The sequence below is a fragment of the Equus przewalskii genome, chromosome 6 (assembly GCF_037783145.1).
Source record: "Equus przewalskii isolate Varuska chromosome 6, EquPr2, whole genome shotgun sequence".
NCBI classification, from domain to species: domain Eukaryota; kingdom Metazoa; phylum Chordata; class Mammalia; order Perissodactyla; family Equidae; genus Equus; species Equus przewalskii.
The window spans coordinates 87,261,227-88,262,471 of NC_091836.1; the positions used below are offsets into that span (position 1 = coordinate 87,261,227).

Genomic DNA, 1,001,245 nt, shown 5'->3' on the forward strand with positions numbered 1-1,001,245 from the left:
GCTAAGACGCCCGCTCCTTCAGTGCAGGCCACAGGCGGGCGCGGGGCGTGCAGTTGCGGGGCTCCTACCCAGTCCTCCTGCAGCCCGAGGGTGGGACGAATCTATTTTCTGTTTTGTATGAGGAAATAGAGCCCCACATGGTGTAAGTGACTTGCCCAAGACCGCGCAAGCGGAGAATGGCAAAAGTTTTAATTAACATTCATTCACTCATTATACGTAAAACGTTGGCTGGAAGGCTTTGCATGCTTTTTCTCATTTAATCCTCCTGACAATTCTGTGAAGCAGGTACCCTTATTTCCTCCATTTCACATATGAGGAAACTGAGGTAAAGTAAGAGATTTTGCAAGCTCATCTAGCTATGAAGTAGCCAAGTCTGGACATGCTCTCAGTGGATGGTGGGTGACCTTGGGATAACAGCCTGATCCTGGGCTGCCCGAAGCAGGAAGGACGGGTGCACACCCACCTGGGCGAGCTGCGCGCACAGTCGACCTGGGGCTGGAAGCGCCCTGGGGGGCGGAGCCTTTGGCTCGCGGTTCCCTCTAGCCATCCCCGAACGAGAAGGTCCCGCCCCCAGCCAAGGAGAGGGCAGGGATTGGCTCTCCCGAGGCCGATTGACGGCGCAGGGCGCGAGTGGGGGCCGCGGCGGAGGCGGGGCCGCGAGCAGGAAGTGGGAGTGGAGGCGCTCGAGGCGGGCTGGCGCCGGGCTGTGGCCGCCACTTTGCCGAGTCGCCGTTGCCACCGGGGAGATGGAGGGGCCGGGGCTGGGCTCGCAGGTGAGTGCGGCCGGGAGCGCGCAAGCGGCCGTGGGGAGAGCGAGAGCGTGGGGGTGAGGCAGCTCCCGGAGGGGCCTCCGCGGGCAGAGGGGCCTGGGCCGGGGAGGGGAATCCTGGAAACATCGAGAATGATCCCGGGATTCTCTCCGAGGCGACCGGGATGGAAAGGCGAGGACAGCACCACGGGCCCTGCAGCCTCCACCCGCGGGCGGGGCGCCCCGTGCCTGGCAGGGACGCGTGGGGTCCGGGGGAGGAGGGCGGCCCTTCCTGGGAGAGGTGTCAGGTGACACACCTGAGTAGGACCAGCCCGTCTTGACCTTGGCCTGCAATCTGGGAGGTTCTGTTGATTTCTTTTCAGCTCAGGCGCCTGGGCTCTGGCCTCCGCCCCGCCGAGCCCTGTTTTAGTCTTGTTCCCACATCCTTGCTTACTCCTTGAAAGGGTTGAGGCTGTTTAGGCTGGAGAAAGCGGGTGGAAAGGGAGGTACGCCTTAGCGATCTGCAAAATCCCGAAGGAGTCTATTGTGTGGAGGGTCTTAGCAGAAGCCAGGTGTAGTTCCAGAGAACAAAACGGGCCAGTGCGAGAAGTTACAGGGGTACACGTTAGCTCCAAGAGAAAAGGAATTTTGTCCTTTTTGCTTATGGCCTTTTCCCAATGCCTAGAGTACTGACTGGCTTATTGTAGCTGTTCCCCTTATGTTTGTTGAATAAATGAAGAATATCCAGGTTCAGCCAACATTTATTGGGTGCTTAGCGTATGCCAGATGCTTTTGTCTGCATTATTTTATTCCAGAATTGAAGCATCCTTGGGAAAGTGATGTTATCCTCATTTACAGATGAGAAAACGGAAGCTGTCTCCAGATGGAGCCAGTTAGGTAGATTTTCTCTTCCTAGTGGGACTCAGGCAGGTTGAGATGATTGGATTAGCTGGCCTCTAAAACAAGCCTTTCCGATCTTGAGAGTGTTTCTCACGCTCCCCCTTTCCCTTCCTTCTTTCAGCAGTCACCCGTGTGGGCAAGTTGTCAGGTGTTCTCTTTAGGTGCTCCTGCATTTTGACAGGAAAAAAATGTTTTGCAAGCAGACTGGATTTTATGAAAGGGTGTAGAATCTTCACACGGAAACTATGTCTCATTTTCTTTCTCAGAGAGTCTCAAGGAAAAGTTGGTGGGAGTGATTATCTTAATTACTGCTACTCATTTACAAAAGCCTTCAAGAGTTTAAAGTGCACTTCCTCCTGCTGTAAGGAAGACAGCTCTGCCCCAGTTCCAAGACAGGAGGGAGAGGATGATTCAGCGGTTGGAATTAACAGGGCAAAGTAGAGAGATCACTGTTGTTGTTAATAATAATTGCTGTTAAATTTTTCAGTAATAATGTAAAGATCTTACCTGTATATGGTCCTCTGCAGTTTGCAAAATACTTCCACATTCTTGATCCTCACTGTGACCGTGTAAGGTGGGGAAGGATTATTATTCCAGTTTAGAGATTAGAACTGAGGCTCAAAAATTGGAGTCATTTGTTAAAGGTCAAAATAGCTACTAAGTGACAGAGCCAAGACTTCATTCGTTATTGTTCTAGGCGCTGGAGATACATCAGTGAACAGAACAGACAAAAACATTCCTGTGCTGGGTGAGCTTGGTTCTCATTCCAGCTTCAGTGTTGATGGATTCTTGCCGGAAATTGCCCTTACCATCTGTCCCCCAGTTTCCTCTCTGACTGCATTTTTTACTACTTTCTTGCTTGCTCAATCAGCCCCAGCCATGCTGGCCTCGAGGCTGTGTAACTTACCATTTGCTCCGTCTGGAATCCTCTTTTCTTACAGACCCACAGGGCTTATTCCCCTTTAAGGTCTTGACAGATGTCACCGCAGTGTGGCAGGCCACTAGCAGCCACATTCCCTACCTCACCTTCTTCCTTGCTTTATATTTCTCCTCAGCGTTAAATACCATTTAACAAACTTCTTTGTCTTGTTGGTTGTCTCCTTCCCTCCATTGAGCATGGGTGCTATGAGGGTGGCGGTTTTATCTGTAGTGTGCCCTACTGTGTGCCTAGTATCTAGGACCGTGCCCAGCACTGGTGGGTACTCTGTAAATAATTGTCCAATGAATGAACTTGGAAACTTAACTCTGGTACTTCTGTTAATGTCATGAAAAATCTTAATGACTGCCTGTCAGATCTGCCTGTTGCTTTTTGTTTTATTTACTAACCTGACAGGGTAGTGATCCTCATCAGAGTTTGAGTACGGTTTTCTAGATCTTGGTTTTCTCTTAAATTAATGTCCACTGTCACTTCAATAGTACCTACTTACTATTTAGAAAAATAATTTGATTTTTGATGTCTCCATGTGAGAAATATCCTAGTTATCCGTTAACTATGTTCCAGTTATCGCTGTGTAACAGACCACCGCCAGTCATAGTGGTATCAGCCAGCCATCGTCACGCTCGTGGACTGCGCATCGGGAATTTGGATAGGGCACAGCAGGATGGTTTGTTTCTCTCCGCTGTGTCCGGAGCCTCTGCTAGAAAGACTCGTAAGCTGGGGTGACTCGATGGCTGGGCCTGGTATCATCTGGCGGTGTCTTCACTCACGTATCTGGCAGTTGATACTGACTTTCAGCAGGAACACCTATGTGTGGCCTGGGCCTCTGCACAGCATGGTGGCTGGGTTCCACGAGTGAGCATCTCAAGAGACAGAAAGAGGAAGCTTTCTAAGGCCTGGGTCTGCAAACTGGTGGAGCATCACTTCTGCGGTCTTATGTTAGTGAATCAGTCACAGAGCTCAGCTTGGAGAGGAAGGGGCATAGACTCTCTCCTCTTGCTGGAGAAGTAACAAAGAATTTGGGGGCTTTGTTGTAAAAATCACCACAGATATATCCATATCTCTCTTATAATTTTCATAATATCTTATTCTGCTCTTTTTCCCCCAGTGGAGGAGAGTGTTCAGCTAGCAACATGTCTCTTTCTTAGTATCCCTTTTCCCCCCCTTTTTGGGATTTTGTCTATTGTGTTCACTGCCACATCCCTGTGTCTAGAACAGTGCCTGGCACATAGTATACATTCAGTAAATATCTGATGAGTGAATGAATGGAGTATAGCAGGAATCAGGTCATATGCATCTTTTATCCCTAATTACCTGGTGATTGGTACACAGTAGGTGTTCTTTACATTTCCCTGAATGAATTATCAATGAAGACTCTTATGAGTTTGCTGGTTCATGAGGATTTGCGTAGTCTATTCTCTTACCTTCACAGTGTAGGCAGCTGTGTAGCAGTTAAGCTTGCACTGCCATAAAGGATGTTTATGTGGTGAAGTCTCTGCCAGTGCACATGTCAGTAATGACCGTGGTGACAGCCCCTCTTAGAACCGAACAACGTGGACTTGGAGGGAATTTTATAGCTCTGTTGACCTGCTCCTTTCATCTTACAAATGTGGGAACTGAAGCCAAAAGTAGGGTGGATGAGTAGCCACCATCGTGCCAGTGCCATGAAACCTGAGACTTTGGCCTTGTTCTCAAGGAGTTTACATTCCAGCATGGTAAAAATGAAACAACTAGAGAACACTTAAAGAAATTTTTTTGATAGCTAGAAAGTAGTTTCTAAGAAGGAATTGGTATCATGACATAAACTTTGCTTTAATCTTTGTGGTGGGAATAGGTTATTTTCCTTAACCGTTTTTATGTGACTCTCTCCAAAGTTGACCTCCCCCCGCAGGTCCTCCTCTCCCCTGTGGCTCTTCTGGTAGGATGTGGGGAGGCAGCGGCGTCTGGAGTGAAGGAGGTCACTTGCGGCTGTGGTCTGTGAGCGTTTTGATCACTCACTGCTCCGTAAATCAGTTTTGAGCTTGCACCTCTTGAATAAAACCCCACTACAATGTGAACAGTAGGATCCAAAATTTTCGTTTTTGTAACCTGTTGTGTATTGTGAGATGAGTAGAATGACGAGTGGAGCCTGACCAGGAACTCTTGGCTCCGGCTGCCCCATCAGGTCATCCCGGGCTGCCCCACTTGTCGCAGTTGATCCCTCTAACTTAATGTGTTAATGTGTTGTGTGGTTGGCTGGGTCTTAAGAAGTTCAGCTCCCCTCTATTTGATGTACGTGAGGGCCGGGGACAGAGCCAATCAGCATATTCATATTGTTGTGGGGCGTGTTATTGTAAGATTTGACAGTATGTTTCTAAATCATATTCCTTCATTAATAGCTCAATGTATACTCGTGGTAAGGCTTTGAATTAAAGATAGTAGAGATAAATCTGCCTCAAATCAGCATTTTTGAAGATTTTGAATTTTTTTTGCGGGAGGCTGGGTTTTTGTTGGGTCAGATTAGATTGTCTTTGTTTTCACTTGGTGTGACTAATGAAGAGCGCCTGCTGTGAATGAGGTGTCAGCTCTGCCATTTTCTTGTTTGCTGGTACTTATGCTCTTATTATCATCTCCATTCAGGCTTCTGTGTAGGAATCAGTTTAAGCTACTTGCTCATTTTGGAAGGGGTAACTTGGCTAAAATTTGATACTGTAACTTGAAAATTACGTAACCTGATGTCTACCGTAATATGCCGAAGGTCGCACCGTCAGCCCCTCTGGGTTGTGGCACTTTTCCTCCCCCTCCAGGCTGCCTTGTAAACAGACTGTAAGGAGTGACCTGCTTGACTTACAGATCAAGTGAGGCCGCCACTGCTAAAAATTAGTAACATGTAAAGAGCCAAATTTGTAAATTTTTGTGGTTTTCCCTTTTTTTTTAAAAAAAGATAAAAGTCATTATAATAGAAGCTTTAACATTTTTTCCCATTATCTAATGGGTCACTGCATGTGTGGCCTTGAGTGCACTTGCCGCACTTTGGAGACCATTGACTTTGAAAACAGGCTTTGAGTTTACATAATCATATTTAGGTTTTACTCTGATCTGGAATTAGGCAAAAAACGAGGATGTGAACAGAAGGTACCTCCTGTTCTCTAGTCTTTACTGCCCATTTTTGACATTTAAGCACATACTGCCTTCCATTATCCCTTTAGTCTATCTCTGACTTATCTGCCCTGTTAGACTTCACCTCCTGGAGGATAGACACCCATGTCTTCTGTGACCGTAACATAATGCTTTGTACATCATAAATACACAGTAATTAATTGCTGAATAAATAAATGCTCCTAATTGTGGATGTTCTTTACACTGAATCGTGTGATCCTCCTCAACTTTGTACATGAAAAATAAGGCTGATGTCCTTAGGGCATTACGAGAAGCAGCAAATTTATGTCTGTAGAATGACTCAATTTTCTGTGATGAAAAATCCGTATATAAATAAAGAGTTGATCTCCCTAACATACAAATGGAGACAGATACACATCAACTAGAAAAACAGTAGACTATGAAAAGGTACTCCACAAAAGAGAAAATATGAGAGCCAATAAACATGAAACAAAAAAACTCTCAGATTCCTTACAACTAGGGGCATGCAAATGAAAAACAAGATGCCACTTTTTAGCCATCAGATTGGCAAGATTGTAAAAAGATTGATAACATTCAGTTCTGAGGAGGTTTGTAGGGAAAAAGAATGCTTACATACTTGCCGTTGGGGGTGTGAATCGGGGAACAGTAATTGGTCAGTATCTATTTATGTTTAAAATGTATTTTTTTTTTGACCCAGCAGTCCTACTTTGGGGAATCAATGCTATAGAACATACAGAATGTTAATTATAGGGTTATTTATAGAAGCAAAGGTTGAAATCAACCTGCATCTCTGACGAGAGGGAAATGGTTGAATACATTATGCTAGATCTGTACAGTAGAAGGATAGCCCGCTATTGCTGACCTGCAGGGCTCTATGTGATGTGTTGTTAGGTGAGACAAGCAAGTTGACAAATAATTACATAATGTGTGTTTTGTCAAATACAGAAGAAGAAAATGATAAAAACTTATATGTGTATACTGTATGCGTGTGTATACATAATGAGGAAGAATACACCAAACTGTTAATAGCATCTCAGGTGGTGCAGGATTAGAGGGGAAAGAGTCCAGATTGTTAACCCTTTATTCACTTCTGTATGACTAGATCTTTAAAATGAATATGAATCATTTTATAATTTTAAAATTCCAGTAAAAAATTAAGTTTAATTAAAAAGTAGACTAATTTCTATCCATCTTAGCTGTACTTTTTGTTACCTCTGCTATTTTTTGACACTCCAGAAATTCTGAGTATAGTTCAACTCTTTCCTTAAACTCTTGTCTTCCTCTAATTGGATATGATTATAATTATTGTGACGTGATGAAAACAATCCTAATGTTCTTATTTATGTTTTAATCTGCCTGTCTTTCTTTTTAGCTCTGTGAGAGTGTAAGTGTGTGTAAAATAAGTGTCAAGTAGTGAGGTTGATTTACCAGGTAAATCAGAACTTACCTGTTCAGAAGAGCGTCTGCAGTTCTGGGTAAGATGGAGTAAGCACACTCCACCCTGTGTGTTCCACTGCGTATGCTGGGCAGAATGCAAGTGGGAGTTCTTTAAGGATTCTGGAAAGTAAATAGTAGTGGGTGGATTGGGGAGGAAGACCAGAATTCAAAAAACCACTGAACCAGGAGCAGAATTCCCCTGTAATGCATCTGGGTTGTTCCCTGCCCTCTCCCCAGGCCTGGAGGAGAGCGTCAGTGCAGACAGAGAACACTCCAGGAGTGCTGCTTCAGGCTCAGGGAGCAGGATGGAGGTGCCAGCACAGGCACCTGGACTGTGAGAGAGAGCTTCCTGTCTTGACAGAGGACTTCTGGTCCCAAGAGAGTAGTTCTTAGAAGTGACACCAAAAGGATGATTCATGAAAGAAAATAACTGATAAATTGCATTTCCTCCAAATTAAAAACTTTTGCTTTGTGAAAGAGGCTTTTAAGAAATGGGAAGGTAAGCTACAGATTGGGAGCAAATATTTGCAAACCACATATCTGACAAAGGATTTGTATCTAGAATATATAATACAAAAAACTCTTAAAACTTAGTAAGAAAACAGCCCAGTTAAAAAATGGGTAAAAGACTTGGACACCAAAGAAGATACACAGATGGCACATAAGCACATGAGAAGATGATCAGTCTCTGTAGCCATTAGGAATATACAAATTAAGACATGGTGCGATCATACTATGCATTTACTATACTGACAATACCAAGAGCTGGTGAGGATGCAGAGCATTGGAACTCTCATAAGTTGCATGTCTCAACGCAAAGTAGTACAGCCCCTCTGGAAAATAGTTTGGCAATTTCTTATAAATTTAACATATACTTACCTTATGGTCAAGTAGCAATTCTGATTCCAATTACAGTGTGGGGAGGAGTTTTTCCCACATCACCAAGCTATTCTCCAACACCAGCTACCTGGAGATAGCGTCAGATTCCACAGGGTAAAGGCTCAGTCCCACGAGACTGCCCTCCGCTTCAGACACCAGTCTCGAGTCCCCGTTGTCACCTGTACTTCCGACCTTTTTGTTGTTAATGCTCTCAAGTCGATTCCGACTCCTAGCGACCATATGTACAGCAGAGCGAAACCCTCCTGGTCTTTTTGTGCCATCCTCTCCCTCCCAGCACTGTATCAGACAATGCTCCGCTGCTATTCATGGCCAGTTTTCATGGCCAGTTTTTTTGGAAGTGGTTGGCCGGGTCCTTCTTCCTAGTCTGTCATGGTCTGGAAGCTCTGCTGGAACCTGTCCACCGTGGGTGACCCTGCTGGTATGTGAAATACCCGGGGCATAGCTTTCAGCATCACAGCGACATGCAGCCCCCACAGCGTGGCAATGGACAGACAGGTGATGAGATTCTCTGGGAAATGAACCCAGCCCGTGAGCGCTGAATCTTAACCCGTAGATCACCATGCCTCTGACCTACTAGCTATAAATCAGAGGTTCCCATGACCCTCTCGTTGGGTTCCATTAATTTACTAGAGCAGTTCATGGAACTCAGGAAACCAGTTTACTCACTAATATTACCAGTCTGTTTAAAAGGTTCTAACTCAGGAACAGCCAGATGAAGAGATGCCTAGGGCAAAGTATGGGGGAAGGGCGCGGAGCTTTCATGGTCTCCCCGAGCATACTTCCCTTCCCAAATCTCCACGTATTCACCAGTCTGGAAGCTCTTTGAACGCTGTCTTTTGGGTTTGTGTGGAGGCTCCATTACATGGGCATGATTGATGAAATCATTGGCCATTGATGACTGATTCAACCTCCAGCCCTCTCCGCTCCCCGGAGGTCAGGGGGCTGGGACTGAAAGTTCCAATCCTCTAGTCAAGTGGTCGGTTCTCCTGGCAACCAGCCCCTATCCTTATGTGCTTTCCAAGTCTCGTCATTAACATAACGAGACACTTTTATGACTCTCATCTCTTGGGAAATTCCAACCGTTTTAGGAGCTGTGTGTATGAAACAGTCAAGACTAAATATGTATTTCTTGTAAATCACAATGACACATCACGCAGTCTCACTCTTAAAGAAGCGAAAATGTGTTCACACGAAAGCTTGTACATGAATGTTTATGGCAGCTCTATTTGTAATTGCCAAAAGCTGGAAACAGCCCACATGGATTGTTTGAATGGATAAACTGAAACGTTCATATAATGGAATACTATACAGCAGGGAAGGAACTGTTAATAACCTGCAACAACTTGGATGAATCTCAGAAGCTTATGATGAGTGAAAGAAGCCAGTCTTAGAAGATTATATGCTGTATAATTCCATTATATGACTTTATGGGAAAGATAAAACTAGAGAGGAAGAACATGTCAGTGGTTGCCTGGTGATGGGGTGGAGGTAGGGTGTGACTGCACAGGAATATCCCAAGGGAGCGTTTTGAGGTGGTGTAGCTGTTCTGTATCCTGATCGTGGTGGTGGTGGTGTGACTCTACGAATGTGTTAAAATTCATGCAACTATAAACCAAAAAAGCAATTTTCCTGTAAGTTAACTTTTTTGAAAAAGGCGTTTGCCCCTTCACAGTAACCCATTGAGGGGATATGAACTTATTTCAGTAAAACTATAATTTCTTAAACCTTTTTTGGAACTCCTGGAGAGTTGACTTAGGCACATGATTTCAAATATCTTCAATTTCCTATTCTTAATGTTTTCATCCTTTGAGGATGATTTTTCTTCCCAACAGTGAAAAGTTGTTCAGAGAGACAGGTCTGGTGAATGAGGTGTATGAATGCTACTCGTTTATTTTTAAATCCATTTTAATAGCTTGTGTCTTTAGAGGTATTTGTGCGCTTCATCTAGGTTGTTGAATTTGGACGTGAAGATGTTCACAATATTCCCGTATTATCCTTTTCATGTTTGTAGAATCTTGTAGTGATGTCACCTTTTAAAAATCTATTTGTCATTGACATCTTTTTTCTTATCAGTCTGACTAGAGGTTTATTGACTTTATTTGTTTATTTATTTATTTTTATTTTTTTATTTTTTTTAAAGATTTTATTTTTTTCCTTTTTCTCCCCAAAGCCCCCCGGTACATAGTTGTATATTCTTCATTGTGGGTCCTTCCAGTTGTGGCATGTGGGACGCTGCCTCAGCGTGGTTTGATGAGCAGTGCCATGTCCGCACCCAGGATCCGAACCAACGAAACACTGGGCCGCCTGCAGCAGAGTGCGCAGACTTAACCACTTGGCCACGGGGCCAGCCCCTTATTTATTTTTTTAAAGATTTTATTTTTTCCTTTTTCTCCCCAAAGCCCCCCGGTACATAGTTGTATATTCTTCGTTGTGGGTCCTTCTAGCTGTGGCATGTGGGACGCCGCCTCAGCGTGGTTCGATGAGCAGTGCCATGTCCACGCCCAGGACTCGAACCAATGAAACACTGGGCTGCCTGCAGCAGAGCGCGTGAACTTAACCATTCGGCCACGGGGCCAGCCCCTGATTTATTCTTTCCGAATAACCAGCTTTTGGTTTCAGTGATTTTCTGCATTGTTTTCCTTTTTATATTTCATGGATTTCTTCTGTCTTTATTGTTTCCTTCATTCTATGTACTGTGGGTTTAATTTTCTTTCTCTAGATTCTTAGGGTGAAAGCTTAGATCATTTGTTTTAAACTCTTCTTTTTTCCTATTATAAGCATTTAAAGCTAAAACTTGACTCTCAACACTGCTTGGGCTGCGTCCTACACATTTTGTTACATGATGTTTTCATTTTCATTCAGTTCAAAGTATTTTCTAACTTTTCTTTGTTTTCTTCTGTGACCTGTGGGTTATTTAGAAATGTGTTGTTTAGTTTCCAAATATTTCAGAATTTTCCATGTATCCTTTGGTTATTGATTTCTAATTTAATTCCATTGTGGTCAGAGAACATGCTTTGTGTGAGTTCAGTCAACTTAAACTTGTTGAGACTTGTTTTATGGCTCAACATGTCGTCTGTCTTGGTGAGTATTCCATATACACATGAAAAGAGTATTCTCCTATTGTTGGGTAGAGTTTTATGAAAATGTCAGTTGGATCAAGTTGGTGAATAGTGTTCTTGAAGTCTTCCCTATCCTTTTCTGATTCCTCTCCTTTTCCCTATTCAGTATGGTTTTCTGTTTACTCATTTTATCAGTTACTGAAAGAAAGTTGAAATAGCCAACTATAAATGTGAATCTTTCTATTTTTTTCTCAGTTCCATCAGTTCTTGCTTCATGAATTTTAAAGTTCCTTTTGGGCGCAAACACATTTAAGATCAGTATGTCTTCTTGATGAATTGCCTCTTTAATATTATGAAATGTTCCTCTTCTTCTCTGCAAGTATTTCTTGTGCTGATGGCTACTTTTATATTCACATAGCCACTACGTTCCTTATGCTTATTGCTTTTGCATAGCATACGCTTTTCTGTCCTTTTACTTTTAACCCATGTATGTTTTTATATTTAAAGTGGATTTCTTGTGGACAGCATATAGTTGTAGTTTTTGAAAATCCAATCTAACAATCTCTGTCTTTCATTTGTTTTTTATGTTATTTTTTGAATATTTGCATTTAGCATAATAATCAGTTTGGTTAGGTGTAAATATATCATCTTGGATATTTTCCTTTTTCTTCTCTGTTCATTTTTTTTTCTACTTTTCCTGTCTTTTAAAAAAATATTGAGTATCTTTTAAGTATTTTATTTTATCTCTGCTATTGGCTTATCACTTACACGTACCTCTTTACCTTATTTATTTAGAAGTTGCTCTGGGGATAACGTTATCCACTTTTTATTTTATCTCTGCTATTGGCTTATCACTTACACGTACCTCTTTACCTTATTTATTTAGAAGTTGCTCTGGGGATAACGTTATCCACTTTAACTTATCACTGGCTACCTGCAAATACTGTTATAGCGTCTCTTAAACAGTGTAGCTCCAAGAAATTAATAAATGAGGAAAAGTCTGTTATGTTTACCCATGTAGTTCTGGCCTCTTTATTCCTTTGTACTGATTCAGATTTCCATCTGTTATTATTTTCCTTTAGCCTGAAGAAATTCTTTTCTCATTTCTTGTAGTATAAGTCTGCTGGCAATTTTCCCAGCTTTTGTTTGTCTGAAAAAGTTTATATTTCACCCCCTTTTTTCAAGAACATTTTTGCTGGTGTTTCCATATTTACAGTTTTTTTCTTTCGGCTCCTTAAAACTGTTGTGCTTTTGGCTTCCGGCTTGTGCTCACTGATGAGAAGTCTGAGTTCATTTGTGTCTTTGTTGTTTTGAATAATGTTTCTTTTTCCTTATGCTGCTTTTAAGATTATCTCTTTTTTTTGTTTTTTAGTGATTTGGTTATGATATGCCTTGGTGTAAGATTTTGAGGTTTATCCTGCTTGGGTTTGTTGAGCTGTAATTTTCACCAAATTTGGAAGATTTGGGGCTATTGTTTATTCAGATATTAAAAAATATTTCCTCCTCTCCTGGGACTCCAGTTATACATATTTAACAACTTGATTCATTAGAGGGTATCCTTAGGGTGTGTCTGCCACAACCCCCCAAAGCAGAGGCCTGCTGACCTTCCTACTGTGTCAGTAGCCATGACCTTCCACCTACTGCAAGTAACAAGTCCATTTGTGCCTTCGCAGATGACCTTTGTTTTATGACAAAATATGTAATTTGGAATTTTCTAATATTAAGCAGCTAATTCTAGTGACAGAATTAAGATGAAAATCTTCCCTAGGATACACACCTCTAATACTCAAAAAAAATTCTAATTAATAATATAGATATTGTTGATAGTAGCAGATGCTTCATTGTGTAATTGAATGAGACATTAATTCTCTTACTATGCCTGGTCAAATTCTCTTGCTCTTCAGTGCAGGAATCACAGCCATGGCCCCCACCTGCCAGGATTCGGTCGACATGGAGTCTGTGCACATGAAAACAAAGATCTTGCCAAGGCGAGAGAAGCTCTTCCTCTTCTAGAGGACTCTAGTAACTGTGACATTGTAAAGGCTACTCAGTAAGTCTTCCCATGCACTGTTTTATGCTCGTGTTCTGCTGAATTGTGATAAAGTGCGTGCAGTGCACCTGAGCTGTTTGTTACCAGGCTCTCCCACTAGGTTGGGAGCAGCTTCTTTGCAAAAGCCTGTCTTTTTCGTCTTTGTAGCCCCAGTGCTTTTGCACAGTTCATGTCTTGTGTTAGGTGCCCAATAAATGTTGAGTGAATGAATGATTTAAAATAACATTAAAACTGGACTCTGAGTTTGAAACACAAATCTGAGTCTTTTAAAATGTACTACAACCTAAATATGTAGATGGGGTGGAAAAATATCACCTCACACATTTATGGATCATCTAAACATTTATGTACTTATTGAGTACTTTCTATCTACCTGTTGTACTGGGTGCATTAGAAACAAGGCAGTGAAGTAGAAATAGGTTTTCTGACCACTTGAAACTTATGATGGTTTGTTTTGCTTGCACTAAAAATGGAAGTATGTTTTGAAAGTTTTTCCTAAAGATCTCCATATGTGAGTATTTGCATTAAGTTATTTCTAACCTTTTCATCCTCATGGATCTGGTTGATTATCAACATCCACCCCACTTTTTGCCATTGAACATATTTTAAAATATATTGCCTATCGGATTACATTAATTAGTAATCCATTTTCTTAGTAAGCAAGTATAAATCTGCCCATCACATCTTCTAATCAGAATGAAAGGAACTAATGGTACCACACTAACTCGATGTAATTTCTGTCAAAAGCAAAGATGTTTACTGATTAATTAGCCTGTTTGGCCTTAATGTAGACTAATGTGTTATTAGGTTAGTTAAAAAATAATTGACAATTATTTGAGTATTCTAATTAGTAGTTTATCTGAACTCCAGAGGTCCTGGGAACCGCTGCTTTGGCTGATGTTATTTGACATTGTTTGTATTATTATATGTATGTGAAGAGGAGAGTGTTCTTAAGGTAAATTTTGCTTTAATTAGAATGGAAACATTTAAATGTTTCTCTGCTACCCGTAAAGCTCTCTTACGATAAATGTGAGAAATTAGGCTGCATTTGCAGGGAGTCTCAGTAAAAACTCACATTTTTATATCTTTGCTAGCATTTCCTTTAGGTCTTTGACTGACTCAAGTGGTTGTGGAAATATGTTTACATAGTATTTGGGAAGGGCAAAAGAGAGCTAGGATGTGTGTGTATGTTTCCTAAACCACCAAAAATTCTAATTAGTGTCTACTCTTATTATATTTCTCAAATAAAGGCAATTTCTTTTCCAGTAAAATGTTGAAGTTGACATTTAAAAGATGGAGGATATACATATATGTATCATAATCAACAATTCGTTCTTTTTAATATTTTCACTTAGGGTTGTCAAACAGATAGCTCTAACTTTTAAAAATGCCATAAGTGGGGCTGGCCCGGTGATATAGTGGTTAAGTTCACATGCTCTGCTTTGGTGTCCTGGGGTTTGTGGGTTCAGATCCCAGGTGCAGACCTGCACACTGCTCGTCAAGCCATGCTGTGGCAGCGTCCCACATACAAAATAGAGGAAGACTGGCACAGATGTTAGCTCAGGGCTAATCTTCCTCACCAAAAAAATAAAAAATAAATTAAAAATGCCGTCAAGACGGACAGACACACAGGCACATGCACATTTTGGTGAGGCAGAGATTATTTAATTTACCAGTGTGGGAAACAGAGGCAGCTCTGCCATTTGGTTTGATTTTGACCCTTGAGGGCCTATTGAAACTTGCACGTCCCTCTAAATAGAAATAACTTTCAAAGAAAGTGCTAAGTGGTCTGTTGGACTTGAGTTTCTATTGAAAAGGAACGTTGCTAATAAATGATTTTTAAAAGTATTGTAGCATTAAAAAGAGGTATTTCTCTCCTGTTTTTCACTCTGATAGTCAGTCAGTAAATCACTCCCTTAAAGAACTCTCGTGTCCGTCCTTCCTTGTCCATTCCTGTTGCCGCTCTTGAGACTCGTCTGTGTTTCTTGCAGGAGCCTCTAAACTGGTCTGTCAGTCTCTGCCTCACTCTCTTCTCATTAGCTTCCGTTCTGCCGCTAAATATGATCTTTCTTAGAACTCAAAGTCTGAGTATTTTTGTCTTTAAAACCCTCAGTGGTTTCCCTTGAACCATAGATAAAGTCTAAACTTTGCAGCACGGCGTGGAAGGCCCGTGGGTCTGCCTGCGGCTTCTGCCTCATCTCTTGCCGTACCTCTCTTCTGCTTTATGCCCCTGCCGTGTTAAGTTGCTCATGTTTCCCTGAACATCCATGCCGTTTCACATCTCTTGATTTTTACGCATGCTGTTCCCTCTGCCTAAAATGCTCTCCCTTCAGCCTGGAAAACATAGCTCGTATGTTATACTTCATCTCCTTTAGGAAGGGCTCGTCACTCCTTCCCTTGCAGTACCTGTACCTCGTCCATATTTTAGTGTGGAATTTATCCCATTCCAAGTTTGCTTTCAGTTATCGTGAGGTCATTGCATGGGCTTAGTTTGCTTCGGGGATAAGACTGTAAGTTAGGAACTGACACCGTGTATTCCTGGCACGTAGTGGAAAATCAACTGAAATTTATTGAAGGAGGGCAGATGTGACTGTTAAATTTTATTTGAGAAAGTCATGTTCCACTCCAGTTGGCTCTGACCAGTTGGTAAACCAGGTGTACTGTTGTTGTTTGGCTTTACGATAGGTCCTGTTTGTCTATATCTTTGTTAATTATTGTATTCCTGTGTTGGTTGAAAGACAGTTTGGATAAAGACATGGTAAAGCAGGAAATTTTGATATTTGAAATTATTTTAATGGTATCAATTATGCCTCTTTTTCCCCCCTTATTCAAGATACGGGATTTTTGAACGATGTAAAGAGTTGGTAGAAGCGGGATATGATGTCAGGCAACCAGACAAAGAAAATGTGTCACTTCTTCATTGGGCTGCTATTAACAACAGGCTGGATCTCGTAAAGTAAGATGGGATATATGTGGTTATTTAAGTGTGTATTTATAGTTCTAAACCTCTCCTTCATTTGTCTTTTTCTTCAAGTGCAAGTATGAATGTTGAACCATCTGTAATCCTTTATTGTTAATGTACACCTGAAACCGTGCCACACACATCGGTTGTCATAGCGTTGAAAATGACCTTGGAAACTCATTGGCCCAAAAAGGAAAATTAAAGATAAAGCCACAGGGGCCCATTATAAAGATAAAGTTTAGGAAATGAAAGTGAACATTTTTTGGAAAGGAAAAGCATGACGTAAACTTTCACAGGATGGAAGAGAAAGTTTCATGTAGTTTGGAAAGAAACATTGAAATATTTTACATTGTGATAATGCCAGGAGGACTAGATGAGTAGGGAAATAATTCAGCCTTTTTGTTTTAAAACTAACTATGGAATACATTTCTAAGTAGGCATGTACTAGATTGTACAGAATATTTCCCCATCGTAAAGCACTACTGCCTACCCATTGTTTTTGTTTGTTTCTTTGTTTTATACCTTAGCATATAATATATATGTGTGTATCTGAATGTGTATATATTTTGTATTATACATATTTAAAATCCTCGGTTTAAGAAAATAAAAATATACTAAAGTTTAAAATATCCTAACACATTTTACTCACAGGCAAAACTCCTTTTCTGTGGAAATAAACTGGCATATTGTTTAAACAGAATATGATATATGAAGCACAACTTGGAAATAATGAGACTAATTCCTGTAAACCACAGAAGAAAATAAATCTCTTTACCTCATAGATTCATTTTATACGGTGCATCACATCTGTGCTCCCAAAATAGAGAGCAAAACACGAAATGTCTAACTTTTCTGAAAGGATTTTGAATTAATTTTTTACTACTTACTTTTAGAATTCATTCCCACATGGTAATTCTAATTTTAAACTGTTAACAGTGGCATGATTTGACCTTTCTTCTTGCAAGTTAAATAGAATATTTGTGTGTTATCTACACCTGTTGAACACAAACCGTTTCGAGAACGCTGTGGTTAGAACATGGGCAGTGGTTGTCGTGAGTGTGGTATCTGAGTTACCGAATACCCCTGACAGCAGGTGTAATTACTTACACGCTAAGAATTGTTTCATATGTTTGACACTGTGGTGTGAATCTTTCTGTAGATTTGAAGGTTATTGTTATCATTTCTGTTTTCCAACACATTTGTTCCTAAGAAAAATTAATGTCTTTCTCAGTATGGATTTCGAGTTTTAGGTCTTATTCTTGTCTATGTCTGCTTTTAACAGGTTTTATATTTCAAAAGGCGCCGTGGTGGATCAGCTGGGTGGAGACTTAAATTCAACTCCTCTTCACTGGGCTGTCAGGTAAAGGTTTCTTTAGAACTGAAATTGCTGTTCACAATCAGAAGTGACTTGAGTTCGTTTTCTGAACATTATCGACCAACACTTTCCAACAGAATTTTCTGCAATTATGGAAATATTCCCTTCTGTGCTGTCCAATATGGTAGCCACTAGTCACATGTGAAATGTGCATTCTGAAGTGCGGCTGGTCCAACTAAGGAATTGAATTTTTAATTTTACTTCATTTTAACCAGTTTAAATTTAAATAGCCATGTGTGTCTAGCGGCCACCACATTGGAAATTGCAGTTGTAGATAATTTGAAAGGCTTTCTTTTCCTTTTTTCCCTTAATTCAAAAAAAATGACAGTTTGAAGAGTTTCCAGAGTTGTTTTTTGTGTTCAGTTTAGGGCTCCACTATAACGCTCAAACTCACATATGTGTGTTATACTTTCTTTTTTATAATCAGATAAATATCGTTTATATTTGGCCCCATGGATAAAAGTGATAGTTCGGTGAACTGTAAACTCAGCCAGTTCTTTTCTCTGGTGGGTACTAACCATCTGCAGCTGAGGTTAATGAGTACTTTTTCGTCTTCTATTTTATCTCTACTCTCTGTGGTTAGTGGGGTTGACAGGAACCTGAAACTGAAGTGAAGGATTGTTCATTTAAGGCAAGGAATTGAATCTTTTCTCCGTAGCCAAGAGTTTTGAAGAATCTAGGGCAAATTCATCCCCTTTGAGCTACTGAGGTAACAGTGCTTTACATGGAAAATGAACCATATTCAGTATAAAAATAGGTAGTTCCTAGGAATAATCTTCTCACGGCATACCTGCAGTCTATAAATATGCTACTTTCGCATATCTGACTCATGATTATTTTTTGTTTTTAAAATAGCAGCAGTGAAGTCTGAGTGGTTTCAGAGTTTTCAGTTTTAGCATTAGTCATGCTGGGGGTGCACCATAAGGTTTCAGCGAGATTGGGAGGTTGACTGTATCACCTGCACTCAGGGACTGCCCAGAGAGTTCTAAGTTTGGAGCATCTCAGTAAAAGTTGTGTAGACAATCTTCTAGTGGTTTACAAATTTCACTGTTAGGAAATATTCCTTATATCTAATCAAAATCCCTCATGTGTTAGGGATATCAGTTTCTCCTGGACGTTTTTCTTTTTCTGCATGCTACAGAATACAGTATAATGTTTATCCTCTGTTTACAGACAAGGGCATTTACCTATGGTCATATTATTACTACAGTATGGCGCAGACCCCACTCTCATTGATGGAGAGGGATTCAGCTGCATCCACCTGGCAGTATTATTTCAGCACATGCCCATCATAGCATATCTCATCTCTAAAGGACAGGTATGTTTTGAAATCCATCTTCAACTCCAGCTATGGTAAATCTGAGGAGATTGGGAAGGGTGTTAGTCGTAGTCTGTCCTCATTTTTAAAGTATATCCAGATATTCAAGTGTTAGCCTCAGTAAGTCTAGCTATTGAATACTGCTTTTCCAACTTCCTTGGAGCAAAAAAGACAGGTCGTTTAGCTCAGTAACATATAATAGATGTTTCTGAAACTTGTAAGCCTGTAATAGTTTTCCTTATGATCCTAGTAATTTGCAGGGTTTTTTAAAAATGTGACTTCACAGCCCGTATTTTTCTTCTGGTTGGAGGTAGAAAGAGTAGTCAGATTGCTAAATTAACCCATCACTTGCTTTCATTATTTGAGTCCAAATGGGGAACCAATTTGAATGTATGCTTCTTATTGTTCTCTAAAGTAATTCCATGAAAAATGACTTGCCTTAAGAGGCATCCATTTATGACACAGGTTAAATTACGGGTTATTGGCAGTGGGAGTTTCACTGCCTGGGATGTGCTTTCTGATAGCAGAGTAGTTTATGTATCAGCAGACTCGCCTGTAACACGTGTGGACACATGTTTGCACAAATGCTGTTGGAATGATTGTACTCTCTTTAAATAAGCACTTTCTCTCACACTTAGCCAACTGAGGTAGAATAATTATAACCTCCTGGGTCTCCTTTTGGAAAGATTTATGGGGAGGAGTCCTTTCTGCTGTTCTTTGGGCTCCTTCCCAAGGCCATAGGAGTCTTTAGTAATTGAAGCTCGCTCTTTGGGTTGTACACCTTAGTGTACACCTCAAACCTGGACCCATTTTATTAAAAGGAGCATATCCTCGTGGAGATATGATTTCCTTTCTTTTTCTATATTCTAGAAAATAGAATTTTTCATGTTATAATATTTGAAAGATGATATGATAAGTCCAAAAATACAATGAGTTGTCTCAAAAGATAAAGAGTTTACCATTATGGAAGAGTTTAAGTAGAGACCGAGTGACTGTAAGATATCAATATGAATTAATGTGTCAGTTAGGGTCTGAGCTAGATGACTGCTAAGGTCTCTACAGTTTTAGTTAATGGTCATTATCAGTGTTTTTCTCTTTCCCTTAGCTCTCTTCCATTCACATCATCAACGCTTTAAATCATATATTCAGATTTTCCCTTTAAAAATATTTTGTAGAAATCAGTGAATTTTTACCCTATGGATGCGAAGCAGAACATTTTGTTATTCAAATGATCTTTGAACACTTCTTGTGGTCACAATGGTTCTGTTGAATGTATTAAAGAGATACTTCTGTTAAGAGAGGATAGAGAATTTTAACTGTGTTCACAGTTGTGCTGGTATATTCTTTTTGAACAGAGTGTGAATATGACAGATTTAAATGGGCAGACACCTCTAATGTTAGCGGCTCACAAAGTACTTGGGTGAGTTTAATTGAATTGCCTCATTCTGATTCTTGTTTCTGACGGTTTCTTTTCCATGGATATAATTTTAAGTATCTCAGTCTATGTGAGATGACACTGCATTCTAAAGAAGAAAATAGGATTTTCCACCCTGTGACTGTGATATGAACTTTTAATGTACTTGTAGTTATAAAAGCACCATTGAAGTAAATTTTCTGTTTTCTGATAGCTTTAGGGGAAAGTTTGAAAGCTACTAATAAGAAAAAATTTCCTTAGAGGACAGATAGAGATTCCATAGCATGTACTTGTTAACATGACTTACATTTCTTAGTTTACATTTTAAAAAATGGCTACATGTTTAAATGTCCTCATAATTTGAAATCTAGCTGATAAATCTGGTTTCTGGAAAACAGTAAATTTTGGTTCTCTGACGTTATTGACTGGTCTGAAAATATTAATGTAACTGATCTATAAAAAGAGGCTGTTTATATGTTCACATCAGGTACTTACATATTTAAGTTTTTCTGTGTATTTATTTTATAAACACGTGATTAATGACGCCATATGGTCCACCATCTAGTCTTCTGTTCAAACGCGTGCTCCAGGTTTCCCTTTACAGGTTGTCTCCAGGGCTGTACTTAATTTCTGATTCCGCTTTCGCTTAGGACTCTTCTCCAGCGAACTGAGTTAATTCTAATGCCATTTCCTCTTTGTTCGTGGAGTGGTGGGGCTGGGGTAGAATTTTGTTAAACATTTATCATCTTCACTGATAACTCTGAAGTCAGATCCAGTGTTTAAAGATCTTGATAGAATAAGTAAAGTAGGATATTGTTTTGTTAAAAGAGTCTCTTGAGTAGTCATGAAGGTAGGGAAAGTGTTGGTGGTAAAGTAAAAGTATTTGATTGAATTCTGTCTTCCAGTCCAATTCTAGGATGCACAAATATTTTAGGATGTTATTAACACCTGACTTATTTAATAATTGGTTAGAAGGAGGAAATGAAGTTAGTTTTTAGTTTATCTCCTCACATATAATGTTGTACATTTAGTCTTTAAATAGATAAATAACATATCATTTAATATTGGCCAAAGTTAAACTTACATTTTAAAAAAATGTTAGCCAATAGAAGAACAAGATGAAAGTAAAAAGTTTGGAAAACAAAAACTACTATTCCACCATTATGTTGATGTTAAAATAATCATCTATAGAACAGACTGTCACTTTTCTTTTTTTTTTTTTTTGGTTTCTCCTCTTAGCACAAGGAATAAAAGTCTACGCAAAGAAGTTTCTTGGTTGTTCAGAATACGTAATGATTGGTTAACTGATACATTAGCTTAAAAGAGTCATCATTTGCATTTATCCTTCAAATCATCGTCTCTGTTAATGCCCCTTGGTATTTTGTTGTTTTGAGACAGGCCAGAACCAACTGGATTTCTTTTAAAGTTTAATCCTTCTCTCAGCGTGGTCGATAAAATACACCAAAACACTCCGCTCCACTGGGCCGTTGCAGCAGGCAACGTGAATGCAGTCGATAAACTTTTGGAAGCTGGTTCTAGCCTGGATGTCCGAAATGTTAAGGTATGACCGGGTATTGATCTCCTTTGTTATGTCTTCAGTTAGAAGATGGGGGAATTAACAGAAAGATAAGCAATACATGTCTTCGGTTACCACAGGGTGGATATGAACAATAATAGCTGGCTACCCTCGGAATAAATGTGTTGAGTCTATGATTTTGGTGAGTTTGTATCAAATGTTTAACACTGACAATAGAATGGAAATATAATTGAACTTTTTCTTCTTTCTTTTTTTTTTAAAGGGAGAAACACCTCTTGATATGGCTTTACAAAACAAAAATCGGCTCATTATCCACATGCTAAAAACGGAAGCCAAAATGAGAGCCAACAAAAATGTCAGACTTTGGAGGTGGCTGCAGAAATGCGAGGTATTTTCATATGGGGCCTGTTCTTTGGGCTATAGGAGCTTTTTGTTTGTTTATTTTGTCCTTTAAGGCATCGGGGAAACCAAGAGGTTGGCTTCGTACTGCATTACGTCTGCTGATTGTGTCTTTTCCATGCATCCCACGACCTACAGTTGGACATTTCGCACTTTCATTGGCAATTTATTGTTGGTCCTCAGCCACACGGCTCTAAAACTACATGTTGCTTTGTGAATATCATGGCATACCTCCTCGTTTGTTTAGTGAATGAATTGAAACACAAATGGTTTAGATTCTTGGAGAAGCAAAAAGAAAAATACTTTGTTGCAAGGAATTTGATGAAAGCTTTTCTTAAAGAGCTTGTTCCTTACTGATTTTTTTTTCAATAAGAAAATACATTCAGAATGTTTTGTTAGAATCAGGAGGAGTTAGACTTTCGAGGCGACAGTGTTGCAAACTTCAGGCATATGATGTCACTTCATAAAATAAAAAACATTTGGAATTTGAGAGATGAAACCCACATTTTACTCAGTTTTTAACTTGGTCTTCTGAGTGGTATTCTTCTATACTTAAAAGTGAACTGAGCGATAGAAAAAGTTAGGAAGTTTAGCCTGTTCTCATGAATGGCTAACAAAATCTAAGTCGTAATAGTGAATATAATTCAAATTGTTAAAATGGGCTATTGAATTGATTCCACTATTTTTAGTGTTTTCAGATATGATGGATAGTATCATCTTATCTAAAAATAGTTAGTAATTGTACTTTCAGAATGATTCTGAATTAACAGGCGCCAGATTTCCATGCAGAGGGTCATCATGGGTACTCCACCTGTTTTAAATTTAGGTATGTGGAGGGAGAGAGGAGGAGGCAACAGTTACTTGGCAGTCCCCTCTGCCAGCTGCCCTGCTTCTCCCCAGCCCCTTCTTGGCAGAGTGCCCCAGGGTTTTGTCCTTGGACCTCTTTTCTGTCTATTCATTCCCTTGGTGATTTCATGCACTTCCATGGCTTTAAATGCCATCTTTATGTTGACAACTCCCAAATTTATCTCTAATTCAGACCTTTCCACACTTGGATATCCAATTACCTACTTGACTTACGGTCAGTGTCCTATAGGCATCTCCAACATAACAGATCCAAATCTGCCCTCCTGCTCTTCTCCGCCCCCTCCCCAACTATTCTATCCACAGCCTTCTCCATCTCAGTGGATGGCAGCTCCAGCTTTCCTGTCATCTTTGCCTTTTCTTTGTCGTGCCATGTATCTAGTCCATCAGAAAAACGTATTGGTTAGTTCTGCCCTCAGTTTATATCCAGAGTCCGCCTCCTGCTCACCACACCCCCAACGGCATTTTGGTCCAGCCACAATGTCTTTCATGTGGATTGCTGCGGTTGTCTGACTTCTCCCTGCCCTGACTCACCTCTAGTCGGCTGTCAACACAGCAGCCACATGAATCTTTTAAAATGTAAGTCAGAGCCTGTCTGTCATCTGCTCAAAACCGACAGCGTCTCCCCCTTTCTCTCGGAATAAAAGCCAAAGTCCTTACAATGGCTTACAAGGTCCTGTGTGATCCAGCTTTTTATATACCATAAAATTCACTTAGTAGGTCTGTCTGTCTGTCTTCCCCTGTGAGAATTGAAGCTCCATGGGAGAAGACCTTCAATTCGCTGATGTTGTCCAAGTGCCTGAACAGTGCCTAGCATGTAGCATGCACTGGAGTGTTTGTTGAATGAGTAGTGTGACTCATCTGTAAGAGTGTTGTATCTGGGATTAAAATTTTGAGATCCATATTCTTATTTCTGTTCTGAGATTATGTTGCTTATAGATTCTAAATTTACTTTTTTAAAAAAAATCTAAACTTTCTTAGTTTATGTTATGCAATTAAAATTGGAAGCATTTTAAAAGTTTGATATCATTTGAAATTATCCATCCTCAGAGTATGGCTTAGGGAAGTAAAAATTTTCTCCCTTTGCTGTTGCAAAAGCCCTGCTTTACTTCCAATGTCATGTGCATTCCGGTTAAGAGACCGCACAAATGTGGGGCCTGGCTTCAGTGCAGACACTTCACGCTTTTGGTTAACTTTTCCAGAAAAAGCCTGAATTAGTAGCATCCTGAGGACCTGTTTCCATCTTTGGCCTCCATGTGACATTTGACACCAAGTACTACCCCCTTCCTGAAACTCGTCCCAGGCTTCACTGGAAACCTTTTCCTGGTTCTCATCCTACCTCTCTGGTCACACTGGTCACTTTTTCTTAGTTACCTTTGGGGACTTAGCTTTTTTGCCCGTAAGTGTTTGTGTTACCCAAGGTTCTGCCCCTTTCTCCCTGCACACAGTCCTTGGGATGTTGTTCGTTCGTGGCTTTACCACCTATATATGGACTAATACTAAGTTTTCTCATGAGTGGTAGAGCTGGTTTTCTGACTGCCTCCTGGGTCTCTCCTAGATGTCCATAGGCATCGAAAATTCCACATGCCCTAAACCAGACTCATCTGAATTTCTGCAAACGTGTTCCTCCTAACTTTCTTTATTAGACCCTGGCACCAGCTGGTGCCCAGGCTGAAACTCTTGTGCTTTTCTCATTAAGTCTTGGGTGTATTGATTTTTGTGTGGTCCCTTTGTCTTGCTTTTATGCTTTCTGACATATAGTACTGTTTGAAAGAAATTATTTTTTAAAATGTTATCTATCGTTAGCACTTTTCTAAAAGACCACCGTTTCTTGGAGGGCAGGAAAGCAAAACAAATATGTTTAAGCAACATTTTATAAAATGTAAGGCTTTTAAGAGATTGTTTCTAAGATTTGTTAATTTCTCAAGCTTCAAATGTATCAGCAATTTTGAAGAAAAACTCTTGTGTTGTGCTTTTGTATTAATTGTTTTTCTATAGTTAGAGGTAGTTCTTGTATTACACTAATTATTATTAGGTACTTAAGAGGTAAAATCCATACAGTTCTAACCTCTGACTCTCTCGATAGCTCTTCCTGCTGCTGCTGGTCTGTGTGATGACCATGTGGGCTGTTGGATACATACTGGACTTCAATTCAGACTCTTGGCTTTTGAAAGGATGTCTTCTGGTAGCATTGTTTTTTCTGACATCTTTGTTTCCAAGGTGTGTATATTAGACTTTGCAAGGCTGGTTATTGTATTTCCAATTTGATTGCTTATTTTTACTGTTGATTAGCTGGAATCACAGATTTTTATTGAGCTATGAATGTTACTTACCACATGGAAACGTGCTCAGCGTTGGTGGGAGAGGGCCTTTGGTGGCGTATGACTTGGCTTAAAGCAAATTGGTCAACCCAGTAATTTGACTGAATTGACAATTGGTGGAAAATAAATATTTAGCTCACTTTTTGAATTGTTACTTATGGTGGATAATGGGAAGATTTTTGTAACTGTTTTGCATCCTGAAGCATTTTTACCCATTTTTCAGAAATTTTGCTTTTTCCTTTACTAAATCTAAATGCATTTTTAGCTAGTTATTTTTGATCAATGATTTTTAGATGAAACAACCTAATTAAATCATAGGAAGTTATGAAATAGTAATTTTGGTATAGTTCTCTTTTTAGGAAAACATTTATCCGTGATTATATGTAGTCACAGGCTAAGAGTTAGATTGCCTGTTCAAGTCAAAGCTTTACCACGTCACAGTGTAACCTTGAACAAGTTGCTTTACCTGTCTGTGCCTCAATGTCTTCATCTATAAAGTAATTTATAATTGTGACAGTGTCTGCCTCATCGTTCATACATATCCAGTGGTTAGAACCATGGCTGACACACAGTGCTCAGTAATCATGTCACACCCCAGTCTCTTCTTCTCATTTCCCTTTCTCAGTAAAATGGCATCCAGTTCCTCATGTGAGTAATGAGTGTCATCCTTGGATTACTGTCATCCATGCTTCTTCCCTTCTGTTCACTTCCCACGTCTAGCCCTTCCTGCTTTCCCTCCAGGTGGTCTGCTCTCTCCATCTCCTTACCTGGCCCCTAGACCCCAGACCCTGGCCCAGCCTCCTCCCTGGCGTCCTGGCTTCAGCACTTGTCCCGCTGTAATTCATCCCCAATTGTACCAGGGTGGTCTCTTAAAAGGCAGATCAGTCTCTGTCGTTTCTGCCTGCTTAAAGGCCCCCTCCATGGGCTTTTCCTTATACTCAGAATAAAATCCCAGCTCCCTGCTTATGAGGTGAATGTAATTCATTCTCTCCCCTCCGGCTTCGTGGTTTTCCTCTCTTTCCCTCACCGCTCTCCAGCCTTCTTTCTGTTTCTGGAACACACTACCCTCACTCACTCCGCCGGGGCTCGGCTCTTGCCTGTGTCCCCGTGTGCAGGGTCTGATACACATCCTTGTGGTCTGGTGGCAGCGCTCAGGCCTCAGTCCCAGTGCCGCCTCCTTAGTGAGGCCGTTCCGGTGAACTCAGTGGCATCACCCCGCTCTGCTTTCTTCGTGGCACAGTGCCGCTGCGTCCTGGAGTGCGAGGCCCGGACGAGCAGGACGCTGTCGCTCCCGGTGAACATTTTCATCCACTGAATGGAAGAAGAAGGTGGTGGTGATGATCCAGAGAACAGGATCTCGAAGGAAATGCAGCGTTGCTCCTTCAGGCTGTGATCATGTGTGTTTCTGTGCTCTTCTTTCGCCTGCCAGCGATTTCTGGAATGCACTGCTTTTGTCATAAGAAAAAACAGAGTATTAGAGGAATCTTACCACTTGGTCACTCAAAGCAGGACAGTTGGCTGGAAATGATTTAGAATTTAAGACTAGAGTAAAAGCTCAAATTTCTGAAAAATAGCAAAATGCCTGAAGTTGTCACTATGCAGAAAACTTGTAACTTAGAGATATTCATTCATTTTCCACTAATTGGATTGACTCAGTCTCCAAATAAATTTCAGGCCAAATCACCAGGAATCATAATCATCACTTTTTTGGAGTTTTTTCCTAGAGAGAAAGCAAAGGCTGGCAATATCTACCCACCTAGGGTAGGGGCATTTGAGATTTTTTTGATTTAGTAGAAACCCACGTTATAAAAAATTGATATGAAATTGTTTCTGATGACTGAGTCGAGGGCTTCCTCCTGCTAGGCTTGGTGCACGGCCACATTCAGACGGGAGACAAATGCATATGGCAGTTTCATTCACACTGCTTTTGAGTCTCCCACACTCCTCGAGAGTCCCAGTTTCATGGGGGTAAGCAGCTGCAAACTTCTACAGTTGTTAGGCTCCAGGGCGATTGCTTATTGACCCAGGCGCTATGTGACGCCCATCAGAAGGAGACGGGTCTGGGTAGCAGGCTCTTAGAAATAGGTGGTTCGCTGCTGCCTTCCGTCAGACCCATTTCCACTGCAGCGTCTCAGCCAGGTCGTGCCCTGGAGAAGGCGTGGGCTTCTTTTGGCCTCTTCTGGCAGCATATTGGGTGCCTGAAGTTTGGGATCTTTAGTTCTTCTCAGATATTACTTGAGCTTAATTATCCTTATGATCTTGATAGCTTTTTTAAACCCTTTTCATATCCATCATCAACCATTGTTTTTCCCTGGTATAAATTTTAAAATAGATCCAAATAAACTATATTCATGTGTAGATTTACTATATTGTTTAATGTAAAAGACAGGTTTTTTTCTTTTGAAGGTACAATGTTAAGCATTTGAATAAGTTATATGTGGACTTCCAAGTTGCTTGTTACCCAAGCGAGGTGGTTACTGTTCTGATGACAGTGCCACCTGTAGCCTTAATGCATCTCTTTAGGTAGAGTGTCTGCTTCTCAAGCTGGTGGGAGAGCAAGGTGCATCTGTGTGTTTCAGAAACAGACGGCCCGCCTCTGCAGGAGAGCTTGTTAAATGTGCAGGTGAATCTCTAAGGATTAGAGTCTCTGCATTTTGGAGTTTTGGAGATATGATGTGCCAGAAAAAGAAATACAAATAGGATATATCTCAACAGAAATAAAAATGGTTCATCAAAAATGTAAACTTATATAAAGGAATGAAGTGATGTGGAAGTTAGTTATAAGAACTAGAACCTTCACTTCTTGAGAATCTGTGCTTTAGTTTTCTGTGTGTGAAGTGGGCACGTAACTGTTACCACGTGGAAAGTGCACGCTGTTGTAGTTATTTAAGGGAATTTAGAACTAAAGTTCTAAATATGAATCATGTTTGTTTTTTACTAATATCTTACATTTATCCTTTTTTCTTTCAGGTTCTTGGTTGGATATAAGAGCCTTGTTTACTTTCCAACAGTCTTTCTGCTAAGTTCCATTTTTTGGATATTTGTGACTTGGTTCATCTTCTTCCTTCCTGATATCCTTCAAGCTTAAATTTAGGTGCATATCGTATCTCATTTTGCCTTAAAAACTACTAATGGGGGGCTGGCCCCGTGGCTGAGTGGTTAAGTTCGCGCGCTCCGCTGCAGGTGGCCCAGTGTTTCATTGGTTCGAATCCTGGGCGCGGACATGGCGCTACTCATCAAACCACGCTGAGGCACCATCCCACATGCCACAACTAGAAGGACCCACAACGAAGAATATACAACTATGTACCGGGGGGGTTTGGGGAGAAAAAGGAAAAAATTAAATCTTTAAAAAAAAGAAAAAAAAAAATCTACTAATGCCATTGTTAGAAATTTAGATATGAGAAGAGATCCAGGCAATGCAACTCATGTTTGAGTTTAATGATTCTGGTTCATTTAATGATTCTGGTTGAAGATATTTAGTGTTAAAAATCTTCTTGATTCTAGAGATAATCTCGGAGCTCACTATGGAAACAGTCCGTGTCAAGTATTTATCGCTCATAGGAAGGAAACAGCAGGATGAGTTATTGTCTTACTTGGACTTGTGGAAGTTTGTTGTATCGCCTTGAGATTCCCTTCAAGGTCGGATAGTCCTTTTCACATGGTCAGCAGTTATAGATGGTTCATAAATCTTCTGGGTACCAGATGGGCTGTGTGACGGGGATGTTGGGGAAATGTGTCCTCCTCAGCAATGGTCAATGCAGTGTTACTAACCACGGCAGTGGTTCTCAATCCACAGTAAAGAGAAATTTACATTGCCACCCAAAACATATGTGAAAAAGGTTTCATAAAACAATACTCCTGCTATGTGCTTTACTCTGGTGTTTTGTTATTTACCCTATTCTAGTTCCTTGTTTAAAGATGCTGGTCACAGCCCATTTAATTCTTCGTGGCCTGCTAATGGATGCAGCCCATGGCTTTTATTTTTTTAAAAACAGCTCATCTAAGGCATGGGTTTATCACTTGAGGAGCAGGGCCCAGGCCAAGTCCAGCTTAGGGGTGTGTTTTGCTCTTAGGGTTGGTCAAGTCCAGGCACCCGGAAGTGGGGAGAGGAGGTACATCTTGGTTTATCCTATTTATAGCTCCCATTAGGAGGGAGGCATTGTCTCTGATTTTCCATCTTCCCTCCTCTTCCCAGGCTCCCTTCACCCCTTGCAAGGACCCTCGGAAGCCATCATAGCCTTGCCTTCCTTACTGAGTAGGAGAAGAAGGAATGTGGTGGAGAGAAGGGGACCTTTAAGCACATTCCTTTAACTTCTATATTATTTCTCTTTCTGATAATGGCTTTTTTGAAAAGAAAGAATAGTGTTTATGGGAGAGAGAACACACTCAATTCAAGCATATTTTTTCATAAGAATAAATGTAAAGTGAGAGAGGCATGTGAGTTATGAGAGTACATACATCTACCTTCATTATAGCACGTTTTTACTTTAATGATCCTTTTTAATTCTGAGCATTATCTTGCATATTTTTCTGATTCCTTTATCTAAATGAGGTCATTTGATTTTTTTAAAGAGTTTACTACATTTAACCTTTGTCTCCTAATTACTGATTTGGGAGCAGATTTTTAAGCACTAGTCTTATTACCACCAGTTAATGAAGGCTTAGATGATATCATTATGTGATATAAAAATATTTTAATTTATAAGTGACCATGAGTGCATAAAATAACAGTACAGTAAAAACCAAAATCCCTTGTAAGAGTCCGAAGGCTGGTGAATTCTAGGGTAATGACATGATGCTGAGAAGGGGTGGCTGCTGTTTTTGTTTACCAACCCACGTGGCTGTGGAGTAAATGCAGATTTTATTTATTTATTTATTTATTTATTTTTCATGAGGAGGTTTGGCCCTGAGCTAACATCTGTTGCCAGTCTTCCTCTGTTTTATGGGGGATGCTGCCACAGTGTGGCTTGACAAGCGGTGCTAGCTCCACGCCCAGGATCTGAACCAGCAAACCCCACACCACCAAAGTGGAGCGTGTAAACTTAACCACTATGTGACTGGGCTGGCCCCAACTGTTTTTATTTTTTATTTTTTTACTGAGGAAGATTTGCTCTGAGCTAACTTCTGCTGCCAGTCTTCTCTTTTTATCTGTGAGCCACTGCCACAGCCTCCACTGACAGATGAGAGGTATAGATCTGTGCCTGGGAACCAGACCTGGGCTGCTGAAGTGGAGCATGCCGAACTTAACCACTAGGCTGCTGGGGCTGTCCCAGTCCAGTTTTTAGATGGTGTTCCTTGGTGAATTTTTAAAATTTGAACAACTCACAGTATTTCCAATTTTGCGCAAAAGGTGAGATCGTTTTTATATTGAATTATTTCAAATTTGCAGAATCAATACTAACTAAAGTGTAACTCCACTGTAGTTTGAAAACCTCAGTTACAGAACTTAGTATTCAGTTGAATTTAACTATAAACTGTTCGATATTTGTGAAGATGCCATTATATTAGAAGAACTGATTTCTGTAGCTAGACAGAATCTTGAGATGCTGGAGTTGACAGGTGAGATAGTTAACTCACATAAAGCCATTTGGCCCAGGCACCCGTGGGTCTGCTGCTGGCAAGGACATTGTCGGTCAGTAGATGGCACACTTTGCCGTCAGATCAGTGTTTTCCACAGCGAATGTGAATGCTGTTTGAAGTGCGCTGGCTGTGGACTGAGGTGCTGCCCTGTAAAGACCCATCCTGAGTATTTAGACTAGTCTTGTCTCGGTGCCAAGGTCTGGTTCCCAGGTGTCTGGGTGGCATGGGACCCCGCAGCCACCTTGTCCGTCACGGGAAGAGGTTCTGGGGCCCTGTGGAAAGAGTATGGTCTTTGGAGTTAGAATGAGTTGGAGTTTTGGCTCTTTTTCTTACTGGTTATGGACCGTTGGGAGTTATTTAATTTCACCATCTCAGTTTTCCTGCAAATTGGGGGTAAAAGTACCAAGCTCATGCGGTGGCTGCAAGGCTTACTACGCTGTGATGTCTCTAAGGTGCTGACCACTGTTCTCAACTGCATAATCGGCATTCTGTAAATAATACGTATTGTTATTACTAATTACTCTTGTGCCTGAATCTGTGTGGAAGGCTGCATGTTGAAGTTCACGTTAAGGACAACTGTGGTTTAGCTTCTCAATCAGTTTCTTTTGCTGCATTGTTTATATTCAGCAGGTAATGTGTTTGGCATTCGTGAGGTGGGATTGAGTGAAAGAGACAGGACTTTACTGATGATTTTGGAGGTAAGATTAAGACTCAGGGAAGAAATGGTGAGCCTCTGAATGTGTCATCTGTGATTCTGACTAGCGAACCCAGTTAAATTTAAGAGGGATGAATACATGCAAAGTCCTGTTTCAGAGAATCCACGTGTACACGTACATGTTGTGGTGAGAATGACGGAGCTTCAGGTCAAGTGAAAAAGAACAGGAACTTTGAAGGCTCGGTCTGGGTAGTGACGCAGCTGTCAAGGAAGCCAGTGTGCTCTCCAGTAGCAGGATGAGGATCTGAGTGTCCAAGCAGAGGACGTCACTGTCGTCTGCACTGTGAGAACACGCCTCAAGTGTGTTTGCTCTCTTTTCAATGCTGTTCTTTTAAAAGAGAGTGACAAATGGGAGCACGAACCGAGGGCCATGACCAGGCAACTGTGGAATAAGCAACAGTGTTGTCGCTTACCCTGGAGATGGGAGCACTGCCTTTTAATTTCAAGTGTTTGGAAGTCTATCATTTGGAAGCCAATGCATTGATGGAACGGGCCCTCCGTGAAAGTTGATTGCACAGGTGAGGAATAAGCTTCTGTCGGGTGGACATGAAGGACAGCTGCAGTGCAGATCCACGGGGGAGAGCCCAAGGCTCTGCAGAACCCAAACCAGTTAGTCCAGATTACAGAAAGGCAAATTCTAGCTCCCTGTGGAGACTTTTCAACTGCCAAAGGGTCACAAGCCAGCTGGGGAGGTTGATGTGTCTGTAAATAGCCATCGTCTCAGGTCTGAGTGCCATAGAGTAAGCTTTCTTAGGTCCAGAGAAGGGAGGGAGTCCTCTGTAGGGATCAGGAAAGACCTGCCAGGGGAGGGGGAATCCAAGTGAGTTCTGGGAGGTGGGTAGGACTTGGGCCTCCTGAAAGTGTCATTGTGAAGTAGATGGTGAAGTGGGGAGCGTTTGGGGTCAGTGAACCACACGAGGCAAGGCATGTTTGCTTTTACGCGAGGGGACGTAGTGGAATTCCCTTCCCTTGGAGGGAGAGTCCAGCGATCCTCCTGGGACTGGTTTTGAAGGTTATTCAGAGCAGGAGCCCAACGTCCAGTCAGCGCAGTGCGCGGCATCATCACGTGATTCAGCCTGACATTAGTGTGAGAATGTGTCGTGTGTGCGGATCAGGATTTTATGGGGGAAAATATGATACAGTTCTTTAACAAAAGGTCTTGACCTATGTACTCCTTAATAGTGTTCTTCCTAATTCATTCTAACTAAGCTTTATTCATCAAAATTCAGTTTCACACAGCTTTTCTGGACCCCGTCTGTTTCTTAAAGCCAGGCCCATCTGCAGATAAACTGAGTAACTAAACCAACAAGATTTGTTGCCGTCTACCTGAACCAGATGGGGTTGTGCTGGTTTTCGTGAGATGGAGCAGTGCTCCTCAAACTGTAATGTGCGTGTGGATCCCCTAGGGATCTTGTTAAATTCCAGAGTCTGGTTCTGCAGGTCTGGAGTGAGGTCTTTCTGACAGGGTCCCAGGGAAAGCCATTGCTGTGGGTCCATGGACCACACTTTGGAGAGCAAGGGTTTAGCATCTAATTCATGGCCACCTTTTCCACTCTTAAGTTTGGCAGAAGACATCTTGGCAACACCTTGCAAATTAACATGTCAATGATGACTTGAGCTGGGCGGGGAGAACGGGTTTACTCCTGGTGGTTGGTTTGTTCCTGCACGTTCATTTCTCTTTCTCTGGAGCATATTTTTACTTTTCATACAAAGAATTTGTAGCACTTCAAAAGCATTTCAAAGTGGGTAATGTTTATCCTTGAAACACTTATCTTCATTTATCCATAATGTCTGCTTTCCCAATTAGCGTTTGATTTATAATCACTTTGCAGGGAGAACCGTTTCTTTTGTTTGTTTCTAAATTGACTCTTCCTAATACAGTTACAAGGATTAGTTACTAAACTTTCCAGTAGGAAATTTTTGCAAGCATTTATCTAATATTAGGGAAATATTTTTAGTTGGAATCTCTGAACTGAGTGGCTTGTGTCTTTAAATGATTTTGTTAAAATGACCAGAAATAATTTTTTTAGAAGGTCACAGGAGAGCCACGGTTACACCATTAGAGATTAATTTATTTGGATCTTAAATGTTTTTCAGTCTTCGGGATGTTTGTTCTTCATATATTGCAACTATTGCTATCAATATTTCATATGACTTTCAACTAGTGAGGAGGAATTAATTATTGGTCAACTATGAGCAAGTTGCGGTAGGGTTAGAACGTAGGATAGGGCCAGGGATGTGAGTACGTAAGGGAAGGTGAGGCTAGGACGCAGAGGAGGGAGAGTCTTAGGCGCCAGTGATGAAACTTGCTTACATGAAATTATGCTGTAATTATGTAATTATTATGTATGTAATTATTATGTATAGTGTATTATGTATGTATTATGTATGTAATTACTCTTAGTGGGAGTCGGATCCGTTCCTTAACTTGGCTTTGACATCTAGCAGGCACCCCTTTCTATTTCGCTTTCATCCTCAGTATAGGAGCCTTCCTCTACTTTTTCTACAAGACTTGGGCAACCGATCCAGGCTTCACTAAGGCTTCTGAAGAAGAGAGGAAAACGGTGAGCCTTCTTTGTGATGTGACTGGTGGTGTTTGTGGGAGGGTATGTGAGCTTCAGCGTTCAGAGGGTCCTAGCAACGCTGGTTTCTGTCATGGCTGCATCTCTAGTGCCTGGCGCCTAATAGATGCCGCGTAAACGTGGAATGATTACGTCAGCAAAGGAGAGTTCTCCACTCATATTTTTCCGTTTATTTTATGAAAGTTTTAAGAAATATTTTTATTTTCTTTTAAAGTAATACCCCACCAAGACTTGGTCAGATGTAATTTCTGCTAGCAGACCGGACCTCCTGCTTCTTTATAGTAACTCTCAGATGATTGTTTAGCTTAAAACCGCCCGCCCCCCATTTAACACAGGGAGGGTGACTGAGGATCAGATGCCCCTTGTCCTCCTCAGATGTGGGTTGTCAGATATGTGGCGTGTCTTCCATTGCTCATGAATATTTAGCAGTTGGGGGGAGTCGTTGTCTTTGTTACCTAACGCCAGTGTTCCTGAAAGAGCCCTTGTGCTTACAACTGTCAGTTCTGATGTGTACTGGTGGTTTTTGTTTCTTTCTTATGAGTGTATGTGTGTGTATGTATTTTTCTCCAGATTATAACTGGGAAATGATTGCCATTCATGGAGACAAGAGGGGGTGTAACTTTTATGCATTCTCATTTATTGGCTATGGTTGAAAGTGCAGCCTTGAAAAGTCACATTATTTGTAGTGCAGAATGATTTGGTGGCAAGTCTTCCAAATTGCTTTTCTAGCTGCCTCAGTTGGAGAGACAGCTGTGAGCATGGTCCCTAACCGGGCAGCATGCGCTCCCCAGGAAAGCATAAATGGAGGTCAAACTTCCTGTCTTTCAGAACATCATCACCCTCGCGGAGACGGGCTGTCTGGACTTCAGAACATTTTGTACATCATGTCTTGTGAGTGAGTCTTTTCTTTATGATTTTTTTCCCATAGTTCAAGCAAATTCTTGGTTACATTGCTCGTGTAAGCACTTGTCAAACCTTCCTGGTATATTTATACACCTTTGTTTTCACCAGCTTCTCATTTTGCATTACTGCCAGAGCAATTTTCTGCCTTGGACATATGGGAGGCATGATGTTTGTAATCTGTTGCAGTAGCCTATGGTTCAATCTGTGTGTTTTGTTTGCTTTTTCCGGCCACGAGGGGCGTGTTAACACTAACTGGGAGTCAGAGGCTTGTGATGACCATAGAAGCCACTGAGTGAAACCTCGCATTTTGTAATTGAGGAATCATGGCCTAAAGGGAAGAAGTGACTTTCTCCAAGTTATTGGCAGACCAGAAATGTGACTCGGGTTTCCTTTCTCTTATTCCAGTGCTCATTCTGCTGTCTGGTACTCTCATTTCCCCTTAGTCAGTGTCAGGAGGCTCTGAATTCAAATCCCCTTTAGTGATGGCCTAATTAAAATAGACGTATGGAAGGAAGTGTTCCTAAGGCATTCCAGAACCTCCGTGTGAATTGATGATCTATTTAGGATTATTTGTGCTGTTGTCTTTACGATTTGGGAATAAAATTTTGCTTGTGATTTGTTACCACTTTGAAACCCTGATTTTTGCTTAGGCATCTCTTAATTGCCCACTTAGGTAAGGAAGCCGTTGAGGTCACTCCATTGCCATGTGTGCAACTCCTGTGTGGCTCGATATGATCAACACTGCCTGTGGACGGGACGGTGCGTAGGTGAGAGACTGACTTTTTCAGTTACCACTGTGAAGTAACACTTATTTCATTATGTGTGAGACTCATGAGAAAAGTGGAAGAGTATCTGAGGGGTCCATTTTTTAGCTCTTCCTTGTCAGAGAATCATCTCTGTGGTCTAACACTTTTGGCAAACTGTCGATGTTGATGATAAATGTCGTTTGTATGATATATTGTATAGCATTGTCAGACACTTTCGTATGTAGTATCCTGTTTGATCATCAGAGCACACCTATGAGGCTGCTATTATTATCTCCATTTTAGAGTTAAAAAAAATATGCAAGGTAAGATTACTTGCTTGAGGTCACTTTAGTGGTATTAGTCTTCTACTCCAAATACCGTGCTCTGACCACGTTTTGTGGCTTGTTTCTGTTGTTCTCCTTCTCCGCTTGCCTCCTTCCAAGCTCACGTAGGAGCTGGAACCAGAGGCAGCGGAGGTCTGGGAATTGCCTTCCACCTGGGGCATGTTCCTTCTCCCGATCCCTCTGAGCTGTCACGGTAAACGGCAGGGATTTGTTAGGAGGGACTTTGGAGGAACCATGGTCACTGGAGAGGCTGTGCTTTCCTAATCTTGATGAGCAGAAGGCTGCCTCAGCGCAGGCAGGTTTCCTGGGTGCCTTTTGATGTTCTCTACTCTTCTTAGAGAACAGGCAAAGAGAGAATTGCTGGGCTCCCAAGCTTTGTGGATGCCATCCCACTGTAAAGATGAGATGATTGGCATCGTTACAGGCAGCTTTGAATGGCAGTGGAAAAACAATAGCGATGAGTCCAAATATTTTCCTCACACTGCATTTAACGTAGAGTTTTCACGTGCATCACCCTGTTTGGTGGCCACAGGCCCATGAAGTAGACAAAAGGGATATTACCCCCCTATTACAAGTGGGAGCACTGGATCAGAGAAGTTAAACAAAGTACTTGTATTCACACGAATGTCGTTCATGCACCTCGGGCTCCTGACTCTAGGAGGTGCTCCTCTCTCTGCTGGGCTTTGTGGCCTCAGGAGAAGGTGGGAGCGTGGCGGTACCTGAGGAGCTTTTGTGTCATTAACATCGAAACGCTCTGACTCCAGCATCCAGAGGGCAGCGCACACAGCAGTGGGGCTTGGTTGCTGGGTGCTTCACCCCTTCCTCGCTGGTGTAGACCTTTCTCGGGCTGCAGTGTGCCCCTCTTTGGCTGTGTCCAATCTCCTGCAATGTAGCTATTTAGTGCTGGCCCTCGGATTTGTTGTCTCTGTTCCCCTGATCAGGGCAAGACTTGCTGTCCAGAAGTGGTACTTACATAAACTCATTACAGGAAGGAAGGATGAGACAGGTGTGATTTGCCCAAAATCCTGCCCGCTTCCCTCCCTCCCACACAATAAGGGCCAACCTAGAGCTGTGTGTGCTTATTAAGCTTTGTGCTATTCAAAAAAGTGTCTTTTAGGTGAGTAATGAATTAAGGTTAGTTCGGTTAACGTGGACAGTTGACCACGACATATCAGAGCTCTTTGGTTTTGCTTTAATGGTATTTAAAAGCAAAGCAACAGGTTCTCTCTTTTTCACTTTGCTGAAGGCTTTTGACAGGAAAGTGATTAATAAGGTCTTGAGCTGGCAGATCATTGGAAGAAAGTTTTAAATATGTTGTTCTTCTTTTTGATGTAGGTTTTGGCAACCATCACTATTACGTATTCTTCTTACTTTTCCTTTCCGTCGTGTGTGACTGGATGATGTATGAGTCTTTCATCTGTAAGTATACATTTTTCCTACAGCAAGCTCATGCCCCCACCTACGTAGCGTTTACCCTGTAAACTCTCGTATATCACATTCTGGCTGGGTGCCTGTAAGCCCTACCCTTACTACACACGAAGCAGATGCCTCTAAAACTCTCCCAGCGTTGGGAAGCTGCCGGAAATGCTAGAAGAGGGTAATCGTCAGTACTTTGGAAGAGACTGTACTCTAAGGTGACCTCGATAAATTTGAGAAGTGGTCAAAAAGACAAATTCAGTTAAGGCAAGTGCAGATTGACCCCCCCAGTGAAGTGAGGAAAAAATCAACTGTTCGAGTACAAAGCAAGGGAATTGGTAAGTAAATAAAACGGGAAAAGAAAGGTTGAGTGGAGAGGTTGGGGGAGAGGGGAGGTCATCACAGTAGTTGAGAAACAAAACCCTGAAAGCACATGCCATTTGATAAATATCAAATCACAACTTAGAACTGCTGGGAAAACTGTCCCAGTCATTGAAAGGGTGGAAAGAATAACTTGGAAGAAAACATTAGGTTACTTATTCTGCATCCCTGAGAGAGGAAAATCGCTCTTCAGTAGCAGTGTAAAGGGCGTCTGGAGGCCTCCCGTGTCACATCCAGCTGTTCCAAGGGGATTGACTAAGAAGAATAGAGTTTAAATTGAAGCGAGAAGGATTTAGGTTAGCTCTTGGGGCCGGCCCAGTGGTGTAGTGGTTAAGTTCACGTGTTCCACTTTGGCGGCCCGGGGTTCACCGGTTTGGATCCTGGGTGCGAACCTACGCACCACTTATCAAACCATGCTGTGGTGGCATGCCACGTACAAAATAGAGGAAGATGGGCACAGATGTTAGCTCAGGGCCAATCTTCCTCAAAAAAAAAAAGAAGGATTTTGGTTAGCTCTTTTTTTTTTTGAGGAAGCTAACACCTGCCACCAACCCTCCTCTTTTTGCTGAGCAAGACTGGCCCTGAGCTAACATCCGTGCCCATCTTCCTCTACTTTCTACATGGGACGCCTGCCACAGCATGGCTTGCCAAGTGGTTCGAAGCTCCGCACCCAGGATCTGAACTAGCAAAGCGCAGGCCGCCAGAGCAGAATGTGCGCACTTAACCGCTGCGCCACCGGCCCACCCGTTGGTTAGTGCTTAGGAATTGCATGACTTTGCTTTTCAAACCTTGGAATAGGTTACCTAATTGGAAAAACTTAGAGTGCTTGTAGTTTGTTTATTTTGACTTTAATTGTTTCTGTTTGTTACTTACTTATGTGAAGGCTTTAGGAGAATTTGGCTCCGGAGGTGGAGGCTTCACTGCTGATCTGTTTCCATCCACCCTCCTGTTATGTTGGTGCTCAAGTCTTGGATTTTGCCAGTAGAGTACTAAATATTAGTTTGTTCTTGAGCTAAAATCTGGAATGGTTCAGGAAGATGTTGGAAAGTTGTTTTCCTACGTTTCTTTCTTTTTCCCTTAGTGTCCCAAGCCACCTCTGCACCCCCCAATCCCCACTCCCTCCCACCGCCCTCTCTCTGGCTTTCTTTAGTTTAAATTTTTAGTTTTTGAAAGATAATTCCTGGGCTGGCCCGGTGGTGCAGTGGTTAGGTGCACATGTTCCACTTCAGCGGCCTGGGGTTCGCCGGTTCAGATCCCAGGTGTGGACATGGCACTGCTTGACAAGCCATGCTGTGGTAGGCATCCCACGTATAAAGTGGAGGAAGATGGGCATGGATGTTAGCTCAGGGCCAGTCTTGCTCACCAAAAAGAGGAGGATTGGCAGCAGATGTTAACTCAGGGCTAATCTTCCTCAAAAAATAAAAAAAGAAAGATAATTCCTCCTACACTGTTCCCCAGCCTCTCAGTCCCCCTCCCTAGAATCCAGTATTCTAAGTGTTTTTTGTTTGGGGTTTCATTTTTAGAGATTGTCAGTTAATCTCTGTGTGAGATGGTCTGTTTTTGCCCTGCCGTAGGTGTGGAGAGGGCCTGGTTACCTTGTCAGGCCTTTCCCACTTGACGCCTTGGTCGTCGGGTCACTAGGGAATGCTTTTGTAGCTCCACGTGACGGTCACCATCTCAAATGGATCTCATAGTCAGAACGTTGTGATGCCTGATCCCAGTTCTTGTCAAAGGTCATCAGTAATCCTGAGCACTGGGACTTAAAAACCTCTTAGATTATGTCCTGTGGTGTAAGAAATAAAAGATTTTTGACAGTGCTTCTTTCTGTTGAAAGAGCTGCCCTTTTAAGGTCTGACAGTAAAGTATATTCCTGGAAAACCTCTTTAAGCTGGCTCATGGTCCAACTTGTCCCTTGGACTGGATCCTAAGGGAAAAGAGCCAGATTCTACACCACTCTTGTCTCTCCCTCACTAAAAATAGTCCCCTTTGTTTGGTGTCTATGTCCAGCATAAGACTGTACTGATAAGGACAGAAGGAATTTTCCGTCACGTTCCGTCTTTCCAGGTTGCTGTCTTAGTGCAGGCTTTGGTTCTTCCCTCCTCTCTGTCTTTATTCTCCGGCTCTGATCCAATTTTCATGTTATGTTTTGTTTCTTAGGAGCAGTCCCACCTTACATTCACTTACAACTCTGTAGGCTAGCTGAACATATTTTGTTACTTTTATCCTGTTTATATTCTGACAGCATTTCTCTGCACTGAATGAAGACATCTTGTCATTTATCATTTCACAGAACAAATGAACTTGTGCTCCATTTTTCTAATGAGACCTCGCTGTCATCCCGCTTCTTTGTTTACCATTGACGCTGCCGTTACTAGAGCCCTGCTCTCTGCCCTCTCCTGTGTGTGATCCAGTGGCAGCTGCTTCTGGCTCTGCGCGGCCTCCATGCGTTTCCTCTTTTGGGGGTCTGTTTGCAGAGTGGTCAGTAGGTAACTAAGAAAGTGTCAGCATCCTACAGATTACCAGGAGAAGGATTTTGGATCACTGAGGAAGAACTTTGTAACTGTCAGAGCTCTCTAAAGATGAAAATGATTGACTTGGAGCCATACAAGTTCCCGGCCGTTAGCCAATGACTACTTGATAAGAAAGTAATATTAGTACATATTAAAGTGTTATATTGCATAAGATAATGTACATGGCCATTTGCAGCCATATTTGGATATTAAATCTGAAATCAGTCCTATGAAAACTTCAGTTTGAGGTCCTGCTGTGTTATTAGGAACCTGACCAGAAGAGAGCAGTAGAAATCCGTAAGCTGAGACGAAGGAGCCATCCTTTCCCTCTCAGCGCTGTCTTCTCTGCCTGCTGCTGGAAATTATGTTCTTTTTTTGTTGTGTCAGGTACATGGGATGCATCTTTCTTTGCTGTCCTAATGAGGAGCTCTAAAGAGAGAGTAATTCGCCTTAGCTTGTTACCTTGATTGTTACTCTGTGATGATTGCTCTTAGAATGCTTCTGGCATATAGTCATGAAAGATGGTTGGGGATCAAATGAGACTCAAAGAGGGAAGAAAAGAATAGATTTCAGCACTGAAATGGACAGACGGTCGGATAGTAAAGTCATGGACTCATTTCCTGTCTCAGGAACTCTAAAGTGCTGCTTTGGGAAAATGTGTAAAACTACTCGTCAAGTTGTCAGAGGCATTTATGAAACCTCAAGGTGCAAATCTACAGAGTTCTCATTTCAAAAATAATTAGCCCTTTGTGAACGGTCAGGATGCCTATAGAAGTCATTGGCTTTACACAGGCTTGAAGATCTCTTCTCTGTTTTGGCTGCTTCCTGCCTGTATTCTCCTTGCTGCTGCTCTCAGCTGCATGGGGTAGGGGTCAGTATCGTGAAGGCCATAGAGAAGTTCTCTCTTTTAATTGGCATATAAATAGAGGTTCCTGGGGAGAAACTGAGCTGTGACTATATGGATCTTGCTCTCCTTTTCTTGGAGGTGTCCATCTCATGTTCTCTCACCTGGCCTTTCTCCCTCCACCGGGTGGAGTATGGTGCCAGTGCAGAAGCACCCCCAGTGACTGCATGCTGTTAGGTTCCATTGGTATCTGGGTGTGTGTAGGATTTCCTGTGCCCACAGCGATGGCCTGTTGATCTGAACCTTTAATAAGAGTTTATATTCAGTTCTGTAATAATAGACCTGTATCTTGCTATAACATGGACAATATAGAGATTTTTCTAGGACAAATATTTATTAAATATAATCATTCTCAGTTGTCGAGTCTTTGAACAGTTCTGGCCAGTGCATTTTATGCTGAAAATGCTAATTTTAGTGATGGTTTTATGGACCTTTTTTGCTTTTATTCCTTCACTGCTGACTGCAGATGCAGTGTTATCCTAGTCTTAACTAACAGTGAGGTGCCATTTTTCATCTTTGTTAGTTGAGCTGGCATTTGGAAGATAAAAATCTTAAAGTTGAGTTCTGATCTGTGCCATCAGGTCTTGCTTCCTCTTTTCCCTAAATAGAACTGCCGTGGTTTTATCTTCTTGAAGAGTGATCACTAGCTTGTTGCCTTTTTAAATAATGGGTTCCTTTTTTGTGAATTCACAGATTGGTCAGATCATTGTGCCACGACCTTCAGAGAAGATGGACTGTGGACCTACCTCAATCAGATTGTGGCCTGTTCCCCTTGGGTTTTATCTGTCTTCATGCTAGCGACTTTCCATTTCTCATGGTCAACATTTTTATTATTAAATCAACTCTTTCAGGTATTTATTTCACTTATAGTGCCTTTGAATAAAATTTCCAATAACCTGTAGTGAGATAGAAAGGCTTGAATTTCAATTCAGAAGACTTAGATTCTAGTTCTGCCTCTGTCACTTACTCTTCGGGTCCAGGCATGTCATTTGACTCTTGAATTTCAGTTTCCTTGTCTGTAAAGTGGGGATAATAATGCCTGTCTACTGTCACAGGGTGGCTTAAAGGTTAGAATAATAAATTGTTAGTGTTGGCCCTAGGAGTTACATAATCTGGCCTCTTTCTTTTACAGAGGTACAGAGAGGTGAATTGGAATTGCTCAAGGTCACCCACTGAGTGGCAAAGTCAGGACTGGAAACTTAGATCTTCTGATAGTCCCATTCAAGAACTTTTTCCATGATACAGTTAAATTATATGGTGTGTGAACATGTGGTATAAACTGTAAAGCTTTGTGCAAATGTGAAGTGATGGTTTTCCCTCACTTTTTCCAGCCGTGTTTGTTATCCTTGTTATTATGCAGTTCTTAAGTAGATGGAAGTGAGGAAAAATGAAAGACACATCGCTAATGAATGGACATGGTAATTTCACTTCCAGAGAAGGTCATGGCCATTAGAAAGTTGAAGCTCCAGGGTAGTAGTCACCTTCAGCTTTCTGTGAAGCTCCAGTCCCTTCATGCCTGCCTGCCTTCCCCTGTGAGTGGAACCTGATTCTCACTGTGGCCATGGCCTGCCCTCATGGAGTGGACACAGCCATGAGCAGTCTGAGCCACTTATTGCAAGACCTCAGATAATTAGAGCATTATTCAACAAAAGCAAGATGTAGTCCCCTTTTATGGAGAAGTAACCAATTCTACAATGATAATAATAAAGAGAACAAAATACTAAGGAAGGGAAGTAAGCTAATAGTACTGACTGAACTGAGGTTTCTGAACATTTATCCTAATTCCCTTCCCTCTGGTATCTACAGACTCAGGCAGTAAGAGTGGATATTAGCATCGGTCATTATTGATGTTAATTACCGTCATGTGTAATACTTAACATTTATATATGCTTTACATATTCCAGAGCACTTTCCCATCTATTTCCTCACAAACATTTGAGGTGTAGACAGTGCTAAAGTGGTGTCTCCATTTTATGGGTGAGAAAGCTAACCCTAAGAGCTGTGAGTGCCTTGCTTATGGCCATGGGGCTGGTAAGAGGGGCAGTCAGGGGTAGAACCTAAGGTTCGAGACATCAGTGCTAAAGCTCTTTCTTGTTTTCTGGACTCTTAGAACAAATACAAGTATATGAGACTATAATACCCTTAATTTTTAAAAGAAGGGTTAATATGTTTGTCTATACTTTCTAAGGCAGGAAAGTGGACTCAAAGTTTTGGATAGTGTTCAATTCAAGAATTCAGAGCAAAGTTGTTTTCTTAATAAACAGAACAACCCAGTTACTTGAAGCCTTTCATTTCCTGAGGGCTGTGGCGAGTCATGGTTTGACTGCAGCGCGCCAGCCTGAGCGGGTGACTGCTGGTTGGGACCCTGGGCTCCATGGTCACGCTGAGCGAGCTGTCAGACCCCGTTCTGCCACTTTCTGAGCTGTGTGGCCTTGGACAGTTAGTTCCCCTCTGTGAGCCTCTGCGCTGGGTACTTTAGATGTATTCTCGGATCCTTAAACGATCTGATGAAGATGTGGTCGTCTCTGTTTGCAGATAAGGAACTTGAGGTTTGAGTTGTTTTGAGGATTAAATGAGATAACTCAGCGAATAGTAGTGGTTTCAATAATTTGGGAGTTTTTAAGTAACCTTCCCAAAATTTATGGATTTAAATGTTTTTCACTTTAGAGTAACTTTTTTGTCAGAGATACTAAGAAGCGTACACGAGTTGAGATAATTGCACTAATACTGACCTTACGTTGTTTTATTTATCTAAAAATTGCATGCTGAATGTGTTGGGAACCTAAATATGGCTGTAAGCCGTGGCTTGAATTACTAAAGCGATTATTTCACGACTGTCAGTGCACGGTGTTTTCTTGAAGGTTAATATAAAAATCAGACAATCAAAAACAAATAAAATAGCCTAGCTACCAGATTTACATAGGAGAGTCTGGTTCATCGCTGCTGAGTCTTTGCGCTCACCGGCGATCCGTGGCTGGAAGGCGTGGTGGACTGTCTTTGGGGGGAGGACCGAGTGTTTGCCCACGTCCTGAGATGCAGTGCTAAGAGTGGTGGAGCCTCCGTGTAGTGGTAGTTTTCACATACCTTCCAACCTTTTCCAGATTGCTTTTCTGGGCCTGACCTCGCATGAGAGAACCAGCCTGCTGAAGCAGAGCAGGCATATGAAGCAGACGTTGTCGCTCAGGAGGACCCCATACAAGTGAGTGAGATCCATCCTGGCCGCTGAGTCCTGTGGAAGGTGCTAGCCTGGCCATTGGTTTCCCTACCTAGTGCCACTGCCCACGGCCCTTCTTTTGTCCTCTAACTTGTTATCTGCTGGAGTTGGGTCTCTTCTTTCTTGGAAGCCTCAGTGACAGGAGGTAAGTGGTAAGGTCATGAGCCCCAAGGTAGTGAGAATTTGGGATTTAGTCTCCTGGACTCAGCACAAAAAATAAGTGACTTTGAAGTTTTGCCAAGATGGGGAATCTCTCCACTCAAGCCACATGGTCACAAGATTGCATGTTGCTGGCAGGAAGCCACTGAGAGATAATTAAGCATGTGGCTGAGAAAGCCAGCCACAAGGCTCTCTGTAGAAAGCGTTAGATTGTGAGCTTTGCCAAGATTTTCAACCTGGCTTTCTATTATCAGAATTCTTTGGGTTTAATTTGCCACCTGTGTCAGGGAGAAGCTGGTTTTTCAGGTTTGGGGTATGTTCTCCCCAGAGCATTGGTTATATAAAACCTGTCCCCAGTTGAAGATGAGAGTGTTTATAGGAAGGCCTTCATCTTGGGATGTGAATGATCAGGCTTTGAAGCCTGTCTCCCTGTCACCTGCATCGGGGTCTTGGAGGCCGGCAGGGCTGCAGAGGTGACCCGGAGCCTGCCGGGGACTGGAATGCTCACTGCGTATCTCGTGAGCAGTCTATTTTAGAGCACACTCGTGGTACAAGATGAAACTGTTAGGCTGTTAGACAAGGAAATCAGAGCCTGGGATGTGACTACTGTGTGTGTTTAGAGAGGAGAGAAACTGGCTTAATTGGGAAGAGATGGCTAAAGTGCTGGAGAGTGGAGTCGTGTTAAGCTTGTGATGATCGTTTCAGACAGGCAGTGATAATAAAGTCCCTTTCTCAGTGGTTTAAGCAGAGGAATAATATCTCCTCCACTGAAGTCTGGGAGCTTTTGTGATAGAGGTGGAATTTTAAGCTGAGCCTTGAAAGTCGTGGTGGGGCATGATGGAGATGGAAGGAAGGGCACTCCAGGCCCTGGAGAAGAGTCTGGAGGAACTACTGGGAAAGCCTGAGAGCCACTGTGAATCTAAAAATCCAAAATCCTGCCCAAACCAAAGATTTGGCTTGTTTGTCCTCCCCTCAGTACCTTGTACTCACTCGCTAGTGCGGGAGCTGGGCCCCCTGAACCCCAGCACGTCTCTGCACTTCCACCCGTCCATCCCGTGTGGTCAGCCCGCGTCCTAGGGGCTGCCTTCTGAGTAGCCAGGTCCTCTCCTGACCACTCTCAGTAAACAGCAGCAGCGCACGAGCATCCTCACCCACAGACATGTTTATGTGGGGGGTTGGGTTAGGTGCTGGAAAGACAGTGCATATGCGTAAAAATAAACCTTCCTCGTAACTGGACTTGATTCTAGTATTTGGGCATTTAATGGAGAAGAAATAATGCTGATGACTATTGTAGTCAGAATTCTCCAAGAGGAAGTAGATGTTGACCTGGGCCTTAGAACTGCTAGGACTTAAAAGGATAAGGGGGTTAGCTGAGGTTAGTGTAGGTTCCAGGGTGGAGGAACGGCCTGTGCAGTTGTGACCCTGGGAAAAGAAAAGCCAGAGTAGCTGTAGCAGGAAGTTTGTAAAGAAGAGTTTGGGGAGCCAGCACCTGGAGAGTGTAGGGCCTTTAATACAAAGATGAGGAGTTTGGATTTGAGCCTCTGGGCGGAGAAGTGTCTGTAAAGGGTTTCGCTTGGGAGGTGAGGGGCTCTGAACGTATCAGGGCTTTTGGAGGACCAGATTGTCTCCAAAATGTAAGATGAAGTAGAAGGAATTGAGACGGGGACATCCTCTGGAGAGCTCCTTAGCAGGTTTAGAAAAACCCCGTCTTGTTGATTGTAGTTTTTCTGGCTTGTCTGGCCTTTGAGAGAATCAAAGTCAGAATTAGAGCAGTGGGAACGGAAGGAAAGAAACTTAGTGGTGGCAGTGACCACTGCAGTGAGCGAGTGACCCAGAATGAGCTTAGTAAGTTGCTGGGTGGAAGCCAGGGAATCTCTAAATAGGGATTCAGGTCCAGAAATGGGACTCAGCTTCAGTTTTAGGTCCCATAAACCCAAGGAACTGTCTGATTCACCTCTGCATTCCTGCGGGATCTCCGAATGAAGCTGTGCATTGTAAGTTCTCAGTGAATGTGGTTGGGTGAGTGACTGTCGAGAGCCCACAGGAAGTGTTGTAAGACGTGTCCTCTTCCCTTCTTGGCAGCCTTGGGTTCACACAGAACCTCGCAGATTTCTTCCAGTGTGGCTGCTTCGGCCTGGTCAAGCCCTGCGCGGTAGATTGGACATCTCAGTACACCATGGTCTTGCACCCAGCGAAGGAGAAGGTTCTTCGCTCAGTGTGAAGAAAAGAAGCCCAAAGTCTCACTCGGATTTGTTTCTGTTTCTGTTGCTGCCCTGGAGTCTGCAAGCGAGATGAAGCCGGAGATTCTCCGGAGACCCGTGGGGTACGGTGGTCTGTAAGCCGTTGGTGAGAGCAGTTCTCAGTAAGGGCATTACGCTTGTTTAGGTTTAGCAAGACGGACCGTTCCTGAACAATCTCCAGACATCTGAAACAGCTTTTATATTTTTCACAAGAAAATGCAAGTTACTTTTTTTGCAGATAATATTCACCAATTATGGGTAAAATGTGGTATTTTCAGATATTTTATTGGCTGTTTCAAGAGTGCTATTCTATAAACTTGTAATTTTTGATAAATTATTTGTCTTTGTTTTATCTATAAATATGTAAAAAAATATTTAAATAGATGTACCTGTTTTGCTTTCACACTTAATAAATTTTTTTTTTTGTTTTTTGTAGTTGAGGCTTAATTTCTGACACTTAACGCTTCTAGAATCTTAAATTGAGAAAAGGTATGTATAGGACATAAAGAAACTGATTCACAATTCCAGGAATGAGTTGAGATCACTGTTGACACCAATAAGCAAGATTTAATTTAGTTTTCCATCTTACTTAGAAAATGGAACATGGGAAGATGTAAAAGATGCATTACTATTTTTACTCAGTACCTTCACAATACTAGACTGCTGTGATTGTGATTGCTAATTTCCCTTGTTCTGAAGGAAGTGCTGAGTCAACTTGAACTCTTGGTATTGTGTATATCTGCTCTTGGGCTTGGCTCCTTCCTGCTGGTAAACCCTTCCTTCGCTTCCACTGCTCTTGGGGTAAAAGCTGAAGTTCTCGTCAGGACCTGCAAGGTGCTGAGTGCTATAAGCTGACTCTCTTTACCGTTCTTACCACGAACCACACTTTGTACTCTGCCCACAAGGACCTTTCTGTTCCTCGAGGATCCCTGCTCCCTTCTTCCGCAGAGCCTTTGCGCGTTAGGAAACTAAAGCCTAAAGAAGGTTGTATCTTCTCCAAGGTCACGTAGATACTAAGTGGGAGCCACCCTAGAGTCCCAGGCTCCTAGAATACTGCCTGACACGGAGTCAATAAATATTTGAATTGAGTGATGGGTTTTTAAGCAGGACATGATGTGATCAGAATTGTGGTTGAAGACTGATTCTCATTTGGGGACAGAAGGACTTTTTCAAGCTGTGTCCTCTCTCCTTTCCTTTCTCACCAACCAAGTAAATATCCTCAAATTGTGATCATAGACCATTTACATGAGAACCAGGAGGGGGCAGGGAGGGGCCTCACTTGTTTAAAATTCAACTTCCCCCCCCTCGCACCCTCAGAACCACGGTATTCCAGCACTTCTGGTTAATATGTACCATGGAAAGCATGTTTCTTTTGTTTTTAAATTATTCCACAAATGTTTATTGAGCACCATGCTAGGTCTTGCAGGTCATAAAACATTTAATTGGGCATATTGATCATGGAGCTTGTAATCTAGAGGGGAAGCTAAGATAAAAGAAACTACAGTGTAATGTGCAAAATATTAAAAGCCATAAGAGGGGTACAAATAAAATACTGTTAGAGTTTGGTGGGTGGGGAGAGCCTCAGTGAATGTGATCAGGCAGGTGTCTGTGGACGATAGGGCTTTAGAAAGGGTCCTTCAGGGGTGCTCAGCTTGGAAATACGGAGTTGGAAGTGAAAGGCATTCTCCAGGAGAGAACTTGGCAAGAAAAGACAGTGGGACAGTAAAGTATGGTCAGAAGGGTGACCACCTGGGTGTCTGGGATGTTCGAAGTGGGGAGCTTGGTCAGTAAGTTGGAGAGGTGGATCAGGGCTGGCTCACCAGGCGCCCTGAATGTCAGCTCAGGAGCTCCTTCCGTGCTCTCCTGACAGGAGAAGTCCTGGGAAAGGTGGGTGCGGTCAGTACTTCCAAGCCCGCTCCCCTCCCCCGTTCACCCACTGTGTCAGCGCTCACCCCATGCTCCCTGACCCTGCTCTTGGTGAGCGCACCATCGTCCTTGTTGCTGAGTTCAGGGGTCAGCTCCCAGCCTCTCTTACAGAAGCCACCAGGCCAGCAGCATGGGGAATTGGTCACTCCCGTGGCCTCCAGGGGGCAGCACTCCGGAGCTCCCTCCTCGTCTCCCTGGCCGCTCCTGGTCACCTCCAGTCTCCTTGCTGCTTTTCCTCCCCTGTCATTTAATGTCAGGATACCCCTAGTCCTTGGGTCTCCTCGCTGTTTATCTAAACTCACTTCCTCTGCCTTGGTAATCGCATCCAGTCCCACGGTGGCTTAGACCATCGTTCACCGAACGCCCCAGATTTTAACCCCAGCTCAGACTTCTTCCTCAAACTCCAGACGGGGTACTTGACACCCACTCAAACATCTAATGGAATTTTAAACTTACCGCGTCCAAAATTGAAACTGAACTTCTGATTTCCACCCTACCCCACTCACACAGATAAATAAGCTATATAGTACATCAGAAGGTGGTAAGGCCACGGGAAAAAATGTAGAGTAGGGTAAAGAGGAGGCACGTAGGGCTGGCCCAGTGGCACAGTGGTTAAGTGCGTACGTTCCGCTTCGGCAGCCCAGGGTTCACCTGTTCGGATCCCAGGTGTGGACGTGGCACCGCTTGTCAAGCCATGCTGTGGCAGGCGTCCCACATGTAAAATAGAGGAAGATGGGCATGGATGTTAGCTCAGGGCCAGTCTCCCTCAGCAAAAACAGGAGGATTGGCAGAAATGTTAGCTCAGGGCTAATCTTCCTCAAAAAAAAAGTCTTGTGCAAGAGCAGGATGTTACAACCTTCACAACGTCGCTGAGGGTAGGCCTCATGGAGGAGCTGACACGGGAAAGCAGGCTTGAAGGAGAGGCACTTGACCCTGTGTGTTTCTGGGGTTAGAGTGCACTGGCAGAAAGCAGGCAGGGCAAGGCCTGAGGCAGAAGCACGCCAGGCAGGCGTGTGGGAGCACGGGGACGCAGGGGCGGCAGATCCTGTAGGCCCTGCCCCTGGTGACAGGAGGAGCCATCGGAGGGTTGAGGATCACTCGGGCTGCTTACCGCCGGGAGAGGGTGGACCAAGCAAGGCTGTAGTAATCCAGCCGGAGGTGATGGCTCACTGGGGACTATAGCAGGGATGGTGGCTAGAAAGATTCAATTCTGCATATATTTTGAATTAACAGCCAGTGGTAGAGAAATGTGCCAGATCTGCCCTTCCCTCCTGTGTGTGTGTTCTGGGGCTGGGATTCTGAAACTACCGTCTCCTTGACAGCCGACTTGCCATGAGTCCTGCCAGTAGACTGGAAGGAGGAGGGGAGGAGGGACCCGCTCCATCCTCCTGGCCGGCTGTTGCTCTCACTGGTGTTTAAACGATGGCCTGCCACCCTGACACTGACAGTGCAGTCAATGTCTAGATTTCTCCCAAAGCAGCTCCATCGTGTCCCCTTAGAAGCACCAGGAGTAACCAGGCAGGACTCTCTCCTCCGAGGTCTGGCTCCTGGGCGACCCCTCCTCGAGGCGTCTACGTTAGGATGCCGGGTGTCTTCTCTCGGCTTCCGCGGCCCCAGGGGTGATGGCTGCCTCCTGCAGTTATTTCTATAAGTCAGTGTGTTCCTCTTTACTTTTTCAAAAATATTAGCACTGGTTTAGTCAATTCCCTCTATTATTTTCTATTTAAAAAATTCGTGTGGTTTCTGTTTTTTGACTGGACCCCGACAGATACAGAATGTTAGAGATAAGCTTTTAGTAGTGGTCTAGGCAAGAAGTAATGAAGGCACGGAGAGATCCAGCAGGCCCGGATCACTGACCGGATGGAGCGGGGTCAGGGGGAGTCAGGGATGACTTTGAAGTGCTGAGCTTCAAATACTTCAGTTTTTTTTCCAGTGGTTGAGTGGGTGGTGACGCTCTTATGAGAAGTAAGGAAAACGGCGTGGAGAGACTAGGCGATGAGTTTGCTGGTTGGGCCCTACTGTTTGAGGAACTTGCAGGTGATCCAGTGGAAAAGTCTAGAAGACAGGTGGAAAGAGGCCGGGGTGTGGATGAAAGTCATCTGCACAGATGGATGAGATTGTCACAGGGGAGAGTTGGAAAATGAAAAGGGCAGTTGCCTTCCTTAAATGGGAAGATTGCTTCTAAAAAGAGACCAAATGACAACCGACGCAAAACGAAAAAAAAGCGTGAGAGAGAGAAGGGCGGGAACACGACCTTATGGAATGTGGATTTAGGGGGCTGGAGAAGGAGGAGGGGCCCCGGAGGAGGCTGGAGGAGAGGATGCTCAGGACAGGACAGTGTCGTAGAATTCAAGGAGAAGAGATCATTTCAAAGGGGAGGGAGGCCGTGGTCAGGAGCTAAGCAGAGGCTGAGAAGAACAACTGAGGAAAGACCAGAGAGTTTGATTAGGAACTGGGGTGGGTGTGGGCAGGAGGGGACGCTTAAGCCAGATGCTGAGACACTAAGGACTCTGGAATCCAGTCTTACAGTCTGGCTTGGAAAGGAGGGGGAGGAAGCAGTGGCTTGGGGTGAATACAAGGTGTTCTGGTCTTGTTTCCTCTTAAAGCCAAGGCGAACACAATTGTGTTCGTGGGGCCATGAGGATGTGGCTGTTACGCCATCTCTCCAGGACTTCATTCCTTTCCCCAAATGCCTCTATAATCACATTAGAGACAGAACATTTGAATCACTCACAGCTATTGGGCAAAATCCTGACGGTACTCCCTGTGACTTCAGCGGGCTGGATGGACACTGAACATTGAATATCTTGGATGTGGCACATCCAGTATCTCAGGTGTGCATTAGTCAAGGGAGTTAATGCAATAATAAACGTCCCCCCAAATCCCAGCGGCTTCAGCACAGCATAAGACTTATTTCTCCCTCTTGTCACCGTCCATTTAGATGTCAGCAGGTGTTCTTCTATGCAGGGACCCAAGCTCCTTCCCAACCCGTGGCTCCATCATTTCCTAGGGCCTCAGTGTCCACTGGACCGTCTACATCCACAGATGTGGATAGAGAGAATAGAGACTCTGCTGGAGGTCTTGGAGGCCAGGCCTCCATTAGCCAACTCGGTCACGTGTCTCAGTCACTGGTAGGGAAGCGTGGGACGTGTAGGAACAGTGTGCCCGGGAAGCAGAGGAGAAACCACAGTAATGGTCTGTCTTTGTTTTGTTTTGTTTTTTCATTTCCAAGCCCCTTCACTCCAGTGCATAATAATCTCTTCTTTTGAATTCTAGCAGAGCTTGCATGCAGTCCGGCCTTCACTCTCTCCCCTTCACTCACTCGATGAATGTTCACTAACTGCCTGCTGTTTGCAGAGCGCTGTGTCTACAAATGTGTCCCATTCTAACAAGAGGGCAGATTGGAATTCACAATTTCATTGCGATGAGGCAAGTGCCAGGTTAGTCCTACACGGGCTGTGGGAACACAGAGGTGGATGGATTCTGCCCAGGTAGTTCAGGAAAGGTTTTGCAGAGGAGATGGCATTTGACCAGTGACTTGATTAGTAGGGGCTTACCAGGCTAAGGAGTCGGGTTAGGGGTTGAAGATGGAGGCGGTTCCGTCATCCAGACATTCCAAGTGAAAAGAATAGCACTAGCAAAGGCATGATGGGGGAGGGCTCTCGGCGTATTTGGAAAGCTTCCAGTCCACGTATAGCTGGAGCTCATGTGGAAGAGATTGTCCAAAGCCAAGTTGAAGGGGTAAGTCCAAGGCCAATTCGTGAAAGTCCTTAGATGACATAGTGTTATGGGCTGAATCGTGTCCTCTCTCTCCCAAAATCCATATGTTGAAGTCCTGACCCCCAGGGCTCAGAATGAGACTGCGACTGGAGGTAGGGTCTTCACAGAGATAACTAAATTAAAATGAGGTCGTTCTGGTGGGCCCTAATCCAACATGACTGATGACCTTGTAAGAAGAGGACATTAGGACACAGACACACATGTGGGGAAGGCCACGTGAAGACACAGGGAGAAGGCGCCCACCTACAAGCTGCGGAGGGAGGTCTCGGGAGAAACCAACCCTTCCAACGCCTTAATCTCAGACGTCTAGCCTCCGGCATTGCGAAAACATCATTTCTGTGGATTAAGCCACCTGCTCCTCGGTGCTCTGTTATGGAAGCCCTCACTGACTGATACAGATACGCTAGCACGGGAACGGAGGGGATGCCTTCCAGGGCATTTTGGAGTCAGAAGCAGGGAGGTTTGGGGAGTGAGGCACGGAGGGGTGAGGGAGAGGGCAAGGCCAAGGACACGGAGGTTTTTAGCTTCAGTCTCCTGGGTGGATGGATGGTGGGGCGAGTCACTGTGAGATGCAGTAGGGGAGAAGTTGCCCTGTCTGTAGTCATGTCACATGTGTGTCCTACCCTTCGTCAAGCCTGGAAGTCCTAGTGGAGGGACTTCCTAGCAAAGGGCCGAGGTGGTACATTGCCTTCAAAGTCAGTGCAGTTAAAGGGGTCTTGCTTTAGTTAATTCCCTTGATGACTGGTGGTATTCCTTGTTCAATGGCTGATGACGGGATCTCATATTGTTCTAGTAAGAAGTTTACAAACTAAAAACACATTGTCCTCTGCTTCCTTCCCCAGAGAATGTACAATGTACAATATTTCCATCCTCAGGCTGTTTTGCTGGAACTGAGTGGCTGAACTACCCCAGCGATTGTCTCTGGACAAGCAAACCTACTCCTACATTCTCTCCTTGAAAGTGGAGTGGGACACAACCTCTGCCAGCGATTTTATTTTCTGAACCATTCTATTAATGCCAATAAAATAGAAGAAATGATCAAATATAATTGCATTTTGAACATCAAAAAATTAATAAGTAGATAAATAAGAAATAAAGTCAGTACAGGGCCTTGTCTGAGATGGCACATGAGCAGCCCTGAGTAATGCTCATTTTCAAGAAAGCCTTCTTGGTGCGTGGAGCATAGAAAAACCCATGGTTTTGTCTAGTTTCATAACTTTTATGAATAGATTTTCATTTGCTTCCATACCCCGAACAACTCAGAATTGCATGGCAGTGGGAGAAATGCTGTGGTTGTTACAAGCAGAAGCCCAAGAAAGCACGAGCTCCAGCCGCCGGGAACTGCTGAGGAGGCAGAGCAGACATTTTTAATTGGCTGCATTTCACTCGTGAGCCCGGCAATTTGATGGAGGAGAAGTTTTAAGAAAATTGCTAAACCCTAGGGAATTGTCCCAGAATAAAAGAAAATCATCCTCACGTCGTTTATAACGCAGAAGCAAACTCCACATTTTGTTGCCATTTCTGAGTTTTCACGAAATGGGTAATATTGCAAAGCTTGTGATGGGACAAAAAGATCGACTCCTCAGCAGTTTTATTGGTTCTGATTTTCCTTTTAGGATTTGCGATCGTCTTGTCTGCCTGCTCCGGGCCGCTGCGTTCTCCGTTAGCAGTAATAACCCGAGAAGCACGGCTGACGGATTCTGAAGGCTGCTCTCCTTGGCTCTGCCTTCCCTCCACCTCCTCCCGTGGTGGACACCAAAATTCTCACAGCCTTTGCAGCTGGTGGTTCAGACTACCTCTCAATTTTTGGAAAACTTCCCTCTATTTGAAATAAAAGACCCAGAGACGGACAAGGTGTGGCTAAAACATTTATTGAGGGCCACTCCTACCCCAGGGATTGTAAATAATCAAGCGTTTGTTACAGATTCGACGTCTAATAATTTTCTTCCAAGGTCTCTTCTAACTTTGGGTCAAGAGTGGTCACTTCTGAAGAGAGATGCTGTCCGCCTACTGGGGAGAGGACGTCTGGGGGAGCGTCTCCGTCGGGCAGGGGTAGGGCGAAGGCTTAGGCTGATGAGAGCTGAGAGGTGGTGCCCATTCACTCTTTCTTCTCCACCTGGTGTGTAAGGCCTCCAAACCCAATCCCTGTAGGGCCAAAGTTTTTGGCGTAGCAAACTGTGAATGAGAAGGGGATGGGGGAGAGGCAAGCTGGTTAGCACCGTTGTTTCAGTCCCTTCTGTCTGGGCACGGGCCTCCCCTGTGAGAGGCAGCCTTGGATAAACGCATTCATAAGTTAACTTTTAAGTAAATGGAACTAGGTTTGTTTTCGATCTGCTAGTAAAAAGCGTCGATGCTTCCTTGCACTGCACTGTGTTCAGAGGTGTTTTCTCATTTGAGTCGATGTGATCCGGCCCCCGACTGCCTGCCAGCCTCGTCCCCTCCTTCCTGGGCCTCCCCACCCCACTCCCGGAATGAACCAGGATGCCCGCGTCGGTGCCTTCACACTCACTGCTGCCTGTTCCTGGAATGGCCCCTCCCAAACTCACAGTCTCCTTCAAGACGCCCAGGAGGCTTGTCTCCTGAGGAGCCGTCCCTCACACCCCAAGCTGATCCCTTGCCTCTCTGTACGCTGCTGCGTTGTGTATGGTCCTCTTCTAGAGCTTTCCTCACTTGGAAATGCTATTATTTATCTGGGTGTTGATCTCCCTGCTGGCTGCAGCAACACTTTAGAGCTTTATGGCCTATGAATGCTGAGGACCCTCTCCTGCCAGGAGAAGGCAACCCCTGTCAGATCGTGCGTCAGTTCCCATCCTGTCTCATAGGGCGGAAGCTTGGCAACCTTCAGTGTTGCTCAGCGATGTCCTCTCTCTTGCTCCTCTCCCACCATTCCCCTCCCCCCACTCCCACACACACACCTGCAGATGTTGAGACACCCCACTGAGAACAGACCAGGCCTAGGAGAGAACAGGCCCACTGCCATGGCCCTAATGCGTCCCTTCCTTGTGAGGCGTCAGGAAGGAGCTAAGCTCTGCTGTGTCTCCACGAGACAAAGGGATCATGGAGGCAGCTGCGGGCAGAGCTGTGAGGACCGGAAGGAATACCCACCTGTCAGTTCTGTCCCTGTGACCACTAAGCGATGTGCGACACCAGAAACAGAAAGGTCAGGAAGGAAGGAGGGAAAGAGGAAGGAAGGAGGGAAGGAGGGAGGGAGGGAGGGAGGAAGATAGACAGTCTTGATAAACGCAAGAGAGGCCAAGCCAATCCCTCCTCCCCAGTCACCCTCTCTGCCACTCAGGTGGACAGAAGGTGTTTGGGTTTCGGAAGAGCATGTGAGGCTGTTTGTCCAGGCCTGAGGCCTTTTCCATGGCCAGAGTCAGGACACTGCTTCCCCCTCGTCCTCTCTGCCCCCCGGCACCCAGCTGCCCTGAACCACTGGGCATCCGCAAGCATCGGGTGCCCACAGATGGACAGGCCCCGAGTGGGGTCAGGCAGGGGGTTTCTTTCCCTTGTAGGGTTTTGTGCTCCATCCTGAGAGCCCAAAACCCGCTCGGGCTCAGCAGTCAGGCCTCCCGGTAGACAAGGCTCTCGGCATGGACACGACGTCCCCTCCCAGGGACCCTCCGCGGGAAGACCTCTCAGGAGAGTCTCCAGAACCGCTCACCTTTGCAATAAAGTTCCCCATCTTTGTCAGTGACGTTGGTGGACTCTAGACTCTTCCCACAGATGGCGCAGCGAAAGCAGGTCTTGTGCCAAGGCTGAGGGGCAGGGGAGGGCAGGAGAGTTACATGTTTAACGGAGTGGGCAGCATTTTCTATTTCCACGTGAAGTCCCCCGACCAGCAGCACCTAAGGGAGTGCCAGTGTCCTAACCAGTCACGTATCTCATCGGGCCTGGATTAGGCTTAGAGAAAATGAGACGCTATGGACTTGACCGTCAATTCTCAGAACCCCTAAAAACAAATTGATCAAGGTGACTTCCATATGTATTCCCTCAAAACAGACTAAATAGAAAAGGACTTCCCCTTTCTAGAAGATGGAGGAACAAACTGGAGAGAGGAGGGCTTGCAGTGGAGCCAGTGGGTAAGGTTTACATTGAATATAAAGTGAAAGAAGAAAAAAGTGAAGAAAGGGGCCATCATGCAGGTAACTCCACCTCCTTCCCACCCTGTGCATTTCCGGCGGAAGACAGCTGCACGGCCTGGACCACCTGCCAGGCACAGCCCAGGGCTTCTCATGACCAGACTTTGAATGGCCAGGCTTGGGGTGGACGCCGCCCTCATATTTGAAGTCAGACACTCTGGGTGGCCTCCTCCCCATTTAGGATAAACAGGATCGTCTTCCTTCGTCAGGCCCACGTCCCGTGGGGACTGCCCTGGCTTCAGGCCTGAAACTGGAGCTTGCAGAGCGAGTGTGCGTCTCTCTCAGACATCTGATGACTCTCTGGTTGCCAGCACATTCGGGAGCGAGGATGCTTCCCGCTGCTGGGAGATGTGTGCTCTGTCCCTCACGGGTGGTGCCAGCAGCAGACTGAGTTATGCAGGGGTGACAGGTCCCAGGCTGACACCTTTCTGGAAGGATCGTGGACGCTGAGGGCAGGGGGCCTGTGTACCTTTGTGTCTCAGAGCCTCTTAGCTGGTGCCTTCCATCCAGTGGGCTAATGCCTGCGGCATCGAATCGCACCAGTTCCTTTCCAAGGGAACTGCAGGGGGAGTCACAGCCCAGGAATGTGGGTGAGGGACCTAAAGTGTTTCCTGGGAGCTAAGGAGGATGAAGGGTCTGGCCCCACCCATCCACAGTTCCCCCTTTCTTCTCCTCTTCTTCCTAACTGATCGGGGAGACGAGCAAATCCCGTTGGCTTGTGTGGAAGTCCTTACCTTGCCACCGCCCATCACCTTCTCAGCAGCATAGACTGACTTTCCGCATCGAGGGCACTTCTCCGACTCTCCAAACTTCGCAGTGAACTTGGAAGGGTTGCTGGTGGTGGCTGAGCGTGCCGGTTTGGGGGACCTGGTGGAGAAAGAGAAATGAATGAAACCTAGAGACCTCTGTTGGCAAACAGTACTAGCTGTGTGCCCTTAGTGAGTTACTGAACTTCTCTGTGCTTCAGACTCCTCATCTGGAAAGTGGGGACAATCATGGTGCCTTCCTCACTGTTGAGAGGGTTCAGTGAGGTGAGGTGACTGAAGCCCTTAGAACAGTGCCTGCCTGGCGTGTGGCAAGGACAGATAAACGTTAGCGGTAATTGCTGTAAGTCTGTCCTTTCTGTTGTAAGGCACCGAGCAGGTGTTCCAGGTACATTAGCCTATACTACTGTCATTGTTGTTGCCAGCTTGTTATTGCTGCTGTGACTGTTTAGGTTTCTACCATCTTGAAGCCCACTGGTCTACTTTCCGAAGTGAGTGGTGAAAATATTATAGGGCAAGATGGGGTCTTGACAGTTGATACTAAGTAAACCATTGTCCAATGAGCTGATGTATTTCTTGTCAAAATTCATGTTGTCATCCTGCATCCAAAGGTCACCTGTCCCCATGTGAGCAATGACCAAGACAGAGGCACAGTAATAACCAGTGTTCCCATATCTTTTGGTGTTTCCTTGTACACTTATCGCTCTAGTCTCACCATAACCCCTAAAGTAGGCAGAGCTAGCTGGAGGAGAGCAAGGATCAGGGGGTAGCTGCCCAGGGTCGGGCAGCTCATAACTGGTGGAGCTGGGATGGAACCCGGGTCTCCAGGCTTCTTCCTCTGGGTGCGGCATCACCAGACAGCCCTCGCGGAGAGGCGTGAGCTTTGAGTGAGGAGAAGCAGAGAACGCAGCTGGCAGCATCTTTCTTCTTGAAGCAGAGTATCTCGTTGGGATTGAGTAATGAGAAAAAGTAAAACAAGCCATCACACATCCCTGTGCTTTTCCAGGCTCTGCCATGGTTACTCGCTCTGGAAGGGACCAGATGACTCTTTGGATGGTCTAATGCTCTCTGGGGAGGCCATCCGTGGGACCCTGCCTCAATTGGGCTGTGCCTCCCTGCCCAGTCCCACCGCAGAGCTGGGCCCAGGTACCAGCTGGCCAGACAGCAGCTGTAGGCTAGTGGCTGGCGGCCTATACTCAGTTCAGGGCTGGAGGTCAGTATGATCGTCAAGACTGGTAGACCAGACTGGTAGACAGAGATGGCACAGCATGGTACCCCAGCTTTTCTGGGATGTTGTTGGGGCGACCCTCAGCACTGTACTAGCAACAAGCAGCCCGGGAGACCCAGAGAGCAGTCACAACTGATTGCTTACCCCTGAGGTCCAGCGCATCCCCGCAGACACACTCCCCCTGCCATGCAGACATTAGTCATCTTACAACCCAAGGGAAGAAATCTTTTAGTGACAAGCGCACAGAGAATGGCCATTCTTCCCTGCCATATTTAGGTGATTTACACAGAAGCGCTCAAAGGGGAAGAAAAGAGACCCATGTAGTTTTGCAAAGGTCAAACAATGGAACATCTGTACTTTCTGGGTCTTCTCTTGACATGCAAACCAAGAGCCATGGTGTAAAAGTAATTGCCCTTTAGAAAGGCAGATAATTTAAAGAGAGTCTTCAGAGAGATGACACATTGTTAAAACTTGGTCAGACTGGGTATTCCTATTGTTGGCAAGTCAACAATAGAGTTCATTCTCCCACTTCCAGAACACGTTGCTATGGGAACAGAATGAACTGTCCTGACAACGGGCTGGCAGAAGCGGGCAGTAACTCACTGTTGGAACTGGAGGCCCAGGTGTTCGCCTGTGTCGGTGCTGAGGCAGCCGGCGCCTTGTCCATAGCCGATCCCCTTGGGGCCGTACCTGCGCCCATAGCAGACCTTACAGTAGATCTCCGACTCGTGGGCTGCCACCGTGGTGCTGTCGAGAGCCTTTCTGCAGGCCACTGCCGAGGAAGGAGGGTCAGGAGGGTGGGGTTGAGGTTCCTCCCCCAATCCCTGTACCCCTAATGCCATGCAGGGGCCAGGAGACCCAGCACGAGGGCCCCTCCGGCCAAGAACACAGCTTTGATTCCTGAGCAGAGCAGTTCTGATTTCACAGGTGAGGATGTTGGGGCACAGAGAAGGGAAGTAATGTGCTCGGTGGTACCCAGCTAGAAAGAGGTAGACGGCCAGCATTGGAACGAGTGTGTGGTCTCACACCAGCTAGGAATATCATCCCTGAATGGGAACATCCTGAATTCCTGAGCATCTCACCCCAAATGGCATGGGGGAAGTGTACGTGAGTGAGAGGAACTTACTTTCTTAATCGTATTAGAATCAAGATTGAGCAGTTTCTCTCCTTGGTATGGCATTTGAAGAGCCCTGTGATTTCAAGGAGGCCATTACCACTCAGGCTAATTTTGATCCAGTTCTGGAAGCAGGGGACAGGCTGAGGGAGGCAGACCTGCCTCATCAATCCTTATCTTGTACCTGCTCGAGCCCCCTGGTGACTGTGTATTACCTCATGTAAACTGTCTCGCATGATGGAAAGTCCCGCATGAAGGCAAGCCCCTATTGTTCCAAAGAGAAGATTCATAGAAAGATTTTTTTTTTTGCCAATTTAAAAAAAATAAACTTTTAAAGACATAAATGAAAGTGTTAAATACCTACTTATACTATTTAATTTAATAATATGTCAATAATATATTGATTTGGAGATGTTACTTTTTCTAATCTCACGCAAATTCAGGAAACAATTGTTTTCAAATTCCTTCTCTTCCTCCTCGGCATCAGCCTCTCCCTCATCACTGAGGGTCTTTCTCAGGCAGCCGACCCAGCTCTCCGGAGCAGCTCATCTCTGCTCTGTCTTTCTCGCTAGAGAGGAAGCCGTTTGTACCTGAGCAGGAAGATGAGCAGGAGGCTGTCACCTGGAGACCATATCTCAACAAGAAGCTCCTATCAGCATAACCTTAGGGCAGCTTCAAAAAATACATAGGATTTCCACCACTTAATAACTTGTTGTACTGCTTTGTAACAATGATCCTTAAAGGTTGTTTATGGTGATACTCAGCACTTATAATAGTGAGGTCATCCCCTGGGACAATAACATAATAATACATATGCATTCCATTTATTTGCCTCCTTTTATTTTTGACCGGTTCAATCAAGTGACCTCCATAAGCAATCCAGCCCTGAATGAGGTGTTTCAGGCTAATACGCCTTCTTCAAATGGTATCTTGTTAAAAACTGATTGAGTATGGGAGTGGGAGAAGAAGATAAGGTTGTAGATGAGGTCGACCTGGCCGGGGGTTGGGGATTGGCGGTTGTGTAGCTGGGGAGATGGGCTCACAGGAGTTTATTAAACTCTGTATTGTGTCAACGTTGTGTGTGTTAAACATTCTCTCTTAAAAAAATGTTAAATAAAGTAATTGAGAGAAGGTTCTGTAGCAGGAGAGACTTTATAAGGCTTTGAATGCAGGGCAAACCCTTTTTATGAAGAAATATTTTGGGGGAAAAATGCTTATATTTGAGCATATAAGGTATATATCCATTTCTGCCCTTCTCGTTGCTGTCAGCTGCCAATCTCCAGAACAACTTCTCGAATCTTCATTGGTATTCTAGATTCTGAGTTCCTTGAGGGCAAAACTGTTTTATCTTAATATCCCCAGAACAGAGCACAGGGCCTGGCCGAGAGTTAGTTTTCTGACAACACCTGTTGAATGAATGAATGAGTGAACAAATGCACACATGCGTGCGTGAATGAAGATCAGTGACTTGGCCACGACTGTACAACAGTAAGTTGCAGAGCCAGGACTGGCCTCAGATCCTTGACTCCTACTCCAGTGCTCATTCCCATCGCTCCAGGACTGCCTATGTCCTGTCTTGTCCTGGCCAATTCTACAGCCGCTCCCTGGCTTCTGACCAACTTTCACACTCGGGCACAGAAGGCTGTGCTGTCTGATACCACAGCCGCTCGCCCTCCACATGATGTGCTCCGAGTGCGAAACGCGCACCAGACTTCAAACACTTAGTACAAACAAAAGAGGATGTAAAACATCCCATTAATAATTCGTATATTGATTACACTTTGAAATTATAATTTTTGGATATATTGGGTTAAATAAAATCTTTGAAAATTAACAACCTATTTCCTTGTACCTTTTTAAAACTACGGTTACTAGAAAATTGATTACATTCGTGGCTTGTGTTACATTTCTTTTGGATAGTGTTGATAGCGAGGATGAAGATTTGTCTAGAAGTCGGGAGAACACTGGGCAGGAGACGAGCTAAGGTAGTGCCTCTCTGAACCCTGTTCCAGCACAGGGTGGCCTGTGGACAGGCAAGTCTTGTGATAATAACCCAGAAAAGTGAGCTCTTCTCCAAGATCCTTCTGTCCACCACTATAGGAACTCACCCTGTTCAGATTCCCCTCCCACTTGTGAGTTCTAAGGAAAATGTCAAAGGGTGAACCACCAAATGCTTGAATCCCTTCCAGCAAGGCTCCACCGAACAGGGCATCTTCCCGCTACCTGGGAAAGACAAGACCCCTCTTTGCCATTGAAAGCTGCCCTTCCATTTCCCGTTCCCGCACAGATCTCAGAGTTGATCAAAGGAGAATAGAGGCCCAGAAGGCTGATTCCAGATCAAGAACCCCAGTTTTCTTCTTGTAACAACCTGTGTGGTAGGTATAACCATCTCCATTTTATAGATGGGGAAATTGAGGCTTGATGGCAAAATGACTTGCCCAAGGTCATGCAGTTGGTACATGGCAGAGCCCAGACTCAAACCCCAGTCAATTTTACTCCAATTCCACTGTTCTTTCCAATATTTGTCACCCTCACTCTTTTTGAAAGAACACTGGCTGTTTTTGGACAAAAGCCAGAAGGTTATGGAAACAACTGTCTTGGGCAGTCACTTCTGGATAATTGTAATAACAATGAATCTGATGGATATGTACGATGACTTGAAAATAACTATCCATCATTAAAACCCAAAGTAAATCAGCCAACCCAACCACTCAGAGCAGTATTTCCCCGTTTGAAGCGAAGTACGTTTGCTGTGGGAGGTAAGAGATCACGGAAACTCCTGTAGCAGGTAAAACATTACTATTTCTGGCAGCTTGAGGATGGAGTGTCTTCCTTCCCTGACAGGTGGAGCCCAACCCTTGAGGTTCTGTTTGAAACAGTTTGGGGCCATGTGACGCCTTGCAGCCACTGGGCTGCGGCACGGGCGTGGGGTGAGGGCCTACGTGGGGAGGGATCTGCCAAATGCCCAGTAAAGCAAGCCCTGAAGCCAGACCCCCTGGAGGGAAGCAAAGAATGTAGGTGGCAGAAAAGGACTGTTCCCCCAAAACAGAACTCGCTGCTAGGAAACTCCAGAAGGCAGTTGTGCCCAGGAGACTGGCCTGGGAGCCTGAAGGTACGGGTTCTCCTCCCAGCTCTGCTGCAGATGCTTGCGACCCGGGCGTAGAGGTGGGGAACGGCTGTGCAAAGTCCTGTGACTCAGACAAAGCCTGACTCCCAGGCGGACCACGGGGTCTTGAAGTTCCCCCAGTGTTAACATTTGTGAATCTGCGTCTGGTGGGTGATGGTAAAGATTCTCTTTCTTAAGTCACTGGTGCCCAGGCCCCTAAACCCTTCCCTTTCCAACTATTACAAAATTGGCACGTGTTGCCCCCTGCCTGACACAAGTTCTTTCTTGGGAAAGACCAGTTGCAGCTGGTTCACTGTCAGCTGGCCAATGGGAACAACACAAAGAGCCAGATCCATCCTGGCTGCAGATAAGTGATGGCTTCCTTTCTCTGCCAAGTCACACTTTGTAAATGTCGCCACTGGGTCAAGGTTTTCACCACTGAGAGCCGTGGCAGGCCAGATGGTTCTGACTTCAACCTGCAGGGACATGGCCTATGAGCTGGGCAAGTGGTTGGAGACAGAGTGTTCAGGGGGCGCCATCTCTCCCTTAGGTGGGGACCCAAAGCAATATTTCTAACACGTAGCTGAGGCTACTGGTCCCTGGATCATACTTTGAGAACCACTGATGCCCAGTCTCTGTGGCTAAATGTGAACTTGGAAACGCCCTCTGGAGGCCGAGGGGCCCTCATGCTGTTCACCCAACTTACTGCAGTGGAAACACGTCTTGTGGAAGCTCCTTCCATTGCACTGGATTTCTTCTGCGTGGTAGACGGTCTTCTCACACGCTCCGCATTTCGCTCCTCCGCCCCAGTTTGGCATCTTGAAGACTCTCTGACCGAGGTCAAGTCTAACAGGATATAAAGCAAATACCCTAAATTTAGGGGGCCTCAGGAGTAACCAATCCCCAAGAACAGTGGTCTGAAGACCATGATCCAGCCCCGGTGTTTTTGGTGGGTCATTCATTCATTCAGCAAATAATTACTGTGTGCCTGTCACTGAATCAGCTCAGATACTCAGATGGCTCAGAGGAAGTCACTTTGCTACTTTGAGACTCAATTTCCTCTTCTGTTAAATTTCAACAGCATCTGCTCCTGTGTACCTCACAGGGTTCTTGAAAGGAATGGATGAGCTAATTTTGTGTATACAAAATTATACACAAATATTAAGTATTATTATTTTTTCCATCTAAGCTTTTAAAAATTATTCCACCAGAAGTGGGACTAGCCTCTGAAAATGGTACTATCTTCTTATCTAGCTCAGTGCTTCTTGCATCACCTCGGGTCTAACTACACATACAGATTCTGCTTTGGTAGATGTGGGGAGAAGACAGGCTCCAGGCCGTGCTGATGCTGCTCGCCATGGACCACCCTTCAGGTAGCAAAGCCTTAGCTAACCGTGCTGCGAAAAATACGTGATATGTGACTAGGCCCAGGCAGTGAGCCATATTGGCACCACACTAGATCGGTGGTCTAGAAACCTGCCTTCTGCATTCAGGGCTCCCCACAACCTGCTGTGTGCATCGAGGGGAGCTGCATGGCTTCTCTTCACGTCTGTTCCCCACCTGTCCTATGAAGAGAGTCACTCTCTTCCTTGCTGCTTCACAGTTTGTTCAGAGAACCAAAGGACACAGTGTGCAGGAAGGTACGTGACAGAGCTCACAGTGTCAGGTGTGACCACAGGAGCCAGGTGACAATGCAAGGTGTCCTCCTACATCTTCCAGCACATTCTGCTGCAAGGAGCTGCTGATCCTGGGGCCATCATTGTCTCCTTGTTAGAGAATTATGTTTAAGAGATACTAGACAGGGAGGGGCATCAGAAAAAATAATTTTCTCTTTCTTTCTGTGTCTGCGTATGTAAGCATGACTCCAGTTTTCGGCTTCCCCAGAGCAGAACTGACATAAGCCATCAATAATCAGTGAAATTTCTGAAATCCTGCCAGCCCCAGGGGGGTCTGAATTTTCACTGGGATCCTTCGGTTTCTAAGAAGCCTGGTGTGTCATCTTGTCATTGACGCCAAGCACTATCGGGCCATTCCAAGTGGCTGCTCCTGACCTTCTCTTTCCCTTCTGGGAAGACAGTCACCTTCTTATAATAGTTAGCGATTAACACTAAGCCCTCCTGGGTCAACTGGTCCGGATTGTGTCTCCCAGCCTCAAAACAAAGACAGCTTTTGCTAAGAAACAGAAGGTAAATAGCAAACAGACGGCAGAATCTGATACTAGGACCAAAGGGAACGTCTCTATCTAAACGTCCCTGCAGAGAACTTTCCCACCACCAGAAACAGTGTGAGTTTAACCAGGAACATCCTATCCCTCCTCTCATAGAAGCAGGCTCTTCTCTTTGTGCAGTAAAATTTTAGAAAATAAACTTTTAACTTTTTTTGAAAAAAGAAACATTTAGTGCCTCTATTTCTGTAGTTCAGGTTGTTTAATACAGAGGAAAGAGTAAGGGATTTTGAATTAAGAAGCTTGCGATCAAGCCTGCATTCATTTATTCATTCATTCATTCACTCACCATGCATTTACCACCTACCTATCTTGTGTCAAGCCCTACACTAGGCACTTGGTGAGGGATAAAAGGAAGGAACACCTATAAAAATGGGTACTTGGTATCCCTGTGGTTTGAGAAGCCCACATTCTAATGAGTAAGATAGGCAGGAAGCAGAACCCTCTGCCCCAGAGGAGAGCCGTGTGAGACGTGCCATGCGTGCCGTGCGTGCAAACTCCAAGGAGGAAATGGCCGCCCGAGCTTAGATTGCGGACGAAAGCAGTGAGCTGTGGGAGCTTCACAGCAGACGTCACATCAACATGGGGTTTTGAAGGGTTAGTAAGAGTTCACCAGCTAGAGAAAAGGGGGAAGGGCATTTCAGGAAGAGAAAAGAGCACACAGAAAGGCATGGAGGCCTTACTATCCCCAAAAGAGCCCAAATTGTTCATATTTTACTCCACTTCCATTTTTAGTACTTTTAGAGTTGGAACAGATTTTTAAGATTGACCAACCCCCTCATTTACAAATAAGATGAGGCATAAAAAGTAAATATTCGGTGTATTTCCCTAGCCAACTTCTTTTTCTAAGCTCCATCCTGCTCTGATTAAAGATGATACATTCTCTAGAAAAGAGTAGAATCATATCATTTTACTCATGTTCATTTTGATCCTGAGCTTCAACACAATATAATATCGAGGAGAAATGTTCTTCGAATCCGGGAATGTGACAGTGACACTTGCGAAATTAATGATGTAGAAATTTTCAATGAAAACAACCTTAGGTCAAATTTCTCATTTCAAATTTTCAGCAGAGACTTCGTTGGCATGTCCTGCAAATTAAAGAGAGAGAGATGTGCCTCTTGGGTGTGTGTGTGTGTGTGTGTGTGTGTGTGTTTTCAGTAATTACCTACATATGATACCTTTCAAAGTGAGGATATGATTACAGATAATACCTTCTTCACACGGTAATGGATCCCAGCACAGGTTGTTTTTAAGTGATCATAAATATCTGACATACATTTATCAGGACTTAAAACCCAAAATAGAAATCCGTAGGCATTCTATCAAACAGGTGCTCAGTCCCGTTTCTAAAGATGGAAATGTAGCTATGGAGGCTAAGCACAGAAGACATCTCTGATTTCTTCTTCCATTGCTCAAAGGCCCGAAAGGCAGAGGGCGTTGTAAGGCATCCTGAATTGGAAGACACAGGTTCTAATCTTGACCTCGTGAACTTGAACTTGGGTGGAAAATGGTGATAATATTATCTCCTGCACGTTCCTCACAGGACTATTGTGAGGATCACGGAAATATGATGGGATTTAAAGCAGCATTGAGAAGATATTCAAAGACAAGGCATTGTTCCCTACTTTATTTCAGGTTATCCCAATAGCACCAATCTGCTCATTAAGCTTTCAATCGCTGTGATTTGAAAGCACAGTGAGGTCCTGGCTTGCGTGCATAACATTTTCAGCCTCCTGCATTGCTTTGGAATTCCTCTGTCTCAACACTCCCCTGGCCAGGCCCAGACTGTGAGCTTATGCTGGCAAGATACCAAGGGATGGGCCAGTTGTTTATCAGTGTTGCCTGGCACAGGCAAGGGTCACCGAAGGTAGGACACCAAATATAGGCTTGCCCGTCACTCGGCCCCAGTTGTCACCTGGGTCACAATCTCCATCTGGCCACCTGGCACTACTCCCTGGGCAGGTCCTGGAGGTGGCTGTGTTGTTGCAGATGAAGTTGTGGGTCAGAACAGAAATGGGGGACAGTGTGGGATCTATGAGGATGAGACAAAATGCAGGGCCCTGCCACGTCAGCTAGGGAGAGGGTGGACTCCAGACTTTTGGATCCAGTGATCCCAGATCCCAGTGAGAGACTACCCATGTGGATTTCTTAACAAATAATGCTGTGGAAGGATCATGCTGTGAATGTGCTATAGTCGGGGCTGGGAAGAGCACTGGCTCAGACCCGGGACCCAGAGTTCTAGTTCCATCTTACCTCTTCAAAGCTGTGAGATCTGGGGAAAGCACTCAAGCTCTCTGAACTTCAGTATCCTCTCTCTAAAATGGGCATAACAGCCCCATTTCTTTCACTATTGCTGGGAAACTGCGGCAGTTTAAGCACGTTGAGTCACCTTGTAAACCGTAGCGTGTTAGGCAATGTAAGAGCTAATTAGTTCTGCAATAACTCTAAGTTGACAATCTCAATCTGGAGTTTCAAAGCATAACCGTATGTGTATCTTGGGCACATTCTTCTTAATCTAACACCCATTCTGACTTTCTTTCTTATTAAACTACCATCTGTGGAGCTGAAGGTGCTATCTTAGGAGAAGAGTGCATGGGGTAGGTGAAAAGGGCACTCAGTGACCCAGTTGCTTCCTTGTGGGGTCGGTTAAAGAACCTCGGTGGGAACCTTAGGCCATGAGTTTGAGCAGAGAGTTCAAGCTACAATGCCCTTTTTAGCTTAGTGTTGGTTCATTTGGTCATCCTAGCAGATGCCTGATTCCACATAATGAGTTAAATTGTCTACACTGGCTGAGGCAAAGGTTTTGGATCATAGGAACACATATCTGGAATCTAAGTGATCATCATAATCATTACTAACATCATAATGTTATTATGGAAGCTCAAGCGTCTGGAGCCCAGCTCCTGGGCCAGCACTGTGGCGTGTCATTTAATCTTCACCACGACCCTTCACATAGGTTACAAAATTTACTGGAGAGATGGCGAAATGGAGTCTTAGGGAATTTACAGTGCCCAAGGATAGGTGGCTAGCATATGCCACAGGCTCGATTGAAACTTACGTCTCTCTGACTCTGAAGCCGAGTTCTTATATTAACGTTAGCTATTGATCCTGCCCTGCACTTCAGTTGCTTTAGGTACACTATCTGTAATGCGCACAACAGCCCTGAAGAGTAAATTTTGTTACCCCCATTTTGCAGATGAGAAATCTGAGGCTCAGAGAACTTAAGTGACTTGTCTGAGGTCACATGGCTGGTAAGAGGCAGAGCTGCAATTCAAACCCCAGATAAGCTGGCTCTATATCCCACGTCCCTGCTTACGGCACACTGGAGAGGGGACAAGGGTCAGCACCCCCACTCAGCAAATGTCCTAGTTGGTGGGAATAGAGATCATTGATCTCCTGTCTCTCCACGGGACAGAGAGGGTACTCGTGGGTGAGAGAAACAGGGAGACCGAACTCAGTTCAGCAAAATAAAGGGCTCCTCAGGCAGGGCAAGGGCTCCCCGAGGGCTGGAGGGTTCTCTCTCACTGTTGGTTTCAGCTCTGCCAAGGAGGGATGTCCAAGTGGCTGCAATGGAGTGAAGCCCCTTCAAGGGTCCTTCAAGCCCTGAGACGGATTCCCGGATCTGAACGCTGACTGGAGCCTCGCCTTGCAGAAACGCTGCCGAGTGGCACCCCTTCTCAAACATGTCTCTGCTCTATTCTCTTAATCCAGGTTAAAGAGAGGATGGAGCAGAGTGAGGGGCACAGGCTTTGGAGAGAACCAGGCCAGGGTTCAGAAAACACAATCTGTGGGACTCTTGGTGAATTGCTCAAAATCTTGGAGCCCAGTGTCCTCGCGCTTGCAAAGACAGGGTGAGAAGGCTTGTCTCAGAAAGTTGTTTTCAGGTTAAATGAGATAATAATAGCTATTATTAGACAATTATTACTAGATGATACACAGCAGGTGTGTAACGATTTTAGTTGCTTTTATCACAACTTTTATTGCTAACTTTTTTTTTTAGGAAGATTAGCCCTGAGCTAACTACTGCCAATCCTCCTCTTTTTGCCAAGGAAGACTGGCCCTGAGCTAACATCCATGCCCATCTTCCTCTAGCCCATATTCCTCTATTTTTTTATACATGGGACGCCTGCCACAGCATGGCGTGCCAAGTGGTGCCATGTCCGCACCCAGGATCCGAACCAGCGAACCCAGGGCCGCTGAGAAGCAGAACGTGCGCACTTAACCGCTGCGCCACCGGGCTGGCCCCTGCTATTGTTATTTTATCTCTGGTTTTTAAATCCATTTTCTTAAAACAAGCAAATCTCTCCGTTTCTTCTCTGCAGCCCTTCTGATTCAGATTGTGAACCAGCTCTGTTCCTCAGCCTTTCAGAGCATGCTGCACCCAGAACAAACACAGCCAGGCCAGGGGGAGTTGGCCCCTTCTGGGGATCAGGGTGCCCCGTGGCAGGGACGGCAGGCCAGGCAAGGTCCTAAGCCTGTGCCCTGGGACAGCCACTTCCTGGCTTTGGCAGTGCTGATGCCTAACACCAGCTGATCTCCCTGGTGATCTGGGCTTTGAAGGGAATCAGCGAGCCCAAGCAGTCTCTGTGGCCCAGGGAGACCACACCCTTCAGCCCCCGTGTAGGACACTCAAGGTCAGTGGCTTCCTCCTACGCTTCTGGACAGTGAGATGAAGTCCCCCACACAAAGTTCTTTCCACGACGCCTGGGAAGCATCCGGTGCTTATTCCCAGCACAGAAACAAACCCAAGTGTTAGCTCTCATCCCTTTCAAATAGAGACACGGTAGACACACCTGCCTGTTAAGCTAAGGCTCTCACACGTGGGTCATGTTACATCTTTTCTGAAATTATCTCCAAGTGTGGCTGCCTTTTACTCCTAGAAACTCACTTTGTTCTCTTTTGCCCTTTATAATTTCTTTTTAAAGACCGTGTTGCACCCCAGTTTACATCCGGGCTCTCCACTTTCTAGCCACGTTGACTCTGAGTAATTGCTTTGTTGCCTTGAACTTTCATTTCTTCCTCTGAGAATGACTTCTCGCAGGACCTTTCGTGATGGTTAAATAAGCTAATATTATTCTGTGACTGCACAGATCACAGACCGTGATCAACCCTTTCCCACCATGAGGTCCACTCGGAGGCTCAGAAAAGGCTTCCATCCTCCACGGCCCAGGAGACAGTCCCGTCTCCCTTCCTGCTTTTCTTCACTGCGATGAAGAACTGTAGTTTTTCACATTTGAAGGCATCACATGTCTCTTTGGTTGTGACGCCCAACCCTGGATACAGTATTTTGAGAAACCTGAGCAGCACGCTTATAACTGGACGTCCGCCTGCCTCGGGAGTTGGAGTTTATGTATTATATTCCTAGTCTGTGTCCTTCCTCCTGTGAAACAAATTCATCACCTTCTAACTCCTGGCCAGCTTGTGGCCCACTCTGACCTCTGGATTTCCATCACCACACTAGAGCCGAGCAGGGAAGTCTCCTGTGGCTCATAATGTTGGGCTCTGTGCCGTCGCTCAAATGCCTTGTGCATTTGTGTTTTCCTACTATGGTTCTTTCCTATACTTTAGCTCATTCATGTGATTCTAACACATCCCTTTGGCTGAGTGGCTTTACTTTAATTTTACTATTCAGAAAATGGAAACTCAGAGAAGTTGTGTGATGTTCAGAGCTGCAATTTGAACTGCTTCTATGACCAAAGCTCTTTGTTTTTTTCTATTTCCTCCTTCAGGTTGCCAGGATTTCTGAATTTGTATTCTACCAAGATTCTTTCTCCACTTCTTCCAAGAGGGTCGTGGCAATTTGCCTGTTGAATGATCCTGCTCACTCTTGCCTTCTCCCTCTCTCCCTCCCTCCCCTCCTCCTCTTGTGGGCTGCAGAGCACCTGTCTGCCAGGCCAGAGAGGGCACCAGGCCCTAGGGGTCAGCTGCACTCCCTGCCGACAGCCGAGGCTTATGTTAACGATGGAGTTGTTTAGAAAGGAACCAAAGCCAAGTCAGAAGCATCCGTCGCTTTTTCTGGGTCATATAGCAATTTTACATACATTGGGGTGAATTGGAAGTACCCAGTATTGAGATTCAGTCCCCAAAGTAAACTGAGGGCACAGGCTCTCCCACACTCCCTCCCTTCTTGCTGTTCATGCCCACCCTTCCGCGTCAGTTCTGCCTCTGCCTCCCCTGGCCCCACCAGAAGACGGCCCATACAAGCTCATTAAATTGCGTTGAACTGTGCTGCAGAGAGACAGGCTTCCTCAGACCTGTCACTGCCTGCTTCCTGGGGGAATTCCAGCCCCAGCTCAGGGACGCGAACAGAGACTAGCGGCGGCGCTGGCGTTCGTCTCCAGGCAGCATCTCTGCTCAGACCACTGCTTAAAACCACTTCTCGTTCTCAGTCACACCCCTGCCTGTCATTCACCGGGATGTTAAAAAAAAAATCCTTGCCTGAAATTGAGAGGACACACTGGGAATCACCCCTCACCCCGGGCCCCAAATCATCTTCCCATTCAATAGAGCCTTAAATGGGTTGTCAAGGTAGCAATGTCTTTTCTGGGTCCTATGTTGATTAATTTTAAATTACTAAAAGCAAGCCTGTTGCTGAACATCCTTGGGATGTAAAATCTATTTTAAACCAACAAATTTCGTTGAGTATTTGCTATGTGCAAGACAGGATGTGGTGAATTATAGAAATCTCAAGTCATTCACCCATACCTTTTGAATAGCACAATTCTTTCAATTCTGAGCATTGGAAAGCTGGCTTCTGCTGCATTCTGTCTATTACAACCACTTTAGAACCCTGCGGTACTTTACAGTTTAGAAAAATGTGCCTACATCCATTCTGATCTTTGCAGAGGAGATCAAGACCCCGAGGGCATGAACTTTGTGAAAGTCATACATCCGTTCATCATGCGATTCTAACACTAGAATGCTGGTCTTCTAACTAAGACGATAGGAAACGTTATTCCACCACGAAAATAGTTTTAGACCAAAAATCATCCCTTATTCATTTCTCTGTCTGTGAGGTTCCCTTGAGCCCCCAAACCTTTTAGCGATTTTCTGAACAACTGCTAGGTCCATATCAGAATGGAGCATAACTTGAGCCTCTTCACAGAACCAGACTGGATGCTGGTGTTTGGGATGTGAAACACACCCTCGCTCTCTGGGACCTTTCCTGGTCCCAACCAGCCAGCAAGCCAGCCCACCCCCAGCCGAGTGCCTACTTCACTCCACTTACCTGCTTGTGTGGTCTCTGTCGGCTCAACTGAGTAAGGGGGGCTCTTGTGCTCTTTAAATATATGGAGGCTGTCACCAGCCTTGGCCTGGAGGGAAGGGCGGGAGGGAGGCGAGGGGAGAGGGTGAATGAGACATGAGTAACACAACTGCTATCAGAGGCTGAAAATAGCCCGTGACCACAGCCCTCAGTTTTGTTCCCCCCACACCAGCTGTGAGGCCCTTGGAGAACAATATTGTTTGGGTTCTGTTTTAATTGCCAATCGCCTATGGCACCAGGGGATCAATGGGTGGAATGTAAATTTCCAATCAAGTGGTTGTAATGGAAACACGAGCAAAGACGGATTTTTATCTAAAATCATTTTTCCAGGCTCCTACTCCCCTGACCTTCCTGGAAATCAATGCAAGGTACCTGCAAATGAATCATGAGCCATATCTGGGAGCCCTCTGGAACTCCGAGACACAGGTCACTATGCTTGTGAAGAGAACTCAGAGCTAAAAATAAGAACGATGGATGTCTGAAATGATACTTACATAATCTCTTCAAAGAAGCTCAGGGGTAGAAAAGGTCAGCTGATCATCAAGCTCCTGTCACTTCATGGCCCACCATCCCGTGAAGAAAAGTTCTCTCTCAATAGTTTTGAGTTACTTTGTTCACCATCTTTTCCTACTTAAGAATTTAACATGGCGGTGTGTCATATTTATGAGAGGTTTTGATAAGTCTCAGTGGACCCACATTTTCTTAGGAGGTCTGATTTCTCTTCGCCTGGTATGCACATATTTTGGCTTTGATCAAGCATCAGGACTCATCCGAATCATAGAATTTGATCGCTGACGAGAAGCTCAGAGATTTAATAGACTAATTCTTCATGTTAGAGCTGAGGGCACTGAGACATCTAACTTGCTCAAGGCCAGAAACGAGTCATTGGCAGGTTCCAGATTGAAATGCAGGTCATTTGTCTCTCAGGTGATGGCACTTTTCACTAGTGTTGAGCTGAATGTTAAGGTGTATAAGATCCAGCCCTTCAAATCAGCCATATTAACCCTTGAGTTACATGCCCACAAAGCAACTGGTTGAGTGATGCAATACTTCATTGGAAAGAAGGTTGTGGTAATTTCACAAATATGAACACACCGCAACCTCATATGAGATATTCTTGGTCTCTGTTTTCATGCCAAAGGGTGTTCATCGTAGAAATGGGGAAATGGTGAGTCCTCTGGAATGTTAAAGATAGAAGAGACTTTAGAAGTCTTCCAGGAGAACAACTTTTAAAATTTTGTGGGTTTTTTTAGAATGATAATACTTTTTTCTACAGATAATCTCAAATGGAGCATGAATATGTAAAGCAGATAAACGAGGGAGTCACTGCTTGAGGTAAATAGGTGGTTTACAGTCCCACTCTCATAGCCTTTCTCTGAATCCCCAAAGAGCTTCTAAAATACTTCTTTGGGACAAAATTTAAAAGCCACAAATGCAGCCCACCCCTTTCATTTTGTAGGTTCAGATACTAAGGTCCAAAGAAGGGATTTGACTTGCTCACGGGAAATGCAATGTTTGTAGTAGAATTATTTTGAGTCAGAAAATCTGGGTTTGACTCTAACGTTTCTGACCCTTAAAAACATGTTTTCTAATTACACAGGCAAGGCAGGAATGCATTTTCATTGTGAAAGACTAAACAATAAGGATGCATTTAGGGTAAAACGTGAAAGTTCCCTCCACAATCCTACTCTGCTTCCCAGGGTTAATAATGGACAGTATTTTGTGTTTTACCTAACTTTGGTAATCTTTTAAAAGGGGATTTTAGCCCATTCACATTTATGGTGATTTTGGATACATATGGACTTGTGCCTTTCATCTTGTTTTATTTTTATAATGTTTCTTTTTTCTTTTCTGGCCTTTTATTGGATTTAACAGTTTTATTTGTGCCATGTTTTTCTCTTAAGACACAATAGATACGCATTTTTGTTGACGTCTAGATTTAATTGGTAGCCATATTCTGTTTCTTCCATGAGATGAGAAACTTATAAGAACCTCAGCATACTTTCACCGTCACCACCTCGCTCTCTTCCTTCACCTTGACCTTGCAGTTACACACCTGCCTACCGTCTCTGATGTGGAGATCATCTGGGGTTTCAGTTCCAGGTTGTAATTAGTTTTGTTCATTATGCGTCAGTAGTTATTTAAACCTAATTATAAATTTTACTCCTTTCTTCATTTGACTACTGTTTCTTGCGTATTTTTTGTATCTTACGTTTTAAATTCTGTGTGTGTATGTGTGTGCGGTAGAATGTGTTCTTGATGAATTCATTGAGAGAGTCTATTATAAATGAACTAAATTCTCACATAATTGAATAGTTCTTTGTATTATTTTGCTAGACCAGCAGTAACAAATGCCACACATTGGGTGGTTTAAACAACAGAAATTTATTTTCTCACAACTCTGGAGGCTAGAAGTCCAAGATCACGATGTCAGCAGGGTTGGTTTCTTCTGAGGCCTCTCTCCGTGTCTCGTGGATGGCCATCTTCTCCACGTGTTTCCATATGGTCTTCCCCTCTGTGTGCCTGTGTCCTAATGTCCTCTTCTTGTAGGGACACCAGTCACGTTGGATTAGGGCCCATTCAGATGACCTCATTTTACTTTCAAAGGTCCTATATTCAAATACAGTCGCATTCTGAGGTCCTGGGGGTTAGGACTTCAAAACATAAACAGGGAGAGACACAATTCGCCCCGTATCAGTCTTAATGTTGCCTTACACTTGAATGTTAGTTCAGCAATCTCTAAAGTTGTGCTGTCCATACAGCAGCCAATAGTCATATGTAGGTATTTAAATTGAAATGATTTAAAATTAAATAAAATTAAAAATTCAGTTCCTCGGTCACAGGAGCTACATTCCAAGTGTTTAATACGCACGTGTGGCTAGTGCCTGTGTATTGAACAACACAGATACAGCATGTGTCCGTCAGAGCAGAAGTTCTATTGGTCAACACTGTTCTAGAGCTTCTCCACCGAAAAATGAAGCAGATCTCTTTTGGATTCTGTGAAGAATACATAATATGAAGCATGTGTTGGGCACACAGCAGGCTGCTCAATCAATCCTAGCTGAAGAGTGAGTCAACGTAAGTGAACGGTGATATTAGGACTGGAACCCCCTGTTCCTGCTCCTTTCTTCCACCAGAATGACCATAAGTGAGTAAGACATTGCGAAAAGATAGGACACGAAGAAGACGAGGCAAGGGAGTGAGGTGGGACAATGAAGGCAATCTGAAATACATATCTTAAAACTACCTTTATACCCCAAAACTGAGTAAATATTATTCTATTTAATCCTCTCAATAACTTTGTAAAGACGGCATTATTATACTCATTGTCTGAATGAGCACTGAAATAAATGCTGCTCATGAAAGCTAAGCAGGCCCCCCGAGGCCACACAGTTGAGTCAGCGGTGTGTCAGTGGCAATGTTAGGACTACACTGTACTGCGTCCTCTTCTTGGTTCCCCTGGAATGACTAAAAACTAGAAAGTCATTGGGAAACACAGATCCCCAAGGGGACAGGAAATTCAAACCCAGATCGAACTCTGAAACACTTCTATGACAGTGGTTCCCAAATTTGTTTGATCATGGTCCCCTCAGTAAAAGCAATGCGTACACACACGTATGTATATAAACTATAAACATATTCTTGTAACATTACATGCATTATGAAACGTAGTCAAAACTAGGCACTAAAAAAGATAAAAATAAATATAATAAAAGTTCTAATTCTTTTTCTCATTCCCCAGTATTGTTTCACATGTTGCCTAGGGTGCTGCCCACCTTCCACTTTGAAAACCATCGCTCTAAACCACACCATGCGAAGAGGGAATGCACTGCAGAAGAACTTACAGCCCTGGGAATCTCAGCTTCCATCTGCGCATCCTAGCCACTCTGAAAAGAACATAATTGGACCATAATGTATTCAATGTCAGCCACATTCTTGGAGTAACGAGGCCTTTTCACTATTTCTATGCACCACTGGTCTGACATTTGTCATTGGCTCTTATTTCAAAGAGAGAATTAATTTAAAACTACCATTCCGAGCTTGCTCCTGGCCATGTATTCCGTCCATGAAAGACAGAGAAATGGGCAAAGCAACACTTAAATGCATCAAGATGGTTCTTTTTTCCCAGGAGATAAAAAGCGAATACTGTCATCGTCACTGAAATGAAGTGAGATTTGGTGAAACAAATAGTTGATTTACTTGCATCATCCAGATTTTTTATTGGTCTCCTTGTTTTTATGGCCATTCATCACTGGCTGATTATAGTGATGAAGTGTTCCTTACATAGTGGTCTTCCGGTTAAAAGCACTGCCATGTGTGTGAGCCTCCCTGGGATGTGATCTCTCTCCTCTCTGTCTCTCTCTCAAGCAGTGGGAGGGTATAGGTGTTTAGTCCCCTTTTTCCAAATGAAGAACCTGGCTGAGGAGGTTAGATCACACAGCTAGTAAATGGTCAAGTCAGGACTTGAACCAGGTTCTCTGCTCCAGAGTCAACGCTCTGAGGGAAATTTTAACTGATCTGGTCAGCATTATGTAGTCGGGAGAGAGGACACTGCAGGTCTGAGAGCCACTGCAGGTCTGAGCACCTCCACAGCCAAAGCACCAACTCAATCTCATCTTGTACTGAGAGGCTGGCAGGGCTTTACATCAGTGGTCCCTCGGGTTGCACAGAGGCTGTTCCTACATCTGCTATTCAGCCGATACGAAGCCTCTAGGAGAAGCCCGAAGCAGCACAAGCGCCTGACGTGGGAATCACAGGGCCGGCAAATTGACAAACGGGAATCAACTCACAGAGGGTCAGAAGTGGACCAGTGACTTGTATTCTCAGGAGATATTTCCATGGGTTGAATAGAGTCCACGACTGCTCACCTGTGTCGACAACAGACACTTAAAGAATTCTCCGGAATCCATCCCTTCTTCTTAACCCTGCTCCTCTTATTGCCCTCGCTCAGATGTCCTGCCTAGCCGTTTTCAGAAGCCTCCCTCTCAGTTTTCCCCACCTCTCCTCCACATCTCACACTGCGACCAGAGTTGTCTTTCCAAATACAGATCCGAGGACGGTGCCCTTCAGCTGGAAGACCGCTGTTAGCGCCCCGTTACTAGGAGATTATGTTAAAGGTTTTTGACGTGGCATTCAAGTTTCTTCATCTTGCCCCAAATCAACTTTCCAACTTTTTCTCCCACCACCCACTTTCCATTATCCTATCTGTCAGCCTCTCCAGTCTAATCGCTGGTCTCCAAAAATAGCCAGCTGTCTCATGCCTCCCTGCTTTGCTCATGCTCCATCCTCTGCCTGGAATGTTCCCCGCCTCCTTAACCTGCCCTCTCTGGCGGAATCTTCCTCATCCTTCCCTCAGCCGGTCAAACTCTGCCTCTTCAGCACCGGCCTCCACACTCACCCCATTCCAGGTGGGATGCGCCACTCTCTGCAGCCGGCCCCCAAAACACTCCCTTCACACTTCTCAGCACAGGGTACTTCAGCTGGGTGTTCACACGTCGTTTGGGCTCCTTCGATGATGAACTCCTTAGGGGAATAGAGAGCATCTTATTCATCTTTGTGTCCTCAGTGGTGGCACCTAGTAGGCATTTGAAAATTTTGGGTTACATTTATTCATACAACTGAGTGGGTTTGAGAGGTCTTGGAAGAGCTCAGTTCCTACCAGATCTGAGATAAGCAGTAAGAGAGAAAGAACAAAATTACTTATTTAAGCGTATAGGCACTCCATGTGAAATGTTGACATAAGGATTGGGCACATTTTTAGAACAGTTGGAAGACTTTTATTGGCTTTTCCAAAAAGTTCACACTGTGCCTAAAGTGGAAATAGCACCAGGTTGGAATGGACAGATATGGGTTTCTGGTCTTAGCTTTCCTATGAACCTAGCTGTGTGCCCTTTTGTGTTATTTTTTAAGGTGTGCTTTTTGGTAAGGAAGATTGGCCCTGAGCTAACATCTGCTGCTGATCTCTCTTTGTTTTCTCTCTCCAAAGCCCCAGTGCATAGTTGTATACCCTAGTTCTAAGTGATTCTAGCTCTTCTATGTGGGACGCCACCACAGCATGGCCTGACGAGTGGTGTGTATGTCCACATCCAGGATCTGAACCTACAAACGCCAGGCCACTGAAGCAGAGGGTGTCAACTTAACCTTTACCCAGCTGGCCAGCCCCAAGCTGTGTGCCCTTTGATAAATCAGTTCCCCACTCTGATTTTTTTGTTTACAAATATTCATGCTGGACAAAATGACTTTTAAGGTGTCTTCTAATTCTATGATTTGATGATTCTTATTTTCTAGTTAGGAAGACTATGTATTTTCCTTTGAGTGTGATGGCCCTTTGGTCACAATAGAAGATATTCTACATTGTCATAAGAACGCCTTTGTCCTACTGTGGCCCCACTACATAAAATTTGGGTGTGAGAAAGGCTACAAGATATTTTATGAAGTAAAAGTTCCTGATATAGGGAAAAAACGAAAGAAAAACTAACAAAAAACTCCTTACTGCCTGGACATCAGAGCTCCACCCCCTTAAAGTTGAAAGGCCACATGTGAGGCTAAGGAAGAGACCTCAGGAAGATGGGTTGATCTGCTGGGTTCATAAAGACGGAAGAGCGAATGAGCGGTCAGTTCACACCTGAAGGTAGTTTGGAGAGGACGGAGAAGATGCTCGGCTGTTGAGTTTCAACCTCAGGCCTGTAGGGAATTCTACATTCCCTGCATTCTACAGATTAACACAGGTACAAAGAGAGTGAAACTCCTCCAGGTGGTGAGTGCAGCTGTGTTGCTGGCTCCTACTAGATACCGCAACAATTTCCCTTTGCATAAGAAGAAACCTGAAAACCCCACAGTGTGCTGAAATGCTATTCTACCTGTTTTTTTTTTTTTTTAACAATAGACTTTATTTTTTAGAGCCGTGTTAGGTTCACAGCAAAATTAAGCAGAAGGTACAGAGTTCCCGTATACCCCTTCTAAGCCCCTCCGCCCATACCCCTCGACAGCCCCCCCCAGTATTAACATCCGGTACATTTGTTACAATCAATGAACCTACACTGACACATCATTATCACCCAAAGTCCATGGGATTCACTCTGGTGTTTTACCTTCTATAGGTTTTGACATGTCTGTAATGACGTGTATCCACCAACATAGCATCATACAGAATAGTTTCACTGCCCTAAAAAATCCTCTGTGCTTGCCATGTTCATCCCTCCTCTCCTGAATCTCTGGAAACCACTGATCTTTTTAGGGTCTCCATAGTCTTGCCTTTTCCAGAATGTCATAGAGTTGGAATCATACAGTGTGCAGCCTTTTTAGACTGGCTTCTTTCACTTAGTAATATGCATTGAAGGTTCCTCCATGTCTTTTCGTGGCTTAATAGCTCATTTCTTTTTAGTGCTGGAATGGAATAATAATATTCCATTGTCTGGATGGACCACAGTTTATTTATCCACTCACCTACTGAAGGACGTCTTGGTTGCGTCCAAGTGTTGGCAATCAGGAATAAAGCTGCTGTAAACATCTGGGTGCAGGTCTTTGTGTGGACGTAACTCTTCAACTCCTTTGGGTAGACATCAAGGAGTGTGATTACTGGATTGTATGGATTAGTTTTGTAAGAAACTGCCAAACTGTCTTCTGAAGTGGCTGTGCCATTTTGTTTTCCCACCAGCAGCGAAGGAGAGTGGGGTCACTGTTCTGGATTTTGGCCATTCTAATAGGTATGTAACGGTATCTCCTTTAAATTTGCACTTCCTAATTACATATGATGTTGAGCATCTTTTCATTTGTTTATTTGCCATCTGTATATCTTCTTCGGTGAGGTGTCTGTTCAGGTCTTCTGCTCATTTTTTAATCAGGTTGCTCACTTCTTTATTGTTGAGTTTTAAGAGTTCTTTGTATATTTTATATAACAGTCCTTTATCAGATATGTCTTTTGCAAATATTTTCTCCCAGTCTATGGCTCGTCTTCTCACTGTCTTTTCAGTATCTTTTGCAGAGCTGTTCTCACTTTTAATAGACCTATTCAAGCAAAATTCTACTTTTAAATTGCTTTAGCAGAAATCCTACTTATCCAGAAATTTCTTCCTAGCCTATAGAAATAAATGTTATTTTATCTGTATTTCCTCCACTTACCAATTAATAGAAATGAAAGTTAGAAAAATGATCTGTGGTCAATTTGTGTGTGTGAGGAAGATTGGCTCTGAGCTAACATCTGTGCCAATCTTTCTCTATTTTGTATGTGGGACACCTCCACAGCATGGCTTGATGAGCAGTGTGTAGGTCTGCACCCGGGATCCGAACCTACGAACCCTGGGCCCCTGAACTGGAGTGAGTGAACTTAACCACCATACCACTGGGCTGGCCCCTGTGGTCAATTTAAGTTGTTACTTGCAATGTGTGTTTCAAATATCCATTGAGGGGATGTCTTGGGGTTGGCAGACTTCAACCCAATTTCTTAAACCTACTTTTACTGCATCTGAAGTCGTAGGCCAAGGGGTTTCAACTAACATTCCATAAACCCACAGGAGATAAAATTTATTTCTCCTTGAGTACATATAGTGTTATAGCAATGTCTGTCCACCGGAATGTGAACTAAGTAGATAGTGAGATGCTTCGTGAGTGAGGAACAGTTTCCTGAGAAGATTAGCTGAAACCTAAGAATGGTTTCCTGTTTCCTGGAAGATGAGAGGAATTTCCCTCATGAGCATTCGAGAAAAAGTGGTCAGGGCAACAAGGAGCTCTAGTCACAGGATGACATAGTGCTGGAGGAAGTCCAAGTATACGGTGTGACAACTGCAGATCTTTTTATAGATGTGGATCCTTTTATAGATGCTGAGAGATGGTGCTGGTGATTGTGTTATAGTTATTGTTGACTTTGGTGATATTTCAAGTCTATGAATTCCTTCTAGTGAGTCGTCCCCAAATGCTAGAATTTGAAAGTGCTCCAAGAACTCTTAGAGACTATAGAACCAGTACAATTAGACCACAAAACTCGATGATCATGAGACCCTGTAATATTTTCAGTCTGCAAAGAAAGATTTCATTATGCGTTCTCTGCTGGATGTATGAAGGCAGAAATCACGGGACCAATTTCAATTAAACATTTTTTTCCCTTATAGATCTGATGCTAATTAAAAATTAAATATCATGTTCTATTCTGGAGATTGGGAAGAAACGTTCACAATAAAGATCATGTTCTGGGGAGTGATGAATCTTAAAAACATGCCCTGTGAGGAACAGCCCAAGGAACCAGACACGTTTTACTCAGAGAAGAATTGATAATGGTGGGAATATGAAAACGTATAGCCAATCTCCAATTATCTGAGGAACTTTCATATATATAACGAGGGAGAAAATTGGTTCCAAGCAAGGGGAAAATCTAGGACCACTGAGGGTGGACAGTGCAGCTAGGCTGATATTGTTTCAGTGTATAAGACAATCTTTGAGCTATCCAATAACTTAGTGCATCCTTTTTCACTTTGTGACAATGAAAGAAAATTAAAGAATTTTTACAGCCCACTATGGAAAAGTATAGTTCAATGACGCCTATGTGCTTGAGGGCTGAGACGTTTAGTATCCTGGCAACGTGTAACCCATTCACAGCACAGTGATTGGGAAGCTGTACAATAATAGGATCAGTGGTCTCTGAAAAGAGTAAATTCTTCATCACAGGAAACCTTCAAGTAGAGCCTGGAAACAACCTGGATGGAGGTGTTGTCATGGTAATTTTTAAAAATTACTTTTAAGTTTATGTACTTTTTATTGTATAGTTTTTTGAGTTCTAACAAATGCATAGATTCACATAATGACTACGACCAAGATACTGACCAATTCCACCACCCTCCAAAAATTCTTTTCTATTGCCGCTTTATAGTCAGACCCACTCCCATCTCTAACCTCTGGCAACCACTGATCTGTTCTCTATCCACATGGTTTTGCCTTTTCCAGAATGTCACGTAAATGGAAGAACACAGCATACAGCCTTTGAATCAGATTCCTTTCACTTAGCATAGTGCATTTGTGATTCATCCCTGTTGTTGACTCTACCGTGGTTTGTTTCTCTTTATTGCTGAGTAGTAAGTATTCCATTGTTTGGCTCTACCACGGTGTCCCATCCGTTCACCAGTTGGAGAATATTTGGGGGACTTCTGGTCTCCAGTCCAGTATGTAAGGAGCTTGAAGTTGTCACTCCGTCCAGCTGGACAAACTGCTGCCCCCCAAATTGGAGAGACAGACAGGTGGATACAAAGAATCACAATTTATGGGAGCAGAAACCCACAAGTAGAAATCTCCATGGGAACCAATACCAGGGTTCTTTTACCCTGTACATTATGTCTGGTTTTCAACAGAAAATTACAAGGCATTCTAATAGACAGAAAAACAGAGTTTGAAGAGATGGAGCAAGGATCTGAATCACAGTTAGATATAGCAAAAATGTTGGAATTGCCAGTCCAGGAATTTGAAACAACTATGATTAATATACTAAAAGATTTAATGGAAAAAGTAGACATTATGCAGGAACAGATGGGTAATGTAAGGAGAGAGATGGAAATTCTAAGAAAGAATCCAGAAGAAATGCTAGAAATCAAAGATGCTGTAGTAGAAATGAAGAATGCTTTTGATGGGCTCATTAGTAGGCTGGACACAGCTGAGGAAAGAATCAGTGAGCTTGAGGATATGTCAACAGAGATTTCCAAAACTGAAAAGTGAAGAGAAAAAACACTGAAAAAAAAATGGAACATAATATCCAAGAACTGTGGGTCAACTACAAAAGGTGTTACATATGTGTAATGAGAACACCAGAAAGAGAGAAAAGAATAGAGGAAATATTTGAAGTGATAATGATGGAGAATTTTCCACAATTAATGTCAGACAGCAAATCACAGATCCAGGAAGCTCAGAGAACACCAAGCAGGGTAAACGCCAGGAACATGTGGGGTATTTCCAGTATGGGCTGAATACGAATAAATATGCGGCAAGCATTACTATACAGGTTTTTGGATATAACTCTTCATTTTTTGAGGGTAAATACCTCAGAGTGGAATTTCTGGATCATATGGTAAGTTCTTGTTTAACTTTATAAGAAACTGCCACCTTGTTTTCCCAAATGTCTGTACCACTTTGCATTTCTGTCAGCAATGAATGAAATTTCCAGTTGCTCTGTGTCCTCATCAGCATTTGGTATGGTCGATTTTTTGTTTTAAAAATTTTAGTTGTTCTAATAGGTATATAGTGGTATTCTAATGTGGTTTAAATTTGCATTTCCTTAACTAATAATGGTGTTGAGAATCTTTTCATGTGTTGTCATATATCTTCTTTAGTTAACTGACTGTTCAAATATTTTGCCCATTTAAAAAATTGGATTTTTTTTAATTGTTGAGTTTTGAAAGTTTTTTTATATATTCTGAACATAAGTGCTTCATCAGATATGCGATTTGCAAATATTTTTGCCCAGACTGGTTTTTAAATTTTTTAAAACATATTTCAGCCTTTTGTGAGTATAACTTTTTCATTTTGATGGAATCCAGTATAATAGTTTATCGTTCATGGATCACACTTTCGAGGTTGTACCCGAGAACTTTTTGCTTAACTCAACGTAACAAAGATTTTCTCCTTTATGATTGACTGGTTTACATTTTCTATTTAGGCATATAATCTATGTTTTTATTTCTGTATAAGGTGTGAGGTGCATGTTGAGGTTCACTTTTTTATGTGTTTTGGTGTTCAATTGTTCTAGCACTACTTGCTGAAACGACCATCCTTTCTCCACTGAAGTTCCTTTATATTCATGTCAAAAAACGCAATTGCACATGTTTTGCGTGGGTCTGTTCCCAGACTCTCTATTCTGTTCTATTGACTCAGGGTCCTACTAAAATCTCTGGAGAATGCTAACTTTTGTTTGTGCTATTGAGCGCATCCTATGAATCTCTTTTTATTTCTGGAACTGTATTTTTTTTATTAAGGTTATAAAAGTTAACATCCTTGTGAAATTACAGTTGTACATCATTATTAGTCATGTTGTAGGTACACCACTTCACCCCTAGTGCCCTCCCCCCACCCCCCTTTCCCCTGGCAACCACCGATCAGTTCTCTTTGTCCATATGTTAACTACCACCTGTGAGTGGAGTCATACAGAGTTCGTCTTTCTCTGTCCGGCTTATTTCACTCAACATAATAGCCTCAAGGTCTATCCATGTTGTTGTGAATGGGACGACTGGAACTGTATTTTTAAGGTCTAAAATTTCGACTTTGCTCCCTTTCATAGTTTCTATTTTTCTAGTGAGAACATTTACATTTCTGTTCACTTCAGGCGTGTTCACTTTTACTTCATGGAGCCTGGTTATAGTAGTCACTTGAAACTCTTTATAATTCCAACGTCTGGGTCCTCTTGGGTTTGGCATGTGTTGATTGTCTTTTCCTTTGAGAATTGGGCAGATTTTTCTCTTTTCTTTCTTTTCTTTTTTGTGAGTCAAATAATTTTGAATTGTATTCTGGAATTTTGAATATTATGATGTGAGACCCTGGGTCCTCTTAAAATCCTCAAGAGAATGTTAATTTTTATTTGTTTGCTTGTTTATTTTAGCAGGTAGCCTAGCTGGTTAGGTCCATACCTCGAGTTGTGTCTTACCTTCTGAGAGTGGTGGTTCCCACGTCAGTTCAGTTTTCAAATGCTTTGCTGTCCTGTGCGTGTCCTTTCAACACATCACGGTTCAGGTGTTAACCTGTTACTCGGGCAGCGATTTATAGAATAGTTTGGTACTCAAAGCCTTTTCTATGCTTCTTTGGGTCTGTTTTGTGCATGCATAACCTAGAGGCAAGCCTGAGACTAGTAGTAGTTCATACACAGAATTGAGGGATTTTCTGCTCCAGGTTTCTCATCCTCAGCATTTCACAGGCACTCTCTGGCTCCTAGTGGTCCCTTTTCCCAGCTCTCTGGCTAGAAAGCCATTGTTTCACTCAGAGTTTTAGCCCACGCACTTTCACACCATTCTGAGCACCTGCGGTGATTTCAGGGCAATGTGAAGAGAAAGAGAGAGAGGAAAATAGTAGGAATGCTTCCCACACGCTTTGGACCACTGAGACTCCTTCTGCCAATTCTTGTAAACCAAGAGGTGCTTGTCTCAGAGTTTTTGGTGCTCATGCCGCTGATGCTGCCACAGTGACGGTGAAGCTTCAGGACTAGGGCTGGCATGGAGGACTGGGAGAAAAACAAGAACAAAAATAGAAAAATGAAAGGGATTCCCCTCATGCTCTTCAGCTTCAGCGGCTGCGTTTCATCATCCTCTGGCTAGAATGGGGGTTTCTTTCATATTTTTTGCTGTTTATACCTGTAACACAGTTCGAGGACTCAGTCCACCCTTGGATCAAAGCCAAGAGATAAAGAAGGAGAGGAAAGCCCTGTAAACTCGCTGCCATACCAGTCATTCTTCAGGTTCTGACTTCCGCTCTCAATCTGCTTGCTGTCATGTACTTTTCAGAGTCCTCAGGGATTTGCTTTTGTATTCTGTCTGGAGGTTTTAGTTATAATCCATGGGAGAGATAGGCTACCTTCATTGCACCAGGAGTTCTGTAATGACAATTTAAATACTGGATGACTGCGATGATTCTCCCACACTGTGATCCTTCAAACCCAGCAACAAATCTGAATTACCTGGGAAACTTTAAAAAACATAGATGCCAGAGCCCTGCTCTAGCCCCATCTCTGAGGATGGAGACCCGAGAATCTGTAGCAGATGCATCTGCCTTTCTGATATAGCCAACCTGGCACTGGTTTGGGGGCACAAAGTTGGAGCCCAAGCTGGAGGTTTGGGAACACCTGGATGAGATGATCTCCAAGGTCCTTTCCAGCCCTGACAACTTCGGGCTCTATAGAATCCAGAATATCCCATTAGTAAAGCCCCTTTTTAAGTGAGATGCCAGTTTACTCACTTCCCTCAAATTATCACCCGGAGCTCTAGATCACATGGATCATCTCAAATAATGTCACAGAGCAGACAAACAATATAGAACTGATAGGCAAAGTCAAGATGTTAAAACCAACAGTAGAACGAATGGACCCCCAACCTGTAAGATTAGTTTCTCGGAAATTACAACTTTTTGCAATAATAGCAGCTATAAATTGTAAATCTGCTCTGTGTGGTGATAGCCAGGAGGAATACCACGTATGCTCAAGTCGGAGGATTAGTGGTTTCATTAAGAGCCTCCTTTCCTCCATTCTCACGTATTTGATGAAATTCTTTTGGCTGAGCACGGTTTCTGCTTATGTGCTAGGAATCGGCAGTGAGTTTAAGTATGCATTTCATAAAAAGTTATTTCTAAGGGACCTCAGAAATCACTTCCTCGAGCTCACTTCTATAATGAAAGAAGAGGAAACCAGCCCCGAGAGGTTAAGTACCTTTTTTAGGGGGTCAGAGCTGGGACCAGAAGCCAGACTTTGGCTCCTAGGTCAAGCATTTTCTATCTGACTGAGCTGAGTCAAGTGAGATCTTGGATGCAGTCTCCTGGCATCGAAACCGAGCTGGGTCAGACAGCTGCAGTGGGCGTGGCTGAGTTCCATGCAATGCATTTGTAAAGGACACTTTGACCTAAAATGTTTCAGCTCCTGGATTTGTGGTTATGAAAACAGTGGCAACCAAAATGACCCACAGCTGGTAAAGCGCCAACTTGCTGGCACATCCTATTCTCTGGGCCCTGGGAAGTAGACAGCCCCTGGCCGCCACTAGAACTTCTCTCACCCCATTTCCTCTTAAAATTGTCACAGTGTACCATAGAATCAGGGTCTAATCAGGGAAACAGAACCACGATGAGTTATGAAGTAAAGGTTTTAGACCTTGCACAGTTGTGGGAGGAGCTGGGGAAGCGAGGGGGAGTCGGAGGGTCAGGGCAGTTGCCCACCAGTCCACCTGAGGAGCAGGCAGTCCTCTTTTGGCCAACTCAAAAGCACAATCATAACATGGAAGAGTCTTGAGAAATGTTCTGGCTTAGGCAACGTGATCCAGTACAAATCATTACAGGTAGAGAGCCTGAAATAGAAACAGCTGTCACGCCTTGGGAGCAAAGCTCCTGAAGCTCTGTTCTCATTTGTCAGGAACAATCTGGAATCAGCCTATTTCCCCACAGTCTGAGCACGTGTGACGGCTGTAGTGTCATGATGGAGCTCTGGAGCGTGGTGGTCTGGAATTAGTGCAGGCTTTGTCGCCGGGCAGATCTGCATGCAGGTGCTGGGAGTGCACACTTGCTGTGTGGTTGGGACGTGATTCTTATGCTTCCTGAAATTAGCTTCCTCATTCGTAAAATGGGGCCAATAGTAAGCAACCAACAGTATGGTTTGGAAGTAGGTGTAACAGTAGATGCTCAATAAAAATTATTCTTTTTTTCCTCTAGTTCCACCCTTTCCCTAGTACGTCTAGGACATGTCCTGTTTCTCAGAATATCTCCGTGTAGAAATGCCGTTATTGTCTCAGAGTGGATTTCGATAATGAGTATAGGTATACAATTTATACTCGGCATTCCTGGCATTCCACCATGATGGAATTCAGCATTCTATACAGATTCCTGCGTCAACAAGTTTGGATTTGTGTGGGCAGTGAGAAAGACCAGTGACTGGCAAGGGAAACGCCTGCGGTGAAGCTCATGGCTTTTACCCCACAGGAGAGAATTCAGGAGTTAGAAGTCTATTGACTTGGAATGGTTTATAAAAGGAGTGCGGTGGACGTCAGTTCCCCTGGAAGCCTTCAGTTTTCCTGTTAGAGGAGATTAATCACGAGGGTAGAAAGAAGAGGCAAGTCAAAGCTGATATCAAAGTTGGAGACAGAGAACCACAGAAACAGAACTTGGAAAGCATAGTATTCTGGAACCACTCATTTTAGGAAAATATAGACCTACACATTCAATGGCCTCTGAGGGCATCACTGTATCATAAGTGGCCTAAACTCTTTGGTTGTTGAATTTGAATTTCACAAAACAATAGTGCTTATGAGTTTCTAAAACATGAAGAAAGAGTTAATTATAGTCAAAATATTCTATTTACGAATCTTGGGAGTGGTACTACCATTTTAGAAATGTTTTAATCAATAGTAACTGAAATAAAATTGTTTTCGCTAAGGATAAACTTCTAGAAGATTCGCACACACGGGATCTTTTCTTGTCCAAAGCAGGATAATAAGAATTGTTTTAAACAACCCGTGCTAAGCATATGGTAAAAACTGAATAAATTCTTTTAAAATAGAATTCAGTATACATGGGGCAAATCAGACTCGGTGCCTAACTCATGGGTTATGGAAAATTCTCTTGAAGCCTTTCAAAAGTGCAGTTAACTACTTGACTGTTGGAGGACGCTGATAACATATTCCCCACCTATATTTTTCTACAAAATGTTGACAATCATGAGAAGTCCTCATTTATTTACTGATTTGATCGAGCAAGTAATTGACCTGAAGGCACTCAAATAGGACATTGAGATGTAAGCCACTTCTTTAAAAGTTGATTCAAAGTTTGATACTTTTTTTTCAACCTAGAATAATAACACTTTTCCTTCCAGCTTATCTTATATTTGAGGCCCTCAAGATTTGAAAACTACCAGTCAGTGATAAATACTGTAAATAATCTGCAGTCAACCCGCACTCTTCTCTATAATTAAGAGGATTGCTCAGACGGCTTATCTGCTTAAGTTCTGAAAATCTCTTTATCCTTTATCTGCAAGAACCCTAATCACTTGAAAAGGACAAAGCTGAGGGAACTTGTTTCAAAGCCAGGTTTAAAAATTTTTTTTTGCGTCAAATTCTGTTGCTCTAATTTCCTGGGTTCCTTTCATCTCTTCCTTCAATTATTTCGTTTTCAGGTATTTTGAATGGCAGTTTGCAGTCACTTGAATATAGGTGAGTTGCTTGCATTTTCTGGTGAGATAAGCATTCCTTAAGGCCTTTTCTAGTCACTCTTTGGCTGGATTTCACCGGCGCAGGGAACAGAGAAATAGCTGGTCTGGGAGTTGGGAAACCTCGCCTCTGGTTTCCCTCTGTGACTTGGTAAGAGCCCTTTGGTTACCAGGCACAGAGTGATTGACAACTTTAAGCAAAGGAAACTTACTGGAAGGATAGCAAAGGCCCACAGAATCAGCGGATGGCTAAAACTCAGGCTTGCACAAGGGCGGGGGCCATTGCCTTTCCAAAGGTTGGGAAACAGGAACCCCAGCTACAGTCTTGCATCGGGAACAGAATAGTGAGAAGGCCACCGCGAGGATGAAACGGGACATCACATTCCAGGGCGGTTGGCCTAGTCTGGATGACAAGCCCACTCTTGCTAGGTATGGGTGGGGCCCCCAGTTACAGTCCGCTGGGCTCCATGCAGTAATTCCTTAGGAAATCAGCAGGCAGTTCGGGAAAAGAAATTGCACGCTGTGCAGACAGCTTTGTCTATGACTGAGCTACTGCTTGCATCTTTAAAGCTGCTTCCAGCTTTAAAACTGAGTGGACAGTGCTTCTCATGAAAGCCTTTGGGGTTACTGCAGCCCTGTGATGATTGCTTCTATGAATGCCTATAAAACCAATGAACAATAAGACAAACTGGGAGAAGACGTTTATGAGTGCTAGTGGGTCATTAGCTATCTATTGCTGTATGGCAATGGTTGTATTAGTTATCTATCATCGCATAACAGTATTTCCACATACCAGCACCTTACAACAAAACAAATTTATTATCTCACAGTTGCTATGGGTCAGGAGTCCAGAAATGGCTTAGCTGGGTTCTCTGCTTAGGGTCTCATAAGGCTGCAATCAAGGTGTCAGTTAGGGCTGTGGTCTCTCATCTGAGGCCTGAATGGGGAAAGATCCGCTTGCCAGCTCCCTCAGGTTGTTGGCAGAATTCAGTTCCTCGTAGCTATAGGTAGGACTGAGGATCTCAGTTTCTTGTTGGTTGTTGGCTGCGGGCCGCCTTCAGCTCCAAGCGGCTGCCCACAGTTCCTTGCTGTGTTGGGTTCCTCAATATAGCCACTTGGATTCAAAGCCAGCAAGGAAGAGAGACCCCAGCAAGATGAGTACTATCATTTTATGTAACGTAAGCACATAATCATGTATACATGATCACCCCTGCTGCCCATCACCTGTACTGTATCCTATTGGTTAGAAGGAAGTCATAGGTCCCACCCACACTCAAGTGGAGGGGATCACACAAGGGCGCGAACACCAGGAGGTGGGGGTTAGGGGACAACCTTACGAATCTGTCAGAGGGGCAGAAATGAGTGGGACAGTCCCCAGAGCTGTCTCGAAATCTAACAGACCTCACTCTTTCTGTGCATCTGGCTTCCCCAAACCTCAGCCCTGGAGAGCGGCTTCATGTGGAGAACTGACGAGGGGGCCAGAACAAAACCTTGGCCTCCAGTCTCTCGAGCTCAGCTACAGGGGCGGGGAAGGGATATAGAGCTTCATCTCCTCAGAGCTACTGTGACTCTGTCTGGGTTGGTGTTTCTCACAGTTGTCAGAGTCCACTTCAATCTACTGGTCTATATCTTCTGTCTACACTTACCATTTGGCAACTTACCTTCTCTTCATTGAATGGAAATGCTTTCTTCATTTATTCATGTGCACATACTGCCTTCCTCAACTGTACTATTATAAGCACTTTAAAGGCAGGAGCCTTTTCCTACATCAGGAACCACTCATGCGTCCTCCAAGTGGGATAAGAGCAAAGGCAGAGGTACGTGGGAAGCAATAGCTTATACTGGTTCTCCAGTGGTGTGGAGGAAGAGGGGGTCTCCAGGTCAATGTGAAAATCTGCCCTCTCTTAGCTGTACTTGGTTGTGCAAAGAAAACACAAAAGCGACGACCTTACAAATGCTCAGATTACCCTGAAACAATGTGCTTGGTTCCTACTAGGGCTGCCAGGCCTGCATCTGGAGGCACATGGGTAATGGATAAAGAGGGCCAGTAGACGTGGGTTGAGGCCCTGCACACCGGAGCAGTTGACTCTGGATTTATCACTCTAATCTCTGTGAGCCTCAGTGACCTCCTAGTTCTGGCTCGCAGAGAGAATGCCTTTAACAGGCACAGCACAGTGCCTGGCGCATAGCAGACATGTAGGAAATAGACATTACGAGGATCCCATACGACCCTGACCAGTGAGGGCACATGTCAATTCTCAAGTTGCAATTCATCCCACAACAAGGGGGCCAGGAGACGCACACTTAACACATTGTAGCTCGTTCCTACTCTCGGAGCTCAGGGGGGTTGTGTGGCAGTTCCGAGTGTGGAGGAAACTGGAATGCCCCCTGCTGCTGTCCCATCCCCGGAGCTGGGCCACTCAGAAGTGTGGGGAGAGGACTGTGGCTGCAGGCCCTCCTCTGTGGACAGCAGGAGGCCTGGGGTCGATGCTGGCCGTGCCGGGGAGGGGAGGGAGCACCCACCTCCCGCCTTCCACTCCTAATCACCCAGGGAGAGCACATGAGACTCAGTTGTGTGTCCTTGGCCCAGCAGCAGCCTCTCCAAAGCCATTTTGCTTCTGAAAGTGGAGCCATACAGAGGATGAAAAGGGGAAAAGAATGCGGGAACAGCTTATAAACTTTGCATATCTGAGGGAACTCAGGACTTCTTACCAAGAATTTGCCCCTGAGGTTAGATAAATTTTCATTTTCTCCCAGCAGTGCCTTGACTGGCCAAATGAAAATGCGAAATACATTTTAGAAAAGTTTTAATTTGAACAACTTATGATTAAAAATACATTTTATAAATAATTTTTCCATAGACCTGATTGAGGATCGCTGCTAACTTTACAAAAAGACATATTGTAACAACAACAGATTAAAGAAATTACAAAAAATATAGCTATTGCCTTCTCACTTAAAAATATAACATTGTATGTCACAGCATCTTCTTTGTGCAAAGTTTAAGACAATGCTGCGTTAGGCATGTCACATATTCACTCAAGGAGATGTAAACTTTAACACAGTTACTTTGCATAATAGCATAGGCACAGTTGAAATAATGAACCCTTTCCTCCCAGAAGTTACTACACCTTAGTCCAACATTTTACTTTCATTTTGCAGGACTGATGGCTGAACTTAGCTTAATACAAATATATATATATATATATGCGTGTATATATATATAAGTACGAAAATAAGTGTTTGGTTTGAAATTAAGTAAACTCCCAACGTATCTACAGTATTTTCAGAGAACGTGTTCTCCAAATCTGTCTGAGTACATCTTCTCCATTAAACAACGTTTTAGAAAAGTGAACGAAGCCCAGTCTGTCCATTAATGGGCATCCTCCGTTGAGACTTCCAGTTTTCGCTGAGGGACAAAGAGTGTTCCAACAGAGGTTTTACTAGCACCATCGGAATCCGTGCAGGCTGAGCCTGTTGGCTTTGTTGGTCCACCTGGGGTTCGGAAGAAACTTTCCACCACTAATTGTGACCCTTTGGGTGTCACAGGAACAGGCTGAGTGGAAAGAAAAGAACGGAAGAAAGAAGTCAAACCCACATAGATAGGCTTGCCCCGGCAGTCTTAGAAGATTGGACCAGGCACACGGCGGGAGCCTCGCTCGCCTTGAAATCGGCTAGGCAAGCCTGGGTGAGTTTTACATTCTCAATTATTTTTGTTAAGGCGAGAAAAAAACCCCACGATGACCCGACAATAAGGACTCCTTGGGCCCTCTTCCTGGGTTTGGGAAGACGGCAAGCCTTCAACCTCCTCACTCTTCCATCCCTTCCCAAGTAGAAAAGCGGAAGTAAGCTCCCCTGAGAGTGATACTTGGACTTGATGACCTAAGGAAAAACATGAATTGAACGGAAACACTCTCACCTGTTGTGCCCCTGTCACAGCAACTGATTGTCCATTCGGTTGGTTGTGGCCTGGCACTGGCGAGTCGTACCGGGTGGCCCGTCCTTGCTGAGTGCCCGTGCTGTCTGGGGCGACACTAACAGCCTCTATTCTTGGAGACACGGGAACGGTCCCAGGCCCGGGGCTGGCGGACACCTGCACACCGGGGGGGATGAGTCCCAAGTGCTGCAGGGTTAAGTTGACAATGGCTGAGCTTGGGTTCTGGACGGGAATGGCGTGGCTCGAAGTGAGAGCCGTGCTGCTCCCGACAGGGACAGCTGCCACGGGAGTTGGCGAGACCATTAGCTTGAAAGACGTCACAGGGAAAGAGGGAAAATTAACACCAGTGAGTTCGGATGATGTCACTGGAATAACACCTGGAAAGAAAAGCGGCAAAATATCTTAAAAGCACAGGCATTTGTCCGAGAAGCTCGAAAGGCTAAAGTGAACTCGAGAGTGACCCACGTTGGAAGGGTTGTTTTCCACACACTCACCTGCGATTGGGGAGCTGTAGATCCTGTGGTTTGGGGAAACTGTACCTGAGTTTTCCGTACTAGACAAAATGGACTCTGCCCCGAGGGATGGGCACTGGGCGAGAGGGATTAGGTATCCTGATGGGAACAAGGTCTAGAAAGCAAGGAGGAAGGGCTTATTTTACACACAAATACAGAAAGAAAGATGATCGTGCGCCTCGGCCGGGACTAATATCCCCTGGTGGTGGTTTGTCCCATTAGACCAAAGCCCCCAACGGGATGGGCCATGGGTGGGCCTTACCCCTCCCTCCCATTCCAACACTTCTCCTGAATAACACCAACCATGTGTGTCTGAAATGCCATGCATGGTCTTAGGAAGCGTCCTAAAGCTGGCACTGATCTGCTTAGGGGTAGGACTCACCAGCACGCCCCCCCCCCCCGACACCCCGACACTGCCATCCTATCTCCTACTCTCAGACTTCTCGCTATGACGGGGTGCTGTCAGGACCAGGTTCAATGCAGCTGGACACCACAATGGCACTGCCCTGTCTTTATCTGACTGTTCTTGAATTATGTAGAACGGTGTTTCCCAAAAAAGTATCCTGAGGGACCCTAGTTCCATGGATGCAAAGAGGCTCTACTTGAATCACGGTCAAACGTGTGTGGGAAATGCAGAATTAAACCAAGGAAAATGGTGTCTTTACTGGGGAATTTCTGAGGGACTTTCACGAGGGTATGCATTGTAAATCGCCAGGGGGGCATCAGCATGTCGCATTTCCCAAGCTACTTGGTAACTAAATTTTTAGTCGTGTTGGTATTCAAGGAAAACATTTTAACAAATGTTGATTTAGAGAAGGGGGTTGCCAAACCATGGGCCAAAATCCACCTCCGGGCTGTTTCTGTAAACAAAATTGTACCAGAACACAGCCACGCCCGTTCACTTATGTAGCGTCTAGCTGCTTTTTAATCTTTGTACAATGGCAGAGTTGAAGAGAGCCCATATGGCCCGCAAAGGCAAAAATAATCCAGTTCTTCACAGAAAATGTTTGCTGACCCTCGATTTAGAACAAAGGAATTAGACAACTAAAGATTTTTTTCTAGTACTTTAGGTTCTAATGATACCAAAGAGAACACTCTTATAATATACAAATGAAAGGGCAGGGCACCAGAGTTCAAAAACTGCAGATAAAAAAGAGAATTAATTAACTCACGTTAGAGACCCAACCGTCACAGAGAACAGTTTTAGGCAATAAAGTTATATTCCAAACAGAAATGGCCAGAACGTTCGGTAGTGTGTGTCCCCCGTGGCTGCGGGATCGCTGTACTTCACCAAACAGAGACAGCCTGCAGGGGTGGCTGTGCTGCCTGGGAAGTCGGCCTCAGCCTTACACGGGCAGGACTGAAAAAAGCTAAAAGCAACTCTTGTAAAGCAGGGGCCCCTCCTCTTATCTTCCTCCAGATCTTTCTTCTCGTCATTGTCAAAACAACCGTCTACACTTCGATCTAGCTGTTAACAGGCACCATCTTTTCCTTGGGAACCAGTGAATTCAGAATCCACAATGTACCACAAACTTTTAATTTTGTTTTTTAGACGCTTGGTACTGTTCAATGCCTTTACCAGTAGGTTCCTTGAAAGCTGCAGGAATAGAGAATTTTTAAGGGGTGAATTCAGGCATTTTACAAACAGCTGCTCTTTGCTGTTTTTAATCATACTCTTGTGGTAAAAGCTTTTCTGGCTGCTGGTTAAACTCTTTAAAATCTTCAGTAAAATCTGTAGTACTCATAATTATTTTTCAATTTCCTACAAACTACATTCATCACAAAGTCTTTCAACCTATAATGCCAATTCCTTTTATCTAAAAATTAGAACTATTAAATTAGCAAGATGAAGGAATCTGACATATTTTGACTCGCATGTCATCTCATCTGGCCGACAGTGGCCTCTTCCTCCCTCTGCCTATCACAGCATCCTGTTTTGTTTTCACTATAGGTCTTATCATTCAGTACCTGATACCTTTGTGTTTATTTGTGTACTGTCTTCTCTCCACCCCCAGAAGTGTAGATTCTTAGTAAATGTTTGTTGAATGAGTTAACACATGCTCTCTTACTTTCTTGGTTCTGCTCGGTCAGTGCTAAAAAGAAATCGTCAAAATGAAGTTGTAGAGATGAAAAAAGAAGCAAGGGGACGTGGAAAACCTATCCGCTGGAAACCCTAACCCTGAACAGCTGAGCGAGCAACAGGAGACCATTATCAAATCATACCCATTCGCCCAGAGATTAAGGACCTCCCAGAATATCGAATCAAGCTCGAGCCTTGTGATTTTCCCCCAGCATGTATATTAAATGCCAAATGATACTATGCTTAGATAATAGATGTTTTGAACGGTTACCATGAGGCCATCCTCAGGGAATATTTGACAAACTCTAAAGCCTCCTTAATAATAGTTACAGATAATATCCTTCAGCTTATTCGGTGCCTTAAAAGGATCAAAAACCCCTTTATGTAGATGGTCATGTAATAACCTCACAAAAGCTGTAACATGGCCCTGGGGCAGGTCCTCAAAAGCAACTGGCACCAAGGGCAGGTGCCAGGTTTGATTTGATCCAGAGCATGGTGCTTTATACCCAGTGGAGGATATGGAAAAACTGTGGAACAAATTCTCTATGGATGTGGAAAACAAGATGTAGAGAAGTAACATAACTGCACAGCGGGGACAAAATGAGAGATTAACTTCTGCTTCCACAGTTAGTGGTATTTATTTGGTAATAACGCCGTTCCTACGTTAACTGTCCTAAGGGAGGAAAATGAGATCATGTATGTAAACACGCCTAATGCTTCTGATGTCCAGTAGGTGGGTGGCATCCGGTAGATGCTAATTTCTTCCTGAACTAAACTCCACCCAGGAAACAAATTATCTAGAACATCAAAATCCTTAGAAACCAATGCATCAAATATACCTACAATTTGCCAAGGTCAGTTCGATTTTTCTATTTACACAAAATAGAAAGTTTGGTTTAAATCTTAGGTTAGAAAGTAAAAACACGGGAAGCAATTTATCTTCGAGGCAACAGATGCCAGTTACATGACATCAAACAAACATTAGGTAATGACTCAGAAAGCAGGAGTTACAGGAACCCTATGCATCCATCCGTTCGTTTGGGGTTACGTCTACTTGTAAATTATTTAAGACTTTCACGACAGGTGTTTGCATTCCAGCATGTGACAGAGAAATGGACTTACGGACAACCACCCACAGTGCTTTTAAAGAAGCAAATAATCCCTTCCTCCAAAGGTTAAAAATGTCCCCGCCACCATCGCAGCCAGGGGATTAGTTGTCTGGGGCCTTGTTTGGACTGTGGATACTAAGGAACAGTTCCTCATTTCCTGAGAGGCTGCTCTTTGCTCTGCTAAATGTCACAAGCCACCAAATTCTCCTCTAATCAATTGGGGACTTTCCAAAGCTGTGCACAGTTTAAGGCTGTACTTACCGCAGAGACGTTTTCAAGTCCTTTTAGGTCTTCTTTAAATTTCTTTTTGGAAGCACTGTCCTCGAACACGCTTGCCCTCTTGGAGCCTCTTTCTCTAGCAGGCTCCCTGTCTCGGTTCTTTGTACCTTGTCTCTCTGGCACTGGCAGCAAGCTTCCAGGTCTGGTGGAGGCACTGGGCTTTGCGGTATCCTTGGCTGCCTTCTCGGTGGTGGCATCTGCAGGGTCTTTTGATCTTGTAGCTTTAGAGGAGGGAGTGGAGCAGACTGTCGGGCTTAGACCCTGGGGTGGCGTCATGCTTTGGGCATGGGCAGGCTGCAAGTAGATGGCATAGGGTGGGCCCGAAGGGGCCTGAGGTAGGATCACGGGCACCGCCGATGACAGTGGGCTGGGGAGCAGGGGGACCACCCCCAGGGACTGGGTGAGGGATGATGCCGTCAGTTCCAGCTCAGCATTCACTGGGGTGTCCAGAGGGGCCACTGGTTTGCAAGGCCCAGATCTTGCCAGTTGTACTTTCACTTTGTTTCTAGGTTCACTAAAAGACAAGATTTAAAACATGATACCACGGAAACACATTTTCTCTAAAATTGTTCTAGCACTTGAGATTTCCCCAAATTGAAGCCACGCTTTTATGAAACTAGCAGGTAGTTTCTGTAATGATTGCATATGAGTTATAGAAAGATTATCTCACTGGTTTCCAAGGCTAGTGCCTCTTCTTACATAAAGTCAGCAAGCCTAATGAGGCAAGGTCAGAGGAATGCGTCCTGCCACTAAGGAGCATTGCAACCTACCTTGATTGCTCTTCTAACTGCATTTTGCAAATAGCTGTGGGGTCAGCCATTTTACTTTGGAAGGGTGCAGAATTCTGAGAACTCTCAGCTGGTAAAAAAGAAGGGGGGGGGGTGGTTAAAGCAAAAATGAATCATACAGATGAAACATCACTAAGTCAAAAGAACAGAAACCATGCACCACCCCTCAAAATCACACAGCTATTAAATGACAAACCCCACAAATTACTTCTTATCCTTTAATTCATGTGTAAGTTAGGCTTCAAGAGGTTTGGGGATATGGATATTGAAACAATTCTCTAACAAGTCCCGTAGGGATCAAGTAAGTGGAAAAAGTCGGATAAAAAGGAATTCTTGGGGCCGGCTCAGTGGCACAGCGGTTAAGTTCGCACATTCTGCTTCTCGGTGGCCCGGGGTTCACCGGTTCGGATCCCGGGTGTGGACATGGCACCGCTTGGCAAAGCCATGCTGTGGTAGGCGTCCCACATATGAAAAAAAAAAAAGTAGAGGAAGATGGGTGTGGATGTTAGCTCAGGGCCAGTCTTCCTCAGCAAAAAGAGGATTGGTGGCAGTTAGCTCAGGGCTAACCTTCCTCAAAAAAAGAGGAATTCTTCTGAGTAGACCCCTGATATGATTGAAAACATACCTTTGTTGGTCTTGACAGGGCTGCTGGGAGCAGAGTTTATCTTTCTCCGATCACTTTCTATGCTCTTTACCAGTTTGATAAGAGATTGGTGTCGAGTAAAGTTTGGTTTCCCACAGGTGGAAAAGAGGTTTTTGGCACAGTTCTCTTTTGAGGACCGCCTCACTTCCAGATCAGAGGAGGTGAAAGTAATGACTGGGCTGCAGCCTGCAGTAGAAAGGGGCAGTGTGTTAAGTGCAGTTCTAAGATGGTTTTAGGAATGGAAGTGGTCACAGTTACAGAGGACCGACTAAGTGCCTGACACTGTTTTAAGGGCTTTACATACAAAATCTTGTTTATCATATTGAATGAATTGTGAGGTAGTATTTCACACCTTAACATCTCTGAAACTACTGTCTCTGATAACCAGTGGTGTGCCATAGTGTAATTCTAAGTGGTTTTTCTTTCTGATATATAAAAAATCATGCATCTTAAAATCAGTGGAGCCTTAATCTGATGAAATATGGTGACTCTCACTGCTACGGACTGAATGTTTGTGTCTCCCCCAAAATTCATATGTTGCAACCTAATGCCCAAAGTGATATCTCAGGAGGTGGGGTCTTACAGAAGTGCTTAGGTCATAAGGGCCGAGCCCTTATGAACGGGATTATTGTTCGTATAAAAGAGACCCCACGGAGCTCCTAGTCCCCTTCCACCATGTGAGGTTACAACAAAAAGATGGCTGTCTAGAAAATGGGCCCTCACCAGACACGGAATCTGCTGGCACCTTGATCATGGACTTCTCCACCTCCAGATCTGTGAGAAAGAAATGTCTGATGTTTATAAGCTGCCCAGTCTATGGTGTTCTGTTACAGCACTTTGAACGGACTAAGACACTCTCAAGTCCACCAGGTAGGCACTTCTTAAGAAATGCACCCCCATCTCAGAGACATTAACCAATTGACTCAAGGTCTCTCAGCTGGTAGACTGTGGGCCTGGGACAGGAACCCAGCCAGTCGGGCCCTAGAGTCTGCACTGTGAATCCCTGTGCCAAAGGACCTCCCTCTGAGGTCATATCCCAAATCACAACCACCTCACAAAGGCGCCATGGTGGGAGGGTGGGCAGGAAAGGGAATGGAGAGTATCGCCAAATGTGCATTAATTCCAAATAGTGAAGCAAAGAACGAAAGGCAACAAGTACATACCACTGGGATTGGGGCTGATTTCTGGGCCTATCCACTTAAAAGCTGGTTTTCGGCCTCTTTCCTCCGTCACGTGAACTTTCTTAATAAGGTCCAGGCTGCTCAGAACATTAGCTATATCATACAACCTCCTAATTTTCGCTGGGGAGAAAGAAAGCATATACACCGCTTAATGGAATAATGAAAGATCAGAGGACTTCGCTTCAAAAGGACTTCATGTATATTGAAGAAGCTATCCTAACCATCAATGTCAGACAGAGAAACGTGGCTCTTCTTCAGCTATTCCAGTGATACTGCTTTAATTAAGACAAAAAATAGTTTTAAATATTGAAAAGACTCAGTTACTGCTGGTCCTGAATTTTGAAAGGACAAAAGCACATGTTGAAAAAAGAAAAATGACTTAATGAGATCACCCAGTAGAGAACTACGTCACAGATTTTTAAATAAAAAGTCACCGTTGCTGGGCATCTTCTAATGGGGATTCAGAAGAATTGTATGAATGAAAGAAATAAAGCATCGCTTCCCTGCTTGTGATAGTTTATAACAATAAGGTTACTTAATATCATAAGCATGGAAAATTCCAGGATCCATCAAAATTTATAAATTTTTATATTGTTCTTGTGTAATATGCAATGCATCAATTTGTTAATTCTTCAAATCTTACATATCTTAAAAAGTTTTGTTACAAAAAGTCTGCCTTTACTTCCAGCTTGATAGTACAAAATAACACATCAAGCCCCTTCTTCACAGAAACCTCATGCCAGAAGTTTCTGAATTACCTGGGGATGTAGCAAATTACACATATGCAGTTCCTGGAATAGCTTCTAAGGCTCTGAGTAACCAGCGAAACAGAGAGCCGAAACCTGGTGACTCTGAAAAAGCAGGCAGCCCACCAGTAGCATCAGGACGTGTGGATTCTGAAGTTGCACATCTCCGGATCCAATTACAGCATTATTGCCCCTACTGTCTCCTTAATTTTGTCTTTATAGAGACACTTTCAACGTGGGGATGTCTGAATATACCTTCATGGGACTCGTACAGCTTCACAGGCATGGGGAGGAGTCTGTGTGGCAGCTCCCAGACGTTCCTCACAGCCTCTGCTGTTGCTGGGGGGTGGTTCTTCCTCACCACACAGCCAGGTCCCTCAAGTGACCCGTGTTCAGGCTGGCCTCTGGCCCTACTGGGAGGTTTGTTAACGCTCTCAGGAGAGATGGGCGTGCAGCAGGCCCCTCCCCATCTGCTGAGCACTTCCGTCCACACCCTTTCTCTATTCCTCTTTGTGGGGGTTCCTGCAGAGTCTGTTACGGAGGCGGGGGCAGAGTCTGCATTAGGAACCCAGTCAATGGTCCCTTCCAACTTAGAGCAGGCAGTCTGGCTAAAACCGCTCTTTCAGAATGGCAAACCAACTGTGCTGCAGGTCGCTTCTGGGCATAATTTTAGAAGTTGTTTATACCATTACATCTGAGAGTCAGTGGAAAGAGCGGAGACCTGGGTTCCAGGCCCACTTTCCAATTACTGCTCATTTAGCCTTCAGGCACCCGGGTCGATCCGCGTAAAATGTGGGCAATGTTACAGCATCAAATGAGGTAACTTTTGAGGAACTGTTTCTAAGCCAAAGTGTCAGACAAATAGGAGAAGTTATATACATATCTTTGAGTTCTGTAAGTCAGCAAAAGCAGTACTATCATGGCTTCTGGGGGAGCAGTGAAGACAAAAGCATAATTACAGATGATCTGTTTATATAGTGAATGGACTTGGAAATCAGTTTGTAACTGATTTTCTTCTTTGCGCATAGGTCCAAAAGTCCATGGCAGTCATGACACTTACTTTTAAACTTGCTTTTATTCAAATCTTCCACGTGGTCCTCCCCATTTAAAATCTTGGCAGCAATTTCTAGGCTTACTATCTGAGGCGTTGACACCAAAAACAGCATCACGAATTTCTGGCTCATCACTCTTAAAGACTTCTCTTTGCGGCTGTTTACAGAAGCTTTGGAGAAGGATGAGGATTAGAGAATTAAAATTCATGAAGGGACATGCGACTTCTAAAGTAACAAGGCTAAAAATACCACAAAGTGATCATACGGTTGACAACTGCAGCGTTTTAACGTGACAGGCAGCTGTAGCTTTAGAGCAGCGTTCCCTGAGGACCCTTTTCTTTAGACCCACGAGGAGGGCCAGGCAGCCCGTGCTTTTCAAGGCCATCTCTCACCTGCCCGAAATTCCATTCCGGGGAGTTCGACAAAACACACGTCTGGTTGTCCATTTTGGTCGGTGTCGTCTTTGACGATATGATCCTCTATACTGCAACCCTTAGTAAAGTCAAACTCTTGTTCGTATTCTTTCTTTTTGATCATCATAATCTGCTTGGCGTACCTGTTCTTCTCCGCGGTGCTCTTCAAAGCCTGCAGGGTTTGGTTGAGATTATGTCGCCCGTGCCAAGTGTACCTGTTTTTGGCGAGGCGGCTCACCATGTGTAAACTCTCTAGGACGTTCACGATGTCGTAAATGCGTCGACGCTCCACCTCTACAAAGAACGAGCGATTGTACGTTACGACAGGATCAGGTTTTGTCATACGTGCAGAACAGAATGTTTTATTATGCTATATATGCTGGGTGCTATAGCTTTCTTTACGTTCGACAAAAGAGTGTGAAGATGAGAAGGACAAGTCCCTGCTCTCAAAGGGGACAAACAAGGTTAATATGAATCAGAAAGGGGACATTTATGGAGGGCCTACTACGTGTCATACAGCTTTTGGAAATTTTTACCCTTAACTTGTGAAGTAGGTATTATTATCCACACTTTAATGATGGGGAAATAGAGACTCAGGCTGGCTGAGGAGCTCATCCTGAGGCACAGAGCCAGTAAGTGGCAAGGCCAAGTCTTTAATACTTTAAATCCCACACTTTACAACTGTTTCTTATATTAGTCCCCAACACACACACACACACACACACACACACACACACACACACACACACACACACACACAGCTGTCATATGATAGGGACAAGGTGCTGAGATTTCTTGCTGTTCCTGGACCCTGCCAGATATGCCCTTGCCTGAAGGCCTTTGTCCTGGGCTGTCCCTTCTGTCTGGAATCCCTCTCCCGCGTGCTCACAGCCTTCTGCCTCGATTCTTTCAAGTCCTTGTCACCGAGTCACTGAGGCCGGACCTGACCACTTAATTTAAAATTGGAAAGCACGCCCCCAGCACTCCTGACCCCCTTGCGCCCTGGTCTACATCTTTTTCCACAGCACGTGTTACCTTCTAACATACATTATCATCACCGTCTGCATATTATCGATTGCCCCCATTAGAATGCAGGTTCCCTGAGAGCAGCGATTTGGTTCTTTTTGTTCAGGATGCTATCCCAAGCTGTTACATTTCCTGGCACCCAGTAGGTGATCAATAGATACCTGCTCAACTAAAGGGTACATCCCACATGGCTACAATGCAGTGTATGTGAATAGATGAATCTAAATGGCATGTTCTTAAAATGTAAAACAAAGTTGATGTTTATATACAAGTATTAGAAAGGCAAAACTTTCTTCACGCCTGGTGGTTATATATTAAAACAGCCTGCATATCTCATCATCGTTTCAGATTATGATATTTTCATGACCCCGAAGGTACCCCCAATTTGCTACAGATCCTTTTTTTTAGCTATAACTAGATTTGAGTCTATGATGTTAGGAGTAAAAGGGGGCAAGGGGACGTAGTAACTTTTGCCAAACAAAACACTCAGCAAACACTGGTCCTCAGAATAGCGCTGAGCTGCAGGGAGCGTCTGTGCCCTGCTCCCACGCACAGAAGGCGATTTTCACCATAAACGGGTCGAAACTATTCTGCAGCCTGGCTCTTCAATGAGAAACAAGATGAGCTGCAGAGTTGTAGCTGTTTATGAAACAAGTCATCAAACAATGTTGCCTTGCTTTAAAGCTTCAGAGCTTTTGAAACGCAGTCAGAAACAATCTCCATGGTGACGTTTTGCTTCTAAGACTCACTGGAATTGGAAACTATATGCCTTTATTCTTAAATTAACGGGGCTTTAGAGAGTTATAACTTCCCTGTGGCCTTATCTGTCTCATTACAAACACTGGCCAGACGAGCGTGGGTCTGAAGGAGTGTCTATAAAGTTCCTTTAATTAGCAACGGTTTTGGGGAGCTCTGTGCATACTTACTAAGGTCCCCGGCCACTTCGTCGAGACAAATGTCATTATTCAGAGCAAGGTTGGGATACTCCGGATAGCGCGCTAAGAACTTAAGACACAACAATCCTAAACTTTTCTCCTTTCGACTCGGTTGGGATTTCTCATATTCGTCTCCAGATAAGTGTTCCTACAAAGGAAGCGGTGAATAACGGCTTATTCTGAAATAAAGTTTGACAGATTTATTCAGGGCACCTGCAGTCGATAAGTGATACATATACACGTACTTTGCATTAATAGCTGCAAAATTTGGGGGCTGGGGGGAAGGTGGGGAGCCAGTATAAACTGTTTGGAAGATCTGAAAGGGAAGCCTGAACTGAAAACAAGCCAAAGGTTCAGAGTTCTCAGGGCTATGTTTGATGGGGTCCAAACCTTTCCGGCGCTCTGAAGGAGGCTGGTAAGTCTGTGGGTGGCGATGATTTATATTGCCGGCACTTCCCCAAAAGCTTCCAGCCGCCCCACAACCCCAATCTCCACCGGCTCCTCTGCGAACCTACGTGTAAAGAATCTTTGGCCTCAGGTAATTCATTTCTGTTGTCAAACAACCCCCTTTTCTCGTCTCTGCTGCGGATCTCAGGGCTCGCGGCACTGATGAGCATTTTCAGGTTGGCTGTTGGCGTCCAGGGTTCTCCATGGGCGATTTCCTTGGGCTTGGTGGGCGTGGTTAAAGGGCCGAAGTCCGGCTGGCTCTCCGGCAACGGTAAATTCACTGCCGTGGATGCTTTCAGAGGTGTTTTCATCAGTCCCCTTTTATGTGGCTCAAAAAAGAGATTTTCCTGGTTTAAAACAAGTAAATCATTAAATCCATTGTAAAACAGGATTTCTCAGATAGCTTTCGACTCTAGAAATTGGACAATAAATAGAATATTGCTAAGGAAAAAAATGCCTCATCAGGTTGTGGAGTTGTTTAAATTAGTAACTGTATTCTCGTGAGCACTTGGCACTTATTGTCCATTCGAATAGCTAAACTGCCCATTTTTAATTTTGCAGCAAAGCACAGACATAAATTTTTTCATGCTCTGTTCCAAGAATTTAAAAAAAAAATCTTTAAGAGATAATTTTTAACATTTTATTTTGAAATAATTTTAGATTGGAGAAGAGTTGCAAAGAGAGTATAGAGAGTCCCCAAATGCTGTCACTCAGCTTCCCCTAACAGGTCTGACAATTTTAAGTGATCCCTATCTCCTAGGAGCGACTTTTATTCATGACGCTGTAATAAGTAACTCCATAGCAGAAACCATGTCCCATCCATCTGTGTATCCAGCTAGCACAATGGGTGCATGCAGTCGTGCTCAATAAACCAGCACTGACATGGGAGAGTCAGAGAGCCAAGGAGACAAGGGTGAGGGCTAACATAAGGTCAGACTTGTTGGCAAAGTCCAGCAGGGAGAAAATCCAGAGTGCCTAAGAGCAGGATTTCTGACCAGAAAAGTCTATGCCTTGACTATCTAAGCCCTTCGCTTTACAGATGGAGAAAACGGAGCCCAGAGAAGCAAAATTTGTTACCCAAGATGACGAAGCTAGTTCCCGAAAGAGGCGGGGCTGCCACCGAGACAGAAGAGGGTAAATGAGCAATTCGTAAATAAGACTCACGCGGATTATGTTTCTTCTACTTTTAGACACTGGGGACTTCCTTCTTCCTATCTGTATCTATTTTAAAGAAAATGCTTGGAATGGCAATAAGTGAAAGAATAGAGAGACTCACTAATTCCTCAATGATTTTAGGAACAAAGATTAATGGGACTATTTTATATGTCTATGACTCCTTAGGATTTATCAAGTGCTTTTCCATTTGTATTTTCACCAAATCCTGTAGCCCCATCTGCAGAAGAGGATACCCAGGCTAAGATGAGGTCGCACAGGACTTGAACCCAAACTTCCTCAGTCCAGCTACGGTGCCCTTACATGGAAGTCAGTGTGATGGAGCCAATGGGGACCCTCCTGGGCATGTGCATCTGAGAGTACTGAGCCAAAAATGGGACTATTCTAAAAGCTGCTGTCCTTTGCCTCAGACTATCAGAAACAACAGCAATTTTCCTATTTGACTAATATCTAAAACTTATAGGAAATTTGCATGTATCATTTTTTTTAACCTATCAGTAGTTGGACACTAATCAAGATACTCCTACTGACAATTCTTCTGTAATTTTACAAAATATTTATCTCGCAAACAGCGTTTGTGCCCCCCATAGTTAAAGAAGCTGGTGCTTTTGTAGAAAATTATCTTAAAAAGAAATCCAATCTCAAATCACATCAAACGCTCTTTCTGAATTCCTGCTGTTCAAGAATTCTCAGAAATATTGTAATGCAACTAATTAGTAGTATTCTTAAAAGCACCTTTTCTCTCTGCTTATCTCTTTGAGACTTCCACCAAATCATTAAAAACTAGAAAGGTTACTTTAACTCTGGGCAACTCTGCCCCTCTTCAAAAATTAAATTTCCCTTCCTTCTGGGTTTTTACAGAGGCTCCCTAAAAACAGAAGCAGCATTAAAAAGATAACAGATATTGAAACTTATGGGGTTAAATCAGGATGATATTGCATTTATCACTGCAAGGATGAATACTGAAGTTAAAAAGGTACCTTTTCGTCCTCCATTCTGTAAATTTCTCATACATTTAGAGTTTCTTTAAAAATGAAAAATCTGGAGTTCTTCCCAATATTCGGATGGTTCAAGTAGTCCAATCAATTCTATTAAAAAGTTTAATATCTTTAAAGAAAAAAGGAAATGGAAAAAGTTAAAGAAAAATAAAAGCAGGAGAGCTATTGAAAATTCCTAGAGGGACACCACAGGCTACTGAAACAAAGACTAACAAATACTGACAAACTAAACGTACGTTTTATTCCCTGACCAGAGATAGCCCCGCTGGGCAGAGGACTCTATCAAAGGCCAGTAAATTCCTCCAGGAAACCGATCCGCCGTCATGAGACTTCAAGCAAACCACAGAATTTCCAGTGACAGCCCTCTTCCACCTTGAGAGAGGGCAGGCCATTCTGCGGACCCCACCAAAGGGACTGTAGCAAGGCACGAGCACCCACCTGTTCACAGATCAGGGCTCGGGACTATGCGCCTGAGCCCAGGTTCCGGCCGGGCAGACACCACCCCAAGTATCTGGATAAAAGTCTGCATCTGGATGCCTGAATTTCTCCCCTGACACACGTGCATAGGCTCAGCAGTAAAGTTTTGGGAAATAGCTTGATAGGAAACTTCCAACTTCAGTCCTTAAGCTTCAAAGGTAATCTGGACATTTAAAGAGCGCCTTATGATTAAGTTTTCTTTTTTTGAAGACTTCCTTAAAGATGCAAAGCGCTATGTATTGGCTGTTCGGGTGGTCAGTTCATGCCACGATGTCGGACCCCTCCAGGAAGGCTGCATTTCCCTTGTAAGGCAAACAGGTACCGCCGCCCTGCCGCCGCCAGCTCCGCGCCGGGCGCTCTTCCCCCTTAGCCCGGCCAACTGCCCCTCCCCCCGGGCCGAGTGCGCGCGCCGCCTGCCAGGCAGTTCCGGACAGCATCCTCGCGGTTTCCAGGGCAACGAGCCTCGACCAATCAGAGAGCAGGCCGCCGGCCTGCGATTGGTTGGCGGCGCCAGGGGCGGGTCCGGACCGTCCGCCTTCGATTTAAAAATTTGGCGCGGAAAGCCGGACCGTGGCCGGCGCCGCCCCTTAGCTGCGCGGGGCTTGAGCGCGGGCAAAGCCGCGCCCGGAACCACGACATCCCCGCCCCACCCCCTCGCTCGCCCCCTCCCTTCTGCGCGGGAGCTCAGCTCCTCCCTCCACGGCCCCCGGCGGAGCGAGAGGCGGGAAACGGCCGCCGCCGCCGCCGCCCTCCCGAGCCCTCTCCCGGTGCCGAGCCGGCCAGGCACCGCATCCCCTTGCGTCCCGCTGACCTGTCAGTCCACCTCACGGTTGGAGCCTGCGGGAGCTGAGCGGGGACTCCTCGGCACCCCTTCCCCGCTCAGGCCCGGGAGCCCGCGTGTCGGGCCGTCAGTCGGTCCCTATGCCGCGCCGAGGTGGGTGCCGGAGGGGAACGCCTGGACCGGGACTGGCGGGCCGGCGGGCGGGCAGAGGGAGCGTGGCCGTCCAGGAGCAGTCAAGCCCCCGATTTGAAATTAACCCGCTCCCGGCGCGAGCCGATCCCGCGGGCTGGGAGGGCCGCTCCCCTCCCCCACGCCCGCTCTTCCCGGCCCCGGAACCCGCGCACCAATCCGAGCCACCGGACCGGAGCCGTCGGCGAATCAGGGTTCAGGCGCCGCCCTCCGGTCCCGCCCCCAAGGCAGAGTTGGGGGAAAGTTCAGCAATTTTCTTTTCCTTTTTTTTTTTTTGCAAACACCCCCTCCCCTCCTCAAAGTTGGGGAATGAAGTTTGGTTCGCCCGGGACGCGCAGGCTGGACGCCGGCGCCCTGCGATCCCCAACCTGGGGCCGTCTTTTCCCTTGGCCGGCCCCAGATCCACTCACCTGCCCTTCGAACCCCAGCCGGGACACTTTCCCCTTCCATCCGTGGCCTGCATTACTGTGCCGCCCACCGTCTGCTCCAGGGCTTCTAGAAATCGGTGTGTGGAGGGAGAATCTTGGCCAACTGGTGCCCAAACTCGATGGGCGCGGGGTCTTGGCCGAGACGTGAGAACTCAGGTGTGGGAGCAGCAGGCGTAAGGTTGAAAACTCGCCAAGCCTGTTTCGGGCGTCCGCCCGTCTTCTCTCTCCTGGTCTCCCACCCGCTCCTCCCTATCCCCTCCCTGTGGTCTTCCCTCGCTTTCCCCTCTTTTTCCGGTTTCCGAGCCTCGGCAGCTTCAGCATGGAATATTGTAGAGTTCTAATTTAATAGTAGGATTGGGAGGCGCTCTAGCCCAGCGCCCTCGTTTTGCAGACGGGGAAACCGAGGCCGGGGCTGATCGTTGGTGCCCGCGTTGGCTTGCTCCGCGGTTCTCTGCCTTAGAGCATTTCTCCTTTTCTGAGGACCTGTGCTGGGCTTGCGGGACCGCATGTATTGCCCAACCGCGCCTAGACCGGGGCGCCCATCTCTCGACTGTTTGGTCTGAGCTGTTCCCCCTGTTTTGTAATCTCGCGTCTCTAAACCTCCAGCAGGGCCCAGGGCCGCGATCCCCCGGTCCCGTCTGGTACTTATGTGTCAGTGAATCACGCAGTGCTGACTTGCAGCGCGGGACATTCTTAGACTCCCGCATGCGATGTCAGGGCGGGGATGCTGAGATACTGAAGCCAGAACCTCCGTGCGGCTGCGACAGGCTGTAGCGCCCGGGGGTCCGGGTGGCGAGCAGTGGCTCTTCCCACCCCCCACCTCCCCCCGCCCCCCGCCCCCAGCAGAACGCACGTAGAGTAGTGGCCCCGAACGGTTAGCGCCATGGTGTCCCAGTATACCCCTCGCTGCCAGCCGGGACGCGGGCCCTGCCCCTCTTCGGGCAAGTGTTGCCCAAGAAAGCGCTTCGACCTGAAAGCCGGCCTTCTGCGCGGCGCCGCCACCCGTAGCTCTCAGAGATAAAATATAAAGCGAGGGTCACCGGGGAGGGCCCCACCTCCCGCCCCCGACAGCACTGAGCAGCTGGTTCTTACTGAGCCCTGGGACACCTTTTCTGGAGCAAGGTGTGGTTATAAATGCATCAACATAAGGGTGGGCAGTTGGTGCTCTGCTTTAGCCACTATCTGTTTCATAGTTTGTTGCCACCACCGGCCCCCGTCCCCGCCCCCGCCCCGCGTTTGTAGGAGTGCTGCCTATTCAGCTCTGCCCAACCTACCTTGAGTTTTTGCAGCTCAGGAGTCCTCTTTAAAGGGACTCTTTCCAGAAGCAGCCAGTCCGATGCCACCGTGTTCACTCTGCGGTGACATGCGTTCACATCTGTGTTCTACAAAGCCATTCATGCCCCAGGTAGTGCCAGGTACCTGTAAGGCAAATAATGCAAGGAGCAGCCACCTCGGGTGACACTGCACAGATGGCATCTCGTTTAATACTCAGCGCAGGTGTTAACCAGAAGGTGGAGCAGAGCATTTTTAAGTAACAAACCCCAGGTCTCAGGGTGGGCGGTGGGGCTGGGACTTGAAGCTGAGTCTGTTTCCTCGTGAGGGCTTTCCGCTGAAAGCATGTTCTGCACTGTGCTGGTGCCCATCTTTACTCCCTTCATAGGATAGTTGTGCCCCACTTTACAGAGAAGAAAACTGAGGCACAGAAAGGTTTAAGTGATGGCCAAGTTAGCGATAGAGTCGGGATTATAATCTAGGTGTACCCGCTCCCAGTTCATACATCCCATCCCACTGCCTTTGAAAGTTCCTGTGAAACGGAGTTGGTGACACCTTAGACCAGCCCTTAACCGTCTAACCCCTCCCCCACCAGAACAAAACCTAGAAAAAGTGGGATGTGTAATTCTTATTTTAATGCCAATTGTCCTATTTTATTGAAGCATGTGAAATTATAATCCGACTCACTGACTCTGATGGAAAGTGGCGCTATTAGCAGTGAAATGGTGTAGTTTTGAAGTCTTAACAACCCTTTCGTGTAAAGTAATGAAAAAAGGAAGCCAGCTGAAGTGATCCTACTCAACACAGCCTAGTGTCCATTTGAAATTCAGCAGAAGTGTAAAGGGAAGGTATGAGAGTATGGAAAACTCGTGTTTACTGCACAGCCAAGAAGGAAGGATGAGGGGACTCGTTTGAAATCTTTTTCTATTTTCCCATCAAACATGGTTTCTAGTGATTGGTTACATAATCCAAGGGAATATTCGTGTGTTCGTTTCTGGTCTTTTGCTCATTGTGCTGTGTGATCTCTGTCTCTGGAGTTAGACCAGTTTTTCGGCTCTATGCTGCCCCCCTTATGACTTACACAACTTGGAGGGCGAGATGTTGGCGAACAGGTTCAGCACTAAGCCACGAAAAAAGATATGGGAGGCAGGGGAAAGACGGGCACCGTCTGAGGTATACATCAAAGGTAACATTCAGGATTTCCGAATCTCGTCCTTTTCATCATCCCCAGAGCCTCCCACAGCGGGCGTGGAAAGCGCAGGCCCTTCCCCCACTGACAGGGGCAGGCCCAGGGGCTAAGGAAGGCGTTGCTGTGGCTGGTGGGCTCCTAGACCTTTTCCTCTTGCTCTCTCACCACCCCCATCTCCCGCGTGTGTCTCTCACCAGCTCTACTTCCTGACCCGGTGGGGCAATGCGGGATTGTACTATTTCTGCAGCACGTGTAGGCACAGCCACCACAAAACAGCTGTCTAGAGCTTTAAATGGCACAAATCTCCCTGTGCTGGGTTGGAGGGCAGCTGTTCGTTCACAATCAGCTCTCAGCTCTCCCCGGTCCTTTAAAGTTGGCTACTCTGCCTGAAAATGAATCGTGCTCGCTCCAATGTGGGCAGGGTTTAAAGAGGGCGGATATGACAAGGGACACAGGAGGTGGGAGAGCCCGGAGCTGGCTTGTGCTGATGTGGAGCTCGACTGGGTCAGAGACTGCGACAGTGGTAGCCGGGCTGTGTGAAGTCCCCAACAACTCTCCTGTGACTTCCTGTATGAAACTCTGCTCAGCTGATGAGCCTGGATGCATATTTGCAGCCCCGGACTCAGCTGCAGCAGCAAGATTTGCTGCTATTTATCGAGCCATTACTGCATCTAAATTTTCAAAATGCTTGGCAATGATAGAACACAAAATACTGAGGACCTTTCGTAGAATTAGTCTGAGTTCTGTCCTCATTGTATTACTGTGTCATCTGATCTTAAAATTGCCATAGAGCTGAGGATCATGTAGTCTTAGGGCTTATCTGTGGATTGGAAGAACCCATCTTTCCAGGTTCCAGAACTTTAGAAAAGTATATATAGAGATTCCTGGGCATGGGGGCAGGAATTTATTACGTGGAAAAGTCCCAGTCAATGCAAGAATCCCCAACCTCCCCTTTGCTAGAAGCTAGAAGTCTGGTGACGGCTATCTGTGCCGACCCACTTCAGGCAGATTCCTCATGTCCATCCTGGTCGTAACCGTGTGTGTGCATCTCTGTTACAGACACCCCACCCCCACCACTGTGAGCTCCTGGAGAGCCGGAGAGGGCCTTCCTTCTCTTTCTCCCCAGTGCCCAGCTGGGTACCTGGCCCAGAATGGGGGCTTGATAAATGATTGAATAAGGTCCTAGTGTTGTGTGTCATCTCGTCAAGCCCAGAAGATAGCTTATCTTTTAATCTTTTTATCTTCAGGGCCAAGTTCAATGCCTGGCACATACTTGGTGCTCAATAATGTTAGAAAAAAAATGAGCTTGTAATTACCAGCTCTTTAAAAGCTTCTTTACTGTAGCTGAGTACTGTTTCCACATCCTGCCCATGGCTTCTGCTTCCCGTATTCATTCACTCTAACGTAGATTCCTGAATGTCTACTGCCCTGAATGAGGTGCTTCGTGCACACAGGTGAGTGAAAGAGGAAAGTCGTTGCCCTTTGGGAAGTCGGTCAAGCAGCAGAACAGTGTCTGGCACAAAGTGGTAACTGCTGGGAGTATTATTACTGTTGTCGAATTATTTTTTTCCTACAAATGTGACCTTTCTCTGCAGCTCTTTGATTTAGCAAACATGTCTTTTTTCTGTGTCCTACCTCTATAGTACTTTTCTTTTAGTTTTCTGTAGGTATTTTTCTTCCCTGGAACCCAAGTTCTGTGCATTCCTTTCAGCCTACATGCGTGGGTCACTTGCCCTGAGCCTGGGAACTGTGCTGGGCACCAGCTACAGGACACAGTGGCTGCCCTTGGATCACGGCGACAAAGCCCGCCTTTCGCTCACCACCCTTCCTTCTCCCCCTCTCTTTTTCTTTCCCAGGGACATGGCCTTCATTTGGTCTGATTTTCTGAGTCTCTCAAACTGCTGCTGCAGGGTCCCTGGAGACAGCTCGTTTCTCCTGGAAGAATCGCCAAAGTCAGCTTCAGCAGGTTGGTTAAACCTCTCCAGCTCTCTGTTGTCTTAGATTCAGGAGCTGGGGAGACAGAACAGGCCTCTGACCGGTTAAGTTGGGCTGGGGCCTCTCCCCCATAGGGTTACAGGTGGGCGGTCACCAGAGGCGCTTCTGCCTCTCACAGGTTTCTGTGAACTCCTTTGCACTTGTGAATTCCCCTTAAAGCCCCGGTTTTCAGGGTCTGATTTGAGCTAATATTCCCCACGAGACGCAGATACGTTATGGTGGCGTTTAGCTGCCCACTGCACTGCTTCATCTCACAGTAAGAGATGAATAGGATGTACAGAATTAATTTTGTTGACAAAATACTTAGGATCTTCCAAAAGCAGTAGATAGCTCTCCTCTCAGCTTTAATTGGAAATGCTCAGTAAAAGCTCCCAGGATTTTTCAGTATGGCAGTTGGTTGGAGTAATTGTATTTGAATCTGCCCACAAAACAGAGAGTTCTACATATGCTGTTTATAGAGCTAAACTTTCTTACAAATTCAATCTTTGCAATTAAAATTTATAATTGTTTTAAAATTAGTTTGAATAATATGAAAGGACATTACTTTTTTATTAAAGAAAGGAAAGATGTTTGTTAACCAAACTTTTTGGATGCTGGTCATCTCGGCATCATTGTGATGATAATGTCCTATCTGTGTCATATCATAGATGGTTGCTTCTTAGCGAAACTCAGGGTCGGGAGAATGGAGAGGCAGCTTCTAGTCAGTCATCTTCTTTGAGAGAGGATGGAATGTGGATAAAAGTTAGGACTTTGGAGTGGAATAGACCTTGGTTCAAAGCCCACCTCATCGTTACAGCTGTGTGACCTTAGGCAAATTACTTAACTTCTCTGAGCCTCACTTTCCCCTCCTCACTAAAATGGGGATCAAAATTCCCACCTTGAGGTGTCGTTGTGAGGATTAGATGAAAAAAATGGATGTAAAGTGCTTAGCACAACGTTAAGCGTATGATGGAAAGTACTCAGTAATAGTTATTATTATATATTATTATAACCCAAACAAATGTAGACAAATCAATATTCATTTTGCTTTTATTTTTTTCTGGTTTTAATCACTCTGGGGAAAGAGAGTCCCAGTAACCAGGTTGTTTGGACAGGAAATGGTTCCTCCTGACCACCTGAGTCTGTGTCGTCTGCCCCTTGCACCTCTGCCGGCCCCTGCTGCAGGTGCCCCCGTGGCCACGCTCAGCTGTCGGGGGATGTCCAATGTCTTTGGAAAACTTACAACTAGAGGCGTGTTTTATTTTTTTTCTTTTAGGACTTAATTTATAGAAATGCTTGAGAAAGATCCATTAAGAGGAAAAATACTCTAAGATAACATACTCTTATCTCTTAGTAGAATTAGTAAGTGCATCGTAATTTAAGGCTTCCCGTCTGGTTTATCGGCTTTATTAGTACATTTCGACCTTCCGGCTCTTTGCTCTCCTGTCTCTCTGCTCGCAGCTCACAAACGTCTTCATTGCTCTGAGCACAGCGCTAGGCATAGAATTGGATTCAGCTGATACTTGCCACCTGGCTTAGAGAACAAGGACTCCAGCTCCAGCCCCAGCTGCGGCACCTGCTAGTTCTGTGACCTAGGGTAAGCCACTTACCTCTTTGAGCCTCAATTTTCTCCTCTGTGAAAGGGGCTGGTAACGTCTGTGATAAAAATACTTCATTGATGGTGTGGGACCGACCGAGGCAACATAGGCAAAAAAACAATGTTTGAAAACATTAATTGCTATTGGGTTATAAGGAAATAGTCTTATTAATATGATCAAATCTCTTGCTAGCTTGTTGATTTCCTCAGTAGGAGCTGTCATGTGCTGTGTGATCTTAGACAAGTCGCTCAACTGCTCTGAGCTGCAGTTGTTTCCTCAGTGATATGGGGAGAGCAGACTTAATTACTAAATCTCCCAACATCGTATGATTCTGTGCTGACACTGAGCTTCCCTTGGAAATTGGAAAAAGCACAGGCTTTGAAGTCTGACAGAGTGGGGTCAATACCTCGCTTCACAGCTTGCTGCCTTTTTGTCTTTCTGGACCCTTAAAAGTTTGTCTCGCAGGGTTCCAGGTATTTTTGAAAACTAACCACAGTCCTGCTGAAGGGCAATTTTGCCTGCAATGAGACGCCAGCTGTGAGCAGAGCTCTGCAGGACAGAAAATGGGTCAGGCCAAGGTTCGGGTCTATAATTTTCAAACTCCAGTGGCCCATGTGATAGAACCAGTTTGCTTTTGCGTGTTGAATTTTCATTGACTGAATAACAGTGCTCCAAGAGCTGGGATGGCCTTTTGGTCCCCTTGCTGTGGGTTGTGCGCTCTCCAGGTGCAGCTCAAGCACTTCAGACAGGCCCCTCGGCCCCCGGCCCAGGGTATGCCACTGGGTCAACAGGGCTTTGAAGTCCACACACTGGCTGACGGATCAGCAGCCCCTGGGGTCATCTCCACAAGCTTTGTCACTGAAAATTAGGAAAGGCACACAGAAGCTGGCATTGCCCGAGAGGTGAGAGGAGGAAAATGATGGCATCTTTGATGAAAACAGTGGAGAAATTCACCCAAATTCACAGTCTGACTCCATCAGCAGGATGTGGGATTGTTGCTCCCTACTCTCCCTCCTTGTGGCTCAAAATCCATGCAGTGAGCTGGTTTATCTTTCACCTGAGCCGATGTGTGCCAACCAGTGCTTCTGTGGGGATCGAGCCGGTGAGAGGATGCTGGTGATGCTGGTGCTCTGCAAGGTCCAGAAGGAGCTTCTGATTCACCAAACATGCGTAGGCCACGTTCAAGAGCATTTTAGTGCTGAGTGTTACTTATTTCTTTTTCCGTATTCTCTCTTTGGGGCACTGGTTTTCCTGTCTTCAGCATTTACGGAGAGCGCCCTCTGGGACAGGCGCTTAACGTGATTGTCACATTGTCTCACTTAATCTCCACGGCATCCCTGAGGAGGATGGTGTATTGTCCCTGTGCTGCACATGAGGAAAGCTCTGGGAGGTTAGACCTGGCTGAGGGGAACACAGCTGGAGGCAGCGGAGTGGGGGCCCCTCGCTGTCTGACCCTCCAGCTCGTGTTCAGAACTCCTGCTGGTAGAGCTTTGTTCGGATAAGGTGCTGGGTAAGTAGGAATCAGGATATTTGGTGGACTAGCAGGCCTCCTTTCCTGTCCTTGCTCCTCAAGTTCAAAGCCTTACAGTCACCTCCTCTTCCCCTTTATCCTTGTTCTGCACATCCTCTTGGGTACAGAGTCCTGTCAATTTGTCCTTCCCAGTGTCCCTTGCATTTCTTTTTCTTCTTACCCTCATGACTGCACACTTGGGTTCTTGCAGTAGCCTCCCAGTCTTTCCCTTTTCCATCCTCTCTGCTCACCCTGCCAGATTCATCTTCCTATAACACTGCTTTGTCCTATAATGTTGCTTTTAAAACATCCCAGGGGCTCTCTGTGGCTCACAGGATAAAGTCAGTACCCAGGGCCTAACATCGAGACCCTCCCCTTGCAGCCAGGATTGACCTCAATGCTGCCTAGAATGCCACACGTCTTTCCAGCCAGCCTCCCCTCTGTTAAGATCTCATCCCGGCCCAGCTGATGCGGCCTGTCTTCCGTGAAGCTTCCTCTCCCTGGCTGGCAGGGCTGACGCCCCCCTGAGCATTTTGTAACATTTAAACAGCCCAGCTCACTTACTGCTTCACTGCACTGATGGAGGTGCCGTGTTCTCTCTAATCCCAGCGTGAGGATGGAGCCCATGGGTGTGTCACGGTCCTTAGCTGTGCCTCGCACATGGGACCCTTGCCTGGTTGAAACAGGGAAAACCAGATAGTGAGAAATCAGTCACTTATTTTTACTATGTGCCAGACAGTGTCTTAATCCTTTTATAGGTAATAATTCCCTTAATCCTTGCAACTGTCTGAAGAGGTAGGAGATGTTATGGTCCCCGTGACAGAGATGAGGAAACCAGCGCACAGCTGGCTGAACTAACTTGTCAGAGAATGAGTGATGGACCCAGGGTTCAGATCCAAGCAGTCTGCCTCCAGGACCAGGCTCTCACTGTGGCTGCCTCTCCGGGACTCCTGCCTCTTCTCCGTGGAAGGTCCCGCAAGCTGACAGGTGTACTCTCATAAGAGCTATCCCGTGGGCTTAGAGACTTATCATCTGTGGCACGTTCAGGAGGGTCTGGGAATAAATAGGATGCAGCAATTCTTTAAGCCATTACAAGAAGCCTTGCCCACCTCGGCAATGTGCGTTGGGCTAATTGGTGAGCTAATGTAACTGGCTCCAAGTGCTGGGGTTCCCGGGTGACAGGTGCTATGTAAAAACAAAGCACATTTTCTGTGTCCTGTGTGACAGGGTGACTTCATTCCCCAGTAGTCAGACTCTGGGCGTGGGACTCCTGAACACTCCGCTTTTGGCGTGAGATGATTACGCAGTTAATAATCCTAATTGGCCTAGTGCACGTGCCCTATGTTTATCACCCCCATCTCATAATTAATTTTTTAATTTTCCCTAACTTTGCAACTCAATCTGTGCACCAGAGCGACTGCAAACCCATATTTATCTAATTTAGCAAACATTTGCATGTGCTGCAATTAGGCTCACTTGTTGTGTGAGCAGCGTCCTTTGCTAATTGCGTAATTCCTTTTGCATTTAATTGTCAGACAGCGTCCTTCACTTTTTTGTGTCTATGTGGTTTGCTGCTTGTGGAATCTCAGGCTGAGGCGCCTGCAATCAGAGAACTAAAGACATTCTGGAGCTGGGAGGAGCAGCCTTCCTTGCCTGCAGAGGTGAAGAAACAGAGGCCCAAGAAAGCAGAGGGCCTCGCCTATCCAGACAGCTCATTACTGAGTTCCTGCAAAAGTGGAGGGGTGAATACATGTGCAAAGAATATGTCCCGAACCACCCCAGTGTAGACATTCCATGAGTAATTCAAACCGGTCTTGACAATTAGCGTGGAGCTTGAGTCTGGACAAGATTAGGCTGGGCCTGAGAAAAATCAGGTTAGGGGCAAGGAAGACTTGGGATGTTCTGAAGTTATAACCCTTAGCAATTGTTTTCCAGCTGTGGGCCGCCTGTTGCCAGCAGATGCTTCATTATAAGGAAGGCTGGCAAAACTCTTTTCCCTTCCTTTTGTCTCTTTTTGTAAAATTTTTTATTCCTCTATAAAGCTAGGTTAGAAGAGGGTGGAGGGTTCATCCAGGATTTGGGGATTAGCATGGAAAGAATCAGAATATTAGAGCTGAGTGAGAACTCAAAGATCTTCTGGTCTATCAGCTGATTTGACAACGAAGCCCCCAGGGCCATATCTAGAGTCACAGAGTCAGTTGGTCGCAGCTCTGCGACTCGAGTCTGTGTCTCCTTGCCCTCATTCCAGGTCTCTCACTACAGTGCTCTGCTAACGGGGAGACCAAGAGGACAGGTGGCCCTGACTCCTCGCCCGTTCCCTCCCTTGGTACTGTTACGTAGTGCCTGGGAGAAATAAGCCGGGGCTGCAGGGATGCAGAGGCTCAGACCTTGATCTTGGCCTGGAGGAAAGGGCTGGGGAAGGGATCCACCACGTGGGGAAGGCACCTGCACCCCATGGTGGAGACTGTGAGCTCAGAAAGGATTTAAGAGAAGGCAGCGGAGCCTATTACAGTCCTGGCCCAGAGGAGGGGCTCTACGACATTTGCAGAGTGAACGTGTGTGCTGGCAAGGGGATGGGGGTGAGGCGATGAGGACAGAGGGCTAAGAGCTGGCTGGCCTTTGCCCCCTGCAGTTTCTTTGCTGGGAAGGCAGAGGAAGCCAGGAGAGGCCCATCAGAATGGACTTCACCACTTCATCGGCCCAGGTCGCGATGCGGAAGCACCGAGAATCATCGGAGCTGGAAAGTATAGTCCAGTGGTGTGCTAGGAAAGAAGGGGAGAAGGCCTTTTGGCCTCTGCCACGTCTCTTGACTTGGACACCTTCCCACTGCTGCTGACAGCAATCAGACACCTGCTCCCTGAGCCCATGGCAGCCAGCATGCCTCTTCTACAGCACTCGCCACCCTCTCTCAGGTATGCCCTCTGTCTCCTGGCTCCTAACATAGTCCCTAGGGAATAGTAGGTACTCAGTAACTGCATAGTGAATGAATGGATGCATGAATTGCACACTGTTGAAATGTGTGCCTGTCATCCGGTCAGCGCAGGGAGAACATACGCAATGACCAAGGTAGGGCTGGAAGCTTTTTTTTTTTAAGGAAGATCAGTCCTGAGCTAACATCTGCCAATCCTCCTTTTTTGCTGAGGAAGACTAGCCCTGAGCTAACATCTGTGCCCATCTTCCCCTGCTTTATATGTGGGACACCTGCCACAGCATGGCTTGATGAGCTGTGCCATGTCCGCGCCCGGGATCCAAACCGGCGGATCCCGGGCCGCCAAAGGGGAATGTGCGCACTTAACCACTGCGCCACCAGGCCGGCCCCTGGGAACATTTTAACAGCCTATGTAGATGGGCCAGAGCAATGAGATTGAATTTACCTAGTGCAAAATAACACAAAGTCTACCTCTAGTTTCAAAAAACCGGTTGCCCAAACAAACAGTGGATGATACTTGAAAGGGTACAGTCCATATTCAAAAAAGCCAGTAGGGGATGGGTCTTAGTGGGCCACAAGCTAATGTGAAATAAGATTGTGACAGAGATGCTAAGATGGGACCGCATTTCCTAAGTAGAAGCTGGGTCGAGATCGATGCATTGGAGCCTCCCTGTAGGTTTTGGGCTCGCTCAGGTCACATCTGGGGCGTGATGTTCATTTGGTCTAGGACTTCAGTTTACAAAGCGTTTTCCCAGGCACCATCTTGTTGCACTGTCCCAACGAGATGGTTTACGTACCGGCAAGGGCAAGCCGACTTGCTCAAGGTCCCCTAGCTGGCGGGTGGCAGAGCCCAGCTTTCTGCCCCCTTGTCCATACTCTTTCCGCTTCATCGTGCCGCGTTATGCAGACCAGAGCTCCTGCTGTGCAGCATCTAAAAGCAAGACCGGCACGATGCTTGTCAAGCGCTGTCAACAGGGGACACGCTCAGATGGGCACCTCGCCATCAGGCAGCCCGACAGTGATGGCTCAGAAACCATGTTTCCTAACGCAGGAGGGCTGTGACGGGCCAAGTCACACCCGCAGCACAGTGACACTGCCTGTTTCAAAACTGACAGCGAGCGTGGAACGTCACCTCACCTCTGAGTGAGCCCAGGAAGCGACAACTCTCCGTGGCCAGGAATCTCAGCTCCTCAGATTCCGTGGAAAGGAGTAGCGAGCTGGTCCTAAAGGAGGAAGAGGAAATGGAAACGAGCTAAACTGTCAGCTGCCTAGTGAGTGTCTGGCTCAAGACTCCTCACGTTTGCTTGATCTCCTGTTTTTAACGCAGTACCTTTCTCTGCAGCCTCTCTGCTCACCCTGGTCACCATTTGACTCCTCCGCCCCCTGGCGTTGGGTTGTTATCATAATCCTTCACATCCATCTGGCTTCCCTCAACGGTTATCTTATTCACTCTCCTAAAAAAAAAAAAATCCTGTGAGGAAAGAAGAAAACTGCACAACTCACTTTTGTGTGGAGTCTAAAAAAGTCGAATACAGAGAAGCAGAGAGCAGGCTGGTGGTTGCCAGGGCAGGGAGGTGGGGGAGTGGAGAGATGAGGTCAAAGGGGGCGGAAGTGTGGTTATGTAGGGTGACTTAAGTCTAGAGAGCTAGTGTCCAGCCCGATGGCTGTGGTTAATAATACTGTATAGTTACTGGAAATATGCGAAGAGTAGAATTCAAGAGCTTTCATCACAAAAAATGACTATATGAGGAGATAGCATGTTAGCTCAAATAATAATCATTTCACTATGTTTATGTGTATCAAATCATCATTTTTATCAAAAGCGAGAGAAGAGAAAACAAAAAAAATGCAAAAAAAGCCTGTGAGATGGGAAGGGCAGAGATTATTCTCTCATTTCACAATGACGCACAAGACTGCCCTTCCGTCCTTTTGTCCATCCATCCGTCCATCATCCATCATCCATCCATCTATCCATCCTTTCATTCATTCATTCATTCAAAAAATATTTATTAAACTACTCCTGTGTGCTAGCAACTTTGTAATGCTCTAGGGGAGCAAAGATGTCTGGGAAGCTCTTGAGAGAGATATCAACGCATGGAAGAAAAAGAGGGAGCCTATTTTGGGTTTACAAGCGGGAAGTCCATGCTGTCAGAGGAAGGGGTGGTGGATGTCATTGCAGACCACGGCCAGCAGGTGGCACTCCGGGTCCCACGAAGCCCAAGAGCCCTTCCAGCCTTCCAGGCCCAGCTTTCATTTCGTATTCATTACGGTACTTAAAATCAAATTCTAAGTCATATCATTGAAAGGCTGCATTCAATTTGATTTTAATTCAATTTATTTGCCGTTAATTGTTCCGTGCACTTCTAAAAATGGTCAAATTAAATCTGGTCGTATCAGGGCTTTCTGGGTAAGAGAAAGACGTCCAGGGAACTCAGACTCCTGCATAAACTAGCACCTCCAGTGAGTGGTTCTAGGTCCCGGTTCCGTTCTTAGGAAATGCTCGTGAAAAGGTAATGCTATTGGGAAAAGATCCGGAAGGACATCCTCTAAGATGTTAATTGTGGTATCTCCCAGTGGTGGGACTACCAATTTTTTTTTCTTTTAAATACTGTGTGTACTTTATTTATTTTTTAGAATGAACAGGTATTAATTTTCATGCTTGTCTTCCATTTTTCATTGAATAAAACCTACAAATGGAAAAATACAAATCTTAAATGAACAGCTTGGATTCATATATTTATACACATGCAGAATCTTCACTCAGATCAAGATCCACATTACCAAGACCCCAAAATCTCCCTCGAGTCCCTTCCCAGGATCCTCCACTCCCCCACAGGAGCCACTCCATCACCATGGCTTAGTTTTGCCTGCTTTTGAACTTCATATAAATGGAATCATACAGGATGTCCTCTTTTGTGTCTGGACTCTTGTTCAATAATATTCTTTAAGTTGATGTGTATAAATACACAAAAACTCACCAATCTGTTCTGTTGCTGTGTTTACGTAAGTGGAAGTCTATTCTTTTTCATTGGTGTGTAGTATTCCATTGTGTGACTATATATTGCAGGTATGTATTTTTATGATCAGAAAAAAATTTACTAAAAATGATTAAATATAGATATGGAAACTGCTTCCTTGCTGGAGGCCAAGGAGACATTTCAACTGCAAGGTAATCCTCAGAGTACATGGGCATGACAGCCAGGTAGGAATCTGCTTAGGCACAGGAGCCCAGGGTCTGCAAGAGGATGAGGATTAGCTAATTGTCGGTCAGCAGGTTAGGCTAGTTCTGGCTCTCCAACTGGCAGGTCACTTACATCGCTTGTTCTCACTGAGCCTCAATTTCCTCATCTGCAAAATGCGTAGCAGTACCAGAGTTAGAGGAAAAAAAGAAAAGAGAGAAAAAAAATAGAACATCTAGTTAAATTTGAATTTCAGATAACAATGAATAATTTCTTAGTAGAAGCATGCCCTGAGTATTGCCTGGGACCTACTTATCCTCAAGAGTTACTCATTGTTTATTAGCAATTCAGATGTAGCTGTATTTTACCTGGCAAACCCCAAAACAGGTATAGTGATCATCCCTGCTTACGAGATAACAATTGTTTCTGAGGAAGTGTTCATAGGCAGAAAAGCACGTGCAGATGAAAGAATCTGGAGAGGGCCAGAAAGGCAGAGGAGGACCCCTGGGTTCAGAATTGAGCCCTGTGAGCCCCAGCAGGATGGGGACCTTGCCTCCCTCGCCCGTCACTGCAACCCCAGTGCCCAGTGTGATGAGTGACTCTGAGAAGGAGACACGTAAATATCACCTGTTGAACGACTGAATGGATTAGATTTCCAGCTCCTGCACTTACTCGATTTTGGCTTTAAGTAAGCTGTTTGATTAATCTGGGTTTCTGTTTTCTTCGGCATTCATTCAACAAATCCTTCAGGGAGCCTAACTCTGTGCTGGGGAGAGACGCATGAACTGGGGAGGTTTCTGCCCTCCTGGAGTTTGTCACAAAGAGGGGGGAGAGAAAGTAAACAAGTAAACAAATGGATGAAAAGACAGCTTCTGACAGTGATGAGTGCTGTGATGGAAAGACGTAGGGTGTGGTACCGGAGAGGGTCAGAGGTGCTGTTTGCATAGGGGTTGGGGAGGCCACTCTCAGGAAGTGATGTCGAGTAGAGACCCCAAGGCTGACAAGGAGCTGACCCGGTGAAGAGCCCAGGGGAAGGGCATTCCGGGCAGAGGGAAAAGCAGGTTTTCTTATCCAAAAATTAGGGGCGAGAAAACCCACCTCTCACCTCCCAGAGCTGTAGAGGGTAAAAGGAAGGAAAGCTGATTTGTGACATTTTCCAGTTCCCTGCAGGTAGAAGGGCTTACGAGCTCTCCTCCTGGAGCCTCACCACCGGGCCCCAGACCACCTGGGGCTCTGGAACATTCCGTTCTTTTGGTGCAGAGCTGCGCAGGGTGCATCTGGACTGAACTGTTTCCACCAGCTGTGGCGAGAGAAGGACAAACACTGACAGTGTTTAAAAACTTTGATGTTGCTGTGACATCCAAGCACATATGGTGTTTTATCATTTTTTTCCCATTTCACTTTTCTATTGTCAGTCTGTGATGGACCAAGAAAAAATAAAAACCAACCAGTCCTTCATCACAGATGGTTCGAGAAGCATCAGTATGGTAGCTATGGAGTCAGAAAAGCTGGGCTTTATGGCAGCTCCATCTCTTGCTAGCTGGTTGACCGTAATTAAATTGCATCATCTCTCTGTGCCTTGGTGCCTTCACCTATGAAATGGGCATAACAGTGCCCACCTGTGACGGCTGTGGGATGTCAGTGAGGGAACACGGATAAAGCACCCAGGGCGGTGAGTGTTGCAAAAGCGTTGATTCTCATTATTACTACTGCTGGTATCCGACATGACTCATTCATTCGATCGACAAATATTTACTGAGAGCCTGGTATGTGCTAGGTCTTCTAGGAATGGGGGATTAAAAAAAGCGATAAAAATCCCCTCCTCTTAGTTTGTGTGGGGAGAGATGATGAATGAACAAGTAAAACAAGTGGTAAGTCCGATGGTGATTTCTGTGGTGGAGACAAATAAAGCAGTGATTCTGTGGCTCAGATGCATCTTTTTCTCCTGAAACAGGACCAGTTCCAAAGGCGCTTGTGAAATCGGTTCTAGATTGTGTCACCTGTCCCTTTCAACGGGGGTGAGCTTTTTAGGGTCTTCATATAGACACAGTTGGTCCGCATTTTTCTTGGATCCTGTATTTGCAAATTCACCGACTTGCTGACACTTACTTGTGGCCTCCAGATCATGGCTTCTGCGATCAGCCGCTGACCTGCGCAGAGCGGGGACGCGTGAGGTGCCCATCACGCTTGTTCCCAGCTGAAGCGGAACAAGGCCAGCCCTGCCTTCTTGTTTCAGCTACTTTGTGAACAAGCGTCCTCTTCGAAGTCGACTCAGGGTCATGCTTTTTGCATTTTGGTCCTTTTTGTTGGTGATTTTGCTGCTTAAAACGTCCCCCAAGCATTGTGCTGAAGCGCTGTCCAGTGTTTCTAAGCACAAGGAGGCTGCGATGTGCCTTACAGAGGAAATATGTTTGATAAACTTCTTTCAGGCCTGGATTATAGTCCCGTTGACTATGGGTTCAATGTTAATGAACCAACAATATACAGTATATTAAATAAAGTGTCTTTAAATAGAAACGCATGCAAAACAAGGTATGTATTGATCAGCTGACAACAATGTTGTGAGCAGAGGCTCCCAGTGTGTGCTTCTCCCAGGATCAGTGGTTCAGAATTCGTAATTCAGTGTTCACGGTGACTTCATGAAACTTAACTACTCGGGATAACAAGAATCGATCGTAGTCGGCCACAGTGTTTTCCAGAGAAGTACGGTCAGTGTGCACGGTTACTAGCAGGGTGTAAGAATGCCTGTTTTCGTTCCATTTCTGCCAACATTAGATATTATCATTTAAGAAAATTTTTTTTAATTTGATAGGTGAAGAGAGTATCTAATCTAACTTGTGTTTTTTGACTCGTGGCAAGGTTGAAGGTTTCTCCTAGTTTGTTAATGTCCTTTGTGACTGTCCATCACATTTCAGGACAAATTTCCTTGAGTCCTTTGTGAGAGGAAGAAAGGATGGAAGTGCTTCCGGGTTGTCCCGATTGCAGGAAGACAGCACCAGGCTGCATGTGGCGAATTATTTTATCACAGCATTTTCTTCAGGTCCCGGGCAACCACAATTAGACTGAGTCGCAGGCGTGTACAAGCATGGTGCCAGGCTGCCCTGGGGGACACAGCCAGCTCTGTCTGACACCAGTGCTTCTGCTCGTAGTGGTCAGAGAAGAGCCTTCTGGTCGGATGGTCTCGGTTCAGAAAGAAACACCATCAGCTGGGAGATCACTGGCTGGGAGATCTTGGGTCAGTTTCTTAACCCGTGCCTCAGTTTCCTCATCTGTAATGATGGAAACGATACTAGTAATACTTTACCTCATAGAATTGATAAACAGATTAAATGAGTTAGTGCAGGAAAATCGCTTAGAACAAAGCCCAACACGCTGTAAGAGCTGCACACGTGGCTGTTGTTGTTAAGCACCACGAGCCGTGGGGAGCACACAGTCCTCGTCCTGGAGAATGTTGCTGAGGAGACAAGACGTGCCCCTGTGGGGTGATGCTGGTGGGCGTGGGTGAGTAGAAAGCGCTGGAAGAGGCGTCGGGATTCAGGTCCTCATCTCCACTGGCTGATTTCTTGGTCTGAAATCACCTCACCTCTCGGGACCTCAGGGCCTTTGCTGTAAAAAATACAGACAAACGACTCACGTTTCCAGTGCGTTCTCACAGCTCCTATTCAATCTGCACAGCAGTCGTGTGACACCAGCCTCAAGGTTCCCCTTTTACCCACAAGGACCTTGCAGCTGAGAGGCCCAGGTGACTGGCCTCTAGTGAGAGGAAGACCTTTCAGCTGCCCACGGTGCCCTTCCCGCCACAGCACCGCTGTCTCCGGTGTAAGATGTGGGGTTTGGAGGGCTGTCGGGTCCTGCCAGCAAGGGGCCAGTGACCGTCTAAAGAACGAGGTGGGGTGAGGGGACCTCATTTGCTTAGCAGGCTGGTTCTCGCTTGGTGAAATCTGCAAGTTCATCGATGCTTCCCCTCCTCTCAGCGTCCCACCTCTCTCGGTGTCCGCTGAACAAGTGACTTTTGGCCACTCTCTCTGCACTGACTTGTTTTCTGCCTGCCTCCGTGAGCAGAACCATCGCCTGCTGTCCTCGTCCCTCCTTTTTGCTCCTCTCTGCGTCTTTCTCGAAGCTGCAGTAAATGAGTCTTCTCAGGAGTCGTTCTGTGCTTTGAATGGTTAGGCAAGTCCTGACTTTTTGTCTGCAGCCATCTGGGCGACAACATCTGTGCCGGCTGCCCCCCCAACCCAGCCTTGCTCCCTCCTTCACCTCCTGCTCTCACCCTGTGCAAATTGAGCTCACAGTGGCTCACACGTCCTCATGGTGCAATCCATACCCCTTGGCAAGGTCAGACACTACTTTGCTATTTGACACTTGCGAACCAAATGCCCTGATTATCTTTCTGGCTCAGTCCTAGGTGGTAAGTGTGGTATTAAGGTTTAGTCTTTTTGCTTCCCCTCCAAGTCACGGCCGCTGCATTGTCACAGGCTTCCTATCCTAATCCCATAGAGTCAGAAATGAACTTGATTTGCTCATGTCGCTACTGTTCCAAGTGGCAGTTGTACACAAATGGCCTTCTCAGCTCTGAGGCTGTCACCTGAGCCTGTCCCAGGGCCTTGGCTTGTCACGGGAGGAAGGATTATGTGCGGTGTCAACAGTCCTTTTTTTGCTCCATTTTTCTCATTGATTAACGCTCTTGCCCCACAGCTGGTGGCAGCCTCCTCTGCCGCCAATTTCCAGGCAAATTTAGTGCACAAACTGAGTATGTGTGGGAGTGGGGTGGAGGGGGTACCTGGACCCTTCTAAAAAATGCAGCCACTTGGAAAGCCTCAGCTGCGTCCCTCTGTTTCTTGTCAGGTAACTTCCTTCTTTGCAAACACTCTGTCCACTGCCTGCTCCGAGCTGGCCACAGGACTGCCCTGCCTCCATCAGTGGAAGCTCTCTCCTCCATCCTTTCTAACTTGCTTGCTCTTCATGATCACTTAGAACGTGCCGTGGCTCTTTGACTGGAACTCCTCCTTCCTGTCCCTCGTTTAATGAACATGTGCCGTTTATTGTTCTAGGTCCTGGGGACGTAGCAGTGAGCAAGACGAGTTCCTGCCCCATGGGGCTGATGTTCTCGTGGCCTGTGTGTGTGTGTGTGTGTGCACACTTGTATAGAAAGTGACAGTCTGCTAGTAAATAAGTAAAAATCAGAATGCTGCTAAGTGTCATTTAGCTAATGAACTGCTACTCATCTTCTGAGGTCCAGACCAGGGGCCACCTCCTCCATGAAGACTTCCCTGGCCTGCACTGCTGCCTCAAGTCTTTGTCCTTGTCCCGTTCTGTGTATAGGCCTTGACAATAGCTGTTGACCTGCTACACTGTAATTTCCTTCTCTATAGGCTCGTTTCTCACCTGACCATGAGCTTCTTGAGATCAGAGGCTAAGTCTTATCTTCATTTTCCCAGCGTTAGGGAGGGGGCCTGGCACAGTAGATGTTTAATAAATGTTGGTTGAATGAATGAATGAGTGAATGAATGAAGCAGTGGGTGGATGCTCCCTGTGTGTTTGGGTAAGTGGTTCTGCCAGCTCATTCTCTTAGTGGTTACAGCCAGATGTGAGTGCCATCCGTCAAGTGGACACTGACTTACAACATCTGAAAATCACAGTGTGATGATTGTCACTTGCTCAGCCACACCCAGTTACAAAAGGCCAGGGAACCCCAAATGGAACAGACCCTAAGCCCAAACTAGGGCCAACCATCCTGCTTAGAACCTAAACTTAACCCCAGCATCTGCCGTCTATTGGAATTTCCCACCAAATTACAGTTGTCTCCCTGTGCCCCGCCCTACAAGCCACATCTCACTTGGTAAACGAGTTACAATGGAATCACACCTATGTTTCATTCCAGAACAAAGTGAAGAGTTTGAAAATATTTTCAACCCTGCTTAAGCCAAGGCTTCATTTCCTTGGCATGCTGCCCTCCTGAGAGTCTGGTTCTAAATGGTTATATAAACAACGCCTCGTTTGACAAATCATTACAGCCACAGAGGTGGGCAGGACCATGACCTTGTTTTGAGAGGGAAACCTGACGCCAACCACCCTTGCCCCAAGGCCGAGGGTGGGGTCACCAGTGATGCTGCTTAGCTCCTCGTCCTGTTGCTTCCAGGACACACTGGAGCCACTATCTCCCTCAGTCCCCACCATGGCCTTGAGCTGGGCACACTAAGGATATTATCCCCATTTTAGCGATGAAGAAATGGAGGCCAAAAGAGGTTAAATGGCTTGCCCAAGTTCACATACACACTTATCCAGGTGGTAGAGACAGGGCTCAGACTTGATTTTGGGGCGTTCCAAGTCAACTTCTCTTATCTCTGTGACTCAGCTACACCCTCTGAGCGATGGCCAGCTGGGCACCACGAGCAGTGCTGATCACTGGCATTCACAGAATCTGGTTCCCCAAACAATTCCATCTTCCCCAAGTGAATTTGTACTCTGAGCTAAAGAAAACCGTTCACCTGGTCCAGTGGGGGACCATTGCTTCCTGTGCCATCAGTTCCCTGCTTTTCCTCCCTTCCACCGTCAACACAAGAAAACCCCGGGTTTTATGCACAGAGCCTGACACCGGGGCAGGGGGCGAGGGGTGGGAGAAACGCCGTCTATGAGATGCTGCGGCTGCAGAGGTGTGGTTAACGCCGTCATCCTGGAATCCCTCTCTGGCAGGGGCCCACGCAGCCATGCTGGCACCCAGCCCTGCACCTGTAGTCGCTGCTGGCGTTCCCTCAAGGGCCCCCGGGGACCAGGGACAGGGGAGAGTTGTCCACTGCTCCAGCGGGAGATTGGACATGCCTCCAGAGGGTTGTCTTTTGAGAAAGCAGAGAGCAAAGAAAGCCGTGAACTGGGGTGTTGCCAGCCCGAGTGGATGCGTCCGTCACCCACAGGGGAGGAGGCAAGGGAGCCATCGAAGTCCCAGGCTGCTGGCAGCTGAATTGCCTGGAAGCCCTCACAGTGTGTGTGGCTGAGGGGCACTCCCATGGGCTGTAAGGAGGGTCAGAGAGGGGGAAAGGCTGTCTGCCCCCAAGCTCCTCCCCGGGAAGCCTGTAGATCCCTGGAAACGACAGACAATCACAGTGCCATGGGGCGGGAAAGGCCATTAGCACGTCCCCTCCAGATGTCCCTGCGTGTCCCCTGGTGCGAGATGATCCTAGCAGTCACATGGAGAAATACTGAGTGTTAAATTTATGCATTTTAATGTGTCTCTTCTATTTATGGCAAGTCATATAGGTTTTCAATTGATAGCCATGATATGAAGCTTTTTTAAGAAAAGAAATTGACATAAAAAAGTGAATTGGCTTAAAGAAAAATATTAAGAGAAGTAGCATCCTGTAACAGTTGAGAGAATGAAGTCTGAAGCCAGATGGCCTGCACTGGTTCCCAGTTCGGCCCCTGATGGCTGTGGGCCGAGAGGCGAGTACCTCCGTGCTGCAGTTTCCTTAGTGTAAATCGAGCCACTTCGTAAGGCTGCGTAGACGGTGAAGTGGGCCAATGCCTATAACACACTTAGACCATTTCCCAGCTCACACTAGGCGCTGTGTGAGTAACTGTGAAGTAGAATCAAGTGGATTGAAGATGGAAGGGGTGGACAGGGCAAGTCACAAGGATGTGCCAGGACAACTGAAGGTCGCAAGAAAGGTTGGCTTCTGCAGCCTTTCCTGTGAGCACGGGGAGCCCCGAGCCCCAGAGAGCAGAAGGCTGTGTCGGAAGTGCTACAGTGGCCCGGCCCGGTGGAGCCAGGATGGGACCCCTGCTCACCTGGCTTGCTGTCTGCTGCCCGCCGCAGGGGTGGCCACTTCTATGGGGAAAGGCCGTTTGTCCCATAGGCCGCTCCACAAACTGGCAAACAGAGTCCTCAAGGGAGGTGATGCAGACGTTTCCTCAGAGGAGTCCTAGCCACCTTGAGCCCTCAGATGGATGCAGCCCCGGCACCCCCCCACCGTAACTCCCTGAGTGATGGTAAACTGACTGCAGCTGGAAAGCCATACTATTTGAGGAAGCTCCCCATAGGCTGGGGCTGGGGCGGGCTCATTCGCTAATGGAGCCTTCTGGCCTAGCACACAGGCTGGCACAGAGAAGCCTCTAGAGGAATGTTTGATGACTGACTGACTGACTGACTGACTGACCGAATGAATGAATGAATGAATAAAGAAATGACCCTCCACCATCCCCCCGCATGGATCAGCTGATCAGCTGAGCAGAGGGCAGGGGCGTGATCAAGGGCCCGCTTGACTGTGTGTGTGTGTGCGTCTGTGGGTGAAGCTGTTGGGATACGAGTCTCAGGGGGTCCCAGCACAGTGCCGGCTGTGTCAGACACGGAGCTGTGCCCTACGCGTCATACGTGTTCCCCGGGACCTTTGAAATCTCAAAGGTCAGCATTTCCCGGAGTGCTGAGACACAGTGAGGGCAGGGGAGTCTGAAGGAGGGAGCGGGGATGAGACAGCCCCGGGGCCAGGACAGGAACGGCAGGAAGGATGGTGTTTACTGAGGCATTTAGCTGCCAGGGCCAGAGCCTACAGGCATGCTCAGCGTTGGTGATTACAATCAGCTTGGCATGAGCAGTTGGCAGGGCACAGTACTCTACAGTTTACCTGAGGCAGGCACAATGGGGGATCCTCACCACCACATGAGGTCAGCAGAGCAGTTATTATAGTTGTCACTGAAAGACAAAGACAGCCCAGAGAGGTTAAATAACTTATGTGAGGCCACACAGCTATTAAATGGCAAAGCTGGACTAGGTTCCTCTGATCCCACGTCTGGTACTGCCTCTACCAAACCAGGCTGCCTTCTGGTTGTCTTCATCTGAGGAACGGCATGTGACGGCAGTCGCCCGTGCTCAGGATTTTTTTTTGATGGGTCAGTGACCAAATAAGTAGTGGGAATGAGAGACCTTGGTGGGGGGGGCGGGATGTAGGAAGGGTGTTGGGGGGGCCAGAGGGTCCAGGAGGAAGAAGAGGCTGGAAGGAATTCTCTGAAGACAGGCTACCTATTTCATGACTATGCAGTTGGCCAGGCCAGGCCTCGGCTTGAGCCTCCCCTTGCTTTTGATTTATCAGAAAATTTCTTATTTAGTTCTTTAAATACTCAGAATAGATCCAGAGTCCTCACAATTCTCTTCTAGATGCCACGTGAGCCAGCTGCCCCTTATCCTCTCTCCCGCCACTCTCCAGCCCCTCCAGGACTTGCTACATTGGCATTTTTGCCATGTCTAAAACATTGCAGCTAGTGTGGGCCTCAGGGCCTTTGCACTTGCTGTTCCTGTGGCATGAAATACCTTTCTCTCAGGCGTTGAGCCATGCTCTTCAAATGTCACCTCCTCAGAGAGGCCCTCTCTGCCACCTTACCCCTTGTCCTGTTTTGTTTTTCTTCATCACACTGGTCACTCCCTGGCATTATATTGTAGATGTATTTGTTTCTGTCTACTAGAAATTAAGCATCCTGGGGCAGGGAGTTCCGCCTGCTTTTCATTGCTGTCCACTCAGTGCTCTGCCTGTTGGATGAATTCCTGCATTTTGAAGCTTTCCCTCTGCGGCTTCTAGGTGTGCCCTGTTCTCAGGAGCGGGGGTCCTGGCCGAGCTCGCTGGCGCCCACGACGCGTCAGGACTGGCACTTTATTAGGTTCACTGGGTCCTTGGAGAGATGAGGCACGTTTGGCAAGAAGCAGCCCCAGCCCCAGAAACCTCTGTGCAAGCTGCTGTGTCCCGGTGTGGAGGCAGAGCCCAGCTGGGCGGGGGCTGGGGGGAGCAGCTTGAGGCTGGTGTGGACCCACTGGCCAGAGCAGGTGGGGTGGGCGGGCCAGGAGAGGTCAGGGCTGAGACAGGCTGGTGTCTGGATCCGGACAGCAGGGCTCGGAGAGCAGGTTGGGGCTTGGGGGTGGCCCGAGGGGAAGTAGGCCACGAGGAGACAATGGGAAGGGGTCCTTGCTGTGCGTTTGGGGGAGCTGAGTGGCCAGCATGTCTGGGACGATAATGGGGCACTGGTGCACATGGCTCCCTGTTGGCATCAATAACTTAGGGCTTCCCGGCTGGCCCTGGCTGAGCCTGAAAGGTCCATTTCCTGGCAGGAACAATGACAACAACACTATTGAAATATGTGAAGAAACTTCTTGTCTGTTATAACAACCATGTGCAGTACATTCATTCACTCAGTCAACACACGCTATCTGATCCCTTGCTAAGAACTAGGCATTGTAGTTGTTGCCTTAGTCACATACAGCAAACGTCTACATCTATAGGGGTAATACTTTTCGCCTAAATGGGTTAATTATTTACTAAAATACATCAATTGTTTTATCATCAGTGCTAAGAATAGAGCTCGCATAGTTAGATGCTCAATATTTTTGAGTTGCTGCATTAATACATAGGTTAATCAGTTTCACCATTTAATAAACAAGGAAGCAGCCCAGAAAACTCAGATGTGGAGGTCTGACCCCAGGATGGCCTCGCCCTGGAGGCCAAAGGGCCCTGGTCCAAAGCACAGGTTCTAAGACTTTGGGGTTTCACACTGGTACATTTCTTAGCTAAAAATGCCAAAAAACATTAGAGGGAAGAGATCAAAAGTTGGCAGCCTTTCATATTTCCAAGAAAGGAGATGGAGAAAGATGTCCTTATTTCACAAAGGCACATTTTTAACCCTTCAACTGGATGAAAGAAAATCCCAAAATTTTGAAAAAATTTGGGTACATTTTGACTCTGGAAAAGCCACTACATTGTTCTTTATTTTTCTCATTTCACTGAGGATTGGTGAAAACGCCGCCGTCATCACTGGAGGGGCAGGCTGGGGCTCAGATGGGAATCTGGGCGTCCCAGCCTGGAAGAACCAGCCGCCCAAGTTCTTGCGTCTCTTTTTCTCTCCAGGTCTTCTCTCGATGTCTCCCTCACTTCCCTCTTTCCTGCAGGTACACAGAGGCGCATTTCAAAGAGACGCGTGCCACGCACCAGAATGGGATCTCAGACTGAGAAGAAAGGCATTTCTCCTGTTTCAAGCACGGAGTCCCTAACTCTGCGAGGACAGGGGGAGCATCTTCCCACCTCCCCACCGACCCTCTTTATTACGCTCTCAGTATTCATTTATGAGTCCTATTAATCACATGCAATAACCGTCCCCATTATTAAGTGATAGAGACGCACATTCCCTCAGCCAAACAGAATAATTATTTACTAAAGTGAATTAACATATAGAAAAGCCTCAGTTCTATGAAACTTGGCATAATGAGTTTATCAGGCTTACAAGAAGCCCAGACAGGCTTTTTTTCGGTGAAATAAATACACTGATTACGGCAAAGCTCATCCACGCTGGCATCGTGCCATTTGCTATTTCTTTAATAAACACAGCTCGAACTGTGTATCTGTTTTTGATATAATTTATGGAAGCTCCGCTTCGCAATTAACAGTCCTGGTGGGTGGGGGCGGGGAGAACATGTCCTCACCAGCCTCCTCCAGCAGGTCCCCAAAGTTGCTCATTTGGGGCCATCTTTGTGATTTAATAGGCCTGCCAATCAGTGGGCCTGGCGCTTGGATCTGATCTGTGTTGACAATATACTTGTCATTCGGAAAAGCATCTCTGAGGCCTCAGCCTCGGCAGGGAGGGCAGCCAGTAGAGGGGAGACAATTATGCAAATTTAAACTCTCTGGAGCCCCTGCCTCGGCCTGGCGAGAGGATAGAGGTCTGCCTTCCATCCCTTTCTCTAGCAGCAATAGGTTCTCTTGCCACTTCTTCCAGAGGGATTCCTAAGTTATTTAAGCATCTTGAAAACGGCTTCATGAGCACATGGTTGGAAAACTGGATTTATGGGTAATTTGGCCTGGAAACTCAAGTTTTCATGGCACCCACGAAATCACTCAATCTACTAAATTTATCTTTAAGAGTGACAATGTCAGATGTTCGCCAAGGGGCCTTCAGATCGTTGATTCATTCATCTGACAAGCAGGTATTCTCCCGCGCGGTACTGGGAGCTCATAGAGCTTATGGTTTACCTCGTTCATCCATCTAAAAACATATACTGAACATCCGCCATGTGTCAGGCACCGGGGTGGGGAGGAGGACAAGGCAGGTGAGGTTCCTGCTGTCCTGGAGCTTGCCCTTGGGAGGGTGGGTGAAGGTGTGTGACAGCCATGACTCCTGTAGCCACAGCCTTGTGTGGTTCCCAACTCTTGAGTGTGGGCTGGACCTAATGACTCACTTCCGAGAAATAGAATACAGCCAAAGTGTTGGAACGCCGCTTCTGATTAGGTCACAAAAGACAGTGCCTTCCCTGCTTGCTCTCCCCCTTGCCCTCTGGCTCTCTCTGATGAAGCAAGCCTCCGTGCTGTGAGATGCGCCATGGAGAGACCTCCTGGACAGGGAACTGAGGGCAGCCTCTGACTCACGGCTCCTGAGCAGCCGAGGCCTCAGTCCCAGCCCGGAGGGACTGAATCCTGTCAACGACCACATGAGCAGGCCAGGAAGCCGGTCCTCCCAGTCTGGGCTTGAGGGGACTGCAGCCCTGGCCCATGCCTTGATGGCAGCCTCTGAGACGAAGCCAGAGGACCCAGCGAGCTGCCCTGGGATCGCTGACCCACGGAAACCAGGAGATAGTAAATGATGCTTTAAGTCACTAAGTTTGGGGACAATTTGTTATGCAGTCATAGGTGATAATATGGGAAGGAGGTTATAAACTGATAAATGAAGAAGGAAATAGCTGGTGATAAGGCAGGGCTGAGCATTCACAAAGGGTGACCCCCTGAAGAGCGGCAGGGTGGGTGGGGTCGCGGGGTGGGACGGGCCCTGAAGGTCCAGGGCCCCAGGTGAGGCTTCTGTGTGCTCTGCATGTCCTTTCCAAGGGGCATCCAGCCTTGGTCAAATCCCCCCAGTGACGGGGCATTCACGTCTTCCCAGTTACTCTGTCCCATCTTTGGGTGGGAAAAGTATTTGCTGCTGGCTGAAATCTGCATGCCTGTCCTGGTTCTTCGCTTCGAAGCTCCGTGCCTGCTCTGGCCCTTAGAACCCCTCTCTCCTGCACAACTGTGCAGCCGTTCCCTGACGCCCTCTGGTTCTCTGAGCTGGCTCTCCTGTCCTTCCCCGACTCCCGGCTTCGTCTGTTCTGATATTGCTTCAGCCTTTATGATTTGACTGCCTTTCAGACTACCCTTCCTCTACCCCTTGGGTCTCTCTTCACAGTCTCTGCTTGCTCCTGTGGTCTTGGTGTCCCTGTAGCTTGAGTTAGAAATTCTGCAGCCCTGGGGTTGGTTGACGGCCCCCAGATGCATCTTGGCAGGCCTCTCACTCACACAGCAAGCCTTTCTGTTAGCTGAAAGCAGCTCATCTCCTGGCTGAACGTGCCTGGCTCCTTGGCACTCCCCTCTCCCCGGGGATGTCCTTCCCTCCTCCACCAGCCTCAATTATCACCCTGCAGACAGCTCCCTAGAGGACGGCTCCTGTCTAGCCAGCTACCGGCTGGACATTTTCCTGTGACAATCCTTCCAGCCTCTCGAGCTCAGCAGGCCTCCCTTCCTGTCCTCCAGCCAGGTCATCCGCTCTGCACTCTCACAGGCTCCGGCCCCTTCCCGGCACCATCCCCTCTCCTCCGCTGCCTGATGGGCCAGAGTCTCCTGCGTTTTCTGGTGTCTCAGGCTCTAAACTCAGGGACATCCTGGGCTCATTCTCTTTCCTCCTCCTTCCATACCAGATCTGTTCTCTAGTCTGCTGATTTTTTCTTCCCAGCAGCTCTTTCCTCTGCCCCTTCCTTCTGCCAACCTTGTGGCCCGGGCCGCGTCAGCTCACCCCTGGACTATGACAATCCCTGTCCCCCGAGAATGTATTACATGGGACAGTGCTGGGCGCTGGGAGGGCAGTAATGGGCAAAGCAGACCTGGCATCAGTCCTTACGGAACTTACAGGTTAGCTTGTTCATCCATCATCCATTCGAATATTTACTGAGCACCTACCATGTAGACTTTTTCTGGTTGACCCGGATTCCTAATAGTTGGGGGTAAGTTCTTTTCGGTTTAGTTGTACCAAGGGGAGCAGTTTCCAATAAGTAGCTTGACAATTGCTTTGATAATCGGTAGCAGTAAATGAGAAAGACTGTCAGAAAAGTCAGGCACGCTTTCATCCTCCACCCCAAAAACCATGGTTCTGAGTGTTTCAGGGCTGGAGCCTTATCTACGACTGACTGACTACCAGAAGCCGCTTGGTGACATCCCAGGAACAGCCAGGACTGGGGAAGCCCCCGTAGGGCCTGCCTCTACTTTCTTCAGATAGTACGAGTTCTCTTATCCCAGCCTGTCTTCTTCCCGTCACCTGTAGCTGATCCGCCCGCATCATCCCAGGGAGCCTGGCCACTGGGGATGGGGGTGTCCTGGCTGCTGAGTGGCAGCTGAGACACGCAGGCAGCATCAGAGAGGTCTGTGTCTAGACAGCTACCTGCGGGCTCTCAGGGGAGGACTCCAGGCCGGAAGGAGGCAGGGAGGCAGTGGGGAATGACCTAGTGCAACTGCAGGCTGCAGCTGGGTGTGTGCTGGCCACATAGGCCAAGGAAGGTAACAGCGTATCAGGGTTAAGAATATGCAGATTTTAGGGGTCCCAGAGCCTTTCCCACTACTTAGTGGTGTCCTTGGGTTAGGGATGAATTTCTCGGAGTAGCTTGTATTCCCTCATCTTAAACAGGACCAGTGGTACCTACCTCAGAGGACTGTTGGAGGTTTATGTGAGATAACGTGAGGAAGCGCCTGGCACGGAAGGCCAAGACATGGTAGCTACTCTTTACTATTATGGTTGGGCTACTGTTGAGGTTGGGGTCGGGCAGAAAGAACCAGAAGATGGGAAGGATCCAGAGTCCGCAGAGAGAGTTTAAGTTCAAGCTGGGGAATCCAAGATCCTTCTGCAAATACAAAGAGCAGGGCGCAGCGATGAAAGTGGGACAAAGCTCAGGTCAGGAGTGAGTGGGAGGTCAGAGATGTGGGGAGGCCCTCGGCAGTTGCCAGGAATTTTTCTGGATTCTCAGCAGCTGCCTTTATTGGCTATTTGCTGAGGAGGTCAGACGGAGGGGACAGAAAGTGGGGCATCTAAATTGGAGCATCTGAATGGCTCGTCCCCTGGCTCGGGCCAGAATTGTTTCCAGAGCAAAGCAGAAGCTCCAGATGACGGTCAAGCAGTCCTTAGATGAGAGACTGCAGAGCCATGGGGGCAGGGAGCCGGGTAGGCCTGTCCAGACCTGGTCCGCAGAGTGGGTGCCTCCAGAAAGATAGCTTCTGGGCCCACCTGGAAGCCCTGCACCCCCTCTCCTCCTGTGCAGACTGTTCAAGGCTGTGCTCATCTCACCTCTTTCAAGGATGTTTGTCTGACAACTCCAGCCCTAGGCAGGACACCTCTGCCCAGACTGCTCACGGCCCTTTCTCTCCATTCCCGCAGTCCTTGCCTAGCTGCCTTAAATGCACAGCGGCATTCATTCCTCAAAGCATCCATGGGAGGTAGATGTTATCCCCATTTTATAGAGAGGAAAAGCGAGGCTCAGACAGCTTAAGGAACTTTGCCAGCATCCCTCAACTAGGAAATGGCAGGGCTGGGATTTAGAAATCTAGCTAGGTCTGCCTGGCTCTAAAAACCCAAGAGACTAAGACGTTCCTGTTACCATAACTGAGTAACAAATTTCTCCAAAATGTAGTGGCATAAGCCAGCCATTTATTTGGCTCACATAGAAATTCAGAGAAGCCCGGCTGGAAGGGCTGTTTCCGCTCCACGGTGTTCAGCGCCTCAGCTGGCAGACTCGAAGCCTGGAGGCTGCAGTGCCTGGAGGCTCGTTCAGCCCGTGGCTGCTGGCTGAGGCCGACTGGGGGTTGGGTCCTCAGGTCTTCTCCATGTGGGCCTCTCTGTGAGCTCTCTCTGTGTGGACGAGTTTGGGCTTCCTCACAGCATAGTGGCACTGCCTCCTCCAAGCCACAAGTGACTATCCAGAAAACACAGAAGCAGGCAGAAGTCATCTGTTGGTTTTTGTGACCTAGCCTGGGAAGATGGGCAGCGTCAGCTCTGTTGTGTCCTGCTTATCAAGGCCGTCACAAACGCCCATCGGGACCTTAAGACAGGGGACACAGACGGCACACTTTGGTGGAGCGGCAAGGTTTGAAAGGAAACCTATGACCAGAAATGTTGCTGTGGCTGGCTACTTTTGTAAAATACAGTCTGTCCCATGAAGGAACCTGGAGGAACACATCTGTGAGCGGCTGAGCTCATGAGAGCCAACCTTGTCCTAATCTCTGTAACACTTGGGGACCCAGCAGGTGGACACACAGTCAGTCTGTTGAATTAAATGAATAAGTATAGAAAATCCAAGTCAAGCTGTTCTGAGCATTTTATGATTATCCTTCCAATTTCCATTTACTGCTTTCTCTTTTGCCTTTGCAGGCGAAATGTGTCATTTCGTGGTCGTTTTGCTTGAGGGTTTGTTGCTTTCATCAGAGATTCAACAGGACGCATTTCATTGTGGGCACCTGCTTCACGCCTTGCCTGAGCGTCTGGGGGAAAGCGTTGGAAAGCCCCCAGTGCGCGTCCTCAAACTTCCATCAGAGCCTGCGGCTCTTAGGACAACATTGCCCTTTGGCTTTGCCCAGCCATGCCTCAAGCCTGGTTTTTTTGGGTTTTTTTTCTCCTTGGGTTTTCCGTGGACCGTGCACGGAGGTGACAGGGGCCTCTGAAATTGTAGTCTTTAAGCTTGTCATCGGACTAGTTTATGGCTGGAATCACACAGGGAGAGTAGGGGTGAGACCCTGGGGGGTGAGACCCCGGGTGGTGATCTTTTGCTGGTATGTGTGTCTTTTGCTTGCTTGCCTTTCTTCCTCCCTTCCTCCTTCCTTCCTTCCCTATTCCCTCCCGCCTTTCCTTCTTTCCTTCCTTCCTTCCTTCCTTCCTTCCTTCCTTCTTTCCTTCCTTCCTTCCTCCTTCACAGCAGCTATGGCCTATTAACCCAGTAGGCACAGCCCTGGCGGCTTCTGAGGAAACGATTGGGGAACCAGGCTGACGACTGGGGCCCAGACCACGGTGCCTTTTCCGTGTTCACAGAGCATCCAGGATGGCTCTAAATCATTCAAGGGCCACATCTAGACAGCCATGAGGTTCAGCAGAGCTGGGAAATCTCTGGTTCTCTAGAAAAAGTAAACTAGAATTTAAAAATTTTAAAATCATCAGAAAGAGTAGGCTCATTATAAAGAAATTAAAAAATACAGATAATCAAAAGAAGAAAACAAATACTCAAAAAACGCCACAAACCAACCTTGGTCATACTTCCAGCAACTTTTCTCTGTACGTATATATACACACAGGTACCAAATATTTTGAAGAAAATAAACACGTTTTATATCTTTCAAACTGGTAAAACACCCCCACCCCCATATTTCCACCTATAAACATTCCCCCTTGACGCCCACTTTGATGAGTGATTATTTGTTTTATGGGTGTACCATGATTTATTTGACCATTTCCTATTTTAGGACATTTAGATTTCTTTCTCCCGTTGTAACTGACAGTGTGATGAACATCTCCTATTGTTTCTTCAGTATATATTTCCGAAAATATATTTAATTGAAGATATTTCAAAACAGCTTTTGAAAAAGCTGAAGAAACTGTCTTCTGAAAGTTTATACCGTCCTGTGTCGCTTAATGACCGGGATTCGTTCTGAGCAATGATCGTCAGGTGATTTTGCCGTTGTGTGAACATCACAGAGTGTCCCTCCCAAACCTGGATGGCAGCCTACTGCACATCCAGTTTATATGGTACTGTCGTATACAGGGTCCATCGTCGAGTGAAGCATCGTTATGCTTAATGTAACTTGAATGTGATTTATATAATCGCAGCAGTGTTTGGGGATGCTAAGAAATCATCATCAACACCCAGTGATTTCAATGCGACAAGCATGATAAAGCTGTTACAGACGTCATCGCAATTAATCTCTCCACTGACCTGATGAGAGCGTATTACTATCCCCATTTTATAGATGGGAAAAATGAGGACCAAAGGGACTAAGTAACTTGCTCAAGGGGTATACAGCCAGGAAATGGCAGAGCTGGGATTCACGCTCAGCTCAGACGGATCCCAAAGCCCATGCTCCCGTCCTCACGCTGCCCCGCCTCCCACTTGCATATTCATAAAACCTCTCTTCTCAGAAGCACCTGAGTTTTTCCGACTCCCGAGCTAAGTGTTCTTGCTCCCTTTGGCTGCTGTTTTCGTGGGCTGAAGAGGCTCTGAATGACTAACAACAGTTTTTGATTAATTAGATTTTTGTTGCCAAGGAATTAATTTGGTCCTCCCCGCGCCCCCGCCCCTCCCTTCTTGCTCCAAGAGCACACAAGAAAATGATTTTAGCAGCGGGAATAATTACAGAAAGTGTGGTGTTAACTCGAACGGAATGCAAATATTTTCGCTTTTGTATTGTTCTCCGGGACCGCCAGAGAGGAAAGAAGAGGGTGAAGTTAGCCTCAATCCGCAGGAGGAGAGGGCAGCCCTGGAGCTGGGGACCTCACGTCCCTCGCTTCTGTGCGTGCCCCTCTGAGGACCTGAAAGAGGAGCAGTCTCGGGATTGAGCCCGGATTATAGCGGGAGGGCCGGGACCCACCGGAACCATTGGGCAGCGTCACGCAGAAGAGAAAGGCCCAGCAAAGGCACAGGTGAAGTCAAGGCCGTCCTTATTCTGGCGCTTGCCTTGCCTCCTTGTAGTAATTTCTCTCTGACGTGCACACGTACACCTCAGCCCCATCGCAGGTTCACACCGGTGGGTTTAAACTCGGAAGGCTGGGGGAGATGCTGGTGAAAAGGCTGGAGAGGGAGTGGCTGTGCAGGGGGCCTCTCTCACCCCGGTGGTCCAGGTTGGCAGGGAGAGGACTCCAGCATTCGTCCCCGTTACCGGCCTTGTCTTATGCTTTCTTGATTTACTCCATTGTGCTTGGACACCTCTGAGTTGCTTCCTAGGAAAGGATTCAAGAAGACAAATTGTTTTCATTTTTGCGAGTCTCAACATTGCATTATTCTGCTCTCATCACAATTGATAGCTTGGACGTAAGATTCTGGGCTGAGAACTAGTATCTTGAAGGCATTTCTGCTACCACACTGCTGCTCAAAGTGTGGTCCAGGGACCGCTGCCAGTCTGCAAACTATGTCATCCATCTGTGATGAGAGAAGTACAGAAATTGAGAGAAAGCATTTAAACACTTTTATACTAATTTGACTGTGTCATTTTTTCTATTGAAATTGATAATAAAATTTGAGGGGCTTTTAATTTGTATGTCTTTTTTGAATTTTATTTTTCGAAGTAATTCCTTTTTAGTCTATTTTATGAAGGCAGCAGTCAGTAACAGGTTGAAAACAAAGTAAAGCCCTTCACTGCATATTTGAGAAGTGCTGCTCTAGGATACAGTGTTGTCCTAGAGAAGTCCTTTGTCAGTCCGATCTTGCTATGTTGTAAGTAACCTATTTTTCTTTTTAAAGCTTTTTGGATTTTTCTTTTTATCCTTAGGATTCAGAATTTTGCTATGAGATGTCTTAGTGAGGGCCTTTTGTTATTCATTGTGCTGGGCCCACAATGGGTCCTTCAACCTTAAGACTCATTAATTCATTCATTCATCCATTCATCCATCTTAATTTCTTCCCTTGCTTTTTCCTCTGTTTTCTTTTTCTGGAATTCTCATTAGTTGGATATTGGACCTTCTGCTTCGTGTGTTGAATCTTTTATTTTGTTCCCATATTTTCAGTCTCTTTTTCTTTTTCTTTTCTTCTAAGATTCTTCTACTTTCCCTTCCAACTCTTTCATTTATTTACACATGCTATCCTTTGTTATTTGTGTCTGCTATCATATTTTTAATTTCAAAAGCTCTTATTATTTGATTACATCTCTTTCGTAATACTCTCTTCTTGTTTTTTCTATGCAATATCAGATTTTTTGGGGGAAACTAACTAGATACAGGTACTTTTTCTTTTTTTTCCTTTCGCTCCTTGCTTCCTGCCTTGTCTCTCTTTCCTTCAGCTTCCTTTTTTCTGTTGATTGAGTTTAGCGTCTCTTCAAGTTGATGACTCATCAAAGATCTCGGTTGTCCATGCCTATCCAATGATGAGGCATTGAGAAGCTGATGGACAGCTCTGTGTATGAGCATTGTTGTAGGAGTTTGTCAATTGGCAGACTTCACTCTTGGGTGATTAGGGGGAGGCTGGTACTGGGAGGAAACCCAAATTATCAGCGTGTGAAAGTCTTTCCTTTGGGACTGTTCAGATTCTCCAGAGAGGAGTTTCCTGATCTTCTCCATGGGGAGGGTAGGGATGGGGAGGGCGGTGTGCATATCTAGATGTTGGGATTCTGCATAGCTGCTGGGAGACAAGGCCTAGGGGTGCCAGGGTTCAGACACATGGTCTGCAGCTCTTCTTGCCCCTGACCTTCTCCAGGGACGTTTCAGTCAGCTCTTGGGTTTCTCCAAGGTTCTGTGGGGCAAACTGGCAATCTTTTCCCCTAAGCCTCCTCTGCACACATTTTAGTTTGTGCCTCTCTCTTCCCTGCTACATCATTCATCACTCTTCCAACAACTTTTCCTCTTCCAAGAATTTATTGAAATTTCTTATCCACTGATGTCCCCTTTCCCACTCTTTTTGCCTAGGAGGGAAAGGAGATAAATGTATGTGATCAATTGATTGTTTTTAACTAGAAGTCTATATCCTGTTCTTTTTGAGTTAACTTGTGCATGACTGAATATGTATTCACACTCAGTTTCTTTTCATTGGCTTCAACCCATTTTGCACTCTGTCATGTGATACATAGATTGATAGTCATACCTTCCATGTCTTCCTCCAACTGGTTGGTAAGAATGTTGAACAAGATGGGATCAAGGAGAGAGCCTAGGGGCATATTCGTAAAGACCTCCACTGATGGAGACAGATACTGTGTCTGTCTTGTTCACTGTTCTAGCCCCTATAGGCACAAGAACTTAGTTGTTGTATGATAAACGTTTGTTGAATATAACCGTCAGATCAAAGAGAGAAATGAGGGTGATCCTGTGAGATTTGCTCCTAGAAACCCATGCTGGTTGTAGTGCTCACTGCTTCCCTTTTGCTCAGGAAATGTTATTATTTAATTATCCCTTTACTGGAGTTTTCTAGGGACTGATATTCAATTCGTGGGTTGTGGCTTTTGGAATATGCCTCTTCACCCCTTCTGAAAAGAAGAACATTGCCTTTATCTGGCTCCTCTCCTGATCTCACAGTTCCCAGGACGTTATAACACTGGTGCCGGAGATGCCTCTCTAGCCTGGGTTCATTGGTGTGGTTGTGGTCCATCCATCTCATTTAAAATAGGTTAAGACTGTCTTATTCGTTCTCTTTACCTTGTGTTTCAACATCTTCCTAAACATGTATATTCTACGCTTTCTAGTTTGAAGATTATTGTTGTTGATGGAGCTAAAGGGGTTAAGTAGATTTTGCTTGCTTGCTTTTTTTTTTTTTCATTTGTGAACACGGTCCTGAAGCACTCAGCCAGTTGCTTCCTTATTCTTCTTCATCTGAACATTGATTTTAAGAAAGGAGGATGCCGAGAAGCCACTTGATCAGGTGCCTAAAATCTTACTACTGCATGAATTTATTTTACTTGAATCTGTCTTCTATTGGCTCCAGTGAAAACAGGTGTGTTTTCCTTGGTAGGGGAGCCTGTTGCATCGCAGCGTTTTCAGAGCACCTCCAGGACTGGCCGCACCTGATGGACGCAGGCGACCTGAGGAAGGTCCAGAGCCCGGGAGTGTCCAAGTGAGTAAATGAATGAGAACAACTTTGCTAACTTTATAGTTCTCCTGTGGGTAATCCTTGCCTACTACAGATACACCCTGAGGATCTTCAGTCTGTACTCTAGACACACGGGTCTAATCTGGCCCACCACCTGTTTTTATAAATAAAGTTTTATTGGAACACAGCCACGCTCATTCCTTTCCATATTATCCATGACTGCTTTCACCCTACAACAGCAGAGTTGAGTAGTTGAGACAGAGACTATATGGCCCTTTACAGAAAAGTTTGTCAGCTGCTGCTCTAAAAGGAAGATTCTCTGGATTATGTCAGACCTTCCTTTCACGTGAGTTGATGCCATGACGGCAAGCGGCTTTGTTGTTTCCCAGCTCAGAGCCCTCTTTCATGCGAGTGTCTTCAGATGTGGAACTAAATCTTCCTGTTCATGAAATTGTTGGCCTTAGCAATCTGCTTAATTCAGGTGGAAAACTACTTTGACCTGAATTATTCAGAGAACAGAGATCAATGTATTTTGTCTAATTGTTAATTATCAGGATGCCACGTGGTATGAGCCACTCTGTTCATCTGTCTTTTTATCAAGAGGAAGGTTTTAGCATGTGCCTTGGTGGCATGAAAGATAGACTTTGACTGTAAGATTTTATTATTTTTATTATTTCCCTTTGCTTAGATCTCTATAAGAATCATGATGTTTCCTAGGCAACACATGGCTGGGGGAAATTGGAGAGAATACTCTCGATGCAAAAGGATAACATCACAGCTACCACAACAATGCTATCCAGCACACAGATGTCGGGTGTTCAGAGGGACCGAGTCATCTCGATTAGAATCTAAGCGGCCTGAGTTTCACAGTGGAATAGCCATGCTCATGTCCAGTAAATTTGCAAACCCTCCTATCGTGCAGTGGAGAAGGGAAAATGCTTGAAACAACGCATGGGACTTGGCTCCTGGGCTCAGCCGGGTGTGGGGATGATTGTCAGGGAGCATTTCGTTACCTTGCCAGGATGCAGTAGATGCTTTTGAATCTCTTTTCTATTGTACACATCTATTGGGAACACAAGTTTCTTTTTCTTTTCCACCCATAGTTTTAGGAAGCTTTTCAAATTGCCAGACCGTTTCTCCTGAAATGTCACTCATTTCTTTAAAAAAATCTTAAAATATTTATTACAAAAAGAACATGTTTATTGTAGAAGAACCAGAACATACAGTTATGTAAAAATAAAGAAGCGAAAAATCAAACTACCGCTCTGAGATAACCATTGTTAATATTTTATTATGAACCCTTCCAGACGACCCCTTATGGACTAATATAAAAAATACACATATATTTTATAAATATATAAAACAAACGTGGCAAAATGCTATGCACACTAGTCTGTAACCTGCTTTCTTTTTAACTGAATAGTATGTCATGAAAATTTTTACTCTCTGCTGGAGTCAGAATAGTGCGGTGTCGACATCATGTGCTCTGAAGGCTGTTTACTTTGTTTCACATATTGACTCTATCAATTACCAGCTGTATCACCTTGGGCAAGTTGTATAACCTCTCTGGTGCCTCAATTTCCTCATCTGTAAAATGGACATGAAAATGATGGGATCTACTTCATTAGGTTGTTGTTAGGATTAAATAGTTAATTCAAAAAAGCCCATAACACAGTGCCCAACACACGGGAACCTCTCATTAAGTGTTGGCTACGATTATCTTCCCATGTCAATACATGTATTTCTACACCATAATTTTGTCTGCACATTATACTGTTGTGCTGCTATGTGAGCGCTGTCTTCTGCTTGCCCTTTGGTTTTGCGGTTGTGTGTGTGCTTCGGTGCTGTGCGTGCTTTAGTGCCGTGTTTTTATACCCCGTGGAGCTGGAGTTGTACCACGCTTCTGAGCAGAGAGCGCTGAGGAACCTGTGAGCCCCTTGCTGGTGGAGCTCCTGACAGTGCCAGTGGAAGGGAGAGAAGGAGGGGGAAGGAGAAGGTTGTGGCGCCCAGCAGATAAGAGGTGATGCAGGACTACACGTGAGCTTTGAGGTGTCAGAACATCGCAAGCAAGCTCCTTAACCTCTGTAAACATTTCCACATCTGTAGATTTCAAATTCTCTTGGTTCTACCTTCCGGGGTTCTTGTGAGTGCTGAATTAGGTCATTGATGAAGAGTTTAGCACTTGCCTGGTACCTGCCACCCTCTCAGTAAATATTAGACGCTGTTGTTAGAAATGGGGAGCTCCTATCAAACATGATGCATTCATCTTCAGAGGTCCTGCTTACATCCACATACTCCCACATACCTGTACATTCACACAGTCTATCTATGGACTAGTCATTCGAGAAATTACAAATTTATGTCTTTTCTTCCTTCTGTTTCTGTTGTTTGCTAGTATGTCTCAATTTCATACCTACTTTTTATAGTTGGCTTTGTGATGCTAAGGCTGGGGCTCTGCAAACCCTTGTCTCCTTTGCCAGCTGGATCCACCTTAGGCTCTGCCAGTAGGGGTGCCAACTGGAGACTGGAGGCAGGAGGAGGGAAGAGGGCTGCTGCTTCCAGTTTCTTCCAGTTCCTGCCAGCATCACCCCAGCTTACAGTGGCAGTGGCATTTGATTTCAACACAGCAGCCGACGCTGGTTTCCGGTTTTTTCTCACACTCTCAAAACCAGTCTCATTGTCCCTCCTCGGAGATCCCAGCCCGGCCAGTTGGCATGCCTTCCTTGGAGGTCTGGGTTCTGTCTCTGCGGGCCTTCTTTATGCTTCTAGGTCCACGCAGCAGTGTCCTCCAGCCACAGTGGCTTCCTGTGGTCCTCTCCGTGAAACGTCAGTCTTCCGTTTCTGCTTTCTCAGTTCTCTGATTCCTGGTGAACAATTCTCCACCCCCCACCGCAGTTTTATTGAGATATAATTGACATATCACATTGCATGAGTCTAAGGTGGACAACGTAATGATCTGACATACGTATGCATTACAAAATGATGACCACAATGTTGTGCACAATTCTTTATATCACGGTTCTCTGTTAAAATTACTCACATGGTTTCTGTTTCCCGATTGGACCCTGTCCAAACCCACACGTAAACCTCACTTTCCCTAAACGATCAGTTGACAAGGACACATGATTTTCCGAGCGAATGTGTCAACGTTGCTCTGGACGGAGGATGCTGGGAGTCTGGCCTTTCTCCTGATGCCCTGTGCAGACTCCGCAGAAGCACCTGGGCCAGCAGACCACCTGGCCCGGGTGCTCTGGGCCGTGGCAGGCGTGACTGTGCTTTGTGGTCCACGGCTGCCCCCAGGGGGTTGGGGGCAGGCGGGGCTAGGGCTTCAGTGTGAGTGCCCACATTCAGGAAGCACAATAATCCTATAAGACAGGCCGAGAGGAGAAGGGAGAGGAGAGGAGGAGAGTCTGGTAGAGAAAGGAGAGCTGGGGTGACTATTAGAGTCGAAAAGAAAGCTTCTGTGGAGGAGGAATCGATGGCGGAAGGAAACTGGTCACCAGGGGCTGACAGAGGCTGGGGTGGGGAGAGGCAGGGAACCAGGAAGACTATTAGTCCTGTGGAGGACAGTGTCAGCCCTGCATTTATTTACACACAATAGAAAGGCCTGCACAATAGGCTGGTCAACACCACTTTCCTGCTTCGTTGGTTTCCAAAAGGACTCGCTGCTCTCCTGCTGAGAGATTATTTCCAGGAGCCTGTTTCAGGTCACTCACCATCGCCTCCTCCTCAGGGCTCCGTATAGTCTGTCTTCCTGTCTGTCTGTCTCTGTCTCTGTCTCTGTCTCTCTCTCTCTCTCTCTCACACACACACACACACACACACACACCCACACTTCTTTCTTCACAGGGAGCACTGGAAATCCCCTGGCCTCAGATGGGACACCCCTCCCCCGTCCCCAGCCCCCAGCAGTGGTCCTGCCCAGAGTAGATCCCACCAGTGGGCTTCAAGAGAGCAGCGGATGAGGCAGCCATTGCCCTCTGACCCTTGGCTGCCTGGATCCATACGTGACCGTGATGCCTTTATCGAGTTCAAACTGCTGGCGGTGCTGCTGATGGGGGAAGGCAGAAGGGCTCTGGAGGGGGGAGCTGGGCGGCCGCCAGGCCTGGTGCTCTGTGGAGGGTTTTATGAGTCAAAGCAGAGAAGCTCCTGCCCTTGGCTTGGAAATTAACTCTTGGCTAAAAAATAAAATATACTCTTTACTTCTTGGGAGAAGATTCAACAGGAAGCACAAAGCATCCAGTGCCTCCAGGAAGATTTTTTTAAATAAACTTTTTATTTTGGAATAGTTTCCATTTTACAGAAGAGTTGCAAAGAAAGCACGGAGCTCTCCCTTCCTCTCTCCCGGTTTGCCCTGTGAACATTGCTCATCCCCACGGTACAGTCATCAAAACCAAGGCACCAACATCGGCAGGTCACTGTTGTCAACCAAACTTCAGTCTGTATTCAGAGTTCATGAGTTTTGCACTCGCGTCCTTTTTCTGTCCCAGAATCCCATCCAGGATGCCATACTGTGTTCAGTCATTGTGTCTCTTTAGTCTCCTCTGGTCTGTGACCATTCTCAGTCTTTCCTGGTATTTGGGGACCTTGACAGTGTTGAGGAGTACTGGTATTTAAAAGAACGTCCCTCAGTTTGGGCTTGTCTGATGTTTTTCTCACGCTTAGCCTGGGGCTGTGGGTTTTGAGGAGGAAGACCACCGAGGTGAAGCGTCCCTCTCATCACCTCCTTTAACCCTTCCTCCTCCAAATCCCCTTGCGCTCTTGTTCTCAATTCTTTGCCCATCTCCTGTCATTGGCAGCAACTGGTCTGCTTTTCTTTGCCTGTGCTTTGCCTTCTCCGGTATGTCGTATATATTGAATCATACAGTATGTAGCTTTTACCTTTTAGTTTTAAAAGCAGAACTAGTGAGGTATAATTGACATACACGGCACATAATTAAAGTACACAATTTGATCAGTTTTGACATATGTATACATTTGTGATATCATCACCACACTCAAGATAGAGCACATAGCCATCACCATAACAGCATCCTCATGCCCCTCACGATCCTTCCCTTTCGTCACTTGGCCCCAACCTCCTCTCCCACTGCTCTGGGCACACCCTGGGGTCTCCTCACTTGTACCTGGTGCTCATTCCCACTCTTGAGTTCTCCTCCCCAAAAGCTACCCTGAAAGCTTTTGGTCTATCCAAATCCTGCCCATCTTTCTGGTGTCTCCTTTAACCCCCCAAATGCTTCACGGGACCTTTAAAATAATCCTTTGAGAATAATTCAGCCCCCACTTGCCACTTCCTTCTCTGATCCTAACATACTTACATACAGCCTCTCAATGTATTCTTTATTCACTTGGACAACGATGTTTGCATGTGTCTGTCCTAGGTGAGGTGGCCCAGTGGTTGGCAGCATGGTCTCTGGGGATGGATACTTGGGTTCATATATGTAACCTTAGGCGTCTATTTAACCTCTCTATGCCTCATCTTCCTTATCTGTAAGATAAGACAGTACCTACCACAAAGGGTTGTTGTGGGGAGTAATTGGGATTTTCCACATAAAGCACTTGGGAAAGAATCTTGTCATACAGTAAGCACTTAATAAATGTCAATCCTCATCATCAGCATCACTATTGTTGAAACCTCTTTAAAGGCAAAAGCTACAGCTCTTATTACACTTATACGACCGTGGTGCCCAGCACAGTGGTAGGCATGTGGAAGGAGCTCGGAGAGTTGCTGGATTTTTGACCCAGGGACCACTTTGGTGAGTCGAAAGTTCCTGTAACCGCTTACCTTACTACCTGCTTGCTTGTGTTCTGCTGTTAGATAAAACAAAAACAAAACATACCAGACTCCTAAACCAAAAAGCTACAATGCTTTTGTCTGGGTGAATACAGCCGTGACATGTCTATTTCCATGGTTTAGAATATCACCGGTGGAAATCTACAGTGGAAAATTGAGTACAACACTTTCATTGCAGGATTCGTTTTGGTCGTATTTGGATCTGCCACTGGCTTAGGGGCCAGCAGCTGAACCCCACACGGTGAAGAGCCCGCAGTTGGCACAGAAGGCAGGAGAGGATTCAGACATTTAGTGAGCGTCTACTTCAGTGGTGTGCTAGAGCGGGTTTGATTGTTCGATTTTTGGGAATTTTGCAAGCTATTTATTAAACGCAGCCATTATAAAAACTTAAATTATATAGGCTAACAACTAAATAAATTATATTAAAAATGAAGATAATACTCAGTTGTACTCATGTTGAGTATGAATACTCAACTAATTATTTTACCACAATCTATGCTCCTGAGGGTATTTGCATTTATGGCTCCTGTGTGGTGAAAATACCATATAATGGTGTGCAATTTCCCATATCTTTCCATCCGTGTTCAGTGATGTCACACTAGTAGCTTCAAATTGGCCATGGTAGGAGTATTTACACCACAGATATTGGCAAGCGCTTCAAATTAGGGCTTTTCATCCCCAGAGAGTTGGTTGTTACACATTTACCAGCACACCACTAATACTGCATACCAGGTGTGACGGTTGACCGTTTTCCTCTCCCGCTGCCCTATGTTGTCTGTGTAGTAGCTTCTGCGTTCTTCCTTACTCCTATCTTTGGCTTGTATTGATTAATCATAGCCATTCCAGCTTTTCATTATGTGCTCCTGTTAAAGACTATGTCATGCTCTTTGTTTTGTGTCTGTAATTTTGGAGAGAGGGGATCTAATTGGTCCAGCTCATTTTTTATGCAAGGCAGTATAAGTTAGTAGCTGGCCTATGGTTCACCTGGCTTTTGGCCAAATGCTTGTATCTGGCCACTATTGGCCAGGAAGGAAGGCAGGGTCACAGAGTACAGATTTTGTCCTAGCACATAAGGGATATAGAGATGAATTAGCTAAAGTGAAATAAAACAGATAGAGAAATACAAATACTGCATGGTATCATTTGTATGTGAAATCTAAAAAAAAAGTCCAACTCATAGAAGCAGAGAGTAGAAAAGTGGGTGCCAGGGGTTAGGGGGTGCTGGAAATAGGGAGAAGTCGGTAAAGTGTACACACTTTCAGTTATAAGATGAATAAGGGCTGAGGATCTAACGTAAACCATATAGAGTTGATAACACTGTATTATGCAACTGAAATTTGCTAAGAGAGTAGAACTTAAATGTTTTCACCAAAAAAAAAAAAAAAGCGAGGTGATGGATGTGTTAGTTAACTAGATGGTGGGAATGCTTTCACAATGTATGCGAGTATCAAATCACCATGATGTACACTTCAAATAGCTTACAATTTTATATATCATTTATACTTCAATAAAGGTGAAAAAAAAGATGAATTATCTATTACCAGAATGACTAAAACCAAAACAACCGACAAAGTTTGGTGAGGATTTGGTGCATTGTTCCAAACTTCACACATTGCAGGAATACAGAAAAATTTGTGCAACTACTTAGAAAACTATTCAGCTGGTCATATATATGCCGTGTGACCCAGAAGTTCTACTCCTGTAAATATCCCACAGAAATGAGTGATTTGTCTCTGTGGCAGGCCCTGTACCAGGATCTTCCTAGCAGCACTCATTCTAATAGTTCCATGCACTCTCCCTGGGGTCTATCCCCGATAAAATGGACACACAAGTTGTGGTAATTTTGTACAACAGAAAAGAAAGTGTTAGTGCTACACGCAATAGCGTGGATACATCTCAAAAACATGCTGTGTGAGAGGCTACAGTCAATGGAGTATTTACTATATGATTTCATTTATACGATATTCAAGAACAGGGAAAACTTATCTACAGTAAAAGAAGTTGGAATAGTAGCTGCTCTTATGGGCAAGTATTGACTGGGAAGTGACAGGGAGAGCCTTCTGAGGTGCTGGAAATGCTTTATCTCTTGATTGGGTGGTGGCTACCCAGATGTAAATGTTAGTAAACTGTCTTTGAAATATATGCTTAAGATATGGGCACTTTACTGTATGTAAGTTAAAACTCAAAAGTGAATAAAAAGAGAAAAAAGAAGAATGAGGTATGATCATTGCCCCCAAGAAGTTCATAGCTCACCAGTAGTGGTTAGGGAGTGACTGACATTGAAAACACAGAAGCACAGTTGAGAAAGGTAAGTGCTAATTAAATCATGTATAAAGTGCCATGGGACCTCAAAGGAAGGGGCAACTGATTCTGCTGGGAGAAAAGAAAGGAAGGAATTCACATATAGTATCTAGTATGTGCCAGGTGCTTTAAATGTTGCCTCGTTTAATCCTGCATGCTCTTCCCCTACTATAATTTTCAAGAGAGGAAAGTTTCAAATGGGCTTTTGAGTGATACATGGGTATTCAACACAAAGTAATGAAAATAATTACGTCAGGATGGTGGGACCACTTATGATAAAACCCTTTTGTAATGGCATACGAGTTTCCAGAGGCTATTGTAACAAATTAACACAAACTTGGTAACTTAATGCAACAGAAGTTTATTCCCTAACAATTTTGGAGGCCAGAAGTCTGAAATCTGGCAGGTTCTTGAGAGAATCCGTTCCTTGCCTCTTCCAACTTCTGGTAGCTGGCCTGGTGTTCCTGGGCTTGTGGCCTCATCATTCCGATCTCTGCCTTCGTTGTCACATTGCCTTCTCCTCTGTGCGTCTCTTTTGTAAGGACACCTGTGATGGCATTTAGGGCACCCCCAGATAATCTAGGACTGTCTCCTCATCTCAAGATCCTTAATTTAGTCTCACCTGCAAAGACTCTTTTTCCAAACAAGGCAACACTCACAGGTCCCAGGGATATGATGTAGAAGTTGGCCTACCACAAATAGTTTAACTGAATTCATAATATACACAGTTTATTAAAAATGAATAAGTGAGTGTTTGCCACACCCAGGGGAAGGGAAGGCAGTGTATAGAGGAGAACCCTGGAATGTGCTCCATGAGGATTATATTTACCGTATACTGTCCCCTGACTCCAAACCGCTTGGTTGGAGGAGTGTGTGCATTCATGCACATGTACACACGTGCACACACACGTGCAACTTTTGTTTCAGCTACACTTTGGTCTAGCCCGGGCTCTTGTGGAGATCTGGAGCCACCTAGAGCTCATCATTCACAGATCACGACGTGCTTCTCCCAGAGGAAAACATTTTGAACTTTCTTGTGTACCCTGAGCCTTTTTTAGCTGCAATCGCTTTTCTTTAAACAAAAGCACGTTGTGTATAACTGATGAAGAGCTAAAGCCTGGAGCCCCACTTCTCCTTGATGTCCTTGGTCTGTTCTTCAAAGGGCCCACTTGAAAATTATTAGTGTCTCAGATCAGGATTGGCGAACTTTTCCAGTAATGAGCCAGATAGTAAATATTTAGGGCTTTCCAGTTCATATGGTCTCTGTTGCAACTAATCAGCCCTGCCATTATAACCCAAAAGCAGCTGTAAACAATACGAAAACAAATGGTGTGGCTGAGAGCCAATCAAACTTTATTTATGGACACTGAACTTTGAGTTTCATGTAATTTTCACATCATGGCATGTTATTTGTCTTTTGATTTTTTTCCAAGTATTTAAAGACGTAAAAACTATTCTTAGTGCCCAGGCTGTTCAAAAACAGGCAATGGGCTGGACTTAGCCTGCAGGCTGTGGTTTGCCAGTCCCTGTCTTGGATAATAGCATTTGACTTGTGGAAGTTTTCTTAAGATTTAAAAATCCCACAACACCAGCATTAGAAAGGGCTGCAGAGGCTGCTAGTCCTTAATTCCCACCATAATATCCAATTGCCATCCCGTGTCTCCCTGAGTTGTCATCCTGTGTCTTCCTGAACTCCTGCAGCTGCAGAGAGCACCACCTCCTGGGCCAGCTCATTCTGCCCCCAAGACAGCGCTGATTGCTAGAGTTCTTCTCTATGCGGAGCGGCACCTGACTCCAGTGAAAGCATCCACAGGATACAGTTGGAACTGTGGAGCACGATATTAACACATCAGGTTAATTTCATGCTCTGCTTGTCTTGGGCTGATATTAACGAGAATTAAATTTTGTGCTAATCAGCCTCAGTGTTCAGCATGCACGACACAAATTTGTGATTTCTGGCAAGTGTGGCTAAATCATATTTATGCAATGTGTGCGGTGCCTGAATAACAGGGAAATACCGTTACCAACAATTAAACTCCCAGGTTGACAGATGTCACCATAAGAAGATGTAGCTGAATGCAAGTGGAGACTCTTCTTAGTAAGTTGCACGTGGAAAGGAAACAAACCAGGGAGCCACAGTTAATTTTCAATTTCCTCCTTTCCTTTGGATGGTTAGTATTGACGTCTGACCAATGCAAATGGTTTTACTCCGTGCCCTGTTCTCTCCCCCCACCACCCTTTTCTGGGCATTGAAAAGTAAAGTTTTTAGAGACCAGCAAGAAGGAAGGTTTTCTTCTTTCCTGGATGTCATGGAAAGGGGTCTTTTGAACACCTGAAAAGCATTCTTGTCAGTTGCAGCTGGCTTATTGGGGGAGCGCTATTGGGAACTTAAGGGGGCGGACTCCTATCCCCCTGCTGAGCTGGAAAAAGGAGCGGATGAGTGAAACTAGTCTGCTCCAAGAGTGTCTTCCCTCTGTGGGGGAGAGATGCTTGCCTGAGCCTGTGGCCAGGGCATCTGGCCTTTTATCTGTGCTTTCTCTGTGATGAGTTGGTCACTAGCAGAGGTGCTGTGTGGATCCTGTCTCATAGGTCTTATTTCCTGGAGAAGGTAAGAGGCACTAAGCCCACTGGCTCCTGGTGGATATCTCTCCACAGTCCCTGTCCTTCATCTTCATCCTCGAGGAAGCATCAGGGGAATCGAAAGTCCTTAGGGTCTTGGGTAAACGTTTCCTAGAAGAGCCACAGAGTATGCTCAGAGGCAGGCTCTTCAGGAGCAGCCGGCACAACTTTCCATCTAAAGAGGAGTATGTACTCCGGGTTACTAAGCTGCAGGATCAGCGCTGGGCCAGTCGGGGGGCGGGCAGGGTTAGGGAGGTGCAGGTGAGGCTTACATATCTCCTGTCGGAAGGCTCACCGGGACGACAGGCAGGGCTTTCAGAACAGCACGTCACGTGATACTGGAAGGTGCTGCTCTTCCAAATCAGACCCCACAGAGTAGTCCTGGAGGCTGCCTCTGTGCCAGGCGTGATCGCTTGAGCTGCTGGATGGTGAGGAGGACCAGGAGGTCCTGGGGTGACAGGGCCAGTGGCCAAGGCAGTAGGAGGGGGAGGAGAAGTGGGGACCTCCAGGACCTCAGGACACAGGCTCTTTAACCAACCAGTATTGAGTATAATTCACTCTTTGCACAGCCAGGATGGCCTCACCTGTGTGAGCTGGCTGGCTCCTGCCCTGGCCCTGGGCCCGCCCACAGGAAGAGGTAGTGAGGACCCCCAAGTGGTAAAGCAAAGCCTGGTTTCCCCTTATGTCAAAGCCTCAGATCCCAGGGGCACCTGAGCCATCAGCACCCAAAGCAGCCGAGGATGGCACGGCAGGACTGGCTTTGGGACTGATGTCTAAATATTGCCAGATTTTGTTTGTTTGTTAATTTTGTTTTTTAACTGCTTGGAGTTGTCCTTCTATCATCATCATCTCCACAGAAGGTGTAACCCTGCGGGCGAGGTGGGCAACTGACTCTTCAGGCTCTGAGCCAACAGGGGGCAGCAGAGAGCAGGGAAGAGCCGGTCTGGCTTGGGCAGCTGTAGACCCAGGGAAACGCTTCCAATCTTCCCCCTGGAAAGTGAATCTTTGTGGACTCCCAGTGTTGAGTCCACAATTGTCGTCCACACAGTGGTGTCGTCCACACAGTGGTGTTGTCCAAGGGTACAGCAAGAACGGCCAGAGGTAAGAGACTTTCTGTGGGGTTCAGGTGAAGAAAAGCCTTTGTTGGATGCCAAGCTGCTCTGAGAATAGGAAGGAGGAGAAAGAATAAGAGTGAGAGTTCCCATTGCCCCAGCCCCTGTAAGGTGCCAGGCCCCCTGTGAAAGCTCTTTCTTTTCATTCTCTCAAACACTACTCGAGGTAGGTGAACCTCTAGTTTACAGATGAGAAAACAGGGGCCCAGAGTGGTTAACTAACTTGCCAAGATCACAGGACTAAGGACGGGCTGAGCTAAAATTGAGGCTCTCGTCTGCTCAGACGTCCATGTTATGAAGCCCTTCCAGGAAGGAGGCAGGAACTTGTACTCGGTGTTAGGATGTCCTGGGGGAGTTCTGTGGGCCTAAGAGAAGGCAAACGGGCCTCCTGGCACAGCTCCTTCTCTCCTGATGGTTGCGGATGACACACCATATTTAGCCAACTCATTGGCTCATGGTTCTGTGGACCATCCCAGGCAGGGCCAGGGTCCCAGCTGGACCACTTTGAGGGTGCCCCTGAATGAGGGTGATGGATGTAAAATCTCTCAGTGAGGTGGTGTTCCCATGGAGCCGGTGGGTGGGCATGTCTACCCAGGGAAGCCCTCCAGCTGGGTGAGGGGGCAGAGTGCCAGCTCGCAGACAGGCCCAAGGAAGCACTTGGCCTGGGCCAGCCATCTCTTTGAACCCTTTTTATACCTGTGCCCCATTTGAGGTTCTTATTTGCTCTCTTGTGCCCTTCATCTTGGACATCCATTTATTCTATACTCAGTGGCCTAAATAATTCATCTGCTAGGTATAGACCAGAGCCATGGCAAAGGGCAGCCCCAGAAAAGGACAGGAAGGGAGAGTGCAGAAACTTGTATGGACCTTTCCAGTGCTTGTCATGGAAGTCATCATTTAACCGCCACCCTGGGAGGTGGTTAGTCATACTGGATGCCAGGGGCAGAGCAAGGGTCAGAATCCCCCTCACCCATATCAGCTCCACCCTGGACCCAAAGATCAAGCCTGGCCTCACTTAGGGGAGCATATTCAAGCATATTTGAAACTTTCAGGAGGGGCTTGGGGGCATTGGCACCAGGGGCATCTTGCTGTCGGTACTGCCCCCAGTTTAAGAACTCTGCTAATGCCACATTCCTGAATTCCAGCCTGGCTCTGGGAACTGTCCGCTGCCTCAGTGACTGCCCTGTCCCCTGGGACACTACAGACCAGGTGCCTGCCGTCTTTGCCAGCGTCTGTCTCCCCCATGCAGTTGTAGGCTCTCTGCCCACAATCTACCCATAGACCACACGCCTGCATCCCAGCTGAGGTTAAGTTGTGAGCCAACTTCAGTGCTTAATTCAATCACTTTTTTTTAAGTATTTTTCTCTGATCATAAATATAATATTTATTTGTTAGAAAATACATTAAAACATAAAGGAGAAAAAAATCCCCCCACTTTTCCTCCTTTCTTAGTTCATTTTTCTCAACCGCACCGACTAATGTCTGACACCTCGTGTTTTTCCTTACTTCTGTGATTACTGTCTGCCTCTCCCTCCAGAATAGGAGCCTGACGAGAGCAGGGACTTTCATGTTTTGGTCACTGCTAGTTATTTAGTGCCTGGAACAGCACCTGGCACATTTTTAGATTGAGTCAATTAATTCATAATGCCATGAACTCAGATCTAATTTTATTTAACATTATAGAGGGAACATTTTTCAATGTTAATAAATATTCCTTAAAAGCACCATTTTAAATGGCTGGATAATAATCTCCATTGTGGACATCTAAGCATGTGTTGACTGTTCCTGTGGTTTTGGACACTGAAGGATTCCACAGGATGCGATTCTGCATTTAACCGGCCACGACGGGGCCAGGCTCTGCTCTGTTGTGTGGCTTCGTGGCTCCTTCTTCCCGGCTGGATGCACAGAGGGGAATGTCTAGGGGCCCATGGAGGGTTCCTGTCACTGCCCTCTCAGCCTGGGCAGAGCACTGTGGCACCTCTTGTCACATTTCTGGGTGAGCAGCTGGTCTGGGCTCTGTGTCCCAAGGAGAAGGTACCCCAGGGTAAGCAGAATGGAGACTGGCCTCTGTTCTCATGGTGTCCACCTGTGTGGCCTTCGGCAGGGGATCTTCCCTTTGTCCATGTCCTCCTCTGTGAGATGCTGGGTAGGTTTCTCTTGTCCACCTCCCAAGGCTTTCCTGGGAGCAAATGAGAAAGCTGTATGTGAAAACGCTTTAAAAAGTACTCGGAAATCTGTCACCCCATCCTCTTTCACCTCCAGTTCCTATTCCAGAACAGTCCTTTACAACACAGAGAATTAAGTGCTGAAGTCGGAAACATTTTAGATCAGCCTCAAAGGATGCAGGAACTGTGGGGCCAGCTTCTATGTAAAAGGCATTTTTGAGTTTGTTTGGTGAGGTATGACCCAAAAAGAGCACGGGGACCGACCCCCAGCAGGGACTCCTGCCCGTGGATCTCTGCTCAAGCTGTTCCCTCGGTCTGGAGGGCCCTTCCCTCCATATCTGCCTGTGGAAGACTAGCTGCCTTCAGGACCTACCTTCCAAGAAGCTTTTCTGGGACCCTCCTCCAGTGGGAGTTAACCTTGTTCTCCGGCGCTGCACATGGCTTGTGCCATTCACCACTGACAGCTTTGCTTTGGGGCTCTTGTCGTCTTAGAGCCGTGCAGCTGCTTTCTTCAATATTTGGATTGCCTAGACAGTGGTTGTCAGCCCTGACTGCACATGAGACTCACGTGGGGAGCTCTAGACTCATCTGGCCCCGTGGAAACCAGCATCAGTGTTGTTTACAAGCTCCCCAGGTGATGCTAATGTGCAGCCTGGAGTGAGAGCCATGGACCGAGACCTCTTCCCACTTCCTCCATGGAATTTTTCTTGCGGTCTGTTCTTGCAACCCACAGGCCCCCTTCCCTCACAACCCCAAAGGAAAGATGAGTTTCCATTAAGACAAGACCTTAGCTTTAACTTGATGTCTTAAGCAGATGGTGGCAGACCTAATTCACAGTGTCAGCGGGGTCCTGAATTTCTATTCCAGCCCTTACGGCCAACTGGCAGCCTGGACCTGAGTGAGTGACAGATGTCTCCTGAGCAGGACAGACAGGTAAGCATATGTCCACAAGCTGCCCAGAGAACCAAGATGGATCTTGCATCTAAAGGGTGTGTGGCCCCTCTTTGCTGTTGAGCCCTGTAAGACGGAGCTATTTAGTTGCTGCTGCTCTAGGGTCAGCGAGAAGCTTCTCTCTGGAATTTAGGGCCATTGGGTCACTTCAGATCAACAGCAAAGAAATCTTCCAGCTTCCACAACAAATAAGCATCTGTGTGTCTGCTGCGGGTTATAGATTAAGCTGGCTCCGTCCTGGGTCCTTAGCGAAGAAGACACAGAACTTGGATGGGTAGTTCTTCGAGAACATTATTCCCTGGTTATGACCTTCCATGACTTCCTACCACTTGGGCCTAAACCCTGCTTGAGCCTGGCACTCAAGGCCTCCTACCAGTAGAACCTCAGCTTCCCTTGTCTAGACCTAAAATAATCGAGATCTCCTAGTCTAACTCCTCAGTCATTTAGAGCTGGTCAACAGCTCCAGGTACCCAGGGGCCCCCACCTGGCACTAATGGACCTGCCTCTGAAGTTCTCAGCTTCCTCCGAAATGTCCCCAAGCTGACTGGAGCAGTGTGCCTTTCTTAGCTGATCTTCCCGGCAGTTCTGGGTTGGGGCTGGCAGAAGCGTCCTCAGGCCTCTGGCCCCTGTGGTCCAGGCTGGCTGAGGCCGGTTGTTCCAGCGCTGGCTCTCCCTACATCCTCCTTAGGCCTCTGAGCAAGCAGTGGTCCATGTGGGTAGCATGGTTTTCCTCCTGTGAGGGCCTTCTCACCCAGCCGTGATGGGGTCTTATGCATGCATTTTCTTACTAACATGCTGCTTGCCTTCTCTGTCCCTTGGCCTCGAATTCACCTTAATTTACAAGGTTAAATAGGGCTTTCAGGGGTTTTATTTTTAATTTTTTAGTGTTTTGGCCTTTTCCAGATTATCATCTCTTGATTACTAGGGCACTTAGCAACTTGACACTTCATTCAATTTGCAACTCTACTATCGGTTGAACAGGTATTGTAGTCCCATTACAGACAGGGACACTGAGGCAAAAAGTCCCTTTTCTGTGTCATCCTGATGGTTAAATGATATGATGTGTACTAACGTGTGATAGATGGGTGCTAACTGGATGGTAACTTTTTATCGTTGTTGTGGTTTTTATTCTTGCAAAGACTTCGCAGATTCCTTGAGGATAGGAATTATGTCTTGTACTCATTGCCCAACTGCAAGCCACCCACTCCTGGCGTTTTGGAACCGATCCGTAAATCACTGGGGGCTCATCCTAAATGTGCTTTACACCAGGCAAAGCCTGCCGGAGGGGATGCTGGAGAAAATGGTCATGTGGAACCTTCCAGCTGGTCCGACTGGTCATTGTGTCTGCTCCAAGAAAGTGTGAAAGCGTCACTTCCTGGTAAGTGGCCTTCCTTTGTGAGGAGCATAACTCATCTTTTCTCAGTCCCAGGGACACAAGCAGACCTGGTGAGAGACTGCGTTGCTGCACTGTGACTGTGGTCCCAGGAGGGGAGGAGCCAAAGTCCCAGCCAGGGTGCCCCCCCCCACCCCACCACCTCCCACGCAGTATCCTGCTGTGGCCTTTGCACAGACCCTGGGTTATGTGGCATATACTCTGGCCAGGCTAGAAGCTGGGACATCTTGGCCAACTTCTGAGCTTGAGCCCAAACCTGGGAGGCCCTTCCTCCATGGAGCACAAAGGTGAGACCTGTGGCCAGTGGCACTGACTCCTCACCGGCACCAGGACCAGACTTCCTAGCTGTGCACTCTAGACTCCAAAACAGGGCTCTCTTGGGTCCCATCTCCCTTGTCCACTTCTCTCAAGCAGACGGCCCTGGGAAGACTCTATATGTACCTACTCCCCGTGAACCCTACGCCCCTGCATGGGATGTCCTTCCTGCTCCTCTCTGAGCCAAATCCAACCCCCTTCCCAGTTCTTTCCATCAACTCTCTCTCAGGCTTGGCAGCTGTGGACCAGTCTGTAGGGAAATGTCTGTAGGGCAAGGGTGAATTTGGGGCCAAACTTCCTGCTCAGGATCATGGACTTTGGCGACAGACACACCTGGGATCAAGAGCCAGTTCTTCCATTCACTGACCAAGTGACCTTAGGCAGGAATTCCTCTTTTCTAGCCCAAGTTTTATCTGTAAAATGGGGGTAATAGCAGTCTCACAGGATTGTGGAGAGAATTAAGAGATGCCAAATGTAAATAAAGTCTTGGGCCCGTAGCCAGCCCTTAGTAAGTGGAAAGCATTTTAATGCCAAGTCATTGGCTCATTGGTACTTCTGAGTGTCTGTGTGCCCAGGCCTCCGGCTGCTCAGGACTCCCCAGGATGCAGGGGTGTCACTGGCACCCTGGCTCTCCTGGCACCACTCCATGGAAGTACGTGGGGATTGTGGTGTGATGCTCAGCCAGGAGGCTGCACTCTGCACGCCCATTTCAGGGAGGCTGGGAAGGGAGGCAGTGTGGGTTTAGAAGTCAGGCAGACCTGGCTTCCCATGCCGTGCCAGTGTCTAACCTCAGTCCCCTGTAAACGCCGGTTGGATGTTGCGTGAGCCTCGGTCCCCTGATCTATGAAATGGGTGCTGGTGTGGACACCGAATGAGTGAGCTGGTAGAACACCTAGTGATTAGGAGCCCAGCCAGGTTCTAGAGCCAGGCTGCCTGGGTTCAGATCCCCCCTCTGCCACTTTCTAGCTCTGCAGTTTTGAACAAGCTGCATCATCTCTTGGTTTGAGTTACTCTAATGAAAAGTAGGGATAATAATATCTATCTCCTAATGCTGCCAAATATGTTTTCATACGTAAAATACAACATTGTTTGGCAATAGTTTAACACTCAACAAATCCTGGCTCCTCTCCTGCGATGGTGGAGCACCCAGTACTGTGCCTGGCGTGTATGAGGTTACTCAGTAATGAAGTGATGGTGCCTGAGATTCCACCATTAGGAATTTTTGATCTCCTGGAGTCTGACAATAATGTGGAACTACCCTAATTTGGAGATAATAATACCCTGGTGTTATTCAATTCAGTTGTACACTAGTTGGCTATTCTGTGCCAGGTGCCCTGCTTGAGCATTCTCACCAGTGACATGAACTTGACTGAGCGTGGCCCCTGCCTTGGGCTCACAGTTTAGTGGGGACTCATTTGTGGGTGCATTTGTTCACTTCCACATTGGAGCCTACCACGAGCCTGAGAGAATGAAGCCCTGGAGGCACGGGGGAACGGGCAGAGAGGTTTTCCTTTGGGATGATGTTTGACCTGAGCCTTGAAGTCTGGACCAGAGATGATCGAGTCTGGGCAGGAGGTGAGTCACAGTGGGTGTGGAACACAGCGTCAACACTGGAACAAAAGCCTGCAGGCTTAGAAGTGCGTGTCTTTCATGCAGTTGTCATTTACCAAGTCATCGCCACGTGCCACCACCGTGCTGGGTACTAGACCCTGAAGGGCCATAGGGCCCGTGTCTGCTCTCCAGAGGCTCACAGTCTGGTGGGGGTGCACCCAGCTGTCCAGGCTGGAAGGCTGTGCATCTCTCAACAGTCTTCCTGCTTCCTCCCAAGCCCGTCAATCGCCAAATGAGTCAGATGGGTTGTTCAGTGTTGACTGGCCCACGATCACCAAGGGTGAGGATGGGGCTGCCAGTGAAATTCAGGGTAAGCATGAGGTGTGGGAGGTGGGGAGTAAGGGTGTCATCGTGCAGAAAGAGGGATCAAATCAGAGGATTTAAGGGTTTGTGCCGGCCTCACACGTTGCAGCTGACCACAGCCCTCATCTCCTGGCTGCACAAGGTGTGACCACTATTGTTGGGGGGGAGTTGGTAGGGGTCGCTGATGCCATCATGGGCCCGGAGGGAGTCATCTGCCCGCTAGTCTGCACTCAGCCTGTGGACCCAACAGACAGGCCCACCTCCCAACCCACCCCTTCAAACAACACGCCTGGCTTTGGAGAGCAATACGAGCAGTGATCTCTACGGTAGCTAACAAAATCCACGTTGGCCACCAGTCCCAACCATCCTGGGTCTTCATTTAGAATGAGGAAAAGACAAAGAGCGAGTCAGAACTACAGGGAGGACCAGCAGCTCAACGGAGGGCCATCAGGCTGAGCATTCAGAGCAAATATTTCCGACCCGAATAGAATTAATGTAGGAAACAGAAAAAAAAAATTAAATGTCTAATATTCTCAGAGGTACTTTAAAAGTTGCTGAATCAATAAAGTAAGAGAAGGCTGACCAAAAAAAAAATAGAGGAAATCGGACAGCAGAAAAGATTTCTAAGAAAAAAATAAAAGAAAGAAAATCAACAGTAACTAGTAGAAGGGGCTATAGCTGAGAAAGAGATTAGTGAATTAAAAGACAATCTGGAGGAATTTTCCAGAATGCAGAGCACAAAGATAAAGAGATGGAATTTATAGGGATAAATGATAGGAAACATGGAAAATAGAGCTGGCAGGTCCAAGGTCCGCAAGATGAGAGTCCTGAGGTAGAGAACGGAGCAAATAAAGAAGAAACAATAATCAGGGAAACAGAAAAAATAAGTGCTCCTAATAGAAGAAACACATGAATCCAAATTAAAAAGATCAATTTTATCAAGGCATAAACCCATATACATCTGAAATTTTGGAATTCTAACCAAGATAAAGATCATACGATCTTTTAAACAGGAAAAGTAAACCAGCTACAAGGGAGGGAGGGTCAGACCAGTCTTGGATTTCTCCTCTGCAACACTTGATGCTTGAACATGAATGAGTGGAAAAGACGGAGACCCTCTCTATAACCACTCCAGTGATCATTGTCGTGTGAAGACATAAGAAAGAAAGGTACGAGACAGGCTCAGAAAGCATCCGACCCACATAACCTTTAAAAAACAACTTCTTAAGGAAGCTCTTCAGCCAACTAGAAAAAGAATTAGCACAAGACACTCAACAGAGAGGAGGACAAGTGTAGTGAACCAGTGATGAGCACTGGCACCCAGAGAGCACAGCTAAGGTCTCACGCAGCCGCTGAGAGCTGGCTGTGGGGGAGACAGGCCGGGCCTCAGATGATGGCTCTTGTCTGTTTGTGGTTGGAGATGTTTGGTCCCTGTGATGATGATTGGAGAGTCAGACAGCAGCTAGACCCTGACCTCTTCTTGAGGTACCCAGAAATGGGAATGAGTATCAAAGCACAACCTTATCAATATTTGTGCAAGTGCTCAGCACAGACAGGCAGGCAGGGCCTTCTGGCAAAAGCTGAATTGTATGTGTGTGTGTGTGTGTGTGTGTGTGTGTGTGTATTGAGAGGGAGAGAGATCTGTGGATTAGATTCCATGCGAATTGTTTTGCAAGTGCAGAAATGATAGAGGAAAGCCGTGCTCAGATTTTCCTGAGGTCAGGAAACCCCAGTTGGAGGTGGGAAACAGCAGAGAGAGCTCTGTAAATAGCTATTGACCTTTAAAGAAGAGTAACTGCATCAAAAAATTGCCCACTGAGGATTCTGGGCTCCAGCCCCTCAGTTCGCCAGTTTAGTCCGTCTGGTGGTAACAGAGCTGACGAGGCAGTGGGCAGAGCTGGGATTCATGGGCACAGGGGGCCGAGGCGTCCCATTGCTCTGCATTCCCCTCCTTTCACTCTGCCCTAATGTGCTGGCCTTAGCAGCCACGCCCAGGGGCAGCCAGGGCTGTCCTCACCAGGAGGACCCTGGACTCGCCTTTGTGAGGCTGCTCGCCTGAAATCTACTCCTGCTCCTTTCTGTCCTCTGGGACCGGGGGGCAGTGCAGCCTCTGAAATGAGTCATAGCTGAGGGTTCTTCTTTTGTCACTTTGGCCTCTGTTATCTTTTACTGGAATGATTTGACATCTCTTCAGCACCTCCAAAATAGAGTCACCAAACCTCAAATTTCCCGTTTTCTTTTCCAGTCCCAGAGGTTCTGCAGGACAGGGTAACACCTCTAAAGCGAGGAAGTAGACTGGGTTGGCAGAGAGCTTAATGACCTGTCTCAGATATGCCTACAAATTCTGTTACTTTCTGCCATGTATCTTTTTAATAAGCCACCAAATTCCTGAGAATCCGTAATTTTCCATATCGTGTTTTTCTGACATTCAAGAGAACTGGCCCCAAATGGCTACATGTGATTGTGAACGGAGACACATCAATTCTATACAGGATGTCAGCAAGTCAAATGCAGAAAAGCATGAAAAGCACAACACACCGTGACAGAGGAAGGTTTTGTTCCAGGAAAGGTGAGATGGCTCAGCATTAGCAAAGCTGCTAATGAATTCATTTTACTAACAGGTTAAAGGAGAAAAACCACGTGACTTTCTCCACGAGTGCTGAAATGCAGTTCAGAAAGTGTAACATCTTTTTCTAATGAAAACTTTTAGTAAGTTCTGAAGAGGAGGAAAGTTTTAAAGCAGAAAGAGTATAAGAAGCGAGCCGCAAACATCACATTTAATGGTACAATGATGGAAGCCTCTTCAGTGAAGACAAGGGCAGCGTAAGCATCCTGCCTCTCCTGGGCTTAGTCACGATGCACTGGAGTCCTAGCCAAAGCAGTGCGATAGGAGAAAGAAAGGAGAGGAACAAATATTGGAGGAAAAGAGACAAAAGTGTAATTATTTGAACATGGTAAGATTGTACGGTTAGACTAAGAAGATTGCGTAAAGAAGTTTTAGTCGAGGTGCTTGATACAAGAGAAATACACAAAACAACAGTAACCTTCGTATCTATTTCTAGTATTTAGTTGGGCAACACAATGGGGAAAAGGTTCTCATACATAACAACATCTATGAAATACGTAGGAATGATCATGGCTGGAAAATTTCAAGACCAGTGTGAAGAAAATCATAAACCTTATGTATCCAAGAGAAGAGTTGAATAAATGGCAAAACACACCATTTTTCTGTACAGAAAGTCTCAACATTATAAAGATAATAATTCTCAAATTTGTGCGTAACTTTAACCTAATGCAAAGAACCCAGTGGGATATTTTTGGTGAAATCAGATAATTTTATTCTAGAACGTATCTGGAAGAATAAATATGAAAGAACAGCTGAGAAACTTTGAGAAAAAAAGCACAATGTGGGAGCGCTTATATTACCAAATACTAATGCAAACTGTGAAGCTCCAGTGGTTCCAACAGCAGGATACTGGTGTAGGAGGAGCTACACCAGAGGAGCGGAATAGTGCATACACAGGAATTTAGCGCATAATAGTAGCGGCATTCTAAATCAGTGGGGACAACAAGAGGTAATTTAAATATTATTATGATAATGAACTCTTCACTTAGGAAAAAAAATCAAAACAGAACCTGAAGGAAGTATTAGATAATATTTTTTATAATCTTGGTATAGAGGAAGCTTTTCTTAAAATATTTCAAAGCCCCTTAAATGATACAAAAGGCTGACAGATTTGCCTAGATAAAAATTTTGAATGTCTGTGTATCAAAAGACACCACAAACAAAGGTAGAAGATGAGCGACAGATCGCAAGAAAAATATTTGCAACTTGTGTAACAGATAGGATTTCTATCCAGGATGTAAAAGATGCTACCCACCAATTAGAAAAGTGCTAACAGCCTGAGAGAAAATGGCCAAAAGGCATTGGATCAGGTAAGGACATCCTTGCCGATGTAACAGATAAACCCCCAAATCTCACGTGAAACCCAAAACGCTTCTTCACGGTTCCCTGGCAGCTCTCCTCCGAGCGGTGATTCAGGGATGCAGCGGGTTATACACGTACAGCTCAAGGTCACAGGCTCCACTCGTGATAAGTCAAGGTCTTTGCTCTCAATGGTGCTTTTATTTCAGTAGGGGGAGATAGATTAAAGAAAAAACAAGTACATAAACTTAAAAAGCAAGATACTTTCAAAGAGTGGCAGGTGCTGAAGGGAGAGAACCCCAAGGTGATCAGTGAAGGGCTCTGTGAGGAGGTGAGATTAAGTGGTGACATTTATGAAGACTAGGAGCCACCCATGTGAGACTCTGGGGGAAAGCGCTTCAGGCACAGGAACTCCAAGAACAAGGGCTCTGAGGTGGGACCGAGCCTGGTTTGCCTGAGTTGCACAAAGGACGGTTTGGAGCCGTGAGCGAGGAGAAAGGGGTATTATCACAAATGGGGACGGCCACATTATGTAGGGCCTTACAGACAAAGTAAAGAAGCTGGGTCTTTATCCCACATGCAACGAGAAACTGAGATGTCCTGGTTTCTGTAGTATCTGCACGATGATGCCACTTGACTCTTTCCATAGAAAAATAGAGAAAAAACCAGAAGCAATGCAGACAGACTTTGAAAATACTCTCTGAAGGCCTTTTTGAACCCATCCGTCTTCTCCACTTCCTCTTTAGGCTGAGCTTTGCTGACTAAAGTCATTTTACAAGATTTCAGGGGAGTGGAGTGTGTAAATGTTATGCGGAATGAATTACAGGTCTGTAGACGTTCATTTCAATAGGAATAGATTCTGTTAGCGAAGTTCACTTTATGGAGCAGCCAAAAATGATTTATCCTATGCTGGCTTCTTAAGAAACATTTCAAATCCCGTGAACTGTAAGGGACCGTTGGGTTAGGAGATGTCCATTTTGGTGACTAGGGGGTCTAGCTGTGGTTTTGGAACGTGCCTTTGATCTGTCATTAAACTGTAAACCAGACCATTCAATAGAGCTCCCAACACGGGGCCTGGCCACAGCCCGCACTCAGTGCCGATGAGGGGCTGCCAGTGTCACTTGTCAGAGTTGTCTCCCTGGCGTGGCTTGCACGTGCTCCAGGAGGGTGGGGCTGCATCCCGACACCTACAGCAAAGCTTGGCCATGGTGGCGCTCAGTCAGTGTCTCTGAATGACAGAGTGCGTGGATGATGAGATTTGCTAGACTTTAGCCACATTTTCGCACAAAGTGGACCATCCATCCACCTGGGACCCTTGGTTTGACATTTCTTTGGAAAAGTGGACCAAGGATAAGGACTGTTGACATGGCGCACAGGTGCCAGATCTGCACTGCCCACACCTCCAACCTCATCTCCGGCCTCTAGCCACACCCTTCTCCACTCCCCACCCCCAGGGCTGGGGTTACTGGTGGCTTCTGCTGGGCCTCCTCCTCAAGGCTTTTGCAAGTGCTGGTCCTCTGCGTGGAAAGGCCTCGCCTGTACCCCACTCTTGCCTCACTGATTGGTCTTCTTAACTCCTGCTTAACCTTCAGGCCCCAGCTCAGACGTCGCTTCTTCTAGGAAGTTGCTCTAACTGTCCTCTCTCCCCTCACTGCTGCATCAGTATTTCCTGCATTTTCGTGCATTCTTGTGTACTGTTTTTCATGGCACTTATCAAAGATTGTGACATTATTTTGTAATTATTTTGAGACAGTATTGTGTTGTGATTAAGAGCAGGGTTGAATCCCGGCTGGGCTCAAATATCAGCTCTGCTGTCTACTCCACCTTTCTACATCCACTTCCTCACCTGTAGAAAGAGGCTGGTAATGGTGTCCACTTCTAGGGTAGAAGTTTAATTGTGAGAATTAAACAACCCAGTAAATGTCGATGGCAGTTAGAGTCAGCTGCAGCTATTTATGAATGTGCGTCTCCTCCACTGCGTCTTAACCTCCACGAGGAGAGGGGCAGAGTCTGCAGTTTACCTGCCATGTGTCCCCGATGCTTTGCTGTATCTGGTGGGCTCTCAATGAGAGGCCTGGTGCAAAGGGTGCAGGAAGCCCACATGACTGAGACGCCTCCACCTTGGTCTGTCCAAGTGTCTGTCACTGCTAACGTCACTAAGCTGTGAGGTTGGCCAGAGACTGCTGGGAAAGGAGACTTTCAAAGTCACCAGGGCATCCACTGTGGGACAAGCTCTGAACACTATCCAGCAGGTCCTCACAGCCTGGTAATGTTCTCAAAGAACTACAAGTGGCTCTAATGAAACGTGTTAAAATAGGGCTGTGGTTTTCAAACTCGAGTGTGCTTCAGACTGAGCTGTAGGATTGATGGGAACACCGACTGCCAGGCCAGCCCCAGCTTCTGATTCAGTAGCATGTCTAGAGTTGGCATTTCTTACAAGTCCCAGGTACAGCTGGCCCTGCTGGTCTCGGGACGACAGTCTGAGCATGGCTGAAACGGAGGCATGCTTTCTACGTGGCGGGATGGAGGGGTGATTGAATTCACCACTGAGAGAGTTGTCACCCTGGCAGTGACATTTGAACCGGGCCTTGAAGGATGAGCAGGCTGTTGCCGGATGGGGAAGGGGGTTCCGTGAGCAAAGATGAGGAGACATGAGAGAGCGTGTCTGGTCAATGACCCGTGGGGAAAGGGCTGGAGGCTATGGGGGTGGCTACATTGCAGGGTTCCTGCTCAGTCATCCCTTGTTCTTGGTCAGCATAGGCAGAGGCAGCCTGGGGCGAAGATGGACCCAGGAGAGGACAGGATAGGCAGGAAGGGCTTAAGCTCTCCAGCTGTGGAGTTAGGCAGACCTGGACTTGAATTTGACCTCACCACTTACCACCTGTGGACCTGTCAACAGGTAGTTGACAGACTTTCTCAGCCTCAGTCTCCTCATCTGTAAAATGGGACCACTGGTAGTAGTAACTGCTTCATAGAGCTTTTGTGGATGAAATGAGCGGATGGATGTGAGGTGCCTGGCTTCATGTTGGGCCCTGGAGGATACTCAGGAGTGGGAGCTGTCAGCAGGTCAGTTGAATGCAGAAGAGGCAGTTCTGGAGACCACACTGCAGCTGTCTATGCAGCTGCCTCCCTCACCAGGCTGGGTCCCTCTGGGCACAGTCTGTGACACTTCGTCTGGGTCCTCCCAGCCGGAGCAGAGCCAGAGCTGGAGGGAGCCCAGATGCTCAGGAAGTATGACTCGGGCAGGGACCTCTGCTTCTGTGCAGAAGTCTGGTGGTCTGCGGGCCAGCAGACATGAGGAGGAGGAGCAGGATGGGGCAGGCAGACAAGCTGGAGGTGGCCTCTGCCCGTGCCCCAGCACGACCTCAGCAGACGGCCCAGCCCCAGGTGGCTGGAGGCCCAAGCTCAGCTTCAGGCCGCAGGGACCCCTCTTTCACTGGACTCTGAAATGAAGAGGGCTTGCCTGGGTGCCGTCATCAGAGCCTCTCCAGACCGAAAACGCTGTGGGCTGGATGCTCGTGACCCATGGTCCTCAGAAAGCATCTGTCACACGACAAGCACGGTCCTTGGAGTCAGAGGTTTGGGTCCTAGTCTCTCCCTCCTTCACACCCTGTGACCTTGGGCAGGTGGCTTAACTTCTCTGGGCCTCCAGCCTCATCTGTTACATAAAGATGATGATGTCTTCTCTCTTTGAAGGGAGAGGGCTGGGTCACATGCTCCCTTTAGGTGAGAGGACCAGCCCTGGAGAAGTGGGCTTAAGAAGAAAGGAGATCCACTTTCCACCTTTCCTTCCTTCCTCTCTTTTTCCCTCCTGCTGCCGCTATTTATTGGCTAGAGAGTGTGCTTGGTGCAGAGGACACAGCGGTGAGCAGGTCAGACGGTGTCCTGCACTCATAGAGCTTAACCGGGTGGGACTAGAGGTCGGGAGAGCTGGACCAGGTCAAAAAGCCATTCGATATTCAAGGAGATCATAGGCAATTATACCAGGAATTTCAAATGGAAGATCTCTGGTCCTTCAGCAGTGGCTCCAAAAACCAGTCCATGAGTCTACAGGATTATAGGCAGCCTCGGCCCAGGCGCACTGCCGCCTCAGGACACAGCGTTCCCTCGAAGATGCGAGTAGAGACTCCCTCACTCATTTATTTATTCCACAGCTATTTACTGAGTGCCCGCCGTGTGCCAGGCACGGTTCCAGGCCCTGGTGATGCAGGATGCTCCAGTAGACAAAGCAAAGGCCTGCCTTCCTTAAGTTTGCATCCTGTGTGGGAACACAGCACATAAATATGATACAGTTCTTCAGGTGGTGATAGGAAGAGAATAAAGCGGGTGGGGGATGGGACCGCATCTTCCCTTCCTCCCGCCCCTCCCACGGCGGGCAGTCCGCCTCAAGGAACACTTCTCCACGGCGAGGGGCTGATTGCTCTCGGTGATTTGGGGATGAAGAAGGGGGAAAATGAGGCCCTGCTCTTCCTCCTTTCCCTTCTGCTGGGCAGAGCCTGCTCACAGCAAGTACCAGCCCGCTCTACGCCTCCAGCCTTATCTCTGTGGTGCTCCCACTGCCTGGTCCAGCAGAGCAGGGCTGGGTGGGTCCGTCTGCCTGGTCTGTAGGTTGGTACCCAGAAGCTCACTTGCCCATGGATATAAGTCTCATTTTCTAATGTCAGTTCTTTTGGAAATAAAGGTGACATTTTGCTCTCCCATCTCCCTTGTCTTTGTTTCTTATTTCGCTATTGGATCACGACTGGTGTGGGGTGAAGGGTACTGTTTAGTGGCCCCTCAAACTCCCCAGAGAAGAGTTAAAGAGTGATAGGAGATGCTATTTTAAATAAGAGAGGTGAGGAAGACCTCTCTGATGAAGCGACATTTTAGTAGGAAGAAGTGAGAGAAAAAGCCACGTTGAAGAGCATTCCAGGGAGAGAGAATGGCTTCTGCAAAGGTCCTGAGGCAGGCGTTTGCTTGGAGTGTGTGTGTGTGTGTGGAACAGCAAGGAAGCCAGTGTGGCTGCAGCATAGTGAAATAGAAGAGACATTTCTTAAGGATTCCTGGCTTTGTGCCTCAAACAGGTATTTGTCTGGATTGGATAAAACCAGCAGCTAAAGGACCTAGGACAGCTCAAATAACAAATAAACACTTTACCCTGGAACCCACAGGCTATTGTTCTGAGCAACCTGTAAATCTCTTCCCTCCTTGCTCAGTGCCAGGACTTCCCTCTGAGAGCCAAGAGCTGGAGCGATGTGCCAGGGACCAGCCTGGATGATGCGCGGTCTCTTGGGAGAGATGGCTGGAAGGCAAGATTCACAAGACAGAAAACAGAGGTGACCCTGAAGTTGAAAGGCTTGAACCTAGCTGGGTGATGGATTACCCCGAGACCGCCCTGATTTTGTTCTCTAATTACGGTGTTTATTTGGTGCGTCATATTGGGCCTGAAACCCTTAATACCAGCCGGTGCTGTTCATTGTTACAATGTCCTAATTAAGCTTTGATTTATATGCTAATTTTATTCCAAGTGTGTTCGAAAGGGGGAAAGTTATTAGACTTTATTTTGAGATTACATTTTAATCCTGGGGTCTGCCAGGCGAGCACCGTGTTTATTCTGTTGGCTTTTGTTTCCAGGATGTTGGTGGCAATTGCGCTGATTTCCTCGGAGGGGAAAGATGATGAAGTGGGGAGGCGCTGTTTAGAGTCGGTGGGGCTTCTGCTAATTGGAATTACGGACCCTCTTGCCTTTGGCTTGACAGCTTTGCGATGAGGCTTGCTTGGACAGCCCAGCCGGTTAGGATGGGCAGCGAGGCCGTGCTGTGGGGATGGCACAGGATGGCAAACATTTGAAAGGAAGTCCAATACATGAGGAAGCGATTGGATTTTGGAATGTGAGTGGAAATTGGGCTCTACCACATGAGTCCATGAAATCTGCAAGGATCATGCAAAGACTCTGGTAAGGGGAGCGGCTGGTCTTTGCTACAGAAAGAAAGTGGGGTATGTGTGTGTGTGTGTGTGTGTGTGTGTCTGTATTTTCATTACCATTTATCCTAAGTAGACATCACTTGAATTTTTGTTCAAGGATTAAGAAGTCTTGCCGTGAACCAAAGGCCTATTTCTCTCTAGACCTTAGGGGATTCACGCGGCCTCATAAACATCCTGAAATAATGTGTCAAATTGTGTACGTATCTGGACGCGTGAGTTTTTCTGGGGAAGGGTCCAAAGTTTTCACTGAATTTTCAGAAGGGGTCCTGACACTCCAAAATGTTAAGAATCACAGGATTGGGAAGCATTAGGCTTGGATCTGGCATTTAATTTCCTAAGAATGGCTGTGTGGCTGGAGAAAACCAGTTACCCAGTGGCTCCTTTCTCCTGCCCATCCAAATTCTATCTGCCTGGTCCAGGGGGTGCCTGGCGGGGAGAGCCACAGGGGCACGTTGAACTGGGGGAGATGTGTCCCCAAGCTTGTCTCTGCCTGAGTGGTGTGGGCAAGGACCAGACTTTTTGTCTGAGTGACCGGAAAGTCCTTTTTGTCTCAACCCCTGGGGAAAGAGTTGCTTATAAAAGAGATGAGCACCTCTGAGGGAACGCCCTGTTATTCAAAACCCACTGTAACCTGGAGCTTGTGTGCTTCCCAGGTCACTTCAGTAAACGGTCCTCCACTGGGTCCTCAGGTTTTCTGATCGGGTTGTATGATTTTTCATCCCCTTCTCTGCGCCCCCACCCCTCCAGCCAACAGTGAGTGTAGGAAAGGTTTAACAGGAGCATATTCGTTTCACATTCTTCCATTGTGACTAGTGCAGTGTCTTCAGCTCAGTAGCTATTGCATTTGACATCTATAGTTTATTCTAAAAAATTTAACTTAGGGATTCTGATTGCAAAATAATTGTAACAGCTGACATTGATCGAGCACTTATGTGCTGAGCATTCTACCAGCCCTATCTCACTTGCTACTCCTAACAGCCCGCTCCGGTAGGTCCTGTTACCATCCCCGTTCTGTGGATGGTGGGACTGAGGCTCACAGAGGTTGAAGGCTATTTTGAGGTCACATGTCTAGTACGTAGTTAGCTGGGATCAAACCTGGGGCTGCCAGGCTCCCAGTCTATGTCAGGACCACTAGGCTGAACTGTCTCCTACTGGGCTGCGTTACTTAAGTGTTTCCTTTTCAAGATCTCCTGCAGAGACCATCCACCCACCCCTCTGGGATGAGGACTTAGAGTATGGCTCAGCCCCTCCCACCCAGGATTCTATCTTTCAAGGGCGTGCCGAGCACTGGTTTGCAGGAGAGCAGGGCCCTGCCTCTAACCTTGGCAAGGAGGTGACCCCCAAATGGGAAAAACTGCCCTCATTTTCTTGGGGTGCCTTGGCTCTGCACCCCTGCTCAGCCTGTGAAATCTAAGCCTTCCATCTGACCTAGTTAATTATGACGGGGCCTCAGGAAGCTCCTAACACTTGCTTCTGATGCTTGTATCTTAGCACCTCTGCTGTTCTGTGCAGCTTCCCTATATTTTGAACTTTACGCCTCGGGTTCTGTCAGCTTTTCCACTTAGCTCAAATACCCCTGTGCACTTGTCGCTGCTCCAGAGGAAGAATATTTACCATTTTCCAAAGATGTTGACCCTGGGACAGAGGAGACGTCTGCTTTATTAAGGCTCCCAGGTGACCCTTAACAGTTTTCTTTGAAAACATATCCTTTTGAAACGGATAACATGGATGCTAAAAAGGTCACGTATCATCCTCTTCCCACTTCATCATATGGAACTGTTTTTCCTATTCCTTTCCCTGCCTTTGTCCACATTAATATGAATTTTACTCTGTCATGTGACGGCTTACACCCATTTTATGCTGATATCTAATGTAGTGTGCAGGAATTCCACAAGCTACGTATTCAGGTGTGCAAAGATGGTCATTTTATTTTTTCTGTCACCTAATCTCTATTTTGAGCTCCATTTACACCTGATGGCAAAAACAAAGAAGCAAACCAAAAAATCCCACCTAATTTAATCAATTCCACAGTAATCATCATAAGGTTTCCTAGGTCTCTTTCGGGTAAATGCAGTTGATTTGGGATGTGCTGCCTCTCTCCTTCCCTGTGGGCTGGTGATTAATCCCCAGGGGCCACACACACACAGCATCAGGACCTCATTTGGGGGTCGAGGGGCATCTAATCCTGATTGGCTAAAGTCCAGTTAGGAAGCAGAAACCAACGTCACACAGGAAATTGGATACAGTGATTAAGGAGGAGATGAGAAGCCAAACAGAGGAAGCCACTATCACCATTAGGGTTGGGGGGACACAGTGAGATGGTGGTGTTACAGAGCCCAGAAGCCAGGACCCTCTGGCCAGAGCCATGGCAGAGGCTGCCTGGCTGGAGCTATGGGACTGCATAGGAGGAGCCATTGGGCAGGAGCTGGAATCAAAGCAGACGACAACCAGAGGAGGTGGAGCTTCTCAGGGGGCCGGCAGAGAGAGAGGGAGAAATACCCTGCCCTCTCTCCTGCTCCTACACCTCAGCCCTCCCTCAGAGCCTCTCATTGGTCAAACCCGTTGGCAAAGGAGCCTGGGAGATGTAGTTCCCTGTGATGGAGAGCAGAGATGGGGTACTCTGAGCCTGGGGGAGTGCATCTGAGAATAAACAGGTGAATGGCCCAGCCTGACACCATCTGGCCAACGTTGGCATCTGCTGAGGAAGAGCCAAGCCCTCACTGATCTTTGATGGCTGACATCCATTCATGCTGGCCTCCACCGAGATGTCCCTGGGCCAGCTGAGGCCTCTGCTCATTGCTTTACAGACTCTTTACTTCCTTGCTCCCCCCGAGACCCTGTCAGATCCATCGGACCCCCTCTCAACCCTGGTGCACCCCTCTTGGAGGTAATGGCAAATTTTGGATAATTCATCATGCCCTGGGTATGGGTGGGGGAGGGGTCACAGGAGACTCAAGGGATCACCCCAGGCTTCCTCTGTCTACCACTGTCCTGCCACCATCCCTACTCCACTGCCACCATGCTGGGGCAGGGGGGTGGGGACAGTTTCCCTGAGTTTCCCTAAGAAAGCGAGGCATGGGTCTCCTTGCCTCTCAGTCCTGTTTGTAAAAATTACTGCCTCTCCTTCCAGGGCTCAGCCTTGGGGGTGGAAGGAGGAGAGGGAGGTGTGGCTGAGGGCACAGGACTTCCCGCTCAGAGTACCCACCCACACCCAGCACGCTCACGTCCCTGTCAAGTCTCCAAGGAATTGTAAGGAAAAAAATAAGACTTTCGCTAACACCTCAAAATTTTACTTGGCCGCCTTTGTATGGATACATATTAAAAGCACCTTCACTCGCCATTCCCTTTTCGGGCATTTAGATGATTTTCAGTATTTTGCCACTGATCAGATGATGGGTGTGTTTAAGAAGGTGGCAGAAGACACCCACCTGACCCTGTGCCTTTACCCGCTGCTGACGCCCTCTGCCCCTGAGAGCCAGCACAAAGAGGGACTTGGGGCACCGGAGCCCTGTTCACGGCAAAAAGGTGAGCCTTTGCTCCTCGGCTTCCATCTTGTGCTCGCTCTCCCTCCCCCTGGGCTGGCTTTGTGTCGCCTTCACCCTAGATCCTGGCTGGAGGTGTGGCATCTTCTTTCCACGCTGGGCCTTGCCCCACACTCTCTTGGGTTCTCGCCCTCTGCTCGCACCACCCTTGCCGTCCTGGGTTACTTCCTCAGAGAGAGGAAGGACAGATGAGGTGGGCCTTAAATCCTAAGGCTCATGTTCCAACACCAAGCTACAAATGATATCTCCAAAGTTCATTTTTAAAATTACGTTTGCTTGCAAAGTCATTTAAAAAGGAATATCTGATCACTTTAGAGGACACGGAAAATGCGGAAAAACCAAAGGAAAAAATTAGTTACCCCAGATTCTACCACTCAAAGATAACCACCACAAATCCCATCAGGGAAAGGACATTGCCGATCTTGTTCCTTTCTGTAACCCCAGGACCCAGGCATGTAGTAAGTTCTCAGAAAATATTGCTAAATTAAGTGATACCCTTTCTCTTAACCTTTTCCATCCATTTTGTACAAATGGAATCATACTCCACTAATTGGTTTGTGAGCTACTTTTTTGGCATTGCAATATATCATTAACATTTTCGTAAATAAATAAATATCCTTCTACGTTATTTTAATAGTAGTATGATATTTAGTTGTAAAAGCAGACCATAACTAATTAACCAGTTCCTTAATGTTGTATATTTAGGGAATTTTTAAAAAAACTTTTTACTCTTCCAAACAACTTTTCAGGCTTGTACAGATATGGTTGCACGTTTGTCCACCCAAAGCGCATGTGCACACATTTTTTAGGTTTTTGACGCATCCTGCCTTCTAGGAGTTGTGCATGTTTCTAGCACGATGAATTGCACTAGAATGCACATTCCATGAAGCAGGGATTTGCCCATTTACCTACCACCCCACACTTACTCTAGCCTGGATCAATGCCCAGCACCAAGCAGATTCTTAATAAAGATTTGTTGAATTTGTTTCCCTATGCCCTCAATAATAGAGTTCACTACTACTTAAAAAATCTGTTTTTCAGTCTAATGGCAAAAAAAATCCACCCCAGTTCCCACATTTAAAAATCATAAACTCATCCCGCCTTCTATGCCCAAATGCTTAGTGAGCCCACCGGAGCAGCACCTAAATATTTGAAAACTCTTCTCAGACCTGAAGCTAATCAGACGTAAGCTCTCAGGGAGCCAGAGTCTCTGCACTGAGAGGTTCTCCGAGCTCAGGCTGCTATGCCGGCGCCTGCCTGCACGGCACACACAGCCGAGCGCCCTGTTCCAGGGGATTTCTGCAGGTGAAGGCGGCGACGGGATTCATGGCAGCAGCCCTCACACTGATGGACTTCTCCGTGAAGGGTACATCTTTGGGTTTTTCACACAAAGCTGACTGACCGACCCAGAGAGAAGAATTTTTGATTTTCTTTGAGGATCTGGAACATGCAGGCCTCCATGACGCCACCCCAGGGGAGAAGACAAAGGCACAGAGTGGTGGTGACGTCACCAGACTTCAAAGACGCCTGGAAGGAGGACTGGTGTGGGGCTGGGCCCTGGGGGTGCAGGGGTACAGCGCTGTGTGTGTGTGTGTGTGCATGTGTGTGCACGTGTTGCACGCATGTGTGTGTGAGCACTAGTCAGGAGGCAGCCAGGAACCCATCCAAAGAATCCAAGTGGGGCTTTTCTTCCGTGTGTCCTTGCTCAGCCCGCTGGCGTTGAGTAGTTAGACCCCTGGACACACTGTGAGATGAAAAGAATTTGCATGCATTTCCAGGCCACTTTCATCTGATGCCACAGGACAAAAAAACCCTAATGGGGTCCCCTTTCCATGGAGAAACAGGACTCTGGAAATGCAAATCCTCCCAACGTGCTATGCAAAGTGGCCGAGCCAGGGGCCCCACACCTGCCTTCCCGGGGAAGGTCGTGGTCCACACACAGGAAGCTGGGATGGGCGGGCCTCGTCGTCAAAGCACAAAGCCTTCCCTTTGAAGAATAAGAGAAACAAAATGTCACTGGAGAGTTACACCCAAGAACAAACACTATCAGATAGGGAGTAACTGTGAAACTTTCACTTGAAATCCGGGAGGACACGCCATTCTCTTTTAGATGGTAGAGTTGATCTAGATTTGGATGTAGTGGGAATCTCCCCACGTTCTCTTGCTGACGTGCCTGCACATTTCTGCCGCGGCTGGAGTCCGCATCCTCACCCTCTCTCGCGGGCATTGCTGCAGCCGCCTCTGTCTCCTGTCCGCAGTCTTCCCTGCTCTGGGCCACTCTTCATGCTGGTCATCAGAAACAGCTTTCTTAACAGCCTGTTGAACCGCATGACTCCTCCTTCTGCCTAGAGTCCTCAGCGGCTCCTGTGGTTTTGAGCATAGTGCTTGAGCCTGCCTGTGTCCACACCACTGGCTGGTCCCTGCTCCTCATGTCCAGGCCTTTGGAAGTGGGGTTTTCTGTCTGGGCCCCCCAGATCTCTTCTTCCTCTAACTGGTTCTTGCTCTTTGCTCCCAAAGAATCTCACTCAATTTATCAGCCCACCTTTCCCACAGCTTCATAATGATTGTTTTACAAACGACACCCGTGAAACAGATAGGAGAGATGTTCATAACTGTGTTTTAGATGAGAAACTGGAGGCTCAAAGAAGTTACAGTTCTTTGCCCAGATCTCAGAACTAGTAAATGGAGGATCTGGAGCTTAAACCAGGCAGGGCAACGTTTCCTCTTGGCTTCACTAGATAGAGTATTATCACGGGCCTCAGCAGTGACAGCAGCAGCAGCTTCAGCAATATCTCCAATTTTTTTCAACATCCATGTTCAAGATCCCTTCTCAGCAACGTCTGATCTAGAGCTTAGAAAATATTTCAACAGCGGTTAAGATCGGGCTTTCTATGGCTAGATGATTTGCGTTTGAACCCCAACTCCACTCCTTACCAGCTGTGTGACCTTGGAAAAGTTACTTAACCTCTCCGTGCCTGTTTTCTTTTCTGCAAAGTGGGGATAATAATTGTACCTAATGTTTCATGGGACAGTTGTGAGGATGGAATGAGTTATTATACAGAAATTAGAACAGTGCCTAGGACAATAGGGGATATGGAGGCGCTCGCTAACATCACCCCTGGGCCTGCTAATTGTTGCCTGCAGTACACACCGCCTTCCAAGAGAGACTGACCCAGCACAGGCCCTGCTGCTTCGGCGGCCCACTCTCCCCAACCTGCCCCCGGGGTTGCACCTGATCAAGAGCGAGGAGACCCCCACAGGCTGGCCTGCACGAGGACATGAGCTGGGACAAGCAGAGCCTCCTCCTGGCACTGGAACCAGGCCCACCCTCTTAGCAGTGGAAACTGAGGCTGCAGGGAGCCCCGGGCCTGGGTGAGAGAGCAGGCGAACTGAAGTCCGAGGGAACTCACTGTGTAGACAGACGAATCTCGCTGGGGAGAGACGGGGTGGAGCAGATGTTCCAAGAAAAGCTTAAATTGCAGGAGAGATGCGGAGAGATGCAGAGATAGTGGGTGGCTCCCAAAGCTGCTGAGGCTCCTGCTGCTTTCCTGCCCCCTGGATGCCTCCTTTCCAAATATATTCTAAATCTGTCCTCCTCTCTCCATCTCCACTCTAAGCCACCATCATGTCTTGCCTGATGACTTCAGTGGCCTTCTAATTGGTCTTCCTGCTTCCTCTCTTACTCCCTTCAATCCAGTCTCGATGATGCAGCCAAGCAAACTTCTGGAAACTTACTCTCTTAAAACCTTCCCAGGGCTTCCCGTTGCATTTAGAGCAAAATTCTCTGGCATAGTCTCCTATCACTCTCCTCGTCATTCGCACTCTCTAGCCACACTGGTTTCTTGAATGCATCAAACTCATCGTGGCCTCAGGGCCTTTGCACTTGCTGTTTGCTCTGTCTGTGAGGTTCTTCCCCCAGACGTTCACTTGGCTGGTTCCTTCAGGTCTAATCTGATTTGTCACCTCCTCAGAGAGGCCTTCCCTGGTCATCCTATGAAATGCTGCTCTCCCCAGCCTCAGTCACTGTTTATCACATCATCCTGTTTTACTTCCTTTGTGGCAGTCAACCCAATTTAAAATTATCCAGATTATTTATTTGTTTTTCTGTTTAATGACTGGCTCCACTGCTGGAATATCAATTCCTCCAGGGAAGGAAAGCTATCTGTCATGTTCACTGTGGTATTTCCAGTAGGGAAGACAGGACGTGCATGGCACGTAGGAGGCACTCAATGAATATTCGTTGGATTTGCTTTAAAATTTTAGTTTCAACTCCATTTCCGGTACAGATATGCCCCCTCTTTCTCAAGATAGCTTGGAAACCAAAAGAGCCTACTAAAATGAACTTCTAGTTTGTATCTTGTTGCAGCTTTCCTAGAATGTTCCACTCTCTACATTTGACTCCTCCGCAGCCCAACCGATGTGTTTGTGCCGCCCGCGGGCGTTGCTCAGCAGCTCTGTTTTTATAGCATCCTCCCATGCTTGCAGAAGTGCCAGCCACTCGGGAACCAGAGCCGGTCCACGCCCTGCCTCCCGCCCTCACCCACTGACAACACCTCCCTCCCCACCTCTGTCTATTTCAGACAATGTGGCATTGTCTCCACTCATTACCAGGCGGGTAGACAGGCTCCTTCCATCTACTCCAGCCACTCAGGCGTGGTGGTGCCGAGTGAAGGATGATGAGGGGAGAGTTTGAGGAGAGCCTGCAGGGGGGCAGGAGGGAGAGAGAACCAGAACATCACAGTCCATCCACCTCTCCCTCCCCGCTGCCCTCACCACAACCACTCTGCAGATGAGGACGCTGGAGTGACTTCCATGAAACCACTCTGCAGGGAAGTCGCAGAAGGGTGGCAGCACAAGACGAGACTGCAGGCTGCCCAGAAATGGGAGCAGGGTGGGCGGGGGCGATGACTTTTCTCCCCATGCGAACCTCTAACTTTACTGTTGTCCGGCACTTATTTTCTTCAGGAGTAAAACTTCAGCTGCTTCCAAAAGATCCAGAATGAGAGTCATATTTAATAGGATCACATCAAATTGATTGTTTTCAAAAGTATGCAATAGATTCATCAATTCTTCATGCTGTACCACCCTGAGCATAGGGTCTGCGTCTAGCTTACTCTCCACGGTATCTCCAGATGCTGGCAAAATTCTTGGAATGAATTTCTTGAATGAATGAACCCTGAGTCCCTACTTTGAGAACTTAATATATGCCCAGATCTATGCAAAGTGTTAAGAGGAATAAAAACCCAAGAAATAGATATTGCCTATTCTCTCCTCATCTTTTGATTTGGTTGTAAAAGATCTGCCAGTAACAAGCTTTGTGATCCAAGGCAAGTTACTCAACCCCTCTGAGCCTGTTTCCTCCTTCAGGAAGCAAGGATGATACCTACTTCACAGAGCTATGGTGGGGCTTGAAGGAAGTCAACTGTTTAAAGCAACTGGCACCACTTAGAGTTGCTCGATAAATTGTAATTAATAGTTCTGTCGGCGTAAAATATTGGCTGTCCAGAATCCGAGTCCTTTTTGACAACCGAACTTTCTTAGTATCCCTGGGTTTGTCCATCAGATTCCATTTCGCCAATTTCTATGAAAAGCTTTCTAGGCACTAAACTCTTACCAGACCTTTGCTGAAGTCAGAGTCAGCGTGATGAGGGGTCCACGCGGTTTAATGAATGGATGCCATGTGTAAGATTGATTGCCCATTCGCTAAATGGTCCCAGATTGCCCAGGCCGCTTGCTTTGTTCTCCGTCGGTTTATCAGCCTCCTCTCGGGCTCACAGATTGTCCTCTCTTCCTTCTTACACTGGTCAGTTTGCCAGCTGTAGGAGTCAGTGCCTTCCTCTGGTTTGCTGCGGGCCCCATTAAAAGTGTGGGTAAACCAAGGGCATACAGGCTGTGAATGAGGACTGGAGAGGTGACATCCCCTATTACAAACCTTCTTGTCATTTCTTTGGACTGCTCAGAGATCTCCTGATTCTTCGTGTGTTCTCATTGATGAGATCATCCTGCACGGACATGAAAGTTCTTGGCACACGTAGGCACTCCATAAAATTTATCAACTAAGTGAATGAAGGAGCAGAAAACATAATCATATGGATATAATATACCATAAGCTTGAGGGGTCTGTGTGGAGGGGAAGGATGAGATGAGGGAGTATAGAGAGAGGTTAGGTTTGCATGTTGGAAGAGACCATTGAGCTAAGTCTTAAAAGAAAGGAAATATGGTGGCTGAGGGTAAGCTGGTACCATGCAGGGGTACAGAAAAGAGCAGGAGTGGCACTCACCTGTCCCTGCTGTCTCCAGAGGCTCGATTCCTCAGAGGGATGTGAACGCTCTGCTTCAAGTGCACTGACCTCCTTTTTGCTCCATTAGCACACTAAGCTTGTGGTTTCACCATCTGCCTCAGGGCCTTTGCACTAGCAGCTGCCTCTGCCTGGAATGTTCTTCCTCTTGATCCTTACATGGATTATCCTTCTTATCTTTCAGATCTCAATTTAAGTTTCTTCTCCTCAAAGAAGTCACCTACAACTACCCAGTTGAAGGTAGCCACCTAGCCATTCTCAATAACACCATCTTATTTGTATTCTCTGCTAAGTTCTCATTATTCTTTCAAATTATCTTGACTGAATGTTTGTTTACATTCCATCTTTATCCACCATCACCATGAGAGCGGGACCTTTCCTACCTTGTTCATTGCTATACCTCAGCATGTTTATTAGCAATAAAATTTGTTGCAGGATTGAGTGAGCGATCTGGGAATGAATGACTGATCAGGAGACAAACGTGAAAAGAGATGCTTATGGTTTGGTGTGGCAAATGCTATGAGAAAGTGGAATACAAAATGTTATGGATTCCAGAGAAGGGAGCAACCAGTTTTGACAAGGACTTTCGGGGAAAATTCTGCGACTTGGGTCCCTAAAGACAATGAAAGGTCACCAATCCAAAGGATGAGGAGGAAGGGGCATTCTCCATCTTCTTTCCCGTGCTGCTGGCCAGCTGGATCTGTGTTCAACTCAGAGACAGCTAACGACACGAGAGAAGAACATTTTCGTGCATAAGATGCCACCTCTTTGCTGTCTGGCACCTGTAAGACAGTGTCTGGGCTGAATCCACCAGGCCTGGCCTGCTCGCCAGAGGCCCAAGACCAGAGACTTTTTCCTCAAGTCTCCTTGAGTTTGGATGAAAGATTTCCCTTAATTTATAGACAAAAAGAACATGCTTTAATTTCCTAAAGTGCTTCACAGCACACTTCCTTCAGGGATTCTGCATCTCTGAAAGAGGCGACAGGGACACTCTGGGTCTGAAGAGAGAAAGCGGAGGTGCAGCGCACTGGTCTCAGGAGTCAGACGCTAAATTAGGTCAGGGCCTTTGCATGTCTCCCTTTTGCCATGTACTGCAAGTGTCTGCCGTTGCCTTCAAAGGTCCCTTCCTATCTGCCACTGCTGACTGACCCCTGACCTGACCCAAAGGGTGATGACCAGCCAGGTTCTTGCCTGAGAATTTGAACTAAGTTCCAGAGGCTGCCAGTAACTGTGTTGGGTATTTGCGCTGAGAGATGCTGAGACAGACACTTGGACTGGCAGTCATGTTGGGCCACCAGGAAGGGGAGTAAGCAGCAAAGGAGACAGGAGGAGGTGCAGTCCCTTCCAGAAGGCATGGAGGGAGGAGCTATTGTTCTGGTACCCGGGAGCCCTGGTTATACTCTCATTCCTGGTTTTCTAGGGCCGGTGAAAGGCCAATAACCCTTTCTTTGCGTGATAGGACAGATTTAGGGATAAGACCCTAAATGGGTGATTGGATATGATTTTTAAAAATTTGTGCATCCTTAATTGAGGGAAAATTCTTCTTGCAGAGGCAGTACGTGGTAAGGCCTTTGTTCCTGCAACTCTCAATTGGGATGCCAGTGTGCGTGTGTATGTGTGTGTGTGTGTGTGTGTATGAGAGTGAGAGAGAGAGAGAGAGAGGGAGGGATCAGAATCTCCACAGAGCAGACACTGTCCTTTTGGATCCTAGTGCAGAGGTGGGGATTGGGGCAGAGGGCACAGTGGCAGGAGAGAAAGGGAGCTGTTTTAGAAAAATGTTCCCCAGGATGCCCATGTCTATTAGGTGAAAGGTGGTTGTATAGAGGGGTGCATCAAAACCACCTGTGAAAATAAGCCAACACTCACCTGGACGAGACTTGGGGAAACACACACACACACACACACACCAACAACTTGTAGGCTCATGGTCAGTCTAAAATCCAGCCCCCTGGTTGTTTCCTCTCTTTGGATTTGCCTGGCAAATCCTCATGGTTCTGGAAAGAGGCTGTCTTAGAGTTCTGCAGAGAAACAGAACAAATAGGATATGTATCTATCTATTCATATCTATCTATCTATCTATCATCTATCAACTATGTAGAGAGAGTGAGAGATTTATTTGAAGAAATTGGCTCATGTGACTGTGAGGGCAGGCCGGCAGGCTGGAGGCCCAGGGAAGAGCTGATGTTGCAGCTCGGGTCCAAAAGTAGTGTGGAGGCCGAATTCCTTCCTTCTCAGGGGACCTCAGTCTTTTCTCCTGAGGCCTTTGAGTAACTGGAGGAGGCCCACCTACATCTACTTTACTCCAAGTCTACTGATTTAAATGTTAATCACCTCTAAAAAAAACCACTTTCACAGCAACATCTAGAGTGGTATTTGATCAAAAACTGGGTAGCATAGGCTAGCCCAGTTGACACATAAAGTTAAATTGGGTCTGATGTAAAAGCCGTTCTCCTCCGCAAGGTACACGATCACTTACAAAGCCTGCGCTCACCCATGATTACGTCTGATCCTCAGGACAGCTCTGCCAGGAGGACCATCAGCTTCCCTCCTTTACAGCTGAGGAAGCGTAGGTTCGGAGATAAGATCAGATAGTGATAAATGGCAGAGAAGGGACTCCAGCCCCGCTGTCCGACTCTGGTCTGCGTTCCTCTAACTGCATCACACTCCCACAGCTGGAGAATGAGTTACCCCCATCATCCCTCTGCTCCTCCTCCTTGCCCAGCCTGAGAGACTTGCAGGAGTTGGCTAAGGAAGTGGCGTGGTTTCATTTTTCAGTTCTGTCTTGTGACCAGCCTCAGTGGGCCCCTCTGGGGCAGCCCCAGGAGTGTAACGTAGGTGTGCGTGTTTGAGTGAGCTCGGCCGGCACAGGTGCCCTTTGCCCCCAGCCGCACTTCCCTCACAGCTGCCTTCTTGCAGCTGGGCCCTGTGCTCTCAGTCAGAGGAGGCTCCGGCCCACTTCCTACCGCCAGACCTGGGGAGCGGTGGCTGGAGCTGCCACAGATCTGGCTGGGTACTGTGTGGGCCTCACCCATCCCTTCTGCTCTGATGGAACGCCATCAGATGAGCGCACCCCCCCTTCCTGAGCTGGAATCTCCTCCCACCCCTCATACAGGGCCCCAGCAGCAGGACCGGCCTTCTGTTCCAGCCTGTGTCCTGAGCTCCTGTTCTGATGAGTGGCTGGGCCCACATGGTCCTCTCGGGGTGGTGTAGCAAGACCTGCCCGTGGCTGTGGACAGACCCTGCAGCCTGGTGGCATCTGTGGCCTTTGGAAAGGCCAGGCCACCTTCTTCCCAGGACCAATAGGACTCCTTGCCTTCTCACCTTGGACCCTCAGCGATGGATCAAGTTTTGATTGGAGAATGAAATAAGAGGGAAAGAAGAGGTCTTCAGATCCAGGAGTGTCCACCCTGGTGCTTTTCCAGACATGTCTGTCTCCCCTTTTGCTCCATGTTTTGGGACCAGACTTCAGCTTAGGAGGTGAGAGGATTTTCGTTTTCACAAGTTCAGGTCCTATTTGCAGATAGCACAGGCATCCTAGGATTCCTCTCCCCTGGGCCCTTATGTACTAGCCTACCACATGAAAGAGGGGCAGAGGGACAGAGCTGAGCACAAGTTCTCCAGTTTCAAAATGGCCCTGGGGGGAGAGGGAAGATGAAGGAAGAATTTTCCGAAGAAGGGTCACCCGGAGGATAAGACGTGTTTCCTTCTAGTTTCTGAAGGCCTGACTGTCAGGTGGCCGAGGAGGCCTTGTTCTGCATGTCCAGGAGAGCAGAAACGGGTCTCGGCCTGGAGGCAGGTCAGTTTCTCGCTGGGAGGAACTTGCTTCCAGTGCGGGCTGTACAAGAGGGAAGGCGCTAAGCACTGCCTTGGGAGACTGCGAGCCCGCAGCGAGAGCGGTGCTCCCCGGCTGGACAGCTCCACGATGGGAACCTGTCCAAAGGATTGCCGGCTTTGGGGAAGGCTGAGCTAGGTGCTCTGAGTTCTTCCGACTCAGGTTCTCCAGCCATGTGGATCTTCCTTGAAGCGTCAGATACGCCTGCCCTGCAAAAGAAGGGCGCCGGCGGGAGGGACCAGATGCCTCTCTCTGCCCCCTGGAGGCCCACCTTCGACTAGCAGCGGCTCCGGAGAGACCCCTATCCCCCTCTCCAGTCCTCCAGCCTGGGAAAGGGCTCGGGACCCTGGAAGCGGACCGGGATGACGCGGTAGCCCATTGGCTGCGAGGCGCCATGTGAACGGTGCTGGTTGGTTGGCGGGAGGGAGGAGGAGGCGGTTTCCCGGGTAACGGGAGGGCAAGGAGCGGCGGCGGCGGCGGCTGAGGAGCGCGGGCCGGAGCGCCGTGCGAGACCGGCTGGAGGCGGCGGCCCGGCGAAGCCGCGTGCGCGCAGGTAGGAGCCCTCCGCGCCACCGCCCCGGGGTCGGCCTGGGCTGGGCTGCACGGCGCCGGGCCCGGCCGGGGGAAAGTTTGCCGCGCAATGGGACGAGCAGGGAGGAGAGGACTTGGGGATGCTCTGGGCCGGGCTCGGGGGCCGGGCAGGGTGGGGACTGCCGGCGGGGAGAGGGCTGGTCCCGCACGGAGCGGCGCGCGGGCCACACCTCGCCTCCGGGACCCTGGCGGAAGGCCGGGGCCTCGTTAGCCCCGCGTCCGCAGCGCAGAGACCCGCGCACGCCGAGGCCGGCGGGCCCTTGTTCAGAGATGCGCTGGGAAAGTCTTCCCCAGCAGATGCGGCTGGGGCGCGCGGCGCGGGGCTCCGAGGCGGTTCTGCGAGCTCTGGGGCGCACTTTCCCGGGCCTCCGGCTACGCTGCACACGCCCCCATCCAGAGCGGGTGTGTGCCCCTCCGGGTGTGCGTGCCCGAGGCTGGGTGTATCTCCTTGTGTGTGTTCTTGTGTTTCTGGATGTCTTCTGTTTGTGTGTGTCTGTGCATCCCCCTCTGCGTGGTTGTGTCTCTGGGTGTATCCTCACGTCCGGGTCCCTCTGTTTGCTGTTGGCGTGGGTGTCTGTGAACGCCCTCTCCGGGTGCTTGTGTTTGAGTATTGCTGTTTGTGGATCCTTCTGTCGGCGACTCTGTGTATTTTGGGGTTTTGTGGGTGTCTCTCTATGTGCTTCTCTGTGTATCTATGAGCGTATGTGTGTGTGTGTGTGTTTTGTTTGTGCCTCTGTTTTCTAGCCACCTCTGTCTCTGAATGTAGGTCTCGTACCTGTCTGCGTGTGTCCCTCTTGGGGTGGATGTGCATCCTCGTGGGATCTGAGCTTCTGTAGGTATCTGGGTGTGTGTGTGTGTGTGCCTCTAAGTCTGCGTGTGTGTATGTCTGGATCTCTACTACGTAGTGTCTACTACGCCTGTGTCAGTCTGCGTCTGAGTCTCTTCACTGTGTCCATATCCGTGTGTGTGTGTGTGTGTGTGTGTGTGTGTAGGTGGCTCCCAGCCGGGGCCACCAGGCCGGGCCTCGCGTCTCCCGGGCGTTCTCTCTCCCACGCTCCGTAGCCACGGGCGGGCGGGGCGGGGAGGGGCGCCCGAGCGCCGGGGGCCGCGGCGCTTCCCGGGTGTGCGCTCCGCTGAGCCGGCTCCTTTCTTGCCAGCAAAGGGACCCCGGCGGCGGCAGCGGCAGCCCGCGCCGCCCAGCTGGGGCCCTAGTGACTTATTTTTGTGTGTGATCCTTTCTTTTCTTCAGAGCAGAGGCGGGAGCAGGCTCCGCTCGTTCGCCGTGCGCAAATAAAGGCGCCGGGGTTGGCGGCTGGGTCAGGCCTCCCCCAGCGGCTCAGCAGAAGTGGCCAGCTCGGCGGGCTCCCTTTGGCAGCAAAAAGAACCCCCAAATAAAAACCCAGCCCGGAAGTCACGATGCCTCTTGGCTCTCTTTCTTACATCTTACGTAACTTATTTATTGATTGATTAATGAAAGGCTAGGTTTCCAAGAAGCTCCGGCGTTTCCCCTATAGGCTTCAAAGACTAATTAAAGATGCTGTGTTGGCGATGAGTGTTAATTAGTCCATTCGAAAGGGGGATGCACCCGTGTAGCAGAAGCTTAACTCCAGTTATAAGATGAAACAGGTCAGGCTTCCCTTTCCCCCGTCCCCACCATCCAGTTTAAAACCAGTTTCCCCAGTCTTGGAGTCACCTGGGGGCAGGAGCAGCTAGAGAGAGGGAGGGAAGTGAGGAGAACACCAAAGGGGCTTTGCCCAATTTTGAAAACTTTGGATAATTTAAGAAGGATGTTTCTCCGAAACATATAAAGTGGGCTCATGATTCCAACACCCAGGCCGGAGGAAGGAGGACATCCCACCTTGGAAGGCCTGGCCTGTGCCTTTTCTGGCACCTGCAATCCCACATTGGCGTTTGCCAGGCAATGGGGTTTTATTGCAGGAAGGGACCTCAGTGGGCCTCTGGGAAGGATGTGCCTACATCTGAGACTGGACCCTTTCCTGGTTCCCCATGTCCTGGGCTGTGCCCCCAAATTGGTCTTTAAATTTGTTTTCCCTGGGAATTGTCCAGAAGGCAGGAAGGATTTGGGCAGATGTAGGGTGAGAAGGGAAGCCTTTTGGAGACTGTGTTTGGACCAGGCAGGAGGAAGCCCTGGCGGTGGGTTTGGGATATCTACGCTTCTGGAGTTGACCGAGAAGCTGGAGCTTGCCCACATGCCCCCCCCTCCCCGCCATCCTATGGTGCAGTCTGGCCCGGCCCTCTCCTCGCTCCCCTTCCCTCGAAGCTGCTGCTGGCCTGCTTATTGCACCCAGAGGAAAGCTGCTGACATGTTGCTGCATTTAAGGACCAGTCCAGCAAACGTGTTGACTTCTCAACAACCCAGTTCAATGTTCTCTTAGTCCTGCCTTTCAGCTCTTCTTTATTCAAGTTTGTTTAAACTTGCTGAGATTTCTCTGGGCCGTGAGAAACCAGCACTCTTACTTCAGGGCTTGCTCTCATCAAGTTCGCCCTGCCCTCTCAGGAAGCGGATTGGATGTGGCAGCTAGCTGGTAGCATCATCCTTGTTTCGTCCCTTTCCCAGGTACCTCCCACCCCCACTCCCCCACCCCCGCCCTGGCTCTAGCAGGAGGACAGCGACAGCCCCAAAACTGGTGAAGACTGACTCACAGGAAGAAACAAAAGGCTCGCAGGAGGTGTTGGACATCCTCCCACTCCCCACGGGTGGGGAAGTATTTCTGTGGTGGGAGCGTCTGTCTCCATGTGCACTTGGGGTGTGTGCACCGGCTGGCGGCTGGCGTGATGGGATGTGACAGAGTGTCGCCGGGGAGGAAGCTGGGCCTGGTGCAGAGTGCAGGGCTGTTCTTAGAGACAGAGAGATCCCAGAGCTGCAAAGGAAGCGGCCCGTCTGGAGAAGGCCCTTCCAAGTGGGAGACCCTTTTGGCACCTGGCTTTTTCCTTTTATTATTATTCATGAGGGGAGCCAGGAACTGTAAAAACTGTGGACTCTGGACTCCAGCTGCTTGTGAAAAGCCAAATAACAGGGATCCTGGCAGAGAGGCACGGTTATGAGCAAGGACCCTGAAGTCAGACCTGGGTTCCAATTCTAGCCCAACCACTGCATAGCTGTGTGACTTGATCTCTTTGTCTTCAGTTGTCTCATCTCTAAGTAAGAATCCCTAACTGAAGCAAGACAACTGGCACAGTGCAAGTTCTTGATAGAGACTAGTTGAACAAATGAATGTGCAAAGCAGCAGACAGCACCTGGCGAATAGCAAGCATTCAGTGAGTGTTAGCCGTTGTTATCTTTTGGTCACCTGCTCTGTGTCACTAGGTGATCTTGATCTTGCCACTCTTATGTGCTATCATTATTTCCCCTTTATACATGAGAACACTGAGGCTCAGAGAGGTTAAGTTATTGGCTCAAGGTCACACAGTAAGTTTAGTTGCAGTGTTGAGGTTCGCACTGCTCTGTCTGATCCTCTAGTTTGAAGTCTCAGTTTAGATTCAGAAAAGGGTAATTCTTGGAGCCAGTTGGCCAGAGTTTATTTGCATGGAGATATGGAGCTAGAAAGAATGGATCTGAGAGGTTTCCCTTTTGCCAGAGATCCCTTTAAGGGGCTGTGGAGATGGGGCTGGTGGGCAACCAGAGGGCTCAGCTACTTCCTGGGCCAGCAGAGGGCTTCACTGATGCCCCCTCTTGTGCCAGCCACCCTGGGGTGTACTAGATGCGCCTCTTCTGCTCTCATCCATTCTTGGCAAATTCAGAACATTGGTGAGTTGGCAGCTCACTTGCAGGAGTAAGTCTGCCCTGGCGCAGCGTCTCATGTGGTGCGGGACAAGCCTCCAGCCTTTCTGCAGCTTCTGTCCCGGGGGAAAGCCCTTCTCCCCTTCCCCCTCACAAGCCCTTTGTGCCTGAGTCTCTCGTCCGCCTTTTAACCTGCTTTGGCTCCGAGCCTTGCGGAAGCCTTTTGTGATAGGGGATGGCTTCGGCCTCGTTCCGGAGTAGCCACCGGTCAGGACAGCTGCAAGGGAGGGTCTGAGGGCTTCTGTCTACTGCCCGCTGTGGCCGGATCTGGCCACAGCCCTCCCGGAGGCTGGCGCGGCCTGAATTGTGGGATGGCTAGTGCGTTGATTAGAAATGCTGGCACGAAACTAGTGCCTTTTAGTAAAGGGCTGTTTTCCGCTTTTCCTTTCTTTCCTGGTGGTGCTGGTGCTATGTATGGGACGAGGCATTCCTAATTATTTATTGGGACATCTTCATGGGGATTCTCAAATCTGTCCCCAGCTCTCGGAGGCATTCATGGAAGGGTACACTCATGGGAAATGTTTTCCTTGGTACCAAGGTCCCTCCTCACTCCTCCCTCTCTGTCCCTCCAAGCGTCTGTGACGTCAGCCGGGAGGTGACTGGGTGCCTGCAGGTTCCAAGGCAGGGAAGGCAGCTCCGTGGCACAGTCGCGTCTCCGCCCTCAGAGGATCTAGGCAGCGCTTTTTCACCTCCCCGGCGGACCCTGGTGTCTCCCCTGCCACATGCTGCCTCCGCAGCTGTAACTGGGGGGAAAATGTGGATGCCTTTCTGCTTCACAGACCGTGGCTTCCCTATCTCATCACACCTGGGGGCCTTATTGCCATGATGCTGATGACGCCCCCCACATAGGTTTGAACGAGAGCTCGTTCCCGGCTCTAGTGTGCTTACTGCAAGAACGGGGGCCTCTGTGTGTCTCATGGGGGAACCCCTGAGGCCCCCCGGTTGCTTGCCCATGGATGTGCTCAGGGTACTGAGAGGCTTGGAGGAAGGTTGCTGGCTGCTGCCTGGTCTGGGCTGCAGATGCTGGGCAAGACCGCTCAAACCTGTACTTCTCCACAGAAGACAAATCTGACCGTGAACGTTTTCTCCTCAGGTATGGGTCTTACCCCGTGAAGGAAGACGACAGCCTGGGAGGGGAGCAGGCTCTGCGATGAACAGTTGCGAGAACTGTGAGGGGCGGCCTCGCGAGCAGCGTTTACGGTGATTTATGGGAGTCAGGGGCTGGCGGAGAGGGATGTGGATGCTATCAGCTTGGTGGATTAAATGCCCATTTACATTGTTATTGACACATAAATTATCTGTGCCAAGGAGACAGCGAGGGGAAGGATTTCTGGGGCAGTAATGTGGCATGTGCCCCAGGATATGGACTCGTCTTTGCCCAGATCTGTCCTCTGGGCTCTCAGGAAGCCAGCCTTGGAACTGAAGTAAAGCCCCGAGTCCCGCTCTCAGGATGCCGGCAGCAGCTGCCCTCACGGCCAAGGCAGCGATGGAGAGTGGAATTCCCGAGCGGATTTTAAGAAGTCAGGAAGACCTCTGAAGAGGTAGCGTGCATTTCCTCAGTGGGCGGGAGCTGTGTTCGGCGGCGTGCATGCATCCCTTTGGCCTGGGTTATTTTCTTCCTCTGTGGATTTGGAAGCATCACTGAAGGAGAGAGGGGATTTTCTTCCTGGGAAATGGAATCGGCTTCTGAGTCCAGCCAACAGCAGAAGAGAAAGGTGGTTAGCCACGGACTGGAAGATCAAAAGCGGGTGAGTGCAGAACTTGGTTGCTTGGCTGATGGTGCTGGAATTGCTGAGCATGACTCAGAGAACCCAGGTGGTCGTCAGAATGTTGTTGTCATCGATTGTACTCACTCGCTGTCCTTCTGGTTAAGAAGGCAAGGTGTTGGCTTGTGATTTGCTGGGTCCTGGGGCTGGGCTTGAAGCCTTGACTTGTTGGTGCGCCACGGGAGAGGGAAAGAAGGGAAAAAATTCAATCCTGGAGCCAGAAAGGCAAGGATTTATAAGCTCAGGGAGTTAACAAAAAGCGCTGGTGTTCTCTGAGTCAAATACGAGCTGATTTTTTGCGAAGCCGGTTCGGGATTCACACGCTCTTAGCACCTTTTGGAGACGGCGCTCCTGACAGTGGTGGTTTTGTTTGAGTTATTTTCTGTGTGGTCTGCTGGCTCTTGTGTTTATGGATCAAAAACATATCCCACTCCACTCTTTGGCCCTGTCTGTGAGAATGTCACAGCCATTTAAAAAGGCCCGTTGAGTGTAGGTCATTGGCTGTCATCGGTCTGAGAGTTGCCGTCACCCAGGATCTGTACTTACCAGTTAAAGTTCAGCTTGTCTTTAAAAGCTAGACACATTTGGGAGTAGCATCGAGTGGCTGCTCATCTGGGAAGAAAGTTGAAGCAGTGTCTCCTCGCTGCCCTCCCCGGCCCGGGGGAATTGCTAGCACCAGGAGGTGGTAAGGGGTAAATATAGCTCGAGCAGAGCCAGAGTCTGTGTTAATCTGAAATGATTTCTGATAATTCCTTTGAAATGTTGTGGATGGTAGAAAAACTTCTGTCCTCTCAGTGTGGGGTGGAGGGTCCCCTCTCCTCCTGAGTCTCAAATATCCTCTCTCCCCGGTGTGAAATACACGTGGAGGTGGAAACTAGCCTTATAACTCTTCCCTATAATTTTCGATGGCTTTTGTGTGTGTGAAAAAAGGATTTTGTATGGGGTTTGCTCTGACTTTCAAAGGATAAAAATAAATGGAAACAAACTGCATTTTACAAATGTAGATACTGGCTCCATTTCTTAAAAAAAATTTCCACTCCCGCAGCTGCATGCCCTATAATGCAGAGAGAATGCTGCTCTCTTAGGTGCCTGCATAAGGGGCACTTGTCCTGTGTTGTTTGATTTTTTCGGTGTATAACCTACGAGACCTGTCTGCTCTCATTTCTACAGGAGCTTTCTGAGAGGTAGAGGAAAATTGGTAATTGTTTTGAGCAGAACCCAGGATTGACTCTGCATTTTACTAAACGTTAGCCACGTTTGGTATCCAGACACTTAGTGGAGGAACATTTGGGACCTCTGACACTGTAGGCGATTTTAATTGGGCTGGTACTCGGAGATGATATGCGATGATGACGGCCTCTCTCTCTGGCTAGGAGTAGATGTCTGTATTTCCCATCTGTTCCTGGCTCTGGCTGTGTTGGGTCCACATGGACTACGGAGCCTCTGGAAGTAGAATATAACCCCAGCAAGGCTCTGCGGCAGCTGGGGTAGCATCAATTGGTCATGCTCAGCTGACATTCATTTTAACTTGAACTCTAGCCGTCATGGCAATTATTAAATTTATAATGATATATGTAAGATCCATTTTAATGACTCTCCATGCTTGAGTGAGCCCTCACTCGTGCTGGCAAAGTAAGGCTTCGTTGAGTATTACATTTCATCTCCTACTGAATTTTCCAGGCACTGGTTGAAACTTTGCTTGGGAGCGATTGGGTTGCTTTTCCTGATCTGCGTCGTGATCGAGTTCCATATTGCTTGAGCACAGTTTCTGGGCTTCTAGAAATACCGCTACTGCCGTGGCTTCTGTTGGCGGCGGCAGCTTCTGTTGGTGTGTCCGTGTGTGTGTTTGTGGGTAAACACGCACCCCATTTGCGTCAAGTGTGAAGATAAACATGCCTGCCAGCACGCAGCCTGGAATGCCTTGTCCGTGGAGCTGAAAGGCGACTCGACAGTGTTTTGGCTCAGATATCGCGGGTGAGCTGAAAACTCCTCTTCACGGGGGGATTGGCTGGAAATCCAACAAAGGCGCAGTCGAGGCATCTGCTGGGGAGCTAGGGAGGCTCCCAGCATGCCTACGTTACCAAGCGTTCCCTGGCACGGATCCTATGGCACTGCTGTCAGTGTGTGTGTGTGTGTTATTCAATTGACAATTGTGGGATAAGCTGGGGAGACAAGGCAGAGGGAGAGTGGCTGCCTTCAATTTTGCTCCATTTCCTACTGTCCTGAGCAGCAGAGGCCACTTTGTCTAGGGGCAAATGGGTTTCATGCGCCTTGTCGTGACTTGGTCCCTGTGTGGGGTTTCGTGGAGATGAAGGCTCTAGTTCAGGGCGCCTCTGGGATTCGGATCTTTGGAGGTATTTGCCTGTGCTTTCTGCAGTGAAGAGTGCCATGAGCTGGGTTCAAAGGCCAACGGTGCTGTGTGATAGCTGTGCAACCCTGAGAAATCTACTTAACCTCTCTGATCTTTAGATTCTACAGTTTTAACAGAGGACAATAGCATTTAATTACAGGGCAGTTGTTGAAAATAAATGAAATAAAGCTGGTAAGGAATTTGGCACTTGGTGATTGTTTAGGAAATGTTCTGTATGTGCTCTGGGCAGTTTCAATGTGAGATTCCTTTTTTTTCTTTTGTTCTTAGAGGGCTGATGTGATTTTGTTTTCGATCATTAAAAAAAGTGCTCAAGTAATATCTACTCATTGCACATTCAAACATTACAGAAGGATGCAGAGTGTAATTCCTCTTTTCTCTGATTCTAGCCAGCAGTGACTGCTGATAACAGTTTGGCATATATCTTTCCTGACTATTTTTGGTTTGCATTTCTTAATAAAGTAAAATCACACTCTATATTTTTAAGAAACTTGCTTTTTCACTTAATATAGTGTGGATATCTGTCTGAGTCATTACGTACGCACCTATTCACGCCTTTTAACGACTGAATAGAGTTCTTTTACAGAATGGGCCAAATTTTTTAAAACTAATTCCTTATAGATGTACATTTAGCATGTTTCCAGGTTTTTGTTTTTGCTTTGTGATTTTTTTTTTTTTTGTATTACAAAATTCTTTTATTCATCTACTCAACAAGTATTTAGGAAGTGTCTTCCACGTGCCGAGCACCATTCTGGAATCTAGGTATAAACCAGACAGACAAGGGCTCTTCTTTCCTGAAGCTTACATTTTAGACCAGCACTGTCCCACAAAGCTTTCTGCAGTGACGGAAATGTCCTATTCGTGTCCTGTACACATTGGTAGCCGCTAGCTTCACAGAGCCACAGAGCACTTGAAATGTGGCTAGTGTGACCGAGGACCTTAATTTTAGATCTTATTTCGTTTTAATGAATTTAAACTTAAATAGACACATGTGCCTAGTGGCTACCGCATTGGAGAGTGCCTCTCTGAACAGCAAATGACAGGAATTAACGACATCATCTATTTGCAAACAATGGCCTGTGCTCTAAAGAAAATAAATAGGGCATAGTGGTGTAATGCACGAGGGAGGGGTGCATTTCATATTTATAATTGTTTTTAATTAATTTCCTTTTTAATTGAGGCATAACTTACATCCAGTGAAGTGCATGCTTCTTAGGTTCACAGCTGGAAGAATTTTTATACCTCTGATACACCTGTGCAGCCGCCACACAGATTGAGATGTAGACCATTTCTTGCCCCCAAAGGGTGAGTTTTCACTGGTGAAGGGGATGCCTCCCTGAGGAAGTGTCTTTTCCGCGGAGACCTCAGTGATGAGCAGCGGCCGGTCATGGGAAGATGGGTTGGCTGGCTTCAGGCATGGACGTGCCCACTCTCTCCCTGCAGCAGGGGTGGGTGCCATTCAGAGCTCCTCCTGTGGTGACTTATCTTGGTGCCACTTACAGACAGCGGCTCCCTGTGCCTCCCTATGGCTTGTCAACTTCAAATTCTGTGCTGAAGTCAGGAAAAGTCCAGAGAGGCAGGGGCTGCAAACTGCCACGGAGAGAAATTCAGCGAGGTAAGTTCTGCTCAGTGCCTTAAGAACCTACTTAACTAGTAGGGATGGGAGAAGTAAAATCTCCCTGACAGACGCCTATTGATCAGTCAAGGGAATGACTTTCTGATTGATTTTTCTCTACTCCTCCTTAGAAGTTTGTCCTTCACAGATGGGCTTTCCCGCAGAGGATGAACACTGTAAAATAAGAATTGTTCAGGGTCTTTTAAGATATCTGATGACTGAGTGGTGACAGAGATGGTTTAGTCTGAATATTCTCCTGCCTGTCAGCTTCTCGGCATGAAAGCCTCCTGGAGACCGTTTTTAAAATGACTGTGGAGACGGTGAACACGGGTTAGTATAACTAAGCTCCCCCGGGTTGGCTGGACTGCTCTGGATTGCCAAATCCTGCCCTGCAGGGGGGACTGTGTTATCATACTTGCCCCAGCAGCCTCTCCTCTTCGTTTTTATTAAAGGCATCCCCACTACCCTGTCACCTGTGGTTGCAGCTCAGAATCACTTGACCTTCTCCCCCGCCCCTCCAGTCCACTAGCTTTTCATCCACTCGTCAGCCCACCTGCTCCTGCAGCACGGTGGATCTGGCAGCTGTCTCTTCCTTCTACTCTCACTGCCACTACCCTGGTTTCAGGTCCAGGAATTCTTGCCTGGCTGATGGCACAGCCTCCGGGCTGGCTGTCTTGTTTCTGCTTCTCCTGTAGTCCATCCTCCACTCCTGGCCAAATTACCCTTCCTGGAGTCCAGCTGTCATCGTCCTATTCCGTGATTTCCCACTGTGTCCTCAGAAGACGCCCTCCCCAGCCCCGGCACTTGACGCCATGTCCAACTTCTAGGGTGTAATGGGTGAGAGGTTGACTCTCGCTGGAGTCTTGTAGGCCTCAGCTTCAAACCTGGGAGAGTTCTGTTACTCCCTGAGCTGCTCCCCTGGGGCGTTTATGCCTGGGTGGTAAGGTGCTCAGCGCTGTGACTGCACATGGTAGATACTCAGTAAGTGGGAATTGCCGTGACTGTCACAGCCTCCCAGTCTCTCTTACCCAGATCTTCTCTTCTCACCAAACTCTGCTGTTCCGTGAACAACCCTCACCTCGGCCCCGCCTCTGAGCTTTGCTTATGCATCGTGTCCACCTGGAAGGCCCCTCCTCGAGCCCCCCATCCCTCCTCCATGAAGAATGAACCCTCCTCGTGTCTCTGTAGGACAGCTGGGGTAGCACTTCACCACGTTCTCCTGTGGCCAGATGTTCTCCCACGGGTCACACCCCTGAACCAGATTGTTGGCTCACTGAGGAAGGAACAGGTCTCGTCCGTCTCTTCCTCCCCTGGCACACAGCAGGTCCCAATAAGTATTGGTTGAATGAATGAATGTGACTTGTTGCTTTGAGACTGCTTTTTCCCTGTGCTCCTGAAGCTGAGCTTCCAAAATGAGTGGTTTAGTAGATTATTCACTCTCATATAAGAAGAGGAAGAAATAGGATTCAAGGAGATGGCTAGGAGCTCTCTGCACTGATGGAAACGTTTGAGTAAGGGAGGCTGGAGTGGGTCTGGTGCGTGGAATAGAAAGAAGGGGCGTAGTGAAGCAATGTTTTGAAGGAAGAGGCAGGAGGACGTGGGTTAGTGAATGGACCCAGATGACACAGAGGGATGAACCTAAGATGCAGCTGATCTTCGGCACAGTGGTGGCTGGAGGGGACTGGCAGCCCTTTGGACAGAGTGACGAGCAACAGCGACACCACACCTTCTCGTGGTGGAAGTCATCTCTCACGGGTCTGCAGCAGTGGGAGCAGGGCACTTGTCATTTCTTTCCAGACAAAGAGGAAAAACAAGGCACGTATATTTTAAGGTAGTTTTTCCAAACATGTGGCTAGATTTAGTGAATTTTTCAGAAAGGACTAAGAAATTAGGTTAATAGGCTGAGGATGGGAAATGTAACTAACATATTGAACAACTGCTATGTGCTAGAGAGTGCATAAGCACCGCTTCGATTTCGTCTCATTGAGATCTCCCCCACGCCCTTGATGTAGATATTACTAACCCATTTTACAGGTGCAAAAGCTGTGGTTAGGGACTTCAAGCTTCCACAACTTACTTTGTCTGCTAGACTCCAGCACCTCATTGGTTTTCACTTCGCCATTGGGATCATATCTCTAAGTTTTTAAAACTGGATTTTATTTTTAAAATTGTCTTTTCCAACTTCCTATCAGTTGTGTATGTGTGTATGCTTGGACACATGTGCACGTACATGCTCCGTAGCGGGATTGGGCCATATAACATTTTACAGGTGTCGTTCATCCGGGAACTATGGCCGTATCATTCTTCAAATCAGAGCCACAGGCCACCACCCTCCCTGAGGCCGGTCACAGGCCCTGGTGAGGTGAGGCTGCTGTGGAGGCGTTCTCCTCCACCCTGTGGTGGAGCTCTGAAGTGCTGCCGCTGTGGGTAGGGCCCTGGACGGATGGATGCTCACATGACAGGTGAGCCTGCAGCTCCAGCCCCCGCTCCCCAAGCTCTTTCCAGATGAGCTGAAATGCCTGCTCTCCAGCCTGAATCGTGCTGCTGCTGCTGCGCCTTTGGAGCCGGAGGTAGTTGCTGTTACAAGTTGATCTGCCTCCTGACAGCTCTCTGCCTGGATGGCCCACCTGTCTTCCTGGCGTGAGTGGAGGGGGTGTTAACCAAACGCTCAGGGGATGGACACTGAGGACCTACCACAGCACATTTCACGTGTCACTGAAGGAGGATGGAAAGAGACTGCAGCCAGATGCAACTCAATTCAGTACGTTTGGAGCCCCTGCTCAGGTGTAGGGGGAGAGAGGATAGCAAAGGGGTCTGGCCAATGCCCTGCCTTCATTTCAATGCAGAGAATGTGAGACAGTGCAAGGTGAGTCTTGTTCATTCATTCATCCCACGTTTATTTATTGAGTACCTACTGTATGCCAGCCAGCCACAGCATGAGGCACTGGGGTCATAATGATGAACTTAGATACTGTCCCCGATCTCTTGGCACTTTCAGTGTCTTGGAGGAGTCTGTGACGGTGACGTTAGGGAGGTGTGTGTCTGGTTTGGAGAGGTCGGGGGCTGAGGGGCTTCCATGGAGGAGGAGGAACTTCAGCTCTACCTGTAAGGACGGAGTGAGAAGCACCCTGCGGGGAGGACTAAATGAGCAGCTCACAGGGGGACTGACTGTGTCTCCCTGCCCCAAATTCATATGTGAAGCCCTGACCCGAGTGTGACTGTGTTTTGGGATAGGGCCTTCAAGGACATAATTAAGGTCAAACGAGGTCATAAAGGTGGGGCCCAATCCAATGTGGCTGGTGTCCTTATAAGGAGAGGAAGAAACACCAGGGATGCGTGTGCACAGAGGAAGTGCCGTGTGAGGGCACAGCAAGAAGGTGGAGGAGAGAGGCCTCAGGAGAAACCAGTGCTGCAGGCATCTTGGTCCTGGACGTCCAGCCTTCCATGCTGTCTTGAAGCCACCCAGTCCGTGATATTTTGTTATGGTGGCCCTAGCAGACTGATACAGTGGTGGACAGTGAGAGAGAGAGTTGGCGTAAGGCATTTCACCTGCCATGCCCAGACTGTAAACTCCCAGAGAGCGGACGCGAGGTCAGTTCCCCAGCATCCGATGCACTGCCTGGTGCTGGTCGGTGTTTGTAAATATTTGTTGAGTGAGCAAATGCATGAATGAAAAGGATGAGGAAGGAGAATGGAGAGACTGGACCACCCACGTGAACAGTGGGATTTTATCCTGTAGGCAGTGACACCACTGCAGGTTCGGAATTAGGGGATGCCCTGAAAGTGGAGCTTGGGAAGATTTTAGAATAAACTGAGGTGGCTAGGAAGGGGTGAGGGTAGCAGTGTAGGAGACCACAGCAGTGATGTGGGCATTTGGTAACAAGCTTCTACTCCAGGGCCAGGACAAAGGGAAGGCAAAAATGAGCAGAGATACAAGGGAATAGAATTTGGCCAGCAAGTGGATGTGGTTGCCTCGGGTCCCAGGTGGCATGAGTCCCAGGAGTCCCCACAGTTTGGAGCCCCCCTTTGTGTGTCTGGTAGAATGGTGACTGATAGCCCGGGGGCGCTTTGGGTCATGACCGTCTACTGTACCCTGACGCACCATGGTCTCCTGCACAGTCATAACAGAGCAGGTGACGCCCTCTCCATTTGGTGGATCAGGTCCATGAGGCATGGACAGGTGAAGTGACCCGCCCAAGGTCACACAACTTGTTAATGTCAGTTAACAGGGGTGAAGATCTCTAGCCCTCTTCTCCTCCTGTTTGGGGTCACTTTCCAGAACATCTGCCTTCCTCAGTCAACAGAAGTGAATGCTGATGTTTTGTTATTTTAGCTTAATTTCCAATGGGAAAGAAGACTTGGCATGTTTTGGGCCCCACTTTAAAGATACTGGAGAAGTTAGGTTATTTTTGGTCCTAAAGGTGCTAGAAGTTGAATTCAGGTACCCCTTGGGGGCCTCTCCCATTTATTTGAAAGATATGTATAAATGCCATGAGGACAGCTTGGAACAGAAGTAAAATGAGTTTTCTTTGGCCTTCCAGTTCTATCCAAGACTGGCTTCCAGGTGCCATATTGCCAAGTCCTCGGCACAGAGGAGGGCTGAGATTGAATCATAAGAAGTAGTCAACAGCGCCAGCTGTCCGGCTGACGTCCTGTGTAGGCATCCGGGGTTGGCCTGTTTGTTAGAGCCTTTTTACTTACCTGATCTCTTTAGACTTCACTTTTTCCTGTTGGTCTGTACCGTTTCATCATTCATTCCTTTCTTAAACACTCTAAAGTATGGTCTTAAACTGGAGAGAAAAAGAGTGACAATGTCACTTAGGTTGTTTGGTATTTGCTAATAACACAACTTGGGAACTTTATTACATTGGATAACTTATTTGTCTTTTCTGGCCTCTGCTTCTTCATCTTGAACTTGGATGATCATAGTCAAACGTTTGGTGAGGACCGTGAGATATAACGCACTTGGAGCATTTAACACAGTACTTAGCACACAATTAACGATTAAAATGGTATCTACCATAATTCTTATCATTTGTTTCCCGTTCCTCATTTGGCAAAATCCTTTGAGTGGAATATTTGGGGAATAAACTATGGGCGGGGGAGATGGGTGACTACCGCCAGTTCATCTGAGTTTACCTTTCTGGGAAAGTGAAGGCTTGATAAAATTACTTCTAACATAAACTTTCATTACTGCACATCTTCCTGAAAGAAAGTCTGCTTTTCTGCTTTAGAAGAACAGAAGCTGAAAAAAACCCAAATCTTCCTTGGTGAGGCGATCCTGTGGGAACCACCTTGACCTCATCATCCCACACATGGAATTACAGTTTACAGGGCTCTGGCGAGCAGGGATGGGGCTAAACCTTTTGTGTGATTTTAAAACATCCCCCTGCAAGTTGCATTTTTGCTTGAATATGTTTTATGAATTTTGTTCGTTACACTTTGTGGCACCCCCTAACACCTCAGCACCAGGAAAACCGAATCTGGTTACCTAGAGGTGAGCTCCAATTAACCAAGGTTTTCCAAATCCACCCCAGGTGACTTTGCTCCTGAAGCTTAGATCAGATTCTTCCATGCCTGTGGTTTGGATCAAAATAATGACATCTCTGTCTCCCATCATTAGAGCATTAATTTTTCATCCTCCTTCTCTTTGGGATAATTAGAAAGAGAAGGACTTGGGGGATGGGAAGAGAAACGGGAGGAGATGCGGATGGCAGAGCAGGAGTGAATGATTTTACAGCCCAGCCTCTTCTGAGGAGAGGGAGCCTTGGAAGACTTGCATCTGCATTCGCAGTTCACGTGGGAGGAGGCGGAGGCAAGGATTGGGATCGGGGCAGGTGGCCGATGGAGCCAGATCAGGGTGGTTCCTGATGTGGGAACTGGGGGTCGTTTGGGGAATAAGCCAGAGCTGTGTAACTGTGTGTTTGAGAGGAAGGCAGAGAAATACGCTTGGGTCACATGGGGATGTCTCCCTTGGCTAAGCTCAGTAAGCAGAGACAAGGTCACTCAAAGCCTCGTCCGTTTCCATGCTCCCTTGAGCCTCTGGGCCACAGTGGGACTTCAGGGACAGGAGTCAACATCTTGATGATAACCAGCAGGATCCCACGTCTCTCATCTCTTGTGACACTGTCACAGAGGTGGCAGTCTAGACCCCTGGGAGCAACGTGGTGCCTTTATGTTCAAAATCCAGGTTTCTGCTAACTTCTTAGGTAGGTGAGTGAGGTTCTCTCAGTCCCGCCCCCTCAAAGGGTGGATTGTAGATGAAAGGCTCCCTCGAGTGTGTGATTCGAAGTTTAGGTTAAAATATTTCTCTTTTTTCACTGATATAATTAAAAAATACAATAAGCAAAAAATCCTTAAGGACATGGGAAATCTTCATGAAAGCTAAAATGTAGAACAAAGAATTGTAGTTCTTACCTCTTGGCGTCTCGCTTGTGTAAGTCTGCATTTAATCAATTCAAGTCTCTTCTTCGCTAGCTGTTCCGTTTCTTGTTTATTTCTATATTCCTAACACATATTACATTGTTTGGCACGTAGTAGATGGCCAGTACATATTTGTTGAATGAATGAATGAGAGTCAACATTTTGAATTAGCAGGGGTGAACGGGAGAGATAGGCCCGTCCTCTGACTCCGACTCAGTGACATAGAACAGTAACATCTTAGAAAGGAGCGGGTTTTAGTTGTCTTCTATTTTGTGATGGGAAAAAGGCTGTGTGGGAGGACTGCTTAGAGGTGAATGTCCTGCATTTGTGCATCTTTATACGTGTGGGGTTTCTTAACTGCAAAGACTCAGTTTTATTATTATGAATCTATTATTTCCCAACCCCCTGGCAGAGATGTGCCTTTTTCCTTTGGGTTTCCACGGGTCCATGGTGACGGATGACCTGGAAGGTCACTTCATTATGTCTGCATGAGCTGATTATTTAGAGGTGAGATTAGAGGCGAAAACAGTGGCTCAGATGTACCCAAACGGAGATGTACTGAATAAATCAGCACAAAATATGCCCTTACACGTTGCAGCATAATGGGACAAATTATGAGAGCAAATAACGAGGAGTCAAGAGGGAGAAATGTCCTATCGCAGCCCATGGAATGTTCTGAAATGCAGACGAATGATCTAGCCATTGATTAGAAATGCCTGGGCTCACCTGGGCCCTTCTTACCCAGAAGAGGAGGTGCCTGGGGTTAGGTTTATGGTGTTATTCTTCCAGGTGATTCTTGCGGGGAAATGGGTTGACATTCAAGAGAAACAGCTTTGTGCAAAGAAGTGCTGATTAAGGTTGGTCCCTTGAGTGTCAGCCAAGGTGGTTTGCTATCAAACCATCCAGTACAACCAAATGACCTCCTTGACAGAAAGTGCCACCATTGCACCCATGCCCCTTGTTGTGGTTTAGATTATTTGACAAATAGTCCTTCCACCTCTGCCCACACCCCCGTGAGAGGAGGGCACTTTCCCGCTCCACTGATGTCAGACGTGGCCCGTGACCTGCTTGACCGGTGGAATGTGGGTAAAAGTTCAGTGTGCCAGTTCCAACCCCAGGCCTTAAGAAGCATAATTTGTCTTTCCTTGCTCTTGGGGGGCTGCTCATTTCCACCATGAGGAGAACGTGTCCTAGCCAGCTGCCACCATTCCATCCTGGGCCTCAGAAACACATGGGACAGACCCAAAGCAGAGCTGCCCTAGCAAACGTGCAGACTGTGAGGGAGAAATAAAAACTTATTTTTGTATGCCCCTGATTTTTTGGGGGTTGTTTGTTATGCAGCAAAAGCTGACTAACACACCCTGGAAGCATGTGGGCCTTCACTGGGCAAAGCGTGTTTGTCACGCGTGCTGGTTAACATTTACCTTGTAATACGATCGACACAAAGTAATTTGAGGCAGGGTTTCTCAAAGTTTGGTTCTGGAGCATTTGCCTCAGAATTACCTGAAAAAGCAGCCCTGATCCCGACCCAGTGAGTTAGAATATTTGGGTGCAGGTCCAGGAAGCTGCATTTGAAATATGCATTCCAGCGATTCTAATGTACGCTGAGGTCTGAGAATTACTGTCACAATGGACTAAAACCTGTGACCACCTCCACTGACACCAAAATCAGGGGCTGCAGGAGTGGGTGGAGGAGAAGGGTTGTGTTAATTGCAAAGAGTTTTGCTTAAGTTCCCCTAGGGAAAAAAGGAGGTTATTTACTGTTGTTGTTGTTGTTAATAGAAAGGACACGTGTGCATAGGAACCTCAAGAAATTTCGAGAATCAGACTCCAGGAAGGGCAGGAAATAAGGCGACTCCAGGGCCTGGCCGCTCGTTCCTCCTTGGCTGTCCTGTCGTTGCCCTGCCTCTCCCAGTGCACCAGTTCCTTTCTCTTCTTCTTGACACCTTTCCTCCGCTGCTGTTCATAGTTTCTTTCTCTTCCCTTTTAACTTCAAGGCTGACCCTCATCACCTCCATCCACCATCACCACCTGCCTCTTTCAATATCACTCCCACTGAGAACTCCCCTCTGTGTTTCTTAGCTCAGAATCACGAGACAGTCTGGTTGGCGTGTCTCACCTTGTGGAGCTTAGAAGCAAGTCAGGAGGTAGACCAGCCTCTGGACTGACCACTCTGGGGTTAGGGGTCAGTTCTTGGGCTAATCAGTTATGGCTAGGGTAGGGCAGGGTCACATGGTATAACCTAGCTTTGGAGGGTAGGTTACTCCAGGGGGAGGCAGGGAGGCATTCGTGGGCAGGCAGTGATTGATGTCTCTACCCTCTTGGGTAGAATTTGATGGAAAGAGGAGACTGGAGAGGAGGAGCCCCTCTCTGGGGTGGACGGCAGGGGACTGATGGAACCAGCTGTTGAATGTTTGTCTTTCTCACTGGACAGTCCCTGCCTTTGCAAAACTCACAGCCCAGTGGAGCAACCAAGCATTAAATGAATAATGAAACAAATATCTATTTAGGTTCCACAAATTGACAAATGGAATATACCGGGAACGACGGAGCTTTCAGCGGTGGGAAACAGGAAGCCAAATGGTAAGGTAGAAAGAGCTTGGCAATTAGAATGATTGGGGTTTCAACCCTCCCTCAGAATGTACTGGCTTTTTGATCTTGGGAAAGTTTCTCATCATCTCTGAGCCTTGTCTGTAAAAGGTGGATGCTAACAGTTTCTACCTCGCAGGGTTATATTAAATGACGTAATGTGTAAAGTTCTTAGCACTGCTCCTGGTGTATTGCATAGCTGCTGACCAGAAGTGGATTCTCCTTTATCTGTTTCTGAGCTCAGGCTAAGCCATGAGAGGTTGCACTTTGTTACTGAAGTCTGAGTGGGTCTACTCTGGGACCGCCATCCCTGTCTATGGAAGTCTGAGGAAAAGTCACACTTTGGAGAAGACTTGGCTTCCAATCCCCGTTCATCACCTGGAGTGATGGCTACCACTGGGAGGGTCTTGTCTTGCCTTGGGCCCCAGTTCCTGCTGGGCTGGTGTGAGATCCTTTGACTCCTTGGTCTATCCTCTTGCTGGTATATTTGGTATGTGGGTCACTTTAGGGGGGAACCCTCTGCTTAGAAGGCAGGGCAAAGTTCCCAGCTGTAAAGTGTCTGCCCCTTGGCTGCCGTCCATGATCCTGAGGCATTAAGCCAAGCCCAGGGAGCCAGCTCACTGGGATGGAGAGCAGGGGCGCTTGAAAACATGAGTGCCGGATGTGTGCGCTCTCTTCTCTTGTGGCCGTCAATCACTGTCAGGGCCTGGATGGCACTGCAAAGAGGGAAACGGCAAATAAGAGTTTGCATTACTAGAACAACATGAAGCCCTTTGCCTACGCTAATTGAAAAAATTCTAATTTCTGCCCACATCCCTGGAGTATTTTCCCATTTGGATTCCTTTGGAGTCTCCAAATCTTACTGTCAACGCAGTGAGAAGGCAGAAAGGATTCGCCCGCTGGAGCTGAGTTGTGAGGAGAACCCCTGGGCCCCCAGAACGGCGCCCAAAGAGATCCCGGATCTCAACCGGATTAAGGAGGATGCGTTCGAGGTGCCGGGGAAGGGCGTGAGTGAGGGCAGTGCAGGTGGGATGGTGGGAGCGGGCTGGAGAGGTGGAGATGGACTGGCAACTGCTGAGGCCCTGTGGTGCCCTCGGTTCATGATCACCTTTAATCCTTTCTTCAACAACATGTGGGAGGTAGGGCTCTTGTTCCCACTTTACAGACAGGGAGGTAAGGGCTCAGAGCGGCTGGGTAACTTTCCCATGGTTCCAACAGCTGGAGGCAGGAGACCTGGGCCTTGACGCCGGCTCTGTGTGGTTCCAGTGCCTGTGCCCCTTTCCGTCACATACCGCCATCAGACGTTAATACGCCACTGACCCGATTTCTGCCCTGTTATGATTACTCCATATCTGTCTTTAAATTGACTCACTTAAAAAAATTTCACCTTGTCGCAAGGATAATATCAGTGACATCCTGGATTTGATGTGCTGCTCATTCCTCTTTTTAATACCCACTAAAATAAGATCATAGGTATGAAATTTTTGAAAAGTTCATCAATGTACTGCCTAAAATATGTTGTCCACCACCAGGCGTACACAGACCTCAATTTGGGAAGCACTGCCCTGTACATCAGCAGCAGGATAGCAACGACAATAATAACATCTGCCAATTATTGAACACTCACCACATGCCCAGCACTGCCCGAAGCATCATAGAGGGTAGAACAGACCTGGGTTTGAGACTCAGATCTGCCACTTCTTTGACGTGTGACCTCCAGCAACTTACCTTCTTCGGGCTTCAGTGTCCTCTTCTGTAAAATGGGGATAATAGTAGTCTCTACCTCTAGAGTTGTTTTGAGACTTTGACAAGTTAATAACACTTAAAAAAGTGCCTTGCACATATTAAGTGCTATGCAAATATTAGCTATCATTCATTCATTCAATCATCCAATCATTTGACAATTAATTAATGTTCGAGCATGTTCTGTATACAAGACGCTAATCTATGGTCTTCTCAACAATCTGATGACGTGGCTATTATTATTATCAACCACGTTTTAGAGATGAGAAAACTGAGGTTGAGCCATTTCCTCCAAGGTTCCCCAGCTCATACATGATGAAACTGAAATTCAAACCCAGGGGTGTCTGAAGCTCTACCACTCTGAGCTGTTTCTACCCGCAGCACACTTCTGACACCAAATGTGTGGGGTTTTTTCCCCATACCAACCAATTCTCTGATATCAGCTGGGTGTCCTACATTCAATTCAATTCTGACATGATCTACCTGAAGTTAGTGTCAGATCCCACAAGTTAAGGGCTCAGTCCCACAAGACTGCTTCCTTTTCAGGTGCCAGTCGCAAGTGCAGACCACTCGTACTTCTGACCAACTGGCTGTAAATCAGGGGTTCCCACAACCCCCTCCTTGGGTTCCATAATTTGCTACAATGGCTCACAGAATCTCAGGAAAACAGTTTACTTACTATTCCTGGTTTATTATAAAGGACGCAATAGTCAAATGGAAGAGATGCGTAGGGCAAGTTGTGTGGAAAGGGGTGTGGGCCTTCCACGCCCTCTCTGTGTGTGCCAGACTCCCAGCGCCTCAGTGTCTTCACCCAGAGCTCCCTGGACTTCATCATTTAGGGTTTTTTATGGAGGTTCTGTTACACAGGCATGCTTGATTAAATCGTGGCCGTTGGAGACTAACTCAGTCTCCAGCCCCTCTTCTCCCTGGAGCTTAGATGGGAGTGGACTGAGGGTTCCAACTCTGTAATCACAGGGCTGGTTCCTCTGGCAACCGGCCCCCAGCCAGGACTTATCTGGGAGCCCACCAAGAGTCAGCTCATTAGCACCAACTCGGGTATACCCAAACACTCCTCTCACCCCTGCACTCAGGAAATTCCAAGGGTTCTAGAAGCTCTGTGCCAGGAACCCGGATGAAGATCAATTATATATTGCTTGTTATGTTGAAATGTCAGAGAAGCCGTAGCTGGTTCTCTTATCCACTCTGCCATTACTGCCTTCCAGGGAAGGAAGCCCCACTTCCTGAGGGAGGGGTGCCTCCCTACTTCTTTCTCAGACACGTGGCCAGACTTCATCCTCCTTGCCTGGTTTTCGGAAAGCAGCCAGTGTCACCCTGTCTGTCCCTGTCTTCCAACTTTGCTTCTAGTTATGCGTGAGTGGGTCTTCAGCTCCTGTTAGCCTGTTGTGGCATCATTATTGTATCTCCTGCAGTGTTCACCCAGAGCCCCGGAGATCCTGCACACAGTGGGAAGTCCATGTGTGTTAGAATGCAGGACTATAAGGGGGCACAGTGGTCTGGAACGGGGAGAAGCCACCAGGGCAGTGACAACAGCAGTATTCATACACAGATGTCTTGTTTTGCAAAGTGCAGGAGTTAAGGACCTGTTTTCCATCATATAAAATACTGGTTTGCTTTACTGAAGATGTCATCGTGGGGTTCCTTTACATAGAGAACTTTAGAAAATTGTGATCTCTTGTTACTTTTCATGACTTTGTTCACTATGCAAAGCTAGGTTTACCCACACAGCACTTTGACTTTTGTTTTTTCTACCTTCCATAGGAAGATCTCTGGGCAAAATTTTATCATTACAAGCAACTGAGGTTCCTTTCGAGGGAGAAAAATTCACATCTCTCTTTTGGGAAGAATGAACTAGAAACGATCCCACATGAGGTACTTTTCCAGATGTGTTTAGAGCCAAGTTCCATGGGTCTGGGTGACAGAGTGTGTGGAGACAGGAGCCTGCGTTTGGACCGCCACGGACAGGACTGGCGCTCCTCGTGGAAACACCTGGCGTCTGTCCACCTTCACCCTTTTCCCCACCCCCAGCCACTCTTCAAGATCCAGCTCGCATTTCTATCCACTTGAAACCTTCCCTACCTCGTCTCTCTTGTTCTTTCTTCTCTGACTGTTTTCAACCCTATTTTTCCTACCTGACGCATTATTTCATCAAATCACGTGTGGGTTAAGGCATGAGCTGTGGAGTCAAACAATGAAAACCTGGCTTTGTGACCTTCAGAAAGTCACTTCACCTCTCTGTGCCTCAGCTTCCTTCTTTGTTCAATGGGAAAACAAACAGTAGCTGCTGTATCCTGGGCTTCTTATGAGGATCAAATGAGATAATACAAGCACCTAGCAAGTACCCTGTGGACAGTAACTCTCCCGTAAATGCCGACCAGAGCAGTGACGGTGGTAATAAGGGGAGGTGGTCTTTCCAATTAGAGTGTGGGATGCTAGAGGGCAGAGGCTGAGTCTGGATGGGTGTCCATCCTGCAGACTCCATCACAGCGCTAAATTGTGGCAGCTCCATGAATACCCACTGCATTTAAAGAGGTGTCAAATCCCGTGCTTTCTCTTCTGTCTGCCTTATTAGAATGGCATTTAAATAAGTGTAGTGTTTGGCTGGTACTTAGACCCATTTTAGAGAGCGCATGGGTCAGTGATTAACTGAAGGGTTTATTCTTCAGTGTTTGTCTTCCTAGAGTTAAGAGCACCCCCCCAAAACCTTATGCTTTTAAGATCCAGCTCTTGGCCAGCTAATGAGCACAAGTCCAAAGGGAGAGTCACCCTTGCTCTTTTAGTGTGACGTGAAAGCAGGTCTGATTCTAGAAGCAGCCAGAGAGGAAGCATTAGGAACAGCTCTGAGGATGGGGAAGTCCTGTGGGAGATGTCAATAACCAAAATTATCTCTCATTTCAGCAGCCACTAAAAAGAGCCCCACCTGGCCCCTTCCCCTGGGGGGTGACCTCTCTCCTGTGAGGCATGATGGGCCCAGCAGGGGTGATGAGGGAGCAGTCATTAGGGGTCGGGTTACCAGTGAGCATGACGTCAGGGCCGCTCCCTAAGAGGCCCAGGGTGGGCTGCTGGAGAGGCAGCAGCTGCACCGATGACCGGGCGGCCTCCATGGAGCCCTTCTGGGTCTGAAGCTCTGAGTGGGTGGAGGAAGGGCTGTACACGGCCCTCCCTCGCTTGGAGCGGGGCCAGGGCCGCTCTTGCTGCTCTGTCCTCCCAACAGGCTTGCATTTCTTCGGCTTTCCCCTGGAGGCTGGTCTGCAGAGGAAGGGGGCCAAGAGCCTCTAGGTGGGCAAGGATAGGGTGGCGTAAAGGCTCAGGTCCTGGGATGGGCCTGCCAGAGCTCCCAGCGGGGGATGAGAGGCAGAGGAGTATCCTGGGAAGAGCTGGATCTGGAATCAAACAGACCCTGGATGAAGTCCTGGGTCCAGCCCTTACAGTGGGACCATATGCAAACTGCTTCTCCTCTCCGAGCCTGTTTCCTTGTCTGTCAGATGAGGAACACTTTCGCGGATTTTTTTTTGGAGAAGAGAGCACTGAGACCGTCTGGTGCATAGTGAGAGCTCAATGCCTGGCTGCTCCTTGCTACCTCCTGTCCCCCGTCCTCTCCTCCCCAAGTATGGAACAGACAACTAGCTAGAGTCCAGTAGCCGTGGTTTAGTAGCTGCTAGACTGTTCCAACAAAGTCGTGTCAGCTCTTCACCTTTTGCTTGGGGCACTGCTACAGCGGGGTTCTTAGGTCTGGGGGCATTCTCCCTTTGACATTTGGGTCTTTAATCCATAGTTATCATTGTGTGGACAAGGACACTGAGGCCCAGAGTTGTCACACCCAGAGTGGTAGACCCAGGATTAGACCCTCAGTGCAGGTGGCACAGCACCGTTTGTAGTTTCCTGACTCCTCAGGATCTTCTCACAGCCTATGAGCATTTGCACGTGCTGTTCCCTCTGCCAAGAACAACCACGCCACTGTTTTTGTGACCGTGCTGAGCAGGTTGTCCTCCTTGAAGATTCAGATCTAGGGTCACCTCCTCCGAGATGCCTTCCTTGACCACTACCCCCTGGCTGGTTGGGGACCCCTCCTATGTGCTTCCAGGGCCCCTGGAGCTGATCTCTGTGGTGGACGTCCCACACTGTATTCTGGACAGCTGTTCCCCTGTCTGGCTCCCCTGCCTGACAACGAGCTTTTCAAGGATTTAGGCTAAGTTTTACTCAGTTTTGTATTTCTGGTCTCATGTTTGGCACATTGTAGGTGCTCCACGAACTGTTCATCCAATGAATGAATGAATGAATGAATGAAGAATGAATGAATGAACAAATAGCACAGCTATCAGGTGATGCTCATGGTAGTAGCTTGTCTAGAAAGGTTCCCACCGGCTTGGTTAAACAAGGTGGCAGAGCCCCAGCCCATCTGTTCTCGGAGACTTGTCTGCCCACCTCTGTGACAGTCTCGTTCCCAGTGGCCCAGAGTGCAGCTTCCCGCTGCCTGAGCTGTGTGTCCATCCCACAGGCCCTGAGGACTCGGAACACTCCCACAGTGAGCCCCGAGAAGCCGATGCTGGGGTCTTTATTTAAGACAGCCCCTGCAGCTTTCTTCTGGCCCTGTCCTTGGCGGACGTCCTTATAGGGACTGAGTTCCCAGCAGACGCACTAATGGAGACATCACTGTACTGTGCTCCAGAGCTTAGTGTAAATAACCCCAGTGTGCATTCGTTCATTCACTCACTCATGCATTCGTTCAACGTGTTCCTCCTTCCATTAGGGCACATAATCACCAAGTGACTGTATATGACCTTATCACCCACACAGCTCCGGTGTCACTCACAGCAGGCAATTAGATTTCTCCCAAAGGCCAGATTTGGGGGTCAGGAGGGCAGGCTGATGGATCGTTGACAAGTACTCTGATGTCAGCTTTAAAATACGCAGTAGAATCCTGAAGTCCCACCCCGCATCCCCCAGTATGCTCGCATCCCCAGCGTCCAGCAACAGGTTTGAAGACACACCTGCTCTCGTTCTTTCCCCAAGGCAGGGAACAGCCGGCTGGACCCTCAGTCGCTGCGGGCTTGGAAGCCCTGAGAGTGGCGGCTGAGCTGGTTTTGTTCCCCTCAAGACCCTCACGAGCAGGCTCCCTCCTGACCGCCCTGTCCATCTCTGGGCAAAGTCGAGAAGACCGGCGGGACGCTGAATGGGGCCACGCTCCCCGTAACCACCTCAGCAGGAGTGTGAGAAACGACCTGGGCTGTGCGAGGCCTGGCAGAGTCAGTCCCTTCCTGTGAACTGCAAGAAGGTGTTCTGGTTTCTCACCTGCATGACGAGGCTGGGAATCCCAGTCCTCTCTCCCTCCTGACGTTGTTGTGAGGATTAAATGAGGCTGTGTTTGTGAAAATGAAAAGGATACTAACAGCTAGTGTTCCTTGGGTACTTATTACAACCAGACACTGTTACAGTTTCCGTTTTATAAATGAAGGACCCGAGGTTCAGAGAAGTTAAGTGCGTCACTCAAAGTCACACAGCAAATAAGTGATAGAGCATGGATTTGTTGTCTGTGTGACCCCCAAGCCTAAGCTTTTAATTGCTCTACCATACACTGTTTCAGGTTTTAGCTGTGTGACATTGGATGAGCCATTTCCCTCTCTGGTCTTCAGTGATACCATCTGAAAATGTGAGAGTTGGCCTGGATTAATGCGTAGGTCCCTTTCAGCTCCAAATTGCTGACTGTACCCTAACAAAGGACGCATACACGCACCACCCTTCAACTCTTGCTTCCTCCAGTGTGTCTGCTTTGAGCGTGGAAGGACTCGAGCGTTTGCAGAGTCTAGCTGAGTAAGTGTGCGAGAGGAGCAGGCAGATCGTAAGGCACATCTAAATAGCAGAGACGAGCCTTCCTAAGTGGGAAATGGATGTTGTAATACAAAGGCAGTTAGCAGGGTCCTTGGAGGTTTCAGCAGGATGTAATTATGGTTCTTTAAAAAAGGCTCACATATGTTTTTGAGCAAACTTAACAGATGCCCGGATGTCGTGTCTGTATTCTTTAGGGAGTCTGGGATGACTAATTTTCTACAGCAAGTTTGCGTAGCACATTGGAACGACCCATTGCAAATCAATTCCTAGGGTGCACCTCAATGAAAACTTTCATTGATGATTCAGATTAATAATCTAAAAACCCTTATAAAATGACCACAGCTTCGTTTCTGCCTGGTCTACTCTGTGTTTGACAAACTGGATGGATGCTCCTCTTTGTAGTCATAAATGTGATTCCCTTTACAAAGAAATCCGCGGCCACGCCTGTTTACCGGGATTGAGGGTTTTAATGCTGTGTGGTTCGTTTCTGGTGCAACCTCCTTTGCAAACTTCTGTGACTTGCTCAGAGGTTTTCTTTGAGCTGTGTGCCCTAGGGAGATCTTCTGGATGGTTCACTACCATTTTATTGTAGAATTAAATGCACATTGATTCCAAAGAATCAATGCCCAGTTAAGGCAGTGTGGGGGCTATTTCTGTACCCCAGCACACTTTATCTGGAAAAGTCTCCTGGAAACCTGTGTCCTCCTGAGGCTGTTGAGAATATCGAGCGGCCACGTCAGGAGATCGAAAGATAGCAAGCCTAGTTTCCTTGGTGGGCACCTTGACATCTCTTTTCTTGCTGGAAAACCAGTCTGATGTATCTCCTATCAAATATTCTGCACTGCGTGACACTTGTTCCCACGGCCTGGTTGCAGGCTTCAAGGTCCACTTCTCTGTCCTGGCTGCCTTGGAGCCAAGCAGTATTCCTAATAATAATAAACAGTTGAAGACAGTTAAAGATGGAAGCCTTGCACATGTCTGGTTTGGCCAGAATGTCAGCCTTTCAGTTGCCTCCAACTATCATAGCCCTCCATAATTTCATAGCCATCGATCCCTCTCCTCCCCAACACGCTCCCTCATTGGCCTGTTGCCCACGTCCCGTAATTGTTCCAGTCACCCCGTGACCTTGCCTTTGCTGAGCCTGATTGATAATGTACTCGCCACATTTCCCTGTTGCATCAAATACCAATTTGGCCCGACTGGGTAAAAGAATGGCTAATGGAAATGGTTAAGGCTTCTTATTAGACCGGCCTTTTCATTGAGCCGGCCTTGGGAGATGGGGGAAGAGAGGAAGCTGCACTGTAAGATTTTGCTCAACAGGTTTTCTCCAACTCCTCAGCAGAGTCTGACTCTAAGTACCCGGATGCAGCTCTTGTGCAGGAGAGGGCGTGTCATCTGATAGCAGGTGACCGAGCAGTCAAGGCTGCCTATGACACAGCTTTGCGGCAGGTGTTTGCCCACTCTCAAATGTTGCTGTGAAATATTTTTGACCAAGAGGAGAGTAATTCCAACATGGAGGAGAATGTTTATTTAGGAAGGGAGTAAGAAGGAGAATAGTCCTCTTTGCTCTGAAACTTTCTTTTTTTTTTTTTTTTTTTTGAGGAAGATTAGCCCTGAGTTAACTACTGCCAGTCCTCGTCTTTTTGCTGAGGAAGCCTGGCCCTGAGCTAACATCCGTGCCCATCTTCCTCTACTTTATATGTGGGATGCCTACCACAGCATGGCATGCCAAGTGGTGCCACGTCCACACCCGGGATCCGAACCGGCTAACCCTGGGCCGCTGAGAAGCGGAGCATGTGAACTTAACCGCTGCACCACCGTGCTGGCCCCTGAAACTTTCTTTGTGTCCTGAAGTGGCCTGGGAATGCGCTAAGTCAGAGATGGAGCTGGGGAGCCACAGGGCAGAACATGGCGCCCGTGCTGGCTGGCTCCCCAACTGTGTACAGATACCTCATTTGCAGTTGCTTCAAAGGCCAGGCTTGCTGACAGTTAATGTTAAGGGGACATGAGCCAGGAGATGTGGCTTCCAAGCTGTGTAACAGCAGGCAGCTGGGCTCTCCAACTCCAAGTTTTGGGAAGATTCCACGACTTCCTGGGAAGAAGCATTTCCTTAAGATGCCTGTAGCCTCACAGAACGTCAGAGGTGGCCGTCCCTTGAGAACATCTAGTCCAAGCCCCCATTTTACAGATGGGGAAACTGGGGGTCTCAGATAGCAAGATGTCCTCTATAATTTTGGCCGTCAATCGAAAAGAATTGCAGCAAAGTGGGGGCAACCACCTTAACCAAGTTTTATTGAGCACTTATTATGTACTATTCTGTATTATACTGTACTTATTAAGAATTCTACATGCATTATTTCATGCGATCTTCAGAGAAAGCCCATCAGGTGGGTACCGTTTATCTCCATTTTACCAATGGGGCAATGCAGTTTCCAGAGGATGCGCAACTTTCAGAAGAACCAGCATGCGAATCCTTCCCATCTGCGGCCAGTCCGCATCCGAATCACGGTGCTTTTCCACCTGCCCACTGAGGCTACTTTAACTTCCCTCATTTTACAGGTGAGGGCACCTGTAACGCAAAAAGAGGAGCAGCTGGCCTAAGGCCACTCAAATAATTAGTGGAAAATATTGCTATTGCTACTGAAAGTAGCTAACATTTATTGAGCTCTTACTGTATACCAGAGATTGCTCTGTGTGCTTTTCATTCTCGTATTTAATTTTTACCACAATCCTAGAAGAACGTTGGTACCATTAGGTGAGGTAACCAAGGGCTGGGGAGGTTGAGAGTAACTTATTCAGTGATTCATAATTAGTAAGTCAGGATTTAAGTGGAAGCTCCAAAATTGACTGTCCTAATTCGACTTAGTGAGGCCCAATGTCTCGCAATTCCGTATACACATCCGTTTTCATATCTCATTTAATCCTCCTGGTGACCCCTAAGGCAAGGAATTGGGAAACCTGGAGATAATTCTAGCTCTGCTACTAAATGCATCTTATGCTCTCAGGTGAGCCATTCTCCCTCTGAGTGCCTCAGTTTCCTTATTTGTAAAAGAGTTGTAGCATCCTTATTTATGCCACAGGATCTTGTGAGACAGTAAATGTGCCTGTGCTTCCCTAGCTGAAAAGGGCCGAATAGGGGATTATTCTGGTTCTTTCCATCAGCTCCCTTTATTCTTTGAGGTCTGGAGGCTTTCTCTGTTGCTCCATCCCTTCAGATCGCCACCAGAGGGTCCACGTTTGTTGTGAGTTAGATGACAGCTGGGTTTGTATTTGGTTCGGATGGAGCGTGGCCTGGGTATTAAATGGCTGTCAGCGAGGCCTCCTTTCTAGCTGGCTCAGACGGACGATGGGGCTGGGCTCCTTCCAGATGTCTGGGGACACCTGCAGAGCGGAGCCGTGGGGCCTCCAACACTCAGTCCCCGTTCCTTTGTGCTTGAAGGATAGCACTTAGAAGATACTGGCTCCAACCTGAGGCAGGCTGAACTCTGCTTCAAAATCCTGCCCCGCTTCTGTGAGGCGGGAGAAAGGCCAGGGCCCAGAGGTTTTGGTAACAAATAACGCTGAGAAATGGTGCGGAATCCAGGTGTCAGGACCTCCTGGCCTCATCAGCAGTGTGTTCTAATCATTTCACAGCATTTGGCCATTTGGGCTGTTGGCGTTTCTAGGAAAATTCATTTTAATCTTAACCAGTCTTATTGTGTTCTTTTTTATCCAGATAGGGAATACTGTTTCTTTCTCCGGTCTACACTCATTTCTTCCTTATTTTAAATCCCGCAGTACTTAACCCTCTCTGAAACCCAGGGGAGGAAAATGACCTTTGAGAGCTGCCTCTTTGCGGGTCCCTGTGCTAAAGCTTGTACACATGTTACCCCATATCATTCCTGCAAAGACAGGCCGCTCTCTCCTTGTGGGGCTCACTCTCTCATAATGATGGTCTCGCTTTTTCAGTCTCCTTTGCTGGCTCCCCTGAAGGTCAAGTGCCTGGGCTCTGTCATAGTCCCTTTCTCTCTTCTCTAGGGCTTTGTAGGTGATTTTATCCAGACCTTGGGCTTTACCGTCTGTCTCTGTGCTGATAACCCAAGTGTATGTCTCCAGATCCAGCTGTGCACCTGTGCCCCCCTGGAAGTCTAACAGGACGTCTGGCCTCTGCTGGCCTTCCCGCCCTCTCCTTCCAATCCCCCCTTTAGGCACAATGACCTCCCTGCTGTTCACCGAACCTGTCAGTGTATTCCCATCTCAGGGTCTTCACACCCACTGTTCCCTGTGCCTAGGGAACGGTTCCCCCCGCTAATTTCAGGGCTGCCTCACTCTTCATCCAGGGCACCTCCTCTGAACGGTCTGCTCGGACCACATCATCTGAGCCAAGCCCTCCGCAGGGCCCACCTTGCGCACTCTCTGCCCTTGTCCTGCCTTTTTTTCCTTGGTCATAGCACTTACCATACCCGAAATGACACTGCATGCTTATTTATATTCTTGTATGTGGACGTCCCTCCCCCTTGATGTAAACTCCACAAAGGCAAACCCACTGTCATGGTCACGGCTGGAGCTCCAGCACCGGGAACATGGTGGCACATGGCCTCGGCCCAATGAGGGCTTATAAATTGTTGGATTAAAGAATAACAGGAGAGAAAGGTACCGTTCCCCCAGTTTTATCCGTGGGGAAATGGAGGCTGAAAGCTGCTGTATGCCCCGCACCACCAGCCATTTTTCCACTCAGAAAAGGTGTAGTAGTTTTAACCAAGATCACTGCATGAAAACAATGCATTCAGTTATTTTGATAATAATTTATAACAAGGCTAGATCTTCCTTGGCTGTCCAGATAGCAAAACTCAGTATGTGCCTGTCATAGCAATCCTGATGATGCATATTATGACCATAATTTACACGTGTGACTAGGCTGGGTTTTTTCCTTCAAAAACACTTGCTTTTCTGACTTCACACTGTTGTCATCCTGTGGTCTTGTTATTATTGTGTGTGCGGGAACTCGGCACCTATAACTCTGTCAGCTCCAGGAGATGACTGTCTGTCTAGGAATCTAAATACCTGATGCATCTGAAGAAAGTTTTAGAAGGTTTGCAGAGAATGCTCTCTTTTAGAAGTTGCTCCTCGCTGTCCTCCCTGGAGGATGGTTTGTGGTGCTGGTGTGGGTGGAGGGGTGAGCTGCCATTGGCTGGGGGTCCCGGGGCCCGGCAGTGCCCTCTCTGGTGACACGCAGTTGGGAGACCCTCAGTCACTCGAGTGCTTTGGCAAAAGCCAGTTGTTTGAACATTTATGTCCAGTTATGCGAGTATACTTTCCATTTCCATTTCTTCAGCTGTGTGATAGGAAGAAACCCCAGGAGAATCCAGCCAGAAGCTGTTGACCTGGATCAACGCCTTTTTTTAAAAAAAAAAAATCCTTTCTCCTCTTGATTTAAGAAGCCTAAACTCTGGAAATATCATGAATCTGGGACAGTTCAGGACCTGGACATTCAGGGTACAAAACCCTCCCCCCATGGTGTTGCCCAGCTGTTTGGCCCACCTGGCGGTTTGGCGCCCAACACGTGGCTCAGTTGCCCTGCAAGCCTTTTTCTTCTCTTTGGATTGGCGACTGCCTCTGTCTCTTTATAAGGACCTTGTCCCGCCCCCCTCTGATTGGCAGCCCTGTAGGCACACGAAGACCGACCTTGATTGCATCTGTGCCTTCTGGTTGGATGCTGCGTCCCACAAAGAGGCGTTCCCACCTGGCTCGCCCAGCCTCCAGGTCAGGACTAGGACCCTGGTGTCCTCCATTCTGGCCCCATTGAAAGCTCCTCCTGGACAACGACAGTTTCTTATACTCATATGTTCCTTCTAGATTTCAGCTCAGGACTGGCCACCTATAGCCACTCAGTAGAGACTCATTTGCCCAACTTCTTGGTTTATGGCAGCCAGCTGCTCTCTCCGAGATCCCCTCAGACTTTGCAGAGTCATGGTTCCATACCTCCGGGTAGACCGCTCCTTCCATAGGCATGGCGGGAGACCTCTGCAGGGACACTGTGCCCCACTGCAGTCGCTCCTAATCAGACGTGTCTCAGTTCATCCCGGAGGAGGGCGGGGCACAGACTGGGAGACAAGTGACCGCTCTTGGAGAAGCAGGGTGATGCGTTCGTGCTCCTTTCCTTCCATTCCAGCAAAATTCTTCTGGGGTGTTCTTTTCCTGGTGATTGAATTTCACTGTCTCCCTCCTCCCCGCAAGCTCAGCTCTTGCTCCACGTTGCTCTGAATTTACTACTCTCCAGGCCTCTCTGTCCTATTAAATTAGATATTACAAATATCCATCAGCCGATGCTGTTCAGGGGGTACAGTTTCCAGTCTGTGCATGAACTGCTGGATGCCGTGGCTTGGATGGACCTGAATTTGTCTACAGAGCTACACGAAAGCCTTGTGTTTTCATCAGTCCGGGTGTCCAGGTCCTGTCACTCTACCTAGTAAAACACTCAACTCCCCGGGAAGGGCTCCGGGAAAGTATCCGTGTTATGATCTCTTGGCGGGCCTGTAGCTCTTTATGTTTTATCTTCTCGTGGTGATGGTGGGGGGCGGGGGGTGTGTGTGTGTGCATTTATGATCATTTTATTAGCCTTTCCTCAAAGATTCATTTTTATTAAAAACACAAATATCACTATAAATATCTTGGGAGGGAGGTTGAAAGGGATTTGGGGAGACACTAGGCAAAAGGATTGGCTGCCCAAAGGTTTACCCTCTTGCTTAAATGAGTGACTACAATATGCTCGAGGGCTTTTTCTCACAGGTAGCCTTGCTCAGTTCCCTTTCAGGTAGGGAGTGACAGCTGAGCGCACTGGCTTAAAGCCAAACGTGTCACAGGGGAAAAGGCAAGTTTATGGGGGTTGTTTTAAGAAAAATCTTGTGTTTAGAAAAATCATGTTCTACTTTGGCAGTTATTTCCTACTCAAATTTTTTTCTGTTTGTGCATGTCTGGTTATGTGGGCCAATAATTCCCGTGTTGTTTAAGCTGAGTTAAAGTGGATTTCCTTTTCCTTGCTGCCCGAAGTATCCTAATTGGTAAATAGAGGTAACATGTGCAGGAGACTTGGCAGTTTGCAAAGCTCCCACACATCAGTGGTCACATTTAAATCTCACGACAGCCTTGAGGTGAGTACGCTTAGATTCCTCCCCTCGGGAGAGAGGACCGAGGCCATGAGGGGGTGGGAGACGCATCCAAGCTCCTAGTTCTAATAGGTGGTGGAGCAGGACTCGAACCCAAGTCCTTTCTTCTATTTCAGGCTCCTCCTACAATCTCACACTGTCTCTCAAAGAAATAGGTTTGTTCATTTATCCATCTATCTATCTGTCCAAAACTATTCACTGAGAACCTGCTGGATATCAGATACTGTCTGGAACGCCCAGTTTGGCAGAGAAGACAGTGAGTGCGTGGGGAGTTACAGTAAAGAGCGACAAGGGCTCAGGCATCAGCACTGGGGCTCTGGAAAAACAAAGGAGGGACACCTGGCCTGGGGCAGTAGTCAGGGAAAGCTTCCTGGAGGAAGTGATGCTAAAGGTGAGTTTTTTCCCTGGGTGGCACCACTTTTCTACCCACCCCTTAGAGAACTCTTAGTTGAGCTCTTTTGTCAAGAAAGTAGTGAGGTGGAGCTAGTTCAAGAAGGAAGGGCATTCCTAGCGATCAGGAGGCCTGGAGAAGGCTGTGAGCGGGTAGTGTGGGGAAAGCGCCCCAGACAGGAGTCAGAAGATCTGGGTCTGGCCCTGGGCAAACGCTGTCTTTCTTCCAGGACTTGCTTTCTCATCAATGATACAAAGGGATTGGATCTTAGAAGTTCTGATCACACTGTCCCAAGCAGGCAACAAGAACAGGGCAGATAGGAATGTCATCGGGGAGCTTGGGAGGGTGCTGCCCCGTCCCTTCTCATAGCCTCCTGCCTTTGCTCCAGCTCTTCCTGCTGCCTGGAAGGCTTTTGCCCATCTTGTCCATCCATTAACATGTAACTCACTGCTTGCTCTGTTCTTCCTGTGTCCAGGCAGATGTAGGGCTCTTCTCGGCTCCCACAGAGCCCTGGGCCGTAACATGCTTGTCCCACTCAGCATGTTTGGATATTCGCATGCCTGACTGTCCCTTGGCCGTGCACTCCTTGAGGGGGGGCTGCAACCTTGCATCTCCACGTTCCTAGCACACAGCATCGTGCCTGGTGTATGCGTGTGTCAAAGAACGATGGCGGACTGCGGACTTGGTTTGATCATAGGTCTTCGAATTGGAAGAAGTGCCAAAAATGACTTGGGTATCAGAATAAGTGCTTCCATGCCCATTATGCAGACAAGACTCTCAAGGCTCCGGGAGCTTAAAAGGATTATGGGAAGGACACGCCAGGTCTCCTGCTTTCCAGGACGACGGTTCTGCCCTTCCACCAAGACTCCAGCTTTCACTTTCATTTCATCCCTTCGGGAAAACGGAAGAGGGATTTTCGCTGGTGTGAGCTGAAGGAGACGGGAGTCGAGGTAGAACAGCTTGAGGAGAGGAGAGACGTGAGGCGTGTGAAGCTTCATTTGGGTAACAGCCTTTGGAATAGATTAAGACGGTGAGGCTGGGAGGAGGCAGGTGGAAGATCGGAGGAGGCAGCATTTGACAAGGCGGAGCTGTCTGCGGCCTGAACAAACAGTTCATCTCCGGGGAGAGAGGAGAAGGGCTGCGCAGAGCGGGTGTGCGAGACAAGCTCCATGTGCAGTGAAGTGACTCGTGCCGCAAACACATCTCTGCCCTCCGCCTGGGCTGTCACAGCCCGGCCCCCCTCACGTGTCATTTATCTTTCGGCTTCCAAGCTGCAACCGACTCTTCCAGGCCATCTGAAGACAGAGGCTGGGCTTCTTAGGGGGGCGGGGCGGTGCCTGCTTCATTTTCGGGTCCCGTCTTCATCGCTTTGGGATGTAGTTTTGGTCTTCTTTGTTCTTCTACCCTGAGTTTCTTCCTTGGCGACGTGCCTCTGGCTCGTTGGGCCCCCGATGCATCCTGCCGTGCTGCTGCCTGTCAGAACCTGACGAGAGGCACCTTATCAGTTCCTTGGCAGGCGCGGGTGGCGGCCGCGTACACGCACTGAGTCTCAGATAGACGCTGCTCCGCTGGCTCCCGCTCGTGGAGGCGCGCACCTTTGATGGAGGGCCCCGCCTCACTACTTGCTATGATAGGGCTGCTGGTGATAAAAGTGTCTCATGCCCATTGGCTTTGGAAACGGCAGACGGAGAGCTGGGTGGGGGTGGGGCAGGGAGTCACTCGGGGAGGGCACACTCCCTTTTGTACAAGCCGACTTTGTCTCTGCCAGAGCCTTTAGTTGTCCAGCCCAGGACAGGTTTGAGCCACCTTTGACTGTATTTTTACTCTAAAGGACACATGATCAAACACATCCCCGGTGCTGCTGGGGGCGTTGTGGCAGGCTGTCGGCCAGACCAGCCTCTGAGCTCCTTGAGGGCAGGGCTGTCATTGCATTTTTCTGGTTCCCCAGCCCAGGCTGCGTGCCAGGCATGTGTACCTGGAGGCCCGCGGGCCTGAGTTGCAGCCCTGGCGTCAGCCCTTGTTAGTTGTGTGGTCTTGGGAAAATTACTCCAGCTCTCCTGAGCCCCTTCCCCAGCATGTGGGGGGCTTGGAGCAGAGGTGTCTTCTGGAGATGCTGATGCCAGAGCTGAATCTGGAAGGAGAAGGGGGCAGGGCTGTCTGGGGGACTGTTGGTGGGCACGTGAGGTTGGCTCCACAGACCCATGTAGCTGGTGGTGAGAGTGGCTGGGAACTTGCAGTGTGGGTCAGGCTCAGGCAGGCTAGATGGAGCGGGGAGGGAGGACGCTGAGGTCCTGATGACTGGGGGGAGAAGCTGAGGGGGTCGGAGAGAGACTTGTTTGGAGAGTAAAAGGAAGCCCTATTACCTGCGAGGAAGAGGGAGCAGTGGGCTGCGATGCTATGAAGCCATGACCGTGGGAGGGAAAATTCCAAGTGAGATGTGGGAGAAATTCACACCCAGACTTCACACTTGATTCTCTAGAAAAAGTCCACCTCCTCTCCAGTTCCCTGTTGCCTCCTGAAGCAGACTCCCAAGGGGAAAGGGCAGAGGTGGGAGGACAAGAGAGGATGCCGACCACCTTAGACCCCATCACCTGCGGGCTCGGCCACCTCCACTGCCCCGACTCTCTCCCCCAGCATCGCTCTGAGCCTGCCATGCCTCTGGGGAGCTGAGCGGAGCCCCAGGCATGCTTCTCAGAGGCTTTTTCTCTGTCTCGCTGCAGACTGCCTGCTTTGCCCGGCATTCCTCCAGACGCCCCCATCCTTCTTCTCGCTGCTGTGCCGTCTGCATGCACATCTGGTCACAGCCGCTCTGCTCACCTGCCCGCAGTGCCTTCCCAGGAAGCACTTCCTACGTCCACCAGCACCGGAGATCTAACAGAGCTCTTCCAAATCACCAGCAGACCATTTCGAAAAACAGATGTAATTAATATCTTGGATAGCTATAGTGTCTATAATTGTAGACTTATATAATAAAGTTACATAATTAATATCTTGTACCACAGTTTCTGGAGGGACCAATCCTGCCAGGATGGTGTTTACCTTCCAAGCTCTCCCACAAAGCATCTCTTTTGTCTAACCTTCCTCATCCCCTGGCTGTTGTCTTACTTGCCATTAACCATGGAAGTGGAATCTTTTTCTGCAGACAAACAAAACTAATAAATAATAGAGTACATCTTCTCTCTACCCTGGCACCGATCTGGTTGGCCTTAATGAGATTTGAACACAGCACAGCGATGTTGATATCTGTCAAGCTTGCGACAGTGGAGTTCTCTCCATATTGGATTTCCTTGGGCTGTGATGCTCCCTTGCATTAGATATGTCATCCCTGTCGCTCTGAAGTCTGGAAGGCACTGGCTGGAAATTGTGCTGGTCTGGGAAAATCATGGTGTGCTTGAACACTCTCTGGAATTTCCATGTTCTCTGATCTGACGGCCCCTCAGGAAGTGGAGTGCTTCTGGGTACGTTACCATGAGGCATGTGGGTGTGGAGGAAGGAAGGGCTCCCGTCTCCAGGGATCCTCCGTGACGTCCTCCGTGACAGCAGGCTGACAGGAAGTGTCAGAGCCTTCAATTTCATGGCAAAGCGTTGGTGGTCAATGCACTCGGAGCATTATAAATGGCTGATGTGCCAGGGGATGCTCAGGGAGGAGGGTGTACCCACTGTCTGCATGGTGGAAGCACTTGTAGTGGGTTTTCTGCGTAATATTATAAATACAAATCCAATCATGTCACTTGCCTGCTTATGATCCTCCATAGACTCCTTGTCACCTTTGCAAAATAGTCAAGCTCCTTAGCTTGGAAAGAGCTCCTTGACCAGGGTGACCAACTATGTCACTTTGCCCGGGACTGGGGGTGGATTCCTGGGGTGTGGGACTTTCAGTGCCAGAACTGCAAGATCAGGGTGAACTGGGCTGCTGAATTGGTTACCCTATAACCATGATCCAGGCCCGCCCCCTCCGCGGCCCCAGCTCCGCCCCTCTCGGCCTGGAGTAATAAGCTCTAGTGCTTCTCCACGGATTGTAATGGTTTCCTGCTGTTTCTTGCCTCTGCTGGTACCCGACCCTGGCTCCCTGTCTTTGCCTGATTCCCTGCATCCTTTCAGGCTCAGCGAGGTATCACCTCACCTCGGAAGCCTTTGTTGACCCCCCAAGGTGGGGGAGTTCCTCTCCTCCGTGCTTACCCACATCATCACAGTCATCCCCGTGCCCTTTCATTGTCTATGTCCGCGTCTCTCCTCCACTGACTGGGAGCTTTGTGAAGGCAGGAATATGACCTACTGGACTTTGTATTCCTGGCACCTAGCACAGTGACATATTCAATTTAAAGATTTATTTAATTATTTGAATGTTGATATGAATGAATGAATGAAAGGTCGATGATAAAATATGGTCCAGGGGCTGGCCCGGTGGCACAGCGCTTAAGTTCACACGTTCTGCTCCGGCGGCACAGGGTTCGCCAGTTCGGATCCCGGGTGCAGACATGGCACCGCTTGGCACGCCATGCTGTGGTAGGCGTCCCACATATAAAGTAGAGGAAGATGGGCACAGATGTTAGCTCAGGGCCAGGCTTCATCAGCAAAAAGAGGAGGACTGGCAGTAGTAGCTCAGGGCTAATCTTCCTCAAAAAAAAAAAATATATATATATATATATATATATATATATATATATATATATATATATATATGGTCCAGGTGCTGGTGGCCTTTGAAAGCTTGTGTGTCTGTGTTCTGTTAACAAGCACATGGAGCAGCTCATGAAAGACAAGGAGACCCTAGGGGTGAGCACGGGGAGTATGGTGATAGCTTAAGGCCACCAAACTTCCTGCCCGGGGAAAAGGAGGCTGGAGATGAGGAGGGTGTATGGGATGAGGGCGGTGGCAGGCTGGGGTTCTGAAGCAAGCCTGTGTCCTGGGAGCTGGGATGGGGAGAGGGACAGGACCACTTGGGTATAAGCAAACCAAATATAGTGTCAGGGCAAATGCAGTGTCATTGGTCGTTTGGCTCTTTGGTGCCAAAGAGATATTCTTGACTAAGATACCTACACAGATAAGGGCTGCGGTCCAGGGAGAGAGAGATAGGAGATCCAGGAAGGTGACCAGGACACAGGACTCACGAAGTTCCTTGTAGAGAGGCCCTGCCTGGGCTTCTGAGGGCAGAGAGGAGCTGTGGTGGCACCAAGCAGGATCTGCTGGAATCAGGGCTGGTATGGGCACTGTGTCCTATGCCAGCCTGCTGAGTGGGGGCTGGGACTCGTCGGCAGGCTGCTCAGCGAGCCCATCGCCCCCTGGCCCCTGGTGGGCACTCCGCTTGAAAGAGAAGTCCCCTGGGCTTCCAAGGAGGCTGCCTTGTGCCCTGGAATCTCTGTCTGCGGGATGAATGTTTCAGAAAGCCAGCTGGGAGAGGCAGCGCCTTTTCAATCCAAGCAGAATAGAGCCTGAGGGGGAAGGGCATGGTGTCCCCGGGAGTGGAATAATGTGTTTGCGACACCATGTTCCCGTGTACAATGGGACGGGAGGTGAGTGAAGGACGGCTTTGGTTACAGAATTCTGTTCCTCTTGACCCGTACTGAATGAGAGTCTGGAATTGTCCCCAGTGACCTTCGACAGCAGCACAGGGTGAGGCGACGGTGCCGACCTTGATGAACTGGGACATGTGGGGGGGTCTGGCAGTGCCTGCTGTTCATGGAGCAGCTCACTCTGGCCAGAGGCTGGGCTGTACTTTCCGTAAATGACTTTGCGTTCTGGCAACGGCAAGGAATTATCTCTCCCGCTTGACAGAGGAGGAAACTGTGGCCCAAAAAAGTCTGATAACTTCCTAGCACTCTGCCTGATGCCTGGCACACCATCCTCCCAGTAGTGGCTGTAATTTAGGTAAGGTTTGCCCTGTGCCAGGCGTTGCCCTAGGGCTTTTATAGGTGCAGCACATTTAATCCTTCCAACCACCTCTGATACAGGTTCCGTTATTAGCCCCATTTTACAAATGAGGAAACGGAAGCACAGAGAGATTAAGGAGCTTGCCCAAGGTCACACAGCTGGTAGGTGACAGAGCCAGAATTTGAAGCTAGGTAGTCTGACTCCACAGTTTGAGCACTTAACTGTATACAATACACCTCGTATACAGACAGCACTCAAAACTGTAAGCTGCTGATGCTCTGATTGCCCCCAAAGGCACACAGCTTGTGAGGGCAGAGCTGGGATTGAGCACAGGATGCCCGGCGCTAAGATTTCTGCACTGGATGTCTGTACCAGGCGGAGTGAGGGGTTCGTGGAGTTTCCTAGTTAACCGAGGGTTAGTAGGAAAACCCAGCTGCCTTCAACCCCTTGACAGACCCGCCAGAGCTCTCTAGGGGGTGTGTTTCCTCCTCCTGGGCTCACAGCCCCACTGCGTTTCTCTGCTTTCTTTGCGGTTGAGTGCGGCCGCGTCAATTCTAGCCACAGAATACTACCAGAAGGGGTGTGCACCACTTCCAGGCTCACCCCCACCCCCAAAATAATCCTCCCATCCACGATCCTGGAGGACATAAAAGAGGGTGCAGGTGGAAGGAGCCTCGGTACCTGATGATTATATGGAGCAAGGCCATCCCTGCCCCCGTGGGCTGTGATGTGAGCAAGAGACTGTCCCTACTGGGTTAAGTCACTGAGATATTGATATTGTTGTATTTGTCAGCTCCCTCCGCCCCAGTAACACAGAGCCTTTTTAAAAAGCCCTTGCAAAGTGCCTCAGTCCACTTCTCCCCGGCAGTAAACAGAGGCTGAGAGAGGAGTTTGGGAACAGCGCAGGCTTTAGGGTCAGTGACATCTGAGTTCCGGTCCAGCTTCCACTTAGCAGCCTTGTGCCTCAGCCTCACGGGGCCGCAGGGGCCTCCTCTGTGAAATCGAGGCAGTACCCCCTGTGCTGGGTCGTTTCCTGGAGTGAGAGGTGATGCGCCTACTGCCCCAGCACTGCATCGCCTGCATGCCTGCTCAGTAGATGCTGAAGGTTTCCCTTTTCATGAGAGAGCCGTTGTCCAATATGTGTCAAAACTTAAAGCGTTTGCATGGCTGTCAACTCAGCAATTCCACTTCCAGGAATTTATTCTAAGAAAATAATCTTGGATGCTCAAAGATTTAGCTATTAAAATGTTTATTCTAGTGTTGTATTTAAGTGAAAAATTGGAAACAAGCTAAATTTTCAGCAGTAGGAAATTGGCTAAATAAACCGTGGTGCATCTCTTCAATTGAGAACCATCCAGCCAGTAAACATTGTGTAATAGAAGACCATGAAATGATGTGAAAAGTATTCACAGTAAAAAAATGGGAAAAGGAGATTATGAAACAGTATGCATCCCATGAACCTATTAAAAATAAAAGTAAAACCATATATGTATATGTGTGTGTGTACACACACACAGAAGAAAAAGACTAAAAGGATATACCCTAAAATATTCAAATGTTTATCTCTGGGGAGTGGGGTTTGTGAATTTTTTCTCTTCTTTGCTTATCTGCATTTTCTAGATTTTCCATCGTAAATAGGCATTATTTAGATAAAGAGCAAAAGCTAAGTTATAAAAACTCTTTATTGCCTGCATTAGCCGTGACACTGAACATCCCTTATCAGCTTATGTGGATGTTGACTCACACAGTGTGAGAGACAAAGGCAGATGTGAACTGACACAGGGTATCTCTGGAAATATCTGGTATAGAGTTGCGTTGCTGTCCTTTGTGGTTTAGTCGGGGGCTGGTCGTTGGGTGTTTAACATGGTGGGGATTATTTGCACGGAGACATGTGCACGTGGCCCTCTCCGCTCCTCCCTTGCCCGCAGAAGTGCTGCTGCTGCGAATCCTGTCCTCGGCAGGACGTGTGTCCCATGACACTGTCCGGGTGCCCAGTGATGTGAGCTTCTCCGGACAGACTGAGGACCAGAAGACGACAGCTGAAGACTTCCAGCCTTCATAGAGCAAGGCGTCCAGCAGGGGAGCATTTGGGGGAGCAGCCGTCTCCGGGCTGGTCTGCTCACCATGGGGCTTTCTCAGCCCTGGGCTGGGGACCTAATGGATGTGCGTGAGTTTGTTCCAAGCTTGTCAAAAACATGCTTTTGCAAGAATAAGTGAGCCACAGACTGGGAGAGAATATTCACAATGCACACGTCTGACAAAGGACTCCCATCCAGAATCTATAAAGATGTCCTATAAATTGACAATAAAAAGACAATTCAATAAAAAACAGGCAAAAGACTTGAACAAGCGCTTTACAAAAGAAGGTATAGGAATAGCTAATAAGCCGATACAAAGGAGTTCCACTTCATTAGTAATCAGGAAAATGCAATCTAAAGCCACAATGAAATAGCATTTCCTATCCGTTAGAATGGCTAAAATTTAAAAAAGTCTGATAATTCTCAAAGTTGGTAAGGATGCGGTGCAACTGGGGATCTCAGTTCATCGCTGTTATGGAATGAGTTTAAATTTCTGTTCATGTTAAATTCTGTTCAAAATGGCTTGATTTATGTGGTAAAATAGTTTCTGGACAAATATGTTTATTCATTTGTGTGCTTATCCAACAATTATGAATTTAGAGTTCATGATGGATAAAATAAAGTTCATGCCTTCAAGGAGTATGTGGACGGTTTGCAAAACGAAGCTTTGTCAAGTCAGCCACTGTATAGCTAGCGTTATTTACTATGTTTTCTTGATTCTCAGACACATGCATTATTTTACAGCCAATTTCAAAATAAATCTGACAACTGAAAAAAAATGTGTTTTTGCACCAAAAATAAGAGTCTCGAGGTGCCTTTGTCTGCATGTCATTTTTCACACTTGGGCCTGGATCCAACAGGAAAGAGAGAATTTTCATCCTCTTTGCTTTTGCCTCTGCGTTTAAGTTCTTTGAAAAGAAACACATGGGAAAGCATAGTATTAATAATAATCTCGTTCCATTTATTGAAACTCTTTTTACTCAATCTCTTGAAACATAGCTGCATTTTGGTCTCTCAATATAAGAAAATTATCTAAATTAACATAGTCTTAAGCCATAAGTTGGCATGGCTTTGTTTACTTGCCAAAAGGCATGAATGTAAGGCAAAGGTTACATTCATTCCACAAATACTTTTGGTGCCCGGCACTGAACTGGGCACTGTGGGGTGGCACAGAAGGATCAGCTCTGATGTGAGAAACTGGTTTCATTTTATGATGAGAAGAGTTCTGGGTTTAAAGTTAGGGGACTGGATTGGACTATGACCCTGTGATGTCTTATCTATGTGATCTGGGGCAAGTCACTTTAATTTTCTGAGCCTTTGTTTTCTCCTGGGTAGAATGGGTACGATAATACCTATCTCATATGGTTGGTTTCATGGATTATGTACAAAAACATCCTGGCATGTAGGGGCTGGCCCCGTGGCCGAGTGGTTAAGTTCGCGCGCTCCGCTGCAGGCGTCCCAGTGTTTCATTGGTTCGAATCCTGGGCGCGGACATGGCACTGCTCGTCAGACCACGCTGAGGCAGCGTCCCACATACCACAACTAGAAGAACCCACAACGAGAAATATACAACTATGTACTGGGGGGCTTTGGGGAGAAAAAGGAAAAAATAAAAAAATCTTTAAAAAAAAAAAAACAAAACATCCTGGCATGTGATGGGTGCTCAATGAATGCCTATTGACCCTGAGTCTCAATGGAGACACAAGGTGTGCTTGAACAGGTTCTCAGAGACAACATGACGACAGTAGGGAGCGTGTGTTATCAAGTTATCAAGATTGGGATGGCACAGCTTTTAGAATAACTTCCATCCAAGGATTTTTCTGCAGTTTTCAGTGAGCCATTGTATAACATCGGGAATGTGTCTGTGACTTTGACCTTGGTTTGGTAGTGAGAAAATGTGACTTGGCCAAACGAAAGTGAGTGAGTATTATAGTTTGGGGCTTCTTGGAGATATTGTTGGAGATATTATCTCCATGACTCCAAAGGGCAGCAGGTGAAGGGTAAGAAAAGTGATGGCAGGGGCATCATGTTTCGAAATAATTTCCTGGAAAAGAATCAGGAATGAGAAGGGCTGGGGGTAAAAATAGAGAAAGAAAAATCGAGAAAGGAAGGTGAGTGGAGGCCACTCATCCAGTGGGACAGTAAGGTTTCCTTTTGGATGAAGTGTGGGCAAAGGTGTGTGAAGGGTGGTGGGAGAAGGGTCCCAAGGCCACACACATGGTTAGTGCCTGATCCAGGATGAGAAACTCACACTTCGTCACCCAAATATCCTTTACTGTCCCATTGCAAACTTTCTCAATGATACCACTTTGTCAGTCTCTTATTTACTGAGTGCGCGCACACACACACACAGGCACGTGTACTTGCACACACAAGTTGGCAAGCCCTGTCTGGGGGGAAAAATGGCTGGTTCATCAGTTCATGTTTCTAATTTGAAATCTTTATTTGGTTTGATGTGTTTTAAACGTTTGTGATCTGGGTCAGCCAGGTGCTCTGGGACGTGGTGGCTAAAGGAGGAGTAGCAATGGGAAGGTGCTGGCTGGGTGCCCGAGAGCTTTTGTGAGCTGAGATTTACGGCTGAGCGAGAGCTCTAGACTGCGTGAGGAAAGGGAGGTGGTCAGGGTGGAAAGGCAGGTCCAGAAGGAGCTGCCTGTGGAAAGGCCTGGGTGCTGAGCAGCGTGGCGTGTTTAAGAAGTTACCTATGGCTGAGGCTGGCCTGTGGACTGGGAGGCAGATGTGGAGGAGAGGAGCTGCCGAGCCTCACGCATCTTTTCCTCACGGGCCCTTTTCCTTCTCTTCCCAGTTTTGCCAACTAAGTGGAGCAGAAGAGTCCTTTCTTGCCCTGGTGAAGTGGCAGGGAGGGGTTGAGTGGTTGATGGAGGCTGTGAGGTGGCAGGAAGCTCTGGGTCCTCGGCAGCCCAGGGAAGGCCTGACCTTCGGGCAACTTGGCCCAGAGAGCCCGGGACGCTGAGACTAGAGGACAGAAGCCTTTCTAATGTTAGGAGATGGTTGAAACCGGTTCAGAGGAACGACTGTGGAGAAGTCATTTATTTTCTTTAAATCTTGCTCTTTGCCGTCATTTGATTTAAATAGAATTCTTTAATATTCAAGCCTAATTTAAGAAATTCTTAGAAAAAAAGCTTAGTGGAGAGGAAAATCCTGCTGACGTGGCTCGCTTTGATGACACCCGGCCTCAGGCGTCCACTGGGTTCCTCAGCCTCTTCACCACAAGTGCGTGCCCAGCCGCAGGGGCAGCGGCTGGGAGCTTGTCAGAAATGCAGAATGCCAGGGCCCTCCCCAGACCTACTGAATCGAAAGCTGCATTTTCACAGGAGCCTCAGGTGACCCCAATGCACACGATAGATGTGTAAAAAATAAAAAATGACGATGATAGAAGGCATAACCAGCTCCCTAGCAGGTGAAAACTTGAACACTCAGAACCAGACACTTCGGACTTCGAGATGGAGGGGAACAGGGCTAAGTAATTTTAGAAACAATGTGTAAATCTCTGCGCTGCTTAGAATACTCCAAAAAGCAGCAGATTATAAATTGCATGGTGGAGTTTGTCAGGATGAAGGGACGTTGCGCCTTGCAACGCACGTTGCTCGTCTCTGACAGGCCTTGCCGGAGCCTCGCTTTCTCCAGCTCTTGCGAATCCCACCAGATCAGCTCTCCGTCCCGTGTCCCGAGTCTGGCTTCCCCGAGGTCGAGCCTCGTTGGAGATGTTGAAAGTTGGCCTGCCCATTCTCTTTCTCTCTCTGAAGATTTTAATTGCTAGGTATTAAAAACACCCATGTAATGTATATTCCATCTGAGAGTCCGGTTTTCTAAACTTCCTGTAATGCAATCTGCACGGAAAGATTGGACTATGGATGAGTGGGGGTTGCGCTGCTGGGAGGAAGGCTGAGGGGGCGTGGCTGGTGGGGGTAGATTTGGATTGATTTTGGTGGATTTGGAGAACAGCTGCCTTCCTAGTGACTTATCACGAAACAAATGTTAGTAGTGTGGGCACACTGGGCCAAAAAAATCTATGAAATCTTATGATTCTCTCCTTGGTATCACCCCTAAAATTCACAGTCACCATAGTTTACTGACTATGTGCCCCAGACTTTACATACATTATGTTGCCTGCAACAACCCCAGAAGGCAGGTGGCGTTGTGCCCATTTACAGGTAAGGAAGCTGAGGTTCAGAAAGGTTAAATGCTTGTCTAAGGCCACAACACCAGCTGTGAAGCTGGGGTTCGAATCCAGGTCCCTTTAACTCCAGAGCTGTACTCTCTTGATGGCGCCCTCAGCTGTCCGCTAGGAGCCAGGCTCTTTTTGGGCATGACCTTCTGGTTTGTAGCCATGGAACCCACCAGCCTCTTTCTTCAGTTGCTGGAAGCAAATCTCATAAACGTGGTCATCTGTGAGAAGAAGAGGGTGAGGAGTGACCTGGCCTGCTGTCTGGTGGCAGTCAATTCCACCAACATCAGATAAACAGCTACATGCACAGGCAGGGCTCTCGGCCCTTACTCTTACGGCGCTGGCCATAAACACATTCACTGCTCGCCTGCACCTGCTAGGTGGGATGTTGACAGCACAGTGTGCTTTTACAAAGTGTCTTGTGTTCGAGGCTGCGCAACATATCAGAAAGGGCACAGAATTTGAACTCAAAATGCCTGGATTGGAATCTTGTTCTCCCACCCACCAGATTTGTGATGCTAAGCAGATCCTTTTTCCCCTCTGAGTCTTGGGTTCCTCATCTGGGCCTTGAAGATCAAGGACAGCCATCTCATAGAGCTGTTGCAAGGGTTAAATGCTATAATGTATGTGAACGGGCCAGTGCAGTGCCTGGCACACAGTCGTTGCTTTAAAGATGCTTATGGAACTCTGAGTCTTTGGTGCTTTACTATTTTCAAAGCTTGCTCTGTCCAACATCTCACCCATGCTTCTGTGGCATAGACAGGTTGGCCTAGGCCTCTTGAACTCCCCTGTAGGCCACCTTCCAAGCCCACAGGGCTGAGCTCCAAGCAGTGAGGGACTGGGTGTGTTCCTATGTCACCTCTCAACTGTGAGCTCGTCAGACCAGGAGGACTGCGGCCTAGGGTGAGAGATGGAACCGCCATCCTTTATTCAGTGGCCCAGGCTGCTCTGTGACCCTGGCTGGCCACATGTGAAACTTTTATCCTTTGGCCAGCATTTCGTAATCGGTACCATTTGTACAAACATTCCAAGAAACAATTGTTTGTACAGGCTCATAAATTTGTGGGACAGTTTACATATGGAGCCCAATTAAATGATGACCTTCTGGCGCTCAGGACCCATTCCAGGGCCTTCCCTGTGGTCATGATTTTCTGGGCCTGAGGCTGTGATGGTCCTGCTTTGGCCCTCTTGACTCTTTCCCCAACCCCTCTCTGGGGCCTTTCATGATAGATAGTCCTCAACCCACAGTTTTCTCTCTTGAGTCTTCCCAAGCAAGAGCTCCTCAGGCCCCTGCCTCAGCCTTCTGTCTTTGGTGGATAACTCCCAGATCTGCCCCAATGCCTAACCCTGCTTCCTGCTTGCAGAATAATAATCAGTATGAATTCTGTCCTTCTGCACACATTCCCTGAGCTCCCACTATGGCTATCGCTGGGGATTCAGGGTGAACAAGATAGATGAAGCCCTGGACAGGAGGAACAAACAAGTAAAACAAAGAAATAACTCATAAAATTCCAGGTAGACAGAGAATGAATCGTCAAACCAAATGGTCAGGAAGTGGAGAAACTGGGCTGTTGGTTTGTCGCATAACTGAGAGCTAGTGAGCACCATCTCTGGTGGGCCGGCTCTGAGGAGAGGTAAGTAGGCTAAGAGGTCAGTGGGGAGGGCTGGGAAATGGTGAGGGAAGGCTCCTCTGGGGACGGGACCACCGAACAGACCCTGCATACTGAGAAAGAGCTGGAAGATCCTGGCAAAAGGAAGCAAGACATACAAGAGGCTCTGAGGTGGGAGCAAGCGAGCATGGTGTTTTAGGAAGGGCCACTATTTATTGTGTGTTAATATATGCCAGGCAGTCTGCGTGGTTCTTACAGGCAGTGTCTTCACGGATGCTCTGAGGAGAGTGATGACAGTGTTCCTCCCAACTACTCAAGATCAAAGAGCAACTCTGGGCTCGTTCCCCTTTTTAAGGATGAGGAAGCTGAGACGTGGGAGGCTGAGTAACTTGTCCAGGGCGTCTGGACCATGGAGGTGGTGGATCGGGCACTTCACCAGGCTCGCCGGACCCCAGGACCTCTGTCCTCTAGTGCTCATGGCACCACACCGCCTCCTTTCCACCCCACTCTGTCATTCTGATTAAACCTCACCTCTTGCCTTTCCTACACTCGCTTCCAAGGAGGCACCCTCCCGTGCCTTAGGCGTCAGAGCCCCTCCAAGCCTGCTCTGGCTTGTCCCCACCTTGCCCCCAGCACCTGGCCAGGTCTTTCTCAGTATTTCCCCTCTGTCCCTTCCCAGCTGCCGTTTCATCTGTCCCCAGAGCCTCAGGCTGGTTTCTACCTGTTTTGTCTGCTCACCTCTCGCAGAATTGTCCTCATCTGTGACTTCCTCACCACCCTGGAGTGAAGCCGTCAGTGAATTTTGATGCTCTGAATTTCAAAAGAGATCAGGTATTTTAAACCTTATCAGTGATATTAAGAATGACCCCTTGAATTTGAGGAGGACACTGCAGTGAACAAGACATTCACTGTTGATGTGCGGCCTGAAGAGAGTCCTGTGCCTGTAAATAGCAGAAGCAGTGGGGGATGATTTTGAATTTGGGTGTTGCTGATGGCATTGCAGTAAGAGAGGAATGGGGATTTTAATGCCTATGGGTGGGGTGTGGGGCAGAGGGGGAGGAGCAAGCTCTGGCGAGGACGCGGGTTTGACACTGTGCGGGGGAACAAATACTGGAGTTCAGTCTCAGCTAACTGTAACTTTTCTGTTGTATCTATTCTATGCATCTACTAATAATGAGGGACAAATACTCAGCACAGTGCTGTGCACCTGGAAGATGCTAATACAGCGTTACTTCCCTCCCCACGTCCTGGTCCCACCCCCAGCAGCTCCATGCCCAGCAGGTTGACCAGGTCTCCTGAATATGGGTTTACTTTCAAGTTGCTCTGCCGGAGAAAATGATATTTAAGTGAAGCTAAAAAAATAAATAATGATGACAAGTGATAGTAGAGGAGGGAATACAGTAAACTCTTGACCAGAATGCCTGGGGAATGAAGAGTCTGGATTGGTGTTTTCCAGACTCTCTCTGTTTAAGCCTTTGAGTTGATGGTGGAGAATCAGGCTAGGAAGGTAGTGTAGGGTATGGCTGAGGGCATAAGCTTTGCCAGCTGGGTTCCAAGTCCTGGCTGTGCCAATTCCTAGCCGTGTGGAGCAGGTAATTTAATCTCTCCAAGCCTCAATTTTCTCATCTGTAAAATGGATGTAATAATAATTTCTTCCAGGAATCTCCTGCTATATAACAAACCATCTCAACACAAGGACTTAAAGCAATGACAACATTTGTCTTGCTCACAAATCTATAATTTGGGCAGGGGTCAGTGGGCGTGGTTTCCTTTGCTCTGTTCAGGATCGACGCGGGTGGCTGGAAGCTGGGATCAGCTGAAGTTTCACCCACCCACTCACTTATCGGGCAGTTGATGCTGGTAGCCAGCGGGGGTCTAGCTGGGCTGCATGTGGCCTCTCCATGTAGCTTGGGCTTCATCATCGCCTGGTGGCTGGATCCAAGGGGCAGAATCCTGAGAGATGGTGCGCGCGCCGGGTGGAAGATGTATTGCCTTGTCTCAGAGTTCACTCAGTACCGCTTGCTCCCTTTCGTTCAGTAGAAGTGAGTCTAGAAGGCTGGCCGTAGAAAGGGGAGGGAGATTAGACTCCACCTTTTGCTGGGAGGAGTGGAAAATAATTTGCAGCCCTACGTAAAACCACCACCTAGTTCCTCCCCCGTCAGGGCCGTGGTGAGGACTGAATGTGATCTGGCAGTAACCAGGTGCTTGCCTGGCACAAAGGTAGAACCACGACAGCCTGGTGAAGTGTATCATCTTTCTAGTTTGCAGTTGAAGACCTGAGGCCCTGAGAGGTTCAGTGACTTGCCCGGATTCCCAGCGAGCGCCAGAGCAGGGATTGTACTGTTGCGTGCGGGACTCCACGTGGCTCCTCCAGAGATGAGCGATGGCACTGGCCTCACCGGGCATTGTTTGCACGTGGTGCCTTTGTGACATATGCTGGGCCAGTAGTTACAGGAGAATGGTCTGTGAATTGGGTACTCTAACCTCAGCAGTGTGAGGTCATCCTTCCCCATCTCCCAGAATGTCCATCCTTCTTTCCTCTTTGAAAAGGTAGCTGGGGGTTGATTAGGTGGGACGGTAATATTTGCTGTGCCCTGTGCATCCTGTTGTGGGATTGATGCAGCGAAACAGTCAGTTCCATCTTTCCCAGGTTGTCGTCCAGAAGGCCTTGGATATCATATTCAGACAGGCCTGTATGTCATATTCCCCCACCGCGCCCGGTCCCCAGGTACCTTGGGAGGCATCTGAAATCTGCTGGCTCGCCCTGGAAGCTTCTGTTCCCCACATCAACCCTTAACTAGACTGGGCTGATCTGTGGCTTTAAAACACTTCCATCCTGCTCCACTCGCTGCGCTCCGTTGGTGTAGAGAGGGAGGTGTGGATCCCTTTGTCTGTTTACAGGGCTTGTAAAATAGGAGCTATATCTGTAGCATGAAATTATATGTGTCAATAAGGTAGAATGTTTTTTGGAAAAAGAAAACCTGACAAAACGTGTTTTAATTTTGCAGTGGGGATCATATCAGCTGTCAAATTAAAATCTGTTCCTCCTCCTCGAAATGAAAAGTCCCTTTTGTAGATAAAAACCTGAGGAAGCAGCCGATGTAATTGGACCGCCACCTCCAGGCTTTTTAATTTGAGTTTCCCTTCTTATTCTCCTTCCTGTGTGTCAGGTTATTTGTCTTTCCCAGGACCAATTTGCTGGCTTAAAATTTGAAATGTTCTGAATTCAGAGCTATTTTGCTCCATATTATTATTTCTGTTTTAAAGAGAATTGATAACCTAAAGGGTTTTTCTTTTTAAAGTCAAATCCCACTTGTGAAGTGTGAAACTCCCGGAGACCATTGTGTCGGCAACGCCTCCTTCCGCTCGGACTGAGCGGCCCCGAGCTTTTCTGGAGGCAGCCGTGTTGCGGATCTGCTTTATGGGGGGGTGGGGGGCAGGGGGCCCGGCAGAGTGAAGCAGGAGGTCGAAGGTCACATCTGAGGTCTCCTGGAGGCTGAACTCCAGACCAGCCAGTGACTGTGTCACAGCCAGGGAAGTAGCAGGGTCCTCTTAGCATTCTGCAGGCTTTGCACAATGGCACCTCAGGATTTTACTGCTTGGGGATAACTTTGGGTGCTGGGAAAGAAGCTATTTTCCATTTTCTTTCTATTTTCCTTTAAGCTGTAGATATTGCTTTTCTAATGGGAAAGAAAACCTCTGATTTAAACACAGAACCGCAACCCCCAAAGAATTCCTGTTTAGAGTGACTGTTTCCAGGCTCGTTGGGCGCTCACTCATCCGTTCCTTTAGCCAGTATTTTCTGAGGCACCTACTATGTTCCAGGCACATGCTAAGTAGCCATTGCCCTTGTCCACACGGAGCTTAGAACCTGTGGGATGACAGCAGGAGTCACAGGGGCTCAGAGAAATGGAACATCCAGACAGCACGTGGTGCCACTGGAGGGTAGGAAGGAGAGTCCACCCAGGAGGAAGGTATGACAAGGCTTCCCGAGCTGAAGTCTGCAGACAGAGTAGGAGTTAGCTGATGAAAGAGGAGGGAAGAGTGTTCCAGGCAGAGGGAACAGCATGGGCAAAAGCCCAGCGTCAAGGGGAAGTGAAGGCATGAGGGCCTGAAAGAGGCTCGGGGAGGCTGGGATGGAGCCGTTGAACTAGGCAGTAGGAGAGGCAGCAGGGCCTGCTCCGCCCAGGGCTGCAGACCCCATGCAGGAAGGTCGTCTTCGTCTGAGAACAGTAGTGGGGGGCCTGAGGCCACCTGCACTGCATGTGGATGGAGCAGCATGTAAGCCTGTAAGGGCAAAAATGCAGGAAGCTGCTAAGTCCTGCTCGTCGGAGGCCGGCCTTTGCCAGCCTGTAAAACAGGAAAAGAAGCTGGTTCTGTTGACATGGGGGTGTGGACAGCTGTCCTGTCTTTGGGTTCACACAGGATCTTGAAGTCTGCAGCTGCTGCGCTTTGGGATCAGCGGGGAGGAGCGAGGCTGTGTTTCCATGCACACACCTGTGCGTGAGTGCGTGCCCGTGTGTATGTCTGTGTAGACGTGAGGCCATGTCTGCACCCGAGTGGGCGTGTTCCTGGTCGTCGGCATGCAGACATTTCTGGGAGAGGAGAGGAAGCCCCCGCCAGATAGGCCGACCCTCTGCTCCCTTGGACAGCCGTCCGTCATTTGTTTGGTGCACATTCATTCAGTGAGGGCCCCCTCTGTGCCAGGACCCTGGGACGGGAAGAGGATTCTTACTTCTGACAAAGCCACCGCAGGCAGGGTCCAGTCTGTGGAGGATGTCCAGACAGGGTTCAGGCCGCCTCTTGGCAGGGATGGCTGCCTCCAGCTCCCCTTTGCTCGGCAGCAGGTGCATCTGCCCAGGACCTGCCCCGGGAGGCCCCATCTTTGCAGGAGTGGAGGAGCCCCTGACTGGCTGCACAGGGGCTGGACCCTGAAGCTCTGCTGACAGACCCCTGTGCTGGGGTCGGAGAGGGGGCGCTGAGGCCCCTGCAGATCTCATTTAGAGGAAAACCCAGCACACCCACCGCTTTGGTTTTTATTTCAGCCTCTGTCCTGATGCTGTCTCCCTTCCCACCTCTCTCTTTTTGGTTCCTGTTCCTGTTTGCACCCCTCCTCCACCCCTTCACCCCCAAAGTGCTCCTGTAACAGAACTCAGTCTCGTTTCCCACCCTGTCCCAGCCCCGCCACACTGACCCAGATTCACGGTTGCCCTACAGTGCTGTAAGTTGGGAGAGTTTTGAGTTGACCTCAGGCAGGAATTGAGAGTGTCCTCATCTGTGTGATGGGTAAAAATACTCACGTCCTGGAGTTCTGCGAGGATTATCTGGGATAATGCCCTGCCTGGCATGTTCCTAATAAATCCCTAACACAGTCATGCGTCTCTTAATGACGGGGATACGTTCTAAGAAATGCGTCACTGGGTGATTTTTCGTTGTGTGACCCCCATAGCATGCACCTGCACAAACCCAGGTGGTACAGCCTACTAAACACTGAGGCCATAAGGTACTAATCTTATGGGACCACCATTGTATATGTGGTCTGTCGTTGACTGAAACGTCGTTGTACAGCGCATGACTGTAAACAATGTGGTTATTATGAAGGACCAATCTCGGCAGCCTAGTACAGGAGAAAGAGAGTGCTTTCCAGTCAGTAGAACAACTGGTATTTATTAAGCACCTTCTTCTACTTCTAGCTAACATTCAAGCACTTTCTATGAGCTGGGCACTGGATGGAGCAGCCCTGGGACACAACAGAAGTGCGATAACATAGAGGCAGGACTCAAACCCATGCCATAGCCCAACAGTGGGGCCTGTGGCACATATGAGACCAGGACTCAGCCCCAGAGGCGTCTGTGTTAGGTTGGTGTGTCATGTATCACCACCAAGGTGCAACCTCTGAGGTTGCGTTTTCACTGCGTCTTCTGTGAAGACACACGCATTATTCAGAACACTTGGTCGGTGTTGCTCTGCTCCCGTCCAGGGCTCACCCACGGGGAGAGCTGTGAGGCCTGCAGGGTCTCCAGAGGAGGCTGGTGTTCCTTTCTTCCCAGGGCAACTCACCTGCGGGGGCTGCACTGCGCTTTCCGCCAGCACACCCGTTCTGCTGTTCACCGAGGAGAAGAATTGGGCTAATGTTAGGTTGAGGGTGGCCTGTGGGGCCTGCATTTCGTGTTTGGAGTGGGATCCAAACTCTCATGTGGCAATGAATGCTGTGTGATGCTACGCTCATTTCGACTCCAGCGGAGCTCTCCGTGAGAGCAGAATCTTCTCTTTGGAAAAGAATTCAAATCGTCCGAGCAGATCATCCTCCGCTGATGGTTGGGCTGCTGCACCTGGACATGGGGACACTGGAGTCTCTTAAAGCGGGGCTCCTGTGTCTTCACTGGAAGCTGCCTCCTGTTTCTGTGGGGAACATGGAGGGGTGAGGGAGTGAGGAGTGTGTTTGTCCCCTGCGCTTCTCTGTGGCTCGGGCCCCTGGTGAAGTGTGTGAGGGATGGGTGGCCCTGACTACGTCCTTCAGATACCGCTGATGGAACCAGTGATGGTTGGCATGGCAACGAGAAGTTTCAGAGGACTGTGGGCACTATTCCTAGATACTTAAAAGTCCCCATAAAAAGGAAAGCAGACGTGTTTGGGTTGCCCAAAGGGCTGAACTAGGGCTATGGGTGGGCAGGTGTCTGTTCAATTGAAGGAGGAACTCTGACCACCAGAGCTATTGAAAAGGGGACAGAAGCTTCCGGATGTAATGATCTGTCTTGGTCCTGGAGGTACACGAGTCAAGACTGGGTGACCAGCTGGCAAGGCTCTTGTAGAGACAGTTGACTTCTCTGAGGGGGGTGTGTGTGTGTGTGTCTGTGTCTGTGTGTGTAGGGGTACTGCACTCCTGTCTGCCTCCTGAGAGGGGGCTGTGGACTACTGACCCCTCACGTGCCAAACTGTCACAGTGGTTACCTCTCGTGTGTGTTTGGGGGTGGGTGGGGGAACACACTGTCTCACATTTTATTGTTACTTATGCGTGTTTAGTTTGAATTCGTTGCAACAAGCATGTATTGATTTTATAATAAAAATAGATTAAAATTGCACCTTGAATCAAAATTGCCTCTGAATTCTATGTCACTGAAGAAGGATCAGTGGACTGTAGGTCAGGAGGTCTGGGGTCCAGCCTCAACCCAGCTGGTCCCTCTCCATGTCACTGGGGAAGATACGTTTCCCCTCTGGGCCTCAGTTCTCTCATCTGTAAAATGGGGGGACTGGACTGTGTATGCTAAGCATGAGCTTGTACAGCTCTGATGGTCAGGCTGGGCTGCAGTATGGGGGGCGGGGAGGAAGAAAAGGAGGAAGGGCAATATCAGCGTCTCTCTGTGGTGGGGCAGGGCTAGTGATGGCAAACGGAAGCATGTCCTTGGACAGCATCCACTTTGTCGATGCTGTTCTATTCCTGACTCTTCTTGGCAGCCTCCGTCTGAGGGGTGTGTGGGAGGTGCTGACTGCATTCTTGGTGTCCCAGCAGCTCTGTGATGCCTAGAGGGCTGGCTTTTGGAGAAGCAAGCCTGGGAGATGGCACTGCTGGCGTCCCCTTCTGTTGGCCTGTCTCTGTCTCTTTAATCACAGCTGGCTTTCCCGTCACCATGCTTCTGCCACCATGTGATGCTGGCCTTACTTACGCTTTGGCTAGTCGTTCCTCTGAGCCCCGTCTGTGCTCCACTCACCCCTCTGCTCTCCCATCCCTGAACCTCCAACCTGAGCCTCCATTCTCCAACCTTCTGGGGGTCCTTCCCTAGCTTGCCGAAACCCAGGCTTCCTCCTGACTCTCAGTTCTGCCCAGCCCCTTAATTTCAGCTAGACCCACAGTTCGGGATTAAGAGGCACCCTGCTGGTGTCAGCACATGAAACTCCCGCTCCTAGGCAGAAGCCGCCTCGGCCCTGTGGCCCCGCCTGCCGGGGAGGAGATGGACCTTCTCCTTTGGCCGCAGCCGTGCTCATAGTTGGTGGGTGAGAGGCGCTTTTGGACACAGCCTCAGCCCCTGGCAAACACCTTTCCTGAACCCCGGGTCACCGTTGCTTAAGTCACAGCTGGATGCTGGCTTCAGAGCAGTTGATTTCTCCCAGGGCTTTCATAATCCTGTGCTTCGGTTTGCCTGTTGGCCCTTTTGTAATGTATCAGCCTCATAAAATGGTCACTTTCGGTTAAAAGATCTTATGACTGCAAAAAGAGATGTTGAATCACACTTTCAAGGTCGCTGGTGAAATGTGATCTTTGAGACTCCTTGGCCCTGGTCCAGGGCATGGGGAAGTGGATATTAAGAAGATAAATTAGAAGTCAAAACACAGTTCTGTTTTCCCCTGTGTCTTAGGCTGAGTGTCTGTGATGAATTTTGCAAGAAAAAAAATGAGAGCTCCCTCTCCCTCCACCACACTCCCGCTACCTTCAGAAGTCGGATTCCGACCTGGAGAGGCGGTCAGCGGCTCTTTACTTCAGCCCTGACGTCCCCAGAATGGTAATTTCTCTGGGTGCTAACACAGGCGGCTTCCTTCTCTCCTACAAGTCTTGGAGGTTGGATTACCCCTCGGCCCAGGTATTTTTCAGTTCCGTGCGGTTCAGCAGATCCTTGTTGATGGGCTTGCTCTGTGCCAGGCACAGTATGTGTGGACGGGGTCACAGAGGAATGTGACAAGGCTCCTGCCCTCGGAGCCTCCAAGCCTCCAGGGGGAGATGGACAGATGTGGTCGAGCCCCCTTCTGCTCTCAGTGTGCTGCTGGATTAAGATGGCAGACCCTGTGCTCAGCACTTTGTGTGCATTCTCTCATCCACCCTAAGCTGCAGGTGCTTTGATCAACTCCATTTATGGTGGAGAAACTGAGGCGTAGAGAGGTTAAAATGTCCAGGGCCAGTGGTGGAGCTGAGCCTGGAACCAGGTCCATCTGACTCGAAAGTCGGCTAGCTCCTTTCCCCATACATGGTACCGCCCCTCTCGGCACAGAGAAGCCCCAGGTCCAGTGGTCAGGATTTAGAGAAGCGTCTATCAAATTTGCACAGCCAACCCCCTTGAATGCCATTTCCATTTTAATAGAACATGCCATGAATGGTTCTCAGTAGCAGGTTAACGTTCTCGAATGACAGATTCCTGCGACCAGATCTGGAAGATCAGTCTGCATTGAGACAGCGTTCTGAGATTGGGGCGAGAAGGCACCGTGCTGTTATCCAACTGGTGCGTTTAGAGAAAATCGGGGTGGGTGCTGGGGTGAGTCCAGTGGCAGCTGTGAATTCAGATAAAGTCAGCCATCTGGAGGATGGGGAGGTATCCCAAAGAGCTGCCTTTCCCATATCCCTACCCTAGCCTCCCATTCCTTTGTTTTTCTTCCCATTATCCCTGCACTAAACACAGATGCCCACATCTGGCAGTTGGTACCCAGGCTGACTTGCTCTTTGTTGGACTGGGGTGATTGAGTTTTCCCTCAGGGAGAGTGGCAGAGCAGTGGGGAGAAGAGGTCATTTCTTCCCCCATTAGCCACCAACTAAATCTTTAGCCCTCTAGGGCTGTGTCTCATGGGGCATATGTGCCCAAAAGACCCACCATGGCAGCATTTCACCTCTTTGCAAAGATAGCTCTGTGGATGAGAGCTCTGTCATGAAACTGGAGATTCCTCAGGGCACATATCTGACTATTTAAAGACAGCTCCAGGGAAGATGCCTGACCCTTTTCGCTCATCGCTGGAGGAACATACAGGATGGACGGGGTACTCTGGGCCAGACTGGTGGACAAAACCAGACTAGTCCTGTCCTGATGGAGCTTACACTCTAGTGAGGAGAGGGGATAATCAAAATAATGAAAATAAAGTGAGTAAAACATATAACATGTCAGATGGTTATCAGCACAGTGAACAAAAATTCAGTCAGATACAAAGAATAGAAATATGGTGATGGGCTCCTGGTGGTGTTACTCAGGCCAGTCAGGGAGGGCCTCACGGATGTGGTCTCATTTCCGCAGAGTCCCGACTTGACGGCAAGAGGCAAGAAGGTGTCTGGAGATGAGAGAACAGCAAACGTAAAGGCCTTCCGATGAGGATGTGTTTGGCCTTTTTTGAGGATGAACAGGGAGCCGGGGTGGCTGGAGTTGACTACGAGCCAGGGGAGTGGAGTGGGTGCTTGGGGCCTTGTGGGCGACCAGGACGACTTTGGTTTTTACACTGAGGGAAATGAAAACCCAGTAGAGGGTTCTGAGCAGATGAAAGGCAACATACAGCTTACTTTGTAAAGGATTCACTCGGGCTGCTGTGTGCACAGTGGCTGGAAGGGGCGTGAGGACCGAAGGAGGAGGGCAATTTGAGGTGATGGCAGGAATCCCCGGGCGACATAAGGGCGACTTGAACTGTGGCTGTAGCTGTGGAGGCAGAGAGAAGTGGATATATTTTGAGTGTACAACGAACAATATTTGCTGACCATTAGTTCTGGATTATGAGAGAAGGTGAAGAGTTAAGGAAGACTCCACAGTTTTCGGCCTGAGCCAGTGGAAACTTGCAGTTGCTATTTAACGAATCCAAGAAGGCGGTGGAAGAACCAGGTGTGGGGAGAAGAAGATACGGAGATTGGGCTTTGGCATCTAAGGGTGAGATGCCTATTAGACCCCTGAGTGAAGGTGTGAGGTAGGCGTTGGGTAGGAGCGTGAGGTTCAGAGAAGTCTGGTCCTGATATATACATTTGGAAGCCATCAGAGTGTAAATGGCATTTAAAACTGTGACACTGGGAATAAATATCGATGGAAGGAGATCCGAGGAGTGATCTCTGGGGCACTCACTCCAACATTAAGCTGTCCTGAAGATGAAGAGCATCAGCGAAGGAGAAAGAACGAATAGCCAGTGGACGTAGGAAGAAGATCAAGAGATGTGTCCCAGTGTGATTGACTTTAGAAAAATACAGTTCCTTGCCATTCTCTGCTCCTTCTATCCTTTTCCAGCCTTGACTTTGAGCTTCGCCTGCAGAGGTAACAGCGTCTAGGGCTCGGCTTAAGACCACACCACAGCAGATTCAGACATGCAGGGTTCTGGTCCCATCCAGTGTTCTGAGTGGGTTTCTAGGGGCACCCGTCGGTCTTTTGGCCCGGAGGAACCAGGACTATGCTCCAGTTGGCAAGCAGCCTTAGACCAGTCCGGTTGTTAAGATGGACAGAGTTTGCTCATGAACGGAAGGAAGGGCTGAGATTGGTTAACTTTTGAATTGCAAAGCAAGAACGTGTGGACATCTTTCAGTTTTAAATCTGAATTGGAGGTCCGATCTTGGCATAAAGAGAGAACCTGGTGATGTTTCTGGGGAGTAATTATGGAACCACTTCTTCAGCGGCTGCTGGCCACTAGAAACGGAACTGCTGTGGCTTCAACAGAAAATATCAGAAGGAGGAGACCATTGTTTTGCTTTAGATCAGGATGCAGCCCGGTGTCTTGGAAAGAACGAGAGACGTGATCTTGATTCAAATTCCAGATCTGCCCCTAGTTAGTTGTCTGTCTGACTGTAGGCCAGTTGCTTAAGAAATCTGGGTGTCAGTTTTTCCATCGGTAAAATGGGCACAATTTCTCCTTACCTGCAGAGACAGTGTGAAGATTTAATGTGCAACAATATCTCGGCCATTGTAGGGCTTAGTTAGGTGTGGTTGGTTTTATTTGCTTTTCTCTTGTGGGGAACAGGTGGGACTTCTTAGGAAGGTAGAACAGTTGCCTCCAGCTCTCTGAGAAGGGTCCTCTCCCACAGGGAACTTTTAATGTATTTGGAGACATGAGGCTGCTTACGTGAGAGCGTGTTTAAGAGCCCTGTGGAGTGAGAGGGCAGAGGGAAGGCCTCGAGATGACCTGTGGTCGGGGCTGAGCCCAGAGGGATGGAAGAGTGTGGATGGGTGACTTAGAGAAGGGCGGGGTCTCTGTGTAGAGTTCTGACTTGTCAAGAGGTGAGAGAGTTAAGTGAAAATCTGGTTAACTTTGAACTCGTTCATTCATTCAACAGAAAATCAGCAGCACCTATGCTAGAGAAACAAGAGAAGAAGCTCTTGTCTTCAAGCACTGCCATCCTGCGGGGGGTTTGAGCTGTAATAGACATTCACCATATGGCGTGCTGAGTTCCCTGGTGGGCTGGGCAAGAGAGGCCTCTTACAGTGAAGACAAACCTTACAAGCCAGGGTTTAACTCAGGAAGAGCTTCGGAGACTCTGATAGACTGAGTCAGAAAGAGTCACAAGGAAGAGGGAGATGAGTTATCTTCATGAAGGGCATGGAGATCTCCTTGTCATGTTCCAGATGGAGCCTCTGGTGAAGGGCTTGGCTGGCTCCTAGGTTCTATCTGGGTGATAAGGAAACAATGCCTTGGCTTTCCCATCTGTTCCAGTGGGTATCTTCCTTCAATCTCCTGGAGTCACAGTGGTCTCTCTTACCAGTCAGCTTGCATGTCGTCCAGGGTCGTGCAAGGGAAACAACAGCATTTGAGGCCAGGTGGACGGGGTTTGAATCTCAGCAATAGCCCTGGCTAACTGCGGCTTTAGGGAAGTCAGTAACCTGCGTAAGTCCATTTCCCCAAATGCAGAATGGGAGAATGGCCCCTCACCACAGGTCACTGGAGGGTGAGGCTGTCACTGGCTTATAGAGTGCCTTTCTGAGAGTTAGAATTAGAAAAGGTACCCCTTCCTCAAGACGCTTTACCGTTATCTTCCGGCCTATGATGTGAATGGTGCCCCTATGGTTACGTAGGATACACATTATCCATTCCATAAATGATAGCTGCCTCTCTTATAATCATGATTATCACCTTGATGGGAAATAGCTCCAAGCAGACCTTTTGGTGGGTTAGTCGGATCAGCCTGATGCTTGGTTAATCAGATTTCATCACAGAAGGACTATTCTCCTCTGACCAGCTAATGTATAATTGTGACAACAGGTAGGGTGGCCAGGAGCTGTGTCTTCTTATTAGAGCTTCTTTAGCACTCAGTGTCAAAAGCTGAAGGTCATCAAAATGTTGGCCATCCCTAAATTATTGTGCTGCCAAAATAACTCCTTCCACAGAGCAGACTGTCTCCAGCCATTGGAGATCAAAATAGAGCCTAATGGATTTAGGAAGCAATCAATGCTTCTAAAGACGTTTGTGGGTTGTAGCCCATAAAATATTAATTCTCTCTGTTTGTCTTTAAGAATATATTTTATATGTTAATGCATTATTGAAAGGTGCTTATAATGTTAAGTGACTTAAGACCCAAGCATTGAATGGCCGAATTTATTTTTCTTTGGGATATAAATGTAAAATACAAAGACAAAACCAAATCCCATTGACCATGCTGGCAGCCAGGGGTCGACAGCCATGGAATCAAATGGTGCCCCTGTATGATGAAGTTGTTTTATTCCCGTTTTGATGGGCAAATAAATAACTTATGTATGGCATTTCCCACCTAATAAAATGTTGCACTGTCAGATTTACTGGGCACTTTGATGAAATCACAACTGTGCAGCTCAGCTGTATTTGGCCTCCATGACATTAGGGACGGGGAGGGTTGTGTCTGGATTTTCAATGTACAGGACGACGCAGGTGAAGGAGGAGTGATCGCAAATCAAAGGAAGCAAGAGCGATCCGGAGGGTGCCAGCAAAACTGGTTACGACCGACTCAGAATTCACCTTCCAGACAGAAAGGATTGTAGACGTTTGGGTTCCTCTGAGAGTGGGCATGGTATACTCGCTACGGAAGTACACAAGGTATGTTTCTTGGTATATTTCATGGAACACTATATTCTGGAAGGAATGACTTAGTGCACTTTTTAGGGGGCCACAGATCACTCTGAAAATTTAAACTACGGTGCCACACTTAAGAGTCGTGGTCACATTCACATGCACACAAAATTCTCGTGATTCCCGAGGGTCCTTCACCTGCTACATGAGACTGTCGGGCTCTGATCTGGTCCAGCAGTCTTGTTTTTCACTCCAGAATGCCAAAGCCCAAAGAGGTGGCAGCCCCACCCCCGGGTCACACAGTCCCCATACCTCATCCCAATACCGCTCCTCTAGAGGGCAGGAGAAGATGGTAACTAGGCTCGGAGGGGTGCAGACTCTGGAGCAAGACTGCCTCGGTTCATATCCCAGGTTTACTACTTATTAGTGGTTTGACCTTGAGCAGATTATTTATCTTTCTGTGCTTAAAATTTCCCCGTGTCAAATGAAGATGACAACAGACCCACCGCACAGACTTATTGTGAGTGTTAAATGGACAGACACACTCACAGCTTGGCACTTGAAACACGGTAAGGACTTTATCAGTATTGGTTTCTGTCGTTGTGTGTTAGGATCAAGGTCCCTGCAATATGCTTTCATAGCTCTTCATGTGTTTCCTTTTCAGTCTGGTTTTCCCCCCTTAGTTATGTCTGTAACGTAATTTATATAACTTTGAAGTTATCTTTTTGTTTGCTTGTTTAGTTTTGGTCTGTTTGAGTGTAAATAGATACTGGTTCATCTCCAATACCTAGTGTGTGCTCATGTGATTAAGTAGTACGTGTCTTCCTCCTCGACAGAAGCTCCGCGAGAGCATCGCTGGCTGTGGTCATCTCCATCCTCAGCCTGCACCTGGTGTGTTGCAGCTTCTCAGTGAGTGTGTGGACTGCATGACGGATGCTTATATGGAGACAGGAGAGAGTGAGAATGACAGAGGGAGCATCGGGCGAAGAGAGAAAAGCATGTTATTTAAGGTCCCACATTTATGCCACTCCCCCATTCTCTCGTTATTAAGGCAGTGGTGGGGGTGGTGGTTCAGAGCCCAGACTCCAGGGCTGGCTTCAGACCCCACTTCAGCCACTTACATTCTGTGAATTTAGGGCAACTTATCTAACCTCTCTGTGCCTCTGTTTACCTATCTGAAATATGGGGTTATGTTAGCACCTACCTTATAGGATTGTTGAAAGGATGGTGAGTTAATCTCCGCAAAGTGCTTAGAACAGTGACAGGCAAATAGTAAACGCTCAATAGGTGTCAGTTATAATTATCATATATTTGCTAATTCAGCAAACGTTTGTGGAGTATTTACTGTCTGCCAGGCCCTTGCTGGGAGCTCAGCACGTCCTGGGGGAGAGAGAAGCACATTGGCAATTATGTTCTGGTGCAGGAGAAGAAGCTGGCCTGGGGTCCAGTGCTGGGACCCTCACCAGGCCTGGGTCCAAGGCACAGGGCCATGGAAGTTCCCAAAGAAGGGGGTGTTCAAGAAAAGCTGGGGTTAGCCTGGTAACAGCAATGGCAGGAAGGGCATTGTAAGAGGAGCAGCATGGTCGAAGGTAGGGAGGCACGCAGCAGCATGCTCTGTTTTGGGAGCAGCAAGCAGATGTGGATGCCATTCATCCATCTAGTTCCTGCTATCGCTGTTCCCTGAGCACCAGCAGTGTGCATGGTAGGCCTTTTCTGGGCACTGAGGATAGTGCAGAGAACAAAATGCACGAAGTCCTGGTGTCATGAAGCTTCTATCCTAGCGTGAGGCGCTCAGGGGTCCCCTAGGTGAGGGCGAGAGTGGCCCGAACTTGGCAGGGGGAACAGAGCTGACTGCACCATGTCTGTCTCCTTCACTGCTAGCACGTCGCCCCCCCCACCTCCCACCCACACTATGGGCCTCGCTGGGAATAAGCATTGCCTCCCGAATTGAATTGTGGGTGGGAAAGACCAGAATTCAGTTTCCTAAGCCCATGAGGCCAAGTGTGAGAAAGCAACTCCCAGCTTCCTGGGGATGCTTTCGTAGATGCAGTTTCTGTGGCTGCAAGCCTTGGTTTAGAACAGTGAGACGTTTTTATATTATATACTGCATTGCAAATCAGATTATTTCTTAAAAAATTAATGGCATCTGTCATTTAAAAAAATTTGAATGCATCTTCAGCTTTGCTCTTGGAAAACACTAACTCTTAATTTTTATGCTAAATCGAGTGATCACAACCCAAGAGCTCAGCAAGCTTGCACTTCAAACATTTACTCCGTGATTTATTTCCTTCCAGTGAATTCATGATTAAATTTTAAACCCACACTCCTATTCATCAGGGAATCACTGAACAGAGGGTAAAACGACTTTTTTCTTCTTTTGTTAAGTTTTAATTTGGAAGTGCTGTCTGTCTGGTCTTCAAAATCGCATCGCTGAGCGTCTGCCTACCCTCCTCCCTCCGCCCTGCCCACTGGGAGCTCCAGCGACACTGGACGGTGGACAGGAGCGTGGACCAAGGACAGAGGCAGAAGGCAGCTGACTTGGCCATCCTAGATGTTTTGCCCCTTGTCTCTGGAAGATAGGAGTCGGTATGAACTGTTCTAGAAGAACCCAGAATCCTGATGCCTCTGAGCGTTCGTGAATAAGAGAAGTACTCATTGACATGTAGCTGAAGTTGCTGGTTTTAGATCACCGGGTCCCCCCAAACAAATAGGGAAGCAGATGTTTGGGAGGTGCCTGCCAGGATATTGATAGTTTTTCACCCAAATTCTGACATTCGACTGACTCCCTCCCCTTTCCCTTTCCCACCTGGGTCTCCGGCCCCCTCTCCGTGATAAATGATCCCTTCCTTTCTGTAGTGTTTGCGTCTGTTCTCCACTGATTTCTTCCTGCAGGCGGGGCTGCATTTCCCCATCTGCGAGGGAGTGATGTGAGGGCTATCAAAAGGTTTGTTTGTCCTGAAAACCCTTCCCTTTGCATACCGCCAGCAAGTCACCGCTGACCGCCCCACATGCACATGGGTGCTTGAAAACACTACCCTGTTGAGAGACAGCTTGACACGGTGGAGGAAGCCACACTGGAGATTCAGACAGGCCTGGGTTCCTCTAGGAGCTAGGAACTCTGCCACTTCCTAGCTGTGACATCAGATGAGTTATTAAATCCTTCCAGGCCTCAGTTTTCTCATCTGTAAAATGGGCTTGAGAGAACTTGCTTTGTAATGTCTGTGTACATGCCCAGCACAGAGTAGGGGCATCAGAGAACAGTGACTATTCTCATTTTCTCTATTTTTGTTAGGTCTTTGAGTGAAAGTATTGGGTCTCCAAAAAGAGCCCTGTAAGAATGCAAAAAGTTGAGGCTGGCTCCATGGCATAGTAAAGTTTGGTATGATCCACTTTGGTGGCCCTAGTTTGTGGGTTTGGATCCCAGGTGTAGATATACTCCATTCGTCAGCCCTGCTGTGGCAGTGACCCACATACAAAATAGAGGGAGATTGGCATAGATGTTAGCTTAGGGTGAATCTTCCTCACCAAAAAAAAAAAAAAAGTTATCTAGGAGAGATGCTATATGACATTGTCCTCACCTGTAATTACCCTGGTATGGATTGCTTATTAGATAAACAAGACAGGACCACTGGGACAGAGTGGGAGAAGGATGGCATTAGGGGGTGGGGTGGGTGTGGAAATTAATTCTGGGTACAAAGAAACAAATACCAGGAAAGAGCTGCTCGGTGCCTGGTGAGGAAGGCACAGGTGGGACACGTTTTGCCAGCTTCTGGCGGTGCCCAAGCTGGCTTGGCTTCTGTGTTCTCCCTTCGCAGCTGGGGGAAGCTTGGGCCACCTGGCCACCCTCTGGGCTTGGCGGAGCACACGATTTGCACTCATCAGATTTGGATCTGAGTTTGGGCACCCACTGGCTAGGTGAGCTTGGATAGTGACTCTATTTGTTGGTTTCCTCATCTGCTCAGTGAGAGGCCTATCTTCTAGGGTGGGGGAAGATTAAATGGTATAAATGGGGAAGCACTCCAAAGAATGACAAGGTGCTGAGCAAGCCATGGTGGCGATTGTTTTCTAGAAGAGGAAAAGGGAAGACAGAGACACAGGTCAGTGCCCTAAAGGCACAGAATGGACAGAACCAAGGCCACAGTTCTCTCTCCTCCAGGCTGGCTTGCTCAGATTCTTCCGGATATTTCTCCGGGGTCCCCCTGGAACTATCCATTCCCTTGGGATGGGCTCATTTCACCGGAGTCCCCACGCAGCCTTCTTTTTTTGCAATTAGCTGAGCTTATTTTTCTCTTGATCTCTACTGTCACCGCTGCTTTGTAGAGGATTTGGGCCTCACTGCCTGATCACACTATGGCCAAGAGGCTCTGATTTGTTCCTGGCCTTTAAAACACACCTGTAAGAGCAGCAGCATGTGCTCATGACTGTTTAGGAAATTCCTTGGAATCTTCTCTTTCCCCGTCTGCTCCTGATTCTTGGGCACCCTCTCTCATCTCTCTGGCCCCAAACTTCTGCTTCACACACCAGATTCCATATCCACCTCTGCTCCCCTGTTTTCGGGTAACTTCCAAGCTCCCTCCTAGGGATTTTGTTGCTGGCGTCCTGTATGGTTTTCAACTTTGTTACCTCATTTGGTCTCTGTCTCCCTGTGCCAGATGGAGGCTCGTCTGGATGGGATGGGGAGCAGATGGGAGTTCTGACCTTCCCTTGGCAGGGCTTGTGGCCCACTTAGGACTGCTGCCTCCTGCTGGTGTGAAGGGTCTTCCTCTGCATATTTATTCATTCATTTTATAGACATTTTTGAGCATCTACTTTGCACCAGGCATGGTGCAGGGCACTGGAAATACCACAAACAAGGCAGACTCTACCCCAGTGGAGCTTAGTCTAGAGACAAGTAATGAGGCCTCAACAGTACAGCTGCACAAGGCTGTGCTGTGCGAGACCGACGAGGGCACTGAATCTCAATTTAGTGGTGGTCAGGAAAGACTTCCTGGAAGAAGCCAAGCTCAGCTGAGACATAAAGGATGACTAGGAGTTAGCCAGATGAAGGAGTGGAGAAAAGAGGGAGGCGGGTTGGAGGACGGCGTGTGCAGAGGCCTGCAGGCGTGTGAATGAATGAAGTGTGGCAGGAGTGTGGAATAGGACGGGGGAGTGTGGGAGACGAGTTAAGCGACGTAAGCAGGGTCCAGGACAAGGAAGTTTTGTAAGCGTGCGAAGGAGTTTGGGCTCTCTCCTGTGGACAATGGGGAGCCATGGGATGGCAGTAAACATCGGATTTGCATTCTGGAGAGATCCCTGTGCCTTCTGTGTGGAGGATGGAGCCAGCGCCGAGGCTGTGGTGGTGACAGATGACTTCTGCCCTTGAAGCTTGTGCTCTTCAGAGAACACCCCAGACACCCATGGCCCCCATGCGCTCCGCCTTCCAACTTGCCACTTGAAAACGAAATCGCAGCCTTCCTTCCCTTCCGCACTGGCGTTCAGTGTGCCCCGAGCTTTGTCTGATCCTCACTGCTGGCTTCGTGCCACTCCCTTTCCCCGGCTGGGGCCTGATAATGCGTGTCCTCCTTTGTTTCATTGTTCAAATATGTGTCTGCGATGTGGTTGGGACTGATAAGTAAAGAAAATTGTGTAGCTTAACAGCAGACATTTCATGACCTCAGGAGTCCCCCAAGATGTGCGCTCCCAGCAAATTGTCGGCAAGCCCATTTATCACCGTGCTGACCTGGGACTTGGTGCACATTTCCCTATGAAAACAGCCCAGCGCCGTCAGTTCCCATCTGCCCGATGCCACTGTAATGAAGCGAGCTTTAACTAACCCTGGTACCCACTGAGCGGCCCCATCACAAATGGCTTTCGGGATGCAGACACCTGCATGCAGAATGCATCATCTTCCTAATGGTGGATTCATGTGGAAATCCAATACACCCTTGAAGCTTTATTTATTTTTGGTTTAGGTAATTGGATAGCGTTAATTATTTATATTTCATGTTGCAAGCGGGCAAGGAAAGGGCAGGAAGGGGGGAGGGTGGGAGAGGGACAGCTGACTAATTGAGACCATGGCAAGCGGCTAAAATACTGTGAACCTTGATTAAGTATGGGTCATTGTGTGCAATAACTCCAAATAATTTCTGCTACTAATATTTTAGGTGGTTTCCCAGAAACTCTTTGGTGACTCCATCAGGCAAAATGACAATTCGTCACTGTTTGGGAAGTCTCTTGGCCATCCAGTTCCTGCTACCCCAAAACTCATTACACTCCATCCTTGTGACCTTAGTGATCAGAGTAAACTGCAAACTTTTATTGGACTGAGTGCTACCCATGTCACACTCATCTGAACCTCATGACAACCCTGTGAATTATCTGTTTAATTGTTATCCCCCTTTTACAGGTGAGGAAACCGAGGCTCAAAGAGATGGAGTATCTTGCACAAGGTCACAGCTAGTGAATGACAGAGGTGCGGTTTGAACCTGGGCCGGGCTGACTCAGACTCTGCAGCCTCTTTTTTTCCTGAGGATGTGAATGCTCCACATTGAAGACAGGCACCCCCGGGACCCGGAGTCCCACTGGGGTTTCAGTTGCCTGGTAGGATCAGGACAGGGAAGCTCAGAGAGCTCCGTCCTTTATACTTGGCTTTCTTTATGAGTTGTGAAGCTAAAGGTTACTCTGTTAATTAAATGGGGGAAGATAGGGGCTGTTGGAGGATCGGTGGCAAAAAGACTCCAATTAAACCTTTAATGAGTGTATTAAGCCATGTAAATCACACGCCTTTTTTTCCCCTTTGGGAACCTCCAGTTCCCTCGGCGAGCAAATTGTCGGCGCACCCCACATCGGCTGGGGCCTCCAGGAAGCGAGGAAGATGGTGGGTTGATTCTGCGAGTGCAAAAAGCTGAATGATGCCTGCGGGGTTTAAAAAGAGAAAGTAAGGAAGAGTCCCCTCTTCAAGTGCTAGTGTTTTACCAAACGTGACTTCCGGATTCAACAAGGAGACTAACGGAGGCCTTGCCTTTCCTGATCTTTCACTAACAGGCTTTGGTTTTCTCTGAAACTTTGAAGGGCTCCCATCACCCCTAAGCTCTCAGCTGTGTTCTGGGTGGTCTGGAAGCTCTCCCTGTTTCCCCAACACCTGGGTTTAAATAGCCCTGGGCTGCCTAGAGGGTCTTGGCAGGTTGAAAGGGGAAGAAGTGATGGTGTTCAGGGCTCCTCATCTGTAAATGGGATGGTGGAGGCCAGGAGCCCTGTGGGTCCGAGACTCTGATCTATGTGACCATTCATTCGTTCATTCAGCAAGTCTTCACAGAGCTCCTATCATGCTCCCGGCTCCACGCCCCACAATTTACCTTTGCTGTTTAGTTTGCTCAAACGCCCTTGGAGGTGGATGTCATTACCCCACCCCCATTCTAAAGACGAAGAAACTGAGACTCAGAGAGGGTAGTTACTTACTCAAAGTCACACACATAATCTGTTGCAGAGCTGGAATTTGAACCCAAGTCTAGTTGACTCTGAAGCTTGGGATCTTCTTCGACCTGGAATTCGAGAGAAATGACTGAACATTCTAGGCTGGGCCGGGGCTCAGGATTCAGTGGGGAGGGGTGTGAGCCCTGGGGCCGGGCTGGGGGCAGAAGCTTCTCTGGCAGACTCTCCAGAGCTGCTGGGCACAGGAGACCGGCCCCACAAAGAGTGCCCAGGAGGTCCACAGCACCTCTGTGCCCCAGCATCCTCTGTGGGGCTGCTTCTCTACCTCCCCACCCATCTCCTGCCCGGTCAGGGGGTGCAGACAGAAGGGGCACCGTCCTGAGTGCAGGGACCTTCCCAGAGCTACGGAACAGTCAGGGGCGGCCTTGGCTACATCGTAAAGGTGGCAAATGTTGTCTCAGACAATTCCTGCACCCCCTCATCTGGGCCCTTTCCTCCCTTTCATCTGCTCATATGCAACCTCATCCTAACTCTCTGCTGGTCGCTGTCGGATCTCTGCCTGATTTATGCATTCAAGGCATGCTTAAATAAGGCTAAGTGTGCTGGGCACTGTTCTCTAAGCACTTTACCAACGCTAATTGGTTTAATCTCTGTAACAACTCCGCTAGGTAGATATTCTTATCCCTGCTTTACGAGTAAGGAAGCTGAGGCCTGGAGAGGCTCACTCACTTCTCCACGGCCACCCAGTGAGGACGCGGCTAAGCTGGGATTTGAACCCGGAGGATCCGGCTCCAGCCTCTGTACTCCTGACCACCACCTTGTGCTGACGTTTCTGGTAACTCCCTGGTGGGGTATTTTCATTTCAAAGAAAATTAAAAAAAAAAACCCACTTTCAGACATAAATAGTGAAGGTTTGATGGGGGTACTGCCATGCAGTAGGGTTGACGTTTCGGGGCGCAGGCTCCATGTGCCATTCTTCACAGCATACTTCGGACAGGGTGGGGAGAGCAGACCTCACTTAGGGCCAGGCTTCCTTGACACAAGAAGAGCTCTTTCCTTTAATTCATCATAAAACAGACATTTCCTGAGCACCTAGTGTATACTAGGCACTGTGCTGGGGGGTGAGGACTTAAGCGGAGAGAACTCTTCACTTAGGAGTGAGTTAAGAGAGTGTGGGGGACAGAGAATGGGACACGGTGTGATGAGGGTTGGGGTGGGGGGTCAGCAGAGCTTGTGGATAAGAGAACAAGCTTTGGCACCTTTCTTACCTGGGTTCAATCTAGCTCTACCATGGACCAACTGAGCCTGAGTTTCCTCATCTGTATAGTTGAGAATGGCATTATTTTGTTATTTAGCTCTCAGTTTTCTTTTAAACCTGGCCCAGCTCTCAGTAAATGAGAGTTGAAATGGTGCTGCTGCTGCTGAAAGGCATGGATGCTGATGGAACGTTATGATTTTCCAAAGAGAGGAGAGAGTGGAAGGCCAGATTTCTAGACAGGAGTGGGTATTCTTAAGTGCCATGGCAAAGGGTGAGACGAGGTGCCTTAGCACTGGCAAACTCCATTTAGTAGTTGTCCCAGGAGGCCATAAATGTCCAGTTGGCTAGTCCTAAATTCCCCCTACATAACTGAGGTGAATTCCACCTGTCCAAAGAGGACCTGGCTGTCCTCCTTGTCACCTGCCATAGTCAGAGTCATAGCTCACTCTTTTGTTGAGGGCTGTTGGTGTTTTGCACCAAATTGCTCTTTAGAAACACAAGTCCTCTGTCATTTGACCAGTTGCCCTTCATTACCAGACCGACCTCTCTCCATTCTTCCAGACCCAGGGCGATGTCTCCTTTCTGGAGAAGCTGTCCCTGCCTGGCTTGAGCAGAGCGAGTCTAGCACAGCATGTCATCCCTGCAGCTCTGCAGTAGCGCTATGATTGTCAGAGTATACGTGTAACCCTGATAAGACTAGGGAAGCACATGGTCCAGTTTTGGAGCATTGTTGTATCCAAAGATTAACAATCAAAATTAAAATTTAAAAGCAACTAAATTCAAATGAAGAAGTAACCAAAGTCCACTATTTACACATCCTAGAGACACTAAAGATGCTCATCACGATCTATCACTATCCTTGGCAAAAGTCCCTTTTCTCTCCTCTCCAATGTCTTTATGTCCCACAGCTCCTCTGAACCCCTCTCCATGCCCCAAATCCCAACTCTCACTACACATAATGTGCAAGGGTTTTCTATCTATTTCCTCCCTCTGTATTTTCTCTATTCCTTTCATATGTCTATGGACTTGGTCCCTCTCCTAGCAAGTAAGAATCTTTTCTGTTTAAGAGAGGGAAGGGGGAAGACCAAGATGGCAGTGAGGAGTTTCCTCAGCAGGTGGAGGTAAATATAAATGCCAGAACAGCTAAAAGTCAACAAATTCTGGTCCTGGCACTCACCGTCTCCCCTCCTCCTGATTGTGAGACCCTCACAGGCCCTGGAAATTCATCCCTGTAGCCAGGGTTTCCAGAGGTAATGGGGGAGGCGAAGGGCAGGCAGGCGTAAACGTTTGTCTGCTTTTGAGCCCCTATTCTCAAGGCTCTGTTTGAGTTCCGGGATCAATGGTTTTGGCAATGAAGGGAATCAAGGACACGTGCACAGAGCAACGATGTCAAATCTTCCTTCAGCTAGTCTGAGGCACCAGGGAGCCGTGTTGGTGGCGCCAGAGGGAACATTCCCACACCTACTGAAGTCTCCATCCCACGTCTGGTTCTCTTTCATTTTCCCCTGGTCAATTAGCACAGCAGGTCTCAACCTGGGTGTGTAGCAGAGTCACCTGGAGGGCTTGTTCAGGCGCCACCCCCAGAGTTTCTGATTCATTAGGGCTGAGTGAGGCCTGGGAATCTGAATTTTCCCAAGTTCCCAGATGCTGTTGCTGTTGCTCTGGGGCACCCTTTGAAAACCACTGCATTCACAGCAGAAAGTCCTCTGTTCTGGACCCCGCTGTCTACTAATTTGAACTCCTGAAGCAATTGAAAGCCACTGGGCTATAGGACGTCTAAAGGCCCTTCTAGTAACCGGAGTACGTTTTCTACCACATGCCGTCAATAATATTTCCTCCCCTTTCCCACAAGTCTTTAGGGTCTTTCTCCTTCATTATAAGACCCCAGAGACGTGGAGGACCAGGAGCTATTTTGTATGTGTGTGGCTGGGGTGTTTTTCTTCTGTCTCCTGTAAATCTCTTCTGGCTTTCCTCCTTCCCGTTGTGTCCTATTTATTATTTATCAAGAGGCTCTTAGCTCAATCCCAAGGTGCCCTGAGAGTGGACTAAAGGGTGGGGAGTGGGGAGACTGTTCCTTTCCATCTGGCTAAGAAGAGGACCAGAGACGGGACCTATTCTAGAGCACAGCTATGCTGCTGGGTCTGCCCTGCTTGGCATGTCCTCATTTTGTGAAGCATCTTCACAACTGGGATCTCATTTTTTGGTACAGCATGAGACACGAAGGGCAGGTATTACTATCAGGAATGTAAAGATGAAGAAATTGAGACTCAGAGAGGTGAAATCATCTCCTCAAGGTCGTGTAGCTTGTGACTGTAGACTAGAGTTTGGAAATGAACCAAAGTATCTGTTCCAAAACCTTCTTCTGACTTTCTGACACTGAGCTCCATGCTTGCAATCAATCAGTCTATCAATCAATCAATCAGTCTGTCACTCAATCAACCTCTCAATCAACCAATGTTTATTGAGAGCATCCTATCTGGGAGCTGCATGTTAGGAGATGAGGTTCAGCGATGGAGAAACCCTATACAGTGCCTGCTTTCAGGGAGGCTACAGTCTAGGAGGGAGGCTAGGCATGAGAGAAGAATTACCAATGAGACAAGCATTCCCAAAGAGGGATGGGCAGGTGCTGTGAGGCTTACACTACAGGATTACCCCGCACTCTGGGCTCAGATAAGGGTTCACTGAGGAAGTGTTCACCAGGCTGAAGCTCTTATTCAAGGATGAACAGGGTTGATTTAGGAGATGAGGGAAGGGAAAAGGCATTCCAAGTAGATGTTACTATGTAACATCTGCTGGTAGGGAAGAATAGGGACATCCTTAGGGAACTGAAAGACCTGTGGGTCTGGAGTGAAATCAGCCTAGTGTGGAAGCGACTGAGATGAGGCTGGACAGGGAGGCAGCAGCCAGTCATGGAGGGTCTTGCAGACCATCCAAAGGACTCAGAGCATTTTCCTAAGGGCCGTTCAAAGCCAGTGGAGGGTTTGTGGCAGCGGGGTGATGTGATCAGTTTTCCATCTGTTATGCGGCTACAGGTCAGAGCAGAGGCAGGGAGACCAGTAAGGAGGCTGTTGTGGGAGTCCAGATGGGAGGAGGATGGTGGGCTGGCCTCAGGCGGTGGCAGTAAGGAGGGTGGGCGGGGGATGGATTCCAGAGGTAGATGGTTGGTATGACTTGGTCTTAATGGTGTTTGGGAGGTGAGGAGGAGGAGGAGGTAAGGTAACACCCAGGCACTGGGTGCACCTAATAGGAACTCAGAGAGTGTTTATGGACCAGAATGCGTCTAATGGCACACAATCCTTGAATGCTGGGAGCCAAGCCCTGGAGGTGTGGTGTCAATGTTCTGGGGGGCTGGCACTGTCTTGGAGTTTGCAGTAACTTCCCCCTTCTTCCATGGTCCCTGCCTGAACTCTATTCTGTTCATCTTTGTTGTTGAAATGCTGTCTGTCTATTATTTGCTTTTTATAAAACCTGTAGTTTTCCTGCCATCTTTAGAGAAAAAGCACTGCAGGTGAGCCTCATCAAAACCACTGTGCAGAAATCTATCATGAGATAATTAGAAAACTCAGGACACATGTCTGAGATGGAAGGCGCTCATGAATAAGGTTCTCCGGGGAATGTGGGCAGAACTTGTTTCCCAGCTCTTTGCACCCATCAGGACAGCTGAGAAAGGAGGCTGGTGCAATAGTCGCCTGCTCCTCGCTTTCTGCACTTTGGTTGGTATGAGGAAGGGACCATGGCAGGCGAAGCTCCAAGACCTGGTTCTTAGACTAATGAGAAGAAATGATAGAAATGAACATTCCAAATTCTTTTTCAGAACTCTCGGGGATTAATAGTTCATTCATCAAGTATATCTTAGCAATGCCTTGTACCAGGCTTCGTAATAGATGATTTGGGAATGACAGAGGTGAGGTATGGCCCTTGCTTTCTAGTCACTGAGAGTCTGGACAGATGTGTGTAGGATGCGACACCTGCCTGGATTGAGAGTTTCTGCAGAGCAGGGATCATTTCTGGTTCATTCTGTAGCCCCAGAAGCTAGTATGGGGACTGAGAGTAGGTGTTCAATAAATGCCTGTTGAATGAAAGGATGGAAGGATGGTCGAATGGATGGATAGATAGATAGATGGCGTATTGGTTCGATGCATGGATGAATGGATGCTTGGATGCTCTTTGGGTGCAAGAAATCCTGAATGATAAAATGTGTCTGTAGAGCACATTTTGTCATTCCAGTGACCAAGCTGTAACCCTTATTTACTCTTAGTCTTGCTGAGTCTCTGTCATCTCCAACCACTCAGTATTCACAAAGATTCTGCTTCGTTTGGCATTTGAGTCACCAGATGAGCTTGGCTCAGTTTCCTCTTAGGATTGAGAAGGATCTTCCACTTGTTTATAGACTTAATGAATAAACCGCCTATACATTTAGGAACAAATAAGTCCACTGTGTTTAAACTGGGAGGAACATCAGAGGTCATGCAGTTCAACACCTTCTTCTTAGAAATGGGGAATAAGTGAGTTGAGTCAGTGTAAGCTCAGTGGAAGACCATTGGACTGGAATCAGAAGAAGATGGGCCTGAATTTTGTCTCTGCTACTCACCTGGCAAGTTATGTAAGCTCTTGAGAATAATTCCTTCCTCGTCCACCTTCATCGGTTTGTTGTGGGGGTCAGATGAATGAGTGAGGGCTTGAGTAGAGACTTTGCACAGCCCAGTGGCAGTTCTTTCCTAAAATCATCGAGTTAGTGGCTGGACAGCAAACACTGAGGCTCATCTTCCATCAGGGTCTAGGATCATCCGCTACAGCACCTGCTTCTTAGAAATGACATCAGCCTGCAGGCTTGTTCTACAGTTTGGACAAAACCAAAATATGGGTGATTTGTAAACCCACCCAAATGACTGAAATTAAAAATATAAAAAAATGCCAGGTCTTGGCAAGCATGTAGAGCAACCAAAATGCTCACAGACTGCTGGGGGGAGTAGAAATTGGTACAATCCCTTTTGAAAACTGTCAGTGTCACTAAACCTGAATGTGTACATATAGCATGACTGAGCTATTCTGCTCCTATACATGCACCCGAGAGAAATGAAGGCAAAGTCATGGGCTAGAATGTTCATGGCAAGGTTATTCATAATGTCCCAAAACTAAGCATTATGCAGATACCAATTAAGAGTAGAATGAATAAATTGTAGAATATTTATCTATTGGACTATTATGCACCAATGAGAATGAACAAACTGAAGCTACACACAATAATATGGACGAATCTTGCACACATAGTGTTGAACAAAAGAAGCCAGACACAAGACTACCTAGGTGTGATTCCATTTATATAAAGTTCAAAATAGGCAAAACCAATCCCTGATATTGGGAATTAGGGCAGTGTTCACCCTTGGGGCAAGGTAGTGGCTAGAAAGGAGCACAAGAGGGCTTCTAGGAGGAGGCCGATATCTTATCTCTTTATCTGGGTGCTGATTACATAGGTGTGTTTGGATATTGAAAATTCATCGAGCTGTTCACTTGTGTTTGTGCGTTTTTCTGTATTATGTTGTGTTTCAATGAAAAGCTAAGCTAACAAGCACCACAAAACAAAATTTGAGTGATCTTCATGGTGTGTGGTAGGGTGCTTGTGGAGCCTGCCCCCTATCCCCTCTGCCATAATTAGACCCCTGAGGATGCTCTGCCCCTGAAGGCATGGCCAGCTGCTCTCCCTGTCCTCAGCCGTGGGAAGCCAGGCCTTGGCTTGGATGCACGGCTGCTGGTGGAAGGGCTCGTCACCCGCTGGGACTCTGCCCGTTTCCTGCTCTCTACCTCTTCCCGCTCACCCGTCTCCTGCCCCAGGCCCTCCAGCCCTGTCTGGCTGTATCCCAGCTGGAAACCATGCTCTGGGTTCTCAGAGATCAACTTCTGCCTCCTTTGTTCGCCTTATGCCGTCCAGCTTCCCATCACACACACAGCTGCTTCCATGCCAGCCCGGCATCCATCATGGAGGACCAGACCACTTGGATGAGAGATGATGTAAGTCCAAGTTACACACCCACACACACACATCCACGCAGGGGGACGGGCAGAGACTCCCAGAGCGAGAACTGAAGGGAAGCTCAGAGGTCGTGGAGCTGCGCATATCTCCCAAGCAAACCTCGCTTGCCTCCGATGGGGTGCTCCTAGGTGTTGCCTGGATGACAGTTTATAATTTAATTATCAATCTATTTTGTTGTGTATTAGGACAGAATATAGTCAGTGCATTAAATCCTTGACTTCATGTATGTTATTGCTTAGGATCATGTTAAATTTTTAAAATCTACTTGATTTAAAGACAAACATTAAGTATTAGTATATGTGATATCAGGATATGGCAGAAAATCATGAGGTGGAAGTTTGGGAGACACTAATCCAGCTCCCTCAGTTCACAATGGGGAAACTGAGGCCTGAGATGGGGGGAGGAACAGCATAATGATCCTGACTCCAAACGTTGATACCACATGAAGTGCCTTAGGAGAGAGTTTTTCTTAAGAGAGAGATTTGGCCCAGCATGGGAGGTTGACATTATGGCCATCATCCCGTACCACAAATGAGGGAGCGGAGTCCCTGAGGGGGCAATGGCGAGAACATAGGCTTCAAAGCCAGAGCCACCTGGAGTCACATCCCAGCTCCCCATTTTCTTCCTGTGTGATGCCATACAGGCCACATAACCTCTCTGAGCTGCAGGTTTCTTATCTGTAATGAAAGACCTTATACCCACATCACAGGATTGTTATAAGGACTGAAAGAGATGATCAAGCCCCAGGCCCATGGTTGGACAGTCTCTGTCCCCAGAGAGAGGAGGGGACTTGCATAAGGTAGTGGACAGGGTTAGGGCCAGACCTGGAACACAGGGCTCTTCACTCCCAATCCGTTCTCTTTCCTCTGAGGAGTCATCTCCCCTCATCCTGGTTCTGCAATCCTTGCTCCAGGGGCACAGTGCCAGGTGGGAGAAGAGCAGCGACATGCTTTACCCTGACCTCTGCTGGGCTGGCCTGACTTTTGATGGCGAGGGCACCAGTGATTTTAAGAGGCCTTCGTGAGTGAGCCTGTGGAACAGTGGGCTGGGTCTGGCCAGCCACATGGGCTGCCAGCCAGAGAGGGAGGCCCCCACTGCCCTGGAGAGCAATTAGGGGCCACTGCAACAGGAAGAAATGCCCCTGTGATGCCAACCCCAACAGAGGGTGGCCATCCGTGCGGGGTTCTGGGATGGATGGGCGCTGGAGAGCCCCATTCCCATCCAACAGGAAACCATTCACATGGCCTTTCTGGGACTAAGTGCAAAGGAGGGGCCTGCCTGGCATTTCATACATGCCCGGGAACTGCAGGTGCGGAGACCAGCAGGGTCCCCACGGCAGCAATTATGCAGAAGATTAAATAGGAAAGATCTGGCCTCGTAGGAATTACCCAGATAGTCACAGTGTTTGCGAGCATCTTCCCTTCTCACTCCCCTCTCTCTCTCTCTTCTTCTGCCTGTTCTTTTTCTCCTTCCCTCCCCTCTCCTGTCCTTCACTGATTCATTTCTTCAATAGGCAGAGCAGCACACCAGGGGCTTGGAGGCAGGGGACCTGTGTTTGAATCCTGGTCTCCCCTTTTAATATCAGGTTGACCCGTTTGAAAGGGCTATTGTTGTAAGTGGAAAATGGTTGGAACCAGGGCAAGTTACTTGACCCTTCCGAGCCTCAGTTTCCCCATCTGTAATTTCCATTATTTCCAAAGGTTGTAATGTTTACATTATAATTTACGCAGGGTATTTGGCTCAGTGCCTGACACAGAGTGAATCCTCTTTTGTATGTTTTTAAGGGGGGAACGTAGGCAATTTCATATGGTTTATTATTTGTGCAGCCTCAGCGAAGTCGCCACCCCAAATCTCTCTGAGCTTTTGTATCCTTCACTGTAAAACAGAGACGGTGTCTGCCTCAGAGGGTCAGGTCGTTTAGAGTAGATGGTCTGATGTGTGTAAAGTCCTGGTGGTCAGCACCCAACCACTGGGGCCTATTCTTTTCCATCCTTCCGTTCATTTGTTCTACAGCCATTTCTCGGCTAACGACTGTGTGCCGCGCTCTGTGCGAGGTCCCAGGAACACAGAGGTGAATGAGATGTGACTCTTACCTTCGCGAATTTACTGTCCAGTAGACTTGACAGGCAAGAAGCTTGTGGATATTTGATGTGGTGGGGAAATAAATGAAGCTACTGAATTGCTGGACTGAATCTTCGGGTTTTGTCTTAAGAGGGAAGAGCATTTATTCAGCATCTACTCTGTGCCAGGTGCAACGTGCACGTTGCCTTATTTGGCTCTTGACACAATCCCATAAGGTAGGTGTTACATGGGGATTACGTCAGAGGTGGACGTTGCTTGCTAATGACTGTCTAACTCCAGTGTTCATTATCTTTTTACTTTGCCTGACTACCCCCAGGGAGCAGAGGTTGGGGGGCAGAAGTGACGGGGACCCGAGAGGTAGGTGTCAGCTTGACCTGACTTGCCATGGGTTTCCTTCCTCTGAGTTACTCCTGTGTCTGCCGAGCTGTCTGGGACCAGGGGAGACTTCTGACAGCTTTCTCCATCTTGCTGGAGATGGGCCATTTGTGGTTCGGAAATAACTGGGCACTTCCCTAGGGGCCGAAGCTTGAGCTGAGAATCGTAAAATAGCATCAAGTCCATTTATATCTACCTCCCCTCCCCAAAAATGACATGTTAATGGAGGACCCATGAAGCCACGGAGCCCCCATTTCCTGTGAAAAGGGGGTGATCCAAAATGGAGTTGTATGCTGCACGGTGACAAACTAATGCTCTTAGAATTTTAGCTGTTCATTGTATGAGCTGCTTTGGCAGGGACATTAGACATGCAGAATTTTGAGCTCTGGCCTTATTCAATTTTTAATTAATTTTTGTGTAATAAGCTATAAGCACATTAATATAAATGAGATACTTTCTGCAGTGTGCTAATACACAGCTTTAAGGAGCCATGGGTATTGTTTTCCCCTTTATTTGTGTTGAACAAAGACTACTGGTTCTCTAAGTATTATTTTCTGATTCTTGGGAGGTGGGGCTGTAGGAGAGGAATTAAATTTTCCCAGCAGGCTTGGGCTGAAATGTTGCCACAGACATTTATTTGAGAGTGATGAGAAGAGCACTGTGTGTGGCACTCGTCAAAGATTTGACTTCAGAAATTAAAGATTCTTCTGCACTCTAAGAAGTGGTCAAAGGTGGGGGGGGTCCATAACTAAATAAGCTTAGAATTTGGGATGGGATTATTCCAGTGCTTTTATAAGAAGATCTAATCAAGAATTTCAAAATAAAAATATTTAAAGTATTTAGGTTAAACTGGAGTAATTTTGCTGTGTCCAGATATTATGGGATTTCATTCTTTCATCCATCTGTTCAGTCCTTCAGTCATCCTGCAGTGATTTGAGCACCTACTATGCACAAGGCATTCTGCTAGGCATTGTCAGGTATGCAAATATGGAATTCAGCCTGTGTCTAGGAGACTACAGTTCGGTATGGAATATTCCGACGTAACGCAAAATGATAAGCATCATCATAGAGGTGCAAATTCATGTTAGAATAGTTCAGTGAAGAGATTATTCATAGAAGAGAGATTAAGGAGATGACTTTTGAACTGGACCTTTAAGGATACACAGAATTTAGGCACATGCAGAAGAAAGAAAAAACTGTTCTTGGAGAAGGGAACAGCCAATCCATATCCGAGAAGACTGGGGCTAGATCACCAGATCCAAGGAAAATAACAACATGCCTTAGAACGGACATGCCTATAATGATGCTCTTCCCTTCCTCAAGAATGCCTTTTCCTTCTTCCAGCTGGATAGGTCCTCTGAGCCCAGCTAGTCTCTCTTTCCTTCCATCCAAGGTCAGCCTGTGCTAATTCAACCGGCTTGTCTTACAAGTAAGGAAGTGGAGAGCCAAAGGATTGGAAGGACTTGTAGCCAGTTGGTTACAGTCTTGACTAGAACTGGATATCCTGTGGTTTAGTCTTCTGTGCATTTTGTGTGGTTCTGACCCATTATGTTACAGAGTAGTGGCCACGAAACAGGCCTCCAGCAATGGGAAGTTTCAGTGCCACTTCCATTAACTGCTAAACTTGGGAACAGGGATGGTTCTGGAGAATGGAGGCTCATCCAGAAAACCCTTTTGGTTTCAACCCTTGTTAGTTCTGAGTTCTTTTTCATATTCTGGTAGATAGAGTATAAGACTTATATCAAATCCTTTTCCTGGTGATTGAGGATATTAAAGGACCCCAGGCCTGTAATGCTGAATATCAGTTCTAATGGCTCTTCATTGTTGAGTCAAGCCCAAGATACCTGCTAAAATTTACTGTCCAAAGCCCCAAGGCAAGACGGTTTTCTTATCTTTTGTCTTTTTGTTTGGATGACAGAGGGAAAGAGGGACCGAGATAGCTTTTGAGTTACTGAGGGCTCTGATATGGCAAGGTTTGAAAAACTGAAGTTGCTGTATTTCAGAGAAATGCGCTATTTTGACAACTCCAGCTCAGCGATTCTGAGCAACGGTGAAAGGAAACATGAGTTTGGGGAGACTCTGGGAATGTGGTTTTCTGCAAAATCTGACAGCTTCCTGCCCACCCTCTCCGTTTCTCAGTGGTTTTAATCAGTGTTCAGAGCATCCCACAAAAGCAATTTGCATCACAGCTCTAGAAATAGAGTTGTTTCTTCCCCAAAGAAGGACTCAGATGGGTCGCAAGGAAGCTTTCTGGAATGAAGAGGTGCGGCTGGCGGTCTCCAAAGGAGCTGAGCTTTCCCAGCCCGTTGAATGGCTTTCTTCCCCATCACTCTTCTCTGGGAATTTTTGCCATCACAACCCGATACTCCATGAAGGACCCATGAAGAAATAAATCAGGGATGCTCCTTGGTTACAGAAAAAATATTGGCCTTTCACTCTAATCCCTGGTTTCCAAAGATATCCTCTTGCCAAGGATAACAACGTCTACCCAGAAGTGGTTCCATTAACGAGGAGGGACAGGTCAGCAAGAATCCTACTGTCTCTCATGGCGAACTTGCCAAGAGAGGACTCTGATTTGGGGAACGGGGAGGGGGAAACCAAATAGGTCGTAACCAGTGAGAACCTCTTCTCAGTCTCAGCACAAAGTCTTAGTGTTTTCTATTCTCTAATGAATTGATTGACTCTTCCCCCAACTGCTCTATCAGCAGGAAATTCGTGTTGCTCTCGAGGTCCTGTCTGACTCCCCACCTCCATCACATTGTCCGGGAACCTGATGGTTTATGCAGTTCAGAGTCTGTCATGCTTTCTCTTCTCATCAGAGGAAGCAATGGCATTCGAGGGGCTCACCACTGCTATTTCCCTTACTCAGAGCAGCCACCTAAGACTGGTCTTGGCACATCTTCCCTGGAGAAGAGGATTAAAGAAAAGCACAGATTATACCCCTCACATGGCACGCTGCGACAGTGTGACTGAGACATCTCAGCAGCTCACCAGGACACCGTTAGCTTCCAGTTTCCTTTCACTCGTTCAACCAAAATGACCCATAGCAAAATAAGCTGCTCCACCACCCAGACACAAGCCATGGCTCCTTTGTTCCGCCCCTGCACATAACTGTCAAAGAAGGTCAAGTCACACGGCTGCTCTGAGTCTGTTTCCTCCCCTACTGAAAGAGGACGGCAATGCTGTGGGGAAGAAATGCCATAATGCTCCTGGAGCTCTACGGGGCTCCTGGCGTGAAGCTGCATGTGGCTCCTGGTGTGCGAGGAGCTTGCGATGGGGCTAGACTTTCTCCTTCTCTCTGCTGCTCCTGCCCTTCTTTCTTTTAGGAAGAAATAGAAGAGCACGTGCAGCTGGGATACTGAGGAATCCCTTTTAGTTTTAGTCAGAGCCTCTGCCTAATTATAGGAGAGCAGCATGTTAGATGTCAAATGGGATCCAGACAAAGTTCTTGTTTCCATCTTTGGAATCCAGGTACGAAAATCCCAACGGAGTCTAGTCATTCGGACGCATGATTAAAAGTCGATGGTTTCTGGACTGTGGCACAAAACGGTTGTTGTTGCTGTTGAATTTTCTGGAGGAGGATTGCAATGTCCTACAGCCCTGCCAACAGTGTGTATGATCAAGGTTTCGGATATCTGCTGTTCCCACGCATGAAAAATGGCATCTCAATCTAATTTAACGTGCTTTTTTTTTTTTAAACTATGAGTGGTGCTGAACATTTTTTCTATATTTAAAAGCCACTTGTATTGTGTTATCTGTGAACTGTCAGTTTATATCATTCGCATATTTCTTATTGGGTTGTTGATCTTTTACTTATTGATTTCTGAAAGTCTTTATATATTAGGTTATAGCTGTGTAATATGAGTTGCAATTTTTCCCTGTTTGTTGTTTGTCTTTTTGACTTTGTTTACGGTGTTTTTAATTTTTATGTAGTCAAATTTATCAATCTTTCCTTTACAACTTCTGGATCCTAGGTCCAAATTAGAAAAGCCTTTTATTATCTAGAGGTTATAAAAGAATTCGCCAATGATTTCTTCTTCTACTATAATAGTTTCCTTTTTTTATATTTAAATTTTTGAGATCTTCCAAGATTTTAATAAAACCCAGAGGTCAGATTTTTTGTTAAATATTCCAATTTTTAAGTTTGGCAACTAATTCAAATAACATTCACACACATTTTATTGGCCTAACAAAACACACACATGGACTAGATTTGGTCCATGGGCCTCTGATTTACAATCTCTGGTTTGAGACTAGACCATTGTCCTGCTTGGAAATGTCAAATAATTGGGCAACCATAAGTGTGTTATTTGTAAAACGCATCTTCCTTCCCACAGTCTCTTTCCCAGCATTTCCCAGTTTGTCTTGAAGCCTCTGTCCTCTTTCTACCAGTGCCTTTGGCCTAGAAGGGGTTGTGTAGTGGCCAGGCCTTCGGTGCTGAGCTCAGATATACTGAAAGTTTTTCCAGCTGCAAATAGGGGCTGATCCAATTAGCCATCCCTGGAAATTGTCTCTGACACGTTCAAGCCCCTTACTGCCTTGGCTACGTTTAATTGGTTTTACACCCAAAGAGGTGAGTGCTTGTCCCTGATCTTACCTACATGGACACTGAGTTCACATCTGGATTACCTGATTTTAAAAAAACACGGCTCGCATCCTTCTCTAAGTGCTTTGAGGTCACTGGGGGAGGGGTGATGCTCCGTGTGAAGTTTCACACCCCAGCTGGCAGCTGAGCCTTGAGCTCTATTCGCTTTGCTGTGCTCAGGGAAGTCCTGTGTCTTACAGGCATCTTTCCTCTCTGCCTCTGACAGTCATCTTCCTGTTGTAAAAATTTATAAGCAGACGATTAGGGTGGAAAAGCAATGCTGATGGGCATGACTGTCAGATTACGAAACGAGCAGAGATGTGCAAACTAATTGTTGGCAAACTCTTCTCCGTGTGACTCTTTCTTCATCTGTATCAAGGAAGCTCTTGCCTGAGAACCTTGACTTGTGTGCAGTGTAGTAGGTACTTGGAGGCAAAGTAAGCTGAGAGAGGACTCTCTGCCAGTCTGCTTACAGAGCTGGGGAACTCAGAATTGGATGCCCATAAAAGAGAAAGGTCTTTTGGGAGATGGGCGCAGGGGAAAATCCTGAGTGGATCTCCATCCTTCTCCATCCGTTGCACAAGCCCATGAGCCCCTCTGTGAAGCCTTTCTAGAATCCCCCAGGCACACTCAGAATCTTCTGCCTCCCTCGTGGGGTTGGAGTTCAACGAGTACAGAGACGGTGGTTTCCAGGTCCATATCCAGCTCCATCTACAGTTCCTGGCACAGGATTGGTACTTGGTGAAGGTTTGCTGAATGAATGAAAATTTGTGCCAATGCATCCATTTATCTGGCGGCTCCTGGCGCTGCCAAGAGGGCCAGGCCTCTGGTCACTTCTCAATCAAGCAGTCACCAGACCTTCACTGTTGATTACGGGCGTGCCCCAGGGCTTATAGATAAAAGGCTGGGGTGGGGGTCAGAAGATTTGGGTCCCAATTTTAACTCTGCCATTAAGCCACTGGGTGACCTCAGGCAGCTGGACCCCAGCCTCCCTGAACCTCAACTTCGTCGTATGTAATGTGAGTAGGCTGGACTGTGGCTGTCCACAGGCTCTTCAGCTCTGCTGTTCTAGAAGTCTGCTGGTTCCGAGTTTCTAGGGAGAGACCCCTACTCAGCGATGCAGACATTGGCTGGCACCCCCAAGAGCCAGACACTATATGTTGGCATATAAAGTGCTTTCATTCTAATTGTTGGCACACGTGCTTTCATTTTAATTCTCATAATACCTCTAGGAGGTGAGTATTGTTGTCTCCATTTAACAGACAAGCAGCCTAAGGCTCAGGAAGATCAAATTCTGTGACTACGCAACCCGTTTCTCCAGCGGCCTGACCTCAGGAGGGTTCCATCAGAAAGGCACATTGCCTTTCTCTCGCCAGTGCTGTCAATCTCACTTCCCTGTCGCTTAGTGACACTCATAGTCTCTAGTCCCTTCCAGCCACTAAAAAGATGAAGCCTCATCTTGAGTTATTAGAACATCTGGTCCAATTGAACTCGAAAACTTTAATTGGACTTTCAATTGAAAACTTCATCCCTTCCTTTATCAGCTCCAACCTGGTCTGGAACTCAGGAAGCAACCGTGGGGAAGGAGGGGCACCCTCTGTCCTTTCGTTGTCCTTGCTCCACCTCTCACTCGCCTCCCTCCCTCTCTCTTCCAGTCTGGCTCCTCAGGGTTTTTCAGGGGAGGAGGGATGGGGCAGAGGCCTCTTCCTGTAGCCGATGCTCTTGGCACTTCTGGCCTGCCTATCTGGTTACCTTTGTCAGGGCAGGTTCTCAAAGTGGGCTCTCTCACAGAGTGGCCTGTGTGTCCTCGGAGCCCATCTGCACTGCCTCATCCTGGACTGTGCCAGCAGGTGACACCCCCCCACCCCAGCTGACCCCTCTCCCCTTGCCCTGCCATCACGGCAGCTTCAGCCCATGGGCATTTGACATACTCTTTCAAACTCCTGGAGGCCCATCAAGTTCCCGAGAACTTCCTCACTTCTGTCTGCCCCATTAACGCCAGGGAATTGTTTTTACAAATTTCTGGAACTCAGCGCACATCAGTTAGGGAGGTGAGAAGCTGGTCCCCCCTCCTGCATGGATCCCCAGTCTCTGCATGGTTCTTCTGGGGCCCCTCAGTTGGCCAAGGAGGAAGAGGGTGGAAACCACCACTGCCCTTCTCCCCCGTCCCGTTCCTCCACGTGTGTCCTCAGGGAGCTCTGCTCAGAGAGCTCCGGCCTCTTACACAGCCTGAACGGGAGGGGGTTGCAGAACCAAATTTGCCGTCTTTCAGTAGATGCTGCTGGGATGCTGTGTCAGGCAGATCATGGGCCACTTGTCACCCATTATCTTTAGCTTGAAGCTTTAGCCAAGAGTCGGACACAACAGAAAAGCCCCTTCTGTAGCCTGTTAAATCTTTACAGTGCATGGCTGCCTTATTTTAGCTTTATTGAAGGCAACATAGAAATGCAGGTCGAGGGGCATCTCATCTCCTGCCTGGAAACTGCCAACAGCCAGTCTCACCCGCTGTCCCTCGGCTCTGGTGGTCTGATGGTGCCAGGGATAAGCAGCTCGTCCCTTCAAGGCGTGCTGGACTGGGCCTGTTAAAGCCCAAAGAGGGACATGGCACAGCGGGCTGTTGCTTCCGGGAGCAAGGAGGCCAGCAGTCATGTTTCCAGTGCTTTGCCGAGTTTAATGACTGCTGGAGCAGCAACAGCATCCCCACCGGCTTCTATTTGCCCCGGGAGGAGGCTCGGAGGATTGTGCGAGCCCTGCATCCTGATGCACTGAAAAATGAGACCAACCACTGAGCACGGAAGCCCGAGAGAGGTCTGCCCTCCACGGTTTGCAAATTTCATTTTTTGTTTCAGGAACCATTGTTCCAATAAACCCTTACCTGGAATTCAGTTGTGTTAAACAATTTTTCTGCCCAAAGTGGGGCTGGGGGTGGGTGCTGACTCCAACCTGCTTGTTCTGCTTCCTTTCTTCACGGTTCTCACAGGGCTCTGAGGAACCTGTGGCACTTACAGGCCGGAGACAAAAAGCTCGGCGTCAGAAGACAGAATTCGGATTAAGAGAACTTCCAGGGCTGGGACCTTGAGCAGAATCTACCAAGAGGAAGCGTAAGAGGCAAAGATTTACACACCTGGGGCAGGGTGGAGAGTGGCAGCGGCTTAGCAGCAGCTGGAGAAGCACAACTCTGGGATTCTGCCACAACTGGAGGCTTAGGGTGGAACGTGGCTGTCAAAAGTGCTGATGAGCTGGATTCGTGAATGTGGTTCAGGACAGGGCAAGCCAGAATGGGCCATCTTGCTAAAGACGCTTCCGGAGTTCCTTCCGTGCAAATCGTCACTCCCGAACCCCATGGCCCACCCTCTCATCTTTGTCGATGGGTCAGAGGAGGGTATTTGAGCTAGTCTCTAGGTGGCCAACACTGATAGGGCCACCTTCTGCTAGATCTTTGCACGACTGGGTTGATGGTGATTAAGTGAAAATATCAAGTTCTCTCCCTGTGGAAGTTCTGAATTTAAGTCATTGAGAATATTATGGGAAAAGACCATGAACTTCGCCCTCACAGAGGGTGCAGGCCGGAGAGGCCAAGAGGCCTCGTGGACTGAAGAGGTGTTAGCGGGGAGTAAGCAGATGCTGAGAGACGTGGAAGGCACGGCAAGGCAGTTCGCGGGCGGAATCAGGACCCAGCAAGCGAGCCAGCGAGGTGTCGCTGCAGGGAGAGCTGCCTTCGTTCCTGAGGACCCCACAGTTTTCACAGCAGGTTCTGGGTGTAGTCCATCCCAGGGTTTCTGTGAGGCCCAAGTTCCTGCTTCCTTGTCTTTGTTTTTGCCTTCCCCGTGAGGAGAACCGCTGCTCTCCTCTGAGATGACTGTATTTCATCAGACGGGCCCAGCTCTCCCGGAACCGTAACGTCCTGAACACACTGGATGTTGACCCCATTCCTCCCCATGTTGCTCACACTTGTGGCCAGCTCCTGGCACTTCAGTTTCCACAGGCCACTGATGTTCTGAGGAAGGGTCCTAGAGAGTATGCTGTAAGGAGAGGAGAGGACGTGGGACAGAGATAGAAAAAGATGAGAGTTCGGCCTTCGATTCTGTCTTCTGCTGCCTGAAGGGTCAATCTGTGGTGATGGGATTGCATCTGGAGGGAGGGACTCTCGAGGGCAGATATGGGACTGAAGAATGGAAGTTTCGTGGTGGCTTTCTCAGCTTTCCAAGTGCAGCGCCTTTCAACACTAGAGTGTGCTACTTCATCAAGTGGTGAGCTCCCCATCAAAAAGGGTGAGGAAACACAGGTTGGATGCTCCATCTGGAACGCTCCAGGGGAAATTTTTGCATTTGATTGGGTAACAACAAGGCAGAGTCCAAGAGTCCCCATAAGCCTGAGCTACCTGGATTCTTTATTCCTGTGCTTTTTCACAGAAAATGGAGGTCTGGCCCTGCTGACCTGCCTAAAGGGAGGGAATGGAACTTGTTGACTGTTGCTTTTAAAAACTGCATTTGGAAGCAGGCAAAACCAAATCTATTTTCGGAGCAGCAAATGCCAGCACAATTTATATCAAAACTCCCATCTGCTCAACTGAAAGGCCGTGGTGTGGACCAAGCCTTCTGTGAGCTGGCAATATGCTTGTTTGTTGAAGGATGTTAGCTCCACAGGGACGGCCCGATTAGACCCCTGAATCTAGTTGGGGCCTGTATATGAACTCCCTGAGGTTGTGACTGCCATTGGCACATTGTATTTCCCCCTGACTCAAAGGCAGATCACCGCTTTCCAAAATATCTCCAATCCAGCTGAAATATTTAAGCTAGCACATGCACAAATAAAATCTGCATTAGAAAAGAGCTCTCAAAAAATATGAATAGGTTAAAGTAAGTAGTGCTACCTGCTATAACAGATAAACCTTAAAATCTCAGTGACTTATCACAGTAAAGGTTTGTTTCTCACTCGTGCCGTGGTTTCCAATGGAGCAGCAGGGAGCTCTGCTCCATGTGAACATTCAAGGACCCAGGCTTCTTCCATCTCAGGGATCTCCCATCACGTACATCACCCAGGGCCTGCTAGAAGCTTCCATGCATGTAGCTACTGTTGACCTCATTGACCCCTCTCCTCAGAGTAATTCACTAGATCTTTAGCATCTTGCCAATAGGCAAAAGAAAAGAAAACATAAAATATTATGTGGGATGTTTAGGTTTTGGTCAATTTGCCCACACTCCATTGGTGCCAACTAATCACATGGCCTCCCTTGGATGCAAGGGGACTGATAAATATGCCAAAGAAGATAGGATAGCGTGGATATTGGTGAACAGCAGTCTGTCTCATAAGAAACAGAAGATAGGACTTTCCACATGTGTCAAGAGATGGATACTACAAAATTATCGGTGAAATTGGAGCCAGGCATCTGATTTTATGCATAGTAGGTGATCAGTAGCTGTTGATGATATGGACGTTAAAGACAGTAAGGCGTCTTGGTCCCTGAAGGGGGAAGTGGCATTGGGGGTCATTTCTGTGCAATTTGGTTATGGAGAAATGAAGCATTTTTCAGAGAAGAATTAATATGTCAGAATGGCCAATGCTTTATTGTTGATAATGAGTAAAAGAAGAATTAGGAACTTGGAGGGGGCGAAGGGAAGTGAGGAGTTTTGCAGTGCAGCCTTGAGAAGAAGAAAGGAGCGAGTTCCCACCAGGAGCATGGAATCCAGAACCGAGGGGGCAGCTCTTCCTGGGCTCTACGCAAAGTTACATGGTTGGATCCATCGTGGTTTGCCCCCATGGTTGCAGCATATTTCTTCTGTGGCTCCTTTAGAAGGCAAGTGCTGTTCTAACAGGTCCTGGGGTATTTTCCTATCTTGTACAATCAAATTATTCTAGACTGGAAGGTGGGAGCCAATCCCTTGGCTTGTTATGAATGAGCCTTCAAATATCAAAAAGATGTTCATCGACCTTATACATGGAAATATCAATCATCATTTGAATCTCATACTTTATGGCCAAAAGAAGCACAGGAAAGAAGCAAAAGGCTTGGGGGATTTTTGCCAGGGTTCTTTACGGAAAAGTCAAAAGGGTTCTTCATGTTCCCCAAATCTGTCTCGACTTGTCACGTTGGTCGCCAGTTCTCCTAAATCTCGATGGCACCAATCTGTCAGTGGTGGAAGAGGTAGGTGAGAGTACAGAAGGAGCAGCAGGGTGTTCTAGGTCGTGTGATCTGCCCTGAAGGAGACAGCGACCACTCATGAGATGAGGCTACCACCATCATCAACTCCCATTGAACTGGAACGTCCAAGGTTTATAAGTTTCCGGTTACTTGAGGCTAACCAGAAAAATCTTTTGTTTCCAATTCTTGCAAACTCGTCAATAACCCAAACTCTACTTTTTGCCCCAAACACATGTGGTAAATACAATAGAATCTTTGCTTGATGACTGAGGATTTCACAGTGCCCAGGGGTTATACTTCTAAATATGTGTCCTGTCGGGATCGGCCCTGGACACAAACGATGCTCGTGCAGAATTGGCGTTAGACCATTCCACACTCTGCCTCTCCCCTCTCTTTTCCATCCCTTCCCTCTCTCCTCTCGTCTCTCTCTGCACTCTCATTTTCCAGCCAAATTAACTCTTGGAAATAGTGGGGCCATATAGGGGCGCAGTCCTTTATACTTTGGAGTGAATCCCTTCTGAAGGCAGGTAATCTCACAAATGGGTCATACACCGAATGTCTGTGAGCTGTTGTGTTTCATCAAATCTCAAATGCCGTTGATGGTAAAATTCTCTGTGATTTTATGTACCACTGAGAAAAAAGTGACTGCCAATTAAACTGGGACACGATGCATTCTCATCACTGAGAATTAGTCTGCCTATTCAGAGTTCTCTTACACTTAATTAGACATAGCTTCCTGTCCTGTCACTCTTGTGCATGTGTAAAAAAGACGTGGGCAAAGTAAATTAAGTAAGGTATTCCTAAAATGTCTCCACTTAGGGCCTGAGATTTCTGAATCACTTTCGAGTCATCCGTATGTGTTTTCCCACATATCACTTCCTGTCAATGCCAACATAAGCGTGGTGATTTTGTGCTTCTGAAATGAATTCTTTTTTTTTTTTTTGAGGAAGATTAGCCCTGAGCTAAGATCTGCCACCAATCCTCCTCCTTTTGCTGAGGAAGTCTGACCCTGAGCTAACATGTGTGCCCATCTTCCTCTATTTTATTTTATTTTATTTTTGAGGAAGATTAGCCCTGAGCTAACATCTACTGCCAATCCTCCTCTTTTTTGCTGAGGAAGACTGGCCCTGAGCTAACATCCATGCCCATCTTCCTCTATTTTATATGTGGGACGCCTACCACAGCATGGCTTGACAGGCAGTGAGTAGGTCCACACCAGAGAGCTGAACGTGTGAACTTAATTGCTGTACCACCAAGCCAGCCACTGAAATGAATTCTTAAGAGAATGAAATCCATTGGTGCTCAACCCTTCAGCCGCCTTGGCCATTACATAGAGTGAGCCTACTTCTGACTCCTATTTCATGTGGCTTCTGATTCACCACCGCCCCATCTGTTGTCCTGTAACCATTTGATTCTTGGGGTTAAAAGAGTACTTCGCTGCAGCATTGTGCCCTAATATGCACCACGTGCCTTTCATGGGTTATCTCGTGGACCCCTAGGAGCTGGGTACTATTGTTACCCCATTTTACAGATGAGGAACCTGAGGCTTCTAAAGGTTAAGTAAAGCATCTGGGACACAGTAAGTGGTGGGTGAGGTTTGAGTCTTGTTTGCCGGCCTGATTGTATGCTCCACGCTGTGTTGGTATTGTTGACATTATTGCCCACTCTCCCCATGGTCATCCCAGCCATGATGTGGAGGAAGCCAGGGGTTACGTCTCGATTCGTACAGACCTGAACTCAAATCCTGTCTCCAGCCCTTACCAGCGATGTGATCCTGGGGAAATTATTCCATTTTTATGAGTCTGTTTTCCCGACTATAAAAGTACTAGTGATGATACTGACCTCCCAGAGAGGTTGTGAGGTTAGGATGGGGTAATCTGTGTAACGGGCCCAACATGGTGCTGTGTTTACCTCCTGCCCCGCACATGTGCTCATTCACGTCTTTGACCCTTAATCATTCACACAATACATGATCAAGAAATATATTCTTATGAATGAACACTGTGATGGATGTAATTTCCTAGGTAACTGAGGGTTAATTAGAAATCCTCTTTTGCTCCAACCCTTGTTAAAAATCTTTATAAAATGTCAGAATCCATTTTCTTACACGCGGTGAGCGTGATTTAAGATTTGATTCATTCTGAACATCAGTCCCCATTACCCAGGCCTGCAGGTATAGCTAAGAATGATGTAGGATATTGAGAATAATACGGAAATTGGTTACAAAAATTAATTCCAAATGAGAACTTTTTAAAGAAGTAATTTACCTTTTTGCTCAGACCTTAAGCAAAATGCCTATGTGTTTGAAGTTATGCAATTGAAGGCGCAATATTAGACACATCCTGCCTTTATGTGCAATTGCCACTCAAGTATTTGTACAATCAGTCATTCAAAAAAAAATCCATTCAGAGCCTACTATGTGCCAGACAAGAGGCTGGTGTACAAGACAGATAGACGTGGCTGCTGTCTGCATGAAGCTGCTGTCTGGTGGGGAAGATAGACGGTTGATCGGGAAGTCCTGTGAGCCCTGGGAAGCCATGGTGGGAATTCCTGCCTAGTCTGGGCTTGATGACTGGTGAGGGTGAAGGTAGGTGGTGACGGTCAGGACATGGAAGGAATTCTGGAAGAAGTGATGCTTAAGCCAAGAGCTGCAGGATGAGTTGGAGTTGGACAAAGGGAAAGGTTTTCCATGTAAGAGACACAGCCTGTGCAAAAGCACACCTAGTGTTGTCCAAGGTCCTGGGGTCACTATGGTTGGAACAGAGAGTGGGGATCCCAGGGGAATTGGGGGAGGGTGAAAGGGGAAGGGCCAGGTCATGCCCTGACTGATTGTCTAAGGGAGATTCATGCAGCTCCAGTCATTCTTTCTTTCATTGGCGATTTATTTGGTACCAGGCATGCTGGAAGCGTCGTGTGTGTTAAGCACTGGGTGTGCACAATAAACAGGTAATGGCCATGGGCCTCAGGGTTCACACAGTCAGTGGAGAAGATAGCTCTGTTGGTGTAGTCAGCATGGTAGTGAGTGAGAGACGGGCACAGATCACAAAAGTGGGAGCAGTAGCTCAGCTGGGGAGGTTAAAGGATCAGGAATGGCTCTGCAGAGGATGGGACACATGCACTGTGCCTTGTGCCTGGTCCATGCCTGTCTTGTTGACAGCTGGACCCTGAGTGCCCAGTGCACACATCTCCTGGCGTCAAGTGGGCATTCCGTGAGTATTTGGTAATTGACTGAATGACTGGATGAATGGGGAAATGGTTTAACCCTTCCCACTCAACAGCAATTCAAGTTATTTTCTTTAGTCTGTTTGCATACACATCTGGAAAACACCTCTGCCCCATTGCAGCTCAGGCCACACAGTGTTCTGGAAAGCAGTACAAAGAGAATGCAACTTGACCTTGCTGCCACCAAGCTTGCAGTGGAATGAAGAAGGCAGGCATTCAATAACTAACCACACAAATAATTATGTAGTTAAAGTGGTGACACGCGATACAAAGAAGATGTCTGGGGTGATGTAAGAGCACATAAAGGGAGCCCAGGAAGGCTTAGAAATGGCTGTGTGCACAGGTTCGGAAGGGGCAAAGGAGGGGGAATAATGTCACAGGCAGAGGCAGGAGCAGATGCAAAGGCCACGAGACAAGGAGGAGCAGGGTGGATTCAAGGACACGACAGGAGGCCAGCGTGGCTGGACTCCGGGGAGAGTGGCTGCAGATGGGGCTGGAGCTCTGGCAGCGGGCAGGGGGCAGGGCTCTCATGTGAGGTCTCCCAGCCACGTTAGAGAGCTTGATCTTTGGGCCAGGAGAACTGGGAGCCATTGAAAGGTTTCAAACGAGAGAGACGTAATCAGTCACACTGGCTGCTGTGTGGCCAGCGGATTAGAGGGCAGCAGGAAGGGACACTGAAACACACACACACAGCCTCCAACAGGCTGACAATGCCTTGTCTACAGACAGCTGTATGTGCACAAAACTGAGCTGTGATCAAGAGAGGACTCCATCTCCACATCATTTCTTCCTGGTCTTTCTGAAATGACCCAGCCCTCAGCCTGCATTAAAGGGACACCGGAAAGAGGGCTGCTATTTATTTATTTTTTTAACCAATTTTGTGAAAAAACAGACACGGTGCTTCTCCGGCGGGTGTCATTCTCAGGGAGAGGCTGTGGGTCACGGCAGATGACGTGTTTTTATCAGAGCTCGTTTTCTCCCTTGGTTTCTGGGGGACGCCGGGGCGGGGGTGCTGAAGTCTGGCAGCAGAGGAATCCACCGTGTCAGCCGCTGGCTTGAAAGCCAGCATGAGCACGTGTCAGCTTGGTCTGGGGGCTCCCCTCGGACACTGAACCTGGTCCTTATCTCATTTTTCCCATTAATAATGAGCTGTCAAATCACATCGCTCATGCCATTTGCAGAGATAGCGCTGTGCTGCCTAATTGTGGCCGCCCTGGTGCGCCATCATCTTAATTCTCCTCCTAATGGCTTAGCAGGGGGAGCGGGTGGCTGGGAACTACTGGCTTAGACCTGCCTCTTCTCGCAAGAAATCGCCAGTTTCAGACACAGGGACCATCACTGCTGAAAGTGAGTGAGCTCTGAGGGCGAGGGCACCGGGAAGGGGAAGAGGGCAGACGTCCCCATCTGTGCTGGCCCTCCTCCCCAGGTCCCCAGAGAGCCTCTCAGGAATGCTAATGGGTTGAGAAAAGGGGGCTGGCGTGGGCGGCTGGGCCTCCTCGCACTCGCGGCCTGAGCATTTCCAGCCAGCCCCCTGGCTCCTCTCTGGGTTTTGCGGGCCGCACGGGCGAGCTGCTGACTTCTTGGGCTTAGGCCAACTGATAAGCAAGGATAATGATGTCTGTGGGTTTGGAATCCCTCAAAACCAAAGGTGAAATGATTCACCCCAGAGGAGGGCTTTTTCCAAAGCCATGACTCTCATGCCAGTGCCAGGCGTGGCTAGAAAGGAGGTGCATTTCTGAAACATGGGGAGAGACACGACTGTTCCCTGCTCTTGCTGGGGGAGTCCAGGCATTGAAGGCCTGGCCAGAATTAGGGTTGGGGCAGGGGTGGCCTGCAGAGATGTTGGGAGATGATGGCATCATAGCAAGGGCCCAGAGCCCTGTTCCCTCCCAGCCACCAACTGGCTGTGTGAACTTAGACAAGATGCCCTTTCGTTGCATTGGGCCTAGAGTCTCGTCTTTAAAATGAGTGTGACAATGGGTCATATCAAGGGGATCACCCTGTCAGCCACCACCTTCAGGTGTGAGGCTCGTTCCCTCGAGCGGAGAAGCTGCCCAGGAGGATGGCCCTGTGTTCCTGATGTTTTGGTGTTGGCTGCCCCTTCCATTGTGGGGAAAAGGTGGTCCCTTATGGGGTGAGATCTGAGATGCATTCCTGCCCAGAGAGGTCTCCCTGTCTCCCCCTCAAAGTGCCTGAAATGCCCATATTTGCATCTAATTTGAGAGGGAAGCCAGGCAATGTGGCTGAAAGGGCATGAGCTTTGGTGGCGAGACACGAGCCCTGGGCAGTTTCCAGAATGCTCACACCACCTCCCTCTTTCTGAAGGCACTGCCACCGCCTAGTCCTGTGGCTACCTACAGCAGCGCCCTTGCTGGACAGTTCAAGCTGAAGTGCTGGGCCAGCACAGCCTCTGGGCCCTGCATGGTGGCCCCGATCCTCGTTGCATTGCTCTTGACTTTGAGAAGTGGATGGAAGGCCATGTGGAGGGCTATGGTTTCTGGCTCCTTAGTGCCCACTGGGGCTGAATGATACAGGGTAGAAGTACAGGGAGTCAACTCTCTGCAGACTGAGATGAATGGGAAGGAAGAAACGTGGGTGGGGATGGGCAAATTCTTCCCCCTCTTTCTCCCTACCAGGGACCACTCTGAGGCACCTTTCTGTTGGAGAAAGCCCCATGCACTGAGCAAACGCATCTGCCACGTGAGCTGCTGTGTGTTGCAGCAGCTGGTGGTGAGGCAGTGGCCCCCCAGCACGGTGAGCCCTCTCATCGCTTCCTCCGCCCCCCCCCCTCACTCTCACTGCCCTGCGATTGCACTTCCCGAAGAGTGTCTGCACTGGAGTTCCCGCTGAAGCTCTGCTTTAGGACCCAGACTAAGACAAGTGGTTTGGCGTTTGGATATGCCACTCATGAGCTGTGGGACCGTGTGAAAATTCTTCACATCTCCTAAAATGTCAGTTTTCTTCACTTTAAAATGGGGATAATAAGATCTGTCTTTTAGAGTGTGAAAAGTAGACGTAACATAGATAAGGTACTTAGCACAGAGCCAGGTGTATATGCATGGTGAGCGCTCAGTCAAGGATAACTCCTTTTATTGCCATCTTTATTATTGCTGCTGTTATTGTTTGTGGCAGAAATGGCTAGATGTCCACCCAAGATTAGTGCGTCCCCTCCACAGCGAAGAGTTATTGCTCAGAAGGCCTGCCCGGCCACGGACTTCCTTCCTCAGCCTTCCTCACATCTAGGGAAAGCCGTGAGCCTGAGTTCCGGCCAATGGAGTGTGGGTTGAAGTGATGGAATGCCCTCATCCAGGCCTGGCTCATAAAATGTTCTTGCTGCAGTTTAACCATGTGCTGAAGACAGCAGGGTATCCATCAGCCAGGAGCCCTGGATGGCTGCAGAGAGGAGACCCCCGCTCACCAGCCCCTCCTCTCATACCACCCTCAGACTGTTTATGAACTAGACATGAATTCCTTTTGTGTTGAGCCACGAAGATTGGGGATTTTATCTGTTATAACAGCTAGTGTTGCCTTACTAATTACATTGGTATTGCTGCTGTTGCTATAATTTATTATTATTCAGAGTAAGACCTTCTCTAGAAGGCCCTTTTAAGGCTTTTCTAGTGGTTAAGCATGCTTGGATTAGAATGAATTCGTTAGAACGCTTGGATGTGGATTCCAGCTCCATCACTTTACTAGCTGTGTGACTTCTGTGCTAAATTATTTTAACCATAAAATGGGTCATATGGCTATTATGAGAACTGGGCAGGGAAACCTAAATAAAGAAAAGGACAATGTCTGGCACACAATGAGTTCAATAAAAGTTAACTACCACCACCACCATCTCTACTATCACCACCATCATCTTCATCATTATCACCATCACCACTACTTGTCAGTGGAGGATGGGGCACTGACTGAATGGGAGGCGGAACTGTGGTCTGGGATGAAAAAGATTCAGAACATGGTGCACAGGTTTGAGAAAAGGCAGTCGAGTAGCAAGAAGACGAGGTGATGTGGTTCTGAAGACAGATTGGGCCCACCTCACAACTTGGTGCAGGGCAGGCTAAAGTCTTCTGGAAGATGGTGTCAGTCCTCCTGGCTAACAGGCATCTTCTGAGAGCCTGCTGTGGACAGTGCACTGCCCTGGGCGCTGTGGGAGATGCAGCAAAGAAGAGAAAGAGGATGAGAGAGGACCCGAGCTCTGAGGATGCACCAGGCCTGGGACTGGGCATCATAACTTGTTAAACCTTCCCCACAAACCTCATGAAGATGCTACGATGCCCATTTTACAGATGAGGAAGCTGATACACGGGACTCGATGGAACTTGCCCAGAATCACACAGTAAATTGTGGAGCTGAGAGTTGAATCCTCACTGGGTAGAGACTCTGTTGTCTCTTGAGCCACATCCATTCACCGAGGCTAATTCAGCAGAATTTCAAGCTGTAGCTGGGAAAAGGCAAGGAGTGCCAGTAGACGGGTACTTGTCCTGTCTTTACCACTAGCTGACCGTCTGGCTTTTGCGAGTCACTTTATTGTCTCTGATGCTTTTTTTTTTTTTAATAAAAGGGAAAGGGAGATGGAGGGAAGCTGCATGTGCCAGTACCATACTGGATTCTTTCAATAGAACAACCAACTCATATAATCTTTCCAACAGTTTACAAGATGGGTGATGTTAAAGAGAGATTGTCACTTGTCCCAAATCTCCGGCATATCCAACTTCCTGGGTGTGTGTCAACAATGTTTTTGTGGCATAAAATTCCAAGTCCTTGTGCCCCACCATGCTGGGCATCTTCAAGGCTTCTCCCAGCTCTTAATTTACTCAGTCTCATTTCTGTAAAATTTCTTCAGGAAGTAATGCAAGGAAAATGGCAACTTGAATATCTAGCTCTGTATCCATCTACCCTCTTTCCCAGCCTAAGATGATGGAAGTGGAGCCAAGTAGCCCCATTTGAAGCAGAGGATCAGGATCTCAGTTCTCCTGGCTTGGAGCCCCTCTCTTCCTCCTGTCCTCTCACCCCCCAATCATAGATGTTGGCTCCTAGCTTCCTCTATTTTTTAAAGATGGGGAGGATCAATTTAAATGCTAATTTTGCATCCTTTCCTCCCAGTTCTTCTACTGTGTCTTCTGTGTCATTAACCAAGGCCCACCCAGCACAGAGAGCAGGGCCAGAGGTTTGTTTGGGTTTAACTGAAAGTTGACACAACTCAGGGTATATCGACTTCCATGGGCAGCTCTCTGGAGAATGGAGTTTTGGGACAAGTGGAGGGAGTCTTCTGCCTTGTAATGAGCTGCTTGCAGCCTGCGGGGTAAGAATCGGGAGTTAGGGATTGCTTTAGGGGATTTGATAACAAGCTTGAGGACCGCATCTCAGACAGAGCCATCATTCATGCAAACTGCTGAACTGCTCAAGGCTCTTCGGTGCAGGGGAGTCAGAGAGAGCGCCAAGTTATTGGAAGGGTGGGTGCCCCTTGGACTATGTCCACACACATCTGCACTCTGCAGGTCCCACGACTCCCAGACCTAGATATGTGAGGACGACTGTGTAGAACAGATGTTGGTGTATCCTGGACCTGGTGAAGAGGGAGAGCCCGCGTAAGCCTGGCCCCTCCAGTGCCGTAACAGTCCTTCAGGTGTGTGTCATTCAATTTCTCTCCAAGGAGAAGGAATCAACAAGGAGAAGGAAGAACACGGCATGAGCCAGTGAGGTTATGGTGCTGCCAGTTGGGCCAGAAGGGAGTCCTGTGTATTCCCTTCCCAGAACCTGGATGATTTTGCACCCTCTCATATGATTTGGATACTGAGACCCACCATTCCCCAGAAGGCCTGTGGTAAAAGAGGGTTATCTCCCTTCTAGTCCTGACCTGAAGGCCTATCCCAAGGGGCGAAATAGTCAGAAGCAAGGCACCGGCAGTCTCTCTCTAGCTTGCCTCTGGCTTCCCTGAAACTGAGTGGGATGGCTCTTTTTAAGGCTTGACTGACCGATTCTCCATCAGACTGTCCCATGGACCCAAACAACCACTGACCATTGACCTTGCTTCGTGGTTTTCAAAACAGTTCCACTCACCCTCATTCGAGCAGCCTTTGTGGGGTGGAGCTTCAGAGCCCGGCCTCTGGGGTCTAAGAGCGAAGGTTCCAGTCCAAGCTCTGCCCCTTCCTGGCTGAGACACTGGCACAAAAGTGCTTAACTTCAGTGTCCTGGCCTGTAAAGTAGAGCCAGTAATTCCTACCTCTCGGAGGGTAGGGGAGGATGGAATGAGAGGAAGCATTTCCTGCACTAAGCTCAGGGTCTAGCATTTGGTTAGCTGCTATTATTATCATTATTAATAATTCCTACAATGCTATGAGCTATGTGGTAATAATCTATGAATTAATAGATGAAATATTAAGCATCCTTGACTTAGAATATATGTTTGCCTCATGGACAGATACCATATTTCCTTTCATTTATTAGAGTAAGTCACAGAAGGTCGATTTCTGGACCAACTGGCAACTTGGGTCAATTTGCAAAATGTCCCAGAAAGAGTGCTTTTTCTGTCTTCCTCATCCTTGATGTCCCATGAGCTGGTCTTCCTTATCCTTGATGTCCCGTGAACTCGTCCTTCTGCTGGATTCTTACAGTGAGACATGGGAGGTGAGGCACAGTTCAGAACACATGAACCATCCCACCCTCCTTCTTTCTCCTCTGACCAAACATCCCTGCATCCTGGTTCAGCCTGAGCTGCTGCCCATCGCAAATGGTGAAAAATGGTTAAAGGCAGTGAGTATGGCCTGGTGCTACTTCAGCGCCCTCAGCAGGCCTGGCTGTCTCATTGCATGGTTTGGGGTATAAGCAGTACCCTTGGAGGTGGCAGCCATCTCCCTCCCCCATCCCAAATCCATTTTATACTGGGATCTTGGTGCGTGCTTATCCTGGAGGAGGCCATTTGCTATTTAGTTAGGCATTTTGTTTCGTGGGACATTCTGTTGGGGAATTTGTTTTGTTTTGTACTCTGGACTATGAGTATTATGTGAACTTGAGTAAGTTGCCTAACCTCTGTGATCCTCAGTTTCCTCATCTGTAAAATGAGACAACAATCCTTACTTCACATTGTAAGTGTTAAATGCAATAATGAGGGTAGGGTGTGCTGCATATGCCCTAGCATGTAGTAAGCACTCAGTAGACACCATCTGTTTTCTGTTTTGTTCACATAGTGATTAGTTGTATAAATAAAGCCTCTTTGGCAGTGAAATTACGGTCTGTGGAGGAGGGAGAGAGGGGAGCCAGAGAGTCAATCTGTTCTTTGAGAGTGATGACTAAGGAAATAGAGCTGTTTAGAGTGTGGTTATTTATTTGTAAAATAAACCACCCAGGATTGTACATGGTGTGGGATTATTTTTTTTCAAACTGTGAAATGCAATTTGTATAACATGATCTATGGATTACTAAATTTACTTAGCCTCGAGCAAGCCTGAAATTGAGTGATTATTTTCAGTTCTCCTCACCCCCTCCTTCCCAGCTCCAGCCCCTGGGTCTGATCAGTCATCCTGGATTTGCACCCCCACCGTGTGGGGAGCTGGACCCCACCAGGTGGGCGCTGTGCTGATCAAGGACATGGGACCAGTGTTGTGGTGTAAGTGGAGTGGGGGCTCTTGAAACACTCCCCAATAGAGCCTTCCAAGGAATGTGGGGGCCTGATTTAAAATGCGGGAGTTGAGTAGTTAACAGCCACAGGCAGCATGCATTGGTACCAATCCCACAGGGAGGGCTGTGAGCTCAAGGAAGGCATCACACTGACGCTGCCTCCATCTTCCCACGCAGGGCCTGTCAGCTCCCAGGGCCCATCTCCCTGCTCTTGACGGAGGGCAGAGGGGCAATGGAGGTGGAGTGTGTGGGGGTGGGTGGGGACACCGGGTGGGTGCTTTTGTAGATCCCTTATTATTACAGGCTGTGTCCACGTCTGCCTTCCCGCCAGGCTCTGCTCCTTGGGCCATGGCAGTGCCTTCTCTGCCCCAGTGCCTGGCCTAGGGTCCTGGCCCAGCGAGTCAGTGGTCATGCTAAGAAAAACAGTTGTGGGCTGCTGTGACCCCTCTTGCTTCTGCAGTCTTCTCTGGAGGCCTGCCCTCAGCCCTGAAGATTCGTGGCTTCACTGTTATGGTGAGAAGTAACCAGGCCTCCGGAGCAGAGGGCAGCAAGGAGCCTTACTTGCTTTTCTGGGGAAAGGCAGGACAGGAAGCGGAGCTGACCTGAGAATCATGTCATTTTCAATTTACCACTGGGACCTCACAAAAAGGGTAGCTGCCTGAGCGTTTGGAATCAGGGAGAAAAGGCCTTGATAACGACAGGGAGGGTCTGGCCAGGGGATTTAGAAGTCTGTTTACTGCCCTATGGGAGCTGGAGGGGTGGATGGCTGCGTGCTGTGTAGAATTCCCCTTCTGAGGCACATCGGGAGTCACCCGGCAGCTAATTTCCCTGCACAGCTTATGAAGACTTGACTCCCTGATGGCAAAGGGTCACTTGTAATCAGCAGCATTCAGAGCTGCAATGTCACCTAATTTCCTTCCCATTTCACTGCCCTCTTTATCAGTGTCTGGAGATCGGCTCCTCTGAGTCGTGGAGCATGGGAGGAAAACCATTTGGTAGCAAGAAAATGGCTTGGTCCATCAGCGTCTGGCCAGAGCCGGCCCAGGCAAATCGCTGGTTCTGAGCCCTGAAGTAATTTGTTCTGTCTTGTAGCATAAACGACAAAAAACTTTCCTAATCCATTAATGGCTTATTCAAAGCAGCACATAATTCAGAACCTTTGCTATTTCCCAGCTGACAAAAATGCCCTATTAATAAAAATAGCAGAAACTGGCACATTCGTAGTCTCGTTTTGACTTCGGAATTAAAGTCTGTCTCTTGAGTTCTGCGTTAACCAGCTTTGCCTGCATAAGCCGGGCAGCTTTGTCATTCACAGTGAAACCGCGTGCTCCCTTGGCTTGCTCAGTGTGAGGTGAGGCGGGGCTGGGCATGTACAGTTTCCACCAAGTGGCATCGATTCTCTTCTCTCAAGAATATGGTCATGGGTGTGATGGGCCTGTGCTTCACGCACCCAACGCTTCCCAGTCTAGGCTGGCTGAGCACCAACTGGGGTACCAACTGGTGGATGATTATCTGGGCCTGCCTGGGGCAGGGGGCAGGGGTGGAGGTCCATAGCAATTTCTGAATAAGGTAGGGACTTATGATCAGAGAGGGTGGAATAACTTGGAGGCTTCTGATATGAGAGGCCCTTGTGAGTAACCACACGGTAGGGTCTTCTCCAATTACCTCCCAGAAGAGAGAGGGAGAGGGAGCTGTAGCTGCCCCCGGTGGACTCCAGCCTGAGCCTGGACGAAGGTGACAGGGCAGAAGGACCTGGCTCCGTCCACCCCTTGTTCATGTGTGCAGCCCTCCCTCTCCCTCTTGTTCCGGAACTGAGCCCCAAGGCTGCTGTGTGTTGTCTCTGCCTCCTCTCGTTTCCCTGCCCCTCCCCCGTTCTTTTCTTTTATTCCTCACAGATATTCCTAGAGACCTCCTTGCACCCCCCAAGCAGCACAGAACCTGTGACACCACAGAAAGGGAAGATATCCCCTCTGATGGAGTCATTGACCACCTGCACCTCTCCCCAAATGATACACATTCTCTCCTTTTCCCTCCCCCTCCCTTCATCCCTTCCTTCCTCCCAAGAGGTATTTATTGAGCACCTGCTATTGGCCGGCTCTGGGCTCAGCTCTGAGCACACAGTGTGAAGCTCAGGGTCTGGAGGGGGAGAGAGATAAGACAGCCAGTGTGCAAAGACTAAACTACTTCCAGGTGACTTGAGGGCTGCGCAGGAGAAGCTGGGATGCTGGAAGAGCAGTTCACGGTGAGACTGGGCTGGGCATCCGAGAGGCTTCCCTGCCCCGAGGATGTCTGCGCTGAGACTGAGGATAGGCTGCAGTTTCCTAGCAGGAAGGAAGGGGAGAGGGAGAGAGTTCTAGAGGAGGGAACAGCCTCACAGCTTGTTCAGAGTCCCTGAGGCAGGAAGGAGTTAAGTAAATTCAGGGACCTGGAGGTGGAAGAGGCTGGCTGGAGCCTGGAGGTTGAGAAAGGAGCAGCAGCTGCTGAAGTGGGCAAGGAGCGGAGCAGCAGGACCCTGCAGGCCAGACCGAGGGCGGGGCGAGGGCGCCATCGAGGAGGTTGAGTAAGGGAGCACCTTGCCAATGTACCCCCATAACTGGGGCAGCAGCTGTCCCCGCCTCACTGCACGGTTCGCATCACCCTCCATGTGCAATGTCTGTTTGGTCTGTTCCCTTAGGTTAAAAAGAGAAAGTGTGTGTGTGTGAGTGTCTGTGTGTGGAGCCAAAGATTCCCTTCTCTTCATTTCCTTTCTATCATTTTCCTCTAAGTGGACAGCCCTCCAAAAATCAGTCCTAAACTAGAGGCAAATTTAAGGAAATCCTTTTTGGAAACTCATCTAAGCCTCTAACTAGTTACTGAGCACCTGCCCTGCTCCAGGTGCTGAGCTGGTCCCTGAGATATGAAGAAACAGCTCATGGGTTGGGGAAGTGGCCACAAACGAATGGCCATAATGAAAGGCCCGTGCCCTCCCTGTCTTCCTAAAATGCTCTCCTCTCCCCTTGGTCAGGTTCCTTCCTTGGCCACCCCTCCACCGTCTGGATGAGAAATCCTCCACTTTCTTCCAACATCCTGTATTTCCACTTTCACCACAACAGTAAGATAGCAAACAATAAGAAAGCAAAAAGATAAGTCGTGGTTACACATGTAAGATCCTTTCATGTGGGTTATTAACTCAATGGTTAGTACAACCTGATAATAAAGACACTTCTTATCCCCATTTTACACACGTCGAAACTGAGGCACAGAGAAGTTAAGTAGTTTGATCAGTATCACATAAGCCCAAAGTCTCCTGGCTGATAAGTGCCAGAGCTGGGGTTTGATCTCAGGCAGCCTGACTCTGGAGGCTGGGGTCATAACTGTGACAGTGCACTCCCCGTTTCCAACTGTGTATGGCTGTGAATTCCCCTCTATGTTTTAACAGCAGACACCGTGTCTCTTTTGTTCCCTCCAGATCCCAGGTGCTCAGCACTGTGCCGACACATCATGGGTGTTCCAGATAAACACGTGGAGACTGGCCGATTGCAGATATAGACAGAGTAAAATCCAGGGCAACAGATGTGGGGCCCGAGGATGGAGAGGCCTCTTGGGATTGGAGGCCGCTCGGAAGCAGCGCATGTCCTTAAGGAGGGCTGTGGTCCAGAGACAACAAAAAGTTCTGTTGGCCAGTGAGGGTTAGATCAGCTCTAGAAATGTGTTTGGAGGCTCCCTGGCCGTGCTAACACGTGGAGTGGAGATCTCCCCAGTGGAGATCTCTCCTCTGCAGACTCCCGTGGGCTGCCTGGATCAGCCTGGAATGGGTGTCATCTCTGAGAAAACCTGTGGCTCATCCAAGTGGCCGGGGAACTCCTCACGCTGATCCCACCAGCCAGGCCCAGCAGTGAGCAGGGCTGGCCTCTCTGCTGACCAGCATGGCTCAGTCCAGAAGGCACCTCCCTCTCCAGTCTGGCCCCACATGCCCTCCCCAGAGCACCATGAGGGCCCCAGCTCCCCGTGGGACTTGTCACAGCCCGGTCTGCTCTGAAGAACTCAGCGATGCTTCCTCCCCTTCCTGCCATGCTGATTTGTGCTAAAACACCCTGCTGTCATTTGACACCTCTCTTAACTGTGCAGATTGATTTGAGGGGCTCCCAGACTGATTGTCGTGTCTTTGGCTGAGACACCCCTGCGCCACCAGCCCCTTCTGGTTTCTGCTGCTCCTGTACCCGCAGGGGCTCTGAGGGCATCAGACGTGGCCGGGAGCAGAGGCCAGGCCTCTCTGCCCAGTCCTCAGGGCCCCGCAGCTCTCTCCTCTCCTGAAATCCTTCCACACCTCAATCTAAACCCTTCACTGATAAACCTTTATCCTTTTAAATGACTCCTTCAAGGTTTTGTCTCCTGCTCAAGGCCAGAGTCAACCCTTTAGAAACCCGAGGAGAGAGCCCATCCGGAGCCATCCATCCGCCTTCCTGTCACTATTGTGCCTTAATTGAACCCCTTTATGCGGAGAGAGGCTATTACGATCATTTTTCGTTATTAATTGCCCATCCATTTATGTCTCTGAGCAGCCTTCTTCGGCAATTTTGGACACCGTTCTCTGCCAACACCTAAGATGCAGATTCTTCTCCTGGAGAGATGCTGGCTCCAGTGAAACAGGGGGCGCTGGACTGGGGTTCCACGGCTTCAAGTCAGCACTCCCGGCCTCGGAGGCAGCACCACTCTGAGCTCTGAGAGGGCGAGGGCTGGGGTCAGACGCAGGGCCAGGAGGGGGGTGCCTGGAGAAGCTGGAGGAGGGGCCGTGACTCCCGAAGGTTCAGCTTCAGCTCCGTGGGGATTGACTTGGGATGACACTGGGGCCTGGGGGTGTCTGCAGAGGGAAAGTGGTCCACCTGGCCTCCCAGGGTGGGGGCCAATGCCAGCTGCAAACAGCTGCCCAAGGCTGGCCGAGAAAGTAGTCTCAGGGAGCTTCGAGGACACAGCCTCTGGGTGGCTCCTATTTAAGGAGGACGGACAGCTCCTTCAGGCCCGTCGCCCTCCGGTGGAGGTTGTCAAGGATAGCTGTCGTTCACTGTGTGCTAGGCCTTGTGTCTAGGGCTTTCCGTGGACTATCCTAGACTGGGGCATCCCTGAGGGCAGGGGTCCTGTTCTTTGTTCATTCCTCGTATGCTTATTGACTGCTCACCATCGGCCAGCGCAGTGCTGAGCTGGTAGGCCAAACAGAGCCAGCCCTTCTCTGGTGGAGCCTACAGGAGAAGGGGCGGTGACAGTGATGGGAACAGACCAGGACTGTGATCACGAATTAACAGGCCAGTGTAACGGAAAACAATAAAGGAGGCAGAGGGCCAAGGATAACATTTCTGAGGAAGTGGCAATTAACACGGGTAGGAGCCAGCCAGGGGAGAGTTGGGATATTCCAGACAGAGGGTACAGCATATGCAAAGGTCCTGAAATGGGACAAACCTTGGTGTCTTCAAGGAACAAAATAAAGGGCCGATGGCTAAAGCAGCAGTTCTCAAAGTGGGTCTCTAGACCAGTAGTGTCAGCATCACCTGAGAACAGGGCAAGTTCTCAGGCCCTCCCCAGACCTGCTGAATCACAGGCCCTGGGGTGGGGGCCCAGCAAGCCCTCCCAGTGGTTCTGGTGCGTGTTAGTCAGAGAACCTCTGGGCTCGAGCACAGTGAGCAGTGTGTGGGATTACCTGACATCAGCTGTAGAGCCAGGGAGGGCCTGGGAAGGTGGGAAGAGGGTTCAGATTGTAAGTGCCATTGGAAGGCACTGAAGGATGCTCAGCACTTGGGTGACATGATCTGATGTGTAATTTTAAAATACTTCTGGCTGCTATGTGGAGAAGTGATGGATGGGGGCCGACAATGGAAGATGGAAGCCCAGTCAGGAGGCTGTTTCCGGTATCCCCAGTATCTAGAACCGCAAGTGGTGCCTAGTAGATGTTCAGTAAAGATTTATTGAAGGAATGATCACATTTTAGCATCCTGTAAATTTCATTCATAGCATTTGGCACATATGAATTTAAGTGAATTGTGCATAATCATTGGTATGTCCCCCTTACTCTGCTATGATTTCTACAAGGCAGGAACCAGTGCCAGGCAAATGCCTGCCGCTTAGGTCCTCAAGGAGTATTTGTTGAATGAATAATTGAATGTAATCATAGCATCTCTATGAATGGGTAGTTTTTTTTTGATGAGGAAGATTGGCCCTGAGCTAATATCCATTGCCAATCTTCCTCTTTTTGCTTGAGGAAGATTGTCCCTGAGCTAACATCTGTGCCACTCTTCCTCTATTTTATATGTGGGACACCGCCACAGCATGGCTTGATGAGTGGTGTGTGGGTCTGCACGCAGGATCTGAACCCATGAACCCCAGGCCACCAAAGTAGAGCCCATGAACCTAACCACTGCGCCACTGGGCTGGCCCTGAATGGGCACTATTATTATTCCTCTTTTAGGGGGGATGAAACGTGACAGAGGTAAGTCGTCTTCCTCCCAGAGCTAGCAAGTGTAGGACCCAGAATCAGAACCAGAGCTCTTCAGGACAATGTTAATGCCTCCCTTCTTTGTCCTTTTACCTTTGTGCTATTTAAGGAAAGTCACCAGTAGAAGTCAGGGTAATGTCTGTGCTGGCGAAACGGTCCTCCCAGATTGGTTCCCAGCCGGGAACAACGCGCCAGAACCCAGGACATCAAAAGGCCGGGGTAGATGGGGGCCTGCTGGGTTGCCATGGAGTTTGGCCTATAGAAGGCAGAGGCACCCTCCCCGGCTGGGCTGGGGCCTGAGCGCATATTCATGGTGGGCCAGCCCTGTGGAGGCGGAGGGAGGAGGTGGAGCCAGGCTTTGGGGACCTGGAGGTGAGGTGGTGTTATCCAAGCAACCCAGACTGCTCCCATCAGTGCCTCCCAACCAGGGGAGGACCCAGCTCTGGAAAACATACACAGGGGGCCAGCCCGGTGGCGCAGTGGTTAAGTGCGCATGCTCCACTTTGGCAGCTCTGGGTTCACCAGTTTGGATCCCAGGTGTAGACATGGACCTCTTGGCAAGCCACTCTGTGGCAGGCGTCCCACGTATAAAGTGGAGGAAGATGGGCACAGATGTTAGCTCAGGGCCAGTCTTCCTCAGCAAAAAGAGGAGGATTGGCAGCAGATGTCAGCTCAGGGCTAATCTTCCTCAAAAAAAAAAAAAAATACTCAGAAGGCTCTGCTTTTATAGTTAGAAAGAGGAGAGTAAAAGAAGGTGCATTTAAAGGACACCTGTGTATCCCAGGTGTTGCTGGGATTGTCCCTAACGTGACCCGCAGGTCATAACAGCCATTTAAGGGCACCTACCACGTGCCAGGTGCCAAGAGAGATCCACAGGCACTATCTCACTGAATCCTCAAACACCTTTATAATAATAACAGTGATTATTAATAAGTCACATCTGTCATGTGGACCATCCCTATATAAAGTGGCTGTTATGCAGATGGAATAGCTGAGGCTTGCAGAGCCAATAGAAAGCATGCCCACCCTCCCCGGTAGAAGTGTCAGAGATGGGACTTGAACCCCGGTCTGTCTGACTGCAGAGCTCATGGCCCACCCCACCCCCATCTCCCCTGGGAGCAGTCTCCCGGGGACGGCGTGATTGTCCCTCCCCGGGACTGGACTCTGCTTCACAGGTGCCCTCTCCTGTTATGCAAGGGACGGGGCTGTGGGGGCGGCGGGTCAGAGAGGAGCTCAAAGCCCTTGGAGCAGAAGTCCCTACCCTCCCGTCCTCTGGCACGCCCCTTCTCTTGCTGCGATGGAGGCAGGGGAGGGGTCAGATGACTTACCAGTTCCTTTCATTTATTCGAAAATATTTACCGAGCTTCTGCTCTGAACTAGGCCCTGTTCAAGGCCATGGGGACGGAGAGGTGCATGAAACAGACAACACTTCTACCCTCATAGAGTTTATATTCTAATGCAGGAAGAAAAACTGTAAAGAAAATTTAAATAAGACGGAGGAGAAGAAAACAAGGCGACCACCAACGTCACTGCAGGGGGAACCGATAAACGCTGTCAAGAAACCAAAATAAAGTGATGTGATAGGAAAAGCAGGGTGGGGTGGGTAGCCTGGTTCAGATTGGGTGGTCCGGAGATGCATCTCTAGGAAGCTTTCTTGGAGGCGAGAAGGAGCCAGTCTTGTGAGGCCCTGGGGCCTGGCGTGCCAGGCAGAGGGAAGAGCGGGTGCGGATGCTCTGAGGCAGGATGGGCTTGGCACGCAGGAGGGAGAGAACGGCGGGCAGTGCCACTGGAAGGGTGAGGCGGGAGGCGGGCAGAGCCAGCTCCCCACCGACCCTGTTGGCTGTGGTTAGGAGTTTAGGTTTCATTTTAATTAGGATGGGAGGCCTTGTGGGAGATTTAAGCAGGAAATGACACCCTCTGATTTGCATTTTTAAAAGGTCACTTGGGCTGCCACATGAAGGATGAATTGCAGGGGGTGGGAGAGAGGGGGAGCAGAAAGCCGGTCATCCATGCAGGAGATGCTGGAGATGTTGGCCTGGGGTGCGCCAGGCGATGCAGAGGAAAGCAGACAGACTTCATAAGAGTTCGAGGGCAGGACTGTCCTGGGCACAGGGGAGAATAAGGATGTGTGAGGTGAAGTCCCTGCCCTGAAGGATCTTACAGCCTGGCTGCAAGAAATAATTAGAGAGATCCCACAAGAAGTAATTAGAGAGAATCGGAGAGAATGAAACACAGGAGTGCGGTGCGGGGGCACGGAATGGTCTGCGGGGGCACGAGGAGGCAGGCAAGGGAAGGAGGTGGGCCCTCCCTTGCAGGCCCACTTGCCCCGTCTCTGCCTCTTTCCTGGCGCCGCAGCCTCCATCTGGTTCTTCGTCCCTCTGACGGTTTGGTGGCAGGCTTGCCCACGTGTGCCAGGCGTCGGGCTCTTGCCCAGTCTGCAAGCCCAGCCAGATGAGAGCAGCTGGGAGGCGGCAGCTTTGTGGGCAGAGGAGGCCCTAAAGTGCCCCTTGGGTCTGGTGCCCATCGCTGCTCTCCAAGGAGTGGCTCATGCCCTGTCCTGAAACGTGTGGACCAGAGGTCACCCAGTGACAGCCACACTGCAGCTGGGAGCAGGCAGTGCCTGTGCTGGGGGCAGGGCAGATGCAAAGATGGCCAGCCCCCGTGGCTGCTCCCGAGCCCCTTCTCACAGGAGTCTAGTCTGAATGGAGAGGAGGAAGTATCAGACGAGGGACCCTCCACTTGTGCACAGAAGTCATCAAAGCCCTCGGGTATCTAAAGCCACACATCTGTGTGAAATACATAAAGCCCAGCCCTGCATGAGCCCCTGAAACCTGCTGAGGAACATCCCACGGCTCCCTGTTCCTGCAGATGAACACTGATAACAGCCACTACTTAGACTGCACCTCCTATGGACCAGGCACTAAGGGCTTTATCTTCGTTAACTTATTTAATCCTTGCAGTGATCCTTCAGGTAGAATCTATGATCACCACCGTGTTAAAGATCAGGAAACCAGGCAGGAGAGGTTAAGATGTCCCAGGTCCCCAGCTGGTAAGAGGAGCAGCTAGGAAGAGGCGGAGTCAGGGCTTGAACCCGGGAAGTCTGGCTCCTGAGCCCGTGTGTTTAAGCAGCTCTACACACAGTCAGTGAAGAGTGGAGCCCAGACTCCTCTGCTGGCGTGTGGCGCTCCTGGTCCATCACGCACCTTTCCCGTCACACATCCCGTCTCTGAGAGGCAGTCTTCCACAGCAGTTAGGAGTTCAAACGTTGAGGCGGGTGAGTGTGGATTCAAATCCCGATCTGCCGTCCGCTAGCTTTGTGGTGGGGGCTCACTCAGGCAGAGTGGTGTGAGCAACAGCAGGAAGGCTCCAGTGTCTGTGTACAGGTGATGCCACACGGCGCTGGGGTGGGGGAGGGGAGGTGATGGGAGATGAGCCTGGAAAGGTAGGCTGGGTCCTCTTGCTCAGGTCTTCAAGGTCCCTCAGGAGACTGAATTTCACCCGACAGGCGGGGAAGAGCTGCATCACTTGTAGCTGCCAGTTGTAAGTTGTAAGAAAGTCCAACCCAAACTAGCTTAGGCACAAAGGGAATGTATTGGCTTGTGTCATTGGGCTGTCCAGGGATGATGAAGGAGTTTCAGGCCAGGCTAGATCCGGGGCTGACACACCGTGTCATTAAGAGCTTGTGTTTGCATCTCTCCTCTCCAGGAGCTGCATTCTCAGCGACAGTCTCCCGTGTGGTGGCAAGGAGGCCGTCCACAGCCCTGCACTTAAAATCCCCAAGAACAAGGAGTGTTTTTGCCCGAGCCCAGTCCTGGAGTTGATCCTGAGTGGATGGCATTGGCTTGGCTCAGGTTACTTGCCCATACCTGACCCAGTCACTGTGGCCAGAGAGGTGTGGTGCTCTGACTGGCCAGGCCTGGACACAGGCTCACCCCAGGTAGACTGAGTGGAGGACAGCCAACTCTGTTACCAGGGCAAGGGCAGATGATGGCAGCAAATGTGGCAGATGTCTCCTTAGAGCCGTGTTCAAGCAAAGGAGTGGTGTAATGCAGTAATATTTTAGAAAGAATGCTTTGGTGGTGGTGTGGTGGATGGAGCGGGCCAGGGAGACGAGCGGGGGGTCTGCTTGTGCTGGAAAAGCAGCGTTGGGTGCAAACACTAGACTGTTCAGGTCAAGACTGAGGCAAGCCTGAAGCCAGGCTGAGGGATTTAGGCTTTATTTTCTAGGCACTTGGGAGCCATAGAATGTTTTTGAGCAAGAGAGTGCTATAGCCTGAGTTTTGCTTTAGGACAGTTAATACCACAGTAACCTGTAGAGTGGATTGGAAGTGGGGAAAAGCCCTTCCAAGATTCTGATCAGCATGGTGTAGTGGAGAAAGCAAGAGGTTAGACTCGGAGAAAGCAGAGTTACAGTCTGGCTCTTCCACGTTTAAAATGTGTGACCCTGGGCAAGATGCCTAACCTTTGTTTATGTCAGTTTGCTCATCTGGAAAGTGGGATAATAATCTTGATCTGAAGGGGACATTATGATTTAGAAAATCTCTATAAAGCACCTAGCATGGTGTCTGGGTCATCCTCAGTGCACAACAATTACTAGTTTCTTTTCTTTTTCCTGCCTTGTCCTGTGATCCAGGGACCAACTCAGCTGAAGAGTCTGAGAGAGCCGGTGCTGGCCTGTAAAGAACGCGGGCTTGGGCTTTGAAGCCAGAGATCTGGGTTAAACCTAACTTCCCTGGTTAACAGCTCTGTGACCTCGGACAACCTCTCTGAGCCTCCTTCCTCATCTGAACAATCTCATTTACAATCCTACTTTACCCAACAAATAAAGCTCCGGATGTTTCTTGGCTGGCACACAGTGGGCAACCCCCAAATAGTCATTATTACAAATCATTAAAAAAAATTTCTGGGAGGGGTGTATCAAAGAGGACCTTTGTAGATAGGTGAATATCTCACCTGGCAGTCCTGGAGGAGAGGTTCCACCTCGCTTGATGGCGGGGTCCCTTACGCCCCTCGTTTCCTTCCACTGCCGTAGAGGGAGTTGAGACTGAGGGCATGCTTCTGCTGGGATCCGTCATTTCAGGTCCTCAGAATTAAACGCAGGTTGCTCTTCCAGGAGGGGACGATCAGCACAGCAGCGGCTTCCGTCTGCAGAGTTCAGGGGCTGCAGCTATAATTTGTAACCAGCGCCTTCCCATTTGGCTCCTTCGCAGCCATCTGGTCCCCTTAGTGGAGATCTGTTTTGTTGGCAACTACAGTGCTGCGTAAATGCCACCGAAAAGTTGAAATTTACCCGTCAGAGCTCTGGGTACCACGGAGATTCCCTTCTCAGTCCCCACAGAACGATTGTCTCCAACCCCCCTCCCCTCTCGCTGGTCCTGTGCCAACACTCCTCTGTGAGGGTTTTATAGCGCTCTGATTATTTTATTGCCAAGAATCAGAGTAATTATAACTTTCAGAGAGATTTCCTAGGAAATGATGAACTTGGGTTTATGCATAAGCACATTCGAAAGCAGAGGTTTGGGACTTGTGCATTTTATGTGGCTTCAGACATTAACATGAGTTTCATTTCACTTAAAATACTTAAGTTTCTACCTGCCGCATAATTTGCTAATAATCACGATGACGATGGGAGCTCCCACTCGCTGAGGACTGCTGCGCTGCAGGCGGCGTGCTAGGTATTTATAAACGTCTCTTCCCATAAGCCCAGCTCGGAAGGGACAGCTTAGATCACTGTTTCTTTGCAAACCATAGTTTGTGATCCATTCATCGGTCATGTAATCAATCGAATGGGTTGACTCTAGCATTTAAAAAATGAAATAGGATGATATGATATGGAATGGAATATCAAGTATCAGAGAGCATTGCGGGAGGCCAGGCGAAGGTTTCATGAAACTTGTGTCTCCGTTATGGACATAGTGTGTGCGAGTACTAGGTAATGAAAAATAAATTCTTACTGTGGAACTTGGTGACAAAGTTTGAAGGTCGTTGGCCTAATTCAGTGGTTCCCAAGCTTTTGTGAGCATCCGAGTCACCTGGAGGGCGTGTTGAAGCTGGGCATGCCAGACCCTATCCCCCGAGCTTCTGATTCAGTAGGGCTGCGTGGGGCCTAAAACTTTACTAGCAAGCTTCCAGTGCTGCTGATGCTGCTGGTCCCAAAGCACGTCTGAAACCCACTGGCCTAATTATCCCCATCTCACAGGTGAGGAACCTGAGATTCGGAGAAAGTACACCCACAGGCCACAGCTGGTACAGTGAAGAGCTAGGATTCAGACCCAACCTGTCTGACCCCAAAACTGTAAACTGTGCTATCTGCTATCCTTGTTTTGGTTTTGGAAATAATCTGTCTTCCATGAGTGGGCCTGGCAAGAATTCCCCTCCATATATTTTGTGTGTGTTTTGGTAGTTTTCTCTCCAAGTCCCCTATAAATTGCATGAGAGAGAAGAAACATTGGCACTTGCAAGCCCGACCCCGTTACTGTTTAGATGAAGACCCAACCTCCAGATCGGGGGCGGGGGGGGTGACCTGAAGATCGCATCACTCTGGAGTAGCCCAGGCTGGACAAGGGGTAGGCGGTGTCCTTAGCCTCCCTCAGCCTTTGTGAGCCCGCCCGCCTCCTGTCGACGCCTTCGTGCCTGGATCTTAGCTGGAGTCTTGACACTGCGTGGCTTGGTTTCATGAAGACCCAAGGCCAGGAGAAATCCCCACTGTCCAGGAATGTTCCCTCTATCAACTGTTTCCGGAAGAGTGCTAGTAGAGGCCAAACTTTGGCACTTCCTAGGCTGGGACATTGCATATAGTGTTCAGAGGATACTTGTTTTCCTCTTTGTGTGGCTCAGTTGAAAGGGCCATAGCAATGGGATTAGAGAGAACTGAGTCAAATCCTGGGTCGGTTGCTATGTGATCCTGGGCCTTCTACCTAACTTTCTCCAGGTCTTGATTTGTCATCTTTTGTGTGGGACTAGAAATACCCATAACCTCATAGGAATTTGTTGAAGATTAAATAACGTGTAAACACTGAGTATGGCACTTGGGACTTACCGAGCCTCCATAAATAGTAGAGAGTACCGTCTTCGTTCTTCCGCTCACAAATCTTGGTTGAGCACCTGCTTTGTTTTGGGCATTGCGTTATGTATTCCAAAGCTGCAGAGCCGTCTCTGGCCCTGCCCCTGCCTCTGTGAGCTCACAGTCTATGCTACACTGGCACGCCAGCCTCCGCTCTCTGATCCCGTGCCCGGGGCAGACACGGTTGATTGATCGTTGTATCGTTTCACACGGAGCTCAATGTTCAGTGTTAGCATCCTCCTCCACGCGGCAGTTCAGGCAGTGCTGCCCAGCAGATGCGGTGGGCATAAACCACGCACTTCTCTGCTTTTCCTGGATTAGTGAGTGAGGCCCAGAAATGGACAGTTCCTGTGATGTGTGTAAATGCCACGGAGGGGAAAACAGAGGTTCCCCCCCCAGGAGCTGGATGAGGGTCGCTTGATTCCCTGGGGAGAACATGATATGTAAGGCTTCCAGAAAGAGCTGAGTCTGTAAGGACAAATAGGAGTTAATTAGGTTGAAAGGAGGGGTGGTGATCAGGGAGAAGGGAGAAGAGCAGACATGCACAGTACGTACATACATACAAGGCAGACAGACAGACAGATAGCTCTCTGTCTCTATCTCTATGTTCTGGAAGCAAGAGGGAGCAAGGAGCATTTGGGGAGCTGTAAGGAGGACAGAGAGTGGGAAGGGGTGCTGTTGGGATTGCAGCACTAAGGAGAAGGCTCCCGGCCATCTGAAGTCAGGGGACTATCAGTGTGGCCCTGGGAGCGGGCGGGTGAGTGTCCCCAACTCCCCGTGCAGGAGCTGAGAGGCCGCTGCCATGCTGCACCCGGAGAGAAAGCTGAACTGCTGCGGATTAACCTGGAGAAAGGAAGCCAACAGGAGAGAAATGTTCCTCCTCTGTGAAAACCCTTGAATCCGGCGAAAAGATTTAAGGGATGGTGGAGGCATTTCTCCATTTTATTCCGTAGTAATCCGGGTCCCTCAGGATCAGGTGCAGAACCTGATTAGTGCTGGGCCAGAGCAGCCCAGAGCACCCGTTTCCATCACGAGCTGACTGCAGGCTACACTCTAATGGGATTGTTTGTTAAAAACAGCCGTCACTGCTTTAGAAGAATGTGCTTGCTGAGCCCAGCTCTGTGGCTACTGTGAGGGATGGGGGCCCAGAAAAAGTATTTAAGGCCCCACTCTTGGGGGTGATCGGCTTTGAATTTCAGCTGCAGAAACTTCTGGTTAATAAGCTTTTGAGTTGAGGGAATAGAAAGGAAGTGGAAGTGGCTACAGGGAAATATCCCGCTGGTTAGAGCAGAATGATGCTCAGAGGCAGCCGGCCCCTGTGAGAGGGTCTGGCATTCAGATGCTCCCCGCTGGGCAACCTTGAGCAGACCCTCCCCGTCTCTGGGCCTCTGTTTTCTCATCTGCAGAATGGAGGAGTTGGAATCACGCTACTGAACTTCTTCCACTCGGGATGCTCCTTGTTTAGACGGCAATCCCCTGGGAGATTTGGTTCATGGGGAGTTTGATCGGCACAGTTGCCAGGCTCTGTCTGTTCTCACGTGTCAGAGGGCTGCGTCTTGCTAACACTCCTTACCTGGGTAAACTGTTGGATGCAAAAAAGTTAGGCATTGCTGGCAGGTCCCCACTTGGATGAGGGCTGTGTTCCCACAGTTGGCTTTTAGGTCTCTTGTGTCAAACTCAGAATGCACTTTCCAGGGAATATTTCATTTGGAGGGAAATTCCTCAGCCAATTCATGAAAACCCTGTTTAGTCCTTAATGGAACTAAAGTACTATCAGTTTTGTGGGACTCAGCTGATAATGGTACTATGTTTATAGAGTGGCCCCGAGTTGGGCTCTCTCACGAGCTGGCCTGGAATAGTATGGTTTGACGGGGCTCCTATGGAATCATCCTATTTCTTTGGCTTGGGTTGGGATAGCATTGATTTTGATGGACTGTGTCGGAATGAAACTATTTTGCAGGGAAACCTGGGAAGCCATCCGTGGAATGGCATTTTCCACTTTCCTTAGGGTCAGAGGACACTGAGAGTGTCTTTTCTCCTGCAGTTTTATCAGCCGTCGATGGGAAGGGTTAGTGCTCCTGGTTGCCCAACAAAGGGGAGCCCCCTGCCAGAGGGAGGACTGCCCTGCCGTGGGAGCCACAGGCAAGCCAACATTTCGACATCAAGATTAGTCTCTATCTACAAGTAGGGTAGAATCAAAGATTTTAATTTTTCCTTAATAAAAGAGCTTTTTTCTATTAAATAACCATTCTCTCTCCAAAAAAATTTTACTATTTTAATTGTTATTAAATAAATCAAATATAATTAACCACCTCAAAAAAAGCCTCTAAAATATTAGGTTCATAATGAAAGACCAAGACGGAAACGCTGGGCTTTTTGTGTGTTGGAAAGATGTAGAAAGGGGAACTGGAGAGAAAGTCCCCTGATTAGGGCTTTTGGAAAAGTAACTGAGCCAAGTTTGTAGCTGACCGTAAGAGGGTAAGATGATATGGCATAAGACATATTCCTTTTTGGCTGGACCGTGGGCCAGCCACAGTGTAGACTTGCCATCTCATTGACCCTCTAACCCCCCTGCACAGCAGGGACATTACAGCTGGGAAGACTGAGGTTTAGTTCACCAGTGATGGAGCTGCCGCTCGCACCCAGGAGTCCATTCCTTTGCTCTTTCTAATACCTTAGGAGTAGACGTGGTCTTTGTTCTGAGGGGTGAACCCAGAGGTAATCAGCAGCAATGAAATTAAACAGTTAAAGCTCTAGGTGGGAGAGCCCCAACTGGTCCCTATAACGTGTGTTGCTCTCTGTAGAGACACAGGGGTCCAGAAATACATGCGCATGCGAGGTTCCTTTCATAGCAGTTCCCAGGAGAGCTCCTGTAGTTGCATTTCTTGTTTCCATGAGAGAGTGATGATGATGATACTATTGGTGCTGTGTGTGTTTGGTATTTTATTTCAATTTTTATGGCGACATGCCAGATGGGAAGACAGGCAGTGTTTATGAAAGCCCTGTGGCTGTGGGGAGATGGGCCACAGTAATGGGTTAGACGTTGCATTTTGTCTGTATTGGTGGGATCTCTCCTCTTGTGACCTCACCATGGAAAATGCATTTGCACCTGTCCACAATCCGTTGTTTCTTCCACAAAATGCCCGTACTTGGCTGCCCCGAGTGGTGGCTGGCGGTGGCCCTCTTGGAAGGAATCATCTCCAGTTGAAGGGATGAATGGGCTTGCCCACAGTTCCTCCTAGCTTTTGTTTCGGAGAGTCTGGGAACAAGGTGAGAGGTGTGCAGGTGCCGAGCCAGCTGCTGCTCAGAGCAGACGAACCTTTCTTGGAAATAGTCCCAGACGATGAATTGCTCGTGTGGTGCAGAGAGATGCACCAGAAAATTGTCCATCTACTGTGCTCACTCTGACTCTTGAATGTACTGACTGGCTGCTTCTACTGCTCCAGGAATGAGCGCAGGAAGGATCTGAATGAGCCGTGGGCGGAGCCCAGCGGAGTCTGTCAGTTGGGGGCGGGGAAGTGAGGTGTCCGGACATTTCACTGGGCAGACAGGGCACCCCCCCTGCAGCTTCCCCTCCAGTTATAAAACTGCTATCCCTAATCCTTACAGAAAGCTTGGAGAATACAGAAAGTTACAAAGAAGAAGAGAAATTCACTTCTGGTCTTACTACTCAAAAGAAAAGGATATTTTTATGTATCTCCTGTAAATCTGAAAATGTCCTTCTCTCTCACCTTCCTAGTCCCAATCTTTCTTTTCTTCTTTCTCTCTTTTCCTTTTTCTTTCTTTCTTTTTCTTTTTCCCTTCCTTCCTTCCCTCCTTCCTTCATTGGGATCATATTGCATCTACAATTTTGTAGCTTGATTTTTTTTCATTTCACGTTATAGCATTCACATTTTCCCAGAATATTGCATTTTCTTCAGACTTAACATTTTTAATATGCCAGGTATAATACTTAATTTTTTAGAAGAACCCTAATTTATCTAGTCAATAAGATGTAATATTCTATGAGTATACCATAATTTAACTAATCCATCACCTATTGTCAGACATTTAGGCTGTTTTCAGTTTTTTCAAAATAATAAATGCTATTTTAATAAACATCTTTGAACATAAATCTCGGTTGGAATTTCTGATCATTTCCTTAGGGAAGATTTCTAAAAGCGGGCAAACACTGTGAAGTTAATCAAAACAAAAAACAGCTAGTGCTGTCTGGGGCTGACGCTTTCCAGGAGGTTTATACCGATTTCCATTTCCATTGGTGGCAAAAGAGCTTGTTTCATCGCATGCTGGATGGACAGATTTTCCTTGAGAAGCAGCATAGAATTTGGAGTAGGTTAAGGGGAGAGACCTGATGTCCAAAAACATCCGGGAAACAGCTTGCTTCTCATGAGGATCTGTGGATCTCTCGGATCTGCGGGGAGTCAGAATGGCCTCTTGCCGCCACGGTCAGCGTGCTGTCAGTGGGTGGGGCAGTCTCAGGGTGGATGAACGTGCACTGGGTGAGCTGGGGCTCCCTGCCCTTGGCTCTGGGCAGAGCAGGACACCACCTGACCTGGTCCTGGCCTGACAGAACTTTCAGTCTAATGATGGAGGCCAGGCTCGGCATGAACTGAGGCGGGGCCACAGAGGAGGGCATGGAGAAAGCGCCACGTGACCGTGCACTGTGTGCGCAAGCCTGGGAACTGAGAGAAGGGAGAGGCTGCGTGGGCCAGAGCCGATGGGGAAGCCTTCCGAGGGGAGGAGGGCCGTGAAGTGAAGGAAACTTGGGGTGGGCTGAGGGGTGAATGGGAGGGGCTTAGCAGGTTCTCAGTCTCTTCCACAGACAGGCCGTAGGCTCCGTGGTTGACCACGGAGATGCTGGAGCCAGACATTCCATTCCCAGCTCTGCTGCTCACTCTGTGTGATCTTGGGTGAGTTAGTTAACTCCTCTGAGCCTGCTGAGTTTTCTTATCTGTAAAAATACGAAAAAAAAAAAAAAATGCCTAGGGTTGTATATTAGTGTCCTAGGACTGCTGCAACAGAGTGTCCCTAACTGCATGACTTAAAACAATAGGAATTTCTTGTCTCACACTTCTGGAGACTCGAAGTTCAAAATCAAGGTGTTGGCAGGGCCACACTCCCTCCGAATCCTCTGAAGAATGACCCTTTCTTGCCTCCTCCAGTTTCTCGGAGTCCCAGGCCTTCCTTGGCTGTGACAGCGTAACTCCGATTTCTGCCTCCGCCTTCTCCCTGTGCGTCTCTGTCTTCACATGGCCTTCTCCTCTCTTCGTCTCCCTCTTCTTCTCATAAGGATCCGTCTCTGTTCTAATACGACTTCATCCTAACTGATACATCTGCAGTGACCCTGTTGTCAAAGAAGGTCGTATTCTGAGATACTAGGGCTTAGGACTTCAACATATCTTTTTTGGGGGACACAACTCAACCCATAACAGGTTAGTTAGGAGGATTAAATTAAAGGAAAACTCGTAGTCCAGTGCCAGGCTGTAGAAATCTCAACAACTGAAAGCTGTTATTGTTATTGCTATGTGGCTAGGCCCTTCTCTGCTGTCATTCATTTTGAGGTAGCTATTTGTCCCCCGTTTTTTTGAAGAGGAGATTGAGGTACAAAGAGGTTATGTGAAATACAGATTGCATAATGGTTAAGCGCAGAGATTTTGGAGACAAAGAGCTGAGATTTGAGTTCCCACATTCTATGTCTGTGACCTTGGATCTGTATAACAGAGATACCCAAACTTCACTCATGGGGCTCTCACACATCCTCATGAGGACTGAATGAGATAATCTGTGTAACGCTCCCAGCACGGTACCTGGCATATGGAAAGTACGCAAAAACTTGTAGTCATTTTGCTCAAGTGTCAGAGCTGGGAGCAAAACCCAGACAAGTACAAGATCCAGTCCCCACTCTCTCCAGGGAAGCCACAGCCTCCCAAGATTGGGGCTGCTCCCCTGCCTTCAGTTATGGCCCCTAGAACGCCCATGTGTGAATGTGAGTCAAGAATGAGCTGAGGCAGGTCCTGGAGTGAGGCAGGAGTGGTGGGGAAGCCATCTCTTCAGGCTATGATCCACAGCCTTTGACTTTGACTCCATAGAGTGGAGTGGAGAATAGCGGGGGGCTTAGAAGACTGGCTCCTGGCTTCCAGAGGATCGAGTGTTCCCTCCCCTGCTGGACTGGGCAGCAAAGACCCACCTCTTCTCGGGCCCAGCTCCACCGACCCTGCTAATAAAGCCATCTGGTCAACCAGAGCCATTTCCCCAGTGCTCAGTGGCACTGGTTCTTGTGTCCTCTCATCCCAGCATCTCACCATGGCCTCGCCTCATCTCACCAGCTGCACTGTCACCTGCTTGCAGGATCCTGGCAGGCTTTTCCCCAGCAAATTTGGCAGGAGTTGGAAAGGGCAGGAGAAAAGAAGGAAGAAAACCATTGAAGTCCAAGTTCCTTTCCTGATCTGGCTCCATTTGTCCTGGCTGTCCTGCATTTTCTACCTGCTCTGTATTTTCTCACTGAACTCCTTTCAGTTATATTTTTTTCCTGCTGTATTGAATTTTTCCAAGTAGGCGGCTCTGGCCAGCTGTGCTAAAGCCCTGTGAGAGGCTCTCGCTTTGATTCTCTGTCTTCTTAGAAGGAGGCAAGAATGCAAAACAGGCAGCCCCTGTGCTGTGTCTGCCACTTCTGCCTCTTTATGAACACTAAGGAAGTGGGGTTGCCACATGACCTGGATATAGCTTGACACTGAGCTGCCGCTGGCCAGAGGGTCAGCCCAGGCCATGCGAGGCAGCCCTTATGTGGCTCATGCGAGTTTGTTTCTGCAAAGCTCCCGGATCCCTTGGGCCTGCAGTAGGGGTGCAAGACCCAGAAGAGCCAGTGAGTCAGTGCGGGCTGAGCCGTGGGGCTTCAGAGAGCTGTTGGCTGCCCTGACAACTCACTGGAGGTGTCTGGACCTCCCCTAGATAGCCTCCAGGAGCTTTGGAAGGACTTCAGGAACGTTCCTGTGCTGTGAACTCCCTGGAACCTCATAGGCCTAGATGAGGGTCCTGGTGGGAAGCAGGCGGCACGCTGGGAAGGAGTGACTGGAGAGGGCTTCATCAAGGCACTGTTTACAAAGGCCTGGCGGGGCTGGGGCACCAACCGGAACTAGCAGAACCTGGAGCCGCTCCAACCCCTCGCCTGAGAGTTGAGGGGAGAGAGCTGTCGCCTTGGCCTAGCAGGAGAAGAATGAGAAAGCCTGGCAGCGGGGAAGCTGGGGAATAATTCCTCATCTCTCCTCCCTCCCTCCTCCTGTCAGTCACTGCCTCTCATTGCCCTGAAGGGCAAGGGAGCCTGGCCGAAGCAGTCTGCACTCAGCCTCCTGGGCCACAGGGCCAGGTGGGGAAGTGTGGAGGATGGATCTGGGCGGGGCAAAAGGAGGAACTCAGCCCCCATCCCCCAATTCTCTGCTTTTCATGAAGGTCCTCTGCACCGGTGGGCGTTGAAGTTTGCCTTCTGTGTCCCTCCCCATCTCCCTTTCCTGGGTGACTTTCCTAGCACCATGCCTACATCCCCATCTTACCAGTGCCCTTTCGAACACTGCACTAAGGGAGAGTTGGGCTCCATGGAAAGTGCTCACACCGAGGAGTCAGCTGCTTCCCTTGGACAAGTTACCTAACCTTTCCAAGTCTCCATGTACTCATCTGTGGCCTGGAGATCGTAATACCCACCACTGCAGGTGGCTGGGACGAGAAAACGTTTATAATGCCCTTAGTCAGTGCCTGGCACGTGGCCAACGCCCAACAAGTAGCAGTAATAATAATAAACAATAGTGGGTCTGGCCCAGAGGTGTAGTGGTTAAGTTTGTGCACTCTGCTTTGGCGGCCTGGGGTTCACGGGTTTGGATCCTGATCCTGGGTGTGGACCTACATACTGCCCATCAAGCCATGCTGTGGCAGCATCCCACATACAAAATAGAGGAAGACCGGCACAGATGTCAGCTTAGTGACAATCTTCCTCACACACACACACACACACACAAAATAATAATAATAATAATAATGATAATAATAATGATAATAATGATAAACAGCAACAACCATTTCTTGAGCACTTACTCTGTGTCGGGCTTATGTTATTCACTTTAGGACCGTCTGTGGGTTTAGTTCTCCCTGGTGGAGGAGGCACCACACATTTTCCCGCCACAATTTTACCTACGTGAGCCCTGAAGGATAGAGAGATGAGCAGCTGTCCATAGTCACGCTGAGAATTTTGTTTTTTTGAGGAAGATTAGCCCTGAGCTAACTGCTGCCCGTCCTCCTCTTTTTGCTGAGGAAGACTGGCCCTGTGCCCATCTGTGCCCATCTTCCTCTACTTTATATGTGGGACGCCTACCACAGCATGGCTTGCCAAGCAGTGCCATGTCCACACCCGGGATCCGAACCAGCGAACCCCGGGCCGCCAAAGCGGAACGTGCGCACTTAACCACTGCGCCACCGGGCCGGCCCCGACCCAGGACTGTTCTTATAACTACCATCCTCCGCTACTTCTCAACAGTGGTCACATCACCATCCTCACCCTCACTGGATAGTCACCCGCGGTTTTCAACCAGCAAAGAGTAAGCTTGAAGAGGGCACTGCTTAGCCTGGTAAATGAATCTGGCAGGATTGCAGCCCCTGCTGCGCCTGGCTGGGGCTGCCCTGGCACCCCGGTGGCTTCCAGAGCCACTAGAACCTTCTCTGCCACTGCCAGCCTCACTCTGCTCCTCTTCCCATAGACGCTGCCCTCACATCCTCCCTCCCACAGGTGCCTTCTCCGACCACCGGTTGGACCTGCCAGATTCCGGAGGATGCCAGATCTGTTGAAATAAGAAACGGAGGTCGGGGTGAAGAGTGCTCTGTTTTTCAATTAGTTATGGATTTCTCCCCTCTTCCTAGGTCTTGGTCCTGTCCCTGGCATCTGTGTGGTATTGAGCAAGTCTCTTTTCATCTCTGGGACTCAGTTTGTCCGTCTGTAGAATGGGGAGATCAGACTACGTTCCCTGCATCCCTTTCAGCTCCAACATCCTATAGCCGGCTGAGAGTATAGAGAGGAACTGGGGTGGGGAGGCCAGAGGGGCAACGGATAAGCACGTAGATGCCAAAGCCAGGCGGCTGGTTCACATCCCAGCTCCAACTTTGACCTGCTGTGTGACCTTTATTAATTGTTTAACTACTCAGTGCCTCAGTTTCCTCCTCTGTAAAGTGGGGAAAATTAGAGTATGTACCTTCTAGAGTTGTCCTGAGAATTCAATAGTTGATATATGTAAAGTGCTTAGAATAATAGCTAACGGAGATGTGACATGTAAAATGAGCCATTAGTATCTTCAGGAGTAACACTGCTGTTATTATTGAGCCTGGAGCCACACGGGGCTGGTGTGGAGCCTCAGTCCGTCAGCCCAAGCAAATTCACTAATTGCTTTGGGTCCAGATTTCCTCATCTGGAGTCAGACTCGGGTCTCACAGGTTGTCAGGAAGATTAAACAGGATGTTGTCTGTAAGTGCCTATCCCATAATAGGCCCTCAGAAAGCGTGGCTGCCTTCCTGCCTTGATGCTCTTTCTCCAAGGCCCGTGCTTCCTGGCGGTTTCAGGCAGTGCTGTTAAGAGACCCGGTGATGCCTGCTGGGAAGATGAAGCGCTGCCTGATGTTTCAGTGGGAAAACCATCATTTATTCAGCAGAGGTGGCCGGGCCTGGTGCTGCCCGCCCTCTGCTTTGGGAGCCCAGCAGCCCAGCTGGGCAGCTCATGACTAAGTGGAGGCTTCGGGGTCTGGGTGAAGAACCCACCCTTGGTGCTGCAGGCCAGTGGGCCCCATTTTCCAGATGAGAAGGCAGAGGACCCATGGGAATGTTCCCAGGACCCCCGAGAGAGCAGCCAAGCTGGGACTGGAGCCAAGGTCTCCGAGTTTACAGTGCTGGCTCAGACCCAGATCTGCTCCTTTGCTCCTGACTTTCCCAGCTGTGTTTTTTGAGGTCAGAGCCAGCTAAAGCCAGGAGCTAATGTAGCTTAGTGGGGTCTATTTGGGTTTCTTTCCTGCCAAGTTAGGCTTGCTTTGTTCCGTGAATCTGACAGAATCCTTAACCGCTACTAGAATCCTTGCAAATAGGTCAGAAATGGGCTCAGTGCAGTCATTTCCATGAAACAGACGTGCGCATCCTCTGCAGGGCGACGGGGGCGGGGGGGGGGGGGGCGGTGCGGGAGGGCAGCAGCTGGCGCGGGCCTGGGCGAAGCCGGGAGGCCAGCTGGGACCATAGCTATCAAACTTATTTAGAAGTGCGTGCCCGATGCCTGGTGCAGGAGTCAATATATACTTTCCGCTGTTTTTCAGAGAAACTTTGAATAAAATTGATGTAAAGAGCCCTCAAGTTAACTTTCCTCCCCTGCCAAGTCGGAAGTGATCCCTTCATGGCTGGACCTGCAAGTCGCTCAGGTTTCTGCCGGGTCCTGTGGTCAGAACCTCGGCACGTGCACTCAGCTGTGCGGGACCCGGGAGCCGGAGCTGCTCTTCTGGAAAGGGGTGCAGTGGGTGTGGAGCTGCATGGCCCGGGTCCCCAGTTCAGGGCTGACATACCCGTCCCCAGCTGCTGGGAATGTTGGCTACACAGTTGTGTCTGTCTCTGCTCATTGCCCAGAGCTACAGGGGACCCTTTTGCCCAAGATTACAGCCCCTTCCAGAAGGAGGCCATTTTTGCCAATAATAGGATTAAAAGTCCTGGTCCCCTTGCCTCAATTTGGGACAACTCTGGAGGGCCATTCCAGCTCCAGAGGTCCTGTGGGGTCCACTGGGGCCTGGTTGCAAGGGCCCCGCAGGCCTGTCGTGCCCTCACTTCCTCACGGTGGCCCTCCCAGGTGAACCTTCTGCCTGTGACCCTCTACGCCAGAGGTGGTTCCTGGGCCCAGACTGAGAAATCTGGACTCCAGCACAGGAGAGGTGGAGGGATGCCGGGAACAAGCAGCCCTGTCACCTGTGCACTCCCATCTCTCACACGGGCTCTGGAAAAGCACTTGCAAGTGTGCCCCGGGGGCAGCGCAGGGCCAGCTCTACAGTGAGCGCGGTATGTGAGAGCGAAAGCCGTGAACATGTGAAAGAGCCGTGGTGTGACTCTACATGGAGCATGCTAAGAAGACAGAAAGTTCTAGATTTGCTGCTTTCCGTATTTTCCAAGAGTTCATTGAGTGTAAAAAGTAAGTTGTGGGAAGATACATACAATATGATTACCATTTGATTAAAAAGTGACAAATACTACATAAATGTGTAGGCGTAAAAATATATAGTCTAGAAATACTTAGACAAACAGTGGCAGGCGACTGTGGAGGCTGCTGGCAGCATTGCCCTTGGAGAAGGGAGGAGAGACTGGGGATGTGTGAGTGGAGGGAGCCGTGAGGAGGCGAGAAGGGTCATCTTGGGAGCTTTAAGCCTTAGCTGCAATGTTTTGTAAAAGGAATATATTAGAATACATTGTGGATTCTTTGTTCAGTTAGAAATTTATATTAAAAAAGAAAAACGGAAATCCAGTCTCGTTCACAGGAATCACAATCAAAGTCGTCTCCTGAGGACAGATGAGAAAAGCTGGCTTCGCTTTCCAGAGAGAACCCTTTATTGTCATTTCAAGAGGGTTGCAGGCCTCAGGCAATCACTCTACCTCGCTAAGCCTCAGTTTCCCCATCTGTGAAAGAACAGTCATAAAACCCATCTCATATGTTGCAAAGCTGAATAAGGTCAGACTTAAGGACCTGTTAGCCCAGTGCCTGGTGGGCTGTGAAAAAGTGGTGGGTGGACTTCAAGAAAGGAGACAACGGTGCTTCTGGAGAAAACAGCCTGGCAGTCCTTGACCCGGGTCAAGCTGGTCAAATGAGCAACCGTCTGGCTTAGCTGGACTGGCCAGTGGTCAGCAGCTTAGAAAATCTTCAGCTGGGCCCGGGGTCAGCAGCCACAGGGCAAGGGAGGGCTCCACTCCTGGTCACAGCCTGCATCTGTGGGAGCCGAGACGGACCGTTCCAGAATGTTCCAGGTGTTCTGGGACTGGGTCTCTGTTTGTGGGATATGAGCAGCAGCTTGTGTAGCTGCCGAGGATGTTTTGTGTTGTGTCAAAGGGTTTGGGTGGTTTTTCTGTCCTCTTCTTTCTCAGGACGAGGAGGACAAAGGCTCCCTTTCAGTGAGGCCCAGCAGAGCAGAAAGGCTCTGAGATCATGAAATGCAAATTCCGGCTGCTTTTGAACTGCGATGAAGGCGGAGCTGCTGAATTAAATTAACATGGCCCATAAATACAGAGGTTACGAAATGGGAAACTCAGCGTTCAGAGGCTTTGTCCAGAGGGAAAAGAATCACAGACAACAGTCTACTTTGTTTGGATCATAGGCGGGCTGATATCCCATCAGCCCAAACCTGACAATATTTACGTTGAAAACTGCTGTTTGCCCAGCACTGTTGTCCCAATTTCTCTCTCTGTGGGGAATCTCACAGAGCAAAGCCAGCCGGGCAAGGGAGCCCCCTGCCTCCTGCTGACCCGCCTGGTTCTGCCCACGACTGTCAGAAGGTGCCTGGCCATCGGTGGAGAGGAATGGGCAGGGGGGAAGGAAGGATCCAGCACAGACAAATTAGGGACCCACAGACAAAATTCAGCCTGCAGAAAAAATAGCTTTTCAGGAGCTGTACCAAACAAATGTATCTATCCTGCTTCTCTTGAGAAATCAAAATAGCAATGACATTGACCTGCACATTCACATGGCAGTAATCACAGGAGCCCCTTTAGCCAGAGCACTCCTGTTAGCCCCAGTCCCCACCACTCCCTTTTGCTCCTCAACCCTGAGGCTGAATGTCAGGTGCCATTAAAAGCATATCACTCTTGTGCTATTGATTATCTTATAGTCAAAAAATATTTCTTATTTCTCCAAACCCATGACATATGAAACTGTAGGGTAATGTGAGCTACATCATCCAGAGGCTTTTTTCTTAGAGCCAGCCTGCTTTCCTACTGTGTCACAACACTGGGCTATGGCTGAAACCTCCAGGCCTAGGCATTGGTCTCAGCTCTGCACCAGCCGATAATAGGCAACCAACCCCTCTACCCCCACTGTGGTCCCAGTGTCCTCATATGTAAAAAGAAAGAGCTTGATCTCCCAAACTGTGTTCCAGGTGACATTAGCTCTGTGGGACATGAATAGGGTTCCATGACCAATATACCGGGAAGCACTACGTTAGACAAGGTTAAGTCAGTCCCCAGATGCAGCCTCTCCAGAGCCCTCGATACATGGACATGCATCTGCTTCCCAAATGGATTTACCAGGAAAGACTATTTCATGGAGCGTCTTGGGTGCTAGAGTTCTCTGGCTTAGATTGTGGGAAGTGAATGATGATGGCCAGGTTCCCGCCCTAGGGTGAAGGCTCAGCACCCAGGTTCGGCGCCCCCCGTCCTCAGCCTGGGTCAGGGCATCTTCCCAGCCTCAGCAGGCCCAGTTGCCACCTTGCTGTGTAGCTTCCTTCTGTCCTTCCCTCTCCAGGCCCCCCTTGAGTGTCAGGGGAGGCCTGAAGGCAAAGAATTATTATACCTTCCAACATATGGCATTCCCAGTTTGGGGGTCCTTTGCCCCCAAACTGGGTCACAGGAGAGTGAATGTGGCCAGTCTTGGGTCAAGCAAAGTGATCTTTTTGGATAAGGATATCAAAACCCTTATCATGGTGAGTCAGGCCATCAGACAGCCCTCAATCCGTGTTGGTAGATCAACACCAATGAGGGTATTGCTAAGAAAAAGCTGCAGACCCTGTCACACCTGTCATGATTAGGGCCCTTCGGTGTCAGACTCTTCTGTTTTCTGTCTCCTGTGATGTTCATCACTTGCATTACACCAAAAATTCCTAGACAGCAGGGAGCTGTACCAAAATAATCATTTTATTTGCCTTATTTATTATATCTTACGCCTTCAACCAGTTAATCAAGAAGGATTTATTGAGTGGAGTTGCTGCCCCCTGAGGTCTGGGCTCCTACCTTAGAGCCCTAAGTCACAAACGCCCAGTGTGGGCAGAGGAAAGCTGCAGACTTTGCAGTCAGATGGAGCTGGAACTAGACCGTCTACATGGCCTTGGTCACGTCTCTTCTCTCTCAGCCTCAGTTTTCTCATCTGTAAATTGGGGACCATCCTGGGAAACTGACAGCTTTCATGAGGATTCCCAGCACAGAGCCTGGCACCTAGCCGGCTACAGGAAGTCACTGTCATTGAGAGGCCTGAAGGCTTCCTAGGGACTGCCTTCCACGTGCATCACCTCCTGTGGTTCTCATGGCCACTCCCTGAGCTGGGGAAGGCTGGGATCGAGGCCATCTGCATTTTACAAATGAGGAAACAGAAGCTCAGAGAGGTTGAGGGCCTTGCCTGAGGTTTCTCAGCCAAGAGGAGGGGAGCGAGGATTTAAAGTTTGGGCCTTGGGTGCTACACCCTGGGTGGCGTCCAGCACAGCTCCAGATCCCACGTGACAGTGCTTTGCCGAATGCGAACACCATTCAGTACAAAGGCTAATGTGTTGCTATCATGACAAATTCAGCAGTTATTGCTACAAGCAAGGAGCTTTCCTAGAAAGAAGACGTCCTAGGGCCCTCAAAGAGCCCTCATGAGGATAATAAATTCTGTCCGCTAAAAACAGTCTATCAGGTAGAACTTGGTCAAGATCAAGTAGAGGAAGTGTGTGACTGTCGGGGGAGAGACGGTGGGCACAGGAGCAAGAGCTTGCTCTGGAAGGTGCGATGAAGGTGGGGTGCACCCCACGGGAGGGGAGGGCGGAGAATCTGCAGGAGCAAAGCTCCACATCCACCAAGCACCGGGGTGTCTGGCTCGTTCGGGGTGAGCGGCCAGGCAGGCCCGGAGCCAGGCACCTGCAAGAATTGCTGATGGAGGGCGTCCAATGGGAGAGAAGGGAGAGCAGGGGCTGGAGGTGTGCGGGAGACGACGGCAGAGTGACAGACAGAGCGGCCAGTGCGGAGTTCACTGCAGAGGAGACGGCGAGGACCGAGCAGACCAAAGAGGAAGAAAAAGGACGGGGCTTATTAGCTAATTAATTCATCAAATACTCCAATCAGTCAACAAAAGTTTATTGAGAGCCTACTGTGTGCCGGGCTTAGTACTTGCTTCTGCAAGTTCATTGTACAACCAGAAGAGAGGGCTCAATCTAAGCCCAGACCAACCAAGATGAGAGCAGTGGTCTTTCCTGCCACCGGCGCCCCTGTGCTGTGCACACATGGATGCACACACCCGAGCATGCACACATTCATGCATGCGCGTGCACACACACATGCACACACATACGCTTCTCATCCCCATCTCCTGTTCCTGCTGGGCTCCCGTAAACTGACCAGGCATCCCTCCTCTGTCCCGTGGCAAGGCCCCTTTGCTCGTCAGGTCCGAAATTCTGATGCAAACACATGGCTGCTTTGGAAACAAGGCTTTCCCCATAATGAGATCATTACAGAGGAGGCTTTGCCAGGCGTCTGAGGAACTGTTTCTCATTCTATGGACAGGTGCACATCTTTAGCACCGTTCCCAGCTTCCGGAGGTCTCTCCTGATGCTGATGGTCTGGACTGAGCCTACAGAGGTGGGTAGATATTCCCACCAGGTGGCCCCAGCCGGCTGGATGGGGCTGAGAATGGAGGGCAGCTGTGAGTTGAGCCGCAGTTCATTTGGTGGCCCGGTCACTGTGTCGGGTATAATTAACTGAGCTGAAAGGAAGCTAAAGAAACTTCTCTGACAGGGAGGTCAGAGAGGATGAACTCTGATGGGAAATTAATGATGAGAGTCTGGGAACTCCACAAGGGCACTTTGCCACCACTGCTCTGGCGGCTGACTGCGGCCAGTCTCCTGCTCTCCTCACCTCCTGACGGAATGCAGCACCCAAAGGACCTTTTTGGAGATTGTTTCTTCTGGGTATTTCAAAGAACACTCCATTGCTGGACAACAATATTAATAATAATAACTAGACTGTCTCAACAACGTAAACAGTTATTGAGTTCTTATGTGACAGTTGCTGTGTCAGGTGCTTTATGTATATTCTTTCAATAAACTGTCCCATTGACCACCCCCCTGGCCCTCTTATGTGCCAGGAGCTGTAACAGAGCTGAAGTCATTTACTGAAAGATTCCGAATCACTACCTGGCAGAACCGGGATTCAGACCTAACCTCTTCCCTGCTCCCTGCTTTGTTATCTGACCTTTTAGTACGTCTTGAATAGAAAAGAAGCCTGGGGCTGGGCTGGTTCATGGTCTAAGGCAAAGACTGGCAAACTACGGCCCACCAGCTGTATGTTTAAATAAAGTTTTATTGGAACACAGCCGTGCCTTTTTGTTTGCATATTGTCTGTGGCTGCTTTCACACTGTAACAGCAGAGTTGAGTAGTTGCAGCAGACTGTATGGTCCCCTGAGCCTAAAATGTCTACTCTCTGACCCTGGACAGAAAAAGTTTGCCAACTCTGATCTAAGGAAACCCAGGGTGAAACGAAACTAGAGGTTTCTTTGCTGCATGACTTCTCAGAGCCTTTAACCTGCGAATGTGCATTGTGAAGATCCAAACGAAGGTTGCACTATGCAGCATATCTTTACATATTGCACTGGAGCACGCCCTTTTTGAGGCATCCCTGAGGTGAGCTTTGGGGAACGCTGCTGGGGTCTCACGCCACTCATTGGTCAAGGAGAAGACAGGCTCAGAGAGGAAAAGTGATTGGTCCAAGGGCACGCGGCTCTCATACGGCTGTGCTGGGCCTTGATTCTGATTCCAGGAGCTTCCCAAGGCAGGACTGTACCCTTCACCCTCTGCCAGCTTCAGTGTGAGTGATCGGTGTGGTTCCAGGAGCTCCTTCTCCTGAGGGGGCCATCAGTAGCAGTGGCCAGAGCAGCCTTTTCTCCGTTCCATTGCCCATTTATGATGGTGTCCTACAACCCTGTCTTTATGGGGCCTGTTTGTTCTTTAAGCCCAAGAAGAGAAGGAAAAATCGTCATCCTAATAATGAATGTCAGTTTTAATCAGCATCATCTGACATTATGAGAATTGAATTTCTACCTTTCCCTGCATACATTACATGTGGGGCTTTATCTCCTCGTGCAGAATTGATTTGCCATAATTCTCTCCTTTGGCCCTTGTCATGTAAATCATGGCATTTCTCCCCCATTGACTGCTGGAAGCATAATCTGCAGAAGCAGATTAGAGGTGAGAATCCAGCCTCCCGACCAGCTGCCGCTGCTTTATCTGTCTGTCTTCCTTTTCGTGCTCACACTTTCCCTCCCTAGCTTCCCTCTTTGGGGCCGCTTGCTGGCGGATAGTGCCTTCTGCAGCTGGAGCCCGGGCAAGAGGGATAGGGGATGATAGTGTGGGGGCCAAGCAGGTGGCCTTCCTGCAAATCTAGAGACCTCAGCCACATGATCTCCAGCTCCTGCAGTGCAGACTGGTGACTGCTGGGGGGTTTGTAGCGATAGACCTTAGGGCCGTTTGCAGTTCTGGGTCTTGTACTGAATCAAGTCATCAATATCCTCAAGAGTGCTACACTCCAAATACTCCCCAAGGGGCCCTGGGGAATCTCCAGCTCCTGGCATCTGTTCTGGATGGATAAGGATGGAGGTGGCTTCTGGCTGGTAGAAGAGCCAAGAGCTGGATGGGGACCTGCCCCAGGGCTGGGCCCGTGAACTGTGGCTTGAACATCGACCCCAGGGCTCCATGGGAAGAAGGAAGGTCTTGGGAGAGCTGCCTCTGACACATAGGCTGAGTCAGTCCGTGAGACCCCCAGAGTGGACATTTACATCACTGCTCTGTAAAGCCCTTAAGCCTCACTTCTGTCTTGGAACTATTTCATGCTAAATATCTGAGCAGTGGTTAAGAGATGGGGTTCTGGAGGCAGAAAGACCTAGGTTCAAGTTCTGGCTTTTCCACTTATTAATTGGGTGATCTTGGGCAAATTACTTAACCCCTCTAAACCTCTGCTTTACCATCTATAAAATGGGGGTAGTAGTAATAGCAATAGCTATGTCCACGAGGTTGTTTGGAAGATCAAGTGAAACAATCCTTGTGACACATCTTGAACAGCACCCGGCGTGCAGTAAATGGTCAATGCATAGAGGCTGCTCTTCTTATTGTTAAATTCTCATTCTACACCAGCTGTGTCTGGAGACGTCCCTTGTGATAAAGTGTGTTGGTCCAGCAGGTGTACCAACGTGCTCAAAGGCCATCGAATGTCTACTCTGTGTCTCAAGAGTGGCCCACAAAGGTGGGGAGGAGCAAGAAGGAATCTACCCCTTACTGAACACTTCCTGGACACCAGGCACTTAAGCAGTAAATGGTCAATGACAGGTGGCTTTCCTGATATCACTCATAGCGTGCCTTAGTGTTACTGACAAAGACAGAATCCTGGGCAGATAAACAGGACGTCTGGCTCAGGTGGGAAATTCTTAATGCGCTTCATAGAGAAAGAGAAAAAGAAAGAAAAGTACAAATTACACTTGTAATTTTAAATTTATTGTACATTTCTTGAAAGTCTGCTATGTGCAAGCACTGTGCCCAGAACTTTACAGTTATTGCAATCTAGTTATATTTCACAATAGCCCAAAAAGGCAGGTGCCATTAGTATTCCCATTCTACAGATAGTGAAGCTAAAGGCCATCCACGTAGTCACTGGGAAGAGGAGGATGTCAGCTCCAGAATCAGGTCTGAGATGAATTTCCCCCGCGGGCCCTCTGCTGCTCCTGTGGCTGGCCTCCAACTCCTGTCTTGAGCCTCTAAGAGTGAGAATGTTTGCTGAACTAGTCCCCTGTCACCTGGGCTCTCTCCATCAAAACTCAACTGTCCTGGACCAAAGGGAGCTTTCCTCAGGACCCCAGGGTTCTCATTGCCTGTGGAGTGAGAAGGCAGTTTTCCAGGAGCCAGGCCACGGCTCAAGCAATGCTTGAGGATACGTGTGAACTCACTGTCGGTGGAGGTAGTGTGTGGACGGTGATGCCTGGGAAGGTCAGGCCTTAGAGAAGTTGGTGTGAGCCACTCTGATCGCTCAGCACTGCCCTCCCCAGCAGCTTTTGCAAGTCAGGGCCATTGGCATGGGCCAAGCAAGGTCCCAAGAAGCTAAGAAGTCAGCCTGCGCTGGCCAGGTGGGCAGTGACACGCAGGAGAATCCATGTCAGGACCACTGAGCAATGCCCAGAATACCTTAGTGCTGTTCGTCACGGGGGTAAATGGGTGTGCTCTTTAAGGCAGGGGTGATAAACTTGAGCCTTTCCCTAAGTGTGCTGGGAGACTCTGCAGTCACATGTGCACACGTGTGTGCATGTGGGTGTGGGCCTTGGGGAGGGCGGTGCAGGGGCAGCAGCAAACGTTCGCCCCCCTGCCCCGCCTTGCTGTGGTGCACCATTGCCTGGCCCCACACCCCGTCCTCCTATAAAAGCCAGCTTCCATTTATTGAGTCCAGCTCACTAAGTGCCAGGCGTCCTGCAAGCTTGCTAGCCTGCCCTCTGTGCAATGAGATCCTCAACCCCCTGTTGTAGGTAAGCGAGTGCTCTGATCCTACTTCATTTTCAGAAGACAAGACGGAGGCAGAGAGAGGCCGAGGAGCTGCTCCAGGAAGTGGCAGAGCCAGAATTGAAACCAGTCTGTTGATTCTGAAGTCCCACCCAACTGTTTACTCAGCAAGTCTTATCCACCGGGTCCCACCCCTGTGGGGTGTCACAGACCATTGTGAAGTGGGCTGCAAGCAGCTTGTTGCCCTGCCTCCTCTGTCTCGTGAGTCTGGCTATGCTGGGCTCCCTCTCCTCCATGCCCTGCATGACCTTGACCTTGGATCTGTGACTGGTCTTACACACACACACTCACGCTCAGAGAATGAGTATATTAATGAAAGCCTGGCTCTTCCTTTTGCACTGTACTGCCTCCTGCTTCGAGAGGTTGGCGGTACTTTGGGGTCAGTTACCTCTGCAGCATCCTCAGATGCTGGTTCCACCACTTCTTCAACCCCTCTGATGATGGGGAGGTCACTGCCGGTTCCACGATTACAAAGCCCTGGCTGCTGGAAAGCGTCTCTCTAGGGAGCCTCACCGTCCCCTGGAAACTCCCACCCTTGGAGAACAGCTCGGCCAACTGGGGTTTTCTGCCTAGAGGAAGGGACACTTTAGCCCTTGACCCTGAGAGGCCTTTGCCTGGACCCTGAGGTCTGTCCTCCTAGACCTTGGGCTGTGATTGCTCCCCGTTCCCAGGGCTGGACCCCTTTGGGGAAAGTTCCAGCTTCAGGTGTTCTTTCTTTCCCAGAGGGAGACGGCAATAGGCTTTGTCCACCCTGACGCCATCCCCTCCCTTGTCAGCCTGCCAGCCCCTGAGCCATCAGCCCTCCAGCCCACACCCTCTCCAGCCCCACAGCTGCCAGGCAGGGAAAGGGCTGATGGCTGGGCCAGCAGGTGTGAGGGAAACCTCCCCATGTGCAGTCTCGGCAGCTGGCATGGGCCCGGCTTTCATCTGCCTGCCCTCCTGCCCACACTCCGGCCCCAGCCAGCACCCACCCGGACAGGGCTGGGAGAGGACTTCCATGTGGGCTGATGGGAGAGCTGTGCCCCCAAGGCCAGGAAAAGTCGTGTTTCTTGCGATGCCTTCAGTTCTCCCTGTGCACTAGAGGCTCAGGCTGTGGACTCAGTTGCTCAGGTCCCCACTTTGGCCTTGCCCTAGAGCTTATCACCAGCAACTCCCCTGGACCCCCTCTGGAACTTAGCAAGGTGCAAAGGACAAGCCCAGGCCTGGGAGTCCAGAGACCCAGGCTCCTCACTTTGCTGTAAACTTGCTGTGTGACCTTAGGCAAGTCACTTCCCCTCCCTGAGTGCCGGTCTCCACATCCACAAACGACATGTACGGGTTTCTGGAGGGGTCTTGAGGTCAGGCGATAAACAAGACTCTTTCTGCCCTGACTTTTCATCCCCAGAACCCTCTGACTCGAGATTTCTCCTGGGTTTCAAGTCCAAGTGGGAGGTGAGAAGATGAGAGAGCTGTCTCGACCCTCCCTCCTAGCTTGGGACCAGACTCCCAGGAAGTTACCAGTGGACACGGCTTGATTTGAGAGACGTTGAAAGGCCCATCTACCCCAAAGACCTTCTCTGCCCCTGTTAATTCAATAACTTCCGTCACTCCTTTGGGGACACTTGGTCTCCAGAAGTCACCTGTGAATACTTAATATGGCCCCTGGGAAGTGAATCGAGCAAACTCATTCTCACTCATTTACTCCCATTAGGTTGAATTTGCTTCCCATGGAGCAGATCGTTGCAGGAGCACACAAATAGAATCTATCAAGGATTTTTGAAAAAAGAAAGAGGGGAAGAAATAGTGTGGGCAGGCCAGGGATGGCTGCAAATGTTAGGGCACAGGGTGTCCAGGGGTGGGGCGCCATGGCGTGGGGATGCCCTGGCACAGACATAGCCTGTTTCCCGTCTATGCAATGGCACGCTCGGTGATGCTGCACTGTGTAGGGCAGGCCTGAGCCAGGCTGCAGGGCCGGGGAAAGGAGGCTACACAGGAGCGACTGACCACAAGAGCCCCTCCACCACATGCCTGCAGCCTGACCCAGCTGGGGAAGCTTGGCGCTGCCTTTACAGCCCAGCTCTCTGAGACGGGTGAGCTTTGCAGCCCTCCAGGAGTGCGGTACAGCAGAAGCATGTCCCCACAGTAGCTCTGCCCAACAGGCACAAAGTACCCTTCCTGAGGTTTGCCCAGTGTCTCCTCCAGGGTCCAGGCCAAGCCAGGCAAGAGTGGGTGGCGTCACAGCAACTGTGGGTGGAGTCGAGGGTGGCTGCCAAGGAGCAGGGAGGGTTTAGATGCATCCTTGTCTCTCCCCCTGGGAGCCTGTGCCTCAGAAGCCACTGGCTATTAGCCTCCCCCATCAGTCTCCCCATCTTTCTAATTCTTCTGTCTCAGGCGCCCTCTCCACCTTTCATCCTTCAAGAGTCAGCTTGGGCATCATCTTCTCTCTGAAGCTCCCTCTGAGTGAGTGAATGAAGGAATAAATGTGCATAGTCCCTCAGACTTAGAATCATCCTCAGTCTATCTGAGTACTTTCTAGGATCTTTGAGTCAATGTCCTGCAGCCCTAAAGAGCTCCCCAAAGCCCCAGAGGATGCCCAGGGAAAGTTGCAACCAATTAGGTGTTATCTCCCAGACTTGAGAGGATGATCAGGATCAGGGTGGACCCATCCACCCTAGCCAGGGGACGCTGGGCTTCCAGAGCAAAGGATAGGACTCAGGCACACTCCCTGGCAAGTCCTTTCCCTCTGTAAGCCTTTTTATCTGGAAGATGCCTCGAGGGCATGAAGACCCCTTTGAGCTGGTCTGCTCCCTGAGCCTGGATCTGGAAGCAGAGAGAGGCTGACTCATTGGTTTTAGAATGCAAAGATGTGTCACTTGCTAGGTCACCGGGAGAGATGCTGTTGATTCAGTACTGAAAGGCATTCCTGTTTAAAATCTTCCTCCCAAGGCTTCACAAAAGGGAAGTGGAGCTGGTGCTCCGTGATAGGCAGCTTCTGACTGGTTCCCAATGATCCCTGCTTCCTGCTGTGATCCCCGCCCCTAGTGACTTGCTTCCAGCAAATAGAATATGGGATGTCACTTCCACATTAGGTTACAAAAGACTGACTTCCGTCTTGCTGGACTCTTTCTCCACTGCCTTCTCAGCTTGCTTGCTTTGACAAAGCAAACTGCTGTGTTGGAGAGACCCATGTGGCAAGAACTGAGGGTGGCCTGCGGCCAGTGACCAGTGGGAAACTAAGACCGTTGGTCCGACAGGCTGCAAGGAACTGAATCCTGCCAGCAACCGTGTGGGTGAGCTTGGAAGCAGATCCTTCCTGCTTGTGCCTTGACGTGTCTCAGCCCAGCCAGCACCTTGAGGGGAGCCTGTGAGAGACCCCAAAGCTGAGGATTCAGATAAACTGTGCCTGGATTACTGACCCATGGAAATTGCTGTTTTAAGCCACTGATTTTTGGGATAATTTGTTACACAGCAATAGATAGCTAATGCACGCTTCCAGGGTGTTGGGGAGCCATGGATGGAAGCCCTAAAAACCAGAGATACCCTAAAAATTAGGAAGCACCTCTTCCAACATCAGAGAAGCAGGGGAGCGTCGTATGGCATCCCTGAGTGCTCTCAGACGTGGCACAGCCCCTCCCCCTGCCTCAGTTTCTCTCTAAGGGGGTTGGGTTAGCACAACAACTTCGGCGAATCACAACTTCAAGACTTCAGGGACCACTGCCTTCCTCCACCTTAGTAATCTTTCTTTCTGTGTCTACTGATGGAAGATACAAAATAACAAAAAGCTACTGTAAGTACAGCAACGCTGTAACCAACTTTCTTAACCACAGTAGCATTTCCGTACATTTGAGAATTTGTCATCCCTTTTACTGACTCAATCTGTATGTGTTGCTGGCAGAGAATATCTGCGGATCGAGAGTGTTCTCAGTGAGAACAACTCAGGCAGGCCATTTTGGATCCTGCAAATACACAGGGGACAAAGTAAAGGCTAGGGCGGGGAGGCTGGGGTCAGACGGCCTTGGGTTCACATCCCAGGTCTGTTCCTTCCCAGCTGGGTACCTTCAGAGGTTTGTTTCACAAATTCTCAGCTTCTTCACCTCTGAAGTGGGGATCGTAACACCCCACAGTGTTGTTATAAGAATTAAATTAGATAATACACAGAAAGCACTTAGCAGCTGGTTAGTGTGCGATAGTGGTACCTAATAATAACTCTAATAAACATTCATCTGTGCATCATTGTTGACATACTAATGTACAAAGCTGCCATTTATTGAGTGTTTCTATGTGCAGGACAGGGGGCCCAACTCTTGGTGCAGTATTTCAGATGCCAACCGACAGAACTTCCAGTCTGGAGGGTGGCCCTGCCTGTCCTCACCTCTCTGGGGTAAAGCAGGCAGTCTGCTCCCCCAGGATGCTTTGGTCACCTGGATAGGTCACCCTTTCAGAGGACGTTGGGCTGTCTGCTCTCAGGAGTCTGTCATGCAGTCAGTGAGTCCTGGGCCCAGACTCCAGCATCTCTTCTGCTCTCCAAGGGTCTGGTTCTCCCTGGGCAGGGCAGGTGGGGTCCAGAAGGCTCCCCTGCCCCAGCAGGAGAGGTGGTGAGACTGTCTCAGCTGAGGGAGGGTCCCTGGGACTGTGAAAACCCACAGCCCCCATCCCTTCCCCAGAGACCACACCTGAGTTGAAGGCCCCACTGTGAATACTCCAAACCCTGAGATTCAGCAGTGGGGTCTCAAGCCCTTATGGGGGGTGAGGGGCAGGGAAGGAGGAGAGTGTCCTGTAGTCTGAGAATCGTGGTGCCTTTCTCCCTCTGCGGTCAGTTCTAACAGCACGTTCCTATAAAAGGAAAGGAACCCTCTATGTATGACATGGAAAAGGCAGAGGTTCTGGTTCCAGACAGAGTCATCACTCACAGGCTGACGTGAGCAACTTGCATCACCTCCCTACATTCAGTCTTCATCCATGAAGTGGGGGTCACAGGCCCTCCTTGCAGGCACAGCAGCGGGCTGGCCGTCAGGAGTTAAAATGAGACGCAGAGACTGAGGTGTTCAGCACCTGACAGAGTCACCTGGGCTTGATTCTGAGCTCACTCCTGTGACATCCGAGATGACAGACGTATGAGAACTGTCGGGTGGAGCGTTGCGGTGTACTATGTATTGAATAAATGTGAACTCTCATGATTGTAATGTTTCCTATGAAGACAGCTTTTCTTCCCCCAAATCGTGCCTGACTTCCAGGCCCAAGATTTTCCCACTACCTCATAAGAGGGACACGGCCACGGGATCCACAGGGAGGCTGGAACATATCTTCTTTTTTCTTCCACAGTCCCAGCACGCCAATATTAAGCTGGGCATGTATTTCCACCCTGCTAAACACCATACTTCCCAGTTTCCCTTATAGCTGAATGTGGACATGTTACTAAGTTTACTAAGTTATGTAGCAGCAGATGTTTAAAGAGAGGAGCCACACTTTTCATTATTACTTCCTTCATCCTCTGCCTGGAATTTGGATGTGATGATTGTAGCTCTTGCAGCCATCTTGGACTATGAGGATAAAAACTGTACTCTAGGGAAGGAAGAAGATAAACTGGAAGGAGCCTGACTACCTTATGTGTCGATATATAAAGTCCGTCTACCTCCAGACTTCCTCCTGTAACAATCAAACTCTGTCTCATTCAAACCACTGCTATTTTGACTTTGTTATATTTAGCAAAACCTCGTCCCAGTGAATACAGATTGAAAGGCTCACCTTTCCAATGTTTTGTCTTCTAGGAATTTATCCAAAGGGTATAATCAGACAATGCTGACAGTCATGTGGACAAATATATTCAATATAATTTTTAAATTATTCTTGCAAACTCGTGGATTGCACCTACATTTCCACTCACAGAGGAGAGGTTAGGTGTGCCATGGAACATAATGGAACAGTGGTTGGAGGTTCAGGCTGGAGAGTGATGCAGGGTGACAGCCAGCAACCTGCTCTCCACCCCTCCCCGTCTGTTCGCCCCTCCCCCATTCTCCTTCCCCTCCAATGGGGACTGTCCTGGAGTCAAAGGTATCTGTACCAGCATCACTCCTACTAACACAATAAAGGTGATCAAAGGGTATGTTAGTGGAAGTTAAAAAGTACCTTACACACGCATTTGTGCAGCATGATCCCGTAAGTGTGTATGGATCTGCAGAATAGTAGGAGGGAAACACGCCAGCAGCGTTTACCTCCAAGACATGGATTTTAGTGATCTTTCTTCTTTAAGCCTCTCTATAATGTCTACATTACAGCCGTGGACATGAAATATTGTCATAATTTACAATTACGCATGACTTGTTATTTCCCTGTTCTGAAAAAGCTGGGCATCCCTGAGCTATCGCAAGCCCTGGAGGGGCTGGTTCCCTAGGGAGCTTGTGAGCAGGAAGCCCCCCGCTGCTGACTCATCTGCCTTGGGCCAGATGGAGCCTTCGGGGTGGGGCCGGTGGCAGGGGGGCTTGGAGCTACCAGGGAGAAATGCTCCCTTCACCATCGTCCCTCCTGCGCATTCCCTTCCCGCATCTCTGACCTGGAGGGAGGGCCCCGGGACCTGAGGAATGCCAGGCCGAGACTGAAGTTCAATTCTCTATTCTCTGTGAGGAAGAAAAATTATTGTGCCTCCAAAAAAGAAAGAAAGAAAGACATCAGCCCCGTAGCTGCATATGCTTAGTTAATGTGCTATGTATTTTGCAAATCCTCTTAGCAGGGAATCATTTCATCTCCCCTCTGGCTGGGTCTGCAGCTGGGGTGCTGACAGACACTGGCCCGGCCCCTGCACACCAGGCTGGGCTCCACAGAGCAGGGCTCTCCGGGACACAGGCCCTGGCAGATGCAGCTGACCCGGGTGCTGTGGTGTGTAAGCCCCGGCTTTGTCCTAAGGACAGAAGATACAGCAGCTGACGGAGGAGAGAGGAGCGCAGCGGAGGGGCCGAGCTAGGTGACCCGGGCAGAAGCACCCACCACCTTCCTGTTACAAACAGTTGTTCGTTTAACTGTCCAGGGACTTGGGTCAGGACCTCTTGGCTTCTCTGTGGTCTTGGCCCCCAGGTGACCACAGTTTGGCCCATAGATTCTTATTCTTCCTAGGCCCCAAACCTTTCTTCTTTGAGCTGAATATGTGCTCTTTGCTAAGCGATGTTGATGTGTCATTTAATGCTCATGCCTCCCTGTAAAGCCGTCCCCACTTTACAGATGAGGAGAGTAAGGCTCAGAGAGTTCATAGCACCCAGATCCTTAGCAGCTGAGCCGGGTTCGAACCTAGGTGTGCCTGGTTGCAAAGCTAGTGCTCTCAATGTAGAAGTTCTGGACTCAGCTCACACATCAGAGGTGCTCGTGGAGCTTGCCAGAGGAGGTGTTTTGCAGGTGATTCTGAGGTCCACCCTGGTTGAAAACCATTGGATGCCCCAGAATCCTGAGCACCTGCCCTGCCCTGCCCGGCCTGGCCTACTGCTTGCTCGGGAGCAGGGTCCTGGGCAGAGCGTGAGAGCCCGTGTGGCTGTGTCTGTGGGGGACGTGACTCAGCTGGTCTTTGGGGCCCCACCACCCTCTTTCCCATCCTCCTCTGCCCACTGCTGGGTGACCTCCTGCAGACCCCAGCTGACCCCTGGGCTGTTGTGGTGCCAAGGGTCCTCACCAGGACCACTCACCCCATTCTTCCCTCTGCCCCTGCTGGGCCTCATCCTGTCCGTCAGAGGAGAGTCACGGGAACAGGTCAGGGGCCACCTGTCAGGAAACCTTGTGCCTACTCGGGACAGGTAGGTCTCCAGGGCACCTGTGCCTAACTCTGCGGCTGGACAGGTGGGAGGGGGTGCTTGTCAGCCCCGGAGGTCACAGCACGAACTCGCTGTCTGCTCAGCCTGTGGCAGCAGAGTCCCCTTGGGAAAGCTGCTTTCTCTGCATCTGTTCTTAGCTCGCCTTGGCTGTTTCCCTGTTTCCATTCAGCAAGTGAGCAGCAGGCATGTCATTAGGGCCACTGGGAGTGAAGCAGCGTCCAGAGGCAGGGGCTCCGATGGAACGACAGGCTATCTATCGACAGAGCACCGTGCTGTGCTGTGTTTCCTGCTGCGAGAGCCCGGAGGGCCCAGGATCAAGACTGGCACAGGGAAAGCTCCCTGGAGGAGGGGACACTGGCTGGTGACATACAGCTGGTTAAATATATTGAATAACACCTCTAGGCTGCAGCACATACTGGAGTACTTAAACACGAACAAGCTGTCATTCATTTATTCATTCAGCAAGCATTTACTGAGGGAGGAGCCATCTTCCAGGAACTGTTCTGGGCACAGCTGTACCTCTGTCCTCATGAAGCCTTAAATGCATGGATGGGAGACAATGAACAAACACACAATGTATGTTTGTATATGTATGTATGTATATAGTGTGTGTGTGTTGGGTGATAAGACTTACAGAGAAAAAAATAAACCTGGGAAGGGAACAGGCAGTGCTGGGGGAGGGGAAGCGGCAGCTGTGGCCATCAGGGCTTCTCTGATAAGGTGATGCTTCAGCAGAGGTGAGGGAAGGCCAGTGAGATGCAGAGGGGAGGAGAGAGGACAGAGCGTGGAGGGGGCAGGTGTACTGTTGGATTTAGAGATTACGTTGTCCCTCCTCTCATCTAACACAGTGGATACAGCTGAGACCCAAAGAGAGCGGAATACAATATTTAGGAATAGAAAAGCTGAAAAGAGGGAATTTCTCTACAAACTAGGGGTAGAGAGAGACTAAGGGCTATGGCACTGGGTAAAAAGTAGAGTCCCTATGTGGTGGTTTTTTCCAAATAAAATATTGACACATTCCTGGGATTTTTCTGATTTTAAAAAAAGCCTTCAAAAGGTTGAAAAATTCTTGTTATGTGGTTAGTTATCTGTTGCTGTGTAATAAATTACCCCAAATTTAGTGGCTTCAAACTATAAGCATTTATTATCTCACAGCTTCCGAGGGTCGGGAATCGGGGAGTGGCTTAGCCGGGTGGCTCTGGCTCAGGGCCTCTCAAGAGGTTGCAGTGAAGATGTCAGCCAGGGCTGCATGTGTCTGAAGGCTGGACCGGGGCTGGAGGATCCTCTCTGAGATGCTTCACTCTCCTGGCCGGCGTGTTGGTGCCAATAGTTGGAGACGTCCTCAGTTCCTTGTCAGGAGCTCCAGAGGGCTGCTTGAGTGTCCTGATCATGTAGCAGTTGACTTCCCCCAAAGCAAGTGACTCAAGAAAGAGCAAGCCAGAAGCCCCAATGTATTTTATGATCTAGCCCGAGAAGCCACACAATGTCAGGTCTGGGCATCCTGCTTGTTACGCAGGTCAGCCCTGGTCCGTGTGGGAGAAGGCTACGTGAGGGCTTGAATACCCTAAGGCAAGGATCACTGGGTGCCATCTTGGAGACTGGCTACCAGAATAGGCAACTAATGAAAATCTATTTTTAAATGACATGAAATTAGCATTATGCCAGGAAACTTGCGATAGGTGATCACTAAGAAAACCAGTCTTCTTGATTATTTTTGCTTAAGGCCAGGTCGGCTCCCAATAACAAAGGAAGGGGCCCAGGCTTTGAGTTCATGCAGACCTGGGGCTGACTCAGAATTTCACTGGTTGTGCTTGGATGCATTAGTTAATCCCCCTGTGCCTCAGATCCCTTGTCTGTAATGTAGAGAGTGATAATAGCCATCTCCCTGGTTGCTCTTAGCACTGGCGGTGAACGGTACCCATCCCAGTGAGTCACGGAGCTGAATCCTGGTATTCCCAGATATTGGCTATTTGAGAAAGTTTCTTCGCTTCTCTGTGCCTCTCTTTCTGCTTCTATAAAATGTCAGTAATAATAGTCTCTGCCTCATGGGGTTAAATGAGGATTGAATGAGTTAATTTTTTTTTTTTTTAAGAGATTTTTTTTTTTTAAAGATTTTATTTTTTCCTTTTTCTCCCCAACGCCCCCCGGTACATAGTTGTGTATTCTTCGTTGTGGGTTCTTCTAGCTGTGGCATGTGGGACACTGCCTCAGCGTGGTCCGATGAGCAGTGCCATTTCTGCGCCCAGGATTCCAACCAACGAACCACTGGGCCGCCTGCAGCGGAGCGCGTGAACTTAACCACTCGGCCACGGGGCCAGCCCCTGAATGAGTTAATTTTTATAAAGAGCTTAGCACTGTGTCTGGCACATTCTAAGTGCTAAATAAGCATCTGTGAATTGAAACATAGTCTTGGGATATAGTAGGTGTTTAATAATGGGTAGCTGTCTCCCCTCCATCCAGGCTTTTGCCCCATGACAGAGACTGAAGGCTCCAGAACACGCAGGAAGCAATGCTTCATTCCCTGGTGATTGGGACCCTCCCTGGAGGGTCTCATGTGTTGGCCCTTCCTTGGCTTTTCACAGCCTCAGATTACCAGGCTCCCTTCCTATTTTTAAATTCTGCCCTTACTTTGCCACAGTTGGTTGAACAGCTGCAGCCCCTGGCCCCAGGGTCCGCGTGGCTCTGAGCATTTGGGAGTCATTAATCACGGGTGGGAGTGAATGAATTTCCCTAACCAAACGGTGAACCAACCACCTGAACTTGTGACCCGAAAGCCACAGAGAGAAGATGAGGCTCCCTTTCACAATGTGTCTGTTAGCCCAGTTCTGAGCTCCAAACATCGGTTAGCAGAAAGTGCTCCACATGGCCCCTTCTGCTCACGGGCCGTGTTGAGTTGGGGGTTGCCGGGTTTGGAGCAGTGAGCAACCAGAAGGGCTTAGAGCGGCCGAGTCTAAGAACAGGCGCCAGCGTCCATGGCTTGCTTATTCTGAGACAGATACTATCAGAGCTCATTTAGTGCCCACAATTGTCCTAAGGTCATTTTATCATTGTCCTGATCTTACAGGTAAGGAAACTGAGGCACTGAGAGGTTAAGACATTTGTGCGAGAACACGCAGTTGGGAAGCCATAGAGCGCAGGCTCTGAGCATGCTGTCTGCTGCCCTGAAGGCTCCAGGCTCTCCGGGCTGTCCCCAGGCACCGTGTGGCCCCTCCAGAGAGAGGACCACAGGTCCAGGCAGTGCCCAGTTCTTGTTAGACGCCAGCCCTCTCTTGGCTGGGGTCGAATCGCCATGCTTCTCCTGCCTCAGCGTCCTCATCGACAAAACCAGGTCCCTGGAAGTCCTCCCAGCTCCCAGTGGGGAGGGCACAGGCTTTGGGAAATGGGCAGACTCAGGTCTGAACCCTGGCTTCTTTGGCCAGGTCTCCTAAGTAACCTCTCTGAGCCTCAGTGTCCCTTTCTGTGAAGAGAGGACGATTAAGCCAACTCCAGAGACTGCAATTAGAACTAAGTGAGAAAATACGCACATTGTGTTGACATACAGAAGGTACTCAATAAATGCTGTCTCCTGTTCCCACCCACCCCCACAAACATCCTGGAACTTTACTTAATTTAGAAAAATCACAAATCCTTTCATTTATTACACATTTATTCCTACCTCTTTATTTCCATGTTTATCCTGTTACATTCATTCCTTGATCCATCCGCCTGCCCAGCCATCCTCCTATCCATCCATACGTTCATTCACTCAAATATTTGTTGAGCTGCTACTGTGTGCTGTGTTCCAAAGATGGAAGGCTAAGGTCCCTGTTCTCGCATAGCTCATAATCTGAGTTCCGCATATACGGTTGAGTGTCACGTCACAGTCGGATGTACAAAGCTTCGCTCAGCCAAGTTTAATTCACTAGGTTGACAGCTCTGTTATTAAAGTGGCTTTTCCCCAAGGTTTTTCCTCACTTAGTAGCAAAGTACTATGGTTAAACCATTAGTTTAACCTCTCATCATGTTCAAATCTGTTTTGTTGAAATAAATCCACAGTCAACGTTCGTCTGTAGCCCATTCATTTCATGTGAGCCATGCAGCCCAGCCAGCCTGCTCAGCCCACCTCTGGGCTGTGTCAGTTCTCAGAGGGCAGAGCCAGCACCCCAGGCAGGCACAGCTGCCTTCGCCACCTGCGTAGGGCGATTTCTCCAGGAGTGGTCCCCTCATCTAATTGGCCTAAACGGTGAGCAATTAATGACGCGGAACCTCTTCGAAGGCACTATAAATAAAAGGCCGGGAACCCAAGATTGAAGTGAACCAGAGGTTACAGTAATGATGATGAATTGTTCCTCCTAGAGGGTTTTTGTTGTTGCAGTTTTTTTAAAGGAGCTGCTTAGCATCTTTCAACCGTGAGGACCCCACACCGGGGTAAAGGTGGAAGAGGGCAGGGGTTCTGTTTGCAGTTGGTGATGTGTGATAGATGCTGGGAGAGAAGGGTTAGGAGTCATTTCTGAGGAGATGTGGACTGGTGCTTCAGTATCTGTGGACCCCTGAAGGCATGCTTTCCCCAGTGGAGCAGCATGAACCTAGGCTTTTGGAATGAGATGTAGCTCGGTGTCTTGAACTTGGGCCTGTAGACAGCTTGACGTTGCTCGGCCTTCGTTTCCCTGTCCGTTCAATAGCGCTGAGCACAGTGCGCGCCTCTCAGGGCTATTGTGTGGAGTAAATGAGAGAACGCAATGTTCACGCTGTGTCTCCAGTGGTGGCCTAGGCCTGGCACGTCGTAGGAGTGCATCAAAGGCTGTTCTTTTGCCCTGTAAACGTGCATCTTCGACATTCTATTAGAATGCAAGTTCCCAGCATTACGTAGGTTATGTTTATCTCTGTGTCCTCCAGATGAGTTTCTGGCTTACAATAGGTGCTTAATAAATCTCAGATAAAGATGACCCTCTTTTCTTTGCTCTTCTTCTGTGTGGTAGATCAACTGTATCAATTCTTCATACACACACACACACACACACACACACGCTGTATCCATGCCCTTTGCTATGTGTCTTTGTATTTCCTTTCACTAAAGAACCAGTTACTTGGTCCTAAGGCTGGACACACGACATGCATTGGCCAACGGGATGTTAGAGGTGACACATGCAGAGGCGTGAAAAGGCCTTGGCACATCTCCACTCTTGCTCTTGCTTCTCTTCCATTGCCGTGAGAAGATGCTCACGCTAGCCTGGTGGAGGGTGAGAAGCATGAAGAGAAGAGCTGGGTCATTCAACAGCCATCTGAGCACGAGTCGTGAGCATGAGCTGAGTCAGCACTGCCCAGCTGAGCCGAGCCTAAATCACAGACCCACAGACTCGTGAATGAAAGAAATGCTTATTGTTTTCAGCAACAGACTATTGGAGTGCTTTGTCACGTAGCATTATTGTGGGACTGAACAGCTGATACGCCCCTCCCTGATTCTTATCTGGGATGGATCTTAAAAAGTGGCCAGGAGAAAAGATGAAGCACTTCTTGTCATTTTTTCTGCCTTTTATCACCTCTGGAAAATACTTGGTCAGGTGGAAGCTGGCATTAATTGCTTAAATGATTTTAAACATTGTGAATTGGAGAGTTCCAGCCATCCCTGTTGCACAGTATAGTCAGCTGGAATAATAATATTAATGATATTAAAATCTTACCTCCATAATGCATCCTAAGACTTACAAAACTTTCAGATGCTTTGTCTAAATTGCTCTGATTCCCTCGGGAACACGATTTCTGATGGACGAGGTGACTCAGGCAGGGTCACACAGCTAGTGAGTGGTAGCGAGAGCTTTTGATACAAGGTGTGTTTGTTTCTATGACTGTGACAACAAATTAACACAAACTGAGTGGCTAAAACAGCACACATTTATTATTTCACCATTCTGTATGGTAGAAGTCAGACAGGATCTCAAAATCAAGGTTTTGGGAGGGCTGTGTTTTTTTCTGGAGGCTGGAGGAACAAATCTGTTTTCTTGACATTTCTGGCCTCTGGAGGCTGCCCATGTTTCTTGGGTCATGGCCCCTTCCTCCATCTTCAAAGCTGGCCATGTTGCATCTCCCTGACCGTTCATTTGTAGTCCTATCTCCCTGACTGACTGCAGTCAGGAAAGTTCTCCACTCTTACGGATTCGCGCGATTAGGTTGGGCTCGCCTCAATAATCCAGGATCCTCTCCCCATGTCAAGGTCTTTCACCTTAATCACAGTTGCAAAGTCCCTTTTGCATGTGAAGCAATGTATTTACAGGTTCCAGTGACTAGGACGCGGGCATCTTTGCAGGTCCACTATTTTGCCTGCCATACAAAGGGTTGTCTACATTTCCAGTAATTTAGCTCGTCAGGATTAGGCAGGCTACTGAGCCCCCTCCCTTCCTTCTTTCTTTTTTCTGGACCGTGGTGCAGTAGCTATAGTACCACAACTCCACTGGTTGTAAACTCTCAGTATTTGGCCAAGCAGAGAGAAATGCTAAATGTACTCTCCAAAACAGATCTCGAGGCAGAGTTGCGTTTGAGTACTTCGAGTCCAAGATATTTTATATTCCGGTAAAATCCTTTATTGTTAGCTACAGACGTGTTTCTGATTAAAATGGTCCAAAGGGCGTGTTCCTTTAGCATACGTTGCTTACTCATCTCTCTTGGTGTAGAGACCAGATCTTGTAGGAGAAATGGATTTATTTTATGGCGAGGCAGCAGCAGCAGAAATTGCTTCATGCAGATGAAGCTTGGCAGTGTGACTTCATGAATAAGAGATGAACTGGCGCCTCCTCTCCCCACAGGCGATACTGCGCACGGGGAAATTAATTGTGGCATTCGTTGGGTGGCCTCCACTTCTCTGTCAGAGTTTCAGGCAGACACAAAGATGCTTCCCTTCACCCAACTGGATATAAAGCATTTATGTCCTTTATAGCTTGGCTCCACGTTGTAAGTGAACAATTGGTGGGTCTCAAGTCTCCTGGAAGCTTCTGGAGACCTTTCAGGACTTAAGAACTCATGGTGGAAGCCAGTATAGCACTGAGCCAGCGGCCATGGGTTCAAATCATCTCTGAGTTGCCCTAAGACGCCCTGGCTCTTTTGAATGACAGTGAGCCTCGGTGGTTAAGTGCGTGCTCTGGAGCCAAAATATCTGATTCAAATCCTTGCTCTGCTCCTCTCTAGCTACATGATCTTTGGCAAGTGGCCCAGTCATTCTGTGCCTCAGTCTCCCTACCTATAGATTAAAGATTATGATAGCACTTACCTCCTAGGGTTGTTGTGAGGATTAAGTAAGTAAATTGGCGTAAAGCACTTTGAATAGAACCAAAGAACTCTATTGACACCAGGCTATGGAAGTCCCAGTTAATGTCACTTTAGCTAAAATTAAAATGAATGGTGAGAGCTCTTTGCTGCTGGTAGCTATAGGTTTTCACAGTGTCATCAAGATGAGGAGGAAAAATAGGACTAAGAATGAGAAGTGTTGAGTTCCAGCCCCATTGGTGGTGCCCAGCTGTCTAGATAATTCCTTTACCTCGCTCTCCCTCTGTTTCCTCATTGTTGGATGGGGTAATGATTGTTCTAGTTATACCTTACTGCACAACAAATCACCCCAAAATTTCGTAGCTTCAAATACAACCATTTTATTATAACTTACAATTTTATAGGTGAGGAATTGGGGCAGGGCTCAGCTGAGCAGTTCTCCTGTTCCACATGGCATTGTGTGAACTAAGGTCACTCATGGAATTCAACCAGTGATGAGCTGGTCTGGAGGGTACAAGATGGTGTCACTCACAGGTGTGGTGCCTTGGCGGGAGGGCTGACCTGAAGGCCAGGCTCAGCCGGGACTGTTGGCTGGAGCATCTACATGTGGCTGCATCAGCATGATGGCTTCCGGGTTTGAAGTCCAATGCTCCCAGAGACAGTGTTCCAAATGACAGGGAATGGGAGCAGCCAGCTTCCTAAGGCCTGGCCCTGAAACTGGCACTGTGTCGCTTCTGCCATAGTTTGTTGGTCAAAGTAGATATAGAGCCTCCCCGGATTCAAGGGGATGGGGCATAGACTTCCCCGCTGGACGGGAGGAGTGTCAAGGAACCTTCAGTCTTATTACTCTGCCATGACCCTGGTCTTGTGATCATGATGTGTGGACACAAAGTACTGCGTAAATATGGCACTTGCTAAAGTGAGTTATGTGTTGTCTTTTTCAACAATCTCTTCTAGGCTCATGATGGTGATATACATATAGGAGCCTTCAAGGCTTCGATCCTGCTACGTTATAGAAATCTGGAGCTCCCAGCCTGCCAAAGGTTCAAGCCTGATGGAGGAAGCAAATTAAATATTTTGTTCCTGTCAGAGCTATATGAAAAGGAATGTGCTGCCTTTGGGAGGGAGGGAGTTTCCTGTCACTAGAGATATTCAGGTCCAAGTTGAATGAACACTGCTTAAAGATTTTCAGAGCAGCCCAGTGTGAAAGCTGGAGCTGTGCTCTCTGTGAGGGATGCTTTCGTGATGAGAATTTAGGAGTCTTTGATTTCTGGGGGAGGCCTCGAGGTTTTGTTTCCTCAGTCTAAGATGCTGGGGCTGAGGACAGTTTGGAGTGACTAACAGAGCTTTATGAGCAAACCCGGTGGGACCTGGGGCTGAAGCAAAACCTGCCCCTACAGGTAGTCCCACCGCGAACACAGAAGATGGGGAAAGGGAGTCAGCCTCGTGAGCAGACACCGCGGAGGGGTCTGTGCTGAGCGTGTAGTAACACGATCTCCTTAGATCCTCCCACTGCCTTGAAAGATGGTATTATTTTCCTGATTTCTCAGGTGAGGAAACTGAGGTACAGAGAGGTTAAACTACTTCCCATGGTCCAAAGACAGAAAGTGATGGAGTTCAAAGGTCAAACCCAGGTGTATTGGGCTCCAAAACTCAGCCTCTCCCCACTTCCGCATTCTGGCTCCCCCTCTGTGGGAAGACACTGTGCTAGCGGGGCTTTGGCTGCAAATGACAGAAACTCAATGAGACCAGGATTAGGTAACGGGGCGCCTTTAATGGAAGGTACTGGATGAGTACAGAGCACTAACCCCAGGAGGAGCAGAAGAGCAGCTGAGCTTCAGGAGACAGAAGGCCCCCCGTGGGGACACCAGGAGGGCTCGCTCTTAGCTCCTGCCACGGCCTCTCTCTGCGTGTTGGTAGAATTCCTCTCTTATGCTACAGATTGACTTTGTCCAGATGGCAGGAAGCACGGCCACTGAGCACTCCCAAGATTTCTTACTTAGAGCTGTAGACACTGCGGGTGTGGGTTTGGGGCAGTGTGTGTAAAGAGAAGCAGAGACTGAGTCACTTAGGCCCAAGTTTAAAACCCCAAGGAAGGAGGAATTCATTGGTTTAACTCGGATAAGGTCTCCCCACGGGCCCAATTAACTATGGCTCTGGGTGGGATGGGAGGGTCCCTGTAAGACTAGGATGGGGTGGGCAGAGGGAGGAGGAGGACTGGTGCTGGTCAGAAGGCTGTAAATGACCACCAGGTCTTGCCAGTGGGGGCCGTCCCTGCAGCTGTGGGAGACGGAAGAACCACACGTCACATCTCATTCCCAAGTTCGGCTCATGGAAGCTCCGCCATACTCTGGGCTGAGTGGGAAGGCAGTTTTCCTAGATGCGTCTTAGACCAGCTTCTCTAGAAAACAGAGCCTGAGGCAAAAGTTGGGTTTGGATGTTTCATTTGGGGAGTGCAAACCCAGGGCAGCAAAGGCAAGATGAAAGGGAAATCAGGCAAAGAATGGTGTGAAGTGGTGCCAAATGGGGTGTTACCTTGATGCCATTATTTCACGAAGAGCCGTGGAGAAGCACAGCCGGTCCCTCGCAGGGTCTCCTGGCCTGCTGCACGGGCCTTCTCCGGGTGGGCAGCACGGGGAGATGGTCGTGGAGCTGCGGTAGAGAGAGGAAGCAGAGGGGATGATGTGCTCGGCTCCCTCGCAACCCCTGTTCCCATTGGTCAGTTTGCCCAGTGGGGAGTTAGCTCTTCTTCACTGATGTGTCCCCCCTCCCGTCTGCAGCCTCCCACGATGTCAGTTCCCTCCCCAGCCTGGCCAGTGTCTCATCCGAGTGCGGATGACGTCACGGGAGCCAGACACTCTGAGCATGAGACTGGGAATGGTCGTTGCTCCCACAGATGGCAGAGCCACCTGGGCCCAGGCCAGACATGGCAGCAACCTTTGAGAGAGGCCTTTGGGAAAGGTCAGAAGATTTGTGATCCACGTACTGTGTGACCTTGGGAAAGTCACTGAATCTCTGAGCCTCAGTGTCCTCAACTGTGAAACGGGGCTGGTAATACATACACACCTTTTGGATCAGAAATAATGTCAGTCTCGGCTGAGTATGGTGGCTGGCACCTAACAGGCACCGCATCCCAAGCAACCGTGATTTGTAGGGTTATGAGTGACTCAGTTCTGGTGGCATTGTCCTGGCTGCATTCCCTGGGGGAAGACTATTGAGTTTTTTTAAAAAACTCTGGAGCTAGAGTGTTGGGTGGGTTGGCATATCTGAGAAGGAGGCGAAAAGAGGGAGAAAATGCCATCCCAGAAAGAAATGCACTATGTGCCTGTCCATCGCTCGCTCCTCACACAGGACCTGCTGTGTAGTTTGTGGGGCTCGCGGCAGAATGGACGTGTGGGGCCCCTTTTTCAAAGACTGTTAAGGACTTCAAGATGGTGTCAGCAGACTACTAAACCAAGCGCAGGGCCCTGTGAGGGCAGGGCCCCTGCTGCTCTACAGGTCACGCACCCACAACACCAGCCCTGTCCCCATGCATCCAGGCTGCCTGCGTGAAGCCTGTGCTGCTGTGGCCAGAGCTTGGCAATGTTCCCTTTTCCCTAGCAACCTCTCTCCCTGCCTGTGCCTGGCTCGGTGGGGTCTTAGAAACAGCCAGGAGTGGGAGGGATTCAGGAGCTGATCAAAAACACCTCCACCTGAGCCCTGACAGTGTCATCAGCCCTCAGTGTGTAACATAGTGACTAAGGGCAAATACAGAATATATAAGTATATATAAATTTTTTCTGTTGACACCATCCTGTGTACTTATAGGAGTGTTGCCATGGTGATTGGCAGGGCCAGCTGTTGTTTCATTTCCCCCAAAGAATTGTATGGTAATCATCGTCCCCTGGAGAGCTCTCCTGGGGCAAGGAATGATATTAAAAATCTGCAAATCGATGAACAGGTAGTGTATAGCACCCCACGCTCATTAGTCGTAATTAACAGGATATTACAGAGCTTTGTGGAGAAGTGGCTAACTTGGGAAAGAAATGTGGAGAGTGAACTGCTTTGGGGGCCTGGCTTTGGATCCTCACTGTCCCTTAATAGCTGTGTCACTTAATTCCTCTGAGCCTCAGTTTCCTCATTTAGAAATTGGGGATCATTATACCAAGCTTGTGGGAGCATTCAAAATAAAGGATATGAAATACTTAGCTGGGTTTCTGGAACATTGTAGACGTGTACCATGTGGTTGCTGTGATGATGATATTAATGAAATAATCATAATCATAATCATAATCATCCTGCTACTTATTGCGGTCTTCCACCTATGTGTCCCGATGTTTACGTGCGTTATCTCATTTAATTTCTATAACAACTCTATCAAGTGAATTAGTCGTTCTCCTCATTTTGTAGACGAGGACACAGAGAGGTTAAGAGATCTGCCTGAGGTCACACAGCTGGTAAAGGACAACCTCAGGATTCAAACCCGGGCAGTCTGACTCCAGAGCCCGTTCTTAACCATCATACACAGTGCCCCTGGGGTGAGGATAGATAATGACATGAGGTCTAAATAACTGCTGAGAGACGTGCAGTCTTCTAGATTTCGGGCTGGTTCTGGAAGATTGGCCCTTGATGAAATAAGGAGCACGTTTCCTTCCTCAGCAAAGGCAGTGGTGGGGCAGGAGTGGGGGTGGGGAGATTTACCAAGCACCTGCTGAGGGGGCTGCTCTGTGGACCAGCCTTGCTCAGCCCCAGGGGTCACAGGGCTCTTCCTGGGACTATCCCACTGCTTCCTCTCGAGCTGCAGTTCCTCCTCGCCTGGGCTGATCCAGGGGTCAGCATCAGAGTCAGGATCAATAGACTGACTCCTTGACTCCCCCTCCAATGGTCCTTCCTCCCCAGGGCTCTGGGGCTGCTGACCTTTGTCCTCCCCAAACTAAACAAAAACAAACAAGCGTACAAGCACAGAAGCAGCCCCTTGGACTTCTCCCTAATCCTATCTGGTTCCTCAAATATGGCAGGTAGCTTCTCTCCCCAGGGCCTTTGCACATGTTGCTCTCCCTGCCAGGGCTGCTTTTCCCACCCCTCATTCCCAGCGCTACTCACTGCTGGACGAATTCCTAATCATCCTTCCTATGTGAGAGCAGATGTTCCTCAAGGGGAGCCTTCCTTCAGGTCTTCGGGGAAAACTACCCCCTCCCCAGGCTCCAGAAAGTCCCCCTGTGACACACTCCTCCGCCACCTGTCTGCCTTTTGTATCACTTATCAGAATTTTAATGAAATAATTAGGAGTGTAATGATATGTTTAAGATCTCTCTCTCAATAACTGTTTTATTCACTACTGTATCCCTGAGTGCTCATAACAGCGGCTGACTCGGAAGTGGCTGCATCAACGGATGAATGAATAAAACCCCCCGACGGCCCACCCGCAGTCTGCACTGGAGGGAAAGCTTGCGCCGGGGAGGTGGAGCTTCATGGCTTTCCCAGCTCCCTGGGGATTTGGGAGGGTGACTGCAGTCCTGCTAAGTGTTCAGGAGACAGCAAACGAAACAAAATCCAGACACAACAGGGCTGTGTGGGGAGGAAGGGACCACAGTAAACCTACTAAGCTTGTCCTGAAAGTCAGGGCCTGTGTCTCTCATTTAGTCCTGGAAACCCCTGCGATGGAGGGGAAGTGATTCGCATTTGACAAACAGGGAAACAAAAGAGAGAAAGAACCAAGCTTTAATTAAGGCAAGTTCATCCTTGCTCTGGACCCAGTGCCCTCTTCTGCAAAATGAGGGTGGGATGGGGGCAGGGACAGCCCTTCAGATCCTTTTAAGCTTGGTCCTTCTCTGACTGAGGTGTGGCCCACCGTTCTTCAGCCGTGTGTGTGCAAAGACACAAAATCATCTGGGACAGGAACACTGTCGCTAGCGTGAGTGCAGGGACTTCAGGCTCTCAAAGGAGCACCCAGCCTTGGATCCCAGAGTTTGGACAGGAGTGTCCATGTGCTCTGTACCCTGGACAGGCTGGAATGTCTTGTCAGCTTTTACACCATGCCATCAGAAGGGCTTTCCTTCAAGTGGGCTGGGAAAAGCAGCCCTGACAGGGAGAGCAACATGTGCAAAGGCCCTGGGGAGAGAAGCTACCTGCCGTATTTGAGGAACCAGATAGGATTAGGGAGAAGTCCAAGGGGCTGCTTCTGTGCTTGTACGCTTGTTTGTTTTTGTTTAGTTTGGGGAGGACAAAGGTCAGCAGCCCCAGAGCCCTGGGGAGGAAGGACCATTGGAGGGGGAGTCAAGGAGTCAGTCTATTGATCCTGACTCTGATGCTGACCCCTGGATCAGCCCAGGCTAGGGATGAGATGCAAAGGCATTTAAGAGTCGGCTAAATTGAGCTTGTCTTCCCAGCACTGACAGTTGGGGTATTTATTCAACCCAGGATCACAGGATGCTTTTCCCAGCTTTTTCCAGCTGAGGCGTGGTAAATGAGAATAAATAAATCAGCGGAGGAAAGATGGGAAGATAATCAGTTGCCCCACCTTCTCTTGCTGGTTCTTTGGATTTCATCAATGTTTACCCCCTTAAGACACACATTTGCTGCCCCTAGAACTCTAAGAAAGAAAGGGAATTTTGTCCTGATGGGCTGGGCAGTTGAGCCCCTGACATTGCTGAAATTGCTTTAATCTTGCCCAAAACATCCAGCCGGAAAGAAATGCTATGAGCTGAACATTGCAGGCTGGGCCCCAGCCCTGAGCATGGGTCTGGGGCTGCTTCTCCTTCTGGGTGTCCTTGCTCTGGGCGTCAGCATTTTCCAGGAGGGACTAGCGAATGGTTCCAGGTCTCTGATTTTCGCGGGTGCAAACAGACCGTTAGATGGGATTGGAAAGCCAGCGGCTACCTTACAAGTTGGAGAAATACCAGTAGGACTTTTAAAATGGAAAACAGAGACAGAGAGGGTATACAGGGGACCATGTGAGAGGAAGATGCCCACAGCCGTTGTGGATCTGTGAGGGGGTGAGGATGACCTTTTGAGGAAGTGATCATAACAAATTCTTCTGTGGCTCCACGTGAACTCATTGACCCTCACAGTTACACTCAATTTGGTGCTATTTTTGTGTCTATTTTAAACATGAGGAAACCGAGGCACAGAGGGGTGGTGGCACCTGGCCTTAAACCTAGGTGGGATCCAGTGCCCTCCATGGATATGCTCTGCCCCGTCTCTGATAACAGCAATAATAATTACGGCTGTGATAATACTCAAGCGGTGGCTACGATAGTTGTTGACCAGTAACGCGGCTCGGCTAAGACCTCATCGCAGGTAATCTGGCACATGCCTCACGAGGTCATGACTGTTCTTATCCTGAGTTGTACAGGTGAGCAAACAGGTAGGAGGAGGTTACGTGGGCTGCCAGAGGTGACAGGACAGAGCCAGCCCTTGAGGCCAGTGCCATCCCAGTCCAAAGATCCAAGTCCAGGCTCATGGTCCTCGCTTTGTGTGGCAGCCTGCCCAGTGAGGACCCATCATGCTGTTGTTGCCTTACTGGGAGCCCTGGGAAGTGGTCAGCTCTTCTTTTCCTGGCTTCTCAGGGCAGCATCTCTTGAGTTATCCTTGGCAGCTACATAATAGAGAATATTGTCGGGGCAGGAAGACCAGCTCCTTGCCTTGGTGCATCAACCCAAAGAGAGCTGGGACCGTGCTCTCTTTATTTGCTTGTGGCTCTATGATGTACAATGTATGTGTTCACACGCCCATCTTGTTTGACCCACACCGCAAGGCTGTGAGGGAGACATTTATTAAGCTCGGTTTGTGGCTCAGGAACGGGTCCGGGAGGTTGAAGTGACCTGTCGGGTTTGCACAGCCAGCAAATGGCAGAGCCTCTCGCTGCTCCTGAATTTCCTGACTCCAAGTCTGTGGGTCTTGTCGGGCTACTGTTGTCCTCGGGGGGAACAGCCAGGGCACCTGGCGACTAACAGAGAAGAAGCTCGGATGGCGGAGCCCTTGAGGGTTTGGACCAGGTTTTGGCTCCTCACCCTCGGCACAGGCAGTCCCGCCCCGCGCCACGGCCGCCGCTGGCAGACCAGCCCAGGATGCTTAGACTGGGCCCACAGGGCGCTTAAAGGTGAGGAAGGTATGATCCCACTTAAATGAAATGTCCAGAATAGGCAAGTATAGAGACAGAAAGAAGATTCATGGTTGCCTAGGATGAGCGGAAAGGGAGAGAGTGCTAATGGGGATATTTTTTGTGTATAAACAATTTTTACCGAGATATTTCAGCTCCTTTTTTATCAGGTTAGTCAGTTTATAAAGAGGTTAACAATTCCTGTTCCTCACAGGCCTCATTGATGAAAGTCTCGCTATTCATTCTCTTCTTATTGGTCGTTTTCTGCAAAGCAGGCCAAATTTCTTATGACACCGTACTGTTTTCTCTCATTTTAATTCATGTTCTCTTCTGAAATACGCAAATGCCCCCAGAGTTACTGGAACACCCGAGAAGGCGACAGCGAAGCTGAGGGCCGGGCGGCCAAGAGGGGTGCCACGCTTAGCCTCTTCACAGAAATGGATTCGGGATTTGGGAGGGGGAGGGGGGGTGAAATTGATTGTGGCGATGGTTGCGCCACTCTGTGAATACGCTAAAAACCGTTGAGTTGTATATGTTAAATAGGTGAATTGTATGAGAATGTTCAATCAATAGAGCTGCTTTATCTGCTTTATAAAACAAACAGTGCGGAAGGCATGTGGGGGCATGGACGGTGGCTGGCGGGGTGGGGTGGGGGGCAGGTGGTGTGTGCATGAGAAGCTCCAGGCTGGGAGTGCGAGATTCTCATGCAGGCTTTCTGGGCCATAAAGCCTCTGGAAGCAGATGCTGTCGACTTCTCACCGAGCAACACTGGCTGTTTTTCTGCCGGTGTCCACCACCCTTCTGTTCAGTTCTGGGAGGGATGCTGGAGGGAAGGGCCAGGATGAGAACAGCTGCCCCGTCAGCCAGGTCTCAGTGCCCTGGTGACAACTCCGCTGGGCCTGTGCCACCGTGGGGGCCCCGGAGAGCTCTGCAGCCCCCTCGCACCCTCTGCAGCAGGCCCTGCCATCTGGCGTGGACACCAGCCTCTCTCTTCTGACCGAGGGCACTTTCCACATCAAGCCCAGACTGAAAAACAAAGCTCTATCCGAAAGATGCATTTGCCAAATTGGAATGGACGTGGCCAGTAACAACACATGCTGGGGTCTGATGGCCAGAATTCCACACTCTGTTCTCCGGGGCCCCCCCTAATGCCTTTGGTACCCCAGCCCAGTCTTCGATGTTGCTGTGCCTGGACAGATTCCGAGGGAAATAGACAGACTCTGTTTCCCTTCCCATCAGGAAACCACCCTGTTCCCTGGGGAGCTCTCCAGCCAGGAGGTCCCGTTGGGACCCTGAGGTGCCTTCCCGAGGGAAGGAGGTGGGGGTGTCTGGTCAACGTTGAGAGCTGGGGGCCTCAGGGAGGGGGTGGGTGGCAGTTGCCGACTCCTCTGACTGTCTCCAAGGAAAGCAGACTCTTTCATTCGCTGTAACTGAGACCTCCAGCTGGCAGCTTCCTTTCTTGGGCAGCCGCTGAGCCCAGAGGCTGGGCCTTAATCACAGATGAGGCTGGAACCTGTTCTCTGGGAGAGCAGCCTGAGGAGGGTGGGGAGGATGGGGAGAGGTATGGAGGTGCCAACTGCCAAGAGTCTGCATGGAGGGAGGGGGAGAGAAGGAGAAAGACAGACTTCAGCCCTGATGGGAGGCTAAAATCACAAGCACGTGCGGTGCATTCACATTGTGTTTTAGGTTCTTAGCATGAAAGCTCGTGCATGAGAATGGGGCGAAATGGCTAATTTGAATTTCTGGATAACTCAGAGTTAGGCAGGCACTATTTTACTGTTTCCAGCTTTGCAGAAAAAAAGTTTGGAAATTCCCTGGTCTCCTTCTCCTTGTCAGTCCTGGAGATGCTTTCCAGCAGCGTGCCTCTGCACCGATGTCCCACATGTCCCTTCACAGGTGTGCCACCAAATTTTGGTCAGACCCACAAGTGAAGCTGATTTTTGCAATGATAGAATACGCGTGCTGTTTACACTGGTTTGGGTGATGCTGCGAAGCGGGGCATGCAACCTGCAGTGGATAAGAAAGAAGTAAAAAGTTAATTCTTATGATTGACCTGAAAGATTGAGAACTTTGCTTCAAAAATACTTAGGAGAGCTCAGAAAGGGTAAGAAATAGCTCTAGTCACGTGGCGACCCAGGCTGGGGTCGGGGGCGGGGTGGGGGGCGGCCAGCCCCGCGTGACTTCCGTGGATGCTCTTATAGACCCTGCGTGCTAGTGCGAGAAGCCGGCACTTTCATAGAAAGGGTGAGACTTGGTCCTGCTGCTGTGTTGGTGACGTGATTATCGCTGAGTTGTTTCATGGTGTTTCACGTCTTTTTATCCCTTCGAGCGTGTCATCCACAGTTTTTGTATTTGAAGGGGTGTTATTCTCAACCAGAAAAAGTCGAAACCCACTGGTGTCGAAGAGCATGTGAATATGTAATGACCTAGTCATCGCCGTGGCTGTTTGCATGGAAAACTGTACAGCGTGGGCCGCGTCCCCGATCAAGGGCTGCTGGCTGCAGAGCGGTGGCACCCTGGGGTGGCTGGCATGCTCCTGTCACTGGGCAGCAGCCACAGGGCGTCTCCATGGAGGGGCTGGATGGGTCACAGGCCAGTGCACAGTGATGCTTGACACGTGCTATACATCCTGGCCCTCTCTGACGCTCTCACTATTTTTCTTTCGTGGTCAACTGTTGTGAGTTGAATTGCATCCCCCAAAAAGATATGTTGAAGTCCTAACTCTCAAGACCCCAGAATGCAACTCAGCTTGAAACTAGGGCCACTGCAGGTGTAATTAGTTAAGACAAAGACATATGGGAACAGGATGGGCCCTTAGTCCAGTAGGACTGGTGTCTTTGTAGGAAGACGAGAGACACGCAGGAAGGAGAACGAACGCCATGTGGCAATGGAGGCAGAGATGGGAGGGATGTGCCTGCAAGTTAGGGAGTGCCAAGGCTTGCTGGCCACCACCAGGAGCTGGAGGAGGCAAGGAAGGATTCCACGCAGGGTCCCAGAGGGAGCATGGCCCAGAGGGCACCTTGATTTTGGATTTCTAGCCTCCAGAACTGTGAGACAATAAATGTTACAATTTTCAAGTCACTCAGTTTATGGTACTCTGTTACAGCGGCCCTGGAATATGAGTACACCAGCTTCCACTGCGCCCCCACCATTCCAGCCTGACCTATATTTTTTCTTTAAAAATGCTAAGACCTGCACCACAGTTAGCATGCAGGCTGCAGGCCTGGGGGCCATTCTGTCTCCTCAAGATGCTTTTGCCTCTCTGCGCTCCAGTTTATACTGTGTCCTGTTGGGTGCCTACAGCAGGAAAGTCTTAATTTGCCCATTTTCGAGCTCAGGGCTGGGACCATTGTCCTTAGAACTAGAACAGCAATTCAGTTCACTCGGAGTCTAACTTACACTCTCTCGTCAGATCCTCTCGACAATGCTTCAGCACTGCTGGTCTTCTGCCCTTCTTTTCACACGTTAGGTGAAAACATTTGTCAACTCCCAGCCCGGTTCGCCCCCTCAGGCCACAGGAGGCCCTCAGTACGTCCCCCCACATCCCGGAAGAGCCCACCTGCTCCTCATCTCAGAGACCAGCACACTACGCTGTTTGTCCCTGATATTTGATTTGGAGGCATGTTTGATGTTTAACCCTAGGAGATGCTCTCTAAATCAATTCCACATCTACTGCCGGGAGGGAATCACAGGAGAGGGTTCTGGGCGGGAGGTCAGGCTGCCAGGCGAGCTCCCACCTCCCGGGCCGTCCCCGGGCTCCAAGCTCTCGGAAAGCCTGTCCCGGGGCAGCTGCTCCTTTTAGGAGGCGATGCTTTGGACTCCTGAGTCCCCCAGAGGAGGGCCCGCGGCCCAGGCTGGTGCTGGGCTGAGCCGAGGCTGGGAGGAGAAGTGCTGGGGCCTGTGTGCCGTTTCACTCTGCTCGTCCACCGTCCGGTTTAGATGGTGCGTGCTGACCGGGGCGATGGGAAACCCGGGTTCTCCACTCCCAGCTAAACTCAGGACTTTGTAAAAGAAGAAAAGAGTAGCCGTGAAGAGCATGGACTTTGGGGTTTGAACACCAGCTCTGAATGTGACCAGCCATATGATTCTGGGCAGGTCCGACAGCTTCTGTAGGATGGTATGGAGTGGGAGAGGGGGCATGCCTGACCTGGGACAGCTGGTCTGAAGACAAATATTATCGTTTTTATTTCTTATAGATTGACCCTGAGCTAACATCTGTTGCCAATCTTCCTCCTTTTTTTCCCCTCTTCTCCCCAAAGCCCCCAAGTACACAGTTGTGTATTCTAGTTGTAGGTCCTTCTGGTTGTGGCATGTGGGACGCCACCTCAGCATGGCCTGATGAGCGGTGCCATGTCTGCGCCCAGGATCCAAACTGGTAAAACCCTGGGCCACCGAAGTGGAGCGCCCGAACTTAACCACTCGGCCACGGGGCTGGCCCCTGTTACTGTTTTTATAAAGCACGTTGTGTGGTATCTGGCACACAGGAGTACATGGAAGCAGGCAGGATTGTTCTGGGCAACTCCCCATACATCCCTGGGCCTCTCTTTCTTTATCTGTGAAATGGGAGCTCACAGGACTTGGAGCTCACACGTTCTCTGTCACAGAGGGAACTTGCGGCCTCTCCCTCCGTCTTCATCAACCACGCATTGTCTCTGCTTCTGTCTTTTTTCCCCATCATTTTATTTTTTTAAGTAGCAATTTTTTCTATTTTGAAATTTCTTTTTTAATTTTAGAAAATATAAACAAACGTAGAAAAAGAAACTTTAAATCCCCATAATTTTGGAACCCAGACAGCATTTTCGAATATAACTTTTCAGTTTCCATGTATGCTTATTTTTTTACCTTTCAATTTCATGTGCAATTTCCAAGGCAATTATTGATTATTCTTCAGCATCATGTTAAATAGCTGTTCAACAATCTAGAGTATGGAATTCTTGAAAATTATTCTATAAAAGGTATATGGTTGTACACTAAATTAATTTCCAGTTCCCCCTTGGTACAAATAACAGCGTGTGTTAGGAGCTCACCGCAGTAATTCAGGGAGCAGTGCTGGAGACTCAGGCCAGTGGCAGCAAGCGAGTGGCAGAGGTGGTGGGACCGGGATATGCTGTGAAGGTGGAGCCAGCATGATTGGCTAACTGATGGACGAGGCATGTGAGGAAAAAAGAATCAGGAATGATTCCAAGGGTTTCAGCCTAAGCAACTAGAGGGATTGGCTTGCCATTGACTGAGAGAGAGGGCTATACATGGAGCAGGTTTGGAAAAGAATAGTAGGCATTTGGTTTTAAAACATTAAGTTGGCGATTTCTTTTAGGCATCCAAGTGGAGATGTCAAATAGGCAGCAGGATATGTGTGTATGGAATTCAGGGAAGATGTCCTGGCTGGAGATACAAGGTAGGATGTTATCAGTGTGTGTCCATGGATGTAAAGACTTGAGATCCTATGACATCTCTAAGGGACCCCAGCTCTGTAAAGGGGCTGCGGAACTCAGAATAGCTGCCGCCATATCAGTGGGCTACTTTTGTCTTTTTGTCACAGGGAAAAGGTGACACATGCCCTTCTTTCTCCTAAGCCATAGGTGCGGTATCACAGTTTGAGCCTCACAACTCCAAATGAACTTCAGCCTTCACCAACAACTCCCCCCAAATCCAGAATTGCTACCCTTGCGAACAGCACCTTGGGCAGAAAACCACACAAGCCTTCCCCAGCTGTGGATGAAAGAGGCCAAGTTGGGAACTCTTTTGAGGCTGATTCTTTTCAGTCTACAGGTGTGTGCTAATTTGCACACCTGGGTTACTCTTTCTCCACCACAGCTCATCCCTATGTTGAAAGTAAAATGAGCTACGTCTACTTTCACCATTTTGTTTTCCTTTAGCTGATATCGTGGGGCAGGGGGCAGAAGGAGGGGGGAAGACCGTGGAATCCACTTGCAATTCTGGCTGGCTCCATTCTGGTCCCTCTGACATCCGGTCACAACCTCTGCAGGGAGAGAGCAGGAGAAATGGGGAGTGAAATAAAGCCAAATGGCTCCCTGCTGGCCTGGTGTTTTCATCCAGATGAGGATCTGAGGCTCAGAGAGGGTTGGCAACAGACCAAGGTCACCACCTACAGTGCCCCAAGCATACCTGTTAACCCGGGGTTTAGTGGATAAATGCTGGGAGTTTCAGTGGACAAAGAAGAAAGCTACGATGACAGATGCAGTTGTCACCAAAGTTTAAACGGTGAAATTTCAAGTGGGTTTTTGCAGAAGAGAATGGGTTTGGGTTGGTGAGAAAATGGCACAAACAATCATGCTAATTCCCTCCCTCAGCCCCCACAGTCCACTCTCTCTGGCGCCCCTGGCTGTTACGTGGCCATTTCAGAGCTGCATCTTGCAGAAACTCACAGCCACCCTGGAGCCTGGAGGGGTTCCACGTGAGAGCGTGCCCTGGCCCCGGGGCTCCTCTGTGAGGTCTCTTCCCTAATTCAAGGCTTTCTGGTTCTGATCCTGAGCACTCACATGTGCTTGGGCAAATCACCAAATGTTTTCAAGTCTCAGTGTCTTCATCTTTTCAATGGGGATAATGACACCTCGTTGCAGAATTGTTGAGAGGATGAAGTGCCCACAAATTGCCCGTCAGTGTCAGTATCACGCATTCCAGACTCACATCTGTCTTGCCTGCCAACAAGTGGCTGAGTTATTTTTAGCCCTGCAAGGCGGAGGTGGTTGAGCACCAAAGGCCTGGGAATCATTCCAGAATTCCAGGTCAAGCCCACAGAGGTGGGTGAGGCTCTTGACCAGGCTTATCCAGATGTTGCACCAGGAACCAGTGACACACCAAACAGCCAGAGGAGGTGGCTAAAAGAGTGGTTCTCAACCCGGGTTCTGTGGCCCCACCCTGGTTCACTGAGGATCAGACCTGGAGGAGAATGTCCTTCAGCAAATAGCTCCTCGGAGGAAATGAGGCGAACTGCGGGAACACCAAGGGGCAGGTGATTCCACAAACCCCCGCAGGGCCTCTCCAGGAGATGCCGGGCCTTCCCTGGGGATGCTGAGGCTGGATGTGCTTTTGATAATTCAGCTGCAGCACGAACCTGCTAATTAGGGTTGTGTTTATTTTTTGCTCCATAAAGCAGATTTGATGAACTGAGCAGGATGGAAGCATTTTGAAGGAATAGCTCTTTCTCCCCGGCTAGGACTTTCTTTAGCTCTTCTCTTTGGGCCTGAGGGCCCTGACGTCCTTTCTTGGCTGGACCAAGGGAGGCAGAGGTGTCTGCCAGGGCACTCGGAGCTGGGCCCTCCCCCATGCTCAGGCAGCCTCCGGCCTCAGACCGCCGGAAGTATGTGGCAGCTTCTAATCCTCTTGTGTGCGATGCCCCTGTAAACCAGCATGCGTGGGCGCCTCATCAGTCTGTGGCCCAGAAGCCGACGCTGGCCCATTTTCAGGCAAGTATGGCCATCTACAGATGAATCAGAAAATGCTGCTGACATCTAGAAAAGCATTGAAGGACTTTCCAGTGTAGACGGGAGGAAGTCATGGGATGCTGCTCCACGGCAAAACCCTCCCTATGGCCCACGGGGCCCCCAGTCGTCCCTGCCCCACCTGTCTGGACCCTTCCTGATCCTCACACCTCACTGTGCTCCAGCCCCGTGGCCTGCTCTCCATTCCCATGACAGCTCATTCCTGCCCCAGGGTCTTTGCAGATGTTGTTCCCTCCTCTTCTCTCCTTCCTCCTTTCTGCTCCTTTGGGGCCCCTCCCCTACTCCACCCTGTCTTTGGAGACTCTAAGCACAGGCCTCTTTATGAGAACATGAGCTTCCCAATAACATCAAAGACAGTCTGGATTTCGGGGAGGAAGAGCAGGGGAACCCAGCCGTGTGTCTCCAGGAGTCTCTGGGTACCAGGCACTCTGCTGGCTTCTGTTCTGATCTGGCACGTACAGGAGGCACAGGTGTGGGCCTTGGGAGAGCAGAGGCCTCTGCCGGCTGCCACTGACATTTCATGACTCATCTGCTAATTGTGGCAAATGGGCATTTCACAGCTCCCCGGGCCCTCATTGTGAGCTGTGGCTGTGCTTTGATGGAGGCAGGAGGGAGGCCAGCCTGGGAATCCCTTCAAGGGGCCCGTGTGCCTGCCCAGCTGGTTCACTGGCCCTTGGAAGCCTGAGTCTGGGTCCTCCAACCATTTGGTGATGAGGCAGGAGGGGTGTGGGCCTGGGGACCCACAGACTCCAAGCTGAACCCTGCTTCTCCCCACATCCTAGCAAAGTCCTCAGCTTGGATCATTCACATTGGTGGTCAGTGGTGACCGCTGGGCTCAGAAGAGTGGCTGAATCACATGCTACTGCTGGCTGACCCTCTGAGAGGAGCGTGTGAGGGCCAAGAGCAGAGACAGGACTTCCTTCTGGAGAACCATGGGCCCAGAGGGCAGTCCACAGCTCCTGAGTGGCCGTGGGGAGGCAGCAGTGAGCCAGAGCAGCAGGGACTAGGGCCCTGAAAAGCACGGGCTCTGGAGACTGACAGGCTGGAGCTGGCTGACTTTAGGTGAGAGGTCATTTAGTCTCTGAGTCTCGGTTTCCTTTCCTGTAACGTGGGAGAGTAACACTCGTCTCTCTGGGTTGTGGGGGAGAGGAAGTTAGGTAATGCGTGTAAGTGCTTAGCAATAAAGGATGGCTTCCAAGAGCCTCGAGTCAGGGAGGGAGAAGATGCTCATGCCCTGCCCAGCTCACAGTTCTGTTCTTGGCTTCTCTTACACGTTAGTGGGTCTATTTGAGGAGCCCCATCCTCTCTGCAGCTCTGTGACAATACCCATTAATCAGAGCTGCCGTCAGCGAGCACTTATTGAAGGCCAGAGGCTTAAACATCATATCTCTGATCTTTACAACCACCATGCAAGTAGGTCCTTCAAGATCCATTTTCCAGATGAGCATGCAAGAATCAGGGCAGATAAGTAACTGCCCGAGGTCACTCGGGGAATGCAAACCCAGGAGTGTCCCCCGGCCTGGCTTGGGACCAGAGATCAGCTGGTTCCTTCCTTTCTCTTTGGCCGCTACCATTTGGTCCCTTTTCTGAAGAGCTCTGGCCAACCATCATCTAACCCACCCCTGCTCTGAGAGCTCGAATGCAGCAGGGGTTAAAACCGGGGTTTTGGAGTTTAGACAGACGGGAGTCCAGGTCCAGCCAGCCGCCTACTAGTTGCGTGGCTGGGACATATCATTTGCCCCTTTGGGCCACATTTCTCTATTTGTAAAGGGAAGATGAGGTCTCCTTCACAGCCAGGTCACGAGGGAGTAGAAGGGCTCAAGGATGTGCAGTGCCAGAGAGATCCAGTTCCCTCTCATCTTCCTCAGGGGCAGCTACGCAGCTCAGAACCCTCACAGAACTTCCTTCTGCAGACCAGCAAGAGGATGGGGAAGGCTGGACTGGAAGCCACAGCAGGCCCCTCGCAAAGGCCTCCTGTCCCTCAGCCATCTCCACTCCCACCACTGGAGGAGGGGACCCACAGCCTCATCCTTTTTAATAAAGAGAGGAGTGGTCCAGAGAGTGCCTGTTTCTATGGTTACGGGAGCGTGGCCTCCAGAACCTTCTGATTTGGTGATAAATGGCTGCGCGATGCTGCCTCACACCTTCAAGAGGCTCACAGAGTCAGCAGTAAGGGGCCAGCCGTGGAGACCCCAGCCTGCTCCCCTTCCTCACTAGCGGGGGGTATCCAGGCCCCCCAACCCCAGCAGGAGCCCACGAGGCCCTTCTCAGCCTCCTTGTGGCAGATGCCCAGCCTTTAAACAGTCACTCTGACCCCCCACTGGCACCACGTGGCCAGCATTTGCAGGCCTTGAAAGGGCCTCTCTTCATTGTGACACAATTTTCCTGTGCGGGAGGAAACTCATGAACCTTCTGAAGGGAGTTGCTGTGTTGTTCTGGAGGAGAGGAGAAAATGATCTAAGCTGTCATTTCATGTCTGTGCTTAAAACCTTTCACTGCGGTTCCCTGTGTTGACAAGACCACATGCCTGAGCTGGCGCTCAGAGTTCTCCAGGTGCTGGCCCCAACCTACCCCCGGGGTTTTACTAAGAGTTATTCTTGTTATTGGGAATAACGATGACTGTTGCTTAAAATCATCATCCATGTCTGAGGACTCACAAGGCCATGTCCTAAGCACTCTACTTGCATTGTCTCACTGAATTCTAGTGACACCCACAAGAAGGAGGTGTGAGGTCCCCAAGTTCCAGGGAGGAAACTGAGGCCCAGAGAGGGTGAGTCACTGGTCCATGAGCTGTTGGACTCCACAGCTGCAGCCTGGGTCTCTCTGGAGGCCATCCCCCTACACGCAAGGCTCCAGTCTCCTCCCCCACACGCTCTCTTCTGCTCTCTTATGGCCTCCTATGTGTCCTCCACACGTCCCCCCACGCTTGCGCACACTGTCCCCTCTACCAGGAAGGCCTTGGGAAGCAGCCTGCTGTAATGGGTAGGGCACAGGCTTCGGAGTCAGGCACACCAGGGATCAGAATTCTGGCTCTGCCACTTCCCAGCCGCCAAACTACTTAAGCTCCCTGGGCCTCACCTGGAAAATGGGAGGATGGCGTGGCCTCATTGATTTGATGAGTTGACACATGCGAAGCATCTGGCTGGTGACACTGCTCCCCTGTCCAGGTTCTGCCTGCAGTGGGAGGCCCAGCTCTGGCTTCCTCGCCATTGAGACCTTCTCTGACTAACTCAGCTGCTGACATTTCTCCTTCTGAACCACTTTGTGCCACCACCTGCATCCCTTGCTTGTGTCCCTTGAGGGCAGGGCCCACATTGACCTAGTGCCCTCCCTTGCACAGTGCAGGAGCTTGGGCAAGGTTTGTGGAGTAATTGCTCTTCACCATCTGCACCCCATCTGCCTCCCCAGCTCCTCACTCTGCACCCCCAGCGTCTCCACTTTCACTCCCCCATCACACACCTGGGCCCTACCCCACTCCCTGTGCTTCCTCAGACGTTGGTGATCTCTTTGACTTCCTAGACCCTCTGTAACACCCTCCTCTGTTCTTTCCCTGGGTAACTTCTGCTCCTCCTTTAAGATTTGGCTCAGGCATTCTCTCCTCCGGGAAGTCTTCCCTGATACCCCAGCCTGGTCAGATAAGCTCTCCTCTATGTTCCAGAGCCCCTAGGGTGACCTCTCTCCTAGCACTTGTCACAGTGTATGTGCTGTATTTGCTAAGCTGTGATCCCCTGGGGACAGGGACCGTGTCACTGTCATCTCTGGAGCCCTGGCATTGGACAGAGTGTCACCATAAAGCCAGTAGTTGCTGAGTGGGTAGATGGATAGATGGAAGAATGAGCACCTGGCTGAAAAATTCTCAACACTTGCTATGTGGACTATCTGCCGAGTGGGTTATGCATGGTCTGTGCCTGCGATGTGACTGGGCCACCCTTACCTTTGCATCCTGGAGCCCGCGCCAGGCTGTAAAGGGACAGGACCCAGTGCTTCAGAGCTGCGTCTCAATCTGCATGTGCATTTCGTGCCTCCAATTCAAACCTCGCTCGTTAGCACGGCAATTAACAGCAGTGCCTTATGACAGATGGCCGGCTGCGTTCTGAACCCCTGGGTCCACAGCCGGCTTGGCGTGGGGCGGACACGTCTGGCGAGGTTGATGTTTTCATTGCCCTATTAAGTTGGAGCTCCTGAGGCTGCTGGCTGTGGAGATGGTGCACTGACATAGCACTGGGGTGGTGGGTGCTGGGCATAAAAGGGCCGGCCCTTGCAAAGGGAGGGAGGGTGTCCTGCCTCCATTCTCACCTGGGATTTTCGGGTTTTTTTAAAGATCTGAATTTCATGTTGGGAAACCCAGGGCACCACTCCCAAATTTTCTTAAGCCACTTAAACTCCAGGGACTTCTCCAGGACACGGTGTCCTTTTCCTATGAATTCCTTAGAAGTTCTGGGCTTTCTACAATGATTATTTGGAATTGCAATGTCCAGGTCCCTGAACCTCAGCAAAGAGGGACTCAAGTTCAGGTTCAGTGCTGTGTGAGACCAGTGTTGTAGAAACACAATTAGATTTAAGCCAATTTGCAGAGACTTTTTTTATTCCTGTTAATCTCTGGTTTGAACTGGCTCCCAGGTTATTACCCCGTGAATGATATCCATATTTCACCATAAAAGAAATGTCAACCTGCATTCAAATGGCTGTCTGGGTCATCACTTCAAGCCAGAGGACAGCATCCTAAGCCAGAGAGGATTTCACAGAACTGGAGTCCATCAGAGCCAGAAAGGACCTTCTTGTCCAACCCCCACCATTGACAGATGGGGAAGCTGGAGCCCAGAGTGGTGCCTGATTTTCCCGAGGACACACAGCAAGCCGGTGGCCCAGCTAGAGCCTCTTCCGACACCAGGTTTCAGATCATCGGAAACGTTCAGCCTTTGCCGTGTGCCCACCCCAAACTCTCCGGCAGAAATTCTGTAAGTGGTATGGGATAGTTTCCTTCACGGCCTAACCCCAGTTCCACCTGAGTGAAATGGAGGAAGCTGAGGTCAGGCTGGGGAAGCCTGTGGTCTGTTGTCAGTCACGTGGAAACCACACGTCTTGTTCTGAGAGGTGTTGACAAGGAGCCTCGCTGGAGAAGGACTTTAACTGAGGTTGTGAAGCCCCCGTGATAGGAGACCTCTGCGACGTGGGCACTTCTCTTGGATGGGGGGCTGCGGGCAGAACTGGGGGCACAGCCTCTTCCCGCTAAGTGCTGGCAGGAGAAACACACATGGCGTCCTGTAATGGCCTGTCCCCATCCTGCATTTCTTACCCCGTGGACAAGGCCTCCTTCCTGCCCTCTCTTTGTTTTTGGGGGTCTCACCATTGTCCCTCACTGATATGTAATCCCAGCTGTCTATCTGATGATGGCTGAGGGTGCTGTGAGGAGGAGCCTTGGTCCAGAAAAGCCAGTCTTCCCGCTTATGGGCAGCTGGTCAGCAGGGAGACAGGAGAGGACACCCTGGGACAAATGTCCAAGAGCTAAAGTCCAGGTCTTGGTGACCTGAGTGCTGGTCCACCTCCCTGTCAGGGGAGGCCAAGGTTTAGGTGACCATTGTAAACCGTTGGCCCAGAAGAAAGGTTCATTCTCTCAGCGTCACCCTGGGCATGTCCATAGCCCTATTCCCATGTTGTCACCAGGGCAGCCTGTCCTTTCTGTCTTTTTATTTTTACTCATCCCAGGCCCCTACAGTGGAAGGCGGGTTCAGGCATCCATTCCCCTCTGATGATACAAACACACGATCAAAACTTATCCAGTCTCAGGGATATTTTCTTCTTGCGAGACAGTTTTCCTGAAACAAAGATAATACGAGGAAATTCTAATGGGAAAAATGTTCCTCCTAGATCCCATAACCTTATCGTGCTGGTTTTCCCCTCCTGTCTTTGCATGGGCATAGATTTTACACATGATTCTAAGCTTAGTCTAAATTTTGGGGTATTTTTAAAATTCAGAATGTTCATTTAACATGCTCTATTAGGGCTCAGAATAAGCCTTTGTGGAACAAAGAGACCCTGAAACCAGTATTTTAAACAAACATTCTTCCTTTTTCATGCGAGAGTCCAGAGACCGTTTCTACCTCTGCAGCTGTTCCTATTAGCGTTGTTACTGTCACCGTGCCGTCTGATCCCACCACTGCTGCCACGGTTACTAGCAGACGGGCCCTGAGTATGACTATGCACCAGGTAATGTGCTCTGTGCCTCAGATGGCATCATTCCTTCTAATTGGACATTATCCTTAGGACAATTACTGCACCCACTTTACAGAGGAGGAAAAGTCATTCTCCCAAGGTCCCTGGGCCCACAGAGCCAGGGTTTGACTTCAGATGCTCTGCCGCACGGTCACGGAGACTGTACGGCCGGAGGTGGGATCCAGGTTGGGGTAACCTGGCCAAATGTTCCACGCTGGGTAGGATAAAATGAGATCTGGAGTCTCCAGCTGGAAACAAGCAAGGAAGATGCCTGGGATGCTGGGGGAGGACTTGAGGCTGGCTCTGCCCACCGATTTAAGGGACCAGGGGAAGATGGGGATATTAATCAGGGCTCCCGATTACAAGAAACAGGAAGCGCGCCTGCGGCAGTGGGAAATGAGCTCGCCGACAGGACTAGGGGAGCTCTCGGACTTGCCGAGAAGACGGGAGGTCGAGGCTTCAGAACAGCAGGCAGGAGGGGAGCTGGGGCGACCAGGACCCAGCTGGGTGCCCACCAAAACTGAGCCTTAGAACTGGTTTGCCAAGGATGCCATGGCGGCCCCTACCGCATCGGCTTGCACGGCTGCCTCCCACCGGCAGCCTGGCCACATGCCCCTGGACACAGGACATGGCTTCTGCTGCCTCTGCGACCCCAGCCGGAGGCTCCTCCTGGTTCCTGATTCCTGTGTAATCAAGCACAACTCTGGGGAGCACAGAACAACTGCATCTTTGTCTCTCAATGAAGTTTTTCTCCTGCCCCCAAATGAAAACTCAGAGGCCCTGTGACTTTGCCACTCACTGTTAGCAATATTTTATGTCACCTGAAGTCACAAAACACAGTCTCCGTTCTAGGACTGGAGCACCCAGTCCTGTGTATCAGCTCCCCCTCTGTGTCTGATTTAAACATCCATCTGCTCCAGGACCCAGGCCGGCTTCAGGGCCAGCCTTGTCTCGGGAGCAGGAAGGGTCGGGCTGGTCTCTCTTTCCGTTCGTCCTCGCCCTGGTTCACTGACCGTAAGCTCCAGGACGGGCAAGGAGGAGGAGAAGGTAGGAGAGGAGAGTGCTTACTCAGCTGCTGAGCTGTAAATCGGCTCTGTGCTCCTTGGTGGGGCAGGCACTGAAGCCAGCGCTTAGCGGAGCTCTTGCACACTTTCTCAGAGACGCCCATATTGCTGGGGGCTCTCCCCTGCAGGTCCCCTGACCCAGCTGATTGCACTTGATCCTAAGGTCACCACGGGGTTGGCAGCCCCATAGGAAGCCTGAAGCTTTCTTTCTGCTGAGTTCTATCTCTTCCCTGGGCCAGCTCTCTCTTCATAGGGAGCCCACATCTGGAAAATGCTAATTTGTACCCACACAGCCTAGGAATAAGGCAGCAGCAGCTCTTCTTTGTGCCAAATGGTCCCCTATGGCCAACATTCCTATGGAGTTCCAGGTCCCTGAGCTTCCTGCTGGGGAGGGAGGGTGCAGTTTTTCTCCAGGGAACAGCCTCTCCCTGTCTCTCTCTCTCCCAACAGCCATGCTCCCTGCTTTTAACCTGCTCAGGCTGTAGCAGCACCAGCCCAAGACGCCTCCAGTCTCCAGTGCACATGCTTCAGGCTCTCCAGCTCATTGAAACCACTTTCTCTAGGCTTGGGGTGGTAGCCCCACGGCCACACACTCCGCCTCCCCCTTCCCCCCCCCCCCCCCCGCCGTGCATCTCTCTCCCAATCCAGCACGCTCTTGAATTTATCAGACACTGACCATGAACTTCTGCCTTTTGGTCTCTCATTGCACTTTGCAAAGTATATGACATCTTCTTGTCTGTCTCAGGGTCTTAGCTGAAATGTGCTCTTACCCCGGCTCCTGAGTCGCGGTCTGGGGTGGTCCCTTCTGAGTCGGGGAGCCCATCTCCCACCAGAACTCCCACCGTGGGGAAGTCCACAGGCTCCCCTGAGTCTCCCCTGAGGGGAGAGTGGGCTGCGGATGCCAAGCAGTCCGGTCCCCAGAGACAACCCCCTTCCTCCCTCCAATCCTGGGAGTCAGGCTGCACTTGTTTCTCCTAAGGAACAGTGGGGGCGCGGGGAGGGCATTCTCCAGGAGCCTCATTAAAGCACACGCGTGCGTGCCTGCTCTGTGGTCCGGCAGCAGGCAGGCAGGCATGCGGGATTAATAACTTCTGCATCAGGGAAACATCCGCACACTCTTCCTGCCTCTCCCCCTGCCAGCTGCACCTTTCTAACCTCTACAGGGCCAGGGAGGGGCAGAGGGGAACAAAAAAGCAATCGCAGCAAAAGAAAAGAGGTGGTTTGGAGGAAGACCTTTGCATAAGCCCCTGGAAATGAGTCCTGGTGGGCTCTGGGCAGTTGTTGTCTTCTCACGACCTCCTGGTCTCTGCATGTCCCCCTCCCAGACAAATTTGTAACAATAATGAGTATTTTGCTGGTTAGAGGGGGACACTGCTGTGTGGGCTGTGTACAGGATGAATCTTTTTTCTCCTCCTCTTCTGAGACTGCAGATGACTGTATTTTTCATCTGCGCTGTCTAACTTCCAGACACCTGGAGCTCCATCACCCACCCCCAAGCCGGGGATCAATCTGGCAGGTGTGCAGAGGCACTGGGGAGGAGCCTGCCATCTCCCCTCCAGAAGGAAGCCTGCTGCCTTAACCTTTAGGCTGCCAAGTGGAGAGGCTGTGAAACAGTGGTCCTCAGGGGTTTGGATTTCACAGAGCAACAAATTGTTTAAGAATGGGCAGAAACATACTTGCCAAGTGAGGACACTGAAGAAAAAAGGAGCCTAAAAAAGGAACGTCTCCTAGCCCCATCATTTTGTTAAAGAAAGGACATTTTAGCACACACACACCAAGTAGGAAGGAAGCTGATCTCAAAATAAAATGACAGCCCTGTAAATTAAATGCATTTAGATTTTTGTGCGAAAACTCCCAGCATTGTTCTTCCTTTTCTCATTTTGTTGGCAACTCATAGAAACTCCACTGCAGCCTCTCCCTTGGATGAGAGCTTGGAAAGTACAAGCTGAAGTCACTGAATTGGTCGCAAGGTTAAGAAGCGGTCGCAGATACAAACAGCTACAGCTCCCCGCGTGTATGGATGTCAACATTTAACACACGGGTGTGGATTGGGCACTGGGTTTGTGTGGGATACACACTGCTCCCTGACCTCAAGGGAGTGTGTACTTGAGTGAAAGATATGGAAATGTCACCTCCTCAGAGAGGCCCTCCTGGACCACCCCATCCAAAGCGGCAGCTGAGACCCCTCATCCCCAGTAATTCTCTAACACATCACTTTTTTCTTTTTCTTCAGAGCCCTTACCTTGACAGAAATTACCTTATTTCTGTCTTCGAGTCTCTCTTTGTGCCCATCTCCCCTCTCTAGAACGTAAGCCCCAGGGGCTCAGGAACCTTTTCTGTCTCAGTCACCACCGGGGCTTGGCAGAGGCACAGGGTCTCCCCGGGGCCGGTGGGGTGGGGTGGGATCCTGGGGCTGGGGAGCGAGTAGGATGCAGCACCCAGGGGTCCTGGCCTCCTCACACAGTACACAGCCTCTTGACATCACTCAGTGTCTGGTAAGGAGATCAGAGGACACCCTGCTGTGCACGGGGTTCTGCCTTCCGAATTACTGGAGCTCCAGTTAGGAAAATAAGTTAGAGTGGAACAACAGTGTTTCTTTAGAGAAGGAAAAAACAAATCTGCTTTCCGCCATTTACCTCCTTCACTGAGAGCGTAGAGGTTGCTGGAAGCACATGCAGAGTAGAAGGGAAAACTCAAAGGCTCCCCATCGCCCCGCCCCCCGTGGAAATCAGTGGGCCCAGCAAGGCCCGCTGGTGGCAGCAGGAGATCACCGTTCCCTCCCCAGGTCACCCTGGAAAGGGCGGGGAGGTTGCAGGCAGGACCAGAGCAGGGCATTAGCATCTGGTCCCCTCGGCAAGGAGGCGGGAGTGGAGACGGGCCGGGCACGGGGTCGCTGTTCCCCAGGACATCGCTGTGGTCACAGAGAAGCAGGTGCCGGCTCCTTCCCCGGCGTGTAGCTGCAGGAAGGCAGCGCCCCGGGCTCAGGACCAGGGGGAGGGCGCTCTGCGTCGGTGGGGAAGCCGGTTAGGCGGTAATCAGTTGTAAAGTTGCATTTAATGTCAGTTAAGAATTACTTAGAATTTACCGTGCGCTGTGTGCGTGCGGCAGAAATGCTCGTACCGATCGCACGCACTAGAGCTGGTCATTACCTCCTCTTCCTGCGTGAGAACACTGCACCTCAGGGGGCTTCGATGATTTGCCCAGGGTCACACTGCCGGTGTCTGACATGGCGAGGACCCCACTCAGTCCGCCCGCCCCCGGTGCACGCGCACCGCTGCGCTGGTGCTCTGAGCTCCCCGCCCGCCGAAATGTGCCGCGGTTTGATCAGCCCCGGAGCTCGGTGGCTCCCTCTAGAGGTGGGAGTGTCAGCAGTAATAATCGTGATGAAGTACAACGACAGAGCCGCTGCTCAGCGCTGCCATCCTGCAGATACTTTACTCCCATTAACTCATTTAATCCTCACGTCAGCCCTGAGAGGTGCCTATCGTTGTTCCCATTACGCAGATGAGAGACAGACTCCGAGAGTTTAAACGAACCTCACACAGCCTCGGAGCGGTAGATCAGAAATTGAAGCCAGGTTTGTCTGACTTCCCTGCTCCCTCGAAAGCATCATCCTGTGGGAAATAATTCATTCAACAAACATTTATGGAGCACCTAGTGTCTGCCAGGCGCTGTTCTAGAAGGTGGGGATCAGGCACTTGACAAGGGAGACAAAACCCCTGCCTTCATGGGGCTCATTCTGGTGGAGGAAACAGACGGTGAATGTGGAAAGAAATAAATGCATATCATTTCAGCTAATTATAAGTTACTTAAAAAATCAGACAGAGTAATGAGGCAGGGAGTGACTGTGGCGGGGAGCTGGGAGACCAGGAGGCCTGTGGTGAAGACAGTAATGGTCCAGGAGAGACAAGGAGGCTTGGGATGAGGATGGAGGTGGTGGGTTAGGGGGAGGTGGTCGGAGTCAGAATTTATTTCTGAGTGGATCAGCATGATTTGTGGGTAGCTTGGATGTAGATTGGGAGAGAAAGGGAGGGGTCAAGGATGACTCCAAGATTTTGGCTGAATGACTGGAAGGTGCAATTTCAGTTGCTGACATGGGGGAGCTGTGGGGAGTTCAATTTTGTTATTTGCGTTTGAGGTGTTTATTCCCCATCTGAAGGGAGAGGTTGAAAAGCCATTGCGATTGATGAGTCTGGGATTTAAGCGGTCTCCTGTGGTAAATAGGCACCATGTTTCATCAAATCTAAGATGCCCATTATTTTATGTACTATAAGAAAAAACCCTGCCAGGTAAACTAGGACACGGCCGCACTTCCGAGACAGTAAACTGTGTGTCTTAGAATCAATGGGATATAGTCAGTTTGGGAGTTTCCGGTATATAGATGGTGATAACGGTGGGGAGAGTTGGTGAATTCACCAAGAGAGTGATAGAGGAGAGAGAGGAAAAAATGCAAGTGTGAGGCCTGAGCTGGAGGACTGCAGAGTTTCCAGCGTGGACACTCACGGGCCAGCTCCAGCCCAGATGCAAACTCAGGCACTTAAGCTCTTCTTCAGAGGCAGATGCCATCATGGTGCCTCTTTCTGGGGCTTCGGTCTGAGGATGCAGAGCTTGGTGTCATCTGGCCAATGTTGTGACACGCGACATCACCTGGCAATGGCTACGTGGTGTTGTCCAGAAGGACCGAATCTTTGAGCTCACCTGGGTTCCAACCTGGCCTCAGTTTCCTCATCAGTAGCATGTGCATAGATTGTCTGCTCCCCCTTCCTCAAACCCAGAAAACAAGCCAGTCTCCTCTTTTCCTGAGCGTCAGTTTCTCCCTCTATAAAATGAGGATGTTGGGCAGAGTGATGCTGAGCTCTCTTCCAGTTCAGGCATTATGTTGACAATAGTACTAGCTGCAGCACTTGGAGCATCTACTAGGAGATTTATATAATCATTAATCATCAGAAAGAACCATTCAAGGTAAGTATTATTAGTCCCATTTCACAGATGAGGCAACTGAGATCAGGAAGGGGGCAGGCCACCCACAGTGGTGGAGGCAGGCTGCACCTGGCTCCTTAAGGAGATTCCCCCGTGCTTCCCTGCTGGGATTGACGTGTGGTTCTCAAACCAAACTTCGTAGCCTCGTGGCCAGAGCCCAAGGGCAGCCCCTTCTCGTAATACGACAAGGGAACATCAGAGGGTATTGCCCCACATAAACGGGGAATGCAACTTGTCTCAGGGACTCCCATGCTCTCATGGAAATGGAGTGAGTCCTGGAGAGGGAGGCAACTGATGTTGGGTATAGAGGTGACTCAGACCCAATCCTGTGGACTCAGAGTCCAGTGCTCTCTTAGACCACATTTTTGCAAGTCAAGGGCTGGTGTCCACACAGAATGGTGCTGAATGGGATTCCCTTGGTCAGGGAGGGGCTGGCGAAAGCTACTCAGTCTTCTCTGTTGTCCTGAGGTTTCCTGAGCAGGAGGTGGGAGGGGAAACATGGATATGAATGATAGGGCAAAGCTGGCTATTGGCCTAGGCCCAGTCCTGGAGCTGACCAGAGTCAGTTGCTGTCAGCGTTTCAACCAGGATTTTAGTGTAAATCTCGGTGCTAGGGGACTGTCTCATGCATTTTAGGATGTTTACCAGCATCCTCGGTCTCTACCAACTAGATGCCAGTAGCATCCCCCACCCCCAGTTGAGACAACCAAAAATATCTCCAGGCATCGTCCAGTGTTCCCTAAGGGGCAAAATTGCACCTGCCCCCTCCCCAGGGCTGAGAACCATTGGTGTAAACAATTTCCTCCCCCTCCTAAGGAGGTCAGCAGCTGGCTGCTTCCCCACATGTCCTGAGAACTGCCTTGCTGAGAACTCTCCCTGTGGTGTCTGCCTGCAGGGCTGGATGAGAGCTGGACCCCACTGTAACCAGGTTCTCCCCACCTCCTGGAACCATCTCCTCCTGAAAACTTCTCTAGGACACACACTTTCTCTCAATCCTCTCTGTCCCGCCTGGGCACCTTCTTATGCTCAGGCATGCCAAATGTGTTCCCACCTCAGGACATTTGCACTTGCCATCCCCCCTGCTGATGTGTCTCCTTCTCGTCATTCAGGTCTCTGTTCATGTGGCACAGTCTCATGGGCCTTCCCTGATTATCATTCCAGTTACTCCTTATTGCATCTCTCTGCTTGAGTTCCTGCAGAACATTTCCCACTAGCGGATGTCATCTTGTTCATTTATTGTTTGCTTCTTGCTTTCCTCCTCCACTAGGTTGCCAGCTCCTCAGAGGAGGGACCTAATCTAGTCTGCACCCTCCTGTATGCACAGAGTCGGCTGCAGGGCAGGGCTAAAGGGTGGGGGGATGATTTTGGCGAACACTTGTTGGGCATCTGCTCTGTGCAGGCCCTGTGCAGGGGGCTGTGAATGCCAAGGTGACTAGCTCAGTCCCTGCCTCCTGGGGGCTCGGTGCCTCGTGGAGGGAGAGCGATGAAGGAGGTGAGAACAGGGAAGATGAAGCACGGAGAGGGAGCAGGCAGCCTGCCCGGCCGGTGAGGAGAGATTTCTAGGAGATGGTTAAAGAAGGGCAGTGAAGAGATCTACAGAGTCCCATGGAGATGCCCAGGGGACAGGAAGGAGCTTGGCACTGCAGGGGACCCCGGCAGTGTCTGAAGCAGTGGGGATGAGGGTGTGGAGGTGATGAGGCCAACTCTGAGAGGCCTGCAGTCCCTCAGGGGACCTCCCACAGCATCCTGCAAAGTGGCCATGGGGGGCGTGCGGGCTCACGGTTAAGAACAAGGCTTTGCAGTGCATTTCAGATCTTGGTTCAAATCCTCACTCTGACTCTTCTGAAGTGTGTGCCTGGCCCCGAAATTTCATGTCCCTTGAGCTCAGTGTTGTCACTTTTGCAGTGGGGTTGACAGTTGTCATTTTGGGTTGTCGTGAATGTAAAAGGAATGCTTAGCACAGTGCCTGGCACATGGTAAGGACGCCGTAAACCATTGCTACTCTGTTGGTGTGGTGACCACTGAGCCACTGGAGGGTCTCCAGACAAATGAGGCATGTGACAGGTTAGCATCAAGCGGGAGCACCCAGGCACTCATGTGGAGGGTGGCTTGGGTGGCCCCGGGAAAGCAGGTGAGACAGGAACCGGGACAATGGTGGAGGCTGCTGGATGGGAAAGGAGGCAGAGGAGGGGGCGGGGTCCTAGGATCGGAGCTTTGACTGTGGCAAACTGCAGTGCAGGAGATGTGGCCATGCTCTGCCCCTTGAAGGAAGGGTGCGGAGGGTAGCCGGGGAGCCCCCACGCCTGACAGGCAATGGAGAGCTCGATGAGGGCCAGGCGGGACTCCGGCTCAGCCCGCCCTGGGTTCACTCATTGCTCCCAGCCCCTGGAAGATGCAGCTGCTTGCGCATTTCACACAGCCACGTGGTGGAGGGGGGGGTGGCTTGCCATTTGTATGGTGATATACTTTTAATTAAAATGGTAGTCATTTGAGCATTCCTTAAAGTTTTACTTTGGGAATTTGCCTTCTTGCTGGCTCTGCCCTAATTAGCATTCTCTTTATCCCTTATTAATAAATTATACCTCCGCAGTTTCATCTTCCTCCTTTGATCACAGAGTCCTGTCATTCCTGAGCTGAACGCCATTCCCTATTGGCATTTAGGGTGCAGCAGTCCCAAACCAGGAGTTTGAGAGTTAGGGTTCTCAACTCCCAACGACACGGGGATCCATCTTCCTGCTGTCTGGCTGAGCCCCAGGCGAGCACATGACAGACATGCCTCCTGAGTACCTTGGGGCACACCTTTTGTGGAAGTACCTAGAATCAGGCAGACGGGCCCCAGGCAGAGGCCACAGAAATATTAGGACCCAGGACCATAATAGGAAAACAGATGCAGAAATCCAATGGGCTGGCTCACAGGCTTCAAGTGCAGGCTCAGAAAGGTTAAGGGAGTTGATTAGGGTCAAAATCTAAGTAGTTGAAGGTTAGGGAATTAATAGGGACTAACATTACTAATACCTACTATGTGCCCAGTCCTGCATTGGGTGCTTTATGTTCATGATCCCTGTTAATATTCCAAGCCACCTAATGAGATGTAGGCACTTTTGTCTCCCGTCTCCAAAAGAGAAAACCAAGTCTTAGCGAAATTAGCCAACTTCTCTAAAGCTACCCAACCAGCAAGGGGCTGGCTGGCCTCTAGGTCAAGGTCTGTCCAGCTTCAAAGAACTCTGTCTGGGACCGCACTGTGCTGGCTGGATTAGAACCAAGGTCTCCTGGCTTGAACCCTACTGACTTTATTTTGAGGCCCCATCTGGAGGGTGCATTAGACCCTTGCTACTCAAAGTGTGGTCCAGGGGCCAGAAGCATCAGCTCACTTGGGTCCATGTGACAAAGGCGGAATCTCAGACCCTAGCACATACATATGAATCAGAATCTGCATTTTTTTTTTTTTCTCTGAAGCTTGGCTCTGAACTAACATCTTTTGCCAATCTTTTTTCTTCTTCTTTTTCTACCTAACTCCCCCAGTACATACTTGCATATTCTAGCTGTAGGTCTTTATGGTTGTGCTATGTGGGATGCCGCCTCAGCATGGCTTGATGAGCAGTGCTAGGTCCACGCCCAGGATCCAAACCTGCAAAACCCTGGGCCACTGAAGTGGAGTGCGCAAACTTAACCACTTGGCCACGGGGCTGGCCCCAGAATCTGCATTTTGACAAGATCCCCAGGATGTGTCAGTACCCATTGAAGTTTGGGAAACAGTACAGATTCAGTATTTGTTCAGTGCCTACTATTCACCTTCACAAGCTTTCCAAGGTCAATGTTATTCCTACTGAACCACTCTGGAAAAGTTTAGTGACTGGTCCCAGGTCTTATACCCAACTAGTGTCAGAATCCAGATGTAGTCCCTAGCCTTGGCCCTGACCTGAAGTTCTAGGAGCTGAGGTATAAGGTTATCCCATATTCCCAGGTTGGTGTCCTTGGACTTCAGGAAAATGATAATGGGGATTGGCAGCCATTTTTCGCATTCCCAGAAGCCCGTCTGATGTCTTCTACTTCATCCTAGCCAGGCTATAAGAGACATGAACTTGGGCACAAACACCTTTGCTTTTGGCAAGAGTTATAGTAGGCCCGCACAGCTACTGGTTATTTCCTGGAGTTTGGATTGGCAATCATATACACCCTTGATTAATAAAAAATGGAGACATTAATTAATTATCTTTCAAAAATTCAGCTTGTTTAGGAGACAATGCTTTTCAAATTGTGAGGTCCGTAGTGGGAAGGAGATTATAAAAGGGTCCCTGTGAGTTTAGGAACAACTCCTTAATACTGTTGCCAGAGGGAGGGTTGGGGGTGGGCGAAATGGGTCAAAAGGTACACACTTCCAGTTACAAAATAAATCAGTCCTGGGGATGGAATGCAGAGCATGGTGACTACAGTTAACAATGCTGTATTGTATATTTGAAAGTTGCTAAGAGAGTAGATCTTAAAAGTTCTCATTGTAAGAAAAAAGATTGTAACTATGTATGATGATGGATATTAACTAACCTTATTGTGGTAATCATTTTGCAATATATACATATATCACTTTATTATGTTGTACACCTTAAATTTACACAATGTTATATGTCAATTATATCTCAATAAAGCTGGAAAACAATAAAAATAAATTAAATTAAAAATTTCCCAAGTAGAAAAAAAGGGAAGCCAGTGAAACTGCCAATGAATGCTGATGGAGGCACTGCCATGTGCAGTATTGTGTTCAATGTTTATCAACCCTATAATAATAGCAACAATAACAATAACCAGTAATAATGATGGTGATAGCAGCTGGCCCCTCGGTGCTAGGGTGTGTTTTCAGCCAACTTTGTGATCTCATGAGGAGGGTCTGTTGACATCTCTCCTGTTTTACAGCGGAGGGAAGCAGGACTCAGGGAGGTGGAGTAACTTGCCCAAGGCATCCCGCCTGATAAGTGATGGGGCCTGGATTCAAACCCACGTCTCCCAAGACCCTTTCGGTCCCCAGTGCCTGTCCCTCCTGCTGTTGCGTTCTCTCTGCCATACCATTGCGGCTGGCAGTCGGCTTCACTGCTTCAGTGATGGGGCTTTAGAAGTGGCCATCCGTCAGCAGCCACCAAGTGGACTTTGTCTTTCCCTCCTGCTCTTAAGTGAATTCTGGGTGTGGTCACCTTTGCTATCTATTTCCAGACTGACTTTCCCTAGTTCTGGACACAAGCTCACAGGTACATCCAATCTAGTCCAAATGCCTTTGATAAGTCAAACAGATCTGGGTTCAGGTCCTGACTCTGCCACTTTCTGTGTAAGCTCATATCCATGAAATGGAAATAATGATGTCCCCTGCTCCTTAGGGTGTCGGGAGGATTGAGAGCTGAAATACATGTGAAGGGATTGGCCTGGAGGTCACATTTGGCAGGGAAAGCACCTGAGTCCCAGAGGAACAAACAACTTGCCCAGGTTACAAAGCTGCTGAGAGAAGGAGGAGGGGCCGGAACCCAGGCCTGGTCCCCACCTCACTGCTCTTTCTGCAACACCTGTGCTCTTCAGTAGGTTTGTTGAGAAAGCGCCACACAGAAAGTGACTGGGACCAGTAGAGTCTCCAGTTTTCTCTTTGTTCCCACCCCTTTAAATATCATTGACATCAGAAGGGCCATGGCGAGGTCTCATAACCCAGCCAAGATGTGACATGTCTAGAGTGGACTGGCCCAGATGGCTATCATCCATCCTTCAGCTTAACTGTGACGTCTGCTGAGAGGCCTCCTCTGACCAAGCAATCTGTGGAAGCTTGCTGCTCACATCCTAGTACCTCCTCTGTTTTATTTTCGAAATTATAGTTCTTATTTTTTAATGTTTTCATGTCATAGTCTATGTAAGTTTGTGTTTTATTTGTGTGTCTTTTTTTTAATCGAACTTTTTATTTTGAAATAATTGTAGATTCACATGCTGCCGTAAGAAATAATACACCAAGATCCTATGTACCCTTTATCCAGTTCCCCCCACTGGTAACATCTTGCAAAACTATCGCGTAATATCACAGCCAAGATATTGACATTGTGTCTCTTAAAAAAAAAGAATTCTTTCCACTAGAAATTAGGGGTTGCTAAATCAGTGACTGTCTTGTTCAACACAGTATTCCCAACATCTGGAACAGTGGCTGGCACATAGTAGGTGCTTAATAAACATTTGCTAAATATATGAATACAAAATATAATGCAAGAGTCTTGTGTCATTTTTTACCCCTTTCCTTTCCCCTCAATCTCTGAGTGGCTCTGTGATGCCCAGGCAGCCCTTTACTGTGCAAAGTCGTAAGTTTCTCCAAGTTCTGTGTACTCAGTCTCATTAAGATCAGGTAGAGCAATGGTCTTCAAACTGGGGGTACGTGAAGACTTTCCTGGGGGCACATATGCATGAATAGTTTGAAGGGAATCAACTTCCAAATCCATACCCTGTTTTCTACTCTTTTCCAAAATCGATCTGTCTGAGAAGGAGGTCTCCCTGAGAAAACTTCGTAGGTGCTCTTCTCCCACTTAATAACAAGTAGACCTCTCCCTTATCCCAAATCTTACTAGGATGTTTTCCCCTGGGTTTCAAATCCTCTGATGTGTCAAACAAAGGGATAAACTGAAACATTAGTGTGGAGTGAGCCACCTGTAATGATTTGACTAAGAAACCTGAAGCGCACAGAGCTTCCGGCCTTTCGCTGGTTGTATGTGTTCCTGGTACAGGTGAAGCTGGCACTGGAAATACAGTCTTTGGGCTGTGTCGGGGTGCTCTGAGTCCAGAACAGACAATGCAGTGTAGGGTTGGTGATGCTAACCTTCTCGAGGTACTTAGAGTGTTCTTCAGGACTACTGTTTTTTTCAAACTATATTGGTAAAACCCAGGGATAAAATTTGTATGTGATCTCTTTCTGATTTGATGTGCTTTATTCTGTTAAGGTAGTTCAAACGTTTTTTTTTTTTTAATCACATCATGAAGTATTTATTCCAATTATACCTAATCCTAATTTAATTTCGTCTTATAAAACGTCTACTATTTCCTACTTCCTATTAACACAGAGCAAACTCATGTACACGCACGGGGACAACTTTTAGATAATTAGTTTAACAACGTGCACATGTTTTCTCAAGATTGTTTTGGGGGGATGAGAGCAAGAAGATTGAAGACTACTGAGACAGCATAGCCATCGGAAAGCCATGGTCAGCTGCCATTTTGACTCAAGATCTAACGTCCCGGGCATGTTGAAGCCTTTTCTTTGCATCCCGAATTTGATGCAATCCGTCTACTCCCCGAAAAGTTATCGCGAAGCAGCCAGGCTCCAAAGGCGCAGGGTTGAATAGTTCTCCTGAAAGAGGCCTCACTGTGTTCAGCTGATACGGAACGAATGGTTGCACCGAGATAGGTCGCCGAGGGGGACCCTCTGCTCCCCCATCCCTTATCCAAGCCTGGGATCTGTTTCTCTCCCGATAGGAGCTCATAATCCCATCAGCGCCAATGGGAGTTATGTGCCTCCTTTGCTGGAGACAATAGGCCAGTTGAGAGGGACGATTGTTCCCAGCAACTGAGGGGGTAAACACGATTGGCTATTCCCAGCCACCATCCATGAAGGGCCCAGCTGAGCCCCCAAAGCCTCTTCTTTGTTAGGCTGCAGTGCTGGAGGACTCAGCCTGCCTTCTTCTCCTTCAGTGGCTGCCATCCCCCACCCCCAGTGCAGCTGGTCCCTGGGGATTCTCCCCACATCCCCACCAAGGCTGGAGGCTGCCTCAGCGTCTCCCCTCCTTGCTCCTCACTCTTTCTAAAGACAAGCCCAAGAACCCTTCTCTATTTCATTCTTCAATAGAATCATAACAGTATCAAGAATAAGAATTGTAACCATTTACTGAGCACTTACTATTTCCCCAGGCTCGAAGCCTTTATATGCAGTTGTGCATTTAGCTACAAGTCCTCATGGCAACTCTGCAGGGTAAATGTAATCATCCCCATTAAGTAAGGCAAAACAGAGCCTCAAGGAAGTCCCAATCTGGTAAATTGCAGAACCCACATTCAAACCCCCAGGGCTGTTAACAGTCTCCAAACCCCATGCTCCCAGTTATGCTAGCGTTTCCCAAAGTGTGTTTCCCTCAAGACACTCTGAGACAAAGCTTGGAAAATGCTGTACAATATACCTGCTCCCCAGCCCCAATCCCTTTCTTGAAGATTCCCAATGCACTTAGTTTATTAAAAGCTCTGGCAAGTCCTGCAGGAAAGAAACTTAACTTGCTTAACTCAGTATTTCCCAAGTATTTGTCCTTTTTTTTGCACAGAACAGATTATACTTGTTAAATGCTAGTTTATGTTATAACGATGGACGGGGAGGCTAGTTAGAGGAAGGTATTGATGTGACTGGCTCTTGTACTCACGGCCCCTCAAGCCAATAGTGGAGGCAGAGCCGGAGACCATTGCTTTGGCTTTGGGGTGGCTGACAAGGGTGACATAGCCAAGTTTTCTTTTAGGACCCTGGCAGCAACACAAAGCTGCATCTTCCAGCAGCTACTATCCCACTTTTTATACCAAAAATGTCACCTGCTTTTCCACAGTGGGGGAAAAAGACAAATTGTTCCAGAATGCAGGGAAAGAGAGGTAGGAGCTGAAATTCAGGGGGCAAGAGTTTTAATATAGATGCAAGCTTGGGGTCCTGTGGTCCCTCTTTGGGACTGGCAGCCCGTGGCGGAGTCCCCCTGTGAATCGGGCTGTCCCTGGGGCTCTCTACAGCAGCGAGCTGAGGCCAGGACTCCTCTGCTGTGCCTGTGGGCTCCACCCCCACATGGGCGATGTACTCACAGCTGAGACCTCTCATCTCTTTGTCCCACTGAAGGAAAGGGACACAGCCTCGGGCATCAGGCAGAGCATGAGACCCAGGCTGATGTGGGACATGCCAAAATGACATGTCATGGGGATTTGTGGGCCTCACTGGAGCCATTTCCTCCAGGGGGCCATTTTATTTAGTTCCAATTGGACCCCGTGATTGGTCTCAGCCCTGGGCCACCTGGTGTCTTGGCTCCATATGGCAACAGCTAGGAAGATGCCATTTTTCAATTGAAATATGCTTCTGCCTTACTGTGGATCAGTCTGTAACTGCCTTTGGCTGGAAAGGAGCTTTGATTTTTAAAACTAAGCAAGGAAGTAATTTCTCCACTTCTGTTTTGTTGGACTGAGGGGTCAGTGTCTGCTCTCTTAATTCCAACTGAGAGTCACAGCATGGGAGTGATGGGGGGTCTTGGAGGTCAGCAAGGCCCGCCATTGACCTGGGATGCGAATCCCTCCCACCCACCCCTGACAGACAGTCTTTTAGCCTCTGGCTGAGCACCACTACAGACAGGGAGCTCACTCCCTCACTGTGCAGACCTGTCCTCTGTCGGCCAACTCTTGCTAAGTTTGACCCCATATGGAGCTAATAATAGGCACCCCTTAAGGAGCACACCAGCTGCCAGCCTCTCTGCTAGGCATTTTATATGCATGTCTTGCTCAGTCTTCATAATAACCCTCTAAGATAGATGCTCTTGCTATCCCCATTTTGCAGAATGAGTAAAACAAGTCACGGAGGGTTAAGGAACTTGTTCAGGTCCCACAGGCAGGAAGTGATGGAGCTGGAAGGACCGCTCCCGAGCACGGCTCTCGAGCACTTTGCTCTCTCGCCTTGGGTAGGAATAGCTAACATCCAAGGAGCGTTTACCAGGTGTTCCTTATACACCAGCTCACTTCCTTGTGACCAGCTGTGAAGGAGTTCGTAGAATGCCCATTTTAGAGATGAGGACCCAAGTGCCCAGAGGCTGCGTGGTTCAGCAGAGCTGTGACTCTAATCAAGGTCTTTTTGACCCAAAGCGCACGCTTCGTCAAAGCTGCGGTGCTGCTGTTCTGTAGGGGAAGAAACTGAGACTAGGGAAGTTCAGGGGTTTGTCCAAGGTCTCACACTAGGAGTGGCCGAGTGGAGGTCGGCCTGCCTCGGACTCCAAGCTCGTCCGCTGTCTGCTGCTTACCACCAGCCCTGCCCCTTCCTGGTGCCTCTCCTGCCACCTGGGTCCCAGAGCACAAGGCAGGCCGCCCACTGGGGCGGACCCTCCTCCCTGCCTCCCTAGTAGCTTCAATAAGCTTTCCACGTGGTGGTCAGGCCTGAGTCTAAGCACTGAAGGCTGAGAACCACCCAACGAGAGAGCTTGTGGTCTCTTCCAAACGCTGAGCGTCTAAGAATTCCTTCGTCCATCCTTGGTCACCTTCAGAAGAGGGTCGTGGAAAGCAATGTAAGATAGAAAGTCAGAAGGACCTGGGTTCAAATCCCAGCTCTGCCATTTCCTCCCCATGTGAGTTAAAGCCAATTGACTGGCGTCCCGGAGGCTCAGTGTCCTGGTCTGCAGAATGGAGATAAAAATGACTGCCTTGTGTGCGAGTCAATCCACTTTTGGAAGTGTGGGCTTCCTCCTGGAAGTGCTTCCTAATGTGTCTCTGAAGTTCCAGGAACCGTGACTTGAGCTATTGATGACGTGTGATGCCGGCCACCGTGACAGCAGTCACTGCTATGGTGATAACACGTCATTGTGCCTCTCATGTTTACTTGCACACTCCCACATCGATTACTTTTCCTTTATCCTCACGACAAACCCCACCTAATCCCATGGATGTGGTCTCTCCAACTTGTCCTCCTCTCTTGAGAAAGGTTCAGCATGGTGGAGGAGTTAAAACCCACGGGCTCTGGGGTCAGGTGGTTTGCCATTTGGGGCTGTGCCATCTTATATGGGTTAGTTAATCTCTCTGAGCCTGGCTTCCTCATCTATAAGGAGGGAGGGCAAATCCCCACCTCCCCACCATGGGGCCATTCCGGTTCAAGGAGATGCTCACGGCAGGTGTGCAAATGTTGTTCCTCTGTCTCGTCCTCGCCCTCTCTGTGCTCACTTTGGCCAACTGAGGCTGACCTCCTAGCTGCCCCAGATGCTATTTGTCACCTCCTCTTCGTCTCGCATTTCCAGGCCCGTGCTCCCAGTTGGAGCTGGAGGATAGTCTATCAGGTATTATACTGGACACAAGTGTACCTCATAGCCTTATGAAAAGCATTGTTCCCGTGTAAACCACTCCCTCTGCCCTTCCAGGCCAAAGCTCATGAAGGTATTTAGCACCGTGATATGGTTTGCACTGTATTCGTTCATTCAAATCATAGTTATGGAACATCCTGAGGGTGTGTAATTGTGCCTGGCACATAGTAAGTACTCAATAAATGTTTGATTGATGAATAAGTGATGGAATGAATGAATGAGTGGAGCCGTGATCCTTCAAGGTATCAGGGACGTGCACAGAGCTGGTGGCCACCTAACCTGAGTGATTGAAGGGGCGTGAGAAGTCAGGTGAACCCTCAGACTCTAACTCGAGTTCTTTCCACCGTGCATCTCTCCAGCACAAGCAGAATGGGATCTGTGAGATAAGCCAGCCACAGGTTTCAGAGGTGACAATATAGACAGAGGCCACCCTAAAGGCCAGATTCAGATATCTCATCCCCAAGGTGCCCTGGTTCCTGTGCCCTGGTCAGGCAGAGTCTGAAACCCAGCATGCTGAGTGGCAGTCAAGGCCCGAGCTGGGTTCTGCCTCCCTGGCGTCCCCGTCCTCCACCTGGGAGCTTGACGGAGGCAGGGTGGGGGGCCATGTCTCACTCTGGGGCGTTGGTCTATGTTGATGGCTCGGCCTTGGGGAGAGAATCCACTCTTGAAAAGACGCAGGGTTTACTGTGCAGCCTCTTCCCAGTTCCTCGAACCCTGGCGGCTTCCCTGGCACCTCGTCCTCCTGGAGACAGTGAGCGGAAAGCATGGCAGTTCGAGGGGGAGGTGGGGATGCAGTGGAATGAGCCCCGCCTTTGGAGCCAGGCAGAGTGGAGCGAGCCTGGCTCTGCCTCTCACCAGCTCTAAGACCACAGGCCAATCTTCCACACTCTCCCTCAGCCTAAACCCTTGCAAGTGACATAAAGCAAGGGGCTGGGAATGGGGATCCTAACACTGGCCTTGTGGACAGTTGTAGGACGGCTCAGGTCCACATGTGTAGAGCTAGAGCCTCCAGCACATGCTCAGACTGCAGTAAATGGTAGACTCGCCCCCTCTCTACCCGCTTGCAGCCCAGGAGGCAGTAAAACCAATCTGGGGTTGAGTGATCGCCCTGTTCCAAGACCCTTTCCCTCCCAGGAAGCTGCTCTGAGCCTGTGGCTCTCATCCCTCTACTCTTTCGTTTCTTGTGAGCCTACAACGTGTCAAAGCCCTCCATGCCATGTGCGCACTGATCACTGGGAGCTCACAGGAGGGGCAAGCCACTGCCTGGATCCTGCTGGCAGCTGCTCCCAGGTTTCCCACGGTGGGCGGTGTGTGTCTCCGCCTGGCCTCCAGGGAGCTGGGCTTGGGCACGGCGGCCAACGGAACTGTTCCCTCCGCATGGGCTCCATCCTCGTCTCTTTCCCTCGGTGCCTCTTCTTTGTATAAAGACTGACATTTGGGTGTGGCCTCCAGGGACAGATTCCCTTCCGGTGGGACATGTGTACCACCAGCATGAGGATGGTCAGAAGAAGAAGGGCCTGGCTGGTGGGGTCGCCTTCGAAGTGGAGGGTCTGCCCTGAGGCCTCACTCACCTGCGGGGCTGGCACTGAGCCCCGGGGGTCTGTTCCTCGGCAGATAATTCCTCGTGCAATGAACAGACCAGAGAAGTATAGCAGAGGTACCCCCCTTTTTTTTTCCTGAGGAAACTAAGCATTTAGGGGGAAAAAGATCTAATAGTTTTGACCTCTTTTAGGCAGAAAGACCTCTTTTGTTGTTTGTCTTCAAATAAAATTTTACGCAGTAGATAAATCTTGATTGTCACTGAAAACAGAGCTGCTCCAAGTGGTTGGCGGGACGCTGAGGAAGTTTCCATCAGGTTTCCAGGGAACCCTAGAATTCCATGGATCTCCGCTTTAAAACCAAGGAAACATTCTCCAGGAAACCACACCAAACTGCGTTCAAGCAGGCAGGGGAAACACATAGAAGTTTTCTTGCAAAGAACTCTCATCCCCATTTGGTCTTGATTTGGAGTCTCTAACCAGGCCTGATTGGTTTCTGATGAGCAGATGACGGGAGAGGCCAGACCCCCAGCTCACAGACTGCCTCCCCTTTCAAGCCTGGCTGTTTTGTAACTGAGGCCATGCTGGGGGCACCACTGACCGGTGGGGGTCCAGCTGCTGTGACTAATGGAGGCCCTGTGGTGGGCTCTGCGGGGGGCCCTGGGCGTGGGGCCTGGATGGCAACAGCGGAGCTGCTGGGGGCAGGTAGGAAGACAGCCTGGCAGCTGGGCCATGGAGCCGGCTGGACTGCCTCTTCTCAGAATCCCCAGTGCTCCCAAGCCACCTGCAGCGTGGGGGACTTGATGGAGAATGGGGGGCTGTGTACAGAAGGAGGGGCTGGTTCCCATGGTTACCACTCTCTGTTGTCCCAACTCCAGTGCTAGTCACCCTGGGCTTTTGGGAGGTGTTTTCTATTATTTAAATTGCCTTGGGGAATGTAGAAAAGATGGTATTTCCCAGGTTTCGAGTTCTCGCTCTCTTGTTAAAGTTTCCCTAACGTAAATGAAAACATTTTAGACTCTTTCTTCTCCACTTCCCTCCTTGAGATGGGAATATACATCCCCAGTCCATGTCACTTTCTATACATTTCCCCGTCTATACAATGAGGGGCCTCTAGGAAACTTCCAGCCATACAACTTCCGGCTCATGCTTAGATCGGGGTCTGAGAGAAGACCCATTGAAGCTTAGGTCACAGATAACACCTGGATTCTAGAAGCTCAGCTGTAGACTTTGTACCTCCCTTCTGAATAGCAGGCAAAAAACCAGGGGTGGGTGCAGAGGGACTGTTTCGCATGTGCTGTCACAGGGGTCCCGGACATTGACATGGGGGGGTCCCTGTGCACCCACCCCCGACAGGGGCCTCCCCAGCCCTGCATGTGGGCACTGCTTCTGCCCGGAGGTTAATGATGCTACCGGGACTTTGGGGGCCAACTCTGCGGGTTGGAGAGCAGTCGTTAATTAAGGAAGTGGGGCTGCGGAGCCATCTACAGAGCCGAGAGCGGAGGCCAGGAGCAGGCCCAGCAGATGGAGAGCTTGAAAAATGCTGGAAACACTTGAGCTCCTCTCACCTCCCCCCAAAGGCAACGCCAAACAAAGCGGTACTTCACCATGAAACACGAAACCACTGGCACTGACAGAGCTTCTTTCTGGTTTCTCTAATTGCAAACTCTGGATACGTCATTGAAACTGGTTTTTTTCCCCTTTTTCCCTTCTCCCATCACTGCTTTTTCCAGCCCCCTTGGTTGCAGGTGCCTGAAGCGTGTTCTTGCTCTCACACTAGGCGGTCAGAGGAGGCCGCTGGCTTCGGGCTGTGGTTTCCGAATCCTCTCTCTCTTCTTTCGGCCTCCCTAGTTTTTCTTTTGCCTTCCCTTTCCTTGGGGCCTTTACTAAGGATGCAGTGGGGGCTGAGAGGCTGGGAGAGAAGGAGGACCTCACCCTGCACATCCTCCTTAGCTCCAAGGCTTGCCCTCCTTCCTTTTGGAGTAGTCAAAATAATAATAATTTAACAGTAATAATAATAAAGAGCCTGAGAGCTCACCTTCACCACAGGGAATGCACTGGCCTTTTGAGACATTTCTGGAGTCCAATCCCCTGATGATTAAAACGAAGCAATTGAGTCTGCTAGTAAGATTCCAGTGTCTGCAACTTGGTGGGCCTACAAGAAATGCTCAAAGGAGGGATAAAGCTGAAGTCAATATGAGCATCGCCTGTGATTTACAAGTGGAGAAGCCCAGCCTCTGGGAGGTGGGGAAACTGCTGCAAATCACCCAGATGCCAAGGCCAGGGTCGAGTTCACGCCCAGGGAGCCTCGCTCTGGGCCGCCTTCCTCCTCCCTGAGTGTCCGTTCGTGGGGTGAGGTTAGTCATGATGGATGCTGTGGACAATTTCACAGCTGTTGTTGATGGCTATCCCCAGAGAGCAGCTCACACATGAACCAAAAGGAAAGAAACTTCTAGAAAGGGCATAACGACAGAGTGAAATCCTGCAGCAGCGAAGATATGTGTAATCACAGGGGAATGAGATGACGGACGAGGGAGCGCAGGCACGACCATCAGCCCCCCACAGCAGGCGGGCCTGCAGAGCTCACTGTGCCCCGGGCCTTGTCTCAGTGACACAGCCTCCCACATCCTAGGAGGCAGGCCTGTTCTGGTCTCCATCTTGTGGATGCAGGAGCCGAGGGAGAGAGATGTCAGGTCCCTTGCCCACACTGACAGCGGGAGAGGAGGGCTTCAGGATCCCCTATGTCTAGGACTGCAATCTACCCTAAAGAGTGTGCCCTTCACGATATCCTGCCAACCACGTGCAGTAGGAAATCTCAGAACATTCTAAAGGTGAGTGTTTCCATACGTAGGCTCCTCGAGGAGAAGATCGTCTGTAGTAAGTGGAGGTGCTGAGCCCTGTGGAGCCTCTTTTCTGGCTGAGCCGGTCACAGACTGAAAGACAGCCTGCGTCTCTCTCCGGTGGCTGTTCCCCGGCGCAAGGAGGGCCGCGGAGACCAGCTACACCCCCAAGCAGGGGAGCATCTCAGCCTTTGGGAGCCCGTCATTCTCTTCCTTCTGAATGTGACAGGGTTTTAAAAGGGACATTTCTTATTGTCTTGGGGTTTTGGCTGAGGCTCCCGAGCTGAGGCCGAGTGTCCACACTTTCTCAAGCCAGGGGCTGGGCCGTCCTCCTCGGACTGGCCAAGAGTGAGCAAGACCAGTCCCAGGGCCCCTGCTCGCAGGCTGAATAAAGGAAGCCTGGGGGTGGGTAAGAAGGGAGAGCCTTCTGGAACCACCAGAGAGAACGAGGCTGCCTTCAAGAAGGCGTCTTATTCCCAGCTGGCTGTCTGCTGGTCCTCGTGGACTCCTCGTGCCCCCTCCTTCACCTTGTGTTATCTCTTAGGATTGAAGGACAAGTGTCCCCAAGAGTTTGGGGGTTCACCTGATGAAGAGAGACACTGCTGGAAGGAGACGTCCCTGACCACAGAGCAAGGACGGCACGTACCTTGAGAGAGTGACCTTCTAGGAATGGTGTGGCAAGTGGACAGCGAATGGTGACCAGGCTGAGCCGTGTTGAAAGGACCCCACCCAAGGGCTGCCTGATGGGGAGAGGGGACTCTAGCTGCAGAATTCCATGGGAGGGCCTGGCTGGAGGGCAGGCTCTGAGGAGGAGGAGTGAGGGTCACCCCACAGGGCCTCCCCGAGCCATGAGGGATACAATGTGGAGGCCCCAGTGGGCAGAACCCAAACTGCCCTCCTGAGCATCAGGTCATCTGTCCACCAAGGGCACCATGGCCTATCAGGTCAGATCTGCCCTTTCCCCAGACCCTCCCACCCCTGGCCCACAGCTCTAGAGAGCCAGAAACTGGGGAGCCGGTGGAGGGGAGACAGAGCGAGAAAGCAGACAGCGCCCCCCTCCTCCCCCTCTGCTGTCTGCGGCCCATAGCTCGCCTCTGGGCTGGGGAGAGGACAGCAAAGGGCTGGGAGGGAGAGCCACATTTCTGTTTAGATTGCACTGGGCTTTGAATTACCTGAACCCGAGATTGTTCTCCAGGCCGAAGGCAACCAGGAAGCCCCAGGCCCTGCTGGAGACGCCATGTGGGGACGAGGAAGGGAAACTCGGCAGGTCACCAGCTGACGGAAGAGGAGAACAAAGCTGGTCCTGGTGCTCGTTAATAAACTGGCCACACAAAGGAAACAAGGGCTGAGAAACTCCACATTTCCTTCCAGAGCCTCTTGATGCCCCTCTCTTCTCATAAGGAAAGAAAAGGGAAAAAGGATGCACACTTATTAAGCACTTAGTGTATGCCAGCACTGTGCTAGAACCCTCGTACCTAAAATGTCCCTAACCCTCCCAATAATCTCACGAGTTTGGGATTAACAATGTCTATTTCATAGATGAGGAAACTGAGTCCCACAGAGGTCAAGGGACATGGCCAAGGGCAGGTGCGCGTGGGATCTGAGCCGAGGTTAGAGCCCCCTCAACTGTGAGCTGCACAGGCAGGGCTGGGGGTGCTCCCTCCTCCGTCCTCAGGGCCTCGCACCTACCAGGCACTCAGTAAATCTTTGCTTCAGGAAGGACCATGGGGCTCGTCCCTCCCCACTCGGCCCTCCAGCTCCCTCGGGAGCGGATACCAACCCACTCCGGTCACTGTCTGTCCGCAGCTTCTGCAAGACCGTGTGTAGTTAGCAGGCTGATTTGTAATTATGATCAAGCTCCAGACAGTACGCTCCGCAAGGGTACGGACCATGTGTTGTCTTCCACAGGGACTTCTTTAAGTCACCCCATGAGGAGGGGGTGGGAGGCCAGGCTGAGCCTCAGAGAGGTCACCCTCCTTCTAAGTGACGTATCCTGATGCTGAATCGTGAGCCCAGGTGGCAGCTCCTGGCATGACCCCGCGGGGCACCCCTCCCTCCCGGCTCCCAGCCCGCCAGGTGTGCGCGTCTCCGCTTCCCCCGCGTTATGCTGCAGAACATTGGAACCGGCAACCGACCACGTGGTTCAGAATAGTAGCTGAAGCAGATGTCTTGTCAAAACAGAATAAGAAACTGTGAAGAAATAGTCTGTGAAGCCCAGCCACGTCCTGCTTCCTCTCATTTCTGGGGTAAAATAGCAGTGGGGAAAAAAAATGTTTTTTAGTTCTGTCAGAATAGTGCATTTCACTTGTGAAGCAGGCTTGACTTCTAGAATTGTCAGATTCGTTCTCCTTCCCTTTCCTCAACCTTTCCTTCCTCTTTTCTCTGCCTCCCCACCACCCTGCTCTCCTCCCTCCCTCCCTTCTCTCTCTCTCTCCTCCTTCCCTCTCCTCTGCTTTGGAGAGGACGTTAGCTGCCTGACTCTGCAGCCCTGGGTGCGGGGGCTTCTGAGGCCTGCACATTCCCCTTCCCTTTGTCTGAGGAGCAGAGGGGAGGCTGGTGAATTATTGATGAGGGCCTGCACTCCAAGAGGCCCTGCGCTGAGCCTGGGGTGCCTGAGCCCCTGGAGAAAGGAGAGTGTCAGTGTGGGAGCCTGTGGGGTGCCCAGGGCAGGGATGTAGGGGAGCCCTCACGGCCTGTGTTTCCCTCTTTGCCACGCCCGGGGCCGGGGTGGCTGGGATCCACACACACAGATGGAGCCAGGAGAGGGGAGGTGGGTGTGAGGCATCTGTGGGCACTCACAGTTTACAGCTCAGAGGCTCAGCCTCCTCACTAGGCCCCACTTCTGCTTCTCTGAATCAATTCCCGGAAACCCAGGGGCAGCCATCACAGGTCCCAGCCGGGCTGCAGCGCTCAGGAGCATGCCCTCACCGCTCCCTCCCTCCCCGCCAGAGCAGGGAGAATCTCCCCAGCCCAATCCCGTTTGGGTCCAAGAACACAGGCCATGCAACGACATTAAGTGGAACCGCTTTGTGGCATGGAGGATGGGCAGAACCATAAATTATTCAGGCTCACGGATATTATAGGCATTTTGGAGAGAAAGTGAAAAAAAAGATCCTTTCTGAGCTGCATGTGACAGACCTGAGCCTCGTTCAGTGGCCAACGCGCTGTGAGGGCGTCGGCTCAGCTTTCTCTGAGGGCTGTTTCCTGGGCAGCAGGTCCCTCCGTGGAAGAATTCGCCTACTCCTTTCACACTGACCTTGCATTGTGAAGGTGTGCACAAGTGTGTGTGTGTCTGTGTGTGAGAGAGATCCACTCAAGACAGTGAAATCAGCGTGTAAGCAGAAATTCCTCTCCTTGTCCACTGCGTCCCTGGAGGGAGACAGTGGGCCGCTTTGGGCAGGAAAATGTCATCTGATGAGGGGAGGCTGTCCTCATCCCTCGAGAGAGCCCTGTCAGAGGGACTCTGAGGGGCGGCATTTCACTGCGTGGTCCTGGCTCCAGCCCAGGGGGCCCCGCAGCCAAAGCTTTTTTCTAGAAAAGCCCGAAAACCTTTGCTGTGTCCTAGAATCTGAGATACAGGAATTCCCCACTGGACTCTGGGACCCTCACTCGTTAATCTCACTGTCTTGAGCAGGACTGTCAGCTGGGGGGGTGGGCGGGACGCGAGGGTTCTGCTCCAGGCTTTGCCAAAATTCCTTGTGGAAGGAGGAAGAGAGATGTAGGGGCCCCACCCGCTTCCCTCCATCCTCCCTCCTGGTGCTCTCCACCCAGGGCTCAGGGCCTTCGTACACACAAATGCAGACACAGCATGCACGTGCGCGCGCGCGCGACACACACACACACACACGCACACACACACACACGCATGCGCAGTCTGTCTGTCTCTTCCCCCTCCAAGCCCCCCAGAGTGAATGAGGGAAGACATCGGCCACCAGACGGTCAAATGCCCAGGAAACGGTGAGCTGGGCTGCAGGTGGCCTCAGTCTGGTTTGAATCTCCACCTCCGGGCTGGCTTGTTTGTAACAAACGGATGTGTTTAGCAGAGGAGCGCATTCAAATATGCTTTGGCATTGCAAATTGAATCCAGCCCTGGCTGCTGCGGAGCCGCGAGTCTGCCTGGTCCGTTTCGGGAGAGACATGCCACAGCTGCTGGGCTCCGGGGAAGGAGAGGTTCGGGGCAGGACCTGGCTCTCTGTGCGAGCAGGGGAGGGAGGTCATGAGACAGGGGAGGCCTGCATGGGTGGCAAACCCTCCTGGGCGTTGAGCGGAGCGGGGCTGCCCTCTGCTGGCGAGTCTGGGCTAAGTCACGGCCTGGACGGCGCGATGCTCAGGCGAGGCTGGCAGGCTGAAAGGGCTTGCCCCCAGCAGGAAGGGAGGTGACTTCTGTCCCCCTGGCCATGAGAGAAGGGGGCAGAGCATTTGATCTAATTTCATACTGAAAAGCTGTGAGAATTCTCTTTGTTTGGAAATACAGTGCTCTACGCCCAGGGGGAAATGTGGGAGAAGGGTGCCCGGAGGGAAGTGTGGCAGGGTTCGGGCCTTCTAAGGGCCTGGCAGGGCTACAAAATCTACATATGGGCTTTTAGTTTAGTCAGAAAACAACTCTGACAAGTTGGATTTTAGAATTTTAATTTTAAAGATGGAGAAAGTATGGCTCAGAGAAGTAAATAAACTGTCCTGAAGCCACACAGCTAGCCAGCAGCAGACCCAGGATTGACTTTGGGCTGTCTGAGGCCAATGCCCACACTAGGATCACCTTCCCGGGTAGGTTTCTCTCTGGATGTCAGAGTGAGGGCAGTGGGGATGCCTAACCCTTTGGGGGAGACACCAGGCCTCGGGGCCCCGCTTCTCCCACTAATGGAATAAACCTCTGTCTCGCTAAAGGGTTACCTTGAACCCAAAGCCGGTGGGCGGCAGCCTTGGCTGGATACACTCCTCGTCCTGGGTCGTCAGCCTGGTTTGAATTCTGGCTCTAATGTTCGTAGGCCGTGTGACTTCCAAGTTTCTCGTCCTCTGGGATTGTTTCCTCATCTGCAAAATGAGGGCGTCGGCAAGGATTAGGGTTGGGCGTTGATGTTTTAACCAGCAAGGATCCTTTTTTAAAAATGGTTTTCTACCTCATGGACACCAGGTTTTGAAAAGAACCTTATCTACGAACGTACATGGTAATAATTAATTCTTTCTCCATTTTCGATTGGACAATGAGATGTAACCATCTTAAGTTGGGTTCCCTGAGAGACGGATTCTGAAATGCTTCTGCAGGAAGTTGGGGTGCGCTCTGGCAAGCCAGCCGTGAGGAAGTGATGGGGGAAACAGGGCGGGCGGAGCGGCAGAGGGAGAGGTTGGGCCGCACGCATTAACAGCACACGCCTCAGCCCATCCCCGGGCAGCGCTGAGCAGAGTGGCTGCAGGTTTGTCTCCACTGGGTGAGGGGCCGGGCCTGTGCACCCCCACATCCACGAGGCAGGGCCACCACCTTGGGCGAGGTGAGTCCCTGCAGCTCACGCCGTTCCAGGGGAGGGGCTGAACTGTGAACAGCAGCCCACACTCTGGAGCTGGGGGTGTGAGGGCCTCTGTGCTGAAAGGGGACGTGGGCAGTGCCCCACAGCATCCTCTATGATAACTGTGTGGCCCTAGAGAGCAATAGACTCAACGACCTTCAACCTGCAGAAGATGTACGTGGAAGGCCTTATTGAGGGTACGTGTTAATTTTTATCAGATGATTTCGAAGTAGAACTTGCTCATGAGCCCACTTTTGCCTTCCTAGCTCCGAGAGGCCCAGGGACTCCAGGCTGAAGATGCAATCCCTCCTTTCTAGCATTCTCTGAGGGCATGACTCTTATATCCTAGAAGCCCCGAGGAGATGCCACCACCAGGGAGCCATGATGGATTCCTCTGGTGAGCCCGCTTCTGTTCCGATGGCACCTTCGGGAGAACGCACCTTCCTCTGGGCTGCCAACCCCAGCTGGAGCTCAGGGCGTGGGAGCAGAGGCTGACCAGATGCAGCCCTGCTTATCTCCTGGGTGGGGCGCCCCCGAGCAAGGCACAGTCCGCACAGCCGTCCATGGTGACCCTGTCCTCCCGTTTGTCTTTTCCTCCTCAGCCTCCCTTTTCCTCCTTTTTGAAGACTTCTTTCCTCTCCCTCCCTCCTAATTGTCAGTGCATTCACCTCCCAGGAGCCAGAGAGGCTGTCCTAGCTTTGAGAAGGTTCACTCTGCCACTGCTAGGAATCTCACCTAAGAAAATCATCTAAGATGTGGATCATCCTTTATGCAAGAAGATGCTCACCCCAACGTCGTTTATAAAAGTGACAGCTTCAAACCATTCTAAATGGCAAAGCATACGGGAATGGTGAATCATGGTGCATCAACAAAAATAGACTATTATGCCACCATTAAAAATTATGTGTGCAAGAAATGTCATGAAAACATGTTTATGGTTAATTAACAATGCAGACTACAAAATTATATTACACAACCCGATCGCAACAGTATGAAATAAGTAAACGATTAAAGACCAGGAGGGGATAGCAGGCAGGGGCTCAACCCTTTTTGTGAAATAAAACCCCATCAGGCTGCTTGGTGAGCCTGTGGACCCCTTCTCAGTATGTTTTTAAATGCCTAAAATATAAAACATAGAATTTCAAAGGAAACCACTGATATTGAAATATGGATATCAAAATATTAAAGCAAATTTGCAAGAGAGTAGTGTGTGGGCTTCTTTTGAACGCCTTGACTGAGAAGATCCAGCGGGAGGTTGAATAACCGTGACACCTGGAGGAGTGATAAAGGCGAGTAGTTTTTCAGAACACCTGCAAAAACCTAAGCGTGGTATGAAAATGTCTGAGATTCTGGCAGTGACAGAGTCGCTCGTACAGCTAAGACCGCTGAGATCTGCTGTCTGTTCACAGTGGATACAAATGCTGCATTTTCGCTGGAGCCTGACAAAAGGGGGATGTCTTGTTCCCGTCAAGTTCATGTGCCCTCTGAGTGGGTCCTCCAGGGTGTTCATGGACCCTGATTTTAAAGTCCCTGCATGGGAGGCTCTCTTCTTTCCTTCCTTCCTTAATTTTCTTTCTTTCGATTTCCGAGTTTTATATAATAGACATGCGTTACTTCTATAAGGTCAAATAATCCAGAACCTTAAAATTAAATAAGCAAATGGACAAAGAAAATTTGATTCAGGCTTCCGTGATCACTTGAGTTCTCAGGTGCCATATCATCTACTCCTCATGTCATTCTGTGAGGGAGATGCTATTAGCATAGCGATTTTGCACATGACGACATTGAGGCCAAGAGAGGTGAAGAGACTTGTCCAAGGTCACCCAGCCAGTAAATGATGGAGTCAGAATTTGAGCCCGGATCTGTCTTTGCAAGAACACAGTCTAACCTGTTAGACCCCATTGATCCTCACAGCCTACAGCTGATGACGACAGTGTTGAATGTTGTGCTTGTATGTTTGATTGATCGTGGCCGCTGTGCAGTAATCTCAGCGTGAATGTTTCGCTTGCTGGAGTACAGCTGCCTTTGATTAATGCTGTCTGTGCAATTGTTGGCCAACTGACGGTACCCTGGCCCCGAATGGGAGAACCGAGGGTTCCTGGGAGCTGCAGGTCTGCTGATGGCCTGAGCAGGGACCTTCTCTTGTTCCCGATTTTAAGGTTCTGGATTATTTGACCTTACAGAAGTAATGCATGTCTATTATATAAAACTCGGAAATCGAAAGAAAGAAAATTAAGGAAGGAAGGAACGAAGCAAGCCTCCCATGCAGGGACTTTAAAATCAGGGTCCATGAACACCCTGGAGGACCCACTCAGAGGGCACATGAACTTGACAGGAACAAGAGCCCTATCTGTTCTCCTGTGGGAGCCTTGAGGCACCTGAACGTGAACTTCCAGGAGAACACTCTTCTCTGGGCCTTGACATGGCATGCCCTGGCTAAAGTGGGGCCCAAACAGAGCAGAAGGGCTGCAGGTCCAGTCGGGAAGCATGGGGTGGTGGTCAAGAGGGTTCCTGAAGGTGTGACAGATTTCCAAAGTGCCCTGGTGCTGCCGAGGGGTGTGTCCTGGCCCATAGGAGAGGGCTTGGACAGTCAATGGCCACTGGAGGGCAGCAGCGAGTCAGGAGCTCCCGGGAGCTCTGGGTCCGGTCACTCTCGGGGGAGGCTGTGTGGTGCCTCCTCTCAAAGGAGAGGATGCCCCTGCACGACCCTGATGAGGAGGGGCAATCTCTGTAATAACTGTGAGAGGTACATCCTTTTACAAAGGGGCACTGTAACTCGGTGCTTACAAACGTGGACCCTGGTGTCAACCTTCAATGTATCTAAATCCAGCTCTGCCGTCTATTGGGGGTGTGACTTTGGGCCAGTTATTTAAGCTTTCCATGCCTCAGTTTCTGCGCGGGCTTGATATGAAGATTAAATGAATTAAGACATATTAGGCACTGTTTCAGTTGCTGCAAACAGACCACCCCAAACAACGACTATCGATTTGCTCCCGGTTCTGCAGCGCAGGGAGGGCTCGGTGGTGCAGCTCTCCTCCTGTGACGTGGGCGGGGCAGTTGAGACAGTGCTGCACGACCCCCAGGGCTTCCTCAGATGTCTGGCCCTCGGCTGGGGGCTGGCCGAATGCTTTCACGAGGCGGCTCAAGACTCCAAGAGAACAGCGCGAGAGCTCCCAGCCTCGTAAGGCCTGGGCTGGAGCTGCCGCAGGGCTACCTCCACGGCATCCTAGGAGGCCAACCCCAGATTCAAGCGGAAGAGAAAGACACTCCACTTCTTGATGGGAGTGGTGACTCGCACTACAGCGCTGGGAGGAACTATTGGTGGTCCTCTTTGCAAACATCCCACCACAGGTGTCTGGCACAGAGGAAACTCACTATAAAGGGTAGCTACCATCCCGGCTGGGCAGACTAGGGCTGAGAGACACGACAGAGACTTTCCCGAGATCATGCAGCTGGGGAGGGCAGAGCTGGAATTTCAACCCAGGTCTTTCAGAATCCAAAGCACATTCACTTATGACATCATCATAAGCTGTGTGCCCTTCGCCACGTCATTTAACCCCTCTGAGCCCTGTTTCCTCCTACGATGTCAATGGAGATAGTAAAGGCAATCACCTCTTAGAATTACTGTGCAGACTAAATAAGGAAATGCCCAAGAAAGCGTCTTTAACCTATGAAGCATTATGGGAGCATGAATTATTTTGAGATATTAATTTGAACATCATTCATTCAGAATTTGTCTCCTGCTGGCAGGATCTGGATTCGTGTCTCCCTTCTTTGACACTAGCCGTGAAAGAAGGGTGGCTGAGGGTAGATGACAGGAGGGGGGCGTATCGTGCCTAACGCACAAGCAGCAGCCGTTTTTGAGTCTTTGGGAAGCAGCCATTGATGTGAATGTTAACGACGAGACCCTCTTCTCTGTTCAGTAAGGAAACTCCAGGAACCTCTTTATGCGAGAGGTGAATCTGGAGACAGGGAGCCTCTTTCTTTCCAAGCCTCTGGCCCGCTCCCCTCCCCAGGGCCATCTGGGTTTGTGCTGTCTCCTCTGGTGTGTCTCCGGAGCCCCCTTTGCAGTAAAGCCTGCTGTGCCCTGAGTCCTTCCGCCTTCTGGAGAGCAGACAGACAGACAGCCTCCAGCCCTGCCAGTTGTACCTGGGGGCTCCACTTCCAGACCAGCCTCTCCATAGCCATTCCCCTCACGTGCCTGCTCTGCTCTAGCTGCAGGGACCAGAAGCTGTGCTTTTATTAAATTTGATCCCCATCAAAATTGCATTTGGTGGTTTTCCAAGTTATGACTTCCTAATTAGCTCTTTGTTGAAGCCGTTTTTCATTGCTTCGCTTAGAATCACTAGTAACATACCCCTCATTTTCTCCCTGATTTGGCCTCCTTTGCTTAGTTCCCCACTTCACAACAACAACAAAAAGAGCGACAATGTGCTTCCTGAGACATCTGAGAACTAATCACGAGCTTTAGAATAACCCTGAGACCCCCAGGTTGTCAGCTCTGCAGACGCCTCCTGCAGCAAACCCACCTCTCCTCGGGCTGGGGGGAGCTAGGAGTGTGGGCTTTGGAGTCGAACTTTCTGGATTCAAACCTTGGCCCTGCTCTTTGCCAGCTGTGTGATCTCGGGCAAGCTCCTTGGGTTCTCTGAGCCTTGGCATCTTCATCTTTGCAATGAGAAAGATGAGTACGTGCTTCTCAACTCTGCTGTGAAGGTCCATGTGGCCATGCCTGTGAGGTCCTGCCGTGGGGGGTGCCTCAGCAACACCAACAGCTGCAATTAGGTTCTGAGGATAAAGAGAGATGCTGAGAAAGAAAGAAAGTGTATGGAAATCTCTACGGGGCCATGCACATATTTGTTTTCATTACTATGGAGAATGCTTAGCTGTGCAGTCTTGGGTTAGCCACTGTCTTTCTGGACATCTGAGTTAGACAATGATCGCAAACCCAGGCGCCTTCAGGAGCCAGGGATGTACCAGAAATGAGTAAAGTGGACCCAACAGAAGAAATGTTATGTTAATAGGTATTGCAGTTTAAAAAAAAAGTGCTTTGCGGGAAAGGGTTCAAAGTTGAATCAGTTTGAGAAACTCTGGCTTGAACAAAGTTGAGCCGGTCTCATCATGCAGGACTCCTCAGAGCCTTTGAAATGTCCACCCACACCATGAATTTCTAAGAGAAGGAGAGCAGAGGTGTGTAGAGTTTTCCGAACTTCTCTGACCACAGACCCCTTTTTCCACTAAGACTAGCGCTCACTGAATGCGCCTGGCAAATTCTCAGATCGGTGATCTTAACCATCGCTTCCAAGGCTGAAAGTCTGCCTTCAGTTCTGCTTGGATCTCTTCAATTAGAAAGAGGAATTTCTGATAGATGCTAAAAGAAAGAAAGTGTGGGTTTTTTCCCTTTAGTTGTTGATTTTCACACAAATTACAACTAATTCTACTCATATGACAGTTCAGCTCGGCGTGGTCCACTGTGGGTGGAACAGGTCTGCATGTGGACACCCTTTCCCAGGCTGCATGTTCATGGAGACGGTAGTAGGGGAGACAAGTGGGCCCAGGGAAGAGGCAGTGCTGGAGCCCATCTGTTCGTTAGTGAAAACCAGGAAATGGTGTGGACCAAGTTTGCTGGGACCCCGTTGGCCTGACATGCACGAGGTTCAGAAGGTTACCGGAGGCTGGCCCTGCTTTCATCAGCTCTGATGACTTGAATGACTCTCTCCCCTTCAGGGAAGGGAAGGTCACCATCAGGGAGCATTCTGCGGGCACCTCCTATCACCAGGCATCCACAGTTACTGAATCATCTTCATCAACCAGTTTAATTTAGATCTATGTTGGGGAGTCCCTGAGATGTCAGTTGAATTGCCATCAACCCCAAATTCCACAGTCTATGGAGAGTGAAAGCCCTTCCTGAGGTTTCTGCTTCTAACACCTCTTGGGCTCTGTGTTCCTTGAAGGGGACCTCTGCCCTGCACCTGCTTTGAGCCCCCTCGAGTCTCAGAGAGGTTAAGCTACTTGGCCTGTATCCCACAGCCATGGGTCTGGCTGAGGCAGGTTTGGCACTAAGACCTGCCTGACCAGAGATCCCGCTCCACTGCCCCAGGCTCCACCACTGGGTGGAATGGGGGGCTCCTGGGGATGTCAGCTGAGACCTCTGACACGTCCACTCCAGTCTTCCTTGCCCTTCTGTCCTCACCCTGGTCGGGGACCACCCTATGCAGAGATGTGGGCATGCAGCCTCCAAAGGAGATGCTTTCATCTTCATTTCATTTCATTTTCCAACCATCTCCCTGACAGTGGTAATATGATACCCATTTTACAGATATCCTTATAGAGGTTAAAAATAGCAAAAACCACCACCACAGCTGACATTATGGAGATTTGACTGTGTGCCAAGTATTATCTATATTATTTCATGTAACTTCACAAATGCCTTTATAGGAAATACAGCGCCTCCTTGTGGGGAGACCTATCATGACAGCCACCAAGTTATAATACCCAACCCCCAACCCTTTGGAGCCAAAGCCCCTCTTCGATGGTGGCAAGCCCTGTTGACAATCAGAGTGGCCCCTGGGGCCTCCCCACAGCTTTCAGGACATCTCTGGGGCCCCAACTGTCCTTTAGAACAAGACAAAACCACCCTCTTTGAGACATGGGCTGGGTCTTCACTTAGCCTCTTTGATCCTTGCTGAGTTATTTTTTTTCTTTTTCAATTCTAAGTTTTGGGGGTCCTGGAGCTTGGGTGGGGCTTGGGCACTACATCAGCAACAGGAGAGAATTCTAAGATGTTTGACTCGGGATTAAGTAACCAGCAGGCCAGGGCTGCTGCTTAATCAAGTTGCCACTGGGAGCCCACCCTATGCTTCGGTGGTGGGAGGGTGGGGTGTCAAGGAATCTCTGGCCATGTGCGTAATCCTATGAGTTTGCTCTGGATCCTGAAATAACAGCATCCTCAAACCCGCAGGAGGCCCTGCTAAGATGCCTTACCTACCTGGGGAAGGTATTAACAGCATTAAGAGCAAAGCCTAATTAACTTAACATCCGGACCCGGCAGAAAGCAGAAACGGAGACACTGTACAGTGGGGTTTGAGTGCTGTGAGAACTGGCCAGGAGCCAAAAGAGATACAAAGGATTGGAGTATGGGCACATAGAGTTTTCAAAATGTAGAGAAGATCGCAAATTTTCTCATTGCTTAGATGGATAACCCAAGACCAGGAGAAGAAGTGACTTTTCTAAGACCACTCAATTGTCAGGACAGTGTCCCACCAGCTCTCTGTCACTCCCCAGTCTGTCCCCTTATGTGCAGCTCTGGTGGGTGCCCAGCTCGGGGCCAGGACTGTGGGGTCAGAGCCCCATCACGGTCTGGGCAGATTTGACGGATAAACCTGAGGCTGATGGTGGAATTCAGTCATTATCCCCTCTTGACACACGGGGACCTTTACAGACCAGAGTCCGTCTTCCTGCCTGTAACAACCGAAAATTAAAATGGCCACCTTGGTTGGAATTTGAGCCCTGGGCTGGGGATGCAGCCTGTGTCCTGCAGGGTATCCTGAAGTAGGATGCATGGACCAGCTCCTCAGAATGTGCGTGTTGAAATCAGATTCCTGGGCTTTACCCAAGACCCACTGAATCCAGATCTGCGGGGATGAGGCCCTGGAACTTGCATTTCAACATGCACACCAGGTGAGACCCACGTACCCTAAAGTCACAGGCCCTGCAGTCCGGCTGCCCTGGGTTCAAACCCGGCTCTGCCAGTTACCAAATGATTCTCCTCAGCACACCTGCGCTTTGGGTTCCTCAGGTAACAGGGGGAGAACGATAACAGGAAGGACCTTGCAGGGAGAGTGTGAAGGGAGTAAGGTCGGTAAACGGCTCGGCACCTTGCAAGCGCTTCTTAAATATTAGCAGTCCCTGTTGTCAGCTGTCCACATGTAACCTGCATGGCAGCCCTGGGGCCCCAGGAGCCAGTCCTGCCCACTGCCTCACCCTTCCCTCAGGGTGGTGTGGGTGTAAGAAATCTGGCTCCCAGCTCGGGGCAGGGGTCTTGGTGGGTGCAGTGACAATGGCCACCTGCAGGGGGAGGCATCCGCACACCTTTCGGAGCACATCCCCGCTGTGATCCTTGAGGGAGGGGGGCTCTCTGCAGCGAATGGGTTGAGGCTAGGATCAGCGTCTGTTCTGGAATCTTCCTCCCACCCTGGAGAGGAATATCTGGGATGTTCACAAGACAGGGTGCCGCTTTTCCTCTTCGTTGCTCGAAAAGTGAGAACCTGAGCTGGCTTGCTGCTGCTCTCTCCCCTGGGGCCTCAGAAAGGGCCTCATTAGCGTTGCTTTGATTCTCGCCACCCATCTGGCCTTGGCAGGCCTTCTGCGCTGTGCTGGCGGCTGCACCGCTCTCAGGAGACTGGGCAGAGCTGAGATCCAGGCCTTGTGCTCTTTTTCTATCTGAAGGAGCAGACCTGGGGGTGGGGTGCTCACCAGACTTAGCACACGTTCTTCACCTCGGATGGGGGCTGAGGGGTGGGGTGAGGGGCATGCACAGACCTGCCCTCTGATCCCGAGCGGAGGCAATGCCCTGGCTGTCATTCCCTATGAATCAAGAGATGGGAAAGCCAACCCCATTGCTTGAGCACCTGCTGTGTGCTATTCTGCACCTCATGAGCATTCTACAGAGATGGAACCTGAGGCTCAGAGAGGTCAGGTGATCTGCCCAGAGCTACACAGCTAGTGAGCAAAGATAATAATGCCACGTACCACCAACTGAGAGCCTAGTACATTGCGGGCTTGATGGCGGTCCCCTCACGTGTGCTCAATCCTACAACAACCAAATCTGTAAACCCCAGTGTCTGGCCCTAAAGCCCATGCCTTTCCCTTGACTCCACAATGACTCAAAATCCTTCAATAGATTCTCTCCTATTTCCCCCATCTTTCAAATTATTAAAATTCCGATTTGTCCCACAATTAAAGTCCCCTCTTCCCCCTTCATCCAAGAGGCTCTGGTGAGAGCTGCAATAGTGGCTTAAACATATTCCACTTTTAGATTTGCTTGTGATTCCCAGGCTTAAAAGCACCGGTTCCTTGCTCAGCTCTGCTCCTGGAAGACCCGAATCAGAACAGCGTGCAGAGGGGCAGCCCTCGTCCCCAGCAAGGTCTGCTCCCTTGTCCTCCCTCACGTGGCTCTCTGGCAGAGGCTCAAACCAGATTTATTTTCCTACGGTGATAAATTGACAACCCTCCTTTTTCGCACAGTAGTTAATGCCAGTAAAATCACTGCCTCTGACTACTCTCTCCTCTGAACACACCATTCAAATAAACCGTGTCTGTGTGCAAACCCGGACGCCCTCATGTGTACCCAGCGAGATGGGCTTTTCAAAGCTGCTGTCGTGCAGTATACACAACACCGTGAAGACATTTTGGTTTTCCTCCCGGCTGTCTCTCCGTCTACTGACAAAACACCAGGTGCGGCCTGATGTCTAATGGCAGCTGGAGGAAGAGAACTTGTGACTTCGTGTTTCTCCTCCTGGAGCGCTGGGCTTGCTCCGGTTGACACTGGTGAATTCTGATGGAGGTGGTCCGTGGATGCTACTTCGAGATATCCTGCAGGTCACGAGGCTGCATCCCCACCTAAAGGCCAATCAAGGGGATCCTTTTAATTGACAGTTGTTACAGGCAGGAAAATGGGCCGTAAAGCTCGCTCTGAATCAAAAGGGGGTCAGTCTGAATTCCACCGTCAGCCTCAAGTTTACTCATAAACTCGAGGAGTTCTGTGAACTCAGTGATGAGATTCTTCCTGTCATTTGGGCAGCTGCTCGTGTGCCTGAGACACAGGGAGCCCAGGCAGCTTGTGACAAGTGGTACTGCTTGGGGACTCAGGTATTTCAGAGCTGCTGGCCAAGTGGGAAGTTCCTATGGTTGAGAGGACAAGGAGCAGGAGGAAGAGAACCACATTTATTGAGCACCAGACGTTATCCCGGGCTCACTGCATCCTCACATCCATCGTGAAGATATTGTATAGGCTCCGTCTACAGCTAGGATCCAGGGAAACGGAGCCTGGAGAGGTGTAGGAACTGGTCCATGGTCACCCAAATAGCACAGGAAGGTTCTGGGAGCAACTCCAGGTGGCTCTAACTCAAATCCATGCATTTGCACCCTTGTCTGTGAGAATTTCCAGGATCACGGGCCATCTTTACGTGTTTTACAGAAAGGGGTCTACACTGCCTGTGGCTGTCATTGTTGCAGGCAGTGAGAACACCATCCTGGCGAGGGACATCTACATCAGACCAGAGACTGGACGACGGAAGGTCATTTCCGTAATATTTATCCCTGCAGAGTAAATATTTCTGTCTCCGTCATGGTCCAGAGTTTCCCTGCTGACAGCTTCGTAGATGCTTCTTTCTCTCCTCTCTTGAACTTCTGGCCATCGCTGCAGACAGGACGGCCAGGCACCACTGGTTCTTTTCACTTTTAACTCTGAACTTCTTTCAGCCAAAGGAAGAAAGGCCTGTGAGTGAGGACCAGGGCGAGGCCTGGAGGCCGGGGCTGAGGAGGGGAGGCATCGGGGGTCCTAGATGGTGATGATCGTGGGGATGCCTCACCCACCAGAGACCAAAGCAGGGGCTTTCCGCGTGGTTTTGGACCAAGGGATCAGGTTCCCTGAAGTCACCTTCCAGACTTATTTCTAGAATGTTCTCACATCCCTTCCTTCCTCTCTTTTCTCACCAGCACCTCTCTGAGAGGTTGAATAACTTGCCCAAGGTCAGGCAGCTAGCAAGTTCTGGCTTTCTGCCTGCCCCCTTCATGGGCTTCCTCACTGCTCTGTGGTTGTGTGGCCCCCTGTGAGCTGGGGGGACCCACTCACAGTCATGCTCAGCTTAAAGGCCTCCTCTTTGAGGAGTCTCCCATGACTGATGCCCCCTCGCCCACACACACAGCCAGCCTGCCCCCCGCCTCCTGCCTGGTTAGGGGCTCCCTGCACCCCCATCCTGACCCTGACCACACTGCAGTGTGACTTCTTATTTCATCTTCTGATGAAATTCCCCGGCAGCTGATGCAGCCCGACTTGTAGCAGGTACTCAGCAAACACTGGGTGGATGAAGGTGTGGGTGAGCCAGTGAGGGAATAAATGAGTGCCTGTGCCCACGGGCCTCTGTATTCCCTGGGCCTGGCATGCCCTCCTTCACGCTTCAGCACACATCACAGCCACGTTCTTCCTTTGAGCATCACTTCTCTGAAGCCCAGGATGCCACTAGGTCTGCCTTTGGGGCTCAGAGGTCTCTGGGCTCAGCCAAGGAGCGTGTTGGTAGAAATGTGCTCCAGTGAACCCCAAGAGAAGCTCAGGACATGGGCCATGGGGCCGTGGAGTGGGCGGGAAGGCAGAGAGGGGACTGGAGGAGAATCCGGAGCAGGCCGAGTGGGATGGAGGCGTGGGTGCGTCCAGGGCCGAGTTCTAGACTGTGTTTGTGGCTCCTGGGCGCCCGGGTTGCAGAGTGGATCTTCAAAGTTGCGATAGCCCACTGACTCGGGAGTCCGGAGCATAACAGGAACTTTTACTGAACACTGTATGTCAGATCCTGCTAAGCACTTCTCATCCTTGATCTCATTTGCTCCCCGCTGGGCCTGGCCCCTGTTCCTGTGTCACCTGATGAGGGAACAGAGGAGCAGAGAAGGTCAGGGGTACCTGGGGCAGAGCCATGTCTCAGAACCCCAGTCTGTGCCGTGGCAATCAGCCTCCCCCTGTGACATGGCCTCCCCACCCCAGCCACACCCCGGGAATGCACAGGAGAGGTCCCTCTTCAATTCCTGTCTAAGTGCATCTGATTAGGAGAATTGCAGTGGAGCAAGTCATTAACTTTCATTTCAGACGCTCTGCCTGGGGTCCCCTGTGTGTCTTCTATTCGACAGGCTGTGCTGGGGGACAGCAAGGCCCCGGTGCACCTGACACACGCTATGCGCATGCTGAGTCAGGCGGCCCTGGGCTCTGCCACTCAGAGAAGTCCCAGGGTTTCAACTTCTACATGGTCGTGAAAGTAATGGTTCTCCCTGGGTAATGGAATTCTGGGTGACTTTTCTTCTTTTTTGGGTGCTTTTAAAATTTATAAGAGTGAAGTATTCATAATCAAAGAAAAACCTCTTGACTAATAAATGAAAATAAGCAAATACACCTGCAAGATGCCCAGGAGCTGTGGTACCTCCCTGCCCTGCTCAGGCATTTCTCTTAGCCTGGAATGCTCTCCCCTTCTGTGGGATAAGAAGAAAGAGATTTGCTCCTGCTCCCTGCTTCCTGGCACAAAGCTCCTAAAACCCTTGGAATTTCCTGAGTGACTGAAGTGTCTTTTGTTATTCGTAGAGACCCTTTTGACCACACCTGAGTTTATGGTAGTGAGGTGACTTATAGCGGGGTCCCTAGATGGCCTCAGAATGGGGCTGGTCAGCAGAAAGACCTTGTCGTTACCGGGTTGGGACTTTCAGCTCCTCTCCCTGATCTCTGACGAGGGGAAGTGGGGGCTGCAGACTGAGCTCCATGAAAACTCGTGAACGACAAGATTTGATGAGCTTCTGGGTTGCTGAATGTGTCCACGTGCCTGGAAGGTGGTGCACCCCAGTCCCATGGGGACAGAAGCTCCTGTGCTCGGGCCCCTTCCGGACCTTGCCCTAAATGCCTCTTCATCTGGCTGTTCATGTGTCTCCTGTATAATATCCCTTATAATAAACTGGCAAACACAAGTCAATGTTTCTTGGAGTTCTGTGAGCTGCTCTAGCAAATTAATCAAACCTGAAGAGGGGGTTGTGGGAGCCTCCAATTTACGGGCAGGAGGGCAGAAGCACAGGTGACAACCTGGACTTGCGATTGCCATCTGCAGCGGGGGCTGTCTTGTGGGATGGAGCCCTTACCCTGTGGGATCCGATGCTCTCTGATGTGATCTCTGCTGCTGCCTCCAGGTAGCTAGTGTCAGAAGTGAGTTAAAGTTGTAGGACAGGCAGTGTCCTCTGAGAATTGGACGATTCCTTCTCCACGCGTTCACATCTTGCCCGTTTTGCAGGGCCCCGCTCAGGTGCTCCCGCTTCAGATCCCTTCCCACGCCAAATAAACCTCTCCTTTGACTCCTTGTCTGTCGTCTGTCTTGCCCACTAGTATGGAAGCTCCATGACGGCTTATCCCCAGGATCTAAAGGAGTGTTGGGCACATAGGAAAAGCCCATAAACATTTTTTAGGTGAATCAGTGGATATTGTCACATCCAATTCCGACTATCCATCTGCATCTCTCCTGGGGCCCCTCTGCATCACACGGAGGCAGCTGTTTCTCCGTCTCCTCCACCGGCCTGTAGCCAGGGACGCACTTATTTCGGGGGCCCCACAGCACAGAGCTTGGCACAGGATAGGCCTCAGTGAACAACCGTTTGTTGCGAACTTGAAGCAAGGAGCCAGGCTTGCCTTACCCTAGGATGCACACGGCCTCATCTCCTCCCTTCTCTGGGGAACGAGCTAGGTCATCAGGAACCAATTGCAATGCCATGCTTCCTAGGGAGAGAGAATCGCCCCTCACCGGCCCCAGGAAAGGGAGTTATCAAATGAAATGGCTCAAAGAAGTTGACCCGCTATGCCAGATGTGCTGCTTTATAGGGAAGGAAAATTCAAAACACAGCAACAAGATCTACTCAGAGCCAAACTGTGAGACGTCAAGATGCCTTTCCCTTTGGATTCAGCCTGGCGGCTGCTCTCACCTAAGCCTTCCTCCCAGGCTGTGGAATGACTCCTGGTGGATAGCACGTAGATATCTGCATCCCTTTGTTGCTTCCCTTTCAGCTTGTGGGCCGGCATTTTGTTTGTGAAACATCTGTATTGTTGAAGATGGGGGATAATGGGCAACAGGATTCTGGATCTGTAGAGGCTGAATGAGATGGATCCTGGGCTCCATGGTTGAAGACACGGGTTCAAACCTTACCTCTGCTCTGCCCTGGCTGTGTGTCCTTGGGCAGGTGACCTAACATCCTATCCCAATTTCCTCATTTCTAAGATGGGGATGAGGATGGTGACGATGGTGTCTACCTCAGAGGGGTCAGGGAGATTAAATGTAAAACATTTAGCACAAAGCTCTTAGGATAAAACCCAGGGGTAAATTTCCACCACGTTGGATTTGGCAATGGATCGTTAGACATGAGGCCAAAAGCATAAGCAATAAAGAAAAAATAGATAAATTGGTCTTTATCAAAGTTGAAGCCTTTTGTACATCAAAGGATAACCTACCGAATGGGAGGAAATGTTTGCAAATCTTATATCTGACAAAGGTCTAATATGCAAGAATATATAAAGAGCTTCAGCAGAATACATCAAGAGCTCAACAGTCGGAAGATAAATAACCCAATTAAAAAGTGGGCAAAGGACTTGAATAGACATTTCTCCAAAGAAGATATAGAAACCATCAAGAAGCACATGAAAAGATACTCAGCATCATTAGTCATTAGGGAAATGCAAATCAAAACCACAATAAGATACCGTTCACACACACTGGCATGGCTGTATTTTAAAAATGGAAAAGAGCAAGTGTTATTGAGGATGTGAAGAAATTGGAACCCTCATATATTTCTGGGGGAGGGGGAACATAAAATTGTGCACTGCCATCGAAAACAGTTTGACAGTTTCTCAAAAAGCTGATCATAGAATTACCATACCATCCAGCAATTTCATGCCCAAAAGAGCTGAAAACAAGTGTTCGAAAGAACACTTGTACATAGATGTTCATAGCATCGCTATTTACAATAGTCAAAAGGTACCAACAACCCCATATCCAACAACCAGTGAGTAAGCAAGATGTGTTATATCCATATGATGGAATATTATTCAGCCATAAAAAAGAATGGAGTACTGGTATATGCTACAACACGGATGAACCTTGAAATCATGCTAAATGAAAGAAGCCAGACACAAGGGGTCACATATTGTATGATTCCATTTATATGAAATATCCAGAATAGACGAATCCGTGGGAGACAGGAAGTGGATTAATGGTTGCTAGAAGTTGGAGGAGGGGAGAATGGGGAGTGACTCCTTAATGGGTATGAGGTTTCCTTTTGGGATGACAAAACTGTCTCGGAACTGGATAGAAGAGACGGTTGCACAATATTGTGAATGTACTAATGTCACTGAATTGCACACTTTAAAATGGTTAGTTTTATGTTATGTGAAGTTTACCTTCATTTAACAAAACATACAGTGCAGAGAAGGCTGTCAGTAAATGGTGCCTTTGTTATCACTGATTATTAATGTGTCCTCTTCCCACTTTCCCCAAATCGGCTTTCCCCAAAGATGAGGAAACTGAGGCACAGAGAGATTAAGCGTTTTAACCAAACTGGCAGAGCTCGTAAGTGGAAGAGCTGGGTCCAAATGCAGAGGCCCTGGCTCTGGCACTGACGCGCTGACCCCCACGCTAACGACCCCCAAACCTGGAGGTGATTGTTGTTATTCTCAAGAAGGGATTGCCCTGGGCTGTCCGAGCTGTCCTGCTCTCCCCCCTCCCAGGCCACGCTGCTGTCCCTAAGTGAACACTGCAGAGCTGCTGTTTAATCTTTTGTCTCTGCAAAGATCCCAATTTTGGGTCATCCCTTTGATGTAGTCGTTCATCTGCAACCTTTTTTTTTTTTTTAAGATTTTATATCTTTGACAAAAGATATGACAAAGTGGGAATAGTAATGGTGTACATCAAAGCTTCCAGAACTGTGTCTGGCACATGGTAGGGGCTTAATAAATGACAGTGATTATATTATAATTCCTATTGCTGATATTAATTAGTATAATCACCTGGGGGAACCTAGCTTAACATGCTGAAGCTTGCCAAGGAGAACTTCCCAGAAACAGCAAACCACCAAACCAACGGTGGACAACAGCGTTCCTTTGAAACACTGGCCACAAATTGCATTTTTACAAAATCTAATTTCCTTGTTGACTTCTTGTTTGGGAAAAGTTTGGTCTTTGAAATCTAGTGAGGTCTCTGCCTCAGCGTGTGAGCTCGGGAGGCACTGCCCTGCTTTCTGGGCAAGTGTTTGCTGTTTGCTCCGCCTGAGGTCATCCGGGCTCCAGACATCCACAGGGCTGCCTCCATCACTTCCTTCCCTTCCCTTCTCAGAAGTCACCTTCTCAGGGAGCCCGACCCTGGGCCCCTCTCCCACAGTCCAGCGCCCCCTGCTCCCTCCCCTTCCTATCCCCCCTCTCCTCTTTACTTCTCCCTTCTTAGCACATGACCAGATACACCTAGTCATTTATTCCCTCACGTTGTTGACTGTCCCCTCCTGGAAGGGAAGGGCTTTGGGGTTGGGGATTTTGACCATTTTGTTCATTGCTTTTTCTCCGATGCCCAGAGCACGCCAGGCACAGAGCGCGAGCCCCAAGAATATTTGTTGTACATGTGAGTATACAGGTGGGAAGCGGGTTCTGAATTTAGAACTCACCTGATACAGGTGTGCTCAGCAGAGAAAACCGGTCTTTTCTGGGCCCACCTTGGGCACTGCTTGACGTTTATCATTTTATCTTCACGATGCCCTTGCGGATAAGAACGTTGGGGCTCAGAGAGATTAAAACACTTACCTGCCACACAGTTTATGGGTGACAGAGCCTGAGACCATGCCCTCCCTGCTGAACAGAAAGCGACGGCTTTGCCCTCCCCTGCCCCCAGCTTGTGGAGCAGGCCCCCTGGGTGGTTTCTGAGCTGGATGCTCCACAGGGCCAGAAGGCCCGTCCCCCCTCACCTGCCTGTGTGTGTAGGCGGCTCTTGGCATGAGCACTGAGTCAGGCGGCCCAGCAGCTTTCAGCGCTCGGAGGTGGCAGGCTAATTAACAGCTCCAGGAGCAGCCTGTGGATGCACTGGGGGTTGTTGGAACAGTCTGCTGAGAGCCACGGCCTGGAACAGAGCTCCCCACCCCCCTCCCGGGGAGAGCGGGTACAGGGCGGGGCCAAGACAGCCAGCATCAGAGGGTGAAGGGGGTTTTCTGTCAAAGGAAGATACTAGACAAGAGTTACAAAGACTGGAGTTCTGCTCCTGGCTCTGCCACGAACTAGTTGTGTGAAACTGAGTAAGTTTACTGAGGCCCCTGCTTGCAGAACCTCAGCATTGATCGGTGCGTGCCTTCCAAACTTGTTGGGTATGGTCCATGAGACCAGAGAGGCAACATACTCACCCAGGTGCAAAATAAATGTGAGCTATTTCACGTTTATTCATTCTGAGCTACGGTCTCCTTATCTGTCAAATGAGAAGTTTCATTCCGTCGACACAGGCCTGGCACACAGTAGGGGCTGAATAAGCTTAGTCCCCTCCGTCTTCCCCTTCCCTCCTGTCAGCATCAAGTTCCAGGCCCCTGTGGTCCCTGGGGATGCAGCGCTCCCGGCCCTGCCCTGGAGGGTGTCTATGGACTCATAGTTAATGAGCCTTCCTCCCAGGGCAGGAGGGCTGGGGCTGGGGCGGGCGTTTGGGAACTATTGTGTTAGAAGTCCCTCCCTCCCTTCCATCCTTATCTCCCTTTCATCCTCCTCTCCCTTGATCCCCTTCCCTCCTTCCTTCCTTCTTCCTATCCAATTCATTTTCAGTGAGTACCTACTAAGAGTCAGGCACTGTGAATACAGCTGTGAGCAAGACAAGATCCCTGCTATCACGGAGCTTAAGTCTAGTTGGAGTCGAGTGGGGAGAAAGAAAAAAGCAAGTACACAAGAATATAAAATAAGCACAATGAAAAGAGAAAACAGATTCATATAATGGGAGGTGATGGAGGGAGGTTGTAAAGCTACTTTAAATGGGGAGCCAAGAAGACCATCACTAAGAAAGCAATATTTGAACTAAGATGTGAAAGATCAGGATAGGTCAACCATGCTCAGCATCGGGAGAAGGGGTTTCAGGCTGCAGGAAATCACGTGCAAAGGCCCTGAGGTGGGATGAAGCTTAAGTAGAGCCCCTGCACTTTTTAGTGTGAACAGTGGATCTCCAAATGCAGCCAGAGCTCTGCTCCTCCAGCCCAGGCAAGGCAAGCTGGCTTCATCTTCAAGGGTTGGCTGCACTTAAGATCCTGGGTGCTCGCAGGATGTCCTTTCTGCTGTTAATTTGCTGCAAGTGGCAGAGGTTAATCGTGTCCACGTTCCTCAGGGTGCATGCCAAAGCCGGCCCTTCTCACAGATGCTGGTTTAAATTAGAGGGCTTGTTTGCTGAAGACTAGATTTGGCAGTGGTTCATTCCAAACTGGTCCTATTTCTGAGCACTCCTGGTTGGCCGGCAAAAGCACGCTAGGCTAGGCTGGCATCGAGCACAGGTGGGAGATGCCTGGTCCTGCCAGTCCAGTGAGAGGCGAGTCAGAGCCCACCAGCCTTGCGCCCAGACCTGTCTGGTCTCCCTGCTGTAGCCAGAATGCCAAGCAGACCCGCCGGTCTCCCATCTCAGGTGCTCCACGCTGGGCCCTGCCTTGCTCTCGACTCCTCTCTCCTGCATTCGCTCCTGCCTAACCCCGTGTCTTTGCCTGCCTTGCCCTCTGTCCCCACGGGGGAGGTTCCATTCCTCCTTACGGGCTCTGCTCAAATTCTGCCTCCTCGACAAGGCCTCCTCAGACACCTCCTGGGGGAATTCTCCTCTCCTTCCTCCTCCTCCTGGTTTCTCTTAAGCTTTTTCAGGCACTGGTCATAGTGTACGTGGTGCTGAGGAGACTGGCTTCCAAGCACAGCGTGAGCTTCTTGAGGATGGGGTCCAGGTCGTGCATCTTTGCAGCCCCAGGGCCCAGCACAGGCTTGCATATCCTTCATTCAGTCGTCCACTAAGCAAATGTTTGCAGAGGGTCCACTCTCTTCCAGCTCTGCGGGAGGCTAAGGGGAAACAGCTGTGGGCAAGACCTGTTCCTGCTCTTAAGTTGCTCCTGGCCTCGTCCAGGGGACAGGCCATGAGGAGACCAGTGTAACACAGAGGACTGAGCCCAGTGGGGTGCACACTCTAATGAGGGGTGCCCCATTGAGGCTGGGGTGGTCCAGAAAGGCTTCTCAGAGGAAGAGACAACTAAGACACATAGACTGAGGACACTGAGGCTCGGCGGAGTGAAACAACTGGCCAAGACCTCACATCCAGCACGCGGCAGAGCGAGCGCTCAAGTCTGGGTCTGCGTCTGTGCCCTGTGCACACGGTCGTTTGTGGAGTGGATTCCCCTCCATCTACACACCCCCAAGTCGACACACTCCTTTCCGCTCCTGCCTCACAGAGCCAAGAGGAAAAGGATCAGACCCACCTGGCCAGAGCCTGGGCGGCCTTCCCACATTCTACGGAATCCTCTCTTTTGAAGCTACGTCAGGCTTTTGCAGACTCACCAAGTCTGTGGAGTCACGGAGACCGCCAGCTGAAGCCGAGGCCAGTGAGCAGACTGGGTATCAGAGCGCAGCTTTCTTCTTACTCGTGGTGGCTTTTTTCCCTATTTCAAAAATAATGCATACTACTTGTAGAAAATTGGGGGAGAAAATACAAATCATCCGTAATTCTACTACCCAGAATTAACCATTCTTAACATGTTGGTTTATTGAGGTAGCTATTTTGGGATATTATTTAGAAATTGCTGCAATGCATAATTACTGCTTATTAATTTATACAAATACGTGAATAGGATTAACTTGCATATATTTAGCTTGTTGTAAAGACTTGCGCACTCTAGTGCCTGGAAATCTCAAAGAAAGAGAGGAGGGGGGAAGGACTAGCTTTTATTGAGAAGCTACTACATGCCTGGCTGTAATTGACACTCCTCATATTGATAATGCAAGAACCAAACTTATGTGATAAAACAAATATTGTCTCATTTATCCTAATGATGACCCATCAGATGAGCATCAGATTGTTCTTATTTCCATTTTACAGGTAAAACAACAACAAAAAACGAGGCAGGAACAGTATATCCTACAGCCAAGAGCACAGAGCTGGGATGCAGTGGGCCTGGGGGTGAACTCCTGATCTGTGTTGTGGTTCCCACGGCCCTATCAGAGGCCTCAGGGGGGCACACCTGTTGCTCTTGGAGACGGCCAAGTGTAGACGGCTCATGGCTCGTCCGCTGGGCGCTCCTATCATTTCTTTATCAAGTCCTCCAATGGGCCCAACCTGGACCAGACACTGAGGGGACTCATAGGAGCAGGTCTGTCCCTGTTCTCAGGAGGCTCCTCTGGTCACTGCAAGACCTCAACCCTCAGAGGAGGGAAAAGATTGCAGAGGATCAGCTAAGAGCTGTGGCAGTTGCTGCATTTGAAGGAAAGAAATAGGGTCTGAGATTCCGGAGTCCCCAGGAGATGCCCGCCTGGCTGCCTGCCGTAAGGCCCCCCAGAGCAGACCCCGTGTCATGATTACAGCAGCCCAAGGCCAGCCCCTCGGTTTGTGGGGCTCAGAAGCTGACTCACACCAACCGCCTCCTGGAGACCAGTTGATCCTCCGGTCACAAAGGCATTGATTTGCAGCGTGCTGCAGGCTGGATCCTCCAGGTCGAGATGAGACTAGAGGGTCAGTGGATTCCCAGGGAGTAACACCTTGCAAAGAAAAGGGCAGAAAGTGAGTTTGTGCAGAGGGAGCCATCAGATTGTGATGCAGAATGGATAAAGCCTCTGCCAGCCCAGGAAAGAGCAAGGGCCCGAGCAGGGACTGCCATCAGAGGGTCCTGTGTGGGACAAAGATGTCTGGGTCCTTGTTCCACTGCCTTGCTCAGGCATTGGCTGGGGCGCCCTGAGAAAAGCCTTCCTGAAGGCCTACCACGCTCCTTGCAGCTGGGCGCCAGGTCCTTTTCTGAAGGAGCAGGTGAGCCTTGCATCCCTGTGTCTGTCACACAGGGGAAATATAACTGCTGCAGGGTCTGCAAAGCTCACGTGGTTTCCTTGTTGAATTCATGTCCCATAGAACAGCCATGTGGAGAGCCAAATATGACCGTAAGTCTACTGGCTTAGCATGCAGTCGAGCACAGAGGCTGTAAAATGCAAATTCTTAGTGGCATCAGGCCAAAGCAGCCTGACAAAGGGACCAGCTGACTGCTCTTACTGTCGGCTTCTCCTGTCACCTGTATGAGTCTGCTGGGGCTGCCATAACAAACCCCAGAGACTGGGAGGCTGAAACAACAGAAATGGATTCTCTCACAGTTCTGGAGGCTGGAGTGCAGGATGAAGGTGCTGGCAGTGTTGGTTTCCTCTGAGGCCTTGGTCCTTGGCTTGCAGATGGCCGCCATCTTGCTGCCTCTTCACCTGGTGCCCCTGGGGTCTGTCCGTGTGTCCTAATTTCCTCTTCTTATAGGGACATCCGTCAGATTGGCGTAGGGCCCAACCGAAAGTCCTCATTTTAACTTAATTATCTCTGTAAAGACTCTATCTCCAAATACAGTCACATGCCGAGAGTTAGGAGTTCAGTGTATGAATTTTGAGGGGACATAATTCAGCCCATAAGAACACCCAGCCCCTCTTCAGATTGACTCGGACACAAGTCTTGCCTTGATGGGTCTGTCCTGCCTCTATGGGGCAGGCACAGTTCACGTGGGGTAGACTTTACAGAGACAGCTGGTCACAAAGGACCTTGGATGTCACACTAAGAAAGTTGCATTTTCTCCTGAAAACCAGGGGGAACTCTTGGCGGGCAGTGGCATGATCAGATGTGAATTTTTGAAAGATCACTCTGCCTGTCACTTGGCGAATGGACTGAAGGAGGCAGGACGGGAAGGAGGAAGGCTCATTGTGAGGAGATAACTGTGCTCGTCCGGAGAAGAGATGGTGAGGCCTCAGCTGGGATGGTCACCATGGGAAGAAAGGATGGCTTTCAGAACCTTTGAACACACACCTTCCACAGTTTGGGGGCAAATGCGAAGGCCAAGGAGGGCAGAATTCAGGTGTCCAACATGCTCAGCAAAGAACAGAGCCTAGGTTGCAGGAATCACCCTTTTAACATCAGAGTACTTCCTCCAGATGAAATCTTGAATGGGAGATCCATGTATAAATGGATTACAAATGGAGGTGTTTTGGCAAATGTCACGATAGTGGTCCGCGATCTCTGCCCACTGGGATGCCCCATTATCTCCCATGCCCAGGGTTCCTCTCCCTCCACTCCTACCTCTATTTGGGGCAGACATTAGCTGGTACACACTGGTATAACCATACCTCTAACCCAGTTGGTGAATACCCACCGCACTGAGCTCTCTCTGTGGCCCCCACCTAAGAACCTCCAACCATCCAGCCTTGTCATGACTCCCTAGACCTCCCAACAGTCCAGCAACCAACAGGGAAGGTCCTGCCACAGGGAGGGGCTCTAGGACCCTGTTATCCAGAGCTGTGGCCAACATCTGTTGAGTGTCTGGTCCCTTACCAGACCAATTACTAAATGTGTTGAATATCACCAGTCCGTGTGTGTAGCACACCAGCCATTCCCAACTATGGACATTTTCCTCACAAACACCCTGCTGTTTATTCCTTCTTGTGGCAATGCCTTCCTCTCTTCACTGCTTGGCTAGCTCCTGCACATCCTTCAAGACTCAGCTCATGTCACCTCCTCCTTGAGGCCTTCCCTGCTGCTCCCACGGCAGCGTTCATGGTTCCCTCTTAAACCTAACTCTGCTGTGGTCCTTTTTGTGCTGGATGACGTGTATCTGTTTACTGGCCTGTCTTCTCCACCAGGCTGTGTGTTTCAAAAGGGCAGACTGAAGCTTTCTACCATTCCCTCTTCGGTGTGCAGCACAGGGTAGGCACACAGAGTTGGAGGAATGTCTCTGTGGCCCAGGAAAAGTGTCTGGGGCCACTCAATTCAGCTGTTTCAGGGCGAGCAGTGCTGGCTCTGTATTTTTAAGAGGGGCTCTCCCATCTCTGCTGCGTTCCCCAGGGAGGTAAAGCGTCTTAGAGCAGGGCTTCATCTTCCTCATCCGGGTATCTGGGTTCCCAGGACAGTGCCCGACACAGAGAGTGCCCTCAGCCACTGTTTGTAAAAGCCCTAGTGACCTGCATGATGCCGCCTTCGGGACTAGCAGGCAGGGGTTGTCACCCACAGCCCTGTGACGTGGGGCTCACACTATCTTCAGTTATCACATAAAGAAATGGATGCTCACAGAGGTTAAGTCGCTTGTTCAAGGTCACTGTGTTCCAAGTGTCAGAGCTGGAACTTGACCTCCAAAAGCCAGCTCTTGGTTAGCCTCTGCCCGCCCTCCCCTTGTTTCCCTCATGGGGCTGCTTTCAGACGCCCGACCTCGGATCCCTCCTACGTGGAGGAGCTTGCCGGCTCGCGCTCCCGCACTGCCTTGAGGCCACATGAGATAGCACAGGACTGGGGCTGCAGACCCACAGGGGAGATTGGCCATTTGGAGCCAGCCATCCTTGTGGCCATCTTGGCCTCTGGGCTCTGTCCCAGCTACTGCTGGAAGCCCTGGACTGTCACAGTCGGCCCCCTGCTCCCTCTGTGCCCTTCGCCACCTATCTTTTTCACAGCTCTATTTCCCCTCTTGTCAACAGATGTCTCAACAAAATGTTTTCCGTCATTGCTGGCTATTTTTATCCCCTTATCAGAGTTATTTCCTTTGGTAAATAGCTTCCTGGCACGGGGTGGGCAGCCTAGCACAGGCGCCAGCAAGCACCGCGGGGCAGGACTCGTGGGGGGGGTGGGCATCCGGGGAGAGGGAAGAAGCTAGCGGCTCGGGCCCGGCTCGGCCTTTGGGGACCGCTTTCTGCTCTGATGGCAGCGGTCGTGGCAGCAGCGGCAAGATCTTCATTCATTCCCCACTTCAATCTGTTAAAACCGTTCTTTGAGAAGGTAGCGTGTGCCGAGGGCCTTGAGAGCAGACAATCAGCAACAGCCGCCCAAAATAGCCTCGAAATCAGCAGCATTTTGTTCTGCTCAGGCTTTTCATGCCTGCGAGGGGAGGAAAAAAAGGATCCAGAGCGTTTTCCGCGTCCAAACACACATCTATTTTACAATAAGACAAACGACTCGTATTCCTGCTATTAAATCCAGCAGCGTCCCCTCCCCACCAACCACCCCTTCTCCCAAGGCCTCGCCAACATTTCCTTTTGTGGCTGCAAGAGAAGAAAAGAGCAGCTCCTGCCGTCTCCTGCGCCGCGCGCCTCTGCCTCTGCCTGCGAGCTTGGCTTTTACAAGCTGGGGTTTGAGTCAATTAACGCGGCACGTGCTGCTGCAGCTGCTGGAGGGGCTTTCCAAAAGGTGTCGTGAGAGCCGGGCCCCACTGGAGAGGCAGGAGCCAGCACTCTGCTCCAGGAAGCCTCTGGCCCAGTCAGAGGTTAAGCCAGGCCTTTGCAGAGACCCTGGGCTCTCTGAGTGCCTCCCGTTGTCACTGCGCCTCCAGTAGGGTTGCACAGGACCTGCCTCAACTTCCGGAGAAGATTCCCAGATGGCCAGGGAGACAGCGTGTGCTGGGGGAGGGCAGGAGGCCTGACCTCCGGTCCTAGCTCTGCCCTGACTCATGGGAGTACCTTGTCCAATCTGCCATCTTTGCTGAGACCAGTTCCTGGGGGAATAAACTCTCAGAGCCCCGTGACACCTCTCCTTTATAGCCCTTACACAATGGGAATTGAACACTTCCTGGTGGAAGATCTCAACCCTCTGGATCACAGGGCTGCATACTTAGGCCCAGGGATCAAACCTGGCCCTCTCCGTTCATGTGCGTATCATCTGTGGCTGCTTTCACACTGCAATGGCAGAGTTGAGTAGTTTCAGAGATTGGATGGACCCCAAAGCCTAAAATATTCATGCTCTGGCTCTTTACAGGAAGAGTTTGCCAACCCCTGGTCCAGATGCAAAGTCCCATGAGAGCAGAAACGTTGTCCCCTCTGAGAGGCTTAGGGACACTCTCTAGATCACTCAGCTGGTAAGTGGCCTAAAAGTAAGTGTGGGTGTGGAAGCCACAACATCCTCAGTGTGTCAGGACTGTCAGGGACGCTATCAATTAACTGTGCACAACTAGAGTTGGAATTTGACACAAAAGGACTCCCTCCCAAGAATCAAAGCCAAACAACACGTAGGTGGGTGAGCTCAGCGTCTAGCAGAGTGTTTCTGAGCGAGGACTCTGTTCAGGCAGGCTCTCCACGGCTTCCCGGCCACGTGGCCTCAGGAAAGCTCTTCACCTCTCTGAGCCTCAGTTCTAAATTGGGTAGAATAATACTGATTTTGCAGGACTGTTATAAGGATGTAGCATGATGATCTAAGTAAAACACTAGCACAGTGCCTGGAAAATATTGGGGCTCTCTGCAGGCCTGCCTCCCCTCACTGGTCAATCTAGCCCCCACTGGGAAATGACATGCCCTCCCTTAGGTTCCATCTGAATGTCTTTCCCAACAGAGCTGACATGGCTGGGCAGGGAGAGAGTGAGAGCCCCTGGGCCCAGGAGTGGCAACAGAATGTAGAAGTTGAAGTATTGAGTTCAAATCTTGACCCTGCTACTCACTGAGCCATATAACCTTGAGCATGTTGGTTGACTTCTGCCAGCCTCACTTTCCTATCTGGAAAATGGAAGGAAATAGACCCTTTCCTGTAGGGCAGCAATAAAGATTAAATGCAATTATGTGTGCTCTGTATTTAGCACAGGATCTGGCATTCAGGAATAGTAAATAGTAAGCACTCAGTAAATGTCAGTTGCGACTCCCCTCCAAGATGAGCTGGTTAAGTACATTCTAGCTTTTCCTGAGTTCTCACAGTAACGGTTGGCCTTGCGTGTCTCTACGGCCCTCATGAACTGCACCTTGGGGGGTGAGAGGCTCTGAGAAGTCCTCTGTCCTGTCCCACTGAAGTGGAAAGTTCTAGAAAAGCCAGAGGCCCGGCACACCAAGCTAGCCCAACTACACTCCTGGCATGGGGACTAAACAGTGACTTTGAAAATGTGTGTTTTCCTGGATAAAACCTCTAATTGGACAATTGCAGGTCTTCTGGCTTTATATAGACTTTATGACTTTGAAAGCTCTTAAGCTGGGGCGAGGGAAAATTTATGAATGGGATTTCTTTATTTCTGTAGCACTCTGACTCATGCTGTTAACCCAGCCTGGGGGCTGGGCTCCCGTTACTTGCTAATTTCTCTTTGCCAGGTGGTCCTTACTCCCTCACTGAGCCACAGCTAGCGGGTACTGAAACCCAGACAAAGGGATTCTGGCTGCTTAAAACGTTGTCCTGGACCCAGACTGATTTCCCAGGCAAACAAATATAGTGCCTGGGAATTTCTCAGAGAAGCTTTACAGTTTTCTCCCAAATTTTGAAAGCTTATTTCACCGAGTTTTTATGTACCCCTCATAACCTGAGTTAAAAGCATCTGGCTTAGAGGTATGGCTAATTCCTGGCTGATGAACATTTCCTTTGGGTACCCACATCCAAGAGCAGTTTGAAGTCAGCAATGGAGCTACAAAGACGGGTCTGGACCAGTGTAGCAATGCAACTGACTTCACTTAAATGTTGTGTTAGTTAGGGTAACGTAAGCTTCGCTGACAAAAAGATCCCCAAATGGATAAAGGCTCAAACACAATAAAAATTTATGTCTGGTCCCCATAATAGTCCAAGGCTGACATTTCTGGTCCATGGGTGGCCCTCTTCCACCCAGTGAGTTAGGAACCCAGGCTCCTTCCATCCTATGGCTTCACCTTCCTCTCTAGAGCCTCGAAGTAACCTGCATCTAGCCAATGGAAGGTGAAAAAGAATGTAGAGAAGCCCCACCTGCTTCTTAAAAGCCTCGGCCCAGAAGTGACTCTCACCTCTTCTCACACTCGGCCAGTGGGGTCACATGGCCACACCTAGATGTGGGCAGGGCTGGGAATTGTAGCCATTGCTGGAAAACCCCTTCACATGGACAGCCACATACTATGGAAGGGAGAACATGAATTTTAGTGGACAATTAGTAATGTTTCCTACAGAAAGGGAAATGTACCAAAACTGAGGCCATAATGGATTAAATACAGAAAGGATGCCATTGGGTCTAGCACCTGGGCCACCACGAGGGCTATCATTATCTTTGCGTGTGAATCCCCTTCCCTTAGAGCAGTGCCAAGCAGCAACGAGACGCTCAGAAAAGGTTTGTGAAAGGAATGAATGAATGAGTATCCTACCAGTGCTATTGCTTTGTTCCTCTCTTGGGCCACCTAATAGATAAGCCAGATTCCTGGTCATCTGCTCCAGGCCATATTGAGGGTGCGCCTGTTGGGCCCAGATTCCAAGGGTTTGTCAAATGTTCCCCACGAAAGAGTCCAGACACTTTTAGTTACTTATGCAATTTATAAATTACTTCTATTAAAGAAAGTAAAAATTATATAAATTTGGGACTACCCAAAACAACCTAGTGTATGGATGTTGTACCCAAAGATCCACAGGATTTCAGATCAGAAGGTCCCTTCGAGGACGTGTAGGCCTACAACTGCGAATATGACCCAGCTCACAAGCCCGCCCACTTGACAAAGGCTTCCTGGCATTGGATTCTGCAGGAAAGCGTGCTGTGATGGATTAGGGACGTGTGCCTTAGGCGAGGGAAGGACAACGGTAAGCCAAGTCCCATGTTCTTGAGGGATCGTGTCAAGTCTGAGATCCCCGTATGTTATACAAGAGGGTGAGGCTCTGAGAGGAGAAGTGGTGGGCAACTGCCACTGGAGATTTTGGTTGGAAGGTCTAGAAAGGAGGCAATTGGAGCCAGGAGCTAAATAGATGGGGACAGCGAAGGGTAGACCAATCAGAAGAGGGTATGCTGGAAAATTCTCTTGGAAATTCAAGAGAGCTAAGGCCTAGGGACTGGTCAGCTATTGTGGCTACTTCTGTGAGAGAAAGGAGGAGGCAGGGCATGGAGTGTGGCGTGGTTTGGAATTGCTTCCTGCTGAGCTTGGCCAAGCTTAGAGCTTGGGCGAAATTTTGTCCCCCCCCAAATTTGTATGTTCAAGTCCTAACTCCCAATACCTCAGAATGTGACTGTATTTGGAGAAAGGGTCTTTAAAGAGGTGATTAAGTTAAAATGAGGTCATTGGAGTGGGCCCTAATCCTATATGCCAGGTGTCCTTATAAGAGATGCTGACACAGACATGCGCAGAGGGAAGACCATGTGAAGACACAGAGAGAAGACGACCATCGACAAGCCAAGCAAAGAGGCCACGGAAGAAACTAACCCTACTGACACCTCCATCTCGGACTTCCAGCCTCCAGAGCTGTGAGAAAATAAATTTCTGTTGTTTATGCCACCCAGTCAGTTGTTCTTTGTTATGGCAGCACTAGAAAGCCAGCACCAGGGAAATGAAGTCTGCGTTCTTGCCCATGTTTCTCTGCAGGGCATGTGCCGTGAAGCGGTTGCATGAACTCACTGGGCAGTGGGGAAATGGCTTGAGGCTTGATACCCTGGCCTGTCGGATGCCCTGGAGCCCAGAGCCCCACAGGCCTCTCGTGGCGACTGGGGCGCCAAGGGCAACCATGAGCACCGTGACTTGCCACCATCTGGCCTCTCCTCTGTGCCACCCTGTGCTGGCCCACGGGGGTTCTAGAGACATACAGGTCATGGCCCCCAGCCCAGGTGAGCTCAGCCTGGAGGGAGACAGAGAAGTCTTGTGTTTCCTGGATCCTAAGACAACATCGATTACAAAACAGTTTATTGATTTGATAACAGCAATTCAGGAGCAAGAAATACTCTTACATTAATCAGAAGCATGGATTGTAAGAACCATCCTGGTTTCAGTGAAGTAAAAATGGGACCATCTGCTTGTCCTTGAGTCAAGCAAGTGGAGCGGATCACTGGTCAGAGCACCGGCGGTGTGTGCTGGGACAGGGAGCGTGCTGGCGAGAGTGTGGTTGGTTCTGCCTCGGGAGGGAGGTCAGAGCCCTAGAGAGGGGACATCTGAGGAAGAGTATGCCACACTAGCAAGGTAAGAAGGGCATTCTCAGCAGAGGGAGCAGCATGGCAAAGGAACAGGGTGGATACATATCTGCAATAGCAAGAGACAATGGAGGGGAAAAAATGGAAGTGAGGCTGCACAGACAGACAAGTGCAGACCGTGAAGGGTCTGGAATGCCATGCCGGAAGTCCTCCCCTTCCTCTGGAGCAGAGGGTGGGAAATGAGGCTACAGGCCAAGAGAGAGCCCCAGCCCCACTCAGGACAGGGCCCCCCCAGCAGATCGGCCGTCACAGTTCCATCTCCTTCAGCCGCTCTGGGCTGGGGAGCACAGATGCTTGGTAACCAAGGGACGGTCTACATAAAGCCACTTGTGAGTTGTCCTGGAAGGTACACTGAAGGATGGAGAGGGAGGGAGGGAAGGGGCAAGTCTTTGCCTCTCTCTGGGCCTTACCTTCCTCAGAATCTGTAGTGGACAGCTGTGCGGGCTCACGTGCTGGCTGCGTGAGTCCTCAGCCGGGCTCCATCACTTATGCTTTGTGTGCTTTGGTCCAATGACCTATCCTCTGGGCCTGTTTTCTCCTATGTAGTGGAATAATAATAATACCCACCTTTTAAAGTTGCCATGAGGATTAAATGAGATAATGCCTGTAACACGCTTTTAACAGTGTCTCACACGTGTGAAACACTCAAAATCAGCTATTGTAAAGATGATGATGATGACGATGATGATGGTGGTGTTGGAGTAGCTTAGTGGATTTTAAACCTTAAATTATGGAACCTTTCTTCCACTGTATTTGGAGCTTCGATGTGTAAGAAAGGTCACAGTGAGCTCTTCTGGTTGAAGCGGGAAGAGACCCTGAGCCCTGGGCCTCAGCATCCACCTTCCCCAGGGCAGTCTCCACCCACCTGGGCACGTCTGTGGAACCCTCTGGCTCCAGCCAGCCCAGGTGGAAAGCAATTGTCCCAGGGCATCTCTGAGTTCCCTCTCAGCTGCTCCCTTCAGTCCAATTCTTCCTTCCGAAGCCTGAGTGTACATCTGGAAAAGGTGCCCTGGACAGCTCAAAATCCATTTTCCAAAGCATCTACTGAGCCCGGCCCGGGGGACAGCCTGGTAAAGGCAAATCAAAGTGGACGTGGAGAGGTGAGGGGGTTATTTGAGCCACAATCCTGACTGCAAAGACCCACAGATAATCAAATGCCACCTCCACGTTTTTTTAAGTCAGTAAACGTTTAGTTAAGGAATTGTACATGTTGTGATTCATTCCACTGCCCATCAGAGTCACCTTCGTTCCTCCAAAGCTTGAGTCAAGACTGCTCATCAAGAGAGGCCTTTTGGAAGACCCCGTGCTTAATCCACAGTTGTCCTGTCAGTCAGCCTTGTCACAATTTTCTCAGTTGAGCCTCTTTTATGTCCACTTGAATAAGGACATACTGATGACGTACTACAAGATGTCTCCCCCCTAGAGTCTTTTCAGATAATTCACTTTAGGGCTGTAGAAGTTGAATTGCAGAAAATACATTGCTTTTTTGGCTTATGACCTAAAACGTATTATTCCTTAATACATTTCTATATTGTGCTTGTCTTACATCCAATTTTCGCTCATGACCTTGGCAAAAAGTGTTACAGAGCTCACCGTCACCACTGCCATGCATTTACTGTGGTGGGAGCATCACCTGTGTCTCTGTTTAGCGCCATTAGCAATTTCTGGACACCGCGATCAATGGCGCCCATTCTCATGGAGAAGGAGGCTTCACCTCTACATTTCTTAAGACAAGTTGCACAGAAGTGACCATCTCCACCAGTCACAGTCCAGGGTAGTTTCTCATCCCTTTGCCTCTGCACAGTCGGCACCGCCATCGCCCGGTGGGCGCACTGTGGCTGTCTCTTCCCATGAAGGGCCTCTGGTCCCTAGCACAGGGACTGCGTTTAGCAGGTGCCCGATGAATTGGTATTGGATCAGTCAAGTGGAATTGAATATGGACAGCTCTATGTGCCCACTCCAAGCTGGGGTCAACGACGAGCCAGAGACTCCTAGCTCCTGGCCACACAGAGGCTATCGTCGGGGAGGGAAGATAACGAGAACCGAGGTGATACAGCTCGTGACTGACGGTTGGAAGATAAACTTCCAAAGCCCACAAAGGGCAGGGGTTTGCCTTCAGGATCTGCTGGGGCTGGGCATCGGGAGGACCCTGGACAACTCTGTCTTGAGTCCTGAGATGGAAGGGCTCCTTGCTTCCTGGGACCCCAGAACCCGCGGGCTCTGCCTGGCTTTTGCAGCATAAACAGAAGGCTGGCCCTTCTTGTGCGGTTTTAACTGCACAAACAGTTTAGACACTGGTCTTCCGGCTCCCACGGCAGACTCCAATTTGGAGGCCACAGTGAGCAAAGGCTGGGGGAACAAGCCCGGTCCCCAGCCTCTCCTCAGGGGCTGCCTCTGCTTTTCCTTGTGTCTGCATCTGCCTCTGGTCACTATAGCACTCTGGCAGCTGCTTTGGCCTCCCTGGGTTTGTCATTGCTCTCCAAGCTCTGCTACCCCTTGACAATCAGGTTCCCTCTGCCTGGAATGCCCTTTCCTGCACCACTACCCCATGCATACCTATGGACCTCCTACTTGTTCTTCAAAGAATCCCAAATGTCGCCTCTTCCAGGAAGCCTTCCTAAATCTCTTCAGTTGGAATTTTTTACTCCTCCTTCTCCTGCCCTCCCATAGAACTTATACAGCATTTATGGTATTCTGCTTGGGTTTGAGTTATAGCTCTTACTTACCTTATTGCCCTTCCCTCTTACTTACCCTCAATGACGCAAAGATTTTTATCTTACTGGTCTTCGTACTTGCATGTATGTGAGAAGACCGTGGATTTGAGCTTCAGTTCCTAGGTCTTTCTGGATATGTGAACTTAGACAAGTTATCTGCTATGTCAGAGTCTTAGTATTTCAGTCTGTAAAATGGGGGTAAAAAAAACTTTTCTCGCAAGCTTATCGTGAGCATTGAATAAGATGATTTGTATGAAGTAATAATGGAAATGAGATAATAATAATGAGAGCTAATGTTGATTAAGTGGCCACTTAGGCACGGATCTAAACTCTTAACAAGCTCATTTAAAATATTTTTTTAATTTTTAAATAATTATAGATTTGCAGGAAGTTGCAAAACACTACAGAGAGATCCCTTGTGCCTTTCACCCAGTTCTCTCCAATGGTTCCATCTTCCGTAATTACACAACAGTATCAAAACCAGGAAACTGACATTGGAATGAGGATGCGTGAGGATAGTTCTGTGTCCACTTGTGTAGATTTGTGTAACGACCACAATCAAGACACAGACCTAGTGTCTCTCCGCAAAGATCTTCCTTATGCCACGCCTTACGGTAACACCCACCCTTCTCCTTCTACCATCCTTAACTCTTGGCAACCATTAGTATATCTTCCATTTGCATCATTTCATCATTTCAACAATGTTGTCTAAATAGAATGACACAGCATATGACCTTTCAGGATTGGCTCTTTCTCACTCAGCATGATCCATCCACGTTGTGCATATCAATAGTTCATTCCTTTGATGTTGCTGAGTAATAGACCGTGGCGTGGATGTATCACAGTTTAACCATCGAAGGACATCTGGGCTGTTTCCAGTTCTGGGCTATTACAAAGAAAGCTGCTAAAACATTCACATATGATTGTGTGGGAACATAAGTCTTCATTTCTCTGGGATAAATGCTCCAGAGTGCAATTGTTTGGCTGATGTGGTAAGTGTATGTTTGGGTTTTTAAGAAAGAGTCAGCTGTTTCCCAGAGTGGCTGTGCCATTTACAGTCCCACCAGCGATGTGTGAGTGATTCGGTTGCTCCACATCTTCACCAGCATTTGGTGTTATTTCAGCCGTTCTAATAGGTGTGTGGTGACATCTCATCATGGTCTTCTTCTGTATTTCCCTAATAGCCAGTATTGTGGGATATCTTTTCACGTGCTTGCTTGCCATCTGTATAGCCTCTTTGGTAAAGTGGCTCTTCATATCATTTGTGCATTTTCTCATTGGATTGTTTGGCTTTTGAATGTGGAGTTTTGAGAGTATATGAGTCCTTTGTCAGATATGTGGTTTGCACAATTAGCTCATTTAATCCTCAGAACAACCCATGAAGCAGATACTGAGATTATTCCATTTACTAATGAGGAAGTGGAGGCACTGAGAGGTTAGCGCTGTGCCTGGCACACGGCAGATGGGCAGTGAATAACCACGGTGAACTTTCTACAGATGGAGCTCGGACCACAGGCACGTACAGCTCATGGTGCTTTGGTGGGAATGGCGGGGCTGCTGGAGACAAGGATGGGCAGGTGAACGTTGAAGCCAGCAGTGAGTGGAGGGACTCAGTATCCGGTCAGCGGCCCCATTTAACAGGCTGAGAAGCTGAGGCACGAGCGCTAGAACAGACTTCTCTCCGTCTGGAAGTCCCAGTAAGCCTGCTAAAATTGCCTTCTTTTCACCCGCATCTGACCTCTCTCCCATACCGCAGGTTTGCTGAACAGCCGGCCAGGCTCCTCTGCGCGGATTTTTCTTTGAGGGAAGGGGTTTCGCCCATGCCTGCCCTTCGCAGGGTGCTGGGAGGCAGCCTGGGAAGCACGGAGCCAAGAGTCGGAATGCTGGATGCTGGTCCCAGCCTGGCAGCGAATAGCATGGGAATTGAGTGCTTTAGTTTCCTGAATGGTCCATCTCCGCCTCTGTCAAATGGGAGTAACGGTGGTAGCTAACTGGCAGGATGCTTGTGTGGATTCGGCGGAGTGCAGAGGGTGACCACAGGGCTTGGGTACCACACATAGGTTCAGAATGGGGTCCCCTCCTTCTACTTACGTAACTGTGAGCAGGGTGCTTAGCTCTCCTAGGCCTGTTTCCTTATCTGGAAAATGGGGACCATCACAGTTCCTCTTATAGGGTTGGAGTGAAGATTAAATGAGATGATGCGTATAAAGCATTTGCACAGATCCCATCTCAAGATGAACATGACTCACAAACTAACACTTGTGGAGCACTTCCTTCGTGCCAGAATCTGCTTAAGTTGAGTTCATCCACAATAAGATTAGGCATCAAGACAAGGATATAGGTACAAGAGGTTTATTGGTGGGGGGGATCCCAGGAAGCGGAGAGAGAAAGGGGTAGGGAGATGGGGAAGGTCGTGGCTTCTGTGGGCGAGTGGGGCTCAGTCCCGCTGGGCGCCCTCTGAGAGAGGGTGGGGACGTGCCTCGGAATCCTTGCCTGTGGGGTGAGGAGGCTGTGGGGTTTATCCAGCATCTTCTCCCAGTCCTCAGAGGCTGAAGGTCACTCCGGAGGCATAAATTCTACCAGACTTTTACCTGCCCCGTGCTTAGACTAAGCTTATTCCCATGGCTTGAGATCACCTTTGAGACAGACAGACTCAGGATGCCGTTGGTGGATATAGGGAACCTGAACTGTCTCCAAGGGAACAGAGGTGAGAGCTGGCAGCCTTTGCCACGCTGCTGTAAGCACTGAAATTACTAACTCACTCAATCCCCACAGCAACTCTATGAAATGGGCACGGTTTCTATCCCCCTTACAGCCCCACTCTCAAACTCTCACATACGCACATTAAAGAAATGAAACTTCCGCAAGACGATGCTTATCCTTGCTCTGTGCAGTGCGCTCCGAAATTTTCTTTCTTTTTTATCATGTTATTTTTAAAATGCTATTCGTCACCCACTAAACTGTTTTCATAACCCAGCAATGGGCTGCAATCCACAGCTTTGGAAAAGATGGTGCCCTAATATTCTGTTTAATAGGACAATGTTGAGGACGGTGATGATGTCATAGGCCTGGCATTGGGCCTGGTACCCAGAAGGTACCCAGAGAACATTGGTTTCCTTGCTTGCCCTTCTTGGCAAACAAGAGCCCATGAGCAGCTGCCTCCCAGGTTGCAGACAGAGCCCTGGGCTGGCCCCAACACGTCTCCTACTCTGACCCAGACCTGCTCCGGTGGGCTCTGCTCAGCCTCCTCCTTAGGGATGGGCACCATCTTGGATTGTGACCTTCAAGTCACCAGCTCCCCAGAAGCCAGCCCCTCCTTGGGAGGCAAGGTTATGCCCTGTCCCCACGACGCTGTCACTTCCTTCCCCCGAGTCTTTCTGAGTGAGGATTGTTCCCCTAATCAGGATGGAGACGCAGCTCATTACAAGCTGGTGAGGCAACGGCGCTGTGCTGCAGGCCCGAGACAGGCTGTCTGGGAGCTTGGCCAGCCTCCCGCTGCCCCGGACACCAGGGCAGTAGCTTCAGAATGGAGCCAGCCTGCTGGGTTTGTTTGCCCCCTTCCCAAGGGGACACAGGCAGACAGACACTCTGCTGAGACTCCCGCTGTTGCACAAACTCTGCCATGCTCAGACGATGAGTTCCATCCAACGCTCAGTACTGCTTCCGAGGGCATCTAAACAGCATCTCTAATAATAACTGGCCTTTACTGAGTGTTTACTGTGCACCCGGCCCTGTGCTGAAGGCTTGACATGCAACGTGCTGTGTAGTCTTTATAGCAGACCTGCTACACAGGCCTGATTGTCCCCACTCTAGATGCAGAAACTGAGGCATCGAAGGTTTGGGTAACTTGACAAGCTCACCTGGCAGCTAGAAAGTGGCCGTAGCCAGCTGTCCCCACGGATCCCACACCTGTCTCACTTTGTCATGTTGACTGCAAGAACGTGACCCAGGCGCCCCCTTCCTTCTGGGTTCCGACCCCGGCTTCACTCTGTGCAGCGGCCAGGTGAGTGCCCACAAGTGACTTCACCTCTCTGAGCCAAGCGGCCTCATCTATAACGGGGTTCCTCATGGCACCTCCTTCCTAAGGCTGTTAGGAGGAGTAAACGAAATAATGTTTATAAATGCGTCTCCCAGAGTTCCTGATGCCTTAGAGGTGCTCAATAAATCTACTTATAAAAGAGTCGATTCAGCTTTTCCCCCACCGACTTGACAGTACCCTGCAGCCATTTCCCACGGGCTTGATGTCCCCATCCTGAGGGGGACGGCCGTCGATCTAGAAACCTCCACAGGCTCCTGGGCTTCTCCCTGGTGCCTTGTCTCGCCCCCTGCCCGGCCACACCGGCTTCCCCCAGCGGGAATCTCTGGGGACTAACGTCTCTCGGAGGGCTGTGCAGAAGCCGTTTACGTCCTCCAACAGCAGACCCTCCTGCTAGGACGAGGGTGGCGGGCGGCGGTGGCCGCGGAGCCCCGTGTGGACAGCCTCGTTAGCTGTGGTTTAATTACTGCCTGCAGTTTAGGTTTTTAATAATGCTGAGTCCCAATTAGCTGCTTGTTACTTCAGAAATAATTACTGATAGCAGCCCTTTGTCTTTGTTTTAATTCCAGCTTCGTTCCCAAGCTCCAGGAGTCTAGATGAAAAGTTGGGGTTCTGGGGTGCATGAGGAAGGTTGGCACAGAACCGTGGGTCTAGCTGGGGTGCGTGTGTCTGTCTGAGATGAGTGGAGGCGTGACAACGGCCATTTCTCACCCCTGAAGACACCTCTGCAGAGACAAGCCCGGGGCCCTTATCTCTAGTGAAGGATGGAGACGGGCGGGGTTCTGCCATCAGGGGCAAGTGGGTGTGAGACCTGCCACCCGCGCACAGACCGACCACAGAGCAGCTGGCTCCCCGTTGTGAACTGTGCCTGGGACACGCCCCTCTGCTGCCCCAGGGGGCCAGGCCTCTGTCACTGACCACGGCACTGACCACGGCAGCGACAGGCACAACCAGATGGCAGAGCTGCTATGCGGTGTGAGGAGGGGGTGCCGTCTCCCCTGTGAGGACAGAGCCCCCCTCTCCACCACACTTCTGATCTGCAGTCTAACAGGGTCTTTCTACCACACCCAAGAGAGCTTGGGGACGTCAGACGGACCTCAGAGTTCTCCCTGCGCTGTGGCCCACAAAGCGAGTGGCGTCTGCGCTCCGACGGAGCTGCGCACAGGTAAGGTCATCCACGACTTTGTTCCGGGCACCGCAGTCTCCTCCTTCAGGGGATTCTTTGGCCTGACTTGCTTTCAGGCTGCTTTGCCTTTTTAACTTTTATTCTATTGCACCTGGGAGAGTATCGTAGTGGCGAGGAGCTGTTGTCTGTTGAAGCCACGTTGTGATTACAGCTGACAGGTGTTGGGGACTTATTCTAGGCCAGACGCTTTTCCAGGGGCTTCAGGTGTATTTGCTCATTCACTTATCACAGACAACTCTCTGGAGTAAGTACGATTATTATCATCAGGCCTGATTTGCAGATGAGGAAACTGAGGGACATAGAAAGATTCAGTGATAGGTCCAAGGTCACCTAGCCTCTAAGGGGCAGAGCTGGGGGGTTCCTTCCCAGGCAGCTTGGCCCCACAGCCAAGCTTTGACTCTTCGGTAATCCTGCCTCTTATTGGAGGAACTTGAACCATTGGCAACTGGGTCAGCTCTGAATAACATATTCTTTCATGGCCAGGTTTTTTGTTTTCTTTTTTTCAAATCTTGTGTGATTTTTTTCATTCCGACTGTGTTCTCACCCTCCAGGGTGGCTCCAGCCAGATGCCCTCTGTTCTCAGTCTTTCTGCAGCTTCAGTGATGAATGAAATGTGCAGGGAAACTTTGGGACCCGGCCCAGGGGCTGTGACCCAGCCCACCCTCGTTCGGAGGTGACAAAGCCCTCTTCCCCATCATGCTGGCCAGCTCTCAGCCCTATTCAAGAGCCAGTCCGTCTTCTCCCCTGACCAACTCGTCAAGGGAAGATGAGCCAGTAATTTGCTTTTTTCCACCATGTTCTTTGGTCTCTTTCCCCCTGAGAATGCTTTCCAATGAAATTGCAAAGTGTTTGGCTGGAGGAACCTGCTGAAAATTCATGGTTCTTTGTGTTTTCTGTCTTGCCTCCTGTTCATTTATTCTGTCGGCCCAAACCACGATGCTGGCGGATTGTTGATAATCTGGGCTCTTCTGTGTTTGGAAGTTCATTTGGAAAATCGTGTCCACAAGGCAGAAATGCTCCGCTTCATCCCGGACACAAAGGGGCCCTTTGAAGGTGCAAAAGGTTTGGGATTAAGTAACCAAACAAGCGTGGCCTTTGAAGAGAGGCGTGCGGGAGGCTGGGGAGAAAAAGAAAACTGCCTCGTAAAGCTGGACCTCGGTGTACTTGGACAAGGGAGCTTCTTCGAGTTTGTTCTATGCTCAGGTCCCAGAGTTTGAAGGGATGCCCCTGTCGTCTACTCCAGAGGTGTGGGGGCTCTTGCCAAAACCCTTTGATGGCCAATCTTTTTGAAGCGTCAGGTGAAACGTGGGCTCGGGGGCTATCCTAGCTGAGAACCAGCATGAGGGAGACCTGGCCCATGTTCCCTGTTCTTGGGACCTTCCCTTCTGTTGGAGGGCTTGTGGAGGTCCCCCTCTCTCCAGCTCTTCCTCTGGCAGTATCTGTGCAGAACAGTCTCAAGCCTTGACCGGCAAGATCTCTTCTTTTCCTCTCTCTCCAAACTGACTTGCATCCCTGCCTTAGTGTGGGTCGTCCAAAGCAGACCCCGAGGGAGGACCGTGATGACACTCAATTATGTGGGAAGCAATTCCAGGAAGCATTAGGAGGGAGTGGGGAGTGAGACAGAGAAAGGAGAGAGCTGTTGTGGGAAGCTGGGGCTCGGTCCTGTTGGGGACCCTCTGAAGGGCTGTGTGGGGCACGCCTCAGAACTGTTCCACTGATGGGGTGTTTATCCACCAACCCCCATCCTCCTTGGCTGAGGGGTGCTCCTGGGATGTGAGCAGCCCAGCACTTCTGGACCTGCCCTGTTTGCTGGTCAAATGTCTCTCTCAGAGAGAGAATGCCCCCAGGCAGAGGGCCACTGTCACTGTGTTGGGTGACCTCTAGGCCAGGCCAATGGCAATGCCTGGTATCTGTCAACAGCATCTGCTAAAGCAAACAAATGCTCTAACGTTGTGAGCATCAGACAGTAGAATAACAATGGCCAGTTTACCTCTAACCTCTAACCAGTCATGTACATGTGCGTTAATCTTATTGGTTCCCCAAAACCTTGGCGCCGGGGCTGCTGTCATTATCTACCAGTTTAGCGTTACAGCTGAGAACGAGCTTCTGGAGCCAGAATAACTGGGTTCCCATCCCGTCTCTTCTCCTGAGCAGTTGTGTGACTCAGCCAGGTTACTTAGCCTCTTTGAGCCTCGGTTTCTGTACCTGCAAAATGGGAGTAACAATAGTACCTATTTGATAGCTCGTTTTGAGAGTCAAATAGTCGCTCCATATAAACGCGCTTACGACAGTGCCTGGAGTACATGGGGGTTCCATAAACACGGCCGCCGTTGTCATTCTGCAGACGAGAAAGCCGAAGCTCAGGGAGGCTGTCACGAGCCGAAGGTCGTGTAGCCCCCCAGCGGTGGATGCAAGATCTCAGCTCGGGCTTTCCGCAGCAATAGTCACCATTTTTCCACTATACCACGTGACTGTGTAATCACTAATACGTGAGGAAGCACTTTACAAACTGTAAAGTGCTCCTCAAATGCTTTGGTCATGTATAGCACATAACCTGTCCTGGTCCTTGTAATGGCAGACGCAAGTCTTGTTCTCTTAAGAGCTCCAGTCTGGTTTCTGAATTCTGCTCTCTGTCGTTGCTGTATAGCTGGCACTGGGCACCGTACCTTGTCGGACGTCAGCTCGGTGGATGAGTTACCAAAGGCCCAGGACGGGCCCCACTGACACCTCCCACCTGGAACTTCCGCTCAGGTCAGGCCCTGTCTCTACCATGGGCCCAAGTGCTGCCTGTCTGTCCTCTGCACTCAGAAGTCCTCCCTGCCCCCACTGCCCTCTGCCAACTCCAGTGAGCACTGTCACCTGCACCACGGCCTCTACAGTTTCTCCTTTCCCTCCCACCTCAGCCCTCCCTGGCCGCCCCGGGCTCAGAGCTGCCCTCTACTTGCTCCCACCCCCGTCCCGGCGAGTGCTGCACGCATCACATGCTTCTTGTATGTTGCTGCCATGGTGTGGGTGAGAGCGGGCTCCCACCCTGGCAGGAAGGTCCTCGCGGGCAGAGCTGAGTGGTGTTCCTTCCTTTATTCATCTGTTTATCCACTACACCAGACACTGCACGCCATTGGGTAGTTAACTGGGAAATCAGGACACACAGAACAAGATGGGTCCATGTCTGGAGGACCTCATTCTAGGGGAGACTGGCATGCAAACATGGCTGACAGTGATGATGACTCTGGTGGGGACATGCAGCCAAGGGCACCTGGAAACTGGAGCCCTGTCTCCCCACGTGGTGGAGTCAGGGAAGGCTTTCATAGAAGTGACACTGGAGCTCAGCTGCCAGCTTAGTGTTGATTGGGTTGCAAGGAAAAGCAGGCTTCTCAAGGAAAAGTCCAGTCAAGGAAAAATGGGAGGGGCTGGAGATTGGAGGAATGCAAGGGGATCTTGGGAGCAAAGAGCAGGACCTTCCCCGTGGGAGCAGGAGAGTCCTCAGGCCCTGGTCTCCTTTGTTGTCAGTGTTGCCCACCTCCTCTCCCTACGCTTCCTTCCCCACAATACCCCATGGCCCAGCTCTGAGACTAGATGACCTCCCCCACCAATGCCCGTGACCTCTGGTACAGCTCCACTACCTGTGACCCCGCTAATGCCCCATGACCTCTGGTACAGCTCCACTACCTGTGACCCCACCAATGCCCCTGACCTCTGGTACAGCTCCAATACCTGTGACCCCGCCAATGCCCCATGACCTCTGGTACAGCTCCAATACCTGTGACCCTGCCAATGCCCCATGACCTCTGGTACAGCTCCACTACCTGTGACCCCACCAATGCCCCTGACCTCTGGTACAGCTCCAATACCTGTGACGCTCTGAGGGCCCAGCCTGGGCCAGGTGTTCCTCCTGGTCCAGCCAGCTTTGGCCAGGGAAGCAGGGCCACCTGCTACACAAAGGCCCCCTCTACCGGCAGCAGGGCTGGGAAGGGAGGGCTGCATGTCTACAACAGTTTGGGAGGGGAGTCTGTTAGTTTCCTGTGGCTCCCATGACAAATTACCACAACCTTGGTGGCTTAAATCAACAGAAATATATTCTCTCATAGTTCTGGTGCCCCTCCAAGGCTTGGGGGAGGGGGGGGCAGGGGGCGTCTGTTCCTCGCCTCTTCCCGCTTCTGGAGGCTCAGGCATTCCTTGGCTTGTGGCTGCACCACTCGGTCTTCACAGGCCTTCTCCTCTGTGTCTTCTTCCTTCTCTTATGAGGACCCTTGTCATGGGATTTAGGACTCACCCTAATCCACGATGATATTATCTTGAGATCTGTAACTTAATTACATCTGCAAAGACCCTTCTTCCAAATAAAGTCCACGTTCACAGGTTCTGGATGGACGTGCCATCCTGGAGGCACCACTCAACCCCCTACAAGGAGCATCTGACAGGTGGAGAAGGGAAGGGAGGGCGCACTGAGCTGAAGGAAGAGCATGAGCAGAAGAGCGTTGCTCAGGAACAATGACAGAGTACCACTCCATGAGCACAGGGTTTGCTGATGGCAGCAGAGGGCCTGAGGGTAGGTGGGCCCAGACTACAAGGGCCTTCTCTGCTGAACAGTAGCTTTGTCCTGTGGGCAGCGAGGGGGCTGCTGGTGGTTCTTGACAAGCGAGGGGACGTCATAAAATGTGCGTTGTAGGCAGATCGTCCTGCTACAGCGCGGAGCAGTAGGAAAGGGAGATGGGAACGGAGGGAGGGAGACAGTCATCAAATAAATAGTTATAAAGCACCTACTACATGCCGGGCATGTTTCTAGAGACTAGGAGTACAGCAATGGAGTAAAGGGACTAAGACGCTACATGTTAGGGCTCACATCTAAAGGGAGGAGAGAAAAAAGAGTAAAGAAACAAAGATTGATCATATTAACTGGCAATAAGGGCTAAAAAGGAAAATAAAGCAGCAAAAGGTGCATAGCAAGTGATGGAAGGTTTGTATACAGGTGGTTCATGAAAGGCCTCTCTAACGAGGTGACATCTGAGCAAAGTCTGAAGAAGTGAAGGAGGGAGCCACGAGATTTCTGAGGGAACGGTGTTCCAGGTGGAGGGAATGGCAAGTCCAAAGGCCCTGAGGCAGGAGCCTTCTTGGCACGTTCAAGGAACAGCAAAGAAGAGAGCGTGGCTGGGGGCCAGTGAGCAAGGGAAGAGAAGTAGATGAGATAGCATCAGAGAGGAATTGGGGCCAGACCACATAGGACCCTGTAGGCCCGGGCAAACCTTGGTGCTTACCTTGAGTGAGATGAGGAGTCTTTGAAGGGTTTCAAGCAGAGAAACATAATCCGACGTAAGTGTTTTAAAAGGACTCCTCTGGAGGCTGTGTGAGGGAGAGTAAAAGACGGCTACTGGCACAGTCGGGATGCAGGAAGCCACGGGAGTGAGGTGTCAGTGGTGGGGTGGGGAGAAGTGACTGGATTCTGAATATATTTTAAATGTAGAGTTGATGAAATGTGCAAATGGATTGCCTGCGGAGTTTAACAGAGAAAGAGGAGTCACAAACGTCTCCAGGTTTGGGGCCTGAGCCGCTGGAAGAATGGGGTTGGCATGCACTGAGTTGGGTCAGCGTGCAGGAGCTGGTGTGGGGTGGGTGGGGTCTGAACACCTCACACGCACGCATTGAAGGTCGAGGCAGGCAGCCGGTGAGGTGGGCCCTGGGATGGCCTATTCCCAGGCGAGGAGCCCCAGGTCCTGAGAGGTCCGTGAACTTACCCGAGGCCTCCAGGTGGCAAGCTGCAAAGCTGGGACTGAGCACAGACACGTTGCTGCCGGCTGCATGGAGCTGCCGCTGGATTTTGAGAGTTCCAGGGGAGGGGCGGGACACGGGCTATGTATTTAGGGAAAAAGCCCCAGAGTAGATGCTGGCATGGCCCCACGCGGCCTTCCCCAGCCCTCAAACCCATCTAGATCTTCCCGCCTTCGGGAGGAACCCGTAGCCTCTGGCCCAGCCCCTCACAGGCCTTCTCCAGGGAAGGGAAGGAGCACTTCTCCACGCTGATGGGGAGTGTATTTACCATTTCCTCTCGCTCTGTTTGTGAAATGCCGGCCTTGTTTTTATCTACTTAAAAAAATACACCACGGGAAAAAAATGACTCGGTGGAAATGTTTAAGTTTCCGGGCCCCAAACCATTTCTAAATATTATTTTTAAAAAAGAAAAAATCATGAAGAGCAGCCTCGGCTCTGTAGCTGAGCAGGCTCGTGACAGACGGAGCATGAGGACGGGAGGGGGCGCCCCGCCCAGGGAGCCTGCCTGGCAGCGTCCGCTGCCACCACCGCCTCCTCTGCGGCATTTGTTTGCCTGGAAAGGATTCATCTTGGGGGCTGCTTTTTACTAAGGGCTCCTAGCGAGGACCCTGCAAAATGGGTCCTCTCTTTTCTTAGCTTCATCGGATTTCAGATTTGGAAGGCCGTGGGATGCAAGGCCCCAGGCCCAGGCTGGGTGTTCTCCCCCAGGGCCCTGGTCATGTGCAGCCCCATGCCACCTGCTGCTCATCTTGGCGTCTGCTAGGAGAGAGACCTGGCCAACTATCCCAGAACATCCTGGGGCTGCGGAATCACACCAGTGCAGGTTAATGGGACTAGCGAGAGGGCTGCACTCAGGGCTGGTTCTGAATTGTCTAATTTTATCTGTCTGAGTTCCGTGTAAGCACTTGGAATTATTCAGAGCCGGTTCAGCAGATCTCTCGGAGGGGCTAGCTTATGGCAGAGCTGGGAATAATTCGTGTCTGGATTCTGGGCAGCACGAGCCAAGCTCCTTTGTTTGGCTGTGAAGATCCTGCACGGGCTAAGCCTGCTGCTTCACTTCTTATTTCAAAACGTATCGGACATCAGATGCTATGACGAGCCAGGTAATCCGCTGGATGCTTTCCCCGTTGTTGCTTTATTTAATCCTCACTCTGACCCTGAAGTCTAAATGTTATAATCCCCACTTAGAGATGAGGAAACTGAGGCTCAGAGAGGTCAGCTTGCCCACGTGTCAGAGCTGATGAGGGTCAGAGCCTGGACTCGGTGTCCAGTGCTCCTCTCTGCCTCTCTCCCTTATCTGCCCTCCCCGCCCCCCACCACTCCCAGCTGCTCCAGCTGAGCTCTGCTCCTCCCGACTCCGGTCTTTCTCCCAGGGCTGCTCCAGGCAGGCACTTGGTGTCACTCAGGTCCAAATCTCCAAGCCCTGCCCTAGACCCCATTCATTCGCCAGGAGAGCATGCAGGAGAAACCTGAAAGGCCACGAGGAATCGAGAAGGCTCTAAATGACCTCTGGCAAGAGATACAGCACCAGACATCATGGAAGTCGAGAGAAAGTTGCCCTGCAAGTCCCTGCTCTTGTTTCTGTATTGTCCTTTATTCTCTGCTCTCTCGGCCTACTGCAGTCGGAAAGGTGGGCCAGCAGCACGGCCTTCCTGAGCTCTTGATGGAAATGCAGAGTCTCAGGCCCCACTCCAGATCCGCTCAACCCGAATCTGCATTTTCACAAGCTCTCCATGCCTCAGAGCATGCGCACTGAAGTGTGAGGTGTGCTGCTCTAGCTGGGGGTCCCAGGCCGGGAAGGGAGCAAGGAGCTTGCCCACAGCTGTGCTCCCTCCTGCCCCCACCCACCCCCCCACCCCCCAGGGTTTGTGTCCCTCTGGTCTGGTGAGGACCTAGTGGAGAATAGTCCCCACCATTTGGTAGGTGACCCCAGCCTCACAGTTGGCCCCTCAGCTTCTGCTCAGACATGCCCCTGGGGGTGAGTGTGCTCTCCAATGCAGACTTCTTTCCCAGCTCCCCCCTTGTCTGCCCTTAGAACAGGGAGCCCTCTTGGCCCCAAGCAGAGACAGGTTGACTCATCCTTACTCTCCCGTCCCAGCCCAGCTAGGCGTGGGGACCAGCTCTGCTCCCTGTGCCAGCAGGAGCGCTGGGCAAGGCAGGCCCACCTGGTGAGCAGGAGAGGTGCTGCCTTTCTGAGCAGAGCTAGGGCGGCTGTCCTTTGAGGTTGCAGCCGAAAGATGGCTGGTTCTGCATTTAAAAGTATCAGGCTACTACTTGAGCAGATACCGCCAGCCTTCTGCCCCTGCAGCAGGATTGTACTTGCCCCAGAAGAAGGCGTGAACAGGTCCTTCTCCCTGCAGGCTGACCTCCCCACCCACAGCGCCGCTCTTTTCCTTATCAGCCTCGGAGCCTCTAATGAATGGGTACGGCCCGGCTGAGAGCTGCGCGGTGCGAGGAGAGAGGAAACAGGTCTGCTGAGCAGGATTCAAGATGGAACTCAGATTACAGGCTTCTTAGTCACAGTGTGGAAGAGAAGCTTGTGCATAAAGGGAACCAAGGAGAAAGATAGTTCATGCCTTTTAGAAGCCTGTCAGCAGAGATTTCTCTAACAAGAAAACTGACTGCAGAACCCTAGTCTTATTTCTTTATTATCCTTTATGTTTATGCTTGATCAGGAAGCTAAATACAAGAGCTACCATGTATTGAGGGCTCACTTCTCTCCAGGGACTGTGCTGTGCACACAAGAGCATTCTTTCATGGTCTCCCCAGAACCACCTCGTTCTCCCATTTTACAGATGAGGAAAAGAACAGTGACAAACCCAGAGACCGCAGTCAGTGGGAGCCAGGATTCCAGCCCAGCTTTCTGCACCTTGCTTCACTGCCCTGACCTGCTACACACCAGCAGAGTGAATGGGCCATTTCAGGTCTTTGCAGAGCTCCATTTATCAAATAAAAGATTTGGGGTCCTCCTAGTAGAACTCATTTTAGCTAAAAATATGGTTGCTTTTGTACACGGAAGAATGCTATTGGGACCACGGCCTCTTTCCCTGGGCCCCCGCTCTCCTCCTCTCGTCGGCCCTGGTGTCCTCTCTTGCACAGAACCCAGGATGCCAGCTGAAGACCAGCAGATGTCACTGTGAAAAGAAAGCACAAGAGAAGCAAAGCCAACCACCTTGTAGTGCTGGCTAGCGCGTGAACACAGTCATGACCTTGATGCTTGTCAGAGGCAGGGGTGTGCTGGCCGAGTCCACAGGGGCAGGCGGGCCTGTCTCCACACAAGGGTCCAATTGAGAGGAGGGTGTCCGCTTATTTTGAAGAAACCTGTCCCACGTGAACCATGATCTGGGGAGAAAAGACATCCGTATGCCATATGGGCAAGTCCCATCTCACACACACACACTCTCACACACTTACTCCGGCAAAATCTGGTTGTACTGACACTAGGAAATATAAACTCTCCTGTGAGAAAGAGGCTTTCCTTCTCTTGCTTCTGAAGCTGGCTCTGTTCGTTTCCTATTCCCGTAGTAACAAATTACCATTAACTGTGTGGCTTAAAACAACACAAATTTATTATTCTCTAGAGGTCAGAGTCTAAATCAAGATGTCAGCAGGTCTTCTGCAGGCCGTAGGGGAGACTCCGTTTTGTCGTCTTTTCCACTTTCTGGAGGCCTCCCGCATTCCACGTCTTGTGGCCCCCAGCCAGCCATCAGCCCTGTCATTTGACCTCTGTTTTCATTGTCACATTTTCTTCTCCTTTCTGCCTCCCTCTTCCATCTTTAAGGGCCCTGGTGATTTCATGGGGTCCACCTGGATAATCCAGGATCCTCTCCCTGTTGTAAGATCCTTAACTGAACCACATCTGCAAAATTCCTTTCGTCGTGCAAGCTACACATCCACAGGTTCCCGGAGTTAGGTCGTGGGCGTATCTAGAGGGCCGTTATTCTGCCGACCACGCCAGCATAGGCCCCTGTAAAGGCAGATTACGCATGTGATTTATTAATTAATTAATAAGATTTAGGCATATTTTAATCATTTACATTACTACCCAAAAAACAGTAATTAATTCCAAATACAAAAATTGGAACAGAAGTTGAAGTTGAAAGTTGACAAAAGGGAAGGGAGGGGAGGGAGAAAAAGAGAAGGCAGAATAGATCAAGGACAAGGGTATAGACACCCAAGTTAAGGAGAACTTGCAGAGCAGAGGAAGCTGGTGGGTGGAATACGAAGGGAGGATGGAGGGAAGGAAAGGTGTTGCAAATGGAGGGAACAGCATGGGTGAAGGTCTAAGGCAAGAAAGGAGCCAGGAACAGCTCATTCCTCCTGGTGCTGTAGGGTGGTCTCCCTCAGGAGACCTGAGCTCTTGGAGGCAGAGACCGGGTCTTCGTTTCTTTGCACCCCCGAGGGCTGAGCAGAGGACCTGATCCCTGGAAGCCTCACCCAGCCATCACGGGCGGCAGGGTGGGCTGGGGGGTGGGGGTGGGGGGGTTGTTACCATTCAATGTCTAGGCTTGGTTGAACAATTGAGTCTTGGCTGTGTGAGCCTCTATGTTCTCGAAGGTTCTATTCCCGTTGTACCCTCAAAGCCTGAGAGGCCTGGAGAAGGCGCCACTCAGGCTGTCCACCGGCGCTCCAACGCAAAGGTTTAAACTTGGTCTAAGTCATGGGTAACTTAAACCCACCAGCAGTGGCAGCTCCCCCTTGCTGAGCTCTTAGCCTGCATCCCCCCAGCGGTCTTGCAGGCCAGGAACTGATATGATCCCCGTTTTACAGGGAGAACGCTGAAGCTGGGGCTGCCCCCGATCAGGTCTGAGAGTTGCTTCTTGCAGGTCTGCAATCCCTTGGCCTAAGAAAGGCAGTCCTTCATTTGACAGCAGTCACATCCCCAGGGACGTGAGTGGGGTAACAGGGAACGTCGAACTCTCAGTTTGGGGGTTTTGCCAGGGGGCTCATTTCAATTCCTGAAGTAAATCCACTCTTGATTCCGTCTGCATTAGTTCAATTCAATCATTGTTTAACTTCGTGAGTCAACTTTATTCCAACAAGGATTTGTGGAAGCTTAAAATATATAAGCTAATACAAGGTAATAACCTCTACGTAGACAAGGAAGTCAGAATAAAGAGGAAAATAAAGAGAGGGGAAATCAGATATATCCAAGGCAATCGGCTCATGCGTGCCACATTTTTGTATTTGGAATTAATTACTGTTTTTTGGGTAGTAATGTAAATGATTAAAATATGCCTATGGATGGATGTGGCCTACGGTTGTGCCTCTGAGCTTTCTATGAAATGAACTTCCTTCAAAGTCTCAGAAATCTCTTATCGATTTATACTATGTACATAACATAAACAACCTCTCACAGGTGAAACGCCTGATAGCTTGGAGAGCTTTGTCACAGCCTGCCCACATCCAGTTCTCACACTGCCTTCAGTCTTAGGGGGAAAGCCCAAAGGTCAAACAGAATATGAGCATTTATTCTTTGTAGTTCCAGCAGATGGATGGATGGATACATGGATGGATGGATGGATTTTGGATGGATGGACAGATGTATGATGAATGAATGGATTTTGGATGGATGGATGGATGGATGGATGGATGACAGATGGATAGATAGGCAGATGGATTTGGATGGATGGATGGATTTGAATGGATGGATGGATGATGGATGGATGGGTGGATGGATGGCTGGATTTTCAATGGATGAATGGCTGCAGTGGCAAGAGCCTGGGCCGACCTGCCTACATGCCTGGACACTGGGCACCTCCTTGTCTCCCTCTGGACTCAGGCCAGCCCCTTCCCAGATCAGAGGGACCCTGCTGGCAAAGTTCCACAACTGGCTGGGATCCACCCACTGTCTGAGCTGAGGATATGGATGGAATGGGAGGCTTTAGGAAAAGAGATTGTGTTTTTAATCTTGCTATTTTATTATTGTTCTGATATGCGTTTCTGTTTCCTTTCTCCGCCCCCACTCCTGCATCAGACAGGCCTTAGGTGTGGGTGGATCTCCCGGGAAGTGCTGCCCTTGACCTTCCAGGCTGGGAGGGTCCTGTTGTTTGTAGGTGGTGGGGAGCCAGCATCCCTGCCCTACCCAGGATGTAGTAAGGATGTCTGGATGAGGTGGAGGGGATCTGAGCCTGGCCCCACAGCTCATGCTCCCCAGGACTTGGAGGGGCGCTCTCCCAGCCCAGGTTTCGCTGGGTCTGAAACAACTTGTCGTGGTGGATAAGAGTCAAGTTGCCCGTTGGAATCTCTGCTGTTGACTAGCTGTGTGACCTTCGGCAAGTTAGTGAGCTTCCTCATGCCTCAGTTTCATCAATAATGTTGCTTACCTCAAAGGTTTGTAATGAGGATTAAATGAGTTAATTCGTGTGAAGTGGTTAACACGGTGCCTGGCCCACTGCAAGCAACTCAGTAAACATAACATCAGACGGGTCAACCCACGATTGCCTCGCCCACCTCTTAGATTTGCCGTAAAGCTCAAATGAGTCATTCATTCATTCATTCATTCATGCAATAATTATGGAGCGCACTTTCTATAGGCCCAGCCTGGTACGAAGCGAGCCTGAAGGGGGCCCTGCCTTCAGAGGCCCTTTGGTGAGAGGGCTTTGCAAACTGCAGCGTTGCACAGACGGGACGGAGGGTTGTGGTCTCACCTGTGTTTGAGCCTTCGTAACAGAGATGCTTAAAACGTGACCAGCAGCACAACCTTCTTTAAAAGGCGTTTGCGCAGAACCCCAGGTGATAAAGCAAATAAAGTTGGGGTAGCTGTGGCTGGGTGGGTGGGACGTGTAGCAGGGGCTGGGCCCTGCTGGGCTGTTGTCTCCACTGCAGCCTCAGCCCCCTGAAGCCTGTAAGGCACCTCCCAGAAACCCCTTGGCTGCTCAGAACATGGATGAAACCCTCAGTCCTGGAGGGCGCTTGTGTCTTTCTTTTGGCTTCCCACCTCTCTCTCTCTCTTTTTAATTAATAAACTTTATTTTTTAGAGCAACTTTATGTTCACAGCCAAAGGAGGGGAAAGTACAGAGTTCCCATGTACCCCTGTGTCCTCACACACACACAGCCTTCCCTGTCATCCACATCCTACACACAGTGGGACATTTGTGACCATCAGTGCATCCACGTGGACACAACATTATCACCCAGAGTCCATCGTTTACCTTAGGGTTCACTCTTGGCACCCACTCTCTTAAATGCACATCCCATCGGCATGGTGGGTGCATGTCTGGATGCTGTTGGCACAGGCCCCCCGCTCTGGGGCCACATGGCAGGGCTCATGCTGGGCAGAGGTGCCTGCTCCAGCTGCGGCTCCCCGTTCTCCTCAGAGCCTCCGTCTAGAATTTCCCCAGCACCTTCTACGCGAGGGACGGTCAAGGTCTCCAGGCCACAATGAGGACCATAATCAGGACTTCCCCCGATCTCTGTGTGCCCTCTGCTTTCTGGAACTTTTCCTGAAAGACCCCTCTGGCCACCATAAAATTTTTATTTTTAACATTCAGCATGGTCCTCTCCTTTATGACCTTTGGCCCACCTCCTGAACCGTTCCTTTGCACTCAAAATAATGTCCAAGAGAGAAACTTGATGGAGTGACCAGATGGCTGCACGCCCCGAACTGAGGAAAGCTCAGAATGGGTAACTTACATCCATCGCCTCAGAGGCTGGGATCACTGGTGCCCATCTGACTGTTCTGGCTGAGTTCCCTCAACAATAAATATATACTACACACACACACACAGACACACGCAGTTTTTCAGCACTTAAATGGATTTACGTGCATATTCAAACTCCACTGGGGGAAGCTTGCTTAACTCCTCTCTGCCTCTGCTTCCTCATCTGTAAAATGGGCATCATAGTCGTACCTTCTCCTATTGCGTTGTGAAAGTCAAATAAGATAATATACGTAAAGTGCTTAGGACCACGTCTGGCACTGAGGGAACAGTCAATAAATGTCCATTGCTGTTTCTGCACTTCTTGTTATTAAAAATGCATTCCGTACATCTATTATAGAAAACAGTTCTGAGACAAACAGTGGATCAGCTATAAAAGGGGCCGTGTGGAAGGATCCATGTCTCTGTGACCTGTGGTCTGTGAGCTAAATCCTAACAGCGTCCGGGGCCTGAGTGCTATGACGTGCCAGGCTCTGCGTGTCAAGTATTATTTCCCTGAATCTTAGCAAGGCAGCCTTTAGGGTAGGCTGCGTTTTGTTTTTCCTTTCAGGAAACTGAAGCCATCAGCCCATCAGCTGGAGGCTCCAGCTGCCTCTGGATCAGCTGTTGGGGGCCCTGCCCCCTGCGCAGCCCCCACCCCAAGCCTGTCAGCGCAGCGCCCGCCTCTCCGCCCCGTCTCCTCCAAGCTGTCTGTTTCCATGAACCCGCTTTATCTGACAGCCCACACACAGCTACTCGGCTCAGGGGCATCTCTCCAGCCTGCAAAATTTTTACAAGCAGCACACATTGGAAACATTGGCAGGGTTTTTTCCCTGTATTTTCCAAAATACAGCCCTGCACACCATGTATGTGTCCGCATTTAGGCCTACGTGTGCCTGTCCATGTCCAGAAGTCCAAGGCACGTGGCATCGGGGTACACGTGTGTGTCTATTGCAGTGTGGGCCCACCTGCTTTATCAGTATTCGAAGATAACCTTTTCTGCCTTTGGCCTGTGTGTGTGCATGTGCGTGTGTGTGTGCGTGTGCGTGTGCATGTGTGTGTGGTATTGTACACCTCTGAGCTGGTGGGCCTCCTGCAGGCAGTGTCCTCCCCGTGCATGTGTGTTTGTAATCCTGGGAGCGTGCCCACCTCTCTCCCAAGGGTGTCCACAGACGAGTGTAGACGAGCCTTCACTTCTGGTGTTGAGACTCTCTCAGGACACTGGCGGGAGGAGTGGGGGGAGCCGGCAGAGGCAATGTTTAGTCTGGGAGGCAGGCAGGCAGCCGGAGCCTCCCTGCGGAACCCCGGGGGGGCAAGCTGGACCCAGGCTGCTCCAAGTGCCCCAGAGGGTGGGGAGGCCGGGGCTGTCCCAGCACGCCTGGCCCCGGGGCGCAGGATGCCCCTGCCCGGGCAGCACGGGCCTCTGGACGGCGCCTCTGGCCCAAGCGCTGAGCCGGCTGGCGGCCAGCCTCAGCCCCACGGAGACAGCTTCCTTATTTTTCTTGCTTTCCTCTTCTTTGTTTCTTTTTTGCGCTGAACTGAAGCTGGGTGAGCAGAGAGGCCTGTAGAAAGCGCAGGCAGCTCTGGGGTCAGGCAGACCTCAGACTGAATCCTGGCTCTGTCATATGCTGATCATCACATATTGAGACAGGGCCAGTCACTAACCCTCTGAGCCTCAGGCTCCTCATCTGTAAGATGGGTGCCACACATTACACGACAGGCCTGTTCGGGAGCCTAAGCGACAAAGTCTGTGTAAAGCACCTGATAGGTTATCAGTCCCCTTTTTGTTGCCCTTGGCTCTGCGGAATTCTCTGGGTAACAGCTTTATGGCTGGACCAGCAGGGAGATGCCATGAATTTCCAGGAAAAGAGCTATTTGTTTTTGGTGAGCTGGCTGAGGGGAAGAGAGAAGGGCTTAGCTTTGCCAATGCCTTCTTTTAGCTTGTTGTAACTGGAGTTTAAACGCTCATGTTCAGTTTCGTGGGTGCCAGGGGGGCATGTGGGGAGGATGGTGGCAGTGAGGAGGGGCAGCCGGGAGTTACGCAGAGAGCGTACTCCCGCCTCCCCAGCAGGAGCGAGGTTTGCGAGCGGCCGCCAGCCCCGCGTGCATCAAGATAGTGACAGGCTGGTGATGGGGGCAGCCGTCCACCTGCTGCTCTGCTGGACGACGCTGACACTGTCAGGTGCTGTGCTAGGCAGTGTGGATTCCACACTACACTAGACATACATAGGCCTTACCCTCAAGGAACTTCCACTCTGGTGGGTGGAGATACAAAATAAATATAGGAACCAAGAAAATCCGTATTAGCTAATTTCCAGAACAGCAGGTGCTATGAGAAAGGTTAAATATGGTAGCTGTGATCAAGAGTGAGTGGTGAGATGTGGGGTGCCACTTAGATAAGGTGGACCTGGGAAAGCTGCTAGGGGAAGACAGCTTTGATCCAGACCTGAATGATAAAAAGATGGCAAAACAAAGATCTGGGTCAGTGGGCAGAGGGGGGTTGGGGAGGACCTTCTAAAGCCCTCCTCTTCTTCAGAGTCCAAGTCCCTCCACGATCACACTTGCTCCTCTATTACTCTCCCGGGCCCCTCTGCTCTGGCCATGCTGGCACACATCCACTGCAGGGCCTTTGCACATGCTGTTTGTTCTACCTGGAGCACTCTTCCTGTGGGTATCCACATGGCTAACTCCCTCCCTCCTTCAAGTCTTGCCTAAAGATCACCTTCTTAATGGGCTCCAGAGTCTTCCTTACCCCATGGTATTTCTCCTCTGAGTCATCATCTTCTAATATACTCTGTAATTTACTTGTTTACTGTTTATTGTCTTCCTCTCCCTCCTAGATGATAAGACCGAAAGGGGCAGGTATTTGTGTCTGGTTTTCTTCTTTGATGTAAACAAGTACCTAGAGTGGTGCCTGGAACGTAGTAGATATTTAATAAATATTTGTTGGATTGATGGATATATGGATGGATGGGTGGATGGATGAGTGGATGGGTGGATGAGTGGGTGGGTGGGCCTCTGCTGACTCAAGTTTCATCGTCACCATCAAAAGCAATGGGTACAGTCTCTACCGTGGGCCTGGCCCTAGCTAAGCTGTGGTGATGGGGAGCCCCAGATTCGACATGGAGATGGGGACAGACAAAGAAAAATCAGCTAAAAAATCCACCATCAGGTTGGGGAGAACGGGACTCCAAAGGGAGTTACAGGGTTGCCCTCTGAGGACCATGAAGGGAGAGAGTCAGGGGTGGGACAGGGACCGAGATGAGTGGGGTGAGAAGGGGGATGGCCTCTCTGGAGCTGGAGGAGAGAGACCTGTCTTGGCTGGAGCTGAAGGGTTGGGGTGGCAGGAGGAGGGCAGAGAGATCCACGCACACATGTGCGGACACATTCTCCTAACGTGGCCTCAGGTGTCCGTCTACAGAAGCAAGTGACAGTCCCACAGACCGGAGTTCATTTCCTGCCTCTGCTCCTTAATCCGGATGTATTCTTGGGTGAGTTACTTAACAGTTCTGTGCCCAGGCTAAATAGGCCCTACCTCCCAGGAGAATTGTGGGGCTGAAATGAGATAATTTAACTATTAAAAACATTAGGATTTGGAGTCAGGCCTAATTTCAAATTCTGGTTCCAACTTTCATGAGCTATGTGTCCTTGGGAAAGTGACTTAACCTCTCTGATCCTCAGTTTTCCTGATTGTAAAATGGGAATAATATCAACCTTATAGTATCGTTATGGAGATGAAATGAAACAATAAATGGAAAGCTTAATATGTGCCACATGTGACATGAAAGGGCTCAGCATGTGGCCTGGCACATAGTAGGCCCTCAGGTGCTAAGGGGGTGTTTGGAGAAGATGAGGCTGGCTGAGGTGTGTGGGATCAGTTCGGGTCCTGCTGTGCTGGGCCAGCATTCAGTCAGCTTGGGGACCATGCCGGCCGTGGGAGTGGACAGTTTTCCGTGGTGAAGGTCCCTGACCACAGGCCACAAGCACTGCAATTCTGACCTCACGGGGACCAGCAAAGGGGAGCGTGCCGAGGCCAGTGTGCCCTGGACCCGTACACGAGGCCTTCTCCCAAAGGGGGCTTGATCACAGTTGTGTCCAAGGTGCCCCCTGTCTCCAGGGCTTCCTAGAGGATAGCCCAGAGCAGAAGGAAGCCTGGGAAGAGAGCGGGTCCCTCCTGGCCTCAGTCTCCCTGTCTGTGCACTGGGGGTGACGGCCAGATGGGAGGTGCGAGTCCTGTCTTCAGGGTGAGAATTGGGCTCCAGAGTCGGGGAACCTGGGTCCTGCTCCACCACTGCCTGTGCCACCCCGGACCAGTCCTTGACGTGAGCCTCAGTTTCCTCGTCTGCCAACACAAGACAATGGTAATCTGAGCAACGGAGGCCCCAGGGAGGCTCGAAAGAGTTCCCGCGTGTGCCGTGCAGGGCGGACGCCCCATGACTGATGTTGCTGGAGTCGGCCCGGGGAGGATCTCCTGGTGCTGACACTCTTGGAGCCGGAGTGTCTCCCTCCCACTCTGCCCCTGGGGTTTGGCTCCCGGGATGCTCTCTGTCCTGGTCAGGAAGCGCCTCACAGCCCGCGGGGGCCGAGTTGGCCCGTCAGGCGGGAGGGCAGCCAGTGGACGTTATGTTCCTTCCCAGGAATGGGAAAGGGGGAATGTTCCTGGGCGAGAAGCAGGGCTCTGGGGCGAGCGCACCCGGCAACGTCTGCTCCCCCGGCCTGGCCTGCCCGGAGCCTCCTGTCCTGCGCTGGGCCCCGCTGGGAGGAGGATGTGTTCCACAGGTGGCCAGGCCTGCCCCGGACACAGGGTGTATAGGCTCACACGTTCACAAATACCCAACAGCCTGACCACACACCGTGACACACACTCGCTCACTCACGAGCATTCTCAGAAGCTCATTCACACATCCGCACCCACATGGCCACATGCTCATCTCTATTCACTGGCACACGAGTAACCCACAGGTCCTGAAGTCCACGCCCCATATACATGCACTCACCCCCACACACAGGATGTTCGATCTTTCCCGTACACTTACCCACACTCACAACACACGCAGATTACCTGCACAATCTCACAGGTGTTGACACTCATGGACACACTTATGTAAATATGCATACCATAAACAAGCACACATGTATAATTATACTCACATACCCGGGTCCACCAATGTCCTCTAGCCTCCAGCCTCTGGCAGCATCCGCTCCTCTACTCTGCAAATCAGACAGCGCGTGCCCGGTCCCCCCTCGTCAGAGAAGCACCCTGTCCCCAGTACTCCCAAGGTGTTCTCCTGCTCCGCCCCAGGGCGTCCATCTGCCTGACCTTGCTCTGAGCACCTGAGACGACAGCCCTCTCTCCTGCACCCATCTTCGTTCCAAAATGCCACTGACACAAGGTTCTTGTGGCCACCAGGCTTTTGCTGAAAATGTAGGAGTGGGCAGAAAACAGCTCTGTGTTCCCAGAAACGGAGTGGCCATCCCATCTCCATACAGTTCACCTCCCACTCTGTTTCGGGGTCCGTCTTCGTTTCCTCGTCACACCCCCCTTTCCACCATTTCAGAGCCCTTCCCCCAGCTCTCCTACAGCCCTCACCGTCGCGCCGCCAGGGCGCCCAGGGAACAGAGCCCACAAGCCATTTTAGGCAGAGCAATGTAGCCCTCTCTCTTGTTTCTCCGTCCCCTTCCAGACCAGGGGCCAAAGAGGCCCAGCAAGGCGTGTTCCTAGACTAAAGATCATAATAATGCTAATAATACAGCTGTGTCAGAAAAACTCCCCAGGTTAACTGTGCCTTCTCCTAAAAGGCAGAAGTAGCTCAAACAGTGTTTGATGTTGATGGTATTTTCGTCTTACCTACACTCACACACACACACACTCACACACACACACTCTCACACTCACACTCACACACACAGAGCCTTGGAGAGTTAATTTCCTGTTACCTGCCCTCCTCCTCTTCCCCCTTCCATCTTCAGGACAGTTGCTGGAAAGGAAGAGGCTGAGCCCCAGAGAAATCCCAGGATGGCAGGGTGGGGACCAACCCTGATAGGAACGGGGCAGGGAAGAGACTGAAGCGGGCTCAGTTGAGGAGGCCAGGTGTGCTCACCAGCTCCTGCCCTGCCCCTCCCACCTCTTGGCCTGGCTCTCCACGCCCCCCAGGTGTGGTCCCATCAACTCTCCTGACGCCGCTGCTCCAGATGCACCCTCCCAAGGCCTTTGCCCGTCCGTGCACAATGACCCCTTCCTACCCTGTGCTCCTCTCGGGCTGTCGTTGTCACTTTCACTAAAGTTTTCTCCACCCTCTGGTTTGTGGGGCAGCCCTGGGGGCCCCTGTGTCTCCCAAACTCTATTGTGAGCTTCTGAGGAATGAGGCCCGTGTTCCCCAAACTTGGTCCCCAACATACCTGCACAGCTGGGCACAGAGAGCGCTCAATAAATTCCATGTCTTTGTCTTCATCCCTCTGTGTCTCTATAGAATCACTGTCTATGTCGTCCGTATCTATATCTAGCCACATGGCAGTTTAGAGCAGGGCAGGCTGCCGGCCCAGGCAAGAATCCCGGACCCAAACGGCAGGAAGCCTGATTTCTGGTTCTGCCTCTATCACTTACTGGCTTTTTGACACTGGACAGATCATTGAGCTTCTCCAGATCTGGTTATTCATGTGCAAGATGAAGGAGCTGAACACAGACAGTGGTTTTCAAACTGGATTCCAAGGAACCCTAGGGTTCCAGGAAGATGTAATGGCAAGAGCAAGAAAAGAAGGCGGCTGATGGGCGGGCCCCCGGTTGGGCTAGGGCAGCTCCTCCTTGCTCTGTCTTATCTACCATCGCTCGACACAAGGTTGCATTTAAACAAAGGGTCCTGTTGCTAAAAAAAGAGAGTTTGTGAAACACTGGCCTAGATGCTGCCTGAAGGCCTTTCCAGCTTTGACAAGCCAGGATTTGTCATCTATTTCACCCCATAAAATGCCCATGTAAGGCAGAAAGCAAAAACAATTCTTTCTCTAGGGATTTAGGGCTATCTTTCCTTCTGTTCCTAGAGTCGCTGACCACCTCTCACCTCCCACCAAGACTGGGGTACTCACGTAAGCTCCTTCCCCTCCACTTCCTCATCCAGCAAATGAGGACTCTCAGCACTTTGCTCTTGGGGTTTTAAGGAGAGCCTTGCATTCAAGGAGTGGTGGATGCAACACCCCAGCACAGAGCATGGCACCTGGGAGGTGCCCTCTGAGTATGGCTTTGGTCCCGGGCGTCCCAGGAGACAGCTGCCTCCCCGGCGTCATGCCTGGCTCGTGGCTGGGGTTTGCAAGCCGAGGGTGAAGATTGCCCCGTGATTAGAAGCCAGTGTGCTGTGAGACATCTAATTAGCTATCGTCTTCCCAGGAGACAGCTCAGTTGTGTAATTTTTATTTCCATATTTTACACTCCCTCTGTCAGCAGGAGCGAGCTGGGCCAATCTTTTACCAGCTTCTCTGTTTGTTTGCATTCCAGCTGTGCCGACGGCCCTCTTCTCATCTTTCCACCGTTCCCACCCACCAGGGAACATGCCTGCTGGCGGGCAGCGTAGGGGTGCAGGGAATGGCTTTTACATCTTGCTTCAAAGACCTGTCTCCAAGACCAGCACTCTGGGAGCAGCTGCGTTGTCTGGCTTGGGGGGTCAGTGACTGCATACCCCAGCTAACCATCTGTTTGCAGAGAAGATGTGGCGTGGTGCAAAGGACACTAGGTTTAGCATCAAACAGGACCCACCTTTTTCCAGCCATTTCATACACGTCTCTGAGCCTCACCTTCCTTATCAGTTAAATCTGGACCCTAATACGTTGCATCACGAGGCTGTTGCAGGGCTCCGTCCTTCAACACCTATTGACTGAGCTCCCCCAGATGAAATAATGTTCGTGGTAGAGCTTTGCAAACTGAAAGTTCTGTCTAGATAGGAGTTATTCTCACAGTTGCAGTCTGTCCCTGATTATTCAAGGAGCTTTTATCGAGTCTAGATGATCCAGACTCATTATTATGAGACTATTAGACTGGCCTGGCCTCTTCCCACCTGCTGGTGCCTGGTTTGTGGTTTTCACCATGGCTGTTCAAAGAGGCCGGTTCCTGGGGGCAAGCCCAGGAAGGAGAGATTCCGTCTGAAGCTATTAGTGATGGCAGTCGCTTCTCTCCCATCGGGATATGCATTCAACCTCTCTCTCACTTAGAAAACCAAGTGCTCAGCACTGGGCTAGAAACCATGGATGCTACAAAAGCAGCCTAAGCCCAGGTCCCTGACTTGCACACTCTCCATCTAATCAGAAGGGTGAGGATCCACACAGCATCTGGCAAGCACGATTTTTATGAGCAAGGTCCTTTGCTAAGTGTATGCTTCTCATCCAAACCCTTTCAGTGGATATTATTAGTCCCACTTCACAGCTGAGGAAACTGAGACCCAGAGAGTTGGTCACTTGTCCAAGGCCATGCAGCTAGTAAGCGGTGCAGCCGGATGTAGCAGCCTCCCTTTGACATTGTCCTAAGATCATCTGCCCTGTGTCCGCCTCCTCCTCCAGACCCTGAGCTCCTGGGGGGCAGGAGCTACATCTGTTCATCACAGGGCCTGGCAGAGGCGTCTCTTAAGATGCTGGCCACTAGATAGCTCATTCTGGGCCCCAAACTCCTCCCAGCTCTTCCCACCAACCTCCCTCCTAGTCACATCCCAGAAGGACTTCTGTCTTCCGGATCTCCCTGCCAGCAGTTCAGAGGCCTCTGCTCAACTGCCAGGTTGTTGAGGCAAGCGAAGGCTTGACCAGGGCCTGGGGCTCCTGGCTGAGCTCCTGAATCTGTCTGCCCAGACAGAGGGGGAGGTCCCTGGCGTCAGGACCCTGGGCCCTTACCTGCCAGCAGGGCTGGGGGCTGCTCAGGCCGCCAAGAGGCCGTGCCGCTGGCAGCTGCCCATGGAGACGGAGCCCAGGAGGCCTGGTCAGTGGCTGCCTGGGGTTGAGAAATGTGCTGGCTCCAGTCTGGCTCCTCCATCTGAGGAATCAGGGGAACCTGACCCAGCAGCCAGGGTTTGTTTCCCCAGCGTCTGGGGCAGCCGTGCAAATCAGGCCGCCTGACAGAGTCGGCCGGAGTAAAGCAGCCTGATCCTGCACTCTCCGCCCTGGCTCTGTTCACAGACCACTACCAGGGGAAGCATCTGGGTGTTCTGCTCGCACCAGGACTGATGTATGGGCCTCCTATCTGTGCGAGGTCTAGGCCTTGGGGGTCACAGACAAACCAGGCATGTCTGGCTTCAGCTTCATCCCCTGAGATGCATTGGGAGGAGCCCACACTCAGAAGACAGACAGGCCCCTTTTGGATTCCGGCTCTGCCACTTAACAGCTGTGTGGCCTTGGGCAAGTCATTTAACTTCTCTGAGCCTGCTTCTTTATTTGTCCACTGGGAATAATAGGGATACCTTACAGGGTTGTTGTAAGGATAGACTCACTGAAATAATATATTTCAATTGCCTGGCACATAGTAGATGCTTCATAAATGAACGTTCCTTTCTCCTTTCTCTCCACGCCAAGGTCTAACGTGATTTTGGCCTCTCACCCGCGTCCACAGCACAGAAAACGCAGGGCTCTGGCTTCTACACTGACCACTGGCCAGCAAGACAGCTGCGTGGGTTTCCCTACAGCCTGGGCCACTCCACCTGGTTGTCCCCACATTGTCCTCAGCACACACATGGGAGGGAGGTGGCGTTGTGTCGATGCATAGGTTACTATCAAGGAGCAGCTCATTTGCAAATTGTGTATGAACGTACTCTATTTATTCATTCAATCAAAAAATATTTACTCAACTTCTACTCTGGGAAAGGCCCTACTCTGGACCCCAGGAGTGCAGTCCCTGCCCAGAGTCTAGATAGAGAAGATGGAGAGTGAAGAGAAAATTAAAATTCCATGCGCTGGGTACATTCATAGAAGAAAAGTACAGAATTCTGGACACTTCAGAGATGAGGCTCCTAACTTGGTCTGGAGAACCAAGGTGGGCTTCCCAGAAGAGGTGATGCCAGAGTACTGAAAGATGATAAGGTATTTTCTAGGCAGAAAATAAAGAGAAAGATGTTGTAGGGAGGGAGCGCACACACACCAAGGCCTACTGGCTAAGAGAACATGCTCATGTATTAGTTAGAATTCACTAACTGCCATCACAGATGTTCCCAAAGTGTCAGGGGTTTCACACAACAAAAGGATGTTTCTTGCTCATGCAATGGTCCAGCACTGGTGTTCCCAGTTGGATGTTCTAGGTGGCTCTCTTCCATGTGGTGATTCAGGGACCCAGGTGCCTTCCATCTATGACTCTGCCATCCTTTAGAGTCTCAGAATCTGTCCTTTCCAGCCATGTCCCTGGAGGAAAATGCGATGGCTTTTGGTGAGTACATAGCAGCATCTCCATCAATCTGTGTGAAGAATTTCTAAGAGTTGGGGAAAGTTGAAACAAAGCTATGTGACGAAGTAGCCCGGGAGGTGGTTGTCCTGGTGGGCAAGACCAGGGTGTGCGGGTAACATAAGGCAAGCTAAGGATTTTGGACTTTATCCTGAAAGTAGTGCAGAATCATCAGAAATTTTTACGCAAGAAAGTGACATAATCAGATTTGCATTTTAGACCAATTCCTCCAGCTGCAGTGTGGAGGGTAGACTGGAGGCAGAGAGACTGAGTGCAGTGGAACCAGTTGGAGGAATGTTCTAGTAATCCAGTCCGGGTTACCTTAAGGATAGGGGCGGGGGGGTTGGAAGGAGGAGGGATGGAAAATTGTCCTAAGAGGCAGGCTGGGTCGTTGACTGCGTTCTGCATTGCAGTGAAGCCTCAGATAGCTTTTGGATCCATGTCTAGTTCAATGGCTAATTGAACCTCAAGCTGATGAAATTATAGTCAATACGGAGCAGCTTATTTGAATGCTCTGTTTCCACAAGGCTGAATCTCATCTCTCAGGGACCTGGTCAATAGATTTGGTCAGCACTGTTGCTAGCTTTTGGAGAAATCAGAGACGTTTGTGCTGCTCTATGAACATCTGTGTCCTTCTCTCTGAATTATATTCTGTTCTCCATGTCTGTTTCTCAATACCTCTGTCTCCCCTTGGAGAAGCACGGACTTGCCCCTGAGCATCAGAGGGAAGATGGAAATTTCCTTGCCCTTGGAAAGGGGCTCTGAGTGTGTGCCTCTCTATGCTCACCATCTTCCAGAACGCCCAACCTGTAACTCAGGGCAGATCACCCAGGAAGGGGACCTGCTGGCCATGGATCTTGAGCCCAGGAGGCTGCTGGCTTGCTTCACGCTGGGAGAGAAAAGAGATTCAAGTGCCCATAGCAGTTCTTTTCTTGGAGTCTTAGGTAGTGAGTTCTGCAATCTTTCAGTCTTCTTTGACTTACTCTGAAGATGGTGGAACTTCAGGCTACCTCACACCTGCCAGGTTAATGTATCAGACGTGGTCAGTCCAGATCCACTTGGTACAGACCCACACCTCATGAAACATGGTCATGAGTTTCCTCTTAGAAGAAGAGTACTGGAAGTTGAAAATATTCAACTGGGCCAGACGTGGTCCAATTCTAATGCTTCTGTGAAGCAACTGGTAAAATTATCTCTGGGTTTTTTTTTTCTACTCCATCCAAGAGTTGGGGTTTGGCCTCCTGGTGACATAAACGGCCATGAGCTTCTACCCGACCTGATTTATGGTCTCTGTGCCCCCTGGCTACTGGCCTTGCCTCCACCTTCATTGTCTGCATGGCTCTCTTCAGTCCAGTTTACCTCTGTGCTCGTGAACCCCTGACCCCTTCCCCCTCCCAGCCCATCCCGCCAGTGGTGACACACTCAGAGTGATCTGGGATCCTTCATAACTAGTGGGGGTTTTATCTCTTAGTTACCAGGTGCCTTCTTAGAATAGACTAGTAAATTGGCTTTTATTTCAAATACAGATTTCTGACTAAGTAAGCAAAGCTATCGTTTATTGAAAACTTACTATGTGCTAAAGATTTTACACACATTATCTTCTTAAATCTGCACAATAATCCTGAGAGGTACCTGTTGTTACCCCAATTGTAATGGACATTTGTAGGACTGTCTGCCTCAAACCCCCTTTACTAGGAATCCCTTCCCCAAATCCTCTAGGTTTCAGCAGAAGCTACTAGATTTCCATGTGACTCCATGCCATGGGCCATGTGAGTGGTCCCGGGGTGAGACCTGACCAAGGCCGGGCCAGTCATGCCTTTCCCTGGGGGGTTTGCTACTGGGACTGAGAGAACGAGATCAGTTTCTCTCTTAGTGTCTGAACAGAAGCATGTAAAACCCAGAGACTTTCACAGCCGTGCTTTCCACCACATGAACCACAAAAGCAAGTTTCAGGCTTGAGAAAGCAGACCTTTCTGGAAGCAATAACGTGGGGGAATAAGATGGCTGTGAGGGAGTAAGATCAGAGTTGGAAGCCTCCCTTTGCCCACGAGTAGCAGTGTGGTTTAGACCAATGATACAATACACATCATCTAGCTCTTATTGAGTCCTTACTGTGTCCCAGGCCCTGTGCCCGGTGCTTTATGTTAGGCTGATACACTTTACGCGTTTGTCCTCACAAACGTAAGGCAGTTTCCATTATCATCCCTGCTTCTTACCTGTGAGGACACTAAGGCCCAAACATCCACAGTGGCTGGGTGCATCTCTGAGCTTATTAACTTGCTCATCTGGAAGTCGATAGCATATCAGCCATTGTGCAGAAAAGAGCCAGCACAGCAAGCCAAGACTGCTGTCCTTAGAAAGGCCTGCTGGCAAGGTTAGCCCTCGTCTGGTGAATTTCTGGAGGATTCCCACCATTCCCCGATAGGGATGGCTAACCGTGCCTAAAATGTTTGTGCAGACAATGTGGCTTTAGCTTGAGGACCGCTGACACAGCTCTACTTTCAGTTTGTTGTAGGAAGTGGAGGATGGAGCAGGTTCACTGCTTGGAAGAGGGTTTGGTCACTGGGAGCACCTGTGACGTGGTGAGACCAGCTGTGAGTGGCCCCACAGCCTGCACAGCCCCGTGGGGAGGCCCGGGGAGCCCCTCCACCACCACCACCCTTACTATTTTTAACCCTCCAACAATTGCACTAGGGCTGGCATCCTATGCAAAATGGCAAAATATTTCTAGATATTTTATCAACAAAGGAAGTATTTATTTCGAGAGGTTTTCCAGTTTTTAATAAGCTTGTGCGTGGGGAGGACACTTTCCATGGCTGTATTTTTAGGATGATTCTCTGGGAAACTGACTGCCCCAGGCCCGCTGACGTGGAGGTGGCAAAATGAAACCCAGCGCCGATGGAGGCCTTAGTCTGTCTCTTCGTTCCTTCAACGGCAGGGGAAATGGTGGCTCAGAGGAAAGCGATTTCCTGGGTGTCTCACAGGAGTCCGGTGCAGAGTGAGGGCTGGCTCCAGGCCTGGGCACAGGGCTCTCCCACTGCCACCTGTCCCAGTGGAACCAGATGACCCCACACTGACTGGCCTCGCGTGTGATCAGGGAGGCAATGTGGGAAGTGGGAAGAACGTGCAGAAAGGGCCCAATCGTTGGCATCTCCATCTAGGAGCTGGCAACAAGGTGTGAGCGTTCAGTTCCATCTAAGGCCTGGTTGGCAGCCAAGCAATGGCTTATTTGAATTCATTAGGGCCATGCAGCAGAGTGAAGGCAATGAACAGCCTCCTGCTCACTCGTCCAGATCAGTGTGTACGTCAATGAAGCCAGTCTGCAAGTGCCGATAAAGAAAGACAGAACCCATTAAATGGGGAACTGAACTCAAAAACACCATTTGGGCTTTAAAACATTTGTATGGTTCGGGGCAAAGTGGGACTTGGGACTTAAGTTACCCCGTAACAAATCCCATCTCATAACTCAGTCATCTGGAATGGCATTTCCTAAAGCAGAGCTATAAATAGTAGATGTTCGTGGAAGAAAGCTTGCTTTGGTCAAGAAGTCTGAGCAATGTCCTAGTCAACCAAGATGAATGGGTATCTTTATTGCAGGACCTCTCAGAGCCTGCTCATGCGCATTGTGAAACTCTGAGAAGACTGTAGTGTAGTGTGTACCCACGTACACGTATATATCATAGGAGTATCTGTAATGGATGTGTGTATATATATATAAATGCATATACTATGTATAATACTATGTATTCTAGTACAGAGCGCTGACCAGACTTATTCACTTGAGGGTCCCTTTTCCCATGAAGTACCTTGTGGGGCCACCATTTCAGGGCCTACTTTGGGAAACACAGCTCTGGATGGTGCTGTCCATCCCCAAGGCCTCAGAGAACATTATAGGACAAAAAGCTAGCTCTACGAGGAGAGGAATAAGGCTGAAGGGACAGGACTTGCCAGCCCAGTTTTCTCGGCCAAGTGGTTGGGTTGTGAGCTAAGAGATGTAAGTGTTGGGCTCAAGAAAGATGACATCTTGGCTTCTGGGCCTCTGGGGATTCTCCAGACCTGGAGGTGTTGAAGTCCGAGACGCACATCCAGGTGCTGCGCTTGTGAAGGACATTGTTGCACTGATGTCAAGCCAGGGGTGGCCCTAAGCAACTGTAGACAGCAGGGATATTTGGCCTGGAGAAAAGATGACCCAGGACGCCATTAGCACTGTCCACACGTCTCCAAAGTCCCCCGTGTGGAAGGGGCTTGCCATTTCCTCATGAATCCAAGGGAGGAACGCAACCAGGACCGGGGGTGGGGGTTTTGGAGAGGCAAGTTCAGCACCACCCGAGGGAGAGCCATCGCTGTGTCCATCGGGCCATAGGCAGGCTGGCCCTGTAGCTGGTCAGCTCACCATCCCGTGGAAGCAGGGGCTGATGACCTCCTGGTGGTGGCAGGGGGTAAACTTAAACTCTGGATGAGAAGTGGTTTCGAAGGTCCCTCCTAGCTCTGGGATTGTTGACTCTAGGTAGTTTGACTTGGTAATATGGACCGACGACCACGTTCTCCAATTCCCTTCCTTTTATGTCTAATCTGTCAGCAAGCCCGTCACTTCTACCTACAAATGAATTGCAAGTCCACCCACTTGTCTCTGCCTGCACTGCACGAGCCTAGTCCTCATGACCGTCACACCTGCCCGGAGTAGCTGGTCTTTCTGCTTCCGCTCTTGCCCTCTTTCAACCCTTCTCCACAGCAGTCAGTGAGTTAAGACTCTTGCGAGAAGGGCTGACTCCTCACCGTGACCCACAAGGAGCCCCCTGAGCCGGCCCCAGCTCGCTGGCCAGTCTCACCTCCTCCCCCCGCTCTTTTACTCACGATGCTGTTGGGCCTCCCTCAGACACCTTCCAGCCTTGGCACTTGCTGTTCCTCCTGTCTGAAACACGGCTCCCCATGCTCTGCACGTGGCTGGCTCCCTCTCATCCTTCAGGTTCTGGCCCAGATGTCACCTTCTCTAAGGGACTCCTGTGGTCCCCCTAGCTAGGTTGACACAGCCTTCTGTCCCCATGGCCTCTGCTTACTCTCTCTGTCTTTCACGGCACTTCGTCTATTTCCTTCCTAGCACTCATAACAACTTGAAGTATGGTTTTTATTTACTTAAACCTCATCCGTCTCCCCATCCCTCACCCATCCCTCCCATTTCCGTCTAAATGTGAGCTCCTAGGAGCAGTGACTTTGTCCTCTTCATGCTGTATTCCCAGCTAGACGGTACTTGGCAAATGGTAGGTACTACAAAATGTTAGTTGAAGAAATGAAGTAACCAGTGAGCACTTTTTATGTCTGTTGGGAACAAAAGGGGTGGCAGGGCCAGGGGTTCTCTCGTTAGAACACCCCTGGTGAACGATGTAAGCCGAGAGGAGCCGTGCTGGAGCTCCCTCTGTCTCCACTTGCCCACAGTGGGCTGTGCCCACGGTGACTTCCCCGTCTCCACCCGCCCTTCGAGTCTCAGCCAGCCCCGCCCAGGAACGCTCCCGGGAGTGGCCGAGGTCTGAGGGAGCTCTGCAGCGTTTCATCAGCCCTGCACAGAGACGAAGCCCTTCGCTAAGTGTGAGAATTGCGCAGCGCCGTGTTAGGCAATCCTCTTCCCGCAGGACTTCTTTAGCAGAGATTCTTGTCTTTCCGGGGCTGCTGGGAGCAGACTTCCGTCTGGAGATGGGGACTGAGACAAGCTAGGGACCGAGGTGACCTCAGGAGTTCCTCGCTGATCCTGATGGCTGATTCCTGTCAGACCTGGAGTCCCACTGCCGGGTCCTGCCCGTCTCCCCATCATGCACTTCCACTTCCTCCTCTCCACCTGGGCTCCGGATGCGCCCGGGCGCTGCGCACTGAGTCGACGGCTTTGATTAAGCAGCTTTGATCTCTGTTGAGCATCTCCGAATAATATCTTTGCTCTCAGCATCTGTGCCAATTCCCGAAATAGTTTAGCCCAGCCGAGCAGGAGGGGGGCTGGATTGCAAAGTGTATTATATGAGAGATTTAAAAAGAAAAGGCAGCTGCGAACAGTCAGGGGTGTATGTGTGTGTGTGCGCGTGCGTGTGTGAATGCCGCCACCCAAGGCCCCTGGGAAATGATTACCCTGCTATCATTGTGCACCAACCCTGTGGTCACCGCGGCTGCCTGCTGTGAGAGAGGGGCCATCAGCCCCTTGAATCAGGTGGCAGTGCTGTAGCAGAAAGAAGAACATCAAAGGCCTTTGCTTATATTTACTTGTCTTTTGTTTGTTTTCAGTAAGACATTTGGAGGCTGTGGGCCAGGGTGCGTTCTGCATGGCTGTCCACCTGGCGTGGGCCTCGGGTGTGTACGCGGAGGGGGCGTCACTGTGTTTCTGAGGTACTGATCCTATGTGCTTGGCACGTGTGCCACAGGACGGAGGGGTCAGTGCCTCTAAGGAGGCGTGTTATATTCGGGCACAGGCTTACCGTAAAGTTGGTATTTAACCACCTCCACGTAGTTACACATGTAAGTGTCCAGGTGTCTTGGGTTGGAAAGTAGGTCCCCTGTGCTGTGCCCTGTGTTGGCTCCACATGTGCTCTCCCATTGCAAGGACAAGCATGCTGATGCCTAGGGGGGTGTGCACACATATCCATGCATTGGTGTGTCGGGGTGGGGCACATACACACGTACATGTGCATGGCTGTCTTTCTGTGGGCTGGGTTCTCTTGGAGGGGATGGTGCCTGCACACAGCAGAGGGATGCATGTGTGGATACATTTGGATGGGGTGACCTCCAGCAATGGACGCTGGGGAAAGTGTTTGATGTCAGGACACTTTGAACTGTAAGTCATTATTTTCTCCCCTTTGGTGCCCGTGCCCTGGGAGCCTTGTCCTTGTCTGAGGCCTCTCTGCATTCACAAGGGGAAGAAGAACATCTTTCTTTGGGAGCCTTTGGTGCTCCACAGGAAGCCTTCCTTGGGGTTGGGCGTTGCTGCAAGAAGCCTGAGTGCCCAGGGTGGCCACAGGCTGGTGGCTGTGAATTTCCGCATCTCATATGGTCCCTTGTGGTGCAGGCCTTTGCAATGAAGCTGAGGGAAGTGGGGGCTGGGAGGCAGGATGGGCTCTAAGATTCTTCTGAAGTAGCCACTCATGTGGGCTCCTTTGCTCAGAGGATCCCGCAGCTGCGGGTCATGGGGAAGCTGTGGAAGCCAGGCCCTTGCTGGAACCAGCAGAATAAAGGCCTGGGGAGAAGCAATCTGTAGCTAGGACCATTAAGTGCTCTGAGCCTAGAGGAAGAGGTCCAGAGCTGGCTGGGGCGTGGACCTTAGCTTGGCGGGTTTGAAGCTAAGGGGAAAGTAGGAAGCAGAGGTGGGATCTAAAAAGATCCCAAATCAGGACAGATGGCCATCAGGCCAGGGCAGACTATGATCAGAGCATTGCGAGATAAACCGGTTTCTGGCATTACGTTGGCCCAGGGGAGCCCTGGACTGGCGGTCGCCTCTGCTGTTTCTCTGTCGTGGCTGCCTGGAGCACAGTATTGAGAAGAACCCTCAGGCCAAGTACTTGCTTACAAGGCAAGATGATGGATGTATTAGTTCTTCTGTTGCTGCTGTAACAAATTACAGAAACTTGGTGGCTTAGAACGTCGCGAATTTATTCTCTTCCAAGGCTGGAGGTCAGAAGTTCCACAGGGGTCTCACGTACGGGGCTGAAATCGAGGTGTCGGCAGGGCCGCGTGCTCCTGGAGGCTCCAGGGGAGAATCTGCTCCTCGCCCTTTTCAGATTCAGATTCCAGAGGCTGATGGAACTCCCGGGTGTGTGGCGCCTTCCTCCGTCTTCAAAGCCGTCTCACGCTGCACCGACTCTCCTGCTCCCTCTTACACTCGTAAGGACCTTTGCCATTATGTCGGACCCACCCAGATCATCCAGCGTCATCTCCCTATCTCAAGATCCTTAAACTAATCACCTCTGCAAAGTCCCCTTTGCCGTGACACAGAGCATCTTTAGATTTCAGAGATGAAGCTGTGGACACCTTTGGGGGGCATAATTCTGCCCCCCACAGTAGACGTAGAGTATGTCTGCCATGGGCCTGGTAGGAAGGGCAGGTATTCAGCATCCCTAGTCTGGTGCTCACTACAGGAAGAGTTAGATAAGGGACAGGAGCAGGCTGGGGAAGGATGAGAAGAGAAGGGGACTAAAATTTATTGAGCCTTCTGTGGGCCAGGCACTTGTTATATGATTCAGTGCATGTCTGATTTCATTATCACCACAGCTCTTTGACTGGCTGAAAAGATAACTAGTCGTTTACAGTGGAGAAAACTGAAGCCCAGAGAGGTTAGGGGACTCCTCCAAAGTCACCCAGCTTGTAAATGACAAGGTGGACATTCAAAACCAAGTCCGCCTCTGAAGCGACACTACAGCCGAGGCAGAGAAAGGGGCAGCTTTTGCCGTGGCTGTGATGTCCTTTAAAGCTGAATTGGCTGCCAGGGGCTGTGGTGCTGTGCTGGGTCGATGACGGTGCCTGACACAGAGCTTTCCTCTGGAGCAGTGCCCGCCTTGCACATCATCCCCCGGCTTTGTCACTGGGGTTGAGTGAGAGGCCAGGCCTGGGGCTTCGGCCTCATCAGCAGAAATGCTAATGGCCTCCCTGGCGAATGTCAGAAAGTGCACACCCAGCGTCTCTGAGGGTGACTCCACGAGAACGTGGTTTGCGTTCCAATTGTCTTCGTCACCGACCTTGAGGGGCTGCAGAGTGACGCCGGGGGAGGGGAAATGAAGGTGTGGGGTGGGAGCTGTTTCTCTGAATACAAATATTCAGATCGACACATCGGCACCATTTGAAATGGGGCAGAGGGCCTGGCAGGCCGGCTCCTTCCTGCTTTTTGTCTTTTGTGCAGATGATGTTGGGCAGCCACACGTGGCAGGCAACCCTGTGGATTTATGGCCACATCTGAGTGGAGGCCCTGAGGTGGTGGGTGCCACATGCCCCAGACTGCTGGAGGGCAAAAGGCAGAAGGGGAGTGGGCTCAGAAGAGCCAGAATGAAGGGTCTGGGGAGCTTCCTAGGGTGGGGTCATGTTGGAGTATATTTTAAGGTGAACGTGTTGGCCAGAAACAACTGCTAAAAGACACGTACTTGGAAGGAATCATACAAAATTTTCAAATAGCAGCTATGCTCTGGGCACTATGCTGGGTGCTTTATATATAAAATCCTTTGTCCTATTAACAACCTATGAGGTGTGTGTTAGCGATTTCCCCAACTTATAGATCTGGAACGTGAGGCCCAGAGAGATTAAGGGACTTGCACAAACTCACACAGCTTGAATGTGGCAGAACCAGGACTTGAACTCAAGTCTAACTTATTCTAGAGCCCGTGTCTCCTCAAGCACTGCAGGAGGACACTAGCCCTCTCGGCCCCCAGCCTCCAGAATTCCTGTAGGATCTGCTGCAGGCAGGGGACAGGGGGGTCAGGAAATTCTAGCCCCTCCTACACCAAGCAGAGGTAGGGTAAGAGATGGCACTTTCCCTCTGGGTCTCTGGCTTGAGCTGCTATGGCTTGCCATCCTCGGGTCTGTGGTCAGAATTGCCCAGATACATTTCCCTAGGCAAGCTGCCCTCAGCACATGGAAAACCACAGCCCTGGTGAGGACGAGGCTGAGCACACACACACCTGCACACGTGTGTGTCTGTCCACTGTCGTGGATCTCACGGGCTGATGGGCTCCCAGCAGACAGGGAGAGCTGGCACCATACCTCAGTGGATGCCACCGTGGAAGAGTGCCCATCAGCCTTCAGGTCAGACCTGGGGCCAAAGCTGCCCTTTGCTCCCTGGAATGTCCTTGCAGCCCTGATCCCCCCAGGCCCGGAAATTCGGAAACCTAATTGCGATACAAAATGAGCATCTGCTGGACGGTTGGTATGTGCCCCTGTACCACCAGCAGCACCAGCACCATCCTCCAACACTGTCATCCTTACAACTGGGTGGGCAGCACCACCTTCTTCTACATACGAGGAAACCGAGGCTCAGGGAGGTAAAGTGACTGGTGAAGCTTCTGCAGCAAGCAAGTGGCCGCGCCAGCAGTTGCATCCCGACGTCCCAGTTCTCGAGCCTGGCCACCTGCCCGCTCCTTGCTGTCTCTGTGGCCCGTCACTCGTAGGTGGTGAGCCCTGGTCACTGATGGACGTGGGGTGGGAGCAGAGTCAGGCCTTCTGACTCGCCCTTTCCTGGGACTGAAGTGGGGAGGAGGTGGGCCCTGGGCGGCTGTGGCTCATTCCTCTGACTGCGCCTGCTTCAGGGAAGGCTCGCAAGCTGCCAGTCACTGAGCATCTGTTATGTGCCCAGCTCATGCTAGGACGTTTGCATCAATCCTCCCCTCTAACTGCCACGAGTTGGACGGTGTTGGTCTCATTTTACAGACAGATGAGAACCCTGAGGGGCTCAGCCGTGTAAGAGCTTCCTTGCGCACATGTGGGGCAGGGTCCCTCCGTGAGGGGCAGTGGTGTCCTGGAGCTGGCTAGGACCTGTGCACAGGAGCCAGTTGTTAATTTTTCAGGAATTTTGTGAGCTGCTTGTTAAAGGCAGTCATTATTAAAAATTAAATTATATAACCTGACAATGAAATGCATCGTATTAAAAAATGAAAGTAATAAATACTCAGAACTCATCACTTCTTAATTACTTTCCTACTCCCTACGCTCTTGAAGTCGTTGAGGTCTGTTGCTTCTGTACGATGGAAATACTATTTAAAATACCGCATACTGGTTTGCTGTGCACCTGTCTTCCCGATGCCACATTCAATGATGCCATAGCGGTGGCTTGAAATCCATGAGAGGACTATTTACACCACGGAAATTGGCCAACACGCTGAATCAGGGCTCGTTTTTTTTTCGTGGGGAGCCAGCTGTTCAACATTTACCTGCACACCCCTGCCTGATAGGCCTCAGCTGTGTCATGTTGCAGGCTGGGCCCAACATTCCAGAGGAAGTGGCCCGGTCCCCATGAGGATGGCTCTTTGCTCGGCTGGGTGCTAGCTTTGGTCCCACTGTCGCTGCTGTTGGAGCCAAGCTGTGCCAGGTGGGCTGACTCCTGGAGAGTGGTTGATGACGGGGACCCCTAAGAGATTACAGGGTGTGCTCTTTCCATCCTGCCCTGGCCAGCCTTCAGAAGGACAAAGGTATGTCAATCGTCCTTCGAAAATCATGCCCTGGTGCGTACAACTCAACACTTGTACGATTATTAACTAAGTGTAGAGAAATCAGAGAATATAGGTAAGTCAAAAGGAAATAAAAATCACCCAAATTTCCACCACCTAGATATAATCACTCTTAACAATTTGGTGCATTTCCTATCTGATATCTTTTTATGCATTTTGTGAGCACTTTTAAAGGCTACTATTACACATAATGTTTTACTAACTGGCTTTTTTTTTCATTCAACGTTATATTGTAAAGCATCTCTCCATGTTAATTTTTGCGGCATCTGTTTTAGTGGCTGTGTAGTATTCTATTGTACAGACTTATGATATCTACTGTTTTAGGGCATTTAGATTAATTCCATTTTTCTCTAGTATAAACTGTTCTGGGAGGAACATTCTTGTTGCTAAATCCTTGTATATCTCCTCGGGATAAATTCTCTAGGGTAAGATTGCTGTGTTAAAGAATGTCATTTAATTTGAGATTGAACCAAGAGGTCGAAGGGCCTTTAGAAATGAGACTGTCACTCCTGTTTTTAAAATGGTCTGGACAGAATATCTTATAAAGAACACTTACAACTTGATAAGAAGATAAACAATCTAATTAAAAACTGGACAAAATATTTGAACAGACACTTGACTAAATGAGATGTATAAATGGCAAATAAGCATAGAAAAAGACACTGAACGTCACTGATAATCAGGAAAACGCAAAATAGGAGCACAGTGAAATACCGCTACACACCCATTTGATGCTAAAACACAAGTGTGACGACCGCCAAGTGTTGGCAAGCATGTGAAGCAAGTGGAACTTTCTTCTATTGCTGGTGAGAATGGGAAATGATGCCACTGCTTTAGAAAATAGTTTCGCAGTTCTTATAAAGTTGAACATACATTTACCATATGCTATGGGTTGAATTGTGTCTCCCCAAAAGGATACGTTGAAGTGCTAGCCCCCGATAGCTGTGAATGTGGCCTTATTTGGAAATGGGGTCCTTGCAAATGCAATCAAGTTAAGATGAGGTCGTTAGGCTGGGCCCCAAGGCAATATGACTGATGTCCTTAGAAGAGGAGAGAAATGGAGACACAGACACAGAGGAGAGAAGGCTGTGTGATGACAGAGGCAGAGGGAAGACAGCCAGGTGAAAGTAGACGCAGGACTGGAGTGATGCTGCCACAAGCCAGGGCCCCGGGGCTGGGGCTCCAGAAGCTGGAAGAGGCAGGAAAGAATCCTGCACTGGAGCCTCCAGAGGGAGCACGGCCCCGCCCACACCTGGACTTGGCATTTCCAACCCACCCGTTGTGAGGCAATAAGCCTCTATTGATTTAAGCCACCCAGCTGGTGGCACTTTGTGTGGCTAGGAAACTAATACACCCATGGGACCCAGAACTTCCCTGCCTAGGTGTTTAACCAAGAGAAATGAAAGCGTGGAGTTACACAAAAGACTTGTTTACATAGGCTGCTGGCAGTTCTGTTCATAATAGCCCTAAATTAGAACAACCCAAATGTCCCACAACAAGTCACTGAATAGCTGTGTTTGGCACCGTCACACAATAGAGCGCTACCCAGTAACGAGGAGGAAGGAACTGCTCATACAAGCACTAACGTGAATGAGTCTCAAAAACATGATGCTGAGTGATAGAAGCCAAACAAAAGACCACAAACAGAATAGTTCTAGCCACATGAAATGCTAGAAAAGACAAATTTAATCTTTAGTGACCAAAAGCAGAAAGTGGAGGCTTTGGGCTCATGGAAGTGTCTAATCTTGATTGGGCTGGTGGCTGCAGAGTGTCACGTTTATAAAAACTCCTTGAAATGCGTACTTAAAATGGGAGCGTTTTATTCTACGTAAATTATTTCTCGATAAAGTTGGCCCAAAGAGGGAGAGCTGTTTGCCCAGGGTCACGTGGTTCTGACGGCCAAGATGGAACCGGACTCCCATCATCTGAGTCTTAGCTCAAGACAGCTCTTGGGAGAAAAAAAACCATCCCTCCAGGTTTGCTGTGCAAAGCCATTAGGTTTGCTGTACAGACCCTCTTGACACACTTGAAGAGCCTTTCCCTGGAAGGCATTTTTCACAGCTCATCTCCAGGGAGGATGTCTTTTCTCAAGGGTCCTGTAAGAGCACAGAGATTAAGCAAGAGCTTGACTAAAGCGTTTTCAACCTGCCAGACCTCATCGGGGAGGAGAAGCCCAGGGGCACTTCCTTCTGCGACAGAGGGCTCTGTGATGCATAGTGGGACACACCGTGTGGCATATCCACAGGCCTTGCTCAGTGGACTGACCTTCACCGCACACCCTGACAGGCCACTGTGACTGCAGAGGTGACCACACACCCTTGAGCTCCCACTCATGAGAGTGCCTTTGCGAGGCGGTGCTGCCTAGAGGGCAAGAACCCTCGAAAGAGGGTGTCACCCATGCCTGCTGGGCCTCAGTTTCCTCATCTGTAAAGGGAGCACATGATCCTCACTTTGAAATTTCACTGTGAGAAATAAGTGAGATAACGTGTGTGAATCACTTAGCACTGTGTGGCACGACATAAAAGCTCAGTGCATGGGAACGGGTGTTATCATTTGAATTATTATTTCCAATCCTGCTTCATTTAAGAGGCTGCGGATGATCCAAGTGAAAAATTGAGGTGGGTGGACCAGCTGGTCATCTGCTTTAGCCTTCACAGCAAAGACAAGGCAGACGGCAGCCTTGACAGACGGCATCTGTTTCTAAAAACCATTTCTGGCAAGATGAGTCACAAAGCGTAATAGGATATTCTCTCCTTCTGACCTGGAAGAATGCTTGTCAGTTAGGCCAGGGCCCTGAGGACCCTGAGCGCCAGGGTCAGGAGTCTGCACTGTGTTCTGTGTATTGTATTGTAATGGAGGACCACAGAATGTCCTGGAGCAAGGAGGGACAAGCTGAAGATGAATCTAGAATATTCACCAATAAAATGAAGCCTATTAGAAAAAAATGCCACAAGTGCCCCTTTGACCCCAGCTAACAGAAGGCTTCATCCAGTGTCTGCACCAGCTGGGGGCTCTGGGAGGGCAAGCTAGGAGGGATCTTGGCTTACCACCAGCACCCTTGGGACCAGCTTCCTCCCGGGCTGCTCTGGCCTGAGGCGGGCATGGCTGAGCCGCAGGGTGGATTCTGGCGGCACCCCGGGTCGAGGCAGCTCAGTCCAGTGCCTCCGCAGAGGTGCTGATGAAGCAGGCCGAGGATTAGCAGTGAGGGACATGTGTCTGGACGTTTCTCTGAATCAACCGTGATAGGCAGTGAGAAAACAAGGCTTCCCCCAGCCCCGGAGCATCCTTGATTGGATGGGCTTGGGTTTGTGGACAGAGTATTATTGGGTTTTCCCTCCTTTCTATTTTTTTCCTTTTCTCCTTTAACTTCCCAAGTCGTACATGTGTAGAGGATCGATAGCATAGTACTATACGTGGTAGAAAGCAATAGCGTGCCTTCGACCTCCAGGCTGCCCTGAATGCCCTTCCCCCTCCCCGGAGGAGTCGCAGTTAACAGCTTGGTGCACAGCACGTGCATTCACATGCATACATCTCCATATACGACTACAGAGCTTTTTCAGCATAAATGGAACCATCCCATACATAGCATTCTCCGCTTTGCTTTTTCACTTGGCAGCTTTCCATGGCAGCACATACAAATTCACTTCTTTCTTTCTAATGGATGCAAATTATTCCATACTTTGCATGGACTATAATTTCTTTAGCTCCCTCTTGATGGGTATTGAGGTCGTTCCCACCTTTTTTGAGACTACAGTGCATTGGTTTTTATTTGCAAACCTCCAGGGAAGGCAGAAGGTGGCCCAGCATTGAACCCTGGCTCTGGACGGGCAGCTTCTCAGTCACCGTGCTTTCTCTGAGCTCCGCTTAGGGGCCCCCTTGTCTCAGCCTCTCCTGCCCTCGGCCTTAATAACATGTGACACTTGGCACAAGAACCACAGGGCCATGGAGGAGCTCCACTCTATCTCTGATGCGCTGTGTTTCTTTAAGTGCTCTTGTTAATGTTTCATGATGGATGGCGGTGAAACCTGGGAAATGTACCAGCCTGGATTCTTAAAGTATCTGCTCACACTAACTTAATGTATTCATTTATTCAGTGTGACAGTTAAGGGAAAAAATAAAGTACTGTGAATGCAGAGACAAGCTCCAGAGGGAGGTAAAGGAGAACAAGAGGAAGGGAACTAACATTTCTTAGGCCCCTACTAAGCACTAGGCATTTTACATTTGTGTACTACCGAATGCTCCCCGCGTACCCGGGATGTTGCTGTTAATATCCTCATTTTGCAGATGAGAAAACTGAGGGGAAGCCATTTGCCCAAAGACATGCAGACAGGCGGAGCTGGGATTCAAACCCAGACGTGCCTGGCATCAAAACCTCGCGCTTTTTACATTCAATTCGGCCGCCCGGGTTGGAAGACATTAGAGATGATGAGGCATGATAATAATAGGTAACATTTATTAGGCGCTTACTGTGTACAGGCACCCTTCTAGGCTCATCATGCAATGAACACGTTTATAATCATGTGACATAGCCAACCACTGTTACCCCCCCTTTTACAGACAAGGAACTCAAGCCTTAGAGAGCTTACGAAACTGGCCCTAGCTGGCAGAGCTGGGCCTGGACCCGGAGCAGGCTGATGCCAGATCCCCAGGAGCGGGGAGCCACTCTGCTTTCCTGCTTTTCGCCTGGATGGCCTGATAGGATAGAACTCAGGGGTGCTGCTAAGATCAGACAGCAGCCACGCACTCCTCTGGGCCCCTGGTTGGAGAAGGAAGATTGCCCAGCTGCTCCCCTGGTTTCCAGGGAGTCAGGTGTCTAATGGGGGAGCAGGGGATCATCGCCGGGGCATTTGCCTTAGGAAGACTTTTCCATGCAGGAGCTCAGCAGTGTCAGCTGGCCTTGCTGCCCTGTGGTTATCTAACATCACAGCTTCGAGCCAAGTTTCCCTCTAGATAGCAAACAGAAATGACAAAATGCAGAGCGCTGAGTGACAGTGCGTGGGGACCTCCATTTGCAGGGACAACGGCTGCCAGAAGCGCTCCAGGGTCAATTCTCAGCAGCGAAGGCCCATCCCCAGTCTTGCAAGGGACTCCGTCTCACTTGCTCTCGTGGCACGTCATGCTGTCCTGGACGCCTCAGCTCAGCATTCATCTGGCGGAGGGACCAGCAAATGCAGAGCCCCTGAGCCTGGAAGCAGGCGGCTTGGTGTGTTTGAGGAACAGAAAGAGGCCCAAGGTCACACAGCCAATAATTGGCAGAAGCAGGAATGGAACCCAGGCTGTCTGACTCCAGAGTTTAGGCTTTTAGCCACTCCTCTATCGTGAGCACTTCACATGCAGAAACTCATCCAATTGTTGTGACAACCGTATCAGCTCCACTTTACGGATGAGGAAAGTGAGTCTTAGGAGGCGATGTGACTTATTCAAGGTCACAAGGCTGGAAGCAGAGGAGCTGGATTACAGACATCAAAGTCCAAACTTTGAACCACCAGCCATGGCACCAGATCCATGCACCTGGTCAAAAGTGGAGCCGGCAAGGAGGGTGTTTCATGCCGAGGCCTTTGAGAGTAGAAGTGAAACTCCTTGAATCCTCTTACTCAGGATGAGACAGGCTCCAGACCTGGAGGAGCCCAGCGCTGTGCGGGAACAGGCTCTTGCTGGCTCACAAGAGCTAACTGCACACATTTCTTCCCAACTCTGCACTCACTGATGCCACATTGCTTGCTCACAATTAGCTACAATGGGAGCGTTTGCACCATGGAAATCAGCAAGTGCTACAAATCCGGATTCTTTTTCTCCCAGGCAGCTGATGGACCAGTACACCACTGATTAGACTTGAGCTCACATTTAGAATCCGGTGTGCTCCGCTGGGGCCAGAGGAAGGTTGTGGAGTCAGGAAACCGGGGACATCTCTCCACGGGTCCTGGGGGAGACTGAAATCAGCAGAAACATTCTACAGACACATACTTAGCAGCTCAAGTGTGCTCTGTGATCATAACATTGGGCCCTGGAAATACACCGGGGATTTCAGTAGACATGTCCCTGACTCTGTGAAGCTTATGGTCTAGTGGGGAAGATGGATAATAAAAAGAAACATAGCTGTACCATTTCAAGTTGTGATGTTATACAGGAAACAGAGGAGAATCTAGTTGTTTGAGGAGTCAAGGAAGGCAACTGTGAAGAGCGGACATTGAAACGAGAACCCTCTGGGACGAAAAGGAGGCAGCGAGACCCAGGAAGATGGAAGAATGTGTATGAAGGCCAAGGGCTGGGAAGAAGCTTGGCGAATGTCGGAGTCCAGGTCTGGTGGAGTGGATGGTGGGCAAGGGAGGAAGGAAGTGTAAGATACAGCCAGAAGGTGTCAGGCCCGCTGGGCCATGGGAAGGGGTTGGTGCAAGGCGAGCTATTGGAGGAGGGTTTTAAGTGGGAGTTGGCCGGGGTTGGGGCGGGGCACGCGGTGACCTGCTCCCATTTCTGGATATTGAAAGATGACTTTGGCTCGTGTATGGAAAGTGGCCTGGGAGGAGAGTGCTCATAGCAGAAGCAGGGACACCTCTTAAGAGGAAATTTCAGGAAGGCAGGCAAGTGATGAGGTAGCTGTACTGCACGGGGACACATCTGAGATATATCTAGGAGTCAGAATCAACAGGATGAGCTGATGGGTTGATATGGGCTTTAAGGCAAGAGAGAGGGTGGAATCCAGGATGATGCCCTAGTGAGAGCTCAGTGTCCTGGAGACATTGAAGACGAGCGGCCGAAACAGACTTCCTGAGTTCAAATCCTGACCCTACTACTTCGTGGCAGTGTAGCCCTGGGCAAGTGATTCCATCTCTGAGGGCCTCAGTTTCCCCATCAATAAGAGGGAGTGTCCTTGCTTCACAGGGCTGCTGTGAGGTTTCAATGAGTTATTCTGTATAAAGTGCCTAGTATAATACCTGAACGTCATGAGCACTATACAAAAAAAGAACTATTTTATTATCATTGTTATTAATCTATTGATCATTTCTCTGCCTCCCTTTGAGAGATTGAGGCTTTCAAGGGGAACAACTCTTGTTTTGAAAGAAAATGATCTGCAGAGGAATACCGCAGACGTCCCTCTTTTCTCTGTGCCCATGTTCACTCCCCCACAGGAGTTTGGCAGGCGAAGCTGTTCAAAGTAAACACCGGCTCAGGGCCCCAGAAAATATCAGGTTAGGCAGCATGGCCAAGGACAGACGAACGCCGCTGCTGGATAGGAGGAAGCGGGCTGGCTTTACACTGACCTCACCAGGCCACTGTGTCCCAGGGACTGCCCGAGCAGGGCGGGACCTCCCCGGCAGGTGGGGCCTCGCTCTGTGAGCCCATCACCTGTGCTGTCTGGTCCCTTTTCTGGTGTGGCTTGGGATGAGTTACCACTGTCACTCCCCACTTCTGGGTCTGGACATTATGATTCATAGGCTCCTGAGCTTGACATCCAGGCAGCAACAAGAGGTGGGGTCAGGAGGAAAGCAAGGGGGCTGTGGGAGACAGTAGTGGGAGGGATGTCAGGAGCCACTGGAGGTCTGCAGGGCCCTGGGGAGGAGGGGACGCAAGTGCATGGTGGGGAGGCGGCAGATCCTGACCGGAAGCAGAGAAAACCCACCACCTCCAGCCCAGGACACTCTGACTCAGGGTTTTTCAACCCTTCTGACCCCATGTGCCACCAGCGTGGGAGAGTTGCACAAGGTATATTATAAAAGTAATAAGTAACTCTGTTGGCTTTCTAAATATAAAACTTCAATATTGAACATAATTTCTAAACCACATATGTCTGTCCCTCTAAGATTCTGCTCTGAGTATCAGGGTGGCATAACCCCAGGAGAGAATGGAGGCTTGCCCTTCTAATTATAGGAGTAGTAATAATAACAGCCTTTTTCTGTGCGAACGCTCCAACAATTGAGGGAAATGGAGTTTTTGTGCAGCGTCACTCTTTTTGATTTAAGTGGTAAAGCGTGCATACATACCATGGAATTTGCCATTTCAACCATTTTTAAGTGTACAGTTCAGTGGCGTTTAGTACATTCACATTGTTGTGCAACCATCGCCACCATCCATCTCCAGGACTTTTTCATTTTCCCAAACGGACACTCCTAATAAACTTTCTACCCCCATCCCCCACCCCCAGCCCCTGGCAACCACCATTCTACTTTCTGTCTCTGAATTTGAGTACCCTGGGTATCTCACGTAAATGCACTCAAACAGTGTTTGTCCAGTTGTGCCTGGCTTATTTCACTTAGCACAATATCTTCAAAGTTCATCCAATGCTGTAGCATGTGTCAGAATTTCATTCCTTTTTAAGGCTGAATAATATTCCCTTGTGTGGCTAGACCACATTTTGTTTATCCATTCATCCATCGATGAACACTTGGGTCGCTTCCATGGTCTGGCTGTTGTTGCAGTGTCACTCTTGCTGCTGGCCTTGATGAGGTGACTCAAAATCAAAAATAGCATAATAATAAGAGACTTGGGTATCTTCTAGTTGTATGGTGTTTTTAACCTGTTAGAGGGCTTTTGAAACTAAGGTGTGAAGGTAAGAACAGGAGTTTGAAAGCCAGATAGGCCTGGATTGTAATCCTAGCTTTGTCCCTTCACTAATTGTGTGATTTGGGGCACGTCCCTTAAACATGCTGTGTCTCAGTATGTGTCTTGTGTATGAAGGAGTGAGGACGTTATGCCCAGTGTGGACAGTTATGATGACCGTAAATAAGAAAACAAGCGTGAAAATGTTGAGCAGAGTCCTACACTTGTACTTAATGGATTTCATTGTTAATTTCATGTTACTTCATTTTATCTGTCCAACTCAAAGGAGAATCTTGGGTTAGGTAGGACATGTGACATTTGTCTCATTTAATGGATAAGGAGACTAAGGCACTCAATTAATTAATGGTAAAGGTCAGATTGGAACCCAGGTCTCCTGTCTTTCAGGTGAGGCATGATCAGGGAGCAAATCACATTTAATTGACGTGCCAACCCAGTCAATTGCCAGTGGCTGCCTGGAGTGCAGTAGAAGAGTGCTGACTTGATTAGTGATGTCTGCCATGGGTGTGGGAATGGGAAGTAGGGGCACAGCAGCCACATGTCTGCTCCCTCTGGCCTAGATTATAGTTTATAGCATCTTTTAAATTATTGTTTTTAAAAAACTTTTATTGAGAAGACCTCTGCTGTGTGTGTTTTTCAAATGTTTGTTGCAAAGATAATAGAAAAATATGACTGAATAATCTTAGATTTCTAGTTTGCCTACCATCCAAGACCAGAAGTTTGTTGTTCAAAGTGGTTGAGAACAATATTATGATTGGCAGCTCATCCCAGACCAGAAGGTGGCTTGCTGTGGTCAGAGTCACTCTGGATTTCCGAGTAAAGCAGCAGCCTTCCCAAGAAGGCCTCACTGTCTGCCAGCAGCTGGACCGCTTCAAGGATGGCCTGAAGAGCCAGGCAGTGGGATCACCTGATAGGAAACTGTTTGGCAAGCTCCACAACATGCAAGATTGGATCCCTGTGTCCTTGAAGAGAGAATGGCGATTGTTACTTCTACCTGCCTTTCAACCTTTCAGACTCCAAGGGGGGCCTCACGCCCCTGTCTGTCTTCCCATTCCTGCTCACCACCATGTGCCAGGCCACTGGAGGAATGGCTGTGTGGCCCTGCATGGCTGGCGCCCCAAAGGCACCAGCAGACCTGCCCTCCAGCCTTCTTTCCATGTAACCACCTCCTTATGGTGAAGCTCTGCCCACGGCTCAGGGATTCCTGTAGCAGCATATGGCTTCCTCCATCCGCACCCACCTACGTCACCCGTGCCTGACACACTCAGAGCCAAGGTCCAGTGGTAAGTGGACTGCACCTTTTACCTGCCTTCCCTGGCCTGGGGTGCCCTCCTCTTACTGTGCTACCGCCTGACTTCCAGTACATGGGACCTGATGCCAGCTAGGGCCTCTTGATGCAGAGCATTGCTTAACAACTAGCACGAGCCCCCCATCCCAGGCCCTGTGGAGGTCCAAAGCTCTCCCCAGTTTCAGTGAATTCTTGGTTGGGGTTGTGGTAAGAGAGCCATTTGTACAGTCCCCTTGGGTCCCACACTCTTGCCTCCTTAATTTAATGGTAATTTTCCCATTCCGCCCACCTTGACTCTGCATAGTATTGTCTGGGTTGGAAACCCAATCTCTTTCACGCAGGCAATGTGTGTGGGTATAGAGTACACTAAAGGTTTGCTGGTGAGACAAAGAGGGGTATTTCAGAAATGCGTGTAATTTCATATTGAATATTAGATACTGTGTGTGTGATAAATAAAGATAACAAGAGCTGGTGTTTCTGGCTTACTTATTAGATGGTAGCTATTAGGCTAACAACTGCATACACGTTATCTGATTTGATTGTCCCCATGGCCCTATGAATTAGACACTATTGTTATGTCCAATTTATAAACAGAACTGAGGCTTAGAGAGGGTAAGATACTTATTGGAAGCTACACAGCTGGAAAGTAGTAGAGCTGACTTGAGCTCAGGCAGTCTGGCTCCAGAGCCCGCCGTCCACACCGCTCCTGTAACCCTACCTCCCACCCTGACTGGTTTGGGCTTTTCAACATCTGCTTCACCACATAGCTCCCCAGCCCCACACCATCCTAGTAACGTATTCTCTTTTCTTCCCTCTCTCATTTCTTATCCTCATCTCCTTCCTTCCAGATAAGCACGGAAACTCCAATATTTTCTCCCTCTATTATTAAGAATGATTCAAGTCTCCCCAGCCCTTTGCTCCTAACCTCCTCTTGCATCTCAGATTCCATCGAAGTTCTCAGCAGAACAAAAGGCCCTGCGTATAATAACATCCACACACCTTTGATCGTAGGCGTATGGACTCATCTTATAATATGCATGTTTTCTCCTATAGGGCAGGAATGACAGGTGTGTGGCATGTGGCTGCCACTCCCCGCTCCCATACCTATGGCAGACACCACTAATTAATGACAGGACTCCTTCCTGCAGGGCCCAGACACGGCTTCAGCATCCACAGCAGAGCTCCAGAAAGCCACTGCCAACTGGTCTGGTCTGTTGGATGAAATGAAACCTCCTTCCTTCCCTCCCACGGGTAGGGCTATGACTGTACAGGAAGGGGACCAGACCGTCCTTCAAGGGGGAGGGCGAACCCGATCCCAGTCACTGGAGGGGACCAGAGTTGGAAGCTGGGCCTTCACCCAGCCCTTGACTCCTTCTCCGGGCCCCACTCTTGTAGCCTAGACTCTTGGTTGAAGGCTCTTTTGAGTGAAAGGAGAAAGTTGACCCTTTGTCACATGGATGCAGATCCCACAGCTGGCATGGAGGCAGCTACTGGGGACCCCAAACTGAAGACAAATCAGATTTTCCAGGTTCTTGGCACTGTGTGTGCTTCCCCGCTGCTACCCTGAGCCTGCAGTAGCCACATTGCATTCCCCAACCTGGTTATGACTGGTCTGAAGATGTTCATGGAGAGGTTGTGAGTCCAAGCTTAATTTAGAGCCATTTCGAGCATGGCTCCCCCAAGCCAATAGGATGGTTACAAGGTTGACCAGAGGAAACGAGTCTCCCAGAACAGGAGGAATGAGTGCCATCCTTAGAGCTTCGGGCAAACTATGAAAAGGAGTCAGTTATAGAACTCTGAATCTCAGTAGAAACTGGGAGCCAGATACCACCCAAATCTCGAGCCTCAGCCTGCTTGAGTGTGAGCCAGTAGCTACCTCTCGAGGAGAATGTTGAGCTGCACCTGCCCAAAGAAGGAGGGGGAATGGGTGCACATTTATTGAGCATCTACTACATGTGTACAATGTGCAAGAAGTATTTATATCCATTCTCACGTTCAAGCCTCAGAGCAGTTGTATGAAGGATTGTTTATCTCCACCTCAAAGAAGAAAAACCTAGAACACAGAGAAATTAAGAAACTTGATCAAGCCACCCAGCTGATGAGTATCCAAACTGGAATTGAGACTTAAGTGTTATGAAACTTGAACGGCAAGGAGCTCGTCACCTGAGAGGCTGAGCTAAAGGGCTGAGCACAGAGAAAGCCATCACGGGGACCAGCACCAAGTTAGGATAACAGAAACGACCACCTAAAACCCAGAGAGCGAGAGGCACACCTGCGCCAGCTCCAGAGACAGCAGCTCGCACCCGGTGGCTCCTGGAGCTCTCAGGGCTGCAGATGACCAGCGGGGGGCCTCTTTTCCTCCCCAGCTCACTGTTACCCAGCACTCCTTCCGGGTCTCTGGAGCGGATGCTGGTTCTGAGCTGAGAAGCAGATGGGGTGTGGTCCGGGGGGCGGGGGCTGCCTGCCATCCCTCCTCTCGGCTTCCTCACCATGACGGCTCCAGGCAGGAAGATCAACCCAGGAAGCGCCTGTGGCTTGTTCTGTCTGGGGAACTGGCTCTTCTGTAAAATGGAGATGTTGATACTTCGCTGGAAAGGTTGTTGCTCGTATCAAAATCAAAATCAATACATATGAAAACCTTAAGAGATTACAGACACTGGATCACCATTACTATTACTATCCCTCGATTTCTGATTTATAAGATGTAGCTTTAAGGACAAACATATCTCAAACTTCTCACCATCCAAAGTATTTATGATCTTCTCTTGGAAGAGCAGAAAAACACTATAGAATCGACTTAATAAGGAAACATTTGACAGTGTTCTTATCACTCTTCTTATAAAGAACTTTTTAAATCAACCAGAGCATAAGCTGTGAATATGATATTTATGATCAATTACAACCATAATTGAAGATGCTTTCGTTCCAGGATTATGAACCACAACGTAGCTTCAAAGAATGAACTATCATGATCGTCACCATCATTACCCCATCGCCATCGTCATCGCAACCTTCTAGCTCAGGCAATTGGACCCTTCACATTGCTGTTCTCAAATCTACCACATGCCTACCAGGGAGGCATTGTAAGTCCCCTTCTGCAAATAAAATGAAACTGAGCTTCCGGGAGGTTAAAGAACTGTACAAGTTCAAATGGCAAAGTTTCAGGGCCAGAATTTGAACCCGGCTCTCTCTGATTTTAAAGTCACATGCTTTGTCCACTACATCAGCTGGCTTCCAATATTTCACATGATTTTTTTCACTGATTCCACCAGCAGGGACTCTGATTCACTCGGTCTGGGGTGCGGCCCAACACATAGAATGGAAGCCAGATTCCCGTCCATCAGTATCTGGGTTGGTGTGGAAAGGCCACATTAAGCCTTTGCAGAAACCAGCTGTCACTCCTGGTGTCGGCAGGGTCCCCACCTGGCTAAGAGTTCTTTGCGGTGCCTCCTCCATCAGCCTGGATGCAGCAGAGAATAACCACCACTCAGCGTCACTACTGTCAGGGGAGACTTGGGGTGGTGGCCTCCCACGTGCGTGGCCTGCACCCTGAATGTTTGCTTTTCCCCTGTAGGCATCTTGTAGAGCTTGTGGCCTCCTGATACGGATTCGGTGGGCACTGACGGCCAGGTCTGAGATGGCGCGTCTCTCCCAGCCTTCGCCTCCACCTCCCTGTCCTGCTCTTTGTTTCTAGGCTATGCCATGCGCCTTTCCACCTCTAGACCTCCCCACATACTGACCTGGAATGCTGAGCTCGCTCACCCCACCCCTCTACCTCCATCTCCACCCAGCATAATGGGACTCCACCCTGGCGTCTCACGTTAGAATCATTTGAGGAGGTTAAAAAAAAAAAAGAATGATGTTGAGACCTCACCCTGGACCAATGGAATCAGAATTTCTGGGGGTGAGGCCCTTCACTAGTATTTTTATATCATTCTCCAGGTCGTTTTTACATGCAATCAGCATTGAAAACTGCTGCTTTTAGCTATTCTTCACTTGATTAAAGGGTCACTTACTCTAGAAAGCCTTCCCCAGCCTACCTCCCACCTCACCTCAACTCTCCCGCCCCCAGACTAGACTCAGCCGCCTGCTGTCTGTTCCCATTGTCAGTCCCCCAAGAAACTGTTAGCTCGTGGGCATACCGACTGGCTGCTGTGCTCACTGGCCCGGCCTCAGAGCCGGCGCCTTGCACATAGGACCCACCCATTCTGATTTGATGGCTGATAGAATGAGACCAAACAGATATTCCGAAGTTCCACAATTACTCATGGATGGCTGCTCTGTGCCAGGCCCTGTGCTGGGCTCTGGGGATTCAGAGCTCACTAAGATGTGGCCCTTGACCTTGAGATGCTCACAGTGAGGGAGGGAAGACAGACGTGTGAACAAATACTTACAAGGTGGCATCTGACTAGGGGCACAGGTGGAAGGTTGACAACTTCTTCAGGCCTGAGGACACCGGGCCAATACCTGCAAGTGTGCTGTGGGGGCACCAGGAGGTGGGGAAAGACAGAAAAGATAAGGAGGCAGCTCTGTTGGTGGGTTGGAGGGCCCAGGGCTGGGATTAGGGGGCAGGGAGCGGCCCCATCCTGGATCCCCTGTGCCCAGCATGGGTCCTAGGACATGCTAGCTGCTTGTTAGGAGCTTGCTGAGTTAATCGATGAATAAATGACTGATTGGGGAGGATCAATGCCTGGTCTCTGTGGAACGGAAGCACTCACAGGGCAAGTACCAATGTGTGTTTTATAGATTTCTTTGCCATGAGATTAACCAAAAGCACACAGTTTGTAAAGCAGTGACTGATGGGCTTCAGGCCCAAAGCAGTGTCACAGTTAAGAGAACACAGTTCAGAAGCCAAAAGGAATTTCAACATAACTCAGGTCCTTTATGTGTATTTCTCAAACACTGTGAAAGGGACTTAAAATCCACTGTCACGCATCTCAGGGTGTCTGTTTCTTGGCGCTCCATCCACTGTCCTTAGACCTCTCGGCTCCCTTGGAGCCTGTCCTAGCCAAAGCCTCCCAAATCCCCCAGCCCAGGCCCTCAGGCCCACTGAACGTCTGTCCTCCCATCCTCCCTGGTCCAAGGGGACACCTCCAGGGAGGAGAGAGGACAGAGGACGGGGGGAATCTGAGCAGGCAGAGTAGGAAGGAAATGTTCTAGAATGTATAAAAGAGAACGTTTTTTATCATATGTAAATAAGATCTGCCCGTCCCATAGGAAATGTTATTTCCATCAACTGCCATAAAAGTAACCTCGGGTTCTACAGCCCGGTGACAATCTCATCATCTCTGTGCAGGGTGGGACCCCTCTCTTTGTCCCTCCTCACTCAGGCCCTTTGCTGACCCCTGTTTCGAGGCTGGGTTGAGGAGGGGTCACTGAGCCACCCTGCTCTGCTGCCCAAGCGGTGGCTACCCAGAATCCACGCTCTTTCCCATCAACTCATCTGCTCATGGAGTCAGAGGCGAGACGGCTGGCTCCTGGCTCTCTCCCCAGGGGCATTAAATGGGCTTGAGTTGAGGCAGAACGCTTGTAACTGGAAAGAATGTCTGTTTCATTCTTATCAGGTGACTCCCTCTACACTGCAGGCCTATGGGAAACTGTTCAGAAACCTTGGGTTTTTAATCTATTGTCCATCCTTTTGGGGTACCAGTAAAATGAAGGGCGACCAGATGAAGAAGTGGAGGGATGGACAAGTGACCACTGCACATGGCAGTTAGAGAGGTGGATGGCTCTAGCAGGTGCATCAGCTGCAAAGAGAGGGTGCAGCCAGCGGCTAAGATTTACTGACCTATTCCTTAATGTCAGAAGCTGTACTGGGCCTTTCTGTATAAAAGGTCATTTAATTGCACAAGACATCTGCAAGGTAGGCTCCATTGCCCATTCCCCACAGGCTCCAGAAGTATCAGACGCCTGCATTCACCGTCATCAATTTGATCTCATCAGCTCCATTTCATCTCACTTTCCTTTTCCTAAGCCCCAGATGACCTTTCTCATTCCTTTCTTCCTCCCTTCACTCATTCATTTAAAAGGTCTCCACCACTTACTTGCTGCACAGCCTTAGGCAAGACACTTACCCTCTCTGGACCTCAAGGTTAACATCTATAAAATGTGGATGACAATAGCACTTCTCTCATCGTCTTGGTAGAATGAATTAGTATATGGACAGCACAGTGCCTGGTGCTCTGTATACATGCTAACAATCTAGAGCACCTACTAAGTGCCAGGCATTGGGCGCATTGCAGCTCACAGCTTTCCTCTTCTTCCTCCACTGGTGACATCCTGCCTGTGATGTGGCTCAGTGCTGTGAGCAGGGACTTTGAGCCAGAGGCACCTACTGAGTGGTTGGAGCTTGGTTAGAAGGGCCTACCCTATCCTCTTCCCTTTTCTCTTGGTACATTCCAGCCCATCCAACTCCCTCTTATGGCTGGGAGCCCACGACTGAACCCTGCTTGCCCGTGATGGCCCACAGTGGGTGGGACTCCTCCTCTCCATCCTCGGTGATGCCCAGTGGGTCAGATGTGGAATCCCACTTGGCATCCGGATTTCCAGTTTCTCTAAAATGCGAATCTAATCATACCATATCCTGTATATGGCCACCGATGCACTCAGGAAAAGCCCTAATGCTTTCAGCTCGCCACAGAGTCCCCGGGGATCCAGCTCCTGGCCACACAAGTCAGGGCTCCAGGCCCTCCTCATTGTGCCCACCTTGCTCTCTCTGGCCCAGCCTCTCTGAGGCTCAGTCCCTCGAAGATGCACGCACACTGTGCCTGGCCTCTGCTCGCACGTGTGTTCCCTCTGCCTGGGACGCTCCCCCCCACACCTCCATACTCACCTCCAGGAACTTCCCCTGACCATTACATCTGTGCTTAGGCCTCAGCTCCTCAGCAAACCTCAATCCCTGAGGTCTGGGCGCACTGCCTCCTCACCTAACCCTGAGCCCCCAGGGCAGTCCCAGCCTTGCTGGATTCCCTGTGAGCTCCAGAAGGAAGGGCATGGGCCTGTCGTCCTCAGTGTGGTGTCCCCAGAGTCTCTGCTGGGTCTCTATACAGTGTGAGCTCAGAAAGTGCCCGAGGACTGAGGCGCCTGCCTGTGCCACGCGCAGGGAGCTCTCAGGGAGGTGACAATGTGCTCTCCAGGAGGTGACAGTGTGCTCTCAGGGAGGGGACAGTGTGCTCTCTCCTGTCACACCCCAGGGAGGAGGCTGAGCCGCCCGAGCCTCACACCAAGGGCACCCGCCATCCTCAGGGGCCGACCTGCAGAACGGGGCTGCTGACCAAGCATCTCTCTGACGCAGCGGCAGAGGAGGAGAGGAGGCGGCCCTAATTGCCTGGTCCCTCTGCACCCAACGAGAGGTTCAGCCTTTGAAGCTGCAGCTGGGCCATGCAGGGGGCAGGCACAGCCAGTGAGGTGATGCCTTAGCTGTGGGCACCTCCGAGTTCACAGGAAATTATTAATACAGAAATAACAACCACGGAGCACTTTATGTGGATAAATAATGACACCCTGTCTTCCCCGACAGGCTGGCCTAAGCACTTTGCAGCCTCAGTCCGGTTCATCCGGCCCCCTAGGAATGCCAGCGCAGCTGATGGAGGAGCCCTGATTCCTCCCACCCCCACCCCACCCCACCTGGCGGGGCCAGCCCCATCGGCCCCTCTCCGAAAGCCCCTGCTGTGCTGCATCTGGGTTCTCCATCTAGTTACACCTGCTCCTTAGCTCCAAATGGGCAGAGGGGGGCCGGGGCTTGGGTTGCGAGGCATTTTGAAGCTGCATCCATGTCCATATAAAGGAGGGTGGTGACTGATTAGTGCTGTTTGCTCTGCATCTCTGGGCTAGATCTCGTGATTTGCCTCATTTTGGACAATTTGCTCTTGTCCTTGTCTCACCAACAACTTGCACGTGCTTTAAAAACTCCTTACGCGTAACGAACACTTGCCAGCACACAGGTGTGTGCGCACACATTCACGTGTCTAGCCCTCCACTATTGATGGCATGATTCGGTATGGCCTTCTTTATACAAGGCCTCTTATCTCATTTCGTTTTTATGTGCTATCCTTCAGCTGGGAATATCTCTTATTTCTGGTGGCTTTGAAAGTCCTACTCACCCTTTGAAATTAGCTCCCACAGCAAAATCTCCTCTCTCTAACCAGCCCCTGCTCCCACCACATGCTGGCATTATTCACTCTCTCTCTGCTCCTTAGGGCTCCCGTCTTCTCCTGCAGCCAGATGCGCTCCTGGGGGTCACAGTGGACCCCACTCATCCCAGTAGTTCTACTGGCCCCCAAGACTTAGTTTCCGCTGTTTAGAGCAGGGGTTGGCAAACTTTCTCTTTAAAGGGCCGCATGGTAAATATTTTAGGCTTTGCAGGGCCACATATGGTCTCTGTCACATCTTCTCATTTTTTGGTTTGTTTGTTTACAACCCTTTAAAAATGTAAAAATCATTCTTAGCTCAGCGGCCGTACAAAAAGAGGCCAAAGGCTGGACTTGGCCTGCAGGCCACAGTTTGCCAACTCCTGATCTAGGTAAACAACCCTTCAGAGGCTCCTGCTGTGCACTTAGTTTGAATCTACGTGTGGGAAATACGAAGATGTACGAAGCACAGTCCGTGCTCATAGGGACGCCCTGTCTGGAGGGACGGAGGGTCATAAATAAGCCATTTCAATAGAGCAACGGGTGTCACATGAGGACTGTGGGAAGGCACACTTCCTGGGGATGATTTTTGACCTGAGCTTGAACATCTAGGCATGAGATGCAAAAGAGGAGGAATGAGACCAAGGCAGAGGGAACAGCAGGGTGAGGGCATGGAGGGGTGAACCAGCATTGCATGTCCCGGGAACAAGTGGAGGGTACTTAGTGAGGGACCTGGCACACAGTAAGCACTCAGCTTCTGTCGCAGTCCCCAGCCCAATGCAAGTGCTGAGTCAGCGCTCACGAGATATTCGGGATTTGTTTGTTGTTTAACTTCCTCTCAGCGTTTTTCATTCTCATAAAGGCACAGAGCCTGAGTCTACACCCCACCCTTAGTGGTGAGGCAGGTCCACTCGGGTACCAGTGCTGGTCCGAGTGGCACTGCTGTTGGCACTTATTTCCTTGACCTGGGTTTCCATTCCTGGCTCTGACACTAAGTGATCTTAGTAAGTTATTCCAAGTCTCCAAATGTTAACTTTCTACCCATAAAGTGGCCATAATGATGAGACCTGCCTCGTGGAGGTGTTTTCGGGAGTCCGTGACCCCCTGGCAAGTGTCCCACAAATGGTGACCAGCAAGATTTCTTTCCCGTCTGCTGGGCCCGAGGGATGGAAGGCAGGAAGGACACACTGAGGGGTATTGGCACAGATACAGTGGCCGAGGGAGGGCATGGGGAAGGAACCTAAGAGAAGTGGAGAGCTGGCACATCCCCCACCGTCCAGCTGGGGCTCGGGATAGGCCTTTGGGCCTGCAGGGTGCCCTCCATCTAAGAGCCAGTGTGTCAGGGGCCAGGGGACCATGCAGCTCCCGGCCAGCAGCTTATGGCACCTGCCAAGCAAGAGGATTGATATCTTAGACAGGCAGACAGAGGGACCGCAGAGAGTTCCCGTGGTCCAGAACATAGATTTGTCAGTGTTTGTATATCAGTTTATTTGCTCCTGGCCTTTCTCCAGAAGGAATTTGAGACAGGTGGCAACAAATAACATGCATACAATATAGTTGGTGGAAAGAGAAAGTCAGAAACAACCATAGCCCAAGAGCTGGCTTAAGCACTGAACTTGGCTCTGAACCTTCTAGCAGCCTAGGCATAAGCAGAGGGAGAGAAAGAGAAAGAAAAAGAGCGCCCTTATTCTGGGAGGCGTTTCCACACAGCAACCCTCTGAAGACAAATGTTGTTACCTCCGTTTACAGGACCAGGAAGTTAGAGAGGCTACATTGTGTCTTATAGATATATTCCCATAGGCCTGTGTTTACTGCGTTGATACTATGTGGCTGGCACTGTGCTAGATGCCTTCCTTGCAGAATTTCAATTCTTCTAACAATTCCCAGAAATAGATCCTATCATTATCCTCTTTTAACAGAGGAGGAAACCAACAAAGATCAGAGAGGTGAGGTTGTTTCCTCAAGGTTGTACAGCTAGGAAGTTCCCAAGTCAAGATTCAACCCAGAGGAGCTTGATTTCAAACCTCTTCTCTGCCCACCCTGGTGACCCCACTTCTCTGAGAACAGGTGCCTTGGCACTAAATTCTATAACAAATTTCTCACATAGTCTTTTTTTAAAAAAACAATTTATTTACATAGAGTCTTAAGTGGGGAGAGAAGGGGATGTTGAGTGACACAATAGTCAGTTTTACAGGAATCCCAGAAACAGGATGGAGGGGTGAAAGTTTTGTGCATTGTCTTTTGGTTTTGATTAAACAGCACGTGCCCCGAAGCCCTTGGCCTGCATCTTTCTCCTCCTGGGATTGTTACCTTCCTCCCGTGATGGGCTAAGCCTGAGCACAGCAGTGAGTGGCGGCTGCCAGGGCTCAGGGGCAGGGCCAGCATCCTTTGAGGCCAGGGTGAGCAACGGCTGTTAGAGGCAGCGTACTGGGATGATCTGGGTTCACCAGCCCCCCTTCTCTTCCCCTTCTTGGGGCTGTGCTTTTATGACACTTCAGTTTGCTGCTTTTTGGGCCCAGGCACCTCCTCCGAGCTGAGCCGGCCTTTTATGGCCATGCAGCTAATTAAGCAACAGCAGCACAGGGCACTTGGAGAGCAGCTCTGGTCGTCGTCAGGTCTGGGCTGCGCAGCCAAGCGCCTCCGGCCAGGATGCAGAAGGCGCTCTTGGCTGAGCATCAAGTTGGTCCTTAGCAGCCCTCTCTCCTGCTGGTCCCCGGCTCACTTTCTCTGTTCCCTCTCATCAGGAACACCGGAAGCCATTTCTTCCCTGAGCTACCTAGGAACCTCCCAACACTGACCTGAGGATGCCCGTGCTCTAAACGTATTTCCATTTCTGCCCCAGGGGATTTTTGTACAAGAGGGATGTGAGGACAAGCTCTCAGAAGGAGCATGTGCATAGTCTTCCTTCCCCAGGAGACAGCTCTTCTGGGCGCCAGGCTTTGGCCCCGAGGGCCACTCTCGACAGGCAGGAGTGGCTGCAGCTCCAAGCCAGCAATTTTTCTCAATGGGAGCTTGCAAGCCAGCAACCCTCAAGGCTGAATTCTCCAGGAGAGAGACGGTGCATTCCTCTGCTCCCTCCTCCCAGCCTTGGAATGGGGAGTTTGTTCTCCAGAAGGCCAGGCTTACCTTCTCCAAGGACAAGGTCGGGGCAGGCCTGAAAAGGCATCTCCCCGGACACGGGGTGTCAGCGGGAGTTTCTGTGAATGAGGTCACCCGGAGAGCAGGTTTTCCAGAGCCTTGGCTTTCCGGGTATTTCTTCACTTCACCTGGAACATCAGGCTTTTCCCGCCTCGGCCTCCACCCCCAGGCCCACTGCCCTCCTTCAGACATCCCGGCTTCCTTCCTGGCTTCTTGTTCAGCCTGTAAAATGTGCTCCCTGCCCACAGTAAGATGCAGCAGCTGCCATGAGGGGAGAGAGCCAGCCTGCGTAGGTTCAAATCTGGTGTAGAATCGTGCTGAGCCTCAGTTTCCTCATCTGTGAAATGGGGGAATAGCTGGGCCGCCTTGTGGAGTTTGGGTGGAGATAGAAGTAGGGCATCCACACAAAGAGCTCAGCAGAGTGCCCGGCTGGCAGGAAGAGCCCCAGGCAAGAGGCAGCTCTTCCTCTATTTGTGGCTTCTAATCTGTCCCTCACGGGCCTCCGGAGACCCCTGTCACATCCCATGCACGCATGGCAGCAGGAGACCTCCAGGATGCTTAGTGTAGCATAAAAGGCCCACACCACTGGGCCCCAGCCCTCCTTTCCATTTCATCTCTCTTCCTGCCCCCTCCTCTGCCCCCAACTCTATGCCACGAATACACACTTGAAAGTCTAATCATGTCTTCCCAAATGCCCCGATATCTTTGGAGGTGTCATTCCTTCCCCCTAGTCTGCCCTCTCCCACTTCTTGCTTGATGAACTCCTGCTTGTCTTCTGAGGCTTAATTTAAATGCCCTCTTCTCAGAGAAGTCTTCCCTGCCCACCGTTACATCATGCAGGCATGCGCACACTCATACACACTGCCTGTGGGGAGTGGCTCCCCCTCTCTGGACACCCCCTGCACACCCCCCCTTTGGAGTCATCAGTCTATAGGTGAACCGCAGGGTGTATCTTTTCTGTCTCCTTCACAGCGGGGAGCTCCCGGAGAGCAGGGGCCATGTCGTATTCCTGTCTTCCTCCTGGCACAGAGCAGGAATTTGGTAAAGATCTGTGGGACTAATGCGTGCAGCGCCGGCCCCACTGAGGCATGTGTGCAGGAAGTTGCCACCCCCCAGTCAATCAGGTCCGCTGTGCACAGTCCTGTGGGTTGTGGAATGTACCACCTGCATGGCCATTGCCAGGGTCCCTCCGCTAAGTTAGCCCTAAAGTTGCCCAAGTGCTCCTTGAGTTAACTGATGTTTGCACAGCCAGTCATAATTTACAAGTTCATTTCACAAACAGTACTGTTAATAATGGCAACAATAGCAAGAATGCCAACACTGACTGAGTGCTTTCTCTGTGCCATGCATTTGACATGTACGATTTCACTTAATCCACACTACAACCTGCGAGGCAGATCTGATTGTTACACCCATTGTACAGACATGGGAACTGAGGCTCAGACTGAGAGTGGGGAGAGTGGACCTTGTCCTCAGACCTTTGGATACCAAATCCTCTGCTCCTTCCATCCACCCTGAGAACCTGGTGCTGGCGCATCAGAAGAATGAGGGTCCTTGTTCCTCACCTCGCTAATGTCTGATTGAGCTCCTTCCCTGAATCTTCCCTCCTCTGTCCCACTCCCTGCTCTAGGGCCTGGCCTCATAAGAATAATCTGAATTGCAGGATCTCCTTGAATCCCACTGCGTATATTAAAAAAGAAGTAGACACTGGAGTATGACAATCTTGGGTTCAAAATTGGCTCTGCCGCCTTCCAGCTGTGTGTCTGTGAGCAGGTGTCCTAGCCTCTCTGTGCTTCCATATTTTCATTTGCAAAATGGAGGTAATACTGCCAAGCCTAGTGGTTTGCTGTGAGGATTTAGAACCTGTCTCAATGCCTGGCTTATAATAAATATTGACATAAATGTTTTCCCTCTTACCTCTCCCTGAAAAGAACAACAGAAATCTTTAAAAAAAAAAAAAATTTCTTTTAGAAAGCAATTTCTACGGCATTATGCTCAAGGAAACCATAGCAACCAGTTTCCTGCAGCTTGGTTTCCGGCCTTCCCCGGCTGTACAATAGTGCTGGGACGCAGCCTTTGTTATCCCGGTACCCCAGGGAAGATGTGGAAATCACGGGCTCTGGGGGCGGAGGCATCTGCAGGGTGGAATGGCCTGGGCTGAGGGTGATGTCAGTGCATTGGCACCTCAGCTCCCAGTCAACTGAGGCTGTCCCGGTCCTGCACCTCCGTGGTCAGGCCACAAGGATGCCGGGGTTTCCCACTGGCGAGTCAATTCATCTTCTAAGGCTGCCTCGTTGTGGGTCAAGCCAGAGCAGCTGGCTCCCTTTTTTATGGGGATAAAAGCAACATTTGGTTGGGTCTGGAGAGCTTCCTGACTCTCTTTAGATCTTTAAGACGTTTCCTAGGACATAAAGGCCACAGGCGTCCCCTGTGATCCTGTGAGTGTGTGTCTGCGCATTAACCACGCCAGGGGGGAGGGCAATGCCTCTGCAGGGCAGAATAAAGGCTGCCAACCACAAGAAGGTCTGAAGTTGGCCCCATAGAGCAGGAAGCTCCACGTCCGTACTGGCTCCCAAGGCACGCTGCAGTCTGGTCCGGTCCCCGGTGACACCGTGCCCAACCTGCCCCACCACCTTGCACCCTGCAGAGGAGTTGCCCCTGGCTGCCCGGTGGAATCACAAGTGAATCATGGTGTCTGGTGGTGGAGTGATTTCCAGGCAAGCCATGAGGACAGGAGCAACCTGGCTGCATCACAGTGTGTGGCTGAGCACTGGCCCAGGCCACACACACAGGTTGCAGGGCTCCCAGGTGGAGTGGAGAAGGGTGGCGGGTGCAGGGCAACATCTGGGGCTGCCCAGGGTGCCTGGGGAGTTGCTTACTCCCCAGCAAACCCAGCGCCTCCCCAGCAAACCCAGCGCCTCCCCAGCCCCGAGGCTCCCACTGCGCACGCGGTCAGGCCTCAGCAGCTGATGCTTCCCCTTCAGTTTACCAAGAAGGAGACACGGCCAGGGATGAACAGAGCCGGCCCAGTGTCACACAGCCCACCCAGTATAGAATTATGGCATTTTAGAGACAGAATGGCTCTTAAAAATCATCCGTGCTAATCTTCACAGTTGAGAGATGAGGACTGAGCTTCAGGGCAGGAAAGGAGCTCCTCAGCGTCACAGCACAGAGAAGACCCACAGGTGCTGACTGCATGCATGTGATGGGTCTCCGCACGGGCAGCAAATCTGGCCTGCCACCTGTTTTTGTAAATAAAGTTTTATTGAAACACAGCCATGGCCATTCATTTACATATTGTCCCAGTTGTGTCCCTGCTGCGGTGGGTTGAGTAGTCGCAGCAGAGGCCATGTGGCCTGCAAAACCTCAACTTTCCTCTCTGGTCCCTTACAGAAAAAGTGTGCTCACCCCTGGTCTAACTCACTGAGGTTTTTCCAAAGGCCTGGAACCTGCGGGCCACACTCCCAGTATCCTCCTCTGAGGAGGAGAAAAGAATCCATCCCCATTGTCAGGTTGGGGGCCTGCCAGAGACCCTGCTCCACAGGCAGAGCCTGTGCCCCAGGAATAGAGGGAGGGTACGCTGACCAAAAGAAAGCCTCCTTCACAGGGGAGTTGAGAGGCACAACTCACGCTTGAGAGAGTGCAAAACAATAAAGGTAAGATAACAATAGCTAATGTGGGTGATTGTGTGCTGGTTCTGGTTCTGTTAGAAGGTCTTTTCCTTGTAGGGTTAAACCCTCAGGCAACCTGCTGAGACAGGTACAACTAGCATTCCACTTTGCACTGGGCGCTTGAAGCCTGGAGAGTTTCAGTAACTTGCAAACCTAGCAAGTGGGGGAACCAGGGTATCAACCCAGGCCGACTTGCTCTGGAGCCCGCACCTTCCTCTGCGTCAGGATCTGGATGAAGGGAGGCAAAGGGGATGAAGGGGCGTTTCTGGCCTGGATTAGGAGAGGTCAAGCCCTGACCCTGTCACTTCCCTCTTCATCCTTTTGTCAAAAATTTGGTGACCACCTGTTGAGCAAGAGTCACGATGGAGCTGTGCTAGGTTCTGTGAATCAGAAGGAGAGAGGAGGAGGAGAGAGCGAAAGGTCAGGCGTGGAGCATCTGAGGAGCCAGGGATGCGGAGAGAAGAGATTAACTGGTACCCACGGTAGAGATCGGCAGTGTCGAAAGAGAAGCGCTGGCAGGATGCCAGGGAATGCAAGCTGCATCGTCTTCCGGGATATCACATAGCCCTTCAAGGGTTCAGGAGCAGGGCTCAGGTGCCACCGCCCGCACCGGCCAGGCAGGTGACATAAACAGAGCAGATCTCACTGGTGTAAGACAGCAAGGAGGAGAGGCGGGGCCTGCGGACACCCGGCTCATACGTTCCCCAGCACTGGGGGTTCAGACGCAGCATTTTCCAGCACCTCCACGAGCCAGACAAAACTCTCTCAGGACGATAAGTTGTGACCTCTGTGTTATGCCAACTAACACTTATTGACGTGGAAAGATTCCACGATATACCGTTAAATGTAAAAGGCAGGTTACAAAACAGATGAACGTTTTTTAATGTATATGTCTGTACACATAGAAATACGCAGAGGAAGAGCTGGAAGGAATTACTCCAAAATTTCAACAGGATTTGGGGGCGGGGGGCTATTATTTTGCTTCTCTGGTTTTTTCTTCATTTTTTCCCCTTTTTTGTATAATAAACTTAGGTTACTTGCCTAAGTTTTTGTTTTTGAGAGTTTAGAAGAGTGATTATTCTATAATCTTCCCCAATCCAACATCTCCTGACAATCCTTACTCTTTAGGATTCAACTCAAACATCACCTCCTCCAGGGGCCTCCCCTGGTTCCTAGAGTGGGTCTGCCCCCACCCTACCCCATCAGAGCCCCTCTTTGGTGGGGATTATGGTCTAGTTACCTGTGCACACCTGGTTCCCTGCTGAAATGGGCACTAGCTAGGAGCTTCTGGAGGCGGGGGCGGGGGACCACATCTAATCCATGTTTGTATTTCTAGCACCTGCCATGGAACTTACCACATAGTACGTGCTCCATAAATATGTGAGGAATGAGGGACTGAGTTTAGAGCTGAAGGTGGAAGGAAAGGCCCCATGGAGGAGAGGCAGGCACGGTGGGCCCAAGGCGGGGGGCTGAGCACCTGGAGCAAGGGACAAGGACATTCCAGGAAGTAGAGAGCACGAGGGGTGCCTGGGTGTGGTGGATCACTCCATTTGGCCGGAGTGTGGGGTGTTGTAATGAGCACAGAGAGAAATCAGGTTGGAGAAGATGGGGGGGCTCTCAATAGGAGCTGGAATGTCAGATGGGAGTTTGGATGTTGTTCCAGGGAGCGGGGCAGGCCTGGACCCTCACTTACAGAAGCCCCTCTGTCCTGGTGAGTCATGCCTTTCCTCTCCCAGCCCCCTCGCCGGAGCTTTCTCCTGCCCTTTTGGCACTGAAAGCAGTGCTGGCTTCTGTCCTGAGCAGCGTGACCTGCTGCCCATGAGTCAGGGGCTCGGCCATTCCCAAGTGACTAAGCTGTCGTTTCCCGCCAGCTTCCCGTAACTGCCTAAGTAAAGACTCAGTCTGAATCACCGTTTATTGTTTTTAGGGTTTTTTTCCCTACCCTCCAGTTTTTAAATATCTACCACCGCAGCCAGGCCGTGGAGCTGAATGAATACTCAGGAACCGGTGGGCACACCCACACACACGAGAGGACACAGAGCCCCATTCTGTTTAGGAAAGCCAGGCGGCTGTGGCTGTGGAGCCAGACAAGCATGTCTTCCGATCCTGCTTCTGTCCCTGCCTGCTGTGCTCCCTTGGGCAAGTCACTTCACCTCTCTGAGCCTCGGTTTTCTAATCTGTAAAATGGGGATAATAATGCCCATTTCAGAGGGTTGTTGTGAGGATCAGAGGTGAATCTGTACAGAACTGGCCCATGGCGGGCATTCTAGGAAGGGTGATTATTATTGTAAAGTGCGGCTCCTCTGCTCGGGCGTGAGCTCAGGCAGGAGAAAGGTGTGGGTCTCACGCCTTCTGCCTACCTGTCATTTCAGAAAGGCAGAATAATGGGCTTCCAGAAAATCACACTTTTAGGAGTTTATTTCAGGCTGCTGCTGAATCATTTAGTTCTATTATTAATAGCCAACATTTACTGAGCACTGACTACCTAAGCCTTGTGCACTAAGAAATTAATTTAATCATCATAAGCCCATTTGGGGTGGGTCTCATCCTTATCCCCATTTACAGATAGAGAAACTGAGGCACTTTCTAGAAACGTTAAGTAACTGGCTAGAAAAGGTGGAGCCAGGGTTCGACGACGATGTCAGGCACGGCAGCGAGGGTCTCCCAGGGACACTGCTGGCCTGGCTGTCCTTCCCTTTATGCTTTGCCCTGACTGCGTCATCGTGAACTAATGACAGCGTGGCAGGCACTGAAGTCAGCATCTTCGACTTCCAGTTGCGTTTTCACTCCACTGATAAACGATAGGTTGGACCATCCTCGTTTTACAGATGAGCGAAGTGAGGTTTTGGGTGGTGAGGAGACATCTGAAGGCGGCCGGCAGCAGAGGCAGCATTGGAGCCCAAGTGCCTGCTCTCCGAGTCTGGGGTGCTTCCACCCCTCCATGTGCGGTGACTGACTGAGCTGGGAGCAGGTCGGCTTGGTGGTCTTGAGGTTCATTGACTGATTATTTGGCACTATGGCCCCCTGGTCTGTCTCACTCGTCCCGAGCAGCAGACCAGTCAGACGGGCTCTGGCACCAGACTCCCCCTGGGAAGAGCCCCTTGGTCCTTCAGGCCAACCGCCTGTGGCTCGGAGAGGACCTGGCCAGCCCATGGCAAGTGAAGGCTTGGGGCCCAGGAAGTCCCTTTGCACAGCACGTGTCCACAGTGTCCACAGCCTTCACCAATGCCTGGTGGCCGTTTCCTCCGGACCAGATCACCAGGAAGCCGCCTCGGGATCTTCCCGAGACCACTGGCTCCTCTGAGCAGGATTCCTGTGGGGATGGAATGTGTCGGGTGGCTGACCGCCGCAGGAGGCTGCCTGGTGGCTTCACAGGGGATTTAGGACGCCTCCCCCTGACGGAATAAACCAAGGAGGGAGTTAGATGTCCAGATGGTGGAGAGAGCTTGTGTGGACCATGGGACCCTGATCGAGCGCCTCAGGGACGGGCAAGCCGTGGAGCGGACTTCACCCTGCAGGGCCCTGGGGCTGCTGACCCAGCGTACGGTGTACTCACCATGGTACACCCTACACATGACACTTGTCACTTATCTACATGGCGCAGTGGGAGACTTGCGAGGGAAGAAAGGAAGGTGGAGAGAGGGGCTAATGGTAATATGCTCATTGTAATTGCTTCCGTGTGCTAAGCACCGGGCGAACCCTTTTACATACGTGCATCACCTCCTACCATCCAGTTGTCACCCCCACTGCTCAGATAGGAATCCTGAGCCTTGGAGAGGTTAGGAAAGTGCCCAGAAGGAAATATGTACCGAGCACTGAAAACACGCCCAGCACGGTGTGAAGTGCTTTCTATTAATCCCTGTGGGAACCCTGCCCATTTTTCAGATGAAAACCCTGAGGTTCAGAGAAATGAAGTTTTGCACAAGGTCACACATCTAGGAGGAGGGAAGACTACACTCAAACCTAAATTTGTCCTTGGATCGTCAACTATGCCACGCTCGCTTCGCCTGGAAGTCAGAAGACCTATGTTTTAGTCCCTGCTTCGCCTCTGTATCTAAAATGAGGTGTTGGATTAAAGGCTCCTTTAAGCTCCTTGTAGTGCTAATATTCTGTGATTCTCTGCAGGAGCGAAAGTGCCCTGGAGTCTGGGAAACCATCAGCGGCCTTGCTCTGGGGCCTTCCAAGCCTGTCGAGTGGGGAAGGCTCGGGAGGAAGGACGGCTTTGCGTTTCCTCCATGCAGAGTGTCCTGGGGCGGACAGCGTCATGGCAGCAGCGTGGGAATGCAGGTCCAGTGATGTTTTCCTAAAAGAAAAAAGGGCGAGTGGGGTCGCCTCCCTCTCTAGCCGCTTGCCTCCCAGCAAGGGCTAAACTTTTCTGGGCTGCACTTTGGTGCAGAGAGAAACATGTGATGCTGAGCTCAGCCGAGTCCTCTGTGCTGCCGTTCCTCATTGATTTCTCAGCCGGATGGCTGAGCCCATAGAACAGGCCTGAGGGCAGGAACATCAGACGGGGTGCAGACGTACCCTGGAGAGCATCTGGGTGGAGGTGGCTCGGTGGGTCTCCTCTGCCCCGGCCACCGTGGAGCACAGCTGTTTGGGGACCCTGGGAAGGCCGGGCTTTGAGGCAGGCGTGGGGTGAGCTGGCTGTGCCCCTTCCTGGCTGGGTAAGTCACTCAGCCCCTGGGGTCGCAATCTCTACTCCACAAACCAGCACAAGTGCAGGGCCTCATCGCACAGGTCCCCAGGGAGGTGAGAAAAATAAGGATATTCGATTGGGCCTTTAACCATATAAGTTTAGCAAGTTTAAAAGACTGACATTTATTCTGATTGATTGTCTGCTACATTTTTGACATTAAAATACCCTTTCTTTTACCAAAAAGCAATAGTGAATGTGGATGTAGAAATTTTGAGGGGTTCTGTGTGTGTGTATGTGTGTGACGAAGATTGTCACTGAGATAACATCTGTGCCAATCTTCCTTATTTTACGTGGGACGCCCCCACAGCGTGGCGTGATGAGCAGTGCTAGGTCCATGCCCGGGGTCTGAACCTGTAAAACCCAGGCTGCTAAAGTGCAGCAGGTGAACTTAACCACTACGCCACTGGGCCAGCCCCGATTTTGAGTTTTTTAAATTTCTTTACTTAGGAAAATTAAAGTTAGCAACCTATGTATACTCCCTCACTTTTCTTTTAACTTGCTCATTTGTGAACTTTAAAAATTGGAAATCACTGACATATCTTCTCCAAATATTAGTTTCTTCATCTCTAAAGTGGGGATAATAATTAGTTCTATTTCCCTTGAAGGGTAATTGTGGTCGAGAAGTAACGTAATATATAATCTGTATGTCACTGAACTCGGTTTAAATGGAATTACACTTCCTTTTCATGCCAAGTATTACGGCCCTGCCACTACATCCCCCCTTCATTTCTGAGGGCTTTCCCCAGGCATTGGCTCCAGAGAGAGCCCTGGGTGTTCTTCTGTGCTGTATCCCTCTTGTCCCCCCACCACAGTCTGGGTTATCAATGCCCCGAGGTCACCACCACTGGCTCTGAGACCCCAGAGGCCATGGGGAAGTGCTCTCCTGAATCCAGGGTCAGTCTTGCTCTCACCTCTCACCAGAGGGGCCGGTGCTCAGATATGCCCTGGAGCATTGCCTAGATGTTGATTATCACCCAAACTTGCAGCTTCTTTGAGCTGCTGCTGCTTCCGCATGGGGAACTGCGGCAGTGAGGTGCCGCCCGGCTCCTGGACGGCTTCCGTGTAGCCAAGGGCAGCTCACCGAGACCAGGGCTGCTCAGGGCCTCTCCACACCGTGGGTCCAGAGCAACTCCCAAGGGCACCAGAGTGAGGAGGACATGTCTCCCTCCTTCAGCCCAGAGGGACCTCCAGTTTCCAGCACCCTCCAGGATGATCAAATATGGCAGCATCCACTCCCTTTGAGGGAAGAGCCTCTCCTATGTAGCAGGGCTGGTCTTGTCCCGATGGCCTAAAGAGCCACTGGTGAGGTCATTGTAACCCCTGACACATGGCAGGTGTTAGCGAGTCTGAATTCCCTACCCCAAGTCCTTCACCCATAAGAGCCCAGCCTCAGGCAGGCCTGGGACCTGGAAACCTCCCTCTCAGGAAAAGCCAAGATTCCACCTGTGGTTGATGTGGGGTTGGGGAGGGATGGGCACAAAGCCCAAATGCTGACCCCAGTCCTGACCTCAGAAGAGGCCCCAGCTATGATGCTCTCCTGGCCCCTCCCTCCACAGCAGCCCCAGCACCTTCCTTCCAGAAGGCCCAGTGGCCTCTCAGCTTGGCACATTGAGATGACCCGTCCTGCCCTCTCTGTTCAGAAGCTCTGCCATGTGGCTGCAAATCACCTTAGTTTCCAGCCTAGTGGGAGTTTTCCTCTCATTTCAAAGGTTCATGACATCCTCTGTCGGTGGGGACCAGTTGAGGAAGAAGACTCAGAGCTCCCAGACCCCAGCAGTGAGGGTGGAGGGAAGCAGGCTTCGACCGCCTGCTGGAGTTGGGCTGTGGTCACACGCCTTCCAGGCCGTCCTGGAGCAGGTCTGCAGCTGTGGCCAGGCTAGGGGGCCAGCTCTGCAGGCTCTGAGATCCTGGGAAGGAAGAGGAGACAGGAAGGATGGAGGGAAGGGGAGCAGATCCAGGGGCCCCATAAGAGGCCATGCACTTAAATTCCTTCATTCTGCAAAGATGGACTTAGGGCCTCTAGACATGAGACATGTTCTTGCCCGTTAAGAACCTACCGGTCTATTGGGAGTTGACAGGCTTTCCCACAGACTAGTGAGATGGTCGTGCAAGGCAGGGGGCCTCGGCCTGGAGACTCGGGAACCACACTGAGCTCTGCCTCTAAGTTGCTGAGTGACCTTGGGTAAGTCCCTGACCCTCTCCCGTCCTCAGTTGCCCCATTTGTCAAATGAAGATGTGTCAGTCCCTGAGGGCCCCTGCTGCTCTGGCCAGAACTATGGGTGGCTTCAGGAGCCCCGCCCCTCGCTGCACCATTGGTGCCTTGGACCTGGCCTAACTCTCAGGGCTCTGGGGTTTTCTAAAAGGCAAATCGCATCATGTCATTTCCCAACTTAAAACCCTTCTCACGACCCGTAGGATGAAGTCCAGAACTCCCAGCACAACTCAAGACGTCTTGCAGGCTCACCCTGGCTCTCTGCACTCCAGCAACACCAGCCCCTTTATTCTCTAATTCTTCATGCACCTCCCCTCCCCCATGCCGGGCCCCAGTGCCTTCCCGCAGGTTCTTCTCTGCCCTCCTCACTTCTCTTAGGTGACCCTGTGACATGTTCCCCTCGCTTCTCCTTTGAATAACCCATCTCTTGTCAACACCGTCCTTCAACACCTCCCTGCCCGCTCCCTCCCAGATGGTGCGCTCAGGAAGGCAGGCTCCCTCCTGTTCCCCATGCTGTCCCAGCACCTGGCCTGGCCAGGAGGCAGGCACTCGTGTTTACTGGACCAGAGTAAACGCGTGCAGCTTCCACTTCGCTTCGTCTGGAGGGTGGCTCACAGCAGAGCACTCCCATCATGGGGCTCGCCCTCCGGCTCTCCCCGACCAGACCTGGGGACTCTGAGAACTCACCTGTCAGCAAAACTGCACCATCACGGGCCCCCTGTCTTAAAGCTGCATGCCAGGCAATGGAAACCACACTACCTACACCAGTTGCATGTGCAGCATGGTCCTGCCCAGGGCCCCAGTGTGGGCAAAAGGCAGCATGCTGGTCTGTGTCATTGTCACATCCTGGCTCGGTGACCTTCAACAAGGTGCTCCCTTCTCTGGTCTCGGTTCCTCATGTAAAGTGAGGGGTTGCACTGATTATAACGTCTACTCTCTGATGGGTACTTACGTCTTTGCCAGGCCGTGGGCTAAACCCTTTGTATGTGGTCCAGGCAATGCCCACAGCAACCCTATGGGGCGGGCACTGTTATTAGCCACATTTTACAGATGGGGAACCCGAAGATTAGAAAGTTTATGTAATTTTCCCAAGGTCACACGGCTAGAAAGGGGCAGAGCTAGGGTTTGAACACAGGTTTGTCTGACTCAAGATGCTCAGCTCTTAACCACTTCGCCCCTCCTCTAAGGACCTCGTGCCTCCTTATTGCAGGAGTGTGAGTCTGCACGGAGCCTGAGAAGGGGCAGCACGAGATTTAAGACCAACCTGCTCTCCCTGGAAGCAGGGGGACGGGGCGGGCCTTCAGCCCCGCGTCTTTGAAACATCGGCAGCCCCAGTAGCCCCACGGCAGCTCTCAGCCGCAGGAACACTGAGAACCAGAAAAGAGCTAAAAGATTTCTTATCCAGATAGCAGGTCTCCAGGTACAGCCTTCCCTCTCAGCTGTGACCAGGTCCTGTGCTTGTTTCAAATTTGAATTTTCATTGAAGTATTACATGCATTCGGAGAAGAGCGCGTTACACATATTCAGCTGTAAGAATCAACTCAAAGTGAACACACTCATGTAACCCCAACCCGGGGCGAGCCAGGCTCCCCAGCACGCCCCCTTCCAATCAGTGTCTGCCAGGCCCTGTGTGTTTTGATCTGAGAATGTTCCCCAGAGCTTTGGAGAAAGTCTGGAATAAGAAGTTAATTTCCACATTATCTTTTCATCTCCAGGGAAATTGGAAGTCTGCAGGAAGGAGGGGGAGGATGGGGGGGAATTCAACACAAGATCTACTGAACCCTCAGACGTGGCAAATGGCTGCAGGCTCCAGGGGAAAAGGAAGAGTGACTTGGTGTTCTTGACCCAGATGGTGTGCATGCATGGGTTTTGTCTGAGTGGAGCAGGACCCTGTTGGTGGGGCAGAAGCGCCGGGACACTGTGGGATCACAGAGGATGCGTGCCATGCCCCACCTGCAGGGTTAGGTCAGGCCAGGGGAGGTGACCTGGAGCCTCTGTCCCTGGCCTGCCTCCCATCCTCCACAGATGACGGTGCTGCAGGCTCAGCGCTCCAGGTGTGCCTGCTGGGGGACCTGCCCTCCGGTTTCTTCGTGGATGGGATGAAATGGCGGATGGGGACCCCACAGCCTCCTCCCATTTGGGGAGGGTCTCCCCCAGAGTTGGCCTGTTGTCAAGCTCAAGATTCTCTGCACGAGGGGCAAAGAATCGCTTCTAGGGCCTTGAGGTGCATGATCGTGAAGCCCCCTATGGCTCTTGCATGGGGGTTATTGGCCTTATATTTGCTGTGCATGGAGGAACAGAAGCCTCAGTGGAGGGGGTAGACCAACGCTTCCGCCAGCCCAAACCCTGAGCCAGACCTGATCTGTGGATTCTTCGCTCCAGAAAACACCTTGGAAACAGTGGGTGTGAGCAATTTTCTGTCCGCCCTCCCACTGTCACCGGGCGAGAGGCTGTTGTAACGTCATGTTTCTCAGATGACACTGGAGAGCCAGGAGGTACCGAAAACCGCAGGGTGAACGTGTGGCGAGCATCTTCCTGCACATCAATTTTACTTTAAATTTTGAGAAAAAAATATATAAGCAGTTTTTCTCTTTAAAAGGATATATTATTAAGTAGAATGACAAAATTCCTCTGCCCTTTTGAGACTTCAAAGGAAAGTTTGCTGTCAAGAAGCTTTGGGTGGTCCCTTTACACTGTGAACCTGTCACCCGGGTCCAGGCATCAGCTCCCCTCTGCTGTGGGGGTACTTCTGTGGACAAGTCTGAGTGATAGCGCCCAGAGAAGGGATCGCTACATATTATACAAGAAAGGGATGTAGTTATTACCAGGGTTTATCGCTGAGAAGACAGGTGGGCTATGAGTAAGGGTACTTCACCCCCTACTTAGCCTGGGCCGATCGCAGTGTGTGCCTGTTGTCTAGGCATCATTATTCACAGGATCCCCTTCCACTGCCAAAACAGCCCAAGGCAGGTGAGAAATCGTATGGTCATTCTAGCTGTGAAAGCCCACGAGATGAGGGAAGCAGATTCCCTGGCTGGAAGTAACTCAGCCAAGGGAGAGCCTTGTGTGACCCCACAAGGAGCTCCTGGCGACTTTGGGAATCTATGAGGAGGGAGCATCCTGATGTGGCCACTCTCAGTGGTCCATTCTTGGCCCCCGTTGTCAAGGCAAACTTGCTGTGGACAAAGGTCATGTGACAATGCCAGGACAGAGTAGAGGAGGTCAGGCTGAGCCAGCCTTGGCCGGTCCCTGGAGCAGCCAGACAGGGATAGTCTATGGGAAGAATGCAAATTATAGCCAGGGAGGTTGGCATGCCAAAGCTGAAATAATGCGTCAGTTCCAAGGGATAAGTACAAAGACATCATCAGGAGATGAGGCAAGAAGCCTTGGAACCAGGAATGAGAGGAAAAGTTTGGGAAGAGGAGTGCAAGGTGGTGGAGGTGAGGGACGTTGGGAATAGAGCTCAGGGCAGAGGCTGTGACAACATTGGTGGCTGAGGGCTGGCACAAGAGTGGATACAGCCTGGCTGGGGAGGAGCCCTCGGCCGGGCAGGACGAGCCCTCCCCAAATTGCCTTCACATCCAGCCAACCAAACTGCCTTTTGACTTCTGGCTTTGGTGGCCTTGCTATGATTACCTTCCAAGCAGTTATTTTTACAGAAAAATGTATTCATGAGAGAAGAGAGGGATCTTAAAAAAGAAAAGGGCTTATTTTAGCATTCACCCTTTTCAGATTATTTCCTTGGGGACAAATTAATCAGCCCACCCCGTCCATTGAAACCAGCCTCGCCAGAGTGTGCATGTCCTGGGTATTGATGTCAGTGCAACAAATGGACAGACCATCTTTCCCACGAGACTTCGGTCATGTGGATGCTGAGCTGAAACAGAGACATAGTTATGGCCGCCAGATGCATGATATTGACCATCATGTGAGACTCAAACCAGTGCTACAGAAAGAAGCCTGGGGTTGGCCTTGTGCGTTGACTTGATTCACTTGTATCTACTTTAATACTTTCCTCTCCTATTTCTGCCACCTCACAGTCTCAGGCTGGTCCTCTAGGCTGCTCCTCTCCTCACCTGTCATGACCACATGGCCCAAGTCTGGGGTCTTGAGTCAGCAGTCAACACACTCGTATTAAGTGCTTCCTCCCTGGATGGAGTGAGAATCTGGCACCCTGGCTGCTGTGTGCAGGGCCCCTTATCCACAGTTACGGCTGGGAGGCTCAGGAGACAAGTCACAAGGGAGATGTCCTCTGGGGTTTTCATGTCAGCAGCATCAGGGAAAATTTTGGAGCTTGGAAACCAAGAGCAAACAGGCCTCCCTGGCAGATGGAAGGCTGAACGCATGTGTGAGAAGTTTGCGAGCAGCCTGGAGGGAGCTGATTGTTCTGGTTAAGAATGAAGCGTTGGGCTGACCTGGAATAAAATCCACACTCGACCACTTACCAGCTGTATGATCTTGGGCAACTTAATTAGCCTCTCTCTTCTTTAATTGCCTCGTATGTAAAAAAAGTTACAGTGAGCCCTACCCCTTAGGGTTACTGTAAGTGTTAAAAAAAAAGAACATGCGTGAAGCATTTAGAATCTGTCCCAGCACTGTAGCAAAAATATTAATTCATTAAAATACAGTAGTCCCCCTTTGTCTGCAGGGGATACATTCCAAGGCCCCCAGTTGACGCCTGAACCCGTGGATAGTACTCAACCCTATACATACTATGGTTTTTTCCTATACATACATACCTATGATGAGGTTTAGTTTATAAATAGGCACAGTGAGAGATGAACAACAGTAACTAATAGTAAAATAGAACAATCATAACAATACACTGTAATAAAAGTTACGCTAGATCTTAGCAACCTCAGCTCATGATTTCTTGTCTTTCCGTGGAGCACACGTCTGTTTGGACTTGCCGCGTTTCGAGTGCAAGGTGGCCGCATGTGACTGACTAGCACCCACAGGGCAGTGCTAGGCGCCCACTCTGTGGATGCCAGCCCCACCCCGACGCTCCACACCAGCCCGATGTGACCATCTTCTTGGGTCTTCCTCTGGCTTTTCCCACCTTGGCAGGCCTACCTAGCCCACTCGTGCACCCTCGTCATGGGTGAGTACCGTCTGCTCCAGCCTTAAGCCCTGAGGAACAGCAGCCCTGACTCCCACTCAGCCCCCGCTCCTTGTGGATACAGTAACCTAGGTAGGGACAAAGATAAAGAAGGCCAAAGGCCACCTTCCCCATTTCTAGGTAACACTGGGTTTATATGGGCTGAAAGACCTCTGTCTGGCCCTATGGTGTCGGAATAGACAATTAAATGCCTTGTGACAGCCTGTGTGTTCTGTTCTCGATTAGAGTGGGGCTGAGAAGACTCCCCCCATGGCTCAGGCCCTGCCACCGTCTGGCCTGGTGGTTTGAAGGGTTTTGTGTGGGGCCAACCAGGACGGCGAGAGACACAGGCCATGATTCCATGGCGGAGTGCCAGTGTGACATCTGTCGGCCCTCTGTGACTTCAGGTGTGGCTCTTCTCCTGCCAAAGAGACGTCAATGGGATCATCCCACAGCTCTGGCTGTGCTCTCAGCCTCCCTGGGAGAAATCCCCACACCGGCCCAGGGCCTCACTGTGGGGATTTCAGGTCTTGTTGGAACCAGAATGAAAGCTACAAGCTCGTTCCCCAATCTGTGCCTTGCAGGTGACTCACCAGGCACTCCTGTTCACATCGACGCCGTGGAAACCCAGGTCTGAGAAGTTGGTCATTTGGCTCCTCAACCAAATATTTGCTTTTGTCTGAGAAAGCTCATAGCTTGGTGCTACCTAATGCTAAACACATAATTATCTGGAAACATCTAAATACGCTGTGTTCTATAGCCAAAACATCCACAAAGCGAGGTTCTTGGCAATGGTATTTTCTGGTAAAGCAGAAACTGCTTCTTGTTTCACTCCTTATTTTTGCAAATCCTTCTAAACTAGGAATGAGCTTTTCCTGCCTTAGTAAGTTGAATATAATGAGTGAAATCAAATTTTATGTGATCCGCAGGCATCTTTGCGTATTGACAGTATAGGCAATTCTATTTCATTCATTCAATCAACAAATAGGTATTGAGCACCTGTCGTGTGCTAGGCGTTGTTCTAGGCTATTGAGACGCATCAGAAAAAATCTCTGCTCTGAGGGAGCTTATATTCAGGTGTGTGTTTGTGTGTTGTGGTGAGGGGAGTGACAGGAATGGACAATAAATGAGCAAATAACGTGTAAATTATACCAGGTAGGAAGTATTCTCTATGCCGTGTACACTTGATGGGCTCCATACCCAGGTCACAGGGCAGCCAGGGCTTCCAGACAGTGGGCTGCCCCCATCCCCATCCCCACCCCGGCCAGGACAGGTTTTGCTACCTGCGCAAGACCTTCTCTCCCAGCTCAGGAGCTCCAGTTTACCTATGGCTGGGACTTGCCAATTAAGCAGGTCATCGGTGCCTGCCTGCCCATATTTTCCGAGTCATTTTCTCTTTTTCACTTCTCTGCCACCAGCCCATCTCTGTCTGAGCCCTCGGTTTCCTGCGTGTTTGGGACCATGACTGTGCGTGACTTTCACCCTCCACGGGGTCCCCTTGTGATGGGAGGGGAGGGGATGCTGTGTTTGCTGTGAGATAGTAGACAGATTGTTTGTACTGCAAACTTTTCCCATTGTCAGGAGGCTGGGGCAGTGATAGCTGGAGGAAATATAAACAACAATTTTCCAAGCACTTTTTATGTCTCTGTCAGCCGGGAGTGCCACGCTGACATGAACACAGGATTCATTTGTTCAGTGTTTGAAGCTGAGAGGTGCTGTCAATACGCCATGGCCCTTCAAAGGGTTGGTTCACAACACAGCCTGCTTGAAGAGGCCACCAAAGTCATCTTTTCAGGAAAATTAAACAAAAATATATTTACAAAACATCGCCCCTGGGGGAAGTTGAAAACGTTTTTCCTATTTACGAGCTGGTCCTTTCCCACCTGACAAATGTTGATTGCTTTCCCCCACCCTCACCTCTGCCCTTCCTCCTGTTTTAGGTGGGGCCCCAGTTCACGTGGCCTTCTAGGGAAATAACAAGGGCTTCTGTGTCCAGCCCCAACCCAGTAAAGCCCAAACACCAGCAACCAGGGGGACGTCTGAGGCCAGCGCTATTCTAGGATGGATGCTGAGCTGGGAACCCACCAGGACAGCTAGGGTCTTCATCAGAAAAATGTTCCCCCCGTAGCTGGTGGGGGCAAGTTAGGAGAGTGGACTATAAAATATCAATATGATCCATACGAAATGACCATTTTTTAGCTAAAAATGGTCATTACTGGCAATTTCATCCGATTCCATCTAAAAATCAACAACAGCTATCATTTACTGATGACTACCTGTGTGTCAGGCATTGACTCAGCACTTTCCATGAATCATGTCGCTTAATCCTCACAGTAACCCAGCAGAGTGTTGTCTTAGGTTGGGTTCCCCAGAAGTGGAATCTAAGGATTGGTGATTTATTAACAAAGTCCTCCTGGGACAAACCAGTGTGGCAGACGGGAAGCAGGTCTGGGCCAGGGATGAAGCCAAGCAAGGATGTGTGATTTGGGGCAAAGTCTCAGCCTCAGCCTGTGGGGAGTTCTGGAGCTTCAGTTACACCTCAGGGTTTGTGCCACCTCAAGACGAGCAAGCTGGGCTTTCACATGCACACAGTCCCTCCCTGGCCGGGCTGCTGCCCCTGGAGTGAGCTCCGCACGTGCAGCTCTCTGCATGCCTGGTGAGAGGCTCCAAGAGCCCAGAGGCAGGCCTCTGAGCAAGGTGACAGGTGCCGGCCCTTAGAAGCAAAGCACCTGATGGTACCTAATGGAAATGGTAACAGGGTCTATGGGCCTTGGCAGAGCATCATCTGAGTCCTGGAGGTAGGTGCTACTTTGATCACTATTTTGCGCATAAAGCAACTGAGATTCAGAAAAGTAACTCAGCTCTGGTCACAAACGAGTAGGGCCAGAACTTTTATCCTGGTCTGGCCACTAAGTTATCCTCTCAGTGTCACTCCCAATGTCCTTGGTCACTGGGGTCAAGCTGGCAGTGCCTGGCTCCCCTTTTCCTTAGAATGTGGTTTTAGACCCTCTTTGGCTCACGCAGATGGATTGGGGGGCCCACCCCAGTGACCACAGCCACAGTTTGTCTAAGTCCATTCAGCAGGAAGCTGGACTCTGCCACAGCAGCTCTCCTTTGTTCCTTTATAGGTTGGAAAAGGGGCCTTTCCTGCCCCCTGCTCTGTGAGATCTGCTCACAAGTTCCTCCACGGCCCCTGGAGCCTGTCCTCCCACTCAAGAGTCCCCAGGCACAGGCAGGTATGACCTGCTGCTCTCCATGGCCATGGCCAACAGCAAAGCACCACCCAGTGACACTGCCTGAGAAGGCTATCGTTGCTTTGATCATGAGCTCACTCCCAGCTGGGCCGGGCCAAGGGACACATGGACCCCAGGACAACTGGTGAGGGGATCCCCTCCAGCTTCTGCCTCCTCGCTCCCTCCTCTGGGACAGGTGCAGTCACTTGCCCTTATTTGGCAGCCAAGGTGGCCTTCCTGAGGGAGCTGGTTCAGAGCTCTCCAGCCCAGGACGAGCCACAGTGGGAAGGATACAGACTCCGGAGACAGGATCGCAGTTCACAGCTCAGTTCAGCCACGTGCTAACTGAAATGGCTATTTAACTTCTTTGTACTCTAATTCTGTCATCTATAAACAGGAAATGACAATTCTGTACGCTGCAAAGTTTACAAGAGATGTTATCTGTGAGTGCCTAGCACAGAGTGGGCATTTGAGAAATGTTTGGTCCCCGCCTTTTTTCCAGGCTTTGCTGGCATTGCTTCCTGTCACGTTGCCTGTCTTAACTTTGGGTCACTGTGTGCATTTTAATACAGCCTGGCTGTGCAGGTTGACTGGGTACAAGGTGCAAACTAGAGAAACGTGTCCTTTATTGTCATGTGTTTCGAAAGGTTTTAGCCCTTCTGGGTTACCATCTGAGTTCTGTCAAAGCCCACAGGATGGCCTGCTTTCTTTTCCATCGATCTTTAATGCAAAGCCAGCATCTGGCCGTCCTCATTGAATTCCATTATACTCCATATGCTAATAGCTCCTCAGATGAGGCCCTCTTGGATGGCATACCACAAGAGAAAAAGCAAAATGCTACATGACACTGAGATGCTGGGTCACGCCCCCTCCAACCTTATCCCCCATACATAGAAATGCTGTCCTAGTTTTCAGCAGCCTAATTGAACATCAACCACATCAGAAAAAAACCCGGCTTGCCACCCACTCCATTGTGCTAAGAATAACTTCCATCCCAGCAGCAGAGCTGGTCAGGATCACTTCCCAGCGTCTCCATCTGGAATTACGTGTGAGGATTCAGACAGTGCATTTGTTCATTTCGAGTGTGAAGCTGGCATGGGCCCTGAAACTCGGAAGCTGCACAAAAACACCGAGAAACCCAGAGTAAACATGCCAACCCTGAACTACCCCGAAACCTGTCTCCCGTTGAAAATCTCCTTCCCCTTTGTGGATTGCATGGATCTCGTTTGCTCTGCTCTTCCCAGCATATCCAGGAGTCGGTTTTAAACGCTGACTCTTTGCTCAGTTTGGCGCAGCATCTCATAGTGGAGTCCTCAGCCAGCAGGACCCCCTGATGACCGGGATCACGGTTTACTGATTTCAGGCTGAAATCCGGATTTCATCGTGATTGGAGGTTTGGCTTGGGGGAAAGGATTGTTTAATCTACCAAATAAATACAATCATCCATTCATTCAAAATCCACGTCCAGAATGCCACTTGTGTGCCAGGCCCTGTGCCACCTAGCCCCCGAGGCCTCGAGGCACCCCCTCTGGGAGAAGACAGTCTGATATCAGAGATTCCCAACCCTGCTGCACAGCAGAATCATCCAGAAGCTTTTCAAAGTGCTCTGTACATGTATTTTCTTCTTTAATCTTCACAGTAATCCTACAAAATAGATACTGCTATTGTACTCACTTTAAAGATGGGGAAACTGAGGCATGGGTTGATTGAGTCACTTGCCCAAGGTTACACAGCACCGCAAAAATAGAATACCACCGCAGGCGGTCCACCTTCAGAGAGCTGCGCTTACCTCTGAACTGTGCTGCCTCTTGGCCCGTGGAAGCATGGGAGGGGGTGGCATCTGGAAATGGCTGGAGCCTGTGGCAAAAAGCCAGGGAGAGGAAGCTGGAGAGGTGGGCAAGGGCAGGGCAGGGGAGGGAGGGCCCTGGGTGCCCGGACTGGAAGACTGGATTTTGTCCAGTAGATGATGGGACTAGCTCCCACCTGTGCCAACTAGAGGACGACGGCAGCTGCTGGGGGGCTGGGGATACATTTCCACATGACAAAAAGTAGGCCAGTGTCTCTGGAAGAGAGGGCTGAGGTGCAGTCACTCTGTGATGGCGATCGGCTCTGACAGGAGCTCTGTGCTGAGCGGGGAGGAATGTGAGAAGGGCCCCCTGGTCCTTTTCCCTACTGAACTCTTGCTTCGACATGTTATCAGGACCTCCGGGGTCATCCCCAGAGCAGCTGGCTCTGTGCCTGCCTTCTCTGGAAGCCACACTGCCTACCCAGGGCCGGTGCCCGCTCCGGTCATAAGGCCCCAGAACCTTCTCATCACAGAGCTCAGGGCTGAGCTGATGGGGCGGCCATGGAAGAGCAGGAAACCAGGTCCCTGCCCATTAGCTAAGCCAGGAGAGAGGCTCTGCCCTCAGGGACAGCAGGCTGTAATAGTTACACACGGGAGCCTGGGTTCAAATCCCAGCCCCACCACTTACTATGTGGTTTTGGGCAAGTCCTTCAACCTCTATAAAGATCGGTTTTCTCATCTGTAAAATGGGGGTGGGCGTTCCTTCCTTGCAGGTTTGTTTTCAGAATTGGAGATTTTATTCATAAGATGCCTGGTAAATGTGTCTACAGCCTTCAACAGATAGCAGCTTGGATTGTACCTAATTACCTGCTGTTACTGTATCAGAAGACTCTATGGGCCCAGTGAGCCCAGGTCGAGAGCCACTGAACCCCCTTATTTTGCCCCTGAGAAAACCGAGTTCTGAAAGGGATCAGGGTCCCTTGGAATTTGAACCACAGAACCAGGAGTAGGGGGTACCTGTGAGAGGCCCCATGGCTCCCACCATGGAGCAGGGGTGAGAAGTTCAACTCCACTTGGCCATGAACACCCACAGCCTCTGCTCCGACTTCCTCCCTCCATGATGGCATGGAAACAAACCTTTTTGGAAGGGTTGTGCGGACGAATAAGCTGTCATTCCAAAGTGCTGAAAAGTACTCCACAGGTGCCAAATCATGACTCTCCATGGATTTCAACACCTCGGTTGGCATGCCATCCTGCCAGATGCAAGCTGCATGAGGACAGTGCATGTGTGTGTGTGCGCATGCGTGCATGCATGCATGCGTGTGTGCATGTATGTGTGTGTTTGTAGGGGGTAAGGAAAGGGAGGAGGAGAGAGAAGAACACAAGGAAGATTCCAGGTTTTCTGGAGACTATTTCCACACCTGAAGTCCAGTACAGTGTGGCTAACCCCCCTGCCCTGTGATGAAGACAGAGCGCTCTCTTCCTCCCCAGGTCCTCGGCATCCTACTTTCAGCCACCTGCTGGGGGAAGGTGTGAGCAAGGCAGCTGCCCAGGCCCCCGCTCTGTGGCCCACAGTGAGTTGGTGCCATGTTGCTGAGGGGCAATGATTTGCCCGACCTTCAGCAAACAAGAAGCAGAGTCAGGGATTCAGTCCCAGGGTGCTGATGTCAAACAGCGTGTTGTGGTGTGGAAAAAGTGTGTAATCTGGAATCAGACAATTTGGGATTTGAATTCCAGTTCTATTGCTTTCCAGCTGTGTGACCTTGGGAAAATTACTACTTTATCTAACTGTGCCTCAGTTTCTTCATCTGTAAAAGGGACAAAATATGACTTCCAAGCATTATTTAGAGACATTAAATGAGATTAAGACTCTGGCGCATAACTGGTTCATTCCTACCCCAAACCCTGCTACCCTCCCAGTGCTTTCTGACCTGGATTACCATGGCGCCTGGGCTGATCCCGATGTGTTGGCTTTAATTGTGGAGCTGGAAGAGTCAGAAAGACACAAATATGGAGAGGCCGTCTCTGAGAGCAAAGCCTGTCTCCCAAGAAGAGCCATTTCCCTGGAGATGATGGCCTCAGACGTCTCAGGAGTTTGGGTTGAAAGCAGCCAGTGGTGGTGGTGGGGAAGCCTGCACTCCATACCCGTGCAGAAGATGGTGCAGGGCCCTCAGTAGATGTCTTGGAGGAAACAGACATGCTCACAGCCTGCTCTTTCCCTCTCTACAAATGAGTTAGGCAGGAGGCCAGGTGAGGAGTGGGCAGATGTGGGCTGGGCTGCAATGAGAGATGCTGGACCTCTCTGGGCCTCTCTTCGCCTGCCGAGTGCAAGGAAAGTGCTGCAGAGAGGTTACCGCTCTCTAGCTTCTTCTCCCTGCCTGGTCCATTCTGGATGCCCCAGTTTTGGGGATACAGATTCCTTGCCCAGGATGCTGGATGGTGCCCAGGAGCCCCTCTCAGAGAGACAGGGGTCCCTTGGGCTCATAGCCTCAGGTTCTGGGCTTTCACTCAATGTCTTAGCGATGGAGATTTCTACTCACTCAGATATGTCCACAACAAGGGGCCACATGGTGACTCCAGGGTAGGCGGGAAAGGAACTGTGGCTTGAACACTTCCTGTGTGCCAGGAAAAGTGATAATCCTCATGGTGGAGCAGTGACCATGGATCAATCACTTCTTAGTGCTTTACACATACTAATTCGTTTAACCCTTCCAGCAACCCTGTGAGGGAGGGACTTTATGAGCTCCATTTTACGGATGAGAAACCTGAGGCACAGAGAGGTTAAGTAACCTGTCCAAGGTCACACCGCTAGTAAGTGGCAGAACTCAAACCCACACAAACTCATGTAGTCAAACTCCGAAGTCTTCCTCCTTTTTGCCACCATATCCTCCTTTACTGCCTCTCATTTAATTTCCCCCCAAAGTCCCAGGAGGTAGGTCTTACTAATGACATAGGTGAGGAAATTGAGGCCCAGAGAGGTTAAGTGACTAGGACGAGACCACACAACCAGTTAAGCGTCTATACACATCTATGGGACTCTTTCCACTTCACTAAGGGGCTTCCAGAGGAGCAACTGAGACCTTGGCATTGTCTCTGACCCCATGGGTAAGAGGGAGGAGAATGCAGGGGGATGCAGCTCTTTGCTCGCTGCCCAGACCTCCCTAAACACGCGGGCAGGCAGGCACCAAAGACCCGCCTAGCCTGGTTACCCTGTTTGCCTCTCAGCCCTCACCCCAACATCCCCCAAACATCGCCCCTACTTCACCCCAAACATCGTTTCTCCAGAGAAGCCTTGGCCTCAGCGGTCAAAGGGATCCAGGCTCTTTATCTGCTAACATAGCACTCGCCTCACTTCGTAATTATGCATTCACTGATGTGATTATGTAATTATTGTTCATTTCCCTGATTACCTTGAAAGCTCCATGAGAAAAGAACTTTAGTTCTTACTAACATTATTATATCACCAGCGATTAGCATGTTGTCTGGCATTTGATAGCAGTAAAATATTACGTAAATGAATGAATGAATGAGCATAGCACCTACAAGGTTGTAGGCTCACCACAGGCCCTCTGCCTCCATTGTCTCGAATCCTCTCAACAACCCTGTGAAGTAGTTACCATCGTGCCCAATTTACTAATGAACAAAAGAGGGGTCAGGGGAGGGAAGGGACCATTGCTCGGCCAGTCAATCCGAGGTGAAGTCAGGATTCACACCCAGGTCCGCCTGGCTCCAGCCCCGGTGTTCTCTCTTCTCTCCCCTCAGGAAGGAACCTGGAAACCATGGGGAGCGATGGGGGCTCTGCCCAAGTTCATCCTCTGGGGAAAACAGAAGAAAACAGGGTTGTGGGGACCAGACAGGATTGAAAGTCAAGACTAAAGCATCAGAGGCAAAGAAAGAACTGAAATGGTCATGGAGGAGATTGCAGAAAACTGTCTTTGATAACTCAGCAGGAAGTCAGCCTTGCAGGCCAGCTGCTTTCCAAGACTGGATCCTCCTCCAGCTCAACCCTTCATGGTCCCTCCTTGGGAAGGAGAAAACCCGAACAAGCAGATGATTCTGAATGGGAGTTCATTCAACATCTCAAAGCTCGAAAAGATGGTCTTCGTGGAAACGAGGAAGCCAGGATGAGGACGATGATGGTCTTCACGCCGCCTTAGGGAGACTACCTTTATTAGATTCCTATTTGATGCATGTCCAGTCTGCCTTGAGGAGAGAATTCTGATAAATTTATCAGTGAGTATCTAAAATTCTTGCTCAATCTGGAGCTTCAAGAAAGTTGCCAGGCAATTTTTTAAAAAAAAATGCTTTAGCGGTGTCTTGCCCTGTTTGTAAGAACAATAGCTTTCTAAGCCAAAAAATAAAAGAAAACCCCTGTATATTTTGTTCAAGCTCTGAGGTTTTATTTGCCTTGGGTTTGCAGAGCGAGGGGAAATCAACACAGCTGTTTATGTTTAGTGACTTCGAATGATCTCAGGGCACGAAGGATCCTCATGGGTGTCTGTTTTGTTGACAGTTTTTAGACCAGCTTTGAGCTCAGCCAAGGAGCAGTGTGAACCAGAATTCCCTCTGACACACGGCCAGCAGGGTTCACGTCAGGCATTCTGGGGCCCGCTTTCTTCTCCATCTTCTCTCCTTCTGCAGGATGAGGACTCTGTCTTCAGGCCAGCACCACTGGCTCAAGAGGCAGCTCGGCAGATCAGTCAGGAAAGAACTGACTTCCTCGTCCCCCTGCTCAGGGGTGGTCTTGGCACTTCTGCAGAGAGCGACTCCGTTTAGGAGCTGCTTCCCTGGAAGGAAGGGAAAATAGGCCAGGTCTCTGGAGTGTCGTTCCTGGTTGTCTTAGGAGAGAAGCCTGCTTGTCAGTGACTTTGTTATATATACACATACCTCCCTTTAACTAAAACTGGATTTTAACCTTTGATAGGTAACAACGCTTTGGTTGGTTGTTTGGGGGAGGGGCTCATCTCTCCTGCCTGAAAAGGCAGAGGACAGCACTGGATACAAGCTAACTTCCATGTCACCAACATTTGGCACACGGCTTGGTTCATTATAGGGCTTAATAAGTGTTTCCAGAATAAATAAAAGGTTAAAACAAGTAAAGATATTTATTTGAAAAATACAGAAAATTCCATGGAAAAGTAAAACCACCCACAATTCCAACCCTTTAAAAGAATGATGTAAAATAAGAAGAAATGACCAGTCCCCTAGCTTGCCTCTCAGAAATAACTGCTGTTAACAACTGGAGGTGATTCTTTCCCTCCTTTTCCTTCCCCTTATAAACATATTTATTTATACGTATGTAAACACACGTAAATATATTAGCAAATTTTAATAGTAGCCAAACATATATGTAAATAACAAGATAAATACGTCCACTAAGGATACATTTTAAATAAAGAAAAAAGAATCACAAAATGCATACCAAAGGGCTAAGTGATTTTCTCTGTTACCCGCTGTTGAGATTTTTCACACCAGCACACCCTTTTATGGGCACAGAGCTTCGAGAGTTAACTCTGCTCCAGGCAGAGAGCCTGCGCCTCTGGGAGCCCTGAACCCTGAGCATCACCCGCCTTTCCCCTGGATCAGACGTTGGCCAGGAGCGCCTGTCCCAGCGGATGCTCACCAGGCTCCGTGCCTGGGGCAGAGTCAGAGGGTAGGCATGAAGGCTCGCAGGATGATAGCGGTAACCAAAAGAGGAAATGCAGGGGCGGGCGCGGCAGGAGCATCGCAGGCAGTGCCTGGAGGCCGGCGCTGAGCAGGGCCAGGCTGCTGGGTGCAATGGCAGCGCTGACTCGGAGGCAGCATTGGGGCAATTAACGGCTGTGTCTGGGCTGCAGGGGCAGCTAGACTGGCTGAGCGTGTCTCTCAAGAAAGAAAATCCTGCTCAGAAAGTAATAGAAGGCCTGGGTTTTTCCAGATTGGCTTTTCACTTGATTGAAATGATCCAGGTTTTTGCCTCAGTAATCTCACTCTAAAGTGTTGAGAGAGCAAAGCTTTAGTAGCATTTCTTGAAGCGGTGCTTTTCCATGTGCTTGCCTTGCCGGGAGAGCTTTACCAACATACAAATGCCTGGGCCCCACCCCCGGAGAGTCTGATCTGATTGGCCCAGGGTGGGGCCTGGCAGCCTCAGTGTATTAATTCAGCAGGTGACCTTAAGGGACAGCCATGGCTGCGAAGCCCAGTGTGAGGACCAGCGGGTTCAGAGTCACTCGAGTGCTTGTTTAAAATGCAGCCTCACAGATCCAGAATCTAGGTCTGTTGGGGAGGTGCTCAGGGATCTGTTCCTTTAACAAGCACCCCTGGTGATTCTTAGGCTTCTTGTTTAAGGACCACCGGTCCAGTCGTCTTGGCCTCCCAGTGGACACCAGCCAGCAGCTCTGTCTCAGAGCCTGAGCATCATGCAGACAGGCCCCATAACTGCTTGGCGCTCATTCCTCGCCTCATTGTTAAGACCACTATCATTCACAACCTGGGTGGTCACCCACCTTTCCACCTGCCTCCTCGACTGTAAAATGGAGCAATTGTGCCACCAGGCAGGAGTGCCCTGGGGAGTCACTGCAATGGTGTGGAGAAGGCAAATCTTGACAGGATGTTAGTATTATCGTTTCTACCGTTATTGTCACGATGACCATTCCTTTGATAGTATACTGGCTCACGTGCAGGGTCCAGGCTCTGGAGTTCAGTGCCTGAGTTCAAATCCTGCTTTTCCACTTCATTACCTGTGGTCTTAGGCAAGATACTGAACTGTCTCTGGTCCTCAGTTTTCTCATCTGTAAAATGAAAATGACAGTACCCATCCACCTCATGAGATTGTCGTGAGAATTAAAGATAAGGTATGTACAATGGTTACCATAGTCCCTGGCACATACTAAGAATAACTTCATAAATTATAATTTTTATCAGCATCATCATTGTTATGGGTCAACTCTGGTTGTCTGGGAAGAACGCAAAATACAAAACAAGGAATATAATTTTTTAAAAAGATCAGTTTGAAACTCAACTAGACCTCTCCATTGACAATATTTGTTCCTTCATCTGTAATAGTGAAACAGTGGGCAGAGAATTAAAAATAACAAGCAAACAGAAAGGCTTGCAGGTAGGATCCAGCCTCAAATCTGGACGTGTTCAGCTCCATCCCCTTCCCCTTTACTTCCTGCAGGCATGGTTCTACATGGTCCTCACCCCAAAATACAGGAAGAGCTTCAGGAAGCCCCAAGTACTGACTCGATTGTAGCCAATGGGATGGACTGGAGAATCCAGAAGTTTTTATTTTCCTCCCATCCTAATTCGCCTCTTTGCCCACACATACAATCTTGATATTCACCTTTCATTTACATTTTTCCTGGTCCTATCTCTTGATCAAGAGACCTTATTATTATTTGACAGTCCTATTGCACATCAAATGGGAAGGCCACAATCTCCCAGAGATCACCATTGCGCATATCAATCTGCATACAGACCCACTGGAAGAAGCGAGGGGGGGCTCAGGGTGAGCAGACTTTCTAAAGAGCTGTCTGTCCTAAGGGTCTTACCTTGACTTCTCTGCAGTCTGAGATGGGTAGGCTCTCAATTCAGCTGCTACCAATATGTGGGCATTTGTGCCATCTCTGAGATATGTATCATCAGTTGCCAACCCATGTCATAGAAAATTAAGGTAAAGTGTGTTTTTGAAAATAAGCCAGTGTGATTCTTTTTCACTCCCACATAAACTCATAAATGTTTTGCTTTTTAAGAGTCTCATGCCCCACCAACTCAGCTAGCCGGGCGACCACTGTTTGGCTTTTTCTATTTTCCAGAGATTTGCAACATGCCCTTTCATTGTTTATAATCTCGGGTCTCCAAGAGGCTGTTGACTTTACCCCCAGATCCCTCCATTTTTGGTGATGGACTGGGCTTTGGATGTGTCAGCCTCCTCACAGGACCGTCTTCTTGGGAGGCCAGACGCAGCCGGGGGTCTTTAACTCAGATGAAGGATGGGTTGATGGGGCTGGTCACTTGCAGGTCAGCTCTGAAGCCTAACTCACACTCAGCTAATCACCGGTGGCTGATGTTGAGGATCCAAACGAGATGCAGCTGGTGCACCCTGATCCGAGGAGGATGGCTCTTATAGCCGGGGAATGGTCTGAATTCTCAGGATGATTCAGGGGTCCTGAGAGCTGTGGTGACAAGTTTCAAACTGGCCCATCACTGATGTGGGGGATCTTGAAAGTTAGAGGCAGACAGAAGAAAAAGAGAGAAGGGTTGTCAAAGTTGGGATTCAAAATGGTGGGCTGCCCATAGTGCATGGAATAAAAAGAATAACACTTTTTTAAAAACCTGGATAGAGTGTTCTTTCCAAAGCAGTTTGCCATTCTCTGAACTAGTGACTTCTTTAGCCACCAATGCTTGCCAAAATATTAATTCAAAATGACTTCTCTCAGGTTAACATAGCATTCATATGGAACAAGTAACTTTATAGGACATTTTTATAATTTGAGAGGATCTTATTTAAGGAAGAATCTTGCAATTATTTCTTTTGCCCCAGGGGAAAAAAATAGGTTTTTCCCACCTTGTCTGGTTATGAAGATAAATTATTTTGCTTTAAATAAGGAAAATGAGGGTGTATAGGAAAGATATAAAGGGAGATGAAAAATGTTCCAGGAAAGAGCAAATAAAATTATTAAAGGGATGAGACGGCAGGGGAAGAAATTTGAAAATAGATTGAAAGATTCACTTGTCTTCCATCAAGAAAGATGAGAAATTATCAGACTTGAGTTTTATAAATCACACAGGGTTAAGGTGAATGCTCATATGTTTACCAAATCCTTGAGTATTAGGAAGAGGTACTTTAAAAAAAAAAAAAAAAGGAATGCACTGTTTTTATATTAGTACACATTTGAGGGTCTCAGAACCCAAAAAATGGCCTTGGCCACAAATGTGATTTAAATGGGAGACCAAAGATGGCAAATACATAGCATGTATGTGACTATTTCTATTTCTGCACCCATGACAGACATTATTAGTTGATCAGGCTGCTGTTTCCAACTAACCTTGACAGACGCACCCTCAGAATTCTTTTCAGCATAGTGAAAGAAAGTCACTTAACTACAGCTCGCCCTTGACATGACACCCTTTTGCTACCAGTGGTTAAACCTTACTACTCAAAGTATGACCTCCAGACCACCAGCATGGGCATCACGTGGGAGCTTATTCCAAAAGCATAATCTCAGCCCCATTCTAGACCTACTGAAATCACAACCTGTGTTTAGCAAGATCTCCAGTAATTCTTATGTATATTAAGGTTTAAGAAGCCCCGCAGGAGCACTGAATGCCTGATTTATTCATTAGAGGGGAAGTTCTCAAATTTTAGTATGCATCAGAATCACTGGGTTAAATACTTGTAAAACCTAGATTGCGCCCATTCAGGGCTTTTGATTTAGTAGGTCTGGGGTGGGGGTTTTCAAACAAGTTTCCAGGTGCTGCAGCTGCTGCTGGTCCGGGGACCATACTTTGAGAACCACTGCATTAGGGCCATGGAATTACCTTGGAATATCTCCCTGACCCCTAAAATCGAAGACTGCAATATCTTTCCATAACTCTTGGTACCTCTGTCAGAACCAGAATTCTGGGTAGGAGAGTCCTAAGGTTTAACATAGTGTAACATCTCTTACTACCTTACGTTCCTGAATCTGAAAGGCTCTCCTCCTTGAGAACTGCTGCTAGCATCATTCACTCATTTGTTCAGTAACAGTTTCTGTAGCTATCTGTCCACAACATTATACTCGAAGCTGAGAGAATCTAATGAAAAGTTAAGGTGCAGTTCCTAACTTCAAAAGGCTTACTCCCTAAGAAGAAAATGAACATGAAACGATAATAACAAGGTGGCATCAGATGGCAAAGGGCTGGTGCCAAGTAAGGGCCATAAACTACATGTGATCTAATTTCAGCCAGAGGGAGCATACCTGAAATTACCTACAAGTCTGTATTCCAGCCCAGCTAGAGTAGAAAGTCGCTACATAGAAAGGGTGGAAGATAAGGTGGGAGAGGGAGCAGGCCAGGGTAAGACAACACCTTCTTATTTCTCAGTGCTGCTTTGAGAGGTTGTTTTAAAACTTTGAAGTTGCCTTTGGTCTGGATAATGATAAATCAATGCTATCAGCATTGTACATCAGGCTATAGGGTGGACGTACAGTGAAAACCTGAGTCTCAGAGACAGAGAGACAAATAGCTTATGAACAGAGATGGCTAGGGAGAAAAGTAGCAGTAATTTAATAATAGGGATAATAATACACAGCTTCTCTTGGACTCTTACACTGCCAGGTACTTGTGCTAAATGACTGTCAGAACTATCTCATTTAATCCAAACAGCACAGTATATATATGCAGTCAAATCTCCTCCTTACTCCAAGTGAAAACCCAAGCTTTGTAAGGATGCATGTAAGGTTAAAGAATTTGCCTAATTTAAATCCAGGCAGTTCTGGATAGGGTGCTCCTCATCCATGAATCCGAGGACCCTGGCCTGCCTGGATCATCCCTTCCAATTCTCGAATACTTTGAGTCAGCGAGGAACCCAAAAAGCAGCTGAGACGAGGGGAGAAATCCTTGGGTGAATTAAAGTCGAGGAACCGGTGGGTCCAGCGTGCCCGAGGCGCGGCCAGCGAGGGGCTCCCACGTGAAACGCGGCCAGGTTTGGCCTGAGCCTGTGGGGTCAGGGGGCCTCTCCAGCTTCCTCCGACCATTGGAATCAAGAGTCTGGTAGGTTCCAAGGAGGAGCCTTCTCGGGCGGGAGTCTTCCCTGGGTATTGTATTGGCCTATAAATACTTCAAATAGTTAAGTGAAACGTGCCGCCTTTGAAAGCTGGAGAGGAAGCTACTGAGGGGCCCCCGGCCCCCCGGAAGGGCAGGCAGGAAAGAGGAGAAATGGCTGGCGCGCCCTCCGCCAGGGAGACAGGACCGGCCCTGCCCTGCCCTGCCCAGGCCAGATGGGGGGCCGCGGGCGCGGCTCCGGAAGACTCGAACCGTTAAGGTGACCAAGCAATTTAAAAAAAGGAAACAAACTTCCCCCGAGCCGGGCCCGCGAGGCCCCAGGGCGGGCGTTTGCGTTCGAAAGAGCATTTTTCAAAAGCAGATTTGGGGGCCGGGGCGCGGGCCGCCGGGAGCGCGCGGCCGGAGCAGCGCCGCAGAGCGGCCGCCAGCCCGCTTTGTACTCGCGCCCGAGCGCGGCCCCAGAGTTTCGGCCGCGGCCCGGGAGTTGAGGCCACGCCCCCTTTGCAGTGCGAGCCGCGGCCGCTGATTGGCGCGCCGCGGACCAATTGGTGCGCCGGGGCGGCCCGGGCTGTCAGCGCGCGCCGCAGCCGCGCCGGCCGCAGCCTGTCCTCCCCCGCGCCGAGCCCCGCAGCCAGCGCAGCCTTCCCGGGAAGCGCGGCGGCCGCTAGCGAGCGCAGCCCTGCCCAGCCCGCCCGCGGCGCGGCCCGGCGCCCGCGCCCCGCGGCCACAGCCTTGCGGCGCTGTAGCGCACGGAGCATGTGCACATCCGCAGGCGCTAAGGTGCTATCTGTCCGGGGGGCTTCTGGGCGGCGGTGACCGACTGTCACGCCTAGAGAGACCTTTCGGGGGCTCTCGCCGCGCCTCTGCGTCGCGAGTGACACTGCGGTGCTGGTGATCGGGGCGGCAGCTGCCTCTCGGTAGAGGCGTCTTGGGCTCTGTGCGCCCTCTCTCTCCTTCCTCCGTCGCTCGCTCCTTCGCTCCCCTCGCTGCTCGCTCCTTCCCTCGCCGGCTCACACCCACAGCCTCCCGCAGCGGGAGGCGTGCGTCCCTGCCGCTCCTCTTCCAAAGGGGCCTCCTCACTTCGGAGATGCAGTGACAAGTTAATATGGGCTTCCAAACCTCGGGTTCCCAGGAGGAGAATCTCAAGAGGCAAAAGCTCCTGAGCGCCCGGAGGCCTTGAACAGGCCGCCCAGGAGGGGCGTGAGACCCGATTGCAGCATCTGTCCAGGTGGGACCAGCTGAGCGCCGCGACCAGTCTTCCGCCCCATCCCGACGCCCCAAAGGCGCGCTCGCCGGATTGCTCCGAGCTCCCCGACTCGGGGATTTCTTTTTTTTTTTCCTCCGCTGGTGGTGGGCGCCTCGCGGGCCAAGGCCCGGCGCCTGCTCTGCTGCCCGCGCTGCCTTTAGCGGTCGCCTCCGCCGCCGCTGCCAGGGACGTGCTGGGAAAGCCGAAGCCCCGGGAGAAGATGCCGGCCATCCTGGTCGCCTCCAAAATGAAGTCGGGACTGCCCAAACCCGTGCACAGCGCCGCGCCCATCCTGCACGTGCCCCCAGCCCGGGCCGGCCCCCAGCCCTGCTACCTCAAGTTGGGAAGCAAGGTGGAGGTGAGCAAGACCGCCTACCCTAGCCAGATCCCGCTGAAATCGCAGGGGCTGCAGGAGCCGGCGGGGGAGGGGCTCCCGCTGCGGAAGAGCGGCTCAGTGGAAAACGGGTTGGATACCCAGGTGAGAGGCGCTGGGTGCCGGGGCACTGTTCTGGGGGGATGGGTGCATACTTTTTTTGGGGAAGGGTGGCATGGCTGGATGAGGGAAAGGGATACCTTGTGGCTGGAGGAGGGAAACGTTCTACTTAGGTCGGCGGACTGGGGGATGCGCGAGGAGAGTGGGCTGGCCGGTGGGTGTGGCCCGGGTGCCTGAGGTTTGCCTTAAGGAGCTCTTGGAGACCCGGATGCCCTCACGCCTGCGGCTTCCTTCTGGGGGACACACACAAAAAAACGTGTGCAGCACTGGAAATGTCAGGTCCTCCGTGTTGAGGGGTTGGCCCGAAGAAGGCAGTGTCTAATGCAGCGGCTGACTGTCTGTCAGTTCTGCAGAGATTCTGTCCCTGCCAAGGAATGGTCCGAGGCCTCGTTGGGCTCAAGGCCCCCTGGCCTGACTGCAAGATCCAGGAAAAGGGGGCTGGAGGTGGCAGCGAACCTGCTCCCCTGGCTGGGAGATGCCTGCCCCTGCCCCATTGCTGGGGCTGACAGGATTCCGGGCACGGCGCTCGGACTGCGGTAGGAGTGCCCGGTGCACCAGCTGAGACGGGCAGCTGGAGACGCCTAGCGTCTTGGCTGGCTGTTGCGGTGGGGTTGGGGTGGCTGCCTCAGAATGGCGGCCCGAAGCTAAGCCCCTCCTTCCTGGGTAGTAGATCCTGGTGCTGGTAGCCTGGGTGACTAGGGGTGAGGGGTGGCTTGAAAAGAAGTGGTGACCCTACCTTTCCAGAGAGAGCCTGCATCCCGCAATTGGCTGGGTGACAGACCCTGGCCCTGCAATCTCTTTTAAGGAAACCAGCAAAGGCCAATCAGGTTCTCTTGGCCCCTTGCCCTCCCTGCTGCTTTTTTTTCCCCTCTTCTGGTAGGAGGGAGCAGGGGCATGCTGGATTTTCTTGGCAGTCAGTTGGCAGGGACTTTTGGGGACAGGCGGACCTGGCGGATGTGACTGTCCTGGTCAGGAGAGGCGGGAAGCAGAGGGGGCGGTGGTTTGGGGCTGGTGTCAGAGAAGTGGCAACAGACCAGCTGACCTTTTTGGCAATTGATTCTCGGCTGACACTGTCTCCACCTTCTTCTGGAGCTTTCGCTGATCAGAGGCTAGAACTCAACACATTCCTAGCCTTTCTGATGGAGGAACTGGAGCTGGAAGCTAATTGTAAGCAGACTTTTGGAACTCTGGGCTGGAGAAGGCCCTTCAAGCAGATTAAGCTGCCACACCAGGCTGATAAGCTTGCCCCTTGCTGCTGCACTTGCTAAACATTTTGGGAAGCTGACAGGTTTGAGTGATGGCGTGTGGGAGGAAGGCAAGATTTCCCCAGTGCTCCCTGGCCTGTCTCTGCTAGGGTTTGTGCTCTGCTCTCTTTTTCTGCTGTTAGCCAAAAGGTTTGTCCGGTGGGCTCTGACGTGGGAATGAGCTCGGGGTACACTCCTCTGAGAGTCTTCCCTTTATCCTTGGAGGTGGGGCTCCTGAGGAGTGGTGGGTGGTGTGTGGGAGGCCAGAGCAGTGACACGGGATGTGACACACACCCTCGGGGCTGATGAGGAGGACTGGAGGAATGAGAGGGAAGGTGGACACTGGGATTGTTCCTCTCCAGGCAGCTGTTCTGCCTTTGCTCATGTGACCCTTCATTTAACAAACATTGTCGGAGGACTTGCAGTGGGCAGGCGCTGGAAAGGTGATTCATCACCCTCCTTGCTGGAAAAATATCCTCCAGCTGCGGGGGGTGGGGGGGAGGTCTCATTCCCTCAAGCTTCTCCTCCCTCGCCTTTGGCCCACAGTTCCCAGAATGCCCCCATTCCACCTGCCCCACCCCCATGAGGATGCTTTGGATGGACAGCTCAGGAAATGGGCCCCTTCCCGGTGGCTATCCTGCTTCTCACCAGCCTGCCCTTTCCTATCTATGTCCAGGCTTCCTGGGGGCTCTTCTCTGTGGCAGGTGGCACATCCTTGTTCTCACTGCCCCACCCTGGCAGCAAAGTGACCTTGGCAAAGGGGGTTTCCCTTCTTTGGACAGAGCTCCCTCCCACTCCGCCTCACGCGGTGCCCATTCTTCCAGGAAAGTCTCTCCATAACGGCTTGATGACTGTGTCTGGCTCGACATCTGGTAGTCCCCAATCCAAAACCTGGTATTTATCACTAGAAGATACTCAGGAAATGATGAATTAAATGGCAAATGATATCCTGGGACCTCTGACTGCCCTTTTATTCCTGGGGTTTTGGCAGAAGGCTGGGTTGTACCACTGCCAGTAGCACAGGTTTTAAAGTCAGGTGGATATCCATGGTGTCCTGTCTCTGCCACGGGCTAGCTGGGTGACCCAGTCCATTAACCTCTCTGGGCTTTTGTTCCCATCTGTAAAAATGGGCATAAACAACCACACAAATTGTGAGGATTAAGAAAAATAACATATGTGAAGTGTTTTAGCCAAGTTTTTGGCAAATAAGGAACACTTAATAAAATTAACGATTTATATTGCTAACCTGAGAGATAGGGTGTGTTGAGCCTAGATCTAATAGTCGCTAAGTGAGAAAAGACATAACTTACATTCTTGAGCCCTGGAGAGGATATCATCTGGTTCTCAAGGATTTACAGAGCATCTATCATGTGCCTAGTGCTGTACCAGGCACGGTGGGACGATGAGGGAAGGGCATGAGTACCTGATGTGCCAGTCTCTTTACGTATGATCTGATTTCACGCTCACAGTAACACTTAAAGCAGATATGACATTTTCTATAACATAATATAATAATGGCAAACCATTACATAGTACTTCCCATGTGCCAGAAATTGTTCTAAAGACATTACATAAAATACCTGGTTTGATTCTTACAACAGTCCAATGAGATAAGTGTTATTTTCGTTTTACGCATGAGGAAACTGAGGCAAAGACCAGGTTAGTAGCCTTGTGAGTAGCAGAAGTAGAATGAGAACTTAGACAGCCTGGCTGTGGCCTCCATGTCCTTAAGTACGATGCCGTACGGAGATAACCACAGGCTTCCTGATCACTGGCAGGCCCTGATTTAGAAGACCACTTGCTCTAACCAATGGGCTAAAAGAGTAAGTGAGACTCAGCAAGGTAGCGGAACTTGCTCCAGGTTGTCCTGCTCCACTGTGGCAGAGCAGGGAGTCTGGCTCACATGGGTCTGGTTCAAGGCTGCTGGTCTTCCCACTCTTCTGCCCCTCTCTATCATGCTCTGGCAGATGCACAGGGTGAAGAAGACATGGCCTGGGCCTTGGGGATTTTATAGTCTAGCTAGGAGGCATAACTGATGTACCGAGGGCAACAGGGCACAACACAGAGAAGGCTGAGAGGTGTGCTTGGGGCTCAAAGGAAGGGAAGGGCCACGATGCCTAGACAAGTCCAGAGGGCCTCGTGAAGGAGGCAGGAGGTAGCTGGGCTTCAGATATGGGCAGGAATGGCTGGGTGGGGAGGGGAGGAGGTGAGATGGGCATGATGGGGAAGGATGAGGAGAATGGCTGCGCAGTGGTGCAGAGCTGGGGGAAGCTGCACCTTCGTGCAACAGGTAATCACTCTGTGTCTGGCATCTTCCTTTTAAGAGGCAATGATGAGAAAAGAACAAAGGCTTCTCACAGGTGAAGGATCGGATTTGCATGTGGCTTCCTGGTGGATAGTAATTCTGAGCGTGCGGGCTGATTATGAGAAGCTGGGGAGATAGTGTGCATAAGAGACCGGGTTCATAACAGACCCTTGGGAGATGATGGTGATTATTATCATTAGCTTGGGGTTCAGAATTTTCACCGTGGTACTTACACGGGAAAGGAGGCTATTCTCAGGGCTGCTTTTATTATGTAGCAGCTCTCTTCTGCCAGTGACTCCCCGGTCTCCCCAAACCTGCTCTCCATCTCCATCACGTGTGAAAAGACCTAACGTAACCAGCAGATAGCTCTTAGGTGCGGCCCCACCGTCTCCTCCCCAAGCCCTTCACCTTGAATCTCTCCCAGAAACCTACAGCTGGGGCTCGACCCCCGGTGCGGGGAACTGCGCTCTGCTGCAGAACATCCTCCCGAATTCCCTTCCTGGTCCTAGGATGCCTGGGCCTTCCCCCAAGAACGAACATTTATAGCATCTGCTCTGTTAACATGGTGTATAAATTATGACCATGTGCAAAGAATTGTTTTAGAGACGTGCTCTGTGTTGGTTCAGAAACCCTCTGCGGCCGACCTTCAGATAAGGAATGCTCGTGAGCTCTTTGAGGAGAGATTAGCCTATTTTTAAGAAGCAGTTGCAGGAAAAAAAATTATATATCTAGTACTTTGATATTTCCTGGTTGTAGGAGCCTGGTGTTCAACTTGCAACTCGTTTCTTTAAAGGAGTAATTAGAAGTGATTGAAATCCTCCATGGGTGTTTTAGATGTTTAAAAAGAAAGCGCAGGCGAGGCTCCTGGGAAGAGAGCGCAGCTCCAAGCTGACAACCTGTTGCAACTTTGCCCCATGGTGTTTTGATTAGAATCCTTGCTCCATCATCAAAGTTGATTATGGATTTGATTAGTGCATTTTTCTGCTATTGTGTTATTCCCTTTCTTCTCTTGCTCAGTTCTTGGAGGGGAATGTGTAGCATGGTTATCTGCCAACATGCAAGAATGTTTATAGTTCACATGTCATTGCTCATTCCATGGGTTCATCTTCTGAAGACACTTTAAGGGTGGACTGGTGGCTTATTTAGGGTATCATTACGTGTGTCTACATGTATATGAATACATATACTGCTGGATGTGCGTATATACACACAGACACACACACATACAAGTGTATACACATGGAACAGCTTAAAGTAATGAGCACATGTAAGCAGACACACATCAGAGGCCAGGCTGGAGGAATTACAGCCAACTTCCCGCTTTCAGAATAGCTGGATCTGCTTCCCACCTCTCACACTCTCTTCCTCTGTGACCAAGATTGAAGCACCCAGTCTTGGTGTCCCATTTTATTTACTTGTAAGACATAAGAGATGTAACTTTGAGAGAGGTGTTTTAATTAGGCCTTCGTGAAGCTTCTGAAGCCAGTCTGAAAAAGCCAAACCACCCAGTGAGATTTTGGCTTAAGGTCAGAGATCTTATTTCTTGGAACCAGCCTCAGTAGCCAGAAGGGAGCATTTGTGGAGCATGTGCTATGTGCCAGGTAGTCTGAGGTGCTCTTTATGTGTGTGTGTATGTATATGTGTAATTTAATTCGAGACACAAGAAACTAGGTAAAATGTAAGATGATCTTTTGGAAGCAGTTTTACACGGCTCATTGAGAGACAGAACTGGGTTCGAATCTAGGCTTTGGGCAGGTGACTTAAGATCTCTAAGTGTCAGTGTCTTCATCAATGAAGCAGAGATGGTGATGCGTATAGGTTGGCTGTGAGGATTTGGTGAGATAACACAGGTGGGTTGCTGAGCACAGTGCCTGGCACGTAATAAGCAAGGAATACGTGGTCTTCCCTATTTTTTATTACCCAAGGTCTGAGCCAAGTTTGGAAACCAGATCTGCCTCATTCCAAGCTCACATTCTTTCCACCCTACCTCTCTGCCTCCCAGGTGCACAGTTGGTTACATGGAAGGACAGACGGTTTGCACTGCGAAAGCAGAGAGGAGAGCAGGGCTTTGCTTAGATGAACGGGGAGCAAGAGTAAATTAAGAACAATATCCCCTCAATGAGTCATATCCAGACTTGTGAAATGAAACCTCCACATTTTGGTCCCAGGCACGCCGTCTCTGCAGCACTAACCAAGTCAGGGATCTGCCACAAACCAAGCTTATGGGAAGCCTCCTTTGTACACGCAGTCTGAGCCAGCACTGCAGAGGTGGCTGAGTGGAGCTGCCAGTCTGATGGCTCTGCCCAGGACCAAGAATGGAACGGTCCCATTGATCGAGCTTCTGAATGGCTCTTCATTGTTCTGAGGGCAGAAGGAAAGCCCTCTTTCCTCGCGGCTGGCATCGTTGTGGTGGGAGCTGGACCTTGTGATCAGTTTTGGTCATTAAGGTGCCCCAAGCCATGGCCAGCTGCCCAATGGTGTTTTACTAATGGCCACAGGGCCGATTTCAATGGTGACTCTGTCTCTTGGTCACATTGTTGAAGGAGGTGGACAGTGCGTTCCTAGAATGTCTTGGGCAGAACGGGCCATGTGATTTGGGGAACAAAACGGGGTCAGGCTTTTGTGCTTGAGTCCACACAAGACAATGGTGAGTGACACAAAAGTTTTCACAGGAACCCCAAGTCGCCCACACACAACCCAAAGAATGACTCATGACTTGGTGTTCCCTTTCCCAAGGAAAACAGGCCCTCCCTTGTGTTTTACAAACAATGGCCGCACAGCCTCAGAATATTTTGTCTCTCTTTTCAAGTGAAACCGTAATACCTTCAGTGAATTTGGGGCTGCTCCAACACCTGCCCCTCCCCCTCGCCTGGTAGGAGAGAAGATAGGGTAGAAATGGGGGCATGGTCAAGATAATTATGAGCCTACCTCCCAGGGTTCTTTCAGGGCCTTTGAACAAAATCAGTTACTCATGGCAGTGTGACACAATAAAAATAATTATAACAATGTTTGCTGACACTGATTGCACATAGCCTCTGTAGCAGCAAAATGCATAGCACCAGACATGCATCGTTCCATTTAATCCTGCCAACATCCCGTGAGGTGGATGCTGCTTCCTGAAGGGAAATGGAAATGACAGCTCTGGGAGTCAGCAACTTTGCTTCTAGTTCTGTCTCTTTTGACACTTTGCGGCATGACCTTCCACAAGTCACATTGTCTTTCGAGCTTCACTTCATCTGTCAAAGGGAGAGAATAACACTTGCTCTACCTTTTTTGAAGAGTTATTGTGGAGCTTAATAGAGGCAATTGTTATGAATGAGACACTGGTTTAAGCATTTTACATCCTAAATACTTTTTAATGAAACCAAGGCAGAGAGAGGTTAAGCTACTTTTCCAAGTAGCCCAGCTGGTGAGTGGCAGACCCAGAATTTGAACCCCAGAGTCAAGGTTCTTAAATAGCAAGTGTGAAAGCACTTTGAAAAAAATATCTGAAAAGGTGTGGTTAATACTGAATCAAAGTAAATTGCTTTAAAGTTTCCTTTGGCTTGGTACATATGTCATTTGGTTACTCCCCTCTGCCCCAGAGTTTGGAAATATTGGAAAGAGCCTTTCAATATTAAATAAATATTAGTTGCTTCATAAGACCAAGTACCCCTCTCTGGGACATGTAAAATTCCAAGTGCCCTGAGGGCTCAAGGTCCACTAAGTGCCATCACCGAGTGTAACAGGCAGGGCTGGGTCTGGACAGAGGAAATGGAGAATTTGATCAGAATCATTTGTTGGCGTGAGGAAGCAATCAGATAAATTCAGACTACGGATCATTCTTTAAGACAACAGGTCTGGGATCTTCAAAACTGACAATGTCATGAAAGACAAAAAATTTAAAAAGGCAGACGGAGGACTGTTCTAGAAAAGGAGACCGAAGAGCTATGACAACCAAATCTGATGAGAGGCCCTCGCCTGGATCCTGGATGAGCAAAACTGTAAATGCTGGAAAGGTCGTTCTGGAGGCAACTGGAGATATTTGAATGCAGATGGTATATTAGATATTATGAGTCTATCGATGTTAATGGTATTAGAGTTATGTAAGAAAATGTCCTTTTCCTTGGAGATACATGCTGAAATATTTAGGGGTGAAGTATGCTGATGTTAGCATCTGACTCACATGATTCAGGGAAAAGAAGGAAACAAATGTCATAAAATGTTAACAACTGGTGAATCTAGGTGAGGATACATGTGCAATTCTTCCCACTTTTCTGTGTTTGAACGTTGTCCTAATAAGATTTTGGGAAACAAAACCAAGCCCTGGCTGAAGGATACAGTTAGCAGTCGCCTTGACGTCTGTGGTGTGCCCAGGAGAACATGAATGAAATAGGAGTGTGTGTGTGTGCGCTCACGTACTGTAAATTGCCTGGCTGAGTTTGTTTCACTAGGTTTAGGATCTGGACTCCTTATCTCCCTTCAGATGTAGTGTGAGAATCTTGTTTAACTCTTATTCTTTCTTAAGACTGGTTGCTGACGTTTTATGGAAATCATAAGATCCGGTTTGATTTGATAATCTCTTGTAAAAATCTAAGATATTTCCAAGGTTGAAAATATAAAAGAAATTTTTAAAATGAAGACATTTTCTAAAAATATTAAAACTCTTGGTTGGGTCCTACTTGTCCTGCATTGAGAAGGTAAGGAATATGAGTGGAGGAAAGCTCCTTTCTCTGCTTCAACCCTCTTTCTCTCCCCACTACTCAGGCCTCCTTTGCCTGGCTAAAGCTTCCCCACCCTTTACCCATTCAAGTTCAGACTTGCATCACCTCCTCCAAGAAGCCTTCCGCCACCACCATGTCTGGGTGCAATGTCTCTCCTATGTGCTCCATAACCTGCTCTGGAGGCCCCACAACTTGGACTGTGATAGCTTATTGAGCCAGAGCATGGCTTCCGTGAGGTCAGGGATGTGTCTCTTGATCTCTGATGGTGCAGGGTCAACGCATAGTAGGTTCTTCGTTAACATTTACAGAAGAGAAAAAGGAAGGGAGAGGGAAGATAAAAGAAAGAATTGAAAAACAGGGGTCAGTGGAGATTGAGCGCCAGCTGTGTTCAGGAAGCTGGGGCTAAGCCATGTGGATCCTGCGGCACTCCCTCTTGGTCTGTGACCTGGGAAGATCACGTGATGGTGGGTGGCCAAGTGCAGGAGGCACAGAGTGGGCAGCCTGAACGCTGGCTGAGGTCAGGGTCAAAGCTCTCCAACCCCAGGTCTTAGGAAATGTTTACAATGTCCAAACTGGCTGCTCCAGTGGAAGAAGATCTGTCAGGATGTGATAATGGCGGCTCAGTAGACTGGAAGGGTTGAGGGGAGAGAACACCATGGGCTTTCGAGGGCTTTGGCAGATTCCCCACCAGCGGCGCCGCCGCTGGCGGCGGCGGCGGCGGCACTAGCTTTGGAAGGGGATCGTGGGAAGGGTTCTGAAGGGTGTTAATTGGTTAAGAACAGGGCAGGGTTGAGAGTCCTAGAATGGGACAAGCCTTCCAGGAATATTGATTACAGCAACCGTTTCTATGCCGTTTCTATCCAACATCTCATTTAATCCTCACCTTAACTTTCTGAGCCGATGTTGTTGATCCTCTTTTACCCATAAGGAGAACATCGAGGAGTCAGGGAGGAGACTGGCCAGTGGCAGGACTCGAACCTGGGTGTTTCTGGTTCCCAAATCTGTGCTCTTAACCGTTGCCTTCTGCAGTAATTGGAGGCGGCCTGTGTCCCATCCTGAGATGCTGCTTAGACCACCAAACCTTCAGACCCCTTCTTCTTGGAGCCTGCTCCCCGTTTCCCTGGCCGTGGTCTCCTCCCTGTCCTTTTTGTGGGGCCTCCTGTATCCGTCCCAGCCCGTCACCGGAAGCTCCACTTGGGTAGAATGAGGAGCCCGTTGCTTTTGCCCCCATCCTGCTGTAATCTGGGCATGATCTTCTCCCACTGCTGTGGCTGCTGTCCCCAGGTCACCCTGTGGTGCCTGGCCTGGCGGGGCCCATGTGCCTAACAGCTGGCAGGACCTCTTTCCCGTCCTCCTGCCACAGGCTGCTCGACTGCGGCTCTGCAGACAGCCCTCATTTCATGCTGATTTGCTTTGATTCTTTTCAGACCTGGGAGTGACGCATGTTTACGTCAAGATGTGTGGATCACAAGTGTCCCAGAGCTGTCAGACCTTCCGGTGTGCAGACTTTGGCTGTTAACTGTCTCTGGATCGTTGAAGGCAAGCCCTGGAGCGAAAAGCACCATTCGGGTGACAAAACCAGATTTAGAATAACCAGGCTCACTTGGGATGTCTGCTGAGCGATCTGTGCCTCTAAGGACTCGAGACTCGAGCCAGTGTAGACTGTGTGGGCCATCGAGTCCGACAGCTCCATAATCCAGGTGGGGAGACCATGACACAGAGCGGGTGCAACTTGCCCATGGTCACCCAGCTCCGAGGACAGAGCAAAAACTGGAACCCAGGCCCCCCGACTCCTGGCCCAGTGTTCTTTCCGCCTCACTCATGGTGATCAGATGTTGGGCCTCATGGTTTAAAAGATTAGAACCAGCCCTAAGCTCCCTTCTTTTCCCCTCCTTCTAGCAAGTAGTTACGATAAGTATTCTTAATTCCTTCATTTAGAAAGCTTTTGCATTTGGCTCAATGAATCAGAAAACCAGGACCTCTTTGTGGGTGGTACAATTGTGGCAAGAGACCACCATTGAACACTTCCCGTGGGCCAGACACTTTACACAGATCATCTCATTTAAGCCTCAGAACGATGTGATAAGACTGGTGGCATCTCATCCATTTCATGTGAGGCTCCGAGGCGGTCAGTAATTTGACCAACACCACGTGGAGTCGGTACTAGAACTCTCTCACTTCACATCTGTGCTCTATCTACCAGCCTCTTAGACGCCCCGAGTTACAAGTCAGAGAGACCCGCGTTAAGATCCTACCTCTCCATTTATTTTCCAGGTGTCTAACTTCCCCAGTGCTGGGGGGGCCAGGGACACGGGAGGCACTCCATAAATAGTGGTTGAATTGCAGCTTGGACAAGTCGTTCCCACCAAGCCTCCGTTTCCCCAGGGACAGTGTAGCAGTTCAGTGGGTCATGTGGATTAAAGCAATTAGTGAGTGTAGAATGCCTGGTGTGGGCTGGTTCCCATCACTCTGTTTCCTGAGCCCTTACTCTGTGCTGGGTGCTCTTTTTTTTTTTTTTTAACTTTTTATTAAGATTATGATAGTTGACAGCCTGTGAAATTTCAGTTGTACATTATTGCTAGTCATGTTGTAGGTGCACCACTTCCCCCTTTGTGCCCTCCCCCCACCCCCCCTTTCACCTGGTAACCACCAATCAGTTCTCTTTGTCTATATGTTTAACTTCCACCTATGAGTAGAGTCATACAGAGTTCGTCTTTCTCTGTCTGGCTTATTTCACTTAACATAATACCCTCAAGGTCCATCCATGTTGTTGTAACTGGGACGATTTTATCCTTTTTTATGGCTGAGTAGTATTCCATTGTATATATATACCACATATTCTTTATCCAATCATCAGTTGCTGGGCACTTAGGTTGCTTCCACATCTTGGCTGTTGCAAATAATGCTGCGATGAACATAGGGGTGCATGGGACTTTTGGAGTTGCTGACTTCAAACTCTTTGGATAGATACCCAGTAGTGGGATGGCTGGGTCATATAGTATTTCTGTTTTTAGTTTTTTGAGAAATCTCCATACTGTTTTCCATAGTGGCTGCACCAGGTTGCATTCCCACCAACACTGTATGAGGGTTCCTTTTTCTCCACAACCTCTCCAACATTTGTCACTTTTTGTTTTGGTTATTTTTGCCATTCTAACAAGTATAAGGTGATGTCTTAGTGTAGTTTTGATTTGCACTTCCCTGATGATTAGTGGTGAGGAGCATCTTTTCATGTGTCTATTGGCCATCCGTATATCTTCTTTGGAGAAATGTCTGTTCATGTCCCCTGCCCATTTTTTGATCAGGTTGTTTGATTTTTTGTTGTTGAGCTGTGTGAGTTCTTTATATATTATGGAGATTAACACTTTGTCGGATATATAACTTGTAAATATTTTTTCCCAACTAGTGGGTTGTTTTTTTGTTTCAATCCTGTTTGCCCTTGCCTTGAAGAAGCTCTTTAGTCTGATGAAGTCCCATTTGTTTACTCTTTCTGTTGTTTCCCTCATCTGAGGAGATATGGTGTCTGAAAAGATCCTTTTGATACTGATGTCAAAGAGTGTACTCCCTATATTTTCTTCTAGAAGACTTATTGTTTCAGGTCTAATCTTTAGGTCTTTGATCCATTTTGAGTTTATTTTTGTGAATGGTGAAAAAGAATGGTCAATTTTCATTCTTTTACATGTGGCTGTCCAGTTTTCCCTGTGCTGGGCACTCTTTTAAGCATTTGCTATGGATTTTCCCACTTAATCCTCACAAAAGCAGTAACCTCTGAGGAGGGCACTTTGGTTATCATCTCCATTTGACAGGTGAAACAAGGCACGGAAGGCATAAGCAGTTGCCCAAGGTCACCTCCTGTAGCCCAAGGTCACCGCCTGGAAGTGGAGGAGCCAGGCTGGAAACTCAGCCGGCAGAGCCTGCCTCCTGACCCACTGGTGGTCCTCACTCGGTGCCCATTCTAACTCCACCCAAATCTAGTTGAGGGTGGGAGGAGGGGCAGTTACACCCGAGGACACAGAGAAAACGACTTGTTTCAGCTTCTCCAGAGTGAGAGATAGTCCAGCCCCACTGAGACTTGCCGTCTCCAGCAGCCTGGGGCTCTGGTCTTTAAAGGGGGCCGCCTCTCTAGTGGGAAAAGGCTGGCTGCTTAGTCCTGGGCAGCACTCCCACGCTGGAGATGGTCACCAAGAATCTGTGACGCGCAACTGCCTGGGGGCCTGTGTGCCTTTCCCCTCTAATCCTTGCTTCTCTCTCAGTTGGAATCATTCTTTCTCTGGGTCGCAGAGTAGAAACCAAGACAAATTTGACTTCGTCTCTAGAAATGTTTACCTGGCTAAAAATATGCCGGCTTTGTTATATTTTTAGCCACATTTAGATTTGAAGTATATGAATTGCCCACACCCATGTATTAGGCATGAACTGTTGGTACATTTTGTAACAGGAAGCTGCTGGTTTTCCATTCCAAAGAACTGGAATTCGGTCAGAAATTTGTCATTTGCAAATGCCAACTCTTGCCACATTCCCTTGCTGTTTTTAAGAGCGTCTCGTCACCTGGATTCAGATGGAGCACGCCGTGGGTGCGGCCAGGCTGGCCAGGCTGCCTTGGAGTCTCCAGGCCTAGTGCCTCCCGAGCGACCTCAGCCTGGCTCTCCCCGGGCCCACGCCATCTGCAGGGTGTTGCCTTTGGATTCGGGTATGGGCAGACAGGGCGCTTATTTTAGAACTGGAAGGAGAGGAGATGTATCAATAAAAAAGAGCAGGGAAGGAAAAATCCATTCAGTGGTTTTAAAATATCTCTCCCTTAACAGGACGGATTATTTTTGTTTCTTAAAAACAACTGGTAATTTGCTCCTCGAAACAGAGTTGGAAAGAGAGATGTCTGTGATTGTAAAAAAAGGGGGACTGTAAAGGTAGGTTTCACCACCCTGGCCCATTCACACAGGACAGGTCATTTCCCCCAACCTCCAAAGGCTTTCCTGCTCCTGACTGGCAGATCTGACCTTAGATCTCTATCACAAAGACCCTGTTTTCTTACCCTTTATTTTATAGATGAGGAAGCCGAGCCTCAGGACCTTTGCACTTCCTGTTCCTTCTGCCTGGAATGTCTTCCTCACATATTGACACGGCTCACTCTCTTACCTGCAGTCTCTGCTCAGGTGTCCCTTCTTTATCAAAGACACCTATTCTGACCACCCTATATAAAATAGCAATTCACCCTTAATATCTCCTTACCTTTATTTATTTTTCTCCAGAATCAGAGCTGTCTTCTCCTGACATGTTATATGCAGTTTATTACGTCTTCTGTTAGACTTTCAGCTCCAGGAGACCACTGGCTTTACCAGTCTTGTTCACAGCTGTACCGCTGGCACTTGGGACAGTGTCCAGCATGTAGTAGGTGCTTACTCAGTATCTAGTGAGTAAACGACAGGAATTGTGCAAGGGTTTAGGCAGAACTGGGCCCAGCACCCAGGCCCAACTCCTGGTCCAGGGCTCTTAGCTACACTGTTTCTCCAGATCCTAAGAAGTCTACAGTGTGTCCTTTAAGAGGCTAATGGGTCAAAGTGTCGTCCCATTGCCAGTTTTGCTTCTTTGGTGGGGCTCTTAGTGCAAAGGGTGGGTGAGTGTCTTAGCGCAGAGGCCAGTGTCTTAACGCAAAGATGCGCTGGGAAAAGGTAACATTTTTGCTGGGGTTGTGGAATTCTTGCTCTCTGAGCAGACTCTTAGTTTGTGTGACTTTAGGGCTGGCTCTGAGATGCCCACAGTGGACTGTGAGGTGAGAATTGGGCTTGCCAACAGTCGCTGGTTCCATTTTGTCTCCAGTCTCTCTTTTCCTCCCTCCCTCCTTTTCCGTCCTCTTCCTCTTCCTTTCTTTCTCCTGGTCGCTTTTTGTGCTTTAAGCCCTTGTGAATAAAAGAATGGTCCGCGGACCATCAGAAATGGCATCACATCGAAACTCATTAGAAGTGCAGAACCTGGGGCCTGGCCCCCACCTTCTGCATCAGGGTTTGCAGTTTAACAAGACCCCCAGGTAATTCATAGGCCAATTAAAACTTGAGAAGCAGAGGAGCGTCTACGCCGTCACCCCCTCAGAAGCGGTGCTTAAGAGAAACCCCCTTCCTGTGAAGTGCTCAGTCGCCACCTCTGTCTGGAGGCCTCCGCCCCCAGCCTCTGAGATGCCTAGGCTGTGACTGGGATGATGGGATGGACAGGGCACCCCTAGAAGAGAGTGTCATAAAAGAGACTTCTAGCCTCTGTGGCCACTCTGTTTCTTGCATCTTTCTGTCTTTATGCCCCTGTGCACTGGGGCTTGTAACTGATGTTTGGTCAGCATGAGGGGGAGGCTGCCATCCATGTGGTCACTGCAGAAGGAAGGGGGATCTAGTCCTTAACCTGGGAACTCAGGATCAGAGGACCTCAGCTCTCCACTCTGCTGGGCGTGCTCCGGGCTGGTCCAGAGGGCATCTTGCAGGAGCTGGAGGCAGTTCCATTCCAGCCCTTGATTTCACAGATGGCTGGGAAATCCTCTCTAGCCCCTTCAGCAAAGGCAGGACAGCCATTCCCACAGTCCAAACAGAGCCCCACTCCCATGGTCCTTTGCCGTCTGGAAGTCTCCTTCCAATTCTCCTTGAATTGCAATTGGAAATTGCATTGCATGATTCCAGCACGTGGTTGTGAAGGAAGGAGCATGTATCCCGGAGCACAAAGGGGAGGGGCTGGCTAGAGCAGCGGTGCTGGGCTCCCCATCCCGCCTAGCGAAGCCGCCTCAATGGACAGGTGCTGTGCAAATGTACTCCGTCTGCCTGCTGAGGCAGTGCTTTCAATCCCGCTGCCGTTGTGTATTGATTTGGGGAAAGCCCATTGATAAGAGCAGAGCAGATTAACTGAGCCCCTGAATCAGGCTGTTTGTGAAATTATTGTCTAAGGCTGCTGTTGGAGCTTTTTCGCCTTGTTCTGTGTAAGTCAGGGCTATTTAAAAGCTGCTCACGTGGTCACTGCTGCCATAGAAACCGCCTGTCCTGTGCACACCCCTGTCTCGGTTAGGCGTGGGCCACCGCAGGTGGAGGAAGAGGACTTGGTGGCCTCACTTGGGAGTCTGCAGGAGGAAGGCAGATGGTGGAGGGAGTCAGGGGAGCTCTCTGCCCCCTCCTTTGGCTCCCCTGGACTTGGCTCATTTAACTCCATCCAAGTCACCTGGAGGAAGGACCTCCTCAGCCACCCCAAGTCCAGACCTGGCCCTGAGTGGGGACACGGAAGCTGCCTTGTGACGGAAAGTTGATCAGTCTGATACTACAAGGTTGTTTGTGTGTGTGCATGGATGTGTGTGTGCATGGACGTGTGTGTGCGCATGGATGTGCATGTGCATGTGTGTCCAGATGCTCCTTGAGAGGCTGTGCAAATCCGTTTGACTGCTGGCAGCACCATACCATGTGAAGCGGTGTGGGAGGCTGAGGGAGCACTGTTCCTGGGGTTGAGAAGCCTGCGTCATCTTTCTAGATCCTACTTTAACAGGCTGCATGACCTGGGCACATGTCCATGCTTCCTTGCCAGGAGCCTATGGAGCTGTCAGAACAGTGCATGTGCCCAGACGTCTCCCTCACAGATGCAGGCCTGGGGCGAGGCTTCAGCGTCTGCGTCCTCAGGGCTCTGAGGGGACGACTGCTCTGGGGGAGATCTCCTGGATCGGAGACCAGCCCCCTCCGAGAAGTCAGGCTGGTGGGTGAGAGCAAGGGTCACAGCCACGAGACCAGGGCTTGCATTCTGGCCCTGAGGCCTTCCAGGAGCAGCCAAACTTGCCCTGCTTCCTCATCAGCTCCAGGGGCGTGACAGTGACGCCCCACAGGGCTGCTCTGAGCATTAAATGCCAAAAAGTGTCAGAAGCATGTGGCAAGTGCCTGGCACATGATGAGTTCCCCACAAATGTTAGGTCTTGGGCATGTGTGTGTGTTCTCTGCTGTACCCTAATACGGGGATGGAAGCCTCTCAAGTAAGTCCAAGGCAGAATGCAATCAAGATGTGAGATGGCAGTGCTCAATTATATTAGGGTAATTTGGCAATAAGGAAACCAATTAATTCATTCTTTCAGACAGTTATTCACAGGAAAGGGAGTGTGCAAAGAAAGGTCCTATGGGGGCAGAGAGAGACGCCCAGCATGCATCTCTTCCTCCACAACAGTGGGTCTTAAACTTCAGTGTGTGTCAGAATTACCTGAGGGGGCTTGTTAAATATGCAGAATCCTGGGCCCCAGCCTCCCAGACTTTGATTTTGCAGATCTGGGTCAGGCCCAAGAATGTGTATTTTTGACAAGTAGGACCAAGCGAATGTGCAGAAGATAGTCTGCAGCCCTTACTCTGACAAAGCCTGGGCTAGAGTGAAGGATCAAATTGGAGGATTGAGAGAGGGAGGGAGCGGGGTGAGTTGGGGCAGGCGAGAATGGGGGCCGAGAGGAGGTGAGAGGCGCTGAGGTTTGGGTGAATGCAGCTGCGGAGAAGACAGCGCAGCGTGTCTGGGATCTGGGCTGATGAGCAGATGGTGGAGGGCTCTGCTGGACCGGAAGCCGTGGTTCTTGTCCCTGCTGCCAGGAGGTGGGATTGCCATGTGGGGTGGGCATCACACCAGGATGTCAGCCACTGGGAAGGGTGAATGGGGACTCCTGGTGACAGGTAAAGAACCCAGAGTACGTGTCCCTTCCTCCTCTGTTTAGGGCCCAAGCTGGCTGCCTTTGAGTTGCCTGACAGTGTCTGTGGAGTTCAGCATCTGTCTCTCGGTTTGCTCATTCAGAAATCAGGGCTTAGGAGCAACCTGGGGCAGGAGATCTGAAGTGTAAAGTAGATGTGGGCACTAGGGACCCCAGAGTGGAGGGCAGACGGATCCCCAGAGATGAGATGAGGAGTTGAGTATTGACTGCCTGCGCTTCTTATTATGGCTGTGTGAGCAGAGTGGAGGCTCAGCCTGAGTCCCAGGTCTGCAGGGGCCCGCTGTCCTCGATACAGCCGGAACCAAGGTAGCCCATGGCGGTGGCCTTTGGATCTCCTGGTCACAGGAGAGCACATTTTCTGGAGTCTTAAGTGGATCAGGAAGAGCTACAAATAAGAAGGGATAGGAGAGGTGGACATTTATTCAGTCCCTACTATGTGCCAGGCTACATGCCACAGACTTCCATGCTTTATCTCATTTGGCCTCCACCTTGCGAGGTAGAGATCATTGGTCTCGTTTTCCAGATGAAGAAAGAGAGGCACAGAGAAGTGAAGCAACTTGCCTAATCTCACACAGCTAGGACTCGGCAAAGCCTGGGGTTCAACACGTCTGTGTCGGACAGATCACCCCCAGTTCCTCAGTGAATGTGGGGGGCATTGCTGCTAAGTCCTCAGGTGCAGGCCCCTCGAAGGCCAGCTGGCCCGGGCAGGGCGGGGGCACAGTGTGGGCAGAGGGCCCTGAGTCCCGTGACGTGTGGGGCATTTCCGTGCCCTCTGTCAACAATCCAGCCTTCAGTGTTGCTGCCCTGGCTGCCGGCTGCTTTCCCCGCAGCCAGACCCCCACCCACACAGGCCAGGGCTGCGGCTGAGGGCACCCTGGAGGGGAGGAGGAAGTGCCCTCCAGAGGGGCCTGTCGCAGAGCCCCTGAATGGCCCCATTGAGGAGCTGGGTAGGATGACAATGGGCCTGTTGGGGCCCTCGTCGTCCGGCCACTGAGGTGAGAGGCCGGGGCTGGGCAGGCTGTGCTGGCTCTGAGGCCAGACGCTGACTTCCAGGGCTGGGAGCCAGCGCCTCTGACGTGCGCTGAAATGCCAGCTCTGCTTAATGGGGAGCAGCTGGGACGGGCTCCACATTCCTCCCCTGCCAGGAAGCCAGCGTGAACCCATTTCCCCAGGCCAGCCGGGCCCTCGCTCACCCCTTCCCGGCCAGGACCTACTTCTTGGACACTGGGGCCTATGGTTGGCTCTTTCTAGGGTCTCCCTGGTCCCCAGGGGCATTCCTTTTACTCCGTTTGGGGAAATAACACCTCCCTATCGATTTAGGGCACCCAAGGGTGGGGTTGCCAGATAGAATGCAGGGCGCCCAGTTAAATTTGCATTTCAGATAAAGGATAATTTTTTATTATGTTTAAGTATGCAACAAATGTTAATAAATGATAAAGCCTGAACCAAGCGATGGCTTCATTTGGTGTGTCAGGGACATACTTAGACTAAAGAATTATTGTCCATCTATCAGAAATTTAAATTTAACTGAGTGTCATCTGTTTCCAGTTGCTAAAACTGACAGCCCTAGCTAAAGGAGCCAGGGTGGGTGCATGTGTGGGGTCCCTAGGATTCAGCTGGGTTTCCCTTAAGGCCACCCAGGTGGGGCTGGGGAGGGGGCCTCTCCTGGGCCCGCTCTCCACCTCCTCCCTTCTTTGCGTGGAGTGTTGGATGCTACATCTCAGGTCTTACTCAAAGGCAGCCTCGTCCCATTGTGGTTACTCAGCCCCCCTCTTCCAGGAGCCACATCTCTCCCCCAGCTCCTCGATGGGAAGGGCAGCTCCGAGGTGTGTCCAGTTGGTGACTATCTACTGGACACCTGCATATCCTGCTGGGCTGAGCCCTGGCGATTTAGTGGTGAATGAGACGCATGTGGTCTCTGCCCCCCTGAGGAGCTTTCAGGTGGTAGGGGACACGTGCAGCTGAACAAAAGAGCAACCGTGATGCAGCAAACCATAAACACTGGGTTGGGGGGGAGTCCCAGAGGGGCCCTTTGAAATCCCAGGAGGGCATCTTGTGCGCACCTGCAGGGCCAGGCTGACACAAGAATAGGGGTTGTGGAGTCAGAGGATCCGAGTGGAAATCCTGGGCCACCTCGCAGGGCTGACTAGCTGTGTGGCCCTGGGCAGGTCATTGAACCTCTCTGAGCCTCAGTTTTCCTCATCTATAAAGTGGGGACAATATTCCTCACCTCTTGGGACCAGTGCAAGATTCCAAGTAAAATGATGACTGTGAACATGTCCTGCCAGCGTAGGGTTTAGCTGGAGCATGTGCACCCGTGTTGGGGAGTGGGGGTAGGAATTGAAGGAGAGGGGAAATACAGGGGGCCAGGAATGCTTGGGCCCCGTGCCTGCTCCATCCCCTCCACACTAACCCCCTCGGCACGCTGGGTCTCTGCCTCTAGTTACATCTCTGGGCGTCACTGTCAGTCTTCTATAGAATTCTTCTGTCTCGGATGAATAACAGTGACACCAGATGTTCATATAGTGTTTTGCTGTTTGCGAAGCATAATGATTCAGAGCACAGGCTGGGGATTCAGACAGGCCTGGGTTCAAGCTCCATCTCTACTGTGTGACCTCAGATAAGTACTTAACCTCTCTGTACCTGTGTTTCCTCCTCTGTAAAATGGATCCTCAGAGGCACGGCTGAGAGGATAAAGAGAGACCATTCACGTAAAGTGCTTAGCATGGAGCCTGGCATGTAGCAAGTGCCCAGAAAGTGGGCAGCTGTTAAGGGGGTCTTATTTGAATATCGTAGCAGCCTTGTGAGGTAGTAATTATCAGGTGGAGAATCAAGTTCAGAGAGGTTAGGTAACCAGCACAAAGAGGCACAGTGAAAACGGGTGGCTGTGGGAGAATATACCCCTGGCTCCTCAGGAGGCCTTTGGTCACCTTGTCTTCAGGGGATTCTACTTCTAGCTTTCAGCTGGACGCCTCCCTCGGGACAAGCTGATCTCAGGCCCCCTTGCCCGGTTGTGGTCTGGTCCAGATACCTGAGCGTCTCCCGGAGATCTTGGTGTGCCTGTCTGTGCCAAGCCCTGCCCTGCCTCCTGGGAGGCGGGGAGAAAGAGCATCCTTTAGGGACCTGAGGATGTATGGTCTCACAACATCCATTCTTCCTTTGCTGGGCTTGAAGTCTGACATGCAGGCGTTTTTCTGACCCTCTTACAGCTTTGTGTTAACGGGTGCCCACACAATTATGCTGTTGGCATGGATGCTGGTTTTATTGTCATGAGCACAAGGGCAGCTTTGAAAAGGGGGGCATTTCTGGGGAGAGGCTGGGGGTGGGCCTCTCCTAGGAGAAGGCAGACTTCTGCCAACCACGTCCCCCTCCTGTGGGAGCAGGTGGATTATAAATTGCTCCTTTAGGCGGTGCTCTGGTTTCTAATAGAATAATAGCCACTGACCCGTGATTGTTGCAGGGAGCTCACCTGTGCTGATCACTTGCTGTGTGCACAGCACTGTGACGGGGCTTCTTTCACAGCATCGTGTTAGGTCCCCCAGCTCCCCTCTGGGCTTGGGCCTGAGACCCATTTAGCAGATGAGTAAAATGAGCTGGAGAGGCTGGCTGATTCCATCTGGGTCATGTGACTGGTAAATGGTGCTCCAGGTTTTGAGCTCAGGAGTGCTTGGCTCCGGAGCCCAGGCCTTGCTGTCACCCAGGTGCCCAGGTCTGCGTGTTTTAGGGCCTGTGCTCACCTTCACGGTTGCAGCTGAGGACATAAGACCCTCCACCGACCGCACAGTGGACACTGAGCCACCTAGCGCCATTAGTGCCCAATTTCAGAACAGAGGACTGAGGCTTGGTGGGGAGACGGGACAAGAGCTGGTTCCTGATCTCACCTTTTTCCTTAAAGGGGATGAGGGGTTTGGATACATGGAGGGAGGAAAGAGGGCTTTTCAAGGAAGAGCCACAAGGCGCAGAGGCGGGAATGAACGTGGCCATCGTGCAGTGAGGGGTGACAAGGAGGAGACCTGCTTTGATGGAGTGCATTCGGGAGGTGATGTTGCAAGGCAGGCTTGAGGCTCGAGAATGAGGGCCTTGGAGACCAGTCAGGAACGTTGGTCTTGATCCCAGAAAGTGGGGAGCCATGTTGGGATTCTGAGTGGGAGAAATCTGAAAATAGTGTGTCTGAAAATAGTGTGCAAGGGATTCATCTCAGGACGCCGAAAAGGGTGGAGACTTAGGCCTGAGCAGGGCCTGTTGGTGATCTTGGTACTATTATTGATGCTGGTGACGGTGACGATGGCCAGCATTTACTGAGTGCTTACTATGTGCTAGGTGCTATTCTAAGAATTGTACACATATTAACTTGTTTAACGATTGCAACAGTCTTCTAAGGCATGTATTTTATTAGTCCCATTTTACGGATGAGCAAACTGTGGCACAGAGAGGCAATCAGGGCCTGGAATAGGCGTGGGCATTGAGGCTGGAGAGGATCAAGTAGATCTAAGAGCCATTGAAGGAAGAGTGAACACAGGACTTGGTGCCCATGTTGAGGAAGGGGTGATGGAGGGGAGGCTCTACGGTGACTCCAAGGTGTGCCATTGCTCTTTTAGAGGAGCCCATGTGCCGGTGGTAGTTATTGGCGAAGTTACCACCTGCCTGGCAAAGGCAAGGTAGCAATTTCCTAAATGCCTGTGTTAAAATGTAAATGAGATATTTGAAAGGAAGAATCTAATAACCCAGTGCCAGATGCAGACTCCTCGACACGAGTGAGATCGTCAGCTAAAGTTCGGGGAGGCTGGCTTAAGAGAAAGGTCCCTGATGGGTCCGTTTGGAGAAGGCTTGTGCCAGCATGTCCCTTCCGTTAGGGCACGTTCACTCAGAACGTGACCGCCCCTGTCTCCTTCTCTGGAACTCCGTGCCCTCCCACCCCTCTCACTCAGTCTGACCCAAAGCAGTTCATGCTCAAGGATTTATGGCCAACGCTGGGTTAGGTCCCTCCTTCTAGGTCACACGCTGGCATTTTAACAGACTTGCACAAGTTTGGCTAATGGAGGTAGGGGTGTGAGTAATCCCTGTGGGCTTGGCAGGGGCAGGAGAGGGTCACGCATCCACCCCCCAAAAAAATGTGCAATGAGAGAGCTGAAGCCTCTACCTGAGCCTGACACCAGCAGCCCTGAGAATGCAGAGGCCTTGGCCCTGGATCCTCGGGAAAGTCGTGCACCACACTCTCTCGTCCAGGCCTGCCCTGGAGGGCGGGGTCAGGCCGGCAGGTCTCCTCCAGGCTGGGAGTGTGGAAGGCAGCCCTCCGGCCTGACCTTGGTGGTATGTAGTCATCACAAGGATGGGCTCTCCCGTTGGCCAGGCCAGAGTTGGGTCCCGGCCTCAGGCTTACTTGCTGTGTGACCGCGGTTTTCTTGTTTGCAAAGTGGGGTTAACGATAGTAGCTTCCTCATAGCATTGAGAACAGGCCTGTGACATGCTTGCCTGGGACCTGGCACATGGTACGTGCTCACTAAATGGAAGCTGCAGCTGTTGTCCCAGGCCCACTCGGAACCCCTCCTGGAGGCCCAAGATTTCTCCATGGGCTTTGGGATGAAGCCCAGTACCTGGCCACTCAATGCCACTGGTTGCAGAGGGGTAGTGAGTCCAGCCCGGGCCCCTGCCCGCTCTCCCTGGCTCTCTGAGCCGACTGCATGTGTGGTACCAGCCTCACTGTTGCTCTGGGAGCAGCCCTCTCCCCTGGCATCCTAGGCAGGGCCTTGGAGAATTCCTTCCTAACCCCGCAGAAGTTTCCATCAGAGGTAATAATAGTTCTAGCCAATACTTACCCGCCGTCTACTATGTGCCAGGCACTGGGTTAATTAATTTCATCCTCATGACATTCCATAAACACTGTTATTGTCCTCTTTTTGCATGGGGGAAACAGGCACAGCAAGGCCAGGTCACTTGCTTTGCTTGGCCTTGTACAGCCATAATCAGAGACAGGACTCAAACCCCTAACCTCTAAGCCATTCTGAACAAAGGAGTTTGAAGCCATTCCTTCTGCATGATGCATGAAATTTTAATAACCTGCTGACAGCCCAGGAGGTTTGCTGTTTCTCTGAGCATAAGCTACCAGAGCCATCTGTTGGGTGCTTTTTTGAGGGAGCTGGTGTGACTTGTTTCAGGGTAAAATGCAGAGAAATAGCATCACTTTTTTCCCCATGGTAAAAATAACCTGCAGGGATGGGAAGAGCATAGAGAGATTGAAGGCTGACATTGTGGGAAGGAAGGAACTTGAGTGCTAGGGGCTGCCCACCTGGGTGCCATCTGCCCAATTCGGGGGCAGCCTCAGCCTAGCCCGCCAGCATCTGCCCAGCCACCAGCATCAGCCTTCAAAAACAGAGGATCTGCCCCAACAGCCTTTGACCCAAGGCAGCTCAAGAAGCAGAGAGAGGTCCGTGAGGGGTGGTGACCGTTCAAGACATACTGTCCATTCATGAGATGCAGCAGTGACCATATATCTCCCCTCCTCTATGTCAACCAACTCCAGACACCAGCTGGGCATGGCTTTTGATCATGCAACATGTTTGAAAAACTGAAAGTCTTTGGTGAGGTAGAGATTATGTTAATGTATGCAGTTTCCACTGCTGCTAGGATTAAAAATAGCTTCCTTTTTGGAAAACTGGAGCTACTCGCTGTCAGTCTGCCTTCTCAGCCACTTCTTTCTGGGTTCCAGGGCTGCTGGGGCTGGGCACAGGGCACAATGACGAGGACCTCCGTGGCTGTCCCAGGCTCGGGAGGTTTGCTGAAGCAGAGGGTAGAAAGACAAGAGCAGAGTCTTCATCGTCACATTTAATAGAACTTGATTGGCTGAGCTTCAGTGAGAACTCTTGTCCGCGTGAAACACTCTGGGAAACATTCTGGCTCTTTTTAGGGAGTCTCTGTGCTTTAGGCTTGGGTCTCCTGGGGCGCCTGGCATCTGTGCTAGGTATGTGCTGAGCATATATTCTGATTGATTTGGAAGTCAGCTTCAAATTCAATAACCATCATTTGTTGAATGCCTACCATGGGCTAAGAGGTTTTTCTTTTTTGGTAAGATTTCTCCTGTCTTCCTCATAATAAGATTACAAGGAAATTTCAATTATTATCCATTTCACAGAAAGGAAAACTGAGGGTTACTCTGTATCTCTGACTTGCTAAGGACCAGAGAGCTAATTGGTGGCAGAGCTGGGATCTGGACCAGGTGTCTAACTCGAAATCGCTTTGCCAGCCTGCCTTCTCCAGCCATCTGGAGTCGGACTGCAAAATGCAAGTAATTTGGAAAGATTTGGGGACCTTTAAACAACTATCGCAAAGCTCCTACACCAAAGTGCTGGCACTTTACTCCACCAGAGGGAGCAAGGAACTTGCCCGGTGTCACCCAGCCAGCAAGCAGCGGAGTCGGGATTCGAATTCAGATCTGCCGCCTCCAAAGCCCAGAGTCACAGAACGTGTTCTCCCTGCCTCTGCTGTTCCGGGTGTTGATTATGGCCGCCCTCCATCAGAGCTCATCAATATAACCATGCTGGTAGAGTCTTCCTTTAGAGACGGCACAGGCACAGCCTCTCCTGGGATATTTAGGTTCCCTGACAAATAAATATTCTTGAGGGACTCCTATCATCTAAAAAAGGTTTCACGATCCCATGAAAGAACTGGAACCCAGCCAGGAGGAGCCACTCTCTTGCTCTCCCGGAATTGAGGTCCAGCCGTGAAACCCAAGACACCACCACTCGGGTAATTTCTGGAGCTCCTTGGGGCATCTGGTTGACACCATGAGCAGGAGGAAGTTCAGAGGGGGCTCTGAAGGGACAACTGGGGACAGGAACCCCCGTGATTCCAGGTCAGGGCTAGGGGCTCCCTGGCTGGTGCCAGCCACTGGAGGGAGACTTAGAAAATTTCAAGGAAGCTACTCCAAAGCCCGATTTTAAGAGTGGTAGTGAGCACAGGGACAAGAAAATAGGAAGGAAAGAAAGGAAGAAGGGAAGGAGTCTATTAAACCCCTCCTGTGTGCCAGGATGGAGAGCGAGAGGGCAGTGCAGGGGGAACAGGACAGAATTCGTGCCTTCGTGGATCTTAGAGCCTGGGGGGGAAAACAGGCATGAATCACATCATTACAAGGAGAAGGGAAGGGGAAAGGAGGGAGGGAAGGGGCCCGTCTGTCAAAAGATAATTCCAGGGCCGGGTAACATGGTGGAAGGTGGTGTAACCTGGCAGTCATGACGACAGACTTTGGGGTCAAAGAGACTAGATTCAAGGACCATCCTTGCTCCTTCCTAGCTCTGTGCCTCTGTGCCAGGTACTGAAACTTCGAGCTCTTTCCTCCTCTGAAAAACGGGGATGAGAGCTCCTCCCTCCCGGGGTGCAATGAAATAGCACGGAAAGCACTCAGCGGGAAGTCTGACACGGGTGGTGCCCAGTGGGTGGTGGCTATTGCTAGTTAGATTCTGATTTCTCAGACCTAGGCAGACCCAAAGCAACTGCTGGGGAGGGCTGGGGCAAGTCGGCGCTCTGACAGCGGGTCAACAGCCGACACCTGACAGCGAAGGAACACGGGACTGAAAACCCACTGTCTTCGCAGCCCTTAGAGCAGTTACTGATGCTCATGATGCCTCTTGGGCCGTGAAGAACAGGTGAATTTGTTAGATGTACTCTGATTTTTGAGAAAGTGAGTGTGTATAATATAGAACTTCGTGGTGGGATTAAAGGGCTAAAATAAAAGTGTGGGTGCTTTGAACATCTAGCTTCAGTGATCTGCAAGGCCCATTTCTTGGGGAGGCCACGTTCCCCAGCTTGCTTGTGGGGAGACGGAGTCCTGCAGTCCTGTCTGCCTCTCTGAGGAGATTCTGCTGGAGGGGCCGCTGACACGTCTCTGGATGGGGGTCCCTCTGCCACCTCAGTGCTGGATGCTTTCCACGCCGTGTGGCCTGGGCCCAGGCGGAGCAGGGGCCTGTAGACATATGTCTGCTGAGGATCTGTCCGGAGCCTGCCAACCTTGCCGGGGCTGGATTTCCAGTTTTAGAGATGGAGATCTTGAGTGTGGGTGACAGATAAGCGAGAGGCACATCCAGGAGATGAGAAGACAACTCCATCTGCTTGGTTCCGGGGAAAGTATGAAGGCCAAGATAAGTGGATGGTGGCTTTGCCTAGTGGGGAGCTTGTGGGTGAGTGTCAAGGGTAGAGGCCATGGCTCCCGACCCCAGGCACAGTGGGGGAGGTTGGGAGACTGGGTTGTTTGTTAGGGGGCACCAGGGGACCAGTTCCTGTCTCCCCCTGTAGAGGAGGTCACAGCTTGCAGTGCGTGAGCTTGGCCACAGCTCTCTGAAGGTGTTGTAACTAATGCAACTGCAAGTCTTCTGCTGGGTGGCGTTTGGCCACCTGCAGCAGGACAGAGCTGGAGGCTGGAGCCTAGGACATCCAGGGAGCTTGGCAAGTTGGGTTCTGTCCCCTGGGCCACACATGGGACCTGTTGGGAGAAGACACAGCGAATACCAGAAGGTGCAATGTAATTAGAAACACAGATCTTACCCTCTTCCCTTATAATCTGCCCATTTGGTCAGTAAAACTTAAAATCACTTATGGAACATGGATATATATTAGATGCTATGTTAGCTGCCTCTTCACGTATGTTTTCTAATTTAACCATCCTTGCAACCCTGTGAGATAGATTCTCATTTTATTCCCATCTTAATGATGAGAAAATGGGTAAAGAGAGGGTGAGGTGTCACTTTCCAGCTATGTCACCCAGCCGGGAAATGACACAGCAGGAGTTCAAACTCAGGTCTGTCCCCCTTAGTTGGTACTTCAGAGGTCATACTGAGGACCCTGAATCCCTCTGTTTTGAGGGTCAGTGGCAAATTTTTAAGGTAAGAGTTGCAAGCTGATGGCCCTAGGGCTGAATTTTGTCCGTGGATACATTTCTTTGTCTGGCACAGTGTTTTAAAAATTTTTTTTAGTGACTTTAGGTAGTGTTCTCTGTTTACTATAGTCCCCACCACTCCCAATTGTCTTACACCCAGCCAGCTGCTTGACTCCTTTAGGAAGCTGAGTTTATAATTCTTGGCTTAAGCTTTCTTTTGCTTGAGTCAGTGATTGAGCCAGAGGGATTGACAGTGTCCTCAAGGGAAAGAAAGTCCTCTTTTTCCTCTTGAGAGAGAAGAAGAGCTGGCAGCTCCAGACTTGGCCAAGCGGGGCCCAGGAGCTTCTGAGGGCCTTGGGTTTTGCTTTTGTGCTCAGAATTCAGCTTTCGTGAATTGGAGTTTCATAGTGTATCTGAAAAGGACAATGGAGAGGGCAATGCATTCTCCAAAAGGAGCGTTCTCCCAGTTTACAGGGCTCCAAGCAGCAGACCCTGGAGGGCAGGTGTTCGGCCCTTGGGGAGAGGTGTGCACTGTGCTCTTTTGGGGGTGCCTGCTGTGAGCAGAGTACAGTGTGCAGTGCTGGGGGATGACTGCCTGCAAGCATCCAGGGCAGTAACACACTTTCATGAAGAACGAATTCAAGGCGAACAGTGCTATTTGGTGGTGGGCCTTGAAGTTTGGAGGAGCTTGTTCAAAAGAAGTGGGGTAAGTGGCATTCCAGGTAGCAAAGACACGGGGGACACAGTCAGGGAAGGAGGTTGACTGATGTTCTGGAAGATGCAGAGGGAAGGAGCATGACGGGAGAGCCAAACCACAGACTGTGCGCACTGTGGTAGCCCAGTCAGTAATGGTAGGGTGCATTTATTGAGCACTGACTGTATATCCAGGTCATGTTATAAGCATGTCACATAGATTGTCCTCTGATCCTCCCCAAAAGCCCACAAGGTTTACACTATTATTATCATCACATTTGCAGGTGAGGAAACTGATGCAAAGAGCTGAGAGTCCCACTCAGGGTCACCAGGCAGTAACCAGGCTGTGTGCCCCAGAGCCCTCGCCCCTAACCTTTGTCCTGGGCTGCTTCCAGCTACAGCAGCAGCCCCGGCATGTTGTACATGAGACTGTGATGAGGGAGCAAGAGAGAGAGCGGTTGAGACCCTGTGGTGGCCCCACTGTCAAAGACTGGAATGGAGCCTTTCGTGGCATCATGGCCCTGTCCTTGGTGGCCTCAGCCTCTCTTTACAGGCTGCCTTCCCCCAGTCTCCCCCCCAAACCCCTATGTTCCTCACTTTTTTGGAAGAGTGTGAGCTTGGGAGTTGTATGGACTTAGGGTCAAATTCTGGTTTACCACTTCTACATCTGGTCACTTTGGCAAAGTTCCTTAACCTCTTTTAGCCTCAGTTTCCTCGTCTGTAAAATGGGGGTGATAATTGTACCTGCCTCCTAGGCTTCTTGTGAGAATCGAAGGAGGTAGGTGCAAGGCTCTTAACACAGGGTCTGGCACGGAGTCAGAGCCCAGCAAACAGCTGCTGTGAGCACAGTATTCACTCCACATGTGGTTACCACACAGGTCTGGGATGGGTGAGGGGTGGGGCGGTTCACCGTGAGGGCTCAGGGACCGCCTGCTACCCTCCACGTGAGGAGCTCCTGGCAGGACCTGGCGGCTGGCACTGGGTGCGTCCTTGCTCTCCAGGTGCCTGTGCAGACGGATGGGGCACTGGTGCCAGGGAGGTTACAGGAGCTGGTTCCCTCCCCTGGGGCCTGGCCTGGTGTCAGCCCTGCCTGTTTCCACAGTGGGAGCAGCCATCCTTCGGTCCTGGTGCTCCACAGTGGGAGCAGCCATCCTTCGGTCCTGGTGCCCCAGAAAGGCAGGGAGTCAAGAAGCCACGCCTGTCCTTGTCCAGACAAATCCCCATGTGGATTAGAAGCTCCAGCTCTGGAGCATGGAACCCAGCGGGCGGCAGACAGGCTGGCCTGTCCACCTTGGCCGCGGCCCTGGGAAGCCGTGGCTGCTACTGCCACCTGCTGGCGTTTTGCAGCAACGCATGCCTGGGGACTTGTGCAACATCATGAAAGGCGACAGAGCTCGTAGCACCCTGGGATTTGAAGGTCCAATTCAGCATGCTCACAGTACCCGAGCAAACTGAGGTCCAGAGCGGGGACACAGCAAGGTTTAGGAGAGAGAGCACGATGAGAGGGGTCGTGTGGCCTCAGTTCAAATTCCATTCCCCTAATTGGGATTTCGGACAAACGACTGAACTCCTGTGAGCCTGTTTCTTGTCTAATGTGATGAAAATCCTCCACACCTACTCGTAAGGCCATGTGAGGCTCCCGTGAAGGGCTTGATATACTGCAAAGGACTCTACATGAGTGAGAGCGGGTGGTTATGAGGTTGCCGCAGCAAGGCAAGGTCAGAGCTTTGAGCCTGTGAGTCAGGGGTCTGGCCCAGCATCCCCCCGCCTTCTTGGGAGGGGCCAGCGACCACCCAAGCCCAGCATGGAGACAGGAGTAGGAACAGATGTAGGTCCTCCCTCTTGGCTGGCCCAGGATATTTTCAGGGCGGGTGAAGTGCGCAGGTCTTTGACCCCGCCTGTGGGTCCCAGGCCCTTTCTCCCTCTGGGGTCTCGCCGTGACCTGCTCACCTGATGGTGGCTTCAGGTGGAAATTGCCTAGTGCCTGCAATTCTGGGCATGGGAGCTGGTGTCCAGGTTTCCCCCAAGAACAAAATTCTGGGTCGGAATGAGAGAGAAGACACAGCGCTCTAAGGTGAGGCCACAGAGAAGGGCTGGCCTCAGCCCTGAGCTGCCTCTCCAGCCCCAGGAATGTGATGGTTCTGAACCTGGACTCGAGGCATGAGCTTCTCCCCTCCTGCTGATGGACAAAGGGCCGGGTGTGCAGTGTTGGTCTGTCATCCTGGCAGCTTCCTGCCTTCCTTCTAGAGCAACTGTCCAGACTGGTCCAGCCCAAGGAGCCTGGTATCTGCTTGCTCTGCCAGCAGGCCCGGGCCAGCCCCATCCTCAGGCCCTTCAGGTCTTCAGTTTGTGATGTGCTCCCTTGCCTGGAGCATTCCCTTCTCCCCCACTCACTTCAGAAACTCTTGACTTTATTGAGCACCTGATATGTGCTAGACATTGTGCTGGATGTTTTCAGAGACTGTCTCATTTCTTCCTCAGAGCAGTGCTTTCAGGGTGAGGTAAGTGCAAGACCTGTGGAAAGAGACTTGAAATGAAGGCCCATCCTAGGGGTGAGTCCCAGGCTTCACTGAGCAGAGGGGTGATCCCAATGATACACTTTGCCGGAGACCCACGCAAACGCTCCCCTGCCTGCCTCGCCCTGGGCCAGCCTTTGGCTCTCACTTCGTCCATCTCCCTGTACTAGACGCTTCCGGAATGTTCAATTCTGACACCACTCGTATTGGGGCCCACATGGAGACAGTGAGCAAGAGCACAGGGTCGGGGTGCACGGGGCTTCTTCTGAGGCCACAATCTTCTTTTTTATGGTTTCAATGAGTACTTCTAATTTAAAAAGGAATATATGCAAAAAGTTAAAGAAAAGATTTAACAACATGGGTATAAAATGAATAGAAAATGTTCGTTTTTACCCCCCAGCCAACCTCGCTCCCACTCTCTCAGCCGTCGCCTCTATGAGCAGTTGCTTGTGGATCGTTTCAGAAATTTTTGTAGAAAAACAAGCGTATTCAAACACATCTATCCTCTCCTCCCCCGTTGGAATCTCCCCATACTCACCACCCTACAGAGGTCTTTGCCTCTGTGCCATCTCCTGACCCGGAGGTCAAATGCGCTCCCTGTAACTGCTTTATGACAATCTATTGTGTGCCCGTCGGCTCTGCACGGTTTATTGGCTGTTACCCTCCTGGAGGACATTTTGGCTGTTCTGGTGTTTTGCTGTCATGAACAACGTGTTCATTATACCTTTATCTTTGCACAGTTATACACAAAGGATGGTAAGGTGGATTCCTGAAAGCAGAATTGTGGGGTCAAAGTTCATACTTCTTAGATCTTGCTAAATATGGCCAAATGGCTCTCCGGAGAGTTTGTGTCAGGTGTTCTCCCACCCAGAGTGGGAGTGGAGAGTATCTCCACGTGGAAGGCGAGTCCAGTCGTCAGCTTGGACAATGGCTTAGAAGACACGATTCCAGAGGCCCCCAGGGACCGCTCCCTACCTGCCCGCTGCAGGAATCTCTCCTTCCAGCCTGCCCTGGTGTCTGGAATTCTCCCTCATTCCTGGAGCTGGGCATTATCTCTGGAAGACTCAGATGTCTAGGAACAGACATCAGTCCCAGAGTAACAAGTCTGGGCTCTGGGAAGAGTAACAAAGGAAGCCATTTGCATGCGTTAGCAGGGCGTATAGACTTGTCATGGCCGTGTCATGACTTTCATGGGCCCTTGGCACTTTTGCCTTTGTGGACCCCTTCTTCCATTTAAAAAAAAAGCGTATTAAAAAAATACATTTTATGACTCCATTGGTATAAGGCAAATATAATTCAGGCTAGATTTTATTTATTTTTCTCTTCTGATTAAAAAAAAAAATTAAAACGTTTCCATGGGCCCCTATAAGTATCCTGGGCCCTAAGCACTGTGCCTAGTGGGTGAGTTGACCCTGGACATAGTCCCCAGGTTAGCCCTCCGCATGCCTGCCTCCCCACCTGTTTCCCTCACCCGGGCTTTTGACACTGGAAGAGTGTGAGATTCAGGCCATGCTGGGTCTAGCCGGTCATTACATAAAGCATGGGGCGACGTTTGGACCACGTCATGGCTGATGATCACTGACAGCAGCAGACACCTGCAGTTGCCAGTGTTTTCACCAACATGGCTATCTTAGAATATCCCACCCCTTTTACAGATTAGGAAGTGGAGACACTGGGACAGAGAAAAGAGAAACGACTTGTCCAAGACATACTACAGCTAGTAGGAAATAGAATCTTAGGCCCAAATGTAGGCTTGGCCCCCGTCATGGCCTCCCACGCGGCCAGCGCTGCCGGCCTGGTTCAACCCAGATATCAGGATCCATCTTTGTTCTTTGAACATCCTGGCGTGTGCGACTTTACCCGAGACAAGGCAGTGACAGTGCCACATCCCGACAGGCACACAGTGGAACGCCACATATTTGGGTAACATATGGGAGCCAATTGCAGCCCTGCTTCCCAAATCTCTCCCTAAGTAACTGACTTCAGTTCCTTTCAGTTTTTTTAAACTAGAGTAAAATTGATTGTCACACAGGCCTGGAATCTTATTTTAATGTAGAGCATGATTGGAAATTCAGATTTAGATTGCTCAGCATTAATTACCTCTCTGCTTCACAGTTTATTTATGGAGTGGATTTACTGTCATTAACTGGGAGGATGCTGGAAGGGCAGAGAAGAAGGGTTAATCAAAAGAAGGTGGATTTAATAAGTAGCCGTGGATAGTGAAATTAAAAATGGATTTATTTCTTTTTTATTTAAATTTTATCTGATTTCCACTTTCTTCTGATTCATCTAACGCCTTTGCCACATGCCCCCTTTTGTTTCCCTTTTAGCAATCCTGCTTCCAGTCCTTCCTGTTGCCCTATCCACAGTATCACCTTCTAGGATGCTTCCCACAAGCCGTGCTCCTGACTGAGAGGGACCACAAAATTAAGCTTCATAAAGCTAAGCACTCATCATGTCCCTCCTCTTTGAAAAAAGCCATCATGGTTATTATAATTATTGTCTACCTTTTATTGAACACTTATTATGTCATCACTCATATTATTTTACCTCCCAATAGTACTTTGGGGTGGGAATAATTATACCTAGTTTATAGATGTGAAACCTGAGGCTCAGAGAGGTTGAGTCAGTGGTTTGAGGTCACACGGCACAGACAGGACTCAAATGAATCACCTTCCATCGCACTGACTCTGCCATCCTCACATTGGACGACAGTCAGAAAGGGATGAATAAAGTGTGCTCACTCATTAGCCGGGAGTGGGTGGTACCCCAGGGCAAGAGCTGAACCTCTGTGCTCCGACCTTCTGGTGTCCAGGCTGCCCTTGGGGAGAGGCGCGTTGACTTTGTCCTCTTCCCGGCCTCCTCTGCTTCTCCCTGACTGTCTCCAGGCAGTGGTATTGATCTGGTTTCAAGTTATTTTGGTTTTTTAAAACTGAAAATCAAGCCGCGGTGGGGAGAGTGTTCACTTAAGGCTTTCCCTCAGCGCTTGCTTCCCTTCCAGGAAAGAGCCAGTGTTGCTTTGCCCCCCAACGGCGATTCCATCTGCAAACCGAGAACTCTCTGCCCAGGTGGAGAGCTGGGGAGGCCTGGAGGACTTGGCCAGGCCCCCTGCCCGCTGCCCCCAGGGCCCCACTGCCCGGATGGTAGGGAGATTGTGCCCAGCCCAAGAAACCTGAGCGCACGGGCTGTTGAGCGTGCCATTGGTGGAGTACGCCGGCTTGTAATGAGGCCTTCTGCAGGCTTTGTGGGGAAGGCTCTGCTGTGGGAAGCGGGGAGCACTGGGCCTCAGGCAGGGCTGACCAGTGGAGTGGCAAAGCCAGGGAGATTGAATTTCCCGCAGAACTCAATCGCCTCCAAGTTGCGCTTGGTTCTCCCAACAGCTGACTGCGTGTGCCTTGGGGTCTTCACATCAGTCCAGGAGACAGCGAGGCGGACCTGTTTATCCACATTCTACAGATTAGGTACCCAAGGGTTGTAGAGTTCAGGTGAGGCAGCCGTAGCTATTGAGCATCCGTGAGAAAGATGCATCCGTGAGAAAGATGGTAAAGCACGAGAGACCTGGCCCACCACCTCCTGGGAGTCAGGGAGAGGGAGAAGTAAAGGTACCCAGACAGCTGGGAGAAACAGCTTTGGTGGGGTGTGAATCCCACCTCTGCTGCTTCCTACTCTGTAGCCTTTTCGGAGTCTGTTTCCTCACCTGGAAACTGGGTTTGATAACGCTTATGCCACGAGTCTCGGGGACCAGGACCACACCTGCCTTGTTGTCCACCTTATTCCAGGCACGCAGCATGGTGCCTGGCGCAGAGTAAGTGCAATACCTGTTAAATGAATGAAGGTTGTTGTGAGTATGGAATGTGAGGGTGTGGGTAAGATGCTCGGTTCGGGGTTCATGGGAAGCACTCGTGAATGGTGGCTGTCCTGTTCCCTGGAGGGCCGGGCACCTCTTCTGTGGAGAGGTGCAGGCTAAGGAGCAGCGGGCTCGAAGGAGAGCGAGGGCATCTCTCAGCCTGTTTCCAAGGCGGATCATGATGCTGAATGACAGGGATGTGAGGGGACACGATCAAGGATGTTGACAGGCAGAGCTGGGGTAGAATCTGACCAAACTCCAAGGCTGGTAACTGGCACAAGACAGGATTGACACCCAGAGATTCTAATGCTCAGCCAGTGTCATTTCTGCACCATTAAGAGGTCTTCTGATACTCTTAAGTTTCCAAGGCGTTGTTTAAGCATTCGCCTTAAGATGCTCTTTGAATTTCAAATGGACTCTTATTTTTAGAAGCATCACACTGAGCATTTGACAATGATTGATTCATTTCTCAGTTTATTTTTAATAAGCTTAAAGGCTGTGGTTGATGATCTTTTATAGACAGTGTTAATGCAGCATTTATGGTTCCTGACTCCACAGGCCTGGAGCTCATTGTGCCGTCATTAGCATGATGAAACCGAGATGTGAGAGTAGGTGGGGGCGTCCCTGTCCAGGCTGGTCCTCACTCTGTAAGCGTCCACTTCCCCACTCCAGTCCCTGGCTGCTGTGACTCGGTTCCCAGTTTGACTAAAATGTCATTACCTTTTATTACGACTTTATCCTTTCCGTCATAAGCTGGTCGATTAGGAGCCGGAGGCAGCTCGTAATGAGGCTCACCTGTCAGAGTTCAGCTCGAGTCAGAATGAAGCGCCCTCCCGACTTCCCCTTTCATTTCCCTGGATGTCAAGACGTCCGAATTAAGCTCCTTACGGGAACAATATCTGACCCAAAAACGTTAGGACAGGGATTACTGAGATGGAAATTCAGTTAAGTTACCTACTTGTCATGACTTAGAAGAGCTGTGAGTTCTCGGGCTGCTTGTGGAGACGACTCATTGTGAGGAAAATTGAGTTCCAAACCATAATAGCCAGTGGAGGCAATTTCTGGGATCACGGTTTTCAGACTCGATATTCATTTGTGTCCCAGAGAAGAAGTCCAGGCTAGTCCAGAGAATTCACAGAGAAAAGTGCAAAGTCCACAAAATCGCCCATTGCTGCCTGTCGTCAGCCGGGAGGTCTGCCCGCCGTCTGTGGCTTTGAGGGAGCTGTGTCAGGCACTCTGTTCCTACTGAGGGGCCATGCGGGCCAGAGCCGGATGACACTTTGTTCTTGACTCCTGAAAATTACAGTCTGAGGTGCTTCAAAGGGATTCTAATGAGGAACTGGAGGCACAGAGAACACGGCAGTGTGGATTCGGTTGTCAATTCCATGATGTTCGCGTCCTTGATTTCTCCAGCTAACGTCTCTCTCTCCTTGGCCGCTCCTGGGGAGGTTCATCTCCTAGGCGCTGATCAGTCCTGCCTTTGTTTTTTCCTGTGTGCCTCTGGTAAGCTCATCTTGCCCAAAGTGTTATCAGCACCTCCTTTCTGAATTCTTTCCTCTCTTTACGTTCAAGGTTTGGCAGAAACAGCCTCCCTGCTAAAATGTTTATTGAGGACATTTTCTGAAAACCTGTCCATCCTGAGCCTTCTCGTTTATACGAATCTTCTTTTTCTCTCACCCCTGCCATATGTCTCATTTCTTTTTTTCCAGATGTTTCTCTCTTGCTCCCCTTGGCCTTTCGAACAATCCTTTGGCCTTCGCCAGGAAAGAACTCACTCAGGCTTGCTGACCCAGACTCTGCACACTTTTGCCCCCTCTATCCAAGGGGCTTTAATGTCGGTGAGAATCTGGTGAATTCCTTCCCACCGTTATGGTGCCTTGGTAGCTGCAACCACTTACTCCCTCAGTGGTGCTTCCAGAACAATCCCCAAAGGAGGAAGCTGCAGAATGTCCAATCTGAAAGGGACTTTATAAATAGTTATAACGCTCACTTCAGACAGAGTTACTGAAGCCCAGAGAGGGAAAGCAACTCTCTCAAAGTCACACAGGAGGCAGAGACAGAGTCAGAACAGGGCCCCAGCCCTCCTGTTGGCCCTTTGCCGTCTCTCCTGTGAGAACTCATTTCTACGTACAAGGGCCGGATGGAATTCAACATCCATACTGAGTAGAATTGGAGCTCTCACTTATGGAGCCTTAACTATACATCATGCATTATGCTAAGAGCGTTTTTTTTTTTTAATCAGGAGACTAAGATCAATTTGTCCACACTAGAGAGTGAAGAAATCATTTGGTCTAACAACCTTGTATTGCAGATGCGAAAACTGGGAGATTCAGTGAGTTATACAAAATACATCTTAGAAAGCCACAGAGCAGCAATCTCCTAGGCTTCGTCTGGAAAACTTTCCATCAAATCATAAACAGAAGAGGATATTCATGAATACCATCCTTCACACTCTTCTCTGGATCATTCCACATGGACCATCCTTCACAACGACTGCCTGGGGATGGTACCAATATTAAAAGTGGTCTACTTCTATAGAATTTTAGATCCCTTTCTATTTTTTGAGACCTTCACCTGATTTATTTTCAATAATTTAAAAAAGGATTTATGATTTCCGTTAATGATTTCAAGGACTCGTATGAGGATCTTATTCTTAGGAAAGTTTCGTGTGGTCAAAGCCAGGGTTGGAACGACAGTTCTTAGAGCCAGACCGCCCTGAGCCCAAATTCCTACCGTGCTATTTATCCCTGTGTGACCTTGGATGACTTATGTAACTTCTCAGAGAACCTCACCCAAATGTGAAGACAGTATTGGTCCCTAAGTGCTCTCTATGTATACCTCATCTCATTCTCACCAAGCACTCTAGAAGTGAAGTCCATTGCACAGATGAAGGAACTGAGGCAATGGTATGCAAGAGCTGGGGTACTGGCTCTCAAAGCCAGTTGTATGTGTCTCTTCCTAATTCTATGTTCAATGACGTCATGTTGCTAGCTGAAATTGGCCATGGTGGCAGTATTTACACCAGAAATGGCAAATGCTACAAATCAGGGCTTTTCTCCATCCCCTGCCCACCTCCCCTGGGAGATCCAGTTTACCAGCACTCCCCTGGGCTTCTTATGAGCTAAGCGGCTTGCCCAAGGGCACACAGCAGCGATGTGGCAGAGCTGGGACTTTTCCCCGGGGGTCTCTGACTTCAAAGCCTGAGCTCTCAACCATTACCCTCTACTGCTCATCAGCAAAGCCAAGTTTTCAATGTCTCATTCCCTCTTGGGCTGGAGGTGGTGGTAGGAGAGAGCAGCTTCATTGGGTCTGATCCATAGGGTAGTGGCACGGTGTGAGGGACCCATATCCAGAGGGACCACACCTGAGTGGACGGAGAGAGCCTCTCCAGGAGCATTTCCCAGATCTCACTCTGCTCTAACACCTTGCTGTTTTTAAAGTTTTCCAAGCACGCTTCCAACTCAGGGCCTTTGCTTTTGCTGTTCCTCCTCTCTTAAATGCTTTTCTACAGGTAAACGCAGAGCTTGCTCCTTCGCTTCCTTCTTCTCTGTGCTCTTCCTTGACCAACCCGTCTAAACTAGCACCTGTGCAGTCTCTATTCTTTAGTCTTTATTTATTTGCATACTGCTTACCACTGCCTGTCTTCAGAGCACATGTGCATTTGCTTTTTGTCTTTTTCTCCCAGTGAATGTAAGCTCCATGCAGTCTGAACCCGTGTCTTATTTGCCATCCTAGCTCCTGAGTACAGAATAGGGAGGGATGCTGTGGATAAATTAATGAGACTGTGCTGCTATCCTACTCCGCGTGCCACCTTTCTTAGACTTGCCTTAGGCGGTCAACTCTTGGCTCCGATACTCGCTTGTCAAGACAGAGGCTCTTCTGCTTGGCTCTCTCATCTCACGGGATCTTCGAAGTCTAAAACTGTCTTCTCTCCACCCTGGAGCTGCTTCTTTCATGTCCCTACCTTTCCCCCCAAATAGGCCAACAGTCACATCTGTCAATGCTGATTTGCTGACAAATAATTAATCAAACATTTTAAAAGGGAACCTTTGACTCCAAGAACTAATTACATTCCCATCTTGGAAGGTGGATGTGGCTGCGTCGTTTAAGAGGCTGGTTGGGGGTGACCTTTAGAGAAGTACACAGCGGGGATTCAGGTCCCAGGCAGCCAGGGGAGTGGCCACAGGGATCCCGGCTGGGCACCTGCTTGCCTATTCTGACCTGCAGGGTCATACTGAGGCTGGGTCCCTCATTTCCTGGGTAAAGCCTGGCAGTAAATACACAATTACTCACACACGTACACACACACACGCATATACACAGACGTTCCTTTCTTATTTCAAAAATCTCACGTGTTGATTGTAGAAAATTCAGAATATATGGACAGGGTGAAAGGGTAATTAAAAATTACTTGTACTCTCACCCTTGAGATAACAGTTGTGAATATTTTGGTCAATTTAATTTTAGTCTTTTTTCCTACTAATTAACATCTATGTATTTTCTGGCCTACTTTTTAAAAAACATAATACATCATGGACTTCTCCCCGTGTGATTAAATATGTTTATACACAGTTACTTTTATTAGCTGGAGAGTAGTTGTATGCAGGTAGCATAATTTATTTAACCCATTCCCATCTGCTGGACAGTTATGTTGTTTCCAACTCTATATTTTCACAGAGAAAACTGATGGAATTTCTCATTGATACATCTTGGGCAAATGTTGGTTATTCTCGTAGTCATTGACTTTAATTACTATAAATTCAAAGCTATGGACTGAATGTTTGTTTCTTTCCCCAAAGAATGTTCATGAAACCCTAATTCCCATTGTGATGGTATTAGGAGGTGGGGCCTTAGGGAGGTAATTAGGTTTAGATGAGGTCATGAGGTAGAGCCTCCATGATGGTGTTAGGGTCCTTATGAGGGGATGAAAGGACCAGAGCACTCTGTCTGCACCATGGGAGGGTACAGTGAACAGACGGGCATCAGTGAACCAGGCGGAGGGCCTCACCACCATGCTGGCACCCAGCCTCCAGAGCTGCAAGAAATAAATGTCTGTTATTTAAGCTATGAGTCTATGGTATTCTGTTGTAGCAGCCACATCACTGAATCTTCCATATACACTTACTAGAATGGTGCCTATACGGCGACCATGATTTTACCTCTGGGCCTTTGCATATTCTGTTCCCTCTGCTTGGACAGCCCTTTCCACCTCTCCCTCAAGCTTCTTCACTTGATTATCATAGGTCCTTCCCCCCTCCAAGTCAGACATCTCCTTCCATTTTTAATATTTCTGAAATGACAATGAATCTAACAGCCAGTGCATGTATTTGTGGTGGTGGTGAGTCGTGGATTTGAAGAAAAATCATAATTCCTCTTCATCCTTTCAGGCTCAGTCCAGGCAGGAGTCCTGGGTTTAAGTTCCGCATCTGGGCTATCATAACCCTGTGGGCTCCTCTCGCATCGCACTACTCACCCTGCACTGCACTTGCCTGCTCGCTCGTCTCTGCCTGTGCGAGCACCTCCTTGAGAATAGCAAAAATGTATTTTTTTGTTCCTCCATCTCTAGCTCCCAGCAGCCCAGTAGCCTGTGCTCCAGGACAGGTGCCAAGGGCGGGGGTAGGAGGAGCTGGTCCTTGGTTGTCTCCTGTCCCCGCCACTGAGGAGGTAGATGGAGTTATTTCCTCGTTCCGGCCCCGTGGAGAGCTCCTTTGCAGTTGCAAGCGCTTCATGGTGGCACAGAGCACTTCCCCTGTCCCGCCCTGGCAGTTGATGCCCGTTGCGGCCGAGCTGGATATATGTATTTGCTCTGAGGGAGGGCGGGGAGAAAGCCTGGCAGGCCGAGGGTTTGGTAATTCCTGCCCACATGGCTATAGAGAGCCTCCAAGAAGCCACGTTACCAGCACAGCAATTGTTTTCACTGTGCACTCAAGAGGCAGGGGAGATGCTTGAATTTCAACCTTACAAAAGGGCTGCTGGAAGGATCACCTTTCCCTCTGTCCCTCTTGCCCAGCCCAGACACAATGACCGTGAAAACAGTGGGCCATTTGAGCCGCCCCCTCACCCCAACTTCTCCCCCTCCCCCACTCCCTTCTGGGTTTTCCTCTTTGTTCTGAGTTCAGCTTGTCTGCCTCAGCATGACTTTTTGTCTTGTTTTTTATTGATTAATTCTCACTCCAGAAAGAATACAGTACCTGTTACATGGGAGCACATCCTGCAGAAAGTTGGCAGTAGGGAAGATGTCCCTTTCTGGCTAGAAAAGTGGGTGAAGGCTTCCTGCAGGAGGCAGCTGGTTCTTGAATGATTTAAATAGGTGAAGAAGTGGTAGAGGAAGGGAAGAAGTCATTCCAAGCTCAGCAAGAGTAAGGCGTGGTTAGGAAAGACTGAGGCTGAAGCAAACACTTGTTTATAACGTTTATAAAGCACCTGCCATATGCCGGCCACTTGCATGTGTGGGTGAACCCGATGTTCCCCAAGTCCCTGGTTCTCCTGCTCATGTGTCTGTGTGGCTCTCCCCATTTTTACCCGTGTGACAGCCCTGGCTTCAAACTTGGTACCTCTTAAGGTTCAAACGACAAGAATCGATGGTCATAAAAATGTTGGTACCCAATTTTGACTTTACTGGGTATTTATCAGGGGGAGGGAGAATGAGCTTATCTTGTATACTTCCTTATCTTGTACACTGGTCTTGTACACTTGTGCACTGCCACAAACAACTGGAGATATCCATGAGACATTTCTATTTTCCCCCAAAGCTCTCCTTAGCCAGCCATGGTGTGGGGGGGCATTGCTCTCTACTTCCCTCACTCTCTGTTGGTGATGCTTTTTATCTTCTGGATTCTTCCCCTGAACTTTACATTCCTCGTCCTTTATCGGCCAACTCTTACCACCCACCTTACACTTTACAATCCATCATGTTAGCCAGCAGGGCCCCTCCATTTCTTGATCCTAGCCTTTGGGATCCACCCAGCTGGGAGTGGTTTATTTAGCTATATTTTCCAATCAAGTGCATGCCTTCCCCAGGAGAAACTAGTGGCTGATCGAGTCTCCCTCTTGTTACATGTATATTTTCTCATTCAACCACCTGCCACAGCTCTTATCTGCATTTTATTATAGATTAGACAACTGAAAATAAGAGAAGTGAATTGGTTTGCCCAAAGTTATATAGCAGCCAAAATGGCAGAGGTGAGACCTGAACTCTCACTTTTGTTTTTCGTGTCTAACGGCCACCTCCCATCCATGGAGCATGAGGAGGCTGATGTTAATGAGAGACAGGCTGGACATGTAGACTGGGACCTATATTGCTTTCCTACAGCTGCCGTAAGAAAATACATTTCAACTGGGTGGCTTAAAACCATAAAAATGTATTCTTTCCGAGTTCTGGAGGCCAGGAGGCTGGAATCAAGGTGTCAACAGAGCTGGTTCCTTCTGGGGCTCCGAGGGAGACTTCGCTTCATGCCTCTCTCCCAGCTTCTAGTGGTTGCTGGTAATTCTTGGCCTTCCTGGCCCGTAGACACATCCCTCCAATCTTCACCCTCATTTTCACATGGTGTTCTCTCTGTGTGTCTCTGTGTCTTCAGTGGCCTTGTTATAAGGACACTAGTCATTGAATTTAGGGCCCATCCTAATCCGGTATGAGCTCATCTTAACTAAGTACAGCTGCAAAGACCCTATTTCCAGATAAGGTCACGTTCCCAGGTTGCAGGAGCACAGGAATTTTTGGTGAGATACCATTCAACCCGGAACAGGACGAGTTCATGAAGATCCTAGAAGGGAATGCCGAGAAATTGGACTGTGGGCAAGAGACCATCAGGAAGGGTTTTGAGGAGGAAGAGGATGACAGGAGCAACATAAAGCCCGCCACCACCCAGGCCTGACTGGGTCAGTGGGATTTCTTTCTCCCACGGGTCTTGCGCCTCCTTGCTTTATTAGGGAGCTAAGCAGGGTGGGCTTCCGCCGGCAGGGGAGAGCTTTCTGAGGGTGGCAGCCTTGTCTTCCTTTGGGAAACTGCGCTGGTCTCCGCTGTGCCTTGGGCTGATCAGTATGCCGCGTGAAACTATTTAAAGCCTGATGCATTAGTCACAACAAATCTGCTCCCGCTGGGAGTTGAAAAGACGGAACAGAGCGCCAGTTTCTTTCGGGTGAGCGCAGTTTTTTTCTGCCTCACATCGTTTGCTCCTGCCCCTTGGGTTCCTAGGACTTCGTGCACAGAGTTCCTTTCCTGAATTGCCCCTGGTGCAGGAAGAGCTGCCAGGGCTGGCCTGGCCACCTCTGAAAACCTTTCAGTCTGGGAGGGGCCGCCAGGTCGGGCTGATCCACGGGAAAGACCCCGACGTCCCGTGAACACACTGTGCCACTGGAAATGCTTGACAAAGGCCCGGGTGACCGCCTCAGCGCCCCGCTCTGCCCTACCCCAGCGAACGCCAGGCTATTTTGATGTTGCTTTGAAGCTAGGAAAGCACTAGGACTTGGGGCCTGCACTAGTGGCGGAAGCCACAGGCTCCATCTGCCTTTGTGGCTTTGCCAAACCCGTGACTGGCCGAGAAGGGAGCGGGCTTGGGAGAGACACAGTTGGCCTTGGTGAGCGTGCAGAGGCTTCTGCTTATTTGGAACAGAAACAGGCCAGTAGCACAGCAGGCTTTCTCCATCCTGGGCCTAGCATGAAGTCTTCAGATTCTGGGCCTGTCGCTTGGGCCAGGAAGCAGGCGTAGTGTGATGACAAGAAGAGTTTGAATTCCTGAGTCAATGGCTTTTCCTCCTCTGCTTCTGGTAGCTGTGGGATCTCTGGCAAGCTGCTTGACCTCTCTGAGCCTCTGTTTTTTCAGCTACAAAATAGAGTAATTCCTGGCACTCAAAGGGTTTCAGAGGCATGGACTGAGAGGATTTATGTCAAGTGCCTTGTGGCTGGATGGTGTGCAACAGGGGATACGATGGAAAGTTTGCAGCCCCGTGTCTGGTACACAGCGACGGCTTACATCTGTCGAGGGTCCAGTATATTCTAGACGTTGTTCTGAGTGCTTTTCATGGATTGTCATTTTAATCTGCACAAATGCCCCAAGAGTTCGTCCTTTCATTGCCTCAGTTTTCCAGCTGAGGCAACTGTGGCTCAGAGGAGTTCAGCGGTTTGCTGAAGGTCAAACAGCTAATTGGTTGGGAAGGCCAGAGTCAGACCCTGGAGCCTGTGGGCTGAACGCCCCCAGTCTGCCTACCTCCATCAAGGCAATAGCAATAATTTAAAAACTTCCAGTTCTCAGAACCTAGTCTTTGACAAACCCTGAAAATACGTTGTCTCTAGTCCTCATAGTAGTTTGTGATGTCAATATTATCACCCCCGCTTTATAAATGAGGGCATTTGAGATCACAGGCTTTTGTTCACGCGGTTTATCCGGCACCCACCCGTCTATTCGAGGACTGGGGACGCGCAGTGAGTGAGACGGGGGTTCCTGCCCTCATTGAACTTGTATTTAGTGCCGGGAGACAGGCGATGGGATACAGCAGCAAAATGCTTTCAAAGCGTGGTGAGGGCAATGAGGAAGATAAACCCAGGGGGTGGCAGAGGGACCGTCCTCCTCTCTGGGGGCGCTGCTGGGGCTGAGACTCAAATGGTGGCAGAGAGGCTGCTGTGTGTGTGCACGGAGGGGGCACCGCCGAGGTCTGTGAGGAGTGGAGAGGGGCCTGGGGTGCTGGAGCGGAGAGCTCGGGGAGCGAGAGGAAGCAGGTGCGGGTCAGGGGAGCAGGAGGCCGTGGTGCAAAGTGGGGTGACTGTTGTAAGAGGCAGGGCAGGGACACGTTCCCACTGACCCCGATTCCTGGTGTGAGTGGGCTGCTGTGTCATCGGCTGTGTGTCCAGTGAGGGATGATGGCCACGGAAGGACCCAGGCCGGGTAGGGCAGGCTGGTGGGCAACCTCCTTGGTGGGTGGGCTCTGGCTCGGGCTTGGAGTCTGGGGAACCCTCTCCCCTTCTGCTGCAGGGCACACAGTCAGCAGAGCTGGGGGCCTGGAGGTTCTTTCCATACCCACACGGGCTGGTTATCACACTCTGATGCTTCCAGGGGTTGGCCCAGCTGGTAATCGCCCCGTGAATGGACCCAGCCAGCTGCCAAAGTGAGAGCCAAGGTCTCCCCAGAGAGGGAGAGCAGCTTCTCCTGCCCACCGTCCCACGGGCCCCAGGAGACTGTTGATCGCGATTAATGACTCCCTCTGGGGATTTTGTAGGAAACCCACTGTCTCCAGGGAATTGCTGATGGATGTCCTAAGAGCCGAATAAGATGTTTTTCCCTCCTGGGGGAAGAAGATGCTTTTGTGCAGCTGATCAGAATGAAACCATAGAACTTGGGGCCTGGAAGACACTTGAGAGACAATCTTGTCCAACGCTAGCTCACAGGAAGAGACTAAGGCTCGGGCGTCATGTTAAGTCAGGGTTATGAGAAATGGTCGGTGGAGGTCTTTCTGGGGAAGAAGACAAAAGCCAAACCAATACGCTTTTCCTGAGTTGGTAAACAGAGTAACTGATGGAAGAGGGGCGGCTGCAGAGTGGGCTTCTGGTGTCGGAGAAGCGGTTGGTCCCCACATCTGGTACTTACTAGTCATGTGATCTTGGGCAAGTTCCTTAATGTCTCTGATTCCTCAGCTTCCTGATTTATAAAATACGGATACCCACCTAATCGGAGTTTTATGTGAACTGAATAAAATAACACATGTGAAGTGCTCGCCACATAGTGAGTATTCAGTAAGCGATTGCTGCTCTTTCCATTTGGGGGTGAGATGCAGAAGACACGGATGAGCAGTGATATAGAGCAGATGAAAATGCTCAGTGACGGCAAGGCAGTCCACAAAGGGCGCTGCTGTTGTCTTGAGCGCAGGCCTCCATCACATCCCTCAAAGCTGATTTTTATTAATCCCCCCCAAAGTTATTTGCCTCTATTTCCTGAAAGGTAATTTTTTTTTTTTTTTAAGATTTTATTTTTTCCTTTTTCTCCCCAAAGCCCCCCGGTACATAGTTGTGTATTCTTCGTTGTGGGTTCCTCTAGTTGTGGCATGTGGGACGCTGCCTCAGCGTGGTCTGACGAGCAGTGCCATGTCCGCGCCCAGGATTCGAACCGACGAAACACTGGGCCGCCTGCAGCGGAGCGCGCGAACTTAACCACTCGGCCACGGGGCCAGCCCCCTGAAAGGTAATTTTTAAGAAAAAAAAAATAGTCCCCATTAAATGAATTCCAGCATATGAATTAGAGTTTTAGAACAGAGTTTTGTCTATATTTCATTTCCTGAGCTCCCCCAGCACATCTGCCAATGTGTGAGGCTGGGCATTGCTTCTCTGGGAGGCAGGCTGGAGAAAGAGGCATCCAGCCTAACCCAGCTGTTCCAGGGCCCCGTCCTTGGTCCCATCTCAACTCAACCCCAGGGCCGCACAGTAGATTTGGAAGATGGTAGTTCATCTTATCCCACCAGCAGCATATATGGTTTCAGTCGAAACCATCATTGGATGGTGCTGTCTGTAATTAGTCACTCCCTTCCTGGCTTCGGGGGGAGACTGCAGGCCCGTGGAAGGATCTGAAGACCCATGCACAGCAGCCACTGACTCACAGCTTTGAGAGTGACCATCCACTGGTGACTCAGCATTGACACATGCTTTCCGTGGGCTCTGCAGGGGCCTGGCTGGGCCTCACCACCTCCTGTTTCTTTCCCCTCTGCAGAACGCAGCTCCCATCTTCATGTTATGAAAACAGCATCTTTTCACAAAATAAAATTAGAAGAGTAAGAGGGAAGAATCTAGAGCCCTTTCCAAGAAGGAATTTAGCTGAGAGAACCAAATCCTGTCCAATATCCTGGATTAAAAAGAACCAGTCATGAACTACAAATGCAGTTGACTTTGGCCCTGAGATCTATGGGGGAAACTAGAAAAAAAAAAAAACAGTAATGAATCAGCAGCACAAGCAGGGTTTGCTCGTGAGCTCTTCCAGCCCTGGGCATGAATAAGGAGTTCTGTCTCGAGATCCTATCGAGTTTGCTTTGTGCCCCAAGGTGTGGAGTTTGGAAAAAATACCCGTGCTGATGATTCTTCTGCTTTGGGGAATAAAGAAAAGGAAACCCTCGTGGGAATGCTGTTTCTTGGAAAACCGTTCCTCACCGGAGCGCTGTGTTCAGATGGAGGCCCGGAGTGAGTCTGAACGGCTGGTGGAGGGTCTGAGCACCGCGGCTGCTCAGTCTGTGCCGAGGCCCGGAGCCCAGGCTTCTGAGGATGTCCAGACTGCTGGAGGCGAGGGCAGTCGGGGCAGCCCTGGGTCTGTCATTTATCCATTCCTCTTTTTATTGATCAGCTGCTGTGTACCAGGCACTGAGAAACAAGAATAGCGAGGATTTTGTTGTCCTGGAATTGACCTTCTTGTGGGGAGATGCAGACGAAGCACGAGTCAGCAGTTGCATTCATAAGTGTGTTTCAGAGCGGCAAGTGCTGTGAAGAAAGTAAAGTGGGGAGAGGTGTACAAGGATGGGTGGGGGCGACGTTAGACGAGGGGTCCTGGGAAGGATGCTCCCAGGAAGCAGCTTTAGAATGAAGCACCAACCACGTGAAGAACAGGGGCAGCCTGATCCAGGCAGGGGGACCGCGTGGGGACAGCCGCAGCTCCCACAGTGAGCGCCACAAGGACCAGTGTCCCTGGAGCCTCGTGAATTGGTGGCTGTTTCCAGCTTTACACCGGGTGTGCTATAACCTCAACTGGAGGCCACTCAAACAGCTGTCTCCTGGGGATGGGGCAGGAAGGGGTATCCAGAACTCTGGGGACAAGCAGAAATGATCGATGAGAGGACTAAGCCTCCTGTCCTCCTCGCCTCCGCATCTAAGCCCTCATCAAGCTCTGTTGGTTCAGGCTCCCTGTTTTCTTTAGGTGAGTCCACTTTTCTTCATGTCCCTCACCTCCACCCTGGTCTAAACTCCAGCGTCTCTCCCCATGTCTACTGAAGAAGCCTCTGAACCAGATTCCCCACGTACAATCCTGCCCTTCTCCAGTCCACTCTCCACACTGTGGTCAGAATTATGTTTTAAAACCTCAGATCTGATCACGTCACACACATACCTCCTCAGTACTTTTCCATGACTCCTCGTAGCAAGCTAAGGACCCCAATCCCTACAGTGACGTACAACCCCTATCTGCAGATCCCTAGCCTCATTTCTAGGCATTTGTGGCTTCACTTTCCATGCTCTGGCTACACAGGCTTTGGTCCAGTTCCTCTAATATACCGTACAAGTTCTGGCCTCAGGGCCTTTGCACAAGCCCCAATGGTTCCTGATCTGCTTTCCTTGGCCTCAGCAACTTCTACTCAGGTCCCAGGATAGCTATTACTTCTGCAGGGTCGTCTTCCTCATTCTTTGACACTACAGGACTGCGTAGGGTCTTTTAGTTCCATGTTCCTAATAGCACTTTGTATTTTTTTCCATACCTCTCAGCACCCTTGTTTTACTTGTGCTATCTCCATCCTGCACTAGTCCCTAAACTCCAGGAGGGCAGGAGCCATGACTGTCTTGTTCATTACCATGTCCTCAGCACTTGGAAAGCATCTGGAGCACAGTGGACACTCGATATGTATTTGTTGAAGCGGTGAAGGAATGAATGCTCACAGAGAGCTTGATTCTGAAATGTTCCACTTGAATGTGCTGCTTGCTTTCAGCAAAATGAAATAACAGGAGACTGTCTGTATTTTCTGTTCCATTTCTCTACCCTATAGAGATGGTGATTGATATCTGGAGTTCAAGAATAAGCATAGCGAGCAGGAATTCTGGCAGATGAACAACCTGCTTAGGAAGTCTGTTCTTGCCTTCGACTATCAGAACAGTGTTATTTTCTTTGGCTCAAAGGAATCGAAGACTGTGTGTACTCAGGGAAACGGTGTAGACCCACGGTGTGGAGTCGGGGCCAGGGGTGAGACTCAAATAATAATCAAGTGAAAGAGGGTTGTGTGAAACCTGGTGGGGGACATCGGCTTTCTCAGCAGCTGAGGAATTGGAACATTCCCCCTTGTGTCAATGTGGAAGTGAATGAATTAAGCTCCGTTTTATGCCTTGCCTGGAAAAATACCAATGCTGCACTCGCATCGTTTCTGAAAGCTAACCCCAGATGCCACTCAGTCTCAGCTCTATGAGAGGCCGCTACAGGGAGAAGGCGTCAACAGTCACAGACTATGGGAAATAGCACTGAAGTGCAAAAAGGTTAGAGCTGTGGATTTTTACCTTTTTGACGTTACATACCCCTTTGAAAATCTAACAGAAGCAGTGGACCCTTCCTCCCCTCCATGCCTTCCCCGTCTGCAATTTATCCATATAACATCCTCCCATCCACGGGGACCCCTCGAGGGCCACAGCCTCAGGTTAAAAATTCCAGTTAGCAGGTCTGATTGGAAATTGAGCACAAATAAGCTAATAAGAGATGACAAGGAAGCACAAATTAGACAATGTTCGCGCTGAAGAATAAACTAGAAGTGCGCTGTAAGTAGATTTTTCTCTTCCCAAAGTTCTTCAATTTTTAGAGCAAGTCAGTTGGCACAGGGCGACCATGCGCATCTGAGTGGAATAAGGCAGACGTCCAGTCTCCCAGGGGAAGCCACTCGGAGCATCTCCTGGATCTGGCCACCCACCGTGATCTATCCTTTAAAATGTCAGCGCCAGGACTGTGGTCTGTCATGGTCACCACTGGTCCCCAGCATCTAGCTCAGGGCTTGCCACTCCAGGTGCTCCATTAATATTTGTTGAGTGAATGAATCAATTAGTCCATCCTGGGTGGCCCCCAGTTCACTCTGTCTTCTTCTCTTTAATTTTGTTCTGAATTTATCAGATTCGTCAGTTTTGATTTATTTGTTCAAGAAATATTCATTGAGCGCCTCCTCGCCTTCAGATGGACCATCATTGTTCTCCAGGCGCAGAGCGACATGAGATCGAAGAGCTCCTGCTTGGGGTCATCGCCCCTGGCTCACAGTGTCAGCTCTGCTGCTTGGGGGTGAGCAAAGCCTCAGTTTCCTTAACTGTAAAGTGGGGTGTGAGAATTCAGTAAGGTCAGGCAGCTAAAGCACTGAGCACACTTCTGGACGCTCAGCTGCATGTTCTTTGAATAACTATCAGCCGTGTTAGGGTTACTTAGCTCCTCTGCCATACAGTTCATTGGTTCCTTTGGGGTCCTCTTCACTTGCTGAGCCCACAATTCTGAACCCCAGAAACTAATTGTTGCTGTCCACACAGCAGGTAAAGTGTAGCCTTTAAAAAAATTCTAGAATGTTTCACCATGGCTATATTCAAGGGTTGGGAGCATTATTAATTTCTCCCCTTTCTATTTTTCTGTATTTCTAATTTTAATTAATAAGCAGGTATTTAATAATTTAAAAAGTACTGAATAAGAAGAAGTATTGTAATAAAAATGTGTTTATTCTGGGCTAGCCCGGTGGTGTAGTGGTTAATTTCGCATGCTCTGCTTTGCCGGCCCAGGGTTCACAGGTTTGGATCCCGGGTGCAGACCTACACACCACTTATCAAGCCATGCTGTGGCGGTGTCCCATGTATAGAGTGGAGGAAGATGGGCACCAATGTTAGCTCAGGGCCAATCTTCCTCACCCAAAAAAAATAAAAGTGTTTATTCAATTTTACTAAATTCAGAGGTGGAAAACCAGGACATTTTATTGTCTCTGATCTGTAGAATAAATTCCAGACAGTGGGAAAACTCAATTTGTCCACTATATTGCCCAAATAAAAATACCCAACAGAAGCACCAAGAAAGGACGGTGCCTTTTTGAGTAAACATGGATGTGGTGTTGAGTTTAGGAGATGTAGGGTTCAGAACTTGACTCCTGGTTGGCCGCTCGGCTCTACTTCCATCCGACTCCATATGGAACTTTGCGAAAACTGCTCAGCCTCCTTAAGCTTCAATTTTCTCATCAGTAAAATGGGAGAGACAAATGGAGAAACGTTTCCTTATAGATCGTTGTGAGAATGAATATCCAATACTTCACACGTAAGAGTAAGTCTTCAAAAGGTTCTTTTCTTCGAATAGCATCAGCAACATCATTCTGTACATTGTGTGTGTACATTTTGCATGTATGTGGATGTAAATGTGTACGTGTATGTGTATATGTATGTGAATGTATGTGTACGCATGTACATGAATGTGTACATGTATGTGCATGTGAATGTGTTTATACGTGTCTCCACTTTGATGTCCACTCATCATCTCAAACTGATCATGGCCAAACCAGAACTTCTGGTTTCTCACAACCCCGTCACCAACCGCTTCTTGAGATGTCTTCTGCATGTCAGTAAATGACACCAACGTTCACTTGGTCGTTGAAGCTAAAATCCTGAGTTGTCCTTTACTCCTCTCTTTCCCGCACATCCCATATTCAGTTTGACAACTCAACCCATATGTCTCAAAATCAGTCCTTCTCACACAGCCACTGCCGCCATCCCAGACAGAGCTGGTGTTCATCCATCCTTTAACTCCTGTGTGAGTGTGACAGCTCCACCACCATGTGGTGCCACTCTGGACCCTACAGCCACTTTCCCACAGTGGAGCCAGAGTGACCCCGACGAGTATATCCCTCGCATGCTGCTTCCTCGCTCAGAACCCCCCTCTGCCATGGCTCCCTATAAGACTGGAAATAAAACTCAGACGGGTTCCTGTCCTCAGATCTCTATGTTAGGGATAAGCAAACTTCTGTAAAGGGCCAGATAGTGACGACTTTCGGTTTTGTGGGGCATGTAGGAGTCTGTCACATCGTCATCATCTTCCCTTCATCGTCTTCATCTCTGTCTTCATCTCCATCTCCTCCTCCTTCCAATCCTTTACAAATGTCATCACTCTTCTTAGCCTGTGGGCCAGAGTTTGCCGACCCTTGTGCCACACCAGCTGGCCTTGACCCTTTTCTCCCGCCCATCCCCCCTCACCCTCGGTCCTGCTCACTCTGCTCTAGCCTCAGTGGTGATCTTACTGTCCTTGAGCACACTGACCACGTTCTGCTCGGGGCCTGTGCACGCCTGACCCCTCGACCCCTAACACTGTCCCCTCAGGTCTGCTGCGTGGCTCACTTCCTTCCTTTGTTCAAGTCTCTGCGTGCAGGTGCCTCCTTGGAGAAGCCTCTCGGAGCAGCCCCTCTGGGGCGCTCGCCCCCTCCCGCCCAGGCACACTGTCCCTCAGCAGCCCTACTTCCTTTGTGGTACTTGGTGTACATTTCCTTGTTGGTCGGTTCTGCCACTGTAGAATGTAAGCATCTTGACCCGCAGCGTCTGTCTTGTTTGGCACGGTCCTCCCCAACACCCAGAATAGAACTTGACACTCAGTGGTCCTTCAGAAACTATTTGTTAGATAAATTAATAAATGTTAGAACACTTCTGCCTTGTAGCTAGCTTCCGATCCCTGGGCCTATACCATTCGTTTGCGCCAGGCGGCCCTCTTTGAAATCCTCAGCCCTGTTGGCTATGTCTAGCAAAGAGGATCGTGAAGGCGCCAGGCTGTGTTCTGGTGACAGCGAGGCCTGTGAGAACCCAGTTCCTTGTGCTGTCAGGGTCTGAAGGATGATCCAAGTGTGAACGTGGGGGAGGAGAGCAGCGGGGGGAGGAGGGCGAGCCGAGCCAGGCTTTGAAGGAGAGGAACTGTCCAGCTCTCAGGAAGCTGATGTCATTGGAGCATCTCTGGACGATAAGTGCTGAGCGGAGCCAATGCCTGCCGTCCCTGGAGGAGAGAGAGAAGCATCTCTTGGAGCCAGAGGAAGAGCACTAAGATAAAGTGTCCTTCCCAGGAACATACTGCCAGGGCAGCCTGCAAACCAGTTAGTGCAGATGTGGAAGGGCTGGCGCTTATCAGGCCTAGGAGGGGCATGGTGGGAAAATCTGATAGGTCTGGAGCCACTGAATAGAACATGGCAACTCCTAGCCTCAGGCACAAATCTCTTGGAATCCCCTTTTAGGGGCTCCTCTGGATTGGCAAGCTAGAGGGGTGCACTGGGAGCAGCCAGGTATACGCTCCTCCCATCCTGTCTTGCTCCAGTCCGGGAACCTCAGGAGAAATGGGCTTGGCTCTGGTCACTGTGAAAGGGAGGCTGGGTCCTTCCTGGGGTCACTGTGGAGGACTCCAGGAGGACTTGGTACCATGTACCCTGGGGTTCTGGCTCAGGATCAGATGACGAGCCTTAGATTGGGCAGTGAGCCTGGCTGTAAACTGACTCGTACACCAGGCAGGGACTGGACCAACCCTGGCCCAGGAGCCAGGTCAGGGAGTGAAAAGATACGGGAATCTCTTCCTTGGATGCTCTTTGGGATAGAAACTGGAGGATGCAGGACAGGGGAGCCTGTACACTGTCCAGATTGGGGAATTTCGTGTGTAAGATCATGAGTCTAGCTCTTGACTTTAGAAAATAAGACAGCTGGATAACATGAGGGAAAATGCATTGATAGTACAAATCAAACTGTCTATCACAGCCAGGCCTCAGGAGCCCAGGTCAGGGTGTTGGATGGTCTGGGATCTGATGACGGGTGTGCCCTGTGACCTTTGACCACTCACTTGACCTTTCTGGGCTTCAGTGTTTTCACCTCTATAACGCTAATGGTAAATCTTGACATTGTGATCTCTTGAGTTATTAGGATCAAGCAAGAGAATAAATAAAGTCTTTGTAAAGTTAAAAAGGCTCTACTCATGTACAGCTTGATCCCTTATCAAGTTGAATAAAACAGTAATACCAATAGTAGCAATAAACATCTGGTGAGCACTGACCCTGTTCCAGGCACCGGCCCAGAGTTCATGTGTGTGTCTCACGTGGTCCTCATGGCAACCTCGAGAGAGGCACTGTGATAATCCCATGAGCAGATGAGCTCGGAGAGCACAAAGAAGTGCAGTCACTTGCTCCAGGTCACACAGCTAGCCAGGGTGGCCCGGAATCTGAATTCAAGTAGTTTGTATCTGGAGGATGCTCTGGGACTCGAGGGCCTGTGGCCCAGATCTCCAGGCTCCCAGCCCAGCCTCCCCGGGCTTCCTCGGGGAAGGTAACCAGCAGTGTGTCCAGTGAAAACAAACCCATCACTATCTCTTCCCTGCAGACGGTTCCATCCCTGCCAGCTGCAGAGAGGCTGTGGGGCCTTGACACGGCCTCATGTTTACCAACTCCAAGAGCCAAGGGTTCCAACAGGGATGGCGGCTCCCGCCGACCCTGGGAAACAGGGAGAGGTGCCAGGGAGCAGGGGCTCCTCCAGGTGATGGGGAACAGGCGTGTGTGGTGGGACTTCCCCGTCCAGGATGGGCCTCCCTCATTGCACGTTGAGTGGGTCTTGGAAAAACATTTCCTTGAGAAAGCAGAGGCAGGGAGGCAATCTCTGAAGGGCAGGCGGTTGTTTCCCACGTCCTCATCAGGAAGAAGAGGAGGAAAAGCCGTCAGCGCTCCCTGCCTGCAGCCCCTCCTTCATCAGGACAGCACGGCCGGCCGCCCAGGGCTGTCTGCCTGGCTTGCCCTAATATCGTTCCCTCAAGTGGAGTTTGATGAGCTTGGCCAACAGAAAGAGGCAGGTCAGGGCTTCTGGGCACCCCTCTCTGAGACTACCCCAGAAGCCTTTTCAGAGGGACCAGGATGATGAAAGGACATGAGAGCACAGAGAAGAGGAGTTACTGAAGGAACCATGGCCTTCATCCTGGGCAGGAGGAGACCCAGGAAGCCTGAAGGGCTGCTCTGAGGTGGGCTGGTTCAGCGAGGCCTCCATCGGGTGGAGGAAGGACTGGCAGGGATAGTGAAAGGAAACACGCAGAAATCTCACAGTGTAACAGGCAGAGGCTTCCAGAAGGAAAAAGGACTGCCCTGGGGGCAGTGAGCTCTCCATCACTGCAGGGGTTCAAGCAGAGGCAGGAGGCCCCCTTGGCTGGGGCCTTGCTGAGGGGAGGCATACGCCCTGGAGGATCGCTAAGGCCAGCACAGCCCTGAGAGCCTGTGGGCGTGTGAAGAAGGAGGGTGGGAAATGAGGTGGAATGGAGTGGAATCAGCATGTTCAGTGCAGGCCAGGGCTGTGCTGGCCTTTGCCCGCCCCCACGCTGGGCCTTGGGTCTCTGTCCCTGTTCAGTCTTGGCCCTAGTGCCCTGGAACCACCACACCTTGCTATTACTTCCTTCCCAGGATGACTACTAGCCCCCACCCTGCCCTTCCGTGCTCTGCTTGTTGCTGGGTCACGCTGCTGGATAATGGGCCAGATGAGCTATCTGGGGCTGGCTGTGTTACCTTTCTCAGGTAACACGATGCCACAACCTGAGTACGAAGCCCTTGCTCCTAGAGCAGGGGTCCTCAGCCTTTAGTGGGCATCAGAATGAGCTGCAGAGACACAGACTGCTGGGTCCCGCCAGAGTTTCTCATTGGGTAAGTCTGGGGTGGTGTCCGAGAGTTTGAATATCTAACAAGTTCCCAGGTATTGGCAATGCTGTTGGTCTGCGGATCACACTTTGAAAAACACTGCTCTAAAAGACCTATAAGGCTTATAACCTTAGGTCCAAGGCTATGGATTCAGACAAACCTGTGTAGGAATCCTTGCTACATCATTATGAGCTGTGTGATGATTCGCAATTTACCTGATGCCTCTGTGCTTCCATTATCTGTTCTGCTAAATGGTAATAGTACCAGTTTCAAAGTGTTATTGTGAGGATTAAAGATGGTGATTTATACAAACAGCTTGGACAGCGTCTGGGACTGCTAAGTATGCAAATAATAAATGTTAGCAGTTTTTATTATCAGAATAAAATGATGGGTATTTCAGACATCCCGTGTCCACCTCCATAGGAGAGTGGTTTCAGAGCAGACTAGGGTGCACATTCTCTTCCACTTGTGCCCCATGCGTAGGGCCAGTCCCATTGGTAATCCTTACCCATCTGCTCTGTGCTGGAAAGATGGGGATTCGTAATTAGTAGGGCCATCCTTCAATTCTTGGTTTTGTGTTGGGCCAGCCGCACGTTGTGAGTGACTGGCTGTGGGGGTGACTGCAGGAGCCTGCCTGATGGGAACCAGACTGTGTGTAGGTCACAAGGAGCGGGGTCATCTAAGGTCTCATCGCATTTCTGTTGGAGCCCCAGGGCCCCTCTGTCTTGTCACTCATCTCCTGTGGTCCCTGGACTGATAGTTATAATGACTTAACCTGAAGGACGGGTTAAGTCTTCTGCAGCAGAGTCTCCAAATTAAGTGAGAAACTCTAGGGGTGACTTCAGATGGCCTCAGACTCTCTGAACGTTGCTGAGGATGGGGACCCTCTGGGAAAACACGTGCCGGGTTCTGCCTCGTGGGAGACGTATCCTGAGGTGAGCTCCTTGGAGTAGTAGCTTGAGAAATGCTCCACCCAAAGGGTTCTGTGGTCAAATAAATTTGGGAAGTGCCCCACTTCCGATTTCCTGCTGGGAGCTCCGGGACGCTCCCTTGTATGTTTAAGCTTCCCGGAAGTCCTGCAGTTAAGACACATACGTAAGGTTGTTGAAGATGCTGAACTTTGTTTCCCATCCCTTCATTTTGGGAAACTAGCTCTAGGAATTCACAGTTTTCCAGGCGCCTTCATATGTAGTGTCCCACCTGAGTTTCAAAACAACCCTGAGAGGTAAGTGATCGTACCCATTGTACAGAAGAGGCGCTGAGGCGTGGAGAGGTTTATAACTTGCCCCTGGTGACAAAGCTATTTAAACACTGTCTATGATTGCGTGACCCGAGAAACAATTTAGTTATAGTAGCAGCGATCATTAAAACCAAAACAAACAAAAAAACTAGCAAAAAAAAAAAAAAGCCCTACTAAATGGGAATGGCACCTGTTTGTCAAACCCTTTCCGTGGAGCACATCTACATTATTTATTGATCTCAGGCTCACATTAGGGGTATGATGTCACCACACAGAGAGGTGGAACGGCACAGGTTCAGAATGTGGATTCTGTAGCTAAACGGAGTTCAAATCCAGGTGATGTCTGTGACTGTGGGCAGGGGATTTAAGCTTTCTGTACCTCTTTTCCCTTCTGTAAAATGTCACTTTCAAGCCTATATCCTAAGGTTACTACGATGATCCCATGAGATATTACATGCAACTTCTCAGAATGGTACTTAGCACGTAGAGGATTTATTTATGAAAGTATTAGTTATTGTTGCTGCAGTGGTTTTTGTTAATAGTATTATGTAAACTCTACTTGTCTTGAGAACCCATGGAGAGGTATTTAGATAGGAGCCAATAGGTCTAAGACCTAGCTTGGCCCTCTCATTAAGCAGCTGTGCAACTTTGGACAGCTCACTTAACCTCTCTGTGCTTCAGTGTCCTCCTCAGAAAATATGCCATCCAGCTTACAGTTCACAGAATGGTTCTAAGAATAACCACCTGGGTCACTGATGGGAAAGTGCTTTGATAAACATAAAACCAGGTCATCGTGAATTCTTGAGGTCCTCGACTACAGCATTTCCAGGGAGGAAGCTGTGGAAAGGGGCTGGCTCCGGAGAACCTGTCTACGAGGTCTGCTCTAGGAGCTGAGAATGCACAGCAGGGCCGAGGCCGTCTGCTCAATGGCAGCAGTAATTATGACCAGAGTAATTTCAGGGGCCTGCATGGAAGCCAAAGGCGAGTCATTAGCAGTACGGGGAGTTTTCCTTTGCTAAACAATGGCATCCTCGTTCTGGGATTTCCCAGGTTGTCCTCTGTTGACTCAGCATCTCAGACATCTGTTTCCCCTCATCTTGTGCCCCGTGTCCCCAACCCTCCCCACAGTGGCACTCGTCACAGGCACCCTCTCCTGGGCTGGGGGAAGGAGGAGCCCTCCGAGTGGAGTGTGTACACTGCTGGGTGTGTGCATGTGTGCGTGCACGTGCGTGCGTGTACAAGCAATCTTCCGTGACATCAGGATGTCCAACAAAAGTGGAATCTGTTTACCTACCGCTTTTGTTCTAAAGGAAAAGTCTCCCTCAGGGAATAATTTTTAGCCCACTTCGAGGGTATTTGTGTTCCTTTAATCACTCAATTGTGTAACTTTTCGGTGAAAAGCGACAGCAGCCTCCACAGCACAAGTTTCTTAGGGAGGCGCTCCGTTCCTCAACGGTTCCTGGGAAGCGTAGCCCACAGCCCCTTGGGAAAGCGGCTGCCTCTGAAATGGCTAACCTTAACCCCGGCATGACGAAAGCCAAACCACACCCCCTCTCCCCAACTGAACCACAACCGCCCGAAACAAAACAAACCAGCGCAACCCAGGGAGGGCTGGAGGGCAGCTCCCTCCCAAGCTCTTCTCTGAATCATTCAGACACAAAACCAGAACAGAGGACAAAAATTAGAAACCACTGAACTTTTCTAAGTGCTTCGACAATAGCTAGCTATATTCCTGCGCCCACAGTTCTGTGGCAGAATTTTTTTTTAACTTTTTTTTTTTTTTTTTGCCTTAACCAGTGTGATTTCACCTTACGTGAACCCCTAGCCTAAGCCACTTCCAAAAAACGTCTGCAGGTCCCCACATCCTGACCCCTCCCTGGGTCAGAGCCCACGGTGCAGCTCCTGGAAGGGCCGGAGTTGGAGGGGGGGAGGGCGGGATGGCAGCATGGAGGCCCTTCAAAGCAGGGTCAGAGGTCGCCCAAAGATTGCACAATTTCAACCCTTATCTGCCTCATTGAGGGGGTGGGAGGTTGAGGAGGCTGGAGGTGGAGCCCTTAGGCCTGGGATGTTGAATAGAGCAAATAAATACCAGGGGCACCTGGCAACCCCGGGACTCGAGGGAAGCGTGGCGGCCTCCGGGATGTGTCCTGGATTGCTTGGGGCCTGTCTGGCTGCTTTGTCTAAGTCAAAAACCTCTCACCCCGGAGCTGTAGTTATTCTTTAATTCTTCATGCATTCATCCTGAAACTTCTTTCTTAGCCTAAACTCCTGTTTGGCAGTGTTTGGGGGCTATAGAGAGAAATAAGACGCAATCCTCCCTGGCCAAAAGCTCTTCCGTCTAGTGATATTTAAAAGGAAATGTCAACTCTCCAGACTGCCAACAAACAAGTGAATCTGTAGCCCATGGAGGTCACCGCGGACTCGATTTCTTCCTGAGGCTGCCCAAGGTGCCATCTTGCCCAGCGTTGCCAGCCTCCCGATTTGGCTGGGTTTGTTTTCAACACATTTTACACACTACAGTGGAAGAAGCTCTATACAGGGGACCCCGGTTCTTCTGGAAAAGTGTGGGGGGTAGAGGGGGCCTGGATGACCTTTAAGCCCCCTACAGTCTTGACATTCTTAATATATTAATTCTGTTTAATAATGCCAGTGATAAGCCCAGCACTATTTTGGGTGTACAAAGGTGGATAAGATGGAGCACTTGTTCCTAAGCATTTTATTATCCAGTGGTAATAATATTAATATCAGTAACACCCATAACAGCAAATGAGATGTGCCCACCCCAACTACAAGAGGAGATGGGCTATTAGAAAGGCAGTCTGGAAGACAGAAACGAAGTCCTGGGGGCCACAGTGGAGGGTATAAGTAGCTCCAACCGGTGGAGGGATCTCAGAGAAGTTCACCAACAAAGTTAATTTTGCTCTGGGTCCGGAAAGATCAACACGATATCATTTGGCAGAGAACGGGAGGAAAAGCACTTCCATGCTGAGGGCACAGCCTAGGCAAAGGCATGGAGGGTGACTGTGCACGGCCTAGTCCAGGATAGTGAGCCACCCACAGGGACACTGGGAGGGGCCATGGGAGACAGTGCTCCACCCAGAATTCTCTGCCACCACCTGACCCTCCTCACTGGAAGGAAGAAAGTGAATTGCCTGGAGACCCAGAAAGTGACAAATTAAACCCTATTCAGGGAACACATGAAAGGCAGTGGCATTTAGTATATGCACTGAGGAGATGCCTTTACATAATTCTTTATCTCGAGAGAAAAAAAGGGGGTGGAGGGTGGGAGAGAAATTCTTGGCTAGCCCAGCCCAGCCCAACCCTTTCCGGGGGCATATTCATTCATTTGTGGGCTTGTCAGTGTGACATTGCATCTGCCCTCCTGAAAGTCATACATCTTACTTTCAAACCCTCCGGTCGCCTTGGACCCCCTGCAGACCCTGGTGTTCCTGGGCTGACCTTTTGGCAGGGGGCTCACTCTGCTCCGAGGCTGGGGGAGGGAAGATGGCACCTCCTGTGCTCAGGCCCCGGTGTTGCTGGCTTTTGACAAGACTCCTCCAGGAAGTCTTCTCCAGGAAGGATTTTAGCGCTTTTCTTACATTTGACTCTCAAGTCCTGAAAAGCCTGCCAACCGTGTCCTTCCACGAGCCTTTTATTTCAACTTTGATGCATCTTCCTCCAGATCCAAGATCTGGGTGGGAAGGAGACTTCGAGTCAGTCTTAACGCCACCTGCAAAACTGTCTGCTCACAGGTTGTCTTCATTATCCCAGGGACAGCATTTCTGGGATTTCGTTTCCTGTATGGAGCACGACAGTAACATGGACACTGCAGACAGGGCAGGCGGAGCGGCCTGAGCCATGCCCCAGTTTGGCAGCTGCTGAGCTGGTTAAACAGAGCCGATCGCTCTCCCCCTCTGAGCCTTTATCTGCAAAATGGGGAAAATGACCTATCTTAGCATTGCTGTAAGTGATGAGTAAATGAAAGGTGCCCTGTTCCATGCTTAATAAATAGCTGCTAATATGGCTAGGATTTTCATTTGACAGATGATGCTAAACACTTCTATGGAATTTTACTATTCCAGCCAAGGTATCTGGGGAAAAAATAATGTCAAGCTCTCCAGCTTGTTCCCTCCCTCTGGGTGGCACACTGCTTCTGGTCTTCCCTCTGCCATCCTCGTACCATGTAGAGGCTGACATCCCCCACCATCAGCCTCCCGCGTGGGTGGAAAGGCTTCAGCCCACATTTGGCGCAGTCTAGAAGAGCCCATTTTGTCCGACGTTCCCCTGGCCGGCCCCCACAGTGTCTGCACTTTTCCCCATTAGTCACTGCTTTGGCTGAAAGAGTGGAAGACCCCTGTTAAACTGAAATACGTTATCTGGGAAACACATTAAGCCATTAACATCTGGACACAAATTAGTTTGTCAGACGGGCCGGGCTGCAGAATTTAGGAGTGAGGAGGAACTTTGCAGATCGTCAGTCCACGGCCGAGGGGAGAGGTCCGTGGATGAGCAGGTCTTTGGGGTGTCAGGCCTCAGACCCTGCTTTCTGGCCCGAGTCTCCCCCCTCTTCATTCAGGAGATATTTATCACGTGCCTCCTGTAGCTGAGCAAGTGCTGAAAATTCAGAGGAGTAGAGGAGCAGAGCAGACAGACATGGGAATAAGCAAGTGCTGAGTGACGTGGGACAGACCTCTCGGATGCTGGGGATGGAAAGGTCTGGAAGAGAGGACACTGCCAGCAAAGGGCAGATCCAACCTCTGGGGGTCAGCATCACCAGGGGTTGCTCAGTACTAGGACCTAGGACCCTCCCTTGTGGCTACCATGAGAGTACAAGAGAGGTCACACTCCTGGAGCCGGGCTAAGCCAGGGCTGGGGAGTGTCACTGCCTGCAAGGCTCAGGCTGAATTGTCATGCCGAGGGGATGGATCAGGAGGCCATGAGCTGAAAAAGAGGCCAACAGCTGGAGGGAGCCAGACCACACTTCAGGGCAGAGCTTCACAAGCATTGTTCCCACCAGCCTTGGCCCATGTGCTCAACACAGGCTGATCTCTTTCCCTTAATTCACATCAAAGGCCTTGGTGGAAGATGACAGAAATGGGAGGAAGGAGGAGAAAGGCGCCAGAAGAGGCAGTGTGGCGAAGGGGAAATCGCTCTGCAAGGTGTGGGAGGTTGGAAGGAGCCACTTCTGTCTCTGCAAACCTGCAGGGTCCTGACACCTGCCTGGGGAAACTCACGCCCTTACCCCTCGGGGCCGCCCACTGCATCAGTGGACCACTGGGGACATCAGTCCTCTTCCATACACCTCCCCTTATTCAGGTTGTCCTTCTCCACCCCCTGCACGAGTCCAGCAGCCTCTAAACTGGTGTGCCTCCCTCCTCCAGCCTCCACCTTTTCAAAGCCGTCTTCTTGCTGTTACTAAGATGTCCACCTAAAACAGGAACTCGGTCAAATCACTCCCCTGGTTCATAAGAATTAAAGGTAGAATCCCCTTTGCAGGGACCCAGCTTGCCCCAGCCTAGCAAGTCACCCATTTCCTGCCCCTTGATCTCCACCCTCTGACCACACGGAACCGGCTCTGCCTTGTCACACCTCTCTGCCCTTGCACGCGCTCTTCCACCTGCCTGGGATGCGTCCCTTTTGTCCAGCCTACCTTTATCCTTCCAGATGCAGGTCAGTGTCTCCTCTGTGGAGCTCTTCCAAGTTTCCCAGTCTTGTTCACAGCTTTTTTCTTTATGGCCCAGCTGTACACGGCACAGCCCTCTTTTGTAGCACCTGTCACATTACCTTGCACCTGTTAGGGTACGTGTCCATCTTCTACTAGACTGTGTGTGTACATGGTAGGGGCACACACGCACACATCAGAGAGGGACTCCTCTCTGACCTCAATACCCAGCACAGAGCCGGGTAAAGGCATTGCTGTAGATGCTCAAGGAGCGTTTGCTAAATGAGCTAGCACACCTGTGGCTAGCACACCTGCGTGAGGTTTTTTTTTTTTTTTTTGAGGAAGATCAGCCCTGAGCTAACTGCTGCCAATCCTCCCCTTTTTGCTGAGGAAGACCGGCCCTCAGCTAACATCCATGCCCATCTTCCTCTACTTTTTTATATGTGGGACGCCTACCACAGCATGGCATGCCAAGTGGTGCCATGTCTGCATCCGGGATCCATACCGGGGAACCCTGGGCCGCCAAGAAGCAGAACGTGCGAACTTAACTGCTGTGCCACCAGGCCAGCCCCCTGTGTGAGGTTTGAAAGGCAAGGCCGCAGGATTTCTTCCCTCTCTAGCCCTCCCCCTCCCCCATTCCTCTTGGCACCATGAATGGTATTTTCCATCTTTGACCTGCAAAGATTTTGATGGGGAACTAATTGCTCATCCAGTGACTTCCTGGAGATGTGCAGTTTTTAATGTTTTGGGTATCCTAGAGAATGTGATAAGCTGGTAGATCTTTCCCCCCAAAATGCACAAACACCCTGTCTCAGCATTTTCACACAGCCGGGAGGCTTCTGGCCTCCACATCCTCCCACCCAGCTCCAAGGACTCCTGGCTTAAAGCAGCTGCTGCAGAGAGCTCGTGTTTTCTTCTCCTGGCCAATAAGATTCTGTCAGTTTTATTTTCAGGAAAAAAAAGTTATTTTAGAATCTGTTTTCCAAATACATAAGATAACTTAATATGGAATATGGTTTTTCAAATGACATATGCTGTTCCCTCTCTGTTCCCCTAGGATGTTCCCTTCCCTCGAGGCAGCAAATATTGGTGCCTGTGTTTCATTCTCCAGAAGTAAGTGTGGAGGTGTACGTAAAAGGGTCACTCAGTCTAGGGCAGGGCCCCAGGCAGGATGTAGGATGTGCTGCCTGGGTCTGGCTCAGTCCCAGATAGAGAAGAAGCTGTGAGAACTTAGAGTAGGACATTGTCAACAGACTTGCATTCTTTCATTTGGGAAACATTTTCTGAGTTCCCACTGTGTGCCACACACTGTTCCAGGCACTTGGGGACACCGTGGAGGGACAAAACAGACAAGGTTCCTGCTTTCGTGGAGTTTATAGCCTAATGGGATGAGGCAAAAAAATAAACAAGAATACAAGTTAGCTAAGGTCACACAGTGAGCAGAAAAAGGGAGGAATGGGATAGAAGAGTGTGGGAAGAAGGTCACTAGGTTAAAAGTCAAAAGTCCTTCTGAGGAGGTCACATTAAAATGAGACCATGGGCTGGTCTGGGTGGAACGGTGATCCAGGGAAAGGGACTGTCAGGTGCAAAGGTCCTGGGGTGGGAAGGATTTCCATGTGCCTGAGGATAAGAAAGAAGCTAGAGTGCTGGAGCACAGTAGGCAGGGGAGACGGTAGGAGACGAAGTTGTAGGCCAGAGAAAAGAGTTGGGATTTTTCAACCATGAAGACAAACCAAATCCTGAAAGGTTTAGGTAGGGCAACATTTTGATCTAATTGACATGTTTTAAAGATTTTTTAAAAATTAGGACTCATTTTATCACCTCTCCTCATTTTGAACAGTTTTGACTACTGAAGTGAATGTGTAATAAGGCAGTTCTGTGAGTTGTCATCGTCCTAGCTCTCTATCAGCAGTGGGGAGCCAGAATTTCCATCCCAAGATGTCAGTGCAGCCCAAATATGATGCAAGCCCCGAGGTCTGGGTGGCCAGTGCCATCTTGCCTTGGGGAGCCGAAGGAATCCTGAGACTTTTCAGGATTCTGAAGGTCCCCTGGAGGGTCACTGCTAGATTAAGGGGATGCTGGACCCAGGCCAAGGGTTGGGCAGGAAGGTGATCAGGTGCCCAGCCCCCAAACTCTCAGAGGAAGGCACAGGATGAAGGGGGCAGGCCCCAAGAGAGAGCCTGTGGCAGGCGGGGGAGGCAGAAAAGGAAACAAAGCGCACACAGCCTCTTGCCCTATCTGCCTGCTCCTCCCTTGAGGGTCACGGGTGTCCTTTCTGTGTTGGCAGCAGCCAGGTGTGTTTGAAAACACTTGAGCCCGGTCCTTCACGTAGCAGGAAATAAATGTTGCTAGGGGAGCGGCGTGTGGGGTGGGGTGGGGTGCAGGTGGAGGTGGAGGCGATGTGCATCCATCCCACAGTCACTAATCCCAGCTGTTGGGGGCGGGGGCCCCAGTGGCTACCGCCAGACAACTTGGGTGAGTTCGGCAGAAAGAAAAGACATGCAAAAAGACGGAGCTGAGCACGCGTGGGGAGAGGCGCGGGCTGTGTCTGGGCTAAGGACCGAGAGGACCCGGGGAGCCACAGACTGCGCTCCGGCAGCCCCCCCATCACACCCCTCCATCACTATCTAAGGCTGCCCTGCCTCCCCGAAAGAGTTAAGTACCTCCCCCTCCGGCCATCGCTGCCCCTTCCCTCCCCCCTGCCCACCCCGCGATGGCGAACCGGCCCATTGAAGCGCCGGGGGCCCCGCGGGGCGGCCCGCGGGCCGGCGAGGGGCGGGGAGCCTGCCGCCCGGACCCCCCCGCCGCGGCCCCAGCGGCCTGCGCGCTGCGAGGCGCGGGCGCTCGGACGCAGGGGGAGTTGTTTGATTTGGCGGAGGCGGGGACGCCGGCGGGGAGCGAGCGAGCGAGCGGGGCACGAGAGCCGGACTCCTGGTCGGGTCCCCGCGCGCGCACCGGCGGCCCGGGCCGGGGGCGGAGGAGAGGCGGCCGCGGGCGCCCGGGATGCCCGAGGGGCCGGGCCGAGACGACGACTCGGGACGGGACGGCCGGACCTGCCGGGCGCGCGGGCAGGTGCTTCGTTCCCCTCCCCTTTTCTCTCCCCGCTCCCTCCTCGCCCTGAAGTAAGATGAGCGTGATGCTGTGGCGCTGGGAACAGAATAACACCACCATGAAGCTGGTAAGAGGGCACTGCACACCTCAGTCTCCCGGCGCTGCTCTACTTTTTACCCCCCACCCCACCCCCATCCTCATCAGGAATTGTCTCCGGTGATGGAAAGCCCCTGAAATGCATTCCGTACTTGGTATTTCCCTTATTGTTTGGAAGATAGATTTCAGGGTTTTTTTTTAAGCAGGAAAGTCAATGTGTGTATGTGTGTGTGAGCGATTGAAGGGGGGTGGGAATACGCTGCGTTATCCCCCGGCCCCTTCCACCTCCGAATTCCCGGGGCTCTCTTGGGGCGCCCTCGCTGGGGATCGTCTCGAGCGAGCAGGTCTGCGCTCTCCCGGCGGGTCCGGTCGGCGTGGTCCGCACCCCCCCTGCCCCCCCCATTGTGTTTTGATAGGGTGGGATGAACGCTGCTGTTAATCTCTGTTGCGGTTTGGCTTGTTTGCGGAAAAAAGCGTCAGCCCAGCTTGAGTACGCACCGAGTCTTGCTCTCCCGCCTCTCACAATGGCTTAGTTTTCTTTCAAGCTCGCAAGAACCATCTAGGCTGCAGGTACTTTTTCCCTCCTCCGTTTTCAAAAATAACCGCCCATCACTCCTGGGAGGGCTGAGGAGAGCGCCGTTTTCCTCTCTGCCGCAGGAAGCCTGAGTTGCTTCCACATCCCAGGAAAATGTGGTCGCAAGGCTCCTCCCCGGGTTTTGCTTTTCTGATTTGTCTTTTATCTGATGGTTTCAGCTGGCGAGGACCCTAATTCCCCATCGAAGTCAGCCAGCTGTGGCCAAGTCGCTTACCCCTTTGGGTGTCAGTTTCCTCCTCGGTAAAATGGGGCAAGTTCTCACCTTGTAGTGCTGGTGGGAGAATAAGAAACCATATATATAGATTTCCTGGCACATAATAAGGACTCAATAAGGAATAGTTATTATTAATAAACTGGAATTCTTACTGGGATGAGTTCTTGAAAGATGCTACCAAAAAAAAAAAAAAATCGCAGCAGCTGCATGGGATACTAAGATGCTAAATCAACCTAAGCTGGTTCTTTATATAATGAACTTATTTGTTGGAAAAATGGCACCTTGCTTTTCATACTTCTTGTGTTATGTTTGGCCTGTCTAACTTTAAGCTACTTTTTTACAACGTCGTTTAATGTGCTGTAACATTAGCAGACGTTATGCACCTTTGCTGCACTATGTCAGGACTCCAGTTCCCTAATCCTTTCCTGGAATCTTTCTCCAGCCAGACTTGTGGGAGAGCCCAGAGTTTCACGCATTTTCTCTCTAAGCTACACCTGAGATGCCACTCCAAGATGCAGCAGAGGAAAGTTGGGCCTTGGTCTGGACTGGATAGTGTCCGGCTGCCAGACCTAAATGCTTTTAAGAAAGAAAGAACAATTATTTGCCAGGCAGGGAAAACATGGAGCATCCCTGGGGATGGTGTCCAGAGCTTGGTGGCAGGTGGCCATGGCAAAAGCTGGGATGGCTTCCCTGCTCCAGGATACTGCCCTTTTGGCTTCTGGAGGGAGCATTCCCCAACGTGGGTCAAAGGTCAGCTTTTATTGGGTCTGTCTGGATCTTTAGACCCAGTCGCACTTTTCAAGTTAACTGTGAGGACCACCCAAGGTAGTTGAGGTCCACTGGAGTATCCCCCACCAGGTGGGGGAGGGGCTGGAGGCGCTCAGACAACCTGGAAGCGCTGGGGGAGGCAGCACTTTCTGTCCTCGTGCACCCAATCCTCCCAGACCCCAGGCAGGAAAGGGTGATGGCTGCCTTGACATTCAGAGAGCCTCTGCTATCCTCAAGGATGGGCCTCAGCTTCTCTGCCGAATCCTACAAACCACCGAGACATCGTTAGTTGACACATTGTTAGTTTGCTTGTTGTTTCACCTTTTCCTGATTGACTGATTGATGGTTGGTGGTGGTGCACTTTCTCTGTGCAGAACCCAGTTGTGGTGGGAGGCTGCACTTGTAGTGAAAGGCTTTGCTCTCAGGTGATTCTTGGTTTCAAGTCCAGCCTTGGTGCTTACTAATCTCCAAATCAATTTTCCTCCTTCCCCAGGTTGTGAAAGAATGAAATGAGAACATAGGAACAGGACCCAGCACAGAGTCTGAAACATGGTGTCTATTAAATGGGAACAACTCTTGTTATTTTTCTTTTCTTTAAAGGTGGATAAGACACAGTCTCTGCCCCCACTCTCCCTTGTGCTGCTGGATGAGTGGTTTATTCTCCTAATAAGCTGGGGGAAAGCAAACCTTTCTTACCTTTGAATCATTAGCGGCCCTCAGTAGGAAGGAGCTCTCTGGGAACATCTTGGAGGTCAATTGTGTGTGAATAACCATCCCAGAATGGGCCTGGGGCCAGAGGTGGGCGCCTGAACTTTTATCACTGATGCAGTTCAATAAACATGAAGTCACTTAACCCACAGCTTGAAAATTCACTGTTCTGATTGAAGACTGGAACCAAAGGTTTTGCTTCGTGTTCTATTTTAAGGCTAATTGAATCAAAATAAGGCCAAGAGTAATTAGAGGCAAAACTTGCATCTTTACGTGTTATCTCTGCAGGGGAATGTCAGAAATGCACCTGCCCACCTAGGGTAGAAGGCAGGAGCTGGTAAATCCTGCTTCTATCCAAATCCCATCCGGCAGGGTCATGGGGCCTTTGATGAAAGTGACAGAAAGCAGCTGCTCAGGCCAAATGCCCACTGGAGAGGGCTAAGCTTGGGGCACAGCCCAGAGTGTGATGTGGGTGGTTCTCACATCCTCATCACCCCCCAGTTCCCTTTTTTTAGATTCTTTCATCCTGGGCAGGGTAAGGAGAAGCAATGAGGCCACTTCTGGAGCGCTTTTGTCCCCTGAAGAGTGGCAGAGCCAAAGAATAGGGGGCGAAAAGGCACGGAGAGAGGCCACCCTTGCAGCCCGTCCTTGGGCACAGAGCCAGGCGCTCCAGCCAGAGGGACCTGCAGTCAGAGCTCTGTTCAGGAGCTACCGGCCCCGTGACCTGGGGCCAGGTGCACAGCCTCTTCCAGCCTTGGTTTCCCCATCTGTAAACGGGTACCACAGCGCCTCACAGAGTTACTGTGAGAATTAGGGAAAAGTGTACATCAAGCTCTGAGCTCAGGGTCCAGCGATTAGTTGACAGGCATCGAATGGTCGCTCTGTGCTTACAAGATGGTCCAGTAGTGTGTGTGTGTCTCTGTGCGTGGAGAAAAGACTCAACAGTAATGTTTCCAATGTTAAGTGGTCAGTTCTGGGAGGAGATTACCACGGATTGTTTTCTGGTGTTTTTTTTTTGGTCCATAATTTTCCTTATATTCCAAATTTTGTCAGTGATCGTACATTACATTTATCATCAAGGAAAGATAAAACATATTGCTGTTAAGATAATCATATCAGTAGCTAGCATGTATTGGCCTTTACTTTGAGCTTTATTCCATTTCATCCTTGCCATAACTCTATGAAGTAGAAACTTATTATCCCCATTACTCAGATGAAGAAATTAAGACTCAGAGAGTGAAGTGACTTGCTTAAGATTCCGGAGCTAGTAACTGTAGACTCTCTACTTTGTCTGATGGCAAAGGTGTGCTCTGAACCTTTTTCTTAAGAAAAGCCTGGTGCCTCCTGGAGCAGCACGCCTTCTGTGAGCTAGATGTGGATGAGTGTGTGACATACAGGCTGTGCTCGTCGCCAGTGTTTCTCTCTGTGAGTTGCTACCCCCTCTTGTCCCCTTTGATCAGAGAGATGCTGTGAGTGAGGCGGAGGGGAAAAGGAACACAGTGAGTGGGGCTGGCTCGGGTCATCGCCCTTCAGTGTCCTAGAAGACACTTACGGTGCCCTTCCTCAGAATGAAGGAGAAAGTGGCTCTGAATGGAAAATAATTGAGAATAATGATGATGAGGGAATGGGCCTCTGACCTTTGACCTTTCCCCAGAGCGGCATTGGTCAAAGACCCCCTGGGCCTGTCCACAGCCAGGCTAACAAGCAGATTAAAAGAGGTCAGTGGGTTAAAGGGCCCATCTGCCTTTCTGCAGTTAGATTCCTCCCTGCCAGAGGTGAGGATGCTATGGGTGCTGCAGAGCTCCTGAGCTCCCGGGTTCTCTGTTTAAAATACATTGGTTCCTTGGCTCTCCATTGCCTTTCTGTGCACAGACTACTTATCCTCTTAACGACTTCTGCTGTTTTCTGAAAAGCTTGTTGACCACTCACCTGAAGGTGCACCCCTCTCATGCTGGAAAACATCAGTAGTTTCCACTCTCAAGGATTTCTAGGGCTTTCTCCTGCTTTCCACTAATTGTAACTGGCATAGATTTTACTATCTCCAAGTATCTGCATGATCGATTTACAATCATGTTCATTTTTTGTTAATTCCAAAAATCTCAAGGGCAAGAACTTCCATCCTCTCTTGGAGAAACCAGGTTGAAATACACAGGAATGTTTTCACATGTATTTGTCCTATGGGTAATGATATACTTTTCAGAGTTGAAACCGAAGCAGGTAAGGAAGGCTTTGACTCTGGTTAATTACTAGGAAAATAAAGACTCGAATATCAGGAAGGAGGAAAGAAAAACTCTGAAATTAGTGACTTCCTTCGGATGACATTCTGAGGAACACATTTTCCTCCATTTTTGTGTTAATATGTATAGAGAGTTATAATTGGTCCCTGTAAGGTAACCTGGCAGTGCTCACGTTACTTAAGCAACTGTTTTTGTGTGGAGCCAGCAAAAAGGAATTTCTTTATGGTTTTGTTTCTGGCTTCTGTCATACAATGCCAACCACCCAGAAGGTATGTGATTCAGCTTTTCTTCAGGGCCTCTAGGCCTCCAGAATGTGTGGACCAGCCTGCCATCATCCATCCAGCTCCGAGCATAGGGATCCTGGCTGGGTGACACAGGGGCTCTTCCCAAGGGTTGTTCTTTTTGACTCAGATGTTGCAGATGTGCTGGCTCTGCTGTCATAGGAGTAGCAGCCAGGGAGTTGGAGAGGCCGTGAAAGAGCCGGACCTGAGCCACCACTGAGAATGGGCAATAGGGTGAGGGGTTAGAATGAGTTGAAAGATATCATTTAAACAGGGTAACAAGGAGGTGTGACAGAGATATTTGGGAAGGCTGAGAGGTAGGAAAGGCTTGTCCTTGCCACCAAAGGTGCTAACTACTTCTGGTCAGAGGACTGTGGTGTGGGACAGAGGTGAGCACCTGCATTATATGTTATCTTTGTCAGAGTGAGAGAAGGGCTGTATGCTCACAGGGAACATGCTAGGACCCGAAGCACAAACAAATTATGGGAAGGGAGGTGCTTTAAACAGGGATTTACCAGCTCAAGTACGTGCCCTGGGCGTGAGGTGCCTGCAGAGGGTCCTGGTGAGCCTTGGTCCCCAGTTGTAGCTCCTGCCAACTTCTCTGGCATTGTTACTGTGTGAAGTTTCAGGAATCGAGACTGTAGACTAAGTCATTTCTGGTCAGAAACCTTTTGTGGAATCCTGTTTCCTAGGGGATGAAGTCCGATTCCTCCAGGCATTCAAGGCCCTCCAGATGACAGCCGCGTTTTAAGTCTTACTCTGCAGGCTTCCACACACAAGCTGTTCGTTCCGTTCAGCGTGGTCAGCCCTGTGAGTTTCCGCTTTTGCTGCTCCCTGGGCCTAAATGCTTCTTCCACCTGCCCATATACCATCCCATCTTCCAAAGCTCGGATCAAGTCCCCTTTCCTCTAAGAAGCTCTGCCTGACCACACCGCCTCCTGAGATCTCTGACAGGCAGTAGTGCCAGCCTGCCTTTGACCCCACGTTGCCTTAAATCCTGAGCTGCTTGTGTCTGTGCTGTGTCTCTGGTCCCAGACTTAGAGTAGTGACTAGGAGCATAGACGGTCAGCCTCAGTTCCCTCCCAGCTCTGCCACCAACTCTCTGTGTGCCCTTAGGAGAGTGTTACTCCATCTCTCTGAGGCTCAGTTTCTTCATCTGTAAAATCACGGTGATAACTCTTCCACATTTGGGCTTGTTGGGGTTGTTTGATAAAATATGGTGTCTTTGGAGGAGCCCCCAGTACGTAGTAAATGCTCATTAAATGTTAGCTATTGTCACCATGATGATGATGCATTCAGTCACTCCACAGATCTTTATGAAACGTTTACTACATGCTGGGGCATACACTAGTAAACAAAAAGAACTTTTTGCCTGTATATTTTAGTGAAGGAAACATGATAAGCAAAATATATATTGCTTTTTTATGGTGATGAATGCTATGGAGAAGAATATAGCGGGTAAGAAGGCTAGGGAGTCTGGGAGTGGTCGCTCTTTAATGTGGGGTGGTTAAGGAGGGCTTCATCGCAAATGGGTGTGTAATAATCATAATTTTCATTATTGTCACTCCTCAGGGAGGCATTATAAGTAGGTGACTGTATAATTTATTATCCAAGCCAGGACACTCCTGAGAGCGAAGGGGGTGCTTTTCGTAACTGCACTGGGATACGGGTGTCGGCCAGTCCCGTCCTGGGCGGGTGAGATGCTTTCATGCTTACACTTGGCTTTTCCATGTAGAGAGATTGGCTACAGCAGAGTCTGGTGTCAGACAGCCCTGAGTTATTCAGATCCTGGGTTCTGCCACCTTCCAGCCGTGAGATCTTGGGCGAATCATTTAGTCTCTTTGCACCTCAGTTCCCTCATCTGTTATGCATCCCTAGTAGGGATTTTCTGAGAATTCAGTGAGATAATGCAAGTAAAGCATTCAATGCAGGACCTGATACCTCATAAGCAGTCAATAAAAATTCGTTACCATCATCCTCATCAGAGCAAGGTTAGAAATTGTTCTTTTTCTTATCTCTCGCTGTGCCTGGGCAGGGGTTAAGGATATGCAAGGTGGAGTAATTAATATTAGGGTTGGAAATGTAGCTGAGCAGTGGACTTGGAATGAGCTGGCTTGATCTGCCAAGTAGTTGCTCTTCCATCCATACTTATAGAATGTAGGAATCACGCAGTGTTTGAACGCTGGACTCAATGGTTGGATGGGGGACGTCATGCCAGGGCAGCCACAGGAAGATTTGGATGGTAGAGTCCAGGAATAACAATCTTGGAATGTTAGTTCAGGAAGGGTCCCCATGCCTAGTGGCCCCCAACAATCCATTTCACAATGGCGGAAGCAGGGACCTAGAGAGATGAAATGACTTGCCCAAGGCCTCATGGCCTGTGACCAGTTTTAATGCATCTGCCATTACTCCTCCTGCAAAGATTACGAAGAGCAAGAAGAGAACACTTAGAATTCCACCTGGAAAAGCCATGTTTCTTTGGAAACGGACCGCAGATGACGTAATCCTGCCGTATCCCATTACCCGGGACTTGGCTAATCTTTGTACAAAACTTGTTTTGGTGAAACTTGAGCCTGGAGAAGCCAACTAAAGTATATTACTTTCTCACTGTTGAATGCCTCCTAGACTTGGGCTCACATTTAATCTAAAGAGTAAGGTGATATTTCCTGAGATAGCAGTGAGTTCATGTTTTGAAATTAAATGAACTGAGTTTATTGCCTTGGTTGGCTTGCTTCTTTTAGGTGCTAACTGCAGTAGTAAATGTTCTCTCCACGGAGTAACGTCTGGCTGCTGTGTGGGGAGGAGTGGAGAGCTATAGACACCATAGTTTTCAGTACTTAGTAGCTGTCTCATTGCCTCTCTTGTCAGGCCTATTCCAGATTGATCTATATTTTGGTTTAAGGGGGCCCTTACCTGAATAAATAAATTTCTGACCCAGGACAGTTTGGGGACAACTAGGTTTGTTTTACATTATGTTTCCTGGGTACATGCTGCGTGCTGTCTGCCCTCTCTTGTTCCCAGGATGCTTATTACTCAGTGAAGAATGGCTGCACACCTACCTCACATAATTAAGGAGGAGAAAAATTCTATTCATGGACCTTGTTGGACAGCAGGTTGGTCAAAAAAGAAAAAGAACGTGTATGTAATCAGATAGTGCTAGGAATTTGGAGTTTGGGGCATTGTTCTTTTCACGTGATTCCTGGAAGCGTTCTGTACTGTAAGATTGTGGAGACTGGTATACAGCTGAAGTAGACTTCTTCAAGGAGACAGCTGGAGTCTCAAGGCCATAGATGGTGCAGTTCCAAGATGTTTCAGCTGCTAAGCCCTATTGATCATGTCTCCACGGTAGCCATGTGGATAAAGAACCCCCTTTCCCGTGTCACCTCTTACTTTTGGCTTACCTTGCCTCTCTGCAGACACCTGCTGCAGGATAAACCCTGGGAGGGCAGCGGTCCAGTCTCCCTCATGTTCCCCAGACCCAATGCAGCACCTGGCACACGCCGCATGTTCAATTAATGGGGCCACTAGAAAGTCACCATTCTGACTTTTCAACATAATGCAGAGTGGAGTCACACGAAGTGTGGGGTTGTTTGTGGTAAGGTTAATGAAATGACTGGAGTGAATCCAAGCTGCAGCTGGCAGGGGTTCCTGTGTCTCTGTGGGTTCAGATTAGTCTTGGTCCAGGCTAGTCTTCAGTTCCTGCCCAGTAGAATCCCTCCAGATTCGTTGTTAGTTGAGGGTTTTGGGATTCTGTAGCTGCTTGGGGTGGCCAAGACACTGGTAGTTATTCCAGGAGTTTTCCAGTGTGACGGCTTCTGGGTGCTTCCCAAGGCAGATTGAGCCGGGAATACGAGGGATGTGAAGATCACCTCACACCTCCCAAGGGGGTGGTCATTTCCCCATCTCGCCTCCCATCCCCTCTACCCTTCTTCACACACACGCAAGATAAGACCTTTACCTACCCTCTGGAGAATGGGGCTCTGGACTGAGGTTGGGAACAAACTACCAGGCCCTATATATTGGAATTCAAGTTATCTTGAAGCCCAGTTCTCTCTGGGTTTTCCTTCGTGTCCCAGGCTGGGAGTTGATGGGTTCTGGGGCTCAGCTCACTGAGGCAGAGTTCGTTCCCCTCGTGCTCTATGTGAGGCGTAGCTGTGCTTTGAGAGCAGAGGGGTGGGAGTCTGATGAAGACCTTTTTCTTCTGATGTTTAGTGTCACATTTGGAAGAAGAGAAGCTGCAGCCCGTGTGGCCAGTCCCTCTGAATTTCCGTGGCCTCAGGCTGTCAGTTCAGTAGTGTTTTTATAGTTGCTCCAGGTTGTGAACATTTTGTGTGTCCCAGCTGCTGTGTTCCATTCTGGGGAATGCAAAGATGATGGAGATGTCATAGCTTCCTCCCTGGGTTTGTATTTTGGCGGGACTCTGTAGATACAGTAAGCAAGGGCTGAGGCAATGGTGGGGAAAGGCATTCTTTGGGTAGGAGTGCTGTCGTGGAGGTGAGGTGGCAGGGCCAGCCAGCTGATTGTCAGTGGCCAGCAGAGAAGACGGAGTTTAAAGATTCCTGAGGCTTTTAGCCTGGGACACCTGGACTATAGCACTGTCACTGAGAGAAATCAGTGTCAGGAGGAGGAGCAGGGTGGAGAGAGGGGAACGAGACATGACGGCTTGGTTTGGTAGTGCCATATTGGAGGTTATAGGTATCACTTTTCAAGTTTTATTGAATACATATCTAAACTGTGGCCAAAACTATGCAGGGGGATGTGAACGCAGCATAAGTCAAGACTGTGCCCTCATCCCTCCTCCCTTCCTAGGCACAGAGACAAGTGGCCTTTATTAGCCTAGTAATAAAACTTTTTGGTAAGTACCTTTTAACTTCTCAAATCCAGGACTTCTGACGAGTTGTGAAGAACATGACTTAGGCCTGAGTCCAAAGGAAGACTTCCTGCCTTCTCTCCCAGGAATTGGCCGTAGGGTAGACCTAACATGACTGACCACCTGGACTCCAAGGCTGAGACTAAATAGAGAGAGAAAGAGGGCCAGAGGTGCCTGTGTCCCAGAAGTAAAGGAAACGGCACAGAGCCCAATTCCTGCCTTTAAACACAGTCATCCCACCCGCCAGTAAACTGGGGCCCCTTGGAATACTGATCTCTGCCAGGTCAGATTAGACACATCTCCTGTGGTTGTGGAGAAGGCAGGCCAGTAATACTGATGGTGCTTCCTTCTTTTGGGAATCTAAGTGGGATCTTGGATAAAGGGAGAAGGGCAGAATTTCTATTCATCCTCACCATGCTTTCCTGCCATTAGACTCTTAACAGGCCAGCTGGGGAGGCCAGACTAACACGGGGGAAGATGCTTCGACAAATTATCCGGCAAGAACCGTGTGCCAGCCACTCGCATGCATGGGAAAACTTTGTGCTGGCAAGCTGTGGTCTGAAGCAGGACCTAGTAATCATCCAGAGACTGTAGATTAAGTGCTGTAGGAGATCAGAGGGAGGCAGCCTGTAGAGCGCATTGATTTTAGAAATAAAAAGAACTTGGCCCAAATCATTGCGGCCTTGGGCAAGTTACTTAAACTCATCTGAGCTTTGGTCTTTTTGTTTTTTTTGTTTTTTGAATTTTATTGAGGTCACATTGGTTTATAACAGCATGTACATTTCAGGTGTGCATCATTATATTTCGACTTCTGTATAGATTGCATTGTGTTCACCACCAAAAGTCTAGTCCGTCCGTCACCATACATATGTTGAGCTTTGGTTTCTGTGTCTGGAAGATTGGTGGAGTCTTTTCCTCCCAGGGATGTCAGAAGTCTTAAAGAGATATGTGTGTGACAACATGGTGGCATACCTAGAGAGGTGCCAGCACACAGCAGGGGCTGGAAAAATCAGACTCCTCTGAATTCAGACACAGCAAAGATGGGTCTCCTTAGGGAAGCCTTGACATCCTAGGACTTGGAGCTGGCCTTGAAGGATAGGTAGAATTTGGGGTGGGAGAAAGGAAAGGATGTGAATAGGGTGAATGGTAAGTGTAAAGACTCCCATTCTCTTGATTCTAGAAATTTCTTTCATAAGTTAGCTAGCAGGAGAGAGGATTCTGAGTAGGACCACTGGCTTCTCCCAGCCCAGAGAGAGAGGACTTACCCTCTGCTCCTCGAAGGAGCCTGCGTGCCAGTCCCACTTTCTACTTTCTCCATTCTGAGCAGTATGGTTCCAAGGACAATTTCACATGAATATTTCAAATTTAATATGTGCCAGATGTGGTGCTGGGTAACCCCTCAAACTGTCATCCCTCCTCACTCTTCCCACATCTGTGAGCCAGACTTCTTAACCTTGGCGCTATTGACACTTGAGGCCAGGTAAGTGTGTGTTGTTGGGGCTGTCTTGTGCATTGTAGGATGTTTAGCAGCATCCCTGGCTTCTACTACTGTAGAATGTTTAGGAGCAACCCCCAGTCATGACGATCAATGACATTCAACGATGTCTCCGTAAATTTCCAGATGTCCCCTAGGGGGCAGAATCACCGCTGACTGACAAGCACTGCAGTAAATGGTCCTGCCCTTTACCAGCTGCTCAGGTCAGAGCTTGAGGCGTCATCCTAGGTTCTTCCTCTTTCTACACTCCTTCAGTCCAATGGGAAGTTGCTCTGTTTGAACCTCCCCAGGAGATCTAAAATCCCACCACTTCTCTTTCTCACAGACAGGACACCATCCTCTTTTGCTCAGAGAACCACAGTAGTCTCCTAACTAGACTCTGTAGTTTCACTGTTGTCCGCTTCCCCTCCATTCTCCATACAGCACCAGGTGGTGTCAACATAGAAATGGCACCGCTTCACTCTCCTGCTTCGAGTACATTGCAGTGGCTTTGCCTTGCACAAAGAGTAGAATCAAGCTCCTCGCCGTGGCTTGAAGACCCTGAACCATCGACTCTCATCTGTACCTCCTTCAGTTGCTCACCAGGCTCCGGGTGTACCATCCTGCCCTGAACGCAACAAGTTCCCACCTGGGGAGGTTTGCCTGTGGGAACCCCTTGACCTGATGCTCTTCCCCCCACTTTTTTGCATGACTGGCTCTTTCTCATCCTTTAGGACTCAACCTAAATGAGGCTCCTTCCTAGAGACCTTCCCTATCCCATGTATCTCCCGTAGCTCTCCCCTTCAGAATCTCAGTCTCTTGTTTTTTCCTTCATAACACCGATCACAGTTAGTGACAGGCCATCTCCTTCATCAGATTGCTGGCCTCTGTGAAGGCAAGAATCATGCTGGGTTGCTTTTAACCCTGTCTCCACTATCAGGCACAAGAGAGATGCTCGATAAATTTGTGTTGACTAAGTAAATCAATTAATCTTATCATCCTTCTTGAGGAAGAGAGGTGCCGTGACTCTAGTTTAAAATTGGTCATCGCAGGGGGCTGGCCCCGTGGCCGAGTGGTTAAGTTCGTGCACTCCACTACGGTGGCCCAGGGTTTCGCTGGTTTGGATCCTGGGCGTGGACATGGCACCGCTCATCAGGCCACGTTGAGGCAGTGTCCCACATGCCACAACTAGAAGGACCCACAACTAAAATATACAACTATGTACTGGGGGAATTTGGGGAGAAAAAGCAGAAAGAAAAAAAAAAAGAAAGAAAAAAAGATTGGCAACAGTTGTTAGCTCAGGTGCCAATCTTTAAAAAAAAAATAGTCATTGCAGACCTCCGGAATTATACTTCCAATAAAATAACCAATATAGCAATTTTCTTCTTTGAACCTCTCAGGACTATTAGCACACTGCCTAAGAAAGAGTAGCCTTCTTGTGTAGTAAGAATTTATGTAATAAATATTATATGAGTGCCTAATGATTAAAATAAACAGATTTTAAGCAAGCAGTTGAAATCCCAAGATGATTCTCTGACCTTCTCAAACCTTAAAGGGAAAGTTTGATCCTCCCCGCCCTCCGCCTGGCCCCACATCTAAGACATTGATGCTATTTTCGGCTATTATTATTATATAGTTTTTAGAAGTAACTGGAATGTACAAATGGCATACTGCCTGGCCCATAGTAGATGTTTAATACATTTTTGTTGACTTGAATTGAATCGAGGCACTTAAGAAAAAAGAAAATTAGGCAGGTTGCTGTCCAGGGACGTGTACTCAGGTCTCACCTTCGAAATGAATTAGTAAGTCAATAGGTCTTAATTAGAGACAGACGAATTTCATATCCTCTGAGACTGTACTGTTCAATGGGAGAGACAAAGACTTTGGAGAACAGGATAGTATATAATTATACTAAACAGCATGGTACCGTTTTGGGTATCTTCTGAGTTGCTTTGAATTAGTATTAGGGCTTTTTTCCCTCTTTCTGGACCAGATTCAGCTGTAAGAAGCATGGAGAAGTAATGAAGATTCCTCACATTCTCAGACTGCTTTCTGGGAATCCTGCAAAGTCCCGACTTCTTCTCTGATTACTCTTCTCATGGCTGAGTTCAAGAGCATTTTGCAAACCCGGACTTTGAATCTGGGAAAATGCTTTATGACCATTTTTATGACCTCAAAGCAACCCTCTAAGGCAAGTTATTTCCCTGTCTTTGCCAAAGGGGGAAAACCAAGGGCCTGGTAACTTGCCCAGGATCTCCCAGCCTCAGATGCTCACTCGTGGGCGGCTCTCATGCCCCCGGCCACATGCTGTCTCTCCTTCCGTTAGACGTGCCTCGGCTGCACTGGGAAGGGCCTGTCAGCAACCTCAGCCCACTTTTCCATGGACTTCATAGTCTTCCTCAGGAAGGAGGAAGGCCCATTTCAGAGAACCATATACTGTTAGAGCTGTAAGTTTTCAGTGCAAAGTTCTAGTCCAAACCAATCCTTTTATAGTTGGGCCAACTGAAATCCGGAGAGGGAAAGTGATTTGCTTCAGGGCACAGCCCAAGTTCTCCTGACTCCCAGCCCAGTGCATTTTTTATTCCAACACAGTTGTCTCTTATTAGAAAAGCGTCCTCAGCACCCATGAGGCTTCATTTCTTAGAGGCAGGATAGCACAGTGAGCAGAGCAAGGGCTTTTTGGGGTTTCTTTGAGAGGTGGTTAGGGCAATGGTTACAAGGCCTCTGGGGCCAGCCTGCCTCGGTTCCCGTTCCAGGCCAGCTGTTCACTGTGTGACCTTGCTTAACGTGTCTGGGCCTCAGTTACTCTCATCTGTGATGTGGGGATAATCATAGTACCTCCCGTGTGGGGTGTGCTGAGGATTAAATGGGTTAATATGTGTAAAGATCTCAGAGCCGTACCTGGCACAGCATCAGGACTGTGTAAATGTTGCTCTCCTTATCATTGTGTGAATCCCAACTGTTGCTCACTGGCTGTGTGACCTTGGGCAAGTTATTTGATACCGCTGAGCCTCTGATTCCTCCTCTGTAGGAATAATTCTGGCCTAGCAGGATTGTTGAATAGATTAGAGATCATGCATCGGAGCATCTGCCTGTCAGGAGGTGCCGAGTCAATGGGCGGATCCCTACTGCCTCCAAAGGTGTGAGAACGTTGTGTTTGTGAGTCAGTGAGCACAGCATCTGCCACCAGGTTGGTGTTTAAATTGTTTCTTTCTCTTACTCTTGGCAAAGGGGAGGACAATAAGGCCTGGATCTGCTACCAGCTTCAATGGTGCTCATGTAAAAAGAATATGACTTGTATTTTTTATTAGTTACCATTTGTTGAGTATGGGCTAGGTGGCCGGCACTGTTCTGTGCCTTTCTGTGCATTATCTCCTGTAATCTGCACTATAGCCCTGTGACATAAGTGCTGTTAGTATCCCCATTGTATAGATAAGGAAACTAAGTCTCAAAGATAACGTACTCCAAGTCACAAGGTTCGTGGGAGGGGGAACCACACTATTGAACCCAAATCAATCTGGCTTGAAAATCTGTGTTCTTAACTACATGCTGCTGGGAACCGTGTCAGGACCTGGTTGCAGATGAGTCCTGCAGGGGTTGACATCACTCACCAAGGACACCAGAGGAGGATGGAGCACCCTCCCGGGTTAACCATTACCACCTCACCAGCTGCCAGATGACAAGAGGGCAAGGTGAAGGAACTGCATCCTGGGACTCCTCCCCTCGCCCTCCGGCCCCGTTACGGCACACACCAGTCTGCTTCAGCCCGTGAGCGCGCCAAGCCTGCCAGGTTCCCCTCCCGGCCCAGGTGCGGAGCAGACACTGGCGTGGCTGGTCTCCAGGCCTGGCGCTGGGCAGGAAGAAGCAGGGCCTGAGAGCTATTCAAAGGAGCATCTTAATCTGCAGAGGAGAGAGACCCCATCCCATTGCTGTAGCACACGTTAGCAGAGTTGGGGTGCCATAGAGTTCTTCCCTTAGTAAGAGTTCCCAAGTGAGGACATCTGTGACTGGTCACCTTTCTTAAGTGAGGTAAGAGCTCTGGGCAAGCTGAGTGGTCGGGTTGGAGCCCCGCGCTGTAACCATCCAGGAGCAGGCACTCAGTCCCCCTAGAGGAGAGCCTGGCTGGGGCTGAGGGCAGCTGTAAGGTGTGGAAAGCACATGGGGCTCGGGATGGACTCATTCGGATTTCAGCCCTGCTATGCACCAGTTACACGGGTCTGGGGCCCGTTTACTCCCCTCTAGTATGGAGGTGGCCATTCCTTCCCATCTAAGAGGACTTCTAGTGGGGTTATATGGCAAACCATGTGAGCAGAGGTGCAAACACAGCACTGAGCCCCAAGGAGATGCTTCTCAAAGGTTCACTACCTTCGGCCCTCTCTGCTGGGCAGCCCTTCCCACGTTGGGGAAGGACAGCCTTGGGCATGCGGGCATGGAGTGCCTTTCTTCACATGCACGGCTGATTTATACACCTAAGTGGGAGTGGGAGGTGATTCAGTTCGGAAACTGAAGGGAGAAGCTCCCTTCCCGCCTGTCTCCCTGACAAATACACTTTAGGTCCAGGTCACAGCCTCTAGGAACTCCTGTGCCAGCGACACTCCTGCCTGGCCTAGCTCCCTCGGCCTCTCACTGTAAGTTCTTCTGGAAGTCAGAGGCCTCACTGCTGGGGATTTGGTTCTCGGCAGTGGAGAGCACGGCCGCCTCTAGGTGCGAAGCTCAGCGCTGTGGTCTGCTGCAGGGGAGAGCGCTCCTTGTCAAGAAGCGCCGTTTCTGGACCACTGGAGACCCACATTCTCAGCGTCCGCCATGCACAGCAGGCTTCCAGAGGGCGGCAGAAAACCTCTTCTGCTCTTTGAGGAAGCTGGGAAGCAAAGGCCTTCTCCGCGAACTTGCCAGCCCTTGGGGAGCTCAGCCTGTGCTGGGGTGTGGGCTCTGGGTTATGTCTCCCTTTGGGACATCTCTGCTCTATTCGGGCCTTCCGGCTTCATTAATCAGTACCCTTAATACCCTTATCTCAGCATGCCTTCTGGGTTTACTGAAGCATCATGCCAGTGCACATTCTTCCGTGGAAGTTACAGTTCGTTCTGGGGGAGGTTTCGGGCTCTTAACTTTGATACTGCAGAGTAAGGGTGGGCGCGGGCTGTGGGGGAGGCGGGGCGGGGCAGGCAGGGAGCTCCTGACTGCGGGTTTTGAGGTTGCCGCTTTTCCGTAATAAGGCTGGAGGTGCTGCTCGGAGCTTGTCCCCGTGCGTACTGTAAGTAACAACAATTGCTCGTTGTTAGATTTGAAGATGTTTGTTGCCCATCTCTGCTCTGGAACCAGTGGCTGTGTCTATAATTACTTTCACTTTTATGATGATCGAGTTTAGAAAAGCCAGTCAAAGCAGGTAAAATTCCAGCCAAGTTATAAAGTACTCATTCAGGAAGCTTCTGTGCAGTGCCGAAGTGTATCCAGTCTCTTTCAGTTGCTTTTCTTCACTTCCTTCAGTTTCCATTACCATCACCTGGCCCGAGCTCCTTGCACCTGGGCTGTTCCAGTAGCCGAGAGGCTGGGCTCCCTGCTTCCACTCCTGACCCCACCATCCCCCCATTCTTCCCACAGTTGGCCAGAGGGGTCTTTTGAGAACTGAGATCATGTTGCTCCCTGGTTAAACCTTCCTGCGGCACGTAGAATAAAATCGACACATACCCCATCACGGCTTGGGGGGGGTGGGTTTCCCGTGTCACCTGGCCTCCTGACATCGTCCTCTTCGAGGGGAGGCATGGGGACTCCTTTCTGTTCTCTGAGAAGCAATTTCAGGCTCCTTGCCACCTCTGAGCCTTTGTCTTGGCTGTTCCCTTGCCCAGAATTTTCTTACCTGGCTCTTCACATGATGCTTCCTTCTCATTTTATCCTCAGAGAAGCTCCCCTGAGCCCCCAACCATTGAGGTGTCCCTTCATCACCACCTCATGTCACTCTCTTTCCTTCCCTCATAACACATCACAGACACCGAAATGGTCTTGTTTATAAACGAATTAACTTGTTTATCATCCATCTCACCCAACTTGTGGGGAAGTTTCCTGACTTCAGGGACACTTCTGCTTTTCTGCGGAATTCCTGGCACCTAGCACAGTATCTGGTCCAAAGGCAGGGTCCGATTATTATTTGTTGAATGAATGACCAAACGTACCAGCAAATACTTCAGCAGGGTCCTTGGAAAAGGATCACCTGTACTTGGGGTTGTCAGGAGGCTTTCTTCTCACCTCACCTGAGCCAGCAATGCATCCTCCTTCCCCAGTCTGTTAGGATCCTATGCCAGTTGGTTGTATTGATTTTCATCTTTCTCACATTGCATTTATTGCATCCCCTTTAAGCTCTGAGTCTTGTGGATGGGCTTTGTAGCTGCTGAAGAACCCAACTCAGTTGCCTTACACAGCAGGTATGACTCCACTCCACAAAAAACATGGAAGCCAGTGTGTTAATGACAATGAATATGATATCCTTTTCGCCAGACTTTCTCCCTTATCAAACATATTCTAGGATGTGCTTTGTGACGTCTCTGCTAAAATTGACCATGGTAGGTCCACAGGGAATTTGGCCTCATCCTGCACTGTTAGTGGTGGGTTACTTCCTCGGCCTTGATCCCAACTTCTCTCTTATGCCCTCTTATGCCGGGTCTTGGGGCATCTTAGGTGCCAGTAGCATTTTGATGAGGTGGCTGGAGATAAAATTAACCAGCTCCTTTTCCTGTCTTAATTGTGAATCTGCATCCTGGGGTTACCTGAGCTCTGCAGCCATAGCTCTGTGGCTGAGGGAGTCAGCCACAGACTAGTGCCACTTTTATTTGGTGCCAGCTGTATGCCAACCTGGCTATTATTTCCTAACTTCTTGGCTAGTTCCTCAGAGGAAAGCTAGTGCATTTGCCTCCCCCTGAGGGCACCTGGAGTGTAGGCACTTGACCTTTTGTGGCTGCACCCTCTCCAGGTTCAGTGGGGGGAGTCTCCCTTCCATCCTGTCATATCTGGTTGGAAGAGGAGAAGCCCATGACTCTCAGAATTGCCCAGAAACTCTTATTCCCTCCCTCTACACAGATAGGAAGCGAGGTAGGTATTCATTCTAGCTTCAGTATCATTTATGTTCATGAATATTCACAAGGACCCAAAATAAATAAGTATTTTTGAGAAGGCTATATCTAGATACTAACATTTTCCCAGTTAACATTTGTTTATTTGAATAATTTATTGCAAACCTTTCTCCTCCTCCAACTCTAGGATTATGCATATCAAAAACTGCGTTTAGGTAAATAAATTCAACTGAAGACAATCATTGACATTCAACATGTAATTGAGAAGATGTAACTGCCCCTTTCCGTCCCCCTCAGCACCCTATGGAGTAAGCAGGCACGTTCACCGGCTTCCTCTCCCAGGCCCAGGGGTGAAGCAAACGAGGTTGAGTAAGCTGCCCAGGGCTTCAGTCTTCAAAGCCTGTTGAAATTCCTGACTCCATCCAACAGTCTTCCTTAGAACCAAGTTATTCCCAAGAGCCCAAGAATTCAAGTGGGACAGAATGTTATTTAAAATGAATTGTGAACATTCTCGGAGCCACGTCAAACTATCCTGATAAGCCAAGAGATTAGATTTGAAATTCTCCAGAAAATATATTTGTAAGAGTTAAGTCAGTATTGCCCAAGCTTAGTGATTCTTATACCACATTCATATTTTTGCCATATTTGTATATCACTTGGATTGCTTATTTATTTACTAGCTTCCTTCAAGTTGGCTACTTAATTTGAAGAAATTTATTTAGAGAGGAAACCATATATTCCAACTATAAATGCAAAAGTGGTATCATTGGGCTTAGTAGAAAGCAATCATAAAAATAAATACATAGCTATTAAGATGTTCATGTGTGTGCAGTGTAAAATCTTACAAAGCATACCACCAGTGGTTCGTGTGCCACACCTTGTGGAACACAGATTAATAAAGGAAATGTAACTCATCTTGACCAGAGAAAAAGGAAGACAGCCCAGGGAAAGGAATCGGAACTATCAAAGCTCACAGAATGGCCAGAAAGTTTGAGGCTAACTTTTAATGCTGAGTTTGCCACCTCGTAGTGTGGTGAAAATTTGTTTCAGTGACACATCTGCTTTTGTCACCCAGGTTTGCTCTGGGACAAATGTTGGCAGTTGTTTCTTTTCCCAGCGTCCGATTTTGTAGGTCTTTTGGAGCTTCAAGCCCTCCTTGGTCATGGGCACTGTTGGGTAATACACACTCTCATCTGTCAATTCCACGGACCATATTGGCTTTGAGAGGTGCTGTGGGAAGGTGCCTGTTGAGGTTGAGCCAGCTCCAAGGATGAAAATAAATCTGGATCCCTGATGGACTCATGTAGTGAGACGCTCCTAAAACCAGGGTAGGTGCTACATTGCATAGAGATAATGTGATACGTGGTTACAGAGCTTGAGAAGCTGAAGAGCAAATTTGGAACTTAATCACTTGGATTTAATCCAGCAATAGGAACTGTTCTAGGTAGCTCAAGCAGGAAGGGATTTAATACAGGGAATTGGTAACGTATAAAATTGCTGGAAGGACAGAAGTTTGGAGAGTGCACTTGGACTCTTGGTTTCAAGGCCAAACCACCAGAGCTGAGATCTAGAGGGCCTGCTATGTTAGAGCTGTTATACTACCCTGCTGCCCCCACCCCCCACCACGTCTCTGACTCCCATGAAGCTGATGACCAGATGCTGAAACCTGAAGTCTGGCTTCCACAATCACTCCCATCTGTTGGAATTTGCTGGCCAGCCCCCTCTGCCTCAATCCTGCCCTCCAGACCTCATGCAGGTGCGATTTATTGGCTAAACTTAAGTCACACCTAGAGCCTCAGCTGCAAGGGAGTACAGGCTATGCTTCCAGGCTCCGCAATATGGAGGAGGAGGAGAACATAGGAGGGGGAAGAAATGGATGCTGTGTGCCGACAGACAACATAACCACGGGGAGATAAAGCAGATAACTAACCACAGTAAGAGTGCAAATTCCAGCTACATGGTAACAAGCAGTGAGTTCCAGCAAAGCCACAGGAAGGAGAGAACAGTATTGGCTTGATCTGGCCCTTGCGGAATTCTGGTCAGGGTGTGTCGGGGGATGTGATAGAGAGGTCCTTGGTCAGGGAAAGTCAGAGATGGAGCAGTGCAATACTACAATCTATCTCCTGGCATGAAGGCCTAAAAACCTCCAATCTCCTTTTTCTTGACCTCTTACTAGGTTTCATGCATTATACTGAAAACATTTTATATGCGGTATCTCAGTTCTTCCTCGGAATGTTATTTCTCCTCATTTTAGCCTTAGCCTAAGTGACCCCCCAAAGTCACACAGCTATTAGGCAGCTGAACCACGATGCTAAAGTCAGGTTAGCCCGACATTAAGGCCAGCATGCCCAGTCACTAAGCCACACTGCCTCTCCGTGGAGGGCAGGGAGGGTGGAGTTGAGACTGGGGCCAGGTTATGATGAGCTGGAATGCTAGGCTGAGGATTCTGAACTTGATCTGAAGTGATGAGAGAGGTCACTGGAGGTTTGAGAACAGGAGAGTGACATGATGGAGGTGTGCAGGTGGATCCAGCAGGAGACGGGGGGCTTGATTGGCGTGAGGAAGGGCCAGAGGCAGAGAGCAGCTAGGAGACAGAGGAGTGGGTGAAATTTTGTTCCTTCAGGCTCCCGGCCCTGACCCCCCACCAGCGTCTTCAATGGTTTTTCAAAGAGGATGAACTCTTTCCCTAGCAGTTCCTGAATCCCAGGTGATTTCCACCTTTCAGTTCGGGCAGGGAAGCAGATTCCTTCTGAAAAGCATTTTTCCTTCATTCGCTGATGGTTTTGATATTAGACTGTGGCCAACGGTCAACGTTCCCACACAAATCATTCTCTTTCTTTTTTGTACAACTTTTTAGTGCAGTGACAATGACATTGATGATTTATCTTCTGCCTGAGCTGCTCCAGTCATGATAGTCATTTGGAGCGGGCCACCCTCTGTGGACATGGACGGTGAGACGTGATGGTTCGGGTTACAAGGAGCTAGTTCTAGGACAGTGGATGAATTTTTGAATGAGAAATACCTGGTTTGAATCCCTAGTCTGCTTCTTTGTGTTTGGAACGTACTGGACTTGGGCAGCATACGCAGCTTCCCTGAGCACAGTCTCCTGCTCTACAGGGTACGGGTCACGATGCTGACCTCACCAGCTTGTCGGAAGGACTCACCAGAGTCATGTGTGTGAAGCATTCATCATGGCAGGCCTGCATATGGTAGGAGTTCTGGAAATATCTGTTACCTTCCCTTTTCAGCTCTTGGGAGCTGTGGGCAGTGGTTCCCACCGGCTAGTGTCAACCTGGTCCTAATCATTTAGCTCTAGGGCTTTTCTCTCCTAGTGGCCCTGGTCTGATCCCCTCCGTCTGGTCCCTGGGAGAGGCCTCAGGGTAGACAGACATATTCCAGAGCCACACAGGAGAAGGGCCAGTGAGCCAACCCTGGATCCTGGTTGCCTCCCAGTGAATAAAAGCCCTCACCAAACGCCAGTGGATGGTGTTTGAGTTCCTCCAGCAGATGCGGCGCACCCACTGGGTCCATTGAAGATGTCTCGTCTTTTCCGTCGCAGATGAAGTGCACTCCATTCTCTGTCAAGCGAAACCCTCTGATGTGAGCTCCTTGACAACTCCTACTTCTCTGCCAGTGCAGAGAGCTTTTATAATTCTCCAAGCATCTGGCCCGTCTTATCCAGATGACATTTGGAATTTTAATCTTCTGGTTATGGGTTTTCATAAATCTGGTTTGAAATCGTCATTGCCAATCTCCTCTGCTGTGGGAAAATGGCTTAAAAAAGATGGGGGGAGAGGATGATCTGTGCATGTGTGAGGATGACTAGAAAGTACACGGGCATTGTTGGAAGGAAGGCTGTGCATGGGGAGCTCGTGCTTGTTTCTGGCTGTGGACCAAGCACTGCTTCAGTGTAACTGTACTTTGGCAGCCCGAGTGGGGCTTTGGGGTCCAGAACTCGCACGGTGCCAAGCACTGTGTTGGCTGCTTTACGTGGGTCATCTCATAGCTCCCTTCACGTGGTACCCATTGTACAGATAGAGGAAACTGAGGTTCAGACATGTTAAGTAATTTGCCTGATGTTACCAAGTGATTGGTGGCGCGGGTATTTAAGGCTTGGTTTAACTGACTTCAAAGCCTGTAGCTTTTCCAATACACTTGACTGCCCCCTATTGATTTTTGGAGGCAAAAATCCCCACATCCAGAGATCTGAGATACTGGGACTGCCCTGGCTGGTGTTCGCTGAACCCCTACAGCACTCATCTCCTCCGGGGGTTAAGGAAAAGCACAGACTGGGCCCCGAAAGACTTTGCCAAGGTCTCGGGAGTGGGGTCTTGATCTAGAGGGCCATGGGATGATATTGAAGGTTTTTGCAGGCGATTGGCATGGATCGACTTCAGCAGTTATGGAAGGTCCACTCTGTGGCAGATGTGCAGTCCTTGTCCTTTTCCGATTGGTTGATTGGAAGCATTCTTATGCCCATGTGAACTCTCAGAGACCCTACTGTTATACCTTCGAGGGCCCTAGGCCCCCAGATGGGAACTACTAGTAGAGATCTTTTTTTCATTTCTCCCCAAAGCCCCAGTGCATGGTTGTGTATCTAGTTGTAGGTCCTTCTAGTTCTTCTCTGTAGGCGCGGCCACAGCATGGCTACTGACAGATGGGTGGTGTGGTCCCATGACCAGGAAATGATCCTGGGTGGCTGAAGTGGTGAGAATGCCAAACTTTAACCACTAGGCCATCAGCGCTGGCTCAAGATCATTTTTATAGGATTTAGAAAGGTGAGGAAGAAGAAAGAGGGCCTCCTGGGTTACAGCTCTTCAGTGAATCAATTCTGTAAATGCTCATAGTGTTGCGACCCTTCACTGAAACTTTGCTAAGAAGCAATGAGCCCAGGCGAGTAAAGCCAACCTCCCGGTGGGTCTCAGCATTGGGAGGCAGGGTGTGGTTTGGAATCAGCTGCCCTGTACAACAAACCTGGTATCTCCCAAGACTGGTCAGCTTGGGTGGTGGGCTGTAGCTGCCAGGACATATGCTGTACTAGCATGGGGGAGAGGGGACACTGGGGCATCTCCTGGAGCTCCAGAAGGTCTGTTGCCTGCCTCTGCCACGACAGTCCAGCATTTGCTGCTTTCCTGGCAGAGCATCTGCAAACTGTTCAGGGCATAGAGCCCCATACACATCTGTACCACCAGCAAGAAGAGAGCCGAGCTGTGAGTGCCGTTCAGAACCCTTCCTTGTCTCATTCCATTTATATTGGTGAGGGCACCAGAGCCCTCAGAGGCTCTACTTTGTGTGGGCTCCAGTGACTTTCAGCAGTCCGGAGGAGCCTGGAACGCACTCCTTTTCAGGGAAGTAATTTTCTTTCTTTTTTTTGGCTGAGGAAGATTAGCCCTGAGCTAACATCTGTGCCAATCTTTCTCCACTTTATATGTGGGTTGCCGGCACAGCACGGCTGATGAGTGGTGTAGGTCCACACCTGGGATCTGAACCTGAGAACCTCGGCTGCTGAAGCAGAGCACGCCACACACTGTGCCACAGGGCTGGCCCCTTAGGGGAGTAATTTGATGGAGAAATTAAGTGCCTCACCCCTGGGTTTCAGCCCAGGGCCTCAAACTTGGACAGAAGAGTGTTATCTTGGCTGTTTCTCAGAGCCCAAGGGAGCCCCTCATCTTTTACCAAATTTACAGACTTTGATCAATGCAAGTGTGACATTAGTGATGGTTTTACAGTGCCCCACCCCAAGCACCCTCTCCATTGCCCCTGCTGCACCTCTGGCCTCCCCACGGCTACACCAAAGTTCCCTCCTGGCAGGAAGTGTGCTGTCCTCGCTGGCAGGTCTGTACAGAGAGTGTCACTGGCCCACTTCTGACAAGCCTGGGTTTTGGTGGGTCCTTTGACCATTCCAGCACTTGGGGGTGGCCCATCAGCCTCACAAAGGGAAATAGAGGACCCCATTTGGCACCCCTTCCTAGGCACATGTGTAGGGTTAGATGTTCTCAGGTCTGCAGGGTTTAAGGACCAAGGAAAATTTCCATTCTCCCCATCATCTCAAATGTAAGTGAATTTTTCCCGTTTCTGGGTTAGATACCCTGAGACCTGCTCAGTAAATCCCTCTCCTGACCAAATTGTTTTACTTGGAAATTCTAGGCCCTGAACTGATCTTAAACCAGGTTATCCTGAGGTGTAAGCTTAGTGCGATTCTAGCTTGGTAGCTTGGAGATTCCTTGTCTTGTGAGAGAGAAGGAAGGAAAATAGATGTGTGTGTGTGTGTGCATATAGAGGCATTTATGTGTACTTGTGTGCATGTGTATATGTGCATGTGTGTGTGTATGGGGCGTGTATGTGTGTGCATGTGTATATGTGTCTGTGCATGGGTATATAGGTGCATTTGTGTGTGTGTAGGTACATGTGTATGTGTGTATAGGCGCTTTGTGTATAGGTGCATTTCTGTGTTTGTTTGCATACATTATAGGTGCATGTGTATGCATGCACATATAGGTGCATTTGTGTGTGTGGTTGCATTCATATATAGGTGCATTTCTGTGTATGCGTGCGTTTGTGTGTGTGTACTTTGGAACCTTTTTGTGCTTTCATTGCACTGTGATTAAAACATGAGGGTGTGGTTAGCAGACCTGAACACCTGGGATCCCAGCCCGCTCTCTAGCCTTGGGCAATTTATTTAAGCACCCAGCTTCAGAGAATTTCCCCGTCCTGGACAAAGCAGAGGCCAAATGAACATTAGGGTCTTACCTCAGGACCCAATGTGTCCTTTAATTAGTGTCTGATAAGTTTCTTCAGGGGGTTATTCGAACGGAGAATTTCAGAAGCACAAAAGAGAACTTTATTTTTTTAGGGAGGTTTTGTTTTTTAACCCCTGAAGTAACCTTATGGTTTATTTTTCTTGTCTGATTGCAATCTCCCAAGTTGTTGACAGTTCGCCTTTGAAATGAGTCAGCTTTGATCAGGGATGTGGGAGCCAGACAGGTCATTTGTACTGTCTGTGACAGTCCAACCAGTTTGGCAACAGCAGGGTGCCGTCCTGGTGTGGGGAGTGGAAGACGGTGGACCCAGGGTCAGCCTGTGATCAGGCAGCCTGCTCCCTGGCTCCCCAGTGGACTGGCTGCTTTTCCTCCCGCACCCTTTGGGTCTCCCATAGTGCAGCTCCCTTTGCAGCCTTGGGCTGTGGCTCGTGCTGCCACCCTCTGGCTCCTCTTCCTTTGCTCTGTCTCCTCTAGGCCCAACGTTCCCCTGGTTGTTAAGTGATAAACAGTTTGTCTTCACTGCCTCCCCCTTTCCTTTCCCTCTTGCCTCTTTAAGGCTTCCTTCTCCCCAGGCAGAGTGCTGCCATGGCTGTTTGGCATCTGCGTCTTCCCAGCGGAGGAAGGCCGTTTGAAGCTCCATTGGTGGAAGTGTGATGTCCGGCTCATGGATGTCCGTAGCCCTGTGTCCCCTGAACGGGGCTGACCACATCCAGGACCACTTTAGGGAGATGTGGCTGAGCTGGAATATGCCCTCCAGGCATGGTGACAAGGAGGGCAGCCTCTGGAGTGAGTCTGCCTGAGGCCGAAGGCCGACACTGTCGCTTAACTAACTCTGTGACCTTGGGCAATTGACGTCACCTGTGAGCTTCGAATTCTTCAAAATGTAAAACGAGCAGAATAACAGTCCTGAATTGTTGTTGATTATTGAGGATTCAGTTAGAAGTGCTTACAAAGCACACAGTATGGTGTGTGGCACGGCACTAGTTCAATTTAGCAGAAGGAGGAGCTTTCTAAGGTAGGCTTAGGGCCGTCTTCACCCCCCGGAGTTTAAACTTGGTGTGGGGCTTGAATAAGGTGTTCGTGCATCGAGGAGGAGTGAGACTAGGCAGGAGGGCTTCCAGGCCCAAGATGGTCAGATTCGGGGTTCCGGTAGGCCCTGTGCTGCTTGTTTTTCAGGAAAGGTCACCTGCCACGCTCCCTACATATACAGCGGCTTTTACTGTGTGGTTGCTGAGGCCTCCCCCTGACCACCTGTGGTCTGTGGATGGGCCTCTTGACATATCCTTTAAATGAGACCGTGTTGATGCTCTTAATTTTGGCCTGGATGCATGCTTAATTCAAGATACTTGAGGCAATCAGGCCACGTTGTGCTGGCATGGGCACTAGAGTCCGATGTCAGTGCTTATTGGTCCTGGGGAATGGGGACAAGACGGAGTCAGCGGGGGTGGGCAGCTTGCAGGACTTCTGCTCTCTCACACTAAGAAGCCCACTAGGAAAGCCTGCATTGCACAAATTCGGAATATGTCTTTACTTGCGAGAAGCCATCCGCGTAACTGGAGAACGCCGACACAGGTGAGCAGCCCCAGCCTCTGTTTGTTATAAACAAGTCATTTTGACCACAGAGAAAGGCTTGCTTTCTACTCCTCTCCAGGTTTGTCATGTCCTTGTGCAAAGACCGCTGTGTGTTCCAGGCTGGGGTTTATTTTCACCAGCGATACAGATGTTTCTGCTCTTGTGTAAGATTTCATTAAAGCTCAGCCAGCAGTTTACTATGGCAGGAGACTGCCAAGGTTAATATTTCTGTAATACATTCCCTTCTGTTCATTCTTGGCACCAAAAAACTCCCAGGTGGGCACAGTGTGCTGGTGCCATGTATCAGAACCATACAGCGGAGTTGCCAGTGCCTCTGTTTAACTCAGACGGAGCTTCTGATTGCACAGAGTCTATCAGCTTGGCCTTGGGAGCCAAGCCGGGGGGCGTTTCTTCTGGCGAGTGTCAGCTCACCCTTTAGTGTCTCTCTCTAGCTGCAGAGGCTGCCATAGCTACTCAGTTTGGGATGGGCAGAGGACAAGAGAGCATTTGGCAGTGTGAAATGCTACATCCTTCCAAGTTACCTGCTGAAATGGTGGGAGCCTAGCTTCATGATGAGGACAGACGTGGGTTCAAATCCTGTGTGGCTTGGGTGAGTCTCTTCCTCCTCCAGAGTGTCAGTTGGGTAGGAACCCCTGTCTCATAAGATGGTGTGAGGATTAATTGAGATGCTGTGCATAATCGATTGAGAGAAAGCAGAGGGTCCTGGCACAGGAAAGTGCTTGTTAGAGGGAACTGTCAGATGACTGCTCGGGAGCTCACCAGTGGTGGAGGGTAACCTACAGGCCAAGGGAGCCCCTTGCTCTTCTCCCTGGTGTTGCGATAAACTGTATCTCAGAACCGGTTCTCCTACCTGCCAGCACGGGAACCAAGTTAAAAAGAACAGCAGCCTGACTTGTTTGACCTGTGTTTCCTCTGCCTCACCCCATCTGTGGCTTGTGGAATTGGGAAATGGTCAAACACACCTGGGCCTTGTCTAGGAACATAGGCGAGAGTAAAGAGAGGAGCTTGAAGGCAGGGGAGTAAGATGCTACAATGGGATCTGTGGCCAGTGTGCTTACTGACTGTGAGCACTGACTTTCTGAGTTCAGATCAGCTCATTGGGTCCGAGCGGGATGAGCCAGACCTCGTGCCGTTTGTTGTGCGTGTTTTCTTCATGTCTCTGCTGATTTGTAGGGTCACCCGGTTGAAAGTATATAATGTTCATGCTAGCTTTATAAGACTCCACTGAAGAAGGGAATATAGAAAAATTACTTATTTTCAATTATGGTTTCACCAAACCTGGGTCTGGTTACCTAGGATTCTTTTCATCAGCACTCTGCAAACTATGCCTCTCACGCCACAGTACAGCGACATTTGTGATTCCTGATCTTGAGTCTTGCAAGATATCCAAGTGCTTTGTGAATCATCAACAAAAGGCAGTCTTGTTTATTCCATTTGAAATGCAAGGTAGATTTTATTCCAATCTTGAGATGTCACCTATCTGTGGTCAAATCTGTGAATGGTGTTGGGAGAGGAGTGTTCTGTTAATCAGAATATTGTGATAACCTGGACATTCTATTCCCTGGATACACTGGATGACAAATGGCATAGTGGATAATGTGTTCCCTGCTGGTTTCATTGTGATCCATCAGGTCCATCCATTTTTCCTTCTGTCCTTCCTTCAGTCCTTCCTTTCTTCTTTCTTTTGTTCCTTCCTTCCTTCCTTCTATCCATCCATCCATCCATCCATCCAAGAAACACTGATTGGCACTTGGAGTTAGCACTAAACTTGCAAGGGAATCTGAAGATGCAGATCACAGATTCTGCCCTCAGAGCCCTTAAATGTGAAATAGGAGTCACGACACCTAAGTACCTGCATGAAAAGTCCAAGGAAAATTTGGGGGGACAGAGTGGTATTTGAATCAACTGCTCTTTGAGAACTATACAAGATCCCGGTTTGTGAAGACTGCATTCCCACTACAGGAGTAAAGGCGCAGAGTCTAGAAAGAGGTGGCTCTCTCTGAGGAATCACCAGGAGTTGCATTGGGCTAAAGTGAAGGGCAGGAATGGGAAATCGGGGTCACTTGCTTTGGGAGCAGTTCTTAAAAGTCAAGGATTTGGGACTTGATTCTGTAGACACTAGAGAAGCCTTTCAAGGCAGATCTGGCCAAGGGAAGACTTTCTGGCCCTTGCTTGAACCTAGGTGCATGCTAATACATTCTGAGAGGTCTTCCACTTTTTATTTTTATTTTATTTTGTGAGGCAGATTGGCCCTGAGCTAACATCTGTTGCTAATCATCCTCTTTTTGCTTGAGGAAGATTGTCACTGAGCTAACATCTGTGCCAATTTTCCTCTATTTTATATGGGATGACACCACAGTGTGGCTTAACAGGTGGTGCTAGGTCCACGCCCAGGGTCTGAACCTGCGAACCCCGGGCCGCTGAAGCCGAGCGTGTGAACTTCACCACCACGCCACTGGGCTGGCCCTGGTCTTCCACTTTTTAAAGATTAGGTGTCATTTGAGAGGTGGGGCAGTCTCATTGACAGTGGTGGCTGATTCAGCAGCAGCAGGCGTATGTAGCACCACCTGCATTTCCTCCTTTCATGGCTTCTTTCTTTTCAGACTTCTCCTTGCTTTTCAGTTTTTCTCACTTTTATTGACAGTTTTCCCGCTGTCCGCAGATGTTCCTGTAAGACCTGCTCTCCAGCCTCACCTCTCAGCCCTCTAGGAATTTGGGAGTTTGGTGGAGAGGGTTCAGCTTTTATGACCTCTTCTATCTTTGGAATCTGTCCCTTGGCTATAAATAAGGCCGTTGCTTAGTGCCAGTATTGACGGTATTTGCAGCTGTCCTCTGGGAGATGGACTCAGACGAATAACCCATTTTCAAGAGGACATGGCCATTAGGTGACAGCTATTTATGGTTCCTATTGACCAGGGCCAAACCTGAACTGTCAGTGACATTAAAATTTCATGTGCCATGAAGCCACCTCTCCTTATCAGGCTGTCTCTTTCCATTTGTTTGAAATATCTAACCATGTTGATCTAGGTTCTTCAAGAAGAGAAGTGACAAAATCTTGAGGGACTCCTGTGTTCTGGCTGCTGGGATTTTCCCTAGGGTACCTTTCATGCCCCAGCATCCCTCTAAACCAGGGCATTCACATTTCCATTTCACAGAAGAGAACGCTGAGGGTCAAAAGGCTGAATGGCTTGCCCAGAGTCACCAGGTCAGTTGGTAAGTGACAGAGCCAGAATTCAAACTGACTTCTGCCTGGAATCAAAGCCTGGGTAATTTTCATGAAACCATGCGTATCTGATTTCTGAACTTGGAATGTCACTACAGAGGGTTTTATTTATTTATTTTGTCCCGTGATAGTTCAGGCACTCAGAGTTAAGTAGTTGATTGAACATGCGATTTTTAAAAGCTCGTTCATGCTGAATTTGCCTTAGTAGCCACAGTGTTCCGTCTTTATAGAGTTTCTTTCCCATACTCTTATATGAAAATAAACAAAGCCCTAAAATGTCAGGCAAGATCCCTTCTGGCTTTATCATGTAATGTATTCTGTGGATGGCTGAATTTTCCAGTGAACTTCTCATTGCAAAGTATTCCTGTCCTGAATTCTGTTTCTCCATCAAAGGGATGTTCTATGGTACGTGATAACTGTTTCTTAGTGGCCTTGACATTGAAGTTCTGTGTAGGAAGTTATCCTACACCACTAACCTCCGCTGTCATCAGATCCCTTTCATCTCAAGGACCTGCATTTCTTCACCTTAAACTGTGGAGCATGGTTGGGCCTGGAGCCAGGGGATGAACGTCTTGATCTCTACATTAATGTTGATTCTTAGAATGAAGAAGCTGCAGTGGGTACGAACCTGGTCTTTGAAAGCAGAAGACGTGGGTCAGATGTCAGCCTTGCTTCTTGTTAATGGCTGGGCCTCAGGCAAGTAGCGTCTCTGAGTCTCAGTTCTCTTATCTTTAAAATGAAGATTCGAAGATTCGTTTCTGGAGAACAGATTTGAACATTCTCATACCGTTTTTGTATGCTACCGAATGTGACTACTTTGATAGATTAGAAACTTTCCTTTGTAGGACAAACTCAGTAACCATGCTGCCTCACTCACTGTAAAAGAGAGATTTTTCTAAATAATTTCTAAATAATTGAGAAGCAACTTGAGTGTTGATGAAATGCTCCTCCTTCCTCCTTTCAGAGATAATTATCCATATATCTATATGTCGAGCATGATCTGATCGTTCTCAGCCCTGCCTGGGCATCAGAATCTTCCAGAAAACTTTGAAAAGAAAGGCAGATGTTTGGGTAATTCAAACCTACTGAATCATACTCTTTGAGGGTAGGGCATGGGCATCTGTGTTTTTAAAAGGCGACTCTAGAGCAACTAGAACTCAGACTGCTCACGCAACCAGCCTATCGGGTAAGAGTGATGTGTGGATTGTGGACAAAACCCACTGAGTTTTCTTCTTGCCATGGGATGAAGGCTCTGGCAGTCTGTGGCCTTTCTGCTCATTCACTGACAGACCCACGGTCACAATAATTTGCAAAGACAGTCTCAACTGAGAATTAGGATACCCCCCCTCCAAAACTCACCAAGGCTCCAAGCCTGAATTCTGGTCAGCTAAAACTCCAGCCAAATTAGCAGCCTTCTTTGAAACTTCATTTGCTGGTGGACAGCTTAGGGGGAGAGTAAAAGCAGTCACCTTCCTCCACCCCGGGGGGCTACGCAGAGGAGAAAGATGCTTACTCGGAGGGTGGCTTCCTAAGCTGGTTTCCCGCTCTGTTGAAAGCCGTGTCTTTCTTTCATGGGGCACTTCAGCAGCCCCTTTGTGGGACCCCAGATGAACCCCAGTGTGCACTCTCTCCAAGGAGACATTCAAATCCCTTGCCCAGCAATGGAGGCTGCAGGGGAATCCCAGCCTGTAACGGTCTTCACCACTTGGTGACTCCACCACTGAAACCATCAGCTGTGCCTTCTCTCTCTCCCTCTAGAGTCTCAGGGCAGGAGTCAGATCTCAGACCACAGCATCCCTAATGGTAGGAATATTCATCTTAGTCTCCCAGTGACCCCACCAAAGCACTAGTCCCCCAGGTTTGAGTGGGTGGGTAGAGGATGTGCTCACAGCACAGTGTTTTCCAATGGTGCCCTCCCTTCAAAAATCCTCTCTACACTTTCATCTCTTTTTGTATCCTCCATCTGATGGAGCAGGAAAAGTCTTGCAACTGGCTCTGTGATATTCCTTTGAAATCCTACATTTTGCACATTTGTCCTGTGCCGGCTTTGGTGCCTCTGTTTAAGCCCAGACTTAGAAGCAGCCCACTCTGTCAGGCTGAGTTACTTGCATGGTGGCCAACGGCTTGGGCTGTCAGGTCAAGCAGGCTTAGTTCTGAGACCTTAAGCAAGTGTTTTAGCCTCTCTGAACTTCAGATTCCCTGGGAGTAAAATGGGACTAGTCTTGGAAACTGACTCTAAGATTGTGAGGATTAAACGTGACAAGTGCATATGAAGGGCTTAGTGCCTGACACCTAGAGGTGCTCCGTGGCACCCATTGTCCATTTCAGTTCAGCTAAAACTCCAGCCATTTTAGTAGTCTTCTTTGAAACTTCATTTGCTGGTGGACAGCCAGCTGGAGGGGGCTGTGTCACTGTCATCGCTGGCTGCTCCAGAGAGATGCACTCCTCTGGCACAGCCATTTCCTTGACTAGAAGCCGCCAGGGGAAGGTCTCATCGAGAACCTCTCACAAAAGCAGGGTCACCAGAGCTAACTGGATGAAGTAAGTTATCAGGCAGTGGAGAATGCGGTTAGATTTGCATCTGCGAAGCAGACGGCCAGGACAAGAGGATTAAATTAGTTTTATTATGTTTGGGGGAATTAATTTGTCACTTTTTTTTTCTTTTGTTTTTAAAAAAGAGAGAGAGGTGATTTTGTTACCTCTGGCAAAAGTGATTTGTAGAAAGAGTTTATCCTTCTAATGGAAAACAAGGGGAGTGGTAGGACCTTGAAAAACCCTTGTCTTCTAATTGTCTATTATTAGTCGCTACAAGTATGGAGAACGTGACCAGGAGAACAGAAATGCTGCCACCTGTTGCTGGTGAAAGCTGGCTTATATTTCCAATCATATGGAGGATTTGTTTTTTTCCCCTTAAAAATCTTCAGTCCATGGGCCATTGGTATTGAATTCATTTTGGAGACATTTTTACTCTGTGCAGTTCTTAGGATCTGGCGTTTTTTAACTTACATCATTAATTACAGTGTCTCACTTCACTTTTGATCTGGTTAACTCGAGGGAACTTCAGGCATTTTGATTCCTTCTTTGACAGGTGAGGAAGAATCAAATGCAGAAGCTTTGAGAACAAATGGGATCTTTTCGGGTAGGGCTCAGGTTGTTGACTGGGACGTTCCCAACACTTATTCTTTGGGCACAAATAGTTCTTTCATGGCCCTTTTGAAAGGATCAAAGCAAGACCTGGAGTTTTGAATGGCTTCTTTTTTGTTAAATCCTTTTATCCCTAGCAGTTACTAATGAGCATTCTAGGAAATTCACTCCTGCCCGAAGAGCTTCTTGTACCTAGTAACTAGGGTATAAACTTTATGCCTATACCCATGTATGTTGTGTGCGTGTGAGTGTGTGTGTGCAAGTGAATGATGTTTCTGAAATTTTGTGATTTTCAAATCTAACTTCAGCCAAGGCATTCTGCCCTTGGAATGGCTACATCCATATGCTATCCATGGGTGTTTAAGAGTTCGGTTTTCAAACCTAGCTGCACACGATAGTCATTTGTGGAGCTCTTTAAAAAATTTTTTTAACAAAGTTTTTATTTTAGAATGGATTTAAATTTACAGAAAAGTTGTGAAGACAGTACAGAGGGTTCCCATATACCCTGCACCCAGTTTCCCCTATTGTTAACTTATATTACTGTGGTACATTTGTCGCAATTAATGAACCAATATTAAAACGTCATCATGAACTAGAGTCCATACGTCATTCAGATTTTCTTGGTTTTTTATCTGACGTCCTTTATCTGTTCCAGGATCCCATCTAGAACACCATATTACATTTAGTCATTCTGTCTCTTTAGATTCCTCTTGGCTGTGACAGTTTCTCAAGCTTTCATTGTTTTTGATGACCTTGACAGTTTTGAGGAGTACTGATCAGGTATTTTGTAGAATGCACCCCCTCCCCCGAATTGAGATTTGCCTGATGCTTTTCTCATAATTAAACTGGGGTTGTGGGTTTTGGAGAGGAAGATCACAGAAGTAAAGTGCCATTTTCATCACTTCATATCAGGGCTCCATGCTCTCAACACGACTTATCAATGTTGATGTTGACCCTGACCATCTGGATGAGGTACTGTCAGGTTTCTCCTCTGTAAAGTTAATCCCCACCCCCTTCCATACTGTTCTCTGTGCAGCCCACACTCAAGGAGTAGCAATTCATGTTCCACTTCCTTGAGAAGAGAATATCTACATAAATTACTTGGAATTCTTTTTGCATGGGAGATTTTTCTATTGTCCCCATTTATTTATTTATTCAGTCATTTATTTGTGTCAGTATGGACTCATGGATATTTGTTTCATACTTTGGGTTTTATCCAATGCTTCTGTCTTGCCCAAATTGTTCCAGCTTTGGCCATTGGGAGCTCTTCCAGTTAGTTCCTGTGTCCCTTTGACGTACCCCGTCAATGTGCCTTGCTGCAGGGCCACATCCATACTTTCTGGCACTATAATATGCTCCAGGCCCATCTTGAATATTTCTTGTCCCAGTCCAAGAATCAGCATTTCTTCAAGGAGCCCTGCTTCCTTATATTGGTGAATGGTATTAGAAACCAAGATAAAGGCACTGGGTGTGTTTGTTGCTACTGGGGTGTCATTGTTTTTAGACCTTTTCAGTTGACAGAACAAGGAAATAAATGTGTGTATACTAACCCCTGTCTATACACATGTCTATAAATGTTATATCTGGATTAGGCTAAATGTTAGTTTACACTGATACACTATATAGATTAGTATATTGTTTATACTGATTAACTATACTATCATTTGGTTTATAAACTTAGCTTACAATTTATATGTAGTTTTCAACTCTAATCAGTTACCACGTGGATCATTCTAGCATTCTGCCATTGCTCATCTGTAACCTCCCACGCCAACAGTTAGAAACCCCTGTGAAACTTATTAAACACACTTGTGCCTTGGCTCCATGCCCAGGTTGAGTTAGATGCCCACCTGGGACCTGGGACTCTGTATTTTAATAAGCTCCAGACAGGTCGCATTCTCTCATTATAGTTTCTCTCTATGCCATGTCCTCATCTTCGTAGCATTTGCCACAATTGCCCTCTGACATCTTTTTATAATATCTTTATTTGATATCCTTATTTGATTAGTATGTGTCACTCCCTCAAGACGATAAGCTCCATGTCCATTTTGCTCATCATTCTATCCCCCGTAAGGGTGCATAGCAGGCACTCAATAAATATTTGTTGAATGGATTAATGAAATTATATACAGCAATAACAAGGAGGAGGAAAAATTAAATACGATTTCTTGAACCCTCCCTACAGGCCAAATGCCTCTCTAGATGCTTTCAAAATATGGTCCAGTTCACAGCTTTGAGTCAGGTCTGGCTGACATCAGAATCCACACCCTTTGTGTTATAGAGTTCCTACTGGAGGAAGCCCCTTGTTTCCTGCTTTGCGTGTTGCTGGAGCCCCCGCTGGCCTGGATGCAGCTGTGTGGGTGGCCCAGGAGGAGGCCAGAAGGGGAGAATGGCAGCACCTACTTAGAGTCTCACCAAGGCCCCATTAGGAAATTGACTCCAATTTGGTTTGCGGACGGGGGTGTTTTTTTTTTTCCTGCCTTTTCATGCTCACAATGAAGGTGACATTGATTTACAATTCAGTGGGTCGGAGCAGGGAAGAGAGGCTTCTCTGGGTGGAAAAGATCAATTAAATGATTATCCCAGCTGCCACACGCTAATGCCTTTCTTACTGAATTTCAGAATCAGGAAGCAGAAGGCCACCGCATTTAGCCTTTTACAGGAAATCTAATTGCCAGCTTTGCGATGCCAAGTTTTATTAGATTGGGAAGAGTCGATCTGAGCGGCTGGCAGTTTTAGGCACTGCAGAAAGCTTCCCACTGACCACCTGGGATCCTGAATGACCTCTCCCTCTGCCTTTGGGGGTGCTTTTGCTGAAATTTTATGACTGTAGCACTTCAGTGCTTTAGATCTCTCTGGGATTTGTATATGGGTCCTAAGGGGCAGGGATTTAAAAGCTTGGCAAGCAGTTAAAAAATATTTATTGGATTCCTACTAAGTGCTAGGAACCGGCTCGTGCCTGGGGATTCTCGCTGGGAGCAGAACCACGGATTTCTGTTGGTTAGAGTTCTATACCTGGAATGCTCTCCCTCTAGATCAGTGGCTCCCGAATAGTAGAGTGCATGAGTCCCCTGGAGAGCTGCTCAAACCCAGAGTGCCGGGCCCACCCTCAGTGTCTGATTCAGCAGCTCCGGGGTGGGGCCTGGGAATCTGCATTTCTAACACGTTCCCAGGTGATGCTGAGGCTGCTGGTTTGGGAGAACCACTGCCCTGAGTCTTTGCATGGTTGTCCCCTTCTTATCATTAGGTCTCCATTTCACTGTCATCTTCTCAGAGTGGCCACTCTTGATTTCCCCACCATAGTCTCCCTCCACCCCTCACCATTCATTCTCTGTTGCATTCTCTTCATAGCATTTATCATTCTCTGATACTAGCTTAGCTTTCTCCTGAGTTTATTGCCATTTTGCCTCTCTCTCCCACCCTTCATCCTCAGTAGAATAGAGCCGCATGAGGGCACTTTCTAATTCGTGTTGACTCCTCTGAGCCAAGAAGAGTACCTGCCACAGAGTACATGCTGGATAAATACTGGAGTGATGAAATAATTACCAGCATAGTGAGGGTTATGAAGGAGAGGCCTAGGATGCGTGGGAGGGTGACAGGTTGACCTCAGGTGGGGCAGACACATTGCACTGCGTCCTACACCAGCAGTTTCTGGGCGTGGCCTTAATGCCTGTTTCAGACCCGGCCCAGCAGCGTTTTGCCTGCAGGGTTACAGGCTGTGGGATCTGTTTGAAGATCACAGGAGGCACTCTGGATTTGTTTAATCTTTCCACTGCCCTTCCATGGTCCTGTCCGCACTGAAAAAAGGCAATCTCAAGAGCAGAACAGAATTTTGTGGGGCAGGCTGCCCTTGCTCAGACTGGCTCTGTAAGCTGTCAGGTCCCAGTCGCTGAGCTTGGCAGGAAGCGGAGCCTGAAACAGGCTACTTCTAATGACCTTCCTCCTGATGTCTGCACTCACCCGCTTCCGGAAATCCGGAATCCTCGGCCCTCTGTGTGCTCAACTGGCCTTTTCAGAGCCTCTGCAAAGCGGAATGAAGGCTCGCTCTCTGCCTTTGCAGGAGTGGGATTTCAGGGTGGAAACGTACAGATTTCCCCTTCCTCAGCCTTTTAGAGAAACAGAAGGGCGGACGCTGTTGTTCCTGCCTTTGACAGAGAGAATGTCGGGCAAGCGACGAGGCACGTGTCGGCACCACACAACTAACAGCGCAGACAGAGGTTGTCAAAACCCCACTACAGAAGATGAAAGCTCGTGGTGTTTCTGCTCCTGTGCAGCCTCAGCAAAACCACTCAGTTCCAGTGAAGTTTGTGCAGCCGCTCGGCCTAGGGCTTCCTTGCCCAGCCTTCACCAAGCGTGGGCCGGGGAGCCTTCCCCCAGGCTCCTTTTCTTGGGGCCGCCAAAGGAACCGTGATTTATTTCCCTCAAGTGTGTCATGCAAATATCAGCGCGGAGAGTCATATTATTTTGGAGGGCGAAGAGGATCTGGTGGGGGAGCTGGAGGTGGAAGAATTGCAGCCGCCTGGAGTCAGGGCTGAGGGCCAGAGGGCCGCCCCGCGGGTTGGGGTAACATAAGCTGCCGCTATTCAGGAGGTGGCCCGTGTAAGAAAATCTGACCACAGCGGGAGCGTGACTTCAGCTAAAATTAACCTTCGAGGCTTTGCGTGCCTCCACAGTGCTTTGAACTGGACACCCCGGGAGGGCCGGCCGCCGACCGCCGGACCGCGGCCGTGGGCCCAGCCATGCCTATAAGCATCAACTTGTGGGTTCCCGCCCGTGGCCAAAGCCGGGATTCCTGCGACCATTATAAAGTGGTAAGCGACCTGGAGAGACGCTGGCCGGGTCTCTGGGGAGAGATGATGCCATTTGTCTGAATTGGGCTTGTGTTTAGAGAGGGTTCCTGTTGATTTTCTGTGCTGGGTGAGACCACGAGGGCTCTGAGCATGTCTTTCATCTGTGGGAATGCTTCCCTGAGCTAACTGACCCCCTCATTGTTGCTTTTTGGTTCCTGTGTCCTCACGGGGTGAGGACCCAGTGGTGTATTTTTAGAGCAGGTAGAGAGGATCTGTCTGGAAGTTGTTGATGGCCTGAAAAAATTACAGTCATGTAAACCAAAGGCAACAATCAGGAGGGTCGTGGTGCCAACAGGTGTGGTGGAGCCCATCTGTTTTCTCAATTGTGGCTGCAGCAGGTGCACCTGGGGAGAGCAGCGGACCTCTGCTAAGGGTTTGAGGAGCTGCACGGGAGTGCGCAAGAGCTTCACTACAGAAAGGATGTGGGTGGGAGCGGTGATTCCCATCCTGTGAGGCCCAGGAAGGCACCACTGACCTCCCCCACCGCTGGCCGGGGCGGCCTGCACGGGACCTTCAAGCTGGAAGACAGCTGCCTCTGCGGCCTCCGCTTACTGTGGGGAATCTGGCAGGGAGTTTGCAACACAGAGTGCAACGGCGAGATGCTCCTGTTGTCCTTTGTGCCTCCTTAGCCTTCAGTGGTTCCTGTAACCCTGGGGCGGAGGGCAGCGCTGATGCTGGGGCAGAGTGGTCACTTGGATGTGGTTTGCTTAGCCTGCAAAAAACGATGTAGTTTGTCCTCCTCCCAAAACTTCTCCCTGCCCCTCCCCATAACCCAACTTCCTGGGCAACGTGAGCCTCGCGAGGCTTAGTGGGGCTTCCTTTCCAGGGAAGCGTGTGATTCTCTTATTTGCTTAATGATTACTGTGTGCGACTCACCTTGGAATGATCCACTGTAAAATGTTTAAGCCCCTAAACCAGTTGCTGAGGTGAGTGGCTCTTCTCTGTTGCCCTTGTCTGCAAGGATATGAATGGCGTTGGGATGAATGAGGTAGGAAAAAGCTCCCAGGAAGGTAGCTTTTGATGCAGGTTTGAGGCCGTTTCCCACGTGAGCCGCTCTCCTGAGCCCTCTGAATGTTTCACGTCCTCCCGTGTTCCTCCATCCTCCGGGCGCCTTGTCTCATTAAAGGCGGGGGTGCTGCCAGGATATTGGACACTGATGTCTTTTCCTTTAGATGTTAACACCACCCCGGCTAAGCACGATTAATGGGGATGTCTTTGGGTTATTATTATTTTTTAGCTCCGGGATCCAGGCTTACTGCCCTGTGGAAGGGATTTCTTTTGAGGTAGGATGTTAAAAATACACATTTCAGTAGGAGGAAGCTATGGTATGTGATTCTGAGCTCCGATGAACACATCTCACACGCTGTGCGGGGATTTCCATCTCCTGCTGAGCCTGGATGGATAGACACAGAGTTCAAATTCCTGTTGTCCCAGCAAGAGAAGACTTCCTCCGATTTCATCCTAGATGTCCTCCCTGTCATGTCGTGGCCATCCGATGGGCTGGCCTGGCCTGGTTTTTGTAACTGCTGTGTGACACCTAGATGGCGGACTGAGGTTGCAGTGGTGGATGGAGGGCTGCAGTTCTGTTGCTAATCTGTGTGCCCTTGAGCTCTCCCTTTTCTCATCTGTGAAATGGGGAGAATGCAGCTGCCTCCCCTCTCCCCAGGATTGTGACAAGGCTCCCATCAGATCATGTCTATGAAAGAGCTTCATAAGTTGTGCGCAGTGCACATGGGAGGCAGAGGCTGCGCAGTAGGACTTTGTTCTTCTTGAGATGACTCAACCGGACCTTTCTTCCAGGACTTTGTAGAATAAATAGTATCTTTATATAGATCGTTCTTTTGTGCTCTGGGCCAGGTTGTCCCCCGGGGAGGGGAGACGCCCCTCCTTTCCTGGGTGCCAGCTTGGTATCTGGTAGTCTTCCTAGTAAAAGCCTATTATAATAATACAAACTCAAAAAACCCGAGATGCCCCGGGCCTGAGAGCTCTGACGTCTGGGTTGGAGAGGGGCCCGGGCACAACGGCCACTTCCACTGAGGCACCATCTGTTGGCTGTGGAGTTGCTGAGAAGGAATGAGGCTCCTAAATGGGGAAGGAGCAGCACAGCGTTTCCTAGTGCCGTGCCAGCCTTTGCTGGGAACTGCCTGCCCTCCAGAGATTTTTAAAGCCTTTGCCACACAACTTTCCCACAAGTGGCACAGCAGGGTCTTTGCCAGGCCCTCTGTACTCTGCCCAGCGGGCTGTAGCTCTCTGGCCATTTATGAGGCTATCAGACCTCAGGTCCCCCTGGGCCCAAGGACTTTGAGCACCTGGACCTTCCTTAATGAGCATTGTTACCCTTCCTTGAGTACCTATGTGCGCATGCTCACAAGTGCTTCACATTTTTTCTCATTAATCCTTAATATGAGTTTATGCACTAGGTACTACTAATATCTCCATTTTGTAGATGAAGAAACTGAGCTTGCGGAGTTTGGGTGACTTGCTTGGATCTGTATACCTTAAGAGGTGAAGCCTGGCTTTAATCCCAGACCTGACTTCACACTTGTAACCACTACACAACCTTTTCTCCTTGTCACTAACATACAGTTCAGGGAAGTCGTGGAACTTAGCCCTTATGTACCACCCCTAAACCTGCTTGAAAGTGGCAGAGAACAAGGAGACGTATGATGCGGGGTCGGTGAGCCGAGGAGTCGAAAGAAAGATTTCTTAGACTCTCAAGATCTGGCAGTAGTGCTCTTTTATTTAGAGAATAGTGTGGAATAGCATGGGGAGAGGACCCATGGGCAGTCAGAGCTTCTGCTGCCCCCGCTGGCATGGGGACAGGGCCCATGGGCAGGCAGAGCAGCTGCTGCTGCCCCCACTGGCATGGGGACAGGACCCATGGGCAGGCAGAGCTGGTGCGTGGGGACAGGACCCACGGGCGGTCAGAGCTCCTGCTGCTGCCGCTTCTGCTGCCCCCGCTGGCATGGGGACAGGACCCATGGGCAGGCAGAGCTGGTGCTGCTGCTTCTGCATGGGGACAGGACCCATGGGCAGTCAGAGCTCCTGCTGCTGCCCTGAGTTGAGGGTTAGGGCTAATTTTATAAGGCATGGGTACGTGACTTATTTTTACTGGAAAAAAAGAAAAGATGATGTAAAAAGTCATTAAATGATTTCAGTGCAGATGGGGTCTGGTTATTGTGCAATTATATAACTTTAGATACGAATCTGGCCATATAGATTGGCATGCAGGTGAGGATGCCCCAGGCTTCTCTCCCTGGGGCAGTCCTAATTCATACCATAAAAAAAGTCCACTGGGTCATATAGTTTGGCATGTAGGCCAGGTCACCTTGGGCTTCTCTAGCTGGGGCAGCCTTAATCCACGTCAACGTGCTCCTCCACTTACCTTCCAGGGCCCCTGAGCTATTTCACCTCCCTCCATCTCCAGGTGAACCCAGAGCAGTACCCCAGCACCTCGCACTTGCCCTGCCTGCAGTCCTAGCCCCTGGTGCAGGAAAGGACCGCCACGCCCCCACTCTTGGGGTTCTCTCTGGATCTGCCTCTCCCGGATCCATCAGGCTGCTGGTAATCTTCTCCAGAGAGCTGACCCAGGGGAGATACTTAAACTGCTATCCACTCCTCAGGTTTCCTGGGTGAGCAGCTTCGTCGGATAGTCACCAAGAGCATGCAGTTTGTTTTGGGTGTTGTGAATTTTAATAAGCAATGCATGGCTTACATACATTCACCTGCAGTGATATGAATGGCCCTAAAAACTCCAAACCAAAACCAAAAATCCTTTTACCATTAAAAAAAAGCCATCTCAAACTTGCCAGAGTGATCGCATTTCCTCCCGTCAGTCTCCGGGCTTTAAGCTTTGATGACTGCATTGGAAATGTCAGCGTTAATTGGGCACAGTGACTCACCTGGCCATCCCTGCCAGAGCTGCGTACCTGGGACCTGGCAAGCCCTGATGGAATGGAAGGAGGGCCAGGTGAGTTTTGGTCACCTGGGTCCAAAGGCAGGGACTGGCCCACTGCCAGTTGGGACACCTCAGTGGGTGCTGGAGTTGGAGTGGGGGCATGGAGACACCGGTCAGCTTGAGGACCATAAACGTTTGGGAGACAAATGCCAAAACCCAGGAGGCTTGTGCAGGGAGGAGGCAGCCAAGAGGGCCCCCAGCCAGCATTCCTTGAGCAAGTGCCGTATGACAAGTACCCTGCTAGGTGCTGCAAAAGGGATGCAGCCAGCTCACCGTCTACCCACTTGGCCCTGTGGATAAACCTCTCTGAACCGGGAGTAACCCAGCTGCGGCTCCTTCTCACTCTCCTGTCCCTTCACCCACTGGGAAGCACTCGGACTTGGCACCTCTTGGCATTCCTAAGGGGAGTTCCACTTGCCCTAGAAAGCACCAGTAAGAATATAGACTTTATTGAGGATTTCAAAGTGGAGAGTTCAGACCCTGTACAACTTCAGTAAATGCCCTGTGATTTGTCTGTAGGACTTCTCCCCCCTCCCACCCACACAGTCTCCCTGCTTCTCAGTTTTCAGCTCCAGACCGCATCTCTTTCTCTCCCTGAATTCTCTCTTTCTCATGCAGAGCATTTCCGCTAAGTCTCCACTCCCCTAAATTTGCATACTCATTCTTCGTTACAGAGAAACCTGGGTGGGTCGGGGTGGCGGATAAGTAGTAATTTTTTTTCCTGTTGCACCTGTGTGCACCCAGTAGCGTTTAACAAGTGGCTGTCCAAGGAAAAAAGCCTGTTAGGTAGCTCGCGCTTGTAGATTTCCCTGTTAAATCATCCTCCTGAGGCCGATTTCCATCTACCGAGGAGACGTCTCTGAACACAGCTGGAAGGAGTTGTGCAGAAGGACACCATTCTATGCTATTTCCCTCGTGTGGGTCTAGTAGATGAAATAACCTCAGGAGCATAACCAATAGTAAAATGTACTAAAATAATTAGGAAGTGCTGAGTTTTGAGTATTTATTACCACTTTTAAAATTTTTAACTTTAAGTTTATGTAATTCAATTTTTAAAAAATATACTTGTATTTATACACAGTTCTAGAAAGCCCAAAGGAATCTGTAATGACATAAAGCAGGTCAGTGTTAGCCTTGCAACAGCAAGATGGATTATAAAGGGTTGCGAGGATGTTCTTGGGGCTGGTAGAAATGTTTACCATGATTGTAAAGATGGTTTCATGGGTGTATATAGGTCAGAACTCATCAAGTTGTACGTTTTAAGTATATGCAGGTCATTATATGCAGATTAAATCTCAAAATTGGAAAAGGAATTTTAAATTAATTTTAAATATTTTATTCCTTAGAATATTCAGTTTTCTAAGTTCGGCTTTATCATACAAAAGAGCTACAGTTTTGTTTGGTTCATTTTTTATTGTGGACACATGAGTGACTTGCCTGTACATTTATTTTTAGGTGCATAGAATGCTGTATATTTTGATTTGGGGATAACATAAAGTAATTTAGTTTCACTTGTTCTCACTTACTTCAACTGTGAATTTAGAGTTGTGCCAGATCACCAAAGGTTCTTCTGCCACTGAAGTTCTGTAATCGTGACTGTGATTAAATTGGTCTTCTGGGATCAGAATCACCTCCTAAGAGGACGCTGTAGAGAGCTCAGGGATGTCTAATCATGGAGATCGTGTTAATCCCTTCAGAGAGTATTTTGCATAATTTTAGACCAGTCTGGTAATGCAGAATTGGACAACTAGAGAACTACTGCCCAAAGACAAAAACCCAGTCTTTGATACTTTATTCTTTTGATGCAGTTGCGAGTGGGATTGTTTTCTTAATTTCTCTTTCTAATATTTCCTTATAAATAATGGCTGTGTTTAACAACTGGCGTGTAAGTTTCCTGAAAGTTTATCAACTCTCGGGAGCCAGTGCTTGCCTGCTGTAGCTACCAGTGTGCGTGTATGCATGTGTATTTTTTTAAATAGCATGTTAATGTCTGCTGTCAGGTGTGTCCTGCTCCTGTGCTGCTGGAAATCGTCTCGCAGCACAGTGTTACCTACCAGGGCCTGTTCTGTGCCCTGTCCTGTGACTGGTCTAAAAGATGCATGGAACATCATCGTGATTTCATGGACTGTATCATCTAGGCAGTGAAGGGGAACAGATTCATTCATCTATCCGTCTGTCCATCCAGCTCCTCATTTAATCATTCGTCTGTCTTTTCTTCTACCCACCCATCCATACATCCGTCCATCTGAACATTCACCTGTCTGTCCCTCTTTCCTTGCCTCTGTCTGTCCATCTGTTCTCCTTCCATCCATTCACCTGCTGGTAAGTAAGCGCTTGTTTATTGGGCCCCGATAGTGAGTCAGACATTGTGCTAGTGTTTCACAGATGTGTAAAACTTGTACTCTGCTCTGGAGAAACTCTTAATTGAGAGAGATTTGAATAGGTGGGGATAATAGCCGTGATAAAGGCATGTGCAAAGTCCTTTGGAGCCGAGAAGAAAGAACAAATAATTCTGTGTTGGGAAGGAGAGAGTGGGTTGGGAATGGCTTTACAACGATTGACACTTTGCCTTAGGTTTTAAGACACCGAGTAGGTGTCTGCCAGGTGGTGGGGTAGAGTTGGCCGTGGTGGCAGAGGGGACAGCGCGGGCAAAGGCACAGGAGCCTGGGAACCCGTGCCACAGGGTTGTTTAATTGTAGTGGGCTTGGGTTTCAGAGAAGGGAGTGAAGCTGGCAGTCAGGGTTGGTTTCTAGGAGAAGGGGACATCCTGCTGGGTGGAGGGGATGAGGAAGGACATGCCAGACCAGAAAACCCACCAGGAGTGACCGAAGGTTAATGAGGCACAGAGCCCACGTGTGGGTGGTGGACCCAAGGAATTTGTGGGTTGGGGACGTGGAGACAAGGCAGGAAAGGAAACTAGCATTGAAAGGCCTATGTGCCTTTCACCTATGAAACCTTTCATAGATGGTTTCAACTAAGAAAACTTTCACAATGAAACCACCTATGTGCCAGGCCCTGTGTTAAGTACTTTACAGACATTTTTATTTAGTCATCACAGCAGACATACATAATAGTCCTCGCAGTAGCTAATAGATTATCCCATTTTACAGATGTGGAAACTGAGGCTCAGCGAATGATGGTTTTCCCAAGATCTCAAAGCCTTAGCATACTCTGCGCTCAAACATATGCAGGTCCTTTCAGTCTAATGTCTCACTGTGTCCACCCAGCAATCCTGTGAAGAGGAAACTGAGACTCAGAGAGGTTAAGCAATCTACCAGAGGTTACCCCGGACACCAGGGTCTTGGCCGGGCATAGTGGGGCTGAAATTTCTGGGGACCTGTGCCTAGGAGGCTAAGCCGAGGCGTTTGGGCTGGTTGGGAGTGGCCGAGAGGCATGACTGCTGGCACCCTCTGCCTGCAGAGGAGGGGGGCGGTGGATTTGGAGGACCAGATGGAGGCTGATACGCAAAAGGTCAGTTTATGACCAGACCAGAGAGAGGCCTGCCCAGGGTGTCACCAGCCCCAGGCGTAGCCACTCTGCTGGGCAGCTCGGAAAATCTCTTGGGGATTTTGGGATGTTTGCTGTCAAAGAGTGTGCTCAGCAGCTATCCTGGGCCTGCTGGGAATGGCCTCATTCCCCCACGGCTGTGGAGGCAGCACCTGGAAGAACATGTGGGTTAGTCAGTACCTAATGAACACAGGAAGGGAGAGAGGATGCTTGAGAAATTCTGAGTGGGCTCTGACATTTGGTTTTCCTGGAGCCGCTGAACATCGTGGTTAGAAGGTGTTCAGATCTCGCGTCGGCTGGAGTGGGTGAGAGGTGGTCCTGCTGAGCGGACCTGATTTTATTCTGAAGCATCCAGTAACCATTCCAGTCTTCATCCCTACCTGGCCTCATTTGATTTTCTGACCTTTGTGGGAGCTGCGGGCCAGGCCACCTGGGTGAAATGGAGTGTCACCTTTGAGTAGCTGTGTAGCCCCATGCACATTTCTTAACCTTTTAGGGCCTCTGTTTTCCAGTATGCAAAATGGGGGTGATCATTTATTTGATAGGTATTTAGTGACCTATCTGCCAGGGACTGTACTAGATGTTTGGGGAAATTTGGTGAATAAGGTCAGAATTCCTGATCTCCCAGAGCTGTCACTCCCGTAGGGAGAGACTGTAGATGAGATCACAGGTCAAAAACATGTGGCACACAATAGGGCCTCAACAGAAGCACATGCTCCCTCGCGTGTGCGTAGGTGGTGGCGATCGAGTGAGGACTGCATGGGAAAGTACTCTGTGGCTGTGATGTGCCGTGCAGAGCGTCACCTGTCTCGGGATCATGGGGGTGGAGGGAGGGAGCGCCTCATGAAAGTGGGGTAACCACAGTGTGGAGTAAGCAGGTAACTACATGCTCATCCAGCACGTTCGCCAGCCCGGCTTGTTTTTCTAAAGCACAATTTCAAAACCTCGAGTTGCTGTGCACACCCACCTGCGGCTTGTCCGTGCTCCTGACAGACAATGCCCCCATTGTGTGGCCGTGGGGCCATTCCCAGGCTGGCCTTGCCCCACTTCAGACTGCAGGAACTGGGGAGCTTTACTCCGGAGCATTTCCCCATTCAGACCCAGCCCTGCAGTGGTGACTGATGGTATATTGGCATTTTTATTTTTGCTCTAGTGACACTGTTGTAAAATTATGTTTGCTTTGTGCTTTGGTGACATGGGAAAGTGTCAGCTTCCCTCTTGGATCTGTAGTCCTGAGTGACAAGTGGCCAGCGCTGCTCCTGGGGGCAGGAGAGGGTGACACTGTGATGCTGTTGTGCAGTGAGTGTTGCTCTCTCTCGCTGCTTTTCCTGCACTGCCCTGGCATGTGACCTTCTGTGGCGAGTGGTTCTTGTGTGGACCCCTCAGGAGCAAAGAAGCATCATTAGGAGCCAGAGTCACTGCTTTCAAACCCTGCCTACTTGTCATGTGACACTGGAAAAGTCTTTACATCTCAGAGCCTCGATTTCTTCATCCGTGAAATGGGAGAAGTAGTACCTTGCTCTCAGGTGAGTTGGGAACTCAGAGTCCCTCGTTTGCAAAGTCCTCATGTGTCGTCTTCATGGTAATTGTAACCAGAGCAACATACAGTGCTCATCTGTGCAGCAAATGGGCCCGGCCGTGGTAGATTAGCTCATTTCAATCTCACGATCACCCAAATAGGTAGCTGGTCTGTTTTACAGATGAGGAAACTGAGGCTCAGATAGTTTAAGTAACTTGCCTGGGAAAACTCTGCCAGGAAGAGGTTGAAGCATATGTGGAACCTAAGCTTCTGACTCTAGAAGGCGTTCCCTTTATCAGGTCACCAGAGACATCAGCCAGTGGTGGTCATTATCCTACAGAAGACCCCAGCAAGAGCAGAACCCAGCCCAGGCAGGGGCTCAGGCACTGTTTGCTTAATGTACCAAGACTGCGTGCGGCTCTAAGCACCTTATCTTCACTTGATATTCAGAGGTAAAGCACGAGTGAGGATGGCACCAGGATGTGGTGCAAGATGGAAACCCAGATGAGCGGTAAGCCCTGCCCCTCTCTCTAGCCGCGTGGTAGGTGTGTATGTGTGTGTATCCCTCTGAAATAAGGTTCTACATGTGGGTAGGTAACAGCGTGTGTGTTTGGTGGCTGTGCAGGACAGTAGGTTCCTGTAGGTAAAAAGGGAGAAAACCAGCAGTGGGCTCCTCCCCTGCTCCTGCTACTGTTTTCTGGGTCCAGACAGAAAATGGGATAATGGTATAAATGAGTTCACGTTAACCATGTTATAAAACGTGTGTTGAGAGTGAGGGCCGGCAGGACTGTTCTGCGTGTGCTCACGTGGGAATAGAGACCCCAGTCCCATCTCTGTGCTCTGGAGCCCAGCTTTCCAGCAGCCTTACCTGGCTGGAGACCAGCCGGGAGCCACAAAGCTTTCCCCACTGAGCCTCGGAGCAGCTCAAAGACTTGCCACAAAATCCTTCCACTCACAGACTGTCAAGGCTCTGCTTGGACAATACTTTCTCTCTCTCTCTTTTTTTTTTTTTTTTTAAAGATTGGCACCTGAGCTAACATCTGTTGCCAGTCTTTTTTTTTTTCCCTTCTTTTTCTCCCCAAAGCCCCCCAGTATGTAGTTGTATATTCTAGTTGTGAGTGGCTCTGGTTCTGCTATGTGAGATGCCGCCTCAGCATGGCTTGATGAGCAGTGCCATGTCCATGCCCAGGATCCGAACTGGTGAAACCCTGGGCCACCCAAGTGGAGGTGTGAACTTAACCACTCGGCCACGCCCCCCCCCCAACAGTACTTTCTCTTGATTTACACTCAATTAAAAAGGACGCTGGGGAATTTTAAGAAAGGCCCAGCAACTCAGCAGGCCATAAGGGCATCCTTGTATACATCAAAACACTATTATGCATAGTGATGTCCCTGGATCATCAAGAAAAAGCTAAAGGGTTAATTAGAAAAGCAGGGATCATGATAATCCATTTGGGAAGGACTCCCACTGGAGTAGTTAAAAAAGTGTGGCTCTCAGAAGTGTGAACTCTCAGCTACCTACAATGACAAAGGACCAAGTGCTTATTAATTTGCATATTAACAACCACGATTATTTAATACTGTGTGCCAGACACTGTGTTACTGCTTACATACGTGCTCTAATTTTGTCCATAAAACAGCCCTGTATTCCCTTTATCAGTTCACCGTAGACATTTGGCCAATGGTAGTTGTTCTACACAAAACTACAGCAAGAGCAAAACACCAGTGAGGGATGCTGACAGGCAGCGTGGGGTGTGCCTCACCAAGGGCTACCCGGCTGGTAAGAGGCAGAGCCAGATCTCAACCCTGGTTCACACCAGCCCCTGATGCTGCAGAAACACTGCTCTTGTGATTATTGAAATTATTGTGATTAATGAAAAACCACAAATGACTGGAGTAACGCATCGGGAGGTGGTAGAGATGGAGATGGAAGGAGAGTCATTGCCCTCCAGGGTGGGCATGTGGTGAGTACCGAGGACACTGGGCAGAACTGGACTCTTCTGGGAAACCAGGGAGCAGAGCCAGTGTTTGTCTCAGCCCCTGCTATGCTGTGTGGTCTTGAGCAAAGGATAGGCTTCTCTGTGCTTCACCTCTTTCTCCAGTGTATAGGGCTGGGGACACAGTTTCACCTGTTGGAACATTTGTTTCCAGGTGGTGGGTTTTAATCAAGGCAGAGGTCTGCGTTGAAGGAAGATGTGTTAGATGGAGAGAGGGGAAGTGGGAAAAAGCCACCAGCTAATTTTGGGCCTCTCACCCCACCCCATGCAGTTAAAAGGTTATGTGAACATGTGGCTACACCTGTGGGGTGAGTACCACGCTCCTTGCAGATGCTGGCGATGCAGAAGCGACTGTCTTACCAGCTTTGCCCTTGGTAACAAATGGTGCAGTTTGATTTTCTTAGAATTGTGAATAATTGAATAATCATTCTTTGAGGTATTCAGAAATACCACGTGCTGGGTGAACACCCCATACTATTGCTGCAATGTCATTTTTGTCCTTTAGAACAATCGGAGCTAAACCATTTAACCACACACCGCTCAGTCATGGAAATGATATTGTGACGTGTCAAAGTCTAAAGACAAACCTCTTGAACTGAGGCCCAACAGCAGCATTCCCATTATAGCTAATCGACTGGAAACCACCTCGGATGCTAATGACTGGTTTGCTTTAATCTCCACGCTGGCATTTCCTTCTGAGGGGTACATTTGACTCTCTTTCTCCTGGAACCGTGATCCTAACGCTGTTGATCTCAATCCATCAGGCGGACTGGCATATTGGTCTGGATTTCTGGTTTGGTAGTTGTGGCACCAATTTTGGGGGCCGTTTTGTGGAATTTTTCTTGGGTTCCTTACTTAGAGTACCCCCACCCCTTCATGGAGGGCTAACTGCAGGATAAACTTAGCAACAGTATTGTCCCCGTTGGTTTAACACAGTGCAATTATTACTGGTTTTCTTGTTACAACTAATAATCAGGTTCTTCAACTGATCTGTCACAATTTTCCCTCTTTGATTTCAGCCTGGGTGATGTGGAATGATGTGGAGTTATAAACAGACAAATGGCGCACTCCTTGAAATGCTGTCAGGGCTAATAAGTGAATCAAAACGAGTTCATTCTTCACCTGTCGCTGCCTTCCTTCCTTCCGCCTTTATCTCTTCAAGCCTTTGACAGCAGCTCTTCTGCCTCACGGAGCGCCTCTGGAGCATGGAAGGTGGGGGTGGGGGAGAGGTGAACTCTGAGATGGAGGGACCAGAGTGGGACAGACTCCATCTTGGACACTCGAGTGGAATGATTCTAGAGCCTTTCTCTAGATCCTTTCTCTAGAATGATTTGATGCTTTGGAGTGAGGGGTGAGGATGATGGTTTTGTCCTTTCTTACCCTGTGGTTCTTTGTCTGGTCTGTGTCTACTGAAAGTTCACAGATGCCCTCCTGGGGTCAAACCAGGATCAAGGATCAGTGGGCTCCAGAGTAAAAGCAACAGCAGCCCAAAGTCTCCAGAATGCTGGGGGAGAAGAGGCTCTGGAGAAATTGACTCTGGCTGCCCGAGGTTTAGACAGGAAGCCCTGCACGCTTTAGCCCTTGCGTAACATCTTTTAGACACACCCTGCTCCATTGTTGCTGAGTTGCCAAACCGAGTGGAGTCTGTCTCTGATGACTGAGGGTGTTGTGAGTTTATTGGAGGGATGGTTTTCATTGCGTGAGCTACCAAAACTGCAAGTGAGGGAGATGGGACTGAGTTACGTCAATGCTTAGCATGGCCCATGAGAACTGGTTTTTAAAATAAATCTAGATGTTTTCTTGTGATTCACTTCCTCGAAAAGTTGAGGGCTGGGGACAGGGGAGGGGAGGGGAAGCTCCAGGTAATTAATGATTCTTGTTGGATGCATCCTGATTAATGAGGTTGAGCCATGGAGTGATTTATTTCCCCCCTTCTTTTCAATCAATAAAGAGATCTGAGATCCTGGTCTGACGATTCGCTGAGAGCCCACATTATTTAAGTCTCAAACGTAATCACTTCCCGAGGATTTGCCCCCTTTCTCTCTGTTCAGCTCAACCTGGCAGCCACTTCTAGACCTCCAGCCATGTGCTCCCCACTGTGAGGCGCTACTAGGCAGCGGAGCTGGGCGAGATGCGGTCCCTGCCGGAATCTGGTGGTGAGGTCGAGCAGGTGCTGTCGCTTTGCAAGTTCTCTACAGTCTGCATCGTGTGGAGCTCAGGATGCACTCAGGAAATTGAGGGCCTGGCACTGGAACTGAGCCTTGCAGAGGAGCCCCAGATGGAGGCCCTCAGGCAGACGGGGTGGCGTGAGTTCAGAGACGGAGAAGTGCAAGCTATGTCCAGTTCTCCTGAGGGTCATCATAATTATTGCTACTGGGCACTTGCTAGCTGTTGGCATATTATCTCAGGCAGTCCCTGTAGCACAGACAGACAATTTTTTCTGTAAAGAGCTGGATAGTAAATATTTGAGGCTTTGTGGGCAGCTCCTGAACTCTGGTGTCGTGGTGTGAAAGCAGCCGTGGACAACAAATGGGTGTGGCTGTGTTCCAGGAGGATTTTGTTTGCGAAAACGGGTGGTCGACTGGCTTTGGCCCAGATCACAGTTGACCAGTCCCTGCCTTATAATATGTTTGGTATAATCCCCATGATATGGAGGATGATACTGAGATACAGAAAGGTTCACAGAAATTCACTTGCCCTGGGCCGAGGGCCAACTTGAGTCGGTCGGTCCCAAAGCCTGTGCTCTTGACTCCCACATAGACGCACTGCCTTCCTGCAAGGGCGGCACACAGTCTGCAGAAGAGGGGTGGGTGATACCACTGCCTTGGATCGCAGTGTGAAAAGGCCGCCTTTAACTCAGCGGGGAGCCACGGACGAGTTTTTGAGTAGATGACAGGATTAGAGCTGTGCTCTGGCAAGATTAAATTGGCAGTGCTGTATCAGTAGGTTAAAGGTGAGAGAAGAAGAGCTATGGTTTTAAACAGCTTGGGGTAGAGGTTCACTTCTTTGGCAGAGCCATTTCTGCCCACTATAGAACTTTAAAATTTTCCCTGGTACCTCAGGTACCTGTGTGGCCTCACCATGGCTCCACACTGTGTGTGTGTGTGTACATGTGTACTTGTTGAAAGAAGTTTGCCTAACCTTGGTTTCCTGCTGAATTGTGCCAGTGCAGAGAGGGCTGGTTTTAGAGAGAGCACATCTGTGTTAAAGGACCCTCAACCCCCTAGGAAGGGAACAAGTGGACGTCCCAGCGTCACTTCCACTCAGCAGCATCCTTGTCCATGACCCCTTCTCACCTCAGCTGATGGTCTTGGGCCAGATGGCTGTAAGCTTTGGATTGTTTTCGTCGTCCTTCAGACGTAGCTGGTGGCATCCCTCCCGTGCTGGAGAGAGCATTGTGGGTATATCTCCTGGTTGGGGAAGGAAGCCTCCCTCTCTGGACCAGCCTGGCCCTTTTCTGGCCTGCTTTTCTTTGACAGTCTTCCACAGTTTGTGATTCCAGGTGGGCGATGCTCCAGACTCTTAAAATCATACCTTGGGAAGGAGAAGAGGAGTGAGTCCCTGAGTTATTTCAGTCCTGGAGCTTCAGGGTAGAGGCTGTGGCTGGTTTTGTTATGGGTCATTTTATAATGCTGATAGACAAATATCTAATTATGACTTTTGTTTACTGAACACTTAGCCTGTGCCAGATTCTGTGTCCTTTATGTATATGAGCTCATTTCATCTTCATAATAGCCTGACAATGGAGGTATTATTATCCCCGTCTTGTAAATGAGGACACCCAGGCCAAAGGGCACAGAGGTCATTGCAGCGCGTCAGCTAAGATTTAAAGCAAGCCTGTGGACTCCGAAGCCCTGCTCTTTCCCGCCCCACCGCCTCTGCTTCCTGAGCCCCTGTGTGTGTCGGGCCAGGGGCTTCTGTATGGTACCTCACTGAGTCTTCACAACCACCTTCTGAGTAGGCCTTGTCGTGGCCATTTTACAGCTGAATAATCTGAAGGTCAGAAAAGTTGAGAGACTTGCAAGGGCGCTCAGATGGCAATGGCTGGAACTAGGTTGGGGATTTTTACTTTTTGTGAGGAAGACTGTCACTGAGCTAACATCTATGCCAATCCTCCTCTATTTTATGTGGGACACCGACACAGTGTGGCTTGACAAGCGGTGCTAGGTCTGTGCCCGGGATCTGTACCCGTGAACCCCAGGCCGCTGAAGTGGAGCGCACAAACTTAACTGCTGTGCCACCAGGGCTGTCCCCTATTTTTAATTTTTTAAAAATTCTTTCAATGAGAACATAACTGAATAGAGGAGTGAGTGTACAGCCAGGATGTCATGGAGCAGTGAATGATGTGAATATCATTTATATTTGTATTCAGAGAAGCAGCGTTTTAGAATGTCTAAGGATTCTAGAGTTGGTCAGCTTGGGTTCTAATCCGGGCTCTGCCACTTGCCTATGACCTTGGACAAGTTACTTCTGGACACTTGAATTTTCTCCTCAGAAAAGTAGACACAATAATAGTGTCTGCCTCATAGAATGAAGATTAAATGAGTTAACATGTGTGAAGTGTTTCTACCAGCGCCTGGCTTGTAGTTGGCACTATCTGTGTTATTAATAAGCTCCTGCTCTGCAGAAGGCACTTTTTTTCACATATGTTGTATCACTCAATCCTCATAAAAACTGACAAGTACATGGTGTTGAGCCCATTTTACAGATGAGAAGACTTAACCTCAGAGAGGTTAAGGAGCTCACTTGGGGTCATACAGCCATCCGTCCGCAAATACGTATTGAGAACTTCTAATGTGCCTTGTGCTATTGTAGGAACTTAGGACACATGGTTGAACAAAACAGACCTAGATGCCTACCCTGGGGAGCCTCCAGAACTGGGACCGAACCTAGGTCTGCTGCTTTTCCTTTTTTTCTCCTTCCCTCTTTCCCTCTTGTCACTGATCATTTAATGAAATTATTTCAGACTGGCCATGATAATGACCAGGATGGCGCTCCACTCCCTTGGCTTTCTCAGTGCTTACAGAATTGAAAATGGGCTTGCTCTACTAGGGTTCCGATCTCTGACAACTTGGGAGTCATGGGGAAGGAAAGTGAAGTGGGTTTAAGGATTGGATACCGTGGTCTGAAGTGTGAAATAGAACCATACTGGGGTATGCCTCTTCTCTTTGGGGTCTCTGCAATGGTAGACCAAGCTTCAAGGTTGGGGGTAGTGGACAAGGGTTGTCTGTTCTCAGCGCTTGATGAAGTAGAAAGTGCACCTCTGCCTTGGCCCTTCTTGGGATCAGGCCCTCATGGTCCCAGATGGAGTAGCCAGAGGTGCTGCCTCCCTAGAAAGACCCAGCTTTGCAAGTCCAGGCCCTGGAGCACCGGTCCTCATTCCAGGAGCCTTGAGGGGCAGCATCCCCTTCTGTGAGATTACTCCGAGCATGGTGTTCAGAAGAACAGGATGGAGGGTGAGAGCTGGGGTGAGGGCAGGGCTGCTGCCACTCTGTGAGTCACGTGAGATCCCAGAGCGGGCTACTGATGGAGATACAATGATTGCCTTCATCATTTTGCTGGAGACAGCATGTGGGTTAGCATGTGAACTGTTGCTACTATTATAGGGCCCAGTGGAGGTGGGATAGTTCTCTTTTTGAGAAGTCATTTGTTCATATCACTCTGGGGGAAAAAAAAAGGTGCTGATCAAGAGGTTTGGCCTACATGCGCCCCCACGAAGTCACAAATCCATGCAGGGGACTTAGCGCTCCACCGATGGGGAGGTTTTCAATTTTGTTTGTTTTTGGCTGATGTCAGTTAGGGTGAAGTTCTCAGGCGAAAGTTTTCTGGTGCTTGTTGGCCTGTTGGGAAGAAAATACTCTTTTGTGCTGGTGATTCTGTGACCGCGAAGAGCAGATCTCTGTGCCCCCTGAGGGGGTCTGCTCTCCTGATCCCATGGGTGACCTGCCTCTGCCTTTCAGGGTGCTCTCACACCAGTGCTGTGTTTAAATATGTTGGAATTTGCTGTTTTTTGTTCACAGAATCCCAACAGTGAAAATGATGCTGGGCTTTTCAATTGAACCGATTAAATGTGAGATTACTGTGAGGCCATCAATAACTCCACTCACACGGGCCTAATTGGAGGGCTCTGTGTTTTCCTACTTGGCTTCTTTACAAGGGACCCAGGTTCCTGAGAACTCGGCTGACTCAATAGCCCTCCTTACCCTGAAATGGCCCATTAAAAGATGCCTGTTGGGTGGTAACCTCCCCATACGTTTTCTCAATAAAGAGATGGGAAGGGGCGGGGTGGAGGGAGTGGGGGGTACTCCTGCTTTTGGGGCCGCAGCCTCTCAAAGCAAAGCCGTCTGGAGCAGACTGTTTAGTTCCGTGTCCCCTGTCCCATTCAGGCCTCGGCGTGTTTTGAAGCTTTCTTTAGCTTTTCCCTGAGCCTTGACGGCAGATCTCTCAATAGGCAAAGGCCGGGCGATGGTTAGCTGAATGCCCCGTGGGCACAATGCACTGAATTTTAATGGCGCTGGCAGGGCGGTGGCTGCGCGCTGGCTCCAGCAGCTGCCTCAGACTCAGAGATGGGGTTCCTCAAGTCGCCTGTTTGCTTTTTTTGCAGATCTATACGGACTGGGCCAATCATTATCTCGCCAAATCGGGCCACAAGCGTCTCATCAAGGACCTCCAGCAAGATGTGGCGGACGGCGTCCTGCTGGCCCAAATTATCCAGGTTGTGGGTAAGAGCAGGTTTATGCTGGGGGTTGAGGAGTTACAGTGGAGACCAGCAGGGGTCGAGCTGGGTGAGGGGATGGAACTCTGAAATCTCTGAGAACAACGCCGTGTTTCCATCACGTGTGTTGAGAATTTATTTGCCTTAGTTTTGTGCTGGAGGGTGTGGATGCCAGCTCACTTTTCCTGATAAAGTCGCCTGCACGGCAGTCTCCTTAATATCCGCTAAGAAGAAAGACCCTGTGGCTGGCGCTCAGCGGAGGGGCCCTCTGCCCCCCGCTATACTTCTTGCTCTCTCATTTCCCCCCTCTGATACTCTTTTTGTAGATTATTCTGGAAATATTTCAATAAAAAAGAAAAAAGCAACATGGGGCTGGGCTGAGTCCTGCCAACTCTAATTGGCTCTGTGAAATCAAACTCACAGTCCAGAGAGGGCTGAGTCTGGTTTTCATACTGGAGGCGGGAGCTGAGCGGCGGGATTTCTAATGCCTTGGCCGTGTGCTGGGGGAGAGGGTTCGCCGGGAAGGCACGTGGGCGGAGGCTGGGCACAGCATCGCCCTGGGCCTTAAGGGAGGTGCCCCAGTGGGCCTGCCTCAGAACTCAGAGCAGACTGAGGAGGCGGGAGGTCAATTAGACGGCATTAGGCTGATCGTTGCCGCTGGCAGCCTTGGCAGCTGACTCACGACAAGAGAGAAGGCACTAGGAAAGGACAGAAGCCCCAGCCCCTTGGGCGTGTGTTGTTGTGGAAAAGTTACTTATCCTTCAAGTATGAGAAGCGGCCCTTTGTAATTGTGGGTCTGCTCATATTGGTGGGGACTTTACCTGAAAACACAGGCCAGTTGGCCTTACCTGCAGCTTTGGGACTGTCACTGCCACTCAGAGAAAGAAGCTTTCCTGCTGTCCTAAGATTGATTTCTTAAGGCGAGCGTCCGTTGGTCCTCTTTCTCTTTCTCTCATTTTCCCTTCCCTCCCTGTCTTAGTTTCCTCTTGATGTATAACAAATTGTGACAAACTTAGTGGCCTAAAATAACGTATGTTAACGGTCTCAGTTTCTGTGCATCAGGAATCACGCACGGCTTAGCTGGGTGCCTCTGTAAGGCTGCAGTCAAGGTGTTGACCAGGGTCGAGTTCTCATCTGGAGGCCTGACTGGGAAGGGAGTCAGGCTCACTCGGACTGTTGGCAGAATTCATTTCCTTGTAGTGATATGAGTGGGTCCTGATTTCTCACTGACTGTTGGCTGGAGGCCACCTCAACTCTTAGAAGGCCCTCTCAGCTCCTTGCCACATAGGTTTCCCAACATGGCTACTTCAATTGATTTCTTCAGTGCCAGCAAGGGAGAAAGTTTGTAGACCAAGCCTACTAGCAAGACAGAATCTTATATAACATAATTATGGGCGTGACATCCCACCACCTTTGCCATGTTCTCTTGGCTAGAAGCAAGTCCTATGTCCTGCCACACTAAATGGGGGGGAAGTACAAGGGCTTGAATTTAAGCAGGAGGCTCCTGGGGGGTCACCTTGAAGTCTGTCCAGCACACTTCTCTTTTTCCTTTTCCTCCTTCTCCCCCTACTCTTCATCATTGCTCATACCAAGCTCTTTTAAAAATTTCTCTTATTTAATTTCCTCAACATCCCTATGAAGTAGGTGGTATTCTCCCCATTTTACAGATGCGTAAACTGAGGCCCAATGAGTTTCAGTAGCCCAGTATCCCATGACTAGTCTGCAAGGGGATTCTAACCTGGGTTGGCCTGCTTCTAAAGCTTCTGTTCTTTGCCCCAATACATTATACCCCTTCTCAATGCAGAGATGCGGAACCCAGTACAAGGCTGTATCTTCCTTCACTTCGGTTCAGGAACCATTTATTGAGTACCAACTGTGTGCCAGCAGTGTGCTCCTTGCTGAGAATAAAGAGACAAATGTGCAAGGAGGAGTAGCATCTTCTTGGCAAGGTCTTCCTGGAGGAGGTGATGTACACCTGAGCTGGGTTTTGACCACATCAGGCACATGGGCCTACTCTGGCTGAGTCTTGGGGCTAAGCAGAGTGTTTCCACTGGGAACTGTCTCATCTTTCGTCACAGGGAGTAGGAGAGAGTAAGACAGGATGGTTCCGAGAGGCCTTGCTCTCATCCCAGCTCCATCCCTCCCAACTGTGGGACCTTCAAAGAGTCCTCTGCTGCCTCTGTTTCCCCATCTTTAACATGGACACAGCCATGTCTGCTTTGTCTGATCCTGTGGCAGTCTTATGAAATGCAAGGTAGGTATCAGATATGTTTGGAAACTGTGAAGTGTTCCTGCATAGCACTTGGTAGCAACTGCCTAGAAAGGTATGTGTAGAAAGACGATGAGACCTTGGTATCAGTGTTAGAATGTGTCATGATAGATTAGTTATGTCTGTCATGGGCCTGGAAGAGGTGAATGGTAGCATGCATGTCATGAACTTACTAAACACAGTGCTATAGAAATAGAAGCTAGCACAGTTTTGATCGTTGCTCAGGAGGATACTTCTCTGAATCTATTCAGATGACATGAAGCTCCCTAGACAGTGACCCCTCTGGGCCTGAGCTACTGGACCCTAAGTTCAGAGGCTCAAGTTAATACCAGTGACCGAGGCTGTGCCTTAAGCCACCAAGTTGCTTTCCCTCACCCTTCCAGGAGAGGCTCACTCTGCCAGGGATTCCCTAACTGAGGCCAGATATCAGTACATGCATCTCTACCATTGGCTGTGCCGGACTCACACCCTCTGCTCTGGGTGTGGAGAACGGAGACCCAGAAGATGGGGAGCTGAGAAGGCAGCTAGACATAGGAGTCTCCTGCGTGACTTCTTCCCTAGATCGTCTGTCAGCCGGCCCAGAGCATTTAATCTCAGAGTGTCTTGTGAACAGAGATTTCTTAGGGAGGGAGGGGGAGCAGCATTTTCTGACCAGGATGCTGGACTATTCCTCAGTTGTACTCTTTACATCTGAAGTCCATGCTTTCCTCCACACATGTGCATTGAAAAATGTGGAAAGCTATGTTTGTATGTGTACATGTATTTCATATATACGTGTGTGTATGTGTGTGTGTATATATATGTCTATGGGTTTATCCCTCTCTCTGTTTATCTGCCTATCTAAAATTTTCCGAGAATTGGAGTCCTGGTGACTCCATTTGGTTCTGGACAGAATTCTAGTGGCTGCAGTTCTCTTGGGCTGGTGAGACATACTGCCCATGCTCTGATACCTTTCTCAGCTCCCCCAGACAGCTGGAGGGACCCTCCTCTATCGTTCCACTGGCTGCTGTGTTGGGCCTGGGTCTGAGTCATCTTCCTTTCTGGGTTCCCAGCACTTAGCATGGTGCCTGGCATGCAGTGATGTTTCAGAAGAGTCGAGAGGATTAGGGATGAGAATTTTGTGCACGGCAGCCCCTGCTTCTGTAAGCCTGGGTTGGATTGTTTCCAACAGGGGGCCCAGGTGTTTCCCCTTCTCAGCATTTAGGATTCTTCTGAACATTCCTCTAAACTGTGTGTCACACCCTCCTTCTTTGCAGGATTCTCTGCTGAGCTCTCAACTGTTAGGTTTGGAAGGGACTTTTAAAAGCCCCAACCTGATGCATGAGTTGCTTCTATGAAAAGCAGTTAGCAGACTCTTAAATACTTCTTGTGATGGGCAGCTTACTGCCTCCTTAGGCAGCTAGTTCTGATGATGGGGAGTTGGAATCCTTCAAAAGTTCTTCTTTCACTACGTGAAAATCTGCCTCCCTTGGTGGTGTCTCCCTACAAGTACTAGATCTGCCCTCTAGGGCTACAAAGAACAATCTAATCAGAGACAATCAGAGCATCAAAACAATTGAGGACAGTTGTGGATTGTAACCATGGAATAAAACAGGTATCTATAAGTCTCTACTGATAAATAAATAGGTATATCTATGGAAGAGAAGAGAGGGCTCAGGGTACAGGAGAACAGTGACAAATAACATGTTGAGGGAGCAACCGTGATGATAAAGATGGCTTAAGGCAAGAATCAGAGATGTGTCAAGATGGCAGCACAGGTGGACTCTGAGCTCACCTTCTCCCATGGACACAACAAATTTACAACTACTCTGGGAACAGTTATCCAAGAGAGAACTGAAAACTGGATAAAAAGAACCCCTGGAACAAGGGACAGTCCTGACTCAGGTGGAAGAGCCAGAAATTCCTTTCGGGTGAGAAAAAAGCCAGCTTCACAAGCCGTGGAGCCTCATGGTGGGCCAGGAGCAATCCTAAGGTATGCGGCCTTCCCTGGAGGAGCCAGGAGATCTGAGCGAGGGAGCATTGCTGCTATAAGCATCCTTTGGACTCAGCACAACTGAGACGAGTGTCATAATATCTGACTTTGCTGGCTACTAACAACGACTGGGAATATGCCCAGAAAAGCTATTGGACATAAGGGGAAAAAAGCTGGTGCTTAACAAGCCCACACGCAATTTCACCTGTTTTGGAAGGCAACCTAAAATCACCAGCAAGAAAGGTGCACAGTCCTTTGGTGAAAAGAGACTCACTTCATAGGCTCTGAGTGGGTGCATCTTGGTGAGAGGTGAGACCTCTCTAGAGACTGAGACATTGGCAGCAGCCATTGTGGTGACCTGGTACAGGTGTGCTGACACAGACACTGGCAGATGCCATTGGAGTTCTTCTCCTGGGCTGTGAGCCCAGGGTCTGCCCCATGCACTAGAGCACTGATTTAATCCAGTTGAGCCAAGGCTGGCAGCCTGCCCTAGGGACTGGCCTCACTCAACAGCAAGCCTTCAGGCAACTTGTGGGCCCACATAGGCTGGGTGCCTGGATCCTCTGCAGCTAGATGACTGGGTTAGTCTCTGTGGGGCAGGGTGTGCATGAGGAGTGGGTAGAATGTGGAGGGCATTGGTGGGATGTGTGGGGCCTCTGCAGTGGGGCGACTCAGTCCGCTACAGGAGATTGGGGTGCATGCATGGGACAGGACTTTTTTGATGGTGTGTGGCCCTGTGGGCCATGGGGCTTGTCAGCTGCAGCAGACTTGTGCTTCTCAAACAGCAACATAGGGGATTGGCCCCACCTTCTAAAGCCTGAAACAATTAGATGCTCCTGTGTCTGAGACCAGCCCCACTCAGCTGCAATCCTGAGAGAGCTGACAAGAGTCTTGCAGTCTGGAGGCCCACAGCAATTGTAAGTCCCTGAGCCTAGCAACCAGCCACACTGGGGGCCTACTCACTGAACAGAAAAACTACAACAGGGCTGTGCTATTAGCCCTTGCAGCCAACTGTGCTGGGGCTTCCCACACCTGTAAAGTGACTGAGGGGTCCATAGCAGCCACATGCAGCTGAGAATTACAACCAGCCAGCCAGGGGGACAGCATAGCCTCCCTGGGTACCTGCAGCAAGAGCAACCCTGCCACAGCAGAAGGACAAATGTAGCCCACACAGGGGTCACTCCTGGAACATTTGGAACTGGTGATGAGAGGGAAGCACACTGCTGGGCCTCATAACGTATCTCTTACATAAGGCCACCTCTCCAAGATCAGGAGACGTAGCTGACCCACCAAATACTTAGATATAAGCACAGAGAAACAGGCAAGATGGGGAGGCAAAGGAATACATTGTAAGTAAGGGAACAGAATAAAACCCCCCCAAAAGAATTAAGTGAAGCAAAAATAAACAATCTCTCTGGCAAAGAGTTCAAACAAAAAGTCATAAGGATTCTCAGTGATTTTTGGAGAAGACTGGATGAACTCAGTGAGGATGTAAACACAGAATTGGAAAATATAAAAAAGAACTAATCAGAAATGAAGAATACAATACTGGAAATGAAAAATTCACTAGAGGGACTCAGTAGCGGAGTAGATGATACAGAAGAACAGATCAGTGAGCTGGAAAAAAAACTAGGGGAAATCACCCAAGCTGAACAGATAAAAGAGAAAAGAATTAAAAAGAACAAGAATAGTCTAAAGGAACTCTGGGATAACATCAAGCATACTGATATCTGTGTTATAGATGTCTCAGAAGGAGAAGAGAGACAAAGGGGCAGAGAATCTATTTGAAGAATTAATAGCTGAAAACTTTCCTAGCCTAAGGAAGAAAACAGATATCCAGGTACAGGAAGCAGAGGGAGCACCAAACAAGATAAACCCAAAGAGGCCTACACCAAGATACATTGTAATGAAAATGTCAAGAATTAAAGAGAGCATCCTAAAAGCTGCAAGAGAAAGGTAACAAGTTGCATACAAAGGAAACCCCACAAGGCTATCAGCTGACTTCTCAGCAGAAACCTTACAGGCTAGAAGGGAGTGGCATGATATATATAAAGCGCTGAAAGGAAAAAACCTACAGCCAAGAATACTCTACCTGGCAAGGTTATCACTCAGAATGGAAGGAGAGATAAAGAGCTTCCCAGACAATCAAAAATTAAGGGAGTTTATCACTAAGAAACTAGTTTTACAAGAAATGCTAAAGGGACTTATTTAAGTGGGAAAGAGAAGACCAAAAGTAGGAATAAGAAAATTATCAAAAAAAAAGCAATAAAAGTCACTGGTTAAGGCAAAAATACAGTAAAGTTAGCAGATCAGCCACCTATGAAGATAATATGAAGGTCAAAAGACAAAAGTACTAAAATTATCTGTTTCCATGATAAGAGGGTAATAGAGGCACACACAAAAGGTTAGATATGATATCAAAACATAAATTGTGGGAGGAGCGGAGTTAAAGAATAGAACTTTTAGAAAGAGGTCAAACTAAAGAGGACATCAACTTACTATAGATTGCTATATACATAGGCTATTATATATATATCATATTATATATGATATGTAATCACAAACCAGAAAGTTATAATAAGTACACAAAAAATTAAGAGAAAGGAACCCAAACATAATACTAAAGAATGCCCTCAAACCACAAGGGAAGAGAACAAGAGAAGAAGAAAGGAACAGAGAAGAACTACTAAAACCCCCAGAAAAAAAGTGACAAAATGGCAATAAGCACATACCTACCAATAGCTACTTTAGATGTCAGTGGACTAAATGCTCCAATCAAAAGGCGTAGGGTGGTCAATTGAATAAATAAACAAGACCCATATATATGCTTCACACAAGAGACACACTTCAAACCTAAGGACACTCACAAACTGAAAGTGAAAGGATGGAAAAAGATACTCCATGCAAATGGCAAAGAAAAGAAAGCTGGGGTAACAATACTTATATCAGACAAAATAGACTTTAAAACAAAAACTGTAATAAGAGACAAAGAAGGGCACTACGTAATGATAAAGAGAACAATCCAACAAGAGGATATAACACTTGTAAATATCTATGCACCACACATAGGAGTAACCTAAACATATAAAGCAATTATTAACAGACATGAAAGGAGAAATAGACAGTAACACAATAATAGTAGGGGACTTTGAATATTCCACATACACCAGTGGATAGATCATCCAAACAGAAGATCTATAAGGAAACATTGGCCTTAAATGACACATTAGACCAGATGGACTTAGTAGATATATACAGAACATTCCATCGAGAAACTGCAGAATACACATTCTTTTCAAATGCCCATGGAACATTCTCCAGGATTGCTTACATAATAGGCCACAAAACAAGTCTCAATAAATTTAAGAAGATCGAAATAATGCCATGCATCTTTTCTGACCACAAAGGTATGAAACTAGAAGTCAACTACAGGAAGAAAATCAGAAAAGCCACAAATTTGTGGAGATTAAACAAAATGCTACTGAACAACGATTGGGTCGATGAAGAAATCAAAGGAGAAATCAAAAAATACCTGGAGACAAATGAAAATGAAAATACGATGTGCCAAAATTTATGGGATACAGCAAAAGCAGTTCTAAGAAGGAAGCTTATAGCAATACAGAGCTACCTCAACAAACAAGAAAAATCCCAAATAAACACTCTAACAGTGCACCTAAAGGAACTGGAAGAAGAAGCACAAAGACCAAAATCAGTAGAAGGAAGGAAATTATAAAAATCAGAGCAGAAATAAATGAGACTAAAAAAAAAAACAGAAAAAAATCAATGAAACCAAGAGCTGGTTCTTTGAAAAGATAAAAAAATTGACTGGGGGCTGGCCCCATGGCTGAGTGGTTAAGTTCACGTGCTCTGCTCCTGCAGCCCCGGGTTCTGCCAGTTCGGATCCTGAGCACAGACATGGCACCACTCATGAGGCCGTGTTGAGGCGGCATCCCACATGTCACAACTAGAAGGATCCACAACTGAAATATGCAGCTATGTACTAGGAGGATTTGGGGAGAAAAGGCAAGAAAAAAAAATTGACAAAACTTTAGCTAGACTCACCAAGAAAAAAAGGGAACGCTCAAATAAATAAAATCAGAAATGGAAGAAATTAGAACGGACATCTCGGAAATACAAAAGATTATAAGAGAATACTACGAAAAGCTATATGCCAACAAATTGGATAATCTAGAAGAAATGGACAAATACTTAGAATCATACAACCTTCCAAAACTGAATCAAGAAGAAATAGAGAATTTGAGTAGACCAATCACCAGGAAGGAGATCAACACAGTAATCAAAAACCTTCTAAAAAATAAAAGTCCAAGACCAGATGTCTTTCCTGGTGAATTCTACCAAACATTCAAAGAAGACTTAATGATGTCATCTACACAGGAATTGAAATATAATGACATACACTTGAAATTTATATGTTATAAACCAGTGTTACCTCAGTAAAAAAAGAGAGAAGAATCATCAGTGGCTGCTGCATTTCAAAGTTTGAGGAGGACCAGACTATTTGCATGGTCTTCAAGTGTCTCTCCACTGATGGCTTGTTAGTTGCAAGGGGAAATACAGTAACCACACATGGGAGAAGCCCGACACCTTGACCAGGTGATCAAAACTACATCAGTGGTAAGGGATGTCATGTGCTTCCTGATGTGATACCCCGAGAACACAGCATCACTTATGTTGAACACCAGTCAGGGATCGAAAGCCTGAAACTAATCATGAGGAATCTCAGGCAAAACCGATTTGGGGAACATTCTATGAAAAAAAAACAAAAAACCAAAAAACTGGCCTGTATTGTTCCAAAACATCAGTGCCGTGAAAGACAGAGGCTGAGAAATTGTTCCAGAATAAAGGCGACTAAAGAGAAATGAGTAAATGCACTGTGTGACCCTGGACTGGGGAATAAAATGCTATAAAGGACCTTTTTGTTTTAATTGGCAGAATTGGAATTATATCAATGGTAAACTTTCTGTATTTCATAATTGTATTTTTAGATAGTATCCTTGTTCTTTGGAAATACAAAGTATAAGGGATGAAGGACATAGTCTATGTAGCCTACATTAAAATGATTTAAAAAAAAAAATGTGTTCCTATGCAGCGAAAGGCGGGGGAGAAGATGGGAATGGATGAAAGAATGTGGGAATTCCCTGTGCTAGTCCATAACTTTTCTGTAAGTTTGAAGTTATTTCAAAATGAAAAGTTAGAAAACACATCTAAATGAAGGCCCATCAAAACTTCCAGGCAGGGAGATTGTCTCTTGTGAGGGACACCTCTTTCTAGGCCCAGGGGGAGTAGAGAGCATGAAGATTAAGGACCAGCGGTGCTAGGAGACCTGACCCACGATGGGAGATCCAGGAAAGGTTCCTCGAGGAATTTACCTGTCAGCCAAGACCTCAAACTTGGCGTTGGTCAGGTGGGGTTAGCTAGGTGAAGCGGTCAGGGAGAGTGTTCCTGGTGGAGGAAGTAGGGTGCAGAAAGTCTGGAGAGTGGAGCCAGAGGGCCAACAATGTGAAATAAGGCAGGGCTACCAAGTACAGGCCGGGGAGTCCGGGCTTTAGCCTGAGAACAAGGCCAGTGGTTGAAGAGCTGATTTTCAGGTTGGGGAGGGACATGATCAGATGTGTGGCTTGAAGAAAACCTTAAATGCTTTTCACACACACTGCTTCTAAGTCTTCATCTGGCCCAGCTAGATCCTAGGATCGATGGATTGATCCTGGGAGCTGAGCTTCCTAGATAGTGGGATTGTCTGGGGCCCGTGCTTTTCCATCGTTGCCTTCACCCTGTTAGGCAGAGAGGGACTTTCTGCTGCTGCCTTTCAGTGCCCTTGCTTTAGAGACTGAGGGTCAGGTCTCTGTGTTCAACCTCTTATTAGTGTGATTATCTTCCTGAGTCATGAGCTGCCCGAAGCTGGCAGTTGCCTGCCAGCCCATCACGGTGCCATCACCGTGAGTTATTAGAGAGGTTTACGAGGCCAGGATAAACAGCATGAATCAAGAGGGAGAGACAGGCCTGCCTCCTCCCGCTTACATTGCTGTCACTCAGTGAGGGTGCCAGTGGGGGCTGGAGTCAGGGAAGGAGGGAGGGGGTGAGGGAGAGGGCGAAGGAGGGAAACAGCGTGGACGAGAGAGGATTGGAAGGAGGAGGAGGTGAAGACGGATGGGAAAAGATGTCCCAGTAGAGGTGAAGAGAGCTGAGAGCAGCTTATTTGCCTCCACCATTTGGGCTGCCTCTGAGTACAACCAGGAAATTCAGACAACACATAGGACTGTACCTTCTTTCCATTGATGACCTATTGTGATCGCGTGGCCTTGGGTGAGTCATCTGCCTTTCTGGGCAGCTGGTTTCTCTCTCCTCCCATTGGCAGGGCTGCCAACTGCCCTGTGCACATGCAGAGATGCCACACATAGATGCATGGGCTGTTGACATGCTCTGAACCCTTCAGAGATGATCTTTTAAAAAGTAATGAGCTTGATGCTGCTGCTCTTATATAAAAAGTGCACTGATGCCTTCCCGTCACTAACTTGTCACCTTGTGTGCAGACAGGTTACTGCATTAGTGGGCTAAAGAACATTCCAGAATAAATAAATTACTACTGGCACTTAGGGATGCCAGTTTTAATCGCAGTTGAGGACTTTGAGGACAAATACCTTTGCTTCTTTGGTTATCTGTTTGGGGGCTGGAGCCAGAGACCCCCTACCCCGAGTTAATAAATTCAGCTCTGCAGACCAAGCTCTTCTCCTTAGCAGCAGAACCAGAGCTGCTAGGATTGCTCTAAGTATTTATGACAACCATAGAAACTCTTGAGAATTTAAGTAAAGAAGTATTATCATTACATGAAATTGGAAATGAGGAGGTCCGAGACTTGTTTTGCATTTTTTTTAAGTATTTACTTTGAGTTTGGGCTTGGTCATTTGATTGATCTCTTCCCATGTATTCTTTAGAGTGTCAGAAATAGGTGCGCCCCAGTGGTTTATTTTGAATGTTGTAAAATGCAGCGTTAGGCTTCGTGGAGCCATGATAATTTGAATTCAGGGGACACCTGACTGTGGTTTAGGTGACAGATCATGAAAAGGAATTAGAGGAATAATTGGGACAAGCCCTTTGGTTCCGTTTATCTAGATAGCATGTGAGGGATCTTTAAAATAATTTCTTAGGATCATAGTTATTCATCCTTCACTTTAATGAGCGCTAATGACCTAATGCTGAACTGAGTATTGATCAGAATCCAATGACTTATGCTTCTAGCCATCATAAGTGTCCAATTGGCAGATACCTTGAGCGGCCTTGATTCTCAAAAGCCACATATTTTTTCCAGCATTCGATATCAAAATCCAAGGTCAGAGTGCGTGCCTGCCATAATTTCCCACGTATGAAGGAGTGCCAGTTGTCAAGGATTGTCCTTTTTTCCATCTTCAGTGTGTACATCTATATTTACAAGTGAAAGGACAGCTGCTTCAAAATAGGCAGTAAAACTTGGATTCTCAGAAATGTTCGGAATACTCATTCCTTAGTTCTGCTCTACAAATATTTATTGAGTGGCTGCTGTGTGTCAGGCACTGTCCTAAGCGCTGGGGTTACAGTGGGAAATAAAGCAGATGAAAACCCGTGTTCTTGGGGCGTTTACGTGCTAGTGATATGTTCTGGCTAATTGTATTTTCTGGTAACTGGGGAACAAGTATCCACGTGTCATCCCATTAAATGCCTGTCCTAGTTCTTAAGAGTTAAGAAAACTCAATTGGACCCTTACGATTGAGATCTTCCCAGATGGGTCATAAGCCTGAATGTCTGTTACTTTTGCAAATTCTAAAGAAGATGTAGATTGGGCTGAATGTACACTGATCAGGCTGTCTCACGGTAATTAGATGTTAAAACGGTTTCTTGCCACAGTCTTGCTTTCTTATTTTCCACTCCTCAAGGTAGAAACACTGGAGAGAAAATAAACCCAACTGAGGGAATATGAGCTAAATTTAGGTTGAGGTGTTCTAATATCCTAGAGGTATGGGACACTTTAATTCTGTTATCCTTTTCAGATAGTTTTTAATGTCTTTTCTCTTCATGAAACTTCAAGGCATCATATTCATTAAAATCTGATGTGATGTATTTTTTTGGAATTCAGTATTGCCAGCTTGCAGTGAGCCCTAAGCATACAAATGAGGAAAACAAGATCTCCCCATCTGCCACTCTCACAGCATAGCTAGGGGAGGCAAGAGAAGGAGGAGTTCCACATGGGGTGATTAAGAGCAGAGATAGGTCCTGGATGCTGAGAGAACCGAGAGACCTGAGGAGGCCTCGTCCTTCTAGGGGTGGGGCATGGGTTGGGGGAGGAAGCTTATAAAGGCTTCACAGAGGACGCAAATCCTTAGTTCTTTACTGTGGAGTCCTAGCTGAGTTTCTGGGCTTAACTCAGATGGAGACATCAAAAAGGAAATTTTTATTTTATATATTTTACATAGATGATAAGAATATATATTGTTGAGTTAATAATAGCTGCCATTTACAGAACACTTACTGTGTGCTAGGCACTGTACTAAATAAGCATTTTACTGGCGCCACATAATCTTATTCTCCCAGCTCCTCCTGTGAAGTAGGTAATATTAGCTCCATTTTATAGATGAGGAAACTGTAGCCCAGAGAGGTTAAGGGGCATGGCTAAGATCACACAGTTGAGAGGCCGTGCAGCTGGGATTCATGCTGGGGTGTCTTTGCCTCCAGAGCCAGTGCCATACCCTCTACATATACTCCCTTTTTGTGGGGCTCCAGTCGCAAATTCAGCCCTTCCGCAGATGCCTTGGGGTGCATCGTGCAAGGATCCCTTCATACTTCACCACGGGGAGCCGGGCCTTTCTTCCCTGGTAATGATATTTGATTTTCAGTTAATTCAGTGCAACCTCTTTCTTTGACTTCTCTAAGTAGCTAGGTGCTATTGTGACTTCAAGAATGTGTTCCAGATCTAATTTGGACTTGCTGTGTGGCCTTGGATGAGCCAATTTTAAGTCTCCCTTGTTTTCTCTCTTTGCCATCGCTTTGGGAATAGGATTATTAGTAATCCTACTAGTATCAAGCAGTGTATTTCTGGCTAAAGATGGGGTGAGATGCTGTCTTCTGTGGTGCTTGTCAACCAGGAGCTGAGTTGAGGCTGGACTGATGCACTCTGAACCACCCCATCTTTTGTGGGGAGGTTGCAGTTGCCTAAGAGCCTGAAGTGCAATCACAGCTCAGTGCCTTTCCCAGTCTCCAGACATTTCCACGATGCCCCGTCACTCTAAGACTGTCATCAGTGCAGTTGTCTCTGCTTCAGATGACGATGACCTTGCCCCAGCTGTCCCTGGAGGACGGTGGCTTGATGAGTAAGTCCTGAAGCTTGCTAGATGCGGCTCGGTATTTCACATGCCTGCGTTGGCTGGAAAAACCCCAGCATGGGCCTTAGGACTTGGTTGGCCTCCAGGGTCTTGAACATCACTACTCAAAGTGTCTGTGGTGATTATTTATTTTTCTGACTTGTGTTTTCTTTTTCAGCAAATGAAAAGATTGAAGACATCAATGGCTGTCCGAAGAACAGATCGCAAATGGTAAGTGGTACACGGGGTAGGGAGTGTTTGTGTTATGTTAGTAAGCCCTGCCTCTAAATGATATTGACCATCTTGAAAACATTCACACCACCAGCTTTACTCTAGGGGATTATATTAATAAACTAACAGCCATTTCCAAGTATCCGTGGTCTGCTTCTCTGACATTTGTTGGCATTTACTGAAAAATGGTTGTGATTTTTATGTAGATCGTGAGACAGTGAAAATGAAATATTGTCCTTGCTCTTGGAAACAAATGATGCAGAACTGGTGCAAATACACACTTGTTTAGAACTCGGGCTGTTCTGACTCGCTTTGCTTTCTCAAAGACCCACAGCAGTTTCTGTTTGTGCACAGTGCTGGGCCACAGAGGAGGGATGGTCTCTTACTGCTCAGGAACTGGAGCGTGTGGTCTGAGTGCCTATAAAGGTTGGGATGATGTGAAATGAGAACTGTGACAGGAAACGTGAAACGTATGATCATATGCATTCCCAACATCACCTTGACAAGTGGTCTCTCTGGTGTGATACGCTTACGCTCTGATATTATAGCTTAAAAAAAAAAAACCCAAAACAAACTTTTAAAAATCTAATCTTGTTGCATGTCCTGCACATAAATTTTGAATTAAAATTCACCATCACTGTTGAGTTCAGAAAACATTAGGTTGTGATGCCCTAGGTACTTAGCTTTTCCCCTCAAAGCGCTTTTTAATACACAAAGAATTTCTTTTTTAAAGATTGGCACCTGAGCTAACAACTGTTGCGAATCTTTTTTTTTCCTGCTTTTTCTCCCCAAATCTCCCCGGTACATAGTTGTATATCTTAGTTGCACGTCCTTCTAGTTTGTCATGTGGGACTCTGCCTCAACGTGGCCTGATGAGCCATGCCATGTCCACGCCCAGGATCCGAACCAGAGAAACCCTGGGCTGCCACAGCGGAGCACGCAGACTTAACTGCTTGGCCATGGGGCCGGCCGCAACACAAAAAATTCTCAGAATCTGTTAAGGTGATGCTAATACCTGTTTAAAATATGAAGGTGGCAACTTAAGGACAACTTTTTTTTCTGGATATTAATTTGCTTCCAGAAATCTAAAAAAAGACATAATTTGTTTTTCTAACCTCACCCACTCCCTTTGAGAAAGCACAATTTGGTAGCCTCATTCCAGAATACACCAGAGTGATTGGCATTCCTCCGGTTAGCTATTTAATTTTCTGAATTGTTTGTTATCCCAATGAGTTGGACAGAGACCCTTTTCAGGCAACTTCTTTTTGTACACGGAAAGTTTTTTATTATAAAGAGGAGTGAGTGTGTGTGTTCGGTGGGGGGGGAATCATTTTCCAGTTTATATTCTGAGACAAGTTTCTCTTTTTCGGTTGTTCCATTGGAGATTGTCTCCTTTTTGTTTGATCCAGAGAGCGACCCCTTCTTACACAGCAAAGTCCCCATGCAGACATCTCACGGCGGCTTCGCCTTTTGGAAAAGCTTGGCAGCTATTTCTGCTAGAGCTACCGCAGCTGTCTAGTGTATTAATAATTGAGAAAATTTGGAAGAGAGAAGACTTGATTTTAGTGCAAGCATTTTACACATGCAGTCATATCTTCACATGGAAGAGATGCAGGATTTCCCCTGGGATGGACATTGATGAATTTGCCCCAGCCCGTTCTAATGCATATGTAGAGCTGACATTTGAAGGCACTGAACCTTTTATTCTATTTGGTGCATTCATGTTTCCTTTGCCTTCTGTTGGAGGCGTTGTTGTTAAAGTCCACTTTCAAGCTTATGAAATAATATTGTCACCTCGGATTCTTCTATGCGAATTTAGTACCGTATGCAAATATGTTATTTATAAATGCTACCATAGCACCAATGTAATTTTTGTGGTTTCTCCATAACTCTTTCAGCTGTGGAAGTATTGGGTTTTTTTTTGTTTTTTTGTTTTTTTAAAAAGACACTTCTTTTTTTTTAAGATTTTTTATTTTTTTCCTTTTTCTCCCCAAAGCCCCCCAGTACATAGATGTATATTCTTGGTTGTGGGTCCTTCTAGTTGTGGCATGTGGGATGCTGCCTCAGCGTGGTTTGATGAGCAGTACCATGTCCGCGCCCAGGATTCGAACCAACGAAACACTGGGCCGCCTGCAGCGGAGCGCGAGAACTTAACCACTCGGCCACGGGGCCAGCCCCAGGAAGTATTGTTTTTTTCATGGACTATGTTTTTTTTAGAACTCAGGAATATAAAATCCTATAATTGTCTGTGATAATTAGTTCCAGCTTGGAGGCAAGGAGGCAGACATGGTCTGGTGGTAAACATAGTAGAGAATAGTTCAGCATACAGGACGTGGGTCCAGGAAAATGTAAGAACCTCTACCGCAGTCATTCCATTTGTAGGAAATGAGAAAGATGATGATAAGGACAACAGGGCCATTGTCCTTTCCTCTACATCACAAAACAATGACAAATCCGTAAGGCAGAACTTCCCTAGGGGACACAGGAAGTGCTTCTTACAGGCGAGCATGTGTGTTCTGGCTAGTAAGACACCGTGTGTGTGTGTGTGTGTGTGTGTGTGTGTGCGCGCGCGCACACACACATATACAAAGTTAAAGCATTTCTACCCATCAGAAGCATAATTTGGGAATATGGCATAGCGAATGAGCCACCATGTCGAGATTCCTAGAAGTTTAAACTCCCAGTTAGGCTTTACTTAAGGTGGCCGATGATAAAGACGTGTTGTTGTTGTTTGCTGAACATTGCCTGTTTTGGGGAGACAAGAGGGGACGGTATATGGAGAGCCCCGTGTTGACAGAAGGAAGGTGACACACAATGAGGTGAGACCTTGAAGAGTGCACCTTTTGGGAGGGTAGCTGACTCCCTTGAAAACCATCAGCATAGAGTCAGTGTGCTCACTCCCTCAGTAACCAGAGCATCTTCAGGGGCCTTTCATAAAGGAGACAAAAGCAACCTTGTTTCAGAGCAGGAGGAATGGGTGCTGTTCCAATTTTCAAGGGGCAAATTCGTTTAGTCAACTGATTGGTGGGTAGGAACATAAGCTTTGAGTTTGTGCGTAGGAGGCCTCTCTCCCATCCCGTCACTTGTGCTCCTCCTCCTGACCCCCTAGGCTGCCCTGGATTTCTGTTCTCTAACTCCTGCACTCCAGGCTCTGCTTCAAGTCCTTCTCTCTTCCCAGAGGATGGGGAAGTGAAATCAGACACCTGTGGCATACGGACTAGAGAATTCCAGGAACATTGATGCACAAACATTGCGGGCGTGGCATTGCATACTTGTAGGTATCAATCAGCATACATTCACAGACAGCCAGCTAATGCCAGGCACAGTGCAAGGCCAAGGGAATACACAGGTGAAGAAGATGTGCTCCCTGCCCGCAAGGGACTCAGTGATGAGTGGGCAGGAGACCAGAGAACAAATAGAACAACAGAACAGAGCAGCTGCTCCCACAGACATCTGCATGCACAGTGGGGACCCATTCCACCCTGGCACAAGGGGACGTTTAAGAATAACTTTTAAGGGGTGGGTCTTGAAAGTCAAGAGGGTTCACCACAGGGGAATGGTGGGTGGAAGAGGATTTCCATTTCTGGAGACTCTGTTGACCTGAGGATGTCACGGGCCTGCAGAGGGAGAGTTTGCAACATTTGTTCCTTGATCTACCGAAGTGCCATAAGCTGTGTCTGCTGAGACTCTTCTGGCCTCCCTGCTATGTCAGCCCTTTGCCCTGTTGTGTCTGAGGGGAGGGATGGGGCATGGAAGAGCCCAGAGCACAACAGACCCCATAGGCACAGCTGTCTTTTCAGACCTGGGACAAGTCTTTATTCATCGTCACTACACATGTCTCATCTTGTAGAGCAACCCCCATTGGATCCCGGAGCAAAGTGTTCTAAAGGAAAATACCCACGGTCATCAGCTCCCATGGAGGGAAGTTCAGCCCTGAGATCTGGGAAATGAAATGCCACCTGGTGGGAAATGGCAGCTAATGTTTTTAACATCTGCACTAACGTGTGCTTTAAGGTCTACGAGCACTTCTGCTCCCATGAGTGCATTTGAGCCTCCTGACCCTGCTGGGGATCTGCAGGACACTCCCCTCTTGCCTGGGAAGGGACTGAGGCGCTGGGTAGTGGAGGACTGTCCCCAGGGAGAGGCAGATCCCAAACCATCAGCATCTCCCATAACCCTCTCATAGAGGCCTGTGTGATATGGGACTGTGCTGGGGTCCAAAGGCAGAGACAGATGGCAGTGACTCCCCTTTCCCCAGCATGCCTGGCCTCAGCTTGGGTTTAAGGAGTCCTTTGCCCTGTATCACTCTGACCTAGATATATTTGGGGTCAAATCCTTGGAGATGGAGCTGTAGAAACAACACTCCCTGCCCCACCCCCAGTCCATCCATTTGGCCCTTGAATAAGTTGGTGTGTGTGCGTCAGAGCGGGTTAAAGTGTTCCATCTGTTTAGCATTGCCATGGCGACCTGGGGGCATCTTTCTGGCTTTCAAGTGGTGTGTTCTGCGGAGTTCTGCGTTGCTTTGGAAGGAGAGACGTTGCTTGGAGTGCGGCCAGCAGGTGCCGGGGCTGCGCCGCCTCACTCCTTGAACCCGCTGTCCTCCAAGACCCAAGACACGGGCTCGCTTGGGAGCCCAGGAATGGCTGCCGCACGGGGTGGCTTTCTTTTTTATCTGTCACTGTTTTAAGCGGCTTGGCTTTCTGTTGTTGGTTAGGAGAGGTGCGGAGTTAGGGAGGCCTGCTGGCCCTTCGGCAGGGAGCGCAGGCCTGATCTCCCCTGGGGCTGGGCTGGCTGCTCGCAGGCCTGGGGGCATCTGGGGCCTCCTCCTCCCAGGGAGTCCTCTGCCTTCTTCCCTTAGTGCGGCCAGACAGAGGGCCAGCCTGGGCTGGGGACCCAGACAGGCCAAGTTGGAGTGTCTTGTCCTCTGTCTGTGGCCTTGAGCTGGTGATTTAACCTTTGGAAGCCTCCACTTCCTGTTCTGTGAAGTGGCATTGGTGATAGTACAAACCTCATAAAGTTTCTGTGAGGACCGGTGAGGCGTTCAAGGCGATAATGGGTAATAGTAATTAAAATGATAAGAGAACTGAAGCCTGTGGTGTGTTTGCCTTGTGCCCAGCGCCCTTCCAAGTGCTTCACAAGTCCCTCTTGGCTCCTCCTTGAAGGTGGGTGAGCTTATCCCCGTGTTCCCAGCATGTGGTCGGCACTCGAGACACAGCAGTTTCTATGGTGACGATAGAAACAGTTAACGGTTGTTCATGTGCCTGGGGACATGGAACCCTTTGGAAATCCCAGAAAAGCTACGAGTCCTCTCCTCCTCAGATGGCACGTACTCCAGAATGTTGCATATAGTCTGAGCAGGTCCTGGAGCCCAGAGGCTGGCCCCCGTGCGCCCTGGGGCTCCACAGACCCCGGCTCAGTGCCCCTGCTGCTTAGGGCACAGCTCTGCTCCTCACCGTGTCCTTTCAGGGCCCCCTGTGGAAAATGCCAGCACCTGGGTTCTCAAGACAATAGGAGCTTGCACTTAGACACAGAGAAGGACAGGGCAGTGGTTTCAAACTTCTGTTCCACAAGCAGAGCTCCTCTTCTTCCCCAGATAAAGTCTGACCTGGGACCCCCCATGAGGAAGCCATAACCCCTGAGTTGTGGCTCTAAGTAGGAGTGGGCAGCCCAGAGCAGAGCCACCTGAGCCGCTCCGTCTCGCCTGCCCCTCCCCCGCCCACTGGCGCAGCCACCCCTGCTGTCCAGGTTCAGAGGCCAGCACCTGGGAGGACAGTGTGATGAGGCCTAGGCACTCGTACTGGGCATCAGCTTCCCTCTCTGCACCTGCGTCTAGCCCTCCCTCCTGTGGTCCAGCCCTCCCTCCTGGGTCCAGCCCTCCCTCCTGGGTCCAGCCCTCCCTCCTGTGGTCCAGCCCTCCCTCCTGGGTCCAGTCCTCGCTCCTGGGTCCAGCCCTCGCTCCTGTGGTCCAGCCCTTCCTCCTGTGGTCCAGCCCTCCCTCCTGTGGTCCAGCCCTCCCTCCTGGGTCCAGCCCTCGCTCCTGTGGTCCAGCCCTCCCTCCTGTGGTCCAGCCCTCCCTCCTGGGTCCAGCCCTCCCTCCTGGGTCCAGCCTTCCCTCCTGTGGTCCTCCAAAGTCTCCTCTATGAAGAGAGCTCATCAGACTAGGTCTTCCTTTTCACCTGTGACCTCTGGAGGTTGCAAAGCATCATGGCTAAGAGCTGGCTCTGAAGGCTGACTGCTGGTGACCCAGGGCTGTTCTTAGTCTCTTGGGGGACCAGCTTCTATAACAGGGATGGCAATAGTACCTGCCTCACAGGTGGTTTTACGGCTTACATGAGTGAGTCTGTATGAAGTGCCAGCACACTGCTGGGCACAGAGGGCCACTCAGTAGATGTTAGCTTTTCATATGATGTTGATTTTTCAAGATAACTAGGTGTTTTTAAAGAAACAGACATGTTTCAAGAATGGCCAGCCCCACCTTTGGGTGGGGAGTTGGTTAGTGCAGCCCTGGATAATCCACGTGGCCTCTCAGCGCTTCCACTTCCCTCCTGGAAAATGGAGAATGACAGCCCATCACGGGCCTATTGTGAGGTTTCAGAGAGAGAATTTACCTTCACAGAGCACTCACAGTGCATGTGTGAAGAGCTTTCCCTAATTATTATGGTTCCTCCTCAAAACAGCCCTATGAAGTCGGTGCAATTATTGTTTCCATTTTGCACACTAAGACTGAAGCTTGAAAAGGTCATTTTTTGCCCCAGATTACTCATCTAGCAGGCAGAAGTGATGTTCGAACCCAAGTCTGTCTGTCTAGGTTAAGAGCCTGTGACAGTGTTCACTTCCGGGACAGAGAAGGGGTGTGACAAAAATAGTCTCCACCTCAGTAATCCTGTTCTCCATAGTTTTCATTTGTAGATGCAGCAGAATCAGCTGGGAGTTCGTGAGAAGGGAGGAGATTGAGTATTTCTGGAATGGGCCTGAGTTGACCTGTTCATGGGAACTCAAGAGCTAAAAAAGGAGCAGTGAAAGGCAGCCTCACGGGATGGCCGCGAAGAGGCCTGGCGCCAGGTACCCCTGATGGCCTTCTCCACAGAGCTTCCTGGGCCAGGGAAGGCCATTTGCAACAAGATCAGGTTTCCAGGCCTCGTGACCTTGAGCCCTCCCAACAGCTGCCAGAAAGCCGGCCACATGCCTGGGGAGTGTCTGAGTTCCTTGGGCAGCTGAGTTGCCTCTTTCCTGGGCCCCTGGGCCTATTTTTACACAGCCTTAAGGACACACATGTTACAGAACCAAGAAGGAATGAAGAGAAGTCCATGGGCCACCTAGAATTTAAAGTGGAAAGAGTCCGGGGCCAAGATGGGCAGAAAGCATCCAGTGTCACTGCTTAGGTTTTGGCCAGGAATCTTTTTCAAAGATGGCGGCAACCTCCACATCTATCTCTACCTCTTTGGTTGTGCCTCTGTTTAAAACCATCATTGGCTCCCTGTTCGCCTCTCCATACCCTTGAGCATACAGTAGAAGGGTTTTCACAATCTGGTTGTTGTCATCTCCTGCCACTTGACCACTCATACTTTATACCCCAGACATATGGGGACTTGGGAGGGCATGTGTGCTCATGTCTGTGTGCTTCAATGCATGCTGTCCAGTCAACAGGGAAGACCTGATGATTATCCCATCTGGGTAGTGTGGCCTTTAATCTCCAGGTCAATTGTTACCTCAAGTAGTTGAGATAATTCAGTGCCTGTTGTCTTTTGTGCCCAGGTGTCCTCTCCCTGCATTTCTACTAACATACTTTCCTGTGGTTGTCTGTTGAACTGTTTTCTTGAAGCAGATGTCATGTCTTTCACCTGCATATCCTAAGCACCCATCACTTCAATAACTGGCATATAGTAGTTGTTTAATAAATGGTAGATGGGTGGACAGATGAATGGAAAGACCAAGGAGGGAGCTGGCCTGGCCTTGTCCATGTGGCTAGAGGATTGTACCGTTATTCTCATATTATCTACAGCTGAGCAGTGATTTGAGCACTGGGTGTTAACTTGGAAGTTCCTTATTGGATTTAAGAAATGTATATTCTAGATCACTAAATCACTATTCTAGAAGAATCTTTCCTTCTCCATTACTTTTTTCCTTGCTTTATCCAGAGGACTCAAATAGGACACGGCAGTTAATTTTTAGTTTATTGAGTTCTTTCGTGTTGCTTTAGGTAAGCATTTTTAGGCATCCTTATAACTACCAGATATTATTAACATAGTTAATAAGAATGATAATAAGGCACTGTTCTAACCGCTCTACATATTTTAACTCATTTTCATAACAACCCTGTGGAATGAGCAGCGTATTCTGTTCGTTCCATTTGAGGGTCTGGAGAACTTAGACCCAGGTCCCATTTGCCGCGCTCTGCCGGGGGCCGAATGTGAGTTATGGCAGAGAACCTCGCATCCCCCTTCCCTGCATTCTGTTGAGCCTAGGGTTGTGGCTTTTGTCCCTGATTCTGTCAGTGTCTTTATATAATAATAATAGCAAACACTTATCATGTATACTTATAGCTGGGCAATGTTTCAAACATTTTATCTGCATTAACTGATTTTATCTTCATGAAACCCTGTGAGAGCAGTTACCTTTATTATTCCCATTTCACAGCTAAGGAAGCTAAGACAGAGAGAGGTTTAGTAACTTGCCTGAGGTCACACAGCTAATAAGTGACAAGCTGGGGTTGGAACCCTGGAAGCCTGGCTCTAGCATCCATTCTCTTAACTGTTAAGCTGTGTCTACATATAAAGAAACGGACTGAAGAAGGAAAAAAGACTGGCTGTGACATGGAGGTACACAAATTACACTTGTAATGCCAGCCCCTCAAGTAGGTAAGGGCAGAGCCTCGTGGGGAGACACTCCATCCTGGGAAGGAGATTTGGGATGGAGAAGCAGCAGCATGGACTCCAGAATCGGGCAGCCCTGGGGCTCTCACACTGGGCGTGTGTGCTTGGCAAGTCACTGCATCGGGGTCTTCTCCCTCATCTGTAAAAAGGGGATGTTAACGGAAGCTGCCTCCTCCGGCTGTTGCAGGGGATGAATGAGGGATGGCAAAGCACCTCGCATCATCCTGGCTCACGAAGACAGCACATTAGATGGCTGTTCCTTCCCAGCTCACAGGTCACATATATCCTAACTACTGACTTGTGCAGTCAAAGGTTTTTTCACACTCATGATGTAGGCACCCAGTGTGATAGGCTGAACAATGGGCCCCCAAAGATGTCCATGTACCATTCCTAGGAGCCTTTGAATATGTTATCTTACATGACAAGAGGGACTTTGCAAATGTGATTAACATTTGCATTTTGAGATAGAAAGATTATCCTGGATTATCCGTGGGTCCTATGTGATCACAAGGCTCCTTCTGAGAGGGAGGCAGGAAGGTGAGAGAGGAGGTGTGGCCATGGAAGCAGGTCAGAGAAGAGACCGAGAATGAGACTGGAAGATGCTATTCCCCTGGCGTCTGATGGAAGAAGGGGCTGTGAACCAAGGAATGCAGGTGGCCTCTAGAAGCTAGAAAGACAAGGCGACAGATTCTCCCCTGGAGACTCTGGAATGGATGTAGCCTGCTGACTCCTTCCCTTTAGCCCACCCAGACTGACTTTCCTCTGGAACTGGGAGAGAATAAATTTATGTTGTTTGAAGCCACTAAATTTTTGGTAATTTGTTACAGCAGCAAAAGGAAACTAATACGCTCTGGGATTCAAACAAAATAACTCTCACTGAATTAGACAGTCAGCTATCTGGGTTTCTAACAGGGGCTCATTTTGCTGCTATGAGCCCCTTGGTTTCCGAGTGTTCTAGAAGTTGCCTCCGTGGTTAAGTCACTTCAAAATGGAATTTCCACATCTGTAAGTCGGAAGCAGGTGATTGTAGGGAAGGGTGGGGGGGAGAGAGGCCCATGTTCAGTTTCCAGCCTGTGCCCCTACTGTGGGCCCCCTAAGATGCTGAGCTGTCCTGGGAGTAGCAGATGCCATTTCATCCACTAATTAGAGGTGAGTACCGGGTCTTCCTGACCTCTTTGATGTGAATATAAGCTCCCGAGTAGGTGCTGTGTCCCCCAACTAATGTGTATTTGTCTTGTAATTAGTGACATTTAAACACATTTTAAGATATTTATCATATTTTATAGGCTATTTAATAACATCAAAGCTCCTGGTATAACCTGTTTATCATCTCTTTTAGTTCAATAAAAATTGCCATCTTGCCAGCACCTGGCATGGTGCTAGGCACATTGGAAATGCTCAGCTGATGTGTCTTAGATGAATGAGCTAAACAATTAGTGGTCCACCATCCAGGAACTTCCCGGGGTTGGGGGAGGAATGTGACACATCAAATTGTAATGTGTCATATACACTGTACTTTTAAAAGCTGTAAAGAAACTTGAGTCATCCCAAGCCAAGAAATTCTCTAAAATCCAATCTCTTGCAATTTTATATTTTAACTTAGTTATAAAGGTGTATGGAAAAGACACCAAAATAACAGATTATTTTCATTAATAAGGAAAGCCGTGTTTGGTTTGGCACAGCCTGCTACAGCAGTGTGCGTGAGAATCGCCTGGAGAGCTTGTTCAAACAAATTTCTGGGCCCACCCCCAGGGTCTCTGATTCACTAAGTCTGGGGAGGAGCTGGAGAATTTGCATTTTTAACAAGCTCTCGGGTGATGCTGTTGCTGTTGGTCTGGTGACCGCACTTTGCCAACGTCCTCTTAGAGCCAAGTAGAAAAATCAGTTTGGGGATATGCCTGGGCAAACATGCATTTAAACATGTATTAGTTTGCAAAGTTGTTGAAAATTTTTTAAATTAACAATATCTCTAAAGGGTTTGTTTAAATTTCGCTAAATATTTTGAATGAGCCAATCAGTTTGCGTTTTGGGAAAGGTTAGGAAGCTTCTCTTGTCTGAGAACTATGGTGAATTCTACACTGAGAGGATCTGAGCTGTGCGCGTGGCCGTGGTCGTGGAATTGGCCAGCGCCTTCTCTACCCGCCCAGCTCACTCCATCTCTATGGCCCTTCATTTCCTCCATTGAAAAATTGAAGTGATAATCCTTTAGTACGTCGTACTTAACTGCCTGTGTCCCACCAGGTGGTCGCTTCTTGGCGGGCGGTGTTGCATCTGCCCATGTGCCCTGGGAGATGCTCAGGGATTCTTCCTGAAGAAATTCCCATCACACCTGCCTCGGACTGAGGCATTGTGAGTGGTGACATGGTGCTCAGTGAAGTTAAAGAACTTAGCAAATGTGAGGATAGGCGAAGGGAGAATAGCTACACATCTTGAGCCGAAAGAGAAATTGGATGGTGATTTATAACCATGTAGACTGTGGTTTGTATAAAAGCCATCTGCGCCTCGAGCTTGGATCCACCTCTCTGCATATGTCTTCATGGGGTTCTCATGTTTCAGCCATGCATCAAAGGGCTGTTTTCTGTATGTGTATGTGTGTGTGTGTGTGTTTTATTTTTCCATGTAACAACTTAGCAGGGAATTTCTGTTTGCACTTTCAGGCATGGTTAGCCTATGGCATCTGCATGCTGGGAACTGGTCAGTAGAAGAATGCCAGGGTGCTCGCTTAGTCAAACGGTAGAGAATGGTGGCCACAAGCTGAGTTCAGGTCCCTTTTAAAACCAACCCCAAAACCGAGTAGATACCAATAGTTAGGTGAAAATCAACTCATAAAAATTGATCCTCCAGCTTTTTTTTTAAAAAAAAAAGATCTGAAGGGGCTGGCCCCGTGGCCGAGTGGTTAAGTTCGCGCGCTCCGCTGCAGGCGGCCCAGTGTTTCGTTGATTCGAATCCTGGGCGCGGACATGGCACTGCTCATCAAACCACGCTGAGGCAGCATCCCACATACCACAACTAGAAGGACCCACAACGAAGAATATACAACTATGTACCGGGGGGCTTTGGGGAGAAAAAGGAAAAAATTAAAAAAATCTAAAAAAAAAAAAAAAAAAAAGATCTGAAAACCTGGCCATACTGGGTTGGCCCTCTCCAGGCAAAAATTGGCTAAAACTGGGTAGCAGCTGCCCCTTGAGGTCGGTGCAGGCTGCATTTGCCACACTCCTCACCATTCCCTAGTGTATTATTCCCAGCCTCTGTTACTCATTTGTTACCTGCCTCAGGTTTTTGACCCCCAGACAATATCATGACCTCTCTCAGGAATCTTAAGCACTGGCAGATGGTGTTTTGAAAGATCCCTGTTTTAGGAGTATTTTGATTTCAAATAACGCCTGTAAATGTTGATATTGTCTTAAATAATTTCTGCTCCTGAAGACTTAAAACACCGTAAAAGAACATAAATATTTTCCACAAAACGTGTCCAAAAGGATGTGGGAGAAGTCACTCCTCCCTCTGTGAAGTGTCCTTTGTCCTTGTGATGTAAAGGCGAGATTTGGTTTGGATGGACTGTTTACTGGTCTTGTCACATGGCCAAAGTCCTCGAGAGGGAAAGTGACCAACAGAGAGGTCAGGAGCAGTGGCAAAGCCCTGGCTGTTTCGTTGTTCCTGTTCCCTGTTTGTCGAGGGCTTCATAGCTTTAAAACACTTTCCACTAAGTGTTCAAGTTTCAACTCTGCCATTTCATAACTGCGATTTTAGGAAAGCACTTAAAACAATCTGTGCCTCCATTTCCCCATTTGGAAGGTGCTAATATCTACCATATCTAGTGGTGAAAATTAACGGAACTAATAATGTATGGAGAAGAATTTAGCCTAGTGCTTTGTGTTTTCTAAGATTGCAAATATTAGTTTCTTGTGAGGCCTCTATAATGCTTTCAAGAAAGGGCTAATTATCCCCATTTTACTGAAAGGAAAACTGAGGCTCAGGGAAATTAAGTACCTTAGCCAAAGATAGCCAAGAAGCCCTGAGAAATCCACAGTTCCCTAGACTCCACCTCTGGTCCTGTGACATCCTTAATTTTCCTTTCCCCCTTTAAAACGCCCTCTTAGTAATGACCTCGATCACAATGCAGATCACAGCACTTTGACAGGTTGGCTTTTCCTGTTGAGTAATTTGATGGGCGAGAGGGGTTCCCACATTGGTGTGAACACGGTGGCAGCCATGTAGACTTGGATGGGGTGGCAGAACTCGACCAAAATCTCATCTTTCTCACACTTTCCCCTGAAGGGACAGGAAGGCAACAGGAGAAGGGCATGCAGCCTGGGTCTCCTTCACTGTTGTGACGGATAACTCGTTACCTTTCATGAAAGGGAGGTCTTGAGATGAATCAACTTGGAATGAAAGCCTTGCCTGGGCTCCCATCTGCTTCTCTAAGGGGATGCTGCAGAGGAGACCCTAACTAAAGCGAAGGGCCTTTTGGGGTTAGCCTGCGGGTGGGGTGTTTCTTTTGACTTGCTCTCTTCCTCTCTATTGCATCACCCATCTTGTGAGGCTCCTTTGAGAGAGACTTGCCGAGATTTTATTCTGAGTTTCAGAATTTACTGATGCTTTGTTTGTAAGTGGCTATAAAGTGCTCTATTTTTATGATCATCCAGGAGTTTAATTTTAGCCCTTAGGGGGAGGGTGTCTTCCTATTACCTTGACCTGTAGGTAGAACCATATGAAATGGCCAATAGTTAACTATTTTTTTACCTACGAAAATTACAGTTTTATCTGGTTCAGTGGAACACTTGGCAAGGATGGAAATAGCAACAGAGATTAGCATTATATGACAAGTTAAAAATTGTCACTGTTTCTTCACAAGTGTATTGGATATCTTGTAGCCTTGGAAAGCTCAAGGATATCCTGTAATAGAGACCTTCCTTGTCTGGTTTGTTTTTCCTCTTCCAGTGAATGTGGACCATGCCTCTGACATTCTGGCCATGGCGGTAATGTAAGCAGAATTGAGAATTATTTTAATTATTAATAATATTCTTAATTATTTTGAATCTTGTATAGTTTCTGATTGGTTGGCATATAGGTTATTGCTTTGATCACAGATTTTAGAATTTGAAGCTATGGGCCAAATCTAGTTTCTTGGTGTAAAGTATTTTGTGTACTACTTGCAGAATCTCCTAAATTATGTTTTAATGATCACCAGTGGTCTAGAATTCATGCTCAGCTCTTTAGCCATACCTACAAACAGCTTTTGAAATAAAAAGATTGAAGTAATGTATGTGGAAGGCCCTGGGGTTATGCCTGGCATAAAATAATTACCCTCTAATTGCTAGCAGCATCTGGAATTGGAGTGGAGAGAGAGGGCAATTTTTGAATTACGCCTCCTGCAGAAATGAACACTACAGGGTGAGATTTACAGGCAGAGGTGACAGAGCAGTCGCCGTCATTGCAGCCATCACCCCTATGAGAGAGCAGTCATGCAGGATTCTGAATTGACTATTAAAAGCATTCAGACTTACCTGCTGGCTTTTCTTCCCTGGTAACTGATGCTGCCAGGACTCATCTTGCCCTTACAGACCTGCTATCTTTACTGCAAGGTTGAAATCCATGAATTGACTACTCATGAGCAACCCAGAAGAACCACAAGCTACAGACATCAGCAAATGGGCTGAGCCACAAAACTGAATTACACAGGCTGGTGTGAGGGAGCTGGTCACCAAGCCGGTGAGCGAGTCCAGTCGTCAGCCTTCATCTACAGATTGTCCCATTCATCTGTTCCTTTATATGTATTGTTTTTTGGTGAACGGATATGTTCTAGTGGTATTTCTAAAGCTGAGGATTTGCTGTACTCTTTTTTTTTTTTTTTTTTTTTGAGGAAGATTAGCTCTGAGCTAACTACTGCCAATCCTCCTCTTTTTACTGAGGGAGACTGGCCCTGAGCTAACATCCATGCCCGTTCTTCCTCTAGTTTATATGTGGGACGCCTACCACAGCATGGCTTTGCCAAGCGGTGCCATGTCTGCACCCGGGATCTGAACCAGCAAACCCCGGGCTGCTGAGAAGCGGAACGTGCGAACAACTGCTGCACCACCGGGCCGGCCCCTGTACTCTTGGGGTGTCTCGAGGATCAGCTGTTCTATTTTGCATTTATAGTCTGCCCCTTGAGGACTTTGTGGTGGCTTGTGCATTTAAGCTTGTAAATATGGCAAAGTTACCAAGCGAACCCAGACCTTCTGAGAAGAGCGTAGTCAGTCAGTGCAGGCTTTTGAGTAGGTGAGTTGCTGGGTGTAAGTTTGCCCTTCTCACAGTTGTGACCTTTGTTTAGGGGGGTGATATTGCTTAAAGTCTGCTCTTGGCCAGGAGGCTGTCTGCTCCGTGAGGGAAGGACCACACCGTCTTGACACCACTGTTTCCCCTTGCCCTTCTCCTAGAGCAGGGCCTGCAAGGGAGTAAATACTCAGTCATTATTTTTCAAAGGAATGAATGAGGCTACCAAGTTCTAGTTAGTGTCTGGGTGAAATTCTCCAGCAAAAGTCCACAGTGCCACTCCTCTCTTTGGCTCAAGAGGCAGCCATGTGTTTGGGGTCCAGAAGTCAGGGTTTTCATGTTAAAGTTGGCATCTGAGTTTATATCCTTCTCTGTAGGTAAAGCTAAAGTTTTCTGCAAAAAAAAAAAAAAGAAATTGTTCTTCTTAATGAAACTATTTAAGATCTTAGGGTTTCCCGTGTAACTTAGTAGAGGAAACTTTGACTAGAAAGCTTTCTGGACAGAAAGCCCTAATTCTGATAGGGTCAAAATGAATTCCAGCTGCAAGGAACCCATTCGTAGAAAGGCTGTACTACCGTCCTATAATTTAGCAAGTCTCAGAGTGTCACAACTCCAAAAGGATCTTTCACTTCCAGAAGATGCTAGTGATGGCTAATATTCTGCCATTTTGGAATTGAATGAAGAAAGAGCCTTTTTACACCTCTGACTATGTAAAGTTCCAGACCCTTGACATGTCAGCCCGTCTACTCCTCATTAACACTATGGGAGAGTTGTCAGCATTCCTATCTATGTTACAGATGACGAGCCTGCAGCTCGCAGCAGTTAATCATTTTCCTAGGGTCTTTGGGTCATCTGCAAGGGAACCAGAATCTAGTGTCGAGTCCAAAGTCCGTATTCTTGCAACAGATACTGTTACATGGCAATTGTGTTGGAAACAAGTGCTACTGGGAGAGGGAACGTGGGAAGCCTGTAGCTGTCCCTTCTGCCTTGGTGTGGATGAGTTAATCAGCATCTTTTCAGGAGACAGGCTACTGAAAGGCAGACACGACCTCAGGTGAGGGAAAAGGCCTGAGTCTGGAGAGCTGGGTGTGAGAGGAAAGCCAGAGCAGGAAAGGGGAGGCGGCCCAGATGACCTCATCTCATTCTCTGCTTTGCCGGGGGCAACCCCAGAGCCAGCTTGGGCATGGCGTGGCCTGAGAACTGTTGCCAGGGATGTTAATGTCCAAAATGACCACACAGTAACAAAAACTGCCAGGTATCGGGCACTTACTAATCACCACACATATGTCCTCTCATGTAGTGACAGCCACCACCCTGTGTAGGGGGGTGTTAAAATATAGGCCCATTTTACAGATCCAGCCACTGAGGCAAGTTGCTGAAGATCATAATTGAGTAAATGGCAGAATCAGGATTTGAACCTAGATTTGTCTGACCCCCAAAGCCTGAGTTGTGTCTTCTAAATACCACCCCATGGCCCTATTCATTACTGTTTACCATTTGTGTCCAGCTCCTTGCTTGGAGGCCTCCACTTGGAGCAGTCCCTTTTGGGGCTGCCAGGAGGTTAGGGAGCGTTACCTAAAGTTGTAGCAGGAGAAATGACCTTCGGAATGTCTCCACACTGAGTGAACGCACAGAGGCGTCCGTTGGGCCTCTCTGACAATGCAGATCCCGGCAGTTTCCCTTCTTAGTGACTGCCATCTCTAACACGGATGCTCTGCGGAGCTCAGCTGTAAGGGTTGATGATGGGAGACTCCAGAGGAAGGACTGACTTCTACAACTTTTCGCTACAACTCCCAGGTTCCTCTCTCGTTTCAAAAGAAAGATTCAGAAGTCAGAAAATAATAGGAAAATGAAATATTCTAGGCATTTGGAAGCAGGGTAGAAAAAGATAGTTACTAGAGGAATTTGAGATTCTTCTTTCAATTTTTTTTCTCCTCTAGTTTTTTTGTTTCCATATGGACTTACCCATTTGCTGTAACAGCCGAGAGCCTGCTCTAAACTTTTTTAAAGAGAATTCTTGAGAACATCTTGGAAAGCTGAAGTTATAAATACTATCGAAGATAAGGTGGCTAACAGTGCCAAATTCAAGGAGGGAGCTGGGCAAGGCATTAAAGCAGCAAGAGAAACAGACTGGCAGAGACACTCAAGTCTCATCCAGCCCCTGAGCCCCACATTCTTAAGCTTTCTGTTTCAAAGCCACCAAGAGAGCCAAGGCTGACCGGCTGGAAGGCACTTGAAGGGCCGAAGCTGGAACACAGGGTATGGAGCCCCTTGTGCTACTGGACAAAGATGGCTTTAAGCATCAGCCAAGTAAGCAGCACCCCATGGGGCTTACAAGGGAAGATGCTCCCAAATATTTCCCCATGTAGGAGAATTTGAAGGGCCACCATAAATTTCCTTCATTTTGGGGGTCCCCTTCTAAAATTAAAACTTGCAGTCACGCACCACATGGGGGTGTTTTGGTTGATGACAGACCCCATATATGATGGTGGTCCCGTTAGATTAGTACCACGTGGCCTAGGTGTGTGGTAGGCTGTACCATCTAGGTTTGCGTAAGTACCCTCTGACGTTCGCACAACGACGAAATTGCTCAACGATCATTTCTCAGAACATATCAGAACGTTATTAAGTGACACGTGACTGGGTAGCGTCCTGGCCCCGCCAGCCCTGTCCTGTGGTGTTGTACATCTCCAGGACCACGCTGTGGCGCACGAGCCATGTGATCATACGAAGATGTGGGGCCCCAACACTGCCATAGGTGGACAAAAAATGAAGCTGGGCAAAGCACACATCAGGTTGTGGCCCCTAGAAATGCAGAGGAAAGAGACAGACAACACTGACGAGACAGGCGTTTTAGAAGAGTGTTTCTCCAAAGTTCATTTTGTGTTTTGGTTTGGTTTCATGGTTGGATGTCTTTTTTTTTTTCCTCCTCTATTTTTATTTTTGGAAAGGGGCGGAGGAAGGAGTGTCAGAAGAGCACAGAGGCCTGTTAGATGTGAAGCAGACATTCCTAGTACATGTGACCACAGATGCTGATATTCCCTGCCCCTCCTTCCCTGTGTCTGTGTGGATCCCGGAAGTCATTGGAACCCCACCTTGAGGACACTGCGGAGCCATCTCTGACACAAAATAGTGCGTCCTCGAGCTTTCGCCTTGGAACCTCTTGGCCTGGCTGCTGTTGCCATGGCAACGGGCGCCCTGACAAGGCATCCCTGAGAACCTGAAGGACCCCTGCCTTCCCTCCGCCCCCTACCTCCACGTCAGCTCCTGAACGTGGCCCCGTGTGGCCCAGCCTTTGCTCCTGCTCATTGCTCTTCTTCTTTGCTCGCTGGCCTCCAGGCCTTTCGACTTTCTTTTGGTTCCCAGAATGTGGTATGCTGCATCCTGCACGGACGCTTTCAAGCCTTAGGTTCACTAGGCTTGGTGTGTTTTCCTCCCCGCACTTGGTGCCCAGCTAACTCCTTAGGTCTCGGCTCAAATTCCCCCTCCATTCCTCAGTCAGCAAACATTCCTGTGTACGTACAGTGGGCTCCATGCTCTTCTGGGTGCTTGGGGGCTACGTCACTGGATAGTGGACAGAACAGACCAAAAGGCCTGTCTCTGTGGACCTAAGTGCTGTCTCTTCCTTAAACTTGATGCCCGCCCCCTCAGCCTAGATCAGGTCTTCTAGTATGTGACAGACGTCATCATGTACTTATTTATGCATTATTTTCCCTTACAGTAGCCTGTAGATTCTACGAGATCAGAGATTACTCACGGCTGTGTATCCAGTACCAGTACGTTCATTGCCTGACACCCAATAGGTGCTCAGTAAATATGGGTGAAGGGATGGATAAATGAATGGATGAATGATTATTTTTGTTGGCAAGTAGCAATATCAGGTGTTAGGGTCACACCCTTCCAGAAAGAAGTTGCTTGAGCTGATGGATGAGACTCACGAAGGAGCTACACTGCGCTTTTAAAATTACCAGAACTTGCCAGTTCTTCCTCAGTCTTGTCTGCGGTCCTGTCTCCCATTGCCGAGGCCTTAGGCATTTCATGATTTTAAGCAAATGGCTGTGACCATACCTGACTTTAATGCAGCAGTTGTTTACCTTCCCTCCTGGTTTCCTCTCCCAGGATGGAGATCTCCAAGGGGCCTGGAGAGGAATTCTTAACTCCTAAAAACTAGCACACCATTTACCCAGTGTGCCCGGAGCCCCATCTTCCCCTGGGCTGCGGGAGCACCCATAGAGATGGGCTTCGTTTGCGTTAGTCATTTTCGTGCGCTTTGCACTCAGCTACACTGGTAGTCAGAGAAAAATAATGCCATGACAACTGCCACAACAGATGGTATTTGATCAGTCTCTAAGCTACGGAGGAGATGCAGAGCAGTGCTTCCGAGCTTCGCATATCTTACGTTATCATGACACCCAGTCCAGCCTCAATCATGATTGAAATGTGAAGTTCTCCTTTTGCCTCGTAGCCCTCCCTTCCCTTTCCGGTTGTTTGGCATTTGCTTTGATTTCCCTCGCTCTCGGGCTGTCCAGGGTGGAGATACGCTTCTGGGTGTGGGAGACAAAGGCTACATACAACATACATAACTAGTCCATGGAAGTTGCCCTGCAAGTCTGAAGTTCAGTTGAGAAACTGTTCAGCTTTGGGGTGGAGATCTCTGCGGAGACTGGGAGAAAGGCTTTATTGCACCTTTGTTGGGCATGTGGGGACCGCACAGGGTGGAGGCCACATACGGCCCCAAACAAATGAAGCCTGGGGAAGTGCATATCGGTCTCAGTCTGTCCTCTTACTCCGCCCCCTCCTTCATCCAGCACTTTTCCTGCTCCCAGGATCTCCAAGCCTCCTTGTGGTGCCTCTTCTGGGCTTCTCACCTCCATCACAGCTAAGACTTGCAAACTCCAGGAACTTGATCCCAGAGCTCTTGGACCTGTTTCTATGGCAACAACTACATCAGCCTTCTCCCCTAGTGGCACTCCCACCCCATCAGCAACACTGGAATGTGAGACTTTGCACAGACTTTTTCAGCTAATTTTGGAAAGTAGTTTATATTGGCTGTTATGTGTTAATGAATAACTTCGGTCATATTTACATACTTTGCTAGTTAAGAGTCTTTTCCAACGCTCTGCCTCCCAACTTTAACTGGATCCTCATCTTGCACTACGATTCTGGATCACACATGAGCCATGAGCCTCGTTAAAGAGGCACAAGGGGCATGGGGACACCCTTGTGCTGTAAGGCATGCTGGCGTCCTGCCACCAGCTGTTCCCCTCGTGGGATGCGGTGGGAGTTTGCAGTTTCAACAGTGTGTGAGGATGGATTGTTTACCTGTGTAGTATTTGGAAGAAAACCTTAAGGTGAATTTTAATCACAAGGGAGCCTGGATCAAAGCACCATTCTCCCCTTCTGATCTCCTTCCAAGAGAAGCCGGGAGGTTGGAATCCACGTCTGACCCCGTTCTGCTTCCCAGCCCTGCTCTCTTCCTGGGGTGCAGATGAAAAGAGCGTGGGTCTCTGCTGCCTTGTCAGGAGTGATTTTTAGCCTTAATGGAACATTATTAAAGAGTGGATTTGAAACTTGAGGAATGTTTTTTGAACTCCTTCTGTGAGCGGAGAATTTGTAGTAAAGGGAGAAAATTCAAGGGGCTCAATGGGCTCCTGAGTCGTCTTAAATGATAAGCCATGTTCTTCGTTTCAGCATTTTCTGGGAGTGTCATCCAGATGTTGCTCCCTGTTTTGTCTCCTCTTGAGGAGAAAGCATTCTTAGTGCCCTTAGGCCTCCTGTCTCCATCTAATGAAGGGAGATCCTAATGCTCCTCTCGTTTCTGTGCCGCGATTCTCCCTGAAATGGGTGGGAATCAGGGACTGTGTGTGGAATGGCTCTGTGGCCCCTGAAGAGGAGGATTATGTAGATGTGGGCTCCTGGACAGGGAGGTCTTGGGACTGACACCGTCAAAAGAATTGAGTACGGTGCCTGGCACAGAGCAGACATCCACACAGTTAGGTTCATTCAATAAATGATTAAAGGAATCATGGAACTCAGGTTTCTCAACCTTGGCACTGTTGACGTCTTGGATAATTCTCTGTTGTGGGGACTGTCCTGTGTGTTGTAGGATGTTTAGCAGCATCCTTGGCCTCTACCCCCTAGAAACCAGTAGCAGTGCCCTCACCCCCGGGGTGTGACAACTAAAATGTTGCCAGAGATTGCCAGATGTCCCCTGGATGGCAAAATCCTTGCCCCTTCTCTCCTGCCCTCTCTTGCCCAGTGGAGAACTACTGATCTAAATTAAGAAATCAGTTGAAAGAATGCTAGGGCTTTAAAAAATCAACAGGAGGAAGAACTATTCTCAGTAACCTATATATAATTATTCATTCCTTTAATAGAATTTAACGTTAAAAGAAAGCCCAGTAGATGGCTGAATTGAAATGTACCAAGGCTAGCCTTGCAAGAAGAAATTACTATGTTCTTTAAATGATGCTCTGTGCATTGAATGCTCCATGAATGTGACAAGTAAATGTACTGTATGCTCCTTGGGAGGAAATTTCTGTAGAATTACAATATTGTGTAGGGCGGTGCTTTTCTTGAATATGTTGGTGGGTGTCTTTTTATTCCATGTCATACCATTGCACTACTGTTGAAAAAACTTACCCTACCTATGTCAGCCCACCCACGTGACACTTGCCAGGAGAAATATCAAGTGTGCTATTTTTTATTTTGTGTTAACAGATTCAGGGGTGGTCAGTTTTTTTCTCATTTCCTCTGGGGACTTAATTGCCAAAGCCTCGCTTATCAGCCATGTGCACGATATTATATTAAAGAAGTCGGGTAGGATTATAGAAAGAGACAAGGGGTAGAAGAGGAATTTTATAATTTTATTATAATTTGAATACTGGTGCCTCTTTGTTGGGGCAACAGATCCTTCTGAGTGGTTTTGGTATATGACACTATGTACAATAGAAAGAGGGACGCATAGTTATTTTCTCAAAAGCAGGTTTTGTGATAGGGTGAAATAGCATTTCAAGATATAACTTTTATTGCACTTACATATAGAAGCAGGTTGCTCCAACACACCTTCCACAAGGCCCTCCCAGCCATTCTCTTCCTCCTTCCCCCTCCCCCCGCCAAGATGGTCGCACCTGGTTGTCACTGTCAGTCATCCTGGGACTGGAAAGAAGAAAAGAGAGTTAAGACCAATCTCATTTTTCCTCCTTCTTTATAGGGAATCATTTTCTGCGATGGTGGCAGGCATAACCCATAGCATCAGCATTTATTTGGTTTGCAGGAAATTGCATTCTGCTCTTTTTCCTAGAGATGAAAAAATGCCTCCCAGATGAGAACCCTTGAAGGTGGGCTGGAGGCTGAGAAAGAGACGGGAACCTAGGCTAAAAAATGCAAGGATGAAGTAACCTTAAGCTCAGGGTTGAGTGGATTCTTCTAAAATGGGTGCAGTTTGGGGCCGGCCCTGTGGCCGAGTAGTTGGATTCATGCTCCACTTTGCTGGCCCAGGGTTTTGCAGGTTCGAGTCCTGGGTGCGGACATGGCACGGCTCATCGGGCCATGCTGAGGTGGCGTCTCACATGCCATGGCTGGAAGGACCCAAAACTAAAAAATGCACAACTATGTACTGGGGGACTTTGGGGAGAAAAAAGGAAAAATAAAATCTTTTAAAAAAATAAATAAAATAATAAAATAAAATAAAATGAGTGCTGTTTTGTTCCGGCATCCCCAAACTTAATTTAAAGCCTTTGGAAGATGCAAAAACTGAGAGTAGAGATGAAACGCAGGATGGCTGGGGAGGGTGGACATGAACTTCAAGACTTCGAGCCAGACTGCTCAAATTAGAGCTCTTAAATTGTAGATGCTTCACTCTCTTTGGCTATGAAGGAGCCATCAGGAGCTTGCTCGGGGAAGGGGAGGGAGAATGGTCCCGTGGACACTGTGAAAGATGGTGTTTCATTGGTTCAGAATCAACCCCATAGGTTAAGCACTGGTTTGAGTTCGAAAGAATGTCAACCGAGCCTGGGAAGTCAGGAAGAAGGTGGTTGTGCAGGTGAGGGGATCTCTATCATGAAATGCAAATTGTGTGAAAGTCAAAGATCCCTGTGCCAGGTCAAAAGGAGTTTCTTTTATTTAGAGTCACCATTGACATAATCAAGCCAGAACATTTTCCTGTAGCCCAAAGAATAATTAGCCCTGACATCAGAAGTCAAATGAGACCTTCGGGAATGACCTAATTGTTCTTCTGTGAGAGCTGGACATTGGTTGGCCCTTGGCCGTGTTATCAGCCCTGCAAACCTGGGAGTCTCCTGGACTCTGGTGGTGAGTCCTTTCTTGCCACAGAAAACAGAAAGGACAGAGGGCATCCGTGAGGTCACAGCCCTCTCTGGGCATCTGCAATGCCTGCCATCCTGAGAATTTTTGAGCGAACACTACCCAGATGCCAGCTGAAACTCCCATTCACTGTCTCTCCATTTGACTACCTGCCTCCTTGGTGGCTGGAAATTTCTCCTAGCTGCTAGTAGATGGGCGGGTCTACTAACCTCGTCCCCCACCCCCATTTTTCTAGCAACTGCTCAAGTTTTCAGGATTGCACTGATGACGGTGATCAGCATATGAAGTCCAATTCCCCCCTGGTTATTTTTGGCAGCCATGAGCCATCCAAGGCTGCAACTTTTCGTGCTGTGTGGTTGGGATATTAGATAACCTTTTCCTGTGCAAGTACAGACAAAGGCAAGTCCTGACGTGCATCATCCATCCATTCGTCCGTCCGTTGTTTATTTCCTCCAGTTTTTCCTCATTAAGAACCTTAGCGAATGCTCATGAACCCTCTCTCTGACATAGCCCTTTGTTCCTAATAACAAATGACTCTGGAGGAGGCTGAACATTTATTGAGTGTATATTGTTGTGTTTTTTTTTTCCCCTAGATTGAAAACATAGATGCCTGCTTGAATTTCCTGGCAGCTAAGGGCATAAACATCCAAGGGCTGTCTGCAGAAGGTGAGTCCGAGTGCCTGTCGGGAGGCAGCCTTTCCATCAGCGGAAATGCCCACCTGTTGCTTATTGATGACGTTGATACAGCGAAGCTGAGGGGTGCTGGTGGCTCTGCTGGTTTTGTTTTCCTTCTGGTTTTGAGGCAGCGCGATGCTTGTCTAGGCTTGAGGATGTCAACTTTTTGACAACTTACAGAATCACTCCAAGATTGCAGATTTAACCATGCCGGTCGTGTCTGCGAGACAGCGAGAGAGGAGTGGAGACAGGGCTGCTTCTCTGAAGGGCTTGCTCAAACAATGCCAGTTTGATTCACCTGACGAGCGGTTCAGTTAATTATCAAGCTGGGCCTTATCTCTGGGAGGGAGAACACTTAACCACAGAACATATTTAAACTGTACAGTTCCCAGGGAAAAATGCCCAATCCTTATCTCTTCCTTTTATTAGAAGAAGCAGCACTTTTCCCAGCTCAAAAAAAAAAACAAACCCACGTTATTTATTAATGAGATGCTCCATTTTGACATCCTGATTAGTTTTTAATTAACTCCAATTTGGTGGCTAATTAGCACATCAGTGTTTCCTGGTGGTTCACTGTTCAGTTAGGTATTGGTCTGGAGTAAGGCTGGTGCGAATTCTCAGCCTCCTCGGGCAAAGTCTCGCCCTGGAAACGTCCGCGCTCTCCCTTGTTTGTAAATACAAGCAGCTGCCAGCTCAAAAGCTGCCATGGGCCCCGGCGTTCTCCCAAACTCATTAGGCTGCACCTGCCTCCGGTTTTCCCAGAACAGGTAAAGCAGTTTGGGCTTCAGATGACACCACCTTTCCCTCACAAGGCTGCTTTTTGAAAAGATGCCTGTTAGCATGGACTCCGGTGGTCCGGGTGGGGAGGCAGGGAGCAGGGTGGAAGGAAGCGGCCCAGCGGAGCAGGTGAGTTTGCAGACGTGATCCCTTTGGGCCTGGGGCCTGCCTTCACTCTGCTCTGTGGGGAGAACTTGGTCTTTCTGAACTGTAATCTCTTCAGGTATTGGGGGTGCGTCGCCACTGTTGGTGCCTCATGGGGGTGTCATGTCTCTGAATGGGGCTGTTGAGATTTCCCGAGTGCAAACTATCCCAGTTCAGGCACAGGCACACCGCTTCCAGAGGGCTCTAATGCACCGTCAGGTGGGCAGCCCTAATGCAGGCACACTGCTTCCAGAGTGCTCTAATGCACCATCAGGTGGGCAGCCTAATGCAGGCACACTGCTTCCAGAGAGCTCTAATGCACCGTCAGGTGGGCAGCCTAATGCAGGCACACCGCTTCCAGAGGGCTCTAATGCACCGTCAGGTGGGCAGCCTAATGCAGGCACACTGCTTCCAGAGGGCTCTAATGCACTGTCAGGTGGGCAGCCTAATGCAGATAAACAAGTCCCCACTATGTTTCTAAGGCTTTTGTCTGCATCAGCTCCAGCTCTCACAACTGAAGTTGTAATTTATAATTGGCTGAGTTTACAGATGAAGAAACTTTGGCTTAAAGAGGTTGTGAGTGACATCCCAAGGCCTGTAGCTAGTGAGTGGCAGAGCCAGGGTCTGAACCCAGGTCAGTATGATTTCAGAGCTCACGGTCATGGTGTCCTTGGGAAAGCAGATCGATAAGATTTAGGCATGCCACGTACAGGAGAAAGAAGTCGGAAAAGATTTAGAACTCTCTTTGTTAGCTGGAATGTCTCAGAAGAGGTTGTGTGGCCCATGGAGGCACATCATGCAAAGAGGCACTCGGCCCCAAGCCCCTCGTCAGTGTTGGGCTGTGTCCCTTGTGAGTCTGAGTATAGAAGAGCATCCTGTAACCAGTGTGTTAGGTATCAGTCACTGGGGTACAGTAACAGCCCTATCTTTCCTGCTGAGTCGAGACTCACTTGATGATATCTTGGCCACAATAATACAGAACTCTTTAGTCCTCTTCAGTTATTAGAACAGTTTTATTCAATACTTATGACTCAGTCTTATTCATTTTTAAACTTCAATTTCAGGCTCTACTCAAAAGCTCATTTCCCCCTGGCCCCAGTGCAAGTGGCTTTGGAAGGTTGGTGGGGGCTGGGGGCGTGATGGCTTGACTTCCTTTCCCTTCCCTCCTTCCTGTGCCCGAGCCCCCAGAATCGGGGCAGCAGAGAGGAAACAGGATTCTGCCGAGGCAAAGTTGCTGTCCTCCTCTTGGTAGCCGTAATTGCCACTGTCCCCGGGTGGGAGTGTCCTGCTGACCAGGGACTCGCTCCCATGGCCTTGCTGGTCTTTTGTGAGATTTGACCAGCTCCTCCAGCTCGCTCTCAGCTGGTCACATTCAAAGCCCATGCCCCTGATTCAGGTTCTTTGTCCCCACACTAAGGTGGCCAGGTGGTCCTGATAAGGCTGTGGACCTCATTCTCATCATCCCTCCACTATCCCCCATAGAACCAGCAAGAAGGTGTGGGCTTCATCTTCCACCTGTGGCAGGTAGAATGGGCCTCCTGCCACCTGGAAGTCCCCCACCATATCCCTCTCCAGCTCTTTCTCCTCCCTACCCCCGACTTAGGGGGCCAAGGAGCATATCTGCTAAGCAGATGTCCACCTGGGGACTAGGATGCCAGCACCCCCACTTGACGTGATTCTCTTAGAACCTCCTCTTCTTTGACTTAAAGGGGTGCAAGGCCCCCACCTTCTAGCTCCTTGGAGAGGGGAGGAAATAGCCTGTCTCTGTGGTCATCAAGCGTGATCACTCTCCCCCACGCTCAGTGACCTTCTCTCATCTAGATCTTCTTACCTAGATTTTTTTGGGGCAATGGGGGATGACGATGGTGGTGTTTGGTGGCAAGACTGATTCTGGACTAATGCAGTCTTGTGGGCACGTGACTGGCCCTAGTTGTTTTGTCCACAACTTGAACTTTTAAAGCAAGGGTCCTTAGAGCCTTTTGTCCTCAGATGGGCCTTATTCACAATTTAAGGGATACGGGAAATATCTCAACTGACATACTGTTAAATTATAGGAATAGAAACCATTTATTGGGAACCCACCACGTGTCAGTCACTGAAATAAGTGCTGTGCACATTTTATATCTTATTTAATCCCCTCTGCAATCTTATGAGGTCGGTATTTGGGTTGTCCCCATCATATAGATGAGGAAACCAAGGCCCAAGGAGATTAAGTTACATGTGGGTCCGGGGAGGCCCACGAGGTCAGCAGTGGCTAAGCTGCCACATCAGCTGACTTGAAAGCTTGGTGTCTTGCGTCGTTCACCGCCACTCACGCTTCTAACCACCTGCACCACTACTGGAAAAGCATTATGGTGGTTAAAGAAATAATGTAGGTTTAATGCTTTCTGTTTTCCCTTTGAAGACGGTTGAGTGCCTGAGGCTCCTCCTCTGATGAGAAAACATCAGCGGTTGGAAAGCCCCACTGTCCGCCTCCACCCTCTCCCCGTGACTACAGCTGGGTTTGGAACCCGGGCGGGTGGATGCACCTGTCCTGAAGCATTGCAGCAGCCTGGGCCCTGCCCCAACCTGCCTGCTAGAGAGCCACAGACACCCTTTGTTCCCGGGCTGAGGCTGCAGGCCCAGGTGAGCCCCGTGGAGACGATGCTGGTTTGGGGCACTTCCCCTGGATGAGGCCTGCCCACCCCCTCGGGGTTCCCCAAGGCCGGACCCATCCAGTTGCTCTCGGAGGCTTGTCAGAGTCACGTAAGCTGAATCACCCCCTACCCCGGGTGATTTTCGAGATCCCTTCAGCCCCTCCCCAACACTCCACCTGTCACAACCATCTGTAAACCTGTCCCTGTGAGGAAGGATGGCCCTTATCCCTGGTTCTGAGAACATCTGGCTCTGAGCCCATTCTCCTGTAAGGGGGAAGCCAGGGTCCGGGGTAAGCTGTGTTCTATTTAGTTCAGCAAACATGCCCTGGGCACGTCCTCTACGCCAGGCACAGTGCTTGGCACCGAGAGTCACGTCAGTCCTCCAAAACTAGCCTTAATTCCAATACTACAAGAGCTGTGCTAGTTGTATGTGCAGGACCCAGTGGTGCCCAAAGAAAGACAGCACTCAGCTCTGCCTGCGGCAGCCAGGGGAGCGTCACGGAGGCAGTGACATTTCTCCTGGGTTTTACGGGATGAATAGGCATTCAACAGACAGAAGAGGAAGGGGGAGGGAAATCCCGACAGAAGAGGGGGCATGGGAACATGATGGGGCAGAGGACTAGCTCTGTATGGAGACTGGAGAAACAGAGGCAGGAAGATCCGTTTAGGTGCCTCTGGGAAGGCGTGTGTGCTTTTCAAGTGAAATTGGTTGCTGATTTGATGGACTCACACCTGGGTTCACTCCCCTGATGCCCAGAGACCTAGATGCTGAGCTTGCCCCCCTCGTACCCTGCCCCAGGAAGCAGGCGGTCTTTCCAGAGCAGTAGGGTAGACGTGGCAGGTGGGTCGTTTCCATTTTCTCCTGCCCACATCGCCTGGGTTTGGCAGTGAATGGGACCATTTCTGCCCCCCACCAGAGGGGGCTGTGGGCTCTGCTCCCACCCCTCAAGCCATTTCCCCTCTGGGGAGCCTCATTGCCAGACTTGGAGAGTGGTTCACAGAAGGGCTGGAAACTGATGTGGTGAATGTAGGTCGTGTAGACGGGCCACCTGGAAGAATAATGCACAGAATCCACAGTTCTCAATCCGAGTCACAGGCGACCTTACCCCGTGGCTTAAGGGAACTCAATAGGCATTCTGTGACTCTGTGGTCCCTTTGGCTCCAAATTCCTTCTTCCTTACAAAGCAAGTGTCTTCGTATTGGGTTGTTCCAGTGCCTGTGCCATTGTAAATGAGCCCTGAGGTTTCTTTTAAATAACGTTGAAAGAAAGTAGCTCTTCTATCTGTCCTACCCTGTGCCCAGCCTTTCCTGCAACATCTGTGAAGATTAGCACCACTGGTGGGACCAGATCACTGAGAGCCCACGGTCCTTAGGAATCGAGGCGAGGCTGAATTCTGCTGGAAATTGGAATCTGGCCTGTGTAGTTGTTCTGCAGTTTGCTTGGGGTGGCCGCCAGAACAGGAAGGAGAACAGGGTGCCCGCGCTGGGTTAGACCCCGGCTAGCTAGTGTCTCCTTGGGCAAATCAGTTCTCTTGAACTCTACGCTTTTTTTCTTCTCTGGAAATCAAGAGGGTGAGGACAGCTGATCAGATACGAAATGATAGTCTTTTTCCAAAGCCTGGGGAAATGTCACGAAGGAGACATTTTTGTGGGCTGATGGAGTTTGTTTTTCAACTGCTTTTGGAGCTGGCTTACCAGGCCTCATGGAACACAGACAAATGCCGTGTGGAAATATGGGAAGAGCACAATTCTAGCTGTTTTGGATACTGTCTGTTATAGACCACCCATGGCATAAACTGTGGCTTCCAACCCCAGTCAGAGCATCCAACACTCTTGAAGTGTTGTGTTCTTAAAAGAAAATTAAATTGTCCAAATGTCCACCAACTGGTGAATGGATAAAAAAAAAGTGGCATATCCCTGTCTTGGGATATTACTCAGCAATATAGAGAAACGAATTAGTAATAAATGTACTAACGTGGATGAACCTTAAAGACACTATGCTAAGCAAAAGAAACTAGATTCAAAAGACTGCATTTTGCATGATTCCATTTATATGAAATGTCCAGAATCGGCAAATCTGTAGAAATAGAAAGCAGATTAGAGGTAGTTTGGGAATTGACTGCAGATGAGCCTGAGGAAATTCTCAGGGTGATGGAAATATTCTAAACCTAGAATTTACCAAAAATCATTGTACACTTAATGTGGAGGCGAATTATAACTCAATAAAGCTGTTTAAAAAAAAAAAAAAACCAGAAAGGGGCCAGCCCGGTGGCGCAGCGGTTAGGTGCGCACGTTCCGCTTCTCAGCTGCCCAGGGTTCGCTGGTTCGGATCCTGGGTGTGGACATGGCACCGCTTGGCAAGCCATGCTGTGGCAGGCAGCCCACATATAAAGCGGAGGAAGATGGGCATGGATGTTAGCTCAGGGCCAGTCTTCTTCAGCAAAAAGAGGAGGATTGGCAGCAGATGTTAGCTCAGGGCTAATCTTCCTCAAAAAAAAAAAAAAAAAACCAGAAAGATCACCATTGAGTTTTCTCTCGTGTGAGATTATTCAGGACTGGTTTCCTTCTGGGTGCCAGTGACCAGCGTGGAGAAAATAAGCAGGAAGAATGTGCAGCTCCTTAGGCTTCCTTTAGATGACGAGCCATGTAGTGAGTTCGGAGGAGCCTGCCAGAAGAGTGACCATATTTTCCGAACCAAAAATGCAAGTACAGAGTCAGGCTGTGTCCGAGGCGCTCTGTACTCATCTTCTCATTTATCTGCACGGACTTCTCCTGACAGCCCCGTGGGAAAGGTACAGCAGGGCATACACCCATTTTAAAGAAGGACACGGAGGCTTAGAGAGGTTGAATCTTGTGAAAACCCAAAGTCTGTCAATGATGGACTGCAGAGATTCAAACCCAGATCTTTCTGGCTCCAAAAACCAGTGATCTTTACAGGAAAAATGCTGCCTCCTAATTTGTGGGAACACTGTGCTCTTTGACAACAAGTAAAAGAATGTTTTAGGGGATAATGCTCAGTTACGAACAAGAAAGGACTTAATGAGCCCAGCAGGTAGAGGATATGACACCTGGGGCTCCAATTGTCCGCCCTGGCTGGGCTGCTAGGCTGTAGGGGGCTGACGTGGACAGGCCTGCTTTTTGCAGTGGACAATCCCTGAGCCCCTGGATATGCTGAATTGTGAGTTCCTCCCTTCCTTGTTTTTCTTGCGTGGTTTAAAAAATTGTATTATGGAATGTGTCAGATATGTTGTCATGTGTCAAGTGGTTGATACATTCCGTAATAAAGGAATACTTACAGAAGAAGAATAAAGAATATTTGTGTGCCCGCCAGCTAGCTTAATAAATAAAACATTATCTGGTGTGCTTTTAAATCCGCCACACACGATGGGTGTCCAGGAAGCCAAGTTACAGTGTTGGGACATGGGGCTTTGAGCTGGACAAACCTAGATTCACATCCCAGCTCCTGCATTCCTGACCTTGGAGGGGTCATAAACCCTTTCTGAGCCACTACAGGGGAACTCCTATTCCCTTCCCAGGTTGTGGGATTGAATGGGATCGTGCGTGTGAAGAGCTTGACCTGATACGGGCTCATTAGTGGCAGCTCTTGTTGTTATAAACAAGTCGTGTATAACCTGAAAACAATTATAAAAGGCGCTAAAAATAACTCGGACAGCTTTCATCTATCCTTGTGATTAGCTCTACTTTCTCCCTCCAGTGAATTTGATTTTGAGGGGACCTTAACAGGTGCTCACTTGCATGTCAGCTCTTGATGCCTCGTCCTGATTCTGTCCCTAATTCCCATCACTCTCCAGCTGGGGAGCACGGGTGTGTCACTTCACCCTCTCTTTTCCCACGAGTAAGATGAGGTGCCCATTGACCCCTCATGCCTGAGCCTCCCATTCTGTGACCCTGACGTGCTTGTAAGAACATTTCAAAGCACAAGCAGAACAAGCCGCAGGGCTGCACTCTCCTTTGGTTTCCTTAGGATGGAGAAGGAAGCGGAACTGAGGGTGAAACTGAGCTTGGGGGGCGGGGGAGTGATGGGCAGGTTGGCCACCACCTTGGAGCTTTCTCTGCTCCCTGCACTGCACATGGGGGTCCATAAGCATCCTTCTTTGTCCAGGTCTGTCCGGGCTTACACTTGTTGTCCTGGCGTCGTTAAAAGCTCCCCCCTTTCACTCTCAAAACTATCATGGTTTGCATGATAAATTATAAGATCACCATAGTAAAAGCCATCATTTTTAAGGCACAAAGCTGGAGCTATATGGGAACCTCGTTTAGGATTGTGGGGTGACAGTTGTCATACAGTAACCAAGACCAGTGAAGGACTTCACTGTTTACACTGGGCCTTCACGTGTGCGCTTATTTGATCTGCAAAGCAAACTTGTGTGATGGGGCAAACTGTGCCAATATTGCCATTGAGGCCCAGAGAGATTAAGCGACTTCCCCAGGGATGCACAGCTCCTAAGTGGTAGAGTACAGGCTGGAAGTCATGCCTTAGGTTTTCCAACAGCTGTCCTGTCTGTTTTGTCCCACAGGCAGAACTTGCTGGCTCGCAAAGGAGAGAGTGAAGGCTGGATTCTAATAGTTTGTATTGTCAGTTTCCTTAGCACCTGGAGAGGGGGGGCTCCAGCAGGAAGTCATTCAGCCTGGCCTAAGCAGCAGTCACACCCAGGAAGCTGGCAGGCTTGCAGGGGTCGTCTTGTTTCTGAAAGGACCCCATTCATACCTTCTGCCCCTTACTGGTCCTTGGAGGAAACTCATTCCTTTATCAGGAGCCTCTTCCCCAGCCTGGAGCTGACCTGAAGGTGTGCGTTACTCGCACAGGGGGCTTCCCTTCCTCTGACACCACCCCCTCTAGCCCACTTGCCGATTCAGAAACAGAAATGCAGCCTAGGGTGGAAGCAGGGCAGAGGGAGCCCCTGAGGTTCCTTCCTCTCCGTCCCTCATGCTGGGTGGCCCCACTGCTTCGCTCTCAGGGTCAGTTTAGACCTTGGCCGTCAGCATCTGGTGTCAAAAGAACTTTAGAAAGGAGGCATTGCCGGAGGGATTGCCCCCTTGTGGTCCGTAGCCCCTGCCTGTGAGTAAATATTTCATTCCTGCTCTGCAGCTCTTTATGCATGCCTCGAGGCAGATGCATTTTAACATCTGAAAAGTTCCATCTGGGATAAAAATTTTCTTATCCCCACTCTGCTCTAACTTCTTTTAATATGGGAGAACTTTTGTGTGAGTAATTCTTCAAGGAAGCAAGTGCTATAGCCTGTCTCCACACCCGTCCGGAGTTAAAGTTCGTTATTCAGTGGCCAAGCCAGACACAGAGCCACCTGTTTGAGAGAAGGCTTGAGGGGCAGGGATCCTGGTGGAGCGGGACAGCGCCCTTTGGCACACTCAGGGTGGCTTGAAGCATGGAACACGGACTTGGCAGAGCCACGTGGGGCCCAGCGAGTTTCTCTGCCTGGAGAACAAGCACAGGCTTGCTCGGGACTCCTTTTCGGTTGTGTCCTTCCTGAGAATTTCCTCCTGGCACTTGCCAGCCCTCCAGTTGCAACTTGCCATCGTGTATCCGCTCTAATCCCCAGTGGGGAGAAGAAGCTAATTTCTTTGTGGTTTGGGCCTGATTTTAATTGACTGTGATACCAATTAAGCGTTCAGGAAATCTGTCATATCCTAGAGGGATTAAACTCGTGTGAGGGCTGAAGCAGCCAGTTGCACGGGAGCCAGAAAGGGCTCCCCAGAAGAGACGACTCTTAACAAGCATCTCTTTCCTGTCTTGCAGAGATCAGGAATGGAAACCTCAAGGCCATTCTAGGCCTCTTCTTCAGCCTCTCCCGATACAAGCAGCAGCAGCAGCAGCCCCAGAAGCCGCAGCTCTCCTCGCCGCTGCCACCTGCCGCGGCCCCGGCGGCCGGGGCCCCCTCCCAGTGCCAGGCTGGCACTCCTCAGCAACAGGTGCCAGCCACTCCCCAAGCCCCGTGCCAGCCTCACCAGCCAGCGCCACATCAGCAGTCAAAAGCACAAGCTGAAATGCAGTCCAGGTGGGGGCTCCTTGCCAAACGAGAATTCTGTTTTTCCGGGGTCCTCCTCCATGTCCTCCAAATTCTAGCCTATAGCTAGCGTGTTTTTCATGGGAGCTTCTTCAGTGCTGAGAACCACTGGTAGTTAGTGGGGAGGTAGCAAGACCTTGAAATGGATGTAATGAGGCCTCCTGTGCCTGGTGGGGATGTGTACTTTCGTAGGTCAGAATCGCCAGCAGCCAAAGCTAATTAGCTGCCCCTGCCTTAACTCTGCACACACACTCTTAGGCAATAAACAGTCCCTAAGATAGACCTTCGAACTTATTTTGCATGTTTGCCTGTAAGCTGGGTGTTCAGTGTTATATGTGCAAGTAATTTTACTCAGTGGAAGCAACACTTCTACTCCAGCAGGTGCCTCTGCTTTGCCAGAGGAGAAATATCGCGAGCACAGAAGAAGGATGGCAAGTGGCTCTTAGCAGGAAAAGAGGCAGCCACCTTCCCCGAGACGGGGAGCATCCCCTGATGGGAGAAGTTTCCATAAAATGTGACTGGGTTTTGTTGACCTTAGAGAGTCGGTAGTGGTGGCTTCTGCTTTGCAGGACTAGGGCCTGGGTTTTGGTGGTGGTCCCGGAGGGACCCGTGCTTGCCAGTGGGACTCGCCATAGAGTGACGTACGAGCAGAACGCCAGGGCAGTTACCGTCTAATGCGTCACCACGGGAATGGCTGCATTCCTCTACAACTCTGCAGAAGATCGCCTTGTAAAACTTTCATTTTAGTGGCAGAAAAAAAGGATTAGGAACGAGAAAGTTTTGACTCAGTAACGATCTGGAGAAAAGTCCATAGTAATTGTTTTTTTTTTTTTAAGCTATAAACCTTTAGCCGTCAAACCTAAATGTCACTGATCAAATTGGATTGCTTGATTTCATTTCATCTGTGCTAAAGAGTAATGGCTTTTTCTTTCCAGTCCCCCAAAGCCCCAGCGTTAATAATCGTAGGATTTCTCACAGCCCTTCCTACCCTTCCTCGCCCACTGAAGTTGGGCAAAGCACAAAGCGGGTCAGACAAAGCGTCTGCCTTATAGACGGTTACAGCTTTTTTTTTCCCCATGAGAAGTGCTATTTCCCGACTGTGACGGTGTTAAAACCAGCAGTGATGATGTGATGTAAATCAGATCCCCTAATTAATTATCTAATTATATCCAGTTCACACTATGGAAATTTGTGGGCTAGCAGAGATTCCTGGACTAGCAAAGAGGAATAGACAGCCGGGCAGCGGCCTCTGCGCCCTCGTCCTGCCCTGAAGAAGCCCCTGAGAGGGAGCCATTCTCTGCGCAGAGGTTCCCTGGTGGAGCTGGACAACTGAACGGTCAGGACGTCATTTCCCACTGTGCATTGTGCGGAGTGTGTGTTCCCTGGGTAGTGACTTGCAGGGGGCGGCTCTCTGGGGGAAGCACTGGGAAACAATCTGGGTTAGGTTGTTAGAACTATTCTTGCAGTTCTGCTCGGATCCTCGAATGTGCGTTCATTTCTTTAGTTAGTGTTTGAATGCCTTCTGTGTGCCAGGCACCGTTCTGGGCCCTTGGGGGTCAAGAGTGAATGAGGTAGCCAAGGCGCCTGCTCTCTACATTCTACTAGAGGAGGCAGGCAAATAAACAGGGAAGAGAAATATCAGATAGTTGGTATTATAATAAGATGATGGGACTCAGAAGGATTGGGTTGATAATTCAGGTTGGGTTGATAAGAAGGTCTCTCTGAGGACATGACACCAAAGTGGAGATAGGAATGACGAGGAGCTAGCCATGCAAAGCTCAAGTGTGGAATAGATCAGGCAGAGGAGCAGCTGGTGCAAAGGCCCTGTGGTGGGAGTAATCTTGGCACACTGGAGTTGCAGAAAGGAGGTTAGTGTAGTCTGGAGCTCAGTGAATGAAGGGAGATGGGAAGTGAGAAGGTAGCCTGTAAGCAAAGAGGGCTGCCACCATTTATGTGGAAGACAGTGTGACCAGTGGCCCCTGGAGTTGTGCAGTGCTGTGGCCTTGAGGACAGGTCACAGAGTGCTGACTAACCTGGGCAAAGAGTTTGTGTTTCATTCTAAAGGTGAAAGGAAGCCACTGGAGAATCCTAAGCAGGAGGGAGACTTGATTTGATTTACAGTTTTTTAAGAAATCACCTTTGCTCCTATGTGCAAAATAAGCCTGTGGAGGAGCAAGAATAGAGGGAAAGACCGCAGTGAAGAGGCTTTCGTGGTCCTCTAGATGGTAGTGGCTTGGATCAAGGTGCTGGGGGAGACGTGGAGATGGAGCAATTCAGGATATTTTGGAGGAAGAGCCGACAGGACTGCGGGTGGATGGACTCTCCGGAGTGAGGGAGAGAGGAGTCCCAGAGGAAGCCTACAGTTCTGGCTTGAGCGGTTAGGTCCGTGGTGGTGGAGAGGAGGAAGCCTGCAAGAGGGACGCGTGTGACTGTACATCTTCAGACGGGGGCCTAGAAAGCATTCCTCACACTTGGCCACAGAAATCTTCTTGTTATGTACTGCATCTCACTGCACAGTGTTCCCAGGGACACGTGTTGAGAAACCTTGGGCTGTGTCACTGAGTGTGCTAGCCTCAGGCATCCACTTCCACGGTAGGCGTTTGTCTTCTGGAAAGAACCAGATGCTCCAGTGAGGACACCCATCTCCCAGTAAGAAAAAAACATCCTACAATTAATCAACACTTTTCCTAAACACGAGCCACACTCATCTAAGCCTTGATGTTCACTTACTGCAGAGAGGCTCCTGCCGCGGCGGCCCCCGCCCCTGCAAGGTGGGGACACGGACTTGGCTCTGGAGTTGCTGTGTGTCCTCACTCATCCTTTATCTCGCCCAGAGCGGGTTACTTCTGCAGATGACTGGTTTCATCCGCTGTATATTGATACTTCTAATTTTCCTTCCGGAGGAAAACCTTATTCTGAAGTTCTGGGGATAGCCCATGCTAACACTCGGGCTATAAATTTAAGAATAATAAAATCGCATCACTGGCCCAGCTCCATTGTATTTCTACCCCTAAATTCTGACTTTGATAACCAAAGTCCCGAGGGTAATGGTTGGACCCTGGTCATCAATGTGAAATGTTGATGCAAGCCCCAGTTGCCAGGTTTGGTTTAATCCCGTTAGAACTCTGCCGGATACGAACAGGCCTAAATGCTGTACCTCTGGAGATAGTTAATACTAAGACTTGGCAACTTTCCCCTGGTGTGTGTTAATAAAGGAGTGGTGGAGGCTGGCCAGGGGAAGTTGAGACCTCGGCCTGAGGAAGCAGAGCAACTCTTCCCCGACGGCCGAGTGGAGACTCACTTTTATCCTTTACTTCAGCTTTTCTCATGAATTGACGTCATGCCCAAGAACTTGGTCCACATCAAATTCCTCACCAGTCTCGAGTCCAGGAGAGGAGCATAGTCCCTAAAACCTGCTTCCTTTTCCCTCTGTGTCTACCTTACATATTATCAACATTCAGACAGCTGTTTAGGGAAAATCCAGAAAATCGCTTTATTCTTTTCCTCCATTCTCTTCTCTCTTCCTCCACCTCCTAAGTCCAGTGACACCGACTTTGTATTTCCCATCTCAGATCCTTTTATAAACATGATATGGGAAGTGTGGCTGCAAGAAAGAGAAATATTTCTATCTTTCACAAGGCAGTAAATAAGTTTAACTTTTTCTTTTAAGCCCAACCATGATTTTTCATATTTCCAAATTTGTGTCCAAAGTCCATAACTTAGCAAATTCAGAAGACTTCAAATGATCATTTCTATACTTATTGAGATAAAAAATTCCCAAGACCAGCAAAACTTGCAATTATCCTACACCCTTGTTTGGGGGCAACTTTATGGGACATTCATGAAAAGCACCCTGGTAAAACAAGCCTGTGAAATGGAAGCATCTAAATACTTTAGAAAGGTCTAAAGTTTGCTTGTCAGAGTCCCCTTGCTTCAGCATCTTACTGTGGGAACAAGGCCCTATAGTGACTGATAGCAGAGAAGATATTTGGAGTTAAAAAAAGAAAACCACGGAAGTCCTTAGACAGCCTTGATAGCAAGTTCTTCACATTGGAAATTTATCAAATCAGAAAAGTTAGACCTAGAAGGAAAGCTGCATGTTGTGGGAAAAGTGGGCAGAGGGAAAGCCGGGAGCACCCCCATTGTGACATACTCCTATTACGTATTTGTGTGTCTAATGTATCTTCTCTCTCCTCACTCATCCACTTTTTTCTTTCCTGTCATGCAGTGCATCATCCAAGGACTCATCTCAAAGCAAAATCATCCGCTTCACTCTGGGTCAGAAAAAGATCTCTAGGTTAGACTTTCTCTGTGTCCTACAAGGCATGGTTTCCACCCAACCCACTGTTCCCTTTGTTCTGGCTGCTTCCTTTTGGTGCCCCTCCCAATTTCATGTTTGCAGTTCGAGAAAACCAAACATGCTTTGGCTAATGATCCAATGTTGGAGAGTTTTGAGAGTGGCTGTGGGGTTGTTGAGGGAGCGGTGTGTGTGTGTGTGTGTGAGAGAGAGTGTGTGAGTGAGGTTGAAGTGTACATAGTGTTTCTGCATTTCATTGATTCTGACTTTGCTTGCTTGGTCATCAAAACCTGTTCTGATTTAGGAAGAGGTGAGTGTCGAGGTGGTCTTTGTGATGTTTGGCTCCCTGCTCTGTCCTGGCCCTGATCCTACCTCACCTGCATCTCGTGTATGTGTGTTGTGCTTTTTGTTGTTGTTGTTAAAATTACTAATGTGGGATTGGTTTTCTCTTGAGTTATAAAGACCTGAAGCATGAATCTAATTGGCCAGAGGAGACAAAGCAGCAAGGCGGCTGTCTCTCATTTTCGCTTCTGGATGCCCTTGGGTACCACGACCTCAGTTCTCTGAAAGTAGAAATTAGGCTTGCTCGCAAACTGCTACTCTTGACTTAGAGTTTGGCATCCACTGAATCCTGTGAGGACCCATTCCAGGGTATAGGAAAAAGCCAGGTACATCGTTGTATCTACTGTTATTTTTAAGGTCTCGACAGCTAACATTTCTTGAATACTTATTATGCACCAGTTTGAATGCATCATCTAATTTAATCCTCTCATCGGTCTTCATGCCGTAGGTCATGTTAATATCCACATTTTGCAGATGGAGAAACTAGAATTTAGGAAGTTTGGTGAGTTACCCATGGTCACACAGCAAGTGGAAAAACTGGGGTTTGAGCCCAGAACCCTCACTTTACCCACTGTGTTACATTTCTCCTCTCCCCCTCCTTGTGGAATTCTGGTATTTTTGTGGTCATTGAGGCTGTTCTTTAAAATCTTATGTTTCAACCATTGCTCTTGGCCTTCTGCCTCTCATTGCCCCTGAAGCATCCGAACAGACCTTGATGTTGGGGTGAATCTCCTCCTCATTCTGACTGGTATTTAGTTTTCACTGAGTTCTTACCTAAAACTAAAGGGGTGCTCACACTTCATTTCTCTCTGCATCTGCCTGATACCCCACTCTTAGGCTCTAGCTGCCTTTTCTAACCGGAGTGATGTTTCTAAAAAGCTTACACATGGGGAGCCCCAACTCAAGATCTGCCTGGCTCAGGGAGGAGCCCAGGGCAGTTGCTTCTCTGTAGAACATGTCACCGTATCACCCAGACTTGGCTCCGGGGACCCATGTTCGTCACTGCGTCTCCTGGCCGTGTGTCTTAGTTAGCTCAGGCTGCTGTAATGAGTCCCCATAGGCTGGGTGACTTAGGCAGCCGAAGGTTATTTCTCACAGTTCTAGAGGCTGGGAAGCTGGAGTCAGGGTGCTGCATGTTCGGGTTCTGGTGAGAGCTCCTTGCCTGGTTTCCACATGGCCGTGGTCTTGCTGTGTCCTCATTTGTTGGAAAATAGAGAGAAAGCAAGCTCTCTCCCATCTTTTACAAGACACAGATCCCGTCACAAGGGCTCCACCTTTATGACCTAATCACCTCCCAAAGGCCCATCTCCAGACACCATCATGTTGGAGGTTAGGGTTACAACATATGAATTTGGGGGGACACACAAACATGCAGTCCATAGCACTCTGCTAGAGAGTGACTGCTTTCCCTAAGGAAGGAATGAGACCTAAGTCAGAGCAGACACCCACTGCAGTGGCAAACTGAGTTCCAGTTTTTCTGGGTGTCATGCAAATGTCCACACCTCGGAAAGGAAGGGAGAGGGGTGAGCTTGGAGGAAACCTGAAATCTAGTGTTTGTTCCCACGATGTGCTCAGTTCTGGAAGATAAAGAAAACAGGAGCTGGCTGGGAAAATAGCTAATTGGAAGCACATGCCCATCCGTGAATGCTTTGTTATCAGTCCCAGATGATGGAAGGAAGCCGCAGCTGGGAGGCCATGGGGCGAGAGGAAGAACTGAAGGATGAGGGCGTGTCTGCCCTGCCCCGAGGGCGGACTGGGCGCAGGGCTTCCAGTTGACCAGAAGCCAAGGTCTGGCTTTCCTTCAGGGTCGCATCCCTCACCTAGAATTTCTTTTGGGTGCCTTTTGTCTCTAATGAAGCCAATAAAAGGATGTTCTTAGTTTCTTTTCTTTTTTTTTTTTTTTGAGGACGATTAGCCCTGTGCTAACTACTGCTAATCCTCCTCTTTTTGCTGAGGAAGACTGGCCCTGAGCTAACATCCATGCCCAGCTTCCTCTACTTTATACGTGAGATGCCTACCACATCATGGCTTTTGCCAAGCGGTGCCATGTCCGCACCTGGGATCTGAACTGGCGAACCCCAGACTGCCAAGAAGCCGAACATGCGAACTTAACCGCTGCACCACCAGGCCGGCCGCTGAACACACATTTTTTGATCAATAATTATGTGCCTATTACTCCTCCTTGCTTCCTTTACCCCACTTCTCCACCCCCGGCCTCGAGCACAATCCTGAGGAACATTTTAGCTGAGCAGGCACCACTAGGTGTAGCAGTAAAGTTTGGTTGCCAAAATAAATAGCCCTGCCGCCTCTGGCTGAGTAGGACACCTCTCCCAGAGCTCTGGAAATTTGTCTCTTGTTCAAGGGCAAACATTGATTGAACACCTGCTGGAGCCAAACCCCTTGATAGGCACCAGGGATACTGAGCAGGCTGGGAAGCCTCACCCTTGAATCTGGATGCGGCAGGGGGATTATGGAGGGAACTGGTACGGGGGTGAAGGATTTCCATGAATTTCTGCCACTGACCACTCTTAGTGCCCCCTGGCCTTCCTGGGGAGCCCCAGCTGTTTAGGCTTATTATACCTGCAGGAGGCTGAGAAGCATAGTGGCTAAGAGTATAGCTTCGCAGTCAAACCTAGTGAAAGCCTGTCTTCACCACTTACTGGGTTACCTGGGCAGATTATTTCATCTCCATGAGTCTGCCTTTCCTTGTTGGTAAAATGGGGTAGTTCTGTCTCACTCACAATGTCATGTGGATTAAAAGCAGTCACTTCAATCCTTTAATACGTGGCATGTAATCAGTGCACCACGATAGCAGATATGGCCATGCTGGTGTTTTGATCTGGGGCAGGTAAGGCAACCAGCCGCCTCCACCAAGTCCCGAAGTTGATCTCTGCATGACCATCTCGTAGAGAGGAATCAGTGGTCCTCTGCCCAGCTGCAGAGAAGCAGATACCTTGGAGATAAGAGATTTAGTATTTAATCATCGTGTCTGGCAAAAAGCATCTCCGATTATGACCCCGCCCCCCGAGGTCCTAAGCATGTGCACACAAGCTGACATCCTTCCTAGGAGGCCGCCTCTACTCCCGGCCTTTGAAGTGGTTTTGGGAGGAGGCACCGCTTCCTTCCCATCAGCACGTACCACGTGTGGAGCTCGGATGCGCTTGCAGGTTATGTGCCAGGAACAACAGCTTGGCTGCCCTGCCTGCTCGGCTCTGCACATGTGGAGAAATTGACCACGGCTCTTTGTTACACCACTGTCCTTAAATGTAATTTTTTTTAAAAAGCAACATGTATCTATTTCAAAGAACCCATCTGTGTCCTCTGTCATTTTGTAACTGTGTCTGGACATGGAATGATCATGGGAAGTGGACTTCCTCTTGCTAAGGAGCTATTGGAACCTTCTGGTACTATAAATGATGCTTGTGTCAATGACACAGGGCTGACTTGCCATGCTGCCCTCTCGCTGCTTTTCTTCGGCGAGGCAGGTACCACGGGCAGCATCTGTTGTGGTACCTGCAGCTGTTCCACGTGAGCAAGTCCCAGCTCTTCAGCAAAGAGAGATTCTAAAGTACGGACAGCAGCTGCTTCCAGGCTACGGCTTGATAGTTCTGGTGAGGCACATGATGTTAACAATAATGACCTTCAAAATGTTAGCCAGAGGCCTAGCGTCTGTGTCACTAAACTAGAAGACACTCTGCTTTTCAACTTTAGCTCCGCCCCCAGCCTCCCTACTTAATGTCTCATTACTGGAGGGTAGGACAAAGTCTAAGATTGCTACTGTGGCACACAAGGTCTTCCTCCCGTGGCTCTGCCTGCTTCTCTAACCTCATTTCCTGCCACTGCTCCCCCAAGCCCAGCACATGCCGGCCCTTCCTCTCCTCTGTATGACACTCTGCTCCCTGCCTTCTTGCCCTCTACTCACATCCAGATGCCACATCTTACCCTGGGGTCACTTTTATCTGGAACCTTCCCTGACCATCCCACCAACCTCTGAGGTCATCATTTCCCTTCCTTGAATTACTTCTGACCTTTGCGTATTCTTTTATCAATATGTGTACAATTTTGATGTCAGCTGGGGTCCGTCAGCCCCTAAGATCTAGATAAGATTGAACTAGAACCCTGTGTTGGTCTGTTTGGGCTGCCATTAAAAAACCCCACAGATTGGGTGGCTTATAAACAATGGAAACTTACTGCTCACAGTTCTAGATGCTGGGAGTCCAGGATTGGGGTGGCGGCTTGGTCAGGTTCTGCTGAAGGTCCTCTGCCAGGTTGCATGCTGCTGACTTCTCACTGTGTCCTCACATGGTGGACGCTGGTGAGCTAGCTCTGTGGATCCTCTTTGGTAAGGGCGTTCATTTCATTCATGAAGGTTCTGCATCATGACCTAATCACCTCCCCACGGCCCCACCTCCTAAATAATACCACCACATTGAGCATTAGGATTTGACCGTACGAATCTGGGGTGAGGGGGTACACAAACACAAACAGCAAATCCCTTCATCCCTTTGCAGAAAGTCCAGTGCCTACCCCATGACTCCTCAGGTAACTTAGATCCTTATGGTCACTTTTGGCTTTGAAATCCTGTACGTACAGTTTAGTCTCAATTAATTCAGTTTATGGATTGAGTCACCATCCCAAGGGGTGTTTCGGTTCCCTCATGGGAGATCTAAACCAAGCGTTTTTCCTTACTTCTCACTCACCACACATTCATTCATGGTCCTTGTATGTGAGGTAGACTTTGCTGAAAATTTCAGAGGGACAGAGGAGCCTTACTTGGGGGCAAGGAAATGTCCAACCCCGTTCACCACAGAACTCAAATTTTAAAACACACTGTTGACATAGATTCCCTCTGAAACTTGGAAGAAGTTACTTGGTCTCCATCTAGTTTTCCCCTTTGGTCAAGTTAAAGGAGCTGCCCTCACTAGAGTGGAATGGTGATGGTGGTGGAGGATGATGTGAGTTGGCTTGAGCTCCGTGGTGGCTTTTGATGGCTGGGCATATGCCAACCATCCTTGACTTGCCATGTCATCTGCCCTTGAGGCCTTTAAGAACCCCTTCTCCGTGTCTCAGAAAACTTGGCACAACGCTGCAGCCGTTTGAAGGATATGCCACTCCCATCAAAGGAGCACATCTAGGTCCTGACTCCATGAAGAGAACCTGACGATGATCACCCATAGGAAACCCAGAGCTGCCCTAGTTAATCCAAGATCAGGAGTGCTTCACTCTGGGGAGGGGGCCCACAGATGGCTCAGAGGTACCCCAAGTGTAAGGTCTCAGTCACAGGTACTTGAATGAAGCAATTTCTCTTCTGGAATGTTCCTGAGGGAGATGACAAGTCCTGTCTGCCAAAGCCTGTCTTGCCTCTTTGAAAATGTTGATTTCAGACTCTTGTATGTTGATTTTTGTCCAGCTCTCTTCTGATACTCTGACCCAGCTCTGTTTCCTTCCTTATTTGTCTGATTCTTTTTTGTACCATAGCATGTTTTATGATAACGCCCAATTCCTTTATGGATCTATGGTCAGCAGAGAAGATGGGAAGGGGAACCAACAGGCGTTGACCTTAAGTCCCATTCGAATTTAAAACTGTCCCACTGAGTACTTTATTATTTTAAAGTTACAGACAGAGAAGATGAATCTCAGATCGTAAGACTAGTGCAATATCACGTGTAGGGAAAAAGCCCGTATTCTATCCATTATCCCACACTGCCTCACAGAGGCCCAGACTGCCTACCTAATTCAAGGTGGTGCCCATCCCATCCAATACTTTGATTTCTTGCCCTATAAAGGCCCCTAAAAATCTGGTCCGGTCCCAGGTCAGGGCAGTGGGGCCTCTCTAGCAACTCTGAAAAGAAGGCATCTTTTCCCTCCTCGTTGCTTTTTGTCTCCTGCTCTTTGCCACTTCCCCATTGAAGCAGACTACCGTGACCTGTGTTACCCTGCACCACTTCATGCTGTTGCTGTGACATCATCTTGGAACAAGTCCATAATCCTTTTCTAGTCCTATCTGTGAGCGTAAAGACTCCTGTGGAGTGGAGTCCACTCGGAAGGAGCTCCACATCTACACCTGCAGCAGCTCTGCCGTCGGCTGTGGGGACTCAGATACCCCTGCCTTGGAGGACTTGCAGGATGCTGTTTGCATTGGAAGCAGAGCCGAGAGAAACCAAGATCCTGCTGGACCTCCTCGATCGGTTGTGCTGGCGTTTCTGGTCCCCAAATACAGGCACTGGCACTGCTATTTTGCACCCCGCTCTGTGCCTATCCTCATGGGGGTGAATACCTTCTCCAGACAAGATGGGATAAATGAAGAGAGTGGGACATATCCTCCTAGAGCAGTGGGAAGTGACGCCTTCCCTCCGCTGCTTGGTGGGGAAGGAGCTCACCCCCTTCCTTCTCTCCTAGCTCCCAGTGAGGGCATCGGGCCAGCTTCTTCTTAACTGTATAAATTTTACAGTCCTCTCACACCAGCTCATGTTCTCTGTTTACTCTACAACCATCTTTCTTGCTCGGCCAACGAGAAAAAGTTTAAAGTGATTGCTTTCTTACATCTAAAATGCTTCCAGACTACAGACTTCTTTGGTGCTCACAGATTTGCGTGGAAAGAGAAGGCTGAAAGCTTTATGAGTTGAAAATTCAGGCTTATCACTAGATCTAATGCTAGTCGGCTGAGGTTCCAGTGGCTTTTAAACACAGCTAAGTGGGTTTTAGCGGAAAGATACAACTGAATATTTCATCACTTATTCATCTTTCGACTTTAGTGATTGGAAACCGCCTGTTTAGTAGTCCCTGAACCAAAATTCTGATTTGGGGGAATCTTACCCTTAACTCTGGGGAATGGGCCATAATGTCTTTAGATCTGTGACCAAGAAGTCTGCTGACTTTATTTCCCAAACTGCCCAGAATGAGGTGTTTTATTTAAAGGGAAAGTGAGTGTGTGTTTGTCTTCAGGCTAATAGATTCCTTCTGCCTTTACAGAAAGAAAGTATGAGTTTATTCATCTCCCATGCAGAGAGGCTGGGCTGCAGCCTCAAAGTAATGAAGTCATGCCTGTGGAGACAGGTTGTCAGGTGTCGAAGGAAAATGTATGTCTGAACAAGTGTTTCCATCCAGACAATAAGTTTTCCTTGCAGATGTGTTGGATTCTGAGTGGTAGCACTTCCCTTTCTGACCATTGTAAATTATGTCTTTTTCTCGATGCTCACATCCCCAGATTATGGTAAAAACCATTTTCGATACCTACCAGAAGAGATGCACACGCAAGGTAAACAGTTTAGAGTCTTAACAGGCCTTTATGTTCCACGCTTGATGGAATTAGAGACGACATGGTTTGGCCCTATTGGAAAGTAAAATTGCTCATCCAAGAGAAAAAGGAAGATGAGCTTTGTGTTTTTAATCAGCAAACATATTTTCTCTCTTTGCTCAAAGGGAAACTGCTCTGGCTTTGCTGTTGGACTTTACTGGGGTCATCACGAGCCTCGATGTTTGTGGTGGTTCCACTAAATCCCTTGATGGGCAAGCCTCCACAGCCCCGGCGTCCTGAATGGTTTCTTTTACCTCCTGCATGGTCGCAGTTCCTTCTTCTGAGATCCTGCTGCTCTCCTGAGACTGAAGCCGGTACTCTATTGCTTTTTGCATTTTAGACTTCCAGGTCCTACCGCGAGGGTATCCGCTGCGGGCAGTGAGGCCAAAACACGCGGAGGGCCAGCCACCGCTAACCACCGACGCAGCCAGAGCTTTAACAACTATGACAAGTCCAAGCCAGTCACCTCCCAGCCCCCACCGCCACCTCCAAGCAGCCACGAGAAAGGTGAGTCACCTTCTCGAAGGTCCTTTTTGGCATCTTCCTTTATAGCATATCCGGCTTCTTTGGGTGAGCTTGGCCGGGGCGGGGGTGGGGTTGCAGATAGAGTGGTGGAAATGGGTCACAAGGACATCCTTGGCCAGCAGGAACTTTGTTACTAGAGGCATTAATAAAGTGGGGGAAATGTTATATTCCTAGTTGCCAGCAGGAGCAACTGTATTTGTGTGGGGCCCAGGAGACACCTGGCTACACATAGAAACAATATAGTATTTGCAACTTGAAAATAAAGTTTCATAGAACGTGCTCTATACAGTAGGTGGTTTTCCAGAAATGCAAGCTGCTTGGGGCATGTGTTTTGTGAGCTGATAAGGTTTTGCCCATAAGAAGTGATGTGAGGGGAGTTAGGAGCAAGAGGGTTTTCACCCTTTGAAAAAGTCAGAAATGTGGGTTGGCGAAATGAATATCTTGGCTACATATAAGGAGTAGGCAACATTGCTCTTGGTGTTCTGATAATGTAACTTTTACCAAAAAAGGATATGACTTTTTACTAGACATAGGACTGAGCTTTTAGGATGGGGAGAGGGTGAGCAGCCCTGTGGGGGCTCTGCTCTGAAGAGAGGGAAACAAGCCTTTGCTTGCTGCAGTTTGTGTCTCAGGAGACGTTGGAGAGACAGAGGCAGCTTAGAAGGTTCCTCCGTAAGAGGCAGAGCCTCCTTCATTCCTCTGCCGCCAAGAGGTCTGGACCTCTCTCGGGGACATGCCGGGGCTCTTGGGAGCATTTCCTCCCTGGTAGTGTGGAGGCGTCCTAGGACTTGGCCTGGATGTGCTCCTCTGCTCCCCTGAGGCCCAGAAGAGCTGCCTCCTGCTCCCTAAAGTGCTTCAGGAGACTGGGCACCCCTGCCCACACTGTGAATGAAATCAGCACCCCCCTCCCAACCCCTCTAGCCCAGAATGACTTGGTTCCATAGAACTGGGCTTCCCCCACCCCCATCCCTACTCCCACCTAGAATATTGGAGAAATTATGAAGGAAATTTATGTAGGGCTGACATACATATAGCAGAAGGCTTCCCAGACAAGGCAGTGGGAACTCTGCAACTAGCCCTGAACCTATAACCAGGATGTCTCAACCAGGCAAGACTGTGCTCCAGCGCTTGGCTTTGGCCTCAAGCAAACCGTTTTCTCTTTTTCTCTTCCCCCCTCCCTTCCCTCGCCTCCTTTCCTTTTCTTCACTTACCCAAGTGTGTTCTTTTAAAAAGTGTGTTCTTTTAAAAAGTGTTTAAACTACAAAAATAACGTACGCTTGTAAAATGGTACAAGTATATATCAAATAAAAGTTCTCACTTACATGCTCCCTTGAGGATACCAACATAAACCCTTCCATGCATATCCTTCCAGAACTTTCACAATACATTTATATATGTACATAATATATGGAAGGGTTTTTGTTTTTTATATAAATAAAAAGAGCTGAATTTTATTGCGTACCTACCCTGTGCCTCATTGAATCCCTCCAAACAAGCTGTGCTGTTTTCCTCGTTTTCCGATGCATGAAACTAAGGCAGAGAGAGTCTAAGTACTGGCCGAGGTCAGACCAGAGATAGTGAAAGCTGGAGCTGGAACTGGACCCAAGCTCTTTGGTTCCAGAACCACGATGCATACCATGCTTTTCCTGGGAGAGGAAGAGAAATGCTCAGTGCCTTGCCCGTTGATGGCTGGTTAGAGATGTGCAGGTTGAACACGAGGGACAGTTGGGGAGATGTTGGAGAAAGCCTGTGCAGGGGCTTCTGTTGAGCCAGCCCATGGTCATTTGGGGAGAAGCTGTCATGAAAAAGTCTGAAGGATGGATGTGAGACCAATGTCCCAAAGATGGAGAAAATAAAGAAAAAGTTCTTCGTGGATGGAACAGCTATGGGAGGATGCAGGGTTGGTGACTGGAACAGTGTCCTAGTGCCTACCACAGACGCAGGGACACTCAGGCAGCCCAGCCAGGCGATGGCCACCTGTGCTGGGACAGCCACCAACCTTCCTCTCTCCCAGGCAGGTGTTTCCGTGTGTGCACTGAGCAGTCAGAGAGCCAGGAGGCCTCTTAAAGGCCTGGGTGTGAATTCTCATGAGGCATTACTTGAGGGTAAGACTTTGGTATCAAAAGAAAGAGGTCGTGCTTATTTATCAATCATGCATTATTTGGCAGGAACTTTGATTTTTGCTGTCTTGATCTTCACAGATTCTGTGATGTAAATATTATTGACCCAGTTTTACAGATAAAGGAGAGGAGGCTGATTGCCCTCCCTGGTAATCGAGCACTGGAATTCATAAGCAGGCTCGGCTCCAGGATTTGAACTCTGGCTCTGTACTGGCCCCCAGGAAGTCTGCTGGGAAACTGTGACACCCACAAGATCCCCCACAGATTTGGAATGATAAAAATAACCAACGGTGGTTCCAGGCATGTCTGTCATCCCTCTGCTGTCCTGGGGAGCTGGAGCAAAGCAGGCTTGGAGCAGGCCTGCATATGTTTTATGCTGAAACTTTTCCACCATCCTGAGGGAAAGGGGCTGTGCGATTTTACCTTTGGAGACGTTCGTCTCCTCCTCTTTTCCTCAGGGTCCTTGTGTTTTCCTTTGAGTCTGACCTTGTTTGCAGCTTATGAGGAAGCCAGCTTACATGCAAAATGTAGTCTGTGTGGGGAATGGAAATAATCACCTGGCCTGCGTGAGACGCCACAGGTACGTGGGTGCATGAGATACCGTCCTTAACCCAGAGAAGTCTTGGCGAGAGATGCTCGTGAGCAGATTCATTGTGGTTCAGTACGGCTGGTGCTGTGGTTGAGGTCTGGACCCCTTTCAGATGCGGTCACTCCATGATGGACGTCATCGCCTCACTGGTCCTTCCTCGAAGCTTTCTTGTGAGCGAGTCAGGCCCTGAGGATATTGTGTTCTGGGAGTTCACTCTCGGGTAAACCAAGTTGTGGGCTTTCATATGTGACCCATTGACCTAGGAATCGATCTAATCACATCGATCAGTTAAAGGAGAAATTGATTATTCTGTCGAGAAATGACAAAAATATTTCAACACCTAGTCCCCATTTTTAAAAAAGACTAAGAGGAATAAAAGGAAGTTGTAACAGGCAACTTTTCAAAATCCCCAGAGTGCTTGTTACTTTGTGGGGAAATACTAAAGGATTCCTCTTAAAATCACATCCAAAGAAGCCAGTCCCCTTTTGCCATCATCACTGAATTTGGGTTTGATTATACTGAATTATCAACTGAGATGTAAAACAAAAGAAAAGTAGTAGATAATACCTCATAGCCAGAAAAAACCTGGGGACTCGCACAAAATTCCTTAGCTCTTTCCATAGGTGACCAAGTCCACAGCTGGGAAATAAAAACCAGAAGTGTTCCTGTACAGCGACGTAACCCACTAGACCCAGAGCTCAGAGTTGGCCTGTGACGTTTGAAGGGACGTCTGCGGATCCTTAGTCTTTAAGAGCACCTGTAGTTGTTCATCGTGTCGTTGTTGTTGTCTTGGTTAGGTCTGCCTTTGGATTGATTCATTGTCTCACTCCTGCAAGCGACAGCTGGGGACAGCCTTGCTTGGCCTGCGGACGTGTGAGCAGGTCCCGCTGTGAAACGTCTGTTGAGGGGTGGCTGGGGTGCATGGTGGCTCCTCGCTTCCTCTTTGGGCTCAGAGTGGCTTGAGGGCTCCAGAACAGAATCACAGATCTTCAGGAGGGAGGAAACAGCTATCTTTCTCAACATTTGTGACATTATCTGTTTTCTCTTCCTTTTATCCCCTCGCTGACATCCCCTCAACCTCTGAATGGGTTGACACTGCCAGAAATCAATACACTTTTTATGTATTTGGTCCGTCATGCAAATCTGAAACCCTCAGTATTCCTAAACTGACTTCTGTGCCTGTGGAAGATGTTCTCTTCTGAATAACATGGTTTTCTTCATTTTATAGAAGGCACATCTTTATTATATCTTCATTATAAAAATCATCATGTAAACAATAGTCAAACCACACAAATTTATTGAAAGAAAAAGAATGCTCCATAATCCCACCTCCCAGAAATAGCCACTGTTTGGCCACTTAGTTTATATTCTTCTGCATTTTCTTTATGCATGTACTACCGTGTTTAGATAGACAAGTTTTTTCGAATGTTTATTATTTGCCAAGTCCTATTCCAATGCTTGATAGGTAATAGTTTGTTTAATTCTTACAGGAGCTATATGCACACTCTGTTACACACACACACACACACATATATTAGACTTTTAAAATCTTATAAATCAAAAAATCATGAACAGCCTTTTTATGACTCATTGTCTCTTCATAATAGTTATATAGTACTCCATTGTATGAATTTATCTTAATATTTTTAACCACTTTCACTTAGATTGCTTCTAATTTTTTGGCATTAATAGTACTGGGATTGACCTCCTTGTGTGTCTTTTTTGCATGTATACAGCCATTTCAGGGGAACCACTGCATTAAAAGGTACGCACATTTACAGTTGTTTTAACTTTGCCAAATTTTGCTTCCAAAAGGTTATAACTATTTATGCTACCATCCACAGTGTGTGAGAGGGCTGCTTTCCCTGTACACCTGACACCACTTTTATTTTCATTCTCTTAGGCAAAAAATACTCTGTCTTTGAAATGAGGCAAATTATTTTGAGAAGTTGAAATAACAAGATCATTTGCTAGAAACTGGTCCTTTTAACTGACACTTTGCTGTGAGGTGCAACCAGTGACCTTGGCATAGTACGAAAGCACTTGTGTCTGAGGTCATGTTCTCTACTGGCTAATGTGACCTCTCTCAAGACACTTACCCTCTCCAGGCCTCAGTTTCCCCTTCTGCAAGGTGAGTCTGAGGTCCTCCATCACTAAGCCACTGTGAGTGTGAGTGGATTCTACAGCTTTCACTGGCCATTTGGCCTTGTCTGATGTGGTCCCCATCAGCCCTTTCTGGTGGGTTCCTTCCTCTGGTCTTCATTCTCTGGGTCACTTTCTTCCTCTTTGTTTGTTCCTGCCTGTCTTGGGCAGAAGAGAAGAGCCAGACATGGCTGGAGACAGAATTTTACAGCCTTCAGCACTATACCACATCTGAGTAACATTGAGGCCGTTGATTTAGAATCTCTATAAACTTGTCACTTCATGGTTGGTGAAGCAAGTTTTTTATCTGATTTAGAGATGGGGGATATAGCCGTGAAGAAGTTGCCCATGTCCTGCCATGAACCAGGATTCTGACATAAAATTACAATTTAGCCTAGATGGAATTAATTCACTGGTCCAAGGCATGCAGAAAAGCACATGGTTGGGGTGCCTCTGTTTCATGTTGTCTCTTTCCTTTGTCAGTTTCGTCACCATCGATGTCCAGCATTGGGCTCATTGTAGTGACAGGACTGGGATGCAAACTCTGCTTCCAGGGGCCCACGGCCTCGGGGGAGGGGCGCTGCTCATATGTCCCATCAGAGAGAGATGCTCAGAGTTGTGAGGAAGAAGGTGAGCTTAGCCAGAAGGCTTGGGGAGGGCTTAGAGAAGTGATATCATTTGTGATGACTTCCATCCTCGACTTTTGCTGAGAGGAAAGGGAGGGGAGGCTGGGAAGGAGGGAGTTATTGGACTCTTCTGGTCCAGGTGTTAATCTGAGAGGACCTCTGCTGGGTCACTGTGTTCATAAACTCATGTCCTGTGGCGAGGAAACTTCTGCAAGATCATTTCAGTGGTCCGTCGGGCTCCTCTGGTCGTCAGGAGACCCTGCCATTCCAGAGCTGGAACCCTGGGCCGGGGAGAGCTTGGGTGCCCACTGGTGCTCACAGGTGATAATCGTCTCTGTTTGGGAACCAGCTGTGAAGTCGCCATGACCCTCCAGCCAGAGGCCATAATTGTCTGAGGGCTGAAGAAGCCAGCTTAGAGGTTAGAACCAGGGGGCACCGTTGAATTTAAAGAAGTCTCTGGGGATGGTCTGGAAATGGAACTCAGTAAACTGTTAGACCAGCCATGGAGGCAAGGCAGGCAGGATGAAATAGAAGCTACCAAAGTTAGGGACCTCACATGGCACTGGATGGGGGAAAAAAAGGCTGGCATGTGTTTGAGAAGTTGCACCAGTCTCTTGGGCGAGAATACAGTTATCCCAGGAGGAAAGGTTTGGAATGAAAGAGAAAGTGCTTACCTTGAAAGCAGACTATGGAGTCTGGGTTCTGGCTGCCCCTTCCCAGGAGTGTGGCTTTGGGTAAGTGCAACGCTCACCAGGGCATCTGCTCAGAAGACCATCATCGACCACACGTGGCAAATTCTACTCAGTAGGAGGTAGGCAGGAATCACAGGTTGCTGGCAGGGCTGTGCAGGTGTTTCTCTTCCGTGGGAGTGGTCCTTGCAGCAGTGTAGACAGCAGCCCACACAGCCATCCAGGTGCTATTGCTGCCCACCCCCACCTCCCCCCCCCCCCCCCCCCGCCTCAGATGGAAGGTCAGGTGTGTGGGTACAAGACTCGCCTAGGGCAGGTGCAGGAGTCACTCTACCTTAAAAGCCACATGCTCCACGGGAGCTAGTATCTCTTACGACAGCACCATATGCATAACTTCTAGGGTTCCCACAAAGATTGGGCCCAATCAGTAGAGTCATAGCACTCAGAGAAGACAAAAATATGCTTCATTTATCGCTCTTGCCAGTCCAGATGTGGTTGGACTATCAAGGGTCATTTTTACCATGAGCGATGTTGCTTAGTAACATAGCTGACATTCTATCTGTATCAAGTTTCCAGGGGAACAGAGTTACAAGGTTAACCCAAGATCAAATTCTCATGCAGAAGAGGAAGAGATTTTGTTAATCCTTTTCCAACAGCAAGTCACCTCACCTCTCAGAGATCCAGTTGATTTATCTGTGAAGTGGCAACAGGCTGCTCCAACCCTCGTGAAGGGAGAAAGTGAAATGTGAAGCATTCTTTCCAATTTCTTGTGTAGCCCAATTCAGATTTTCGTTCCTGTTCTCTTCTTTTGGTTGTAGATATTTCTGTGAAGGGTAAGATTTATTATCATTTCTTGATCTGGAGATTATTGACATCATGAGTTTGGTTTGCATGACGTGAAAAAATTGCCAAGTTCTGACCTTCTGAAACACTGGGTAGCCGGCTGCTTGCTGTCGGTCAGTGGTGCCCCTTCCCGAGTGGACAGGTGGAGGTTATGGCTCCTGCAAGAAAGGCAGGTTTCATTGTTCTAGTTTGCATTTCACACCATAGTTTTTCTTTTTATTCTAAACAAATTATTGACATTGTCTAATTGAATAGTTGAAAAGTCCAAAAACATGTGGCACCTCTCTCCAAAATAATGCCTAAACAGTAACATTTTTCCACTCTGACATAGTATATGCAAATTGCCCAGGTGTGATCGGAGGGGGAACTGGTCCAACATGGTAGCTCTCTGTTAAGTCGGAAGCACACAGCTTCAGTCCCATGATCTGGCGAGATGGTAAATTCAAGACTCTGGACCGTTGTTTCTCAAGGTAGGTGTAATGGGCCCTCTACACGAGCATCCTTTGAGGTAACTGCTGAAAACTCAAATCAGAGGCTTTACAAACCTAGTCCTTCTAATTCAGATTTCTGAGTGAGAGCCCAGAAGTCTCCACATTACACTCTTGTTATTCTTATGGCACTGGAGTTCGAGACCCTCTCTCCTGGGGGGACTTCTTGGTCATCTTTGAAAGGACATGCTGCCTGCTGATTGCCTTTCAATTCTCAGCAACTACTTTATGGGGAATGTAGATAATGTGGTAAGACACTCAGACTAGAAGCTGCCATATAGCAAGAATTCAAGTGGGAGCCATTTAAATCTGCATATGCATTTTGTCGTGTACGTGTTTAAATGTACTCTCAGAGCCTGCCATGTACATGGGTAGACTCACCTGCTCACACAGGTCTTTGTATCTTCTTTTGGTTTTGTGCTATTGCCTTACTAATCTTTAGTAAAGTTCTTATTTTAATTTTTTTTAAAAGATTATTCAATGCTACCTTGTTTCCACTGAGCTGAGAGAAAATAAGGAAAAGGGTTTTGCTCCCATCCTTACGCTGGAACTATAAAAAATGGAGTGTCCCTTTGGGGTCTAGAGGTGATGGCAGAGGGAGTACAAGATAAGGAGGGCTCTGATGGGGAGTCAGCTCACCCTTTCCCTGATGGGAGAACCTTCTCTGGCTGTCTCTCTGCTCCGCACTTGAAGGCCTTGGCGTTGGGTGATGAGTCTGAGAGCACGGTCCTGTTCAGAGGAAGGTGGGCTCTGGCAAAGCTGGGAAAGAGGAGGCTGAGTGATGCTCCCGCCTTCCCATTCTCCATCCTCCTTTTGTCCTTAACCTCCAGCCTTAAACCAAAGTCAGACACGAAGGGGAAAGAAAATGGTGTCTGCTGTAGTCCCTGCGACCGCCTTTGGGAGCCATTTTCTTGATCTACTGTGTAATTCAAAGGAGCCTTCAGAGGGGGGAGGCGTGTCAATGCCTCCGATATGTGTGAATCTAGTCACCTTGAATGCTAACGCCTTCCTTTGCACAGAGAACAAGAAGGGTATGACCGTGTTTGCTTTTCTCTAAATAGGGATGTGTCTCAAAGCCACTGTGTGAGCTTGTGGTTTTGCTATGAATCTTTTCTCCAAAATACAGCAAACTTGGCTTTTTGTAACAGGAGGAATGAGAGGGGAAAAAGAGAAAGTGAATCATTTAGGAAGGTGAAATATCTATTGGATTAGTCTTGCGTCAGGAATAGAAAACGGCTAGTTGATGTTCATCTGATCTTCAGGTGATAAATCTCAGCATTTCTTTCGCTTGCCTCTCTATGTGGAAAGCATCACATTCACATGAATTCAATTTAATTTCAAGGCTCATTGGTGGAGGAAAGTATTCACATTTCTGGGTGCTTTCCTGGCCATTTTTATCCAGGTGTCACCTGCAGTCAGGGCTTAGTTTCATCATTTATTTAAACATTCTTTTTTAAAAAATATTTTTCTTCTCCAAGGCAGGTAGTTGACAATATTCATTAGCATGAGAAGATAAATAGGTTTTGGGATAAATGAAATTAACTTTTCAATGAGCACGAATGGCCCATATTCACAGTGCCGAGTACGCAAACAGAATGCTGGTCAGAACAAGGGAGAGCTTCTGCACGATGACATTGACGGCTCATGCGGCTGCAGCGATGCAATGAGGATTTCTCGGGCCTCGTACACAGCTGCCTCTCTGTGCTGAGGACACAGCAGCCTCAGGCTTAAAGGAACCAGATAAAATGCCTATTTCTTTCTTGCCTTCGTGATTCTGTCGGTAGGTGCATTTCATTAGAATACAAACACATAATCCGTGTGCCAGGGAACTGGCTTCTGCAGAGGAGGCCGTCAGATGAGGGGTCACATTGAGAATGTTCGTCTCCAAGGTGTAATGGTCACCACGTATCTACGTTGCGATGCACGGGCCATCTGCAGGTGTCATGCCTTGGGGATAGACGGTTATGCTGCACAGCGGTTTGTGCCAGGGCACTGTGGGCACAGTTCACATTCTTAGTGTCCTCGGGGCTCCTGCCGTGATCCCTCAGTGGCAGCCATGCCGGTTCATGTGATTGGCAAAGCTCCTTGAACTTTGGGGACATTCCACACATACTGGCTGCTGGTGGAAATTGGGGGCCTGCCCTGCTTCTCTCGTAAAAGCAGTTAAAGAAGTCCTCTCAACACCTCATGCTCCCTTTGCCTTTTTCACAGTGGGAGCATCACAGCATTTTTATGAAATATGAAAAGGGTTGGGAATCAGTGAACTATAATAACTCACCTTGAGTAAAGCAAAGTTTAAAAAAAAAAAAAAGTCCCCTGGCTCAGGACAGTGAGTCTCTGCTGCCGCCTACGGGCCAGGCATTGCATTGTGTCTCCAAGCAGAGCCTTGGTTTCCAGCCTGGCATTCTGCAGGCGCTCTGCTTGGGAGGATAATGACTTCAGACTGTCTAAATGTTTTCTTCCACACAGGGCCTACCCACATTTGTTTCCTCAATTTGGAAGAATGTATGTGGACTGAAGAAAACCCACATTGTGTTGTGGACGCGATCAGGTTCACACGGCATAGAGAGGAACTGACAGCAGGCCTGAGCTAAAATCGGTCTTCACAAGGCCATCTACCCCCTCTCCAGCCAGCGGCCAGCTGGTGGACTCAAGAATCAGGTTTAGCCTAAGGATAAGGATCTTTGAAGGCACTAGTTGATTTTTGCTGCACGAAAAGTTATGCTGGATTTGGCTCTGTTTTTAAGCAGCAGATAATTCCAACCAGACTGTACAGTGTGGGGTAAATGAGTCTGTCCCTTCACATTATGCCTTCCTGTACGGGGAACACAATCTCTCATCTATTCGGCACGTTATCAGTGCCTTCCAGGTCTCAGGAATCATGCTAGTCACTAAATATTTAAATGCGGAAAGCAGATAGCGATCCTTGCCCTTATGGAATGTATAGTCTGGTGGGAGAGAAAGAGATTAAACAAAACACGAATCATCTCATTCCATTTGGTGATGACTGCTCTTCAGGAGAAGAGTAGGTGCTAGGAGGGAGGACCCTCATTCTGTGGACTCGGCAGAACCTCACCTCGTCTGCGTGAGACCCGGAGACGGGGTCTGTAGGGTCTGCTTTGCTCAGAATACCCCTTCTCCCAACCAGCGGTTAGAAACAAAGGATGTTTTAGAAAACAGTTTTGTGGAGAGAAGCCAATTTCCTTTTAGAAATGAAGGTCTGTGTCTTGGGCCAGCTTTTTTTCTCTCTCTCTGGTCACAGGGAGTAGTAGAACTAAGGAGTTACAAAAAGGGCACACTTTGGCTCCATTTAAGAAGAACTATCTTCTCCCAGTTGAACAAGCTGTCTTGGGAGTTAGGGCATCCCCTGACCCCGGAGGAACAGAAACAGGCTAGACCACCAGCCACTAAGGTTACAGAGGCGCGGTTTCTTATATTGGCAGGCAGGTTGGCAGAGATGCTAAGATCCCTCACGAATGTGGGATTTGATGATCCCAGGCAAAGGGTGGAGTCGGTGTGATTTTAGTGGGTCCTGGAAAGGCCTGGTAACAGCACGTACCCCCACCGTTCACTGGAGATCTCAGAGCCCTCCCTCGAATGGGCTCCTCTGAAGGTATTCGTTCATTCCGGGAATGTGCTTCCTTCTCGACGGTGCTGCTCACACTCCAGGGTTCATTTCTGTACTGAACCAAAGCTGCGTTTCCTGCAGGGAACGGCCTGGGTACAGTCTGTGATGACTTCTCCCCTCCCTTCACGCACTTGGGGAAGATTTCTCCTTAGCTTGAGGTAAGTTGTCGTGAAGTTGCCAAGCTCAGGCTCTGAGGCCATCAGAGAGGCCACAGGCAAGGATCCCTGCCACGCAGAAGTCACAGCTGCCGAGTGGGAGGTTATTCATGGCTGGTTTCAAGCGTTTAGCACTTGGATTCATTCTTCTGCCTTCTCCTGAGGAGAGCCGGATGTGACTATCCTCAGGCCGTCGTCTATGCAGAATTATTTTTTAAAATCAGTTTCACACATGTGCTGTAGGGGGCAGCATTCATTGGGGAAAAGTTTGTAGAGGAGAAACCTTTTGGGCCCTATTTGTAAAGATTTATCTGCACAGAGACTCATTCTGTCCTGTTCGTGTATGAATGGGGCTCTGGCTCTGGAGTAAGGAACCTCCTTGGGGAACCAGGATTACCTGGGTCATATTAAATTCACCTGGTTCCGAGTCATGCCTGTGAGGACCTGTGAGGGAGAATGACTTTTCCTCATAGGACGTATGTTCCAGGTGAGGATTCTAACCCGCGTCACCTGACTCCAAGCTTTTGCTCTTAGCCAAGTTCTGAGCCAGTTGGGTCTTGAACCTTCCAATCGGAAACAGTGATTATTTCTCCAGGACTGTCTTCAAACCTATTACTGCCTAAGAGATAGTAAATAATAGTGAAACTTGTGGGAAAGAACCTTTTTCTGGCCCCTCCAGCCTTGATAAGGTTGGGGAAGCAGGTTCTGACTTGTTGACTCCTGTCTCCCCAGGCCCCAAAATTATAGTTTCTAATAATAGCCATGTATTGTTTCTCACGAGCTGACAGGTGGACGGGACAGCTCTGTGATGGGTGCCAGGCTCGGGTGATCTCCAGTGAGCTTGCTTATGTGTCTGAGGTGCTCTGGAGGGTTGCCTGAATGCTGGTTGGTCTGTACTGGCTTCAGCTGAGACAACTCAGCTTTCTCTCCCTGGTCTTTGATCCTCCAGCACGCTAGTCCAGACTGTTCTCATGGCGATGCCCAGTTCTGAGACAGAGGGTTAGTGTGCGAGGCCCTTGGAGGCCTAAGATCTGAGAAGGGACATCAGTTCTCTGCTTCATCCTGTTGGCCACAGCAAGTCACATGACCTGCCCAGGTGCATGAGGGTGTGAAACGTATTCTGCCTGTTGAGAAAGACGCTACAAAGTCAACATCATGAAGAATACGTGATAGAGAGAGGAGTGGGGACTTAGAGCTGTTTGCCGTCCACCAGTATGTCAGTTGGACCCAATAAATATGTATTGATGGATTGATTTCACTTGTCATGGTCATAGTCTATTTTCACTGCATTCACGTGAAAATGAGAATACTCTGAGCTCATAAAATGTTAGCTGAGACACACTTGTAGTTTCCTGCAAGTGTCGGGGCGTGTAGCTCTGAGAACTCTCAGTGGGGAGAGTGGCTGAAGGATCCTTGGTTACTCCAGTCCCACAGAAGCTGTATCTCTGAGTAGCAGACACAAGCCATTCCTTGAGGGGACACAAGCCCCCCTTGCTTTATGAGGCCCCTCTTGGCCAAAGTAGGAGCTCCCTGCGACAGTCGCACCCTGCAAAAGAGGTCTGGCTCTCCTGAAGCCTGTTCTTAGGCCTCTGGGATCCTTGGTCTCAGAGACTCAGGCTCCTCTGCTTTCTCTTTTCTGTAGCAACAGACACGAATTGTTGTGTCATGAAGATGGTCTGAATGCCAGACTGGGACACCAGGGTCTGGTCCCAGCAATTGCGCTTGATGGCCTGGTGACTTTGACGAATTGTTTACCATCTCTGAACTTCCAATTCCTTGTCTTTAAAATGGAAATAAGAATAGCACAAACTTCATGAAGTTCTTATGAGGACGTCACAATAGCAGATGGGGCAACAGATGTTAGCTCAGGGCCTATCTTCCTCACCAAAATAATTAAATAAATAAAATAAAATAAATAAAAATTCAGTTCCTCCTTCTCACTAGCCACATTTCAAGTGCTTAATAGCCACATGTAGCTAGTGGCTATCATAGACTGATGATGAAGTGAAACACTTGGAAGAAGCACCCTGAGTTATGTGTATAAAGTTTGTTGACTGCGTGATTCATGAGTCAGAAATGACTGCAAAGGGCAGAGTAAGCCTAGCGGCTGAGCTGAGCAGCCCAGAGAGCCGCTCGCTGCTCCTGGTTTGTTGCCTCAGGTCAGAAGTCTGAAGCACCCCGTAACCACCTCTTCTCGCTTAGCTTCATCTCTTGTGCATAAACCATGGGAACGGATGCTTTTGAAAACCAAGGGAATGAGAAACACAGTGACCTTCACAAAAAGAATAACTTATGAGCAAATGAACCCTTGTCATAGTCTGGTAAATATCCACCTGGTTATCTTTTGCTCCTGGTATCTTAGCAATGTAACCTATTGATTCTTCAAGCCCCCCACTGCCACTCATTGAGGGAGGGGGAATTCAAGACAACAGTATTGATTTAGACAAGCAAACATATCGGAAGACGCATTTGTTAGGTTGCCTTTTTTTTTTTTTAAATAAGTTGGCTACTGAAGTAGAAAAAAGATATATCTTTCAGCAGAGTTTTAAACAAAAGGATGTGAGCCAACATAGTTATACTCCTAAAACAACTTTAAAAGGTCGTGATTGATGATTTTTGCAGTGTTGTGGAACAAAGGACCCTTTGATTAGTAAAGGGTTTTTTTCTGGATGTGGTTCTGTTTTTCCTTTGTTTGTCCGTCATCCTTCAGTCTGGGTTCTCTGATCATCTTGATGTATCTAAACCCCAAATTTGAAATAACCTGCCGCCCCGCTCCTGGGAGCTGATGACTGGAGCATCTTCGGACAAGAAAGACATTGCAGCTAAACTAATAAAGGGCCCAAGGAGAGGGGTGGAGTGCCAGCCGACCCTGGGTGTGGCAGCCTCTGGGCTCCCTTCTGCTGAGCGTGCCAGGATGCATGGCTCTGGCCTTGGGGTGTTGGTCCGCCTTCGTGGTCACGTCTTGGCAACCGAAGTCGCCGCCACTGGCCGGAAACTGATCCGGCCTGTTCAGTCTCATTAACGAGCCCCTCAGATCACCTTCTGGCATGACATGCCTCAGAAACCATCAAACGCTGAGGTGGAGGCTGGTTCCTTGAAGTGCTTCCAGGGGCTTTGGCTTGTCTGCCTTTTGGACAAGTTTAACTAAACAGAGAGCCTTTCAGGTCCGGGGAAGGGGCACTGAGATTAACACGGAGGAGGGGGCGGGACGGCTGGGAGGAGAGAGTTGGTTTTTCCCAGCCCTCCCTCCTGCCCTCCCTCCCTCTACGTCCTCTCTGTTCCTCGCTCTCATCTCCATCTGCTAAGGTCCCTTCCCAACAACAGGCGGAGTAGTCGTTTCTCAGAGAGCCGGTCTGTAGTTGATCAGCAAATGCCTCATACCCTCCGGGTGAACGCTGTTCCATAGGCTCTCTATGGTGACGGTAATATTCTATATCTGCGCTATGACAGCCACTAGCTACTTGTGGTCATTAAGCCCTTGAAATGTGGCTGGTGAGAATAAGGAACTGAAGTTTTACTTTTTTGATTTTTTAAATTTTTTTGGTGAGGAAGATTGGCCCTGAGCTAACCTCTGTTGCCAATCTTCCTAAGCACTGTGCCACCCGGCTGCCCCAGGAGTGAATTTTTAATGTGTTCAATTTTAATTGATTTAAATGGCCACGTGTGGGCGGTGGCTGCAGTATCTAACAGCACATCTCTGGATGACAATTCAGTGATCAACCAGAAGTTCTGCCACTGAAGTCTGACGTTGGAAAATGGTTTCCTAGTCACAGAAGACTGTGTGTTGTATGATTCCATTTATATGAAATATACAGAGTAGGCAAATCCATAGAGACAGAAAGTAGGCTAGTGATGCCAGGGCTGGGGTCATGGGGTGGATAGAGGGACATGGGGAGTGACTGCTAATGGCTACAGAGTTTCTTTTTGCTGTAATAAAATGTTTAAAATAGGGTGTGGATGCCAGCCTGGTGGCACCATGGTTAAGTTTGTGAGCTCCACTTCAGTGGCCTGGGGTTTGCAGGTTTGGATCTCAGGTGCAGACCTGCACGTCGCTCATCAAGCCATGCTATGGCAGCATCCTTCATACAAAACGTTAGCTCAGTGATAATCTTCCTCAAGCAAAAAAAAAAGAGAAAGATTGGGAACAGATGTTAGCTCAGGGCCAATCTTCCTTACCAAAAAAAAAAAATAGTAGGTTGTGGTGATGGTTACACAACTTCATGAATATACTGAAAACCATTGAATCATGTACTTTAAATGGGTGAATGTTACAGTACATGAATTATATCTTAATAAAGTGGTTTAAAAAATGATTTGCTGTCATGCCATATTCAAGTAGACATCCTGACTCTAATTCTGCTCCTACCTAATAGTGTTCCTGGTTAAGCACCTCCCCCTCCCGGGGCCTCAGTTTCCCTTTGATAAAATGAGCGTATTGCCTTAGCCTCCAGGGTAGCAAAGAAGAGAATTTCTGGTCCTCCTCTCCCTCTATCTATTTAACTTTAATTCAGTTCAGGTGGAATGGTCCCTGGGCTAGAGAAGACGCCCCCTTTTTCTGCAAACCCAATTTCAGAAGCTGCCCCAGTTCCAGGAGGGCCCCAGGTGGTAAACAGAGCTTTGAGGCAGGTAACACCGCCCTGCTCTGTCCATCCCCTCCAGAACCACGGTGTGGAGAGCCTTCGTGCCGGCCTCCGAATTTGAAGTAACGGCTGAGATATTATCTTTTGCCTTTGATGCAGATAAAAAAATCAGGTTGTAACTTTGAGTTGTCAGTTGATCTAATGTGCAGAAACAGCTCTCCATACCCTCAGCAAGCAGATTCCCGGGGTGCGAGGAGGAGATTTCTGGCTGTAAAGCGTCCTGTAGTTTTTCGTGGTTTGTGGTTAGGAGATTCTGTGGAATCTCCGGGAAGTACGTTCCTTCAGGAGCAGGCTTGAGCGAGTCTTTTTCTTCTCCTGCTTCTCATATGGGCTTTTGGAAAACGAAGGCCTGTCAAGGGGTCACAAAGCAATGGCATTAGAGGAGGTAATTATTACCACCATCTTCCTCTTCCTCCTCTTCATCACTATCATAAAGCCTTACGTGTGTGTCAACAAGCAGACGTTATAAATGCCTGCCTTATAAATAACTTTAGGGCTTGCTTTTAATGTAGGTGAGGTGATGGGCTGTGAACAAAAGTGACAGTTTGCCACTAGTAGTGGAGATAGGGTAGTGGTAGCCGCGGGTTGTTGAGGTAGTCTTATGTGCCCAGAAGTGTTTTGCATGCATAGCCTCATTTAATCCCTCACACTACTACCAGGGCTATCTGTAGTATCTTCCCCATTTTACAGATAGGGAAACTGAGGCTCAAAGGGATTAAATAAAGTTGCCTACGTCATGCAGCTGGCAAGGGCCAGAGTTGAGATTGGCGCTAGGATTTGCATGATTCTAAAGCTGGTATTTTGCTTTTAACCATCACACTATCGTACAAGCCAGCTTTGACTAAATTTACTAATCCTTGAGCCCCTTTTGTGTGTGAGGTACTTTACAAATTACGGGAGATGTAGCTGTAACCAAAACCAGCAAATGCCAGATGAGAGGTGAATTAACTACGCAGAAGAAGGAAAGAGTGTTCTAGACAGAGGGAACAGCATGCCCAAAGATTAGGTGGGAGTGAGGGCTGGCAGGATCAAGGAAATGCAAGCTGGGGGCGTGGATGTGTCTGTCTGAAGCAGGTGAAATGCCTTTCTCAATTTTACCCAGCAAATCAGTGTAGACTGAGTTCTGTGAGGGCAGGGAGTGTGCTGTCATGTTCAACAAATCCTTGTTGAAGGAACAGATGGTGGCCAAAATGGAATTAGAACCCAGGTTTCCTGACTCTGTTTATGTTCTGCCTACTCACTCACTCTGAGAACTCTCGGACAATTCCAAATTGGCCTTGGATGGTGGATGACTGTGATGCTGTGATTTATAGTAAGAAATATATCTTTGGTCTTCATTCCATTCCTGGCACAGAGCTTCTAAAACCCTTGGAACTTCCTAAGTGATGACAGTGAGAAAGATGTCTTTTGTTCTGTTAATGAGGTGAGTGTTGGAAAGCACCTAAGGATGGGGCTGGTTGCCAGTGGAGACAATCATGTGATTAGAGGGTTGGAACTTTCAGTCCCATGCCCCTGACCTCCGGGGGGAGATGGGCTGGAGGTTGAATCAGTTGCCAATGGCCAATGATTTAATCAATCGTGCCTAGGTAGTGAATCCTCCATAAAAACCCAAAAGGACAGGGTTTGGAGAGCTTCCAGCGTGGTGAACACGTGGAGATTCCCCGTATCTTGCCCTATGCATCTCTTTCGTCTGGCCGTTCCTGAGTTATATCTTTTTATAATAAACCAATATCCAGTAAGTAAAATGTTTCTCTGAGTTCTGTGAGCTACTCCAGCAAATAATGGCACTCAAGGCGGGGATCACTGGAGCCTCTAGTAAGTGGCCAGTCAGAAGCACAAGTGACCATCTGGGCTTATGACGCTAGTGTCTGAAGTGGGGGGTGGGGGACAGTCTTGTGGGACTGAGCCCTTAACCTGTAGGATCTGATGCTGTCTCTGGATTGATAGTGTCAGAATTGAGTTGAATTGTAGGACACCCAACTGGTGTCCGGAAATTGCTTGGATGTGTGGGGAAACCCCCTACACACATGTGTTGGAATTGGTACTAGAATCCTTTTAATGACTTAGTATGCCCACACAGACAAGTCAGGGCAGAAATCAGTTTCCATAGCACTGTGGAGTGAGAAACCCCAGCCTGGCCACAAAGCTGCAGCAAGGGTGGATGGTGTGCAAAGGTCTGCCCAAGGAGCTTCGTTGACTTGGTCAGCTTACAGTAAAAGGGGAGGCACATTGTGAGCCAGTGGCTGGTTTATTTGTGGATGCAAGAAACCTGACAGTGTTCTGTGATGGTGAAGTCCTGAGCCAGCTAAATCCCAGTGAGTTTCAAGGTCTCTTAACAAAGAGCAGCTCTGCCTTGTGCGCACACGTGATGACTTCGCAGCCATTGTGGAGGTTCTCATGGGTTAGATGGCAGGTTACAGAGCTTTCATCATTGAACCTCTGCTGCATTAGATCTCAACTGACTAACTTCTTTCGGTGCTTCTAATTTTTAAGCAAAATGTCTATGTGTGGTGGTAATTTTTAAACTTTATCTCATTAAATAAAAGATTAGTGAACTGTCAAGAGCAAGATGACCTAGGGCCAGTGCTTTTGAAATAGAAAAATGTGGAGATGGAATTTATATCTGGACTCAAGGACTTGTTTGCCTTTTTACTTGCAGAAAAAGTGCCAAAAAGTGATTCTTCTGCATTTCTGTATCTCTTGAGAAAGGCTGCTTTGCTTTCAAACACCCGCAGCTTTGAGCAGATGTTTATAGTCCACTTAAACACATTTGGACTTTAATGTCTGTGCTACTGGTTACTAAAATGGTAAATAAATGAAACAGAAACCAATATTAAATGTAATATTTTAGAATGCCTTACCCCCCATCCACCCCAGAGACTGGTCACCACTGATCTTTGTGTCCCCATCAGCTGGCACAGAATAGACATTCATTAAATGAGTGAATGCATCCTTTGGAGTCCATTTCAAATGCCCATCTTGATGTAGACTGCCTCACTGGTTTAACTGGAAATCCTCGCCCATGGGAATGTGGCCCTGTGGGTATGGTCTCTTCCCAACCCTGGAACGAGTTTCCTAGGGACCCAGACTGTGTCTTCCTTCTCTGAGCATCGGGCACCCCCCCTCCAGGGAACATGGCCCTGTGCATTGGCTCACCTGGCATGTTTGCCTCCAGACTGATATCCATGAGCTGGAAACACTGGCAACACAGAGAAGAATCAGATTAAACAGACACTTTCAGTGCATACTTTTACTCAAGGCAGAGACGGGGCATGTAATCTGAGTTGTCCGAGGGAGCTTGTGCATTCCTGCCTGCTATTTTAAGACTCTCCTCCTCAACTGATATCCTTCAGGTTTATTTGGTTTAACTGCTGCTCTGGAAGTTGGCTTGTTTCTGTGCATCAGAGTTGTCATGAAAGCAACTCCTCCAGGATTCCGGCTGGACAGCTGCAGAATAGCTGGCATTTTTCTTTCCTTCCTTCTGTATTGACAGCAGGTTTGAATCATCCTACCCTGTTTTCTGTAACATAACCAGGCCAGAAATCATTTGAGAAACATTTAGGGTGCCTAATTTGATCTTCTTTTCAATGAGAGGGAGGTATTGCCTGGTACATTGGTATTTTCGTGTTTGGAGGTTTATTAAGAACATGAAAGGACCTCCCTCTTTTGCCCCTGCTGTTTCCTGCTGCTCCTTTCTCGGTCAGGAACATCCCATCGGCCCGCCGCTTCCACCTACATCCTTGGAAATTCTTGGAGCAGTCTGTCCGCTCATTCCTTTGCTGCGGGTCACTCCAGCTGGGTCTCTTCCTGTCGGTTGGGTCTCTGGCTGACTTTCGTAAGCTCATACCAATCCCTGGGAGAGCTCTTCCCCTTCCTACAGAGAGAGTCAGAAGTTCCCCAAATGGTAAGCTAGTACACAAAATGCGAAAGCTTAGCCAGAGCTGTCAGTGTGTGCCCCCGCCTGCCTTTCCCTGCAAGAGGAAGTTGGGGGCACAAAGGAGAGGGAGGCAGGCAGCCTCAGCCCTAAGTCCAGATCTGCTGCTAATGAGCAGTCAGCACACACTCTGGGCCTCGGTGTCCTCTTCAGAAGGGGCGTCCCACTGCCTGACCTCAGAGCTTCCTTTCCGCCGTAGTGTCTGTTGACCACATGGCAGCTCCCTGATGGATGGTGCCCACTTCTACCCGTCTCCTACCTCTTTGCCTTCCCTGCCCTCCTGTAGGTATGGCCTAGTCTCCAAAAGCTAACATAACTCTGGATGAAACTACTTTTTGTCAAAGCCGAAACAAGGACTTAATCTATGGAAACTGCCCTTAACCTAGATTCTAGCCGGGGTCTCCCTGAGCGTGGGATACACTGAGCCGGCTTGTACCAGCTCATGAGAGCCAATTAAAAATTTTTAAGAATTTTTCAAGATGGTCGATGTCATGTTGGTAGCTTGAAACCTTACATGGTGGGGTTATTTACACCACAGAAATCAGCAAACTGTAGATCAGAACTTTTTCTTCAGAGACTCAGTTGTTAGACATTTACCAACCTACCAGTGGGATTCAAATGAAATTGATCCACCAGTTCGTGGGTGGAAGAGGACCCAGTGTCCTTTCTAATCTTTCTGGAAGTGTTTTATTTGGTTATTTTGTTTTGTTGGGGTGAGGGTGGGGTTACATTGCTCTTGGTCAGTATTCATTCCTAGTTCCTGTTTTGCTGAAAAGACTTGAGCTTGTGGACCATGTGTCTTACCGTCCTATGTGCAGTCTCTCTCTCTTACCCCTGGAACTGCCCAACTCGTTCTCTCCTCAAAAGTTATCTAAGACTCTGGGCATAGTAGGTTTTTCCTGAAAGTTTCCGGCCAGGGAGGGGTTCCAGGGTTGCAATACAAGCAGCTTAAAATTGAATATTGGAAGTTCCTATTCTTTCTATTTTTTTAAAGATTTTTTTTTGGGGGGGTGATGAAGATTCACTCTGAGCTAACATCTGTTGCCCATCTTCCCCTTTTTACTTGAGGAGGATCAGCCCTGAGCTAATATCTGTGCCAGTCTTCCTCTGTTTTGTATGTGGGACGCCACCACAGCATGGCTGATGAGCAGTGTGTGGGTCTGCGCCTGAGATCTGAACCTGCGAACCTGGGCTGCCGAAGAAGAACATGCAAACCTCACCACTATACCACGGGGCCCGTCCCTGGGTGTTCCTGTTCTTAAGGTCTCTCAGCTTCCCTGCCACTGGGAGTTTCGCAGTGGCCACATTCTGTTTTGTTTTTGAGATCCCAGCTTCCTACTCTATTGTTCAGTTGTCCTGCCCCTCTCCCGCCCTTTCTTATGCAGACCAGTTTATCTCTGTTTTCTTGTCTCCGACCAGACCAGGGCCTCAGACCCTCATCTTCCACACTCAGAGTGGCCTGTATCTAAGGTATTTCCTCAACAGAGGAAGCGTCTTAGAAGAGCTCTGGTACTGGCTGATAAAATCATATTTTTTTCCCCATTCCTCCGTCTTCAAGGCTTGGTAGCTGACTACCTCCAGTTAATTCATTTTAACTCAAAGATGGTGGGCAGCTTTGTGGCACCAATCTGGAGCATTCACTTATGCATATTGACTGACTGTTGACTTTATACCAGCCATTATGGTTTCAAGGGGCTAAGTTCATCATGGAGTCCATCAGGAGCCTAGTTTTTTGATGGGCGGTGGGGAATCCCCGTGAAGTTAATCTGATTTTCATAAAGAAGAAGATGACTTTTGTTGAGAAAGTGGAAATTGTAGTCAAGCGAACCTCTAGCACATGGACCTTGGAACACCTAAGTACCATTTCTCCTCTGCCTTAGACCATTTGGTGGGTGTGGACTCAACTCCACGGCCTGCCAAACCCCCATGAGCTGGTCTGGTCCGCCTGCCCACTTGAAGCTTCTGCCACATGGACTCGTTGGCAGTTGCGTGCAGAGCTGTGTTCTATCATATATCCAGCCTTTGTCAGTGCTGCCCTCTGTCTGAAATGCTTTCTGCTCTCCTCATTCCTCTTTCCTGCTTCCCACCATTTCTAATTCATCTGTTCTGTTTCACGTTAGACTTTGTTTCCTCTAGAAAGCCTTTCCTGACCCCAGGCCCTGAGTTTGAACCCCTTCTTTGAGTTCACACAGCACCCTGCCCTCATTCTCTGGTCGTCCACGCTGTGCACTGTGGTTATCTTGTCCGTCCTTCATCAGCAGGCAAGCTCCTTGAGATCAGGAATGGGGCCTTATTCTCTTCTCTCCCCACTACCATCACAGCATGTGGTGTGATGGTGTATAGAGACTTTAGATACATATTTGTTGGTGGAATGAATAAATGAATGAGTGAATGAACTTTGGAGCAATGATTTACAGGTCAGACACTGGAGCCAGCAGATGTGTACCTGTCATTTGACGTTGGACCAGCTACTTAATCTTTCCAAGCCTCAGTTTTCTCATCTGTAAAGTGGGAATGTAGCAATGTCTACTACTTAGGGTTATTGTGAGGAGTAAATTAGGGAGTGCAAGTAAAGTACTTAGCACAGTGCCTTTTACACAGTATATGCTCAATAAATTATTGTACTGTTATTAAAGAGCAAATGATAGGGAAATAACCTGATATTTTGGTATATGTACTAAAAAAGCAGTAACTTAACTGGAAGACAAATTATCCTCTTCCTAAACAGCCTCTGAAGCCGTATCTGTGATTTTTAGTGATGGATGTGAATGTTCAGAAATGCAGCCTGAAGCCTCACACAGTTAGACCCAGGTATACTAAGGAGGAGAAATGGAATAACATACTTTTGAGAAAAAACAAACTAATTTGCATTAAAACAAAGTTGTTGTTGTTGTTAACTGGCTTAACCAGAAAATACAGTTAGCTAGAGTATCTCTTGCAGTTCTTTAAAGCATTTCTAATTAGCATCTTTGTTCCTAACCAGTGATGTTTATCTAACCCTCATGCATGCATTCATCCACTTAACCCAGCAACATTTGTCCTGTTTCAGGTACTGGAGATAAAAAGATGAATGAAACACAGCTCTTGTCTTCAAAGAACTAATATTCTAGAACAAGGGTTGGTAAACATTCTTTTAAATGGCCAGATGGTAAATATTTGGGGCTTTGCGGGCCATAAGGTTTCTGTTGCAACTACTCAATTCTACCACTGTAGTGAGAAAGCAGCTATTGACAATTTGAAATGAACGACCATGACTGTGTTCCAATAAAACTTTATTTACAAAAATAGGTGGTGGGCTGGATTTGGCCTTCAGGCCCTGGTTTGCTGACGTCTGTCCTAGAGGAGGAGATATGCACTTAGAGTGAGCTCAGTCTGTACCAGGCTAGTAGTAAGCACAAAGGGCTAAGACCTATGAAAGGTAGAGATGAGAAGAGGATGAGTTGGGCTTTGACCCTCACAGGGAGAAATGGGTTAGGGAACTGGGGGGCTATGCGAGGGGTAGGAGAAAAAACTGAGGCCAGGAGGAGGAGAGGCATGGCTGGCCCTTGATGCGGAAATAGGCGATGCTGATGGAATAGAGATCAGCTGTGCTGGACCTGCCCAGCCAGGCTAGATGCCTGCAAACACCTTCCCGTTCTTGGGAGATCTCACTGAACCATCTGGAAGCCACCTCAGGATTTCTGCGAATTCCCGTGGACCGCATCCCCCAGCTGCTCTCTGTGAATGTTGTCTCCGTTCCACCCCAATGCCCTCAATAGAGGAGCCTCCGTCCTTGCTGGTTTCCAAGAGATATCCACTCCCAGCGAGCACGTCCTGTTTTAGTAACTTTTGAGACAGCGTATTGTGGTGTCACAGGGAGGGAAATGGTGCCTGTCACAAGTGCCCCAGCTTCCCTGTCCCACCCACTTCTTTTCCCTCTGTTCGATGTAACCAAGCACTTCTTTGTCATATCTTCTGCAAGACAGTTGCCCCCATTCAGGTTGCCCTAGGGCTTCAGCTTCTGGTTCAAGTGGCTTATCAAGGAATTCTCCTACCAGGGACGACTCTGTCATGCTAACAGAAATTCTGGTGCTCTCGTTACCCTAACACACAGTCGCTCCCCAGAAATATTCTGCTACCTTCTTCTCCTCCCACAGCCCCTACACCCCCAGCTTTAGTCCCACAGGTCTATTAATTTTTACGAAAGAGAATGAGGCTGAGGCAGCAAGCATAGCCTCTGTGTTGGACAGACCTCTACCTGAACCTCACCTTTGCGTGTACTAGCTGTGTGATCCCAGGCCAGTGACTCTCCCTCCCTGAGCCTGAGTTTACTGTTCTGTAAAATAGGCTTGATACTGCCCTCCTCAGGGAGTGGCTGTGAAGATTCAGGAAGAGAACTTGGCTGTCAAGCTTAGTCCTAGTGGGTGTGGGACTAATACTAGCTGTCTTTTCCTGCCTTCATTTCCTCCTCGAAGTCCCAAACTGGGAGTATAAAATTGCATTTTGGTCTCTGTCACGAATTTTCATCTTTGTTATTGAGATGCGTGTCTCTTGAAGGAGGAAGTTTAGTCATTTGCCTTGAACACGTGGCATTTGCATTGACGGCTGGGCATGACTAGATCAGCAGTCAGTTTGATATTATTTGAAACCATCAACTTTGCTTTTGGCTTAACCAAGTTCGGGAAAGAATGAAAGTGTTGAGTCTGCACGCCTGGGAGGTGACTCGTAAGGATTCTTCACTGTGGAAATAAATTCAGGACGTGCGCTGAGTGAAGAGTGTGTGTGTGCCAGGCGAGCGGGGAAGAACGACATGCTGAGTTAGACATCCCATTTTTCATTAAGCCTGGATGCAGTGGATGTGCCCTAGAGTTCCTGGTTGTGATTAGTATCACGATTGCATTTAGCTGACCAGATTTTGCCCTGATCGAGTAGAGAAGCTACATAGTTTCTCCTTCTGAATTTAATTTCAGTCGCTAGGTTTGGGTGTCTGGACACTTCATTTCCTTTTGATTCTTTGCAAAGAATTAAGTTCTGGACGTTCTATGCAGGGATGGTCAAACAGCTTGAATGACTTCTTTGGCTCCCATGTGCTCCCAGACCGATTAGATAACCCACCTTGGGATCCACAGCCCATAAACATTCCCTGTCACAAGGGTTTCATGCTTTGTCGTTACTTCTGCTTTCTGGTGTCTCACCACGAGACTTAGAACCCCTTAAAGGGATACGCCATAGATTCATTGCTGTGCCTCCAGCCCCTCGGAAAATACCCGGAACACAAGAAGTGTCCAGAATGTTGGAGGGACGGGATACGATAGGATGATGGCCGAGCAAACACTAAATGTTGTGGTGGTTTAACGGATTCCAAGGAGAAACATCACGGAATAACTGTGAGCCCCAGTCGTAGCCCTGGTTACTGTACCTCCAGAATTCATTATTCAGGATGACAAAGATCGCCTGGCACAACATTTTATAAGCTTTGGCACATGTAAGTGTGCATTGAAACCTGCAGGCTGGTTCGTGAGCAAGCCTGGTTTCCACGTTAGATCTCCCGGCCCCGCACACGCGTGAGAAGCTCCTCGAATCTCTCTTCACCGTCTTTCATGTGAATCCTTTGAGTCCTGGAGAAACAGAGCAGATGTGGCCAGGATGGCCTGAGTCATCACGGCCGACGGTGAGAGCCGCGTTCACTGGGCTGCCTCCAGCGAGCCTGGGGAGGTGGACGAGGCGCAAGGGCCAATGCCTGCCCTGCATCGGGCACTGGGTCAGAGAGGGACAAGGGGCAGCGCTTGCTTGCCAGTGATCCGCAGTCAGCCTGGGCGAGGCCATGGGGGCCTACTTACAAACTGTGGGTACTTTAGAACGCACAGGGCCTCAGCGAGGGCAATTCTCCTTTTCTCTATAGAGTCGGGTCTGAGGGGGCTTTTGGGCTGTGCCCTGGTCCCACTCTGCTTATGGAAGACAACAATTCCACCGATATTTGGTACAGCTGTCCTTCCCTTTAAGAAAGCCCAATATTAGTAGGGGAGTGAAAACCAGTCTGCGTACAGAGCTTTCTGCAGGATGCTCTCCCATTACTGTTGCTTTGTTCTTCACGGCAAAGAAAGCTTTGGTCACCATCGCCATGTAGTGGAGGGCCTGGATTAAGAGCATGGACTTCAGTGCTCAGATTCCTGCACTGCTGCTTCCTGACCTGCCCTCGGGCGAGTAGCTAACCTCTGAGCTGCATGAATCCACTTCTTAACATGCGTACATGTGAATTAATGAAATCATGAATAAAATGCGTTCATTAAAGTATTTAAAGCACTTAGGACAGTCCCTGGCACCTGGTTGGCACTCAGTAAATGGTAGTTATTGGTGTTAGTTTAATTTTCATTTATGAATAAACTGGAGCTCAGCTAGACTAAATAACTAGGGCAAGGTTACCAAGCTATTAAGTTGGGCTTGAACGCATCCTCGAAGTTCTCTGGTTGCACACTCCTAAGGGGGGTGTGAACGGCACAGAGCAGGGTGAGACAGTTACCTTGGCATTCTTCCCACCACATCATGATTGTCTTGTGTTTAAAGATGTCTTACCTTACAGAAGAGTTACTAGGATTCATCCAGATGAATGCTCCATTTACAAAAACTCAATCTACCCCCAACTTGTCACAGCCAGGCCTGTTACATAAAACAAAACAGACACCTGGAGGAAATTGCTTCCTGATTTGGGTGAGTGAAGCCGGTGAGCAGTCTCTGGGGGCATTTCCTACCTCAGTGTATTTCGGGGTTTTTTTTCAGAAGAAAAACTTTTTTTTTCCATTAAGAAGACACTGTCAGGTGAAAAGGCTCAGAAATCTGGTCGAGCTGTGTGTGGATCAAGGACGGCCAGGAGCCCTGAAATTATTTGATCTATCCGATACCAAGTGTATGCATACTTGGCAGAATCAAGATAAATGACTGCTTTTTTTCCTTCTTTTCCTGCACATTTGGCATAATACAATCATAGATAGTGAATAATAGTCCAATTCAGCTCTCAGTTTCTGCGTTGATTCCCCCGGAGAAATACAATAAGCTGGTTCTTTGGTTGGCTTCTGATTTTGATTGGCAGAAAAAGTAACAGCAGAAAGATTGCATTTTGCCAGCATCCTAAATTTTGAAGAACAAAAACCATACTTAAATTGTTACTCAACTGTTTGACGTTCCCATTTTTGAAAAGAGCCTCTTGGAGGGAAAAATTCTCTTATTCCTCGGGGAAGGAGCTAAAGGTCAGAGAATTTTGCTGTAGAGTATCTGAAAGCTGTTGACAGAAGACTTGATGAAAATACTCTCTTGTACCAAGAGAGGGGCATGCGCTTTGAGAGTCCCGTTTCTTGTCTCTTCTCAAGGCGGGTAGACTAGGAGGGCAGCTAAAGTGTGTGGACTTGAAAGAAAGTTGCCTGGCTCTAATCTGTTGGATCTTGGGAACCTAGTAAAGCTCTGTGCCTCAGTTTCATCATTGGTGAAACAGAATCCTCCTTCTTCTTCTTCTTCTTCTTTTTTGCTGAGGAAGATTAGCCCTGAGCTAACATCTGTGCCAGTCTTCCTCTGTTTTGTATGTGGGATGCCTGCCACAGCATGGCTGCTGCAGAGTGGTGTAGGTCTGCGTCCGGGAACTGAACCCAGGCTGCTGAAGCAAAGCCTGCTGAACTTAACCATTAGGCCACAGGGCCAGCCCCAGATGTTATTGTTATTAATATATGATTATTAATGTTGCCAAAGGGTTATTTTGCGTGGAAAACTTTTGTCAAATAAAATCTCAGGTGTGCAGAGAACTCCTCTGGTGGAAGTGGAGCAGGGAACACGGAAGAACGCGTTGGCTCAAATCCCCTTTCCCACATTTGCTATGAACCCTCCCCCCACCAACCCCAGTGCTGCAAGGGGTCCTGGCTCCCACCACTGCATGCTCTAGTTCAGAGTAGGCCTGAGTCCTGGGCCTGCCCTGACAGGTGCTGTTTTCACCCTTTTTTAATTCTCGGTGTCCATGGGCAGAAAAAATCAAAAAGCGGAAAGCCGCCTTGGTGATAAGAGTTCTTTCTTCCACTTTGCTTTCTCGCAGCTCCTCTCTCCTCCAGGCCGAATGTCTCACTCATCTCGGCCACTCCTCATGGAGAGTGGTTTAGGGTCATCCCCAGATTCTGGTCCTTTTTCTGGGCAAGCTACAATTTCTTGGTGTTTTCTAGTAAGACTCGAATTCTTTCATACCTGGTTCTCCACTTCAACATGGACGACAGTGAACGCCAATTGTGTGGGTCCATCCCCAGAGATTCTGAATTGGTAGGTGTGGGGTTAGGGCGAGCAAAGCTACCTTGCTTGACAAGCTCCAGAGTCCCAAGTTCAGTAACAGCTGTGCCATTTACTGGCTGCGAGACCTTGGAGAAGTCATCACCCGCCCGAGCCCCTGTTCCCTTTTTGGGAAATGAGTGACTTAAAGTAGTGGGTCTCTAAGAACCCTTTCCAGGTTTCCAAAATTCTAAAGGTTTCTCCGTTCCAGCTGTGGTCTGGGCTGTGCACAGCAGGGCAAGAGCCTCCCCTCCTTTGTTCTGCATGTCATTCCTGTCTTAATGCAGGCCAAGATCCCATCAGTTTTCATGGCCATGTGTCCCAGGTCTGAGCCTAAGCGTTCATAGGAATCTTTTTCGGCATACCCGCTGCGCAGCCCTGAATCCCACTTCCTGTTCGCATGTAGGTTTATACTGGTGCTTTTGAAATAAAAGGGAACAGATGGACATTAAGGATGCTCAATACTCACAATGTGTATCATGAAAGCATTTTGCAGTCTGCCAGATTATAACTTCACAGGGGAAAACAAGGGGCATCTTCTTCCTTCTCCCTTACATAGCTCTCCTGCTTAGTGACTGGTACCTGTTGGACAGCCATCTTGTCTGTCTTACCTTATTTGGCTTGTGTGCCCGTTTTCTGCTCCCTCTGTTAGGGCAGTGTTTACCAAAATGCGTCCCACGGTGGGCTGTTTCCATAAGCTATCCCATAAAATCAGTTCTATGGCCAAAATACGTTTAAGAATCACACTAATCCCATTATCATTTTGGATATTCCCAGTACAGGTAAGCATATTAAATGCTCTGAGAAGTCATGCAGGCAAGAAAACTGACTACTATTTAGCCCTCCGTTTTCCAAAGTTACCTGACCCTGGAACCCCTTCTCTCTGTTACTGCCTGTTTGTATTATTCAGTGGAAAGCATTTTGGTCTAACACTGCATTGGAGCCTCCTGTTTTGGGGTGTCCATCCTTTGCCCCAAGAGAAAGCAGGAAGATTGGGCTGGTATCTTAGAGGAGCAGGCCTGGCAGAATTTCTTAACAAACTCTTAGAAGGGTGTATTTACAATAGTGACAGCCATTGCACTCTGCCAAAGAGCTTTAGCTGTGGACAGTGACCTCCTGCAAGAATGAGGGTGCCCCCTGGAAAGTGTTTATACTCTCTCTCTGAAACTTCATATGCCCTTGAAAAAAGGGCGGAGGGGATCCATGGCCACTTTGGTACTTTCTCACAGCCATATATGGTACAAGATAGAGAAATGGCTTGACCAATTGAAACAAAAGCTTTCTCCTGAAACATATTGCTTGAGATTTTAAACAAATAAGTTCAAGAGGAGGAAGGAGATATTTTGAGGCTGATATGCCTTCGAGAAATGAAAGATAAAGAATAGGAACACTTTTGGTTTTTAAAGTGTCTTCCTTCCAGTGTCAGCAGTCAAATGATTTGTCTCCTTATCCAGCCGAGGGGAAGATTTGGAAAATATGTGTAGGAGATCTTTTGATCTAAAGGGATGTGGGAGGGAGAGAGATTTGAAGAACTTTTTCTCTTTTTAAGGTGTTATCCAAGGTCAAATGTCAGCCCAACTGTATACTGATATTTCCAGCAAGTTAACCTTTGTTTAGGTTTTCCAGGTCTTTATGACATTAAGTGAGATTTGAAAATATATCTTGTAAAACTGGAGAAAATGGAATGAAAACTATGTAGGAAAATGGTATTTCCATATTTTCTTTAACTGGTTTTTAGCTACCAGCAGAGAAACAAATGACCTCATTGCCCATGGTTTCACTTGGTTTTATCCAAAATAAGCCACTGAAGAAAAAGAATTATTACCTTGTCATATATTAAAAAGAAGCAGCTGTGATTGCTCCAGCTGTTGAGGGCTGCTGCTTCCGCCTCCCCTGGGGTGGAAAAGTCACTGAGGAAAACTGGGGACTTTGTGGCTCCTGCGGGACAGAGATGACTTTAGTCTATTAGGGTGATGCACTTTTGCATTCTGCACATTTTGGGGGCTCACTCCATCACGAGATGGAGTGTTTGTACATGACCTTTTCAGTGACCCAGTACAGCAAAATTTCCACCATTCATAGAAGAAAAAGCATTAAAAGCATCACCAAGGTTTCTAGTCTTTTGAGTTCGCTTATCTTTAGAGAGAGCTGGCATGGTTAGCCAAGAGGGGAAAGCCAGGCAACCTGATCTTAATTTTGAGTCATGTGGAGGGGTCCAATGTGAGTAATAGTTTTTATTTGTTTATTGAGTTTTCCGGGAATCATTTTTGGCACCTAGTAGTGCATCAGCCATTCTTATAAGTAAGCTGAGTATAACTGCTAACCACAGCACAGGGCAGCAGGTAGTGGGGACCCCAGAGAAGTCCCAACAGAGCCTTATGGCTCTTTAGATGGAAAGAGAGGGCCTCTGGTTTGGGGGTTCTGGAGGTTTCCTAGAGGGAATGGCATGGGAGGTAGACTGGGGGCTAAGGTCCAGTGTGGATGGGAGGCAGTGAGGGATCCAGTCAGAGGAACGTGCCAAACCAGAGAGTCAGTGATGGCCAGTTTGGGAGGGAAGAAGCAAGTGGTATAACTTGCTAGCCTGCTAGAGTTTGCTGAAAAGGATCACTATTGCTTCGAAGCAGAAGTTGCTTTTTTCAAGCTAGAATAAAATAGTACAAAGAAAGTAATACTCAAAACTATATAATTTCATGTGATTCATTAACCATCAAACTAACAGAGAAACTTTTTTTATATAGATTTAACAAACATTTATTGAGCCCTAAGTGTGTGCCAGGCCCTATGCTAAGCACTGGAAATAAATAGTGAACCCCTCACCTGTTTAGGGCGTGGGGTCAGAATTCCGTTACTTGCAGCTGAATGCAGTCCTTTTGTAAAATTGGGATAATATATGCATAATACAATATTTACCATTTTAGGCATTTAAAAATGTACAGTTCTGTGACATGAACTACATTCACATTGTTATGCAACCATCATCATCCATCTCCATCACTTTTCATCTTCCTCACCTGAAATTCTATACCCATTAAACATGAACTCCCCATTTCCTCCTCTTCTCCCCAGCCCCTGACAACCGCCATTCTACTTTCTGTCACTGTGAATTTGACTACTCTAGATACCTCTAATGAGTGGAATCATACAATATTTGTCCTTTTATGACTGGCTCATTTCTCTTAGCGTAATGTCTTCAAGGTTCATCCATGTTGTAGCATCTGTCAGAATGTCCTTCCTTTTGAAGGGTGAATTAATATTCCATTGTATGCATATACCACATTTAGTTCATCCATTCGTTTATCCAAACAATAGCCATTGTTTATCCATCCATTGATGGACACTTGGGTTGTTTCCACCTTTGGCTATTGTGAGTTACGCTGCTATGAACATGGGTATACAAATATCCGTGCAAGTCCCTGCTTTCACTTCTTTCACTGCTTTTGGGTATTTACCTGGAAGTGGAATTGCTGGATCATATTCTGTTTAATTTTTTGAGGAACTGGCATTCCATTTTCCACAATGGCTGCACCACCTTACATTTCCACAGTAGCGCACAAGGGTTCCATTCCAGTTTCTGCACATCCTCACAAACACTTATTTTCTGTTTTGTTTTGTTCTGTTTTGTTTTAGTAATAACCCTCCTAATGAGTGTGAAGTGGTATCTCATTGTGGTTTTGATTTGCATTCCCTAGTGATTAGTGAAGCTGAACATCTTTCCATGTGCGTATTGGCCATTTGTGTAACTTCTTTGGAGAAATGTTTATTCAAGTTCTTTGCCCAGTTTTTAATTAGGTTGTTGTATTGTTGTTGAGTAAAGGAGTTCTTTATATATTCTGAATATCAATTCCTTATCACATATATGATTTACAAGTAGTTTCTCCCATTCTGTAGGTTGTTTTTTCACTCCTTTGATAGTGTCCTTTGCACAAAAGTTTTTGATTTTGATGAAGTCCAACTTTTCTACTTTTTGGATTTTTTGCCTGTGCTTTTGGTGTCATATCCAAGAAATCATTGCCAAATCCAGTGTGATGAAGCTTTTGCTCTGGGTTTTCTTCTAAAAGTTTTCTAGTTTGAGCTCTTATGTTTAGATCTTTGGTCCATTTTGAGTTAACTTTTTTATATGGTATAAGGTAAGAATCCATCTCCATTTTTTTGCATGTAGATACCCAGTTTTCCCAGCACCATTTGTTGAAAGGACCATCCTTACCCCATTGAATAGTTTTGCAAATCCTTTGACCATATATGCAAAGGTTTATTTCTGGGTTCTGTAGTGAAGTCCACTGGCCCATATGTCAGTCTTAATGCCGGTACCACACTGACTTGATTACCATAGCTTTCTAGTAAGTTTTGAAATCAGGAAGTATGAGACCTCCAATTTTGTCCTTTTTCAAGATTGTTTTGGTTATTCGGAGTCCCTTGAGATTCCATATGAATTTTATGATGGATTTTTCTATTTCTGCAAAAAAACCATCGCTAGGGTTTTGATAGGGATTGCATTAACAGAGCAACTTTCTAAAAACATTTGTTTATATGAGTCGTCATCCTTATTCTAACTTGGATCTCCTGGGATCCTGTAGAATTGTAGACACAAGAAGATTCTTAGAGCATTTGTGAGCACAGCCCAGCTCGCTCTCCCCCCATGCCCTCTCACTCTCCTTTGTGGTTCTCATGCCTCCTTCTCCCTCTTTCCATACCTCCAAGGATCCTCTCCGGGAGGGTGTTGGAGAGAAGACTAGGTTTAAGCCCATGCCCTTAATGTTAGACACTGATCACAACAGTGCGGAGAAGGCTCCTCCAGCCAGGCTCAAGGAATGCTGCAGAACCACTGATGGATGGAGTGAGGTTCACGTGGCCAGCAGGGCTGTAGAGAAATGACCTGAGCAACTCTGAAGACAAGCTCCAGCCTGTGTGCTTGGAGTCCACGCGCTGTAAAAAGAAATAAAAACTGGTTTCAATTATCCTAACAAATTTGAGTGCACAAGATTGACAACTTGACAAATTATAGGAAATTGCCAACATTTTCCCAGGTCCGATTATCAGGCCTTTTCATGAAGACCCTGGAGAGGATTTAGGTGGGAAACTTCCCCAGGGCAGGTTTGAAGTCACAGTAGCGGTGACAGGGGCTGAGATCAGCCAGCCTGGAACACACTCCCTGAGTGCCTGCTGGCATCGGGACCAGACCACCAACGTTTCCCTAACCAAGAGACTGGGACAGAAGGGACCTGTGGCCAGTGTTGGCCTTCCTGGAGGGAAAGAGGAAGAAATGCTTATTTATCTGCCTTAGACAGTATTTTCATTTAGAAAGTATTTTGGTTACTGTCAGGGAAGGTTAAGGCTGGTTGCCAGAAAAACCAAACTTTTCCCTCCCCACTGGAGGATTAATGCTCTCCCTAAACCCTTAAAAAAAAAAAAAAAAAAAAAAAGCCCTTTCTCTTCTTCAAAGGCATCCTGTCTGCAATGTTTCAAATGAGACTTTTTCCTCCTTGCCATGGTTTGTCGGTTGGTGGTGGTTGAGTCTTGTAAGCTGATCTTTGAGAACTGTGATGCTCAGTCTGGGGACATAGAATCTGTTCAGGGGCCCTGATCAGCATTTTAAAAAACGGACTTGAGTCAAATGTATCAGAGCTTATTGCACCTATAAATATATACAATTATATATCTAATTATATGTTTTACAATATAAAATGCATATATTGCATTTTTCAGTTTTATGTATGGATATTTGAATGTTAATTGAGTGTGACATAATGTGTCATTCTTACTGTGTTTAGTAGTCAAAAACTTGCTAAAGCTATTATTTTTTCAATTATATTTTGCTAAACAAGGCCTGGTCATATTGCCAGATCTGTTCATTCTCAGCAACATGTCATGCTGAAAAAATACACATGAATAAAGTTCTAAAAAGTAGCCATTTCACGTTAGTTTGGAACCTGGTCCTTATGTGGGCTTTCTGATTTGATTTCTATCTGGTTGATTACATTTTCCAAAAGAATAGATTTCATGTAAAGCAAGTATTTCTAAAATACTTATTATATGTTTTATATGTAAAATAAGTATTTCTTGATTTAATGCAACAGTGTTTCCACAACTCAGTCTTTCACAGACTTTCTGCGTGATTTTTGCCAAATCTGTGAACCAGATTTAATTTTTTTTTGTTTTTATTTATTTTATGTTTTCCTTAAATCAACTCAAATTTTAATCTACATTTAATATCCACGAAACTGTTAATTTATATATGGACTAGTTATCTGTTCTAATATGCAATAAAATAAACATACAACTTTTAAACTATAAAAATGTCATCCCTGTGCCATCGACAATAATCTCACCGACTTCGATGGCATTGTTGGAGGAATACAGATGTTCGGAACATTCTTGATGCTTTTCTCCTTTCTCCCTCTTAGATTCCTTTGCTCTAACAAAGGTCCATATGCAGGAGAAAAGAAACGAGGGCTGTTAGTTATTAGGGCAAGAAGTGCTCTTAATTTTAAAGAACTCACCCCCACACCCCCAGCAACGTGCACAATTGCACACTTATTTTCCTAGAATATTAGCATTTCTGAGTTCACTGGTGACTCATTCAAGGTTGACTACAGCTTGACTCAGCCAGGTTTTCTCCTGCCTTTATTAGTAAACATCTTAAGAGAACGGTGGAGGGGGACTGCTTGAAGATAAAGAAACACCTGTTAGTCACAGCCCAAAGTAAGGACAGAACTTAGTGAGTGAGAGCTGTGTTCTTGGCCCAGCCTCATAGGGTCTCTCAGAGACTCACTGAGATTTGAATGGAAACGGCTGAAAGGACTCTAGAGAAAGAGCTAATCCTCTTTCTTACAAATAGGGCGACTGAGGCCCAGAGAGGCAAACGGCATATCTTGGTGACAGAGCCTGAGGCTTGGCCTGCCCATCCACACCCCTTCTGCATTTATCTGACCATCTCAGAAGCCTTGTAAGGAAAGTCTCTTGCTAGGAATCACAGAACCCTGGCATTAGAAATGGCTGCTTCCCAAAGAAAAAGGAGCAGCCCGAATATCCGCTTCAGCCAGGGTCACTGGTGTGACACCTTAGAAAGGACAGAAACGTGTCAAGTTGACCTGAACAAGACCACTCATGACTTGGAGCCCCCTTCACTATTAAGGGGATTTCTGGCCATGGTGTAAGCACAAAGGATTGACGATCTGATCCTCAGATGCCCTGTCCCCAACTCAGGAAAGTTCTGTTCTAAAAACCAAATTCAGAATCATCTCCAAGTGCTGGAATGAGTAGCCTTGAAATGTCCCCATGATTTCACAACCAGGGAGGCCCTGTAGTGAAATGCCAAGTAGAAATTCTGAAGCTCTGAGTCCCTGTCCTGGTTTTTTTCCTGGAGTTTAGGCTGAAAAGTTTTAAGAAAACCCTAAGGACTAATCGCAAATCTTGTGTCTCTGTTGCCTTAAATGTGACTTGCAAAAGTCAAAACTGCCAACCAACAATTCAGAAACTGTGTACTGAGTATTTCCTATGTGCTGACAGCTTTGGGACACAGAGATGAATCGAGGAGTGTGTGTCTGTCCTGGAGGAACTCACAGACCTATGGAATAACCAACCAACCCATAGCAGAAGCATGGCGTGACAACCAACTCAAGGGTCACCTCTTCCATGAAGGCTCCCCAGATGGGAGAATCAGTAACGCCTAATCCTTGGGTCTCGTGGTGCCTCATACAGCCCTCCACAGTCCTCTGCGTGATCCTGTGCTCTGTTTTGAGGTCTGTCGCCCCTTTGGACAGTGAGTTCCTAGAGGGCAGGACCTGCATTTTGTTCATCTCTGTGTTCCCAGTGCCTGGTGTAAGGCAGTGGCCCTCCAGAATCTTTCTCCGGGGAGGTATGGACAATGTCCTAGGAAAACAGAAAGTTGGGAAAACGTCATATGATGCAAACAGACAGTCCATTCAGCTTGAGGGCCTCAGATAGTGTAACAGAGGAGAAGGCACTTGAGCTTGGGTTTAAGACAAGTAGGAGGTGCTGGCCCCGTGGCACAGCAGTTAAGTTCACACGTTCTGCTTTAGTGGCCCAGGCTCCCCCCCGGTGTGGACCTATGCACTGCTTGGCAAGCCATGCTGTGGTAGACATCCCACATATAAAGTAGAGGAAGATGGACACGGATGTTAGCTCAGGGCCAGTCTTCCTCAGCAAAAAGAGGAGGATTGGTGGCAGACACTAGCTCAGGGCTAATCTTCCTCAAAAAAAAATTTTTAAAAGACAATTAGGAATTTCTGGGAGCCATTTGGCACAGCCTGAGCAGTGACAGTGTGCGTGTCCGTCCTGCCTGCATTGTGTGGACCCCTTCCATGCACCTGCACCTTTTATCTGAAGGAGACACGTCTTCAGTGAGTCTGTGCATTTCGCTTATGACAAGCCCGGTGTCTGTTTAACTCTGAGTCCACATTAGCTGGTTAGTTGTTGGTTAATTTCCAGCTGTGTATATTAATGTTAAAAATACTCAGAAATGCTAGGGAGGGGCATTTCTTGTCAGAACCATTTCAAGCAAGCTTTGTAGGAGTTCGAAGGAATGAGTGGGAGCAGAGGGTTGTGTTGATCCATGTTCTCATGCTTAGTGGGGAATATTCCCAAAACTTTTCTAGGAAAGAGGGGTGTCCCTCTGAACATGATGTCATAGCTCCTGTAAGGATGTTGTTGCAAACTGGTCCCCCAACCCCCCTTTTCTTTAGCATTTACTTTCTAACAAATGGTGAAATTAATCAGCTCCTTACTGTCTGTTCCTCCCTGCTGGACCGTCAGCTCCATGAAGGCAGAGATCTTTGTTTTGTCAAGTGCCTAGAACCACGTCTGGCATGTGCTAGGTGCTCACCGAATGAATGGATATTATGGGAATGAATATACTGAATGCATGAATGAATGACTACTTCTGCCCCAGATCAGAGCCCAAGTAACAGGGAAGGCCGTTGTCCTAAGAGAAGGGGGACTCGGGACTGGAGGGTCAGCAGTATTCCACCCAGAGCCTCCTGTCCCGCGGCTGCTGTGGATGTCATGAACATACCCTCGCAATAGAAATGCCTGAAAAGCACCCTCATCATTCAAAGGCCTGTTGTTTAAATGTATTCTTCTTCAAAGGAGGTACCCGTGGTGCAGGCCCAGGGGCACTGTGTCAGGAGGCCTGGGTTCAAATCCCAGATATGTCCACATCTAGCTGTGAGATTGAGGGTCAGTCATCAGCCCTCTCTTTGCCTCAGTTTCCTCACTGGTAAACCGAGTATAGTCAGCCCCTCTTCACGACGTGCCTGGCACTGCACCTCCTGACACCCAGGGGGCCATCCGTGGGCAGCATCAGGGTGAGGAGACCCTCTGAAAGGCAGGTGGTGTGGGCGAGTGGGTTGCAGGAGCCTGTTTCCAAGCTCTCCGCAGGAAGAGCTCCAACAACACCCGGCCAGTTTCCTTAGGGAGGGCTGTGCAGCAGCCCCCTCCAGCCCAAATCCCCAGTAAGTCAGGAAGATGTATGTGTTTTAAAACATTGGGAGGTCTGCTTTGGATCACCCTGGCTCTGCGGCTTCCCCGAGCCGTTGAGGGTGAAGGGAGGCAGTCCCGCTGCCGGGAGCTCTCTGCACGGCGCTCGTGTCCCACACAGCGGCTGCCTTCACTCCGCCTGGGCGGCCGTTGACGTTTAAATCATAAAAAGCCGCTCTATATACAGTTTACTCTGTTGCTAGAAGGCAGCGGAACATAGGTATTAAAGAAAAAAAAAAAAAAGGCAGAAGAAGCAGCCGTTAATCCCGCCAGGCTTCTGGGCACTGGAGCAGTTGCGGATGACAAAAGTTAATTAGAAACATGAGCAGTTTAACCGAAAACACTTGTGACAATTGGAAGGGCAGCCTCTTCAGTTGGAGGATTCTTCCTAGGGTGTCGTTGTGGGAGAAAGTGGCTGCCTCTAGGTAAGTCGTGGCATCGTGACTTTGCAGATGGGGACGTGCTCTCTGGGGGCTGAAGGGCTGCCTCCTGTCTGTCACGAGCACCGGGTGGGCTCGGGGCGTGGGTGGGGGCGTGTGCCTCCCCTGCCGCTCTCTCTGGCAGCTGCCCTGCCATGGGATCGCGCTGCACAGTTCTGGCACTGCCTGAAGCAGGGAGCTGCCGATTGCATCTCTGTGATCTGGGCCTCCTGGGTGGCTAGCAGAACTCCAGTTTGGAACCCACTCTTCCCAGAATAGCTCTGGTTCTAGTTTGGACATATTTTGAGGCTTTTCTGAGAAAGGAGTCTGGCTGGGGAAACACTCCTGAGCACCAGGGGAAAGGCTTGACTTTCAGATAACCTGCGTGTTTTCCTGCCTACAGTGAAGCCACGTGCACAGTTTACACTCTTAAGCTGAGAAGTCTATTTTAAGTCCAGCCTGAATCATGTTTGTAACTCTTTAAAAGTGCCAACACAGAAAAACTTCTATGCTTTGATAGCGTGTAGCAAGTTCTGTGGGTAATTATTCTTCTGTAAAGATTATATATGGTCTCTCTTCTCTATTTTGTTGTCTCTTTTCTTTTAACGTCTCTTTAATGTTTCTTAAAGTTGGATAATGCTCAATTGTTTGGCATAACTGGGAAATGGGGTTGTGGGTTGAATAACTCAAAACAATAGATATTTCCTACATCTTTCTTACACCACCATGGTGGCAGTGTGAACTTTTGTTTGTTTTTCCATAAATTTACGTGCTTAGTTGTGCTTCATGCCTGTTGATGTTAAGATCAGTGTGCATTTGCACAGCACACCCCAAAACGTGATTGGGGTAGGGGGGATGTGAACTGTGCGTGATAGAGAGCAGGAGGAAGTCAAGGTAGAATTTAAAATTGAACCACAGAGAATGCACCAAGCGGGTGATGGAGCTGTATGGCGTTCCGGTTGGGAGTGACTGGCTGTGTGACCCCAGCCAACCCTCCTTTGTCTTCAGTGCAGGTCCACAGGTGTAACTCAGGTTCCCTTCTCTTCCCCTCTCTGCAGAGCCATCGGCAAGCCCAGCCTCCCCCCACCCCGGAATGAGCGAGCATGCACCTGCCTCTTCCGAGAGCGGCGGCCCCTCGGCTCCGGCTAACGTGGGCGCCGCCTCAGCCATCCCCCAGCCTGGCGCCGCCTGCAAGCCTTGGCGCAGCAAGTCGGTCAGCGTGAAGCACAGTGCCACGGCCGCCGTGCTCTCGGTCAAGCAGCCCGTGCCCGAGGCCCCCAGGCCCAGCCCCGAAGCCATGAAGCCAGCCCCCAACAGTCAGAAGTCCATGCTGGAAAAGCTAAAACTTTTCAACAGCAAAGGGGCTTCCAAGGCGGGTGAGGGCCCGGGCTCCCGGGACACGAGCTGTGAGCGGCTCGAGATGCTGCCCAGCTTTGAAGAGAGTGAAGAGATGGAGGCGGCGGGTCGCCCGCTCGCTGCGGCGGGGCCTGCCTCCAACAGTCCCAAGATTGCGCTCAAGGGCATCGCCCAGAGAACGTTCAGCCGGGCGCTGACCACCAAGAAGAGTTCCCCGAAAGGCAATGAGAAGGAAAAGGAGAAACAGCAGCGGGAGAAGGAAAAGGAGAAAAGCAAGGACCTCGCCAAGAGAGCCTCTGTGACTGAGAGGGTGGACCTCAAAGAGGGGCCGAAGGAAGACCCCATTGGGGCGGCCGTGACCGAGATGCCAAAAAAGTCCTCCAAGATCGCCAGCTTCATCCCCAAAGGGGGGAAGCTCAGCAGTGCCAAGAAGGAGGCCACGGCCCCTCCCCACAGTGGAATACCAAAACCAGGGATGAAGAGCGTGCCCGCGAAGTCCCCAAGTGCCCCCGCCCCTCCCAAGGAGGGGGAGCGGAGCCGGGGTGGGAAGCCGAGCTCGGGGCTCCCCCAGCAGAAGCCCCAGCTGGACGGCAGACACTCCAGTTCCTCCTCCAGCCTGGCGTCCTCGGAAGGAAAAGGCCCAGGCGGAACCACCCTGAACCACAGCATCAGCAGCCAGACTGTCAGTGGGTCCGTTGGGACCACCCAGACCACAGGAAGCAATACTGTCAGTGTCCAGCTACCTCAGCCCCAGCAGCAATACAACCACCCCAACACTGCCACAGTCGCGCCTTTCCTGTACAGGTAGGACCGGCCACCCGCCTGCCGTTTCTGGGCTGTTGGGCACAGGAGCCTTCCTGGTGGATTCTAGGTCTTTGAGGGCGGGCTCAGGGCTGCCCTCCAGGAATGTTTACGCAAACAGCTAAGGTACCATGGGATAAGCTCCTGTCAGAGGTGCATGCAGTGTACTAGAGGGAATGGTTAATACAGTGTGGCGTGAGGGAGGTCGGAGAAAGCTCAAGAGGACGTAAATGTGAGCTGACCCTGGGATAAGTAGGATTCCAGGGGCACGTGGGGGCCCGGGGGTGTTTGGGAAACAGCCGCATCTGCAGGAGCAGATGCGTGAAGGGTGGTTTGGTATCACTCAGCTAGCTCCAGCATCAGTCCCAACACATCTGAATGTACTGTAAAAATGGAAGACGCAAAGACCGCTTTGCTGCATGACCGAGGCTGCTTCTCTCAGAGGCATGCATCTTGAGCTTCCAGAGCCTCGCAGTTTCTTACCGTGTCACACGTATAAAGTATCTTCCCAGTCCCTGCTGTGTGCTGGGAGTTTCTGGGGGGAGGGTGGGTGAGAGAGAAGAGTAGTGGTAAGGACGGATCAGCTCTAGAAGAACGAAAGAACTGAGGCTGTATCGAGGACAAGTCTGGGTGTTTGTGGCTGACTCCATCCTTCTGTCTATTACCGGTCCCTCGGTCTCTGTCTCTGATGACACATCCACAGGACCATGGAGCCCGTGTGGAGCCAGGTGCTGCTTGCTCTGTGGGGTTCTGGCCTGTGAGGGGTGCTCAGCCTGCACCGCCCACCTTTTGCAGAAAGGAGGACCCTGGCTCCAGGTGCTACTTGTTGCATGAGGATAAGTCCTCTCCAGGCAGGTGGAAGCTCCCCGAGCACTGCTCCTGAGGGGGTCCCAGAGCTTTGCTCACAGTAGTCAGCTTGGTCGTGTGCTGGACACGTGTGGTGCGTTTGGCCACACTGCACAGTTGAATGACAACTGATAGCTCTACGTAGCAAGAGGGGCCTAAGACTGAATGTGGTAGTCCGGGCACTCATTTTACACCTCTTACCCTAAGTCCCTACACATGTGCAATTGTGTACACGCACTCGTACAACCCTGGGTGTGGACATACGTTGACAGTCACATGTAAGTATGGACGCAAGTACACATTCAGATTTAACATGCAGACGCCCATATGCACGTACACTTATAGGCCTGCTCGTATGCACAGGCTCATCCCCAGACTCTCAGCTTCTGCTTATGTTGTTCCCCAAACAATTAGCTATCCCCCCACTCCCTGCCTGAGTTGTGTTCTAGTGGGTTCTGTTACCATTCCTGCCAGGAGCTGGTGGAAAGTCTGGCATGAGGGATTTCAGAGTAATGCCCACCAGGTCCAACCTGTGAAGAAAGGTCCCTTCTCCCTTTTCCTCTGCTCACCCTCCCCTTTCAGTGAGGGTCACACCCAAACTTTTTAATTGAAAGACAGTCATCTTTTTATTAAATCAAGTCATCAGCTCAGCTCACAGTCCTGAGAATAGAGCCAAGGCTTGGAAGTGACTCAGTGCCAGCTGCGTGCAGGGCGTCTAATGCAGTTGTTCGAAGCGTGGAGGCACCCAATTGCTCCCCGTGAAGTTCTCATCATTCCAAGAACATTAATAGTCTTGAGGTAATGCATATTCAAATGACTCTTCACAGATTCTTGATTTGCATTTTCAAAATTAAAATATATGACAGTCTTTGATCAATCCCACTCCTTCCTCCCTTGTTTTTTGGCTGTAACCATTTGAAAGATTGTAAAATATTTAATCCCTGTTTTTAAAAAAAAAAAAAAAAAAGTCAAGTTTTTCCGTGAGAGGAAAATTTCTTAATGATAAAGAGCAAATGTCTGACTAATAGGAGGAGGGAGACAGCCGCCAAGCTGCATTTTAACGTTAATGCTCACCTGGTGTGATGTCCTCCTGGACCCTCCCTCTGAAGTGCCTTCCTCTTTAGGTGAGCCAGGGGAGAGCCTGGAAAGGGGAGCACTGGGATAGGAGTCAGGACCGCTAGGCTCTGTCTTTATTAGCTGGTGACTCCCTGCGTGGTCCGGGACCTGGCTACAGGAACAGCTGGTGAGCATGCACTAGGTGTGTGCAGAGACTCAGCTAAGGGCTGTTCATGCCTTCGTTCATTTAGTCATTCTTGAAGAAGAAGAAGAAGATTAGCCCTGAGCTAACATCTGCCAATCCTCCTCTTTTTGCTGAGGAAAGCTGGCCCTGAGCTAACATCCATGCCCATCTTCCTCTACTTTATATGTGGGACGCCTACCACAGCATGGCTTGCCAAGTGGTGCCACGTCTGCACCCGGGATCCAAACCAGCGAACCCTGGGCACCGAAGCAGAACACGTGCACTTAACTGCTGCGCCACCCGGCCGGCCCCTAGCTATCTTTTTTATCCCCATTCTGTAGGTGAGCAAACAGTCTTAATTAAATAACTTGCTCTAAGTCACAGAGCTAATAGCTAGAAGAGCAGTGTTGAAACCCAAGTCTATCTCACTAGAGGGACCGAGCTGTTAACCATGAAACAGTCTTGACTCTAAATCTCTGCCTCTCTCTGAGCCTTATTATCTTCATCTGTGAAGTGAGGAGGTTGGACTAGATTAGAGGGTTTAAAAAAATGGTTTAGACTCCCTCTGTGCTCTAAAATTGATGGCTCACTGTATGTAACTTACAATGCTCCCCCCTGAGTCTCTCCATGTTAGCGATGTTACCAAGAGACAAAAGGAAGGTAAATCATTTTTTTAAATCACGCAGAATGAATTCTATTTATGGGTTCAGAAGTAACACTGAGCACCTCTATCTCTACACGTTACTGAGTGCTTTTGTGTCGTATCATATGTGATTTCTGTAGCAGCAAGGGGAGGTCGCTGTTGTCGTCCCCTACTATACGGAAGAGGGCCCTGAGGGTCACAGAGGTGAAGCAGCTAACGCAGATGTGCACAGCTGTCAATCAAGTTCTGGGCTCCAGACCTGCAGCCGGCTTGGTGTTCAGACTCCACCTCTAATGTTCCTTCCAGGACCCAGCATCTTTCTAGACTTAAAAATTTCTCACCTATCTGTTCACCTTGCCTTGACTGAGTGCCTGCTTGGCGTGTGAATTTGAACGGACCGTGTTCTTATGTGCACACGTCCAAAGAGCCAGTCTTTGCCTTTAGAGGTCTGTCTCATTGAGGGAAGATTTATTAACTAGGTCGTATTATAATAAACAGGCATTGGAAAATAAGGAGAGTGCTGTGGAAGCACACCAGAGGTGGGGCGGTCAGCTGGCGGACTGGGGGAAGGCTTCCAGGCCAAGGTAGCATGGGAACTGTGTCTTACAGGCAGAATAGGAATAAATAAAGGAAGAAGAGAGAAGGGCCTTTAGGCAGAGGTCTAGTAACTACAAAGACGTTTCTGCTAAGAACATAGTATGATCTGGGAGTGGAGAGAAGCTACATGTGAGTGGAACGCAGGTAGGGCTGTGTATACAGGGCAGGAGTGGAGGAGATGGGGCTGGAAAGGAAGGAAGGTAGAATCCCATAATGTAGGGCCTCTTCTACCACAGTGAAGACTTTAGACCTTATTCTGTGGGCAGGGGGAACCATTGAAGCCCTTTAATCAGAAGGTCAAAGAGATCAGTGGAGGATGGTGTGGGGGGTGGACCAGATCTAGGAACAGCCTAGAGCAGAGATCATGGATTCAGATGCCTAATTGAGCCCCAAAACAAGATACAAATGAGTAGCTCAGGATGCGTGGGACTGTGGCAGAGGAAACTCCTCCTCTCTAGAGGGAGCAGCCACCACTTAACACCAGCAGGTGGCACCCTGCAAGAACGTGAGCTCAGTCTTTCTAGACTTTCTCATTTTTCTGAAAGTAAAGAAAAGAGAAAGAGAGAGAGCAGGAATCCAGATATTTCTTGTGAAATCTCCAAATTTTTAAATGCTGAAACTGATTCAAAAGCTTTAAAATACTCCACAGACCAATGAGAATGAATCTGTGGGCTGGTCCCCACACCTAGCTGCCATTCCCACCCTCCAGGCTGGAGGCAGCGTACTTGGAGGGCCTTGGCAGAGATGGTGAGAGTGTGGATTCCGGCCAGGGCATGGAGAGGAGCACTGGGAGGATGAAAAGCCTTTGTGGGTAGAGATTACAGGAATTAGAAACTGATGGCTGCAGTAGGAGGGCAAAGCGGGGAAGAATGGATGGATGACGAGGTTTATCAGTACATCCCCCACATTTAAGACAACACACATTCTTGGCAAATGCTTTCTTAGAGAGTGCAATCTGGTTGAATGAGCTCAGGATGCTAATGAATTAATAATGTTACACCCAGGGTTCTGCATCTGAGTGTAATTATGTATTTGCATGCCGTGCCTAAGTGAGCAGAAGTAGTTGAGGCAAGAACCCATTGCATGAAGCAGTTGCCTTGATTTGCTTGACAAATAAGAGCATGGAGAAGGTTTGGGGAAGTACAGATTTCAGTCAAGTGTTGAAAGAATGATCAATGGCACCTTTCATGTCAGAAGATCTGAGCTCTGAATCAGAGACCCAGAGGGCAGACACACCTGCTTGGCACCCACTCCTGACTAGTTTTACAGTCATCTTTTTCAGAGAGCCGTGTCAGGGAGGTTGGCGGGAGCCGTGGGGGCTGTCAATGGAGTCATCTTTATGCTTGACTTGCTGGCATTGCTGGTTACTTAGAATTGTGCTCTTTGGCATAGGTTAAATGATCCAAACCACCCAGTCCTCTCCAGCATTGTTCTGGCTGGACCCAGCTCCCTGCTGGGGAGTCAGAGAAGCACTCCCCAGTGAGGGATTGCAGACCCTCCGTTTGGACAATGAATATTTCATCTTTTACACTTCGATGGCTCTGTCTGTTTCTAGGACATTGCTTCACGTGCGCCGATGAATTATTTAGCATCAGTCTGCTGGTCTGCTCTTTTCTGAAGCTTCTTGCTGAAGGAGGTGGTGGTGGGTGCTGTGGTCAGACCACAGTGGTCCGGATGTGGTAGGTGCTGCTCGTGATACGCTGTCTGTTTGGTTTGTGTGAAGGTCCCAGACAGACACCGAAGGGAATGTGACTGCCGAGTCCAGCTCAGCGGGTGTGAGCATGGAGCCCAGCCACTACACCAAGAGTGGACAGCCTGCTCTGGAAGAACTCACCGGTGAGTATGGAGCCCAGAAGTTCCGTGTCTACTGGTGACGAGGCCTCCTGTGCAACCGCCTGCTGGAAGGCACCGACCCAGCTTGATTTGCAGATGTTTTACTGTTGCATTGATTGATGAGCTAAACCAACTTATTTTCCCTTTTTTCTTACGATTTTCCTTCTTCTCTTTCTTCCCTGTTTTTTTCTCACACACAATCTACTCCCCAGAATTGTAAATGGGTCTCTTACCTGTTGGCAAACCCTGTTTTAAGATAAATTCCATTTTGTTCATGTAGAGGCTCTGGGCCACCCTGACACTTCACTTTGAATCTCTTGTTTACTCTTCAGATAAGTTGCTTTCCAACAAGAGGTGGAACTCTAAAATATTGACTTTTTTATGTCCTGTATGGAAGCACTGATTGAAAATGTGTTCTTAACATCCTCCATTAATTGGGAAGATTATAGCATGCTTCTTTTACCAAAAACAAACAAAATCTAAATTTTAAGTATAACCTACATAATGGTGACTGAAGGGGGCATGGTATAAAAACATAACATCCACAGTTGTCATATAGTTAATTCCACAAATATTCACCTATTAATGTTATCCTGTCACGTTCTTAATTTAAAGAACGAAAGCTGGCATCTGAGTTAGAATGCCTCCTGCAGTGCATTCTGAGTTAGCACCTTCTCTATCTCTTTTCCCCATTCCCCATTGCTGTGCCCTGCCTTCCAGCAACTTCTAATCAGGGAGGCAAGTGGTAAACCACATATTTAGCAGTGGCTGCATTATTCTTCTCATATCTTACCACTTCCAGAGTTGGGTTAAAAATTGAATTTGTGTTTAAAATCCATTTATTAGACTCAATATCCATGACCACACCATTTTAATGGCCACGTTACAGTTGTGGAATTGGTCTGCAGCCCCAATCTTACCCATCTCCCTATTAGCTCTGAGTATTAATTTCAGAGCATCTGAGTGATTTAACTATTTCCTTCTGGTTCTGCTGGCTGGCACAGCACCGGGGCAGAGAGGTTCCAAGCCATTTGTAAGTGATCCATCTTGCACTCGTTCAGGGCCCCACATTTGGGATTGATTTTATGTTTCCTTCTCGCCAAGGTTTGTAGCTCTTTGCATGTGAGGACATGATAGCACAGGAAACAGGCCAGCTTTGAGGAGAAGGATGTGGAGTTCAGGTGACTGCTCAGGTCTCCACGCACATTCCAGGTCGTGTTCTTATGTGCACACATCAAAAGAGCGGGGCCGGTGCTTCAGAGCCCGCCGAGTATCAGATGTGTGTCCTCCGGAGGAGTGTGGATTTGTGTCCGACACTGAGGCTCAGCAAAATGCACGTTTGAAAAGCACAGGCAGCAGCCAGAGAACATTCCGCCTAACACTGAACTTCAGAGTGACAGATTGCAGCCTATGATCTTTCACTAGTTTTTCTTTTTCTCCCGTGTCTCTTCTGCATCAGGACTCTAAGCGAGTCAGAGCCCAGAAAGCCTGGGATGCTGTCCGCTGGTTTGGGGGAACAGACTGCAGTCAGTTGTGCCTGATCAAGCACTCGGTGGTATTAAGTCAAGTGGTGTTGGTTGCTAATGAAGACTTCTCAATTGGGATGACTTGTCGTGACGTTCAAGCAGTAGAAACCACATGTGTGATTGTACTGTCAATTATTTTATGGAGAGACTACACAGTAGCACGAGGTTGAATTTAACTTGTCTGCAGCCAACCCCTTGAAATGACAATGAATGGTGGGTGTATTTAGAAATGGACATTGGTGAGACTGTCTGATCAGTTCCTTAGTTTTTCCCCTTGCTTATGCAAATTAGGTGGATTTTCCCATGGTGCTTTGCCACTTACAAGGCATTACAGTGGAGACGGTGCAGTTTGGAGTGTAGAGTTAGAGGGAACCACATGCTCCTGTTTATTATCTGGGCCATGAATCCCTTCTGTCCTTCACTGGCGTATCGTCTTTCAGTCTCTGCTGGAATATTTCTTATGACAGGAAGGCTATTCCTTTGTAAGGCAGCTCTTCCATGTTTTGTTGGCTTTAACTGGTAACGAAGTTCTTTATTCTTACATATCTAGTCACTGGATATAATCCAGCCTCCTGAAGCCCACAGATAATTTCCATTCTTTTCCATGTGGCAGCATGTCCGTTAGCCTCCCTTAGCCTCCCTCTTTCAAGTGAAAATCCCAGGGTCTTTCTTGTTTCTTTTGTAACACCCTGACATCTCCACGCCCAGCCCTGTTGGGTCAGGATAAGGTGTTCTCTTCATCATGACCGGTGGTGGCTCGAGGGAGGGCTGCCCTTGGCCAAAGGCAAGAGAGCCGCAGGTAGCCACGGGAGCGCTTACTCAATTCTCACCAACTCAGCATCTGAGCTGAGAGGGCCCTGCTGTGTCCGTCGGAGCATGGTTGTGATTTTATTTTGTTCAGCTGTGAGTTGGTGGGAAACTCTTACACTCAGTCCATCCTCCAAGGAAGCAAACTTGACAGTTTAGAACATAATCACCTAAGCAAGGCAGGTGCATTACTGGCTGCATTTCTACATTGGAATCTGGTGTATGTAGGACTCTGCGGGGAGCAAACGTCCCCAGCGGGACCCCAGGACGCTGGAATTCAGCAAGCCTTCACTTCCTGCCAGGTGTATCACGTGTCCTTCCATCTGATCCTCCTCCCAGCCCTCTGAGGGGAAGGTTTATCCCCATTTTACAGATGAAGTTCAGAGAGGATACGTGACCTATCCCAGGTCAACTGGCTAATGAGTGACAATGCCACGATGCAAACTTCTATTTGCCGGCATGCAAAATCCATGCTTTTCCTTCAACCCTGTGCAGACTAGATGTCTTTTGAATGATAAATATTTCTTGGGCACCTATAAAAATGTGTGTGTGGCGGGGGGGAGTGTTAGCAAAAGTGAAGGTGAGATACCATCCCATCTCAGAGATCTCTGAAATTCTAAAGGAGGGTTAACAGGTAAATACGTCATTAATAGAGACATGGGTAAAGAAATATAATTATTATACAGCTTGTGTGTGATTTAGTTAACGAAGGTAATTTGAAAACTTGTGCCTAGACCCAGTTTCCTATAAACATTCACTACAGGTCCTAGAGCTGTCAAAGGTCGGTGCCTTTTGGGCAGCCTGACACAGATGAAATGTGGCCAAACTGGCAATAAAAGATATTTAATTGATGGCGCAAGAGATAGATGTGATTACGTTCCTCCAAGGCCACTAAGGGGAGGTAAAGTAGACATTCATCACTGCTTTCAGTTAAAAACACATACGTACCTGTATGTGTTTTAAAGAATTGGGTGGGAAATGCAAGTTTGACCACATTTCAGATAAGAGAAAAATGCCTTCCAAATTTCTTTTGGTTGAAAAGAGGGGTAAAATTGAAAACACTTGCATTTTCAAGGATGGCTTTGCTATAGCCAGTTTCCTCCATAAAATGACGTATCTATTGTTCAATCCGGCCCCCAGCTCCTACGCACCAGCATGCCGAGAACAACCTAAGGAAATTATCTGTCTCAGAAGGAAAGTGAATCTATGACATTTCTTAGCTGCCTGTTTTCCTATTAATGACAGTTGCTGCAAGTTCTCCTTAGTGTCCAATGTAAGTTTTACTTGCTGTTGCCCATGTGTACTATGTTCTGTATGGAGATTTCTTTAAAATTGTTGCTCAACACTCGAAATAGTCACACGCTTTTAAAGACCCTTGATTATGGTTCTTCGGTCTTCTCAGCCCTCCCTGAAATGGCTCTGAGAGAAAGATGTTTGATTCCTTTAATCGTTACTGTGGTTTGTGCTCTTTTCTTCCTCCCTGGGCAAGCCCGTCAAAACAGAATAGCTGGGGAATGCTAGGCGAGGCTGCTCTGAGAGGGCACATGGCTTTCCTGGCTTGGTGTGGCCTGGTTCTCCTGGGACGTCTGCCGGCTTGACCTCTGCTGAGCCAGATTTTGTGGAAAATCTTGGCCAGGGAATGGAAGTCCCTTGTTCCACAAAGAGAAACCCTGAATCTTGGTGGTGGCTCTTGCTCTGGAGCACCAGCTGGCAGGAGCCAAGTGCTGTGGTGGGCGCTGTGCTCAGCACCTCCAGGCCCCGCCCACTGAGTCCCTGTGGCTGCTGGCATCTTTGAGGTCTGGACTGTCACTGTCCTCGTTTTAGGACTCTGGACTCTGGAGGATGGAGAGGGTCAGCACCTTCCCCAGGGTCACACAGCCAGTGAGTAAAGGAGCCAGAATCTGAGATGACATGATAAATCTAACAAGGACGAACCTCTCTATAGAAATGTTTGATTATTAGGTACACATCTTTTAGCCACTGCAAGTTCCATTTGTAAAGCAGGGCTGGTCAAGGGCAGCGTATATCACCAGTGGATGAGAGAACAGAATGCCTCACCCACTTTTCCGTGGGCAGAAAATGATTCCTGGGAAGTGGTCAGCCCGTACGTGTGTGTCTCTGTTGGAAACAGTGTGAACTGTGCTTACGTCTCTGATTAGGCGCTTTGCTTCTCCACAGGCTGGACTTCACTGGTGTCAGGAGGGACCTGGGGGGAGAAGACAGCCTTACTCTCCTTTGGGCATCCATCCATCCATCCATTCCTTCCTTCATGCTCAGATCCTTTGTAAGCACCCACAGGGTTCCAGGTGCTGAGCATGGAACATGGTTGTGGTCATGGACGTGATTACTCCGCCCATGAAGCTCACGATCCGTCTGAGAATTAAGATAATCGTAACCCTTGACTTTCCAGGGGAAGATCCTGAGGCTCGGCGCCTGCGGACAGTGAAGAACATCGCTGATCTGCGGCAGAACCTGGAGGAGACCATGTCCAGTTTGCGGGGAACTCAGGTTACGCACAGGTACCTCCAGTGTGGATTTCTCCACTGAGCTAGCTAGTCGCTTGATTTTCACATGGCTTCTCTTGGGTTCGTTCATGCCTCTAGGCAAGTGATTTGGTTAGTAATGGAATAAATAACACTAATCCTCAAATGTGCTGGAATTCACAAAGAATGCCATACAGCGTACAGAAGAAAAGTGTCAGGAGCAAAAATTAGTATTAGGTAGATTCCTCCCAAAAGCAGAAGGTTGCTAGATCCACTCAACAGAGGATCCTGCAGTCCAGCTCCACTGAAATTTCATTTTACGTGTATTTTCCAAAACTCTGTTGTGCCGTTGAAACAAGCAGGTGAACTGTATTTGACCTGTGCGATAAAGTGAATAACTTGAATTCCTACCCGGTCTTCTGATACACAACACTCTGTAATGCTGTTAGTCATGCACGTGCATAAAACACGTAAGGAAAAATTTGTAAGAACTTGTGAGCATGTTTAAACCGTGATTTAGTTGGATGAAATCTAGGATTACATTGGAAGCATTTGTCGGGTTGTTTCCATTGTTGAGTGAGAAGTTGAAGGGGATGCGGCCCTGGTGTTCCCATCACGATCGGGGCAGAAGCACGTTTTACATTTCTGTCTTGCTGTGGTAGTTGAGGCCAAGTTCTGGTTGCACCACTGAGCTCCCAGGAGTCTGCCTTGCTTCTCCAGTTTCCGTCTCTGTGATAAATGAATATGGCAAGGAGACTGCAGGGCTTTCCTGCTGCCAGTGGTCTTGGCAAATCAAGGTTAACCTCCGTGGGTTCTATGTTGAATAAGACCGGGCCCAAACCTCAGGGGTCCCCAATAAGAGGAAAGTAAGGCTGCCTGCAGGGGAGGAGGGAGACAGAAACAGTTGAGGCACCAAATTGTTTCTTCCAGAGCAGAGTAAACTTGGGAGTGTGATGTGGGGCTCCCCAAACCTTTAGATATTTGATGGCATGGAGCCAGAGGCTGGACCCTGTGACCCTGTGATGGGTGATGAAACATCCCCGTTTCCACCATCATCACTGAAACGGCCTCCGTGTGGGTTACAGCAGTCTGGTGGATTTCTCAGCTTGGATGAGGGTGGTCATGATGACATTACCTTCTTCAGGCTTCTTCCGCAGGCAGAACCCTTGCTCTCTGCTCAGTTAGGAACCCGCAGTGCAGCTGTGCGGAGGTACACTGGTCACCTTCGCCCGGCCGCACACCTGCAGGGCCGGGAAGACAGTGGACTGCAGAAGAGTCTTTCTGTTGGCCGGGGGAGTGCTCAGTCTCCTGGCAGATTCAGCCTCTGTAACTTGATTTGTTATGGATCTCAAGCCTAGGCATTTACCACTCTCTTCCAGCCTTTTGCACCCATTCAGTTGTCATTGTGGACAAATGTGGGAGAAGCAAAAGTGTGAGGGAAGTGGACCCTTCAGAGTTAGAAAATCAAGGCTCTCCCCACCTGCTTAGTCTGGAGGGAGCTGAAGCTGTGAAATGTGATGTTAGGAGCTCCAGAGTGGACGGTGCCTCCTGCTGTTCCAAAGGAAAGCTGGGACGCAGCCTGCCAGCACGAATGGGCGGGTGGGGACCTTGCTGCCTCATTGTTGTCAGGTCAGCATTTTCTCCTTCCTTCCCTGGGTTGGAAAGAAGATTCCAGTGTTAAGATTGCTTACTTAAAGTAGTCAGTAGTGGGTATCTTGCACAATGTTTTAGGGGAGGAAGTCTCCGCTGGGCTTCTCAGAATGTTACATAGTTGTGCAGCTTCGTCTTTTCATTTTTAACAGAGGAAATACACTGGGTGGAACATTGGTGCCTATCATTTGATACTATTTTGTATGTGGGAAATACTTAAAGAATATGTACACTGCAACAAATACTAGGCACGTTAGGGTCTAACCCAAGGCTGGCCTTGTGTTTCTAGCACGTTGGAAACCACATTCGACACCAACGTCACCACGGAGATAAGCGGGCGCAGCATCCTCAGCTTGACAGGCAGGCCCACTCCTCTCTCCTGGAGACTTGGCCAGTGCAGCCCTCGGCTCCAAGCAGGGGATGCCCCCTCTATGGGCAACGGGTACCCGCCTCGAGCCAACGCCAGCCGGTTCATCAGCACCGAGTCAGGCCGCTATGTGTACTCTGCCCCTCTGAGGAGGCAGCTGGCCTCTAGAGGCAGCAGCGTCTGCCACGTGGACGTCTCGGACAAGGCAGGAGATGAGCTGGACCTGGAAGGCATCAGCATGGACGCCCCCGGCTACATGAGCGATGGGGACGTTCTGAGCAAGAACATCCGGACGGATGACATCACAAGCGGGTGAGTCCCTGGGGCGCCTCTCTCTTCACTGTGTGGAGCAGGCTGGGCCCTGGGTTCTCTTTGCAGGCGTTTAAGTCCTCTGGGGGAGATCGAACTGCCTCCTTCACTTTCTGCTGTCCGCGTCAAGGACCGTGCGTGGAGGGGAACCTTCTGGGCTGAGAGTCGCAAGACCTAGACTGCAGTCCAGTTTTGGCAGGAACTCGCTGGGTGGTTCCAGCAAGGCTCCACAGGCAGCCAGAATGACACTTGACAATAAGCCATATTGTGTCCTTTAAACCAAACCTTGCACTTAGGATGGAACCCTGCCTCCTTGGCATGATTTCCTCGTTGCATGGGATCCAGCCCTTACCTCATCATTCTCTACCCTCCTCACTTCCCTGCTGCAGCTGTTCATTCTAAGGTCTCATCAAGCTTTTTCCTACCTCAGGGCCTTTGCACTCGCTGCTTCTTGGCCTAGATTTTGTTCCCTAGATCTTCGCTTGGCTGCTTCCCTCTGGCTGCTCACCTGGAACCTCTGTGGAGGGCCCCTCCTTGACAATTCAGTTGAAGTGGTTTATGCGGCCTGCCCCATGCCTTGTCCTCTCCATCACCCCGCCTTATGCTCCTTTGAAAGCTTATCACTATTGGAAATTGTCCTGATGATGAGTTTATATTTTATTGTCTCGCTGCCCACCCCTGCTTGCAGCAATAAGCACTGTGAAGCAGGCACATTGGCTTGTTCACCGCCGAATTCCCCATGCATTGTACATATAGGAGCTTATAGATATTGCTGAATTAATGAACACATGGATTGATGGATGAAGGAACAAACCCAGTCTCCCTGTTTCTCCGTTTGTGCACACATGGTATTCAGGGGGATGACCCAAAGATGTCTAAGCGGGGCCATGACCGTGTGGAGCACAAGACTTGGCTTTCTGTTTCTGGCTCGACTCCCAGAGCCCTGTGTAAACTGCTGGTGCATCTCTTTATCCCATTTGCCTGAGTCGCCTTCATCTGTTAACTGACTTGCCCAGAAGTTCTACCATTCTAGCAGTCAAAATTACAGAGGATAAAAATTGGGCGTAATAATCATGCCACTCATTTCTATGAACATAGTGATCCAGAAGCCCACGAGTGGGTCAATATTTTCATAATTTTAATAATAGCTAATTCTCCCACTCTGTGCTAGGTGCTTGATGTATGTTATCTTATTCTGTCTTCACAGCAACCTTGGAGGGAGGTGATGACATAATCCCCATTTTACAGATGAGTAAACTGAGGCTCAGGAAGGCTGAATAACTTGCCCAAGGCCCCATAGCTTGAGGAGGCAGAGCCCAGGGCCAGGGGCTCCGGAGCCCTCTTCCTTAAGCACTGTACTGAACCATCTTGCCCAACGTTTTGTTGCTGCATTGAAACAGCACAACTCCTGGGGTTTATTTTAAAATTAATTTACTTCTGCTTAGTTCTAGCTGTCTGACTAGAAATGTTCTTTTATTTAATTAAAAGCCTAGACGTGGAGGTGCTTTGGTTTTCTGCCTGTTACTTTTAGAACCATCCTGTACTGAAATCTTAGAAGACAGGAGTCACCAAACCCTTACAATATCCGGAATGCCTGGGAAAGTTAATGGAATGATAAATACACTAAATGGTCCAGTTAATTTAGACCATCATTTTCTGTTTCTAATTTTCCGTAAACATGGCAAGCAGTAACATACACCTACTACTAAAATTGCATGTAATTTAGTCTTTTTATTGTTATTCAGAAGACTTGGAGTATCTAGTATGCCCTCAAGGCTATCATTATCAATTCCCACTGTAATATAGCACCAAAATAATTCTTGGCTAGTCTGAGATTTTTGTGTCCTGTAGTAGTTTAATTTACTGTGGGATCAGGCTTTTAATCTTCAGTAGATGGTGGGCGGTGCCTTCCTCTGGATGTAGTGTTGACAGCGTCCACAAGGTGGAGACATTGGCATGCTCTAACCTGAACTTAGCGATGTCCCGTGAGAAGTTTCTAGTTTCTTTAGCCACTCAAACCGGAGCCTTTACCCTTGCTAAAAAGCACAGATGTTTACATTTCAGTTCCTGCTTTGAGAAGCTTACATTTTTAGCAAGTGAGAGAGCGTTTACAGCAAGTGTAGATAAAAGTGGGGAAATGTAAGCAAACCACCCAATTAGTGAAATGGGAGAGCTCTGGTCTGGTTTTTCTTCCCGTATTCCGTTGAATGTAGAAATTTACCTTCCGTGTGAAGAGAGGTAGCCCAAATGGCGTTTGGTACTCCTTCTAGTTGTAAGGTTCTAGAACACTCGCTGAGCAGGACTCTGCTCCATGGAAACCCAAGTAAGCTGCTACTCTGAGGCCAAGGCATCAGATGCCTCTGCGTGACTTCAGGGCGAGTTGTTTAATGTCCTTATACTCATTTCTTCTTCCTCTTATAAACTTGACCAGGCTGGGGATGCTGAAGGACTGGTCATTTAGTCTGTGCTGCAGAATCTGCTACGTAAGTTGTGTTTCTGAGGGAGTTGGTGCAGTGGAAAGGAAACAGCAGAGACAGCAGACAGAGAGAGCGTAAGCCTGCTGTGCCGCCCGGGAGCTCTGTGACGTTAGGCACATCATTAACTTCCCTGAGCCTTGAAGCACGACAATTAAAATGCTTTGTAACCTTCTACGCTGAGGTTTCTCTTTGAGGTTGTGTCGGATGATCGGCAGCTGTCTGGTAAAGACATGCGGTTTCGGACAGGGTCTAGATGTCTGATCCACCGCCAACATCCAGGCACCTGGAGACAATGAAATGATTCGAGTTTTTATCCAGATGTTTGGCTTAGCGGGAGCAGCCTGATGCGTGAGTAATATATAAATCTGTACAGAGGCTCTTCGAGGAAAGTGCTTGTAAAAGTTTACAGCAAGTTTATTTAGAAAGCCTAATATGGAAGTAAATTCTCGTTTCTGAAAACCTCTGATCTTTGTTTTTAAAATGGCGCTGTACCTCTGTGGCATAGCAGCTGTTTTCTGATGTCTACAGTTCATGTCTTCACTGAGTGTATAGCACATGCACCTGTGTGTATCACTCAGGTCTCCCTGAAGTGGGGCTGAAAGTGATTCTTTCCATGGAGTTTAGCCAAGAACCTAATGGCACATGCCTTGTCTGTGTGTGTGTGTGTGAAACCCTTCTATCATACTTACTGTGTGCCAAGTACATCCAAGTTGTCACCCGACCTCACCACTTCCTCTTGTTGATAAGTTGGGCTCTGGCTATAGTTAGTAGAGAAGAAATTAAAACAACAGATGAAGATGTCTCTGTAAGTTTTGATCTGTGGAGACAATCCATCCACTCGTCTTCTAAAAATTCGGAGTGCCATGTGGCATAGAGTAAAATTAAAGGGAGAGACTTTCCATCCATATGTTTGGGAAGATGATTTTTTTCTTTTCAAAGGAGGCAGTGAGTCATATAATCTTCCGAAGTATGAATATACATTTCTTCCTGGAAAAAGAATGACCATTTATATGTATAAATTTAATATCAGAAATTTCTCTAAGAACCTTTGGTGGCTTCCCGTTGCCTGTGGGACAGATCTCAACTTCTTAACTGAACAAGCGAGGCTCCTTATGGGCCCTCCCTGCGTTAGCCCAGACCCACCCCCCACCCCATTGCTCTAGGCTACCTGCCATTTATTACCTAAGGCTGTTTCCTGCGCTTGCAACGCTCTGTGCCTCAGGACATGCTGTTTTCTCCCTGGAATTCCTTTCCCCTCTAGCCCATCTGACTGATCCTAAAAAAAAAAAGAACACCTCCTCCGTGATGCCCTTCCAGATTCCCCTAGTCAAGGTTAGCTCTCTTTTGTGTGTTTCTCATGAGCTTGGTTCACACCCAACCTTGTTTGTGAGCCTTTCACTTTGCATGGGAAGTGTTTCAGAGAGGCTGGATGGTGTCGAGCAAAGAGTATGGTCTCAAGAGGCAAACAGATTTGAGATTTAATCCTGGCTCTGCCAAAGGAGTTAGAAATGGAGCTTGAAAAGCACTGGCAAAGCCTGGGATGCTTAAGAAATGTCATGTACAGGGTGTGTGTGTGTGTGTGTCGTTTCTCCACCAAACTTGGGGCTCCTAGAGGGTGTCCAGTACCCATTATTTTTCTAAGCTCAGAGACTCAAACAAGCAGGTGTTTCATGAATGTTTTGTGAATGGCGTATTCTCCATGCCTGCCCTCACAGGGCCTTAGACTTACAGAACTTGCTGCCACCAGCTGTGAAACTCAGTGATTCTACTTGCAGAGCACGGAGACAATCTCCTTGCCCGTGGTGTCTTTTTGATGCGATGCATAGCTCCATCTAGTGGCCAAGGTGGGATGCGATGCTGATTGCTTTTAACTCTGAGTCATTGTGTCAGTTTAAGGCTCTGGCTGGTGCTGTTTGGGGCTGAGGAAGAGGAGATGTAGCAGTTGGCTGGTCTTTCCCATGTGGGCTGCGCAGTAGTCCAGTGTGGGAGAGGAAGCCGGCTTGTGAGCCAGCTGGTCTTCAGTGTTGCTTTCTGAGGGCTTCCCCTGTTGGGTGGCAGGGGTTGCTCCATCGGCAGACACACTGTGTGCACAGGTGCCTGCTGGAAGACCCGCCTCCTCAGCAGCTGAGGAACCCCTCCCTGCTGATGAACTTATAGCTCCGTAACTGTGTCGGGCATGCCGTAGTCAGCTCGTGCTGCTGTAGGAAAGCACCACAGACCCGGAGGCTTCAGCAGCGAACGTTCATTTCTCACAGCTCTGGAGGCTGCACATCCAAGGTCAAGGTGCCAGCATGATTGGGTTCTGGCGAGGGCCCCTTCCTGACTTGCCATCCGCATCCTCACATGGCCCAGAGAAGAGGCTCTGGTGTGTCTTTCTCTTAGGAGGGCACTAATCTCATCACAGGGGCCCAGCCTTCATGATCTCATCAAGCCGTGCTCCCTCACAGCATCACACTGGGGTTAGGGTGTTAACATATAAATGGGGGGCGGGGCACGAACATTTAATCCACCATGGGGTGTGCTATGCTTCCAAGCATCATTCGCATGTGCCATACCCTGAGCTTAGATTGCCTTTCCCATCATAGCCTGCCTGATCACCTCCTCTCTGAAGCCTTCCCTGATTCTATCCAAGCAGGGGTGCTGTCTCTTCTCTGTTCTCTCATGGTATTTGACGTATCCGTAATAACACTACATCAGAATTATTACAAATATATATGTATGTGTGATATATATATATATATAATCAACGCATCCAGGTAAAATGCTTTATTAACTGCTTCAGTGTGCTAATTATGAGGAAGAGGTGGGGCTTGGTACAAGCTCTGAGAGGTCAAGGTCAAGTCCGTCTTAGATGCTCTCATCTCTTCATTGGCTGGCAGTGCCAGTTCCATAGTAAGGAGTCAATAAATGCTCAGTGAACAAATGCTACGCTGACCTTCGGCAAAGCAAGTGCAGTCACGTGCCTCTGAATGAAGATGTGCCTCAGATGGAAGCCACTTGAGCTTGAGCCCCCAGGGGTGTGGTCTCCCCTCTCCTCCACCCTGTCTCCTACTGTCTGATTATTCCAGACCTTTGACCGCTTCCATCCCAGTGAGCTTGAGTTGACAGTACAGGAAGAAAGAGACAGCTCAGGCCCTAGGGCTGGAGCGGGAAGGGGTGGAGGTACCCCTGTTCTTCTCTTCCTCCCTCCCTTGGCCATCGTGGGACAAGTTCGGGAGGTGTTGCTCACTAAGTCAGCCTAGAACACAGCAGGCAGCAGCACTGCAAGTCAAAAAGGCAGCGTTGATAGCGTGAAAGGCTCTTTCTTATCTGTCAAGTGTTTCTCATGGTCCTTCCAGGCCAGACCTGAAGCGACCTTGACAGGCTGTTGTTCCTGGCAAACTGATAGGAGAGGAAGCCAAAATACTCCTTACAGCCAGAACGCACCCTGGAGCTGGAGCCAAGGTAAATGATTTTAGGGGAGACCGCCCTGAGAGGCAGCGGTCAGGGCAGGTTCCAGCAGGGCGCGGCAGGCACCTGGGATTCGCAAAGCGTAGGCTCTTGTTTCTACGGGTTGATCCCTCTGAAATGATCTTGGCTTGGGGGGCTTGGGAAGTCCGGGTTGCTGGTCAGCCACTGGGCGAGGCTCAGGGGGGTCAGGAAGGTTGAACCATCATGGAAAGGTAAGGACTCACCTCTCTAGGCAGACACATCTTCAGGACCTTGAACAAGTCCCTTGCCCCTAATGCACTGCTCTCCTCTTAAAACACACACACACGCACACGCACACGCACACGCACACGCACACACGCACACACACACACACGCACACACGCACACGCACTTACTTAAGGAATACAATGGAGCTCCAGCATGAGGCCACAGGCCCAGAGTAGCCCCATGGGTTGTTTCCTTGCTGACAGGTCTTAATGGTTATGAGTTCACAGAAACCGTAAGTACTTTCCCTGTCTGACATTTTCCTTGATGTTAAGTATCCCAGGCAAATACAATGACCCTGTTTTCATAAGCAGCTCTCTGGGTGGAGTAAGCGAGCACAGAGCTGTGCCTGGGGCAGGATTAATTTCTCCGAGTGTTGCAGAACGAGTGACAGCCTCCCCGCGTGGTTGTGATGTCATCTGACACGGGCCCTTTGGCTGATGGATGCCTCTGGCTGCCAATATCAGTTGTCCCTGACGGCTGGGGAGACATCAGTTGTACACTCCCTCTTCCATCCACAGGGGACCCACTTGATTTACCGAGTGTGGGGAAGCCGTCAGCCCTTATCAGCAGCTGGGTAGGCAGTCTTATCAGAGGAGAAAGAACAATTGAGCTAACAGCATGCTGAAAGAGCGGAATGCTCCAGCGTTCCCAGGCCCACTCTCGCCACTGTTGGTGACGACGGATTTAGCAGATGGACACCCAGGGTTAAAAAAAGAGTTACTGGAGAACAGCCCCGTGGAGAACAGAAGTGTGGTCCAACTTTGATGCGGGCAGTCCAGCCTGCCACTCATGACTAACAACAAACATTGGCCTAGTGATTTGTGGGGAAGAGAGAAAAAAGGGGATGTCTTGTCTAACCAGGAAACTGGGCTTAGGCCCTGACTTCTTGGGAATTTCCTAGCTTGCTTTGAGATTTGAATCCCTTCCCACCTCCCCCCAGCATCCTGCGGGGAAGTAAAGCGGGGAGGGAACAAAAGTGGGTGCTTTGGGAGAAGAAAGTGATACCTCCCAGATGGGGTTGCTCCTTGCCCGCCCGTCCGCCCTCCCACCCTTAGTGACATCAAAGCTTTCCAAAGCATGGCTCTCCTGGGTTGGAATCTGGAAACCTTTCCTTTGGCCTGCCTTCTAGAGAGGTTCCAGGCAAAAGGCAGTAAAATCCCATTTAAAGAGTGTTTATTGAGTTTGCTGTGTGCTAGAGACTGTGCTAAAGGCACTGAGGCCAAGGGAAATGAACAAGACGCAGTGCCCTAGATCCTAATACCATGGAGGAAGCCCAGGGTACAGGGAAGTAGGTGGGTCAGTGTAAGAGTGGTGGGCTGTGGAGACCCAGGGAACCAGTGGATCGTGTGGGGACAATTAATGGGAAATAAAGAGCCTACTGTGAGATAGAGCAGTGGGAAGAGTGTGAGCTATGGAGTCCGACCTGGATTCCGGGGCTGGCTCCAGCTTTCTTAGCTGTGTGTCTTGGAGCGAGCTATTTAATTTCCCCGTGCCCATCTCACAGGGTTGTCGTGTGGCTTCAGTGAAATTGTGCATGCACAGAACACTCAGCAGGTGGTCACTACCATAGTGTCCACTGGCAGCGGCAGCTGCAGCATCTTCAGGACATGTGGCTTTGAAGGATAAGGAGTGGCCAGGCAGACCAAGGTCAAGAGCAAGGGCATGAAGACATATGGGTATGGGGTGTGTTTTTATGAGAATGGGGCCTGGGACCAGTTGGAGATTCAAGACAGGAGGAAGGTGGACTCAGGTCAGAAGCTGTTAGAGTCCAGAGAGCAGTGGCGTGGCTCTGGGTGAGGCCGAGGCCTTGGGAACAGACGTGCAGAGGGGTTAGTAGAGGGACTTTCCGCATTAAACTCAGCCTGACATTGGGGCCAGTTGGACAAAGGGCCTGAAGGTGCCAGAGAGACAAGGACGACTCGCAGGTTCCAGCCTGTGCTGAGACTGGCTGGGAAATAGTTGACATTTGTCCTCAGCACCCTCCGTCCCTTTCCAGCTCTCCCCTGTGCCTGTCATCATGCACCCAGTGCCCTCGGTTTGTCTCAGGCCTCCCCCAGCCCCAGACCAGGGCCAGCTGAAGATCTTAGCAGAGGATGGGGTAGCCTATAGAATGTAGTGCCTGGGCTTTGGGAAAACCCCAACCACGCAGCCTTCCAGTTCTTGCCCTGGAGAAGCCCAGGGCCCAGTGGGCGAGCTGGCCCTGGGCAGAAACACCCAGTCCTCACACAAGGCAGGTGGTGATGAATGTCAGCATTGAAAGGCAAAACATGGGGGCTCAGAGGTGGATCTGAGAGCAGGGCAGGCCTGTGGGGGCCTTTTATGTTCTCCGTTATCCTTCTGGGAAGCCAGCTTTCCCTATCCGCAAATAAGAATAATAACCCCCAGAGCTGCAGTGATGATGGAATGAGATAACACAGGCGAAGTGCTGGTGGTACAGTGCCTGGGGCCTCGCACATCCTTCCAAATCATCCTCATAATAACGATGCTGTTGCCAAGATTAAATGGGATATGATGTACGTGTAATACGCGCTTCAGTGCCCAGGGCAAAGTTCAGCTACTCAGGGTGTTTCATTCCCTTCCACCCTTACTCGTCACCAAGACCCTGTGAGACATCTCCTGACAGTCAGTGGGGTTTGCAGTGAGACCTTGACTGATATTCATGTGGGAAATATGAATACCCCTAAACCCTACAGCCACTGTGCTGGGTTTGAGAACCCTGCTGTGATGCATCAGGCAGAGCAAGGCGCTCCTTCCTTTCCTGCCCGCCGTCTGGGCTGTCTGCCATCTTCTTGGAACAGACTTTGCCTTCCCAGGACTCTTCACCAGTGAGCAATGTCAACAAAACACGGGGCAGTGTTTGTGCGGTACTCAGACTAGCCCAGGTGCTTAACCCAGGGAACTTCCACCTCAGGTCCATTAATCAGCACTACAGAGGGACTCCGTGTTTTAATTATTTCAAGTTGACAGATATCTCACAGGTGTCCTCCGTCCCAGGCCTGTGGCAGCACTCAAGGTCTGACTGACAAGAGGAGGCAGGCAGTGACTTGTTCTCAGGGTTGAACCATTTGGTACTCCTTATTTTGGGCTCACTTTTGGTCATTATAGGTCCTCATCAGGGTAAGCCTGGAATCCATGAGCTCACACTTACCAAGGGGTACTTACACATCCAGGAGAGGTATATTCCAACTCTAGCTCTCCGTGGGTGGCAGGGAGCAGGGACTAACGTGGATTGTACCCTTTCTGTGTGCTGGGTACCTTACGTAACCCCCAGACTCTGGCTTTAGCACCTTGCTGTGGCTGGGCATTCTGTCCTGCATCAGGACCACCCTCTTTGCTGGAGTGCGCTAGTCTGCAGGCTTGTTTTGCTCTCCTCGGTGCTTTGCAAATGTGTCATGAATGGAGAGAACTGAGCTGTCACAGAGAGACTCTAAGGTCCCTCATTTTTCCTGTTAAGCTTTCCTATAGCTCTCATCTAGAAAACCTAGTCCATATTTGTTTTTATCTTAAGCATATAGATCACTGAAAATACCCTTCCCAGTTATTGTTCGAGGGTCAGCATCTACAGAGTGGCTCAACAGATTTATGATGGCAAGGTTGGAGCCAACCAAGTTCGAGTTGAGGTGAATAGGAAAAGAAACATTTGGATGAGCTTGAGAGTATTTTGGCCCTGAGACAGTAAGCGCATGTTGAAAGACTCAGAAAAACGGGCCACATGTGCCTGTACTCAGATCAAGATAAGAAACTTAAGTTTTGTCGGGAACTCATGTTCCTCTCATCATGCTGCTCTGGAGGGCACGGGATAATGGAGGAAACTTTATACTTGGAGTCAGACGACCTGGCTTCCTGTTCCTGGCTTGCCAGCTGTGTGGCCTTGGGGAAATTGCTTCCTTTTCTGAATTTGTTCCCCATCTGTCAAATGGAAGCCTACCTCTTAGGTGTGTGGTGAGAAAGAAGGGAGATGGTGTTTAGAAGTGCTTGGCACGGAGAACATCGTAGTTGCCTTTGGCCTCTCGGAGTTATCGCGTCTGCTTGCCTTCCTAGTCGTTTATCCTACTTAGAAGGCTCACAGAGATGATGTCGTGCTGTTTCTTTTCCTTGAGCACGATGACTGGATATCTGCTCTCTGGGTTGGAGGTGGTCTGTGTACGAGTCAGCCTTCTCCAGAGGCAGAGCTGTTGTTGCCCAGGCAGCCAGGGGGTGGAGCTGCCTCTTCCTTAGAGATCATCAGTCTCTTTCCTCTTAAGGTCTTCAGCTGATTGGATAAGGTGCGCCCGCATTAAGCAGAATAATCTGCTTCCCTCAAAGTCTTCCCATTTAAATGTTAATCTCCTCTGAAAAGTACCTTCATGGCAACATCTAGACTAGTGTTTACGCAAATATCTGCTGTCATGGCCTAGCCAATTGACACACAAAATTAGCCATTGTAGTCTGTAAGTAGGCCTTGCGGTAGATCAGTGGGAATGAGTCGTCTCAGGCACACACAGCTCACCTGTGGCCCAGAGTCAACGAGCAACACAGCAGCTTGTAGGAACATCGGTGAGGTCTCAAGGTCTCGCGTCCCACCTGAGATATGACCGCACATCAAGCATCTGTGCAGGCATTGGAAGAATTATTCCATCCTTTCCAGAATCCTCAGGGGTCTGGTTGGAAATCTCCCTGAGAAGTGGAGGTTTTGACCTTTGCTCTCAGTCCCAAAATCACTACAGAGTGAGACAGACACCCTGCCATGGACACCTTAGAGGGCTGACGATTTTTGAGACCCAAAAGTGAAATGAGATTCTGAGTCTAAAGAGAGGCCCAAGTGTGTCTTCAGGGCCTTCTAGCTATAAATCGAGCGCACATGCACTTCATGACCCTGGGACAAGCGGGAGACGGGTCTGTGGCACTCTCTCCTCTATCGTCAGAGTCCATGCCCCAGTTCCCAGAGCTTTGTGCTTGTAATTGCCCAGTCATCTGTTTCGAAATGAGGAATCTCACATACTTGAGCAGTGAAGTTGAAAGGGTGAAGTCAGCTCAAGTTGTCAGAAACATAGGACAGACTCAGCCTGGTGTTGGCTCTGCAGAGAAGGGCGCAGCAGACCAGCGGTGCCTGCTGACAGGGGTCTTTCTGCCTGTCCTGCAGCAGGGGTACCATAGTTCCTAACAGCCAAACCACATTTGAGTCTCTGTTATGTGCTAGGCACTGTGTTGAGCTGTTTCCATATATCGTCTCACTTTCTCTTTACATGACTTCTTTGCAATCGAGGCTGTTTTTCCATTCCCTTTTTACAGTTGAGGTTAAGTTACTCGAAGCTCAGAGAGGTTAAGTTACTTGACCAGGTCACATGGTAGTAACTGCCAGAACTCATGTTCAACAGGGCTGAATGGAAAGCTTGTGGTCCCCAGGACTCTGCAGTATGGCTTTCCACCGTAGCTCGATGCCATGCTCTGATAGATGGCAGGCGAGACCAAAAAGGAGGAGTGGGCACCCTCTGGACACTGGAAGCCCTGGATACCCCGTGCCATTTTAGGGCACAATAAGAGAGAGCTGGAAGCTGGTGTTTGGAGCGTGGGGCTCCGAAGGCTGAGTTGTCCAGGACCTTGAACCTGCTTGGAGAATGCTTGTGCAAGGACCCTGGAGGCTGGCAGGGGCCAAGGCAGCTACTTTTCTTTGCCTCGAAAGCAGTATTACGTGTTTCATTTCAATTCAGTGTCATAGGTCTTTACTGTAGTGTTAGAAACGCTTGTGTCAACATCCCCAGGCGCTTGTGCGGAAAGCGAATGGGGCAAACTGGTCTGTGTGTGTTGGAAATGAAACCCGGCGAGGTGGCTGGAGGTGGGCGGTTCGGATCCCGAGCCAGCTCTGTGGTGATTTTCTGACGCACTCACCGCAGTGTGGTTTCTGTTGTGAAATCTTGTGAAAGGGGGCATTTTAGTCGCCTCTGGTTTCCAGCCTTCACAGATGTGATCCCTGGATTTCTCTGAGGAAAGTGTTCTCGTGCCCCCCCCCCACCCATTGCGAACCCAAACAAAACCCACAATTACAAGCTCAGCACCACGCGGAGACCTCAGAACCATGCACGGCAAGTGAGCGCTTTACTAATCAAGTGACTTGGGGCTTCCTCTGTGGGAGTTGTTAATTAAAACCACCCAACCATTGAGTTGGGAGAGAAGGCGGGAGGCAAAGGTGGAGGACACCTAACAGACTGGCTCTCCTCCCTCCTTTGCAGGCTGGTGTAGCTATTTTAGTAGTTGACGTGGACTCTACGGTTGAATAAACCCTTCCGGTGCGTGAGATTCCTTGGGAACAGTTTTCATTTAATGCCCTGTGGCCAGGCTCTCCAGGTACAAAGAACCTGCCTTGCCTCTGACCAAGTATGCGTAATAGTTAATAATAATGGTCACTGTGATCATATTAATAATAGTGGCTGCTATTTATTGAGCACCGCTCAATGCCGGGCACTGTGTGCAGCTCTTTATTTACATTCTGTCTTTCATCCTCACTTTAATCCACACGGTCTCTTCCCATTCTCCTGATGAGGACACAGGGACTTGGAGAGCGTGAGTATCTTGCCCAGGGTTGCGGAGCTGGTGAGTTAGGGAGCCTGGACTCGAACGCCAACAGCCTAACTTCAGAGCCTGGGCACTGTGTCTCAGGGTGTCACTGAGGCCGTGTTAACACGTCCACAGTCTGACTCCTCTTCCTCCCTGCAAACCTGTTTCTCCTCTTTTGTTTCCACATCCATTTCTCTTCCACAGTCGGAACCTAGAAAGAATCTCAGACTCCTTCTGCTTCTGGAACGCCAGTCGCTAAGTTTGATGGATTCTGTCCCTTCAGCATCTTCGCCATGGTTCTCTCTAGTCTCGCCGCTCCTGCTTCTCCCCCAGATGATTACATTCATCCCTTCATTGCTTTCCTTGCCTCTGCTCTCAATGCCCATCCCACAAATCCATCTTAGACTTTGGTAAGAAAAATCTTTCTGGAATATAAATCTGGTTACATTATCACCTGCTTGTCCTTCCTCGGTGGCTCCCCATTGCCTGCTGGGTGAACTCTGTGTTTTAGTTTCTGTGACTATAAAACAAGTGACTACAAAATCTAGCTGCTTGAAGCCACCATTTTATTATGCTCATGGGGACTCTGCATCTGGAATTGGGACAAGGTACAGTGGAGATGGCTTGTCTCTGCTCCACCACATCTGGAGCCTCAGCTGGGAAGCCTCCAGAGCTGGAGCTGGCTTGACAGCTGGGGTCCAAGTCATTCCAAAGCTTGTTCACTCATGCGACTGACACTTGGGCTGGGGTGACGTAAAGGTTAGGACATCCACACCTCTCCAGGTGGCTTGGCTCCCTCGCCACATGGAGGCCTTATGGTCGGCAGATTTCTCACCTGGGAACTCCCGCCCCAAGACAAGTGTTATAGTGGGCAAAGCGAAGCCGCTTGTGTCCCCTTTCATCATCTAGCCTTGGAAGTCACAGAGCATTGCTTTTACCCTACTGCATTGGTCAAAGTAGTCACAGCCCTCCAGATTCAGAGGAGGGAACGTGGACCCCACCTCTTAGTGGGAGGGCGACAAGGTCACCTTGAAGAAGAGCATGTGGGATGGGAGATGTTGTCATGGTCATCTTTGAAAAATACAGTCTGCCACATCCCACCCCCTGTCCTCGCAGCATGACGTACAAGGCCCTCCGGGTCCTGCCGCTGGAGCATAAGCCCTGTGAGGCACAGACCTTGTCTGTCTTACCACAGCTCTCCTGTGCCTGGCACATAGTAGGCCCTCCTTTACATTCTGAGAGCTAATGAGTGATTTTCCCGCCTGGCCTCATTTCTTTTCATCTCCTCCAGCCCCTCACTGCCCGCTCCCTCCCTTTTTGCATCCTGGTCCTGCCACTCTGGACCACTGACCTTATCTTTCATATGGATACCATGCTCTTACACCTCTGTGCCTTTACACATGTCTGTGCTCTCTGTCTGTAAACCCCTCCCCACTCCATTGCTGCCCACCTGCCACAGTCCTGTTCGAGTCTGCTGAAGCTAAGAAGCCTTCCCGGGCAGCCCCAGCAGATACTGAGCCTCCCTCCTCTGGATCCCCAAACACCTAGGAATGCCTCCCAGGTGGCTTCGGCTCCTTCTGCCGTTGTCTGTCTGCATAACCGTCCGTCTTCTAGAGCAGGATGTCCTCACACAGAGGGATTGTGAAGTCTTACTCCTGCATTTCTACTGCTTCTGCCAGACCTGCTGGATATGCTCAGCGGTGTGTGTGGAGTGACAGGAGAGAGCAAGGGGGTCGTGGGAATGGTGCTGCTGCTGTTAACGGTAACCATGGCAGCCAGCGTTTGTTGAGGACTTTTCACGTGACAGGCGCTTTCCAGGTATCATCTCATTGAATTCTTAGAGAAATAACATTGTTGTGCCAGTTTTACAGATGTGGAAATTGAGGGTGAGAGACATCCCTTGTCCAAGGGCACACGGCAACTAGAGGGCGCAGCCACTTTCTGGAAGCTCGGACTCAGCAGTCCAGATCCAAGCCTCTTCCCTTTTGGTGCTGCCACCTGCTGGGTTTTACGCTCTGAGACCCAAAGATTTTTCTAGGTTTTAGAGAGCTCTGTAAATCCTAACCTTCAACTGGCTTAATAGAGTAATAATGTGGGAAGCAACAGCCTGTCTGCTCGCTCAGGAGACAATGTCTGTTTTGTTCTTGTGCCCGGTTTTAAGGGATGTAGAGTCAGGCAGAGGCTTGTTTAAGGGGGATAACAGGGGAGGCAAAGGGTCCAAAACGTAATAGAAATGTTTGTGGAAACGAGATCTGCTTGGCCTGGAAAATACGTCGGAGAGCAGGAGGTTCCAGAGGACCAAACTTGGACCGTCAGCGGGAGTTAGACGGCATTCTTCATTTCCTAAACACCAAGGTGACTGTGAATCAATTGAAGGAAAATGTGCTGAAAATTAGATCTGTCAAAAAGTGCGCTGGGGGGCCAGCCCGGTGGCGTAGTGGTTAAATTTGCATACTCTGCTTTGGCAACCCAGGATCTGCCTGTTCGGATCCTGGGCACAGACCTACACACACCACTCATGATGTCCTGCTGTGGTGGTGTCCCACATAGAAGAACTAGAAGGACTTAAAAGTAGGATATACAACTATGTGCTGGGGCTTTGGGGAGGGAAAAAATAAAGGAAGAAAACTGGCAACAGATGTTAGCTCAGGGCCAATCTTCCTCACCAAAAAAAAAGCATACCTAAAAAACAAAAAACAGAAAACTATACTCCCAACACACGTGATTTCATTAAAAAACAAAAAAAGGGCTGGACTCCTTTGCAAGGACATGAGCCTTGTGTACCTGAGGGTAATCAAGCAGGATCTGGAAAACTGTGTCTGTGTGGTGCAGAAGGGATTCCTGCTTGAGGTGAGAAGCTGGGAAAGAGGATCTGTAAAAGTTCTTCCAGGTAGGATGGAGGGTGCCCAGGGTCCCCTGGGCGCACTGAGGTTCTGTTACAGATGGAGCAGAGCTGGGCGTTGTGTCCACAGGAGGGCTCTTGGACAGCCAGGTTTCCACAGGTCATGCCAGCCTGGGGGTGGTAGCCGGGCACCAAGGTAGTTTCTTCTGAAAATGTTCTCACCCGCACCCCTTCTAATAAACGCAAAACTTGTGCGTATCTTCTCCCGCTGGCCTGGAAGGTACAGGAGTCTGGAGGCAGAGCGGACTGTGGCTGTCCAGAGTCACTGTAAGCTCAGGGTCTGCATGCCAGCCAAGATGTTAGTGAAAGTTACGCTCTATAGGTTGTATGAAGAAAACAATAGATGTTTAAAGCGTAAAAATGTCCTAATATTGAGTACGCTCACTCTGACTATGCAGGGTCTAGGGGATTCAGCCTGGCCCAGCGCCGTTTGAATGACCACTTCAGCTGATCTGTCTCCCACTCTTGTGAAAGTGGAAGCATCTGAATAAGTTGAAGAGTGAGAAAAGAAGTCAGAGACCCTGTTCTTTTGTCTGTGCCACACCAGACAGCTGTTATGACTACGTTCCCACTGCACTGGTGGGAGGTAATTTGAGCATCCTGTAGGCAGCCAGCTTTTGCTTGATCCCTGCGCTGGAGGTCACCGGCCTGTGTTTCAGCTCCCTCTTAGCCTGCCCTGCTTGCCGGAGCCTTCCAGTTGCAGCTGGGGCCCCCCTGCCACTCCCAGTACATGACACCCTGTGCAGCTCCTTCTCTGGCCATTTACCTGGGTGCTGGGCCCCTTGGCTTCTGGGTGCTTGTATCCAAGTTACTGCGAGAGCTCCGCAGCCACCTTGCTAGGGAGAGACATACTCGTCAGCACAACTTGTGCTGCACCTGTCCCTCTGTCCCTCTTGTGGACATGCCTGTGGCACCGTCCAGGCCCGTACATGCGGAGATTCTAGGGGGGAACACAGTTTTTGCCTTTCAAACAGTTTTGCCTTCACTTGTTACTCCTTTTTAAAGAATCCTGGACAATGGGGAATTTAGCCATGGGCAACAGCCTGCCTTCAGCTCAGGTCCAGGATGCCACAGAGTGTGGCGCTGACATTGTTGCCTATGCGGTGGACTGCTCGAGCCGTGCTGTCCCTTGAACGGGACCTGTGGCTCTTCCCTCCAAGCTTCTCTTACCAGTGTCCACTGCCTGGGAGGCCCTCGTCTTCCCGGAAGTCTTCCTTGGAGCCTTTAGATAACAGAACCTTCTATTAATAGTATTTGACTCATTTCTAAATAGATGCAAGGATGTCTCAATTCTTCTTGTATTCCCCAAATGTTTAACACATACCTTATACATAAAAGCAATTTAATTCTTGGTTGTTATTCGTCCTTTCATTCAGTCCCCCGAGAACGTTTCTTAGACCCTTATCTCAAGCGTTCCAGGCACAGTACTAGGACTCAGGGATGCTGAAGCAAAAATGCTGGTCCTAAAATAATAACACTGCTCCTACCTTTGTTGAACCTGTTGGGTGAGAGGCTGGAGCACAGGGAGATAGATAAGTAAACAGTCATAATAAAATGTAAAAGAAAGGAGCCTAGCTTCAGTTTTATATAAAAGACAGATTTATTGAACACAATAAATTTATTGAACACAAAAACGTATTAAAATGAACATATCAGTGGCTACTCCCTAGTTGTGTTTCCTCGGGCAAATCACTTAAACTCTCTGGGTCTCAGTTGTGCATCTGAAAAGTCATTAGACCAAATAATCTATGAAATCTCACTCCGCCGCCCCCATCTAATATTCTGCAGTTCCGTGAGCCTGCGTATGATTGATGTTTTTCTTAATGCTCAGTTGCATTCAAGGTGCGGTTTTAGAGGTACAGTCTCTTCAGTCTGGTGTCCTAAGAGGGAGGTTGGGGAGAGGATCTTAAAAGGCAGCATGTGGTTCACCGCTGGCGTACTAGACGCAGCAGAGCGCGGCGGAGTGAGGACCCGCACGTCAGCGTGGCAGTCAGCGTGGAGTTTCAGCCACTGAGGAACACATCACATCATCTGCATTTTGGAGTTGTGCCGTGTTGGACCCACAGGCACGTGCTTTTTCCAGCCTTAGTGGAAAAGAGCGTGTTTCTGCGGCTCACCTGCAAGGGACCGGGCCTGACTTGGGGTGTGTCCAGCTGGAGGCTGGGCTGGTTCTTCTCTCTTCCAGTGGCCCTTGGTTTTCATAAGATGCCTTTCCACTTTAGGATTTTGTTTCATTTTTTAAGATTTTAAGAATTTCTACCATGGCCTATTTTACCAGGGTTATGCAGGGTAGGTTTTTGGGGGATGGGGAAAGGACCCCAAAGAGGCAGCCGTGAGACCCACCTCTCGTGTCTCAGGGCACAGACAGACCCCGTCTGCGCTCTCTCCGCCACAGCCTGTTCCCTCCTTGTGGATATATCCTCTGCCACTTTTGTGGATGCACAGCACATTTTTGGACAGTCTCCCTTGATATGGAGGCGGGGACTTCAGTCGTTCCAAATCTGAGCTCTCCAGAAGCAAAGTGGCTGGTTCTTATCGTCGTGTATTTTAACCGAGTATTTTTTCAAACTTGTTTTTTAATCTCATCCCCCTTTCCACTTCACATAAAGACATCACACTCTGGATGGGGGGAAGTGTAGTGAGGGTGAGAACAGGTGTGACTTTTGAGAATTACTGTATCTTTAGTAATTCAACCAACCAAAATTTTGTCAAATTTTATCTATCGAACACATTATAAAAACACTGGGCCTCTTTGTTTGTTTGTTTAAAAAGGCAAATTTATAACATCGAACATGCTTTTTCAAACTCCTGCCCCACGCCAGAGATGGGCCCACTCCCTGAGAAGCAGCGTTCCAGGCTGCCTGGGGCCCATTGGTGAAGGTGACCCAGTGCACGTGAGCACCTGGGAATGTGAACAGGGTCAGGTATCTGTGTGTTGGCTGTCATGTCTACTGGTCTTGCTGGATTTAGTGGCAGGCAATTTGAGCATCCCGCAGTCACCCAATTTTGGCTTAATCCCTGTGCTTGAAGGCCAGAGGCCTATAGATGTTTTTCTTTGTGTTGGTAATACATTTATCAAATCCCACTTAGAATGGGTGCCTAGAATAATGATTTTGTTCATGGAAATGTTACCTAGGAGAGATTCAGCATCTAAGACCACACAGGGAATTCATTGTACATTTTTGATCCTTTGTGGTAGCGCATGTGTGTTGTTGAACTGTCTAATTTCCTTGCTCCAACCCAAGGCTGCCTGGCAGACACTTTCTCATTCTTCAAGATGCCACTCGAGGGTTCCTTCCTCTAAGCCGTCTCTTCTGGGCCCTCTCCTGCCCTGGCCCTTGCTGAGCCCCATGCAGACATCTACATGTCTGTTTCCCCCACCTGGCCATGAAGCCTCTCAGGGTCAAGTACTGAGTCCGAGTCTTGTATCCCCAAGCACCCAGGCCAGTGCCTGCCTCACGGTAGGGGCTGCATAAATGGTTATTGAACGAACGACACCACCTCAAAACATGGACCACCTCTATGGCTCTGGTGCAGCCCTTCCTGCACACTGCCCAGCTGCTTCCAGAAATCTTTGCTGAGGTCAGGTGCCACTCCCAAGGCCTGCTTTGTGCCCAGGTCTGTGGAAGGGGTTGTCTCCCAGTTACAAGTTCGTCCCGTTCTCACTCCAGGTGTTCTCAGCTCACCTTGACCTTTCTCTCAGCTGCAGCCCAGAGAAGACAAGGGGAGACTCGCACAAACCTAAACCAGAGCACCAGCTGGCTTCTCCCCGGTTTGATAGTGACCATGGTTATTACCTAAGGGTGTGACACTAGAAGAGAAAGAGACCCCGGGTGTCTGGTTCCCACCCCTAGTGGGGTCTTGTCATCTTCGGGAGGGAACACGCAATCCTGAACACATCCGTTCCGCTGACCTGATGTGAAAAGTGAGCTTGTTTTGTGGAGCAGTTTGGGCGTGGGGACCCGTGTCAGAAGTCCCAGGCACAATGAGGGGTGGCAGCATCTGGAGATAGGCAGTGTGTCTTAGCATCTGGAGTGTCTGGGAGGAAGGGTTCTCCTGACAAAGTGGAAGGCTTTTCCAAGGTAAATGCGTCTCGTTATGACGCCCCTGCTGGGCCACCACACATTGCCCTCAGCGCCCTGGCACTGCCCACTCATGTCCCCTCTCGGTCCAGGCTTCCACGGTTGACTGTTCTGAGGCTGGTGGGCCTTTAAGTCCGAGACCATGAGTTCACTGATATTTTAGAAGAAGCTTGGCGTTCTAACAACTCTTATCAAGCCTGTTCAGGCTTGTTAAGAACAGGGATCAGGCACTATTAATGTGCACATTGTCCCCTTAATGGGGGGCCAAGACTAGTTATTATGAGGATTTGAAATTTAAAGTACTGTTACACTGTAGTCACGTTATGGTGCCTCTTTAACTCTTAGGGAAAGTGAAGCCAGTCCAGCTCACTGGTCTTCCATCCAGGTCTCAGGATTTAAGGCAGCGTTTCTCCCTGCAAGTAAATTACTTACATGTTTTAAAAATGCAGGTTTGGGGGAAGGGGTGAATAGGAGGAGGACAGGGCATTTTTAGGGCAGTAAAACTGTATCTGTATGATACTTTGATGGTGGATACTGTAGGGGAGGAGGACATTTCCTCTCCCCAAATGTGGGTTTGTCTGGCCGGAGAACGAATTAAATTCACATGAGACAGAATAGCAAGAGAAGATTAAACAAAGCTTTATGAGGAACCATGGCCCGGGGCCTTTCTTCCCGAAGGAAGAAAGGGCACCGAAGAAGTGGGGTGCACACAGTTGTTATATACCCCCAAACAGGGTGTTTCACATGTGATTGAAATGTCCCTTTTACAACAGTCATGAGGCCGCTCTGTCAGCACAGCGCTTGATGGAGGCAGATAGTTCTGCTGTCTCAGTGAGTGCCACAGGGTGGCAGGTGTGTTGCCTCGGGCTGGGGGGGGGGGCGGGTCACAGATGAGCGCTGCAATCGGTTCCCAGCCCAAAGAAAGATGCTTAATCTTTAAGGAGACACCAACGTTGGGAGGGGGAGGGAAGTCAGTTATAGGAAGTTACCAGAGAAGCACAATAAAATGCAGATTTAAGTCCTTGCCTTTGGTATTGATTAAGAGTTTTTAGAGAGAAGGTCATCACCTTTCTTCTTCCTGGTACAGAGAGGGAGGCACCTTTTACAGATAGAGATTTACCTTACAAATGTAAATGTGTCCTAACAAAGGGCAAGTACCATTCCTCAGAGCCTCCTTGCCTGTCCCAGTTTATCAAAAGCAATGAGCCTCAAATAATCCTGATGCCAAAGAGACATATCTTGGGGTGGCCAATTTCAGGTCCCCACAATACATAACTTTATGCTTAGTTTATCAAAACCCCTAGAGCTACACAACACAGAGTGAACCCTAATGTAAACTGTGGACTCGGATTAATAATAATGTATCAATTTGTTAGTGCCATCAAGTCGATTCCAACTCCTAGCGCCCCTGTGTACTGCAGAGCAGAACCCTGCTGGTCTTTTTGCACCATCCTCTCACCTTCCCACACTGTGTCAGACGGTGCTTCGCTACTATTCGTAGGGTTTTCATGGCCAATTTTCTTGGAAGGAGGTGGCCAGGTCCTTCTTCCTAGTCTGTCTAGTCTGGAAGCTCTGCTGAAACCTGTCCACCATGGGTGACCCTGCTGGTATGTGAAATACCGGGGGCATAGCTTTCAGCATCACAGCAACATGCAGCCACCACAGTGTGACAAACAACAGACAGGTGGTGTGGTTCCCTGACCAGGAGATGAGCCCAGGCCGCAGCGGTAAGTATGCCGCATCTTAACCACTAGACCACCAGGGCCGGGTAATATATCAACATTATTAACAATATTATTAATAATAATTAATAATGGTAGTTATCAAATAATTAGTAGTATCTAATAATAATAATGTATCAATATTGGTTCATCAGTTGTAACAAAGGTGTAATGCAAGGTGTTAATAAAAGGGGAAACTGGTGGCTGGGGAGAGGGGTATATGGGAACTCTACTTTCTGGGCAATTTCTCCATAAACCTCAAAATGCTCAAAAAAAGGGTCTATTTAAAAATTCAGGGGTTTGGGCCCCACTAATGACATTCTGCATCTATGAAGCTGGTGCCTTGGAATCTGCATTTTTTTCTCAGGTTCCCCAGATGAGTCAGGTTTGAGAATTCCTGGACATCAGTCGATCTTCTCTCACCATCTGTTTCATTCCAAGAAGGAGCTTAAGGGGGCTCTGTCTAGAGCACTGTCTCCTGTGTGTTAGAGTGTGTTTCATCTTTCAGTAGGTGGACAAAAAGCTTCCTGCTAATGCTAGAAATAGTTGCTGCAATACCACACTGACAGTTGAACCACAATAAAGAGAATTCAGACCAGACCAGATTCCAGACATGAGGACTATCAAGTTTCCAAAACGTGCGGCCTTTCTTCAGAAGGGTGCCTTGCCAGCTCCCGTTTGAAACCAGCGTAGTTATGGATTATAATGAAAATTTTACATCTGTGTATTTATTTCAATAGCAGTGATAATCCACTATTGTTATAATCCTTGGCTCTCCGTGTGACTAAGTGTGTATTTTGTTAGCCAAATTCTGGATTTTTTAAATTAAAATACTTGTGGCATTTATATGTATATAGATCCTAAAGTAAGCTAAACCAAAATGCTCTGGAAATCGATGCTACACGGAATTTCGTTGAACTTGTGAGAATTCACATTGCATCTTGCAAAAGACACAAGGACCTCGGCAGTGTGCTTCATCACCACGCAGGAAGTTTCCCAGTGGATCAACCACTCCTCTGCTAGGAGTTTGGTGAGGGCAAGCCCAAACCCAAAGCAGTGGCAAGATGGAGTGTGTATGCTTGAAATTCAGAGTGACATGAGAGCTACAGCAATGCCACGTGCCGCTTCGGAGTCAGTGTATAGCAACACAAGCAGAAGCCCTGCTGTGTGGAATCTGTTCCAGAGTACGATGAAGGGACCAACGCAGCCAGGGTCCACCTCTGCCCCGACTCAGCCATGGGGCGCTCACATGGGCCCTGCGAGGGGGCCCTGGGAGCCGACTCACACAGGATGCACATTTTGCACATACGTGAGATGAGGTCCATAGCTTTCGCCTGTTTTTCAAAGGGATCCACAAGCTAAGAAGAATTTCCAATTTAGACAGTCATCTCTAAACTGGTTTTGGTTGTGTAAAAAACAACTTAGTCCTCCATTAGACGTTGTATTTGTGTTTTAAATATAAGTATGCCACGTTACTGAAATATTGTTGTACACTATAAAACCTCCACAAAACTTGGGAATCAAAAGGGACATCATAAGAAATATAAACAGAAGCCCTTTAGTTTTCACCCCCACGGGTCATCTTATGTCCCCCTCGGCACAGACCGCTGCCCGAGACCAGTGCTTCCCTTTCTTTAATGTGCGCTAGAGCCTCCTGGGGACCTTGCTGAGCCTCAGAGGCTGATCCAGGAGGTCTGGGGTAACGTAGTTCTGAAAGTTGCCAGGTGATGATGCTGAAGCTGCTAGTCCATCGCCCATATTTTGAGTGGCAGGTAGTAGGCGAGGCATGTGCCGAGTTTTGTTGCAGTGACCCCGCGGTGTGCCGTCTGTTCTCTTCAAGCAGCTTTGCAGCACCTAGCTTTAGGAAATGGAGTCTGTGGCACCAGTTTCCCCCAGGGAGGCTTAAAGGGGGCCCCTGGGACCCTTTGACTTCTCCTTTACTCAGGCCTGCCTTTTCCTGCTGCTGCCTCTGTCCCCATGGCCTGCTGGAGCTGAGCTCTTGTCTGACTAGCTTAGCAACGTCTTTGTAGTGCTCCCCAGGGAGGCGTCTCTGGTGACTAGGCTAGCCAGAGGAGGCTCCAGACCTGAGCCCGCTTCACTTCTGCAGCAGCCTTGACTTCCTGCCACACCAGAATCAGAGAACCAAGCCGGGTTTTCCCAGGCTTTTGGCTCGCTTCACAGCCAGGACTCGGTGAAATGCAGAACGGCCAGGGAAAAGGCTGGTACCCCTGGAGCGGTTGGTGACTCATGGCCATTGAAGCAACTTTCCTGCATTGATGTCTGTTTGTCATGGTCGTGCTCTGTGCTCTGAGCCAAGGCGGCTCATGGTGCGGCCTCAGGTGGCTGCTCCTGAGGGAAATAAGGGAAGACTTTGCTAGAGATGAAAATTGAACTCCCACGTCCTCCTCAAAAGAGCAAGATGCCAGCTTGGCGATGTCCTGAGGAACCGGTGGTCCTAGTCCATGGCGGGCAACGGTGCTGAGAGCTGCCCCTGCCCTGTGTCCAGCAGAAGGTAGGAGCCTGGTGGGGTTCTCTGGGTCACATCTCCCCTCTGCAAGCAGAGTCATTGGAGGAGTTCCCCAAAAGACATGAAAACCAAAGAAATGTTTCCTGATTATTTGTGTTGTCTAGTCCGGGTTATCTACACTTAAACTCCTTTTATTACGGGGAAACCTAACTCAGAAAGACATTCTCACCTTAGTCTTTCTCTCCAAAGGCTGCTGTTGGTTTTGTCTCACTATGGGTCTATTTGGGCTGACCCACCAGGGAGAAGCAGCAGCCCGTGTTCTTTGTTTGGAACTCACCTTTATTTAATTTTAAAATATTAAGGATCTGCTGTGAGTTAGGGAATGAGACCACTCTGATACGTCCCTGCACTTGTCACTGGACGTGCAGGTGGGGGTGGGGTGGTAAATGAAACAGACCATATTTGCCTCAGCTTTTGTGCCTAAAAACTCTGAGGGAAAAGTGGTTTCCAAGTGTTTCCTTAGTAAAATTTTAAGTGTTTGCCTAAATTTTAGGGCTGCAGTTTTATAATTAGCACTGAAAAATTAAATCCTGTTTTTTCCAAACACATTTTCCCATTTCAGATTTCTTCTTAAGTCAAATGCAGGGGCTTGTTTTCTCTCATTAAGATCGCCTTTCTTCAAAAGGATTCAGGCAGCGTTGTTAGACTAGCCTGTGGGTTTGTCCTTCTGTGACCCAGAGTGACGTTTATTCATCTGACTTCTAAGAGGCCCTCAACTATGGGGATCCTTTACAGGTTTGACCAGAAATTCAGTTTACATCCTAATAAACTGGAGATCAAATGTCATGCCCTGTGTCATGGGGTAGACGAGCACTGGGAGAACATAAGTTCTTGAGAGACACACGTTAGTGAAACTCACAACTCCAAGAGCTTTTCATCAGCCCACGTCATTGTTTTTAACAGAGCATGTGTTGACATACATGTTCATAGTTTTATATTGATATTGGCAAGGAATGTTTTTATGTATATAATCCTTTTATTCCATTTTTCTTTGCTGTGTTCACATTTAAACCAAAAGTGTGTCCAAAAACTATAGACAGGTTGAGATGTCTTTGAAGAAGAGGAATCGCCTAGACTTGAATTTTTTTTTTTTTCTGTTTGTACTGCTTTCATGTCTTGCTTTTGAGGGTTTTTGTTTGTTTGTTTGTTTATGTTGGTGCTCTATTAGAAATGCACCTAACTGGGTCAGGTCAGTACATACGACTTTCACTTCCTGTCACCTCTCGCCTCCCCCAGTTCTTGACAGAAGATGGTTTCTTTTGAGTTTAGTTGAAAGTCAGTTTGTGTTACTTATACAGCCATGTTGAACTGTGAATCTGAGAATGAGGAGCCAGGCTTCCTCCTTCAGAAGGTGACTCACAAAGCCAGTTTCTCTTGTTCCACATCGTTGCCTCATTACAGTTAAAGAAGGAGAAGAACTCCATTGACTAAATGTTGGACTCAGAATCCGGCGTATTTGTTCGAACAGGTCCTATTAGATGCCAGAGCTTTTTCACAGCTGGTGTCAGTTACATAGGCTGTACCTATTTTGTTGAGAAAGTTCCTTGTAATAGGCATATTGCCCTCACAGGCCTCTCTTGGCTGGAGGCATGGTGAGGTCTACCCTACAAGTCTGGTCATTCCCTGAAGGTCTGGGATGACTCAGATTGGATTCAGACAAATGGTGCGTCCTGAAAAATCTATAGAAGGAAATATCAGTGAGAAGGTGCTTACCACAAATGGAGTATTGAGTGACAGAAGTATTGACAAGTCAGCGTTCTCTTTGAAACAGAACCCAGAGCCCATTACTCATTCGCTTGGTACTGCCGTCGCTCCCCTGGCTTATAGACAAGTGTGTCAACCCTACCGGGCATGCAAGCCCTTCCTGACTGTGCCCCAGGCCCCGTGCAGTCCAGCTCCTGTCTTTGTACTGATGCTCCAGCAACAGTGAACTACTTACCCTTCTTGTAACTTACCCTCCTCTCATTTCTCTCTGCTTTTGTACACATTATCCATGTGCCTGGATGGATCCTCCTCCTTTCACTGGCAGACTCCTATGCACCCCTCAAGAGCCAGGTTAAATAGCCCTCCTCTGTGACTCCTTCCCCTGTGTGCTCAGAGCCTGTCATACATCCATCTGTAATACTGCTCTTCGTGTTTTTGTGGAGTCATCTGTTCGATGTCTGTGTCCCTTTTAGATGTTAAGCTCTGCCAGGGCAGGGACGAGGTCTTTTCATCTCTGTAACTGCAGCCTGGCACAGGGCCTGGTGTGTGATATTTGTGGAAAGGAAATGGAAGAAGGAAATGCAGAGTCACTGCTCTGTGATACGGGCCGGCACTGCTGCTGATAGTAACAGCAGCTGATAAATTACGTGCCCCAGGTGTACCAGCCCTGGGCTTTGTCCGCACAGTCTCATTTAACCCAGCACAGACATGTGAGGTTAATCTGGAGGGTCACCTGTCTTGCAGGTGAGGAAACTGAGACTCAAAGGAAACTACACTAAAAAGTGACAAAGCTGGGATTTGAACCATCCTACCTGCATTGTGGTCTTGACCTCAGTTTCATTTTCCTCATCTGAAAAAGATAGTAATATACTTGATAAGATCCTTTTGAAGAGGAAACATCATGACTTATGTGACAGCCTTGGTACAGTGCCCAGCTAGCATCAGAAACCATGAGGTATTAATAATGACACAGACAGGGTCCCTCAGCTGGCAAGGGGCAGAGGAGACTTTGAACCCAGGTCTCTCTGACAACAGAGCTGTGTTCCTAACCCTGCTGCTCGTGGGCCACTCCAGGGCCCCAGTCTTGAAAAGAAAGAAAAACACCTCACAGACCCCCTGTTTCTTTAGCAAAGGCTCCCACTCTCTCCCTCCAGGGGCTCTGGGGAAGCTGCGGAAGGTGGAGGTGGAGGTGGAGCCTCCTCCACCTGTCAGTGCAGAACTTGGGAGGATAATGTGCACATTGTTCAGTTGTTTGGCAGCTTACTCAGGACCCCACCAAGCAAACATTAGGATGTCACCAGCACCTCATTAGGCTCCAGCACTAATTATTTATTGCCCCAAAGACAAGGAAAGTGTGGCCCCGGTGCTCAGGGATTCAGTCCCTCGATCAGCTGGTTCCTTTCCTTGCGACTTCAGGCAGGTCACCGCATCTCCATCCAGCATGAGCCTCTGATACCGCTCCCAAAAATGGGGCTCAGCCATCAGTGCCTGCCTCCCAGAGCCTCCGGATCTTGGCGCTTTGAGAACGCAAGCCTTTTAACCCTCTGGTCAAGGGCTGGTGTTTGAGATCAGCACACCAGTGACTGCTTCCTCTGTAAATTGTGCTTTCTAAGGGATTAACTTGATTAAGGCAGTCTGTATTAATGTATTCAGTAGCCAATTCATATACAAATTTGGGTTGAACAAAAAAATGTATGTTTTTCATTGAGACTAGAAGAGTTATTAAAATATATATGGAGCTTTTTGTAAAGCAGACTATTGTAATTGGTAGATAATGACTTAGAAATAAATATTTTGAATTAGAGTTTTGAGTGTGAGGCTGGTTCTAGTGACAGCTCTCTCCAGTGCTGTTCTCTCTCCCATAAAGATGACATTCAACAGAATTTGTTTTGAAGAATATTATAAAAAATATATGATTGAATACATGTTTACAAATCTCTGAAAGAAGATGGAAATTCCCCGTTTTCCTAACCACTCATCCCTACTCCCTCCCTCCCTCTCTCTCTCTCTCACACACACACACACACACACACAGAGTAAATGAAATAGATCTGCAAAGAAACTGGATCATTGTCAGATAAGTTGCATTCCATCCCTGGCTGTCAGTTCCTGGTGCGTTTGAGAAGGCAGAGCACCCTGATTTATCATTGCCCTTCCCCTCTGCCTAAACAGAATCAGAATTCCCAGCAGCAGTCGACAAGCCATGTTAGCACATTCAATCCATCTCTCCAGGGCCCTCTCACCTTTATTGGTTGTCATTTTTCGACAAAACCACATTCCGCATGGGGGTCACCAGGCTGTGGGCTGCAGCCCATGTCAGCATTCCATCTCTGACATGCTTATCAGGCTCTGCTCGCCGGCCTTCACAGAAAGCCAGGGCTGTGTATGTGTGGGCCTCGTCTACATGCCTGGGTGTGTGTAATTGCCCAACTGTGTGTGTTGTTTCACCAGCAATAAAAATCCAGCAGGGAAATGAATGCTAAAATTAGTTTGTTTGTCCTTTGACAAGATCTCCCCAGTTGAAAAATTTCTGTTTATCTATATGACTGGGCAGACTTTGCCAAATCAAAATTAACTGCCTTGCTTAATAGTGGAACAGATTGTGTTTTGAAGAGTTTCCACTGAATTCTCCTTGAAAGGACATTTGATCTAGAAACTCCAGCAAAGTCTGGCAAAGTTACTGCATTTGGTGTAGGTGATTTTTTTCTCCTTGTGCTAGTTGTAGGATGCACACGTGTAGCCCACCGCTGGACCCTGGCTCACTACATCTGTTGGATGGGAGGATGGATGAATGGGTGGTGGGTTGGCAGATGGTTTAATTTGCCTTGCCACGGGTCTTAGATGTCAAGTCTGCTGATGCTTAAGAGGAAGGAAAACTTGTAATTTCTATTGTCATCCCAAAAAGTTTTTGCTAAACTCCACCCTATGACTGTGTCTTTGGCTTCGTTCACGGAACAAAAACAATATTTAACAAGCACTTAGTATGTGTTAGGCACATGGGATATAGATTTGAACAAAATAAGAATAGTCCTCGCCTTCAAGGAGCTTACTGTAAAGAATGGGAGACGAGCATTAAAAAGTAATTATGCAAATAATAACTATAGCTGTAATCACTGTATTTGTTTTTCTGGTTTTTTTAGTTGAAATACTATTCATATACCATGAAATCCACCATTTTAAAGTGTAAAATTCAGTGGTTTTTAGTATATTCACAGAGTGCTTTTTTGTTTTTAAAATGATGTGGTTGAGTGAAACATTCAGTCTGTTCTGCTGTTTTCTTGGCACAGCCTCAAACAGTTGGTCTGACTGACTCCAGCAGACTTCCCATTACTTGGCTGTGCATCCATCTGTGATCATTAATGTCATAACTAGGGGGTGGGGGACCTCAGAGAAGTTCAGTTCAGAATGGTCTCCTGGAAGCTGCCCTAAGGGGACGTTCGTCTGACCAATATGAAAGCTCCTTCTCACCCAAGATGGCTCCAGCGAGAGCTTCCTTCTCTGCCACTAACTTGAACTTACTGGTTCTGGGCGACCGCCACAGCATCTTTTTTTAATCAGTAAAAATGCTTTGAATGTGAAATAAAAATTGGGGTACAAAATTGCATGTATTTTGTAATACATAAAAAAATAGCAAAATGTTACATAATACATTAAAATAGAAATATGTTATTGGAGGAAAGAATAGACTAAAACTGGCCAAATGAAATTGTGGTTAAGATAATAAGATAACATTATGAGTGACTTTTTTTTCATTTGCTGGATGGAAGCATTAGTTTCTTCATCTTTTTTTTTTTTTAAGATTGGTACCTGAGCTAACATCTGTTGCCAATCTTCTTTTCTTTCTTTCTTTCTTCTTCTTCTCCCCAAAACCCCCCATACATAGTTGCGTATTCCACTTGTGGGTGCCTCTGGTTGTGCTGTGTGGGATGCCGCCTTAGCATGGCCTGATGAGCGGTGCCATGTCCACACCCAGGATCTGAACTGGTGAAACCCTGGGCCGCCAAAGCTGAGCGCACAACCTTAACCACTCGGCCATGAGACCAGCCCCGATTCTTTATCTGTTTGAGTTTGGTTTTTTTTTCCCACAGCATCTTATAATTCCATTTTCTTAAGAGTATACCCCAAGAAGGTCCCAAAGAAGTCAAGGAAACTCAAGGATTGGGAACCCTCAGGATCTACGCTGTAGATTCTAAAGCTCAAATACCAGATGCAGTGAAACATTCCTTGATGTAGCTCAGCTGACTGTTGCAGGAAAATAACCACTCACTGGTCTTCTTACTCCATGTTCGTGACTTGAAATGTAAGACACTTGCATTTTCAGATACCTGACAGGTCTCTCTGTTGGGGCCCATGGGGGAAGAGAGGTATCCGAGTTCCCTGCCCCAGTTTTGCTTTGCCTTCCTGTTCTCTGAAGATGGGAGTAAGGACACGAGTGGTCTCCTTTATGGGGTATTTTGAAGGAGCCATGGTAGATGAGATGAAGCTGCTTTGAGCCTGAACTACCTCCTGCTGGTGGCTAAGCTCTCAGAAACCACTCTGGTTGGTGGACAGTCAGCCATCTATCCTGAGAGTTCCAGAAGTTTCTCCTCCCCTGGACAAAACTGATTACATCGGAAAATCGCTTTGTGGCGTCACCAAGAGATCTGAAAAAGAGTAAATTAGTGTTACTCAGGGAGTTTTCTGACAACCCCCTTAAAGACATGAGTATTGAAGGTGAAATTCACCGTTGTGGGTACTTGAAGATGATGACAGCCCGAATCATGTCTTCCTTCTATAGGGTCTTATACAAATTGCAGAGCACTTTCATATTCCTAGTCTCACTGATTCTCTTGTGCACCTTGTGATGTGGAAAGACTGTGATATTTCCGTAGTGTAGATGGAAAAACCCAGGGCTGGAGAAGCTACTTGTGCGTGATAACGAAGGTGGCTCTTCTATCCTCTGTATTTTCTTTCCACCTCTCTTAAAAGCTTGCCTACTCCCTCCACTGTTCTGTAATATTTTTCCCTATGATTTTCTAATGACTTGTCAGTTCCATTCACATTGCTTAGGTGAGACACCTGCTCGTGTACTGGCTGACATTAAAAAGAATGTCATGAGTACATCTGACAGTTAATTTTATTCACTAGTTCCCTTCTGCTTCATAGATTCCTGTGAGTTTGGGTTAATTAAGCCGAGTTCTATTTTTGCTAGCAAGCTGGTGATTCTTTGGGTTGAATCAGCGACTGAGCTACCCCTGGGCTGTGATCAGTGACAGAGCCTCGGGAAAGCCTCCGTTCCTACCTCTCAGAGCACGTAATGGCCACGCGGGGCGTCTGGCTGTGAACGACAAGACTGCATGCGACTTGCTTTCGGCCACACATGTGCATCGTGCTCTTCTCCTTTTAAAGGTACATGACCGATGGTGGACTTGGCCTCTACACCCGCCGCCTGAACCGGCTCCCAGATGGGATGGCTGTGGTGCGGGAGACCCTGCAAAGAAATACCTCCCTGGGCCTCGGAGACGCTGACAGGTAAGCTCCCTCCGCTTGGGGTTGGCCGGGTGCAAAGGTCATCCCAGCGTGGCCTGAGGGTTGAGGGTGGTGATGTGGAGAGCGGTGGGCACTGCTTTAGCCAGGCCGAGGTTGGGAGGCCTGGAAGCGGTGCCCCGTTAGGAGCCGGCACAGCAGGCAGGGGTGCTGCTCAAGAGTTCTGGAGTCCTGCTTCTGCTTAGGGGGGTGCTTCTGACAGCAGGACGAGGGAGTTCAGGCGTGGGTGGTTTCTGTTGTTGTTTTGACTGTTGCTGCTACATCTTCATCAGTTCAGCAGGCCCCAGGGAGCTGCTCTGCTTCCCGTTAGCCGGCTTTCTAGGTACTGCACCTTGGTACAGAGTCCCTGGGGATGCACGGAAGGGAGCTCTCCTGGCCTTGCCTGAGCAGGCTTCACCGTAGCCGCCTGCTGCCTGGCAATAGGAGGCAGGGCTGAAGGAGGTAGGTTTACATGGCACATGCTGAGCAGTTGACATTATACTCACAGGTCTTCACTGCTGCCACCATCAGAGACAGAGAAAGTTTCAGAAAACACTACAATAAAGAGAGAGGATTACTTGGCCTCCAGGTTTCTAGTCCTTACTCTGACACACACTGCTTCTATGACCATGAGCAATCGATTAAAAGGGGCTTGGACGGTATGATTTCCAAGGTCCCTTCCAGCTCTGAAGTGCCGTATTTCTAGATGCCAATACCCTTTAATGATCTGACTGTTGAAGGATTTTTCTGCATACTTGACCTCTTGCTACATCTGGCTTGATGAGACGTGGAATTAGATGGGAGTGGTCTGAAATCACTACACTTTTTGGGTGCTAAGCCTTATGTGTCAGAAAGCCAAATATTTGTAGCCCAAGTCCAGCTTCTTGCTGTCCTCTTCGCAGGACATACTCTTCACAAAGAGCTAAGTGACTTCTGTAGTTCTCTGGCTTCAGAGAAACAGGGCAGGATGCTAAAGAGACAGACCCTGAGGTTACCCCCGGAAGTGGAATTTGCCGAAGAGGAATCTTCACCTTCTCTCAGGGAAGCTGGGACGCTCGGGCTGGTAAAGAGCAATGAACTCATTGTCAGGAACTTGGGATCCGGCCCAGGCTCTGCCACTGACTTGAATACATCCTTCTCAGAGTCCAGGGCGGTGATTTATGCCAGAAGTGACAAAAGGCTTGCCACTACAGTGCCAGCTCAAGTCAGCTTTTTTCCTGTAATTAATTTTTTTTAAAGTATTGGTTTGAAAGTTCCTTAGAAAGATGAACCATTTGAGAACTGCTCTTTCTAAGGCTAAAACTCTAACTAAAATCTCTAAAGCAGATATTATCAGGAGAAAAAAAAATCAGTGGTCGTAACACCCCACTGGAGATTTCACAATTTATCAAATTATTTTGCTCATTTGGCTTCTGCTGTAAACATGTAGTTGGTTAGTAAATCTACTAGCATAAAATGCAGAACTGACAAGGTACATTTCCCCATGTAGCCAAAGAAAAATCTGCGCTCGGCAGTTTAATTTAACGCTTCCTTGCAGGGTTAATGGAATTATTATAGATCACAGCTGAGCTTGTTTCTGCTTTTGGAGGGGGAGGGTTTGGGTGGGAGCTGGAAAGATGGATAGCATTTGTGTTGTTCCAGTTCAGCCTCTATGGTGGGAACAAATGGAGGGCAGTGTCTTCTGGTTCTCCCCAGACAAAAATGCTCACTTGTGACTATTTAAGACTGAATGGATAGCTAACAGGCTTTTAAAGAAAGAATTCAGGTGGCTTTTGAAAAAAATATAGGATTTAATAATGCTTATAAATTTCCTATTTTATATAAGTTTTGACTTGTAGGCAGTGAGATATTTTGCATTGTTCTGGAATATGTTAAATTTCTTCCATCTCCGAAGTTATTGTAAACAGACCATACTAATGCTTCATCTTTGGCTAAGTTGAAACGGCAGTAGATTTGTTTCTATAAGTTCTTCTTGTAAATCTCTTCCAAAAACTATATTCTGGATGAGTGTTTCCCAAAGTGGGAGGCTAACATTAGTAGTATAGGAAATAATTTTAGATGGTAGACAGCAAAATATTTCTTTTCAAAAATTACATTTTTATTTTAAAAAACTTATTACTAGCACATCAAACCCGTGATTTTACAATATTGCTGAGGGTAAGGATAGTGTAGGCTTGAGACAATTTAATGTGACATATCAAGGAAGAATATCACAGATGGTGTGCAGGTAAGTTAAAAGAAAATGATAATATACAAATGGCTACAGGTTAGGTAATCCTGTTCTTGTCCCTGTAATTGAAAATATGTTCTTTAAATAATTTAAATTAGACAAGTGAAAAAATGCCAAGAACCCAGCACCTTTCCAGAATTCTTCCTTTTTAACCTAAAAAGAGAAGGTGGCAGAGCTATTTCCAGAAAGTTCTCTTTTTATTTTATTTTTTTTTTGAGTAAGATTAGCCCTGAGCTAACTACTGCCAATCCTCCTCTTTTTGCTGAGGAAGACTGGCCCTGAGCTAACATCTATGCCCATCTTCCCCTACTTTCTATGTGGGACGCCTACCACAGCATGGCTTGCCAAGCGGTGCCATGTCCACACCCGGGATCCGAACGGGCGAACCCTGGGCCGCTGAAGCATAAAGTGCGCACTTAACCACTGCGCCACCAGGCCGGCCCCTCCAGGAAGTTCTTTATAAAAAGATGGCCGTCCTTAAGGACTCACACACAAAGAGCATACTACCTGGGTTCCACACAGGAAGCGGAAAAGTACTGAGAGGTGAGACCCAGTCAGACCTCAGCCAAGGGAAGCCGGCGTCAGAAGGGCATGTGGCCTCCCCATGCGAGCAGAGGGTCATTACCTCCCAGGGCAGCTGGGAGAGCAGCTCTTCGGGGGTAGGGCCTAAAGGATGCTGACCTACCAGACCTTGGCTGTTCGCGACAGGACGTGGCTGGGGTATCTTCAGAGTTATTAAAAGTAACTGATAGGAATGTGTACCTTCAGAGCCTGGGAGATAGGGACCCTGTCAGTTTGTGCGTCTCGTGTGTCACCAGCCGGCTTCTCAGAATAATAAATGACGATAGTAAATTCAAGATGCCGAGGCTGCCCTTGATCTCTTGTCACTCTCCAGGGTTGCCACCCCTGGCTCCAGCTTTTCCCTGATAGTCATCAGTGGCTACTTCCAGCAAACTAGAGCCAGCCGGCTGAGAAGGGAGGATCAAAAGGGACAAATGGAGGTGGCTTCTTACAAGTCATAGGCCCCAGATAACAGACAAATAGAGCTTTGGCATGGACTTCTCTGAACTGGCAGCCTGGGAGGGAGAAGCACTATGACAAGAAGGGCCAAGAGCCTGGGCTCACAGACAGTCATGTGGTTTGTGGAGGTCCTACAGTTCCTCCGTGCACTGCTGTCCCCTCAGAACCCATCGAAAGTTCTTGAATTCCAGTGAGTTGAGTGCTTTCAAACGCTTAAAGCTCAGCTCTGGGAAAGTTTCTGCTCCCAAGTCTCTCTCTTTTTTTTTTTGGCTTGAGGAAGATTTGCCCTAACAGCTAACATCTGTGCCATTCTTCCTCTCTTTTGTATCTTTTGTATATGGGTTGCTGCCACAGCATGGCCGCTGACAAATGGTGTGGGTCCACGCTCAGGAACCAAACTCAGGCTAGCAAAGCAGAGCACACCGAACTTAAAAACTAGGCTGTGAGGCCAGCCCCTTCAGTCCCTTTCTTTGTCCCTGCAAAGCATCGCTGTGCTCACAGCCCCTCCGTCGTCCCCCTCTGCTTTAGCACGAAGTGGCCAGCAGTTGAGTGCTTCTCCTACGCGGCATCCTGGGTCCTGAGTCAGTGAGAGCGCGAGGAGGACAGAAGGCAGGTGCGCTGCGCACGTCATCAGGAGGAGGGCTTCAGAATTACTTGTCAACTTCCCTAAACCATTGGAACTCTTGTGGAACTCCAGTGGCTTTTATTAATTTAGGTAGCGATAAAAATAGCAAAAAACGAATGCCTTGTGGTGAGGCGTCAGCCTGAGACTTGAACAAAGTGAAAATCGCGCTCTGACGTCATGCCGAGAAAACAAGCAGGAAGGAGACGCTGTTTCTCTCCTCGTCTCAAGGTTTTCGTTGCCCTCCCAGCTCCAACTGGCTTAGGTGTTGAGACAGCACTTTCAGTTTAGATTCTGAGTCACTGCACACGCTCCACTGTCTGCATTTGGGGCCCTGACCTCGGTGCTCAGAGCCGTCCTAGTTTCAGCTTGAATTGGGAGTCCCACGGGGTGAGGGCGTAACTATGCAACCTGGTATTTGACCAGCCTGCCAAGCCTGCCTTCCTTCCTCGCCGGGAGTGTCACAAGATCTCCCAGAGCCCGGGGCACTGCTTGGCTTTGTGATTTGTGTGGAACAAGGTGGCCTCCTGGCACCACGCAGTGCATTCACAGATTCAGGCCCGACCTGAAGAGAGGAGTTTAATCCAGGCCAGAGGTCCCCAGCCAGCAAATGGAATTGGTAGGAGCCCTTGCCCGGTGCGAGGTCCCCAGCCCAGTTATTTCTTAGGCATAGCCCCTGCTGGGATATGCACACGAGAGGGAGCACAAATGGAAATGACTCTTCCCTTAGCACCCCCTTCCAAGCCTGTGGTAGGCAGAATAATGGCCCCCCAAAGATGTCCATGACCTAATTCCCAGAACCTATGGATATGTTATGCTATGTGGCCAGTAGAAATCAAGGTTGCTTATCAGCTGACCTTTAGATGGAGAGAAAACCCTGGATTATCCAGGTGGGCCCAGTGTGATCACAGGGTCCTCACAGGTGGAGGAGGCAGGCAGGAGAGGAGGGCACAGTGATGAGATGGGACAGGGACCCCACCTGCCCTTGCTGGCTTTGAAGTTGGAGGAAGGGATGCAGCCAAGGAAGGGGGCAGCCTCTAAAAAGGGGAAAAGGTCGGGGAACAGACGCCCTCCTAGACTTCCAGAAAGGAATGTAGCAGTGCCCACGGTTTCAGCCCATGAGACCCAAGTCAGACTTGTGCCTCGCAGAACTGTAAGACAGGACATTCTGGTGAGTTTTACCCACCATGTTTATGGTAATTTGTTATGGCAGCGATTGAAAACTAATACAAACCCTTATCAGAAAGTAATAAAGACAATCATAGTTGCCATTTCCTGACGGATTGCTATATACCAGGAACTGTGCCAGGCACCTTATAGACATTGTCATTTACCGCTAATCCTGACCCTTGAGGGAGATGTTATCCTAGTTTCATGGACTTGAACAGTGGTGCACAGAGAAGGTCAGTAAATGGGCTGAAGGTTACACACACCAAACACGTGTCCAAGCTGGGAGTGAGACCTAGGCCTGCCAGACGCCTCCCACACCCCATGCTCTAACCACCTAACACACTGCCTGCTTAGGGAGCCCTCCTACGGAGATTCTTCATTCCCTAGCTCTTATCCCATCATTGATCTCAAGCCTCGAGGAGAAGGCCCTTTCTTATTCAAAGCTGGGCTGGTTTACTCCTTGGCCTCCTTGTCAAGGGGGGAGGAGCTGGGGAGATGCTTGTTTGTGAATTCTGACAGTGCTGCAAACTTGTGCTCTTAGCTGCGGGAGGAGGCCACGATTTCAAGATCCCGGCCAGGGCTCGTGCTTCCCTTTAGTGGTCCAGGAAATCCAGGGCCCCCAGAATCTGCAGAGATCCTGCAGCCATTTGAAAAATTCTCTTTCCTGGTTCTGGCTAACCACTCTGTGGTCCCTGAGGCATTGCTGGGGTTTCTGTTCCCAGAGTCTGGGGTCTGCAGGCCTCCATGGCTGGGCCGTGGTTGAGGAGGACCCCCCAGAAATCCCTGCCTCCCCTCACTGTCTACCTCTGTGTCTGTTGTGGACTGTGAGCTCCTAATCTTCTCACCGTCGCCAAGGAAGGTAAGGAGGAGTTCCCCCCATGTGGTGGGATGAGAGAATGTGGATCTGTACCACCCAACATCAGAGCCACCAGCGAAACATGGCCATGGAAACATAAGATCAACATATGTTAAAAGCTCCATTCCTTCGTCACCCTAGCCATATTTCCAGTGCTCCCAGGTCCCATGTGGTTCATGCTTCCCCATCGGATGGTGCAGAGAACATTTCCATCACTGCAGAAAGGTCCTCAGAACAGCGCTCATAGAGACAGCTCCGTTGTATTTCAGAAGGCAGCTGTGGAAGAGAGAGAACACGTGGGGTTTGCTGTAGGGAGACCCTGGTGCTGGTCCTCACGCTCTCGGGCCAGTTGCTCAACTCCCCGAGTTCGGGGTTTTGTCTCTAAACTGAGGACGGTGTTCACATGCATCTTTCGGGACCACTGTGAGGCACAGACGAGGTGCAGGGGGGGAAAGAGGTTTGTAAAAACCAAACAAGGAGGAACACTCGGGTTATTCCGCGGTCCTGCGAGCTGTGCAGGGCAATCTGGGCTCCACCCCTCTGCAGCTCCCTTTTCTTTATATTTAATTAACTAATGGGTAATTAAGCCCTCTTCTTTTTATAAGGGCTTAGAGTAACTACATATAATAAAAGAACAATTGTGGATTAAAGGAATGAAGCATTAGGACAGGGGGGAAATGTAAGTTAGAATATGACATGTAGAAAATGGGGAAAATTGAGAATACACATGCACTAACCATAAGGTCCTACATGGTTGCATGTTTGAGCAGTAATTCAGCATTGAGCTCCCTACTGGCCTAAGTGAAAATGCACTTTGCCTTGCTTTCCCCTCCCTTCCTGACTTCTCCCCTGTGCTTTTGTCTTCATCTTTCCTTGTGTGGGTCAGTCAGTCGATGTCTCTCTCTCTCCTTCTTGCCTCTCCTGACTACCTTACAACTGCCTATTATACCCACTGGTGCCCCTGAGCGTTTTCTCAGTCCTGCCTTCAAGGTTGTACTCACTTTCTTGGACAAGACGATGCCTCTAGCTCGGTACCCAACAACGGTGATCTCTTGTTTCCTTTTTGCCCTTTCCACTTTCTTCTCCTGCTTGCATATAGGGAGGGAAACAAAGGAGGAGAGAGGGAAAGTCTCTTTCATTTTCAAGCTCTTAAAAGGAGCCTTGGAGGCAAATCTCTATTTCCGTGGTAACAGGGTAATAATTATTGCATTGGCCTTTCCTAGGGGCCTCTTTTCTGCTGGTACCACTGGCTTCCTTTTTAAGTAAGAGCTGCTGCTTGTGGAATGCATTGGTGGGCAGGGGCCACCTGTGCTGAGCAGGGGGGTGCTGACAGGAAGCAAGCCATCTGCACCTTAAGCCACAAAGGAATTCTCCCAGAGGCAGTAAAGAGAAGAGAAAGAATAGTCTGCGGAGTATCACTTCTCATGCAGGCGGTATTTTCACTTAAAAAAAAGAGAAAAAGGCAATAAGTGGCCCCATGAGACTCTCCCACTCCCTGATGTCACCTAACTTCATAACTTTGTTCCAGGTTATAGGTGTGTGTGTGTGTGTGTGTGTGTGTGTTGGGGAGCAAGGAGCACAATCTCCCCCAAAGTACGTTTTCCAAAAGTGGTTCGTTTTCAGTAGTTGTTTAAAAGTAATTTGTAGACTTGATGGTGGTTCAAAGTATGGATAAGAAGACGTTTAGCAACATGAAAGCAAGAATGAGAGGCCAAAGAGAAAAGGCAAAGGGGCACCTTATTCTGAGCTTACTCCCCCAGCAACCCAAAGCATAGGCCCAACCCCAGCTCAGAATCTGACTACACCTGCGCCCTGCGCCCGGCAATAAACACCATCATGTGCTTTAATCCAGGTACCTGGGCAAGTCTTTGCATTGGCCAGGAGAGGATAGTTTGTGCTGTGTAACAAACAACTCCAAAAACCCTGCCCTCACTCTGGCCATTGCAGCTCAGTGGGAGGCATGTTGTCCATCCCTGTCACTTTAGGACCCAGCGTGCTAGAGGGACTACAGTTGAAAGCATTGACAATCCCCATGACAAAGAGAAAGATCATGGTGAGCCACACACTGTCTCTTAAAGCTTCAGCTCGGAAGTGGCCCATGTAACTTCCACTCATCATTGGCCAAAGCAGGTCACATGGCTGCACTTAATTCAAAGGAGAAGAGAAGTACAATTCTACCACGTGCCCGAGAGAACAGAAAATAGATGGCGAACTGCACTGGTGACTCTCATTGTTTTATTACATCCAAGTCACAGCCTGAGCTTAATGCCACCCCCTCCCCATTGTTTAACCAACTCTGTATCATGCAGTTCATGACATATTTACTACATAGCTATCAGATGCCGGGCAGTGTGCCACCCAGTCTGACCGACGGCCTCTAGCATTTCCTCCGGGTGGGAGAAAGTGAGTGAGTGGATGAGGAACTCGAAGACTGAATTGGTTAAGGAATTTTAACCAGTGCTATGGGTCAGTTGTAGTTCCGCAAAGTATTTGGACTATGTTTTGATATGTGACAGCTTACAGAAGATGCTGATGTTTGTTTAATGTTGCCTGAGTGCCTACTATGTGCCAGGTCCCGGGGATCCAAAGATGAGTAGGACATAGTCCCTGCTCCCAAGAAGCTTGCAATTAGACACAGGGGAGAGAGCCTAAATAAGCCGTGCTGTAGAGCCTGTCACCGCTTGCTGTGGAAGGAGGAAGGGCCGGGAATACCCTTGTGGGCGGCATGTCATCCCATATTGGGAACTTGCAGTCCTTGTAATAAAGTGCAGGAGGTTTCTTTTCCTGTCGGGGACGATTTGAAAAACCCTTTAGAAACATTACCCAAGTGTCAAAATGGGCCCGCTTATCTCATCTTCTGTTTGGGATTTTCTTTTTGCTTCCTTTAATATCTTTTGTCACTTTGAAGAGCAGCCTAGCCGTGATTTCTGTCACTGAAATGTAAGATGTGATTGAAATAAGCCCGGTGTATAAGGCCGCCCTTACACTGGCCTGTGGAAGTGTCCCTGGTTACAGTGTAACCTTTAGCTTGGTCACGCTGGACAGCTGCGCCAGCCTGGAGTTTTCTTCAGTTACCTGGCGTGTAAATGTGTTGCCCAACGCTGCCTCTCCTAAGCCAGTTCAGGTCGAACAGAAGCTTACAGTGCAAGGCCGGCTGAAGGAGACCTTCAGAACCACCAGTTGCAGCCCTCTCACTCTGCCAGTGAGGAAGTTGAAGCCCAGGGTGATCGTTGGTGGCGCGATGACCACTCCGTCCTCCAGGCTTCAGAGGGCAGGGTCATCTCAGTGTGAGTTTGGAAAGCACGAACTCTGAGTAACTCTGATGAAAACATGCGTTCTCTCTTTGGCGATGATTATGCATGCGGTCTATGCAGTCGGGGGAGGCGTGCACTAGGAGCCAGGAAACCCGGGCCTACACCACGTTCTGCCACTGTTGAACACCTTGGGCAAGATGCTGCCCCCCACACCTCCGGCTTCTTCATGTGTGTGGTCAGACCTGCTGATGTTTGAGGTCCTGCAGCTCCTGTGAGTCAGTGTTCTTGTTTGTCACTTGAAGGGCAGAGCTAACAGAATGACTCAGGAGTGTAGCTCATCCGTGCAGCGCAGGGGCCCATGAACTTTCCGTCTCATAGTGGTGATGACGAATGTCGTCGTGTGATGGTGTCTCAGGAGTGCGATTCTCGCGCAAGGCCCCTGGTGTGCACAGATGCAGCGGGCCGAGGGGCCCCATCTTCTGCACACGGCAGACCTCTTCCAGAGGAGAGCGAGCCTTGAGGTCTGCCCTCCCTGTGCTGCAGAGCGAGGCCTGCTGTTGTTGCTGAGGGCAGAGACGGGATAATGCCCAGGGCTGGGAGACCAGAATGCAATCCTCCGAAAGGGAAGCAGGGCAGACAGAGCTGCGATCGAGAGCAGTGGGCCCTGTACCTTTCTGATACTTTGGGGAAGATCTATCCTGTATTGCAATGGGTTTTGCTCAAACTTGGAGCTTCACCAGAATTATTTTAGGAGTTGAAGCTCATGGGATTGTAGTCTTATTTTCATCCAGATAAAATTCCAAGTGACTCATAAGCAGTGAATTGTATTTATTTTGGTGGGGGTTTTGACTTGGGGTTTAATCAGACTTGGATGTGCGTTATTGCCTAAATCAGCACTAACAGTGGGCGCTGCCTGTGCGGAGGTGGGGGTCAGCCTCGGGAACGGGCCAAGTTGGGGGGCTTGGAGGGACTTGTGTGCTGTGGGTTTTCATGCAGTTGGCAGGCTTTGCATGGTGCACCCGAGTCCTGGAGGGCAAAACAGCACTTGGAGTGGGTTTATACAAGGAGACCATGACTTGTCCAGATAAGAGAACAGGCTCCAAACGGTGACATTCCTTCCCCAAAGCCAAAGTGCTGTAAGGGGCAACGATAGAATTTGAATTCACATGTCTCTGGGCACAAAACCTTTGCTTTCGATCATTGTGCTTGCCTCCCTCTTTGTTCAAAGCCTTGGTTGCTGTCTCTGCTGAAGGTGAACCTCACTTGGAGCTATGTGAGTAATCGGTGAGCATCTCCTTAGAGCCGTGCACCACCTGAGGTGCTGGCCAAGGTGACAGCATCTGGGCCACTGATCTTGAGGGCAGTCCCCTTCCTGGGTCTCATTTTCCCCCTCTGGAAAGCTCAGCAAAAGGAAAGCCCAGGAGCGCAGCCTCGGCTCAGACCAGGCTCTCTGTTGCTAACGGAACTCCATCTCTTACTTAGGAGGACTTTAGGGATCCTCGAAGCTGTGGGTGTAATAGCTTCGTCTTAAGAACATTTAACTACGTCAGTACCAGAATCTCCAACAAAGGCTTCAGAGTGGCCTTTGTCATCTTGATCACACCTGGTGGCCTTCAGGCTCTGCCTCCACCAGGGTCTGTCTTCTCCAGCGAGTGGCCCTTGCTCCAGACCCCTGTGGCTTTTCCGTGTCTCAGTACTACAGGAAGAGGAGGCTGGCTTTGTCTGCTCCGGCTGCAGCCCCCTTGTTTTCCCTTGTCCGCTGTGTGATTTGATTTATCTCCCTCATTAATTCCTGGTGCTCAGGACTGTAAAATTGCCTGAAATGAGATCTGAAGAGAGACTCTGACATTTTGAGGGATGTTGCGAGATAGTGGGGAGGAGATTAAATAGGGACTGAGGGAAATGAAGTGGTTGCATGGCTCAGTGGGCTCAAACCCCCCACTCAAGGATTTCTATCGCCGCCCTGCCCTTTAGCGTACCCTGAGATTTGGAGAGAGGAGCTCACAACCCTAGTTTCCAGTGGCAAAATGAAGCTTAAAAAAAAAAATCCTCCTAGAAGGCGAGTGCAGGAGCCACTTTGGGTGCCCTACAGTCAGCCAGAAGCTGGCTTCACTGGCTGCGTACTATGGGAAGATGAGGGCAGATCTCCAGGTACCCTCTGCCTTGTGCTGTAGGAGTTCTCGTTGGGAGAAGGGGTCCATTTGTCCATTGCCAGTGTGGGAACAGCTCAGGACAACTCTGACTACACCAGAGATGGAGGTCCCTGGAGAGGTTGCCTAGACTCCTCCACAGGACTCTCGGCGGTTTGCAATCTGTGGTCCTAGTCTCTGAGTCTCATTGTCAGCAACAACTCTCATTTCTTGAGCATCTGCTGTGTTCCAAGTATTCTCCTAGATGCTTTGCATATTCACTTTAACCTCCCCACGGCCCCAGGAAGACAGGAGTTATTCCCGATTCCCAGATGAGGAGTCCTGGGTCAGTGAATCTAGGTGACTTGCCCAGGGCCACATAGTCAGTGAGTGGCAGAGCTCGAATTCCAACCCAGGTCTGTCTGACTCCAAAGCCAGTATTCTCTCCAGGCTGTCATACTGCCTGTCTCTAGAAGGAGAGGGTGTGCCAGTGATGGTGAGTCCATGGACCCAGCTATCTCGGATTAATCAGGAATAACCTCCTGGCCTCCCTTACCTAAGTAACCCCTACTCATGCTCCAGGACTGGCTCCAGCCCTCCTTCCCTGAGAAGCCATCCTGCCCTCTCCTCTTCTCCCCTAACCCCAGAGAGGATCCTGTGGGGACCTCATCCACCCCAGGTCTCCTGGTAACCTGTGCTTTGCCCTCTGGTAGCACTTAATGTGCCTTTGTAATCATCCTCTCCTAGGTGTGGTCTCCCCAGTGAGACTAAGAGGGAGGAACCAGAACAATATCCTGCTCTTCTGGGCTCCCAGGCTTTGCCCAGAGCCTGGTATATAGAGCAATAGATTTTTATTATACATTTGATTAATGAATGAATGTTATCCTAAGAATGATGAATAAGATCTACTGAATATTTAGGTTCCCTCTCCCTTTTCCATCCAGTCTATTGGCAAGTCTTGGGCATAGTCCCTCCAAATGATCTCTCAAATCTCTTTGCTTCTCTCTCTCTCACCTAATGTACAAAATATTTAAAACAGATGTGATGTGTGCACCAACCAACCAGAACAGGGCACTGACTAATCAGAACAGGGCACCAACCAATCAGAACAGGGCATTAGACCAATCAGAACAGGGCGCCGACCAACCAGAACAGGGCGCCGACCAACCAGAACAGGGCATTAACCAACCAGAACAGGGCACCAACCAATCAGAACAGGGCATTAACCAATCAGAACAGGGCACTGACCAACCAGAACAGGGCATTAACCAATCAGAACAGGGCACTGACCAATCAGAACAGGGCATTGACCAATCAGAATAGGGCATCAGCAGCCGCAAGCAGAAATCAACCCTGGCTGACACAAATCAGCCCTGGTGCTGTGGTTTATGGTGAACCATCCCACTCAGTCCTCATCTAATCCTCAAAATAAGTTAACTGTGTCCCCAGTCTGCCTTCAAAAAGTGGGTTTGTGGGTGTCCAGGAGCTTCTCATGCGGGAGACTGAATGGTTTGACCCAGCCCACTACCTTTTTTGGAAAAATGATTTCAAACCTATGACACCCTGACAGGTTCAGACTCCAGCTTTGCCGCTTCCCAGCTACGTGACAGAGGTCGGTTAACTTAACCATCCTGAGCCCTGTATCCTCATCTGTAAATTAAAAGTAATGAGCCCACTTCATAGAGCTGCCATGGAGAGTAAGTGGGAGGAGTGAGTGACAGCGTTAGCCCAGGGCCCAGGCCCAGTTCATCGACTGAATGCCCTCAGTCGATGGCAGCGAGTTATTGAGTAAAGGACTAGAATGCCATTGCACAGAGGAGGAAAACGAGGCACAGAAAGGTTCAGGTGCCTAAATTGGGGAACCAGGGTGTAAGGATGTGTCCTTCCAGCTCCCTGTCCAGCGCTGTGGCCACTGGCCTGCATCGCCTCCCTGCCACAGCATACCCTCGTCTTTGTGATTCTGCTCTGGGTGGTGGTGAGGGGGGTGGGGGTGGTGTCTCCCTCAGCTCTTGCCCCCCAGGCAAAAGCCAGAGCCATCCACACACTTCACGTCCTGGCAGGAGGTCCCGCTCTTTGGAACCAGCAGACTAACCACCGTATAACAACGTCAGAGGTGCAAACCTGTTAAAATCGCCAGCAAAGGTCTTGAAACAGAACTTGAAAGGGTTTATGACCCTGTGGATTTGAACTTCTCTCTGAGCCAAGCTATAATTCCAGCTCTGCTTTTGGAAGTAAAGATCAGAGCCATAATTTGAGGAGGACCACAGAACACACACTGATTATGTTTCAAGACACAAGCTGTGGGATGAAGCTGCCGTGGGAGGGCCTGGGCTGCTGACTGGGCAGGGGGCGTGGAGGTGGGTAAGGCAGGGTGTCTAGCTGAGGCAATTAAACGTCCTTGCTTCTCAGTTTAAAGAAAAGCCTCCCAGAGGGCTGTGCTCTTAACGATCTGGAATAAAGGCGTAGAGAGCAGAGCCAGCCAGCTGCTGAAGCTAATTCAGGCCCTGGCCTTGAGCGTTCCTGCAGGAAGTCTGTAGGGGAGTCCCTCTGTCCACAAGCGGCACTTGTCATGCTAATGACCCAGCCACTCTGGTGCCACCGGGGTTAGCTCCCAGATTTCAGATTTGAGCTCCTTTGGAGCGGGAGAGCTGGGACTCTTTCCATCCCTCATTCAGCTACTTCATGGCGTGTTCTCATGTGCTGCAGTCCTGGCACAGTCCCTCTGCTCTCGCCACCATGTCCCGTTACCGCATACCTCATCCCCAGCACAGCCACCGTGACCTTCCCCAGATACAGATCTGACCGTGTGCATCACTCGCCTGTGGCCCCACATTACAGACCGGATAAAAGTGGAGACCTCTAAAGTGGCCCACCCAGCCTCGCACCTGCTGCCGCGCCGGCCTCAGCTCCCACTGCACTACCTGCCCCACTAAACTCTTCACTGTCTTCAGCACACGCCACGGTGTTCCAAATCTCTGTGCCTCTGCCCCTGGAATGCCCTCTCCTGACTTCTCTTTGCCAGGCTAACACATACCTCTTTCAGCATTCAGCTCCCACGTCTCCTTGAGAGCGTCTCAGACTTAATAAGCTTCCTTCCTTGGAGTTCCCTGTAACTTTAACAAAATCTTGACTTTTTTTTCTACTTTCCCTCTACCAGGCTCGAAGACAGGGATTATCTTATCTGTCATCAGGTTTCCAGGACCTATAATACAGTGTCAGGCACACAGTAGGTGCCCAGTCCACTCTTGTTGACTGGACTCCCATTTTTGCTGATGAGACATGTCTCCCCAGCAGGAGGTCTTGGCTGTTTCGCTGTGGTCACAGTTCTTTTTCTCACTCTCAGTACTATTCAGCCCTTAGCAGGGTGGGTGGCACAGAGTAGGTCTTCAATGAAGATCAGACACAAGCCTGACTGAGAGGACAAGGGGGTGGCTGTGTTAGCGCTGTGGGGACAAGGGATCTGGAGTGGAGCCTTCCTCAAAGACACTGAAGCCCTCTCCATCATCTCAGAGACTGGGTCGTAAGCAGCTGAGGCAAAGGGCAGTGCAGGCAGGGGAATGTCGATGCCTTCCGGTTCAGAGGTCAAAACGAGAGTGCTATAGCATAGAACCAAAAGGGAAGTCTGCCTGGAGGAGGGACCTTTCAAGTGGACCTCGGAAAACAAGGGAGATTTAGAAGAGTGAGGAGAGGAAAGAGCGGTCCAGGTTTCGCAGGGAGGAAAATGGGATGGAGGGAAGGAAGAAAGCCTGGGCATTTCGTTCTCTGGGAAAGAAGTCTCGTCTCTGAGGACGGATGGTGGGTGTTCCAGGCTGGCAGGTGCTTCTCTCTGATACTTAATGCCCTACCTCCAGCAGCCATGTCCCACTGTGCCCTTCTGAAGCCACCTCCCCCAGCTCCCGGCAGTGTCGGGTCATCCCTGTGTCCTTGGAGAGAAGCCTTCTGAAAACAGACATGAATCGACTGAGGCAAATAGCTCACTTATTTGTAGATGCCTCGGGGCTCACAATATTAGAATTGGCCACCTCCTAGTGATTAAACACTACACAAACACCCAGCTACCAGGGTGTCTGCCATAAACAGGCTGTAAACCAGAGGGGGTGGCAGCTGTCCCACCAACTGGAAGCAAGCAAGGCTTGGAGAAATGCTTTCTGTCCTTAGCAACGAGCCGTCCAGCAGAGGACCAGAGAACAGACCCAGACCTTTACTGCAACCAGGAGGGAGGTCAGGGAGGGGAGAGGTAGGGCTCTGAGGTCACCCAGAGTGGAAAATAATAAGTCCCGCCCTCTCCTCCCCTCCCCTGTGCTCGGTGCTCTAAATATGCTGCGTGTTACTGTGCTGCTCAACCTGGTGAGTTCGACATTGCGGATGGGGAGATAGAGCTAGTAACTCATGGGGCTGGATTCAAATGAGGTCTGTACTGATGTTCCATTTCACCTGCATACCCACCTAGCAGGGGAAAACTACCACTGCCACCCTCCAGTTAGAGGATGCAACTGACTGGGAGAGGCTAGGTCATTTGTCTGGAGTCACACAGCAAGCAGGGCTAGAACCCCGGTTGTCTGACCCTCCAACACAAGCCCTTTCTGTTATGTCAAATGACTACACTCTGCCCCCAGCCACTCCCAGGGGTCAAGTGACTCACAGGGCCAGGTGTGAGACCTTGCCTCTCCTATTCCATCTGTACCTTCTTCCACCATCTCTAAGGTGGCTCCACTTGAGTCTAACGTGGGAAAGAATGGCAGCTGCTTCTGCCTGTCGCCGCATTGCTGGGAAGGGTGAGGGGTTCGCATGCACCTGCTGCACATACTCTTCCTAGTGGTGTGGAAGGGCCAGACCAGGGCTGTGGGCAGGAAACAGACCCTCATGAGCCTCTGGGAGCCAGGAATGAGAACACAGCCCTCGCTTGTCACCAGCCATCTTGAATTAGGATCCACTGCTCCCATTCTTCAGTGAGAAAAACAACCATTCCATTAATTGGATTTGGATTTCTAGCTTCTGCTTTTGTCATATTGTTAATAATAATAATATCTAGTGGCTACTAGAGAGCATGGAAGGCTTATGTGGAATCAGGAAATTTGAGAAGAAAACATCTAGAATTCCATCCAGTCTGAGGGAGCCTCCAACCTTGCTTGCTGGTGACCCCCTGGGGCCCCTGAAAAGTGGTCCTCAAGCACCAGGGCTCTTTGAACCCCAGGGGTAGAGACACATTGAGGCCATCCAGAGGCTCACCTGGGGTTCCCAGCAGCAGTTGTCCCTGCTTTCTCCTCCATAGCACCTCAAAAGGCTTAATTTGTCCCTCTGTGTGTCAAAGGGTGAGGCTGCCAGGCTAAAATGTTCTTAAGAGGAACCTTGAGTTCCAGAATCCATGTTTCTAGTGTAATCCACCCCTTCTTTGTGCTTCGGTCTCCCTACTGTGGGATGGGCATGTAAAGCCCTGCTCTCTCCTCTCCCATGGAGCTCGCCGCTCCCCTAGGAGCCTGGCAGCACTGCAAACGCACGGCTGTGGCCAGAGAGCCCGGCCCGCCTTGCCGCCACTGGGGAAATGACCACCCGTGCGAATGGAGCATAAAGCAATGGGCCCAAAGGCTGGGCGGTGTTGGTGTTCTGATCAGGTTACAGTTAATTCTCTCAGAACCTTCTTCCATGAGAGCCACATCCTTGCTAGTCTCGTAAATTCCCTCTCGCTGCCAGTGCCTGAGTGTAACTTAGCGGTGGTGCTGAAAGAAGATAGCCTCTCAGTCGGCTGGGTTACTTTTCAAGTTACGAGCATTAGCCCCCCGTCCTGGCCTGCACTGGCCGCAGCTCTTGTTCCAGACGCCAGCACGTGGGCTTTGGGGAGTGGGGGTTTCTCATCTGCCTTTCTTTTATTCTCATGCTTTTTTTGTTGCAAGACCTTAAACCTGAGGCAATATAACACGGTTAACAGCAGAGGCTCTGGAATAGCCTCTTACCCAGATAATGTGGCTAGGGTGGCCAAATCGCAGCTCAGCCACTTACTAACCAAGTGACTTCGAGTAAGTGAATGCAGAGAATGAGAGGCCCTTCTTGGTGGCGTTGGAGGCCCCCCTGCGATATTGCCAATAAATGATGGCTGTTGTGCCGAAGGAAGATTCGGCTCCAAGGCAGGGTGGAAACAGAGTGTCTCCCAGTCATTCCCACTAGACCACGAACTTTCTGACCATAGAAACCCTCTCTGTCTGTCTTAACACCTTCATAGCCAGGGCCCAGGAAGCAGCTGTCACATACTAGATGCTCAATAAATGTCTGTGAATGATTTCAATCCCAAGTGGTTCTGCTTATTTTTATCATTTTTTAAAGACAACAGGGGGAAGTGGTTCCCATCTGGAAGGAGGGGTTTTCAGTAAGGAGAAGAAGGCAGAGAAAGGAAACTGACATTTCTGAGATCTTGCCGTGTGCCCAGCCGTGGGCTCAATGCAGCAAGGATTTCAGCTTATTTCATCCCCATTTCATCCCGACTCCTTCCTGCACTGTTGGTGCGGCCTTTATTTCTCACATCAGGAAACTAGAAGGGGGCTCAGAGAAGTGAACTTGGCTGAGGTCGGACAGCTGGAGAAGCTTGAGTAATAACCATCGTAGCAGCAACAGTAATAATAGTAGTCGTGGCAGCCACTAACGTTTATGTGGTACTTACTATGAGCCAAGCCCTTTACCAGCATTTCCTCCTTTAGTCCTCCTGACAGCCCAGTGAGGTGTCCTCATTCTACAGAGGAGAGGACTGAGGGATGAAGAGGTTAAATAATTTGCACATAGTTGGAGCTGGTCTCCAAAGATCATTTGCCTCTAGTCCCCCAGAAAGCCTCACAAGGACTTTGTAGGAGTGAGCTTTCTGAAGCAGAAGAATGAGGTCATTAAGTAAAATAGTGGCATGTCCTTTCCTAGGAGTCTTTAATTAAAATGAGACTTGCTGCCCATAAGCCCAGGCTGTGTGAAAAGAGTTCTTCCTGGAGTAGCACAAGGATGAGAGAACCCGTGAGCACCCCGGGGCCCAGCCTCATCGCTCCACATTGACTGGCTTGGCAGTATTATTTTCACTGAAGAAACTGATCTGCCCTTCACTGGAGTGAAATGACAGGTTAGAAAAGGCTCTCAACGTCTAAATTTAACCAGCAGAGCATATTCATGGTCACCAGGAAAAGATAGGTTTGACAGGTTGGCCGGAGGACAAAAGCCAGTCCTTGAAGAAATCAGTCCCCTTTGAAAGGTAGGTCATTTATCTCCATGGAGCCTGGAGTGTGAGCCTGTCCATCAGCAGCTGCCACAGCAGCACAGAGTTGTGGGAACCAGGAGACAGAACTGCCGCCTTGCTTGGGCCTCTTCTGTGGCTGTGTCCCGAGATCAGCCAGCGTCAGAATGGCTGCCTACTGCCTGCTACACCCAGCCCCACACTTTGGGTCCTTTGTCTTATGGACAAAATACTTTCTGTCCACAAAATGGGAGAAGAGCATCCTTATGCTCCCCGCTTTGTGCAAGTCTTGTGAGATGGGTCAGTGCGGAGCCCTGTCTTATGGGGGCAGGGGAGCGGAGCCCGAATGTTTAGAACCCTCAGCCTGTGTGTTTTAGGCTCAGGAAACTCGCTCTGCTTTCCCATCACTTGGCCTCCTTATTTAAATTTGTATTGGCCTTTTTAATGTTCTTTCCTAGTGAATTTTCTTTTTCACTAGAATGTATGTGTCCGTCTTCATCTATATCTGCGTCTTTTCTCTCTCATCTTTTTTGTCCTCTTCTCAGCTACTTCTTGAGGCCCCTAAACTTCCAGAGCTTTCCCTGCCCCCTGACAGCCAACTGAGGTTTCAGGGACACAAGCAAGAGCACACCTGCAGTTGGCGCCTTCACCCTGACCCTTTGGCCTCTGCTTTAACAAAGACAGAGGCTCAAATGAAGACTATTCACACCACGGCTATGTCCATGCTCTGGGAAAGAAGTTACCCAATGTGGGGGATGACTGAATTTAGCCTTGTGGATTTCTTTTTCGGCTACTTGTGTCTTTGATCCACTTGGCAGTTGAAAATTGAAGTTCCTTAGATCTTTTTTTTTTCCCCTGGTTATTTTGCTAGAGAAACCGTTTGCACAGAGCGGTACGTGTACCTGCACATGCTTAATTTCGCTGGCATCTGATAAATGTTTTGAAATGGATAATGCTGGAAGCACTCCTCGTTACCTTGAGTGCTTTGCATAAATAGAGTTGATTTTCTCCTTGGCTGCTGTGATGTCACTGCTGTTTTAAATGGATGGAATCACTCTAACAGGCTTTCCTGCTCTTCACTTCCATCCCGTCCAGCTATGTCTTCCGTTCCTTCCTGGCGTGTTTACTGACAAATGAGGCTTCTTGTCCCCACATGGCTGCACACTTGGCTGTGAGGCCTCCCTGACTTTGGGCTGGGAATTCGGGGCCCCTGTTCTGTAATGGAGAAAGGTGGGGGTAAAGCAAAAGCATGGGGTGGGGTTTGGAGGTCTGAGGTCTCACCTTGGATCTGCCACTCAACTCTGTGACCTCCTGCAGGGTTCTGCCTCTCCACCTGAGCTTACCCATAAAAAGAGGGAACTGAGCCAAATGGCCTCTAAGTTTCTTTCCAGATCTGAACTTCTAGGGTCACCTCGGTTTACCAGATGGCCAACTCTGTATAAGATTTGGGATTTGATTATTAAAAATGATTTGCATGGAGGTGGGTGCTTGTTGAACTCAGTGGTATCTGAACCAAGACTCTGGAACCTGTGACAGATGAGCTGGAGGCGGTGGTGTGACTCGGAGCTTCACATGGGGTGGACATAGTCATTTAAAAAATGCCGAGTTTGTCAAAGAAATTAGATAAAATGCAAGCAATGGAGAGAGGATTTCTGAACTAGGAAACAGAGCTGGGTAATTTTCCTTTGGTATGTCCGTATCCCAGCTTCCCACGGCTCCTCCAGAAGCAGTGAATGTGTCTGAGCTCCCCAATGCCCCTCAGGATAAAGTTCAAACTCTCTTGATGGGCTTGCTATGAGACCTGACCCCCGTTATTTCTGACCCCCATTATTTTCTTCCTCTCTCTATAACCACACTGAACTACTTGCCATTCCCTGAAAACTGTCCTCTCACTTGCTTCATAGCCTTTGCAGGAGCTGTTCCCTCTACCTGTACCTACAATGCTCGCTCCCCCCTTACCCCATCCCACCCACAGCTCGGCTCTTATCCTTCAGAGCTCACAGTAAATGTCACCTCCTCCAAGAAGCTTCCCTAACCACCCCAACCCCCAAGACCAGATTGGGTGATCCTCCTATTTGCTTCCATAGTATCCTGAACTTTTCCTTCTTGTAGCACCAAACACATCATATTATAAATGTCTGCTACTCGCCTGTCACCTCATCTATACTCTAAGCGTCTTGAGGGCAAGGACCTGTCCTATCCATCGTATCCTCGTTATCCAGGCTGAATGAGGAAACTGCTCACACGGGCAACCAGCCCCAGTTCTTGCAGCTCAGCTTGTTCGAGGAGCCAGAATTTACTGCCAAGTCTGCCTTTCTCCAGACCCCACCCCTTTTCCACTCTAAGACTTCTCACCTTGACCCCATCTTCTCCTAATTGCAAAAAAGTCTTCTCTCTTGAGACACCTTCTCTGATCTCAGAAGAAGCAGTGGGAAAAAATGGAGTTTGTGTCTCTGACATTTCATTTAGAGCCTCATTTACAAGCCTGTCTGCCCTGCATGAGACTGGCGGGGGGGGGGGGGGGGGGGGGGGGGGTAGCGCAGGGCCTGCCGAGCCGATGGGGCTCAGTGACAGGGAGCCTCCTTCTTTTCTCCCCAGAGTCTGCTGCAGCCTTCCCTTCCCAGATGCATTAGTGAGATAAGTGTATCAGGCTCTTTTTTTTTTTTTAATTTGTGAATTATGAAATCCAAACACACATTGTGCCTCTTGGATTCCAGCAGCTTTAAATATCCTTGGATTCTGTAGAAAGGGACCCAAGTCTATAATATGCAGACAGCTGCGGCTCTTATCAGAATGCAGGCATGCCTCTCATTACTGTTAATTGCAGTTCTAGCACTGGGGGATCTGGGCCCAAACCTCCTAGTTCTGTGACTAGGAACCTATTGCACGGCGTTGGCTGCATAGGATACGTTACAGTGTCTTCCAGGCAGCTGCTCTTTAGGTAAATTAATACCTGGGGGTCTTTTTCCTTCTTTAGGAAACTTTGAGTACTGTAACAGGCTTTCATTTAAGGCTGTGCAAGGCTTATTTCACCAGATTGCTATTTGGAGGTTCTAACAAAACACCTTTATGAATAGCGACTGTAATACCCTTAATCCGGTAAACTTCCTGACATTTTAAACTAAGTGGATTGCTACAAATAAAATGAGGCTTTCCTGTCTGTCTGCTCTCCTCCTCTCCCCAGCCCTGCCAGGGCATCTTCAGGACCACGGTGCTAGGCTGCAAATGCTTTCTTGCTGTTAGGGTACCGAACTAGAAAAGACCCGGAAACACCATGCAGTTTCTCCAGACTCTGGGTTTTGTAATTACCTGGCCTGACTCACAGGTTTTTAAAAAACAAGTTTTGGTGAGGTTTCTGTTTCTCATTAAAGCTTAGGATTTAAAGAAATTAAATGTGATTTTCCTCCTTATTAAAGAAAAAAACCAACATATGTTTTATTATGGAAAAATAGAAAATACAGATAAGCACACAGCAGGGGAAAAAGTAAAAGGTTGTAATATCGTGATACCCAGCAAGATCCACTGTTAGCACCATGCGGCCTTCCAGACTTTTCCCTATTCATGTGAGCACTTATACGTTGTGTTTTTAGAAAGATCAACGAGTTCTTGAGCACTTGCTATGAGCCAGGCACTGTTCTAAGCTCTTTACATGTATTGATTCATTAAATTTTTACAGTAACTCCAGGAGTAAGGACCCATTATCCAGATCATAAGACTGAGGTGTGCATTGCTTAAGCAACATGTCCAAAGTCAGGCAATTAGAAGTGGCAGAGCCAGAAAGCGTGACTCTGTAGTTCTTAATTTTAACTGCTACACTATTCAGCCTCTAAAAGATGAGAAGTGTTTTGTAATCTACTTTTGTAATGTGACACTACAGCATGGACATCGTTTTATATCAAGATGCATCAACTTTTTTTTTTTTTTTTTAAAGATTTTATTTTTTTTTCCTTTTTCTCCCCAAAGCCCCCCAGTACATAGTTGTATATTCTTCGTTGTGGGTCCTTCTAGTTGTGGCATTTGGGACGCCGCCTCAGCGTGGTTTGATGAGCAGTGGCATGTCCGCGCCCAGGATTCGAACCAACGAAACACTGGGCCTCCTGCAGTGGAGCGCGCGAACTTAACCACTCGGCCACGGGGCCAGCCCCACATCAACATCCTTTTTAATGGCCACACAGTTTTCTGTTCTGTGGATGAGCTACGGTTTGGTTAACTCTTGCCCTACAGATGGATGTTCAGGGTGTTCCACTCCTTCTGTTCTTATAAACGACAATGCAAAGACCATTCTTGGAGCTAAATGTATGCACAGTAGCGTGGGCTGCCAAGAAAGCCCGTGTTCTATATTTTCCTTCTAATTCTGGCATTTGTGTGTACAGATGACGCTCTTGAGGCTCTGTAGAAGAACATAGTCTCCAGTCTGTTCGGGCTACTGGGGATGGGGCTGCCCTGAACCATTCACACACTTTTCGTCTCCATACTCCATTGTTCCGCGTACCACGTTTGGGAGAAGGTTGGCTGAAGAATGGAGTTGCTGTGTAGGTCCAGCTAGCTGCCTGCAGCTGAGCCTGCACATTTAGTGTCAGTTTGCATTGCGCTCTGAAATGAATGAGAGTTCTTATCTTTCTTTGTGAAGTTAAATGAAAGTATGGAACTGGCACTGCCTTGACATTACCTACCATGGAGTCACTCACTGGAGGAAGGGAAGAAAAAAGGCCCAGTGGGTAAAGGTGGTTGTCAATGCACTGCTAATGCTCGACTGGTGAAGTGCCTATTGGTGAGGTCAAGAAAATCGTGCCCCCCTGTGCCAAGTACCAGGCTGAAGGAAGAATTCAGAGGTGGTGAAGGAGGCTTCAATCAAGGGCCCTGCTTAGTGGGGTCTTACCAGCAGCGTGGCCTTGGGCAAGTTACTTAACCCACTGCTTCTTAATATCCTCAGGTATATTGGGGATGGTAACACCTACGTCACAGCGGACGGTAATACCTACTACACAGGAAATGTCAGAAGGATTAACTAAGACCAGAGAATCGAGCACAGTAACCACCATGATAAGAACTCAATAAAAGTGAGAGCTTAAAAAAATCCCAAGAAGGACACTGACTTATGACTCGGGCGGACTGGTTCTTCAGCGCTTGTGAGCTCTGTGACCTTGAGCAGCTCACCTAACCTCTTGGAATTGCAGATCATCTGCGAGTTGGGGATAAATATAATCTATTTTCCTGGAGTATTGTGAGTTTTGATATCGGCGGGGTACGTCCCCACACACAGTTGGCCTTCAGTACCCGCAGCGAAATTTGTAAGCACTTACTCTGCCACTCATTATGCTTTAGTTCTCTTCCCCCATTCAGAACGGTTTTCTCTTGGAGACTAATGGTCAGGTGGAAGGAGTTTAATTCTTAACCAGTCTGTGACTTTTCAGCGAGCCTCCCCACTAGGCAAATACCTAGAATGAGTCAGGCTCTTGGCCAAACTAACTTTTTTTTTTCCTTTTGACTTAGACAAGATTATGGTTTAGAGATTGTGGAAGATTTTGTGAACCTATTTTATAGTGACTGTAAACTCAGAAGGGGAATAATGAAATCCCAAAGCTAGGGTACAGAACAGGTTTTCTTACGAGACCGCTACCTCAAGGGGTTGTCGGCAGGGTTCTGTGGAGGGGGTCTCTACAGCGCTCATCCAGAACCTGACACCTAGAGAGTCTACAGTAAAGCCAGGGGCTGGCCCCAGCAGGGGACAGATGGAGCACGAGTCAAATCACAAGACAAAGGAATTTTCCTTTGAAAAGGGATTTCAGTAGGAGATGTAAGGGTGTAGACTTACAAAATGTTCCTGCCTGGAGGGGTCTTAGAGACCCTCTGGGGTGGCATTCAGCTCCCTGAACAGACAAGCCATCTGAGACAGTGTCCTCTCCCCCGCGCTGCAGCGCGCCTTCAAGTGTGAGAGCTGCATGACCTGGGCCAGCGCGAGAACTTCAGCTGCTTGAGGCGAAGTGAGACCAGACACCCCTAACCGTTGGCTTAACTCAGTCTGCTCCAGGCTGCCCCTGATAAGCACCTGCTTGCTTCCTCTCTGATCCCCGCCCCCACCCCCTCCCTCATTATCTCACCCTGCAGTGGACACACTCAAGGATGTCCTCACAGCTGCAGCCACATTAGAAATGCCAGAAAGCGGCTCTGGCCGCTTTTTTTTCATTACCCATCCATCTTAATAGAGATAACAGTGCAGCTGCAAAAATAAATATTCAAACTCTCAGAATTCTCCCTACATATCCACAACACCATTATAAAAATACTTCTTATAGCCAGTGGTATTATTTTTAGTTTCCTTTAATTTTTTTAAAAGACCAAATCACCACGTGAGTTCACCTCTTTGAGTTTTCTTGGTAGTTACTTGTAAATACGCAGTCTTGTTAACATGACCAAAGACGCAGCAAAGCCCAGCTCTGAATTGTTCCCTGAAACGCCTGCCGGACCAAATTCCTAATCCACTGCCACTTCTCACCGGCTGTGGGGACAATGACAAAGGAATTTTGTGGCTGCTGTTGTTAGCCAAGGGTCTTGGGATGGGGTTTTATGGGATAATCTAGATTTTACTATGTAGAAACCTACATCTAGGCACAAATTTTAAATTTTCCACCAAATTGTCAGCTTTCCGCCTAGCACAGCATTCCTGGGCACGGAATTTTCTGACTTTATGGACAGTAATCTTCCCTTCTCCCCTATAAGATGTGCTCACACCTTTCTCTTCTTTTCTTTCATGGCATGTATCCTGCTTTGCGAGTAAATGTTTTTTTGAGGAAGATTAGCCCTGAGCTAACATCTGCTGCCAATCCTCCTCTTTTTGCTGAGGAAGACTGGCCCTGAGCTAACATCCATGCCCGTCTTCCTCTACTTTTTATGTGGGATGCCTACCACAGCATGGCTTGACAAGCGGTGCCATGTCCTCACCCGGGATCTGAACCGGCGAACCCCGGGCCACCGAAGCAGAACGTGCGCACTTAACTGCTGTGCCACCGTGATGGCCAGCTCAATTAAATATATTTATTTTCGATTTGACTGCCTGACACTCCCACACATACCAGACTATAAGCTTCATGAGGGGAGAGAGAGACCTTTTCTCTTTTGTATCCCACAAGCACCATGCCTGGCACATGCTAGTCAACACCTGGCTAATATTTTAAAGAGAACAGTCACTGGAAATACAGAAGAATCCATTATATCATGCAATTTGGTGAAAGGGTGTATCTAAATTAGACCAAGCCCAAAAGTGTTAGAATCAGCTAAAGGACTCTGAGATAACGGTAATGGCTCTGGCCGCTAAATGTCTTAGTGTCGTCCATTAGCATAGTGACCTGAAAGTGTTCACTACCCTAAACACTGTGGTGTCATGGAATCCAGGATTTGGCATCTGAAGTCATGGGCTTCAACCTGACCCTTAGCAGTTGTATGACAATGAGCAAGTCATCTAAATTCTCTGTGTTCCAGTTTGTTTTCCTGTAACGTAAGGATAGTAATACACATTAGCACAGTTCTGAGAATTAGATGAGATTTATAGGCAGTGAAATCTATAAATCTGAATTATTGTTATCAATAAAAATAATTTTGGCCTCACACGTCCTTTGTTTGGAAGTGCTGCCATTTTGGAGCTGGTTTGTAGTCAACTGGCACCCTGTTAGAAAAGGCACCTCTGATGTTGCTGCATTGAGGACGGAAAGTCTGGGTTCGAGGTTTTCTGCGGAAGATGCTGGCACCTGCGGTCGTGTTCTCCAGCCTGCTCTGTCCAAGGTTTTGTTAACAAGCCTCGGGTTTCAGATTTAGAATGGGAGGGGAGTAAACACGGATAAGAGATTGGATGCTCTGCCTGATGAATGAAGCCTTTTGTTTAAGGATGGAGGAGTGTGTGTGTGCTTTCACGTGCGAGTACCCACCGTGTGGGCTGCAGACAATCCTAGGAATTAACCAGTTGAAGGTAACAGAAACTGCAGCTCCGCAAGATAAGACACTGAAGCTGAAACACAGCTTATTGTGTCTTTAGAATAAGATTAGAAGACAGTATCGCCTCCTTTCTGGAAAAGGAGGGCAGGATCCACAGTCTGTGTAAATGTGAAGAATAAACCGGGCCCAAGACCAGTGGAGCAGATTCTGCATGAGCCCCTCGACAGGAAAGGGGGATTTCTCACGTTTCCTGTAGGTCCTGAGCCCCAGAAAAGAACTGAGGAAACGGGGAAAGAAGGCAGGAGATGCAGGGTCACCCTGACTGGATCCCCAAAGCTCTTTGTTGACGCCTCTCTGCATCCCTTGTTACTGAAGGATTTGGAGTTCTCCAGAGGATGACTTTCTTTCCCGTTAACCTCCCCCTCACCCCAGCCTCCAAGTGTGGGAGCCACCTTCAGTTCCTCAGACACACAGCTCTTCACTCCCTCCGGCCTTTGCACTTGACGTCCCCTCCACCTGGAACACGCCTGGCTTCCTTCCTTCCATGGCTGGCTGGATCCCTCTCATCTTTCACATCTTAGCCTAAGTGTTGCTTCCTGAGATGCCCTTCTTGACCGCTCTCTCAAAAGGAAGTGTCTCCCATGACTCTCTTTCTCAGCACTGTTTATTTCCTTCATCACTTTTACGTAACATCCAGAATGATCTTCCTTGTTCGGCTCCTCTGAGGAACCAGCTCCACCAGGTCTGGGGCGCTTTCTTTTACTCATCCTTATGTTCCCAGTGTCCAGTCTGTTGTCTGGTGCAGCCTAGGCACTAAGCGGCTATTTTTAAATATTGTTGATTTTCCACCCCAAAGATGCGTAGTTTCTTTTAATTTTTGTTAAAAAAACACAAACTCCCAAGTGTTAACTGCCGTACTTTGAAGACTTTGCTAAAGACTGCTGGAGTGTTTCTGCCCTTCCCACCGCCTACTACAGACCACACTGCGTAAAATTCCACGGCAGCAATGTGATGCTCCTCATTTTCACAGATCTTTAAATCCCTTTTCTTCCCATTCTTGTTCATCCAGGAGAGCCTTCCTTCCTTCTTTTCCCTCTTTGTTCTGTTATTAGCCAGTCAGAAGAAAGCGACCTCGATGAGGGTCAGACTGGCTCCCAAATTAAGAAAACAAAGAATCATAGTATCAAAGTGAAACTAGATCTTGTATGAAGTCAATGCCATAAAATTCAGAAGCAGCTGCCCTTACCCTCGGGTTTCTGGATAGGCTTCGGGAGGTCGGTGAATCCCCTGAAACTGTGTACAAAATGTCTGTACAGTCATGCTCGCTTAATGACAGGGATAAGTTCTGAGAAATGCATCGTTAGGCAATTTCGTCACTGTGTGAACATCATAGAGTGTGCCTACACAAACCTAGAGCCTACTGCACACCTGAGCTATTGGGTACTAATCTTATGGGACCACCATCGTCATTGACCGAAACATTGTTATGCAGCACATGACTATATACATTTTTCTACAGGGAGACAGACCTGCATTTCTATGAGGTTCTCAAATGGAAATGGATCTCTGACCAAATAAAAAATTAAGAACCATTGAGCTAAAGTCCTTGAAAGCACCAAAAGTCCCCAGGAGACTACACAGAACATTCAGTTCCCTGTTTTATCCTCCTATAACGAGTTGGTCCAGGACCACATCAGCGGTGCCCTAGGCACTGGAGGAGATCACTCAGAACGAAAGCAGACAGCACTCCTGTCCTCAAGGACCTTGCTGGTTTTTTTTAATGGAAAATGCAAACAATAAACACCACCCCCCCCCCCTCCATGATCTAAAAAAGATAATGTGCTGACTGGTAAGTTCCATGAAGAAGATCATGTGGTGGAAAATTACTAGGCCAGAGTCTAGGGAGACATCCCTGAGGAGGTGACATTCCAACCAAGACCTGAACCATGGGAAGGAGGCAGCCATGGGAGACGTGGGGAAGAACCTTTCAGGTAGAAGTAGCCACAGCATAGAGCCTGTGAAGTGGGAGGAGACCTGGTGCCTTCGAGGGCCCACGAGAACCCTGTATTTGACCATGATGAGGGACAGGGCGGAGTGGCAGAGGGAGTGGGCAGGAGCCGGATCTCTTCTATGCCAAGGGAACAAATGTAGATTTTATTCTAAGTTCCTGGGCAGCTATTGGAGGGTCTTAGGCAGAAAGGTAACCTGATCTGAGGTCCACTTGAGAAAGATCACTGTCATCGATGTGTGGTGGATCCAGCAGGCAAGAGGAAGGCCGAGTGTTGGAGGAGAGAGATGATAACCAAGGTTATCTTACTGTAGATGGTGAGTGGTGATCAGGTCAAGGTGTGTTGGGGAGGTATAGCCAAAAGGACTTGGTGATGGATTATAAAGGAGGAAGTAAAGAAAGATAGTCATGCGTTGACTGAGATGGCGAGGACTTTGGGAGTAGGGGTGCAGACACACTGAAAGTTGGAAGCAGTAGTTTTATATCAGGTGCATGAGATTTGAGATGTGTTGAGTACTCACAGGGGGCCAGGCTAGAGCAACAAAGTTCAGAGTTGTCCATACATATCTAGTATTTGAAGGCATGGATGAGACCACCTAGGAAAAGACTAGGTAGAGAAGAGAAGGGAACTAGGGACAGAAACCTAGAGGTCTGGAGAGGAGAGGAGGATGAGCAAAGGCCACTCAGAGGCACAGCCAGTGAAGGGGAGAAACCAGCTGCAGATGATGGACACCAAGAAGAGACCCATTCAGGAAGCAAGAAGCTGGGGGTGCTGGATGCTGTTGAAAACTCAGAGTAAGCCTAGAGAATTGACCATTGGCTTTGGCAAGAAATAAGCCACTGATGTTCTCAGGAGAAACAGAAAGTGGTTTCAGTGGAGTAGCGGGGACACAAGTCTGCCTGGTGAGTGGGAGAGAGTGGGCCATAGGTGTTGGAGTGCAGACAGCTGCGTTGAGGTGTTTTGCTCTCACATGGAGCACAGACTAGCATGTCGTGGAGGAGAATAGGGGCATGGGTCAGAGCAGATTTTGTTGTATTTCATGAGATGGCTGATACATTTCTCAGTAAAGACGGAGAAACGGATGATATTGGAGGGGAGGAAGTAAAGTGTCTTCATGAGTCTTGTTTTAATAAAGTGCTTGTTATTATAAGTGAACATCTTTTTAGGTTCATTTCAGTGGTTTCTGTTTCTTTAATTACATACTCTATTTCCAAGAATAAGGTTTTCTTCTACTCTTTGATACCTAGGTAGACTTTCTCAGCTACTTTTTGGTTAAAAAAAGAATGACTCAAAGTTAACCTGGGAACCTTAACATCATTGATAAGATTGTTTTTATGGAGAAAACTGTTCTGAGTTCTAGAAGGTCTTTGGAATTTGGCCTGTTTAGAAATCAGGTTGAGAAACGACAGGGCAAGACGGGCTCTTTGAAAAGCACCAAAGGGCATCTGCCTACCTGGAGCGGGTTGACCTACCTTCCTTTTTTCTCTCCTGCTGTTGCTGGGTCTCTTAGCCTCGCTGATTGTTATCTCTCCTAGCGTTGAAAAGCCCTAGCTACATTCAAACCTGTAACTGCAAAGAATTCAGATTTTCCTATTAAAGACAGGATTCTTACTTTTAACCACAGAAAGCGACTGAGAGACCCTTAAAGCAGACTGTCTTGTGCAATAAACTCACCCTTGTAAAAATTGTGCACAATCCAAATGATATATTTAGTGTGGTAGGAGATTTACACGAACTTTTATACAAGGAGAAACTTCCTTTATTCACCCTCTGGTGCATCTTGTACCGGAGTAAAAACCAAGATGCTTACAGTGACTTGCCAGGCTCCCCTCAGGCACCCTCCTCCCTCCCTCCCTGTACCCCTTGTCCCTCTGACCTGACCTCCTCTAGGCTCTCTTTGTTTCGCTGCTCACTCTGCTCCAGCCTTACTGGGCTCTGGGTTCTTGGAATGAACGTGCAAGTTATATCCTGTCTCAGGACCTTTGCACTGACTCTCTTGGAAGGCTCTTACTCCCAGAGATCCACATAATCAGCTCCCACACTTCCTTCGGGTCTATAGTAATAATCATCCCCTCAGCAGACTTTCCCTAGCTCCCCTTGACAAGTCACGTCTTCTTCCCTACATTACTTTTTCTCCTTAGCATTTATCACTAACATACTGTATGATTTACATTTGTCTCATTTATTTTATAGGTCTAGCACTAAATGCAAGTTCAAGTAGAGTATGGAAATTTTTGTCTGTTTTGTTGACTACTGACTGTATCTTAGCACTTAGAACTGTGATTAACAGGTGCTCAGTAAGTATCAGTTAGTTGAATGAATGAATAAATGAATGGATAGACATCCCTTAGTTTATCTTGGCAGTTAATCTGGCTTTTTACGTTAAAAACAAAGAACAACTCTAGCAACATTGGAATTTTTTAAAATGTATATATTTGTACGTCTGTGTTTATGTATATGTCTCCATATACATAGTCACCATCCCATTCCACCCAAATTAACCCAGAGGTCAGCCAGATTTTCAAACAAGTCATGACGTAAGGTTAAATTCAGTCCAGGGACAGCGTAGAAGGGAAGACAAATGGCTTAGAGCAGCTTTGTCAGCCAGAGCTTGGGTCCATCCTGACTCTTGTCTCTCAATAAATCTGGACTAACCACCCACCCGCCCAAATGCACCCCTCCCGGGCCCTGGCCTCGCATCCCGCTCCCCTTGCAGATGCTGGCGGGGGAGGGCCTGAGGGGTGAGATGTGAATGATTAACGTCTGTTGGGACCCCTTCAAGATTAGAATCTCTGCTCCTGGACACGTTTGCATTGCATTCACCTGGGAAGCCCCCTAGACCCTCGCTTCCTCCCCAGCTGACCTTTTATACTCTCTCTCGGTGGGGGAGGAATGGCTCTTCATTCCCCTTTGAAAGGCTTCTGTTTGCTGAGCAAATGCTGACCACACAGAGACCCTGCTTGGAGCCAGTTATTGCTTCCTTCCTAACCTCCCTCCCCACCCAACACACACAACACCCTACTCCCCCTTCCTGCTGGAGAGGCGGCCCAGGCCAGAGGGAGAGCCTTACTCAAGGAAAGTCTTTGAAAGCTGCCAGGAGCCAACTGGTAGAATTTTTGGAGAGGGAGTAGGGGGTTTGGAGAGCATCTTAGTCCTAATTCATTTTGAAATAAAAGCTTGTGGCTATAACATAATTTTGCTTTTGAATTCTCAGTAGTAAAACAGTTGTTCATTGTTAGAAGCATCTGTTTACAAGGTTCCTTCTGAACTCCTTGATTGCAGGCTTTAAGAGGGATTAGTGGTGCAACCCCTTCCCATCCCAGTGCTGGGGCTCTCACGTCCCACCTCCCCTCCCAGATGCTGTACCGTAATGTTTAGAGTAGCCATACACAGACGGAGAGTCTTTAACAATAATAATAATAGGTAGCATGAGGAATTAATGCATATTTTCATTGGCATTGCATCAAAATTGACATCACCGGAAACAATGTATGTCATTATTAACTGTACAAATAGATGTCTTTTCTCCTTTTGGGCTCAGAAGTTCTCTGGGCTAAATTGCAGTCAAGCGCTTTGCAGTCAGTAGTCCATGGAAAGAGCTAAGAAGTGTTACTGTCAATGCTTTTTGTGTCATGATTAAAAGCAGCCCTTTGGGCTTAAAAGACTTCCTCCAGCATTTTAGCACAGTTCGTGGGAATTCAAAATATTTTTTCACATTTAGCTTTTACTCACCTTGCCCTGCTCTTACAGACTCCCCTGGGACCATGGCGAGGGCCCTCCCGCTCGGAGCTTTACGGTAACGGCTGCAGAGTTTGCTGTTAGCTTTTGCTTTGCTGAAACTTTTCACAGCTGACTTGATACTGGCACTCAGGCCTGACCTCTCGCTCCCTCAGCACTTCAGGGGTTAATTTTGTTGGCGGATCGGATTTCTTTCCCTGGCAGGGGGATGGCGATCCCTCTCCAGCGGGTCCTTTAGTCAAAGAGTTGTCGGGTGGGCGCCTGGGATTCCCTGGTCCTGCGTGGGCTGGCTCCGGCTCAGCTCTGGCTCCCTGCGGCTGACGAGTTGCCATCATGAGATCCATTCAGCTTCTTTGTCCGCTTTCTCTAAAGACCACGATGTAGTGAAATGCTCTGGCCTAGGAACCTGACAAGGTAGGACGATTTCCTAAAATTTCTGGGGCCTGGGGCAGGGTGTGGTGCGGGTGCTGCCTTGTTCCTTGGATGGTACTGGAAAGCCGGGCAGAGCAGCCAGAGGTGCAGCTGCCACAATCTCGGTGGGCTCTGTGCTAGGGGAGTTGCTGGTCGGGAAATTCAGCATCTTCCTCCCTCCTACCTTCATCCCCTTTGGTTCTAACCTTGCTAGTGTCAGAGGAAGCTGGAGCGTTACCCAATGTCCTCGGTCACCTGGACGTTGAGGAAATGCCAGTATTTTCCAGACCATCTTATCAAATTAGGCTGCTGAGCCTGAAATACTGAGTATTGATCACCCAACTGTCTTAGGTTCTTCTTGCAGGTTTTTAGGGGGAAACTGTGCTGTTTTGGGGGAGGAGGAGCTGGAGAGAGGCAGTGTGGGCTCCAGGCAAGGGCTGCTTAGTGGTTCAGAGGGCTCTGATTAAAATGACTTGCAGTTGGAGGTTTCGTTTGGAATCTAAGAAGCCGGGTGAACTTGCGGTTGTGTTTCCTAATACTGCAAATTACCGGGTGGGTTTTTTTCTGGAAACTAGGCTCCAGGAGAGATGGCATGGGAGATGCAAGTATGAGTACTTTTCTTGTTTGTTAGGGCTGCTATCCAGCTGCCCAAAGAGGAGCGTTTCTATTTTTAAGCCAGACAAGGGGAAGAGAAAACAGTGTTCATTACCACCTACCACTTGCCAAGCATCTAACAGACATTGTCTCATTTAGTTTTCGTTGCAAAGCAGTAATATTCTTCGCAATTTTGAGGCGAGGCAGTGGGAGCTGAGAGAGGTTAAGTAACTTGGTCAAGGTCACACAGCTAATAGGAAGCAAAGCTGGGATTGGAACCCACGTCCACCCCACCATTCCACCTTCCTTGTTGACCTTGGCAGATGGCTCGAGACGGTTTCATCTGTGAGTTTAAATGTGTGCGCCGCTGGATGAAGGGCACTTCTTGTTGTGGAGGACTCACGAGAGTGCCTGGGCTTCTCAGATTCTGCTTGTTTCTGGGAGAGAGGCGCCGAGCATTAAGAAGCACCTCTGCTTTGGCAGCAGGACGTGCCTGGGAGTTCTCTGATCTCTGTGAGGCGTCTGGGCAGGTGAATGGATCTGTGACTGGATTTGTGCTTGTCCCTGGCTCAGGGGGCAGGAGCTCAAGTGACAGTCACATCTGGGCAGGTGGAGGGCCTTGGAGCTGGCCTGGGGCGGCTGGGCCCTGGCCCTGGACTCTGGGCCTGCCTCTGAGAAGCTGGATTTATTGAGTCCTGGAGGGAGAGGTTGCACACCCTGTGTGTTCATGCTGACCCATGCTTGGTTCTAGCTGCTCACAGGTGTGCTGCGGGTGGCTCATTAGCCAGGGCTGAGTGGCTCCTTGGTTGCAAAACTGATTTTGAGTGGTTGTTTCTTGACCTGAGTTCGCTTCCCCATTACCCCAGAAAGGGTAGCTTTAGGGCCGGCCCCTGACAGGCTGCAGAGTGAGGCCGGCTTGGTTTGTGGGGACAGCCCTCTCTCTGCTGCCCTGAGGCAGTTGTTCTGTTTTGTGCATTCAGGTTCCCAGACCCCTAGGATGTATTGGGAGGTAAATGTGACGGGATGGCGTTGAGGAGGGACTTCGCATCCCCTCTACCTCGTGGACCTACGGCAGCCAGCCGGTGCCCTGGCTGGGATTTGCTGCCTCCTCCTCCCACTTTTCTTTAACTACTTGGAGGTGTTTTAAGAATAATTTGGTTGCATTAAAAAGTGTCCTGAGCTTTTTGGATAACAGGTGGGAATTCTGAGTTCTTAGGTGACTGTGAGCTCCATAGAAGCCTCTTCCCTCTGCTTAGGTTGAATTAATGTGTAAGAAGAGCTTGGGGGGCTGGCTCGGTGGTGCAGCGGTTAAGTGCGCACGTTCTTCTTTGGCGGCCTGGGGTTTGCCGGTTCGGATCCCAGGTGCGGACATAGCATCGCCATGCTGTGGCAGGCGTCCCACATAGAAAGTAGAGGAAGATGAGCACGGATGTTAGCTCAGGTCCAGCCTGCTGCAGCAAAAAGGAGGATTGGCAGCAGATGTTAGCTCAGAGCTAATCTTCCTCAAAAACAGGAAAAAAAGAGCTTGGGATTTAGAATCTGTCAGATCTGTGTTCAAATCCAGCTCCGTTTATTTGCTCCAGCACCTTGGGTGGGTCACCTGGTCTCTGTAAGCCTTAGATGCCACATCTGTGAAAAGGGAACGTTAATAGTCTGTGCCTTCCTGAGTGATGGGGAGGAGTGTGTGGGATGATGTATGTAAGTGCTTAGCAAGGTGCCGGGAGCCCCCTGGTACAACTTGTCCTCTTGTAGGGGTCAGTGTTCCCTGTTATTTCCATCAGCCGTATGTAATATGCTGAATTCTGTTGATGTTTAGGGTCCAGGTGTCTTCTGGTAAACAGAACACCGGGATGGGCTTGTTGAGGTCTTTGGCAAAAGCCGGCTGGCAGTGGACCAAATGTCAGCAGCCCTCTCTGGAGGAGCCTTGGAGGAGAGAGGGCTTTGTGTAGCTGAGGTCAGCAGACACGCTGGTGCCGATTGTGAAAATGAGGGTATGAGGCATCCGCAGGGAGCCCCGGAGCCCCTGAGGGGTTTCTAACCCGACCAAGCCCTGGAGCCAAAGGGAGGAATTTCACGCCTGCTCAGAGGACCACCTACTTGTTGGAGGAATGAGTTACCAAAACGGGACAAAGGTGCTGTGGGGTGAAACTCAACCCCCGGGCCTTCTGAGGCAGCTAAATCCCCCTGGAGCCCTCTTTATGGGTTCGCGTTTCCCTCTCTCCACCCTGAGTGATTGGCCTTGCACCTGGCACCGTCTGTAGAAGCTGCCTCTCCCCTGGGACACTGTCCCTTGATGGCAGCAGGAAGAAGCACGTTCTTGCACTAAAACTTTATCATCTATTTCACAGCGTGGGCCTGCATCTCCTTCCTGCAGTCCCGGCAGGTCCCCTGCATCCTGGACGGCAGCTGACATGAGCTGGTTGTGTCCTGTGTGCCTGGAGAGCCGGTGTGGTCTGTACCGAGGGCTTATGAGGACTCGTGTTCTTAGCACTGCATTACACAGGAAGTACCTGGGTCTCCTGGAGGTGAAGGTGCTCTGACCAAGTGAAGGGCACGGCGGGGCGTCAATCACAGGTCTCTCTTACTTTTTTCTCCAGAGCTTGTGCTGCCTCCATCTGGAGCCTTCGGGGCTTAGTGGTGCTCTGGCCCACTGCTAGAGGAGATGAAATTTGCTGGGGTTAGTGTCTGACTCTGCCCTTGCCTTCATTCCAGCTCAAGTTCTAGGACATTTTGCTCCAGAACTAGAAATCATGTAGGCTGATCCCAGAGGTGAAACCTGGGGAGAGGTGGCTTGCTTGTGGCTTTTTTCGAGTAACTGTATCTTTTTTTGGTGTGGAAACCTTTGACGTACTTGTCATACACATGAGAGGTATTCATTAAATTGCCTCAAATTAATAAACAAACGAGGTGGTTGAACACTCTTGGATTTGTGTTTGAATCCTAGCTTCAATGCTTCTTAGTTATATAAGCTTTAGGCCTTTCTAAGCCTCAATTGTCTTATGTCTAGAATGGGTATAGTACTAGTATATCCCATGGTACCCAGGGGAAAATTTAAGTAACAGGGCCTGGCGCATAAGTAAGCCATCAATAAGTGTTGTAATTATAGAGTTGTGAGGATTAAATGAACTAATGCATGCAATGTAATTAGCACAGGGTCTGGGACAACTTTAAATTTCAGTTACAGTTGATAGACGGTGAAACATAGGATTCTGCAGGAGCCCTGCTGCGTTCTTTGAAGGTGGGTTTTCTCCATAGGCCCCTGCAGTGCTTAGAGGAGATGATGCTGTCTAGCAAACCTCCTGGGGAGGAAATAGTTAACATACCTGTGTGGTGGGAAAGGTAGGTAGCCAGGCCATTCTCTTCCCCAGGAGTTCCTACCAGGCCTACGGTTGGGCTTGCTCACTCATCCACACCAAAGGATTTCATTCCGCCTGGGCCCAGGGGTTTCACAGGAACAATTGCCTTGAACAATAGCCAGAAAACAAGTTCCACCAGTCTGAGCTTTTGCAACTGAATACAGCTGTCTGGTGGGGGCACAGGGCCTGTGAGTGGGCTCTGCTGTGATTCTGCAGAGAGCTGGAAAAGCGAGCACATGAGGCCTGGACACAACCCTTGCTGGCTCTGCCGTGTGGGTTTAGTCACCAGGAGAGAGAGGCAGAGAGCGGGGCAGGGCCGGCCCAGACTGAAACAGAGGACCGTGAGGGCCTTCTGGAAGTAAACCCGGTCTTTGGGGCTTGTGAGGGGTCAGGATCCATTGCTTTATGAAGCTTGCTTTTCAGAACCAGAGTTAATAGCTCTTTATCTGGCTAACGTGCTGTGGCTTATTCGTGAGCAGAGAACCAGTGTATATCTGCAATGCGGTTTTTTTACAACGTTATTTAGCATGTCTTTCCCCTGAATAAACAACGTTATCTCACAGGGAGTCCATTTGAAAAGTGTAATGACCTTCTGGATCCTTCAGTAACTCCTTTCTCAGAGTCAGTCTTTTGCTGAAAGCCAAGATTCCTCATGCCTGGGCGTGTAAATCCTGGTGGAAAAATCTGTTTAATCATCCCTCCAACCTTGGGATTCTGTTTTGCCTTTTTGCTTCGTGGGAGATGAACTTGTAAATATACTTATGTGTTAATTCAGAACCATCGCAGATTCCTGCTCCATCTAGATACTGCCAGGAAGAGCTCTCTATTAACAATTGACCAAATTCGAGGGCCTGGTGAAAGCGGGTTTCCCGCCTCACTTCTGTGGAATGTTCCCTCCCCACAGCAGTGAGGAAAACACAGTGTGAGAAGCTGGAATAATTTATGATTCTTTCACCTGCAGGTAGCCTGTGTTTGGGCTGTTAACACTGTGCTCTAAGCCCGCCAAGTGGCATTTGAATTCCTGACACAGGGATGTCAGCATCTCTTGTAAGACTCTGAAACTGGATCTCCTGGTTTTCTGGGCCTTTTCATTTCTGGATGGATTTTCTGGTCATTCTCAGAGAGGCTTTTGTCTTCACGTCTGTGTTTCTCCACGAGGTAGTAGAGAAAGAATCGAGGCCTCGAGAGCCTTGCTTCTGGCTAAAATGCATTGTCTTGACCAAGGTGGGTCTCTCCGTGATACCCTTGGCTGCCATCAGCAGACGGAGGTGCTGTTGTGATTAGGCTGGTTAGCAGACGGATTTTGAAGCCGATCTGTATGTACTCATGCTGAAGAGCTGCGAGGCTTCATGGAGTCCTTAGACCCTGGCTTGAATCCTCTCCTTCTGATGAGCTCTGGGCCCTAAGCCTTCATTTCATCCAGTGGAAAAGGAGAGCGGAATAATGTGTGTAATGTGGCCCGTACAGTGCCTGGCATTTGGTAAACAGGGTCAACAGTGGCTATAAGTATTAAGTAAGGTTGCATCCTGTGCTTTGTGGATAAATAGCATGGTCTAAGGCAGACTCTCTCTTGTGGATCGGGTTGGAATGCCTCTATAAGAAGGTTTGCAAACTCAAATTGCAGGGCCGAGCAGGTAGCATATATGAGCGAAAAGGCTGAGATGGTGATTGTGTCAAAGGGAGAGCACATCTCTCTAAAGAGGGCAGTTATTATCTCCTATGCGTAAGATATTGGCACCAATTCCAAATACTTCAAAGACTTTGTGTGGGCTTTAAAAAAAATAATCTGAGGGGTGAAATCAGCAACGAGGAAGCCCAGAGACTAGAAAGTGCGCTTGCCTGTTTGGCAGCTGTTACTGAATGGGAGGAGATGCTCTTCAGTTTGCCCACTTGGCTTTATCCCAACTGCTCTGAGCCTAAACTCACAGGATGTCAGTGAGAAAGCGACCTTTGGCATGGCTCCGTCCAGCTCCCTCATCCAGGAGACTGGGGCCGAGAGAGGAAGTGACATGTCTGAACTCTAACAGAAAGCAGTCCTGGGGAAGACTGAGGCCAGGGCCTGGCTCTCCTGGCTCCTTGCCTTTGCCGCTTCCGTGCACTGAAGGAGAGAGAGCGGCACAGCAGAGCGCATTGGTGGCCCTGGGTCTTGGCACGTGGCAGACTATTGCCTTGTGCTGGCTCTTGGCTGGTGGACATATTGAAGGCTGTAGAAATATCTCGAACCAGTGCAGTTTCCACTTGGTACCCTATTTTACATTTTCATTTGTGTCTGAGCTATATGTTCTATTGGTCACTTCCACTGGCTTTTCTGTCAAGGGTAGGGACAACTCTGAGTCATCGCTGTAACCCCACTGCCTTGCACCCAGAGGGCACTGGCTGACTGGATGCCTGGCACGTAGAGGGCAGTGGGTGACTGGATGAGATGAACATCTGAGTTCAGGGCCTCAGCTTAGGATCCAAAAATATTGAGTTTAGAAGTCTTGAAGTCAAATAGTAAATATTTGATGAAATTCCTTCCACCCACCCATTGGCTAAAAGCAGGTGAAAGTCGTTTTCAAATCTGATCACCTGTCTCCAGTTGTGCCATTATCTGATTAGATCGATAGAGGACATGTCACTGAGTAGAGAAAAAGGTACCTGGCTGTGATCTGGTTAGGAAATGATGCTTTTGTGTTGATGGTTCTGAGGAATCAATGGAAGCATCTTCTTTCCATTTCTCTAGATGTCTCAGCCAAAGGATTCATAGGGCGTAGCCATGAAAGTACTGTCTTGAAATGCAAAAACATTTAAAAAAAAACAATCACAGGGAAGCCAGCCAAGCTCTCTGTCCCACATCCCTTCTAGTTTCCTGTCATAGAACCTGAGGCAGGGGAAGAGGCTGCTTCTGCTTGTCTCCCAAGGCTGTTGAGACAATGCTGTTTTCACTACAATTTTTGCAATAGTTTGGAGTAGCTTTGGGGGTCTTACGATGTAGAGTGAAGGTGAGCCGGAGTGGGGAAAACTGGGGAAGGGAGAAGATGCTCTCTTGGGTTCATTTATTCTTCTGGCCATTCATGTAAAAATCATTCATTCATTCACAAAATGAAATCTGCTTTAATATTTTCCCAGATGTCGGAGGAGTGCTTTTGTGCCCCAAAAGAACTTCTCAGAGTTAATTAGGTTTTCCTATTCAATTATTGAAGTGTTAATTTTTAAACCTAGGTTTTCTTACAAATCTCATCTATAAATCAAGTATTTTTGTATAAATTAAGATCATTTCCATTTGTTATTTGATGAGTACTTTATTAATTCAGACTTAACAAGTTGAATTTAACTAAACAATCAGTACTGTTTGCAAACTTGGGTAAAGAAGTATCCTTAAATATTTTAGGCTGCATTAATAAATTTCACATACCTGGTTTCCTTGGGCTCTTCTAATATCTGACAGGGCAGACTTACCAGCCCAACAAGCAAAAGCTTTCTAAGCACTTAACAACTCTTGCAAATCAAATAAAGTTACAAATGTCATAAATTAGGTTATCTTAAACACTCCAATTGTTTTCATAGTCTGAATCCAATTCTTAAATCTTTCGTCTTTAAAATCTCAAGCCAGAAGTAAGTGCTCAGTTAAAATAGAAATCACAAGACTGTGTTCGGATTCTCTAATATGTCGTATATTCTTTTCAATATTAGAAATATACAGAGATTATCCCAGTGACCACAGAACTTTCATCCTCAACTCAAGTATTAATATTACGACTTACTTCATCATCTCCTTTCATCTTTTTAAACCTTTCCCAGGATTTAAAGGCATTTACTCCCAACTAAGGGGAGTAGGTTTATCTCTCTGGTGGGCTCAGGACCATCATATAGTTCATTTCACTCAGATTCAAGACCAGGACACAGGAATGACCAATCAGTATTCCAGAATGATTGTTCCAGAGCCACTGTACTTCTTTCTGCTGTATCATCAGGGTCCCTTGAGCCTCTCAGCTGGAATTTTGTTTCACCACACAGTAAACACACATTCTCTGGGTTTCTTTCAAGTTCCAGTCGTAATCAGGTTTCGTAACCTCTTTCAGCACTTACCGCCTGATTTGGGTCAATGGACGTCTGTACCCCATCCCAGGTTGTACCTAATTTCCTTTGCCACTTGATTGGATTCAACTAATGTCCTTGCTGCCTGAATGAATTCTGTGTGCTTTCCACATTTTTCCTGTCTGACTTGCAGCCACCTGTCTGGAGTCATTTTACAAACCAATTGTGATTCTCCGTTAGTTAGCACAAGTATACCAAGTGACAAAAACCTAATAAGCAAACTAGATTTGAGCAAAAGAAAGGAATTTCTCAGTTCTCCCGGTTGGGCCCCCCAGGGGTGCCTCGAGGTTCCATGTGCGTTTCTTCCTGAGTTGTGTTTCCTTCTTTGCCCTGTCTCCTGTGTGGTCAGACAAGTTTGGGGAGGGCTATTTTAGGCAAAATTAAAGAGATCATTCAAGCACGTCAGAATTGTTAAGAAGTTCGCAGATGACGTGAATCTCTGAGGGATAGAAGAGCGTGTTAGGGCAGCCTTGTTGTCGCAGAGCATCTCATGGAACCAGTTTTCCTTAGAATACATCTTGGAACTCACTGGCCTTGATCTTGGCGGCTCATGACCATTTACACCCTGAATCTGGGGAAAAGGACAAGTTGAAACTAAGTGATTTTATATGCAGGTAGACTTGTCGATGTCCCAAAAGATCTAGACGTGAAGGAGACGTGGTGGTTTGCCACATGCAGGGATGGCTTTGGTTTGGAGCACACAGATGGTTCTGGGGGACACCGAGGCCATTCTTGCTCAGCATGGGTTTCCTCGTGTCACTGCCCCTTCATCCTCCTTATCAGTTTTCCCACCCTGCTCCTCTGTGGGGTTGATCACTGGTTTCTCCCTCCTGGGCCGGCTTGGTTACAAGGCCTTCCTATAAACTCAGGGTGGCCCCACGATGCTCCTGGCGCCCGTGTGGGAAGAATCGCATGTGTGGTAAGTGCCACATGCCCCTCTGGAGCAATATCTTGGTGTTGAAAGGCCACAGGGGAACAGTGATATAATTTCAAAGCCAAAGGTCTGGGGTCTGGATTTGTGGGCATCTGTTCTGACTTCCCTCCTTCCTCCTGCCGGCCACACTCCTCTCCTGTCGGCCCTCTGTCGTCTTCGTTGGATTATAGGAAATTTTAGATACATTAAATTCCTAACCCCGGAGAGCAGATGCAATTAAAGACTCATGGGATTTTCCTTTAATGGCGAGGGCAGATTTCAGGCCTTTTCCATCTGTTAGGTCATGCTTTCCCCAGCAGAGCCTTACGTGGTTGCCAGCCTAGGTGGGATCATCTACCTGTCACCCCTAAGGAAACTGAGGCACGGAAGTTGTCACTTGTCAAAGAATGAAGTGGGAGGGAGCTGGGCTCAGAATCCACCACAGGTGGTTAGTTTGCATCAGAACTTGGCCCATCTCCTCTGCATGTGAGTTCGGTCAGGAGGCGTTTAGTAAACACATACTGTGTGCCTGGAAGTGGAGTGGATGCAAAGTGAGGGGACATTGCTGCAACACTGCCCTGCAGGTGGGGTTGGGGCGAGAGGTGGGCTGAGGGGTCAGGTAGCGTCTCACTCACAGCCCTGCCATACATTTGCAGTGACCTTGGACGACAGTTCTCACAGCCTCAGCCTCCTCACAAAGGAGCAAGGCCACCCGTGAGTGAATATGGGAGATGGGGAGAAAGTGCGCAGGCACTGGGTAGCTGGCAGGTGCTTAGCGAGAGGCCGTTGGTGTGAAAGACAGTGTGATTCAGGCCGGAGGGAGCACCTGTTCGACACTTCTGCATTTGAAACCTGATTCTAACATTGACGGAACAACACTGGTCAAGATGCTTGTTCCTTGAGCCTGGATTTCTTCATCTGTCAGAGGGGGAGGATAATAGGTACCCAGCAGGTGTGATATGCGGATTGGAGAAATGTCTATTTCAAGCACGATGCCTGACACATGATATGCACTTGGTGGCTGTCACTAAGCAGGTCCCTGCATATATTCGGAAGGTAGGACAGACCTTCCTAGAGAGAATAGCTAGAAAACTGTGTAAGAGCCTATGGAAGCGAATGCAGATGCACGAGACTGTGTGAGAGTTCAGAGGAGGGTGGCCTGGAGCATTTGGAGAAGGCCGGAAGGAGAAGTTGGAGGTCGATGGAGGCCGGGCCAGAAGGTGGAAACGGAGCAGTGAAGTTTACTGAGCCCCTGCAGCCGTGGGCCCCTCTGGACCCTGGTGAATTCATCCACAGTAAACCCCTTTCTGAGCCCTCACACTTCCCGCTTTTATCGTCCCTGCTTGGGACCCGCCTTCCTACTTTGCCCTGCGTGCGCGGGACCCTCCGGGTGGGCTTCTGGGAGCCAGACTGGCACGCTGATGGGAAAGCTGATGAGCACAGGTTTTCACTGAGCTCAGCAGAGCTCAGGCAGGCGTCTTACAGGCTGTGGGGTGAACTAGAACTTCTTTGGGTTGTTTGAGGGGAGTGGTACTCAGCCCCCCAGTGTTGCTGAGGCATCAGGCTGCCGCTCGGCAGGCCTTTCAGGAGGGCTTCATGGTGGAGGGATGTGGTTACATCAGTGCTCCGTTATCAGGCAGGTCTGGTGGGAGATGCTGCCCTGCCGCCCCCGCTGTCTGACATTCAGCTGGCTGTGCCTGGCCTCCCGAGCCTCAGCCTCCTCCTGGGGAAGTGGGCCGTGTCGTGTTCCCGTGTGCACTGAACGTGGATGCAATGGAAAGCCGTCTGGTGTCACATAAAGAAGGTGGCTCTGGAGTCAGTGGCTGGATCCGGCTCCTGCGCCACCTCTTGCTGTGTGGTCTCCTGCAAGGCATCTTACCTTCCAAAGCCTCAGTTTCTCCATGTGTACAATAGAGAAACAGTAATACTTACCTTTTTCCAGTGTTAATGATGGAAGCTTACTTTATAGCCTGCTTGACTTCTCACTCCCATGAATTTAAATCAGCAAGTATTTATTAAGTACCTGCTATGTACTTGCAACCAAACAAATGAGAACATGCAGCAGGCTCAATGGGTAGTGGGGGCAGGGACACTGCAGAGAGAGGGACCAGGGAACGCCTTCCTGAGGAGATGACTCTTCAGATGAGGAGGAGGCAGAGACAAGTGTCCAGGAAGGGAGACAACAAGTGCAAAGCCATGAACACAAGAGCCCTGTTGGCTTAGAAGGAACAGAAGCCCATGTGAGCAGAGCCAGTGAGTGATGGAGAGGCTGGCGCGAGGCAGGACTGGAGGGGGAGCCGGGATCAGAGGGTCTTGAGGGCCAAAGGAGTTTGGGTTTAAGTCCCCGAGAAGCGACTGGAGGGCATCAAGCAGTGGGGCAGCGGGGTCCAATTTGTGTTTCGGAAGGATCCTTCTAGCTGCTGTGGGGAGGATGCATTGTTAGGGAGCAGAAGTGGAACACGGGGCTCAGCTGGCCTGTTGGCTGTAACCTAGGTAGAGTTGACGGCCACTCGAATTGCAAGGGCAGCAGGAGACGTAGAGAGTTGTCCCCATTGGGATGCTTTTGACAAGTAGAGGTGGCGGACCAGGTGGTGGGTTAAATGTCTTGGTGGCACTGGGAGGTGGGAGATGCTAAGGAGGAAGAGGGCTCATCGCTTGGAGATTTAACTTGAGCACGGGGGGTGGTCTCAGTGGGTCTGAGGGTTGGGAAATGGACTCTATTTTAGGTGCATCCTGGGATATTGTTGGACTTCGAGCTATTCATAGAGTTGACAGTTTTCTGCCACTTTCCTTCCCTTGGCGCTGCGGTCCAGGAGTGGAGTCCAGAGAATCTGAACGTCAGCTGTTCTTCCCACTCCGACCCCGAGGGAGGTGCCACTGTTGACTCTTTCTCTGCATGGCTCTTGGCGCTAGTCTCCAAAACCACTGTTCCTACTCTGCCGCTAGGCCTGGGAAGTAGCCATTGGCTTCTACAGAGTTCCCGAGACAATGTTGAGGATGGGGTAGTGAGTGGGTGGCGTCTTTAGCCACCTCTGCTCAGAGATGCACCTGCCCTTTGGGGGAAGGTGCGTATCAGCCACCTCACCCAGCTGCCAGTCCAGAATGGCACAGGTGGATGGTCCCCTTGAAGGTAAGTGACGTTAGAGGCAAAAGAACTTTCTCTGGGGCTTCATGACCCAAGGATCCTTCGGGGAAAGGACTCGTTTGTCTGTGTCGTCAGCCTGAGCTGGCACAGCATGAGGTTCGGGTGCTCAGGATGTGTTTGTCTTGACAGCTGGGATGACAGCAGCTCCGTCAGCAGCGGGATCAGCGACACCATAGACAACCTCAGCACTGATGACATCAACACCAGCTCCTCCATCAGCTCCTATGCCAACACACCTGCCTCCTCTCGCAAAAACCTGGACGTGCAGGTAAGGAACAGGGTCCCTCCCAGGCTCCTCCAAAGGCCCCTGCCAGCAGGGGCCCTCGGGCTTGTGGGTCAAGGGGGCCATTTGGAGTGAGCAGAATCCCCAGGTCTGTGAGACAAGGCCCGACCTCCTGCTTGCCGCCTGCGCTCTCATCTCCCGACTGTGGCCTCTGCTTGCAGGGAAACGGGGTCAGGCAGCGGGGCCTGGAAACTGGAGTGGGGGGACCTCGCCCACTCTCACTGGGGTGGCCCTGGTAAAATGTTTCCTTCCTGGACCTCAGGTTTATAATCTGCTTGAAAAAAAAAAAAAAAGAATTTCGGACTCAATTGTCTGTCTTTAGCCTGGAGTATGTGTCCCCTCTTAGCCACAGTGACACCCCTGTCCACAGCACGTGTCTGATCCCTGGGAGGGATGGGATGAAAACAAAGATGGAGAACGCTGGACAGAAAGACCAGAGGTTGGGGACTGTTTATCTGTAGGTCACAGCTCCCGCCAATGTGTTTTATTTGGTCCACAGTATTACTCTTTTAAACTGGGTTCCATGTCAAATTTTTAAAATACATTATTTTACATGAAAATGAGCTTCTGGTTTCTCCTGAAAAATCAAAAGATGTTGCCTCCTCGAGGCTACTTTCTCCACGTGTCAGCCCCCTTCGGACAGGGACCCAGGCCCCCGTGTGCCACAGCTGCCCCCTTAAAAATCCCTGTTTGGCCTGAGGCCCCTGAGCTTTCCAGCCCTACTTTACACTCTCAGATTGTGTGTTTCGGATATGGTGCGGCCTCATCTTTGCTTCCAAAGCTGTTCCGTGGGGGCGTGATCACTTGCCCTCACAGCCTTCCTTAGTGGTCTGGGGTTCTAGTAAGTGGTTGGTTCTGGTAAGCCCATTTCTTAGTGGAAAACCGAGGTGTCGTCCTCACAGCTGGTCCCCAAGTTGGGACTGATGGGCGTGATGACTGCTCAGCCATGGTGTCAGCACTGGCATGTGTGGGCTGGGATGTTTTCAGGATGGGTCCCTCTCACCTATGGGGCTGCTGCCTTGGATGAACCCACATGAAGGTCTGATGGGGACAGAGTCTCCCAGAGGGACCTCTGGAGGGCAGAACTGACACTGCCCCCTTCTCTCCTTCCCTCCCTTCCACATCCGCTTCCTTTCGCAGCTGTTTCTCACTTTCTACAGACAGGAGCTGCTCTGGAAATCTCTTTGCTCTCAGAGGTGTCTTTTCTTGGAGGACAGGCCTAAATAAAGGACATGTCAGAGTGGGAGTGAGTCTGTCCCACGGAAGTGTGAACATGGCCTGATGAAATATCAGAGGTGTTGCCGCTGGGATTGCCTGTGACTTCTTGAGTTTTCATTTTAGTCAGAACTTCTAATTATTGTTGGGAAGTGAGGGTGGGTGGTGGTGGTGGTGGTGAAGAAAAAAAGTTACCCAAATGAAGCGGACACAAAGAATTTGAGGGTGCTGATAATGTTCTGTATCTTGATCTGAGTGGTAGTTAAGTAAGTAAGTTAATTTTATAAAATTTATTCAAGCTACCTACTGAAGATTGTGTATTTAGTATATGAATGGTATACCTCAATTAAAAAGTTGATTAATAAAAACCCAAGGCCATGCTGCCTGAGAGCGATCACCGTTTCATCAGTGACCAGGCACGAGTTAGAAACACCAGCCGGCTTGGGTCTCTGCCACCTACCACTGGCCAAATGTCGCCATATCCACCAGTTTCCTTTCCTATGGACACTTTTTTTTTTATCTGAGACATTCTAATTTCAAAGTAACAACCACCAAGCTTCTAGACTGTCCTTAGACACCGAGGTGGGGAACCTGGAGGGAGAGACAGAAAGAGAGAGATCAATAAACCAACAGGTGTCTCTTGTTTGCTTGTGAGCTAGGAAGAGCCTTGCCCCTAAGATGCACGTTGAGCCGACAGCGTGCTGTGGGAGTGATCTCCTTGTCTTTGCTTCCTTCCTGCAAAGCTGGAGTTGGAGTCTGTTTCCCACCCTGCTATAGAGTAACATCTGGGATTTACAAATGACTTCCTGTCTGATGCACTTGGATTTGGTTAATGCCAGGGCCCCCTCATCTTTGACCAGCTCTTTGCTTCATCTCGCAAATGTCACATCAGACAAGGCTCAAGAATATTACACAAACATGTCTTTTGATCAAGGTCAGAAAGTTAATTTCAAAGGATGTAAAGGGTTTAGTACTCATTGGATTGTTTTCTGCTACAAAACTACCTGAGTTTAAAATATTTAAATAAAAACTAGGCAAGCAGGTCTTGGAATAAAATAAATGCAGACTTGCACCAATAGTTACTGAGATTCCTACTGAGATGATTTCTTTGGCATCCCTTTGTTCCTGTCTGGGAGCATCTCCAAATATTTGAACAGCGTAAGTCGCAGCCTCCTCCCCCTCCCCTGTACCACCTGGCAGAACGCTAAAGGAAGTTACTCCTCTCTGAGCAGCGTCAGGCAACGGGAGGATGTGCGCAGCCGTCCTGCCCTGGGGCTCATTCCACTTTCCATCACATGCTGGTTTCTCCTGGATGACGGGCAGCACGCAGTGTCCTGAGTACACACAGAGAGGCAGGAAGAAGGGGCTCAGCATGTGCACCAGAAAAACAGGTTGAGGACAGGCTTCCTGCCTAGGGTTTCATATTTGAAAAGCCTCCATGGAACAGCTAAGGGAGCTACGTCTAAGAAACCGGGGAGTTATTGCCTGGACCGCCAAGGAGCAGCCACATTTAGCTGGTTGAAGAGAAAGCGGGGGTAACAGAGGAGCAATCCTTGGCAGATGGAAGACCCTGTGTGTCTGAGTGACTTGCCCAAGGAAGTTGAGGAGCCCTGAGGGTGCCCTCGACGGGCACACGTGCCCAGAAACCCATCATCGGGCCTCTGTGCTCATGGCTCCTCTGCATGCTGGGCAGAGAATCTCCCTGCTTGAGGTCTGAGAGCTCTTGACCCGCTTTCCCCAGGAGAGCTGGTGGACCTGGTTGGGCAGCCACACTAGGCTGCCATGTTGGGTAGAAGGACTTTGAAGTCAGAGCCTAGCTCCTCACTCTGTGACATCCTTGGATAAGCTAATCATCCTCTCCAAGCCTCTGCCTCCTCGTCCGTAAAGTAGCAGTAAATGGCCCTATCTTGAAGGGTGACATGGAAATACTCCATCTGAACACTCTCTCTCGGTGTCTGATTCCCGGTGGTTGCTCAGAAGTTACCTTCTTTCTGTCTCAGTTTCCTCTGGATTCGCTGTCCCTCTGCCTCCCTCCTCCATTCGCATCAGGAATGAAAAGTTGACTGTGTTCCGCATATATTTTGTTTGTAGTTTCAGAGCAGCTCATCGTGTATTTTGCAGCATTTCATATGTAAGACAGTGTACTGATGGCAGAGGACTTTAACAAATACATCTCTCTCCCCCACATGTTCATCTATCCGTGCGTGTCCTTGGTCATTCAGTATTTCCTCTCAGTTCCATGGAAGTTTCCATTCCAGATGCCGAGATGCAAAGAAACACATGTCAAGGTTCCTCTTATGTTCACCTCCTGTGAAATTTTTAATAAAGTATACAGGGAGGAAAAGAAAATTCCATGTGAGTTTACTTTTTGCTACTCAAGGAAATAAAGTTGTGAATTCTCTGGCAAGGATTCCTGTCCTGTGTGGCCTTGAGTGAGCCTGGAGCTCCCTAGATCTTCTCTGGGTGTTGGTCTGGACATAGGGATGGCATTTGGCTGGGGGCGAGGAGGGGCGCCTTTCTGTCCACCTGCTGGGGGATATTGCTCGTGATTTTAGGCAACTTATTTTCCTCTTCACACCTGTGCTTTCCTGGTCTCTAAACTATGGATAATAGTACAAATTCAGAGCCTAGATGAGCTGATAAGGTACGTATAGGGACACGGTGCCTGGCGAGAAAAATGGCAGGTGCTGATGCTGATACTGTTAATTATTTCTGTTATTACTGGCTCCAACTTCAACCACTTCAGCCTCTTGATCTTCAGGGGATATGGGCATGAAGAGGACAGTGTCCCCTGCTTCTAGAGGCTTGTGGCCCGATAGCAGGAAGGACAAGTACCCTGTTCACCCTAATGCAAGAGGAAGTGGCATAAATGTTGAAGTGCTGGGGATTTTCAGAGGTGTTTGAGTTCCTCCACATCAAGCTCATTGAGTCCACCACCAGCTCTCTAAGGCACTCATCTATCATCATCCCATTTTATACACAAGGTTGTAATCTCAGAGAAGTAAGGCGCCTCCACCAGGATCACACACAGCAAGGAGTGGCAGTACCTGGTTCTTGAACTGAAGTCAAACTCTACACTGTGCTCTTCCACCACATCATGCCACACAGCCCCCTCCTCACTCCTTGGGCCCCTCCTTAGACCCACCCTCTCACACTCCCTTCTGTGGTCCTTGAAGAACCTGGGCCCTCGGGGGTGAACTGCCCCTCTGCATACTTCCCGCCTTCCTTCTTGGATGTTGCCTGAGTACGTGGTTTGCAGGTAGGGGCAGCAGGAAAGTCCTTCTAGACGGAGGTGCCATGTGAGATGGGAACCACTGACAAGGGCATGGAGAGCGAAGGGGAGGGGACGGCTCTGTGTGCATCCCCATGTGGCTGTCCTGCTGCCCTGCTCTTGTAGGCTCTGGGGACACACAGGCTGGGACCTCTTCATCTTCGATTCCTAGTGGTGCTACCACTTGCTCTGGCTCATAGCTCAGGAAACGTTGGCTAGGGAGATGTGAACTCGAAGCCAGTAGAGTGTCCCAGGGTGGGTGTCTTGCTGTGCAGAGCGAGCTGGGAAGGCTACCACCCTGGACCAAGTCGTGGGGGTCTGATGGTTAGGTGGTTGTTCTGTCTTGGGGGGAAGGGCGGTTCAAGCCACAGTCCTGGACCAGGGCCCTATGTGCTCTCTCTGCCGTTGGTGGAATCAGAGTTTTGGGGGCCCCCAGCCAGCCAGTGTGGAAGGAGAATCTGCTGGGTGTAGGTATTGTGTTCGGTGCTGCTGGGCATGCAGAAGTGTCTCATGTCCTCAGACTTCTTCTCCAGGAAGGCGGCGTGGCAGAGTGGTTAAAACGTGGGCTCTGTTGGACTCCCGGGAATCCTTGCATCTCCGCTTCCTTGCTGTGTGACCTTGGGCACTTTTCTTTTCCTCTCTGCCTCAGTTGTCTCATGAATGTTGAGAATACGAACTGGGTTTTGGTGAGGATTAAATTAAATGATCCCTGTAAAGCACTTTAGCCCAGCACCCAGCATATAGTAAGTGCTCAATAAATCTGCTTGTTACTTCTGCTGTTAGCACCGCTACAGTTTGACTGGGGGAAATAAGGAATAGGACCCTTAAAAGAATAACTAATGCAGTAACCCAGGATGAGATATACTTCTCGGAGTGGATTAGAAAGTGTTGGGATGTACCTGAACATGAGGTCCGGAAGGTTAATGATTTGTATTTGTTGTGGTATTCCCAGTGCCCATAAGCTTGCCTGGCACATAGTGGCAAATATTTGTTGGATGAATGTTTCCAAAGCCAAGCTCTTTCCTGATTCAGGGCCTTTGCACATGCTCTTCCCTAAACTCATCTCTTAGTGTCTTCTCATTCTATCGGGCACTTCTTCAGAATGGCCCTACCTGACACGCTCCCACACCTCCATCATCATCATCTAAATTACATCAGTGCCTGTGTTTCCCTCAGACTCCTTGTCCTTTTCTTTATAACTTTCTTCATAATTCACAATTGCACATGTATTTGTATTTATTTATCCAACCTCTGCCTCTTTCACGGGATCGTAAATTCCATGATGGTGGGAACCAGTCCGACCCGCAGATTCTCAGACCCTCCATGGTACCTGGCAGAAGGCAGGCATGAGTCAGTCTGGTTGAAGGAACATCCTGGGAGGGTTTGGAGGAAGGGACCGCCAGGCTGGGGTGGCTGTGCAGGGGGTGGGTGACTTGAGTGTCCGTCCTTCTGTGACACTGAGGTGAGGCAGTGCTGCTCACCTGCTAACCCTCATGAGCAGATGATGGCCGGGATTGGGGGCACCGTTTTGTTAAAGTGTGCTGTAGCCCCAAGGCTGTGTTCATTTGTTCACTCACTTACTCATCAAGCCTTGGCTGCGCTCCTGTCTGTGCCCAGAGGTAGGAAGGCCTCTGTCTGTTTCCCTCACCACAGCTGAATGAGGAGCTTCGAGGCGTGTTCGAAACTCCGAAACTCCCTAGCCTGGTGGGGACTCAGCATGTGTGTGCAGTATGACTGAACAAGTGAAGGCACCGGAAGGTGGCTGTCATGGATGAGTGGACTTCATAGTGGGTGGGGACGGGGGGGTGGTGTGCTTGTGATGGACAAGATTGAACTTGACCTGCTTGCCCCGTTTGGCCAGTGTGCTCGGCGCAGGAAGGCATTCGTCCTCTTGGACGACAGGCATTAGGCCAGACTCCTGCCAGGTGTCCTTTCGGTTTCCTACCTGGCTGCGGTTGCGCACTCCTGCTAGTTAAGCAGAGCAGACAGGGGACTTGGGTCTCGCATAGCCGCCCTAACTGTTGCTGACCTCCACCCCCAATCCCTGTGCTGCTGCTGCCTGCTGGGATCTCCTCGGACTGGCCCTGGCCCCTGGGGAGGCCCCCGAAGCATTCTACTTAGCTTTCTGCCTTTTCACTGCAGCAAATCATTAACATCACACTTCTGTCCCCTCCTGGGTTCCAGGCCAGCAGGTCAGGGCTCTTCCAAAGAAAGCTGGCTAATTATATCCCTTGTCTGAACAAAATCCCACAAGCAGAGCAAAGGGGTGGTGTATAAATGGAGCTGGGGCGGGAGGAGTCGCCGTTGGCTTTTGGCACCGCGGGGAAGTAGCTTCAGGGTTTGTCTCCTCAGCCCCTCTCCCAGATTCGAGTGGAACTAGCAGCCGCCCTGCTCCCTTACTGACTCGCTCAGTGTGTTAGACTGTGGCGCTGTGCTCGATCCAGAGATCTCGCTGCCAGTGCAGCGAGAGGGAGCCGGCAGAACAAAGAGAAGGGAGGCTGGAAGCCGGATGGGGATCAGACCGCCCGAGTTGGGGAGGCTTGCCACCAAGAGCAGAGAGTTGGTGGCTGGACTCTCCCACGTCTCTGTCTGCTGGTGGGTCTCCTCCCAGAGGCTCTTTCCCCCATTGCCCCTGGTCCCTGTTACCCTCTCCCTCACTCCCTTCTAGGACCGAACTATAATCTTTGCTTTCCTTGAACGAAAAACATCAGGCTTTCTGACAAGATAACCAGAGTACAAAGGCCCAGACATTTCAAAGTGCTTATCTCTTGTTTTTCTCTTAACTCTTCCATCGCATCAGCATTTTTGCTCTGGGGTGAGGGGTTCCCCAGCCTGGATCTGGGAAGGACTAATTCAGAGAGTCTCGTCCGCAGACCGACGCCGAGAAGCACTCGCAGGTGGAGAGAAATTCCCTGTGGTCTGGCGATGATGTCAAGAAGTCAGACGGAGGGTCAGACAGCGGCGTAAAGATGGAGCCAGGGTCCAAGTGGAGGCGGAACCCCTCGGACGTGTCCGACGAGTCCGACAAGAGCACGTCCGGCAAGAAGAACCCCGTCATCTCGCAGACAGGCTCGTGGCGGCGCGGCATGACGGCTCAGGTGGGCATCACCGTGCCCAGGACGAAGGCGGCTGCCCCGGCAGGCACGCTGAAGGCCCCAGGAACCGGTGAGTGCGAGGAGGCGGGCGCTGTCTGCCATCCACAGCTGCCCATTTGAAAACGAAAACCTTAATCACTCTAGCAAGGACTTGACATGGTTTTTCAGTCCCCATAAATGCTCGGGTATTTCTTCTTAGGGTTTAGTCTCTGCTAATAACCAGCTTTCAGAAAGGTTCCCATCCCTACCCTTTTCCAAGTGGAAATAGGTAAGCGTATGAGCCTCTTAAACTCTGAAGACGGTTCAGCTGCTGAAGCGTATTGAATTAGTATAACCACGTGCTGGGTGAGAGCTCACACCCCGGGCAGGCCGTTCCAGGGCATGTGTCTACGAGCTGTCAGGGTGTTGGGTTGATGTTGTCTGTGATTTAGGGATGTGTGTAAACAAGTTTTTGCAGGAAGGCAGGGGAACCTCCTGGAAATGTAAGGGGATGGCTCTTTAATGCACAGAGGGAGAAAGGTCAGTCAAGGGCAGGCTCCCTTTCCCAGGTATATCAGTGACAGGCTGGCTCTGCTTTATTCTGGGTCAATTTAGACTGCTTTGCAAGTAAGTAAAATCATCGACATCTAAAAGCCTCACGGTGACAGTAGTAGACGAGATTATCTTTATAAAAAGCTCTTTCCTTCTGCCTCCCGAGGGTACGCCTTTCCCCAAGGAGAAAGCGAGCCCGTTCTTCCAAGGAGGAGAGAATTTTAAACAGACGGAGCTGGCTGGCTTCTTGGTTTGCAGGCTAACCCTGCTGATTTCTCTTAGGAAAAACGGACGATGCGAAGGTGTCTGAGAAAGGCAGGCTGTCTCCCAAAGCCTCTCAGGTGAAGCGCTCCCCATCAGACGCAGGCCGCAGCAGTGGTGACGAGTCCAAAAAGCCCCTCGCCAGCAGCTCCAGGACGCCCGCTGCCAATGCCAACAGCTTTGGGTTCAAGAAGCAGAGTGGCTCAGCCGCCGGTCTGGCCATGATCACAGCCAGCGGGGCCACCGTCACCAGCAGGTCAGCCACGCTGGGCAAAATCCCAAAGTCGTCTGCGCTTGTCGGTCGGTCTGCTGGTCGGAAGACGAGCATGGATGCGGCTCAGAATCAGGACGATGGGTACCTGTCTCTCAGCTCCCGGACAAACTTGCAGTACCGGAGTTTGCCAAGGCCCAGTAAGTCCACCAGCCGGAATGGGGCTGGAAACAGGTCTAGCACCAGCAGCATAGATTCCAACATCAGCAGCAAGTCAGCAGGCCTGCCGGTGCCCAAGCTGAGGGAGCCTTCCAAGACGGCCCTGGGCAGCTCTCTGCCGGGTCTGGTCAACCAGACAGATAAGGAGAAAGGCATCTCGTCGGACAACGAGAGTGTGGCTTCCTGTAACTCAGTGAAGGTGACGCCGGCAGCCCAGCCTGTGTCCAGTGCAGCTCAGGGCACTCTCCAGCCAGGGGCCAAGTACCCTGATGTGGCATCTCCCACACTTCGCAGGTAAGTGGGTAGTGGCACTGAGCAGAAGTGAAGTACGTGGCATGGCATCCTAGATTAATAAATTCCTGATTCTTAATTAAAGCAGCCTCTGCTTTTCTCCACTTTGGTCCTAGGGTAAAACTGTTATCCTGCTGGCAATTTTCTTGTCGGTGATTATTTTCCCTTGTTGGGATGAAAATCATAAGCCTCTGGAATCAGTCGTCCTGGGTTCAAGTCCTGGGTCCACCTTAGTTAGCCACCATGTAAGCTTTAACAATGCTACCTCCACTTCCTCATCTGTAAGCTGGGCGTGATGGGGACACCCCCCCTGAGAGTTCTCGTGGAGACTAGTCCATGCGGGCAAGTCTGCCCATAGTGAGTACTCCATAAAAGTTAGCTACCCTGCGAGATGAGAGCTTCACGCCCCCTGAGATCTGGGTGGGTAGCCCAGGGGAAGCAGACACATGTTTTTTTCTTGTCTTGCTAACTCTATGGCTGAGATTCTTCATCATTATGCCAGACAGTGATCTTGGCTAGATCCTTTTCTCAAATAGTCCAATATCCCCTATGTACCGTTTTTTACTGCATACTTAATTCTAAATTAGTCTCTGAAATTTTAACTTCCTTCAAAAAAAATACCTCTTAGAGCAGGAAACTGATTTCCTATGACCTTAAAAAGGCATTTTCCCTGAGTGGAAATTTTTACATGAAAATATTATTATTTGCTGGTTTTTCAACATGGTGTCTTTTAAATGGATACAACTATTGCCTGTTCCTCTTATCTCATCATGATATCCACGGGACTGTCCTCACACTGCAGCTGCCTAGGACAAAGCTCGTCCTACCTTCTCAGGAGATTTCTTGTCAGAGGGAAGAGTAAGTCCCAGGAATAGAAAATGAGGTGGTGAAAAAAGAAAAATTATGTGCACATGTACATATTTGGGGATGAATCGGAATGTTTGAAAAGACTTCAGAAGAAGCATTCCACATGCAAGGTGTAATGAAGCCGCTCACTGTTCTTTGTCTAGACTTGATTATTAGAATTTCAGTAATGATTATTTTCTCAGGGGGAGGTCCTATTGGGCTGCTCTTTGTTGTTTTAACAGATCACCTTGTAAATGAAAATTTTCTCTGCTTCTTGCCTCAAGTATTCTATGTAATATTCGCTTTTTGGTATTATAGATTTCCTTTCGTAACTACAAAGGCATTTTACGAGACCCTTAGGCTAGTGGAATAGAAGACTTGAAAATGCACGCAGCTTCTTCAGCTCTGCATTGAGCGCCTTTCAGCCTGTTCCTGGTGATTACGTTTCTCCTAAAACGTGAAGGTGTTCTCAATTCTCTCGTCGTGCATTAGTATGGAGAAGAGAAATCTTAGGTGAAGCGTGATAGCTGTTTTCAGACGATCTGAAGGACTACCAGACAAAAGACTGGGCTTTTTCTGTGTAGTTACTCATAGCAGGATTAGGAGCGAGGAGCACAAGTCAGAAGGAGGTGGGTCCGATTTTGGTTTTCTAACAGTTGGAAGTGCTTGGCGATGGAGTGAGTTACCCTTCGAAGCAGTGAGGCCTCTGTCACTGGAAGTTTGTAAATATTCTGAAGCCGGGATTCTGCACTAGGATATTTCACTCTCTGATTGTCATCAGGCAGAAAGTGTTTCTCATCTGTCACCAGACATTGTAGTAAGGGTTGATGATGTGTTTGTTTGTCTGTTCTTACAATAATTGAGATTTGTAAGGACCGTTTGGAGAGGACAGAGATCAAACACCACCTCGAGTAGCGGGGTGAAAGGCACCCTGCCATCATAATAGGCAGTGGTTTCGTCACTTTCCAGAGGGACCTGTTCCAAGGGGTTGTAGTGGGTAGAAGAAAGCCCTCGCGTTCCTAGAGCTTGTACCACCCCCCGACTTTAAGACAATTCTGCCATTCTACCAGCGGCCCCTGTGCCAATGGGAGGGGGTCATGTTTGTGCCATTCCTATATTCTGACATTGGTGGTCACGAGCAGTGGGGAGATGACAGGGAGTGGCATTTCTCTGTATCTGCCACCGAGACACAGTTCACACCCAATGTGTCTCGTCTAACATCTTGTGAAGCCAGCAAGGATTCTGTGCACATGATTGGGTAGTGCCAGCCCCCTGGCCCTCGAGGGCACATCTTTCAGGCTGGGCTTTCCCTTGAGTATAAGTCCCTGAAGATACTTTTCTCAGGCCCCATCCAGATCTAGACTCATGTTCTTGATTCTACATGTTGTGCTTTGAGATCAAAGAAAGCAAATGCCTTGGAGTTGAACTGTCATCAGCTGAGTGCCTGCTTTGTGCCTGGGGTCATGCATACAAAGATGATGAAGACAGCTCTTTTCCATCTAGGTGTTTCCTGGGCCAAGGCAGTTTTCTAGTTACTCTCTTTATGGGAAGAAAGGGAAGCAAGATCTGGGCCAGTGTGGATAGACCTGTAGAAAATTGTCCCCCGTCCCTGTTTGTCTCAGAGCCAGGGTCTCAGCTGCAGCCTAGAACTTGAAGCTAGAGCCTGTGCTGCACCAGCATCCAGGCCCACTGTATGGCAGCCTTTCCCAATGGAGGGCCTGTAGCCGCTTCTGTAGGAGTGGCTGTGCCTCCCTCCCCAGGGGCTCTCCCACTCCTGAACCCGTGCCCCACCTCCTTGAACAGCCCAGTGCCCCCAACTCCGGGTGTCCAACCTGCACAACCCTTTGTCTCTTCACAGACTCTTTGGTGGGAAGCCTACCAAGCAAGTGCCCATTGCCACAGCTGAAAACATGAAAAATTCAGTCGTTATCTCCAATCCTCATGCCACCTTGACCCAGCAAGGTAACTTGGAGTCCCCCTCCGGCAGCGGTGTCCTGAGCAGTGGCAGCAGCAGTCCTCTCTACAGTAAGAACGCGGATATCAACCAGTCTCCTCTAGCCTCCAGCCCCAGCTCAGCCCACTCAGGCCCCTCCAACAGCCTCACCTGGGGCACCAACGCCAGCAGCTCCTCAGCAGTGAGCAAGGACGGCCTGGGCTTCCAGTCCGTCAGCAGCCTCCACACCAGCTGTGAGTCCATTGACATCTCCCTCAGCAGTGGAGGGGGCCTGAGCCACAACTCCTCCACCGGCCTCCTCGCCTCCTCTAAGGATGACTCCCTGACTCCCTTTGTCAGAACCAACAGTGTGAAGACCGCATTGTCGGAAAGGTTGGTGCTCTGCATTTGGCTGCCTGTGTATCTCTCAGGAAGCCACGCTGCCAGGAGTCAGAATATTGTGTTAGGAATCCCAAGTGTTAATTCACCTTTGCCTGGGAGATTTCTCTTTCTGATCACTACTGTCTTTGCATGGGGAAGCCAGTTTGGGGTGGAATTAAGCTCCACTCTGTTTCCTGTTATCTTTTTCACTGTGGTTGTTCTCAGTGCTGGGGGCTGCCGGAAGCCTCTTGGGGGTATAGTCAATGCTTCCATTTTAAATGGCGTTCTGCCTTTGAAATCCTTCCATTTTGTTCTGTTTGTTCATCAGCTGCTTCTTTCGCTTCCACTGGTTATTGTGCAGGCAGAGTAGGGCTGGCTGCAGCCATGGACTGTGTGGTAGCATGTGCTCGATTTGGTGGTCATCATGGCAAACCACCCCCACTGAAGGGCTGCGGCCAGAGTGATAGGAAATCAAAGACCAACAGCGTCCTTAGCTCTGGATTTCACTGCAGGAGGGATGAATACAATTTCTGCACGTAGGGAAGAAAGCCTCGGGATGAGAAAAATGTTCTAATCATTATATATAACAATCCCCATCCCCCCTTTCTTCCAATCTAATGTGCCTTCTCTTGTTTTCTACCTGCCTGGACTTCTAGCCCTCTCTCTTCCCCTGCCGCTAGCCCTAAGTTCTGCAGAAGTACTCTGCCCAGGAAACAGGACAGGTAATGCCATTGTAGGCCGCGGACCCCACCAAGCCCCCGGGTTCCTCTGCCCGTCTGTGTCAAGCCAGATGTTGTGTGTGAGGCTGTTGGCCTGAGGCTTCCGCTTGTGTTCGTGGCTCTGGTGTACCTTGTGACCCCCAGACATGCCAGTGAGGGTCTATTCCGCCGTCCGCTAAAGCCCTGGGAGAGGTGGCACAGGCTGACACCCACTTCCCAGCTTGGGAAGGAATCTCAAACCCCGCCACTTGACCTGGGGTGGCATGGGGCGGCGGCGGGAGCTCTCACTTGCATCTCGGCCTTCCTGTGGCATGCTTCTGCTTCCCACCCTTCCCACCCCCGCCTCCCTGTCCAAGACCAGAAATGACCTACCACCCACCGTGCAGCTTGGCCCTCACCTCCATCTCCCCACCCCCACCCCCCACGCAGCTGGCTCTGCTCCCTTCCCTGTCAGAGTCCTTTGCTGCAGTTGGCTGGTTCTGTCCTGCAGGCTGCTGTTCTGTGTGCCCATTTCCTGTGATGATGAGGAGAGAGAATATGGGGAGTGTTTAGACTTTACAGAGACGCTTGTTTGCCCCCAGCTGCCTATGGGTGGGCCTCAGAGATGGATATTGACCTTAAATTTGTCAGGGAGCCATGGCTTGGCCAAACGTAACAAGCAGATGTTGCTTCATGCTAGAAAAAAAAAAAATTAATGAAAACGCTCTTCACCCCATCAACAGCAAAAACTCTTGACTCACAGACCAAGCCTTTAAACCCTTGTTCTTTGGAGATCTGAATGTCGTGACTGTGTCAGGCAGCAAGTTGTAACAAGCCCCAACCCGGGCCAGGGCTCCGCTCCTAGCGACACGCCCACCAACGGCCGCAGAAAGGGAGAGGGACCTGGAATTCACTTCGTTACAGATGAATTCCAAATATGCAGACTGCCGGCCTCTTGAAACCCTCCGGCAAGTCCCTTCTGTCACTTGAAGTCATCGCCAGTGGCATGGGGGGGTGGGCCAGAGTCAGGGTGCAGGGAAGCTGGCATCTCCCTCTCTGATACGCAGTGGTGGTGCAGAGATGGGCGACTGGGCAGCAGAAGGCACGGGCTCTGCTTCGAGGTGGGGCAGGCTGAGTTTTGCTTTGAACTCGTGGAAAAGGAGGAACAATTGGGATTGAGTGGTTCAGGCCCCCCGGCGACTCCGGACACAGTGTGCACTGGTGTCCGGGCAGGCCGAGGACTGGGTTTCTTTTGTTTCCGTGGGCGTGGGTGTGTTGCATGCACTGCTGGATGAGGGAGCACTCCCGGTGCGGTGTCTCTGCCTCCAGGTCTCTCCGGCCTCCTCCGCCTCTCCCCGCCCACATTGTCTGCCTTCCCTGTACGGCTCGGAAGTTCTCACTGTTGTTTTGACTTTCCTACAGTGACCCGCACCTTGATAGGAATACTTTGCCTAAGAAAGGACTCAGGTATCTGTGTTTCCTCCTTGCATCCGTGCCCTCTAGTGTGGCTTTGGGGCTTGGCTGTGTGAGTCTCTCATGGCTGGGGGATCGGGCTGGGCTGGGGTCCCCGCTTTGGCCACCACAGCAGGACCCTTTGGACGACGGCTCCCCTCGCCCCCTCTCCTTCTCATCTCTCCATTTGTTGGCTTATTTGCTTGAGCAGAGGCTGTGCTTCTTCAGGCTTGATGTGGTGAAACCATCTCATGAAAAGCATTCCTGGGCGAGCCCCGAGAGCGGTTACTGCTCCTGCCAAGGCCAGTGGGTTAATCGCTGAGCACTTCACCGTGACCATTCTGTTCATGGGCTGTCTTCCAAGCAAAAGGACATGACTTGTAGCATGTTGATTTGTTAGCCAGGGCAAGATCAAAGGAGGAGGGAAATATTTCCCCCCAATTTGAAAATATTTAACTTTTCAGCCCATAGAAAATTACTAAAGACAGTCGCTTTGTACTTGTCTAAATATTCAGGTAAAATCAGCTCAGTTTTCAGTGCCCGCAAGACACAAGTGTGATCACTTTTTGGTGAAAAGAAAGAAAAGAGTACAAGGAAGGAATGCCCTTTCGTTCATTGCAAGTCACGGCCTGGGCTCATTTTTGGTGCTAGTCCTGGTAAAACAAGATGCTACAAGTCGCCATTGCTCACATCATCTCCTTCACTTTGCCGCCCAGAGGAACTTCCGTTCTGATGCCTGCCCCATGGTCTCAGTGTCTGACGGTTGCAGCTGTCATTTCTCCTGCTCTCTAAACACCTCCCTCTTTACAGCATCGGCTTCACCCTGCACTGAGCATTAAGTGCTTTTGCAAAAAATGGAACTTGGAATGAAATGTTTCATTGCTGTCATGTGTGTCTGTAGTTAATAACCTGCAGCTCTTAAGGCTGAGAGCATTTTGAACAGTGCCGTGAGGTGGGTATCAATGCTCCCTTTCAACAGGAGCTCCGAGTGAAAGCCAATTCTAAGAATCGAAGAATAAAAGTATTGAAAACCCCCCCAACAGATGTCCTGTGGGAAGAAGTTCAGCACTGTGGCCTGAGAAGGGGGAGCTGGCAAGGCCTTTTGTACCTAGCAGTTTTCATCCTGCCTAGGAAGGCTGCTTGTCTGCAACCATGCTAGATGCTGAAGTGATGGCCACTCTTAATATGAGTTTGAAAGTGATGTCCCACTGTTGCCCCAAGAAGAAGCTAAGCTCTTTAAATAGGAACATTTCAAAATGCTGTATATATTTCTGGAACAGGTCTGTCCTATCAAAATTATGTAGCTCTGACTATTTAAAATTGGTTTTTAAAAGAATTCAGAATAGGGTTATGTGACAGGCTGCTTTTAGGCTATTGATGGGATCTAGAAAGTTCATATCCATCATCTAGAGTAAAGACATTGAGAAAGAAACATTTTTAGGTTCCCTCGCACCCTGACTCTCCCTTTGCAGCTCCCTCCCTCCATACACACACGTATCCAATACCAACACCCCAATAACTCCTGTTTTTAAGCCAAAGGAATCCCACTATTTAGTTAATCAGTAGTCACCCCTCGGTAATCTGTTTATAAGTCCAAGGGGGGCACTGGCCCAATGGCGCAGCGGTTAAGTTCGCACATTCTGCTTCTCGGTGGCCCGGGGTTCACTGGTTCGGATCCCGGGTGCAGACATGGCACCACTTGGCACGCCATGCTGTGGTAGATGACCCATATATAAAAGTAGAGGAAGATGGACACGGATGTTAGCTCAGGGCCAGCCTTCCTCAGCAAAAAAGAGGAGGACTGGCAGTAGTTAGCTCAGAGCTAATCTTCCTCAAAAAAAAAAGTCCAAGGGTACTCTGGCCACTTGGGCACTTGAGAAATTTGAGATGCTGCCGGTGGGCATAATGAGAAAAGCATGGATTTTGGAATCAGACAAATATGGATTGAAATCTCAGCATGTGACCCAAGGCGGCCCTCACTTTCCCTGAATCTAAAACGGGAATATTAGTGTCTGCGTGGCCGGGTGGATCCGAGGCTTCAGCGAGATAATGTCTATGAAGGCACCTAGCTCCTTGGAGACGTTCGATAAATCTCTACCAAATACGTTTCAGAAAATGACGAAGTGGGCCACGTGACTTCTGAAGACCCCTCCCCTGTGTGAACCCCAAAGATTTGGGTTCCTTTTGTGAAGACTCATTTATGCCAAACGGCAGCCACCGCCATAAGCATCAGTGTCCTCCTGCCTTCCTCTACATGTCTGCTTCTGATACGCCATGCTTCATGGCCACTCCTTTTTGCTGCCGAATGCAGAAGCCGTGAGTTATCTGTAAAACGTCCTCAACACCCTAACAGCAGCTTGTTTCTGTGCTTCGGTCCTGTCACGGTGGGGGCTTTGACATGACGCTGTCATGAATCAACATGTTACAGCTACGCCCAGGGCCGGCTCTTTTCACCATTTACCAATCTTGCTCCCTTTATGTATTCCCTCCAAACTGAAAGGAATTACAATTTTCCCCAAAGGCAGCCAAGTAGCAAAAAAGGTTTTGAGAAACTTCATAAGTTTCGAGATGTCTAGTGATCTGATTTTTTTAACGTCATCTGTGGATATGCATATTTTTTCTCTATGTTTATCATCAGCGCCACGGAGTTCCTTTTCATAAGCGTTGTTCGTAGTTCATCCCAGCTTGATTTCCGTCTGTCCAGGTATGCCCCCACCTCCCAGCTTCGCACACAAGATGACGCAAAAGAATGGTTACGGTCCCACTCCGCGGGAGGCCTGCAGGACACCGCCGCCAACTCCCCCTTTTCCTCTGGCTCCAGTGTAACTTCCCCCTCCGGAACGAGATTCAACTTTTCCCAGCTTGGTGAGTAGCCACTCGTCACTAGCTGTGATGATCAGCTCCCCAGGCAGAGGTACTCTGTATTTTGAAAGAGACATGTGGTCTTATCACTCTCAGTATCTGACCAGCCCTCAGCAATGTGGTTTGATTACCGGAGATTAATAGCAAAAGAAATAGAGAAAATAGAAATGTGTTTGGTACTCTAATCAGTAGTTTTCTGTACACGGTTGATATAGGTGGGGTTGTAGCAAAGAGCAAACCCTCCCATTCTTGAGGCGAGGCTCTTCTAGTTCTAAGACCCCTGAAGAAGTAGGTTTCACAGCAGATTCCTTGTTTGGTCATCCTCAGGGCTTTATTAAGCTGGAAATAAAAATCAGGTTAGGATTGAACAAGTATTCTTGGAAATGCCTGCTGCTGACCTAATGCTGTGCCTGGCACAGTGGGGAAAGGAAAAGACTTTGTAACACGGCCCCTGCTGACATGTCAATGGAGTGTTTTCAAGAGACAAACACGCCCACACAGACTCATAAATAGGGTGAAAGGAACCATCCAAAGCTTTATAGGAAACCGTGTAAAGACTGGTATGATCAGATAGCAAGTACTGTATACAGTTAGAAAAAGGGGCGATCAGTCTTGGCTGGAATGACTGGGGAAGGTCACGTGAAGGTGGCAGGATGAGAGCTGAGCCGTGGAGCACTGGTGGGCGGCAGAGTCCTTCCAATCTCGTCTCTCTCATTAGAGAGGCAACCTTTTTTTGGCCGAGGTAGACGTGCCCCCTTCGTGTTGAAGCTCTTTAGGCGCCATTATGAAATGTTCCCCATCTCAGGCAATGAGCCCTGTGTTCATATTGTTCTTTCCCAGCCGTAACTCTTTGAGGCAAGAGTTTCTTGTCATGTACAAATGCTTCCCATCTGATCAAAAGCCCAGTTGGACTATTTTGGGCTTTGGGCTTTAGGGAGAATTGTTCCAGATGAGCCCAGGGAGTAATTAGCTCATGCCTGGAAGGTGACACGAGCTTGTCTGAACGTGCCAAGTTGGAAAGCTGAGGCCCAGAGCCTTGCTTTGGAACTGACCCACCTTTCCTCCCTTATTTTTAGCTCTAAGCGTGTTAACTCAAATGCTGATGTGACTACCTTTTAGAAAATAGACAAGGGAGAGAAGTTGGCAGGGATGGATACGGCTGATGATAATGCCGTCTCCTCTGCGTCCCCATCCAGGATTTGAACAGACATGAATTTCTAACCTTTTGATTCCATTCCTTTCATTCCAGCGAGTCCCACCACTGTCACTCAGATGAGCTTGTCCAACCCGACCATGCTGAGAACCCACAGCCTCTCCAATGCCGATGGGCAGTATGACCCGTACACCGACAGCCGCTTCCGCAATAGCTCCATGTCCCTGGATGAGAAGAGCAGAACCATGAGCCGCTCAGGCTCGTTCCGGGACGGGTTTGAAGAAGGTAAGCAGGGAGACACACCATTGCCAGGTTTCGCGGTGTGGTTAATGTTCCTCTGTGCCGAGTTCCCCTCGTTGACCTGAGAGCCACCTGTCCACCTGTAAGTGCTTCCAACTCTCCCACTTACCCTGGGGTCGGGCTGGGGAGCTCTGAATAGTAGGGTCTGACTCTTTAACCTCACAGGACTTTAGGGAAGAGGCTGCCCGTAAAACCCTGGTGAACATAGGGCTGACCAAGTTCCGCTCTAAGCTTTTCTCTCACAGACTTGGGCCATAGCTATTGGCCTGTGCCCCCGTCGTGATGTTCAGCCCCCTGCTCACCATCCTGGCACAGTGAGTTACTACAGAGTTCATTTTTCTGGGCTGATGCACTCCTATGGCTTTGGGGAGCTGTGGACAGCCCTCCTCTCGGCTCCACTCCAGAATTTTCTATTTCTTTACTCAAGCATTAGGTTTTTAAGTTTACTGTATTTAGTTATGACCTTTTCCTTCTTTGCTTGCTAATCATGAATATTTTGGGTTGGATCTTTATGTTTTGTTCATTTTAATCAGAATTTTGGGAGAAAAATACTGTGGGCAACTTTGTCAGCCATCTTCCTAACTCGGTTCATTTCTCTTGCCCTTTGTTCCTTCACTCAAGGTGTGAGTTAGGGGAGCAAGCAGTCAAAATGCTATGGAGGGACATCCCCCCCCACCAGAAGCTCCCAAAGATGGGCTGGTAGCACACTGGAGCCGGTGAAGTTAGGCTACCAGGGTTGAAATTCCAGCTCTACCGCTTCTTAGGCATATGACCTTGGGCCATTGCTTCACCTTTCTGTGCCTCTGTTTTTTTACCAATAAAATGGGAGTAATAATAGTAGCCAGCTCATGAAATTATTAGAATTAAATGAGATAATATATAAATGTTATATAAATATATGTAAATGTTAACCCAATAATGTTATTACATGTCGCAGTCTGTGGACTCAGCTTCAGCATTAGTGTCCTGGCAGGTAGAAGTCCCCAACCAGAGGATGGGGACTCTTGGTGAAGTGGAGCCTGGGCTAAGGGCAGTGTCTCTATTTGTGCTTTTTTTTTTTTTTTGCCAGCCACAGGACAGAATGTGGGAGGGGATCGTAGGGGCTTCCCTCTGCTCCCGGTTCCTCCCTGTGAGACTGGGGAAATATGCCCAGCATCCTCTGGGTAGAAAAGAGCAAATAAATTTGTGATTGATAAGGAAGTCCCGAAACAGTCAAGAGGGAGAGAAATGCAGGATAGAGGCTTCTGCTTACCCTGTGTTCTTTTTTGCAGAAGTTTTAGTTGAGTTACAGAGCAGCTGCCCCTAGTTAATCTGCCTAGTGACTTCGTTCTCTCCGCCCTGATTTATGTATCGTTTGCATCCAGTGACATCCAGTGAGCAGACGCAAGTCCGTAAATCCATATATGGGAACCTGCTGGACAGAGGATGGAGGAGGGGTGGCGCCTGAGTTACTGAGAGGCTTTTGCTGGACTGAAGAGCTAGGAAATAGCGCTGTAACCACTCAGAGCAGGAGTAGTGCAGGCTGTGTCGACCCTAAGATGAAGGAGTAGGCCTTTTTGTCTTGCTCTTTTTTCCCGTCCGAGTGCTAGCCAAGTATGGCCACGGAGCGTTTCCGAGCCTCCTGGTGACAACTCGCATATGGAGTGTGTCTTGTGCCCTATTCATCTTGCCTGTCATGTGTGTACCTGAGTGAACCACATTCAGCACTGAAACTTGTCCAGACAAGCACACTTTGCCTCGTAAAGGTGCGGGACCGTCACAGCAGCAGCAGCAGATAGCTTTTATTTACTCCATCTGGAGTCAAGCTGTCAGGCAGCACAGTGTGGAATATCCAGGGCGTCCCGTGACATTGATAAGAAGGGCTTGCCCGCGAGCAATGTCTAGACTTCTGTAAACCTGATGATTCATGAGGATGGGGAACTGAAGTGCAGAGGTAGTAATCAAATTTGGGGCGAAGTTGTAGGGACTGCTGTCGATACTCTTATGAACACGTGACATTTTCATCTCTTGGGAAATTTGGCATCAGATTGATTTTATTTTTTCCAAGGGTATTGTGTTACGCAAGCAAAATAGGGCTTGTGCAATTAGGAGTTTGCAATACCATTGGGTGAAGACTTTTTTTTTTCCTTTTCAATTTATAAACTCCCAGCATTGCAGAAACAGCTGGGGAAAAAATTCATATTCCATGTTTGGACCAAATAGAACCTCCTTGTAAGAGTCAGGTAGGTATATCATATGCCAGAAAGCAGGATAGAAACTTGGGAAGTGGGGCCAGCCAGGTGGCATAGTGGTTAGGTTTGCGCACTCTGCTTCGGCGGCCCAGGGTTCGTGGGTTTGGATACTTGGCGTGGACATGGCACCACTCATCAAGGCAAGCTGTGGTGGCATCCCACATATAAAATAGAGGAAACTTGGCACAGATGTTAGCTTAGGGCTGGTCTTCCTCACCAAAAAGAAAAAGAGAAGAAATTTAGGAAGAATTAGAACAAGTACCTGTGTGAGGTTTTTGTTGGATTTAATTAGCACTTTCTATTTTGAAGGAAGCAGGAGTCATAAATATGTAGATTAGGTACAGGCATGGCCCAGATGCAACCTTTCAAAGTTATTTCAGGTAAATTAATTTCCATTAGGTGCATTATGCAATCTTAAAGTCAACTTTAATCACATACATGTAGGGAGATCCTTAAGGCATTTTTGAAATGGATGTCTTTGGAGGAAAACACATCCAGCGACTTTACCAATTATCCCTAAGAGCTGGTGTGAACTGAATCAGTTCATATGGCATCCACAGGAGCAGAGCAGCTTGTTAATAAGTAAATCTTGTGTTGCAGCTCCCTTGTGTTTCTGGCCCCTGAGTTAGACTTGTGATCACATCCTGGCACTCCCTCTGTGAGCACTGTGACTGGGTAAGGGGCTTGACCCTGCTCAGCCTATTTCCTATCCACTAAAATGTGGAAAATAATTGTCCCTGCTTCAAAGGATGAAGTGCAGATAAGGTGCGATAAATCCTGGAAAGCATTTAGCAAAATGACTTTTAAAGGGGTTTGTAGTAAGTATTTGATCAATGGTAGCTATTGTGATAATTGTCTTATTTTGTTTTGTCCTTCTCCCCAAGGGCCGTTTCATCCCCATTTTGTTTGTGGTAAAATTGGGGCAGACGAAGTGACTTGGGATTTGATGCACCAGGACTGGGTCCAGAGCCCTAGATTCTCAGCCCTCTGTCTGTGCACTCAGTCCTTCCTTGCTCACAGCTGGGCTTTCTTACCTGTCTGAGGCGAAGCCTGCTCCCTCATCCACGTGTTCTCTGTGTTCGGTTCTGCTTCCTTTGCTGGTTCAGAGGGCGATCCGTTAGCATCTCATTCTCACTGGCTGTGGAGGCCCCCTGTGGTGGAGTGAGAACCGCAGTGCAATGCCTGGATTCACGTTCTCCTCCTGCTCCTGCCCAGCTGTGTGTGCCTGGCCACGTCACTTAGCCTCTCTGGGCCTTAATTTACTCTTTCGTTGATTAGGGTAGAAAGTCCTGCCCTGTCTGGGCAAATTACATACAAATTCTCTGTGGTGATGAGGATCGCTTCAAACAGTGTTATAAATGAGAAAGCGCTTTGAGTTTTGAAGCTGAACATGTGTATGAGATGCCCAAGTGTGACAGCAGAGGTGCCGGGTGGCTTTATTGGCTGGAATATGCCCCGTTGTTTCATTCTGCCTGGTGATTTCACCCTGTGCTCTAGGTAGGGGTGAAATCAGGTTCTTCTCAAATATGCATTTTTTGCTGCTTTGGTCCCAGTTTATACCTGTGTGTAGATTCAATGAGCGGCTTAGAAAACCATTCTAAAAGATACCAAAAGGCTTTAAAAAAAAAAAAAAAAAAAACCCTCAGAAACCAGTAAACCACATCACTCAAGGGCAAAGCAATCTCCAGACTCCTGGTCAGCAGATCCTGTTCCTGAATGCTGTGTGACCTTAAGCAGGTCATTTGACCTCTCTGGGTTTCGGATTGCTCAATGGCAGAGATGGCCTAGACATTCTTGTGGTTCCTTGTACCTTCCACATTTGGAGGAACAGGTATAGGGAGGAAAATACATAGCATGCTTTCGCTGCTCTGGCGTTGCGAGTCCCATATACATTTTGTTGTCCAGAAGTATCCAGGCCGCATAACCCAGGCTCTGACTTGGCTCAGTTCACTTGAAGGAGAGCCAGCTGTAAGGGTTCAGGCAAGCCACATTCAGCTTAGGGTTGACTCTGGAAATCAAGGAATCTTTCTTTGGCCCACAGCCTTGCTGTTGCTGTTTACCAAGTGAGAGGCGTTAATTACAGAGAAAAATAATTGCCTTCACCCAAAGCCGGCCAGATGTGCTCTTCCCTGCTGAAGCCCCAACTTACACTGAGATATTGCTGAGGGCAGTGTCAGTTAGTCTATGGGAATGAGAGAGAGAAAGAGAAGAGGAAGAACTTGCATCTTCCAGCAGCCGTAGGCCCTGGAGCAGCCGTGCAGGCCCCTGGGCTGGGGTCTGGCAGGGCAGTGTGATTGAAGGGGGCTGCCTGTTACCCACATCTCCCCCGCCAACTTGGCCTCCAATATAATCTCCCCACTCCTGTCTGCGTCATAGGGCTGTCTCTGTTACCCCTTGGGAACAGCAGGCCACTAGGTAGGGGCATGAGAGGCCTCTGTTAATGTGTGGACATCTTGACACTGAAAGCTATTATTGGCTGTTAACACCTTAAACTGATTTATGGGGCACCAGCCAGATGAGTCCTGGATGGAGGAAGAACAGAGGGAAAGCGCTGGAACCCCGCGCATTGCTAAGGAAGGTAGATGTGAGAGATGGTGCAGGGCCGGCCTCAGGGCAACAGGTGCCAGCTGAGAGAGGAGAGGGCAGGTGGGGCAAGCCAAGAGCTGTGTGGGCTCAGAGAAGGAAGGAAGCCCGTCTGGTGGCAGTCAGAGAAATGAGGAAAGGCTCCAGGGAGAAGACAGCGAGCTGACCTGATGTTCGCACAGGCAGAGATTAGAAGCATCCTAAACAACGGGAGCTGTGTGGGCAGAGGCTCTGGGGGGAAGTACCATCCGGGGCATGCTTGAGAGCCAAGTGCAGGGATCAGAGTGTGATGGGAACTCATAAAGGAAGAACGGGGCAGTCAGGAGCTTCACTGGCAAGACAGTGTGGAGGCATCTGCGTGCCAGGCTGAGCTGCTCGTCAGACACCTCATGGGCAGGTAGCTTCTGCCGACTGCGGATCTGAGTTGAGTTCGCTTCTTGGGTGGTAGGTGAACGCCGTTGAATACAGTGGAAAGTGGGCCTCCCACTGTCAGACCCCAGGCGATGGCGTGGTGGGAGGGGAGGCATTCCACGCGTGGTCAGGAAAGCTGTGCCCAGGGCAAAGGCCTGCGCTGTCCCCACAGGCACGTTCCTGTCTTTCAAACGGATACTGAGAAAATGTCACTCAAGAATCTCATTCCCAAAAAGAGAAGTCAATCAGAATACCTAGTCCTAGAAAAGACCACGCTTTGAAATTCCTTGAAACCAAATCATGAAATGTCTCCACTGGCTGGGGGCAGGAGGGGGTGCTAAGAGGATGGGTCTAAGTCAAAAAGTACCCATCACACAGAGAAAGGAGGACACCGCTTGCTTGTCACTTTGTAGACGGGATAGAAATCGAATGAAAGAATCTATATTCCAGCCAGTGGAAATGTTTTCTAAACAAATGTCCTACTGTGTGGACATCTAGAATGAATTTACCATGTCCAGCAGCCTCCTATGTTCAAAATAATCAGCTCGGCTTTTTGCATAAACAAGTGACAGATGCTAGCAGGGTATAAAATACATATGCAACACAGTTTCAACCCGAAAGGAACACAGTTGAAAACAGAATGGAATAAGATCTGCTGGGCGGCACCAGGTTGCCTCTGGGCAGTAGAATGATGAGTCACGCAGGTTATGGCAATGAGTGTGCTTCTCAACACTTAGCTGCACTTGAAAATTCTTATTCAGTAATCAGGTATTATTTTGAAAGTCAGGGGGGGAAATTATTTAGAAGGTTGTAGAAAAAAATGTGGTCTAGAAAGGTGGCTCCCTGAGCAAATTAGTCCTTCTTTGACACTGACATATCACCAAACCAGGAAGGGTTGGATCAAGGTGCGATTAAGTTGCTGCGAGCCTGGCTGTGTCCTATAATGCTGATGCTTTCCTCTCCTCCCCCTTTTTGGCTCCAAAGCAGCTAACCATGCAGTTCACCTTTCCTCTCTTTTTTGTGTTGCTTTCAGTTCACGGATCCTCGCTCTCCTTGGTTTCCAGCACGTCGTCAATTTATTCCACAGTGAGTATGCGTCAGTGCTGTGTGGCTATGGTCACACGAGCTGGGGTTTCTTTATCCAGTGTGTCAATGATAAAATATAAGCATTTCTCCTAGAGAGAGTACATCCATCATAAGGGGATCAATTGATTAGGGAACAAGATTTGAAATTCACAAACAGCTATTGATTATAACATATCAACCAATAAATCAGGAACTGACAGCTTTGTTAAAGTGGCATTGTGCTTTGGGTGGTCACTGGTTAGAATGTGTGGGAATCCTTGGCCACCTGCTAGTAGATTTGGAAAAGAAAGGCCTTGAACAATGTATTAATCTTCTCTCGGCCTCATTTTATCTGTAAAGTAGAAAGAATAGTAGTCCTTGCCTTATGGAATCGTAATGAGATTAAATGTTATAAAGACTACTTTTGGCTCAGTATAAATTCCTGGAGGACAGGACTTTTTTTGTTTGTATCCTAGGGCCTCGCCCATAGTAGGTGTTCAGAAAAACTTGAATGAAGTAAGACAGGGCATGTAAAGCGATGACTGTGGGGCACAGAGGAAGCCGTCGTAAATGTTAGCCATCATCAGTGAGAGGCCTACTGGACGAAAGCCAGATGTGAGCACATATGGTACCCGGTTTGTGCAGTGGGGCTTACCTTTTGTAGCTATATGCATAACTATTTCTCTTAACTTTAATTTGGGAATTCCTATAGAAAAAACATCATTTTGTTAATTGGGAATTGGAAATTCTTTAGTTCTTAATTCCATGGAGACACATGTTTTAATAATTCAGTTTTGGGTAATGCCAGGTTGCTGGGCTCTATAGCAGGACCATCTGTATACAGCCCCTTGTAAGTAGAAGGTCATCCGGGCACCAAGGTAAAGAGACCAGGGACTGACGTTCTTTCTTAGGCCCGTGACGAGCAGACTTCAGCGATTGCTGACATGGTCTGATCTGAAGAACCTAGAAAAGCTGCTCCTACCCACCTCATTCTGCCAATTCCAAAATAACTCTTCCCTCAGCAGTTATCTTGTCTGAAATTTCATCACAGAGTCCTGGCCTTCATTGTAAAGGCTTTAAATATGGTCACCTTGGGGAGGGGTTATTTAAGCTGTTATCTACTAAGAACGCATAGAGATGACCTTCTAACTGCCAGCTGATGCACACACTAAGTCCCTTCTTCTGGAAGGAAACCCTGTGATGTGGGTACCCGAGGTGGTACTTCAAACCTAGATTCACATCTTGGACAGCGTTGACTGGCACTGAGTATGTGCCAGACTCTGGGCTAAGCCCTGAGGACGTGGTTGTGGTGGAGAGAAGGGGGCCTGCTGTTGACAGGAAGGCAGAGGCACCAGAGGGCACAAGGGACGCGGGGCGCTAGTTCACAGGGTTGGTGCAAAGCAGCCGTAGCGACACCTCAGTGCCTGAGCCCGTGTCTTCCCAGTGGGTTCCCTGTCATCTCACAGGAGGTGAGCCCTCTCAGAAGAGTGGAAAATGGGGACTGACCTGCATCTGCCAGCCTTAGAGGGAAAGAGTGGGAGCTTGTCCACCTGTGACAGGTCAGGTGCCGGAAACCATCACATGCCGTTCCCGGCTGCACCTCCTCACGCCAACCACTGAAAGTTCTTGCAAAGGCCTCTCTTCTAATAGCTCTTGTTCTGGGTGTGTGGACACAAAGCTGGTATTTTCATGAAATTTGAAATTGTCCTTTCTGAGTTGATATAAATTCACATATTACCAAAGACCTAATAATAATGATTTTTAATTCCATGTTTTTTGGAATAACAAGAGACCTAAAGCCTCATCTTAGTTTTTTTCTCACTATATGACTTTGGACAAATCACCTCGTTATTCCGGGCGTCTCTCAGTTTTGCCCTTGGTGTCGGGGAGCTAGGCAAGGTGGTCTCTGAGCCCCCCACCACCTCTGACATTCCACCAGGCATGGAGTCAAAGCTTCCCATTTACTGGCCTTTACATGAGCCTTCTATGAGAATATAGGTCACTTTTGCAGACTTTAAAAAAAATGTAGTCTAACATTTGAAGATTTTCATGCTAGAGTAGTCTGCTAATTCCAGTGAAAACTGCAGGTCTGGCCAGACTCTGCTCCCACCAAGCCCTGATGTGTGGTTCCTTGTCTATTCTTAGTGACATGGCGAGGATGAAACTCTGAAATGAATGCTCAGGCACCCTTGTAAATGTTAAGGTGAACAAGTTCTCATTTGTTGTCTATAAAGAGATCTTTGGATTCTCTTAAGTTGCCACCAACCCAGACCAAGAGTCTGTTTAATAGCTGAGTGTTTTATCGGCTCTTGTTGGATGCTGCTGATAACAGGTTTCCCCCCTGAAATCTCTGTAATTCTTGGATATTCAAGAATGCTCATTCTGGCTGAAATTTGCCTGTAATTTTAATTACAAAGGAAAGACAAGGCAACACGATGCTAAGCGGGGAGAAGCCGCAGCTGCCTACCCTTGGAGTAGAGCGACTCTAAGAGGCCACCTCTGGGATCAGACTCGCTTTCGTGGGTAGGAGGGAGCACAGCTGAGTTCCCAGGGGAACTGCAAAGAGGAGGGAGGCCCAGAGCTTCACTTAGGGTTTCCAGATGTCCGGAAGAGCAGTGGCAGCTGGGGGGACGAGGCACAAAACACAGGATTCCTCCAGGCTGCTGTTGAGAACAAGGGCCCAGCCCAGAGACAGGCGGGCACAGTGGCAGGCAGTGTGGAGGCCTGGTGAGGGGGTGTTGAGTAGGCCTGTTGGTAGAAGTGTGTAGATATGGGGCTGGACCGACAGGGAGGGCTCAGCCTGCTCAGGGGCCTCCATGAGCCCCCCAAAATGTCAGATGGCTGTGACATTCTCACCATCGACTTCTCTCCTTGGGGTCAGACTCAGAAGACAGGGGCCTTATTTCTAGAAAGCCGCCATGAGAATGTGACTATAGTGGAAGAGCAGGAGAAGGGGCTGGTTAAGATCGGAGACCCTGGAGCCAGACTAGCTTGGAGCCAATGCCAGCTCCTCCACTTACCTGCTGTGACCTTGAGCAAATGATTTGACCTCCTGTGCCCCAGCTGTCTCATCTGCAAAACAGAGGGCGATAATATTAGTACCTGTTATGAGGATTAAATGAACAACGGAAGTAAAGTGCTTGGAGCAGTCTCTGGCTCGTGGTCAGCCTCCAATAAATGCTGCTTATTGCTACCAGAATCTCAACAGCAGGAAGTGAGGGACTGGCTCATGTTCACAGCTGTATCCTAGGTTCTTAAAACAGTGCCTGGCACAGAGTAGGAGATCAATAAATGTTTCATAGGTGGTGGTAGTAGGGATGGATGGATATTATCAGAGAGGGAAGAATAAGCCCTGAGGACATCTCCCAACCTTCTCCTGGAAGTGTTCCTTCGATAAGGAGATTGTGCAGCTGTGTGACTTTAGGCAAGACTCCTTCCTAACCTCTATGAGCCTTAGAAGGAATGCAAACCTACAGTATGGAGTTTGTGCGAGGATTAAATGATTTGGCCCCAACGTACCTAAAATTTAGTTGCTGCTGTTGAAGCCAGCCTGAAGGGGGGGGGGCCCTCTAGGGCAGGATCAGGAGTTAGGGCAGTGGGGAGCAGGGGGTGAAGGGAGATCAAACTGGCGCAGCCACCCACCTGCCCCCGCTGATGGGTATAGGGCCTGTGGGGTCTGGTAAATCATACTCCTCTGCATTCTAAACTAATAGAGAAGTAGACACCAGAGTCAGATGCTAATTTTAACAAATAATGGGTTTCTCACTAGCAAAATTGGACTAGGACACACACCGAGGACCCATGGACAGAACAGTGGCCTCCCTGACTTGCACTCAGTGCTCCGCCCGGGCTGTGTGAGTGGCGGGTGCAGAGCAGGGCAGTAACGCTTCCAACATTTCCAAGCATGGGGGCCGGGGGCTTCTTTTATGGGCCCCCATGGGAACCCAAAGAGAGAGAGAGAAAGGTTCCCCTGCAGCAGGTTCCCCCATCCCATGTGGGTTCCCCTACGGGAGGAGGGAGGTGGTCTTGTAGTCTCTGGCTGCAGCTAGCTGTGTCACCACAGACACAGGGCACAGCATGGAAGGCTCTGCCACTAAGAGGGCCCACAGGCTTTGCCGTTCATCCCCAGGGTTCTAGGTAAGCGGGGGACTCGAGGGGAGCCAGCAGGAAGGTGAAGGTCACTTTCATCCTCATAATCTGGGGTTCACCAGGGGGGCCAACAGGGGCTCCCAGCTGCCCTCGCTCTGGAGGCCTTCCTGTCCTGCTGCAGAGCCCGAGGGAGATGCGAGGGAGGATAAAATGGGGCAGGACGAACCTAGGAGCAGCCCTCCCCGCCCCCACAGAGCTGCCAGGTTAATGCAGAATGCCCAGTTAAATTTGAAGTTCAGATGAACCACCAATACATTTTTAGTACAAGTATGTCCCCAATATGGCACGGGGTGTACTTAAACTAAAAAAGTTCAAATTTTCCTGGGTGTCCTTACCTTAACTGGGTGTATTCTTTTTTTTTTTTTTTTTTTTTTTGAGGAAGATTATCCCTGAGCTAACATCTGCTGCCAATCCTCCTCTTTTTGCTGAGGAAGACTGGCCCTGAGCTAATATCTGTGCCCATCTTCCTCTACTTTATAAGTGGGACACCTGCCACAGCATGGCTTGACAAGTGGTGCCATGTCCGCACCTGGGATCCGAACCGGCGAACCCCGGCCACTAAAGCGGAATGTGCGCGCTTAACTGCTGCGCCACGGGGCCAGCCCGATGGGTGTATTCTTATTTGCTAAATCTGGCAGCCCTGCCCTGGCTCTTAGCCTTCCCATCACGTCTCCTGAGCCCGTTACCCTTCAGCCGTCTCCACACGGGAGCAGGGGCTCCTCACAACCAAAGGAGCTGGGGTGGTGTTCTAGCTCTTCCTAGTTTCTTAAAATAACGCTGTGTGCATTTGGCCTCTCTGATTGGCTAAATTAATTGAACCCGTTTATCCAGAAAAATACACCAGGAAAGAAACTGATAAATCTTCGGTCGGGCCGTAAGTGTCCAGATGTGGCGTTCCCCGCAGGCTGGGCTGTGCTGTTCTTTGTTCCTCAACTGGTCTGATTTCCCTTGTGTTCTCTTTACAGCCAGAAGAAAAATGCCAGTCAGAGGTAAGGAACAGGGTGCCGGTGGGTGTTCCTCTTTCCCTAATATCAGTTACTTCGTCCAGTTCAACCTGGAGATGGACTCCCAAAGCGAGTAACTGGGTCCCTTGTCGTCTTTAGATTCGCAAACTCCGGCGGGAGCTGGATGCCTCTCAGGAAAAGGTTTCAGCTTTGACCACCCAACTGACGGCAAATGTGAGTGCAGGCGCAGGGCAGCAGCCGAGGGGAGGGGAGGCGGCCCTGCTACCTTCTGAGCATCGAGGCCTCCTGCCCTGAGCCCCGTAGAAGCTGTGCCATGTAGGAAAACAGACGCGGGCTTGAGTCTCGTGGGTGTGAAGGTCGGCCCTATACTTGGGACAAATTCTTGGATGTCTGAGCCTGCATTTACTCATCTGTTCACTGGGGGATGCTGGTACTTACCTCTCAGGGTTCTCATGTGCCCAGCACCTGGAATGCATGAAGTGTTCAGAAATGTTGATTTCCCTTCCCTTCTTCTTTATGAAAGTTTTCATCTCAAGGGGAAAAAAAAAAAAAGGAAAAAGAAAAGAGAAAAGAAATGTAAGGCTCTGCAATAAATAGCTGACTGCTCTGTAATCATAATATACACAATGACGTGTTCAGGAGGCCTTGCCAACCGGCATTCAATTCAGCAACTGTGTAAGTGCCAACTCCGCCCCGGGCACTGCAAGGTCAGCAGGCAGGCGAGCACAGTCACTGTCATCTTCGTGTCCTTTCTCTGGTTCAGCAGAGACAAAACAATTTTGCTCCAACATGATAACCATTAAGATAGAGATAAAGGGAGGTGGTTGCAGAATGTATAGGAGGAGACCCTAATTCAGTCTTGGTGGGAGGGGGGAGGTCAGGAAAGGCTTCCTGGAGCAGGTGATGTCTGATGGATGCTGAGTAGGAGAGAGCAGCATTCTAACCAATGAGAATAATTTGTGCAGAAGTCCAAGGTGAAGATCTTGGTGCACTTGGAAACTCTGAGTAGCTCAGTGTAATTAGAATCTATGGCTTGGATGTAGCAGGGAGGCAGGAGTGGAGGGGAGAAGGAAGTCGGGAAGGAGGAGACATCACACAAAGGCAGGGGTCAGGTCACCTCACGGAGGCGGAGCGTTTGGGCCTCCTGCTGAAGTCAGTGGAGTGACTTCATGAGTGCGCCTGCAGCAGAGCAGCGAGGCGGTGAGCTCACTCCTTAGAAAGCTTCCTGCCTGTGGGGTGGCTATAGGGTCGGAGGAGGCACAGCCCAGCCCGAGACCACAGCTGCAGTGTGTGAGCCCGGCAGAAGGCAGCCTGCCTGACCCCCGCATGCTGTTAACGTGAAAAGCGGCTTCCAGCCCTTGGCTTCCTTGGCCCAAGAAGCTGAGTCAATACCCCGAATTAATATTTACCTGGAGCTTTTGCTTGGGGAATTCCCAGCCTGAGCCTGAGTCTGCTGAAGGAAACCATTTCTCTTTAAAGTCTGCACATGGTGCGCCTGGCGCAGCGCTCGGCCTCAATTTTGAGTTCAGTAATCCGTAACTGCTCTCGCTATTGTTCGTTCTCCTGAGCTCCCTCACATTTCTGGAAATCTTTGATTTCTTTCAGAACCCTGACAACATAAGCCACTGTGTGTTATAATCCTTCTTTATCTTTCCCACTGTCAGTAACACTCTCAAAAGAATGTCAGAAATTGATCTGACATCTGAATTTCGAGGCTTAGATCCTATTCAAAAAAACAGCAGAGAGGCTGGTCCAATGGTGTAGTGGTTAAGTTTGCACACTCTGCTTTGGCGGCCCAGGGTTCATGGGTTCAGATCCCAGCCATGGACCTCCCCACAGCTCATCAAGCCATGCTGTGGCGGCATCCCACATATGAAATACAGGAGCGCTGGCACAGGTGTTAGCTTAGAGACCATCTTCCTCAAGCAAAAAGAGGAAGATTGGCAACAGATGTTAGCTCAAGGCCAATCTTCCTCACCAAAAAAAAAAAAAAAAAAAGAGAGCAATTTTACTGTGGGTAGACTTTTCATCTGGGGAACCAGATGCATACATTTAAGTCTAGAACTGACCCCAGCCCCAGTGAGCCAGGGTCTCCTGGTATAATCCAAAGCTGTGAGGTTTGACAGCAACCGCCCTCCCGGATTGTTTGGAGCTTCTCTCCTAGTTCTGAATTACAGCTGTTAATTGCTGCCCCTTACTAATCAAAAAATAGTAAGTAATTTACTTACTAGTGAACTTGAGTTAATTCCTCCTGTGACCTTACGTTGCCCCAAGGGACCTTACATTGGGCCATTTGGAAGTCTGCTGTCTGTTCCGGAAGAGTCAGAGTGAGATCCTTTACATTCTTATTGTTATTCCAAAAGTGTATTTTGTTCCTCACGAAAGCCATTGAACCCAGTATTGTTTTCAAGTAAATATTTAGTCTTACCACACCTCACCGGCAGTGCTAACGTGTTTTATTGTCTGCCATCTTTCTCGTGGGCCAAGCCGTGTTTATTTTCCTAGAACAAACTACTCAAAGCCACCTTCTCTGGTGTTTTTATACCACTCGTGTTTGTTTTCCCTGGGAACGTGAGAATGGTGCTTGACAAGAAGGCGGTTGTGTGGCTGCGAACCAGGCTCGGAACGGCCCCTCGGCCCGTATTTTTATAGTTCACTCATGACCCGAGGTCAGTCTTTTCACTCGGCAGCAACTGTGATCCCTGGTTCTTCAGAGCAAATGCGGTTTCTTCCTGAGCTTGCAAAACACTCCCAACAGCCGTCTTCATGGGCTCAGGATTTCGTTTTTGCTTTGAATTGAATAGAAAATATGAATGCCCACAAATAGAATCGTGGGTGGCAATCAAATGCAGAAGGGGAATAAATGGAAACATAATCATTTAAACCTTGGAAATGCGAAGGTGGCAGTCCTTGCTTTAGACGTCCACGTCCTGACCTGTTTCCCTCATCCACTACGTGATGTGAATTGATTGGCTTTGGTTTTGCCACATTCTCCAGGGCAAACTAAAGCATAACTCTTTATTTTACAGTGCAAAGACATTTTCTCAATTTTTAATCAAGAGAGGGCATGTGATCAGAAAGAAACTAGCTAGTCCACTTGAATTTCTCTTCCAAGTGGTCCGTCTCCGGGCCAATTCCTAGGGCTGTTGAGAAAGGACTCCACAGTCGGTCCAAGAGGTATCCTGTCCTCAACTATCCCTGTTGGATGAAGCTAGTCAGAGAGGCCTCTGCCTCACTCCTCAGATCGCTCCTCCTCCAACTGAGATGTCCGCTGACCTTCCTGATCTTCCACATAGCTCAAGGTCACAGCTCCTCTTCCACCCAGTTCTTGTCCCGCTTTTATTCTTTACTGCGTGCATCCTCGTCTTTTCCTCTAGAATTTTACAGCATGATTGAATCTCCCTTCTCACCTCTTCCAAGATTCCCAAGTGTCCCGCTGGCCCTTCTCATTCCTCCGGTAGCTCGCTGGGTATCCACCCACCGTCTCCCAGAGACCTTTTTTGATCTCTCTACACCTGTGTTCTCATGATGTCCTTTGTCACTTTCTCATTGCCAGACCTCTTCCTTTCCCCGCAGTGTCCATTCATTCCTGTGTTTTGCAATTCCCTAACAGTTTATAGGCTATTTCCACCTATATTATTTCATTTGATGCTCACAGTGACCCTGGGAGGAAAATAGTTATTGCTCCCATTTTATTGATGAAGAACCTGAGGCCGATAGAATTAGATGACTTGTCCAATCTTTATTCTTGTTTTTAGCAATATTATCAGGATCCTCTGTCAACCAACCGGTCTTTGACCTGCTGCCCTGTGGAGGAAAGGAGAGGCCTTAATGTTGGGATGCAGAGTTGTGTCTTGCCCTTGAAGAGGATTGCAGAGAAAGGGGCAGACAGGAAAACATCACGTTTCTCAGTTCTAAGATTCTTTTTTTTTTTTTTTTCAGATTTTTGTTATTTCTGAAAATTGGATGCATATTTTCATTATAATTGGCAGCGTTTTTAAAAATGTCTTAGTAATATATAAAATAATGGTGCGTCTGATGTTGTGTTCTAACAGAGGTATATAAAAGTGTAGGGAAACCCAGGGGGAAGTCATAACTCCATGGGGACACTGGGGCAGGCTTCTCCGAGGAGGGAGCAGATGGCCTTTCAATGGCTTTTTATTAACTAGGATTATAACAAGCAAAATATGCCAACCACTTTGTTCATTCATTCTGCAAACACGCTCAATATGAGCCTCTGCTGTGAGCTTGGCACTTGGCGGTCCTGCAGTGTGGTAGAGATAGGCATACATCAGCGGTCACAAGGGCACGTGCATGCTTGACCGTGATGCCACAAAGCACGCATCAGTGTCCAGTTGAGCATGAATGTGAGGAAACCAACCCAGTCTGGGCAGGTCACAAAGGCGTGAGCTGAGATCTCTTAAGAAGGATGTGGAAAAATTAGGGAGGCAGCTGGGGGAAGAACATATATGAAGGGCCTGGGTAGGAAGAAGCCCCGGGTATTTGAGGACGTGAGAGACTAAAGAACCCGCTTCCCAAAGCTTGGTGGGGAGTGGGCTCAAGAGGCTGCAGAAGTACCTGGGCTGACTCACGTGGCCCCAAGAGGATTTCAGTCCTTAAGACCAGCACCCTTAGGCACCCTTGCCTGGCGAGGTCATGACCTGAGGCTGTGTCTTTCCCCTCCAGGCTCACCTTGTGGCAGCCTTTGAACAGAGTCTTGGAAACATGACCATCAGGCTCCAGAGCTTGACCATGACTGCTGAGCAGAAGGTAAAGCAGAAAGGATGCTCTTTTCCTCCCTGCTTGGCATTAGCAACAAACCTAAAGATTTTATTCTCTTTCATTCCAGATAGTTATCTAGATTTTATTGTGCTTTCTGAACTGTTGGAATTGAATCGTAAAGAGTAGGGCTGTTGAGTGAAAATATGACCTCGATGGGGTGCTGGTAACCACATCAGCAACAGATCCCATTGCCATATGCCCACCGCTTTCCTGTGCTCACGATGCCCTTTGAAAATTGATGCCTCTTCATGTTTGAGGCAAAGATTCTGTGAAACTCCTTCATTCCTGACCTTCCTCTGTTGAAGCTAAGTTGCACTTTAGCTGAACTCTGTGCAGAAAGATTTTGGGATGACCAATATTTTTTTTTCTGTTCCTTAGGATTCAGAACTGAATGAGTTAAGGAAAACCATTGAGCTGCTGAAGAAACAGAACGCAGCTGCCCAGGCTGCCATTAATGGAGTAATTAACACCCCGGAGCTCAGCTGCAAAGGTAAAGGAAGAGAAACCACCTTCAGACCAGCAACCTGCCTGCCTGCCCTTAGGACCCTGCCTTGACAACGTGCGAGGTGACCTCCCTGCCAGAGGGTGGGGGTCCGTGTCAGCCAGGCTGGGAAGCAAACACGTTGCCAGCTACTTCTGGCTTCCATCCTCTTCTCTCATGTATCTCAAAAATGGAAGAAAACATATTTCTATTGGCAAAGTGACAGAGTGTTTCCCAGCCCTTAACTTCACTCGTGCTTTGATACTTACATATTGATGTGGGATAAACTGAAATGAGTTTGTCTCTTATTTGTCCAGGAAAATATTTAGGAGTAAATTGATTTGCCCTTGTGTATCTTACTTCAAGAGAGAGAGGAGGTAGGCGTGAGGATGAGTTACCTCCTGCACCAATGATGTTAACAGTAACGATAGAAGCACTAATGGTAGCTGACACTTACAGAGCACTCGCTGTGTCCTCAGCACGTTGCTCAGTGTTGTAATTAATTAATCATCTCGTTTTCTTTCCACGACACCCTGTGAGTGCAATACTGGCCCTCTCCGCGTTGTACTGATGGAAATACAGAGTTTCAGAGGCGAGAGTCACTTCCTAGGTCACAGAGTAGTGAGAAGCAGAAGTGGGACTAGAACCTGAGTCTGTCTGGCACTGAAGCTGGTGCTCCTAAAGACCAGGCTGCGGGTGTAGTTCTGTGCTCATGAGGAAAACTGTCTGCAAAGTTTATCTCAGGATCACTGCAGTGTTGTTTCTGGTATCACGGTTACTTCCGATATCGGGCTTCCTGAAAAAGTGGTGATAGAGTTGAAATGGGAAGGATTAGCAAGAGCTGGCCAGGCAACGCCGAGGGAAAAGAGCATGAGAGGGACTTGGCTTGTCCAGGGGGCCGAGAGCAGGCTAGTGCAGCAGGAATGTCGAGGGCAGAGGGCAAGTGGGGGGCTAAGAACAAGCGTGACTATTCCCACAATTCAAAAAGACATTTGAGTGCCTATCACAGCTCGAGAGAGCCGGTGTTGGGGCATTCTCTCTAAGCCTCCTCTGACTTCTGTTTTGTAAAGTGGAGAGAGAGAACCCTCATTGAATTGACCAAAGAGGACATAGCACCCATCTGCTCAAGGACCTTAAAGCCAGCGTTGGGGAACAGAAGGTGACGTGTAGTGGGAAATACCACTAGTCCTCGGGTGTGTGGATTTAGGTGTAAGGGTCATTCCCTGGACAAGGAATGGGCTCACGGCAGCAGCTGCTGACATCCTACCTTGGCTCTGCAGGAAACGGTACCTCCCAGTCTGCAGACCTGCGCATCCGCAGACAGCACTCCTCCGATAGCGTCTCCAGCATCAACAGCGCCACCAGCCACTCCAGCGTGGGCAGCAACATCGAGAGTGATTCAAAGAAAAAGAAGAGAAAGAACTGGGTGAGTGAACATCCAAAGACTCTGGGCGCTGTCTAACAGAGTCAGCCTCAGAACCAGTGTCCCCCTGATACGGCCCAGTCCAGCTCCTAGTTTCAGAACACAGACCTTTGGGAGTAGATCCAAAGACGCGGCTTGTGGATAGATTTCTACCAAGTCAGTGTTGTGCTCAGCCAAGCATTAGGATTTATGAAATAACTACCAACTTGTAGTTTTTCTGTTTCATGAGACTTTATGTGAAGTAGTCATCTTTCGTTTCATATATGTGTCATTTCTTCCTCATCATATGTTGGCCACAAAGTTCCAGGTGCTAGAACAAAGTTACTTTTAAGTGGTTTCTTCTTAGTTCCAAAGTACTTTTTTGGAGTGTGTATTAGTGTGTGGTTATCCCATCGTTAACTAAAATTCTTACCTATCTATTTACACAATTGCCTCTGATAGCATTAAACCAACCTTCTCTTTGAAAATTTTTTGACCATGACCTGTAAATAAAAGTTTAATAATGTAGATATTAGTACTTGGGGAATGGTTCTAAATTGGGAAGTGTTCCTCAAAGTGGTAAATTTATTAGACCCAGTCTCCAGTGCAGTGTTTCTCCATGTTTCCATAATCCCATTGAGCTACTGGATTTCTGTATATTGGCATCTTAAACAGATTTTCCCATTCTTCTGGAAAATTCCAGCCCCCTCTCCCCACCCAATTTTTGGTTCTGCTGTTGAGGCTGTGGAGTTCTGATTGACATTGCCACTCCCTGTCTTAAGTGCAGGGACATCCCAAGTTGATCTGAAGTTGGCCAGTGTTCAGAGGGCCCCATTTGTCAATGCTGACAGCATCGTGTTTTCACAGTAGCATCAATGTCTTCATTCATTCCATGCACTTCTCACTCATTTTGTGTATCTTGGATGGGTGGCGAGGTCTAGTGATGGCGCAGTTTTGGTTATTGATGACTTGCACTGGAGGCAGGCTAAAAGGACAGTTCAGTGTGATGCTCTCATCATTCTGATTAAATTTTTTCTTTAAATTACTAATGGCTTTTAGTCAACTCATTTGCTATGACTTAAACAAATAGAATTAACTCATGTTGCTGTCTCTAATATGCTGTTGATAAATATGGTCTGATTTGATTATCAAAGTGATGAGAGAAAATTATTTTCTGAGAAAAATCATGATTATCCATTTCTTCAAGAAATAAAACTTGTTTATTTTGCTTTAAGACAACTCGTGGTTATCAGTGCAATTGGGGAGGATGGATAATTGGCATCCTCAGATAATCCCAAAGCTTGATTATGTTGAATCTTTGTAATCTCGTCTTCCACCTGGCATTTTACCAGAGGTAGAGGCCAGGATTTAAGTTGATGGTTTGTGTGCCAAATCCTTCTGTTTCTATGACTATTTTCTGGAAATATGATCAGAAGTAGGAAATGGGAGGGAAGTGGGATCTAGATTCGCCCACAAGCTGAACGTGCAGTTTGCTATGGATAAAACGTTGATGGGAGAAAAATCCCATTAATTATTTCAGAGCGGCCCATTTTCTGAATTTTATCAATGGATAAGAAAACCTCCAGAATATGTCTTCAGAAGGAAAAAAAGACTTTTGAAAAAGGAAACTTCTTTTTAAAAGACCTTTTTTCAAGACAAAACTTTATTTTTCAGCCTAGAAAAATAGGTGGTTTTCACTGCTTTCAGAGAAGATGTTGTACTTTAATTCTTTATGGTCTCATTAGAATTTTCAGATCCATCTCATGGTCTGGGGAATTTGTGATATACCAGTTCCTTTTTCCCAATAGGATTAATAAATTTCTTAAAATTATCCATTTTTTTTTTTAGTACAAAGTGAGATGACTGATTCCCTGCTTGTGTTATATTATCTTATGTGTACCCCAGGACAGCAGGGACTCCTAAGCAGGTGTATTAAAGAGCTAGAGAGCTGTGTTGGGACCAGTGCAGCAGTGAAGCTACCCTTGCTGAGAATAGAAGACATGCCAATAATAATAATAATAATAATAATAATAAGGCACAGAGAGACGTCTGAGAAGAGGCAAGAAAAGAGAGAAGCATAGGAAGAGGGGGCAGTCATTTCAACCAGACAGAGAAGCTGGAAGAGCTCAGATTGCAGGAGACGTCCAGACTCATTATTCCTTTACTTTCACAATGGAGGAAGATGCCCCTAATGCTTTGCAAGATTGGTGATCCTACCAGAAACCTCCTTTGTGTGTGCTGTTTATTATTAGCCATGTCGTGTCTGAAAAGTCCGAAGTGTTCCCTGTCACTGGCTTTCTCTGTTAAAAATTTGTCTTTTTTCCTTCCCCTTCCCCATTTTTGCTTGCGTTTTCTCTGGCAGGTCAATGAGGTAAGCAAGACCAACGTTAATACCAGATACCAAGCTAACCCATCCATTGATATGACTAACCTCATCCGCATCCGTCACCGTGTCTGAGCATCCTGCTTTGTTGCTGTGTAACCTCATCCTCCCGACTTCCATCTGCTGAGCAGGCTCTGTCTTGCTGTTGGCATCTAGTCTTGAACCAAGAGTAGGCATGGAATGTTACCCACAGGGCCAGTCCTTTGAGCTGTCAGCACAGGATAACTCTTCTTCCCTTAATGCACTGATTCCAGAGAGCTGTTGGGAACTGTTTCATTGGGTGGGGGACAACCTCAGAATTAATTACACTTTTGTCTGCATGCCTCTGTTTTGCCAAGGCCTGAGCATGGGTTGCAGCCCTGCCAGGCTGACGGTCTTGCATGTTCAGTTGCGCAGCTCCTTCAAGCAAGCTTTCGGGAAGAAGAAGTCCCCCAAGTCAGCGTCCTCTCACTCAGACATCGAGGAGATGACAGATTCTTCTTTGCCGTCCTCGCCCAAGTTACCACACAACGGTTCCACGGGCTCCACCCCGCTGCTGAGGAACTCGCATTCCAACTCTCTGTGAGTCTGTCTGTCGGGTCCCCCTGGTCAGCCGGCATCTTGGGCCCCTAGAAACCCTCTCAGATTAGAATGGCTGGGAGTCCCGTTATGCTATACAGCTCCTTGGGATCCTTTCTGTCCTGCCTTCATAGGACCGGGCATGTTCTTTCAGGGTTTTAGGACTGGGGAGGTGGAACGAGAAAGGAAACTTAGGTTTCTGTTCTGGTGGCGTCAGCATGGATTAGAGCTGGCTGGCCTTGGGCAAGTTGCTTAACCTCTCTTTGTTTCCATTTCTTCATTTGTCAAAGTGGGATAATGGCTGTCTCCTCATCCTCTTCTAAGGACTGAACAAGATAAATGGATGTGAAAAAGCTGTAGCCGTCTTGCTGGGACAGGAAGACGGTGTTAGAAATGTTGGCAATTTTTGCTGGAATTCTGGTTCATTTGGGTGACAAGGCTTAGAGAGTTACGCTTTTCTTCTTTGATCAAAATTTGGTGTTGACTCCTTCTCTGAGGTCAGCACTCAGAAACTGGAAGTTTAAAAAATGGGGAGATTCGGTGTCTGTTCTCTTTACCCAAGGGTTCTCTGCTTCGTGAAATGATTCATCCCCGTGAACTCAAGTCGATTTGGGCAGAGCTCGTCAGGAGCACGGCTGGTTCTGTTGAGTGAGATGCACATTTGCTCACTTGGCGTTGATTTAAGTGCTGTTCCCCTTGGTGACTGATTCCATAAACAGGAGGCGTCGTCTGCTCTTGCCCAGCCGACCTCCGTGACTTCTGCTGAGTACCCACTGATCCTTGCTCCATCAGGGGCCTAGGGAGACAGTCCTGTGCCCCATCAAAAAACTTAAGGCCCAGACGCTAGAGGCAAGACAGGTCAGGAATGGCTTGGAATGGACAGGTGAGGATCCAGGCGTCAGCTCAGAAGGGGCCACGGCCGGCTCCCTGCAGCAGTGCAAAGGTTGCTCCTGCCCCACAGGGCTGAATTCCATTAGCGACCTTGGTTTGCCAGGCCACGGGTGAAAGAAGAACGGAGCTCAAGTCGTCTGCAAGGACAGTTATCAGCAAAATGAAACAGTGCCTGGGAGAGGAGGGCCACTGTGCCTGGGGTCCGAATAGCCTCTGAGCTAGGGCAATACAAGGGAGCAGTGCTGGCAGACACCTCAGTTTCCTGTGTGGTGCAAATGGGATTAATTACATCTGTTTCACTGGATTCTTGTAAGGGCCGGGTCAGACGCTGTGCGCGAAGGGCCTCCTTCTGCCTGTCCCGTCCTCCTTCGGTCTCAGGAGCTGTAGAGCTGTCCTAAGTCCTCTTACCTGGCCTGCCCTCCTGCTGAAGACGGCAGCCTGTACAAGGGTCCAAGGCCGGCTCACCAGATGGGTGCGGGAAGTGTGAGCAAGAGCATTGGCCAGGTCTCTGCAGTCCACCAGCTTCCCAGACCACGTGGAAGACAGAAGTGGAAGAGAGGGAGCAGAGAGAGGGCCTGACTCTGAAGCAACCCTGCTCACCGGCGAAGCACGGCCCTTTCGGGATCTCCCTTTGCTTAATTAGATGAGCAGGTCTTCTCCTCTTGGGGAGCACCCCAGTAAGAGGGGCCACGGGGACGTGCGCTTTGTTACGGACGAGGGTAAACCCTGAGCAGAGGAGGGAGAGGCGCGCTGAGGCCTGGATGGCAGTGCCGCCCAGCGCCGTGTGTTCTGGCGTGATGACCGCGAGTATGAGTCTGTCTGACCGGCAGGGTGCCGAAGGGGCAAAGAAAGCACAAGTCGCCTGTGACTCCCATGGGCCATGATCCCAGAGCATCCCAGTCCAGCTGCTTCCTGACCAGGGATAAAGGAGCTCCTTGTCTCTTCTTTATTTATTGATGTTAACATTTTATGTAACAACTTGTGTGTGCAGGGCACTGCCCTAAATGTTCTGAAGAGACCAAAGAGGACGTTAAGCAGAGTCCCACCCCTGGGGATCAGGGACGTGACACGGTACAGCTCACTTTGCCTCTGAGCTGCTGCTCTGTGCCTGGCTCTGTTCCTGGCCCCAGTTATGAAATGCACAAGACACATCAGGTTCCTGCTCTGGCAGACCCCATATACTGGGGGGAGATGGACATTAGACAAATAAATATGAATTAACTAGAAAAATTGGATGATGCTAAGGGTTAAGACTGGGAAGTCAAATAGTGTGTTGGGGTACAGGGTACCTTGGCAGCACCTTTGGATGAGGTGGCCAGGACAGGCCCCTCCGAGGAGGGGACATTTCAGCTGAGATCCTCATGACAGGAGGAGCCACAGGTCAGTTCTGGTCAGCAACACTAGCTGCTGCGACAAACTCGGTCCCAAAGCTCGGTGGCTTTACTTATGACTGTTCTTCTGTGGTTCACTCCAAACCTGACACAGATGTTCCTCGTCTGCAGGTGGCCTGCCGTGTGGTGATACAGGCTCTGTCTGTGGGCCGGCCTTTCCACGGGGCCTGAGTCCTCTGCTGGGGGCTCTGTGTCCCCCGCAGGTGGGGAGTGGACAGAGCACAGAGGATCCTGCAGGAGGGCCAGGCCTGGAAGAGATACATGTCACCTCTTCCCACAGTCCACTGAGCAGGACTTGGGGCCACACCACCTGCAAGGGGAAAAATGAAATCCATGCACCTGGGAGGGAAAGGAAATGGGCCATGGTGACCACGTAGCGGCCTCTGCCACCCCAATCTCACAAGGAGCAGGGCAGCCTTCTTGACCCAAGAAATGGGTAGCACAAGGAACCTCGAGTGGAAACGGGCCTGTTGCGTCTGAGAAAGAGGGGGATGGCCAGCGTGGCTACCGCTTGATGGGCAAGTGGCCAAAAATGGGGCCAAAGAGGTGGGCAGAGCCTAGAACACGTGAGCTTTGAAGTCACAGTGAATCTGCGTCTGATTTCACGTGTGATGGGTAGAGGTTGGAGAGTTGTAAGCAGGAATGTGAGATCATCTGAATTGGTGTTTCACAAAGATCGGTCTGTTCTATGGTTAAGGCGTGTAGGGGAGCATGAAGGGAGGGAGATCACGTCAGAGGCGGACAGCAGTGTCCCCCTTTTCACCCAACTCCAGCCCCCTTGCTGTTCTTGGAACGTTCCAGTTGCACTCCCCACCTCTAGGCCTTTGCTCTTTCTGTGTCCTCTGCCTGGTACCCTTTTCCCCCACATACTCTCACTTCCTCAGGTCTCCACCTGTGTGTCTTGCATAAAATAACCACCCCCCACCAGCCAGCACTCCCTGTCATCCCCTCGGCCTTGTTTTATTTTTCACCATTGCAAATATCACCACCTGTCATGTAGGTTTTCTTTGGTTATTTCTTCTTTGTCCCCTAGCCCCACAACACCAGCCAAAAATCTAGAGCATAAGCTCCATGGAGGTAGGACTCTGTTGGTCTTGCAGATATTCACACGTTAGCTGGAGTGGATGAATGGCTGCTGCTGGAGGGATTTCAGATATATTCTAGAGGGAAAGTTGACAGCACGTGGTGACGTGGAGTTAGGGAAAGAAAAGAAGAATCCGTGAATATTCCTAGACTTGCAGCTTGAGTACCTGTGTATGTGGAGCCGTCGTTCCTGGGATGGGGGCAGATACAGATGGGGCCGGATGGGGTTCAGGAGCTCTGGTCAACCATGTTAAGTTTGAGATGGCCCAGAGACATCACCTGGAGATGCCAACCAGCCTGGGGGGCTTGGAGGTGTAGATTTGGGAGACATGGGCCATGGGTGATGTTGAAAACTGGGAAACTGGAGGGGTTTTCCGGGACGTTGATTGGGGGCAGAGGGGAAAAGACTGAGCTCTGGGTTCTTTGAAGACAAGTGGAGCAACCAGTGAGGTGTGGGAGGAAAGCCAGGAGTCTAGAGAAGAAACTCTGTGAAGGCAGGACTAGTAACTGGGCCGGATGCTGCTGAGCAGCCAAGTGAGATGAGGAGAGAATGGCGATGATGCACGCAGCTACACAGGACTCTCAGAAACATGGGGAGAACTCTCCCTCCAAACTACTTTCCCCATGGGGATGGGGCGGGGCGGACTCTTGGCTCGCCAGCTCTTTTCAGACATTCCGCAGCGTCCGTGCACACTGGAGATGTTTGTTTTTGGTCTAGCTTTCCAAAGGGTGGGCAGAGAGCAAATGCTCCTTTCCAACCTTGAAGGGTTTGCAAGAATGTGCAAATCTAGATGTGAGAGGCAGTTCAAAGAAGAAACCAAAGACAGAGGAGTCAGGGCTCAGAAAAGTCCCTGCCCTGTGGGCGAATGGAATTGTGGTGTGGGAAGGCAGCGTTTCCCACACTCGAGGCGTTTAAAATTAGAGATGCCACCAGCCCTGCCTTCCGGACAAGACAGTGGGAGTATGCCACAGTAACCTGTTAGGGACCGAGTAGGGAAAAAGAGACGTCAGTATGTGCCCCGTGCAGTGGCCCAGCACGTCTTGAGCGCCCACTGGAGATCGTTCAGGAGCCTGGGCTCTGGAGCTAAGCAGACCTGCCAGGTTTGATCCTGACTCTGTCATTTTTAATGGGCATGTTAATCTCTCTCCGCCTTTGCCTCCCCATTTTTAAAATAGAGATAATTCTAGTACCTCTTCATGGAGTTAGTGGTGCATGGAGTAGATGAAATAATATGCTGCAGATGCCTAGCACAGTTGTTCATGTAGTCGGTGAGCGCTGGCAGAGTCTGTTCCATGGTCAGACACTAGAAATGATGCAGAGAAGACCCTGGTCCTAGAAGGGCCAGCAGCCACGCAGGGGGTAGCCTGTTAACTACAACCAAGTTCTCAGTGATGTACCAGAAGTCTGGTGTGGGATGGAACCAAGGGTGAAGGCTCTGTCCTGGGCAGGAGGGAGAGGGACTGACTCTTACTTGGGCCACTGCAGACGAGCTGTTTCAACAGCATCTCTGTGTTGTAGTGCATCCCTCCCGTGTGGCCTCGCAGTTGTGTGTTTCTGAGAACTGGCCACTTTGGGGGAGCACAGGAGGGCCTCGCACTCTTGATCCAGTTCCTCCTGACACAAGCTTGCTTCATTTTGGTTTGCTTCCCTTTGTAAAGTTATTGCGGCCAAGCTTCGCAAAGTAACCCAGGTGATGTTTTCCATAAAGTAGGTGCTGAGGAAATATTGTCTCTCTTGCTGAGAAACCTTTCTGGGGAAAAGGTGCAGACCCTGTAAGGAGGCTGGAACATACTGCCTTGCCATGGAACACCCGACAGAGCGGACTGACAGTGTGGACCGAGGCCCACTGTTGTCTGCCATGGATTGGAGCCGGCGGGATCTGTCCAGGGCATGGTTTGGCTAAGACCAGAGTGTCACAGTGGAATTTTGTTCAGACTTTACACTCCATTTAAACCAGGAAACCATAGTTCTCTCTCAAGAAAGAACCAGTTTTTGCAAGCTCCCCCTGCAAACCTCCCTCGCCAAAAAAAAAAAAAAAAAAAAAAGTGACTATATAGTTAGACCTCACAGACCCCAGGCTATGCCAAGCACAGGGAGCTCGGGGCCAGGGGGAGGATCTGGACTCTAAAGACATTTCTGTCTCTCTACGCCTTTTAGTCCCAAAGCCGGTGGCCTCAGTTTCTCATAGGTATGAAATGGGAACAATTATAGTATTTTTCAGGAGTCCATTGGAGATTTCAGAAGATTTTGAAGCAGAGAAGCTCCCTTGGCTGCTGGCAGCTCCTAAAAAGAGGAGGCAGTTTTCCTCTCTTTGTATCTTTCAAATTAAAACAGTTCAGGTGCAGGTCAAGAAAACAGCAGCAAAAAGATTTGGCTGTTCAGGTGTTAAATTTTTCTTCTAGTCCTTTCTGCCCCCAAAATACAATTACATCTCTTTTAACAATTATAAATGGTTTTCCTTTGGCAGTTAACGGTTCCGCGCCCTCAGCCAGTTTCACGGTCAGGTTTTGCTTGGCCTCACGTCCGGGACTTGGGTCGTGGACAGCAGGCTCACGTGATTGTTCTGCAGAGACCACAGGCTCACCATGTCTTTCAGAGATAATCGGCTTCAGCTTTGCACTTTTATGAACGTGGGATTTTTTTCATTTTCTTTTTTCTATCTTCAGTCCAAGAAATGTCGAAGCTTTCTATTCTGGATCACCCCTCCTGCCAGATCCTATGATCTTTGAAACCAACAGAACTTCTAGCAGACTGCTGTTTCTAACCCTGCAATTCATCCTGGGTTTTATGATCTTGCACTTTGTGCTAACTTGCCAGGTGTCTGAAGAGTGAACCTAACTAATCAAATAAGGAGCCCAGCCTAGAAGGACCACCTCATAAGAAAGAGGGCCTCACCTGGGTGCCATGCTCACAGGGTCTGGCGTACAGCTGGGAAGGGAAGACAACTAGCCACAATGTTGTAGTTGTCAGATGAAAGTTTGGCTTCCACGTCATGCTATCCTCTCTGTCTCTAGCTGCCTGAGATGTTTCTCTTCCATGCCATGAGCTTCTTAAGCAGTGTTGGGGGGGGGTGGGGCAATGGAATAATGTTCCTCTCTCTAGACACTTTCAGAAGAGTGGGTTTCAGAGTTTGTTTCTGTGACCAGAAACAGACTAACTCCTTCCACACGTATCTTTAGGTAACTTTTCCTTTTTGGCAAATAAAAATCACCACTCATCTGTTTGACCCTGGACTGTCTGCTCTTTGAAACAGATAGTTGACCTCGTTTCTCTGAGTGGGTTTAGATCTCAAGGGGTTGTGGTGTTGTTATAGGGGCCAGGCTGTGTACACATTGCAGGGGGTTCAAACCCCCAAGGTCACTGCACCCTTTTGCCAGCTCCTGTTTATCCTTAGATTATTAGAATTTTGCTGAAAGCTGCACCAAAGCCATTGTCATTCTCAGAGCTCTGCAGAGAAAGAGTAAAGAGAAGCAGTAAAATCTGTAAATTTCAGGTGCTCTTGGTATTGTCACCTCCAGGAAGTACTGGGCAGCTGGTTATCCAAGGTCACTGCTGCACAAATCTGATGATGGACACGGCCCAGCGGTCACTGTAGGACTGAAAGGAGATGAACTTGGAGCTGCTTTCATCAGTAACGTTCCTCTTTCCCTAGGATTTCAGAGTGCATGGATAGTGAAGCCGAGACGGTCATGCAGCTCCGAAACGAGCTGAGGGACAAGGAGATGAAGCTGACAGACATCCGCCTGGAAGCCCTCAGCTCTGCACACCAGCTGGACCAGCTCCGGGAGGCCATGAACAGGATGCAGGTGAGAGCCCAGGAGCAGGAACTGAGCCCAGGCTGTCTGGAAGGGGCGTCAGGAGGCTGCCCTCCGCCACGCCCCAAGGGCTGCATCAGAACCTGGTGGCAGCCCTCTGCTTTCTGAGCCTCTCTCTCTTTTCAGGTTTTCCCATTCATTGCTCCAAGACCAGTGTTTTGAAAGCGTAAGAGCACCATCTCCTCCTTCGCACAAGGCTTTCAGTGGCTCTGCCTTGGCCTCTTGCGTGTGCTGCAGTCTCGTCACCTGGCCTTCAAGGCCTTCTGCAGCATCTTTTCAGTCTTAATCCACCGCCCACACCCCCCAACTCCACCTTCCAGACTCGACTCGCGAGCCAGAGGGAGCCACTGACTGCTCCCTTTGTGTGCCCCTGGAATTTCTGTCGTATATCCCTCCTCCACGGGCTGTTCTGCACATCCAACTGGCCCCTTTCCTCCAGGCTCAGCCCAATGCGTCTTCCTCTGCAAAGCTTTTCCAAGTCCTCCATCTGGAAGAATATTCCTATAGGGTTGTTCTTACTGCCCCTCACCTTCTGCCACGGATTGAGGGTATTTGGGTCTGCTGACTATTCTTTTTTGCTTTCTTTCTCTGGATATAGCATCAGTGTTTTGCACACGGCAGGTTTTTCCTAAATATTCCTAGAATGAAAGACCCCTGTGAGCTCTGTCGTGTGGGGCCTCAAAGAGAACAGCATTTCCCAAAGCAGGCTCCATGGAACACTCATTCCATACTCATTCCATGAGAGGCTCTGTGAGAGGAGAGCTCCTCGTTCAAAGATGTCTGAGAAATGCCACACACAGTGCGCCCCTCCGACATCCACAATGCACGGCAGCTCATTAAAGGCTCTGAGCACTCCCGCAGTAAAGAACCCTGTCAAACCCAGAGCTTCCCAAACCTCTTAAATTATAAGACACTTTTTCACTTAATGCTCAGGCAGCAGACTGGGAAATATTCTGAGGTCTTTCCAAAGACCAGTTCTCTGAAAGGGTGGACGCTCCCTTCCAGACGGGTCTTGTGTATACCGCAGAGGCCGCAAACGCTGCCGAATCTCTGTGATGGTGGGACTCCCTCTGCCTCGCCTAGGATACCCGCTTGATCCCTGCAGGGAACTTTCACATCCCTCCTCCAGGAAAGGTTTGTCGGCATCACATCCACCTAGTAAGGGGGCGTCTCCCTTACTCTTCGCAGAGTGAAATAGAGAAGCTGAAAGCGGAGAATGACCGGCTGAAGTCGGAGTCTCAAGGCAGTGGCTGCAGCCGGGCACCCTCCCAGGTGTCCCTCTCTGCCTCCCCGAGGCAGTCCATGGGCCTCTCCCAGCACAGCCTCAACCTCACAGAGTCGACCAGCCTGGGTGAGTCCATCACAGGGCTGGGGCAGGTCAGGGCCCTCGTCTGGCACTTCGCGCTCCAAGCGAGAGCCCCGAGACAAGCAGACAAACAGACCAAATGCAGAGGCAACAGGCGTGTGTGCACTTGGGGTGTGCGAGTGTGTCTGCGTGTGCGTCTGCTACCAACATGAGCCCAGCCGTTAGACTGCTGTCATGCTTTGCTCCAGCGCCCCAAATTCTCCAAGCCATGAGCTTGGATTCCCCTCACCCACCACGCTGAGTTCTGTTTGATCCATTTCAAGAGGCTGACCTGCAAGCTGAATGCTGCCAACCAACCCCGTAGTGGCAGATCCCTACTGGGGCAATGGCTTGGTCCATGACCTTCCTGCCTTTGGGATGGACTCCAGGCGGGCACAGTCATTAGCAAACGTGATCCAGGTTTTCTTTGTGAGCATACTGAGGCTGGCGCTTTGATTTCTTATCCATGATGCTGCTGTTTGCTCTCGTTTTGGTTGAGTCTCCCTTGCACTTCCATCTAGCAAGGTGCATCGTCAGCCCGCTGGCTCCTTGGTTGGTCCACCGTTGGTTTCTGTGGTTGCACTCGCCATTCTGCCCTCTCCCCTTCCCCACCCCACTTCCCCCGCACCCCGACACCTGGTTTGTCCCGCTGCTGTGCCAGTGAGCAGCGGGGGTGTCAGGAAGCCGGCTTTGCTGTCCCCTGTGCCTAAGGCTGTTGATGTTTTCCATTCGCAGACATGTTGCTGGATGACACTGGTGAATGCTCGGCTCGGAAGGAAGGAGGCAGGCATGTTAAGATAGTTGTCAGCTTTCAGGAGGAAATGAAGTGGAAGGAGGTTAGTTGGATCCTTTCCCTGCTCGGCCTGTCCCCTCCCCAGCTAGAACTGCCTAGCGTAGTGATTTCATCGTCAGACCGAACCACCTCAGCGCCTCAGGTGGTCTGGTCATACTACTAACGCTTTCCTGACTAACCGTCACCCCCAGGAGCATTTTGACACAATCGAAGTGAGCAAACTGCCCTCCACCCCAGCCCCCGCTCGGAAAGTCTGATAAGGGGTACTAAAGTGGCCCCACGTTGCACTGTCATGTAACCGTCTAAACACTAACGTCAGTCAGAAATGGCTTTTCTGAATTTAATATATTCCCAAAGCACTTCAAAGGCCGCTAAGCACATTTAGCGAGGAAGATACAGAAATAAACTGACCAAGAGCACCAGTTTTATCCAGTCGTCAGAGGCTGCCAACGAAGGAGATGCTGAGAGATGGAGGAGGCCAAGCCCGGGGTCACATAGCGGGCTACAATTGAAGCGGGGGGTGGGGAGGAGCATCCTGATTCCTCAAGGCTGGGGACCCGAGTTACCTGATGGTTTCTTCGTCTACCAGAGGCTAGAGGCCGTATCCCCACCAGAGACTACTTTGGGGTCGAGGTGGGGGTTGACAATTAAGGTTGATTTTTAGTTGTTGATTAAATCCAAATGATGCTGTGAATGACCATCTGTCAGAGAAGTGAGACTCAAGACCTCATGAGTCACTATTTCAAGTCCCCTTGAGCTTTTTATTTATTTCTCAATATTCTCGCCGACATGCTGTTGTAGTCTTGGGCAGCTAGGGATCCCGTGGTGCCCACCAAAACACAGCATCTGCAGCTGTTCTTTTCTCTGCCGGGGGTTCCCACTCTGTGGGTGGCTCTCTAGTCTCCCTGGAGGGGGCAGGCCCAGAATTTTGGAGCTGCCAGGGGTTTTAGCATCATCTAGCCTAGAAGGGTCCAAAAAATAGCTCTGTTTTTAGAGCTTTGCTAGTAGAGTGATGGACTATCAAAGGGGAAATCCATTCCTAGAACATTCTCATAATTAATGTCAGTGATCCCTGTGAATGCGTTTTATCTAGTGATCATCAGCACAAACAGATAGATCTTACATTTTTACAAAAGTCTGTGAGTCACTTTCAAAAATTGTATTTTACTGGATCACCACAGCAGCCAGATGAGCTTGGTTGACCAGATGTTATCATTTCCATTTCACAATTGAGAGACCCAAGACCCAAACATCGCTTACCTAAGGCTACAGGGCAGGTGATGCGGCCAGATCAGCTCACTGCACGACTGGTGCTCTTCTTGCTGCTGATGTTGCTTACCTGCCAGAGACACCCCTCCTCACCCCACCCCCACTCTCCTAATTCTGTATCCTTAGCAGCATGTCAGATATTAAAAACCCATCAGAATGGAATGTTCTATTAGCTTTTCTTTAATCAGTGTGATCAGTTAACCCTCACTATGCAGAGCCCTGTGGGCAGAGGAGTAGAAAAACATTATTTTTTGTGAACTTCCTGGAGTTTCACTAGTTTTCTGAATTAAGCATGTTTTAACTTTTAATTAAACAAAAAGCAACAAACAAGAAACAAAAAGGAAGAAAAAATTTAAAACATTTTTTTATCCTTGAAAGAGTTTAAGGTCTAGCAAGGACATAAACTTGATATTCAAACAAGACAGAAGCACCTAAAAAATTAGCAAGTACAGAATATATCATTATGTAAGTTGTGTACAGATCTACTGAAGCAGTGTGAGCTCTGAGCCTGGTGGTTAATCATTGAAGGCTGCCTGGAAGAGGTGAGTTTGTAAGGTTTGGAAAGGGAAAGATGGCAGACGGGAGAGGGGAGAGCATTCCAGGCAAGGGTTGTGTGATCTATGCACTATATGAGGTACACACTGAGTAGAAGGTTCTAGATTCCAGAGAAGAGGCCCTCTCTTCCTGATCCACAGCTTGCTGTGTTAGTGGTAGAGCAGAGAAAGGCTTTAAAACTGTTGCATTCAATCTAAGTGATACCTGGTGTTAAGACGACAGGACTTTAATTCCCCCCTCAAACCATTGGTGGAGTTCTAGGACATTCTGAGTCCTTCTAAACTGTCATAAAAGATCCACTTGTTTTTCACCTGCATACATTTCCTTACCCTTAGGATTCCAGACCACACCTCTTTCTTATTGGCTGCATTGGAGTTAGTGGCAAGACGAAGTGGGATGTGCTCGATGGGGTGGTTAGACGGCTTTTCAAAGTAAGTGTTTCAAGAAGATGGCTACGGCAATACACCCGAAGGGGGGCCTGGACTTGGGGAGGGAGAGGGCGGTTTGAGTCCTGAACTGGACCACTTCTCAGGCGTTTGCCCACATCCTTATGTTGCCGGGACTCTTCCCCCAGCCCTCAAGGGAACAGAAGGAAGATGGTAAGTACAGACTGGTGATTGGCCAGTCTGTTCCCATCTGCCCTTGGCAGTGGTTGGCCAGCCAGCGAGAGTCATTGCCCCAGCCTTGATCATTTATTTCAGCCTCTCACTGTGACCTGCTAATGTCCAGATTCTCCCTTCGCCTCAGAATGTGTTTATTGAATATGCTTTGGAATGTGTGCTCTGTGGCTGGGGCTAAGAAATCAGAATTCCATCCTTGATTGTGGGGGGATTTGATCCAATTTGCCTGACATCCTTGCTAACACTGCAGAGTCTGTGATTTGTGCTACAAATGACATTAATAATCTGATCAGGGGCTGGCCCAGTGGCTTAGTGGTTAAGTTTGGTGTGCTCCACTTCAGCGGCCTGGGATTCATGGGTTCGGATCCCAGACGTGGACCTGTACCACTCATCAAGCCATGCTGTGGCGGCGACACACATACGAAAAGTAGAGGAAGATTGGCACAGGTGTTAGCTAAGGGTGAATCTTCCTCACCAAAAAAATTAAAATAATCTGATTAATGGCCAGTGTCAAGGATGTTGGCATAGTTATTTTTCTAGTTGTTCTAATGACATCATTGGAGTGAATGTTCCCACAGGAAAAATAACTTAGAGGTACCGAGTTGAACCTGAAACACAAGGTGGTTTGAAAGAAGCTTTTGGTACATTTTTTTTCTATTGACCTGAAGTCAGTCAATAACCATCAGTGTTCATTAATCATATCCCTGGAGTAGTAATAGCCCAAATTTTTTGTGCTAGAGACCATGCTAAGCTCTTTTCTTACATCACCCCAGTTTATTTCCAGGCCTATGAGGAAGATCCTGTTATTTTCCCATTTAAAGGTGAGGAAAGTGAGGCTCAGGTTGGGTCACTTGCCTACAGTCATGGATCTAGAACTGGACCATATTGGTCTAGTTGAGCTGGTCTGACTTCAAAACCTGGTTTGACTAGTACACTTTAGTCTCTTTCTAACATCTAGACTCAGGTGGCTTCACACAGAGAAAATTCTGTTCTTTGACCAAAGATCTGTCACCATCTTGACAGGCCCATCTGTAGAAATGTGACTAGGCAAGAGATGTGAATGGCTCAGGGCAGACCAGTCCTGCCGCCCAGGCCAAAACCTCACGTTTGCTGATGGGCAGTCAGCGTCCTAGGCTCAGAAAGACAATAGTTTGGGCTGAAAAGAGCCTGTGGGGCATCACAGGTGAGGCAATGAGACCATTAAAGGTAGAAGCTTGTTATGGGTCTCCACCTCAGTCATTATCCAGCCACCTCAGAGCCCACAGACTTTCGTCCCAAGTTCACTGACCTTAGACCTGTGGGTCATTCACCTAGGAGGGAACACTTTCCAAGTTAAACATACGTTTCCTGTTGAAAGATCAAGAGGTGCTTTTTTCTGGCAGCTCTAGATTTTGCTCCCTTTGTCATCAGTATGGTCTTTGAGCCAAAAGAAGGGGCTAGTGGAGAGATCTCTTGTCAGAATTACTTCTTTTCTTTTTTTTTTTTTTTGAGGAAGATTAGCCCTGAGCTAACATCTGCTGCCAATCCTCCTCTTTTTGCTGAGGAAGACTGGCCCTGAGCTAGCATCTGTGCCCATCTTCCTCTACTTTATATGTGGGACGCCTGCCACTGCATGGCTTGACAAGCAGTGGGTAGGTCTGCACCCGGGATCCAAACCATCAAACCCCCCAGGCTGCTGAAGCGGAACATGCAAACATAACTGCTGCACCACCGGGCTGGCCCCCAGAATTACTTCTTCATGAATTCTCCGGCAGCATTCACAGACCCGATATCTTCAGGACTTCAGTCGAACTTAGAAAAAGCAGCCTAACTTTCCATGCTGGGTTCATCCAGACTAAACGTTCACAGTCTTATTAGGGTTCCCCTCCTGGCTAACCAAATAAATCTGTATTTTAAGAGGGCTGTGATGCTCGGGCATCATCCCCATAGGAAGTCAGCTCTTCTTCCCCTCGTTCCACAGCTCAATTTCAACTCAGGCGTCAGCTGGGAAGGAAGAGAAGATGATCGTAAATCACCCAATGAAAACATGAGTCATGGGCAGATTTTTGGCCACATCTTTGATGGGGTCTTGCTTTTATTTTTTCCAGGAATACATCATTCACGTCGACCCGGTGAGTCAGCTCGGGCTGAACTCCGACAGCGTCCTGGGCTACAGCATTGGGGAGATCTGGCGCAGCACCGCCTCTGAGACCCCTGAGCTGCTTCCCTGTGGCTACCTGGTTGGAGAGAACACCACCATCTCTGTGACCGTCAAAGGTAACCCGGCGCTTACAGAGGCGGGAGCTCCCAGAAATGGCGGTCTCTGTTTGGGGACTTGGCATAGGAAGCCGTGGCCACGGTTTTGTTTGTGCATATGGTTGTGGATTGTTTGTTTTCCCTTGCACCAGTTATTCTTATCTAAGCAAGCTGAACAGTCTTTAGCTTTTGCAACCACCGTCGGAAACAAATAATTTTAGTTGATTGCTAAAATTATATAACAGCAGGTCCCATTAACCTTATGACTCTGAGATGATGGAATCTTAATAACCCTGTCGACATGGGGCTCTACCAGTACCAGTGAACTCTTCTTGCCAGGAGGCCTTGGACATGCTCCCATTCCACAGCGGGGAAAACCACGATTTGCTGTGGGTTTGGAGGAGTTCGATGAAGCCGCTGAGGCCCCTGCCCACGCACGAGGCTGCAGGAGCTTCCATTGCCTCATTGCCCAGAGTTAAACCCCAGGCCACAGTGTGTCCCATGGAGCTCTAGGCCCACAAAGTATATTGTGGGGGGAAAAAAGTTTCATGGCCAAATAAGTCTGGGAAACTGCATCATGATCCCCATTTGGGTTTGGGGGCAGGATGACAGAAGTGTACTGGTGTGCTAACGGCTCTGACCTTTGCTGTTGTAACTCCTGCCATTAAAAAGGCTGTTTAATCCAGTCTGACACAAATGTATTTGCCTGCAAACCCCCTTTTCCTGTATTTTCTGAACCACCTGAAGGACGGACTAATAAACACTGTGCTGGGCTCGCCCTTCCCGTCGTCCCGTTTCCCCTGGAGGCACTGGTCTTGACTGTGGTTTACAGTGCCGTTTGGGGCTTTTTGGATGCAGATTTTGTTTCCTGGTTGGTAGGTTTTCCAGAAGCACCACTACGTTCCTCATCAGTAGGAATCGAGGCCTCGTGGTGGGCATCCGTTACTGCTCGAGCCTCACACATAGCTTTATCCTGCTGGCAAGTGCAATTCCATGGTTGTGGCCTCGGGCTGCAAGTGACAGAAACCTACTCAAAACAAGCGTTAGCGAAAAAGGAGGTGTAAAGGCTCACGTACCTGGAAGATCCAGGAAGACGCTCCAAACCCAGCTGACTCCAGGCGCTCCACCCGTGCCATCAGGACCAGGCCCATCAGCCTTGCTCAGCACTGCTTGCTTGTCCTTGAGCTCTCTGCACATGGCTGATGAAGGGGCCCTGGTAGCCCTCAGCCGTCTTTCCAGCTTAGGAACCTACAAGAAAGAGAATATCTTTCTGGAAAAGTGCGACAGAGAATTCTTAGAGGTGATTCTGGCCCACCGCAAGTCAAATGCTCATCGCTGAATCAGTCATTGGGACCAGGAAGAGGCTTTGGCCCAGCCTGGTCACAAGCCTACCCAGGGGGTGGGTGAAGGTGCTGGGTCAGCCCCACTGGAGCCACCTGGAATGAGCTGCCCGTAAGAAAGAATTTTCCTACGAGGGGGAGGAGGAAGGGGTACCAGGCACATTGAAACGACTCTCTACTCCGAGAAGCCTTTGAGGAGGGCCTTATACATCATTGACTCAGACTGCATTGCCTCCACGCTGGCAAGCGTGCCTTGTCACTTACAGGTGGGCATCACAAGCACCGAGGGGTACAAGGAGTGCCCTGTCGCTGAGACCACCCCAGCCCTCTGTGGAAACAGGGACGAGATTATCTGCCTCTGCTGGAGCAGGCCACCCCATCACGGAGCCTCATCTGCTGCTCTCTCAGCACATGGCGTTGTTTTACCATCTCGAGGGATCAGCGTGGGTTTATTTTTAAGTGATACCTAACTCTTCTCTTGTCCTATAGGGCTTGGAACTTAGGCTTTCAAGGCACTAAAACCACTCAAGATTCTGAGCGGAAAGAGATCCGCGAGCTGCAGATGATTCACTTCAGTGGTCCTGGGGGATGGGGTGTGACCACGTGCTCCGAAGTGAGGTCGTCCGCAAATCAGTCACTCCAGGGGGTCTTATGGCAAAAGACAGAAATGGCAACAGATATGCAGAGAGAGGTGCTTTAGTGTTTGCCCTGGTGCTGCTATTAAGTTAGACGTGAGACCCAGTGCTCCATGCTTTGCATCACAGTTTGAGCTGTGTAGGCCGTATCGAGCCCAGTAGAGGAAGGTCTCAGGCCTGTGTCCGGAAGAAAAGTCATTTGAGAACCTTCATCATGGTCATTCTGGAACAGTCACTGCATTTAGGAGCTATTCTTGCTTGGGGTGTGGGAGGGGCGGATCAGAAACAAGCATATAAATGCATTAGGTGGGTCTGTTTGCAGAAAATAATTATATGGAAGAAAGATGTTCTTATAAAACAGAATGAACACTCTCCAATTTATTTTTTACCTACCTGTACTGGTTTTCTTGAGATGAGTTTTTAACAGAGTTACCTTAGGTTCTGGACGTGTAACCCTGGATGGCTCTTTTCTGGGGAATGCTATCAAGAAAACAGCTCTTTGAAAGCCCACAGCCGTGACAGTGAAGTTGGTCCGGGCGAGAAGGGGGAAGGTGTTTCCTCGATATTGTTGAGGCTCCAAGTCTAACAGTACTCACATCCCAAATCAGATGGCCTCACCTTGCGTTCTTCCTCTCTCTAAAGATAAAGTGTTGATACCTTCATGGTACATCTGAGAGTGGGCAGCCGGGGCACCTGGAAGGTTCACCTTTGGTTTGAGCGAACACCATCTAAGGTGACTCCAGACAGAAAGCCGGCACCCAGAGTCTTAGGGATTCAGCAGAGGACAGACAAGGCCCGAGGGCCCAGATGGGAGAGGTGAATCAGAGTCTGGGAGAGCCAGCCAAGCCGGGGGCCAGAGCACATGGTGCTGATGCGTGGGAGCAGCGGCAGTTTGCTCTCAGCCTCCGGTGCACCTGGTGGGCAGGGGTCCCAGGTCGGCAGGCTCCGAGGAAAGGGTGGCCTCCGGTTTTGGCTGTCCTAGTCAGGCACAGATGGCTCCCCTTTCCACGGGCTTCCAACGCCCCCATCTCTCTGACACAGGGCTCGCGGAAAACAGCCTGGACGCGCTGGTGTTCGAGTCCCTGATCCCCAAGCCCATCCTGCAGCGCTACGTGTCCCTGCTGGTGGAGCACCGGCGCATCATCCTGTCCGGCCCCAGCGGCACCGGGAAGACCTACCTGGCCAACCGGCTGTCGGAGTACCTGGTGCTTCGGGAGGGCCGGGAGCTGACGGACGGGGTCATCGCCACCTTCAACGTGGACCACAAGTCCAGCAAGGTGAGGAGGCCACTGGGCAGCTGCTGCCTTTCGGAACTGTTGATGCCGCCACCGCCCTGATGGGAAAGCAGCATTTCCCACATGCTCTCCGCTGGTGTCTTTAAAAGCCCAGCGAAGGAGCTCAGGAAGGGCATAGCAGAAAGGACAGCTTTGACCCAAAGCTGCCTGGCAAGAAGTTCCATCTGTAAGTCAATCTAGTCCATTTCTTGCCTCCCGCCATGAGCTGGGCATGATGCTCAGTGCTAGGAGTTCCTTAGGATCACCTCAGATGTGCCATTTCAATTTACCAAGAATTTTTCATGAGCCTGCTGGATGCTATTGTTTTTCCAAAATGAAACCTCCTTTTGTGAGAAATAATAATAATAACAGCAGCTTGCATTTATAGACTGCTTGCCCTGTGAGCAGCAAATCGGCCGCCTCACAGCTCTACCTCCAAGAGAGTCGTTGCCACTATCCCATTTTACAGAGGGGGAGACTGAGACTTGAGGCAAATGGTCCTGTGCCATGGGCCAGAGCTCCAATCTAAGTCTTGGACTCCAGAGCCTGCCAGTGGGCTCGATCGTGCTTCACAGGGAGTGATGGAAAGTTTGGACAGTCTGACCTAGTCCCGGCCGAGGGTTGTGAAGTGTTTCCTCAGACCTGTGTGCTGTTCACGTGGTGGGAGTTGATGGATGACCTGCTCTGGCTGGCCCTGCGCAGTCACGGTGGATTGCAATGACTCCTCCCCCTTCAGAATCACCTGGTGTGTTTGAAGATGCTGATTCCCATTCCCTGATGATCTAGTTCAACAGGTTGGGGGGTGGGGAGCAGGAGTCTGTGTCATTCACTAGGTCCCCAAGTGACTGGTGTAGGGGCGGGACTAGAGAGAAGCGGTCAGAGCCTCTGGGTGAGGAAGCTAAGGGAGGCTCCCTCTCTTCTGGGACCAGGGAGAGAAGGACTCCAGGTGAGATTCCAGCCCCTGCTCACTCTCCTGGTCGGTCCCCCTTGTGCAGAGCACAGCTCCTCCACCGCACCCCGCAGGCCTGAGGAAGGGAGGCAGGCTCCCGGGCTCAGAAGCCACGAGTCCTGTCCTTGTCAGGTGTCCGAGGCCAAGAACCCAGAATGGAAAGGAGTTAAAAGAAGGAGAAATTACTAGAAGTTGGGCATTTTCTATGCTAGCAAGTCACATTTTGACTTACTGGGAGGCCCGGGTGTGTGTGTTCGTAGGAAGCGGAGGAAAGGTTGCCCTCTGAGCAACCAGCCTGGCGTGCAGGACAGTCTGGTGTGGCGAGGAACATGTGCTGGGGCAGGCGGCACATCTGGGTCCAGCCCCACTGCTCACCCTCTGTGCCATCTCAGGCCACTCACCTGAGTTTGTGCCTCAGCTTCCCCACCTGTGAAATGGAGGTGGTCACAGTACCCACCACAGAGGGTCACTGTGGGCTGCAGAGGTTCGTCTGCATAAGGCCCTCAGAGTGTGCCTGGGCTGAGCCATGCTGGTTGCGTGACGATGAGATCATCGGGCAGTCATTCTGGGTTCCCTGGCCAGCCCTTAACTCACCGTTTCAGCCTGTCCCCGATTGCATCATTATTCTTCCTCTTCCTTTCCTGACACGCATCCATAACCCAGCCACCCTGGGCTGCATTCTGGCTCCAGCTCCAGCCAATCCCCACCTGTTCTTCACAGTTAAATTCAAAGCTTACCCTTCCAACCAGACCCTGCGAGGCCCCCCGTGCATGTCGACCTCTCTCCCCTGTACTGTTGGTTGTCTGCCGCCCAGCACTCATCAGCTGTGCTTGTATGTGTGTTTGTGTGTGTGCGTTGGCGGGGGGAGGTCCTTTGCTATGTTAATTCATCCTGAGCTGCCGTGTAAACTGCTCTCAGGCACATGCTCTGGAAGTCCAGAGATGTATAAGGTGCCTGCCCAGGGAGCCTATTGGGAGGTTGGCATAATAAGAAATATCAAGAAAAGTGACAACACTTGTAGAGAAGTGGCACAGCAGGGATATAGAACCGTGCCTACTGTGCTCTTGCCCAGGCTGAAGGTTTTCTATTATCCGGTGAATGCCAGGAAGCAGGACCCAGGCCTTCTGACCCCTGCCCACCTCGCATCTCCTGAGACCCAAACTGATGCCCTGTAGCAGGTGGTCACTCAGCACGTGTTCCCCACATGGCCTCCGGAACGGCCTTTCCTCCTACATTGGCGGCTCAGCATGTTCATCTTCATCGGGGTGCGTTCACTCGCTTGTTCTTCCCTTGGCCCCACAGGAATTGCGCCAGTACCTGTCCAACCTCGCCGACCAGTGCGCCAGCGAGAACAACGCTGTGGACGTGCCCCTTGTCATCATCCTGGACAACCTGCATCACGTCGGCTCCCTGGGCGAGGTCTTCAACGGGCTGCTCAACTGCAAGGACCACAAATGGTAAGGGCAGACTCTGGACCCCCTGGCCCCGGGAGAACGGCTGCTATGGGACCAGTGCTGCGTGGGGAGCTGTGCACACCCATGGCAGGGTCGGCATCAGCGGGGGCAGGCAGCCGGCGTCTACCCGGCCACACAGACTCCCCGGGCGTCTGTGAGCGCCTTCTCGAGCGTAGCTGAGACTCACAGTGTCTCTTCCCTCATTTCCCCACAGCCCGTACATCATCGGCACGATGAACCAGGCTACCTCGTCCACTCCCAACCTGCAGCTTCATCACAACTTCAGGTGAGGGGTCACTTGTTGGCGCCTGTTATATCCCAGGCATTGTGCTGAGCTTTTTTCCCAGCTTAGCTCATTTAATTCTCACAACAGCCTCAAGTAGGTAAACGTATCGTTCTCAGCTTACAAATGGGAGACTGAGGCTGGGAGAATTAAGTGACTCTTGTGAGGTCACACAGCCGGTCACTGGCAGAGCTGAGACTTGAACCCAGGTTTCTGAGTCCTGGGGAGGCAGTGTTGAGGAGGCAGCCTTGGGCAGGGCCTGGAGGCTCGCTTGCCTGCCCTGCTCATCACCAATGGCGCATTTCTCTGTTCCAAGTGAACCCCAGCCATGAAAGCTCTTGCTTATGAACCTCCCCATGAGGCTGGTTCTCCGGGCCTCTGCGCTCCAGCTGCTGTGAGCCCTCTGGGCCAGCATGGGGCTGGGGCTGTCCCACTGCTGGGTGTGGGAAAGACTGTGCAACACTGTCTTGCTAAGTTGTGTGGCCACTTGCCTGGCCATCACTAAATGCCCTTTGCTCTGCCCTGATTCCCGGCTGACTCCTCCACTCCTCCTCTCCCGCCTGGGCCCTTAGATGAGGGTGAGAAGCCATTTCCTGGGGTGGGATCCCCTGTCATTTTCACTGGCCACTCTGCAGGCACCTCTGAGGGAGAGCTACTGAAAGTGGACCTGAATTGTAATTATCAGGGAAATGTCAACTCCTCCAGGCCACTGGGATCATGCAGGCTACATCGTGCTATCTCTGCATGCATGCTGTCCCAGCCTTGTCCATGCCTTCTCCTGAATATCCCTCAAGTCCTCCTTTCTCCTCCTTCGTCCTTGTTCACTGCCACATCACCTCCCAGCACACTGCTGCAATCATTTTCTCACCACTCTGCCTGCCTGCAGCTTGGCCCGCATGCAGGCCATCCTCTGTGCCGGTGGCAGCCAGCGTGAGTATTCTAGAATTCAGCTATGACCGTAACACCTTCATGCTTCCAGTCCTTCAGTGGCCTCCAGAATGAAATCCAGGCTCCTTGGGTTGGCAGGTCAAGTCTAAACTCTGGTTACACTGACGCTCTGGCGGTTTCCCCAAACACTCCACGCTATTTCTCCTGCCTGCTCAATTGCTGCCAATTGCTCTGCACCCACCCACCCCCCATCCCCCGCAGCCCCTGCTCCTGCCTTTCCTTATGTGGCTGCTCCATCGCTCCCCTCTAGTCTCAGCTCAGACGTCCCCTCCTCTGAGGAGCCTTCCCCAACTGCCCAGGCTTTGTCATGTCTCATTTCTCTGCTTGCTGGTCTGCTTCTTCCACTAGACTCTGAGGTCTTGGGGACCAGAGACTGTGTCTTAGTTCTTGTTAGAGCTCTGTGGCCCAGTACAGGGCCTGGCGCAAGCACAAGAGGCAGTTAGCCCAGTGGTTAGAGCTCAGGCTCTGGAGCTGGACTATCTTGGTTCTAAGCTCTTCTGTTAACTGGCTGTTTGATCTTGGACAAGTTACATAACCTGTCTGTGCCTCAGTGCTTCTATCTGTAAAATGGGGGTGGCGATCATATTTATGTCACAGGGTTGCCATGAGGAATCAGGAGTTAATGTCTGTGCAGTGTTCAGAATAGTGTTGGCACATGGTGAGTCCAGCTTTAGGATTAGCATACATACCTTCCAGTTCCCGTCTGCTTTGATTTGAGAGGTTGCCCACCATTTTCATCCCCATCATCATCATTGAAAAGCATTCCCGGCTTCCTCCAGGTGGGTGCTCTGTGCCAACCACACGGAGCCTGTGAAGGGTTTCCTTGGCCGGTTCCTGAGGCGGAAGCTCATGGAAACAGAGATCAGTGGGCGGGTGCGCAATGTGGAGCTGGTAAAAATCATCGACTGGATTCCCAAGGTCTGGCATCACCTCAACCGCTTCCTGGAGGCACACAGCTCCTCGGACGTCACCATAGGTAGGTGGGAGGCCAGGTGGCAGCTGGCAGGCAGGTGGGGCGGGAGGCAGAGGGGGGATGCTGCTCCTGGAGCTCTGGCCTCCTCGGATCACTCTCCTCAGGGTCCTGACCAGGACAGCACTTTGCAGGCACAAGTCAACTTGTTGCTGCACTGTCCATACGGATAGAGAAGGGGTCAGGGGGATGGCCCAAGAGAGGCCCCAGACCGCCAGTCACTCAGTTCGGGGGCTGTGTCTCTGCCCTTCTCCCCTGCCTGGTGCACTGGTGCTGGTCAGCAGCAGAGAGTTGTGGCTGGCCTGGGCTGACGCAGAAACTGCCAGCTCAGTGAGGAGCCCCCATCCCAAGGCTCCCCCAGGTGAAAACAACTCTGCCAGATTGGCTCTGCTTTCAAAATAAAATCTGATCAACATGCCTGAAGCTTTGGGTTCAGAGGAAAATGGGTCACTGATCACCCCACCCTCCTGGCGTCCTCATTTTAGTTTGAGCTTCTGTTCCTGTCCTTGTGCAGACGCACATACATGTTTTATGAGTTCAGTCATGGTGTGCACACAGGATGTGCTGTTCTTTCTCATCTCGTGTTGTCTCGTGAGCATTCTGTGTGGATGCTTGTTTTTTATAATTCTTTTTAAAGACTGCAAGGTAATCAAATCATCATTTCCTTAACCATCTCTGTTCTTTCCGACATTGAGTGTGCTTCCGTTTTCAGGATTCATGATACTGCAATGAGCCCCTTTCTCCATAAAGCCTCTCCTCTCTTTTGGGTGATTTCCTGGAGGAGAGACGTCCCGGGTGGTGTTAGGTAGCCCAGGCGTCCTGCTCTGTGTCCTCCACTCGCAGCTGGTATTCCTCCTGTTGCTTAGAAAATCCAGGGGCCCTGCTGTGAGGGATGCAGACTGGCTTCTCCTGACCCCCCATTTCGGCTCTGACTGACTTTCACTGTGGTCCCCAGGCCCCCGGCTCTTCCTGTCGTGCCCCATCGACGTGGATGGCTCCAGGGTGTGGTTCACTGACTTGTGGAACTACTCCATCATCCCCTATCTCCTGGAAGCCGTCAGAGAAGGACTCCAGGTGAGGAGCACACTGACCACTGGCCTCCTCAAAGTTGGGGGGATGGTTGGGGCTGGCCTGGTAGCACAGCAGTTAAGCTCACATGCTCTTGCTTTGGCAGCCCAGGGTTTGCTGGTTCGGATCCTGGGCACGGACTTACACATGCTCATCAAGCCATGCTGTGGCAGGCGTCCCACATATAGAACAGAGGAAGATGGGCGCAGATGTTAGCTCAGGGCTAATCTTCCTCAGCAAAAAGAGGAGGGTTGGTGGTGGATGTTAGCTCAAGGCTAATCTTCCTCAAAAAAACAAAATGTTGGGAGGACTGTTTTGGTGACCAGATGAGTTGTCTTTATCTCCTCCTTCAGAAATCTGCCTGAAATGGGGTAACAGCCTCTCACCTGTGAGGCCATCACTCTAGCACAGTGTAGGACATGGTTGGCTGCAAATCCTGGCTTGGCCACTGTTGGCTGTGTGACCCCAGACAAGTCATTTAGCCTGTCTGTGCCAAAGTGCCCTCATTGGTAGAAGAGATTAGTAATAATACTCTGCCACAGAGTTGTTGCAAGGGTTAAACATAATCAGAAGTGCTCGGCATAGTGAGCGCATAAGAAATGGAAGTGTACTGGGGCGGATCACTTCACAGTTTGCAAAATATTCTCATGTCTGCTATTTGGTTCAAGCCTTGCCTCAGTCCTGGCACCTGGACAGAGACTTTTTTTTTTGTCTCTATCTTTCAAAAGAGGAAAATTGAGGCTGAAAGAGAATATATGACTTGCCCAAGGTCATAAAAGTGAATCTTGAGGCATCTGGGATGTGAGTCCAGCCTCTGGCTCCACTTCCAAGTCTGAGCCCTGGGGCCGTGGCACTCACCACCTGCCACCAGGCCCCTCACGGGTGACCCTGGGGCCCCTGAGGCTTAGGTCCCTCCTGCCGCGCAGCAGCTGGAAAGTACAACTCTTCCCTTCTCATCCAGCCCAGAGTAACCAAGCCAGGGGCTTAGCGGTAAATAGGGTCTTGCGGCGGTTTTACTGTTGAGCCTGGAGCAGCCTGAGCAGTGCATGGACTCCCAGCACCCACACTGATCAGCAGACGTTGTGCACGGTTGAACATCCAGAAGCCAGTCTAGCAGCCAGCTGTCCGAGAGCTTCTTTGTCTCCTTGGTCCCGCGCAAGGGAAGATGCGAGATGCTGTTGTAGGCCTGTGGAGGGTGGGAGAGGGCACGCCCACGTGTACATGTGTGATAGTGCCCATTAATGGCTTTGGTCGCTGTTTGTCGTTTCTGTCCATTTGGCTGAGCCTGGTGAATACTTGGCTGCTTTGTACCATGTTGCAGCACTGATGGTCTGCAGAGGCGGTCGGACCAAGGACTTGACAAGGAAGGTGTTGTACCTCTTACAACTGGTGTTTCATTGAACTGGAGCATGTAGGCTGCAAATTCAAGCCACCATGTGGAAACATAAGTGTATTGTGAGGGCAGAGCGCGTAGCAAGAAATGAGGCAGTCCCTTGACCAGCCCCAAATCATTAGTTGGCAGTGTCTGAAGATCATTAATCGATGGGAGCATTTCCATTCTCTCTAGTGAATGTGGCTTTCAGAAAAAAAAACTCAGGTTTCAGATCTCAGCAGTGGAATCTCCCTCGGTAGATGAATTTCCTCGCCTGGGTAAATTGACCATAATTTAGTCTTTTAGCAAATGGATTTCTTAGTACCGCAAACCCCAACAGCCACCCAGTCGTTCCTATTTTCTCAGGCCAATGGTAGCATCTCTCCCTGCTGGATTGTTGCAGTCTGTTTCCTTGCAGAAGCTGCGCCCCTCTGTTCTCCATCAGTGGCTTCCCAGGACTGTGGAATGCCCAGCACCCCGGGGAAACTCATGCTGCTCAAAAGCAGCCGAAGGAATTGCGGGTGGAAGAGGCGCACTGTTTCCTCATCATTCTGCCTTGCCTCTGCAGTCTCCCACGTGCTTCTTTGCTCCAAATATATCTTCTGGTGAAGGACAGGGAGGAACAGGAGAGTATGCGTGGAAAGACTCACGGGCTCCTTTGAATAAGGGTTTCCCCTGCCCAAGGAGGCACTCTGGGGAGGGGAAGACTGTCTGTGCTCCAGCCTCAAGCTACACGTCAGCAGGCGCATGGGTCCTCACCAAGGATGGACAGCGCTGGCATCCTAAACTTCACAAGGGCCTGTGGGCATGGCTCTGAAAGGGGGTCTGAACCCCGCTTCACGTCCTGTAGAGGTTGCTGATGGAGTTCATTGTGAAGGAGCTTCTTTCCCACAAGAGCGAGGCCACAGTTTGAAAAGACTTGAGGATGGCTGTGGAACAGCCCCTCTGGGGCAGGGGACAGGGACGTGCCCCAGTCTCATGAGACGTACCAGTTCCGTGTGAGGCAGGAACAGGCATTGCTTCCTGGTGCTGCCAGGTCTTTTAAGGCTAATTTTTCAAGAGCACGGGAGCCGCCAGGGGAGGCAGCCAGAGTTAGCATTTTACTAGGTTGCTTAAAAGTGAGCCCCCCAGTCTCAAATCTGTGACTTCATCGTCCTGATGAGCCCAGGAGGCCCCAGAGAATCTGCTGATTCATGAGGAAAGCTGGTGTGTTCTTCGTGCCTCTGGTTTTGAAGGGAAGTTTGCTGACTTTTATTGGGGGCCTGCTCCTCACCAGCGCCGTGCGGGGGGCCTGACACGCATTGTCGCGTTCAGTTCTGATAGCTCGGTGTGCACCTGGTGGACGAAGGGACCAAGGCTCACAGGAGGTTTGACCCCTCCCAAGTTCACTCAGCGGGGTGTGATGAGCTGGCGTCGGTGCCCGGGTCTAGCTGACTCCTCAGTTACTTCTGTGAATCTCAGGCTGTCCTGAGGACCCCATATCTCCACCTAGAAGCCTCAGGTGGCTCAGGGAACCAACACTTGTCTTTCATATAGTGGACTTCTACATAGGATTTCAGTTGACAAGATGATTCCTGTATTTAAGATCCTCTGCTCTCCTTCCTCTTACTTTGAGTCCATGCCTACTGTGTGCTGGGCCCTGTGCAGGGTCATTTACTCCTTGCCTGACCCCGTGAGGTGAGTGGTGTGGCCATGAGGGGAGCACGCTGCGGTTCAGAGCAGGCAAGCCCTTGGCCAAGGTTCTAAGCTGAGAAGAGGCGGAGCCCGCAGAATGGCCTCTGATGGGGCTGCCTGTGGGGGTGGGCAACACAGAGACCCTGCTGCCATCAGCCCTCAGAGGTGCATCCTTGCCTTAAGGAAGCGTGGCATTGCCCCCTAGTGGGTACCAGATACCTTTGCAAGTTTTGAGTCTTCCCAGTAAGATTAGAGGGGGTACGTGTGTATATAAGGACCTTGATGCCTCCATGTGTGACATACATGTGCATCCTGCAGAGTCTGAAGCCTCACAGTGGCCCAGGTTTTGGTTTCCAGTGTCTTGGCCCCGTGTTCCTGATCCAGTGGTCATACCAGGCTCCTCCTGGCTGGCTGGCTGGCTGGCTGGCTTGCTGGCTGGCTGCCCGCCTGCCCGCCTGCCCGCCTGCCCAGAGCTGCCTCACGGCTCTGCAGTGGGGCCAGGGAGCTTTGTGATGTTTCCTTTGCTCACCACAGTCCTTACCCAGCCTCTCATCACCTGCACTTGAATGTGTCCGGCAGCAAGCGGGAGGCTCGTAAAAGTACTTTCTGTTCTCGCAGGTGATATTGGCATGTGCCTGGTGTACGTTTGTCTTATGACTCAGTCCCCAGGCCTGTTCCCCTCAGAGCTGCTGTTGTAAACAGTTGCCAAAGTGTCTCAAGTCTGCAGCGGAACTCGGAAGGCTCCTGTCCCCCTGGTGGACAGATTACCCCACCTACTCTGAGACCCTGGGCGAGTCTCCCCTCCCTAGGCCTCAGGTTCCCCATCTGTAGTCTGACGTTTCAACTAGAAGCCCGTTTTATCAAGCTGGCTTCTGTGGAGCCCCAAAGTTCCTCAAACTACTCAGTGGTGGGGTCTGGAGAGAAGAGCAAATATCTGGAAACCCCTGGGCCAGCTTCTCTCCAAGGACTTGATGAGCTCTGAGTTCCGGCCTCGGTTATTCTGCAGCCCTGAGCATCCCCTCCTCCAGGTGGAGGATGGAGACAGAAGCAGTAGCTGTCAGAAATGAGGGCTCAGTTCAGCCTCACATGCATGAGGTCTGGCTTGGGATAGGCAGCTCCATTCCGTCAGGAATTCCCTTGGAGGGAGAAGCTTCTCAAAGTTGCAGGAATGTTTCTAATCTGGAACAGGCCTCTTCAGTTCTAAGTGTCCCCACATGCTTGTGTTCCCCTCCTCCCTGGCACGTACCTACACATGATCCCTTCCTGCTCAGACTGTGACATGCCTTCAGAATGCCAGACTGCATTCTCCGACCTGAGACTCACCGCCGCCCCAGGTTGGGGAAGATTTAGTAACAGACAGAGGCAGAGCGCTAGACAGGAGGGGTGCTGGTGTCTGAGAAAGCGATGAGGTCATGGGAGGCTGTGTACGTCTTGAGTGGAGGGGAGGCAGCCTCAGTGGAGGGAGTTGGGTGGGCCCATCTGCAGAGTGGGCAGGGGGCCAGCTTCCCTGATGAAAGTCTATGTAGCTTAGGCAGTCATGAGACCGCTGGAGGGGACAGCAAAGCCAGCCTGGGTTGACGTGTCCTCGTCTGGAGGGCAACCTGGTCTGCGTCTCCCTGCTCCAGTTCCGGCTGAGTCCTGTGGCTCTTGCTGGTACCGGGTGGTTCAGAGCAGACTCAGGACGGGGAGAGAGGAAAGGTCAGACAAGGAAATTGGGGTCCTAGTGTGAATCCAGCTCTGCTCTCATTCTAGTTCCAATCTAGCTCTTTTCCCACTGGCTCTTCTCTTTAGGTCCTAACTTTCCCATCTGGTAGATGAAAGGGCTGGGATAGGTGACCCCACTTCCTTTGAGCTGAGGCAGCCTGTGACTTGGAAAGACGTGGTTTCATCAGTTGTTGCTCAGCCCTGTTCTACATCAGCATCTTGCCCTCACTCCCTGCTCAGCTGCAGGAGTCCCAGGAGGGCAGAGGGAGCTGACAGACAGACAGTCGGTGGGCCAGATGTCATTTTACTGTAGAAGCCCCCTGCAGCCACTGTGGTTCAGGAGTTTTTGGTCTTGGTACCCCGTGGTCCCCGGTGGAGGGGGTGCCTCCCAGAGCCACAGCCGGCACTGCCCTTGGGTCATGTCTCGGCCTGGCTGTGAGCACTTCCCACCACACATGCTCAGACCCCAGCGGGGTGTGGGATTCCAGTTCTACCTCGTCTCGTCCCTGCGCCTATCTTCTCTTCTGAGAAACTCGGGGAGCAATGCTTCTCGGAATCACTGCTTCTCACGTCCCCGGCGCACAGTGAGCTGTCAGGTGTGGCAGCAGTGGCGGCGTTAGAGGGGAAAGAGAGAGAGACTCTGCCCCGCCACGTAATGCGCAGAGCCTCGCCATGGGGAGTGGGGCAGCCTGGGTTTTCATTCTTTAAAGAACGTGCGTATTTCTAGAACTTGCCAGTAAGATTCACTAAAATCATTTTATCATTACATATTTAAGGCTTAAGAAAAGGAGCTTGGAGGCCTGGCACTGGTCTTATCAAATTAAGTGATAAAATAGTTTTCTGTTTTAAGAGCAAATTACTTATTAAGGGCAATTTTGAGAAATACGTGAGGGAGGAGAAGCACTCCCCACATGTAACCTCTGGTAACAATTTGCCGTTTTAAGTAACCAGTGCTTCTAGAGAGGGGCTCTGAGAGTCAGACCCGCGTCAAGAAATGGGGTTTTGTGGGACTAGGACCATTTGTGATGCCCAGCACCCGATCTGTGTGCTGTGGGCGGGAGCACCCGGTGGGATACTAGAGTCCGCTCGTGTGAGCTGATAGTCAGCACCTCTTCCCAACTCGGCATCCGTGACGTCATGGGGATAGTTTCCAATCGGCCCTGGTGGGAGTAGTTACACCGCAGGAACTGGCAAATGCTTCAAATCAGGGGTTGTGTGTCGAGCTGGATCAGCAAGGCTCAGAGTTCAGGGTGACACAGTGAGTCAGTGGCAGAGCTGAGGTGGGAACCTAGGTCAGCCTGACTCCAGAGCCGGAGTCCTGACCCTCAGCTCATGCTGCCCTCCGTCTTGGCACGTCAGGCTGTGTGTGCCTTGGATGACTTCTTTCCCAGCATGGGGTTCTGGAAGTGAAATGACTCTGTCGGGGGACTCGTAATGCTGGGTTTGGGGAGTTTTTCAGAAGGCTGCAAAATCAGGGCTGCAGTAGAGGTCTCAGCCCACTTTCTGAGTATTCTTGCTCTTCCTGTTTTCAGCTCTATGGGAGGCGGGCCCCCTGGGAGGATCCCGCCAAGTGGGTGATGGACACCTACCCTTGGGCAGCCAGCCCACAGCAGCACGAGTGGCCTCCCCTGCTGCAGCTCCGGCCTGAGGATGTCGGCTTTGATGGCTACTCCATGCCTCGGGAAGGGTCAACGAGCAAGCAGATGCCCCCCAGCGATGCTGAAGGAGACCCGCTGGTGAGTTCTCAGCTCCCAGAGCAGTTCAGCTTTCATTAAGCGCCTACTGTATAGTGATGCAAGGCACGCTGGAAATAGGGAGGTGACTGAGCCCTGGCCTTGCTTTGGAAGGCTGGACCCATCACATGCTTGGGGACTTTTTTACCAATATATTCTCCCATGGTTCTAGTTTTTCACTAAAGCCTTTAAACCCTCTGAAATTTGTCGTAGTATAAGGGAAAGGTTAGGAATTTTATTTTTTCCCCTATGTGTCCCCACACCTATTGTCCCTACACCCCTCTTTGCCCTCTGATCTGGGTGCCACCTTGATCAGGTGCTGTCCTGGTCCACTGAGCTCTCCACTAGCAACAGAGCAGAGACAGAGCTTGCTAAGGAGCAGACACCCACGCCAAATGACCAGGGCACAGGCCGGGGAGGCTCGAGAGCACGAGGGACTCACGGAGGCCAGGGCGACCTGAACGTGGGTCCCACGGCCAGCGAGATGAGTCTCTCATGCTGCCTGAGCTTCCTGGTCACTCCGCTGTTGCTAAAGCAGCAAAGGCCCTTTCGGGGGGACCTGGGCCAGTGACGCTAACACTGCAGTCATAGAACTGCCAACATGAGGCCCGTTCATAGTCATACCGCAAAATTAGACCTAATCAATCACGGCCCTGTAAGAGAGGGCGGAAGCACGTAGACCAGAACCTCCCGTGGTTAATGGACCATTATCGTGCCTTAAGTTTAGGCCTGAGCTCCCTTGGCAACTAAAGCAAAAGGAAAAACACAGCAGAGAATATTACTTGCATTACCTAATGAAAGAACATCTTCATAAGAGATGCAGCAGGATTCACTGACAACTGATTTGCTGTCCTAGCCCTAGTGACTCATTGATTTGCTAGATGAAAAATAATAATAATAGGTGCTCTGGGCTGTCTGCCATCCTCCTGGCTGGTGCGCTGGAGCTGGGTCCTATTGGGGCTTTTTGAACAGAAGCTATTTTTAAATGCATTTGTTGTTTGTGTTCCTCTGCACAACCTGATTTGCAGCGTCTACAGCAGCAGTTTTACAGAGGAAAGGATTAAACTGTAAAAAGCCATTTCTAACACTAACCGTGGCTAAAAGCCAAAGTCATGGGGTGCAGGCTCATGAGGTCTTAACTTACATCAAAATAGAATTTAGGATATCCAGAGGAGGAATGGCCAGCTCATCCCCAGACACTCTCTTCTTAACCAGGAATATTTGAGTCACTCAATAAACACAGAAGGCGTTTAGATAAGACCTGGGGTTCTCGGAACAGTTACATAGGATTCTCCTTCCAACCCCAGGCCCCCAGAAAGAAGCGAGCTGTGCCAGCCCCACAAACCCTACTTACCAAGTTAGCTATTTGGTGTTTCTCCTGAGTCCCCTTCTCTCAGGCCAGGGCCACAGGTCTCTGTTGTAATAGCTCTCTCGTTTGCTAGTCTGTCCCCATCATGGGACTGAGAGCTCCAAGAGGACAGGACCTACTTGTTTTTGTTCCAGATTGTGTAGTATGGGCACACTGGGAATGTTTGATGAGTGAATAAATAATCCTGGCTGTCAAGGATTTTCCATTGTACTTCAGCCCCACCTCTTCCCCAGGTACAGCTGTGCAGATGGGCAGCCGCTGATGGTGCCTCTGTGGCCTGGCTCCCGCAGGGAGACTCTGCTGGGCATCCTGAGGGGCAGCTGGCCAGGGCGCAGCCGGATTTCACACCCAGCTGCACCATGTCTTAGCCTTAGCTCAGAAAGACCCTATCTTCCTAGCTTACTTACCAGATAAAATATAAAATACTTATACAACTTAAAGTTATAAATAAAATAAAAGTAGCTTTTAGTTTCCCATCTCCACTTTGAAAAAATGACTAATGGACCGTAGACCAGGGAAGAATCAAGGGCACCATCTTCAGACTCTTTTCATTACATCAGATGATGAGGATGATGATAGCAGATCACCTCTATTGAGCACTTTCTCTGTGCCCGGCCCTGTTCTGAGGGCCTGATACACATCCTGTCATTCTGTTCTTACTTCATCCCTAAGAGATGTTCTTCATCCCTCTGCTGCTGTTCTCTCTCCATCCTGTAGATGGAGAGCTGGCGGCTCAGATAGGTTAGGTAATTTGCCCAAAGGTTCCTGAATTGGAATCCACGAGGCCTCTCTGGGGCTCTGCTTATAGCTGTGCTGCCGTTCCCCTCCTTGGGAAGGTTTGACAGGAGCTGGAGCCCAGGGGCTCCAGGCTGCCCTCTGGCCAGAGCTGGGTTTGCTTGATGCTCATCGAAAGGGGAGCATGCGCTTCGGATGTCAGCCGTGCTGATGCATGGGTTCCAGGAGCGGGGACACCCACCTAGCACCTTAACCCAGGCTGAGGGCATGCTTGAGGAAGGTGTGCCCCTCCCAGATAAAAATAAATACCATATTGGTAGAGGAATTTCTATGCTGTTTTCAGCGCTCTGCATATATTGACTCAATCCACACAGAATGTAGCGAAAATACGATTATCATTCATATGTGACCCGTGAGGAAACTGAGGCACGAAAAGGTTAAGTAACTTGTCCAAAGTCATGCAGCTAGTAAGTGATGGAGCCAGGATTTGAGCCCTGGAAGCCTAGCCCAGAGTCCATGCTGTGGTCCACTGCCCCACGGCAGGGCCACAGTCCCAGGTGAGCCTCCAGGAGGCAGAGATGGGCGGCTGGCGGGACTGAACGCTGCTCATCCTGTCCACTCTTTCCCCAGATGAACATGCTGATGAGGCTGCAGGAGGCAGCCAACTACTCCAGCCCCCAGAGCTACGACAGCGACTCCAACAGCAACAGCCATCACGACGACATCCTGGACTCGTCCCTGGAGTCTACGCTGTGACAGGGGCCCGGCCGTGGAGCCGGCCCACCTCCTCCCCTCCTCACCCGGCTCCACCTCGATCCTCTGCACCATCCTGAAGATGCCCTCCTGAGCCAGCCCCCGGCCGCAGCCTGAAAGCTGCAAGGGACCCCAAGACCCCTCGTCCTGCAGCCTTGACCTAGGTGCAGCATCCCGGGCCAGCCGCTCTGGACCACGTCCTTCCACAGTGAGAACTGCACTATCGTCTGTTTTGTTTTCGTTGTTGTTTTGCCTTGTTGCTGTGACCTCCCTAAGACACTGAAGATACTTCTCGGGAAAGGATCATCACCACTGAAACAAAAAGAATTAAAAAAAAAGACCCCACCTGAAACTTGGAACCAAGCAGTATCCTGTCATGAGCTGCCCAGAGACAGAAGGGGCTGGAGTGCAGGTGGAAACGTAGACAGCACGGCTTCCCCTCAGCACAGACCCTCCAGACCAGCTCTGCCGCCAGCACGCCCACTTCCACGCCAACCCGCCTGTCCACCCAGCCGGCCACAGACTGAACTGGTGCTAGCTAGGACACTTGCTTTGGTCACTCAACAAACCACAGAGCTACAGTGCAGGGAAACCGTAGGAAAAAGCAAATCGTGCTCTCTGTTCTGTTTTTAAATGGTGCTCTCCTTGCCCGAGAGGTATTTTGCCTGTTCCAGTCCAACCACACCTTTCAGATCCGTCAGCCTCCGATGAACCCACGAGAGTTAGTGTGGGGTCGTGCGAATGTGTGCGAGCGGATGTGGCTGCCATGCAGAATGGCCTGTGTCTGTTTCCTTCTTAGAGACAAGTGAATCAGGTTTCCTTTCTGACAACACTGTGTGCCGTGAGAATTGGTCTGCTCTGGAGAACTGATCACCCCTTTGAAAATGAGGTTGAGTTTCTCCCTTTCGGACTGTTTGATTTTGAAGATCCTTCTCCTTCCCCTCTTGGTCGGAATCGATCCTTTGGTGAAAGTGAGAACCACAGGAGTGGAGTTTCGGTTTGGTCCTGCTGAGTTTGGGTTTTCAGTTGTCCACCCTCACAGTTCTGCACGCTCACCTCCTCCCCCTGGGGTTGGGGGTGGTTGCGTCCGTAACGTGGACCAGGACCCCATCCCCAACACGCGGGTAAGCCCACCTTGCCTTTCCTTCTCGTCCTCGAGGCTTCAGAACGTGCGTCGACACCTCGAGCGCCAGCCCCAACCTCAGCCGGGGTGGGGAGGTCACCTCGTGAAACATTTGCACTTTCCTCAGAACCAACGGGACGCAATTCAACACGGGGGGGCAGCCGCTCCCTTCCAGAAGCCCCAGCCCTGGCCTCTGTCCGGACGAGCCTTGCCTGACCTCTTTGGTGCTGACCTTCCCAAAGCGATGCCTTACTGGTTTTGTACTAACCGTGTCCATTTATGAGTGTCGTGCCTGCCTGGGGTCCGTTTTTTTGTTTCCCCCTCAGAGCAAACAGGGCTAAGAAGTCATCTACTCCTTAGAAGAACTCAAGTCGCTGTGACTTTTCTCATCCAGTAGACTCGTTTGTGTGGATGCGTGACTATGGGAAAAAAAAAAAAGATCCATTTTTTAGGTTCTTATCAGCCTGCAGCTAACACCCTGACTGGACAACGATCTGTCTTGTGCAGGAAAAGGCAGAAGTTCCTACAAGTCTACGTAACATTGCTGAGACATGCCTGCTCGTGTGTGTCTTCAACATGCTGGTTATTTTCTTTACAGGGTGTGGTAAATCTTTGAGTTGTTTGTTTCTGTCTTATAAAGAGAATCTTTATTGGACCCCAGTGGGGGTGTCTCTGTTAACGATCAGGGTTTTTATTGCATCTTTTACATTTCTATTTCTGAAGATCCATCTCTCTGCATTTTTTTCTTACTTTCTTCCCACAAGAGCTTGACCTGAAACTGCTCACATTACGTTGGATGACACCGTTTTCTTCCTGGAAAGGAAAAGGGGAATGTGTCCCGCTAGCTGGGGAATGGAAAACCTCTCGTCCTGTCTCTGCTTTAATCTCAGTGGACTCAACCCCCTGCCGAGCCTTCCTTAGTCATCTGGGTGTGTGAGTGTGGCTTGTTCTGTTCTGTTTTTCATAACGTTTTTGATCCATATATTTAGCCTGTGACCACGGGCCACACCCTGAGCCTTCTGGTAAACCTGAAGAGTGGTCCTTCTCAATTTATCTCCCAGCGATGACCTTACACGCTCATACTGTGAATTTGGGAGGAGGTAAAATTGACTTCTCCTCTTGGGCAGTTTTCCCAGCCACCTGGTGAGTAGACACCTGCAGTATTGTTCACAACTTTTTTTTTTTTACGACACCCTCTCTTCACTTTCTCTTCTCCCCTCTCCCACAGACTTCCCTCCCACTGGGTCCAGGGCAGAACCGAGACCTCTGTCCCTGGTGCTGCCCGACTGGCGACCGGTGACTTTAAGTAGTGTAACCCTTGTACGATTCACAGCTCGGTGTCCTTCCTACAGTTTCGGGAAGCAGGGTTGTCTGACATGCACATTTCTTATTTTGGTCCTCTTCTACTTCAGTGTCACTCACCTTTGACAAAGTGACTTTCTACTCATTTAGGGCTCTGTCCGAAATGCTTCCATTTTGCCTTTTTTTACATTTAGGCGAATTTTGAAATATATGAAATTCTATGCAACATTTATGTTGAGTTACCAATGGAAGCCAAAAGTTTTCTTCCCAAACTGCCAAGAATTATACGGGCCATAAATGAGATGGGGGTACCGTTTAATTTAAGGGGGGGCGGGGTAGGGGTGGGACAGGAACAAGAACAAGATTTGCCTAGACCTTTGTGGTATCTTGGGGATGTTTTTTATTTTACTGTTGATGCTTAAATTTCAAAATTCTGTGTATTCAAATTTGATCGTGGCGAATCTACTTCAAAAGAAAAAAATAATCTGACTTTGTGGATACTAAATGGAAGGTTTGCTGTTTTGAGCTAGTTGTTTCCAGTGGAGCAGTTTATGAAATATGTTCTATAAGATGTACATTTTTTCATTGTAACATAGAAATTGTAAATAATTGATTAAAGTGCTGCATTTTGATGAATTTTTTCTAGCCATTTTTAAAGAGAAAACTAGGAATTGAGTATTTTGTGTACGGTATGTTTCCATCTTCCCTCCCTGCCTTTGGCCCTCCCCCCACCACCTTCTGCCTTCCGCCCCCCCTCCCTACCTTCCTCCCTCCCCCACCTCCCCACACCCCCCCCCCAGCCTTCCTCCCCTCCCCCTCCTTCTTCCTCCCTCCCACCCTCCTTCCCTATTTAATTTTCATTTGTCCTGAGGTTTTTGGATTTGCCAACGATCTGCTGGAGATCATGCCCCACGTCATAGAGAATAAAGCTGATGATTGTACCAGTCTTAAATTATTCATGATTCAATAAAATTTATGCTTATTTATTCAGATTGGCGGTTTGGCTTTTCTGTGCTGGAGCGAGTCCCCGTTGGAGTTCCATTTCATGCCAAGAGGAAGTCATTCTTATTTGGATGCAGCAAACCTAGGGAGAATGCAAAACATTTGCAAACCTGTCATTGCCACTATGTCACCAACATCCCACCTCTTCTGTTTCTCATCTAAGTTATTGCTGCTCACATGGAGCTTGTTAGAAACGCAGAACTCCAGGCTCCTCTCGAACTCTAGGAATCACTGAGGATCTTGTGGAAATGCAGATTCTGATTTAGCAGGTCCAGGGCAGGGCCTGACACTCTCAGTTTGTAACAGGCTCCCTGCCGATGCCAGTGCTCTGGGCCCAAGACCACACAGAGTAGCAAGCCGTGTCAGCATCCGGCCGGCACCCTTGTCGACCTCTTGGCATAAGGAAGATTTTTTTTTTAACCTATTGAGTACATACCAATTGCCACATGCTTTCCCAAATGCTCCAGTATAATCTGCAAATGACCCTGAGGAGGTAAGTATTCTTACTCCCATTTCACAAGTGAAAAAAACAGGCTCAGAGAAAACAACTTGACAAGGATCCTAGAAGAGGTGAGGGAGGTGGAGTGACATGAAGTGTCCAGCTTATTGTGGTGCACAACAGTGGCCCAGCCCGGGGAGATGAGGCATCCCGATGCATAGCACAGGCAGTTTTTAACGCCTGTCAACAAACGAAGAGGAGATAGTCCAAATGTTTTGACAACTCACGTGACATATTCTACCCCCTTGCTATACAGAGTATTCTGATGTTATCTAGGAAATATGACCAGCATGGGTAAAGGGCATGATGGGCTAGGTGGCTTTTTATTTTAAATGTTTATTTTTTTATTTATGCTTGGGGAGGGGTGGTGAGGAAGATTGGCCCTGAGCCAACATCTGTTGCCAATCATCCTCTTTTTTTTTCCCTCCCCAAAGCCCCAGTACATAGTTGTAAATCCTAGTTGTAAGTCATTCCAGTTCTATGTGGGATGCCACCACAGCATGGCTGATGAGCGGTGTGTAGGTCCATGCCCAGGATCCGAACTGGTGAACCCCGGGCCACTGAATCAGAGCACATGAACTTAACCACTCGGCCACGGGACTGCCTCTGACTTTTTAAAAGAAGGAAGGAAGGCAGGGAGCTGTGCATTTAAGTACTTACTAGGTGCCAGACACTGTACCAAGAATTTCACTTTGTCCTGATCACAGCACTTCTCAGAGGTGGGTATGATCATCTCCATTTTACAGGGAGAACATGGAGCCTGAGCAGTAAGTAACTTACTGTAAAGTAGAAATGGAGTTGCACTTTATCTGGTTCTAAAGCCCACATCCTTCTGTCACTTGATGCTACAGGGACCCTAGGATGGACTTTGAGGGGAGGATCACACATCCCTTCTGTATTAGTTATTTGCTGCTGTGTAACAAACTACTCCCCAAATCTAGCAGCCTAACGCAACAAACATTTTCTCTTTGTTTGTGTGTTTGAGGAGTCCAGGTGTGGCCTACCTGGGCCATCTGCCTCGGGATTTCTTACAGCACTGCAATCAACACATCTTAAATATTTACAAGGAATATTTAAAGCAAGAACTATGGAAAGCATCATATTTAATGGTAAAATCTTGAATATTTTCCCTTTCAGATTAGAAGACAAAGATGCCTCCTGTCACCACTTAGCATCATAGTAGAGACTTTAGTGCAGAGAAGAGACCTAACTCATGAGGATGGGAAAGGAAGAAATTAGACTGTCTTTATTCACAGATAACATAATGTACTTAGGGAATCCAAAAGAATTCACAGGTTATTAGAAATAAGTTGAATAAATTTGCTGGATATGAAATCAGTACTCAAAAATCAACATCCGTATGCAGCCAAAAGTTTAAAAAATTTAAAAATATCAATTTAAAAGCATCAAAAATATCAAATGCCTAGGAATAAATGCAATGTAAGATGTGTAAAACCTCTACACAGAAATCTATGAAACATTATTGAGAGAAATTAGAGAAGACCCAAAGAAATGGATGTATTCTGTTTATGTATTAGAAGACTCAATATTGTAAGGATATCACTTCATCCAAAATGGACTATAGGTTTGATGTAATCCCACTCAAAAAGCCCAACATGGTTTTTACGGGATTGACAAGATGATTTGAAACTGGATATTGAAATGCAAAGGGTGCAGCACAACCAGTGAGGAAGAAGAGGAAGAGAGGGATTTCTCTACCAGACCCCAAGACGGATAGTAAAGGTCATTAATGAAGACTGTGGTATCAGTGCCACCACCGACAAAGAGTTCATGAAGACAGAATAGGACAGACTTTCCCAAAATAAACCCAACGCACGCTTGCCTTAATACATGGAATGATGAATATGTTGTTTCAGACCAAAGGACCTATTTTATGGAGGAGCGAACGTGACAAAGGACAGACTACCATGGGGTCCACTGCTTCCTTCTATAGAGCTGGAGGTCAGACTGTCCTCTCAGAGGCTGAATTAAGGCAGCAGCTTGGGACAGACTCTGTGTGTTGGAGCACAGTTCTCATTTTCAACCGCCAGCCATTATTTGCTGCTGGGTGCCCCACGGCCAGAATACAGAGGTGTGGGGACCGAGGAGTGGAAGCAGGAGCCACCCGCAGCGACCCACCTTGGGAATTCTCTGCTTCCTGTTCCTGCAACTCCAGGCTCTGCGGAATTCGAGGGGCTGGTCCCTGGCGTGGGGAGGTGGGAGGAGGGCTTCTTCTCTTCTCCCATGGACTTTAGATCTCCACCTGCTCCCTGGTCACTTGGGACTGTCCCCGCTGGGAGCGACAGGAGTTACTCTGCTGGTGGGGTAATCACCGTGATTGTGCTGAGGAGCTAGGGCTGCATAACGGGAGCGGTGAGAAGTATGTCTGGAACGTGGAGAGCTCTCAGCGTCACCTCTTGGCAGTGCCGTGCCTGGCGATAACTGTGAATGGGCATTTGCAGCCACCACAGCCCGACGAGGCCAAGGTAAACCGTTGCTCAGATCCTTCAGGAAGGAAGGTCTGGGTCATCCAGACCTTTGGAAGTGCTGGCTGAGGGTGAGAGGGACCCGGAACGGAAGACTGAGACAGGAGGTGCTGAATCTCAATTACAGCCCTAGGACTAGCTGTAGCAGTGGAGACGGTAGCTTGATCCACCAACCCTCCCATTCTGGGTCTCTCTTTAGAGATTGCCACCAGCCACCACCTTGGAGCATGGACAACAGAGTGGACTCAGTGCGCTGAGTGAGTGGTCTCAGCACTGCAAGGCGTGGGCTCCAGCAGACAGCACTGATGCCTCAGTCCACACCCTGACTTCACCGAGCCTGCAGGGGGCAACTGGTGTGCTGACAGCTTCCCACCGCAAGCACCCAGGTCTCTTCTCTCTGAGAACTTTCTCCAAGAGCAGAGCAGCCCACCAAGGACTCAGTGCCCCCATAGACCCTACAACCAATGCAGGACAGGAGCTGGGGGACGAGTGCCCAGCTTTCTATCCTTCTGTGGGACAAGTGTGGGGCACATCCTACAGGGCTCCTTAGGGGGTCCCCAATGGGACTGAGCCCCAGTTGCCCACAGTGGCAATTAAGGACCCTTTATTGGCTTTCTCCCTTCCTCGTCACACTTTGTCTACTCCCTCCCTCAGAGCTGGCATGAGGATGAGGGCCCTACGGCCCAGCCCCGAGAGGGACTCTGCCTTAAGTTTTGTACCCCAGAAGCCTCACTCACCTCACCCTGGTCCCAGCTCTACCCTCAGTTGCGCTTCCTGACAGCACAGCACAAATCAGCTGTCTGCACCCAGGTCCTTTCCCAGGATCTGATCAGACAGCTCAGCAATTTCACTCCTGATTGTTGTAAGGGGTTGAACCGTGTCCCCTAAAACATTATGTTGAAGTCCTAACTCCCAGTACCTCAGAATATGACGTTGTTTAGAAATAAGGTCCTTGCAGGTGCAATGAATGAAGATGAGGTCACATTGGAGTGGGGTAGGCCCTTAATCCAACATGACCGGGGTCCTTGTAAGAAGATAATGCAAAGACTTGAGGGAAGAACGCCACGTGCGGATGGAGGCAGAGAGAGGGCTGTGTGGCAGCAAGCTGAGGCCACCAAGGACTCGTCGCCTCCACCAGGAGCTTCTAGGAAGAGGCAAGAAGGGATTCTGCCCAGAATCTCCGAGGGAGCACAGCCCTGCCGACACCTCCGTGTCAGACTTCGAGCCTCCAGAACTACGAGAGAATAAATTTCTGCTGTTTGAAGTCGCCTAGTTTGTGGTCCTTAGTGATGGCAGCCCTGAGAAACAAACGCGATTATGTAATGAGCAGAAATGCGTACACATACACACACACCAAGAAATACATGCACAGTAGCCAAGACACGGAAACCATCCAAGTGCCCATCATCAACTGAGGATTGGATAAAGAAGATGTGTATATACACAATAGAAGACTACTCAGCCAGAAAAAAGACAAATTCATCCTATTTGCAAAAACATGGAAGGACCTGAAGGGAATTATGCTAAGCAAAATAAGCTGGACTGAGAAAGACACACACTATGTGACTTCACTCATATGTGGAAGACAAACAAACACATGGACAAAGACAACAGTTCAGTGGTTACCAGGGGGGTGAGGGGTGGGCACAGGGGGTGAAGGGGAGCACTTATGTGGTGACGGTCAAGAAATAATGTACATCTGAAATCTCACATTGATGTAAACTATTATGACCTCAATTAAAAAAAAGTTAGAAGAAAAAAAAGGAAATTAAAAAAAAGAAATCTGTACACAAAATGTCCACAATAATCACAGTGTTCATTATAACAAAACCTGGAAACATTCCACACATCCACTGACAGTCAAATGACAAACGAAACTGTGGCATGTCAATGTCAGACAGCAGTGAAAATGTTTGTGGGTGGACATTGGGTGAATGTCGAGTGAAAGCAGCCAGAGACAAAAGGATCCAAATGTGTGGTCCCATTTCTGTGAAGTCCACGCTGCTGTTAGGGGTGGGTGCACGCCTGAGTCGTAAAACTATAAAGCAATGTGCTGGGCAGGGGCCGTGATCGGGACAGGTAGGTTTGGAGGCTGGCAGTGTCCTGTTTCTTGACATGAGTGACGATTACACAAGCAGCTGCTCGTATCTTTGTTTTGTGCGCGTTTTTCTGTGTTATACTTCACAATAAGGTGTTTAAACAATGAACGCTACCCCAGGCTGCCCGCCCAGTCACCATTCCCCATGATGGTGCAGGGCAGCTGAGAATGCTGCTCTCGAGAGGGAGGACATTGAGGCTTTGACCCCCATCCCATCACTAGCTTGAGGTTTGAATTCTCAGGAATTGCTTTCCAAATCCATAAATCGAGGACACTGTTGCACCCACCTTGACACTGCTGTGTGAGCCTGGACAGGCTGACCCACTGCCCCACGCCTCCACCCCTCTGGAGTGAACTGAGGCTAACCGCTCCTGTCTTGCAGGACTCGGGGAGGCAAAGCATCCGGAGTGTGCCGATGCCGTGAAGTACTCCCTTGATCTTCCTCGTCCTCCCAGTTTTGACTTCCCTGGCCGTGCAATCTCTGTAGAGTGTCAGAGGCTGGAGCTGCCAGGCCTCAGAGGATGGAATTGGGTCCAGAAGGGGAGGAGACAGAGAGGTGCATCTGGGCCCCAGACAAGGGGAAATGTCCTGAGGGTCACAAATAGGGAATAGGCTGCTTTTTAAGATAGTGAGCACCCAGTCGCCGTGGGAGTCCAAGCAAAGGCTGGAGGACCCCCTGACACAGTAGCAGCAGAGGGATCCCTGCCCTGATTGGCAGGTGAGTCCAGGTGGTCTCTGGAGCTCTGCTCTGCAGGTGGGACTGCTTCAGGCAGGGCAGAGTGGAAAGAGCAATGGGGTCTGGCTGCCACCCCAGCTGCCTAGCTCGGAGAAGTCTCATCTGCCCTCAGGGCCGTGGTTGTCCCACCTGTCTGATGAAAGGACTGGATGAGCTCAGTGGTACCCTAATGTGGCCGATCACCACAAGCCCAGGAAGAGCAGTAGAAACACCCTGCAGCCTCTTCTTAGCACAGGGAACCTGAATGTGCTAGGGACCGCCCGCCTCTCCCAGCTCCTGCAGGCCAGGCTGCAATCATGGGCAGCCCAGTATACCTCACACTGGCCACGAGGGGGCAGCAAAGCCCAAGCAATGCCAATCCTCCATCATGCTGGACTCACCTGTCTTGACAAAATTCTCTCCCTTTAATTTAGGTAAAGTATTAAAAAAAAAGAATTAGGGGGCCAGCCCCAGTGGCCTAGTGGTCAAGTTCAGCATACTCCGCTTTCGCAGCCCAGGTTCAGTTCCCAGGTATGGACCTGCATCACTCATCTGTCAGTGGCCACACTGCGACTGTGGCTCTCATACAAAATAGGGAAAGATTGGCATCAGATGTCAACTCAGGGTGAATCTTCCTCAGCAAAAAAAAAAAACCAAAAACAAAACAATTGGGCATGACCCTTAGAAGACTGAGTGTAGTATTTTCCCCTCTGCCGCATGCTTGGAGGACAAAGCTGCATTCCTTATACAGGGACTAGGAGAAGGAATTAATGTGTGGCAGGCATCTTCTTCAGCCACGTAATTTGCCTTCATGGATTCCTGTGATGTGCATAACAGTCGTGGGAGGTTGATGTCACCCTCACTCTATAGAATGACTGGTTAAGGGACTTGCTCACTAATCAGGGACAGAGGAAGGATTTGAACCCAGAGCCTGCCAGATTCCAAAGCTTGGAGTCTTCCTCCTACACCGCACCCTCCGCCTGCAGCTACCGAAGCACTCACATCCCTAACCTCGTTTTCAGTCCACCTGGGCCCTGCAGCTTAGGCTCAGAGGCATTATTGCCCTTAGAGGAGGAAACTCAGGCTCAGAGACGGGCAGGAAATCGTCCCAGAACACACCTGAGCTGATGGTGCCGCCAGAACAGGAACCCAGGTGTCCTGGCTTCCGTTCCTGGACAACTAGGGAGGCAGCTGGCCGCACAGGCTCTGGAGTCGTGCGGAACGGGTTCTAATCCCAGCTCCGCTGTTTGCAAGCTGTGACTCCCTGAACCTCCGTTTACTGATCTGTAACATGAACGCGAAATAGCCACCTGTGATAGATGCTGTAAGTGTCCTTCTCAGCACCCTTCATCTGCTTCTTCCTAACTAAACCCAGATGTTGAGCCGATATCTACCCTTCCCCCACAGGGCCGTGTGACTCGAGGGGGCTGACCCCGCCCCAGGTCCAGGGCGGACCCGATGGTCTCATGTAAGACCCAGTCCATTTCCCAAGGCTTTCGTCATGGATATACGATGTAGTTCTCGGGAAAGTCTTCGGGCTGGGAGCGACTTCTGGGACAGTTTCTCATCTGCTAATAGATCCTCAGCGGAGAAACGCTTCCTCTTCCTCTGACTGTTGTCGCGTCCGGAGGTGACCTGGACCAGGTGCTGTCATCTTGCATTCAGCCCGGGGATGAAGCAGCACAGAGTGGGAGCAGAGCAGAGGTGGAACCAGAACCCTGCTCGTGTCGTGGAGCCACGGACTTCTCCTGGCAAGAACCTACCCTCCTTGGGACGGCCAGTGACAGGAGGTAATGCACGAAGCCCACCCATCAAGCTCTCTGTGACCAGCCGTTGGGACGAGCCTGGCGGATGGATCCGCTGCCTGAGGGAGGCGCCCCCTTGCTGCCGCGGCGCCGGGGAACTGCTCAGCGCAGCGCCCCCAGCGGCCACCGCTGGACCAGTGCAAGCTGCGCCTCCCGCTCTTTGGCTGCTCGCGGGCTCTGCAGCCAGGGGCTCGGACGCTCTGTGCGGGGCGGAGTGCTGGCTAGGATCCCACGCCTGGCAGCCGCCCTGCCTGGGCTTAAATCCCAGGTCTGACCCTGGATGTGTGACCTTGGGCAAGTCGCATAACATTCTCTGCCTCTGTTTCCCCACCAGTAAAATGGAGATGATAATAACAGAACCAACTTCTTAGGGTTATCACAAGTCTTAAATGAGTGAAGATGGGAAGCTCTGACAACAGTGTGTGGCACATTATAAGCTCTCAACAAATGTTGGCTGCCATCATTATCATACCTGTTTTTAAAAGGTTGCCAAGATCTTGCCAGGCTGGAATTTATTTTGGCCGCCTGCCTAGTCAGGATCAATGTAGTTACTTGTGATGAGTGCCACTAGGGGACCTGGGTTCCAGTTCAGACACTGCCGTGAACTTGCTGCGTGATCTTTAGGGAAACATTTGCATCTCTGGGCTCAGGATGGTCAGGTGTGTAACAAAGGCAACAAGATCTCTTTAACTGCTCGCCTCTTCCATTGCTCCCTTGGCTTGTCTTTGGTCTGTACCCTGACGTGAGCCCTGGGCCTGCCTCCCGCACCAGGGCAATGGAGGAGCTGGGCAGGTGTCTGTGGGTTGGAACCCTTCCTCGCTCTCCCGTCTGGCAGATGCCCAAGGAAGTCCTGGGTCCACAGTGAGGAGCACTTTGATGCTCTGCTCCCGCCATCTTGAATTCTTCATAAACTTTGAACAAGGAGCCCTGCGTTTTCATTCTGCACTGAGCCCTGCACATTAAGTAGTGGGTCCTGGTTTAGATTCGTGAGCCTGAGGCTGTGACCATTCCCCGAGCTGCAGGGTGGGGATGATCAGCCACATCCAGAACCATAGCAAGTGAGAGAGGGAGAGAGCTGGCTCACCAAAGGAAAATCGAAGTGCTGTTACCAAACAGAGGGAATGGCTGCCATCTGCACAGAATTGGACAGATGTCCATACAGATATGGAAATGGGGCAGTTCCGCGTATTTGGGGGAACCCTAAACTGTTCAGTCTGAGCTCTTTCTTACGTTAGACACCCCATGGTATGTGTGGTGTGTGGAAAGCGTCACACAACTGTAATTATAGTACTCAACCCGGCTGCGCTCCTTGGGTACTAGGCACTGGGCTAAGCTTTTAGTGTGCACGATCTGACTTTGCCCTCACAGGGACCCCATGACAGGAGTACCATTAACCCTGCTTCATGACAGGGAGACTCAAGCAAGCGTCTCTTCTGCCTGTAGCGGGAGAATCAGCTAAGGAGTGCCGCCCGTGGTGGAGTGAGACATTCCCCCGTGTTTGCCCAGCAATCCCGTGCCCCCATCGCAGTCCCCATCACTCTGCTGCAATGGCCTGCTCCCGTCTCCTCCACGGAGACCAAGCCAGAGGCCGATAATCCCACAATGTGCAGCTAGTGCCTGGAACAGAACTGGGCGCCTGGCAGTAAATGCGATAGGGACAGAGAATAAAGAAAAGCAGAAGGCAGCTCAGAAGTTTAAAGGACTCGATGTCAGGCAGTGAAACGAGGAGGAAGTTCGGTGGAAGGAAGGCCAATGTGGAGAAGTTCAGAGGGTCAACTCCACAGGTGCGCGTGGAAGATAAAATTCTGTCAGCAAGGATGGAAAACTATCCTACAAATGAATAGCAACAGAAGCAAGCAGACCTAACTGTGTATCAGACTCGTAACAGAACTTTGTATAATTGAAAGGAATTTAGTTTTAGTGAAATATAATCTTGTATTGACTTTGTAGCCGTGCTGATGGTGGTGGGATTGACGTAGTGATTCCAATACTATTTGTGAGTAGTGTGGGTTAAAGCAAACATATTGTTTGGGATAACAATAATTCATCCACGCTATGCGAGAAGGTAGATAAAATGCGGAGTGGGCGACAAAAGGGAGAACACTGTGCTGCTGTATTAAATTGGAAATTATTAGCATGACACCTCTCTCTCTCTTTCTTTCCTCCTCTCTCTCCCTCTCCCTTGAAAGGGCATAGAAGCAATGATATTATAGTACAAATAAGCACACGTAGCAGCCAGATTTTGATTTCTAAATGCCATTCCCCACTAAAAAAAATAAACCTGGGCTTCCTGGGGAAGTGGCTGATTCCAGGCATGGGGCAGAAAAATTTCCAGGTAAGCCTGGAGCATCTGGTGGTGCCAGAAAGCACGGAAGTGCTCGGGGACTGTCGGAGACACACTGAGGGACACGGGAGCCAGCTCAGAGGGGCTCCCATTGGCTAAGTCGGAGATAAATGAGTATCAGAAAGAATAATGGTGGCGATGCATCATAACGTAACAGACGAAAACAAAAGTCTGTGGGGGCACGGCGATAACAAAGGCGAAGGGTGCCACTGTTCAGAGGCACACTGCTCTGCCACAGCCCTTTCTCCTGCCAGGCGGGCATAAAGAGGACCATCTGAACGAAGCTGGGGAGGCGAAGGGGTTCTACACACATCATATTTGGAGTAGAGACTGCAGTGTGAGAGAGGAGGCATTGCTAAACAAGAATGTATTTATCTTCCTTATTGTGGGTTAGACCAGGTCTCAAAAGCCAGTGGCTTAAAGTCCTGCTACGACCCACAGAGATTTTCACTCACCAATTTTTTTAAACTGGGGAATTGTACTTAGATTCCAGATTTCCAGCTTCTCTTAAAGACCAGGCAGTCTGACCAACATTCCCACAGGGAAACAGTCAGCGAGGGCAAGCAGCAGTCACTCTGTTCAGTGGCCCTGCAGCCTTCAGCTCACCAGAGTCCCCACCAGTCCCGGCCCCTTCACTGCGTCATGCCACCTGCCTGGCCCCCGAAGGCATTAGCATTTATGACGACTAGTTTAAACTGTACCACCTCTGAGAATCACGTCTGTCATGAGGAGACGTGTGTGTGTGTGTGTGTGTGTGTGTGTTTAAAAAAAAGACTGAGTGTTTATGTTCCCTGTGAAAAATCATGTGTTGATACCTAATCTCTCCCATGTGATGGTATTAGGAGGTGGGGTCTTTGAGAGGTGATTAGGCTCCACCCTCATGAATGGGATTAGTGTCCGTATAAAGGGGGTGCCCCCCCACCCCGAGAGCTCCCTTACTCCTTCCTCCATGTGATGACATGGTGGGAAGACAGCCATCTGCATCTGAGGAATCGGGGCTTGCCAGACACTGACTCTGCCAGCACCTTGGTCTGGGCCTTCCAGCCTCCAGAACTGTGGGAAATAAATTTCTGTTCTTTACAAGCCGCCCAGTTGACGGCATTTTTGTTACAGCAGCCTGAACGGACCACGGTCTGCCCTGGCCTGCCCTTTCATTCCACTTCCTCTTCTTCTATTAAATTTTTTGGCATTGAGAAATGTTTCAATATATTAAAATAAAGTTTAAAGGACATAATAATAACTTTTGTTGTTACCACTTAGAATTTACAAATGTTAACACTGTCATATTTCCTTCCGATTAAAAAGGGACAAAATTCACCTGCCCTTCGCTCTCTCCACGCAGCCCCATTTCCCTTCATCCTTCTTCCGAGGCAGGAATTGGGTACGTGTGCTGTCTCTGTTCTTAAACTTCTACCAAACCTATGTGTAGCGACAACAAGATATATTTTCCTAATTTTTGAAAGTTCTGTGTTTCATGTTTAGATTTTTGGGTTTTCAATTCATTGGGGGTGAATTTTTGCACATACTGTGAGCTCAGGGTCAAAAGCATACGCAATTTTGGAGAACCAGTTGTCCCAAGATCCTTTCTTGAAGGGCGTGTCTTCTCGCCACTGATCTGAAACGCCCTCTCCATCCAATAGCAAGGTTTCGTGCACACTCAGCTCTGTTTCTGGGGCATTTATTCTTCAATTCATTTCCTTTTGCCTTATACTCCCATTTCTCAAGTAAGACTGTCTTCTCAGGATCCCTGATGATTTTGGTCTACTCAAGTAGTTTCTAGTCTCATCTCTGTTGCCTTTCTAGAAATTTCAGGAGAACTGGCATCCCCCTGTTCCTTGAAACATCTCTCTTCTTTGGCTCTATGACAACATCCCCTCCTGGTCTTCCTCCTACCTCCAGGGCTGTCTCCTTTCTGGTGCCTTCTACTCTACCCACTCCTGGCACAAGCTCCTCCCCCTCCTCCAACCCTACTTTGGCTTTTAAAAAAAACAGTGCACAAATAATATATGAACATGTTCCCAAAGCAGACGAACGAAGCAAAACATAACCTCAGAAGGAACATGACATGTCTTTTCATCACTGCTTCCACACAGAGGCCCTGTAGACAGCTGGCTGGGGTCAGAGAGTGGAGTGGCCCCACTATCCATTCTCCCCTTCACCTTCTGGAGTCAAACCTCCCAGAAGTTAGGTTCCGTTTCCAGCCCCTGCAGCTCTGTGCGTGCGGTTCTGTGACTGAGTTCTGGCTCTCGGTGGAGAAGCGGAGTTGGTGTGTACAACTGCAGGGATGTTCCCTCAAAGGAAAGGACAGGGCCTTCTCCGTCTCTTCTCCTTCCCGCTGTTTCATACCCAGAGCCAGAGCAGCCACCTGGACCCTCCAATAGATGGGGGCTTTTCCACAGCAAGCAACTCTGAGACCAGCTGGGTATCCTACAATCGAACTCAATTCTGACAGTGTCTCCATAGAGAGAGCGTCAGATCCCATAGGTTAAGGGCTCAGTCCCACAAGACAGCCCCCACTGCAGATGCCAATCGCAAGTCTGCATTGTCACCTGTGCTTATGACCTACTAACCATAAATCAGAGGTTCCCACAACCCCATCTTTGGGTTGGACCTATTTGCTAGAGCAGCTCATAGAACTCGGTAAACCAGTTCTCAGTAATCTACTCAGCAGATTACCATTTTATTATAAAAGGATCGAACTCAGCAACAGCCAGAGGAAGAGACACATAAGGCAAGGTATGGGGAGAGGGCACAGACCTTCCACGTCCTCTCTGAGTGCCACTCTCCCCAAATCGCCACGTGTTCACCAACCCAGAAGCTCTTCGAACCCCTTCCTTTTGGGTTTGTGTGGAGGCTCCATTACGTGGGCATGGTTGATGAAATCACTGGCCTTCGATGATTGATTCAACCTCCAGCCCCTCTCCGCTCCCCGGAGGTCAGGGGGGTGGGACTGAAAGTTCCAACCCTCTAGTCACATGATCGGTTCCCCTGGCAACCAGCCCCATCCTTAGGAGTTTTTCAAAGGTTATTAACATAAACTCCGTGTGGTTGGAAGGGGTTTGTTATGAATATCAAGACACTTTTATCACTCTTGTCACTTACAAAATTCTAAGGGTTTTAGGAGCTCTGTGCCCAGAACAGGGAGGAAGACCAAAAATATATTTCTTGTTATAAATCATAGTATCACAGATCTCAAAGTGGGAGCTGTCTATTGAGGAAGACAGAGAAAGGTGGAGAAGGCCTGAGATACTGAGGTTTTTGGAGCCACCCCTCCGACCTTATACTTGTATCCAGGAGGGAAATGTGCATATTTTTGTAAACTGTTGTGGATTGGGATTTTCTCTCACTTATACCCAAAATGTATCTAACTAACTCAAGCTGTATATCCTTTAGGATCTTTATTAACAAATACATCTTTCTTTCCCATGAATGAATCCATATGTGGTTCTGTGGCTGGCTTTTTTACTGAGCAATACATTCCTCCCTTTCTATCACCTCCCACATTTAATTCATTCCCACAACCTGTTGATTCTCCTTTAATCCCTCAGCCCCTCTTGCCCCTCACCGCCACTCCCCTAGGCCAAGCCACCATAGTTTCTAACGAGTGCCAGCTGACCATTCTGCTCCCACTCCTACCTTTAGATAGAACCAGTTCATTCTTCAATCCATTCTTCATCCAATATTCAGGATGATTTTTTAAAAAAAAAAAACAAACCATGCTTAAAACTCTTCTGTGCTTTCCTATCCTACAAAGAATGAAATATAAGCCCCTTAAGAGGCCTACAAAGTTCTGAGGGATTCGCTCTTTGCCCATTTCTCCAACTCCTCTTTGATCCAGGCTATCACTCTCTCTAACCACATCGCGTCTCTTAGTTCCTTTCAAGCATTTCCACCTCATCACACTCTTTGCAGACTCTGTAATAGGCAGCCTGGAACATCCTTTCCACAATCAGTGCCCCACTGGCTCCTTCTGGTATCTGCTAAAGCACTACCTCCTTGAGGAGGCTTTCCCTGGCTCACTTTGCACCCTACTGATTTCCCTTATGGCCCTTATCACAGTTTGTAATTATAGATGCCTCACATCATTGACTTGGTTATTCTCTTCCGCTCCTGTTGGACTGTAAGCTCCCTGAGACCAAGGGCCCTGTTTATTTCGGGTATCACTCCATCCTGGGGAACAACCAGAGATCCAGACAGAGAAGGCACTCAGTCCATGCTTGTTAAATGAAAGAGCCCTGACTTAGAGCTCAGAAGGCTTGGTTCGAGGAGCAGCTTCACTGCTTACTGGCTGTGCCACTTTGGGGAAATCAGTCAACCTTTCTGAGCCTATGTGGAACATAGGGAAAATGAAGCCTGCCCTGATTATCTCACGGGGTTGTGAAAATCAAACAGAAATGTCAAACTCTGAACAAATGTGAGGGGTTAATTTGCTATTGAGACAAGGAAAACTTAAGTGAGAACTTAGTATAAGAACCTACTTTCTCAAATTCTTGTACATAAAATAGGCCTCTGTGAACTACGCTATCCAAGGCTTTGTCAATAATTAATAACTGTTTTCGCCTGGTCATTTCCCCCTATAACTATAGCTTTAAAAGGGGAGTTTTCTTGGAATATAAACTTTAGCACCGCTTACTTCATCAACCCCAGTAAATGACCCTTTTACTTGAGAACGAGGAGTTTAGTGACAGCTGCTGGTTGAAATGAGACCGTTTGCTAAGAACAATTAAAACTCAGCTCTCCCACCCCTTTGTCTGCTTGGCTAAGTTTGTTGGTGACTGCTGGGGTCCGGATGTACAGACAAGGTTACTCATGTGTCAGGGGTGTCTTTTCACATTGGGGTGCCTATGTGGTGTCAATAATCCTCTTTTATCACAGTCTAAACCTGGTCCTAAAACAAGATGTTTGTGCCACCAAGAGTTCCAGGAGGCCTTACCCTGATGGGGGGGGGGGGAGTGTATGTGGGGAGGGGGGTGTTGCTGTGGGGGAGTAGGGAAGAGTGGGTTAAATAAGAGAACCATCAGCCCCTCGGAGTTTGGGCAAGAGGTGGCGGGGCATACCTTCGTGGCTTTGGATTACCAAAGAATGAATTGAAACTTGACTTTTTCTTTTAATAAGCACCTTATTCTAGTAGTATTTTTGTCATTTAAACTATAAAGAATGTGTGTGGTGTTTCCTCCATAGCAACACTTCTATGCAAACACATTTGGATTTCTTTAAATAAACCTTTTATTTTGGGATAATTTTAGATTGACAGAAAAACTGCAAAGGTAGTCCACAGAGTTCCTGTGGGCTCATGGTTCAGCTTCCCTCCTGTTAACGTCTCTCCTGACCTGGTACATTTGTCACAATTATTAAACCCGTATTGATACACTGTTATTAACTAATGTCATTTCTTTCTTCAGATTGCCTTAGTTTTTACCTAATATCCTTTTTCTGTTCCAGGATCTTATCTGGGAAACTACGTTTCATTTAATTGAGCTTGTTTTGCATCAGCATCAAAAAGTCATTTTTTTCCTTTTAAAGTAAAACCATCAACTTAAAATCAAGGAAATGTTTTTCTTTTTGGAGAGTGTCAAACTGTAGAGTGACGTAGGTCCTTGCCGAGAAAACCCTTCCTGTTGTTAATTAGTACTGTCTTTTTCCAAATTCAGATTCGGATTGTGTGCCTTCAACTGAAGACTGAAGGCACCTTTTAAAAGAAAGAGGGTAAATCTCTACCAAGAGGGCTGCTTGGAGAGACTGAAGTTGGTAGTGGGGTGGCGGGAGGGGTGGAGGTTTGGGTTCTACGGTGCCTCTTCCCTTAGTGGAAAGACACTGTGCTCAATCTTGGCCACCTGGGTAATGGGGGCAAGTTACCCAGCTTTAGTTTCCCACTCTGTCACATACTTCCAGGCAGGGGTGTAGCAAAGGTTAGACGCAAAGTGAATGAAGGCTTTAGCATTCTGCTCAGCACGCTAGGACCCGGTAGCCATTATGGTTATTCTTTTATATTTAAAGGAAGGGAGAGAGAGGTACTTTGGAAACATTTTCTTCTCCACTTGTTTCAACTTTTTGCCTGTGAGTGAAAACGTCTTACAACATCACTGTCCACAAACACGTTCCAGAAACAGTCTCCCCTCTGCTCTTTCTTGTGCGTCTTTCTTGAAAGAATATGGCATATGGTTTTCTCTTCCTACACCCTAAAATCATACCATCCTTCAAGGCTTTGGGCAGATTTCTCCACAAAGCCTTCCCAGATGCTCTCAGGGCTGGGAAAGGGGGTAACCAGAAGAGCTCGGAATCTGATCCCTCATCTGTAAAATGGGATTAAAAACAGTGTAGTGCGGATTAAAGGAAATAATGTATATAAAATGCTAATCATCGCATCTAGCACATAGTACATTCCTCAAAAAAAAAAAAAAAAAAGCTTGTCTTTGAGATGGTGGCAGTGAGAGCGGAAAGAAGAGCAGAAACTCTATTAAGGAAAGAGGCAGCTGGGGCTGAAGATAGACCCCTGAGGACCATCAATCGGGGAGGGAAATACAGAGATTGGAGAGTCCAAGGATGAGGCTGAGACAGGTCCGGGGGCCGAAGAGACGTTCAGCAGGAGCCAGAGGGGAACAGAAGGGCAAGAGACTTTCTAGGGTATGTGTGGGGGAAAGGACAGAGCTGGTCATGTTCAAATGCTAGCAGGAAGTTGCCAGTGAGAAAGATGGGCTGCAGATGGATAGAGAAGGGATCGCTGAGGGGAGGAGAGCTGGGTGAGGAGGGGTTGACAGAGGACGTGTGCAAAGCAGGGGTGTGGCTGCAGCTAAATTTCTAAGTTGGGGGGGGTACTTGGCCTGATGGTGCCCTCCCATTTCTCCCCTCATAAAGCACTTAATTGTTTACATAAGTGGTTCTCAAAATGTGATCTGGGGACCCCTGGGAGCCCTCAAGGCCCTTCCATAATTGCACAGTGGGGTTTTCCAGAGGCTGCATGTGTGATGGCGTCTCCTTCTGACAGCTGATGGAATATGCGTTTGACCGTTCTTGTGTTTCCTGGAATTTTCTATGGTAGTGCATTTAAATTTATGTTCACTTTTAGTGATTAACTCATGTTTTTCTCGTACTTCTACTGTGCTCTTACTTGCTCTCTTCAATGGTACCTGCTAAACATCTGTAACCTCGTTGTCATCCAATAAATCATTATTTTCAAATTCCCAAGTTTTCCTTGAGTCTATGCAGAAACCAAAGAAGTAAGTACAGATTATTGTCTTGTTTAGCAATAATATTTTTAAAATTGTTCAAAATGTTCTGTACTGCAAGATTTTACTGCCATTGTTTGAGAATTTTATATTTTATTTTAAAGTAAAAGAAAATGTATTTGTCATATATTTGTCTTATATTTAAGGATAAATTGTTGGCTTTTGAAAGGGAGACTAGAAAACTCACTTTCTCAACCCATAGCTGCACTGTCTACTTGTAAAGATGCTAAAATAGATGAAGGGATGTATCAGAGAGTTCTTGACTCGTGGAAGGGAGGATGATACCCCCTCCAAAACAAAAACTGGGTGAAACTATAAATAAGAAAGAAAATACTTCAAAAGTTACTTTTCCCTCAGCTTTATTGATGTTAGCAATTTCCCTTATTGTCTTACACAACAAACTTTTTGGATAGTATTATGTTCCAACTAAATTGTACCATCATTTTCAGACCAATGATTCAGAGTTTAAGGAAAGGAACTGAATTGAATTTTTAATACATAGACATGATGTACTCTTTAAAAACTAAAAATTGTTACAACCTTTCAGACTGAAATGAAAAGGCCACTAAAGCGTCTTACAGGGTAAGTTGGCATGTTGCATTCACTAAGGAGGTACCCTCAATAGCTGAGAGACTAATTAGAACCCTGTGCAGCTGACCTTGCCGAACGCCTGCCGGATGAAAAGTCAGTAAAAGAAATCACAACAGCGCCACTCCCCTACGATAGAGTAACTTCTCAGAGACTGAGTTAATAAATCATCTGCAGAATTGCACTTTTGTTTTGAAAATGGACAAAACTACAGAAATGCCTGGACTTCCTATTCTGCTTGTATTTGTTTAGTATTCACGACAACTAGTCATCAAAGAAGTTACATGAACGCTTGACAAGGAACATAAGTGTTGCTGAAATATTTAACGTGTTGGATGCCTTTTTGAATCTCATGTTTTATCCTGGAACAACTGTGTTGACATTTGTATTGATAGCGCAGAAGCAATTGTCAGTAAGACTGCTGACACCTTAGCACGAGTCAAAGCAATGGTGCTGAATTATCCTAGTGGTCACTGCATTCTCTACTGCCGCCCCCCGCAGACAGCCGGTGTCACTGAAGAATGTGCTTGAGGAGGCAGTAAAAATTATTAATGCTATTGAACTTCAACCCTTAAGTATTTAATATTTAACTCAATATTTGCACGATGAAATGAGAAGTGTGCATGAAGCACTTCTGCTCCATATGGAAGCATGATGACTATTTCAAGGAAAAGCACTTGTGCAATTGTTCATATTAGCCACATTTTTCACGGAACCCCATTTTTACTTGAAAGAATGACTGGCAGACAAACAGGTTTCAGACTTGGGTATCTCACAGACATTTCTCGAAAATGAATGAAGTGAGTCTTTCACTTGAAGAAAAATTGGTATCATCTATCTCAATAAGAAAATGTGAGTTTTCAAATAAAAATTTAAATTTTGGAAAACTTGTGTCTACCACCATGAGCTTGACAGCTTCTCAATACTTAAAGACTTTTATGATGAGATGGGGGGTGATATTAACAAATGTGCTGTTTGATAATTTATGAAAAGTGCCAACAGTTAGAATATTTGCATAACTCAGTGAAGCAGTATTTTCCAAACAACCAATGCGTGATGTTACAAAATCATACACGGGTAAAATATCCATTCAAAATGCAAGACAGGGGGCCTGCCCAGTGGTGTAGTGGTGAAGTTCACACACTCTGCTTTGGCAGCCCAGGGTTTGAGGGTTCAGATTGTGGGCATGGACCTACACATTGCTCATCAAGGCACGCTTGGGGGCGTCCCACATACAAAATAGAGGACGATTGGCACAGATGTTAGCTCAGGACCCATCTTCCTCACCCCCTCCAAAAAAATGCAAGACGGACTAGTAAGCTTTAATGTAACAGAGTTGAAAAGTTCATTGATAGGATTTTAGATTCCAAATTGCAACTAACCTTTTAAAAACTACCACTTGTCAAGTTTTACTGTTGTATCAAAGAATAGCCACAATCATCAAAGAAACTATACAAATACTCCTCCTTTTCCAAGGCATATCTGTATGAAACCAGATTTTCTTCACATCACAACAGGTTGCAGAAACAGATAAGAGAATCCAGCTGTCTTCCATTAAGCCAGTCATTAAAGAGCTTTGCAGAACTGTAAAGCGATGCCACTCTTCTCTCTAATTTTTTTGTTTCATAATATATATTTCACAAAACATGGTATTTATGTGGATACATAACGAAATTATTTTAAAGGAAATAATGAATAAATATTTAAAATTTTTCTCAGTCTTAATTTCTTATATAGAAAATATATATAGATAAAACCCACAGAAACAAAAGACCTTTCAGACAGTCAATGATTTTTTAAGAGTGTAAAGGGGTTTTACTCAACAGTTTGGGGATCATTGGTTTCGCCCACAGGGAGCAGGGCTGGTGGCACAGTGGGAGATTTAGGAGCATACGGAAGATTTTAAAAAGCCATTGAGTTTTTTTCCTTATAACTTCAGAATATTAAAAAACATAAAGTTCTACCAGAGAGTTTCTATAGGTTGGTTTGGGTAAATGGTTTTTTACCAGCTTAGCCAAGGGAGCAGGATGACATGTCAGAGTTAGATGAACCCACACTTGAATTCTGGCTGCGGTAACCACAGGGAAATCACCAAAATTCCTACCCTCAGTTTTTGGATCTGAAGAGATAATAATATCTTAGATGAGTTACTGTGAGGATAAAACTTCATGTAAATCGTTGCCTCTTAAAATGTGTTCTGTGGACCGACAGGGGGTTAGCAATGCTGAAAGCCCAAAGCTCTGAATCATGATCTGCATTTTGATGAGATTCCCAGGTGACCTTATGCACAGCAAAGCTTGAGAAGCACTCCCGTAAGACGCCTTGCAGAATGCTTGCCTGTCGCATAATAGGCGCTCAATAAAAACTCTCTTTCTGTTCCAAAATTTGTTTATTATTCTTCAGCTTATAGATACAACTATTTCATCCTCTTCGACTAAAGGAATTGGTTTGATTTTTAAAAACACATCTGACCAGTTAATTTAGTTTCTTTTTCTTTATTGTCAGCCTAAGTAATCCTTCAACTCATTTGAAAGATTTGTAACTTCTAGACCTCTGGTCTACACTCTAGACCTGTTAATTTGTTTACTCACTCAGCACACATCAAGCACCCAATATGTGTCAGGGACTATGATGACACTAGGGAAACAGAATGCAAAACTGAGGTGGTCCTCATCCTTGTGATGCTGGGCTAAAAGAGACACTAAAATGAGCCAAAATGTGGCATTTGTAGTTCTCAAGAAGTAAGACTTTGTCGATATAGGGGAGTAGCATACACTTTTTAAAAATCTCCAGAGTTTTTTTCCTTTCTGGGGTTTTTCTAAACTTTTATTAATGTAGAAAAACCTTACTTACACCATATAATGCTTCTTGCTTTGAATGCTACCTTGTCTTTTGATAGTATTGCTGACCTCAAATTTTTTTACTCACCTGCCAAAATTTTGACCATTGCTGGATTAATTCTTCTAACACGTGAGTTACTTTTCCAATTTACTTCAAAAAAATTTTTAATTAAGTTTAGAAAAACACACAACGTGCCATCTTAACCATTTTTAATTTGCAGTGCAGTCGTAACTATATTCACATTGTTGTGAACAAATCTCTAGAACTTTTTCATCTTGTAAAACTGAAACTCTGTACCCACTGAACAACAACTCCCTGTCACCCCCTCACTCCAGCCCTTGGCTGCCAAAATTCTTTCTGGTTCTATGAGTTTGACTCTGTTAGATACCTCATATAAGTGGAATCACAGAGCGCTTGGTTTTTTATCGCTATCTTAGTTCACTTAGCATAATGTCCTCAAGGTTCATTCACGTTGAGCACGTGACAGGGTTCTTTTCTTTTTAAGGCTGAATAATATTCCATTGTGTGAAAACCATCTTTTCTTTATCCGTTCATCCATCGGGGGACATTTGGGTTGCAGAAGCTATTGTGCATAATGTGGAGGATGTGACTGTGAATACCTCTTGGCTATCGTGAAAATGCTGCAATGACGGCAGGTGTGCCTCCAGGGTCCTCTGACTCCAGACGTAGACACTTATCTGTCCCCGTGCCTGAAAATAGTTCCTGACTGCACAGCAGAACTGCAGGCTAGAGCCGGCAGGGAGGGAAAGGGGGCCACTTCTGGTCAGATCCCATCTCTGGCTGTTCCGGGTGCAGCAGAGGGAAGGAGAAAATAGCCTGAATCACTCAGAGCAGAGAGTTTCCTGTCTGAACAGAAGGCACTAACTTGAACTGAAGGCCAACCACATGCAGGACACCAGGCTAGGCACTTTGGTGTGTGAGGGAGGATATGCGGGAGGTTTCTTCAATTAAGATAATTATGACAATAAAGATAAATTTTTTCAAATTCCCATGATTATGTATAAACAGGAACGAAAACAGTGACCACCAACATCATGAATGGGCCCAGCAGGGGAGGATATCAGATCCTTAGCATGGACGGGGCTTGTGTTAGTGGAAAAGAGTTAGTTGGGAATGGAATATATTCAAATTTCAAATATAATACAAAGTACTGAAATTTAAGCTTAATGAAGAAATGTGGGTCTGTGTGGCTGATGCAGCAGAGGTCATCTCTGACAGGACACAAGAGCCCCGGGCAGGGTCCTAACTGACGCTCCTCCCTCCCTAGGTTTCCAGCTAAACAAACCACTTCTGCTGAAAGCTGGTCTTTAAAGAACTGTAGTTTCACCTGGGGGCCCCAGAGTCTGTATCTGGGCTCCCAAGTTGCACCTGTAGATGACATTCCTAAGAAAATCAGTTCATACACAAAAGTCAAGACCAACTTTGAGCTTCCCTGGGGACTAGGAACATGCCTTCCAGGAGGCAAAGGAAACCATTGCAAACTGGAACTGTTTACCCTGACTTCCACTGCTTTCTTTAAGTCTATCATCTCAGTCCTTAGAGAAGGGAAGGAATACTGCAGACTCAAGTTGTTGGTACCACTTTCCTGGAGGTACTGTTTTTGTTACCACAGCAAACATGGTTATTTCGTGGTCCAGGGAAGCAGAAAAAGCATTGGCCCGACGGTGTGAGATGGGTTCTAGTTCCAGTTTGGCCGCCAACTAGCTGGGTGGCTTCAGACAGGTGCCTTCCATCCTGGGATATGAGCTTACCTTCTGTAAGTTCCAGCAGCACTGGCACGAGCACAGCTCCAGCCCTTCCAGCTCTAACGTTCTGTGAGTGAACGGTATCATTTGACCACTGCATCCATTCTACCTTTTATTTGGCCTTTGTTCATTTGATACATATATACATATATAAAAATCTGTACATGGTAAAAATACAAAATAAGTATGTCTTTATAAGTTATGCAAATAAAAAGCTAGCTTTTTAAAGTTTAAAAATCATTGCAAAAAAAAGGGGAGGGAAATCTAGTCAGTCCTTTATAGTCATTCACAATAACCTTGGTATAAAATATCCATACAACACATGTGTACAAAATAGTGTACAGTTCATAAGAGCTGTGCAAAGACAGCAAAGTTCAGTAAGGAAAAAATCAAAGAGGCTTGTGGGTCTGTCTCTGTTCGCATCACACCCAGTGCTCAGGAGCTTTCCAGCTCGATGAAACTACCCCAGAAAGAACGAAAGGGCACAAGGTGGAGTGCTTGGTGCATATACGATGGGTGCAGAAACTATACAGAAAAAGCTTTAGAACACACATACAGAAATAGATACTGACTCTTCCTCCCATTCAGAGAACTCACTTCTTTGCCCAGAAAACATTTGGAATATGACAGAAAAGACTCAGTATTTATGTTCTGCCTGAGACCAGAAGGCACAGAGAGATATTTTTCCTTTTCTGAAGTTCTTGAGCTTTCTAAGGGCACTGCTCTGGGAGGACTGGGTTACCGCGGCTGGAGTGAGATGGGAGGCCCTTGCTACCCACGACAGGGAGCCAGAGGGATCCAGGACGTGAGCGGTCTTGGAGTTCACGCTTGATGGTTTGACTCCTAGCTCTCCTCCATAAAAAGGTTTCCTTCCTTAGAGGGTTGTGGCTGCTTGAGACCAGCGGGGCCTGGTTCACCGCTAACCCCAGGCTGTGGGCGTGGAGACCCCCCGCTGTGCTTACATTAGCTTGCAAGAAACAAGACTAACTCGGGTGAAACAGTTGCGGCTGGGACCAAGACCTAAATTTAACTTAGGTGGACAGGGCTGTTGGCAGGTGGTGTGGGGGAAAGAAATGTCATTTTGGGCAATGCAAGGGGCTGTGCACCCTTGACGAGGCGACAGTTCGACAGTGGGCAGCGGCGGCGTCTGGGCAGCGGGGACTGAGTGAACGCGCAGACTGGATCCCACCTCTTCAATTTCAAAGCACTTAGCTACAGCACCCGGGGTGCGGGAGGCTTCTAGGACACGGTGATCTCCTCCTCCTCGCCCTCCTCGTCCTCCTCGGAGTCGGAGAAGTCCGAAGGTTTGCCGGGGCTGCTCGAGTGCGCGGGCGAGGGGGACAGCGGCCCTTCGAGCCGCGGGTCCTGCAGGTGCCGAGGGTCCGGGGACGCGCGATAGGCCATGCGGGGGCGGGGGCTGCCCCGGCCCTCGTCCTCCTCCTCGTCGTCCCCTGGGCCCTTCTGGCCCACGTCGCTGAGGTCCGGGTGTGGATTGAGTTTGGTGGGAAGGGTCTGCTCGCGGCAGCCCCCGCTAGACAGTAGCTCCCGCTCCTTGGAGTTCCGCCACTTCATGCGTCGGTTCTGGAACCAGATTTTCACCTGCGGCGGAGGGAGAGAGCGAGCAGGGCAGAAGCCGAGGTTAGCGCGGACCCTCCCCGCAAGGCCCGGGGAGGGGAGCCGGCAGGACCACGGGGCTGGGAAGGAGGCTCTCTCCTGTTTCCTCTCCTTGCCCGCTCCCCACCCCCTGAAGTGACTTCAGATGGGTCACCCCACCCTCACCCCCAGCTCCGCTCCTCGCACACTTGCCCCATCCCCCCATCCTCCCGCACCTGGCCCAGACGGGCGCGGGTGGCGGGCGCTGAGCCGGTTGTCCTGAGGAGCCTCGAGGAAGCTTGCTAGTACATTCACTCCCTCTCTAGGCCTGCCTTTCCCCATCTGCACAATGGGACCTAGGCGGTTTCAGAGAATTCTCCGGATTGTAGGATGCGTGGGGGAGGGGTGAACCGTGGGGGAGGGGCTGGGGGGAACTGCCCTCACCTGTGAGTCTTTCAAGCCCAACTTGGCCGCCAGCTTCTTGCGGTCCGGCTTGCTGATGTATTTCTGCTTCTGGAACATCTTCTCCAGCGCCTTGCGCTGCACGTCGGAGAACACGGCTCGACGCAGCATGCCCCGGCGAGGCTTGCCGCGGGCGGCCAGCGGCCAGGAGAAGGTCCCGGGGATGGGCACGACGCTCGAGGACGCTGCGGGGGCGGGGGGTAGCGAGTGAGGGGGCGGTGGCGTCCTCCCCGCCGCCGCGGCCGCCCTCGGTTTTTCTCTCTGATCCCTTCATCTCTTTAAAGCTCTCCTTTTTCTCCCCCTGGAGAATAGGCCACGAACCTACAAACCTGCGAGACTGAAAGGCGCTTTCCGCCCAAATAACTTTCCCTTTCAACCGTGCAGACCCGGATTAGGTAAAACCACCGACACTCAGAAAACAGCCCCCACAATAGGCGGTTTCGTTTTTTGCGTTCAGCGGTCTCTGGGAAACAAACCTGCGTGCATTAGCTAAAATAGCAACAGAAAATATACGTTAAAAAAATGAAAATATCCAACTGAGGCCACTGGGTTCCCCCTTAAGCTTTTATCACCTTAGTGGCTTTGCATTCTTCAGATGAAAATGAGGTGCTTTACTGGTTTGGTAGGGAGGAGAAAATCCGCTTTGGATTTTTTTTTTTTGAAAAATCCAATTAGTATTCATCTTTTTTATATTAATCTTTCCTCCCCTCCCCCACAAAACGTAAAGAATTCGGCCCGAATACATGAAAAGTGGCAGCTAATTAGCACATTGACCGCTTCCCAATGGGTATTGGCATGATAAAAAGGGGGAAGAGTTTCGCTTTAAGGGAGGGGGAAAAAAAACCCAAAAAGAAACAGAGACTCTAATGAAGCGTGAATGGTAATTGTGTAGTAATGAACTAACAGAAAAAGACTGAGGACAAGCAGCGAAAGCCATATATTACTGGAACAAAAGAGATTTACACTTTCAAACTAAACACAACTGCAGGCTAAGACCATTGGGAGAATACTGATGGCAGAGGCTTCTCCTCCCCGAGTCGTTTTCATTAAATGGACATGAAAAGCTATTTATAAAGCTCGGGTTGTTTTTGTTAGAGCATTGAGATGAGGGAGAAAGGAAGCAAATTCCATTATCAGCAGCAGCATGAATGGTGGAGGTGGTGGGGACGGTTGGTGAATTCTCTCCTCCTTTCAAAAATCAATTGCTGGTTTCTTTCGCTGATATTTGGGAGTGCGCTCAGTGGTTTTACCCATCCCCCACCGACCATGCCCAGTCTCTCTTCTCTTTATGGGGTCTCCTCTGTCTCCTTCTGAGTCTTGATCAGTTGCAGAATTTTTGAGTCATAGTTTGAGTCACCACTGGGATTCCAGGATGAAAACCTCGTGGAACCTGTTTAAGGTGCTTCTCTTTTAGACTGGACCAATTACGGGCTTCCCTCCGACTTCTTATTTCACAAGCTCTACGGTCCTTGAAAAGTAATGGCCGTGGTGGGGGGGGGCGGGAGGGGGATGGCAAGCGAAGAAGTTGGGAAATCAGGTTGCAAATCGAAGGTTGGGGTTGTGGGAGGATCTAGTCTCCCTCCCCCTGGGCGACTCCAGGCGTCCCACACAAGAGGGCACCCCATGTGGTCTTGTGAAAAGCCCGAAGCCCTGAATGAGTCTTAAAGAGAAATTAGCCCCGGCTGGTAGGTGTCTCTTGTGGGCTTGGAGGGACGAGGGCCGGTCTGTGTGTGGTTGCCCGGAGGAGCTGACCAATTGGTCATGGTGCTGAAACCTTTGTGGGGAATCGTGGCCAAGTGCACTGACTCTGTGGGAAAACGGCGTAGTGAAGGGATGCCAACAGCTCCTCGCCGGCAAGGGAACCGCCTCAAATTGGGACCATGACAATTCCTGCTAATTTGTAGAGCAGGGAATTGGTGCAAAGTGTCAAGCAGTCACTGCTTGTGCTAAATAGGGCATCAAATTGGCGCGACGGATTCTTGAATGTTGTACGCCTCGCAACCTCTGAACCAGAGCATAACCTCGAGGGTGGACGGAGAAATATGGCTTTGGGGCAGGGAGCGATGGGCTGGGACGGGGGCGCCGCCCAGCCTCGTGAAAGGAATGGGGACGATGACCTACCTGGGAAATAAGAAGATCTGATGAAAGGCTGGAAGGAGCCTTCAAAGTAGGGAAAGGCGAAGGTCTTGGGAGGGCCGCTCTGGAGCAAGGCGGGGGATGCTTCTGGGAGAGGGAGAGAGGGAGGGAGGAGAAGAGGGAGGGAGACAGAAAGGGAATTTGATTACGGACTTGATTATTGTTCAGCACATTGAATACATGATATGATTAACCCTTCGGCTGGTTTCAAAGGCATCTTCCTCAATGTATTGAGAGTAAAATAAATGTTTTCCTAACATTGTCTCGTCTGTAGAAATCCTTCCTCCCCCCCCCCCCCAAAATAATCCTCAGAGTCGCCTCCACTCGCCAGTCTTATCCTAGGCGCTAACGAGATAGGTAGGACTGAGGCGGCGAATGAAAGAATTGTAGATCCATAATACTAGTTAAGCTAGTTAACTATATTGTCTTGAGTTTTAAAAACCGGCTCCCAGAAGGTGGAGGGCAGAAACCCAGACGCCCGGGGTCGCGCGCTCAGCTTCGCCGCGCCAGGGAACCGTGGGCTCTCTCGGACTGCAGGTGCTCAAGTTCATCCTGAAGGTGGGGCAAACCTGGGGGCTTTTCTTCCCCGGAATCGGCTGGACCTAAGTCTCACCTGCGCGGCGTGGTGCCTCGGGGTCGTGCGTAAGGGCGTGCGCCGATGTGTGCGTGGGTACCCGCTGCATACAGGAAACTGAAGCCAGAAGGACTCCGCACCTGGACCGGCCCTCAGCATTTTGCGCTTACTTACCGGTTCTGGGCGCCGATGAGAGGATGGCGTTTACCCCAAACTTCAAGAACGTGGGCTCGCTGGCAGGGGAGACGGCTGTCTGCGGAGAGCCGCCCCGCCGGGTGCCCGGACGGGGGGAGCCCAGGTCCGAGGCCCCTGTGTCGGTGAGAGCCGCGGGGGCCCCGTGCCTAGGGGGCGACATGCTGCCGGTGGGTACGCTGCGGGGCAGGTAGGCGGGGGGCCGGCTGATGCGGATCAGATCCTCCACGAGAAAGCTCGAGTGGCCAGAGAATGCCGACTGCAGGGACTGGGGCAGCGTTAAGGTGGGAGTGGGGCGTAGGAGGCTGGAGTACCCGGCGGGGGGCGCGAGGAGGCCAGGGAACATCATGTTAGGCGCGGGGCGGTCGGAATAACCCTTCTTCCAGCGGACGGAGGGTAAACGCCTCGCTTCCCGCCCCTCCCGCCCCCGCGGCGCCCTCTCTCTTGGGTTTAGCAAGCGTCTCCAAGTGACGGTCCCACTTGGGCGTCTGCGAGTCCTCCGTGGTCCTCCCGTCGAGGTGATGGTTTTATAGTGGCCCGCCCGTTAAAGCGCTTTGAAAAGTGACAGCTCTGACAATGAAGTTCGACAAAGTTCTCCACTCGAGCTTCATTCGCCGGAGGCTCTGGGCGCTCTGATTGGCGCAGGGGTGCAATTTATGACTGGATTAGTCTTCATAAGCATGGCCCGCACAATGGGCCAGCGACAAAGGCTGGCGCGCATCAATTCTGCATATCGACCGCCTCTTTGCAATACAGTTTCACCCGCAAAGCTCTCGCCAAGAGTTTTTGTTCCGAAGCAACACCCGGGCTAATTAAATGGCTATTTAGAAGTTTCAGATGACATCTTGCCCCATAGAAAAGGAGTTATTTAAAGAACGCACTAAATTTATTTGCAGCTCCCCTGCTGAGCCTGGAAAATAAATCAATAAATATTCATAGAAATTCATCTTCAAGCAATCAGTGAAATAACGCCCCCCCTTGGTGGGGAGGGTAATGGAAAATTTCAAGTCAGTGAACGTGAAAATATACTCCCTCTTCAGTCTCTAGCCCTATAGTTACTCCAGCTGAGGCATAAAGCAGATGTGAGGGGTGGGTTAAATTAATGTGTGTTGGGGGGTGGGGAGAAGTGCCATTCTAACAAGCTAGGGAGACTTGGAGACTGATGCTTTGGGGCTATCGGATGTGCGTCCGGCGGAGTAGGGGAAAGTCTTGACTTGAGTGATTTCATGCCGGGAAATGATTGTCTGAGAGTCGGTGGACACCTGAACAGTCAAATGAGTCTCCTGCCAATTTCCAGCAACTTGGAAAACGATTTTCAGCGACGTTTTCCTAGAAGCGTAACCAAGGAGCGCTCCGCAGCTCTTCTGAGGGAGGGGCGGAGCGGAGCATCTCACCCGGGGAAGGTGGCGGAATTCCGCTTGCAAAGGGCTTACCCCTGCGGACGCTGCCTCGGACAAGGAGACCTGAACTCTGAGAGTGCAACGCTGGCTCTTTTCCAACCTCTAGGAACCCTCGGCAGTTTCAGTTGAAACTCGCAGCCTGAACTTTTAAAGTCATAGCGGCGAAGGTTGGGATTCGTCCTGAGAGAGCCCTACCCACGGTGGGGCGCTAACTTGGCCAAGCTGTCGCAACTTCTTAATTAACTGCAACGCGTACAGAGGGGTGAAGACAGAGCGAAGGACGAAGTGCCCGAGAATGTTGGTCCACATCAGGAAAGCCTATCCTTAATTTGGGGCCTCAGACGAGAATCTTTCTCCATACAGTCCTTGGCTTTCCTCTGGGTTGGGGCTGGGGTGGCGCTGAGCCTTGATTCTCCCGTTTCTCTGCTCGGCGAGATAACAGATGTGTTAAATGTCCCATTCATTTCTTTAGTGTGGCTGAACCTCCCCAAAGAGAAGTGTGCAGCCCCGCCAGGCCGCCCTGATCCTATTAACCATGAACTAACTGTCACCTTCAGCTGGTTTTCCTTTTTGCTTTTTAACACAAAGCTTTCTCAAAAATCTTATTAACCAGCTTTATTTCTCTCGATGGTTTTGTTCAGGGCGTTTTGTGTTGGTGATCTCCATGTCGCTGCTTTAACCATTCAGTAAAAGTGCATCTGCGATTTATATCACATTAAACCAGAAACGGAGCCGCTAACACTCCCTTGATTCAAATTAAAAAGTTATTTAGGGCCAGGCTCTGGAGCTGAATTCACGCTTGAAGATGACGCAGGTATGGAGTTTCTGAGCCCAAGACTGCTTACGGACGCATCCTGGGCGGCAGGCGGTGGAACACCGCTAAGGAAAGGAACGACTTTTGAATAAGTGGCTATTTAAATATGGGAAAGGCATTGCTCCAGTTAATTGGGGAACCCTGAAAACTGAAGAGGGAGACCTGTGAAGAACTTCAAAAGTTCCTCTTTTTGAAGTTTTGCAATAAAATGGGGGAGAAAAGTCTAAACCATGGATCTGAACACTTGTACTTTAACCGTGCCACAATACAAAAGTTTTCCATGGCAACCACCCCCTCCCTAGGGGCAGCTGCTTTCTGGAAGCAGGAGGACCAGCTCTGGTTTTTGCATTCTCTCCTTCCTTCTCTTCTCTTCTCTTTTTTCCTCCTCCACCTCTTCCATCTCCTTCTTCTGTTTCACCTCCTCTTGCATCTCCTCCTTCTCCTCCACCTCTTCCATCTCCTCCTCCTCCATCTCCCCCCCCCCCACCTCCTCTTTATCTCTTCCTCCTCCTTCTCCTCCACTCTGTTCCTCCCTCTCTCCCTGCCCGGAGCAGTTGCCAGTGCCCAGAAGGAGAGCGGCCACCACTACAGGTTTCCTCAGCGAGGAAGCCCTTGCCCAGTCTTCTGGAAGATGAGAATGGAGCTCATGTTTGCAGGGTTTTGTTTTGGGGGTCAGTAAGGACTCAGAGCCAGCCTGGGGCTTTCCTAGCGCCCCCTCCCTTCCATAGCCCTCCTCTCCTGCTGGGGCATTTCCCTGGGTGTAGTTTCTAGTTATTATCTGCCCATTGACACGCTCCATAACACCCCTCCTACAGGCACACCGGCCATTCTGCCTCACTATAGACTAACTGCTGCTAACTTCTCTTCTTTAAAAAGGGGCCTTGACATTTTCTGGAAGGTAGGTCAACCCCTTGCTGCGATCCACGTGGACCCCGCTTCCAACAGTCGGTCTGCATAACCTCCTAAAGAATTCCTAAGGCGCCAAAGAGGAAAAACGAGGGCGGGTACGAGGGCTGGCCGCCCGTGAAAAGGCAAAATAAATGCTAAGGAAGCAAGAAATCGGACGAAAGGATCTAACTTGAAGCAATCTTCTTGAACGCGTCTTTTCAGACTCTGCGATAGCCTGAGGGGCTGGCGGCGCGGCGGCCGCAGCTAAGACCTGTGACTAATGCCGTTTGACCTGAGCCCGTGGGGTTCTGTGCGTCCTGCCATTCATTGTAATGTCGTTATCTTCAAGTTTATTTCGGAGAAGTCACCCGCGTTCTCTATCCCAGAGCTGGGCTTTCTGTCTATTTCTCTTTCAAGGGAAAAGAGAATCGGAGGCCCCGGTTGGGGTTAAGATCCCTGCCTGCGCCGCGGGCGCGACTGCTCGCTGGGGGAGGCCGGGGCTCTCGGGACCTACGAGGCCTTTCTGGGACGGCAGGAAGGGCTCTCGGAACCCGCTCTAGAAGTTTCTTTCCCCCGGGGCGGTGGAGAGCGGGCGGGTCCCAGCCCCACGCGCCGCGCTCTCGCCGTTGCGCGCCCCCTCCAGTGTGGGCAGAGCCCGAAGCGCACCGGCGAGCGCAGGCCGCCGAGAGAGGCGAAGGACGCTGCAAACCCCGCCTTTCGAAAAGATAACGAGCGTAAATTTAGGAAGATTGTGACCCCGGGGTCTCACTTTGCAAGAGTTTGAGCCCCCAGACCTCGGCGCTCGCGGCTGGAGCCGCCAACAGAGAGCGCTCTGCAACTTGAGCAAGACGCCGAGGGGTGGGGACGGGAAAAAGCGCCCGCCGCCTGGCTTTTACGGTCTCAGGAAAACACAGGAAGCCGACAGGCTAGGCAAAGGAGGAAGGCGGCGAGGCTCGGGCTGAAACAGCTTTCCTGCGCCCCAGCCCTCCAGGCAAGACGCTCTATTAAGACACCTCTAAGGGGTTCACCTTCAGAATAGGCCACGAGGAGCTACCGGCCGCCCCAGCCCTTTCTAGCGGCTCCCCCACCCCTCGTTCCTTTCACACTCTCTCCCCCCTTTTTCCTTGAAAATCCTTCTATTGTGCCAATCAAGCAGATGGTTTGCAGGAAATATAGCTTGGCCTCGCTGACCGAAACTAATTTTAACTAGCTTTCCAAGCCTGAAACGTTTGTTTTGCTCTTACAAAATAGCCCCCAAAACAGCTGGCAAGGGTGAATTAAACCCATTAAAGACACATTTATAAGAAATTATATTCGCATAGATTGCCTGAACCCCCTTGTGCAGCCTAAGAGGGGAGATGAGCGCATTTAAATGAAAATGTCGCCGAACGCTCCCCTCCTTAACGTAGCCTGAGTGTCTCAAAACATTTTACTAAATAGATTAACTTGACTATTGTTTTGCGTCACATTTATCAGCTTCATTAAGTGAATAGCTGAACAAATATATTACGCATGCATGAAAAGCTCTTTTTGGAGGAGCCTCATTGTATCCTCAGCCCTGACAGGTGGTTAACTGTGTGTTGTGTTTTTTTGTGGGTTTTTTGTGTTTTCTTTTTTTTCTTTTTTTTTCACCCGAAGAAAGAGGATCTCTGTAGAGCAGCGCGGCTCGCAGTGCCGGCCTGGCGGGAGTTGAACGGGCTGCTTGGACCCTGCGGCCCAGCGATGTTAACACCGTAAGGTGTCGGCAGAGGAGATCTGAGCTCTTTCAAAATAACCAAAATCAAATTGTGCAGAGCGGGACCTCGAGTGCTTTTTCTCTCCATAGCTCCATCCCCCCCCCCTTGTCTGAGAAGTTAATTTTATATTGCTTCTTTTCAAAGTAGATGTTTCCCCCTCACTCTCCTTAAAAATAAATTGCCTCTGCTTTTCCTCCTTAACCGGCTCTCCGCAGACCGCGGGGTTAAAGATGCTTTTAACTCACATTTGGATCCGTTTCACTTTACTGTGTGTCTTTAGGTAAGGTCCTTGTCTCCTGGGCCTCAGTGTCCCTGTGTGTAAAACGAGAGATCGTCCTAGAGAGCTCTCTAAGGGCCCTTTCAGATCTGACTTCTAAGGTTTGAAAACTCCCAGCTCTTTGTCGCCCCACAGCGGGCCCCAGCGACAGGCACCCCCTCCCCCCCCCCCCCCACGACCCGAAAGACCGCGTTTCCGGGTGCCAGGGGCGCACCCTGAGGGGCAGGACGGAGCGTGGAGTGAGTCGGAGCTTCAGGACAGATCGCCGGGCCCGGAGGACCGCGCGCGCGGCGTCTGCCCTCCAGGTTTCGCGGTCCACTGGGTGCGGAGAGCAGAGCCCTGGGACGGCCGGGCCCTCACGTGCAGCCCAGCATCCTCCTTGCGCGCGGCTCCTCTTCCGTCCTGGTCCCGTCCAGGTCCTGGGGCTGGCCTCCAGGTGTAAATCAGGAGGCAATACTCCCCAGCTCACTCCCTGGTCCTGGCCTCGCCTTTCTGCCGCCTTAATTATGGTTGTGGCCCCATAACGAACCCCTTCCTGGCCGCCTGCCTCCTCCCCCCCTCCGTCACTACCCCCCACAGCTTTTTTCCCGTTCCCTTCGCCCCGAGCTGCAACTGTTGATTTCCTGTACAGAGTCTTTCTGGATAAAGAGGTTGGACGAAGGAGAAGTTGGGTGCTGGGCGCTGGGTGGGAAAGGATACACGATCTTTCTCTGGGCCTGAAAAGGCCTCTTTTGCCTACGGCAGGAGGGAGAAGAGAGAAGATGAAATCTATTCTGCCTTCTTTGACGTCCCCAAGGACTCAGGGATGGGGAGCAGATGCCTCTTAGAGAGGCTGGTTTTGTGTTCGGGTAGCAGTGGCCCCTGGGGTGCGTGGGTAGTTGACGTCTAGTGAGTTGGGTGGCAGATCCCGGAGAAAGGCAGGCGCCCGCCCTGCCACACACACGCACTTCGAGAACAGGTCTCTGCGAAGCCTCGTCTTGTTCACGTTGATTGGGTGTGAGAAGTCGGTGCTGCGATGTTTATACCAACCTTTCAAGCGCTTGTTGTTTTTATATTAAAACTTAATTTTGTCTGACGTATGAGAGCCGGCAAGGGGAAACGATGTTTGCCTAAGGACAGACTCTCTTCTCTAAACCAGAATCTTGCTTCACCTTCTCCTTTATCTTTCTTTCTTTTTTTAGTGTTAAAAAACCAGATGGTGTGGGGCTGGCCCCGTGGCTGAGTGGTTAAGTTCGTGCGCTCCGCTGCAGGCCGCCCAGGGTTTCGTTGGTTCGAATCCTGGGTGCGGACATGGCACTGCTCATCAAACCACGCTGAGGCAGCGTCCCACATGCCACAACTAGAAGGACCCACAACAAAATATACAACTATGTACCGGGGGGCTTTGGGGAGAAAAAGGAAAAAAAAAAAAAACAAAAAAAAAACAACCAGATGGTGTGTTTTAAAGCATAGAAGGAAGAGGAGTCATTGTAGGTCTAGGGTCAGTTCCTAGGAGAAGGGGGGGGAACATACTTGTCTGTAAACATCTCGAACATTCTTCAGCTCATTTTTTTCTCTGTTTGAAATTTCATAAAGAGGTATTTGGGACAAAGAGGTATTTCTCTAATCCAGACACCCACGGGAGGATTAGATGTAAGACTACTAGTTCTTTATAAAGTAGTGAAAATTAGTTTTAAGAATTATTTTTCTTCCAACAGGTAAGGAGTCTTGATTTGGTCAGAGGAAGGGTCTATCAGATAGGGAGGCTGTTTTGAGCCATGAGTGAATACTTGAGAGGGAAGTACTCTGAAGCGCGAGCGCCTCTAACTTGCTGGTTTGTTTGCCTGAGGCCGAGGTGCTCAGAGGTTGTGGCAGAAAGAGGAAAGGAAACGTCCTTGTGCCTGCTCTGCTTCTCTCTTAGGCAGCGCAGGGAAGGGGGAGGGAGGCACAAGAGAATGTGACGTTCCTCTTACACTGGGAAGGGATCGAGGGGATAGCCTCATCTTAGGGTGTTACCTAAACTGCGCAAAGGCCTTGGACCAGCTGCCAGCTGCCGGCTGCAGGAGGCAAATGAGAACATTCCCTTGTCTGCTCATCCTCATCCACTATCACCTTCCCGTTTTCCTGCGGAGAGAAAGAGAGATGGTCACCAGGCAGAAACACCTTCCATCTCCTTCCTGCCAACTTACTCTCCTTTCTGGTCACATCCCCACTGAGTCAGGTCCTCCTGCCTCCTTGGGGACAATATTAGTTATTTATTCTCTGTTTGCCCTTCCAAATCTTCTTCCTATCCCTACTCCCCTTGATTTTTGCCCCAAGAGGCTGGCCTCAAGGGAATGCATTGACCTCAGGATACCTTGCTGGCTGCTTTCTTCTAGTTGGGTTCAGTCAGTGGGAGGCAATGGGCAGGAGGAGAGAAAGGTTGGGGTATTCATTCCTCCCATTCCCTTTTTGCTTTGCTGCATTTCTGTGACTTTCTGCAGCCTCAGCTGCCAAGCTCACTGGGCTCTGGCAGTGTTGTCTGGCCAACCTCCTGCAGTTTTAGGGCTAGGGACATAAAGGGACATATTGGCTTCCCATTCTTGCTAGTCTTTGGGTGCTTAAACATCCTTTATTTATTCCCTTACCCCTGCCCACACTTTTGTAAGTGGTCTTTTCATTGGAAATATTTGCTGCTGAACTCCTGACTGATACAGGGAACTTGTTTTCATTGTTCTCAGTCTCTGGCTTCAATATTCCCTTCACCACAGGTTCTTTCAAACTGTGCTCATTTTCAAGAGAACCCTCTGTTGGCCTTATGTCCGTCTCTAACTGAATCTTCTTACAGATTTCCTCTAATTTTTGTGAGGCCTGAGACAAGACTATAGATGGAAGCCTGTGGCCCACCCTACTTCACTTCCCATCCTGACTCCATCCTCCATCCCCAAGGGCCATGCATCCAAGAGTGTGGACACCTGGTCCACATGTCGGCGATCCATGCACACCCCCGCCCTCCAAACAGCCATCCCTGCTCCATGCCTCAGGTTTAGGGATGAGCACACTAGTGGCACGGTCCACCCTTGGGGAGAGAGACATAGGAAGAGGCTTGTGTACTCTTTGAAACAGGCCTGGTTCCATTTGGGCAACGAATTCCAGAGCCAAAAAGGGAGTGTATAGGCTCCAGGTGAGCATGTCCCCTTGGCCGTGTGGACGTGGGTGGAGCTGGAGGGGAGCTAGACGGGGCCCCTGTCTAGAGTTCAGGGCCCAGGCTGGTTCCTTGTTTGTCCAAGTCTAAGCATGGTTCTTCTTTCACAACCAAACTTTGGGAAAGCAGCATCTACCCTTGCTCTCTCCTAGTCTTGCCACCTCCTTGACCTTTCTCAACCTGCTGCTATCACATTGCACTGAAATGGCTCTTGTCAGTGTCACGGATGCTGTCCCTGTTGGCATAGTCAGTGGACTTCTCTTATCATACTTGGCCTGACTACAGCGTTGGTCACTGTGGGCTTCCTCCTTCTTGGCTTCATGGTTTTCTTTTTCCTTCTCAGACCGCTCCTTCCTGCTCTCTTCACAAACTCTCTTTTCTGTTTTTCCCTTCATGGTCATGTTATTCTGGGCTCTGACTATAGCTCTTCTCCCATACAGTTATTGAAATTCTACCTATTCTTTATTCTATTTCTGATGACCTACTTGCACTTCCCCAAATATGCCCTGCTCTCTCAAACCCCAGTGCCTTTGTACATTCTGATCCTTCTGGACTCTCTTCATCTGGCTAACCTCTATTTGTTGGGAAAGATTTAGTTTAAGCCTCACCTCCTCTGTGACCCTTCTCTGCAGTGTACCCTTAGGTCTATGTCCCTTGGATATTTTCTTGTAGTACCTAACACTTGCCTGTATCATTGCATATATTACCCTATATTTAGACTTGCCAGGTAAAATACTGGATACACAGTTACATCTGAATTTCAAACAAACAAGCATTATTTTTAGTATAAGTATGTCGCAAATATTGCATGGGATATACTCACACTAAAAAATTATTCATTGTTTCCCAGAAATTCATATTTAACTGCATAGTCTGTATTTTTATTTGCTAAATCTAGCAGCTGTTCCTATTGGAGCAATTTACCTGTTTGTTTCCCCGGTGGACCATGGACTGGTTGTGGGGAGGCACTGTTGTGTCTTTGTCCCCATGCCTGGCACGTGGCAGGCGTTCAGAGAATGTGAGGAATCCTTCAAGTTCGGGGAACACTCTTCTGCCTCATCTGAATGGGCCTTTCCTGGGTTAAAGTTCAGTGTGTTTAGGTCACTGGTCTCTCTTCTAACCTCTTCTAAAGTCTCGTCGTTATTAACTCTCCATTTTATACTATTTGGTTCTCTCGATGGTAACCAGATGACAAAGTGCCCAGATTTTGTCAAAAGACTGTCTAATCTTCATTTGTATCCCCTAGGCCAGTCCTCTTTGCTGACTTGAATGATTAGGTGATGACTTCTGTTGGTATTGTTGGCCATTAGTGGATATTACAAGCGAATAGGCTTGTATTTAGTCGACTAAATACTGCTTAACAGAGAGTCAAGTTCCATAGCCAGGGAACCAAGCTCGAAGTAACATATCTCTACTTACTCCTGGTCTCACAGCATTAAATGAAGTCAATGTTTAAATTTTACAGTGTGATTAATGAACGCGTTGGCAGATCCCCACCCAACGCTCACTTACGGTCTTAGACAGAAACTATGTGTGTAAATATATATGTTAATGAACTTATCACTAAGAGGAATTATGTGACCCAGAAAGCAAAAGGTTGCTGCTCTGAAAACTGGTGCTGGCCAAAGAATGGGGTTCCAGCCAATCTTTAGGTCTTAGGTACTGAGTCAGCTGACATGAGACAGAAGGCCAACCCAGGGTGTGGGGTATCGGAATTGGTTAACTCTGGCGAAGAGGAAGGCAAGGAAAGTGGGACACTCAGAGAAGATGCAGATGTCCATCTTATTACCAGGGAAAAAGAGTGTAAAACTAGAGCTACACTGTCCAGTTCAGTAGCCACTAGCCATGTGGGACTATTCAAATGCAAACTAGATAAATAAATAAAATGCACATCATTTAAATGAAAATAGAAATTAAATAAAATGTAAAAATGTAAGTAACATTTAATATCTAATTCCTCAGTCACCATAGCCACAATTCAAGACTCAATAGCCACATGTGACTAGTGGCTACCATATTGGATGGCACAGATACAGAACATTTCCATCATTGCAGGAGGTCTTTTGACAGCGTTGACTAGAGCTCCTGAATATGAGAAACTCATGCCAAGAAGCTGAGGCTGTTGGCCTGGGGCAGTTGAAACCTGGAGGGATATGACTGCCGCGTTCAAGTATGCGAAGGGCTGCCAAGAGAAAGACAATAAGTAGTGAGGTCTATGTTACTAGAAGGAACCAAAGAGAGGCAACTAGAGATTTTAAAACATAAATCAAGTCTTAGCGCCCCATCCTCTCCTTCAATCAATAAATATGTATTGAGGTCCCACCATGTGCCAGCAGACACTGCTCCAGGTCTGGGGACACTGGAGAGAATAAGTCAGACATAGCTTATGCCATCCCACATCTTCCCATTCCACTTGGGGTGACGTAGGAACAGCCCCTGCCCAGTTACTTAACCTTTCTCTTCCTTAGTTTTTTCAACTGCCTCATCCAAAATGGCTATAATAATACTCACCCTAAAATTTGACTGCAAAAAATGTATATTGCCCAGAACAGTGACTGGCCTACATTTATACGTAAGAAAACTAGTACCCTTTCCTTTAGGAAACTAAATATCTTATTCCTATACCTGATTTTCTTTTAAATGTCAGTGAAGGACATATAAAACAATATCAATGACAACAGCCTTATGAAATAGCTATCATTAGTATCCTCACTTACCTAGAAGATGCGGAAACTTAGAGAAATTTAATAACTATGGTAGCTTTGTACTATGTCACCCTGGCTAGGCTTAACCCCATTTTTAAGAATTCATTTCTTACATCATTCCAGTTAGGGTGGGCCGCAATAGAGTCTGGAGAGATTCAGAGGGTGGAAGGAAAGCAGTAACCATTTTGTAGCTGATCAGCTGGCTCACCCCATTGGTGTGGGGCAGCAGCTGGCCCTGTAGATGCTCCACCGTCCCCAGCGCCTCTGACCTCTGCGCCAGGTATGTGTGTTTACCTCCCTGAAGAAGGGCCTTGGCTTTTGCAGGACGTCCACACCAACAAGGTCAGAGGCAGCAGGGACTGACGCGGGTTTCAGTCTGTTCTTGTGGGGTTCCAGCTTGTGTTTGTGGGTTCTAGGATGCTCTTGATGCATATGTGAGATAGGTGTGAAATATACACATATATAGATGGTCCCCGACTCACGTGGTTTGACTTAGAAGTTTTCAACTTTATGATGATGCAAAAGTGATGTGCATTCAGTGGAAACTGTGCTTTGAATTTTGATCTTTTCCCAGGCTAATGTCTCCAGACACTGCCAAATGTCTCCGTGGGGGCCCAGATTACCCCTGGTTGAGGACCACTGGGCTGGCGGAAGGCAGGCCCTCCATTTGGAGCAATTCTTGTTCTGGGTAGGCAGGTGATCTGGGAAGAGACTGAAGAACAAAAAGACAAAGGCTCCAGAGGGGAACTTAGGGAGCGTGAGGTCTATCAGGACCTCCTGGAAGCCTTTGTCGCAAGAAGGTACAACAGTGAGGGTGACTGGAGGCAGAGCGCCCGAGGTTCATGAACCAAGGTTCCTAGGTTTTTCCTATTAAGGGGTGGGACTGAGTAGGGCTGAGTGTACGGGAGAAGATTCCTGTGGCCCCAAATTGTAGGCAAAGGAAGGCTGTGGAGTGAGGATTTTAATGGCACTGCTCATCCTGACTGCTCTCGAGAGCCTGCCACCGTGGACACGCCCAGCAATCAGTAGTTGCTGAATGAGCGTTTGTTGAACGAATGGTGAACAACCAGGCCAAGGAAGGGAATAAAGCGATGGCACTTATTTCTGAGTAAAAATATGGTATAAAACAACATTCCACTAAACCTGCGCCTGGAAGATGCTGAGCAGCAAATTTTAGATGTTTGGGCAAACGCACCAGTGTTAGGATGAAAGCAAAAGAGAGTGTCGCCTTTAGTGACAATTCATTACTGAAACCTAAAGTGTTGGCTCAGTGCCTCTTCCGCTTTTAAGTGGAAGTCCACTTTATAGGAAAACAGAGATATTCTCCTCTGGCATGACAGAAAGAAGGTTGCCTAAAAAAAAAATGAGTGGTATTTGGCAAAACTATAACTTTCCCTGTAGCTGGCTGAGTGACTGTTCGCGAGCTTCAATTCTTACTACTTATTTTGCTTTCTCTTATGTCTAAAAAGTGAATAGCTTCTTAATATACATGTTTAGTCAAAGGATGTTTCAAAGGGTTTCTCAGATTCCGAGCCTGTGGTTACAGGGGGCATTCCTGCCTCCGCCGGCTCAGAGAGACAAGCCCTATCTATGGGGTCACTGTCCTCTATTCAGATAGTGCAAAGGGAGGCACAGAAATATTTAAATTAATGAACAGCAATGCTAACAGTCATACCAAGAGCCCCAGTTTATCATCCTATGTAACTTCTGCCCCTTTCTCAAAAAACCAAGCACCACAATGGCTCTGTGTTGCTTTTTAAAAATAAAGCTTCCATTGTTTTCTTCCTCTCTCATCTTCAGCGCAGAGCTGTTCGCAAATCCATATTTTTTTTCTGCCACCATTCAAGACATTTTTGGCATCGGTTATGTCCAATAAGTGGCATAAAACATGAAGGGAGCGGGGACTGCTGTGCTTGCCGCTATTCACATGTTGCCTGTTAATCTAATTACCAAGGTGGGGGCTCCAGAAACCGAGCTGCCCACATAGAAAAGCCTTTCCCCCACCTGGTGAGTTGTTTAGCCAAGCCTTTTAAATGGGCAGAGTTTGATGGGGGGTGGGGGGGCGTGTGGGGAGAGAAGTGAGTCTTTTTTTTTTTTTTAAGTTTCTATGCAGAGCAATGGGAAGAATTTAGTGGTTGTCAACATGAGTTTAGTACAAAGGTATGGTTTAAAATGTACGTTCAGGTCACGCCAGCCCAGGGAAACCTGTGCCGCTATTTGTTTTTTGTGTGCTTTAAAAAGAGTTCATAAGACATAAGGGAGGGAGATGAAGCGGAGGGGGAGAGCGTCCCAAGGGGACGGCGTCCACTGAAGGGTGGGTATTTCAGGGGTGTTATTCCAGAGGGTCTTAGTGACTGACTGTGAAAGGGCAGCTTTGAATGAACAGCCCCAGCCAGGCTTGATTTTCAACTGTTTTTTAGTCCTTGATTCCTACAAAAAAATAAAATACCTTGTCGAATAGAGCCCATTGAGTGAGGATGATGGGTGAAGAGTGGGGAACGAGGTGGCAGCGTGGGTGCTTGTTTATCAAGGAGGAGTTGTCTGTTGTTCCTGGAGCCGGTGAAAGGAAAGACGCCAGAATCTGATGGCTGGGGTAGCGTTGATGTGAGGTACGGGGTAATCGGATTGAAAGGGAGCCATAGTATTTATGTCAGTTCACATCTCGTCAAAGGAATAATATGAGGTGCTACCTAGCTGAGGCTTTGGCCTAGGGGTTCAGTTAGCGAGCATCCAGGCCTCATTGGATTCCAATATAAATTAATTCTCACAGGAGCATTGCCTGATTAATCTATTTGCATAATAGTAGAAAAACTGCAGAGTGGTTACTTTTTTTTTCTTCTGTAGGGATTTGGACAAGAAAAGGTTTAAATTCATTTGAAAGAAGGGTGTGTGAGAAGTCAGAGCGGCAGAGCCCCCTCTGGGGCTCCCGGAGCCGTTTTCTGGAGAGAGAAGGGTTGGAGTCGAGGCAAGGTCCCGTTCACTCAAGAAGTTTAACTCTTCCGGGGGAAAAACCCCCTTTTTCAAGGCCCTTTCCTGGCACCTGCAGCAGGGGGTTTAGCTCTGGGCTCAGACGGTGAATCAGGTTCAGAGGACAGAGCATCCCCGCACGTGAAATATCCCCCTTGGTTCAGGTTTTGGTCAAAGAACATTAGAGTTTCAGAAAATATATAGAAAGGTTCAGTTCCAACTGACTCAGGTTGACTGGTGCTTCAGAAGAGAATTTCGAGTCTATTTGCCATTCCATAGAGAAACAAAGGGAGCTGGTTTATAAAACTCATGCCGTTCGTGACCTATTTGACTCAGTACCTGCTTAGCACAGCCTGGTTCAGTGTGTGATGGCGGGTGTGCCGATGGGATCAGTGTTATCATTTTAAGAAACCACGTTATAGAAGCAGAACGGAAGAAAAGGGGCTAAGGATTCGTGAGTCTCAGATTTTCAATATCAAAGTTGTTTTTCCTGCAGACATTTCAAAGCAGAAGTTTTAAATATTGTTATAAACGTTCCTTAGCAAATACAGCTTTCATTACTTCCAACCTGTGCTCAAGAATAAAGAGCTTTCTTTTCATAGTGCTATAGACACTGTCTTTCGTACTTCTTACTCATTCTTATTACTTTTATCCCTTCATCATCCATTGTTGGCATAAATAAAGCCCAAAGCCATTCAGATGAAGCTGCCATGTTGGTTCAAATTTCTACAAGTTCCAGATGGAGATATTTTAAAACCAAGAGCAGGGCAAATCCTATTTTCGAATTGATTCTGTGGTTAATTCCAAATTTTATCATGAAAACTTCCTGCTATAAAAGAAATGCCTATGGTAGATGCTCAGCAAACGTAGCTGTCACTTTCCCTTCACTTGGATACATCCAGGATGACGATCAGAAAATGCCCTCGTTACTTAGAAACATCAAGGAACAAGAGCTTAATAGAGCAGAGAGGGAAAAGCCTGTGCTGTCCAATTCGGCTGTTTTACCGGTGCCACCCAGCCTAGGACCCCCTTTCTTTGGAATCTGTATTCCCTCATCTCCTGTTAACAAGGGTGTGCCTCCAGCAGCTTTTTTTTTTTCCCTTAAGACTATTATTTTAGAGAAGTTTTAGGTTTATAACAAAATTGAGAAGAAAGTTCAGAGATGTGCTCCCACGCGTGCATAGCATCCCCCATTATCAACATCACTCACCAGAGTGGTACATTTCTTAGCAATGTACCAATGGTACATTTTTATATCTCATTGACACATCACAATCACCCAACGTCCATAGTTGACCTTAGGGTTCACTCCTGGTGTTGCACATTCTATGGGTTTGGACAAATGCGTCAAGGCATATATCCATCATCAAAATATAGAGAGAGTATTTTCACTGCCCTGAAAATCCTCTGTGTTCTGCCTGTCTGTCTCTCTCCCTCACCCGCCCCCAGGCACCCACAGATCTAATTATTCTCTCCATAGTTTTGCCTTTTCCGGAATGTTATAGCTGGAATCACACAGACTGGCTTCTTTCACTCAGTAGTATGCATTTAAGTTTCCTCCATGTCTATTCACAGCTTGATAGCTCATTTCTTTTTAACACTGAATAATATTCCATTGTCTGTATGTACCACAGTTTATTTATCAATTTACCTCTTAAGGGACGTCTTAGTTGTTTCCAAGTTTTGGCAATTATGAATAAATACTCGTGTGTTCTCACCAGTTGCATTTTAGTGGGAAGCCATTATGACGGGGGGGCCAAAATGATTGTGGTGCTCACATTGTGAAACAGATCAGATAAGAAGCCATCAGGGGGAATAGGGCGCGGCCCTTGGGAGCAGCAGCAGCAGCAGCAGCGTGAGGAGAATGGAGGGTAGCTCATCCCACAGCTGCTCACGGGCAGACATGGACCTCGGTCTCCAGGCACGGAACCCGGGACACTCTAGTTTTGCTCTGGTTGGGTCTGAGCTGTGACAGTGCACTCAGTCCTGTGACAGGCACTGAACAAAGTGGAGGGGTTCTGAGGACAGCATGGAGCCTCGAGGAAGGAAATCAGGCTCGTTTCACCTGACCCCAAGCAAGTGGAACTGGGGCCAATCGAGAGACACTTGTTTGGCTGGATCCAAATAAGACTTTTCTAATAGTTCACGCTCCAATCCACTCAGCCTCCATCTGGAGTTACAGTAGGGGCCCGCGTCCCCTCCCTGTTCACTAGGCTCCAGCTCCCTGGGTCTTTCGGTTCCTGGAACCAGCCAAGCTATTCTGTGCTTCAGGGCCTACACACAGGTTGTTCTCAACCCTGGGTCATTCCTACCCATCCTTGAAATCGAGCTTAAAGACAGAGAATCTTCAGGCTTTCCTCTCCAAATGCATCTGCAAATCTGATCCTTTCTCACCATCCCCACCACTACCCGCTGGTCCCCACCGCTGCGTCTCTCGCCTGTTTTACTGTAATAGTCCCTCTGCTTCTAACCTGGGACAACAGTCTGCTCAACACTGAAGCCAGAGGGACGCTTTTAAAATGCAAGTCAGATCATGTCATTTCTCTGCTCAAAACCCTCCAGAGCTTCCTGTCTCTGAAGAAAAGCCAAAGTCCTCACAAAGGCCCACGGGCCCTCCACCACCTGGGCCCGTCTCCCCCACCGCCCCATTATGCCTCAGACTGCACCTCCTATTACTCTCCCTGCTCCAGACATACTGGCCTCCCTGTGGCTCTTTGAACTTGGCAGGTGGATCTTCATCCTAGTGCCTTTGCCTGGCTGTTCCCGCTGTCTGAAATGCTCACCTTCCGATACGCACATGGCTCACCCCTCACCTCCCTCAGGTCTATGTTCCAATCTCACCTTCTTAGTGAATCTCTCCCTGAGCTCTCTATTTAAAGGGGAGCTCCCCCACCCCCTGCCGGAATCCCCAGGGTAGAGGCTGGGAAATGGCTTGACGCATTCAGGGGCTTGTGACGGTGCTGGTGTGGCTGGAGCCCAGGGCTGAGCTTGTGGGAGGCAGACAATCACTTTGGATAAGTTGGCTACTGTCAAGTTGTGGAATGTGTTCAAAGCCGGACCAAACAGTGTGGACTTCAGCCCATAGGAAGCTAAGAACCTTTGGAAACATTCAGGTGAGGAAAGTCTTAATGAAATAACTGTTTGGGGCAAGTTAATTAGTCAGTGGGGAATAAACCAGGCAAATGGGATGTCTTCTGATAAAGACTGGAGCTAAGTCCAGGGTCCTGTGAAAAGCTCTTTTAGAGCTTCTATGCCACTTAAATCCATTTAAATTCACTATGAGCAAGTTGGGTATATGTTACCTAAAAACTGCTCTCGGGCATATAAAGAAAAAGACGAGGCCTCTCCTTTACAGAGATTGCAATACAGCAAGGATTCTGAAGAATGAGGAGTCCTGGCTTGGTGACAGTGTTTTCCATGTCAGGGAAACATTCTCCTGGGGTCTCCAAGCCTCCCTTCGTGCTGGGCACTGCCATTACCTTAACTGCACATACACCACCTGAGTGTGGTCCTGGGCCTCGTACCAAAGAAGAAAATCTTCAATGGCTGTTGTTTCTAAAGTAAAATTATTATTTTTTGCTATTCATAGTTCTTATAGGTGAATTTGGGTCTGCAGGCCAGCCCTTCAGGGACCAACTGATTACTTATTTCCTCCAGACTCACAGTTTCCTCTGACCCGGATCCTGCCTCCACCAGACCAAGGGTGAGTCGTGGCTCCAGCCGTTCTTTGAACTCCCCGTGACCCTGGGCTGTCACTGAACCCTTGCCCTCCAACTTTATCATCCATAGAGTAGGGAAGTTAGTATCATTTCTACCTTTCTCAAAGGGATATTGTTGGGGAGAAGTCAGTTAGTGGATTTTTAAAGGACTTAAAAGAGTATATATGAATATTAGTTGTCATTGGTATGACATCACTACCCCACAGCAACTACTAAAAGAGAGCTGGTACTCCCTGCTACTACTGTTTTCGACATTCTTATTCTCTAGGTGTCTTTCTGCTTCTTTTTCCTTTTACAACTAGAACTGAAAAGCTGAGAAATATCAGACCATGCCAACATCCCTGGCAGCCAAGTTTGTTTTCTTTCAGAGAAAGAGTCCTCTGCTCTCAGTTTGCTCTCAGTTGGTCCTCCAGAGCTTATCGCCTTGTGCACAAGTCACCCGCATGGGACGGCCAGGCGAACCACTACGTGTTAACTAACCCAGCGGTTCTCAACTGGGGGTGGTTTTCCCCTCCAGGGGACATTTGGCAATGTCTGGAGACATTCTTAGTTGTCCCAAATTTGTAGGGAGGAGGCCCAGGAGAATGGTACTGGCATCTAGCAGTAGAGGCTGGGGATGCTGCTATTCAATGCGCAGGACAGCCCCTCAGAGGCTGGCCCCCAATGTCAACAGTGCCGAAGGTGAGAAACTCTGAACTAACCCAACAACTTTCATTGTCTTCTGTTTATTTTAGGCAGATTTGCCCTTTTTAATTTTTTTTTTCTTTTTGGTTGAGGAATAATTTATACATAGTGAAATGCACAGATCTTAAGTGTTACGGCTTGATCATTTCTGGCAAATGCAAACATCCATGTAACCCAGATTCCTATGAAGACATGGACCATTTCCATCACCCTTAAAAAGTTCTCTTGTGCCCCTTCCCAGTCAGTTCCCATCCCACCCACAAAGGTAATCACTGTGGTTTTTTTTCACTATAGATTATTATGTCCATTGTTTTTAAATAGTAAAGATGTCATATCTGGGGCATGGTAGGTGGTAGGGTTAGATCAGAGATGATTAGACCCCAGGGACCAGGGAGGTGGGCTACAAGAATGGCGCTTGAGAAATACAAAGGACAAGTTCTATGTAAAGAGCAGGCGAGCAGTTGGCTGGCGTCAGAGAGATCTTGCGGCAGACAGTGACCGAGATGCCGTCAGGTGGGCAGAGGAGAAATAAGGGAGAGCGGGGCTCTGCCATGGACCTGCAGGCGGAGGGGCTGGGCCAGGGCTGTTGGCAGACCCAGGCAGAACCAGGCTGTGTGGACAGCAGCACATGTTGAGAACTTGGTTAGGGGGAACGTATTCATTTCCTAGGGCTGCCCTAACAGATGACCACGAACTTGGTGGTTTAAAATAACAGAAATGTATTCTCTCACAGTTCTGGGGGCCAGAAATCCAGACTCAAGGCGTTGGAGGGCTACACTTCTTCTGGAGGCTGTGTGGGGAAGATAAGTCCTTTTCCTCCTCTTGTGTCTGGTGGCTGTCAGCGTTCCTTGGCTTCCTTGGCTTGTGGTCCCATTCCTCCAGTCTCTGCCTCTGTCTTAACATTGCCTCCTCCTCTTCTGCCTGCTCTCCTCTGTGTGTCTTTTATAAGGACACTTGGCACTGGATTTAGGGCCCACCTGGATAATCCCAGGATGATCTCGCCACAAGAATCTTAATTACACCCACAAAGACTCTTTTACCAAATAAAGTAACATTCACAGGTTCCAAGGATTTCATGTGGATATCTTGGGGGAGGGTATTTTTCAGCTTACCACAGGGAGCCAAGTTGAGAGAGAAGTTTCCAGAACTGGGCTGTGAAGTCAAGAGGGGTCCAATGCAGGGTGGGCTGAAGGCCAAGCTGACAGTCCACCAATCTCCTTTTATCTCTGGTCTAAGGCTGGAAATAGTTCCAGGGAAGGGAAGACATTAACATTCATTGAGCATAATCTAATACCAGCTCAACAATGAACAATATTTGCGCTCTTGTAGTGGAGTAACTGTAATGGTGATTGCACCAAAAACAGGCGTCTGATCACTGGAGGAGAAGGAGGGGGGAGCATGGTGCCAGAGGGGCAAAGCTTCACTGTCCATCACAGAGTCCACAGAGGATGTCTAACGTATGCAAACCGGTGAGTAGACCCAGAAGCAAACTATTTAAAAATATGGAGGCAAATACCAGAAGAAATTGCTAAAAAATCTATGAAATTTTTCTATCTGGGGTGTCGGAGGAGGGGAATCAACACGAAGGGAGGGGACTGAGGGGTATTCTTATAAGTTTGCAGTAGCATCGAACATTTAAAATTGTGTGCAGGTACTACTTTGATATAAATAAAAGTGAACAAAAATTGGTAAAATAGAAGGAAGAGAGGGAGGAAGAGGCAGAAAGCAAGAGGGAGGGAGAGGGAAGGAGAGAGGCTGAGTTGAGTTTTCTTTACTCTGCCAGCCTGGAGGAAAAGAGGATAGATAAATTAGAATAAACAAGGTTGCAGAAAAAACAGGCTCAGGGGAAGACAAGGACAGGAAAGAGACTTTGATCATTCACGAACTGGATAATCAGACTTTGAGTTATATGAATTAGATGTTCCAGAAAGAAGGCTGTGTATCCAACAGAAAACAAGGAACCAATATACTCTTTAATGCTGAAACCAGAGCATCTGGAGTCAATCAGGAATTCAGAGTACCTCTTTTCATAGGACCTCTTAAGATTGAATTGTTCTGAAGATACTTACATCTTGAAAATTTAGTGTTTTTTTCATTCCTAACTTTTATAATAATTTTCTTAAGTAATAAGTATAGCAAAGTATAAATGAACTTCCAGATTAAGTGTATTTCAACTTTTTAAAGACTTGGTAGTCCATCCAAGATTTTTCCAAATGCTTCTAGAACTTTCCAGAGTCGACAGATAAAAATGTAAATAAGGGGGCCAGCCTGGTGGGGCAGCAGTTAAGTTCACACGTTCCGCTTCGGCGGCCCAGGTTCATGGTTCAGATCCCGGGTGCGTAGCTAATCAAGCCAAGCTATGGCAGCCGTCCCACATATAAAGTAGATGAAGATGGGCATGGATGTTAGCTCAGGGCCAGTCTTCTTCAGCAAAAAGAGGAGGATTGGCGGCCGATGTTAGCTCAGGGCTAATCTTCCTTAAAAAAAAAACGTAAATAAGACCTCAACATTGCCCTTGAGAAGTTCACAGTCTCCAGGCAATTTTTAAAATATTTTGTTGAGTTAGGCCACAGGGCGTATTATATTTTTCTAGATTCTATTTGGCTTTCCAAGGCAACCCATTTTGTATTTTTTAAAAAGTTAACATTCCTAATTAACACTACATTTGTTATATTGGCCTCTATTTTTATTTCATCAATAATGTTGCATGCATTTTCCAGACCTTTCCCTAAAAGTACATATTTAATTTCCAGGAAGGATTTCCTGAATCATTTTGGTTATAAATATTCCTGAATTTTATTTAGAAGTATTGACTTACTACTTTTTAATTTTCAGCTTTTATTTGCCCACCCCCAGTTATTCTGCTGAGTGTCATCACAGTTGTGATATAAAAAAGGCTATTTCCTTAAGGTCTCTTCTAAAAATTTCCTGTCCTTTACTTTTTAACCTGCCTTAGATTTTCTGTAGAATAATGGAACCATTTCATATAGTCACTCCCCTGAAAATTTCCCTTGCACGTGGTAGGTAATAAATATCTGACTGAACAAATTTAGGATTGATGTCTGTCCTTCTTTGGGGTCATAACAGGAGCTAGTCATTTTGAACATCGGTGGGATTTTAGCATAATTTGACGGGAAACCTGCTCCTCAGTGCCCTCCCTCGGTCCAGCACCAATTCTTTCAGCCGCCATTTGAGCTACTTCTGAATTGTTTGCCAAATGGTGGGTTTAGAGAAACCTTCCCCCTGGAATCCAGTCTCCTGGGTTTTTTCGCTATTATCTCCAATGATTGAATCAGATCCAGAGAACCTCAAACTGGCCTTCTTTGAAGTTAGACTTTTGACTCCACCCAAGCTTAGGATGTCAAGTGAGAGTAACAACCATTACTAAGTCAGTAATAGGGTTAAAGAAAGAAAAAGGAAGAAAAGAAGGGCATACAGAAGGTAAACTATAATTTAGACTATATCAAGTTTTAGATTCATGAATATATAACTGAACCAACCTGAATAGCCCTAGTCCTCTAAAAAATTTTCCTACTTCCATGGAAGTCGCTATAAATCTAGAAATTTTAGTACTTGAATTTCATCCATTTAACAAAGTTGGACTGAATTGTATGAAAATGTTTGGTCTGCCTTATCTACCATAGTTTGATGATGCTACATAATGAGATAGAAACATGGAAAATATGGTTTAAATTAATCTGGGAAAACATGTGAACAAATGCTCCCCCTGCCCCCCCCCCCCCCCCATTCTAGACTATCGTTCTCTCTTTCCTGTGCTGGCCCGACAGCCTCTATGTGGTTTCTCCCCATTCTCTCTGACCCAGACCAAACCCTTCTCCATTCTTCCTTAGACAGAGGGATCTTTTGAAAATGCAGATCTGCTTTTTGCACTTTTCTGTTTAAAAACTCTCAACAGCTTCACGTTGAATTTAGGATGAAATCCAAATGCCGTTACCTGGCCTGTAAATTTTCACGTGTTTTTTTGTTCCTGGCAACTTCTCCAGCCTCAACTTTCATCTTCCCCCACATTCTTGCTGCGTGGCGTATAATCTAGGAGCTTCAGTTCTTCCCAACAAGCATGGGAGGCATTTTCTCCCCATATGGCTGTTATATATGCTGCTCTCTCTGCCTGGGACACTCCACTCCGCCCCCTCCCTGTCACATCAGATCTCAGCATTGGATGCTTAAACGCCATTTCCTCCAGGAAATGTTCCCTAACCACACTGGCCAGAAAAATTAGCTCCTATGGCATCTGGCATTTCTCCTTTATAACGCATTCCTCATGTAAACCTGCAACCGCATTGAATGCCTTCCTCCCAGGTTCTAGCTCCACGAGGGCAGTGACGATGTCTATCTTGGTTTTCACTTTATCCCAAGTGCCTGATGTATCATGGTAGAATAAATGGATGGACGGCTGTTCTGGCCACAAGTATAGATGTTAGAACCATGAATACAATACTTCAGTTCTCATTTCCATCCCCATGGGAAATAATTCTTTTTTATGACATCAAATTTGTTTTTCCCATTGTAAATATTTACTCATTCGTTTGTAACCAGATGAAAGGTTGTTTGAACGTAATCACAGAAATGGCTTGTGATCACAGGCTGTCTCCGAAAAAGCAGGGGCCGTAGAGCTCCGATTTTTAGATCCTTTTGCACAGGACTGGGTGGTATACGGCTCTCCAGGTCGTCTTGCCTCACTCTTGCCCTCATGAGTTTTCCCCTCAATTTTCACAGTGGTCTTACCCCAGTCTGGGCTTCTACACATGCGACTTATAATTCACAATTAGAAGATCTGGTGAACAGTATGTTGATTGATTGATTAGACAGCTGCCACACAGGTTAGTTTGGAAATAGGAATTTTTTTATGCTGGTAACAACAAGACTATAATTATAACATCCTCAGGGTACTTTCAGTTATAAGCAGCAACTTAACCATTGCATTAGATCTGTTTATGCACTTACCTTTTTAAAAAAATTGTTCACAATAGTTTACTGGAACGCTGTGACAGTTACGTATAACCTACAATTGGCACTTAAACATGGTAGGAAATTCAGACTTACACCCAGAAAAGGTGGGCGACTATGGTGTGAAACATGTTGCTTCCCAGACAGAAGCACATCCCTGGGTGCTCTTAGAGTCGAGGTCCTTTTCACAATGAAAGAATCACTAAGGTGAAAAATTCGGTGAGGGTTTTCCCCCAAAGAGGATTTCTTTTTCTGACTGCCTTCTTATTTCCAGCCTCCTTGCATGTCAGTGGCTGTTTTGATGGTTTCTGAGTTAAGAATCATTTCACCAAGTTTTATCCCAGATGAGAAATTTGTCGTGAGGTTATAATCCTTAGGAGGGATTGGAAATTCCCGGTGTAGCTCATCAATAGTAGCTGTTTCAGATGAAAACAGTCACGGTCTTGTTGCCAGAAGAGAGACTGAGTTACTGCGAAACTCAGAGCCGTTTGCTGAGCTGGAGCGAGGAAGTGGGTGTCTTTTCTTTTTAACTCTGTCGTGCTGTATGGGAGGCCTTGGGTGAGCAAGGCTAATCTTGTCATTTGAGTTGGGTTTTTTGATTATGAACAAACATACAGGAAAAAAATTATGGAGAAGATCATGGTTTAATCATTCTATTACTTGACACCACAATAAAACAGACTCGATAATTGTGAATTGGAATACTTTTTACATAGCGCCCATCTTTCTCCTAGTGTCGGAGGACCTGGGAATGTGTCTTTCGCTAAAAAGAGAGAGAAAGAAATTTTACTTCCGAGTTGCCAGTAGCCTAAACAGCTGCCCGCAGAGAAACCAGGCTATTTTCTTTCAAAAGCCTAAAACAGTTCTAACCGCTGGGCGAGAGAGCCAGAGGGCTGCTGGGAAGCATGCTCTGCAATGGACATTTTTCTCTCTGCAAACATTCCTTTCTGACCACACATCTCAGCCCTGACAGTCTCTCTGCCCGGAATTCTGCCAGCCTACCCTTCTCGCCCTACTGGTTCCTCTATAAAAACAGCAAAGAATACCATCCCTGCACAGGGGGCACAACTGAGCTGATTATTTTAGATTTGGTGCAATTAATTTTTAATAAATTAGACAGAAAGTAATTGAGTAGAATTTCCCCCATTTCACAGATGGGCAAATTGAGGCTTTGAAAAGGTCCTGCTTTCTCATTTTCACACCAAAAGAGTGTCTTAACTCAGAGTCCAGGGAGGCTCCTTGTTCTTAGCTCAGCACCTGGGCATCTGCCTCGTGGGATTTGATGCGAGGGAGTCTGCACAATTCGCTGTCGGGCTGGAATAATCAGCTGAGTAACAGACACGTATTCAGCACCTGCTGAGGCTCCACACGTTGGTACTACACAGAGACTAATCGTGGAGCACACACAGCCCTTCAGAGCCTGTCACCTGAGTGGGGAGGCGTGGCACCCTACCCTCTATCATAGTCTGTTGGAGACGGCAGGAAGGTAGCTCTCTGCCTAATGCAATCCAGACAATCGTCTGGGATAGAAATAGCTCTCAGTGGGTGCTCAGAAGCCCTAAGTTCAAGGCCTGACTCGGCAGCTGTTGGCTCATGCCTGGCAAGGCTCTGCATGGTTTTTCGCCCGTCCACCCCTCTGGCTGCATGTCAAAGCAAGCCCATTCTACTCTCTACAATCCGCTATATTCCCCTCCCTTCACCACAGGGCCTTTGCACCAGCTTCTCCCTCTGCCTGGAGTGCTCTCCTACACCACCCCCTTCCCCAGCCTCTATCTCACTCCTGCTCATTCTTCAGGTGTCATTTAAAATCTCATTTCCTTAGGGAAGCCTTCCCTGACCTCCAACCTACATGATGTCTCCATCATAGTGTTGATCACCATGGTAAGCCATTTATTTTACGATTATCTGGTTATTTTTCTTCTCCACTAGATGAGGCAGAGATCATGTCTGTTTTGCTTACTGTTATTTCCCTCTGAGCACGTTTCCTGACAGAAAGTAGATGTTTAACACATATTCACTGAGTGAATGAACAAAAGCTGTTACTTCTATGCCCTGAGCCTCAGTTTCCTCTGTGATAGGGATCATCGATCCTACCTCTCATGCTTGTTATAGGTGTGGAAGGAGATCCTGCGCTTGAAAGTATCTTGGAATGTGCCTGCGTTTCGTAGACGTCAATAGATACTGAACAAAGAGAGTTTAATGATAATAGCACTTCTTACCTCTGTGAAACAGCACTTAAGAGGGAGCCCTGAGTGTTAGCAACACCATTCATACGACGCTTTATGCTTAATAAAGCTGCTTCCTATACGCAAAGTGTATTTTCCAAAGATGGCTCATGTCTTATCCCACGTGGTCCCCTTACAATGTCACTGATGCTCCTCCTGTGGAGAGGTTGGGTCTATGTTCCCTCCTCTTGAATCCCCATGGGACCTGTGGCTGCTGTGACCAAGGGAAAATGGCAGAAGTGATGCTCTGTGACTTCTGAGGCTAGGTCACAAGAATGATACAGCTTGGGCCTGGCACTGTGCGCGTCTTGGGCACTGGCCCTTTAACCTGTTACCGTGTCGTGAGGAAGCGGAGACACTCAGCCTGTAGCCAGCATTGCCTGCCAGACATCTGAGTGCCTGAGCCTTCTGAGACTCCCGTCCCAGCAAGTGAGTGCCCCAGCTGATGCCAAGTGGAACAGAGACGAGCTGTCCTCACTGAGCCCTGTCGGGGCTGCAGATTGATGAACAAGATAAATGTTGTGGTTTTAAGCCTCTATGTTTTGGAGTCATTGTTATGCAGTGATAGATAACCAGATCACGTGGTCATCTCAGACCCTGCTGCTCTATGCAGTAAACAGAGTGGCTATTACCATTTATTCCCATTTTTGAGATGCGGGAGCTGAAGCTCACAGGGGTTAAGTGACATCCCCAAGGTCACATGGCTGGAACATGGTAAAGCCCAAGCCTCCAGATTTCTGGGATTTGTCTTCCCAGTACCCCAAAGGTCCTGACTCTCCTTACGTGGGAGAGTAGTTTTTATGAGTCACCATACACATGTGCCCCTTTACCTTTTTCGCTCTCCCCCCCACTATTTAACTGGGCCTGGGAGGCTTGGGGCTCCCTTCTCTTAGAGCTGGGGCTCTTTCAGATTTTCAAGTGTCCTGATCACACACCCCAGACAGGAAAGAGAAAACTGGAGAAAATTATAGCCTTGGATGGCACTTAATTTTTCAAGGCGCTAGCCATCCCTTGTGCCCCGAAACTTCTACACGGAGGCTTGGCAGATGTCATTCACACACACACCAGAGGGATGGAGAAGGGGTCAGAGAGATAAAGAAGCCGCTTGGAGGTGGATTCACGCTCTTGACCCCAGACACGGATAAAATTTTTCAAAAGATTTAGCCGCCAGCCCCCTTTCCCACACACAAACTTGGTTCACGATTTTCCATCACAAGGAACCAAGTAGAAAGTCAGCTGCCATGGTGACATCAGCTTTGATTACTTTCGACTAGAGTAAGTGGATGGCAGAGATCAAGCACAGCAATGGTGCAGAATAAATGCTCAATGGGGGCAGGTGTGTTTCACAGGCTCCTTGTGGTTGCAGGATAAAATCTAAACGCCTCGGCACTGAGCATGCACAGAGCTCTTTGTGGGGTGCGGTCCTCTCCCTGCTTAGCCTTGTCTTCTGACACACGCTCCTTGCACATCATACTCCAGCAACAGTACGAGCGCTCTCCCTTACCCCTCTGGGCTTCCTGTGTGCTGGCATGCCTCCTCTCTGCTGCCCTGCTTGATAAATTTCTCTTCCTTCCCGTCTTGAGAGCTATCTTCTTTGAGTGCCTTCCTTGATTCTTCCAAGCCAATTCAAAGAGTCAAGTCTTGCATTGAAGCAATTTTATTTTCCATTCTAACTGGACACACTAAAATCCAAGCTGGAGATCTTCCCCCCTTCAAATATTTTCATTTCCCAGTCCTAAACACTATGCCTACTGCAGAGAAGGCACTCAGAAGAAGACTTATTGAATGAGCAAATTATCTCATTTGATCCTTATGACCACCTTATAAAGTGGGTACCTTTATATCCCATTTTACAGATGGTAAAACTGAGCTCAGTAAGTTTACGGGACTTAGGTTACCGTGGCTAAGAAGTGGAGCCAGGTGTCAAATCCAGGAATGTCTACTGGCCTTGCTCTTTCCACCATGCTGCAGCTGTGGCTGCCTCTGCATTCAGCCAAGGTTGCATTAACAGCTGGAAAGCAATAGGAAAACCCTTCGTAGACCAAAGCCACCCGGAGCTCTCTGCACTGCTCCCGGGGAAGTCCCCCACCTGCCATGTGAGCCAGCACAGCTGAGAATGCGCCTTTCAAATGGGCTGTATGATTAAGGGTGCAATGCCCTTTGTCCCTCAAGTGATTACTTTTTTTTTAGTAGAGACAGTTTCCTGATCATATAGTCTCTTATTTCCATGCCCCAAACTCTCTAGAACAGCCTTAGGACTTGGCCACACCTGGTTCTCATCAAGGTTTTAATGTTCATATTGACCCCCCATCTCCCCTTCCAGATTAACCTGAGTTTGAAGTTTCGATTCATTTCATTCTGCATTGATGGTGGATTCTGAACGCTCTGCTTCTTTGAAACAAGCCCTCCTGGGTCTGTCGGTTATGCGGCCACAGAGGAAATGATCTTCTGCCACACAGCTATAGAGAGCCGGGCAGCAGAAGTAAATTAACCTACCACTTCCACAAAGGGATATGCTGAGAATTGCCAACAATATTTATGTGGGCATTGTGCTCCCAGATACACTTGGATGGCAGTGAATTGTCAGTTACTATGACAAAATGACTGAAGAAATCAATCTGCCAAGTATGAATAGCTCTCAATGGGCTTCAAGGTTCTCAGGTTAAGGGACCCGCAAAGCGGACAGAGGTTGGGTCCCATATCGATATGACCTCCATTGGAGAGCATGTAAATTAGCTAGAATGTGGGCAAAGAGGTCTGTTCCCCCTGCCCACCCCATCCCCCACCAAGAAGGGCATTTTCCAATATTCACATGGAAATGAAAGACCATTTTAAAAGGCCTGGAAGTCTAACCATGTTAATGACATTTAAATCAGACTTTTTCTCCAGAAGAAACTTGAAGGCCTTTCTAAAACCCCTCCCTGCCCAATTCCAGAGAGGAGGCGAGAATTTCACCTTTTCTTATGACCTCTTCTTTCTCTCCTCTCCCCAGCTAAGTCATATTGGATTGCACAAAAAGTACTATACTGTGGATAAACCAAATATGAGCCTCTCTGTCTCATATATATATGAGAATATATAGGGGGATATATGTATAGTCCCCTTCCCATAAGAATTGATTTCTCGGGGGCCAGCCCAGTGGTGCAGTGGTTAAGTTCGCATGTTCCACTTTGGAGGCCTGAGGTTCACTGGTTCGGATCCTGGGTGCAGATCTACGCACCACTTGTTAAGCCATGCTGTGGCAGGCATCCCACATATAAAGTAGAGGAAGATGGGCACGGATGTTAGCTCAGGGCTAGTCTTTCTCAAAAAAAAAAAAAAAAAGAATTGATTTTTCAGATTCCTCTCTATTGGACTCTAGGCCGTCCCTGGGTCCCCTCCATTTTGGAGAGAGTGCTGTTTAAAGAAAAGCTTTTTTGTAGGTGAGTACTGGGTAAGTCCCCATTCTAACGAAAAGAAAGATACAGCCATTCATTCAGAACACGTGAATGATTTGAAAAGACCTGGCTTCTGGAGCAAGATTTGGGAGGAATAAAATGTTTCAAGCCATAGGCTATATGACTTCATTTCTATTTTCATTGCTGATTTGTGCTGTGATTTGGGGATGACTCATATAAATCTTTTATACATAAACAACCCGTAAAATCACACATTGGGAAAATTCGATATTCTTTAAAGGCAAAAGATCATTAAAGTAATTGTGACCCGAAAAAAAAATTCATTTTTCTTTACAAAATGCCAGATTTGGTTCCATTTGTTTCCAACTAGGCCTCCTTTGAGCTCTTTGAATGATGCCTCCTACCTTTAAAATAAGCCAAGAGAAATGCCAAAACAAGACAGCTGGCAGGGGCACTGCAGGAGGAGTCAGAGAGCCTGCTCAAATATGAGGATGATGAAGCTGGGCTGAACTCCGGTTCCATCACCTGTTAAATGGAGAAGGTTACAGCTGTGTCATAGCTAATGACACTGAGAACTCAGAGATGTCAAGTCAGTCATCTTTGCATTTATTAAAAGATACGAATTCTCCTGTGGAAAGTTATTTTGAAGGACAAAAGAAAACACTCTAAATGATTACACACTGTATAATTCAGTACTGAGTATCGTATTAGGGTTTTAGAAGCTGGAGACTTGAGTTAGAGGTTGAAGGAACCAAGAAAGGCATAATGAAAGATGCGTCATTTGGTCTGGGCCTTGAAAAACGCGTCCAAATGTAGTCTTTTGTTGGTGTTTTTTTCTTTTTTTTTTTAAAGATTGTCACCTGAGCTAACAACTGTTGCTAATCTTTTTTTTTTCCTGCTTTTTTCTCCCCAAATCCCTCCAGTATATAGTTGTATATTTTAGTTGTGGGTCCTTCTGGTTGTGGCATGTGGGACCCCGCCTCACTGTGGCCTGATGAGTGGTGGCATGTCCACGCCCAGGATCCGAACCAGTGAAACCCTGGGCCGCCAAAGCGGAGCGGGTGAACTTAACCACTCGGCCACAGGGCCGGCCCCACGTTGTTGTTGTTTTTAACTGGGGCAACATTGGTTTATAACATTATATAAATTTCAGGTGTACATCATTATAATTTTCCTTCTGTCTGGACTGCATCGTGTTCACCCCCGGAAGTCTAGCTGCCGTCTGTCACCATACAAGTGTCCTCCGTTACCCTTTTCACACTCTTCCCACTCTCCTTCCCCCTGGGAGCCACCAATCTGTTCTCGGGATCGATGTGTTTGTTTGTTTGTTGTTGTTTTATCTTCCACGTAAGTGAAATCATACAGTATTTGGCTTTCTCCATCTGACTTATCTCACTTAGCATAATATCCTCAAGATCCAGCCATGTTATTGCAAACGGCAAGATTTCATCTTTTTTTACGGGTAGGTGGTATTCCAGCGTATCACATTTTCTTTATCCATTCATCCATTGATGGGCACTTAGGTTGTTTCCAAGTCTTGGCTAGTGTAAACACAAACGTAGTTTTATGCAGTTATTTAATACTCTTAATATCTAAAGGGCTCTGTAAGATCAAGACAAGCATACCAATAGCAAAACAGGCATAAGGCATAAAAGATAATTCATAAAACACAAAAATATCAAGAAAAGTCAAAATATTCAATCTAATAGTGAAAGAACTTCAAATAACAACATGCTTTCCCCTCTCCATTCAGTTGGTAGAAATTTTAAAACATACATATATATATATCTCTAATTATCCAGCAGTGAAAAAATTGTTTTTGTATCTTGCTCCTGGAAGGATAAATGAATACAACCATTCGGAAGATAATATGGCAATAGGTATCATGATCCTGAAAAGTGTTGTTTAATTTTGGTGAAATAATCAGAGATGCTCACAAAGATACAATATATTTGTACAACATGGAGCTACTTATAGTGGCAAAAAATAGAATTACTAGACGCCCAACTATAAGGAATTGGCTTAATAAATTACGCTATATAATACTAAGAAGAATGTTTTCAGTGACTTTTTAATGGCATGGGAAAATGTATCTGGCATCATAATACGTAATTAAAAAGCCAGATTAAAAATTATGTATAATAAGATATTAATTCTATTTAAAATGTACCTATACATAGGTAGATACACATGTATATTACAAAGAGAAAATGGTGACTATCTCTGAGTGATAGGACGATAGATGATTTTTCTTTTAGATTTCATAATTAGTCTATATTTTCTAAGTTTTCTATGTGAACAATAAGTGGTATTTGTTCCTTTGCATATATGGCAGTTTTCCACTTATTCTTAATCTAATAGAGAAGTACTGATGTGATTGTTTTGCTTTGTAGGAAGTCAATCCCATTTCCTTGGATGTCTCCATCTTTGTTGTTATCATCCCACTGAGCCAACAATTTATTCTTGCTATTCTAGAATCTTACCCAAATGCATATTCCCCATTGAGTTAAGAGGCACACATCCTCTTGTCGGATCGACTTTCTGCAATGTACATCTTTTGGCCAGATCACCTATTTTGCAAGACTATGGAAGAGACAGTCAAGAACTGTGCTTAATTAAGAACGCGGACTCTAATCTAATTTCCTGGGTTCTATGAAACCTTAGGCGAGGCACTTAACCTGTACCAAATATCTTTTGGGGGTGGTGGAAAGTAAAAGATGCTTAATAAATATTTATGGACTTATTGAAATGAATGATGCTATAACAGACAACAGGAAGAGACAGAGCCCTTAATACCTACTTCTATATATACTCCTCTCTATGAACATTTAAAATGTACCTTCCTGCTCTTGCGTAGAGAGGCAGCATAGCATTTTAGAAAGAGTAGGCTTGAATCAGAATTTCAGCCCCATCAAATAGTTGCTGTCCTCCTGTGCAAGAAACTTAAACTTTCCAAACTCACTTTACTCATCTGTAAAAATGGGGATTGCAATACCTACCATAGAGGGTTCTTGCGATGATTACCTGTATAATAGCTCTAGTCCATAAATACTACCCTACACTTCCACCCCCAAAGCCGTATTTCTCCCTCCCCAAGGGAAATGAAGTGTAAGTTTCCAGGCACTTCGTCCCTAACTGCAGAAGTGAGGACTCTAGGGTTCCTGGTAGCTCCTGCAGTGTCTTCTATGGGGCTTGGTTAACCCACTCCTAATGACAAACTCCCTCCTCACCAGCAAAGTTACAGTGACTGATGCTACATACAAAGAGTTCCCTTCTATTCATTCATTTCCAGCCTTCTTTTTCTGCTGTTACACTTAAATATTTCCCTCTTGCTCTCCATTTGAACTTAATCTACAGAATCAGCTGCTTTTAACACTAAGCTTCCTTGTCACTGAGAATGTTTCTCTTTTTCTCTACAGTTCTGGGAAAACTAAGCAAACATTCTTTTTAGGGAAATGATTATTTGGTAAGTGGTTATAACTTTATCCTAAATGTGGTCATAGTCTTTTTCTTTCTCGTGTCTTCCTAAAAAAGGAGTAAAACTAAATAAGCCCTCTTTCAATGAACTTGACATTGGCGATTATGAATGGCTTCAGAAATAAGCCCCGATGCCGTATGAGCCAAACGATTTTGAGCCCACCCCATGTGACGTCTAATGTTTACAGCTTTTAAGAATATGAGGGATCTGGTTTGGGAGGTGATTATAAGAAAGCCAGATCATTGCAGCAAAAGAAAGTAAGAAAGAAACCAATGGTATTGAATCCTAAAAGTCTGCCAGGCAAGAAGCCAGGGTAGGAGCTATCCAGTTCAGAAAAGGGTTCGACTCCTTTTGAACCTTTATACCCTCTAATCCTTAAAACAGGTTTGCTCTCTTGTTCAAATTCACTAAAGATCCAAAACAGCTGGGTACAATCTGGAATAATATAGGGTTACTGTTAACATGTTTAAATTGAGATCAAATCTTAATCTTTTTCTTTTTCTTTTCTTTTCTTTTCTGTTTATTTGCTTCAAAGGTTTTCAGGAGCAGTGATGTGAGTTATTCTGCATGTGCTTGATAGATACTAGGCTTTCTGAGAGGCAGGATGCCTGCTGACTCTGTGAGCATGAAAAGACCACTCTGAGCGGGGTTTTCAGATTCGGTTAGTCTGAAAGCAGTGACTCAGGTGGGTCATTATTCCCACAAAGGCAAAAGCCTTGTCTAACTGGACGAGTGGCTAGCTCAACAGGCGGTTGATACCAGGTTGTCTCTTTGCTTTAAGAAGCAGAGAAAACATTTAGGTGAGAAATATTATTCTAGTTTGTAACAAGGTTCACAAATTAATTTTCAAATTGCTGCGTTCTGAAGGAGAGTTTAGTGTTAGAAGATAAAAGCTCAGATATACCATATCCTATAAGTTTGTTCCTCTTCCATCTCGGCTTAACTGAAATTGATAAGCAATTGCATTGCTTTTTTCCAATTTCCCCTTCTCTAAAATTTCTGGAGAAAGCATCAAAATCAAATGAAAATGTTCCCTCAAAGAGCCACATTAAATTGAGTTGTGTAAAAGATACATTACTGATAATTCAGCTAAAATGTAGGGTAATTAACTTTGATTATCTTATTTCCTCTTTAGGAAGATGTAAATTTGACACACGATTATTTAGTGGAGGAGTTAAAAATAGTTTTATCTTCTCTGAGTGATTTTTCTTCACTGCTCAAAAAATAGCCCTAGGTTTTATATCTCATCATTTTTCCCAGCAAGAAAGGGTGTCAAGTTTCTTTAAAAACATGTCTGATTTTAAATTCCAAGACACAGTTGGACAAATGACATTTAGACTCCCTTCTTTTCTTGTTTACAAAAAAGAAATGCCACCCAACCTATTCAGTTTGTATTCGGTTCTGGAGAATTGTTAATTTGAGTATATTAGGAATATAGCCACCCTTGTGATGAGAAGGCTATGCCTGGTTTTCAAAGAAATCCAGTTTAAGAAAAATCAGACATACAAAACAAATTAATAAGAGAGTGTCTATTCCCATTAGAAAAGTCTTTACTTTACAGAATAATGTGCACTAGCGTTCCTTTAAATGCAACAATCTTGTGCATTTGAAATATGATTTTGTAGAAAAAGATTTTTTCAGAAGTGTGTACTTATTAGTGTTTAAATCAGTACTTAAATTTTACCGCATTAGTCTAATTATCCAAATAATTATGGTTTTTAAAAAAAGATGTGCTTTCACTTGAACTCCTGAGAAATTGAGAAATAATGTTATTTGTGGCACATTAAAGAGAACTCAGAGACGCTTGAATGAAGCTGTGGGTAGATTCGGTTCTTAAAGTTGAACTTGCAGTTAGAATGCAGATCAGCAGAAGCTGGTCAGCATTATCAATTTCCTCCTGCTCTCATTTTGGAAGTATGTATGTTATGTGTGTGTGTATTTGCTGTAAAAAGTTCGCTAAAATTTCACAGCCGAAAAATGATCAAAGGAGCATTTTCTACTACCTGTTATCCAGTAAGTGGCAAATGAAAAGAAACGAATCTTAAAGTCGTTCTAAGTGCCTTTTATTTTACAAATACAAGCCATTCAACATAGATATATGTAATAATTCTAAATGCTATTTGGCCTTTGTTTACCTCCGCCCTACCGCTTTCTCATCGCTGTTTCTTCAAACGTCTGAATTTGGGACATCTTTTAAAACTATGCCCCCGCCTCTCCCTGTCCTGAAGACTACACACACTCGAAGTCGCGCACACCAAAAAGAATTGGTCACCGAGAGAAAGGGCGGCAACAGATTTTAAAAAGAAAAATAAGTCACAGGCAATTTTGCCATAGACAGTGGCAACGTATCTACCAGCCTGTCTATGACCCTCAATAAACATGTTCAGAAATGGTGAAAAGGCTAGCGAAGCAGACTGTCAAACAAGAGACAGAAACGGGGCGGGGGGCGGGGGGCGGGGGTCTGATGACCCGCAGCGGCTGCTTTAGAACCGGCTGGGCCGCCCCGGGCCGCAGCCCGCGCAGAAAGCTGCGCGCGCCCTTAGGACCTTTTGAACTCTGGCCGCTCGACAAAAACACCCTTTTGAAAAGGTGGCATTCACTGGGCTGACAGAATTAAGCAACACCAAATTAAGGCGCTAATAAAAAGCGCGTTGGGCTCAGAACTGCGCCTCTGGTTTTAATCCCGGCGTTTTGGATTAATATCAGGTGCTAATTTCGAACATTTAGGGCAGCTCTTCGGAGGATATAAAGAAGGGAACGGCATAATTATTAAACTTTTTCTTTTATGCTAGAAGAGCTGGGGGTGGGGGTGCGTTTCTTGTTAGGAGCACTCTGGTAGCATTAATTACGTGCAAAAGGAGTAAATTTGAAGGCAAACACCGAAACATCGCTCGGCCTTCCTCCAGGTCCTCTTGGGAACGGCGGGTCTGCGCGGGAGAAGGGAGGAGCGCTTTGCACGCAAAGGCGTTTTGCACCGGGAGGCCAGACCCCGCTCCCGGGGTGGCCCCAAGTCCGCGCCCAAAGGTAGGCACGTACAGGCAGCCAAATCTGCTTCTCCGCAATTAACCGGGGTCTTGTGAAGATTCCCCGTCCGAGGTTCCGCCCAGAGGATGACTGGGAGAGGGCTGAACGTGGAGTAGAGTTGTTCTTTTTCCTTCCTTTGAGCGCAGCCTGAAGGCAGAGGGCCTGATTAGGCCTCCTGGTGTGCGGCTTGGTGCGTTTCAGACCAGCGGCCTGGCTGGGAAGTCGTCCACCCTTGTCGCACTCCCAGCCCAGACCCCTCGGTTTGGAGAGCCATGGGGCCCACGGCGTGATCACTCCCGTCCCATTAGGTCCATCGGTGGAGAAACCTGAGCCGGGCGTCTGCAGTGCCGCGGGCACCGTCTGCCCCCGCGCGCCCCTGGGGTTGCGGCTGCTGCGCCGTGGGCTCGGGCCGGTCGGCCCTTCTTATGCCCGCACAAAGGCTTGGAGGTGCGTTGCTTTCTTTGGAGTAAAGCCCTCGCCGGGTCGGAGTGAAATCTCCGCTGTTTTCAGGAGCATTGCAACACAAAAGGTTTAAGGGGGGAAATTGTTAAAAGGAAGCCCTTTCTCTTTAAGCTGAATGCAGTGGGGAGATTAAAACTTTCATTGGAGGTTTTGCCGTATTCATGGTGGTGGGGCCGTGAATAGGACGGAGTCAAAGCCCCCAGCGCTGTGTGTGCCCTTTTATCTCGGGCACATCTTCAGACGCAGGTTGTTTTGCACTTGAAAGAGGGGAGAGAGGGGAATGTGGGATTTTGACAGCTGATATTGGCCTCTGAACTCTTGATGGGGATTTTCTAATTAACCCCAAGTACCCGTCAGGTGGCCAACACGGAATGATTTCTGTCAGAGAGGGCAAAAATTTCACATTCTGATCAAATGGCTGGGGAGAGTTTTTAACACTGAGAGTAAGGAAATGTAGGAACAGTCTCTGCACACGAAATTTGATAACCAGATGGAGCAGGTTGTGTTGGGAGAGGCAGCCGTCAGGACGTCAGTCACAGCGGCTGTGTAAGTACAGACATCGCCAGCCTCTGTAAATGTGGTCCAGAGGAAATGACTCCGTGTGCTTTTGGAAGCTAAATCAGCTCAGAAATTTGGATGGAGAGCTCAAACTTGTAGTTTTCCTGTTATGTCTGGACCTGGAGATTCCCATTTGTTTGCTAGGTCTTAATTTAGTTCAAACCTAAGACTCTTTGCCAAGACCCTAACATGCCACGCATGTGCTAAAATCAATTCCATGTGGTTTTAGTGAAGGCACCTCCAGTATGAAAGATGGTAGAAATAGTCTATCAGACTTTGTAAATGAAGAGAGAACTGCCGATTCATGGGCTCCATAGCAAAACTGGGTGGATGGTTTTAGAACAAGTCCCAAGAAGAAGTAATAAGTTTGGATGATGAACTTCCAAATTCTGGGGTCTTGGGGATTCAGGTCCAGTGTATTTGGGATTGAGGTCCCTGGAAAGTCTGTTTACACAGGGCCCCAGGCAGGTGATTCTTCTGACTGGGCCAAGCTCTAGAGCAGTGCTTCCTAGGCTCCTCTGTTGAAAACAAGACTAGGAGTGCTTGTTTAAAAAAACACAAACAAATTCTGGGCATCTTCATACTGAAAATTCCAGCGTATAGTTCAGAAAGTGTGTATTTTTAACAAGCTTCTCAGAGGGCTCCTAAGGCTTCCAGATCTCCGGGTTCTTCTCCTATGCCACTGGCTGCTGCCTCTCAGTCCCCTTTACAGGTTCCTGGACATCTCCCTGGCCTTAAGGGTTGAGAGAGCGGCACAGCCCGCCTCCAGCCCTGTTCTCTTTCTCAACTGACTTCCATGATTTCGTCTAGCCTTGTGGCTTTCTCATAGCCTCCCAAAGGTGTACCCTGAGCTCTAGACTTAGATCTACCTAATTGCTTGCCTGGTATCTCCCCTTGGCCTTGACCTTTGGCCTAGAATATTCTCCCCCCAGGTATCAGAGAGAAGACCAGTGTGGCTGGAGTATTACATGCAAGGGAGGGGGGGCAGTAGAAATGAGAGGATGGCAAAGACAAGATCATTAGAGCCCTTTAGGCCGTAGGAAGGAGTCTAGGTTTTATTTGAAGGGCCATTGGAAGGTTTTGAGTAGGGAGCTGGGGAGACATACCATGATCTAATTAGGGTCTTACAAGGACGCACCGGCTGCCGTGTGGAGAAGGAAGTGCAGAAGGGCAAGAAATGCAGGAAATGGGGGCCCAGGCAGGAGTCTTTTGCCATCGTCCAGGCAAGAGATGATGGTCCAAGTGGAAGCACTGGAGATGGAAAGAAGTGGGCAGAAAGGGGATGATTTTGAAAGTAGCCACACTGGGGTGGCTGAAGGATTGGATTTAGAATGTATGAGGAAAAAAGAGAAATTGGATTTAGGCTTAGTAATTTCGATGGTGGTACGTTCATTGAAAGAGGTAGAAGGCAGTGCTTCTGGACTTTTCTCATGTTATGACACATATAAAAATGATGACATTTGTAAGATACAGTGAGTAAACTAGAGGGCATTTGCAGTGTCTATATGAGGCTTGGTGAAATTATTCATTCTATATTCTTCATATATTATGTAATTGTGATAAGAAAAATAAAATACAAAGTGTTTGGAAGATATATCAAATATGTTTTAAAAACACCTCTCAAATAAAATCTCCTAAAAAATTTAAGGAGGAACTTGCTTCAGAACATTGCTTGGGAACAGTGAACAGCATTTCTTCAGTGAACATGACTTTTTATTTATTTATTTATTTATTTTTTGAGGAAGATTAGCCCTGAGCTAATTGCTGCCAATCCTCCTCTTTTTGCTGAGGAAGACTGGCCCTGAGCTAAGATCCGTGCCCATCTTCCTCTACCTTATATGTGGGACGCCTGCCACAGCATGGCTTGCCAACCAGTGTCATGTGCGCACTCGGGATCCAAACCAGTGAACCCTGGCCCACCAAGTCGGAACGTGTGAACTTAACCACTGTGCCACTGGGCTGGCCCCATGACTTTTTATTTTGTATAATTTTTTTTTTTTGGCGGATGAGGAAGATTGGCCCTGAGCTAACATCCATTGCCAATCTTCCTCTTTTTGCTTGAGGAAGATTGTCCCTGAGCTAACAGCTGTGCCAGTCTTTGTCTATTTTGTTTGTGGGATGCTACCACAGCATGGCTTGATAAGCACTGTATAGGTCCGCTCCTGGGATCCAAACCTGTGAACTCTGGACCAGCAAAGCAGAGTGAGCAAACTTAACCGCTATGCCACTGGGCTGGCCCATGACTTTTTTTTAATATCACATTTTAAACATGAAGTAGCTACTCACAATTCTGATCAGGGCTGTTTAATGATAAGCTCTTCAAATTCCTGAAAACTTTTTTTTTCACACAGGAGAAAAAATTAGAAATATTTTCCAGCTATTCAAAAATTTCAAGAGCTGCAATTAAACATAAGGACTTTTAATGTTGAAATCTCAGGTAATATTTCGAATGGATTTCAAATCCAATTGAATATTTCCATTTATTTATTTGTTCATTCAACAAACATTTATTGAGGCTTACTAAGTGCCAGGAACCGTTCTGGGCCCCTAAATGCCAAGTATTTCAAAATAATGTTGAAGCTCTAAATGGCAAAATCTGCTTGCCTGCCACTAGCTCTTCTGTCACAATGTATCGTCTGATATATGTGAAGGGAGAGGGTAGAAGCCACCGCCTTGAGCCACTTCTGCGTGGCCTATCCCTTTGGCCTGTGGTCTGTGCTCCTCGGGTGCCCGGAAGGCCTCCAGCTGCTCTGTGGAGGCTCTGCAGGTGTCTGCCAAAGGAGAGATTCTTGGCCGGGCTCAATTCATCAGGCGCATCAGTGAGGGCCCAACATGGCTCATTTTGTTTGCTGATTTTGGGGTCCATGAGACTGCTGGGCATGGCATCTGGCCCTTCTCGGTGGTGCTGCTTTCACAGGATGCTTGGGTAGCTGGGGTGGGGCCCAGGGCCTCCGAACGCCCCAGAATCCAACTGGCCACACTCACAACCTGACGTCTCATGACACACAGGGGTGTTACAACACTTTGGGTGACTCAACCCATTCTAGTCAGTGAGCAGAACTGTTGTGGACAGAATTGTGTCTCCCCTCACCCCCAAATTCATATCTGAAGCCCTAACCCCCAATGCGACTATGTATGGATATGCGAGGTAATTAAGGTTCAATGAAGTCATAAGAGTGGGGCCCTCATCCAATATGACTGGTAAGGAGAGAGAGAGAGAGAGAGACCGGGATGCGCACGTGCAGAGGAAAGACCATGTGAAGACACAGTGAGAGGGCCGCCATCTGCAAGCCAAGAAGAGAGAACTTCGGAGAAACCAAACCTGCTGACGCCTTGATCTTGGACTTCCAGCCTCTAGAACTGTGAAAAATAAATTCCTGTTGTTGAAGCCCCCCATTCTGCAGTATTTTGTTACAGCGGCCCAAGCAGACTAATACAGAAACGGAGCCAAATGAAGCAGTTTTCAACCTTGGCTCCCCATTGGGACCACCCAAGGAGATTTAGGCAATGCTAATGCCTGGGTTCTACCCTCAGAAATTCCGCTTCGATTGGCCTGGTGTGTAGCCTGCGTATCAGGACGTTTGAGAAGTTCCACAGGGGAACCTAATGTTCAGTCAAGGCAAGAACCACTGAGGTTATGGGTAGAAGTTCCAAGGAAACATATTTAACTCTACTGGAAAACAAAGCTAAAAACCTTTCGTTTTGGGTCTGCTTAATGAAACAGTGAGACCCCCATCGCTGAAAGTATTCAAGCAGAGGTTGGAAATAGTGCTAGGGCTTTCTGGGAGGGGTTGGACCAGCTCACCAGAGTACCGTTCCTACTGGCGCATCCACCCCGTCACCCCTCAAACGTCCGTCCTCATCTTCACCTGACCCCATGCGTTGTGGAAGTTTACCAGAGCACCCAGGATTGATCTCTCTGTGTGGTTTCTGATCCCCACCACTCATTCTCTGTGGCCTTCCAGGTCCTCGCCATCAAATGAAGGGGTTAAACTTGATGTATTCTAAGGGTCTTTTCAGATCTCAGATTTCCTAATTTTAATCAAGTAAAAATATAGCTTCCTGACTGTAACAGGAGATGAGAATTAAGTTAGCAACTTCAAGCCATATCGAGTTCCTCTCCAAGAGAAAGGCAGATCTAGTCAATGAGCTATGCTTATTTCTACACAAATTGAATTAGTGGAAAATGAAAGGGTCACCTGCTGGAGCTGTCCCCGTGGCCCTGACAGATAAATGCTTTCTTAGAATGACTGCTTGGGAAAGCTTAAATTTGTCATGGGCACACCTGTCAGCCTCGTTCGTCATTTTTTGTGCTAGATGCTTATTCTCCTGTAAGTCAGCACAGAGGGAGAGGCGGTGCTGGGCATTCAGACGGTCTCTGTGTGCCCCTAACCCGTGCTGGACCCCGTGGACTCTTGGGGAAGGTGCGACTGCAGAGGCCATCCTGCTGAATCGCAGGCCCTTGCTTGAAGTTTGCCTGCCTGTGTGCTTTCTCCCCTTGGCGTGGATCTGGGGACTCAGCCTGCTCTGTGACTCTGCGTGCTGCTCCCACCTCTCCCCTGTGGGATTCTCCCCTTGCTGAGTGCAACTAGAGAGTGGGGTGCCCCTGCTCTGCGGCCCCTTTATGCCGCATCTGAAACTATCTGGCACACTCTGGCTTTGGATGGTTTATGACTGATGGTGTGGGGAACAGGCAGGAAGCAACAGAAGGAGTCAACCCGAGGATGTTACAGTGATTTTAGGCCCTACAGAATTGTAGTCAAAGCCCCTGGCCTACTTTTCTTGCTCCTTTCTGATTTGGAAACTACAAACCTATCATGATAATGGACATCATCAAATTCTCCCTACTCCCTGTGTACATGTGTGTTTACATGTATATGTACATGTATATATATATGTATATATAACTATATATGTGTACATTTATAATTTATTTAAAGAATTGGCTCTCACGATTGTGGAGGCTGGCAAATCTGAAATCTGCAGGGAAGGCTGGCAGGCTGAAAACTCAGGCTGGAGTTAATGCTGTAATCTTGAGGCAGAATTCCTTCTTCTTCAGAAAAGCTCCATTTTTGCTCTTAGGGCCTTCAACTAATTGGATGAAACCCACCCGCATTCTCGAGGGTAGTCCTGAATTAAGGCCAACTGATTATAGATTTTAACCACATCTACAAATCACCTTCACAGCAACACCTGGATTAGGGTTTGATTAAATAATTGAGTGCTGTAACCTAGCTAAATTGACATGTAAAGCTGACTGGCACAGACAGTAAGAGGCCAGCAACCTCTGGGCCACTAAGTCCAAAGAATAATTTCTTTCCAGTGAGCATGTTAATATTTTATCTCATTTGACTTCCCAGCAGCACTAAGCCCCTCTGAGCACACTCTCCTTCTGAAAGCAGTCTCTCCTCTTGGCTTCCCCGGTAGAACGTGCCTGCTTTTCCTCCACTCTCTGACGGCTCCTTCTCTCTCTCCTGTCCTGGCTCATCCTCCCCCACCAAGTCCTGGCCTTCCGTTAGGTTCTTAGCCCCCTTCTCTTCCTAGACTATTCTCTCCCCTAAGTGAGGCCGCGTCTATGCCACGGTTTCAGTTTCACAAATGACTCTCCAGGATGAACGTGCAGCACAAAGAACCCTTCTGAGCTCCAGTCGTGTATGTCCAACAGCCTGCTAGCGTCTCCATTTAGATGTCTTCATGCTGTCTCAGAGTCAGCATTTCTAAGTTTGATCCCGTGCATCCTCACTTCCCCTGCCCTTAAAACAACAACAACAGCGTCAGCGAACACTGATTTGGTCTTCCCCCGGTGTCTTTGTTTTCTCTGGGTGAATGGTATGCTATCCATCAAACTGCACAGTGTGGAAATTTAGGAGCCCTCCTTCACATCCCTGCTCCCCATCATCATCTCTTAAAATGCTCTCAAATCACTGACTTCTCTACATCTCTTTATAAGTATTCCTTAAACGTATACTTCTCATAGGCGTATAACTCAAAGAAGTTTCACAAACTGGACCCACCCATGCAACCAACATCCAGATCAAGAAACAGAGCATTACCAGCTTCCAGAAGCTCCCTCAGGCCCCATTCTGATCACTAACCTCCCCTTCAAGGTTAAGCACTAGTTATGAAATGGTATCGTTCAGTATGAACTCTTTTGTGTCTCAGTGCGGTGGGAAAAAAATCTGAGCACGTCACTCTGTTGTTTAAAACTTTTTCGTTGCTCCCTATTGCTCGTAAAATAAAGACTGAATTTCTTAGCATTACCTACAGGACTGAATGAGCTGCTCCTACCCCCAGGCCCCTCTGACTGCAAGGCTGCTCCTCTTACCACACTGCCCCTCTTTCCTTCTCTGATTCTGTCACCTTGCTCTTCTTTCAAATACCCAAATGTGTGTGACCTTTCTTGTCACCAGGACTTTACACATGCTGTTCCTTCTACTTGGAATGCTTTTCCTGCCCCCATCTCCTCACCTGGGCTGGTTCCTACTCATTCAGTCCCTCTCTTATAAGTTCTCATAGCACTTTTCCTTTCCAGCCCCTATCAAGGTGCATTTGTATAATTCGTTGATAAAAGTCATTTTCCCTGCCAGCCTGTAACCCCAGTGAGAGGTGGCAGTGATGGCCTGGGCTCATGGGGGCCCAAATGGGGAAGACCACAGGATGAGGTGGACAGAGCCTGCCCCGGGGACGGACGCTGCTGCCGCTGGATTTGCCTGGCCCAGCTGAGCATGGTTGTTTCTCATCCCCTGATTTTACTATCTGGGGAAGGGATTGCCTTGCTCTTTTATTTATTTTTTAATTACAGAAGTAATAATCTCTGTAGAAACATTCAATCATGGAATTATATAGAGGGTTAAAAAAAGTGAAATTCACTTTCTACTCCAATCTTAAATCTCTTATTGCCCCAAAAGTAGCCACTGCCGGGAATGCGGTGTGCGTCCTCCCAGACTTTTTTCTATGCGTCCACAACGTGTGGCTAGATAGAGATTTGTTTGTCTTCAATTAAGTGGGGCGTACTATACTAAGTGTTCTGCAGCTGTTATTTTTCATCCGGGGTTTTTAATATCTTTCCATGTCAGTGCCTATAGATCTAGAGAGGCTCTCAAACAATTGCCACTTGACTAATTTAGATAAACCACTGCTTTCCGTGGTCTCTCGTAAACATACAGACCCCTGCTCCAGGCCCCTCCAACACTCTTGGCTGGTGGCCACTCTGTAACACACCTGTGTGTCTGCCCTCATTGGTCGAGTTGTATGCTTGCCGAGAGTGAGTTGTCTGATCCCAAACCCGTTTATTCCAGTCGTTCTTGCTACTGTAGTGATATAATTTAATTAAATATGAGGTAAATCAACAAAATTTATTTGCAGAATGAAAGAGAGCTGTCGTTTCTCTAAAAACTAAGTTTGATGCCTTGGGACTAAGCTCAAAGCTGACCACTAAAACAAATTGCTATCCAAGTAAAGAAAACCGGGGATTTGGGGAAAAATAATAAAAATCTAAAAGATTTTGTGCTTGGATTACTTCCCAAGTGCCTTTAAGTTCTCCTTACACTTAAAAAAAGCGAAGCTGGAAATTGTCAGTGATGCCTTATGGGTGTGGTTTGTGTAAGAAGGACGATTCAGAACACCGGTGGGAAGACGCGTCTTCAAAGACAAGCATGGGCCCCATTGCAGGAGACTGACTGGTGTCCATACACGTGTTTTAGATTAAAATAACATGCTTCAGGTAAGTGTGTGGTATTCGCATGATCCTCCGCCTTAAGTGCACTTTGAACTAGCTGACTAACTACCAGTCCTGGCTGCAGGAGCTTCCACTGTACGATAGGATGGGATGGGGTAGGATATCGTTCCACACCACACCACACCACACCGTACTATAACATGCATATCATACCACACCACACTACACCATACTATAACATGCATACCATACCATACCATGCCACACTACACCATACTATAACATGCATACCATATCATACCAAACCACACAATACTATAACATGCATACCATATACCACACCATACCACACTATACTATAACATGCATACCATATCATACCACACCACACCACACCATACTATAACATGCATACCATATACCATACCATACCACACTATAACATGCATACCATATCATACCACACCACACCACACCACACCACACCACACCATACTATAACATGCATACCAACCACACCACACTATACTATAACATGCATACCATATCATACCACACACCACACTGTACTGTAACATGAATACCATGTCATACCACACCACACCACACTACACTATAACATGCATACTATATCATACCACACCACACCACACCATACTATGATGTGCATATCACACCATACTATAACATGCATACCATATCATACCATACCATACCACACCATAGTACAATATGCATACCACATCATACCATATCATATCATACCATATTATAACATGCATACCATATCATACCATACATATCATACCAGGCCATATCATACCATACATACCATACCGTACATAGCATACCATGCTATAATATACTCTATCATACTAGAATATACTATTTATGTTGTTACCTCTTTTTTCAAACTAGATAGTAAGAGCCACAGTGTCAGAACATCACATGACTTTTTAAGGTCATTTAGTGACTTTCTTTCTCTCTCTCTCCCTCCCCCTCTCGAGATGGGCACTGTGGCAAGCATATATGTTTACACACTATTTTATAATAGATGGCATTGTTCCCATTTTAGAAGTGAGTAAACTGAGGCTTACATAACTTACATAACATGCTTCCTAGTGGCAAGGCTGAGGTTCCAATCCAGGCCTGCCTGATTGCACGTCTGTGTGGTTCCCTGCGGCCCTACTGCTGCCACGGTCCTTGATTTCAAGACGCTGAACTCCTCCTGCTCAGACTAGATCAGAGATTCTCAAAATGTGACCTCGAAACCCTGGGGGCTTCCAAGAGTTTTTCAGGGGCTCAAAGTTATTTTCATAATAATACTAAGATGCTGTTTGATTTGTTCACTCTTGTTCTCTCACAAATGTATGGTGGAGCTTTCCAGAAGCTATATGACATGTGATATCACCACAGATTCAATGCAGACGTAGCTATGAAAATCCAGCTGTCTTCTATTAAGCCAGACATTAAAAGAGATGTGCAGAAATGCAAAACAATGTTACTCTTCTCCTTAATTTTTTGTTTTTGAAATATAGTTATTTTTACCCAAATCTGTTAACAAGTTATAGTTTTTCAGAATATCGAATTAATAAATATTTTTAAAATTTCTCAATTTTAGTTTCTAATAGAGTAATAATGGACAGATATAATGCAGATAAACAAAATCTCTTTTTGTTCTCAATAATTTTTAAGATTGTAGAGGGATCCTGAAGCCAAAAGTGGGAAGGTATATGTGGGCATCTAGGTACTAAACGATGGGCGGGATCCAGCCATGAGAGTAGACCACAGAACCCAGAGGCCATGGAGTCAGATGTGGGATAATGCAGGAGAGAGATCAATGTTAAGAAAGTCCAGCTGATTTTGCCATCATTTGCCTATTTCTGTTATAGGGCCAAGATCCTAAAAGGCTGTATGCCTCGCTGGGGAGGTGGGTCTTTATCCTACAATCACTGGGAAGCCAATGGATGATTTTAAGTTGGAGTGACACAAACAGAAGCTTAAACCAGGGCAGATGTTAAAGATGTTGGAAATTGGGGTGGTTGAAGAACGAAGAGAGGAAGAACTGCCCGCAGACTTCTGGCTTGGAAACCAGGAATCAGAAGGGTGAAGGGACTTGCCTGTGGTCACACAGCTTGTCAATGGCGGAGCATCTGTGCTAAGTGTCCCTAAGCTCCTGCGCTTTCCACTCGACTCTATAAGGTGTTTCTCGTCCTCCTTGCATGGTCTCCTTCCCTCTAAACCTCAACCAAGGAAAGACAAGAGAGAAGTGGGCACGCTCTTTACGACTCTATGCCCTCCCTGTCAAGGGTGCACCACTGGGATTCAAAAAAACATTTCTTCAAGCAAAACTCATTGGTAGGGCTCCTTAATCAATTATGATGGTGCTGCTGTGTGATGTTTCGATTGTACAGGCGTAAATGGAGCCTAATGAGGCTGGTAATAGGGCATGATGGGCAGCAGGGTCATGTTGGAGGGAGAAGCAGTTGGCAGGGGCTGAGCTGGGCTGGGCTGTCTCCAATGGCCCCGGCGAGAGTGAGTGTTACTGGCTTGCAGGGCTGACAGGTTCTGGCTGGTTACCACCCCCAGCCCACGCTGTAAGAAGAAGGCAGTCACCGTGGTTCTGATGGATGCTGGAGCCTGTGATAAGAAGTCTAATCAATCTTGCTGACACTTCTTGTTTCAGCTGCTGCTGTGACAAATTGTTTCTTTGCTGAAGTTCAGCCCAAGTATCAGTATCGTGTGTGTGTGTGTGTGTGTGTGTGTGTGTGTCTTGGAGGGTTGGGGCTGAGTTAAGGAAGCATGCTAAATTTTAGGAAGCCATAGAGTGTGCGGTGGAGGTCATGAGAGAAGCTAGTTTTCAGTTGATCTTAGGTTATTCTTCTCATTTAATTTTAAATCCAGAATGAGGAAAGTGGTTTGCAATCACAGTCTGTGAACATTTCTACTTTCTGTTTTGGTATGTTTTGGTATCAAATGACTAGATGAAAAATTAAAAGTTCCTTTATTGACTTAGTGTGTATAACTTAAATCCCTTCTCTGGGAGCCTAGGGGTGCTGACACGTCTGTGAAATATTCCCGTCCAAGGCAGGAGGGTTTCCACTGGGAAAGGATTTGGTAGCAGAAACCTAATTCCCTTGTCAGTGGAAATCGGTAAAATCCATTGGTCTTGCTCTCTGCAGGTGTCCTGGATGGACCCTCAACTTTCTATCAGTGACTTTGCATTTCATGTAGAGCTGCACACATTTGAGGATTGGAGGAAAATTCTAGGGGAAAGAATTGTGCAACAATGACAGGTGATCCCAAAGTCTCTTAGGGTCTTTTGAGTCACAACATTCTATGTATTATATTTTAGTATATTTTAAACTATTTACTGGATAATTTCATCAAAATGTCCCACAAGCATCTTAAAGTCAGTGTGTGATAATCTTGTTATTTTCTGGCCCAAACCTGCTCCATTTGTACTCTCTACACTCGTGACTAGAACCATGAAGCTCGTGGTTGTCCAAGCCAGATCCCAAAGGACATCCTAGACTCTTCTCTCTCCTTCATACCCTACCCTGAGGGTAAACATGTAACTTATCCTCAAATCAGGACACTTCTGTAAGTGCAAGGGCACTGTCAATAATTAAGCCAGGACAACAGATGTAAACTGAAATTGTCTTGGGCAAACAGGGACCTCTGGTCTCCAAATCATCTCCATTCTCCTCCTTAAACATCACTCAATTTCAGTCCCCTTGGCCACTGCTTTGGTTCAGACCTCCACCAGCCCCGACCTGGACTCCTAACTGGGCTCCCTGTTTCCAGGCCTGGCCTCCTCCAATCCATCCACCATCCCAAACCAGGACACTCTCTGGCTTCAATCTCCTTAGTGGCTCTGTGGACCAGAGGATGAAGACCAGACTCCTAAGCCTAGAACACAAGGCCCTCCTTGATGGCGTCTTCCCTTTCCAGCATCCTTCCCACCCATTTCTTCTCTACACACACTTCGCTAGCTTTTCTGACCTGATTGCCATGCCTGACACAATCCACAGTGCACGTGCTCACACCCTGCCCTCTCTGTCAGCATCTCCCTTCTCTCTGAGGCCACCTTCTTACCTCCTCCCTATCATCCTGCCTCATCACTCCGGACTCTTCCCAGTGAATCCTTTGGTCATTTATTTCATTTTTTCACTGTCTTTTTTGGCTGGTAAATGCCAGTTCAGATTGTCAATGTCTTTTTTTCAAAGTGACATTGACATGTCCACTTGCTTAACATGACCTTCTTGACCTTCTCACTTGATGGGCATAGCAATGGATAGCCATCATTTATCCATGTGACTTTTTGACCAAAAATTTGTGCTTTTTTGGCATTTTTAAGGTTTCAAGTGAGAGCAACTCAATCTGAATAAACTTAAGCAAAATGGGTGTTTAGTATGTGGATTCTGCTGTGTCGAGTAGATGCCAAGGACAGGGCTGCAGCAGGACCTCAGAACACCTGGAACCAGGCATGAGAATGCCATCAGGATGCGCTCTGTCTCTTGAATTTACTGCCCATATGCACATCTGCTTTATTTATCTCTCTGCCAATTTATTGTCCCTGTTTTTCTGGGCCACATGATGAAAAACAGTCATCGATAGCCCCTGAGTTTTATGGTGCAATTTTATCTACCTGAGAGGGATTGAGTGACTCTTTCTCAATCCCAGTTCCAAAAGCCAAAACTGAGGAGAGGCTCAGAGTTTCCATGGGAGCCAGCTGTAGTCTCTTGGACCCGTCAGGGGGTGTCACGTAAGAGTGTACAGCTTCTGCAGGAATCATATAGATGCAGAGCAGGAGGGGAGAGTCGCCTAATTCACTCTCACCAAGGATTCACACTGTCCAATGTGTAGGCACACTGTGCTGGTCACTGAGATACAGGCGTGAACAAGCAGACCTGCTCTGTTGGGGCTTACAGTATAATGAGGGAGATAAACTATTAACTAAGAGCCAAGTAAACACTACAATTGTGAAGTCCATAAGGGGTATAAATAGGGTCAAAGAAAGCTGCTCTGAAGAAGTGACATTTAAAATACAAATTGAAGGCGACAGTGAATGAGCCCTTGCAAAAGCTGAGGAAAGGCCATCCGGGCTCCTATGGGATGAGGAGAGGGCAAGTGCAAAGGCTCTGAGTTGGGGAAAGGATAGGCTATCTGAAATCAGAAACAAGCCCTCTGCAGATAGTAGAGAGCGATGAGGATGGAAGGGTTCTGAGATGACACTGGGCAGGAACTGCGGAGGCTTGCAGGCCATGGTAATGATGCTCCGCAACTGGAAGTCATTGAAAGATTTTGAGAGGAGTCAACACCAACTGATCCAGGGGCTATGCCGGAGGCATGAATGGGAGAGACGGATGCCAGTGCTGGGAACCTGGGAGCTTTTGGCACTGGATGATTTGAACTAGAGTGATGCTAGTGGAAATCCCGTGGGAATTACTTGAGTATGAAGAGCGAAGGAAAGGGATGAATTGACAATGTCACCTGGAATTTGGCTTGAACAACTGGATGGAGAGTGGTGGTGTCACTTACTGAAAAGCCTGGAAGGAGGCCCAGGCTGGGGTGGATCGGGGGAAATCAATAGGCCCATTTAGAGGATTAATTTTGAGATATCTGAGCGACATCCAAGTAGAGTTGTCAAGCAGCCACTCCAATATATTAACGTGGAGCTGATGAGAGAGATCTAGACAGAAATTTGGACGTGCATACGTAGATCAGTATTTCAAGTGGTGGCTTATGTAGTATTCTTAACCCCCAAAGTGGATCTTTTTTTAACATTCCCTCCTTTATACAACAAAATATTTTTTGTATACAATCATGTAATAATTGGCAATTTTCAAATGTTCTTGATAAGTTCTTTAGTTTTAAAATTAAAAATTAGCTATTAAAAGAAATACATTTTCATTTTAAAGATATTCAAATTTAAGAAAATATTTAAGTATAAACTATATTTTACACTTACCAACAAAAATATTACATCTTGTAGTTCACACTGAGTTTCGCTGTTTTAAATTTTGGAGACAAAAACTCCAAATGTTCACATAGAATAACAAGATTGAAATAACTCGAGTATGGTTTTTGTCATTTTCACAATCACTGTGCTGTCATTATTTATCTTGAATCTACTACCTAAGCACAGGAAGATATAGTACTACAGGGCAAGAGACATATACTATACCTGATATGACACTGGACAATTTCAGACTATTACTAACCTCTCTTAAAACGAATGCATAATGCTGAGTCTGCGTGTGTCCTGTGGGAGAAGGAAACGGCTGACCGCATAAATGGGCGTTTTCCAAATTAACTTCCATGTAGAATACAATGCTTATTAGACAATAAGTAATAAAAAATGTGCTAATTTGAAGCTTACGTATTTTTATTAAAACTTTTATTTAAAAGTTTAGAACTTAAATCAATAAAAGATCCACCTCGCTTGGAAGGAGCATTTTATGACTGTCCAGACTTGGTGATAATAAAAATCAGACCCCTATATAGTTGGTCTTGTTGTTTTAAAAATCTTGACAGACCATGCTCTGCCTTATTGCCTGGAGCAGGGATGGACAGCTCCCGCTCCCCTGACGTTGGTACTCCTCTGATCTGAAGCCATGGGAGTGGCTGAGATAACCTGGGAAGAAAGTACAGCTGGAGAAAAGGGACAAGGGCCAACCTTGAGGCATTCTTATATGCAGGGAGTTAGGGAAAAAAAGATTAGCCAGCAAAGGAGACACAGAAGGAACAGCCAGTGAAGTAGGAGGAAAATCAGGAGTCTAGTTTCACAGAAGCAAAGGGAGAAATATGTTTCAAGGAGAGTGCGGTTGGTGGGGTCCAGTGCTCCTAAGAGATCATATAAGATGATGACTAAAAAATAAAATGGCCTTTGAATTCTGCAGCCCAGATCTGATGACTTTGACAAGGTTAGTTTCGGTGGAGTGGTGGGAAGTGGAAGGCAGATGACGTAGGCTGAAAAGTGTTTGCGAGATGAACAGGGAGGGACAGTGCGTCTAGACAACTGGTTTGAAAAGTTTTGCTCTAAAGAGGAACAGAAAAATGAAGCATACATTAGCAGAGAATTTGGATCAAAGAATGTTTGAGGTGGCACGTGCTTGTATCATAATGGGAAAGATTTAACAGAGAGGAAGATTCGGATGACGCAAGAGACGGAGGGGATGACTAAGGGATGCAGTCTGGGAGAAGGTGAGAAGGGAACGAATCTGCAACAGTGCTTCTTAAACAATGATCCTCAGATGATGTTGGTGCTGCTGGTCCGTGGACCACTTTTTGAGTATCAAGGATCTAGGGCAGCAGGAAAATTGCATTTGATAAAAAATTAGGGAAAACTTTGTTGCAATTGCCTGAATACAAATTTTAAAATTCTGTAAGACAAAAATACCGTAAACTTGGTCAAAGGCTAAATATGAAAGAAAATATTTGCAATTTATGTGACAAATGGTTAATTATATTCCTGTTGAGTGCACGAACCTATAATAAAAAGAAAACATGATAATAAATGGACAAAAGGTATGAACAAGTAATTCACAAATGGAGAGCTCAATAAACAAACAAAAAATATTTTACCTCCCTAGTAATCAGGAAAATTAAAATAACAGTGAGATATATTACCCTACTTATCAGGTTGGCAAAATGTGAAAAACTGACAATTCTACAGGTCAATCAACATGAACTCCTGAACACAGCTGGTAGGAGTAATTTGGTAATATTTAATACAGTTGAAGATGCTCAGACACTAAAATATAGAAAGTGAAATACAGAAAGACATATAAAATATAGAAATATGCCACTTCTAGGCATGTACACTAGAGAAATTCTTATATATATTGCATAAAATATGCACAAAAATATTAATTAAAGTATTGTTTATATTAGAGAAAATGACAAGCAACTTAAACGTCCATCAACAGGAGAATGAATACTTCCAGCTTTGTTCTTTTTTCTCTGGATTGCTTTGACTATTCAGGGTCTTTTGTCATTCCATATAAATTTTAGGATTCTTTGTTCCATTTCCATTAAAATGTTGGAACTTTGGTAGGAATTGCATGAATCTGTAGATTGCTTCAGGAAGTATGGATATTTTAACTATGTTAATTCTTCTGATGGACTATCTTTCTATTTCTTTGTGTCTTCTTTGATTTCTTTCAATGATGTTCTATCGTTTTCAGCGTACGGGTCTTTCACTTCCTAATTTATTCCTAGGTATTTTATTCTTTTTGTTGTGATTGTAAATGGGATTGTATTCTTGACTTCTCTTTCTGCTAGTTCATCTTTAGTATATAGAAACGCAACTGATTTTTGTATGTTGATTTTGTACCCTGCAACTTTACCGTGTTTGTTTATTATTTCTAATAGTTTTTGGTTTTCTATATGTAAATGATGTCATCTGCAAATAGTGACAGTTTTACTTCTTCCTTTCCCATTTGTATTCCTTTTGTTTCTTTTTCTAGCCTAATTGCTCTGGCTAAAGCTGTCAGTACCATGTTGGATAAGAGTGGTGAGAGTGGGCACCCTTGTCTTGCTTCTGTTCTCAGAGGGATGGCTTTCAGTTTAATACTGTTGAGTATGATGTTAGCTGTGGGTTTGTCATATATGGCCCTTATTATGTTGAGGTACTTTCCTTCTGTCCTATTTTATTCAGAGTTTTTATCATAAATGGATGTTGTATCTTGTTGAATGCTTTCTCTGCATCTATTGAGATGATCATGCGATTTTTATTCTTCGTTGTGTTAATGTGGTGTGTCATGTTGATTGATTTGCGTTCCCTGATTTAAAAATATACTACAAAACTATAGTAATCAAACCAGCATGGTACTGGCAGAAAAACAGACACACAGATCAAAGGAACAGAATTGAAAGCCAAGTAAAAAACCCCACAGATCTATGGACAGCTAATTTTCAACAAAGGAGCCAAGAACATACAATGGAGAAAGGAAAGTCCCTTCAATAAATGGTGTTGGGAAAACTGGACAGCCACATTCAAAAGAATGAAAGGGGACCATTATCTTGCACCATACACAAAAATCAACTCAAAAAGGATTAAAGACTTGAATGTAAGATGTGAAACCATAGAACTCCTAGAAGAAAGCATAGGCAGTACAGTCTTTGACATTGGTCTTAGCAGTATCTTTTTGAATATCATGTCTCCTCAGGCAAGGGAAACAAAAGAAAAAATAAACAAATAGGCCTATATCAAACTGAAAAGCTTCTGCACAGCAAAGGAAACCATCAAAAAAAAAAAAAAAAAGGAAAGACAACCTAAATATTTGGAAAAGATATGTTCAAATCATATATCTGACAAGGGGTTAGTATCCAAAATATATAAAGAACTCGTACAACTCAACAATGAAAAAACCCAAACAACCTGATGAAAAAATGGACAGAGTATCTGAACAGACATTTTTCCAAAGAAAATGTGCAGATGGCTAACAGGCACATGAAAAGATGTTCAACATCACTAATTATTAGGGAAATGCAAATCAAAACCACAATGAGGTATCACATCACACCTATCAGAATGACGTTATTAAAGAGACAAGAAATAACAAGTGTTGGAGAGGATGTGGAGAAAAGAGAACCCTCATACACTACTAGTGGGAATGTAAACTGGTGCAGACACTATGGAAACAGTATGGAGATTCTTCAAAAAATTAAAAAGTAAAAATACCATATGATCCAGCTATTCTACTTCTGAGTATTTATCCAAAGAACACAAACACACTAATTTGAAAAGATATACGCACCCTTATGTTCATCATAGCATTATTCACCATAGCCAAGACTTGGAAACAACCTAAGTGCCCATCAAGGGATGAATGGATAAAGATGTGAGATATATATAGATATATATAAAATGGAACACTACTCAGCCATAAAAAAGATGAATCTTGCCATTTGTGACAGCATGGATGAACCTTGAGGTTATTATGCTAAGTGAAATATGTCAGACGGAGAAAGACAAATACTGTATATTTCACCCATGTGGAAGATAAAAACAACAACAACAACAACAAACAAACACATAGGTACAGAGAATAGATTGGTGGTTACCAGAGGGGAAGGGGGAAGGGGGATAGTGAAAGGGGTAATAGGGCACATGTATATGGTGACGGATGGCAATTAGACTTTGGGTGGTGAACACGATGTAGTCTACACAGAAATTGAAATATAATGATGTACACCTGAAGTTTATATAATATTATAAACCAATGTGACCTCAAAAATTAATTAAATAAAAACCATTTAAAAATAGGAGAATGGAAACATACATCTGGTGCAGGTCACACGATTGAAAACTATTTAACCCTGAAAATTAGTAAACTAGAGTGTTGTGTTTCAACACAGAAAAACCTTTTTAAAATGTTGAGTGAAAAATGTGCAGATTTATAGGTACAATATGATAGCAATTTATATAAAGTTTAAAACTTGTAAGACAAAGCTGTGTGTTGTTTATGAATACACACACAAGAAGAAGTATAAAATATTCATGGGAATGATAAATGAAAAAAAAAATTCCAGTTAGTGGTTACTTCAGAGGAGGAGGGGGAGAGAGATGCATGATGGGAAGGATGCGATCAGGGAGGGACGCACAGGCACAATTGCATCAGTAACGTTTTATTTCTCTGAAAGAAATATACAGCAAACGTCACCACCATTTTAGGATCTCATAGAGCTGAACGGTGGTTACAGGACTGTGTCATCTGATTCTCTGTATTTTTCTATATGTGTGTTTGAAATGTGTCATAAAAAATAACTTTCAAGAAAAGGCATAAATGAAATTAAGTTCTAAGCACCTGAAAATGAACAGAAGTTCTTTCCAGAATTATCACAAAAAATCTTCGTTGGAATCAAGGCTCCAGCCTAAACGTTTCTACGATTGCCTGAATCTCGCAGTACTACGTACAAGAATGGGATTGGCGTGGGGTGGGGGTTTAGAATCCCAACCACGTATGTTTGGTGGGAGGGAATGGTGGGGGCAGTAGACAGTGAAGAAGGCCTTGGAGACAAGGTTTCTCACAGGTCACCTGCTATCCCAGTGACTCTGAATATCCACGTAGTCATCCTCTTCTAACAACACTTGCTTTTCTAGGCACTTTTATCTAAGAAATGAAAAGTCATTTCTGATTTAATACTGTTGATTTCCTCTTTGTCGTTGTTTTCCTAGCAATGACATTATTATTATTTTTTATTTTATTGACATCATCATAGTTTATAACATTGTGAAATTTCACTTGTACACTGTTATTTGTCTGTCACCATATACATGTGCCCCTTCACCCCTTATGCCTAGCCCCAACCCCCTTCCCTTCTGGTAACTGCTAATCTGTTCTCTTTGCCATGCGTTAATCTTCCACACATGAGTGAAATCGTACGGTGTTTGTCTTTCCCTGGCAACGACATTATTTTTGTGTTACATTGCCATGGTATAGTTGTTTCTTCAACCTTATGGATAGTAGACTCATTCATTAACTTGGGAACCTAACCTAACATTTGTCACCTTAGGAATATGTATCCCGAGAGTCAAACAATGGAGTACCAGTGCACTTTGGGATCTAATCTGTTTATAAATTGGGGGCAATCCATTTCTAATTAGAAAATTATAGTGGGCTTCCATTCTCCCCCATGGTAATGTTATTTTTCAGGTCTTCCCATCCAGAGATGGACTCTATTTCCCCACCCTTTGACTCTGGACTGCCCTTATGTCTTATTTTCCTGCCAAGAGAGTGTGGTAAAGAGACCGTGGGCCAGTTCTCAGCCTAGACCTCAAGAGGCCTTGATTGCTTCTACTCTTTCTCTCGGAACTTTGCCATTGCCACAAAAATGAACTTGGACTAGCCTGTTGGAGGATGAGCCAGCATGTGGAAGCAGAGCAAAGTCATGCCAGCCCAAGCCGTCCTAGACCAGTCAACCCGCAGTCGACACACCAGCTGACCATGTGAGGAGGCCCAGCTAAGATCAGCCACTTCTCATCCAGATCGGCATAACTCGTGAGAATTAATAAATGGGTGTTGTTTAAGCCACAGAGTTTTGGGTTGACTTGTTAAACAGCAGAAACTAACTGGTGCACTTACGTAGCCTTGAACCTTGGGAGATGACACTTAAGATGGAAGCTGAGTACTCTATGATTAGGTACGACAATACTTTTTTCAGTTGCTTGAGACTTCAATATAGCCTATGCCAGAAATGCAGTCCTCTGATCTTTGAGTTGTGCCTGTTCTTAGCTCATAAAGAAGTGATTTTTAAATGTATTCTGCTGAAAAGCATTCATGGGAAAGGGCCAGGTTAATTTTACTTAGATTCTTTAACTCTGACTTTCTTCATACCCGTCACATGACCGTCTCGAATCTTAATGTCATGGCAACATAATCACATTCTTTTGCTCATTAAGTAGAAGGATATGATTTCAATTTGGCTGCTTCTTTGAGAGCAGAAAATTGCCGAAATGATCCTAATGAAATGCTCACTGACTTACAGGCCCTCAAAAATATCTCAATTATTTGTCATTCTCTTTTTCCCTTTGACCTTTTTCCACAAGCATCTGCTTGGCATATCATACAAAGGGATGTTTTCCAGTAGAAGGGGAAGAAAATGTTCACGTGTTTCAAAAAGCTGCCACTGGGATCCTGACACAGGCAAAGACTTTTTCTCTCATCACCATATTATTTCCCTGAACAGACTGTAATTTCATCAATTTTCCATGCTTGTGGTCATGAATGCTTGGCATTACCATATCTTAACGTTAACAAAAAAGGAATTTCATGGCTTCAGTTTTCATTTGAAGACAAAGAAGGCATGAAGACCTCATCAGAAATATGGTGTGTCTCATGTTGGTCGCACATGCCTCTGAGTGTAGCTTTCCTTTGCTTTCTCTTTGCTCTGTGTGGACGCCAGTGGCAGCCGTTACTCCTCACCCTCCATGTGCCCCACATCCACCCCCTTGCCCAGTCCCCTCAGGTAAAAGGGAGGTCAAAATCTTTTCCAAAGCTAGTTTTTGTGATACCTACCATGTTGGTACTTAAAAAGTCTGGATTCTTCTATCCAAAGAACTTGAAAGCAGCAATTCCAAAAGTCCCATGCACTCCTATGTTCATCGCAGCATTATTTACAATAGCCAAGACGTGGAATCAACTGATGATTGGATAAAGAAGATATGGTATATATATACAATGGAATACTACTCAGCCATAAAAAAGATAAAATTGTCCCATTTACAACAATGGATGGACCTCGAAGGTATTATGTTAAGTGAAATAAGCCAGATAGAGAAAGACGAACTCTGTATGACTCCACTCATAGGTGGAAGAGACAAAGGGAATTGATTGGTGGTTGCCAGGGGAAAGGAGGGCTGGGGGGAGGGCACGAAGGGTGAAGTGGTGCACCCACAACATGACTAACAATAATGTACAACTGAAATTTCACAAGGTTGTAAACTATCATAATCTTAATGAAAAGTTAAAAAAAAAAAAAGTCTGGACTCTTCTCTCTTTCCTTCCGGAATCAAAGTAGAAGTGATTTATGGGGAAACATATGTAGCACTTATAAGAATGGATTTATTTCCCTTTGCATTTCCTTGACTACTCACGAGGCTTTGAAATAATATAAATGCACTTTTTCTTTCAAAATTTGTAATTGTAAATTATGATAGAACCTACTAACTGTTGAAAGAACTCTCACGCGGGGAAGTTCGTTACTACTTGAAGTTGTTTCTCACTCTCCTGCTTACTAGCTGTGTGACTTTGGGCAAGTTGTGTAGCTCTTCTGTGCCTCTGTTTTCTCACGTGTAAAATGATAACATAACAACTACTTCACAAGATTGGTATGAGGCTCAATTTTGCTAACACCTGTAAAACGCTTAGATCAGGGCTTGGCACACGTAGACATTCAATAAATCTTCATTGTGATTCCTAACTTTTATTTAAAAATTATTTATACATATTTTTAGGATTGTACTCTCCCTCATAAAAGCTTTCTCGTGACTTCTTACATGAATGTGATGTTTAACGACTTATAAAGGGGTTTTGTATTTGGTTCTCATAGCCCCATGGGTGTGGACAGAACAGAGATGATCTTACCCATTTTACAGATGAGGAAAAAAAATTAAACAGGATAATCATCTGACCCAGCAATTCCACTCCTAGGTCTGTACCCAGAAAAACTGAGATTCAGGCAGATATTTGTACAACAATGTTCCCAGCGACATTATTCACAATAGCCAAAAGATGGAAACAACCCAAGTACCCATGGATGCTTGAATAGATAAATAAAATGTGGTATATACAGACAATGGAATAAAAAGGAAGGAAATTCTGATGCATGCTACAGCATGGGTGAACTTTGAAGACATTATGCTAATGAAAGAAGACAGACACAAAGGACACATATCATTTCCACTTATATGAGGTGCCTGAGATGGTCAAATTCACACAGAAAGAAAGTCAATTAGTGGTTGCCAGAGGCTGGGGAGAGGGGAGAATTGAGAATTGTTGTCTGTTGGGTACAGAGTGTATAGCTGGGGAGGCTGAAGGAGTTCCAGAGGCGGATAGCGGTGATGCTGCTCAACGATAGGAATGTACTTCATGTCCCTGAACTGTGTGCTTAAAATTGGTTAAAATGGTAATTTTCATGTTATATATATTTTATCGCAATAAAAAAGTGGAGGTTTCTACACATATCATAAGTATGAATAATAAAAATACTCAGAAAAAATAGATGTCCTCCTATTTTATTGTATTTTAATTGTATCATTTAGAGAGCAGAAAGCAGGTCTTTGAGGGCATTAGGGTTTTCAAAATCACTTTATTTTAAAACTAACAGGCTCGTTAAAAATTTGAGAAATAGAGAAGGGCATAAAGTGGAAATAAAAGCCCCCTCCCCTCTCTGATGCTCTGCAGAGTAATCACTGACTTGCTTTGCTCTGTCTCCGCTCTCTCTGGGTGTATAGAAACTGTATATGTGTGTATATGGAGAGAGAGAGAGAAAGGGTCTACTGTTTAAAAAACATCTGAGATCAATGGCACTATTCAACAACTTTCATTGTTCACTCAGTATTATATATCCTTAAATTCGGAAATATTTGTCTACCTTATTCTTTTTCATAGCTGTATAGTGTTCAGTAACTTTTTTCTTCTTTTCCTCCCTTTCCCTTTTATTTTAAGAAAACCTTTAACTTTATTGAGTTGTAATTTAGATGTAATAAAACACACCCATTTTAAATCTTCAGTTCATTGAGTTTTGCCAAATATGTAACCATCCTGCCATAGAACAGTTCCATCCCCTCCAGAAAGTTCCACGTGGGTCGCCAAGTCAATTTCCCCACCTCATCCCATCCCCCTCCAAGCAACCACTGATCCAGTTTCTGTGACTATGGACTCAGGTTGCCTGTTCTAGATTGTCATGTGATGAATCACACAATACGTACTCTTTTTTGTGGCTGACTGCTTTTGCTTGGCATATTGTTTTTGAGACTTATCTGTGTTCCTTTTTATGGTTGTATAGTATTCTATGATATGAATATACCACAGTGTGTTTATCCATTTACCTGATGATAACATCATTCAGGTTTTGACAACAACATTTGGTTTGTTTCCACTCTGGGGATATTGTGAATGAAGCTGCTATGAACATTCATATGTAAGTTTCATTTTTTCTGGACGTATGTTTTCGTTTCTCTTGAGTAAACATCTAAGAGTGGAATCATTGTATTATATGTCGAGTGTATGTTCAACTTTATAAGATACTGCCAAATTGTTTCCCAAATGGTTCCACCACCCATCACATATGAGAATAGTGGTTGTTCTCTGTTCTCATCAGGACTTGGGAGCTGATTTGCTTTTAATTTGCATTTCCCTGGCTACTAAATAATATTGAGCAACTTTTCTTGTGCTTATTGTGTGGCCATATACATATATATGTATGTATATGTATATTTACGTGTTTTGTTCTCTTGTGAAGTGGCCGTTCAGATTTTTTACCCATTTTTAAAATGGCTTGTCTTCTTATTGTTGAGTTGTAAGTGTTCTTTGTGTTTGTTCTGGACGCAAGTCCTTTGTTAGATCTGTGTATTGTGAATTTTTTTTTTCCTAGTATGGGGCTTGACTTCTTTTTCTTTTTTTCTTTTTTTTTAAAGATTTTATTTTTTCCTTTTTCTCCCCAAAGCCCCCCAGTACATAGTTGTATATTCTTCGTTGTGGGTCCTTCTAGTTGTGGCATGTGGGACGCCGCCTCAGCGTGGCTTGATGAGCAGTGCCATGTCCGCACCCAGGATTCGAACCAACGAAACACTGGGCCGCTTGCAGCGGAGCGCGCGAACTTAACCACTCGGCCACCGGGCCAGCCCCTTGACTTCTTTTTCTTAACAATGTTTCTTGAAAATTAGAGTTTTGAATTTTGATGAAATCCAATTGGTCAACATTTTTCTCTTATGCTAGTACTTTTGTATTGTGTCTAAGAAATATTTGCCTATCACAAGAAGGTGAAGATTTTCTTCCAGGTTTCTCCTAGACATTTTATAGTTTTAGTTTTTACGTTTAGGTCTATGTTCCGTTTTGAGTTTATTTTGTGTAGGTGAGAGGTAGAGGTTAAGATTCATTTTCTCCCCTGGGGATATCTAGTTTTTCCAGCACATTAACCCTTAGCTGAAATGACTTCCTTTCTTTCTCCACTGAATTATATTATTGGTACCTTTTTCAAAAATCAGTTGAACACACACACACAGACACGCTCATGCACACGTACTCTCTTTTCTCTTTCATTTGTCTTTATGTCTATCCTTACTATAATAGCACACTGTCTTGATTCCTGTAATTTTATAATGAGTCTTAAAATTAGGTATTAAAAGCCCTCCAAATTGGTTCGTTTTCAAAATTGTTTTGGCTATTCTAGTTATTTTGTATTTCCACACAAGTTTTAGAATTGGCTTTTCAGCTTCTTTAAAAAAAAAAATAGCTGCTTAGATTTTCATGTGTATTGCTTTGACTACATAGATCAATTTATGGAAAATGTACATTTTATTAATTGTGAGTACTCCAGTCCATGAATGTTTGGATCTTCTTTAATTTTTACCAGAACCAGTTTTTTTTTATTTTTACCATACTGATCCTAACTATATTTTATTAAACTTATCCCTAGGTATTTCATATTTTTTATGCTTTTGTAAGTGATTTTAATAATACAGATTTAATTTAATAATTTAATAATACAGTCATTAATAATGAATTTAATAATACAGTCATTTTTTTCTTTCCATTCAACATTTAAAAAATGTCATTCCATTATCTTTTGGCATGCATTGTTTATATCGAGAAATCAATGATTAGTCTTATCTTCATTCCTCTATATGTATTGTCTTTTTTCCTCTCTGACTGCTTTTAAGATAGTCTCTTTATCATTGTTTTTCAGCAATTTGATTAAGATATGCCTTGATGTGTGTTTTGTGTTTATTCTTCTTGGAATTCATTATGTCTTACGGATCTGCAGATTGATGTTTTTCATTAAATCTGCAAAATTTCCAGCTATAATTCAGCAAATTTTCTCCTCGCCCACCACCCCATCTCCTTTCCTTCTGGGAGTGCAAGTATCACTTGACATTGTTCACTGAGGCACAGTTGAGTTTCTAAGCCTTTTCTCTCTATTGCTCTAGTTTGGGTAATTTATCACGCCATGTTAAAATCACTAATATTTTCTTCTACAGTAGCTAATCTTCTATCAAGCTCATCCACTGAATTTTCCGTTTCAGAAATTATATATTTAAGATCTAGAGTTTTCTTTTATTTCCATTTTATAGTTTCCATCTGTCTTCTCATTATATTTGTGTTTTCCTCTAAATCCTTGAAGATATTTATGATAGGTATTTTAAGGTCTTTTTCTACTTCTTCCATCATTTATCTTATTGCTGGGTCTATTCTAATGATTTATTTTTCTACAGATTGTGGGTCATATTTTCCTGATTCTTCATAGGCTAGTAAATTTTTTTTTAAAGATTTTATTTTTTCCTTTTTCTCCCCAAAGCCCCCCAGTACATAGTTGTATATTCTTCGTTGTGGGTCCTTCTAGTTGTGGCATGTGGGACGCCGCCTCAGTGTGGCTTGATGAGCAGTGCCATGTCCGCGCCCAGGATTCGAACCAACGAAACACTGGGCCGCTTGCAGCGGAGCGCGCGAACTTAACCACTCAGCCACGGGGCCAGCCCCCATAGGCTAGTAATTTTTAAATTATATTCTGGACATTGTGGATGCTAAATCTTTGAAAGTCTGATTCTTGTGGTCTTTCTTTAAAACGTTAAATTTTATTCTTACAGGTAGTTAATTTTCTGGAAGATTAGGTTTATTCTGTAAAAGCTTTTTCAACAAAGGCTTTATTAGTGTGAGACAAGGAAAACCTTTACCCTTAGGCTAATTTGACCCTACTTTTAAGGTCTGATCCTTCTGGAGTCTCTATTAAATATCCTTGATATTGTGTCAGGTCTCAGCACTCTGGAGAACTCAGATATCTCCCAGCCCTGTGCAAGCTCCTGTAGCTGTTGAACTAATAGCGCTCCAGCAGTTGTTCTTTGCCTGGACTGTGGAGTCTTGTCCTATGCGTGTCAAAGACTCATTGGCCCCCATGCAGATTTATAGAACTCATTCACCATGTAACGTTCTTCTTTCCAGTACTTTCCCCTACAAATTCTGGTTGTCTCAGTCTCTCTGAAATCTGACCTCTGTCTCTGTTCAGTGAGACTACTGTGCTCTGTCTGGATTCTCCATATCTGCACTGAGGTTTGGAAAATGCCTATGGAAGGAAATCTGGGCAATCATAGTGCTTACCTCACTGTCCTGAGCTGACTGTTGTCCAGTATGTGTAAATAGTTGGTTCATCTATTTTGTCCAGTTTTCATGGTAATTTATGATAAGAAGGTTAGTCCAATATTCTCCTTCTGTTTTTTAATTTCAAAGAAGGTAGGAAATTTTCTTTACCCCCATGATTTATTGGTAGGATGGCTGTATAATTTATTGTCCAAACCTGGACCATTTTGAGAGTAAAAGAGAGTGTTCTTAATAATTACACGGGTACAAGAGGGTCATATTCTGTTGTAGGTGTCACAGGCTCCTGAGATTCTGAGCACAGATATAGCAAACATCCTGAAAAATGCCTGCTGTTGAATGAGCTCAATTAGCTTCTGGGTGCATAACAGAAATTTGGGGCCAACATATTTATTAGGGGAACAAATGTCCACCACATTTCTTTGATTTAATTCTCCAAAGAATCTGAAAGCTTTCGATAATTTTATTATTTTGGGAAGATCTTATTTTTCCTACTAAATTTCAAAAAGTTTGGATCTTAGAAGAGATCCAAAGTTACAGACTGAGTGAAATGCCAATCAGGTGATATTATGTTAAATTTTTCACATATAAAATTCAGGATTGCCCCTACAACAGCCCCAAATGACATGGAGACAGACAAAAATCTTTTGATGGTGCAGTTCTTAGTGGCACAGTGAAAAGAATGGATTTATCTTTTAGAACTGGGCTTTGCCACGTATTTGAAATAAGGCCTTCAGCCAGTTATCAGCTTCAAAGGCTTCATCTGTAAATACCTACCTATTGGTTTCCTGTGAATTAATTACATAATATTTGCAAAATACATAGGCATTCAAATAAATTAGCTATTACTGTTTATAAATTGAGCATGTAATCCACCGTAGGCACTCTGTTCATAGCTATTGTTAATGTTATTTTATTCTTAGATACCACGTAAATTATAGTTCATGTTAATTTAATCAATAGTAACAATAGTAATAAACCAAAGAAACACAGACTGTAAACTCCAAGTGTGCAGCCACCATGCCCATCTTATTTCCCACAGTCAGGGCCTGGCGCACGCCATAAATGAACTGAAATAGGAACTTATGATTTAACGACAATGTTGCTGACAATAATGCGTTTTCAGAGCTTTCCCTGCTGCAGCGCACTTTCACGTCCTGGATCTCGTTTGATCCTCAGAAGCACGCGTGGGATAGGAAAGGCCAGGTGTCTTCATTCATGCCCATTTTGCAATGGAGGACAAGAGGAGCCGACAGGGCCTCTTAACCGAGAAACAGAAGGGGTGCGGGGGAACCGGTAGGGGTTATGGGAGGAGGCTGCTGTTCCTTTTTCCTGATCCCCCACGGGCCTGAGGGTGCATTCAGAAGAGGGGCAGCAGGTGATTCGCTTGGGCACTGCCCCGAGAAGGCCCGATCTCATGAGCCCTGGAAGAAGAACCAGGCTCCCTGGACACGCAGGTGCTCCCACAGAGGCTATGTAATAAGGAGAAGGGACTATATTTAAAACACTCATTTCCTCTGGAAAAAAAATATGTTTTTTCCTGATTTATAGGTGAAGGCAAACAAAAAGCTTTAGGGTAGTGGGTCTGAGTACACCAAGCAGAGCAGGCTGTTAACCATATTAAAAAACCACACGTATCAAGTGCTTACTACATACCAGGCTGATGTTAAACGTGTGACTTGCATTATTTCATTTAACCCTTAAAACAACCCAGTGAGTGGGAACTATCCCTGTTCCTTGTTTACAATGAGGAAACTGAGGCTCAGAGGGGATGAGGGGGATGACATCACATGGGTCCTGTAACTATTAAGAGTAGGAGTCAGGGGGTGTCCGTCTGTACAATTATTTGTGCAAATACCAGGAGGTTGTCCTTGCCGCGTCCTACTTCCCAGGGAGGACATTCCCTGTGCGGCATGAATGTTAAGCCACAAGAGAAAGGAGAATGAGGAAGATGCTGTAGGTGGCCTTTCTTCCTCGAGAGAAGCACTGGCTTAGGTGCTGTGCTACCATAGGCACAATTGCTTGACCTCTCTGGATATTGATTTCTTAATATGCCAAATGAGAGGACTGGGTTAGATGAGTCCTTCTGAAGATTATTTTCTGTGTTTCAATATTCTCATCTTTCCATAAAGTCAGATCCTAAAAACTTCTTAAGACTTCCTGCTTCGAAACTCTTATGTTACCTGCCACCAGGGGGCTCCATGCAGGAAAAATGAGCGAGGTTTTCATTTGGCACCTAAAATCCCGCTATGATTTTTCTGTTAAAACTCCCAGGAAAGCCTGAGGCTTTCCTCAGTCTTATAAGCACAGCTTCTGTGGAGTGACTCTCGAGTATTTGTTGGTCGTGAGGAGAAGGAAGCTGGATGATGAAGTGGAGGACCGATCAAGAGGCTGGGGTCTGAGTGCTCGGCTCTCTCCCAGGGGGCTGTGAGGTCTGATGCAAAGCCCCACACGCTCTCTGGGCTTCTGCAGCTCTTTCTATAAAACAAAAATAATGGGATTATTGGGGAAAATGAAATAAAATGTTTAAAAGCACCTTGAAAAGTATAAAAATGCTGTATAAACATGGTGGTTAAGAAATGCCCCTATGAAAACAAAGCAAAATTTTTTTACTCCCTGGTACGTTGTCCCTTTTAATAAAGTCTCCCGCAAACCCTCACCCCAAATGGTTATTTATTACCAAGGGCCTCTGAATGTGTCTCCCTTGCCCGCTGTGGGTGGGAGGCGACTTTTCTCCTGGTTAGCACACTTCTGGACACAGCGGCTGCTCATGGGTTGCGTGGCAGTGGTGTACCATGGGTGGGCCTGAGGTGTATCCGAATTCTTGCTGTGATGGAGAATTACGTACACCCTGAGGAATGGTTCTTATCCACTTAGTTTCTGGCATTCGACACGCACCAGAGATCTTGCACCTCACTCTGGGGAAAACGGGGAATTTGGTCTCACTCCCTCGGCCAGGGTCTGCCACAGTTCCTGGATGACCTGCATGTGCCTTGGTGGCACCTCTTACTGCCTTTCCAATTAGCAAGACATGGCAGTCTTAACGTTTAGAAACACGTAACTCACAAATATGCTTTCAGCACTTTCTAGCCCAAGAAGACAAGCCTCTACATTTTTGCTGTCCTGAAATATATTCTGCTGAGATTGTGTTTTCTTCTCTTCTAGGTTGCCCCACACACATTAACTTTCTCCAACATCTTTAGCATCAGACTATTCCTGGGATCCGAAAACTCCAGTGGTTTCCTACTTTCCGTAGAGTTAAGTCAAACTCCCCTGGTCCCACGATGTCACCCCATCTCCCTCGCAGCCCACACTGCTCCTGCATAGGTGGACTGCACTTCCGGTCAATCTGCAGTTGTCTCTGACTTCTGCACATGCTCCGTGCTTTCCCACCTCCAGTCCTTCCCATTGCCGCCTGCCTAGGGCCAAGTCCTGCCCCTTCTTCCGCGCATAGTTTAAATGCCATCCTCTTTATGGAGTGATTTCTTGTACTTTCTGCTTTGTGCTCTAGGGAGCTATGACTTTCTTCCTCTGGTGTCTGATTTATCTTTGTATTTGCACAATATCAGCTCATGATAGACCCCCTGTAAATATTTGTTAGGCAATGGGAATGAATGGGAATTTAATCTAAGGGGTCTTTAGGGAGTATTCCATTGGAGTACATATTTATCCAAAATTAAAGGTTCCCTTTTCATCGGAAGTGGCTGTTTGTGGCTATTCTACTGTCCTTTTCCTTGGCTGACCCTTTACTGAGGTCTGCACCTGCTCTTGCGAATTTTTTGCTTTTTTCCACATTAAATTTATGGCTTATACCAAGCCTGCTTGTTTAGATTTTTTTTTTTTCTGTTCCCACTGTTCTCACGTCCCTTTACAATGTATGCAATTACATGAGCCGCCTTTGAAAGCAAGATTAGATTTTAAATCTTGTGATTAGCCTTTCACATTGCGAGATTGCCGGCTCCACGTTTCTTGTGTAGTTCTCTTGTTTTGCTGGGGACTGATTTCTCTATTTCAGCTCTTCTGTTTTGTGTTATTTTGCAACTCGATTCTTGGCTGTATACGTCCAGCTTGGGAGAATTTCTTGCCTTGCTACATTTATAGAATGACTCTTCAGCACACAATCAAATAAATCTATAAGTGCTGGAAAACAGCCTACATAAATCTCTCAGTGAAGAACATTGAGGTGGCTGCCAAAATCGCAATGGTTTTTTTTATTTTGACATTTTGAACAAATCATAGAAGGGGAAGTTTTGAAAATTTACTGAAAATACCAATTACATACATTCATGCATGGAAAATTTTCCTGAATGGAAAATGACTTAGTTTTCAATTGGAATTTTAAATTGGAAGTCTTTTTGAACCCATAAATGCTGAGTTTTTGGTCTATATTTGTTGAATTCTTGTTTTTATCCAATTTTTTAATTAAAAAAAAGAAACTATTTTGAGCCTAGAAGAATATTTTAACTTTTTAAAATTCAGTAGAAAAGTATTTTGCCAGTAGCTCAACAAAAATGGTAAAAGTGTGTATTTTTAAAAGTACACACAATACATTCCTTCAGGAAATAACTAATGTCTGGCCTGATAAGTAAACAAGATCTTTTAGGTTTGAAAGTATTTTTCTTAAGATAATTGGGTAACTTCCAATAATTCTTGATTTCCTGGCGGTTAAAATGAAACTAACATGAATAAATAATCAGTATTTAGATCCATAAAAGAGATTCATTTATAGTAATTGGTTACAGACAACATCCTAGGCATGAAATTAATTCCGGCCTGATCTGAAAACCCTGATAGTGTTAAAATGGATGCTTAATATGTTATTAGTTAATGATATTTCATCTGAGGACCTTATCAAGTTGCACACGGCAAAGCTCTTGTCATTATTTTTTACTCTCCCAAAGTGACACTTTAATGAAATGTGTCAGCACACCAGTGTTAGGATACGTTTCATTAATGCCCAGCACTTTTGTTCTATGCTTTACACATGGAAACAGATTTAAGTATTAAGTGCCTCTAATGTCTGCAGCCGGGGAATCCTTTCCGAATTTGTAACAGTGACCAGAACAGACCGCATTACACTCTCCAAATGGTGCGGTTTTGCATTTGAATGTCTGAATTATCCCGGTTTCTTAGAGACGACCACAACACCAACATCTTAAATCCTCAAAATACTGTCCGCTTCATTGAATGCTCGTGATCTAAGCATATGTGTAATTATTCTGTAATTCTCCCCAAAATGTGATTCCTTGGAAATGCATACTAGGTTTCCCCTATTGTAAACCCAATGACTATTTCTTTGTGGCCACTTCTTTAAATACGGTAACAAGCAAGTCTGTGTGTCTGGGTGAACCGCCTTGGTAATGAGGATTTCTTCCCAAGCTGTCCTTGGGACACCCATCAGGGAAATACGCCCCGCATTTGTTTAAGGGGAGAGACCGTGCTCACAAAAAGACCATTTAAGATGGTATACATTACAACTAGAGGATTTCTTGCCAGAAACAGGTCTAATGTCACCCACAATGGCCTTAGAAATAGTCTTAGATGGTAAGTTAGAATTTGCAAATGTTACCAGAGGCAGCTGTGGTAATCCACGGCTGCATATAGATTTTAGAGAAGAATAGAATCCGTGCCCCTGAAAACAGCTTTGGATGTGGTCAACCGTGGAAAATTAAAACATACACTTTAAAAACTGACAGCTGGAAAGAAAGGTGAAGTCGAAGGGAAGCTTAGGGTTATATTTTAACCTCAGTTTTTCTTTTAAAGTTTTGCACATTCTTTAGGAAAACTCTTCACTGGCGACTTTCCCAGGGAACCGCCTCAGTGTGCAGTGATTTTCAACTGTAAGTGAGATCCTGGGTGTGCAAGTCCTTTGCAAATGGTTAATGCCCCCATCCAGCATTGCTGGGCTGTTGTTATTACAGCCCTCATTAACTCCGCGTGAGTCGTTTCACTTGGCCTTTTGGTTTAGCAGAGTGCAGTGGGTTTGCGGGTGTTTACTGGTAAATACAAACGACCGTGGAGTGGGGGGAGAGGAAAGTCGGCTTGCAGGGTCAGAGTTACACTGTGAATAATTTGATAATCACTCCGGAGCAGGTGTCCGCATTCGTCGTTCTTCGTCTTGGCGTCATTTTGCAAATCGCTTGCCTTTTACAGCCCATGCTGCCCCCACAGCACCATTTGCAGTGGTAGCTTTGAAAATGATTTCAGCGTCACGTGAGCTGGGAGGTTAGCTGTGTACTAGTCCATCTCATTTACTTGTTGATTCTCGGTGAGCGTCTTTTCAGAAATTTAGAATCTGGGAGAAAATATTGTGACTGAGTGGGAAAATCAGTCTTATTGATCGTTTAAAAGAATGTTAAAGTTCGGATGGAGGAAAATCCATTTGAATATTTTCCAAAACATGCAAGCAAAAAGTCAAGACGTTGGCAACTTTTGTAGTTCAGAGAGCGTAGCAGCTGCCGGGGAGCTGGCAACCCTGCTCTGGGAGACCCGTCCTGCAGGGCCCTGAGTGAGCTGGGCTCACTTTGCTCTCCACTGGTGTCTAGAAAAGACCAATTTTATGTTGGAAAGTGAATTTAGAAACTTAAAAGAAATAAAACAAATAACCGAAGAACCCAGGACCCACGCTGTTGCTTAGAAATTTGGATCTCTCCCCAAGAGAAGACTGATGTGTGTAAATAAACAAAGCACATCTGAATTCTTCACGTCTTTTTATGTCTATTTTTTTAACTACTGCATCGTTTATCTGGACATTATTTATTCTCCAATCTAAAGAGAAAACAAACTTGAAAAGGCTCCTGAGACATCAAAATCGATAACCCTCTTGATACTCACTCACTCTGTGCCTATTTACTCGTACATTACAAATACTTCTAACAAGCATGGTGTCTGCTTCCCCAGCACATAACAGATTATAAGCAGCAGAGCAGATGGGGAACAAATGAGCACAGGATCTCAGACATAGTGGGGGCAGCAAGAAATAATAGCTGACAGCTTGATTGTGAAGGGGGAGACAGAAAATCCATAAGAGGAAAGATAAGACTATGAAAGCTTAGCAGTGTGGAGCCATTGAGCGCTTTACAATTACCGGTTGTCCCCCTGTATTACAGCAGAGAATAAAAACGGGTGCTCATAATTATGACTTCCAGTCATCAAGAAGAGATTGTGTTGTTAAATGTGCCTGTCTTTCCAAAGGTAGATTTAGAATGATTTCCACTGAAATTGGCTAAAATTAAGATAAAAATCTTTGTGCTTAAAAAATGGGCCTTTGGTAGTTTGGAAGTTTGTTTTTATGTGGAGGTTATTTCTGTCTCCATAATGCCAAATATGAGGAATTTAGTAAAAATTCCTGAGGCTTTGAGTTTTGGCATAGCCAAATGTTCTTAGTCAAATTGAATTTTCTAAGTATAATTCTTTCTATAGTGAGGCAGCTGGTAGCAGTGGGGAAAAACACTAAAATGAGAACCAGAAGATTGCCCTGGTCCCCGTTCTACCCCGACAGGCCAGGTGCATGGGGAAGTCAGTGAACTTTCTGGGGCTTGGTTTTCTCACCTGTTCAATGGGATTCTCAAACCCTGTCCAGCTTGACAAACTCAGATTTTTTTTGAAACAGTAGCTCAATAGATTATAGGCGATTCTCTGTGCTTGATGCAAAGCTGAACCACACAGCTACCTTCCCCCTGTGGGGATGAGAGGGACCAACCTCGAAGTCTGTGTCACCAGTGTCTTGTTACAGAGTGTGAAAATGACTCTAAAAGGGCTCGGAGCCTAAAATGTTAATGAGCTTTATCTCTTCGTGGTCAGAATATAGGAGATTCTATTTTCTTCTTCATGTTCTTCTTGTATTTCCAACATTTCTAAAACAAATATGCATGACTTTTTACAAGGAAAAAAATCAATAAAAGCTATTTTAAAAATATAGACACAAAAGAGAAAAACTTGAGGCTTGAGGCCTTGCAAATGCTTCGAGAAGCTCAGCCGTAAAGGCAGAGCATGTTTGAAATAGCAGAGGATGATGTCCCATCCTGGACGTAGAACACCCACTTTGAGAGACGCCTCTGCAACGATTATCTGTGCCACATCCAGACCTCTCAAAATCGGGCAATTTTTCAGACTTGGGAGTAAAGGTAGCATCTAGCAAACCAGAGGAATATGGCATTAAAAGAAAAATCCCGTAACAGACAACTGCTTGCAACCCTGGGCTCCCAGCTGCCCTCTGCTTCTGGATCATTATCATGGCAGAGCTCCTCCTTGCCAGGATCAATTCGTTGTGACTTGTCAAATGCTGACTGATAAGGAAGGAGTGTTTTTCTAGACTCTGAGGCTCTCTGGTCCTTGCCCGGGGATCATTTCCTTGGACAACTGTAAGAAAATCTGCAGCCTACCGGAAGCCCGTCTAAAAAGTTTTGCAGAATTAGAAAAGAATCCAGAAGGCTGAGGAAGCTCTGAATGTTCAGTGTCCCAGGAAACTGGCCGCCCGGACGCTGCCAGCACCTTGGGAACAAGTGGACTGTAGCTCAGGAAAATGGGCCTGGCCTGGACAGCCCCAACCTGGCAACAGCTTGTGGGGAGTAAATCCTCTCACTGAAGGTTTTGCTTAATCTGAATGAATTCAATTTCAAAATCTGCCCTTGATCTAAGCCCCTTAAGCTTTTGTGGGGGACTAAGGGCCTTCAGGGTCAATGCCAATAACAAAAGGTAGGAAAAGCCACCTTTGCTCGGCTCTCACTGCTGCATTCTATGAATGTTAGCTTGCTGCAGAAAAGGTTTCCTTTCAACGCAGTCATCCTCGGAGAGCCTCCTCCCTGTTTATTGTGAAGACGACATTCAGCGCTCTCCTTTTAGATGGTCAACATGTTTGGTAGAAGGAACGCCGGACGAACCCTCAGGAAGCCCGGGTTACAACCTGAAAGTGCCCCTTCCAGCAGTGGCACCTTGGCCACGCAGCTGGCTGCCCTGGACTTCAGTGTTATGTACTCAGTAGAGCCAGGAGGTTGGGCTAGCCATGGTTTTCTTCTATCTGTGCTCTTTGCAACGCTTGTCCTTAGAAGTGCTTTCCTAGGGGTGGGATGAGTGTCATCGAACAAGCTTGGTGAACACTGACGACCACATCCCTACTTAGAGAGTCAGCGTCCAACAGCATTTCAAAGGCTCTGAAAAGTCCTGTAGTAGAGAAACTTTTTCAAGTATTTTCAACCCAGTATTTCCCAAACTTCCTTACTAAACCACAAAGCCCCTTCTATCTGGTAATTCCTACTGTGAAACCAGAGTCCCACTCTGACAACGACGTAGGTGGTCCTGTGTCTGGTCTACATTTTAGCAGTTACATGACTATAGATGTAGAGGGCGTGATCCAGATCTTTTTCATTGCCGATGGCTTAAGATTGGGAGATATAATTTATTCATTGGTCTGGGGAATTACGATGCCAAACTACTCAGCAGTTGTGTTAGTTTCCTGCGGCTGCTGTAACAAACTACTACAAATTCAGTGGCTTAAAACAACAGGAACATATTTTCTCATAGGTGTTGTATTGGTATCGTGCAGCCACCTGTACCCGTGCAGTGTGCTGCAGTTATTACCCACGTTCCTGTGCGTAAGGTAAGGCCCCTTGCCACAGGCTATAACAACAGTGTTACATAGCAGTGAATTGAGTATGAATTCAATCAGATCAAGATATGAGTCCCAGACCTATCACGTACAATCTATGTAACCTTACGCGACTTATTTAACCTTCGAAGCCTCAATTTCCTCATCTGTAAAATGGAGATAACAATAGTAACCACCTCCTAGCGGGTTGTTGTGAGGATTAAATGAGATGAGGCCTGTAAAGAGCTTAGCACAATGCCTGCCTACTAGTAAATGCTTACTCCGTCTTGGCTCTTATGGTCATGATTATATTATGGGGTGAGAGTGTGTGCTATGAGGCCCCCAAAGGAACAGGAGCAAGTGATAGTGGTCTGGAACCACGGCACGTGCGAATGACTGTCCCTGGGCACAAGGGATCTGTCCTCAAATGTGGATGTCATGAAGCATCCTCATGAGGAAGAGCAAGCAGGCTGGTTCTGTGTGGCGGGGGCTGACTCAGAGCCCATCTGTAGAAGGGGCAGGATCGGGGAGAGATTTCTGCTCAGCAGGAGTGTCTGAGTCTGCCAGCTATGGATTAGGTTGTTTCAGGAAGTGGGTTTCCCATCACAGAAAGGGTTCAAGCAGGCCTGGGGCCTCTGATTGCAGGAGTGACGTGGAGTCCATTGCTCAGCTCAGAATGAGCTTCTTCGAGAACATCCCAAGACTGGGTTCTATATCTGCTCTTGCTTTGGCATCTATTCTCAAGGGTCTTACGTCAAAAAGGTGGCGTTTTTGCTAATGTCCTGATATTAGCTAGGCTTGTCATTGTTTTTTTCTCAAGAGATAGAAATCCAACTTAAACTGGATTAAGAAAAAATTTAAAAAGGAAATAACTAGTTTACTGGCCCTAACTGAAAAATTTAGGGAAATGCTATCTTCGGGCCTTGGTGGACACAGGATTTAAACACTGCCCTTAGGGTTCATCTCTTTCTCTCCTGCTCTCTATGTGGATTCTGTTCTTAGGCGGGCTTTCCTCTCACAGTGGAAAGATTATTGCCGGCGACACCAGGCTTTCACTTCTCCGCAATCCAACCAAGTTCCAAAATATCTTGGAGTTGATTTTCAAGGTTGTCAGGCGTCCTGTAGCAGAGAAATTTTTCCAAAAGTGGCAATCCAGTGTTGAGCTCTAGTTGGCCAGGTTTAGGTCACATGCCCATCCCTGAACCAAGCCCTGTGACGAAGGCTTTGAAATGCTGTGATTGACCAGCCCGGGTCGCATGCTCATCCCTGAGGCCCCCTGGCTTAATAGTGAGGGCAGTGGGGTTTCCTAAGCGCAGTCAAGGAGCTTTCCCAGAAGGTGTGGGAAGGAATAATAGACAAGTAAAAGCAATAAATGCCACTAGGGCTGTGTTAGGGACCTGGTGACAAATAGTGAGTAGAGTCTTTCCTCCACCTGGCTGATCGCTGGTCTGCTATTCTGGCTGGCTCCCTGCCTCCTAGACAGAGTCTAGGTGGAGAGAAGCTGATATTCATTCCGATACCACCCTTAACATGCACTGGGCCTGGCCTTCTCCTGTGGCCTATGAATCCTAGAGCTCCTGAGTGTATTATGTTTATGTAACCTGGGACAATCATGAGAGTGAAAGAGGATGCTGTGAACAGTTATGCTGGGACAACAAGCATAAGCCAGGGCTGTCCTGGAAACTCTAGGACCTGTAATTATCCTATTGTGAGCCAACCCAACGCAATTCCACTCAAATCTACCAGTTGACAGAACCCTTACTGTGCTGTCTCTGGGGCAACGAAGTGAAAAGATAGCAATTTGGGACGTCCTGGTGTTTGTTCCAGCCATAGAAGCTCTACCCTTCCTCTCCCCTTCCCCAGCTCATCAAACCCTGTTCACTGGCGGAGGTGTACTGGTCTATCATGTTCCTCAGCATGAGAATGAAAAGCCTCTGTGTTGACCCTCTCAGAGGCTGCTCTTTCACTGGAATATCAGAGCCTGGCTCAGCCTAAGGAATTCACAGCATGAGTGAGTAGATGGGTGTGATGAGTTGGAGACAGAGTCCCTCCCTGGCCCTTGAGACTGCATCCCAGTTTTCCCAACACCATTTATTGAAGAGACTCTCCTTTCCCCATTGAGTGTTCTTGGCTCCCTTCTCAAATGTTAGTTGACCATATACATGTGGGTTTGTTTCCGGGCTCTCTCTTCTGTTCCATTGGTCTGTGTATCTGTTTTTGTGCCAGTACCATACTGTTTTGATTACTACAGTTTTGCAATAAGCTGGAAATCAGGGAATATGATGCTTCCAGCTTTGTTCTTCTGTCTCAAGATTGCTCTGGCTATTTGAGATCTTCTGTGATTCCATACAAATTTTAGGATTGTTTTTTCTATTTTTGTGAAAAATGCCATTGGAATTTTGATAGGGATTGCATTGAATTTATAGATCACTGGGTAGTATGGACATTTTAACAATATTAATGCCTCCAATCCATGAACATGGGATTTTTTTCCATTTATTTGTGTCTTCTTCAATTTCTTCCATCAAAGTCTTATAGTTTTCAGTGCACAGATATCTTACCTCCTTGGCTCAATTAATTCATATGTATTTTATTTTGGGGGATGCAATTGTAAATGGAATTTTTTTCTTAATTTCTTTTTTGATTAGTTTGTTGTGAGTGCAAGTTTGCATCTTGCTTTGTTTTTACTCCTTACTTTCCAGTATGAGCATTTTCTCAGTCATTAAATATTTTTCCAAAGCACCATTTTGAATGGCTACATAGCATCTCAGTGATGGCTGGATCATGATTCACTCGTGAACATTGGATTGGTTTTAATACGGGGCTTTATAAACAGTGCTTTGATGAACATCCTTATGCAAAAACAGGATACATAATTTGACTTAGAAGTAAAATTTGTTCTTAGAAGTAAAATTATTGTGCCAAAAGTTATGAATGTTTTAAAAGCTTTTGATTCACACGTCTACGGTTCCCTTCCATTTTTCTCCATAGGTGTCCGAAACAGTAATTTATTAGATGGCACTTTATTCACAATAGTGGTACAGAGGAGGACCAACTTCTGAGCAGCAGCAGTAGTGTAATAATTATAATAAAGATAATAATAACAGCATCGGTACAATGTTGCAGTTTAGAAAGTGCTTATCTCCTCGCTTACCTCCTTTTGTACTTAAGACTTATTTCCTTTTGTACTCAAGCATCATACAGATGTAAAAACTAAAACTTGAGAAGATTAAATGATTTGTCCAAGATCACACCACTCAGCAGAAGTCTTATATGTCCTTTCAACCCTACCAAGAGGGCTAGAGAGAAAAACGAAGAGGAGGTGGGGAAATGGAAAGGCAGATGCCATGAATGTAACGAAAAGAACTTTGGAGATTGGAAATATGGTCTCAAAGGAGAGTGGCACATTTTGTGAATAGATCAATAAAAAACTTTTGGAGCTAGAAGTATAAATTTAAATTTGAGCAACATTTCACAAACGGTAGTCCCTTACGCTCCTAAACCTCAGAAATTCTTTCCTGAATTACCCTGATAAGTTTGTAACCTTGTGGACCCCCAATTGTGTACGGTTGGAAGTAATATTCTAGGCTGGAGGTGATTTTATCAGAGAGGAAAGGTTGTGTAGAACTTGTTTGAGATGAATGTTAGAGCCAGAGGGGCTTTTAGAAGAGACCATCTTCTGTCTCCCTCATACAACCTAAGTCTCAGAGAGGAGAAGTAATTGACGCAAGGTCACACAGAGATTCAACGTCAGGGTTGAGGCCAGACCTGAGAGATGCCATGTAGATCTGGACAGAATACAGAAAAGAAACTAGGTTAAAATAAAGCAAAGCGATTTTTTTTTTAAAGTTCTGGATCAAAGGAAGTCTTAATTCATTTAGCATAATATGAGTATTCCTATTGTGTTACATCCCAATGCAGTTTCAATTTACACATAATGCAAGGAAATGTCGTGTAAATCACTCAGATAAGCTTTCCTGTTTTCTTTGTTCATTTTGTTATACTTGATTTTTTTTACTTTTAGCTAAGTAATGTAGTTAAGAGGATCATGTGAGTCGTACAAATAAGAAAGCAGAATCAGGCGGTACAAGGCATCTTAGTAAAGTGTAAGTAAATCAGACCAATTGTTTCTGAGCCCGGTTGATTCTCAAAATCCTTTGAAGGACTTTGTGAATATACAGATTCCCGGAGCCCCACCCCACAGACTCTGATTCAGCAGGTCTGATGAACCTGGCTACTTCCTTCCAAACTTGCTTAAAAAAATAAAACGAGTATGCAAGCATTTTCAAGTTTAACTGAAAATTTTCAATTTTATCCTTGAAAATAAGTTAGTGAATTCTCAAGAAGCCTTAAGATAACACAGAATGATTTTTTTGAAATGTCAAAGTCAAGTGACCATTCCTGCTTAGAAATTAATTTGGGGAGGTAAACTTCTAAATGTCTGTTCAAAATGACCCTATACTTAGAAATGTCTGAGAAATTAAGTGAAGGAGGCAGTAATAGTCGATAAATGGATTTTCTGTTGTGTAAATGTTTATACAGATGTTGTAAGTGAGACTTTTTCAAAAAACCCAGAGGCTGCTGACAGCGGACAACTTTGCATATGTGTGTTAACAGGAGAATGTGCTGTGTTTCAAATGAATGGGGAAGCGGGGCTAAATGACTTTCAGATTAGCTGGAACAGATGGAAGGGTCACAGTTGAACGACTTGACACACTAGCATAAAGGCAACGCTGAAGTGGAGTTCATTGCCTCTGACAGATACTGTCAATCAACCCGGGCACTCTCTCAGTTAACCGACAGCCTGGACCTTTAAAGATTTAAAAAAGAATTTTTTAAAAAAGTATTTTGAAGCAAGAACTGGAGTTTAGCTGTTTGTTTTGTTTTGTTTTTTAGGAATGAACTCCATCCCAGACTGACTAAGATTTTAAAAACAAAACAATAGGTTATAGACATCTTGGGAATTAATATGAGATAAACTTGGCATTAGGGGCTTTCAGTAACAGATCATTCTGTAAAAATTTAGTCCACATGATGGCTTTTGAGGGTCCTATCATCATACTAGTTAGAACACAGTGCAGAATACCAGAAGGAAATGCAAGGTTTTTTTTAAAAAACTATTCAACTTGAATTTCGATCAGCTGTTGTCATAACGATATGTACAAGCAAGTATAAAATGTACTATATTTAGTTATTTTTTTCTAGGTCTGACTTTGTAATTTGGTATGTGTTAAACTTTTGCATGTGGCCCAAATAGTAAAAAACAATTAACCCAATTCTCTTCCCTTATAAGCTACTCCTCAAGAATAAGAGGGCCTTAGGGAGGTAGCTTTGCCCTCTCAGGCCACTAGAGGACCCTTGAAGAGTCTAAAGACCCTTCCACACCACCAATCCCAGGTGGGCTCCCTGCAGAAGGCTACTATTTTCTTTCCTGCCTCGACACAGCTGACGAGTCCAAATTAACACATTGGTTGCTGTGTGCTTCTATGCATGTTGCTAGGTCAGAGGCTGGAAAGTTCAGAAAGGGGGTTGCTATTTGCACTTGTCCATCAGGGAGGGACTGTGATTTTGGTCATGGCTTACTGTGGACCCTAATAGTTCATCTGAGAGTGCCCATGGGTAGCAGAGAGAAGCCGCCAATTATTAGAAATGTAGGGAATCTTGTAGAGTATGAGTCATGACTAAGTGGTTAACCTTACAGCTTGATCTCCTTCCTTGAGGTTAGCATGCATTTGAAATAGTGGCTTGAAAAACAGATTGATCATTGGAGCATCTTGCTGATGGTATTTCTATGGCTATAACGGCATTTCATATCCTAAAGGCATTTTCATAGGAACATGGACTGTAGCCCAAACCTTCAAAGGGTGGAAAGCAATCTGCTTAACACTGTGCTTACCCATAGCATAGCATCACCATTTCCTCCCCAACAATGTCCCAACTTAGAAAACCTGTTTCTCTCACAGTCTGTAACCAGAGCCCAAAGAACTGTGCAACTCCAGCCTGGTCACAGCTGCTTAGACCGAGGTGGACACGCAGCCCAAGATTTGCCATGTAGAATCTCCTTTTCTCATTGTTTGTTCCCTGCCTTCCCATCTTCAATCTTCCTTCTCCTTGTCCAATTTTCATAGGTCCCTGCTAAGGAATAACTATGTATTAATGAGTGGCAATGGTTTAATATGGTATTTGTGTCACTTATCTATTCCCAAGGGGAGAAAAAAACCCCATGCTTAGTGGCTTAAAACAACAATGATCATTTGTTTTCCTGAAGAATCCGCTCTTAGGACAGGACTTAGTAGGGACAGCTCCATCTATACCTCAGGTGGCATCAGCAAGGTCAACTTAACTTGGGACTGGAAGGCCCACTTTCAAAATGCCTCGTTCATTTGGGTGGCAAGTTGATGCTGGTTGTCAGCTGGGGCTTTCAGTTCTCGTCTACATGGGCATCTCCACTAGCTGCTTGGTCTTCCGTACAGCATGGTGTTGGGTTCCAAGAGCAAGTGTCCCAAGACAACAAGACACTTCTATGACCTAGCCTTGGAAGTCATATAGTGTCATTTCCACCGTGCTATATTGGTCAAAGCATCACAAAGACCCACCCAGTTTCAATGAGAGAGGACATAGATTCCACCTCTTAAACTGAGAAACAACAAGGTTCCAGAAGAGTACATAGTAAGGGAGAGATTACCATATCCCTCTTTAGAAAATACAATCTGCCATAGTATCTCACCTAGATAAATACGCATCTAATCCAGGCCCCGTATTAATCAGAGCTCATCCAAGAAACAGAAGGCCACCCAAACCAATGAACATTAAAGGGAGATTATCATAAAGAGGCAAGGAAATCTTATGGTAACAAAATATAGGAAATACAGTTCAGCCTCATAGGAACTGGAAATTGATCAGACTGCTGTCTCCCCATCTCCTTTTCCTTCAGGAGCCTCATGGTGTCTGACACTGCTTCTCTCCGAGCATTTGGTTCAACCTCCCACAGGCTGTGTTGTCAACATTCATGTGGTCAGAAATGGCTGCCCAGTGTAGACTCCACATAACTTTTTCATACAAGGGCCCACAACTCTCTAATGTCTCTGTGTCTCCTGGTCAACATATATAAATGACTCAGCTTAATCTACGGATTGTAGCCCTGGGTCAGATGTCCAGCCCTATTCCCATCTGCTGTGGCAAGGGAAAGATGTCACTCTACGTGCACGTGACCTCCCAGCAGGGGATAGAAGGAGACGTTGCCAAAGAAAGAAATGTGGGGTGAGGTGTTCAGAGTCAGGGAATGAAGTCGCGAAGGATGTCAGATCACTATCTTTTTGTGAGGATTAAATAGTTTAGCGTAAGTAAGGTTTTTAAGGCAGATCTTAGCACGAAGAGAATGATGAGAAATATTTGGTATCTTTAGTTTTTATTAGGCAGGCACCAAAAACATTTCCATTCCACTATCTTTCCCCAAAGACTAAATAATGTATGTGTTTTAGACACCCTGATTGGACACTACATGCAATATTTTGAGGCAAAATTAAACTTAGAATCAATGCTGAATAATTCTCATGAAAAAGTTTAATATGAACACTGAAAACAATTGCAAAAGTAACCTAGAAATAAAAGAATTAGTAAAATCATGCTATCTCCCTTGTCTGGAGTGTGTTCAAGGTATAAAAAATAATAATGAAATAAATAGGATAGTTTGTATTGATAAGTTTAATTCACAAGAAAGAGTTAATAGAACTTTTCTGGGTCAACTAAGGAAGTATCAAAAACATATAAAGCCAAAATTGTTTGAAATATAAAGAGAAATTGACAAAGACAAAATTATTGTGAAAGAATTGAAGTTTTTATAACATTATCTTTTATAAGATTATCACTTTCTGATATCAAATAGACAAAAAGGAAGATTTGCAGAATCTAAATAGAAAAATGTATATAAGAAACCTTTTAAAGCATCCACAGATCATATAACACATTGAAAATACAGAAGTGTCACCTATTTTTTGGCGGGACCATGACTGGACAGGAGATGACAGGTGATATGGTCCTAGTGGAGGGTGAGAAATTGCATGATTTTTAAGAAAGTGGGTAATTGATAATCTGCATGGAAGGAC

General features: G+C 48.4%; 5 protein-coding genes, 7 long non-coding RNA genes and 1 other non-coding gene across 42 annotated transcripts; 5 read left to right on the forward strand and 8 right to left on the reverse strand.

Annotated features, from left to right (window-relative positions):
• The first annotated feature begins 638 nt into the window (after positions 1 to 638).
• On the forward strand, positions 639 to 47,473 carry ZDHHC13 (zinc finger DHHC-type palmitoyltransferase 13). Of its 2 annotated transcripts, none has more exons than XM_008530524.2 (17): positions 639 to 773; positions 13,006 to 13,151; positions 15,985 to 16,107; positions 17,396 to 17,473; positions 18,662 to 18,806; positions 20,162 to 20,226; positions 21,619 to 21,781; positions 22,020 to 22,145; positions 25,107 to 25,240; positions 28,312 to 28,412; positions 34,079 to 34,203; positions 35,050 to 35,112; positions 35,798 to 35,891; positions 37,550 to 37,633; positions 42,119 to 42,276; positions 44,527 to 44,624; positions 46,881 to 47,473. In XM_008530524.2, the coding sequence occupies exons 1-17, from the start codon at positions 747 to 749 to the stop codon at positions 47,017 to 47,019; spliced, it is 1,869 nt and encodes a 622-aa protein (XP_008528746.2). In that variant the 5' UTR covers positions 639 to 746; the 3' UTR covers positions 47,020 to 47,473. The 2 variants fall into 2 exon arrangements, with proteins under 2 accessions (XP_008528746.2, XP_008528747.2); XM_008530525.2 differs by having other exon boundaries at positions 641 to 773; positions 13,011 to 13,151.
• Positions 47,474 to 54,599: 7,126 nt separating this feature from the next.
• Positions 54,600 to 73,050, reverse strand: CSRP3 (cysteine and glycine rich protein 3). Of its 2 annotated transcripts, XM_070624479.1 has the most exons (7): positions 72,959 to 73,050; positions 72,551 to 72,635; positions 63,802 to 63,941; positions 59,479 to 59,647; positions 57,618 to 57,750; positions 56,406 to 56,499; positions 54,600 to 54,919 (listed from the first exon to the last, which is right to left on the reverse strand). In XM_070624479.1, exons 3-7 carry the CDS (start codon positions 63,911 to 63,913, stop codon positions 54,843 to 54,845), a joined length of 585 nt encoding a protein of 194 aa, XP_070480580.1. In that variant the 5' UTR covers positions 63,914 to 63,941; positions 72,551 to 72,635; positions 72,959 to 73,050; the 3' UTR covers positions 54,600 to 54,842. The 2 variants fall into 2 exon arrangements, with proteins under 2 accessions (XP_070480580.1, XP_008528745.1); XM_008530523.2 differs by lacking the exon at positions 72,959 to 73,050 and having other exon boundaries at positions 72,551 to 72,654.
• LOC139083999 (uncharacterized) lies at positions 59,469 to 76,774 on the forward strand. The gene is made up of 2 exons (XR_011541249.1): positions 59,469 to 59,802; positions 76,329 to 76,774. It is a non-coding gene; the product is annotated as an uncharacterized lncRNA (long non-coding RNA).
• On the reverse strand, positions 74,953 to 77,588 carry LOC103557822 (uncharacterized). Of its 2 annotated transcripts, XR_011541247.1 has the most exons (4): positions 77,455 to 77,588; positions 76,432 to 76,473; positions 75,459 to 75,583; positions 74,953 to 75,196 (listed from the first exon to the last, which is right to left on the reverse strand). It is a non-coding gene; the product is annotated as an uncharacterized lncRNA (long non-coding RNA). The 2 variants fall into 2 exon arrangements; XR_011541248.1 differs by lacking the exon at positions 76,432 to 76,473 and having other exon boundaries at positions 74,956 to 75,196; positions 77,377 to 77,510.
• Positions 77,589 to 92,237: 14,649 nt separating this feature from the next.
• E2F8 (E2F transcription factor 8) lies at positions 92,238 to 108,347 on the reverse strand. 5 transcript variants are annotated; one of them, XM_070624481.1, is made up of 14 exons: positions 108,055 to 108,347; positions 106,749 to 106,875; positions 104,664 to 104,942; positions 104,140 to 104,296; positions 102,167 to 102,481; positions 101,783 to 101,944; positions 99,959 to 100,096; positions 99,519 to 99,569; positions 98,778 to 98,981; positions 98,135 to 98,222; positions 97,347 to 97,878; positions 93,879 to 94,011; positions 93,367 to 93,761; positions 92,238 to 93,003 (listed from the first exon to the last, which is right to left on the reverse strand). In XM_070624481.1, the coding sequence occupies exons 2-14, from the start codon at positions 106,761 to 106,763 to the stop codon at positions 92,821 to 92,823; spliced, it is 2,652 nt and encodes an 883-aa protein (XP_070480582.1). In that variant the 5' UTR covers positions 106,764 to 106,875; positions 108,055 to 108,347; the 3' UTR covers positions 92,238 to 92,820. The 5 variants fall into 5 exon arrangements, with proteins under 5 accessions (XP_070480582.1, XP_008528742.1, XP_008528743.1 ...); XM_008530520.2 differs by lacking the exon at positions 108,055 to 108,347 and adding an exon at positions 107,205 to 107,647; XM_008530521.2 differs by lacking the exon at positions 108,055 to 108,347 and adding an exon at positions 107,003 to 107,577.
• Positions 105,615 to 107,300, forward strand: LOC139084000 (uncharacterized). The gene is made up of 2 exons (XR_011541253.1): positions 105,615 to 105,729; positions 107,021 to 107,300. It is a non-coding gene; the product is annotated as an uncharacterized lncRNA (long non-coding RNA).
• Positions 107,912 to 133,660, forward strand: LOC103557819 (uncharacterized). 3 transcript variants are annotated; one of them, XR_011541251.1, is made up of 5 exons: positions 107,912 to 108,177; positions 112,959 to 113,068; positions 114,538 to 114,673; positions 118,817 to 119,096; positions 123,453 to 123,757. It is a non-coding gene; the product is annotated as an uncharacterized lncRNA (long non-coding RNA). The 3 variants fall into 3 exon arrangements; XR_011541252.1 differs by lacking the exon at positions 123,453 to 123,757 and adding an exon at positions 120,229 to 120,615; XR_011541250.1 differs by lacking the exons at positions 118,817 to 119,096; positions 123,453 to 123,757 and adding an exon at positions 133,214 to 133,660 and having other exon boundaries at positions 107,918 to 108,177.
• A 52,949-nt stretch (positions 133,661 to 186,609) lies between these two features.
• Positions 186,610 to 893,249, forward strand: NAV2 (neuron navigator 2). 21 transcript variants are annotated; one of them, XM_070624490.1, is made up of 40 exons: positions 186,610 to 186,718; positions 191,652 to 192,306; positions 629,130 to 629,247; positions 643,010 to 643,062; positions 667,109 to 667,181; positions 676,524 to 676,782; positions 681,020 to 681,088; positions 689,068 to 689,234; positions 728,356 to 729,457; positions 734,504 to 734,616; positions 739,357 to 739,465; positions 741,369 to 741,758; positions 772,790 to 772,912; positions 817,693 to 817,831; positions 825,206 to 825,497; positions 826,241 to 826,943; positions 829,645 to 830,112; positions 830,757 to 830,822; positions 832,221 to 832,265; positions 834,955 to 835,115; positions 836,362 to 836,550; positions 842,824 to 842,876; positions 847,970 to 847,993; positions 848,108 to 848,182; positions 852,656 to 852,739; positions 853,130 to 853,241; positions 854,513 to 854,658; positions 857,406 to 857,578; positions 864,594 to 864,747; positions 865,945 to 866,107; positions 866,837 to 866,937; positions 869,054 to 869,149; positions 871,426 to 871,594; positions 874,590 to 874,825; positions 877,074 to 877,228; positions 877,440 to 877,511; positions 879,236 to 879,432; positions 880,382 to 880,500; positions 886,777 to 886,980; positions 889,712 to 893,249. In XM_070624490.1, the coding sequence occupies exons 2-40, from the start codon at positions 192,232 to 192,234 to the stop codon at positions 889,835 to 889,837; spliced, it is 7,173 nt and encodes a 2,390-aa protein (XP_070480591.1). In that variant the 5' UTR covers positions 186,610 to 186,718; positions 191,652 to 192,231; the 3' UTR covers positions 889,838 to 893,249. The 21 variants fall into 21 exon arrangements, 20 of the variants coding, with proteins under 20 accessions (XP_070480591.1, XP_070480594.1, XP_070480596.1 ...); XM_070624493.1 differs by lacking the exon at positions 681,020 to 681,088; XM_070624483.1 differs by lacking the exons at positions 186,610 to 186,718; positions 191,652 to 192,306 and adding an exon at positions 508,328 to 509,481.
• On the reverse strand, positions 230,813 to 236,569 carry LOC139083998 (uncharacterized). Its single transcript, XR_011541246.1, has 4 exons — positions 236,400 to 236,569; positions 236,031 to 236,246; positions 234,929 to 235,000; positions 230,813 to 232,801 (listed from the first exon to the last, which is right to left on the reverse strand). It is a non-coding gene; the product is annotated as an uncharacterized lncRNA (long non-coding RNA).
• Positions 413,861 to 413,995, reverse strand: LOC139084385 (small nucleolar RNA SNORA1). Its single transcript, XR_011541728.1, has one exon. It is a non-coding gene; the product is annotated as a small nucleolar RNA SNORA1 (small nucleolar RNA).
• On the reverse strand, positions 502,098 to 510,271 carry LOC139084002 (uncharacterized). Its single transcript, XR_011541256.1, has 3 exons — positions 510,233 to 510,271; positions 504,544 to 505,212; positions 502,098 to 503,781 (listed from the first exon to the last, which is right to left on the reverse strand). It is a non-coding gene; the product is annotated as an uncharacterized lncRNA (long non-coding RNA).
• On the reverse strand, positions 893,212 to 896,126 carry LOC139084001 (uncharacterized). Its single transcript, XR_011541255.1, has 2 exons — positions 895,900 to 896,126; positions 893,212 to 893,343 (listed from the first exon to the last, which is right to left on the reverse strand). It is a non-coding gene; the product is annotated as an uncharacterized lncRNA (long non-coding RNA).
• A 19,589-nt stretch (positions 896,127 to 915,715) lies between these two features.
• Positions 915,716 to 920,947, reverse strand: DBX1 (developing brain homeobox 1). Its single transcript, XM_070624506.1, has 4 exons — positions 920,569 to 920,947; positions 919,806 to 919,907; positions 917,667 to 917,869; positions 915,716 to 917,228 (listed from the first exon to the last, which is right to left on the reverse strand). The coding sequence occupies exons 1-4, from the start codon at positions 920,933 to 920,935 to the stop codon at positions 916,869 to 916,871; spliced, it is 1,032 nt and encodes a 343-aa protein (XP_070480607.1). The 5' UTR covers positions 920,936 to 920,947; the 3' UTR covers positions 915,716 to 916,868.
• Positions 920,948 to 1,001,245: the final 80,298 nt, after the last annotated feature.

What these genes read in the sequence shown, in the direction of transcription:
- ZDHHC13 (XM_008530524.2), top strand. Translation starts at nt 747, where the DNA reads ATGGAGGGGCCGGGGCTGGGCTCGCAG. An exon ending in AACAGGCTGGATCTCGTAAA is followed by an intron (nt 16,108 to 17,395) that starts GTAAGATGGGAT and finishes TGCTTTTAACAG; the next exon opens with GTTTTATATTTCAAAAGGCG. An exon ending in GATGTATGAGTCTTTCATCT is followed by an intron (nt 37,634 to 42,118) that starts GTAAGTATACAT and finishes GTGAATTCACAG; the next exon opens with ATTGGTCAGATCATTGTGCC.
- NAV2 (XM_070624483.1), top strand. Translation starts at nt 509,224, where the DNA reads ATGCCGGCCATCCTGGTCGCCTCCAAAATGAAGTCGGGACTGCCCAAA. An exon ending in GGCCTCGGAGACGCTGACAG is followed by an intron (nt 772,913 to 817,692) that starts GTAAGCTCCCTC and finishes TTGTCTTGACAG; the next exon opens with CTGGGATGACAGCAGCTCCG. An exon ending in CTCCTCGGACGTCACCATAG is followed by an intron (nt 879,433 to 880,381) that starts GTAGGTGGGAGG and finishes TGTGGTCCCCAG; the next exon opens with GCCCCCGGCTCTTCCTGTCG.
- E2F8 (XM_070624481.1), bottom strand. An exon ending in CCCTGTCAAGACCAACAAAG is followed by an intron (nt 98,223 to 98,777) that starts GTATGTTTTCAA and finishes CTTTTTTACCAG; the next exon opens with CTGAGAGTTCTCAGAATTCT. An exon ending in CAGTTAGAAGAGCAATCAAG is followed by an intron (nt 97,879 to 98,134) that starts GTAGGTTGCAAT and finishes CTTGTCTTTTAG; the next exon opens with TGAACCTAGAAACAAAGTGA.
- CSRP3 (XM_070624479.1), bottom strand. Translation starts at nt 63,913, where the DNA reads ATGCCAAACTGGGGCGGAGGAGCGAAATGCGGAGCGTGTGAGAAGACC. An exon ending in AGGTGATGGGCGGTGGCAAG is followed by an intron (nt 56,500 to 57,617) that starts GTAAGGACTTCC and finishes CCTGCCCCTCAG; the next exon opens with CCTTGGCACAAGACCTGCTT. An exon ending in TGGGGAACTTTATTGCAAAG is followed by an intron (nt 54,920 to 56,405) that starts GTGAGCGGTTCT and finishes TCTCATTCACAG; the next exon opens with TTTGCTACGCCAAAAACTTT.
- DBX1 (XM_070624506.1), bottom strand. Translation starts at nt 920,935, where the DNA reads ATGATGTTCCCTGGCCTCCTCGCGCCCCCCGCCGGGTACTCCAGCCTC. An exon ending in CTCATCGGCGCCCAGAACCG is followed by an intron (nt 919,908 to 920,568) that starts GTAAGTAAGCGC and finishes TCCCTCTCCCAG; the next exon opens with AAGCATCCCCCGCCTTGCTC. An exon ending in CAGATCTTCTTATTTCCCAG is followed by an intron (nt 917,870 to 919,805) that starts GTAGGTCATCGT and finishes CCGCCCCCGCAG; the next exon opens with CGTCCTCGAGCGTCGTGCCC.